General features: G+C 45.9%; 1 protein-coding gene across 9 annotated transcripts; it reads right to left on the minus strand.

The window, feature by feature from the left end:
• Positions 1 to 33,392: 33,392 nt before the first annotated feature.
• On the minus strand, positions 33,393 to 929,187 carry LOC138503205 (uromodulin-like). 9 transcript variants are annotated; one of them, XM_069622784.1, is made up of 14 exons: positions 928,877 to 929,174; positions 836,550 to 836,675; positions 790,921 to 790,992; positions 789,665 to 789,733; positions 785,769 to 785,834; positions 750,295 to 750,420; positions 704,642 to 704,707; positions 642,041 to 642,142; positions 587,734 to 587,957; positions 487,253 to 487,410; positions 367,542 to 367,787; positions 271,708 to 271,867; positions 111,197 to 111,251; positions 33,393 to 34,617 (listed from the first exon to the last, which is right to left on the minus strand). In XM_069622784.1, the coding sequence occupies exons 1-13, from the start codon at positions 928,953 to 928,955 to the stop codon at positions 111,237 to 111,239; spliced, it is 1,509 nt and encodes a 502-aa protein (XP_069478885.1). In that variant the 5' UTR covers positions 928,956 to 929,174; the 3' UTR covers positions 33,393 to 34,617; positions 111,197 to 111,236. The 9 variants fall into 9 exon arrangements, with proteins under 9 accessions (XP_069478885.1, XP_069478886.1, XP_069478888.1 ...); XM_069622785.1 differs by lacking the exon at positions 928,877 to 929,174 and adding an exon at positions 897,651 to 897,819; XM_069622787.1 differs by lacking the exon at positions 789,665 to 789,733 and having other exon boundaries at positions 928,877 to 929,187.
• Positions 929,188 to 1,051,100: the final 121,913 nt, after the last annotated feature.

Here is a 1,051,100-nt window from a genome sequence, read left to right on the forward strand (position 1 = left end):
GAATTAGCACCATACCCTTGGCATACCATAGCTACGGATTTTGTGGTTGATCTACCTCCTTCTAATGGGTTTACTTGTATATGGTCGTGGTGGATGGCTTCACTAAATATGCTCATTTCATCCCGTTTCACAGGATCCCTACAGCTACGCAGATGGCTTCAGCTTTTTTCCATGAGATCTATCGACTACATGGTCTTCCTGAAAAGATTATCTCGGATCGTGGTTCTCAATTTCTCTCTGCTTTCTGGAACAAGGTGTGTGGTCATCTGGGAATTCGTAAAGCTTTAAGCTCTGGCTATCACCCGCAGACCAACGGGCTCACTGAAAGGACAAATCAGACTCTGGAGGAGTATCTCCGTTGTTTTGCTAACGCAACTCAGTCCAACTGGAAGTCGTACTTGGACCTTGCAGAAGTATCCTACAACAATGCTGTCCACGCTTCTATTGGAGTTAGTCCGTTCTTCTGCTCAGTGGGTCAACATCCCAAGTTGGTGCCATTTCATCCTGTGCCCACTAGTACAGTTCCATCTGCTGATGTCCTGGTCTCAACCATTCAACGACAACAGGAATTGGCTTGCAGGATCCTGAAGGAGGCCAAGGAGCGGATGAAGGCCCAGGCTGACAGGAAGAGGAGTGTGGAACCAGACTTTCGGGTTGGGGATAGGGTTTGGTTGTCGTCCAAGAACCTGCCACTTCGCAATTTACCGGTCAAATTAGCTCCTCGGTATTTTGGTCCGTTCAAAATCACCAAACGGTTGTCTTCTGCCACGTTGTCAGGAAACCCACCAGAGCATCCAATCCCCAATCACGTGCACTGATACACAGAGGTCCCGTTGTCCATAGACCACACAACCAGCCACGTTTTTTGTATTTTCATGGCAGATTCAGACATTGCGCCCACATAGTAATACCTGTTTTGAACCGCGAGCGTTAGCCTCTCTGAGTTACATTTCGTATGGGAAGCGTTGGCAGTTGCCATGGAAACTCTGGCACTCACGCTGACTTTTCTGCTACGTCTCGCGCACGTTGCTGTCATGTAAATGGCTATTTAAGCACTTCCTTCCTTGGATCAGTGCTTCTGATTTTGCTGAAGTGCGGTTTTGTTTCCTGTCTCGTATTTTGGATTTCCCTGGTTCTGTGACTTCCTCCCTGCATTCTAGGTATTGCCTCATCTTGATCCTGATCTGTTTCGCTGCCTTGGACGTTTTGCTGGATACTTTGGACTCGGACTGCTTTCACAGATTACCCATTGCCTCATCCCTTGGATTGTTCAGCTCGTTTCCGTTGCCGACTCGGATTGCTTTCATGGATTACCCATTGCCTCATCCCTTGGATTGTTCAACTCGTTTCCGTTGCCGACTCGGATTGCTTTAATGGACTACCCATTGCCTCATCCCTTGGATCTGTTCTGCTTGTTTCCGTTGCCGACTCAGACTGCTATTCTGGATTGTTGTTCTGCCTCATTTGTCTAGTACCGTTGCAGGGGGTAGCAAGTTCTGAGTCAGCCTGGGAGGTTTTCTCTTCTAGTCCCCCATCGAACTAGAGACTTCTGGTGTTGCTGACAGGGGCTCGAGGAGCGTCCGCATTCCGTTGGGTGTTCTGTCTTATTGGCTTTCTGGCCAGTAGGCGTACGCATGCCGCCAGGCACAATTCTTAATTTCCTGGACTTCAGGGCTTGCTCATACGTGTTGTTACCCTGCAATCCTTCAAGGATCTCCTCCATCACACATACACGGTAAGAATTTTCTTCCTATAGCTAATTCCATTATCTGTTGTGTTCCTAGATACTGATGCTCCCATTCTAACTAAGGGGAAGTGGTTGTCTAAAGAAAACAGTGTGGTTATTCCTAAGTAGTCCTTCCTCGTGCCCCAGGTCAGTTTATTTTTACACCACGTGTGTTATTGATTATTTAAAGCAGGTTTATTCCTGAACTGATTTTCCTTTCTGGTTCTAGGAGCACAGCTGGTCGTATTTGAGTCCATTCTTCCAAATAATAGATCCATTGGTATATGTTCTTCAATATACACAGGGTTATATTGCTGGGTAGAATTCGTCATCTACGCTACGTGACCAACGGGACAACGTATTCTGACACATGTGCAGATTAACAGTGATTGACGGGCGGGTGTGGTTTAGGTCACATGGCCTACATCCACTTGCACTTTCTCACCAAATGCAAAGGAAAAGAGGCTTAAAGGCTGCTTATGTAGGGGAAAAGGACAGCAAAACAAAAAGGCAACAACAGATTAACTGTGATTGACAGGTGGGTGGGACATAGTTCGCCATCATACAAGTTTACATTATTATTCATTATTCATATATTCAACCTAAGGTGGTAGAAAACAACATACATAATCTTATAAAAACACATACTTCTTTAACACTAGCAGCCTAGTCCGCCTTCATACCAAACTTCATTATTATCAATTCATATAACATTGTTACAAAAGTAGACTTAAAATTTCAACCATCATAAAACTGAATCAATTTACATGAAGCTTTTTATCGCAGGTCATCTTGAATACCCAATGAATTTTGAAAAAAAAACACTGTGGCAATCGCACACCAAAACTCATTTCCCTCGTCAATTTACCATGACATACTAATATTTCACGTGTTTTACAGAGATTCCAATGGAAGTGAATGAAAACATGCCTCACTTTTGGGCAGGGGAAAAGTTTCATATGTTGAGCCAGGTTACCCACACATTTGTGTTCATGAGCAAGAGGGGGTAAACTTTTTTGTTGATGGAATTTGTCTGTTAAGATGGCCCACTCAAGCAGCTTTAAAGACCTTTTGACCACATAAGGATTTTTGATCAAATCCATGCCCGATAGACCCGTGGCCGACTGTCATGATCACTGCTTCCAAGGAGCCAGGACCAGCCCAACGTCCTTGGAAGCAGGCCCCTAACCCTAATCCTAGGCACCAGCCGGTCCCCACTGGGACCATTTGGACCTTGTCCTGGCGCCGGTGGCACCAGGCTCATCAAAACCATTGGTCCCAGCACTGGAAGCGCCGGGCTCATAATAGGTGTGAGGATGCTTGGGTGGACTTACCTGCAGCAGACCATGCTGCTTACGTACCAGCCACTTAGAAGCTATCTAAGAACAGGAACTACTTTCTTACCTGGGTGGGGCAGCTCCACTCCCTGGATACAGCACTGGAACTCTTCTGGAAACTGGAACTCTTTTCTTACCTAGGCGGGGCCGTGGAAGAAGACGCCTCATCACTCCAAGGCTATTTAAACCACACCCGATAGATGAAGCGTGCTTCGCGTTATTCTGCATCTGCAGCAGAACGCTCACCGAGTCTGCTCCGGCTTTTCTTCTTCTGATCCTGGACCTGCAAGAATCCTACTTACCATTTCAGTATCCAGACATCATCAGCACCTGCAAAGAACAGAAACAACAGGTTAGCAAGGCGAACTTTACACGCAGTATTTACTCACCTGATCCATCGGCTGCGGCCGCTTCGTCACGCCGCATCTCCACCTGCAAAGGCAAAAGCATTGCCATACTTACCGGCACGCTGTGGATTCCGGATTTCTTCGTTCTGCATCGCCGCCTGTAAAGACAAAGCATCGTTAACAACTTACTGGCATTCCGCGGACTCCGGCGCTGCACACCAACATCTGAAAGGCAAAAGAAAAGACATTAAGCAGGTAGTCACTTACGTCCATCCCGCTCGTCGCAATAAAACGCCTGCAAATACTACGGCGTCTCTTTAACACGAACTAAGCTGCAAGGAAAAAGACAGTTAGAGCGCTTGCCATACTTACAAACTTCCAGGCGCTTTACTTCATTTTCCATCTCAAGAGCCCTGCAATACATAAGGGAAAAGCATTATATAGAGTCTGCATATAAAAGTGCCACGCATTTAAAGACTATAAAGATAAAAGGTGTCCAGAAACTCACCGCTCGTGCAGACAACGACGGTAACCATCCTCTGAATTCAAGAGGCCTATGTTTCACCAGTGAAGGAACTGGCAACGGCACCCTGCACCAGACGCAGATGGAGAGCCCAGCATTCACCTATATAAGGTGAGCACGTTGACCTGGGGGCTCTACGAAAAAGCTGGGAAGAGAGAGGGAGAGAGGGACATTCAACTACCCAGACCATTAACCCCCATATTCTTTCACCTGCAGAAACCTCACTCTTCGAGTCCGACACACAGTGCGAAGAGGTTCGACCCCAGAAGCCAATCGAGTCCTGCACATCACTTTTCGAGTCACAGACAGGTTCCTGCCAAGACCCGCGCCTCCGTGGGAATCAGGTGAGCGTTACAGAACGCGAAGCCCACCACAAAACTCCTACCCAGGCGACATGGAAACCTCAGACACTGATCGACTAGCCCAGTTGCTCGGGGAATTAAGAGCAGAAGTACATGCAGCTCGTCAGGAAACAAACTCTCTAAGAAGAGAACTGATAATTTCCAAGGAGCGAACAGAGGACCTTGCTAGGCAGTTGTTACAAACGCAGGCAGGACAGACACCTTTGCCCGTTCCAGGAGGGAGTTATCCTTCTGCATCAGCTTCAAATCCAGTGCAAATCAATCTGCCCGGTAATGTGCCCTTGGCTCCGCCCGAATGCTTTTCTGGTGATCCAAAGAAATTCGCAGTGTTCATCAACCAGTGCCGCCTACACTTCTTATGTCGACCAGCTGCATTCCCAACAGACCAGACCAAGGTGGCTTTCGTGCTTTCTTATCTCAGTGGCAGCGCTGAAGATTGGTCGATCCCGTTAGTCACCCAGGATGATCCGGTTTTACATGATTTTCAGGCCTTCCAGTCCAGCATGGAGAAACTATTCGCAAGACATGCACAAGGGCAGGCCTTGGACAATGAACTTCTCTCATTACGACAGTGTAATCAAGACCTCTTGACTTATATAGCCTCCTTCAATAGACTCATAGTGGAAACACAATGGCCCGAGGACAAGAGAATAACGCTTTTCTACAGAGGCCTGCGTGGAGAGCTCAAGGATGTGTTAGCGCAAGTTGTGAATCCTCCACAAGAATGTTCTGATTATATTGACTTAGTTGTCCAATTGGACCATAGACTACAGAACAGGAAGGCAGATCGTTCCAGATTTGATACCCGAGTGTTTTCTAAACCACAGACCTCGAATAAGGGAGCTGACACTATGGAACCCATGCAAATAGGGGGCATGAAAGGACCTTTAACCCAGAAAGAGCGGGAAAGAAGAAGGCAGCTGCAATTATGCCTCTATTGCGGAAACTCGGGACACTTTCTTCGGGACTGTCCAGTGAAACCAGCTAAGAAGACTGTAGGAGCCGCGGATACCTGTACCACAAAGTCAGAGCAGGGAAACGACCTCGCCCGACAAGAGTAGAGGTCCTCTTGCCGAGCGTTAAGATCTGTCCCGTGACCTCGCATTTCGTGATACCCATGGTCCTCATTAGTCCTGAACGTCCGGATCGTTTGCATGCAATTGAAGCTTACATTGACAGCGGAGCAATCGGTAACTATGTGGACCGTGAAATGGTATCAAGGATGAATATACCCCTTGTCCCTAAGGCAGTAAAAGACGTCATCACTACTGTGGATGGCACGGAGATAGCCTCCGGACCAGTAACGCATGCCACCCAAGAAGTGACGCTACTGAGTCAAGATGGACACCAGGAGAGGATTGTGTTCGATGTAATCAAGGCCCCTCAGTTCCAGATCATTCTGGGAATCCCTTGGTTAGAGAAGCACAATCCTCAGATCGATTGGCGAGCAAAGACGGTTCAGTTTCCAGAGTGTTTTACCACTTGTTATCCTCGGTCTGATGTTTCACTGGCGGCAATCTCTTCTGAGGAGGTTCCCAAATTACCTCCCGAATACCAGGAATTCCAAGACATCTTTCGGAAGGATCAAGCTAACACCCTGCCTCCTCATAGGTCTTACGACTGTCAAATAGATCTGATACCTGGAACAACTCCTCCTTGCAGCAGGATTTATGCCCTCACCGAGCCAGAGAACCTTCACCTCAGACAGTACCTGGACCAATACCTAGCTAACGGTTTTATCCGTCCTTCAAAATCTCCAGCTTCATCGGCTTTGTTCTTCGTTCCGAAAAAGGAAGGAGACCTTAGGACTTGCATAGATTAAAGCACCCTGAATCAGATCACCGTTAAAAACAGATACCCGTTACCTTTGATCCCTGAACTCCTGGACCAAGTCAAAGATGCATGTATATACAGAAAGCTGGATCTCAGAGGAGCCTACCACTTGGTACGGATAAAAGAGGGCGATGAATGGAAAATGGCCTTCCGCACCAAGTACGGGCTATTCGAATATCAAGTGATGCCCTTTGGACTGTGTAATGCTCCTGCTGCTTTCCAATATTTTATGAACGATGTCCTTAGAGAACTCATAGACGTGTGTGTTGTTGTCTACATTGACGACATCCTCGTCTATTCATCATCTGAAGAAGAACATCAGAGACACGTTAAAAAGGTTCTCGAGAGATTGCGTCAACATAATCTTTTTGCTAAGCTTGAGAAATGCGTTTTCAACGTAACGGAAGTCGAGTTCCTGGGATTCATATTGTCGCCTAACGGAGTCCATATGGATTCAAAGAAAGTTGATGCAATTATCAAGTGGCCATCACCAACCTCTGTAAAAGGAGTTCAAAGCATGTTAGGATTCACTAACTTTTACCGCAGATTCATTCCTGAATTTTCTCGGATAGTCCAGCCCATCACCGCTCTGTTGAAAAAGAACAAACGTTTTGAGTGGTCTTCTGAAGCAGAACAAGCTTTTCAGGACTTAAAAGCTAAATTCATTTCTGCACCTGTTTTAAAACATCCTCGCCCAGAACTTCCTTACATCGTGGAAACGGATGCTTCTAGTCTTGCTATGGGGGCAGTGTTATCACAAAGAGATCCGGTCACACACCGACTACATCCTGTTGCCTTTTGGTCCCGCAAGTTTTCGCCTCCCGAGATCAACTATTCAATTACAGACAAGGAACTTTTGGCCATCAGATCGGCCTTTAAAGCCTGGCGGCATTATCTTCTAGGAGCCAGACACACAGTCACCGTAATGACTGACCACCGCAATTTACAATATCTAAAGACAGCCAAAGCTCAATCTTCCAGACAGCTTCGCTGGGCTCTGTTTCTAGCCGAATTTGACTTTATAATTACTTATCGACCAGGCAGTAAGAACGGAAAAGCAGATGCCCTCTCCCGGATGGGGGTAGATGAACATTTGACCAATCCAGAACCAATACCCATAATTCCAGAACAAAGAGTTTTGGGTTTGGTCAGCGCTCAATCTTTTGAAGACATCAAGACCATGGTTAAATCACTCCTAACTCCGGGCGATTTAAGAGATTGGCAATTAAAGGGGAAAGAATTTTCAGTGGATCAAGACCTACCATATTTCCGAGGACGATTGCATTTACCCTGTGAGAAAATACAAAAACAAGTAATCTCCTGTTATCACGACTCTCTAATGGAGGGTCACCCTGGCATTACCAAAACCATGGAAAAGATTAAAAGACATTTCTGGTGGCCGTCATGGAAAAAGGATATTAGAGACTTTGTAATCTCCTGCGGTGTGTGTGCCCAGAATAAAAGTCAGAAGGAAAAACCAGCCGGCCTACTACAGCCACTAGACATCCCTCCCTGTCCATGGCATACCCTGTCCATGGATTTCATCACGGACTTACCTCCATGCTCGGGGTATACTACCATTTTAGTAGTCGTGGATCTATTCTCCAAGATGGCTCACTTCATTCCCCTAAAGGGTCTACCATCAGCCTCAGTATTGGCCCGAGAATTCTTAGAAAACATCGTTCGGCTACACGGTTTTCCCTCGGTTTTAGTCTCCGATAGGGGAAGTCAATTCATCTCTCACTTCTGGCGCAGTTGCTGTCGTCTAGCCCAAATTGATGTAAGACTTTCAACTAGTCACCATCCCCAAACTGACGGACAAACCGAAAGGACAAATCAAACTCTAGAGCAATATCTACGTTGCATGCTCCAACAAACTGAAAACCCCTGGAAGGATATTCTTTGGATCGCTGAATACGCTTACAATAATTCGATTAATTCTGGAACAGGGAAGACTCCCTTCTTCTTACTATACGGACACCATCCTAGAACCTCTAACCTGGATCCTCCCCAAGAATTCGAAGCACCTGCTGTGGATCACTTGCACTCGGATATTACCCGTGCTTTTAAGGAAGCCTCGGCCCATCTGCAAAGAGCTAAAGCTCAATTCAAAAGAGGAGCAGATCGACACCGTAAAGAGGCTCCTCATTACGCTGTAGGAGATCAAGTCTGGCTATCCACTAAGCACCTGCCTCTAAAGGGACCCCGCACCTTCATCCCGAGATACCCAGGAGCCTATCTCATATCTGCCATAATTAATCTGGTGGCTGTCAAATTGGAGTTACCTACGCATATGAAAATACACCCAGTATTCCATGTCTCCTTATTAAAACCTGTGCAACCAGAAACCCGATTGACTGAACTCCCAGAACCGGTTTTAGTAGATGGATAACTTGAATTCGAAGTAAAGAACATCCTAGACTCCAAAATCTCCAAATCTAAGTTATATTATCTGGTTGATTGGAAAGGTTACGGCCCCCAGGAAAGGTCTTGGGAACCTTCAGAATACGTCCACGCACCTCGTCTGGTCAAAAAATTCCATCTGAATCACCCCGACAAGCCGAAACCCCCGGAAAAGACACGCTTAGGAGGGGCCTTGAGGGGGGGTACTGTCATGATCACTGCTTCCAAGGAGCCAGGACCAGCCCAACGTCCTTGGAAGCAGGCCCCTAACCCTAATCCTAGGCACCAGCCGGTCCCCACTGGGACCTTTTGGACCTTGTCCTGGCGCCGGTGGCACCAGGCTCATCAAAACCATTGGTCCCGGCACTGGAAGCGCCGGGCTAATAATAGGTGTGAGGATGCTTGGGTGGACTTACCTGCAGCAGACCATGCTGCTTACGTACCAGCCACTTAGAAGCTATCTAAGAACAGGAACTACTTTCTTACCTGGGTGGGGCAGCTCCACTCCCTGGATACAGCACTGGAACTCTTCTGGAAACTGGAACTCTTTTCTTACCTAGGCGGGGCCGTGGAAGAAGACGCCTCATCACTCCAAGGCTATTTAAACCACACCCGATAGATGAAGCGTGCTTCGCGTTATTCTGCATCTGCAGCAGAACGCTCACCGAGTCTGCTCCGGCTTTTCTTCTTCTGATCCTGGACCTGCAAGAATCCTACTTACCATTTCAGTATCCAGACATCATCAGCACCTGCAAAGAACAGAAACAACAGGTTAGCAAGGCGAACTTTACACGCAGTATTTACTCACCTGATCCATCGGCTGCGGCCGCTTCGTCACGCCGCATCTCCACCTGCAAAGGCAAAAGCATTGCCATACTTACCGGCACGCTGTGGATTCCGGATTTCTTCGTTCTGCATCGCCGCCTGTAAAGACAAAGCATCGTTACCAACTTACTGGCATTCCGCGGACTCCGGCGCTGCAAACCAACATCTGAAAGGCAAAAGAAAAGACATTAAGCAGGTAGTCACTTACGTCCATCCCGCTCGTCGCAATAAAACGCCTGCAAATACTACGGCGTCTCTTTAACACGAACTAAGCTGCAAGGAAAGAGACAATTAGAGCGCTTGCCATACTTACAAACTTCCAGGCGCTTTACTTCATTTTCCATCTCAAGAGCCCTGCAATACATAAGGGAAAAGCATTATATAGAGTCTGCATATAAAAGTGCCACGCATTTAAAGACTATAAAGACAAAAGGTGTCCAGAAACGCACCGCTCGTGCAGATAACGACGGTAACCATCCTCTGAATTCAAGAGGCCTATGTTTCACCAGTGAAGGAACTGGCAACGGCACCCTGCACCAGACGCAGATGGAGAGCCCAGCATTCACCTATATAAGATGAGCACGTTGACCTGGGGGCTCTACGAAAAAGCTGGGAAGAGAGAGGGAGAGAGGGACATTCAACTACCCAGACCATTAACCCCCATATTCTTTCACCTGCAGAAACCTCACTCTTCGAGTCCGACACACAGTGCGAAGAGGTTCGACCCCAGAAGCCAATCGAGTCCTGCACATCACTTTTCGAGTCACAGACAGGTTCCTGCCAAGACCCGCGCCTCCGTGGGAATCAGGTGAGCGTTACACCGACAGCATTTGTACAAACTCTTTTAAAGATTTCATTTGTCCCTCCTTCATCAATCGGCCATGGTCATAGTATAGACAGTTTAAGCGGGAGGTTGTAAATTTATGAAACAGTGACAATTCTTTCCACTTAACCACACCAATAATTCCTCCAAAGCCCAAGTCAAACATGATTGCTGACGTTGGCGCAGAGTTTGGAATCCCCAGAAGTCTGCACCATAACCGACTATCCATTCTGACTAAAAAGGCTTTCATCTAGATTGGGTAAATTTCAATTCTGTAAGTAAGTTTAGGGATTGACGTCCCATCATAATATTTAATTAAGGGAACCATTGAGAATTAGCAGTATCTTTTTTTTAAACAAATCATCTGGGAGAGTTGTAGGTCCGATTTCTTTTTTTTAAGTACCAGAAGACCATGGCCTTATTTGGCTTACTGGTGATTACGAAACCCAGATATTTTATTTCTGTAACCTTTTCCAAACTCTGTCCACCCAGAAACCAATTTGCCTTTGGCTTTCCCCCACCTTTAGAGAAAGTCAAGATCATTGTTTAGTTATTGTTAGTTTTCAAACAATTTTCATTTACATATTTTTCAAACAGTTTTAACAACCTTTTAATGCCCAAAGGGGTGCAATCAATTAGCAAAATGTCATCCTTGTACGCCATACAACAAACGCGCAGATGGCCCAACTTGGGAGATACAAAGGACCCTGAATCTATCTTTTGCCAGACATCAGAAGCATACAGGTCAAACAGACAGGGGGCCAGCATACATCCCTGTCTCAAACCATTTCGTACTCAAATTTCCCTCATCAGATCCCCCTCTTGATCCTCCTACTACAGTTGATTTGTGTAGTCTCCTGATCAGTTTCAGCAAACCAGGAGGTTACCCCCAATCCAACAATTTTTCCCACAGTTTGTTTCGACTCACCATGTCAAAGGCCTGTCTTAGCTGTTGACAAAGCTTCATAATAACCCCATTCATTTCTGTTCCCTGGCCTTTTCTAAAGCTGGTTTGCCAGCGGCAAAGTCGCCCAGATTCCACCGGCCAATCCAAGACCTTGTTTGTATATGGGGATTATATGAGCAATTCTGCAGGAAATAGGAAATGTATCTTTTTCCTTTGTATCCCTAAACAAAACAGATAGAATAAAAGCCCATTCTTTGGTATTTGGCTTAAATAACTTATGTGAGAGTTTATTTGACCCGGGGGCCTTAGAGTCACTCAGCCCCTTTCTAGATTCCAGGAGAGTCTGAGGGGAAAAATCTGTATTATATCTATTCAGATCAACCCCTTGTAGTTACCTCTACTGTGAATTTCACGCATTGATTAAAAAGAAATTGATCCATAAAACATAATCAAAAGTAGAGCGCCAATTTCCTCTAAACCAAGTAAAATGTTCTGTTTCATCCCCTGTTAGCGATACATGCATCTTAAGTCCCCCCAAGTTCCTTAATACCACAGATCATTGATCACCATTATGGAATTTCTTCCCTGACAGACTTTGAGAATCTATCCTACCAAGGGGTTCAAGAATCAACTCCCCAGACCAACATGTACAATTTAGGTCCCCCACCAATGCAATATGGCCATTTGCCCTTTTAGCTCTCCGTGGGGTCATTATATTTTCCAATAGTTTCAGGAAGAATTTTAATGGTTTCACTGTCTCCTGCCAGTAAATATAAATGAGTAGAACCCACATATGGTCTCCCACATTATCAGTGGCAAACTCAATAGCCAATACACCCGTCACAGAGGCAACCTCCTTAGCTGACATAATTCCGGACCCTTGTTTTATCAGGGTGATCAAGCCACCCTTTGGTCTTCCCTGCACCCACCCGCTAGCTGCCTGAAAGAAAACCTCATAACCATCAATACTAGGGGAGTTCAGCAGCCAATGTCCTTGAAGGCATACAAAATCAAGCACTCTTAATATCACGTTTAGATCTTGATTTTTAAATAGCGCCCTGTGACCTCTGGAATTCCATGAGAGCAAACCAACATTCCCATTACCAACTACAGAGGTTGGTGTGCCCCTACGTTGCCCCTATCAATAGCTATTGCACGTAGGAGCCAAGACCAATCTTCATTCGGATTGCACCCGCTATGAGTTTTTTCAGGGTGATACATGTTTTTCCCATATTTGCCCCTGTAGCCTTTTATGTTATTTACTGTGCTTTGTTCGTTTAGCCTCTTCTGGGGGCCACTGACTCTCCTGGTGTCTGTTGGTTCCATTTCAGTGATTTCAAAACCTATGCCTTGCAATTGTGAAACTTGACGCGAGATTATATCAGCCACCTAATTTAACCCCACATGCATGTTCTAAGCTGATGACAAATTTCCACTCTCTCAATGTTCCTAGTCCCTATACCATAAAGATTTGGGATTTCTGAAAAGAATATCAGGATTGCTGCACTATTCAAGACCAAACAAGGATCTTCCCTAAACAAACTCTCTATCTTAATAAAGGATTTATCATTTAAATCTTTCCCTATTATATTGCCTAATGGCGAGGACTGACAGATCTCTGTAACCATACTCCGTCCCCTCCACTATAATCCCCCTAATGACACTTTTATGTGAAAATTGATTGTTCATGGGCAGAGGTTTAGATGTCCCACACAATTTATCATAAACAGTGTCCACTGCTCCAGCATTTGTTAATTGTGTTTTGGTAACTACAGCTTTTTGTTCAATGATTTCTTTCAACTTGACAATCAATTTGCCCAACTGTAGCCTCTCTTCTCAACAATCAGTTCCTTAACCTTTGTCAAGGATGGTTTACTGAGTAAATACATTTTTGGTGGAGTATGCCCACTGAGTCATTTTGTGGTTGGGGCTTTTCCGAGGAGGAGGCTCTTGTGGGGTTTTCAGCAGCTTCTCTTTTCACATAATTTGTGAACCCCAAAAGACCCTTCACCTAGAATCCAGTGGGAACAATCTTGTATGTGGGGAGGAACGTAGTTTCCCCTCCCGTTCATCCTTAACTCAAGGGGAGCAAACTCATTGGGCCTCATTACGAGTCGGGCGGTAACCGAGCTGGGAAAAACCAGCAGGTTACCGCTGGACTCATTACAACCCCGGTGAACCGGTAATTCCGGAGGCGGAATTCAGTAAATCCCCATTCCCATGGAGTCCCATAGGACTCCATGGGAATGGGGAAGTGGAAACACTTGCACCATCTTGTGATGGTGCCGATGTTTCCACGTCTGCCTGCAGGTGGGTGGTATTAAACCCACCTGGTCAGACCTGGCGGGAATGACACCTCCCGCCTGCAGAACTTGAGATCAGCCGGTCTGGAAAGAACGGTGGCGGCGGGTTAACCGCCACCGTTCTTTCCGGACCGACTGACTCGTAATGAGGCCCATTGTCTTTTTCTGTTTGGCTTGAAACCGTATAACACCTTGATAATTATTTGGCTTGGTTGTAATTCTGCCCCAGAGTAATTACAGAACCCAAAGTTTCACCCCTTGGGACAGGTACCCACTGCTATATTTGACTTGCAGGCCCCCGACTTGTGTCGATCCCAAAGATAATTTATTTTTAGCAGGACCCCCCAGCCGTTGCCCAACCGCAGATGCAGAGGCAATAGGCTGTTGCTGGTCAGTTCGAGATTCAAAGAAGGAATGCCGCTGTTCCTCAGTGCCTGACATTGTGCTATCAGACTCTGATTATATTTCCACTTCGGAGAAGCTATCCATGATAACTATCTGTAAAGGAACAGGGTTGGGGGCTTTCCCCTTCAAAAAGCCTGTACCTTCGGTACATCCACAGCCCTTTGGCCTCTCAATCGTAGGATGTGACTTGTCAAATGTTTCTTTTGTAGTTAAATTTCGAAGGAACTTGTGGGAAGATTGCCTATTATTGTGAGTTGGCCTGCAATCGTTTGCCTTTTTCTCTTGCTGGTTTAGGTGTTTTCGTTTTTTGTTTATCTTTCATTGGTGGAGAAGGTATAGAGGCAGTGGCGTTTTTTACCAAACACGTATTGCTTTGCCCACACGACTCACTTATAGAATCCCACAGAATAACCATGGAAGGGTTTGGATGAGCTTAAGACAAAATGGCCGCTTCCTTTAGCATTTCAATTGCCCGACTAAGGTCTGACGGACCACTTTGTGGTTTAGTGGAATTTGGTATGAAATTGGCTTTCAATTCGGCTTTATTAGATACTGCATCCGATTACTTTAATATGGAAGCACGAGTTATTGGGTGGACCTGTAGCTCATGCTTGATTCCCTCATATAGGAATTTAAACGAGGAGAGTACATAGTTTAGTGCAAACAGTGTTTTTTCTGCACCGGGAATTGAATTCTCTTGCTCCTTAATTCCACCTGGAGAATATTGTACTCTGGCCTGGGTAGGTCTCGGGCCAGGAGTCGAGATATATGATTTTACTCTTGTATCAGAGTCACTTCCCTCTTGGCCAGATTATATGGCAGGAGAAGAAGACATGTGGGCCTGTGCCTCCTTAACAGTGTGCCTCCCAACTTATCCTGCTTTTCACATTGTTCAACCAAAGGCAGTAGATTATTTCCCACCAAAGCAGTCGTAGTCCCATCAGGGTTCCCTTCCCCTTTTGGGTAAGCTGATCCAGTTTGTGGAGGGATTCCCTCAACCTGCTTTTCAGGTCTGGGAGACTCTGGCAGGGGAAGATTTTTGGCCATCTCTAACATATGTTCTGCAATCAATGCATCAGGGTGTTTGGCCAAACTCTGTAAAGAGTACATGATTTTACAAAGAGGAAATTAGGAAATCACTCACCCTTCTATCATGTATGATGCGGGTGCCTAAAGTCTTCACGGAGGGCACAGATCAAAATGGGGATCCGCTCCTACTTGGCACTCCAAAGCGCCCCAAACACCAAAAACACACTGCGCAACACACCACTCGTGCTCTGCACTGACAACATTGTTTTGTTGATCTTGCCCCTCCTTACTGGATAGAAATAAATCAAAAACAGACTATTCCAGTCTGCAACGAATGCCGGAGCAGAGTCTCCTGAGTATACTGTGCACCAAAAGCACACTGCGCAACACACTGCGCACACTCCGCACTGACCACAGTGTTTTGTTGATCTCGACCCTACTTCCTGGCTAGAAACCTTAAACAGACTATTCCAGTCGGCAACGATCGCCACAGTAGAGTCTCCTGTGGATACCGTGCACCAGAAACACACTGCGCAACACACCGCGCTTGCTCCGTGGTGACCACAGTGTTTTGTTGATCTTGTCCATCCTTCCTGGATATAAACCAAAAACAGACTATTCCAGTCTGCACCAATCGCCGGAGCAGAGTCTCCTGTGTAAACTGTGCACCAAAAACACAATGCGCAACAAACCGCCAGTGATTGACAGGTGGGTTGCTCTTAGGTCACGTGATCTAGATCCACTTTCACTTGCTCACCAACTGAAATGGAAAGGGGATTGGTGGGCTGCTTAACTAGGGAAAAGGGGTGGCAAAACAAAAAAGTGCCAACATATTAACAGTGATTAACAGTGATTGACGGATGGGCCACTTGCACTTGCTCACCAACTGCAAAGAAAACGTATATGTTATGACAGAGACACCACCCTGCATGAGTCATCATGTCTCACCGGAGAAAGAACCCTGATGGGCATGAATATATGAGGGAGCAGTGCCTCGTGCCAGCAGCCAGAACAGGGCACCATTAGAAGGCATGCAACAGCCTCCCCTTTTTTAATCAGTAGATTGAAAACTGGGAGCACATGCCACCAGCAGCAGGAGAATAGCATCAAGGCAAGCAAGTTGCTGCTGATGCACAGGAATCCGAGCTTTTCCGGCTTATCCCAGAACACATGAACCGTGGCAGGAGCGAAAAACACAGCAGGTGTTCCCATTAATCACCATTTGCTGTGTTCCGAACAAAGGCACCATTAAAACTGGCAATGGGCCTCATTCCGAGTATGTTAACGAGACCGGTGCCGGTAATCCCTTACCGCCACATTCCGAGTTCCCTTTGCGCCCTCGTCCTTAACGCCTGCTTTTAGCAGGCGTTAGGAACGAGGGCGCAAAGGGGCTTTTAAGCCAATAACGGTGACCGTAAAGTACGGTCTCCGTTATTTGCAATTTCCCCATTCCCATTGAGCCCTATGGGGGCTCATTTGGGAATGGGCAAGAGCCCTGGTGGAATGGGAAATTACCGCCCTGGTCAACTCGGAATAGGGCGGTAATTTCCCATTCCACCAGGTCGGTGCCGGTACGGGTCCGGCGCTGACCAAGGCGCTAAAAGCGCCATTGGTTAGCGCCAGACTCGGAATGAGGCCCAATGTCATGTTTCATGTCGTCCTTTATTTTCTCCTCGCCAGAATGCCCCAGTCTTCCCTTGTCCAGGCCTTCCATCTCCTCAATCCAGGGGCGTTGCTAGGGGGGGCTAAGGGGGCTATAGCCCCTGATCTTTTGGTTGTAGCCCGGGATAGAATCTCAGAAGCTACAGCCAAAAGACTAGCTAGCCCCCAGTCCCAACAGTTCCGACATCAGCTTAGCCCCGGGTCTTTTCCAGACCTAGCAACTCCCCTGCCTCAATCTAATAACACATCCTTTCCCTGAACAAACTAACAACACCCACACAACAAGGCGGTTAGGATATTACAATGCAGCGTACCTGAACCTCTGCTGTCTCTCAGACAGGAAAGCAGTTGATACTCTCCCAAATGGTCTGCCTTGTATTGACCCTCTACTGATGAGGAACGCTCAAAAGTACGGCAGCCACCTAACAATGGCTTACGTCTGCAATCTGCTGGGTTATTTGCTGTCCTACATACCGCCTACTCTTACTCTATGATAACGAGGGTCCTTTTTGCACCTCCCCTGGCCACCAGTGCCACTAGAGTGCACGGTGTGACTGTCATGCTATTCGCTGACAGCAATGTCAGATGTCATGAGGCCCGCAGAAGTCCCCGATTGCAGCACAGGTGGATTTGGTCTTCCTCTGACTCCCCCATTTGATGTACTTGACGAGCGTCATTTGAAGGGCCCGACTTGGTCTTATTGGTGAAGCACCTCAAAACTATTTCAGGGCATCCATGGAGATCGATTATGAGGTAAAAAGCTCAATTATGTTAGACCTGTCAGGCGAACATGTCCCCTCCAAGTGTATGCTGATTTTCAGTCATTCAACATAAACCAAGCAAAACAATGACAAGGTGAATCCATGGATGCATTTCATGCCCATGTCCAACGCCTGCCTAAGTCATGCAAACTCCTCACCACTTACGATGAGATTAGGGCTCACATGATCGAAGAAGGCAGCTCTGCCAAATTTAGGTGAAATATCTTCTGAGATGCCCGTAGCTCACTTGTAAAAATACTTTGCAATGCTTGCAAGTTTGACCTGGTCGAATTGCAGGTGTGAGAACGATGGAAAAGGCCATGGATAGACGTCTCCTTGAAAGAATACAACCCATAGGTATTGCGTAAGTCCAACCACCCAAAATCTTGCCAGCAGTCCAAAAACAACAGTGACCTCCAAGTGACTGAAAATGCCCAAAGGGAGAAGCACACATGCTGACACTATAGCAGCAATGAACATGACCTGAAAGACTGCCATGTGCGAGGATTCATAAAGCCAGTTGCTACGCAAAGGTATGCAGGACGAAGAACACCACCCACAAGGCAGCACTTTGAAAACAAACAGTACGACAGCTAGAATCAGAAGACATAGCAAACTTCCCGGGAAAGGAGACCGTACCGGTGGCAAGCAAGTCCTTTTTCCTGTCTGAAATTCACCAAGAATCCCAGCAAGGAAAGAAACAAGGTTTAGAGAGGCATAATTCAGGTTCATGTTCTCCAAGTACCAGCCATAATTCAAGACAGGGCTTCACACATCATTTCTATAACTAAATTTAAAAACATTGACCCAACTCCATCACTGCTATTCACAAATCTGAAGATATCTGTGTATAACAACAAAAAGTCAATTTTCACTGAACTATCATGGGTGGCTCACAGCTCATCGTATATAGAGTTCATTGCTTTAATAGGATCAAACATGAAGCTGTGCTGCAGAGCCACCAGAGCACTGGATCTAGCACACTTCATGTTTCAGTTTCATATGTCACACCACTATGGCTTCCTACTTATGGCCTGGGGCGTCTCAAAAGCAGGCCTGTCAAACTTCTCATTAATCCATGTGCACAGGCAGCCAGTCATATTCCATTGCAGAAGAGCCCTATTCCACATGCAAAAAAAGGGTCTGAAGGGTTGGAGAAACTCGAGAATGCAGGAATCATAGAGAAGGTCCCCGGACCAATCCTGTAGATGTTGCTTATCTTTCAAATAATGCAGCTGCCGAACAATGACATCAAGTGAGAATGCCATGTAACCCCAGTAATGTCGTTGTCACTGATATGACTGGTGCCAAGTTCTTCTGTCAGGCTATTATCAAAAAAACCTTGACAAGACATCAACAGCCAACACAACCTTCTACAGCCGTATAAGTGTTACATTGCCATGTAACTCACGGTTCCTCAGGCAAGGTCCGGGTGCCTGGTGAAGGTATCCCGGTTGGCCTTTGCGCTACCAGTCATTCTGGCATCACGTGGCTTTGGGTGGTCACAGTGCACTCCCCGGGCGCCCTGCATCTGTCTCCCTTAACTTCTTGTTGGCGCCTCAGAGCGCCTCTCCATTAACATCTACGGGCTGCAGAGGGCAGCCATATCTTCCTGGATGTAACGTTGCAGACAAGTACATGCTCACATTTGGCATGGCGTTGCTAGGCAACCAGTAACAACCTCATTCACAAGCCTATAAAACGAGAAGAGAAACGCAGCCCAGTGCATCCAAACAACCTTGTTGTCCTGCTCCTGTTTCACTGTTCCTCTTCTCTCTGTGCATCCTCTATGGGTGTTTCCTTGTCTGCTACGAGTTCTTGCCTTTTGCCTTGCCTGCTTCCTTTCTGCCTTGGCTACCTTCCTCCTTCTCCTTGCCTTGAGCCTTTCTTAGCCTGGCTTGAGCCTCTCTCTTGGTTACATTTGAGTGCCTTGCCTGCTATAGTGTTACCATCTGGATTCCCGATTCAGTGCCTCGCACTGTTTTTGCACCACATTAATATTGGGAAATCCATTTCGTGGTGCAAGAAGAATTATCCTGTGCCCTGCCACTTGGGTTATTATTCAGGTAGGCAATTACAGGGTGGTACTTCTACACTACCTCTCTTCGGTTCCAGTGTATGTACCAAGGAACATCGTGGCAGATCCCATTCATTGGACCTCGAGATCAGGTACGCACCATTTATCCCTCCAGCTTCACAGATAGAGACGCCTACCATCAGACTCTGATGACATGGAAGCCATCGAGGAATTAAGGGATGAAGTTAGGGCGCTGCATCAAGAAGTGAAAACAAGAGAACCAACTTCTGAGAGATACTATGGCCCAAACACCTGTACAATCACTCGATGAAAGTGCCATTGCATCACCAGGCACTGTGAAGTCCGCTGGGAATCCTTATGCTCTTACCGAATTCTGCAATCACTGCCAGGTACAGCTCATGTTCCGTCCTGTGCACTTTGCTAGTGATCAAGCAAGAATCACTTATATCCTGAATAACCTTACCGGGAATGCCCTGGCCTGGGCAACGCCGTTTGTGTCTATTGGACATTAAACAAGGTGTCCAGAACGTAATAGTGGAGTTCAATAGGTTTAGCCAACTTGTGAATGAATCTCAGTGGCCGGAAGAAACTCATGAAACCTTGTTTCATCATGGTCTGAGAGAGGAATACAAGGACAAGCGTGTTCATGCCCCCGAACCTGCTCCCATTCAGGCCCTCATAGACCAAGTAATCAAGAACGATTACAGGTTGAATGAGAGACATACTGAACGATGTCAACATGATTTCGTGAGACATGTTACACCCTTCCCACCCTTCTGAACTAAGGGTCCCCTTCCTTAGGAGACGCAGGGTGGAACCAATCCAGCTACTAGCCATATGAGGTCCCTTGTCGAAAGCTGACAAGAAAAGCCGTAAAACACAGAACTTGTGCTTTTATTGTGGGGATGACAAACATTTCCTAATGGGAGTCCCATTAGACCCACAAAATCAGGGGGAAACTAGCGTGCTTGTTATCAGTTGGGAAGGAAACTGCAAGCCCAGCCACTACCTCTGCCCTTCCTATGGAACCAATCCATGCTACGAATCCTCAAGCCTTGTTCATTCTGAGAATAACCATTTCTTGGGGTAATGGCGGGAACCCTGTCGATACTATGGCTTTATTGAATTCTGGAGCATCCGTTAATTATATGGACGACCGATTCCTAACACGGCCTACAAGCACGTCAGAAGGTCCATTCAGTCTTGGTGGAAGGAATCTACGGCACCCCATTGGCCTCAGGTCCCATAACTCACAAATCTGAATCCATCCATTTAACAATTGAAAGTCATCTGGAAACATTGGCATTAGACATCATCCAGTCACCCTCATACTCTTTGGTTCTGGGTCTGCCATGGCTGGTTTTTCAAAACCCTTACATTAATTGGGTTACACAATCCCTGTTCTTCTGGTCCAACCATTTTATTAAAGAATGTTGCTTGGCTTCCATCTCTCCAGCTATTCCTTTTACTTGGACTAACACCGAAGCCCTGAAACTGATATCCTGTTGTTGCGAGGGACCTTCTGAATACAATAAGTTTGACCCCCAGCTCTGCCAACCTTGTTCACGAACATTGGTCCGATGAAAGGAGTTTCAGCAGGTTCCTTTTCATCCACCTTCATCCCCCCCTCCCACCACCCCTGACTCTGGCCTCAGCAACCTCCACCTGGCCATTACTAACACTCTGGACATTCTTGCCCCAGTCAGGAGGATCTGCCTGAAACCTGCCTCTAAGCGTAATCCGTGGTACGATTCCAAATGTTCAGCCTTGAAGCACAAGTGTAGAGTTGCAGAACGGAAATGGCAAACCACAGGCACACCCTCTGACAAACTGGCCTGCTGTCTGCTCCAAAGGCAATACAGACTCTCCATCCGTGCCAAAAAAGGGCCCACATCCAGGTTTGGGTATCAGGTGTTTCCAACAACACGGCTGAACTCTTTAAAATCTGCAGGGAGCAAGCCAAACCTTCTGCAGTCTCCACCTACCCTCTTCCTTCCCAGGACCTTTGCAACGCAATTGCCACACAATTCACCACCAAAACTCTGGTCATCTTGAGCACCCTTGCTACCCACTCCACTCCCACCCCTTGCCTCCTCTGACCTCTCACCCTCCTTATTCCCTGTCACACCTGATGAGGTCACCAGAGTTGTCCACTCTATGAAAGTCTGCTCCAAACAGGTTACCCCTTGCTCTTCCAGAACCATCAAAGACAACATTGGCTCTCTTGCCCCTGCTCTTGCTGAGTTCTGCAACACCTCCTTTGCTACTGGATCCATTCCCTCTACCCTCAAGCACTCCCTTGTGTCCCCAGTCCTGAAAAATCCTTCAGCAGATCCTACCTGTCCAGCTAACTACCGCCCTATTTCTATCACCCCCTTCCTTGGGAAACTGCTGGAGAAGCTGGCCTGCCCCCAACTTACCTCACACACTGAACTTGTTGGCAGTCTCAAGGACCATCAATCTGGATTGCAAGCATCCAGAGGCACGGAAACTGCTCTTCTGAACACCTGTGAAAAACTGCTCATGTCCCTTGACTCCAAGTCCCCAGCTGTCCTCATCATACTTGATATCTCATCTGCCTTTGACACTGACAACCACTCTATCCTCATAATACGACTCCATGTTATCCTGAGTATTTCGGAGTGGGCACTGGACTAGTTGACCTCTTGCCTAACTAATTGGCCATCCCAGGTTATTCTAGGTACCTTCTCCTCACCTACCTCCTTCTCCACCTGTGGTGTCCCCAGGGCTCCATCCTTTACACTTACCTTGCTCCACTAGCACGCATCATTTCCTACTTCCTACTTCTGCCCCAATTTCCAGTGCTACGCAGATGACACTGAATTCTTCTTCAAATTTCCTGCTGACTCTCTTCTTCCATCATCCCGGATTGCCTATCTGCCAGCCAATCCTGGTGCACCTCCAATGACCTCTGCCTTAATGCCAGCAAGACTGAGATCATTCCTATCAGGACCCTAGCACTGTGTTTCTTTCCCTCACTCTGGCCATCCTCTATAGGCTCTCTCACTTCTCCTTCTTCTGAAGCCAGAAACCTTGGAGTCATCTTCGGCTCTTCGCTATCCTTCCTCCCTCACATCATAGACATTGCCAAGCAGTCCAATTTTCAACTCTTCCTTCTCAAAGGATTTCTTTCTTTTCTCACTTTCCCCCAGAAGCTCAATGCCACCAGTGCTCTGGTTCTCTCTAGGCTAGACTACTGCAATAGCCTTCTCTTGAATCTACCCTCTTCCTCTCTGCGACCCCTCCCGCTAATCCAGAATAGGGCAGCAAGACTTATCTTTGGCCTCAAGCCCAGCAACTGCATCTCTCCTGCCCTAAAAACTCTTCATTGGCTCCCGGTTGCTGCACAGATCAAATTCAAATCCCTCTGCATCATCCACAAGGCTGTCTGGGGACGGGGACCACACTATCTGTAACTTGCTATTACTAAATATTCTCCCTCTAGACTTCTACGTTCCTCTGGAACCAACTCTCTGTGCGTGAAGCGGTTCGCTAAACATATGACCAAAGGCCGATCTCTTGCTTCTGCTGGCTCACTCTTGTGGAACAACTTCCCTCTTCCACTTTGCCTTGAACCAGAGCTCCTCAAATTCCAAAAACTCCTCAAGAAATTCCTCTTCAGTTCCTCCTTCCCTTCTCCCTCCTCTGTTAAACTCACAGTCGCTGTGATTGGTGACCAAGGCCCTTATGTGTCCTCGGGGTCCTGGCCTCCCACACCTAATCGCCTCAGCCTATACACAGCACATGCCTCTGCATCCACTGGCCTAAGCCACTGTAGGCCTGCACATACCACCATATTGCAGCTCAATTGCTCCCTAGCACTTCCTTCACTCGGCACTTACACCCCCTGCTCACCCACGCACAGGCACACTCCAGCACTTTCCCCCACTCCCTTCCCCCTCTTCTCTCTTTGCACTTGCACGTTCTGAACACTCACAAGGCATAGTAGGTTTGTCTATATCCCAGTTTATGTATAGTTTTTCACTGTTATTCTCAATCCCATGTTCCCTCCCTGTTGCCATGTGGGCATTTTGAAACGCATTAACTTGTTGTATAAGCTGCCTATTAACAGTATTTATCTAGTCATTTAAACCACTTGAAACAGTAGTTCACATTTCTATCACTGTTCAGAGAGTGTAGTAGGCTGTGGGTTAAAGACAGTTTTCTACTTCTAATGACCATATTTGATATGTAGCGTTAACACACCAAGCCGACATTTTTGCGAAATTTGTCATAAAGCTGGTGTGTAGGGAGGGGGATACAAGCGAAAAAATTCACAATGGCCCTCATTACAACACCGGCGGTAACCAATGGCGCTATTAGCACCATGGTTGCTGCCGGTATTGTAACGGGTCCGCCATGGTGCAATGGGGAATTACCACCCCATTCCAAGGTTGGCGGGGCGGTAATTCCCCATGCACCATTGGCCCTTCCCATTCCCATTTTTGCCCCATAGGGCTCAATGGGAATGGGGATGGTGGTAATTACTGCGGTACCGTAATTACCTTCAAGGTCCCTTTGCGGGTCCCTACTTTAACGGCTGATCCAGACCAGCCGTTAAGGTCGGGAGCCGCAAAGGGACCTCGTAATTAAGCGCTAATGGGTTAACAGTGCCGCAGCCTTTAATGGCGCCGTTAACCCCTTAGCGCCAGGGTCGTAATGAGGCCCAATGAGTCCAGAATAGACATTGAGTCCAGTTTTTGTCAACAAGGTTTTTGTTCCTATTTTACTGTTTAGGAACTTCTGGACAGATCAACCCCATTTCAACCCGGTGTCGTATGCTTACATTAAGCCTGTTACATATTCTCTTAGAAAGATTTAACAAGATCATAGAATACTTTATCAACAAAAAAAAATATGCTTAATGTTTATCTGGCTTACAATAAGGATGCCAAGCCCTTACATAAAGGGAAAAGACCATATGCAAATCAGGTTTGGTCTCACCCCTAAAGGGGCAGTCCAGCTCAAAGGGCTTGGTCTCATGCCTTCTGCATGATACCAGTTGCCTTGTATCCACTTGCTGTAGATCTTGTGATGTTATACCTCTTAATATGGGCATTTCACACAATATATTCAAAATTCCTCCATGATTTAGTGGACAACTTCTATTGTCAACAAACAGTTCTTCCATATTAATCTCTGGGTATGGATTAATAAGGGAGTCTTTGTGTCACAACTGTACCACTGGAACATCAATTGGCACATATTGTGGATTATTAGGGACTCGAAATTCATCCACTTAATCTGCCTAGGATAATACCTATTGATATTTTTGTTTTTACATTCCCTTTGCAACATTTTGGTATTTCCCTATTTCTTTCACACACTACATATCCTATAATGCACTTTTTCACAGTTCACATTGCCTGGCAATTGCTATGCAGCAGTCTTGGAACTACAAGCCCTCGAAGCCCCAGAGTTCAGTGCTGCTTTCACTTTCCCACGACCAGAGAGGGAGGCAGCAGATTACTTTAAGGTGTGGTTCTCCAGGTGTTACTAACGAGCCTGATTCAGTACAGGGTGGGTCAGTATTTAAGCAGCTTCCTTCAGGAGCACAGGTCTTGCACTGAGTTTGCTGCCAGCCCCTCATGCTTTGATCAGTGGATTTCTGCTGTGTCCTTTTATTGCTGTTTCCAGAATATGCTCATGTGCACTGTGCCCTGCAGTCCTGTTATTCTGCCTGCACTCCCCTACCTTCTGCCATGCACTCCCTGTGCTTCCTGCCCTGATACCATGCATGCAATACTCTGTTCCCTGTATACACCCCCTTGCTCTCTACCACTTCTCTTGTTCCCTGCCTGCAGTTTCTTGCTCCGTGACCATAGTCTGTGTTACCTGGCTTTTACTTCCTAGATTCCAGTCCTGAGCTTCCTTGTTATCTGTCTGCAGTCCTACACTTGTTAAACCAATCCAGAGTTACAGTGCCTTGTATTCCTTGTTACCAGTCTGCAGTACGGTCCTTGTTATTCTAGTCCAGAGTTTTATTTTGCTGGTCTAGTTCAGTCTGCTGTTTCCTGTATTCCGCTCCTTAGTTTCCAGTCTGCATTTCCAGTCTCCTGCGCTTATATTCATGTCTTCTTGCTTATGCTCGTTCTCTCCATTCTATGTCTTAAACTTTTCTCACTTTAATTTCCTGTTCTTTCCCTAGATATGTCTGTTATGGTTCTTGTCCTCACTTGTGCTTCTGTAATTCCTTTGTACAGAGTTTGGCTGCTGCCTCTCTCCTTTGACACATTTCACCATTGTCCCTTGTGCCAGATTGTTAACAGTGTGCTGGTTCTTGTTTCAGGAGGCAGTCACTGCTCAGTTCCTGCTGGACCCGTACAGGCGTCAGTCTTGTGAGTATTGTTTCCTTGTTCGTGCTTAAGGTCCAGACACAGACACCTACTCCTGCTTCTCCTTTACATGAATATTCAGAGTGGGGCCCTGTAATTGTAACTAGCTCAGAAGGTTAGAGGTTCCCCTGACCTTGTGGGAAACTCTTACCCTATTCTGCATACATCCCAAGTGGGAACGTAACATGTTTGTCTTACTTGTACTCCCTGCCCGTTCTGTTCACTGCCTTTGTTGCCTGTCTGTGGTTATTGCCTATCCTTTCTTGTCTGCAGGACTCCCTAAACTCCTGTCTCTTTTTCACCTTTCTCCCCTCTGCTTTCTAGGCACGTTTCTGCCCTCAAGTCTCTGTAACTTTTACTCATGATCTCTATGTGGGCTATTAGCCGCAAGAGTCCTCTCCTTTGCACACAACTCCATTTCTTACGATTCTTATGAGTAAACAGATTGTACTGTTCTTCAGATTTCTAATGAAGTTCTTAAGTGATATTTCTGGAATACTGCCAGCTGTATTCTGGCAATACAACTTGCTGGCATTTTTATTATTCTTTCCATTTTCTCCCTCATATTGGCAGTGGTAATGGATAGTGTGCAGGAGCAGTTTATACACTTACTGATACCACTGGGCCTGTGGTATTTCTGTAAAGAGCAGAATTGTTTAAGTACCTCCTGTTCTGGTAATTTCCTTCAGTGGTATTTCACCCAAAACATTCACGTAGACTGTATGAGGCCCTAATAGAAATTGCATGGAGTAAATATTTCCTCTGAAACCAAAGCTATTATCTAGGATATATATTTTAGAAAAATAGCATAGTTCTATTTTGTTTCTAAAGCAACCATATGCGAATTACATGTGCAGGTCTCTCCAGCTGTTCCCTATCTGATGTGGGTTGCCCATCCAGACCAGGACTGAATGAGTCAATACTTTTGGCATTGAACACAGTGAGAACTCTCTACATGATGAAGAATTTATGAAAGTACATTCTGGTTTAATCAGTAGATTTATTTCTAAATGAATTCCCCTCCACACACCACTGCAAATGTCTCTGCACTGAGAAGCACTGTCCTTGAAAAACATAAAACCCACACCCATTGATAAAATGGTTCTGCCATAAGGTAATTGTCCCATGCAGTGAGGGAGCCCTAAAGCAGCAAGAGACCAGGCCTGGAAGCTTTGATGCTGCTCTGTTTAAAGGCATATCTGCCTACTCAACCACTTTCCACAGAACCTCTCCCGTTCCCACTACATTCACCTACCCTTTTCCCAGCTCCACAGCAGGGGTAATGATGTCTATTTGTTTTACACATGGTTGCAAGGTGAAAAGTAGCCTAAAGCATTTCAAACCCACATTAGTTAGTAGACATGTTCACTTTGCTTTTAAAGTGTAGGGCAGGGAGGTGGAGGGGGACCAGATTTAATGTTATGAATGGAGTTACACCTGAAACTGCCTTGCAAGGGCCAGGCAAACACCTAAATGGTAACAGCAAACTAAACTATTATGTAGCTTTGCACAAATCCAAATGTTCACTCTCCACAGTAGCAACATTCTGGCAAAAATGTATTTGACAGATTTCTGACAGAACTAAAAAAGCAAACTATAATATAATGGTGAGCGTATTTGGTGAATGAAGCAGTGGCAAAGAGGTGGGCCTCATCTACCACCCTTTTATCTGCACTGCAGCACATATTTATCACGCTCTCATTCTGGCTACATGAGAGGAGCATATATTACCTTGGTATCAATGGTGGGTGCACATCTTCATTCTGTTTCTCATCCAGATGAGAAGAAGAGCTCCACCTTGGATTCTAGATGTGGCTGTCGCCAATCACTGGAAGGCTTCCTTATTGCAAATGCTCTTCCACAGCCCTAGAAACTGCTTTCCATTAGTCTTCCCTCCTGGGCCTCCACCACACCCACAATCCTTTCCCCACAGGTGTCTGTCCTAATCGATACTGACAAGCAGCTTCAAGCTTTCCCAGGCTTGTCCTAGTGCCAGCAGGGGCTCACATGTAGGGGGCGCTAGGGTGGTGACCCTCTGCAACCCTCCTTAATTTGCGTATCCCTTCAAGACCCCTCTAGAAACCAAGCACAAAAACAAAAACATTTGCATTATGGAGCGAGTGATGTTAACTTGCTCCATAATAATGTACTATTTGTATTTGCAAAGAATCTAAAACATTTAAATTCTTTGCAAATACCAAGACTGGTGATGTGTATTCTTTTTCAACAAACACTTATATGGGTTGCGCTTCTGGTAGAAACATTAGGATCACAAGAATTTTTTTATTTGCTCATTTGAAAAAAATTTTTGCTAAAATTTCCATTATACAGTTGTCAATCTCTTTCTCTCTTGCATTCATTTTCATGTTATTCCAACTTTGAAGTTGTCTCATTTGCATTAATTTTTCATGCAAATTAGATTTTTCAAATCACAAACTTTGTCAATTTTTTCTCTCAAATGCTTTGACTTCCTATTTCTCTCTCAACCCCTGTTTCCCCACGGTGTATGCCCGTGGTTCTTCAGGGGAGAGACTAGAGAAAAGATGTCCATGCCGGTAAAATACCGGCACCGCCTTGGTGGAAAGGGGAATTACCGCCCTATTCCCAGGTTGGTGGGGCGGTAATTCCCCTTTCCCCCATTGCCCTTCCCCATTCCCATTTTTGCTCCATAGGGCATAATGGGAATGGGGAAGGTGCTAATTACGGCACCACAAATTGCGGTACCGTAATTAGCTCCCTGGTCCCTTTGCGGGTTGGTTTTTAACGCCTGCAAAAAGCAGGCGTTAAATTCTCCAACCTGCAAAGGGACCTCGTAGTAAGGCGGTAAGGTTTTACCGGTACCGGTAAAATACCGGTACCGGTAAACCCTTACCGCCTACCGTGTAATGAGGCCCTAAAACTAAATAAGTGCCTCAGAATAAGTAATTAGAGTGATAGGGTGGGAGAAATAAACATATCTAATTGTGTACCATTTGTTTGTTTTCACACTATAAGCACTCAGGTGGCAGATTCTAGGTAAATTCATCAATTTTCTTGGCACATAAAGGATATCGCCAAATTAGGAATATTAAGCCGTCAAGGACTGCAATCAAGTAATCAAAACCAAGACTGGTGATGTGTGTGCTGTATTAGATTCTGCTCTGCTGGTGTACAAGGATGAGTAGGTGTAAACATGCCCACTCAGCCTTCACACTTGTACATACCAAGAGCCAACACAATCATAAAGGTAAAACAGGTAGAGTTAAGGGATATACCTCCTTCAACTTTTGTGGTAACTTGGGCCGAGGGAAGAATATGCTCTTCAGAGCGGTGTGAATGTCATTCAGTTGTGATCCAAGGATACTTGTAACACAGTACAAAATACCGATCACGCAACCAATACCCCTATTGCTTTGTTATGCTTTTTGTATTCTTTTGGCTTATGCCAATACAGGTTTTCTCTCTTAACCTGTAGTTCCTTGGGTTCCTTTATATTTGGCCAATACATACGTCCTCGTTTATCATCCTTGGCCCCCACTTGTGGCTCACACTCTCATTTCATATCTTTCTTGGTAATCTTCTTGTTCTGTCACCACTTGTGGCTTGCACATTTTATTCTGTGGTATCTCCCATTAGTATCACCTTGGTATATTTAATTCATAAGTGCTCATCACCTGCTTTTGTTCTATACGTTATTCAAATATACTCTCAAGACCTTTCAGTCACTTCGTTATTCATTGTTACTTTTTTCTACTTTCAAAAGGGCTTGTAACAGCGTGCAGCCTGTTTGGTATTGAGATATACTTTCTTCGGCCTTTCATAGTACTTATAACAATTCTCGTTTTTGTTTGACATACAGTACTTATAGCTTTGTTCGACATTCATACATGCTTGTTTCCAATCGTTCGGCATTGAACTATACTGGCTTTGGCCTTTCATATTACTTGTAGCTGTTCTCAGTCTGTTCGGTTTTCATTCATGCTTGTTTCCAGCCCCAGAGGGTGCCTCGGTACGAGTTTTCCCTTCTTTTCACTCACCAGTGGTATGCGGCAGCTCATTTCCCATGCTTCATTTCCCAGGTTCTATTCGCTCCGCTTACCATTTGTGGGAACCACAGCGAGCATCGTTTGCCGTTCTAGAAATCTGCTGCACGTAGCCTCGCTCTTCCCCAGTGGAAGCTACTGAGAGCACCACTCGCTCTCTGTGAGACCTGCAGCGATTGGGAGGCTTTGGCGCTCCGCAGCCCCTGCTGTGGGCACCGGGCATGTACTAACAAGAGGAGGCTGATGTGTGTGTAACCCGCCCAAAAGAGGATGTGTCCTCCTAGTTGATCTCTTCCTTGTCCCAGTATAAAAATGGCATTCTGAGGGTCATTCTGAAAGGAAGAAAAGGGGAAAGGTTGACAAAAACCTAGAAAATGCTGTTGGGACAGAAGGTTCATTGTGAAAAGGGAATGGGGGATACCAGGTCTCACCCAAGGATGTCCTCTCCCCACTCCCCAAGTTCCCTCCTCCCAGGTGATCCTCCCTCACAAATCCACCCCAGTGTCGGGATCCCAAAGCAAAGGTCTTTCCCCGGTCACCTGAGCAGAAGATGCCGGGGGAAAAGAAGTGAGGACGCCCTCAGGTCCCTCACAGTATGTATATGAATGTATGTATCAGATGTGTATATGAATGCTGTGAATATGTATATGGATGTATGCATTTGAATATGCATATGAATGGTGTGAATATGTATATGGATGTATGTGTATCTGAATGTGCATATGAATGGTGGGAATGTGTATACAAATGTCTATCTGTATGTGAATATGATTGGTGTGAATGCGCATAGAAATGCATGTATATGAATGTGTATATATATGGTGTTAATGTGAATGTGTGTATCTGGGTAAGTCATCCAGTCTGTGCAATGTGAATGATTGATAGGTGTGTGTGTGTGTGTCTGTAAAGGCTGGAGTTTGAGGGGGTCTTGGTACAGGGCACTACCAAGGTAAGACAACATGTTCTTGATGGCTGCATGTATTGCCCGCAGTCAGCAAGAAAATTATTTCTTCTTATGGCTTGGCCTTTTATTCCAGATATCTATGATAAAGTAAGCCTGATCATTGTTATTCTGTGGCTAAATTGACATATGCTGGTGCAGCCAGCATAGCTAAGATTTCTTTACGTGGCATGGTATTTCTTTCTGTGTATCAATGGTAAAGCAAGCATGATAAGTGTTATCATGTGCCTGGACTGGCTTACTTTCATGCAGAAACATTAGATTTTTTATTTACATTGGCATTCCCAGTGGTGGGCCGAATATCGTTGGTGGAGATGATAGTACTACTCAGACTGTTATACCGTTTCGTTAATGTGCCATACCTCATCCCGAAGAGGTTTTTCATAGATCTTAACTCTACGCTGAGTAGCTTTATATGGGGCAAAGGCAGAAAAAGAGTAGCTATGGAAATACTCTGCAGAGATTATACAGAAGGAGGAATGCGACTTCCACATTTTTAACTGTACTATCTTGCTGGTCAACTGCAGCATGTTGACTACTGGCTTGCAGATGCAGAAACAGTGGAGCACATACTCCTGTGTGACGCTGTGTCACCATACCTTTGTCAAAGAAGTGCTATGGATAGAAGAAAAAGCGATCCCACAAGTCCCCATGTTGCTGCATTTAGGGAAACAAATATGGAAGAGAATAAGGTAGCTACTGAAACTTGAGGAGCCATATTCCCCCCAGATACCACTGGCAGCACTCTATGGTACTACCAGAGAACACCTTAAACAGAGTAGAGATCACTGGGAGACCAGAGGAATAATCACGATTGGAGACCTGGCACCAGAAGGAGCGAAACTGGACTTTAAAGACCTCATTGAGTCCCATGATCTACATCGAGGCCAGTATATAATCTATGCAAGACTCATTAAACAACTGGCTACCAGGTGGCCAACACCCGCAGAAAAGCAAACGGAAAACCCAATCTTAGGCCTAATTTATGATGTCACTGCGGGAGGTCACATGGTATACAGGATCTATGAAACTATCGCAGAAGAGCTCCCTAAAGATAAAAACAATGGAAAGCAAAGATGGGAAAAGATACTAGGCAGAATAATAACGGACAAAGAATGGACAAAGGCGAAGCTCTACCCAAAAAACAGATCCAGAAACGCTAGACTAAAACAACTACATTTCTACATACTTCATGGAGCATATCTAACCCCAGAGAGAATATTATGCTTTCCGGGAGCCAACACACAGAGCTGCCCAAAGTGCGGAGAAGAAAACGCTAATGTAGGGCACATGTTCTGGCACTGTCCGAAAATACAAACATATTGGGAAGGAATAGAACAGCGCCTGAGAGCTAAAGGAATGAAAGGACAAATATGGACCATCGAAGTCTGTCTTCTAGGCCTACACAGCTTCCCAAAACAAAAAACAAAAAAGCAATGGCAAAGATGGTTAACTTAGCATGGGCATTAGCCAAGCTATGAATAGCGATGGGGTGGAAGGCCATAGAGAAACCAAAAATACCATTGCGGAAACAGGGGTCTGGCAGGAAGCATTACGAACTGGAAGGAGGGAGAGCTCTATAGACATAACAACCTGGAACATAATACTACAGGATCTATTTACCTGCCCGGACGATGCCACATTGCCCCGAGAACAGTTGAACTGCACAGAATAAATGATGTCTAGAAGTGCAATGGTTACCAAATGTGCAGCAGACTTGAGGACCGGCCAAGGCGCATAAGGACTGGACAATAGTCACCTGTGACCCAGTTTAAGTTTATTTTTTTGTTACATGTTGGGGTTAGGGAGGGAATGAGGGAGAGAGGGCAATGGTACTTAAAAGATTTTTACGTACATCATGATGTTATGTATTTCACTATGCACAAAACCTGGAAATTAACAAATACATTTAAAAAATAATAATACTTTGGCATGCCCTTTTAATGGCAAAGTCAATAGTAGTATGTTCCTATAAAGGGATACTGGTATTATGTGCAAAGAGAACAGGAGTATGTTCTTATATGGGAATACTGGCCAATATTGGTGCTGCCTGCATGGAAATGTATGACCACAGCCAAGGTGAAAATGTTTTATACTGGCATATATTGTGGGGGAAAAAAAACAAAGAAGAAATCCAAGATAGGCCTTTTGAACATTTTTTGTAAATTTTTCGAAATACAATCTTGATAACTTTCAATCAATTATTTTCTACAAGAATTGATTGAAAGTTATCAAGATTGTATTTCGAAAAATGTACAAAAAATGTTCAAAATGCCTATCTTGGCCGTCTAGAAAGTGTGCAGGGGACGTGGCTATGCACATTGGATTTCTTCTTTGTTTTTTTGTACATAACCAGCCTAGGTACCAAGGCTGTGTCTTTCTGCCCCGCACCTCGAAATATTTACTAAAGATTACCATTCTGTTTAAACCTAACTAAACTACATTCAAATTGGTGTGCAAGTGTACTTACCTGTGTTGTTTTTTTATATATTGTGGGGGAAGGCATCATTAAAATGTGTTAGTAAATGCTCCTTTGCACTGTTGGTGTCTCATCTATTGATTTTTTTCATGAGTTACCCAGCAAAACTGATTGCAAGCTTTCTGGATTTGTACCCTATTTCTCACATAAAATGTGCTGTAAGATAAACCATTTTAACCATTATTCAAAAAATGTTCTTGGTGGGAGAGCTCCCCCGAACCATCATTGGTTGATCAGGAAGGACAGTGCCACAAAAGAACGCTTCTTTAATTAAATGAAGCACCACAAAACAATGTTTATTTAATTTATTCAGTTGGTTGAGAAACAACTCAAAACATCACATTTTTAAGTGATTAAAGAAAGTCATTTTTGGCAATCCTTAATTTATTTTTCCTATAATCAATTTTTTACAAATCTGATCTTGGTGGTAAATCGAAAATAAAGTTGCTTCTCTTAGCACTTTGCATAATCTCACACTTTATTCCATACATTGATCCCCGTTCTACTTCTATATACATATCTCTCACCCCTTACAATTACCATCCATCACACCTCATCTCACACCATAGTTAGCATCCTATGTCATGCAGCCCACACATTACACATGCAGACATGTGCGCACGCACGCAACCATGCGCACACTCACACATCGCATGCGCGGCTGAATGACACCTGGCCTAGTATGATCGTTGTCTGTCTCCCCTTGTTCCCCCCGCCTCGTTGCGCCTTGAAACACTTGTGTATAGGCGCGTTATAAATGACATATCATATCATATCATACACACACCACATTTAAATTGATAAATCGTCTTTCAGCACATCTTGCCAGACAGTGCTTTATTTTCTTACAATGTCCAGGCCACTTTAAACAACACCCTGTACAGCTAAGCTTTCGCTTGAATCACGTCCATCTCAAACAGTTTCTACTGCATAGAATACCTCTAAAAAAGATCCAACTTAGATCACTAACTAGTCATATTCCTACTACACTAAGCACGAACTCCCTCTTTCAGAGTTTATGCTGTGCCACACCCAGCGTGTAGCTCACCCTATATAGCCCAGTGCCATGAGGCCTCTATTGAGGTAAGAGAACGCCTATGAAACTGCATATACATGCACGCATTCACCTAAACGGGTTTCAAGCCTATTTGACAATGCTCTCACATCGTCTTAAACAGCGTGTTCCCTTATAGCCCAACCTAACGTATTTTACCCCAAATCAAGCAGGTCACACCCCACCTTGGGCAGGTCAAGCACTCATCTAAAATATGACACTACTTCCTGTGCAAAGTCACCCCTCACCTCTCCAACCTTACACATTCGTTGTACCAAAGACACTGATGAAGGCTGAAGCAACCCTAAAGCACAAACAAACACAAAAGAAATTCATAACAGAAAAAGTACAATTCATTGTCTGGTTTAGACACTACTTCCTCTGCAGCGCCTCTTTGTCAAATTATGCAAAAATCAGTACTGATAACTTCTGCCCCGGAGGAGGGCAATGCTCTAGTACTCCTAAAATGAAAAAAAAACAAAAAAAAATGGTTAGCTCTGTCTACATCACCTCCTTTTTCTAGAAGTTGTTCATATTAATTTAGTCTGCTGATACAATCAACCTTTTGAGGCACAAAACTACATTTTGTATTTGTTTACTTTTTCTGTACAGGGTTTTATGGACATATAATATCTCATTTCAGAGGTATGGCCTTTCTTTAATTGGTAGACATATGCCCAATACACTATAGCATATCAATGTTTCGAGAAAACTGGGATGCACAAAAGAGAGCAGAATCTAGTTTAAAAGAGCGGAAACTTGTAAATATGTCAACTTTAATAGACTAAAAACACAATTTTTGGTTGCTTGCTTACAAGGCTTCATAGGTCAATGCCTCTTTTACCTTCTCAGTATCTCACACTCACAATCCTCTTCCTGCCCCTTCCTTGCTTCAATTTATGTGCTCTTTGATGGCTGGAAAACAGAGAATGACATCTGGACCATGGTTCATGTGTAACTGTGTTATTTTTTAATTGTATGTTGGGGTTTTCATTGGGGCCTAGCTGCATAGAGAGGCAGCTTTGCTGCTTGTCTTCACTGGTCTTATCTCTAAATATGTTAATTTCTCATTTTCTTTTCACTCGTTCACTTGCTCAAGAGTGCTTAATCAGTGGACAGTAACGGGCGAGGTAAAGGGGGAGCTGAAAACACTGTGAACTGAGACATGGGCTACGTGATGATTGGTGCCTGCCGGGGCAGATACCCTCTTTCGACGAGGATACTACAGGGGATTGAGGTATGTGAGTCCTGTGCTGTAGCTGATACAGGGTGGTAGTTCCGGCCCAGCACTTGTGTCTGGAAATATGAACGAGGAAACATTAGGTGCTTTGGTAAGTCCAATTCATGGGCATGGTGTTCTGGGAATAGTCAGAGTGTTGTGTTATGGGTTCTTGGGCCCGCACTGCTGCCACTCTCTTGTCACTCTCTGACACAGGTCTGCAGTTTTAAGTGCTATAATCAGTCATGGTATTGTTATGTTATCGACTATGAGAAGCGGAGGTTTTAAAGGGTCTAATGAAATCCACATTATTTCACCAAAATATCGTCTTTCTTCCTTCTCCAACCAGATGCCCCCTGCTCTGGAATGTCTTCCCCGCCCTCCTACACACACCTTTCTAGCTCTGGAGGAATATTCAGTGATTGCAGAGTACAAAAAAGTAGTGGAACTATGTTCCACTCTGCCCCACACCTCTCTGCCCTCCACGAACCATATGACCAACCGTCACCACCCTCGAATACAAACTACATAACTATACCTGTGTATGCCTTTCTTCCACTCCATTCCCACAACTCTACTGTCTACATCGAAAGAAACACAGCAAAAGGGAATAACCACTATTAGTTCAGTCATTGTCCCCCACAGCACCCAGCTTTATGCACCCTCCCCTTTCTAATAACCCACCATACGCATCGCTTAAGGGACATGCCCAGATCTATAGTAAGCGTTACACACAGCCTGCAGCGATTTCAGGTTCATCGTGCTTAATAGCAGAACACAAATGTTGATCACCCCATGCATCCATTTCTACAGTAAAGCATGGCTATGCAGTGGCCCAAGAAAGGGCGTAATGACCCAAGCAGGCTAGTCAAACAAACAAAAGCATAGTATGGGCGAGCAAAAGACACTTCTGCGTTTTGTCTTGTGGCACCTTGAAACACCATTTGCTGTATAGGTGCATTATAAATACCCAATAAATAAAATAAAAATGTAACTTGAGCATGCTTAAAACTGCTTAGAAGGTCTCAGGGGATCTAAATTGTCAGATCTATCTAAACCTCTCCACTAACACAGAATCCTGGAGCCTGGCCTGTTTCATTACATATACCTTTACACCTTAACATGGCTATGAACTGCACAGTACTGCATATTTTTGGACATGGGCACACTTCTCCCTGGTATTTACCTTTTGTGATGAACAGAGACAAATAGAACACTAGAACCATGTTTAATGGCACTAGGTCTGGGTTGGGCGAAATGCCCAGGGTACTAGGGTACTTCAACTAGAACTATGGTGGGATGGCCTAAGCTCAATGTGCCAGGATTGGAAACTGAAATAGGGTACACAGGCCCAAACTAAAGCTCCTCGAGTCCTAGTCTATGGTGTACAGTCCCAGGGATATAGCTTCCAGTTTGCGTCCTTAGTTCAATCACAGGCCTCAGGATTTAGACTCGAAAACACTTCATGGCTTCTCTTGTAATTCTTTTTGGTCCTGAAATGACCAGTCTTGGGTCATTGATCACCTTTTTAGGCTAAATGGTGTCGCCAATGCCTACCAGCAAGTACTTCCCTCTTCTCTTAAGGGATGTCTTACCAGAAATAATTGCATCCCCTCAACCCTGGGCTAAGGTATTACTTTACTCGCAAGTATTTCTTCCCGCTTGCCAGAGTTGTTATTAGGCTTGCGCTATCACCCACTGGCCAGGGTCACCTTCCTGGGTTAGGAAGTCAAGAGTCTCTGTTTTCTACTTTCTGGTCTTCATCTCCTGCCAGGATCTGAAATAAAGTGCCCACTAAGCATGTAACAAAGCACTTTCCTTGCTCTCTAACCTTGGTCAGGATCTGAACTATAGCCCAGTGGAGGCTGATGTTCCTTTTCTTAATTGGACTATTATTCCTTCCGAACAGCTGGGCAGGCTCTGTTGCCTCCTCCTCTCTGGCTCTCCAAGTGTACTCCTTGTCGCAAGACCCCTCTCCTGATTGTGGAAAAGTCTGCCTTTTCCTGTCCTTTTATAGGCCTACCATGATTGCCTAATAACACTGTGAGTTGGCCAAGCAATGTCCCTATGTCCTAGGTGCTGCAGGACACTTTGGTTCCTGGTTCCCTTCCTCCTGTTCATGTGTTTTGCTTCCCTACTACAATATCCCCAGGTGTTACTCTTTTTCTTCTTCCTCCCTCCAAGTAGATGATGAACGTGAGAGGCAGTCTTGGGCAATCCTCCATCAGAGCGGACCTTGAGGAAGCAGCTTACAACTGCACCTGGAGCCCACCACCAACATGCTTCAGAATGTCATCAGAAGAGCAGCAGTGAATGCAGTGAAAGCCTGAGGTGGAAAGGGCGGTGCATTCCTGGCCAGACCGCTCTGACAGCAGACCTTGAGGAAGCAAAATGCGCCTAATCATGGATCCTGCCGCCAACGTTCTTCCAAATGCCACCAGAAGCATGTGCTAGGTGATAATCCGAGCCGAAAAGGCCTGGTGGTGGCACTTAACTTTCTGTGTGGTATGCATCCTCATTCCTGATAACAAGGAAAAGGGTGCTTTTTTGAAGTGTAAAACACAGATCTGCCTACTTGAAATACAAACAAAATGGTTGCTTTTTGTATAGCAAGCTGGCATCTATGAAGGGCATTTACATATGTGATGCTGAATTCATAGCAGGGCTTCACAGGCCACAGGACAGGCCACAGCACATTCCCCAGGTATGTTTCTATGAGGCCTTATCTTTTATTACTGGGCTGGGGCAGACACACGTGTGAAATGGAGAGTGCTAATGGCCCCTTACTCTGACAAGTCACAGCTCACTGGGCAGGGGCCATTTGCATTCCAAAGCCCCTCATTCTGTGTGTACTGCACAGTAAATATCTGCACCACATAAACCTGATTTCTCTAGCTAGTTGACATGAATTTGCTGACATGAAAACAGTGTGGTAATAATGCATGCATACTTTAGTCACAAGATGCTTGTATGAAACAATTCTGTGATTTGAAGACAAATAGGGCAATAATCCAATGTCTTGTGCAGGTAAGAAATTTGCAAGCATCAGGCTTTTGTAATTGCTTTACGGACTCCTTGATTTCAGGAATAAGGAGTATTTAAAATGAATGTTGAAAACAAGGAAAGGGGGTGTTTTAAAAAGAATTGAGACGAGAATGCTTATAACTTTAGACTGAGAGTGCCACCACCAGGCAAAAAGGTAATGCATTTATCCCGTAAAATTGGGCTCACTGATCCTGAATTGGATCAGATTTGCTGATGATTATTATTTTTTTTTGATAGGACCCCATTCGGGCTCCAAAATAAACTTAATCTGTTTGCGTGCTTTGCTCTGAATCATAACCTCCAAGCGAATCCCATGAAGTCTTATATTATAACATTTACCCATGGGAAACGGAAAACATCGAGGTTTGCATGGTCCCTTGATGGCTCTCCCATCAAGTATACACCTACTGTACACTATCGTGGGTATACTCTGACAGATAAGTATTCTTTTGTGATATGAAACGAGATGTTGAATAACAAAATTAAACCCCTAACCTCACAAATGAAAATCATTCTGCAGAAGTATTGTAAGTTCTCTTTGCTCCCGCTGGTCCAATTTTATCTGTTAAAAGTGGAACCCATAATTCTTCATGGCCTCGACATATGTCGAATAGAGATGGATGCATTTCTTGATATCCTCCAGGGTAGACTCTGGAAAAGTGTATTGTGTTTAGTGCTCTCTATACCAAATGTTATCATATGTCCCGAGCTGGCACTTTTACCACTTTCCTCAAAATGGAACTGGCGCTTCATGAATAATTATGTCAAAAATGTAGCGCCACCTAGATAGTTTACAGTAAAAATAAATACCATCCTAGAGGCTATAATGGTAACTCCAGAAGACCTATGTGCTCGATTGGCAAGTTGTAAACATACATTTCAAATATACTAATGGTGTATAGTGGTAGACAAAGTTGCTACTTATAAGTCTTTCTCTGAATATGGTAAATTTCCTAGGAAATGGGGCGAACAACCATTGTGTATAATTAAATGTCCTTATCATAAACTAAGAAAAATGTATATGCGTTACAAGTTGAACCAACCACAGACGAATAGAGTCCAATATTGGGACAACAAAACAGTGACCGCGCACCTGCCAAGTACATTCTAAGTACTGTTGGCTGTGGACTCGGACTGGTCTGCGCTGCCTTTGGATTTTCCCTGCAGCGCTGCCTTTGTTTCGCGCAGGCCCACGCCCTGCCTTTGGACGCTGTGTGTACTCGGAGCTTCTCGACCGCCTGGAGGACGTCCTTCTGTGATACACACAGTCTGCCTGGCCCTCGTTCGTGGAAAGGAGGTGACTGCTTTCTATGCCCTAATTTGTCTCTGCCCATCGAACTGCCCATTGAGCTGCCCACCGAACTGCCTCTAATTGATCTCATCCTTGGGCACGGGCCCCGTCTCGTTACGTCAGCACTTGTCCCCACATCGTTTCAATTGTATTCCCCGCCTTGTACTGTCCCGGAAGGTGTGGCTAACGTTTTTTCTTTTTTGTGTTTCTTTTCTTTAGGCCCCGCCCCCTTGTGCCGAGCGACGCCCAGGAAGCCTTATTAATACCAGCCTCCTCGCGCACCCGCGCCGCGCACCTGCCAAGTACATTCTAAGTACTGTTGGCTGTTCGCGGTTTGCGGGAGCGCGGAGGAGGTCTGTAGGCTCCTGGTAGTGTCCTGTTTGATCTAGAGGCACGAGCGGTTTGTGATTTATTGTTCTTAGTTTATTCTAACTTACTTTGAAACTTCTGTTACATTTTTGGATACTGTGGCCTAATCCTTCAGGAGTCGGGGAGTCCCTCAGCCTGGGTGGGGTTCCCTGTGTGGTGCTTTGTGGGGGGTGCCCTCAACATTGTGTCCACAATTCACACAAAGGCGTAACACTATTGTCACTTTTCTAAGTTGTTATTTTTCATGTGTTTAGAGGCCTGGTTTTCTTTTTTGCAACTTGCCTTGTAAACCTATAGAGGTCTCTGCTTGAAGTGTGGTTTTTGGGCCCCTATACTACTTGGTTCACTGTTAGCTGGCTGCATCCCTCGCCTTGGCTAACAAGGGGCGGCCCTTACGTTTTGGTTTTGGGGTGTATATCGATCCTGAATATGAGTCCGATTTTAAGAAGTGGCTGCAAAATCGGCTCTCCCTTGCAGGACCTCGCCCCAGAGGCTTCCACCAACATGCCATCCCCTGCCCTTCTTCAGTACTCGGCAGCCACTGCCCCTGTTCCACCTATGTCTAGCCTCTCCATCGAGAGCGGGGTGGGACGGGTCCAGGCGGGATATATGGAACCTGCCAATCTAGCCACACCATCTTTGGCCAACTCCCCTTCACTGCATGGTCCATCTTTGGCATTAGCTATGGCAACTTTTTCAGTCCAAGACGCTAATGACTATGTTGGTGATGAGGGTGAGGTGTTCAATCATGGGCTTGATGTAGATTGCCCCTCTCCACAAGGCCTTCGAGGCCTTTCCTGTCTTACAGACAGGTCTATCCTGGCACCCACGATTGTAAGCGAACTAAGCAAAAGAGTGCGGCTCTCCTTGGGCCCTTCGTCTCCTGCGTCATCCGCTTTTCCATTTCGTGAACAAGTACACTTTTACATCCCCCCAGTATCTAACAGCGCAACAAATGGTGACCATGGGACGGCTCCACTGACTTCTCAATATAGGGTCTTGGAAGGGGGTGTTGCTACTCTATATGATAACACATCTTTTGGCACAGAGACGGCAGTAGAGTCTTCGTTAGTAGGAGGTGCGGTTCCCTTCTCCCTGGCGAATGAAGAGGCTGACGCCACTACTCCAAAAGGCGAGGTTAGATCGGCCTCCACCCCAGAGGAATATAGCGCACACTCGCAGCTAAACGAACCCTTCAATTTTCCAGTTATTTCACGCATTCTCAATTTATTGGATAAGGGACACGAGTTGACACATTGCACCTTAAGGGAGATGCAAGCCTCATTTTCTCTTATGAAAGACAAGATGGCCAGACTTGAAGGCTTTATTCTAGCTGAGGAGCACTCTAGATCCTTCTATCTGGCCCACTTTGAAAAACTGTTGGAGAATGTTCCACATAGAGCCCCCCAGCTCCAAACCTCCATTATGACTCACACTCAGGGCTCCCAGACTGAGCCGGGAATGGGCTCTATAGTTGTCCCACAGACGTCTTACTCTCAGGTAGTGTCTGGGGCTAATCCCTTGACGACGACTCACGCCACCTTGGAGGCTATCGACTTGGTGGAGGTTCTCAAACTTCAGCACAAACGTCTACTACAGGTGGAACAGCTCCTTTATAAGCTAGCTGACACCAAACAGCTTTTTGATCCAGCGGTCCCCTCTAGAGAGGGTTCCAACGTTACTCAAGGTCTTGCTACTTCCTTGGATAGTCCCTCCGCCCTGACTGACATCATTGAGGCTCCGCCCAGTCCCGCATTGTTGGCAGTAGACTTGGGCTCGGACTTGGAGGAAGGACCGGTGGCGCATGAAGGAAGACACTTTGTCTCGCGCAAAGCGAGAAAGTCCTTCCTAAGAGCTCAAAAACGCTTAAATCATACCAAGGCTGGCCTAAAGAAAGCTAGCATTCACATACCATCTCCGGTTCGTGCTATGACGATCCCCGAACCCACAGTATCCTTGGGCATGGGGGCCGGTCATGACAATATTGGCTTAACCCTCTGCGACCTTGATGAAGAAAGTAGAAAACATCTTCAGGTTGCAGCCTCGAAATCTGGGAACACACAAATCGCCGCTCGTGGCCCCCATGGCCCTCCCACGGTCAAGCTCCAATCACAGTTTCACTCCTTTTTTCCCTCCATTCAACCCAGAAAGGCGAGCACGACAATGCTAGCCGAGGCCTCTACCACACCTGTTCTGAATCCAAGCAATGCGCCCCCCCAGTTGGATCTCGTCTTGGTTGGGACGGATGTTGTTACCATGCCCCCAGCCCCCCAAGGTGCGGTAAGAGCAGATCTTGGTTGTTCTCCGTCTCCTTTGGAAGTACCTGGGGTCTCTGTGTCTCCTTACGTGGAGGTTAAGCATTTCCCGCCCTTAGTGGCCGGATCATCTCTACCAGCCGTCTTATCCTTCTCACATACTCCAAAGGACATGAAATTAATTCTTGGCTGGACGAGCAACCCAGATACAAACGGCCCTGCTCGCATTTTTGATGAATTCATTCTTCCAAATTCCAGCCCTTAGGAACCTTTCATCTAAAGACCTAGATTGGGTCAAATTGGCAACCCACAACAATCATAGAGCCCTGTGCAGAGTCCAATCGCAGATTATTACCAAAATGCTGTTGGACTTTGCTGAGGACTTCTTTTCCATTGGTCTGACTCCATGCCTATTTCCGGACATGGATAGCGCATGGGCCTATCTTGACTGGGTAGCTCCCCCTTTGCCAGTATGTCCAGTCGGGCAGGCCATAGACTCATCTGACTCTCAGGTTACGCAACTAGCCCTCCAACTAGCATCGCTAACCCAAGCATTGAGTGGGCTAGCGTGGTTGGAACCCTTGATAAAAACAGCTGCAGCCAGCAAAGGGCCCACTCTAGGCTCATAACAGTCGAGCCTGACTATTGCATCTTGGAATTGTTGTGGCCTCACCAATTTGGTCGTATGGCACAAGCGGGCTGCCTTTGCCCAGAAACCTGACATCTTATTTTTGCAGGAAACGATTTGCCTATCCGAGTTTTTTCTCGATGGGTACGCCACTTTTTCGGTTCCAGCCAGTCGTATTTTTACAGGCCGTCCCTCCGGCGGTATTGCTATCCTTATCAAAAATGGTCTAAAAGCAGTGGCCTCTATTCTTGACACTTCGAAATCTTGCGTCCTAGTGGAGCAGTCGTTTGAATCTGCCGAGGCTGTCCCTCTGTTCTTAATCTCGCTGTACTGGAATCCCAAGGCTGTTTCCTTTTCCCTGCTCGTGGATGATCTCGACAGGATGTTGGGTCATGCTTCAGTCTCGTGTCCTTTCCATGAAATTGTGATTGGAGGCGATTTAAATTCATACCTTCAGTACTTTCAGTCATCAGGCTCTCTTTCCTCCCTCTCCTCCTACGCCCAACATGCTGTTTATAGAGGGTACCACTTGTTAAGATTCTTTGAAAAATGGGGTATCTATCCAATTCAATTTGCACCTAACTCTTCACATATCTCATGGTCACGAGGCAACCTTTCATCCCTTATTGACTACATCCTTGCGTCTAAAGTGTGTTCCGGGTTGCTCGAACCAGCCTCAATTTTAGACTTGGGTCTGAGCGACCACCACATGTTGTGTTCAACACTTTATATGAGGTACGAGGTCTTTAGTCCTTCACCTTCGGCTTCTTTGGCGGTTCCTGACCGAAACACCATCTCTGTCAACTGGAATCCGGCCGTGTGTAGGAAATTGGTGTTTTTGGTGAATAGAGATCTTATACCAAACCACGATAACCTCATGTCGCAGGGGCATATTAAAAAAATCAACGATAGAAACATCAACATGATTCAGTTTCATTTACTTTCTTTAGCGAAGGACGCTTCGGTTAAAGGCAGCCCATTCGATGTCAACCCACTCCCGAATCAGATAGCAACATTAAAAAAGCAAAAAAATCGGGATTTGGCGATTTTAAGGAAAAAGGCCCTCTGCCCTCTCTCCTACCATCGTGAAAAAAACCATATCATTGGGTGCTTTAAGCACCATATAAAGTCTCTTTCTCAGGCTGCCTTTACTCTCGCAAATCAACACATGATTAGCCTGCTCTGCCAAAAAAAAAAACCCGAGAGATATGGGCACTCCTAAGAAACCCCTATGGTAAGGTGGAGACTCGATCTGTGGCGATCATCTCGGGCTCTGAATGGGAGAAGTATTTCTCTCAAAAATATGCTTTGCCCACAACTCACGACACTCTTGAGAGCTCAGATATGTGTTTGCCCATACCGCGAGTCTGTCCATGGGCCACCAAAGACATCATATGGGCAATTTCCCAATTGAAGTTCTCCAAAGCAGCCGGTCCCGATGGGCTTCCGCCTTGCGTCATAAAAGACGACCCCCATTTCTGGGCTAGTTATCTTCTTCCCTGTTACCAGTCGATCTATTTAACTGGTAAGATCCCGGAATCATGGTTGACTGCTATAATCATTCCCATACACAAAAAGGGTGTGCTAAACAACCCCTCAAATTTCAGGCCTATTGCCCTTATAGATACTGCTGCGAAAATGTTTGCACGTTTGCTTTTAGTGGAATTGGAACGCTGTATACATGAGCTAAAAATTCTTTCCAAATCACAAGTCGGTTTCCGCAGAGCAATGGGCACCCAATTAAATGCTACGATCTTAGCCCATTTGCTTCGGAACGCTCACATCGAAACAAATGGAACTATATACATGGCTGCCTTGGACCTCTCGGCTGCTTTTGATAACGTACTCCGTACCCGGCTTTGGCAGAAGATGTTGGCTTATGGCGTTCCTTCTCCACTGGTTGCATTAATCGCAGCACTACATCAGAAGACTTCTTACCGAGTCCGCATTAATGCGGAAGGGCTACTGTCTGACAATATACCGACGTTCATTGGTGTTAAACAGGGCTGCAACTTGGCAGCAGTCCTGTTTAATCTCTACCTTGCCGACATCGAGGAGATCTGGCAGGGTTCTAACTCTTTTCCGGTTATACTGGGTTCTATGCGGCTCCATTGACGACATTATAATATTTGACAGAGTGCCGTTTGGACTCCAAAACAAACTAAATCTTTTTGGAGATTATTGTAAGCTCAATAACATGACTATTAACCCAATTAAATCGCATATACTGGTTTTCACTGCTAAAAAAAAGCTTCCGAGATTCAACTTTACTATAAATGCTCAGGTGATCTTGAGAAAAGAAGAGATCAAGTATTTGGGCTACCATATATCGAATGGAACGTCAGCTAATAAGTGGTGCTCCGTATTGATTGCAAAGTTTAATCCCCTCTTGGCCCAAATGAGAATCATCTTCACTAAATATTGTCGTTACTCTCTTTTGCCTTTGATCCAATATTACACCATGAAGATAGAGCCCATCCTTCTCTATGCACTAGACATCTGCCTGTTGAATTTGGGGCCCCTTCTAAACATCTTACAGGGTAAACTTTGGAAGAACATCTTGGGGTTGCCCGGATACTTACCGAACGCTTTAATTATTCACGAATTGGGTCTATATCCACTAGAAGACAGACTTATTTGGCGGACGGTATCTTCCTTTTCCAAAATGATTTCCCCCCCACTAACTCACTCTATGAGGATTTCCAGGAAATGATAGCCGGAAAGTGCCCCAGTTCGATCACTAGCGTGAAAGATAAAATACAAGCGGTTTTAATCTCTCTGAATATGACGCAGGATGACCTGGTAAATAACCCTGCCAAAGTCAAAAGGCGTTTTTTTAAAAATTCTTGGGCCCAGAATTGCGATCGGATTGGACGCTACTCTTCCTTCTCTATATATGCCTCCTTTAGACATGCAGTCGCACCTCGGCTGCCTTATGTTCTAGCTTTTCCAGACAAAGGAGCAAGAAGGCATTATATGCGCTTCCGCATGGATCTCATCCAGACGGGTGCTCGCATCAGAAATTGGAATGGCTATAGGACACTGGCAAAATGGGAGGGATGCAGATTTTGTCTAATTACATCCGAGCCTGAAACCCTGTCTCATCTTTTCATGTACTGTAATTTCTTTCTCAGGCAGAGACAACGCTGTTTGGCTGCATACCTTACTTCGTTCTCGCTGTTTGAATGTCATCTAGTATGGCTGCGATGTATGCAGGGAAATTCCAACTCTATCATATTAGCAACCGTTAGACTCGTTGCAATAATCGAAGAACATCTGTTGCCACTCAATAGGACCTTCTGGAGTGGGTAAACTTTTAAATCTGTGAGATTTTGCATACTCAATGATTAGTGGTCTTTGCCGTCTGTTTGTGGCAAGACCTATGTTGGTGGAGGCCTGCGATGCCCTATTAGCACTACCATGTTGGGTAGGTTAGGATGGGTTAGGTTTGATATTTAGCATCATTGATCTTTACTGTGACTTTGTGATTCTGTGACATTGTGACTCTGTGATGTGGTGATTCTGCGATTCGGCGATGTTTATGTGACCTTGTGACTTTGTGAGTTGGCGACTTTGAGGATTCTTGCTGATGCATTAGGAAATGTTTTAACGAGCTATTGATCTTAGTATTGTTTGGTTGTACAATTATTTGTGTTAGTGTGTTTGTTTTATGAGATTTTATATGTTTTACATGTGTGATGTATAATTTGTAAAGGTGTAAATTTATTTTTGCTACCAAAACAAATAAACAAATAAAAAAAAAAAAAAAAAAACAGTGAATACTGGAACAGGGTTGTGCCAATTTTGTATTATGACTCATGAGAGGGAAACACTGAAACATCTTGTTGTGTATTGTGCATATTTTGAGGATACTAGGATCAGAATATTTGAAAACTATCTCTCTACTAAATCAGAGCTTGCTAGGGAATCCTTATGGAGTAGATGTATGTGGGGTAACAGCCAAAGTTTTATACTTAGACTTGTAGATATTTGGGGCATAATTGAGGAGAAATTATCAGAAAAGATTCTCTAAAAGGTCTCTGAATTATGCCTAATATACATATAGGACTACTCAAATCTAAATCCTGAATGGTGAAAAAAAAAAAAAAATCTAGATGCTTAGTAATTGCCATCTAGATGCTTAGTAATTGCATTATAAGATAAGATGAGCCCTAACTGATGCAAGTATTGTATGTATAGTTATTGAATATTGTAAGGTTCTATGGAGTCTATAGAGATTATATGTTGATTATGAATTTATTCCATATCTATGTGTATTTCACAGTCATGATGTATTGAAATAGCAAATAGTTATGATTCTTCTACTTATGAGATAGCAAGCTCCTAGTAATACTGGAAAGACTGGAGTGGGGTGTCGGTACTTCGGCTCTCTATATAGTAGAGGAGTGGCAAAGAGGACCCCAGCCAAGATTCTCTATAAGGTAGCAATGGACGAGCAATCAAGGCCTAGCTTCTCAGGAGGTGATGCAGGCTGGTTCTTAAGTACAGTGTAGTCCCCAATCCCCCACAAAGGAATGTCCACACACTGTATTACTGAAAACACAGTCTTTATATAATTAATATTCAAAGGTATGTACACTATCACAATAACTCACTTTGTACTCAGAAATCAACAATGGTAAATATATACAATTCTAAAGTGGTACCACCTATATTAGCAGATCTCATTAAAGTGCATCAACTATACTGTTAGAATGTCACACAAATCAATAACAAGGACAACAGCAATAGAGATAGGAAGGAAAGCAAGATGGTTGAAACAATAGGCAGAATTCTGGCCCCTACCAATAGACACAGTTCTGTGTGGAGATCCCCCCCCACCTGGGCAACCTGTAAAATAAAGATATAGCACAAGCCCAGTCCATATATTGATCAATAAGTCTTACTTTCTCTTATAATGTTTTTACCCCCCCAATGTACCTGGTGCAGCAGAGTTCTTCGAAGAAGCGTCGACGGATCCTTCTTGATTGGCCCCCTTTAAAGCAGGAGCCATGGATCGTCGAGAAGCGTCGAAGAAAGTTAACTTGGCGTCAACGGCGTCGATGAGAAGTTCAAGGGTGCCGAGACCGCGGCGTCGAACCAGCAAGGGCGTTGAGTCGTCAAAGTCTTTGTGGCCTTCAGGTGGTGGGAAATCCACCAGCAAATTCTCCTCGGCGCATCGGCGGCCTCAACCCTCTCCGGGAGGATAAAGCGGGCGTCGGTGCGGACAAGGGAGTCCTTCTATTAAATACTTAGGCAAAGGAGCTGGCGGCTCCAGTCGTCGGCGGCACAGCGTCAATCGGTCCCCTCCACAACTTCGACGGGCCTCCAGCGGTTACACAAACCATGGTCGACGGCAATGGACTTCGACGGCGGCGAAGTCCGGGTGATTCACTTCGTTCTCCTCAGCGGTCCCCCGTCTCCGGTCGGTAGCCTTTCGAGGGTCTGACTTCCAGGGAGCTTCGGCGAAGGTTAGCGGTGCTCGATGGTCCCTCGGAGCACGGGAAGAGGGCGCCTTACCAGGTCCTCTCTCGGATCAGTCTTCGACGAATTCGGCAGCTTTCAGATCTTGTCGAAGCAAATGCAACAGCAAGTCTTCTTCCAGCTGGGCGTCAAGGATCAGCAGTTCCAGTTACTCTTCAAGTGTAGGCACAGCTTCTGAACAATTTCCAGTGGTGAGAGGTCCCCAGATATACTATCCTGTCTCTCATCCACACTGCTGGGTCACACTCAGCAGCCAATCATACAGAAGGGCATTCATGCAGTCAGTCAGCCAATCAGGCACAGAGTGCATTCAGGCCATCCTCCTCCCTCTCAGACACTCACAACAAGAAATGTGGATTGGGACAAGTACCCAGCCATTCAACACTACACACTGCATTCAGGCCAGTTTCGGGCAGGGCTGTCTCAGTCTTTGTCTTTCATACCAGAAACCAGACAGCCACAACAAGAAGTGCATATTGGTCACACACTCAATTCACCCAGGTCCCACTGACAGGGTGTACCCACAACATATAGCCACTGGGAAGGCTCCAGCCAGTCTGGACTGGCCTTCACAACAACACCATATATGGAACTTCCACCCAACAGCCAGTCAGAGGGAAGGGACAGAGTCAGGGCTTCCCAGGACTTTGGGAAAACAAGGACTCCTGGGCAGAAAACAATACAGAACACAATGAAAAAAGGACTACAGGACAAGGACAGGGAGGCCCTGTCCCTCCAATGCATTTCCAACATCACAGTCGCCTCCCCCAGACAGAGGTTAGGGTGCCTAATCTCCCACGGGATGGGCACCCTCATCCAGACGGTCAACATACCTTCTGGAAAGGCCATCTGCATTATCGTGACTCTTCCCTGGTCTATGCTCTATGGTGAAGTCTAGCCCTTGCAGGCTAATGGACCACCTGAGCAGTTTCGGGTTTTCACCCTTCATCTGCATAAGCCACTTCAGGGGCTTATGATCTGTTTGGACCTTGAAGGTAGACCCCATAAGGTAGGACCTATAACGCCTAAGTCTCCAAACTATACTGAAACATTCCTTCTCAACAGTAGCCCACCTAAGTTCTCTACCCTTGAGTTGCCTACTGATGAAGATGATGGGATGTTCCCTTCTTTTGTCATCTAACTGGGACAAGACAGCTCCAATTCTGGTGTCGCAGGCATCCGTCTGGACGATAAAGGGTTGGCTGTAGTCAGGCGCACACAAATCAGGTGCCACTACACAGACTTTCTTTTAAGCCATCAAAGGCTCTCTGACAGTATTCAGTCCAATTAACCTTCCTAGGTTGTTTGGGTGAAGTCAGAGCTGTCAGGGGTGCAGCTATGGTTCCATAGTCTGCCATCAAATTGTGATAATACCCAGTGAGGCCCAAGAACGCTCTCACCTGGGTTTGAGTAGTGGGAGTCTCCCTATCCTGTACCTTACTGGGGAGAGGTTGGATTTGACCCCCTCCTACCTCATGACCAAGATATGTGACTTTCCCCTGAGCTATCTGGCACTTGGTGACCTTGATAGTGAGGTTAGCGCTTTTCAAGGCCTGCAACACCTTATCCTGATGTGTCAAATGCTCTTCCCAGGTGGAACTGTAGACGGCAATGTCGTCTAAATAAGCCACACAAAAGGCTTCCAGCCCACTGATCGCATGGCTGACCAATCTCTGGAAGGTGGCAGGGGCATTCTTCAACCCAAAAGGCATGACCCTAAACTGGTAGAGTCCCTCTGGTGTTGAGAACGCCGTCTTTTCCTTTGCATGATCCGTCACAGCTATTTGGCAATAGCCTGAGGTAAGGTCAAAGGTGCTCACAAATTTGGCAGCACCTATGGTGTCCACGAGCTCATCAGCCCTGGGCAATGGGTGCGCGTCAGTTTTGGTGATGGCATTGACACCTCTGTAGTCCACACAGAACCTCCAATCCTTGGTACCTGCCTGGGAACTTGCTTTGAGGACAAGGACCACGGGACTGGACCAGGGACTGGTTGAGGGTTCAATAACACCCATATCCAACATCTTGGCAACCTCATCCTGGATGTGGTTCTTAACAGTATCTGACATACGGTAGCTCCTGCGTTTGACAGGCACGCTGTTACCAGTGTCAATCTCGTACTTACACCACAGTGTAAGGCCTGGCGTCAGTGAAAACAGAGAGGCAAACTGCTGGAGCAAAGACCTGCAGGGCCTCTGCTCCTCTGTTGTCAAATCGGGAGAGAGATGCACTCCCTCCACCGAGCCATCCTGAGGGTTGCTATGCAGCAAATCAGGAAGGGGCTCACTCTCATCCTCTTCTTGCTATGAAGCTAGCAAGAGACATGAGACTTCTGCTCACCGGTGGAAAGGCTTGAGCCTGTTGACATGGAATACCTGAGGGGCTACCCCAGAGGCTCCCATGCCAGTCCATTTAGCCAACGTCCGAGGCTTGGTGGGCTCCATCACGAAGACCTCCTGTCCCGGAGTCCAATCCACTTGCGATGCTTTAAGGTAATGCCAGTACTTGTTCAATTCCTGGCTGACCTTGAGATTCACTGTTGCCTGACCCATCATCTGTGTCATCCTCCGTCTGAGGCCTAACACATAGTCCCCCACTTGCTTGGCGGGACCTGGAGGGTGGCTTCCAAACCTTCTCTGATCAAGGCAAGAGGCCCCCTCACAGGATGTCCAAAGAGAAACTCAATGGGGCTGAAACCAACACCCTCTTGAGGTACCTCTCCGTAAGCAAACAGCATGCATGGCAGGAGGAGATCCCATTTCCTCCTTAGGGGCTCTTCCAAAGCACCTATTATGCCCTCGAGAGTTTTATTAAATCTCTCAACCAGACCATTGGTGTGGAGATGGTAAGAGGTGGAGAACTTGTAGGTTACTCTGCACTCTTTCCACATGGTCTTCATGTAACTAGACATGAAGTTGGATCCTCGGTCAGAGACAACCTCCTTAGGGAATCCAACACGGGTGAAAAGGCCCAGGAGAGCCCTGGCAACCACATTGGCAGTTACAGTCCGAAGGGGTATAGCCTCAGGGTACATGGTGGCATGATCTACCAAGGCCAGGATGAACTGATGTCCACCAGAAGTGGGAGGGTCGAGGGGACCGAAAATGTCGATGCCCACCCTCTCAAATGGTGTGCCAACCACTGGCAATGGCTGAAGTGGGGCAATAACATTGCCTCCAGTCTAGCAACTGACAAGTTGGGCAGGTCCTGCAGTGGGACTCCACTTCTACTCCCATCCGTGGCCAGTAGAAATGGGCAGAGAGCCTCTGCTTAGTCTCCTTGGTCCCAAGATGACCAGCCAAGGGCACCTCATGCGCCAACTGCAGTAGGAAGGGCCTGTAAACTTGGGGTACCACCAACCTCTTGAGGGCACCAGGTTCAGGCTTAGTGGGCTCACTAACAAGGAGCTCACCCTCCCAATAAATCTGGAATGTCCTAGGCACTTCTCCTTGTGCCTGGGACAGGGCCTGTTTCCTCAGACCCTCGAGAGAGTGGCACTCTCTCTGTCCTTTACAGAAGTCTGCCCGGGAGGGTCCCCCTTCAGCTAACAAGCATTGAAGGTCGGGATGATCCTCCGGGTTGAGAACCTCTCCCACAGGAGAGTCTTCTGGCTCTTCTCCCACAGGAGTTGAGACGGGGTTTACCACTGGACCCAGCCCGTCCGGAGCATGGATCCCAATGGGTGCTGCAGGAATAGCAGGAAGAGAAAGAGCCCCATGCACAGAGATTGCCTTCTTGTTCTTCCTTCGTATTGCCTTAGGCCTCGCTTTTGGCTCGGGTACCTGACTCACAGCCAGACCCTGTGTCACCTGCGACCTAGTGACTGCAGGAGCAGTCAGGGGAAGACCATCCGAGATCAACCCCAACTCTACTAGTTCATAACCTAACAGAATGTTAGCAGGGACATTGTCTTGAACCAGGACAGGAAGCTTTGCTGTTTTGTCTTCAATTATGAGAGTGACTATGACTACAGGCGATAATTTGGGAGGCCCACGAGCTAACCTGGTGGTTCCCAGAGGAGCACCTACATAGTCCTCTGGCTTGAGCAGGGTCTGTAATGCTTGCCCCAGTGTCTCTCAAACCAGTTAAAGGCTGGCCATTCAAGAGGACACTTCTCAAAAATCTACAGGTGTTTCTGTAGAATTGTCGCCAGTACTTCCGCGTACTGGTCCCAGGCCCCAAGGGACACTAGGGAAATCTCTACAGGAGCACCAAATGTGATCCCTGTAGAGGAGGGGAGGACAGTGGCCTCCACCTCAGACATGGGGTAAGGGTAGGTCAGGCTGACAGCCTGTACTCCAAGTGCCTTACCTTTACACTTGGAGTCACCCTTTCTGTGATCCAGAGCCCCACAATCCCAACAAGTGCCAGGAATGCGGGATATGGTACTAGAACCACTGGGAGCCTGCTTTCCAGCAGGTGGACCACTACTCTTATTCCCACCCACAGATGACTTATCCCCACTAGATTTTTGGGTTTTATGAGAGGAGGGTTTAGGTTTACCCGACTGTGACTGCTTTTGGGACTCCTCAGCTTTCTGAGAGACCCCCTTTTCTTTGTCCTTGTCCTTCCCACTTGTCAGCCAACCTAGCCAGCTTAAAGGAATCCAAAATGTTCTGGTCAGCAACATACTGACGCAGCGCTGGTGAACAGGATTCAGAAAAATGCTCAAAAAACAACAGGTGGGACAATTCAACAAATGTTTTCACCTTGTAACCATCAATCCACCTTAACATGTTCATGTGCGCAGCACTCACCCAGTCAACCCAAGACACATTGGCCCTCATCACAAGGTTGGCGCTCCGGTAAGAACGGCACCGGTAAGGCAATACTGGCATCCATTACCGGGCCGGTGTATCATGACCCTAGATGCCTTTGCTACCGGCATCGTCAAGGACCCGCTGTGGCCATGCACCACCGTACCGGCATGCGGGCATGCGGCAGAAGGGGAGGCCTTAATACCGGCATGCCGCAAAGAAGGGGACACCACACCACGAGTACACCACACCACGAGTCGCACGTACAAGTACATACCGGCATCGAGATGCCGGTAAGAAGGGCAACCATGATGCCGGCAATACTGGCATTGCGGACCACCCGTAAACTGCAAACCGCTGTTTAACCAAGTGCCACAGGTGCACACAATCAGCACAGGTGGAGGCAATGGAGTCAGGGTCAGCACAAAAGGAGCACACCCACACACCACACGCCCTTCCAAGCCAAAATGCTATCACTTGTACTTGCCTTACTGGGGCTGGAAGACATGCCTGCACTGCTACTCCTTGAGCAGGCAGTACAACAGGAACCACAGAGGAGACGCAGGAGGAGAAGGAGGGTGAGACATGCCCAGCAAATCCCACCAGTGCAGGCATGTGCCCCCCGCAGACAGCCAACAATCCCACGTATAAGGGCCAATCCATGTGACTTAACCCCAGCACATATCCACACCTTGTACCGCCTGGACAGAGACACTATCATCAACATAGTGGAATTAATAATACAGGATGACTTGGTCGGCCTGATAAACATCTGCATAGCCATCCCCCTTTGCTGAAGGTGGCATCTGTGCTCCACTTCCTGGCCACAGGCACTTACCAACACACAGTGGGCCAAATGCATGGCATGTCCCAATCATGCTTCTCTGTTGTGTTAAACCAAGTGCTGGATGCACTACTGAAGCACGCAAGTGCCCACATATCCTTACCAAAGACACCACAGGAGGCAAATGCCACCAAAATAGCATTCCATGCACTGGCAGGCATGCCCAATGTAATTGGTGCCCTCGACTGTACCCATGTAGAGTTGGTAGTCCCACATGCCATGGAGGCGGTGTACCGCAATCAGAAGCTATACCATTCCATCAATGTGCAGATGGTGTGTGATGCCAGCCAGATAACATATTGCTGTGCCAGATACCCAGGATCCACACATGATGCCATGGTGCTGCGGAACTCCTCACTACCCCTCTACATGGAAGGAGACGTTGTACGAAATGGCTGGCTGTTGGGTGAGTCTGCCTTCTGGGCCATGGGGGCAGATGGATTGGGGGGGTACATGCATATGCCAGGGGAATGCCCTCTGGGCCATGGGGGCAGATGGATTGGGGGGGGTACATGCATATGTAAGGGGAATGCCCTCTGGGCCATGGGGCATATGGATTGGGGGGGTACATGCATATGCAAGGGGAATGCCCTCTGGGCCATGGGGGCAGATGGATTGGGGGGGTACATGCATATGCAAGGGGAATGCCCTCTGGGCCATGGGGGCAGATGGATTGGGGGGGTACATGCATATGCAACGGGAATGCCCTCTGCCTCTGGGCCATGGGGGCAGATGGATTGGGGGTTACATGCATATGCAAGGGGAATGCCCTCTGGGCCATGGGGGTAGATGGATTGGGGGGGGGGGGTACATGCATATGAAAGGGGAATGCCGTCTGGGCCATGACAGCAGATGGATTTGTGGGGAATGGAAGTTTCTTAAGTCATCCGCCGACACAAAGCACTCACATTTGCATGCAAAATGCCCCTAGCCAAGACATACATTGGGTGGCCTGGTGGTTTAAAAGCCTAGGACTCTAGGTCGTGTATGTCACACAAGGCTCCCTATATGGATTGGCATGCACTGTACAGGGCTGACAGTCATGTGGATGTGGCTGCCAATGATGAGATTGTGCATTTGAACTTGAATGATGTACAGGCTGAGCACACCTGTCAGCTGAGCCTCATCCTCACACATACCTCCTTCTGCTCCCATGTAGTGATGCTGGATAGCCTCTGAAGCCGTGGCTACTCACCCCTGTCAGGAACCCACAGAACAGGCAAGAGGAGGACTTCAATCGTGCACATACACGTACACGTGTGGTCATTGAGCAGACGTTTGGCCTTTTGAAGGCATGGTTTCGCTGCATCAGCAGGTCGGGTGGAGCACTCACATACGGGCCTGAGAAGGTGGGCAAGATCATCACGGCTTGTGCAATGCTTTATAACATGTGCATCCGGCGGAACATACCCCTGCCACCTGACGTGGAGCTGCCACCACCTGGTGATGTAGAAGGAGAGGAAGGAGTAGAAGTAGGACAAAGGTCAGGACGCGAAACACGTGAGGGTCGCGCAGTGCGCCAAATGGTCATAGACCAATCATTCTGATGTAGTTTGATGCAGAGGGTGCCATGTGTTGTGAACTGTGGGCACTGGGTGTGTGGGCACATGTGCACAAATCACCATGAAGCAATAAATTGACATACAAAAAATCAGCAATGTCCACTCATGTGATGTTTGCTACACAACTGGTGTATTCGTGAGGAATTTAGTATAACATGATTCAACAATCCATGCCCCCACCACCCCTCTACCTCCCCCCACCCTACTCCTATGCCCCCATACACCCCAGTACTACACACTACTTCCACCGCCCCATCACCTCCCCCCACCCTACTCACATGCCCCCAAACACCCCAGTACTACACACTACACCAACCACCACCCTCCACCCACCCCGTAACACCCAAAGTCAACTATGGCACGGCATGTGTCTGGATGTATACCCAAAGAGTTTCTGCAGGGTGGCCCTGCTACTGTTGAGCCCCCTTCGGAGGCGGGGGTTGGATCTCTGAGCGGCGGGAACTCCGCAGGGACATGCGCACGGGGCTGGTCTGCCTCGAGCTCGCTGGCTTGGATGATTCGGATGACCCAGAAGTTGTGATTCCAGGGGCAGGGTTTGCCGTTGGTCCATGCTGTCAGCAATCCTGGTGAGGATCTGACCCAAGGCATTGAAGCAATCACGCACTTGATGTGCACTTGAGTTAATGGCCTGGATTACGGCTGCAGTGCTGCCCTGGATGATACAACATGTTGTCTCCCCTTCAGCAAGGTACTGCTGCACATAGCCTTGCATCACCTCCTGCCGGACCTCCATCCTGGAGAGACGTCCCTCAAGGTCCCGTATGGCTGTGTGGGTTGTGGTCCGTGGGTGATGTGGTGAAACAGCATGGGGCTGTGCATGACCAGAGACCACTCTCTATGGCTGCCCTGGTCAGATGATTCCCCCCGAGGTGTGTCCTGTGGGTGGCCTGCGGGCTTGGTGTGTGCACTACAGGCTCTGAGTGGACAAGTCCTGCATCGCCCTCATTGTCTGGCTCAGCTCCCTCATCAACACTATGATCTGCCAATGCAGCCATCTCCCCAATTGTGCTGGCAGCAGCAGACCGTGTGCCTTCCTCCATGCCTGCTGTGTCCTCAGCCAGTGTGGATGGTGTGACCAGGGGTGCAGGGGCAGGTGTCTGCTCGTCCTGTGTGGTTGTCTGTGTGGCTGTATTGGCACCGGTTGTCCACCCGCTTCCCGCTTGGCCCATCCTTGGTCCACTTGAGGTTGATGGTCCTGTGCCATCAGCTTGCCTCCTAGGCCTTTTGGCTGCTGTTGTGCATTGTGCACTCCCATGTGCTTCATCACTGTCTGCATCCGTACCTGTGGGGGACAGAGAGTGGCAGGGCATCAGTGACTGTGGCACTTGCATTATGCATGCATTGGTCTTTGGGCATGTGGCGCCATCTGATCAGTTGCATTCCTGGCTTTGTAGGGGACTGTGTACATGCAATGTTGGCGGGTGCATTTTGAAAGCGTAGTCATGTTCACATGTACACCATGTTGGCTGCTGTTGGGCCTTGATGTGTGTTGGGAGTCTCGTCCTGGGTGACACATGCCCGTAATATGTGTGTCAGGTGTGTATTCGTGTATGGCCGCAACATGCATTGAGATGGGATAGTGGTGGACCCGGCATGTGTATATGGATATGTGTAGGTGTGCATGATGGGCCATGTATCGGCTGGCATTGCAGCCACATTTGTGGGACAATGATTTTGATTGGTTATCGTGTTTTTGTAGGGACACTCACCTTCATCTGCTGATGTTGGCACGCCAAACTCTGCTCCACCAACTCCTTCGATTGACTCCACATCTATGACGGAGCTGCAGGTTTCCTCCCATCTGGCCAATTTCAGTGGTGAGTGTGGTCCTCCTCCTGTTGCCAGCCCCTGACTTCGATTGGCCGACAATATGTGCCGGACTCTCAGCCTGAGGTCGTCCCACCGCTTTTTACAATTGCGCACTGTGCGTGCGGTGGTGCCGACTACACTTACTTTCTGGGCAACTTCTTCCCAGATGGCCTTCTTCTTTAGCTGGGCTGGACGCCTGAGGTCATTGCAGAACACCACTTCAGCATTTGACACTAGGGTGTCGGCTAACATGTTGAGCTCATCGTCCGTGAACCGTGGTTTGTGCAGGCGGGCCATGCCTTTCCGGTTAGGCCTTCGACATGTTGTCTGTGGTGGCCTAGGAGTTGTGGTGTAGAAGGTCCTGTAGGTGGAGGATGGCAATGGATTGTGTTTTTGAAGATGGCCGCCATGGCATTTGCCATTCCGGCGCGATGATGTTGCTTCCGGGTCCGTTAAGCACTATGTTCATAATGGTAGCGCTATTTAGGGGTTGCCGAGCCCGGAGGCGTTCTGTGTGTATTGGCCGATGACGCTATCTGGGGGTTTGAGGGTCGTTAACGGCATACGGGTACGGCCTTTACCGGCATGCAGGGATGCGCGTGCTCTTGATCTCCTGCTATTTGCGGGTTGGTGCCAAGCCGGACATGTTATTACTGCCATGCCGGTAGTGCCAACCTTATGATGAGGCCCATTCTCTCTTTTCTTAAATTCCCTGAACCTTTTAAGGTATTGGGCCGGTGTCTTGCCAAACTTGGCAATCAAAGCAGATTTCATACACTCATACAGACCACTTTCTTCCACACTCAGCTTCAGAATACAGTCATACCCAGTCTGAGGCACTCTGCTTAACAAACACTTAGCCCAATCTCTTTTGTCAACATCATGAATTGCACAAGCCATTTCAAACGCTTCAGTCCATTGGAGGATATCAGAACCCTCCACAAACACACCAACCAAATCTTTCATAAACTTGGTGGCTGGGGACCTGCCACTCTCAACTGGTTTCGCTGAAGTCTCCACTCTAGCTTTCTCTAGCTGGATTCTCTGACATTCAGTGTCCTTGTCTTTGAGTTCAAGATCCCTATTCTTGAGTTCCACTTGCTGTGCCAGCTCCTCTTTCTTAAGCTCAGCTTCTATCTCCAACTTGCGGTATTCAAAGGCCAATTTCATCCTTAATAACTCAAGTTCTATGGAATTGCTGGGGTTCGGAACAGAGGCAGCAGGAATGGTGGCATTCCCAGAAACAGATTCAGCAGAAACCCCCGGGGCAGAGTCCTCATTGGTTGCATTCCCCCCCTCATCAAGAGTTTCACCATCAGTCTGGTAGTCCACCAGGGCAGCTATCAGCTCAGCCCTAGACTTATCCACAAAGTCTAACTCCCTGGCTTCACAAGCACTCTGGAGAGCCTCTAAGCTCATCCTAGTCAATGTGCCATTTGCAATAGACTCCATTGTTTGTAATGCAGTTATTTTGTACACAACCAAACCTTAATGTAATAAAGTGCAGATATTTTGTAAGTGGCACGGTTATACACTGATTCTTAAAACCATAAGCATCCCACCGCTGCCACCAGTGTAAAGACTTGAAGGGGGTGTCTGTACTTCGGCTCTCTATATGGCACAGGAGAGGCAGAGAGGACCCCAGCCAGGATTCTCTTTAAGGTAGCAATGGAAGAGCACTCAAGGCCTAGCTTCTCAGGAGGTGATCCAGGCTGGTTCCCAAGTCCCCAAGCCCCCACAAAGGAATGTCCACACACTGTATTACTGAAAACACAGTCTGTATATAATTAATATTCAAAGGTATGTACACTATCACAATAACTCACTTTGTACTCAGAAATCAACAATGGTAAATATATACAATTCTAAAGTGGTACCACCTATATTAGCAGATCTCATTGCAGTGCATCAACTATACTGTTAGAATATCACACAGATCAATAACAAGGAAAACAGCAATAGAGATCCCCCCACCTGGGCAACCTGTAAAATAAAGATATAGCACAAGCCCAGTCCATATATTGATCAATAAGTCTTACTTTCTCTTATAATGTTTTTACCCCCCCAATGTACCTGGTGGAGCAGAGTTCTTCGAAGAAGCGTCGAGGGATCCTTCTTGAGTGGCCCCCTTTAAAGAAGGAGCCACGGATCGTCGAGAGGCGTCGAAGAAAGTGAACTTGGCGTTGACGGCGTCAATGAGAAGTTCGAGGGTGCCAAGACCACGGCGTTGATCCAGGCGGTGCTCGTCGGCGACGTCCTGCGAGGATGACGTGTACAGGGCACCTCGGCGATTGTTTGTTCAGGACCGCAAAGACTTTCTGAAGAACTGTGTCCCAGCAAGGGTGTCGAGTCGTTGAAGTCTTTGTGGCCTTCAGGTGGTGGGAAACCCACCAGCGGATTCTCCTCAGCGCGTTGGCAGCCTCGACCTTCTCCGGCAAGATAAAGCGGTCGTCGGTGCGGACAAGGGAGTCCTTCGATTCAATACTTAGGCAAAGGAGTGGGCGGCTCCAGTCATCGGCGGCACGGCGTCAAGTGGTCCCCTCTTCTGGGTCAACACAACTTTGACGGGCCTCCAGCGGTTACACAAACCTGCGAACCCTGGTCGACGGAAATGGACTTCGACGGCAGCGAAGTCCGGGTGCTTCACTTCGTTCTCCTCAGCGGTCCCCGTTTCCAGTCGGCAGCCTTTCGAGGGTCTGACTTCCAGGGAGCTTCGGTGAAGGTTAGCGGTGCTAGATGGTCCCTCGGAGCATGGGAAGAAGGCGCTTTACCAGGTCCTCTCTCGGATCAGTCTTCGACGAATTCGGCAGCTTTTAGATCAGGTCAAAGCAAATGCAACAGCAAGTCTTCTTCTTCCAGCTGGGCGTCAAGGATCAGCAGTTCCAGTTACTCTTCAAGTGTAGGCACAGCTTCTGAACAATTTCCAGTGGTGAGAGGTCCCCAGATATACTATCCTGTCTCTCATCCAACTGCTGGGTCACACTCAGCAGCAAATAATACAGAAGGGCATTCATGCAGTCAGTCAGCCAATCAGGCACACAGTGCATTCAGGCCATCCTCCTCCCTCTCAGACACTCACAACAAGAAATGTGGATTGGGACAACCACCCAGCCATTCAACACTACACACTGCATTCAGGCTAGTTTCGGGCAGGGCTGTCTCAGTCGTTGTCTTTCATACCAGAAACCAGACATCCACAAAAAGAAGTGCATATTGGTCACAGACTCCATTCACCCAGGTCCCACGCACAGGGCTTACCCACAACATACAGTCACTGGGAATGCTCCAGCCAGTCTGGCTTGGACTTCACAACAACACCATATATGAAACTTCCACCCAACAGCCTGTCAGGGGGAAGGGACAGAGTCAGGGCTTCCCAGGACTTTGGGAAAACAAGGTAACAGGCATTAGAAAGCAAGAGGCCACAGGGGCCATTTTGTTTTCTGTCAGGAATCAACTGATTCCAATGGCAGGGCCTGGGCATCCCAAAATGGAGGATACTCAGTGCACCTGTCAAATTCAGCATGGAGCTGCCACCAGCCCATACCCTGCTCTGTGGGCCACACACAGGTGCCCAAAAACATACACTAGGAGCACAGGGTTGTAACCCCACCCATGGGTGCCATAAGGGTATCCCATGGGTCTGCACACCAAACCAAAAAAGAGAGATGCACCGGCAGGAGTCCCACATGAACACCTGCACAGAAAACACGACAGAACACACAATAAAAAGCAGGACAAGTATACGGAGGCCCTGTCCCTCAGATGCATTAACAGCATCACAAAAGGGGATGAGGCAACATAGATTAAATGGTGAACCAAAGGTTTGGCCTGCAGGGGGTTTACGGAACGGTCTCCCTGTGGAAAGTGTATCCTCCAAGATCATGCAAATACTGGAAAAGATCATGATGATCAAGTTAACAGAGCATATGTTGAGCCTTGAATGTCTTCTTGAGGGGGCAATTGGGGGCACAAGGAACGCAAATACTCACCCCCAGGTTGATATTACAATGCTGGATACAGCCAACAGAAGGGACTCCTTTTATAATGGAACTAGAAGATCTGTGGAGATTACTACGCCCCCTCAGAAAAGGAAGATGCAGCTGGTTTTCCTGGGGAGAGATGGCAGGATCCAAGTGACTCCCAAGTCCACCATGCGGCAGCCAAAACAAACTGGGGTTGTCTCTTGGAATGGGAGAGCATAATTCAAAGAGACCAGCACCCCCATAAACCAACAGCTACACAGAATGCCTAAACTAGTGCAAATGAACAGTGCATCTGCTTTTGCTGTCGAAGTGCAATCCTTCTATGGTGGTAATGAATCAGGCATTCTCCTTAAAGTAGTCCCTCAAGGAAGATACAATTAGTTTAACAAGAGTCTAGTTTGGTACGATAAAAGGTATATGTTTGGGACCATAAAAAGGGACCCTATCCTGATGGCAAGGAGAGTCATTATCTGGGTCCTGGGGAGAAAGCTTTGACGGGAGATTGTATCATATTATCACTGAGGAATCCCAACTAGGTCGGGCGATCCGGAGATCAGTGGAGGCAAACTATTATGGATGTAAGCGCTGTGTCCCCGGGTTGCTGTTATATCCCAAGCACACAGCCTGGAAATGGGAAACAGGCTCAGAATGGGATAAGGTCAGACACCCATGAAACATAGGCAGGTCTATATTTGTAAAAAGCAGCAGGATACTGCAAGCCATTTTGAGAGTGAAAATAAGTTTGACCTTTTTAAAAAATATATATATATATTAGTGTTATCTTGGTTAAATGTAACCTTAAACACATTAAACGCACAAAAACAATGTATCAGGACACATCATTATAAAAGAAAATAATAAAACATTCTATATTCATGGTTCTTAAATCAGTCATTACGAGAAAAAGGTATATGTTAAAACTGCCATTATACGCAAACGATGAAATGATAAATACGATCTATTACAACAATCACATTCAAATTAGTATTTTAAGGATCTCTTGCCAGATATAATATAATTTGAAATTCATAATCAGTCTTTCACCAGCAAATATATAAGACCAAAATGTATCTGTACATATGAAGTCAAAATTATGCACCATCTTTGTATATCCATTAACATAAAGGGACACCAAGGAATTACAGTCAATAAATGCCTACCCATCTGTGTGTCTCTCCCACACAGTCAGCAAAGACGATCCTCAAATGGAACATCATATCATGGGTCAATCTTCGATAATGTTGGTAATTGATTAAATCTAAGGCACATGATTAACCAGCTTACAATTCTATTCTGCAATTTTTTAATATAGAAGCAAGGGGTGTTAAATGAAAACGTTTGCTTAGCATAGTCTGAATAACTTGACTTACTTGCTAGATTGATTAGTCGAAAATTACCATCCCAAATAGCTGCTTTCAGTTGAATTTCATTACATTTGAGAGACAGATTATCAATAGGTATGCAAGAGCAACCTATTTCTAATAAAAATCTCATGATCTCATCATGCCAAGCTTTTAAAACAGAATGAGGGGGATTGAGTACTTAATTTTCCAGAAAATATGCATAAATTGAGTCTGGATTATCCTTATTCAATGAGATGTTCACATAAAGGGGACAGGAGGCTATCATTTTCAGGGTGGTTAGTGAAATAAGGCCCAAATCATTACAAAAGACTTCCACGTCTGCCGCAGCACAGATCTCCCCAGTGTTTCTTCTAACACACTCAACCAGGTCATTTCTTTTTTTGTATGTACCTCCAGACCGTGCAGAATGCAAAGCATGATACAACTTCTATATAATTATAACAGGCCTTCCATGGAACAGCCACCTGATTTCTTGATAAAAGATCTAATGGCCCTATATTTAGTGTTAGTTTTGTCTATAATGGTTTTAGAGAGTTCGCAACCTCCATTTTATTTGTAATAAGCAAACCCAGATAGCAATAACTATTAACTTCATCCAAGTTAACTTATTGAATAGCCCACTTTTATCACTTGATGTTCTTCCTGTTTGCCTTGATAATCATAATTTTTGTTTCAGTTAAGTTCATAGTTAGCCCATGTTCAGTTGCGCACCTCTCCAAAACTACAAGTTTTCGCTGTAAACCCATAGCCGTTTGGTCAAGGACCAAAATGTCATCAGCATATGCAAGCAAAGTTTTTTACAATGCTTCAATTCTTCCTCAAGGTCAGCCATATATATGTTAAAAAATACCTGACCCAGCGTGCCACCTTGCTTTAGGCCGTGATTCACCTGGAATGGCTCATTGGTGCTACTTTCCTGAATAATTCTAATTTGAACACCATTGTCTTTATAAAATGTTTTCACAAATATAAAATGTGAGGGTGCAGGTCCATTTTAACCATTTCTTCGCATAACATCTGGCAATCCACCCCATCAAAGGCTTTGGTAAAATCAATAAAGCAAAGGTACAAAACGTTTTCCTTAATTGCCAAAGTCGATCTAATAAAATACATTAAGAGCCAAAGATTTGATAAAGTAATAAAACCCTTCCTAAAACCTGCTTGCTAATTACTAAGAATCATTTTCTCCATTATCCACCTATTGATATAACCCAAGAGCAATTGTAAGAACATTTTGCACTGGAGTCAATCATGGTTAAAATTTGTTAATTGGCCAGGAGATCTCTTGCTACCTTTTTTAGTTATGCCTCCTGTTCAAAAAATCTCTTGGAAAATAATAAATTAAATATGTGCCCATACTTTTGGATTCTTTTTACAGAGGATGGTATACCATCGGAACCTGGTGCACCCAATGGTTTTAGCCTTTTTATTATATTCTCCACATCCTCCTCTGAAAAATAGAAGAGGTTTTTGTCTGCAACAGATGTTAATCATTTAAAGAAACAGGGTAATTCTCCCGGTAATATAATGATAATATAAAATGTTTCTAGATTTCATTTGATATGAGGTTGATCTCTCTCGCTGCCAACTGGCCTACGTTAAACCTATTAAACATATCCCAACATGTGCACATATTTTTTTATCTTTTAAGGCTATATACATGATCTTCCATGGGCAGAATTTGCTGTGCCTTTGTGCATTCTGTACCAATTCTTAAATCTCATTCTTAAGAGTTGATTCTGCGAATCCTGCACATTTCTCTTGACCCAGCTTATGTCTTTGTTTAACTGTTTTTTCTTCAATGTTGTCATGCGATCATAAACATTGTTGTGCCGGTTATTATTGGCTATGTCTATCTTTTTCACATTATTTTCAGCTTTATCTAAATGAGAATAAACAATTTCATAAATCTGTTGCAAATTATTAAACAAGACGTCATTATTGATTAGCAACACATCTAGCAACACCTGATTAATTTTACATTCTGTCCATTCTATTCTAAAACCTCTGTTATTAATTTGCACCCCACCCTTTACCTTCTTTATTGGCTGATCACAATCATTGCTAAGAGCGAATTCTATCACAACATGATCACTCACATCATTAGGAATAAGCAGGACATTGGTAATATTTTCAAAGCTTTGGTCACTGGTCAATCCAAAATAACTCCATGAAAAGCATATGCCATTATTCCAGGCATAATAGACATCATTCACGCCCACGTCGATCGTTTGCAGCATTTAATGTGTGTGAATAAAGTGCAACCAAGGAGTAGAATCAAGTACTAGTCATTTTCATCACTTCTGATGGCCCATATATTATGAGTGTTTCGGAGGTAGATGTAATCTTAAGAGAGGATGACTTGGTTATTAGTATACTGTAGGTGTCTATAATTCAAATCCCCAACTATATAGTATTGCCCATTTGGGGAAATGCTGAACCATATTTCAAGCAACAGGTCTGTATGGTGGATTATGGTTTCAGACTGTAGATTACCAGGAGGATTGTAGACATTTATAAGTAACAGCCTTGACTTGGTTTCCTTCTCTCCTCTTTCAATAGTAATTGACAGGACAAACTCTCAATCCATAATCAACCATATAGAACTATTGCTTGAAATATGGTTTAGCATTTCGAAATTACACGAGGACTACAAAACCTACACTTTCAATGGTCACAAAATAACGGTAGCATGGTCCATCAAAACTCTCTGCGTCTTCCTCGACTCTTCACTCACCATGACCCGCCAAGTCAAACACATTGCTGCCTCCTCAGGGCACGCAAACTTATCAACGCCAGCAAGCCATTCCTCTCTTCCCAGAATCGCCTTGAAAATGCCGTCTGATTGGATCCGAATTGGACTATTGAAATGCTCTATTGTGTGGAACCTCAGAGAAAAATCTGCACAAACTCGAAACCATTCAAAATAACGCTCTCCGTGCAGCCCTTGACATCAACCGGCATGTCCACATATCTAAGACCAGAAAGTCTGCCCACTACCTCCTGGTAAAGGACAGAATTAAATTCACGACACTCACCTCCACCTACAAATGCATTGCTAATCAGGCTCCCAATACCTCGAGGACACCATCAAAAAAACATTCTTCATCCAGGACTACTCGATCCGCCGTAAAACACCGGCAAATCATCATACCTCGCCTCAACAGGAAAAGAGTGGGCAGCACCAGCTTCTTAGCATGTGCCCCAACCCTCTGAAAGGAATTGCTGCCTCAACTGCGTAACAAACCCTTGTACCATGTCTTCAGGAAACATCTCAAGACTCTCATTTATGGCTCATATATCTTCCTCTTCCATGCTCCCCTGCCCAACCCCCCTGCCTCGCCACTAGCGCCTAGATGCCTGTGGGCTTTGTGCGCTCGTATAAATGTACAAAATAAAATAAAATAGATACTCTGAAGAATGAGTAGGAAGGAACTCTTCCACTTTCTGACTCATCACAGCAGCAAAGACCAAACCCACAAAAGTTTGTTCACTCATATATTTTCTTGCTTTTCGCTGAAACACTACATAACCATCAATAAACAAAGCATTAGCAGGTTTCTTGGAGCCCAATTACATCAGCACTAAGCAAGAGATTCAAACCCAAGGGATTAGTTATAAAAGATCTGTATCCCTTGTGTTCTATGAGCAGATGATTATCCACTTGTCTTCAGCACATTCCAGTCACTCCACCCCTTCAAAATCATACTCCCCATAGTAACGCAAGGCCTCAGTAGTAGTAGGGATAATTTTTGTTTGTAGCGTAGAGCATACCTTATTAACAATATCTTTAATTACATCTGCTGTCAATATGCTACCAGTAGGGTTTGGGAGTGTTTGACTGTATCAAAAGTGACAGCGTAAAACTGACTGAAAAAAAACAGCCTGCTTGCGGTCACTTTTCATATGGTCAAACACCACCATCCACACAACCCACTCCCAACCCTTCTTCCCTACTTACCTGCTTGCTCGCCGCCTAATCCGCTTCAACCCTGCAGCGTCAGATCCATCCCTCCAATACAGGTCAGAGCCCAACGCCACAGGGTCCCTTTTTTCTTTTGTCCCCCGCCTCCAATGTCGAGGAAGCGGGAGACAACACTGCAGGTCTCCAGGCCAATACACACCAAACATGGGGAGCGGGGTACACCCTCCGCAACCCCTGCTCCACATGTTCAGTATGTATTAGCCAATTTGTTTGAATAAATTCGGTCAAATGGTACAGGCCAAATTAAGTTTTTAAAGGTAATATTTGGTGAATTAATTCAAGAACGTTAGAAAGGTTCAAGAACGGGCTAGATGCAGTAGCATATAAATCAGTCATTTTTATTTATTTCATTTATTTATTTTTATTTTTGTACCGTGCCTCATGCCCGTAGGGCTCAGGGCGCACAAAACAAGATAAGACATACAAACAAGCAAAGCAATCAGATCAGGGAGGAGCAAGGGAGAATAGGTAACACATTAATCAGGGCTGAGATTGAAAAGGTGAGTCTTAATGACCTTTTTAAAAGAAGAATAATCATCAATGAGGCGTATGGAGACAGGAAGAGCATTCCAAAGAAGTGGGGCTTGGACATCAAAACTTGTGCTACCAAAACGAACCAGTTTGAATCTTGGCTGGACAGATGTGGGTGCTACAGATGACTGAAGATTTCTAATGGATGTCTTACTCTTGGTACGATCCGAAAGGTATACTGGACATGAAAGAGATAAGCACTTGTAAGCTAAAGTAAGAAGTTTGTGTGAGATTATTTGCTTCACGGGGAGCCAACGTAAGGATTTACTGAATGTGAAGATATGTGTACGATGAGAGAGCTTGAAAACTGTGCATACAGCATTATTCTGTGTGATTTTAAGGGCTTGAGTGTTAAGAGCAGTGGTACCGGTCAACAGACTATTGCAGTAGTCAAGCCTGAAATTGATTAACGCATTGGACAACAATGCACAATTATCAGAGGTGATAAAAGGCTAAAATGTATTGTGTGAGCTTGTTGAGGAAGCCGCATGCAGACTGGATGTAGGATACGTGAGCCTTCATAGTTCATCATCCAGGACTACTCCTGGAGAGGGCGCTAGTGAGCCCACTAAGATGACGGCTCCTCTCTGAGCTCCGAGAGGGGTTCCCACTAATCCTGAATTTGTAGCCGTGTGAAGTGCCAAGACATACATTGGGTGGCCTGGTGGTTTAAAAGCCTAGGACTCTAGGTTGTGTATGTCACACAAGGCTCCCTATATGGATTGGCATGCACTGTACAGGGCTGACAGTCATGTGGATGTTGCTGCCAATGATGAGATTGTGCATTTGAACTTGAATGATGTACAGGCTGAGCACACCTGTCAGCTGAGCCTCATCCTCACACATACCTCCTTCTGCTCCCATGTAGGTGATGCTGGATATCCTCTGAAGCCGTGGCTACTCACCCCTGTCAGGAACCCACAGAACAGGCAAGAGGAGGACTTCAATCGTGCACATACACGTACACGTGTGGTCATTGAGCAGACGTTGGCCTTTTGAAGGCATGGTTTCGCTGCATCAGCAGGTCGGGTGGAGCACTCACATACGGGCCTGAGAAGGTGGCCAAGATCATCACGGCTTGTGCAATGCTTTATAACATGTGCATCCGGCGGAACATACCCCTGCCACCTGATGTGGAGCTGCCACCACCTGGTGATGTAGAAGGAGAGGAAGGAGTAGAAGTAGGACAAAGGCCAGGACGCGAAACACGTGAGGGTCGCGCAGTGCGCCAAATGGTCATAGACCAATCATTCTGATGTACTTTGATGCAGAGGGTGCCATGTGTTGTGAACTGTGGGCACTGGGTGTGTGGGCACATGTGCACGAATCACCATGAAGCAATAAATTGACATACAAAAAATCAGCAATGTCCACTCATGTGATGTTTGCTACACAACTGGTGTATTCGTGAGGAATTTAGTATAACATGATTCAACAATCCATGCCCCCACCACCCCTCTACCTCCCCCATCCTACTCCTATGCCCCCAAACACCCCAGTACTACACACTACTTCCACCGCCCCATCACCTCCCCCCACCCTACTCACATGCCCCCAAACACCCCAGTCCTACACACTACACCCACCACCACCCTCCACCCACCCCGTAACACCCAAAGTCAACTATGGCACGACATGTGTCTGGATGTATACCCAAAGAGTTTCTGCAGGGTGGCCCTGCTACTGTTGAGCCCCCTTCGGAGGCGGGGGTTGGATCTCTGAGCGGCGGGAACTCCGCAGAGACATGCGCACGGGGCTGGTCTGCCTGGAGCTCGCTGGCTTGGATGATTCGGATGACCCAGAAGTTGTGATTCCAGGGGCAGGGTTTGCCGTTGGTCCATGCTGTCAGCAATCCTGGTGAGGATCTGACCCAAGGCATTGAAGCCATCACGCACTTGATGTGCACTTGAGTTAATGGCCTGGATTACGGCTGCAGTGCTGCCCTGGATGATACGACATGTTGTCTCCCCTTCAGCAAGGTACTGCTGCACATAGCCTTGCATCACCTCCTGCCGGACCTCCATCCTGGAGAGACGTCCCTCAAGGTCCCGTATGGCTGTGTGGGTTGTGGTCCGTGGGTGATGTGGTGAAACAGCATGGGGCTGTGCATGACCAGAGACCACTCTCTATGGCTGCCCTGGTCAGATGATTCCTCCCGAGGTGTGTCCTGTGGGTGGCCTGCGGGCTTGGTGTGTGCACTACAGGCTCTGAGTGGACAAGTCCTGCATCGCCCTCATTGTCTGGCTCAGCTCCCTCATCAACACTATGATCTGCCAATGCAGCCATCTCCCCAATTGTGCTGGCAGCAGCAGACCGTGTGCCTTCCTCCATGCCTGCTGTGTCCTCAGCCAGTGTGGATGGTGTGACCAGGGGTGCAGGGGCAGGTGTCTGCTTGTCCTGTGTGGTTGTCTGTGTGGCTGTATTGGCACCGATTGTCCACCCGCTTCCCGCTTGGCCCATCCTTGGTCCACTTGAGGTTGATGGTCCTGTGCCATCAGCTTGCCTCCTAGGCCTTTTGGCTGCTGTTTTGCATTGTGCACTCCCATGTGCTTCATCACTGTCTGCATCCGTACCTGTGGGGGACAGAGAGTGGCAGGGCATCAGTGATTGTGGCACTTGCATTATGCATGCATTGGTCTTTGGGCATGTGGCGCCATCTGATCAGTTGCATTCCTGGCTTTGTAGGGGACTGTGTACATGCAATGTTGGCGGGTGCATTTTGAAAGCGTAGTCATGTTCACATGTACACCATGTTGGCTGCTGTTGGGCCTTGATGTGTGTTGGGAGTCTCGTCCTGGGTGACACATGCCCGTAATATGTGTGTCGGGTGTGTATTTGTGTATGGCCGCAACATGCATTGAGATGGGATAGTGGTGGACCCGGCATGTGTATATGGATATGTGTAGGTGTGCATGATGGGCCATGTATCGGCTGGCATTGCAGCCACATTTGTGGGACAATGATTTTGATTGGTTATCGTGTTTTTGTAGGGACACTCACCTTCATCTGCCGATGTTGGCACGCCAAACTCTGCTCCACCAACTCCTTCGATTGACTCCACATCTATGACGGAGCTGCAGGTTTCCTCCCATCTGGCCAATTTTAGTGGTGAGTGTGGTCCTCCTCCTGTTGCCAGCCCCTGGCTCAGATTGGCCGACAATATGTGCCGGACTCTCAGCCTGAGGTCGTCCCACCGCTTTTTACAATTGCGCACTGTGCGTGCGGTGGTGCCGACTGCACTTACTTTCTGGGCAACTTCTTCCCAGATGGCCTTCTTCTTTAGCTGGGCTGGACGCCTGAGGTATTTGCAGAACACCACTTCAGCATTTGACACTAGGGTGTCGGCTAACATGTTGAGCTCATCGTCCGTGAAACGTGGTTTGCGCAGGCGGGCCATGCCTTTCCGGTTAGGCCTTCGACATGTTGTCCGTGGTGGCCTAGGAGTTGTGGTGTAGAAGGTCCTGTAGGTGGAGGATGGCAATGGATTGTGTTTTTGAAGATGGCCGCCATGGCATTTGCCATTCCGGCGCGATGATGTTGCTTCCGGGTCCGGTATTAACGGACCCGTTATTAGCACTATGTTCATAATGGTAGCGCTATTTAGGGGTTGCCGAGGCCGGAGGCGTTCTGTGCGTATTGGCCGATGACGCTATCTGGGGGTTTGAGGGTCGTTAACGGCATACCGGTACGGCCTTTACCGGCATGCAGGGATGCGCGTGCTCTTGATCTCCTGCTATTTGCGGGTTGGTGCCAAGCCGGACATGTTATTACTGCCATGCTGGTAGTGCCAACCTTATGATGAGGCCCATTCTCTCTTTTCTTAAATTCCCTGAACCTTTTAAGGTATTGGGCCGGTGTCTTGCCAAACTTGGCAATCAAAGCAGATTTCATACACTCATACAGACCACTTTCTTCCACACTCAGCTTCAGAATACAGTCATACCCAGTCTGAGGCACTCTGCTTAACAAACACTTAGCCCAATCTCTTTTGTCAACATCATGAATTGCACAAGCCATTTCAAACGCTTCAGTCCATTGGAGGATATCAGAACCCTCCACAAACACACCAACCAAATCTTTCATAAACTTGGTGGCTGGGGACCTGCCACTCTCAACTGGTTTCGCTGAAGTTTCCACTCTAGCTGGATTCTCTGACATTCAGTGTCCTTGTCTTTGAGTTCAAGATCCCTATTCTTGAGTTCCACTTGCTGTGCCAGCTCCTCTTTCTTAAGCTCAGCTTCTATCTCCAACTTGCGGTATTCAAAGGCCAATTTCATCCTTAATAACTCAAGTTCTATGGAATTGCTGGGGTTCGGAACAGAGGCAGCAGGAATGGTGGCATTCCCAGAAACAGATTCAGCAGAAACCCCCGGGGCAGAGTCCTCATTGGTTGCATTCTCCCCCTCATCAAGAGTTTCACCATCAGTCTGGTAGTCCACCAGGGCAGCTATCAGCTCAGCCCTAGACTTATCCACAAAGTCTAACTCCCTGGCTTCACAAGCACTCTGGAGAGCCTCTAAGCTCATCCTAGTCAATGTGCCATTTGCAATAGACTCCATTGTTTGTAATGCAGTTATTTTGTACACAACCAAACCTTAATGTAATAAAGTGCAGATATTTTGTAAGTGGCACGGTTATACACTGATTCTTAAAACCATAAGCATCCCACCGCTGCCACCAGTGTAGAGACTTGAAGGGGGTGTCTGTACTTCGGCTCTCTATATGGCACAGGAGAGGCACAGAGGACCCCAGCCAGGATTCTCTATAAGGTAGCAATGGAAGAGCACTCAAGGCCTAGCTTCTCAGGAGGTGATCCAGGCTGGTTCCCAAGTCCCCAAGACCCCACAAAGGAATGTCCACACACTCTATTACTGAAAACACAGTCTGTATATAATTAATATTCAAAGGTATGTACACTATCACAATAACTCACTTTGTACTCAGAAATCAACAATGGTAAATATATACAATTCTAAAGTGGTACCACCTATATTAGCAGATCTCATTACAGTGCATCAACTATACTGTTAGAATGTCACACAGATCAATAACAAGGAAAACAGCAATAGAGATCCCCCCACCTGGGCAACCTGTAAAATAAAGATATAGCACAAGCCCAGTCCATATATTGATCAATAAGTCTTACTTTCTCTTATAATGTTTTTACCCCCCCAATGTACCTGGTGGAGCAGAGTTCTTCGAAGAAGCGTCGAGGGATCCTTCGTGAGTGGCCCCCTTTAAAGAAGGAGCCACGGATCGTCGAGAGGCGTCGAAGAAAGTGAACTTGGCGTTGACGGCGTTGATGAGAAGTTCGAGGGTGCCACGACCACGGCGTTGATCCAGGCGGTGCTCGTCGGCGACGTCCTGCGAGGATGACGTGTACGGGGCACCTCGGCGATTGATTGTTCAGGACCGCAAAGACTTTCTGAAGAACTGTGTCCCAGCAAGGGTGTCGAGTCGTTGAAGTCTTTGTGGCCTTCAGGTGGCGGGAAACCCACCGGCGGATTCTCCTCAGCGCGTTGGCAGCCTCGACCTTCTCCGGCAAGATAAAGCGGTCGTCGGTGCGGACAAGGGAGTCCTTCGATTCAATACTTAGGCAAAGGAGTGGGCGGCTCCAGTCATCGGCGGCACGGCGTCAAGTGGTCCCCTCTTCTGGGTCAACACAACTTTGACGGGCCTCCAGCGGTTACACAAACCTGCGAACCCTGGTCGACGGAAATGGACTTCGACGGCAGCGAAGTCCGGGTGCTTCACTTCGTTCTCCTCAGCGGTCCCCGTCTCCAGTCGGCAGCCTTTCGAGGGTCTGACTTCCAGGGAGCTTCGGTGAAGGTTATCGGTGCTAGATGGTCCCTCAGAGCATGGGAAGAAGGCGCTTTACCAGGTCCTCTCTCTGATCAGTCTTCGACGAATTCGGCAGCTTTTAGATCAGGTCAAAGCAAATGCAACAGCAAGTCTTCTTCTTCCAGCTGGGCGTCAAGGATCAGCAGTTCCAGTTACTCTTCAAGTGTAGGCACAGCTTCTGAACAATTTCCAGTGGTGAGAGGTCCCCAGATATACTATCCTGTCTCTCATCCAACTGCTGGGTCACACTCAGCAGCCAATAATACAGAAGGGCATTCATGCAGTCAGTCAGCCAATCAGGCACACAGTGCATTCAGGCCATCCTCCTCCCTCTCAGACACTCACAACAAGAAATGTGGATTGGGACAACCACCCAGCCATTCAACACTACACACTGCATTCAGGCTAGTTTCGGGCAGGGCTGTCTCAGTCGTTGTCTTTCATACCAGAAACCAGACATCCACAAAAAGAAGTGCATATTGGTCACAGACTCCATTCACCCAGGTCCCACGCACAGGGCTTACCCACAACATACAGTCACTGGGAATGCTCCAGCCAGTCTGGCTTGGACTTCACAACAACACCATATATGAAACTTCCACCCAACAGCCTGTCAGGGGGAAGGGACAGAGTCAGGGCTTCCCAGGACTTTGGGAAAACAAGGTAACAGGCATTAGAAAGCAAGAGGCCACAGGGGCCATTTTGTTTTCTGTCAGGAATCAACTGATTCCAATGGCAGGGCCTGGGCATCCCAAAATGGAGGATACTCAGTGCACCTGTCAAATTCAGCATGGAGCTGCCACCAGCCCATACCCTGCTCTGTGGGCCACACACAGGTGCCCAAAAACATACACTAGGAGCACAGGGTTGTAACCCCACCCATGGGTGCCATAAGGGTATCCCATGGGTCTGCACACCAAACCAAAACAGAGAGATGCACCGGCAGGAGTCCCACATGAACTCCTGCACAAAAAACACGACAGAACACACAATAAAAAGCAGGACAAGTATACGGAGGCCCTGTCCCTCCGATGCATTAACAGCATCACAAAAGTGGATGAGGCAACATAGATTAAATGGTGAACCAAAGGTTTGGCCTGCAGGGGGTTTACGGAACAGTCTCCCTGTGGAAAGTGTATCCTCCAAGATCATGCAAATACTGGAAAAGATCATGATGATCAAGTTAACAGAGCATCGTCGAGAGGCGTCGAAGAAAGTGAACTTGGCGTTGACGGCGTCGATGAGAAGTTCGAGGGTGCCAAGACCACGGCGTTGATCCAGGCGGTGCTCGTCGGCGACGTCCTGCGAGGATGACGTGTACGGGGCACCTCGGCGATTGATTGTTCAGGACCGCAAAGACTTTCTGAAGAACTGTGTCCCAGCAAGGGTGTCGAGTCGTTGAAGTCTTTGTGGCCTTCAGGTGGCGGGAAACCCACCGGCGGATTCTCCTCAGCGCGTTGGCAGCCTCGACCTTCTCCGGCAAGATAAAGCGGTCGTCGGTGCGGACAAGGGAGTCCTTCGATTCAATACTTAGGCAAAGGAGTGGGCGGCTCCAGTCATCGGCGGCACGGCGTCAAGGGGTCCCCTCTTCTGGGTCAACACAACTTTGACGGGCCTCCAGCGGTTACACAAACCTGCGAACCCTGTTTGACGGCAATGGACTTCGACGGCAGCGAAGTCCGGGTGCTTCACTTTGTTCTCCTCAGCGGTCCCCGTCTCCAGTCGGCAGCCTTTCGAGGGTCTGACTTCCAGGGAGCTTCGGTGAAGGTTATCGGTGCTAGATGGTCCCTCGGAGCATGGGAAGAAGGCGCTTTACCAGGTCCTCTCTCTGATCAGTCTTCGACGAATTCGGCAGCTTTTAGATCAGGTCAAAGCAAATGCAACAGCAAGTCTTCTTCTTCCAGCTGGGCGTCAAGGATCAGCAGTTCCAGTTACTCTTCAAGTGTAGGCACAGCTTCTGAACAATTTCCAGTGGTGAGAGGTCCCCAGATTTACTATCCTGTCTCTCATCCAACTGCTGGGTCACACTCAGCAGCCAATAATACAGAAGGGCATTCATGCAGTCAGTCAGCCAATCAGGCACACAGTGCATTCAGGCCATCCTCCTCCCTCTCAGACACTCACAACAAGAAATGTGGATTGGGACAACCACCCAGCCATTCAACACTACACACTGCATTCAGGCGAGTTTCGGGCAGGGCTGTCTCAGTCGTTGTCTTTCATGCCAGAAACCAGACATCCACAAAAAGAAGTGCATATTGGTCACAGACTCCATTCACCCAGGTCCCACGCACAGGGCTTACCCACAACATACAGTCACTGGGAATGCTCCAGCCAGTCTGGCTTGGACTTCACAACAACACCATATATGAAACTTCCACCCAACAGCCTGTCAGGGGGAAGGGACAGAGTCGGGGCTTCCCAGGACTTTGGGAAAACAAGGTAACAGGCATTAGAAAGCAAGAGGCCACAGGGGCCATTTTGTTTTCTGTCAGGAATCAACTGATTCCAACGGCAGGGCCTGGGCATCCCAAAATGGAGGATACTCAGTGCACCTGTCAAATTCAGCATGGAGCTGCCACCAGCCCATACCCTGCTCTGTGGGCCACACACAGGTGCCCAAAAACATACACTAGGAGCACAGGGTTGTAACCCCACCCATGGGTGCCATAAGGGTATCCCATGGGTCTGCACACCAAACCAAAACAGAGAGATGCACCGGCAGGAGTCCAACATGAACTCCTGCACAAAAAACACGACAGAACACACAATAAAAAGCAGGACAAGTATACGGAGGCCCTGTCCCTCCGATGCATTAACAGCATCACAAAAGGGGATGAGGCAACATAGATTAAATGGTGAACCAAAGGTTTGGCCTGCAGGGGGTTTACGGAACGGTTTCCCTGTGGAAAGTGTATCCTCCAAGATCATGCAAATACTGGAAAAGATCATGATGATCAAGTTAACAGAGCATATGTTGAGCCTTGAATGTCTTCTTGAGGGGGCAATTGGGGGCACAAGGAACGCAAATACTCACCCCCAGGTTGATATTACAATGCTGGATACAGCCAACAGAAGGGACTCCTTTTATAATGGAACTAGAAGATCTGTGGAGATCACTACGCCCACTCAGAAAAGGAAGATGCAGCTGGTTTTCCTGGGGAGAGATGGCAGGATCCAAGTGACTCCCAAGTCCACCATGCGGCAGCCAAAACAAACTGGGGTTGTCTCTTGGAATGGGAGAGCATAATTCAAAGAGACCAGCACCCCCATAAACCAACAGCTACACAGAATGCCTAAACTAGTGCAAATGAACAGTGCATCTGCTTTTGCTGTCGAAGTGCAATCCTTCTATGGTGGTAATGAATCAGGCATTCTCCTTAAAGTAGTCCCTCAAGGAAGATACAATTAGTTTAACAAGAGTCTAGTTTGGTACGATAAAAGGTATATGTTTTGGACCATAAAAAGGGACCCTATCCTGATGGCAAGGAGAGTCATTATCTGGGTCCTGGGGAGAAAGCTTTGACGGGAGATTGTATCATATTATCACTGAGGAATCCCAACTAGGTCGGGCGATCCGGAGATCAGTGGAGACAACCTATTATGGATGTAAGGGCTGTGTCCCCGGGTTGCTGTTATATCCCAAGCACACAGCCTGGGAATGGGAAACAGGCTCAGAATGGGATAAGGTCAGACACCCATGAAACATAGGCAGGTCTATATTTGTAAAAAGCAGCAGGATACTACTGCAAGCCATTTTGAGAGTGAAAATAAGTTTGACCTTTTTAAAAAATATATATATATTAGTGCTATCTTGGTTAAATGTAACCTTAAACACATTAAACGCACAAAAACAATGTATCAGGACACATCATTATAAAAGAAAATAATAAAACATTCTATATTCGTGGTTCTTAAATCAGTCATTACGAGAAAAAGGTATATGTTAAAAGTGCCATTATACGCAAACGATGAAATGATAAATACGATCTATTACAACAATCACATTCAAATTAGTATTTTAAGGATCTCTTGCCAGATATAATATAATTTGAAATTCATAATCAGTCTTTCACCAGCAAATATATAAGACCAAAATGTACCCCTACATATGAAGTCAAAATTATGCACCATCTTTGTATATCCATTAACATAAAGGGACACCAAGGAATTACAGTCAATAAATGCCTACCCATCTGTGTGTCTCTCCCACACAGTCAGCAAAGACGATCCTCAAATGGAACATCATATCATGGGTCAATGTTCGATAATGTTGGTAATTGATTATATCTAAGGCACATGATTAACCAGCTTACATTCCTATTCTGCAATTTTTTAATATAGAAGCACGGGGTGTTAAATGAAAACGTTTGCTTAGCATAGTCTGAATAACTTGACTTACTTGCTAGATTGATTAGTCGAAAATTACCATCCCAAATAGCTGCTTTCAGTTGAATTTCATTAAATTTGAGAGACAGATTATCAATAGGTATGCAAGAGCAACCTATTTCTAATAAAAATCTCATGATCTCATCATGCCAAGCTTTTAAAACAGAATGAGGGGGATTGAGTACTTAATTTTCCAGAAAATATGCATAAATTGAGTCTGGATTATCCTTATTCAATGAGATGTTCACATAAAGGGGACAGGAGGCTATCATTTTCAGGGTGGTTAGTGAAATAAGGCCCAAATCATTACAAATGACTTCCACGTCTGCCGTAGCACAGATCTCCCCAGTGTTTCTTCTAACACACTCAACCAGGTCATTTCTTTTTTTGTATGTACCTCCAGACCGTGCAGAATGCAAAGCATGATACAACTTCTATATAATTATAACAGGCCTTCCATGGAACAGCCACCTGATTTCTTGATAAAATATCTAATGGCCCTATATTTAGTGTTAGTTTTGTCTATAATGGTTTTAGAGAGTTTGCAACCTCCATTTTATTTGTAATAAGCAAACCCAGATAGCAATAACTATTAACTTCATCCAAGTTAACTTATTGAATAGCCCACTTTTATCACTTGATGTTCTTCCTGTTTGCCTTGATAATCATAATTTTTGTTTCAGTTAAGTTCATAGTTAGCCCATGTTCAGTTGCGCACCTCTCCAAAACTACAAGTTTTCGCTGTAAATCCATAGCCGTTTGGTCAAGGACCAAAATGTCATCAGCATATGCAAGCAAAGTTTTTTACAATGCTTCAATTCTTCCTCAAGGTCAGCCATATATATGTTAAAAAATATGTGACCCAGCGTGCCACCTTGCTTTAGGCCATGATTCACCTGGAATGGCTCATTGGTGCTACTTTCCTGAATAATTCTAATTTGAACACCATTGTCTTTATAAAATGTTTTCACAAATATAAAATCTGAGGGTGCAGGTCCCTTTTAACCATTTCTTCGCATAACATCTGGCAATCCACCCCATCAAAGGCTTTGGTAAAATCAATAAAGCAAAGGTACAAAACTTTTTCGTTAATTGCCAAAGTCAATCTAATAAAATACATTAAGAGCCAAAGATTTGATAAAGTAATAAAACCCTTCCTAAAACCTGCTTGCTAATTACTAAGAATCATTTTCTCCATTATCCACCTATTGATATAACCCAAGAGCAATTGTAAGAACGTTTTGCACTGGAGTCAATCATGGTTAAAATTTGTTAATTGGCCAGGAGATCTCTTGCTACCTTTTTTAGTTATGCCTCCTGTTCAAAAAATCTCTTGGAAAATAATAAATTAAATATGTGCCCATACTTTTGGATTCTTTTTACAGAGGATGGTATACCATCGGAACCTGGTGCACCCAATGGTTTCAGCCTTTTTATTATATTCTCCACATCCTCCTCTGAAAAATAGAAGAGGTTTTTGTCTGCAACAGATGTTAATCATTTAAAGAAACAGGGTAATTCTCCCGGTAATATAATGATAATATAAAATGTTTCTAGTTTTCATTTGATATGAGGTTGATCTCTCTCGCTGCCAACTGGCCAACGTTAAACCTATTAAACATATCCCAACATGTGCACATATTTTTTTATCTTTTGAGGCTATATACAATGTCTTCCATGGGCAGAATTTGCTGTGCCTTTGTGCATTCTGTACCAATTCTTAAATCTCATTCTTAAGAGTTGATTCTGCGAATCCTGCACATTTCTCTTGACCCAGCTTATGTCTTTGTTTAACTGTTTTTTCTTCAATGTTGTCATGTGATCATAAACATTGTTGTGCCGGTTATTATTGGCTATGTCTATCTTTTTCACATTATTTTCAGCTAAATGAGAATAAACAATTTCATAAATCTGTTCCAAATTATTAAACAAGAGGTCATTATTGATTAGCAACACATCTAGCAACACCTGATTAATTTTACATTCTGTCCATTCTATTCTAACACCTCTGTTATTAATTTGCACCCCACCCTTTACCTTCTTTATTGGCTGATCACAATCATTGCTAAGAGCGAATTCTATCACAACATGATCACTCACATCATTAGGAATAAGCAGGACATTGGTAATATTTTCAAAGCTTTGGTCACTGGTCAATCCAAAATAACTCCATGATAAGCATATGCCATTATTCCAGGCATAATAGACATCATTCACGCCCACGTCGATCGTTTGCAGCATTTAATGTGTGTGAATAAAGTGCAACCAAGGAGTAGAATCAAGTACTAGTCATTTTCATCACTTCTGATGGCCCATATATTATGAGTGTTTCGGAGGTAGATGTAATCTTAAGAGAGGATGACTTGGTTATTAGTATACTGTAGGTGTCTATAATTCAAATCCCCAACTATATAGTATTGCCCTTTTGGGGAAATGCTGAACCATATTTCAAGCAACAGGTCTATATGGTTGATTATGGTTTCAGACTGTAGATTACCAGGAGGATTGTAGATATTTATAAGTAACAGCCTTGACTTAGTTTCCTTCTCTCCTCTTTCAATAGTAATTGACAGGACAAACTCTCAATCCATAATCAACCATATAGAACTATTGCTTGAAATATGGTTTAGCATTTCGAAATTACACGAGGACTACAAAACCTTCACTTTCAATGGTCACAAAATAACGGTAGCATGGTCCATCAAAACTCTCTGCGTCTTCCTCGACTCTTCACTCACCATGACCCGCCAAGTCAAACACATTACTGCCTCCTCAGGGCACTCAAACTTATCAACGCCAGCAAGCCATTCCTCTCTTCCCAGTATCGCCTTGAAAATGCCGTCTGATTGGATCCGAATTGGACTATTGCAATGCTCTATTGTGTGGAACCTCAGAGAAAAATCTGCACAAACTCGAAACCATTCAAAATAACGCTCTGCGTGCAGCCCTTGACATTAACCAACATGTCCACATATCTAAGACCAGAAAGTCTGCCCACTGGCTCCTGGTAAAGGACAGAATTAAATTCACGACACTCACCTCCACCTACAAATGCATTGCTAATCAGGCTCCCAATACCTCGAGGACACCATCAAAAAAACATTCTTCATCCAGGACTACTCGATCCGCCGTAAAACACTGGCAAATCATCATACCTCACCTCAACAGGAAAAGAGTGGGCAGCGCCAGCTTCTTAGCATGTGCCCCAACCCTCTGAAACAAATTTCTGCCTCAACTGCGTAACAAACCCTTGTACCATGTCTTCAGGAAACATCTCAAGACTCTCATTTATGGCTCAAATATCTTCCTCTTCCATGCTCCCCTGCCCAACCTCCCTGCCTCGCCACTAGCGCCTAGATGCCTGTGGGCTTTGTGCGCTCGTATAAATGTACAAAATAAAATAAAATAGATACTCTGAAGAATGAGTAGGAAGGAACTCTTCCACTTTCTGACTCATCACAGCAGCAAAGACCAAACCCACAAAAGTTTGTTCACTCATATATTTTCTTGCTTTTCGCTGAAACACTACATAACCATCAATAAACAAAGCATTAGCAGGTTTCTTGGAGCCCAATTACATCAGCACTAAGCAAGAGATTCAAACCCAAGGGATTAGTTATAAAAGATCTGTATCCCTTGTGTTCTATGAGCAGATGATTATCCACTTGTCTTCAGCACATTCCAGTCACTCCACCCCTTCAAAATCATACTCCCCATAGTAACGCAAGGCCTCAGTAGTAGTAGGGATAATTTTTGTTTGTAGCGTAGAGCATACCTTATTAACAATATCTTTAATTACATCTTCTGTCAATATGCTACCAGTAGGGTTTGGGAGTGTTTGACTGTATCAAAAGTGACAGCGTAAAACTGACTGAAAAAAAACAGCCTGCTTGCGGTCACTTTTCATATGGTCACCATCCACAAAACCCACTCCCAACCCCTCTTCCCTACTTACCTGCTTGCTCGCCGCCTAATCCGCTTCAACCCTGCAGCGTCAGATCCATCCCCCCAATGCAGGTCAGAGCCCAACGCCACATGGTCCCTTTTTCTTTTGTCCCCCGCCTCCAATGTCGAGGAAGCGGGAGACAACACTGCAGGGCTCCAGGCCAATACACACCAAACATGGGGAGCGGGGTACACCCTCCGCAACCCCTGCTCCACATGTTCAGTATGTATTAGCCAATTTGTTTGAATAAATTCGGTCAAATGGTACAGGCCAAATTAAGTTTTTAAAGGTAATATTTGGTGAATTAATTCAAGAACGTTAGAAAGGTTCAAGAACGGGCTAGATGCAGAAGCATATAAATCAGTCATTTTTGTTTAGTTCATTTATTTATTTTTATTTTAGTACCGTGCCTCATGCCCGTAGGGCTCAGGGCGCACAAAACAAGATAAGACATACAAACAAGCAAAGCAATCAGATCAGGGAGGAGCAAGGGAGAATAGGTAACACATTAATCAGGGCTGAGATTGAAAAGGTGAGTCTTAATGACCTTTTTAAAAGAAGAATAATCATCAATGAGGCGTATGGAGACAGGAAGAGCGTTCCAAAGAAGTGGGGCTTGGACATCAAAACTTGTGCTACCAAAACAAACCAGTTTGAATCTTGGCTGGACAGATGTGGGTGCTACAGATGACTGGAGATTTCTAATGGATGTCTTACTCTTGGTATGATCCGAAAGGTATACTGGACATGAAAGAGATAAGCACTTGTGAGCTAAAGTAAGAAGTTTGTGTGAGATTATTTGCTTCACGGGGAGCCAACGTAAGGATTTACTGAATGTGAAGATATGTGTACGATGAGAGAGCTTGAAAACTGTGCATACAGCATTATTCTGTGTGATTTTAAGGGCTTGAGTGTTAAGAGCAGTGGTACCGGTCAACAGACTATTGCAGTAGTCAAGCCTGAAATTGATTAACGCATTGGACAACAATGCACAATTATCAGAGGTGATAAAAGGCTAAAATGTATTGTATGAGCTTGTTGAGGAAGCCGCATGCAGAGTGGATGTAGGATACGTGAGCCTTCATAGTTCATCATCCAGGACTACTCCTGGAGAGGGCGCTAGTGAGCCCACTAAGATGACGGCTCCTCTCTGAGCTCCGAGAGGGGTTCCCACTAATCCTGAATTTATAGCCGTGTGAAGTGCGGGAATCAACAGATAGCTGGTGGAAAGCACCGCTGTAAATCCTGCCATTTCGAACCAACTAAATGGGTGTTCAGGTGCTGATCGGCAAGCAGAGCGGAGGGCCGGAGCCGGGCTGTCTTGCCCACCGGGCTCCCGTACTACGCAGCCGCCTAGCGATGCCCATGATGCAGCAGACGTGGTGAGGTGTCTATCGGCTGCACCCGGCACAACATGCAGACGGCCCCGCTCGCTGCCGATCTGAGAAAGTAGATCCAAGCAGAAGATACACCCTGTCTCGAGGGCCCTGGGCACCAGACAAGGGGCGCGAGCGAGGAGCTGTGTCGGCGAGGCGGAATATCACCTCTGCGGGGCTGCCCCCAGGCTTACAGTGCAGCAGCGCGCCCGGTGCTGCTGGGCCGGTGCTGACAATGGGTGGACTGCCCTGCTGCGCCCACTGGAAGGCTGAGAGCATCTGGCCTGCATATAGGTAGGAGGCGACGCAGAGAGCTATACTCCCTGTCCTGACCGGCGGGCCCCCGCTGCCAGCCCGACAGCATCAATCTTGGCAAGGGCCCACTGACACACCCGCACTTGGGGAGACCTGCAGGCACGCAAGCGGCGACGTCATTTTGGCTTCATCTACCCGGTCCTGCAGAGGCGGAGTTGGTGTGGCGGCGAATTGGAGACGCGAGAGGAGCATACAAGACAAGCACTGCTCAACACAGTCAGCCAGGGCCCGCAGTGCCGTCGGCGAGACACTTCAAAGAAGGCGGCTATAGCATGAGGGTATATCACACACCCCTAGTGCACATAGCCAGCGTACAACACACCTCCTGGAGATTGCAGTGTTCAATAATACTGAGCCTGGTGTGTCCAGTAAGCAGCGTTGACAGGACCCCGTATGACAACAGCCCCAGCCCAATACCAGAGACTGCCATCTCTGACTTCCCCATAGCTCTCCAACAGTGTGTCCCTCACTGAGGGAAACAAAAGAACTGGTGAAATCCGCCATATCGGATTTCAAGGCGCAACCTGACTAACGCCGGTCAAACCACCCCTGCACAGCCCAGTCTCCCCTCCTCCACCCCCCTCACTGTGGGACGGCCTACACCTCTGGCATACAAGAATGGGTAAAACGGACAAAGCACAGCGGAAGTTGACCTTCGAACCAGGGGCCGTTGTTAAAACCCCTAAACAACATCCACGACCAGAGTCCCCTGCAGCTGAAATGATCCTCGAAGCCGACTCACCCCTGGTACCATCACCAGATATTAGGGAGATCCTTCTAGACCTAAAGATAGGCATTGGTATCCTCGATTCCAAACTGGACTCCCTATCCTCCAAAGTCGACCTTTTGCAACAACGCATTGATAAACATAACGACAGGCTGGATGCGGTGGTGCAGCGGATTTCCGACCTCGACGACAGCAGGGTGTCGCTGGGGGCCAGAGTGACAGCGCTGGAAAAACAAATAAAAGGGGTGAGCACCAAAAATGAAGATTTAGAAGTCAGGGCCTGGCGCAAAAATGTCAGGCTGATCGGGGTGAAAGAAAGGCAGATCCCTGGAAAAATGGAGGACTTTGTCGAAAACCTGTGAAAAGAACTATTCGGTGCCACCGTGTTGTCCCAGTTCTTCATCGTTGAGAGGGCACACAGAGTTCCATCTGGCCGACCTGCGCCTGGCACGGATCTGCACCCGATAATTGCCAGGATGCTCAATTTCAAGGACCGCGAGCGGATTCTGAAATTAACAAGAGAGAGGGGTGAACTGCAGTTTGAGGGCGACAGCACCCAAATGTACCCCGACTTCTCCCAAGCGGTCCAACAACTCAGAGATCCTTTACCGGAGTGAAACGCCGGCTGCGAGACAACGAAATGCAGTACTCAATGATATTCCCAGCCAAGCTGAGAATCTTACATGCCGGGACAACTAAGTTCTTCACGTCACCAGAGGAAGCGAAAGCGTTCCTAGATAGCATCGGATGCCACCCCATTAGCACAACAGCCGAGACCGTCAAGCAATGACCGTGCAAGGAGGAAGCCGCCCTAAAATCCTAGCAAATCGTATCATCCACTCAATGAGCTTTTCCCAGAACCACTCCTCAGGAGAACACAGCAGAAGCGTTGCATCCTTGCCTTTTGGGAGCTGTATCCCTTAGATGGGCACTAGCGCCCCTAGCACAGCTCAAAGTTCAATGTTATATGGTTGTAGACACGGGGGGGGATTCTTGACGAGCGGGTTGGGGGTTGCTCGTGTGCAGGTGGGGGGGAGGGGCTTTGCGTTGGCTACGGCCCAGCCACAGAGGGGACTGTTCCCAAGTGTCCGGGGCACATTTGTCGGAACACGGCACTGAAGGGAAACCTGGCAGAGTGTGTTGTGGCAGTTGTGATGGAAAAGGAGCAACGTCAACATCCTTGTTGCAGTTCTGTTTATGGTTAGAGGAACGATCTGTGAAGGATACCATAAGTGAAATGGCCCACCCCCTCGTGCAGCCCACTATGATACGCAAGGTGGCTCTGTAAACACTGACTCCGACCTGAAGCCTTATTGGGCAAGCGGCCAGTTGCGCCATAAACATACTCATCCACAAGCCCATTCAAGGTAGCAACGTGGAACGTTAGAACGTTAGGGGTGGCAACAACCCCACCAAAGCCTGCAGGGTGGCTCAATATCTCAGGAGACAATGTCGACGATTCAAGAGACTCTCACCCCAGCGTCCGAGGGCAGATGGGCACCCAGCTGGGGTTGTCATAGATACTTTTCTTCTTATTCATCCTATGCACAGGGAGTCACCACCCTTATCAGTAAAAGGTCGAAATTCAAGCTAGTACTGGCAAAGAGCGATGAGGAGGGCAGGTCCCTCCTGGTGCGAGGAGTCTTGAATGGGGAGGATGTGACCTTCGTAAACTGCTGTGGCCCGAATGTGGACGGAACCAATAATTTTGATTGGGTCATGACCAATCTAGCAGACACAGATCGCACCACAATCATCTGGGGCGGTGATTTGAATACCACACTCAACCCGGTCATGGATAAATCTCAAGCAAATAATGGAACGCCATCCAAGGCCAGCTCACAGATACAAGAGATATGCATGGCGTATAACCTTGAAGACACCTGGAGGGCTAGAAACCCTATAGCGAGAGACTACACCTTCCACTCTTGGGTACACAAAACCAGCTCCAGGCTTGACAATTTCCTTGTGTCCACGAACACTAATATCAGGTGGGGAGATTGCCAGATACTTCCACAAATGCTTTCAGATCACTCCCCTGTGGTTCTTGAGCACACCGCAGATGGAAATAGAGGCGGCAGGCCCCCATGGAGGTTCAAACATGGATCTCTCCAAGACCAGGCGTTCGCCCAGGAACTGCGCGCCAAAATAGTATCCTTTCTGGACATCAATCGAGATTCCGTTGAATCAGCAGGGACATTGTGGCTATGTAAGGGTGGGGGGTGCCTGGCTAAGGAACATGGGAAACTGAAGACAATTAGATCGGAATTGGCAGCCTGTGAAGCACGCCTGAAAGACCTTGAACAAACGTACGATACACAAAAGGACAATCACACCCTTGCCTCCCTTAAAAGAGAACTCAACAACTTCAAAGCTTGCGCAGAAAGGGAGGCCAAGTTCCTTGCTCTGGGGCACAGAATACGCCAGTATGGGGAGGGCCAAAAACCGGGCACCCTGTTGGCTAGACTTCTGGCAGCAAATAGACCCCCCCAGATAGAATGTATCAGGGAACCCAATGGCACTATGGTCTTCACGGAAGACGGCATGGTGGAGTCCTTCCGGGCCTTCTACCAATACCTATATAACTCTAAATCCCACAACAGGCCAGACCCCCTCCTTCATTACCTAGATCAGATAGAAGTCTTTTGGACGAATCAAACATTGCGAGAACCACTAAATGCCTCCATCTCGCTCAATGAGGTCACAGAGGCCATAAAGTCGCTCCCTAGCTCCAAGGCCACTGGGCCGTACGGGCTGACTGGAGAGTTTTACAAATCGTTCATCACACACCTAGCACCTCTCCTGCTACAGGTGTTCCAAGAAGCGGTTGAGCGGGGCTGCCTCCCCACGACACTTAGGGAAGCAAACATAATTCTTATACACAAAAAAGGCAAACCCCCTGAAGAACGTAGTTCATATCGGGCGATATCCTTAATTAACTTAGACAATAAAATATTGGCAAAAGTTCTAGCCGCAAGACTACTCCCTCTAATGCCCACACTGGTGATAGCAGACCAGGCTGGCTTTATTCCTGGGCGCAACACGACCTTTGGTATACGATGCCTGTTCAGCGCTATTGAGGCTACAGACCCGGCAGTCCAGGCAGTGGCGGTCCTTCTCGACGCGAGAAGGCTTTTCATTCGGTAGAATGGCCATACCTTTTTATGGTTTTGGAGAGAATGGGACTAGGGAACCATTTTTTGAAACTGGTCGCACTCCTGTATGCAAAACCGATGTCACATATACTCATGGGGAAGACGAAATCAGCGAGTATAACGCTGCGAAGGGGAACCAGACAGGGGTGCCCCCTTTCAGCCTTATTATGTGCACCGGCAATGGAACCCCTAGCAGCCAGTCTGCGCTCCCGACACCTGCACAGGGGCCTAAAGCTTGGCCCGCACAAACTGCTGTTCTCGTTACGGAGCATGATTCACAAACTGATCTGGGCCGGCAAGCCAGCAAGGGCAGCCTTTACAACCTTAATTCAACCAGTCGCAAAAGGGGGCATGGCCCTCCCGGATCTCGAATGCTATTTTTGGGCAGCCCAGGTGCAGTTCTTAAGCCATTGGTATACCACACAGTTTATAAGACCCCATGTCCAGGTCGAACGGGCCCTAATGTCCCCCTACATGTTACGAGCTGCCATCATCGGCACGATACAGACTCCACCCAAATCCCTAAACATAGTCCACTCTACATATACAATATGGAAATGGAAAAAAATAGCAAGGAAATACAAGGTTGACGTCCGGTATTCCCTGCTCATACCTGCAAAATTCATCCCGTGTCCCGCTCACTAGTGAACGTGTCTATACTTGCTGGGTCAGCAAGCTGCAAATTAACAATCTGGGCGACCTGTTTGTAGAAGGATCCTTCATGACACTTCAGCAGGCTTGAGAATGTGTTGCTTCCAGTGCATTTATTTTAGGCTCCACCAGACGATTCAAACACTCTTCCCCACCTTTCCTGCCCAACCACAGACATGGCAATTGCTCCACTGCGCGATCCGGGCCCAGGGAGAAGGTAGGCTGGTATCGTGGCTATACAAAAACCTCCTCAATGCCACTCTTGTGAGCTCGTCATCCGCCAAACTCCGATGGGAAAGAACCCACGATAAAAGTATTCCCGATGAGGGTGTCCAATTAAAGTACCAAATACAAAAGGATCGAATGCCAAAGGTGAGAGTGCATTTTTTCGAAATTCAATAGGGTCGAATAGTACATTTTGAGAAACATTTTCAAATTTATTTTTTTACATAAAAGTAATGAACTACACATTATTGTTTTCATATTATGAATTTATTTTGTTAGGTATATTGTTTTAAATGCTTTCTTAAACACAGCATAATATAGTTTGTTTAATGCAAAATGTATTTCAAATATATAAAGTCATGTTAACATTATGTATTCACTTTTAAATATATATATTTAATGCATTTGAACATTTGTTAAATAATTAAATATATTGAACATTTTGTAACCTTCATACAAACGTATTACTTCTTCACCAGTAGATGGCGATGTTGAGTTACTTTTAGTATATTAAAGTTTTGTTTATGTATTCTTTTTTGTTCAATGTGTGACGTCCTACGTTATGTAAGGTTATGTGGTCACCATTTTATGAGTTCTTCGTTCCTGCTCCAGTAGCTTTTTGTATGCGCTCCCTTTTTTAAATGGATTTGACATTTTTTTTCCAATGGAATGCTTTTTTTGGGGGGGTGTTTCTGCTTGGATTTTTTTTTCCTTTGGATTGCTGTTTCGGATCTGAGCTTTTTTGCATGGATTTTATGTTCGAATGCTTTTTTTCATTTGGATTGATGATTCTTTTTTCCTACAGTGTTCGGAAATTGGATTGTATTTTTCTTATGGTTTTTTCCCATGGATTATTGGTTTTTTTGTACCTGTTTATGGATTTTCCACTTGGATTATGTTTCGTACCTCCTTCCGATGTGTTTTTTTTTTCACTGTTTCCTGCCTTTGGTGACTTTGTCCGGTGTACAGAACTGGCAGTTTTGGTGAGTTTATTTTAATTTATACTAGCATTTTAAGTTGTATGCAATAGCTTCTAAGTATTGCATTGCTTCCATTGTTTCAAAACTGTTTACTATGCTGTTTATTCGTTCTTCGTAGTCTCTGTATTTTCTCTTGATTTTAGGGGTGTTTTCCATTGAGATTGTTTGTGCTATTTTTATTTCCTGTGTGGTCTGTTCTGATTTAAGGTGGTTTATTAAGTGCCATAAGTTTGGATTGTTTGTATTGAATTCTTTGTTGATTTTGCTATGCCATCCTTCTTGTATGTTGTTGGTTCGTGGCCAGTTTTCTATAACTGATTTGTGGCAATTCCATATTTTAATTTGGTATTTTGCTCTTCTTCTAGTGCCTTGTCGTGTTAACTGGCCAATCCATGTATTCTCTAAATAGTCCGTTCAATTACATAATTCCTCTTCATGATCGTTAAAGTACTGTGTGGAAATCAATGTCTCATAATATATTATTACACTGTCCTCTCTCACAAATGCCAATGCATATATTTTCTTGATTTGATGCTGAAATTCACTGTTCTCTACGTATTTTGTTCTGAGTCCGATTTTCTATATTTATTTCCACAATGATTGCCCGAAATGAAAAAAACAGCCTTGAATGTGAGTGTGCAGGTATATTTTTTCAAAAGCCTTCATTTGTCCGTGTTCAAAATCCATGATTATTGTCTTTGGTGATTTGTCTTGCAATGATTCTTTGATTAATGTATATATATATATCTGTACAGTTCCTCTGATTTCACAGACATTAATACATAAATCAATGGTATAACTGTCCCATTGATTGTTCAGTGAATACTGTAAAATTGATGAAATGGTGCTGGACATGATTTAAAAGTTGCATCCCCGTGCCATATTGTTGAATCCCCTAGGAGCGATAAGTTAAAGTAGCAAAAATCAACATTTTCTCATCTTTCACATCCAATGTTTTACACAGAAACTGTTCACCTTTGTCCGTTTTCTGTAATATTTCTGGCACATTTATGTTTAAATATGTCTGTGGTGCCATCGGCACATTCTCCTTGTGTTGTTTCTATCTGGTAACATTTCTTTTCATAAGCTTGGTGTTTGGCATTTGTGCGGAAACATGTAGTGGCAATTTTTCATATGCTCTGTTTACTACGGAGCTGGTTGCTTCATTTTTATTTTCATCCACATTTAATTTAATTTCACTTATCGATTTTTTCATCAATATAGGTGTGGTGTCTGGCATATGATTATGCTCCCCTGTACATCTTATATTTTCATTCTCAGTTATTGCTCTTCCCGTACGCTGTAAGTTTTTATATTCCGTACACTTCCAGTAACTTGTTTCTTTCCATGTAGATTCTCTACTGTAGATATATCCTTCATATACTAGCTGTGAACCTCCCATTTGCGATTTTATGCACTCCATACCGGTATCAATAGGTATCTGTAACAGTCAATTTTATAGATAAGTATTAGTTGTTGACTGTAACGTGCTAATGTTTTAAAAATTTCGTCTTTTCTATTTGCTTTACTTACCACTTTATTTAGTCAGGAAATACGTTATCGTCACGGTCGTTTGTGTCAGCTGCTGTCTCCTTTTCACCTTCCCTCACGCACTGACAGTTTCCAACCGTCACCTGTGTATATGCTTTCTACACAAGGTTCTTTACTCTTCGTTTATATCTCGTCTTTTAACCCTTTCTCGATTTCACTTTCATTCAATATGTTTTTTTTAATGTTCGATCCTTTTGTTTCGAGCAAATGACCTATTTACATTATTTGTACCTGATGTCGAACCTTTTACTTTTGATCCTTTTGATTCGAGACTTTTGTTATTCGGTTCTTTGTTTTCGGTAATATAACCTATGACCCCCCATGAGGAGTGGGCATATATCCTCAAACAAACTCAAAAAGTGGCACTAAACTCACGATTCAAAAAAATACAATTTAACTATGTGCGCAAGACCTATCATACTCCGACCAAGCTCCACAAACGAGCTGAGATCCCGGGGTTGTGTGGCTGTTGTGGAGCGCAAGACACCAATTTCATGCACCAGGCGTGGGACTGCCCAGCGGTGAAAGGGTTCTGGGGGGAGGTATGGGAGAAGATAACTGCAATCACAGGAGAAACTATTGGACAAGACCCCATGACAGCACTACTTGGACTCACCAGCAGGGTCTCGATTCACGCACGAAAATTGGTGGGCCTTCTCTTAGTTCTAGCCAAAAGAAGAGTGGCAATGATCTGGGGTGGAGTCAACCCCCAAGCTCCCAAATGTGGTTGAAGGATATAGCCTACTGCCAGGACACTGAGGCCATGTACCTCAAAACTCTGCCACTCCATGCAAGACCACCTGACATATGGAGCCCCTACGTGAACTACTTAATCTCGGCACCTAGTGCCTCTTCTCCCGCTTCAAGTCATTAACTTTCCTCCCTTAAGTCGACCCACCAGGCATGCGTGGCGCTGTGGACAACCGGACTCTTTTTGTTTATCCACCTATATATTCTGCTCTATGATGGTAACAATTGGGGGGGTAGTAGACCAACTGGTACACAGCTCGTTCCTTCGTTTTTTTCTCCCTTTAATGCATCTGTATGTTTCTTGAAAAATCAAAAATAAAGTTAAAAAAAAAAAACAGGTCTACTCCTGAGGTTTTCACCTTCTTAGAGACCGGAATAATGTGATCCGCAATCAAAAAATTTGAGTAGTCAGATGTTAATTTGCACCAAATATTTTTGGTGGCAACGATCATGAGTTTGGTCTTCTTACTATTTAGAGCTAAAGAGTTACATGCCATCCAATTCTGTATGGCATTGTAGATGATATTGAGAGCACTGAGGTCCTGCTTGTAATGCCCGCTGAGCTGAAGAACAACCTGGGTATCATCAGCGTAGTTGGTATATTGGAACCCCAGGCTATTCAGCAGGTCAATCAAAGGCCGGATGTAAATATTAAAGAGGAGCAGTGACAAGCAGGAACCTTGAGGGACACCACATGTTTGTGTAATAGGGGAGGAGTGATCGTTCCCTATACAAACCCGTACTGTGCGTGGTCCTAAGAAAGATGCAATCCAATTGGAGGCTTATGTGGGACAGATAGCAACCTCTCCGAGCCTGGTCACTAGTAGAGCATTATCAACAAGATCGAAGGCTGCGGAGAGGTCTAAAAGTATCAGCAATGCAGGATGATTTTTATCTGCCATGCAAGCCAGAGTGGACTTAAGGTCAAGCATTGCAGTTTCTGTGCCATGCAGTGCTCCATAGCCAGATTGTTGTGTGCCTAAGATGTTATATTCCTCCACATGAGTCTGAAGTTGAATATAAGCCAATCTATCTAGAATTGTTAGAATAAAGGCACATTGGTTATAGGCCTGTAGTTGTCTGTGATTAGCGTATCCAGATTGTCTTTTTTCAGCAATGGTGTTACCCAAGCAGCTTTTAAAGAAGATGGAACATTATCTCATCAACAGACAAGTTTATTAACTTAGTAAGCCAAGGAACAAGTAAATCAAGTGAGTCCTTAAAGTTGTTGGTGGGACAATTTTCTCCTGGTCATGAAGTAGCTTTAAGGTCCTGAACAACCTTACACACTTGTTCTTCCGAATAGCGACTGAAGGAAAAAGATGGGATATTATAAGCATTACTGGTGGTGATATTAGATGTGTATTCCAATGTGAAAGTCACAAGAAGGCCATTATGGACCTCTTGGCACCACGCTAAGTGTTCTTATAAGATCATTATTGGTGACTGGAGGATCTTGGAATTCAGCTAGGATTTTGAAAAGTTCTCCAACATTAGATTGGGCATTAATTATTCTTTTATTATATTAGGTAGCTTTAGCAAATGTAATCAGCGCATTAAATTTCAACACAGACTTTGTATAGGCTAAAAGACTGGATGCATTGGGATTCTTGCGCCAGGTTCTTTCAAGTGCCCTTATTGGTTGTCTGGCGGCGATAATACCTTCCGAAAAACCAGCTGTTCTTGTTAGTTTCGGGTTTGATCAATTTCATTCTCATAGGGGCCAGACCATCGATAACTTCCTTAATGGATGTGGTGAGATGTTCTACCAAAGAGGAAGAATCTGAAAAATTGAAAAGAGGCTACAAATTAGAACACAACAGCGCGCAGAAAAATTTGCGGCAGTAATGTTCTTAAGATTCCTTGTGAGTTTATGAATGTGAGGCAGGGAACTTCATTTAAGTGGCGAATTAAGCAACATGATTTTTGCTTGAATTAGAGCATGATCAGACCCTACACATGGGACCACTGTCAAATGAGAAATATCTAGGTTTTGCAAAATAAACCAGTCCAAAGTGTGACCGCTTTTTTGAGTAGGAGTGGTAATCAATTTTTTAAGTCCAGTGGATGTGAGAGGGTCTTACAATGTAGAACCTTGCTTGTCGAGTGGGTCATTCGTCCAAAAGTTAGTCTTCCATTATTATGAGAGGATTTTTAGATTTAGAGATCTGAGCAATAAGATCAAATAGTTGCTCTTCAAAGAGGGACATGACTTTCGAGGGTCTGTAGAGTGTCAACACATTGAGTGAAGTATTGGGTGCCGTTTTTGGTTCTCTATAATCAGAGAGTCCAAAGGCGGATATTGGCCGGGTTTCATGTCCCATTCTCCAGCATAAATGAGCTTTGTTTCAATGTGTTTATATCAATTAATCGACGCAAGCCCTGTTTTATGACTAATTGATTTTTATGTCAATTATTGCAAAGGGAAAAAGGGCTTTGAGTATGGTCAATGCCTCAGCTGCAAGTTGCAAGTCTTCCCTATATGAAGAGTCTGAGGAAGACAAACTTGATATATGTCTATCAGAAAAGGCATATGTATTTTCCACAATCTGGTTTAAGTCAGAGGTTCTAGCCAGGTTTGAAGAAGCAATAAAACCTTCTGTGGGTATTGATTCTTGGATTCCGGGTAAGTACAAGGAGGCAGGGGACTGTAGGGGTTACAGTTATTTCCGCTAAGTGCGTGGTAGGCCCTGAGACAGTGCGGGGGGACAGATCATGGAGAAGCCTGGTACCCAGTGAGACTCTGAGGGTAGTAGCCAAGCAACCAATCGGCGCAGAAGACAGGTAGGTCAGAGAGGGAGAAAGTAGATGAGAAAAGGAAGTTCTTGAGCTGCTTCTGGAACTTCAGGCAGTCCGGCTGAAGTTTGAGAGGGGCAAGGAGGCCATTACAGAGGGGGGCACTTGCAGAGGAGAAATATCTACTATCTGGAACTTGGTATTTGAAGCCACCAGGAGCGATTGGAGAGGTTTTCGGGCTGGAGAAATACAGTCCTCGGGCTTGAGGCCAAGGATAAGTCATGCAGTCCTGTTCTGGATTAGTTGAAGAGGGTGGAGAGTGGAGGAAGGTAGATTGAGAAAGAGGCTGTCGCAGTAGTCCAGCCTAGAGAGAACCAGAGCTCTGAAGACAGTGAGCCTCTGGGTGAAAGTGTGAAAAGGAAGACTACCTCTGAGGAGGTGCAGCTGGTAGAGGGAATGCTTGGCAAGGTCCGTGATGTGAGGAGAGAAGGAGAGGGTGGAGTTGAAGATGACACTAAGGTTTTTTGCCTCACAGGAAGGCGAAGGAAGAGGGCCCAAGGAGGGCGGCCAGAGTGAGAGAGGGAAAGCGGGTACAGGGATCCCAATGTGAAGGATCTCCGTCTTACTGGCATTAAGGCAGAGATCGTTTGAGGTGCAGCAGCCTGAATCGCGGATAGACAGTCAGGAATGAGTAAGAGATGAGAGGAGGCTGAGGGGAGCCTGTAAGAGAGCCGAGTGTCATCCGCATAACACTGAAAGTTAGAGGAGAATGTAGAGATCAGGTGGGCCAAAGGGGCCAAGAAGCCATTGAAGAGCCAGGATGCGAGGGTAGAGCCCTAGGGAACATCAGATGTGGAGAGAGAGGTGGTGGAAAGAAAGGACCCAAGTTGGACCTGAGAGGGTCGGTCCAGGCGGAAGGAGGTCAACACTCCAGGGCCTGATCTGTGATTCCCAGATTCTCACAGAGTCGATTGATCAGGATGGCGTGATTGACTGTGTCAAAAGCAGAGGAAAGGTCAAGGAGGATGAGGACCGAAGGAAGGCTTGATTCAAGATTAGAGAGCAGATCTTCACGGGTGTTCAGGAGAGCGGTTTCTGTGCCTCTGGATGCTCTGAACCAGACTGATGGTCATGGAGACAACCAACAGATCAGTGTGCAGAGTAAGCTGGGAGATGGCCAGCTTTTCCAGGAGTTTGCCCAGGAAAGGAGTGATAGAGATTGGGTGATAGTTTGCCGGACAGGTAGGATCGGCAACTGGCTTTTTAAGGAGGGGGTGCACAAGGGAGTGCTTGAGGAGAGAGGGGAAAGATCCAGTGGCAAAAGAGTTATTGCAGAAATCAACCAAGGCTGGAGCAAGGGTGTTAATGTGGTCCTTGATGGTTCTGGAAGAGCAGGGGAGCACCTGTTTGATTGACACTTTCATAGATCGGACAGGATGTCCTGAGTTCTAGTGGTGAAGTGAGAAGCCAGAGCTGTACAGAGGGCCTGGGAGGGAAGAGGAGAGTTGGAGAATGCAGAAGGATTGGCCAGCTCTTTGCAGATTTTAAAGAGTTTGGCAGTGTTGTTGGAGGCCGCAGAGATGCGGGATTGGATGTGGACTCTCTTCTTGGACAGGACAGAGAGTCTGTATTGCCATTGGAGCAGGCCAGTTCGAGGATGTGCCGGAAGCACCCCACTTCCTCTCAGCAACCGTCACTTGTGTTTCAGGGTGGCGAGATCGGAGTCATACCAAGAGCTGCACTTGGAGATAGGCTTCAGACGGATTCTCTGTTACGCTCACCTGACCCCCACAGGGGCGTCGATCGGATACGGACGGCTGCGGTCTCCACCAACGTGATGCGTAGTGCAGAGATGACTGACTAGATTGGCCCGCCTTATTTCGTCTGCTGGACCCGTAGAAGTATTCTCCTGCAAGTGGAGAAAGGGATTTATCCACCCGTGGACTTTAGTGATGGCACCCCACTGTTCTCCCCACTAGTCACCTTCGATATCCCCTTACAGTAATCTCACTTTATGTTTTTAAATGATGAGCTCTCCATCCTGCGTGCAATGCAGGGGCGTGTAGATACCAGTTACTTCACTGGTTTGAAGGTGTTGTAAGAGTTCCGGAGGAATATTGACTCTGAGGTTCTTGGCGAAAAGCCGGAAGTATAAAGTTCAAAGAGTTCAATATGTCCGATGTTCACTCTTGCTCCATTCCCTTTTTGAATTGCAGGGGCCCAAGAGAATATTGCCTTGAGGCAGCTGCTGGCGTTCAGGTAAGAGTCTGTATTACCCGACACTGTCTGGTAAAAATTGCATGTGTTTAACTTGCTGTTTTCTCTCTCTTTACAGGTGCGGCATAAGAAGATGTGGCGTGTTAAAGGATAATGCCTCTGGTGGTAATCAAGTAAGTCTATGGTGGTAAAAGAGATTGTATTTGTTGGCTCTCTCGGCTCACCTTGTTATTTCTTTTGTTTTCCCCCAGGTGCTGGAGTTCGGCGAAGAAAATGATGGAGGCAGCGCCGAATCGGAAGATGCTGTGAGGACTGGTGAGTATGGCGCGGCGCTGCCGCTGGGGATGCAACGCGTGCGGAGATAATGTCCTTTTCAGGCTTGGAGACGCGCTGGATCCGGAATCAGGTAAGGAATTAAAATAATGTCCGTGATCTAACCTTTCCTCCTTCTTTCCCCTTTTTTAGGAGCTCCGGATTCGAGGCAGGCGTGGCTGAAGACTGGATGCTGACTTGCAGGCACGGTGAGCGTCACGCTGCAGGCGTGGTTTAAATAGCCTCCAAAGTACTTCCAGGTAAGAAGTTCCCCAGAACAACACCCGAGTAAAAAATAGTCGCTGTAATAAAATAGTCCCATCCAGGCCTCACGTTGGCTTGACCTCATTTGCAGCATGGTCTGCATAAGGTAAGTAATGTCTATGAGCCTGGCGCCAGGACTGATTTCTATTATGAGCCTGGTGCCTTTGGCGCCAGGTCTGAACCCAGACATCCCCCAGCCGGGGCTGCTGGGGTTTTAATAAAGATCTGGATGCCTGCTCCTGGGACTGATGGGCTTGATCCGGATGCCCGGGGGTAGGCATCATGACAGCACTCCCTCCCAAGGCCCCTCCTAAAGTTGTTCTTCTCCTTGGTCCTGGTTTGTCTGGGAAGTTCTGATGGAATTTCTTCACCAACCGAGCTGCATGAACGTGGTCACTAGGCTCCCATGACCTTTCTTGTGGTCCGTAACCCTTCCAGTCGATTAAATAAAAGAGTCTTGACTTAACCATCTTAGAATCCAGGATATTTTTTACCTCGAATTCAGGTTCTCCATCTATTAGGACGGGGTCAGGTGGTTTGGTTAATCTTGTCCCGGGTTGAACTGGTTTTAGAAGTGAAACATGAAAGACAGGATGAATCCGCAAATTAGAGGGTAATTCCAATTTGACGGCCACCGGGTTGATAATGGCCTTAATTGTGTAGGGTCCCAAATATCTAGGATTGAAAGTCCGAGTTCCCTTTAGAGGTATATGTTTTGTAGCCAGCCAAACTTGATCGCCAATCTGGTATTGTGGAGTTTCACTTCTATGTTGATCAGCATTTTTCTTGTATTTCTGTTTCGCTTGTTTCAAATGTTCTGTTGCCTCCTTAAAGGCGTGTGCAATAGTAGAGTGCAGATGAGTCACTGCAGGCATTTCTAAGTGTCGAGGCAAATCAAGTTCTGAGGTTCGAGGATGATGACCATTTATGGTGTAAAAGGGGCTTTGTCCGGTTCCTGAATGTACAGAGTTATTGTATGTGTATTCAGAGATCCATAAAATATCTTTCCAATTGCCTTCGGTCTGGTGAAGCATGCAACGTAGGTATTGTTCAAGAGTCTGGTTGGTCCTCTCAGTTTGACCATCGGTCTGGGGATGGCGACTGGTTGATAACCTTACGTCGATTTGCGCATATTGGCAACATTTCTTCCAAAATTGTAAAATGAATTGACTACCTCGGGCAGAGGCCAATATGGAAGGAAAGCCATGTATTCGAACAATGTTTTCGAGAAATTCCTTGGCCAGAATTGAAGCAGAAGGTAATCCCTTTAAAGGTATAAAGTGGGCCATCTTGGAGAAAAGATCCACAATAACTAGAATGGTGTTAAATCCATTACATGGAGGTAGATCTGTAATAAAGTCTAAAGACAAGGTGTGCCATGGTGTAGGTGGAATGTCCAAAGGTTGTAAAAGACCAGCTGTTTTTTTCTTCTGACTTTTGTTTTGGGCGCAGATGTCACAAGACAGAACAAATGACTTTACGTCTTTTCGCCAGGTGGGCCACCAGAATTGTCTTTTAATTTTAGCTTCAGTTTTTGCGATACCTGGGTGTCCCTCCATCAGAGCATCATGGTAATTGGAGATGACTAGTTCTTGTAGTTCCTTGTGTGGTAGAAATAGACGCCCTTGATAGTAAGGCAGGTCATTGATGACTGAATAATCTTGGCCTTTCTTTACCCAGTCCTGCAGGGCTGCTGAATCGAAAAGTTGTTGGATTTTTAAACAAATATCTTCTAAAGTCTGTAGAGTAGTTATGCCAATAATTCTTTGTTCTGGAATTATGGGCACTGGTTCCGGGTTCGAATATGTTTCTTCCATCCCTATTCTGGATAAGACATCTGCTTTGCCGTTTTTACAACCTGGTCGATAAGTGATCACGAAATCGAATTCGGCAAAAAATAATGCCCATCGAAGTTGACGCGATGATTGGGCCTTGGCTGTTTTTAAATACTGCTAATTCCTGTGATCGGTGATTACAGTAATGGTATGCCTGGCACCGAGAGGGTAATGCCGCCAAGCCTTGAAGGCGGATTTGATGGCTTACAACTCTTTATCGGTAACCGCATACTTTAACTCGGGTGCCAAGAACTTTCTGGACCAAAATGCTACTGGATGAAGTTGACCGGTTTCAGGATCCTTCTGGGACAAGACAGCTCCCATGGCTAAACTGGATGCATCGGTTTCAACTATGTATGGAAGTTCGGGGCGTGGATGCTTTAAGACAGGTGCAGATGTGAATTTCAGTTTTAGCTCTTGGTAGGCCCTTTCAGCCTCTTTAGTCCACAAGAAGCATTTGTTTTTTCGCAAAAGCGTTGTGATGGGGTGTACCACATGTGAGAATTCAGGAATAAATCTGCGGTAGAAATTAGCAAATCCAAGCATGCTTTGTACCCCTTTAACTGAACTGGGTGAAGGCCACTTGAGTATTGCATCCACCTTTCGAGAGTCCATTCAGACTCCTTTTGGAGTCAGGATAAATCCAAGAAATTCAACTTCTGTAGCATGAAAAACACATTTTTCCAATTTTGCATATAACCTGTGCTGGCGTAGTTTCTCGAGGACTGCACGAACTGTCTATGTAAACAACAACACAGACGTCGATGAGTTCACGAAGGACATCGTTCATAAGATACTGGAAGGCTGCTGGTGCATTGCACAACCCGAAGGGCATGACCTGATATTCGAATAATCCGTACTTGGTGTGAAAGGCAGTCTTCCTTCCATTCATCGCCTTTCTTTACACATACCAGATGATATGCTCCTCGGAGGTCTAACTTAGTGTAGATGTAAGCATCCTTTACTTGGTCTAGTAGTTCAGGGATCAGAGGCAATGGGTATCGGTTGTTTACCGTAATCTGATTTAATGCGCGGTAATCTATGCACGTTCTAAGGTCACCTTCCTTTTTAGGCATGACGAATAAAGCTGAGGATGCAGGAGACTTGGATGGCCGAATGATTGTGCACTGGGTAAGAGGCCGATTTGACAATTGTATGATCTGTGAGGTGGTAATGTGTTTGCCTGTTCTTTTTGAAAAACATCCTGAAATTCTTGATATTCCAGAGGTAACTGCACGATTGGATTAGTGACTGTGGCCAGGCCTTTGTTCAAGGTTTTTTCCGGATAACAGGTGTGTACATAATCCGGGAAGGTTATTCTCTTCTCTCGCCATTCAATGCAAGGATTATGTGTTTCCAACCATGGCATTCCGAGTATGATTTGGAACTGCGGGGCTTTGATTAGATCAAACACAATAGTCTCTCGATGCCCATCTTGACCCAACAGAGTCATCTCTGTAGTGGAATGAGTTACAGGCCCAGAGGCAATTTCAGTTCCATCGACTGTGGTGATGACATCCGAAGCGGCCTTTTTGCACAGAGGTAGTTTCATCCTTGAAGCCAATTGGTGGTCCATATAGTTTCCTACGGTCCCGCTATGAATGTATGCCCTTACTGCGTGCATACGTGATGACTGCCTTGGATCAACAAGGACCATTGGTATGATTAGGTGAGAGGTCTGAGTGTCCTTCTTTAAGCTCGGCAAGCGGACCTCTACGCTTGTCGGGCGTGGTCGTTTCCTGAATCAGGCTCTGTTTGGCTTCTGTCAGCAACTCCGACCACTTTCTTGGATGGTTTTATAGGGCAATCCCGTAGAAAATGTCCTGAGGCAACACAGTACAGACACAAACGTATCTGCAGTCTCTTTTCTATTTCCTTTTGGGTTAAGGGTCCTTTAATCCCCCCCGATCTGCATAGGTTCAGATGCATCTGTTCCTTTGGGGGTAATGTTGGGTTTGACCAATAACCGATTCTCAAATTTAGCTCGATCAGCCTTTCGGTTCTGAAGTCGGTGGTCTAACTGGACCACTAAGTCTATATATTCTGCACAATCATGAGGTGGGTTCACAACTAGGTCCAAAACATCTTTGAGTTCTCCCCGAAGTCTACGATGAAATAATGTTATTCGTTTTGCCTCAGGCCATCCGGTTTCCACCACCAACCTACTGAAGGTGGCGATATGGGTTAGCAGGTCTTGGTTACCCTGTCGTAGGGATAAAGGTTTGTTATCTAGGGCCTGTATCTGTGAATGTCTGGTGAATAGTCTTTCCATGCTCATTTGAAAACCCTGAAAGTCCCGAAGAAAGGGGTCATCCTGATTGACTAGTGGAATTGACCAATCCGCTGCGCTGCCACTAAGGTATGATAGTGCAAAGGCTACTTTGGCTTGGTCGTTTGGGAAAGCTGCAGGTCTGCATAAAAAGTGCAAGCGGCATTGGTTCATAAACACGGCGAACCTTTTCGGGTCCCCAGCAAAGCGTTCGGGTGTAGCTAATGGAATAGTCCCTGGTAGAATCACCTGTACAGGATTGCTCGATGAAACGGGAGTGGGATTCCCCCCGAGTCCAGGTAGTGGTGTTTGCCCAGCTTGGTTTTGCAGCAATTGTCTAGCAAGATCATCAGTGCGCTCCTTTGACACAATCAGTTCTCTCCTGAGGGCATTAGTTTCTTGGCGCGCGGAATGCACTTCTGCCCTTATTTCCCCTAACAATTGGGCTAGTTGGTCGGTTTCTGAGGTTTCCATAACGCCCGGGTGGGGATTTGTAGATGGTCTTCGCGTTCTGTTATGCTCATCTGGCCCCCACAGGGGTGTCAATCGGATCCGGACGGCTGCGGTCTCCACCAACGTGATGCGTAGTGTAGAGATGACCGACTGGATTGGCCCGTCTTATCTCGTCTGCTGGACCTGTAGAAGTATTCTCCTGCAAGTGGAGAAAGGGATTTAGCCATCCGTGGACTTTAGTGATGGCACCGCACTGTTCTCCCCACTAGTCACCTCCGATATCCCCTTACAGTAATCTCACCTTATGTTTTTAAATGATGAGCTCTCCATCCTGCGTGGAATGCAGGGGCGCGTAGATACCAGTTACTTCACTGGTTTGAAGGTGTTGGAAGAGTTCCGGAGGAATATTGACTCTGAGGTTCTTGGCGAAAAGCCGGAAGTATAAAGTTCAAAGAGTTCAATATGTCCGATGTTCACTCTTGCTCCATTCCCTTTTTGAATTGCAGGGGTCCAAGAGAATATTGCCTTGAGGCAGCTGCTGGCGTTCAGGTAAGAGTCTGTATTACCCGACACTGTCCGGTAAAAATTGCATGTGTTTAACTTGCTGTTTTCTCTCTCTTTACAGGTGCGGCATAAGAAGATGTGGCGTGTTAAAGGATAATGACTCCGGTGGTAATCAGGTAAGTCTATGGTGGTAAAAGAGATTGTATTTGTTGGCTCTCTCGGCTCACCTTGTTATTTCTTTTATTTCCCCCAGGTGCTGGAGTTCGGTGAAGAAAATGATGGAGGCAGCGCCGAATCGGAAGATGCTGTGAGGACTGGTGAGTATGGCGCTGCTGCTGGCGATGCGACACGTGCAGAGATAATGTCCTTTCCAGGCTTGGAGACGCGCTGGATCCAGAATCAGGTAAGGAATTAAAATAATGTCCGTGATCTAACCTTTCCTCCTTCTTAACCCTTTTTTAGGAGCTCCGGATTCGAGGCGGGCGTGGCTGAAGACTGGATGCTGACTTGCAGGCATGGTGAGCGTCACGCTGCTGAGTGCAGAATAACGCGAGGCGTGTGCTGCTGTTCGGGAGTGGTTTAAATAGCCTCCAAAGTAGTTACAGGTAAGAAGTTCCCCAGAACCACACCAGAGTAAAAAATAATCCCTGTAATAAAATAGTCCCATCCAGGCCTCACGTTGGCTTGGACTCATTTGCAGCATGGTCGGCATAAGGTAAGTAATGTCTATGAGCCTGGCTTCTATGGCGCCAGGACTGATTTCTATTATGAGCCTGTTGCCTTCGGCGCCAGGACTGAACCCAGACAGCCCCCAGCCGGGGCTGCTGGGGTTTTAATAAAGATCTGGATGCCTGCTCCCGGGGCTGATGGGCTTGATCCGGATGCCCGGGGGTAGGCATCATGACATTCTCATGACAGGGACAAGGATGTGCAGAGTGTTGGAGATAGAAAGCTGTAGGTTAGAGAGGGCTGAGTCAGAGTGTAAGTCAGCCGCGGGAGTAGGAAGAGCAGAGGCAAAGGCATCCACTGACACACGCTTCATGGGCTGAATGACTGAGAAGGTAGGTGGCAGTGCTGTGGTGGGTTTGCCTGAGGGACAGAGTTTCAGGCGATAGGAAAGCAGAAAGTGGTCATTCCAAGAGAGGTGAGAGGTGAGAGGGTTAGAGGGGGATGTCTGAGGAGATAAGAACATCCAAGGTGTGTCCAGCAGAGTGTGTCAGACCAGAGGGTATAGTGGAGAGAGAGAAAGTGTTGCAGAGGTTGTGGAAGAGCCAGAAAGGAGGGATTAAAAGCATCCAGGTGGATGTTGAGGTCTCTGTGGAGAAGTTGAGAGGTAGAGGCAAGGAGAGAAGAGGAGAGGTCAGCCCACTCTGAGAGGAAGAGGGCAACCTGGCCAGATGGCCTGTAGATGGTGGCCACAGTCAGAGAGTGGCCATGAGAGTAGGGGGCTTACAGACCAGTCATTCAAAGGAGGAGTAGGCCTGCGTAAGAAAGACAGAAGAAGGGACCCACCCCGGAAAGATCAGAGCTACTACACCTACGGGTCAGTTGGTTCTGGGCTTGGAGAGGATCTTGTAACCATCAGGGAGGAGAGTATCAAAACTCGTGACAGAGCTGGCCATGAACCATGTCTCAGTGAGAGCGAGGACATCCAGGTCGAGTTCTTTGAGGAGGTGGCAGATGTCAGAGGAGTGTTTGACTGCAGAGCGAGAGTTGAGAGTAGCGACTTGAAGCAGGTTGCCACATTTTGAAAGATGTCTGGGGTGGGTTACAGGCTTGAGGTACACCCAGTGGAAGTGGTAGAGGGGCCTGCGAGTGGGCAGAGGTGGTAGCAGGAGGAGGCATAGTAGCCAGAGAGGAGGAGGAAGGAGCCAGAGAGGAGCAGAAGAAGGAGGATACTACAGAGATATTCTGAGTTTTGAATGATTGTCGGAAGCGGACGCAGGACAGAGAGTGGAGAGTGGGGCGCAGGGGTGCGTGCGGCTTGACGATCACAATCGAGTTGAGAGGTTCCTTTCTCTAGAATTTACCCTACTCGGACGCTGTGAGCCAAGTGCCGAGAGAAGGCAGTTAGAGGCCACTGCCACACTGTGAGCCACACTGTGAACGGAGACCGGCGATTCTGTTCCGGGTGCATGGTCTGTGGTTCTGCTGCTTGTGCTTTATGATAATGAGTGCGGGCAAATTTATGAGCTGAGTGTGGGCAAATTGAAAAAAGAGAAGGTAGGTGGCCCGGACAGGACAGCACTGTTCGGACCGTAGTGCGTTTGGACGTCTACTTTCTCTTTTACTTTCTCTTTTACTTTTTCTCCCCAGCGCTCCTATTCCTCTAGAAAAGTACCACTCCCTTCCTCCTGTTCCATATCACATCATATTAGTTTTATACTAATAAAGTGCAGTGACTGTGGTGACTGTGGGGGCTAAATTCCCTTTGAACCACGTAGGAGTCGGAGTGGGAGTAGGGGCTGAAGTGGGAGAGTGAAGGTAATAAAGGAAAAACAGATGTTTGCAAAACTCTGTGCTCCCGCTTAACTGATATATTTAACAGTTAGAATTTTAATTGGATTATGGTGGACCTGGCATTCTGAGTTGTCAGCTGTGGCAAAAAGCAAAGAAGGAGAAACTGTCGGTGCTGTGTGCCTTTGAGCTCCTGCTGTATTATTACACTGCTGACTTTGTCATCTTGTCATCTGGTCATTTTATCATCTTGTTTCATTCTCTTCTTACGGACTCTGGTCTCCTGGCATCTGGCCTTCTCGCTGTAACATAGCAAAAGACTGTCCCGTATGTGAAATCTGTGCAGTGGTAAAACACTGGGATAGCGGAAACTGAGGTATGGAAAATTCTGAACCAAGAAATGTATAAATATCAACTGAAAAATACTCAGGGGTTATGAAGTAACACAAATACAACTAATGTCTCAAGTACTTCACCTGTGCTTATATTCTGAGGCTACAGCCTTGCCTACAGCGCTGGCCATGGCCCCTTTGCAGAATGTTCCCTCAGGCCAAGTGTCTGAGGTTGGGGCAGGGTGCGGTAGTGAGATAGCCGACCCTGCCCCCCGCAAAAGGCTCCTTTTATTGGGTCGGAGACGATAGGAGAGGACTGTGACATTTCCCGCATGGCCAAACAGCCACATATGGGTATCCAGCTTGGAGCAGAAGCGTGCAAGTCCCCTTAAAAATTGGTACTAGGGAAAAACGTTTGCCAAGTTTCATTTCAACTCCCAAGGGCTTCTGGAACAGGACAAGTAGTTCTAAATGTGATACATGGATTGTGGCCTTAGATTTCATGACAGAGGAGGAAGTGGCGAGACAAATACCGGTAGTTGTGAGTCTGTTGGGCCCCTCACATGTGATGAAGGTAAAAGTAAAAGCTTATATACACAATTGCTTTGATTTTCAACCTACCTATCATATGAGCGGAGTAGTCGAAACATCTGTTCCCAAGAGTAAATCACAGATGAAGATGAAAGATTTCTTTATAAAATTGGGAGGTAGGTCCACAACGACTAGAAATTTGGGAATATGCAAATTTTCGCATGTGCCATTAGGGGTGTCAGATAGAAGCTTTCCCTTCTGTCAAAAAAGAACTGAACAAGTGTGTGAGGTGGTGCTATCCTCTCAATATTGACCTGAATTAATTTAAGAACTCGGACGATATCGGGATAGACCTTGTTGATGACCCTGCCTCAATACTAACTGAACATTTAACCTCTGATTTTGTAGACGTGCAGACCTCTTCTAATACTGACTGCATGAAACATTGAGAGAAATGGACGAAAGAATTAAATTAACAGCTCCAACTATATCAGCACTAAATATGGTGCTGAGTTAGTTTGATAATTTCTATGAGAACATCAGAGACTGTCTTCTGGTAAATGGGAAGGAACTGGGAGATTTAAAATGTAGTTTGAACACGGTTAAGGGAAAGCTGATGGAAAATCATAGCAGAAACAAATTCTTTCAATTGAAGACTATATACTCCTTGGAGGCTTTAAATCAGAAAGTCGAAAGAGTTTCAAATATGATGGATTGACACCATTGTTTGCTTGCAGTCCATTTTCCCCAGCTCCAATTAGAGAAGAGCCTATAGATGCGGCAGATGGAACCACAGAGATCTCATGACTGAAGATTTCGGAAAAAGAGGCAGGGACAAACTTTCCCAGCCTTACAGCAGTTTCACAAGAAACACAAGAAATACAACCAGCCGTGGTTCACCCAAGTCATGTACAGGCTAAGGACATGTTTACATTTGTGGGTACTTTCCGCCCCAAGGAAATTGAGATAATATCTAACTGTGATGCCAATCGTGCGGGAAATGGAAAGATAAGGAAAAACAAAAAGCCATCTAAGAAAATGGGGAAAAGAGCTCTAGAAAGTACTTGAGGACTGTTGACTTGTTAGCTGAAATAAGAGCATAGGAGGAGACACCACGGCTGTGGAAAGACACTCGGAAAAATTATGCTGGTGACAAATTAGGTCGGATTGAAAGCATTATACCAAAGGAAAGCAAGACTGTGCAAACCACCAGTCCTCGGCAATACATGACAGAACCCCAGTTCAAGCGCAAGAAAGCAGCTCCGAGAGGGATATAGATGTCAGTCCTGAATCTGAAACTGGTCTGATTGTGGAAATGGTTAAGAGGTGAGCACAAAAATGTGCTGAATTCAGGGGCAGGGTCAATGTCCACACCCAGGTGGATTGGGGTCTTCTGGACTCAGCCCCAGCTAAAGTGGCCAGTAACACAGAAAATCACATCAAACTACCAATGGATCAATGGGCCCTAATTTTTCATATGGGACAGAATAAACTCAAGAAGAGCGAGGGATTCAAAATAAGACTACCTCAGGGGCCCTGTTTCGGCAAGTCATTAGTGAAAAATCTGGTAAATTTGGCATGTTTGCTGAATGTCCCTATGACAAACAGGCTGGACCAGGAGCCTTCACAAGTAGAAATAAATATAAAGACCATTAGCTAGCGTTGAGCAGATTACGTCAAAGGATGAAGGAGCAAACAACAGAAGTAAAATATGGTCTCTGCTACCAGAGATTTTGACCAAAGTGTTCCAAAAATTAGATGAAAAAAATGTGTTACTTTAGCGAACAAGGCTCTTGACGTTTTCTGTTGGAACACGAGGGGCTATAAGAGTTTTATTGAGGAAGACACAAGTACATTTATTTTCGGCTCCTTTGATTTAATCCTATTACAAGAGACTTGGCTCCTGTCAGAATTAAGTTTAGACAGCTTTAAGACCATTTCCCAACTAGCAACCCAGGGAAAAGGAGGTTGCCCATCAGGTGGGCTAATATCGGCAAGCCGCAATTCTAAAATAAAACAGATGATAAAAATAACAAATACTACTATGGAATTCTGGCTACAAAGATGGAGCTTTCTTTCAATCATTATAAAAGGAGCATTGTTGTCCTCAATTTATATTATAACCCCTCACATTCCTCTCTGAATAAGTTATTTTAAGAAATATCTAGAACCCTGTCTGAAGCAGTAGCTCGGGGAGAAGGCACAAGTATTTTAATCACTGGTGATCTTAACTCGTGCTGTTTACAGAGAGGTGATGGGGAAAACGAAGTGGCACTTTAGGTTTAAATGGTAGGAAATGGCTCGGTTTTTTGGAAGATTGGGATCTAATCATATGTAATGGCAACTTTAAAGGCAATCTAATCCCAGTTGCGACATGGGTGGGTAATCAAGGGAATTCGATCATTGATTACATAATCCTATCAAGAGACATTTTTGTATCTACTACTGGGATGGAGGTAATACTCACACAGAGAAGTGACCAAAACATGCTGACATTAAGAATGTTCGAGGGAATACATCCGATTGAAAGAGGGTACGAAATTGATCTCTCAGTGAATATGAAGGGAAATTGGGTGGTTAAGTTTAGACGAGATGGCCAAGCGTCAAACAAATATTTTAAAAGCTCTAAAGGGGAACTTATGGAATTGTGCCAACCAAACAAATTAAAATGCTTTCTGTGGGAATTGGACAGGCCTGAAAGTAGTGGGAAAAGACAAATTCCTAGCCATAATTATCAGTTTGATCAATCAACCTGGAAAGGAAAAAGAGAATTTAGGAAAAGACTCAAAGGTCTGAACAGTGACATCTTGGATGGGCAAGCTTTGTGAATGGTAGTAAGACTTCCCAATCCTCTATTCAATCTAACTCTGTTTCAGAGGGTCTTTGGCATGCTCATTTTGAATCTATGTGTGGGAAAACTACTTGCAATTCTGGTCTACCTTCATTGAGACACTAACATCCAGGTCTGTCTAAATAGTCAAGGCGATCTCTCAGCACCTATTGCCACTGAGAGGGGATTGAGGCAAGGCTGTATTGTCGCGGGCTTTCTCTTTCTTCTGAATCTGTCTAATCTTAGGGAAACACAAGATAAACATACTCTAGCAAATCCAAAAATTGGTGGACGTAAAATAAGTTGGATAGCATATGCGGATGACGTGCTACTGGTTGATTTTGCTCCCAGGGCTGGGAGCTATGAGTGCATAGGCCACCGCAAATTACATGATGATTAACCCTGAGAAGACAATAATAAGAATGTGTAATGGTAAGAAGAAGAGGGTTCCATCAAGCTGGTTTACGCAGTCGCAGAATATCCAGTCCACAACAGTAGCTAAATACTTGGGTTTTAGAGTAGCCACTCATCAGAATGTTGGCCTGGTGGAGGAGGGGTTGAAAGCCAAAATTGATCAGCTAGCTGCTCAAATGAAAAATCTCAAAGCCAATTATTGTTGCTTTTATATAATCCCATTAATAAAATTCTATAAGGGGAAAGTAATTCCCACGCTGTTATACGGAATGGATATTGAATCCCAGGCATGGAATTTGGATTGGGAGCGCTTAGAGGGTAGGATCTGGAAAAAGCCTTTGGCCTACCCATGTCCCTTTATAGTGGTGCTTCGTTATGTATTGGGCCTCTTGTCTCTGAAGGCTACTCTGGAGTGGAGACTCCTACATTTGTATAGGCTTTTAAAAAAATGTAATTTAATTTATAACGCGCACAAAGGACCCTGAGTTTTACGGGAACACACAGGTTAAACGTACAGTGGCACAAATACATAAAAGTCACAAATCCTGGGGAGGGAGATGTACGCAATCTGATACACTAATCCGGGGTCATCAATTCATATTTGTCATCAGAAGAATAACAACATTTTCAGCCTCTTTCTGACAACTGCTATAGAAGGCATTTCTCTAAGGTCAGGTGACAGGGCATTCCAAGCCCTAGGTGCAGCCATTGTGAGGGCACAGTTCATAGCCTTGCTAGATTTGCAGGCTGGCATCATCAGCTGATTGATAGTGTTAGACCGATGTGGTCTTTCAGCTTGAGCACGTTAACAACTCTCACTGCACTATTTTAGCTAACTTGGAAACGGTTGCATTCCAATTTCAGAATGCCAACTAGGAGACTGCAGCAGTAGTCTATCTTAGACCCCACAAAAGCCCTTGCAATTATTTTAGAGTTCTTCTGAGAGATAAATGGCCGGAGGTGAGCTAGCAGCTTTATATAGTAGGCTGAGGAGGAGACCAGGCTGCTCACCTGAGCTTTCATGTTCAGGGTCTGGTCAAGTATGATACCTAATGTTTTGACTTTCCTTTTAGTCACGATATCGCACCCTGCGATGGAGAAACCCTCGTAGTCTAATCTCCTTATTTTGTTCTGGGTCCCTACTACCATGAGCTCTGTTTTTCTTTATTCAATTATGGCCCATTCTGTAACATTCACGTCTGTATAAGGTCATATACCTTATTAATGGTGCTTTCGACCTCTGAATGTATACCTATTAATAGGGTGACACATTGAGTGTCATCCACGTAGTTCGTAAAGGCCATTTTTCTCGACAAGATTTTTTAAAAAGTACTGTAAAAACATTGTATAGGGATGGTGACAAGCGCACTCCCTGCGATACACCATATGCTAACACCATGGGCATAGCTTTCGAGTCCCTACTACACACCCTACACTGTCTATCACTCAAAAAGAAGTGAATCAAAGAGCAGCGTTATCTGAGAAGTGAGCCACTTCCTTCAACCGGGTGACTAGTAGTGCATGTTCCACCAGGTAGAAAGACGCGGACAGATCTAGCAGCATGAGCAAGGAAGCTTGACCTTTATCCATGGAATCTAGTAGCCTGGACTTAAGGTCCAGTAACGCTGTTTCAGTCACATGACCCTCGCTAAAACCTGATTGCCAATTGTTTAAAATCATATGTTCATTCAAATAAGCAGATATCTGACTGTAAGCCACGCAATCTAAATTTTTTAAAAGAAATGGTGTGTTGGTGATCGGACGATAATTAGCTGCCGTGTTTGGACACAGTCCGGTTTCTTTAGTAATGGGGAAATCCATGCATTCTTAAGCTCCACTGGCATATGGTTCTCGGCAAAGGATGCGTTAACAAATTTACACAGGGCACTGATCAAGATAGGGGAGCATGACTTTATGATCATTGCCGAGCAAGGATCACCCTTACAGCTGGTAGATGATATTTGCTAGTTCGACTTCAGAAACAAAAGTAAAATAAACTTCACTGCAAGTTTAAGGAAAGACTGGTCTCTTATTGTTTTTTATGTAGTTTCAATGAACCTGCAGGGGAAAAAAAACAATTGGAGGCAACCTTTCGATAAACATATGGTTAAGCCATCATTTGGCTGTTTGAATCTCAAAAAAGCTGTGCAAAGTGAGAGGTGTGCCATAGATAAATGAGGGGCTGGAAGAGGGTAGGTGCAATGCTTTGGAGGTTGGCTGGAAAAGGTTCACAGAATGTTTGCTGTAGTGAAAGTATGTGTCTTTAAGGAACAAAAGGCAAACGAAAACCATCAGATGCCTCCTTTCCTACAGATAAGCTGATCTGTGAACCTGACAATTGGAGAAATAAAACGTTAGTTCAGCACCCAACATAAATCAGAGTGTGCTCCCTGCAGGCTTCTTAAGTGACCACGGCTGCTTAGGGCATCTGCCAGTAATAGCTGCAACAAATGACAAGCACATAAAACATACAGCCAGTAGCCATGAAAATTGTGTTTTTCTGGTTTCCACTGAAAAACAACCATTTCATCTTGGTCAGGTTTTACTGGGTTTTATTGGTCTAAACCTAAATCTCGGAAGCCTAACTATAACAAAACATATTACCATTAACAAAGAAAGAAAACAACCTAGCTATATAATACATAACACATGTAACGCTGTACTCTTATACATCTTGGTAGAAGGTTTTAAAACATATAAAAAGCAAACTAGGTCATTCACAACAAAAAAGCATTCACAAAAATGTTGGACAGCCACGTTTTTACAATATCACATTATAAATCTGCATTAAAAAGTAAATAGTATGTAATAACTACAGTAATAAGAATACCTTCTGAACCAAATGGCCCACATTGAAGAGGTTTTCCAACTCATGGACTCGAACACTAAAAGAAAAACCAAGGAAAGAGGTTAATCATGTTGCCTTCCTCAAATGGAGTGTAGAGAATTATGACTCATGTATTTCATGCTAAAGCCCGAGCCTATCAGGTGGGTTAACATTCCCACTGTGGGGTATCCCGTGAGCGTAACGCGGCTCGTGTCAGCTGAGGGGATTGCAAATATCAACCCCCGCCGTAGGGGCAATTGCCAGCTTCCATTCATGTGATTACATTAGAATCCAGTCTGTAATTCAGCTCTGCCCGGCCCAGGAGCTCTAATCGTGGCATAGAAAGAGGATGTAGTTATGTCCTCAGTACTGTTGTGTCCAAGTCCCTGCAATATGTGACCTGCGGCTGGTGAAGACCTGCATTCTTATCCAGGGCTGGGCCATGTGGTGCCGGTACATTTTAAAAATATAAGTTACAGCTGGGTTATTAAGCATTAATCATTGTTGGGCATCGTCCCACCAGCCACAAGCTCACCACTGTCCACTTGCATTAAAGACAAGCACTCCCTCTGCTTAAGGCAGTAATGTAAGGTTGACCAGATGTCAGTTAGTGCACTACACACTTGTGTATGGCCGTGTGCACAGGCTGTACATTAAGCATGCACATGTGCAGTTGCATCTTGCTGACACGTGCAAGGGGAGAAGCTTGTGATATTTATTAAGCTCTGAAGGTCTGCATTCAATGACATTCCAGGTCAGCGAATGTGGTCCACCCAGAAGATAGAAAGTCTTTTGGGCAAGACACCCAATAGGCAGGGGTCTACTAGTTGCCAGTAGCAGAGCAGATGCCAGCCTTACACTGAGGAAGGTGTATTTATTTATTTATTTATTTATTTATTTCATGTATTTATTGCATTTGTTATACACCCAAACCCTTAGGTGTCACGGCGTAGTTACAGACAATTTGGCAACATTCAAAAACATTTACAATTACATAACAATAAATAAGCAGTCAATACATACAAATAATCAGGCAGCAATGTCTTGGGTAGCAACTACTAAGGCGTTCAATTGAATCAGTGACTCATTGGTGCAAACAGGCAGGCATAGAAATAGTGTGCAGATAGTGTGTAGAAGGTCCTTAAAAGGGTGCAGATAGTCCTTGCCTAGTACTTTTTGAATAACCATGTTTAAAGGCTTTTTTGAAACATTGGTGTGATGATTCATTTCTGATGAGAAGTGGGAGCTTGCTCCAATTTTTAGGGGCCATTATTGGGAAACTGCTGCCCCCAGCTCTAACATATTTATATCGGGGAACCGCCAAGTAGGCGTTTTTATTGGACCTGAGCATTCTAGCTGACTTATTTACTGTTACAGTATTGTTGAGGTAAATGGGAGCTTTTTTTAGCAAGACACTTGTGAGTGATGCAGAGGGATTTGAATACAATTCCAGCTTTTATGGGAAGCCAGTGGGCTTCCCTTCTGATGGCGGAGATGTGATCTGATTTTTTTAGACCTAGTGCTCTGCACAGCGCTTTGTTTTGAAGGAGTTGCATTTTTTCCAAGTTAGTGTTTGAGGTACCTAGGAGTAATACATTACAGTAATCCATTTCGATATGATGAGAGCCCGGGCCAGAGTGACACAGTTCTGTGCTGATAGGAATTGCCGGCTCAAGGCTATCAATGTGTCTGTGTAACAAGTAGATGATAAGGTGTTTATGTGCTTAGACATTGTTAGATTGGTGTCTAAATATACGCCCAGCGTTTTGACCTGTTTAAAGACTGGGATAAGAGTGCCGTCAATGTTAATGTCTGAATAGTCTGCGGCAAGAGTATTTATTCTTGCTCGAGAGCCTACAATGAGAATTTGTCTTCTCATCGTTGAGGCAAAGACTGTTTAGTGCCATCCAGTTTTGGATTATAGCATATATTTTGTTGATCAAAGTTGTGTTCTGGTCATAATTACCTGAGAGGGGGATAAGTATATGCGTGTCGTCGGCGTAATTAGTATAGATGACACCCATGGCATCCAATGCTGCAAATAGTAGCTTGATATAGGCGTTGTATAACATGGGCGATAGGCAAGACCCTTTTGGATCTCCTAAGGGTACTAGAATGGGATCTGCAGCTTCCTTTCCAATGGAGACACAAGATGTTCTGTCGGCCAGGAAGGATTTGACCTAGGCTGTGGCTTCATTGGAGAAGTAGAAATCTTTTGCTAAAGTATCACAGAGTTTGTCATGATCAACAAGGTCAAATGCAGCTGACAGATCTAATAACAAGAGGATACATAGTTTGCCGGCATCTCTTATAGCATCCATCTGGATTTTTAGGTCCAGAAGCACTGTTTCTGTACTATGGTTAGGCTGCAAACCTGATTGCCGTTCTCCAAAGAGGTGGTTTTGCTCAAGGTGAGTTTGGATTTTTGTGTAGGCTATTTTATCAATGATTTTAAGGAGGAAAGGGACTGTGGTTATAGGGCGATAGTTTGTTGGGACTGTCACGTCAATTGAGGGTTTTTTGAGGAGAGGGGTGACCCAGGCTTCCTTAATGCTTCTCGGGACACTATTATTGGTAAATGAAGCATTGACAAATTTGGTGATAAGAGGTGTGAGTTTGGGGGCGCACAATTTAACTAGATGTGCAGCGAAGCTGTCTCCCTTGCAATTGGCTTTTTTAAATTTATTAATGGTATTTAATACTCGAGCATGGTTGACTGTGCTGAATTTAAATTGGTTATTAGAATTGTCGTTGACTAGGGCAGTGGTGGGTATAAGTGCACCTTTTTGGGCTAGTAATTTCCTTTTAGTAACGATTTTAGCTTGGAGCGTTTGGATTTTAGATGCTAGGGCATTCTGGATGGTCGTGCACCAGGTTTTACTGACATTGTTCTGTGTGGGCGGCGGGGTAGGGTTTTCCAGCCCTCTGAGGATGATAAAGAGCTCTTTGGAATCTGAAGCTGCATTGCTGATGTGTGTGTTTAAGGCATTTGCTTTACTAGCTATGATGGCTGCCTTATAGGTTTGGTTAGCTATTAGTAAAACAGTAGCTGAATCTTTTACTCTCCTGGTTCCTTGTTTTAAGCTGAAGAAATCTAGAGATGCTGCATTTGGGTCTGAAGCACCCCAGTCCTGAACTCTCTCACTCCCATGTTACAAGCCATAACTTCGACGGAAGTGTTCAAGAAGGGACTAAAAACAGCCCTGTTCTCTTAATTCTTCATTGCTACCTTCTCTGTTTTTGCTGAATCCGGTTTTCCCTTGATCTATGCCACTTCTCTCTCTGTTGTGTTTGTTGAATGTAGTTTTGCCTTTGTGTTTAGCACCCTTAAGCCCTAGGGTACCTGGCGCGCTCTATAAATTAAATAACATGACATAACATAACATATGGCTAGTCTTCAAAAATAGTGATCCTCACATGTTCTGGTTACTTGATTATGATACCAATTCAAAATATAATCTCAGATAATACATATAGCTGGTCACATATAGCTGGTCTGCCATTTGATGGTGTTGCACTGGCAGGTGTAGTTCACCTGGCATTTTGTCCCAGTTTATGTGCTTAATTTGCTGATCCTTAGCATGTGAGAGTGACTTTCATAGGACCTGGCTTATGAAGCTGCTTCTGGCATGCGCTGATGATGCATGGATGTAATATAGTTGCACTTTGCATGTGATTGTAACTGGACATACAAGACATGACATGCAGTTAATTCTGGCATTTGAGGATGGGACATTGGTATTTGGAGACGCTACTGGTAGATAAGGGTGATACATGGATAAAAGAAATATAGGAAGAACACTTAGGACTGAAGACATGGAAGTTTGACCAGTAGCCATCATCAGTAGACTTCAGTGAACTGTCCAACCGAGCTGCAAGTGTAGAAGGGTCAAGAATGGAATGCACAAAAGGAGAATGTGAATCCCAAAAGCTTGAGGATAACAACACGGGGTGCAGCAACTGCAGGGAGCCCATCATTTCTTCAGCACACCATCTGCGAGCAAGCTTGTGTGTGGAGAGGCATACATGGCAGGCATCAGAACTGCCAGGCAGTATGGGGAATAATCTGAGAGAGGGAGACAGAGAAAAGGCCCCCTTCTAGGATACAGAACAGAGCAGGTGACACTCGCACCATGCTTATACAGTATCAGAGAGGGAGGACCTTTACCAGCAGAGAATAGGATTGATTGGCTAAGCAGTTTGGCAGCCATGACAGTTCCACCTGATTCTAACATGGCGTCCAGCACATTCAAACTGTCAGCCAGGAAGCTTGAACCATTAATGAACACGGCCAACAGAAAGATACAGAACACAATAAAGGAATGAAAAGAGGAAAGGAAACATGCAGAGTTGAGAGGACAAAGCTATGACTAATCCTGTAATTCAGGATTTATGGGGAAAGGGTCCAACCAATCCCAGATTTTATTGAGGCACTTGAGTTTACGGAAAAAGTATAAAAGGAGGAAGAAATGGGCAAGCGCTGAAGGAGTTTGGTTGGCATTCTTGTGAGTTGGTGTGTTTGGAGAGACAGTGTGAAGAGGAGTGCGGAGCAGCGGGCTGAGGCTGTTAGCCTGGATCCTAAAGGAGATCTTAGGGGAAAGAGCCTGACATGGGCTATGACCAAGAACAAGGCAGGGACAAGAAGCCATTAAGGAGAAATTGAAATGTGACAAGCCTGGTTGGCACTATACCTATTGTTGTCTGGTGTTTTTTGCACTGGTTGGGCATAAATGTATGTGCCTAATACGCGCGAGCAAGCGCAGAAAGGGAGTCTGACCCATACATAGGAGACTCAGGGGATTCTACCCCCAAGATCATTTTTTAAATAATGGGTTAAAATAGTGCACTTTGCAGCAGTTTCTGTGAAAAATTGGATACAAAGTCACACAGTTTGCAATCAATTGTGTATAGTAGCACAAGAAAATCCCAAAAGATGCAAGTTACCAACAGTGCCCAGAACCATTTCCCAATGAATTTTCATTATGCTTTTGCCGCCAACACATGCTAGTATATACAATATTTCCATGCTGGCTGTGCCCATACATGTCGATGCATGCTGCACCAATATGTTACTATTACCATATATGGATTCCCAGCCAGTAGAAAAATGACATGCCACAGAAAGAACGTATATCCAGCTGGCTAGACTGGCCTACATTTAATGTAGGCCAGTGACAACACTTCTCATGTTTTCTTTACCTTTGATGCACAGTTAAGATGCACAGTAACTCTACATCAAGGGTATAGCAAAGTCAAGTGTTATTATGTGAGTAGAATGGCCTACCTTCACTGTAGGGCAGTCTAGCCAAGTAACAATCAGAGCTGTCAACTGACCTGTGACTCGCGGGTTTGACCTGCAAAAAACAAACATCCCTCGAGGCTGCAAACGTGTCAGAAATCCTGCATGCTGTGCAGGCTAGAAAAACGGTCATCACTTAATGAAGTGATGACCCTTTTACATGCAAAGCGAGCATTTCATCTCTCTACAATGTCTTTAATGAGGTCTACTTCTGCCAGTGACAGAGCTTTGATCTCCTGTGATCTCCCAACGTTGGCAGATTTCGCTGCCCAATCGTGCATAAACTTGTTGTCGCAAGTCCATAAAAAAATATTTAAGGGCGTTGGAGTCAGGCATACAAGTTATTGGTGGGTCTGAGTTGAAACAAATGCTAACTTCTGAAAGTAAATCATGCATTGATATATGTGTTTACAACTGGGTTAATTGTAAGTCCAGATAATTGTGTTTGCCCCATCACTACATATATTCATTACTGATGTTTCAATTTGTCAAGAAAATCATTGCTAGTAAACGCACATTACCCGATCAGTTTTGCCCAAGATCACAAGGCACTCCAGTGCAATCCTATCACTTCTAATTACCTGTTAATGGGTAGCTCAAAAGTACAATGCACTGGTCACTTTAGTTGAGTGATGCAAATAAGATAACATGCTTGTCTTTTAAACTAATCACATCTAACTGCGAGCTCTACTGGGGCACATATAATTCTCCATGCTATTAAACACCATTACAAAAGTTTAAATAATAGGGAAAAGTGCTTGTTTCCATCTCTAATGGAATTGGCCTAAATCTCGTGGGTTCACAGTGCATTTTGTCCTTTTAGTGAGTTGGGCAGATATATACAAATTATGCAGAATACATGCCATGGGAGTGTGAGCCACGCATAAGTAACCCTCAAGACCACTGTGAAATATTGGCATCTATGGGAGAGCAGACTATTTACATTTAAACATGAATTAACATGGCAGCAGCTACAAACGTACAGTGGCCGAGGACAAAAGCCCGCCCAGGCCATATCAATACCCTATCCCTATAATGACGAGCTTTCAAAACTGTCATTCAGCCACCATTAAAAAATAAAAGTGAGGCAGTCTCCAGCAACGCGCCAGCTCAGGGAGACGCCCTATGTAAAAGAAAAGCTCCCACCATGCGAAGCTTTTCTGTCCCAAGGAGCTGGGCTGACCCAGAAATCTCGCAGATCTGCTGCAGGTGACTTGGCAGAAGACTGAATGCAGAAACAGCCAGACTCACTCCTTCTGCATAAGGTGTCCAAGTTGGTATCAATTTACAGACATGTTTTTGCTAGGGTGAGTATTGTGACCAATGAAAACAGCAGAGTCCAACTTCCATTATTCACTCAAAGGGATTTCTTGCTGAATCACTATCACAGACATGTTTCAAATTCAAAATTCCTAAAAAGAATGCCCACCATTTTAAATTTGAAACATTGGGAACATGAGATGTTCCCAAAAATAGCTTTTTGTATTTATGCAAAATGCCAAGTCTGGCCATGACCATCGGTTCCGCCCTCCTCCTCCCCCAAGGGGAAGGGGTAGCCAAAGTATTTTATTTTCGGGCAGTGTCTCCAACACAGGAGCAGGGAGATTTTCACTTAAATAAGGCTTCCGTGTGCTGGTTTGGCAGCGAACCCCTATTATAGAGAAAAGATTCCCATTTCAGTACTGGAGCGTAGAGCTGTTCACCTAAATAGGGTGCTGTTGCAACGCCAGTTTGGGGGAGCCTTTCAAAAGCTGCACCGTGCTGGTGTGGCAGCAGTCTGCTATAAAAGTGAAAAGCTTCCTGCTCCAGCAATGGAGCGGGGATCTTTTTTGCTTAAGTAGGGCACCACAACCATGCCAACTCAGGGGAACCTTTCAAAGGCTGCCCGTGCTGGTGTGGCGGCTAGGCTCTAATCAAATGAAAAGCTCCCCACTCCCGTGCTAGAGTGCCCGGTGCCAGCACAAGATCAGGGCACATTTCATTTAAATAGGGTGTCTTCACCACGTCAGTTCTGGGGTGCCCTTAAAGGGCTTCTCCGAGATGGCGTGGCAGCGGCGCCCTTTGTAATAGAAAAGCTGCCCTCATGCTGGCACAGCAATGGCGACCCAAGTTAAGTGTAAAGGTCCACTCATGGAGGGAGCTTTCCACCTACGTAGAGTAGCACTGGAGCACCAGCATGGGGGAGCCTTTTATATTACATAGAGCACCACCATTTCTGCCACGCAAGCACAAAGGAGGTTTTTAAAAGCTCCTCCATGCTGGCATGTCAGAGACTATGGTGCCCCATTTCATTTATGCTAGTTTTGTGCTACATGGCTAGACTGGCCTACATTCAATGTAGGCCAGCCTATCCACGTAATAACACTTCACCTACCATTTTTACTTTACCCTTGATGCATGGTATAGTGTGCATGAAGTGTAAAGCAAAGGCAAGCCTTATTAAATGGATAGGCTGGCCTACATTAGGCCAGCCTATCCACGTATTAACACTTCGACTTGCCATTTTTGCTTACCCTTGGATGCACTGTACGGTGTGCATCAAGTGTAAATCAAAGACAAGTGTTATGTAAGGAAGGCATGGTATCAAACAGTGAAGGCAGACACAAGTGATCACAGTTCAAGGGTGTTTATTGAACTTCAATGGGTTGATTAAACGCCTATCTAACCCTAAATCTAAGGATGGGAGCAAGCTATGACCATCAAATAATAATAATGCAGTCCTAGTGGAGTCTCTGTCAAAATAAAAGGCCTAATTACAAATGGTGTGGTCAAAAATGTATGCAAAAAGAAAAGTGTTCAAGAAATGATATGTCAGGATAGTTGACAAGTTAGATTCCCTTGCCCACGTTTTCAGCATGGGACAAGGTGGCACTCTCAAGTTTCACACTCACTCTGGCTTCTATGCCACGAGGATACAGTTCAAAGCAGAGGTATCAGAGACTCCTGACAAAGTCTCTCTCCTTTGAACAGTCTCTTATTCCAGAGGGCCTGACGTAACAAACAAGCACCAAAGTTCCTTCCTTATAGGATTTTCAAATTCACAAGTTTCACAATTCGTCTTCCTCGATCGGGCTCGGACCACGGATCTCTCTCCTTTGGGTTCGGAAACCTTTAGCACAATGCTCACAATAGGTCTCCCTGGTTGGGGCTCGGACCACGGATCTCCCTCGTTTCGGTTCAGACCTCTTTAGCTAAATTTTCACAATGGGATTCCTTGTTCGGGCTCTATCACTTTCTCTCTTTGTATCAAGAATCAAAAACTTTCGATTGTGTGATAGGTTTTGGTTAAACCATTCCAGGACCACTTTGATTCTTTTTTTTTTTTTTCTTTTATTTGCATTTGGTTCATAATACACAACAATTCTTTTCATTTCCCATTATACTCTTTTAATTTCACTTCTGCCACTTCTTGGCTGGATACCTTACAGCGACCTTTGATTGAGCACACTCGCAGTGCCGGACCACTCTGTCACTGGTATTGTATCGTTTCACTGTTAAAGTTCAAACACTCATAAACTATTTAGCTTGCCTCATGTCTTTCATCACACGTATTATCAATCTTTGTTCTTGCCCTTTTTATACAATGTTGCCACTTGCAACCTTGATTGTCAACAAAGACTGGTCTTGCATCTGTCTCCCCAACTCACCGGCTCTGTTGATCTTTCTGGAGCTGCTTTGATCTTGGAGCCAAGGATGGTACCAAGGCGGCTGCTGCTTCTCCCTGACTTGGTCAGCCATGCAGGTGAGCCCTGGGTATCTCCGACACACAATGCAGGATTCTTCAGTCTGCTTTCCTGGCCTTATGCTTTTAACTTTGAATGGTTCTTGAAAATAACTGTTTCTCACTGGTAAGGTCAAGGGTATCTCCCTCCTTGCGCACCCGTTTTGGTTTGCCGTCTTTCGTCCGTCGTTCAGCTGCAGTCTAGAAAATACTGTTGCCTCGTGTGCTATGCCTCGCTCAGACTGTGCTCTCGTGCTCCGTCTTTTATCCATGTGGGGAAATTTAATGGAAGTCAGGTGTGAGTGTTTACCAGTAATCGCCTGACCATAGTAGTGGGACATGTCAGGTACACTGCTCGGGTGTGAGTTTGTTTTCTCCCAGAGCGGGCTGTCCATGTGAAAGTGTTTGTGAGGGGAAAGTGGGGGGCGGGGTAAAGTTATACCACGAAAAAGAGGAACGAAGGGCACTACCTAGTCAATGATAGAGTACTAACTAGCAGACTTCTTTAATGAACCCTTAATCAGTAATGGTCCTTATTGATATGATGTATAAATAGTATTTCAGGTACAGGAAGGAGAAAGTCTCTAGGTGACCAGAGACGAACAATGAGAACTACAAATCACAAACGCCGTTTTTGCCCAAAGGGAAACCTTCTTGCACTCCCAACGGGCCTACGCCCTGAAAAGGAATCTTATATTTAGCATGTAGATTTTAGAGCAATACTTTCAAAGCAATCCAAGCTTGTTTTCAATATAGCCAAAGGGCTGTAAAATAAATAGTCCATAATAGACTTTAAATGAAAACTTAAAAATGAAGCAAACACACATTTAATTTGACAAGGGTGTATAGTTCACCCCACAAAATGTTTGTGAAGTAATACATAAAACAACTAGTGAACAAAAGGTAACAGCTTCAAGTTGTTCATAAACATAATGTTAGATATCTGCAATTTTTACAAAAAAACAACAGTGATGTGTCAACATTCAACACAAATGAGAATACCCATCACAATCATAAATGTTTAGTATGTAAAAACTTTTGCCTTGACATACAATCTAAACGTTATCATTCCAAAATTGTGCAGCAAATGTCAATTGAAACAGAAAGCACAATGTCCAAATAACCTCAAATTGTTGTTTGCACAAAACAACTATAGCCAACGCGTTTCAAACTGTATGTCCATCTTCAGGGCATTTGAGATTAAATGTTCCCAATATGTTCAATGTGTATCTGACCTGCGAATGCAACAGGTATATGTACTTATTAATATGTTCCGTATCTAAATCCAATGTCCTTAAAAAAAACGAAATACAAATAATCACCAGGTACTAACCTGTACAGATGTATGTTAGTGTATCATTCTATCTTGCACACAATCTATAGAAACAAACCATAAGTTCCCGTTGTTAGTTCCTAAGTGGTTCAACAGTGAATTTACTTTTCTATATTTCAAAAAGGACCATATCTATTCTAGTTTCCATATAAAGCATAGGCATATATACAGAAGTGTTAGTTTGTACTTACCTGCCTCATCGACCAAACCATCTGCGCAGGGATGTGTACCAAGTTGTCAAACCTTTGTGGACTTGCAGAACACTGTAATTAAGGACGAATGTAAAGTGATTGTTGAAATATAGCGCCTTTACCCCATAAGTCTCAAGGATGTCCTGTACCGAACTCGTGTCACCCTCCATGTTTTACCAGAAGAAGTAAGCATCTAAGCCGTATGAGACATCCCTATCTCACCTAGTCAATGATGTCGAAGTCTGATATGGTAACTACTCAATTTAACATGCATAGTCACCATATGTAAAAACCATACATCCTGCTGTGCTGGTTATCGAGTGCCGCCATTAACTGTGTCTGGACAATAGGGAATCTATCGGCATGCTCTAATGTACGCTGCTCGAAGGTAGCCTGTTTAGTCATCATCATGGTAACCTGGCACATGGGTATTATCGCAATGTGCCTGCCGTCCACCATCTTGGTGTGGGAATAGTGCTGTATACAACCCTCAGTTGCCATAACAACTATGGTGTCCCTCTATATATGTTTGTGTACAGACTATAATAAGGCATCTCTAATAGTAATATTTCAGTGGGTTTTATCCCACAAGGCTTATATTTCGTTGTGGGTCCATGTTAATTAGAACAACTAACTAAGAGTATGGCCGTCGGTTCTGTATATGCCGCCACCATGTATGGCCATGAGAATAGTGTTGTGCGGTTGTATCTGTGTGAACGGGCAAAAAGTGTCTCACTCATTGGTAAAACCAAGCCTCTCATAATACATGAAACCAAGGTGTCACTCATATACAGCAAATTTAGCATCATTGTTCTAAAGCCTTTTCTCTGGTTTGGTGTAACAATACAGGTAGGTGAGCCTTTTGTTTTCCCCATTGTAATCAAAAAAGAATTAAATGCAAAAACAATGACTGCCATTCAAGTACCATAATGGAAAGTACAAAGAAATACAATAAATTACAGATCCTTGTTGATCCACTTCTCAACCATATCTCGCGGTTTTAACTGTACAGTCCGCTCACAATCTTGTAAATGGCAAATGAAGACGATGTATAAAGTCAAACAAAGCACATAAGATCAAATTCACAATTCATGCCTCTAGGGCTCAATGTATCAAGTGTGTATATCCAAACTATTTCCCTTTGTAACAACTTCTTTTGTAAATCACCTCACCGAGGTCCTAACCTGACTTATTCGAGGATCTGTTACGCTCACCTGGTATCCACAGGGAGGCCACCCAGCCGGGTTACTCACTGGTATACTTCTCAGTGGTGCCCAGAGGTGGTCTGAGGGGAAGGTTCTGCCTTGTGGTAGAGTTAGGCGTGCTCTCCGTCCTGCCTTCTTTGCAGGGGCGCGTTGTCTTTCGTGGGCGTGTGTGGTCCAGTTACTTCACTGACGCTGGCCTGTTTGATATCGTTCAGGTAGCTCTTATTGCTGTTCTTTAGTATTTTTGCTATCCTGCATGCGTTTCTTTGTTTAATAATGATCCTTTTTCTCCCTTAGGTACGCAGAGCTTCAGCGCGGCGAACTGGCTTGGTTGAGCCTCGCTGGTAAATGATGGCGCATTAAGAGCGCTATGATGCGGTAAGTAAGCGCTATGCGCAGCGCTGCGATGTCTTGCCTTTGCTAACCTGTTTTTTCCTTCTTTCCTTGTAGGTCGCAGTGCTCCTCAGCGCGTGCGGAATTTCCGGAGTGGTGCCAGCCGAGAAGCGACCAGCCAGGTAAGCCTTTAGAGCAGTTTGTAATTTGCAATGTCTCTTATGCTTTCTTTAATGTTGCCTCTATCTTCCTCTTTCAGGTCGTTCAGTCCGGGAGGCGTGCAGATTCAAGGAAGCTGTTCTCAGGAGCTGCGAGTAGCTAAAGATGAAGACTGCAGGTAAGATGCTGCTGTTAATGATGTTCCTTTTATCTCCTTGCAGGTTCTGCTTCTCCGAGGTTCGTGGATATAGCTGGACACGGTGAGCATCACGTTGCAAAACTGCAAAGTAACGTGAAGCGTGTTGTCTTGTTCGGGTGTGGTTTAAATAGCCCCAACAAAATAGTCCAGGAAAAGTAGTTCCTAGGCTACCACACCCAAAACACTGGACTGCATAGCTTGGTTCCTAGGAACCAAGCTATGTGGATGCCTCCATGTTGGCTGACAACACAATAAAGTAGTTCCCAAGCACATGTTTTTCATGGTGTATGAGCCTAGCGCCATAGTCGCCAGGACTGGCCCCAGGAGGGCTTTTGAAGAGGATGCCAGGCTCTAGAGGCCCGAGTCCTGACTCCACCTGGCCAATAGGTTTGCCAGAGGGGGTTTTGGGCGAGGGTCGTGACAGGATTACACACAGTGCTATTGTGTGCCTGGCCTCCTTAAAATGTGCTGCCACTGATGATTTCGTGTTCCGAGTTCTGATATTGGACTTATGCTCAGTCCATCTGAGTTTAGCCTTACGAGTTGTGATCCCCGAATAGTATAGTCCACATGGGCACTTCAATGCATACACCACATTGGTAGCATCCCAAGTACAGGAACGTTTTAGCTCAATGATCTTTCTTGAGTAAGGGTGGGTGATGCCAGCACCAGCAATGATGTTTCCACAGTGGTGGCAGTTGTGGCATGGCTGCGTGCCCCTATGTTTAACTTTGCGTGTATGTTCTCCTGATAGTTCTGCTTTTATCCGACTATTCCGAAGGGCTTTACCATTCTTGTAGGCAAAAGTAGGTGCTTGGGGAAAAACTTTTGTTACTGTGGGTCTAGTTGTAACATAGACCAATTCTTCTTGATCATTTTTCTGATTTTGTTGCTTTGTAGAGAGTGGGTTGTCACATATATCAATTGCCCCTCTGATTTTGGTTCCAGTAGAGTCTCTCGTTGTACACCTTACACTTTTCTAGCTATGGTGGAGATAGTGGATGGTTTAGACCCTCTCTCTCTCTCTCTCTCTCTCTCCCTCTTTCTCTCTCTCTCTCTCTCTCTCTCTCTTTCTCTTTCTGTCTCTCTCTCTCTCTCAGAACTTTGTTTCCAATGTCTTTGTCTGGCGTCTGTATTCATCAAAATCCGAGATGTTTCTCCTGTATTTTAAGAATTGGCTTAAAGGTACGCTGTCTATGGTCCGCTGTGGGTGGAAACTGGTTGCCAGCAGAAGACTATTTCTGTCCATGGAGTTAGTAAAAATTCTGGTGTTCAGACGGTCCATATCCCAATAAATTTCTACATCAAGAAAATTGCTGGTGGTGTCACTGGTTTGGGCTGTGAACTTAATACATGGATTCATATTGTTCATCATATGGAAGAATTCCTCCAATTCCTTTGTTGGACCTGTCCATATTCCGAAAACGTCATCAATGTAGCGGACAAACATGGATAGCTGTAGTAACCATTGAGGAGAATTCAAGATATGTTCTGTTTCAAGGTACAGCATAAATACATTGGCAAAACTAGGTGCCATTGCTGTCACCATGCTCGTACCAGACAATTGCAAAAAGAACCTATCCTTAAACTTAAAGAAGTTATTCATATGGACAAGCTTCAACAGTGTTAGTACAAAAGGTCTATCCCCCAGACATGAGTCTGCTTGGAGTAGTAACCACTCCACTGCTTCGAGGCCTGCCTCGTGGACGATATTAGTATACAATGAAGTTACATCCATTGTGAACAAAATGTCACGCCCTTTGACAAAGCGGATATCATTCGACTGTGCTAGAAAATGCATGGTGTCTTTAACATAGGTGGCACTGTTATGTATCACAGGTTGCAGTACTTTATCTAGGTACTTAGCCAGCGGTTCTGAAATACTCTCTGTCATCACAATTATAGGGCGACCTGAAGGTTTATCCAATCGCTTGTGTATTTTGGGTAGAATATAGAAAACCGGCATGGTGGGGTGAGTTTTTTTCCAAAAATATATGTGTCCTCTCACTAATTATTCCTTTCTCTTCTGCTTCTTGTATGCTTTTTATATATGCTGATCATGCACGTTAGATTGAGTAGATACCATATCAGATTTCGACATTATAGAGAAGGCGAGACGCAGATGTCTCATACGGCTTAGATGCTTACTTTTTCTGGTTAAACATGGAGGGTGACTCGAGGGATAGAGTTCGGTACAGGAACTCCTTGAGACTTATGGGGTAAAAGCGCTATATTTCAACCATCACTATACATCTGTCCTTACAGTGCTCCACGAGTCCACAAAGACTTGACAACTTGGTACACATCCCCGCGCAGATGGTTTGGTCCATGAAGCGGGTGAGTACACACGAACACTTCTGGATATCTGCCTATGCTTTATATAGAAACTAGAATAGATATAATCCTTTTTGATAGTAGATAAGTTAGTTCACTATTGACCCACTTAGGAACTAACAACGAGACCTCATGGTTTGTTTGTATAGGTTGCGTGCAAGATAGAATGACACACTGACATACATCTGTACATGTTAGTACCTGGTGATAATTTGTATTTAGTTTTTTTTAAGGACATTGGATTTGGATACAGAACATATTAATAAGTACATATACCTGTTGCATTCCCAGGTCGGATACACATTGAACATATTGGGAACATTTAATCTCAAATACCTTGAAAATGGACATACAGTTCGAAACACGTTGGCTATAGTTGTTTTGTACAAACAACAATTTGAGGGTTTTTGGACATTGTGCTTTCAGTTTCAATGGACATTGGCTACACAATTTTGGAATTATAACATTTAGATTGTATGTCAAGGCAAAACGTTTTTACAATGCAAATATTTATGATTGTGATGGGTATTCGCATTTCTGTTGAATGTTGACACATCACAGTTGGTTTTTTGTAAAAATTGCAGATATCTAACATTATGTTTATGAACAACTTGAAGCCATTACTTTTTGTTCACTAGTTGATTTAAGTATTGCTTCATGAACATTCTGTGGGGTGAACTATACACCCTTGTCAAATTAAATGTGTGTTTGCTTCATTTTGAAGGTTTCATTTAAAGTCTATTATAGCCTAATTATTTTGCAGCCCTTTGGCTATATAAGCTTGGATGGCTTTGAAAGTATTGCTCTAAAATCTGCATGCTAAATATAAGATTCCTTTACAGGGTGTATGCCCGTTGGAAGTGCAAGAAGGTTGGCAACAATAGGCCTTTGTGTTTTGGGGGGGGGTAAAGATCCCACATATCCTGGCGTAAAAGTATTACAGGGAGGGAATACCGCGTCTCGCCATCGGGTGTCATACTCCCTGAAGACCCCTCACCCAGGTGATCCTCCTGCACTGGTCTACCCCCAGGATCTGGATCCAAAGGAGAGAGACCACAGGAAACTAGTGGGTGAGACATCTTCTGGTTTCTCACAGTTATTATGTGGATCGACTGGCCTACATTCAATGTAGGCCTGCCTATCCACGTAATAACACTTCCACTTGTCATTTTTGCTTTAACCTGAGTTCACGGTACTAGGTAAAGCAAAAAAGAATGCTATGCCCAAATTAGCCTCCACCCCTAAATGTACATTTAGGGATGGAGGATGACATACACACAGATGCAATACACTGAAACACTTTGACACGCACATATACACAACATTCACGTACAACAAACGGCAAAATACAAATATACATACAATCCATACATTCATAAATGCATGCATACATACATACACATTAACTAAAAAAAATACACTTACCTTGCCTACATGCATCCACACGCGCCTGCTCAGCAAGAGGGAGGACCGGATGGCCCTCCTCTCCTCTGGGAATGTAGAAACGCTGCCTGTTATTTGATGTGGCATTTATAATGCCTGTACACAAGTGTTTCTAGGCGCGACAAGACAGGAGGGGGAAACAAGGGAAGACAGAATAATGATCTTACTCGGCCTTGCGTCATTCAGATCGCGGAAGTGCAGGGAAGAGGGAAGGGGAGAAGTGCCAGGGGGAGTGGAAGGGGAAGTGCAGTTAACTCACAAGTGCAGCCAGCGGGTGGGTCATAAGTGCAGAGAGAAGGGACTGTAGGGTTGCAGATACAGACCCTTAAGTCCTGGGTAGCCCGGAGGCAGTGCATGGGCAACTGAACATGCAGGAGCCTGGGCCCAAGTTTAGAGTGTGACCAGGTGAGCAGTGGGCGGAGCAGTCAGGTGCATCTGCAGGGAGAGGAAGAGAGAAAGCGGAAGCGAAAAGGAAGCTCTTGAGTTGCTTCCGGAACCGGAGGTGGTTCTGCTCAAGTTTGAGAGAGGCAGGGAGGCTGTTCCAGAGGCAGGCCCCAGCCGAGAAGATAGATCTGTCCTCAACTCTCTGCTTGGGGAAGTATCTGACCCTCAGAGAGATTTGTATTTGTATTTATTGTTTTTATATAGCGCTTTAATCCAAAGCGCTTTACAGTTAAACAACAAGAATACATCAAACATGGAACAGTAGAAGCAATAACAGTATACATTAATCAAACAAGAAAAACATCATGTAGAACAATTTGCATATGAGAAGGAAGAGGAGAGGAGGGGGTGGGGAAGGAAAGAAGAGGGAGAGAGAGTATGGAGGAAAGTGAGTAGTAGGAAGAAAGGAGATCTTAGGAGAGACAGGAAATGATAAAGGGAACAAAGAAGAGGTTACGAGAAGGAGAGAGAGAAAGGTGAGAGGGGTAAAAGGTGTCAGGGAGGGGAATGAAGAAGGAGTGATTTCAAGGAGGAGCGGAAGGAGGAATAGGTGGGGATAGAGCAGATAGAAAAAGGTAGCGATTTCCAGTGTAGGCGGGCAAGGAGCTGAAAGGAGCGGTAACGAGAAGAGGCACAAGGGGGTGAGGGGACAGAAAGTAAGAAGAGATCGGCAGAACGAAGGGAGCTACAGCTGGTATAGAATGAGAGAAGAGAAGAGAGGTAAGGAGGGGCAAGGTCATGAAGAGATTTAAAGACAAGACAAAGGAAGTAAAATTTAAGTTGGGAGTGGAAAGGAAGCCAGCCGAGGTAGGAAAGTGAGTTGGGGATGGAGTCATGGGGAGAGAGAAGACACAGAGTACGGATAGCAGAGTGGTAGAGGGATTTCAGGGGGGCAAGATGGGAAGCAAGGAGAAAGAAGAAGAGAGAAGAACAATAGAAAAGGCGAGAAAAGATGAGGGAGGAGATTAAAAGTTTGGTAGCATGGAAGGTGAGAGAGGAGACTGGAGATGGATGTGGACATGGACTGGAGGAGAAGAGAGAGATGGAGGTGGATGAATGGAGAGCTCGAGAAGGAAGATGTTATGGAAGAGAAAGTTGGAGGTAGAGGGGTCTCAGGACCCAGAAAGCCTTGAGGACAATGCAGAGGGTCTTGAAGTTGATCCTTGCAGCCACGGAGAGCCAGTGAAGAGATTTCAGAGCTGGAGAGATACGATTCCTGTCAGATGCCACAGAGATGCAGGTTTGGATGTAGGCTCTCTTCTTAATGAAGACAGAGAGTTTGTGCTGCCTTTGGAGCAGGCGGCAGGCCAGTTTGTCAGGGGGTGCGCCCAAGGCCCTCCACTTCCTCTCTGCCGCCCTACACTTGCTTTTAAGGACAGCAAGGTCGGAATTGTAACAAGAGTTGCACTTGGATTTGTGCTTCAAGGGGACAGGGACAAGGGCATCCAGGGTGTTAGAGATAGAGAGATGAAGGTTAGAAAGGGCTGTGTCAGGGTGTGAGTCAGCCAAAGGTGCAGGAGGAGGAAAAAAAGTAGCGCCAAAAGCCTCAACGGATACATGCTTCATGGGTCGGATGGCCGAGAAGGTAGGTGGCAGCGCTGGAGTAGGCTTCACCTGCGGGGTAGAGAGAGAGAGGTGGGAAGAAAGGAGAAAGTGATCACTCCAAAAGAGAGGCGTGGTGAGTGGGTTAGCGAAGGGGATGTCTGAGGGGTTCAGAACATCCAGGGTATGCCCTGCAGAGTAAGTCGGGCCAGAAGGAAGAATAGAGAGAGAGAAAGAGAGAGAGAAAGAGAGAGAGAGAAAGAGATAGAGTGAGAGAGAGAGAGAGAGAGAAAATCGCAGAGGTTGCAAAAGAGTCCTGAAGAAGGGCTGATAGAATCTAGGAGGGCGTTGAAGTCGCAGAGGAGGAGAAGTCATGAGGTAGAGGCAACGAGCGAAGAGGAGAGGTCAGCCCATTCAGAGAGGAAGAGGGCGACCTGGTCCGGGACAGTTGGTTCTGGGTTCAGAGAGGATCTTGTGGAAAAAGAGTGTCAATAATTGTGAACAGAATTGGCCGTGAACCAAGTCCATCCAAATCAAGCTCTTCCAGGAGATGGCAGATGTCAGAGGAGTGTTTGACAACTCAACAAGAGTTGAGAGTAGCGATGGTGAGCAGGTTGCCAGATTTGAAGGACTACCAGGGAGGGGTACAGGCCAGAGGTACACCCTCCAGAAGTGTTGGAGGTGCCCGAGGATGGGCAGAGGAGGAAGGAAGAGAAGGCAGGGTAGTCAGAGAGGGAGAAGAGAGTGCCAGAGGGCAGAGGAGGGAGGCAACAGGGTGGCCAGAGAAGCATCAGGGGTTGCCAAAGAGGTGGCAGAGGAAGGAGGCAGCAGATGATCCAGAGAGGGGTAAGAAGGGATAGCAGGAGAGGAAAGAAAATTGATAAGGCAAGGGAAGGGTCTATCAAAGAGGAGGAGATTGGCCTGAGGGCTCTGGACCAAGACAGTTCCATGTTCACATTGCGGTCTCCTCTCCTGTCAGGAAACATATCTACTCTGTTGGAGTAATAATGAGAACAGGAAGGGCCAGTCTTCCAGCAGCCCGCCGGCTCCTATTATTAGCCGCTATATTTGCTGCGAAGCCGAAAGGCTCCGCAAAACAAAAGGTAACGTAGTGGGGTCATGCCCCAGCAGAGAGGCAGGCAACACAGTCCCCGTGAAAACAAAGGACACAGGGGACTGTGCTATCTGTCACTCAGGCAAGGTGGCGGCCTGCCGCTCCGGAGGCGGTGGGGGGATCAGTGCCCCCCAACCATAATGACTGGTAGCCACTGGCTATAACCTAGACCCTGGTGGCTTTCAGAGCTCTTACTATTCTTCTGGGTTGGAAGGGTGGCAGAAGCTGGACAAAAAGCGAATTGTCCAGGAGGGCGACTCGTGACTGGTGGGTGAGAATAACATTAGCCTGAAAAGCAGGTGAGAGAAATTCATACTGGTAATAATATTCGGTACCCCCCAAGACCAGGGGGAATCATAGGATCATGTTGGTGTGCTACGTCTACATCTACAGAGCCCATGAGGGAAACTCAAGATCAGAAGACTGCCACATTTACACTCTGAGCAATCAAGGTCAAGAAAGAAGCATCCAATACTCTTCAAACACCCTGAAACTGAGTGAACGTAGGCAATTTAGAGGTGGCGTCAATCCTGCCACCTAAATTTGTAATAAGGAATTAAACTTGTACTGGGACAATAGGTCCTCTTAGCATAAACCCTTGTGTTAATCCAACATCCTGACACTGTTAGTCACAGTTATCCATCCTGCATTTTAAGCACCTCCCACATGGTGTTAAGGTGGGTATCATGGGAATGCTGCGTACCTGCTGGTTTAGCTGAAGATCTTGAAGTGGCAGCCAGACTGTCTACTTTCTCCAGACGAGCGTATGACATGGGGAACCAGCCTTTCCTCAACCCAAGATAGGTATTGGGTGGAAGATGGACCAACTCCCAACGTCACGGTGCGCTCTCTCCCCTGATTTTCGTGACGTCAGGACAGTGCAAGCACTGGCAGGAGAGGCGTTGTGCACTGTAGTTCTCCACTTGACGAGGATAATCAGATGATGATTCAACAAGGATGAAGTGCTGGAGGAGCAGGTCCACGTAGTAATGGAAACTGATGCTGTGACCAACCGGAGATCCAATACAGGCAAGAAGGTAGCAGGTGAGGAGACGACTGACCAGACAGAGGCACACAAACAAGAGTCCAGGGAGGATTCAGGATAGGGCAGGAGGAGCAACACAGGCAGGAGGATATGATATGATATGATATGAAATGGCATTTGTAACGCGCCTATACACAAGTGTTTCAAGGCGCGACGAGGTGGGGGGGGGACAAAGGGAGACAGACAACAATCCTACTAGGCCAGGTGTCATTCAGACCGCGCAAGTGCAAGGGAAGAGGGAACTGGGAAAAGTGCAAGGGGAAGGGGAGAGGGGGAAAGTGCTGTACATGGTTAGTAGAATACAAGATAATTAATAGGGCCAGCTGGTGGCAAGTGCAAGGAAAGTGCAATACGTGGTTAGTAGAATACAAGATAAATAATAGGGCCAGCTGGTGGCAAGTGCAAGGTAAGTGCCGGGAGAAGGGGCTGTGGGATAGAGAGACAGTCCTGTAGTGCAGGTAGGCAGTGCAGGGAAGAGAGGCTTGGCCAAGGACCGAGATCGGTGAGTGGCCCAGTAGCAGATTCGGTGCAGGTTCAGTGATTTTAGCAGGGGAGAGAGGGAGAGAAAGCGGAGGCAAAGAGGAAGGTTTTGAGGTGATTTCGGAACCGGAGATGGTTCTCCTCAAGTTTCAGGGAGGCAGGAAGGCTGTTCCAAGGGAGGCCCCTGCTGCGGAGAGAGATCTACCCCCAGCTCGTTGTTTGGAGAAGCGGCTGACCCTGAGGTAGTTGGAGGTGGATGAGCGAAGAGCTCGAGAAGGAAGATATTTAGGAAGAGAGAGTTGAAGGTATTTTGGCCCAAGGCCCCAGAAGGCCTTGTGGACAATGCAGAGGGTTTTGAACTTAATCCTCGCAGCCACTGTGAGCCAGTGTAGAGATTTCAGTCCTGGAGAGATACGGTCTTGGGCTTGAGGCCAAGGACAAGTCTCGCAGTCCTGTTCTGGATGAGTTGCAAAGGGTGGAGAGTAGAGGCAGGAAGATTTAGATAGAGGCTGTTACAGTAGTCCAGCTTCAAGAGATCCAGGGCTCTGGAGACAGTGAGCTTCTGGGGGAAGGAGAGGAAGGGAAGGATCCCTCTGAGGAGGTGTAACTGGTAGTGTGACTTCTTAGAGACGTCAGATATGTGAGGAGAGAAAGAGAGTGTGGAGTCGAAGATAACCACAAGGTTTTTTGCCTTGCAGGTAGGCGCAGGATGAGGACCAAGGGAGGCCGGCCAGAGAGCTGCAGGGAAGGAGGGAGTGGGTGTGCTGATAAGTAGAATCTCAGTCTTACTGGCATTAAGGCAGAGGTCGTTGGCGGCACACCATTCCTGGATAGCAGAGAGACAGTCAGAGATGAGGGAAGGGGAAGAGGAGGCTGAGGGTAGCCTGAAAATGAGCTGGGTATCATCCGCGTAGCACTGAAAGTTGGGACAGAGAGCAGCGATGCGGTGAGCAAGAAGTGCCAGATACTGGTTGAACAGCCAGGGGGAGAGGTTAGAACCCTGGGGGACACCACAGGTAGAGAAAAAGATGTCAGAGAGGAAGGAACCCAGTTGGACCTGGGAGGGTCGATTGGAGAGGAAGGAGGTCAGCCACGCCAGAGCCTGACCAGTGATACCCAGGTTATCACGGAGGAGGTTGAGCAGGATGGTGTAGTTGACAGTGTCAAAGGCAGAAGAGAGGTCGAGCAAAATGAGAACACAGGGGGTGTTAGAGTCAAGGCCAGAGAGCAGGTCCTCACGGATGTTCAGGAGAGCAATTTCCGTGCTTCTGGCAGCTCTGAAGCCAGACTGATGGTCATGAAGGCTACCAACAGATTCAGCATGGAGATTAAGTTGGGAGATGGCCAGTTTCTCCAGGAGCTTGCCCAGGAAGGGAGTGATAGAGTTTGGGCGATAGTTAGCTGGGCAGGAGGGGTCGGAAGAGGGTTTCTTAAGAAGGGGGTGCACCAGGGAGTGCTTGAGGGGGGAAGGGAAGACTCCCGAGGCGAAGGAGTGATTGCAGAAGTCAGCCAGGGCAGGATCCAGGGAGTCGATGTGGTCCTTGATAGTTTTGGAGGAACAGGGGTGGACCTGTTTTGACGAGACTTTCATAGATCGGACTTGTCTCGAAACCTCGTCTGCAGAAAAAAGGGGAAAGGCAGAGAAGGAGGGAGGAGGGGTGGCTGCAGAAGGGCCAGAGGGAGAGCAGGGAATAGAGGGGGGGAGGTGATAGGAGGAGAGTGAGGACAGGATGTCCTGAGTTTTTGAAATGAAGTGAGAGGCCAGAGCCGTGCAGAGGGCCTGAGAGGGGACAGGAGAGGTGGAGACTGCAGCAGGGTTGGCCAGCTCCTTGCAGATTTTAAAGAGTTCGGCCGAATTGTTAGATGCAACAGAGATGCGAGCTTGGATAAGGGCTCTCTTCTTAGTGAGAACGGAGAGCCGGTATTGCCTTTGGAGCAGGCGGCAGGACAGTTTGTAAGAGGATGAACATGAAGCACGCCATTTCCTCTCTGCCACCCTGCACTTGCGTTTAAGGGTGACGAGATCTGTGTCATACCAGGAGTTAAATTTGGCTTTGGGTTTCAGGCGGATCCTCATGACAGGGGCAAGGATATCAAGGGTATCAGATATAGCAGAGTGGAGAGTGGAGAGGGCTGTGTCAGGGTGGGAGTCAGCCGAAGGGGGAGGAGGGGGCGAGAAGGTGGTAGCGAAAGCCTCAACTGACACGCGCTTCCTGGGTCGAATGACCGCGAAGGTGGGTGGCAGTGATGAGGGTGGCTTTGCCTGTGGGGAAGGGAGAGTGAGGTGGGAGGATAGGAGAAATTGATCACTCCAGGAGAGAGGAGTGGAGAGAGGGACAGAGAGGGGAAGGTCAGAAGAGATCAGAACATGGAGAGTGTGCCCTGCAGAATGGGTCGGCCCAGACGGGAGAAAGGAGAGTGAGAGAGAGTCGCAGAGTTCGCGAAAGAGTCCAGAGGGAGGACAGGAGGCATCAAGATGGATATTGAAGTCTCCAAGAAAGAGGAGTTGAGTGGTTGAGGACAGGAGTGAGGAGGAGAGGTCAGCCCACTCCGAGAGGAAGGCGGAAATTTGACCAGGTGGCCGATAGATACTAGCCATGGTAAGGGAATGGCTGGGAGAGAGAGAGAGTCGGCAGACAAGGCATTCAAAGGAGGAGTAGGTCTGCGTAGGAGTGACAGTGGCAGGAATCCACTCAGGGAAGATAAGGGCTACACAACCCCCCGCACGGTTGGACCTGGGCAAGGAGAGGATCTTGTAACCATCAGGTAGGAGTGTGTCAAAGCTGGTGACAGAGCTGGCCATGAACCATGTCTCAGTGAGACCGAGGATGTCAAGGTCCAGTTCCTCAAGAAGGCGACAGATATCAGAGGAATGTTTGACGGCAGAGCGAGAGTTAAGAGTGGCAATGTGGAGAAGGTTGCCCTCTTTGAAGGACTTCCGGGGAGGGGTACAGATCAGAGGTACGCCCTGCGGAGGTAAAGAAGGAGGAGCCAGAGAGAGGGCAGGGTGAGAGGGAGGAGGCAAGGTAGCCGAGGACAGGGAAGAGGGGACAGCAGGAGAAGAAAGGAAGTTGATGAGGCGCGGGAAGCGTCTATCAAAGAGGTGGAGGTTGGCCTGAGGGCCTTGGACCAAGACGGTCCCATTAGCGTAGACATTAATGATGGTCTTAGAGGAGCGGAAGGGGGCCAAGAGGACATCCCAACGTGTGCCACCATTAATGGGAGAAGAGGAAAAGGGAGAGAGCACAGAGACCATATGAAGGGTCCATTGGTCAGAGGAAGGCATGAAAAAGAAGAGGATGTCAGTAAGAGTTTCCTTGGAGGAGGCACTGGTGTAGGTGTCAGCGATAGGGAGGCCTGGGTTGGAGACCAGGATATCCTTTTTAAACTTTTTCCTACCGGATTTAGTGAGGAGAGCAGGATAGTCAATTGAAAAGCAGTTAGTGAAGATAGGAGAGCACCATGGAATAAGGAGGGAGGAGGGGGGACAGATAAGAGCAAGCAGACAGGAAGGAAGCAGCAAGCTCTAGTTTACCACAATTACAGAGCAACAGTAACAGTAAATACGAGTTAGGTACCCAGTGCAGGGGCCACCTAGGTTTGAGAGTCCTGCGAGGGGAAAAAAAAAGCCCTAGTTTTACCACAATTACAGAGCAACAGTAACAGTAAATACGAGTTAGGTACCCAGTGTAGAGGCCACCTAAGTATGAGAGTCCTGTGAGGGGAGAAAAAGCCCTAGTTTACCACAATTACAGAGGAATAGTAACAGTAACACGAGTTAGGTACCCAGTGTAGGGGCCACTTAAGTATGAGAGTCCTGCGAGGGGAGAAAAAGCTCTAGTTTACCACAATTACAGAGCAACAGTAACAGTAAATACGAGTTAGGTACCCAGTGTAGGGGCCACCTAAGTTTGAGAGTCCTGCGAGGGGAGAAAAGCCCTAGTTTACCACAATTGACGGAACACACTGAAAGGTGCAGGTTGGTGGGCGAGCAGGTGGAGCTGACCGGAAGAAAGAATGGCGGACCGGCGCCTGGCGTCCCCTGCGGACACCTGCAGACACACAGGGAGCCGCAACCGTAGGAGCCGCCCTTTGCCTAAGGGGGGCCCTTAGCCGAGGGGGGCTGCCGGGTAGGGGACTGCCCAGGGGGGGTGGGATTAAGGCAGGGGGAGAGGGAGGGGTGTGTGGGCGGGAAGGGAAGCGGGAAGGGAGAGGGGAAGAGGAGGATCAGGAAGCGAGGTGGAGGAAGGGGGCAGGGGGCAGCACAAACGCGCACGGAGCGCAACAAAACAAAAACAGTACAAACTCAGAAAAATAAAAGGAAGCTTACTGGAGCCCAACGGGGCTTGGATGGCAGCCTCAACAGCAGGCCACACAGGGCTACGGGCGACCGCTCAAACCCGCTCAGGCTCAACAGAGAAGCGAGCGTGATGAGCAGTCGTCACGTAGTCCTGGAGGGACTTAGAGGACAACCAATCAGAGGGGGGTGTGGGCGGGCAGGAAGGCGGGAAGGGAGAGGGGAAGAGGAGGATCAGGAAGCGAGGTGGAGGGAGGGGGCAGGGGGCAGCACAAACGCGCACAGAGCGCAACAAAACAAAAACAGTACAAACTCAGAAAAATAAAAGGAAGCTTACTGGAGCCCAACGGCGCTTGGATGGCAGCCTCAACAGCAGGCCAGACAGAGCTATGGGAAAATATGGAAACTGATCCAGGACTACGGTGTAATAGTAACAGGCAGGAAGGAGGAGCCTCAGGGAGAAGGCAACTAGGCTGACTGAAAATGGAAAACTGGCCCAGGAACTGAACCGCCACAGACTGATAGGGAAGGAAGGGCAGCCCAAAGGGGAAGGGAAGTCCCAGGTAAGGAGGAGGGAGGCTGGCCCAGGAGCAGGAACCCATAAGCAAGTGTGAGAGGCAGGACCGTGGAAGTGGGAACCACAAGCGGAGAGCGAAGACTCAGGACCAGGAAACAGGAAGACTCGGCGAACCCGAGCGGAGTGAGCAACACGATCCGGAACAAACTGCGTTGAGACACGATTAGGTCCGGATCTCCGCTCCTTTTATGGGCCACCAGCACCCGAGAGGCTTGAGATGCAAGCTGTCTCGTTTCCAGGTGCTGACGAGCCCAGAACGAGGCTTGGAGAGCAAGCCTTAAAAATAGCGAGGGCCCAGCCAACTGCGCATGCGCGGAAGAGGGAACGCGGTCGTCCGTGCATGTGCAGAGGCATGTCAACACGGACCCCGGGCGCCCTCTGAACAGCGGATCCCCAAGCGCAGAAGCGCGGGTACATCCGCCAAGAAGGAGCAGGGCGAAAAGGTCTCCGGGTAAGTGGCGTGACACTATGAACCCTCCCAGAAAAACCCGGAGTACCAGGTTTCCAAGGAAACCGACGATAGAACTCACGAACAAGGCAGGGAGCGTGCACATGCCCATAAGGTTCCCATGTGCGATCACAAGCAGGGTACCCCTTCCAGTCCACCAAAAAGTGAAGCACCCCCCTACGGAAGCATGAATCACAGATTTCCTGAACCTCGAATTTGGGAACACCCTGCACCAGGACTGAAGCTGGACGGGGACAAGAACGTCCACAACCATCATTGACATAGGGCTTCAAAAGGGAGACGTGAAAAAACGGGTGCACCCACCAAGAAGGGGGCAGCTGGAGGCGAAAGGCCACAGATGACAAGCGCTTGATGATCCTAAACGGACCAAAATAGCGGGGAGCTAACTTAACAGGCATATTACGAATTGGCAGGTTCTTAGAAGACAACCAAACCCTGTCACCTTCTGTCGGCCTGTGTCTTCATACGCTCCTGTGCCTCTGTCAAGGTCTTGCGTGCCAGCTCATGTTACCTCTGTATGGTCGTTACTAACTCATCAGCAGAAGGAACTGCACTAGGTAACACAGGACGAAAAGGCATCAACTTCGGGAGTAGTCCTGTAGAAGAGTAGAACGGGCTGAATCCCGTAGAGGCGTGGACAGAATTGTTGTAGGAGACCTCAGCAAAGTCCAGACAAGCCTTCCAATTAGATTGAGTAGCGTTGGCATAGCAGCGAAGATAGTCTTCCAAAGTCTGGTTTGTTCTTTCGGTGAGACCGTTGGATTGCGGGTGGTAACCAGAACTCAATGCCCTACGAATGCCGAGATGGCCACACACTTTGCTCCAAAAAGAAGCGAGGATCCGAAATAATCTTTTCCGGTAATCCATGTAACCGATACACCTCGTGTAAAAATGCGAAAGCCATCTGAGAAGCAGTGGGTATCTTGGCGAACGGAATGAAATGGGCATATTTAGTGAAACAATCCACCACAACCATTATGCAAGTATATCCTTCAGAGGGAGGCAGATCGACAATGAAGTTGGTGGCGATGGTGTGCCAAGGATAGGGTGCTAATTCCGTAGGCAATAGCAACCCCAAAGGCCGTCTCCTAGGAGCCTTGGACTGGGTGCAAACTGGGCAACTTTCCACGTAGGTCTTGATCTCCTTAGCCCAACCAGGCCACCAAAACTGTCTGGATACCAGTTCTTGCTTAGCTCTAATACCTCGTGCCCCCCGATAGGTGAATCGTGGAATCCCTGTAATATACAATCGCAAATGGTTCTTTTGGGAATGTATAGTCTCTTCTGAAAGAAAAGAAGACCCTCCTGTTCAGTAACAGGTGTTCGTTGAAGCAGAGCTGCCCGTTCTGCATACATTCGGGTTTCATTCAAAATAGACTGCAGATGAGGTGACAGTGTCAACAGGAAATGGTTTGGCAAAATCAAAGGCCGATCCAGACTGCGGTCTTCCGCCTCCTTTTCCAGGGATCGAGACAAGGCATCTGCCTTCAGATTAGAAGCACTAGGAACGTACGTGATGTGAAACACATAAGGGGAGAAAAAGAAGGCCCACCGAGCCTGACGAGGCGCACGAAATTGCAAAGAGCATAAGTACTGCAGATTACGATGGTCTGTACGTACATACACAGAAAAGCGACACCCAAGTAAATGATGTCTCCATTCTTCAAATGCAGCCTTTATGGCCAACAGTTCTCAATAACTGCATAATTTCTTTCGCTGGAAGTTAGTTTACGTGAGAGGTAGGCCACTGGATGTTTGATGGAAGTCTCGGGGTCTCTTTGCAGAAGAACAGCCCCTACAGCAAAATCTGAAGCGTCAGCCTCCACGATGTGAGCAACTCATCTTGAGGATGACGCAAGATAGGAGCTGTGCTGAAGGCTGTCTTCAGAGAGTTGAAAGCCTGAATAGCGTGAGAATCCCATTAATATGCAACCTTGCTACTGGTCAATCTTGTGAGTGGCGCTGAAACATGAGAAAAGTGTGGAATAAAACACCTATAAAAATTGGCAAATCCCAAAAAGCGCTGTAGAGACTTTTAAGTCGTGAGGTGGTTTCCATTCTTGGATTGCTTGAATCTTTTTGGGATCCATGTGTATGCCAGTATTGTTGATCATATATCCCAAGAATTCCATACAAGGTTGATGAAAGGAACATTTCTCAGCTTTAGCAAACAATTGATTCTGTGACAGCCGTTGAAGAACCTCATGTACATGTCTTATGTGTTCCTCCAATGAACAGGAGAAAATCAAAATATCATCCAAATAAATCCAAACCGAAATGCCTATCGTATCACTGAAGATGTTATCCATGAACTGCTGGAAAACAGCTGGGGCGCTGCACAGACCAAAGGGCATAACCCTATACTCATAATGCCCAAAAGGTGTTTTGAATGCTGTCTTCCATTCGTCCCCATTCTTAATTCGAACCAGATGATAGGCTCCTCGAAGGTCAAGCTTGGTGAAAATCCGGGCTGTGTGTAGGGTCTCCAAAATACTGCGAAACAACGGCAACGGATATCGGTCCTTTGTGGTAATATCGTTCAATTGCCGGTAATCTACACAGGGTCGTAACCTCCCTTCCTTCTTCTTAACAAAAAACAAAGGGAATCCTGCGGGTGACTTTGAAGGCACAATGTATCCTTTCCTTAAGCAATCAGACAAATAGTCCTGCAGAACTTGCCTCTCGACCTGGGTTAAAGCATACAATTTCCCATGAGGAATCTCAAATCCAGGTATCAAATCTATGGCACAGTCAAAAGAACGATGAGGTGGCAGAGGAATATCCCCAGGCTCAGAGAATACATGTTCAAAGTCTGTATAAACTTGCGGAATTTGAGAAATGGAATAGAGACCAGACATCTTGCCAAGGGATTCCAAAGAAGTCGGAGTAACTTGAGTCAGGGCTGGCAAACTGTAATGCTAGGAACAATAGGCAGAAGAAAATGACAGAGTATGAGTCTCCCAATTGATTGCTGGATTGTGACGGTGAAGCCAAGGTAATCCCAAGACCACTTTATGTGTGGGAGACTTGATCACATCTAAAGCAATGTTCTCCTTGTGTTCAGCAACCCAGAGAGACAGTCCCACAGTGTGCAAACGGACGGGCCCGGAGGACAAAGGTGTTCCATCGATGACCTCTGACAGTAAAGCTGTGTGTTTGGAAAGAAGCGGTATCTTGTTGATGGTAGCGAATGCTTCATCGATATAATTTCCTGAAGCCCCACAATCCAACAACCCGTAGACTTCCAGAGATCTGTCAGGCAATTGTAACTGGATCTTCAAGGTCATTAAGATGGCTGGTTGCATGGGGTAGAGCACAGAACAAGAGGTGGAAAGGTCTGAAAAGGGAGTTGGACCTGTCGTTGCCCTTCTATTACACAACAGGTCCTCTAGTTTCCCGCCTTCTTTTGAGGACGTAAAGGACATGTACCCAGAAAATGACCAGTAGCCCCACAATAAAGGCACAAATGTAAGCTTCTTCTTCGTCTCTTTTCCTCTTCCGATAAAGGATCCCTCATGGCTCCTAACTTCATAGTTTCAGTTGCAGGATCCATGGAACCAAACGATCCAGCAGGTACACTGGTCAGTCTGGGGCTTGACCTCTCAAATCGACGTCTTTCAGCCCTTCGTTCAGCTAATCTTTGGTCAATCCAAAGCACCTGTTCAATAAGGCGTTGAAGGGTCTCTGGCTCGGGAATGTGAAGCAACTCGTCCTTATACTCCTCTCTCAGGCCCCGGCGAAACAAAGTTTTCTGGGTGAATTCTGGCCATTGCGAATCGGTTGGCAATTGGCAGAAATGACTTATGTATGATATTATGTCAGCGTTTCCCTGTTTAATGTCCATCGAATTGGTTCTGTGCTGCCGAGGCCAAGTTGGGCGTTTGAAAGACCTCCAGGAATGCCTTTTCAAAAGCTACAAAATTATTCAAAATGGGGCTATTTGTAGCCACCAAAGGTGTTGCCCAAGCGAGAGCATTTCCTATTAGATTACCCAAGATGTATCCAATCTTGGCTTTGTCGTTGTTAAAATGAGTTGATCTAAAGAGGAAATGGATCCAACAATGATTACAAAATTCTGCCACGCGCCGCGGATCCCCATCAAACTTGATCGGATGGGCTAATGTACCTTCGGCTTGTGAAGCACTCATTGGCCCCTGCGTTACCATTTGGCGTAATGCTTGATTCTCCTGATGCAGCGCAGTCATCTCTGCTCTGAGAGCTCGTAACTCATTTCGCAACTTCTGATCCTCCTCCATCTCGAAAACAGAAGGCAGGCGTCTCAATCTGTTAAGGTGGGTATCACGGGAATGATGCATACCTGCTGGTTAAGCTGAAGATCTTGAAGTGGCAGCCAGACTGTCTGCTTTCTCCAGACGAGCGTATGACACGGGGAACCGGCCTTTCCTCAACCCAAGATAGGTACTGGGTGGAAGATGGACCAACTCCCAACGTCACGGTGCGCTCTCTCCCCTGATTTTCGTGACGTCAGAACAGTGCAAGCACTGGCAGGAGAGGCGTTGTGTACTGCAGTTCTCCACTTGACGAGGATAATCAGATGATGATTCAACAAGGATGAAGTGCTGGAGGAGCAGGTCCAGGTAGTAATGGAAACTGATGCTGTGACCAACTGGATATCCAACTGGAGATCCAATACAGGCAAGAGGGTAGCAGGTGAGGAGACGACTGACCAGACAGAGGCACACAAACAAGAGTGCAGGGAGGATTCAGGATAGGGCAGGAGGAGCAACACAGGCAGGAGGATATGGAAACTGATCCAGGACTACGGTATAATAGTAACAGGCAGGAAGGAGGAACCTCAGGTAGAAGGCAACTAGGCTGACTGAAAATGGAAAACTGGCCCAGGAACTGAACCGCCACAGACTGACAGGGAAGGAAGGGCAGCTCAAAGTGGAAGGAAAGCCTCAGGTAAGGAGGAGGGAGGCTGGCCCAGGAGCAGGAACCCACAGGCAAGTGGGAGAGGCAGGACCGTGGAACTGGGAACCACAAGCGGAGCGAGCAACACAATCCGGAACAAACCGCGTTGAGACGCGATTAGGTTCGGATCTCCGCTCCTTTTATGAGCCGCCAGCCCCTGAGAGGCTTGAGATGCAAGCCATCTCGTCTCCAGGTGCTGACGAGCCCAGAACAAGGCTTGGAGAGCAAGCCTTCAAAATAGCAAGGGTCCAGCCAACTGCACATGCGCGGAAGCGAGAACGCGGTCGTCCACGCATGCGCAGAGGTATGTCAACACGGACCCCAGGAGCCCTCTGAACGGCAGATCCCCAAGCGCGGAAGCACGGGTAGATCTGCCAAGAAGGAGCAGGGTGAAAAGGTGCAGAGAACCCCGGTCTCTGGGTAAGTGGCGTGACACATGGACCTTGTAGGAGGAGGAGTTAATCCAACACCTGTACCTTAATGCCAAATGGGGGAGGGGCTGAAGTTAACGTGTAGGGGAGATACAGGTAACCTTTCCAGAGACACAGTGAGCCATCCCCACCATGCTGTATTGTTTATTCTCCTCCTGTTCACAGTCATCCTAGTGAAGCTACTGTCAAGGAGTTTCCCCCTTCTCACCTGGGTCCGATGTTTGCCGGTGACTTCGATCACTGTCTTCTTGCGAACGCTCCTGGTCTTGAACAGCGCTGCTCGAGATTCGTCTGGTTCCAGGTTGCATTTAGTTCCGGGATCACAGAGTCCAGGAATCCGGGAGACTGGAAAGGCTAGAAAAGCTCGGAACCAGGAAGGGGGAAAGGAAAAGGAGTGGGTAATAGCACTGGGACAAAGGGAACAATACCACGAGCTACGAACACACGTCTGGGCTACTCTGCAATAGCATTGAGACGCACAGAGCCGCGGAAGGCGTGGTCAATAAATAGACCACGCCGCGTTCAGCGCATGGAGCGAGCAAGGGCTTCAGCTCTGGACGGCCATGTTGGAAGTAGTACGGAATGCAAGCCCCGTTGAGACAAGGGCCAGGAGGTTCAAAAGGGGCGTGATCTGAAGTTCATGACAGCATGCCTCCTCCAAAGGCCTTTCCCTCCAGGTTTGCCCGGGTGTATTAGGTGAAATCTTCTGAGCAACCGAGGAGCCTTGATATTTGAAATAGGTTCCCAGGTCCTTTCGCTAGGAGGATATCCTTTCCACTCCACTAGGTATTGAGGATGGCCCCGCTTATACCTGGAGTCACAAATCCGGGACACCTCATATTCCAGTTGGTTGTCAACCAATAGAGGAGGTGGTCTACTGGAATTTCGAGAGGATTGGATGTAGGGTTTCAATAGGGAGGTGTGAAAAACTGGATGAATTCTTTTCCAGGAGTCAGGTAGCTTGATTCGATATGAGACAGGATTGATAATCTCCTTGATGGGAAATGGACCATAGCAGCGGGGAGCCAGCTTGTTTGGTCGTAAGTGTCGGGGGAGTAGTTTTTATGACAACCACACTCGGTCACCGACCGTATAGGAAGGACCCGGTCTTCGCTTGGAATCTGCATACCTCTTGGTCTGTAATCTGGCTTTCTCTAAGTATTCTTTAGCTTCCCGGTGAATGTTGATTAGAGTTTCGATCCAGGAGTCAACAGTAGGTACTGGTGTAGGGTCAGGAAGAACCGAGGGTAAGACCGATGGATGGAACCCCTGACTACAATAAAAGGGGCTGGTCTGTAGCGCTGAGTGTTCGGAGTTGTTGTAAGCGAATTCCGCAACGGGAATCAGGAGAGACCAGTCATCCTGGACCTTGGTAGTGAAACATTAGAGATATTGTTCCAGGGTCTGATTTGCATGTTCTGTGGCTCCGTTGGTTTGGGGGTGATATCCTGAAGAGAGGGCACGTTGGATACCCGACAGAGGTGTTTCCAGAATTGTGAAATGTATTGGGGACCCTGGTCAGATATGATCTTGGAAGGAAGCCCATGTAGTCGGAATATGTGTTCCAGAAATATTCCAGCTAGCTCTGAAGAGGAGGGTAGTTTCATCGGTGGCGTAAAATGGGCCATATGGGTAAACAAATCTATGGTGACCATGATGGTAGTATATCCTCGGGAAGGTGGTAACTCTACTATGAAGTCTGTAGCGATGATTTCCCATGGTTTAGAGGGTAGAGTGGGCTGCAGAAGAAGACCCGCCGGTCTCTTGTTATCATGTTTATTTTGGGCACAGGTTATACAAGTCTGGATGTATTGTTGCACGTCAGACTTCATTTTAGGCCACCAGAACTGTCTTTGTATAAGACGGAGGGTGTTGTTGATACCTCGGTGCCCGGAATGGAGTGTGTCATGACAAAGGTTTATTATCTTTTGCTGTAACTTCCGTGTAGGAATGAATAGTGCGTTGTCCTTGAATAAGTAGCCTTCCTTGGCTCTTAATTTCCAGAGATTTCGTGTTGAAATGTCCTTCCATAATTCCGAGGATTGAGTTTGCGATCAGACGTATTCCAGGAGATTAACTGCTTGGGCTACGAATATCGTGGGAGAGAACATTTTAGGAAATGCTTTATCTTCAGTGGTCACGTAGTCAGGGCGGCAAGACAAGGCGTCAGCGATCAGGTTCTGTGATCCAGGGACATGGGTAATGTGGGACTGATACTGGGCAAAAAAGTAGGCCCAACGTGCCTGACGACTGTTCCTGCACTCCAGTGACTGTAAAATCTGAAGGTTTCGATGAATAGTACGGACTTGGACAGGATGTCTGGCTCCTAGAAGTAGGTGTCGCCATTCAGTGAAAGCTTGGCAAATGGCTAAGAGTTCCTTTTCCAGGACGGAGTAGTGCGTTTCACTAGGAGTTAAGGTTCTTGACAGATAAGCAACGGGGTGTTCCAAATTGTCCTCCATCTTCTGCTTCAACACTGCTCCTATGGAGTAATTAGAGGCATCCGTTTCCACTAAAAAGAGTCGACTTGTATCGGGTTGAGCCAATATAGGAGCTTGTGTGAACTCAGTCTTTAAACGCTGGAATGCAGTTTCTTGTAAAGGTGACCAGAAAAATGGGTTGTCCTTCTTTAGCAGAGCCACTATGGGTTGTACAATCTCGGAAAAGGTGGCCATGAACTTCCGGTAGAAATTGGCTAGTCCTAGGAAGGATTGGATTTATTTCACGGACGTGGGAGTAGGCCAGGCGAGAAGAACAAGTTACTTCTTGCCTTGTAACGTTCTTTCGACGGGATGTTCCTCCGACGTATTCCTCATCTTAGATATATCCTTCCAGCTCTGCTGGCCTCGGAAATTTTTTTCTCCAGAGGGCGCTGCGCGTCGACGTCCCTCGAGTCGATGACCCTCGACAGCCGCCGTATCGACGCTCGACGTCATCCTGCCTATAAAGGCCGCGCGCAGCGTCCGTTGCTCAGTTCCGTTTTGTAGCCCACAGTATTACTGTTTGGACTAGACTAATCACCCTGAAGGAGCGTAAGCTGCAACAACAAGGGAAGTAAAACTGCGGGGATGGATGGGAGGGTCGATGAGGAATACGTCGGAGGAACATCCCGTCGAAAGAACGTTACAAAGTAAGAAGTAACTTGTTCTTCGAAGGGATTGTGTCCTCCGACGTATTCCTCATCTTAGATAGGCTCCCATAGCAGTATTCTATATTCGGAGGAGGGAGTACTGACTTCACGCTGTCTTCTATTGGTGAATAGAATGCAGTACAGCCCTTCCAAACCTAGTCTCTTGACTAGAGGAGGAATCCAGATTGTAAAAACGTGTAAAGGTATGGACAGACGACCATGTAGCGGCCGCACATATGTCTTTAATCGGCACGCCTCTTTTGAGGGCCGATGAAGCTGCAATACCTCTGGTCGAATGAGCCCTAAGGTTTTGAGGGGGCTCTTTCCCTGCCAATTTATAACATTCCAGAATGGCTAGAATGATCCATCTGGAAATGGTCTGCTTAGTTATTGGTAACCCCAGCTTGTGACCTGCGTAGCCTACAAACAGCTGGTCTGCCTGTCTTATCCTGGCTAGTCTACTAATGTAAAAACTTAAAACCCTCCTAGGGTCTAGTCTGTGTAACCTCTCTTCCTCTTTCCCCGGGTGAGGAAGAGGATAGAAAGATGGTAGGATAATCTTCTGAGAGATATGGAATTCAGAGACTACTTTTGGGAGGAAATTAGGCTTCACTTGCAGGACAACTTTGTCTTTGTGAAAGATTGTATGAGGGGGTTTACAAGAAAGAGCTTGTAATTCGCTCACCCTTCTAGCAGATGTAAGTGCTATTAATAAAACAGTCTTAAGGGTAAGGAATCTTAACGAACAAGAATGGAGAGGTTCGAAAGGTGTCCCCATCAGGAAAGTTAATACTAAGTTTAAATCCCATAGGGGAACTTGGAATGGTCTTGGGGGATAAACATTGGTTAACCCCTTTAGAAACTGTATTACCAAGGGTAATTTGAAATAGGATGGTTCCTCCGCAGTACGCTTAAAGATAGATAGCGCTGCGAGATAGCCCTTAATGGTGCCAACTTGAAGGCCTGAATTTGCCAAATATAGTAGGAAGGACAAAACCATTGGTGTACCACATGAAAATGGGTCGATATTCTGTTCTCTACACCAGCTGCAAAATCTGTTCCAACGGCAGCGGTATAAAGACTTTGTTGCTGGTCTCCTTGCCGAAAGCAACACCTCCATAACATCATCAGGGAGGTCCCAATCCTTGTACCTCAGCCGTTCAGAAGCCAAGCGTGAAGGTTGAGGGTTTTGATGTCTGGATGGAGAACCTGACCTCCCTTCTGTGAGAGTAGGTTCTCTCTGAGAGGAAGTCGAAATGGAGGGCAGATGGACAAGTCTAGAAGGTCCGGGTACCACGTTCTCCTGACCCAATCCGGGGCAATTAGGATCATGGTTCGCCGGAATCTTCTCAACCTCCTGATCATTTGAGGAATGACAGGGACCGGTGGGAACGCGTACAGAAGCGGAAACTCCCAGTCCACTATGAACGCGTCTCCCAGAGCTCCTCTCGGAGGAAATTCCCTTGAGCAGAACAGGTCGCATTTCCTGTTTAGGCTGGTGGCGAACAGATCTACCTGAGGGGTTCCCCAAAGGGCGAAGATCTCTTGAAGGACTTCCTGAGCTAGCTCCCACTCGTGAGAGACTGTGTTCTGCCTGCTCAGAGCGTCCGCTGTCAAGTTCTTCTCTCCGGCTAGGTGAACTGCCGATAGAGAGATTCCTTCTTGGATTGCCCAAAACCAGAGCTGCATCGCCTCTCTGCACAGGGGTAGTGATCCTAAACCTCCTCTTTTGTTGAGGTAATGCATGGCCACCGTGTTGTCCGTCATTATCAGGACGTTCTTCCCTTGTACAACTGGCAGGAAAGCCTTCAACGCAAGTTTGATGGCTCTCAGCTCTAACAGGTTGATGTGTAGTCTGGACTCCGATGGAGACCAACGACCGCTGATGGTCAAGTCGTTGGCGTGGGCTCCCCACCCCGTGAGTGAGGCATCCGTGACTACTGTTATCTCCGGCCAGGGTTGCCAAAACTGTTCTCCTTTCAGAATGTTCTCCTGACAGGCCCACCACTGAAGGTCTCGAGCCACCCTGCCGGGAACCTGAAGAAGATCTGTCATTCTCCCTGAGAATTGTGACCACTGAGTCCTCAGTGCCCACTGGAGGGATCTCATTCTCAGGCGAGCCTCTGGCACAAGGAAAATGCAGGATGCCATGAGGCCTAGCAACCTCAAAAAGTCAAAAGCTGGGAGACGTTGGGCAAGTTGGAACTTGGTAACCATCTGTAGAATATCTTGAGCCCTCACCTCTGGTGGCGAGGCTTTTCCCAGGGAAGTATCCAGGATCGCTCCTATGAACTGGAGTCTCTGCGATGGTATCATTTGAGACTTCTTTAAATTGAGGGAGAAGCCCAGCTTGTGAAGGGAGTAGCATACGTGATTTAGCTGGATCTGAGCTTGCTCCGGAGAAACAGCCCTGATCAGCCAATCGTCCAGGTAGGGGTAGACGTGAATCCCTTCCCTCCTTAGACTTGCCGCCACTACCGACATTAACTTGGTGAAGACCCTCGGGGCGGAGGTCAGCCCAAAAGGCAGTACTCGAAATTGATAGTGAGAGTTGCCAATTGCGAACCTCAGGTATTTCCTGTGTTTGAGATGGATAGGCACATGGAAATAAGCGTCCTGAAGGTCCAGAGATACCAACCAGTCCTGAAACTGAAGGGCCTGGAGGATCTGAGAAAGAGTGACCATCTTGAATTTGTCTTTCCTGAGGAATTTGTTCAATTCTCGCAAGTCCAAGATGGGTCTCAGTCCTCCGTCTTTCTTTGGAACGAGAAAGTAAGGGGAGTACCAGCCCTTGTTCCTCTCCGCTACAGGTACCGGTTCTATGGCACCTTTCTCTAGCAGGTCTATAATTTCCTGCAAGAGGAGCGGATCTGGAGCTTTCTGAGAGCTGATTCCCGGTGGATGACTCTGAGGTATACGTAGGAAAGGTAGGCAGTAACCTTGGGCAACTGTTTCCAATGCCCAAGCATCTGACGTGATAGCCTGCCATTCCGCCAGATGTTGAGTCAACCTGCCTCCTACAGGTGTCCTGTGAGGGAAGTCCTCAGAGTGGTTTTGGGGCGGCTGATGCAGATGCCGATGGTAAAGAGGCACCTGCTGTTGCTGCGGCTTTAGAATATCTACCCCGTCCACCTCGGGTAGTTCTTCTTTGACCCCTTTGAGCCGGTCGTCCTCTACCTCTTCCGAATGAGGAGTAGAAGCGAAAGGACTTGCCCCTCGCAGAGGTTCCTGTGGGACGAAAAGGAGTCTGACGGATTGCAGCTCCTAGGGATTTTGCTGCTGCTTTTGAAGTTTGCAGTTTCTCTAAACTGTCATCCGCCTTTTTCCCGAACAAAGAAGAGCCATCAAATGGCATGTTCAAGAGCCTGGCTTGCACATCTGGGGCAAAACCCGACTTTCTCAACCAAGCGAACCGCCTGGTTGATGTACTTGCCGCCATTGCTCTGCTGATACTGTCAGCCGAATCAATGCCCGTCTGGAGGGATTCGCACATAGCGTCTTTACCGTCCTGTATAATATTCAGGAACGCATCCCTTTCTTCTCCCTCCGGGATGCAGTCAGCCGCTTTAGAAGCACACTCCCAAAGTGTATGGCTGAACCTAGCAAGGGTGCAAGTAGCATTAACGGACTTTAACGCCATGCTACATGCTGAAAAGACTTTCTTAGCCATAGCATCATATTTTTTATCGTCCCTGTCCTGTGGGACAGTAGGATAAGCCGTCTTGACGTCGGTAGAGGATGCTGCTTGTACCACCAGACTTTCTGGGGATGGATGTTTAGACAAGAACTCTGGGTCTGTGGAAGATACTCTGTACTTTGCAGACAGTTTTTTATTTACTGATGGTATTACATCTGGGGTTTCCCAGTTTGTCGTGATCTTTCTCTGAAGAGCTTTATGAAAGGGCACCACTGGATCCTCTTGTGGGCCTTTGTCAAGAATATCCGTGAGGTCATCTTGCTGGAAAGATTGTGAAGGTGTAGACCACCCCATGAACTCTGTAATTCTGGCCATTAAGGCTCTGTAGGGGGTTTCAGCATGCTCCCCCGGGTCTGGTTTAGCAAAATCCACCTCAGGGGAAGTGTCTAAACCACTTGCCTCATGTAAAGAATCATGAAGATCCTTTAATCTGCGCTCTTCAGAGGAAAATTCCTCTCTAACTGGGGTTACAGGTCCCTGTAACTCATCTTGTTCTGACAAATCACCCTCTTCTAAAATTGAGGATATAGTTCTCAATTGTTCTGAATTAATAAAGGGAGTAAATCCCATTTCCAAGGCAGAGGGTGCTGAACTTGTCATTATTGGCCTCGAAAACGTCGATGTCGTCGACGCCGACGTCGAAGGCTTCGAGCGTGGCGTCGAAAACAGAGGTGGAGGCCTCGAGGACCTCGACAGAATTGGAATTTTACTCGACAATATCGACGCCATCGACGTCGACGGCCTGGGAATCGTCACTGGATGTGTGGTCATCGTGACTTTTCTCGGCGTCGACGCCGGTGACGAGGCCGGCGTCGAGTCGACAGACCTGTGTGTCGAAGGTCCCTTCGACAACGGCGTCGAAGACCTCGACGTCGACGGAACCTTCGTCGACGGAACCTTCGAGGAAGGTTTGGAGGTCATGGTCCTACTCGAGGGTTCGAGACGCACTCGAGAGGTTTCTTTCGCCGGGTACTGCGACTCGCGGCGTTTTTGACCTTCGGGTCTTTCGACCAGAGCATCGCTCTCGGCAGTCTTCGAGGGGGTCGAGGCCGCTTTCTCGAAGACGCTCATCATGTTTTTTCTGAATTCCTCCCATTCAGCCCGGGAACTATGTTTCGTGGGGCAAGGGATTCTTTTTGGCGAAACAGAGGAAGAGGAAGACGGAGAAGGGGATCTTCGACGTCTCCTCTTCGAGTGTTTCGATCTCGAGGAGTGATGAGACCCACTCCGAGACATGGAGCGTGAATGGTGACGAGGAAACGAATGTCTATACTTCGTCGAAGAAGAAGAAGCTTTAAAAGTCTTACCTTTCTCCAGCTTCCCCCTACGCTCCTTCAGGGCCTTAGCTGTCATGGACATACAGTCCTCGCACTCCGAACAATGGTGTTCGGCTCCCAAGCACCACAGACAATTTCTGTGAGGATCGGTCAACGACATCTTTTTCCCACAATCTCGACATTTTTTGAAGCCGGATCGAGGGGTTGTCGGTTCCGACGAGGAAGCCATCGAGTACGATTCGAATAACTTGAAGTAAATATTACTAAGAACTGAGCAACGGTATTCCGAGGCACCGAGTAGCGCGGAAAAACGGAACTGAGCAACGGACGCTGCGCGCGGCCTTTATAGGCAGGATGACGTCGAGCGTCGATACGGCGGCTCTCGAGGGTCATCGACTCGAGGGACGTCGACGCGCAGCGCCCTCTGGAGAAAAATTTTTCCGAGGCCAGCAGAGCTGGAAGGATATATCTAAGATGAGGAATACGTCGGAGGACACAATCCCTTCGAATGGGCTTTACTTTTGAAGGGTCAATGCCAATCCCCTCTGGACTAAGGATAAATCCCAGATAGTGCACAGAGGTAACGTGAAACAAACATTTTTTAGGCCTGGCTAAAAGGTGATGTTCCCGGAGTCTTTGTAGAATGCCTTAACATGTCCTTCATGCTTCTGAGGGTCCTTGGAAAAAATCAATATGTCGTCCAGATAGACAATGACGAAGAGAAACAACATATCAGAGAACACCCTATCCATAAAACGTTGGAAAACTGCTGGGGCATTGGCTAGCCCAAAGGGCATGACCAAGTACTCGTAGTGGCCAAAGGGTGTTCTAAAGGCGGTCTTCAACTCGTCTCCTTCCCGGATACGGATCAAATGGTAGGCACCCCTGAGATCCAATTTGGTGAATATTACGGCTCCTCTCACAGCTTCCAGGATATCCGAGATCAGGGGCAGTGGGTACCGATCCTTGAGAGTGCATTGATTTAAGCCTCTATAGTCGAGGCATCCTTCTTGGGAACGAAGAACAATGAAGCACACGCTGGAGATTTCGAGGGTCTTATGGTGACATTTTCAAGATTAGTGTCTAGGTATTCCCGAAGGGCTTTTTTCTCGGGTTCGGAAAGAATGAACATTCTGCCGAAGGGAATTACAGCTGAGGGATCAGTATCTATGGCACAGTCTTCGGGCCTGTGAGGGGGTAAGGCCTGGACTATGGCAGTAGAAAATACACCAGCATATCCCTGATAGGCCTCTGGAACTTGTATGATATTGGAAACCATGAGTGGTGTTTCTTGGTCTCTTGGTGGTTCTTTAGGAGTTACCGAGGAGGGATCCAGGGACAGACAGTGAGACATACAGAACTCTGAGCCCAGGAATAATGATCCTGCTGTCCAATTTATATACGGATTGTGCTTTTGTAACCAGGGCATTCCCAAGACCATGGGGTAATGGGCTGACTTAATGATGTCGAATGTAATCCGCTCTTGATGATGGTTTATGGAAAGTTGGATCTCTTTAGTCTGCAGGCTTATGGGCCCTGAAGAGAGGGGTCTTCCGTCAATTGCTTCCACCGGCTGCATGGTGTTTCGGGTCTCGTACGGAATATGATGACTAACCACCCAGTCTTGATCAATGAAAATTCCCATAGCTCCGCAATCCACCAAGGCCAGTATGGGATAGGTCTTGTCTTTGGAGGGCGACAGGAAGGCCTGTAGTATCACCAAACTGTTTTGTCCAGGAGAGTTCAAGGATGGAATTGATGTGGAGCAAACATCTCTCTCCCGAATCTCTGCTCCATTTAAGATTGGGAGCTGGCGTTTCCCGAACTCTGAGGAGGTGCCAGAGGACATTCCCTGACCAAATGTTTGTCTGAAGCACAATACATACACAAACCCGTCTGGATCCTTCTCAATCTTTCTTGAGGCGAGATGGGTCCACGAAAGGCCCCAATTTGCATGGGTTCAGGTTCTGGGGCTGGACTTGGGTTTGCGTCAGTTCTGGCTGTGCTCTCAAAGGACGTCTTGGGTGGGTTTCCCTTGGATTTCTTTCTTTCAGCCTTCCTTTCCTGGATGTGAAAGTCTATTTGCAAGGCTAGGTCCATTAGTGCTTGGAATGAATTTGGTCTGGCCACCCTGGCCAGTTCATCCTTGATCTCTTCGTTTAAGCCTCTCCTGAACAGGGTAAAACTAGCCTCAGGGGACCAGTCTGCTTCCATGGCCAATTGTTTATATCTGGTCACATAAGTGAGCATATCTTGGGGGCCTTGTTGAAAGTCCAGCAAGCGTTCTTGGGCAGTATAGACCTGCTCTGGATGGTCAAACATGCCTTTAAGGGCCTGTATGAACCCATCGTAGTCGTCTAGGAGGGCATCGCCGGAGTTGACAAGGGGTGTTGCCCAAGTTAAGGCGTTGCCGGAAAGGTGGGATATGATGAAACCCACCTTAGCCCTAGGAGTTGAAAAATAATAGGGCTTGAAGGTAAAGTGGACCAGGCATGAATCCAGGAATCCGCGGAGTGTTTTTGCCGAACCATCATACTTGTCAACAATACCACCTAACAGGGCACCCTCCTTTGTAGCAGAATCCTGGGATAAGACCAATTGTTTGAGCGTGGCGTTTTCCGCCTTAAAATTTTGAACCTCGGTTGATAGTTCTTGCATGCGTCGCATTAAGTTCTGCACAGCGGCTTCCATCTCATTTTTAGGTTCGGTCGGGTGGCGTCTCAAACTGTCAAGGAGTTCCCCCCTTCTTACCTGGGTCCGATGTTTGCCGGTGACTTTGATTGCTGCCTTCTTGCGAACGCTCCTGGTCTTGAACAGCGCTGCTCGAGATTCGTCTGGTTCCAGGTTGCGTTTAGTCCCGGGATCACAGAGTCCAGGAATCCGGGAGACTGGAAAGGCTAGAAAAGCTCGGAACCAGGAAGGGGGAAAGGAAAAGGAGTGGGTAATAGCACTGGGACAAAGGGACAATACCGTGAGCTACGAATACACGTCTGGGCTACTCTGCAATAGCATTGAGACGCGCGGAGCCGCAGAAGGCGTGGTCTATAAATAGACCACGCCGCGTTCAGCGCATGGAGCGAGCAAGGGCTTCAGCTCTGGACGGCCATGTTGGAAGTAGTACGGAATGCAAGCCCCGTTGAGACAAGGACCAGGAGGTCCAAAAGGGGCGTGATCTGAAGTTCATGACAGCTACTCCATTTTACATATTTATCCAGCCCTTCCCATGCACAAAATAGTGTTGAATGTTCTTTGTTCCTCCACCAAGATGGCACAGAATGGTATGGCAGGGGCAGAGCAGGAAGCGCAGCCAAAGGCTTAGAAAGGAGGATGAGGCAACTGCAACCTCCAGGTCCTATCAACTTCACCCTAAACCACCAAGCTAGCTGCTAAACATGGTAATGGATTTACAATTGTGGCCATCATCTCTTAGGGTGACCGTGTGGACCAGTAGTCTCCAAATGGCAGAGGCTTTGGTGTGAAGGTTGGTGCTGTGTCCTCTGATGGTTTTAGAGGCCAGTCGGAGGTAGTGACCAGCCCAGTTAGAGGTATAGTGGTTTGAACAAGGTGGCATTAGGATGCCATTTTAGGCTGAGAGGCTGTAGGGGAATAATAGCCGGGGATCAACAGTAGTTACCCGAGGAAAGTGCAGTCATTGTGTGTGGGGCAGGAGTAGCATGTTAAACAGTGCTTGTTGGAAATTGGGACAAGGGGTGGATGTGAGGAAAGGCTAGTTTAGAGATGATGGAGGGGGGCGCATCACCCTAAGAGATGGGGATAATAAGTTAAGTTAAGTCCTTAAAGGCGGGTCCCAACTACTACTCGCATCCTCAATAATTTGATAAACAGATGCAGCAGAGGAAAAAATAATTGAGGAAGCAGGTAAGACTAGCTATGAAGTGGGACCTGGTTGGTATTTCAAAAGTAAAAAAATGGAAACAGGCCCATGTTACTTGGGAAAAAGGCCAGAGATATCTAATGTATTAAGAATGATGCTGAAGGGATGCTGAGATGCCTACACGCTAGGGATGGTTCAATATTTTGCCCTCTTTTGAAGTCAACGGCGCACCAGATTTATATGCAAGCCCAGTTAATATCTGGTACAGAATGGGAGTCATATTTTACCAAGCTCTACTTGAAGGGCGAGGTGCAACCTATTGGAGTCCCTACCAATGTCGTACTCCCTAGTGAAGATGCCTCTTGGGACATTCTAGATATAGATCAAAATAAAATCCACTGGGCAATTACTGAGGCAAAGTTTTCCAATGCCCAAGGCCCCGATGGGCTCTCAAATCTCACCCTAAAGTCCACCATGCTTTTGTGGGCGAACATTCTGTTTGATCTTTTCTGTTCCAAAATATTGTGCGTCTTCGTTCGTTTCCATCTTCATGGAAAGACGCAACTGTCATAGTCATTTTTAAGAATGGGGAACTATCGACCAATCTCCCAGCTAAATTCCTTGTATAAAAGAATTTCAACCTTTATTTTAAGGACTCTTAACATCTAGGCAAGCCATTCCCAGTCTCTAGACCCTTGCCAATCAGGGTTCAAGAGCGGCACAAACACCTTGCTTAACTGTCTGGTGATACACCTCTTAGCCAAACAAGTTGAAGCAGCAAAAAGGCATGTTTACTTGCCATTCCTGGACATTAGCACGGCTTTTGATTGTCTCATTAGAACAAGACTGTGGGAAGAAATGTGAGACCAAGGTTACCCAGTGGCCCTGCTAACCATGTTGGAGGTGGTTCACACAATTACTATACTAAAGGTCAGGCTGGACCAGAGTGGTGCATTCTCAGATTGGATTCACAGTAAGCGGGGCCTATGCCAGGGATGCGTGTTGGCCCTGTTTCTATTTAATATGCACATTTTTGACTTGGGAGTGTCTAGAAAAGGAGTGGGGGAGAATCATCCAAAATTGGGATCTCTTGAAATACATTACTTGCTCTATGCGAACGACATTGTCTTTTTTGACTACACGCCAGTTGGGCTGCAGCAGTCACTTGCAGCGGTTAATTACAATTTTCAGAATCTGGATTTGAACATTGTAAAATGAAACATTTAGATTTTTAACCCTTTCCATGGAAATTTGCGAAAAATTCCTTTAATTGGAATATATCAAATAAAAAATTGGAGATTGTAAATAGTTTTAAATACTTGGGGGTATACATTTATGGTAAGATATCAAAAAGTGATTGCAATATTGCCCTTAAGCCAGGAGCTGTGACCGCTGCAGCTCAGCTGCGCCTTGTGGACAGGAAGTATGGATGCTTTTCGCTGAGCCCGGTTTTAAGACTGTACAATCAGAAAATAGTTCCAAGGGTAATTCATGGAGCACAGATGCTGGAGGAAGGCCTGGAATGGGCTAAGTTTGAGTATAGATTATAGAAAAGGGTCTTGGCATTACCTTTGTAGACTCCACTGGTGGCTATCAGACATGAACTAGGGCGTATTTCCTTACAAGCGTAGATAGATTGGTGGCACATGCATCTACTTAGATGTATTCTTAAACTGCCTGACAGTACCTTTTTCGTTAAATTGAATGAGTTGTGGATAAATCGAACATTTAAGAGCCTAACCGCGTGGATGGGCACACGCTTAACATTATTGACAAATGACGTCTTAACCTAGCCTGACCTAATTCACTCCCCCCATAGAGTGAAAAGCGACATGTTTGAAAATGACTGGATTCTTAATAGACAAATATTGGCTGGTTATAAGCTCTTTGATCATTTCAAAAATGATGTCAAACCATATAATGCTTTGCCGACCTACTTATTAAAACATCTTTCTCTCTTTCCACGAACCCTTTTCTGTCCCTAGCCTCGTTTCATTCATTTTGCTAAAACTGTGTATTTTATACACAACATTTTTTGTTCACATAGTTTTTTGTTTATTCCTTTCTTGTTTCACTTTTCCCCCTCCAACCCTCCCCCGTCCTCAGTCTGCTCTGACTATGCATAACTCACATGGCAACCCCATTAACCCCCCCCCCCACCCCCTCCCCCTGCCCCCACCCTTAATCAATAACACATTCATTCCGGCACCCTTTTCACTGCTCTCAACATTCCCTTGTGGATCCATCCAGGGATTTGTCCCCTCCAGCCACACAAGTTTTTTCCTTCCCCCCTTCCCTCCCCCCTCCCCCCACCCCCCCTTTCCCCCAGCTCGCGCCGACACAAGCCTCAGCTCCGATAGCACACACTCCCACCGACGCGTGAGCCCTGATAGGATTAGCGCGCGCCCACACAACCGCATGAGCCGCACTACGATTGGCTTATTGCCATCTGCCTCACTCGTCATGTGGCAACCCCTGATTGCCCTAGCCCTGCAGCACACACACCCATCCGAGTGTGTGCCTTGATTGGCTTTAGGCGGCACACACATCCGCATGGGCCGCGTTCTGATTGGCCGCATGCAAGCAGAGAACACTGTTACGTGGCAACCCCTGATTGGCCTATGCGCCTGTGACAGGGTGCTGCCACGCCCCCATGCCGCGTCATACGCGGCAGATAACAACCCCTGCAGCCGCTCATTATGCCTACAGCGTTGGGACTGAGCAGGCTGCAGCGTTTTGTGCCCGCCCTGAACTCTTTCAGGTATGTGACCCTTCTCCTCTCATTCAGTGTCACCGCCCATTTTCAGGCGCATCCAGCCCCTCACTGCTATGCTCATACTTTCCCCTACAGGCACGCCCCTGGAGAAAGCCCATTTTTTGCTCCCAGCGGACCTCCTGGACAGCACAGCAACCCTACCCAGGTAGGCTCCCTCAAATGGCCTTTCCCCTAGCACACCCCACGATTCCCTCCTCCTCCCCCCCTCACCCCTCCTCCTTCTCTGTCACGTGCACAGGTCTTTGTCACGTTCGCCCACTCCTTTCCTTCCTTTTGTCTTTTCCCCCCACTGGGGTTTATTTGTCTACGATGTAGCCACCATTGTAGTGCTTTTTTGCTCTCAATTGGTGAGCAACCTTCTTTTTGTGATAGTATTTACTTGCTTTGTAACAGGTTATCAAGCTGTGTTCTGGATGCACCATTGTTGCAACATTGCGGTTAGAGGTTCACTCATGCCCTCTCTACAATGGGCCTCATTACGACCCTGGCGGAAAGTGACTGACCGGACCGCAACAGCGTAAATAGCGTTTCCGCCATTGCACGAAGGAGCAAAGTGCGGCTAATTACGACCCATCGGGCACGAGCATTACGCCATGGCGGAATCCGAAAGGCTGCGATGGCGGAAATGACCCCAAAACGGCCCTTACCGCCGCCGTACACTGCACCAGGTGCAATACCGCCACCCATCTTAGCGGTCACCGTAATGAGCGGTCACCGTAACGAGCGGGCACCGCAAATTACGGGCACCGTAAATATACGGAAACGGAAGTAAAAGCATGTGGCCGGAACGGGAAACAGCACGCCGCACAACTATAAAATCCGAATCCCAACACAACCATTAAAAATCCGACCCTGACACACATCCCAACCCGTTAGCAACCCCAGTTAAAAAAATAAATATGGGAAAGGTAGCCAAGAAAGCGTGTGATCGCAAGCGGCAGGTACACTTCTCCCGAGAGGAACTGACCGTGCTCACCGAGACCCTCCAGGAAAATGCCGCCGTCGTCTTCTCCAGTCAAATGACCAGGACGGCCCTTGCCAACAAGAAGGCCATATGGGCCCTGGTGGCACAGCGCGTAAGTGCGGTGGGGACAACACCCCGCACGCCACAGCAATGTCGCAAGCGGTGGGACGACCTGCGGATCCGCGTACGCAGCATACTTTCTGCGAACAGGAACATCGCCACAGCTACCGGGGGGGGGTTCAGAGTCGCCCATCAAGTTGACCCCCTGGGAGGATATCTGCGCCTCCACCATAGGAATGGAGAGCATAGAGGGAGTCGGAGGGATGGAGAAAGGAGTGCCGACATCCGGAGAATCAGGTAGGTTGGCCAAGAGAAACAATGCGAAATCCACAAAACACGAACATGTGCAGTACCATGTGACCCCATAGTGCAATACATACTTTGCCCTGACAGCGCCCTCTAAAAGTCAGAATGAATAAACAAATCAATCAAGATGCCATAAACAACCCCTACATGTGCAGCATGCACCCCCTAACTGCAGGCAGCCAAATGAATGCATCCTCAATCCACACGAAAATGAGACCACCTCCAAGGCCCAGTCCCAAATCAGCCTCATGTACCACCCCAATGCATTTGATACGTTGCCATTCCAAATCCGACAGACCCATAACTAACGCTCGCCCCTCTTTACTCCACCACAGGGTCCGATACCAACGACGAGCTGCAGGACACCCCTACCAGCACGCCTGCAAAGAGGGCCAGGACCAACGTCCCAAGAGCCTCCACCTCAGGTGCAAGGATCAAGACACGGCAGCAGCAGGAATCAAGTGGCAGCACACTGGAGGGGACTGCAACAGGCACCCCAGCAGCCAGCAAGTCCACAACCCCAGCACCACAGGTCCCCCCAAAGAACGTATCTGATGGCACTGCCTCTGGTGGTAGCAGCACCATAGGTGACACAGCTGTCATGCCAGCATGCTCCGACACGGAAAACAGTGCTGGCGACGTAGGTACCATCCATGACCTTTCCCAATCCCCCTGCATGTTCCATCCCCTACACCATGACGAAACCACGCAGGGGCACCCTGAAGACGACGACTGGCCAACCCCCACAAGTCCTGTGCCAAGGCAACATGTGTTGAGCAGCCCCCCTGTCACACCACCGCAAATGTCCATGGCCCAGCAGAGGCAACAGTCCCTCGACCTGCTGATCGAGCAACAGCAGGAAGTGTCCACGCTACTCAAGGACCATGCAAATGAATGCGGGGGTTCCAGGGCAGCCATGGAAACATCCACCGAGACACTCAGGGCACAAATAGAGAAAAGTAGTGAGAGCCTCAGGGGAGAAATGGAGAGAAGCACCGAGAGCCTGAGAGCACAAATGGAGAAAAGCACCGAGAGCCTGAGAGCACAAATGGAGAAAAGCACCGAGAGCCTGAGGGGGGAACTGCATGCGACGTCCAAAGACGTTTGTGCTGAACTTGCTGCTGTGCGCCGTGTGCTCTCGGAGCTCTCACAAACCCTCAGAGACATGCATGGACGCGAGCAGGCAGAGACATCATCCGTGGCAAGTTCCGTCCAGGGCAGCCCCCAACGCAGATCTGGCAGGAACCTGCGCTCCACGGGCAGGGGTGCCCCTGATACCCGTAGAGGGGGCTTGCAATAGCGTCTACCCACGGACAGCATGCATATTTGGACACTGGTGTTGGGGGGGGAGGTAGTAGGGTGGAGGGGGTGTGTTGGGCTTCACTGGGTGGCGGGTCCATAGGGTGTATAAATCAAATCACATTAACAATACAGCACCTCATTATCATCCAATGACATGTGTGGACATTGATATTTGCGTACGAGGCCTTCATAGGCGTACAGTCCACAATGTGCCTGTACTACACACACACAGTGCCACAGGTCCCCTTTCCGTGTAATAGGCACCATGCGTGGTTGCTAGAAGCATGCATCTATGATGCTCTGTCGGATTGCACGTGCATCCTGTGCCTCATGGACTCCTTGAGGTGCCTCCACATCCCCACCCTCATCATCATCATCATCTTCAGGTGCATGCAGTACAGCGTCAGGGGGCATGGGCACATTCCTACGTATGCACATGTTGTGCAGCATGACACATGCCATGACCATCTTAGAAACCTTCTCATGGCTGTACATGAGTGCCCCGCCAGACCTGCTGAGGCTGCGGAAACGAGCCTTCAGTAGGCCGAATGCCTGTTCAATGACCACACGGGTACGTGAGTGGGCATGGTTGTAGTCCTCCTCATGCTCGTTCTGTGGGTTCCGGATTGGTGTAAGGAGCCATCTCTTCAGTGGATACCCGGCATCACCTGTATGAGACGAATAAAGGGTGTCAGTGGAATGATAGTGCTAAGTAGCCCCCCCCCCCTCCTGCAAGGTCATTGACGCATCAAATGGGCCACGATGTCATGCATGGAATGAGACTCACCGAGTAGCCAGGATCTGTGCCCTGCGTGTCGCTCCATGTAGCGTGGTATTCTTGTGTTCCTCAGGACCATAGAATCATGGGTAGATCCTGGAAATCTGGCACAACAATGCGTAAAGATCTTGTTGGAGTCACACACCATTTGCACATTGATTGAATGAAATTGTTTCCGGTTGCGGTACTGGACCTCCATGGCATGTGGGACAACCAATTCAACATGGGTGCAGTCGATGGCACCAATGCAACCCGGGATGCCGCCAAGTGCATGGAATCCCACTTTTGCGTTGGTAATCTCCTGGTACGTGCGTGGTAGTGTGATGTGGTCGTCGGCGTGCTTCAGGAGGGCATCGTGCACTTGGAAGAGTGTCCGTGAGAACAGTGGCTGTGAAATGCCATGCAACTGTCCCACTGTGTGCTGGTAGGTGCCTGTGGCCAGGAAGTGGAGTGCAGACACCACCTTCAGTAGGGGTGGGATGGCGGTTGGGCTATCTATCATGCTCACGAGGTCAGCATGTGTCATGTCCACAATGGCGATTATGGTGTCCCGGTCCAAACGGTAGAGGGTGTGGATCTGCTCAGCAGTGAGGTTGAACGGATCGGCTCGGAGGCGTGGGATTGCGGGCCGCCTGCGTGGTGGTAGTGGCAGTGCTTGTGGGCCTTGCTGACCCTGCCTTGCCCTCCTCCTCCTCCTTCTCCTCCGTCTCCCCTGTGCGCCCGGTTGTTGTACCTGTTGTTGTTCGTCGTCTTCTTGTAGTTGTAGCACTTGCAGTGCTATCTGGTCCCCCAGGCCCAACATCGCTAGTCCTGCCGGTAGCATTTTGGAGTGGGAGTGGTTGTGGGAGGGGTTTGGGTCTGCTATATATGTGCTGTCGGCCTGTATGGCCTCCACCTGTGCTGATTGAATGAATCTGTGGCAGATGCAATCCCTTCTGGCCGAGCACGTCCCGCACGTAAGGCTGCATTTGGCCGCATGGCATCTTGGGATTGGAATCATGTATCAAATCCCGATGGCAGTGTGATGTACTTTGACTGATTTTCATGCTATGCTCCCATTGTTACACATGCTATGATTGCAGCCGCTTACATACCTGTGAAGAGTCAGTGGTATGTAGGGCTCGATCGATGGCCGACCCTCATGCAGCACAGTAACGTACTTCACCGACGGGCGTGGCGTCCCATTTGTGATTGCAGCCAGTTAGCATTATGACACACAGCCGCACTACATTGATGTAATTGTGAATGCAAGCGTTCACAGAAGCCTTTTCGACGTAATGTTGCAAGTGAGGAATTCGAAGGCCAGCATTTTTGGTTTTGAAGTAGCGGCGAGGATACGCCCACAGGTCTGGCTGGAAATGTAACGTTCTATTGTAGAATGTCCTTGGGACATGGCCCATAACGAGCAAGCAATGAATGATATGAATTGAATGGGATGCGCAATAGCGTAGTGGACGATAAGGCAGGACGTTCCCAAATCCATCTTGCTTCACAACACTACAGATCCGGCCAGGAGCACAGTGGTTTTTGCAGACTGCATTACGCACAGACGCGATGGAAGTTTCACATATTATGTGAGTGAATATTCATGCGTTTTCATTGCGGGATGAGGGAATGATGAATGGATGCATGGACAGATGATTCCGTTTAGGGTCTGCCATGTACATGGGTTTTTTGAATCACTCCCCTTCCCCTGCGCTATGTGATGCAAGGCTGCCATAGTGGGACTTACGTCTATCTGCCCTTGTCGGATCCTCCCTGTCTCGACGCGCCTTCATACACTTGTGTCTAGGCACGTTACTAATCCCATGTCATGGGTTCTATCTTGACGGACGCATGCACAGTAACCGACGTTGCCAATGGTGTATTTACCTCGATTGATTTCGTTATGAATCGATACTGATTTAGGGGTCTGTATATTCCTTTGGAGTGGGCTAGCATGCATATGGGTGTGGATTTGGTGTGTTGAATGAAGATTGTAATGCATCATGAGTCCCGTAATGCAATCGGTTAATTTGTGTTTCATTTGGGTGACAGGTATCTCCTGCCCTATTGCAGATGCCATCTCTACGCCACTCCTCCAGATGGGTTTTACTCTCGACACCTGCAGCTTCGGGTGAATCAGTGGAGCACCATTTCGATCTTATGGGACGATCGCCAATGGGCCACATGCCCTTACGCTGTACTGGTGGCTAGGTGCAACATTTCGGCCTTTCAGCTCGACTAGTGCCTGCCTCATGGGACGGACCTGCGGTTCTTGCCGCTTCCATGTTGCCTTTTGGAACGTTGATGTAGGCCCTGTGTGCCATGATGGTACAGGGCGTCACACAAGTGGAAGCTGGTCAATTATTGCAGATGCAGCCCTCGGTGATGATGGATGTTTTGGTGTTATTTTGCAAATTGCTGTGGGGCCTTTGTCATTTGGATGTGCATTTAAATTGTATTCCGATATTTGTCGTGTTGCGTTATTCTTTGCAGGTGATGTGGCGATTTTCGATTTGTGGCGGTATGTATTGCGAGATGATCTGCATTGTGTTCCGCCTTCTGAGTTGAGTTGTGTGGTACAGTACTGGCCGCGTTTGCCTACGTAGCACAGTATGGTCACGGATAGGGGCTGCCATTGTGACTGTTTACATGATGTGCTGTTCAGGGGCGGGGGATTGGCTTTTGGCCGACTGGTGCCTGTCAGCCAGGTCGATTGGTGGAATGATGGGATGTTCAGAATGTGGCTGGTCACAGGTGCCTGTGTTTGCGTGCGTTTGTTGGAGGGGGACTGGGGTCATGTCCATTGGAATAGCTTCTGTATTCATGCCATCTGTGCCCTGCAGCTCCCATCGGCCCCTCTTGGGATGAGCCTGGCTGCTCAGTCACTCTGCCAACTTGTGTGGTACATGCTTCTGCTGATGGTTGGTTTGTTTACTGGCAAGAGTACAGGGCTGGTGCAATCCCCCTCAGGATGCTGTTTTGGATGTTGCCTTGCGCTGGTGGCAAGCGATGGGGGACTACTGTTGTTTTGTGTCATGTGTTCTTGATTTTCATTTTGATGTATTGTACCTTCACATGCCTGTGCTGCATCAGTACGGCTATGGTGACATGCCGTACATGGATGCCCACTCACGGGGCGCTTTGAGCCCCTGCATGCATTTCTACGTTGGCATGCATGGGTGAATTGTAGATTTCACTGGTTGCATAGTGTGAGTACATTGCGCCTGCCAGGAGTTGTGCAATGTGGCCAGGGAGTGGAGTACAGGCACTCAGTGGGCCATTTACGGTTGGTTCACGATGCCGTATTTCTCGCCATGGCGGAATGGTACTTTACGACGTGCTTGATGGCGTTCAGTACATGTCCGCTAGGGTCAGAATTCGCGTACCGTTGCGCCATGGCGGTGATTCCGGTTTTGCAAGGCGCGCGTGCGCGTACTTGGTGCAGTTAGCGTTGCCGTTCACTGCGGTGTCGCTAATGGCATCGTACTTTACGGTGACGGGTCATAATCGCAACGAGCGGTGTTCGATGGCGGTATTGCATTTCCGCCATCATTTTTCCATTTCCGCCAGGGTCGTAATGAGGCCCAATGTGTTTCTTTTGTCTCCTACTCCAGGATCCCCATGCAGCCTGCCACTGCTGCCCTATTAAGAGGACAGATAATATTCAGTAGCACATGAAGATCGATCTTGTCCTGAAGAAGATGGTCGGTAATTACTAACAAACCATCGAAACCGGTCGACCTCACCTGTTGTGGCTCTACCACAACATTTTATGATACCCCCAAGACCAACAGGGGCTACTGCACGAAATTGCAAAAAAAACCAGAAAGCATGGGTTTTTCCAGCACATCCCCTAGCTAGTGGGACAGTGCATTTTTAGTAAACATTTGGTATCACCCAATCCACTCTCCGGGCAACCATCCATTTGCAAGGAACTTTTGAGTCACCAGGGTGAATAAAATCATATAAAAAAATCCCGATGCCTCCAATTTTGCACTTGTCAGTTCTAGTCGTCTAGATCCAAGAACACGAGATCTAATCCCCCTCTCGCACTCTTTCATACAATAGTGCTGGTTGCCCCACTCCCATCCTGTTCCCCCCCTTCCATCTTTTAGGCTGTTGGTGACCAGAAAAACAAATCACACCAAGCCAGACTGCCCTTCAGTCAGGTAGCACGTCCATCATCGCCTGTGGCTAGATATCCCACACGACACCTCCCCCTACCCCCCGGCTCCCCACCGGTGGGGTCTGGGTGTCTCAACAGAGCACCAGATCAACTTACCACCCTGTGTCCAAGAGAACAGGACCACCGTTCAAGTATTTCCATTAGTTGTTCTGTCTTGCCCTGATTGGCAAGCTGACAAACCTTTTTCCCCAGTAAACCGTCTCCTGTGTACCAGTATCTCCCTACGGTTTGGGAAGGCAGTTGCAACTCCGGCTCTTTGAGCTTTAATTTACCCTGTTGTTATTTCCTGAGGAAATGTAGAGACATACTGTTGGAGTGAAGCTCAACTTGCTGCCCACTTGACTTGATTCCCTGTAAAAAAGGTTTATTGCTGCATGTTGCTATTTTTGAATTGGGAAGTCGTTTTAATCTACTAATTGATGCTTTTGCACTTTCTTCTTTCCCGAAAACACTGTGCAGAGAGAAAAAGCACTATCTTTTTTGAAAACCTGTCCATATCTTGTTGCCACGGTAGTCCTTGTGGACTACATTACTCAGTTTACCCTGGGCTGTATTTGCTGATTGTTCCAGTGCTACTTAGCTGGTGCTTCTGGGGTAGGCCGGTCTTCTCCGTTCCGCGCCGGATGTGCTGTGTGCTGCTCTGTGCTAGCCTGCTGATGCTGGTACCTCGGCAAGGCCCAGCTACCTTTCCTCTCGTGTCTGACCCTCCCTACGATGGGCCGCCACCCTGAACTTGACTTACTTCTCGCTACCCAGAAACTGCTGAGTGAGAGAATCTTTGAAGGGTATATCCGTCATTTGCGCTGCACGGATTCACCGGAATCCCAAGCTCTGCTGAACACATCCACCGATCCGAGGTTGGGGTTGGACGAGGGTGATGTGTCCAAATCGCTCTCCTCTGATGTGTCCAAATCGTCCCCGTGGTTGTTCCTAACCACTAAGTTTATCCGAATATTATGAATCCTTTGGAAACTGCAAATAGGGTTTCCATACTGTTTTTGCACAAAGAACCACAGATTTCATTGGCATCAGCAGATCACTCCCTTAAGCACTTTAGACTCAGCTCACTGGCTCAAGTAGGCCAGTACCTTGAGCTTTGCCTGGCAAATGCACTCAACTCACTGGCTCCAGTGGACCACCCACTTGATTGTTCTATGGCAAATACACTGAACTTACTGGATCCATTAGGCCAGTCCCGTGGGCGTTCTGCAGCAAAGACACTCAACTCAACGACTCTAGCAGACCAGCCCCATGTACGCTCTGTGACAAATACTCTCAACTCACTGGCTCCAGTATGTCAGTCCCTTGAGCATCGTGTGACTTTGATACCTCCGCTCACTAATATTGACCTGTTCAAGACAGGGTGTACTGCCTCAAATTCCCCTATTATGAAGATGTCACTTTTGAACACCCGTTCTTTAAGTCGTCATGCTATTTACATGCATGACTACACTCAGGATAAAGATCTGGACGTGATGTGTATCACTGATACCTGGCTCAACTACTCAAGGGCCCTCATTACGACCCTGGCGTTGGACCATGGTGCTTGCTAGTAGCACCATGGTCCATGCCGGTAACTTACCGACTCCGCCATGGTGGAATGGGGAATTACCGCCCCATTCCGAGGTTGGCGGGGCGGTAATTCCCCATGCCGCCATGGCCCTTCCCCATTTCCATTTTTGCCCCATAGGGCTCAATGGGAATCGGGAAGGCGCTAAGTACGGTGCTGCAAATTGCGGCACCGTACTTAGCACCAAGGTCCCTTTGCGGGTTGGTTTTTAACGCCTGCAAAAAGCAGGCGTTAAAGTCTCCAGCCCGCAAAGGGACCTCGTAATCAGGCGTTAAGGGTTTAACGGCGCCGCCACCTTTTACGGCACCGTTAACCCCTTAACGCCTGGGTTGTATGTTGTTCCACAAAATGCCTGGCCATCGCTCCAGGTTTTAGCTTCTTTGGGAAGGACCGTGTCAATGGGAATGGAGAAAGGGTTGCAATCCTAGCTAAGTTCTTCTTGCTCTTCTTTGAATCATCCATTGAATGCGCTGGGTTTGAGAACATCCACTTAACGTTTCTCCCGAATCAGAATAGCTGTATAAATGTCATTCTGATCTACCGGCCTCCTGAGAATATGCCCAATTTCAATGAAGATCTGGCACTTCTCTTAGCTCCTCTCGACAAACTGAACTGTTCTACCATCCTGCTTGAAGACCTTAATCGTTGGCTGTGGAATCCTGCAGATAAGGAAGACTCAGATCTGGAAAGATATTTGAAAAGCATGGACTTTGTTATCCATAACACTGAGCCAACCCAGTCTGGGGGCAATATCCTAGATTGGGCAGCCTCTAAGAATGTTTCCATCAATATTGCACATACCAGGGCTTGCACCTGGTCTGACAATTTTTTGGTGGAATGTCTTATTTCCCTTACTAGCAAACCTTTGAAAATACATAACCTACCGAAAACAATTATTAGCAGAAATTTGAAAAGGATGACTCCAGAGGAGCTGGAATCATGTCTAAAAAACTATTATGCCAACCCAAGACTGACCTGAGCAAAGTAGATCCCTTGAGAGTCCCAGGGGTCCGACACATGTGATAGCAGGGCAATGCCTCAGAAGGCGTCCAAAGCCCCAGTAAAATACTGTGAGCAATGGGCACCCAAAGGGCAAATCCCAAGGGCAAAAGCCCTAATGAGGGAAATCCCTGTGTCCTCAGTAGTAGATGGCAGTTCCACAGGCGTAGGTCTCCAGCAGGTGAAGGATGGACTGCAATAGCTGGTGACCGATAGGTGAGTAAATAGAAGCGAAGAGGAAGAGGGATCCAAAAGGTTGATGTGGGAGTATGAGAGCAGTGAAGGAGCAGCAATGCAGTGAAAGGTAAATCCAGAACAGGCAGAGCATGAAGCGAGAGCGTGGAACATAATATGCAATGGGGGGCAAGGTAGGGCTAGGATTGAAAACAGGAGACAGGATGCAAGCGAACTACAGAGCGTCAAGGCAACGGAAGCAAAGCAACGCAAGTAACCCACCTTTCTCCTCTGTATATGAAGCCAATCTCCTTTCCTGTCAGCGCGGCGCACAGAGCAATCATCTTGGAAACCTCCAGAGCGCTACTAGTGGTTTTCTCTGCACAGCCCTCAGTGGGCACCATCCTGAGGGAGCATATACTCTGTGTGGGTGTCTGCATCGTCAGTGCTGCCAAAGTGACCAAGATGAGGAGCAGTTCCTGACACTTCCGAGTTAGACTCTCCAGAGACATTGGTGATGGCATATAACTCCAAACTAACCTGCTTCTTGGATAGAGTGGCCCCTTTCAAATTTAAGACAGTCAGAAATAAGACATGCCAAGAGTCTTGGTTCACTCCAGCATTGGCTAATCTAAAAAAAAAAAACAGGCGGAACGTCTATGAATCAGGAATTCCCTACAAATAAACTTATAAAAACCTTATCTATGAAGCAAAAAATAACTTCTATAACAATGAAACTGAGCTGGCAGGAAACATTTTGATATCTACAAAAACCTTGAAAAACCCATGTCCAGACTGCAGTCTTTTACTCCATCCAATGAAGATGTATCAAGGTGCAACATGCCTTTGCCTATAAAATGAATACTGCCCAAAACCGAATCCCAACTCCTTGACGACCGATATCCAACAAGAAACTCAGATATCAGGAAATAAAGAAGTCTTAGAGATTTCCTTTAAGCCAATAACTGAGGTAGAGATACAGACCTTCCTCAACTCTATGCATCCTACCTCCTGCCCTGGTGAGATCTTTCCCGCTAAACTTATATTGCGTTATCCTGGAGTCTTTGCCCCTTTTTTGCACGTTTTGTTACCGCCTCCTTCAGCCATGTGTTGTGCCCAACACCATCGAGCAGGTTGTTGTTCCACCTTTGCAAAAAAACCTGGTTTGAATCCAAGAGATCCCAACAACCTGCGCCCCATTACAAATACTCTTTTCCTACTGAAAGTCATAGATAAGGTAGCTTCCAAAGTCTACAGTATTTTCCATCCCAAACAATCTGGTTTCCGAGCCAATCATGGAAGACAAACAGCCTTACTAGATCCCTGCACATACATTTTTATTTATTTTATATATTTATTGTGCGTTTATAAGGGATGCTTGAGGTTCTGGAAGAAAGCGGGTCTAGGCTGCTGATACTTTTAAAGCTAATGGCCGAGTTTGACCTGCTTGATCACAAGTGCCTACTGTACATGTTGTCCACCGATGGTGAGTGTTCTGGAGGGGCTAGAAACTGGATTGGTTCCTTTCTGAGTAACAGGAACTCACGTGTATGCTGGGGTGATGCTTCTTCCGAAGTTGATTCACTGTGGTGTTCCGCAGTGGCCTTGTTTGTTGCCTACACTGTTCAAAATATAAGCATTGAGATCTCTAGATGGTGGCCGCGAGGCGAGGACGCGCCTGAACGTCTCTCCGTCCCTCCCACTGGGCCGCTTCAATGAAGACAGACAATAAAGCGGATTAGCAGCTCCATACAAAGTGTTTCCAGCTGGGCTATAAACTGTGGAAGGGAAGAATTACAAGGAGCCCCCGTTGCACACAGTGACGGAAGAAAAGACTGTGGAAACGGAGCTATGCAGGAAGATAATGGGAACGCCCGCAGGAGCGCGCTGGTGAATTCCACCTCTCTAAACACAAACCCGTAACGGAGGACTACGGGAGGCAAACCGCTCGAGGCAGTGAGCACTAGATCATCACGAAGGGGAAGGCAGACCGTCCACACCCCAAAACGAGCACTGGAGCACATGGCCAGGATGGGGACAAAATCACACCCCGCTACACCAAAGCTAGAGAGAGGCCCTGACAGCGTGTACCCACCAAGCAGGTGGAACCAAGGACCAGGTACCGGAGCCGGAGGGAGGAACGGTAGAGTCGCTCTGCTCTCCCGACTTCCCCATGAGGGTGCAATAGGCCAGCAACGAGGAACAGGAAGCGGCCCAGAAAGTGTGGACTCATCAAGCAGGCTGAATCAAGGACCAGATACCGGCGCCGGAAGGAGGAACGGAAAGAGCCACTTCACTCCTCCGACTTCCCGACGAGGGAGCAATTCACCAGCAACTCACCCCGATAGCAAAACGAGGGAGCAACTGCCCAGCAGCCGCCACCTGCAAAGACACAACAGCGGTCTTTGGAGGCCTAAAACACACAAGGTAAGGCATGCTGCCCACCCATACTCACTCGCAGCAAGCACTTGCCCCTGCATTCCATATAACACGGCCAGCCGACCGCCCAATATGCTTATCTAGCATAGGGGCCCAAAAACGAAGTAGCCCTCCTCGGGGCCAGAAGGACAAAAGTGGGAGGTTTCCTCCGAGAGAGAATCCGGCCACTCAGCCTCACAGTAACAGCAAGAGAATAAATGACACCTCAGAACTATTAATCCGCTCTGGCAGAAATAAGGGGGAAACAGACCAGGCATCTAAAAGAGCAGGAAAGGTCGCGCTTGCCTCCCTTCTGAGCTGCTGCCCACAGTCAGGACTCCATGGATATTGCGAGGCCTCCAAGGCGAAGCCCAAAAATAAAATACGCCCATGGGTATGCAGATAGACACGTGTGAGAAATAGTAAGAGGTCACCAGACACCCCAGGCAGTGCCCACATGAGCAAAGCATCGCACTAGGATGCGCAATAACAGAGGAGAAGCGCAATAACTCAGCAAAGGGAGACATAAATGTTTGGGAAACTCAGAGCGAGACAACCCTCCCAGGCCCCCAACAAGAAAAGGAGGCACGCCGAGGAGGACACTTCAAAGGGCACTGACACCCCTCAGACCAAAAGATAAGAAGTGAAACCCTTAGAAAAGAAACCATGTCAGAACAGGGAAGGCCCAAAGAAAGGAACCAGCACCTCATTTTCAGCACCTTAGGTACAGTGGATAGAACACATGTCAAAGGAACTAGATCAAGGGGAAAGCTGCACAAGCCTTGGTGCAGACCCCACTACACAGACAAGAACCAAACCTGGTACAGCGGTGGAGTACAGACACCACCACTCAACCGAACGGAAAGGGACAAGGGGACCTACGAGCAAACCCAGACCAGGCCACTACGCATTCAGAGATGGCCACGAAAAAGGACATGAAAGCCTGGTTCAGGACCAATTTATGACCTCAGTTCACACCCAATTCGAAACAAAGAAGGAAGAAATGAAACAGGTGGTACAGGAGATAAAAACTGGCGAACCTTGGGGAAAGAACAGACACACTGGAGAGAATAGTGCAAAATACAGAGGAGGAATCGCAGCAAAATGGAGGGACTCAGGAACGCCTGGCCCGCCTGACACATAATCTAGAACTCCAGTGTGAGGACTTAGAAAACAGCTCCCGGAGATCAAATATCAGGAAAACTACATGGTGGAAACGGTTGAGGACAAGGACCTTAAAGAAGCGGTCCAGCAGGTCTTCGAAGACATTCTCTCCAGCGAAGATGATGCAGACATCCAGATAGACAGAATACATCGAGTGGGCCCTTGAAGAACGGGTGAACCAGGAACACGCCCCCGGGACGTCCTGGTCGCACTCACATCATATTCCCAGAAGGAGCAGATTCTGCGCAAAGCAAGGACAATGGATCACATACGAATGAACAGGGTGGAAATACAGCTGTTCCATGATCTGGCGAGAGATGGGCCCAGTAATTAAGGAACTTGTTGCAAAACAAATCAGATACAAGTGATATGATATGGCATTTATAACGCGCCTATACACAAGTGGACATTCCCCTCGGGTTACTATTCACTTGGGAAGGGAAATAACACAGAATTACCACCTGTGAGGACGGACTGCAGATCATGAACATGCAGGACCAAGAAGGAGACCGCAGAGTTGGGAAGAAAGGACCAGACTGAGGAGGAGTCCCTGGGAATAGAAAACGATCCATCGAAAGATACAACAACCCAGCAATAAGTAGAGTCCATACAGAGAAACCACAGCAAGTCGGTTAATGGATGAAAACTTAGCAGTCCCGCTGGGGCTCGCATCAGCAGCCAACGCCAGAGTGGGTATGGGGAGCAAGAATCCGTGCATCAAGTGGTGGCAGGGGGCGGTAGGGGGGGAGATAATCCCGGAGCCATCGGATGGAAGTCACGTGGGGTTTAGGAACCCCCACAAAGTTATCCCTGAGAATCCCAAGGGCAGTAAGCCTGAGCAGCCATAGGACCCAGAGTCCTCCTCAGGACAGTTTAGGGGGAGAGGGGAACATGCAAGTTGGGGGTTGCATTGGGAGGAGTGGGTGGAGGGGGAACCACTGGGGGAGGGGACCGGAAGGGTTGACGCAGAGCTGGAAAGGGGACATGAGGTGAAAAGGAGGAGACAGGCCACAAAATGAAGGGGATAAAAATCCCAATTTACAATGTACGGGGGCTGAATTCCCCAGCAAAAAGGAAGACAATACAACACTTCCTCCATAAGGGGAAATTTGATATCATAATGCTACAAGAGACTCACATAAGGTAGAAAGACAAAGGGAAACCCCATCTGAGAGGGTACAACCAGATCATACATGTCCAGGATAGAAAGGCAGGGGTACCGTTACCATTCCATAACACCCTAAAGATTCAAATACATAATACGCTTTCTGATAAACTTGGGAGGTTCATCTTTGCAAATGCACACATAGAGGGACGTCTCCTGACAATAGCAGCAATATATGCCCCCAATACAGGACAGGATGGCTTCCTGAGAGATACCATAGATAAACTTGAAAGATTTGCTACAGGCGAGGTGATAATGGGAGGTGACTTTAACCTAGTATGGCACCCGAACATAGACAGATCGGGTGTCAGAACACAGGGACAAGGGGCGCCTTCAAAAGCTCTGCGCAAGGAATTGTGACTCTCTCACTGATGGATGTATGGTGGGCTACCAAGGGTCAACAAAAAGGATACACACACTTCTCACATGCACACAATTCAATGTCCAGAATAAACTACATATGGTTTTCGACAGGGATTATGGGAAAAATCCAGCAGATGGAAAACGGTGTGATTTCCCTATCGGACCACGCTCCCCTCTGGGTAGAACTGTCACTTACAAAGCAAAAACCAGGGCTCTGGCGGTGAAAGCTACCACCCGACATTATACTCAACCCAGTACTGGGGAATTTGGCTACGTCCGGTATTATCGAATATTTCACCCAAAACAATTTGGCGGAAATGTCAAGGGAGACTCTATGGGAAGCCTATAAAGCAGTCACACGGGGCAATTCATAGCACTCAAGGGGACGAGAGATAAACAGGGACGCAAATGGGAAGCGGACTTAGTAGAGAAACTGAAAGCGATTCAGGAGGAGATGGTGCAGAAACCTTCAACCAAACTGAAGAAAGCACTGAGACATGTGCTGGGTCAATTAGAAACCCTTTGCACTAAGAGGGCAGAGAAGCACCTTATCCACTTGAAACACTGGTATTACACCAAGGCTAACAAAGCAGATAAACTCCTAGCGAGAAAGCTAAAAGCGAAACAGAACAGGCAAACAGTAAATAGGATAATGGATAGTAGGGGACTAGCACAGACCCGTACAGAAGACATCGGGAACATGATCAAAGAATATTACTAAACTCTATATTCATCAGAACACCCCAACAGGCAGGACCAAGTGGCATATTTAAACTCCATTTCACTCCGGAGCATTTCGGAAGCCGAAAAGCAATATCTAGATGGGGCAATAACGGAGGACGAGTTCAAAAAGGTAATCATAGATCTACTCAGAAACAAAGTCCCTGGTCCAGACGGATACACAGCCCTCTTCTATAAGACATATTCAGACATCTTAGCTCCCATCCTTACAGAATTATTCAACACCTTCAAGGAAAGGGGCAATATAACCCCGACAATGAATGAGGCAAAAGTACTAGTCTTTCACAAAACAGGGAAGAACCTGGAACTGCCGGGCTTGTATCGCCCAATAGCATTAATCAACCTAGATGCAAAGTTGTACACGAAAATATTGGCCAATAGATTGTCATGAGTCTTTCTAGGTTTAATCCATCAAGACCAGTCAGGCTTCGTCCGAAATAGACAAACACATGATAATATCAGAAGAATAATCCACTTGGTGGAAAAAGTAGAGCTCACCCACTCCCCAGCTATACTCCTAGCACTCGAAGTGGAGAAGGCATTCGACTGCGTGGAGTGGTCGCTCCTCTTCCACATATTGAACCACATGGTTATGGGTGAACCATTCATTCAAATGATACAGACCAAATATGTCTCCCCAGTATCCGTATAGCAGTAAATGGATATATCTCAGACAGGGTCAACATCGGGAGAGGGACTAAACAGGGATGCCCCCTACCCCTCTTCTATATGTGATCTTCCTAGAACCCCTTCTTTCACAAATAAGAGAATCATCAGCCCCGAAACGAATAGATATGGCAGGACTCCCACACAAGGTTGTAGCACACACAGACGACATGCTGGTGGCATTGGCAGACCCAGGAAAGACGTTGCCGCTTCTGATCCAAGAGATAAAAAAATTTGGAGCGTTTTCAGGACCAAAAATAATAGGCAAAAGTCAGAAATGCTGATATTAGCGGGAGACAGGAGAGTGTTGCTATAACAGGCCTCTGCGCTACAGCTGAAGGTGGCGGATACAGGGGTGAAATATCTGGGTATAACTTTGACGGACAGAGTAGACAGGTTATATAGGGAGAACTTCCTGCAACTATTGGAGAGGATAAAACGAGACGTAGAGATGGAACCCCATGTCGATCTCCTGGTGGGGCCGGATAACTTCAGTGAAAATTAATGTTGTCCGCCGATTGTTATATCTCTTTCAAGCAAATCCAATTAAAATTCCTACATCTTACTTTAAAGCTCTGTCCAAAATAATAATGACATTCATATGGGGAAAAAAGACTCCCAGAGTGGCTAGAGCAGTCCTCACCACGCCAAAACAAAGAGGAGGCTGCGCCCTCTCGCTCTTCCCCAAATACTATGAGGTGGCACCATTGTGGGTGCTGAAAGAATGGGTTACAGGGATATGGAATTCTCAGGATTGAAAAGTAGCGACCACCCCCTTAAGTGAACTGTTCTGGAAAGGGTAACAGTATAAACACCCTAATCTTCACAAAAGTGAAGTAATGAAATAAACATTAAACATTTGTGACAAAACAACAAAGGAAGGCACCCTAACACAAGACCCGGCCCCTTTCAAGCCTATGTTCCAAAACCCAGAATTCCCGCCGGGATTGGAAAAAGGGGCATATAGGAAATGGGAGGAGGCCAGCTGCACCAAGATAGGAGACATGCTCCACGAACGAAAGATCACATCTTTTGAAGAATGTGTGGTACAGATGGGGCTGACAACCAATGACAAGTACAAAAAAGGAGCAGCTCAGTTGCTGGCTGTCCACCCCGCAAATACTACAAGCAATGACAAGGTAACTGACCATGTTCGAATGCTATCTCACGACAGATTCAGGTTCTAAAATGTTTGTCTTGGACACATACAAATTCCTGAACACACAAACAGAAGAGGTCAAATGGACATACATGAAGAGATGAGAAAAAACACTGCGGGTCACCATATCCAAGACACACTGGGAATACATATGGGGGGCAATTCCCAAGTACACAAGGATATTCAGACTAGGGAGATGTGGACAAAGATCCTGGTCCAAAGGCATTACACCCCAGAGAGACTGCACGCGATGTACCCTCGATCCTCAAACCTGTGCTGGAGGGAATGTGGGGGAATAGGAGACTGGAGGTATATTTGGTGGGAGTGCCCGGTAATACAGGAATATTGAGGAGATGTAAAAACACAGATGCGAGAGATGTTCAAAGACTTGGGAACGGTAGAGGAAGGGGTGTGGCTTTTTGGACTATGGGATCCACAAGAGAAGCTTCTGATGAAACCACAGAAGCAGAATTTTATGGGTCTACTAATAGCGTCATGGCTAGCAATAGCCCAAAAATGGAAGCAGAAATCCCCACCGACTATCTATGAATGGCTACAGAGAGTGTGGTCATTCATGGCATTGGAACGGATCACTTATAAGATACAGGGAGACCAACACAAGTTCAAGACGGACTAGGGTACAACCCTTACATACCTTCAAAGTGACTACATGGAACAATGGTGCCCGCACAAAATCAGGATACTCAATTTATTCAACTAGTAGAAACAAAAACTCAAAACTAAGGACACAACAAGATATACAGAAGACACTTCCGAAGGGGGTGGGGGTTTGGGGAAAGGGGAGTTAGACAGTCATATTGTTTCCTTGAATAACTGTAAAATCAATAAAAACATGTTCAATATATAATCATTGAATACAAAATACAAGCAATTACAGCTTGTGGGAAGGCAGAAAAAATATTTTTACTCAAGGGGGGCTCACTATAAAAAAAGTTTGAATATAACTAATTTAGATACATTTAATGTCAAGGGTAGGAAACCTTTGATTATAAAATGCCATATGCATAGATAGAATGTGGCGTTATCATAATTATTATGATAGACACCAACTGGAGAGCTGCAATGTCATAGAGACAGTAGAAAGGAGGATCCCCAAATCTTAAGGAAGGAGATGAGCAGTCCATATGGGAGCTGGTCGCAGACCTTGCTGATTCAGGAAATCCAAACAGAGTTTCCCATGACGATTCTTAAAAATACAAAACAACATTTGAAATTAAGTACTAATCCCCAATGTAAATCCAAATTGCCTGATAGTCCTGTCCATGGTCATTCCCTGGAGTGAGGGTAGTCTGGGAACAAAAAGGGGATGCTAATTTGAAAACGGGACACATGTGCAGTGTAAGATAAACCATTACAAACACTTTTTGGCAGTAACAGAATTACCGCAGTCAACAGCTGTCAGGCACAGAAACCTGGGTTCAAGAATGTTCAGCTCCGGTTCTGGCTCAGACTATCCCGGTGGGCTACAGCATTATCCACCTCGATAGGCATGGCCCCACCGTGGTGGTGGGGTAGCCATTATTTTTAAAATTGATTTGCAATGTTCTCAACTATGCTGTCCCCATAGTTCTCATTTTGAATCTTTACTACTTAGATGTATTGTTTCTCCCTCCCTTGCTTAGCATATATTGGTGATTTACTGCCCTCCTGGTGCCCATGGCGGCCTGTTGGAACCACTGGTTGACTTTATAGTCAGCTTGCAGGTGAAATATGCCAACCTTATCATCCTTGGTGATCTAAATCTAAAATGTAATCCCCCCCAGGACTGCAGCCCTGGATCTTTTTTATGATAGCCTACTAGATTTAGACCTACCCCAGCAGGTCGTTGGATCCACCCATAAGCTAGGTAATATGTTGGATGTTGTGTTTGCCAGCAAAACCCTTCTTTCTATCCTTTCAGCTGAGCCCATGGTCTGGACTGACCACCATCTAATAACATGTACCTTGTTGAGCAACTCTATACCTAAAATCCTACCTGAGCGCACCCTGCGGCGTTGTTGGCGCTCTGCCAACCTTCAGAATCTGGTCTGTTCCGTTAAGGAAAAATGGTCTCTGGCCTCCCCTCCCTTTATGTCCTTACTGACTACCCTGTTTTTGGGTGCCGCCAATGAGGTGGCCCCTTTCCGCCATGTTCAACCTCGCAGATTCCCTTCCGAACCTTGGTTTACTGATCAACTGAGGTTGATGCGCCTACGAGTGAAACAACTAGAGCGCAAATGGTGTCTTGGCTATGATGCCACCGACAAGCAACGGTACAGGGCTGGTCTCTCAGCTTACTCTGCGGCCATTCTCGCAGCAAAAAAGCTCTACTTTGCAGAACTTATTGAAACTGCATTAAATCAACCAAAGACTCTCTTTTCTTTAATTAATTCTCTGTCATCATCTACCAAATGTACTTCAGCTATCAGACCAACTCAGGAGTTATGTGACTCTTTGTCTGACTTCTTCATTACTAAAGTTAAAACCATCCGTGCTAATATTGCAGGAAGTCTGGTCTCTGTGGTCCACACCTCTCCATCCGGCAATCTGTCTATTCTTCAAGACACTGATTACGCTAGGCCCTCATGTGCTCTATCCGGCAATCTGCCTATTCTTCAAGACACTGATTACGCTAGGCCCTCATGTGCTCATTTTCCCACATTTTCGGAAGACGGTCTCCAAAGCCCTGCTAGGGATTAAGTCCTGTAGCCCCTCCAACCCACTACCTTTGGCATTGATAAAACAGCTATCTGCCAATCTCCTGGGCGAAATTACCACCGCTGTTAATTTCTCCTGCCAGGCCAGTCGGGATCTATCCCATCCGAGCTTAAAGCCACCCTTGTCATCCCTCTTCTGAAGATGCCATCAGTCGAACCCTCTGTTCCGTCTAATTTCCGTCCCATCTCCCTCCTACCCTGTCTTATGAAACTGCTTGAATCACTGGTTTCTCCTCTGTTGTCTTTCTTTGTTGAGTCGTCCAGGATGGTCGACCCGGTCCAGTCTGGTTTTCGCCAGTGTTCTTTTCTCCGTAGAGGACGACATGGCCAGGCTGGTCGACATGGGGTGGGGGGGGAGACAATGTCGGCGCCCTGATTCTTTTAGATCTCTCAGCTGCGTTCAAAACTGTGGATCATGCTACCCTGCTCGCCCGTCTGAGCCAGACTGGTGTTTCCGTTCAGGTCCTGGCCTGGTGCGGCTCTTTCTTGGAAGACAGATCCCAAACTCTCTTCCACCTTTTCTTTCTAAATCTTCTCATCTTAGCTGTGGTGTCCCACAGGGTTCTGCTTTGTCCCACATCCTCTTTAACATCCACAACTTTCTGCTGATTTGCCTCATCCACTCCTATGACATCAGGAGCTACTCATACCCGGACGAAACCCAGTTACTGATCCATTTAGATCTAGATCAGGCGGAGATATCTGCGTGCCTGCACAAGTACCTGACTGCCGTGGGACAATGAATGGGGCAAAATTGGCTGAAATTGAATGGGGAGAAAACTGAGGTGTTGGTGGTGGGTTCCCCCCCAATCCTTCACTGTGGATCTCCTTTTGGCCTCCTTCTCTTGGTCCGCGCCCGGCTCCTCCTACAAAGGTTAAAAATGTTGGCGTGATTATGTCGGGCAATCTGTCTCTGGCGCTCCAAGTCTCCTCGGTATGTCAGCAGGGGCACTTCCAGCTGAAAATCCTTAGGAAAGTGCTCCACCTGATTCCATCTCTGCTACGTCCTCCTGTAGTAGCAGCTATGATTCTGAGCAAGCTGGATTACTGCAATTCCCTCTACCTGGCACAGCCTAAGGGGCTGATTGGCAGATTACAGCGCCTCCAGAATCTGGCAGCCAGGTTGGCAACCCTGTATGGGTCCCACATATCTCCAGTACTCTGCTCCCTCCACTGGCTTCCTGTGGCACAGCAAATTCAATTCAAGGCACTCTGCATTGTTCACCCGGCCTTGCATGGCCATGGGGTAGAGTACCTCTGTGTCAAATTTGAGCGTTACATTACAAATCACCCATTGTGCTCAGCATCAGCAGGCGTGCTATTGTCATGGGCATGAAGTCAGGGGCACAGGCATGCAGGGGTCGCATGCACAGGAGACCTGGGTGGACACTGTCCTGGCGCCTTTGGCGCCAGGCTCATGAATAAAAGTAAACAAGAACATCCATTTAACACCAAAAGGCTTTTATTATGGACATAGCACTTCAGATGCATTAACCTTGAACATTCCATCCATTAAGCAGGATGCATTAACCTTGAACATTCCATCCATTAAGCACAATGCATTAACCCTGAACATTCCATCCATTAAGCAGCCCCAAGCGTATTCTTGGGTGTGGCTGCTAATGGTTTGCGTTTGCACATGCTCACTCTCTAGGAGTGGCAGGTTGTGGCTGGTAAACCGGCCCTAATGGGCATGCCCACGATCTCAGCTATATAAGCTGCCCTGACCCTCAAGACAGATGCTTTGTGTTATTCTGCACTTGCAAGCAGTGTAACGCTCACCGTCGCCTGAGGTCAGACTTACCTTTGCAGATCCTGCTTCCTGGACATCCTGTTCCTGCCAGCATACTTACCAACTGGGGGAAGCTGTTCTTACCTGTACATCTCTTCGGCGAACCAAGTATTCATCTTTACGCTTTCCGGAATGCTGAAATCTTCATCTTGGCACCGCAGCATGACACGCTCCATCGTCGACAGCAGCGCCTGCAAGGAAAAACAGAAGATAAGGTTAGACATAGAAAAAACAGTCAGTTTAAGGTTGCGCTTCGCCATACTTTGCGCTTTTCCTTAAACTATCACTTTCCTGCTGTCGAACATTGCGGTAGCATCCATCTTCCATCCGGCCGCGTCTCACAGCTGCATTGAGGCCGCATTTCCATCTAAGGGAACAAAACAGAAGAGAGACATTATTGTGGGCATAAATAGGAGCAACATATAAATACATTAAACAGAACGAACAGCATCACAAGAGCTCAAGAAAGACTTACTAATCCTAAGGAGAAGCGTAGTTGCAGCTGGACTGGGCTAATCCTTATCAGGGATCAGTGAAGGAACTAGATCCCATTCGACGCGCACCTGCCAGAAGTAGCAGGACGGAGAGCTTCTCTTCCATAATTCACAGGTGAGCTTTGTGGGCCGGCGTATGCTCACAGAAACCGTACTTTGGGGGTGAAGGGTTCGAGAGGTACAACAATCACAGATTAGCGCACTCACACACTCTTATCTCCACGCAGGAGCAGTATCACCACGCACTACCGCTCACAGCTTTTCTAATGAGGGAGAGGCCTGAAGGGGGTGATTCAAATTCAGGGAGGGCTGCAACCGTGCTCCAAATCCTCCACAGAGACCAGGTGAGCGTAACAGAACCCAAAGCCTCTAATACTCTCTGCCTGGGCGTTATGAAAACTTCAGAAACAGATCAGTTAGCCCTCTTACTAGGGGAATTACGGGCTGAAGTACATGCTTCGAGATAGGAAACCAATGCATTACGGATGGATCTTGTTGTAACTCGAGAAAGAACTGCCGAATTGGCAAGACAAATGCTACAAGCAGGACAGGTTCCACTGCCTGGAATGACCCATTCTTCTCATTCTTCCACACCACAACAATCAACACTGGTTCAGGTGGTTCTTCCAGGAGCAGTGCCTCTAGCCCCTCCCGAACGCTTCATCGGCGACCCAAACAAGTTTGCTGTATTTATAAACCAATGTCGCCTTCATTTCTTGTGCAGACCAGGAGCCTTTCCTAATGACCAAGCTAAAGTGGCGTTTGTACTCTCGTATTTAGGAGGTAGTGCGGCAGACTGGTCTGTACCTTTGGTAAATCAAGATGACCCTTTACTCCTTTGGGAATTTCCAACATGAGATGGAGAAATGATTTGCCCGTCATACTCAAGGACGACATCTGGACAACGAGTTGTTGTCACTCAGACAAGGGAGTCAAGATCTATTAACCTATATTGCGATCTTCAATCATCTCATAGCCCAGACCAACTGGCCAGAAGAGAAGAGGACTACATTCTTTTACGGAGGGTTACGTGGAGAACTTAAGGATGTGTTGGTGCAAGTCGTGAATCCCCCTGAGAGGTGCGCGTACTACATAGACCTGACGGTGCAACTCGATCATAGGTTGCAGAATCGGAAAATGGATCGAGCTAGATCAGAGGGACGGTCAGTTTACGTACGACCTCGTGAGAATAAGACTAAACCACATAAACAGTCTGAGCCAATGCAAATTGGTGGATTACAAAGTCCCCTTACCAAAGCAGAAAGGGAAAAAGGAAGACAACAGCAGCTTTGCTTATATTGTGGACAAGCAGGTCACTTCCTCTGTGACTGCCCGGTAAAACCACCCAAGAAAACGGTTGGGGGAACAGACAAAACTGATGAAGAAGAACAACAGAACTCCGGAAACGCCAATTCCCGGCAAGTGTAGGTGTCCGCTTGTCAGCCATGAAAAAGGAATCCGTACAGACCTCACATCTAGTCCTTCCAGTGCTTTTGGTGAAACACAAACCACCATAAAAAATACATGCCTTGGAGGCATATATTGATTGTGGATCTGTGGGTAAGTACATTGACCAAGATTTGGCTCTCCGAATAGGCCTTCCTCTCCGACAGAAGCAGAAATCGGAAAACGTCACTGCTATGGATGGTTCTCAGCTATCATTTGGCCCAGTGACACAATACACCGAGAAAGTCAAGCTTCTGTGTCAGGACTGGCATCACAAGGACATTATTTTCGATCTCATCGGTGCTCCTCAGTTCCAGATGATATTGTCAATGCTCTGGCTGGAGACCCACAATCCAAGGATCGACTGGCGAAAACGAGTTCTGATATTTCCTTATGATTGCGCCGATACATGTTCCAAAAAAGATGACACCAATCTGAAACCAAAGAAAGGAATCGTGTTGGGCCTCATCAGCTCCTTACCGCTTGAATACCAAGATTACTAGGATGTCTTCAAAACGGAGCAAGCCAACGTTCTGCCCCCGCACAGACCCTACAATTGTGAAATAGATCTTGTACCCGGAGCCCAGATCCCTTGCAGCCAAATTTACGCTCTGACAGAACAGGAAAATCAGCATTTTAGAACTTACCTGGATCAGTACCTGGCGAACGGTTTAATTCGCCTGTCCAAGTCACCTGCCTCCTCACCTTTATTCTTCGCGCCTAAAAAGGAGGGGACTTAAGAACTTGCATTGACTATAGAGCCATCAATCACATCACAGTAAAAAATCGAGATCCTTTACCACTTATACCATGCTCAAATCGACACAAAACGGGATTTAAGAGGAGCATACCATCTTGTAAGAGTAAAATAGGGAGACGGGTGGAAAACGGCCTTCCGCACGAAGTACGGCCTCTTTGAATACCAGGTCATGCCCTTCGGGCTTTGCAATCCCCCTGCGGCGTACCAATTCTTTATGAATGATATACTCCGTGAACTGCTGGATGTTTGCGCTCTTGTTTACATTGACAACATTCTTATCTACTCAAATTCCATGGAAGAACATGTAGGCCATGTCCGGGCAGTCTTATAGAAGCTTCGACAACACCAATTGTATGCCACGTTGGAAGCATTTCTTTTTCCATGTAACCAAGGTCGAGTTTCTCGGTTTCATGCTCACACCACAAGGCGAACATATGGATACACGAAAGGTGGATGCAATCCTCCAATGGCCCTCACCAACATCCACGAAAGGAGTGCAAAGCGTGCTCGGATTCGCCAACTTTTACCGTTGGTTTATATCTGGGTTTTCACAAATTGTACATCCAATAACCTCCAAAAGGTCCATTGGTCGACAGAAGCTGAAGAAGCCTTCCAGAAGTTGAAATTAGCAGCACCAATCCTTCGACACTCACGACCAGATCTACCTTACATAGTTGAGACAGATGCTTCAAAAATAGCCATGGGAGCAGTATTGCCACAACAAGACCCTGAAACAGGACAACTACACCCCGTCGCATTCTGGTCCAGCAAATGTTCATCCCCCGAGTTGAACTACGCAATCACAGATAAGGACTTACTGTCGATTAAAGCAGCATTCAAGGCCTGGAGACATTACCTTCTTGGGGCGAGACATACGGTCACTGTCATCACGGACCACCGTAACTTGCAATACTTGAAAACCGCCATGGCACAATCCTTGTGTCAACTACGTTGGGCTCTCTTTTTCACGGAATATGATTTTATTATCACTTATAGACCTGGAGTACGCAATGGGAATGCAGACACCCTATCACGCATGAGTGATGAAAAAGAGGCTTTTACAGCAGCCGACCCCGTGGTCATAATTCCTGAGGAAAGGATTCTAACCAGAATAGCTGCCACCACGTGTGTGGATGACCAAAGAACCAGTTTGAGATCCCTGATGGATCAATAAACACAACAGGAATGGCTGTTAAAAGGTGACCAGTACACCATCGAAGACAATCTACCATATTTCCAAGGACGATTATATGTCCAAGACCAAGAACTGCAAAAGCAAATCATCACAAATTACCACGATTCATTAGTGGAAGGACACCCAGGAATAGCCAAACCTCAGGCTAAGGTAAAACAAAACTACTGGTGGCCAACCTGGGGAAAAGGGCATCGCCCAATTTATTGAAACCTGTGGTGTCTGTGCACAACACAAGTCTCCGAAACAGAACCCTGCTGCCTTACTACATCCCCTAACAGTACCGCCAGCACCTTGGCATACCCTATCGATGGACTTCATCACAGATCTTCCACCCTGCAATGGATACAACACCATATTAGTCGTTGTGGATTTATTCTCCAAAATGGCCCATTTCATCCCTCTGAAGGGACTCCCAACTGTGTCAACTCTCGCTTCTGTGTTCCTAGAGCAAATTATTCGATTGCATGGATTTCCATCAATCTTAGTATCTGATCGCGAAACACAATTTTTTTCTGCCTTTTGGAGAATGTGTTGTACGACTGGCAAAATCGATCTGCGGTTGTCCACAAGGCATCACTCTCAAACTGATGGGCAAACTGAACGAACCAACCAAACTTTAGAGCAATATCTCAAGTATATGTTGCAACAGTCTGAGGATTCTTGGAAAAATATACTCTGGATAGCTGATTATGCATACAACAACTCACACAAGCACAGGGCAAACTCCATTCTACACTGTGAACGGAAGACATCCGTGGACATCAGTATTTGATCCACCCGATACCCTGGAAATGCCAGCCATAAAAAAACTTGCATAAAACCATCACTCAGGTTCTTAAGGAGGTGACAAGCACCTGTCCAGGGCTAAGGAAAGACAAAGGGCCTCATTAGGAGTCACCCAGTATGGAAATAACAGTGGCGGTAAACCCGCTGCCACCGTTGTTTCCATACCGGGTGATCTCGAGTCCTGCAGGCGGAGGTGTCATTCCTGCCAGGTCTGACCTGGTGGGTTTAACACCACCCACCTGCAGGTGGACGTGGAAACACTAGCACCATCACGAGATGGTGCCAGCGTTTCCACTTCCCCATTCCCGTTGAGTCCTATCAGACTCAATGGGAACAAGGATTTACCGAATTCCGCCTCCAGAATTCCCGGGTTACCGGGGCCGTAACGCACCGGTAATTCCGGTAATCACGGAGGCGGAATGGTAATACGAGTCCGGCGGTAACCTGCCGGAATTTCAGGCACGGTTACCGCCGGACTCGTAATGAGGCCCAAAAACTGTTTGCTGATCGTCATCGGAAGGAAGCTCCCACCTACCAGATTGGAGAAAAGGTGTGGTTAGCATCCAATTATATTCCCCTGGGCCAAGAGCTTTCCACCCAAGATACCTGGCCCCCTATACTATAAAGTCCATAATCAATCCAATCACCATGAATTGGAGTTACCATATCACATAAAAATTCACCCCGTATTTCATGTCTCTCTCCTCAAAGCAATGAAGTCCAATACACGGCTTAGTTCTCCGCCAGAGCCCGCAGTAATAGAAGGAGAACCAGAATATGGAGTGAAATCCATCCTGAACTCCAAGGTGGTTTGATCAAATTGTATTACCTAATTGACTGGAAAGGTTACGGACCTCAAGACCGAACTTGGGAAGCCAGTGAACACATCCATGCTCCGCGTTTAATCAGACAGTTCCATCGCAATAATCCCTCCAAACCAGGACTGGGAGGAGAACCACCCTTGAGAGGGGCCCTGAGGGGGAGTGCTGTCATGGGCATGAAGTCAGGGGCACAGGCATGCAGTGCTATGCTCACCTGGTATCCACGGAGGCGCCACATGACACCGGATGGGAGGCTGTGCGCTGTCCTGAACCCCTCTCTGCTTGTTTGGTTGTCAGCCGGTGGATAGATTCTCTGACAGGAGAACGGAGGGTTTGGATACTGAGCCTGTGATGGGAACTCACAATGACCAAATCCTTTCCCTTGGAGGTTATGTCTCACCTTAGTTTCCGGTACGTTGAGCTCTCCGTCCTGCGTCTCTGTGCAGGGGCACGTGTTAGCTGTGGGCGTTCAGAGGGCCTAGTTGCATCACTGGTCCTGTGCCCTTGTGTCAGGTTCAGACCGGGTGTGACACCAAATCGGTTTATTGTGTTCAGGTGAGTCTTTCAGTCTCTGTTCTCTCTCCTGTCTTCCCTTCGTTCCCTGTGTCTTTTCGGTGTTCCTTTCTCTATTGTGCTCTTTAATGTCTCTTTCTGTCTTCCACAGAGGTTGTTGCAGTTGCGGAGCTGCAGCGCCGGATGGATAAGGCTGAGGTAAGTAGATGAGGGGCAAGCGTGGCGCTGCCCAGTGGGTCGGCAACTGGCAGCAAGGGATCTACATGCAACCGGGGGAGGAGACAGAGGGGAGCAGACCACTCAGTCTCAGGTAGGATGAGGGCTGCAGGGTGTGTGGACCTAGGCGCTAGGGAGGAGCCATTCCTTGAAGAGGAAGGCCCTGAGCTCTTTCCTGGACTAAAGAAGCGATGGGCGAGTCTGATGTTGACTTGGAGAAGCTTCCATTTGGGGGTGGCCAAGGCATTGCTCCTGGAAAAATGTGAGGATGGCCATCGTGTTAGCACTGGAAGAACTATGGGAGTGGCTAGGATAATGCACTTGGAGGTGTTGTGGGGGTAGCCAGTGTCTCGTACTGGGAGGGCCTGGGATTGGGCAATGTATTGCAGTCGGATGAGTGTTGGGGCGGGCTTTGTGCTGCACATGGAGGAATAGTGAAGGTAGCCATGCAAATGTACAATTGCAGATTGTAGCTAAGGTTTGAAATCTAGGTAAATGTAGATTGGATTTTATGGCTTAATCTAGGTGAATGTAGATCGTAGCCTATGTTTGAAATCCGGGTGAATGAAGATTGTAGCCAATTGAACCTAATGTTAACGCTCACCTGGCTCCCACAGGGGCGTCGATCGGACCCGGACAGCTGCGACCTCCTCCAACGTGAAGCGTAGTGCAGAGATGACAGACTGGACTGGACCGCCTAATCTCATCTGCTTGACACGTAGAAATATTCTCCTGCAAGTGGAGAAAGGGATTCAGCCACCCGTGGATTTTAGAAATGGCACCCCACTGTTCTCCCCACTAATCACCACCGATATTCACTTTCTGTAGGCTCACCTTATGTTTGTAAATGATGAGCTCTCCAATCTCGTGGAATGCAGGGGCGCGTAGATACCAGTTACTTCACTGGTTTGAGGGCGTTGGAAGAGTTCCGGATGAATATTGACTCCGAGGTTCCAGGCGAGAACCCGTAAGTATGAAGTTCAAAGGGTTCAATATGTCCGATGTTCACTCTTGTACATTCCTTTCTTGTGTTGCAGCTGGGTCCAAGGGAAGATTGTCTTGTGGCAGCTGATGGTGTTGAGGTAAGAGTCTGTATTACCCAACACTGTCCGGCAAAAGATGTGTGTGTTTAAATTGCTGGTTTCTCTCTCCTTACAGGTGCGGCGTAAGAAGTTGCGGTTTGTTGCAGAATAATGCCTCCGGGTGTTAATCAGGTAAGTCTATGGTAGAGAGGTTGTATTTGTTGACTCTCTCGGCTCACCTTATGTTTCTTTTGTCCCCTAGATGGTGGAATTTGGCGGAGAAAATGATGGATGCTGCGCCGGATCGAAAAATGCTGTGAGGACTGGTGACAGCGCGGCGCTGCAGCTGGCGATGCGACACGTGTAGAATAATGTGCTTTTCAAGTTCGAAGACGTGATGGATCCGGAATTCAGGTAAGGATTGAAACAATATCTGTTTTCTAACATTTCCTTCTTCTTTCTTCTATTGCTAGGAGCTCTGGATTCGAGACGGGCGTGGCTGAAGACTGGATGCTGACTGCAGGCAAGATGAGCGTTACGCTGCTGGATGCAGAATAACACGAAGCAGGTGCTGCTGTTCGGGCGTGGTTTAAATAGCCTCCAAAGTAGTTCCAGGTAAGAAGTCCCTAGAACCACACCCGAGTAAAAAATAGTCCCTGTAGAAAAAAAGTCCCATCCAGGCCTCACATTGGCTTGGATTCATTTGCCGCATGGTCTGCATGAGGTAAGTAAAGTCTATGAGCCTGGCGCCAATGGCGCAAGGACTGATTTCTATTGTGAGCCTGGCGCCTAAGGCGCCAGGACTGAACCCAGACAGCCCCCAGCCGGGGCTGCTGGGGTTTTATTAAATACCTGGATGCCTGCTCCCAGGGCTGATGGGCTTGATCCGGATGCCCGGGGGTAGGCATCATGACAGCACTCCCCCCCATGGCCCCTCCTAAAGTTGCTCTTCCCCTTGGTCCTGCTTTGTCTGGGAAGTTCCGATGGAATTTCTTCACCAACCGAGGTGCATGAACGTGGTCACTAGGTTCCCATGACCCTTCTTGTGGTCCGTAACCCTTCCAGTTAATTAAATAAAAAAGTCTTGATTTAACCATCTTAGAGTCCAGGATATTCTTTACCTCGAATTCAGGTTCTCCATCTATTAGGATGGGGTCAGGTGGTTTGGTTAATCTTGTCCCAGGTTGAACTGGTTTTAGAAGTGAAACATGAAAGACAGGATGAATCCAAAAATTAGAGGGTAATTCCAATTTCACGTCCACCGGGTTGATAATGGCCTTAAGGGTGTAAGGTCCCAAATATCTAGGATTGAAAGTTCGAGTTCCCTTTAGAGGTATGTGTTTTGTAGCTAGCCAAACTTGATCTCCAATCTGCTATTGTGGAGTTTCACTTCTATGTCGATCAGCATTTTTCTTGTATTTCTCCTTTGCTTGTTTCAAGTGTTCTATTGCTTCCTTAAAGGCTTGTGTAATAGTAGAGTGCAGATGAGTCACTGCAGGCATTTCTAAGTGTTGAGGCGAATCGAGTTCTGAGGTTCGAGGATGATGTCCATATATGGTATAAAGGCGGCTTTGTCCGGTTCCTGAATATACGGAGTTATTGTATGCGTATTCGGAAATCCATAAAATATTTTTCCAATTGCTTTTGGTTTGGTGTAGCATACAACGTAGGTATTGTTCAAGAGTCTGGCTGGTCCTCTCCATCTGACCATCAGTTTGGGGGTGGTGACTGGTTGATAGCCTTACGTCGATTTGCGACAATTGACAGTATTTCTTCCAAAATTGCGAAATGAATTGACTACCTCGGTCAGAGACCAATACGGAAGGAAATCCATGGATTCGAACAATGTTTTCGAGAAATTCCTTGGCCAAAATCGAAGCGGAAGGTAATCCTTTTAAAGGAATAAAGTGGGCCATTTTGGAAAAAAGATCCACAATAACTAGAATGGTGTTAAATCCATTACACAGAGGTAGATCTGAAATAAAGTCTAAAGACAAGGTGTGCCATGGTGTAGGTGGAATATCCAAAGGTTGTAAAAGGCCAGCTGGTTTTTTCTTCTGACTTTTGTTTTGGGCGCAGATACCACAAGACATCACAAATGACTTTACGTCCTTTCGCCAGGTGGGCCACCAGAATTGTCTTTTAATTTTAGCTTCAGTTTTTGCGATACCTGGGTGTCCTTCCATAAGGGTGTCATGATAATTGGAGATGACTAGTTCTTGTAGTTCCTTGTGTGGTAGAAATAGACGTCCTTGATAGTAAGGCAGGTCATTGATGACTGAATAATCTTGGCCTTTCTTTACCCAGTCCTGCAGGGCTGCTGGACCGAAAAGTTGTTGGATTTTTAAATGAATGTCTTCTAGAGTCTGTAGAGTAGTTATGCCAAGAATTCTTTGTTCTGAAATTATAGGCACCGGTTCCGGGTTCGAATATACTTCTCCCATCCTTATTCGGGATAGGGCATTTGCCTTGCCATTTTTACAGCCTGGTCGATAAGTGATCACGAAATCGAGTTCGGCAAAGAATAATGCCCACTGAAGTTGACGGGATGATTGGGCTTGGGCTGTTTTCAAATACTGCAGATTCCTGTGATCTGTGATTACAGTGATGGTATGCCTGGCACCGAGAAGATAATGCTGCCAAGCCTTGAAGGCGGACTTGATGGCTAATAACTCCTTATCAGCAACCACATAGTTTAATTCGGGTGCTGAGAACTTTCTTGACCAGAATGCTACTGGATAAAGTTGACCGGTTTCGGGATCCTTCTGGGACAGGACAGCTCCCATGGCTAAACTGGATGCATCGGTTTCAACTATATATGGAAGCTCAGGGCGTGGATGCTTTAAGACAGGTGCAGACGTGAATTTTGATTTTAGCTCTTGGAAGGCTCTTTCAGCCTCTTCAGTCCACAAAAAACGTTTGTTTTTTCGCAGAAGTGCTGTGATAGGGTGTACAATATGTGAGAATTCAGGAATAAATCTGCGATAGAAATTAGCAAATCCAAGCATGCTTTGTACCCCTTTAACAGAACTGAGTGATGGCCACTTGAGGATTGCGTCCACCTTTCGAGAGTCCATTCAAACTCCTTTTGGAGTCAGGATAAATCCCAGGAATTCAACTTCTGTAGAATGAAAAACACATTTCTCCAGTTTAGCGTATAATTTGTGCTGGCGTAGTTTCTCTAGGACTGCACGAACGTGCTTCACATGGTCTGATTCTGAGGAGGAGTACACTAGAATATCGTCTATGTATACGACAACACAGACGTCAATGAGTTCACAAAGGACATCGTTCATAAAATACTGGAAGGCTGCTGGCGCATTGCACAACCCGAAGGGCATCACCTGGTATTCGAATAACCCGTACTTGGTGCGAAAGGCAGTCTTCCATTCATCGCCTTTCTTTACACGTACCAGATGATATGCCCCTCGGAGGTCTAACTTAGTGTAGATACAAGCATCCTTTACTTGGTCTAGTAATTCGGGGATCAGAGGCAATGGGTATCGGTTTTTTACTGTAATCTGATTTAATGTGCGGTAGTCTATGCACGTTCTAAGGCCATCTTCCTTTTTAGGCACAGAGAATAGAGCTGAGGATGCAGGCGATTTGGATGGACGAATGAAGCCATTAGCAAGGTATTGGTCCAGATATTTTCGTAGGTGAAGATTTTCGGGTTCCTTAAGGGCGCAGATTCTACTGCATGGAGGTTGTGCACCGGGTACTAGGTCAATTTGCCAATCGTATGATCTGTGAGGTGGTAAGGTATTTGCCTGTTCTTTTTGAAAAACATCCTGAAATTCTTGATATTCCTGAGGTAACTGCACAACTGGATTAGTAACGGTGGCCAGGCTTTTGTTCAAGGTTTTTTCCAGGTAACAGGTGTGTGCACAATCTGGGAAGGTCACTCTCTTCTCTCGCCAATCAATACAAGGATTATGTGTTTCCAACCATGGCATTCGCAGAATTATTTGGAATTGCGGGGCCTTGATTAAATCAAACACAATAGTTTCTCGAAGCCCATCTTGACCCAACAGTGTCAGCTCAGTAGTGGAATGAGTTACAGGCCCAGAAGCAATTTCAGTTCCATCGACTGTGGTGATGACATCCGAAGCAGTCTTTTTGCAAAGGGGTAGATCATCCTTGAGGCCAATTTGTGGTCCATGTAGTTTCCAACGGCCCCGCTATCAATGTATGCCCTTACTGCGTGCATACGTGATGGCTGCCTTGGATCAATTAGGACCATTGGTATAATTATGTGGGAGGTCTGAGTGTCCTTCTTTAAGCTCGGTAAGCGGACCTCTACGCTTGTCGGGCGTGGTCGTTTCCCGAATCAGGCTCTATTTGACTTTTGCAGCAACTCCTACTACTTTCTTGGGTGGTTTTATAGGGCAATCCCGTAGAAAATGTCCTGTGTTTCCACAGTACAGACACAATTGCATCTGCCGTCTCTTTTCTCTTTACTTTTGAGTTAAGGGCCCTTTAACCCCTCCCCCCCCGATCTGCATAGGTTCTGATGCATCTGTTCCTTTGGGGGTGACATTGGGTTTAACCCATACCTGACTCTCAAACTTAGCTTGCTCTGCCTTTCTATTCTGAAGTCGGTGGTCTAACTGGACCACTAAGTCTATATATTCTGCGCAATCCTGAGGTGGGTTTACAACTTGAGCCAAAACATCTTTGAGTTCTCCCCGAAGCCCGCGATGAAATAATGTAATTCGTTTCTCCTCAGGCCATCCGGTTTCCACCACCAACCTATTGAAGGTTGAGATATAGGTTAGCAGATCCAGATTACTCTGTCGAAGGGATAAAAGTTTGTTATCCAGGGCCTGTCCCTGTGAATGTCTGGCGAATAGTCTTTCCATGCTTCTTTGAAAACCCTGAAAATCCCGAAGAAGAGGATCATCCTGGTTGACTAGTGGAATTGACCAGTCAGCTGCGCTGCCACTAAAATATGATAGTACAAAGGCTACTTTGGCTTGGTCATTTGGAAAAGCTCCAGGTCTGCATAAAAAGTGCAAGCGGCATTGATTCATAAACACTGCGAACCTTTTTGGGTCCCCAGCAAAGCGTTCGGGTGGAGCTAAAGGAATAGCCCCTGGTAGGTTTACTTGCACAGGATTGCTCGATGAAACAGGAGCTGGGTTTCCCCCGATTCCAGGTAGGGGTGTTTACCCAGCTTGATTTTGCAGCAATTGTCTAGCAAGATCATCTGTGCGTTCCTTTGACACAATCAGTTCTCTCCTGAGGGCATTAGTCTCTTGGTGCGCAGAGTGCACTTCCGCCCTAAGTTCCCCTAATAATTGGGCTAGTTGGTCTGTTTCGAAGGTTCCATAACGCCCGGGTGGGAATTTGTAGATAGGCTTCGTGTTCTGTTACGCTCACCTGGCTCCCACAAGGGCGTCGATCGGACCTGGACAGCTGCGACCTCCTCCAACGTGAAGCGTAGTGCAGAGATGACAGACTGGACCGCCTAATCTCGTCTGTTTGACCCGTAGAAATATTCTCCTGCAAGTGGAGAAAGGGATTCAGCCACCCGTGGATTTTAGTAATGGCACCCCACTGTTCTCCCCACTTATCACCACTGATATTCACTTTCTGTAAACTCACCTCATGTTTGTAAATGATGAGCTCTCCATCCTGCGTGGAATGCAGGGGCGCGTAGATAACAGTTACTTCACTGGTTTGAGGGCGTTGGAAGAGTTCCGGATGAATATTGACTCTGAGGTTCCAGGCGAGAACCCATAAGTATAAAGTTCAAAAAGTTCAATATGTCCGATGTTCACTCTTGTACATTCCTTTCTTGTGTTGCAGCTGGGTCCAAGGGAAGATTGTCTTGTGGCAGCTGATGGTGTTGAGGTAAGAGTCTGTATTACCCAACACTGTTCGGCAAAAGATGCGTGTGTTTAAATTGCTGGCTTCTCTCTCCTTACAGGTGCGGCGTAAGAAGTTGCGGTTTGTTACAGATTAATACCTCCGGTTGTTAATCAGGTAAGTCTATGGTGGAGAGGTTGTATTTGTTGGCTCTCTCGTCTCACCTTATGTTTCTTTTGTCCCCTATATGGTGGAATTCGGCGGAGAAAATGATGGAGGCTGCGCCGGATCGAAAAATGCTGTGAGGACTGGTGAGTATGGCACGGCGCTGCAGCTGGCGAAGCGACGCGTGCAGAATAATGTCCTTTTCAAGTTCAAAGACATGATGGATCCGGAATTCGGGTAAGGATTGAAATAATATCTGTTTTCTAACCTTTCCTTCTTCTTTCTTCTATTGCTAGGAGCTCTGGATTCGAGACGGGCGTGGCTGAAGACTGGATGCTGACTGCAGGCACGATGAGCGTTACGCTGCTGGATGCAGAATAACACGAAGGATGTGCTGCTGTTGGGGCGTGGTTTAAATAGCCACCAAAGTAGTTCCAGGTAAGAAGTCCCTAGAACCACACCCGAGTAAAAAATAGTCCCTGTAGAAAAATAGTCCCATCCAGGCCTCACGTTGGCTTGGATTCATTTGCAGCATGGTCTGCATGAGGTAAGTAAAGTCTATGAGCCTGGCGTCTATGGCGCCAGGACTGATTTCTATTATGAGCCTGGCGCCCAAGGCGCCAAGACTGAACCCAGACAGACCCCAGCTGGTGTTGCTGGGGTTTTATTAAATACCTGGATGCCTGCTCCCGGGGCTGATAGGCTTGATCGGGATGCCCGGGAGTAGGCACCATGAAACCTAAGTCAATGTAGATTGTAGCCAATGCTTAAATCTAGGTCAATGTAAAATTCAGCCAGTGTATTGTAATATGAACATGTATTTTTACACATAATGTCTCCCCTGCTTCACATATCTTCCATAACATCTCTACCATTACAATGCAGCTACCTCGCATGATAATTCGGCCTAGCTGCACGGGTCTCCCCTGCTCACATATGTTGTCCAACATCCCTGCTACCCGAATTCAGCTATCCCCCCTGATAAAATTCAGCCTAGCTGCACACATAATGCCCCCCTGCTCACATATCCTGCACATGACCTCTGCCACTAGAATTTAGCTAACCCCACAATAGAAATTCGGCCTAGCTGCACACATAATATGCCTCATTACAACTCTGCCCATGTGGTAGAAACGTCCCAGTAAATTTCATTTACTGGCAAGTTACTGCACTGGCAGAGTACAAGTTTGGTGGTGGGGTGGCCGGATTTACCTGCAGCTCCAAGCTGCCGGTTATTCCAGCACCTCACCACCAAAGATTGCTGGTGTTACCAGTGCTGGTTAAACCAGTAATTCTCCCCATGGAGTCCTATAGGATTGGGAAATACCACCACTTACCAACACTTGGAATCTGCCGGTAAATCTGGTAGACCGAGTGGCGGTAACGACATTACCGTTTGGTGGTATCATGCCAGATTTTCTGGAGGGATACCACCAAACCTTTAATGAGGCCCAATGTCTCTCCCGCTCTAATACTTTGCACACCACCTCTGCCATTAGAATGCAGCTATTCCCCACAATACAATTGGGTCGTGAGGCTCACACATAATATCTCTCGCATACTCTCCAGTCTACCTATCAGCACCCATCCACCTGCCTGCTCAATACGAGTGACCAGCAGGGACTTGGCCACCACTACCTAGCTCCGAACTGGCCATAATGAACACATGCATTCTATAACTCTCTGACGCATTTCCCACACTTAGACTCCGGTCCCCAAGGGCGTTCAACATACAGCACGTTGAGACCATACCAATGGTGAAAGGTGCTATACAAATGCCCATTACATCACATTACATTACATGCACCATTCACACTCTGGGAGTAAGCAGGTCAGTGCTGGCCAACACACAAACCTTTGCAGGTATTCTGCCAGTCAATCTCGATGAATGTGGATTCCAGAGGCTGCCCCTGCACTTTGCACCACATAACGCCTACATGGGTTCTGGCTGGGGTTCACAACAGGGAAATTAGCCTACATGGTTATTCCCGATCAGCACCAAATAAAACACAAGGGCAACACAGCACAAGATGCACCATTTTAAAAGTCTCCAGGAAAAAACTTGTGAAGACACTATTTTAAGGTACACTGCCACCAACTAGAACAATTTTCAGGGTACTGATGCAGAAAGACCATGGACCACCTTGGTGGTAGCCCCTGTCGTTCAGGTACATAAGGGTACCCAAAGGGTCATGTATATAAGACGTGCATCCCTAGTGAAACTCGGATAGGATTCACTGGGGAAAAAATATTCAGGATACCATTCAAGATAAGCAAAACGTGGTGGGGACTCTCAGAAGTGAGACCAAAGAGGACTGTTTTCCTGACACTCCACCCCCACAGACAAAGCTTAAAGGGATGATTACCTTTTCTAGTTGGTTGCACTTCTTTGAAAGTCCAGATGACACCAGCCCTATGCTCTGTGGTGAGGTTCAACTCTTGCAGGCATAGGTCACCATAGAAGCTTTGGATTGTCCGCCTTCATATTAAGAAGAGAAACGTTAAGGGCTTCTAGCCTGTCTGGACTCCAAAGGTGTTAGGGTCTAAAAGACCTCAGAGACCGCATCACTATAAACAGGACCCATTTAATTTCTTTATCCTTGAGTTGCCACTGGGACATTTCACAGGACGATCCCAACCTTTTTCAATTAACTAATTCAAGACTGAAAGACTACACTTATGCTTCAGAAACATCTATTTGAACTTGGAAAGGTTTACTGTAATCCAGTGCCATCAACACTGGAGCTTTGCAGAGGCAGGGTCAGACTGGGACAAGAAATAGGCCCGGACGTCCGAAAAAAAGTGGCCCACCCCTCACCTCAAAAAAGTGGCCCACCCCTCGCCTCAAAAAAGTGGCCCACCCATCGCCTCAAAAAAGTGGCCCTCAAACCATAATCCCTGAATCGCATCAATTCACGACTTTACAGAAAATGCTATGCCAAAAGAGAGAGAGGCGGAAAGTTCACAATCATCGAAATGGTTACACACCCCAGTCATCTGTGCAGAGGGCTATCGAGGCACACAATCTCACAGACTGCGTGTGGACACTCACACAACCGAACACAAGGGCACCTGGGGCAGCAACAGACCTCGCCCCCTGTCAGCGTACCTTCACTCCCCTAGCACCGAGTCAGGGCCTTCATGTTCCCTTGCAATCTATGCAAAGCTTCCTGCATAGCCAGCCCCGCATGCGCACATTAAGGGACTTCACTGTTGACACCCTGATTGGAGAGTGCCACGTTCACGCAACTCTTCATGCAGACCCTACTCCCTGAACTCGCATAGCTGCCAAGTTGCCCACATACATGTCTGACTCCTCGAGCCAGTCCTGTTTCTGTTCCCCACTGCATGCTGGGACTTGTAGGCTATTCCTTACAATGGGAAAAAACAAACTACAAGTTCCAGCATGCAATTGGAAATACAGAGTAGGACTAGGCAGGGGTGCATCTACACTAACATTTTGTCGGGAGAGCTGGGGCTAACCTTTCAAACGTTGGGAGGGGCGCTAACATCACAGAATGTGTGGGGGCCAGGGGGGACACTTCCTTGTGTGGGGGAAGCTAACTTCTTTACACATTCAAAAGAGACTATTCTAGTGCACTCGCAACGTTACAAGCAATTAACTCTCCCCTTCATATCTGAAACCACACACACCTAATAACTGCAGTGAGAATGAGCGGTCTGAACCCCCTAATCTTCCGATCCCTCCACTGACATGCAAGTACTAACTCCCCGACCCACCCCCCCACCAATCACGATTTCAATTGTCTACAAACGTATGTATAAGAACGCAAGTACTAACAGTGAAACGTGTTACATTAGTAATTGCCGGGCTTGTGTTAATTGTGCAGCCGAGGGCACTATTTATTTTCTGTGTCCTGTCCTGCCCTGCCATGACTCTGGGTCAGCCAGGCCACGCCAAATAGGCCATAAGAAATAGTCGGTCACATTTTGGAAATCCTCATGACTATTCCCTCTGATCACAAACACGTAATGGAGGACTACTCTGTGCGCACCAGCGTTACATATTAACACTGCATGATTGGCGTATTGGAAATCACACCAGCCAGTAAAAAAAAAAAAAAAAAAGAAATGTGTAACTTACGTCCGCCGACTGCGGGCCCAGGCGTGGGCTTCAGCAACCGGCCGCAGGCCCAGTGCCTCATCCATGATTTCGGTCCAGCAGCCACGGGCTGAATGGCCGTCGGGTCAATCAGGCTCTGTCACCTCCCCACCCGAATCTAATCCCCGGAGTTTCCCCATTGCCCTCCTCCCTCTCCAAGCCCTGGGCGCCCCCCGCCCGGCCCTGCTCGCTGTTAATTGAATCGTGTCGGCGGCCCATTGACGGCTCGGCTCCGGCTGCAGGCGATTTCAAGCCGCAGAAGTGATCACTGAGGCCGGATCTGAGGGGAAATCGATGGCAGCCACAGCCCGAGGATTAACTGCGAAACCGGGGGAGATGGGGCGGGGGGAAGCAGAGCAGAGAGGTGGGGGGAAGTGGACGGATGAAACAGACAAGGGAAGAGGGGAACTAGACAGAGAGAACGCAGCCGCTCAGCCCTCTCAGCACCAGGAAGACTTCAGGAACTCACATGACCGGCCCAGCCCCCAACAACCTGCCATTGCAAATGCAATGAATCACAACAAAAGTAGCGGCTCCTGGCCCAGGAGCCGCTCCCCTTGCCGTGACCCACTGCATTTGCAACAACTGGCGCCACACTGTCGGCGGATCGGCCCAGAGCCCAGGGCACCAAAAGGCCAGTGCATTCACCAAAGAAAGGCAACACTCGCATGTTACCTCTCTTTAATGAATGCACACGCTGTGCGCCGTGCAAGCCAGCCAGCACACCGGCCCACACACAGCAAACCGGCCCCCAGGGCCTCGGAACGTATCGGCCACGGGCCGATTGGCCGACGGGCCAGTCCAGCCCTGTGCAGAGGGTATCTTTCATCTCCTGGAAGGTCCTTTGTCACCCTTCTGTCCAAACAAGCTGTTTTAGGCAGTTTGGTAGAGGTAATTGCAGTGGAGGGAGGGGATTGCTATGGTTCCATAATCAACTATAACATTCTTATGATCCCAGTGTGGACCAGAAAGGCTATCGCGTGACTGAGGGTAGGAGTTGGTCTCCCTACCCTGTACAGCATGTACTTTAATGGAAAAAAGGCTGAATGTGAATCCCTTCAACCTTCTGTACATGATAGACCACTCAGTCTAGTTGGCACTAATATTGTGTCCGCTGCCTCCGATCCCAGCAGAAATTGACAAGTCAGCCCGCCCGGCCTGTCAGACGGGCACGATTTGGCTTGACTTTTGCACGGGAGGCGCGCTCCGGCTGCGCCCAACCACTGCGCTGTAAGCGTATAGTGCCTGTCATAAAGTATGTCATATTACCGTAGCAATCCGCTGGCTAGAATGATAAGCAGTGAAACAAGAAAAAAAAGACTCTGGAAGGCTGGGGCCAGGCACCCCCAGCCAGAGGGTCTGGCCTTACAAGGACATTAAAAAGAATTAAAATAAGAAAACAAAGTAAATAATATAAAATATAAAAATGAAAGGAAGTGGGGAAGGCGACCAGTTAAGCGCTGCGGCAGCAGGTAAAAGCCTGTTGCCTAAAAGGAAAGAAAAAGTGTAGTGCGCTATAAAACACAATATATAAGAATATATAAACAGACAGGGCTAGAAGCCTGTATCGTTTTGAATCTTTGTGGCAAGTGTAGTCGGAGAGTTAGGGTAAGGACTGTCTATGAAGTGAATGGTATTGAGTGGAAGAAAGGTTTCGGAGTAGTAGTCAGGAAGAGGGATTTGTAGTTGGAAGGAGGGAGTAGTAGCACTGAGAAGGGAGTAGTAGTTGGGATGAGGGAGAAGCGGTGCGGAGGAGGGACCAGTAGGTGTGAGTAGTGGAGCAGGGAGTAATAGTTTTGAGGTGGGAGTAGCAGTGCAAAGGAGGGAGTATTACATTCAAAGACTAGGCACTAACATCAAAGGGTGGAGACGAGTGAGAGATGTCTGAGGAACAGGAGGTAGGATGATGCGAGAGTTCATCTAGTGATTAGCATCCTGTCGGAGAAACAGTCGCAATATACTAAGCTGGGGCTAAGGACATCTGGGATAGGGACGAGGTCCTTGGAGATGAGAGAGAGAAAGAGAGGCTGCCCTAGAGCACACTGACATTTTCAATCAAAACCCTTAAACCCCCTCTGGGCTGCGTAGCGATTCTTATGCCATCTGTGACAACAGGATCATTTAAACTGCAGTTCTTATTGAGTTCTGGGGGATGTCTGTTTTAAGATGTTCTAATCGAAGATAAAGATACTTTTATTTCTCTTTTTTGTAATGTGTTATTTCTATCTGTGATGAATCGTACATCAATCGTGTTACTCCTTTTAATTGACAAACGAATCTGAATACAATTGACTGACACTCCCACCTTAATATTGGCAGCCTTTGAATTCCTAATCACTAAGGCCTCACATTTTCTCACGACAGTGAGCAAAACACCAGTTCCCCACGAAGAAAAGATGGTCTTCCAAAATCTATAATGACAAGAGAAATGCCTCATTCATTGCCTTCATGAGCTCCGCTTGCATGGATCTGCAGGTTAGGAAGGCTAAGATGCTACGTTTGGCTGCCAGGTAAGAAAGGGGCAGAGTGCTTAAGAGATCAAAGCAAGATTACCTAAGGCAGGCAGTGCAATCAATACGCCACTCTCACTTCTTGAGACTGATCTCACCTGGCTTTAGACTGAAAGAAATCCAAGAAGGCCTTGTTACACACAACTGTGTTCATAGATGGAAAGTTCAGTGAAAGGCCTTACATAGCATATTGAGGAGAGATACAATTTGTCCTACCACAATAGGTGTGTGGGCAAAGGAATTGACCATCCTCTACCCAATTAACATAACAAAAAAAGACTTTCCTCGATGGGTTTGCAAATGGGAACGCCTAGTCCTGGATATGATCTGGGCAGATCTTTACAATAGCAAACCCTGTGTTTGGACTCCAATTGTTAATGAGACATTAGCAGCCATTATACAAGCAAGAAGAATTATGCCTTCATGTAAAACAGGTATTAGCATAATTGACCTAAAATAATTGACCTAAAACATTTGATTGAATTCTTTTGACCCTTTTTCAGTCGAATTTAATTAAATATATATATGCTGTGGGTAAGAGTATAGATTAGGTTGAGTGGAAGTGGGGTAGGGGGGTTGAAAAAAAGGTCAAATTAATTTGATCAAATGTGATTAGGTCAAATAGACCCAAACCGTAAAACAGCAGTTGTGTCCCTAGGTTATAAAAAGGGAGTTAGAAGGAACCCAATATTCAATTGTTCATCTCCCTGATGGATGCAGCTGCATAAATATTTTGGCGAGTCACTCAGGCAAGTGTTCTAAAGGGAGTGCTCGGTGCTCACATGGTGACAGAAAGGCAATGGGCCTCATTACAAGTTTGCCGGTCCGGTAACAACGGTGCCAGTAAGCTACCGGCACTGTTGTTACTGGACCGGCAAACTACGAGTTCTGCAAGCGGGTGCCTTTCAGCCTGCTAGGTCTGACATGGCGGGCGGACCAGCACCCGCGCGCAGACGTTGACGAATGCACTGTCACCATTCTTGACTGGTGCCAGTGCATCCGGCCTCCCCATTCCCATTGAGTCCAATGGGACTCAAATGGGAATGGGGAGTAATAGTTACTGGCACCCAGCAATGGGGATTGCCCCGGTAAGTCTCCACTGGTGCCGGTAAATTCATGACTCCGGAGGCAGCCGTGCCGGTATTGACCCCAGCCTCAGTCCCTGCCCACCGCCTGCAAACCCCCCGCTCTAGACTGGGCCTCTCACAGACCACTGTGGATTCTCATCTGGCACCCTACTGCCCCTGCTGACTGAAGTCCTGGCAGTGTACCTGCCCGAGATCCCAGCTGCAGCCCCTGTCCACAGCCTACATCCCTCCCCCCTCCAGCACCGAACCTTCCACATATCATTGCGGATTCAGCCCACTACCTGCGGTCCACCTGCGGATCACTGCAGTCTCAGCCCTCACTTCTTGTCTGTCCTTGCTCCTCATCTTGTGTCCACACCCCACTCCTAGACCCACCACTGGTGGCCCTCCCCACTCAAATGTGAATGTATTCACGTTAGATCCTTGCTCTCCACCATTTACGTCACTGTCTGAATTCCTCCACTGGCACCTTCCTGCCGCATCTGATACCACCTGCAACCTCCCCCCAATACATGAGATTCACTGCATCAACGTGACCACCTGGACTGCCTAAGATCACCGACCATTACCTCCTCAATTCCACTATCCATCCTCCTACTGCTATCTCTTACTACTATCTCCCTCCTCACGTGTGGGTACAATCGATCAGGTTTGCAGCCCCGTTTCATCCACCTCATTACTGGTGTACTACTGGCGCCTCCATTCCAGTCCTCCCTCCGCCTCCTGTGATCCTCCCGTCTCAAAAGAGAGAGCAGCTGTCCAAGTTTGCCGTACCTGCCCATTCTCCTTAACTGCCCCATCCTTCCTTTGTGCCTATACACTGCTCCCGACACCTCTGCCCAGTCCTCTGTTTACTGTCCCGTCCTGATACTGCCACATTGGTCTCTACCCTCACCATCACAAGACTCTACAGCTACGGCCCCTCCTGACTCGTCCTATTTCTGAATCCCCTGTTATGCAATCCTCCAAATCTCCTTTTCACCACCCTTTCTACCCTCCCCCCTTTCACACTCCTACCTTCTCCTCTCCCTCCTTCTCTCCTTTTCCCTCCTAATGCCCTACCCTCTCCCCCATTCCCCTTGCTACTCCTCCTGCCGCACTCCTACCCTCTCTCACCGCCCTAATCTTCTTTACCCCCCTATCGCCCACCGCAGCAGTTCTTGACCTATTCTTTCGCCTCAACCTCCACTTTCTATGCTTAACTGAAACCTGGACCCCCTCCCCCACAACACTTCTGTCCCAGCTTCCTTAACCACCTCCTCCTCCTCCTTTTCTCATACCCCTCGCTCTACTGGCCATGGCGGAGGTGTTGGCCTCCTCTACCATCCCAAGTTCATCTCCCCCCCCTCCTCTCCATCTCTCCCTTCCTTCCCTTCCTTTGAATTCCTTTACAAATCTTTCTCCTCTCCTCACCCTATCTCTCTCCTGATTATCTATCGACCCCCTGGCCCTCTTTCTTCCTTCTATGACGACCTAGATCACCTCCTCTCGCTTATCTCTCCCTCCCCCTTCCTCGGTCAGTGCTTGGCGATTTTAATCTTCATCTCCCTTCTCCCCCTCAATCCTCTCCCCTCTTCTCCATCCTTGATTCCTACCTCCTTTCCCCTCTCCCCTCCTCTCCTACACACTCCTCTGGCTCCACTCTTGACCTCATCTTCAACTCTTCCTACCCCCTTCCCCTGCCTCTACCCTTCCTGTCTATCTCTCTGCATCATGCATTACTCTCTTTCTCCCTTTCTCCTCTCTCGCACTCCTCCTCTCCTAGCCCCTCCCCTCCAATCTACTCATGGTGTAACTTCCGCAACTTTGACCCCTCCATCTTTACTGACACTTGCTCCTCTCTTCTCCCATCTCTCCATGACTTCTCCTCATTATCGGCGAATGATGCTCTTTCCTTTGCTATTTCATCCTCCCTTGATCAACTCTATCCCCTTTCTCTCTTCCGCCCAACCCGGAAACCCTCTCAACCTTGGCTGACTCCTCAATTCCTCTCTATGAGGCGCCTTCTCAGAAGTCTCGAAAGACTATGGCTCAAAACTCCCTTGCTTTCTAACCAAACCTCTTACTTCTCTTACCACGCTATTTACGACTCTTGTCTGACCTCAGCCAAATCGTCTTACTACTCTAACCTACTCCAATCTCAAGCTACTCACCCTCGCCGTATCTTCCAAACTCTCTCTCGACTCCTCTCTCCACCCACTATTGATCCCTCCTCCAATTCTTCACTCTCTCCTACTGACTTTGCTAACTTCTTCTCCTCTAAGATTGTGTCCCTTCGGCAAAAAATACATACCCCCCCTCAGATTTAGCCTTCTTCTCCTCCCCCTCCTTCCTCCTCCTGCAAGTCCATCTTCTCCCCATCTCCCCTTCTGAAGTCTCCACCCTCCTTTCTAAAGCTCACCCCACGTCTGCCCCAACTGACCCTCTCCCTTCCCTTCTCATCCCTAAGATTTACCCTCGTCTTGTACCCTACCTCACTTCCTTCTTCAACATCTGTCTCTCCTCAGCTACCTTTCCCTCTGCCTTTAAACATGCTACGATCATCCCTATCCTAAAGAAACCTTCTGCTGATCCACTTCTCACCTCGAATTTCAGACCTATCTCTCTTCTCCCATTCCTCTCCAAACTTCTCGAGCGCCTTGCCTACTCCCAACTCTCATCCTTTATCACTAATTCCTCTCTCTTACCACCCTACAAATCAGGCTTCCGTCCTAAACACTGCACTGAAACTGCTCTCACCTCTATTCTGAACTCCCTTCTCACTGCTCGCCATGCCAAACAATCCTCTATCTTTATTCTCCTGGATCTCTCTGCAGCCTTTGACATTGTTGATCACCCCCTCCTCCTTCATACTCTCTCCTCCTTTGGCTTGAAAGGCTCTGTCCTCAAATGGTTATCCTCTTACCTCTCTTCCCGCTCCTTTACTGTCTCCTGGGGTGGCTGGTCCTCTCCTAACTATCCTCTAGAATATGGCATACCCCAAGGCTCGGTACTCGGCCCTTTCCTCTTCTCTCTTTACACCTCCCCCATTGCTCCTGTTATCTCCTCGTTTGGCATCTCCCACCACTTCTATGCCGATGATACTCAACTCTTCCTCTCTGTCTCCTTCTTCTCAACTGACCTCCATCTACAACTCTCTACCTGCCTTACTGCCATTAAGAACTGGATGTCTTCCCGCTTTCTCTCTCTCAACACTGACAAAACAGAAGTCGTATTCTTTCCTTCTAACTCTCTTCCCCCTTCCTGTCCTCCCCCGTTCATTCACTTTCCTCCCTCCAACCTTCCTATCCCTCTTCAAGCTCGTAATCTAGGCGTTCTCTTTGACTCCTCTCTCTCCTTCTCCCAACACATCTCCCTCACTTCTCGCACCTGTCGCTTTCACCTCTTCAACATTCGCAAAATCCGTCCCTCTCTCACTTTCCACGCTACCAAACTCTTAATCTCCTCCCTCATCTTCTCCCACCTCTTCTACTGCTCTTCCTTACTCTTTGGACTTTCTACTTCTCTCCTTGCCCCTCTTAAATCCATCTACCAATCTGCTGTTCGAACCCTCAGTCTCCTCACCTCCCGTGACTCCATCTCTACCTCTCTCTCCCCTACCTTGGCTGGCTTCCTTTTCACTCCCAACTTAAATTTCAATTGATCTGCCTTGTCTTCAAATCTCTTCATGGTCTTGCCCCCCCCCTTATCTCTCCTCCTTTCTCTCTGTCTACTCCCCCTCCCGTTCCCTTCAGTCCGCTGACCATTTCCTTCTCACTGCACTCTCACCCCCCTGTGCCTCCTCCCGTTTTTGCTCCTTCCAACTCCTAGCACCTCTACACTGGAACAGCACCTCTACACTGGAACTCCCTTCCTCTTGCTATCCGTTCTTCCCTCACCTTCACTTCATTCCGCACTTCCCTTAAATCTCTCCTTCTCCATTCTCCTCCTCGGAACCCCTTCCCCCTTCTGCTTCCCCCATTCGCTCTTTCCCCCTGACTTTCTCCTCTCCCCTCTCCTACCTTCCCTCCTCCACCCTCCCCTTCCCTCCTCCTACTCTTCTCCTGCACTACCCTTATCCTGTCCCATCACCCTTTCCCTCCCTATCCTCTTCAGTTAATTGCTCTTCTCATTGTTTTTCTGTCTGATTGATTCATATTGTAATTGCTTCATCTGTTATATCGTTTATGTTCTATGTATCATGTTGTTCCATGTACAGCGCTTTGGCGTAAGGCGCTTTATAAATCAATAAATACAAATACAAATGCATAATGACCCCCAATATATCTTCAGGGAAGATTGGGCTGTGTTAAGCATGTCCATAGGCTCCCAGATATTATTAACAGATGTACAGTTGCCCAAAACCCTGTACCTAGAGTTTATGGACTGCGGCAATGTGACCTTATTGACTTTGGCATATCGACCTGTGTATGGGATCCCCAGGTCTACACCAGAAGCTATGGGTAGCGAAAACATATCCCCAGTCATAGACCAAGACATTTGGGAAAACCAACCATCAAAAAATATATTTCCCATAATTCCTCTCTTGAACAAAACAAAACCACGGACTGGATCCAGGGAGTGGAATTTTGGATCCGGGAGGGGTTAAACTATATAGAAGATTCAGTCAGGACACCTAGTACAGGAAGAACGCTAGAAAGCAAGTCCTTGGGCCAGACGGCCAAAACCATATTAACAAACCAACAAGAAAGGGACTACATCTCCCATAATCCCTCTTTCCCAACAGAGGAAATCCTGGACTTCAGAAATTCACTTACATATTTGGACTCAGGAAGATAATGGGGAAGACAGGGGTAACTCAAAGAAGAGGTTTACACCCACAACAGGGGGCAGTCTTGGGGAACAGAGTCGCAGCAGGAAGCCCAGTCCTCACCGTTGCAGTTAATGGACACACAGAAAAATCTCCACTTCCTTCCCACAATTCTAGGACCATTAGGGAGGAGAAAATTCCCTCAAAACTACCAGCACAAAGGAGATAGAATCACCTGCAGTCTCCATTAACAGCAAGAGGATGCCGCAGCCAGCATTAGCCCAGTACTCACCCTGACTTTATTCATGAGGTGGTGGGACGCACTGTACCGCTGTGGTTGCGGGGGCACTGCTTCAGCAGTGCTAACCACCAGATACCTGCTCATCCAGATGGGCACTTGCAGACCCCAACAATGGCCGATGACCTGTGGAGTACCTAAAGGTTCCATCCTCTCCGCTGTCATTTTCAACCTCTACATGGAGCCACTACGGACACATATGGCCAAATTCAACATACAGATAAATGATATGATATGGCATTTATAACGCGCATTTACACAATATCAGTATGCTGTTGACACGCAGCTATACCTGAAGGTCAACTATCTTAACAACATTCACCAATTGAAACACTGCCTCTCCACCCTTCAAGCCATGAACATCAAATGACTGCCTGTAACTCTCCCTACCAAAAGAGAGTTCATATTACCCGAGGGCACCACCAAGTGCACCCAACTTTCAAACTGATTAACCCTGATGGATCTCGATCAGCTTCTCCCACCGACTTGCTACTAGTGCTACAAGTCCATCTGCTTTACCATCAATTACAGCCTCTCCTTCAAATTACATATTGCAAAGAAGACAGAATTGCCATGGTAACCGCTTCCACTTCTGCGCTGAAACACTTCACTCCTGCCTCAGACTTCAGATCCGTATTACAAGCCCTGATTCCCTTCTAACTATATGGTAGCAACGCCCTCCTGGCAGGCTTCAAAACCACTGCTCTTGTCCCTTTGAACGTTTTCCAGCATGACACACCATGCCTCATTGCAGGACTGAGGAAATTCAACGAGAATTCCCCCACTCTCAAGAAACTAAACTCCCTTCAAGCTTGCATCATCTTCAAGCCAGCCTGAATCGCGTACAAAGCTCTAAAGTTCAAGATGCCATTATACTTAGCTGAAAAGATCACCATCTCAGAAGGTCAATGCAAACCTGGGAGCCAAGATGTTACCAGAGTGGAATCAGTGAAGTGCAGAAAGTAGAAGACCAGAACACAAGCATTCCCCTGCTATACACCCTAAACAGCGCTCCACTGCTCTCGAACTGGATGTATATGATTTGGCTGTGGCAGAATTCTTTGCAGCTGAATGGACCGTGGTCAATTTTGCTGCTAAGAAAATTTTGCCACGGCCAAATCTGGCACAAATTTAACCCTCTCCCCGTCCCCCTATACATCCCCCACCGACCCCTTACTTACCTTTTTGAAGTCTGCTTTTCTTCTGACCCCACAGTGTCAGTCCCGTCCTTCCTACGTGGGTCAGATCTGACACTGCAGGGGATGCTTTTCTTATTAATTTTTTTACCGCCCCCTGCCTTCAAACCTCTGGAAGCAGGGGACACCCCTGCTTCCCCCAATGGCCATCACTACCAAACATGGAGAGCGAGGGACACCCCCGCAACCCTGCTCCCCATGTCTGGGAGTGATTACCCAATTTAATTGTTTCGAAACAATCGAATGGTACTGGCCGAATTTTGCCAGATGTACCATACAATCAATTCGAAATGATCACATTGGGTAATACCCTCGAACTAGGTCAGCGTTTTACAAAAATAAACTTCAAGTATCAACGTGCGCCTCACTCCAAAAAATAATGGCAAATACTCATGAGCTTGTTATAATAAACATTCAAAGGTGTATTGAGTGCTGTGACATTGTTACAGTAGTATTGACAGCCAATAGCCTGTGAAGGCTGATGGCTAGATCGACCAATAACAGCTTCTGGGTTAACACGCAAATAGTCTATACAAACCATTAGCCAACATTTGTTTCAAGCTTTGTTCTTCTTCAGGGCTATATTTCAACTGATCAGTAGCATACAGCATACATTCTGGATCCTTATTCCTAGTATTTTCAGAGTTCTGGACAGAGTTTTCTCAGGAGGAGAATAACCTCTACCCAATTCTCAAGTTTTGTATACGTTTTAGTGGGAACTCATGATAAAGCTCATATCCCGACCGTTTGTCGAATCCCTGTGTTACGGGATTTGTAGACTGACTCATCATTGTGGTTTGCGCGTTGTGATAGCTCATGAGTATTTGCCATTATGTTTTGGAGTGAGGCGCACGTTCAGACTTGAAATGTGCTTTTGTACTGTTATTTCTTTTGGGTGAAGTTTGGGAAATGTCCCCACAAGTCACAACTGCGACTCCACACTATTGGCAGTCCCAGGTTGTCAGCACAGGTTAAAGGATTATTCCCACTTTTCACCTAGGTCGGCGCTTTAAACAATAAAACTAAATAAATGATTCCACGCTCTTGAATGACCTTCCTGCTAACATTAGGCAAGCGCCTTCCCTCCTAAGATTCAGGGAAAATCTGAAGCTTCTGCTCTTCAAGAAACACTTGACTGACAAATCAGGACCATAGACTGACAAGGCAATTCCACCCCCCCAATGTTCCACTCCCTTTATTGTACAGTGCTTCATTGTTTTCCAGCTAGGTTCACACTATATAAATCACCTACATACATACAAACCATATTCAGGTGTTGCAGACTCAGGTGTTACAGACCTTGCATGACTGAGCTCACACATGCACCTTAAAGTGATCATACCTCTGCCTCACTGCCCTTATACTCGGTCACTTTGCCCAGACCTGTGACTCACACTGAACTTAGATTTCTGCCTCAACAAGCTCATGCTCATCCCTCATACTCATAGCCATGCTTCCTTCTGCTCTACTGTGTCTCACTCTGCTGTCACCCATGCTGCACTGCACCTGTGCCACTCTTCTCTGTACTGTGATGAATCATAAGTATTTGTCCCTTCTCCTGAAAGGGGAGCCACCCCTTTGGAGCTAGCGAGGTAAACCCGCTCCACAAGACTCTCCCTAGGGGTCTGGGCAAGTGGGACCTCACTAGGAGTGACTTCCCCTTAGGGGACACAGACTTCCATTCCAAAGGGGAACTCCCTATGAAATATGGGACTGCCTTACGTCAAAAACACTGTGTCTTCCTTCTCTTTGGATGTAGGAAATGTTGACTCAAGCAAGTAATGGGACGGAGATGGAATATCTCACCAGAGCAAGTGCTTTTCTTAGGCATTATTTTTGTTACTTTAAGGGAATATTTCTGTATTTCACCTGTTAATATATCAACTGTATATGCATTTCTGTAGTTTTTCTATGTATTTGTTATCTCTTTTGTAAAGGTTTAATAAAACCACATTCAAATAAAAAAGAAAAGTGCTGTCTAGCTGTCTGTTTGAGGTGAGAACCTAAAGTAGTTGGCTATCATACTTGAATTGGAGCTGGACAGTAAGATTTATTGATAACTTGAAGACACAGGGGCATCATTACGAGGTTGGCGGTGACCCGCCGGTGCCACTAGCAGGTTGCCGCCAACCCCATAACACGGAATCCAGCACCTGACTTCCCGGTGCCACCTAGACATTACAAGTCCCAGCAGCGCGCGAAGTCAGGTGCCAGTTTTTGTAAATCCCCATTGGAGTGGTGAGGTGGAAGCACTGGCAACGCTGCTAACGGTGCCAGCGCTTCCGTGATGACTCTGCCTACCGGGCCTGATACACCTGGAAGGCTCAGACCTGTCGGGTGCAGAGGCACCTGCAGGCAGTAGTGTGGCAGTCCCGACCCAAGGGTGCCGGTAAGCTCACAGGCACCCTTGTTTCCGGACTGCCACAATTGTAATGAGGCCCAGTTTGTATACAGAGTTTGGACAGGAATTAAATATGTCGGTGCACACTCACAAACACCAACAACATAGCTCCTCATGAATGGAAGCAGCTAAACCCTAATGTAACATACAAAACCAGGAGTGAGGAAGGTATCTCATCCCCTACTTAACGTGGACTCAACAAAGGAGAATGAAATTGAAAAGGAAAATAATATTGCTGATGAGAGCTATGCGGGTAAACTAACATCTTTTTTCCCATACAAGGCACAACATTGATCGAGGGCATCATGCCCCGAAATGTAAATAATGGCAACATCTTTGCTGAGTCAGAATAGTGATACAGGGTCATCGCGCCCGCCTTCTATAGATAACAATCATTTGCTTTTGCTTTTTTGAAATTGTGCTGTTCACTACAGAGTGAGTCTATGGGCGGGCGAGAGTCTTTGATTCCATCTGAGAATCTATTGGAGCCTTTAGATGTAGATCCGCTAAACACAGCACACCTGAGGCTTTCGAAATTGACAAATCTAGTCTGAATTGCGGAGAATGCAAAAAGTGATGCTAATTTTGTGTAGGGATCGAAATTAAGATGAAATAAACTGGAGCTAAAAGCAGCTCCTGGATATCCAGCATTACCTAGAGACCAGGAGCTACAACAGTGAGACGAGGAGCTAGCTCATAGCATTCCACAAATTTTACGTCCACATAAGATACAAAAATAGAATTCTGTCCAATATTAATGACCCCTTAAGCTTTAAATGAAATGTCATATGGATGTGTCTTAATGTTTATTTATAGAATGTCCCAAATACATAGTTAAATACACATAGGTTTGTTTTGTTTGGCATTGGTTGGGCTGAGGAGCCAAAGGTTGCTGCTGGTAGCTGTTGGTGTCAAGCTAACCAGGCTCTTCTAGGCTACAAGCAGGAGCTAAATAGCTCCCAGCTCTCCTCAATTTTGAACCCAATTGTGGATACTTTAAATTCCACAAATAAAGTATCTGTCATGATTCCTGCCCCTCATGTCCCCAGCCCTCCAAGATGTCAGGCTGGAGCCAGGCCACGATCACCTACATGGCCCTCAAGGGCCTCTCCATCCCTCCAAAGACCCACTTGGAGTCAGACTTGGCGCTTGTGGCACCAGACTCACTCACTCCCATAGGATAACATTGGGGATTGGACTTGTAGTGCATTGATGGGGACAAGATGGATGTCCCCACATATTTCAGTTCCCAGAACTGCATGTGCATTCTAGTCTTTTGGGTGTGGTTCAGCCCAGAGACATCTGGGATACCCAGAGACTATTTAAGCCACGCCCAGGCTGAGAAGCATGCTTTGCGTTTTCTGCACCTGCAGCATGACACTCACTGTGTTCGGATCGGTCTCCAGTAGGCCTGCATCTTTATTCTGCGCTCAGCTCCTACAAGAACAAGAACACTGTTAGGAACAGCTTTACCTTGCGGCGCTTCTGCCCATCTTTCATAGCTCCTTCTGTTCTGCGGGCATCTTCGGCGGTGTCATTCCCATCCCGGCACGCCGCTTCCTAAGGAAAAGGGAAAAGAACAGAAAAAAGGATTAGTAAGCATTCAGCAAATCTTCGCTTATTTTTAAAGACGGTACGAGCTTCAAACGCTTACCTGAATCCCATCCGCTCTGGGGAACTCTGTCTCCGGAACTTCTCATCCATCTGCAAGAGAGATAAGACACTCCAGGTTAGCGTGGAAACACCTAGAGGCGCTGCATACCGCGCTTACTCACCGCATTTCTTCTTCATAACCGGCATCCACGCTGAAAACGTCGCGGCACCTAAAAGACACAGAAAAAGAACTCAGTTCAATACAAATATGAAAGGGTCGCATCGCGTATCACGCTCTCACTCGCCCTCAGCGCTACTCATCTCAGCAGCACGTCGCCATCCCTGGACGCCGGCCATCATCGAAGGAAGGAAAGGAACGAAGTTAGAGAACTGTTCAAAAGACTCATTATACTTACCTGTCGGACACTTGCCAGTAACTAGGCAGCAACTAGCCCACATCAATCAACGCGCCCCTGCGCTGAAAGCAGGACGGAGAGCACACTTTCCAAGAAAACAAGGTGAGCTGTGGATCAAAGGGAAGGGTTGGACCCCGTGGAAGAAGGGGTTCAAGCACACAGACAATAGGGAGTTAAACTCTACCAATCCTGTGTTTCAAGCCCAGTCTCCAGTCGAGTAGACTCCAGGGAAGAGTTTGAGGTCGTAAGAGGTCAGAACAGGCTGAGTGACGTCCCCGTGGATACCAGGTGAGCGTTACAGTATCTGAACTTAGAGCTACAATGAAGGCGATATTTGTGCTTTGCTCCCATATAGCGAGAGATTTAAAAGAACAATTGTATGCAACAAGGCACATTGTGCATGTCATTTTATTTAATAGTGGCATGGACTCACAAGGTGAGCTAATTAGTATTTTACATACTTCTAAACCTATAACACAACTTAATTGTCCCTCGCAGGAAGATGATCTGATTATATTGGATCCCATTGGAAATTACAAGTCTGAAAATGAGGTAGAGATGGATCCCAAAAATAGGAAAGAGGTTACCGAGATTGTTGATATGGAGGAGGTGACTGAATCTCTATCACATAAGAATTTTTTTTACAAAAACGACTTAAAAGTAAATGAAAATAGCAACAGCGCAGATTGGCTAAGGCAGAAAGTGAGGCTAGTAATGCTGGAATGTTGCATTTGCTTAGCAATCATATTGCTTCGTCAAATATGGAAGACTTAGAATGTTTGTATAATTTACATGAGAAGGAAAGGTTGAGATAAACCTGGAAAAAGAAGAAGCAAAAATGAAGACAGCAAGATCTAAAACAGGGCCCCATACATCGATGGCTAGCAAAATCTAACAACTATAGGAGAAGGTATTCGAATGAGGAGACGGAGAGTGAAACCTCCAGCATTTTGAAAGAAAATCCGTGCAGCTTCCAAACTGGGCATAGGAAGGACTACTCTATGGAGAAAAATGTTCGAAAAGATATTGAAAAGTGCAAGCTCCAGCAAAAAAAGATTCACAACAACCTCCGGTTAAGCTCAATAAGTTCAACGTGTCGAGAAATAAATTGTGAATCTTTTTGCCACTGAGGCTAGACCATATTTAAATGGAAGCATGGTGATACATATTTTGCACAATATTCCACAACTTGCATGGTTACAATCAAGGACATGTTGCTGGTGGAGTTGCCTGAGCTTGATAGTCAAACTAAGTGCTCAGTGGTGCACTTCATATCGTCTATATTTATACAGTATTTATTGATCCATGCAACATATTCTCTTAGAATGGTGTTTGAAATTATACCTGTACTAACAATCGAAGCAGATATTGAAGTGGATTTTCTTGGTCCTAAAGGGTTTGAGTAATTTAAATATAGTTCAAACTGAGGATGGCCTCTGTGTGACAAGACTATAGTCTAACCTACAGAACTTTAAAGACAAACAACTGGAGATGGTTACAGGCTGTGCTGTCCAAGAAAGATTGAAGACAGAACGATAACCGACGATTTGAGCCCAGTAGGAAACAAAATATGATCTCATGGACCTCTTGAGGGTTCCATTCTTTTTATTAAAATGAGGAGGGTCGAGAGTTGGTTCTGAGGTCGGATATTTCGAGTTTTCATGAAACTTGGTTAATGCAACCTTGTTATATGAATGGCTTTACAACTATTCAGCGAATAGCAACCAAGAAATGTATGGCAAGAACCTGGAGGACTTATGATTGGTGTCAGAACTGATCTTAAAATTGTGGAATATTTACCCCAGCAATATAAAAGAAATGCCTTAGCAGTGATAATATTTGGCTCAGAAGTTGAAAAACAGTTTGAAATTATTTTGATTAATATATATGACCAGCCGGTGGGGAAAGTTCTAAAACTTTGCAGGATTATATGGATAAGGTGTTAAACTCCTGGTTATGTGATTATGGGGGAAGCCATATTACGATTGCAGGTGATTTTAATGTTAATTGTCAGAATATTGATTATAGCTATTCATCACTACCTGGAAAGATGTTTGGAAATGGTACTAGATGGCCTGTACTTTCAGATGAATGGGGTCTGAGGTTTTTTAATCTGTGTGATGTAAAATGCAAGGATACCGACAACTTTTATTTTCACATGGCAAAGGGGCTCTCAAAAATCAAGAATCAATTATATAATAATTCATATAGCAGTACAAACCCTCAGGAATCTGAGCACTGCTTATTATTACCCACGGTGTGGGGTATTCATTTATCAACCTCGGAAGGATGAAAGGCTGAGTTTGGCCCTGCTGGGATAGAAACCTGCGCCAGCAGGCTCTGCTCAGATGTCAAAGTGAGCGCTCTACTCGCTGTGCTATCAGACCGGATATATATCTATGTATCTCAATCTCTTGAAGATATACTTAGTGAATATATCTCTTTGAATACTGGATTAAGTGACCATGGACCATGTAGTGCTGAGTTGCCAACTGAACCTTGTAATGTATTACAAGCAGAACAAGTTACTGGGGAAGATAGAATGTAATCTTCAAAATAATCGGTTATACTAGTCGGGAAAAACATTGATTAATTCAACACCCTCATTTTGGATATTTTTGTAAATGAAGGGTTTTCCACTCAGTTACTAGAGGGAAGAATGGAATGTTCCTCAGATTAAATTGTGCATAAAATCAATATGACTGTTTGGTTAATGCATGATAATAGTGGAAAAATTGTATTTGCAAATACGGGGGGAATGTGGTTTATGATGCGCAGATTGTTATTAGAAGGAAAGTGTTTAGGGCTCAATTTAGACATGTGACAAAAAGTGGATTAATGAGGAATCTCTAAGATCTAGTATTATTATGAATATGCATACCAAACATAAAAATTGGGTTAGAATACACAAACAATCTCAGCTTAGTACACACTGGCAAATTGTTTTTGAAGCCCTGAACTCTCAGGGCAGTCAAAATGCTTAGTATCATGTAAATAAGTTCATGAAGAAAGTGGAGAACTATTTATCTGACGCTATACCAGAAGTTGTATGGGTTAGATATATTCGGGAATTGTACTTTAAGGAGGTTGATCCTGCTTACGCTCTAGTATCTGGAATGGGGATTTAGGCTACCCAGGATAGTAAGGATGATGAATGGTTCTCTTTGGATGAGAATGATGTTTTCAGAATCATTATACACCTGAAGTCCTCTAGAGCACCAGGGCCAGTCTGTATTCATAATATAGTGATTAAGAAAGAGCCTCACTTATGGGCAATGGTTTTATATAACCTGTTTTTGAATATTAGTAAGACTGGTATTATACCTTCCTCTAGGAAAAAGGCAAATGTGATACCTATATTTAAGAATGGACTGAGAACTGAACCTAGTAACTAAAGATAACTTGCATTAACAGATGCCATTTTATGCTCGATTAAAAAGGTAAATGAACGGGTCATAAAACACAATATGCTTCCGTACCAACAAACAAGGTTTAGAAAAGATATGGGAACCTGGTATAATATTTGGACACTGATTTATTTGATTAGATCTGCCTTATGCACAAAGGAAAGCCGACTAGGTATATATATGTAATGTGGATTACTCAAAGGCATTTGATTCAGTGTCTGGCTCATTATTATGTCCGAAATTGGCCTCTTATGGCTGTGATAGATTGATACTTAGCTTGATAAGACAAATGTATGAGGGAACGACGGTTGGTGTCAGACTGGATTCTAATGGAACTTTGCATCCCTTTGGTGAAGGGGGATAGCTGAAGGACAACGTGTTTGTCTTGGAAGCAAAACAACGTAGCGCAACGCAGGTTCGAACCTGAGTTTAGAAACCTATCTTTGTTATTAAGCATGGTATAAAAGAAAAATTATAATTATAGCTATCTCCTCTGATATTTAAACTAATTTTGTGGTCAAGCAGGGGTGCCTTTTGGCGCCCCTACTTTATAAACATTTTGTTTTTGGCATGCAGCATTGCTTGAGTATGTGCAATTATTTTCTGCCAAATCTTGGTAATGGACGGTTAGCCTGGCTCTACTATACGGATAACACCTTGCTTCTTGACAGAAAGGATATAGGTTTGCAAGAATTATTAATGCCTTGGTGACTTACTCAATGGCTAATGGTTTATCCATTAATATAAAAAATACACAAATTATGATAATTAGAAAGACAAGGAATAAAGATAATAATTTTGTCTGGAAAATTGAAGGTATTCCCATTGAGGTAGTTTGAGAATATATTTATCTGGGAATCCCCATCAGCCATTGTTTGAAAACGAATGTACTTTAATTAGTTCATAGAGGCAAACATTCAAAAGATATAAGATTAATCAAATCGTTTATGCATTCAGGGGGCTATTTGATAGCCGGTCTGATTAAATTATATAATAGCTGTATTGTGCCTGGTATATTATATGGAATAGAAGCTTTTATGTAAATGGAAGTACGACGGTGGCTACATAACATTGAAGGAAGAAAAGTGAAGATGTTGCGAACTAGGCCTTACTTCCTTAATGGCATCTTGGAAGGTGGGCCGTGCTCGATCTATTTGAAGATTCTGGACATGCATATGATATGATAGTTTATTTATATAGCGCCTATACACAAAATGTTTCAAAGCGTTTTAAGGCAAGGGAGGGAACAAGGGAAAATACAATGACATGAACTGTAAGGATGTGAAATTAACTATCATACTCGGTCTGACGACATTTCAGACAGTGCAAGAGCTAAGACATAGATAAGGAAGGGAGGGGTAGTGTAGGAAGGAAATGGAAACAGACAGGCGACCATCGTACACGGCCTGATGACATTTCAGATAGTGCTGGGCGTGGAGGGGACAAATAAGGTTGCTATCATACTAGGTCCAGGGACAATTCTGATAGAGTAATTGCATAGAAGAAAGTAAGGGGAGGAGGGGAGGAGATAGGAAAAGGGAGAGGAGGAGAGAACAGAGAATAAGAAGTTAAAAGGAGTGGATAAGCAAGAGAGGAGAGCAAATACAATTGCAGAAATCAGTAGTAACACATAATGTTGCAAGCCAAGATACAAGATGAAGATGGGAACAGCATGATTCAGGGCCACCATGAGTACAAGATGCAAAGGAAGTTCAGCATGAGAGTTGAGGAAGGGTGACGCACCGTGAATCAATGAAGTACATAAAAGTCAAATCCAGCATTGCCCACAAGATGGTGATGGTGAAACCAAAATGTATCAGGAAAGACTCCTGCAGAAGTAGGCTGGAGGGGGCGTGGAGGAGTAGCAGGGTAGTAGAATCAAGCAAAACAGAAAACACCTGTGTGTGAGAATGGTGGGGGGCACAGGGAAACATCACGGGAGAATAGAGGGGGTGGGGATGGCCTGTGGATCTAGATAAGATGTCCTTATTAAGGCACTTTTCACTCGTGGCTAATGGTAGAGCTAGAAAAACTAATATTTGTTGTTGCTTTGAAGGAAAGGTTCATAATTGTTTTAAGGAAATAATTTCAGGATTGACGATTCCTTTAATCTGGCCATAAAAGAATTCAAACGCAAAGTTTGTTTGTGTGACAGAGGTCAGGTGATCTCTACGTTGGCAATGAAATTGAAGTTCAAAGATTATAGGCCTCATTACGAGAATAGAGGTAGCCATGGAGCTATTAGCCTCCGTTCCAGGCTACATTACCGGTTCCTGCAATGGGGACCAACCGGGTTACTCCGACATAGGAGGACCCGGTAATTCCTCCTTGCAGGAACTCATCCCCATTCCCATTTGAGCCCCCATAGGGCTCAATGGGAATGGGGAGGGAGGTAATAACGGGCAGATTACATGTGGCCCGTTATTGCCTCCCTCTTCCCCTCGCGGGAGCCGGAAAGCACGCCAGGCGTGCGATCCGGGTCCCGCGATGGGAAGCTCGTAATCGGCGCTCCCGGAATGAAGGGGCCCGGTCCCGTACCGGCCCCCTTCATTACGGGAGCACCAGCCTTATAATGAGGCCCTATGTGAATCAAGGATTTCGACTGCCCCACCCTGTTCAAAACACAAAATGCTGCTATTAGAGATTTCTTTTTTCAAAATCAAACTTTATTGGCATTTTGTTCAAAACAACACAGGTCAGCCACGTGACATTCACCTATAACCAACACATTGAACCCCCCCCCGCGCAGATGTGTTCAGTTGTCCCTAGAAAGTTCAAACAGAGGCTGGTAACCTTTTTCCGACCTAATGTCTCAGAGGTACACTTGTCTGTGAATCAGGAGAGTCCTTCCCAGAATGAACATTGTTAGTCCATTGTCCAAGGATGCTCCCTTGCGGTGTCAACCTCACCTCTTGGTGAGCACCCCTGCCTCACCTGCCAGCCCTCTCCCTTCCCCCATCAGCCACTCTGCCCATACTTTAAAAAAAAGACAACCATAAACCTTCAATATCGGACCTGGACTTATCCAGGAGGTGAGTGAGGTATTCCAAATTGTATATGGCGCGAGTCTTTAATACCCATTCCTTTCCCACAGGCATTCATGGGCTTTTCCACAGCTGGGCCAGGCAACATCTGGCCAAGACCAACATGACCTGAAACATGGGCCCCCTTTCTGGTTCCGGCTCCTCTCCTGTGTCTACCCCAAAAAGGAGAAGCCATTATGAGAGTTCCCACTAAATCCCGTCTACTCCTTTTGTCCATGACAGGACCTCCCTCCAGTACTCCTTCATCCTTGTACAGCCCCACCACATTTGAATGTAATCCCCTTTTTCTCAATGGCACTTCCAACAGCTCAGGTCGTATTCCTTTCTCATTTGCGCGATTCTCGTTGGAGGATAGTGCCATCTATGCAGTAACTTCAGGGGCTGATGTGTATTTTGGAGCAAATTCATTGAGTGGTTAGCCCTCCTGCACATCTGAGCCCATAGGGTGTCTCCAATTTCCCTACCCAAGTCCTGCCCCCATTTGGTTCTAGATGGAGGGGGTTCATGTGGATTCGCCAAGAAGCTCCTACTGTACAGCCCAGCTATTAGCCATCTGAAACCCCTCAGCGTGATCAAGAATCTTTCAAAACTTGTCTGCTCCTTCCTTAGATTTCCCCACCACCGGACCTCTGACAAAACCCCCTTCAGTTGCAAAAATCGAAAAGGTGACAGGTTACGAATGTCTAGGGTCTCCTCCAGCTTGCTCAAGGAGATGGTGTCCCCTTCCCACATTTGACCCGCTCTACTTAATCGAGCCTCGTACAAAGGACTAGAACGCCAGTGGCTGCTCAAAGGCGACTGCCATGTCGTCAGCCCCTATATGTCTCCCCCTTCCCTCCAAATAGACCACAGAACCTCCAGGACCCGGTGATTCAACACTCTCCTTGTGATTCAGGCTTTAGAGACCCAAAGCCGCTCATCCAGCGTGACCGGGGAAAGTACTGCGTTGCCCATTGCCACCCATTGCTTCACCGAATGTGGGTGAAAGTGATCCACTAGGACCCAGAGCTGGGTCACTCTATAGTACATCATCAGATCGGGGGAACCCCTCCTCCTTTGGCAAGATCAACGTCTTATTTTTGAACCTATGCCTGGCCCCCGCCTAATGAAATCTCAACATAGCTACCTTTACTTCTGCAAAAAATTCAGTAGGTATTACTATGGGCAGCATCTGGAATAAGAACAAACATTTGGGGGGCAGGACCATCTTTATGCAATTTGAGCGGCCCATCCACGAGAGTCCCAAGCCCAACCATCGCTCCATATCTCTTTTTATGATGGACCAGAGGGGGAGAACATTATTAGGGAAGAGGTCTTCAAAATGTTGTGTCACCTGGACCCCAAGGTATCGGAAGGGGTCTTCCTGCACCCTAAATGGGAGCCCTGCAGTATATTCCAATTCCCCTTCCGGCGGTCTCCCCACCACATACGCCTCTGACATTCCCAAATTGATTTTGAATCCGGATAACCTCCCATAACGCTCCAGACTTCCCAACACCAGGGGAACTGAGTGGGATGATCTGGCAACATAAAGCAAAGCGTTGTCCGCGAAAAGACTCATATTGCAGTTCACCCCCCAATCGTGACACCCATTATCCCCTCGTTTTCCCTAACCGACACCGCCCATGATTTCATCACCAATGCATATATTAGCTGGGAAAGTGGACACCCCTGGAGCCAGGGACGTCATTTAGGGGTCGCCAGAGGGTTTTTTTTGTTTTTGTTTTGTAATGCAAGCTCCTGAGCTTTGCCAGCACCATCTGGCTCTTTACTTCTGGGGTGGCTAGCTTTCTTGTACAGGCCCCTTAAAGAAAAAGGAAAATAAGAAGAACAGGAGTGCCACAAGTATAACACTTTCAGCACTGACCCTAAATAAAAAAGAATAGGAATACCAAATAATGTGTCTTTCTGGAATTTTATACAATAATTGCTAGACTCATTAAAGGTTTATTTCAGGCACACTTTAGGGGATGAGTCATTGATTTAGTCTGTTCTTAAATGCCTCAATTCAGCCTTTCATCCTTCTGAGGTCGATAAATGAGTACCAATACAGGTTGGGTGATATTGGGTGTATATTTTTGCTATATAAAGTGCTTAAGCGTAAGTGCTATATAATAACACATCATTAACATTTGGTCATGGACGTCTGCTTGCATTCACAGTAATTGGGTAATATGGGTTGAGTTCTATTGCTTCCCACGTTATCACTTCGGGGTGGGGTCAAATGACATCACTTCCTGTGATGTCATCAGGGGTGAAAGGTTGTGTGATGTCCCTTCCGCTAACCCTGACATTTTGGTGAAATGACGTCCCTGCCTGGAGCGTGCCCCGTCGCAACCGGAAGACCTGTGACTCAGTTCCGTTTACCACCACCTTAGCCGACGGCCGTGAGTACAGGGCTGCCATGCATCCCCTCCTTCTTGGACCCACCCCTAGGGACGCAAAGACCTCCCCCATGAAAGACCAACTGACCCAGTTGAATGCCTTCTCGGCGTACAAGGGACAGCAAGAGTACCCCCTCCTCTGCTGCCGGCGAGTCAAGAATGTGAAGTGTTTTACGCATGTTGTCCGATCCCTGTCTATGCAACACAAAACCTGCCTGGTCGGGATGGATCAGCCTGGTGAGGCATAGTTCCAGGCGTGATGCAAGGACTCTGGCAAAGATCTTCGCATCCACATCGATGAGGGAGATGGGCCTGTACGAGGGACAGCTGGCCTGATCCTTCCCTAACTTCGGGATGACTGCTATTAAGGCCTGGAGAAAAGAAGGCGGTATCATGTCCACCCCTATTTTAAAATTAAACAGCTTTGCCAGAGGAGCCGCCAATTGGTTTTGGTGCTGTTTATAAAAGTCTGCGGTGAAGACGTCCTCTCCCAGGGCTTTCCCTGTGTTTAATCTTTGAATGGCCGTCAAAACCTTGTCCCGAGTTATCTCACCATCTAGAGTCTCACTCTCAGCCTTCATGAGACTAGGGAGGCTCATTTCAGCCAAAACTTCTGCATTTCCCCCACTGACTCCTCTGTCGGCTTAGCGTGTAAATCCCTATAGAAACTCACGAAACAGGCCGCAATATCGCCAGCCCTCTTCACCACACGTCCCGCATCATCCATTATCCCCTCTACCCTCCTCTCCACTCTACAGCCCCTCACTCTATTTGCCAGGAGGTTCCCCACTGTGTCTACTTTTTCGTAATATCTTTGACGGTGTATCTCATCTTCTTAACAACCTCACCTATCAGGACCATGTGGAGTTCCTGCCTTCTATCTCTCATTTTGCTGCCTCCTCCAGACGTCTACCCAAAAATGATCCCTTAAGAGATTCTGAAAGGCCAAGTTGTCCTTTGTCGGCACTTTAGTACCAGTTCCTTTCGCTGACCACCAGTCTAGTGTGGGATCGACCACCAGATTAAAATCCCCCTCCCCAAGAATGTCGCACCTTCTGCCCCCACCTGCCCCGTGTTGGGTGCGTAGAGTGGGGCTAGCGTGATATGCGTCCCCTGATGTACACCTTTTGTACCTAAGAACCTTCTCTCAAATTTATTTTATTTTATTTATTTACATTTGTGAAGCGCACAAACGGCCCTTAAGCATCGTGGCACTGTTGCAGTAATCGTACTTAGTTGCGAGAGTAGTACAGAAAAAAGACAGTGAAGACAATCAAAATACAATGATGATACAAACACACAATAGACAAGTAGAGAGAAAGGGTTGGCATTATGGTTCTTGGTTACAGTGGAACTATTTTGCGGTGTATATAAACTCTTGACATACACAGATTAATTAAACAGTTTAGTTTTAAGAGCTTTACGGGAAGATTGTGTATGATGCTTCATTTCTGAGTGCTGTGGGCAAGGCATTCCAGAGTTTGGGAGCTAGATGTTGGAATTGGAACCTCCAGCTTTAGTTCTTTTGAAGGTGGGGATGAACATCATGTTAGAGTGGTGTGATCGAAATGGGTCGGGCAGATGTGAGGGGAATAATCATTTCTGATAAATAAGGGCGGCAGTGTGGGAAATGCATTTGTGTCTTATGGCCATGGTTTTGAAAATAATGCGATATTTGACTGGTAGCCAGTGTACTTCTCTCCTAGCCTGTGACAGATGTTCCCTTTTGGGGATGCTCAGTGCAGCTCTGAGTACATTGTTTGCGTAACATGTAACCTATGAAGGTTTTTAGAGGTGTAGAGCATTACAATAGTCAGGTTTTGCCCCAACTATTTGCCTGGCTATTGCGAGGCGGTTTGTGTTTGACAAGTAAGGTTTGACTGTGTTGATGATTTTTGTGGTGAAAGCTGAGAAGGATGCAATTGCACTAACTTGGCGCGTCATTTACAAAGAGGAGTCAATAAAAATCCCTAGAGTTTTGACTGCTGGTGACACAGTAATAGGTGTTTTATCAATATTGAAAGCCTTGTATTGCGGCTCGATTTTGTTAAGCGAGTCTTTGGAGCCTACAAGGAGGATCTCTGTTTTATCTCCGTTGAGACATAAACCGTTTGCTGCCATCCATGTCTGAATGGGTGCGTAGATGTTGTCTAGGGCTACAGCGTCCTGTTCATAGGAGCCGGTGAGAGGGAGTAGGACTTGGGTGTTGTCGGCATACTTAGTTTATGCTGTGCTGCGATCTTCCAAGTCATTGAAGAGAGGTAGGATAAAGATATTGTACAGGGTAGGTGGCGTGCAGGATCCTTGCAGTACACCACAGTGTATGGTGGTGGGTGCTGTGCATGCCTAGTCCAAGATGACCCTCATAAGTCTGCCCTTATGGAATGAGGAGATCCATGCTGTGGCTTCGGGGGAGAAATGAGCAGCATTTATGAGATGTTTTCACAGACTATCATGGTCCATGAGATCAAAGGCAGCTGACAAATCTAGTAGGAGGAGATGTGCCGTTTTGCCTTTGTCCATTATGTCACTTAGTTAGATCTTGAGATCCAATAGGGAAGACTCAATCCCATGGTCAGGGCAGAACCCAGATTGCCTTTTGCCAAGGATGTTATTTGCTGCCAAAAACTGCTGAATTTTAGTGTAGGCAACTTTGTCCAACATTTTCAGCAGGGAAGGGGCCGTGGTGATATGTCTGTAATTGTTGGGCGATTGATTTTTTTTAGTAGTGGGCAATCCCACGCTTCTTTAAGGCGGAAAGGGACTGTGTTGGCGTTGAAAGAAGCATTAATGAAGGATATCAGGAAAAGCACTAATGAATCTGTATAATCTTTGATTAAACTGGCTAGGCAGGCATTACCTTTACAATTGGACGGTTTAGTTTTACGAATGATGTCCACTACCTCTGTCTCAGTTTGTTCCCTGTAGGAGAAGAGTGTTTTCTGTGCTGGCAGTAGAACTAACAAGAACGTGTTCTTTGGAAAGGCAATTGAGGTGGTCCTTGATCTTCTTCTGTAAGAGTTACATTTTATTAATCATGGCTTTTTGGACATTGGTGCACCAGGATTCGTCTTTAATGAATTCTTGTGTGTTGGTGACCCGGGTAGCCAATTCTTTAAAAATGGAAAACAGTTCCTTTGATTCAGAGGTGGTGTTGGAGATCCTATCATTGTAGGATGAGGATTTAGCTAGGATGATAGCTTTTTTGTATTGATTCGCTAGAGTTTGTATGCGGTTAGTTTGGACTCCTGTGGTGTCCTTTGCCATTTGCTCAGGGCTAAGCATTTGAGGGAACGTAGTTCTTTGAGCTCGGAGGAGAACCAAGAATTGGAATGTGTTATGCAGTGCTTATCTGTGTATGTCAGAGTCTGGGATGTCACGTGGAATGTTTGGTGATGAATACTGGATGAAGGTTCCAATCTGTGTCAGTTGAGCCTGGGTGATGGGATCCAGTCGTTGCCTTTACTTGTAGCTTAATGTAACTGAGCAATAAAGTATATGTGAGAAGCTACTGAAGAGTCAGAAGGTGCTTTTTAACACTGAAGACGAGGATCACTAAGAACCTGCGCAAAGAAGTAAGAAAAGACTGCTGAGGGGGAGCAGCAGAGGAAGAAAAGGAACCACTGCCCCCCAAAAAGAAGTAGTAAGTCCCATCACCCAGGGGGTCCATTGCGCTTGTGGGGTGAGCAGCCCAATCCAGTATCCAAGGGGTTTCAGTATAGAAGACCCAGTGCAGACCCAGGGCACCGGGTAGCTGATGAAGAGCTCTTTGCAGGGGTTGTGTCCCACACGAGGGAAGTGTCCTAAGTGAAGTGGAGGAAAAAATTAGTCCCAGCGTTAACCGAGGTAAAAGGGTGAAGGGCTCACACAGGAGTAGAAGGTGGTAATGCCAAGGGGAAAGTGAAGTAGCGCCCCAAGTGAAGTAGCGACCAGGTCCCCAGAATGGAGAAGTGCTAACCAGGGGGAGTGGAGGCAAAAATGAGTCCCAGTGTTAACCGAGATAAAAGGGTGAAGGGCTCACACAGGAGTAGAAGGTGGTAATGCCAGGGGGAAAGTGAAGTAGCGCCCCAAGTGAAGTAGCGACCAGGTCCCCAGAATGGAGAAGTGCTAACCTGGGGGAAAAGCTCATGAATGGAACCATGTCTGGACAGTTTATTGTCTGAGGTTGTCAAGTGACCAAATATATTAGTGAATGATTAATAAAAAAATAAAAAAAGAGGAAGCTGCCGGAAGGAAAAGTGAAGTACTGGTAAATTTGTGTGCCGTGCTGCCAAGTGTTATGGTGGCGACCGTTGGAAAGTTACTCGGCATGGGAGCTCTGTTGTGCTTGGACTCACTGTGTAGAATGGTGACGTCATTCCTATGCCGAGGGTGATGGTGGACGAATATTCTGATGTGACCTGCATTTGTTCTTAGTGTTCGGAGCGCGGCTTGGAACTGGAGCGGCCTAAGGATTCCGAGTAAAGTACCTTACGTCGTGAGTGGAGCGTGCCCAGGATTAACGGCGCGCGTCAGTTGTTTTCTTTGATGTGGTTGTTTCGGCAATTGCAAGAAGAGCTGTGTGGTGGTGCGGCTAACCGGATCTGGAATCAGCAGTGTGCGACTGTGGCATAACGTATGAGAAGTGAGTTGAATAAGCTTTATGGGACCGTCATATACTGAATAAGTTGTGCTGCCGGCTATGACGGCGGAACATGGTGGATGAAGATGATGTTGGTGCGGGACGGAAGGTTTCGTACCGAGCTGCCAAGAAGAGTGACAAAAATATCCTTTCAATATGTTGCTGTGCCTATTAGTACCCGGCCAGAGTCAAGCAGAATGCTACACACATTCTGATTGGCTCTCGCCGGGTCCTTACCCAGCCGAGAATCCTTCGATTCTCAGCCGGGATTCCAGCCTCCTTGTCCTCAGCGGAGGGGCGTGGCAGCCCCTCAGACAATGAGGAGGCTCGAAGCGGGGCCATCCCCGCTCTGAGTCCCCATTGGGGACTCAGGTAAGCCTTTTTTTTTTCTTCCCTCCCTCCTCCCTACCCCACCCCACTTACCTTCTTGCTCATGCGTCCCTGGTGGGGGACGATGGCAGCCTCCAGCAGTGTGGAGACTCTGCACCTCCACACAGCTGGAGGCTTCCATCGTCCCCTGCCGGGGATGCAGGTACGTTTTTTTTTCTCCCCTTCCCCTCCCTCCCTCCCAACCCTACTTACCTTCTGCTTCTTTTTTTTCAGGAGCAGAGGCGCGACCGCTCCCGGAGGCGCCATGGAAATAGAAAACAGACTCCTGTTTTCTCTTTCCTGGCGGCCATTTTCCTGGTCATTTTTTTTGGGACAGAAAAAAATGCTTTTAGTGCCCCGGTCACGCATATAATGCGGGCCGGGGTACTAATAGCAATATAACCCTTGTGGCGGGGGCATTACCGACTCAGGTAATGCCCCAGGGACTTTGTTAAGGCCTTCGCTTCGCTCAGGCCTATAACTATGGGCCCCGGGGCATTACCTGAGTCGGTAATGCCCCCGCCGCTCAGGTCATATTGCTTAAATGTATCTTTTGAAGTAATAAGATGAGAAGCGCAAAGTGGATGAGTTAATTGTGTGTGTGCAGAAAAATAAAAAGAAGCAGCAGTGTGTATGCGCTCGAAAAAAAAAATAAACAGTAGTTGCAGGTTAAAATGTACTGTTAGAAGCATAACAGTTTTGAGGCTTTGCAGCGATTAATTGGACTTCTGTGGACTTTCAGCAGTTATGAATTAGTCTGAAAAGGAAAAAGGGGCATGATTAGAAGGCAGCACAGACTCTTAGGGCTGCGCATGTTAGCGAATTATTGTTAAACTGGTAATTTTATTGGTACATCAATGCAAATGTGCTTTGCATGAGGTGTGTGCGTCGCTAATGTGGTAAAGAGTGGGATAGCGCCCCATTAATGGTTATGGATAGCGTCATAGTAAATGTGTGAGTGTACGGATAGCGTCCTGTTTAAGTTTGGAGATAGCGTCCCGAGTTCAAGGAGTAGGGATAGCGTCCCTGAGTGGGGATAGCATCCCAGAGTAGGGATAGCGTCCCGGAGTAGGGATAGCGTCCCAGAGTAGGGATAGCGTCCCAAAGGAGGGATAGCGTCCCAAAGGAGGGATAGCGTCCCAGAGGAGGGATAGCGTCCAAGAGGAGGGATAGCGTCCAAGAGGAGGGATAGCGTTGCAGAGGAGGGATAGCGTCCCAGAGTAGGGATAGCGTCTCAGAGGAGGGATAGCATCTCAGAGTAGGGATAGCGTCTCAGAGTAGGGATAGCTTCCAGGGATAGCGTCCCTTTGCAAGAAGTGTGAAGTTTGGATAGTGATTCCGTCCCAGAGTAGAGATAGCGTCCCTAGTATAAGTGTCGGGATAGCGGTCGGAGTAGGGATAGCATCCCAGAGTAGGGAAAGCATCCTGTGTAAGGTTAGGGATAGCGTCCTGTAGAAGTGTAGGGATAGCGTCCCACAACAGAGTAGGGATAACGTCCCAAAGATTTGTAGGGATAGAGTCCCATAGAAGTATAGGGATAGCGTCCCACGGCAGAGTAGGGGTAGCATCCTGTGTAAGAGTAGGGATAGCGTCCCATAGAAGAGTAGGGATAGCGTCCCATAGAAGAGTAGGAATAGCGTCCCACGACAGTGTAAGGATAGCGTCCCGTTTAAAGATAGGGATAGCGTCCCATAGATGTGTAGGGATAGCGTCCCATAGAAGAGTAGGGATAGCGTCCCATGGCAGAGTAGGGATATCGTTCCGTGTAAGGTTAGGTATAGCATCCCATAGATGTGTGGGATAGTGTCCCGTAGAAGTGTAGGGATAGCGTTCAACAGCAGGGTTGGGATAGCGTCCCGGAGATATTTTCTTTTGTGTTGCATCTCTCAATAAAAAGATGCACGGTGTGGATGTCGTGTGTGTGTGCTTCTCGTGTTGTGCTCCTCATGCTGGTGGTGTGTGTGGAGGGGAGGAGGATGTGTTGTGAAGTGCTTGTCGGTGTGTGTCGGGTGTTTGTGTATCATTGGAAAGGGAGGAGATGTGTTATGAAGTGCTTATCTGTGTATGTCAGAGTCTGTGATGTCACGTGGAATGTTTGGTGATGAATGCTGGATGAAGGTTCCAATCTGTGTCAGTTGAGCCTGGGTGATGGGACCCAGTGGTTGCCTTTACTTGTAGCTTAATGTAACTGAGCAATAAAGTATATGTGAGAAGCTACTGAAGAGTCAGAAGGTGCTTTTTAACAGAATGTTTCTTTTTTTTCGCTTTCTTGGCCACTAGCGGGACAATGGCATCCACTGCTATACTGAGTGCAGTGTAGTAAACCTCTGGCAGCACCGAGGGGTCTGAGGAGAGTGGGGGCTGTAGGGCAGGAATGTCTAGGTACGGGAGGATCCTGTCTTTAGTTAGATTTGGTGAGCATCTGGCTAAGGCAGGTGGGACAGGCAAAAAAGTTTTAGAAGTAATACTGTTGATAGGGATGAGGAAGTGGATAAGGTGGTGGTCGCTCCATGGAGACAGAGTATTGGAGCTAATGTCCACACCACAGTTGTGGTCTACTACCCAGTCTAGTGTGCGCCCTTTGCAGTGGGTGGGATTGTCTATTTTCTGCTGGAAGCCAAGTTCCAGAAGACCTTTAGGTAGGGCTTTGACGTGTTTATCTTTGGGGTTATTAAAGCCCAGATTGAAATCCCCTAGAAGAATGGCTTTGGTGAATGTTTTCACATTTTTCCCCAGGAGATAGATTAAATTATCATGAAAGTCAGCTGGTGGGCCTGGTGGATGGTAGGCTATATGAATATCAATGGAGGTGTTGGGGGAGATTGATATCTTGACTGAAAGGGAGTCCACATTTTCACCTTGATGTGACAAGGTTGGTCTAGCTATTAGAGTCTCTTTGACCATAAGGGCTATTCCCCCACCTTTAGCAGTTGGTCTGTCTTTTCGGAAGATAGTGTATCCTGGTGGAGAGGCTAATGAGAGGGCAGATCCAGAAGCTTAATGAAGCCAAGTTTTAGTAATTGCTATGGCATCAAGTTCCAAGTTGGTAATTAGGTCATGGATTTCAGTCTCATGAGCTGGAAGTGATCTTGCATTTATCAGCGCACATTGTAGGGAGCGTGGCTCTACTTTGGTTATTGTGATGTGTTTAGATGGTTTGGTGGTCGTGGAGACCTTAGGGTCACAGGGTGAGGTCTGAGTAGGTGTTGCGAAGGGGAGCGAGCAATGTAAGGTAGGTTTGAGGCTTTTGAGTTCTGAGGTATATCGGGATCGCTGACCTAGGTGTTTGTTTTTAGTGCCTGTTGATCTCTGGTGTTTGCGGAAAGGGGGAGATCTAGTGCGGCTTCTAAGCAAGCCTGTAGAGTCTACTGGCTGGAGAGTTAATGTAGCACACAGTGGACCAGGAACTGGAGTGTTGGACATATGTGGTTTGTGGAAAAAAGGTTGCAGGAAGTGGGTGGGGGGAATTTCCTCTGATTTGAGTGGTCTTTTGGTGGCCGTGATGGGTAGGATGGGGGAAGGCGGCCAGAGATTCTAGTGCTATGCCAGTCAGTATTAGTAGGAATCAGCGTGTTTCACTTGGGATGTGCTTCTCCTGTGCCATACTTAGTCATTGTATAACAGAGAAATGAGTTCAGGTAAAGGACTAATGTGCAAAAAAATGATAATGGGATACAGCACCTTACAATTCAGATATACAGTTCATATGCAGTACATAATAATAGGATACATTACAAATAGGTTTCAAGTAAGGAGCTGATGTGCACATACATGATCATAGGGAACATACAGCCACTGTGCCAAACATATTCTTAGGATACAACGCAGTTAAATTTGGGTATAGGGCTAGCATGGCAGGACTCTACTGTGGTTGGTTCGATATGAGATGGGCAGATTCGTTTAACTGCTCACTAGTGGGCTAGTTTGCAATCAGCGGCAGCTAGGCAATGCTGGTAGGCCGCTGCTATCCGGTTAAGTGCAGGTAAAGGGGAACGGGAGAGGCAGGGTCGAGATGTGGCTGACTTCACGTGAAGCAACAATAAGTGTTACTTAATTATGGCGGGGACCCTCAGTGCTCGGCGTACAGGTCGGTGGCTTTGCGTGCAGATGTGCCGTAGGCAGCCAACATGGGGACCTGCAACAAAGTAATAGGTATGCAGCCTTTCGCAACAGCAGCAGGCACTGAAGAGGGGTGCATAGCGAAAGTAGCAAAGGCGAAGCCAGACTTAAGCAACATAGTAATGGCTTATGGTATAAGATATGGTGGTCGCTATAACTGTCTACTGATTGCAGACGAGGGGTTGAGGAGAGGGATAACAGTGCTGGGTGTGCAAAGCACTCATGAGTCTCTTACCGCAAGATAGTACAGGAGCAATTAACCTGGGTTCCCGTCAATCGGAATACTTACCCAGCAGAATGCCCACCCCTTCCTTCTTAGAGTCTTTGTGGGAGGCCCAGAAGTTCCTACCTATCTCCTTTCCCTTTATTGGTGATTCCGCCACCTGCCTGGAATGGGACACTTGTAAGAAGACGCTCCTGAGTTTCTGCTTTCGTAACATGTTGTTGATTAAAGATCTCTTGGTCTGGGAGTTCAATCTCTTCACGCTCAGCATACCTACTACCACCTCAACCATACCCTGTCCTCACCCATCGTTGGAGGCTCCTTAATTTTCTTATGGTGTACCTCACCTCTGTTGCGTTTGTGCTTTGCTGCATAAGATACCATACCCTGCCCCTCCCTCCACCCTGAATCCCCTATCCCCGCACTCCTCACCCCTCCCCTCAGTCTGAGGCATCAGATCTTGTGCCCCTGTCATGTTGGGCATGTCAATCGAACTGCCAGGGATACAACTCCTAACTTGGGCCACATGAACCTCTCTTGCAGTTGTGGTTCTATTCCAACTGAGCTAAAGCAAGCCACTGTAGTCCCTTTACTTGTACACCTCTTTCTTGTCTAATTTCTGTCCTATCTCTCAACTTCCATTTTTTATGAAGCTTCTCGAGTCTCTGATTTCCCCCCTCCTTTCCTCCGTCTTGGAGTCGTCTACAATTCTTGACTCTTTTCTGTCTGGCTTTCGGGCCGGGAAGGGGCACAGAGAGTGTTTTAGTCTCTCTTATGGATGACCTTGTCAGGCTGGCTGATAGTTGTGGAGTGGGAGCCCTGATTTTACTTGACCTGTCAGCGGCTTTCGATACTGTTGACCACCCCTCCTCCTCTCTAGGCTTGCAGCTCTAGGGATATCTGGCCCTGTGCTGGCATGGTTCACCTCTGTTCTGACCGGTGAGGCCTGTCTGTTTCTCTTCCCCCTTTTCTGTCTTCTGATCACTCCTTGTTCTGTGGGGTTCCCCAGGGTTCTGTATTTGTTCCCTGATTGCCCTTATGCGCTCCCACAGCTTTAGGTGCTATTCTTACGCAGACGACACGCAAATCCTGATCCATTTAGATCTTGACCGGGATGGTGTGTCGTTGCGCCTGTATGATTGCCTTTTGGCTGTGGGGGATTGGATGGGAATCAGTTGGCTCAAATTAAACAGGGACAAGACGGAGGTCCTGGTGGTGGGATCTTCAGCCACGTCCGAATCTTGGGCCTCTTCTTTCTGGTCTGCTTCTCCGGGCGCTCTTCCCATTCCAGTTACAGTGGTGAAGAACCTTGGGATCTACCTGCCTTTGTGAGTTTCTATGTCTTCTAGTTCTACTAACTACAGGTTAGTGCAGTATGCCAGTCTGGTAATTTCTAGTTGCGGGTTCTCTGTAAAGTCCTGCTGTTTTTTTCCTGCCCGATTGCGCGCGCCGGTGGTTGCCGCACTGGTCTGGAGCAGGATAGATTATTGTAATGGAAAAAGAAGGAAAACCTGGATATCTTGTCTTAGTTTTATATATGGAATAATATGTTGTCCACACAATCTTGTGTTTGAAGTGCTGTATTTGTAGCACGGTTAGTTTATTTTCTTAGGTTGTCAACACTTTTAGTGGGTACAAGTAAAGGGGAGTTCTAGTTGCCCCATGTCGTCAGCCGACACGTGTTGCGACCCGTAGGTCCATTTCAAGGCTACAACAGCTGTAACAGCTACCGAACGCGGACTAGGAGGAACTCCCCTGACCCAAGGGCCCAACAGAGCCACTGTATACACAGAAACAATTGTAACCAGGACCCCATAGGGGGCACAAGACCGAACCACTTAGCCTTGAAAAGGACCTACGGGTCGAAACACGTGTCGGCTGAACAGAAGAATAGCACCTGTTGAAGTACCGACACCTAAGAAAACCTGGACAGTAAGGTACCCATTGAGAAAACCAAATCGACACATGAGACAGAATGACGATTGTCAGAATACAATACCTGAAGAAACTAAAAAGATACTAAAAGAAGATGAATGGTGACGTCATAAGAACCCAGACCGACTCACATATAGAAGATATGACGACCTGTGAATGATGAAGAGACGAAACACCATGAATAAGTGACATCCTGAGCCTAAAGTGAAATAATTGATGTCAAGATGTCAGAAATTATGCCATATACGCGATGAAGATATTCAGGTAGTTTAAACATGTACATATGCAAGGAACCGCAAGAAGCAAGGAATCATGAGGCTTGCTTATGCTTCGTAGTAAAATAGATTGCGGCAAGTGCCACCTATACGTATCTACCTCAAAAGGAGCACTTTATATAAGTATACTTCCACTATGCACAAGAGCAGAATCAACCAAAGGTTACTAAAGGTCTCAAGAGGAGAGCTTCGCAGCAAACAAATCGAGAATTAAAGACGGAAAGAAACTCAGACAAAGGTAAATCGTGCCAAGAAGCCAAGGTCGTATCGGCTGAAATAGACCAACAGTGGATACAATTAATGAGAAGAAGAACAGAGTATCCTGTTCAGAAGGGTCCAGATAAACCACAATGGCTGGAAGAATTAAATCAAATACGCAAAATTGCATGAAGAAGACGATTTCACGGTGTCGAAATCATGTGATCAGACAAGCACGAAGGGATGAAACTTTGACACGTACGCATGGACTCTTGCCATGCCCAGATGTCTTAACTTTTTCAGACCAAGGAACAGCCTCGATGCCAACCCCAAAGAAATAATTGACACATGACCACTGAGGTGATGATTGATTGTAGCAATAATTGGAGGGAAGCTGGGGGTGCAGACAAACCTGCACCTGGCCGGCTATTCTGCATGCTGCTAAGCAAGTGGAAAAGTACGAGTGGGGTTGATGCCATCCCAATCATAGTGGACCAAGTAATCTAGGATCCTACAGTTAGTAGAACCAATGAGACGTTGTACTTTTAATGATGTCTACAGTAGCCATTTTGAAGGAAGGGCTTAGATGCCCCACCTGACAGTGTTTATCCAATTCCCACTCCCCGTTACCATATACAGATATAGTGCATATATTAAATTTACCTTCCTAGAACCAATAGAGTTGCATGCTAAAGTTTTGAGAGTTACACGTCAGTGATGATGAGTTTTTGTTGTTATGAATACTATGGGCCTCATTGCACGGAAGGCGGTAAGGGTTAATGGTCACCGGTAAGGGTACAGGTGACCGTTAACCCATACCGCCTTACTTACGAGGTCCCTTTGCGGGACCCGACCTTAACGGCTGGTGTAGACCAGCCGTTAAAGTTGGGTCCCGCAAAGGGATCTTGGTGCTAATTACGGTACCGCAATTTGCGGTACCGTAATTAGCTCCTTCCCCATTCCCATTATGCCCTATGGGGAAAAAATGGGAATGGGGAAGGGCCATGGAGAAATTGGGGAATTACCACCCCGCCAACCTTGGAACGGGGTGGTAATTCCCCTTTTCTCCATGGTGGTACCAGTATGGAACCGGCGGCAACCATGGTGCTAACAGCACCATGGTTTACCGCCTTCCGTGTAATGAGGCCCTATGTTTTTTCTGAAATTAATTGGAGTTGAAGCGAGACGGAAGATCGAGCAATTGCTGATATTCATGAACTCCCCGTTTTTTTGTACTTGTCATTAAACAGACTACTTTGCCAAACTATCGAGATGTCATTATTGATTTGATGCGAGAGTATTAATCTGCATCTCCATCCATCTTAAGGTTGCTGCAGCTCATTTTAAAGTGCTGTTGGGAAACCCCCAGTCCTATGGGCCGGCTGGGGTGCTACTGCACACTTGGTAGCAGAGGATGGTTATCGATTATCGATTAGATAAGTAACTCTAGGTCCTCCGCAATATCACGAGTCCTTTGCCATCCGGCTAAGTAGACCGAGAGGCTCCCCGTAAATAGTGGATAGTCTAAGTGAAAACCCTGCAGGTTGAGGTCTGAAGGAACCTGTGCTTTCCCCCACAAACCCCTTCCCACTTCTACGAGCAGCTGATCAGACGAAGAGCACAGAGAGGCGGTAACTAAGGCGGTGATCCCGAGCATCCAGAGAGGAAGAAAATGCGAACGGTGAGTGAAAAAAGACTAAATACTTTGGCAAAAAGTTGCATGCCTTAGAACAAGTAAGGGAAGGTAACGGAGGGAGGTGGGACAAAAATAACGTCAGAGTAAGAGTATAATGTATATATAAGGGCAAAGAAATATTGACTCGAGGGTGGCCGAGCAATAGAGAAAGATACCAGGAGGATACCCGAGCAATAGAGAAAGATACCGGGAGGATACCCGAGCGAGAGAGAGGATACCGGGAGGATACCTGAGCTAGAGGATACGCCCAGATACCTACGCTTTAATATAGCACTAGAAGAAGCCTGCATTTAAACTCCTGAACAAATAGTACACCATAGGAGACCAAAACGATTTAAAAAGTTTTTGAAAGAAATGGGCTTACATTCCATGTCGGATGTGATAGGGGCATGAGATTCATGTAGCCGGCCAGAGTGTCTAGTCTGTCGCATCTGTCTTGTGTTTTTCTGACGCCACAAGGTAGGAACGTTTTGGGGGGAAATACCATGAAAATTGTGTGATTATATAGGCAGGATGTTGTATGGCATTAATTGATGGTTTTTGTTTGAAATGGTAAAAATAAATTGTTTTATGAAAAAACGGGTTTGGAGCTTGCGATGATTGGTGCTCGCTCATATTGCTGATTTTGTTTGAGAAACGTAAAACATAACAAAGGGTTATATGAGGAGAAGATAAACAAATGTAAGCATGGAAGACATTACACCATTAGAACACTTGTGCAAACAGTTGCCAAAACATGCACCTAAGCTGAAAAAGTACAGTGCAGAATGGGTTAAGGAACAAGTTACTTACCTGTAACTGTTGTTCTCCAGCATGGTTCTGGCATGGATTCACATGCTCATGAATATTCCCCGTCGTCAGGCTGGGAATCCTCGGTAAAGAAAAAATCAGTATCAGTTTCGTTTCTGATCTGTCTTTCTCAGTAGTAACCAATCACTGGTCTCTGGGTCATACTGCCTCCAGCCAATGACTGCCCTCTCCCTAAGCCCTGCCTCTGGCAGCCATCTTCAGATTTTTACTGCACGCTGAAGTGTTGGGAGTCCTCGTGCTTAGCTCTCGAGCTTTTGCTGCGTTTTCGCGCTTTTTCAAAGAGAATTTCTCATTTTTCGGTCAGAGAGAGCCTCATGCTCCACCGTCTCTACATCCGATTAACGGGGATCCGTGTCGGATTTTTCTACGCCCCTCAAGGGTGAAGATATTGTCGAGTTACGCTTCTTGGAGGATTCCAGAAGTTTCTGCGGCCTACCCGAGCATGGCCAAGGAGAAAGGAAGCTCGACGCCCGGAAAGCTGTTCAGGGTCTGCCCTGGATGCCAGCTACAGAATGTGTTCAAGGAGGACGAGCATTCAAAATGTCTCTACTGCCTTCATGAGGACAAAACGCACGTGGAGAAGGACTGTGCGTTTTGCAAGAACATGTTGTAACGCACCGTCAGGGACCGACACCTTCGTCTCTCCAACTGGCTGGAAGGAAGGAATCCGTCAGGTGAGAAGAAGATGAAGAAGTCCGAGCGGTCTTCTAAGTCCTGTGAGGGTGCCCCGGCGACGGGGGCCCAACAGAAGGCAAAGCACTGCGAGTCCGCGGGCATCGGGAGCGCCGAACGGTCGGGCTCTTCGGCTGCCAGGCAGGGCGCACCTTCCCCGGCAACATCAACCACGAGCCAACGCTCTGGTTCGGGGAAGACGAAATCCGAGAACCCGGGTAAGCCTCTGGAGAGGCCCCGGTCGATCTCGAAGGATTCGGCCGAGGGGGAGCGAGGCGGTGACCCTGCCCCCAAGGTGAAGGCCTCAAACGCGCCTAAGGCGGTAAAGGCATTGATTCACCCGGCCAAGGCCTCTATTGAGGGAGTCACAGCGGTCCTGGCGCAGCCTGTGGAGGCTACACCAGTGGAGGCGACCTCGGGGCCCAGAGTCTCCCTGCCCCCGCGGAGGGAAGCCTCTTTCAGACCTATCGGAAAGACCCCCGTGAAGACCCTGGTGGAAAAAGAGGGGGGGTGCCGGTGGCCATTGTGGACATGGACAACATCCGAGGAGGAGTTGGCAGAAGTCCTAGAGGGCTTCGACGAGGGTGTCGAGGATGCCCGTCCCCACGGGAGGGATCCCGACGAGGATGACTATGAAAGTGACGGCAGCACTGGCGAGGGTCCCAGTCAGCCGTCGCTTCCGGAGCCGCAGGATAACTCGGCGGCCATTTTGTTGGCGATACAATCGTTATGTTCAGAGATAAGGACGAGATTGCCCTTACCACCGACAAGGACCCAGTACCAGGTCCGGCGGAGGAACCAGAGGCGGTCCCGGCAGGAAGCCCCCCAAACAAGAGAAGACAGATCCACCCAGCCCCGCCTTCTCAGCCCTCGCGGCCTGCTCGGCCTTTACCCACGTTCCCCGTTCCTGGGGATGACACGGAATAAACACGGCCACGACGGGTACCGACGACGATGGCGGTGATGATGGGACGGAGCTCCCATCAACAGCCCGGGCCTCCCCGCCTGATGAGATCGGATCTTTCCACGCAATGATCGCCAGGGCACCCGAGCTTTTTCAGCTCTTCCCCGAGGAGAAGAAGAAGGAAGGTTTCCTTTACCAACGGCGTGAGGCCAGGAGGAAGTCAGTCCTCGCCGTGCCTCTGCTGGGTGACATCTGGGACGAGGGTCTCACCCTTCTCAAGAGCCCTTCTACGATGCCTGCCAAGAAGGATCGGTACGAGAAGAAGTACCGGGTCCCTGACGCGGCCCCTCTGTGCCTTAGGGCACCACCTACCCCGCCTCGGTCATCTCAGCGGCGGCCAAGAAGAAAGCCGGGGGGCGTCGGTCTCAACATCAACTTCCCCGCCGGACGGCGAAGGGAAGAAGCTGGATGACGAAGAATTGTACCTGTTGAGTGAGCTTAAAGCAGCCACGGCATATAGCAACTCGGCACATGAGACACCTACGCAAAGTAGTGATGAAAACCCAGAGAAGGATAGAGACAGAGATATGACCTCCAACGTCCCGAGGGCCAAGGAGAGACGCGAGATAGAAAAAGGAGACCAGGCACAAGCAAGTACATCTCTAGATACAGATAGAGAGAGAAAGAGATGGAAAGGAGATGAGGACAGAAATGATGAGATGGCATTCACACAGAACGAATGGATGGGCGGTCAGATTCTATTGAAACCTGATGGTAAAGTCATTGAGGACATGAGACAAAAGGGAGGGCTAAACGATTCAAAAAGGAAAGAGAAGGAAAAAGAAAAAGGATTGAGAGACGAAAGAATCAGGAAAAAAATAGAGACGAGAGCAGTTGTATCGCGAAGAGCAAGAAAGGAAACGCGATCATAAGCAGAGAGCAGCTAATGATCAGGACAGGCAAGAACAAAGGAGAATAGAAGAAGAAGAAGAAGAACAGAAAATACGGGAAAAGAGAATAAAGAGACGAAGAGATGAGGAGATGAGGAAATACGAAGGGCAAATGAACGTAGAGATGCAAAAAAACAGGAAGATGATAGGGTCAGAGAGGAAGCGAGGAAGCGTAGAGAGTTCGATGATGACATAGAACGCAAGCGAAGACAGAGAGCACGAGATCTTGAATATCTGGAGAGAGAGGTTAAAAAACCCAATCCAATAGTAGACTGGGAAGACATAGAAGAATGCATGGGTGCTGGAAACTCGTGAATCTTGGGGGAAATCCATACCCGTGTTCTACCATATATTATGCCACGAGCTGCCAGATCAGGTACAGAACCAGCTCAAGAAATTGGTAGGAGTCGAGGCCAAAACGTGGTCTGAAATATAGTTGACCATAGTGCACTATTGCAGGCTGCTGCAAGAGAAAAATTGCAAAAAAGAGGCTGCACGAAGAGGCAAAATTAGTGCAGAAGAAATTGTCAAAGTATGCCATTGAAGGGGCAGTGATAACTAACACAGACGGATCAAACATGCAGAAGGCCAATAATCAAGGGCAGGGTGATCAAGGCAATAATGGTTTTTACCCAAGGGGGCGAGGCTTTTGAGGAAGAGGAAAGCAGAGTTATCGGAGAGGTTTCCAAAGTAATCAGGGAGGTTTTCAAAACATGCAAAACGGCAATCAAGATATGTCAAATGGGCAAATAATCAGACCAGCGCCAATATGTTGGACGTGTGGGATGGCAGGTCATCTATCACGCACATGCAGAAGTCAAGGCATGGTGCAAAACGACCAAGTAACGAGAGTAGGAATGGTGAATCCACCTGTGTATTTTAGGAATGGTGAATCCACCTGTGCATTTACAGCAGGGTGGAAATGGAGTTGCACAAAATCACACGGTGCAGCAGCAAGCGCCAGGAGCACAGCAAAGCTTGCAACCTCAGAACATGACAAATTTTCCGCAAGGACAGTCTCAATAGTCGCTGATGCAACTGTCACAGACAAGTACAGGACAGGTACTGAATTCTGGAATGAGGAATAACATTGGTGATGGAGGAAGTCCATTCACTCAACATGGGACAAGGTTATATATGGATTAGGACAGCTCACTGGGAAACCTGATGTGTTCTATCCTATCAGTGACACCAAACCCTCACGAGGAACCAAGGGTAGATGTTGTTATAGGGGATAAATAACATTCCTTCTTAGTTGATACAGGTGCAACACGCTTGTGTATACGTGAAGGCAAGTTTCCTTGACCGGCAATGCCATAAATACTCAGGGCTTCACAAGTGCAACAAGTCGTGTTCCTTTTACAAATGAACTTCCAGTTTCTATAGGAGAATGTGACATGAACGTGCCACTACTGTATTCACGGCAGACCCCATTAAATATATTGGGACAAGATCTAATGACGAAGTTAAACATGACAATCTCGTTCCGAGAGAAGGGCATAGTATGTTCAACTCCAGGAATGCACTATTTGAACGTATGCGAAATGATTAGAGCATATGCAGGACAAACGGCTATGACAGCTGTTCCATTGGAACCAGAAATATTTGCGTATGGAGTGCGTATATTAATGGCAGGGCTACCAGGCCTTGCAGACAAAACCACGAGAAACCCTGATGAGTTTCTATGCATGAGGTAAAGGGACAAGTGTTTCCCTTGGCAATACACACAGCTACAGTACGAGGAAAAGTGGCTTTGACCGGGGGTTGTGATGACGAAGGCAGACAATGGTGCGCAGTGATCACCATTGAGGAAGGATATAGATTGACTGACGTTACTGATGACGATCTTTTTGAAGAGCAAATAGGTATAGATGAAACAACAGTTGAGGTTAATCTTGTTTATTGTGTGAAAATGATCAAAAGAGAGGTGCCCCAGAGAATGATGCTGGCACAAAAACGTCCTGTATATTTTGATGACGACATGGCAGAGGTTCCTGTCTCAGTGTGGACTACAGACCCTTATGACGTAGGCTTGTTGAAAGGAGTCAGAGAAGTAAAGATTAAATTGAAGCCAGGAGCAATTTTACCAAATGCATGACAGTATCCTATGTCTAGGGAAGCAGATGAAGGGATTTTCAAGACAATTTCTGCTATGATGGAGCAGGGCATTTTAGTGTCATCAGAGTCATCATGCAATATCGCAGTTTACCCTATCAAAAAATCAAAGGGAGGTTCTTGGCATTTAATCCAAGATCTAAGGCCGATAAATGATATTGCAGAGGCCGAGTTCCCTCTCGTCCCTATCCACAATCCTATGTAATATACCCGTTGAGGCAAAATATTTAACGTTGATTGACTTGAAAAATGCCTTTTTCTCAATCCCATTGCACAAAGACTCACAAGATTTGACATCATTCACGTTCAGGCAAATGCATCTGAAAAGCACAAGGTTACCTGAGGGGTTCTGTGAATCTCCTTCGATTTTCAACATAGTCCTACAGATGGACTTAAGCAATATCGCATTAGAAAGTGTTGTCTTGTAATATGTGGACGACACCTTAATTTGCAGCACGACAAAGGAAACGTGCAGACACGATTCTATTCAGCTATTGACTATATTGGCTGAGAAAGGATATAAAGTTGACAAAGAGAAGTTACAATATTGTCAGAAAGAAGTGTGTACATAGGCCAGCTAATCTCACATGAGGGGAAAAGGGTTACCCCTAAAAGGGCTAAAGCCATATTAAACACAGCCAAGCCACACACGATAAAACAGATGCAGAGTTTTCTAGGATTATGCAATTATGTCAGGGCATGGGTCTTTGACTACAGCTCTCATACTAAGCCCTTGTTACAAGCACTAAAGAAAGCACAGGTGACGAAAGAAAAAATTGAATGGACCGAAACCAAGGAAGAAGGGTTTGTTGAACTCAAAAAGGCATTTGCACGGCACCAGTTCTAGGAATTCCCAATTATGCAGAGGAATTCGACCTGTTTTCACACACGAATGGCAGTGTTATAACGGCAGTAGTCTCACAAAGAACCACGTTGGGGTACAAGCCCCTGGCATACTACAGTGGGAAGCTAGACCCAGTGATGAGGGGTCACTTCCTGTGTAAACTAAGTTTAGCTGCTGCAGCGTTCGCCATAGAGAAGGCTACAACCATTGTGATGGGATGCTCAATGACGTTGTTCGTCGAGCATGCATTATTTACCATTCTAGAGAAACCAAAAGGCACATTAACATCCCAGAGAGATTCTGCTTATGAAGTGATCATATCAATCCATCGATTAAGACAAGTCGATGTAAGAGAGTGAACCCAGCTATGTTTAAAGCAGAGCCGGTCACTGACAGAGAGCCAATCCATGACTGCGCGAACTATGAAGAATTCTATGATGAGAGGGAAAGAAAATGCATTGGCAGAAGGAGAAATTGTCTTTGTTGACGGTTCTTCGAGAATCAATCAAAATGTCGGGCAAAGATATACAGGTACCGCTGTGATGAAGCACACAGCAAATGGAGAATTTCGAGTACTCATTAGTGCACGATTACCATCTCATTATTCAGCGCAAGCTGCAGAATTATTGGCGTTGATCCTCGCTATCGAGAATCACGCAGACCAGGGAGTGACGGTGTACAGTGACTCCGCCTATTGTTACATCAACAGTGCACGCAGGCCTAGCACGCTGGAAAAGAAGGGGCTACCTCCGAGCGGACGGCACGCCAGTGCAGCACACAGCCTTATTGGATAGGCTCATTAAGGCACTACAACTCCCAGTGGGCATAGTGGTCGTGAAATGCGCCGCCCACACGAAAGAGACATATTTTTATCTCACGTGGAAATCAAGCAGCAGACACGGAAGCCAAGCATGCGGCGACAAAGGACAAAATAATAATGAATGTGGAAATAACTGATGTACATGAAAGAATGATTGTTGCACAAAGTGAACCTGAAGGTTATAGTAACATGGGGCAACCCCAGTTACTGGAACTCCAAGGGGAGGCACCAGAGGAAGAAATACATTTTTGGAAGCGGCAAGGGTGTTCTTTCAACCTCTCCGAAAGCTTGTGGAGACAAGACAGCACTGGTAAACCGGTGATGCCTATAGCCCTATTGAAAATAGCATTGGAACAGTTGCATTATCCAGCGTACATGAAAAAAGAGAATCTAGCAGCGACGATTGCTGAAGACTGGTTTATACCGAACTTACCAGAGCATGTTGCATTTTCTATGGTGAATCTGCCAACAGCTGATGGCTAGGCATTCACTACGAGTAATTAGAGGCGTCATCCCAAGGCCCAATGGACCTTTTCAGCACTTGCATGTCAATTAGGTCGATATGATTCAAGTATGTAATGGGTATAGGTATCTAATTGTTTTGGTGTGTCCATTCTCTAGATGGATAGAAGCAGGTCCATGTACACACCCAGACTCTACCTGTGCGGCCAATCTCTGGTGAGGGAGGTATTTCCCAGATGGGGAGTGTGTGAGGTCATGAGGTCAGATAATGGTCCTCATTTTGTTAATGCAGTATTTGAACAGATTAGCTTGCTGCTTGGTATAAAGCACACGTTTTGTTTTTCAGTGTATCATCTCAAAGGTAATGGAATATGCGAGAAGCTCAATGGGCTGTTAAAGGAAAGGATAGCCAAGTTGAAGCTTACTCTAAAGAAGGGATGGCTACACTGCCTTCCACTGGCACTGTATGCGCTCAGAAACCAGCCTGGTTCTGACCACCATCTTACGCCGCATGAAATCGCGACAGGCAGAAGGATGCACACACCATTGACACCCTGGGATAGAGCTAGATGTGATGCTCAGCCGAAAGTTTTAGGATCAGAAATGCAAAATTACTTGAATTGCATGACATCTTGTCTTACTGTAATTTCAGGACAGCTGCAGCGATGACAAAAAGGGTGCAGGGCAGCACAGAACACATAAGGAGATACTTCAACAGACCAAAATCAAGGTTTATGTCTACCACAACTGTTCCCTGGGGACACGATCCTGGTGAGAAACCACACAAGGAAAAAGTGGGACGAGCCAAGGTTCAGGGACCATTTAGAGTGGAGGACGTCACTCCCTCTGCAGTCAAGCTACAAGGAAGAAGAGCTTGGTTATTCCTGGGTGACATCAAGCCATACAATGGAGAAGGCCCTCTGCCTGCAACCCAACGCGTAGAGACTACAGATGACGGGGGAAGGACCACAGCACGTGTAGACGAGATCCATGACAAGGAAGAAGGACGCATGACCAGCAAAGCAAAGGCAAAGAACTTTTGTGCAAAGTTGTGGCTTCATGTAGGACATTTCCTCTGAGCAAAATAAGGGGATAAGAACATAAACACAGGCACTCTGTACATCCTAGTTGCAGGGTGAAGAAGAAAAATTGCACGTTTAAGCCACAACATAGTTTATTGACTTTGAACTTTGGACTGAGGCATACTGAAACCTTGATGAGAAAAGGATATGCCAAATTTTGATCGAGGACACATAAATTGGAAGAAAATACAGTATCCAGACTCTTTTCATACAGGAGCCTTATTTGGACTCACTTATGGTGCCCCACAGCAGTGACATCACTAAGGACGTTTTAATATATTTCGAGTTAGTGTTAAGATCGCACCCATCGTTAGTGTGAAGGCTCACTAACATCACTGAATTTCTTCAAGACCCTGAAAACTAAAAGACAATAAGGAGGCTGCTCATTGTGATTGCCGAGCAGTTCCTTCTGCTTCCGGAATACAGGGAGGACAAGACAAATGTCCCTGTCACCAGAAGATAGCAGACTGGCAAGCAACGTCTTCTTTTGCCTAATTGAGGACTTTCCAGAGCTTGTGGGGAGGCCTGCCGGTGTTGACATCCTCACTTTCATCAGAGACCCAGCAAACACTACACAGATCAGCATGCTCCTGCATGGTATTGTAATGCAGGTTGAACTTTCTAATCATCAACAGATTTTCCAGAGAAGATTGTAAGACTTTCCGCCAAGGGACAGATCGAGAAATCGTTGCCAGAAACTTCACTCCTGTTTATGCTGACAAGGACACGACATGTCCTCTGGAGTGAAAAAGATAAGAGGCATTGACTGGGAGCTTGTTTTTTATGAACATGCAAACTAGAGACTTGCTGAACTCATTCCCTTATTTTGACATTTTCGTATACAGAAAAGAGAACTGTTTCCAGAGACAAGAGACAGGCTGTTATTCAGGCAAAGAAGGACAATCGTTCCAATACCTGCAACCTACGAGCAGAGACAGCAGAATCCAGAGATAATATTACCTAGAATGTATTAAAGAATTAGGTTTCTTTCCTTAAATTATCAAGATGGGCAACCAAAGTAGTAATGTTGTCATCCCTCAGGAGGAGAGACGCACACATTGTCCCAGAACTAAGTGTTGTATGTTAACCTATAGAGTAATCATGTACCTATGCATTATATTCATCATTGTTTTATTGTCACTGATGATTCGAACTGCTTTTTTATTGGTGCACAAAGTGTTCCAATTCCAGTGCACCCACCTAATGATGTACGCATGAAACCCACAAAGGCACCCAGACCTTACATAGGGCCTCATTACACGGTAGGCAGTAGGGATTTAACGTTACCGGTAATGGAATACCGGTAACGTTAAATCCCCATTCAAATTACGACCTGGCTCACCGCTATTAGCACATCATCACAAGCCAGGCGGACGTGCCAATAGCGGCATGGAAAAGCACCCAAAACCCCTTACTGCCATGGCGCTAATACCGTCATCGCGAACCACCCGTTAAGAGAACTGAGCAGTGTTCCCACCTGCCACAGGTGGACACAATCAGCACAGGTGGAGGCAATGGAGACTCAGGCAGCACAAAATGAGCACACCACACCCCTTCCCACACCAAGATGGTTCCAATACTAGCAGCATTACATGGGCTGGAGGACATGATCGCAACGCAGCAGCAGGCAGCACAGAGGAGACGCAGGAGGAGGAGGAGGGCAAGACAGGCACAGCAAGCACCACCATGGCACCTAATCATACCACAGAGGCACCCACCAATCCCCAGGATCAGAGTCAATCCATTTAACCTAACCCCGGAGCAGATACACACCCTGTACCGTCTGGACCGGGATACCATAACCAGCATTGTAGACATGATACACAACGACATTGGAGGTGACTGTGCTCCACTTCCTGGCCACAGGCACTTACCAGCATACGGTGGGGCAGATGCATGGCATCTCACAACCAGTATTCTCACGCACGCTGACCCAGGTACTCAATGCCCTCCTGAAGCATGCACCTGAACACATATTCATGCAATGGACTGTCCAGGAGATTACAAACACCAAAGTTGGCTTCTATGCACTGGCAGGCATCCAAAGTTGCATTGGGGCAATCAACTGTACCCATGTGGAATTGGTGGTCCCACATCACAATGAAGTAGTGTACCGAAACAGGAAGCAATTTCACTCCATCAATGTCCAAACGGTATGTGACGCCAACAAGATAATCACTCATTGCTCTGCCCAATTTCCTGGATCAACCCATGATTCCATGGTCCTGCGGAACTCAACTATCTCACGCTACATGGAGCGACAAGCCGGACAACGTTCATGGCTACTTGGTGAGTAGCAGGGCAAGCAGATGGCAGTGTGATTGGGGGGGAGAGATACATACTCCGAATGGGTGTAGCTTGTTGTCCGTTGGACAAATGCACATACAGATGTACGCCAACATCCATCTGGGTAGGCCCAAAACGTACCAGACATGAATGGACATGCAAGTGTGAGCTACATAACATAGATGACAATCAAGGTCTAGAAAAATCAAACATCCATCCACATCCACATTGCACAACATTCCACAACTCAAAATACACAAATCTCATACATGCCACCAACATAGTCCTACGAAATGAGCGCAGCACAACAGCAATAATGCATTGTGGCCTTGAATGCATGCGAAGAGATCACCCCTAGCCAAAGCATTACACCACGCACTTATAGCACAACTCAAGTGATGTCTCTCAGCATGGCAACATCAATGTTGGAATGGCAGTACACCAGCAGTGTGATACCAAATCTGCCTAGGACCAAGGAACCCCTAACACACGGCTTCAGCCAGGACATGTCAATTACTGTTGTAGGCATTGACGGGGCATGTGTACTTGCAGGGTCGCCCTTACCTTTGCACATTCCAGTCACACAGACAGTCTGCATGTATGCTGTTAATTGTGCACTTCAATCACAATGCAAATTAAAAAAGCCTGAAATGAACTGGCCGCACTTGAGCTGAACAGTAACAGGTCCCCATTCGTCCCCCCATACAGGTGATGCTGGCTATCCCCTGAAGAGGTGGCTCCTTACCCCTGTACGGAACCCACAGAACAGGCACGAGGAGGAATACAATCGTGCACATACCCGTACCCGCAACGTGATTTGGCCTTTTGAAGACACGGTTTAGGTGCATTAGCAGGTCTGGTGGCGCTCTCCTGTATGGCCATGAGAAGGTGGCCAAGATCACCATGGCATGTGTCATGCTGCACAATATTTGTATCAGACGGAATGTGCCATTGCCCCTTGACGTTGAAATGGAAGCACCTGATGAGGATGATGATGGTGATGAGGACGGAGGTGAAGGGGATGCAGGACATGCAAGAGGGGATGGTCAGGAGGGACGTGCTGTGAGACAACATCTGATCAACCAAATATTGTGAGTAACGTGGTTTTTTACTGTCACATGGATATGGGTATGAATGCACTGGTGTATGTTTGGAAGCACGCAATGGACCCTGTCGCCAATAAAGTACACAAACACAATGAAGATGTCCAAGCCTGTGTTTTGATCAGACACCAGTGTATTAAGGAACGGAAAGATGAAAAAGTGCATGTCCCCAAACATCCCACCACCCTTCCACCCACCCCCCACAACAGACCCATAACAACCTTTCCCCCACAACAGACCCATAACACCCTTTCCCCCACCCCCCACAACAATTCCTCATGTGCCTGCCACTATGTTTCCGTCCGGCCATGCACGCAGAAGCTTCGCCATAAGCTCCCTATTGACCATTGTCTGCAGCAGCATTTGGAGGCTCGCTAGACATGCGCCTGGTGGTGCGTGTGGAGCGGCGGAGGGGGCTTGTCTGCGTTGAACCGGCAGATGACGACGTGGCTGACTGTCCTGGTGGTGTGAAGTGGCGGTCCATTGTGTCCGCTATTCAAGTGAGGACATCCCTAAGTCTGCCTATCTCCTCACACAATCACTGTACAGGCCTCCATCCCCTCCCTGGAGTGCCTTGCTGTCTCCACAATCTCCTCCCTGAGATGGGCAGCCTCCTCCACATGCTGGCCAACCAGCACAGTTAGTTCCTGTTGCCGCTGGCTGATGGTGGCCAGGTCGAGGGCAGTGCTGGGTGCTGGTGGAGTGGCTGCTGTGCCCTCTGATGCATCCATATCAGCAGGTGAAGCCACCGTGGGGGTCACAGAACCTAGAATGTTGTCCTTGCCAGTGGCATCAGACCCAGGTGTCTGGAGTGGTGATGGCTCAGGGGTTCCAGGGGGGGTTGGGGTGTGCATCTCCATTGTGACATCTGTTGTGTCCTGTTGTGTCCTCAACATCAGATAGTGGGGCAGTTTGTTTGTTTGTTTGTTTATTTATTTATTGTGCGCACCGGACCCTGAGGTAGCAGGGCGCAAAAGAACAAGGAAATTTACAGCTTGGTCATAGACGTTACAAGTTACAGGTTATAGAGCAGGCAGAGTGTACATTTCTTGACTCTGCCAGGTAGTGCAAATGCAGGTGCAGATAAAACACAGTCAATCAAATCCAAGGCAAACGAACAGTATAGCAAGTCAGTGGCGAGCGCGCAATATAGTGGGTCGTTACATGTCAGGTGAAGTACAAGTGGAGGTGAGAGTGGTAGAGTGTCATTTATATCGCATTCTCAGTGAGCCATTTTATGGTGTTCTTTCTGAAGCTGTTGAACGTTTGGTCAGATCTAAGTGCATGAGGTAGGGCGTTCCATAATTGCGCTGCCTTAACTGGGAAGCTGGATCCTCCAATAGTGGCTAGTTTAAATCTAGGCACCAGGAGGCCGTTAGGGCTGACTGTCCTTGTAAGTCTAGTGGGATTTTTTCTGTTGAAGCATTCTGAGAGGTAGCGGGGGGCTTTCTTGTTTAAGCATTTGTGGATAAGGGAAGCAGATTTGAGGTTAATTTTTTCTTGGGTGGAGAGCCATCTGTGTTTGCGTCTTATTTCTGAGATATGTACTCTTCTAGGGATACTTAGAGCAGCTCTAAGTGCATTGTTTTGGAGCACTTGGATTCTATTGATGATTTTTTTGGTTGTCCCTATGTAAAGGGCGTTGCAATAGTCTAATTTTGATAAGATGAGGGCTCTCGCTAGGATAAGACAGCTGTCATCTGATAGGAATTGTTTCCCAGCTCGTATTAGTTTGCATGTATAGGCCGTGGATGAGGCTAGCGAGTTCACCTGTTTGGTTAAGGATAGTGTCGCATCAAGGTAAAAACCTAGGGTTTTCACTTCTCTGGCGACCTTGATAGTGTTGCCATCGATGATGAAGGATGAGTAGTTTTGGTTGAGTTTGGAGATGCGGGCTGCCGTACCCAGGATGATGAGCTCTGTTTTGTCATTGTTCAAGAAAAGGCCATGGTTGGCCATCCATGCTTGAACGATGCTATAGACTCTGTTCACAAAAGCCAGATCTTCAACGTAATCCCCAGTAAGTGGTAGGAGAATCTGGGTATCGTCTGCGTAGTTGGTATAGGTGATACCCAGATTATCGAGATCGTCGAAGAGTGGCTTGGTGAAGATGTTATACAGTGTCGGCGAGACACAGGATCCCTGGGGCACTCCACAGGTGATGAGGATCGGGTCTGCTGCCGCTGCAGGGGAGAACACCCTCATGGTCCTGTCACTAAGGAATGACTGTATCCAGACTATAGCCTCCCCTGAGAAGTGAGCCGCCGAGTCCAAGTGATTGCATAGGACTCTATGGTCCACCAAATCAAAGGCGGCTGAGAGGTCTACAAGGAGGAGGAGAGCTAATTTGCCCTGGTCTCTGAGTGAGTCTATTTGGGCCTTTAAGTCGATAAGGGCAGTTTCTGTGCCGTGTTGCGGACGGAAACCGGATTGGCGGGCGCCAAGGAGATGGTTCATCTCTAGGAAGTTCTGGATTTGGGTGTACGCTACCTTGTCTAATATTTTTAGTAAGAAAGGCACTGTGGTGATGGGTCTATAATTTGTGGGAATGTTGGGGTCCAATGTTTGCTTTTTCAGAAGGGGGAGCACCCAAGATTCCTTTAGATTGTGAGGGATGGTTCCCGTAGTGAAGGAGGCATTAATAAGTTTTGTGATGAAGGGGGCTAGATCTCTAGCCGCGTCCTTGATCAGTTGTGCGGGGCATTGGTCACCTTTACAATTAGAGGGTTTAAGAGTCAGAATGGTCTTCTATACCTCAATTACTGAGACCTTGGAGAAGCGGAATTGGGTGGATTCTTTGGGTTTGGGTGTGGAAATTTTGTCCAACGGAGGATGGGTGGTAATGAGGCTTTCTTTAGGGCAATTTTAGTTTGGAGGTTGGCCACTTTGTTAGTTAGTGCCAGTTGTATGTCTGTGCACCAGGTTTTATCTTTAATGGAGTCATCCTGTACTGCGATAGGAGTTTCCAATTCTTTTAAGATGGAGAATAGCTCCTTCATACTGGAGTTGGCTTGGGTGATCCTGTTATTATAGGTTTCTTGTTTGGCCAGGATAATATCTTTTTTGTACTGCGAAGAGATGTTTATTAGGTTGGTTTTGTTTTCAGCGGTAGGATGCCGGTTCCATGTTGTTTCGAATTTTCTCTTCTGTAGTCTTAGGTTTTTTAGGTGGGGTGTAAACCAGGAGTTCAGATGCTTTTTTGGTTTACTATTCCTAAGTTTAAGCGGAGCAACTCTGTCAAGAGCAAAGGACATGGCATTATTGAATTCATCCACTAGGATGCCTGGGACGGTATGGTCAGGTAGAGAATTAAGTTTGGGTAAGATGTGGGGCAGAATATTATCCGCTGTGATATTTTTCTTATTTCTGGTTAGAGTGGGTATGGCGGGCGTGGGTGTTGAAACTGTGGGTCTTTTAGTGTTGAGGGTAAAGGAGATAAGGTGATGGTCTGACCATATTTGGGGGGCAATGGCTGTTATAGAAGGGTTACAGTTGTGACTGGCAATCCAGTCAAGAGTTCTTCCTTTAGTGTGTGTGGAAGTATTCACAGTCTGCGTGAAACCTAGTTCTGACAGGGTATTGGCTGTGGCAGTAGCCTGGTGGTCATTGATATTGTTGAACCCTAGGTTGAAGTCTCCTAATACTAAGGTTTGAGAGGAGTTTTTTAGCTTCTCAGAGATAACAGTGGTGATATCTTCATTGAAGGTGCTGATGGGGCCAGGGGGTCTATAGAGGAGATAGATATTTAGTGTTTGAGAGTTAGCGGTGGGTAGTTTGATAGAGAGAAGCTCACAAGATTTAAGGGAGGGTGTGGAGGTGATTCTCATAGAGATCAGATTTGGCGATAATTGCTATTCCTCCACCACGTGCGTTTGGTCTGTCAGCTCTGAGGATGGTATAGTTTTCTGGGACGGCCAGAGTGAGAGCCGGACCTGCTGCCTCGTGGAGCCATGATTCAGTAATGGCGATGAAGTCAAGGTCTTTTTCCCGTATGACATCTGCTATGTCGGTAGCATGAGCACTAATGATCTGGCATTGATTAAAGTAGCTTTTAATTCAGGTTCTGGCTGCACTGTGAGAGGGAGGTTGGCCATAGGTTTATTGTTTCTGGGGTAGAATTGGCGTCTGGGAGGGGCTGTGGCTACCAATGGTCGAAGTAATTTGGGTCGTAGGTGTTTCAGGTTAATGTTGTATTTAATAATGGGTTCGAATATTTTGGGAAGTCGAGCCCGGAGTCTAAGGTTCCTCTGTGCTAGAATGCAAGGTTTGGAGATAGGTTGTATGTGGGCTCCTGGGCCTTCTGTGGGCAGAAATGTAGGCATGGTCAAATAGACAATTGTAAGTATAACTATCAGATTGGTGAGTGATGCTTGGTGGACTGGGTTAGGCAGGAAGGAGTACATAGTGTTACTATTAGTAAACTAGTGGGACTGGACTTAGCTTCTAGGTTGGATACTGGGCAGAGTAGGCTAAGTACAGTCGTCAGATACTAGGCAAGATAAATGCAGCAATCAGGTACTAGGTAATAGGCTAAAAGCAACAGTCAAATACTGGGCTAAGAACAGTGATCAGATACTAAAGGCAGCAGTAATCGGGTAAATGCAGCAATCAAATACAAGTCTAAAGCAAGATAGATGCAACAATCAGGTACTAGGTAATAGGCTAAAAGCAACAGTCAAATACTGGGCTAAGAGCAGTGATCAGATACTAAAGGCAGCAGTAATCGGGTAAATGCAGCAATCAAATACAAGTCTAAAGCAAGATAAATGCAACAATCAGGTACTAGGTAATAGGCTAAAAGCAACAGTCAAATACTGGGCTAAGAGCAGTGATCAGATACTAAAGGCAGCAGTAATCGGGTAAATGCAGCAATCAAATACAAGTCTAAAGCAAGATAAATGCAACAATCAGGTACTAGGTAATAGGCTAAAAGCAACAGTCAAATACTGGGCTAAGAGCAGTGATCAGATACTAAAGGCAGCAGTAATCGGGTAGATGCAGCAATCAAATACAAGTCTAAAGCAGCAGTTAAATACTGGGCTGAGTGTCTTTGAGTGTAGCGTAACAATGGCTAGTATCTCAGTTAGTGGAAGTACAGTAACTAAATTAATTGGTGCTCCAGAAAGAAAGAAATCCGGTTCATTTAGTGGTGGCGCAGGCTAGGCTGTTGGGCAAACTAGGTGTTAATGGCCAAGGCTAATTTGAGCAGGCAGATGGGCAGTGATATGTGGGAGTCTTAGAGTAAGGTCTTAGTCTAGCATGTAAATACAGACCAGTGACAACATGATACAGAGTACATGGTGGGAAGGGTGAGGCAGTCCATACTATAAACGCCGGGGCGCAAGCTCTGCTGCCTCTCCTGCAGAGCTTGGCACAGCTGATGGAGGGCCCTCCGTGGCTGGGATTGGTGGTTGTGGGTTCACCTCCGGTGGTGGGGCTGTAGTTGGTGGTGTGGCTACTTCTATCCTGGCAGTGGCACTCCTCCGATGCTTGACACTCATCATGTGGCACCTTCCCCCCTTGCCCCTTGATGTCGTGGGGGTGTCCTCAGAGCCCTATGCCCTTGTTCTCTTACTTGCAGGGGGTGCCTGGGATGCATTTCCGGCATCCTCACTGTCTGTATGTGAGCCTGTCAGGGACAAGAAGGGGGATGGCATTGGTTACGTTTCTATGTAGTTCATGCAGAATACATCAATAATGCAGTTGTGGCCATTGGGACTTCATTCTTGTGGATGCAGGTGATGTGTCAGTTCAGTGCCTCATCCATGCATGGTTGTGTTTGGCACTTTGTCTCTGGTGATATGTGCATGTGTGTGTGTATGGGTCTGACACTGACATGGGCAGGGATGGATGCATGTGTGGATGTTTGTCCATCCATGAGATGAATCTGGGCTCACATTTGGGGGGACCAGTACATTCACATAGCATCCTGTCATGTGTACACGCCATGCTCCATAGTGCCGACTCCCTCAATGGATTTCACTCCGATTAGGTTTGCACAGGTCTCCTCCCATTCCTTTAGTTTGATGGGTGAACCGGATCCACCTGCAGTGGCTATTCTGTGGTTTTCGAGTCTGAGGTTGTCCCACCTTTTCCTGCACTCACACACATTGCGTGTGGTGGTGCCCACTGCACTAACTTTCACCGCAACATCATCCCAGATTGCCTTTTTTATAATAAGTGTCTCCCGCCGCATGTCATTGGCAAAGACAACAGCGGCATTGTCAGTCAGGGTCTGGGTCAGCATGATTAGCTCCTCTGAGGTGAATTTTTCTTTCCGCTGCCGGTCGGTGGTTTTTTCAATGCCTTGGGCATGTTGATGGTGTCCCTGATGATTTGCAACTGCAGGCTACTCCAAACAGGTCCAGGGGGCAGAGGATGGCAATGGATTGTGTTTTTAAAGATGGCCGCCGTGCTCTTTCCCGTTCCTGTGCGATGACGCTATTTCCGGTTCTGCAATTTAACGGTCACCGCTAATAGCGGGGACCGCTATTTGCATGCAGCGTGAGGGCTGAGGTGCTATCTGCACTTTCGTCGAGGGCGGTAAGTGACTTTTTGGGGTCTTTAGCGGCATGGCGGTAGGGTCATTACCGGCATGGCGCTTTGCTTGTGTCCGCGTACTCGTAATGGTACGCTATTAGCACCCTCTTGCATGGGCGGACACGTTAAGAGCACCATGCCGGTAATTTGCGATTTTTACTGCACAACGTGTAATGAGGCCCATAGTCATTCCAGTCCCTAGAAGGTCTGACAGAGGAGTGAGTGAACTTGAAATGGATGTGATTAGCAATGACACGCACACACATTTGGTAACAAGCAAGTTGAAAAGACGGAGACAGGGTCGGCAGAGTAAGCATGAGAAAAATTAATGACAGACACACACACGTGAACGATGAGTGCAGAGATACCAGGTCTAGTGTAAATAACTGCAGAACCACGAGCCAAACAATGGGAGAAGGTTGGGAAACCAACAATGAGAAGTTCCACTATAAGTGAGGTCAAAAGACAAATGGAAAAAGCTGAACTTTTGAAGAGACAAAAGGATTTGGAGAATAAACCAACAGAGACGGCATTGGTAAGCACCCCCGATCCATAGATGAAAGGGGCAAGTACAAGTCAAGCAAGACTATCACGTGCAGAAATGATAGCAGAATCAATATGGCCGTTCATAGCCAGAGCCAGGAAAAGACAAGAGGACAAGGAAAGAATTACCAGACTTTCTCCTACTCAAATGGTACAGATGAAAATGTCTGGACCACGGATGGAGATACCTGAGAATCCTCCAGTGAGAAGAAGCGACATGGATGCTATTAAGAATGTGATGATAGCAAACTACATGAAAACCTTGAGGATCAGAAGAAGCACACACGAAAACAATAATGAACTAAACTACTACCTGGACAGCACAGCACACTTGGGAAATAACATCTGGTACCAACATATGAAAGAAGTTGGAAGATGAAATTTTGAGGAAGAATGCTTTTTTTGTGCACTCCTACCTTACAGCATGAGGAAGTCAAAGATCTTTGTAGCTGTTGAAATAGATGTGCAGATGGCGTACTGTCTATCACATGTAGCAATGTGCAAGACCAGAGGCTATTTCATGGGAAGTGATGCTTCACTGAAATGGGCAACTGAAGCAACGGATCCAAATGAAGACGATTATTTCCAGGACATAAAGATAAGAAACAATGGAAAAACAAAGAACATTGTGATCAGATATGAGAAGCCAGGAGTTAAAGGAGCAGAGATCAGAAGACAGACAAACCAAAAAATTAACGTTTAAGGAAAAACTCCAGAAGAAGCTCAGAGTTGGAAGAACAGAGGCCAAATGCAAATCTGTGGAATAGTGCTTTCACCAGACGGATGGGAAAAAGGAGTAGTGATTTGCAGAGCATGGATGGTCATAGGTCGTTACCAAGGTACCATTGACATAGTACAAAATGGATGCAAGCCATTATGGCCAAGATTTGCTAAACTATTGACATGGGTCAAGGAAAGAGGAGGACCCTTGCAAATAGTGCCATTGGAGAGTCCAAAATTCTGCTTCAGGAATAATGGCACAAGGAAAATTGGAGAGAATTAGAACTGTGGACGAGATTTTGATGCTCCAGGAATAGTACATGGTACTGCAGCAATCATTATTGGGCATGCGGATCCAAAGCATATATCAGGCTGCTGAAGAAATAGGGAGGTATATGCATACTGGTGAATGTCCATGTTCCAGCATTGGTGATTTCAAAAAGTGACCTGAATATTGACAGTTTCCCAAAAGCAGGTGCTCACCTGAGGAAAGAGAGATCTGTGGAACTAATGAGCCGAATGAAAGAGAGAATTACTTTACTGCCAAATCAGAAGAAGCTTTTCATGCAATCCCGTATGAACACAGGCTGTTCAGCGTCACCTCATCAGTGTTCACGACAATTCTGATGCCAAGAGTTCAGGTTGGAGCAAATACTAAATTGTTGCAGATAACCAGATGGGAGTTACTGCAGACCATCAACACAACCATAAAGGGATTTAATGCAATCAAAAAAGAGTTAAGAGCAATTCGACTAATGATGCTCCAGAACAGATATGTCCTAGACATGATCACAGCTATGGATGGAGGTGCTTGTGCAAAAATCGGAGAATCATGTTGCACATTTATACCATCACACGATGACGAAAATGGAACCTTAACAGAGGCCATAGGTATGCTGACGAAACTACAGAATCAGATGATTGATGAAGCTGATGAAGAGGAAGACGCTAGTTGGTTTGGATCACTATTTTCATGGGTTCCACAGTGGATGGCAGATGCATTCAAATTCCTCGGAGCCCTGCTAGTGATGATATTGCTCTGTTTCTGTGTTATGAAGATAATAATCTCTCAGTGCCAGAAAACTGAGAAAAAGGCCATAGGGATGAAGATTATGATTGATGTTGAGTCAGACTGGAAGCCAAAGGACCTGACTGATGAAGAAATAAGAGACTTTGTGAAAGCCAGCATTTATGCACCAGAAGGAACAAAGTTTTGATATCCAAGGAAACATAGAAATTATGTGGGAAAATGGATCTATTGTAGTCCAAGTGGACAATGTCAACTAATGACTTGGAACAAAGATGAGCACTTGAGAACAGCAGGAAGCTTGAAGGGAGTCATAAAGATATGGACCCCAAAGATATATTTCTTCAAACGTCTATGTGTGGATCCAGAGGATGAAGTAAAAGTGGATCCAGAGGATGAAGTAAAGGTGGATACCAAGGAAGAAGTGAAAGTGCTCGATGAATTCACGCTGAAATATGTGACTTATGATGAGCAAATAAACCAGCAGCGAGCCGCAGTTGGGCTCTGTCCAATACCTATCAGAAGAACAGCATCTGTTGAAGTACCGACACCTAAGAAAACCTGGACAGTAAGGTACCCATTGAGAAAACCAGATCGACACATGAGACAGAATGACGCTTGTCAGAAAACAATACCTGAAGAAGCTAAAAATATACTAAAGGAAGATGAATGGTGACATCATAAGAACCCAGACCGACTCACATATAGAAGATATGACAACCTGTGAATGATGAAAAGAGACGAAACACCATGAATAAGTGACATCCTGAGCCTAAAGTGAAATAATTGATGTCAAGATGTCAGAAATTATGCCATATGCGCGATATTATTCAGTTAGTTTAAACGTGTACATATGCAAGGAACCGCAAGAAACAAGGAATCGTGAGGCTTGCTTATGCTTAGTAGTAAATAGATTGCGGCAAGCGCCACCTATACATATCTACCTCAAAAGGAGCACTTTATAGAAGTATACTTCCACTATGCACAAGAGCAGAATCAACCAAGGGTTACTAAAGGTCTTAAGAGGAGAGCATCACAGCAAACAAATCAAGAATTAAAGACAGAGAGAAACTCAGAAAAAGGTAAATCGTGCCAAGAAGCCAAGGTCTTATCGGCTGAAATAGACCAACAGTGGATACAATTAATGAGAAGAAGAACAGAGTATTCTGTTTGGAAAGATCAAGATAAGCCACAGATGGCAGATGGCTGGCAGAATTAAATCAAGTATGTGAAATTGCATGAAGAATAAGATGATTTCACAGTGTAGAAATCACGTGACCAGACGAGCAAGAAGGGATGAAACTTTCACACCTACGCAAGGACTCTTGCCATGCCCAGATGTCTTAACTTTTCCAGACCAAGAAGCACTCTCGAGGCCAACCACAAAGAAATAATTGACACATGACCACTGAGGTGATGTCACCAGACCAGGTCCAGCAAACCTGGAAGCAGGCATCAAGTCATTTTGAGCAAGCCCAAAAACCCCTGCTAGGGGCTGTTTGGGTGCGGTCCTGACGCCTATGGCGCCAGGCTCATATGGAGAGTCAGTCCTGGCGCCATAGGCGCCAGGCTCATAGAGTAGAACTTACCTGATGCAGACCATGCTGCAAGCTTACCTGATGCAGACCATGCTGCAGAGCTCCAAGCCAAATGAGGCTTGGAAGGGACTATTTTACCTAGGGACTATTTTTTACTCGGGTGGGGTTGGGGAGGAATACTTACCTGGGACTACTTTGGAGGCTATTTAAACCACGCCCGAAGAGCAGCAGACGTTTCGCGTTATTCTGCATCCAGCAGCGTAACGCTCACCGTGTCTGTAAGCCTCCATCCAGTCTGCTGCCACGCCCGACTCGAGTCTGCAGCTCCTAGAAAAAGGGAGGAACAGAAGGAGAAGAGGTTAGAATAAGAGCAAAACCTTCGATCCTTACCTGAATTCCGGATCCTCCGCGCCTTTGAGCTGGAAGAAAGAAGCATTTTACCCGCGCCGTCTCACCTGCTGCAGCGCCGCGCTGAACTCACCGGCCTTCGCAGAATCCTCACGATCCACCGCATCCTTCTGCACGTTCCCGCCGCACTCTGGCACCTAAGGGGAACACAAGAACAGCAAAGGTGAGCCAAGGGAATAAACAGAGGCAATAGTAATTACCCCCATAGACTTACCTGATTACCGCCAGGGGTTCTATTCCTCTTCACGGGTCGGCGAAGTCTCCATTGCATCCTCGCCGTACCCCGGCCCCTAAGGGGAACAAAAGGACAACAAGGTGAGACAAAGGGACAAACAAGGGGAACTCTTCTCACCACAATAGACTTACGTAATTTTACCGCCAGAGGCATTATTCCCCGAACTTCATATTTTCTCTCCACACCTGAATAAGGGAGCAAGCAACAGGTTACATTCTGGCCTTATTTTATTGAACTGTGTAGGATAAGCCCAATCCTTACCTGAACTTCGTCAGCTACCACGAGGAACTCTTCGCTGGGGTCAAGATGCAAACTGCAAGGAATCGGACAAGAGTGAAAGTCAGACATGTGAACTCTTACGAACTGCATACTTTTCGGAATCAATATTGTTCTGGAACTTCGAGCCAGTGAAGCAACTGGTTATCAACGCGCCCCTGCGCTCAATGCAGGATGGAGAGCTCATCATCTTTTGAAACCATCAGGTGAGACTATAAGAGGGGACATCAAAGGTGATCTGTGGGGAGAACAGCGGGGGTGGGGGGATTTGCGCTCAACTCCACGGGTGGTTAATTCCCTTTCTCCATTTGCAGAAGAATATTCCTACGGGCCAAGCAATCGAAGCTAGGTGGGCCAGTGCAGTCCGTCATCTCGGCCCTACGCATCACATTGGTGGAGACGGCAGCTGTCCAGTTCAGATCGACTCCTCTGTGGGAGCCAGGTGAGCGTAACAGGTGATGATTGATTGTAGCAATAATTGGAGGGAAGCTGAGGGTGCAGATGAACTCTCTGCACCTGGCTGGCTATTCTAGCACGCTGCTAAGCAAGTGGAAAAGTATGAGCGGGGTTCATTCCAACCCAATCACAGTGAACCAAGTAATCTAGGTTCCTATAGTTAGTAGAACCAATGAGACGTCGTACTTTTAATGACGTCTACAGTAGCCATTTTGAAGGAAGGGCTTAGATGTCCCACCTGACAGTGTTTATCCAATCCATATTCCTCGTTACCATATACAGATATAGTTCCTATATTAAAGTTACCTTCCTAGAACCAATAGAGTTGTATGCGAAAGTTTTGAGAGTAACACGTCAGTGATGACGAGTTTTTGTTATAAATACTATGTTTTTTCTGAAATTAATTGGAGTTGAATCGAGAAGGAAAATCGAGCGATAGCTGATATTGATGAACTCCCTGTTTTTTGTGTCATTAAATGGACTCCCTTTGCCAAACTATCGAGTTGTCATTATTGATTTGATGCAAGAATATTAATCTGCATCCCCATCCATCTCAAGGGTGCTGCTGTTCATCTTAAAGTGCTGTTGGGAAACCCCCAGTCCTATGGGCCGGCTGGGGTCCTACTGCACACCCTCCTCAAGTTTCTCCAAGTAACACAAATGAATGTGTAGGATCTGACGGGGAAAGTACTGCGTTGCCCATTGCCACCCATTGCTTCACCGAATGTGGGTGAAAGTGATCCACTAGGACCCAGAGCTGGGTCACTCTATAGTACATCATCAGATCGGGGGAACCCCTCCTCCTTTGGCAAGATCAACGTCTTATTTTTGAACCTATGCCTGGCCCCCGCCTAATGAAATCTCAACATAGCTACCTTTACTTCTGCAAAAAATTCAGTAGGTATTACTATGGGCAGCATCTGGAATAAGAACAAACATTTGGGGGGCAGGACCATCTTTATGCAATTTGAGCGGCCCATCCACGAGAGTCCCAAGCCCAACCATCGCTCCATATCTCTTTTTATGATGGACCAGAGGGGGAGAACATTATTAGGGAAGAGGTCTTCAAAATGTTGTGTCACCTGGACCCCAAGGTATCGGAAGGGGTCTTCCTGCACCCTAAATGGGAGCCCTGCAGTATATTCCAATTCCCCTTCCGGCGGTCTCCCCACCACATACGCCTCTGACATTCCCAAATTGATTTTGAATCCGGATAACCTCCCATAACGCTCCAGACTTCCCAACACCAGGGGAACTGAGTGGGATGATCTGGCAACATAAAGCAAACCGTTGTCCGCGAAAAGACTCATATTGCAGTTCACCCCCCAATCGTGACACCCATTATCCCCTCGTTTTCCCTAACCGACACCGCCCATGATTTCATCACCAATGCATATATTAGCTGGGAAAGTGGACACCCCTGGAGCCAGGGACGTCATTTAGGGGTCGCCAGAGGGTTTTTTTTGTTTTTGTTTTGTGATGCAAGCTCCTGAGCTTTGCCAGCACCATCTGGCTCTTTACTTCTGGGGTGGCTAGCTTTCTTGTACAGGCCCCTTAAAAAAAAAGGAAAATAAGAAGAACAGGAGTGCCACAAGTATAACACTTTCAGCACTGACCCTAAATAAAAAAGAATAGGAATACCAAATAATGTGTCTTTCTGGAATTTTATACAATAATTGCTAGACTCATTAAAGGTTTATTTCAGGCACACTTTAGGGGATGAGTCATTGATTTAGTCTGTTCTTAAATGCCTCAATTCAGCCTTTCATCCTTCTGAGGTCGATAAATGAGTACCAATACAGGTTGGGTGATATTGGGTGTATATTTTTGCTATATAAAGTGCTTAAGCGTAAGTGCTATATAATAACACATCATTAACATTTGGTCATGGACGTCTGCTTGCATTCACAGTAATTTGGTAATATGGGTTGAGTTCTATTGCTTCCCACGTTATCACTTCGGGGTGGGGTCAAATGACATCACTTCCTGTGATGTCATCAGGGGTGAAAGGTTGTGTGATGTCCCTTCCGCTAACCCTGACATTTTGGTGAAATGACGTCCCTGCCTGGAGCGTGCCCCGTCGCAACCGGAAGACCTGTGACTCAGTTCCGTTTACCACCACCTTAGCCGACGGCCGTGAGTACAGGGCTGCCATGCATCCCCTCCTTCTTGGACCCACCCCTAGGGACGCAAAGACCTCCCCCATGAAAGACCAACTGACCCAGTTGAATGCCTTCTCGGCGTACAAGGGACAGCAAGAGTACCCCCTCCTCTGCTGCCGGCGAGTCAAGAATGTGAAGTGTTTTACGCATGTTGTCCGATCCCTGTCTATGCAACACAAAACCTGCCTGGTCGGGATGGATCAGCCTGGTGAGGCATAGTTCCAGGCGTGATGCAAGGACTCTGGCAAAGATCTTCGCATCCACATCGATGAGGGAGATGGGCCTGTACGAGGGACAGCTGGCCTGATCCTTCCCTAACTTCGGGATGACTGCTATTAAGGCCTGGAGAAAAGAAGGCGGTATCATGTCCACCCCTATTTTAAAATTAAACAGCTTTGCCAGAGGAGCCGCCAATTGGTTTTGGTGCTGTTTATAAAAGTCTGCGGTGAAGACGTCCTCTCCCAGGGCTTTCCCTGTGTTTAATCTTTGAATGGCCGTCAAAACCTTGTCCCGAGTTATCTCACCATCTAGAGTCTCACTCTCAGCCTTCATGAGACTAGGGAGGCTCATTTCAGCCAAAACTTCTGCATTTCCCCCACTGACTCCTCTGTCGGCTTAGCGTGTAAATCCCTATAGAAACTCACAAAACAGGCCGCAATATCCCCAGCCCTCTTCACCACACGTCCCGCATCATCCATTATCCCCTCTACCCTCCTCTCCACTCTACAGCCCCTCACTCTATTTGCCAGGAGGTTCCCCACTGTGTCTACTTTTTCGTAATATCTTTGACGGTGTATCTCATCTTCTTAACAACCTCACCTATCAGGACCATGTGGAGTTCCTGCCTTCTATCTCTCATTTTGCTGCCTCCTCCAGACGTCTACCCAAAAATGATCCCTTAAGAGATTCTGAAAGGCCAAGTTGTCCTTTGTCGGCACTTTAGTACCAGTTCCTTTCGCTGACCACCAGTCTAGTGTGGGATCGACCACCAGATTAAAATCCCCCTCCCCAAGAATGTCGCACCTTCTGACCCCACCTGCCACGTGTTGGGTGCGTAGAGTGGGGCTAGCATGATATGCGTCCCCTCATGTACACCTTTTATACCTAAGAACCTTCTCCCAAATTTATTTTATTTTATTTATTTACATTTGTGAAGTGCACAAACGGCCCTTAAGCATCGTGGCGCTGTTGCAGTAATCTTACTTAGTTGCGAGAGTAGTACAGAAAAAAGACAGTGAAGACAATCAAAATACAATGATGATACAAACACACAATAGACAAGTAGAGAGAAAGGGTTGACATTATGGTCCTTGGCTACAGTGGAAATATGTTGTGGTGTAGATAAACTCTTGACATACACAGATTAATTAAACAGTTTAGTTTTAAGAGCTTTACGGAGATTGTGTATGATTCTTCATTTCTGAGTGCTGTGGGCAAGGCATTCCAGTGTTTGGGAGCTAGATGTTGGAATTGGAACCTCCAGCTTTAGTTCTTTTGAAGGTGGGGACGAACATCATGTTAGAGTGTTGTGATCGAAATGGGTCTGGCAGATGTGAGGGGAATAATCATTTCTGATAAATAAGGGCAGCAGTGTGGGAGATGCATTTGTGTCTGATGGCCATGGTTTTGAAAATAATGCGATATTTGACTGGTAGCCAGTGTACATCTCTCCTAGCATGTGACAGATGTTCCCTTTTGGGGATGCTCAGTGCAGCTCTGAGTACATTGTTTTGAGTAACATGTAACCTATGAAGGTTTTTAGAGGTGTAAGCATTACAATAGTCAAGTTTTGCCCCAACTGTAGCTCTGGCTATTGCGAGGCGGTTTGTGTTTGACAAGTAAGGTTTGACTGTGTTGATGATTTTTGTGGTGAAAGCTGCAGAGGATGCAATTGCACTAACTTGGCGCGTCATTTACAAAGAGGAGTCAATAAAAATCCCTAGAGTTTTGACTGCTGGTGACACAGTAATAGGTGTATTATCAATATTGAAAGCCTTGTATTGCGGGTCGATTTTGTTAAGCGTGTCTTTGGAGCCTACAAGGAGGATCTCTGTTTTATCTCCGTTGAGACATAAACCGTTTGCTGCCATCCATGTCTGAATGGGTGCGTAGATGTTGTCTAGGGCTACAGCGTCCTGTTCATAGGAGCCGGTGAGAGGGAGTAGGACTTGGGTGTTGTCGGCATACTTAGTTTATGCTGTGCCGCGATCTTCCAAGTCATTGAAGAGAGGTAGGATAAAGATATTGTATAGGGTAGGTGGCGTGCAGGATCCTTGCAGTACACCACAGTGTATGGTGGTGGGTTCTGTGCATGCCTAGTCCAAGAAGACCCTCATAAGACTCCCCGTAAGGAATTAGGAGATCCATGCTGTGGCTTCGGGTGAGAAATGAGCAGCATTTATGAGATGATTACACAGGCTATCATGTTACACAAGATCAAAGGCAGCCGACAAATCTAGTAGGAGGAGAAGTGCCGGTTTGCCTTTGTCCATTATGTCACTAAGTTGGATCCTGAAATCCAATAGGGAAGACTCAGCCCCATGGCCCAGGTGGAACCCGGATTGCCTCTTGTCCAGGAGGTTTCCAAAAACTGCTGGATTTGAGTGTAGGCAACTTTATCTATAATTTTCAGCAGGAAAGGAACCAATGTGATAGGTCTGTAATTGTTGGGTGATTGAGGGTCTAGGCTAGGTTTTTTTTAGCAGTGGGCGAACCCACGCTTCTTTAAGGCAGGAAGGGACTGTGTTGGTGTTGAAAGAAGCATTAATGAAGGATGTCAATAACGGCGCTATTGAATCTGCACAATCTTTGATTAAACTGGCTGGGCAGGCATCACCTTTACAATTGGACGGTTTAGTTTTACGAATGATGTCCACTAACTCTGTCTCAGTTACTAGGAGAAGAGTGTTTTCTCCTTAGTGACTGTGCTGGCAGCAGAGCTAGCAGGAACGTGTTCTTTGAAAAGGTAATTGAGGGGGTCCTTTATTTTCTTCTGTAAGAGTTTAATTTTATTAATCATGTCTTTTTGGTGCACCAGGATTCGTCTTTAATGAATTCTTGTGTGTTGGTGACCCAGGTAGCCAATTCTTTAAAAATGAAAAACAGCTCCTTTGATTCAGAGGTGGCGGTGGAGATCCTATCGTTGTAGGATGAGGATTTAGCTAGGATGATGGCTTTTTTGTATTGATTCGCCAGAGTTTTGTATGCGGTTAGTTTGGACCCCTGTGGTGTCCTTTGCCATTTGCTCAGGGCTAAGCGTTTGGGGAATGTATTTCTTTGAGCTCGGAGGAGAAACAAGAATTGGAATGTTTCTTTTTTTTCTCGCTTTCTTGGCCTCTAGCGGGGCAATGGCATCCACTGCTATATTGAGCATGGTGTAGAAAACCTCGCCAGCATCGAGGTGTCCAAGGAGAGTGGGGGCTGTAGGGCAGGAATGTCTAGGTATGGGAGGATTCTGTCTTTAGTTAGATTGCGTGAGCATCTGGCTAAGGCAGGTGGGACAGGCAAAAAAGTTTTAGAAGCAATACTGTTGATAGTGACGAGGAAGTGGATAAGGTAGTGGTCGGTGGTGGCCAGTCCATGGAGACAGAGTATTGGAGCTAATGTACACACCACAGTTGTGGTGTACTACCCAGTCTAGTGCGCACCCTTTGCAGTGGGTGAGATTGTCTATTTTTTGCTGGAAACCAAGTTCCAGTAGACCTTCAGGTAGGGCTTTGACGTGTTTATCTTTGGGGTTATTAAAGCCCAGATTGAAATCCCCTAGAAGAATGGCTTTGGTGAATGTTTTCAAATTTTCCCCCAGGAGATAGATTAAATTGTCATAAAAGTCAGCTGGTGGGCCTGGTGGACGGTAGGCTATATGAATATCAATGGAGGTGTTGGTGGAGATTGAGATCTTGACTGAAAGGGAGTCCACATTTTCACCTAGATGTGACAAGGTTTGTCTAGCTGCTAGAGTCTTTTTGACTATAAGGGCTACTCCCCCACCTTTAGCAGTTGGTCTGTCTTTTCGGAAGATAGTGTATCCTGGTGGAAGGGCTAATGAGATGGCAGGTCCCAACGCTTCATGAAGCCAAGTTTCAGTAATGGCTATGGCATCAAGGTCCAAGTTGGCAATTAGGTCATGGATTACTCTTGCATGAGCTGAAAGTGATCTTGCATTTATCAGTGCACATTGTAGGGAGCGTGGCTCTATTTTGGTTATTGTGATGCGTTTAGATGGCTGGGTGGTCCTGGAGACCTAAGGGTCACAGTGTGGGGTCTGAGTAGGTGTCACAAAGAGGTGTGAGCAATGTAAGCTAGGTTTGAGACTTTTGAGTTCTGAGGTATGTCGGGATCGCTGACCTAGGTGTTTGTTTCTGGTGCCTGTTGATCTCGGGTGTTTGCGGAAATGGGAAGGTCTAGTGCGGCTTACAAGCCTGTAGAGTCTAATGGCTGGAGAGTTAATGTAGCACGCAGTGGAAACAGGAAGTGGAGTGTTGGACATATGTGGTTTTTGGAAAAAAGGTGTCAGGAAGTGGGTGGGGGGAATGTAGGTCGGTGGCCGTGCATGCAGAAGTCATGTAGGCAGCCAACATGGGGGCCAGAAACAAGGTAATAGTTATGCTGCCTTTCGCAACAGCAGCGGGCAATGAAGAGGGGCGGATAGGGAAAGTAGCAAAGGCGAAGCCAGACTTAAGCAATCTAGTAATGGCTTATGGTATAAGATATATATATATAACTGTCTACTGATTGCAGGCGAGGTGTTGAGGAGAAGGATAACGGTGCTGGATGTACGAAGCACTCATGAGTCTCTTACCACAAGATAGTACAGGAGCACTTAACCTGGGTTCCCGTCAATCGTAAGGATTTACCCAGCAGAATGCCCACCCCTTCCTTCTTAGAATCTTTATGGGAGGCCCAGAAGTTCCTACCTAGCTCCTTACCCTTTATTGGTGATTCCGCAACCTGCCTGTAATGGGTCTCTTGTAAGACGAGGATTCTGAGTTTCTGCTTTCGGAACATGTTGTTGGTTAAAGATCTCTTGTTCTGGGAGTTTAATCCCTTCACGTTCAGCATACCTACTACCACCTCAACCATACCCTGTCCTCACCCATCGTTGGATGCTCCTTAGTTTCCTTATGATGTACCTCACCTCTGTTGCGTGTGTGATTCGCTGCATAAGATACCTTACCCTGCCCCCCTCTCCATCAAGAATCCCCTCTCACCACCCTCCTCACCCCTCCCCCCCAGTCTGAGGCATCCGATCTTGTGCCCCTGTCATGTTGGGCACGTCTATCAAAACGCCAGGGATGAAACCCCTACCTTGGGCCACATGAACCTCTCTTGCAGTCGTGGGTATATTCCAGCTGAGCTAAAGCAAGCCACTGTAGTCCCTTTACTTAAAAAGCCATCCTTGGACACCTCTATCTTGTCTAATTTCCATCCTATCTCTCTACTTCTATTTTTTATGAAGCTTCTCGAGTCTCTGATTTCCCCCCCTCCTTTCCTCCTTCTTGGAGTCGTCTGCAAATCTTGACTCTGTTCAGTCTGGCTTTCGGGCCGGGAAGGGGAACAGAGAGTGTTTTAGTACCTGTAATGAATGACCTTGTCAGGCTGGCTGATAGTGGTGGAGTGGAAGTCCTGATTTTACTTGACCTGTCAGCGGCTTTCGATACTGTTGACCACCCCCTCCTCCTCTCTAGGCTTGCAGCTCTAGAGCTATCACCTTCTTTCTGACAGGTCGGGGTCAGTCTGTTTCTCTTCCTCCTTTTCTGTCTTCTGATCACTCTTTGTTCTGTGGGGTCCCCCAGGGATCCGCCTTGTCCCTGATGTTATTTAACATGTATATTTGTTCCCTGATTGCCCTTATGCGCTCCCACAGCTTTAGGTGCTGTTCTTAAGCAGACGACATGCAAATCCTGGTCCGTTTAGATCTTGACCGGGATGGTGTGTCGTCTAGCCTGTATGATTGCCTTTTGGCCATGGGGGATTGCATGGGAACCAGTTGGCACAAATTAAACGGGGACAAGATAGAGGTCTGGGTGGTGGGATCTTCAGCCACGTCCGAATCTTGGTCCTCTTCTTTCTGGCCTGCTTCTCTGGGTGCTCTTCCCATTCCGATTACAGTGGTGAAGAACCTGGGGGTCTACCTGTCTTCGTCACTTTCTATGGCGGCACATGTTAGCGCAGTATGCCAGTCTGGTCATTTCTCGTTGCAGGTTCTCCGGCAGTACAGTCCAGCTGTTTCTTCCTGCCTGATTGTGCCCGCCGGCGGTGGCCGCACTGGTCTCGAGCAGGATAGATTATTGAAATGCTCTCTTATTGGCCCAGTCGGCTGGCTTGATTCACTGCCTGCAACTACTTCAGAATCTAGCCGCTCGAGTTGCCACTGGTACCACCTATGGCTCTCACATCAGTCCGGTACTGCGTCATCTGCACTGGCTTCTAGTGCAGCAGCGGATTATGTTTAAATCTTTGTGTATTGTTCACCGGGCAGTCTATTACGTTGTACTGGAGTTTCTTCAGGATAAGTTTCTACCCTACATCCCCAAAAAGACCCTTTGGTCCAGTACCGAGCGACTGGTGGTGGTGGTTCCTAAGTTTCATCTTCATAGAGTGGGCGGCAGGGTATTCTCTGTAGTGGCTGGTAAGCTGTGGAATAGTCTTCCCCTTAAGCTTCAGTCCACTGAGAAGCACCTAGCCTTTCATCTACGCAAGACTACTCTTTTCTCTTGATTTTGTTTTTCATATCCTTCTGTGGCATTGCTATGTACTTCTCTGCGCCTAGGTGCCTTGGGTGTACGTGCGCATCACAAGTGTCCGTAACATAACATAGCATAACACATGTTAGGCAGCCCTACTATCCCCTTCTATCTCACATCAACCCGGGTTGGGGGAGACCCCCCAACTCTAGGTAAAACCTTCAACCAACTCCCCCAACTCCTGGATCCCTCCCCCCTCTCACTGTAGATGTCTATCTTACAGCACACCCCTCACACTCAAACTCATTATCAGAGTTTAACACAACAACAGACGACCTTATCGGCAGTCACTGGGGGTTCCGCCACTAACCTTCCAGCTCCAGAGAAGCCCCATCCCATAGGGCGCCCCAGAGAGCCCCCCACCCCAGTAATTGGGGAGGCCGACATAGGTAAATCAGCCCCATCTCTCAGGTGTCTGCCCTTCGAGATGGAGGGGTGTTAAGCTTTTGAAACTTCTGAACTACTTTAGCCATGTGTTTTCCTGGGCCTCAGGGCGTCTGATTAGGGTCTGGTCCATGCCCTCTGAGTTCTGAGGTGGAGCCTTCCTGATGGCCTCCCAGATCCTTCCTGATGCGTTGTATCTCCTCCTCAGCCACCAGGTGATGCTTTTCTCCCTCCTATTCGAACACAAGAGAAAAAGGGTAGCCCCAGAGGTACCCCACCCTCTTCTCCTGAAGCCATCTAGCGAGGGCCCCACACTTCCTCTGCCTCAGTAACGTGCGGGCTGACAAATCTTGAAAAATGGCCACCCTGAAGTCACCGTAGGTCACTTCCTTCATGCGCTTTGCCTTTTCAAGGCTTCTCGCCTTGTCCCTGTAATAATGCATGCGTGCCAGGACTGAATGCGGGCCACGTGATCGACTTCCGGCTGGGGTGCACCCTGTCAAAGGTGACTCTCTCTCCTTCCCTAGACTTGAGGACCATCCCTATTTTTTGTTGTATCTTTTGTTCAAGGCCCGTTGGAGTTTCACCATCCCCATCTTGCAGCCATAAAAACCAGAGGTTGTTGCGTCTCTTCCAGTTCTCAATGCCGTCAACCTTGAGGCGCAACTCCTCCTCACGCCTCTCCGTTTCCATAAAGCACACCTCCATTTGTGTCTCCAATAGAGCAGGTCTATTGGAGACCATGGGGTGTCCCCAATAGACCACCCCATCCATCCTCTCCTCCAGGGTGACCACCTTGTCCAAGAGGCCCATCAGTTTTGCCCCCATGTCCGTCCTCATCCCTCTGATCTCTTCCAGGATGGTTTGTATGTCATTCTTAATGAAACAAAGCTCTGCTGGGGGTGGAGAGGCGTTCCCTCCGGCACTCACAAAGGGATGATCGGGGGCCACAGGCTTTAGTCCGGCTTTTGTTCACCCCCACACACAAGATCCTCCCCAGCAGGGCCCAGAGCGGGCCAATGTAGTTGAGGTCAGTGGTCACCCCACCCCTCATGACGAAGGTGCCCGTTTCCTGACTAGGATCTTCAAATGGGCTGGCTCCTTTCTCCCTTGATCCACAGTCTTGTCCCTCAGGAGGAGCCCCTCTATGCCCCTTCACTACTCCTGGGTTGGGCCTTTTATTCACACTTGTACAAGCATCCCGCGGGATACAGTGCCTTATAGGGCCCCCCCCCAATGTCCGGCCCGTCTCTCCACCACTGCGTGGCCCTTCTATTCCTCGTTTTCCCTCAAGGCCTGCAAGGGTACAACACTCCAAACCCCCACAACGAAGTTGGTCTTTGAAAGATCTTTGCTCTTGGCCTCAGAAAAGGTATGTGCCACCTTGAATTAAAGAAAATAGCAGACCTGCAGTCTTCTAGATTTGTTCCTTCTTCTTGTGGGGGAGTGGTCGTTTCATGGGATTATAAACAGGCCTTTGCAGTTTGTTTGACCACAAATAGTATGGTGGACGTTTCCTTGACTTCTTGGTAATCTGCAAGGGATTTATGTACTGCTGTCAAAAAAAGGCTCTTCAATGCGTCCATATAGCAGAGATTTGAAATAACAAAGAAGTTAACTGACTTTCGAATGGGCTGATAAAGAATACCCTCGCCAAGTTTCTCTAAGTAACACAAATTAATGTGTAGGATCTGACGCTGGTTAGGAGTCTCCTGGGCCTCCCTATGGTCTGCCCCTTCTGCAGCCCAGGATGTCGCTGCCAAACTCAGCTGTCCCTCACATGCGACACTGCCGCCTTGGGTCCTGGGAGGAGGGACGGGTCGCAGGCACACTGCCCACCGCATCCTCCAGGCGGGATGGCAACCTCTCCTGCCTCTTCACTCGAGGTACGGTACTCACGAGTCCAAGCCCGCCTCCAGCCCTGTGTCAGTCGCCTCAGTCAGGCTCCTGCTCACTCGGGCAGCCTCCACACCGCTTCACAGGGCCAGCGGGCCCGTCGCCACCGAAGTACACCACGGCCAGCAGGAAAAAAGCCAAAGCTCCTCGAGCCTATGGGGCTCCGACCAGTTCCCACAGCTTCACAAATTCAGGGGATCCATCTTTCAGGGGTGCAGGTACTCAAATCGATAGGTCTCCTCTAAAGTACCAAGGCAGGGGACGGAGCTTGTCACTCAAGCAGCCATTTTGCCTGCACCCCCTGGTGGCCTCTCCGCTATTAAAGTTATTATACTAATGCGTTTCAATCAGTTAAAGACTTATGAGATAGTGGGAGCCTGGGCTGGTATTCCTTATGAGTATAGATTATGTAGACTCACCAAAGTATATATATAGAAACCATGTATTAGCTAACTGCCCCAAGATGCAAACTATGAAATGGAATATAACATAGAACATAGAATCAGATCAGTTCTGGGGACCATATTTTTTCACGGTGGAGTCATTGGTTATTACTACTGCTGCATACTATATTTGGAAAGAATTTCTAAAGAGAATCTAGGATCTAGCATATTGTAATGAATGAATATGAGAGGAATTTATATGGATCATTTTAGGACATGAGAAATTGTTTTATTAAAGATCTGTATGGAGATGTTCTATAGAATGGAATTATAATGTTTTGTTTAATGATTAAGATTGTTAAGAATTCTTAAACGTTTTTACGTATTGTATGTGTTTACGTAAAATCCACACTAAAAAAATGTTGGTATGAAAGTGAGATGAGGAGAGGAGAGAGAGCAGTACGCATGGGGAGACTACTCATATCAGAATGCCTTGGGGAAGCAGAGCCAAGCAGGGCCGCAGAGTCCGCGACAGTCCGAGAAGCGGAGTACACCCAGCAGAGACGCCGGTCGGCTGGAGAAACGTACCACGAAGAAGCCATAATCAGGAGGGGGTGGGATGAACCATCCAAAGTGGAGGCATGACCACAGAGGCACCATGGGGGGCCAGGTACCCACACAACAACGCTGCGACACTGGCTGCAGCGAGTGGAGCAAGCTCTCGGTAGCCACCATGCATTGAATGCAACAAGCAAGAAGGACGCCGGATGAGAGGCGAGCGGAAAGAACGGGAAAGCCAAGAGGGAAACCCGAGCAAGTGCTGAGCCCCGCACACTGAACCCCGACAAACACAGGTACTAGAGGAGACTGGAGTGGCGGTAGGCCGCTGAGTGAACATATAATACAAAGCAGAGATTGGTAATTACTATAATTGTGATAATGAAAGCGAAATGCAAGATACTGAGATATCAAATGAACCATTCAAGATAAGAATGAATGGAGACAAGTGGGGAGACCACTTAATGACTTAATGAAGAGTGTTAATACCTATTGTGAATTAAGAGTACCAAGTAAAATAAATAAGGACAAAAATAATAAAGTAAGGCGTTCTCAAGACTGGGGAAGACACAAAGTTCATAAAACCAATGAACCATATAAAGTGGAAGGAAGAGGTCTGAAAACTTGTGTCAAAGACAACAATTATGAGGATCACATAAATTGGAGGCCAAGGTCTATGAACAGTTGGAAAGTGTTACAAGAACTTGAGAATCAGACTTAAACCATGATGCAGATGGTCTATATAGAGGTAATTGTAGGTTGTTGAGCCAGTCTTAAAAAAGGGCATATTATGAAATGTAGATCATGTCTTTTCCCTGTTTTGCAGTTGGCAGAGCTGTAGAGAAAAAGAAACGAGAAGGGAATTGTAGGTAAACATATGGACAGAGTTGACACATTACCATGTTAGAAGGTAAGCGGATGAAGCAGGAAAGGATGTTCCTTTTGCACCCTTTTGCATACAAATATTCTGCATGCGCTCTGGATGTGGTTAGGAAGCAATACATTAATGTTCAAACAAATAAAATTTTATATGCATACATTTTGTTTGGGTTCTGCTTTGAAATGAAATACTGAGGCCTGAGAAATAAATGCTTGAAAAAAGCCACTTGGTCCAAAAAGTGATACCAATATTGAAACAGTATTGGATCTGATTTAACAGGGTACTTGACTTTGTTCAGTGATTGGGTCAAATTGGAGACATTTGACCTCTGCCACATAGTGAACTGGTTATTAAAACATTATATATTTTTTAATAAAACAATGAGCCTTACTGCACTCACACCTGAGTCTCACTGTACTCAGACTAATGCCTCTATGGGATTCTGCCAGTGCCTTAGTGATCACTCTTTCACACGGCTTCAATCCGGTTACATGTCTTTACGAGTTTGTTTTTGTTCAGAAAACTGTTTCACCAAATTTACATACATAAAGTGAAAAGAGTTTGTGAACCAAAACACTTTTACCGTAAATAGCTACGCTATATAAACACTTTTAATTTTTTCTTAATGTAAAATCAGTAAATGCACTTTATGTTAAAAAAAAAATGAATACATCGGTACAATATGCACTCTAGCCGATGACTTGCATACCGGGCGCTGTCCAGTTCGGAAATTACTCGGTGACACTACGCAAGTCAGTGTCAGCGAGTCATTTCAGAACTGGACAGCGCCCAATTACTTTTTTTTAAACACGCAAACATTTGAGAGCTTTTTCATCTGAAAATATCTACTGAAAGACTTTTTCATTGAAAAATTTGCTGAATGATTTTTTCGATGAAAATGTCTTTCAATAAATCGTTTTAGATGAAAAATCTCTCGATGTAAATTAATTTGGTGGATAGTCTGTATATCCTTCAATCCCATACCCGGCTAACAAGTTCTTTGCATTCTTGCTGCACGTTTTTAGTGAAACTCTGATTTTGCATGCATAATCCTTGCTACTCACTTGGCAGACGTCTGGTGTTTCCTTCTTGCACAGCCTCACATCACAGCGGATGTACACTTCCGGCATGTCTTGGAAGACGAAGGCGTCCATCTTAAACCTGACTTCCAGGGACTCGCCGTTATGCAGGTACAGCACGTTGACGTCCTGGTTCAGTGCGCAGCTGAGAAGAGAAGAAAAGGCAGCGGTTACACCAGACTTCACACTGGCTGCTTTTAATTTCACTCATTAAAGTTGGCTGACTCGTTGCGCAGAATCCTTTGCCCTAGGCACGGGATTAGATGAGCTTTGTGCTGATCAATATTCAAGTCTGCGCTGTTTGTTAATGATTAACTCATCTGTTCATTCCAATAAAGAGACACTTTTCCATATGTAAAGATTCATGGGATCACAGCATGCAGCACCCATGCTCTAAAGCCACCCGCCTCTTAACGGTGCAGATTGAGTCAATAGTGCCTGATAAAGGTGTTGGGGTCTGCCCAGGCAGCAGCCATGAGGCTGACATCACCTTTGTCTATTTTCCATGTACTCCAGAACGGGGAAGTGACCCAGGGACATGTATGCCAAAGAGATGGTTTCTCTCAGTATCCGGCTAACTGTGGGGACTGTATCCCCTAGATAAATTCCTTCTAAATGTGGAATCTGTTCCGTTCGCCCACCCTTCCATGGAGGGGTCAAAGGGAGACCCATATGGTGAAACTGATGCAACAAGCCCCCTACCTATTCTTGGTAACACCCACTGAATCATAAGGCCAGAGGATGGCATCCCAATATTCAACCTCTCGAGCACACCACTCTCCAGAGACGAGACCTCTCTCTTGGCCAAAGGCCTTTCTTATGTACCTACGAAAACCACTGATTGGTTCCAATTAGATGGAGAACTGTCGACCTTCCTCCGGACGATCAGAAGGAAAATCTTTTTTAAGGATAAAGACGTACCCCAAGACACAGAAGATACAGGACTGAGACCAAAAAGCGAATTTTACCCAAGGGACAGTGATATCCCGTCCACATTTCTTGCATTCGTAAAATGTCTAAGACAGGAAATAAACAAACTCAAGTCGACACATAACCATCATAGAAACAACCTCACTGTCGGGGAACAAAAGGCACTTAAAATCCTGTCCAACAACCCTGACATCGTGATAAAAATGGCGGACAAAGGCGGTGGTATCGTGATACAAAGTAGAGAGCAATACACGTTGATGGTGATGGAACTTCTTAATGAAGACAAGAACTACAAAAAACTCAAAAAAGATCCTACCAACTTGCTGAAAAACAAAATACAAGAAATGACAAAATTTGCAGCCGAAATAAATTGGATCTCTGACAAAGAAGAGTCATTCCTTAATACCAATGAGGGGAGGATACCGGCATTCTACGCCCTACCCAAAATTCATAAAACCAGGACCTTACCCCCGGGTAGACCCATCGTCTCTGGATGTGGTTCTATACTAGAACCCCTGTGTAAATTCATAGATTCTTTTCTAAAACCACTTTGCCAGAACACACCCACTTACCTTAAGGACACTACGATGACTATAACCATCTTCGAAAATCAGCCATTTGATCCTACTACTGAAGAAATAGTCACTATGGACATCAAGAGCCTATACACGAACATCCCCCAGGAACAGGCAGTGGAATGCATAAGACAACATTTGGGCTTACATATGACCCAGAGGAGAGTTCCGGCCAACTTTATTTCTGAACTTCTGGACTTTGCAATAACCAACAATTACTTCTCTTTTAATGACATCTTTTACCAGCAGACCTGCGGTACAGCCATGGGAGCAGCATTTGCACCCAGCCTGGCCATCATCTTCATGGCCGAATATGAAAAAACTTTCATACTTAATAACACCAACCCATTCCATAACAACATCCGCCTATGGTATAGATACAAATCGACGATGTGATTTTTATATGGCACGGCAACAAGCAAGAACTGGTTCCCTTCCTGGATTGGATAAACAATTTAACACAAGAAATCCAATTCACGATGAGTCACAATAACGAGAAAATGAACTTCCTTGACAACATACTGGCAATAGGTGGGAAACTCTCATGTTCAATTTTCAAAAAGGAGACGGACCGTAATACCACATTGCACTACAGAAGCAATCATCCCAAAAGCCTTCGCAACAACCTACCTTATGGACAATTCCTGAGAATCAGACGCAATTGCACAGACACTAAGGACTTCAAAACTCACGCATCAGAACTTCAACTTAAATTGGAAAACAGAGGCTACCCCATAAAACTCCTCAAGGACACCAGGAAAAGGGCTTTATTTACACCTAGAGAAGCCTTATTGACCCCTAAGGTCCGTAATCAAGACCCCGAAAATCCCATGGCTTGTATAACAACCTTTAATGCCAACACATCTAAACTCAAAGGCATTATCAAAAAACTATGGCCTATAGTCCAGCTGAGCCTGCCAGATGAACCACTACCGAGAATGGCTTTGAAAAGATCCAAAAACCTTAAAGACCTGCTTACACATGCCAGAAATAAGCGCAAAGATTCAAGATCAACCCTGTGGAATATGCGGGAGATCCGGGGGCACTACCCCTGTGGTAACTGCTCTGTCTGCAGTCAAACGAAGAAACTACGGTCTTTTCCCGTGGATGGCAAAGAGTGGGAAATCCGCCACTTTTCAAACTGCAAGACCCCCAACGTTATCTACCTAATCGAATGTCCATGCCACCTACGCTACATAGGACAAACATCTAGGCCAGTGAATAAGAGAATAGGGGAACACAAGTCGAGAATAAGATGTAAGACTCATAACGCACCACTAGTCTCACACTTTCTCGAATACCAACACAACTGCGACTCTTTCAAATGGTGGGTGGTGGACAAAGTGAATGATTGTTCCAATATTGCCAATGCCCTTAACTTTAAAGAATCCTGGTGGATTTTTAAGCTGCAGACCACTACTCAAGGTCTTAATGAACTTACACCAGTAGAGTACCTTAGACATCGGCCCCACCCCTCTGCGGCGGACCCCCCTTCGGCTCAAGCACTTCACCTTGCCTGGGAATACACCCATTTTTCATGCCACTGCCCAGTGGCCCAGTAACCCAGCTGCCCCTGAACCATTAGTCTCTCCTGTACCTTCTCGGGTGCACTACCCTCGTGACCTCCAGAGCCTCAAACTCATCTTCACTCTGGCATTAGTTTCCGGCTTCCGAGCTACATCTAGTTCTGGGCCCCCCGCCCTCCACACGGCACCGTCGGGACCCCCACGTCGCAGATCACCTCCAAATACACTGGCCCGTGACGCCTAAGCGCATCACAGGACCTTCCGACGCACTCATTGGCGTCCACGTCGCCGCGGCAACGGTATCCCACCTACCGTGTGCATGCGCGCCGGGCTAACACTTAGCCTACACGCATGCGCACACTACCTGACTCGCACAGCTCTTTCGTCCACACACGCGAGACGAGATGGAGCACAGCTAACGCACCGCACAACAGCAGGCGGACAGGTAAGCAGATTCTCAACCTGGGTAACCCCTGCCCACTCCTGTCCCCAGTCTTCATTCTGGACCACGTTCTGACAGAGTGTGGACGTCGCCTCCTAGCAGCTCCTATTTTTACGTGTCGTGAAGCAAAAAACTGACTTGTACAAAGCACTGTCTGCATTTGTGTTGCTTTTCAGCAGACCAAAAAACTTTAGGTTCTATGAAGTAATAGATTGCCTTGTACAAAGTATTGGTTATATATATGTGGAGACAAATATGAATGAACATTTTGTTACACCAAAAACACAGATAAAATAAGAGAATAAAGGGTAACATTGTGAAGTTAACAAACTACACCTTTATTCCTACTAATGTATTCTTTCTCAAAATATAGGCAGAATGCAAACAGTCTATCTGTTGATTTATGTTCGCCTACAAGTCCAAAAAGTTGTTTTTGAATGATTTTCTCTTTTTGTCCAAACACTTGAGCTCTAGCTTTATACAATTGAGCAAGCTATTGTCTATGTTTCTTTGTTTGTTTGCATTCTCTACTCATTTGTAAGATTACTAAACAATGGAAGTACTAGAATTTCACTGTTATATGTGACCTAAAGTAATAAAGGTCTACATACTGGTTTTCCAGTCTTTCCAGAACTTGGATTTGTACAATTCCCTCCCAGGATACATAATCCGCTAAATGCAAAGTACTGTATATGGAGAGGTATGAGAATTGTGTCTACAGCAAACAACTGTAGCCTAAATATTTGAGGTCAGGACCCTTTTGTTCGAAAAATCCGTGGCATCCTCAGGCAGCCTCAGATAAGCAGCACTTCCAACACCATCCTCACACCTATGTCTTTACTCCCTCTAACATTTTTAACATCTTTCCCGTTTACTCTCTTGCATATTCTCTATGCATACACCTACTTATCATATAACCTACTTAACATTGCCCAATAAACCCCCCCCCATTTTACATTCCTACTATTTATAAATATGTACTCTACCATACTTAACATTTACTAAGCACTTAAATAGATAAATGTATATTTTCAATGAAAAAATATTAGTTAATGATCAGGTAAGTTAAGAAACGTATTGCAACAAAACCCCTCACATTCAATGCATTGGGGAACTCAAGACTGGATTAGCTTGGCGCGTTCCCGTTGATCTCCTCTATATTAGTATATCCCCCATAATGTCATTTTCTATGGCAATGTGAATCCCTTCCCTGCAAATGAATATGTCGTCTTGGGCTTTGCAACGGCAATGAGCCGAGTTAAGCTTGTCCTGAGTTCGCTAATTCATTGAGTTTCTTATCTTAACTGATCATTAACTAAAGTTTTTTTTGTGAATTTCAAAGATTTTGTTATTCCATAGATTTTTTTTCCACACTACTGGCTATGGCTGTTCCCACTGTATATTTTAGAACACTACCAGACCATCTTAAGTGACCAGGTTCTGCCTGTGGTTACATCACTCCTACATAAGCTTCATCTTCTTCTAGTGTGCCCTGTGCTGGGGAGCTGTCCTTAGGTCTATGAGATAGACCTGGGATTCTCGTCTGTTACATTCAGTGTTCAAGGCATTCCTCCAATCAGGCTTCCTGGAGTCCTTTCTATTTTCTTCTGGCTTCCACCCTAGATCCCAGGCTGAAACAGTGTTTTTTGTTTTCTTAATAACTTTTTTGTTTTTCAAAGAATCTTTCAAACAATTTCCAGTATGGGGGAGGAGGGGGTGGGGAGGGTGCAGGGGTGGGAAGATTGTGGATGACCAAACTTTGTTGTTAAACAATTTCAGTCAAATCTATAGCAGGAGTAAAATGTTATTAGCAATTATTTTTTAAGATTTCCTATGTAACTCCATTTTACCTTATCTATAGGACGCTCTATAATATATATAGACACAAACAATAACATACACATATAAAACATTATGTTACAATGGGGGTGACACCTTCAGTCAGTCACCCCCTTCCCAATACCTTCTGGGCTGTCATGTGGTTTGTCCACTCCTCCCCCTGATAATTTGGGAGTGGATTGGACCTGCTCCAGATGTAAATTGTAGCATGGGCCCACAACTTCTTTATACCCTACGCTTTGGGTTCCTTCCCCTCCCCTCTGAAGCACTCTCTTGTGCACCCTCTTCTCAAAAAAACTACTGCCGATCTCTATCACTCCCTTCCAGCGCAAACCCGTGGAAAAGCTGGCCATCTCCCAGCTCACTCTTCACTCTAATTCTGTTGGCTGTCTCCACAACTATAAGTCTGGATTTAGAGCTGCCAGAAGCACGGAAACTGCTCTCCTGAATATCCGTGAAGATCTGCTATCCAACCTTGAGTGTAACATTCCCTCTGTCCTCATCCTACTCAATCTCTCTTCTGCCTTCGACACAGTCAACCATACCATCCTGCTCAACCATCTCCGAGACAACCTTGGTATCACTGACCAGGCTCTGGCCTGGCTGACCCTTTTCCTCTCTGATCGACCCTCCCAGGTCCAACTTGGGTCCTTCCTTTCCTCTATCTCCCTCTCTACCTGTGGTGTTGCCCATGGGTCTATCCTTACACCCTGGCATTTCAACCAAACCCTGGCAACACTCGCCCATTGCATTGCCGTTTTCTGATCCAGTTTTCAGTGCTTTGCTGATTACACTCAACTCATTTTCATGCTTCCCTCGGCCATATCTTCTACTTCTCTCATCTCTGATTGCCGATCTGCTATTCAGGAGTGGTGTGCCGCTAATGATCTCTGCCTGAATGCCAGCAATACTGAGATACTCCTCATCTAAACACCATCACCCTCCTTTCCTGTCACCCTCTGGCCGGCCTCCCTTGGCCCTGCTCCTGCCCCCACCTGCGAGGCTAAGAACCTCAGGGTCATCTTCGACTCCACACTTTCTTTTTCTGCCCACATCTCTGATGTCTCAAAAAGTCTTACTTCCAACTGCACCTCCTCAGAGGTATTTTGCCTTTCCTCTCCTTCCCCCAGAAGCTCACTGTCTCTCAAGCCCTGGTTCTCTCTAGGTTGGATTACTGCAACAGCCACTTTGTAAATCTTCCTGCTTCTACTCTCCGCCCTTTGCAACTCATCCAGAACAAGAATGCAACACTTGTCTTTGGTCTCAAGCCCTAGGATCGTATCTCTACAGCCCTGAAATCTCTTCATTGGCTCACAGGGTCTGCAAGGGTTAAATTCAAGACCCTTTGCATTGTCCAGGCTTTCTGGGGCTTTGGTCTAAAATACCTTCAACTATCATTCCGTAAACACCTTCCCTCTCGAGCGCTTCGCTCCTCCACCTCCAACTCCCTCAGGGTCAGTCGTTTCTCAAAGAAACGAGCTGGGGGTAGATCTCTATCATTGGCTGGGGCCTCCCTCTGGAATAGCCTCCCTGCCACTCTCAAACTTGAGGAGAAACTCTCTGGTTCGGAAGCACCTCAAGGCCTTTCCCTTTGCTTCTGCCTTCGCTTCTCTTCTCCCCTGTTGATCTGTTCTGCTTCGGCATCGTGCACCTGGTTACCCTCTGATTTTGGGCCCAGGTATTTGCTCACCCTGCCATGCACCTGCACTGCCTCCTGGTAACCCTTGCAGTTGGGTCTGTATCCCTACAGCCCCCACTTTTTCTGCATTTATCAGACACCCCCTGTCTGCACCTTAAACCTAGCACTTCCCACTTGCTGGCTGCACTACCACTTTGTTGTTATTACTTTCCCTTGCTTACTACTTTCCACTTCTCCCCCTCCCTCCTGCACTTTCCCCCTTCCCTCTCCCCTGCACTTGCACGTTCTCAATGTCACTAGGCCTAGTAAGATCGTTGTTTTTGTTCTCCCTTGTTCCCCTCCCCTATCTCTTCGCTCTCTGAAACACCTGTGTATGAGCGTGATACTAATAAAATATCAATTTCAGTATCAATACCCTTGTGGGGGCTTGCCAGCATCATTGCATGCCTCGCAGCAATATTAACATCTTCAGGGTGCCCCCATAGTCTGGGGGGCCAATCTGCATCACTGCACCCTCCCCCCCAGCCACTAAGTTCTCTTTTTGGCAGCATTTTTCCCTGCAGAGTCTGCCTAGATTACTGCTTCATCCCTGCGCCTGCCCCAGGCGGGCCATCTTAGTTCCAAGTAGTGTCCCCGTTGGTGACTGCCATGTTCACTGACATACCCGTGGCCTGCTGGATCTTCCCAGTCACCCCGTCTGCATTGTGCCTGAGAGATGCAGGGGGGCGGGCTGCTGAATTTCACAGAGCTGCTTCGCCACAGCAGCCTGAGGCTTCCCTTCACCTGGGCTGCCACAAAGAGGCAACTTGGGACTTCGCCACACACCCTGTTCACCCGGGCTGCCTTGCGAGCCATTCTGGGACTTTTCTTTACTGCTCCGCCTTGCAGGGTAGATCAGACTTCACCTTCTGGGCTGCCAGCCATGCATGGCCCAGGAGGACTTCACTGTTTGGCCCACCTCGCCGGTCAATAGGCTGGCTGTCAGGGACACATTCGGGCTGCCTAGTTCAGGCCACCCTACTCTACACAGCCTAGACTGAGAGTTCAATCTTCAGCCCGGGAAACTCCATTCATGCTGCCCAGGCCCTTCGATGTAACTTGACTGGTCTGGCCCCCAGGTGGGCTGATAGGCACCACGGCTATGGGGGTGTCTGAGCTGCTCCTGCCAAACAACCTGGGTCCACAGTTATGAAGACGCGTCACTCCCCTCATGCACCTGGTATACAAAAGGTCTGGGGTCCTGGGTGGATCACTCCAGGCTGCACCACCCCGCCCCCCTTAGGGCTATTTTCTATGTTCCCCTCCGATCTGTTTGCTTTCTTCCTTCTCCATTTCTGTTGCTTCTCATTTTCCCCTCCTTCTTTCCTACTGATTCTAACTGTCATTTCTATTAAAATATTTTTTAGATTCTTTTCTTCCCTGCATGGACCATTTTTCAGAGTTCTGTCCCTTTGTTCCGAGGATGTGTATGCCAAGTAGATGGAATTCTCTCAGCCACCAGCTAACAGTGGATACCGTATTCTTCCTACCCAGAGGTGCTCAATCAAAGGTAACAAATAAGCTACCAGCGGTACGTAATTCCATACACTTCCCTAGATAGGCCCAGAGAGCCATCCGAATGCCCACTTTATTCCATTGCGATCTATGAAATGTTGAAACCACCATCAGAAGAAAAGTGGGATGGCATCTAAGAAATATAGCATCCAGACTAATAACCAGATACAGAGCTTCACAAGAGAAAGCACAGATTTTCCCCAATTTTCTTGCTGAGGTGATGAAAAGACAGTCTTGAGCATCAAATATTTCAAGGGCATTTAGTCCCATTTAGTCCCAGGGCATCGAAGGGGGCCAAATGCAGGGCTTTGAGGCCCAAGGGAAGATCCAAGAGGGACTAAAACAGGAGGGGGTCTGCAGAGGGAGAAACTCTTTAGTAGCCTTGTAACTAAATCTTAATCTTCTGAGTCTTTCCTCCACACACACACCCATATTCCAAAACGGACATATGGCAGCCCATTACCTTCTTAATTTGGAAACGGCCAAACCTGCATTGAAACATTCATCTCCCTTTGACACTAGGGTAAGGAAATACTCCTTTTCCTAAACTAAGCCTCAAAGTGTCCCCAGTGTCTCCCATAAACCTTCACGTTTGACAGCCTTTTGTCATTCTGGATTGAACAAACATCATCTGCAGACAACCATCTGAGTTACATCCTTACCGTTTAAACGACCAGACCCCCAAAGCCAACATCTTTGGATGATCCAACCCTACAGAAATGGCCAAGGGATCTGGATGCCTGCGCAGGAGAAACACAGAAGCTATTACCAGATCCAGGAGGAGAGAGAACCAACCCCTTTGTGGGCAAAGTGTGGTCACTATAATGGCCTCTGCTACAGAGTCCCTAACCTTCAGCAGATACTTTGGGATCAATGTAAGAGGAGTTAAGGCACATAGAAGACCTGTTGGCCAGACTATAGACATTGCATCCAACTTCCAGGCTCCTGATGAAGGAAGCCTGGAGCAGAACCGGAAATCTTTCACATTCCTGCAGTGACCCTGATCAAAGGTTTGGGGCCTGGCATTCCATTTATTATTATTATTATTATTTCTTTTTTATTGTAAAATATAGTTTTATATCAAAAAATATTTTTTACATCTTTCAAAAGTTCCATCCTGTCATACTTTAATTAAAATTTGAGTACAAGTTACATCAAAATCAGTGCCAAAGACAAAACCAGAATCAATAGTCAAAGTCAATATCCAGATCAAAGTTAAAATCAGCCTCAGAAACGAAAATCGAAGTCGAAGTCAGAATCGATCATCGCTTATAACTTCAAAACTCAAGTCTCAGGAGGCTAGCACATCGTCAAGGTGATCTATTACGGCACAGGATAATAGACCATTGCAGCCAGACAGTAGGTATGACCACCACTGAGACATATTATTATTCAGTGGTGCGTATTTCTCCATAAATCTGGACCTTTGAGTTATCGTTGCTGAGCAGCCTATAATTAGGTGTTTTAAACATTCAACCGTTTGTTCATAGAATTGCCAATTGTTGTTAGTGGTGCCAGTTGTTTGTCTGCGTAATAATAGTTCTTTGGTTGGAAGTAGGTTTAAATGAAATCGTAGGAACTGATTACGGTGGTATTTTGATGGAAATTTGATTAAATATTTTGCAGGTTCATGTAAGGATCGGGCTTCGCCGATTAAATGTATACTAGTTTTGAGGCTTGCCCTTTGGTCAACAATATTGATCCAGTCCCTACGGGCTAGCATTTGCTTTGCTTTGCATGGATTCTCCATCAGCATTTGTATGCTGCTACCGGCATCAATCAGAAAAACAGTCAGTCTGTCAGACCATGACTTCAGCAGGCTAGTGTTTATTGCGCCCTCTAATATTTTGCATGCTTTCGGTGTATTGTCCATCAATATTTTTCTCAATAGCGAGACCGATTTCCAAATCACATGAGAGTGGAGTGATTGAAGCTCCAGTTTGTGTCTAATAGATTTTATTGAGGCACATTTAGGTAGCCCAAGGACCTTTCGCCAGAATAGGCCTTCTAAAATGGGCCACATGTGAAGGCTGATGTTACATCCTGCGTCGCTTCCGAAGGTTACAACAGCAACTACTTTTTGGCGGTAAAACATTATTACCGGACGTAATGAAAACTTTCCGTAGTCAGCGTGTAGTTTAGTGCCTTGTACTTTCAAACTGTTGATTTTGGAGGTCAAGTCCATGACCCATCAATGCTCTCTGATGGAGTTGTTAAAATACACCCCCAGGTAACGGATATTGTTGACCCATTCCAGGCTCTCCCCGAAACATACCATTTAAACGACTTCCCTTTCTTTCCTGAAGATTTTAGATTTTGTGACATTGATTTTCAAGTCATTTTGGTTTAAATACAGTTCTAGACATGAGAGCAGTCGCTGAAGACCAACTTGGGTACGATCAATCAACACCAGGTCGTCTGCATAGGTAACCCAACGGAGATGGTGGTTGTTGATCTTTGGCGGAAAACAATGGCAGTCCATTAAGGCAGCTGGTAGATCTGATATGTATAATTTGAAAATTGTTGTAGCCAACGGGCAGCCTTGCTTAACCCCTCTCTCTGTGGGGATCTTGTTGGTCAGTTCGCCTTGGGTGTTGATTTTCACTCGAATAGATGTGTTTGTGTAAAGAAGCATGATAACCTGGAGTAAGTCAGGTGGGCTTGTTGTAGGTCGACAAATGTGAAAAACAATGATTTGTGGTCGTGTAGGGTTCCAAGTTTTAGGATTGAAAGAAGTGATAGATTTGGTTCAACTCCAACTCCTTTGGTGAAACCAGTTTGACGTGTATCGATGATGTTGTTGTCCGAAGCCCACTTGGATAGTCTTCTTTCCAAAAAAGATGCAAATAGTTTGCCAACTACATCTGAGAGGGCAATCGGCCGAAAGTTGCTAGGAATCGAGCAATCACCTTTTTTAAAGATAGGAACAACTACCGCCGATTGCCAAGAAGTTGGCAACATTCTAGTTGATACGATGTGGCTAAATAGACTATGGATAAACCTGGACCATTCAGTGATTTTATTTTCAACATCACATTTGTTATCCCGTCTGGGCCTGCCGCACCAGAGTTTCTCAACTTTGAAATTGCAAATCGAATGTCATCTATTGAGGGTGGTAGATCCCAAGTCAGTACATCATCCATGGTAAATGTGGTGGTGATGTTTGAAGTATTTCTGAATACTTTGGAGAAGTGATCGGTCCATACATTGGCTGCAACCACAATACTCAGAGGAAATTGTTGGTATAGGGAGCCAGTGTTAATTATCGCCCAGGTTTCACGACTTTTATTGACACAGATCAACGAGAGCATCATCTCTGCACGCTCTTGTTCTAGGAGGATCTTAAAGGATTTCAACCAGTTCTGATATTTCTGTTGATGTTTCTTTTTCAGAGAAAAGTATTTGTTGATGTTATTGGTCTTAATTTGTTTAATATCAAAACGCAGTTGTCTCTTGGTGTTTGGGACTGTTTTACTATGTCGATGAATAGGCTTTTCATAGTTTGCTCAGAAGCCGCCTGATTTTGTTGGAAAGTCTGATAATAAAGCTTCATACTCCACAGTGATTAAATAATTTTGGTTTTCAAGTTGAAAAGCCTTTTTTAAGCGCCTGATGTTATTGTTAGTCATTCGTAGGCTTATTATTTCTTATTCTTTGACCTCTGTAAGAAGGGGGAGGCCCAACCTTAAGGTGTGTTGGAACTGTGGTGGAATAACCTGTGGGTCAGTCTGTAGGAGCTAGGGGGTGGAGGGAGGATGGTCTGATATTCTGGAAATCCCATGTAGTGGGCAACCTGGACAAACCGTAGCCACAGCCTCTTTGTCCAAAATCTTTCTCTTTTGGTCCTCACTTAGGGAAAATAAGGATTCATCAGAGGAAGTAGACAAGTATGAGGATGAAGAGGAGGAGGAAGAAACAGCTGCACGGTTTTAATACATTCCTCCTTAATAGTGCTTTAAAACATTTCAAGGAGACTCTGCTCCTACAACCTGTCCTGTCTTTATCTCTTTCTGGGTCTCTCAGGTGATCTTGAGGAATGGGACACTGAAGGATCTATGTGGTATCTCTTTTTAGAGTATTTGTCCAATCTGCCAAGATCTGCTGATTTGCAATAAGTGAGGAATACAGGGACAGGCCTAACTATTGCTGTATAATAGTAAATGGGGTTGCTTGTGTTTCCGTGCAGAGGGGACCTGGCCTAGCAGTACGGGCTGGGCTGCTACCATTGGTGGCGGTACCTGACTGAATTGCAAATGGCTGTACCCCTTTTGCAATGGCGCAGACGGGCAAAAAAATGGTGTGGAAGGTTTCCCAGAGCAATGCCAGTGGTTCAGATTCATTCAAAACCTTCCACCCATCACTTTTGTGGTAATAGTAAATGTAGCCAGGCTCTGCCAAACCGCACATTTGTTGCTATATCAACCGACATTGCCGGTGTGACCCTTCCTCCCTAATCCTTACCTCCTCCTGGGATTGTTCTCCTTGGGCCGTGCTGCTACACACCATTGATTTGCCGCACAGCGCATGGTATTGCAATATTGATGTCTACAGTGCACAGCAGCACTGAAAGCCAAGTTAAACTCAAATGGCACCCATGGCTCATTCGGGGTGCTGGGAAAACAGTGGCAGCTACTGCGCTCCTGCGGCTTGCTTCCCGTTCAAGCGGCAGTCCCTCTCTCAGCAGGGATGCTGGAAGCCAGTCCAGTGGCAAAAATTCTCCTGCTTAGGACGGGAAATCCTGGACATGGGCCCTGGAGTGTTACCCCTGCATGTCCCTGAGAAGATTTCTACATGCGACATACTGCCACCAGTCCCCTGTGACTGGTTAAGGTTGAGGCAATGTCAGACTGGGGCATAAAATTGGCTGTGGCACCAATGAAAAAGTGGACCACAGTCACAAATTGAAATTAATTTCTTTAGTAATAAAGAAATATTAATTGTTCAGTAACACTGGTCAAAACTACTAATTACAGAGTGAAGTAACTCATCAAACCATCCTACTTTGACCAAAAAGATACTGGCACACTCTACCATGTTGGGCCTAAACTTCAGGCTTTTCCTTAATGCAGTTTAGGCCATTCCGAGACTGGGGAGAGACTATTCTGCAACGTGTGACTTACACTAACTGAGGGGGACAGTGCTCCAAGAGGTAGCTTATTTCCAAAGCGTGCAAATATGTTCTAAGGAGTGAGATTCAGACATCAAGAAGTGACTCTCTGCGAAAGGTGTAAGACTGCTAATGGATCCAACGAACCAGTGAGACTATGCTCCAAGGAGTACGACACACATCTAATGCATGAAAGTCATATCGAATTTGTGAGACTGTGTCACAAGATGTTGGACTCACTCCAAGTGATTTAGATGTTCTCCGAGGAGTGAAAGTCATGCCCAACGGGTGTGACTATTTTACAAGGTTTGTGTGAGTAAGAGAGTCTTAGCACCTGTGAGCAAGGCTGTGGTCAGTGGTGTGGTGTGAGACTCATACCCAATGAATGGTAAATGAGGTGTCTCTATCTTGTGCTATACATCACATCGTCCGGCATTCATCCACAAATGTAGATTTCCTGCACCCATGAATAGTTTTAAGGTTATCCACATAGACCTGAAAAACGTTTTAATTTATCTACTGTAACCAAGAGCTGCTAAAAATGAAAGCAAACAAAGCTCACAAACCTTATACACACAATGCCAGCTGGGGCTTAACAGGAAGCACGGCCAGTATTATAGGTTCTTTGTGATATTCTGAAATATTAAAGCCTGCTCGTTTAAAAGACCAAGGGCCTCATTATGACGCAGGAACTGACGGAATGAAGGGGGCCGGTACGGGACCGGCCCCCTTCATTCCGTCAGGGCTGATTACAAGCTTCCCATCGCGGGACCATGAACGGACGCCTGGTAAAACCAGGCGTCCTTTACGGGTCCCACGAGGGGAAGAGGGAGGTAACAACGGGACACTTATAATGTGCCCGTTGTTACCTCCATCCCGATTCCCATTGAGCCCTATGGGGGCTCAAATGGGAATGGGGAATGGTTCCGGCAAGGAGGACTTACCGGGTCCTCCTATGTCGGAATGACCATGTAAGTCCCCATTGCAGGAACCCGGAGAAGGAGCCTGCGTTTGGAGGCAGCCATGGAGCTAAGAGCTCCATGGCTGCCCCCAAGCTCGTAATGAGGCCCCAAGTCTTTTTGGCGGATTTGGTGAAGCCATTTATATTCGCTAATGTCACTTTTCACCCACCCCCCTTAAAATGAGGGGGTTTCACCCCCCGAAATTCTGTTTCCTCCCCCGCGCCCTCCCCACCATAACAATTCCTACCCAAAACCCCTCCCATCAAAGACAGACACACAAACACACGCAAAACACACACGCCCAAAATCACACATACTTACTTGCCCAACCGCCCCATCCCTTCGGCGCAACAAATACTCCTCCACGCAAACACACTTACACTTTCCTTCTCCCCAGCCTCCTACCCTCCACACTACAAACATTACCCCGCAGCAGACACACAGACCCACCAGCACACAGACAAACACTTACCCCAGGGTCGCGACTTACATCTTCCCCTGCCTGTCCCGGATGCACCGTCAGACCCTGCGCTCACTCGTGTGCTGCAGGTGCATGGCAGTTCGATTTAGAAAGACCGCTTTGAACGGTCTCAGAGCGATCTTTCTAAATCGATATTCGTTTTATTTCAGAGAAAATAAAATAAAATGTTTCACTCAACACCATATTAAAGTGGAGTAAATAAGAAAAGGTGCCCAAGAGAACTCCTAGTGAAAAGATGGATTAAACAATATTTCATTTCACATTGATTGAATAAGAAAGGTCCATAGCATTAAAAAATATATCAGCATTTAGCGTGGCCTTAGCACCATTTCTCTCTGAGCTGTCATCATGACAGACACACTGCGTGACTTAAATACAGACTACCTGTGGCATTACCAACATGTATGAATAATTAAACAATAAAATCCTAGACTGAAATACCAACAAAAACCTTAATTATTAAAATGCATAATGCTTTTAGTTGGTGAAGTACAAAGTGCTAATGTCCATGAAAGGAAGACAAATGACATGACAAAACAAGATACAGTTGACTAATGGATATATCTTGGATGAGCTAAAAAGTGTAAACATCTGTGAGACTTATTAAAAAAACGGCATAGAATAAAATAATGTTCAGATGCTTACAAACTCTAGAATAATTCAATATCCAAGGAACATTTAGAACATCTCTCACACTAAAATCCATAATGAATCCATAAATTAATGAGGCCCTGAATGATGATGTCTTTCTCTTTTTTGCTGCAGGCCTAGAGCGTCTGATAGAAGGGAATCTGTGTCTTGTATTTGGATGAATTAAAAATAATTATTCTCCAGCATTGGATCTTTCATAGATTCACATGCTTTTGAACACTCCCCGTCAACATGATAGGAATCCTCGATATATTCACAAATCAGTTTCTATTAAAAAACAAGGAAATGTCCTCACTTAAGTGTTCTATCAAACATGTTTTTGCCCATTTGTTCTGCAGACAATAATCACTGTCCCCTTCAACTCTACTCCTGTAGGCCATCTTCAGACGTTTTATCGCACAATCATATTTAAGTCCTCTCCAAAGATCTTACTTGTCTTTGACTTTTTCTAAAGAATCTTGCAAGCTACAACATGATTCATCTTGTTTCGAAACTGAAGATTAGCACTTTCTCATTGTTTGAGAATGTTTTGGTCAGTGTGTACTACCCAGGATAAGTATAAGCTATCTGGTGTTCCCTTAGGGTTTGAATCCATTGAAGTGTCCCATCGCTACCACCTCACCATGGCTGATCCAAAATCTAATAAAATCATGTTTAAAACTTACTCTACCTGCAAGCTAAAACATCTATGTGGAGGACAAGCACAAGGAGTGCCTTTACTGCCTGTATTCTGACCATAATATGGACAACTGTCAGTCTTTCTCCATCAAAGCTATGAAATACGGGCACTGAATACTTGCGGCATGGCTGGATCAAAGCACTGTTGCCTCAGACTGTGTATCATTGAGCAGGTGTGCCTCACTGCTTCCAGGCTGGCCATTGGAGAGAGCTTCCTCTTCCAAAAGAGATAGATCCCATGAAGAACCAGGCAGGGACAAAAGGGTGAGGAATGAAGATTCCAATCTGGCTCAACGGATTCTGATGAGCCCTACATGCCTTCAAAGCCTGCTCTGCCTTCCTCATCAGGCCACAAATCGCACAAGTCATCGAATTCATTGACAACAGTTCACCTACGAAGACTTTGATGGCAACACTTCCGTCCACAAGTCAAATGGCTCCACGAGAACCCACTGCACTGTCCATGAGCAAAGCCTCGCTGACAAATTTGTCAACGGCCCACAAGCAGATATCTCTAATGACACCGTTGACGATTGCTTCGTCATAGACCCCTCCATCGACACCTTCGGCAGGGACACTGTCGAAGATCATTCCACCAATGGAAATCTCGATGGAAATCTCATTGAGGAGATCAATGATGGTAGGCCCATCATCGGTGCAAAACCAATAAACATGTGCTTAGAACATCTTCCCAGGTCTCGTCAACACACAGGTCTCCAACCAGATGAAATACTGCATTTTCACATTGAGTCCATCAATATCATGAGATACACTTAGGCTCTGAGGACCCAGAGTCCATCTTCTACGAGGAGGCAGAGGAAGAGTTACAAATTTAGATGCTTGTGCCACAACATCTACAACTCCGCCCACTGTGCCAAGAACACAGTCAAAACACCATCATAACTAATGGAACCATTCAGGCTTCCAAGATCAGTTCTGGAGCCTGAAGCACATTATTTGTCTATGGACATTTTAAAGACCTATTAACTGAACTTCAAACAAGGGTGCCAAACATCCCTCAAAGGCTTGCGCATGCCCCAGACATACTTTCGGAACCAAACCCTTGGGCCCAAATCCATCAACATGGTAGAGATGCTCCAAATTGGGAAGACCTCACTCGACAGCATCCTGACAACCTACCCTCAGACAAGAATTCTCAGGATGGGACTCTCCATGATACAGCCTCAACGCTTTCTTCGTCAAAAGATACATTTGATGTCTGTGTCCCTGATGATGGAAAACCGAATGTCAGAGATTCCCTTCTGGACAATGGGTGGGAGTGAGGGGCCAGTAGGCCCCCCGTCCCTCCTTTCCACAGCACAAAACTTGGACCATGTGCCTCCAATGGTGGTGAGTGCCCTGTCGCCCTCATGTGATGCCAGCATCGGTTGGCACTTACGTAGATGGGGCCGTTGCGCAGGACATAGGACATCCATTTTTGTGCCCCCTTGACTCCATCTTGGTAACTAGGCCTCACTGCGATAATTCGAAAAGGCTTCTCTCCCTTTTGCATGCGGCTCCGCGCATACAGGACACATGGCCCCCACCTTTTATTTTACTGTGTCTGGAATACTCTGCAGCCCCATTCTCACGCTGAAGCCGTAATATAACCCTATGCCCCTGCAAGGTATTCTCTTGATGTACCGGATATGCGACCTCACCATGGTGCCCACCTAGCGGGCCCCCAACTAACAGTCCTCTGTCGCAGTATATTGTCTCCCAATACTAACAAATGCCAACGTGCCTCAGATTCTTTTCAAATCCAGACCCTAGCTTCAATCAATGCTGTCACGATGGTCAAAACCCTTAACCTGGTGCTCTATATAAGCTGATGTTATTAATGATGTAAATACATGTAGAAGTTTATAGGTTCAGAATGATTTGTTCAAAAGAGTTACAACGATCATTATTTAGTGCATGCTTCACAAAGATGTATTATGTTAGTTAGCTTAGTTAGTGGCCACCTTTTTCACGGCAACCTGACATTCACCCCTCCTGGACACTGACAGCTGGACCACGTGATGTTCACCCTCCCGCCAAAGGAGCAACCAATCCGGATGAAACAGTGACGCCACAACTATATAGTGCTATAATGACTGTCCAATCCTGTGCCAACTTAGCACCCTATGTTAATTGCATCACCTATAAGATTTTTCTCTTTATAATGTGATGTAAGTGTGATATTTGTCAGAGCGCTCTCGGGCAGCAGAGTTCTTTGGATGCCAATTATATAAAAGATTTTTTTTAACTCTCTTAGCCTCATTCCTCGTCAGGGGCTTGTCTCATTTATTCTAAATTGCACGCCTAAGACGGGGAAGGCTCTTACATTTGGTGATCCCCGCAACGTGATTTGGGACAGGTGCCTCGAGGCTGGTGCTGTGCGGCAAGATCCGGGACGCCCCCCAGCAAAACCATTGCCTCCGCGGTCGACCAGCCTGTGTGCACAACGAGACAGGGGCCAAGAGTTCCCAGTTAACGAATACCCAACTGTAAAAGATACTCGCCGAGGCGGGCCGCGGCTTGGTTGGGGTGCAGACCAGATTGTGGATAGACCGTGAACGGTGACTCTCGAACCACCCAACTGAACACGTGAGTACCAGTTGCGAAAGTTCCCAAGAGGTAAGGAAAGGGTTAAAGAAGAAGGGGAACAGGTGACGGTGGGCAAAAAGAAAGTTAGGGTCTGTGTGAATGATACTGAGTCTTTTCTGATCTATCCTTTATATGGCCATTAGGTTTTGTGAAGATAAAGAAGTAAGAAAAGAGTGAGGAAGCCTAGCCCCAATGGGGTAGAAGGCGGCGCCGCGTAGCATTGTCTCGTCCAGTGCAGATAAATAAGTGAAGATAAAGAGAAAATAGTAGGAGTCTCGTATATGTAGTAGACTCGGAGTAGTAATTTCGAATATTCTTTTTCCATGTGAACAGAGTTCTTGTTCTTAGTAAACAAGCGAGAGGGAGTAAGAGGTGGGGAGTGCATGAGAAGAGTAGAACAAGGGGTAACAAACTAAAGTAACGAGAGAAGGAGAGTAGAAGCGCTCAGGTAGTACATATTACATGTTATATGTTTTTATTTTTTTGTTTTTATGTGTGTCAAGGTGTTAGATGTTGATTTGTTAGTAACTGGTTATGTGCATATAAGTTGAAGAACAAATTAAGGTTGATTAAGACAATTGAAAATACAATGTATACGAAAAATATTTTGAATAATGGTAAATGACGAAGGTCCATAGTTGAAATAGTTTACGGTTTCAGTAAGCGGTGAAAAGGAGAAAAGTTGTTGAAAAAGTGTTGGTACCAAAAGGGTAAGAAAAACGTTGCATAGAACATTGAAGGGAGAAGAGTGTCAACCAAGCGTCTGAATGTCCACACGCAGGAAATTGTATTGCCATGGGGGGAGTAACACCTTTAATACACATCCGGCAACATCTCCCATCATATAGTGAGAAGATACAAAAGTACCACGACCAGTGGGTGACGGAGATCAAGGGAGATAGTGTAACACCGATATGGCAAGAGGGAGGTTCTTTCGACAAGAGAGTGTTGGATCTGGTGTCCACACATTTGCCGGCGAGATATAAAGGAAAACAGCTACAGAACAGAAGGGAAGTGTTAGATCTGTGGGGGATGTTTGAGGAGATAACGCCCATCAGTGAATTAAGTACGGATAAGACTGTGGAAAAAGAGAAAGGGCCAGAAAAAGTAAGTGGAACAGCAGGAGGAGAATGCACAACAACTACTACAGACAGTGACACAATTAAAATATACCCACTGATGACGAGGCCCTGAGTAGGATATGGTGAACCCCTATATGTGCCCACGTGCCCCACCCCAACCACTTCGACAGCAACAGCAGCCATGACACCACCCCTGTATGACAGAGGGGGGCTGTATGGCCCAACTAGTGCCCCACCAGTAAAGCTAGCACGGCTAACTGGGGAGTTAGACAGACAGCTCGCACATGCACAGATAGAAATAACATGGTTAACGCTATGCGATAGGGGCCAGATGTTACCAGGGGTAGGGGAAGTGCAGCCAATAGCAGCGGAAGACCTCAGGCCCCCACCAAGCATCACAGGAGAATCAGCACCAGCGACACCAGTGCCATCACAATCAGCGCTATCACACTCGGCACCAACACCAAAAGGGTAAGAACAGGAGTGGCAATCAGGAGAGTTTCTGTTCCATTTAAATGGTAAGCCAGTGAGAATAATACACCCAATAACCCCAGATAGCCAGCGTGGGGAAAGACAAGAAGCAGACAGGGAGCAAGAAGAAGAAGTAGAAGAGGTGTGGAGCGATCTCGATGAATATGAGGAAGGGGTAGTGGCGGTGGGATCCCTACTGCCCTTCCACTTCGAAACGTAGATGAAAGGTTGCCACCAAGATGGCAGGGCAGGTTAAGACAGCGAGTAGGAAACATGCTGGTGAGTAAAACAAAGAAGGGAATGGTAAGTAAGACATGAAGAAAGCACAAATTACAAATGCCACTGATACACAAAGGGGCAGGAAGGCCGCACTACATTCCATGGGCCCAAATGGATAAGAACAATTTGTCGAAGCTTCTCCCCCCACTTTCGGGCAGGATGGGGAAATGGATACATGCATTCTAAAAAAAAACACGGCAGGAGTCCCACTAGCAATAGGGGATGTGAAGTTTGTTGGTGTTCGCTGTTGGTGATGAAGCAGACGCAGTGTGGGTGAAGGCAGGGTTCCCGGGAGCAACAAGGAGTTGTGACCACCATGATGGATCGCCATTCAACAACGTTAGAGCACAAGTATGGGATGCATTGCGGCACACGTTTCCAGACATTCCAGATTTACACTTAGTAACGCAATGCACGATGGGAGAGGAGGAGGAGCCTACGCAATCCATCCTCCGGTGCAAGACCTGTGGAGGAGTGAAACTGGTACGGCGTGGGATCAATCCACCGCCCTGTTTTATTTCATAATTAAAAAGGGGCTTCTGAAGGAGGTACAGAAGGCCTTGGATAAAATAGCTGGGATAGAAGCCAAGGGCTGGCCTGAGATTCAAAGTATAATTGTACACCTCTGTAGGAGGATCAAAGAAAGAGAAATAGAGATAGCACAGAAAAGGTTGGCAGACGAAGCAAAATGAGTACAGAATAAGCTAGTGAAGGTTGCAGCGCTGAACGCAACCACATCAACTGATAGAGGAAGTGAAGGGGATGACGGAGCAGGAAATGCGCCAGTCAGGATGGCTGCAGCATGGGCTGCAGGAGGACAAGAACAGTGGGACGGGGAAGAACAGTACGGAGGGCCCCAGTGGCAAGGAAGACCAGCAAGAGGACGAGGTGTGTACAGAGGGCCGAGAGGGGGGTTAGGAGGAATGGGAAACAGAGGATTCGGTGTGCCCGGGATGAGAGGGGGACGACAAGGATCATGTTGGAATTGTGTAAGATGGGGGCACTATTCAAGAGATTGTAGAATGCGACCTGCGGGGTATTTTCTAGGACAGCCCCCTATGGGAAATGAACAGCAATACAGACACCCACATCGAGGTAGCCCATAAGGGGGGAGGGCAAGGTGATCAATGTTATAATGAGCCCCAAATGCAGCAAAGACAGCCACCCCCGCAACAACAGCCACAGCAGAGGGTAGCGCACCAGCCTATGGCCAGACAAAATACAGTAGGGAATGCGAACAACAACATTTTAGCGGCATCTGCTAATGGTGCACCTGCACCTTTTCGCAGCACAGCGGTAGTAGGGGATAACGTTTTCTTGGTGACAGAGACTGAGACTTATGCCGATTAGGATAGCCCACAAAGTGCTTTTGCATGTCCAGTCCTATCCACTACAGTACATGCCGTAAGTGATTTCAATCCGGCACTCCATCTAAGTCAATGCCTAGTATGGGGGGCCCAATGGAAACCCTTATTTATATATTTTTATGTCAAAGTTCTTTTAATTCTGGATGATGTCCTCTTATATAATGCCCCTCTCTTTAAATTCCCCAGGAACTGAATCAAGAAATAGGATTGTTTTGCAAATTAAAAGATTTATGTGAAGAATTGACAATATATATATCACACTTTTATAAAGATGGATAATATCTGAATATCACCCTTAGGAATATGAACAATTATCGGCAATGGGTAATCTCACAACATCAACAATCTATTTAATCAATTAGGAGTAGGAATAGGAAGAATAGTGTAGCAGAGAATAACTTTGTGTGGGTTCAAGGAAATGCAATGAGATGAAAGAATGCAACACAGAAAGAAAACTTGATATGACTTCAATCAAAAGACAATATGATCACTCTTTCCCCTGTGACTACTCACTCCCCCCAACATGCAATATGGAGATATGGAGATATGGAATGAGGGCACACAGGAATCAGGAATAACAATCAACAATGCAGTTTAATCCCAATTCCCCCCCCAGCAAGCTTAGAGAGAACATTAATGATTTTAAAAAACAGGTCAAAATGCTTTTGAATGTGATTTGCAATGAATGGGAAAATGCTAAAATTGATTTTAAATCGCTAAATGGGATTCAGAACTAGTGAGAGTTGCTTTGGATTGGTTCAGGTCAATACAGCAATGATTGTAGAATGATTAGCACATGGAAAACGAAATTCAGAAGTTGAAAGCAAGAAATAGCTGTTTGACATGGGATGAAATTTAGCCAAATGCGAAATCGTGGCAACTTTTACGCGTGAGGGAAGCGCGATTACGAAAATAACTATAAGGAATTGGAATGTCGTTCTGGGTTTGTTTGAAAGCTGAAGACGTTAGCTTCAAAATGACATTTAAATTTCGTTTCTAGGACGTACGGGTCAAGTTACAGAGTTTTTGTGAAGGTAGATTTTTCAGAAACAGAGTCAAGATTCAAAATGAAAGATGCGCTTTAAAGATTAGGAACCAAGATGGACTTAAGGAGCTATGAAAGTACAAGATACCCAAGGGAACAACCACCAGAACAGGGTGCCTTCCGCTCTGATTGCTGTGCACCAGGACACTTGACTTTATCAGAAATATCAGCGCACAGATGATTATCGCTACAATTATCACAGACTATGTAATGAGAAGAATTCAGGATGGACACAAGATTCTATAATGCAGTTCTGGATAGGTAGAAATGGATTGAATAGGATTACTTTAAACTAAGAGATGACTATTGACAGTTCTATACTAAATACTCACTCCTATGGCTTTGGAATGGAATGGGCCGGTCAAAGATCTGGTCAAGGGTTTGAACTTCACTCGCCCCCGGACAGGATCAGGGCACCTGGACTCTGCTCTCAGCAAGGCACTCTGGTCTGCGTGGCCTCCTGGACTGGATCTGACAGGTTATTTCTGGGTACAGCTCTGCTCTATGGGTCTGGATCTTGTTTCTAGCACGAGGTTCTTAGCTAGAACAGCAAAACAGCTCAGCCAGGCTGTTGGATTATGTGGTGCCCCTTGGAAGTTTAGGGGTTAAAATCAGGTTTGCAAGGTTTTTAAAGGGCTGCTGAAAAGGGTTCAGCTTTTTGGGTTAGGCCTCTGCTTCAGGGTTCTAGAGTCTGGATCTGGAGTCCGGATCTTCCTGCAGGGTGCTTCGCCAGGGGATCAGTTGATGAGTGAGAAAGTGTGTCTGTGGGTCCTCAACAGTCCCTATTTATCCATTTTCCAAAGTGGGTGGGGAGGCTGATTGTCTATGCCCAACCCTCTAAGGATCTGATAGGTCAGAGAATTCCATGTCCCCTGATTTGAGAAAGGAACAGTGTGTCATCATGTGTCAGAGTGATGCTGCCATTTAAAACCTAGGGAAGAACCTCCCCTTTGCTTTTACTTAGAAAATCTATTTTTCCCATATGCACAACTTGTTCATATTGCATATCAAAAACATATTTCCCATATGCACAACTTGTTCATATTACATATACACATCACAGATTAATTAAGGCACGTCTCTGTTCAAGTCCCATGTTCCTACGAGTTTCAGTTCACAAATTACAGTTTCTTCAGGCTTTTGTTTGGTTACACATTTTCAGATCTGTACAATTTATTAAATATACATGCACATACCATCTGGTCATTCTTCTGTAATTGTTCATGTTCCTAACACAACGACAGTAGCTACAATATTGAAAACATTTGTGGTTCAGTCTCAGAACATTGCACAGATTTCAGATTAGTTTTAAACTGTGGGCACATTTTTCATTTTAATACTCTCTAAGTTTCATATTTTTGTCAGTTTGGTACAATATTTTAGAAGTATTTTCCTTAAACATATATTTAATCCAATTTCAAATCCACATTTTCAGTCTGGTCCGCCTCCAAGGTCTTGGCTGATTCAGAGAATCACATGGCCTTCTTCCTGCCAGGGCAGTTTCTATTGACGCCCCAAATTAGCTTTTCCATTCAGCTCAAGGGAGCCCTTTGTCTACACTCAGAGCAACAGGCCAGGGTGTCCCTCCCAGTTCCTTTTCACACCAGCCTGCCAGTTTCTTAGCAGAGCACAGGGGAACAGATTCCTTTGTTTAGGGAGGAGGTGTGGAATGTGTTTGAAGGCCAGTGTGGGAAACTTTAACTTTTAACACAATGGGCCTGATCACGACTTTGGCGGTAACCTTTAAATCCGGCGGTCGCGTTATTACCGCCGGATTTAAGGGTCCACCAACTCAGGACTTCAGCGGATTTCGCCCTAGCTCTGAGCTGGGGGGAAATCCGCCGGCGGGCAATTCGAAGGCGGTAAGAGCGCACATTTTCCCCATTGAGCCCAATGGGGAATGGGGCATTCCCGAATGGGCTCAATGGGGAATGGGGAATTACATTACCGCTGAACTCGTGATCCGGCGCTATTAGCGCCGGGGAGTTCGGCAGTAGGGCTAATACCGCCAGCGGTAATACTGCAGCGTTACAGCCAAAGTCGTCATCAGGCCCAATGTCTGAAATTGTCTTGTTAAAATATAATTTACATTTTTAACAAATACATCAACCAATTTCGTACTTCAAGCCTTTTTAGAATATAGTTTTGAATTGTATCCACCTCTTAGGCTTCTGATAGCAAGTCTTTCTTTGGCATAGTTTGAGTTCAATGTACAACTTTACACGTGATAGGTTTTAAATCGCCAGCTTCTGACAGAGGTGAGTAACGGTACTGCACCCATTTTTGGCAGATTTCTTCCCAGCAACCATCTTCAAAAGTGGACTTTGTTCTGATAACATATACTCCTGCTGACATTATATTTATGTGGATTCTTGAAGTAGAATGATGTTCAACACCCAACAAAGAGATTGGATCTTTTTGGGTGGTTTGTGAGCCATGATTTTTGCAAATTTGACAGCCAGGGAAAAACGGATTTTTAAAACAGCACTGTGTTTCTTTTGCAATGATTTTGCTCTGTGGCAGCCAAATGATGGGTTTTGGCAGTGGTCTCCTGTGTTACCACTGACATAGGCAAAAGTGGATGGCGGCCTATTTTTTCAGATTTTTACTGTGCACTTTCTGTTGATTTTTAGCGAGCAGCATGCTTTACGGCGGCCATTCTGATGTTTCTGCTGCAAGCAATGCACAGTAATGTTGCAGGGCTTGGGCTAGTGGGTTGAAACATCCCACAAGCCCCCCTCTTGCGATTTTGCCTTGATCGTCCATCAATGGGAATTCGCAAGACTGGGATTTCAGTTTCATCTCTTCTGCTTCCACAAATGGCACAGTCCATCATCTTTTCCTCCATCAGGGGTGTATCAATCGGTTCTCCTCATCAGTCCTGATGGGAGTATTGAGCGATATTCTGGGCCCCTCGGATCTTTGCTCCCGGTCCCCGGGTAGTCCTCCTTGGTTAGTCTCCATGTTTTCCAATGAACTATAGGTTCTCTCTCTCTCCTAGGATAACAAAGCAAAAACATATTTGTAGACATTTCCCCACAACTATAAATGTAGTGGGGCGGACACATCCATTTGATAAATCAGGACACATTTTTATTATTATATTTTATACACTATATATGGAATATTTTAGAGTTGTAATTTTATGGAGCTGTAGTGGGCCACTCTGGTGTTCCAGAAGACTCCTCCAGTTGCTGCAAGTTTGCCTAGGATGGCAACACTTTAGCTGATTAATATGGACCCACTTATCTTCCCCCTCTGCCAAACTGCCTTTGGGGATGCGGATCTTGTAGGCTACTGGTGAGATTTTGTCTACAATTTCAAAAGGATCCCTCAGGTAGGCAGAAATGTTCGCTGTTTGGCCTGGTTCCTTTGGAAATTGTATAAGTAGACCTGGTCTGCTACATTGTATTCCTTTCTGGCTGTCTTTAAGTCATAGTGGGTCTTCATGCTGTCGGCTAATCTTTCTAGATTTCACTGAGCATAAGCAAAAGCATGTTGAAGGTGTTTTCTTAGATTTTCAACATACTCATGAGTTGTGGAGGCATTGATCAATGTCTGCTCTTGGGTCCTGTAGAGCAGATGCCTGAGAAGCACCATCCTGCGTCCAGTCATCAGCTCAAAAGGTGACATTTTAGTTGCAGATGAAGGGGTAGATCTGATAGTCATTAGGACAAGAGGTAATCGAATATCCCAACTTGGCCCAGAATCTGCCACAAACTCTTTTAATATACTCAAAATTGTTCTATTGTATCTCTCCACTGCACCACTAGTGGCTAGCCGGTAAGCAATGTGTAGCTTCCTTTTGACCCCAAGTATCTCCCACATCTTTGTCATTACTTTGCTGGTTAAATGGCTACCTCTGTCTGACTCGATCCTTTGGGGTAGTCCAAAATGTGAAAAGATGTGGTTAATCATAAAGGCAGCTGCTTTTTCTGCCTTGCAGTTTGGGGCCAGGAGACATTCCACCCATTTAGTAAACAAGCATGTCACGGTCAACATGTACTTGTTCCCCCTAGAGGAGAAATCACGGGCCCAATGAAATCTACTTGCAAATCTGACCATGGCAGTGTCATCCCTCTCTTTTGGAGAGCCGCATGGTGTATGAGGGATGTTGGCGGAAATTGTGCACACACAAGACACCCCTTCAAGTATTGGTCGAGGTCCTGCCCCATGTGTGGCCAATATGCAACCTCTCTTAAAGTGTTGTATGAAACCCCCTATGACCGGCTGTGGCCGCATCATGGACGTGACTTAACATCAGGCTTCGGAATGAGGTAGGAACCACCCACTGATCATGGCCAGCTAGGGATTTCCTCAGCAACAAACAGTCTTGATTCGGAACATTTTTGGACATTTCATCAACACTGTTTCCCTATATAATCGGTATCCATCAGGGGAAGTTCTCAGGGTCCTCACTGAGTTGATAAAACTTACCAATTATTGGATCCCCTTCCTGTGCCGTAATCAAATCAGCATCTGGGGTCTCCTTACTCCATTGTGCAGTTGAGAGATCATTGTGAGCATTTGTCTGGGACCTAGTGATAGCAGTGACCTGGATTTTCCCCAACAGGGACTCAATCTCAATTAGATCCCCTTGGATGGCGCCGGTTTTGGCCAGCTGATCAGCTAAGTCATTTCCAGTTTTGTCTGGTCCCTCTACTTTGAAATGACCCTTGATCTTTTTCCAGTAGATGGTCATCCCATTCGAGGTGATCAGATCATCAATATTTTGGATTAACTTCCCATGTTTCAAGGGTTTGTTATTAGCACATAACATGCCTCTGGTCTTCCAGTTAACCAGGTGCTCCACGAACCCGTTCTGTACATAATCTGAGTCAGTCATTATGACCAGTTCGTGGAGTTGATGTTGGACAGCAGTGAGGATGGGTTGATGCACAGACATCAACTCTGCCACTTGACAACTTCGGGGACCAATCTTGTACCCAGCGGAGGGTTCTGGGGACTCATTCACCCATGCATTCCCTACGCCGGCCACAAGTTATTTTTCCCTGTTATTGTCAACATGGTAAGAGCATCCATCCACATAGACAGTGGGCATTCCCTCACACGTGTCTTCTTCTAAGACTTTGTGTGGGGATTGGAGGTATGCCTCCATGTTGTTCTTGATTTTTAGACTTTCATCCTCGAGACAGTTTTCTCTGGCACAATCATGCAAGTAAGCCAGTCCTTGCGCGAGGGGACTCTTCTTGTTTTGGCCATATCTGACCTCCACAGGAAAGCCTTGCATTGACAGAATCCAGGAAGTAATTTGGGAATTACTCACATTTCCGGCCCGGATTCTGTCACTTTGGAGATATTGCAGAGGCTGGTGTGGAGTCTCCACTATGATGTGTTCCCCCTGGATAAACGGGCGGTAATTCTTCAATGCCCACATCGCTGCCAGGAGTGCCTTCTCACAATCGTTGAATTTTTCCTCCACAGAGGATAAAGTTTTGCTCGCATAGGAGATTACTTTATTGACCTTGCCATGCTTTTGGTATAATACTGCAGTCAAGCATGTATTAGAGAACCCTGTCTCCAAGAAGAACTCCTTGTTTCTGACAGGGTAAGCTAGGCAAGGCGCTTGTGAGAGGCTTCCTTTGAGTTGCTTACTGCCTCGGCTTGTTCTGGACCCCATTCCCACTTGACCCCCCCTTCAAAAGATGAATCAGGGGTCTGGTGATCTCTGCGTAGCCCTCAATGAACTTCCTACTATAATTAGTCAGTCCAAGGAGGCTCCTTAGTTCCCGCAGAGTTGTGGGGTCTTTCAATTTCTGGAGTGCTTCCACTTTCTTTTCCTGGGGACAGAGACCCTGAGGAGTAATCTCATGCCCCAAGAAACTTACACAGGTTCTACACCACTGTGTCTTTTGAAAGGAAGGTTTTGCTCCGGCAGCCCTCAACTGTGTCAGAGCATAACGGATCTCTGCTATGTGTTCCTCAACAGTTGAGCTTTTAATGAGTACATCATCTACATAGGCCAGGTTACCCCTTTAACAGAGATCGGGCATGCCCTTATGTAGAAAAATGTTGAATTCATTGCCAGAGTTGATGTATCTGAAGGGAGTCCGGGTCCATGTGTACTGCTGGCCCCAAAGGTAAAAGCCAGCTTGTATTGGTCCTCCCTACTGACAGGTACAGTCCAGTATCCATTGGTCAGGTCTATTGCAGTGAATACCTGTGACCCCTGGATCTGGGCCAGCCCTTGGTCAATGTAGGGAAGGGGCCATCGGGAAGTATGGACCTGTTTGTTTAGCTCCCTAAGGTCAGCGCAGAGTCTCCACTGGCCGTTTGGCTTCAATATCCACAGGACCGGATTATTGAAGGTGCTGTGGACTGGACGGATTATCCCACGGGACTCAAGGTTCTTAATTATTTCAGTAAGGGACTCCATTGATGCGAGAGGCAAGCAATATTGCCTCACAAACACTGGAGTCATGCCAGGGTCCGTGGGAATTGTTGTGTGGATGTTGGTGCGACCACAGTCATATGAGTCCACGGCAAAGAGATCTTGAAAATCCAAGAAAACTTGTTTCAACTTTTGCTTCTGCTCCAGAGTCTCACTGGCATCAGCTAGGTTGACTCTCTCTTCAACCATCTGCCTGAAGCCTGGAAAGACTTCTGGTTTTGCTATCTCAGCGGCCTCCTCTAGCTGGGTGGAGAAGTCCCTGGTCAGAGTGCTGATTTGGACTTGTGGCTTCAGGTGGGGAAGACAGTCCTCACGGACCTGGAAAATCACCTCATCCCTCCTGAAGTCACAAGTCACATCTTCCTTACCATAAGGGCAGGAAGTGTACACCAGGAAGTTCCCCCCATGCCGGGTAAAGATCCTGTTTGGTGTTGTGTTGTCATCACTGTCACTGTCAAAACAGTCCTTGGGGATTGGTCCTAACAGTTCATTTCCTAAATCAATGGAAAAATGTCAGTCATCAACCGCCATTCCAATAATGGTGCCTGCGGCTAGAGTGATACTCTTTAAGTCGCTGTTATCCACCTCTATTGGAATGGTGTCATGTTCTACATTGACTAGTGGTGTTGGGTTTACCCCTAAACCTTGCTGTTGGAGAGAAGCATTTAGATGAATATAAGCACCAGGGATTTTCAATTTCTGTCCTCTTTTAGCTTTCACTTCCAGGGAGAATTGTCTGGTCCTTTCTGGGATGGTGACTTCCTCTCCAATCTGAATTTCTACTGCAAAAGGCAGCAGTTGAGCTGAACTAAATGCTTTCTCTGGATCATCAAAGCCCATGGGATTATCCGCTAATCGGGACCTAGCTTTGAAGTTAATTAGGTCCAAACTAATGGCAAAGTGATTGAGAATGTCACTGCATAAGTAAAAGGCGGCAGTGATGTCTCGCACGACCCAACAATTATGGACTATGCTCTTGTTGCCAATGGAGATTTTGAGCATACACCTCCTTGGCAGGAGATGTTTGGAATTTGGTGTTTCCAGATCCATTTCCCAATTGTCTATCAGTTTGAATTTGGGAATGGCTGGATCTTTTGGGAGTCGGCAGAACATGGCTTCTCTGATGAAGCTCTTACCATTGTTCACACACACTCAGGCGAGAACAGAGTCCTTCCCTTCATTTAACTGAACAGGGATGAACAACTGCTCTCCAATTTGCTGAATATCAGCCAGGCTCTCAGCTGATTTCTCATCTTTCTGGACTATAGGAGTGGGAATGTCTGGTTGTGGATTGGTAAAGAGTTTCAAAGTGTTTCCTTCCAGTATCGAATGCCACCTTAGACTGGAAGGATGGTTGATTTTCAGAAATAGAGAGGACCCCCCCCATCACCAGTCTGTTGTCCTACTGCTATTACTGTCACGTCTGGAATTTGGTTGTTCTGGAAGTGAAATTCTACTTGGTCAGATTTTTCTTCAACCATGTGGCATGTGCCGTTTAAACTAACATGGTTGACGCTCTTTTTCAATTTTATTGGTCGGCTAGTCTGGGTCCAGAGGACATTGTTTACACAGTCTATTAGGGGTGACAACCTTCTCAGGAGGTCATTCCCCAGTAAACAAGGGGTGCCCTCTGGAGTCACAACTATGATCGGGTGCTTCACCTTGTGTTGCCCAATTTTAATGTCCAAATCCGCAGTCCCCTTGACGGGAATTTCCTTCCCGTCAAAGTTCTGAAGTTGTCCAGGAAGAGAGGTGAGAGGAATTTGGTATTTCTCCCCCCTTCCTGAACTCAGTTCATCAAAGGCCTTTTTGGACAGAAGGGTAACTTGGGATCCAGTGTCCACCAATGCCAAAATTGTACCCTGCCCCTGTATTTGTACCGGGGCATAATATCTTCCCTCCTTCTCCGCAAGGGGGCACAGATAATGTACATTTTTGGACAACTGGTGGGTTAATTTTCTAGTTTTGGACATTGAGACAGAAGAGATTTGGGCAGACTTCTGTGGGGAGCCTAAGGAATCTGAAAGAAAAAGGTGGCAACTAGAGATGGGAGAGGTTTTGAGTTCCCCTGGTTCTGGTTCTGGGCCGCCCCCCCTTTTTGGAGGCAGTCACCAGGATGGGTTTGAACCAGGGGATTTTCATGCTGTTGGTTCTGGGATTGGATGATGGGCAGCGCTAGCTCAGTCCCCACATCTACCCAGTCTGGATTTGAATCCTTTGGGACCCATTTTTCTTTGGGAGGAGTTCCTCCATCTCTGAAGGAGAAGATCATTTTCCCAGGATCCTCTGAGGATCCCTCTCCTTCAAATTGGAAGATCTATACATCCTCCACAAAATGGGTCTTTTTGGGTTCTTTGTTTCTCCTACCCCCCCTCTGATCCTTGGGTGGCAGACTTTCAGGGGCAGGAGATTTTCTTTCCGGTTCCTGGGTTTCCAGGGGCTTTTTACAAGTGGGGAAGGAAGCATCCTCCAAGGCTTGACACCCCCCTTCCCCTTGTGCCTCCTCCCTGGGAACCGGTGAGTTGTCGGAGTGCTGCCCCCGTCATTGTTCTGGAGCACCAGGTCCAGAGTTGGAGGCATTCTGTGCTGGCATGCCCATCTGAGGGTCTTGTTGAGCCCTCAGCATGCGACCCAGATCCTGTGCCATGTTTTGGACCTGGCGCTCCAGCTGTGAAACCGGCTCAGGCTGATACGGGGTTCTCATTTCTCCCCTGGGCTGATCCCAGGAAGGGTAGCTATCCCTTTTCTGGTAGTGCCCCGGGTTGGGAAGATTTGGGTACCCCTCCACCCTTGGCCCCCCCTCTCCCGGATTAGGTTGTCTGGGCTCAGGAAATTGGGGAAAGAAGGATGGATGATTTTGGGGTTGAAAGTTTTGTGGATACCTGGGGAAGGAGTTCTGTCTAGGATTTGGGGAGTTTCTGCCCTCCTGAAGGGAGTTAGGAGGGAAGTTCCCTGGGTTAGGTGCCTGGTTGGATCCCCCCCCCTTGGGCTGGAGGAGTCCACACCAGAGGCGTAGACAGGGTAGGGCCTGAGTGGGCATGGCCCACCCAAAATCTGTAAATGCCCACTCAGCAGCACTGGGTGGGCATTTACAGATGTTAATGCCACTGCGGTAGGCCCAAGTACATTGGCTTCAGTCCCCACTTGTTAGACTATCCTGGCTACGCCTCTGGTCCACACATAACCCAGGATGGGTCTGTTCCCGGTGTAGCAGGGACTTACATAGTCAGGGGAGTGAGGGATCCCATTTGTGGGACTACCTCCTTGGCTCCCTGTCTGTTACTGGCCCGAGGGCCTTCTGAGCTTGGATTATTCTGTTGTGCAGGCAAGTTTATAGGCCCCCATCTCCAAATCTAAAATGGGGGCAACCTTAACCTCTGCCACCTTAGCAGCAGCAGGGGGCTTGATTGTTGTGGGGCTTTTTTGAGTATTCTTGTTGTCTATGGGCTTTTGCACCTCATAGATCCGGGTGGCCTGTTCAATGACCCAGTCTAGTGATCTTTTCTCATGAAAATCTCTCACTAGCTGGGTCATGATGTACTTTGGTAGAGTGTGAAAAAAAGTATTAACACATTCTCTGCTGTCCGTGCTTCTGGTAGTCTGCACAAAAGGCATGCTTTAGTTCCTGCACAAACTCTTGTGGGGCCTGATCCTCCCCACATTGCAAGTTGTAGGCTGCCTTGCGAGCCTCTTGGGGATTCCTGTGTACAGAAAAATGCTTCAAGATGGCCACCCTATATGTGGACTATCTTGAATGATTTTGGTCCTCCAGCCCCACAAAGAAACTGGAGTATTCTGGTGAAAATGTCCATTTCACATACTGAATGCAGCTACTACTGTCTTTCAAATGGAAAGTTTCCATCATCTGCTCAAAGAGCTCTAAGTGCTCCCAAACAGAATACTTAGCGTTCTTATGATAAGGCGTGATGACGCTCCTTATTGCCTTGATTTGTTTTAAGGGGTCCTTGAGCAAGGCCCTTTTTGCCTTATTGGCCTTCTTAGTTCGGGTAACCCTGGTCCAATCATCCTCTTACTCAGAGGCACTGCTCCCAGAGGTGCCCGTCTGATCTTCTAAGTTCTCCCGGATTCTGCAAGCCTGGGAATGGCTGGCAGAATGCGGGGACCTAGTCTCCTGTGTCCTGGGGCACTCAGAGGAGTCTTCTGATTCCTTCTTGCTCCCAGTATTTGATGGGTACCCCCCCACTGTCCTAGCTGGGCAGAGGTCTTTAGGATGCCCTTAGTGGGCCTACTCTCCTGGAGTCCCCCACCAAATTTCACTGTACTTGGGTACCCATACCCAGTTGCCCGCCCATCCATTCCTGGGAGGTACTGGCCTATGAGCCCCATACTTCTGACTGGATAGTAATCTGCCATCCCCGTGGCCCGGGGCTCATGTGCACCAGTGGACATGGGGGTGGCAGAGTCCAGGGACTGGGAGAGATGAAGGCCTCTGGTACTAGGGTTCCTGAGGTTATTCTCCGGTGCTTCCCTTTCCCAGTAAACCTCATCTCGATCAGCCCCTGCTCCCTGTTGCCATGCAAGAACCTGAGCTTTCTGTTCCTCAATAAAGGCCTTACTAGTCTCTATCAGTCTCTCTTGCATGGCTACCTGGCTTTGTGGAGCTTGTCATTATTCTCACAGAGAGCCTCATTTTCTCTCTGTGCTTCCTGGTTTGTCTTTGAGTACTGGGCCAGTCTTTGCTGCAGGAGGGTTACCTCCTGAGTCCCGTCCCTACTGGCCTGCTCGTTTCTTGCCAGAGCATCTTCCACCCTCCTGGTGTGATCTAACAATAGATCATGCTCTTTTTGGATGTCATCCAATCCCTGGAGGGCCAGGTGATTTTCTTCCAGTTTCCCTTTTAAGTGACAGACTGCCTGGTTTAAGGTGTCTCTTTCCTGAGCAAGAGCCTGCCTCTGTGCCACCAGGTCATCACTCTGTCTTTGAAGGGCATCAGCTTTCTGGCGCTCTTCAAAAAACTCTGCCTGGGTGTCCAGGTCTTTCAGAATTAATTTATTGCTCTCCTCTTTTTCTCTATCTAATTGGCTTTGCAGGGTAGCTACCTCGTTTGTGCATGCCCTGTTGAACTTTATCTGTGTCTCCAGTTTTGTCTGGCTCTGCAGTAGAGAGTCCAAACCTTCTTGGTACTCCTTCTGCAAATACAGAATTCTGGTATCCTGGTCTGCCTTTTCCTGCTGCAGGATCACCATATCCTCTTTTATTTTAACTATATACTCCCTGCTTTCATTTTATGACTCCTGGCTCCTCTGCATCCTCTGCTCAGAAGAGTCCAGATCAGATTGGGCCTTTTCTAATGCCATCAGTTGCCTACTCGCCAGATCTTGGCCTTCAGCATATTTATCCTGTATGGCTCCCATAGATAAATATAGATATGCCGCTATCTTGGCAATCTTATTTTGCTCATCCTTGGCCTTAGGGGCCATATATAGTTCACTCGGGGCCACATGTAAGGGACCCTGATCTCTCCAGATATCTAACCCAGTTGCAGTGATCTGTTGTGTGATTGCCTGCAACCACACATTCTGGTCCTGCTCAGTCCACTCACCTCTCACAAATAACTTATGTAAAAGGTGTTCTCTAGCTATCTTGATGTCTACCAATGTCGCCATTTTGGAAATATTAATTTCCTTCCTGACTTACAGAAGTTTTTTATTTTATGTTTGAAAAACAGACCGTTTCCTTAGAGCGTTCCCTTTTGAGGGGTGCTTTTACAGCATAACACAGCATAGTAGCCCAACAGGATTTATGTATCCTGTTAGTTAGCACACTGTATTAAGCTGCACAAGTGGTAGGTCTAATCCAGAAATCCTGGCCACGAGCCCCCAATCTGTAAGTGTTTCAATCCGTCACTCCAACTAAGTCAATGCCTAGTATGGGAGACCCAATGGAAATCCTTATTTATATATTTTTATGTCAAAGTTCTTTTAATTCTGGATGATGTACCCTTATATAACGCCGCTCTCTTTGAATTCCCCCGGTCTCACTGAACCAAGAAATAGGTTTGTTTTGCAAATTAAAAGATTTATTTGAAGAATTGAACCATATATATATCACACTTTTATAAAGATGGATAATATCTGAATATCACCCTCAGGATTATGAACAATGATCGGCAATGGGTAATGTTACAACATGAACAATCTCTTTGATCAATTAGGAGCAGGAATAGGAAGAAAAGTGTAGCAGAGAATAACTTTGCGTGGGTTCAAGGAAATGCAATGAGATAAAAGAATGCAACACAGAAAGAAAACTTGATATGACTTCAATCACAAGACAATATGATAACTCTTTCCCCTGTGACTACTCACTCCCCCCCAACATGCAATATGGAGATATGGAATGAGGGCACACAGGTATCAGGAATAACAATGCAGTTCAATCCCAATTCCCTTCCAGCAAGCTTAGAGAGAACATTAATGATTTTAAAAACAGGTCAAAATGTTTTTGAATGTGATTTGCAATGAATGGAAAAATGCTAAAATTGATTTTAGTTCGCTAAATTGGATTCAGAACTAGTGAGAGTTGCTTTGGATTGGTTCAGGTCAACACCAGCAATGATTGTAGAATGATTAGCAGATGGAAACCGAAATTCAGAAGTTGAAAGCAAGAAATAGCTGTTTGACATGGGATGAAATTTAGCCATTTGAGTTTGTTTGAAAGTTGAGGATGTTAGCTTCAAAATGACATTTAAATTGTGTTTCTAGGACGTACAGTTCAAAAGTTACAGAGGTTTTTGTGAAGGTAGATTTTTCAGAAACAGAGTCAGGATTCAAAATTAAAGATGTGCTTTAAAGATTAGGAACCAAGATGGACTTATACTAAGGAGCTATGAAAGTACAAGATACCCAACGGGACAACCACCAGAACAGGGCGCCTTCTGCTCTGATTGCTGTGCGCCATCAGCGCACAGAGAATTATCGCTACAATTATCACAAACTATATAATGAGAAGAATTCAGGATGGACACAAGATTCTATAATGCAGTTCTGGATAGGTAGAAATGGATTGAATAGGATTACTTTAAACTAAGAGGTGACTATGGACAGTTCTATACTAAATACTCACTCCTATGGCTTTGGAATGGAATGGGCCCATCAAAGATCTGGTCGAGGGTTTGGACTTCACTCGCCAACGGACAGGATCAGGGCACCTGGACTCTGCTCTCAGCAAGACACTCTGGTCTGCGCGGCCTCTTGGACTGGATCTGACGGGTTGGTTCTGGGTACAGCTCTGCTCTATGGGTCTGGATTTTGGTTCTAGCACGAGGTTCTTAGCTAGAACAGCAAAACAGCTCAGCCAGGCTGATGGATTTTGTCGTGCCCCTTGGAAGTTTAGTGGTTAAAATCAGGTTTGCAAGGTTTTTAAGGGCCTGCTGAAAAGGGTTCAGCTTTTTGGATTAGGCCTCTGCCTCAGGGTTCTAGAGTCTGGATATGGAGTCTGGATCTGGAGTCTGGATCTTCCTGCAAGGAGCTTCACCAGGGGATAAGTTGATGAGTGAGAAAGTGTGTCTGTGGGTCCTCAACAGTCCCTATTTATATGGTCGCCATAAGAGATCCTTGTTCCCAGGTCGGGAGACGGTGGTCGTTTGGAAAAATGAAGTTCAGATTTTCAAAGTTTCTCAAAGTCATTAGCGAAGACCATAGACACCCTCTTTTCGCTGCTGTTGTTGGTTGAGCGGTTTCTTCTGGCATTCGAGGTTCATTTGTGCATTTGGCGTTCAGGTCCCCACAGATTATGATCGAAGAGACCTGGTGAATTGCTTGAATCTCATCCACCAAATTTTCCATCATTGACAAGTAGGTCTGGTGGTTGATGGCGGCTGGGTTCCAGTAGGTGTTAATCAGCATCAGTTGTGATGGACTGGAAAAGGGTTTTTCGACCCATTCAAGTAATACTGCAAGGATTGAGAGGTTTGATTGCAGAGTGGACTTGAGTGTCAGCCCGATTCCCTGACGGCAGGCCAGGAGAAGGCCTGATGGTGGGCGTCCCAATGTCCCTTTGTTGGCTGGGGCCAAGATGGTGTCATAGCCATCCATAGCCGGAGTTTGCCTAAGCCAGGTCTCTTGGAGACAAATGATGTCGAATGAGGCTAAGTTTGCATCGCCCGTTGTTGTGAGGTGTAAGTGGCCTCTCGTGTTCCAAGAGCATAGGTGTAGCGAAGATGTAGAGTGGTCGACTTTCCGATTGTCGAAGGACTCAGCAAGCCGACCTGCGGGATGCTATTTGTTCGATTGGGAAAGAGCCTTTGGGAGCCAGGCCCACAGCCCCTGTAGTTTTGCTACTGATTTTGAGGCCGTGTTGGCACTCTCTTTTGCTTCTCGGGCGGTTTCCCTGTTTCTCTGTGAAGTGAACGCCGTCGTAGACGAGATTAACGGGACTGAGTTTTGCTGGTTTGGCATCGGAAATTTGGGCTCGATGGCCTTTTTTGACTTGTCCCTCCTGGGTTTTTCTTGTGGTTTGGCGCCGGGGCTCGCCTGTGGCTTAAAGTGTGGATTGACCACTGTTCGAGTGAGTTCTGGAGTTGTTCTGTGCTCCGCTCCCTTGTCCTTGCGAGCTGATTTCTTTTCCAAACGGTCCTTTTCCTGGCAGTAGCTCCTTTGAGATTCACTTTGCACGATATATCTTAACACAGCCAAGTCGTTTGATGCTCCAGTGATTAGTATTTTGGTGTGCTTTGACGCTGCGTGGATATAGGCTTTCGCTCTTTCCTTTGAGTGGTATGGGTCCACTATTTTTAAATCCGAGGACTTTATTTTCCTTAGGGCTGGGATCAAGCTGAATAGTGTGAGAATCCCTCTTCTGTTTAATATTATATCGTCATCGTTGTCAATGTGCTGTTCGAGCTTGATAGGCGACTCCCTTAGGGAGTCATTTCCTTTTCGATATTTCTCAGTTCTTGAGATAAAGTGGGATTGAGAATGCTGTCCCCTTTTGTCAGTTTCCTTTGGCTTCGCCGGAGTGCCTCCTTTGGGCTTTGAGTGGTGGTCCCGATTTCGTCTTGCAAGCTGTTAGATCTGTTTATCCCTGGAGACTGAGTTTTTACGGGTCGGACGCTCACGGGCTGGTGGTGAAGTAAACCACACCACTCGTGATCTTGAGGGGATGCGGGGGCTGGAGGGTTTCCGTCGTTGGAGGATTTTCCTGCACTCTTCTAGTGTGGCAAATTTGTGTTCAGAGTCCTCTTCAGACAGTTCCTCAGTGATTTCTTTTTCGGCTCTGTTTCTACAGTCGAGTGAGAGGACCTGCAAGGTTGCTAGCTGGTGCCTATTCTTGCTTTTGTCCGGCGATGAGTCTTGAATGCCGTCTAGATGCTGAGAAATATTCATCAGGACCTCGTATGCCAGGAAATCATCTGATGTTCTGAGGGAAATGATCGATTTCTTTGGTGATGCCTGGTGGGAAGCCGGAATTTGGGCCGAGTTTCCTGCTTTCTCTTTTCTTTTTGTTGTAACTGAACTTTGCTGCTTTGCTGGTTTGGGATTCTGGGTTTTAGGTTGACCCCCAGAAGCTGATTTTTCTAATTTCGATCCTGTAAACAGGGGTTAGGAGGGGTCTTCCACCCTCACTGGCGTTTTCAGAGGAAACAAGGCGATGAAGGTCTCCTCTGTGATGTCAAACACCTCATGTGTTTCGGGGATTGCCGAGCCGAGGTCCGATGGATAATGGACAGTGGCGCTGGCGGAAAGCGGTTGCAGTGCTCTGGCGAGTTTGGACCTCCTGGTTTGACTCCCGAAAGGGACGTAGAAAAAATATTCACGAGTTCTTTGTGTCTTTGTTCCACGTCGTGTCTTAGACCTTTGAATTTGTCGTCTAGGGCTGTTATGTAACCTTCAAGGAAAGTTAATTTTGAAAGGATTTGGGCTTGGATCGAGGTGTTGTCTTTCAGGTTTTCATTTATGCCTTTGTAAAGTTTTATGAATGGGTTCATTGCAATTGTGACTGCTGACATTATAGATAAGAGGTCTCTCTTATGTTGGACAGGAGAGTCTGTTGATGGACCCTGAGGGATGGTGCGCTGTTTAGCAGCCGGTGAAGTTACGTAGCTCTCATTTAGGAGCCGTCTTACTACTAGCAAGGGTGGTAGGTCAGATGGACCGTCGCTAGGTCACCCTGAGGGTTGCGGTTTGTGGGGGAGAGCAGTTTGAGCATTTTCCTGTCGGGCCCGACTGGCCGGTCCTTGTTTGGCCAGGATGGGCCTGCCTCGATGGTTGGAGTTTCGGGCTTCTGTCCGTTAGGAGGCAGTGCTGGCCTCTGAGTTACGAGAGCATTTCCCTGAGGGGGCTGTACCCCTACCTGCCCTGGAGTTTCCGAGGTGGCTTTTGCCTTAGACCGGGATGGATCTGGGGGACCTTCGATGTAGGTTTGTGTGGCTTTAGGATTAGCGGGTGCAAGTGTTTCCGGGAGGGGGTCTGTTTTCAGCTTGATGGGCTTTTCCATGGGTGTAATGTCTTGGTCGCTTTCTGGTGTTGATTTTGGTGGATTCTCTTTTTCAAGTATGAGCTGAGGCCCAGAGTCGAGATGGGGGGACAAATCAATTTGCTTTGATGAGTCCACCTGCGGAGGCCATTTTGGAGATTTAGAATGCAGTTTGTCGTTTACAGGATTTTGGGGCTGGGCGCGGTGGTCTTGCGGGTGGCCTATTTTTCTTGCTTTTTCTGGAGGTTGGCAGGTTTTAATCGCTTCCAAGATTTCCTCTTCTGTGAGGTCAGCTTGCCTGGAGTAAGGATCTGGGGCGAATGCATGAAAGAAGTCAGTTACGAGGCTGGCGACAGATGGTTTTATGGATTCTGGGATCCAAGGTTTTTTTGGTGGCTGACCATTTGTTTTGTTTTTTGACCCCAGTAGCCTGTTTGTAGGCTTTTGTTTTTTGTTTGTCATTTTTGGGTGCGCTTTCTTTCTAGAGGCACTTGTAATTCCTATGTCGGGGGATTCCGCCTCTTTCCTACTGCATTTTTTTTTTATTTTGCGGTCCTGCCAAGGGAGTTGGCAAGGAAGATGTTGAATTTCCTGGGCCGGGTGCTTGCACTTCATTTCCTCGAGTCGCCAGGACCCTGCACTCAGCCGCCAGTTGACTGGATGAGGGTGTAAGTGTCAGGCTCGAGTGTACTTGAGCTACTATTTGTAGCGTAGAATTTTGGTTTGGATTTGTCGCCGGGATTTCCAGGTGATTTTCAGGTGCTCTCTCAATTTCAGGCGGCTCTTCTGTTCCGTTGGGATGTGCAGGTATTGAGTTGGAGGCCTCTTCGGCGGGAGGCGTGGCCAGCAAGCGGGTCACGTGCTACTGGGGGAGGAGAGATGACACCAGACTCCTCTGCCTGAAAGACCCGCAGTTTTGTGGCCTCGTACGGAACCATTTGTGAGGCAGCCTTTGCCAAGGGCGGTGGTGCAGGACTTCTTTCTCCCCCCAGGCTGTCCTGCAGCGTCCGCTCTGCGCTCCTCGCGGGCGCGTGCTCTGCCCCCCGCTCACGGGCCTCGATCCTCCCTCCGGAGGCTATCGGGTCCCGGAGCTGTGAGGGCAGGGGCTGCGGATGAGAGAGCACTGGCAAGATGCTGGCGAGATCCAGGTCAGACGCTGGAGGCGGGGAACCAAGTACATGATTTTGAGAGGCCACTGTGTCTGTAAGGTTTGTTTTTTGCAGATTTATTTGTATTTTTGAAGGTTTTGCCAGAGGTTGTTCAGTAGAATCCGTCCGTTTTAGGCGGGCGTTGGCTGTTGTCATTATAGGAGTCTTTAGGTGTTTGTGAAGCAAACTCGACAAATGATGGACTTGTACGCCACGTTGTTGGGGGACTTTTGCGGCGGGGCGTGGGCACGCGCTTCTAAGCAGGCGGCCCTCCTCTGCTTCCACTGGTTCGTGAACAATGTCTATGGAGGGCATGCTCGCTGGCGGTTGGGCCGTTTCAGCCATTGCAGCCATGCACAGACTGCCACAGACTGCAACTCTGCAGCCAACTCCGCGGCCGCTCCATGGCTGAATGGAGGTTTTTATGGGTCCACCCACAAGTGGAAAAAGCAAGAAACTGTAGAGAGACTCCTGTCTCTGGAAAGTAGAATGGAGTGACTGCCACAGACTCTACTTAATGAAGTAGAGTTAACCCGCTACGGATCATTGCAGATACGAACATTGCAGATACACGAAGATCTTGGAAATATTGACATAGAGAGCATGATAATACAATATGTAGATGATTTACTCATCTGCAGCAAAACCGAAGAACAGTGTAGACAAGACTCGGTAACACTGTTGAATTTGCTAGCTGCAAAAGGATTAAAGGTAGATAAAGGAAAATTGCAACACTGCCTAGCCAAGGTTCTGTACCTTGGGCAACTAATATCCAAAGATGGCAAAAGAATACTTCCCGACAGAGCAGCTGCTATACGCCACATGGTAATACCAAAAACTGTAAAAGACATGCAAACGTTTCTCTGCATTTGTAATTACTGCCGCATCTGGATACTCGATTACGCAGCCTACACGCACCCATTGCTAAAATGGACAAATGAAATGATGACACAGTACTTCAAGCTACAAGATCTGATCGCACACACACCAGTTCTCGAAAAACCCAGATTATGACAGGGAATTTTACCTATTCTCACACTGCAACGGCACACTGATGACTGCAGTATTAACACAGAAAATGTCCCTAGGCCACAATCCATTGGCCTACTACAGCGGAACACTGGACGCGGTAATGCAAGGTCACTTCACATGAGAACAAGCTCTCGCTGTGGTGGCTTTCGTCATTGAAAAAAGTGCCACAATTGTAATGGGCTGCTCAGTGACACTGTACGCGGAGCATTCACTCTTTGCGAGAGTCAACATTGACAACACAAAGGGCAACAGCTTACGAAATCATAATATCCAGCCCAAATGTGCATGTAGTAAGATGTAAAACAGTAAATCCAGCCACGTTCATTACAGAACCATGCACTGTAGAAGATATGCAAGAACACGATTGTGCCACATATGAAGGAGAGGAAGAGGATATCTCCAAAGCAAGTGAGAACGCATTACAGGAAGGGGAAATATACTTCATAGATGGGTCAGCATCCATAGATACTGAAACAGGGGAAAAACATGTGGGGATGGCAGCGGTGAGAATGGAAGAAGACAACTATGAAACGATTGTCCAAAAACACCTCCCGTCTCATTATTCCGCACAAGTGGCTGAACTGGTGGCATTAATTGAAGCACTGCACACAGCAAAAGGATGTGCAGTGACTATATATTCAGACTCGGCATATGCCACAACAACAGTACATTCAGGATTATCACAATGGCGACGGAGAGGGTTTCGAAGGGTAGATGGGTCGCCAGTTCAACATGCTACATTACTAAATGAATTAATAGAAGCTCTAGCAGAACTATCAGTAGTGGCGGTGGTGAAATGCCAAGCCCATACTAATAACACAGATGCAATCTCATTGGGAAACGCGGCAGCAGACGCAGCAGTGAAAGACGCCTTGTATTTCAATGTACCCCCAACAATTGAATGTATTGTCAAGGCACCCACCACACAACCATTAGGCGAAGGGTATAGTAATACACCAATAACACAACAAATATAGTTACAGAGGAGAACACCAATAGAAGAGCAAGTGTTATGGACCAAACAAGGGTGCAAACAATCACCGACAGATCTGATATGGAGACAGGAAGCAACCGGGAAGATAGTGATACCAGTGGAACTGTTGGAAGTAGCATTCCCGCAGCTGCATTTCCCGGTCCATGTAGCGAAATAACATATCGCAGCAGACATACAAGAGCACTGGTTTGTTCCCAAACTACAGGAATATTTGTCAAAATTCACAATAGAATGCACCACATGCCAAACTTATAGTTCAGGGATGACTCTAAGAACATTGTGAGGAACTTTACCACGTCCTGTGGGGCCCTTCAGAGAGCTCCACATTGATTATGCAGACATGGGGGAGAGATGTAACGGGGAAAGGTACTTCATTGTGGTGGTATGCCCCTTCTCAAGGTAGGTGGAGGCAGGGCCATGTCCCCACCCGGACGCGAAGTGTACTGCAAAGTTTTTGGTGCGGGAGTTGTTCTCAAGGTGGGGAATTTGCAATGTAATAAGATCAGACAACGGCACCATTTTGTGAATGATCCTATTTATCATCCAATGGCTAACGGAATGGTGGAAAAGATCAACGGCCGGCTCAAAAGTAAATTGTCAAAGTTGTGCAACACACAAGAAAAACTGGGTGTATTGCCTGCCCATAGGGCTGTTCCAACTCAGAAGGCAGCCAAGCAAAGACCACCATTTAAGCCCACATGAAATTGTAACGGGCAGGCGTATTCATACACCACTCTCCCCAATAAGAAAAGCATCAGATGCGCACAGGGCTGTCACAGTACTGGGGGAAGAATTTAAGGAATACCTTACCCAGTTGACGCGCGCAGTACATAGCATAGCGCAACAAATTGCACCACCCTTTACTGAGAATGCTGCAACAGACACTGCAATTCCAGCCCAGGTGGTCCATTCATGCCAGGATAAAATGTATATGTAAGGAGTTTTGTTCGGCAGTGGAACTCGCCAAGGTTTCATGGACCATATGAGGTAATTTATTGCACACCCACAGAGGTCAAGGTAAAGGGACTGAAGTATTGGGTGCATCTCTCAGATGTGAGAAGAGCACGCAATGCTGCAATCCCTCAGTGTGAGCAAACAAGCACCACTGAAACAGTAAATGAAGTTGGAAAGTAACTGCAACAAAGGATAAAACAAACAATGAATATGAATGTGCATGCATGGCTCTCTCTCTCTCTCTCTCTTTATCTATCCCTCACTCGTATGTCCTGCATTCTCTATAAAATTGAATAAAAGGTGACACAAATTGTGTACATAAAGAAATGATGCCAGTAACTTAGTATAAGTAAAATGAACAGCGAGTAGAGTTATGTTGTAAGATTCATAGCAGGACGTAAGTGACTAACAAAGAGAATATCACAAATGGTAATGAACTATGCAATGTAAATAATGAATGTATGCCTGTCACTTAATAATTTTATATCACCCCTCCAGGTAACACAATGGCTGAAAGGAGCGCGCTCAAGGATAATGACTTAATGTTAGTTAGCGATAGGATGGCCAGTAGAGCCAATAAATATAGAAATGACGAGTGTGCTTTGAAGTATTCTGCCGTCTTGTAATCTGTAATGTTATTCTTCATGGCCTGGTACTACACAATCTTATGTCTTACCAATGATATGAGCAAAGGGGGGAGCGGGGCACAGCTAATACGGGAAGGGTCAGCACTGATATGGACAGGGGTAAAAACAATGTGGAAAGAACACTATTCTGCAAATGATTATATCCTAATGTAACATACCCTAAGGTGCAATTTAATGACGCAACAGCCGCTTCTCCCCTTCCAATTGCTGCTACAAGCTTGTATAATGTTAACGAAACCAACGAATATGATGGTGATTACTTTTGGTCAAATGAACTCAACCAAATAAATGTCAATGCTCAGACATGCAGAGACCCTACCTCACATTATATTGCTGCTACTGATGAATCACTAACATCACTAGCTGAACACACAGTGAATAACGTTAACAACACAGCATAGGCTGGGGTATTCCCAATACACTATCGGAAGGGTACAAGTTATCATAAGGAAGGAAAAAGGGAGAGGCAAAAGGGGGACATGTGGAAAAAGATATGATGTTTACCATGGACTGGGATTAGACGAAATAGAAGACCCTCGCCAGCCTGACCAGTCAAATAAATGGTACTCAGACATGAGTGCCACAGCCAAGCAAGCCACAAATGAGAGCTTCTATATCTGCTCACTCATACCGCATGCATCAGGAATGCCCAAAATACTGGTGCCACAAGAGGTGCCCTTGTCAGACGCCCAATGTTTAGTTCATCTCGTATTTTGTAGAATTCGGAGCACCTTCCAGACACACACAGTTACAATAAAGATGCTGCAGAATGAGAGAACATGCACCAGCAGACGCCAAGGAGTAATCTGCATCAAAGAACCATTTTTTATCATAAAAGGAACAAGATTCGCAAAACATGGCATGACGAAACAATAGAGTGCAAAGCTGAAGAACTCAGAAGACTGACTGACGAGAACTTCCTATGGATAAAAGAAATGTGTACCCCCGTCTGGTCCCAGCAATTGCAAAACTAACGTGGATCACCGCACTAGAAAAGCCAATCAAGACACAAAAAGAAATACCACATGAACTATGCTTTTACAGAGAAGGAAAAGTGTCCATGGGTGCCAGCAGGCAATGCAATAAAACAATAATAATTCCAGACATGAAGAAAGGCACATCGGCCCTCATGGACATATATTGGATCTGCAGCAAACAAGCATACCTGCATCTCCCGGAATCGGCTGGCATTTCGGCAGCAGGGCAATCGGCTGACACATCGGCAGCGCCCCAACCAGGAGTAACAGAGCCTCCAGCATATGAACTGTTGTCAGGAAAAGACTTAAAAGATAAACTCTCTCACAAAAGGAGATCCTCCAATTACATCTCCTCTGAATCATCTGCTCTTCTTGCTGAGATCCCGCTGAAGTACAAGCTCTTCAACTCTGCAGAGACATTCCTTGCCTCGCTCCTAACACCAGGACTCCAAGCCCGAACAAACGCCAAGTGGTTACAGATAGTGCGCTGGGAGCTGATCCAACTTGCCAACGACACCGAAGAAGGGTTCAATGTAATAAAAGTGGAGCTCCATGCTTTGCGCCTAAGGACAATGCAGAACCGGTACGTCTTAGATCTCCTCATGGCAATGGACGGAGGTGTTTGCCGAGAAAATCGGGAGCGCATGTTGCACATTCGTGCCATCTGAAGATGCAGATAATGGAACACTTTCCCATGTAATCTCAGCAGTACACAGCCTGGGAGAAAGGATGTCAAAAGAAGGGGGAGTAGAACCAAGCACCTGGTTTGACAACATGCTCAGCTGGATACTGTCCTGGTTCAACACAATGATGAACATTTTCGTTCCCATGCTATTTTTCTGTGTGTGCCAATTACGTATCCGATTTGTGCAAAATCTATGCCTAATTCAACTATGATGATGGTAACGATGGGCCGACAGGTAGATGTGCAGATGCTAACTGGGGAACCTAACCCACCAAAATATCGCATGACAGCGGTATATCACCAGAATGTGGACAGGCTTGACAATCTATATCATACCACCATAAAAGAATCAGGGGAGCTTCAATGGTACAATGAGGTGTGGGTGGACTTGGATGGGGATGGAGGGATATACATGACATGCACCCCTGATGAATATGCAAGGAAGGGGCACAGTCTGAAGAATGTCTGAAGGGCATCAATGTCCATAAAAGTTACACCAGCATGGGATGAAGCAGTAGCTGAAGCTGAGTATTATCGAAGAGAGAACAAAATACCTAATAGTGTGTTACTTTAGATGTAACGAAAGGGGGGAATGTATGGGAGTGAGGGGCCAGTAGACCCCGTCCCTCCTTTCCGTAGCACAAAACTTGGACTATGTGCCTCCAATGGTGGGGAGTTCCCCCTCGCCCTTATGTGATGCCAGCATCGGTTGGCACTTGCGTAGATGGGGCCGTTGCGCAGGACACAGGGCATCCATTTTTGTGCCCCCTTGACTCCATCTTGGTAACTAGGCCTCACTGCGATAATACGAAAAGGCCTCTCTCCCCTTTGCATGCGGCGCCGCGCACACAGCACACACGGCACCCAACTTTTCTTTTGCTGTGTCTGGAAAACTCTGAAGCCCCATTCTCATGCTGAAGCCGGAGGTAATGGCAACAATGGCAACAAAGAACAAATGTAACATCTCACTCTTCCTCTGAGATCACTGCCCTGCGTGTGAAGCGGCCTGAGCCAAGAGCTGTGGCTCATCCATCTCCACAAACCTGTCCATATCCCCTCACCCTCACTATTGGAAAATTACTGTCAATATAACCCTGTGCCCCTGCAAGGTATTCTCTTGATGTACCAGATATGCGACCTCGCCATGGTGCCCACCTAGCGGGCCCCCAACTAACATTAGACCTCTGTCGCAGTATATTGTCTCCCACTACTAACAAATGCCAACGTGCCTCAGATTCTTTTTGAGTCCAGACCCTAGCTTCAATCAGTGCTGTCACGATGGTCAAAACCCTTAACCTGGTGCTCTATATAAGCCGATGTTATTAATGATGTAAATACATGTATGAAGTTTATAAGTTCACAATGATTTGTTCAAAAGAGTTGCAATGATGATTATTTAGTGCATGCTTCACAAAGATGTATTATGTTAGCTTAGTTAGTGGCCACCCGCTTCACGGCAACCTAACCTTCACCCCTCCTGGACACTGACAGCCGGACCACGTGATGTTCACCCTCCTGCCAAACGAGCAACCAATCCGGAAGAAACAGTGCCACCACAACTATATAGTGCTATAATGACTGTCCAATCCTGCGCCAACTTAGTACCCTATGTTAATTGCGTCACCTATGACGATTTTTCTCTTTTTAACGTGATGTAATTGTGATATTTGTCAGAGCGCTCTCGGGCAGCAGAGTTCTTTCGATGCCAATTATATAAAAGATTTTTTGAACTCTCGCAACCTGTTCTCTTAGCCTCATTCCCCGTCAGGGGTGTGTCTCATTTATTCTAAATTGCACATCTAAGACAGGGAGGGTTCTTGCAACAAGATCGGGACATTTTATTACATCACAGCTAAAACTTCAAAAATGTTCAACCTGCTCCTCATGAAAATGAGGGTTTCTTGCACCCACAACGATAAAAATCAATAAAGACCCTAATGCCGGTTCCCATTCTGGATGACATTTGGGAAGAAAGCCTAGTGGCCATGAGCAACCTTCACTGCCCCAGCCAAGCAAGAGTGCTTAATCAAAAAATATAGAGCTTCTGATAACACCGTAAAGGATTTAAGGACACAGATTCAGTCTTAGCAGAGGCTAAAAGAGGTTGACAAATCCATCCTCACTGTGCGCTGCCTCTACAGACAGAAATGGTAGGCAAGTTGATACCTTTGGCAAATCGATTATCTCCACAGCTGCTACAATGATTAAGGCCGAAAAACTGTCTGGCCATCTTGGCAGATAAGACCAAGAACTTTTTTATAAAATTGGTTCTTTTCTTGGTTGTTCTGCCAGACGATAAAAAGGAAGAAGCGTTAATGCTTTACAGAGATGATGAGACTGCTTTTGATCATTCCATACCAATGGCCATGGACATGACTGGCACTTGTTGTCAGAAAATAGGGAATGTAGTGGTTTTCCACCATCAAGGGTGGTTGAAGAATACAAACTTCACACCATAGGTGCAAGCTGAAGTCATCAAGTTGCCCTTCGACAGAGAAGAAGGCTGGTTGAAGGCTACAAACATCAGACTCAAGGTGCAAGTTAAAGTCTTCGATATGCCATTCAATGGAGAAGACCTTTTCGATAAAAACATAGATGACACTTTACTGGCTATAATAACTGACACAGATGCAGCCAGGTAGTTGGGTAATTTACAACAGAGGTGTCAATACCAGTCCTTTCGATCTAGCAATTGCTTTTCAAGATCAGGCTCCCGTTCATCGTATCGGTCCATGTTTTACAGGAGAGCTAAATATACCATGGCAGATCATGATATGTTCAGATAACAGTACTGCTGTAAAGTCAACAGGCGAATCAGGCATGAAAGCTGGAACCTGGTCATCAGTCACTGGCTAACTTCCATCAAGCTTAACATCATCAAGCTTTTTGATAAATTACAGAAAGTTGTCCAGAACTCCATCACGGTACATGGTTTCTGGGGACCAGTTTTATACACAAATTCCCGACTGCTGAAACCCTCCAAGGAGTGCATCCCGACCATCCTGATCAAGATCTCTTTCTTGCTCTAAAGACAGTGTCCTCAGTCTGAACAATCAGGTTCCTCTATGGCATGCTATTGACATGCATGCCCCTGGTAATATACTGCTGGCTCCACATGTGCCTGCAGCTGGAATTCCTGGGCTCTCAGTGGAGCTACATCCCCGGCCATTTGTACGACAAGATCCAGCTCAACAATGCATCTACAAGAGCCTTTAATGGAACCTCGCCACAAGGTAATTGTAGCAACAGATACATCCGTGGACGAATGGGGTAGCCACACCAAACACATTCATGCCTTAGGCTTATGGTCGGCAAACAAAAAGAAGCTGCACTTCAACGTATTGGGGCTCAGAGTGGTGTATTGGGCACAGAAGTATTTTTCTCCCCAGCTGAAGGAGAATACTGTAAGATGATCACTGAAAAAAATACAATGTTTTAGATCAGGAAACAGTCCTGACAAGGGAAGCATAAAAACTGTGGAAATGGGCACTGGCCCAGAGCATCTTCCTTTCACCCTATCACCTACAAAGCATCAGCAACACAGTGGCCGGTTTCCTGACCAGGGAGATGCACTCCTGCCACGAATGGGAGTTACTCCACGTCCTGGTGTATTCCATTTTCCAAACTTTTGGAAAGCCGACAATAGACCTGTTTGTGTCCAAGCAAAACATGCAAGTGCGAGTTGTTAGTCAGCAGGCTGCCTCAGCGGGGAAGTCAGGGAGACATGATGACGATACCGTGGGACAACAGATTTCTTTAAGCATTACTTCCACTTCTGTTCATCCCAGCAAGGGTTCTGCATGCTGTCAGAGAACAGCCGTGCAAATTAATCCTAATTGCACCATCTTGGTCGAGGCAGTTTTGGTTCTTGCAGCTGCTAACTGTGTCCATTGTGCACCCGATCACACTGCTGCCGCTTTATAACCTGTAAAACCAGGAAGGGGGCAAAGTCCTTCATCATGACCCAGCATCACTGAACCGCAAGGCCTCACTCCAGAATCTTCAGAATTCAACCACAGACATTCCACAGGACCGCAGGGAGGTTTTGTTGTGTACTAGAGTCTCTTGTAACATCAAATGCTACAGCATGCAATGGAAATGGTTCACTATCTGCTGTAGCGGCAACAAGATTGCCGGTTCCAGTCACAACAGATACTTCCTTATTTGCTACTCCTAGAAAAAGGCGGTCTCATCAATCAGGGTGCACCTTGCTGCTATTTTGCGCATCACTCTGATACCTGTTTCACCCTCACTTAGGTCTCACAAGCCCAACAAGGAGTTTTTGATGGGCCTTTTCAGACTGTTTCCTCTCGTGCACAAGGTGGCCCCGTCTTGGGAGTTGAATACAGTGCTATCCTACTTAACGGGACCTCTGTTTGAGCCCTTGCATGTGGCACATATGGTATTCCTTACTTCGAATGCAGCATTCTTGGTTGCCATCACTACTACCAGGAGGTTGGGTGAGATTCAAACATTGTCTTCACAACGACTGAATCTAACATAAAGGACAGAGTGCTCCTTGGACCAACCCGAAATTATTGTTGAATGTACCAACCTCATTTATCTAAATAAGCCTCTTGTGATTCCAGTATTCATCAATGCTCCTTCCACACCCACAGAAAAGCCTTTTATGTAATGAGGGGCAACAAATACTAGATAAGCACACTAAGGACTTCAGCCAGTCCACTCAACTGTTCATAGCGTTCGGATCCAATAATACTGGAAAGGGTGTGTCAAAAACACCCACCTCGAGGCCTCTCTCTTCATGCATTGCCTTTTGCCATGCAAAGGCATATAGATTGCTTCCTGGATAGCTGAGGGCACACGCTATACGGGCTGTGTCATGTAAGATAGCTCTTTGGCAGGGGTGCCTTTTACTAACATTTGTAGAACAGCAACGCAGAGATTTTACTATATCGACAAAAAGACGGAAGTGGAATCCGGGGTCGAACAAGGAATCCTGTGAAGTCCCTCTGGGGGTTCGGAATTATGCGTTTGAGGGCTGGAGGTCCAAGAACTGGGCTGTGAAGGTCTCGTGGAGCACCGGGCTGTGTGAGAAACCTGAAGGTGTCTCCCCCGCTAGTCCCCGGGGATCTGTCATCCAGGTGGCCAGGACATAGCCATTGCTATTGGATCCAGTTCCTGGGGGTGGGCTAGTGCGGGAGGATCAAATGGATGGGGGGTCTTGGGGGAATGGAGGTGGGACACCCAAGGGGGAGATGCTGTATCTCCTTCCTTATGACCCCTTTTCCCCATCCTACCAGGTAGGATATCTAGAAACTCAAACCCCCCCTTTTCCGACACAAAAACATTCTCACGGACAGTTCACCGTAACTATCAGCAGAGCCATATACCTGAAATGTCCCAACACAAGGGCCAGGCAGAGTCAGGCAATTACTGATAACTACACACACCTGACTTCCATCACACTTCCCGACACAGATAAAAGGCGGAGCATGAAAGCACATTCTGAGTGAGGCCAAACACACCAGCAAGCAGTTATTCCAGGATGGCAGTTTAAAGCGAGGTGAAAGGTGGTGAGACCAGAGAGGACAAAAAGGAGGGAGTTACCATTGCCCTTTTCGAGAAAGGATCACGACTTTCCAGAAACCTCAAGGAGAAGAAAAATAAGACCCAGAATTATAGCTGACGAGCAGTGTAGCGTGTGTCAAAGGTACACGGGGCCCTCCGGCATTGATAGCCAAGGCATGGAGAAGCGATTGCCACCATGGTACCATCCTTGACTCTGACAGCAAAGCAACACCAATGAGCTCAGCACAGCCAGTGAGTCGGGAGCGACTGATACAGACCGGAACTGTCTGACACTTAAGGTTGCAAGCAGCAACATTGTAGGAACAGAGAAATTATGTGCGATTGAATTCGGAACCCAAAATAGGTACCAGATACATAGTGGTCCAGCACCAGTGCTCACTCGAACATCTCTGTTTGGCACCCTCCTGCCCCGAGAATGTACAACATTATTGAACAGTGAAATCAACGTGGCCCTCCAGCGGGTTAAGTGGAAGCCTGTGCACATTCAAAAGTCTTCGCTTGCCGAAGAACTGAAAGTTGGTCTGAACCCGGCTTAGGGGGACTAATTGTCAAAAGGGGATCTGAGTCCGGAAGAGGGGGATTCCGGGTGAATAGTAAAAGTCAAACGCAAAGATACTGTTGTGGCAAATGTGAACCCGACTGAGGGATGCCTGCAAATAAAAAGTTGGTCTGAACTCGACTGAGGGAGGCTAATTGTGAAATCCCGGCTGAGGGGGATCCAGGGCAAAGAGTAAATCGCCCGGCTTGACTATTTGGAAAAGGAAATTTTCTTTGTTGTTAATGGTACATCAGGTTATCTGAGGCAAGAGGCTTTAAAAAAAGAGACTTGGCTGCAGAAGACCCTGATGGTGGTGAAGGAAATTGTGACCTTGTGCCAAAGAAGCCCAGGAGTGTGCTGTGCTCAAGTGACCCGCCTTGTCCCATGCTAAAAACGCAGGGAAGGGAGGCGCAGGGCATAACCATCCAAACTTATCATTTTGTGAACACTTCTTTCTTTTGTGAACATCATCCGAGTTGGCCTTGGTGTGCTGAATGCCCTGAGGAGCATCCCACAACTGGCTGCAATGTGCATTTTTCTTCCTACGCTTGGTGGTGAGCAGCAAGCAGTGTCGCCCATTCCTTGGCGGCAGCGGGAGAAGGGGCCATGAAGGTCGGTCCGCTGTGTGCTGAGGGGGCCAGGGAAGTGTAGCTGTACTTGGTGAAGGCTTTTGGCCAGAAGAACGTGCAGGTGGGGTTCTGAGCTCAGGAGTGTGCGGAGGAAGGCCAGTCGGTACCGGCTAGATATTGGGGGGTTTTGCTGCCACCTGTATGTCACCCCGTCAGGTGCAAAATAATTTACGATCCTTACCCTCACTGTCGGCCCCTATGTCAGAACCTGGGGACATGGGTGGGACCAGTAAGCCAGGAGAGGGAAAGACCTCTGCGACGGCAATGGTGGGTTCTGGGGCATCCCCCCTCATGAAAGCTGACCACCTGGAGTGCATGACCACTCTGGAATAGAAAAGACTCTACCACAGTCAGAAAGGAGATCACAGCAGCAACTGAGGGGCTCCAGACGTCCATAGACGTTCTCTCTAAGGACCTGAAGTAGATTAATATGAGAGTGGGAGATGCTGAGGAGTCAATCCATTCCCTGCATGAGGATGTTATACATCTGCAGGGTGAGCTGGCTGGAGGTAAACAGGGAATGGAGGAGCTCATCTCCACGATTGAAGATCTTGAGAACAGGCACTGAGGCACTGGTGAGAGACCTCAGAATCAGGGGGTCTGGAGGAGGCGACGGAAGGAGCGGACTTGAGGGCCCGGGGTCTCTGCTTTTTCAAGGATACATTTCCCGGTGTTTCTACAGATCCCATTGTCCTTGATAGGGTCCATCCAGTTGGGTCCCTGCGTAGGAATCCGCAGGGACAGCCTAGAGACATCCTTATGAAATGTAATGCCTCAACTGCCAAGGAGGAGATCCTCCGCGCCTGCAAGTCAATGGGAGAAATCACCTACGGCTCTCATAAGCTTCTAATTTTTCAGGACCTGGAAGCCATAACACTCAAGAAGCACCTAGCATTTCGGCCAATTACGGGGAAACTTAGCCTAGAACAGATTCAATACCGTTGGCCCTTCACTTTTGGCATCCTGTTCACATAGGAGTGGAAGCAGTGGTGGTGTACCATGCTAGAGGAGGCAGCTAAGGTCCCGGTGATCTCGTTTGGAGCAGCACAAGGAGGACGAGGTTGAGAGGTGATGGAGACGAGTGCGGGGCAGGATACTGAGAGTGGGGGGCCCAGGGCGAGGGTCATTAGTTTGAATATGTATAATTTGGGGAAAGTATTTGAGAGCAGTGTCGTTACCCATCATTTTTTTGCTTCCATGTGACTTTTGATCTTGGGTGCTGGCTCGAGGAGTTAGGGGGGGGTCATCTGATCCAGGGAAGGAGGAGGCAGGCTTGTCCGTGGGAGGAGGATGGTTCCTGACAAGGCATATCCACTTCGATATGCCTGGTATGGTTTATGTCTGTTACATGGGTTTGTTAATGTTTTCTGTTTGGAAAGTTGGAGGAGGCATGGGGCATCTGAGGTCATGGGGGTGGGGGAGTAAAAGGTTCTCAGCAGGGAGTCTGGTGCAGGCCGATGCAGCTCACGGGTTCTTTGTTACTCTCATGGGCACGATGGAACTGCTGTGTTTGACCCATAACATGAGGAGTTTGAACTCCCTCAGGAAACGTAGCATACTGTTGCACAGGTTGAAATGACAGCAGATAGATATAACATTTCTTCAAGAGACTCACCTGCGTAGGACAGATATCGGCAGGCTACGCACGAGCGAGTTCCCACAGCAGTTCATTTCAACACACTGTCTCAAGACACGCTGAGTGGGTATTCTTGTGGGCGATTTCTCTTCATAGCGTGCGTGCTGGGGGCTACATAGGTCACCTTAATATCCATCTATTGGTCAAATTTGGGGCAGAATGACTTTGTCGTGGGAGTCCTCAGTGATTCCTGGTGTTTGCCAAGGGCCATATTGTATTGGGGGGTAACTTTAACCTTCCCATGGACCCTAATCTGGATGAGTCTGAAGGGTATTACGGGGGAGCGATAAGGCCCACTAATGTACGTCTCAGGCAGATTGCATATTCACAGCTAGTGGACACTTAGTGTCATCTACACCCGAATAACAAGGACTATATCTTCTTTTCCCGCACCCACCGCATATACTCCAGAATAGACTACTTTTGGGTGGGAGACTCTCTATTGTCTAGGGTGAGCACAGTTGATATAGGCACTCTTGACATCTCAGACCATGCCCACATCCTTATGGGTTTGGTACTTCCCCCAAGCAAGGCAGTTTTTTGTGATGCTGGAAACTCAATCCAGCGCTTCTGCATGATCCCACTGTGTGGGATGAGGTTCCGGGCACGATAAAAGATTTCTTCCATAACAACCCCTCAGAGGCAGTCTGGTGGGATGCCTTTAAGGCTTATATTAGGGATGTCTTTATATCTAAGGCTGCAGTGCTTAATAGGCTTAGAAGGGAGCCGGGTGCCAAGCTTACTCGTGAGGTACAAGCTAGTGAGCCGGCATACAGAGAATCTGGATCGAAGAAGGATTTTCGCACCCTACAAGATGCGTGGAGGCAGGGTAATCTGTTTGAGACCTTGAGGGCAGAGTTTATTATTATGCGATCCAAGCAAAAATACTTTGAAGAGGGTAACTGTTAGGAAAGATTTCGTAATTGTAGGTAATTTTCCTTCCATGTGGCAACCCGTAAACTTTTTGCTGTTGTTTTTCACCTTGTTCTTGACTTTGCCAGAGAAGTGCAGCCTTCTGACGCACTCCTCTGGGCTTTCGCTCCTTTCTTACGGGGAAACTGACATGCCCTTAAGACAGTCAGTACCGGGGAACGCTGTTTCCCGTAGTTTCTTTTATCATGTTGCGGCTTTCGTGCAACATGACACAAGAGGGCACTGTAAGCTAAGTTACAGCTCTCTTGGGTCTCTAGCCTTCTACAGGCCCTAGATACTCGTTTAGGATTGTATCTGATCGGTGCAAGTGATTCAGGGACGGGAATGGTGGCAGCGATCGTTTCTTATGTTTTGAGCTCCTTTTGGCGTTCTAAGCGCGTTTTTTGCGCTTAACCCAAAATGGTGGCCTGGCTCCCAAAATGGCCAGACCACGAGGCTCCTTTGTCCTGTCCGCTGACCGTCTTGCTCCCTTCACTTTCCCCAGGTCGAGCCGACCTGGGGCCTTCCTTATTTGGGCATGTACTTTCCCGCGAAACACGGATGCTTTCGCAGCCTTCTACATGTCTTGTGTGTGCCTCCAGGATGTGGGCTGGGATGTCTGGTCCCAATACACATCCTGGGTGCCAGAGAGTCTAGGGTGATGTGAATGCCTGGGACCACCGTGGTCCGTGATTGGTCCACGTATGGTGTGAGTGTTGATGAGCGGATCTCCCATTGGGTCCCCTCCGTTTTGGCGCGAAGGGAACCGTGGATAAGAGGGGGCTGGAAACACCACTACCATGTCGATCTCCTGAGTTCTCACGAACAAAGGAATACAGGAGCCAAGTATCCTGCAACCAAGAGGCTGGACCGAGGAATCGCTGGTGACCCGCTGAAGGACTTCTCCTCTGCACTGCTGTCGCCTTGTGAAACCCTTTTCACCTTTGATCGAACCAGAAGGCCTGTACTGGTACTTCGACCCTTGGAATAGCGGGAACAGCTATTCTCCGCATCTTCACCATCTCCTGCCAGTAAGCCTTCGGAAGCGTCTCTGGGCCATCCAGCTGACTGACCAGCTTACACGGGAGTCTTGCTCTGTAACCGCCGCCAGGTTGTGTAGTATTTCGAGTCCTTGTCACTCTCACACGCTTCGTACACTTGGCGTTCCCAGGTCTGAAGTGAGTAGTGTACATTTGGCTCAGATACACACGGCCGCTCCGTTGCCCTGCTGTGGTAACAAACTGTGCGGGTTTCTTCGATTGGGACGTCTTTTTACTCAACACGACGACAAGGCATTCCCTGCTCTTCTGAACCTGCCAGTTGCTGAAACTGACGGGGAGAAGCCTGGGTCTGCTTGCATCGGGGACCGGTGAGTAGCATAGCTAGGATCTGGTCGCCCTCCTGCAGGAGCCCATTGCTTTTCCCCGCTGTGTAAAACAGCACCCTTGTCCGTACTCGCGCTCTGCTTCTGCCCCCTGTAGAGGCTGCGCTTGAGTCGCGGAACTTGTTCTTCTTCTTGTGTGCACTAAACTGAACTGCCTGACTTCCTTCGAAGAACTTCTCCTTTTGCCCTTTGGCACCAGCGCGTGCAGGTACTTTTGAGCACCAGGCTCCACTCTTCGCAGGGCTCGGACTTCCATCTAGTTAGGTGCCTCTGAAGGCGAACTGGGTCTAAGCATTATTTCGCACTGCCTGTCTTCCTTCCCTTTTAGGTGGACTACCCATTTCGTGCATATAACGCTTGAGACTGTCGTATTTGTATATATATTGTGTTGATATGGTATGTGTTGGTTTACTATCGTGATATTATGATTTTCTCGCTACGGTCATTGTTTTAAAGGCCTTGAAATAAATGTGTATATATTTTTAATATAACAACTGTTTGGAGTAGTTTGTAAGTGTTCCTGCTTTGTGTGCTCATTGCGGGCTTTCAGTCACCCTCACCCCTCTTGAGACCTAGTCTTGACCGCCGCGATCGCTACCTTGATTGGTCTGGCTCGTCCAGAGGTTACCCTGTTCCAAGTAATTAGGTTGGCCTTCTGAACTTCTGCGCCACCAGGACAGAGTTCAGAAATCCGTCTTAACAGTAACAAGCCCAGAAAGATCTTAGCTTGGAACCTTAAGCAGAGGATGGGGGTTTGTAGGGTGGCTGAGATTCGGGACAGTGCTGGTGGGAATCTCAGGGGTAATGCGGACATCCTTGAGGAGTTTGACACCTTCTACAGAACACTGTATACCTCTGATCAGCCTGATCTAGGCTTAATACAGGGTTTCCTGGATCAGTGTCTCATGCCTGAAGCAATGTACCCATCTTGACGGTGAGATTACTGTTAAGATGGATTTCTAAACTCTGACCTGGTGGGCAGATGTTTAGGAGACCACCCTCGGTTTAGTGAAACAGGGAAACCTTCTGGACAAGCCAGACAAATCTAGGTGATTCTAGTTTGGGTGAGCTTACCAATAGCCATGCGCCGTAAAATAGAAAGATGAGGAAAACTTTGTTTTCAGTGGAAAAATTGATTTCTTTTATTTGAAATTAAAGCCTTAGTGGATAACACGTGTTTCGGCAAACAATGCCCTTTTCAAATCCAGGCCTAATTGTGGTTCACAATGATAACAGCATAATGCAATGGTGTACAGTTGGATCATGGGATCAATCCCGCCTCGTTACAAAACGTCCTCCGTGTGCCGTGTTCTCCGCAGACCAATCTAGGTACCTTGGCAGGTGGTCATGACTAAGGGCCTCATCACGAGTTGGGCGGTATCCTTTTTGGGAGGGCTGTAGCAAGTCAGGAAGGGTCTTGAGGCGATGTCGAATTGGTTCCCACTATTCGAGTAGGATCTGCCTTTGGCAACAGAGCAGTTTCCAAAAGGTGGGAATAGCTAGGGAGCGCAGGCTAACCCAGCCAAGAGCGAATACCTTTAGGGGATATTTGTGCGCAAAATGTATTGGTTGTGGGAGAGGGCCACCGGTAAGTGATGCAAGTACTCACTTACCCTCAGCAGTGTCTGGACCAAACTTTGCCAGCTTAGTTGAGGTCACTAGTAGGTTTGAGTCCTGGAGTTTCACGGCGCTGTGGCTCTCAACGGCTGCGGGGGAGAACGATTGTCCATGACGGGACACTTGCCTTTTCTCTGCTTCCGAAGGTGGTGTGCAAAAATGTCCAGTGCAGCAGGTTTTGGGGCACTGGAGAGCAAAACAGCAAGGCACCTACAGTGACAGTCACCACCAGGTAGTGACGTGGGAAACACAGATGCGGGCAGCGTTACGCAATCTCCTTATTGAGGACCCTGCGAAAATTGGCAGGAGAATGCACGGCACCACAAGCAAGTGATGTCCCAGGTCTTGGGTTGCAACTCGAGATGGCAGAGGTTCTGTGGAATACCCTGCGGTAGAGGTGGACAGTTCCCGGTATGGCTCAGGAACACTTCTGAAGGGGCTTGTTCGGTGGGTAGGCAGGGGGTGCCGAGAGTAGTAGTTGCCACTACTACAAAGGGGCAAAGCACCTTGGCAGGCCTTCTTGATCGAGTAAGAAAGCGGTGGTCCAACGGGACAGCAGAGGGCGAAGGGTGCCAAAAGAGTGACATATCACTGCTGCCATAAATGCCTCTTTTACCAGTGGTGTGATCCCGCTGACACTTAAGCATGCCCTGGTGATCCCTTTGTTAAAGAAGCCCTCCTTAGATCCTGAAGTGCTGGCTAATTATTGTCCAATCTCGCTTTTGCCTTTTTGATTAAAGTTTTGGAAGCACTGGTTCCCCTCTACTTTACACTTTCATGGAATCCTTTAATTTTGATTCATTTCAGTCTGGGTTCTGGCCTGGGAGAGGTACTGAATCAGTCCTGAACTTGGTTCTGAATGACCTAGTGCACCTGTTGGATCAGGGGGGTGTCACAGCGGTTCTGTTGCTTGATCTTTCAGCCGCTTTCGACACGGTTGACCATCCCAACCTGATCTCCCGCCTCTAGGACGCTGGTCTGTCTGGCCGAGTGCTTGACTGGTTCATGGCCTTCCTGGCCGGTCGTTCCCAATCAGTTTCTCTTCCTCCTTTCTGTTCTAGTCAGGTCTCACTTTTCTGTGGCATTCCTCAGGGTTCTGCATCTTGTCTCATGGGTTTCGCTACGTTTCGTACATGGACGATACCCAACTCTTGGTCCACCTGGACCTTACTCAAGCTGACACAATGGTACGGCTTAGAAAGTGCCTAGGAGCAAAGATGAGAACAAATTGGTTAAAACTCAATGGCAGCAAAACCGAGGTTCTGGTCGTTGGGACCACTTCTCCCCGTTGTGGACTGCAGAGTTTTGGCCTACTTTTCTTGGCCCTCTCCCTGTGCCTACCTCGTCGGTCAAGAACTTGGGGGTTAAAACTCTGCTTCCCTTGCCATGGACAAGCAGGTGGCGGCAGTTTGGGAAACTGGACATTTTAAGCTCCGGATTCTGCAGAAGGTTCTTCCTTTTATCCCAGCAGAGTGCCGGGCTCCGGTGGTGGCTGCATTGGTCCTGAGTGGACTTGATTATTGCAACTCACTCTATTTTTCACAATCTCGCTACCTGGTAAACCAGCTTCAGTTAATCCAAAATGCTGCTGCCAGATCTATTCTTCGTACCCCCTTTGGAGCCCATATGTCTCCTTTGTAAAGGCAGATTTATTGGCTTCCTGGTGAAAATTGCATTCTCTTTAAGGCCATGTGGATTGTACATTGTGCCTTTTATGGCTTGGGGGCTGAATATCTGCAGGAGAAATGTGTGCCCTAAACGCGCTTCTGGTGGTGGTCCCCCAGATCAGACTCTCAAGGGCAGGTGTTCTGGGGTTCTCAGTGGCTGCCGCTAAAGCCTGGAATGATTCGCCTCTCGCCCTCTGCGGGACTGTGGATCATCTTGCCTTCCTTCCGCTGCTGAAAACTGTATTATTCTAGTTGTATTCAAACACGGAAAACCCTTCACGTAATCAGCGCCAAGATGCCTTCGGGCATATGTGCGCTCAATAAATTCATTTAACATAACATAACATAACATAACAAAACCTTCCAAAGCGTCTCCGTTGGTTTAACAAGTCCGTTTCTACATGCAGGAGGCTTGGATCCTTCTGTAGTTTGGGGGGAACTCAGGTGTTCGACCTGAAATAGATGCAGAGCCCCTTCTCTTATCCAAGATTAGCTTTGTGCCAAAATCGAGGACTTCCAATCGATGATCTGCTCTCATGCAGGCATCCCAGCCATGGACCAATCACGGTGCACGGTGGTCTCAGTCATTCAGGCACTCCCGACATCCTGGCACCAGTAGTGTGGATTGTGATCAGACAGTCCCAACCCGCTTTCTGGGCACACAAACGTGACAGGCAAAAGCCTGCGAAAAAGATTGGTTTTCGTGGGAGGCTGCATGCCCAAATAAGGAAAACCCAGGTTACTCGACCTGGGGTAAGGCAAGGGACAAAGTGGCCATGGGAGAGAACAAAAGACTTTGTGGCTTGGCCATTTTCAGACCTGGCCACAGTCTTGAACCAAATACGGTGAGCGCAGTGAGATTCAGTAAAAAGAAGTAAACCACTATTAAAAGTAACAGCTGACACTAGTTCGTCCCAGGCACACTCGTACAATCACCAAAAAATTGTTTGACGCTGTCTAGAGCCATAAAACAAAAAGGACCCCAGCGCACGCTACTGGAAGGTACATTGTGCACTGTTAAAAAGTTACCAAGAAATGACAACATAGTCAAAGACGTTGCGTCAGTTTCCCCATAACAAATGAGCAAAAGCCCAGGGGAGTTCAGCTGAAGGCTGAGCTCCCCTGGAAAAAGTCAGGATTGGAACGCCAAACAAAAGTAAAACGTTTAGGGGGGGTCGACAAATGGAGGGAATGTTACACCTAAATTAAATCTTTCCTAACAATTAACAACGGGGAGATCCTGCAGTCTATCTTGTCTACCTTGTCCCTGAAGGTGGGAAGATCTCTGGGTCTGGACGGGTTGACATCGTCCTTTTTTGAGAAATTCTGTGATAGCCTTTTGGAGTCCCTCGCATATTTTTTAATGCAATGCTCTCACTGGGCTCCTCGACTAAGACCATGCCACAGGCGGCTAGAATATTCCTCATCGCTAAACCGGGAAAGTACCCTACTGCCTGCTCCTGTTACATGCCTATTGCCATCTTGAACACTGACATTAAGATTTATGCTAAATGTATGGCCTCCAGGCTGGACATAGTTCTGCCGCTGTTGGTTGACGGGATTTGTTCAGGGTCTCCAGGGTGCGGATAATGTCTGGAAAATCGCAAATCTTATTGATGTGGCTCACTGCACTGGTCTACTGGGCATGTTCCTGGGGTTTGATACTCAAAAGGCATTTGGCAGCGTTGAGTGGCCTTTTCTCCGGTAAGCGATAAGGAGCTGTAACATCGGTGAATGGTTCATAAAAGGGCTCTTTTCCCTGTATTCGTGTCTGACTGCTCGGATCTCCGATAACGACAGGATGTCGCAGAGCTTCTCGCTGACTCAGGGGACCAGGCAGGGGTGTCCAATCTCACCTCTGCTTTTTGCGGTGGAGCACCTTACGGTGCGGATAAGGGCAGAATCCAGGGGATACCTTGTAGGGATACTTTGCACAAGATAGCCCTCTTTGCCGATGACGTGATCCTGACTTTGTCACAAGCTGAATCCTCTGCACCTGAACTCCTGGGGATCTTGGACTCTTTTCTTTGGGTATCAAGGTTCAAGGTTAACTTGGGGAAAAGCGAGGCGTTGAACCTCTCTTGTGAGCTAGAGACTCTTGACTTCCTGAAGCATGTGACCCCCCTTTACGTGGGCGAATTGGAAGCTCAAATACCTTGGGATCTATCTTGCTCCCCGGTGAGGCGACCTATACTGTGCCAACTACCCGGCTCTCTTTAACATCAGGAGGATCTCTGCAATTAAAATAAATATACTGTTGAGGTTGCTCTGCCACTTCCAAGAGCTTCTGGTTGCTGTACCGGCTGGCGCTATGGCTCAGAGGGAGATTATGGGCTATCTTTGGAAGGGTGGGAAGGCTCAGATCCTATAAAGCTACTCTTTACAAACCTGGGTGGGTGGGTATGGTGCTGCCCGATATATGTTGGTACTATAGGTACTATAGGGCAACGCAACTAAGGGTCATCCGCGATTGGGTCAATCCCTCAACAACCAAGGGGTGGTGTGGCCTAGAGGAGGAGGTGTCGGGCAAGCCGCTGTGATACATCTCATGAGTGCCCAAGGCAGACAGGCTGTTGAGTTTATATGAACTTCAAGCCCCTAAGGTTTGGGATTTGGTGGCGGGGAGTCTGGAGCAATCTTCTTTTCCATCCCTCCTTACCCATTCATTTCAACCCAATCTTTCTCCCCACCTATGATGGATTAGGCTTCACAAACTGGCGGGTAGGGTTTTGTGAATTCCTGGCACTCCTGTTTGAAGGGGGCTGCATCCCGTCCTTTGAGCCATTTAAAGCAACGTTTGGAAGGACAGATTTCAATAATGGCAGTTGCGACATTGGGTGATGCAACCGGCCAACAGGGAGGTGGCCACTAGGGCGCTTACTGAGTTTGAGAAGCTGATATTTGCAGCCAGCTCCCGCAAGGGACTAGTGTCTAGCCTCTATGCTTGTTTGGGGAACGGGGGGGGAGAGTTCTCCGCTGGCTTACGTCTGGGCTAGGCACAATGCGATGGGGCTGGAGATCCCACCGATGCATGGAGGCTAGTGGTTACCTCACACCAGACCGGATGCAGCAAATAGGGGGAGGAAGTGTAAGTGGTCACTGCTGGAGCGAATGCCGGAGCACGGGTACCTACCTGCATATATGGTGGCGCTCACACGATACTGGTTGGAGGTTGTAAACACGTTGAACTGCATTGTGGGGACAACACTCCAGCTGGATCCTGTCATGTGTGTGTTGGGAGCCTTCCAAGAGAGAGTAAGCTCCGGACATAACCATAATATCTCCTTGTTACTTGGTATGCTCCTCGTAGCAAGAGAACTACCCTCGTAGTTCTGCAAAAGGAGGCTCTCGCGGCTCTTGCTATGAGGGTGCCTAGTGTGCAAGACTGGTGGGCCCTGTGAGAAAGGCATGGTGCTCAGAGGTAGACACAGACACAAGGATACACGTTTTGGAAACGTTTATTTATAGAAATGGGCTTTGAAGAATGCTTAACTTGTCCTCTTTCTAAATGGTAGTAGTCGCGACCATTAAAATAAAGAAGAAAGAATAGTCCAAAAGTCTGTCAGTCAAAATTAAAGAATCTGTCTATGTCAAACCTGGGCTTGCCCTCACTCTCCACTTAAGAATGTGTAGGGTAATGGATAAAGTATATAAGTGTCTCAAAAGTCTATCAGGATGGTCATGGAGATTTTTCTCAACTCCCTTCCCCAAGTTACTCGGGATCTCCAAACGTTCAGTTCGTTCCAAGTGGTTCACAAAAAGGCAGTTCAATAGTTTCTTATTTGGCACAGTACATGTACTTCTCTCAGGCTTCCCTCGCCTGATTCAATGCTCTCGAGTATAACACAGTTATGCTTTAACAATGTTCCCTTTCTCAGGCTTCCCTTGTTAAATTCAATGCTTTCTATCATAACACAGTTCTTATTTAACAATGTTCCTGGATCTTTCAGGCTTTCCTCAGCAGAGCTTAGACCCTCTTTACTTTAAATCTCTAGTATTTTACACTACAACATTTTATCATCTGGATATGCAGGGTTCCCTTCCCCAATCTTCATGCTGTCATGCTGTTTGTGTCGAAGACCTTCAAAACGGCATAGCTTTACTCATCCCCATACCTGACCACTCTGACACTGTTGCATTCTGGTTTATGTATTCCTTATACTCTGTTACTCTTTCCTCAAGAGTGGCTTCTAGCACCATGATAAGTTCCACTTTCTTTTCTCTGTCTCAAAGGTGAACCAGGTTCCACTTCCTTGTTAAATCATTTAATTATTCAGTTCTGTTTCATCCGAGCCCCCTCGGGATCTTGTTTCACTCAATATTCTCTTCCGTAGCCTTTCCCATCAGCTTTCACTTCCATTAACTTTATTCAACTCGCTTTTCACCTCAGCAATACTTTGCTTAACTTTCACATTTCACAGAGACTTTCGACAATGCAGTATTCCACTGGACCACTCTGTTACTTTGTTTCATCACAGTTTAAAACAAAAACAATCAAAGCTTTGTTTCAAAGTCTCTTGCTTCCTATGCGTAGCCTTGCTTGCATCTTGGTAATCATTCGCGTCTTTGAAGACCAGACTCTCTCATCAATTTGGACTCACCAGTTGTACTTTAGCAGCGCATCTTTCACAATTCTTTCTTTCTGAGGTGAGGGTATCTCCGCTCCTGCCCCTCAGACCTTCCCGGGCAGCCTCGCTGTACCAGGCAAATGAGCAATCTCTTGGCACACAGTGTGGAGAGATTAACCAGCGTCTCGGCTTCCTTTGACGAAGCCTTTTGGCTTCTTGGAGACACAGCTCCCTCACCACACTTTCTCCTGCTACAGCCTGCAGCCTTGTACTGTCTCGGCCTCCCGTTCTCTGAAGCCTTATTCTCAATAGCCTCTGCTCAGCTGCTCGCAATCTCGCCTCCTCTCCTCCTCGAGCTCGGCTTGTCTTCCTGGCTTTCCGTGCTCTGTTTTTGAATCTAGGTTTCACCTTTTATACTTAGTTTGGTTCTCAATTGGATTCAGGTGTTTGTGATTGTAATTAAGTGCCTGACTTTGCCTGGCCTCATTTTAGGGACAGTCATAGAAAGAGAAATGTTCTTTTGAGTGTAGGTGGTCCGTTGTAATGTTATTAAGACGGGAGAAGCATTGAGGGCTCTGAGGAAACGAGGTTTCTGGCAGGCAGTAGGCTGATGGGATGTTGGGCAGGAGTTTATGTTAAAGGGGGGAACACCATGTCTAACCCTCAGGTAATTTCTCCCCAATCCCAAGGGACCCTCTACCCAGATGATCCTCCCTCGCTTGTCCGTCGGGATCCAAAAGTGAGGGCCCTCCCCTTGCCACCTGTTTGGCATGTCCCCCAGGAGTGGGAAGGGAAAATCCATCAGGTTGTTCACAGCACGTATGTGGTCGGTGGTGGCTGCAGAGAAAGTGGTATACTTCTCGGAATCTGAGAAGCTGGCTTTCTTCCAGAGGTGGGGAGAGTTCTTAAAATATGCACGTGATCACAATAGAGACTCTACCTGGCCGGCCAGGCTGCGGGTCATGGGTCTGCTGGAATGCTCCTAGAAAAGGGTGCTCACCCTAAAGCAAGCATAGCATAAAACATCGTAATGGTTACAGAATACAGTTCCAACAGTGGATATAGAGCATCAACAATACAGAAATACACAGCAATAATCACGGTGCATGACTAGAGACAGGAGATAAGCCGGAACCGGGCGTGTTCTCACTTTGATTGTTGAGATATGTATTAAATTCGCTCCAGATGTTCCTGGGGCGAGATTGGGCGGGCAGCATTGTCAGGTATTCCTCCTCACAGTTCCGCGACCATGTGAGCATACCCAGCCATTTCTGAGAGGCCGGTGGGGAGGAGCGCTTCCAGTTCTGAAGTATACATTTCTGGCAATCATGCAGCTTATATTCAAAAACTTTTTCAAACGCTTAGTTTCGTCAGACCCCCAGACCCCAAACAGAACCGCCAAAGGATCGGGATCAATTACAGTTTCAGTTACCGCACTCAGTGTATGGAGGACACTGTCCCGGAAACCGGACAATTTGTTACAGGTCCAGAACATATGCAAGTGATCAGCATCCACCGCTCTACAGCGCGGGCAGAGGTGCACCTCAGAGCGAGCAAACCCCGATGTCCTGCGTGGTGTATAGTAAAGCATATTGAGGAGCTTGTATTGCATGGCACGAAAACGGAAATTGAGAGACACTTTTTTTGTGTGGCAGCACATATCCTCCCACAATTCATCAGAAATTTCTAGACCCAGTTCAGCTGACCATCCGTTGCGCGCCCTAAGAGTAGGAATGGGGATGATATCTAGTAAGATTTGATACAGTGAAGAGACGATACTGCGTGCACCGCCCGAGTTGGCGATGTAGGCTATCGCCGGGTTGTCTGGGCGCTCATCCGGAAAGGAGGGCCACATGGTGCGGAACGCGGCGCGAAACCTGTAGTATTGGAGAGTCTCTAGGGGAGATCTGGTGTGCCCCGGTCTCCAGGTCTGGGGGCCTATGAATTTGCCCTTGGGATAGAAGTCTGACAGGGCCCGATACCCCAGCGCACCCCAGTGTCGCGCCAAAGAGATATCAAGTGTGGGTTCCAGGCCCGGAAAGGCCCACATGGGAAGCCATTTGTAATATGGGGAGGGCCCACTTGTCGAGTGTAGTAGACATGACCAGGCATACAGGGTCGCAGCAATGGGGTCAACGGGGGAATCAGATGTGTAGCGTCGGTGTAGTATCAGGAACATTAAGTTGATACCAGCGGAGGCAAGCCATTCCAGTTTGACATGTGGGCGCACTGGGGAACCCGGGTACCAATGAGTAGCATGCTGGGCCTGGGCCGCGATCCAGTATAGTTCCAGGTCTGGAGCAGCAATACCACCCCGTCTGTATGAGAGTGCCATGTCAGTCCACTTTTTGCGCACCGCACCGGAGTGCCAGAGAAATTGCGCACAGAGCTTATGCAATTTAGTGAAGTAAGCCCTCCCGGGCCATATAGGAATGTTGCAAAAGGTGTATTAGAGCTTGGGGAGCAAGATCATTTTAATAAGGGATAGACGACCAGCGACGGACAACGGGAGGGTGCGCCAACGTGAAATTTTTGTCTCAACTGTTCGTGCTACAGCTGAGTAGTTATCGTCAAGCAGGGTGGGCTTAGTGAGGGACATCTGCACCCCAAGGTATCTCACACCCTCAGGGGCGCAGGGGATACTCGGTGGTGGGCTGCCGTGTAGCTTTAGTGAGCGGGAAAATCTTTGATTTGGAATAATTAATAATAATTGGGAGTGGGTGCCAATCCGGGTGATGTCTCTCAGTATGGGATCCAGATGGGCTGTGGGGTCTCTGACGTATAATAGGACATCGCCAGCATACAGGGATATTATTTCAGGCTTGTCAACCAATCGTACTCCTTTACGCGCGTGTCGTGCTCGGATAAAGTCCGCCATCGGTTCTATCACCAATGCGAAAAGGATCGGGGAGAAGGGGCAGCCCTGTCTGGTGCCTCTGAATAGAGTGAACATCTCGGATGTTAGTGAGTTGACTCGTACCCGCGCAACGGGGGAAGTGTACAAGAGTTTAATGAACCCTATCAAGTTAGGGCCGACGTCCATTGTTTCGAGGACCAGCCACATATATTTCCAGGAGACCATGTCGAAGGCCTTCTGAGTGTCCAGCGTAACCGCTACGGCCTGGACGTCTTGGTCTATACGGGACATGACATTAAATAGTCTCCTGATGTTAGGGGAGGTGGACCTACCGGGGACAAAGCCTGCTTGGTCCTCTTGTACCAAGTGCGTCATGATGGGCAGAAAGCGGTTAGCAATGATCTTAGCAAAGATCTTTGTATCTAGGTTCATGAGGGAGAGAGGTCTATAGTACCCACACTCGTCCTCAGGTTTACCTGGTTTGAGCAGTACCGTGATGGCCGCTTCCCGCATGGAAGGGGGAAGGATAGTGGCTCGGAGTGCCTCATTCCATACCTCCAACAGCCGGGGGGCCAGAATAGCCACGTGCTCTCGATAGATGTCTGCCGTGAGGCGTCAGGTCCCGGCGCCTTGCCTATGGGCAAGTCTGAGATAGCCGATACTATCTCGTCTAGCGTGAACGGGGTATCCAGCTGGTCTCGGGTCTGTGGGGAAATTTCCGTGGTGGGGATCTGGTTAAGGAGTTCCCGCATATGTTGTTCAGTGTGCTCTACGGGCTGGGAATAAAGGTATCTATAGAACTCAGTGAATATATCAAGTATTCGATGGTCTGCCCATTGAGCGTCACCGTTCTGATCTTTTATGGAAGTGATCTGCGTGCGGCCCAGTTCCCCCCTCACAAGTGTCGCAAGTGTTGTTAAGACGGATTTCGGAACTCTGTCCTGGTGGCGCAGAAGTTCAGAAGGCCAACCTAATTACTTGGAACAGGGTAACCTCTGGACGAGTCAGACCAATCAAGGTAGCGATCGCGGCGGTCAAGACTAGGTCTCAAGAGGGGTGAGGATGACTGAAAGCCCGCAATGAGCACACAAAGCAAGAGCGCTTACAAACTACTCCAAACAGTTGTTATATCAAAAATATATACACATTTATTTTAAGGCCTTTAAAACAACGACCGTAGCGAGAAAATCACAATATCACAATATTAAGCCAACACATACCATATCAACACAATATATATACAAATACGACAGTCGCAAGCGTTATATGCACGAAATGTGTAGTCCACCTGCAAGGGAAGGAAAACAGGCAGTGCGATACAATGCTTTAGACTCAGTTCGCCTTCAGAGGCACCTAACTAGATGGAAGTCTGAGCCCTGCGAAGAGTGGAGCCTTGTGCTCAAAAGTACCTGCACACGCTGGTGCCAACGGGCAAAAGGAGAAGCTCTTCGGAGGAAGTCAGGCAGTTTGGGTTAGTGCACAACAGAAGAAGAACAGGTTCCGCGACTCAAGCGCAGCCTCCACAGTGAGCAGAAGCAGAGCGCGAGTACGGACAAAAGGGTGCTGTTTTTACACAGCGGGGAAAAGCAATGGGCTACTGCAGGAGGGCGACCAGATCCTAGCTAAACTACTCACCGGTCCCCGATGCAAGCAGACCCAGGCTTCTCCACGTTAGTTTCAGCAGCTGGCAGGTTCAGAAGAGCCGGGAATGCCTCGTCGTCGTGTAGAGAAAAAAGACGTCCCAATCGAAGAAACCTGCACAGTTTTGTCACCACAGCAGGGCAACGGAGCGGCCGTGTGTATCTGAGCCAAATGTACACTACTCACTTCAGACTTGGGAACGCCAAGTGTACGAAGCGTGTGAGAGTGACAAGGACTCGAGATACAACACAACCTGGCGGCGGATACAGAGCAGGACTCCCGTGTAAGCTGGTCAGTCAACTGGATGGCCCAGAGACGCTTCCGAAGGCTTACTGGCAGGAGATGATGAAGCCGCCGAGAATAGCTGTTCCTGCTATTCCAAAGGTCGAAGCACCAGTACAGGCCTTCTGGTTCGATCAAAGGAGGAAAGGTTTTCTCAGGACGACAGCAGTGCAAAGGAGGAGTCCTTCAGCGGGTCACCAGCGATTCCTCGGTCCAGCCTCTTGGTTGCAGGATACTTGGCTCCTGTATTCCTTCGTTCGTGAGAACTCAGGAGATCGACATGGTAGTGGTGTTTCCAGCCCCCTCTTATCCACGGTTCCCTTCGCGCCAAAACGGAGGGGAGCCAATGGGAGATCCGCTCATCAACACACACACCATTCGTGGACCAATCACGGACCACGGTGGTCCCAGGCATTCACACTACCCTAGACTCTCTGGCACCCAGGATGTGTATTGGGACCAGACATCCCAGCCCACACCCTGGAGGCACACAAACGACATGTAGAAGCCCGCAAAAGCATCCGTGTTTCGCGGGAAAGTACATGCCCAAATAAGGAAGGCCCCGGGTCGCTCGACCTGGGGAAGGTGAAGGGAGCAAGACGGTCAGTGGACAGGACAAAGGAGCCTCGTGGTCTGGCCATTTTGGGAGCCAGGCCACCATTTTGGGTTCAGTGCGAAAAACGCGCTCAGAACGCCAAAAGGAGCTCAAAATACACAAAACGATCGCTGCCACCATTCCAATCCCTGAATGACTTGCACCGATCAAATACAATCCTAAACGAGTATCTAGGGCCTGTAGAAGGCTAGAGACCCAAGAGAGCTGTAACTTAGCGTACAGTGCTCTCTTGTGTCATGTTGCACTAAAGCCGCAACATGATAAAAGAAACTACGGGAAACAGCGTTCCCCGGTACTGACTGTTTTAAGGGCATGTCAGTTTCCCCGTAAGAAAAGGAGCGAAAGCCCAGAGGAGTGCAGCAGAAGGCTGCACTTCTCTGGTAAAGTCAAGAACAAGGTGAAAAACAACAGCAAAAAGTTTAGGGGTTGCCACATGGAAGGAAAATTACCTACAATTACGAAATCTTTCCTAACACTCGCCCCTCCCAGACTATGGACAGGGGGAACTAATCCACCCCTGGATGAGTCTCTTGTTCAGGTCGGTTAAATATTCTGGACAACCCATCAGCATTGCTATGTTGGACACCTGGCCTATGCTCAATAGTGAAGTCGAAGCCTTGTAGACTTATGGACCACCTAAGCAACTTTGGATTCTCCCCCTTCATGTTCATTAGCCACTTTAACGGCTTATGGTCAGTTTGCACAGTGAAGTGGGTCCCATAGAGGTAGGGCCTCAGCTTCCTTAGGGCCCACACAACAGAGAAACATTCTTTCTCTACTGTGGACCATCTGAGCTCTCTGTCCTTAAGCTGGCGACTAATAAAACCGATAGGGTGTTCCTTACCCTTCTCATCTACTTGTGATAGTACAGCTCCTATCCCAGTGTCAGAGGCGTCCGTCTGCACGATAAAAGGTCTTTGATAATCAGGGGCCCTGAGGACAGGGGCCTGGCACAAGGAGTCTTTTAAGCCATTGAAGGCCTTCTCACACTCGTCGGTCCAAGTTACCTTCTTGGGTTTCTTCGGAGTTGTGAGGGCAGTCAGAGGAGCAGCTATGGTGCCATAGTCTGCCACAAAATTGCGGTAATACCCCGTGAGTCCTAAGAAGGCTCTCACTTGGGTTTGCGTAGTGGGGGTAGGCCAGTCTTGTACTGCTTGTACCTTACTGGGTAGAGGCTGTATCCTCCCTCCACCTACTTCATGTCCAAGGTAAACCACTGAGCCTTGTCCAATCTGGCATTTACTAGCCTTTATGGTCAAGTGGGCTTTCTGAAGAGCCTGGAGCACAATCCCGAGGTGTTTCACATGGTCTTCCCAGGTGGCACTGAAAACTGCTATATCGTCCAGATATGCAAGACAGAATTTGTCCAACCCATTCAACACATGATTCACAAGCCTCTGGAAAGTGGCAGGTGCATTCTTCATCCCGAACGGCATTACCCGGAATTGGTAAAGGCCGTCTGGAGTAGAAAATGCTGTCTTCTCCTTGGCATGCTCTGCTAAAGCTATTTGCCAATAGCCAGCAGTGAGGTCAAACGTGCTGAGGTACTTGGAGGCACCCAAAGTATCCACCAGCTCATCTGTTCGAGGCAAGGGGTGTGCATCTGTCTTGGTGACAGCATTCAGAGCCCTGTAATCAACGCAGAACCTCAATTCAGAAGTGCCTGCCTTTGGAACCAAAACCACAGGGCTGGACCAAGGACTACTAGAGGGTTCAATCACCCCAAGGTCTAACATTTTGTTGACCTCGGTCTTAATATAAGACCGTACTTTGTCTGACATCCTGTATCCCCTACTTTTGGTAGGTACACCGTCTCCTGTGTCAATGTTATGTTTGCACCAAGGTGTCAAACCAGGCGACTGTGAAAACAGGGGGGAAAACTGCCTAAGCAAACTTTTCACCTCAGCCTGCTGATCAGAAGTCAGGTGAGGGGCCACTCGGACACCCTCAAAGGAGCTATCTGAAGGACCGCTCTGGAACAGGTCGGGGAGAGGTTCAGACTCCTCTTCCTCAACATCTGAAGCCAGTAGCAGTGCTGCGATTTTGACTCTTGGGATGAAAGCCTTCAGCCTATTCACGTGAAACACTTTTGGAGCCTGTCCAGGCCTTCCAAGGTCCACTAAATAGTTAAACTCACCCAGGGGCTCCACCACTGTGTAAGGGCCTGACCATTTGTCCTGTAAAGCTCGAGGCCTTATGGCATTCATGATCAGGACTTGCTGACCAGGTGTAAAGTTGATGAGGGAAGCTTTCTGGTCGTACCAATGTTTCACCAGCACTTGCCCTGCCTTCAATTTATCACTAGCCAAGCCCATCAGAAGTACCATCCGTTTTCTGAGCCCTAGCACATAATCAACTACGTTGGTAGTAACAGGGGGAGTGGGCATCTCCCATCCCTCTTTGACGATGGCTAAGGGTCCCCGTACGGGATGACCGAACAGAAGTTCGAAGGGGCTGAAGCCAACACCCTCCTGTGGTACCTCTCGGTAGGCAAACAGTAAGCATGGTAAAAGAAGATCCCATTTTCTTCTCTGAGGCTCCTCCAGAGCCCCAATCATGCTCTTTAACGTTCTGTTGAAACGTTCCACCAGACCATTGGTCTGGGGGTGGTATGCAGAAGAGAACTTGTAGGTGACCCCACATTCTTTCCACATAGCCTGCATATACTTCGACATAAAGTTGCTGTCACGATCGGACACAACTTCTTTAGGGAAGCCAACCCTAGTAAATATGCCGAGTAAAGCTTTTGCAACTGACTTGGCAGTTACAGTTTTCAATGGGATGGCCTCAGGATACCTGGTTGCATGGTCGACCAGCACCAGGATAAACCTATTGCCCGAGGATGTTTGCGGGTCAAGGGGACCAACGATGTCGATCCCTACCCTTTCAAATGGTACCCCCACAACTGGGAGCAGTACCAACGGAGCTTGGATTGTCGCGCCAACCTTACCAGACAACTGGCAGGAGGCACAACTCCTGCAGTGACTTTCTACTTGCACCCCCATCTTGGGCCAGTAGAAGTGCATGGATAACCTTTGCTTGGTCCTCTTCATACCAAGGTGACCAGCAAGGGGAACTTCATGTGCCAACTGCAGGAGGAAGGGCCTAACAGCAAGGGGAACCACCAACCTCCTATGGTCTCCTTCTGTAGACTCTGTGGGCTCGCTATACAGGAGTCCACCTTCCCAATAAATCCTATGCGTCCCAGGAGGTTCACCCTCAAGCTGGGAGCAGGCCTGTCTCCTTAGGCCTTCCAGAGATGGGCACTCACGTTGGCCTTTACTGAATTCGTCCCTATCAGGACCTCCTTCAACTAACAAGTCTTTTGGTTCAGGATGATCGTTGGGGTCGAATACTTCAGGCATCGCCACCTCCTCGTCAGGCCCGGACGATTGACCAACTTCCTCCACCGCAGTGGTAGGCGAGCTCGGGGGAATATTCTCTTTCCCTCGTCTTGACTTGTTGACTCCTTTCGCCTTGGGTTTCCCCTTCGGCTGGGGCGGCGTATTGGACTTGGCCAATGCTGCCCGTGCTTGAGACCGCGTGTAGGGTCTTTCGGCAGCATCTCCTACGAGCCCTAAAGCTCTGAGATCATTACCTAACAAGACCTTTCCCGGGACGTTTCTCTGAATGCTCACTGGAATCCTGACTGCTGTACCATTTAAAGTAAGATCTACAGGTATTACTGGAAACATACGGAGGGGGCCGTCAGCCAACTTAGTGGGCATCAGAGTAGCTCTGGCAACTTCCTCTGAGTCTACCAAGGTAGAATCCACTACAGTGCGACTGCACCCACTATCCCTAAGAGCTGGAGTATCCACTCCATTGATCAGCACACTGTCTTTAAAGTAGTGCTTGGTATTATCCGGAATCCTAGCATAAGCCTCTGCGACTTTAGGCTCCCAGGAACCCAGGGACACTAAAACTACCTCAGCCTCTATCCCGCTGGGAAATGAGTCTGAGGAGAAGGATGCTCCTGTAATCTCTTCTTCCTCGTAGGAGGAGAAGGCCAGATTAGCGGAGTGGACCCCCAAAGGTCTAACCTTACACCGGGGATCCCCCTTCACGTGGTCAGTTGCTCCACAAGCAAAACAAGATCCATTGGGTCTGTTTACATAGGGAGGCTTATTGTAACCAGAGTTCTGTTTCGGAGGCGGACCTCCACTACCCTGAGAGTTCTCTTGTGTCTTACCCTTATTTTTCTTTTTGTGGCCCTTATGGGAAGAAGATTTAGCAGATTCTCCACCCTCCATTTCTTTGTACTTTTTCCCTTCCTCCTGCTTACCAGGATGAGTTTTGTCCTTATGGGACACTCGATGTGACACCCATAAGTCTGCTGCAATGGCCAGCTTCTTAGGATCTATCTCCTTCGAATCGGCCAAATGCTGCTTAAGCTCCGGGGAAGAAGAAGCAAAAATGTGTTCCAGCATGACAAGATTTATCATGCCTTCGAAGGTAGAAACCTTATAACCTTCGACCCAGCCAGTTAAGTTTTTCAAGGATTCAGTGACATAAGATACCCAAGTACCACCTTCCTTTTTCTTATACTCTCTGAAACGTTTCAAATATTGGGCCGGAGTCTTCCCAAACTTTAAAATGAGAGTTTGCTTTAACATTGCGAAATCAGCTCGCTCAGCCTTCGACATTTCCATAATGGCACTACAGCCAGAATGGGGCAGTCTGCTGAGTAACCATGCAATCTTATCAGCATTGTCAACTTGTTGAACTTCGCATGCATACTCAAACGCATTCAGCCAGTCCATAATGTCATTCCTTTCTTTATACACACTGAGCAGATCTTTCGGAAACCGTGGATGAGAGGAGGCCCCAGACCCATGTTCAGGACCCTTGGACCCATTGGCAACCTGAAGCTTGGCCAGTTCCAACTGGTGATCCCTGTCTTTTTGTTTTTCTGCCTGTTCGATTTTTAGTTTGGCTATGCTGAATTCAAGCTCCTGCTGCCTAAACCGCAGCTCTTGCTTCTTGAATTCAAGCATAGCCTCCCCATCAGCACTGGCAGAGGAAACATTAGACATCACATCCTCCCTGTCCTCGTGGTCGCGATGGATCAGTGCAGCGCCAGAACCGTCGGTTCTACCAGTGAGAGCAGCCCCACCACCTTCTGCACTGTCCTCAGAAGTTATAGCGTCAAGCTGCACTTCTTGCCACGCCACGATTCTTTGGATCATTTCCAATTTCGTGCCTTGAGAGGAAACACCTCTCTCCGCACACATCTTCTTCAATGTTTCTGATTTGGAAGCATTTAAAGTTAACAAGGTATTTGTTTCCATACTGTTAGATAGGACTATGGCCTTTTTAAAGTTATACTACAACAATTCACTACGTGTCCTGGTTGGAATAACCTGAAATGCCTTAGTTCGTGCGCAACACTGGATACCGTCAGTCGTATCCCACCGCTGTACACCAATTTGTTAAGACGGATTTCTGAACTCTGTCCTGGTGGCGCAGAAGTTCAGAAGGCCAACCTAATTACTTGGAACAGGGTAACCTCTGGACGAGCCAGACCAATCAAGGTAGCGATCGCGGCAATCAAGACTAGGTCTCAAGAGGGGTGAAGGAGGGGTGAGGGTGACTGAAAGCCCGCAATGAGCACACAAAGCAAGAGCGCTTACAAACTACTCAAAACAGTTGTTATATCAAAAATATATACACATTTATTTTAAGGCCTTTAAAACAACGACCGTAGCGAGAAAATCACAATATCACAATATTAAGCCAACACATACCATATCAACACAATATATATACAAATACGACAGTCGCAAGCGTTATATGCACGAAATGTGTAGTCCACCTGCAAGGGAAGGAAAACAGGCAGTGCGATACAATGCTTTAGACTCAGTTCGCCTTCAGAGGCACCTAACTAGATGGAAGTCTGAGCCCTGCGAAGAGTGGAGCCTTGTGCTCAAAAGTACCTGCACACGCTGGTGCCAACGGGCAAAAGGAGAAGCTCTTCGGAGGAAGTCAGGCAGTTTGGGTTAGTGCACAACAGAAGAAGAACAGGTTCCGCGACTCAAGCGCAGCCTCCACAGTGAGCAGAAGCAGAGCGCGAGTACGGACAAAAGGGTGCTGTTTTTACACAGCGGGGAAAAGCAATGGGCTACTGCAGGAGGGCGACCAGATCCTAGCTAAACTACTCACCGGTCCCCGATGCAAGCAGACCCAGGCTTCTCCACGTTAGTTTCAGCAGCTGGCAGGTTCAGAAGAGCCGGGAATGCCTCGTCGTCGTGTAGAGAAAAAAGACGTCCCAATCGAAGAAACCTGCACAGTTTTGTCACCACAGCAGGGCAACAGAGCGGCCGTGTGTATCTGAGCCAAATGTACACTACTCACTTCAGACTTGGGAACGCCAAGTGTACGAAGCGTGTGAGAGTGACAAGGACTCGAGATACAACACAACCTGGCGGCGGATACAGAGCAGGACTCCCGTGTAAGCTGGTCAGTCAACTGGATGGCCCAGAGACGCTTCTGAAGGCTTACTGGCAGGAGATGATGAAGTCGCCGAGAATAGCTGTTCCTGCTATTCCAAAGGTCGAAGCACCAGTACAGGCCTTCTGGTTCGATCAAAGGAGGAAAGGGTTTCACAGGACGACAGCAGTGCAAAGGAGGAGTCCTTCAGCGGGTCACCAGCGATTCCTCGGTCCAGCCTCTTGGTTGCAGGATACTTGGCTCCTGTATTCCTTCGTTCGTGAGAACTCAGGATATCGACATGGTAGTGGTGTTTCCAGCCCCCTCTTATCCACGGTTCCCTTCGCGCCAAAACGGAGGGGAGCCAATGGGAGATCCGCTCATCAACACACACACCATTCGTGGACCAATCACGGACCACGGTGGTCCCAGGCATTCACACTACCCTAGACTCTCTGGCACCCAGGATGTGTATTGGGACCAGACATCCCAGCCCACACCCTGGAGGCACACAAACGACATGTAGAAGCCCGCGAAAGCATCCGTGTTTCGCGGGAAAGTACTTGCCCAAATAAGGAAGGCCCCGGGTCGCTCGACCTGGGGAAGGTGAAGGGAGCAAGACGGTCAGTGGACAGGACAAAGGAGCCTCGTGGTCTGGCCATTTTGGGAGCCAGGCCACCATTTTGGGTTCAGTGCGAAAAACACGCTCAGAACGCCAAAAGGAGCTCAAAATACACAAAACGATCGCTGCCACCATTCCAATCCCTGAATGACTTGCACCGATCAAATACAATCCTAAACGAGTATCTAGTGCCTGTAGAAGGCTAGAGACCCAAGAGAGCTGTAACTTAGCTTACAGTGCCCTCTTGTGTCATGTTGCACTAAAGCCGCAACATGATAAAAGAAACTACGGGAAACAGCGTTCCCCGGTACTGACTGTCTTAAGGGCATGTCAGTTTCCCCGTAAGAAAAGGAGCGAAAGCCCAGAGGAGTGCAGCAGAAGGCTGCACTTCTCTGGCAAAGTCAAGAACAAGGTGAAAAACAACAGCAAAAAGTTTAGGGGTTGCCACATGGAAGGAAAATTACCTACAATTACGAAATCTTTCCTAACAAGTATCTTGCCGGGTCTGTCCCCCTCTCCATATTTCCTAGCGGCCTGCGGCGACTGAAATAATGAACTTTGCTGGTCGCTAAAGTGTTGAACACCTGGAGCTCGTCAGAGATTTGGGCCAGAGTAGTGGGGTCAGATCCGGAGGAGCAACATTGCTCCAACCTTTTCAGTTTGGCCTCAGATCGTCCAAGGGCGGCCCTATTGGCTTTCAACACCCCTGCCTCTCGGAAAATAGACATGCCCCTAATGTAAGCCTTAAATGCCTCCCATCTGACCGCGGCGGTCGTGTCTTGAAGAGAGTTAAGCTCAAAGAAGGACTCAATGTCCACTAAAATCTCAGATTTAAACACAATGTCTTTTAGAGCTTCGGATTTAAAGCGCCAGGTGCAGAGTGTTGGGATGGGAATTCCCAGCCCTAAGGACAGTATGATCGGAGAATGATCCGAGAATGTGCGGGGCAAAGTGCGTGTATCCTCCACCCTACCCATAGCATCTCTCGAGACCAAAAACAGATCTATCCTCGACGAACTATCATGTACAGACGAGTAATAAGTGTAGTCCCGCTGCTGGGGGTGAAGTGTTCTCCAGGCGTCGCAAATATTGAGCGACTGCATGTGGCCATGCAGCCTGCGTGCCAGGCCAGACAGGGCTCTGGGTGTAGTGGCAGTTCCTGTCCAGGGCCGTGTCCAGTATAAGGCTCAGGTCACCCCCCCCCCCTCATATGATCTGCACCTCCACGAAGCCCAGCAGTATGGTAGTTACAGTATCAAAGAATTCCGGAGAATCTACATTGGGACATTAAGTGTTAACCAGCAAGTACTCTTTATTGACCAGTGTGCAGTGTATTATAACATAACAGCCCTCGGGATCAACATAGCTTTTATGCAGCACAAACTTAATTGATTTGTGGATCATTGTGAGAACTCCCCTAGATTGTGTGGAGTAAGAAGTAAAGAACCTGGCAGAACCCCAAGATGGGGCAACAGCTCTCGGAATGAGGCCATTGGAGTGTGTCTCTTGTAAAAGCAATATCTTACAGTTGTGTCTGTTAGCATATGCAACAATCTTGCGGGCCTTAGTGTGGTTGCTCAGCCCCTGAATGTTCCAGGACATTATGACTGTAGCCATGTCAGAGGTAGGTATCTACAGACACAGTACCCATAAATCAGTGAACATCCCAGCTCCCGTGATGGTATGAGCTCTCAGTGTTGGAACAGCAAGTGGGCGTGGGGCCCTTCAGCATGCGCGCCGCGAAACCTCGTGTGCCTTTTTGTAAAACAACCCCTTTCCCACCCCCCACCCTCACCACTAACCGTGGATCAGCAGTGTAAAGATCACCCACCCCTAACAACGCACAGTTGGACCGTCCCCAACCTGGCCCAATTTTCCCCGAGGCCCAACTGGGGCCAACACACACCAAAAAATGAGAAAAAACAGTGCAATCGCAATGGGGTGTGCTGTTGCCGTGCACCAGCACGCTTGGAGCCAAATAGCTCGGTTGCAAAACGAACAGTGGTGGCGGACTCGCGGCGCAGGCCCCACCCGCTAAGCGGGTAATCGGGGACCGCACACGAGCCCCCGCGGTTCCGAAATAGACCAAAACAGTTTCGACAGTCAAATATCGTACATCCCCGCATCTCAAATGCGGGGAACGGAGTATATAACTGAGAGATTAAGGACCTGAACGATAGGAGAACAGAAATTGAGGTAGGACAACAGAACAGTGTGAGACCAGCTCTGTGAAGTGCGTTGTAAGGATGTGTGCACAAGCGCTGCAGCACGCAAGGACTGCAGGGGCAGAGCGTCACAGTAAACAGAGCAGCCTTACCAGTACCACAGTGCAGATTGAGTAAACAAGTTCAATAAGTGTCCACAGTCTGCGCCAATCACAGTTAAGTAGCGTCCACTCAGCCTTCTCCAGAGCCCTGAAGCAGTATTTGCATCTTGATGAATTTCACTGCCTCGTCCGGGACTGTGAAAAAGTACAATTTGCCATTATGAGTGAGCTTGAGACGAGCCGGGAATAAGATGGCGTACGGTACATTGCGTTCCCTGAGCATTTTCTTGACGCCAAGAAATTGGCGTCTCTTCTGCTGTACCGCCACAGACAAGTCTGGGAAGATCCTGATGACATGAGATTCCAGTCGCAGCTCCCCTTTCTCCCGCGACAGGTGAAGAATGAGGTCCCTGTCACGATAATTAAGAATCTTGGCTATAATGGGTCTGGGGATGTCGCCAGGTCGGGGTCGCGGGGCAAGGGCCTGGTGAGCCCGCTCCACCGTGAAGTAAGGGGAAAGGTCTGGATCCCCCAGCAAGTCCTTGAGTAGTTGTTCGACTGCATCTTCCATGCGCCCCTTCAGGGCAGTTTCAGGGACCCCAATGATGCGAAGATTGTTTCTGCGGGAGCGGGACTCCAAGTCATCGCATTTTGCTTTAACACTCTTCATGTCGCGCGATAAGGTGGCTACTGTGTCCTGAAGTACGTGTACCGCATCTTCATTAGTGGCGATCCGGCCTTCGGCCTCAGTGATTCTCGATCCAGCCTGGTCTACCCGGGTCTTGAGCGAAGCGACATTCGGGTTGATATCGTCAAGCTTCTCATGAAAGGAGGCAAAGTTCTTAGCCATCAATTCCATCATGGCAGTGGGGTCCAGCGCCGCCACCCCCGGATTAGGGTCGTTGTCATGTTCTTCCTGCGGAGGCGACGTGTGGCCCACCTCCGGTCGAGGGACCGTCTTAGCGAATTTGTCCATAGCACCCCCTTCAGCAGCTCCTTTCGACATGGCCGGAACCAGAGGGCACGACAAAGCTCGGTCGATGAAGCCAGTGAGTCGGGTATGGAAGAGATCCCGTGAGGGCACGATAGCAGACCCCGCCGGCTTGCGCCAGGCAGCCCAGTCCAGGACCCCTGCGGTCGCAGATGCGGTGCCGGCACGCCTCGGTCGTCAGCGGCCTAGGCCCCTAGCGGAAAGGACCGTCTGGCGGGACCGGGGCAGGAGCGAGCCGGCCCACGAGTGTAGTGTGTGCCCCAGGTGTCAGGGCAGAGCAGCCAGCAGCAAGTCCAATGAGGGCCACCCGGTCAGGTCGCGATGAGAGCAGGGCCCAGTGTAGGCCCAATGGCGCGAGGCACGGCGGGACAAGGATCTCTAGTTCCGAGAGTGCGATTTCTCCCAGAACTCGACGTGCGGATAGGGCTCAATGGCCACAGTGCAGGGATAGTAGCAGGTACACAGGATCGAAGGCAGAACCGCAGATGTCAGCGGATAAGAGGCGGCTGGGCACGGAGCTCTCACGCTAGGCAACCATCTTGCAGGCTGCTCAACAGCGCCCCCAACTCTGCACTTCCAATGACCCGCTGCTCTCAGTGCGCTAACACGCAGATACCTAACTGTGCTTTGACCCTAGGTAATTTGCTTAGTGTGTTGTTGCATAGCTGACCTAGTTGCAGACTACGCTGTTCTATCCTGGTCCCTCTAACTCCCCATCTGTGATATTAGCATTCGCCTGTATTCTAACCATATTTTTGAACTTCGAATCGAGGTATGCCCTGTCTGCATATGCTCTCAGGGCCCTAATAACCACTAACTGCGTTGTGCCTTATGGTCGCTACAGGCCACTTTGATTGTGTTGTGCCCTAAGGTCGCTCCTAGACCTCACTGTAATGTGTTGCACCTCCTGGTCGCTCATCTGAGCTCTTGCCTCCCGCTGCTCGCCAGCCACATTGACATTCCCTGGTACCCTAGGTTGCTCCCTAGCTTTCCCAGAACCTAACCGTTCCTGCCCTCCTGGACCACCCCACCTAACCTGACTGTGCCAGTAGCGTACCGCAGTTTAAAATCATGCTTCTAGCGTCTTCAAAGCCTGCCACTACCACATTAGTACTGAGCCTCCTTACTATCATGACTCCTGCACCCTCTGCCACGTGCCCACCCAAAGACATAAACATGAGACTAAGGGCTAGACTATCCCAGCTACATGAACCTTCATCCTATCACACTTTTAGGGGCTATACCAACCAAACCAACCTAACCAACAAACGATCTCAACACCCCAAGCCCGCTCCACTGACACCAGGCGCCTTACCCACCAAGCAGCCACTGTCACAAGCCACAACCTCAACCAAAAAAATACAACCCGCTACCACCTTACCAACTAGCACCCTGCCACTAACTGCCACCCTCATTAATGCCAGATCAATGGTTGCCCACGCTACCGAGATCTCAGACACTCTAACAAACGAGAACCTAGATGTACTATGCATTACTGAAACCTGGCTCCATGAGGCTGCTGGCCCCGCCATTATGCTAGCAATACCAGACGGCTACCAACTGCTAAGAGCTGACAGACCCAACACTAAAGGAGGTGGCCTTGCCATTATCCACAAAGCCAACCTGCCTATCGTCTAGCCACTACCACGCCACTCCAGTCTTGTGAACTCCTCACTGCCAAACTCCAACTTTCATGCAACCGCACTCTTACCATCCATGTGATCTACAGACCACCTGGACCATTAGGCACCTTCGAGGACGAACTAACCAGCATCCTAACGAATAATACAAAAGACCATACGCAAATCCTACTATTAGGAGATTTCAACCTTGGTTTTAACGACTGCAACGACAAACATGCCACATCTGTCGCTGCACTACTGCATGACTACGGACTAACGCAAAAAGTCACCACCCCCACCCACTCCAAAGGCAGAACTCTTGACTGGGTTGCGGACCTGAACTGCAACACTAGCATCACTAATATAACCCTGCAAATATGGACAGACCACCATCTAATTTCATTCTCCGCCGCACTTGACCTTAACCACCCTAAACCTATAGTAATGGCCCCGCCACACCCCACTAGAAGTAAAAAAGAAATTTCAGCAGAACAACTCCTTCCACATCTCCTCCTCACCCTCAATAACATAGACAACATTACAGACCCGACCTTACTTGTGGAAACATATAATAATACCATGACCATGGCATTAGATCTGATTGCCCCCACCAAAATCCGTAAAGGCAAACAACTCTCCCACCTGAATAACTGGTTCACACCCCAACTGAAAGACCTCAGAACTCAAAAAAGAAAACTGCAATCTATATGGCGACATTCGCCCTCTGAGGAGAACAAAATCAAATTAGCCACCCTTGCCAAACAATATAAAAAGGAAATCATTAGTACAAAAAAAAACACTTACAACGACAGGATAACCAAAGCCAAATCAAATACTAAGGAATTATTCTCCATCCTGCGGGAAATACCACAAACAGACAATATCCCCAAAAATAAACTCTGGTGCACTAACATACAAAACGCCCTAGCAGGAAAAATCAGCTCTCTCCAAACTAAAATTGCAATTAAAAAAGCCGCCTTGCTAGTGCCACCTGAGCCCACCCCCAAGGCACAGCCCGCCCCTAACCAGGCCGCTAATACTCCACACCCCTTCAGCTTCAAACAAATAACCATACTAGAGACAGAAAAAATCATACTCTCCCTAAAACCATCCAATTGTAAAGGCGATAGCTGCCCTCCTCAAATTATAAAAGATGCAGCGAGAGACCTAGCTCCCTTCATCTCAAAACTGATCAACGCCTCCTTCAAGACTAACCTAGTGCCCAATAACCTTAAACAGTCCTGGGTCCTACCCCTGCTAAAAAAACAAACTCTCGACCCTTCCATCCCGACAAACTATAGACCCATCACCACCGTCCCATTTCTACTTAAAATCATCGACAGGGCAGCCTACCTGCAAATCCAGGACTACCTTGAATCCAATAACTTACTTGGCTCACGACAATCTAGCTTCCGACCCCTCCACGGCACTGAAACAGCCCTGATTGACCTCAAGACTCAAATTGACGAGTTGAAGGATAATGGAAAATCAGCTATGCTACTCCTCCTTGACCTATCGGCAGCCTTCGACCTGGTAGATCATGCAGTTTTATGCAATCACCTCGGCTCTGCTGCCCATTTCTCAAGCGATGCCATAACCTGGGTTCAATCCTTCCTTGCTAACCGGACTATGAGAGTCTTCTCCCCCCTTGCAGCTGCTGATCCCATACAAGTCTCCTGCGGTGTCCCCCAGGGATCATGTGTGTCTCCTACTATGTATAACATCTTTACCAAACTCTTGTTTGACAAGTTGGATAGACTGGGTGTCATCTACACTAACTATGCAGATGACACTCAGATCCTCATCCCCCTTTCGGGCAACTTCTTGGAAGACTCAGCTTTGGTAAATAAGATATACCTCCTCATTCAGGCATGGATGGCATCCCACGGCCTCTGTCTGAATGACGACAAAACAGAGATTCTGATCCTCGGCACAGAGACAGCAATTAAAAAACTAGACCCCAACTACGCCTCATTTAACATTGACAACAATGTCATCAAAGTGATGCCCGCAGTCAAAATCCTTGGGGTCTATCTGGACTCAGCACTCACCTTCAAGCAACAAACTAATTCCCTAGCCTCCTCCACTGCCTATACTTGTAAACTGATCCGAGCATGTAGACCATTCCTAACGGAGGCCAGCTGTATTACCCTAGCTAATGCACTTATCATATCTAGATTGGACTATTGCAATGCCCTATATGCTGGATCTAACAAGTATATCCTCAACAAACTCCAAACTCTCCAAAATAACGCTCTTAGAGTAGCATTAAACTTACCCAACAGAGCCCATGTCTCCACCGCCAGAAGGAACATCCACTGGCTCAAAATTAATGACAGGATCACCCTCAAAACTATCTCACTCACATCCAAATGCCTCAACAATATAGCTCCCCCCTACCTAGTTAACAGAATCAACAAAAGAACCTCTAATCGCCCCACAAGAATATCTAACGCCTTCACCCTGCTGGTGCAAACTCCCCCTAGAACTCAGAAAGGACCAACCTTACCCAAGTCTCAGACGCAAGGCACTCTTATGGCTACGATCTAACGACATCTAAGGTGATCCCCTCCGCAACATTTCCATTCGCCTGAGAGACACCCTCTTGACTATGCCCTGCTAACTTGTCCCTAGGTACCCCTACCCCACTGCCAGTACCCAGCTTCAAACTGCGGCTGACCACCACTCAGCCCCTTCTTGCTTCCGACACTTGACAATCAACCGCACTAGTTCTCTCTTACTGCACACCTCACTGAACTGTACCACCTTCCACTCTCTCTCTGTTTCCAACATCTGGCATTAACTGTCCAACACATGCAATCTATAATGTTTCTGAATCTGCTCCTACCGCTTACTTCTGTGTTTGTCACTGTAACCAAGTTCTCAAGTATTCTTGTAATGTTTGCGCCCGGCTACCTGCGGGTTTGGTTTTGCGCTATATTAAATAAACAAACAAACAAACAAACAAACAAACAAACAAACAAACACGGACCGTAAGAAGGCTCCTGTGGTACTGGTGTCTCTGATAAGGATATAATAGCTGTAGTTTCATGGGCTCTAGGACTTGACTAGAAAGATGTATCATACAGCCTGGTCTAGGTGGGCCATCTATTGTGATGATAGAAAAATTCAAGTGTCCTCAGACACTTCCGTCCCCTGCACTCGCATAAACTGAAAAATCAGTCAGTATTTTGAAGACAAATTAAAGAGATTCAAATTGTTAATTCAAGTATTCATCTTAAATATTTATTAGATGAATATTTGAATGAACAATTTGAATCTCTTTAATTTCCCTTCAAAATATGCAAGTGCAGCGGATGGGAATGTCTGTCAATTGAGGACACTTGAATTTTTCTAACATTTATCTAAACGACTTATGTTGTCAAAGTTGTTATTTTCTCCCCTGCACTCATTAATCACTTAAATATTCTCAAACCAAGTTCTATTACATTACTTTAGAAGCCCTCTCTTGAATCAGGAGTATGCACAACCCTCCACACAATTCTTCTGCCATCTAGTGTGATGGACAGAATTTGAATACTTTTTAGACACCTTTGAGGAATATCAAATCATTCTTTTTATATCTTTTTTATGAAGGTCCATTTTATGATAAAATTAACACCAGCGGGGCAATGTCCAGTAGTGCACTTGTTTGTGGGTCGCCCATCTCGTGATTTTTAAGCTGCTGAAATCATTCAAATGGTCTATTCTGCAGCTCACAAATATTCACCTCTATTGGATGTGGATTTGGAGTTGTAGCATCTCAGAACTCAGAGTTCTAATGTGTCTCAGTGTTTGAAGCTTCTTTCAGGGAAGCTAGATAGATAGGCTGATGGCATTCAAAGGCACCTCATATTTTCCTTCCATGGAGGTTGCCTGTTAGTTTTTGTAGGACAAAGTGCATTTCCACATGGTCAAGAAGGCAATGACTACCCTCTCTACTCTTTTCTTTCCAATGGGGCTCCAGGAGTCGGGCCAATGTGTGTTTAGTTCTCAGATCTATGACATTTCATTGAAAGCCACCTCACTGCAAGCCGTATGCAATGCAGCCATTTCACCACAAGTCCAACACAATGAGCCACCTCAATGAAAGCCATCTCACCACAAGTCAAACACAATGCAGCAATTTCAAAGCAAGCCATGTAATCAAAAGACTATTTTGGGCCATTTGATCCCACGCCATCTCTCCAAATTGTGGTGTTAAATTTCCCTTTTTTAGTTATACTTTCATTCTAGCAAAACCTGTACCCCCACTGCCAAATAGGCCTTAGTGACCTCTCACTCCCCTTTTATGCCCCTTCTTGTTTTTCTCTTTTGGTATGCCATAGTCTAGCTTGGACCTTATTTAAATAGGTTAATTAATTTCATGATCAAATTCAAGCTGGTTCTGTTTTGCTTTTATTTGAAAATTTCAGTGAGTTTTTCATTGAACTCAGAGTGTGCATTTTTGGGGACATCTCATTGCATTGCCATGGGTATCATTGGATGAGGCAAAATAGGCGAATACCTTATTCTCTCTTTGTGCATCGAGACAGGCCACCAAGCATCAGACCTTTGGGCACAAGAACCTCATTTATTAGCTATGCCAGGACTCATCTTCAAGTTTCAGCAGCTGAATTGGGTTCCACAGGAGGCACCACCAGTTGCAGCTGGCAGTGAAGTAGTGGGGAGACATTGAAGGCAACTAATTGGGCCCGTGCTGCCACTTATCACACTGCTTACTTTGTAGGATAGCGTTCCCCCCCCTTCTTTGATGAGTTTCATATTTGTGGTCTCCTTTGGTTGTGTGAAGACGGTTCCTAGAGAAGAATAATTATTTTCTCAGGAGGATAATGCACAGGTAGGTTTCTGTGTTGAATCAAGGAAAGGCTGACACCCAGGCTTCTCCTCACTGATGACGCCTTACAAGGCCTTAACATGTTTGGGGATGCTTGAGGTCTTGTGCAGAAGGGATGTGACCTAGCAGCTCTGGCTAGACTGCCCCTTTAGGAGAGGGACCAAGCCTGATCTGCATATGCTCTTTCCCCTTCTGTAATGTCTTGGGAGACAGACAAACAATGGTCTGGAGAATTGCCCAGAGCTGCGCGTTTGGTTATGATGAATTCAAAACCTTCCAGCCACACTTGGTTTTGCTTGAATCAAGGAAAGGCACCAGGTTGGATAGGCATTGTTCTTTCCGGGAAGGAAGTCGAGGTCCCGGAGCCACCAAGAGAGGAAGACTCCAGCAAATGATGTTATGAGCTTTATGGTTAAGTGGCCACCTGGGGGATCCTGGGCAGGGTCGGATTGGCCCCTCAGCCGGTCCGAAATCGTCCCTAAGGAGTGGGGGCCTGTTTCTGCCCACTCCTGGGCCGGTTTTGAAAAAAAAAGTTTTTAAAAAAACAAAAAAAAAACAGCAATGATGGGCAGAGGCAGGATTAGGGGAGAATATCAGCCCTTGTCATGGCTGAATGTCCTAGGCACCCCCCCAAATGAATGTGTGTTTTTCAGTTTGTACACAACTCAAGTGGATCTACATTCATTCTAAATTCCTGCGCACCAAACAGGCTTAGTAACCAGTTGTTCAAGTCGGTAGCAGCATTAACAGAGCAATAAAAGCAGAGCTCCAAGTCATTTATCATTGCAGTCATAGTCTCTTGCCAGGGGAATGTACAGGTCATTTCAGTGGTCCTGGATCTTCTGCAGCAGTGGGGTCTTGCTGATGCCTATTAGTTCTGACTGAGTGCTTTTGGTTGCTTTTCAAAATGGTAGTGGTGAACTAATTTCTAGCAGTGGTATTCAGCTCCTTAATCCAATCATTGAGGTAGTCTTTGGTGAATGGTTCAAAGCAGTGGTGATGTTGTTAAGGGACTTCAATTCAGCACTCCAACTAAGTCAATGCCTGGTCTGGGATGCCCAAGGGAAGCCCTTATTTATATATTTTTATGACAAGTTATAATCTGGATGATAAACCGTTATATAACACCCCTCTCTTTGAATCCCCCTAACCTCACTGAGTCAAGAAGTAGGTTTGTTTTGCAAATTAACAGATTTATTGAAAAATTAAACAAGATATATATCACACTTTTATAATAAATTAATATTTGATATCACACTTAAGAATATGACAGTGATCAACAATGGATAATATTACAATTGTACGCTTATTTAATTACTTAGGAGTTGGTATAGAGAGGATAAGGTAGCTGAGAATGCTTTTATGGATTCAAGGAAATGCAATGGTGGAAAAGAATGCAGCACAGAAATAACTGAGATGGTTTCAACAAGAGATAATATGATCACTTTTTCTTTTGACAATTCACTCCCCCCATGCAATATAAGGAGATGGAAGGCGAGCACACAATTTTCAGGAATACAAACACAATTCAGTACAAATTTCAGTTCTCCCCTAGCAAGCTTAGAGTAACCGGTATGCTTTGAAAACATGCAGAAATATTTTGAGTGGGATTTGCAAAGAATTGAAAACTATGCGAAAATGATTTTAATTCCCTATAGGAGATTCAGGGTAGGTGACAGCTACTTGAATTAGCTCAGGTCAACACTAGCAATGATTCATGAGGGATCATCAGGTTGAAAACAAATTTCCGCAATGCAAGCAAGAGCAGCTATATTTTTACAGGTGCGGAAATGAGTCAAATTGCAATTCGCGGCACTTTTTCCAAGTGCGTCAAGCGCGATTACGGGCGATTTAGTGGTGGTAGATTTTTAGAAGTAAAATTAAAGTTTCAGAACGACAGATACGCTGAGGAAGGTTTTGGATCAACAGGATGGACACACAATTCTATGATGCAGTTCTAAATAGGTTAAAATAGTTTGAATTAGATTATTTTAAACTAAGAGATTGGTTTTGCACAGTTCTGGCTGAGTACTCACACTATAAATTTGATCAGGTTTGGGCTTCACTCGCCACGGACGGTCTCTGGTACTGGTTCTGAATACAGCGGTCTGGATCAGCTCTGCTTTGCTGCTGGTCTGGTCTGGCACTCGGCACTGCACGGCGGTCTGGATCTCTGGTTCTGCTGGTCTGGATCAAGTGGATTCTGGATACAGCACTGCTTTCTGGGTACTGGCACACGGTTCTAGCCAGAATCAAACAGCACAGCCCAGCTATACGCTGCCATATGCCCATGTGAAAAAACATACATAGGCAAAACATCTAGACCTATTAAACTTAGGATTTCAGAGCACAAGTCCAGAATTAGGACCCGAAATCTCTCTTCACCATTGGTTGCCCATTTTATAGAGCATCTTCATAATTGTGAGGATTTACGATGGTGGTGCCTGGAACGCATAGTGGGCCCATACCAATATGCTATAGCTAACAGACTTTCTGAACGTGAGCATTGGTGGATATACAACACCCAAAGTCACACTTTGGGTTTGAATGTCCAGGAAGAATGGCAATCTGTATTCAACTAATAGTTTTTTCCCTACTTACTTTTTATAGTTTTTCATATTATTGATTTAGTTGGTCATCCGTGATTTTGGATTCTTGTTACTATTTTTTCTATTTTAACTCTTTTTCGATTTTATTTTTCATCCACTTAAGTTTCCATTGACATATACATGTCTGTTCCTTTTTCTCATCATGCCTATTATCTAATTTTTTTTTGACTATCAGATCTTTTTTTTTTTTTCTATTTTTTCCTCCTTCGTTCTATCATTATATTTCATTCATCACCAGTTGGACCATTCCTCTGCATTCGTGCAGATATGCTTTTGAACTCAAGCGTGGTTCTCAGTAGAATCCAACATGGCGGTTGACTTTGTTGGTCCTTGCAGTCACGGCCTTCGTGTCTGCTCTAGCTTATTTAGTGTATTCATCCTAGGCAGACAGCTACCGAGTAGCTTGGTGCGGCGTTCCATTGTCCCTCCCCCGCTCGATGCCTGCTTTGAGTCACGCGCCATACGTTTGCAACATACATTTAGACCGAGATGCTTCGCGCAGACGCAAGTCCGGCACTTCCGGTTTCTCCGTGTGCGAGTTGAGTCACCATTTGTTCCTGTATGAACAGGTAAGTCGGGGGCTGCTTTTACTAGGATACGACACTTTGTACAGTGCAGTTTTCTGCGCGAATGGAGTTTCCTGTTTCCGTAGTTTATATTGTTTAACATTGGGCCCTTTTAGTTATCCCAAGACCATGCCTTTCAGACATTGCTATTCTAAACCATTTACATGCGTTCAGCTCGCATGTTTATCGCCTCGTTATAAACCACATATTGTTATACCATTTAGACTTTAAATGTGCGATTGGCCTCAGCATACCGTTACAATTTTCAATATGCTACTTGCATGCTATGTGCATGCCGGAGCCGACTGGGAATACTTGGGCAACTTGCTGTTTTTTTGTACATCACAGGCTTTTCTTTGTCCAATTTATTTATTTGTATTAGGTCTTACTACTGATGCCGGGAACTCCAGAGACGTAGTCCATCTGTTCCATACGGACTGATTTAATCATAGTCCCTATCGCAGCTCTATTTTTGACAGAGCTTCTGTCATCGCGAGGTGTTTAACGCTATATTTCTAAGTGTTAACCCTCATCATTAGTATGACTGACCAGACTTAGAGGTGAGTTGCGTGCCCCCCTTTAGATTTTTTTCACTTTCATTTTGTGTTACTGTGTTGTTTGGTTTTGAGAACCATTTATCTTGAGATTATTTACTTGGATCCTATTCCATTTTTTATCTACGGTTCACTTCAGGAGGAGCTGTTGATTTATTTTAACTGGCTCCATCATTTAGGTGTGTGTATAGGTTCAATTCTAATCTTTTTCATTGGCTAGATTGACTCCTCACAGATATGTGGACTTCCTTCCAACTCTGGAACTATGTTTGACCATTTAGATATATGGCAATCCATAACTCAAGTTGTGTTCTGACACTTTGCCTTACAGATCTGATTTACATGAGATCTTCTCTTGGTGTGGCTGAGCCGCTATTCCCTGGATTTATTGACAGGCTTCTGGGACCAGCCCCCATCAGGGTAGAGACTATGGTAATAACCTCTTCGCCCATATATCACATGACATGTCTTAACCTATATATATGGATACAGTCCTGTCTGTTAATTTTTTCGGATCGCCATCTTTTTAACATTTTTAACCTTGTCATTTACGATGTTCTTTTTCTCCTTTTCATTTGACATTCTATCCATAGGGACAAATTCTTCTTTGTGTCCTACTATATATGTGAGTGTTTTAATCTTAATTTGAGTACGTTCATTAAGATATCGATGAATGACCCAGAAAAGATCCAGTTTATGGGAATGCTATGACCTGATGAAGATGGATTCCATCTGCACTTTTTCGCAAGATGCATTTCTTCCATCGAAACTACAAACCGTCAATGATGCCATGCTCCCTCTATTGTCGATTATCTCTTGCATGACATCTTAGTAGTTGACGTACAGCATCCCGAATTTGTTTTTCTATGTGTATGTTTTTTAGATGTGTTTTTACTCTGGTATTGAGTTTTTTCTAGCAATTGGTCCTCTTGTTTGCTGATCATTACAACTGATTCTGTTTTGATTTTTTGCATTGTCTAGAATGTGCTATTAATATACTTTTGCTATTTGCACATTTCAATTATCTCTGGGTGACTGCGGGTTCCCCCGGTTGAGTGATCCCCTTAACTCATCTGGGGACACCTTCCAGTCATCCTTGTGTTTACATTCGGGATCTATCAAGATTCATTCATTTCCTGTTGATATTTTCTAGAGGTTTACAATTGTTACTAGCGCTTTACCACAGTATGCACTTTATTTCTTAAATTGTATGATACAACTTTATGCATTGCACAAGTATTATAGATTATTTAATCTCTTTTTAATATATTGAAATAAATTAAAAATTTAATAAACATGTCATTTTATATTATGTGTTGACTGATGCATGGTGAACCGACTTATGACCAGTAGTACTGTCTCCATCTCTTCAATGGTAGGACGATGTTCTTGAATTGAATATATATCCTGTTTCCGCTGACTTGACCCCTGTTTATAATGTTTTGCTTCCTCTCAGCCAGCGAAGTAGGGGATACCCATCCATTGTTCTGTTTTACCCTACATACATTCAGCAAAATATTGGAATTGGATATCTTCAATATGAAATATGGGACATTACACACAGATGGTATATTCAGATATATATATATTTTTTTTAAATGGTTATTTATTACAAGAACTATTGTAGCCTTGAGAAAGCCTGGGAATGCGTTTTGGCCTTAAATAATATGATTGGATGTTCTTGGCTATGAATTATACCCATTGCTTGTTCCTTACCAGGTTTCATGACACAGTTTGCAAAAACAGAAGTTCATGAAGGAGACGGTAACTAATGAATAATATCACATGATATGAACTCAGTTATTTATGGCTATCTATTTCAACCATTGTGTTCTTTTATTAATGTTTCAAGTTCAAAGCAATTCATATTAATAGCAGTAGAGTGCATGTTTCCTGGATTTCTGCTTCTTTTCCTAGTTATTATAACTAGATGAAATATGCAACGGCACAATTCATCAAAGCAAGGTAACACGTTACCTTGCTTTGATGATTGGTTTGCATGCATGATGTGTGCATCATAAATTATAATGCATGCATCATGCACATGCTGCTGCAGCATGCAAATTTGAGGGGCCGGGGCTGCCACCGGGCCGGCGGCTGTCACCGTGCTGCCACTCCAGGGTCACGGTGCCCCCTGGAGTGGTTGTGCTGTTGTATTAGTGATAAATATGTATAAGTGATATAAGTGATAAACTACCAATTTTAGCGTAGAATAAGCATCCATTTTGGACTATGTATTTTGCCTTTTGCAATTTGCAGTAATAGCATGTTTTTTTTCTGCCGTTGTCTCAGTTACGATAATCACAAGACATTCCATCTCGGTGTCCTCGGTCACTTGACAAAATCCTTGTGCCTAAAAGCTTCTCTACAGTGTAGAAATATTTGACCGTAGCACTTCAAGTGGCCATTGATTCATTGTGCCACAATGAATGCTTTGCTGTAATGTGTCTATCTTTCCCATCTCCCTTGCATGCTGTTCAGGATGTTTGTTTGCATGTATGAGGTAATGAGTGCTCAGAGTACAGGATGTCCTGTGAGTGCGCTGCTTTCCCTATTTTGCCTACCTCTGAAGCCTGAAAGTAGATGCATGCATGCTTGACATGCAGCCAACTTTGCACAAGACCTGCAGATGAACTTAACTGGTCTGCTGTTAAATCTAAGTTACCAGTTTAATGGTATGCACTACAGAATAATTTCTCATTTTACTATAGCCGATATGATAGCTCAGTGGGTTGAATGCTCGCTGCTGTGATGTGTGTGTGATCTGCATGTTCGAATCCCAGCAAGGCCATCTCAGCCTTTCATCCTTCTTAAGTCGATAAATGTGTACCAACACAGGTTGGGTGATATTGTATGCATATTTGTTCTATAACAAAAAAAAGCTTAAGTGTAAGTGCTATACAATAACATATGATCATTTGGCCTTGGACGTCTGCTTGCATTCATAGTAATTTGATAATATGAATCTATACACAGATATTAATGATACATACAGTGATCCATTCTTGTATGAAATGTATATCACGTTAGTGAAATTATAACCATATTTTTCATAGTGTACTTAGGGACGATGCTATTTGATGCTATGCTATGCTATTTGATGCCACTTCCTGTTTTGTCAAGGGGTGAAAGGTTCTGTTTCATCGCTTCCTGGGATGTCACTTTGGGGTGGGGTCAAATGTCATCAGAGGTCAAGGGTCGTGAGGCGAGGGGTGGGCCACTTTGAGGCCAGGGGTGGGCCACTTTTTTTTGGGTGTCCGGGCCTATTGCTTGTCCCAGTCCGACCCTGATCCTGGAAGATGTGGTTGTTACAGAGATTGTGAGCATGTATGTTGTAATTGTTGTTGGTTGCTGTAATGAAGAGAGTTTGCATATTATACCACATCTTGATGTCGTTAAAACATTTGTGACTTTCCTTTAAAGTGCCTAAGTGAAAATCATTTCTGTGGTATTTATCTAGCAGTCAATTGGAACTTTGTACTGCTTGAGAAGCAGATTATACACAGCCTGGGCACAGCAAGGCATTCTTTGAAGTGAAAAGGAGCATTTTGAATAGTGAGCTTGCTATTGCAGAGCCCGCCCTGAGGATGGACTGTAGTCAGAAATGCATCGGCTGGGGCCTCTGCTAAAATGAAAAGATTCAAATAAAAGCATTGTTGAAAAACTCTGAAAACATGAGAAGAGCATCATTTGATATAACCTCAATAGGTTGCACAGAGAATGCATTGAAGGATTAAGAATTTAAGTTTCACATAAGCAGTCCTGTTCACTACACATCGGGCGTCTCCAAAGCTCAGTTAGAGCTTCACTGAGCATACTTTGCCCTAAAATCAGAGTTACCCTCTGGTGAACATTGTTGTTGATGTGTTAATTTATAGAAGTTGTTCTATTCATGGTGGGGATAAAATGCACTTTGCATTTGTGAGTTTATGTTGTCCTTATTATATGACTTCCCAGGATGACCTTGGAAATGTAAGCAAGCCCAATGGTTAAACCTTGGAATGTATCTCTCTGACATGAGAACAGCCTCTCTTGTGATTACAAACGAGTAACAAGTATGGGAAGACACACGACCACATGACTGCATTGTGGATCTGGTGGATTTACCGCAGGTGGCTATTCCGCCCGTGGTATATTCTCCAATAGTTGGCGTTGAAGTGGAAGATGAACCCCTAGCATTCTGCTGGTGGTAAATCCCCAACTTCAAAGGCAAACCTGGACATTTGCAGTGTGGTACAACTGGTGGCAATTACGTTACCAGCGAAAAGTGGCAGTGCTGGAGTTACTAGCAGAAATGCGCTGCACTGCCAAACTCGCATTGATGCATAGATGGATGAATTCATAATCTGGGGATGGTGAACAATGCAGGGACTAAAAGGCAACTGGCAGAGTTGGCTTCTGAACACTGAGTGGGTGCTCCATAGTAAGCAGGATTCTGTAACAAGTCTGAGCTGTAGACATAGCGGTTCAGAGCAAGTACCTGGTTGTAGAGTCCTATTGTTTTGTCATGTTTTCTCACTAATGCCCTATTTCGTCTTTACTCTTCAAGGTGTGGCCTTTTATTGTTACACCTTTGCAGCTATACAGATCAAAAGTGCAAGGCAGTGCCCAGTGAAATTCTGCACACACTCATCTGCTTCTGTCTTCATTCTTATGGACTGATACATTGGTTTTGTGCAGCACCTTTCAAATAACCAATAAATAGACAAATAAAATAGTCTTGGCCAGCATTTTCATTCTGCTCATGTACTTTTTCTTTTTACACCGGCCATTCAGCTCATGATTCCCTGGTGGAATCTGTGGCTTCGCTTTCATTGCATTTGATATTCAGAGAGATTTTAGTGTCCGCCCTCCATTAGGCATAAGCCACTGCTATAGTATAATGATAAGTGGGACAGGCAGTGTTAATACATGGCCACTTACCCGTCTGTAATTAAGGGCACACCATTGATGTCATAGGAAGCATTGGATGGAGCCGCAACACAACGTTCTGCCCTTAATGTAAAATTCTCTCGATCAGCGAATGAAGTCATAATACCAATATAGACCGGAGAGCCAACCATCAGTTCATTGCCTACTTGGTATGGAGTGGTAAACGCATCGTTGGTATAGGCAGCCATGATGGCTTGAGCTGTTCCGGTGCCGTTTACATCTGGTGGAGTCACAGTTCTAGAAAGAAAATGAGAGTTTACATGAGCACATGAGAGTTCTTGAGAGTTCTTGACATTTTCATAAATACATTAATGATCAATTGATTGGTCGGTACATTAAAAACGTACAGGAGCCCTGTGACTACATATATGACGGGCGTTGGAAATACCAGGGTTGAAGAGCTTTCTACGGGGATATTGTTATTGATTTTTAAACACATGGGTGGTAATATCACAAAGAAAAAAGGATTTGCAGCGTCCATCATCGAGCACATAGTTTCTGACAGTCATGGCTCCTTCTTGACTTTCAGACCATAGAAATCAAATCTCTGCTTTGAAAGCAATTTCACAAGCACCAATTGCTGTATTTTTATTCACCATGTATAATGCTGAAAGCCGCAATACACGCAAAGCACCTTCAGAACACGAAGACCATATATGAAATACATACATTATAAAAGTTATCACAATAACCAACTGCCATACAACATGTAATCAGATAAACACAAATACAAAAGGCAAGGAAATGTCAAGGGTTACATATAAAGCAAACATATAAACAATCAGTAACTAGAGTGAACAGGGTTTCGTAACCAGTCTTACTGCAGCTTGTGTTCCAATGAGCCGTAATGTAAATTGAAGATGTAAAAGCCTTGAATTAGGCTTTAACGCCTTCCATTAATGGCATGGCTCATTTTTAATCATTTGTATTGCGGAGGGGAGAGGCGGAACCCAAATTGTGTTTCTGCGGCTTTCCTTCCTCTCCACCATACAAATACGCCAGCCTTTCTGCCGGCACAGATTTTCCTGCTAGCACAAAAGCCTGAGATCCTTATCGAGTCCTCCTGCATAAAGCAGGCGGACCCCATAGGGATCCATTGTACACGCAGACAGTGTGTACAAATACAATTAAACGTTTCTCAGCATGCTTGGATGTCGGGCAGCGTTTTTTGTAATTGTGAACACTGCTTACCATGTGTGCATGGTAAGCAGCGTTCACAATGAAAATTAAATGCTGACTGACATGTGGGCATATCGGACAATTATTTATTATAATTGTGAGTGCTGCTTGCTATGCAAGTATGGCAATCAGGGCTCACAATTAAAAGTAAACACTGCCTGGCTTGCGAGCATCCCAGGCAGGGTTTATTCACTTTGCACAGTGGAATGCAAAAGTGCAGGGCAAAAAGTGCCATACATACGTGTACACTGCCTTTTGACTGTCACTTTTGCACTGCACTGTGTAAATGATGAAAATCCGGTGACGGGAAGCCACCTACATGTATGTCAACACGTAATGGCTCAGAGATTACGCTTTGGAGCAACATGAGCTAATGTGTTTTTCAAACGCGCTTTGAGTCCCAAAAACAATGCTAAGCAGTCTGCCTTTTCATATACAAATAATCCATAAGGCTATTAACCTGTCCAACCCTATTATTTCCATATACTTTACATGAAGAGGGAGGGGAAAAAAAGTAGCAGACAGTATTTGAGGTTTAGTAGGGTGGCTCATGGGAACATTTCCCCACATGATGTTGTAAATACGACACAAACAATATTGAGCATTTTACATGTAGATATACTCTTATGTTTAACCAAGAAAATCATCACACTGTCAGTCAGTAGGTAAAGTGGGAAGTGCATATAATCGTTGCTAATAAAGTTCAATATGTTTCTTAGATTAAAATCTCATGAATATATATAAAGTGCTGTAGACTAGTCCCAATGTCAATACTGGACAATGCTAGTAAAGTGCATTACACTTTGTATATCACAGGCTGGTAAATATATGTAAATTGCTATGTGCTAGTCTCCAACACCAATACTTGTATGCTAGTTTGATCAGTGGGAAAGTGCAACATTTTTATACCATGTTACAACACGTGAATAAAATGTGCAATACCATATAGCACAGATAATGCTGTAGAGGTCATAGAGATGCATAATCATGTAATACCTTACATTACAGTGACTTGTACATTAGATTTTACATCTAAGTAGATATGTTATAATTCGCAAGACCATAGAATAGGGTAAGTGCACTGAATTAGGTCCTTTTACATCATTCTTCTCCAAAGATTCCCATGATTTCCTGAATGAATAGAACCACTGCAAGAGTTAAGGACAATTGCTTTCCCTTCATACTTCTCCCCAGAACTCTTCTTGAACAAGTGACGCCTCATTATATTTGAATTGTAAAAAAAACCTTTGTCGCCTCACAGTCTATAAAAAAAAAATATAAGGGACTTTATATTTACATAGTCCGCAACTACGCTGTGATGGGGCCAGCAAGGTCTAGCATATTCTGGGCGCGGAGACGAAACCTAACATGGCATTGCCTATTGGTAGGACAAGGTAAATGTTTAGTGAGAGGGGCTCAGTGGAAAAATGATGGACACACGCCCAGATGGTGCCCCCTCATATAGACCTAAAACCAACGCCTTACACCGCGAAGCCTCTGACATTTGAATCTGTTTTTGAGGAAGAACGAAATATCCAGCTAAACCGGGCAAGAATACTGTCTCTACTGTCCTCAATAGCACACCTCTCATCAATCTCATCACAAGATCTGAAATGTGTACATATGAATGACCGAACGTGCCTAGCTAGGCAAATGTACTGGGCACTTTTCATTAAAATTGATTGACGATCGGGTCTACATGCAACAAGAGGATATTTTACAGCAGAGTGGTACTATGCCGACTTGGGCCAGAAGCACTACAGCCATCTGAAGCAAAATCTAACAGTGACATGCCACTATGACTATGCTCAACGTTGGCCCACTAACTGGATGCAGGGTAGAGATGGATGTTAAGCATTGTGCCTCCAATTCCAGCATTCCAACCTGGTTTCTAGATTGAATTGATTATGTTGGAATACGCAAGGATATCATTCCTTCTTGCATGAAGGACAAGCAAACACGTTGACACCATATGATATTAGTTTTCAAGAGACGTGGTTGTTGGAGAACTCCGTGATTGATGGCCAGATGATCAACCATAAACATGCCATCAAAGGGACACAGGGCCATTCCATCGGCGGTCTGCTTACGGACGTGAACAATAGGCAAAATCGCTTTGTAAAGAACTGGCCATGCACAACTTCTGCTTTATTGGCAACTGTGGTTATGGAGAGCTCGCACCTCTTGACCACACAAATGTTAATAGTAAACATGTGCTTTAACTCAATATCGTCCCCCATTGAGGAGGTGCTTGATGAATCGGAAAACGTGCTGATCAAATGGTGTGCTGTGTACCCCCACCCTCCTATTAGAATAGGTGGGGATTATAACTGAGTGGATGGTCGCGGAGGAAGGCAAAGGGTTTGGGGATGAGAAATCTTCCACTACGATTAATCACTCAGTTAGTGGGGGGAAGGTAGGGGCTCAAAGAAGAGTGTGGCAGCAGTTCTTATCAAGATGGGGCTTCCTTCAATCTGACCTACTTTTTGGGGAAATGGGGGCGAAGGCACCTACATGGCAGAACCATGACGCTGAATACACAATTGATTATACGGCTCTAAAAAATGTGGATTGGAGAAGCATACATGCATTTAAAGTAGAGATTACGCCATTGAGTGACCATGCTAGGCTCTGCCTCACCATTAGTGTGGGATTAAGGGGGTAATAGCTAAGGTCCGACGAATCTGATAATAATTAGTAAAAAAAAATTGAAAATAGGGTAGGTCGACAAATCCAATCGCAAACTTGACATCTGGTGGGCCGCACTGTCTGAAGATCAACTAAAAAAATAGACTTTCCCAGCAAAACGTGCCACTATTTTAGCTAAACTGGGCTCATCAGGGTTGGAACCACGGGCACCCCCAATGATTCTGTTTCCGCAAAATCGTGCCTCTGTCTTTGATCACAGCATAAATGAGGAGAAAAAGGAGCTAAGGCAGAAACTGAAAAAAAAAGGAATACAATTACTTAAAAGAGATTGTAGCTCATGGTTCCAGCCGCATAGAATCCAACTTTACATCGCCAAAAAACAAACTCTATTCAAAAGTCTGGTCGATAAAGACGCCTGAGCGATCTGGGGGACGCTGAATGGTACTCATGATCAGCAGGCAAACCTGCAATCGTGCTGTGTATCAGAGGTTGAGTGGTGTGAATACTATTGCAAAAAATTAATCTCTGATGACTTAAGCGCATTATGTTTCTTAGATTAAAATCCCATGAATATATATAAAGTGCTGTAGGCTAGTCTCAATGTCAATACGGGGCTTGTAAAGTGCATTACATTTCGTATATCACGGTCCCGTAAATATATGTAAGTAGCTATATGCTAGTTTCCAACACAAAAACTGGTATACTATTTCGATCAATGGGAAAGTCCAACATTGGTATACCATGTTACAACACGTGGATAAAATATGCAATACCATATAGTACAGATCATGCTATGGTCATAGAGAAGTATAATCATGTAATACCTTACAACATAGTGAATTGTACATCTAAGTAGGTATATTATAATTCACAAGACCATAGAATAGGGTGGGTGTATTGAATAAGGTCCTTTTATATAATTCTTCTCCAAAGAGTCCCGTGATTTCCTGAATGAATAGAACCACAGCAAGCGTTAACGACAATTGCTTTCCCTTCATACATCTCCCCTAGAACTCTTCATGAACAAGTGACGCCTCATTATATTCGAATTGTAAAAAACATCTGTTGTCGCATCACAGTCATTAAAAAAAATGTAAGTGACTCTTTTATATTTACATAGTCGGTAAGTTCGCCCTGATGGGGCCAGCAAGGTCTACCATATTCAGGACGCTGAGACGAAACCCAACATAACATTGCCTATTGGTAGGACAAGGTAAATATCTTCATAATGTTGTGGCTAATCCACCTATATTCTTGTGACCTTCAATCGACATAAACGGATGAATCCTCTAAGCCGATCAAATGAGGTCCTTGTAAAATCATGAGGTTTGCAATGCAGAAAAGACACATACAAATAATTCTAATTCAAGATCGACTAGTCCCTGGATATGTGCCCCAACCGCTCTTACTTATATTTTTGGATATTAATGACCAGCACACATCTGCTTTTTCGTTCTCTGACCTTTCCTTAGCTAGGGCCGTTCTGTGTCAAGAGCTTCAACCTCCTCTTTCGCTGTCATTTCCACTGCAGAAGCTTCAGTCTTATCTGCATTCCTAGCCTCTCAGTGTTTTAGGGTGCCTCTCATGGTACCATAGTCCACCTCACATACTTGGCTCCTCATCTAGCAGATTTCGAGCTCTCTAATAGTACAACTTGCCAACACTGCATTCAAACCTGAAAGGTTAATGCTGTACTGGGGTCTCACCTTTATGTAGGGGTTGGACTGAAAAGCTTCTCCCGAGTAGTTGTGAAGGTCAGATGTTCAGGCTGAGCATGCTTGGTAGTTTGGAGTCTGTGATACACGTCTTTAGTCAGCCACCATTTGCTATTTTGTTTCTCTGTGAAGCTGAGAACTGATGTAATGATGCTGGTGTTTTGGCTCCCCCTCTCACTAGAAGCATCCTATTCACACAATCTAGTCAGTGTGTCCACTGAACTGAACTGGTTAATGTTCATGCTTTAAAGTCCTTCTTGGATTGGGTGGTGTCTTCTGCAGTCTGTGTTCTGTGGATATTTCTTGAATCGATTTTCAATGGGAGCTTTGGCTGCAGGGAACATCTTAGTTTTCCTTTCCACATGTCTTCCAGTAGTGTTGAAAGGAAGTGGAGTTATCTCCGTCTTTGATTGTTGCACAGGGAAGATTTGTGTTGTCATGCTTGGAGTTAAATCGGCTGGATGTGGAGGACTCATATTACCACTTTATTCGAGTGGCAAAGGTAGGTCTACTCCTGTTTTTTCTCCGTGATGGTGGCATTCTCGGTGAGCAGTCCTTATTTGTCTGGTCCTTACAAATATCCTGGGAAATCTTTCCTTGAGACATGTTCTTAAGAGATGTTCCTGGCACTTTTGGCTTTGAAGGCGTGGGGAAAACACTCCCAAGACCTTGTGACAATGACTAGGCGATCACTACATCAGAAGCCTAATATGGGCAATTGTTACGATCTTATGCTAGTTACAGCCATATATGCAAACTATTTTCATACTACGCTAAACAGAGATGCACATGTCCAAGATTTGCAGTGAGATAACACGTGTAGCCTCATCTATGTCGCACCAGTAAAACCTCTCTTAAAGATACCATTCCTTGACCCCCTGTTAGCAGCCAATTGCAGGCCTTTCTCCCAAGTGCCCTATGTGAGAGGTCAGAAATGTGAGGCGGACAACTTTGTGAAGGTTTTTCAAAAGATGCCATTTTATTAACGCAAAAGGTTGGATAAACGCCTCACAATGCCCACCAATGAGGATTTCCCTGCCTAAAACAAACTTAATGAAACTCTCTAGGTCTCTGTCCCTCACATTTATAGATATGAAGGTAAATTCCCAATATGAAAACAGCCTCTCCTCATAATCTGGGCGAATTTCCTTTCACCAGATTCAAGCAGTTCCACTGTACCAAATGAAATAAGTAAATCCTGTTTTGTAACAAAATTCCAACAAAGTTCTTTTTGACTCCAACTCAATAACAAAAAGTTCCAACACTTTAGAATTGTTCAACAAAGGTTCTTTCTCTTCCACATGTTGTCCTTTGCTCCAAAGGGTCGCCGGGGCTTGCCTGCCACCAGAGATAGCCTTGTGGGGAGGAAAGCTTTCCAAGCCTTTGGTTCCTGCTGCACAGCCTCTCCAAAACAGGACTCCATGGGGCAAGCTTCCCTCTCTGACGCTTCACGCTGCGCAACCTCTTCAATTAAGGCTTCTGGAGGCAAAGACCCTCTCAGCGCTGGTTGCTGCTCACCGCTCAAAAGTGGTCCCGATGTCTTCTTCCTCATCCAGTCTCTGCTTCTGCTACAATGTGGAGAGTTCACAACTCCTCCATGTAGGACTACTGCTCTGCTCCCTCTTCTCTCCAATGGCCTGCACCCGAGGGGGCCTTTTTAGCCTCTCAGTCTCCCTCAGGTGTGGGTCATTCCTATTAACAAGCTGCACTCTGCAGTCTTTTTCCTCTTCAGCCCCCTTCTTCATCCGAGTACTTCAGGTATTATGGGCCGTCCCTAATGCAAAAATCAGTTTTTCTAACGTCTTCTATTTTGCAATAAGCCATTAGATGGGTGGGTTCTCGGGAGAAGTTGAACAAGGGGTTTTCCCATTCCTCCTGACCTGCTTCCCTCTTCATGTAAATCTCCCACAGAATACCATCCCCAGGGTCGGGATCAGAAAGCGTTTGCCTTTCTCTGGCCACATGAGAAGTGTCCGTGGCCAGGTGTTCTGGGGGAATCATATGTTATTCATCACATCTACCAGAGTAAAATACTGGAGAGAACAGACCAAGTCCAGCACTGTGCAGAAGACAATGGGCCTCATTACACGGTAGGCGCCGCCTTGGCGGAAAGGGGATTTACCGCCCCATTCCAAGGTTGGAGGGGCGGTAAATCCCCCTTCCACCATTGCCCTTCCCCATTCCCATTTCTGCCCATAGGGCTCTATGGAAATGGGGAAGGCGCTAATTACGCCACCGCAATTTTGCGGTGCCGTAATTAGCTCCGAGGTCCCTTAGCGGGTTGGATTTTAACGCCTGCAAGAAGCAGGCGTTAAATCCTCCAACCCGCAAAGGGACCTCGTAGTACGGCGGTAAGGGTTAACGGTCACCGTTGCCATTAACGGTGACCGTTAACCCTTACCGCCGTCCGTGTAATGAGGCCCAATGATCTTCTACATGACTTTCAACAAAGGATCCTCTCTGGCACGGGAACATGGTTGTTCCTGGTCGGTATACTGGATGATCTTCAGAGCATAGCCAATGGTAGCACTTTGAGAGTGCCCAGATTATGTTGGAGCTATCAGTGGTGTACGGCACTAACAAACAAGGACAACTCCTGGAATGCCTGAATCAGATGCCCATTCAAGAGCGAACTTTGACATTGTCGAGCTCATACCTGGAGACAGCATCCAAAATGTGTCTCTTCCCCCATATGAAGCGTCATCTGGCCTTGATTCTGAAATTCCCTAAGGTCTTCGCCCTTTCTACATTACTTATTAACATTTATGTGGCCCCACTGTAATAACAGATTGCCTCCTATAGAGAAGAAAAGTATGCAAAGAAAGAAAAGCGCTTGTTTAAAAACAAACATGTGAGCTGCAGCCTGTGAACAGCATCTGAAAAATGATATATGCGAGTGAATGTGCAATGTTTGGGAACATCTATAGTAAATGTATATCTCCAAAGTAAATGATAAAGCAAAGAAAATAAGTCCTTCCAGTTTCCAGAAAGTATCCAGCAACTTTTATTAAAATGAAAAACAGTCAGATCTGGAACGAAAAGCACAACAGTTTATAGGAAAATCTAAAAATAAAACTATTGGGTCTTGCATTGGGCATATTTTACTTTAAAGGATTGAAAATCACCTTTGTAGAAAGAAATATACAGAGATCTTAAAGATGTGCCTTGGATACGAGTGTGAATGTAAAGAAATGTCTTGTTACACTGTTTAAAGTGAAATTGCAACATGGAAAACATGTCTTTTAAATGCTACATTTCGGCATTCTACATAAGCCCTTTCCAGTTAATTTCTGAAGGCATCGTACAACTGTATCATTAATATTACACACCTTAAACAAATCACAATTCCCATTTGACTGATTTTGATTATGTAATCGGGTCAGCATCCCGTGCTACATTTGTGAATGGGCCTCAATACCAGTTTTGTGGCATCCCATCAATAAATTCGGCAGGATACCAACAAATGGATTTACTGTTACCGCCACTTGGTCTGCCAGAATTACAGGCAGATTACAAGTGCTGTTAACAGCGGTAAATCCCCATTCCATGGAGTCCCATAGGCCTCCATGGGGATTTGCCAGTATTTCCTGGCTATTTTTGCTGATGGGCTGGAGGTAATTCCGGCCACCCCACCTGCAAACTTGGAACTTGCCGGTGCAGAAACGTGCCAGTAAACAGAATTACTGGCATGTTATTTCAGCAACGGCAAACTCGGTATGAGGCTCAATGAGACCAAACTAGGCCTGAAATGGCAAATGGCATTATTGCCTGTAATTCACAGAAAACAGAAACAGAGGGGGATGGCTTGCTTTCCCATAAAAGAAGTGTGAACACACATACATGCCAACATTTCAACCTACCTGTGCGGGAGATTACGTTCGAAAAATCGGGAGACAAAGATTGTCCCATAGGAATGCATTGGGCAAAGATTTATTTTAGGCGGGAAACGTGAAAAATAGCAATTTTTTTCACTGTAAAATCAGGAGTCTCCCGCCTAAATCGGGAGGGTTGGCATGTATGAACACAGGCCTTTGAAGCTGACCATAAAATGCTATGACTGCTTGGAGTCGATTCTCAGGAGTCATGCTCTGCACAGCAAAACAAATGGTGTCCATTTACAACTTCCATCTGCCACATGGCCTGTGTTAAATATACAATTAACATCTGTGCAGCCACACTCGGTTGAAAGGTAAGCCTTAAGGCTTATTGTGCTGTCCATCCGCACGAAAATCGACTACAGCTGCTAGAAACCAAATTTCTGACGAATCCTGCTGCCATAATTATTATATTTACCCACAAGAGTTGCAGCGATTTGGCCATCAGATTTCACTGCCCTCCACAACCATTGTTGCCAGTGAACCTCCATTGATTACCACAAGGTTTCACCATTCTAAGATGGCCACCCGCCGAAGTCTCTGAGAACCAGCACTTTTGTTCCTGTGCTGAGCTCCATGCGGCCACTGATTGGCTGCTGCCCTGCTTTTAAGGGCCAATAGAAACCGGGAGGCGAGAGCCGGCACTCCCACCAAGGCAGGACCACAAAGCCTTCCTGTCCCTAGCCTGTCCACAGCCTTCCTCGCCGTTCGCCAGGTCCTTATGCCTAATTCGCCTTGACATGTCTGTCTACATTTCACCCACGAAGCACGGAGCCAACACAGTCACGACCTGCAAATCGATCTTCAGACAGTAAGACTCCCTGCCGCTAATGTCTTTTCCAATTGCAAACCTGTTACTTTAGCATTATAATCATTTGCGCACCGCAAGTACATATTCAATTATGTTGCCACGCTCTCCTATCAGGCTGCCCTGAACTGCAATGTGCCCAATGCATTGCCTTATTGAATTCTTATTTGCCTGCTGAACATTTTCCCACTTCCCTGAACTGTTATGTGCCCAATGCACTGACTTATTGAATTCTTATTTGCCTGCTGAACGTATTCCCACTGCCCTGAACTGCTATGTGCCCAATGCACTGCCTTATTGAATTCTTATTTGCCTGCTGAACGTATTCCCACTGCTCTGAACTGCTATGTGCCCAAATGCACTGCCTTATTGAATTCTTATTTGCACGCTGAACGTATTCCCACTGGCCTGAACTGTTATGTGCCCAATGCACTGCCTTATTGAATTATTATTTGCCCGCTGAACGTATTCCCACTGCCCTGAGCTGTTATGCGCCCAATGCACTGCCTTATTGAATTCTTATTTGCCCGCTGAATGTATTCCCACTGGCCTGAACTGTTATGTGCCCAATGCACTGCCTTATTGAATTCTTATTTGCCTGCTGAACATATTCCCACTGGCCTGAACTGTTATGTGCCCAATGCACTGCCTTATTGAATTATTATTTGCCCGCTGAACGTATTCCCACTGCCCTGAGCTGTTATGCGCCCAATGCACTGCCTTATTGAATTCTTATTTGCCCGCTGAATGTATTCCCACTGGCCTGAACTGTTATGTGCCCAATGCACTGCCTTATTGAATTCTTATTTGCCCGCTGAACGTATTCCCACTGCTCTGAACTGCTATGTGCCCAATGCACTGCCTTATTGAATTCTTATTTGCCTGCTGAACGTATTCCCACTGCTCTGAACTGCTATGTGCCCAATGCACTGCCTTATTGAATTCTTATTTGCCTGCTGAACGTATTCCCACTGCCCAGAACTGTTATGTGCCCAATGCACTGCCTTATTGAATTCTTATTTGCCTGCTGAACGTATTCCCACTGCCCTGAACTGTTATGTGCCCATTACATTGTCTTTTTGAAACTGACATGGCACCGTGCGCTTTATCTGCCGGGTGCACGTTCACTGAGTAACTGATAACCCTCTTGCCCTCTCCCCTGCTATTATGCATCCCCGGAGTGCTGCATTTATTCTGTCAATTTGCCTTTTGCCTCTTGTTCACTATTACTGCACATACAGACTCAGCATTACCCAGCCGCAACACCCCCATAGCAGCACCACTACAGAACTACGCACACATCCTTTTGTCACCCTTCTGTGTCTCCCAATACATATTGTACACGTACCCTACTATGCACATACAACACCCTAGGGGAACCATTGCCAACTTACACCAACAACTTCCTTTTCACTCAACTATGGATGGCCCTCTGACCAACCCTTACCTCAACGACCCAGCTCTTTGGCTACATGACTTCGCCAGGAAACCTACACCCAACCAACCTTGTTCTGTCTCACTGAGAAATTCTACACTAGGGTACAGACTTCCCCACACCTTTTACTGCCACTCTAGCAGGGCCCAACCTGCCAAACTATATGACATCAAGCATACAGCAGTTACCTATCATCATACACCTATCCCCTCAATGGACATCCCTTCCTGGAACACACCTTCGCTAGTACCCACCCCTGATGCATGCACCTCACCGTTAATATCCAACCCTCAACATGCATTAAGGCAGCATTGATGAATTCCAGGTCTCTCACAGCCCATGCCCTTGACATGGCGGATCTTATCACTACTCATGACCTCGACCTCATAGCTGTTACTGAAACTTGGCTCCATGCGGCCTCAGGACCCCTTCTATCCTTTGCACTCCCTGAAGGATACACAATTATCAGAAATGACCTTAACACTGCTCAAACTAAAGGCGGAGGTATAGCTATTATCCACAAACCACGCTAAATCTCCGTCTCTCCACTCCTTGCCAATTCAAATCAGCAGAATCCCTCACAGAGAAGCTCGTCATCGCTCCTAACCAGACCATCACCATCCACATCATATACAGGCCCCCTGGCCCCATATCTACCTTTACTGAGGATCTCCCCCACACCCTGTCTGAAAACACTAAGACTACCTCACAAATCATCGTACTAGGTGATTTCAATTTAGGCCTCTGTGACCCTAACGATGCATCGGCCCACGATGTAAACAGCTTACTACTCAATCTAGACTTCACACAACGTGTCACCACAACTACTCACTCTAAGGGCAGAATCATAGATTGGATAGCTGACCTTAACTGTGATTCTAAGGTCAACTCCAACTTACCATGTGCCTGAACGGACCATCACCTTATCACATTTAGCATCCCCACTAAAATCACTCACCCCATCCCTAACATAGCACCTGCCATGTCCACTAGGAACAAGCGCAACATAATGTGTGCTAAACTTATCCCACTCATCCTCCCCGCCCTCAATGATCTTGCCTCTGCATGTTCGGACCCTACTGTCCTGGTCGACACTTACAACCAGACTATGCTAAAGGCACTTGATACTATGGCTCCCTCAAAACTACGGAAACCAAAACCCAGAGCTCACCTTAACACCTGGTTCACGCCTCAGCTGAGAACCCTACGTAAGGAAAAAAGGACCCTTGAAACTCGTTGGAGAAGCCACCCCACGGAATCCAATAAAGCAAGCATGGCTCTAGCCACTTTAAATTACAAAGAAGCCATAGTGGCTGCTAGAAAAGAAACATACAATAAACATATTGAACAGGCCCAATCCAACACCAAGGAGCTATTCAAAATTTTAAAGGAACCATAATCCCCTGCTACTCCTCCAGACACCTGCTCCAAAGACAGCGCTTGGTGCACAAACATCCAAGAGGCTCTCCTGGGAAAAATTACTATGCTCCAAACCAAAATCAATGAGAAAAAAACAGTCTACACTCCTTTATAGCACAGCTTGCCCCTCAGGCTAACTACAAACCGAATACTGCACCTCAGCAACCCTTCTGCTTCTCACCCCTCATATTTCTGAAGTTGAACACATCATTAACAGTCTTAAGCCTTCTAACTGTCAGGGTAACTCCTGCCCTGCCACTATTATCAAGGAGGCCTCACAGCACCTGGCGCCTTTCATCACTACACTCATAAACTCCTCCTTCAAGTCAGGGATCATCCCTGACAACCTCAAGGACGCCTGGATTATTCCCCTACTGAAAAAACCTACCTTGGACACTAACACTCCTACCAACTACAGACCTATCACCACGGTGCCATTTCTTTTAAAAATTCTCGATCGAGCAGCATAACTGCAGATCCAAGATTATCTTGAATCCAGCAACCTTCTGGGCTTTAAGCAATCGGGCTTCCGCCCTCGCCATGGCACAGAAACTGCGTTACTAGATTTAAAAACACAAATAGAAGACTTAAAAGATAAGGGAAAACTGGCTCTCTTACTCCTTCTAGACCTCTCTGCAGCATTCGATTTAGTCAATCATCAAATCCTCTGCCACCACCTTAAATCAGCGGCTAACTTCTCGGAGAAAGCCACAACTTGGATTACATCATTCCTGGACAATAGATCTATGAGGGTCTTCTCCCCCTCTGCCACTGCTGAACCTTCCCCTGTCAACATGTGGTGTCCCCAAGGGTCATGTGTGTCCCCGACACTCTACAAAGTTTTCACAAAACCTCTGTTTGACATACTGGATCGTATGGGCGTCACGTACACCAACTACGCTGACGATACCCAAATACTTATTCCCATCACGGGTGACCACAAAATTGACTCCCTAGCTATCAACGCCATTTATCAAGTCATCCAGGCCTGGATGGCGCAGCATGAACTGTGTTTAAATGACGAGAAGACTGAGCTCCTCATCTTAGGTTCACCCCAAAAACTCAGTAAACTTACTCCTCATTCAAGTCCTTCAGCATCGATGGTAACTTCATCAAAGTGTCCAAGGACACCAAGACATTAGGTATTTATCTTGATTCCACCCTCTCCCTATCCAGACAAACGAATGCAGTCTCCTCAGCCGCATCTTACACATGCAAGCTTATCACACCTTGCCACCCTTTTCTGTCTCCTGCCAATTGCACAACTCTAGCCAGGACTCTTGTCCTCTCCAAAATCAATTACTGAAATGCCCTCTATCTGGGCACTAACCAATGCAATATCAGAACACTTAAAATCATCCAAAACAGATTAATTAGAGTGGCCCTGAACATTCCTAGAACTGCTCATATCTCCGAATACAGACAGAGCTTTCGCTGGCTCTCAGTTACCCAAAGAGTCTCTCTTAAAGCCTTGGCACTCACACATAAAAGTATCACTATCCTAGCCCCCAGTTACCTTTCCAACAGGTTCACCTCGCACTCAGCTGCGAGACCTCTCAGAAGCGGACACACTCTAATCGCGTTGTCATCCCACAGTTAAACCTCCAAAAATCTGGAGGCTGCAGTTTCCCTGTCCTACAGCCAAGCTGTGGAACATACTACCCAAACCACTCAGAGCTGAACCTTCCTTCACTGCCTTCAAGCGTAATGCCAAAGCTTGGCTGTCCACCCTCGACTAAGGATGACTATTGACTGTAACAATATTCTATGACACCACTGGCTATTTTTATGTCTCTGCCATTGCATTCTGCCCTATCCTGTAAATTGTATACCTTTGTTTATGTCACTTGTATATTGTAAATTGTATACCTTTGATTATGTCACATGTATATTTTGTATATTCTAAATGTAAATACTTCTATGCAAGCTGCCTGTAACTAAATAATGCGCCTGGTAAACAAAATACACAATACAAATACAAGAAATAGCCCCTTGCAGCGCCCCCCCCCATTAAGATCTCAAATCCCCATCTTTATGGACAAAGAAAGATAAATCTTTTAGAGAATGGATGTTTGACACCGGGACAGGCAGGTGCTGCAATTACTCAAGGGGCAGGGGAGCTGGGTCAACAAATAGATGAGTAACTAGATTTCAAAGGACTTTTGAGATGAGGACCGGATATTCTCAGTGGTCATAAATGCCCCAGACCTAAGTTCACAGGAACTGACAAGATTGTGCACCAGATGTGCACCAGATGCTCTGTTACCATCCAGAGGAACTGAAGATACCATTTAATATTATTTTAAAGTGGAAGAGATAAAAAAAGGCTTTTGAATTTTATATTGGGAATTACATTTTCAGTTGTAATTATTGAACGAAATGTCCTAGAGGGTTAAAACAATTTGGTTGTTTACATTATCTTCATCACGTACATTAGGCGAATGAGGATATCTTTAGAATTAAACAGTGCACAACTCTGATTTATATATTGTTGCATCCGTGCCAGAGAGTCTGTTATTATTAACTGGAAATTAAATTGTTGTGTAAAAGTATTAGTTAGAAAAAGGACACAAATCTAGAACACATCCATTACACGTCATTTCGAGATGAGAATCAGATCATTGATTTGCTGAGTGATAGCAATCTGATTAACTGATCAGTAGCATGATCACATGCAGGGAATATCCAGTTTTAGAAAGCTACACATTTTTAATGCAGAAATCTCCAAGATGACATCACATCCAATGGGAGGGAAACTGTGTTTAGAATTCACTCCCACTAGACTGTGCTCTTCATTAAAATAAACAATGACTACAGAGGGGTTGTTTTAGTGTAATGTCACTTTTGGAACACTGTCCAATCACATACACTGACCCATTAGACTAGCGAAATGGTACACACTTTTAAGGGCATGGTTGCTGACCTATAAATGTTCACACCAATAGATTCTGGAGTCACACTTTCTCGCTCACTCGCTGACTGGCTGGCTGAAAGAATGGAAGAAGGAGAGAAAGGAGAATTGCTAACAACTGTAGGCCCTCACGAAAATTCAAACAATGAGGAGAGGGCTCCAATTGTAGAAACCACAACGTTATAATCATATTAAGTTGATTCGGAAACATATTATCCATAAACCACAAACAGAATAAAACTACGTAGCAGTACAAAATCCAATTCAACATTTTTTTCAAAATCCACGGTATAAACTTACAAACATTACATATAAAAAAAGGATTACAAATGTGCATGTGTGTAGATCAAGATAAAATCAACTGGGGGCGTCCAGACATTTCAGAGTTAAATCATATTTTGGGCAGTGGATTTAGTTCTCCGATACAAGACCCTTCTCAAGTAATCCACTGTGCCCCAGGCCACTGGCATCGTAGCAGCTGAAAGCAGATATCATAAAGCAGGCCTAGCCTGAAACATGCCAGCGGACCTAAGTAGTGGCAAAAGTGTTTTCTGTCTTAGGTCTGTGTAGTGTAGGCAGAACAACACAAAGTGTAGAAGGGCCTCCACTGAGTACTGACAGCAGGGGCAGGCTGTAGGTTGCACATTATGAGTCCAGCTTTTTGTTCGAGCCCCTAGCAAACAGGGCTCGAGTCAAGGCCCAGCGATCTGCAGGATTATCACTGTGGAGCAAGTACGGCTGAATAGCGTCCGCAGATGTTAACACAATCTGTCTTCTATTTGCAAGAATGCACAGGGCAGCAGACTCCCTGTTTGCCACCAAAATGGATTTAAACATTTGCTTGTATGCCCCGACTGCACATGGGGTCAAGAAGATTGAGGGGCAAACAAGATTAGCACAGTTTAACTGTATAATGCATTTCTGGATGTACATAAGCCAAGGAATTTTCTTTACAGCTGAGCCACTCACCAGGGCTCTTATGATCTTATGTGAGAGAGTGGCTTTCTGGTTAGCCCATAGTGCCAACCAGTGCGATACTGGGGCCAATAACCACTCATCAGCAATATGGGGACATCCCAATTCTAAATGTATCCCATAGTTTGGAGCAGACTGTGGTAGCCCAAGCAGTATTTTAAGAAAGGAATTCTCTACATTTTCAATTTTTGGAATCCTTTCCATACCCCACAGTGCTGCCCCGTAATTGGTGGCAGTTTTTGTTTGAGCCCTGTATACTTCGAGAATTAATTTAATTGGGCGCCCCAAGCAGTTATGTTGAAAGCGGGACAAAACCCCAAGCGCCTGTCTCATCCTCATATATTGCTTATCAACATGGCCAAACCCTCGCCAGTTTTCCGTAAAACAAATTCCCAGGTAATCAAAGCTAGTGACCCTAGGGATAGGTTTGCCTCCACTCCATATCGTGCGCATCTTGAGATGTCTAACACCCGAGCTCTTACATGCCATGACTGCTGATTTTTTTGAGTTCACAGTCAAGTTATGGGAAGCCATAAATTGGGTGTAAACATACAACAGGCATTGTAAGGCTCTGGGGGTACGATCAATTAAACCCATGTCATCAGCATAGCCTAAGACTGGGAGGGGAACGCCGCCCACCGTAATGAAGTCGGTGTGGGAGTTCACCAATGACAGGTACACGCCATTTATGTAAAGGGCAAACAATACCGGGGCCACAACACAGCCCTGGCGGATGCCCAGAAAGGTCTCAAAAAGAGCTGTGCCGGTCCCTGTTCCCCAAATCTGACACAAGCTGATGTATGCTCATGGATTATCTGGAGGGCCTTGACCAAATCCTCTGGGCAACCCATGAACCTGAGCACCGCCCAGAGCATAGCCCTGTCTACTTTGTCGAACGCGGTGCTCAGGTCCATGAATGCTAGGTACAGAGGCTCACCCCTCACATATATGGACGTAGCTTCCACCAAATACAGGTTCAAAGCCTGGACCCTAGTTCCTAGGACCGGGTGAAAACCATATTGAGTCTCTGTGAGAACCCCAGAGTCAGAGATCCATTGTTCCAGCCGTGCCAGAACCGCACGGCCGAAGATTTTAAAGGAAGTGTCGAGCAAAGAGATAGGTCTATAAGAAAGGGGGCTACTAGGATCACCCTTCTTAAAAATAGCAAAAATGATTGCCTGCCTCCATGTTGCCGGGTAGGTGCCAAGCTCCAGAAATGCATTGAAACACTTGGTCAATATTGGGACCATAGGTACACCTCATCACAGAAAATATCCGCTGGGATGGCGTCTGGTCCGGGGGCTTGATTAGGGAGTTGCTTGTTAATAGCCATCTCTACCTCTTTTATGGTTAATCGTAGAGGGGAACCACTAGGCCCACTATAGAGAGTTCGAGGATTTTCACTATAAAGGGTGCTAAAATGGTTAGACCAAGCCAGTGCACTAACATTATTCTCTTTATGTGTTTTTGCTCTTTTGTGGGGGTGTCCATTAGCCACAAATTCCCAAAATGTCTTGGAGTCCCTTGACTGCACAGCCTGGATGAGGTCTTCCCAGGCTTGCTCTTCCAACTCGGTCTTCCTTTTTGCCAGGACGCGTTTATAATGCGCCCAGGCAGTAATTATCTCACGCCGAATACTGACTTTTGCCTCCAAAATACCTTTGAGATCTTTCTGTGCTATCCGGCAAGGTTCATCGAACCATGTTTCCAGGTTTGTTTTCCCTTTTTTAAATTCCCTTTGAAAAATGGCAGACATAGAATTCCACATTTTTTGGGATGCCAAAATTATGGAGCCTGGGAGAGATCCATTTGACAAAATAATATAGAGTTCTTCCATATTAAGGTTATAAACGGACGATTGAGTGTCCACAGGGTCAAGTCTGGCCCATTTGATTCTCTGCTTGCACAGCGGATTGATGCATCAGTGTTCCAATTGAGTAAAATTAACAAATGTGACCACAGACGGGTCTATTCCTATGACCAGCCGGAGTGCATGATGGTCACTCCATAGGTTCTTAAGTACCTCAAACTCCTTAATTAGGTGCCAATCCCTCATGTGGGCACAGAAGTAATCAATTGTGGACGATCCCTGAGTGCCCACAAAGGTTGGCCTCCCAGGCCGACCCGCTCCCACATGAACATTCAGTGAACGAATGCCCCACTCCAGAAACCACTCACAGAACTGCAGGCCCCTTGCGCACATTCTTTCATCTACCAGTTGTGCGGGAGCAACCCATTGCAAAAGGTCTTCACCCTGATCTATATTCACTGTTGGGATTCCCACCCCCAGTTTCACATTAAAATCACCTTGCATAATTAATAGTGAGGCCTGACTCCCATTAGCAGTGGCATATTCTTCAATCAGGTCTCTCAAAGCCCCTGGCCACCCCTGGTTAGCGATGTATGTGCTGTTGTAGAGATGAACCAGAAATAGGGGATGATCCCTAGCACGGCGTGCAATGACACATTGTATGTTCTGGTTTTTAGTTTCTCTCCCCATTAAGGTTAAGGCTAGAGATGCCTTCACCAAGATTGCCAGGCCACCAAAACATCTCCCGCGTTTTCCCTTTTCCGCAGGGACACACTCTGCAACATAACCATCAAAACAGATTGGGGTGAGTGCCCAAGTTTCCTGAAGGAATATAATATTGTATTCCCTCAGGGTGGCGGCTGTCTCCCCCTGAGAAAGCTTAGACTCAGCACCAGCTATGTTCCAGCACAGACAGGACAAAGAAGGGGACACCTGTTCATCTAAAGGGAAATTTTGACCAGATTCCCCTCCCCTTCCAAATCTGTCCTGGATCTGAACCACCTCCCCCACCGCGACTGGTCAATCCAGTTCTTCTGTTTCCCCCAGGGCCTGAAAACAGTTTGTCGAATCCACTGTGGCTGCTGGTAACGTTGGAACCAGTAGGCTCCCTCCCCCAGTACCCTCCAGAGCCCTACGTAGGTTCCGAGGTTTGGTGGTGGTCCGAAGTTCAGACAGAGAGGGGCTTGCGGGATAAAACACTCCTAGGGGGAAAAAGGCACTGTTAGCTGAGGGAGGAGGGCACGAGCGCCACTCGGGATTAATAGAGAAAACTACGTAGTTAAGCATAGCTGGAGCAATCATGGACACCACCACACAGTCCCCCTTTGCCCATTTGGGTTGCTTTCCCACCCATGAAGCCCTTCTGGCCATGAGAATACCTCTAGGGTTCACCTTCATCCCTGGCAGGCGAGTATTGATCCATTGTGCTGTTTTGTTTATAAGGGAGGAGGTGGTTTCCAACTGACCTAGATCAAGTTGGGGGAGCCCCGTGATTACTCCAACCAATGGGGCAGCCTCTGAAGGGAGGTTGAGGACTTCTTGCGCACCAGTGGGACATTTGTCCTTTAATATCTTGTGTGAGCCCACGGCTGAGACCCCAAAACCACTCTTGGTCCCCTTCCACAAAGTACCCTCCAAGAGGGAAACATTATGGCGTATTGGGAGCGAGAGTGGTGCACCCAAAACTGTGGTGTTATGAACAATGGTCTCACCCATATGTGGTTTATTGGGAATATATAAGGGGTGGTGAGCAGGGTTTTCGGGGATACTCCTAGGCACTACTAGCCCTGCTCGATCTACAACCAGAGTTTTCATTTCCAAAATGTCTTTTTTAATGCCTCTTATTAGGTCATCCATAATGCAAAGGGTTGTACTTAGAGCGGTTTTAAGGGCGCCTATTTCATCCAAAACCGGTGCAAGTTTCTGTCCAGCACTGGATCCAGGATTTTAAAGTCACTAGACGCTGACTCCATGGAGACATCTAGAGACACCACCGAATTGGGATTGGGTCCTTTGTCCACTAGAGTGTCAGGGGGTACAATTATTGTTAGCTCTTCAAGTGTGCGAGCCCAATTAGGTGTCCCCACGCTACAACCTCCCAGTGGGTTCCTTTCTGGGGGATTGTTATTTAATGAGGTTTCAAGACATTGCGAAAGGCTAGGGAGTGAAGAATTTGGAGAGGGTAAGAGGGGCATTCTTTTTTTCCCAGTTCCACTAGATTGTAGACTGGCAACTTTGATGGCTCTTTTGGTATGGAGAATACGCTCTTCAAGTTTCCCTGCCATTTGTTTCAAATATTCATTCAGGGTTGATGTCCTGGCGAGATCTAAGGGCCCTTGCATTTTCTGGCTATGGGTTTAGAAAAATTGGCACCTGAGTCAGATACACCCTGGCCACCCAAGGAACTGGGTTTGCTTTTTTTGGTTTTATTGGGAATCAAAGGGGGGCTTTAGCCTTACGTTTGGACATATTGTGTGAGTGTTAAAGGCAGCACCTACTTAACCAAATAGAGTGTCCTAAAATATTTCCTGAGGCTACAGCCAGAGAGCCCCTAATGGTAAGAAAGGTGTAGGCAAGTTACCTAAAGTGCAAATGCAGAGAAGAAAACAACACAAAAGACGCTCACAGGGGCCAATATACTAAAAAACACACATGCAACAGGTTAAAAGTGAAGATAAAAAACCAAGAAATAAAAATATTAAGTCTAAGAATGCCTGTACGAAATAGAAACAGTGCAAAAATACAAAAGAGGTCTAAGCCGTGGGGCGACTATCGGGGAGGGGAGAGATACACTTGCAGCCCCTCACCCTATATGCCAAACACCATTATATGACAAAACCAAATAATAACACTAAAAGAAAAAATGGCACAAATAGGTCAGTTGCACCAACATCCCCACAAAAAAAGAACAAAGAATAAGTTTCTTTGGCCACAGACTGTAACAGAGGGGGGATGCTGTTTCCAGGGACTGGGACAGGGAACGCCCGAAAGCTTGAGGAGCTGCCTTAGTCCGTGCCCGAAAGCTTGAGGAGCTGCCTTAGTCCGTCCCGTCCCGTCCCGTCCCGTCCCCCCCCCCCCCCTGTCCCTCAGTCCTCCAGAGGTAGTACACAGTCAGTTAGGGAAATAAAGGTGGAAAAACAGGCAGTGAGGACAGGGCACGCCTGACGGCTTGAGGAGCTGCCTTAGTCCGTCTCTCCCCCCCCCCCCCGTCCCGCAGTCTACAATATAAAGACAGTAATAAGACAGTAATAAAACTTAATATAAGGCTGAGGCTGAAGCAGCAATCAGGGCAGAAGCTTATTACGCCAATGTGGGAGTTCCAAATAGAGACGGATTCAATGCGCTACGGCGCGAAAATAAAACGGTGATGAAACTACCGCTTATCAAAGAAAGCTCAGTGGGGATGAGCTAGAAGCTGTTAGCCATTAGGCGAGTAATAGTCCAAATTTTGCGGATGAGCGAGCCCCCTGCCTTCAGCAGCTGCAGTTAGTTATCTCCGTAAAACAGAGGAGGGAAAAGTTTAATTGAGAGCGGGAAACCACTCAGCACAGGACGCACCAGATTGTTAAAATGTCAGGGTAATGGGGGAGGTTGTGCCAATTAATGCCAGAAGTACACAGGGCCAGGTGACTTCCAGAGGGACTGGGCCTGTGGAAAGAGGAAGAGGGATATAAATTGAATCGGCCTTGGCCCTCCTCACCTCTGATTCCGCCTAGGGTACACTCCCACATCCATGAAGAGAAATCACAGTCCGAGGCAGAGCCGCCGCCGCCGCAGGGCTTTCTATTATCCACTGGGTTTAATGACAGATGATGACAGATGAAAGCAGCTACAGCCCTCAGGCCACGAAGACCCTCAGCTCTGCAGACTCCTTGTCTGCCCTTCGCCGCGGGTTCGCTGTGAAGTGAGGCTTTTCTTTAGGAACAGGCAGGTGGGGCTCATTAACCCTTCCTCCTCCAGTAATCCTAGGCAGAGACTGCCGTTGTCTGCGCTTCGCCCTTTATTGTAAATGCAAAATAACAGCCGGAAGAGTCAGTCTTGTGCGACCAAAAGCTGAGAACTCGCTCCCCTCACATCAGACATTAGTATTTAAAGACGAAAACCACAAAATTAGAATACATTTTTGTGCAATCTAAACATTATTTCGAACTACATTCTAAGCATCCTATTGGCTCCTGCCTAAATAAAATGTAAGTCATCCGAAATTGGCCTTTTCTAATTGGTTAGTACATGTCCCTATTCTGATTGGTACAATTACAGGTTACGTTTGGATGTGCAACCAACCCCCTTTTCCCCCCCGAGGACCTAATCATGTTCAGTCAGTTCGAAGAGTGAAATAGGCCATCCCCAGCAATAAACTAAATAAAAGGCCATTCTCCTCTGTAAGACCAGATAACTTGGCATCCTGTGTTAGCCCACACACCTGCAGCTCTCCTTGTTAAAGCCTGTCCTCATTATTATAGCATACTTGTCTAGCTATGCCAAGGGCGAAAACCATGATTTCATAGTGTGCACAATTCCCTTGGGAAAGTTTCCATAAGAAAGTGTGTGAAACCCAAAGGTAGGTAAGCCCCATTAACAACCTTAAACACTAGGGCTAGAAATCATAATAGTTTAACAGAAAGTGTGTCTAAGGTTGGTGAAAAATACAAAGCAAATTATAAATCAAAAACACTTTTCATATTATCCAAAAATTGGCAACTCCCCAAACAGTTTCATACATGCGCAAATAAATACAAACACTTTTGGTATACATGACAATTTGTAAACACAATGCTCTCTCCTTGTCTAATAGAGGAGGTAAAACAGAGAAATACAAAAGCATATGACAACATATATTTAAATCCTGGACTTAGTTCATCCAAAAATAAATGACAGGCACTCAAACAACTCAATGATTTTTAAAATTGTAGGTTCATATCATCAGTGCAAAGTAAATCATTTTTGCCCCCGAATCTTGCAGTCAAAAGTCATGAGTCTACTAGATAAGACAGCATCAATATGGTTAACATTTGTGCTACTAGCTCACTCTGCCACATACTTGGCAGTCCAGGTATTCTACCCATTTTTGGTTTACTAAGCAGAGCACTACTAGAGACGCTTAGCTGGATTTAAAGTCCCAGACCTTCTTCAGTGGAAAGTAAAGCAGAGGCCCACATACAGAAAGAAGAGAAGAGAACCAGAATGTGGAGATGACACCATCTTGCTGACTAATGATCACCTTTTCCAGATGAGGTGAATCAAAACAGTCCTTAAGAGAGTTTCCACATGTCTGTGAGACAGGCAAAAGAAACTCATGTCAAGGGGAAATATTTCTGAGGAGAGTGGTACAATACAGAGGAATACATTAAATCTCAGCCCTTTTATTTGTGAAAGTACTCCAGGGTTGGGAGTATGTAAATTGACTGACATCCTGAGAAATTCGTAAATATTTCAGAGGTGTATTTGCTTCTGGAGACTTTAGATAGGAATTTAGGAAATCCATTACTCCTTATCTGTGCAATGGGCAAGTGCAGACTAGGACCTCAATGATATCTCACTTTTCACATGCCTAGACAGGTAAGGTAATTAAAGTAATTTCCTGGTTACATCAACAAGGAGAGCCCTATTACTGGTGCTGACCCACTCAAGAATAAGGTGAAATTGTTATTAACTGCCACCTATTTTCCCACATTAAGTTGTCCATTGAAAATTAGAAATGTACACTTTTACACACTTATTCAAAATAAACACCACTGAAGGGAGTTTAGCAAACATACACTTTCATTTTGTAAGCGATTTATATGCGGGAATCGTAAACGTTTGGTTAAATTGTGCTTTCTAGAATGCTGTTTACAATTCTAACATGCCCATTGAGTAAGTGGGGAGGTATCTATGTTCAAAGAAGGGGAAGTAGAGAGACTTTTCTTCGGCTCGTCGCTGGACTCTCGTGGCCGTGGAAAATTCTGGAGAAGGTTGTTGCCTGCCTGGTCCAAGACTATGCAGAATAGGAGTCATCGCTGGACTCCTTTGCATCCAGTTCCATTCCAAATTTGGAATGGAGACAGTGTTACTTGCTGTGAAGGATGATCTTCTAGAGGTCGTGGATGAGGGAGAGCTATCACTTTTGGTGATGCTGGACCTCTCTGCTGCCTCTGACATGGTTGACCATCAGACCTTGCTTAATTACCTGTGGGTAGTAGGCAATGGGCCTCATTATAAATGTGGCGGCCACGGTATGCCGCTGCATTAAGAGTTCTGCTCGCGGGTTCCTCACTGCCCGCCACGTCTTACCTGGTGGGCTGTGCGGCACCCGCGAGCAGAACTCGTGCTTGCACCGGCACCGTTATCAATGGTGCCGGTGCAACCATGCTCCCCACCCCGAATGGCAGAATGGGGATCGGGAGCCCAGCATTAGCATCTCCCACGAATGGGCAATTACCGACCCACTCATCTCGAAATGGGCCGGTTATTGCCCAATCACGGGAGGCAGTGCCGGTAGCGTGCATGGCGGTAGACGTGCCTGCCATACAGGCACGGCTACCGCCATGCTCGTAATGAGGCCCAATGTCTCTGAACACACAAATAAATGGTTTGGATCCTTCCTGGCTGATCGCCATCAACAGTTCAAACTTGGGATATATATTTCAGACCCTATATTAATAGGTTGTGGAGTGCCACATGGGTCATCATTGTCACCTTTACTTTTTAATCTGTATTTGCAGCCGTTGATGGATCTTCTGAGAAGTTATGCAGTCAACTATCAATCATATGCGGAGGAGACCCAGATTTTGATCAAACGTGAGAATATTGAGGAAACTTTCCTCATGGTAAAACAGTGTCTTGACGATGTCAGTAGGTGGATGTTGGAAAGTCAGCTCCAGCTCACTCCAATTAAAATTGAACTGGCGCTGTTTGTACCCAAACACCTCCTCCAAGGAGCAAAAGGCTCCTTTTCCTCCAATCTCCTTGGCACAAAGCTCATGTTCTGCTCCAGGATTAAAAACCTGGGCTGTATCTGGCAGGACAACCTTGGAAGTGAGGGCCATCTAAGTACCAAGGTGCAGGCTATTTTCTATTCCCTGTGACTGCTGCGTCAAGTCCTGCCTTTCATCCCAGGTGAAGACTGTGCTATCGTAGTGCGGGCTATGGAGAATGCTCATTTAGACTATTATAATAGTCAGCCGGTTAGGCTGATCCGCTCATGTATCTCCCGCTCTCCAATCAATTCATTGGCTGACTCTAGACAACAGAATTAAATTCAAGGTGGCATGCCTGATTTTTAAAGGTTTAAATGGACTTGTGCCCGATTATTTGAGGGACAAACTTAGTTGTTATCAGACCACTAGGCAGTTATGATCAGAAGATTATTGCTGCTGACCGTTCCCCCGTCGACATTTGTCTCAAGGGGAGATAGAAGATTTGCTGTTTTTTGGCCCAAGGCCATGGAATAACAGCTCCCTGGAAGATCGGAGCCCTCAAGTCTTTATATGAATTTTATAGAGCTCCCAAGACCTTCCTTTTCAGATAAGGGGCCATGAAGGGAATGTGGCAATGGGGGAGGTTTCATGTTGTTCTGTCAGGAGAGTTTCCCGTTTGTACGGTTCTTTGGTGACTTATTTATTTTTCCAACTGCACCTTTATACTGTTCAGTCTGTTCTGAGCGCGTTATAAATAATGAAAAAAATATAAGTAACTTTAGATAGGCAGAGAGGTTGTGGTTTAATTTCCTTTTTAACAAATGCCCTATCCTGCACCCTCATACTCTTTCCAATCCATGTTGCATGTGCGATCGAGGTGCATGTGTGATCAAGGTAAATAAAACGTATACACGCTAATGTGCGTGCGCTGTAATAGCCAACATTCACATAAAAGTAGAATAGACAAGTGATGCAACCCGCGCATTGATTATCTTTCATTAAAGTCACTATTGACATTGGAATTACATAGATGTATAATTTGTTCATATTTAAACTCATTCATTATTTCTATTTAATCAATAATTAGACCTTCTGTGCAACCTCTGCAGGTTTCTTTCCCCGAACGGGGAAGGAGGTTGTTGGGAATCAATTTTATTAAATTGGGGGTCCCAGGTTCATAAAAAGCACTTTATTCAATAAATAAAAATGTATTTGGTGGGGTGGACAATTCCCCCAAACTAGATGTTGCCCGATTAAAACAGCATCCATTCCAAAAGGCCTTACATATGCAGACACCAGTTTCTAAGAAACAGACTGCTCTAGCACACCTCAGGCCAAACCTTGCAATGCACTAGTTCACTTTTGCTTAAAAAACTTGCATTCAATGGCCAACATTGCAAGCCAACCCTTCTCTAAGCAGACTGCCAAACTCTGGAACAGTCTACCTCCCAATATCGACTATCCCAAATTTGTTATCCTTCAGAAAACAATAAGATCTGTTCCCCATCTAGACTCTGATCCAATGTCAATGTTCACTATTTTCCTAAGGCCAAGATGCCTTACAAGTGAAAGTTTGCTTTACACATCTAAAAAAATATAAAAAGAAAAATGCAGAAACTGTCATCTTATGCCGATTATAGCATCATATGACAGATATAGACTGTTATAGTATGTACAATACAGCCTCACATAGCCTTGTGCTGCCTTCACATGCCGCATGCCCAAATACTTCCATGTAATGCAAGTTAAAGCTCCATATGCCTGGTACAGTCAACATACGTAAGGTACCATCTCGCACATGCAGGTGCTGCCACTGAATGCCAAACGCAGACTCACATGCTCTAGTGCTGTCATCGTTTGTCAGTTCATTCTTTATATGCCTGGTGTAGTCATCATGTGCAAGTTACAACCTCACATTTCTAGCCATTGCAGCCATGTGCTACATGTAGCTTCAAATATCCGAGTACCTCCATGTTGTACCAGTCAATGACTCACATACCAAGTGGAATGCCCAAATGAAACATACATCACAACTTGTCTAGATACCATCTTACATAAAGTGCAGCCCTAGAATCCACATTACTACCATCTAATGCTTCATCCCGCTGTCGTCCAGGCACCCCACTAGGTACATTTCAGCTACCTCACCAACACCAGAACCAGACAAACAAGAAAGGGCCACACCAGGAAAGGATATGCATGATGAGGACATGATTGGAAAGAAATGGAGACTGTCAGCAAACAACCAACAATTCAAGCAAAACTATTGAAAGGCTCACACAGCAAGTATTATCTGGGCATCTCCTCTCTAAGCACCATCTGCAAAATGTGAAGATTTCGAAAGACAACTCTGCGGCGGCTACCTCCAAGGAACTACGGCTTCACCAATGATCTTGCCATATTTCACAAAACAAAAGGACAAAAAGACCTCTGACATAAAGGTATGGTGGGTTTAAAAAGGGGTTTGGGCTAATTTGCATACCCAAATGCCTTGCTGATGTGGCTCTGAAATGGAGGTGAACGGTGGGCGGAGATTGTAGTTGCTTTTCAAAGCTAGGTGCATGCTATATATATATATCTACAAACCAGAGGAAAAAAGCAGCGGAGCGGCAGGACTGCAGTCCAGTACAACGTCCTTTTATCGTGGGATGTTTTTTTGCTTGGTTTTTTACCGCAAATATTTTTAACGAAAAACCCGTCTAATATTTTAGGGGGGGTAGAAAATGATATATATGGGGTGTGGGAGTTTAGGAATAGATAAAACATTAAAGTCAATGGCGGGTTTGGGGGGGACACCCCCCAAAAATATTTTTTTTAAAATTCGATGGGATTTTTCAATAAAATATTTGTGGTAAAAAACCCAGAGAAAATGACATGTAACCCGCAGTCCAGGGTCTTAGGGCGAACAAAATATCAAACGAAACCATGGAGAAACGACACACAGTTTTATTGAATCAAAAGGATTGACCATTAACAGGGTACAAAAAAATTATGCACTTCGGACTACCAGAATGCTTGTTCACACAGGCCACAATGGCTATTTCAAACCAAGCAGTCCCTCCTGGCTGTTGGCAAAAAGCATGTCTAGTACTAGAATGCATACAATGCAGGCAGATATGTTGGAATGGGCAAGTGACAACGGTGTGGAAACCAGCCTGCCATAGTCACAGGAAAGTGTCAGTCATCCATGAGGATTTTGATTATAATAAACAATGAATTCCCGCGGAGAATACAATTATAATATAGATTGACAGATAATAGTACCATATAGACATAATCCTGAGGTGCAAGTGCATACAGTAACAGAATTGCTCACATCCAACTGGGCATGCTAAAATGCAAATGCTAACGTGCTGGTGCATTATATACCAATACAATTATCAATCCCAATTGGAAACATTGATAAAATAACACAACAGCATACTAAAGTGCAAATGCTAATAGCTGCCCAGGAATAAAGTGCTGATGCATTAAATACTGATGGAATAATCAATTCCTAATGGAAACACTGATAAAATACACTACAGGAAGAAGGCATTACATAACAATATTCATAAGTAACACACACATTCAAAAAAGTTAAACAAGACAAAATTCCTCACACAAGTAAATTACAATGTTCTAAGTGACATGCTAAAGTGTGAATGCTAATAGCTGCCCTTCATTAAATTGCTAGTGCGGGAATATTTAAAAGGACCACATTTACATAGGGGTGGGGAAAAACAGATCTTGAGAAGAATATGTGCAACTGTCAGGAATAAGTGCGAGGATGGCAGAATATATTGACAGCTCCAGAATGCAATTGAATGACATGATCATAATGAAGCACGGTCTGTAGAACATGTGCGTGACAACCATCCACTCCAACTAAAATGACCTAAAACCAATAATGATGGGACTCAACATGCACAATTGCAAGAGAATTCAGATGTCAGAAAGGGGGCATGAGATAAAAAGAGGGAAGGAAAGAGGCTGATGAAACCTGTAACTACAATAAATGAAAGAAAATGTCACCTAAACATGAATCAGCAAATTCAAATAAGCAGCAACGTTATCCCGCAACAATGAATATGTCACAGGCAAACCTCAAAAAACAACTGAAAGAAAATATACAGTAAATATACACTCAGTGCAAATCAGACTACAATGAACGTGTATAATTCCTCATCAATATTATGACCAAGTGGCACTTTAGTATAAAAATCGAGAATGAGCTTGGTCTCCAGCTGGCATAATCTCAACATCCTGTCGCCCCCTTGAGGATAAATGGCAATGTGGGCAACACCAAAAAAGGTTAACAACTGTGTGTTATTATCATGGGACTCCTTAAAATGCTTGGCCATAGGATAATATGGGTCTGAAGTTTTAATAGCTCTCAGATGCTGCTAAATACTTTAATTTACAAGGGGTGCTGCCCACATACCATTTATTGCATGGGCAACAAAGTACATACACAAAAAAGGTGGTATCACATGTAATCAATTGTTGGATAGTCCGTGGTAAGGCAGTGATAGGATGCTCAAATGCTTTGAATGGAGTGGCATGGACATACCTTACATTTGTAAAATTTCATAAACCCAACTGGCGATGTGACTAACCAAGAAGTCTGGGTGGATGCTCTTTTCATGGGCTAAAGAAAACTCAACACTAATTTATCCCTTAGTGAAGATGCCTGTCTAACAGGTAAAGTGGGTCGCGGAGAGAGCATATATAGATTTCACACCCCGGCAAAGTTATAGTAGGTTTAAAAAATTCTTCCACCAGAAATGTGAAAGAAGAATAAGCATTTGGGCCATTCCACAAAGCCACCCATTAGCCACTGCTGGGGCGCACACGCAGGACACCGGTAGTTAGACAGGATGCCGAACGCAGCAAGGTGCATTTGCGCCTATAAATACAACAAGAGACGCCATCAATCAAACAAAAAACCAGAGTGTACAGGCCTCAAGAATTTTGACCTACTGCGGGAAACCTATGAATAAAGTGGTATAAGACCATATTCTAACAGAGAAGAATATTGAAATGTAATTGTGAGGTGTTTGAATCAAGAGAATACGTTCTGGTTGGAATTACAATGTTGAGTAAGCTTTAATGCCCTGATGAAGACCAGTGATAATTAGGTCAAAACACATTTTGGCGATGGCAAAAAAATTATGACGAGTAGTTACTAAAGAACATCTACTGAAACTGAGAACAATTATTCTACCTGACTCATTGTTCGGATTCTTTTAAAATTGGTTATGAGTTATAGTTTAATTGGTGCATGGCTAGATACCTTATGTCTTTCATTGCTGGAAGTTCACCTCTAGCTCAGAGCCACATGAGCAAAGCATTGTGAGTATGTAAAGTAGCCCAAATACAAGACAATTTTCTTGAGTAAAAGGATTGTATTTGGGCTAATTCAGGGTTTTGCCACTGGTGGTATTCCAGATGGACTTTCTGCTAAATGTCTGCTGATCTCAGTCCTCCACTGAGAGGTGGAGGTAAAAGTTCAAAGTAGGCCTAAACATTTTTTTTTACTTTTTAAGACATTTTTATTTTTGATTTCAAATATATAGTAACATGTAACAAATAGCTGAATGAGTACAGTGTAGTTATCTGCAATGTTATACAAATCTTAATGTAAGATGTATTAAGAACAACAAATGAATTAAATATATATATATATATATATATATATATATATATATATATATATATATATATATATATATATATATATATATGAGATTTTATTTTTAAAGGGAAAAAGCAATAATATAATCCTATAATAAACATCAAATGAATAATTGGTCCCAAAAGTAAAAAGAAATCAACTCACTAAACTAAAAGAAAAAAAGAAACGATCAATAATCTAAAACCATTTGTGCACAAACACATAAACAAGATCAACATCACAGTTATCCAGGCTAAACCAGAATCACCCCTTTAAGACATTAAAGGATGTCCAGATATTAGTATAGTCACCAGAACAATCGTTTTTCCTTATTTTTCATAATTTTAGGATTTGTTTCAGTTCACATTTTCAAGTAAAAGTTTGCTCCCTAGCTGCACTCATCTAACCATAATAATGTATGTTTTCTTGAAAATATTGGTGTTCACAAATAACTCAATTCGGTCAAGAAATTCTCTCCAAAACACCTCAACCCTTGAACCTTCCCATAACATGTTCAACAGAGTCACCCCTCCATCTCCACATCCCCAGCAACGATCATCATCTTGGAGACCTAAGAAACGCTTTTTCCCTGGAGTCCAATACAATCTACATAATATTTTCTGCTGTATCAGTTGTAACTTTAGACCTAACTTCATCAAGGTTGCCTCGTTAGTCCTTTTTGCAACTTGCACTGTGACAACTCACAATTCAGCTCGGTAGACCACTTTGACCTAAAACGATCCCATCCATCAGTAATCTCAGACCCAACCATCATGAGTCTAAGGAAAGTTAACACCATCCGAGTAGGACTGTCGTAGATCATAAGGAGCCCAGATCTATCAGCCAACGGGACAGTAGTCATATCAATCCTTTGACACAACAAAGATTTTAAATGCACACATTTTTGTCTATGCTTCCAAGACAATCAATATTTATCCCATGATCTCTCAAAACTAACAATCTGATCTTCTTCTTAAAGATCACCTATACTTATTATACCCTTAAAAAAACAGCCTTTCCAAAATATCACTTTATTATTCAACTGAAGAGCCGTATTGTTCCATAGGGAAGCTGTTGTAGCCTGGCACGAGTGGAATGTTGTTCTACCTTGTAGATCAACATTCCAGGCGTGTCAGTTGATGCCTGGTTGTGGTCCTGCCAGCTGCTTCACTGTCAAGGTCCAGAATAAAATCATTATACCTTACTGTGCCTCAGATCTCTTCACTGGCAATGAGGTATTCGGGACCCCGTCCCACGCGTGAGGGGATTGCCGCCCCCGGCAAGTTCAGGTCGCAGCATCCGCTGTCGGACCATAGCCTCTCTGCGCCTGCTGCAGGAGGGGTTCCTGCTACATCGGAGGTGGCAGCGGTTGGAGTTTCGGCTGTGTGCACGGCTCTGCGTGGCTCTCGTGCAGACCCAGGGAGAAGCAGAATTGCACCGGGGCGACCGGCGCTGCGATTTCCTTCCAAGTGTAGGAAGGAGCAGGTGCAGGAAGGAGAGGAGGAGGTGTCGCACCTTGCAGGTGAGGTGGTTCTGCGCCCCGCTGGTGCTGCCGGTGGTGCAGGGGCGTTGCTCCTGATCTTGTGGCGGCCTGGGAAGCGCATACAGCCCCCGGCAGAGGCGCCGTTGCAAGCAGCTGATCCAACTCACATGGAAAGCAGAGAGGGCGTGTCCGGCGCTCCGATTGGCCGCCCAGGAGGATCAGCTATTTGGGCCACGTGGGACGTGTCCACGTCTGGAAGGCAAGGAGTGTATCCTGCGCTCCATTGGCTGACTGCCAGGAGGGCAGCTGTAGTTGTCTGCATGTACTTCCCAATCAGTACAAACAGCATCAATTGAGGCACACCACAATTTATCTGGAAAGTGTTGATTATCACTGATAATTTGCGGTAAGGAGACATATAAGGGTGCAAGGATTAAAATTGATACGATGTCGTGCCAATGGAGAAGTGACTTCTAAGATCGTTAAACAGGTACAGTTAGACATTGCCCTATATTGACATTGCCTGAACTTCAACTCCCATACAGAGGCAGATTGTGGGGCATGCTTAGTGCAGTTTATACGGTCATAGTCCCGCATTGCTGGTGAAGGGATCCCAAGAGCGTATGCGTGTTTGTGCCACTGTCAAAGAATAGTTCTCCCTGCGGCGTACGGCACGGGGTGTTGCTTGCTACCATGCTTCAAAGTGCTGCCAGACGCCCTCCTGCATTCTTGCCATTACCAGGTGAACCAGCATCTCCATGGGATCAATGGATAGATGCTTTCAAGGTATATGTAAGGGCAGCTGGAGGCACACATTTTAGTGATGATGAGAGAGAGGCCGCTCTCTTAAACTGTATTGGTACGGAGGGGTTGCAGATATTTCACCACTTGCCAGGGGAGGAAGTATACTACCTGGCCGTGGGGAAGGCGAAAGAGTAGTACGTGCTTATGAGACTGCCTTGCAAAAGTTGGAGGGACGATTTGGAAGAAGGATAAATGTGGTCTTGGAGCATTATCAGTTCTTTTCAAGAGCACAAGCAATAGGAGAGTCCATAGATTCCTATGTCACAGCTTTGCGAACATTAATGGCTACATGTAATTTTTCTGGGATTTTGGATGAATACATAAGAGACCAAACAATGATGAAAACTAGTAGTTAGAAAATCAGAGAGAGACTTTGGATTGAGAGCGATCCACCCTTGGACAAGGTTGTGGAGATTCTGAGGGCTATAGAGGCATCCAGGGACAGCGTGCAGATTGTCACTGAGAAGGAAGGTTCCAAAGACTTGGTAGAGGCCATATTGCCTCAGTTCAGGGGGAGCAGTTTGGATAATAAAAAGAGATTGGAGAAAGGGGACAATCAGGGTTGGAGAGTGTCCAAGGGCAGGGAACTGTGCAGAAAATGTGGTTGGTCTAGTCATCAGACCGGGTCAAAGGAGTGTCCGGCCATCAGCATTGAATGTAGGCGATGCAAGTGCAAGGGACACTATGCACGCATGTGCAAGTTCAGTGGTGAAATGCAGCCTGAAGGTGTTGTTAGTATGGTTGAGTCTGATGGTGGCGTTGGAGGCCAGGATGTGGGTGTACATGAGAGGGCCAATCAAGGGGTGATACTACATGTGAAGGGTGCTGCACGGAAGGGTCAGTGGGTGACTGCGTTGGTCAATGGCCATCCCTTGGAGATGCTAGTAGATTCAGGATCACTGTACACCATAGTGTCACCTGAGACGTACGAGGAGAAGTTGGGGAAGGAGGTATCAAGTTTATGTTCTCCCGACATAATTCCAAGGGCATATGGGTAAAACCCCATCAGAGTGCTAGCTTATGAGCAAGCCCACATTGAATTTAGAGGCCGGCATACCATGGGTAAGCTTTATGTGACGTTTAAGGGAACCAATGTGTTGGGTTGGGATGAGCAAGCTGCTTTGAATATTAAGATTCGCCCGGGAAAGGAGGTGCCAGTGTTAAGTATCCTGGGTGGAACTGATGAAGAGGGGAGTGGATTAACATCTGAGATGTTAAGAGATAAGTATCCTGAAGTGTTTGCTGATAAGTTGGGGAAGCTAAGAGGTTTTTCTCACCGCATTGTTCTTAAGAGGGGAACAATACCCAAAGTACATAAGTTGAGGAGTGTTCCGATTCTGGCGAGAGAGGGACTGAGGTATGAGTTGGAGAAACTGAAGGCTGAAGGAGGTATTGAAGAAATTGAATGTTCTGAGTGGTTGTTTCCGGTGATACTGGTGAAGAAGAGTGATGGGGGTTAAGGATGTGTGTGGACCTCCGAGAATTAAATGCCAGTATTTGGGTGGATCACCACCCATTACCTAATATCAATGAGTTATTGTTGACCCTGGGCAGAGCAACTTGTTTTTCAACCTTTGGTTTGTCAGCTGCTTATCATCAGATCGATTTACATGTAGATTCAGGACCTCTTACCGCGTTTGTAACTCCTTGGTGCTTACCGATTTTGCTGCATGTCTTTTGGTTTGGCATCGGCATCCGCCGTGTTCCAATGACCTATGCAAGAATTGTTTAATGGCATTGATGGTGTGAGTTATTTTCAGGACGACATATTGGTCTGGGGCAGTAGTCGCGCCGAACATGACAGCAGAGTACATGAGGTTATGAAGGTGCTAAGTGAGAAGGGACTTACGGTGAAACTGTCAAAAGTGCCAAGTGGGTGTATCCAAGGTGTCATATTTAGGGCATACCCTCAGTGCGGGTGGTGTTAGTCCCAAGGCTGAATTGGTCCAAGTTACGAAGGAAATGCCTGCACCCATAAATAAAGAACAGTTGAGGTCATTCTTAGGAGTATTATGTGAAGTTCATCCCCAATTACACAGAAAAAACAGCGTCCATGAGAGCTCTACTAAAAAGGTGTGCCAAATTTAAGTGGTCTGACAAATGTCAGGAGGAGTTTGAATTGGTAAAGGATGAAGTGGATCATGCCCCGTGTTTGAGGTCGTTTGATCCCAAGCGTAAGACCATTCTTACGGTGGATGCCAGCAATGTGGGGCTTGGTGCGGTGTTGGAGCAGTGGTGCTATGGAGGATATGGGCCTGTGGCGTTTGCTTCCAGGGTGCTAAGGGATGCTGAAGGAAGATATTTTGTGATTGAGCGGGAAGCTCTAGCGGTGATGTGGGCATCCAAACACTTTAGAACATTTTTGTGGGGCATTCCTTATGTGTTCAGAACGGACCATAAACCGCTTGTACATGTATTTTCCACCCGGGGCACCGCATCGGTTTCTCCTAGAATATCCAGGTGGGTGGTGGAATTACAGGAGTACAATTTTACCATGGAATATCTACCTGGAAAGAGAAACGTGGTGGCTGATTGCTTATCTTGCTTACCGGTGGTTGAGCAAAATGGTGCACAAGGAGAGGGAGCTGGCGAGGTGGACATGCAGGTTTCCAGCATTCTTCCCACTATAGACAAAAGTGAATGGGAGGTGGAAAGTGAGAAGGATGTTGAGTTATGTTGGATTAAGGAGGGTCTGCTCAAAGGTTGGGATGCTGTAAAGGTAGACAAGAGGGAAGGGGTTATGCCCAGGTGTTGGATGAGCTGGCTGTAGGGCCCTGGGGTGTGTCAAGGGGCGAGAGGCTAGGTCCCCCTGTTAGTGTAAGGAGCAAGTTGGTGGCATTGGCACATGAGGGCCATTTAGGTCGCTCCTTAACTAAGAAAAGATTACGTGAGGAATATTGGTGGCCAGCTATGGATCGGGAAGTGGATGTTATGGTTGAGGACTGTGGTGCGTGTGCGCTCAGTGATAAGAGCAAGATAACTCATCCACAACCTATTCATCCTGTGGAGATTACTGAAGAAGTTTGGTCGAAGGTGACGTTGGACATTATGGGACCATTTCAATGTTTGCAATCAGAGTGCAGGTTTTTGTTGGTGTTGGTTGATTATACTTCCTGATGGGTGGAAGTGGCAGTGTTTGGCAGAGTGACGACAGAGTGCGCCATTGCTTTTCTTAAAAAAATATTTGACAGAGAAGGTGTGCCTGCCAGTTTAGTGACTGACAATGGCGTTCAATTTGTGTCTAAATTAATGAGGGACTTGTTGAGGCATCATCGCACTGCTTTGTACAACCCGTGTGCCAATGGCCTGGTAGAAAGAGTAAACGGCATAATTAAGAGTGCCATTCAGCTTGCCCTTGCCAATGGTCTTGACTGGGAGGATATGGTCGCAGAGTATTTATCTGCGTACCACAGGACTCCGGCGGTAGTCACTGGGAAGACACCTTTTGAATTAATGAGAGGGAGGAAGCCGGGGTCGAAGTTAAGGTCCATGGCGTTGGGTGGAGGTGGCCCATGTTATATGGATCTAGGAGGTGGGCAACAGAGAGTGTTGGCGCGTCATGAGGCTGTAAGATTGAGTCAAAATAAAAAAAGGAGTTACGGGTGAATGTGGGGGATGTGGTTTGTGTTAAAAAGCCTAGATTCGTGCCAAAAGGAAGGAGTGCATTTTTACCCTCTATGAGAGTTGTGAAATGTGGTGTGGGGTATGTACAACTGGAGGAAGGGGCAAGATGGAGTAAAAAACGCATTGTGGTGTTGGCTGGTAGTAAGGATTGTGTATCTAAGGAAAATGATTCAAATGTTGCTGAGGATGGTGCAATTCCAGATTATCATCCAGAGTTTCAAGAAAGTCGAGGGAATGTGTTGGGTGAGAATGTGGTGCGTCCGAGAGAGGTGGTACCTTATCATGGTGTTGTAGGAGGGGCGAGGGCCATGAGTCATTCAGTGATGGAATGCTTGCCAATAATGGTAATGGTATGTTTAGTCAAGCAGTGTGTAGTGGGCCAGTTTGCCCAGTCAGAAAGTGTGGGCCTCCCATCAAGCTCAGAGACTATGGGCCTCATTGCGTGGTGGGTGGAATGGGTTTAACGGCACCCGGTAATGGTGCCGGTGCCGGTAAACCCATTCCACCCTGTTACGAGGTTCCCTTGCAGGATCCGCTCTGAACGTCTGGTCAGACCAGACGTCCTTTGCGGGTCCCGCAAGGGGACAGGGAGCTAATAACGGGCCTGTTAATAACGGGCCCGTTATTAGCTCCCTCCTCATTCCCATTGAGCTCTATGGGGGCTCAAATGGGAAGGGGGATGGGTTTTTTGAATGAGGAATTACCAGGTCCTCCAAGGTTGGAATGACCCGGTAATTCCTCATTCATGGAACCTGGACCCGGACCCGAGTTTGGAGGCAGCCATGCCCTTATTAAGGGCATGGCTGCCTCCAAACTCGTAATGAAGCCCTTAAAGTATCCTGTTTTCCATTGTTAGCATTTGAGTGATCATTTGTGCAAACGTTGTAATGCATTGTTATTTCCATTGTTGTTTTCTTTATTTGCAGATTTAGTTGTGTTATCTTATGGTACATTGTTTAGGGTGTTAAGGGGGGAAGATGTGTCGTAGCCGGGCACGCGTGGAATGTTGTTCTACCTCGTAGATCAACATTCCAGGCGTGTCAGTTGATGCCTGGTTGTGGTCCTGCCAGCTGCTTCGCTGTCGGGGTCCAGAATAAAATCATTATACCTTACCGTGCCTCAGACCTCTTCAGAAGCCTCCTTATGTAACCAGGCAACCTGCCTGTTCTCCTTTAACCATTCAAGTAGAGTGTTACTAGTCATCCGTACCGGAGGATAAAAAGATTATGAAGTCACATCATCTTACACATTGAATAAACGTTTGCAGGTCGCAAGGGCGATGCAGAGCAGGCCTCCATATCCAGCCAGATTGGTAAATTTGTATTTGTATTTATTGTATTTATATAGCGCCTTAATCCAAGGTGCTCTACAGTTTAACAACAAGAATACACTTCATAAGAATGTAGCTTCTACAATATTTACCCAGGTTATAATGAGGAATCCTTTTAGTCTTTTAATCCTCCCACAGAAAATCCTTGAAAACTTGCTACCCTATTTAGTAATTTTGTTGAGAAAGGCAAAGGTAGTGACTGGATACTGTATAATATCTTTGGTAATAAAGACATCTTTATCATACTCATTTTGACCCATATATTTAAAGAGATCGTCTTCCATTTATCGACAACTTTGCCTATATTAGAAATCACTTTTTCCACATTAACCTTCACAATCATTTTCTAACGTACAGAATAAACACGCAGGAGATCACCTTCAATACAGTAAAAAAAAAAAGGTTTTACTATGGTAATGGGGTGAAACGGTGGTCATTGCTGAGGCCCACTAACACCCCTTACACATGTACTGCATAAAAGGGTCAGTATTGAGCCTTGTCTGCATTACAAAATGTACAGAAATAGTATTTACCCATTTTCACCTTCAGGCTGAGGGTAGGCATGGATTAAACAAATGTTGAGAGGTGTAATTCTGGAATGCCTACGTAGCTATTCTAGAAATGCCCCCTATGCCAGTGCAAAACTCTGAATTGGGCAGATTTAGGGACATATCGGTGCCAAAGGCGGTAACAACCGATGGCGTATTTCACTAAATATTCTACCTCATAATGACCACTTTGCATTGATGATCCTTTCAGTGTGCCTTGTTTTATTTATGTTTGCAAAGGTATGCCGCTTCCCCCCACACCCCCAGCTGACCAGGACTGTACTACAGTAGTATTTAAAAGCGTGTTTTTGTTTGAATGCAGGAAATCGAATTGGAATTGATCCTGTGCTCTCTAGCATCAAAGGCAAGGGGCACTGTACTGCGTGTGGTCTATTCTCAGAGTTCACGCCTTTCAAAGCCCAAATTACTACTAGCACCATTTAATACGGCAAAGCCATCTCAAGCCAGGCAAGGGGGACACGTTTTTGGTTTTGGCTCATTTTAGGTGCGCACCATTGCTATAGAGAAATGAGAGACTAAAGGGGTGCCAGAAAGGTGGCTTTATGGTTTGCATGACAACTGGCAATGCTGTGGCATAACTGGCTGTCACACCAAATGTGATTTATTGTCTCATTACGCCTATGTAATCCAATAGTGGCTTGCTAACTACTTTTCTCCCACTCAGGAACACTGTACCATGTCACGTGTCTGCGTCACTTTCAAAGCTGGGGCCGCGTAGATATCTTTCTTTACTTAGCCAGAGGGAGTTGGGAAATATTTGGGCTACTTTTTTTATTTTTTATTTTTTTATTTGTTTTGGCACAAGTCTTTAAAAAATAATAAAATTATAAAATTTGCATGTGTATTTCATTGTTATCCACCAACCCTGCCAAATGTTCCTAATTTTTGCTGGTTCCAAATTTACAAATACTTCTACTTTACTTTATATTAGATTGTCAGGCCGCTTTCTATTATGACCTGGGTTGCTGCAAACATCAATGCAGCGTTGGTGCCCGAGATAATTCTATCCCAGAGGAAGTCTGTAACTATGTCTTCCTCCCTCCGCACGAGATCTCTAAAAAGTCTAAATCGTAGTGGCCATGTGCCTTCACAATCCATTAGTACATGTCTTAGTGTTTGTTTGGCAGGGTTTTCACAGACTGAGCATAGTTTTTTTGCCGTGTCTCCTTGGTTGCGTTTCACTAGAACAGCACCACAATGGACAAGGTTCAGTCTCATTCTAAGGACGTCTGACCGCAGTTTCCTATTGGGAGACTTCAGGAGATATGGGGAGAGACACCCGAGTTTCTTTTCTCCTTTCAAGAAGGTGTTTTGTGTTGGGTCTTCTCTTACTTTTTCTACCGTTTTAATCCAGTCCCATTGATCGAGTCTTTTTTTTACTTTAAGTGGATTTAGGGCCAAGATCTCTTCATTTAGATCTACTGCATCCAGTCTTTCCATCGTTTTCTCTTCCAATGAGGCGAGGATGGTTGATCTCTTTTGTAGAGCTTCATGTCTAAGATCGCCATACATTGTCGAGTCTTTACTCGTTATTATTTCTCGATATAATGAGATGAGCTTCCAGTCTGCCATACAGTTCAGTGATTTTAGACCTAATTCAAATCTCAGACTTTTTAAAGAGGCACAATCTGGGAGGCCCAGAGCTTTTTTCCATAGATGGCCCTCAAAATTGTCCCAGTTTGTAAACCAGAGATCCGGCTTTGCTTCTAAGCCATATAGGATGACTGGTACCACTTTGGCTAGATAGAACTTCACCAATGGGAGAATGGAGAACTTGCAAAATGTGTAGTTTAGCTTGATCATTTGTGATGTGAATTGTTTGATTTTCGCCCTGATTTCGTTTTCTGCTTTGTATATTGCTGGATGAGCATGGATGTTATATCCCAGGTATTTTATGGTTTCAACGGTTCTTATCTGTTCTCCTCCCATGTTCCAGTTTCTGCATTTCGTTTTTGATAGTGGATGTTTAAAGATCAAAATGTTTGATTTGGCTGGATTAACTGTCAATTTATTTAGTTCCACATATTCATTCATTTTATCAAGTAGATGTTGTAAACCGACCGGTGTTCTGTCGAGGAGAACTATATCGTCTGCATATGCAAGCCAACAGATCTTCCTCCCATTTAACATTGGGCTTAAAAAAGCAGATGATTGCAAAAAAGGGCCCATATCTGCCAAGAACAGATTGAAGAACAGGGGCGCTCCCAGGCAGCCTTGTCTTACCCCTCTATTCACTTCAACCAGTCTTGAGAGATGTCCCATTGCATCAAGCCGTATTCTCAAATTAGTATCTTTATATAGCTCCACTAGAATTGATAATAGTGGTTCTGGCCTTCCCCATTTTCGAAGTTTTTCCCAAAGTAGTACTCGTTCTACCTGATCAAATGCTTTGGAAAGGTCTATTCAAGCTCCATACATTATTTGTTTTTTTCCCCCTCTTTTTTGTTCGTTTAGGATATTTAGGATCAGGCCATTAATGGATGTTGGGTGGCCTTTGCGGAATCCTGTTTGATAGCGTGATAAAATATTGGACTCTTCAACCCATTTCATGATGTGATTCAGTAGAAGTTTCATGAAGATTTTACTTTCAATGTCCAGCAGTGCTATTGGTCTGTAGTTACTTGCTATTCTCCGATCCCCAGTTTTAAAAAAGGGTACTATGAGAGCCGTTTTCCAAGAAGCTGGGAATGTTCGTTGTTTTAGTATTTCCTTGAAGAGAGTGGATAAAAGTTTTGACCACAGCACTGGTTCATTTCTCAATGCCTGATAAGTCAGGCCATTTAGTCCCGAAGCTTTAGATGTCGATGAGTTGGCTATGATTTCGAGTATATCCTCCTCCTTAAAGTTTAGTTGCCAGTGGATATCTGTTTTGTTTTTGAATTCGCAGTTGATTTTACTCTTGAATGTTTCTGTCAGATATCTCACCCAATTATCTTCTGACACTAGATTACATAATGATTGTGTCTGGTCCCCTTCAAATTTGTTCAATATTTCCCAGAAGTTCTTGCTGTTTCTCTCTCTAAGGGTGCTAAGTATATGCTCGCCATCGGTTTGCATCCGATGGGCTTTGTGCGAAGTTGACCATGATTTATAATTTGCTTTTTGCTTTCTTATCTCCTTTTTCATTTTTCCAAATGAGTATCCTGCTCTTTTTATATCTCTTAGAGCTTTTCTATGCTCTCTTTTTTTTCTTTGTGTGAGTTCATCGAAGGCATGAAGATGTTTCTGTTTGGTTTCTCCCGCTAAATATTTGGGTGTTAGAGTTGTCCATAGAAAATTGGTAAATCGTTCTGGGTCACATTGCGTTTTCCAAAAATGTTCGGGGAGCCCTTTAAGTTTTCCATTTAGTTTGATTCCCCCATCTTTATATTTTGTAACTCTGAGTTTTCCTTTTTTACCTTCTAGCAGCTGAAGTTCTCTTTCAGCCTCCGTTATTATAATATTTTCAAATGACAGCTCCAATCTACTGTGATCACTGCCTAACTCCTGTTTTATTTTTAGAGTAGAAGGCAAAGCATGTATGGTTTTTGAAACGAAAATATAGTCTATGGCGGAGGATGTATTCCCTCTTCTCCAGGTTGTATATGGTTCTTGGTCGCCTTCTAGTGTGCCCATTACCATGTGAAGATCCCATTCTTCCATAAATTCCTGCCACTTTTTCCCCTGACTGATTTTCCCTTGAGGCATTCGATCTAAGCCTCCTTTTTGGGGATATAGGCAGTTTGCATTAAAATCTCCTGCCATCACGATTTTACAAGCGGCTAAGGTTGTTTTTAGTAGTTCGAATAGTGCTGCTAGGTTTTCTAAGAAGCAATTTAGTTTCGATGTTGCAGGGTTCCAGTAAATATTTACAAAGACCCAAGTTGTAATAGTTTCTTGTAATTTTACTTCGGCTCTACATGCTTGGATCCCCTGGGGATTTTTCCATATTTCTGTGACATTTTTAAAAATTTGATTTTTTAGTGCTATCAATAGTCCTCCTGAGGGACGTCCTAGTGGTTTTTGCGCAGCTGATAGACAGTAAACTGTGTATCCTTCAATATTTAGTGGGTTTACCAGCCAGGTTTCTTGCAATAGAACTACATCTCCCTGGCTAAATAGATATGATCGTGTTTCTTTACTTCTAATGACACTTGAGCCCCTTGTATTCCAACTAAAAATATTTACATTGTTCCTTCTAAAGACGCTGTGTGCCTAGGCCCAGTTTCTGTAATACTTCTGTCAGTATTTCTGGGAGGAGCAAAAGAGCGTTGTCTTTTTCTTTGAGATCTTTTTCTGAATTTCCTTTCTTTGTAGGAATCGCCTCATTTTGGGGTATTTTTCCTTTGGTTGATTGTATTGGGTTGTATTGTTTACTCATAACATTGCTTTCCCTGTCACTGCATGAGACCTCTAGCCCGTAGGATTCTAGTTCAACTGAGTTTTGTAGAATATCATTTTTTGCATTCTTAGAGGACAAGAGGAGTTCAACCAAAAATGGATCAGTTGACAGTGGGAATTTCACGCTCTCGATGTCTTTAGATTTGAAGGAGTGAAGATTTGCAGTTTTTTGTATTATGTCTAAGATCACTCCCCGATTCAAAGCTTTGTGGCGTCCCTGATTTGATCGTAGTCTCAACCATACCCTATGGATTTTGTTTTCCAACGTTGTATTTTGGATTGGTTGATCACATGTTACCGAGGAGTATTGGGACCCTATTTTATTTTCCTCGTGATGTGTAAGAGTGTCAAGCCTAACAAATTTTCCTTCTCCATTTTGAATTTTAATATCATTTCCTTCGGGTATGTTTTTTCCCATCGTATTTGTTGAGGCCGATGACTTAGGAAGATTTGATGTAGGATCCTTAATGGCCACTTGCTTCTTTGATAAGAAAATTGGGGCAATTTTTATATTTTCATATTGATCTATAGCAGTAGTTTTGCTAACAGCTTTATTTTTTCCAGGCTGGAGGTTTTTTTTAATGAAGATAGGAGCACATTTAACTGCTTTTGTTATAGTCTCTTTTTGGTGTTGTGTATCTAAGTTATTTTTTGGTGGTAATTTCTCCAGGTTTAGTTGCTGTTTCATTTCCTTTTCATCCTCTGTGATTTTCTTTTTTAGGTTGTCTTTTTGCCCTATCTCCTCCTCTGTTTGCAAACCAATACTTGCTTTTGTTATTAAGGCTATGTCATCCAATTGTTTTTCTTCAATCGTTTTGGTTTTTGCAAAAACTTCAGACCTACATTTCTGATTCCCCTTTCCCATATTTGTTTTTTTTTTTTTTTGAGCCGTTGTAAGGGGCTTTAGGATCTTCTAGAATGCTTTCTTGTTCTTCACTGTACCTAGTTGATCGCATTTGTTCTTGTGCGTTTCCTTTCTCTTTTCTGTTTCTATTATGGTTTATTCCTTTATTTTGTTTCCTTTTTCCTCTTGGTTGTGTGGATTTGGATCTCTCTCTCTTTGCAAGGCGATTCCTTCTTTTTCTTCTCCCTCTTGACGTTTGTTCTCCTAGTTCTTGCCATTCTTGCATTTGTCCCGTTTGAATGCTTTTTTGATTTTCAAATCCTTCTTTTTTTTTTTTTTTGCGGGTTTTTTCCAACGTCTGCGTCTTCCACTAGTACCATTGCAAGTCTTAGAAATTCTTCCATTATGGATTCTGAAAGTGGTGAATCATCAAGTGAGTATTCCTGAGTTTTTTGTGGAGTTTTTTCTTTTTGGGTTGGGAACGCATGTCCTTTCAAAGTTAGTAGAACCTCTTGTAGCAGTCTATTGTTTTGTTTTCCAGTTTCATTTGTTTCCTTCATTGATTGCTGGATGGATGCGATATCGAGTCCTTGCTTTATAGTCTCGAGGTTTAAGGCCTGAATTTGGGTGCTTAATTTTGTATTGATAGCATTCCCCAAACCCACTAGAGTGGAATCGCAGAGTGTAATTTCTTTTGTTATTTCTAACAATGTCCCATTTTGCGATTGAACCTCTCCTTTTAACATCTCAAAGACTGAGACCAATGAGTTAAGAACAAAATTCAGGGCTTTCAGTGTATCTGCATTTACGTTTGTTTGTGCTTTCTCCTCATTTTTTGTGTCTGTTTCCCTTTGTCCCTGAAAAAGCTGTGTGACATTTGTTGTTAACTGGGAGCTTTCAGGGATTGGAGAAGGCACTTTATCCTCCTCCTGCCATACGGGGCCTTCTTTTTCCAGATTTGTTGATATCGTATGTATTTCTGTGCTAGACGTGGGGGCTTGTGGGTTCCTTGGGTCTTCCCAAAGAATGAGTGATTCACCTTCAATGTCACTATGGCTTTTATGTCGCTTTTTCCCAAAAAAGTTTTCTATTTTACTTTGCATCCTTTTTGTTGTGATGGTGTATTCCAATCCCCGCTTCCAATTTTGCATTATAGTGACATGTAGATTTTTCTCTGTTGGACTTTTTACTGGTGTGCTATGGTTTCCTTCAGCATGTACCAGTGCTTGGATTTGCAACGGGGTGTTTAAATTTACATTCTCCTGAGCATGTTGAATAGTTGGTGTGCTTGCTACGTCGTTTTGGTTTAAATAAGATCCATCCCCTGCCCCTTCCATTTCTTTTGTACTGCGTAGTCTCATTCAACTTATTGTTTAGTTGATAGACAATCCGTAGTGTGTATATTGTTTGTCAAAGTGGAGTTCAAGCAGAGTGTACCAAAGAATATTTCATAAAACTTAAAAAGATTAGAGACTTTCTACGAACAGAGGCGCTTGCTGCTAAGGATTTTTATATCTTGATAGTATCTTAAATATATCTTATCGGGGATCAAAGATGTGTTTTTTGTTGCGAAACCTGTTTTGCGATCCTAACGTGATCAAAGGAAGTAATATCCCGCAGTTTCACGTAGGGTCTTGGGTGTGTTATAGTGATTAGATCATATGGTGTGGGACCTTACCTCACTACCACCTCATATGATGCTAGGTTAAACAGGTTCCGTCTCAGTTCCGATGTTAGAATGTGGCGCACTCGCGCAACAGCCAGCGCCCTTGACCCCGCCGGGCTTAACGCCGCAAGGGTGGTTGGCTCTGTGCTTTGTAGCTGGTAAGGTCACGTGATGAGTCACGTGTGCTGGCCGGTTCCCGCCTCCTCCAGGAAGCGACCTCGCGCAAGCAAAAGCACCTGGATGGCTCGCAGTTTCTGCAAAATGCAGATTAGATAAACGTTCGTTTTCAGCTAAGTGAAAGCAGGTTTTCAGGCAGCAGTATTCGCCGCTCGGCTGGTTGGCTCTGTGCTTTGTAGCTGGTAAGGTCACGTGATGAGTCACGTGTGCTGGCCGGGTCCCGCCTCCTCCAGGAAGCGACCTCGCGCGAGCAAAAGCACCTGGATGGCTCGCAGTTTCTGCAAAATGCAGATTAGATAAACATTCGTTTTCAGCTAAGTGAAAGCAGGTTTTCAGGCAGCAGTATTCGCCGCTCGGCTGGTTGGCTCTGTGCTTTGTAGCTGGTAAGGTCACGTGATGAGTCAAGTGTGCTGGCCGGGTCCCGCCTCCTCCGGGAAGCGACCTCGTGCGAGCAAAAAGCACCTGGATGGCTCTCAGTTTCGGCAAAATGCAGATTAGATAAACGTTCGTTTTCAGCTAAGTGAAAGCAGGTTTTCAGGCAGCAGTATTCGCCGCTCGGCTGGTTGGCTCTGTGCTTTGTAGCTGGTAAGGTCACGTGATGAGTCACGTGTGCTGGCCGGGCCCCGCCTCCTCCAGGAAGCGACCTCGCGCGAGCAAAAGCACCTGGATGGCTCGCAGTTTCTGCAAAATGCAGATTAGATAAACGTTCGTTTTCAGCTAAGTGAAAGCAGGTTTTCAGGCAGCAGTATATTTGGGCTACTTTCCTGCCCATTGGTCGACATGTAGACTTCCCTTTCTGGGTACAATTCAGTGGCGGAGCTAGGAAGGGGCAGGGGAAGCCTTCAGCATCTATCGACATGTCCTGGTGTGCCCTCCTCCTTTCTTCCTGTTTGACCGGCCTGTTTGTGAATAAGTCAGCATGCAAACACACTTCTTACTTGCACTGAAGTTTGCAAATAAACGTGCGAAGGAGACATCAGGTATGGGGTCGAAGTCCCGACCCCCACACCTGTTTGCAAACTTTAATACAATCCAGGATCTGTGCGTTTGTGCCCCGCCCTCCTTCTCTCTCCCCGGTCCTGTGCAGAACGCGGCATAGGTTACACGTTTTACTGCTGCCTGCAGGAATAGGGATGAGTTGAACTGAGCTGTCAGCAAACAAATCTTGTTTGAAGCAAAGACTAATGAGCTGGTTTATTTTGCCTCCTTGAACTGCTTCTCGTGCTCTGCAAGAGCTTTATTGGTCACTCTTTGTACTGTCGTTCTGCTGCTGCCAACCGGAGACCCGGGCGGACAGGAGGGAGAGAGAACACTCTTTCCATGGGGCATAACGTGGATGAAAGACATAAAAGCCTTGAGTAAGGCTTTAATGCCTTTTCTTCACATCACACTCCATTTTAAAACTTTTGTATGGTGAAGAGGAGGGGTAAAATGCTGGAGGTAATTCTGCCACTTTACTGCCAAAAACGATCAATTTCGGCAGAATTACTGCCAGTGGTAATTCCGCTGAAAACCCCATCGAGTCCTATGGACTCCATAAATGGGGACTAACACCACCACAAAGCCACTTGTAATCCAGCGCTAATTCTTCCAGACCAAGTGGCAGTAACGTGAAATCTGTTTGGTGGCCTCTCAGCAGATTTTCTGCCTAGATACCACCAAATTCATAATGAGGCCCGATGTGTAATAATGTCATCTGCTTGAAGTCAGTGTTTGACCCTGGCATTCTGCTGTTTATTATTTATTATGTGAAGAAAGTGTAAAATCCCCCCAAAAAGCTAACCGATTTTTTGTGTCAAATAGGAACACATCATGAAAATAAGGGAGATAGTTTAAAAGGGTATTTCTATATTATAAAATAGAATGGCTACTAAAGAAACACAGTTTTGAGTAGCTGACTGGAGTTGTTTATGGGTATTCGTAAGGCATGTGCACATATCACATATCACAGTTCTTATCACCCAAACAGTAACACTTATTAGGGTCTTTTCAGGTACAATGGTTACGCTAAGGCACCATCACTAATGAAGAGATGACCATTTAAATGCTCTGCTTATGCTAAAGAGTTTTAAGTTTTTCTGAGGCCCAAAGACTTGTTGAATCTACAAATGGGGGAGCTCGGTCAGCTAACCTGTATATTAAAGCCATCCTTTTATCACATCTCTGGGAGTGAGCGAGGACTGGTAAGCCCATGTACTGCTGCATAGATGGGCCACAGCTTTGGATATGTGCAGTACCACAGACAACAAGTGAACCTGCACCTCTCCAGTAAAATAAGTTGTGTGGACTGTCACTCCTCTTGCCTTGTGCTGGCCCTCCTCCTCCCTCCCTGGTGCTGGCCCTCCTCACCCCTTTCCAATTTCCCTCCTGCTTCTTGCACTTTCCATCCTGCCCCTTGGGCTTTCGCTCCTCCCTCCTTGCGCTTTCTCTCCTCCCTCGTTGCGCTTTGCCTCCGTCTCCCCTGTGCTGTCCATTCTTCCCCTTGTGCCGTCATCCCTTCACCCTCAGACTGTCACTCATTGCCCCTTGCACTGTCTCTCCATCTGCCCTGGCATTGTCACTCTTTCCCCCTCTAGCGCTCAAACTATTTTCCCCTCCAGTGCTGTCGCTCCTTCGCCCTCTAGCGTAGTTGCTCCTTCCCCCCTTTGCACTGTCATGCCTCCCCCCACTTTGCACTGTTACACCTTCCCCACGTTTACACTGGCCCTCATCCCCCCCCTTTGTGCTGTCACTCCATCCTTCAAATGTTGTACAGTGCTCCTGTGTACTGCTGCTGGCACAGCATCGTCTATTGGATATTTTATTCGCATCTGTGTTGCCATGTATTTCATATTCCTACCCCCACAGTGTTTCCTTCATCCCATGGTGCTGCTCTAATTTCCCGCCCATGCTCTCTTTTCTTCCCTCTATGCTACATATAAAATTCAATAATCAACAACAAACACCAACACTATTGGCTTTTCCAATGATTTTTATTAATGATGGTGAAAATATTGATTGAACAGACCCTGGGAAAGAATGCTTGTCATAAAAACGGTTTAGCATCTGTAAGGGTGCAGATGTACGAGTCTAACACGGGGTGCAAAATGGTTGGCATAGACTTTTATTTATAATAATGTAGTAAAAATAAAATCCTATCTTACCCTACTTTCTATGAGGGGGTTATCTGCCTCAACAAAAAATACTTAGGACTCGGTCATGATGTCCATAAAGTAAAGTGTCCACCGTCCTGTGTCTAAACCTATTTCCGTCCCTTCTACTTTCAATCTAACTAAAGATAACTGGATGTCTCATTTATCCAGAAAAGAGGCCCATTTCATTCTGTTTGTAAACTCCAAGGTACAGTTCTTGCGAAAGAATATGTAGTTAACTGTTCACTCTTTGAAACTTAAAGAAAACACAGTTCCACACTCTCCTGGGAGGAGCCTATTCATTGGTTCTTGCTTCCACTTGCAACCAAAACACAGTTCTCCAAACCTTCTGGAGTAATCTTCTTCCTCTGCACCAACTTAAAGAAAACACAGTTCCCCACTCTCCCGGAAGGCACCTTCACAGTCTTTTATCAGGCCTGGTTCATGAACCTGCCAGACCTGACCATAGACTTTCTCAATGGTGTACCAATTCAGGTTCACTAACCTGCCTGACTTGATTCCACAACTTTTGAGTTCCAGAGATGTTTGCTCTTTCATTGGTTTCCTGCTTTATCTTTTTATGTCTTCTCTGGGTCTCCAGACTGCTTCTGTTCTCCAGCCCACTTGTTATACATATTTTTGCATTGATGGATATCTTCGTCCCCTATATACTTTATCACTGGTCTTTGCCTATTTCCATTGGGTCCCAGACCCTGATGCATACAATTACATGGCCTAGCCCTCATAATTGTATTCTATGATGTATTATGTGATATATCTGATCACAGGTCACTGCCTTACTGTAACCCAAGGCACAACCTGCTCACATTGTAACTATGTCTTCCTTGCAAGTAACAGTGCCACAATGCCCCCGGGCTGCCTGCGCGCTATATAAATTTAATAAATAAATAAATAAATACTGGCAAGGCTTTCCCGATTTTATATGGGTCCCAGGCCTTGTTTGTCTGCCTCTGGATCCCTGTTCCTGCTTTACCTAGCGTCCACTTGGACAGTGCTGGTATACTCTCCTGCCAGGTACTATCCCACAAAAGATTATTCTCAAAGTGCTTGTCAGCATATATGATTATTCTGCTGTCCCCTTGTGCTCTTTGGGATGTGTTTATCTGGTTTACAAAGTTCAAATCAAATTGTAAAATCCCTCTTTTATTCCCTTGTGCTCTTCTGGATATATTTTCATGGTTTACAAAGTTCTTATGAAATTGAGTGATTCCTCTTTTATCCCCTAGTGCTCTGCGGGATACATTCACAAGGCTTTTCTGTGTGTTCAGCTGCCTCAGTGTCACAATTGGTCCAACCCTTTCCCTACCTTTGGGAAATCTCGGTGCGGTCTCCGGTCTCTTATAGAGGTGTAGCGGAGCTTCTCTGTAGCTGCCGTGCTCAGAGTTCTCTTCCTTGCAGCTCTGCAGCTCCAGATAGTCCGTCACGTCTCTGGCTGCTTGTCTCTTTGCTCACAGTTGGCTTTCGCTGGTTTGGCTCCCTTTTTCACTGCCCCTGGCCAGGTCCTCCTCGCTAGGACCTCTCAGAGAGTCACGCTGCTCTGTGTCCCGGTTTCCAGGCTTCCGGGCCCCTGCCACGGTATGAGCGTCTGGTTCCTTGCTCCTCTACGGCTGGTTTGACGAACCGTTGAGCCCTTATTCCATTTTTATGATTGGGGCTGCTTCTTGACAACTGTACTGCATGTGTTGGTTCCACGGTGGGCTTTTGCCTCCTTGTTCCCTCTTCTTTGTCTCAGTGGTAGTTAAGTTTGGCTAAGTCTCCCTCTTCCTCTAGTCTAACATACAGAGGTATGGGGGACTGGAGGGGCCTGAGTGGGGGACCACCCACAGGGGTCCTATCGGATAGTGGTCTTATCGCCCTGGCCTCATGGAAAGGGGCTTCCACCATAGAAGCAGTGACAAAAAACAGGGATTTGTCACATACTCTTTCCCTCATGCAACTGGCTTCTCCATCTGGTAAAGGAAAATGGGAAAGGATATCAACATTTCCCTGTTCCTGACCTTTGCGGTTTTGTACACTATAACAAAGGGGTTGCAGATAGAGAAACCAGCGCATGAATCAGGGATTTGTGTCTTTACAAAAAATGTAACCACTTCAGTTTTCTACCAGTGTGGTAATATTTTAAGTGTCCCAATGCCCAATATCATGGCATAATTCTATTCCCTGGGAAAGTTTCTGGCTGATTTACATAACAGGGTATTCTACCCCTTCATATATTTGTGAAAGAACAGCTCCTAGGCCTAATCTGGATGCGTCAGTCTGGAGCAAAAAATCTACGTTAAAGTAAGGGACCTTCAGAACGAGTTCACATGCACAATATATTTTTGTGGGTATCAATGCAGATTTGTTCCTCATTCCCCTCACTTTATTTTCGGAGGCTCTCCATTCCTCAGTATATTGGTTAAAGATGGTCTGATGGATGAGAAATTAGGTATAAAGCACTGGTAATACCCAAGTTCTTGCTTTGTCTTTAGTATGCGGGTATCTTTTACAGCTCTTACTTTCTACACCTGAGGTTGGTCCAACCCATTATTGACAACGAATCCCAAATATTTCACGGCAGATTGGGCCAGGTGACACTTCTTTGGGTTGGCGGTTAGTCCGGCCTATTGCAGGGCTTTAGTTACCTTATATAGATGGCTCATATGCTCCTCCCGGGTCTTTTTATGGATGATGATGTCATCTATATGGGCCCCACAGAAACTTGAATAGGGTTTTAATACTCAGTCCATTAGCATTTGGAAGGTTACTGGTGCACCATGAAGGACAAAGGGGAGTACCTTGAATTGAAGTAACTCTCCGGGGGTGGAGAATACAGTCTTTCCATATCTTCAGGCTTCAGAGGAACCTGCCAATAGCTCTTGGCAAGATTGATTGTGGAAATATAAATAGCTGTGCCCAATCGATTAATCAAGTATTCTATCAGAGGCATGTGATAGTTGTCGAAAATCAATACAAAATCTCCACGACCAATCCGGTTTGCCACCAGGACTATTGGGGAGCACCATGGACTCTAAGAGGGCACTATTGTGTCAACCAGTAGCATTTTCCCCACTTCCTGGTGGATTACCTCTTGCTTCTGCGATACAGTATGACTTCAGGTTTACCACTTTTCCCAGGAGGGTACGGATGTAATGATAAAGACCATTAACCCTCCCTGGTTCCTAATTGAAGACATTTGGGAATTGGGACAATAGATTTTCAATGTTATGCTGCTGTGCTATAGGGAGGTCTGGTTAATATTAAATTATGTCTCTTCCCTTTGCCGGTTAACAGACTGGCCATCATCATTGAAGAAGACTCTGCAGGTCCTCCTTCCACTCTTTCAAGATATTAATATGGTAGATTTGAGACTTGAGTCTTGGATCTGGTTGGGATATTTTTTTTATTACATGGGCCAGTCTGTTCAAAGACGTCATTTGGTCTATGCCACGGAGAGAGCATCCTATTCGCAGATGTAGGGAGGAGTACCAAGACCTTCTGTCCAATGGCAAAAGAGTAGGTCACTGTCTTTCGTACAACCCCTTTTGATGTTCTTGGGCCTTACTTAGATGGGAGTGTACTAGATCTCTGACAATTCTAATACGTTGTCCTATTCTGAGGGCGGTTTGGGATAAAGGTAGGGGAACTTCCTCACTTTCTTCGCAGTTCTCTTTGAGCATATGCAACACATCTCTGGGTTCATGTCCGTATAACAGTTCAAAAGGTGAAAACCCCAGGCATGCTTGGGGGGTAAGAGTCTTTCTAACAGCAAATAGAGCCCAGGGAATCATTATATCCCAGTCCCTTCCATCAGTGTACACATGTTTTCCAAGCACCGTTTTGAGGGTTTTATCAAAACGTACAACAAGTCCGTCCATCTGGGGATGATACACTGACATACGGCGCATTTTTATGTGAAGGATCAATTTCACTTCGGCCATCAGTTTACTCAAGAAGTTGGTTACCCTGGTCAGTGAGAATTTCTTTAGGGAACGTCATGCGTGATAGGAAAGGGATGAGGTGTTTTGGAATTGGCTGGGTGGAGTTGTTTCGCATTGGAAACGCTTTGGGGTAGCGAGTCGCGTATTGTAAAATGACTAGTATGTTTTTATTTCCAAGCCGGGCAGGTTCAAGGGGATCCGAAATATCTAAGCCTACACAGGAAAAGGGTATATTTATAATGGGTAGGAGTTGAAGCGGGGCTGGAGCGGGAAGGTATTGAGTAGTTTTCTGAAATAGTGAGCATGTTGCCACAAAATTCTTTATCTCGACATAGATTCCTAGCCAGTAGAACATACTCACTATCTGGGCCTTGGTCTTAGCTGCCCCTATATGTCCCGAGGTAAGGTGTGCATGTTCAATTTCTATGACAATTCTACAAGGATTTTAGGAACCACTGTTTGCGAGCATATAACACCTTCTGGGGTGGTGTCTCTTCTATACAGTAACCCCTGTTTGCAGAAAAAGAAGGGAAATGCTCCTTTCCTCCCTCCTTCCTCCTTCCTCTAACACCACCTTTAGGAAAGCCTTAGTTAAGATGGGATTATTCGCACTTAGCAAAGCCGAGGTCTAGCATTATCTCAACTTCCTCAGCCACAGGGGGGTGGATGTTCCTGTTTGGATTGCACCCTTATGTCGGCTTCTCCAGAGCCTTTTTCACCTCTATCAGTTTGGTCTTCGTCAGGGACGTCTAGTAGATCAGGAAACACTTCTCGTTTTTAATATCCCTTGAGCAATTTTATCTCCTACCCTAATATGGTAGGGTTGTTTCCCATTGTTCTGTAGGAGGATCCTAACATCTCCCCTATAATCAGGTTCCACCACCCTAGCTAACACATCCGCCCATTCTTCTATGCTAATTCTGAATTTGGAAGTTAACCTGATGAATTTCCCTTGGCGGTTACCTAGACTAGCCCGATAGATATAACCTGCCATTCCCCCAGGGTTTGGCACTGTGCTCAAAACGTGGGGACGGGAGAATCCTGGCAATCACATCCTGACTTATTATTTGTGAACACTTCTTTCTTTATTGAAAACCCTATCCCACACTCTTTCTGTGATTAGTTGTAAAGATTTGGCAATAGTTTCTTTTTTAGTAGAGGCCTTTTACTTTGACAAGATGCCACAAGTACTGCCTATTTTTCATTCGATGTTCGAAACTTGCTCCCATCTTAGATTTAGGTTTAGGTTAGGTGTTTTTCCACCCTGCATATACAGTTTAATAAACACCTTTGAGCTGTGATCACTTCTGTCTGTCTTTACTGTTGCCACCATGAGTTCCTCACATTGACTATCAGGGCTGGGTGGGCTTTGAAGGCAGATCGCCTGGTCTATGATGGCTCTGATTGGTTTGTTCTTAGCATATCATGACTGCACCAATGGCATATTGAGGCATTATCATAGTAAATATATGGTTGGCAAATTAATAACAACCCTTTGTCTGCTTTAGTACTATTTGTTCTGTTATCATTCTCACACCTGTTTAAGATATTTTCGTATGTGTAATGTGTTCCGGGCCAAATGTCATGTGGCATCCCTTCCTGTGAGGTCACTCAGGAGTCAAGGTCATGTGAGACAAACTTTTGTGATGTCATTAGCCGTGTAATGAAACTACAGCAACCCCTTGCATTTTGGTGAGATGCCCTTATTGCTATTTTCAGTGTACAGTGTTGGTTTAGATCACAGTGTTCCCAATATAAACACATACATATGGTAAAAGTGCCATATTTCAAGGTCATAGGTGTGATCATGTCAAGAGAGGGTGGGAGGTTAAGAGGGATCTTGGTCCCTGGCTTCCCTTTGTGTCTGGAATCATTTATGAGAGGAAATGGAGGGCTTCTTGTTCATCTTCTGACGAACTGGCCTGTCGCCTGCTCCAAAGGCAATACTGACTCTCTGTCTGTTCCAAGAAGAAAGTCCACATTCAAGCATGTGTCTCTGCAGCATCTAACAACTTGGCCGAACTCTTTAAAATCTGCAAGGAGCTTTCCAACCCTGCTGCAGTCTCTACCCCTCCTCTTGCCTCCCAGGCTCTCTGCAATGTGCTTGCCTCTCACTTTACCTCAAAAACCCAGGACATCCTGTCCACCCTCTCCTCCCCTCCCGCTCCTACTCCCTCACAGTCTGTGCTTGCTGACCCTCCTTCAACCACACCCCACCCTCTTTCTCATCATTCCCTCTTTTTCCCCTGATGAGGTCACCAGACAAGTCTGATCTATGAAAGCCTCATCAAAACAGGTTCATCCCTGTTCCTCTAAAACCATCAAGGACCACATTGATACCCTCGCTCTGGCCCTTGCCGACTTCTGCAACCTCTCCTTTGCCTCAGGATCCTTCCCCTCCCCTCTGAAGCACTACCTTGTGCATCCTCTTCTCAAGAAACCCACGGCCGACCCTTCTTGGCCGGCTAACTATCTCCCAATTTCCATTACTCGGATCCTTGGTAAACTCCTAGAATTACTGGCCATCTCTCAGCTCAACACTCACTCCGATTCTGTTGGCTCTCTCCATGACCATCGGTCTGGCTTCAGAGCTTCCAAAAGCACAGAAACTGCTCTCCTGAACATCTGTGAAGATCTGCTCTCCAACCTTGACTCTAACATTCCCTTTGTCCTTATCCTACTCGATTTCTCTTCTGCCTTCGACACGGACAACCATATCACCCTGATCAATCTTCTACGTGATAACCTGGGTATCACTGATAAGGCTCTGACCTGGTTGATCTCTTTCCTCTATGACTGACCCACCCAGGGCCAACTTGGGTCCTTCCTATCTTCTATCTCCCTCTCCACCTGTGGTGTTCCCAGGGGTCTAACCTATCGCCCTGGCATTTCAACCAATACCTGGCAACTCTCACCCACTGCATTGACATTTTCTGCTCCAATTTGCAGTGCTACGCTGACGGCCCCCAACTCATTTTCAGGCTACCCTTGGCCACCTCCTCTCCTTCTCTCATCTCTGATTGCCTAACTGCCATTCAAGATTGGTGTGCCGTCAATGATCTTTATCTAAATGCCAACAAGATTGAGATCCTCCTCATCCGTACACCTTCACCATCATTTCCCCTCACTCTCTGGCCGGCCTCACTTGGCCCTCCTCCTACCCCTACCTGTGAGGCTAAGAACCTTGGGGTCATCTTTGACTCCACACTTTCCTTCTCCACCCACATCTCAGATGTCTCTAAAAAGTCTAACTTCTTACTCCACCTCCTTAGAGGTACTCTGCCTTTCCTCTCCTTCCCCCAGAAGCTCATGGTCTCCCAAGCTCTGGTTCTCTCCAGGATGGACTATTGTAACAGCCTCTTTCTAAATCTACCTGCCTCTACTCTCCACCCTCTGCAACTAATCCAGAACAGGACTGCAAGACTTGTCCTTGGCCTCAAGCCATGGGACTGTATCTCTCCAGCTCTAAAATCCCTTCATTGGCTCCCAGTGGATGCAAGGATTAAATTCAAAACCCTCTGCATTGGCCACAAGGCTTTACAGGGCCTGGGGCCAAAATATCTTCAACTTTCCCTCCGCAAATACCTCCCCTCTCGAGCTCTTTGTTCCTCTACTTCTAGCTCCTTCAGGGTCAGTCGTTTTTCAAGAAAACGAGCTTGGGGTAGATCTCTTTCTTTGGCTAGGGCCTCCCTTTGCAACAGCCTTCCTGCAACTCTGAAATTTGAGGAAAACCATCTCCGGTTCCGGAAGCACCTCAAGACCTTCCTCTTTGCTTCTGCTTTTGCCCCCCTTCTCCCTTGCTGATCTGTCTCTCTCTTGGCAGCGTGCATCTGGCCACCCTCTGTCCCCTGGGCCCAGGTACCTGCTCACCCTGCCACCCTCCTGCACTGCCTTCCGCCCATCCCTTGCACTGGGGACTGTATCTTTACCCATACAGGCCCTCACCCCCCTTTCTTCTCTTTTTGCACTTATCAGACATACCGAGTCTGCTGCCTTATACACAGCACTTGCCACTTGCTGGCTGCACTATCACTGTTTATTGCCTCTATTATCTATTTTTTATTTATCTGTTCTCCTCTGTTCCGCACTTTCGACTCTCCCCCTTCCATGCACTTTTCCCCTTTCACTTTCCCATGCACTTGCGCATTCTCAATGTCACTGGACCTAGTAAGATCGCTGTTTTGTTCTTCCCTATTCCCCTCCATTGCCTTGTCGCACTCTGAAACACTTGTCTACGAGCGCGATATAAATAAATTATCATATCATGTATGCCAATTAGTGCCTTCTTGCTGACCCAATACCTATTAGCCTCTGATCTGGCCAGGATGTGTTCTTCTGTTTTAGATAACATGTAAGTCCAGCAAGCACCTGAGCCCTCTGAAAGCTGCCAGGAATCATGGATCCAAGGAAGCAATACCAAGTGAAAGAAAACTCAAACTACCACCACCAGAATGCACCCAGGCTCAATCGACAAAACCCGGCCAAGACTCTGAGGAATGGATTCAGTACCCAAATGAGAATGGACTGAAGTGTCTCTGTACTAAACTAAAGAAGTCATCACCAAGCACCCATCCCAACAACCTCAGATGAACTACATAGCAGCAGTCCACGTTCAGGGACTGTCAAGGGACTGCAGAGGATCAGGGGAGATCAAGAAGCATTCCCCAACCCCTGCTTGCACAGAGATTCACCCAGGACAGAGGAAATCCCGGAAGCAAGTGTTCTATCTGAATACATGACTGGCTGTGGGAAAATGGAAACTGAAAAGGGAGCAGGGCTAGAAGGCTTCTTGAAGATTTCCTGGGGAAGCCCTGGTCCCAGGGGAGTAGCCCAGGTAGAGATTGGCCGTGGGGCAGCTGATTTAGAGAACCAATGGGAGTTAAGGGGGACTCTTAAGCAGGAAAGACTGGGCATTAAAAAGTCAGCGGTTACAGTAGAGAGTAAAAGGTGTATGGGTGAGGTCGGGAACAGAGGAGGTAGGTCAAGGGACCAACAAGGAGGGTGTAGCAAGTGAAGGAGTTGGAGGAGACTGTTGGAGTGCTTTGAGAGAGTGAAGTTAATGTATAGGGTCTGAGAGGGTGGCACCAGTTGGGAAATGAGTGAGAGACAGAATGAAGAGAGTTTTGGTGAGTGCACTAGAAAAGGAGAAAAGGGGGCGTTTGAGAGTAAGTTTAGGAGAGACTGTGTGTGGGTGTGTGTGCATGGGTGCATGAACGAGAGATGGAAGTGACAGATGGGAGGGCAGCAGAACATAGAAGCAGTCATAGTGGTGGGAGAGAGAAGTTTTAGAGAGAGAAGAGACCAGAAGGAAGTTGATGGGCAGAGACAGGAGGCTAGAAAGAGATGGTGGTAAGACCATGGGATAAGAGTGTGGGGAGAAGGGGGAGATCAGTTCAAGGGTGGATATAGGAGAAGTAGGAGAGAACAGTAAGACCAGCAGAGATAGTGTGGAGACTGAGAAAGTAACAAGGAGGCGGGGGAGTGAGAAAAGAAGAAAAAAGCAAGTGATGAGAAGCTAAAGAAAAAGCTCTTGGAAGAAGGGCACATGAGGACCCAGACTACCCCTTAGCTCACTTAGGAAGTCCAAGAGGGAGTGAGTTAGATGAGGCTTGGCCTTTAGGCTCCCAGGGTGAGGGCTAGAAGTAGATAGTCTGGTTACTCCGGCTATGGTCAACCGATATTGAGGAAATATGGTGGTTGAACAGGGATTATGGGTTATGGAAGTGTGAACCTACTTCATGTTGTTTTGGAAAAAGTGCAGGGACCATGCCTAGTCTGGGAACCCAATTACTGTTTAGATATGTTCCTTTTGCAATCAAAGGTGAACTTATTAGTGGTTGTCGTGAACTTCATTGAGTGCCCCCACACATTCCATCAATAAAGATTATTGATCATTTATGTGACACAAGCTGCTAACTTGTGCCTCGACTAAGGCTTTCTCTATACTTCCTCTCTAAAACAATAAAAGCGCCTGAACAACTATGATGTCTCAAATTATGAAAGTATCATTTTTGAGTATTTAAATTTGCTATGCCTTCTAACCATGCATATTCTCCAACTAGAGGGAAAGCAACATCAAAGTTAATTACATCGTCAATCCTGATGTAAACATCACACCAATTAAGGACATTTTTATAAAAACGTTTCAGTGAGTGGACTTTACCCAAGAAAAGTGTTGTAATGTGTATCTTGGGTGAGGTGATGACATTACTGTACATGGAATGTGGTGAGGTCAGAGTGAGTGGAGTGTTTGGATGTTTTGCTCTGAAGCTGGGGTTCTATGTTTTACAGCTGAGAGATATGCTGGCTTGAGGGGGCATGCCAATGCTGTTCCTGGCAACTATACTACAATAAACCCACTTATATCTTACCTGCTGGTCCGGGTGTTACTTCAGGTACCAAGATATTACACTGGCGACGAGGATGGGATCCTGTTGAGGAGGGGACAGTCCAGAACCAGGAAACATTGCCCTCCAGTGGATTCATGTCCCAGTAGCAAGTTTACAGCAGGCTGATGTCCAGAGTTGTTCTATCGGGCTGTACAGGTTTCTTCAGCAGGCCGGGTGGTGCTGAATAAACGAGCCTGTTCGGCACTCAAGTCGGTGTGCAGTGCATTTATGAGCCTCTCAGCACACAGGTCGGTGTGCAGCGTGTAGTAATCTGGTTTACAGATTAGCAGTGTGTATGAGGTCATCTGCTAGTGGAATGTTTGGGTGGAAGTCTTCTGCTGGGTGACGGTTGGTCAGAGAGAGAAAGCTGTGAGCTGAGAAGCTGGGTGTGGGGGTGAGCCCGGTGTTTCCCTTGTGATCTTGTGTCCGCTACCATCCCCGTGTCTTGTGGAGGAGTACAGGACAAAGACAATAAAGAGACTAAAACCTACCTGAAGTACCGGAGGTCTTCATTATTACACAGCACAGTTTTGTGCGCCTGGGTGCAGAATGAGCATTTTGCTCCCAGGTCCGCCTGAACCCGAGGACCGGGTGCTGCTGGTGGTCTTGTGGCACATGGTCGGTCTGCGGGGCCCCAAGGAGCATTGGGTGCTGCTGTGTGGTCTGGCGACACACGGGTCGGGGTGCGGAGTCCCCAAGATGCATTTGTACCTCATCCTCACAGTTGCCTGGGCGGGCAGCGCTGTGAGCTGGCTCTGTTTTGTGAGCGGGACCAGTTTGAAAACTTCTGCATGTTGGGCGGAGATGCGAGTGAAGCAGCCGTCAGGACTGCAATCGGTGCCAAGGAGAGTGGTGCCAAGATGAAGGGGGGTGTCAGAGCAGAGGTGACAGTTTCCCCTGGTGGTTACGCCATTCCGCGTCATTTGCTGTGGGGAGGGCATCCGGGAAGAGGTTTCCTGTGGCTGCGGATCCTGGAGATTCTGCCTCCGTTGGTATGCGGGGGAGATGTTGCTCCGGCTGTGACTCAAAGCAAATGATGATGTGGCGTTCCACGTGTCATGCGTTCCAGCACGACACGGTCTACGCAGCTCTGGAGAAGTACTTCCGTTATTCCTTATGTTGCCGGAAGAAGTGCACATCGTCGAGAAAATGGCAACAATGAGGATTTGAGTGTCGTCATGGAAAGGGTGCGTGGAGACACCCGTGTGGACTTCACAGGGAGTTGTAAAGTCGTGTCGGAGGGACGCAGTGATGTGGATCCATTGCACTGCAGTTTTATCAGGCTAGGCGCAAAGGAGGATTTGCGCGCAAAGGAGGATTCGCCTGCAGCCTGCGACCAAACTTGTTGTGCTTCGTGGGCCTTGGAGGAGTTAGGTCCTATACCGCAGCAGTTTGATGCGATGAAGAGGACGTTCCTGTTGATGGGAACTTACTTCACTAGTGAGATTTCATTGTATTACTGGTTGTGTTTAGGTTACAGTGTGTGCGTGTTGCATGGGCCCGTGTGAGTCAGAGTGGATGCGCGCTGAATGTTGTGCATGAGTGTAAGTGGTTGTGCGTGTCGGGTTGTGGTTATTAAATGCAATTTTTAGTGCAAGTGATATTTTGTTTAGTGTTTTTGTATTAATATGCCTAAAATTGCAGTGTCTTTTCATGTGTCATTTTTTGCAGGTGGGACCGAACTTTTGGGAATTTAGACTTGTGGGTGGGGGTACCCACATGTAATGATCTGTGGTGATGACTTAACTTTATGTGCTAAATGAAATATTTGTTGTCTAACAATACTTTCTACAGGTTGGGTTTCACTTTTGGGTTTGGATGGACTCGTGGGCGGGGCGCTCGCGGGTGTTTATGATTTATTAATGGCAGCGTTATCCTCTGTCCTAAAGGCAGTGATTCAAACCAATGGTGCGTTAAGACATATCACCTGTTATTTGATCATTTATGCTAATGTTCTGTGTAGCTGCACATCTGCATATGTAAGCCAATATTTCTGTTTATGTGCAAGATTTCCATTCTATGCCCTGTGAGTTTAGTTATGCTAATGTTCTGTAGCTGCATATCTGCATATGTAAGCCAACGTTTCTTTTAGCAGGTATGCATATGGTGTGTGGGGGTTAACTCTATCTTCAGTGTGTGTGTATGTGAGGCTTGTGTGCTATTGTTGCAGTGTGCCTCTATTACGTGTTCCAATGTCAATCTATAGATTGGGGCCATAGGGTGGCGTCCCAATGTGGTGTAGTGTCCTGCTGTTTTTGCAGTTGGCGGGACCAGGGGTCCAAGGTGAGTGGTGTGTGTATGCTGCGTTGTTGCAGTAGGCTGGACCTGGGGTCCATGGTGTTAGTGAGTGTGCAGCGGTTGAGCTGTTGGCTGGACCAGGGGTCCTAGGTTGAGATACAGTTGTATTGTGTTGGTTCAGGGTGGTTATGTTTCCGCAATCCTTTTGGATTGGGTTCTTAGGTGTTCTTTTGGTGTTGGGGTGCCCTGTAGCGGTGCTGTGGTGAACTGTTCTACGGTTGTTGTGCTTTTTGTTGCTCATTTTGAGCTGGGTTTGTGCCCGGGGGTGGCAGCCCTGGTGTCCTAGGGGGCAGACTAGGGCGGAAGGATGTTTGTACACTGAGGGTTAGGTGTGTTAGGTAGTTTATTCTGTGTGGACACTGGGTCGTGGCAGGACCTAGGTTCCAAGGGGCAGCTTGGAACAGGTGGAAGTGCTTAGTTTATTTTTTTCGTTTCTCAAGGGTATTTTCCAGTTCTGTTTATGGGAGGAGTTAGCCCTTATTAGATTGCGTTGGGTTCCTCACTGTTTTGTTTATAGAGGGAGGAGTGGAATTGGAGTTTGGTGTCTTGGTTGACACGGGTTGTTATGTTGTCCAATTAGTTGATGGCACAGTTAGATAGTATTTCTTGGGGTGCCATGTAGGTATTGTTGTGTCCCATGGTTTTATGGTTGAGCACTTTCTCTAGTGTCATAAATCTGGAGTGTCCTGGGAGTGTTCAGGGTTATAGGTAAGCTCCGGGTGGCAGTTTCTTGTCGCCAGTGGAGTTGGTAAGTTGGTGCATTACGTGCTGGCCACACGTGTATGTAGGGGTTTGTCTGGTGGTGGTTTTTGTGGAATTTCACTTAGTTCAATAAAGGAAAGGAGGGAGAAGTGTTGTAATGTGTACCTTGGGTGAGGTTAAGACATCACTGTACATGGAATGTGGTGAGGGCAGAGTGAGTGGAGTGTTGGGATGTTTTGCTCTGAAGCTGGGGTTCTATGTTTTACAGCTGAGAATATGCTGGCTTGAGGGGACATGCCAATGCTGTTCCTGGCATCTATACTACAATAAACCTACTTATATCTTACCTGCTGGTCCGGGTGTTACTTCAGGTACCAAGATATTACACAAAAAGCATATTTTTTTATCATCAAAAGTTATCAGCAGTGGGAGGCTGAGGAGGCTGCCGGGTCAGAAGAAGGACTTTGACTTTATGCTGGGGTGGATCCAGCCATGGGAAATGAAGAGCAAGAAAGGACTGGCAAAGAGAGAAAGCAACCGGCGTGAAGCCAGCCCAGCCTGGGAAGATTAAACCAGGGAACGCGAAGCTGCAACAACGCTGATCCCCAGTGACGGGGACATCCTGGTACTGTCAGTGGAGAACTGTGGTGGAAGCCAAGTTTCTGACTAGTGGAAGAGTGGAGAAGAAACCAGTGATGGTGTGACCTAGGGGAGGTGGACTGTGTGGTCCTGCAACTGCGCCATAGCTGGGCAGCCTAAGTGTTTGCAGAGCCACAAGGATGAAGCAGGGAGTGGAGTGAAGGTGACACCCAGAGAATTGAGTATCAAGAAAGCCGTGGGAGTAATCGCCCTCATTACAGTAGTGATATCCAGAGAGCCAGGAGTCAAGAGAGGCTCGGGAGTAATCTCCCTCATCACAGTAGTTATACCCAGAGAACCAAGAGCCAAGAGAGCCTCAAGAGTAATCTCCCTCATCACAGTAGTGATACCCAGAGTACCAAGAGTCATAAGAGCCTCAGGAGTAATATCCCTCATCACAATAGTGATACCCAGAGAAACAAGTGTCAGAGGAGCCTGAGAAGAAATCTCCATCATCACTGTAGTGATACCTAAGGAACCAAGAATCAAGAGAGCCTCAGGATTAATCTCCATCGCAACAGTGGTAGTCCAAATAAGATTAAAGAGGATACTAAACAACACAAGTTATTTGGAGATAATCTTCCTAAAGTCATAAGGCAGGGAATAATTGCTGGAACTGTAAAGCAAGCTTTCAGGAGCCCTTAGGAAGAAGTAAAGAGACAGTTGAAGACTATTGCCAAAGATGATCCTAAAATAGTCCTCAAGGCAGTGCAAGGTGGGTCAGGATAAGGGAGTCAATCTATTGACCATACTCTCTGTGCAGAATCAGAAACTAGAGCAAAGGATTGTTGGAAAATAAAGACTGAGCCAATTTCCCAGGAGATGGGAGTCATTCTCCTGGTCCTATTTTCATTTGGATACTGAACCCTTTTAAAGATTAGTGGTAGGGTTAGAGTAGGTTTTTGGACAGAGTACCAACACTGTTTATTTGGATAAACATTCTGATGAAGAGAACCCGAGTTGCTATATGTTTAGGTAGGGATAACCCTTTAGAGATGGGAGAGGTAGGTTATTTTCTTAAATAAAACTTTGTTTGAAACATGCCACCCATTTGTCCGATTCCTTACTCCATCATGCCATACACCACAGAAAACATCCAGAACCATCACTGAAGAGGTTAATAGGAGAAAACTTGAATACAGATGGCAATATCCCACAAAAAAACAATCACAAATGGACGAAAGAAAGAACAATCTCACCAAGGGAAGAAGGATCAAGGAACCTGGAACTGCGAAGCGAGGAGGAAAGGACAGAAGAGTAAGGGAGCACAAGCAATTTACTGTCAAAAGAAAAAAGGCAGATTAAAGACTGGTGGTCAGTGAAGGGTAAGAAAAAAGACCAGCGAGATAGCTATTGCTGAGGGTGGGTAAAGAGAGTAGAGATGGAATGTTACGGAAACAAAACAAGGGGAAGAATCGTAAGGAGTAATCTAGATGTAAAGATATAGGAGAGATCAGAGCTATGAATGTCTTGAACAATGGGAATATGAGGCTGATGGATGCGTAGAGATACATACATCTGCAGAAAAAGAACTACATGTTCTACTCATACGTACATAGTTCATACTTGCGGACGGGTGACATTTTTGCCTCACAGAGAGTGATAAGACAAATAGGGGAAACAGACATTGGGTCAATAACCATATCAGATCACGCACCAATATACGTAGAATGGGAGGATGGAAGAATAACGCAAAAAATGAGAGACTGGAGGCTAGAAGATTGTGGGCCTCATTACACGGAAGGCGGTAAGGGGTAACAGTTACCGGTAATGGTACCAGTGACCGTTAACCCTTACCACCTTACTACGAGGTAATGCGCTACCGTAATTAGCACCTTCCCCATTCCCATTATGCCCTATTGGGCAAAAATGCGAATGGGGAAGGGCAATGGGGGAAGGGGGAATTACCGCCCCGCCAACCTTGGAATAGGGCGGTAATTCCCCTTTCCTCCAAGGCGGTGCCGGTATTTTACCGGCATGGACCAAGGTGCTAATAGCACCTTGGTCCACCGCCTACCGTGTAATGAGGCCCTATGTATTCAGTGATAAAAGAGCAAGCAGGAAACCTACTGGAAAAAGAAAACGAAATAGAGGGAAAAAAAGAAAAAAATGAATGAAGCAGTGCTTAGGGATACATTTAAGGCCCAATTGAGAAATAATAGGATTAGTTTGTCACAATATCTAAGAGAGGCACGCAGGAAGGGGGAGCTGGATTTAGAGAAAGAAGCCGGAGAACCAGAGGTATACATCTATGGCTTCTGCTATGGTGGCAACAAAGCTAGCAAACGCAACTTGGCAAGCCAATTAAAGGCAAAAGAACAAACGTTCCTTATATAGAAACTGAAAGGCCCAGATAAAACTCTGGCTACAGTGGAGAAGGATAAAAAAGGGGTATGCAGGAATTCTTTGCAAACCTATTCAAAGTGGAACTATGTGAAAATGAGGAACAAGTTGCATACCTGGCCAGTTGGAGTGGCCCAGTACGAACTAGTGAATAAGCAGAGTTCCTGGAGTCCCCAATAATGAAAGAGTATGTCCTGCAAGCAATAAATAGAATGAAACCCCATAAGAGCCGAGGATCAAAAGGCATTTCAGTCGTATTTTATAAAACATTTGCTCGTTAATTGAGACATTATCTAGTAGAGCTGTTCACTGGGTTCCCCAAAACTGGAGATAGCACCACTGATGGAAACGGCCCATATCACACTAATCCCGAAACCAGGCAAGGATCATTAGTCGAGCATATCCTATGGATCAATTTCCCTTATTAATGTGAATGTGACATTATACTAGAATCATGGTGACAAGACAGGAAGGATTATTTCCATACTTAATATTGCTGCATCAATTCAGGTTTATCAGGGCAGGAATGCAGTTAATAACATTAGAAGAATGCTCCATATAGTTGACAAAACATCGAAATTAGGGGCAAAAAGATCAACCCTACCGCTAACACAAGACGCAGAGAAGGCATTTGATTGTGTAAATTGGGCCTTCATGCAGTGCATGGGGATAGGAAAGCACAACAGGAAGATGGTTCACGCAAACTACTGAAACCCTGAAGCCAGAGTGAAGATGAACAGGGAATTATCAGACTCCTTTACGATAGGCAGGGGACTAAACAGGGATGCCCCATCTCGCTCCTACTCTTCGCAATGGTCATGGAACCATCTGTGCAGAGAATCAGGTAGAATCAGGACATGAAGGGGATAAAATAGCCTAGTACACAACATAAAATATGTCTACTTGCAGGTTACGTGATGTTGACAGTCACAGATCCAAAGCAATCAATAAAAGGAATAATGTGAGGAATCGAGCAATTTGCTAAAGTGTCAGGTTTCAAAATAAATGCCTCGAAATCAGACCATTTAACCAGAAAGGCAGGTAGGGGCTTTGATGAATCATTTGAGGAGGCAACAAGACAATACTGAGTACCGAACCCGCACAGGGAGGGGCATGGCTATCTTATATTGAGATTGAGTGCGATAAGTACTCGGGAGTCATGGTTGGTGTGGAATTGCTATGAATTCATGCAGATCATATCATGCAGATCAAATGGAAGCCTTCCTGTGCAGGTTCAAAACTCGCACCAAAGCTCAGCGCACGGTGTATACCCAGCTGAAGCCGCCAACAGCACACCACTTCTCCCACCCTCTTGCTCCCCCTCCACCGGACTAACCTATCCGCAACAATCCGCAACCCAGTCTTGTTTACAGATCCGCCCGAGTGCCCAACTCTGTTGGTGACGGTGCACTATACAAATACCTTTAACATTAACATAACAAACTGATCCCAATTTTAGGGTTTGTTTCTGTTTGAAGGAAGCACAAAAGCCCTTCACAGATTTTGCATTTTAGGAGACAAGAAGAGTTATTCATAATTCTCAAAGAGAGCCTGACCACTTCTACCTTTACAAATGGGGCAAGTCAAAGCAGCAACCAAGCCCCTTTTTCCCACACCCACAAAAGATGGGGGACAAGAGCACTAACTCATGGGAATCTCTCATTAATGCATATAATACATGCATCAGCTAGATATAACAGTCTTTTTACAATATATTGGTGAATGGAGAGAGACAATTCCAAACAGGACACACAGATAAGTGAGAAAGGAACATAGAAACTTCGCAGAGGAACTTCCTCCCTCCGGACAGCTTTAGATCCACTGTTCAAGTACTGGCCCTATCCCACCTGGATGGGGGCAATGTACTCCTCAAAGGCCTCTCATCATCCTCCCTCGTGTCGCTGAGAAGTGTCCTACATGCAGCCACATGCCTCATCAGTGTCTACGCAGATACAGCCACATTACCCTGACCCTCATCGACCTTCACAGGCTCCCACTGCACGCCAAAATCACCCTCAAGTCTTGCTGCATCATCTGTAAATCAGTTGAACTCAAGTCACTGAGCTACCTTGCAGAGAAACTCAGCATCTCCGGCAGACAGCGCACCACCAGAAGCCAGGACATGTGCAAACTTGAAATCCACTGCAAAAAGGAAAAGGACAAGAAAACAAGCCTTCTCTGCCTAAGCCCCAAGACTATGGAACCTCCTCCCTGTCAGTATCCGACTCGCCCCCATGCTCCTACAATTCAGAAAAGAACTCAAGACCCACCCTTCAAGGAATCTCGCTGCCTCAACACCTAGGCCATCACATCGTCCCTTGCGCACCCTGACACGCTAGGTGCAGCTTGTCCCTCTTCTCCCCCCACCCACCTCCTCGCTGTATATTTGTTCTGTTGTTACCTCTGAAAAGCACTCCGTTATGTATCTGTACTGTTGTATACCTCTGTAAAGCGCTCCGTTATGTATCTGTATTGTTGTATACCTCTTTAAAGCGCTCATTTGCTTCTTGCCAGGTCTGCGCTCAGTAAATACCATAATATTAATATGAATAATAATAATAATAGGAACAATGGGGAAAAGTAATCAGAAGTAGCTTTAAAACCCATAGAAGTGCCCGAAAGCAAGAGCATCATTTCATTTAGAGATGACTCTATACCCCACAGAAACTACACAGAAGGCTGCCTCAAAGATCGCTCCAATGCTGAAGGAAGTGCAGAAGGTAGGGAACAACAATGCACATATGGAGGGGGTGTCAGCAACTCAGTCACTTCTGCAAAGTGGTGAAATAAAAAGTCAGCAAGATTGTAGAGCTACCAATTCCAGAAGACCCATCATTAGCGCTGTTGAACATAACACCAGGGGGGAAAACAATCACAGGGAAGGTCGTTGTGCCCCAATTAGTTCCACAGCGCAACAACTGTGGAAAAAGGAAAATGCCTCATCAGATATACAATGGTATTCCAGGATGTGGGGAAAAATCCTGTAGCATCATAAAGAAAGAGTGCAACCAAGTGGGTTGTGGCAGTAGTGGCAGCTATCAGCAGAGGCTATCAACACTGCTCGAGCTGCCCGAGATACTGATTCATTGTAATGGCTGCTCTGATAACTGACTGACAGGGCAGTGTGGGAGTCTTTGTGGACATACGTCAGTTTAAATGAAGCTAAAGCCACGAGTCCTAGTCCCTCAGTCATACAGTGAAGGGGTTGGGAGAGGGACCTCCTAACCCCTAGAGCAGGAGAATTACACTAACTTGTGAAAGCCTCATAGACACATAAGGGAGCTTGAGATGAAGATACAGGGGGGCTGAGAAGACAGGTGGATAAGGTGGACTTAGCACCTGACACCAGTTCTGTGTTGCTGTGCCACCTCAGTAGTACTGCTTGCTTATTTTATGTTGCCATCCTAATGCTGCCCTATTTTCGCACAGACATACCCAATGAAGGTGCTTCCAGTAATGCCCACTCTTATGTTTTACCTTCTCGGGGGAGAGTAGTGACCACCCAAACCCCACTTCCTGTGCATCCCATGTAATCCCCTTACTGCACCACTCCCCAATCCCCTCCAAGTGCCGTCACACACATGACCCATCTCTGCCCCTCCTCCCACTGCCGGTGAATGGATAACCTCTTACCACTCCTTGATACCTCATCTCCTCAACTCTGCCATCCGGCCATCCTGTTGCCTCCCCACCATCATGCCTCCCCACCATCATACCTCACCACCCTGTTCCAGCCTCCTTTGAGACCCACTCTTGTGAGGTGCAGGCCTTGGACATCCTCAGACATGTTTCAGCCTTGTTGGGTATCTTCATTGAGGAGTTGCTTGGGTCTACGGATCCATATCTGAACATACTCGTCACACTCCGGATGACTAAAGCAAAACCATATGTTAATGGCTGGAAGGTATGCTTATGGTGTGGTGCAGAAGGGATGTGACCTAGCAGTTTGGGCCAGACTCCCCCTTTGGGGGTGGGACCAAGCCTGATTTGTAATGGCTTGGCAGGCGAAGAACGATGCCATAGGCTAAGATTTATTCCAAACCTTCCAACCATCACCTCTTTTGTTTTGCTATGGCCATCGTATACACCATTTGGAAACATTTGTTACAAGCAAGGTTTTCCTAATACTCCAATAAGAACGCAAATAACTATACTTCTACCGACTAGCCACACATGCAGCTCCCTTATTACTGGCTCTAATGTTATTTCCTACTAAGCACCATCATCCTCAACTACTGTTCACTAAACGTGCAATTACAGTAATGACCACTGTCTCCATGTTGCAGGCATGTAGCCATTTTCCAGGAAATATGTACCTTACATTCACATTGGCCCCATTCCACACTCCTCCTCTCTTGGGGTCTGGTCTCTTGGAGTCTTGCTAGTATACCCCCTCTCATCAGCGGGTCACTAGCATGCAAACCGCTATGCCCCACAACAGTTCTTTGGCATGCCTGCGCCTCCATGTACAATCGCACGTAATTGTCGGCCATGCTCCTTTGTTTACAGCTCTACTACGTTATGGTCCTTTCTTCAAATGGTGCATTGCCGTTAACAACATCGATATCGTCGTTTCTCTTTGGTTGACTTTGTATGCGCAGCGCAGGGACGCGTATTTCAATTTCACCAAATTACCCTCAGTTAACATCACGATCCAGGTGCATGTGTGCAGCGACAGCTTCTTGTTGGCACAGCAATGCCATTCCGTGTGTGGACACGTTACCATGTCCTCTCCTCTAACATGCTGGTGACTCTCTAAACTTGACATAATCATTTCACCGCTGGCCTCAGAGCTGCACCGAGCTCCGGACACCCTGCAAATGTATCAGCCTCCAAACTGCCTCTTCAGCAGCATAACACTGCTGCATGCTCTCTCACCTACAGGTAAGGTTCCGTATATGCTCCTGTCACAATATCAACTTCAGGTTTTTTTGTTTGCAGGTTCCTGGAAGCTTTGCGTAATGCTTCCTGGGGATCTTGTCCTTTTCCCTATTTTCACACTTCTTCCTCACACAGCTCAGCATATCCACATGGGTTCCCCCGGGGCTACCTCCAGGTGACCTTTTGCCTGTGGGCAACTACAATGATGCTTCTCTTCCCAAGCGCTATGACTCCTCTCACTTAAACGCTCTACTGGGTATTGAGTGTACACTGCCCAAACCCACTAGACTCTTCATGACCAGTCCTTCACCTGCCATCTTCATTAGGAATGCTAGGCTATATCGGCATCCTATTCCTTTCCACACGGTCCCCAAACAGTCCAGTATGGCCTTTTTGCTACAGGCCTCCTTGTGCCCTTTCACTTCGTTCATCCTTTCGTTTCCAAACCTTTCCTTCCTCACGCAGCTTACATTGCCCTTGCAGGATGCCCTGGGTGATGGGATCTAACTTTGGGGGCAGTGGGTCCTCGCTTTCTGCATCCCACATAGCAGCTTTCATGGTGTCTATTCCTTCCAGCTTCATCACATCAACACACACACAGATCCATTTCTAAGTCCACCTGAAAGACCATCTTCTCCCCAATATTGCAAGGATACTCTGGACGCTTCAGGTAGGTTGCTCAAGAGTTCCTTTATTGTAGTTAGAACAAGTGTACAGGAAACAATGTACAGGATAGCAGCCCACTGACTCCCACCACCCAGGCTACGTGTCTTCAACTGCCTGGGTTGGAACGCCAGCACACTAGCATTCTCTGACTCGTACATCAACATTCTCTCCTTCTAACATTCTCTCTGGTCTCAAGCATTCCAGACTAGCTTGCATCCATCCAGCGAAGCACTTCACAGACGTCCCATATGTTTTTAGGCCAGGACTGGGGACCCGAGACCAATCGTTGAATTTTTATTAGGTGGGAGCGCATTCTGTTTTCATGAAAGGTGAGCCACTTTATTTGGCGTTTATGGACCTAAGCAATGTGTTCGACAAAGTAAATAGAGCCACGCTATGGCAGGTGCTTGTGTCCATGGGATAGCCACCTGAGTTGTTACGAACTTTGCAAATGTTCATGAGGGTATCAAGGCATTTTTATGTATTTATTTATGTGTAATGCGCCGGTAACTCGCGAGTTTCGGGGCGCAGAGACATGGACACGGAGACAAACAAAATGTGATGGGACAATTCCTAATGAAATCACGGGGTTAGTGGATCAGGGGTGGCGGAGTCAATTAAAGAGATGCGTTTTCACTAGCTTACGAAAGCGTAAGTAGTTGGGTTCTTTCCTTATGTGGACTGGCAAGTTGTTCCAGATACCTGCTGTAATGACTGGGAAATATTTTCCCAGTCCAGAAATGCGTTTGTGTGGCATCACTGCAATCCTGTTTTGATCCATAGATCTTAAGGCGCGGCTTGGAACATAAGGACGTACTTTGGATTTTAGGTAGCCTGGTGCCGTTCCATGGATGCATCTGTGGGCTATTGTAAGCGCCTTGAAGTGGTTCGATATGGTGAACAGGGACAGTGTACCCGTGCGTTTGAGTAACTGGAGTTCGGCAGGGCTGTGTTTTGCCCCTAATTGTAGTCACTTTATATATTAATAACCTCTACAAAACTCTTGTGGATTCAAATGCAGATTATCCCTGCATAGGCAACAAACCATTTCCACTTTGAGCGTATGCCGATGATACGGTTATCATTGCAAGGACAGTGATTGCACTTCAGAAACTCATTCATGTCAATACCACTTTTATGATGGAATTGGACCTACAAATAAACACGAGCAAATCGGTCGTCATGGCATGCACATCTGGCAGGGTAAAAATACTGAATATGGCCAGCATGTACAGCATGGTGCAGCAATTCCTTGGGTAAAAAAGTTCGATTACTTGGGCACATATTTTTCTGAAAGTTGGAGGGGAATGGCAAGTATATATAAGCAAAGTATAAAAAATCACTGGGGCTATATCACACTTTATGAAACTATGTCATGATTTCGGACTTTTAGTCTGTACATACTTAGGCAATAACCAATCATGGGTCGTCATTGTGGGGGTTTGAGAATATGTCAGCAATTGAGATCATTGAGAATACATTTTTTCAGAAATTGCGGCGTTTAGCACCTTCGGCATCAGACTATGCGGTATATGCAGAGCTTGGTGCAAATTGGAGTAGAATACCATGGCTGAGATTTATCGGTGGTTGTCTAGAACAGGTAAATGCTCCCAATATTCTGGGCCTGGCGAATCTTCTAACCAGAATGGACAGCACAATGTACAACAAGAATTTTTTATATCTAATCAAAATTAAATGGCAATCAACAGGGTTTCTGTTAGATTCCAATATAAAACAAGCCATAGTTACGAGATTGGATGCCCTGCAACCCTATCTGACACATAGTAATAACCCAGTAGATTGCTGGATTCCCACAAGAGCACGTTTAAATGTATTGTTTTTGCATGTAAATGCCAAGAATTGGCAGGGATATCTCCAAAGTTCGGTTTGTCCATGTTGCAACGCTGTAACTAAAGACCTTTTACACTTTGTTTTGACCCCGGTATATGGAAATCAGAAAGTGGACTATCATACCACTATTAAAACAAGCAGGATTCAGCCAGTGTCGTCCTACTCCTACATTTTTGTTACAGGATGAATCGTGCATAGTTGCCTGGTTCTTCAATGAATATTTGAGAGGGCATGGAACCTAAGAAAATGTGTTGTAAATGTTATAAAATAGACTTGATGTATGAGAGGCCTTCAGTTTCAAGGTGTTTGAAATGATTTTACCTGACAATTTTATTATGTTTACGTGATATGCTCTGTAATGACTGTATTATTGTGTATTATTATGTTTTATTGTTGTTGATTGAATATTGTGGAAAATTGACTTGTATCTCATTTTTATGCTTTGTATTGGTTTATGAATTTTATCCGAATAAACTATGAGATGATGATGAAAGCACTTCACTGCAGTCAACTTGTAAAGAATCAAGATGGCATTAATAATGTATTCTTGGAATTATTTAAACACCTGTGCAAGCGACAGTTGGTCAAAAGCAGATATCAGATTTGTTAGAAGAGGCAACGTTACCTGTTCACTCAGAAGAAAAACAGATGCTGGAAGCTCCCATGTTGTTAAATGAAATTACTTGGTTAGTGAAGAACATGCGCAGGAGTAAAACTGCCTCCATGCACCTAAATTGTTAGTATTTGTATCATGGGGCAATGGACAAACAGTGCTTCGCAGAATCGTTGCAGGAAACTCTCATTATACTGCTTCACAGCTTGAAAAGCATCCACTCTGTTGTGGATCGTAACTCTCCCTGTCAATGATAAATGCAGACAACAAAACACTGGCAAACATTTGGGTGGGCTGACGGTATTTTGTGATTTAAAGAATTAAACATGAGGATCAAGCATATTTGGTTCCCCCCAAAAAATACAACCTTTAATATTAGGAGACTGTAAAGACTGGCGGGGAGTGTCTGTCGTACTACCCACTATATGGTTGTGGTAAAGGGAACAGAGGCACCCCAGTCAAAGCTCTCAAAGGGTAGCAATGGACAAGAAACCAAGGCTGAGACTCAAGGGAGGTAATGCAAGCTGGTTCTTAGGTACAGTAGATTTGCAAGCCCCCCACAATGGAATGTCCAAACACTATTTTATGTGCTAAGACAGTTCTTTTATTAGATAATAATTAGGTTTAGGTGAATATATACAAATAAATAAGACTCACTTTGTACTCCAGTAGGTATCACACTATTACACAGTACTGTGTGGTATCACAGTTACACTTAGCTTCACAATAATGCGCCAACTGGTATATGTCACAAAATGTACTTAAATTACTAAGCATTGTTTAACTTCAAAACCGTAAATGTAGAATTGTTGGCAATTACTTCGGAACACAGGCAGAATACCTTTCAGAGTAAAATGCAATTCTGTGTGGAGATCCCCCCCACCCACCTGGGCAACCTGCAATAAAAGGCAAGTTATACTTTGCTTTTATATTAATACCCAGTCCTACAATGTTCAGTAACTGTCTGTTCCTGTCTCTACAGGTTCCACCACCCCTAAGTACCTGGGAAACAACAGGGAGTTGGGCCCAAGACGAATCTGAGACCCCAGGGTGGGCGCTGAGGGTGGAAATACCTCTTCCTCATCACAGCATCTTGGGTGCCTTGGAAGGCGAAGTTGTGCAGTCTCTCAGCTTTACTCAATGATGCCCCACAAGGATGGACTGCCTCTGGAAGAAGGAGTTGCTGGGTCATTGCTGTCAGGAGGAGGGAACAAAGAGATGTTGGAAAGGCAGCAGTGAAGTTCTGTCGCGGTGGTTGCTTTTGTCGGGTTGATACACTGGCTGTGGATGTCCCACGAAGATGAAACTCACTGTGGACCTTGACAAGGCTTGGGAGGTGGGGATGTGTTCTTTGGTTTTCCTTGATGACCTTTGGTGGTGACGGGTGCAGTGGCAGAATTAGGTGTTGTTAGGCAGAATCATATGCAGTACCCTTTGGGAACACCATACACAATTAAGACTAGAAGTGACAGTACACATTCATCTTTGGTACAAGCCTGTACTACACAGTAAAGTGGTTGCGATGGCTGAGCAGCCAGACTTATCTCAAGAGTAAAGTGAGCAGTATCAGAAGTTACACAAAGGACAGCAATTACTATGGTTCAAACAAACACTGACTCAAGGTTTCTGAGTAAAAGAATATCCATTTATTTACACAATCATTTGTAAAACAGATCACTTAAGTAAAGCAGCAGAACATCACAATCTTAATATACTACACCGCACCCAATTAATTCTGGACAAGTTAAGCTCAAAATGAAGTGTGAGCAATATGGCACTCCAGCAATTTAAAAAGGGAGTGAAAGACAAGGTAATTCGCAATCAAGCAGCACCAACAAGTAAGTAGGCAGGGCAATCTAGAAAAGGCTTGCTACAATGAGGATTCAAATCAGTAGGCCTGGGCCAATGTTAATGGTTCAGAGTCTTTGCAGAGGATCACACAGTTCAGAGTAGTTTGCGGTTAAGTCTTTGCCAAGAGTTCGAAACGAAGTTGGTCAGAAGAAAAGTTACAAAAGAGTAGAGAAGGACAAGCCCTCGGATTGGCGAAAGATTTAAAACACTTTCACCGCGGTTGGACGGAACGAACGACCGGGTTTGAACAGTACCTTAATAGAAGAAGAATGCTGTAGCTGAGGCAGAAGTTCCTGGCAGATCCTGCAGGCTCACGGTTCCTGAAGCGACTGTTGGACTGACACAAAGGAGGAAGACTGGACGGTCCTGCACGGCCCAGGAAGAAACCAGCAGAAGAGCAAAGCGACAAATAAAAGGTGCGCTCCTTAAAACCCAAACAGGGTTCGGTCCTCCTGGCTATCCGGTTCACTGCAACGCTGCGCAGTAAATTCAACCAGGGGAGGCCTTGCTTGGTGTTTAACGAACTGGTTGGTCCCACCAGCTCAAGGGAAGAAGATTCCTTGCAGATCTTCTCTGTCGTCAAAGTGTTAGCGATTCGGACCTGCAGCAGGGCTTCACTGGGAGGTTCAGTAGTTGCAGCAGTCCTCTTCCTTCGGCTTCTCTTCGGTTCTCTCGATCCAGTGGCGACTCTGACTTTAAGTCCCAGAGACCTGCCTTTTATGCAGTTTTCCCCCATTCACACAGCCTGGCTGTCAATCACACAGCAGGGTGGCTGTCCTGGCGGAACAGTCACATAGCCAATCAAACAGGAGTGCGACTTGGGTCTCCAAGGAGACCCTGTGCAGGGGGCCTAAAACCCCTCCCTCACATTCAGCCCACCCAGACTCTCAGGCGCCTAAGGAGGGCTTCTGAGCAAAAAAATGGAGTTTAAAGTGGGGAGTCTGAAAAAGACAACCCTGTGTCACTGCACTAAAGGTGCTGTGTGACACACAATAAAAAGATGATGCCTATGGAGTAGGTGAGGCTCCACAGTCCATGAACACAAAAAGGTAAAACACATAGCAAAACATATGTAAGAGTGGGAAAAAAGGCTCACACTCTTAGCAGGTGAAATAAATAAATCCTAGAAATCCAGCAAAGTTTCTGAGGGACTCAGTATGTAAGGGAAATTAGCCATTATGGAGAATTCTCCCTAACAGGTGTCGAGTTTCATCGGTTTGCGGTTTGTCACCGGTTGATTCTTCAGTGCTGCAGGCGCAGCACAGATAACAGGATGGCTTCTAGTTAGTTGGACCCACGCACTGGACTGCCCTGCAGACCTCCACCAAGTCTAGACCCTCAGGACTCGTTCTTCGATGTGAGTTGCCGGAAACCCACCAAAAAAGTGAGCATATGTGGAGGTTGCAGTGCCACTTGAAGATTTCTTCAGTTGGTTGGAATTTGGCAATGTCCAGGCGTTGAGTAGCACTAAGCCAGAGTGCCCCCTCTTCTGGGCGATACACAGCAGTCTGGCCTTCTTCTGATCACAGACAGCCTCTGGACATTGGATGACCCTGGTGGAATTCTTGGGCTCAAGATGTCCAGTCACTCATCTTCAGGGCCGACAAAGATACCTCTGCAGGATGGCATGCTTTCAGGACTGGCTTCTAGGTCACTTCGGGTGAAGAACAGCAGTTGCACAATGTCCCCTCATATCTATAGGAAGAGGTTGCCTGTCCAGGTCCTCTATTGATCAGTCCTTGAATCAGCACATCAACCTTTGTATTCGATGAAGAATTGCAGCAGTAGACTTCTTCCTCCAGCTGGTTTCAGGATATTCCTCCAGGAAAACTCCAAGCTTCTGACACAGAGGTAAATTGGGGGTCTTCTGATATACACAAATCCCCCCATTCACTCTGGCTGAGCTAGGATCAGTCAACCAATTACACACTAGTGCTTTCATCATGAAGCAACCAAACAGGCTCACAGGCATTCAGGCCATTCACCCAAAACCAGACACACAAAACAGTGGATGTGCATTGGGGGCAACTCCCAGCCTTTCAGAACACACACTGCATTCACTCCAATTTTAGACAGGGCGGGCTCAGGCAGACCACAGGCACTGTGACACACAGCCAAAACCATACACCCAGAACACACAATACAACAGTTGATACCTCTTTCCATTCAGTCAGGTCCCACCAATAGTGTGTACCCAAAACAAGCAGTCTCTGGTAAAGGCAGCCCCCGGTCCCATATATGGTCCTTCCACCAACATCCAAACAGGAGAAGGGAACAGAGCCTGGGCTTCTCAGGACTTTGAGAAAGAGGAAGGAAAAGACCTTGGCACTAGCCATCTTACCTTTGTTCAGGAATCCATTGATCCCTACAGCAGGGCCTGGGCGTCTTAAAATGGTGGAGGCCCAGAGCTCCTGCGAAATCAGCATTTAGCTGCCACAAACCCATACCCTGCTCTGTGGGCAACACACAGGTGCCTAAATACACATTATGGGCCCAAGGTGTATCCCTACCTATGGGTACCATACGGATATCACATGGGTTTTGTTAACAATAAAAAATTAGGAGCTGCACTGCCAGGGGTCCAAACTGGATTACTGTGCAGGAAACATGCAGAAGAGACAGACTAGAGGTGTAGTGGGACACGGACGAGGAGGCCCTGCCCATCCAATGCATTGCCAGCACACACTGTTCTTGAAAGTATGTTAAAGAATCCACAATAATGGGCGATCGCCATTCTGGATGCTCATAAAGTTTTCAACAAAATTGACTGGGCACTTATGTTGAAAGTACTAGAACATTTAGGGGCATGGGTCAATTTTACATGATGGGTTAAAAGGCTTTACACTCGCTAGCTAGCCAGAGTAAAAACAAATGACCAGATACCCTCCAGATGGCAATTAAGTGGCAACACAAAGAGGTGCCTCCTTTCATCATTACTTTTTGCCCTACTGATTAAAACCACTGGCATGTCTAATGAGAAGCAAATTTGCCAATGCAGGCTTTGAGATAGACAGGCAGACATATGTAATCTTTCTATTTGCAGATGACATATTATTATAAAGGCTGTGTCTTTACCTGCCATGTTGGAGCAAATCGAGGAATTTGGGATAATGTCAGGGTTCAAAATGAACTGTTAAAAATCACATTTGTATACTCTCCTAGGTACTTCAACTGCTCTTCAGTTGTTGCCAATAACACCCACCACCGATCCCTTCCGATACCTTTAAATACAGTTAGGTGCGCGCTGGGAAGAGATATATAGCAAACATGTCTTAAGTTGCTACTTAGTCGCTAAGAGCAGAAGACTACTGGTTAAAATGTTCCATGTCTCTTATGGGCAGGATTTCTCTATCGAAAATGTTCATGCTGCCCAGAGTCCCATATTTGTTGTAGTGTATGTCAATGCCTATACAGTAAGATGTATTTACAATGCTTAAAAATGCTCAATCTACATTTATTTTGAAAGACTAAGGCACACAGGATCAGGCTAAACCCAGTGAAGTTACCATATGTGGAGGGAGGGGTCTATGCTTCAGATTTCGAGGTGCATTATGCTGCCTAAATTTTGCAATTTGTGATCCCTTACTTTGTAGAAGAGGGTTGAGACAATGTACAAACTCATTGAAACTCTGATTGCACCTATCAAACTATTAAAGATTCCCTTGTTGATGAAAACACAGATTCTTATACTCCCAACACATCTACAAACAGTCTATCAAATTTGAACCATGGTCACGAAGCTCGAGGGGCATAAACCTATGTACAATTCCATGTTTCACATCTGGGGTACTAATTTTTATGAGAAACCTCTAATTAAGCTAGGATTAATGCTCAGATCAGGATTAAGTATTAGGTGATGGGGCCAGCTCTTTAGAGAAGGCAGGTTAATAGGTTTTGATACTATAGTGGGCTAATAGATGTAGAGATATTTTATATGTTTTATTATTGACTCATGCAGATGTGACATGCAAATGTAACCTCACTGTTAATACAATACCACAACACATTTCTGGGCAAAAACACAAACAGTGAGGTGTTCAAAATCCAAATGTATTTTAAAGAATAAAGTAACTTCAACAAACTTAGTTTCAAGCTTCACCGTGGAGATAGCAACAATAAATGAATAACAAATCTAATAATCACAAAAATTAAACCAAACCCCTGTCTATGTAAATCTAACTATTATAAATCCACAAATGCATTCACTTTCAATTCAAACAATTGAATTGTATTGTATGGGATTGTATGTGGCATCTTGGCGCTGAAAGCAAGACTGTCAAAACTCCCCAACCCCCAGTTCCTTAAATAAAAAGAAAAGCCTTTAGAACCTTAAGGAAATGTAGGTGGTCGACTATCTCCCATAGTTGAGATGGAAGACCATTTCACAACTTCGGGGCCAAGACTGAGAGAGATAGCTGACCTGCTTGTGCTCTGCAGAACCCAGAGACTATAAATAAAATTTGCGAACCAGAAAGCAGAGCTCTAGAAAGAGTTTGCGTCTAAGAAAAGAGGTGCCAGATTGCTGAGTGTCTCTGTGCAAAATACAAAGAATCTTGAATTATAATTTATAATTGGTTATTTACAACATGCTTAATATCCAGAGGTTTCTAAGTGCTGACCCAGGCATCGAACTTGTGTTGCTCTGCATCGTCTTGCTTCCAAGGCGAGCATATTTCCCCTGAGCTATCCAAGAATTCAATTCATTGTTTTATCGGAAGCCAATGGAGTTGGTGCAGCAGAGAAGTGGTATGAGCAAGCCTCAGAGCATTGGGTGCGAGGCACGAAGTAGAATTTTGTAAAATCTGAAGGCGGTGCAGAAGAAAGTCCGGCAGGCCTAAATAGATTCCATTACAGTAATCCAGTGATCCCATTATAGAAACGGTGACCACAGAAGTCAGGAGATGAGAAGGAATGATTGGCAGAATTTTCTTCAGAACTTTAAGTTTAAGAAATCCGGCATTGCAAATGGAAGCAATATGTGCTTCTCCTGAGTGAGAGGGTAGCAATTTAACTCCAAGACTTTTCACTCAGATACTAGGAGTGGGACAAGGGCCGAAAGTCTCCGGAAAGAAATTTGAGTTCCACATATAGTTAGACTCTTTGTCACCAATTATTAAAAACTCTGTTTTCTCTTTGTTGAGCTTTAGTCAGTTTTCCGACATCTTAAACCCTGTAGATGCTAAACATGTTCTCAGTTTGCCAGGGGGATCAGACTCAGGAGAGTTAGGTTGGAAAATCAGGTGAGTGTCATCAGCATGTGTAAAAGGATACTCGATGAGACAAAATTGAATCAGCCAGAAGGCGAAGATAAATGTTGAAAAGAAGAGGGGACAAAGAGGAACCGTGCGGAACACCATAGGTGGTAGGGAACAACAAAGATTGAAACAGAAAGAAAGAAACTGTTTCAGAATGATCTGATAAAAAAGAAGAAAACCAAGCGAGTGAAGGGCCAACAATGACCATTGCTTACAAACGTCTAAGAAGAGGGAAATGGACAATAGTATCAAAAGCCGTGGAGAGGTCAAGGAGAATAAGAACTCTGACCTCACCGTAGTCCTGAAGCATGGCCATAACCTCCAGAATGGAGATTGTCACTGATTCCATCCCTCTGAGAGGTCTAAAACCTGCCTGAGAAGGATGAAGAAGACAGTTTGACACAAGATAATGAGAAAGTTGAGATGTAAAAGTAGATTCCATGAGCTTCATCAACATTGGCAGTAGAGAAAAGGGCCGATAGTTAGCCGGGTCTAATTGATCAAGATGGGATTTCTTTGAAAGAGGAGTGACCAGTGCATGTTTTAAAGAGTCTGGAATGGAGCCAGTTAGGAAGGAGTGACGCAGATCTTCAGTAAAAAGAGAACTAGAGTTTAACTGAAGATCTCAAAAAAGGTATAGAGGAATTGGATCGATTGGTGATGAGGATTTAAGTTTACCTCACGCTGAAGCCACCATCTCATCTGTAAAAGATTTAAACTGAAAGGATCCGTCATAGTCATACTCCTTCACATGATCTGCAATGAAGGTAGGAGTAATGTGCAGAATCAATTTGGCGACAAATGTTACACATTTTTTCAACAAAGTATGCACTAATAGAGTTGCAGGTTGCTTGTAAACATGAAGGGTCACAGCAGATGTGATTAAGCAGTCTAAGATTTGAGGAAAACTAGGGAGCAGATAAGGAACAAGTTACTTACCTGTAACTGTTGTTCTCCAGCATGGGTCTGGCATGGATTCACATGTTCATGAATATTCCCTGTCGTCAGGCCAGGAATCATCGGTATAGAAAAAATCAGTATCAGTTTCGTTTCTGATCTGTCTTTCTCAGTAGTAACCAATCACTGGTCTCTGGGTCATACTGCCCCCAGCCAATGACTGCCCTCTCCCCAAGCCCCTCCCCTGGCAGCCATCCTCAGATTTGGTAGCACGTGAAGTGGCAGTATGACCAAGTGAAGAGCCGCAGAGGGGTAGGCGGGAGGGTTCCATGCCAGACCCATGCTGGAGAACAACAGTTACAGGTAAGTAACTTGTTCCTTCTCCAGCATGGGGTCTGGCATGGATTCACATGCTCATGAATATAAGAATACATAGCAGTATACACATGCACAACCACGGGAGGTGGCACAAGGCTCAATATCAAGCAATAAAACAACTCAACATTAAGAAACTCTTACCTCCTCACCAGGCTCACCTTAGGCGAACAGGTTGCGCAGCACTGCCTGGCCGACTCTGGACTCCTCCCTGCAATCCCGGTCGTCGCAGTAGAATCTCGTGAAGGTGTGCGTCGACCTTCACGTAGCAGCCCTGCAGATGTCGAGCAGGGGCACACCAGACAGGAACGCCGTAGTAGCAGCGATCGCTCTGGTCGAATGGGCTCTCGGACGGCCGGGCATCGGTCGGTTTGCCAACTGGTGACAGTGCATGATGCAGCCGGAGAGCCATCTGGAAATGGAAGTCTTCGAGAGAGCCTTCCCTTGATTCACAGGTCCAAAGTTCACAAACAGCTGTGATGTCTTCCAGAAACTCTTTGTTCGGTCCACCTAGAACTTCAGCGCTCTAGCCACATCTAGCGAGTGCAGAGTCCTCTCAGCCGGCGACAAAGGCGACGGGAAGAAAACTGGCAACACCAAGGGCTCGTTGAGGTGGAAGTCCGACAGCACCTTGGGCATGAAGGAGGGGTGCGTCCTCAGCACCACCCTCGTGTCGTGAAAAGTCAAGTATGGAGGCTTGCAAGACAGGGCCTGGATCTCTCCCACTCGTCGTGCAGTGGTGATGGCCACGAGGAATGCTGTCTTCCGCGACAGAAACTTCAACGGCACTGAATGCATAGGCTCGAATGGGGCCCCCATGAGCCTAGTTAGTACCACGTTGAGCTCCCACGCCGGGGCAGGGGCCTTCACCGGCGGGAATGATCGGAACAGTCCTTTCATAAATTCCTACACCAGACGATGAGACCACAAGGACGCCCGTCCTGTAGTTCTGGTGTAACGTGAGACGGCAACCAGATGTACCTTGATGGAGGCATGAGATAGGCCAGCCTTGGCCAAAGACAGTAGGTACGGTAATACTTGAGGGGCCGTAATCCGCAGAGGGTTAATCTTCTGTGCTCGGCACCCGACAGAGAATCTCTTCCATTTGTGTCCGTAGCACTTGAGAGTTGAGGATGCCCTGGCCGTTGCAAGAACCTCTCTGCAGTCGGCCGGGATGTCGTATCCTCCAAACTCTAGTGCTGCAGGAGCCAGGCCTGCAAGTTCAGCGACTCTGGTTTGTGATGAAGAATGGCGCCTCCTTCTCTGGAGAGAAGATCCGCGTCCGTCGGTAGCTTGACTGGTGTGGACGCTGACAAGTCCAGAAGGTCCGGGAACCAGATCTGCCTCGGCCACGCCGGTACAACGAGGATCATCCTGCACCGGGACCTCTTGAGCTGGTTGACGAGTCGGAGTAGCAACGGCAACGGCGGGAATGCATAAAGGAACAGGCCGTCCCAGGGGAACGAGAAAGCATCGCCCATGCTCCTCGGTTGGGGAAACCTGCTGGCGAACCTCCGGCACTTGGAGTTCGCCACTGTCGTGAAGAGATCGATCTGGGGTTCGCCCCATCGTCGGAAGAGTCAGTCCACTTGATCCTGGCGCAGTTCCCACTCATGGCACAAGCGCAGCTCCCTGCTGAGTGAGTCAGCAATGGTGTTTTTTATCCCTGCCAGATGAAAGGGTACCAGAAACATCCCTTGTGCGATGGCCCAATGCCACAGATCCTGGGCTTCCTTGGACAGGGCAGGGGATCTGGTTCCGCCCTGCTTCCGAATGTAAAACATCGTGGTGGTGTTGTCGGTGAAGTACCTCACCACCTTGCCCTTGAGGGACGGAAGGAAGAACCTGAGGGCCCAGAACACTGCACAGAGCACCAAGATGTTGATGTGGAGAGTCTTCTCCTCCGAGCACCAAAGGCCTCTCGCGTGGAGGCCCCCGGTGTGCACTCCCCAACCTTCCAGGGAGGCATCCATTGTCACTGTCACCTGGTGGGCCGGGGCTAGAAAGCCTGTTCCCGATGTCAGATGAGCGCAGACACCCCATCATCGTATTGCCTGACGTAACGTTTCGTCGAGCGAGATCCTGTCCTCGAAGATGCCCGTCGTCTGGATCCAGTGGGCGTCGAGGAATTCTTGCAAGGGCTGCATCCGAAGTCTGCACTGGGGCACCAGATAAATGCAGGAGGACATCATTCCGAGGAGGGACTTGATAGACCTCACTTTGGCCACGTCCGTGGCCAGTAGACGTTGCACCTTTCCTAGGATGGTCCTTATCCTTTCCTCCGACGGTGAGGCCCGCCGCGCCACTGTGCTCCCAGAAACATGGTGACTTGCGACGGGACCAGGTGGGATTTTGGAAAGTTGATGGAGAACCCCAGGTCCGTGAGCAGCTGGACGGACTTCGCAGTGTGTTCCACGGTGAGCTCCCTTGTCCTTGCCCGTATGAGCCAATCGTCCAGGTAGGGGTAGACGTAGATCCCCTGCAGGCGCAGCCGCGCCGCCACCGGTGCTAGGCACTTGGTGAACACCCTGGGTGCCGATTTTAATCCGAACGGGTAGTGCCGCCCTTTGACCACGAACCTGAGGAACTTTCGGTGCCTCTTTAGAATAGGGATGTAGAAGTAAGCATCCTCCAAATCCAACAACGACAGGAAATCGCCCTCCTCCAGCTGTCCCAGCACATGCTTTAGGGTGACCATCCGGAACTTCTGTGCCTTGATGAATTTGTTCAGTCGTCGCAGGTCCAGGATGGGACGCCATCCTCCTGTCTTCTTCCTCACGAGGAAGTATCTTGAGTAAACTCCGGAGCCCCGAAGCCTCTTCGGGACGAGCTCGATGGCACCTTTCCTGAGCATCGCCCATACTTCCAACAGCAGTTGAGGGACGTGATTTTCCTTCCTGGCCACGGGAGGAATGCGGGGGCACCTCTTCTGGAACTCGAGGGTGTGCCCCAGGGCCAGGGCATCCAGCACCTAATGGTCGGTGGAGATGGACTCCCACACGCCGATGAACTTCGTAAACCGGCCTCCCACCGGGTGCTTCGGCGGGGGCCCAACCCGACGGACAGTTCAATCCTGCTTGGAGGCCGCTTTGCCTCCTTGACCACCTTGGCAACGATGGCGGGATCCACCTGACTTGCCGCGTCCCCTGTAGGCCTCCTGCGACGAAGACCTTGCCGCTTGACGGTAAGTAGAGGAGCTGCTGCCGGCTCCCTTGGAGGCACCCTGTCTGCCTCCGGAGCTCTGAAAGGACGGCCGTCGATGTTGGGGCACCCCCAGTGCACGGGCCGTCTCCGTGTCCGTCTTGATCGCCTGAAGGGATTCATCAACCGCCTTGCAAAAGGGTTGTTCCCATCGAAGGGCATGTCCAAAACCTTAGTCTGAACCTCCTGGCGGAAATACGTCGCCCTGAGCCATGCTCGTCGTCTCAGGCAAACGCTGTTGCCCAACTGACAGAAACCGGTGTCGTCGATGTCCGTAGCCACCGTAATGGCGTGGTCCGAGGCAATCTCACCTTCCTGCAAGATTTCCAGGGCCTCAGCCCTCTTGGCATCCGGAAGGAAGTCCAACAGAGGGGCGATCTTAAACCACAACTCCCTGTCGTAGCGGGCTACGATGGCCAGGGTGTTGGCCGCCTTGATGGTCGTCGCTGCAGATGAGATGACCCGTCGTCCCATCGCATCCAGTTTCCTACCCTCGACGTCCGGAGGGGAGGTTGAAGTCAAGGCCGATGCCCCCCCCCGCTTTCTTCTTGGCCGCCACTGAGACGCCCGAGTCCGGGGTAGGTTGCACTCTAAGGCACAAGGGGGCAGCGTCGGGGACCCAGTACTTCTTCTCGTACCGGTCCCTCTTCGCAGGAGCCGTGGCAGGGTTCTTGAGGAGGATGAGCCCCTCATCCCAGATGTCATCAAGAAGCGGTACGGCGAGGACCGTCTTCCTTTTCGCCTTGCGCCGCTGGTAAAGGAACCCCTCCTTCTTCTTTTCTTCGGGGCAGAGCTGGAAGAGCTTGGATGCCCTAGAGATCATTGCATGGAAGGATCCAATCTCGTCGGGCGGGGACGCCCAGGAGGGGGCGACGGGGGACACGTCCCGTCGTCGCCTCCGTCGTCATAGGTACCCGTCGTAGTTGTGTTGTCCATGCCTGTATCATCCCCGTGGGTCGTGGACCGGGGGGAAGGCAGAGAAGGCCGCAGTGGCGGGAGAGGAGGCCTAGGATGCATCCTCCTCCTCTTAGGCGGTGGGCTCCCCGAAGGTCCTGGCTCTGGATCCTCCATCGGGTCTGGCTCAGGCTCCTCCGTCGGGGGAAGGGGCAACCTAGTCCTTATCTCCGAGCATAAGGACTGGATGGCTGACAAAATGGCCACCGAGGTGTCCTGGGGTGCTGGAAACGACAGTCGTGAGGGCTCTTGAAGAGCCTCGTCTGCGTCACCGTCGCCCTCGTCGTCACCCTCATCGGGATCCCTCCCGATGGGCTGTGTCTCCTCCACGACTTGGATGAGCTCCTCTTCAGAGGTCGTGTCCGTATCCACGACGGCCACCACCCCCCTGCCCCCTTTTTCCAACGAGGAATTTGTGGGGGTCTTCTCGATGGGCCTGAAAGACGACTCCCTCCGCGGTGGCAGGGAGACTCTGGTACCTGAGGGCGCCTCCACTGGTGTAGCCTCCACAGGCTGAGCCAGGGCCGCGGCGACATCCTCAATCAAGGTCCTAGCAGGGTGAATCACGGCCAACGTCACCTTCTGTACGCCTGGGGCCTTCACCTACGGGGGAGGGTCCGAGCCTCGCTCCCCCTCTGCCAGAGTCTTCGAGATCGACTGGGGCCTCTCCAGAAGCTTCGCCCAGTTCTCGGACTTCCTCTTACCCGAGCCAGAGCGTTGGCTCATGGTCGATGGCGCCGGGGAGGGTGCGCCCTGCCTGGCAGACAAGGAGCCTGACCGTTCGGCGCTCCCGGTGCCCGCGGACTCGCGGTGCTTAGCCTTTTGTTGGGCCCCTGTCACCGGAGCACCCTCACAGGACTTAGAAGACTGCTCGGACATCTTCTTCTTCTTCTCGCCTGGCGGGCTCTTACCTTCCAGCCAGTTGGCGAGACGGAGGTGGCGATCCTTCATGGTACGCTCCGACTTGTTTCCACAAAACGCGCAGTCCTTTTCCTTGTGCCTCTTGTCCTCATGGAGACAGTAGAGGCATAACGAATACTCGTCCTCCTTGAAAACGTTCTGAAGCTGGCATCCAGGGCAGGTCCTGAATAGCTTCCCGGGCGTCGAGCTCCCTTTCTGCTGGGCCATGTCCGGGGTAGGCCTCGGAACTTCTGGAATCCTCCAAAAGCGTAACTCGATGAAATGTTCACCCTTGAGGGGCGTAGAAAACTCTGAAACGGATCCCCGTTGATCGGAAGTAGAAACGGTGGAGCTTGAGGCTCTTTTAACTGAAAAAATGAGAAAATCTCCTGAAAAAAGCGCGTAAACGCAGCAAAAGCTTGAGAGCTAAGCACAAGGACTCCCAACACTTGAACGTGCAGTAAAAATCTGAGGATGGCTGCCAGGGGAGGGGCTTGGGGAGAGGGCAGTCATTGGCTGGGGGCAGTATGACCCCAGAAACGAAACTGATACTGATTTTATCTATACCGAAGATTACCGGCCTGACGACGGGGAATATTCATGAGCATGTGAATCCATGCCAGACCCCATGCTGGAGAAATATATTATCTAAAAGATACTAGACATTCTAATAATTTCTACTCGCCATTGACAACTCTAGACTACCTAACTTAACTCATGACTTTTCAACATGGATATATGCATTTACTTATTTTAACTAGTTCAAGCCACTTTTCAGAATACTCGTTTTTCTCCAGTACCAAGACAAGAATGGTACCAGAGAAGAATGACATCAAATAATATTCAAAATATATATAATGCATCAACTTCCCTGTGCAGGTGTGAGATAGTGAATGTTATTAGCTATCTAGCAACTACTTGACATATAGAAAATGACCAGCTAGCATGGGACTATGTGTTAAGCCTTGTGAAGGCAAGCAAGACATGTTTGCATTGGCTCTTGCAAGGTGAATTTGCAGGAAATGTTTTCGGAAGTCAATATGTTCTTTTCTGAATCCACATGTATATTGCGTTCTCAGAATGTATGGTTGCTGCTCTCAGCATATGTAGTTGGCCTTCCCTAAACATGGATATATTTCTTTCATTTATCAGTGTGTGTGTGTGGCTTTCCCTAAACATCAATGGGTTTATTTCACTCTAGATGCATGCACACTTTAAAGGGGCCTGCATGGGATGCTTTCAGTCTCCCTCTATTTCTGGGCCAGAAATGTACTATTCTCCAGTAGTCAATACTTAGTGAAAGACTCATTGACATTACCCCTAACTCTGCCTATGCACTGAAAGGCAAGGGAATACAGATGTTTGCTCTTTGTACAGTTCTTAATTAACAGAATATTCTCTCAGCATAAATTTTGATGCGCACACAACTGATCTAAAAAAACGGGCCTCATTACAAGTGAGCCGGTCCAGTAACAATGCCAGAAATAATGCCGGTACGAAGGGTCCACTGCGAGTCTTTGTCGGTTTAAACCACTACATATATTTCAAATAACACTTAACTTTAAAAAAGCAATTCCACCTGATAGTGGCATCAAAATGTATTCAGGTTGCCGTTTTGCTTTTTAGTACAAGGTGGATTAGGCCTTACAGAACAATATCGCACTTTGTATTTTATATATATTAGGAACACAGAACATTGAGATATTAGCACCTGTGTCCCTGTTTTCAAATTGCCTCTCCCTGCATACCCAGTCATTTTAGCTTCCCAGATTTACTCTGTGCAATAGCTATAGGGACAATTTCTCAGTGTGACCTCTGATTTTGGGAGATCCAGCAGGGGACCTGGTCAGCCAGATATTCTGTTAGAAACACCTCTGCTAAGGTAGATTATTTAGAAATTAATCTCCCATCGACTGGTCACTCTTCCCTCAATAGACTGGTCATCGTCTCTCAATGGATTGCTCTCCTTAATGCATGGGGTCAATCCTTTCCTTCCCGTTCCATATTCTTTCTTAGTCAGCCTCCCTATCTCCTGTATACACCAAAATATATACCTTAATAGGCCCACCTCTGCCTTGTGACAGAGATTTTGTTTCACAGACCCAAAGGTGGGAGGTAAAACTGCTCCTGTTACAGAGATACAAATTGGTTTTTCCCATAAATTTGGACTAAAATATTGGAGATTTATGAAACGTATAGTTTTAGATTCTGCAAGTTGGGGCGAACATTTTTTAGAGATTTTCAATGGACATTCTGCAAGGAGATCTGACAATTTTGCAAATTCATTTATCGGCATTTAAAAACGCGATGACCACTATTTTGGCGTCACTATGGTTTCAGCTTGTTGCTAGAGATAATTCCTCCAGTTTACTGGCACAAATCGGCAGCTTTACCCCACAGTAATTCCGCCGGCGGTAAATCCGTCAAAAATCCCCATGGATTCCAATGGATTTAGGAAATCGGGAATTACCATCACTTGTAATCCCATGATAACTCCATAGGACCAAGTGGTGGTAATGGTAATTGAGTTTGGCGGTATTTTGAAAAATGTACCTCCAAACTCGTAATGAGGCCTAAAGTGTTCAAGTATGCAAAACAGATTACAAATGAAAATTTACAAAAGAGGTTTCAGCTTTAACATATGTTTCAGATGCTTTTGGTTCAAACGAAACATCAGCTCTGAAACAAAATAAAGACATTTAATTCACATTTGATCTGGCGATCTGCTTTTTCCTAAGGGGTATATTTGAAATTATTAGGACATATTAAGGAATCCAGTTCCTCGAGACTTTTATTCTATGGCTTGATGTACTGCTTGGGAAATAAATACTTCTGTTCTGGGCCTATCTTTCAAATGTAACATGGTTCTTGTTTTCTTCTCAGCCTTGTTCTTTGAGATTATCACACCGTGGCTAAAATAAAATATTATTTCATTATTTTCACATTATTTCAACATGATAGTGAGCAAAGTATGCACTCTAATAATCAGTTATCCTTTTAATTTTGACAGTAAGCAAAAAGGCAGAACGTTCTGACAAATAAAACAATATTTGGCTGTAGCTTCTCATGCTCTGCCAGGAAGACCTTTTTCATTTCATTCATTTTAAGCCCCCTTTTTTTCTTCTAATTCGGGGTGGACATTATTATTTTTTTTTTAATCTATCCTAGTTTGGGGGCATGATTTAGGAAGACCAGGCTTTCCTTTCCTGAGAAGACCTCAAAACATAAAGTGAACAGCACTATCATTGCTTTGGGTAATGGGGACAGGCAGATCTCAGAACTTTATAAGGCATGTATTGCCAGAAAATCAGGGGATATTAACCAGGCAAGAAATAGATGCAAGACTGACCTGGGTGCCTCGGTAGATGATAGGGAATGGCAAGGATCTTACGTCACCACCAAGATGGATCCATGGATCATGTGCTTTAAGCTCATTCATTATACTGCCTGAGCGCCCTGCTCAGCCCAACCCTGCCAGGCCTCTAACTCCTGTCTGCGGCAACAATCAGGTAGGAAACAACATATTTTGTATTATAGTAGCATTGTGAGCTTACATTTGGAATCTCGTTGCTGTTTTGTGCCACTACCCTACATCTGTATCAACAGGGATAGAGCTATAGGCTTTCATTTGGAATCTAGTTGCTATTTTATGCCACTACCCTTTATCCTTTTCTACAGGGATAGAGCTATAGTCATGCATGTTGAATCTAGTTGCAGTTTTATGGTACTCCGTGCATCTTCTTCCACGGAGCTTGTATTTTGAACATAGCTGCAGTTTTGTGCCACTACACTGCATCTTTTTCCACAGGGATACTTTTATAGATGTGCATTTGGAATCTAGTTGCTGTTTTGTGACACTGCCCTCCATCTTTTTCCAAAAGAGATGGTGTTATAGGTGTGCAATTTCAATCTAGTTGTTTTTTTGTCCCACTAACCTGCATCTTTTTCCACAGGGAATGTGCTGTAGGTGTGCTTCTTGTCTTCCCCAGATGGTTCACCACAGCTCTCAAATATCCCAAAACCCAGAACCATATCCTTGAACGCAGATGGCTGGCAGACACATCGCAGCAGAACAGAACATCCTAGGCAGGCAGCTCAAAGCTTACATGGCAGAAATTTGCAAAGGCCAAAAAATCTTTTTACTGGAATAGAATCTGCCAAGCCCCCAACTCCTGTAGGGAACCCCAAAAGATTATCTCTGAATTCAAGGCCCCTCTCTGCTGCACTAATGCTTCTCGACCTCTTGACGGCCTTTGACACCATTGACCACCTCACCCTCATGGATAGACGCCACTCTCTTGTTATCAGGGATGCAGCCTTGAAGTGGATTTCCTCCTTCCTCTCCACCAGATCCCCAACAATACACATGCCTCCCTTCTCATCGACTTCCCATCCTGTCAACCAAGGAGTACCACAGAGCGCCTCTGTCTCACCTCTGCTCTTTAACCTCTACCTGCGCTCCCTTCCCGCTATCATCCAGTCACACGGCTGTCTTACTGCATCTAAAGCGCTACATAAGACTAATAAATACAAATACAAATACAAATCTATGCAGCTGACACTCAAATCATCTGCAAGATCCCAAAGGACCCTTCAAACTCCATCCCTGAATTCTTATCATGCCTCACAGAAATCGACCACTGAATGACGGCTAATCATCTGCTTCTCAACCCCAGAAAATCTGAAATCATGATCTTCTGGAAGACTGCCCTCTTCCCCAACCCACCCCTTGGCCACCCCTTCTAGGCCCACCCCCTCCACCTCCAACACATTAAAGAACCTTGGATCCACCATGGACTCCTATTTGACACTATCACATCATATCAACTCAGTGCCAAAATTCTGCTATCTACACCTATGCATTTTCTGACTCATCTTCTCCTGCCTGACCTTCCCACACAGAGTCGCTGCAAATACTGCCATCGACTCTCGCGCCTAGACTATGCTAACAATCCCAGCATCACAACTTACTCCAACAGTTTCAAAACATGGCAGCAAGGCTCATTCCTGCCCTAAGCCCCAGAGAACACATCACACCCGCCCTCTGTGATCTTCATTGGCTGCTGATTAGGTGACAATCCGCCTTCACAGCTATATGCAATCAGCTGCTTTCACTTGCTCCTGCTGCCACGGTTTTACCTGCTGGCGGTGGGCAGCAGGACAACACATGTTTTTCTGTATCTTCCTCTCATGCCTCTTTGAAGGGTCTGCTTTTCAATGCTCGGTCACTGCCCGTCCATGTAGCTTACTACCATGATCTGATCGCTGATTTTATACCCGATTTTACCCTTGTACCTGAAACTTGGCTTGGTGAGGCATCCGACCCTGTCCTGGTCCAAATGCTTCCACCTAATTTTAAAATGTTGCGCATGGACCGCCCCCCTTCTCGGGTTGGGGGTGGCATTGCTATTATTTTCAAGTTAATTTATTGTGGCTCTCTGCTTCCCATTAGTTATCAAATCAAAATGGAGGCTATCTTGGCTTGTTTCTCTATCTCCCCTACTTTTTGTACCCACATCTTAGTCGTGTATCGTCCCCCTGGTCCCGACCCCTCTTTTTATGACACTTTCCTTGATTTCGACGCTGATCTCCAGCTTAGGCATGCACATCTCGTTATCCGTGGGTATTTTAACCTCAAGGTAAACGATGTTAGCGACTCTTGTTTGAAACGTCACTGTCTCCAATCATGGGTTGGGCAATACTCTGGACCTCATATTCTCATGTGCTCAGAGGTCATAGTTTTTCCTACCATTCCCAGTCATGTGGACTGATCATTTTATTGTCCCATTCGTTTGGGGCATTAGTGGTGGGAAGCACCAGTCTTGTTGTCATACTACTCTTCAGCGCGGTTGGCGCTTTTTGTCACAGGCTGGTATTGTTGCACAAATATGCGCTCAGCATTCTAAAACTGACCCTATAGACCACGGCTCTTTGTCTGAAACCTTGGTTTTGTTGGCTCTCAAGATGGCCAGATCGTCATCTTGTCCTTTTCAGCAATGGTGCGCTTTGGCTGAAGTGCAGACAATTCGAGCGCAAATGAGACTTACTTCTGCTCCCGCCGCTAAGCTTGCCTTTTCACAAGCTACTGCACAGTATCACCGTGCCATTGCTAGTGCCAAGCAGCCTTTGAATGCCTCCCTCATCGAGACCTCCATTAATCACTCTAATGAGTTGTTTAAAAGTGTGCAGGGTCTTTCCTCAGCTGCATCTGATCCAGTTCCTCCCACGCAGGACCTATGTGACTCCTTGTCCCTTTTTTGTTAACAAAATTAGGTCCAACATTTACCCTTCTTCGTCTCTGCTATCTTTGTCTCCACAGTTTCCTGCTACGTCCGCTTCTACTACTTCATGGTCTATGTTTCCTACGTTTTCTTCTCTAGATGTTTCTGCGGCTGTACTTAAGCTTAAGTACGCCTCCCCCTGGAATCCTATTCCTCTCGGTATAATTAAGGATATTCTGCCTCAGTTTGTCCATTTGCTGACCGAAGCAGCAAACACCTATTTTCCCTCCTCTCTTAAGCATGCCCTTCGCTAAATAAACCTTCTCTGGACTCTCTGGTTCCTGCTAATTTTTGACCTATTCTCTTTGAAGCTCTTGGAATGTTTGGTCTGTCCGCTACTCACTACCTTTCTTGAGGATTCCTCCTATTTTTCACTCCTTGCAGTCTGGTTTACGGTCAAGACAGGGGACAGAGAGTGTCCTGGTCTTGGTTATGAACGATCTAGCCCGGACCCATGACAAGGTCTGGTTTTCGGTCAAGACAGGGGACAGAGAGTGTCCTGGTCTTGGTTATGAACGATCTAGCCCGGACCCATGACAAGGGTGGCATCAGCACACTGCTGCTGCTCGATCTTTCTGCCACCTTTGATACCATTGACCATGGGGTCATGCTGGATCGCTTGGCAGGGGCTGGCCTCTCGAGTACCGTCCTGGCCTGGTTTTCTTCTTTTCTATCAGACTGCTGCCAAACTCTTTCTCTTCCTCCTTTTCTCTCTCAGTCAACCGCCCTCACTTGTGGTGTCCCTCAACCACTGACCAAAGTTATCTTTGCCCACAGCTTCATTTGCTATTCATATACTGACGACAGTCAGATCCTAGTCTGTCTTGATCTGTCTATACCTGTATCGGTGGACAGGTTTCATGTCTATCTGGAGGCCGTGGGAGAATGGATGCGTAATAACTGGCTTAAGTTGAACAGTAAAAAGACTGAGGTGTTGGTGGAGGGGCCCTCTCTCAGCATCCTCTTTCTGGACTCCCGATTCCTGGCCTTCTTCTTTAGGCCCTTTTCCTGCCCCTGTCGCCATTTTGAAGTATCAGGAACATTCACACCGAAATATGTGATGTATGATGAGCAAATAAACCAGGTACTGGACAGAGCCCAGTGGGGCTCTGTCCCGTACCTATCAGAAGAACAGTACCTATTGAAGTACCAGTACCAAGGAAACAATGGACAGTAAGGTACCCATTGAGAAAGCCATATCAACAAATGAAACGAAAGGAAGATCGTCTAAGTGCGGTCCCTGAAGAAACCAAAAGGGTCTTAATGGAAGACGAATGGTGACATCACGAGAACCCGGACTGACTCACATATAGAAGAAATGATGACCAGAGAATGACGTAAAGAGACGAAATGCCATGGGGAAGGGACATTGTGAAAGGTGAAAGGACAATGTCAAATGTAAGAAGTTTAAGCCATGAGCATGATGAAGATATTCGACCAGTTTATACGTGTACATATGCTTGGAAGCGCAAGAAAGCTAAGAAAACGGTGCGGCTTGCTATGCTTAGTAGAAAGATAGTGCGGCAAGCGCCACTATACATAATCTACCTCAAAAGAAGCACGTTATATAAGTTTATTTTCACTTTGCACAAGAAGCAGAATCAACCCAAGTTTACCAAAGGCCACACGAGGAAAGCTTCATATTTAGCAAAATCGAGAAGAAGCAGCAGAAACGAAACTCAGCAGAGGCACCTTGTGCCAGAGAAGCCAAGGTCGTATCAGTAGAAGAGACAAACAGTAGCTACAATTAATTGAAACTAAGAACAGAATATCCTGCCTCTGAAAGGTCAAGATAAGAAGACGAAGGCAGGTGGTGGGTGAAACGAAAATCAAATACACCAATTATATGGAGAAGAGGCAAATTCACGGTGTTTGAATCACGTGACCAGCCGAGCTAGAAGAAGCAAGAGTTTCACACCTACGCATGGCAGCAGGCCAGGCAAAGATATAAGAACTTTCCAGACAGGAGACACAGTCTCGAGGCCAATCACAGTGAAATAATTAACACATAGCTACTAAAGTGATGATTGATTGTAACAATAATTGGAGGAAGGCGGGGGAACCAAGGCACACCCGCACCTGGCCGACCATTCTGCGTGCTGCTAAGCAAAGTGGAAAAGTATGCGTGGGGTTGGTGCCAACCCAATCACAATGGACCAAGTAATCTAGGGTCCTATAGTTAGTAGAACCAATAGGACGTCCTACTTTTAGTGACGTCTGCAGTAGCCATTTTGAAGGAAGGGCTTAGATGCCCACCTGACAGTGTTTATCCAATCCCCTCACTCTGTTACCATACACAGATATAGTCCCTATATTAAAGTTACTTTTCCCGAACCAATAGAATTGTATGTCAACTTTTACGAGTTACATGTCAACGATGACGAGTTTTCAGTATAAATGTTAAGATTTTTCAGAAGTTCGCTGGAGTTGAAGCGAGAAGGAAGATTGCGCCATTGTTGATATTCGTAACTCCCCGTTTTTTGTACTTGTCATTAAACAGACTGCCTTTGCCAAACCGTTGAGTTGTCATTATTGATTTGGTGTTGGAGTATTTCATCTGCACCCCCATCCATCTCACGGGTGTGGCTATCTTGTCTTAAAGTGCTTCTGGGCAAACCCTGACTCTATGGGCCGATTGGGGGTTCCGGAGCACACTTGGTAGCAGATATTGATGGTTATCGATTATCGATTAGAATAAGACACCCATTGACCGTCGACATAAAGTAACGATAGGTCCTCTGTAATATCACTAGTCCTTTGCCATCCGGCTAAGTAGACTGTGAAGCTCCCCTTAGACAGTGGTAGAATAAAAATAGAATCTGCAGAACGAGGTCTGAAGGTGCCCGTGTTACCCACATAACCCCTTCCCACTCCTACGGGTAGCTGAGCGGGTGAAAGGGAGGAGAGGTGATGACGAAGGCGGTGATCCCGAGGATCCAGAAAGGAATCATGTGAATGGTGAGTGAAAAAGACTAAATGCTTTGGCAAAAAGTATATACCTTAGAACAAGTAAGGGAACAGGTAACGGAGGGAGGCGGGAAAGCAAAATATAGTCAGAAGTAGAGTAGTATGTATATATATGGGGAAGGAAATAGTGACTTAAAGGGTGAATACAAGTAGTAGAAGAGGATTCCGGGGGGGACACCTGAGAAGAGAGAGGATACTGGGGAGGACACCCGAGAAGTGAGAGGATTCGCTACAATTCCTACGCTTTAATATAGCGGCTAGAAGAAACTTGTATCCAGAGTCCTGAATGAAGAGGAACAAATAGGTCACCATGGCGGTTAAAGACGCCTGTGAAAGGGATAAGCTTAAACTCCATGTCGGGGTAATATTTAGAGGCAGAGGTATATGTGACCAGCTGGAGTTCGTCTAGTCTGTTAACATCTGTCTTATGTGTTACTTGTTGTGACGACATAGGACGACATTTTTCCTTCGAGGAACTAACATAAAATGTACGCGATTAAGTAACTGAGATATTGTAGTGTACGAATGGATGTTTTTGATTAAAAAAGGAGATATAAAAAATGCTGTGGAAAAACGGGATTGGAGCTTGCGGCGATTGGTGCTCGCACGTATTGTTGGAATTGTTTAAGTGACGAAAGACATTCACAAGTGTTGTATAAAGTGAAAGTGAATAAAGTTAAATATGGAAGACATGACTCCATTAGTACACCTGTGCAAACAGTTGCCAAAACACGAACCTAAGCTGAAAAAGTACAGTGCAGAATGGGTTAAAGGAACCGCCCACAAAATGTGTATGCCTTGGCCGCAGGGTGGATCCTTATCTAAAATGGCCTTGCAACACATGATGACATATTTGTATGCCACATACATGAGCAAAAAGTTAGACACGCGCCTAGCTAGTCTAGAATTGTGGAAAATGTACAAACAGGATAAGGAGGAGGAGCCGCCAGTAGATTTGATACTTAATGTATGCACAGAGGGGGGGTGAGATGCCCTCAGCGACACCCGGCCCATCTGAAACGAAGACTGAAGACAGTAAGGACGAAGGGTTATACCCGTTAAGAGAACTGAACCTTTGTTGCGTTGTAAGCTCCTAACCATGGTCAGCTACGTTTTTCTCAAACCCATGCTAGCGAGACTTCTGAATGAGAGGACAGGACACCTGGTAGTGCGGCAGGGGGTCTCAATATGTGGGCAGATGTGCAGTGGGATAGGAGAACCATGGGAACAACAACAGCAAAGGCCGCACATGTGCGGAGGACGGACTGCAGGCTTTAGACTCATACGGTTTATGGGACGATTGGTGCTTCTTCCACCCTCGGGAATGTGGATTAACATTCTACTCCGCGCTCATGGGACGTACACTTGGATATATTACTTGTGTGAACTGAGGAACCTTCCTCGAGGTGGCATCAGGCTCTGAAATCCACCCAATTGCCTGGCCAGACCATGACATGGTATCCCTGGATTTGTCGTGGTTTCAGCTGGGTCCCAGGAAATCGATAAGAAGGTGTAATGAGTCCTTATGGAAGGAGATAGCCTTTATGGAGGAGTTTGAATAGACGATGAAGGAGTATTTCCTCTTGAATGATATGGGTGAGGTGGATTTGGGCACGGTTTGGGATGCGATACCTATGCACGAGGAAGCGAGACAAGTATTTCCCTTAGTGATACACACAGCTGCAATATGAGGGAAAATGGTTTTGATTGATGGGTGTGGCGATGAAGGCCGACAGTGGTGCAGCCATTGAAGAAGGGTACAGATTCACTGACGTCACTGATGACGATCTGTTTGACGAGCAAGCAGACGGGGGAGAAACAGCAGTTGAGGTGACCCTCACTTTTTGGGTGAAAATGATCAAAAGAGAAGTGCCTCAGATAATGATGTGAGCACAGAACAGTCCTGAATATGTAGAGGACGACATGCCCCAGGTGCCTGTCTCAGTGTGGACCACAGGCCCCTATTACATAGGCTTATTGAAAGGAGTCGGAGAAGTGAAAATTAAACTGAAGCCAGGAGCAATTCTTTCAAAAGCACAACAATACCCCATGTCCAGGGAGGCAGATGAAGGTTTTTTAAGACAATTTCGGCATCTTAGTGACGTGAGAGTCGTCATGCAATACTGCAGTTTACCCTATCAAGAAATCAAAGGAAGGGTCTTCGAGGCTAATTCAAGATCTAAGGCCGATAAACACTATTGTTGAAGCCGAGTTCCCTTTAGTCCCGAACCCGGCTACAATCCTGTGTAATATACCAGTTGAGGCAAAATATTTCACGGTGATTGACTTGAAAAATGCATTTTTCTCAATCCCATTGCACGAAAACTCACAAGATCCGACATCATTTACGTTCAGACTGAAAAGCACGAGGCTACCCCAGGAGTACTGTGAGTCTCCTTCTATTTTTAACAGAGTCCTGCAGATGAACCTAAGCTATATTGCATTAGAAAGTGTTGTCTTGCAATATTTGGATGACATCTTAATTTGCAGCACGGCAGAGGAGCAATGCAGACACGATTCTGTTCAGCTATTGACTATATTGGCTAAGGAAGGATATAAGGTTGACAAAGAGAAGTTACAATATTGTCAACAAGAAGTGCTATACATAGGTCCGCTGATCTCACACGAGGGGAAAAGTGTTACCCCAGTAAGAGCTGAAGCCATACTGAACACACCCAAGCCACACACGGTAAAGCAGATGCAGAGTTTCTTAGGCCTTTGCAATTATGTCAGAGCATGGTTTTCGACTACAGCGCATACACCAAACCTTTGCTTCAGGCCCTAAAGAAGACAAAAGTGACGAAAGAAAAGATTGAATGGTCTGAGACCATGGAGGAAGGATTTGCTGAACTCAAAAGAGCCATTTGCACGGCACCAGTTTTAGGGATGCAGAGGAATTCTACCTGTTTTCACACACGAATGGCAGCGTTACGACGGCAGTGCTCACATAGAGAACCACATTGGGGTACAAGTCCCTGGCATACTATTGTGGAAATTTGGACCCAGTGATGAGAGGCCATTTCCTGTGCGAACAATGTTTAGCTGCCGCAGTGTACGCCATCGAGAAGGCTACAACCATTGTAATGGGATGCTCAATTACGTTGTACATCGAGCACTCGCTATTTGCTATTCTAGAGAAACCAAAGGGCACTGTCATGATGCCTGCCCCCGGAAGGCCAGACCAGGCCCAGCAGCCCCGGAAGCAGGCATCATGCCACTTGAAGCATGCCCAAAAGCCCCAGTTAGGGGCTGTTTGGGTACAGTCCTGGCGCCTCTGGCGCCAGGCTCATAAAGATAAAGTCAGTCCTGGAGCCATGGGCGCCAGGCTCATTATTGATAACTTACCTGAAGCAGACCATGCTGCATACTCACCTGAGGCAGACCATGCTGCATGAAGACTCAAGCCAAATGAGGCTTAGGAGGGACTATTTTATTGAAGGGACTATTGTTACTTGGGTGGGGCTGTGGAAGAATACTTACCTGGATCTTCTTCCAAGGCTATTTAAACCACGCCCGGACAGCCACACGTGCTTCGCGTTATTCTGCTTGCTGCAGCGTAACGCTCACCGTGTTTTCAGCAGCTCCAGTCTTCAGCCACGCCTGCTTCAGTCCTGGGACTCCTGAAACAAGAAGAAAAGAAGGATAAAGGTTAGAACAGGAGTTTTAACTTTAATCCTTACCTAAATCCTGATCCATTTCGCCACGGAACTGAAAGACAGAAGTCTTTGAAACATCGCTTCGCATTCCTACGGCGCCGCGCTGAACTCACCTGCTTGGCGGTACTTTAGCATTCCATCACGCTCTCTCCATCTCGCGGCCACCCTCCGACACCTAAGGAGACAAAGACAGCAAGGTGAGCAAGGGGACTCTCTAAGGCTATACAAGCTACCCACAAAACTTACCTGATTTACCACGGGGGTCTCACCTCATCTCGGGTCGGCACAGTCAACTCTGCTTCATCGCCGTACCCCGTCCGCTAAGGGGAAAACCACAATAGACTTACCTGAATCTTACCGAGTGCCATTTGGAAATCTTCGAGTGGATTAATCGGCAACCTGCAAAGAATTGGACAGAGTGAAGATCAGACATTTGCACTCTTATGAACAATTGGACTTTAGAGTCAATACTGGAACTCACCAATTCCTCTATGCCAGTGAAGTAACTGGTAATCAACGCGCCCCTGCGGTCGACGCAGGATGGAGAGCTCATCCTTCCAAACCATCAGGTCAGACTAAGGAGGGGACATCAAGAGTGATCTGTGGGAAGACAACGGGAGTGGGGAAGGTGGGTTGACACTCAATTCCACGGGTGGTTAATTCCTCTTCTCCTTTGCAGAAGAATATTCTTGTGAGCCAGACACACTAGGCTGAGCGGGCCAGTCCAGTCAGTCATCTCGGCGCTACACGTCACGCTGATGCAAATAACAGCGGCCCAGTTCCGGTCGACGCCCCCGTGGGAACCAGGTGAGCGTAACAGGCACACTAAAATCTCAGAGAGCTTCTGCTTATGAAGTTACCATATCAAATCCATCGATTAAAATACTCTGATGCAAAATAGTGAACCCAGCTATGTTCATAGCCGAGCCAGTCACTGAAGGAGAGCCAATACATGACTATGCAAAATATGAAGAACTCTATGATGAGATCCCAAGAGTGAAAGAAAATGTATTGGCAGGAGGAAAAATTGTCTTCATTGACAGTTCTTCGAGAATCGATCAAAACGACGGGCAAAGATATACAGGCGTTGCTGTGATGAAGCACACAGCAAATGGAGAATTTCGAGTGCTTCTTAGTGCACAACTACCATCTCATTATTCAGCACAGGCTGCAGAATTATTAGCGTTGATACTCGCTATTGAGAATCACGCAGACCAGGAAGTAACAGTGTAAAGTGACTCCGCCTATGCGACAGTGCACGCAGGCTTAGTGTGCTTGAAAAGGAGGGGCTACCTCAGAGCGGACGGCACGCCGGTGCAGCACGCAGCCTTATTGGACAGGCTGATTAAGGCACTACAGCTCCTAGTGGGCATAGCAGTCGTGAGATGTGCCGCCCACACTAAGTGGACAAATTTTATCTCACAAGGAAATCAAGCAGCAGACAAGGAAGCCAAGCGTATGGCATCCAAGGGTGAGACGATCATGGATGTGAAAGTCACAAATGTGCATGAGAAAATGATTGTTGCGCGAAGTGAGCCTGAGAGTTATAATAATGTGGGACAAGCACAGTTAATTGAACTCCAAGGGGAGGCACCACAGGAGGAGAAAAACCTCTGGAAATGGCAAGGGTGTTCTTTAAATCCCTCCGAAAGCTTGGGTGACAAGACAGCACTGGTAAACCAGTAATGCCTGTAGCCCTGTTAAAAATACCGCTGGAGCAGTTACACTATCCAGCACACATGACAAAAGAAAATCTAGCGGCAACGCTTGCTGAAAACTGGTTCATACCGAACTTAGCGGAGCATGTTGCATTTTTTATGGTGAACTGTATAATTTGCCAACATTTCACAGCTGGGCACACACTAAAAGTAATCAGAGGAGTCATCCCAAGGCCTAATGGACCTTTTCAGCACTTGCATGTCGACTATGTTGATATGATTCAAGTACGTAATGGGTACAGGTATCTAATTGTTGTGGTGCGTCCATTCTCTAGATGGATAGAAGCAGGTCCATGCACACACCCAGACTCTACCAGTGCGGCCAAATTTCAAGTGAGAGAGGTATTTCCCAGGTGGTATTTGAGGTCATGAGATCAGATAATGGGACACATTTTGTGAATGAAGTTTTTGAGCAGATTAGCTTGTTGCTTGGTATAAAGCACAAGTTCTCATCTGCGTATCATCCGCAAGGTAATGGAATATGTGAGAAGCTCAACGGCCTGTTAAAGGTAATGATAGCCAAGTTGAAGCTTACTCTAAGAAAGGGATGGTTGCACTGCCTTCCTTTGGCACTGTATGCACTCAGGAACCAACCCGGTTCCGACCATCATCTTACGCTGCACAAAATACCCATAGGAAGAAGAATGCGCACTTCACTGACACCCCGAGATAGAGTTAGATGTGATGCCCAGTCAACAGGAGAAATCCTAAGGTCTGATATGCATAATTACTTGAATTGCATGACATCTTGCCTTACTGTAATTTCAGGCCAGCTGCAGCGACGACGAAAAAGGTTGAGGGCAGTACGGAACACAGAAGGAGATCTTACTGCAGCCACAGCTCAAGGACTACGTCTTCCATCCACCTTCGCTGGAGACACCGTCCTGGTAAAGAATCATACGAGGAAAAGGTGGGACGAGCCAAGGTTTAACAGTCCCTCTACAGTGGAAGACTGCACTCCCTCTGTAGTCATGCTACAAGGAAGAAGAGCTTGGATCTTTTTGGGTGACATCAAGCCATCCTTCAGAGAAGGCCCCCTGCCTGCACCCCACTGCGAGGAGACTACAGACGACGGGAAAGAACCAAAGCACGTGCAGACGAGATCCATGATGAGGAAGAAGGAGGCATGACCAGCAGCAAAGTAAAGACAAAGAACTTTTGTGCAATGTTGTAGTTTCACTTTGGACAGTCCTCTGAGAAAAAAAGGGATTAAGGACATAAAAAACTGACATTCTGTGCACCTAGTTGCAGGGGGAAGAAGAAAATTGCATTCATAAGCCACAACATAGTCTGTTGACTTTGAACTTTGGACTGAGGCACACTGAAGACTTAATTAGGAATGAATATGCCAAAGTTTGATCGAGGACACCTAAATTGGAAGAAAATACAGTATCCAGATTCTTTCCACACAGAGACCTTGTTCGGAATTACTTATGGTGTCCCACAGTAACAACATCACCAAAGATGTTCTATCATATTTCGATCTAGTGCTAATATCGTGCCCGTCACTAGTGGGGAGGCTCACCACTGTCAGTGACATTCTTCAAGATACTGAAAATGAAAAGACTATAAGGAGGATGCTTACTGTAATTGCCAAACAGCTCCTCCTACTTCCAGAATACAGCGAGGCAAAACCGAATGTCCCAAGCGGAGGAAGAAGTGGATAGGCTTATCAACGTACTGTTTTTTAGCCTGATTGAAGACTATCCAGATCTTGTCGGAAGAACTACAGACGTGCTGACCTTTCTTTGAGATCCAGCAAATACAGAACGTCTGAGCATAATCCTAAATGGTATTGTGATCCAAGTTGCTCTTCACGCACACTGAAATTGCAAAAACTGTTCACAGTGAGTGAGAGCCAACAGTCCCAAACTTCAGCAAGACAGGACAAATGTCCCTGTCACCAGAACACAGTAGGTTGGTGAGTAATGTCTTCTTTCGCCTAATCGAGGATTTTCCAGAGCTTGTGCGGAGACCTGTAGATGTTGACGTTCTCACATTCATCAGAGACCCTGCTAATTCTACACAGATGGGCATGCTCTTGCATGTTATCGTGATGCAGGTTGAACTTTCTAACCATCAACAGAACTATTTAAGAATATTTTAAAATTTCCACAGAGGGACAGATCGAGAGAGCAGTGCCAGAGATTTCATTTCTTATTTTTATTTTGACAAGGACAAAGCATGTCTTCGTGAATGAAGCAGATCAGAGGCGTAGACTGGGAACTAATATATTTTGAACATGCACAGTAAAGAGACTTGCTGAATTATTGCTTGATTTGACACTTCCCATAGCCTAGCAGGAGAACTGTATCCAGAAATAATAGACAATTCATTGATCAGACAAAGGGAGACAATTGTTTAGTACCTGCAACTCACAAACAGAATCTAGAGATAACATTGGTTAGAGGTTGTATTAAAAGTTAGCATCTCTTCAACGGATGATCTAGATGGGGATCCAGAGCAGCAATCTCGTCCTCCCACAGGAGGAAAGATGTCCACACTTTTCTGGAAGTAAATGCTGCCGATTAACCTACAGGGGCATAATGTATTTATGTATTATATTCATCATTGTTTTACTGTCACTGACGATCAGAACTGCACTTTTTATAGGTGCACAAAGCATTCCATTTCCAGTGCACCCACCTGCATACATGAAACCTACGAAGGCACCCAGACCTTACATAGTCATTCCAGTCCCTAGAAGATCTGATAATGGAGTGTGTGAACTTGAAATGGATGTGATTAGCAATGACACACACACACTTGTGGTACCAAACAAATCGAGAAGCTGGAGACAGGGTCGGCAGAGAGTGAATGTAAAAAAGGTTACTTGCAACCAAACGCATGCAAAAATTGAATGCACACACATCAGGCCTAGTGTCAGCAACTGCAGAACCACAATCCAAAGCATGGGAGAATAAAAGACTGCCTACTATGAGAAGGTCCACTACAAGTGAAGTGAAAAGACAAATGGAAAAAGCTGAACTCCTGAAGAGACAAGAGGAGTTGAGGAATAAGCCACCAGAGACAACATTAGCAAGCACATATGTTCCAGTGAAAGGGACAAGTACAAATTCTACAATACTGCCATATACTGGACCAATGCCAGAGTGGTTATGGGCATTTCTAACCAGAAAGAAAAAGATGCAAGAGGACAAAGAAAGAACTGCCAGACTTTTGTCTACTCAAATGGCACAGATGAAAAGGCCTGCACCATGGACCAGGATACCCGAGAATCCTCCAGAAAGGAGAAGCCACACAGATGCATTCAGGGATGTAGTTATAGCAAATTACATGAGAACTTTAAGGATCAAAAGAAGCATACACGGAGACAACAGCGAACTAAACGATTACTTGGACAGCACAGCACATTTGGGAAACAACATCTGGTACCAGCATATGAAAGAAGTTGGAAGACGGAGTTCAGAAGGGGAATGCTTTGTTTGTGCACTCATACCATACAGCATGGGGAAGTCCACGATCTTTGTAGCTGTAGAAATTGATGTCCAGAGAGCACACTGTCTCTCACACGTAGCAATGTGCAAAACCAGGGGCCAGTTCATGGGTAGTGATGCCTCATTGAAATGGGCAACTGTAGCAACCAATCCAAATGAAGACGATTATGTCAAGGACATAAAGACAAGAAACAATGGAAAAACGAAACACATTGTGATCAGATACGAGAAGCCTGGAGTTTAAGGAGCAGAAATCAGAAGGGAAGCAAATCAGAAGCTAAATGCCCAAGGAAAAACCTCCAGAATAAGCTTGAAGTTGGAAAAACAGAGGCCAAATGCAAATTTGGGGAACAGTGCTTTCACCAGACGGATGGGGAAAAGGAGTAGTGATATGCAGAGCATGGATGGTCATAGGTCAATATAAGCCTACCATCAACATAGTACGAAATGGATGCAAGCCATTATGGCCAAAGCTTCCAATGCTGCTTACATGCGTCGAAGACAGAGGAGGACCACTGCAGATAGTGCTGTTAGAAAGCCCAAAATTCTGCTTCACGTATAATGGCACAAGAAAGATGGGAGAGAATCAGACCTGTGGATGAGTTTTTGATGCTCCAGGAATGGTGCACGGAACTGCAGTAATTATGTATCATTATTGGGCATGTGGATCCAAAGCATACATCAGACTGCCGAGAAACTGGGGAGGTATATGCACTATAGTGAATGTCCACATTCCAGCATTGGTGATCCCGAAAAGTGACCTGAACATTGACAGTTCCTCAAAAGCAGATGCACACTTGAGGAAGAAGAGGTCTGTGGAATTGCTGACTCGAATGAAGAGAATTACTTTTCTGCTAAATCAGAAGAAGCTTTTCATGCAATCCCATATGAGCACAGACTGTTCAGCCTTACCTCATCAGGTTTCGCGACAATCTTCATGCCAAGATTCCAAGTTGGAGAAAATACTAAATGGTTGCAGATAACCAGATGGGAGTTACTGCAGACAATCAACACGACCATAAAGGGATTCAACGCAATCAAGGAGGAGTTAAGGGAAATCGACTGATGACTCTCCAGAACAGATATGTACTTGAAATGATCACAGCTATGGATGGTGGTGTTTGTGCAAAAATCGGAGCATCATATTGCACATTTATACCTTCTCACGATGAAGAAAATGGAACCTTAACAGAAGCCATATGTATGCTGACAAAACTACAGAATCAGATCATTGATGAAACTGACGAAGTTGATGATGACAGTTGGTTTGGATCACTATTCTCATGGGTCCCACAATGGATGGCAGAGGCATTCAAGTTCCTGGGAGCCCTGCTTATGATGATATTGCAAGGATTCTGTGTTATCATGATAATAATATGTCAATGCCAGAAAACTGCAAAAAAAAAACCATAGGGATGAAGATCATGATTGATGTCAAGTCAGGATGGAAACCCAAAGACCTAACTGATGAAGAAATAAGAGACTTTGTGAAGGCAACCATTCTTGCACCAGAAGGAACACAGTTTCTATATCCCAGGAAGCATAGAAATTATGTGGGAAGATGGGTTTACTGCAGCCCAAATGGATAGTGTCAACTGATGACGTGGAACAAGGACGAACACGTGAGAACAGCAGGAAGTCTAAAAGGAGTCATAGAGATATGGACCCCAAAGAGACATTTCTTCAGACATCATGCATAGACCCAGAAGATGAAGAAAAAATTGACCCAGGTGATGAAGTAAAGGTGAATACAGAGGAACCAAAGAAAACAGACCCAAAGAAGGAGGTGAAAGTCGTTGATGAATCGCTCAGAGGGGAAAGTGTAGAGGAAGTCTCAAATACAACCCGCACGCTAACCATCCATTTTGAAATACCAGGAACGTTCACACCAAAATATGGGACGTATGATGAGCAAATAAACCAGCATAGAGCCACAGTGGGGCTATGTCCAGTACCTATCAGAAGAACAGTATCTATTGAAGTACCAGTACCAAGGAAACCATGGACAGTAAGGTACCCATTGAAAAAGCCAGATCAGCAAATGAAACGAAATGTAGATCGTCTAAGTGCAGTCCCTGAAGAAACCAAAAAGGTCTAATGGAAGATGAATGGTGACATCACGAGAACCCAGACTGACTCACATATACAAGAAAGGAGGACCAGAGAATGACTTAAAGAGATGAAATGCCATGGTCCAGGGGCATTGTGAATCTAAGGTGAAAGGACGATGTCAAATGTAAGAAGTTTAAGCCATGAGCATGATGAAGATATTCGACCAGTTTACATGTGTACATATGCTTGGAACCGCAAGAAAGCTAAGAAAACCGTGCGGCTTGCTATGCTTAGTAGAAAGATAATGCAGCAAGCGCCACTATACATAATCTACCTCAAAAGAAGCAATTTATATAAGTGTATTTCCACTTTGCACAAGAAGCAGAATCAACCCAAGTTTACCAAAGGCCACACAAGGAAAGCTTCATATTTAGCAAAATCGAGAAGAGGCAGCAGAAACGAAACTCAGCAGAGGCACCTTGTGCCAGAGAAGCCAAGGTCGTATCAGTAGGAGAGACGAACAGTAGCTACAATTAATTGAAACTAAGAACAGAATATCCTGCCTCTGAAAGGTCAAGATAAGAAGACGAAGGCAGGTGGTGGGTGAAACGAAAATCAAATACACCAATTATATGGAAAAGAGGCAAATTCACGGTGTCTGAATTACGTGACCAGCCAAGAAAGAAGAAGCAAGAGTTTCACACCTACGCATGGCAGCAGGCCAGGCAAAGATATCAGAACTTTTCAGATAGGAGATGGTGTCTCGAGGCCAACCACAGTGAAATAATTGACACATAGCTACTAAAGTGATGATTGATTGTAACAATAATTGGAGGAAGGCCGGGGAACCAAGGGGCACCCCGCACCTGGCCGACCATTCTGGGTGCTGCTAAACAAAGTAGAAAAGTATGCATGGGGTTGGTGCCAACCCAATCACAATGGACCAAGTAATCTAGGGTCCTATAGTTAATAGAACCAATAGGACGTTGTACTTTTAGTGACGTCTGCAGTAGCCATTTTGAAGGAAGGGCTCAGATGCCCACCTGACAGTGTTTACCCAATCCCCTCACACTGTTATCAAATGCAGATATAGTACCTATATTAAAGTTACCTTTCCCGAACCAATAGAATTTTATGCCAACTTTTAAGCATTACATGTCAATGATGAAGAGTTTTCAGTATAAATGTTATGATTTTATGAAGTTCGTTGGAGTTGAAGCGAGAAGGAAGATCGCTCCATTGCTGATATTCATAACTCCCCGTTTTTTGTACTTGTCATTAAACTGACTCCCTTTGCCAAACCATTGAGTTGTCATTATTGATTTGGTGTTGGAGTATTTAATCTGCACCCCCATCCATCCCACGGGTGCTGCTATCTTGTCTTAAAGTGCTTCTTGGCAAACCCTGACTCTATGGGCCAGTTTGGGGTCCCGCAGCACACTTGCAACAGCCAAATCGCATGGCAAGGCCTGCGCGTACCCCGTCCGCACCCCAGTGAAATCGCGTACCCCGCTCGCAACAGACAAATCGCGTGGAAAGGCCTGAGCGTACCCCGTCCGCACCCCAGGGAAATCGCGTTGAAAAGGCCTGCGCATACACTGCTATAGAGGCACAACTCCCCTGGAATCAGACGTCTCCTCACGGGACAGCCAGACCCAGGCAGTAGACCATACCCCGCAGGCAGCCCACACCACATGGGACACCCCATCACTCGTGACCATAACCCGCAGGCAGCACACACCACATGGGACCCCCCCATCACCCTTGACCATACCCAGCAGGCAGCCCACACCACATGGGACCCCCCATCACCTGTGACCATACCCTGCAGGCAGCCCACACCACGTGGGATCCCCTCATCACCTGTGACCATACCCCGCAGGCAGCCCACACCACATGGTACCCCCATTACCCGTGACCATACCCTGCAGGCAGCCCACACCACATGGGACCCCCATTCACCCGTGACCATACCCCGCAGGCAGCCTACACCATATGGGAACCACCCATCACTGTGACCATACCCTGCAGGGATGCCTCGGGGTCATCTTCGACTCCACTCTCCTACTCTCCTCACATCTCTGACGTCTCTAAGAAGTCACACTACCAACTACACCTCATCAGAGGTAGTCTTGCTTTCCTCTCCTTCCCCCAGAAGCTCACTGTCTCCAGAGCTCTGGTTCTCTCTAGGCTGGACTATTGCAACAGCCTCTTTCTAAATTGGCCAGCTTCTGCTCTCCGCCCTCTGCAACTTATCCAGAACAGGAATGCGAGACTTGTCCTTGGCCTCAAGCCCAGGGATCGTATCTTTCCAGGACTGAAATTTCTGCACTGGCTCCCAGTGGCTGCGAGGATTACGTTCAAAACCCTCTGCATTGTCCACAAGGCCTTCTGGGGCCTGGGGCCATAATACCTTCAACTCTCTCTTCCTAAATATCTTCCTTCTCGTGCTTTTCGCTCATCCGCCTCCAACTCCCTCAGGGTCAGTCGCTCCTCCAAGCAAAGAGTTGCTGGTAGATTGCTTTCTTCGGCTGGTGCCTCCCTCTGGAACAGCCTCTCTGCCTCCCTTAAACTTGAGGAGAACCATCTCCGGTTCCGGCAGCACCTCAAAACCTTTCTCTTTGCTTTGGCTTTTTCTCCTCCTCTCCTCTGCCCACCTCCTGGCTGTAACCGGAACTGCACTGGCTACCTGGACACCCTCTGATCTTGGGCCCAGGTCCCTCCCCCACCAGCGTCACACACCTGCACTGCCACCTGGCAACCCCATCACTTGGGGACTGTTTCTGTAGCCCTACAGCCCCCTACCAGCCCTTGACACCTGATGTCTGCACTTCCCATGTACTTGCCACATGCTGGCCATTACTTACCTATTCTTATTATCCATTCCCATGTACTGCACTTTCCCTGCCCCCTTCCCACGCACTTGCGAGATCTTAATGACACCTGGCCTAGTAGGATCGTTGATGGTCCTCCCTTTATTCCCCTCCCTTGCCTCGTTGCACCTTGAAACACTTGTGTATAGGCGCGTTATAAATGCCATATCATATCATGCCACGCCTCATGTCCCCACCCCCCACCTGTGACGGCAACCTGCAGGCAGGCCCCACCTCATGTCCCCCACCACCACCACCAGTGACGGCAACCTGCGGGCAGGCCCCACCTCATGTCCCCCACCACCACCACCAGTGATGGCAACCTGCATGCAGGCCCCGCCTCATGTCCCCCACCACCAGTGACGGAAACCTGCAGGCAGGCCCCGCCTCATGGGACACCCCAAACACAATGTGAACTGATAGACATAAATTCTGCAGATGTGAAATGAAATGCCACCACACGCTGCACACTCCAAGTTCACTTTAAACACCCATCCATTGGTCATGCACACCACAACATGCCACATGCCATTGGAAGTTAAACATGACACATGCATGCATGTGTGCACACACATGAACAACATAGGCCAGCATCATGGACATAGAACAGAGTGAGCAAGAGTGAAACTTCCCCTAAACCATCGAGACCAGACACCACTTTGATTTTGAATTAAAAAAATATATATTAAAAACAGTATTCAAGTTATACTCATATGAAACAAAATAAGTAAATCATCATCAAATGAGCAAATAAAATAAAGATAGTCAAAAAGAAAAAATAATTTCAAGTCAAACAAATTAAGATGAAAGCAAAGATGTGGTCCTTGTCCATAAAGTAACTCAAAAGAAAAATAAAAATAAAACCATTACTCCATGGTGGAATGAAAAATATACGTCAGAAAGAGAACTATCTACAAAAATCCAGGGTCCATTGTCCAAAACCATGTCCAAATATGGAGAAGAAGAAAAACAATGAAGAACTATATACAATACGTGGAGGAAAGTCCAAAAACTTCAAAGAAAAGAAATAACAAAAGGAAACTTAAACCTAAAGAACTATGTACAGTGGCAGCGGGATAGTCCAGTAACTCACGATTTCCCCCCCAAAGTTTCGGCCAGGGCATCAGTAAGATAGTTTGTACTGTGTCTGTGAATTTAAAAAGACTAATAAAGTCAATGGCAACTTTACATGCCTGGGAGATAGTAGTCAGTCCCAGAAAGTGGAGTTTAAAGTGGGAAGTCTGAAAAAGACAACCCTGTGTCACTGCACTAAAGGTGCTGTGTGACACACAGTACAAATATGATGCCTATGGAGTAGGTGAAGCTCCACAGTCTATGAACACAAAAATGTTAAACACACAGCAAAACACATGTAAGAGTGGGAAAAAAGGCTCACACTCTTACCAGGTGAAAAATTAAATCATAGAAATTCAGCAAAGCTGCTGAGGGACTCAGTAGGTAAGGGAAATTAGCCACTCTGGAGAATTTGCCCTAACAGCATAATTAAACTCTGCGTCGATTTCCCCTAGGCAGGCCTGTGCTCTCCCCTCGAGGGCTTGCAGGGACTCCAACGTGCTCCTCTCAAACTCCCTGCCAGTCTCCTCGAGGAACTCTGCCCGCCTCTCTGCCCGACACAGGGTATTCTCCGCCAAGGCGATGGTGAGTCGTGCCCCCTGTGGCCGTATTAGCGCCATGGGCTATGAGAGGCGCACAGCTGGTAATGTCTTGAAGCGTTGGAATGACCTCTGACGCTGAGCAAAAATTAAGCTGGCTGCCAAGTATGCCTCTGCTCTGGTGACTGGCAGTCGGTCACCACCAGAGGATGATGAACTCACTGGACATGAAGAGATCGCTAGTGATTTCATTGCAGTGGAGCAGATCCAAGGCGTGGGAGACCTGCCAATGTATGAGGCAATGTCCAGTGAGTGGTGATGCGTGTGTGTCCAGGCCATGTGTATGTTGCTTGGGTGATGTGTTATGATTGTCTGCCAGTTCAGACTACATTGACATGACTGCTTTGTGTGAACCATGTAATGTTGGACTGATACGTGCTTGTTGTCATGCAGACTGCATACAAACGATGTACTGCACAAGGATACAATCCTCATCACCACACCTGCTCCCTCCTTCCATGACAGTCTCTGTCCAGCCTCTCTTGGCCCTATTCCTGCTTCAACCTGTGGTGGCGGATAGCCTGTGTTGATCTTCCACTCAACACTCGCCTTCTATCGTCACATGTCTGATGTCTCGGAGAGGTCACCCTGCCAGCTGCACCTCCTCAGAGGCATTCTTTCTTTCTTCTCCTTCCCCCAGCAGCTCACTGTCTCCAGAGGACTGGTAATTCCTATGGTGGACTACTGCAATGGGCTTAACCAGGATTTCTGTGATTCAACACTCTTCCCTCTGCAACTGAGCCAGACCTGGACTGTGTGAAAAGTCCTTTAGGCTTACTGCCAGGTATCTCCCTAGGACTGTGATGGTGGCACAGGCTCACAGTGGCTATGAGTGTTTATTCCTGAACCCTGTGCATTCTCAGCAAGGCCCTATGGGTCCTGTGCCAGCAATTTCTTTGACTCCATCTCCAGTATTTACTTCCTTCTCATGGTCTTTGATCATCCCTTTCGTACTCCCTCAGGGTCAGTTGCTCCTCATGGCAATTAGTTTGTGGTTATTATCTGTGTTGAGCTGTGACCTCCATCTGGTACAGCCTCCCTGCCTCTATGTAACTGGAGGTGTAGCTTCTCTGGCTCTAGAGGCACTTCTGATGCTTCCTCATGTGTTGTGCTTTCTGTCCTCCTCTCCCCTACTGTAGTCCCAGATGACTGAGAGAATGCACTTGTCACCTGCCCACTGTGAGCTACGAAACTATCCTCTGAGCCACCATTTTTACCCATGCACTGTCTCTCAACCATCCCTCGCACTTGGGTGCGGTGGGGGGTTACTGTACACTTAACCTTACACTGCCATCAGGCTGCAACATTGACATGACTGGTTACGTGTTTTTATTCATAGTTGAGGCAGTTCACATATACTGCACTGCACCCTCACACTTCAAAACCCTGTTCTCCCCTTCAACGTGCCTATTCACTTGCGTGATGTCAATGTGACCTAGCATTATGGAATCAGTGTGCCTGCCTTCCCTGTATTACACCACCCTAGAGTTGTTGTACCCTGTGACACATGTGTTTTCAAATTGTGATTTCCATGTAATGTCATCTGACATGCATTACACATGACTCATGGACAGTAGTCTTCAACTTCCATTTCAGGCTGGTTGACAGTTCTGGCATGGCTATGCTACATGCCATCTGTGTATTAGCATCAGTCATGTTTGTGGAAGGACTATGCCAGTCACATGCTTGTGTGTGAAGCAGGTGCTATGCACCATGCAGTACATGTGTTCTTTTGCCCTTTGACACACATCCATGTCTGCTTTCATGCTACCCTTCCCTTTCATTGACACTGCGTGCGTGCCTGAGTTTGTACCATGTGTGACATGGCAGGTTTATGTGTTGGCTGACAACATTGTGATACCTATGAGTGTGGCCTATGCTGTTTACATGTGTATTCATATCATTTTTTGAATTTGTGCAGGCAATGAGGCACTGGATGCAGTGGAGGAGGACATGGAGGAGGAGGAGATGGTGGAAGAGGAAATGTATTCTGAGCCACGACCAGGCACCAGTAGAGGACGTGGTGTGGTAGCCCATGAAAATCCATTGGTGCTACAGACCACCCTGGTCAGGGGTGTGTCTGAGTACACCTCTGAGGAAGCCTATGCCTCTGCTGCTGAAACGGACATGGAACCCTCATTGCTGTTGCAGTTAAGTGATTCTACTGTGGGTGCTGTTCTGTCCCAAACACCTGAAGGGGGGGTAGACCCCTCACGGGGCCAGTCAGTGTTGGAATGTCTGTCTGTGGTGGTTATGGCTGCAGTGTCACGCTCCACAGTATTGGCTCCAGTTCCTGGGGCAGCTGATCAAGGGAGGAATGCAGTCCTGCAGCCACAGGCAGTGCCAGCGCAGCAAGGGCCAGGTATCCTTGGGTCCGGCAGGTGTGGTGTCCGGCAACGCGGTGGCCGTGTGCCACCCGGGAATACTGTGTGGGAGAAAGCCATGTATGCTGTTGCACAACAACAGGGGGAATCATGTGAGATGTTGGCTCAGGGCATGGATAGGGTGGCCAAATCCATTCTCCCCCGAAAGACAGATGGAGCTCCAGCTGCAGGTATTGCAGTCCACATTCTGCTCACACAGGCTGGACATTTTGGCCAGCAACAGGAGCCGACGGGCTGAACTGGGGGCTATGCGCGCAGCCATAGCTGCAGCGGCTAAGGCCCACAGGGCTGCCCTGAGGGAAGAGAATACCTCCCTCAGATCTACTCTGGGTGCACTCAAATTATTCCACAGTAGACGGGCAGAACAGCAGATTGACCAGTTGATGCACAACATCTCTGTCGAAGTATGTGCAACCTGTGGGATCTTGCAAGCGGAGATCCGTGCATCCCATGAGGTCTTGCAAGCGGAACTCTGTGCATCACGTGAGGTGGTGCATGCGGACCTCCGGACCATCATGCTGTAGAATCAAACCTATCAGTTCTGCATGGTCGCTGCCATTGAGGACCAGACCAGTACTATATGTAGTCAGCCTCCATTACCACGCACACCTTCTAATGCTACACCAGAGGGTCACGACAGCATTGACACCTCTCCCACTCTATGCTAGCCGTGCAGGCCATTAACCCATAAAGGTGTGTTTTTTTCTTCTCAACATCCACGCATGTGGGTGTTGAGGTGCACCCTGCACCTCTTCCCTCCTGGGTGCCCCCCCATTCCACTATGGCCATTTGTGATTTTTTTTTTTTTGTCTATTGTGAATTCATGTGACAGTGTGTTGCTTTGTGTGGCATCCAAAGGCTTCCACTGTGTGTTCCGGCTGGGCCCATACAGGCTTGTCTCGTGTTGGTACACTCCTTGTTTGTGCCTTAGGGTGCAGACACATATGCCACTCCTGCTTCCCCTTTCCATGGGCTTGCAAGGAGGGCAGCATGTTAAAGTTACTTATACAGAGGCATTGGACTTCCATTATTTAATTGGGCAGTCTGAAGTCCAACCTGTGTATACACCCCCAGTGGGGATTTATGATTGTTTGTCCAGTGCATGGTTAGCATACCTTTTTGTTTGGACAATGAAAAATGTCCTTTTTCATGTTACTCCTTCATGTATTACCTTGCCTGTCTCCATTATTGTTGGCTTTCCTGCTGTATGCGTTTCCCTGCCCCCTTTAGTTAGCAGAGCCACACTCAAGATAGAAGGGGTCCATGTGGTAGTTTTGTCACATTGAGGCACTTGTTCTATTGTGATTGGTCACTGTCTGACATTGTCACTGTTGGGTCCTGTGTTTATGATATGTTGTGCTGGACAATGGAGGTTCCTGTGTACAATTTTATTTTGATGTGCGAGAGCGGGTTATTTCTGACCTAGTTCCGTTTATCGGAGTTCACTTTGTGACAGTAGTGCTATGTGTTGGGCATTTAGTTGTCACTTTTGACATTGCATGCCATGGCATGGTGTGGCAACCGGGTGACATGAAGTTTGGGAGGGTTTAGATGACATACCAGCATTTAGATGTGTACTTTTGCATGTGGTTAGTGGCATACTGCATCTTTAATGAGTGCCTTTTGTTCACACGAGATTGGGTTAGTTTAAGTAGTTAGGGATGCACACAATGTAGCACTTCCAAGGACACATTCTCAGGGTGGTAAGCTTGGGACAGTTGATTGTCCCTTTGTCATCATCAATTGTCACCTGGAATGTGCTGCCTGTGTGCACTCCATAAGGGATTGGATTTTAGGTGCACAATTGTGCCACAAGCTGGGTACGGGCTACCTCGCCACGTGCCCTTTCCCCTCCCATGCGCAGCGGGCATGCATGTGGCTGGGGATGTGGGGGCACCACCATGTCCACCGGTACGCCACGCTGTGTTGCAAGGTTGTGCAGTACACATGCTGCCACAATGATCCTGCACACTACTTGTGGTGCACATAGTAGCTGTCCACCAGAGTGGTCAAGGGAGCGGAAGTGTGACTTTAGCACTCTGAATGTGCGCTCCACTATGGCCCTAGTTGCAATATGGGCTGCGTTGTATCTTACCTGGGGTGGTATGGTGGTGTTCCGTATTGGCGGCGTCATGTAGGTGCTCAGAGGGTAGGCACTGTCCCCTGGGGAGCTGAGAATGGTTGTCATTAGTTGGCTTTGTCTAGTTGTCTGTGTCTAACATTCATGCATGTGCATGGCCATTTGTACTCACCAATGAGCCATGTGTTGCCATGTCTCCCAGCTTCCAGGTCCCGGTGTAGGGGTGACATTCTGAATATGAAACTATCATGGGTGGACCCTGGATAGTTGGCATATACAGAGGTAATGATTCCCATGGCATCACCTATAACCTGCACTTTGATGGAATGACAGTGCTTGCGATTGCGATAGATGTGCACTGTGGCCTTAGGTGGACGTAGGGCCACATGAGTGCAATCAGTGGCACCAAGCACTTTGGGGAAGTGCGCCACCCCATAAAAGTCCTGCCTTTCTGCGGGTGTTCTGGGCATGAATATGTGCCTATGGACAGAGTGGCGTGCAGTCATGATTGCAAACACCTGGTGTAGGCAGCATGACTGCGTGGGCTGTGAAACGCCCCCAACTATAGCAGTTGTCTGCTGAAATGACCCAGTGGCCAAAATAAACAGTACATTGAGCACCTTTTCCAAGGGGTTCAGTGCTTGGGAGCACAGGGTGGGTGATGTAAGGTCATCCTCCCGCTCAGTGACCAGGTCTAAGATGATATGAGGTGGAAACCTATACCTGCCATAGACCTGGTCATCAGGCATCCCAAAAAGGCTGGTCCTGGGTAAAAAAAATGCGGGCCCTGGCTATCCTTCTACTCCCCCTCGATGTCCCACATTCACTGATGCAAGAAATGGTACATTCATCATAGCTGTAACGCATGTTTATTTTTCACGTGCACTTTTATGTATTGTTTTTGGTGCGCGGTGACGCTTATGCCAGCTTTCGCGTGGCAGACGTGTTTCTGGGTTTGCGTGTCTTTTGCCGCGCACCGGTGAGCCCTGTTCGTTTCCATGAATACATGTTGTTAGCACGTGTGTGGGCGTTGCAAGTATTTTACTGTGGTACTTCCCACGTAACGTCCACATTTACGCTTGTTGTTCCCCATTCCACGTGTTCCGCCCACTTTTTTAGTGACTGCGCAAGACGGTACGCCTCTTCACTGGGAGTCTTGCGCAAGGCGTTTGTAGTGGCGCTATGACGTGTTTGACCAGCGCGGATTTGTCGTAAGTCACCAGTAAGCCCCGCGCATTGTGTTCCATGAATTCGAATGCGGGCGCTTGCGTGCCTTTTGAACGCAAGCGCACATTTTTCCACAAAATTTTATTCCATTAATCGGGCCGTAAATGTTGAGAGTGGGTAGTTCAAAGGATGCTAAACTTAAACAAAATAAAGATTGGTCCTGTGCCATTGTAACAAAGAATTCCACCTTCAAGAATTAGGTAGCTAAAGATACGAAAATGGACAAAAGGAAGATCACAGTGCGACTGGATGCAGAGACTTTAGACCGTAGTCATTTTCAGCACATACCAACACGGGCCAAGCACATGCCTGAGAGGGCACACACACTCAATACTACAGTACAAATCTTTGCCTTGAACAATGCTTCTAGGAGGACTCATGGTAAAGGATAAGTAGGCCACAGAAACCTCCTGAACGAGATTCACCCTAATTTAGAAGTTTATTCGGTCCCACTTAGATAACCAGAAATCAGAAACTGGCTGTTTTCTGCCTTTCATGCACTGGGATAATAACGGGTTGGTATCAAAGATTCTGGGCCTCATTACGGGTCTGGTGGTAAGCCTGCCGGTGATACAGGCGGCTTGCCGCCAGACCTGAAACAAATTACTGGCACCTGACTTACAAACCCGGTGGCCGGGAAGTCAGGTGCCGGTAATTTTGTTAGTTCCCATTCCCATGGAGTTAATAACGGTGTCGGTGCTTCCATGAAATTCAGCGGGCAGATTCCGCCCCGCCCGGCAGGTCTTACCCTGGCGGCGGGACGGCACCCGCCTTTAGAGTTGTACTGTGACGGTCCGGAAACACTGGTGCCGGTAGGCTTGCCGGCACCAGTGTTTCCAGACCGGCACAGTTGTAATAAGGCGCTCTGTCCGTGGGAATGAAAGTAGTTTGTTGTCCAAGCAGGGTGTTTCCAACAATTCACAGAATTGTTCAGAGGTATGAAGGATTGTTTTGGGGGATTTCCATTAGAGTCTGTATTTACAGTGCTGCTAGATCCAGATGATGGACTCCTACAGGTATGGAGTCATCTACTTCAACCGTAGCTAGCCAACACTGCAGATTAAGGGAAAAGGGGAGACAGACTTGGGAGGAGTTCTCAGATGTAGAATAAAATATGTAAACATGTTAAGAAGATTTCCAAGAATGTGCTTTTCAAACAATTACCACCAAATGTCCTGCATCAAATCTATGTTATTCCCTTAAAAACACACAAAATAGACAGGATTACTCCCCATTTTGCCCAATATTCCAAACAGATTGAGCCTCCTTGTATCACCTATTTTGGTCCTGTTCACTGATTGCAGGATGTTGGACTGAGGTGCTGCTTACACTGCAGAAGGCAAAAGGAAGTCTTAAGAAGTTTCCAATCGTGCCTGTTGGGTCTCACACCCACATCAAAGAAGAATACATTTAGAGTTAAATTGGTTCATCTCGGATGTAGTGAAACTATACCTACAACCACATCCCCCTAATACACTCCTGTCTGTTAGGCACCCTGAAGGAGCTCCCCACCCGACCCCGTTCACGTTTACTATAGACACCTTGAAGCAACTAGTGTGCAAAAGGCATGAGCGCAATTCACCAATAAATAATGTCCAAATGTTCAATCAGACACCAACAAACAAAAGCGACATTTTGGGTTCCTTATTGTTATTTATGTAGGTTTTTGTAATAAAAAGTACTGGGACTGCTGTTTGTCACTAGGAGGCCCTTTCAAGCAGCTTAATTTCCTGATCCTCAATCCAAAGCCCCTAACATATGAAAAGCTTTAATGCGATTGGGTGCAGTGGGAAGAGCCAATCACAATGTAAAAACTCTTAATACCAAAAACATAGTCATACGTTCTTGAGTTAAAAGTGAGAGGTGAGTCACTCAAGTGTGGTTTTTATTTTGGGGAGGGTTGCAGGTATTATCCTTGCATGAATACTTTCCACGCAGCCGCATCTCCACGTACATTATTTGTTATACATTAAATTATAGAAACAGAGTAAATACAATGTGGGGTTGAGAGGGGTACAAAGGAGAGAAAACCCTAAAGAAATATCGTCAAGTTATTCAAACCATAAACAAAGCGAATTGAGATTTCTAAGGTAAAATTTGAAAGGCTTTATAAGTCAATCTATAGCAGTTCAACGGATTCAAACCATAATTTTAATGGTGTGGGTGAGGATTTGAGTCAAGCACTTTAAGGCTTGCCTACCCCTCTTTTCTATGCATCCCTTATTCACATGCACCTACCCGTTCAATGGCTGTAGAGTGGTTTGTAGGCTTGTCTGCATTATCATGTTGTAGGTACAGCTGAAGGACATGTTCAGAGCACTGCTTATTATAGTAGGAAGTGTGAAGTCAGGTGGAATGTAGAGGGCATTTGTGTAGGTCACCATGTCACCTTGGACCTAGAAATAAAATTAAGGACAATTTAGAAATAGACGACATTTAAAATGATTGGTATGAAAAATATCTTCCATTGTGTAGCATACCAGTGATAAACATTTAGAACAGTAGTCACTTGATGGGGACATTCCTACCACCAAGCTGAGCTCAAGAAAGGGCCCTAGGGATGCAGTTGTGAAGTCCTGGTAGTCAAGAAGCAGATGACTATCAAAGCGCTGTGTAAGAGAGGGAAATTATAGGCAGTAAGGGGCTGCCTGGAAGGCACACTGGTGGTCCTGTCCAGGGAGGACTATGTGGACTGAAACCTACTCGCTCAAATCAGTCTTCCAATTCCTGATTGAGGAAGTGGATTAGCCTGACCTATTGAACCACCTGATTCTGAGAACTGATTGTGCACCCTGGTACTGCTCAGCAGTGCTAGCAGAAGATCAGTGAAAGTCTTGTAGGAGTATATGCTGAACACAGCTAAAACAACAGAAGCCTCAGTCTTAGTCTCTGTTGACTGTAAGAAAGAGGATGCAAAGTAAATAGCACAATTTGAGGAGCCCATCTAAATTTCCTCATATGCTCTTTCATAATCTGATGCAGTGTGGGCAACGCTAACGAGGAGCAAGAGCATGGTAATGCCTACAGCAGACACCTGGAAAAGGGGGCTAATGAGGAAAAAACAGCTTCTGTGGCTTTTAGCATCACAATAATCAATGCTGTTTGTATGGTGGTCACTTAGGCTATCTACATGCTTTTGTTAATGTTACGTGATGCAATATTATGTCTAGATGGAATTCCTAATTTGGGCATGTCATGATAAAGAATACATTTAGTTTGCACTAAAGGATACTGTCAGCTTTCTCCTAATTTCCCAGGAGTCTGGAGGAAGGGTGGTGGGGATGGATGTGAGTATATGTACTAGTTTGCTACCTAACAAAGTGACTCCCGTTCTCTAAGTTTCTGTTTTCCAAATATGTTCTTATTATTATTAAAATAAAGCAAGAAAGGATAGAGAATGCTGCTTCAAATTTTTTTACAAAGTTAAGAAGTAATAAAAAGAGGGTTTTCACAAGACAATCTCAAAACACCTTTAGGGTTCCTCAAATGGCAGTACCCATTCTATCTAAGATACCTAGTTTGCTTGCCACATCTAATAAAAACAACCAATGTATAAAAGTAACATTTTATTAATTCAACCCCCCCCCCAACCCCTCCCTTTGAGCACCATGCAAAGGTTTTTCCATAGAACATTCCAACCTATTTAGACTCTGCGATCTTTGGTCTGTGGTATTGCACCCCACCTCTGTTTAATTGTCAGTTCAACTAATGCTGCCAGCTCTCAGTTTGATCCTCAACTCGATCTCCCATAAAGGGACATATATTTTGCCAAGAGCACACGACTCCATCTGGATATTCTTTCCTATTTCATTAATCATGTATATCAATGATTCTATCATGAGTATATCATTGGCAGTGTTGACCCAGTTCTTCTCCATGGGAGAGGCTTTACCTTTACATACCCTTGTTAAATTCACTCTAGCAGCCAACAAAAGATTATGTGTCATATGATTCAGCCTGCATATCACCCCTCTTCATTGTATAATCCAAAAAAAGAATCATGATCAACCTGTCTGTCCACACCAGCTAGGTTGTTTATACAGAACAACACCTCATTCCAATACACCTGTATTGTCGACACAACCCTTGCCCACACTCTCTCCAACAAAGTGGATCATTCCCTGAGTACATTTTGGCCAGTGGCATTGGGTGATACTGCCTTCTTTGGAGCAATTTTAGGGCGTGCAGTTTGCATTGTGTTGTTATCGAGGTCAGACCTATCGACCGATTGTCCAGTTCTAATCCTATATCCTGCCCCTATTGATCTCAGACAAGCAGGTCATCCGGTGGCTCCCTCAGCAACAGTGCTCTATTCAAATGCGATATATGTATATGTACGCAGACAAAAACTCAGGTGCAGTTGAATCGTGCTAGAGTGCTTTCTCATTGTATATCTATGGGTACGGGGGTCGGGCAGGGGTGCGTTTTAGCACCCTACCTGTTTAACCTCTACCTTGTCGTCAAATATAGGTGAACATCTAAGATGTGCTACATTTGTTACTCCAGCAATTGACCAGTAGAGGCCGTATGGCTGTCTTCTGCAGACGATTTTCTCATTTTCGTTCTTACATCTGTGGGACTTCAAAGGCTACTCAATGCCTTTGATGCTTACACTCACACCCACTACCTTAAGATTAACCCATCAAAAACTGAGCTACTACAGTGTTCTAAGGGTAGGAGTAAGGCTAACTTCAAATGGCATACAGGTTGTGAAGCGATAGCGAGAGTGGACTCATTGGTATACCTGTTTTTTTTTTATCCAGGCAACTTCAGGCCAGACCAAGCTGAAAGCCTTGGTTAGAGAACGGATTCTTCCACAAGTAAATCAATTGGTGAGGGTTGATAGTCGGTATGGTAAGTACACTCTGAAATCAGCCCTCAAATATTATGAAGGGAAATTGGTCCCCCATATCCTATATGGTATGGACACTTACTAATTATACTTACTGGACCTCTTGCATTATCTTAAAGCTTTGGTCTGGCCTAGAGTGTAAAGGGTGCTTAATGCAGTCCCCATGGATGTAATCTGTTATGATCTAGGCATTACCTCCCTGGCAGCACTTTTTTTGCAGAAATTTCTGTCAATATTGAGGAAAATGTTGAGCCCTGTGGGGGTTCCCTGTTTGAAGATTTAAAATATATCCTGGAGGGGAGGAGCAGTACATGGGTGAATGAGTTACATGACCACGGTAGTTCTGTGCTAAGGAAAGTGAATAGCTCACTTACGGAATTGTGTGAAAACCCTGAGCGGTTGAAGAAATGCGTACTTGAACAAGGCTGGATTGAAACCACGGAAAGAATGCATGAATATTCATCTCTTTCCCACCTACAGTGCGATCACAAGAAATTGGGAACTTTAACCCCATTTCTGGCAGTGTATCCCACAAAGTGGGCTTGTTGCTCATTTCTAAGATTCTGTTGGAACTTGTTTCCGACAAAGGAAATCATGTCCAGAATGGGCTACATGGATGGGGAACAGTTAGGTTGTCGGTATTGTAAGAATAGGACATGTATGAAACTTTGAAGCCTGTATTTATTGCTTGTCCCGCATTAAGTGAAATATTTAAAAAACGTTTCTACCTTCCCTGATGTTGGGGGAGTCGAGGTGATCTGGTCATCTTGCCTATCTGGTCATACAACCTCCACAGTAATTACAGTGGTCACCTTCCTAAAAGCACTTAGGTTGGAGGAGGTTGGTGGAGAAAAGTAACTGTCAAGCTAGCTGATTGAGACCTCCTCGGAGTTACCTTAACAATGTCCCTAGGTTGGACTGTGGGGTTTATCCTTTTTATTGTGATTAAGTGTATGCCATTGATATGGTTGAGGCTGAAAATTATGAAATGAAAATTGGTGTTTTAACTGTCTGATGTTAGTTGTAAAATGTGTACATTGTCTAGATTCAAGTGCCGAATGGGGACTATGCCGACCTACTTACAAGATTATATCACAGAAAAAACTAATCAGAGAAGTTTGAGATCGAGAAACTAAAATCTCTTATTCCTGCCCAGATGTAAAACTAAGAAGGCCCAGGGTGGAGCGTTCTTTGGTGCTGTCCCTACTTTATGGAATGCCTTGCCAGCACTGTTGAGAAGTTCTCTGTCCCTGAGCCTGTTTACAAAAAGAGCTCAAGACGTGGCTCTTTCGATAAGCATACTTTCGTCCTCCTCTCTGTATGGTGTTTTTTTTTTCCCTCCGGACTGTGTCTTTAATGGAGCCCATATGTGGTTTTCTGTATTGTTTGTTTTGTCTGCACCCTCACACCTACGGGTTTATGGATGCGCATTATAACTAGAATAAAGTAAAGATAAAGAGCTTGTTTTTTTGTTCTTTTCTCTTTCTTTTTCTTATTTTTTCTTTAGTGGTTTGTTAAAGGTTAACTCTTTATATACTCTTTATTGTTGTCGTCTCTCCTAAGCATGTAGTTGGACAGGAGCACTCACCTTAACTGTAGATATAAAAACAAACATAGGTGACCAATTCTCAAAGAATTCTCTCACCGACAGATCATTAACAATCAGCCCTCGTACCACATTGACCTTTCCTTTTCAGAAATCCTTCCTACCAAATCGGAAATATATTGTGTTCGGCCAAAAGGTCTCTCATAGAGTGGGCCAAATGCTACTCAATGGAGACAGCCAAGTGAACAATCATCTAGCATCCTTGTGCTACCTAATATATCCCAGAGGACCCCGAGCACTGCAGGATACAAAATTCTTGTGAAAATCTTGTTTCGCAGGACCCACAACCAATCACTGAGGCACACTGGGAACAGTGCCGCATTTCCCAGAGCTACCCACTTTTTGGTTGTGTTCGGGTTGAGATGATCATTAATCACTCTCAATTGGGAGGCCCTAAAATATATTTAGAAATCTGGGAGCCTCCCACCTTTCTTTAGGAAAAATCAATACCCCATACGCGATTCTAGGTTTTGCCCCCTTCTAGAGGAGTTTGGAGGTGAGTTTTTTCAATTGTATGAAGATATTTCTCAGTATGTGAGTATTGGATATAAGCATGAAAAACGCAGAATGTTGTTCATTTTAATACTATTTGAGCGGGCAATCCATGATTGGGTCAGCTTATCCCATTTGTGCACTTCATTGACAATATCCATCCATAACTTCAGATAATTCTCTCGGGAACATGTTCTCGTTAGATCTGGCTATAACTATCACTTAATACCAGATCTTATCCTTCACATATCGAAATGACGAGTTTAACAGGTAGGCTTTCGTTTCTAATGAAATCCCCCCACAGGGAAAACTATTGATTTATTATGGTTTACCTTGACACCCAAATAATCCCCATAGCCCGCAATCTCCCACAGATTGTCCCAAGGGTGTTCCTCTGGTCCGTCGCGACCATCAAGATATCCTCTGCAAGCAAAGCAAGTTTGTACTCTAAACCATGTACCGACAGGCCCCTAGATCTCACATTACTCCTCAGCCTGGCATCTAGAGGTTTAATGACCAGGGCATACACTATGTGATACAAGGGGCAGCCCTGATGCATGCCTTTGGGTAAAGGGACAGTCCTTGAGTGCGCTCCATTCACCCCCAAGCTAGAAGATGGTTCAGAATACAAATTTGCACAACCAGATCTGCCATCCCTTTCCAAAACCAAATATTTGAAGTACCCCTATGAGAAACCGCCAATTCTCCCAATGAATTTGTTTTTTTGTTTACACCAAGGGTCAAAACAATCACATCATCTCAACTCTTTTACAGAAGGGCCAAGAGACTGAGGATTGTTCTCATGTTGTCCAGCCCCTGCCGACCTCTAGCTAAGCCAGACTGATCAGATGCACTAATTAGGGAGTACCCCTTCCAGTTGTGTTGCCAATATCCTTGTAAAAATCTTGACATCAAGATTCAGCAAAGAAATAGATCTATGCGACTCGCATCTCATGCTGTCTTTCCCTTCTTTGTGAATGAAGGGGGGAATGCTTCTCCTGACAGAAGAGAAAGGGGTTAAGGACTGCTGCATGACCTTTGTAAAAAGCTGAATCCATCTTCCCCTGGATATTGTCCAGGATTCAACCCTTTGATGGCTAGAATTATTATTTTTACATTTAGGATTGTCGATTCAACTTTTCAAAACAAAAGAGTATGCAAAGGTATTTGTGGAGACTCCATTTATTCAAGAGGCTACAATGGAAAGTAAATCTATGATTGGTGATAGTGATCCTGCACTAAGTAAAGCTACCAGTCCGCAGTTTCTGACTCTGGCAGGTACAATAAAATATTGGACGTGGGGCAAACCTCTTATTAAAACTATATTCGCACCAAACTTGCAGAAAACTCTGCGTAGCCAGCGGTGGGTAAACAATTTAATTGTGACCTCCTGGAATCCGTGTGGTTTAAATAATTTTCAAAGGTGGTTTTCCTTGCTTTCTTCATCACATAAACCCAATGTTATATTCTGACAAGAAACTATGAAGGTTGGTTTATTTTACTTGGATGGTTACACTGTTTATTCTTCATCTGCTACTATAGTCCTGACAGGAAGACCTGCAGAAGATCTTGTGATTGCTATTGATAATGCTTTAAGGATAGCATTCAGACTTCTTTATTGTTCTGAACATCAGTTGGTGGTTGAATTATGTTTAAAGGATAGTATATAAATGTACCTGCTGCTTATATGCCTGTACTGGAATCCTGCTAAGATTACTCAGGAGAACATCTTCAATCAGCTTGACACAATCCTTGAAGGTGGCTTTTTGTACAATCCAAAGTATGAGCTAATTGTGGGTGGGGACTTCAACTCCAGTTGTTACGAGAGTGGTCATGTGGACTCCTCGAACGTTCAAGACTTTGGTGAGTCACTGTCAAAGCGTAGAGGTAAAAGATGGGCTGCTTATTTTTCAGAATGGGATCTATCCTTTTTAAATCTGCAGACAACTCTCCTAAATATACATGGAAACGTGGTTCAGTCTGTTCAGTAATTGATTATTTTTGTGTTTCCAAAATAATTAGCAACCTTTGTGAACCATTGTTTGCTCACAATGTTAAATTGAATGATCACTTCTTAATTCAGTTGAGGATAAATATTGCATCGACAAAGTTCTGCACCAATCCGACCTTGAGGTTGTTGGAACCAGATCGTCTATTAATTTCTTTGTGTTGGAACAATAAACTGTGTAAACAAATTACTAATATGGTTTCCCAATAGCTGGAAAAGCTTGGGCACGTGTCTAACAAAAATAGGAGCATTTGTGCAATTGAAGAACATGTAAGCAACATTATTTCACTAAAACTGGAATATCTTCCTAGCAAACAAAAACCTTTTAAATGCAGTCATAAGTTTTCATTCAATTTGGAACTCAATATGTTAAAACGAAAAGAAAAAAAATAGAGAACGGAGGAGCTTGAGAAATAGTTGTAATTACTCACTATAAACTTACAAAGAAATGTATTCTCCAACTATATAAATAGTGTGAAACAAATCAAAATGAAAATGCATAATTTGGAAAATTAAAAAATTATAAGATACATTTGTAAGCACAATACAAAATCTATCTGGTCCACGATTATGCAGGACAATTGCAATCACAGAGAAGCAATTCATTATTCTATCTCTGCAGAAGTATGGAAGAAACACATGGCAAGGGTATTTCATCTACCTTTGTGTTTTTCAGGTACTACATGTTCATAAATTCCAAAATCAATCATGGGAAAACTAGAATGGAAACTTATTAACATTGAATGGGCAATCTCGAAATTAAACTTTTCTAAAGCTGCAGGACCGGATGGCATCCCAGCATGTGTCTACAAATATGACTGAAGGTTCTGGGAGAGTATTTTGAAGGATACATTTGAATATATTTTTAAAGTACAGATAATTCCTGAATCTTGATTGTCTTCGATAATTGTTCAAATTTTTAAGAAGGGAGATCCTGCGCGTCCCGAAAACTACAGACCCATCGCTCTGACAGACGCTTCTGCCAAGATATTTTCTATTTTAATTCTTCATGAACTCAAAAAACATATAGTAGCACATGACACTTTTTTGAAATTTCAAATTGGGCTTTGTAAAAATATGGATACAGCACTAAATTTGACTATTTTATCACACATTCTGGCCCAAACTAAGAGCAAAGGATCAAATCCAGTGCAATCCATCCTAATATGGTTGTATTAGATATGACGGCAGCATTTGACAGTGTAATTTGAGAAATATTGTGGAACAAAATGATTAAGTTGGGTGTACCCCTATCGATAATTCTTTTAATTTCTATGTTACAAGAGAATACCTTGTATAGGGTAAGAATTCATCAAGAAGGCGCATTGACCGACACAATACCAACATATGTGGGGTTTAAGCAGGGGTGCAACCTAGCATCTACTCTATTCAATCTGTACTAATGTGACTTGGATGAGTTATGGAATGACTCAAACATCTTCCCAGTGAGACTGGGTAAGATTTGTGTACATTGGAGCTTCAAAATAAATTACGAATGGTTTCATCTTTTGCACTCAAGCATAATTTACAACCCAATCCCAATAAATCTAAGATTATGATCTTCACAGGTGGTAAGAAGTTGAAGCCTTACAAAAGGTCTATTGAGGGTACCTACATTGACCAACCTGTGCATATGAAGTATCTGGGATACAATCTGTGCAATATATCCTCTCTTGCAATGTGGAAAGTATTCTTAATGAGAAATTACGGCCACTTCTTTCACAAATGAGAGTGATCTATTGCAAATACTGTCAATTTTCAGAGTTACCATTGTTAGATTTTTTTGTTTTGAAAGTGAAACCGGTGCTGTTATACGGTTTGGATATGTGCCTGATAGATGTCAGACCCTTTCTAAAAAATGTACAAGGCCGAGTTTGGATGACAACACTCCACTTAGCTGCTTCGGTTCCAAATACTTTACTACGTAATGAATTGGGTTTAATTTCTCTAGCGTCCAGATATGAATGGAGGATGATGAGCAATTATGCTAACATTTTGAATCCACCTTCGAACTCATTGTATAAGGATATTCAGGAGTTGGTGACTGATAATGGCATTAACTCTTTTGGGTCCTTTTGCAGAAAAATACAACTGTTATTGGTTATTCTTGATGTAGTAACTGAAGACCTAATTAACCGCCCAGGGTTTGTGGGAAAAAAAGAAATATGTTATGGATTGGATTGCGACAATTGAGGACAACTTGGCATGATTTTTTATTTGTAAGGCCTCCTGAGGAGCGTGAGCGCCTGCATACACGTTCCACTAGCTAAATGTGCTGCTGTATTCTGAAACGCTGCTGGATATCTATAGCGTTACCATTGCAGCAACTCTGAAGCGGCCCCATCCTGTGATGGTCGCCGTGCCCTGCCATCGTGGAAGCTCTGCCTGTCTTCCTGTTTTTGCTGAGCGACTGCCGTGATTGGACTTCCAAGGTTCAAAAGGAACTAATTGGAAGCTGGCAGGTGGACGCCGGCACCACCCCAAAGGCCCACACTCAAGGCCCTGTTTGCCTCTGTTCACCGGGGTGAGCCCGGAGCCCTATGCAAAATACTACCCTGTCTGACCGCATTAATGTCGACACATGCGGTAAGGCTACGATCACCATTTGCTCCATAACTACAATCAGTAACTTGTATAGCTAGCCCCTAGTTAATACATCTAACTTGCCCCCGCCGTCCCGCCTACCCTGCGATCACCCGCTTGATTGCACCCCAACTCTACTATCAGCGATTAGCTGTGTGCACATTCTGTACAATGTATCATATCTCCTCAAATGGCGCTGCCTGCTTGCATTATTATGCTTCGAGTGCCATACCTGCGTTTGAACTAATGTCTCAGATGAGCAACCGCCACCGTTCATCGGCACACCACCATCTCTTCCCATTACATGTACTGAGAATCATTGTGAAGTGTTAAATAAAGATTGCCACAACTTCCCATTACTACTGCCAAAATTCATCGTTGCTCCCCCCACTTATAGCAACCTATTGCACTTTACGTTATATATACCCTGATTCTTTGCGATGTGAGCCTCGACCTACGGCTCATTGTGACGCCACGCCACACATTGCTCTGCTACTGCCTACTATACCAAATCAACTGACATTGCCTTCACGTCCACTTTGGCATAGTCCCATTTACTGGCATTTTATACGAGCTCATAACGCTTCACCTATTGTTTTCATAAGTAATATTGTACTTTTTGTGCTTGTTACATGCTTCACACAACTGAAATGCCCACCTTGCTTCTCTCTTCCCCGTTGTTCTGTACTGATTGTTGATGTTATTGCACCTACGAGAGCTTAGATCCCTGATGTACTAGTGTCACACTATGCCTGGTTATTGTATTATTTGTATCCTTAATTCCTGATTGCTGTACTGTACCCCACTTTTGTAACTCACTGTGATGCTTGTACCCTACCAAGGTATTCACTGCAATGTCATGACTAGCATTGGCCTCGCCCATTGATATAAATTGATCCTCGTAATTGTTCAGAGTAAACCACTTGCATTGTGCTACCTCTGTGTGACTCCCAAATTACTGTTCACGAATAGCCAGCACAGCCATGAAAGAACTCCACCTAACTCTAATTAGCCTATTTAGCTCTCTGGTTTTCTGGAGCCTACCAACTATAGCAATCATCCCAACCTGTCATCACATGAGACACATGAATCTCTCTACTGACCACAGGGTGCCTACCGTCTATCTGACACAGTCATCTAACCTACCACTATCAGCTTTGATACCACCATCTAGCTTTTTACCACCTTGTCTTGACCATGCATCTATTTGGCCCCTTAAGACAATGCCACTAGGTTATGCCACTGTATCCAAAGCACCACACCCACCAAAATCCCTTCCTCTCAATAATATAACAACTCTACACTCCACCACCCATCCTGATACCACGAATGATACTCCACACCAAGCAAGTATATTAATTACTTCAGCTACCCAGCCTTGCTCCACAATCCATAGAAACCATAGACTTAAGTATAGATTCACACGCCATCACCCGCAACTAAACGCATAAAACACTACCTTAGGAATCACTACAGTCACTCCAGTTGCCTCACATGCCTCGGAAACCAGCCTAGAACCACCCAAAGTTCTACACAACACATTATCACCTATAAAAGCCATCCTCATAAATGCCAGATCTCTTCAAGCACACGCCCTAGATATTGCAGATATCATAACCTCACACGACCTTGACTTCGTTGCGATCACTGAGACATGGCTGCACACAGCCTCAGGCCCTGCACTTGCCATCCCAGACAATTACTCAATTATCTGTGAAGATAGAGATGCCAGCATCTCGAAAAGAAGGAGGAGGCATTGCATTCATACACAAGACTTCACTAGGTTTGAGAAAATTACTTTTCTTCCTATTCCAGCAGCTGAACTCTTATCCGCCAAACTAACTACATCAACCACCTCTACCATTACTCTGCATCTTATTTATCGTCCGCCAGGCTCAACTACCTCATATGAAGATGACATCTCACACCTGTTATCCTCCAATACTACGAATAAGTCACAAATCATCACCCTTGGTGATCTCTACTTAGGTCTACACGACCCAATGACCAGAAAGCCTATGCCCTGAAGGACACTCTGTCCGAATTAGGCTTCTCCCACCGAATCTTGACTCCTACCCACAGTAAAGGCAAACCCCTCGATTGGATAGCTGACCTCAATGGTAAACTCACCAGGGATAAACATAATCTAACCCTTGATAAACTCATCACACTTCTGGAGCCAATCACTAACCCCACCACGACTTCATCAGACCCTACAGTACTAGTCGACTTATACAATCACACCATTCTCAAAGCGATCAATACACTAGTGCCCATGAAACAACGCAAATCCAAACCACGCACCCACCTCAATACCTGGTACACTCCCCATCGTAAGTCCCCCAGGAAAATTAAAAGAACGTCTGATTCATTATGGAAAAACGCTCCCAATGCAGCAAACAAAGCTAACTTTGCCACAGCCTCATTCAACTATAAAATAGCTTTAATTCAAGCCAAGAAAGACAATTATAATGACCGGATTTCTAAAGCGGAGTCCAACACCAATAAACTTTTCAATATCCTGAAGGAGCTAGAATCGCCTTCTCTGCCTTCAGACACTTGCAATAAAGACACCCAATGGTGCACTAATATACAGAACACACTCCAAGACAAAATTTCTATGTTACAAAACAAAATAGTAATGAATAAATCCCTAATTTTTACGGTGACCATATTCTCAATCTCTGACCAAGGGCACACAACCCCAACTCCAATTTAATTTTTCCCCACTTTCCATCAAAGAGGTCGAAACTATTATTCAGAAACTTAAACCTTCTAACTGTCAAGGTAATGCTTGTCCTGCCCCCCCTTGTCAAGGAAGCTGCCAAGGAACTAGCCCCCTTTACTATATCTGCCATCAACGTGCCATTCAAATCCAGCTCAGTACCCAACAACCATAAAGATGCATGGGTACTTCTGCTTCTAAAAAAACCTTCTCTCAACCCAAACAACCCTGCTAACTACAGGCCCATTACAACAGTCCCATTTCTTCTAAAAATTCTTGACCGTGCTGCTTACCTGCAGATACAACAATACCTTGAAACCAACAACCTTCTAGGTCTGAGGCAAGCTGGCTTCAGACCTAGACATGGAACTGAAACTGCCCTCATCAACCTTAAGACCCAAATCCAGACGCTGAAAGAGAAAGGAAAACTAGCTCTGCTCCTCTTACTCGACATATCAGCAGCTTTCGACTTGGTAGATCATAAAATCTTTTGCAAACACCTGTCATCAGCTGCAAACTTCTCAGACCAAGCCAACGCTTGGATCAAGTCGTTCCTGAGCAATAGATCCATGAGGGTCTTTGCACCTTCAGCATCTGCCTCACCAACCCCTGTCACTTGTGGGGTGCCCCAAGGCTATTGTGTGTCCCCCACTCTTTACAATGTTTTCACCAAGCCTCTTTTTGATGAGCTTGATTATCTGGGTGTCATCTACACTAATTACGCAGATAACACACAGATACTCATCCACATTACTGGTGACTACACCGTGGACAGTGAGACTTTCAACAGCATTTACAGCATCATACAAGCCTGGATGGTGAAGCATGGACTCGATCTTAATGATGACAAGACAGAGTTGCTCCTCCTGGGCTCGCCGGCCAAACTGAATAACTTGGGTGCATCATTCTCCTCCTTTAACATAGATGGCAACTTAATAAAAGTCGCCAAGGTTCTGAAAACACTAGAGATTTATGTAGATTTGTCATTAACATTAACCAGACAAACCAATGCCTTAGCTTCCTCGTCCGCCTACACTTGCAAGCGTATTGCAACTTGCCGACTGTACCTCTCTCCAGCCAACTGCATCACACTATCTAGTGCCCTAGTCATTTCAAAGCTAGATTATTATAATGCATTTTACCTCAGCACATCTCATCAAAACCTTAACAAAATGCAGGTACTGCAAATAATGCCATTCGTGCAGCCTTAAATATTCCGAAGAATCACCATATTTCCGAAACTAGACTCTTGTTAAAATGGCTCAACATCAACCAAAGAATAGCTTACAAAACCTTGTCTCTCACTCATAAGGGCCTGTCTAACCAAGCACCTATTTATCTGTCCAATACTATTTCTCGCCACACATCTTAACGACCTATTAGATCTACTATGAGGCACTGTGTCAATATACCTCAATTTAGGCAACAAAGTGCAGGTGGAGCCAGCTTCCCTGTCCTAGCTGTCAAAAAATGGAATGAACTCCCCCTGTCCATAAGGGAAGAACAGTGTTACCACGCATTTAGGAATAAGACCACAGCCTGGCTCTATGAGCAAGACAGACTTCCAATTGCTTGAACTTATCTCCTACTATGCAAATCTGATGTATATATTTTGATTTAATGTTCTCCTTTCACTGACCGTACGCTGTTCATTATACTTTCCTGTATATTGTTTATCATTATAATTGTCTGTATGTTGCAATATGTAAGTTAAGCGCCCAGTTGCCTAAGGGCTCGGTGTGCTCTATAAATAAATAAACTAAACTAAACTTAGATAAATATTGAATGTACACTGAGTATGCAACATTTTTTAGAAAAAGAAACTTGCATTGTTTTTAATTTGTTTATTTTCCTTGTTCCAAAACTCGTGCTCTTTATATATGTTTTAACTTGAACCAATTTCATACAAGAGAAAGAATAGCTCATTGGTTGTGTGATAAAGATACTAAACCTCTGTGGCAGTGCAGATTTCCAAATTGTGACGAACCCAATGAAACTTTGAAACACTTGGTTTTAGTATGTCCCCATTTTAGAGTTACTAGACTGTCTATACTAAGCAAATACATTGGTAACGAATCATAGTTTGCTATGAATTCATTGTGGATAAGAATGATGTGTGGTGAAAACAAATCTTTATTCACAGCATTAACTCACCTATTGAGGATAATTGATGATAAACGGTCATAAAAAGGAATGTCCCTTTTCTAATGTGTTACTGTGAGTTAGTCTTCTTAAAATTGTTTTATATTGACTCGGTTTTAATCAAGTGGCAAAAATACTCTCTTGATGCATGAACATTCATTACAACATTTATGTTGGATTTTAAGTCTAATACTTGCACATCTGTAAATGTGCACATTTGCAAGTTGCACATTGAATAGGAGAGCTTTGATATTTTGAAATTGATTAGATTTTGGGACCTTCTTATCTCGTCCGAATTAAATTGTATACAGTCTTTGTGGAAGTTAATAATTTGAAATTTGTATGACTTCATAAACATTTTTTTAAAGGTTTAATTAACCAAACACAATAAAAAATGTAAAATAAATCAAATATACAAGACGCAGTGGCACACACAGGCTGCACCCCCGACCTTGTACTAAATTTACTGGCATCACCTCTGCTCCTCCTATCCCAAATCATGGTACTTTTCTGACACGGCTACCCTTATCTCCTTCTGAACCCAGGTGCCCAGTAATGATGTGACCAGGGCACCACTCTTGAAGCTGAATTTCAGGGACTTAATTATGCATCTACTTGTAATTAAAATGTATGACCGTTCCTCAGGTAAGGGCAGTTGTGCTCTAAATCTTTGCCTGGCCTGTTGGCCTCACAAACCCTTGTGCCCTGTTCTCATGAATGTGTCCTTCAAAGGGTGCATCTCTACTTAACTTCCCCACATCGAACATTCCGTTCCCAGCGCCTTTGAGCTCTGCAGCTGGATACAATTAGTGTTTATCTGTGCCACGCTGGTTCCTCTGACCTCAGCTTCTCTCTTGGGGGATGGAACGGGGATTTGTCTTCGGACTGAGCTAAACAGAGCCGCCGCTCCACATCAGGGCCTTCATTCTATTCATCATGTGCCCAGCCTGGAAATCCAATATGGCCTCTCTCTCCACCTACTTCAGCTCTATTCTTGCACCTCACTCAAAACATAACCTCATGTACTATTTCTAAACACAGGGCCTATAACACGCTGCTCCATGTAGAACTTCCGCAACTGCAACATTAGTACATTTGTATGTATTAGGTGTCAAAACTAACTACAAATGATAGATACGCCTTCTGCTGTGCAAAACTCAAACTGTTCACACTGTGGCACTTACTAATAGGTTTTTCCCAACCTGAACCTTTTTGCCTTTTTGCCTGGCTGGATGCTATACGTGCATCTCAACATCCCCCCTGTAGTTAATACTCCATCAACTAACCCAGGTGCTTTCCTTCTTCTATAGTCATCAGATTTGGGTACCCATGCCCTAACACACATGGCATAACTCACCACACTTTGGACATATTCTTGTGGAGTGCAAATCATAAAACAACAACCCCCATCTCCTGCTAAGTCAACCCAATGCTCTACATAATTCTCAGGGTCATGTGAAGGGGAGCTCAATGTACCCAAGGGCCCTACGGCCTGCTCTACCCTCACCATTCTTGGTTTTACAACACCATCCCACTTGCCAGTCTGGGTGCACACATGTCTTGTGAAGGGAAGAGCTTTACCCGTTCTGATAGACACCATCATAGTCGCACTCTTTGGCAGGGTCTTTGAAAAGCATCTAAAAATCATGTGGCACAAGCAAAAACATCCACAAGTAGAAAAAGCAGTAAATGTATGGCTATTTCCAACCACGACAGTGCCCACAAGAAATTTAAATCAGACCAGTCATGATCATTTACTCCTGCTTCCTTCTACATGGCGATCCTCAAGTTGTGAAGGGACCTTATCGCAGAGATGCATTATCTGCATCATTTGGGGGTGATTCTACATGCAACAAGACAAGCCAATGTTCTTGCACATCCCCCCCCCCCTCAATAGCCTTGTGCAAATCCAGAACATATCTGTTCTGGAGGGTCATGAGCCTTATAGCCCATAATTCAGCCTTAATAGAATTAAGACCCTGCTCTGTCTGGTTCGCCAGATGAAGCATCTCCCACCTGGTTATCTGCAGCCACTTGGCATTTGCTGCAGTCTGGATACTTGGCACCAGAAGGGAGGTGAACAATTTCTCTGTCCTAGTGAACAGCTAAAACTGGTCTGGGATCGCCTTCAATTTATCGGATGAGTCCTGTGACCAGCCATTGGATCTTTTCTGGTAATGAGGCCATGGTGAGAGGCGGGCACGCTTGTGTGACGGGGGCTTAGTTGCTCCTGGGCGTGGCATGTTAATAACTGTTAGATGGGAGTAAGGAACTATCAGGACTGCTGAATTCAACATGGTGAGTGAACAGACGAACCACCAAGATGGCGAGAGGTTGAGGTGCGTGTATTGCCCACACACCTAATTCTCATCCATCAATGCCACTGTGCCTTTGGTCAGATCAGGAATAAATAGGGTTTTGTTGCAACAAATGTTCGTGCCTACAGGTATAGTGCCATCTCCTCAGAAGCAAAAGGAATAATCCAATGGTATCTGCACATTTGCTGGTTTCTCGCTTTACTCAATCTATGTCAGCTTTGGCACATAATCTCCCCATATTTTTCCACAGTTCTGATTGACGGGTGCCACTATGTCCTCTGAGAACCCCAGTAAGCCCCCCGCTGCACAGCTCACTACTCCTGTCACCCATCTATTGTTGGAAAACAACACACCTTTCATTTTCAACAATGGTCTTCTTTCATAACGGGCTTGTTCTTTTTTCTAAACACACTCTTTGTCATCTTTGTTAATTATGACCGATTGGTCCATGCGCCCTTGGAAAATACTTTGTACTCTGCCCAGGGCCAGGTGTACTAAACATTGGGCTATAAGAGGCAGCATTTCTTCAGGTATAAACAACTTGGGGGGCACCCACCGCGTGGGATATCAAAGAGCATACATAGAATCTCTCGTTTGACCTCACCCTCCCCACTGTGTGCATGTGATTATACCACATGTTGTCTGCTTCGGGGTTGTGCACATCTGCCACAGTATCTAAAATTACTCCTTTGTACTGATTGAACTCCATATCTGTCTCAGTTCCCCCCAGTCAGTGTCATCCCCACATTCTGTACATCTGTGCGATTCCCATACCACCCCTTTATATGCCCAACCATATAAAATAAACACAGAGAGACAATACATGAAAGGCAAAAGTAAGATAACATATGCAACATATCATATATATGACAAGAAACCTGAAGTCTTAAACTTTCAGAGGGGTAAAAAAAACTGAAAAACACGTAGATGAATCAACACATTTCATCAAGTTATAGGGATTGATCACTTGCAACACTGTAATCAAACAGGGTGCTAAGCATACTGTTACATTACCCAATAGGTTGTTATGTTCCTGAGAAGGTGGAACATCTGACAAGTGAACCCAGTAATGCACCTCCTTCACATGAACAGCGAACGGGGTGGCATAAACTACAGTGTATGAGCCCTGGAACCGGCTCTCATGCCACCTCCTCACAAAGTTCCTGATGTATACCTGGTCCTCGGATACAACTGTGGCATGGGTATGTTCACTGGATCCAGTGATGATGTCACAGCCGTATCTTCTCTTTTCTGAGAAATCTTTCGAGATAAGAGCTTAATTTTTTTTGTTAGTTCCCTCAAATACCCCAGAATGTCATGATCGCTTGCAGCAGACAGGGTACATCCTCACATAACCTTTGGAATAAGCAGGACACTGTGGGCAAAGTCTGGACTCAAAGGGTTGCTCACTGGCGTAAGCATCCATTGGGAAGTATTAGCAGCCCCCACCAACATGGCCACCAAGTTGGACATGGTATTGAACTGAAGATGGTGCCCAGATGGCCCATGTTTGGCATCCATGGTGGTCTAGTGTTGCAGAGTGCACGCCTCGAGCCACACCCTGTGCTTAGCATTTTTCGTATGCTCACTAAATAAGCAGTGTAATGCTTACCATTCCCGCTCTCCCGAGTTCACGTGCACAGAGGTTTTCAGCTTCCCGGGATCTTCGCGCATTGGATATCTCGCTTCATTGAAACCCTTCAGCTCATTCATGCACCGGATGCCTTCTGCATACTTACCTTATTGGACCAGAGAAACGGAACGTCTTTTAGCCCAGCGGCTCTTTGTTTCTGCAATACAGAAGACACACAGTAAGCGTTCCACTAGCCATAACAATGCTTCCCTCAAGCCCCGCAAACTTGCTTACCTGTGACCACTGCATTTGCTCTTTACTCACTAACATTCCGGAAGCCTCTTACCATGCCTCCAATTGGACACAGCGACACCACGCACCTGAAAAGACAAGGCAAGCAGGGACATATTAGCATAAACACATGCTCGAACGCTCTGCGCTACGAGCCACCAGAAAGAGACAAGACAACATATGGAGAACAGAACTTTATTAGCACTACACCCGCGCTACAAACAACCTGAAAACAGAGAAGATACTCACTGCTTTACATGAACACTTACCCTCCAGAGCATCACATGCGCCACAGCTGGCCTGGGCCACCATCTCCAGTGAAGTAACTGGATTGAATGCCTACCTGGTGACTTTGGAGTGCAGCTTCCATGTTAACGGTAGCCTGATGGCTTGTGTCAGTCAGCAAACCTTGCGGGCATAGGAGGGATGTGGGGGGAGAGTAGGAGGACACAGACTGATATCTGTCACTCGTTGGCTCATAGGTCCTCATCCATGCTGTTTCACACGATTTCATGGAAACCTTACCAGGCCACTCCCAACCGCACTGGCCACTGGGCTATAGCCATTCAGTGGACAGTGGAAAGGGAGTGGTCTGGACCACAGCGACATCCCATCCCATTGCAGAGGGCCACGCTCCAGACTGTCCGGACCAGGGGCTCCTGCAGGGCACCAGCGGTAAGCATTACAAGAATCTCTTCCCCCAATACCTCAGCTGCTTTGTGAGTGCCTGATGCTGTGCGAGTAGGCATGAACGGTGTATGTATTCTTTTCCACATCACAATCTCATGCGGGGACAAGTGGTGGTCCTTACTTGACTGCGTCCTCAGGCTGAACAGAGCAGTCAATTTTTCCCTAGCATAGCACAAAACTCAGATAACCTTGTTTTTAACAGTCCATTCAATCGCTCCACAAGACCGTTGGCCTTACGGTGGTATATCTAGCACAATTTATGTTGTATCCCTAATAGGGATGCAATTTCCTAAACAGATAGGGCCTCATTACACGGATGGCGGTGAACCATGGCGCTATTAGCGCCATGGTTCATGCCGGTAAAATACCGGCACCGCCTTGGTGGAAAGGGGAATTACCGCCCTATTCCAAGGTTGGTGGGGCGGTAATTCCCCCTTCCACCATTGCCCTTCCCCATTCCCATTTGGGAATGGGGAAGGCGCTAATTACGGTACCGCAAATTGCGGTACCGTAATTACCTCCCTGGTCCCTTTGCGGGTTGGTTTTTAACCCCTGCAAAAAGCAGGCGCTAAATTCCCCAACCCAAAGAGACCTCGTAGTAAGGCGGTAAGGATTTACCGGTACCGGTAAAATAAACCCTTACCGCCATCCGTGTAATGAGGCCCATAGTTATAAAAGTTAGTACTATTATCTGACTTCAGACCTTCACATATATCCCAGCAAGGACAATTCTTGCATACTACAAATGTAGCTGCTGATTTAGCATCTGGTTGTGCGCAAGCCTCAATCCATCGTGAAAATGTACAAACAACTACAATAAGATAATGAAAATTACTGCACCTGTTTAACATGTCACAAAGTCAATGTGAAGTTCCCAGAAGGGTCCAGTTGGACAGGGCAATGTGCCGCACAAAGTCCTGAGGTTGTGTCATGTACTATAAAGGTGACAAGTAGTACAATTCGCCACACATTTATTAATATATGCAAGTTGGAGACACACCAGTCCCCCTAAACATCAGCTGCAATATGCTGCTTAGAAGTATGTGCTGGGCAATGCAGCTGCTCAAGAGCAACCATGAGCAATTCCCATGGCATTGCTACTTTACCTGTAATGTTTCGTCTCCATACCAAGTCAGGAGTGAGGAGGAAAGCACTATGAAAGACAGATCACTGCACTGATCATTGTGTTTATAAGGTGTAGATCCTGCTGCCGGTTGTTGGGTTGTTAGGGGACAGTGCTCTTCTGTCCTGTTTTGTAGTGAGAAAAACTGTTGGTAAGAACCATGTACACTTAGGCACTGGACATCGGATATCGTGACCAATTAAGTTACGTGTATGTAGCAAGAAAATTTAAAGTCTTGTCACATCTGTTAAATTAGAGTGCTAGTTTATTAGCATACAAAGTGCTGACACATGTTCCGACTGCGAAAGGGTCTTTATCAAGGCTGTGGTTTCAGAACAAGGTGTGGTGTACATTGATTCATCGATGGTGAGGAGTAGTGAATAGTGAGTGTCAGCGGTCACCAATTGATTATGAGGAGGTTGTTGTTGCCATGTCACATTAATGCATTGGTGTACCATGTGACAATTGAGTGACCGTGATGTGAAGTGGGTGTAGTATTGAGTACAGTCACATATATTATATTGGGGCTCTGGGTTGTTCCTTACCAGTTACTGTAAGGTTATGAGCCTAGGGTCTTGGAAGAGAGCTAAAAAGTGGTGATTCTTCTGAATAGCAAGCTGTGGGAGAGATTTTTTTATATCATAACCGGGCCTAAGGGTAGCTCAATGCCATGTGAGTAGTTGGACGGAGTGAGTGGGGATGTGGCAGAGAATGCAGCCTGTAAAGTGACAAATAGAGGAATTCTAGGATTGGTTGCAAGGGCGCTCTGTCATGGAAGGTACAGTGCTGCCCAGGCTGTGCTTCCCAGGTAGTGTGTGACATGAAAGAGCGGATGGGAAGGGTAAGATGTTGAGCCCCATGAGACTACTGTTAAGTGGTGAGAGGCAGTCTGCCGGGTGATAGTTATATAGTGGCATATGTGCCGAGATCACGTTGTAAGCCAGAATCGTCAGGGAGGATGGCAGTGGTGGGAAGGGTCTTTGCCCGCGGTGGTTGTGAATTGGATTGTGTGCCGGGCACTGGGTGATTGACCAAGAGGGAGGATGGCGGGGTGGGAGGAGTCGCTGCCCGTGGCGGTTGTGAACTGGATACCGTGCTGGGCACTCTTTGGCAACCTAGATCCGGAGGGAAGGCGCAGTGAGGGAGGAGCGCAGGAGACGTGTTACACATGGTCAGGGGTGGAGCATGGTAGTGCGCGGTGAGGGGGACTAAGCTTATAGGGCGTGAGACATTTATGGTGCTCCTGAGTCCACGTAATGGACAGTGTGGTTGGAGTAGTGGGGAGGAACAAGAGTTGGGCTGTCGCGTATGAGACAGATTGTGATGATACGTGTGGTGGGCGGGAGAGAGGTGAGTGAACAGATCGTTGGTGTGAACCATTGTGAAGATCAAATAGGATCTTTGAGCCGGGGCAAGGCAGAGAGGACAGGTGTTCCTGTTGCTGTGCGCACTTACCGAGAAGGCCAGCGAGGCCTCTGCAAACAAGATCAGCAATCACAGTGATAGTTAGATCCTGACTGCCAGCATGGATTGCTGTTTATGTAATAAGGACTGGCTGTTTTGATAGGGCAGCAGAAAGCTCTGTGCTCTGATAGGCTAGGTGGTGGGCAAGCACCTGAGCAAGGGTAAAGAATGTGAGAACACAGGTTGTAGGTGCCTGATCATGAATTAGCAGAAAGAAAGTTGCAATTTCTGGAATGGAGTGAGTTTTAATTGGAGAGCATTATAGCAAATACAGCAAGGTAACACAGAACATGTGTGGGTCCCTGGGGGAGAAGAAGAGGGATGGTAAATAATAATAGAAATAGGTGTATGTTAAATACCATGGCCGATAGGGTCATATTGGGTGTGTGCTTGTTTGATTAGCTGGAGTAGCATGTATATGCACTGAAGAGTACAGACGGTGTGGTGCAGGTATGTGATGTAGGAAGGTAGGCGGGGGTAGGGGTATCCTGTTGTTAGATAGTGTTTCATTCGAAGCTGGAGAGCCCCCAAGAGGGGGAATACATGTTCAGTGTTGAGGCTTTGGCTCACACTTCTGTATTTGCAGATGAGTTTTGCTTTTCTTTGTCGGAGTCTGAGCTCCTGGTGCTCTCCTCTTGTGTCACATTTGATGATTTCCAAGGCCACGAATTGGATGTACTCTTTCTTATCAAATTGGTGGTTTTCTTGCCAATGTAAGGCCAGTGGGTATCTTGCATCTTGGGAGTTAAGAAGGCTCAGGTTTTCTCGTATCCTGGTTCTGAGTTCTCTGATCGTGCTCACAATGTACTTCTGCTTGCAAGTGCAAATGATCACATAGCTATCAAATTTGGATTTACAATTAATCCATTGTTTGATTGTGTTACAGTGGGTGTCATTGAAGTTGACAGACTTTGCATTTAACGCATGAAGACACACAGAACAGGTTCTGCATTTGTGGAAACCCGGGGGCTTTAAGCGAGGTGAGCCAATTGGGGTTTGCTGATTAGGGGGGTGCCATATATGATCAACTAAGCATATATAGGGTAAGTGTGCTGGTGAACATCAGTTGAGGTCTGGGAGGTATCCATTTCTGGATGTCTGTGTCCATGCTTAGTAGGTGCCAATGTCTGTTGAGGATTGTCTGTGCCCTGTGACTGTCTTGATAAAACTGCGTAACGTATCTTATTTTATCTTCATTCCAAGTTGGCCTTGACTTTAGGAGTAAGTAGTGTGTCCCTGGCCCTTGTAGTGGCCATTGTTATTGCTGTTTTGATTGGCTTCTGTTGGTATCCCCTGTTTGTGAATCTTTCTCTCAGGAAATGGCATTCGGCTTGGTACGCTTGGTTAGTACTGCAGTTTCTTTTGGCCAGTATGAATTCACCCTTGGGGATGTTTTCTATGACAGAGTTCCTGTGGCAACTGGTGGCGAATAGAACAGGGTTCACCTCGTTTGGTTTTCTGAAAGTGGTGGTATGCAGGCCAAAGTTGTTGACTGTGATTTATATATCCAGAAGTTCAATGGTGTGGTTGCTTGGGGAACCTGTAAATTTGATACCGAAAGTGTTGTTGTTAAGGTATTCTTTGTAGGTAATGAGTTGCTTCTAAGTACCTGACCAAATCAGAAGTACAACGTCGATGTACCTGTGCCACTTGTGTACAAGTTTGTTGAAATCAGGATTGGTGAATGCATGAACCTGTTCATAATGGTTTATGAATAGATTGGCAGTAGCCAGGCATATGTTGCTTCCATTGTGATGCCTTTGGTTGGTCCGTAGTATGACCCATTGAAGATGAACATATTGTTAGTTAGAGAAAATTCAAAAAACTCTTTGGTCATTTCCAAATGTGAGTAGAAAGAGGCCAAGGCCTTGGTGTATTTGTAAATGATAGCTTTGAGAGCTAATGCATGGTCAATGGAGGTATATAGAGCCTTCGCATCCAGCGTCGCGAGTAGGTATTCTGGTTTCCAACTGATACCCCAAGTGATACCCTGCAGGATAAGAAGTGTGTGCATAGTGTCCCTGAGAATGGAATATTTGGTACTTCGCTGTCAATTACATTGTTTACGTATTTTCATATCATTTTGTAATTGGTTCTGTTACCTAACCAACCAATGGCAATCAGGATAGGTCTTCTTTCTGGTTTGAGCGTGAATGCCTTGTGTATTTTGGGCAAGAAGTAGATAATGGGCATTCTGGGATGGTCCATTCTGAGGAATTTTAGTTCATCATCAGTTAGGAGCCCGCGTCTGTGCCATTTGGTAACGAGTTCCTTCGATTGCCTTACAATTATGGTGGTCGGTTTTGAGGCTAAACTTTTGTAACAGCCTGGGGTTTCCAGGTGCATAGTCACATCTTGATGTAATCCGGCCTGTCTGGAATGACTATGTTTCCGCCTTTGTCCGCTTCTTTAATGATTATGGTTGTGTTGAGTTTAAGTTTGTATTGAGGATGGTTGGTCTTCTGGCTTTGTTTTGTCTTGTGGCATCCTCTAGTTTGTGTTGGTCAGGGGACTTCCTCTCTTGGCCCTCTTCCTGTTCAAGTGACTAAGGGGAAGAACTTGGGAGTGATTATTCTGGCCTCCCTGTCCATGAATGACCAAGTATCTGCAGTATGTAAAGCAGGTCATTTTCATCTTAAGACATTAAAAAAGGTACTTCCTATGATACCGGCCACCCTTCGCCCACTGGTGGTTGTGGCCATGGTGCTCAGCCAGTTGGATTACTGTAACTCCTTATACCTGACTGTGCCCAAGGGTTTGATCCAACGGCTGCAGCATCTCCAAAATGTGGCCGCCCGGGTAGTAACTGGATCGCCCTATGGGGCTAATATCTCACCTGTGCTGCGCGCCCTACCTTGGCTTCCAGGGGCACAGCGGATCAAGTTCAAGACACTTTGCGTTGTCCTTCGGGCGCTGCATGGATTTGGGGCCGAATGTCTTCAGATCAAATTCACCCGGTACCTCCCCAACTGTCATTTGTGCTCGGCTATGCCCGGTCGGCTGTGTGTGCCTATTTTCCGGCTGGCTTTTTCAGGTTGTGGGATGTTTTGCCCATGCATCCAAGCCCTACCATAAACTGTGCAGTACTGGCATGGAAAACATCATGATGGCCAGAACTCCCCAGAGAGTGCACAGGGAAAACATGAAGAATAGGCTGCCACCCATTTTTGCCTATGTTGTGAGCACAGGAGGGCACTGCCTAAAACCACCATTGGGCTACACACAGAGTAGCCTGAAACCATTGGGAATGGCAATGCTGATTGCCAAAAAGCAACTCAGATCTGTGGGGAATTCATTTTCTTAATCCCAAAAATGGTTGCAATACCGGTACTCACCACTATCAGAAAGCCGGCGTTTTAAAACCACCAGACTTTTGTGTAAAACTGAACAGAGGAACCCAAACCAGACCAAGGAAAGACTTGCTAAGAGGTGGATACAATGTAAAACTATATTCTGAAATGACTTGAAGGAAGTAATTATTTAATGTATATGTAAAAATTGTCAGTTTGATTTGAATGTAGAAAACTGGTAACAAAAAGTGACATTTAGCTGAAACCTGGCTTAATGAAACTGGATTCTGCCTGACAACTACCCCCGACAGGAGTTGAAACTGGATCAACAGCTGTGTTCCCAGGCCTGGCTGCATTCTGCTGCCCCACAAAAAGGAGGTCACATGGCCCTGTTGATTGAAAGGGGAGTGGCAGCTGGGGACTGCAGGAAATTGAACAATGGGCCTTCTTTGGCTCAGGCAAATGTTATATTGGGGGGGCCGTAAAGTGGCTTCCTCTAGGGGGAAACTTCGAGGGGCAGTGCCTCTGCTAGCAGCTGACCTTGGGGGAAGTGGACAAACCAGTTATTCCACCCTGTGATGTGGGAAGCCACACCCCTTTTTGATCAGAGCATAATTTTAAAAAGATAGATAACGCATCCGTATCTCTTGAACCGTTTGGGCTAGGAACGAAATTTAGGCTTTCCAACGAACCTAGAACCGACTTCCTACTCCCTATACTTGATCCGTAATCGCGAGACACGCACTCGCGAAATTTCCGCGATTTGCGATTTGGCCCGATTTCTTCATCTGTAGAAATCAGCAGCTTTTTGCTTCTCTTTGCTAAAATTCGTTTGCAATCTGCTAATCATTCATAGAGTATTGTTAAAGTGAGCCTGAACTAATATAAAGTAGCCATCACCTACCCTGAACCTCTAGAGGGAATTAAAAGCAATTTTAGCACCTTTTCACTTCCTTGCAAACCACATTAAAGTAATTTGTCTGTGTTTAAAACTCATCCCTGTTTTCCCTAAGCTTGCTGGGAGAACTGGAACTGTGTATTGCATTATAAAGTGTGATTTGCTGGGATTCTTGAAGACTGTGTGCTCTCCTTCCATTTCTTGTATTGCATAGGGGGGGAGTGAATTGTCAAAAGAAAAAGTGATCATATTACCTTTTGCTAAAATCATAACAAGTTATTTCTGTACTGCATTTTATTCCACCTTGTATTTCCTTGAACCATATAAAGCATTCTTTCCCACCTTATTCTTCTGTTCCTATTTATACGTTACCTCTTGCTGACTACTGCTCATATTCACAAGTGTAATATCCATTAACAATATATTTATAGAAGTGTGATATATATATATTGTTTACATTTTCAAATAAACCTTTTCATTTGCAAAACAAACCTACTTCTTGGCTCAGTGGGGTCAGGGGGATTCTAAGAGGGGGGTGTTATACAAGGGTTGTCATCCAGAGTACTGAACTGGATATAAAAATACATCAATAAGGGTTTTCCTCAGCATCCCAGACTAGGCATTGACTTAGCTGTAGTGTTGATTGAATATCGCTTACAAGGTGCTGCTGGTCAAATTTGGAATGACCTACCACTGACAGTTAAAATCGTGCCATATCATTTGGCGTTCAGAAGAGCTCTAAATACTTTTCTGTTCTAGTCTTCAGGAATTGAAGGATTGTGGTTTTTACAACTCCCATTCTAACCCCAAGATACCTTCGGGTGACCGTGTGCTGTAAAAATTACAATAACATAACAACGGGTGACTGCTTTGTGGAATATGTCGATCGCATTATCTCCTTGTAAGTTTGGTGTGAATCTCGACTTCTTATTGGGTGCCAGGATGCTCAAGTTTTGTTCTTCAGTGTCTAGGTCTTTTAAGATGTCCCTCTTTGAATGGGTGACAAAGTTCTCTTCATTTTCCAAATTGACGAGCATGTGTGTCTGTTTTAGGTTTTCCAGACTGATATTGCTAATTACAGTTTTTTCCTTGCTATGTTCCATCCACACGACTCTCTTTGCAGAGAACTTTTTGAGTTACAATTTTGTCGTGTACTTGAAAAGGTCTATGTGAGCTTCAATAAGTCAGCTGTGCTAGTGGGTGTAAATGATAAACCTATTTTGTGCATAGTTACTTCTGATGGATTTAGGACTTGTTTGGATAGGTTGAGGACCAGGTTTAACACCTCTGTTCCCTCTGTTGAAGCTGAGTTTGTGACCTTGTGAGTATTAGAGCGCCTTCATTTTCTGAGGTTGTGCTTCTTGCATCCACCTTTCTTTCCTCATAGTGATCTCTTCTTGTAACTGTAATTTCAGGCTTATCAGTGAGGTGGAGCTGTGCCTCTAAAGCGTGGTTGAGACTCTCCCAGGGGGCATCCACCCAACAACAGGTCAATGGGCTGTGTTCATGCTGGTAAAGGGATTTCAGACCTTCTTTTGCATATTTTGAGGTACTTGGGGTTTCACCTTAAGTTACCTGGGTAATCCAGACGTGGACCCCTTGCTCACTGTGCTCAGAGAGGCACAGCTCTACCTCACTGATGAGGCCCGACTAGGCCAAAACACGTGTCTGCGGTTGCTGTTGGTACTCTTGTTCAGAGGAGACATGCCTAGCATTTCAGGGCTGGACTGCCTTTGGGTGGGACAAAGACTGATATGCATATGGACATTTCTCCTCTGTGAAAAGTGCAGTCAGCTAAAGCTTGGTTGAGACTCTCAAGGGGGCCATTCACCCAAGAACAGGACAATGGGCTGTGTTAGTGCCAGTAGATGGACTCACAGACCTTCTGTTGCAGTGTGTGAAAAACCATATAATTTACCATCACTTCTTTGGGTGGTCACATTAAATATTTCAATAGAATCCAGGTTGCACAAAGTACACAGGATAATTTTACAACACATATTTTCATGCTGGCCATCCCCAAACAAAGTCATGTGGCTTTGCCACAGTATATGTCAGCACTAGCAACATATAACACGTTTTCATACATTTTGCACCCAACAAATATCACCAGGACTATCTCAACAATATTGGCCATCATTGGCACTGTAAAACACATGTTCATCCTGGTAGTGCCCAAAGAATATTATGAGGGCGCTCTCAACTATATATTCCAATGTTGACTCTCCTCAATCATGCTGCTTTTTCCCAAAGAATATCACAGTCATAACAATATAGGCCAGTTTTGCCCCCTTAGGTTGTTGTGCCCAAAGAATATCATATATCATGAGGCCAGTCAGAACGATATATGAAAGTGCTGCCCCCTTATTTTACAGTGTGTGCGTTCAAAGGATATCCTGTGGCCAGTCACATTAACATATGCCATAATGGCCTTATTCACTAATTATACTAATGCCCAAAGAATATTATTATGAGTACAGACACATCAAGGTATGCCAGGGTTGGCCCCCTTTATCATTCCGCTTGTGCCAAAAGTATATCCGGTAGCTGGTCACAACAATAATATATTTCCATGCTGACAACCTTGGCTGCCATTATCATTTTTCCCAAAGAAAACCATGATGATTAAGTAAATGTATGCCAGTATTTGTATAGTAAATTACATTTTCAAGCTGTTTTTGACCATTCTCAGACACATTTGATTTTCTCAGCCCAAGTTCTAATAGTGTGCCATTTCCAGAATTTTAAGAAACACTGGATCTGCGATGTACTGGGAATCAAACGTGGCTGTGGACATGTTTTTCATAAGGGTCCCATATTACATCATGCAAACAAACTAGTCCGTGTGTCCTATTAAGGATTACAAAACAGAAAATCACAGCACACAACTTTCATATAACATTTGTTAAGAGTGAGGAACAACATACTGGAAGCTTTATAACACATTCTTCACAAAAGGGAGCCAGGGTGCAGAGGCACTCCTGGAATTCTCCAGTGTTCCCTGTAGGTCAGTTCAGCATTGCACTGGATGCTTTGATGAAACCTTTGTCAGAGAAAACCTTCTCCAAAGATTCATTCAAGGGAAACATCAGTAATCTTGGCTAAGCAAGTGTGCTTCTCATTTAAGCATTGTCAAAGCCAATAGTTTTGGATTCTGTGCAGGCGCAGGATAGGCATTAGCCAGGCACTGCCATAATGTTACCACTTGGCGATAAGATAACACCAGCTGGCAAATGGTGGGAGTGACTTGGTAAATAAGGGCAGTCCCTAGCAAATGTATGTTGTGTCTATGCAATAGTTATGCTGTTGGCTTTGCTAAAGCTTGTTTTAACAGGAATTTAATTCAATCACACACATTGGTTGAAAATCAAGTGCCAGAAGGAACACTTGGTTATGACATTTTTGTTGTATTAAGATCTGATTTACAACTGCTATCGCTCTACCTGCATTTTTCTATAACGCCACTAACCCATAGGCCTCAGTGAGCTCACTTACAAAGAGAAACACAGAGACAAGAAAGAGAGGGACACCAGGAAACAAGCCGAAGACTAAAAAAAAGTGTTGGACTATTGGCTTAAGAAGAGTTTTCAAGTAATTCAGCCGAAAATAAAAGTTTTCAGATGTTTTTTAAAGAGAGTGGTTGAATGGCTGTCAGCAAGATGTTTGGGGTGGGCATTCCACAGGGCGGGAGACCAGGAGTTAAAGCTGGGTTCCCCAATTTTCTTCAAGATGATGCGTAGTTGATTCAAACGAATAGAATCATTAGAATGCAGAGTGCGTCCAACAAGTCATTACCTTTCAGAAGATTGAATGCAGATAAGGCAGCATTCTGCAATGCTGAAGGGGAAGGTGAAAAGGGTAACTGGTGTAGGGGGTTAAATAAAATGCCAACATAGTCCCCAACACCATTCACGGGAAGTCAAGATTAGTGAGTGACTGGACAATTGTTTTTTAAAATGCTAAATGAACACGATCTGATCAGCGAGGTCCAGATGCAGCCAGCACACCATTTGACAGTGGGGCAGCTCTTGGAAAGACATGCAGTGCAGAGGAATAAGCATATTGGATAGTTTGCACCGCAAACCTTACCGTTGGTTTGGTGCACTTTTTGTAATATGTCTGCGGCCCAACAGAATTGATTCTCACTTGATTTTAAAGCTCATTAATATGCATGTCACACTTTGATGTGTGGTCTAAGCAAGCTCATTCATGCATAATTTTGAGGCTACATTAGTTAAGTTAAAATTGTATGGGCTTTGCGCCTTCATTTACCAAGATGAGCCGCTTGGTAAATGAAGGCGATGAGCCGCTCGGAGATATTAAGATAAAAGCACACCAGCACCTCTGCAGTCAATTTCTTAGAGAATGCATGCTGAATTAATTGAATTTAATGCCCCCAGGGAAGCTGCACTCAACATAAGCTGCAATGTAAACCAGCCGAGTGACAGTTACACACCCAGCTGTCAGTGACAGAAGTTACACAGAAAACCTGTACACGTTGACAGCTTGTTTAGGTGTGTTGGAGGGAAGTTGAGCCCTGACAGCAGACTCAATCACAGAGGGCCTAAAGCAGAGGAAAGATTTGCTCAGTCATTGAAGGCATGTGGGCGATGGAGCAGTGAGAGGTTGAACGATATGACATGGTGTGGCATTTATAACGTGCCTATACACAAGTGTTTGAAAGCGTGACGAGGCAAGGGAGGGGGAACAGAGGGAAGACAGAGACAACGATCCTACTAGGCCAGGTGTCATTCAGATCATGCAAGTGCATGGGAAGGGGGAGAGGGAAAGTGCAGGGGAAGGGGTAGGGGACAGTGCAGTACATGGGATAATATAATAAATAAACAATAAGTAAAAGTACAGCCAGCTGGTGGCAAGTGCAAGGGTAAGTGCAGACATCATGTGTCAAATGCTGGTAGTGGGACTGTAGGGATACAGAAAGCAGTCCCTAAGTGCAGGGGTTGCCAGGAAGGCAGTGCAGGTGTGCAACTGGTGGGGGAGGGGACCTAGGCCCGAGATTAGAGGGTGGCCAGGTAACCAGTGCAGTTTCAGCCAGGAAAGTTAGCAGGGGAGAGCAGGAGAAAAAGCAGAAGCAAAGAGAAAGGTTTTGAGGTGCTTCTGGAACCGGAGAAGATTCTCCTCAAGTTTCAAGGGGGCAGGGAGGCTGTTCCAGAGGCAGGGCCCAGCCGAAAAAAGAGATCTACCACCAACTCGTTGCTTGGAGAAAGGACTGACCCTGAGGGAGTTGGTGGCGGATGAGCGAAGAGCTCGAGAAGGAAGATATTAAGGAAGAGAGCGTTGAGTGTATTGAGGCCCCAGGCCCCAGAGGCCCTTGTGGACAATGCAGGGGGTTTTGAAGTTAATCCTCGCAGCCACTGGAAGCCAGTGCAGAGATTTCAGTACAAGTGTAAACATCTCCCTCATACTCCCTCACCCGATCAAAGATAGAAGGCCATGGTAACTAACTTTATGGCGCCACGCTGTTTTCCCAGTCCTGTACGCTGCACCCTCAGTCAATGAAAATAAAACGCGTTTTGGGATTTTGGACTTGGCTAATGTCATCTGGACGTAAGCAGCATCGAATAGGCTGGTAGTGAACACTGTCCACGAACTTCCACCCGCTCTGATCTGCTCTTTCTGTATTGTATCCCAGTTTTGCTATTGCTGCCCCTGAGAGGCAGAACAACAATTACAAAACAAAAGGACACCTCACCTGCCTGTGCATGTGTCTGAGTCTCTCTAAGACAGGGCTGCTGGCCATCACTCACCAACCATGGACCATGGACCATGGAGGCAGGCTGCAGCTAGTGCAGGGGCAGGGCGGGCCATGGACGGTCCAGGAAAAAGAACATTTGCGCAAGCCTCACAAGCTCACGTGCGGTGCTAATGCACAGTTGGCCCTAAGCCCTTGCACACAGTACAACACCATGCTCACACCTGACCCGAACCTCACAGTGCCTGCTGTGCTGTCTGCTGCTGCAGACAGTGTTCAGAGTGCCACCTTCAAGTAGTCGAGAAGACTCGAGAGAGAATAATGAATATATGTATACAAAACATGTATATGTGGTTATTGCCTTTGGCGGAATTTGCTGCTTTAACATTTTCATATCATAAGCAAGCGCCTAACCTTGTCTAGTGGTACCATCGGCCCTGCACTCCGTCCAACTCATCACATGACATTGGGCCATCCTTACCCCCGGATATGATATAATAAAATTCTCCTCTCCCACAGCTTGCTATTCAGCAGAATCACCGTTCTGGAGCTCTCTACCGAGACCCTAGGGTCAGAACCTTACAATAACTGGTAAGGAACAACCCAGAGTCCTAATGTGCATGGACCTAGCACAGTCCTCAAACCTATCCAGTTTGAATACACACTAACTCTATGCCCTTTCTCTCTTTTTCCACCCCTTGGTGCATCTTCAATCCTTACATGTTTGACTTAACTATTATGTACTATGTAATGACTTGATGTTAACAATATAATTTATGTGACTGTATTCACTACCACATCCACTTCACATCACCCATACCAAGTCAGTCGGTGAAAGTGAGCACCCCCTTTTAACTCACAGGTCCTTTTCATCCTGTGGTGTCTGACCTTGTAGTTCAATTATTTTATTAAGTGGCTCTGCTGTATCCACACAGGCCAATATGGCAGCAACCAGCATTACCTGGTGCCAATAAACAGGATGATCTAACCAGATTCCACAAGGATTTAAAGAAAAAATAATAAACAATAAGGGCACAAAGGTGATGTCATGGCAAAGTGTAAGAATGTTTTGTTCCCACTTCCTTGTTTTCCTTTGTCAGGGAAGTTCTTTGCGGTTCCACCCAACTCCCAAATCGTGATCCCTACCTGGGGGTCTGTTTCCTTCCACAGAGAACTTCAGTCTTCTTCTGACATCCACACAGTCTAGACATTTTTCAGCATCTGATTGTGGGTTAGGAAAGAATGTGGGTAGCATGATTTCTTGATTGATATAAACCACCAAAACCCCCTTTGGTAATAACGTGGGAAGGAAGCAAAGCAATACCTTGTCCCTACGAAAGATTGCATAAGGCTTGAAAGCCACCAGAGCCTGAATCTCAATCACGCTCTGTACTAATGCTAATGTGAACAACAAAGCAGTTTCCCATGTAATTAATTTGATGTCAGCCATTGGCTCAAAGGGTTTATGAGCTAAAGGTGATAGTACAATAGTTATGTCCCTCACAGGGTGAAGAAGGGTGACTTGAGGATGAATCTCGGATAGGCCCTCTAGATGTCTTTCAGTTTTCAGGAGGAAAACTATCTCATTCAAGCTATGGTAAGCCCCATTCGCAGCCAGATAGGTGTGACACGTGTACACCTGTACTCCTGACAGCGCCAAGTAGGCAGAAAAAGACAGTACATCCATTTATTGAGCAGTACAACGGATCTACATGTCTTTCTTCTACCCAGGTACAGAAACAAGTCCATTTGCTCTTGTATTGAACCCCAAGTGGATCATTTCTGGCTCATTGACTAACGTGCAGGTTTTCCTCTGACCTAGTGTCAGTTTCTCAGTAACCACGGTAGTAGGGCTAGTGAAGTCGAAGATGGGTGAATGAACCCCTCGACCTGCAGACTCAGCCGGTGATGCGATATCTTCAATCTCAGGGGACCGTGATTTGCCAGGCAGTCTAGCTCTGAAATTCTCATCCTGGAAGGACAGGAAGTAGCCACCCAATTCATTCTGCATTTCTTCAACAAGTGGAACTTGTGGATCACCCTCTGATTAAGGAGATTTGGAAGGAAGGGAAAACACCAGATATTACTACACTGGAACCTTAATGCAACCCCAGAGACCCCTCTCCTTGCCGTTCCCAAGAGCTGAAGAGAGGATATTTGACAGTTACTAATGACTCAAACTGATCCCCCTCTGGGAACCCCCAAAGCAGAAAAACTGGGCTGAGTCCCCCCGATGAAGTTCCCACTCATAGTTGGTTACAACGAGTCTGCTGAGCCTGCCTGCCTCTGTGTTGCAGTCCCTCGGAAGGTGAACTGTTTGGAGAGCTATGCCATGGCTCAGCGCCAATTTAATGTTTGCACTGTCAACCGGCACAGGGGAGGACACCTGGTACTCCCCTGCTTGTTGATGTAGAATATGGATGATGTGCTGTCCAAGCTAGAGGCAAGAATTACTTTAGAGCTAGTCATTTGCTTTGAGCTCTAGGAAGTTTAATTGTTTGGCCTTGCTGTGACCTGTGCACAGAACATAACCTGAGTGAGGGCTCAGAGTGGCCCGCCCTTCGCCCTTCCAAGGATGAATCCCTTGTGATTGTGAAGGAGGGCAGGGCTGGAGAAAGCAGCACTCCAGTCATCACATTGCTCTCACCAGAGGAGGTCTTCCCTCAAGCCCGGCCATATAGATATTTTATCTGATTGGGTTCCTTTTTCCAGATCACAGACAGATGCTAGGCGAAGTTGGAAAAGTTGCTTTCTGAGCCAGGTCTGGGAGACCATATGTATGCAGATTGCCATTAGCCCCAACAGTTGCTGATACGACGATGCTGAAGTTACCTGATGTGTTAGACAGTGGTGCAGGGGTTGAAGAATGCCATTGTATTTGTCCTGTTTAGAAAACTCTCTCTCACATGCTGTCCTAATTGTAACCAATAAAATGTCAAGGACTGGGAGCTTGTTAGTTCTGATTTCTAGAGGTTGATTGAATCCCCTCCATCATAGAGGAAATCCATTAGCTCCTGGACCATTGCCATAGTCTTACTAGGCGAGCTGGCCCTGTTCAGTCAATTTTCCAGAAGGGATGCAATGTAATTCATTATCTTCATGAACACTTGAGGAGGCGAGATGAGGCCAAATGGCAGGACTTGGTATTGAAAATGCTTCCATGAGTGAGAAACAAACAAACATCTTGTGCGGTTGCCAAATTGGGACATGCAACTAAGCGTCTTTCAGGTCCAGGGAGCACAGCCAATCTCCCGAGCAGAGGGATTCCACAATCTAAGCCGCATCCCCATCTTGAATTTTCCAAGGGCTAGATATAGGTTTAGGAAGGAAAGGTACAGCCCGTCTGGTTCTTTTTTGGAAATGCAAAGATTCTCAACTAGAACACCTTGCCTCGGTCTGAAAGGGAAACTAGTTTGGCAGCCTGAGCTTGAGTTGCTAACAACCATGAGCAGTACTCGCCCGTCGGCTGGTCCAGATAACGTAATCCCCCGAAAATGATCTTAGATAATAAGGGTATCGTCTCTCCATTTCTTGCAAGATTCATTAATGCTTCCTTCCACATGAATACAGTTCCAGAGTGGATCAAAAATGCACTGTCACACCCCTCTTAAAAAACCAGGACTGGATCCCAATGATGTAGCAAATCTAAGGCCCATCACCAACTGCAATTTCTTCTTGAAGGTTTTAGATAAATAAGCATATCCAGACTTACATCGAATCTATCAATATTTCACACCGGAGACAATCCGGTTTCCGCCACACGCCCACAGTACAGAGACGGCCCTTACTGATCTCCAAACCCAGATGCTGAGCATTGTGCACCAGGGCAAGTCTGGCCTCCTAGACTTACTAGACTTATCGGCCGTGTTAGATTTGCTGAACCACAAGGGACTCTTACACACCTTAAATACATGCCACTGCTCTCAAATGACATGCAGGTGGATCCACTCCTTACTGACTGGGAGACAATCAAGAGTCTGCTGGGGATGCCTCTGTGGACCCCACCATATCCACCTGTGTGGTGCCGCAAGGAGCTTGTATATCCCCGATATTGTTCAATCTATATATCATATCCCTATGGAGTCTCCTAGAGGAATCTGGAGTGTTTTGGACCAACTACGCAGATGACACCCAGTTGGTCTTGAAAATCTCTGGGGACTATGCAACTGACAGCCTCAATCTTCAAAGCATCTACAATCTCATGGACTCCTGGATGGTAGATAACTGGATGTGCCTTAACAAGGGCAAAACTGAGATACTCATCTTTGGTTCCTCCCAAGCAAGGGCTAAACATACTAACTACTACCAGTCTTTCTCCATCTAGGATTGTAACATCCAAGTAAAAGAGAGAATTAAAACACTCGGCATGCAAACCGACTGTGCCTTGAGCGCAGAATCCCATGTGAGCTGGGTTACAAAAGCTGCGCATATCATCTAAAATTGCTCAGGAACATTTGCCCGTACCTTACTGAAGACAACTCTGCCACAATCGCCCGGGCAACCATTCTATCTAGAAAAGATTATTGTAGTGCGCTATTGGTGGGAGCTGATAAAATAAGTATCCAGAGACTACAATCCGTCCAGAATTACGCTTTCCGGATTGACAAAGAAGTCAGCGAAAGAGCCATATCTCGACCTACCGGCAGGACCTTCACTGGCTCCCTATCAGGGCTAGATGTCAATTTAAAGTGGCCACCCTACTGCACAAGTGCCTCTATGGGAAATCCCCAAGCTACCTGAGATCAATTACCTTGTGGTATGAACCCTTACCATCTCTTAGAATGACAAACACCAAGCTTGTTACTCGTCCCCCTTTTAAAAGTTTGAAAGACCTTGATAGGTCCTTTGCAAGCTTCTCAGCCAAAATGTTGAATGGTCTCCCTGTACCCATGCATTCGGACACGAAACATCAGAACTTTCAAAAAAACACTTAAAACACCCCTCTTCGAGTAACCTTGGTCCCATTACCTATACCCTCCTCCTGTGTCCCGTGACTGTTGTTGTCTCATGTGTATATGTGCGCCCTGATGCCATCGGGCTATGGCACGTTATAAATAAACAAAATAAATAAATACATTGGTTGCCCAATTTACGTGAGTAGTGCTGGGGAGCCTATCTGCAACAGTGGAATAAAGACACGAGGCTGCGGGAACAAAGGTAAGCAACACCTAGTGAAAACTACAGAAAGGGGCCAAGAGTGTTGAACTAGGCGACACCACTGCAGTGAATGTTAAGCCAGCCTGCCTTCCACTGGAGTGCTGTAGACCTGGACACCCTCCTTATTGTTTTTTAAGGCCAGAGGCTGATGAGGTTGAGAGGTCAAGTAAAACTCTTTGGTGGTTGTGCGCTGCTGTTTAAAGAAAGGTGTCCTGTGAGATTGTCTTGATTGCCTTTCGTGCAACCCCTTGAGCTTCTGAAGGACCTAGTTCTGTACTACAGGCTGGATCAGGATGGCTGAAGGATTTCACTGCTGGCTTACTTATAGTGATTGATTTGGCAGCTTGTGAGTTGCATGCTTCCAGGCACAAAGTCTCATGTCTGTCCTGAGATATATGCCTGTACCAACCCTATCGATATGTGGCACCAAGACCTCAAGGAAATCCGGCGCTACAATGTTCACTTCAGAAAGGCCTGCCTTGAATGCTGATTGGAGGTCCAGCGGAAGATCCAGCAAGAAATCTGCTATTTCTCTCCAAGGTTTTCAGTCAGCCGGCCAGAGGATGGAGTCCGTGTTGGCCTGCCTCCCTCAAATGTAGTCCCGCATTTTAGTAGACCGTCCAACACTTTCTCTTCTTTGGAAAGGATTGACAAAGATGACAATGCTGCAGAGGAAGATCGACAGCCAGCTTGGGAAAAAAGAGGCCGCTGCAACAATGGAAGAATGAGGCTGAGGATGGGAAGGCAAAGGCATGGACTTCCCTTCTAACTGCCTGCATCTATCATCCAGCTGTTTGTTGACAGGGTGCGTGGAATTTGTTTTCTGCCGTACCTTCTTGGCTAGTGTCATAATATCCTTGTGTTTTTTTTTAAACTCTCTTTGGGCCTCATTACACGGATGGCGGAGAACCATGGCGCTATTAGCGCCAGGGTTCATGCCGGTAAAATACCGGCACTGCCTTGGCGGAAAGGAGAATTACCGCCCCATTCCAAGGTTGGCGGGGAGGTAATTCCACCTTCCACCATTGCCCTTCCCCATTCCCATTTTTGCCCCATGGGGCATAATGGGAATGGGGAAGGCTCTAATTACGGTACCGCAAATTGCGGTACCGTAATTAGCTCCCTGGGTCCCTTTGCGGGTTGGTTTTTAACGCCTGCAAAAAGCAGGCGTTAAATCCCCCAACCCGCAAAGGGACCTCGTAGTAAGGCGGCAAGGATTTACCGGTATCGGTATTTTACCGCCATCTGTGTAATGAGGCCCTTTATTATTTTCTATAACCATAACAGAGTTAAAAATAAAAAAAAACAAGACAGCAGTACATTTCCAAACCCATGCAATGGCAATGGGTATAGTAAGGAAACAATAACAACTATACATCAGACTGGGTTGTTGGTGGCATTGTGCTGAATTTATAGTAAGTAGGCCTCATAGGGTCTCCAATGTTTTCGGTCTGGTTGAGGGGTGCAAAGTGGTACAATATTCGGCCTCCACGTCATGGCAGTACAAAAGGTCTGTTTTCCACTGGTCATGTGACGGGGGTGACCCCACACCATGGCCACCCTTCATGCCAGCAACAACATCTAAAGTGCTTCAACAATTCCTTTGTATACCGCAACAAAACGACCTCAGGAGTAGGCTTCACCTCCTCCCCTATAATTCCACTGATGGTGTCAAAGACCTGTGACCAAAAAATGCGCACACAGTGACAGTGCCATGTTAGGTGCATAAATCCAGCGGGTGAGGCACTGCATCTCTGGCACGAGTCAGGCGTCTCCGGAAAGAGCTTAGAGAGATCAACTGGGGTTCGGAAAAACTGGTGAAGGAATCTGAAGTGGATCAGTTTAAACCTGCTGTTGACGCAACACTTTTCGTCTGAACACAGCAGAACTGCCACATCTCATCTGAGATGGGGGCAGCACTCTCCCGCTTCCCCTGTGGCAATTGTCTGCCCACCCCGCCGGTTTGTCGATGATGCTGTTGTACAGCCTCAACACTAGCTTAACACCATTCCCGCGCTGATCACACCATGCAGGAACGGAGCAACAGGAGGCTCCCGGGGGAAGGAGAGGAAACGCCCGATGCAAACCCTAAAATACAGGAAGATATCTAATGCTGATGCTACGCCCTTTACTTTATACTCTTCCAACGTCATAAATTGCCCCCTTGGGAACATATTGTGCCAACAAGAGATTCCCAGCCTGGCCATGTATTGCGTATAAACCTTTTCAGTAGTCAGTGGTATCCCCTGGACATGCGTGACAGGAAGGAGTGGGGTGTACGAAACCTCTTGCCGTGACTCCACCCTCACTGCGCCACCAGGCTCCACATGTGCGCTCAACCATATTTCTGGCTCTAGTCATACACTGCGGTGAAGTAAGCATTACTGCGCTCAGCAGCAACAGCGCAACCACTGCTCTTCCAATCTGGACATGCGATCTTGACTGGAACCGGATCATACCAATTAGCAAGGAATAAAGCCTGTGCTGCAACCCCATAAGCTTCAAGATCTGGAAGCGCCAGCCTGCCTCTTTCCAGCAGTGCTATCAGCTTGCTCCAGCACACTCCAGCACACTCCAGCACACTCGAGTCTGCCTCCCATGCCATATAAAACCAGAAATCAAAGTTTTCAAGGATGTAAAAAGGAGGAGGGAACTGCCATAGCCACATTCAAGAAGGTGTACAATAACCTGTGCAGGATGACCATTTATATTAGAGATAGTCGCCCATATCTACAGGGTCTCTGCGGCTTGAATTAATGTTGCCCTGTCATTCTCCCGATATAACACCTCAGAGGACCGAGCAAGCTCTACCCCCAGATAGCGAGTGCTCTCTTCATGACATTGGAAGCCCATCCCATCTTGGAAACTCTATGCTGATGCAGTTAGGGGAAAAAGCACTGAATTCACAGGGTTAATATTGGGCCCAGAGAATTGCCCAAATTCCGCTATATCAGCCATGATCAGAGCCAGATTTCTTTTGGGGTCGTTAACAAACAATATCAGTTTGTCAGAATAGACCGAGATCACCAATTTATGAGTAAATAGACTTATTCCCCTGTGAATGTGCCTAGATCTGACCATCTCTGCCAGGTGTTCCACAGCCAGGGCAAACAGCAGAGTCAACAAGGGGCACCACTGCCTCGTGCCCCTTGCCCTCCCAATAGAGCTGGATAGTCTTCCGTTCACCCATAGTTTCGCAACAGGGGCTGTATATAACAGGGAAACCAACAATATAAACTCCTCCCCTACTTCCGATGCGTCCGAGAACTGAAAATCGGAAAAGGCATTCTACAGAATCGAACACCTTCTCTGCGTCAAGAAGGGCTGCCACAACAGAGGATTGCTGCTCTAGCGCTGAGAGAAGGCCAGACACCTGTCCAGTACATATGAGGTAGATCGCCCGGAGATAAAAACAACAGCCAGGACACATGTAAAGAAGACACAAGGCGGTAATCGTGAGTGTCTTCTTTGAAGTTTAATACGGCCACTCCTCCAGCTGCTTATCAGTAACTGTCACTGCCGTCACGCAAACCCTCCTGCCTGGAATAATAACAAGAAGGCAGAGGCTCAGGCGACGGCACGAGCTGTCCAAGATTGCTATTCTCAACAACACACTTAAGCATCAGTGGGGTGAGTCTGTTTGCGAGCACCCTAGCCAGTATCTTATTGTCCAGGATTATCAAAGAGATTGGCCGGTAGGATGAGCAGTTCCCAGAGCTCTTCCCTGGGTTTAACAGTAAGGTGACCACCGTTTCCTGCATTGATTCAGGGAGTCATCCCCCACCCAGCACCTGTTGGTACATATTCAACATATGGGGGACTAGGATTGTTGTGTACGCATTGTAAAAATCCATTATATCCTTCTGTAATGGAGTTCCCGAGACATTAGAGGTTTGAGGTTTAAGAATCTCTGGCAAGACACCCACCTCTGGTTGCTCCTGTTGTGGGGAGGAACCCCCCAAAACTCTGCCAATCCCTCCAAGCTGTTATAGCTTGAATGGTGGATGCTGATTTGGCAACCTCATCTTTTTCACCACTGTCGTTTTGCATTTGAGAGGCGACGGATAGTGAGGGGCCGAACACGGGTCTCCCCTATTGGAGGTAGGCGCTGGATCTGGTTGCATCGCTGCATTTAAAGGCTGAGGCATGGCAGGTGGGGGAGGAATGTGTTCCTGTGGTTGTTGTGGTTGTTGTTGCTAGTGCCACTGGGGTTTCGGCAGTGGATTACTGGAGCCGGTCCTTGAGCAGGCTGTGGTTGCTGAGGCATGACTTCTCGCTTCAGGTCTTTCAAGTTGTTTGTTATCTTTGAAGATTTCATTAGATCCATAAACCTATCAAATAAACACTCTTCACAGGCTGCTTGTGAGGGCTGTGTAGCCAGACATTCATCAGCTGAGGTTGGCATCCATGTCGCTGAGGATGGTACCCAGGGGCCCTGCTTATACTGATAAGCCCGTGCTTCTGAATACCTGACGGAACTAGCGTATAAGGACCAAGAGGTGCATCATGGTACTTGAATTAGAGACCAATCAACACTAGGGGAGAAGTCAGACCTACCTGGGGTGTCTCCAGGCTAAGCAGAAGATTTCACTCTGCTGGATGACTCAGTCATCACCTCCAAAGGAGAGGAACCTTCTGAAGATGGTTGCTCATCACCCATAGAATGCATTGAGGTGCCCACATGCCTCTATGCTGTTTTGTCTGGCCTGTCAGGAATTGCAGGAATGTGCAGGAAACCAGACTCCGACACACAGCCATGATAGAAAGGCGACATTGAGCCCTGAACCTGAGGACGTTATCCTTATTGAACCTCAGAGAATACCCGGGAGACGTTGTGCCCTCGAGCTGTGACCTAGTAGTCTTTGTATATACAGGTGCCCCTTTGGACCTAGACCCAGTAAAAGAAAATATATGCCTCTCAAACAGTGATATGGTATTAGTGCTGCACGGCCCCTTGGAGCCGGTTCCAGTAGAGTTGGTTGATCCCCCAGCATAAGCGCAGGTAGCCCTTTAGGTTTCAGCACAGGACCCAGTGTGGGAAATCTACTGGCCCCTTCCCAGCCTCAGAACATCATGAGAAGGTGTTCCCCTGTTGAGATGCTCTGGAGAAAAGATTACTTACTTTGATTTCTCTGACTTGGCCTTCTGCCATGCAAACACCTTCAGATGCACCGTGGCATACCTAGAGAATATAGCGCGCCATCTGGACAGTCTGTTTTATAATTACCTTGGAGTGAAGCCTTCTGATGCTGTGCTGGAGTCCCACCAATGTTTGCACCCCAAGCATTCCAAAAAGAGCATGTGAGAATGGGGGACGTCATTTCCCCAAAATGCCTGGGGTAGCGCAAGTGGCATCACACGACCTTTGACCTCCAATGACATCACAGGAAGTGGTGTAATTTGAGGTGACATCCTGGGAAGTGATGGAACACAACCTTTCATCCCTTGACAGAACAGGAAGTGGCATGACATAGAATTGTTCCTAAGTACACGACAAATAATATGGTTACGATATCACTGTAATGTGATATACATTTCATACACAAATGGATCATCATATTTATCGTTAATATCAGTGTGTATAGGCCCATATTACCAAATGACTTTAAATGCAAGCAGACAACCAGGGACAAATGATAATGATGTGTTATTATATAGCACTTACGCTTAAGCACTTTATATAGAACAAATATACATACAATATCACCCAACCTGTGTTGGTACTCATTGATCAACCTCAGAAGGATGAAAGGCTGAGTTGGCCATGCCGGGATTCGGACCTGCAACTTGCAGATCACACACTCACTGCAGCAGCGAGCGCTCAACCCACTGAGCCAACTAAAGTAAAATTAGCAATTACATGTCTGAATGTTCTTAAAGACAGAAAGCCAATTACACTCTGTAGTGGATACCATTTAACTGGTGACTGAGATTTAACATATGTATAAAACAGGACAAACAAACGGGCCCCCTCTTTTTAGAACAACCCTACTCCACGGTCGGGGGGTAGACCTAATCATATTAAATACACAAAGGAGGAAGGTATAGTATAGTTGGAACACCATCATCTCATTGGCCCAATAATAGAGGTAAATTCATCTGACACAGAACAATCTGAAAAAACGAATGTCCTGCACAACCTCAGTATAATATTAAGTTTCAATTCAATTTATTAAAAAAATTATTCTTTCCTTAAAAAATATATTTTTTCATTGTAAAAAGAATTCATACATTTTATAGCTACAATAAAATTATCAACTACATGGCTGAATGTTCTTATAGACAGAAAGCCAATTACACTCTGTAGTGGATACCATTTAACTGGTAACTGAGATTTAACAGCAGGCCAGTTCATCTGCAGGTCTGGTGCAAAGTTAGCCACATGTCAAGCCTGCATGGACCTAATTTTCAGCCTTTAGAGGTTTGCAAAATACATACAATTGGGAGGGTTCATAACTATGTAGTAAAGAATTTAGAGTAGTGCAGGGAAAGCAACGCACTCACACAGTATCCTGTACTCTGGGCAATCGTTGCCTCATAAATGCAAACAAACATTCTGAACGCCAGGGAGTTGGGAAAGATAGACACATTACAACAAAGCATTAATTGTGGCACAAAGAAATCCCGGTCCACTTTAGGTGCTATAGTCAAACATTTCTACACTGTAAACAAGCTTTTAGGCACAAGCATTTCATCAAGTGACCAAGGACACAGCGATGGAATGTCTGGTGATGATCGTAACAGAGACAACGGCAGAAAAAAACATGCTATAACTGCAACTTGCGAAAAGCAAAACATAGTGCAAAATTGATGTTTATTGTACTCTAAATGCTTTTTGGAAGTTTTTTTGTCTGCATTGTGAATTTGAGGTATTGTATTTGTAATCAGTATTTATATAGCGCTCTTTCCCTATTTGTATGGCCTCAATGCGCTTTGTGGTTGGAACGCCCTCAGTGACCTCAGTGAACGTGTAGGAGGTTCTAAGAGTTTAGATTAAGAGAGCTTGTGTGCACTGTTTTGCTAGTTTAGGAATTAGGTGGCTGGCTAGGCTCCAGTAAGTAGTCTAGAGGTCAGGCACGTGGGTGGGCACTGTTGGTGGTTTAGGATAGAGTGCTATTGCTGAAGATTCGATATGTGCCCAGCTATACCGAATTTATTTTAATTGGTAGTCGCAGTATGCCAGTGGCAGGGGTGTTGAGGTACGTCAGGGGTTTCAGTGTGGATGGCTATGTGCGCTGCTAGACCGTAATGGCATAGTCATAGCTGCATTCTATGTTGCATGGATGGATGGCCGTGCCTGCGGCCTGTGTCCACAGATGTGGTGCAAAGTATACGTACCTTAAGCTTTGATGTAGTTCGGCTGCAGCATTCTTTTTCTTTGTCCAATGTGGACGGCATTGTCTGGTTATTCGTGGTCTCTCTGGAGCGAAAGTCTGAGTGGCGGGGTGTGTCCCGGAACGGGGTGGGCATGGGGTATGAGGAGGACGATAGTGGGAGATGGATGACAACTGTGCCTGAAATAAACCTTGAATGAATGAGTCTAGCAATTATTGTATATAATTCTATAAAGACAAATTATTTGTTACTCCTATTCTTTCTTATTTAGGGTCACTGCTCAATGTGTTACATTTGTGGAACCCCACGTTCTCTTTAAGTGTCATCAACAAGAAAGCCATCCACTCCAGAAACAAAAAGCCACATGACGCTGGCCACAGCCCAGGAGCTTCCATTAAAACAATTAAAATGGTAATCATTTGTATTTTGGTTTTTTTGGGGTAGCAAAGGGGATCACAGGGGTAGCTGCGACCCCTGCTGACCCACAAATGACGTCCCTTGTGAGTATTCAAATCAAGGAAGGAGCACTCCCAGGAACCACACCAACTAAAGCTGCTCGGGACAGTCACTCTCTGGGGAATCGAGGCAGAGTAGAATAAACAAAAAAAGAACATTTTTGCAGGGACACTCAATTGACCAGAACAAATGCTTCTATGTGATATTCTCAAACGTTAAAGCAGGGGTGTTGATAGGGGGGGGCTAATGGGGCTATAGCCCCTGATCTTTTGGTTGTAGCCCCGGATAGAATCTCAGGAGCTACAGCCAAAAGACTAGCTAGCCCCCAGTCCCAACAGTTCTGACATCAGCTTAGCCCCGGGTCTTTTCCAGACCTAGCAACTCCCCTGCGTTAAAGGCTGCACGCAAAAAAGACCGATTTCTTTCAGCCGTTTGGTGAGGCTTTTAATATTTGAAATATATCACTCCCCCGCCCCTCGAAATCGTGGCATTTCGCCTCCTAAACCCACTCATTGAAACCGCACAACCCCACCCACCATACGCATAGCAGACAAACCCCCATACAAACACACACAAATACACACAAACACGCAGACACACGCACCTTCTCCCACGACATGCACACATGTATCGAAAAACAAACACCTGCAGCCGTCTTCAGTCTTCCCCCTGCGCACTCGTGTGTGCAAAGGAAGTGACAGTTGTGATTTAGAAAGACCCTTGGGAGCGTTCTCAGGGCATTCTTTCTAAATCTTTCGCTTAAATTAAAAATACCTTTTCTTTCCATACGAAAAAAATAAATGCGAACTGAGGTCCCCTCCCACCTGTGTGGAAAAAAGTACTGAGATGAGGCGAGTGTAGCGTGGACACGCCTGTGCCTCAACCTCATGTGCTGTCAAATTGAAGGGGAAATGTGCATTTTTGCGGTCCAAAACGATCCGATCCCATTTATAGTATGGAGGAAAGGGGATGGGACATAGGAGTAAGGGGACAGTCTGTGGGCCTACGTAATATGTATTGGGGTTCTTAAATTGTCAGTCACCATCAATCCACTTTATACATTTGCCCTCGTCCATGCGCACCTTCCAAACACAAGTTGAAAAAGAGTTTTAGATCTTAAAATCAAAATTGTTCACATTGAACAATTTATTTACATAAATAAAAGCTATTAGCCACCCTGCCCCTCTCCCCTCCCCCGGCCAGGGGCCTTAAGTGCCAAAAGAAAGTGAAATGGTAGGTAGGTACCCTATGTGACTTGGGGGATGGACACATGACTACCCATCCATCAAAGAAGGAGTTTGTTTATACACCATGCGGCAAAACAAGACCTTTCGTTTAAGGCGTCTATATCAACGTCCTAATAGGAGTCAAAGATCAACATTTCAAGACCAGGTTTAGGGGTTAAATCATATGTCCTGTGGAACATTTGGAGGAAAATGTTTTTAAGGTTGGAGTATTTTGCTTCGATGCTTTTGCATGTTTTTCATTAGAAATGTCAAACGTTAAGAAAGTGCATAACGACAATAATTAGAAATATCTTTTTTTCAAAAGCGCTGGAATTCTTTGATGGCCTCAGGGATCTGTGCACTTGTTGAAGACAGCTGTGGGAGGCAATAGATCTTTTTGTGATGGCTCACTTTGACCCATTAAGCACCCTTTTAGAGGCCCCTACGCAAGGGGCTTAGTGTGAATCATTCACAGTTTAGGACTCCAAACGGCATATCATGTCCTTGATCGGTTAGGGCACAGCATATATGTCTTGGAAAATATATCATGCTTGGAGACTTCTGAGCACATTAAGTAACACCGAGTGCCTACCTTTTAGTGGATCTGAATAGCTTGCATTGTGTGAGACAGAAAGCTAATAAGTTTCTTGGGTCGGATCAGGAAATTAGGTATTTATGCAGTGGTCATTTTGGAGGCAAATGTTTTATGTTTCCGTGGATTTTGGTATGATAAGTGTTCTACGTAAATCCTTTCAGAATTAAAAGATAATTAGTGTTGTGAACAATTTAAATTATTGATTTCCCCCTTCCCTAAAATTGTCTGCTGCATATGTTGTTAAGGACAGCTCGTGGAGGCAAGTGATTTATCTTTTAGAACATTTTGGCTCATTAAAAAATTGAATTTTTTAAAACTTCTCTTTATTAGGTTTTCGATTACAATAAAATTACGATACCAAACAAAGAACTGTAAACCACTTCCCCCCCCTCCGCCCAACCCTCCCTGCTAGGGTAGTCGTTTCTCTGTGCGCTCTTCAATCTATCCCCAGTATGCAGTGTCTGTGTGGGCAATACGCTTCTCTGAAGTCATTGTGTAGGAAGTCCAGCACTGTCTCCCATTCGCGGGAGGACCTGGCTTGTCTCCCCTGTATGGAGTATGTTATCCACTCCAGGGACACAAAGTTCCACACTTTGGCTAGCCAGTCCTGCTCTGTTGGGGGTTCTTTGTTTTTCCATTTTTCTGCTATGACCAGTAGGGCTGCCATTGATAGAATCAAATATGCTTTTCGTTTATGTTTCGCCCATGATCTGTTGATATGTCCACCCAGGCCTAGTAAGCTTTCCTTAGGGCCTCTGCTCTCCTGTACCCCAAACAGCGCTTGATTGTGTTGGTTAATTGTTTCCCAGTATTCCCCCAGCCTTGGACATCCTCACCAGATGTGTAGCCAGTCTTCCTACCATCCACATTCCCGCCAGCATTCCGGGGAACTTGAGGGATATATCTGTCGCAGGCGTACCGGGGTGTACTGACAGTGGATCATTATCTGTACCAGAATAGCCTCATCTGGATGGCTTGGTTGAGTTTGGGGATGTCTTTCAATAAATGTTCCCAGTCACACTCTGGGATTAATCCCCCCAGTGTGTCTCCCCATTTGGCCATATATTTTAGGTTCGCGTTCTGGTTGGCATCCTCCCCCAGTTGGTATATGTTCGAGATGAGGTGAGTGTCCCCAGGGTCTATGGTAATGTATTTCTCAAAAGGTGTAAAGGGTCGGGTTGCAGCCTCGCACACCGTTGGGTTCATTAGCCCTTGACGAAGTTGGAAGTATTGCATCCTGTCATTCTCTTCTAGGCCTAACTCTTTTTTACATTGGGCAAATTATTTAATGTCGTGCCTTGGAACATGTCTCTAATTCTGGTGTATCCCGCCTCTTTCCAGTTCCCGAAGGCCCCCTTCTCCATGCCTGGGGAAAACGGAGGATTTCCAAATATTGGTGTGAAGGGGGAGGGGAATGTGGTGAACTGTCTGCGCCTTGCTATGGTATCCCACACGGTTCCGGTCATTTTTGTTATTTTTGATATGCGCATATTCCATGGGCAGTCTGAGTTGTGCAGCGAGAGCACTTCGCTCAGGGGGGCCCTCGCCCTGTCCATCTGAACCCATCTTTTTTTGGACTTAACTGCGAACCAGCCTTTAATCACCCGCATCTGGGCAGCCAAGCTATACATACATACAGCCTTCCTCTCTTGGTTGGGGGCCATCAGGGTTTTCAGCACTATGCGTGGTGGTTTGTCATTCCATATCTATGGGGTTATCAATTTAAGTAGCACTCAGAAAAAGGATTCCGGGCCTGGGATCGGGAGTGGCTGGAATATGTATAGGAGACTAGGGAGGACTACCATTTTGAGAGCATTAATCCGGCCAAGCCAGGACAGTGACAGGGGGCCCCATTTGTGGACTTGTTGCTTGAGATGTGTTAGAAGGGGCTGGTAGTTCACCCCGTAAAGCCTGTGCAGTGTCTGTGGAATGGTGAATCCCAGGAGCTTGATACCTCCCTGCACCCACCAAAATTGGAAGACGTTTTGAGTCTGCCTGAGTTTCTCCCCTGTCAGAGTGAGGGTCAGTACTTCAGTATTTTGTTATATTCACTTTTAGGCCTGCTACTGTTCCGAACCTTTCTATGTCCCGTACCACTTCTTGGAGGGACGTCTCTGGGTCTGTGAGGGTGAGGAGCATGTTGTCTGCATACGCCATCTCTGTGGGTTCCGCCCTCCTGAATGGGATTCCCTAGATCAATGGGGAAGCCCGTAGTGTGGTCAGGAAGGGTTCCAAGTGTATGGCATAGAGAGGGAAGAGGGGACAGCCTTGTTTGGTCCCTCTTTCTAGCTTGATTGGATGGGAGAGGTCTCCTTTGATTTGGAGCCGGGCTGTTGGGTTGCAATAATTTGCTCGAATCATGTTTATCAACCCTGACCCAAAGAACTTCTTCTCTAGGGTACTGAATAGGAATGAGCACTCTACCCTGTTGAACGCCTTCTCGGCGTCTAGCGAGAGGAGGACAGCTGGGTCTTTTTCCAGTTGGATCTTCTCCATGATAAGGCAAACCCGCTGAATATTGTTGTGGCTTGTCTATAGGCTTTTTGGTATGTTTCTACTCGATCATCTGACTTATAGAGCGCAATGTGGAAGTTGACAAATTGTATAGTGATTTCGGGGTGGTGTGACCTCTGTCTCCCTGTGGGTCGACAATCCCCTGTATTACTTGGGAGGCGGCTTTTTTGCTTCAGTAGGAGCCTGTCAGCCTTATTGGTCTGAACAAAGTATTTCTGCGCCAGCACTCGGAGACCCCATTTTGCCTTCTTCGTTTGGAGATGGTTTAGTTGTCCCCTGACATTCTGATATGCCTTCCGATGCTTTTCGACTTGGATCGTGGGCCATTTTCCCCATTATCCCTTGGAGTTCCTTTCCTAATTCTGATTCCATAGCCCTCTGTTGTTTAAGCTGCCACCCCTGGATGGTTATCAATTCCCCCCTGAGCAAGGCCTTGAAGGTGTCCCAGACCCCGCCTCCGATACCCCCTTATCTGCATTATTCTCAAATTATTCCCTGATTTTGCCCTCTACTTCCCTGGAGTCCGTCTGCACCTCCCTAGGGAAGCCCCAGCTACAGAGTCCCTATTTACACTGCCGGATATTATGCGTCATGGTTATAGGTGCATGATCCGAGATAGTGTGGAGGTCCATCTGGGTGATCTTGCCTAAGAGTGTGGTGGAGGCCCATGTATAATCTATGCAGGAGTAGGTGAGGTGAACGTGGGAATAGAAGGTGAAGCCTAACTCTGACCCCTTTGTCGCTATCCAGGAAGCCTGTAGAGCTAAGTGTTCCATTTTTGTTTTTAGGGCGATTGATGGTGGGGCATGGTGTTGCGCTTGTCTTGCACTTCTATCCCTCTGGGGGTCCCAAGCGAGGTTGAAATCTCCCATTACCAGTATCTCCCTTTGGCTGAAAGCTTCCAGCTCCGCGAGAACCGCCCTAGGAACCCATCCTGTCCTGTGTTTAGCGCATATATCGTTGCCAGCGTCAGAGTGTATGTGTCTATGCGGAGTGTGATGAATAGGAATCTCACCTCTTTATCGGCCTTTGTGGCAATAATCTGTGCCGCCAGCCCTTGCTTGATTGCTGAGCACCCCTGTCACTTTGCCCTGTGTGTTTGCTTATAGAATCTTCCCGTATTGCCTGAGCCTTAGGCAGTGTTTATCGGCTCTTTTAATGTGGGTTTCTTGGAGGGCCACTATGTCTGTTGTGTGATGTGCGAGTTGCCTTTCCAGTTTTTTTCTCTTCACCAGGGTATTTAGCCCCCTTAAATTAAGTGATAGGAGCTTGAATCTTGTTATAAGTGTATTTAGCTCTGAACTTCTGCCCCAGTATTAACTTAATTGAAGGCCCCACCCTAACTTGGGCCCCCCCGAACCCTTCCCTGAACTTAGCCCTACCCCCCCACCCTCTACAAACCCCCCAAACCCCTCTAGTCCCTCCCTCCTCCCCCTCCCCCTGGTGCGGGTCCCAGTACCTATGTGGCTCCTGGGCCCAATGCCCAGAAGTTGGACTTGCAGTACTTGCCAGGGCCAACTTGAGGGGCGTCCTAAAGCCCCCTTTGTGATTCCAAGTCTTTCACCAGCTGCAGTCTCAATCCCTGTGTGCCAATGAGTTGGGCAATTTCTGTCCTTAGCGGGTGAGCATGAAACCTTGGGTCTCCTGCAGTTGGTTAGGACCTGTACTCTGTGCCGTGCTTGTCTTTATGAAAGTCTGGGTGTTGTGGGCCCCGTAGATGGGGTCACCTACTGTTTGGGTTTACTTGAGACCATTTCCGTGGCCTGGAGCATTGAGAGAGCCGTGGCAAATTCCTCACTTCTGGTCGGTCACCCTCTTCCTCGATGTGCAGGAGATGTACCCCTTCCTCCTTTGTTGTTATCCTTTGCTGTCATCCTTCCCACTGGAAGAGAAGTCCAAAGAAGAACAATATTTTGGGTAACCCTAGCCAGGTCTTCCAGTGCCATGTCTATTGAGCATATGTCCTCGCCTACTTCCTGCAAGGCCCTCTCTGTGGTGTCTGTCCTCTCTTCCAAGACCGTGATGTCTTTCTGGATGTCTGAGATTGATTGCTTCATCTCCCCCATGAATGCTGCAAATTGTGTCTGGAACGTGGTAGTGAGCTTGTCTTGCAAATTTAGGAAAAATGCCTCTATGTCAGCTTTTGAGGTGACCATTTTGGGGGGTGGGCTGCCGGCTTCGCTCTCTAGGATGCTCAGGAGTTTCTGTGTTTTGCTGTGGTCGTCTAGGGGTTCCAGGTCCCTCAACCAGCAGCATTGTATGGGGCTGTCGCGGCCTGTCATCGAGGAAGTGCGTTTGCTGTTAGTGCTTTTCCCCTTATGTCCCGGCATTGGGTATGACCCTTGCGTGTAGGCTCTCCACATGATGAACCAACTCGCTCAATGGGGTCTCCCTTTTAACCCACTGGAGTGGTGGCTCGCCCCGGTGTCTTGGCCGGACCTTGTGCATGGTTCTGCCTCGTTGGTGTTTGCCACAGGGCGATTTTGTGGTCTCTTCTGGATTGCCTCCTGCTTGGTTCTGCCTCAGATGTATGTAGCATGGGCAGGTGCAGTGACAGGCTCCGAACCGTGCTTGTTGAGTGGCTTTGCCGCTGGGGGGCACCAGAACCAGCGCGCGCTCCCGGGAGTGCCTGGGATTTACCTATTTGTCATTGCCGGAATTGCTTGGGAGTGTCCAGGTCAGGGTGCCCCCAGTGTGTGGCTCGGGTTGCTGCGTGTTTCGAGACTGTCTTGGTGTGGGGGGGTTCCGGTGCTTGGTGTGCACCCTTGCGCTCACCTGTTGTGCTGTGGCTTACTGTGCTGTTCTGGAGAGGGTATCCTTATGGGGTCCACCGGCCCTTCTGAGTCCTGGTGCCGGACAGGAGGTAGCTGCTCCCCATCCGTGCATCGTGCCTTGTGTGAGCCCGCCTCATTACTGGACGCTCCTGAGCGTAGTATTGGTCTCTCCTGGTTTACTGCATGAGTTGTGCCTTGATATGTGTCTCGTGGGCAGGCGTGGTGGTGGGGTCAGGCCTGTTCCTGTCTGACTGAGTCTCCGGGGGACCCCCGTGCGGGATCAGAGTTGCTGTATGTTATAACTGAGTCTGGAGGGGGGTAACGTCCCCGAGCCTGGCTTCTGCACCGCACGCACGCCTGTTGCACTGTGGCTTGCTGCGTAGTACTTGAGGGTGTCTCCTATTGAGGTCCGCCAGGTCTCTCGAGCTCTGGTGTCGTGTCTGCCGCGTGCAAGTCGGGTGCTCCCCTCTCATGTATCACGCTGTGTGTGGTTGCTTGATTGCAGCTGAGAGGTCAGCTCCCGTTCCGAGTTGTTGTCGCCAGATGTCTCGCCTCTGCCCGACTCTTCCACCCACTTTCCTTATTAGCCTGCTTCATTTTCCCGGTTGAAGAGGCGTTGTGGGTCCCTGTTTCTGGTGCCCTGCATTATTGGTTAGGCCTCGCTGGGGACGGAGCTGCTACGTGCACGTCACCACTCTGTGGCCACCCGCTTAAAATAGAAATTGAATATAATGGCACCTCCCCCTATTGCTTAATGGGAATAATTTACTAGGTTATCCACAAAAAGCCATAGTAATGTTTGCATTGCTTTGGGTGTATAGAGGAAAGCTATTGCAAACTTTTTCTATGCAAATCATATATATCTGAGTACATTTTTACATTAAGCATAATTAAGTGTAAGCTGCATACATTAATAGAGTTACAAGGGTGGTCTTTTCCATTGGTGGGACATCCAGATTGATTTATTTTAGCCATGTAGGAACACATCTGTGTACGGGACAGTGTGCTCTCACCATCTTTTATTTGTGCCAACCTGAACTGTGCTGTCAAACCTGTTAATTGGGGGGAGGGTCAAATCTGCTGCTCCTCAAGAGAAATCATAGTAACATGCTATTGGTGTAAATGAGATACCAATGTGTCTGTGATCCTCAGATATGGCACATATGAATTCTTATATGTTAAAAGTGCAGAACTGCATTACCTTCTGCATAAGAAATAGTGTGCTATTGTTTTAACATGGGCCTTGTATTACGTATAAAAATGGATTTGAAATTTCCCACAAGCCGAAACAAATAGTGGTTTGTGCCACACTGTCTGACGATGGGCAGATATGACGAAACAACTGGAACCGGAGGAAGCCCCTGCAATAAGCCTTCTGTTTATCTAAGAGAACGTCCTTGAATGTTGGAAAAAAAAGGTTCTGGACAGCTCAACTTCGGTACTTCTTTGACTTTGTATTATAGAATTCTGATTTACAGCAAATGCAGGGCTACTCTCACAACATGCTGTGTGAGGGTTACCACACAAGAAGTCCAAGCTGCTAACTCAGGAGCCTTTGACTTCAAGAGAAATGCTGCTTACAAGAACCATTACCAGAAGCTAGCCTGTTGCCACCCAGAAGAGGAAAACATATCACCAAAGCCCTCTTAAGGGACCAAGAAGGACAAGCCACCCTCTGCCACTCGAGAACTCTGAGCTAAAGGAAGGAAGAATCCAACAGATTGGCTCCGAGATCTCACTTAAAAAACAGCAAGATAATGCAACGCTCCGACCGAGGTGCCTTGAGGGTCCTACCAGTAAGCCTTTGCCATTCCAAGATTTATGTTAACCGCAAATGTAACATCTTAATAACATCAACTAACAAAAATTAGAACCACCAAACATTGCTTGGCATAGGGGTGTGGCAAGTGGATGGGACCATATAGTTTGTGCGCTGGGCTTGGCTCCTGTTTGTAACATTAAAGAAAGGTGGTAACTCTAGCTGTCAGTGGGAGCCCCTCTACTGACTGGCGGGGTTGAAGATTTGTGCAGCAGAGGTTGAAGCTCTCTGGGGGCCTGAAAGTAAGCTGGCATAGGTCTCTTTTATGTGGATGTTGAGACCAATTGTGTCACGCTGCTTGTTTGTAACTTGGCAGTATCGGATGCCTTGCTGTATAGGTTTTCAATGTCAAGAATGGGAAGCCATAGTTGAAGAGACCCTCGACAGCGAACGGGCCAGCATCACAATATGTCTTAGATTCAAGGTCGAAGTACTCAATTTCAAAAGGTCATCATGATAGTGTACCAGTGAGCTCATCTTTTCTCCCTTCTGCTCAGGGGTGTCACAACTGGCCACTGATGGTTCACTGCAGAAGGATTGTTCCCTTCTCGTTTTTTTGGGGGGGTTTGGCCAGCATGCATTAGTGTTTGAGTGCCCTGAGTGCTCCAAAGCATTGGGCTTGTTGACGTGTGTAGTGCTAAGCACATGGGCCACAGAATGTTCTTCTCCCTTTCTGCCACCTCTGTCTCATTGGATTTTTGTATCTTTTGATTGTTTTAGAAATATGCGAAACAGAATAAAAAATCAACTGTCTCCCCAAAATTACTCCCTCCCTTTCCCACCCGTGCATAGAGATCAGGTTAAGGTTATATATAATTGGAAAGTGATGCAGCTCAGGCACTGCCAGCGAATATTCTGTAGTTTTACTCTCTGCGGTCACATCAGAAAATTGAAGTTGACCTTTAGAAACGCTAGTACTCATTCCCCTTACTGATGTACTTGATTATGCTAAGGCCAATATTTTTACTAAAAAAAAAATTTATAAAAGAGAATGTGGCAAATTCCCATATGTTTTAAATCCAGTGGTGAAGTGATGGTGCTTCCCCACTTTTCCAGCATTGGGCAATTTGCAATCAGGCGGCAATCAGCAGAATGGTCACCAATTTTCTATGTGCTTTATTCTGATGTGCTTCTTCAGGGTGCCATATACCCAGAAGACAAAGGATTGGGGATATTGAGATCGGAAGTCAAATATACTCCAAATTGAGTTTGAATCCTCTTTCATAAGCTTTGTATTTTAGGGCATGACCACCAGATATGAAGTCAGCTCCCACATTCATTGCATCCACTCCAAAAGTTGGGGGAATGTGTTGTGAAATCTTTCTCGTATCTGTATCACTCGGCCTGCTTGGGAATATTTATACAGAACCAGTCCTATTGACTCCTGGTGAGTGCCTGGTCTAATGTGGGCAACATTATTTCTGGTGAACTTTCTAACATTATTTTATATAGTGATCAGATCAATTTCATGCTTCCTGACTGGGTGACTAGGAATCTCTAGAGAGAGATGAACTCTTGAGGGTGCCTTTTTGAGTTTGGGATGTGAGGCCTAGTGGCGTAGCTGAAAGTAGTGATGGCGGACCCTCTCTGTCAGCTGGAAAGGCCACTTTCCTTCTTCAAAGGATCTAACGACTTTGTTTTCATAAAGATCTCTCAATCAGCAGCATCCTACCTCCCGTCATTTTTGGAAAGCAAGATGTTCCATGCCTGGGGTGAACCGCAGGTTCCCAAATAGGAGCTTAAATGGGGATATGCTGTTTTTCTTGATGAATGCATCCCATGTGCCTCCCACCAATTGAGTGATATGACTGTGGTACATCTTTTTAAGTCTTTCTGTTTTGGGGAGCCATAATATCTTGTTTAAAGGGTTGCCTACCATGGCCCTATTTATTCTAGTCTAGGTTATTCCTGAATCTTTGGTGACCCACTCCTTAATAATCCGAATTTGAGTGACCTCATAACATGCTGTGAAATTGGGTGAAATTGGGAGAAGGATAAGCCTCCTTTGTTTCTTGGGGCCATTAGGATCTTTCGGGAGTCCCAGGGCATCTTACCCTTACATACAAATGCCAGAGTTATCTTGGTTAGCGTTTTGAGGAAGGACCTGGGGATTTGGATAAGCAACGCATGAAAGTAATAGAGCACTATAGGAAGGATCACCATCTTGATAGATGCTATTCTACCCAACTAGTAGATAGAGAGAAGTCCACACCTAAGGAGATCTTTAATGTTTCGTAGTAAGGCTGGGAAATTGTCTGCATATAGTTTTTCAATCGATTTAGGGAGTGTCATGCCCGGTATTTAATGCCCTTGGTTGCCCATTTGAAGGGCAAGCTTGCTAAGGGAACCTGTAGGTTTGCTTCCTGAAGCATTAGATTAAGAATCTCTGATTTGTCTAAATTCACATTAAATCCTGCTACCTTCCTAAATTCTATGAGTTCCCTCTGTGCTGTTGGGAGACATCTGTCTAAAGCCAAAAGCATACTGTCAGAAAAAGCCATTGCTTTATGGTCTTCTCCCCGGAAGGTGATACCCTCGATATCGTCCGATTCCCTCAATCTAATCAGAAAGGGTTCTAAGAAGATCGCAAAAAGGAGAGGGGAGAAAGGACAGCCTGCCTAGTGCCCCTCTGCAATTGAATGTTATCTGAGAGAGTCACATTAATCACCAGCCTTGCCAAGGGACTAACATAGTTAGCTCTCACCATCTGAAGAAAGGTTTTTCCAAATCTCATGTGGTGAAAGGTGGCAAATAAAAAGGGCCATTCCACACAGTCAACAGCCTTCTTGGCATCTAGCAATAAGAGGACCACTGAAGTGTCTGTTTTCTCAACTTTTTCAATAAGATGAGCTACCCTCCTGATATTTTCAAATATCTGATGATATTGTACAAACCTGTGTTGGTACACACCAATCAATGCAGGGAGGAGAGGGTCTAATCTTATAGCTAATATTAGTTGATTTTCGTGTCTATGTTTATGAAAGCTATTGGTCGGTATGAGATGCATTTAGCAGGTTCTTTGTTTAGTTTTAAAATAAGTGCAATTTAGCTTCTTCCATTGAGGGGGTCTTTTGACCCTTTGTGCTGAATGAGTTGAAGAGGCTGGTCAACACAGGGCCAGTTTGTTCCCAAATGTTTTGTAGAATAGGTCAGGGAACCTGTCTGGAGTTGGAGATTTGTTGATTAGAAGATTTTTGATGACCGCTTGCACTTCTTCCTTGATTATTTCTGCTACTAGGCTTTCCATTTCTATGCGGATTATCCAGAGGATCGGCAGGTTTTTTAAGTCGTCACCTTGGTGATGACTAAGGGCGATTCAGAGGCATAACATGTCTCATAGTATTTCACAAATTCTGCAGCTATACCCTCAGACCGAGTGGTCCAAGTTCCCTTGTCATTTATCACCTGTTGGATTATTTTAGAGCATCTCGGTTCTCAAAGAGCTCTGGCAAAGTGCTTGTCAGCCTTATTCGCTCGAAGATAATAACACTACCTGGCATACAGTAGTGCTTTTTTGGCCCACCTAATTCTGATTTATTCCAGCTTGTCTGGTGTTTCCCTATAGGATTTGGAGGACTTTATTTCCATTAGTTTCTTCTGTTCCCACACTTCTTTCTTGAGACTCGGCTCAAGGGTTCTTAGTTGTTTCTTTCTTTGAGATTTCAAAGATATCACTTCTCCCGTAATGACTCCCTTGCACACGTCCCAAGTTCCACTCTCTGATTTCAAGAATGTAGGGTTTTCTTTAAAGAGCGTGCCATTTTCTCTTGTATCTCTTCAGTTAGAATAGGGTCTTTTAGGATGTCTACAGGAAAGGACCAGTTCCACATTCCCCTCCGTCTATGGGGGAAGGCACATTTCACTTGAACTGGGGCATGGTCTGAGATGGAGATGTTGCCTATTGTAGTGTCTGCTACCGTGCCCAGGATTGTCACTGACACCAAGATATAGTCTATTCTTGAGTAAGTCATTTGGAGGCTAGAGAAGAAGGTATATTCTCGATGTTGGCCCTTTAGTTCTCTCCAGATGTCCCTGAGTTCCACCCTGGCCATCCCCATTTTTAGTAGTTTGGATGCCAATCCATTGTCCTGTGAAACACTTTGGCTCCTGATGAGGGTTAGGGGCCAAGCTAAATTAAAATCCCCCATAATGATTATTTCCCCTTTGGCGAAATCTTCCAAATCAGCAAGGACCTCTCAAATAAATCTGTCTGGGAGCATAGATTGTTGCAATTGTGAGCTGCAAAGTCCAGAAGTGCCTGCTGATAAACAGGGAGCAACCATGTGTATCCTCTCTGACCTTTCCTACACTAAAGTCCTACCCATCTTTCAGTGCTATGAGGATGATGCACGTTTTGTTAGTTGTGGAATATTCTAGAAGTGTCTACATTGTATTTTACCTCTATCTCGGCTTTGGAGGCAAGTCTCTTGAAGGGCTACCACGTCTGCCTTTCAATCTCTTAGGTAATAAGTGACAGGGGAATTAAGCCCCCTGACATTCTGTGTTGGGAGAGATAATTTGACGTTATTCATAGGGTGCTCCTATTGCATGTCCTTGTCTCTAAAAGGGCACTTCTTTGTTTTCAGTAGGCCAGACCTTCGATTTTACTTTGCCGAGTCTGCTATGTAGTGCATTGGGCTTTCCCCTGATCCCCAATGATTTCCCCTCTCCTTTTCCCAACCCAATTCCATAACATGAAATAACAAATGTGTGGGCCGTGGTCATGACTCTGGAGTTCAGTAAGTGTTCTAATGCACGGTATAGAACGTTTTGACCCTAAACGGAGGGCACCCTGGAGGGCACCCTATAGCCCTCACCCTTAGATTCAAAGAATGTACTTCCTCTTCCTTTCAACTAATGGGCCCCAACTGAGTGATATCTTATCAACTACTCCACTTTCAGCCTAAGGATGTATAAGTTCCATTGTCCAGGAGGACTTTCAATAAAGACGTGAAAAATGAGTTATTTATGACAGCTTCTAGGTTGGCTAATTCTTACCATGGTGCTTGGGGGAACTCGCAGGTTCTTTATGCTCCCCTTGGACTTCAGACATAGATCGTGTGAGACCTGACTTCAGGGACTGAAATAGTTCCTGAAATGATTCCATAAACGTGTCCTGAAAGTTTGACAGGCATTGCTGGAAATCCTCTGTTGAGGGGATGTTGTTACTGGCAGTAGCACGGTTTTGTTCCTCCGCCGCCATGTCAACTTCTTGCAAAAGGAGCTTGCAGGGTGGTCTCTCTGGCCCCAACAATGCTTTAAGCCTCCGTTCAACGTAGGGTTTTGCAGTTTTGAGCAGGGTGTTGCCTCTTTACCTTTTCAATTTCGGCATCTGGTGGGATTGTTATATTGGCAAGTAGCACCCGTTAGCCCCTGTAGCACCTCCTTCTGTTTCGGGCTGTCAGATCTTCCTCTCTGCCTGCTGATTACCACACGGTCAATGGAGGGGGCATAGGGCTACGGTGGGCATATACTCCAGTGTGTAAGGTGGCTGAATCTGAAGGATTTATGTGGCAGAATGAATGCTTTGTGTGTGAGTCACGGGCCAGGAAGAGCCACCGTAGGGGGGTGTTTGTTGATGGGGCCTGGTCTCACCCAGCAGTTATGGTGCCGCCTTTCAGGTCTTTCCCGTGCAGAACTAGGAGGTAGTTTAGGCTTTCAGTGAGAGAATAGCTTGTCGGTCCTGAAGGCATATGTGATATGCTGCAGCTGCTAAATGAGGTTGGTCCCACCCCCACCCGTGTCCCCTGTAATGGCGGCTCCATCTCTCTGACATTTTCGGAGCCACTACTTCTGGCATGTACCTCCTCAAAGCCAGGAGGTAGGGTCCGTGGCCATCAACTGGTGAGGCGATTCTCTCAGTGCTGTCAGAATGGAGCTTTCATGCTGTGTCTGTCTCTGTGCCGATGGCGACTGCCCTCTCGGCAGCACCAGCGGCCATCAGCCAGGGATAACTCCGTTAAGTGTTGTGCGCTGATTAAGGGAGAAGGGGATTATTTGGGAAGGAAACAAATAGTGCTGCAGGGAAAGGGAAAGGCGCTGCTTGGGGTAAGGTAAGGCTAAAGCAAGGTAGACAAGATTTTGAGAGACAGTAAGAAAAGATCGGGCAATGGAGGATGTTTGGTTAGCCAAACTAGGTGTTGAGGGAAGTGAAGAGCATTAAGTAAGAGATTAGGATTAGGTGTTTGGACAATTTAAGACACTATAGCTGGAGACAACTGTAGTTCAGGGTTTCAGTCTAGTGTATATCAACATGGGGATAAATCATGGAAGTTGTTGACTTTGCTGACAAAACGAGAAGACCTGCAACATGTGGTTTAATATAAAGTTGATACAGAAACTGTGCAGCTGTGCACGTATTCTAAGCATCTGTACTCAAAGGTACACAGTTTTACACAGCACAGCATGAAAGTACCAACTAGAAATACCATGATTTTATGAAAGAATTTCCCATTGCCAGGCCTACGGAGGATCAGCAGCTGCATCTGGAGAGGTAAACAACAGAGGAGGAAATTCTATCTGTTTTCAGTGGATTGCAATCATTCAAAACTTCAGTTACAAATGGCTCCATACAAAGTTCTAGAAAGGGTGGGGAAATGGAGGGGTATCCCCTAAGTGGGTTATGCATGAGAAAGCCCATGCATCAGGCTGCCTAACACAAGATCTAAGAGACGCTACTGTTGTAGTCATCCCCAAAGAGTGGGCATTTAGGGAAGAGAGTGGCTCATATACAGCAATCTCATTAATTAACAATTAAACTAAATTACTGCTGTGAATTCTAGCAGACAGATTACAAGGGATTATATGAAAACTGTTACTTCTAGAAACAAAACAACGACTGCATTCCGCAAAACTTAATTTGGGGCACTACCACTTGTTTTTAGACATGGCAGCGGAGTTCAAAGTTCCACTGGCCACGCTGGCTCATGATTCACAAAAAGCCTTCAGCTCTCAAAAGGACCAAAATGTTCATGGACGAACATTTCTGAGATGGTTGGACCTTCTCAGCAGGGCTCCAGCTGCCAGGGTCAGGTTGAAAAGACACCTGTCTAAAGTGTCTTCACTGGGTAGGGTTACCAAGCAGGACTGTACCTTATCACACTTATTGTTTGCATTAGAATCTAACCCCCGGATATGTGGATTAAGAGGGATAACCTTGGTGGAGGAATTCAGATTGCCACAGGAAGGAGAGGACTGAATATCCTCATGTGCAGATGGCATCCTGCTTTATGCAAGTTACTCACACATCACAGTTCCCACAATAATGGACACTATCGTTGAATTCGGCAAATACACCGGCCTGAACATCAATTGGACCAAATTTATACCATTCCTGATACAAGGAGGTGAAGGTGCAACCCCCAGACAATGCCCACTGAGAGCAGTGGAGGATAGGTTTCAGGACCTGAAAATGCCCCATGCGAGCAGTGGATGACCTGGAAATTCAGATTGCAGAAGGCCACACTACCTATTTAGAGCTGAAAGTGATTGTGGACATAAGGACATTTGAACTTATTGTTAGCCAGTGGAAAACCACGCCATTCTTCCTCTTAGATATTATATGTTATGATATGATATATTATATGAGAATATTTATTTTCCCATACTATTACATATAGCCTAAAAATAAATCTTTGCCAGGATTGGAAACGTTTCCCAAATTAATGTTGATTTGGCGGAGAGTGGCTGTTAATTCGCTATTCAACACAGTGTGGGATGTAGCTCTTGGGCTCCAGAATGTTAACAGGTGTTATGTGCCACTCACCTAACAGTAGTGAAATAATGGAAGTGTAAAGAGAACTCAAACCCTACATTCAGGTTGAATGTAGATCGCATTAGAAAGGTTGGGATTGGGTGCTCCTGTATTGAGGTAAGTGGGAGGGCGAAAACCCAGAAGTTACAAGAGTGGTAGCAATATCTTGGTAGCAATCTACAAATGGAGTGGGATTGGTCAAGAATATCACATCGACAACCCTACTGATGAAATGTAAATGGATGGCAGGACTAATTACGGGGGCACAGAAACTGGGAAGAAAAGGAAATAAACTTAGTGATGTATTAAACAATGACATGCTGAAGATTTTCCAGGCGCTCATCAACCGGACGAGTTGTATAAATAAAACCAGCAGAGACATCCCCTTATGGCAAAAGTGATGAAATCTTTTGGGCTCTTGGGAGAATTCCTAATGAAAGGCGACCCACATACAGGCCAAACCCGTCTTTGCTCTGTATCGGGTCACTACCGCTTTTATGGTGGACCCAGTCCACACGCAGAAGGGAGAATGAGAAGGCGATGTGGGAGAGTTTAGCAGCAATTACTGCAGAGAAGGCTCTAGTCCCAGCATGAAATGGTCTCTTGCCACAATCTTCTGTCAATACAGTTAAATTAACTGCATATGGTTTGATTGGAAGTACAGGCTACACCAGATGGCGAGGTGAGCTGATAATCACGGCCCACATTTTAAAGTGAAGGGAGGGTCCTTCTTTCACACAATGGGGGGGTACTTGAAGGATTATGGAGTTGGGGGCTTGGAGTGCTCTCCAGAGCAGTTGAATGGCAGTGGAGGTCAATCCTTGGTTGGCCATGCCAGAGATTTGTGTGGATAATGATGTTTCTCAGTATACAAAACTATTTTGTGTGTGAGAGTTATGGTAGTTAAGAGGGATATAAATACGTTATGGGACAGAAGCGACGCCTGTGAGTGGATGGTTGGATGGAAGGGATAGATTGAGTATGTTTTTTTAGGTGAAGTTCTCTTCTGTAACACATGTTGTCCATGTACGTTCGAGAAGGTATGAGGGACTTGAAGGATTTGAAATTATGAGAGTTCTGTAAGGCTAAAGAAAACTTTGCAGCTACTGGGAGGTTGAAAAGAAGTTAGTACACTGGGTGTAAGGGAAAGACAGCGAGGGGAATCACCACCGAGCTGGGATGGGACATTATAAAAGCAATGGACAGGAAGGTAGGATTTGATTGGGAGTGGGTGTGTATTCTTTTGTGGACAGGATATTATGTTTATGAAACTAGAATCAATGAAAAGATGTTATAAACAAAATATGGCAACAGGTTGATGAGACAAGAGAAACAAGCATTGGCAAAGTCTAATGGTATTAAGGCTTTGGAATTAATTTGTCAAGTGCAGCCTTAAATGCACCAATAATAACACAATATACCTTCATTTTCACCTTATCGTAAGGTATAACACCACATGTGCAACTGCTGCCCTCTGACAAGACGTCTAGGAATGTTTCTGATCTTTTCAATGTTTATATCAGTTCCCTTTCCTGCAGCCCCCTGAAGACTAAAACCATAATAAGCCCTCAAAAAACAATAGGTTGCTCACTGTGAACCTTTAAGGGACGACGACGCAACCTAGGCCTTATAGGAAAAGTGCTGAAAACATCCCTGCCCCCAGTTTCCTTCTACTAAAATCTACTTTTAAAACATACAAGGTAGCTATTATTGAGGCTAAAAAAGCGTCTGATGCTAAGAAAATACAGCAAACAGGAAAGACGAACGAATACCTTGTTCCGAATTGTGAGGCACTTGAAACCAATTGCAGACAAGAATGTGTTTGTGCCCTCCCCGTCTTTCTCATGCAAAAGAATAAAACTGACACACCCCACACGGGGAGTGAGGCAAAGAGAGCAGGCAGCGAGAGTTCAAGGAAAGGTTTATATACGTAAATGGCATTTAAAGATCTCTGTTGCCTCTGAGAGCGCTCTGACCAAAATAAATGTTACAATACATTTTATAGGGCAAATGACTCAACTAACATAGGATACTACGTTGGTCCCGGATTGGACAGTCCATATGGTGCCCATGGTGTGGGTGGCAACTCTTCTTCCGGGTTGGCTGCTTGGTTGGCGGGAGGATGGATGTCAGCCATCTCTGCTCCGAATGGGTGAAGGTCAGGACGCTGTGAAGCAGGGTGGTCACTAACTAAGCTAACGTAATATATTCTCAAAATGTATGCACTAATTAATAATCGTTCGAAGTCTTTGAATAACTAATCATGTCTCTATAAACGTCACAGGTGCATCTATACTATCAGTTACATCGGATTATAAAGGCCTTAGGTTAAGGGCCTTGACCACCATAATACACCGGTTGAAGTGAGGGTCTGTGTTCATAAGAATCTCTGGTATGTGACATTTGTTAGTGGTAGACAACGATATACTGAAGCAGGGGTTTAATATTAGTTGGGGATCTGTTGGGTGGGCATCATGGCGTGGTCAGCGGTCTGGCACATGAAAGGAATACCTTGCAAGGGCACGGGGTCACAATGGCAGTAAGTTTTCACGGGCGAGGGTGCGGAGGCAAGGACACGTTTGTGGAGATGAATGAGCTATGTACTTAGCTCATGCTGGTTCACATGCAGGACAGTGATCTCAGAGGAAGAGTGATGTGTTACATTTATTATTTTTTGCAAGTACCTCCGGCTTCATCGTGAGAATGGAGCTGCAGAGTTTTTCAGTCAAAGTGGGAAAGTTGGTGGGGGCCATGTGCCCTGCGCGTCCGGCCGCTGCAAGAAAGGGAAGCGAAACATTTTGTACTATCGCAGTGAGGCCTAGTCACCAAGATGGAGTCGAAAGGGGCTACAAAAATGGATGCCCTGTGTCCTGCTCAGTGGTACCATCTACGCGAATGTTAACCAAAGTCGACATAAGGGCAAGGTGCGAACCCACTTCTGGAGGCGCTTGGTCTGAATTTTGTACTGAGAAGTAAAGGATGTGAGGGGCCTGCTGGCTCCTCGCTCCCACACATTCCCCCCTTTCGTTACATCTAAAGTAACAAATTATGACCCTTGTTTTCTTTCATTCTCCCTTCGGTAGTACTCAGCTTCAGCAACTGCTTCTTCCCAGGCTGGGGTACCTTTTGTTGGCATCCATGCTCTGCATACACTTCTCAAGCTATTACCTCTTCTTGCATATTCGTCTGGAGTGCATGTTAGGTATATCCCACCATCCCCATCCAGGTCTACCCATACCTCTTTATAGCACTGCAATTCTCTTGGTTTCTTGATGGTGGTGTGGTATAAATTATCAACCCTGTCCCCATATTGCCTATAGATGGCAGTCGTCCTGTATTTTGGAGTGTTATGTTCCCCTGTTTGTATTTGTGCATCTATCATAGCTGCTACCATTGTCGGTCAGCCCATTGTTACCATCATCATAGTTGAGGTAGGCATACTTTTTGCACAACACCGGAGTCCTAATTGGCACACGCAGAAGAATAGCAACACAAAGACGATGACAGGAATGAGTATTTTCATCATCACATTTACCCATGATGGTATCCAGCTGAACATGTTGTCAAACCATGTGCTTTCTTCTGCTCCGCCCTCTGTTCTCATCCTCTCTCCTGAGCTGCGAACTGCTGTTATCACATGTGAGAGTGTCCCGTTATCTGCATCTTCAGATGACACGAATGTGCAACACGCCCCCCCCACCCCAATTTTCGGCAAACACCACCGTCCATCGCCGCGAGGAGATCTAGAACATATCGGTTTTGCTTTGTCATTAGGCGCAAGGCATGGAGCTCTATTTTTATAACGTTGAATCCTTCTTCAGTGTCGTTGGCCAGTTGTATTAGCTCCCAGCGCACTATTTGTAACCATTTGGCATTTGCTCGTGCTTGGAGCCCTGGTGCTAGGAGCGATGCAAAAAATGTCTCTGCGGATGAGAAGAGCTTGCACTTTTGTGGGATCTCAGCAAGGGGTTTTGATGATTCAGACGAAATATAGTTGGATGATCTTTTACTTTGTGATAACTTTGTTTTCAACTAGTGTTCTGACAACAGTTCATAAACTGGAGGTTCTGTTTTTACTTGTTGGGGCACTGTCGATGGGCCAGCCGATTGCCCTGCTGCCAATCTGCCAGCCGATTCTCCTGTTACCAATCTGCCAGCCGATTCCCGTACTGCTCCTTGGATATGGCTTTCGGGTATTACCATCAGGGCCGTATGGAGGGTGGCTAAGGCGCAAGTACCTTTCCAGGATGCAGGTAGATGCAGGTAGGCTTGTTTGCCGCAAATCCAATACATGTCCATAAGTGCTGCGGTGCCTTTCTTCATATCAGGTATTATTACTGTTTTGTTGCATTTCCTTGCCTCCCCCATGTTCACTTACCCTTCCCCATGGAAGCATAGTTTGTGCGGTACTTCTTCTTGTATTTTTATAGGCTTTTCCAGTGCTGTGATCCATGTTAGCTTAGTGACGTGTTGTGACCAAATAGAGGCACACACTTCCTTTATCCATTGGAAGGGGTCCTCAGATAGTCCCCAGAGTGCTTCTGCTTTGCACGCGATGGTCTCATCGTGCCATTTGTTCTCTGCATACCTCGTTCCTTTTATGACAAGAAATGGCTCTCTGATGCAAATTACTCCTTGACACCGGCTCGTGCATGTTCTCTCATTTTCCAGCCTCTCTATAGTGATGGTGTGTGCCTGGAAGGTGCTTTTTATCCTAAGCAGAACTAAGTGAATCAAACATTGAGCCTCCGACAAGGGCACTTCCTGTGGTACCAACATTTTGGGTGTTCCTGATGCATGCAGTATGAGTGAACAGACATAGCAGCTTTCATTTATTGCTTGCTTTGCCGTAGCACTCATGTCTAAATACCATTTGTTCGATTGATCCGGGTGGTGGGGATCTTCTATTTCATCTAACCGCAGGTCATGATAAATGTTGTATCTTTTCCTTCCTGCCCCCCTTTTTCTCTCCTTTTCCCTTCTCACTTTTTGATAATGTATTGGGAACATTCCAGCCCAGGCAGTATCATTGCTGTTGAATATGGCATGTGTATACTCGTTAGTAGCAGCAGCGTAACGTGAGATAGGTTCTATGGTTGTCTGTGCATACATACCTGTGTTGGCTAAGTTACTAGGCCAATAATAGTCGCCATCATATTCATTTGATTCATAATCATTACTCATATTTATGGCCGGATGTGACAAGGAGACAATTGTGAGATCAGCAGGGGCGTGCTCTGAAGTTTGTTTTACATTTGTATCGTTAATACCAATGATATATGTTTCTCCCCATATTGTCTTTAATCCAGTCCATTTAGGCTTGACCCTTCTCGTATCAGTTTAGCTCTGCTCCCCCCTTTATGCATGTCATGAACCAGAGATAAGAGAGTATAATACCAGGCCATGAAGAACAACATCACAGAAAGCAAAACAGCAGCGCATTTCAAAACACATTCAACATTGCTAAACCTATTAGCCCTAATGGCATCCCTATTGCTATCTAACATTAACGTGTTCTCTGCGAGTGCACTTCGTTGGGCCATTCTGTCACCTGGAGGGACGATACACATTTGTTGAGTCACCAGAATATGTACATTCTATATATAAATGTATACATCATGTTTAATCATTGTTTTCGTTTATGGTTGCTGTACTTATTATTATACATTTTTCTGTTATTCGCTTCACTTATATCCTCTTTTTTACTGTGCATTTTTATAGCAGGAGGAAGATTTAGTGATAAAAAGAGAGTGAAAGGGAGAAAGATAGAGAAGTAGGGCAAGGCAAATCAGAAGGCACATCATTGTTTTTGCTCCTTACAAGTTCCTTGTTTAATTTGATCCGGTTGTCAGTGCTTCCAAACCTCACTTGTAGTACCACTTGCACATTCATGTTCGCTCTGAGGGAGTGTACTATCGCATGCCCTCCTCACATCTGTGAGGTGCACCCAGTATTTCAGTCCCTTTACTTTCACTGCAGTGGGCATATTGTAAATTACCTCATATGGGCCATGAAACCTTGGTGAATTCCATCTCCTGACAAAACTCCTCACCTATACCTGTGCTGCTGGCATCAGCAGGCCAGTTGGGCTATCTGTAGCTGGCGTGGTAGTATCAGTTGCCACATGTTCAGTAAAAGGCAGTGCTATTTGTCGCGCTATGCTGCGTACTGCGTGCGTCAGCTGAGTCAAGTATTCCTTAAATTCTTCCCCCAGCACTGTGGCAGCCCTGTGTGCATCTGATGCTCTCCTAATCGGGGAGAGTGGTGTGTGTATTCACCTCCCAGTCACAATTTCGAGGGGGCTCAAATGGTGGTCCTTGCATGTTTGCGTTCTGAGTTGGAACAGTGCTAGGGGCAAGCAATACACCCAGTTTTTCTTTAGTGTATTACACAATTTCGATAGTTTACTCTTGAGCAGACCGTTGATCTTTTCCACCACTCCATTAGCCATCGGATGATAAATGGAACACAAATGGTGCTTTTCTACTAAGAGTGACGTTACTTCTTTGAAGAGGTCATTCACAAAGTGCGTGCCATCGTCCGACCGTATCACATCACATATTCCCCATTGGGAAAACACTTCTTTCACCAGAAACTTCACCGCGCACTTCACATCTGGGTGGGGGCATGGAGCCGCCTCCACCCACCTTGAGAAAGGACATACTACCACAATTAGATATCTTGCCCCGTTACATCTCTCTCCCATATCTGCATAATCTATGTGGTGCTCTCTGAAGGGCCCTGCCGGTCGTGGCAAAGCACCTCGCAATGTCCTCAATGTCATCCTTGAATTGTATGTTTGACAGGTTGTACAGTCTATGATACATTTGACAAATGTTCCTGTAAGTTGGGGACAAACAAATGTTCCTGAATGTCTGCGGCGATGTGTTGTTTCGCTACATGGGCTGGAAAGTGCTCTGTTGGAATGCTAGCTCCAGTAATTCTACCGGCATCACTACCTTTCCCGTTGTCTCCTGCCTCCAAATGAGGTCTGTGGCCGATTGTTTACATACCCGCTTGCTCCATAATTCTTGTTACTCCAATGGTGCTCTCCTTTGTAACTCTATTAGCTGTGTTATGGGCATATTACTATAGGCTTCTTCTAGTGTTTCTACGGTGGCGGCTTTAACAATGCAGTCAGCCGCTGGTGTTATATTGAAATACGAGGCCTCCTTCGCTGCTGCATCGGCTGCTGCATTTCCCAGTGAGATCGCATCTGTGTTGTTGGTATGGGCTTGGCATTTCACCACTGCCACGACCGATGGCTCTGCCAATGCCTCTATTAATTCATTCAATAGTGTGGCATGCTGCATTGGTGAACCCTCTTCTACGCCAGCGTGATAGTCCTGAATGGACAGTGGTAGTTGCATATGCTGAATCTGAGTATATAGTCACTGTGCATCCTTTGGCTGTACGTAATGCTTCAATTAATGCAGTTAGTTCAGCTGCTTGTGCAGAGTAATGGGATAGGAGATGCTTTTGGACGATTGTTTCATAGCTATAATCCTCCATTCGTACCTCTGCCATCCCTACATGCTTCTCTCCTGTTTCTGGGTTTATTGATGCTGAACCATCTATGAAGCATATTTCTCCTTCCTTCAGGACGTTTTCACTCGCCTTGGGAATATCATCATCCTCCCCCTTATAGGTTGCACAGTCGTGTTCCTCCATATCCTCCATAGTACATGGCTCTGTAATGAATGTTTGCTGGGTTTACTGTTTTACACCTGACCACATGCACGTAGGTGCTTGAAATTATTATCTCATATGTGGTTGCCCTCTGTGTTGTCAGTGTTGATTTTGACCGCTCAAGAATCGCAAATAATGAATGCTTTGCATACATTGTTACTGAGCATCCCATTACAATTGTGGCACTTTTTTCAATGGCGAAGGCCGCGGCTGCGAGGGCCTGTTCGCACACAAAGTGACCCTGCATCACTGCATCCAGTGTTCCGCTGTAGTAGGCTTGTGACCTAATGATGTTTTTTGTGCCAACACTGCCGTCATCAGAGTCCCATTGCAATGTGAGCACAAGAAAAAGTCCCTCTCATAATCTGGGTTTGCGAGGACTGGAGCCTCAGCGATAAGGTCTTTCAGTCTGACGTACTGAGCCATCATGTCATGTGTCTATTTTATTGGGGCTCTACTTTTTTGCGCCTCTTTTAATGCTTACAATAATGGGTGTGTGTATGCTGCATAATGAAGGATCCATGCTCGGCAACAGTTACATATCCCAAGAAAGCTTTGCATGTCCTTCACTGTCTTTGGTATTATTATGTTACGTATAGCAGCTGCCCTGTCAGGGAGTATTCGTTTTCCATCTTTCGATATTAACTGTCCGACGTATACAACTCGGCAAGGCAATATTGTAGTTTCCCTTTATCAACCTTGTATCCTTTGGTAGCTAACACGTTTAACAGTGTTATAGAGTCTTCTCTACACTTTTCTTCTGTTTTGCTACAGACGAGTAAATCGTCTACGTATTGTATAATGGTGCTCTCTACATCTATATTTCCAATGCCCTCTCGTAATACTCTGTTAAAAATACTTGGGCTTTCGCAATATCCCTGTGGGAGTCTGCGATGCTCATATCTGTAATTTCCCAGTGTGAATGCTGTGAGGTACTGCAATCCTGGGTCAGGTGGTATGAAGAAGAAGGCATTCTTCAAGTCAACCACAGTAAAACATGTAGATTCTTTGGGTATATTGCACAGTATTGATGTCGGGTTAGGCACTAGCTGGAATCCTTTTTGAATTACATCATTAAGTGGGCAGAGATCTTGAATCATCCTCCACACCCTTTTGCTTTTTTAATCAGAAAGATGGCTGTGTTACACAGGGAGTTTGATGACACTATTATACATTGGTTCAGGAGTGCATTTATTGTCTCCGTAATCCCTTCCTCTGCTTCTCTGGATATTGGGTATTGTTTCGCTCTTGGCGGCATGGCACCTTGTTTGAGTTTTATCTTATTTGGTGTTACTTCATGTAATAACCCTATATCATGGGTCCTATAGTCCAAATTTCTGGTGCTACTTTTGCCATTTCTTCCTCAAATATTGTTTGTAGGGCATTAACACTAGCCATAAGTGGGTTGTGTACCTTTCTGTATTGGATCATGATATCACATGGTATGCTTATTTCCATTATTATTCTCTCCATCATCTTCGTTGTCAGTGAATAGTTCGTCAGTTAGATCTCTTAGCATTATGTTTGGATCTATGCATAACAAAGTTCTCCACTCGCAGCCATGCGTGTCCAAGCCTATGACTACAATACGTTTACTCGATACCTGAACTGCCTCGATGTCTATGGACATTATAGTGCCTGGTACGATGTCCATATTCGCAATTGGGCGGAATATAAAGTCTGATGGTGTCCTCTGTTCTTTTCTCGTTATCTCAGGTACTACTCAGGCTAACACTTTGATGCCATAGATAAACATGTCTATGTCAATGGGTATCCCTCGCACCACAACTTCATTCATCATTGTGCTAATCATTAACATTGCTCGCACTGGGCATACTCCTGGGGTGGAACACACTATTCCCCGCTCGGTAAACAAAATGGTAATGTTCAATTTACTTAGCAAATCTCTACCCAGCAAGTTGATTGATGCGTCTTTGTGGTACAGTAAGGGTGTGCGCCCTGTTCCCCCCCCCCAACCGCTATATCAAGATCTTTGGTGTAAGGAACTTTTAAAATAGCCCCAGAGAACCCCTGCATTTCCAAATTCCTGCCTGAGAGCGGAAACCACCCTTCCATAAAACATGATTTTTTCGCTCCTGAGTGTACCATAAAGATAAACTGCTTATTTCCTATCTATGCCCCACTAGTGGTTCCTCTTCTGCACGTAGGGTGGTGGATAGGACTGGACACGCAAGTGCTCCCTGTGGGCTGTCCTAATCTGCGTACCTTTCTTGTCCGGGCACTAAGAAAACATTATCTCCAACTACTGTTGCACCACGGAACGGTGCAGGTGCACCATGTGCAGCTGTCGCGAAACTGTTGCTGCTGGCGTTTCCTACAGTGCTTTGTCTTGTCATGGGCTGTGATGCACTGTAATGTGGTTGTGAGGGTGGTTGTCTTTGCTGCATTTGGGGTTCGTTATAACACTGGTCTTGTGGTCTTCCCCCTCCCATTGGTAATCCATAGGGGCTACCTGGGTGTGGGCATTCCCATACCTGTTCATTGTCCATGGGTGGTTGCCCTTGGAAATACCCTGAGGGCCGCATTCTGCAATCTCTTCAATAGTGCCTCCATCTCCTACAGTTCCAACATGACCCTTGCTGTCCTCCTCTCATCCCTTGGCCACCGAATCCTCTATTCCCCATGCCTCCGAACCCCCCTCTCTGGCCACGGTACCCACCTCGTCCTCTTGGCAGCCTTTCTTGCCACTGTGGTCCTCTGTGTTGCTCCTCTCTGTTCCACGGTCCTTGTTCTCCTGCTGCCCACAGCGCTGCTATTCCGACTGGCCTGCTTCCCGCACTTTCATCCCCCTCGATCTCTCTATCTGTTGTTACGCTGGCGTTTATGGCGGCGACCTTCACTAATTTATTCTGTACCAGTTTCGCTTCGTCTGCCAGCCTTTTTTGTGCTATCTCTTTTTCTCTATCTTTGATCCTCCTACAGTGGTGCACAATTATGCTCTGAATTTCAGGTCAACCCTTGGCTTCTATCCCAGCTATCTTGCCCAAGGCCTTCTGTACCTCCTTCGGGGGGCCTTTCTTGATTATAAAATAGAACAAGGCAGTGGATTGGTTCCACGTTGTACCAGTTTTGCTTCTCCACAAGTCTTGCACCCGCAGTATGAATTGAGTAGGATCCTCGTTCTCCTCCACTGTACATTGCATTACCAAATGTAAATCTGGAATATCTGGAAATGTGCGCCGCAATGCGCCCCATACTTGTGCTCGAACATTGTTGAAGGGTGATCCATCGTGGCGGTCACAACTCATTGTTACTCCTGGGAACCCCGCCTTTTACCACACAGCATCTGCTTGATCACCGACGGCGGACACTAGCAAACTTTTTACATCACCTATCGCTAATGGTACTCCTGCCGTGTTCTTCTCGAACGCATGTATCTATTTCCCTACTCCTCCTGCAAGTGGGGGGGGGAGTTTCAACAGGTTGTTTTTGTCCATCTGGGCCCACAGAATATAGTGTGGCCTACCTGCTCCCTTATGTATCAACGGCATCTGCAATTTAAGCTTTTTTCCTGTTTTACTTACCATCCCTTTCTTTGTCTTACTTACCAGCATATTCCCTACTTGCTGCCTTGATCTACCCTGCCGTTGTGGGGGTGATCGTGGATCTAAGTCATCAAAATGATGTGGCAGTGGGGATCCTACAGCTGACACTCCATCCTCGTATTCGTCTAGATCACTCCACACCTCTTCTATTTCTTCTTCTTGCTCACCATTCTCCTCTTGTTCTTCCCCTCGCTGGCTTTCTGGGGTGGCTGGGTGTATGATTCTCACTAGTTTATCATTCAGATGGAACAGGAATTCTCCCGATCGCCATTCTTTCTCTCGCCCCATGTGATGTGGGTGTTCCCTGAGATAATATGGACTGCGCTGGCTCTGGCGTCGCTGGGGCTAACTCCCCTGTTGCACTTAGCGGGGGTGTGAGATCTGCTACGGACAATGGTGGTACACAGTGCTCTTAGCCATGTTATTTCCATTTGTGCATGCGCTAACTGGCGGTCTAACTATCCGGTTAGTTGCGCTAAATGTACAGGGGGCGTACTTGTCGGGCCATAAAGGCCTCCTTTATCGTATGGTGGTGGCGCCATAGCTACCGCTCCATTTGAGGGAGTGGGGGTGGGGCACGCTGGTATATACAGAGGCTCACTGTATCCTACTGATGTTCTCGTCATTAAGGGTATATTTTGGTTGTATCATTCTCAGCTGTGGTCGTTGTGCATTCACCCTTTGGAGTTCCGCTTACCTCTTCCTGTGTTTTCTGTTTTTCGATTGTTTTTTGTGTATTTACCTCTGCTGTAGGGGTAACTTCCTCGAACATTCGCCACAGGTCCAATATCTTTCTTCTGCAACTGTTTTCCCTTATATTTTGCCAATAAATGTGTGGATACTAAATCTAACACCCTTTTGTCAAACAACCCTCCCTCTGGCCAAATTGGTGTCACGCTGTCCCCTTTTATCTCCGTCACCCATTGATCGTGGTATTTCTGTATCCTGTCACTATATAGTGGGAGATGTTGGCAAATGTGAGCTAATGGTGTTATTCCCCTCATGACAATGTTTCTCCTTTCGCTTTGTGTGCGCGCTTGCACTTGATCCTCCCTCTAATCACACCCTTCAACCACCGTTCTTTTTTATAGGTCAACAATTTATTAAGCAATTCTCAATTACTGACAGTTATTGTGCATCAATATTCAACGTTACCTTTGTAATCATTGCATTTCCAATTTCAAAAGTTCACTTTCGTATATATAACCCCTTACCATCAAATCACTTACAACATTTTGACATACGCGACAATAATGGGCAAAAAAGACATATAACACATAACATGCACTACCTGCACGCTTTTATCTCCCCCTTGTTCCAGTTACTGAACACTTTTTATCCTCCCCCGCTGGATACTCTTCTCATTCACTCCCCACCTCTTACACCCTTTTACTCTTTCCATAGAATTCTGGCTCACGCGGAAAAAGAATATTCTAAATAACTACTCCGAGTCTACTCAATATACGAGACCCATACTATTTTCTCTTTATCTTCACTTATTTATCTGCACAGGACGAGACAATGCTACGGGGTGCCGCCTTCTACCCCGTTCGGGCTAGGATACCTCTTCTCTTCTTCTTACTTCTCACAAAACCTAATGGCCATATAAAGGATAGATCAGAAAAGCCTTCACATCACTCACAAAGCCCCTACTCTTGGCTTTGCTTTAACCCACTACCACCTGTTCCCCATTTCCCTTATTTTCCCCCTTACCTTTCCTTGGGAACTTTCGCAACCGGCACTCACGTGTTCAGTCAGGTAATCCGAGGGTCACCATTCACGGTCTGACCTCAGTCAGGTCCGCACCCCAACCAAGCCGTGGCCCGGCTCGGCGAGCAGCTTTTTCAGTTGGGTATTCGACAACCGGGAACCCATGACCCTTTCTTGTAGTGTGCACAGGCTGGTCAGCCACAGAGGCGATGGTTTTGCTGGGGCGCGTCCCGGATCTCGACGCATGGTGCGGGCCTCGAGGCAACTCTCCAAATCACGTTGCAGGGGTCACCAAATGTTTGTGCTCTCACCGTCTTTCTCATGCAAAAGAATAAAACTGACACACCCCAGATGGGGAATGAGGCAAAGAGAGCAGGCTGTGAGAGTTCAAGGCAAGGTTTATATAAGTAAATGGCATTAAAAGGTCTCTGTTGCCTCTGAGAGCGCTCTGACCAAAATTAATGTTACAATGACAGACTAACATAGGATACTATGTTGGTCCCGGATTGGACAGTCCATATGGTGCCCATGGTGTGGGTGGCATCTCTTCCGCCGTGTTGGCTGCTTGGTTGGCAGGAGGATGGACGTCAGGCATCTGTGCTCCGAATGGGTGAAGGTCAGGTCGCTGTGAAGCAGGGTGGTCACTAGCTAAGCTAACATAATATATTCTCAAAATGCATGCACTAATTAATAATCGTTTGAAGTCTTTGAATAACTAATCATGTCTCTATAAACGTCACATGTGCATCTATACTATCAGTTACATCGGATTATAAAGGCCTTAGGTTAAGGGCATTGACCACCATAATACACCGGTTGAAGTGAGGGTCTGTGTTCATAAGAATCTCTGGTATGTGACATTTGTAAGTGGTAGACAACGATATACTGCAGCAGGGGTCTAATGTTAGTTGGGGATCTGTTGGGTGGGCATCATGGCGTGGTCAGCGGTCTGGCACATGGAAGGAATACCTTGCAGGAGCACAGGGTCACAGTGGCAGTAAGTTTCCACTGGTGAGGGTGCTGGGGCAAGGGCACGTTTGTGGAGATGAACGAGCTATGTGCTTAGCTCATGCTGGTTCACATGCAGGACAGTGATCTCAGAGGAAGAGTGATGTGTTACATTTATTATTTGTTGCAAGTACCTCCGGCTTCATCGTGAGAATGGAGCTGCAAAGTTTTTCAGTCAAAGTGGGAAAGTTGGTGGGGGCCATGTGCCCTGCGCGTCCGGCCGCTGCGAGAAAGGGAAGCAAAGCGTTTTGTACTATCGCAGTGAGGTCTAGTCACCAAGATGAAGTCGAAAGGGGGTACAAAAATGGATGCCCTGTGTCCTGCTCAGTGGTCCCATCTACGCGAATGTTAACCAAAGTCGACGTTGCATAAGGGCAAGGGGCGAACCCACTACTGGAGGCACTTGGTCTGAATTTTGTACTGAGAAGAAAAGGATGCCCTCGCTCCCACACAAATGTTCAGACTGCCACAGCTGAACACCAAAGAATTCTGGAATTTTGGACTAACATGCATGGTCCCACGCCCATTTTAGATATTCAATATATCCTATCTGAGGATTCTCTATCAAGCCCTGTGTAGAATGTGAGCCTGCCAAATTCAGGTACAGTTCTGCTTCTGAGGAACAAACAATGTCCTTATTGAACAGCATGATAAAGCTAGGCTCTGGAAACATTGCTCCTCTAGTTACCAACATAATGAGTACTTCTTTTCAGGATGGTGTGGTCCTCTAGTGCATGAAGCAGGCCGGTGATACCCCACTTCTGTAAAAGCCTTCACTATCTCCCTCCATTTGTGAAAGTTCAGACTTCATCACCAATGTCTCATTCCTATTGAAACTTCTAGATAATGCCACAAGGATCCAGGCTCATGTGGAGGAGCATAGCATCTTGGGAGGCTGGCAGTCTGGATAACTGGCAGTCCGTATAGCGGTATGGAGACAGCACTCCTAAACTTTAAAGATAATCTGCTACAAATGTTGAATTCTGACCGTGCTGGTCTGTTGATGCTGTTGGACTTGTTGGCTGCTTTCAACACAATCGACCATTCCATTTTATTGAGTGAAGTGGTGGAGTCTTTGATGTTGTGCTCTGCAAGCCTGGAATGTGGAGTGCCACAAGGCTCCTGTTCATCCACCCATACCGTCAGTTCAATTTGATGTAAACCTGCTGCATGATTTTCTTTGATGATGATAGCAAGCACGACATACATCTTAAAGGAACCCGTAGGCATAATTGTGACAAATAAAAAACTGCTTGATAATGTCATGAGATGGATGCAGAAAAGCTGATTTAGCCTAAAACCGAGGTACTGCTACTAGCCATTTGGTTCCCTCAGTGTGGAATGGAGTTATTATACTCTCAGAGTCAGACATGCTAAGAGCTTAGGTATTACACACTGTCCATGAACCAACATGACAGAGCTTTAGTGATACCTGCTAAAAACAGCTTGAAACTACACCACAAAATAAGGTCTTTTCTATCCTAGAACTGGACCACTATTGCTCATCCCATAATTGTCACAAAAATTGATAATTGCAACGTGACATTTCTTGGCTCTTCTCAGACGGTCCTACAGATGCTACAACTGGTCCTGACCTCAACTTTACTGTGAGAGTGGCTCCCACCACCAGCAAGACTAAAATTCAAGCCAATAATACTGACTCATGAAGCACTGTATAGATACGTTCCTGAATAACTCATACATTCATTTAAATTAAGATCCTTTTGTTTTCATTTTGGTTCGCCTCCTCCCTACCTCCACTCTCTGTTGCATAGCATTTAATTGCCTGACGGGTTGCTCTATAAATCATCCTAGACAGATAGATCACACGCCACCTACAACCTAAATTACTCCAATGGTGTGCTATATAAAACTTCCAAATGTCTACTGTTCTTGGGAAAGGGAGCACTTGCATTTTTGCCTGAGAGTACCTACACCACAATCTAGGAACCCAAGGAAGCCATGATAAGAACCAAATCACAAACTGACCTGCCAACTAAACTGTGAGTGCGTATTTCATAATCTTCGTCATTTCTGTATGTTTACAAGGTCACAGAGAGCTGCATAGCAGCCCCACTGCTGCAGCAGGTTGCTGCTGCTATTTATAACAGGGATCAAGAGAAAGAGGTGTGTGCAGAGTATGGAAGATACAAGGAGCGAGGAGAGAGGGAAAGACGGGAAATTGCAGGACGGTGTCTGCAGATGCACAGACAGGCAGTGGTGCTGTGCACATAGATTGAGAACAATCAACACAAACGTTCTTCATAGCAATTAAGATGTGAAGATGTGCACAAACCCATATGCAAACAACTGGATCATGTACAAATGTATACCGGGGCATCCTGCCTGCTGATGAAAAACATGAGACAACAGAGGCTAATTATAGAAAGGGAGGGATGGCTGGACAGTTCTGGATTTGGTGTTTGCGACATTGGATTATACAATTGAACAGTGGAAACATAGTTTTAAAATAAGTTACTGCATATAAAAAAGGTTGAGTCTATAAATGTTAGTAATGCAAACATTAAGGTACAAATATTTAGCCACAAGGTGAAGATAAAGTAATACCTACACAAGTTGGGAATGGCATTTTGTTGACGTACAAATGCTTGGTTCAATTGAACTAATTGCCTAATAAAACCTCATGACTCACACTACACCACTGCTTCACAAGACTCACTTTAATTACAGCGTTCCTGAAAGTGCAACCCTGGTGACATGTGTCTAGATGCTACCTGTGAAATGCTTGTAAGTTGCAGGATTAATACCCTTCTGAAATCCTGCGCACACACCATGCCCTAACATCTCCCCAGATCTTTCCCAGTGCCATCTGCATCCTTGCCATGCTTTACTTGAGTTTAATTGAGCATCATGTGCACCTTAAAGGCAGACGGAAACCTTTTGAAATAAATCTATCGAACTAGGGGAGCATTATACACATATTCCCAGAAGCACACTTCACAAGTTGATACCCTCAAGTCTCTTACATAAAAGGTTTTATTTGCTTACTTGTGAAGAACCTACATCGCTAGTTTCCTGAGGAGGCTTATTATCAATTCACCATCCTTTCCCTTATTAGCAAGCTACATACAGATTGAGCCTTGGCGTGAGAACAAAACGAGCACAGCAGACATTAGGAACACAATTATCCGGCCTCAAGAATTCTTTAAATATTGGCGGGGGGCAGGGAGATATGGCCATAAGTCCACTAAGGGAACTCGCTGCACACAGATTTCTGGGGAAGGCTGAAGTAAGATAGTAATAATTAAAATGGAAAGGGAAACTGTCTCAGACACATTTGGATTGCCGTGGGCGGTCTAAGACTCTCAACCAGAGCAAAGTCTCTTGGCCTTCCCATCGTCTGTGACTTCTCCTACCACATACAAATCAACAGGAAGACCCAAACAACATGGTCCCATCTTGTACTCGTCTGCAAAGTCAAGCGTTTCTTTCCTGTCCTGTGTTTCAAAACAGTTATCCAGGCCCTGGTCTGCTCCCAACTGAACACCCTGCTCGTTTTAATTCTAGATGCCACCTTGGCTCATGTGAAAGCCATCTGGCACGCTGCAGCATGCTCCGTCACAGGACATAGAAATTTCATCCACATCATCCCCATCCTCAAGGAGCTGCGCCGGCCACCCCTGATGCATGCATCATGTTCAACACTGCCCGCATCACCTAAAGAGCAGTCACAACAACACTCTACCCGGACATGAAACTCACAAACCCTGCCGGGCAGCACACCACCAAAAGCAAGAACATTGCCAGACTGGAGAAAAGAATGTTGCGTAGGGGGTGGGCTCATAATAAAAAAGGTCTTTTCCTGCTACGCACCATGTTTCTGGAACAAGGTACCAATGCAGATAAGACTGGCCATCTCCATCAACCACTTCAGGAAAGTTCAAAGAACATATTAACAATTGCTGATCATTTCACTCAGCCCCACTGTTCTCCCTCCAGATCCCATTCCAGCTCCTACTCCACCTACCTCGCACCCTACTTGTAACACTTTAGGTGTGTCACGAATGTACTACGCTCTGTAGCCTACCAGCTAGGTTTGTGCCTTAGAGGTCCATACACACATGCATGACGAAATGGTCTTGGAAACACAGAAGTGTGATCACTTTACGTCATGCTCTGTTCTTCTCTCCGTTCATGTTTTTCTACTTCATCCTCTCAGTAGTAGCTCATCAGTGGGCCTAAAGAGTTGTCTGTAAGAGCTTGGATAACGAGTCTCCCACTGCCTGTCATCCATCCAGTCATCAGTCATCTACTCTTCTTGGGTGCCTTCCTTCCAGAAACGGGTGTCTTCGCTAGCCTCTCACCGTCTCCCTCTTGTGTTTCTCTACAAGAAAAACTAGACATATTGTTGTATCTTGTAACCCCCATTGGTGACGGCGACCCTGCCTGCACGAGAGAGAGAGAATGGTGTGGTTTGTTTATGGGAGTGCGTGAGAGCGGTTGGAATGGAGAGGACGGAGTGGAGAGAGTGGGGTGGAGAGCAGGGCGCCGGGTCCATGAATCATAAGTAAATAAACATACTTGGTTTATCACTTTGTTTCTACCTGGGATACTTCATTTGGCGACGAGGATCCTGGTGCCCTACGAACCCACGAAGTGCCTGAAGAGAGGATTGAGAGCTGCCGCTCCGAACAGACGTTTGTGTTTGCGTTTGTTCGTGCTGAGGACCGCACACGATTACGTGCAGGTCAGTGAGGCTGCAATGCTTTTCGGATGTTTTTGAGGCTGATTGAACCTGTTAAAGGGCGTCGGAGTAAAGGACCCTCTTCCAGGCTGCGATCACGTGACCCCAAGCATTGCCAGGAAGTCGGGCAGAATTGCAGAGGACGCCTGAATCCTCCTCATTTAAAAAATATTTATATATTCCAATTTTATGATTTCAGACACACAGATATGATTGGAGTTAAAGGATTTTGATATAGGCTGTGCAGACTGGCCCAAATTTTAATCCAGATTGACTGTGTGGAGTGCAAATCAGTCATGCAGGGCATATGTATTCAGCCACCGGCAAGCTTTCTTCCAACACTAGGTCAATCTGTTGTTGTGTGGCCAGAATGGAAGGAATTCTGGTTAAATTACATTTAAACAATTGAACAAGAAGGACTCACATCCCACAAGAAGAAATTGTTGCTACTTCACGCATTGGGATTAGAAGGTCAAAGGAAATTTAGGGAGCTACCAGAATTACCAGCAGGTGAAGCAGGCGACGCTGATGAACATGAAAAAGCCATTAGGCAATTGGACAGATACTATAGTCCAGAAACGAATGTAGCTATAAACAGATACAATTTCTACACAAGGGTACAGAAGGAGCACGAATCGATAGAGGAATATGTGTCTGCACTGAGAACCATGTCCCGCACCTGTCGTTTTGGAAATGGCATCACTCTGGATGAATTGATTAGAGATCCAATTATTATCCATTCGAAGGACAACTTAGTTCAGGACAGAATGTGGATGGTGGGTAACCCGTCCCTCCCGGAGACCATTGCCATAGCCAAACAAATTGAACACACACAACTGTGCTCTAAGGAAATGAAGTGCAAGAAGCAAGAAGCTGCTCATAGCATGCAACAACAAAGTGTCAAGGTTGTGTCGGAGATGGAAGAACAAATCAATATGTTGAGAATCAAGGAACGAGTGGACAACACATCTGTCAAGAGTAACAGACTCAAGGGCTTCGAGAATAGAGGAAACTCATATAGAGAGAAGAGTTGGGTGAAGAATGAACCCAAGTTGATGAGTGCACAATCTAGAGAAGGCGACAGATGCTACAACTGTGGCAGGTATGGCCATTATGCCTATGCCAAACAGTGCCCGGCATTGGGGCAAAAATGTGGAAATTGTGGAATCAGAGGCCATTTTGCTGTCACCTGCAGACGGAAGAAAAAAAAGATTTCTGCCATACAAGATGAAGATGAAGAATCAGATGAAGAAAGGGTATTTCTGATTCGCTTGCCTCCAGAAGGAGAATTCAAGTGCCCGAGTTGTGTGGTAATATTGGACAATTGGAAGCTCCTGGTAAAAGTCGATAGTTGCTCACCATGGACAATCATTACTGAAAAGACTTGGAAAAACTTAGTGACTTGTGGGCTTAAAAGTGACTTGATGGCTTCTGAAATAAGAGATCCGGGAGGTTTTGAAGGAGCAATGATCAAAATGATTGGTTAGTTTCCGTGTATCATCCAATTTAAGGACAGACGAGCACAAGTAAAGGTCTATGTGGCCAAGGAAGGAGTGAACGTTATCGAATGGAGAGATCAGGCTGGGTTGAAAATCAGACTAGATCCCAATGAATAGGAGCACATTTTGGTCTTTAATAGCAGTCAAAGTCAACAAAAGGAGAATGAAGCTAAAACCAAGTTGAAGTTGGGATTACTAAAGGATTTTACACATAGGATTCGTCTCAAAGAGGAAGCTATGCCAGTCAAACACTTGAAGTCTAGGCCCATACCGTTTGCTATCGCTGACAAGGTGGAACAAGAGTTGATAAGGCTGGAGTCAGAAGGCATCATAGAGAAAATTGAATCTTCAGAGTGGGTAAGCTCCATTGTAGTTGCAGTTAAGAAGAATGGGAAGCCAAGAATTTGTGTGGACCTACGAGATGTCAACAAGAACATTATAATTGACACTTTTCCTCTGCCAATAATTTCTGAAATGTTGAATCGAATTGGAAGTGCATACCTGTTCTCTACAATTGATCTTTCTAGTGCTTATCATCAAATATCCCTAAGAGAAGACTGTAGAGACATCGCGGCATTCATTACACCACATGGGTTGTACAGATATAAGCGCATGCCTTTTGGGTTGGCATCTGCGGCAGCGGTATTCCAAAGGGTTATGATGCATGTTCTTAGGGGATTGCAAGGAACACTTGTATATCAGGATGACATCATTGTGTATGGTAAAGGTTCGGTTGAGCATGACAATAGACTTAAGGAAGTATTGAGAAGGCTGGAGGATGTGGGGTTGAAGATCAAACATAGTAAATGCAAATTCAGTGTAGAAGAGGTGGAGTACTTAGGGCACACAGTGAATGGTAGAGGATACAAGCCAAAAATGGATGCTATGAAGGCAATAAGAGAATCACCTAATCCTAGTAACAAGGAGGAACTTAGATCATTCCTAGGATTATGTGAGTATTATAACAGATTTGTTAAAAATGTTGCTAGTGTGACAGAACCTCTGAGGAGGTTGTTAAAAAAGGATGCTAAATTCGAATGGATTGACGAATGTAATGCAGCAGTGAGATGCATAAAAGAGGAGATTTGTAATTCTGCGGAATAAGGGGGGTTTGTGATTGGAAATTTGACTAAGGTGACTGTTGATGCAAATGGAAATGGAATGGGTGCAGTGCTGTCCCAAATTGATGGAAATGGCAGTGAAAAAATAATCAGTTATGCCTCCAGAGCTATTTCAGACACGGAGAGTAGATACTCAGTAATTGAGAAGGAGTTGTTAGCCTGCACTTGGGCGTTAAACTATTTTAGGAAATATTTGTGGGGAAGTAGATTTTGATACAAACGGATCACAAGCCCTTGATAGGGGTTCTTACGGTGAAAGGGATGTGTAAGGCTTCACCTAGGTTGGCCAGGCTAAGCATCAAGCTACAAGACTATCATTTTAAAGTGAGATATGTGCCAGGGAAAAGAAATGTCATTGCCGATTTTTTATCACGTCTGCCATTGAGAAGCAACCAGACAGAAGTAGAAGGTAATGAAGAGATGGTGGCAGTTGTTTTTGAGGTTACTTCAAAAGAAACTTGGTTAGAGGAATTCAGTAAGGATGATGTTCTACAAGAGGTCAAGAGATACACTGAGTCAGAATGGCCAGAGAAGAGACTAATTAGTTAAAAGTGTCTGACGTTCTGGGAAGTGAAGGATGAGTTGTCCATGGAAGATGGATTTTTGGTGAGAAGTGGTAAGCTGATACCTCCTTTAGCATTATGTGTTGAAATTATGGAAAAGGCACATTTGGGACATCCTGGCATCACTGGTACCAAAAGCAATGTGAGGTCGAAGTACTGGTGGCCAGGAATGGATTTGGCGGTTGAAAGATTCATTAGGAATTGTTGGCCGTGTCAGAACAGCAACAAGAGTTGCAAGATTTTTAAGTCAGAACCAATTAATGTAGATATGGGGAAAGCACCATGGGAGAAGTTGGGCATCGATATTGTCAGACCTTATGCCAATTTGATAGGTGAAAAGAGTTTTCTGATAGTTATGGTTGACTATTATTCAGGTTGGTTAGAAGTAAAAGCAGTTAAAAAAGTTGACTCTTGAGATAATTAAATTTCTCAAGCAAATTTTCAGGAGAGAAGGTTTTCCAAAATTGATTATTAGCGATAATGGTGTTCAGTTTAAAAGTAAAGAGGTCAGAGAATTTGCCAGAAAGTCGGGAATTGAATGGAGGTTTTCTGCATTGTATCATCCACAGACCAATGGGTTAGTTGAGAGATGCAACAGAATGGTGGTAGAGACTGTGGAGATGGCGTTAAGGAACAATATTCCTATGGATGGGGCTCTGGTGGAGAAGCTTTGGAGCGTGAGGATGTCGGTCAAAAGAGGATTGGAGGTGTCTCAGTTTGAAATAATGAGAGGGAGAGCCCCTAACACGTTACTCAATCCAGAATTGGTTAATCAGAGGGGAGTTTTGAAACCAGGGATGAGAGAACCTATGAGCATCAGGAAATGAATTCTGGTTTGCATACAGGGGATTCAGAATCTAAAAAGGGGATTCAACCAGGTGATTTTGTGAGAGTAAAGCTAGGGCACAGTGTTAGAAAGGGATAGTCTAAATATAGCAGTCCTGTTAAGGTGTTGCAAGTGTTTAGGAGGGCGGTGAGAATTAGTGGTGGTTCCGTATGGAATGGAGAGTGTGCCGAAAATAGATGAGTTAAGTTTAACAGAAGAGCAGTTAATTTGTTTGGTGATGATGTTCATATCCGAAATGAAGTAAGAAATGTTAATGTGGATACTGGACTGCAGAGGAATGTTGTTGATCCGCAACATAGAAGAAATGTTGATGCAAATATTGAGATCAGAGATGTGGAAGACATGCATCAGAGAAACATTACTGGGGTTAGTGCTGCAAATAGAATGCTGAGCAATTCCAGAGAGAAGAGATTACCAATTTGGTCCAGGGACTATGTCATGATAAAGTAATGTCACGTTAACTTTAGGAAACCAGGGCACAAGGACCAAGTCTTTTAAGCCATTTTGATTGCATTAGAATTTATTGTTTTGAAGTTTTCCTTTCAGGTTTTTACTGTATTCTAATATCCTGATTTTATTGTGTCGTTATGTTGTTGATTAATCATTGTATTCTGTTTTCTGCAAAAAGGGGGGGGCGATGTTGTATCTTGTAATCCCCATTGTTGACGGCGACCCTGCCTGCACGAGAGAGAGAGAGAGAATGTTGTGGTTTGTTTATGGGAGCGCGTGAGAGCGGTTGGAGTGGAGAGGAAGGAGTGGAGAGAGTGGGGTGGAGAGCAGGGCGCCGGGTCCATGAATCATAACATACTTGGTTTATCACTTTGTCTCCACCTGGGATACTTCACATATGCCATGCAAAATCGAATGAGAAGCATGCTGCGCGTCACTTCTCCAAATGACAAAGAGGATGCCCGGAATCCTGCTGAAACTGGAGGACCCTTCAGTCTGAGATTCTGCCTTGTCCCTTAAATATACAACCATAGGGCAGGTCGAACATATCTCACAGCTGATGTTGCCTCTCTAACAACCCTCTACTCCTATCACCACTCTTACTTAAGAAATGCCCCTCATTACCATGGGCCACCCCTCGGCTGGGTTACCACACCAAGCTTCTAAATCTATTGGGTCTACAAAGTCAAAGCCACCTTCCTACTTAAAAGGGCCATCACCCTCTTCAGGCTTTTACTAGTGCAATGGGGCCATACCGCTGGTACAGGGCATACACCATCAAGATCACAGTTTCAATGGGCCTAAAAGTCGTTTTGGCCCTTCAGCGTGAATCAAGACACCCACAGTGGAATAGATGAAGAACCATGTACATAATATGCCTGATACAATTAGTGATCTTCCAATCAGTGCCAGAAAAGGTTAAACTGATCAACAAGTACAGTCCCTTTCCTTCTAAATGACTACTGCTTTTTTGACACTTAAAAAGTTTACTCTTTTTTAAAGTGAGTTTTTTCATATCACATATTAATACGGTAATGCTCTCTAATGCTCATACAAATAACAAAGAACATGTAGTTTGATAGTAGTTGTGCATTTCTCATTAATGGCTACTTTAAATGTGCATGCATGGCTAATTTGCAAAGAAACGTGTATATTATAATTAAACAAAAACCAAACAGAAGTGTGCATTCCACAAATAGTGTTGTAGCTCACAGCAGTTTGGGTTTGCTCTATCAATGCCCTGCCAGGACTACAGGGCAGCAAGAGTTCAAGATTTATCAAGATGTTCACTGTCACTTCTAAATGTCACCAGAAGGGCACTGTCAGTGCTATGGGACTCTGGCAGTGCGAGCCACTAGAGGCTGCTTAGAGACTCTAGCAGCGTTGCACACTTTCTCCAAATGTATCATGTCAAGGCAAGGGGTCTCTACCAATCTGAACCTTCCAAATAAAAACATACATGGAAAAGTAAGGTTTCATCCAAAATGTTCGAGAAAAAAATACTGAATGCGTGATTTGGCCAAATTTTAGAAGTTTGAAGAATGCAAATGGCCGAAAAGTTCGACCACATCAGCCATCCCAAAAATAAAATAAAAAGGGCTGCGGGGGCTGCAGGGGTGTCCCCTCACCCTCGCTCACTATATTGTGAGCTGGGGTTGCCGGGGAAACCCCTGCAGCTGTCCCCAGGGACACAGCAAGTCAGAATGCAAGGTAAGTAGGAGGGTGATGGTGTGGGTAGGGGTGTGGGTGGGGGTGTGGGCAGGGGTGCGGCCCAAGTCAGTAATGTTCAGGGAAGAAAAGACCAACGATTATTTTGAAAAAATAAACTTCAGTCTTTTCTCCCTCGAACATTTCTAACTCGGACTTTCAACCCCAATCCATCAGTGCCACATAGCTCCAACTGTGCCCTGATAGTTCTATAGGACTCCAGCGGTGTGAGCTTCCTGTAGTGTTCCCAGAGCAACGTTTCACATTTAAAATCCATCCTCAGGTCTTTGAGTTGTCTTTCATCTCAAAAAAGTATATCTACATTTACATGTGCATCTGTGTGCCTACAATGAATAACAAATCATAGTGTTAACATCTTGTGATTTCAACTTAAAATCATCATTATTCTATTATGTTCTCCAACTTTCACCATAAAGTTTCACTAAACACTAACCTCAAAAGGTGTAAGGCGCCCTTGAAATGTGTTCAACCTGTGAAACAAGAGTGTAAAGGAGGACCAAGTACCCCCACCTCAACCGGTCCGCCACTATCACCTTTATGTTGGAAACCAGAGTATGTAACATACACAGAGCCGTTGAAACGACAAAGGCCAAAAGGAATCCTAGAGGCAAGATTCCCATTGAGGAAACCATACCTGCATACGAGAACGTACAATAGCCATTTGAATGAAATCCTGGAAGAAGAAGAGCAAGTGAATGGCCAAGACGAATGGTGACGCCACACAGAGCTGAACTGACGTACCTAGAAGGGATGCAGAGCTTTATAGTGAATAGATTGCGGCAAGTGCCAATATATATATATATATTTCTGAGGCTTGTGGAATCTGCTTAGATCACATGCTGTGCATAGGCTGACATCTAGTGGAAGCTGCGGAGTATTACAGTTTGTTTTTCGAAACTCGAAAACGGGTGTCGACACAGGGCGTGCCAGTAATACTATCCCTAGTGTGACGTCCACTGTACCCATGATCCCTCATGCGTGTAGGACCCTCAGATTGTTTTTTCCGCCATACTGGTCGGAAGCATTTCGCGGAGTTCCCTGGCCTTAGCCATACTTTTGCTAAATATTGTTATATTTACCCATTTCTCCACCCCAACGTCGAGTCACCGAACTTCTACACTCGACGCCGGCCCGGAGAAGAATTCGACTGTCGACAGCTTGATGACGGATTTGGGCCTTGGAAGGCCTCTGGCCTCGGCCCTGCAAGTAGGGAGAGTGGGGGTGGACATACTCTACACTCTTTTGGTATATAGGTACATTCTTATATATTCCTACACTTACTAGCCCGCTGCCACACGGTGCGTATGGAGGGTACCCCTTTCCAATTCTGCCCCAAGTGCAACCGCAAGTACCCTTGGGTCGACAGGCACGCCACGTGCAATCTCTGCTTGCCGAGGGACCACCCCGAGGCGAACTGCAGAGCGTGTAGTAGGTTTGAACCGAAAACACTTAAGGACCATTCGATCAAGCGTTGGGCCCACCACGCCAGGCGTCAGGAGGCCATGGCAGTGGAGGGCGCCTTCAGCGATGGCAGCGACGCCGTGCTTTCAGATGGCGAGGGCAACATGGCGTCAAGAGACAGCCGTGCGCAAGTCCCCGACCTCGGAAGGTCGTCCGGCAGGGCGGCTATGGGGAAGACCCCCGGCGACACAAGTGCTACCCACAGCACTTCCACAAAGCACATGAAGTCCAACCGAGACTCGACGCGCACATCGAGATCTCGGAAAGAGGCATATAGAGAACGGTCCGAATCGGTGTCCTCTGGGCGTTCTCGTTCTAGATCGCCGCATGACTCCAGGCAATCATCCACTGTTGCCAAGCGTGCCTCGCACCCCAAGGTAACAGAAGTTCGATCGTCTGAAGACGAAGCCGACTTCCATCCCCAGACCGCACTCCAGGAGTCGGCGCCCGCAGACCACGTAACGGCGGCTCCCGAGTCCCTACCTCCACGTTCTTAAGATAGGGACACTACCCCCGAACCTCGACGCCAGGCGTCGGAAGGCTCCAGAGGGGCGAAAAACAGGGAAAACACTCTTCCGCACACGGGGAGGGGGGAAAACAACAGAGGAAGTAGTCTCAGCCTCCTCACACACCCACTCCACATAAACAGACAGACAAGTCCCAGTCCTCTGTTATCCCAAGGACACCTGCTAAAGACAGTAAGTCTAGTCAGGATAAAACGGAGAAAGCCCCAGAAAAGATCATTCCCAGTTCTAGAGAATGGTCTACTGATGACATAGACAGGGTTATGTCAAGGATGTCTTCTTTGGCAGATCTTTACACAAAGAACCCTGAACACGTTCTCTCCTATACTCCCGACGGGTCAGCACCCTCAGGCTCTAAGGATCCAATACCTCCAAGTAAGAAGTCCCAGTTTGAAGCCCCAACACGGTCTTCGGACCCCTTCTATATACAGCCCTACTCCCAATATCAAGGGGATACATCCTCTTGTGAGGATCCAGATTTGGGCATGTTGGAAGAGCAAACTGGTACGGGCTACTATGGGGGTGATGAGGACCAAGAAGAGGAAGAGGAACACCCTGAGACCTACAGGGTAGATTCCCCGGTAGAGAAAGAGCCCCCGATTACCAACTCCCCTGTCGACAATCAACCTCTCCTGAATGAAGTTCTGTCCCGAGCGGCAGAACATTTCTACATTGATACACAGGGTGCTCAAGAGGCAAGGGGCTTCGCAGAAGAGTTAGTGGGAGAAAGGAGGCCTGTTGCTCAGACCATCCCTATTCTTAAATCTATTAAGAGGAGAATAGACCTTTCACTTTTAAATCCTAACCTCACCAGGGCAGTGAACCCCAGGATTGAGAACATTTTCAGGGCAGCCCAATCAGACCCACTGTATATAAGGGGGCATCTGAAACCGGACTCCCTGGTTGTTACTAACACCCGTAAGAGGGCTGGAACACCCTTGTCATCGTCCAAAGCTCCCCCTGACAAGGAGAGCAAGAAACTGTATGGTTTGGGCAGGAAAGTAACATCCACTTCTGCCTACCAGGCAAGGATTGCCAACTCCACCACCCTGTTGGCCAGCTACAACTGCCATCAGTGGGAAGAAGTCGTGGCACTCATAGACTCCGCCCCAGAACCCTTAAAGAGCCAGTTGGCACGAATTGCAGCGGAGGGAAGAGCTGTGTCCAGTTGCATTTTAAAAGCAACCTTTGATGCCGCGGATAACGCCGGCAGATTGATAGCAGAAGGAACTGTTATCAAGAGACACGCTTGGTTACGGCAGTCTGGATTCAAAGCTGAAACCCAAGCATCTTTGTTAGATGAACCGGTGGAGCTGGATCTGATGTTTGGTAAAGCGGTCGAGGACACGCTGAAAAATGCCAAGGACGGATATAAGACACTCAAATCCCTAGGCCAACTAACCAACAAACCGCCTAATCAAAGAGGGAATGGCAATTTTCGACACCCACGTGGCCATAATTCCCAGAGAGGATCTAACTATTCCCAGGGGCAGGGTACACCGTGGTACAATAATAACCAACAGTCTACCCAGGGTTACGGCAGGGGTAATAAAAGAGGACGTGGTAAGGGCAGAGGCAGTCCCAGTAAAGGAGGCGGCACGCCTCCACCAAAACAGTGACGCTCCATTCAGGGTCCCTTCTCACGCAACCCCAGTAGGGGGACGCATTTCCAACTTCACCCAAGTTTGGTAGGGATCACATCAGACAGATGGGTGCTGTCCACAGTATCCGCTGGGTACTGCATAGAACTGTTACAGCGTCCCCGGAACCATCCTCCACGACAAAGAATACATTCTTTGGAACACCAGAAGATCCTCCTCGAGGAGATCGTCAATCTGCTAGCAAAGGATGCGATAGAACTCGTCCCGGGACACCAGGTAAACAAAGGTATTTATTCAACTTACTTCCTTGTGCCAAAAAAAGATTTCACAATGCGCCCAGTATTGGACTTACGGCCTGCAAACAAGTATGTCAAACCCCAAAAATTCTGCATGACTACTCTCCAAGAGGTAATCCCCCCCTTAAAAAAGGGGGATTACATGGCAACATTGGACATGAAAGATGCCTATTTTCATATTTCCATGTTCCCAGCGCACAGAAAGTACTTGCGCTTCAAGGTGGACAGTCGGCACTACCAGTTCAAGGTACTGCCCTTCGGGATAGCTTCGGCTCCAAGGGTATTCACCAAGGTACTGGGTACTGGCGGTGGCGGCAGCACACCTACGCAGGGAGGCAATAACGGTGTACTCTTACCTGGACGACTGGCTCATCACGGGGGAGACCGCAGTAATTTGCAGAACAAACATTCAAAGGACAATCGACCTCCTCTTCGAATTGGGCTTCTCAATAAACGAGAAAAAGTCAAGTCTGGTGCCAAGCACTTCCAAACAGTTCCTAGGAGCTATCCTAGACACTCAAGAGGGGTTGACCTTTCCTTCCGAGGAAAGAATCGAATATACTGCTGCAAATTCCACAATATCAGTCTGGTCGCCAGTTAACGGTACGCAAAGCAATGTGGTTGCTGTACATGATGGTGTCATGTATTTACCTGGTCCCCCACGCGCGCCTGCGCATGCGTCCCATGCAGGAATGGTTGGCGAAACAGTGGTCAGTAGGACGATCTAGTGGTCGTTTCGCCAACACTTGTACAAAGCCTAAACTGGTGGACAAGAGAAAATCTGTCCAAGGGAAAACCCTTTTACGATCCAGAGATACAGGCGGTAGTCACAACCGATGCATGCCTGACAGGGTGGGGAGCTCACCATCTCCACCACACAGTTCAGGGTCTCTGGTCTCACTCAGTGGCCAAGAATCACATCAACCTGCTAGAGCTTCTGGCAGTATTCAGAGCGCTTCAAGTGTTCGAGCCCTACCTGCTAAATCTGTGAGTGCAAATCCGGATGGACAGCACTACAGCCATGTTTTACCTGAACAAGCAAGGAGGGACTTGTTCCCCAAATCTGACCAAGCTTGCCCAGAAAATTTGGAAATGGGCACTCAGACGGAACATCTTCCTGTCATCGCAACATGTTCCAGGGTATCTCAATTCTCTAGCGGATGCTCTAAGCAGAGACCCCCTCCCAGAAGAACATGAAGGGTGTCTACACAGAAGAGTCGTAGAAGATATCTTCTCTCAGTGGGGCTTCCCCACTGTAGACCTATTTGCCACAAGCGAAAACAGACAATGCCCAGGATTTGCATCCAGGTTCCCCCAACCAGACTCCCAGGGGAACGCCCTGTGGATGAACTGGTCAGGAATGTTTGCGTACACTTTTCCACCAACTCATCTCATCAGGAGGGTGGTCAACAAGATGAACAGAGAGTCGATGACGCTTGTCCTGGTTGCTCCCACGTGGGCGAGACAACCGTGGTTCCCACACTTATGCAGATTAGCCGTGTGCGAACCGATCAAACTTATGGCCTGGTACAACCTACTGTCCCAGCACCAAGGTCAAACAGTGCATCCTCAACCCAACTCAATGAACCTGGAAGCATGGCTCCTGAGGTCATAGAGTTCGGACATCTCAATTTACCACAGAGGTGTATGGACATCCTAAAAGAATCTAGGAAGCCAAACACGAGGCACTGCTACTGTGACAAATGGAAGAGATTTGTTATCTGGTGCCAGAATAAACAAATCAACCCAGTTGATTGCACTCCTTCCACTATTGTTACATACATGCTCCACCTGCTGGATGCAGGACTGGTTTTTAACTCACTGAAGGTACACCTGGCAGCTCTGTCAGCATACACCACTTCCCATAACAAGGTGTTGTGGTGGAAAGTACCAGTAGTTAAAGCCTTCATGGAAGGAGTAAAGAGACTTTACCCTCCTATTTCAAACCCACCACCAGGATGGGACCTTAACGTGGTGCTATCTAAGCTCATGGGCCCCCCATTCGAGCCCATGCACAAAAGCAGTCTCAAACACCTGACTTACAAAATTGCCTTCTTAGTAGCAATTACATCTATAAGAAGAGTCAGTGAAATTCAGGCTCTGTCAGTGCAAGATCCCTTCTTTACTGTCCATAAAGATAAACTGGTTTTACGCACACACCCTAGGTTCTCACCTATGTTTATTTCAAAATTCCACGTGAACCAGTCCATCGAGCTTCCGGCTTTCTTCCAAGACCCACAAAGCTTGGCTGAGGTGAAACTACGCACACTAGATGTGCGTAGGGCGGTCCTCTTCTATGTAAACAAGACCAGACCGCTTAGGAAAACAGATCAGATGTTTGTCTCCGTAGCTACAGGCAGAGAGGGGGATCGCGTCTCTAAAGGTGCCATCTATAAGTGGATTATTAACTGTATCCAGCTGTGTTACTCACTTTCTGAAAAAACCCTGCCTTTCACGCCTAGGGCCCACTCTACAAGAGGCATTGGGGCCACTCTTGCTTTCATTGCAAATGTACCCCTTGACACCATTTGCAAAGCAGCTGCTTGGAGCTCTATTCACACATTTAATCAGCACTACTGCATTGACACCCATTCCAAGACAGATACCCAAGTGGGACAAGCGGTTCTAAGACATTTATTTGCTCATGACCCTTCACACATCCCACCTCCTTCTTCAGGTACTGCTCACTAATCTATGCACAGCATGTGATCTAAGCAGATTCCACAAGCCTCAGAAGGGATACATTACTCACCGTAATCGTATTTCTGATGCTTGTATCTGCTTAGATTCACATGCGACCCACCCTTCCTCCCCTCTGAGAGAATGCGCATGGAGGCTTGTAGTATTACCTTTCTTTATGTCTGCTTGTATCATCTGTACTCACGCTTCTCCTGATGCTACCTCATGTCAGAAAAAATACAATCTGAGCGTCCTACACGCGTGAGGGATCATGGGTACAGTGGATGTCACACTAGGGATAGTATTACTGGCACGCCCTGTGTCGACGCCCATTTTCGAGTTTCAAAAAACAAACTGTAATACTCCACAGCTTCCACTAGATGTCGGCCTATGCACAGCATGTGAATCTAAGCAGATACAAGCATCAGAAATACGATTACGGTGAGTAATGTATACCATATGGGGTGTTTCCACTACGTCTTATAGCAGTGCTGGACTTTAGCAAGAAGGCAGAGAAAGCCTCATTTCCAGAGTGTCGAAGTTAAAAAGCAAATTGGATTACAAAGTGAATCTCAGCAGATGAGGCTGGATGACCCAAAGAAGCCAAGGCCTTATCAAACTGGAGCAAAGTGACATTGGATACAAATCGGGTGAAAGAACAAAACTCCTGTCCGGAAGGCATGAACAAAACAAGGAAGACGCCAGAGGTATATTGAAAAATAGTATTAAAAGGCGCTGGAAGCTCAATTCCATGGTCTCCAGTCACATGGGAGGATGAAGTTGGGCAAACAAGATGGTCACACCTACGCATGAGAGCAGAGCATGCTCTCACTCCCTGAATTTCACAGAAGCTAAGAACACTCCCAAGGCCGAGCTTCGAAGCCTAATTGATATTAGACCACTGAAGTGATGATGGATTGATATGCTAATTGGTGGGAAGCAATAGATAAGGTGAACTCACCAGCACCTGGATGGCCAGCCTGCACGCAGGTGGAAAAGTACTGATGGAGGTGTGCCAACCAATTGTAGGGGACCGCGTAATGAGGAGTCCTATAGTTGTGTAAACCAATGGGACGTTGTGTATTTAGTGACGTTCATAGTGGTCATTTTTAGGGGAGGGCTTAGTTGCCCCACCTGATGTTAAGTAACCAATCACATATTCACACTTTTTTAGACTAATATGGATTTTATACTTAGATATTCACTCAGAGCCAATCACCCATACTCATAGGTTTTTGTAGTTTGCCACGTAGGATGACGCTAGTAAATTCGTAGGTTAACATCATTGATGACAAGTTTTGTGCATAAAATATCAGTTTTTCTTAGAATGCATTAAATAATAGTATCAAGCAAATGCGTTGATGTTCGTTATGCTCCCTTAGGTCATTGATATTAAAACAGTCTTCCTTTTACCAACTATCTGAGTCATTTTGATTATTGATGTATGAATAAAAATCTGCCCCCCCCCCCCCCTCCATCTCCAGGGTAATTGCTACTCGTCCTAAAGGGCTGGGTTATCCAGTTCCAGATATATTAAAATTATATTTCCTGCATACCCCTTCGACCCAGTGTTCACAGCTTAACATCATGTATGTTTGCATCATGTATTGGGCATTTGTGTAACACTCACCCAGCATTAGCTGATTGTGGATCCACTGGGAGGTTCTCTGCAGTCAAGGCTTACTCGTAGGTGTCTTCTGCCTCCCTTTAACAGATTAGGAATGGATTGTGTCATGCTGGGGGCAAATATGTAAAAAAAGATTGTTGCTAGTTTACGCACACGGGTACTGTAGTACTGACCGTGTGTTCACATGCTACCTGCTAGAAGTACATCAAAAGCGGCCGTGGTTGCGGCTGTATCTGCATAATGCCTTTACGTCCTAAGCGTGTCTTGTGGCACGCATTAGATTCAGATAGCTCCATGTCTGCAGCTGCCTATTAAGGCAGGTCGCTTATGCCTATTGAGCAGCCCTAGCCGCCTCATATTCTCGGGTATTGAAAGCATTCAAGTCCTAAATAAAAACATTTACTTAGGGTATTGTCCACAGAGTTTATGGTCTTTTCAACGCACACAAAGAAACTTGTCCATCGAATATAGGAATGGACATGTTTCGATGGATATGTACTTTTAAATGTAAAAGATAGCATTTGGATGCATTTATTTTTCACTTTAAAACGTTACATGGAGCTGTCCTTTTCTGAAATCCTCAAAGTATTTCGGCACTGGCCAGCTTCATGTAACGTTTCCATTTTTTTTCTTTTTTGCAGGGGGATGAGGAGGGTTACCCCCAAACCTCCCCCGCACAACCCCAAGGTACCCCCGAACCCTAACCCAATTCTAACGCTAAACCTAATTCTAACCCTTGCCCTGCCCCTTACCCTAACCCATGCCCTAACCCTAACCCTTGCCCTACCCCTTACTCTAATTGTAACCCTTGTCCTACCCCTTATCCTAACCATTGCCCTAACCCTTGCCCTGCCCCTTACTCTAACCCTAATCTTTGTCCTAACCCTAACCCTTGCCCTACCCCTTACCCTAATTCTAACTCTTGCCCTACCCCTTTCCCTAACCCTAATTCTAACCCTTGCCCCACCCCTTACCATAACCCTTGCCCTAACCCTTACCCCATCCCTAACCCTTGCCCTAACCCTAACCCTTGCCCTACCCCTTACCCTAACCCTAATTCTAACCCTTGCCCTTAAATTTAAAAAATCCATCGAATATCCATCAAATTTTATTCAATGAAAATGCATTTCGATGGAAAGTATTTTCAATTAATAAAATACGATGGAAATGAATTAGATGAATACATTTTCGATGTAAAGTCTAGATACCGTCCACACGGGTTACGAGGTAGACAACCGGGTTACCAGTCTGGCGCCTCGCTCCCATGTATATACTTATTGTGGCCATGGCAACCCTGCGTATGCGCAATGCATGCGCGTCAAGGGCGGTGGCCATCTTGCTGTGGGATTCTTTGCTCGGAAGCAGGAGACAGTATCTATTCAATAAACGTGCAGATTCCCAAGTGGACTACAGATCAGATTCGTGCAAACCGCACTCATTAAGGATCAGAGGAACCACTTCTGTCCTATATTAAAAACAACCTGTGGCTTTAATTTGAATTGATGAGCAATGTCTGAGAGGGATATGGCACTTTGGAGGGTAGTGGTACAGCAACATGCTAAGCAAAATGGATTCAGAGATGAAAACTAGCATTAGCTGCTGTGTGCTGTTCCCGTGCCAGAATAAATGTCTTCTGCACTAATCAGGGACAGAGAATGCAGTGACTGACAATTCTGTACAGTCACCGAGGATATCTATCCATCTTACTAACCTTGTGTAATCTTCACGAAGGGAGCTTCCACTGATGCGCTAATACCCAGGTAGGTCTTCCCCAGGTTAAAATATAGTTGATTCTGTAATAGTATCCCATGGACCCAGCATGTGGATAGAATGGAGCTGGGCCAAACTCATTTAAACACCCTTTATCCATATTTTTATGCTCATCAATTAAAAAAGTTGCCACAGGATGTTTTTGACATAGGACAGAAGTGGTTCCGCTGACTCTTAATGAGTGCGGTTTGGACACATCTGATCTGTTGTCCACTTGGGAAGCTGCACGTTTGTTAAATAGATACTGTCTCCTGCTTCTGAGCGAATAATCCCACAGCAAGATGGCTCCCAGCCTTGACACGCATGTATTGCGCATGCGCAGGGTTGCCATGGCCACGATAAGTATATACACGGGAGCGAGGCACCGGACCAGTAACCCGGTCGTCTGCCTGGCATCCCTTGTGGACAATATCCTAAGTAAGTGTTTTTATTTAGGACTTTAATGCTTCCAATACCCGAGAATATGAGGCGACTAGGGCTGCTTGATAGGCATAAGCGATCTGCCATAACGGGCAGCCGCAGACATGGAGCTATCTGAATCTAATGCGTGCCACAAGACACGCTTAGGACCTAATTCCTTTATGCAGATACGCCCGCAACCACAGCCACTTTTGATGTACTTATTGTTATTGTTATTGTTATTTTGCATTTATATAGCGCCTTATATACCATTGGTATGGTCTGAAGGCGCTGGTAGGTTGAACGCCCTTGGGAACCGAAGTTCAGGTCAGTAGAGAGAGTAGAGGGAGTCCAAAAGTGCGTGTGCGCACCAGGTATGTGTGCAGCTGGTGCGGAAATCGAGTGGTAGCTGCTTCTTAGCTGTAGGTGTGGTGGTTGAGCGGTCAGGAGTATGTGTTCGCTCTGGTCAGTTTTACCCAGAACGAGTGTGGCTGCGTTAGGCCTGAGGAGAACGCCTGGCTGGGGGGTGTGAAACCAGCAATGATTACTTAGAGTGATGTGGAGTAAGCGGGAGAATGTAGATATGAGAACAGTTATACCGAATGGTGTCATAGTATCTCTGTGTTCTAGATGAGTGGTGGTGTAAGGGGGAGAGTAAGCGTGGGGTGTGGTATGATGTATGTTTTCAAGTGTTTCCTTCATTCCAAAGCATATTAAGTATCGTCCGTTGCACATATTCGTCCGTTCCTCATACTCGTCCGCTCCACACATTCGTCCAGTCATTATCATCGTCTAGTTCACACCCTCGTCCAGTCCGCACACTCGTCCAGTCCGCACGCTTTCTTTGCTGCGGTTGGTGTGAGAGAGGGTAGGGGGTCAGAGGGGGAGACAGAGGCAGCTTCGGTTCTTGCTAGGGCTAGGCGCGCAGTTTTTAGGGAGGGGAAAGGGTGCGGTCGGGGGGGAGGTGGCAGGGGTATGATGGCAAGGCGGGGGGTGGGTGATTGCAGGGTGGGGTGTGGTAGTGGGGGGAGCGGGCACGGGCAGTGCTGGTGGGTCGGCAGTGGGGTTCAGGAGATGAGTGGTCTTGGGTGTCTGATGGGCACTGGTGGAGTTGGTGCGCTCATGATTGGTGTGAGGTTGATTTGGGAGGGTTTTCTGATTGTAGTTCTAGGGTCAGTGACTCACACTTATAGGTACACTTCTGGGCTCAGCTAGTCCAGGACTAATTGGTGCTTCTAAGCAATTGGGTATACTTCTAAGTGCAACTTGGTACGGTTCTAAATGCAATTGGGTACACTTTCTTAATGCAGTTGGGTATACTACTGAGTTGAGCAACTTTCCAGAGAGGCTAATGGGCGCAACTTCAAATGTAGTTGGATATACTTCTAAATGCATGTGGGAACAGTCTTAAATTCAACTTTCTCAGAGAGGGTATTATAGTAGATAGCATGTGAACACACGGTCAGTAATGCAGTACGTGTGTGCCTAAACTAGTGACAATCACTTTTTACATATTTGCCACTAACATGGCCCAATCCATTCCTAATCTGTTACTGAGAGGCAGAAGACTTCTACGAGTAAGCCTCGACTGCAAAGAACCTCCCATCGGGTCCACAATCAGCTAATTCTGGGTGAGTGTTACACAAATGCCCAATACCAGATTCTAACATACATGATGTTAAACTGTGTACTCCGGGTTGTAGGGGTATGCAGGAAACATAATTCGAATATATCTTGTCTCAAAGGTTGAACACATTTCAAGGCCACTTTACACCTTTTTGAGGTAGTGTTTAGTGATACTTTATGGTGAACATTGGAGAATATAATAGAATAATGATGATTTTAAGTTGAAATCACAAGGTGTTAACACTATGATTTGTTATGCATTGTAGGTACACAGATGCACATGTAAATGTAGATTTACTTTTTTGAGATGAAAGACAATTTAAAGCCCTGAGGATGGATTCTATATCTGAAACGCATCAGAAATTGTGTTAATTAAATTTGAGTTGACTGTTTATAGAAATGCAATTGTAAAACATGTATTGGTTTATGTAGAGGAGAAGCAGCCTCCACCTTTATATGGATTTGTAAAGTGTTCTACTATCAAAGGTTTGGTATAATTGTAATGTTAACACAACACTAAGATATTGGGTGTGATGACACTGAATGCAAACAAATAGAAATCGATCTCATGTAAGCCCTTTCAGCATCGAAATTTGTTTCTGTAAAAATATTACTCATTTTTTAGCTGTGTCATATCTATCAGCTTTGAACTTATTTGTATGAAAATACTAAAGGGACGTTTGTCCGCTGGGAGTGCATTTGGGATACCTGTTGGCAACAATAAGTTGGTTTGAAATAAAGTTGTATTGAGTCTCCGTAGGCCCGGGACTATACCTTTTTTTGCACCAGAAATGTAATTAAAAACCTGTCACACTGTGAGTTAAGTTATATATATAAAATATATAAAACTGAACACGCTAGTAGAAGCTGAAACAGTAGCGCCCCTCACCTATAACCTATTGTTTATCCCCAGCACAACCTGTCAGCGAGTTGACCTTCCTACGCTGTACTAGTGACCCTCTCACGTTGAGATTGAGGTCCTTCTTAAACATTGCATTGAAAAGCCTTTGACCAGATGAATAATGAGGGTTACAGGAGGACATTGATCATATTCCGATGTTATGTTCATTGCTTGTATCACGCGGACACTGTCCTGACAAAGCTTTAAATCTCCGAGGGTAAAAAGGAGTGAGGGAAGGGGGCAGGGAGAAAGTAAGGTGGCAAGGAGGAAGCAGGGAAAGCTAAACATATACACCCCCATTTTAAATGGAACGGAGTGGGAAATGGAAACGTAAAAACGAGGGGTAATGCCTTTATACCTCCCTTTCCTCCTCTGCCCTATTTTCGAGCAATGGCAAGGCATAGGAGGGGCAGAGAGAAGGGATAAGACCTCTGCCCTGCTGCTGACCTCCTCCGTTTTGTCAGGGAATTTCGTTTTATGCCTGCATGAAATTTTCATGCAGGCGTAAAACCAAATGCATTCCTATGAAATCCGCCTTAGTATAGCACCTGCTAATAGCGGGCAGAATCCGAACGAATCTATGTATAAATGCCGCCTGCAAAGCATTTTCTTGACAGTATTTCTTTTTTGCCAAGACAAAGTAAAAGAAAAGAGTAAAGGCGAGTGTGCCCCGTTTTAGTCTTTCCTTTTATTCTATGTCTTGCAAATGTTTAAACTTATAAACAAGAGATCCAACAGCACCGCACGTGCAAACGCGTGTGGCCCCCCTGCATGGAATTAACATTTGATATAAAATAACCCCCACGATGCTATGTTATGTTGTTGCTTGCACAGTGCTTACAGCTGCCTCAGAGAATGAAGATCAGAAAAGCTTCACAGCGGCCAAGAGTAGGGAGAAGGCAATACAGTGAACTGTGACTAAAATGAGGGTCATAACTCCACCTGCGGATGAATAGAGAGCAATAGGATCACCATTCAGCCTACTGTAACCAGGGAAGAGGGAGACGTTGCCCTGATCTGTAAGTGCGGCCTGTGCAGGGGGTGAAGGAAGAGGGGCAGCGAGCTCGAGTGAGGCCTCTTGCCTCGAGAAGCGCTTCAGCATAACGGACATCAGAGCAGGTGTCTCATAATTCAAGAAAGGTACACGCATGCTCTCTGCACACCAACAGACCTGCCCGGAGGTCCAGGTGCCCAAAGGGAATGTTCCAGCCTCAGGATTATCGGCTCCGCCTCTGCTTCCCACCTCCTGCGATGCCGAGGGGCCAGCAGTGTGGATAACTGATGTCTGGAAACCCAGGGTCTTGAGTTATGTAATGCCTATACGCCTCTCCCCCGCCCTGCACCCGTGTGCATATCGTCTCCATCTTGAAGTGTGTTTGGAATTGAATCGTGGGTTAGGGGAACATTATATACGAACCCAGTAATGTTCTATGGCTCCTTCTCTGAGAGCCAAGGGTACAACAAAACAAATACATATCCAGATGTAGTTCCTTCGACAGCCAAACTTGCTAGTTGAAAAGAATGGGAGAGGTGCACAGTGCAATGCCCTTACCGAAAACGTAGTTCCGCACCATCCATTCTGTAGCGGGACTTGCTTAAATAGCATGCGTTCATTATTCACGATATCTTCATAGGTAGGGCCTGAACACTCCGTACTATTTACTAGAAGATGCATGTTTGAAGCGCTATACTGAAACCTCTCCAGAAGGCACTTGCTGATGGAGACTGTCATTGCATCACCGCGACAGTCCACAGCTGGCACGATCTGACTGCGATCTGAAAGAGAAAATCACATATTAGGAATAGCTCTGTAATGCGGCTGCAGCTATTAACATGCATGTATGCTAGACCCATCCTCACGCAAACACACTCACCACAACAAAACACACAATTTGGTTTCATTGCTTCCTCAGTAAGAATGAAGATTACCCCTGCTATCTGCGCAGGGAGTATTCATTCTATTAAAGACTAGGAGGCGAGCATTATGCTTCATCTTCATTTATTTCTACTCTTCAGCAGTTCAACAAACATATATAATAAAACCATGAAAAGTGTTCTAAAAACTAGCAAACTTTTCTCTTATCCAAAACTACAAAATCCATGAGCCTCTGTAGTCCATGCTCACTCCACCAGTCACAACCCACTTCCTGTGCTTGGACTCCTCCTCTGCTTTTACCCGCTCTGAAAGTCTCTAACTGATCCTCGTCAACGGTGCGAAGACTCTCTTGAACTTTTAACTTAATTGCCGAAAAAACTCTCCGGTCTCCTGAGATTCTCTGCTCTGTCATCACCTTCAGTTATTCTTCTGATCCTCTCCTATGAAAAGAACAACAATAGAATACTTTAGGGTGGTGCGAACGTCTCGTACTGATACATGATAAAGCATTGACATCGTATACACAGTACCAGATTCGGGTGGGAATTTAATGCTCGCCTCCTAGTCTTTAATAGAATTAATACTCCCTGCGCAGATAGCAGGGGTAATCTTCATTCTATGACAAGACTGGAGGCGAGCATTATGCTTGTTCAAAGCTTACCCAACACCGTACTTGCTAAACTCTCTGCTGGCTTAAAGTAAAACTCTTTAAAAGTCCTATCGCTTGACCAGTCTGCTGCCAGCATTATCTCACTCAAGGGCACTCCTGCTCTCACGGCGGACGAGGCCATTGCCCCCCTCACCGAATGAGCTCCATACGTGCTCACATTCAGACCTGCTGCATGCATAACCTCCTTGACCCATCTTGCGAGGGTAGCTGATGCAACAGCGTGATAGGGCTTCCTGCGCGCTATTAATAACTGAGTAGTACTTGCTGCTCTATACTCCGCAGTTCTATTCTCGTACTCCTTAATGCATCGTGCTACGCACCATTTCGAATTACTCGGGAAATACGGATAATGTACCGTAGATGTCCCTGTCTTGGTCCTTCTGACTATGGAGAATGTAACTCCCTCCGGACCGAAGGATCGTCTGATAACATCTAGTGCTCTCACGTCCGATACCCTCTTGCAGGAGATTAAGCATAGCAACATAGCTAGCTTTCCGGATAATTGCTTAAGCGAGAAGTACTTATTGGTCGGCCAACTCGCTAATAGGTGCAGTACTGCAGCCACGTCCCATGTTGTGCTATACCTGGGCTCCGGTGGCGCTTTAAATCTTGCTCCTCTGATGAGCCTCACCACCGCAGGATGTTCTCCTGCCGGGACGCCCTCTATTGGCATGTGACCCGCAGAAATCGCCGATCTGTACACTCCTATAGTACGGAAAGCTCTCCCGCTCTGTAATAGGGTCGCTAGAAAGATCAGAATCTCCACTACAGATGCAGAAACGGGATGAACACTTCTGTCCTTGCACCAGCTTGTCCATTTTGCCCAAGCTGCGTCATAGCTCCTCCTAGTGGATGGAGCCCAGGATTCAGCGATAAGCTGAGCAGCCTGCGCCGAAATTCCTGGCAAGGCCCACCGTTTCTGGATATCCTGCACGCGACTAGCGGGAGTGTCCCTCTCACTCTCAGAGGATGACACGACCCAGCTGGGTCCGTGAGTAGTCGCTCCTCGTCGGGGAGGACTCTGGGAATGTCCGACACCAGTTCCATTAGGGTGGGGAACCACACCTGAGACTTCCATAATGGCGCTACTAATACCAGCTCTGCTTTCTCCCTCCGGCTTTTCGCTAATACTCTGCTCAACATCACGAAGGGGGGAAAAGCGTAATGCGGACCTCCTATCCACTCTTGCAGAAACGCATCTGTTCCTAGCGCTCCCGGATCCAGCCTCCAGCTGAAATAGCCGCTCCTCTGCGCATTGAGCCGGGAAGCAAACAGGTCTACTTGCAATGGTCCCCATCTCGTGTTCAGACTCTGAAACACTGCTGGATCCAGCCTCCAATCGCTGGAATCCGTAAGGTACCGAGAGTTCCAATCTGCTACTACGTTCAGTGTCCCTGGCAGGTACTCCGCTGTCACAGACGTCCCTGATCGTAGGCAGAAGTGCCACAGGTCCTTCGCTAACTCTGCGAGCATCTTGGATCTCGTACCACCCAAATGGTTGATGTAGCGCACTGCTGATATGTTGTCCATCTTCAGTAGGACACAAGATTTCACTCTCTCTTTCGTAAAGGATTTGATCGCGAATGATCCTGCTAGGAGCTCTAGGCAGTTTATGTGTAGACGAAGCTCCTCTTCGCTCCACTTGCCTCCGGTCTGTAAAGACCCACATCTGGCCAGCCTTTCCGACTGGCATCCGATTCTATTATCAAATCCGGCTTGTCTCCGAATATGGCTCGCCCATTCCAAGCGTCCATATTCTTTAACCACCATTCTAGTTCTGTAATCGAGTCCTGATCCAAAGGCACTTGTTGATGGTACTTCAGACCTAGTTGCAGATGTTTTATTTTCAATCTCTGCAGTGCTCGGTAGTGAAGTGGCCCCGGGAAAATGGCCTGGATAGAAGCTGCTAGAAGCCCAACTATTCTCGCTAATGTCCTGAGAGATACTTGCTGCTTCTCTAAGCATACTCTGATCTCTCTCTTGATGTCTCTCATCTTCCGAGCTGGAAGTTCCAAGGTCGCCTTCTTGGTGTCTAGGATAAATCCCAGGAAGTCTAACCTTTGCGCCGGTGTGGTATCTGATTTTTCTGTGTTCACTAGAAATCCTAGTGAGGTCAGAAGGTCCTGCACCCATCTCGTTTGGTATACTAATACCTCCCGATCTTCTGCCAGGAGCAAGAGGCCGTCCAGGTAAATAATAAGCCTGACGCCTTTCTCCCTGATTGCTGCCGCTACCGGCTTCATCAGCTTTGTGAATGCCCAGGGTGCCGAAGCAAGACCGAATGGCATCGACTTGAATTGCCAGAATCGGCTTCGCCAGCGAAAAGCTAGAAATGGTCTGTACTCCTCGAGAACAGGTACTGTGAGGTAAGCGTCCTTCAGATCTAGACGCGTCAACCAATCTCCTTCTCTTAGGGAGTCTCTGAGCTGATGGACACCCTCCATCTTGAAGTGCCGATATACGATCCAGCTGTTCAGCTCTTTGAGATTTATCACCGGGCGTACCTTCTCCTTCCTGTGCACTAGGAACATATTGCTCACAAACTTCGGGGATGTCTCGCATTTCTCTATCGCCTGCTTGGTGACTAGCTGTGCTATTTCGCTGTCTAGCCATGCTTGTTCTGCTTGCACTAATTTCTGACCCTGCGGCTCGTATCGCTGAACTGGGGTCTCTATGAAATCTAGCTGCAGACCGCTGACGTTCTGCAGTTTCCAGGAATCGCTTGAAAGCTTGCGCCAATTCTCTAAATATCTGCGCGTCCTCCCCCCTACTGGAGGATACATAATCGCTCTCACCTGGCGTAAATCCTTGACCTTGTCCCGATCCTCTGGACCTTCGGCCTCTTGGGAATCTCCCCCTGGACGGGAAAAAGATGTCTTGGCTCTTGTTCTCCCAGTATTGTGCCCTGGTGTTCTGAGGTCTTCTCCCTCCTTGGTTGCGACCGGCTGCGCGACCTCTGTAGCGGCCGGTCCCCCCCAAAAACTCTGCTGGGGAATATTTTGCGAATAGATGCTTGGGCCTTCTCTAGCGACGCGAATGTGCCTACGAACCGGCCCATCTCCTTCCCAAAGGTTTCTCCGAACAGGAGGCCTTGTACACCTTCCCCTGCTTCATATGACGACAAATCACTCAACTTTGAATCTATCTGGAGCAATAGGCCCTTCCTTCTCTCTGACGCGATGGCACAATTCGCGTTTCCAAGCAGGCAGACAGCTCTCTGAGCCCACCCTGCGAGGGCTTCCGGGTCAACCTCTTCTCCCGTGTCCTTCGCCCTCTCTGCGAGGTCCATAATTTTTGCGAGAGGACCTGCTAAATCTAATAACTTCTCCTGACAGGATTTCCAGGATCTATCAATCCCCTTCCGGGGGTCTTTGCTCGTCTTGGCCACAAAGGTCAGCATTTTTGGGTCGAGCTCAGGTGCTTCCGCCACCTTTCCTGGCAGATCTGGGCGCGGGCACTCTGCCCGTAGGCGCTGTCTCACCTCCTTGTCTAGTGGCTTGCGTAACCTTGCTGCCATATACTGAGTTACTCGGGGGGATGGTTGCCACTCGGTGGACCTCGGATTACGTATGCTGTCTGGGTCGAACATATCATCCTGATTTTCTATGAGGTGTTTCTCCTTCCTCGCTCTCTTGCCCCCACTGGGTCTAACCCAGTCTTCCTCCTCGGCTTCTTCTTCCCCTAAAGAGTCTTGCTCTTCTACCAGCTCTTCCTCCGAGCCAAGGTCTTCTCCAATATTGTCCTCCCCTGGAGCGGGGGTCATGAGGTTCGGCACCGCCTGCCTTTGTAGGTACGCTTCTTTAAGCTTTGCGAAAGCGTCAGGCACCTCCGAGGCCTTTTCTATCGCCTCTTCTAATGAGCCCCGGGGGTCGTCAGAGGCTTTCCTCTTGAGGGCTAGCTTACTCCCCTTATGCCCCTCTTTCAAGAGTTCTGTGGGCGTGTGCTTATCCACTTTGGTGCTGGTCTTTGGCTGTGAGAGTATAGCTTCCAACGTCTCCAGCCTCTCTTGTAGGGGTTTCACCCCTTCTGCCACTGCATCCATAAGAGAGCTACCCAGCACTTGCTTGAAGCTGGCAGCGAGGTCCTGCGACTGCTCCTCCTCACTCCACTCAAAGTCTGACATTTTCCTTTGTGCTGTGTGCCTAAAATACCTGGAACAGGTCTCTTAGCACGCCCACTGCTCTCTTATGATGTTAAATGTCTTTTTTTTTTTTTTTTTTTCACTTTTTTACTTTTTTACTTTCAGTGGCTGCACCTTTGTCCTTGTTTAGCCTTCCGGCATCTGCGGAGGTCCCCGCACTCAAATCGACCATCTACTGCTTCTCGGCAGTGTAGGGGCTCACAGACCCGAGTCTTTCACAGATCTTGCAACTGAAGGTCTGCTGAAGTGCCGGAGTTAGTGCTTATGCTGATCCTGCTGCGCACGATCGTTCGATCGCTATGTTCCACTTCAAACTAGTTGGAGTTAATGCTCTGCATCTACGAGCGCTGGCGATTAGCGATCGCCGCTTTGAAATGATGCTACGCGACTTTGCGCGTGTAAGCTCTGCCCCCCCGCGGGTGGGGGCTATGCTGTTGGAGCGAGACGCTCCGCGCTTCGCGCGCTAGCTCCGCCCACCCGCGGGAGGGGGCTATGCTGTTGGGGCGATACGCACTGCGCTTCGCGCGCTAGCTCCGGCCACCCGTGGGTGGAGCTACAATCTTCTATGCGTGAACCGGCTCCTGTCGCTTGTGAGGCTGACCGAACCCCTGACGTGCCGGGTATACGGCACGGGGCCGTCAGCCTCACGGCCGACGCTATAAATCAAGGGAACTTTTCCTGGGGTCCCGCAGTGACCCACGCGGCGAATGCGCCTGCAAAGGGAAAAACGCCAAACCTAGTACGCGCGCGCGTGGTGTGACATTAGCATTAAAACTTCCAAGCAAGTGCAAACGCCATTTCTCTCACGTTCCCCCTGCAAATGCTCACACTCTCAGCACATATATCCTATCTTTAACCCAAATTTCCCCTCTTCCTCAGCCAATTTGCTACAGGCATTAGGAGAGGAAAGAAATAGTACTTATCTGCTTGAAGAGCAGTAAAAGAAGAGGAGGAGTCCAAGCACAGGAAGTGGGTTGTGACTGGTGGAGTGAGCATGGACTACAGAGGCTCATGGATTTTGTAGTTTTGGATAAGAGAAAAGTTTGCTAGTTTTTAGAACACTTTTCATGGTTTTATTATATATGTTTGTTGAACTGCTGAAGAGTAGAAATAAATGAAGATGAAGCATAATGCTCGCCTCCAGTCTTGTCATAGAATGACTTTTGTCGGAGAGGATGTTACTGCAGTAAGCAATGTCTTCCCAAAAGAGGACCCACCCCTCCGACCCCCCGCCAGATAGAGGGTGCATGGGAATGTCTCACTCCCCATTTGTGACACAGGGAAGCAAACATGGGGAGGGAAAATCTGCATAAGCTACATGCTTTCTGGGATAGCAGTATAAAATCTTGCTTAGACTGTAGTTATTTAAACATAGCCAATTATGGCATCAGGCTCAGTCGGTATTCACCAAAATCTGTCTACGAGAATTTAGAACACGTAATACATTCAACCGCAATAATCATGTTTCATGCATTTTAGTACCAGTACGGTGAAGGGGGCATGGACGTCATTTAAGGGTCGCCAGGGGTCGTCCCTTGCTACCCCTAAAAGAAATGCTACAAAAAACCCTTTTTTTATTTTTATTTTTTACATTGAGGCACATGGTCTGTGTTTGTTTCTGGAGTGGCTGGTTTTCTGATGGCTATAGTCGATAATATAGCTCAGTGGGTTGAGCTCTGGCTGCTGCAATGTGTGTGTGATCTGCAGGTTGCAGGTTCGATTCCCAGCAAGGTCAATGCAGCCTTTCATCCTACTGAGATTGATAAATGAGTACCAAAATTGGTTGGGTGCTATTGTATGTATATTTGTTATATATGAAGCGCTTAAGTGTAAGTGCTATATAATAACACATCATTATCATTTGGCCTTGGACGTCTGCTTGCATTCACAATGATTTGGTAATATGGACCTATACGCACTGATCTTAACGATACATACGGTGATCCATTTGTGTATGAAATGTATATCACTTTACAGTTATATCGCAACCATATTTTTCATAGTGTACTCAGAAACACTGCTATGTAACGCTGTTTATTCGTGGGGTGAAAGGTCGTGTTCCATCGCTTCCCGTGATGTCACTTCAGAGTGGGGTCAAATGACATCACTTCCTGTGATGTCATCAGGAGGACAAGGGTCGTGTGATGTCACTTCCGCTAGCCCTGGAATTTTGGAGCAATGACGTCCCTGAAGGCGTGGGGGGGGGGTAATTTTGCTCAGCCCTCCCCATATGATCGTCCATTGCGGCACAAAGCACAGCTTTTGGGAGAAAGTTGGAAAAAAACAGTATTTGATTGTGTCTAGAACAATACTCTTCAGTCTATTCTTTAACATATTTAGTGTTGATAAACCTATAATCAGTTATTTTGAAAAGGGGGCACTATTTTATGCCATTATCATTGCACATTTCCAGATGATAAGTAACAGAAAGTGCGACAAAACCAGCTACCCACCTATATACGCATTAGATGTGCTTAGTTGTAACAAGTGCTACTTAACATGTCGGTCAACAGATCCAAACAGAGAGAATAGAGATGAACATTTTAATCAATACGTATAAAAACACTTGGAATATTTTCCATGTAAGACAATGGACAAAAATGCATTTTGTTGACAAACAGAGAAAAAATATCACATAAAAAACAAAACTCATGTGACGGTCATGTTTTTCAATAATTGAACAGAACCACAAATGTCATGAAGTGACAACATTGTGATGTTAGTAGTAATGTGTGATGAACACATAATGATTTTCATAGTTTTTAAATGGTAATCGCTAGTCCTTGACACCGTCGACACAGAGAAATGTGTTTCTGGGAAACAGTGATGATGCTTGGGAAGAATCTATAGTCGACTTTAACCGCTAATAGATGTATACTGAACCCGTCATCAGGACGAAAGATGGTGACATCACATAAATAGTGTCAGAATGGAGGGTGAGGAACCGTCAAATAACTTTTCCTGTTATGGCAATCTAAAAACCAAAAGGCACAAAGAACGGCGAACTGGTAACGTGAAAGTATAAAAACCAAACTTGAGGGTGGCATATCTCTATTAAAGTGCACTTACAACTCATTACACTAACCTTTCAATTGCTTTGTTAATGTGTATGGTCGCGAATAGGGAGGATGGTTTAACCAAATTCGGCTTCTATCACTGTGTGGTCTCGCAGTGATTAGAGCTAAAATGAACAAAAAATGAAAGTAACTTAGGGAAACTCGCATTTTGCAAAATGTTTCTTATTGTTTTTATCTATAAGCAAATTAGTATTATTATTTTCGTGAGCATCACGTGGACTTCTACACGTTAAGTGTGTTATTTGTAATTGAAAGTGCTCGCACGCAAATACTGGCACCTGATGTGTGCAACCGTGAAACCAGCATGTGAACAGGATGTTATTCACCACATGCAGAAACTCATGGTGTTTAAATGACATAATGTATAGAAATACCTCATATGGATGTTCCCGCAAACAAGGTAGTTGAATGTCTGTACGCATGGCCAGCGTATTGCTTAGCATTTCATGGTGCCAGCGTATTGCTTAGCATTTCATGGTGCCGGACAGTATAAAAAAGGAAAAATTGAATATTTTTAGCCGAGCATAGGGTTAAGTACGAAAGACTTAAAAAAGATGTGAGCGCACAGCGGCTTAGCTTACCTTCCGTTTATGTTTGCGATGTTATATCAGAGACCCGCTCCTCGTTTGGATGCAACTAGACGCCGTGTTGTATCAGAATGCATACACGGTTGCCACATCCGGAAGTGGTTTAGTAGAGAGGTTGCGCGCAACTAGACCGCAGCTTCCAAAACATTTTTGAAGGCTGAGCAGCCATCTTTGAATAAAAAATGGCAGACAGTTTACAGCAGAACAGCTGAAACGTATAGTTGTATGTTTTTGTCGAGCACATGAGGTGCCGCTTTTCCATCAAAACTGGCGGAACAATGTGCACAGTTAAGAGAGAATGTGACCATAATGGCGTGTGGGCAAAGAAATGGAGAATTTTAAAGATTGATAGGGACAAAAGTGCCCAAAACACGAGGGCGAGAAAGCCCAAGATATTTTAGCATGGATGCACACTAGAGACCAAACACATTTGTTTCAATAGTGCAAGTTAGAAGTTGTTTTGTTTAGGACAAACGCCCGGAGTGCGAGAATGGAAAAACACGAGATGTTTTAGCATGAATGCACACACAAGAGCAAACACATTTATCTCAAAAGTACGAGATTTAGCTAATTATCAGATGTGTTTCAAGGTTTTGAAAGGGATGGCATAAATGAATAGATTTGGATCATATATAAAAATCTACGTCGGGTTGAAAGAGACTTAATAGGTCGTGAAAGGTCATTTGTGGAGAAACAGGCTCCACTCGATTCCAACATTTAGGCCTGCTTGTACAGTGTTTAAATTATAGATCCATTTCTGCTCTAGTTGTTTCAGCTTCCGATCTCTGTCTCCACCTTGGGGGTGGCCCGGCACTGTTTGGATAATATACCATTGTATATCTTTGGCGGTATGTTTAGCCTTCAGAAAGTGGGAAACCAAAGGTTTATCGGGTACCGAATTCTTTACACAAGAGCGGTGTTCGCAGATTCGCTGCTTGATGGGTCTCTTGGTTTTGCCAATATATATCAAGGCGCATGGGCATGTAATGGCGTAAATGGCCCACGGTGTGTTACAATTTGTAAAGTTGTTTAGATACCATGTTCGACCGTTAAGAATGACGGACTTGATGTTTTTTGTCAAATCACAGACTGAACAATTCCCACATTTGAAGTGACCACTGACCGGTGGTAGCTGCCACAGTGTTGTTTGTTGGGAGGTGGGCAATTTTTCCAAAAAACATCAAGTCCGTCATTCTTAACGGTCGAACATGGTATCTAAACAACTTTACAAATTGTAACACACCGTGGGCCATTTACGCCATTACATGCCCATGTGGCTTGATATATATTGGCAAAACTAAGAGACCCATCAAGCAGCGAATCTGCGAACACCGCTCTTGTGTAAAGAATTCGGTACCCGATAAACCTTTGGTTTCCCACTTTCTGAAGGCTAAACATACCGCCAAAGATATACAATGGTATATTATCCAAACAGTGCCGGCCCACCCCTGAGGTGGAGACAGAGATCGGAAGCTGAAACAACTAGAGCAGAAATGGATCTATAATTTAAACACCGTACAAGCAGGCCTAAACGTTGGAATCGAGTGGAGCCTGTTTCTCCACAAATGACCTTTCACGACCTATTAAGTCTCTTTCAACCCGACGTAGATTTTTATATATGATCCAAAATCTATTAATTTATGCCATTCCTTTCAAAACCTTGAAACACATCTGATAATTATCTAAATTTCGTACTTTCGAGATAAATGTGTTTGCTCTCGTGTGTGCATTCATGCTAAAACATCTCGTGTTTTTCCATTCTCGCACTCCAGGCGTTTGTCCTAAACAAAACAACTTCTAACTTGCACTATTGAAACAAATGTGTTTGGTCTCTAGTGCGCATCCATGCTAAAATATCTTGGGCTTTCTCGCCCTCGTGTTTTGGGCACTTTTGTCCCTATCAACCTTTAAAATTCGCCCTTTCTTTGCCCACACGCCATTATGGTCACATTCTCTCTTAACTGTGCACATTGTTCCGCCAGTTTTGATGGAACAACGGCACCTCATCTGCGCGATAAAAACATACAACTATACGTTTCAGCTGTTCTGCTGTAAACTGTCCGCCATTTTTTATTCAAAGATGGCTGCTCAGCCTTCAAAAATGTTTTGGAAGCTGCGGTCTAGTTGCGCGCAGCCTCTCTACTAAACCACTTCCGGATGTGGCAACCGTGTATGCATTCTGATACAACACGGCGTCTAGTTGCATCCAAACGAGGAGCGGGTCTCTGATATAACATCGCAAACATAAACGGAAGGTAAGCTAAGCCGCGGTGCGCTCACATCTTTTTTAAGCCTTTCGTACTTAACACTATGCCCGGCTAAAAATATTCAATTTTTCGTTTTTATACAGTCCGGCACCATGAAATGCTAAGCAATACGCTGGCCATGCGTACAGACATTCAACTACCTTGTTTGCGGGAACATCCATATGAGGTATTTATATACATTATGTCATTTAAACGCCATCAGTTTCTGCATGTGGTGAATAACATCCTCTTCACATGCTGGTTTCACGGTTGCACACATCAGGTGCCAGTATGGCACCACTGCAATATCAGTAATAATTATGCACTGATTTGCGTGCGAGCACTTTCAATTACAAATAACATACTTAACGTGTAGAAGTCCACGTGATGCTCAGTAAAATAATAATACTAATTTGCTTATAGATAAAAACAATAAGAAACATTTTGCAAAATGCGAGTTTCCTTAAATTACTTTCATTTTTTGTTCATTTTAGCTCTAATCACTGCGAGACCACACAGTGATAGAAGCCGAATTTGGTTAATCCATCCTCCCTATTCGCGACCATACACGTTACCAAAGCAATTGAAAGGTTAGTGTAATGAGTTGTAAGTGCACTTTAATAGAGATATGCCACCCTCAAGTTTGGTTTTTATACTTTCACGTTACCAATTCGCCGTTCTTTGTGCCTTTTGGTTTTTAGATTGCCATAACAGGAAAAGTTATTTGACGGTTCCTCACCCTCCATTCTGACACTATTTATGTGATGTCACCATCTTTCGTCCTGAAGACGGGTTCAGTATACCTGTATTAGCGGTTAAAGTCGGCTATAGATTCTTCCTAAGCATCATCACTGTTTCCCAGAAACACATTTCTCTGTGTCGACGGAGTCAAGGACTAGCAATTACCATTTAAAAACTATGAAAATCATTATGTGTTCATCACACATTACTACTAACATCACAATGTTGTCACTTTATGAAATTTGTGGTTCTGTTCAATTATTGAAAAACATGACCGTCACATGAGTTTGTTTTTTATGTGATATTTTTTCTCTGTTTGTCAACAAAATGCATTTTTGTCCATTGTCTTACATGGAAAATATTCCAAGTGTTTTTATACGTATTGATTAAAATGTTCATCTCTATTCTCTCTGTTTGGATCTGTTGACCGACATGTTAAGTAGCTCTTGTTACAACTAAGCACATATAATGCATGTATAGGTGGGTAGCAGGTTTTGTGGCACTTTCTGTTACTTGTTTCAATCAGTCCTCAGCCACACAGCCCCCTAAAAAAGAGGACATCTTAGTTCTAACTACTTGTATTTCACATTTCCAGATGATGACATCCGGAATTTAATGTCATGTAAAGTGGTCTTGAAGATCACCCTTCTACTAATTTGGCAGCCTTTGACGCATGGTTCAAGAATAAAGGGGGGCATGCGGAAGGGTTAGTGATATGATGATATGATATGCTATGGCATTTATAACACCCCTACACAAAAGTGTTTCAAGGCGTGACGAGGCAAGGGAAGGGGAACAGAGGGAAGACAGAGACAACAATCTTACTAGGCCAGGTGACATTGAGATCACGCATGTGGAGGGGAGGGGGAAGGGAAAGTGGGGGGGAAGGGTTCAGTGCAGTACCAAGGATCAAAAATAATACATAAATAGGATAAATTAACAATAGGTAAACGTATGGCCAGCTTGTGGCAAGTTCTGGGTTAAGTGCAGATATCAAGTGTCAAGAGCTCTAGGGATACAGAAACAGCCCCCAAGTGCAGGGGTTGCTCGAGAGGCAGTGCAGGAGTGCATCAGGCGGGGGAGGGCACCTGGGTCCGAGATTAGGGGGTAGCCAGGTGACCAGTGCAGTTTCAGTCAGGAGTTCAGCAGGGGAGAGGAGGAGAGAAAGCAGAAGCAAAGAGGAAGGTCTTGAGGTGCTTCCGGAACCGGAGATGGTTCTCCTCAAGTTTCAGGGAGGCAGGGAGGCTGTTCCAGAGGAGGTCTGAGCCGAAGAAAGAGATCTACCACCAACTCGTTGCTTGGAGAAGCGACTAACCCTGATGGAGTTGGAGGCGGATGAGAGAAGAGCTCGAGAGCAAGATATTTAGTAAGAGGGAGTTGAAGGTATTGAGGCCACAGGCCCCAGAAGGTCTTGTGGACAATGCAGAGGATTTTGAACTTAATCCTCACAGCCACTGGGAGCCAGTGCACAGATTTCAGTCCTGGAGAGATACGATCCCTGGGCTTGAGGCAAAGGACAAGTCTTGCAGTCCTGTTCTGGATATGTTGCAGTAGGCGGAGAGTAGAAGCAGGCAGATTTAGAAAGAGGCTGTTGCAGTAGTCCAGCCTAGAGAGAACCAGAGCTCTGGAGACAGTGAGCTTCTGGGGAAAGGAGAGGAAAGAAAGAATACCTCTGAGGAGGTGCAGTTGGTAGTGTGGCTTCTTAGCGACATCAGAGATGTGAGGAGAGAAGGAGAGTGTGGAGTCGAAGATGACCCAGAGGTTTTTAAGCTCACAGGTGGGAGAAGGAAGAGGGCCAAGGGAGGCTGGCCAGAGAGCGATAGGAAAGGAGGGAACAGGTGTGCCGATGAGGAGAATCTCAGTCTTACTGGTGTTAAGGCAGAGATCATTGGCGGAACACCACTCCTGGATAGCGGACGAACAGTCAGAGATGAGAGAAGGAGAAGAGGTGGTGGAAGGGAGCCTGAAAATGAGCTGAGTGTCATCCGCATAGCACTGAAAGTTGTGGCATAGAGCGCCAATGCGGTGGGCAAGAAGTTCTAGGTATTGGTTGAACAGCCAGGCGGAGAGGTTAGAACCCTGGGGAACACCACAGGTAGAGATAGAGATAGAGGTGAGGAAGGACCCAAGTTGCATCTGGGTGGGTCGATCGGCGAGGAAAGGGGTCAGCCAAGCCAGGGCCTGATCGGTGATACCCAGATTATCAAGGAGACGGTTGAGCAGGATGGCATGGTTGACCATGTCAAAGGCAGAAGAGAGATCAACTAAGATGAGGAAACAGGGTGTATTGCAGTGAAGGTTTGAGAGCAGTTCTTCACGGATGTTCAGGAGAGCAGTTTCCGTGCTTCCGGTAGCTCTGAAGCCAGACTGATGGTCATGGAGACAGCCAACCAATTCAGTGTGAAGATTAAGCTGGGACATGGCCAGCTTTTCCAGATGTTTGCCCAGGAAAGGAGAGATGGAGATTGGGCGGTAGTTAGCAGGGTAGGAGGAGTCGGCTGAGGGTTTCTTAAGAGGGTGCACAAGGGAGTGCTTCAGGGGGGAAGGGACAACTCCAGTGGCGAAGGAGTGGTTGCAGAAGTCGGCCAAAGCAGGAGCCAGGGTGTCAATGTGGTCCTTGATGGTTTTAGAGGAACACGGGAGAAGCTGTTTTGACAAGACTTTCATAGATCGGACTTGTCTAGAATCCTCATCTGGGGAGAACAGGAGAAGGCAGAGGAGAAGGGATGGCCACAGAAGGGCAGGACTATACGGATGGAGGAGGAGGAGAGGAAGAGAGAGAGGACAGGATGTCCTGAGTTTTAGAGATGAAATGAGAAGCCAGGGTCATGAAGAGGCCTGGGAGGGGACAGGAGAGGTAGAGACTGCAGCAGGATTGGCCAGCTCTTTGCAGATTTTAAAGAGTTCGGCCGAGGTGTTGGATGCCGCAGAGACGCGGGCTTGGATGAGGGCTCTCTTCTTGGTGCGGACAGAGAGGCCCGGTATTGCCTTTGGAGCAGGCGGCAGGCTAGTTTGTCAGAGGATGTACAGGAAGCATGCCAATTCCTCTCAGCCACCCAGCACTTGCGTTTAAGGATGACGAGGTCTGAGTCGTACCAGGAGTTGCACTTGGCTTTGGGCTTCAAGCGGATCTTCATGACAGGGGCAAGAACATCAAGAGTATCAGATGTAGCAGAGTGGAGCATAGAAAGGGCTGTGTCAGGGTGTGAGTCAGCTGAGGGTGGTTTGAGAAAGTGGCAGTGAAAGCCTCAACTGACACACGCTTCAAGGGTTGGATAACCGAGAAGGTAAGTGGCAGTGCTGGAATTGGCTTGGCCTGAGGGGTGGAGAGAGTGAGCAGGGAGGAAAGGAGAAAGTGATCACTCCAGGAGAGAGAAGTGGTGAGAGGGATAGAAATGGGAAAGTCTGGAGAGATCAGAACATCCAAAATGTGCCCTGCAGAGTGAGTCGGGCAGAGGGGAGGATAGAGAGTGAGAGAGAGTTGCAGAGGTTACAAAAGAGTCCAGGGGAAGGACTGGAAGCATCCAGGTGGATGTTAAGGTGTCCAAGAAGGAGGAGTTGAGTGGTCGAGACCAGGAGTACCGCCCACTCAGAGAGGAAGGAGGAGATCTGACCAGGTGGCTGATAGATAGTAGCCACAGTAAGGGAATGGCTATGACAGAGAGCCTGCAGATGAGGCATTTGAAAAAAGAGTAGGCCTGCGTAGGAATGACAGAGGCAGGAATCCAGTCAGGGAAGATCAGGGCTACACACCCTCTGTGGGAAGAGAGGGTGCAGTATGTGAGAAGACTGAGGTGTTGATGAGTGCAGGCCAGAAGTAACCAAGTCCTGCGTGACAGTATGATTCTATCTGGTTTGTGTCGGCGATGACTGGTTATACATTATGATGAAGGGGATAACCCAAGAACAATTAGCTGTAAGAGCTGTACTTGTAGGAGAGCTGCTAGTCTAGAGTGGAAGGGATATGTGATAGGGCTAAACATATTGCGGACCATGCAGTGAGGTCCAGGTGGCTCTGCAGTGGGTAAGGCTGTGATGAAGTGCTATCAGGCGTAAGACTGCAGTGTACAGATGGGGGTCAGTGTATGTAGAGGTGTTAGTAGATTGAGGGTGAGTAGATTATTTGGGAGGATGGAGAGGAAGTTTAGAAGTTTCTGGAGGAAGACTGTTTGGAGTTGAACCGGTGGGGATCCACTTTGCCATTAGGCTGAAAGTGGGAGTCCTGGAGTATTGGTATCAGTTGGGTTAGTGGTTCTTGCTTTTCTCATTTCCATGTTATGATGAGTTAAACTGACTGGGAAATAAATAACTGACTTGGAAAGAAATAACTAAGAGTATCCAGAACTCAAAGATGTGATGAGATAAGGTATTCTGTATCAAATATTTTGATATTAAAGTTGTCTCCTAGAAAAGTGGACTATAGGGTTTTCTGCTGGTCTGTGATTTCCATGCAAGTAAAAAATATGGCACATATCTGAGTGGCTATTTAAAAAGTTGAAATTAGGAAATGTTACTCAACCTAGTGACTATTGTGCTCCTAGTCCAAAGTACCCTTTCCTCCATACTTATGGGAGTTCCCACCAAGCGGAGATGGGACCAGAGCCTTAGCAAGCAGTCCCTTACCCAATGATGTAGGGTTTGCATGCAGAGGAAAGGTCACTTTCAACTAGTACATTAGTCACTACAGGGAATAATTAACTATTCCTTATTTCTACATCCCCTCCCCTTTCCTCCATACTTAGAGGAGTGTACCAAGTTGTGTAAAAAAAAAAAACAGGATTTGTTTTCAATATCCTTAGTACAACTTTGGTTTAGTATATTAGTGATACTAACAGTTATTTTATCTCATCACATTTGGTTATATTATTTGCGAGCCCCCAGTTATTCTTGGGCATTCCCTTTTATTGGGAAATCTTCCACGGGTAGACTGGCTCGGGAACATTAGTATAGCAGGAGACAAGTTAAGAGGTCATATTTTAGTGCGCTGCTATAGGTGCATCATGTTGGGTCAGGGAGCCGGAATAAAGGGTTTGGTGGATGCAAGGGCACTTAGGGAGGCCCTAGAAAGTATTAGCAGGGCATCTAAGGCCCAATTGGAGGGGGCGATGGTAGAGGATGCAAGAGAAGAGGAGGTAGGTGGGGGTAGGCGGCAGCGTAGAGCAGCGGCGGATGGGGCTCTCGCGGCAGTGGTGGCTTGCACACCCGCGGCTGGAGAAGGGAGGTATGGGAATCCAGGGGCAGGAAGTTGAGGAGGGAGATTGACAGGAGAGCATCCAGGGCAGAGGTGCATTTGGGTGGGGAAGTCGATAGGGATGTGATGCATAATGACCAGGGAGAAGCTGGGGATGTTAGGATTGCTCAAAAAGGGGTAGGGCAAAGGGGACACAGGCGGGTGGATGAGGGGGCGCAGAGGGGTGTGACAGGACAGAGGGGCAAGGGGGGTAAGTACCTGCGGAAGAGTCCAGGTGGGAGAAGGAGAGATAGGTCCCCATCAATTAGTGAGGTTAGGGAGGGGCGCGGAACGCCCCCCCGGCTAGGAGAATTTCGGGTGGAGTGCGCTGCACAGCCCCCTCTGTCCCAGAAGATGAACATGGAGAGGGTTTAGGAACGGCCCCTCCTAGGTCAGCGCGAGGATAGTCTAGAGGGTGCAGCACGGCCCCTAGCGATGAGGATCACAGGGTGGAGGAGAGCACACCTCGCCCGGGAGAAGAGGACCAGGAAGGGGTTTCTGCAGCTCCGCCGAGAAGATGCCAAAGGAGTGGCAGGGCGGACGCCCCCGGCTCACAAGAAGAGGATCTACATGACCCGAGCATGAGCTCGCATCAGGAATGGTATTTTGGAGGTGATGAAGTTGGGATTGAGGAATACGTGGGGCAGTGGGAGGATGAACGTTATAGGGTGGTAAGGAGAGGAGGGAATGAGAGAAGGGGTTCTAGGTGGGTTTGGGAAAGACAGGAGCAAGGGGTTTGGGGGGCAAGAGGTCAGGGGAACAATTGGCTGGGTGAGACTGCTGACATGTTTTGTCCCCACAGTAGGAGCCCAGTGAGGAAGAAGATGAGGAGCATCGGAGTGGAGGCCAGACCGCAGACAGGCGATGGCAGGTCGGAAAGAGGTGAGCGGGAAAGGGACTGGTCATCTGCATGGCAGAGGGGGGATATGAGAACGGGGGCAGGAAATGAAGGGTCTGGTCGGCAAGGGGCAAGGAAAGAGATTGGTGTACAGGCTATTGGAGCCATGGTGAGTGACAAGGGTAATTGCTCGGTGGAGGTTCAAACGGACAAAGTGGTTGAGCCATTGGTGCTCGAGGTACAAGTTTCAAAAGAAAAAGAAGCTGAAGTGAAGGGCAAAGAGAAAAAGCTACCTTACATGGGCATCACGAAACCTTTGGGGGCAACTTTGATGGCAGCGACTAAGGATAAGATTCATGCATGGGAATTTTTGGACGTGTTTAAACTGCTTCATAGGTAAGTGAGAGCAAAGGAGGGAAGAGGAGAGAGAGTTGGCCTCGCCCCCAAGAGTACCGGTGACAATTGAGAACTGGACATCAGCGTTTATTATTTATGCCAGTGTATATTGTGAGAAATATCCGGAGAGGTGTGTGGCTCTATTGAAATGTATGGATGTGATCAAGAAGGCGTTTACAAGTTTTGAAGGCTCTGCGTGGGTACGTTATGATGAGGAATTCAGAGCAAGAATGGCTACGGACAGTCAGGCGGTTTGGGGGGAGATAGACATGGATTTATGGCTGCAATGGATGGCACCAATGATGGCTGCCCTGACGTTGCACACAGCAAGTGGACTGCCTGTACCTTTCCGGCCGTTTTTTGGTCACCCCGCCCAGGATGGGGTGGTGGGAGGAGGCAGAGGGCGGTCATCAGCAGCGTGTTGGGCATTTAACAAGGACGGCTGTACAAGGAATTTCTGTAGGTTCAGACATGAATGTAGCAAATGTGCAGGGAAACACTCTCTCGCTCAGTGCTTCCAACAAGGAGACAGGGGGAGGGGGAGAGGAGCTGGCAGAGGGGTTGTGGGGAAAGGCTTTTACGCCAGTTAATTTGGATGTGCTGGAGAAGTGTCTGGAGTTTTATCCGGACAGGGAGGGGGCTAAGATTTTGAGTGATGGTTTTTGTCAAGGTTTCAGGATCGGTTATCAGGGACCAAGGGTGCGCTGGTGGGCGGAAAATTTGAAGTCAGCCAAAGAAAATGTGGAGGTGGTAAGACAGAAATTGGGCAAGGAAATAGCAGCAGGGAGGATAATAGGGCCATTTGATGATCTGCCGGGAGACTTAGTTGTATCTCCGCTGGGTGTTGTGCGTAAGAAAGCCCCGGGGGATTCAGATTGATACACCATTTATCATGGCCCGAGGGCATGTCTGTTAATGATTTCATTGCTCCTGAGGAATGTGGGGTTGTATATGCAAGTGTAGACCAGGCAGTGGATTTGGTGAGGAAAGCAGAGTGTGGGGCCTTCATGGCCAAGTGTGACATTAAGGCGGCTTTTAGGTTGTTGCCGGTGCACCCGGAGGATTTTTGGCTGTTGGGTTTGCAATTTGAGGACAGGATATACATCGACAAAACTTTGCCAATGGGGTGTGCAATTTCCTGCACTTTGTTTGAGCGTTTCAGTTCCTTCTTACAGTGGGTTCTTTCAAACAGTTCCGGTTGTCAAAGTGTGCTGCATTACCTAGATGATTTTCTGTTTATTAGCAGGGTGGAAGGAGAAAGAGAGTGCGCAGAGATGCTAAGGTTGTTCCAAGGTTTGAGGGGGATTTGGGTGTGCCTCTAGCGGAAGACAAAACAGAAGGGCCTGCAGTGGTGTTGACATTTCTAGGGATTGAACTGTATTCAGTAGCGATGACCTCACGCTTGCCGCACAACAAGTTGAGCAAATTGGTAGGATTGCTGGAGAAAGCGGTGGGGACAAGAAATTGATGCTAGTGGAAATGCAGAGTTTGGTGGGGCATTTGAATTTTGCATGCAAGGGGGTGGCTCCAGGGCAGACTTTTTGCAGAAACATGGCGCGGTCTATGGCAGGTGCAAAGTACCCACATCATCGGATAAGAGTATCAGGTGCAGTGCAGTGCAGTGCGGGAAGATTGTAGAATCTGGCTGCGTTTTTTGGAGAGCTTTAATGGAGTGTCCATGTGGTTGCAGGGAGATCCGGTGTCTTGGGAAGTTCAGATTTTTTCAGATGCAGCAGGTGCAGGAGGTTTTGGAGTGTTTTGGGGAGGAAAATGGGGCACGGAGAAGTGGTCATCGCCTTGGTTGAGGGAGGGAAGGAGCATTGCATTCCTGGAATTCTTTCCTTTGTTGGTTGCATTGGAGTTGTGGGGGAAGGAGTTGCAAAACAAGAAAGTGAATTTTAACATTGACAATGAATGTGTGGTTCATGTAGTGAGAGAGTTTGTTCTGTGTTGCATGGAATGGAATGTGGTGTTCAAAGCAACATATGTGCCAGGGAAGGATAATGGCATCTGTGATGCATTTTCTCATTTTCAATGGCAGAGATTCCGTGGATTGGCTCCAGAGGCGGATCCGGAGGGGCAGCGGATTCCGGAGGAGCTGTTGAAAATAGGAGGATGAGAGTGCTTGCATTGGTGGTGGGTACTCTTGCTCTGGCATCTAGAGAGGCATACAGGAGAGCTTGGGAGGATTTTATAGGAGGGGGAGCTTGTAGTTGGAAAGGATGTGGGTACGTGGAAGAAAGGAGAAGAGACAATGGGCCTCATTACACGGATGGCGGAGAACCATGGCGCTATTAGCGCCATGGTTCATGCCGGTAAAATACCGGCACCGCCTTGGCGGAAAAGGGAATTACCGCCCCATTCCAAGGTTGGCGGGGCGGTAATTCCCCCTTCCACCATTGCCCTTCCCCATTCCCATTTTTGCCCCATAGGGCGGTACCGTAATTAGCTCCCTGGGTCCCTTTGCCGGTTGGTTTTTAATGCCTGCAAAAAGCAGGCGTTAAATCCCTCAACCCGCAAAGGGACCTCGTAGTAAGGCGGTAAGGATTTACCAGTACCGGTATTTTACCGGTACCGGTAAATCCTTACCGCCATCCGTGTAATGAGGCCCAATGTCACTAATTTCCTCTTGAGGTGCATTGATAGGGGCTGGTCTAGGTCAACTATAATGGGGAAACTGGCAGGGATTGCTTTCTATGGGAAGTGGTTTTGGGGTTTTCAGCCGAGCGGTGGAGAAATGGCAAACAGGATGTTGGAAGGATGGGCAAGGGAAAGTAAGAGGGAAAAAGATAAGAGGAGACTGGTATCAGCGGAATTGCTAATTAGGTTGTGTCAGGCGGTGGGAGGGATTTGTTGGTCGGCCTGGGAAGGAGAATTGTTCGTAACCTGTTTTACTTGGCTATTCTTTGGGGCCTTTAGGGTTTCTGAGCTGGTGGGGGGAAAGTGGGGTAGGTGGGCTGCAATGGGAGGATGTCCAGTTTACAGAGTTAGGTGTGGACATCAAGATCAGCAGGTCTAAGACGGATCAAAAAGGAAAGGGCTCTTGGGTTTTGCTGGGTCGAGGGAGTAAGGAGTTATGCCCGGTTCTGACAGGTTTGGTTTGGAAGGAGCGTTGTGGGGGTAGGACAGGTTTGGTTTTTCAGCATGAGAAGGGGGAGCCACTATCAGCGCAACAAGTTCAGGGAGTACTACCAAAAGTTCTGGTAGCAGTGGGGGAAACGGCAGAGGATTTTGGAACTCATTCATTTAGGATGGGGTCAGCATCTGAAGGTAGCAGGATGGGTTATTCAGATGAGAAGGTGAAAAGTCTGGGGCGTTGGAAGTCAGGGAGATACAAAGGGTATGCCAGGGATTTGGGCAAAGGGGATGTTTGATAGAATTTTCAGAAGTTAACAGGAAAGTTGCATTTAGTAGCTTGTTGTTGATTTGTAAGTGATTTTGTAATTTCTTTTTCAGATGCTGCTCAGAAGTAGGGCAGATTGCACAAGTTTGGATCGTTGGGCATTCTATTGTTAAGTGGGTGGGGAAAGAAGCCGAGAAAAGGGTTTTTGGCAGACAATTGGGTTCCAGGTATAAAAATGTTTTGGTAAGATGGTCCGGTTTAGGGGGGCTTCGCTAGGATCAGTTACTTCCTATGTTGGCGGGGTTGAGGAAACGCTACGGGTCTCCAGATGGGGTGATTATTCATGCTGGGGAAAATGACCTGGTAAGAGATACGGGAGTGGCTCTTCTGAAGGAAATTTAACGGGTTTTGTTATGGGTCCCAGAAATGTGACCTCAAGCATCTGTAGTTTGGACTAAGTTGTTGCCGCGGAGAGTTTGGAGGGGAGCGAGAAGTGAGGGAGCAATAGAGCGGGCAAGGAAGGGGATAAACAGAGAGATGGTCAAATTTTGTGCCTCGGTGGCGGTACAGGTTTAGGACCACAAGGAAATAGTTTATGAAGGGTTCATGATATTTAGAGAGGATGGTGTCCACTTGTTGGTTTTTGGGAATAGTTATTATCTGGCGGACTTGAGCTCGTTGGTGGGAGATATGTTAAGGAGTTGGAAGTAAGGAGAACTGGTAGCGGTGTGGCAGAAAGAACTCCTTGGTGGAGGTTTTTCTGGTTCCGGGGGCATGGCCCCTTTAGATGTGGGGGGAGGGAAGCACAATGGGGAATGGCGCGGGAAAGGATGGGGGTGGTGCTGTTTGCACAAACGGGCTACCCCAGGGGAACAGGTATTGAACCTGAAGGGGCATGGCCCCGGGGAGAAAACGGGATGTCTTGAGAAGTGGTAAGGAGATGGTAGGGACAAAGGGATGGTTAGGGAGGAAGTGGATTTATGTATTTATTTCATTATTTAATTGTTGGGGAAATGAAAGTGTTAATTATTAATTGGTTTGTTTAAAACAGTTTGTTAGTTTGTAAGGCCAGGGAGCCAGGTAAGCAGTTATTTGTAAGCTTTGACCTGTCACATTAAAGCAACCTTTTTCACTCTAAACAAGTCTGGGTTTTTGTGCAGTAAGTCAAAATGGCAGCCATTTTACCAGCACTGAGCCGGCGGCCAGAAAATCTGCAGCACTGAACTGACGGAGTGCTGGGAATCGGCTCTTGGTCTCTGCAATGGTTAGAGACCCACCGTGGTCTGTAGCACTCTTGTGTTGCGGACTACTGGTGAGTGGGCGCAATCCTTTGCAGTTGGCGGCAAGGGTGAGGAGGAACTGTGACCAGGCTGAGCCCATGCTCGAAGGGTGCGCACTGCTGCTCAGACATCCTGGCCACCAGCCGGAGAGATGGATGAACAGAGCGCATCACCCAGTACCAGCTCGGTGTTTTATGTAATTCTAAAGTACTTTCCGTGGAGAGGAACGTTTGTTTGTGCTCATTTGCCTAATCCTGCATTGCGAGCTGAGAAGGGGCTCTTGCAGGGAAGTGAACGCTGGTTGCTGGAGGCGGGGCTTCCACCCGGCACGTGACCCATCACGTGACTTGCCTCAGTGTTAAGTGCACTGCCAGACGCCCGAGCGGCATGTTTTATGTCATTCTAAAGTACTTTCCGTGGAGAGGAACGTTTGTTTGTGCTCATTTGCCTAATCCTGCATTGCGAGCTGAGAAGGGGCTCTTGCAGGGAAGTGAACGCTGGTTGCTGGAGGCGGGGCTTCCACCCGGCACGTGACCCATCACGTGACTTGCCTCAGTGTTAAGTGCACTGCCAGCCACCCTTGCAGCGTTAAGCCCGGCGGTGGCAAGGCCGCTAGCTGTGCTGTTGTGCGGCTGTTTGGCGCTGAGGCGCAAGTGTTGGATTTGGTAAAGATCGAGTCTGTCAGTGAAGATCCCTATGAACTCAATACGGACTGCTGTTATTTAGTAAGCCTGTCCTTGGATTCATGGACTTAGTGTAAAAAGTCATTCAAGGAATATTGGTTTTAGCGCAATAGCGCCTGTTATCAAAATTATTGTTCGGTTGTAGACTTTTTGTATATATCAGTAATTACAGGTGGCTGGAATATGCAAGCAAGATTCCCTACGTTGACAATGGGGATGCCTCCAGTTATGCATCTTGGATGTCATAAGGGTCCTCTTAACACCTTGTTAACTAAGCCCAAACAACATTCAAATAATAAAATTGTCCCTTTTCGCTGTTCGACTCCAGTCGGTGCTCGTGGTCGAAACAGCATGAAAGCTGGTCCTAGAAGGCCGCCACTGCCTGATATTAGGGTATTCTGTAAAGAAAAACTTGCAATTTCTGCTCCTATTGATATGAGAGCTCCCGCCAATTCAATTGCTCTACTCCTGGTCCTGACCTAAAGGGTGTGCTTCGCCCGCCTTCCTCAAAAAAAGTGACTTCCACAGATGGCGCTTGCTTAGTGCACACTAGTATCACACCCTGTGAAAGCTCCTCATCTCGAGTATCTTTATCCGACAGTATGATACTTCATAACCTACCACTGACAGCTCCTGTTGGAGCAAAGGCTGTCTCGTCTACCTGTGTGACCAATGATGCTGTAGTGGTCAATTTAGATATGGATCCCTCGATACTCTCTCAACAATTGCTACCTGAGAGAGCCATGTTGAACTTGTCGCAGTCTCCTGTTATGTTTTCTGATCATAATTCCGAGTGTTCGGAAATTGAAGACTCGTATCATGCACCGACTCCATGTCGAATTCCTATGCCAGTAGTAGCAACTGGTAAAGTGGAGGCGGTAGTGGATCCGGGAAATTTGGTGGCACTTACACTATCGGCAATGCATGTTTCCCTACAATCTCTGTCCAGACTCTTTGATTCAGTAATCTCAAAGATGGGTGATCATTCGTGTAAACTAGATCAAATTCTAACATGGCAAGAGAGTGCTTCCATGCTTTTACAGCAACAAAAAAAAAAACTCATCCTTTGCCTCAACTGACATTAGTGATAAGCCGATAGTCACTAAAGTATCTTTAGGTACTCAAACCTCTTTTGAAGCACTTTCAGTACCTTGGGTAAATAATGTTGCCACGTCTGTGGCAAATTTACCTACATCGTCAGCAGTGCCTTGTATTGCAGGTATTATTGTGGATTGCATGGTTCAGGCAAATTTGAGTCCAGCAGAACCAATGGTTTCCATACCCTGTACCAGTGCTAAAGGTGCCCCAAGTGTTCCTTATACCATCTTTACCCCTAAAATACTTATGACTGGTGCGAAATCCATTCAAACTCCCCAGTGCAAAAAATCCAAAAACCTCCCAGCCGCTAAGAAAAATGGCACAGCCCTAACAAAGAGCTTTCTCCGCCGTGTTGCTCTACCCAAAAAAAGTGCGCTCATTGCATCATCTGCAGTTGCAAAAAAATACCATCAAATGGCCTTGATACGCACTCCCGCCTCCACACTACAAGAATTAAATACCATGCCTGCGTACGCCCCACTTGATGCATTGGCTGAACTGGCAGAAGGCCTGGACTGTCAAGCTGAGGCTGCCACTCTCATGCCCGCACCCATGCCTAGAGCTGATGATGCCTCAAGCGGTCTAGCTGAGAGCTTGCCTTTGGATTTCCATCGACAGGAGATTCGTCGTGCTGTTGATGCGTATATGTCTGGACAGATCGGTATGGCACAAAAAATCGCCACTCAAACTGAGGCTCTGTCATCTAAGCACACCTTAAGTCCAAACAATCCATCTTTACCTAATACTGGTTTGAGTTTAACTAAAGCAGTTACCCCTATAGTTTGCCCATTGATGTCAGGTGCAAAACTAATGCCTCAAACTGAATTACGGGGTACTACCAGTGCTGTTGGACGGTCACTCTTGGCTGAAATTGCCCCTGAACTTCTTGAATTGCTACAGGCTGTTTGCCAAAAAGAGTCCAAGCCCAGTGTGGTGCCTGCAATGGCTCTAATAAATAGGGGCTCAGAGCCTGCAACTAAGCCTATGGCCAAGCGTCCTGCTAATTTTAGCTTATTGCTCAGTTGTAGGCCTTACCCGAGCCCTCAATATGTCCTAAATCGTAACTCCATTCTGAGCATTTTTTCTGATGTGCCATCTCTAGAAGATATTAGCTCTTATGACTTGGCTCTGGTTGACTTTTTTACCACTTCGAAAACGAATGTTGTGCGAATTTGGATGGATTCACGTATCGTCCAGAACGCTATTTGGGCGGCTCAAAAACAATTGCATGATCTAGGATTTGAGGTCTCATTGGAAGTTACTGACCTAGGCGCTCCAAATCAGCAGCAATTAGTCCCCCATGTCAACCATAAAAATCATGTTTATGAGCTGCGAGGTGAAAAATCTTGTCAGATTCCTCTAAAACAGCATTAGCTAGGTCAAGCTGCTGAGCTATGTAATTTTTCCACTATTAGTTGGAATATGAGGGGTCACTCTAAGCTCTTGAATAATGATCTTAGTTCTCTAGCTAACTATAAACTAGTTTTACTTCAGGAAACTTGGTTGACCACTGATCCCATTTGGGACGCTCATGATGTGATCTCTCTAGCAGCAAATAAAGGTTTGAGTGGCAGACCATTTGGTGGGCTTCTAACTGCAATACAGGCAGATAATAACGCTAGTATCTATCCGTGGGCCTCACCTAATGCCTTTATTCAAATGACAAGACTTTAATTATCCACAACATTATATGCCATTATTAACCTTTACTGGAATCCAGTGGGGATTACGGTTGAATGCTTCTTGAAGGCCTTAAATGATATGCTGAACGTAATCCTATTGGATGGATCGGCTCAAAAACTGTTTATTGCAGGAGACTTTCATCTGGATTGCATTAATTCAACTAAACAAAGTAATTCCATTCGTATAAAACAATGGGAACAATTTAGTAAACATCACAATCTCACAAGGCTGAACGGAGCTTTCCATTCCGACATCCCTCCATCCTCAACATGGTCCCGGGGCTCATCGGCATCTATCATTGATTATATGTATACGAATGTGTCCCTGTTCCATGATGTTGTGGATTTCAAAATTGTGCATTCAGAGCTGAGTGATCACAAACAACTTACAGCTGTCTGGCAGTATAGTAGCAGTTGTAATATGCATAGAGACAGAATGTTGCAAAGTCAATTTTGTGTTAACAATGCTGGTAATAGACTGCGATGGACTGAGAAGTCAGTTGAGGCTTTTCATTTCTATTTGACACAGGCAGTAGCTGCTACAGCCCTCACTGCTGACTCCCCAAATGTTTGCTACTCTGATATGCTACAACTGTTTCGGTCTCAAGTCCCTAGTTTCTCATCAAAACATTCTATCTGTGTTCAATTTTCGCACGTCTTTGATTTACAAATTAGAGATCGCAAGCGCCTATTCAGACAACAGAAGAGAAATGTACTGAATCTTCCAGCTAATATTCGCCATAAACATCTTTCCAACCTTAAAACAAAGTATAGAAATTGGGTGAAGGCAAGGCGTGCGAAGCTTTACCTCATGGATAGTCAGCTACTTTTGGCTGCTGTCCAATGTAAGAATATCTCTAAAACCTGGTCTTATCTTAATCAAGTAACTTCTGGCTCTCAAGCAATAATCCAAGCAAATGAAGTCTCAGAGCATGCCTGGATTGCTTATTTCTCTAATCTTTACAAACTGCCTGTTAATGACGCATTTCTAGACAGTTCCCATTCTTTTCCTAGATTCCATTTAGAATTTGATCTTGAAGATATTCTTTTGTATATCAAGAAAGTGAGCAATTCAGGCGCGTGTGGTCCAGATGGTTTGTCCAACAAGATGTTCAAAGCCTATCCACAAGTGTGGAGCTGCATTCTGTTCACCATCTTAAGACTCATCTTGAAGTCTCAAAAATTACCGTCGCCCTGGACTCATTCTATTATTGTTCCTATTTATAAAAAAGGAGATAGGAAAGAGCCGTGCAGTTATCGACCTATTGCACTATTAGATGCGCCAGGAAAAATCTTTTCTCGACTGATTTTAAGAGACTTCAAGAAGTGGATTTCGCAGGTCCATCTTAATGACCCATTTCAATCAGGCTTTGTGACTGGCCTAGGTACCATCCCTAATATTATCACGCTACAAATGCTCCTTTCTGATCACACAGCCCAAAGGCAGACCCTGTATCTAGCCTTTGTAGATTTCCAGGTTGCGTTTGACTCAATTGATCGATCACTATTACAGCATAAGCTGATCAAGCATAATTGTCCATCCTCTCTATTATCCTTAATCATTCTACTACACTCCAATACTACCATGCAGGTTCGACTTAATTTGAGTGGTGATCTGACCTCGAAATTTCAAACATTTAGAGGGCTGAAACAAGGTTGTATTTTGGCGTCATCCATTTTTAACTTTTTCATTTACGACTTGGGCGTAAATCTGAGTCAAATTGTGAGTGACTCACCTCGATTAGGCCGGCATAATGTTCCTTATTTGTTTTATGCCGATGATTTGATTCTTTTTTCAAAAACCCATACTGGTCTTCAGAAACTTTTGCATGGCCTTGAAACATATGTAGATACGAACCATTTGACAATTAATACTAATAAAACCCAAATAATGGTTTGTAAGAGGCATGAAAAGTGTAAAGTTAAAACTTTTTGTTGGCGATTACACAATGTTCCATTAGAACAGGTAGCCTACTATAAGTATTTGGGCACTCTTATAGTGGATACTTTACCAAGCATTGACCCTGACATAGAGATCCAGGGCAAATTACGGTCCTTAATTGCGCAAGCAAAGATACTTATGGCCAAATTTGGCAAATTTACGTGTAAACATATTCTCACCTTCTTTCTTCAGAAGGTGATGCCAATCTTGACCTATGGGTCTGAGGCTCGCAGTCCTAAACCTGTGGAGTGGTGGGATAGAATGGAATCCTTGTTTTGGAAACAAGTATTACATCTGCCCGCTTGCACACCTTTACCATTGATTCGATTTGAATTGGGATCACTCTCAATGTTCTCATTTGTAATTTGGAAATATTGTGCCTTTTTCCGTAAATGTCTATTGTCTTTAGAGCGATCAGACATTTTGGCCTGTCATCTTTTAGAACAAAATCAGGCTTTTTCAAAACAATGGTGTATTTTTACTATGAATGCAATGTCTGATGCCTCAGTTGATTTAAAGTTACTTTTGAACAATGAAGCTCGTGCCAAAATGAAAGTCCAGCAACATGATTGGATTATGACCCAAAATAAATGTCTCAATTACAAGGATTTTGATCGAGCGCTATTTGGGCACAAGCAATGTAGAACAATGTCTGACTATTTGGCCAAATTTCCTTGTTCAAAGACTCGTCAGAAGTTTCTCCGTTTTCGGTTGAACCTTTGGCCGACATTAGATGTTCAGGCTCGCAGAAATCAAATTATGCAATCAGAAAATGTATGTCGCTTTTTGTAAGAATGTTGACAAAAAAGAAACGTTGGAGCATTGTTTAGTGTTTTGTACAAATTTAACCACTATTCGACAAAAATGCTTTGGAAATTTTTTTGAAGACCAAAACGCACATATTAATAAGAACTTGTGGCATTGTATCTTTTCATCAACTGCCTTAAGGACCAAAATAGCAATTGTACGATTTTTGGATGAAATATTTAGTGTATACCCATAGTTAGCGTAATTGAGTTAAACTAAATTTGAATTTTAACTGTAGTGAAAGAACAAACTGCAAATTTGTTTTTATGAATTGTAGTGTTTTGATATTGTGAAATCTCTTGATATTTGAAAGGTTGATTTTATTAACCATATAAATAAAAAAAAAATTAAAAAAGTACCAGCTCAACCCAGCAAAGGTGAGCATCAGGACCAGCAGCCGGCAAGAGCAGATTGACAGTGGAGGCACAGTTCGGGAGACGTCACGACCAGCGACCCCACGCTCTGAAGGTACGGAGCATCTGGGTTCAGGGCTGTCATCCTGCCATTGATGACGAGGAGCGCTGCGCCTGGGATCCCATGTTGTGAGTCCCACAAACATTCCCCGGTGCCTCTGAGGGTCCATGACTTCAGTGGCAGTTAAATACTGGCCTACACCACCCTGTGCCTCGGATTATTGAGTAAATCACTGCTACTGACTACGCTGACATGGGGCAGTGTGGTGGCCGGGGTGTGGGCCCGGGTCTGCTGACCCTGATGGGTGGGGTGGCACAGAATGAAGGGCTGAGTGGCTGAACTGTAGCACAGACATTAAGAGGCACAGAGACTGGCTCGGTCAAAAATTTCCTGCCGCCACTTCCACCCCTGGGCACTAAGTATGGGAAAGAGTGCATGTTTGGTGGGGTAACGCAGTGCAGCTGAAGCAACGCTGTAAATGACTGGTGGACAACGGGGGCCACGTGGCGAGGGGTCCACTAAGAACTGTCTGGCACAGGAGGAGATCTGCTCCTGTGAGTGGGTGCGGGGGCATCCGGAATCAGCCTACGAGTGATGCAAAGGGAAGGAGTGTGGTGCAGTGGGCTGGAGTTGTGATAAGGGCGGGATCTGCCTCCGACCCGGGGCTGTTCCCTCCCCCCGGTCCACCCAAGTTCCTTCTGGTGCCAGCGGAACAAGCACACAAGAACCCAATTGACAACATATCTGCAACACGCAGGGTGCCTTGCGGAGGGATAGCTGGCTGTGGAGAACGCCCAGTCATGGCTACACTTGTACGGGATGGCGAAGGATAAGCTACGGAAAGCGGGCATCCAGAACAAGATTGATCATTACACAGTGAGTGCCCTCCCCCCATCTCCCACAACGCAGGAAACAAAGAGGGTTGATATGGGAACTGCAGTTGGAGAACTCCAGATCTCGCTCACTGACATCATGAGCACTATGGGGGACTTTAGGTCCTTGGTCGAGGTAAAAATAGATGGACTGGCATCAGAGGTTTCCTTTCTCCAACAGTACTTTTCAGGGTCGGACTGGGACAAGAAATAGGCTTGGACACCCAAAAAGAAATGTGGCCACCGCATGACTCAAAAAAGTGACCCACCCCTAGCCCCAAAAAAGTGACCCAACCCACGCCCCAAAAAAAGTGTCCCTCAAACCATCATCTGTGAATCGCGTCAATTCACGACTTTACAGAAAATGCTACTTATGGAGGGTTCATGTGTTTGTTACATTACAACACAACTCATAAAAGAACATAACTTTGCATACAATTCTGTGACAGGGCCCACAGCTCCCTGAGCCTCTATCCAGGGCCATAACGAAAAGAAGACCTGGGGTTAAATCCTCCCCAGCCCCCAACCCCCCAGCAACACCGCTGCTCATGGGAGCTCACCCCAACCAGGCCCCATCAACAAACCTTGCACCCGAAGTGCCCCCGCCAGCGCATTCCTCAAAGACATCCTCTGAGACCCAGTAGCTCAATTGGAGTTGAAAACCGCTACTGGTGAAATAAAACCAGGTCATCCCAGGTCAAAACCAGGTCTTAACCAGGTCATCCCAGAGCCACTCGACCCATAGGCATTCTGTGTGACCTGCTCTGAAGTCCTGTCAAAAACAAACACTGGCAAAGCCAACAGCCCTGACCTGTGCACAAGTGGCATTTCTAAGGCACTGCTATTATGTGCCCAGGTACTCGCTCGCACCATTTTGCCCCTGCTACTATCAATGGGCAGTTAATACCACTACGACCGCACCTGGCAAGTGCCTTGGCCATGCCTACACAAAAACCCAAACTGTAGGCATTGCCAATGTCTTAATGTTAGGCAGAATCCGGTGCAGTGCCCTTAGGGACCACTACACACAAATAAGACTACAGGTGGCAATAGACCTGCTCTCCAACCTTGATTCCAACACCCCGTGTGTCCTCATCTTGCTTGATTTCTCTTCTGCCTTCGACACTGTCAACCACACCATCCTGCTCAACCGTCTCTGTGATAAACTGGGTATCACAGGACAGGCTCTGGCGTGGCTGACTTCTTTCCTCTCTGACTGACCCTCCCAGGTCCAACTTGGGTCCTTCCTCTCCGATATCTTTCTCTCCCCCAGGGATCTAACCTCTCTCCCTGGCTGTTCAACCAATACCTGGCACTCCTTGCCCACAGCATCGCCGCTCTCTGCCCCTATTTTCAGTGATATACGAATGATACCCAGCTCACCTTCAGGCTACCCTCGGTCTCCTCCTCTCCCTTCCTCATCGCTGACTGTCTGTCTGCTATCCAGGAGTGGTGTGCTGCCAATGACCTCTGCCTTAATGCCAGTAAGAAAGAGATTCTACTCATAGGCACACCCTCTCCCTCCTTCCCTGCAGCTCTCTGGCCTGCCTCTCTTGGCCCTCTTCCTGTTACCACCTGCAAGGCTAAAAACCTTGGGGTCATCTTCGACTCCACACTCTCCTTCTCTCCTCACATCTCTGACGTTTCTAAGAAGTCAAACTACCAGCTGCACCTCCTCAGAGGTATTCTTCCTCTCCTCTCCTTCCCCCAGAAGCTCACCGTCTCCAGAGCCCTGGTTCTCTCTAAGCTGGACTATTGCAACCGCCTCTATCTAAACCTGCCTGCCTCTACTCTCCGCCCTCTGCAACTTATCCAAAACAGGACTGCGAGACTTGTCCTTGGCCTCAAGCCCAGGGATCGTATCTCTCCAGGACTGAAAGCTCTGTACTGGCTCCCAGTGGCTGCAAGGATTAAGTTCAAAACCCTCTGCATTATCCACAAGGCCTTCTGGGGCCTGGGGCCGCATTACCTTCAACTCTCTCTTCCTAAATACCTTCCTTCTCGGGCTCTCCGCTCATCTGCCTCCAACTCCCTCAGGGTCAGTCGCTTCTCCAAGCAACGAGTTGGTGGTCGAACTCTCTCTTCAGCAGGAGCCTCCCTCTGGAACAGCCTTCCTGCCTCCCTGAAACTTGAGGAGAACCATCTCCGGTTCCGGAAACACCTCAAAACCTTCCTCTTTGCTTCTGCTTTCTCTGCCTCTCTCCCCTGCAGAAACCCCCGGCCTAACCTGCTCTGGTTACCTGGCCACCCCTCTGACCCTGGGGCCAGGTCCCACCCCTTGCACTCCTGCCCTGCCTCCCTGGAACCCCCCTGCACTTAAGGACTGTTTTTCTGTATCCCTTCAGTCCCCCCCACCAGCACTTCTGCTCTACCTTGCACTTGCCACCATCAGGCCGTTTACCTATCGTATTTATTCCTCCATCCCATGTACTGCACTTCCCCTCTCCCTTCCCCCAGGCACTTTCCCTTCTCCCTACCCTTACACTTGCGCGATCTGAATGACAATTGGCCTAGTAGGATCGTTTGTCTGTCTTTCCACTGTTTTTTCCTTGCCTGCCTCGTCGTGCCTTGAAACACTTGTGTATGGGCGTGTTATAAATACCATACCATATCATATACAAGTATCAATATATATATATACATATCAATACAAGTTTTACCTTTAGTACAAGCCTGTACTACTATGTTAAAGTCGTAGCAGTAGCGGAGCAGCCAGGCTTATCTCAAGAGTATATGAGCAGTAGCAGAGATTACACAAAGGGACCACAATTACTGTGACTCAAGGTTTCAGGTAAAAAATATAAGTACATTTATTTTTAAACTATTTGTTATAAACACAATTCAGAAACCACACGTAAAATATACTACAACTAACCAATTCACTTTGTACGGTATACTTCAAGGTAAGTACCCTTTGTTTTAGCAGACCGGTGTTATGAAACAAAAGACTGTACCGGGAATACACTTGCGATCACTTTTTGACAGTAATGACAGTTCGGTCTTACTAAAGAAACGTGTATCCGCGGCAAGAAATGTTACCGGGGTAAAAACCCACTTAGCACCTGAGATACCCAGAGAGAGTTGGGGGCAAAAATCATAAGAAATACTTTTGTCAAGGCAGACAGGATCGGAGAACACTCTTAGACAGAAATTCAAAGGTCAATAGGCCAGAGCCAGTGTGAAGTGGAACCGGGTTCCTGTTGTCGAGGATCACACCATCAGATAGTTCTCGTTTCAGCGTAGCCAAGAGTACTAAGATATTGTCAACAGAGGAAGCAAAAGTTATAAGAAAGAGGGAAGACAAGGGCAAGCCTTGGAGACGAAGAATAGGGATTCATCCAAATTCCTTGAGCAGAACACAGTACCTTATTCAAGGAAGAAGCTGGTGCCACAGCAGTTGTTCCTGGTAGTTTCCTGCAGACCCTTGGTTCCTGGAGCTTCGATCCGAAGGAGGACGTGTGGAGGGTCTGCACCACACAGGGATGAGGCCGACAGCAGCGACAGTGAATAAAAGGTGCGTTCCTTAAAAACAGGAGAAGCTCTTCAGATGGCTATCCGGACCACTACAGCTGTGTGCAGCGATTTCGACCAAGAAGAGGATCCTCTGGCTGTAGAGGATGAGCTGGTTATCCCCACCAAGCTCAAGGGAAGAAGACTCCGGACTGGATCTTCTCTGGTCACCGAAGGGCTCTATAGCTCAGGACTGCAACAGGGCTTCATCGGGACGGGATATTTGCAGCAGTCGACTTCTTCTCCGCTTCTCTTCGGTTCCTTGTATTCCAGTGGCGACTCTGACTTCTAGCCCAAGAGACCTGAGACCTGCCTTTTATGCAAAAATCACCCATTCACACAGCCTGGCTGTCAATCACGCAGCAGGGGGGTTGTCCGGCCCGGACAACCACCTCAGCCAACCATGGCAAAGTGCGACTTGGGTTTCCTAGGATACCCTGTGCAGGCGTTGACTACACCCCTCCCTCACATTCAGCCCACCTAGACACCCAGGCGCTTAGAGGAGGGCATCTTGGCAGAAGCCCGCCAAAAGACAGTGAACAAAGAAGGCAAATCTGGTTTGCCATGCAAAGTAAAACACAAGAAGGACTTTAACAAAAAGAAATGGCAAATAAACCCCACTGGAGCCAAAAGAAAAAGCATTTGGTCAAGCGGGTTTAAGTTCGAAGCTAATATAATAGCCTACAGTACTACCACGTTTATATAAGATAACCGCGGTAGAAAAAGTTAGGGTAGATACCACTGACACCAGCCAAGCCTAAATGTTAAAAAGCGAAACAATGCTCTAGGAGGCACAGATAAAAAGGGCTAAGGATTAACCCTTTCCAGTACTCCATGTAAGATGGGATGTACTGGAACTGTGGTTAAATGACTAAGTAAAGTTAATGGCAACTTTACCCTTTTCTGGGGGACAGTAGTCAGCCTCAGAAATGGAGTTGGTGGGAAGTCTAAAAAGACAACCCTGTGTCACTGCACTGAAGGTGCTGTGTAACACACAAAAGAAGGGGGTGAAATACACATGGCAAAATACAGGTAAGAGTGGGAAAAAGGGGTACACTCCTACCAAGTGAAAAATTAACTCCAGAGATCCAGCAAAGCTGCTGGGGGCTCCCTAGGTAAGGGAAATTAGGCTTTGAATGAGAATTATCCCTAACACTTAACACTTACACAGATGTAACCCACAAATATTCACACTAGTGCCCCCTCCCTCACCTCCCACAATAGTACCAGAGTGCCTCATAGCTGCGCTCACTCGTCCCAGTGATTCTGAGGGAACTCGAAGCTTCCAACACTCTGCAGTGATTTACAGCAGCTAGGAATATACCAGCGAACCCCAACCCCCCTCCCCCCCAAACCCTCCCCAACCCCCAAACCCCAAGCCTCCCTCACTGGGATATGAAGGAAGGCATCCGCTGAAAGCTGACTCTCTACCCCAATGCTGCTCCAAGTTGGTTTGGCAAAAGTATTGTCTCAGTTGTTTGTTTAGTGTCTCCCATTGTAAGACTCGGTTAATATTCGCCGACCATTCCGGACTTGTAGTTAATAACACGTGATTGCGGGGTCTGGCGCTTTTCGGTAATGCGGGGGCCATATCTAGTGTCCCAGCAGCATTGTACTAGTCGTTTGTTTAGTGTCTACAAATGTAAGACTTGGTTAATGTTTGCCGACCATACTGACCTCATCGTACTTTGTTGAAGAAGTTAATGTCGACTGTGTTCGGTCATCGCTGGGGCCTTTAATTTGTATTAGTAGTGGCGTTTTGAACTCCGACTGTGAACGAGTAGTTTACAGAAAGGCAGCAACAGTTATATCTGCCTGGGTGTGCATGCATTCACAGTTTAAAAGGATTAGCACTTGGCCTCTCTGCTGAGAGTGAGACCTGCCTTAGACTGACGCGTCCCGCTGGCGGATGTTCCACCTTTGCTGCAAGCAATAAACAAATGGGGTGATTTGAGTAGCACACACACCATGCACGGAACTGCGTCCAGGCGCTAGTAGACGGAACCTATGCATGGGGAGATGTCACTTGCACAGGAGCACACAGTTTGGCAAAGCTGAGAACAGAATGCACACCGGCAGTTTCCAAAGTTGTTAAACCAGTCGGGTGCGCAGTCTCGCTAATATAGGAAGGTTCTTAGTGGCGTGTGAAGTTAAGGGTTTCTATCGATTTGCAAAGGTTTACAATTAACACGAATGGATAATTTAAAGTTGAAATGAAAATGATAATAGTTTGGGGTGCGCGTTTGTTCTTTGTGGCAGTCCCTAACATGTGACTGACACCTCTGGCCCATACCCATGAGCCAAAGCACCAGATTTGAGCAAAACACGCAATTCTATTAATTCAACAAGTCTTGTTGTCACAGGAGTCAGCGGTTTCACCCACAGCAGTCTCCAGTGCCAGCTGTGTGGAGGGGTGCCCCGTCCCACCCCACAGCTTTTGGGCATTTCACGCGCACACTGGTCGCCAGGCCAGAGGGGGCCAGAATATAGGATTAGGTTTGCTGACCATGCAGTGGTGTGGACTCGTGGGTCCCTTTGTTTGATAATCACCCTCCCTCCACTTACGCTTTAGGGCATTTCAGTTACTGTAACTCTTGTGAAGTTTATTCCAGTTTAGGTCAAAAAGCACGCTCATTGCAAGATGTAAATAGGAACGGACAGGAACGGGATTTCCTTTGGGCATAGAGGGCGCAACCATTGAGTGAACTCTCGCTAGGATGTGTTAAATGACGATTTTCTATCTTGGAGGGTAGTAGGCGAGAGAGAACACCGCGTGGGAAGACATTTTTTCTGGGGAGGAGAGCGGTGTCTGCGCTGCATTTGTCCAAATTGATTTGGCAAAAGTATGCAAAGAAGCTGCCTGTAAATTTAGCTCAAGCCCCACTAGCACTCAGCCAAGCGTTAGTTCCTTACAAAAATAAAAATAAACAAACACACACACAATTTTTCTGCTCCGGTCTCCTCGACTCTTTGGAAGACGGAGGGCAATGTTGAGGGCCTTACCTGCTCCTGGCTGGTAGCCTACACGTGCGTCCAGGAAAGAAGCAGGCCCAGGAACAGCAGCTGAGGCCCCCAGCCCAGACAGACCCTCTGCACATGGGAAGGACCGTGGCCAGAACCTGGGTTCCTGGGTCCAGGGTCCCTAGGCTGAAGGCTCGACCAGCGTTCAATCAAGCGAGATATAGTGGGGCCCAGCTGGGAAGCCTTGGATCCTGGCCCACCACGCAGCTCACTGCTGCAACTTGTGGCAGGCACTGTCGGCGCCGCGGCGGTCGCAGAGAGCAAAGTCTGGGTACAAAACACTGGGAAGGGAGCAGGCTGGGCTGAGGCAGCCCCGTCCAGCCCTGCCTCTCCTTCCCAGTGTTTTGTACACAGACTGCTGCTGGCGCCATGGTGTATCAAAGAAAGGTAACACTTCTGTGTTACCTTTCTCTGTATCTGCAGCGGGATGGCTGCGGCAGGGCTGCAATTGCAAAGGATCTGTAAGTTACTTACTTACAGATCCTTTGCAACTTGCGTCCGTAAGGCGAGGTGGAGGTCCTGGATGCCGGTTCCTGAAGTATGAAGCCCACGCCTCGGCCGGAGACAGGTCCAGGCGTGGGCTTCAGGAACCAGCCCCAAGGTCTCCTTGCCATGAATTTAGATCAGCAACGTGCAGCTTGGCCGACGGGTCAATCCGACTCTGGTACTTTTTCAAGCTCTCATCGCGAATGGGTGAGGCGGAGCAGCTCATTTCAGACTCAGAAGATGCACTCAGGAAAATGGAGATGCAGTTAGCGTCCATCTCACAGAAGCCCAGTGCCCTGGAAAGCAGAGCAGAGTACAGTGAGGGAAGGTCGCGGTGGAATAACCTTCATATCCTTGGACTATCTGAGAAGGAGGAGGGGTCCAGTATGGAGCTTTTTCTCGAACACTGGCTGTCGGATTTAATGGTGCCGAAGAAACTGTCGAACTGACGAGGCCTCCTGTTCTGGGAGCGACTCTGCGTACTATTATGGCAAGACTGCTGAACTATAGGGACCGCAGCACCCTCTTACACATGGCGAGGGCAACAGGTCTGATCATGTGCAATGGGAACTGGATTGGCTTCTGTCCGGACTACAGGAGGGAGGTGCAATGGAGCCCCAATCCTTCGACTCTGTTAAAAAGAAGTTGTCATAGCTTGGCATCAAGTATGCTCTCTTTTTCCCTGAAAAGCTCAAGATATACTGCAAGGGAACAGTCCACCTCTTTCATACTCCCAAGGAAGAATGGGATTGGATGGAAACACATATCCTGTCTGAACCAGTGTCTAAGTCGCCCAGGGCACAGACCGCACCACGCAGTGACCAGGAGTCCTCTCCCGTCTTGTTTGAAATGCAGAGCTCCAACTCAGCGAAGGCTGTTGGCGAAGTACAAGAACTGGCAAGCACTGGGTGAGGGGGAAGGAATGGATGCCCCCCTTGCACCCAGAGAGGCTTCCTACCGACCACGCTAGTGTTTGTTTTTGTATTTTTGTAACCGATGGTACCATGGAAGGTGTGCCCCAGACAGGGGCTTGAGGGGAGCTCAGGCTGTTCTCACAGTGACCCTGATTATGTTTCACTGGTTCTTCATGTGTTATATTCACAGGGGGCTCGGCGATAGGTGCTTCTAGTTGGGAGGAATTACAATGGGGGTGGTTAATGCATTGGGGTTTGTTGGAGTGGGGGTTCTTTTTGTTGATTGGGTCACTGATGGGGGTGCTGGCATTGGCAGCGGCTTGGTCCCTCTTTCGAAAACGGGGGCAGAGATGGAGATTCCCCCCAATGCAGTGCCCTTTAATCTACACACCTGGCAGCAGGGGATGGGTCTAGGTCGGTCTCCTTCTTAGCCTGGAACGTGAACGGGTTGGGTCCAGCATTAAGAGGTGGTTGGTACTGCAACTTCTCAATGTGCAATCACCAGATATAGTCCTACTCACTGAAACCCATCTGGCTGGGTCGGAATGCCAGTTTTTCAGATGCACAAACTACCTGACGGCGGTGCAAGCTGGTTTCTAGAGGGGCAAGTGGTACCCTGATTCTGCTATATAAGTGTCTTCCCTTCTGGCTTCCGATGGTGAGACAAGATCGCAGAGGGCGCTTGGTTTTGGTGAGGGGGAGAGTTGTGGGAGGAGGTTTGGGGCGTGGTATGTGTGTATGCCCCTCCGACCCTGGCAGTGGACCTCTTAAATGAAATCCAAGCAGCTCTTTGGTGTAGTCAGGTAGACACTTGGATCATTGGGGGGGGGTGTTTCAATGACGTAATGGATCCACTTCAAGATTACACACGTTCCATGGGCAGGAACATTGGCACCCCTACAAAGTTATCTACCTTTTGCCTTGCGTTGGGGCTGGCGGATGCCTGGAGGGCGCTACATCCCTCGGATCGCGGCTTCTCCAGATCAGTGGTGCATGGCACTCTATCCAGGCTGGATTCTTTTTTTATTCTGCTGGGAGACCTGGAAAGACTTCAGGTGGCCCACTTTTTGGCTAGAAGCATATCGGATCACTCTCTGTTGGTCATGGAGCTCACTACTGGCGGGGAGATGCTGCTGTGGGGTATGAAACTACTTGGGTTTCCCTTGAGTACCTGGTGGCAGTGGCCACCAGGACGACCAAGTATTTCCCTATCAATGAAGGGTCAGTGCATAGTCCTGGACATCGGCAGGAGGTACGTGAAGCTGAGCCCCACAAGATAGCCATGGAAGAGGCTTGCTTGGAGGAGGGAACTCTGAAGTTTGAGGTCCTCCCGAGTGCCCCAGACCGACTACAAAATATTGCCCTGGATAATGTGAGGCAAACACACTGGCTTAAATGTAGCCAGGTCTATAAGACAGGCTGGAAAAATGCTGGCCTGGCTCGAGAAGAGGGATGATGGATGCAGACATGTGAGATACATCATTGGTACTGGGGCGATTTGTGGAGGATACAGAGATCACAGAAGCATTTGCCAATTATTACGAGGGGTTATATCGCTCCCGACAGGCTCAGAGCCAGCTAATCAGCTTCTCCTTCTTGGATGGTATCAATATGCCACAGTTGACCCCTGAGCAAAGACTCGACCTAGAGGCGGATATTACTGGTGGGGAAATGGCCACGGCCATTTTGCATCTTCTATCTGGCAAGGCCCTCAGGCCCAATGGGTTCTCTGTGGAGGTCTGGAAGAGGCCGGGGGAGTCAGTGTCACTGCACATGCACAACCTCTTTACTTACTCAGAGTACTGGCCTGCTCCCCCTGGACCTCAGGCTTGCATCATGGTCATCCCTAAGGCGGGCAAGCCCCCAGAGTCCTGTGCCTCTTACAGGCCTATCTCTGTGGTCAATAGAGAGGTGAATGTCCTGGCGCAGGTACTGGCGGAGTGCCTGAGGAGGATGATTACCTCTTTGGTTCATCCGGACCAATGTGGATTCTTGCGAGACAAGTCCACCCGGATGAATATCCGATGGTTATTTATGGCCATTTCAAAGGCACCCGAGCTTGATGATCCACTAGCCCTTCGCTCAATGGACTTTGAAAAGACCTTTGATTCTATAGAGTGGGGGTTTCTCTGTGAGGTGATTTCTCACATGGGTTTCAAGGATCATTTTTTAAAACTGGGTTTGTCTGCTGTATGCCTCGCCAAGTGCAGAGGTTTGGGACAATCAAGCATCCTCCCGGTCCTTCCCCCTGGAGAGGTGGACTAGGCAGGCATTTCCTCTTTCCCCCTCCTACTTACACTGGCCATTGAACCTCAAGCGATACGCCCTAGTATGGATCAGACCTGGTCGGGATTTCGTTGGCAGCAAGGGGATGAGAACAAGGTCTCACTGTATGCAAAGATCTCCTGGTCTATTTGGGAGAACCGCGGGTAGCCTGCTTTTGGGGCACGAATACTGTCTGGAAGTTCCAGGGGATTAGTGGCCTGAGGGTGAATTGGGACAGATCTATCTTCTTCCCACTTCAGGGAGCGGAAGGGGCGATTCCCGGGATTGCCCATACCAGGTGTCGATCAAGGGTTTCCAGTACCTCAGGCTGCCAATCGGCCCAGACCTTGGGAATTTTGTGTGTGCCAATCTCCATCCCATTATCGATAGGTTCACCCATGACATAACCCAATGTTAACCTTGCCAAGGTATCTGTACGTACTTCAACATGCCCCTCTACTGATCTCCAAGGCGTAGTTCGGCAGAATTGACACTGCTCTTTGGGCTCTTCCCGGTGCGGGGCTTAGCCTCACATTTCCCTTGCCACACCAATCTGCGCAGTTACTATTGGGATGGACAGCTGGCGGGTTGTAAACAACTGGCTACATGGTGACATATCCTTGACGCATGTGGGGGCAGAGTGGAGGTGGAAGCGGCGTCTCCTGCCTCTCCAGATTCTTTATAGTGGACCAGGCAGACGTACGCTTCCGCCCATGATGCAACATACATACAAGTGTGGAGGGATACGCACTGTCGCATTGGATGGGGGTGGAAGGGTTACCCTGGTTCAACCCATTTGGGACATGCACATGCCAGAAGTTCATAAGATTGGCAGTTTTAGGGTATGGATCAGGTGTAATGTGGTGCATGTCGCAGATGTGGTCAAGGGGGGGTGCATTGGTAACATTCGCTGAGTTATGTAATACATTCGGCCTTCCGGGGACTGAAAGTTACCATCACTTGCAGCTATCACATGCCATGCAGGCTCAGTTTCAGACATTCCAGGATGTGCCGACCTGCTCCCCGCTCGAGGCCAATCTCCTCCCCGTACGTATAAGCCCAACGGTCATCTCCACCCTATACCAGGTTCTTACAGCCCTTGGGGTCAAGGAGCTTTCCAACCTTAAGTCTGGTGGTAGAGGGATGTGGGCCCCTTGGAGTCGGAAGGCTGGGTAGAGGCACTGCTGTTTCCCATGAAAATTGGGATCTCCGCTAGGATTCGCTTAATCCAACTCAAGTGACTCCACAGGGTTTATTATTGTCGCACAGCAACGTTCAAATTGGGCCACACGGATCACGCAGACTGCCTTTGTGTGGGGGAATTCCCTGGTGCGCTGCTCTTAGTGGAAATGTCTTGACAAAGTGCATTCTGATTCGGGTCTGGTGATACCTGGGGACCCACGGCTGTTGCTGCTTGGGCTGTGGGGAGAAACAACCTACACTAAATATGTGAAACTGTTCGTACCTACTGCCGTTGCACTGATGAAATGAACTATTGGAACGCGTTTCGGGGGCGGGCGGGCGGAGCAGAGCGCCCTCGTTTGACTAATTGGATTGCTGGAAAAGACAGGTGCAAGATCCTAGAAAAAAAAGAGTCTATAATGCACGAGGCTGCCCGGAGAAATGGTCTAAAATATGGGGGAAATGGGAGGAGGAGGTTTGAAGGTGGGAGACGATGGCTGTTTACAGAGATCATGTTTCCTTTATTTGTGACATTTCTCTTGGTCCTTGGTTCTTTTACCCCAAAAGGTTACCCAATCATTTTATGTTGGTTTTGTTTTTTTGGTCCTTATTATAAAACAATAAAATGTATTTTAAAAAAAAAAACAACTGCCTGTCCGAATTCTGCCTGAGCCCTCCCTAGAGCTGCTGCCAAGAGAATTATTAATGCAAAATGCTGACGGTGAGACCCTTGTAGCTTCTTTGCATATTGCCTTCCCTGAGACATGTCTCTGAAAGGCCACAGTCATTCTTTTTGCCGTTGTCAAATGTGCAGGAAGACCTGAAGGAAGTACTGTGCCCTGTACTTCATAAGGATGAGAGATGCATGATACTACCATATGGCTATTTTGGCTTTAGGCGCTTTCTTGTCCAGATCGAAACCATCCAACGTTATGAGGAGCCTGTCTGAGGTCTTATGAGGTCTGGTCCTCTCGAGATAGGACCTCAAAGCCCTGTGGACACGAAAACAGAGTGTAATGCCTCGTCACCGTACATCTGCAGATTGGGAAAAAGATTGTCGATGCAATTTCTTGTTTTATATTAAACCTTTCGGGAGAAATTAAGGATTAATTAATTTCCAAAACCCTTGTATCCTTATGAATGGAGATATACGGATCCACAGCAGGAAATGCTTGTAATGCACTGATCCTGCTGGCTGATGGAAAGGCCACCAAAACGGGCTGTGTGAGCACTTTAAAAATGCGAAAAAAATAAATAAATCTGACCGGATTAACTATAGCAAAATGACCAAACCCTCTCAATTGATGCCTCTAGTGGGTCCTGAGATTTAGCTAGCATCCAGTGGCAAAACCTGAGCCCCTTGCCCTTATATTCTGATCAAGGGGAATTTTCCTTGGTGGCCGACATAACGCAAAGATGATCCTCTTATGTGCCCAGATGGCCGAAAATTAGTTTTGCAGGTGCCACATCACCAAGGAAGGTGACTGAGGGCAGGGGTGTAACAGTTTCCCGTCTTGATTGCAAAGGACATCTAGAAGGAGAGGGAGAAGAAGAGGCGGTCCATGTGCCACAATCAGCAGGTCAGAGAGACGATGCCTCTGTGGCCAATGGAGAGAGATCAAGAGAATCGTGCACCCCCTGGAGGCTTGGAACCTCTATAGAATTTTGTGCCGTAGAGGAAAAGCAGGCAAGATATACACAAAAAGGTTGTCCCGGGTCATGGCAACATCCAATGACACTCCCCACCACCCGGTCATTAAGGGCCATTTTTTGGGGCTGTTCCAGGAGACACAGAAGTGTTGCTTTCTGTTAATTTCCATTTCAAATAGATCCACCCAATGTTTTTTCTGGCGGGAGAAAAACTCCAATATGACCTGTTTCTGTAACACCCGCTCGTGATTGGCTTGGCACAGCACATCCTGGTTAGAGTGTATTTTTTATCATTGTCTGTTACTGCCAGTAGATTGAGCTGCCTGCAAGGTAATGTTATTCCTCATGGCCCATTTCCAAGTATGAGGTACCAGAGCACAAAGTTTCAATGACTTGGTGACAGCCTGCTTGTTTATAGAAAGCATGGTCACCACTTTGAGAGTGAGAAAGTGAACACTGGTGCTTTTCACCACAAACAGGAATGAATGAAGAGTGAGGAAAACGACCGTCTGCTCCAGGAAATGTATGTGCTCCACTGACTCTTCTTTGTCATTTGTTGCGGATCCAGAGGGCCCCCCCAACTATACAGTGAAGAATCTGTCACTACTAGAGGCGAGCAAAATGTTTGCCCGCAAAGCAAATAGTGCTGAATCCACACTGGAATCCACTTCTGCCTGTCCTGCAAATTAACCATTACGGCTCCACTGCCAATGACATTTCACCCAGTTTTGTGCGGTTTCGCACTGACTATTGTGTTTCGTTCCAATGCTACTTTTGCGCAGTGCCACGGGAAACTTTTGCATAGCTTTTAGTCATAGGTTCGTGCAGGTGCACGAGAAACTATGTGTGGGTCTTTTTCGATCCGTTGTAGTTTCACACAGCGGCAAGCGAAACTTTGTGCAGCTTTTTGATCGATTCATACTAAGTTTGCGCAGCGGCATGAGAACCTTTGTGCAGCTTTTGTCCGATTCGTAATAGATTTGCGCAGCGACACAGGAAACATTGTGCCACTCTTTTCGATCTGTGGTAGGTTCACGCAGTGGCATGAGAAACTTTGTGACCCTCTTTTCGAAACGTGCTAGGTTCGCGCAGTGGCATGAGAAACTTCACACAGCTCGTTTCAGTTTGTCAGATGGCACGAGAAAATTTGCACCAGTCTTTTCATTACACAGGGGTGGCGGAACGGCGTATTCAGGCAAAACTAATCGAAATCTTACAGATCTCGGTTCTGCGGCTGCCGGAACGGAATTTAACTATTTCTCAGAGCCATAGGCATTACAGTAAGCTGTTGAAGGGGATCCTGAGATAGTGTCCCCACTAGGAGACACTCCCTGGGTGTCAGTACTTTCCTCTGACCAGAAAGCTACTCATTGTGGCCCAACAGCTATTAAAGTCCAGTGTCATGAATAAAACTGCCTGTAAAATGTCGGAACTTGCCTTTTTCCAACTCTGGCATGCGCCCAAAAATGCACGACTTGAACTCTTCTTTCCATTCCTGTGCTGCTCTTTCCTGTATGCTATTGCTCTCTGTTCCGTTGAATCCTCGGTCTCTGGCCATGTTGCTCTACATGTCTTCACTTTTCACATTCACTTTACATTTCTTTCCCTTTTATTTCTTTTACATTTCTTTTTTGTCAGTTTGTCATTCTTGCTGCTACCTCTCATTTAGTCTTCACCTATGTTTACCTCTACATCTTTTTTTTATTGTAACATATGGTTTATACAAACTTTAATTACAAATTGTGGTTAATATGTCCGATTTCATCACTCCAATTTTCATCTACATTGTCGTCATGATTGGATTCCGATATGTCTAATAAGGTCAGTCAATTGACACCTGATTCCATCTAAACCTATAACGGAATTATTTTTTTGGTATCTCACATCTTTAGTTGCTATGTGCTAAGGAGACAGAATAATTTAATAGTATCTTATCAAGAATGTCTACAACTGCGCAAGTCAGTATGACATTATTGCTCGAGAGCATCGAAAACCACCAATCTTCTGTGTTTCCATTTAACGGGGCATGTTTCTCCAGATAAAATGATCTTGTAGCAGTTAGTGGAACACATTTGGTGATCAAATGCTTTAGAGACTCAATTGACATGCTACAAAATCTGCATTGGTTATCGCTAGTGTCTCTGTCGTGTTTGATCCACAGCATCTCCTTGTTTTTGTAGGCATGTAGCTGCAGCCTTAAAAACTGGTTTCGATGTACTCTTGAAGGGACATTTCTAAAGGTATTTTGGTAGAGAGTCAAGACTGTTTGCTGCTGTTCCTGTATATAATGAGGTCGCTAGATTAGACCGCATGTCGTTGTTTTGACTCCAATTCCATATTCTTCATTTTTTCTTTGCTATCTATGAGGTCAGCATCACATTTTCCCATTTTATTCCAGCACACTCCAAAATTTCTTGTACTTTTGTTACCCATGTCAGTAAGATTCCAGAGTGTGGATTTGATTTTGGTGATGCAAAAATTCGATATGCAGGTGCAGGCTCACTTAGGTGTATTTTCCTTAGGGCAGCAATAGATCTCCATAAGACAGTCCTGTACATGGAGTCTAGACCAAGTTCATGTTTTATGGCGATAATTGACACGTTTGATGGCAATCTAAGAACTCGCCTACAAAAATGTCCTTCTAAGAGGGACCATAGTTGATGGCTTAGATTCCATCCTGCTTCCGTGCCAAATGTGATTGATGGGATTACCTTTTGGGTGTAAAAGGTCAGAACTGGTTTCAGTGTAAATTTACCATACTCTGCATGCAATCTAGCACCCTGTAATGAGAACGTGGACATACAGTGTTTCGAGTCCAACGCCCAATCCCATTCTCCAATTGAGCTATTGAACTGTAAACCTAAATTTCGAATTGCTGTCACTTGTTCGATATTATTTCCAGCGACCTGCCATTTAAAGCTCTTATCTCTTTGTTTCTTCGTTCCACCTATTGACATGATCTTGGTCTTGCCTACGTTTATTTCAAGATCGTTTTCACTGAGATATTGATGCAGTTTTGAGAGTAGCCTTTGTAGGCCAATCTGAGTGGAATCGACCAAGACAATATCATCTGCATACATAGCCCAACCGATCAAATGCCCGTTTAATTTGGGGGGAAACAGGGTAGTTCACATAGGGCATTTTTACCGCTACATCATAACTCTGCCACTAAATCTGTTATGGCATTAATCTCTGTTACAACCTCTTTACTGACACATTTATATCTCTGTTGATGCCTATTTCTGTGATGTGACCTTGCTCACTCACTCACTCCCTTTATCTCTGGCCTAGTAAGATCGCTGTTTGTCCTCATTCTGTTTGCCCCTCCTTGTCTTGTCGCGCCTAGAAACACTTGTTTACAGGCACGTTATAAATGGCTTATCATATCATATCATATCATATCATATCTGCTGCTGCAGAATAAGACACTAATACATAACATGCAACAAACCTAACTTCCAAATGAGAAGTAGGTATACCTTTCCGTTCAGTACATATGGTAATTCATTCTTTACATGTCGTCTAGAGGTTTACCAATGTACCTTTGTATGCAAATTTCCACATACGGAGTTGATGTCAGATAGGAGGTATATTTGTACCATTTGGCTTGGGGAGCCAAAAGTAGCTCCTGGTAACTGTTTGTGTCAGGCTTACCAGGCTCTTCTAGGCCCTATCCAGGAACTAAATGGCTCCCAGCAATTTCAAACTCTGAGAGAAGAACCTCCCTTACAAGACTGGGATGGGGAGAGCTTTGGATTGATGGTCCGATGTCTGATCCTAATGAAGTTGCGTGTAGTGCATTTGAAGCCTGGTAGCGCAGGCCAGCCCTAGAAGACCCTGGAACAACCAAGCTGATGCCTGGGAATAGGACAAGGAGACTGCCACTGGTTCTAGGATATCTCTAACTCTGTCCTTCGGTGGGAACACTCTGCCTATGGCCGAATCCAATAGGAAACCTATAAATTCTAGTCTCTGCATTGGAACCAGGGTGGATATCTTGACACTGATTGGTAGACCCAGAGAGAAAAGGAGATTGACTACAAACTGAAGGTTGAAAGCTGCTTGGGTTGGAGATGCTGCCCAGATCAGCTAGTTCAACAAATAAGGATAGATAAGTATACCCCTCCGCCGAATGGATGGAGCAAACACAGTCATGAGTTTGGTGGCATTTCTTGGAGCCGAACTGAGGCAGAGAGGGAGAATTTTATACTGAAAGTGGACTTCTCCGATGAAAAAACTGAGGTAATGCCAGTGAGGAGCGCAAATCAGTAAATGCAAATACGTGTCTTGCAGGTTCATGGCTACCAGTCCGTCGCCCTGATGAAGGGAATTTCCTATTGGAGCAGGCATTATCATCTTGAACTTCTCATGGGTTAAGAAAAGGTTGAAAGAGGAGAGGTCCGGATCCATCACAGGCAGCCTTGTTCTTCTTCAGAACTGTGAATCATGATTAACCCCCTAAACAAAAGCTTATGGAACTAGTGCATAAGAGGTTGTGAGCTGTACACAGGATACAGTCATCACACCACAGAGACCCTTAGGAGGAAGAAGAAGATGCCTGACATTTGCCAAAAGGTGTTGCAGCTGCCACTATGGTGGAATGTGACAAGAGGTGCCCCATCACACAGAGCTTTTCACTGGGCAGGGGCCAGTACTGGAGGTCTAATTTGTTTGCTACTAGAAAAACCACATTTGTACTGCCTCCACAACCACATCAGGTTGCATATGCATGCCAACCTATCCACTGCCTTCAAAGAGAGGATGGGAAATAGGACCCCTTGGTCTGGCTGAGGACTTACGGGAACAAGAATTCCCCAAAAGTCCATGAGGCCTTTCACTTGTCATGCAATGCCTTGGCCAACATCGGGACCTCATCTGTGTCCTCTAATACCGCGTCCTGGTCCCTTGGGCATCATCACCTGGTGGCCCAGGTGAGAGCGGGGCAGAGGGCCTTTGGGTAGAGGAGGTGGGGAAGGAACTGGTGAAGGCACCTCGGGGTCTGCCAGGGGCTGAGCTGAGGGCAGCAAAGAAAGTATCAAGGCTACCGACATGGGCACCTTTGGAAATGGTGCCTTAGGGACCCCTGACTGAGGATTAGGAAGAAGCACCCCTCGTATGAGCCCTTTCAAATCATAGGAACAGAGTGCATGACGTTCTGAAACCTCTCAAAAAACCGCTTATCCCTTGAAGAAAGGTTCTGGCAGCTGCAGACGGTGAGAGGAGTCTCTTGGGACTCCAGAACTTAGCAGCACAGACAGGGAACGAGATGAATAGCTCCTCACATTGGAAGACAATTTCACGTGCAGGGGAAGGTGAAACCCCACGAATTCAGGGCAAAGGGGCTAGCGGATGAAACCTATCACAATCCCCATCCCTGCCAACTGTGAAGCCGCCAATGAAGCATAGCCCAGCAACTGTCCTGAGTTAGAGCCTGATAATGTCACTGCAGAAGAACTGTTTGCCTGTGTTGTGTACAGCTGAAGCGCAGGTGTGGTGACTGCATGGCTTGAGCTCTCTAAAGAAAGTCAGAGACTGGGCCTACTGCTACCGCAGGTCTCTGAAGACTCCCAGGCCTGGACTCAGTAAGCAGAGTGGGATCAGCCTCAGGATGTATGCTGACCAGGAAAACTGCTCTCTGAAACGGCGTTCCCGGTACAAACGCTCTCAGAGACCAAGGCCTCCTGAAACCAGAGTATGGTAATGGATCCCAAATGGCCCAAATCAGTGCGAGCACTACTATAGGCCTCCTCCAAGACCTTGGAGTGAACCCTGGCAGTATGTTTGGTAGCCACGTCAGGCCCTGTAAGACTCCCGATTTGATCAATCCACTGAAGGGATTCTACTTAGACTCAGCAAATCTCAGGTGATCTGGAGTAAAAGACTGGAAAATCTCATCCCTCGGCGCCAAACAATGTTTCAATGACTTCTGGGAAAGTGCGTCACAGAACACCCAGTTGTCCCAGCGGTGAAGTGGACCCAAACAAACTGAACAACTAGCGTAGGGACCATCGTTGAAAGCAACCTGTGACATATGGTGCACACAGAGCACCCTGCTCTTTATTTGGAGAATACGGGAGAGAGCATCGGTGAGTGGGGCGCGGGGCACAAATCAAAAATACCATGGGGAAGTGCCAACCAAAAGCCAAAAAAGAGCTGTATCAGCTGTCTGACCCATCTGACGGATGCAGAGGAAGGGAGGGAGGGAAAGGAGTGTGGGGTGTGTGAAGACTAGAGCATGGCTCTGCTCCACATGTACTGTCCAGCCCCATATCTAAATTATTAAAGGGGCAGCACGCATTGCTTGTTAAGGCTCCGGTCCTGTCCTCGCTTGGCGGGAAATCCCATAAGTATGGGGGAAAGGGGATGGGGCATAGGAATATACTGATTACCTTTCACACATCTCAAAGCGATCTGTCCTCTTGGTTTTTCTCGGTCTGTTCTAAGGTGGTTTGAATGCTATCTCGCTCATCACTCCTACTCTGTCTCCTGGGCTGGTCAGCTTTCTTCTTCTCGCCTGCTTCTTTATGGTGTACCACAAGGTCCTGTTCTTGGTCCCCTTCATTTCTCTCTCTACCCCCATTCCTCTCTCAGCCCTCATCAGCTCCTTCAATCTTTGTTGTCACTTATATGCTGATGACATGTACATTTTCTTTTCTTTCTTTCATCTTTCACTCCATCCCTTCATGCCATGGGATCATCGTATCTCTCTGCAGTCAAGGCCTGGATGGCTTCCCCTTTTCTCCACGTCAATGCCTCTAAAGCTGGGCATCTTTACTTCCCCCTGCCTCCTTCACTCCTCTCCATCCCCTGACTGGTGTTTATTTTACCACTATCTATCCTTTCCTTCTCCTCCTCTGCTCGTAATCTTGGGGTCATCTTTGACCCATCTCTTTTTCTCTCTCTCTTCAAATCTCCAATACTGCTCATTTTCATCTCTACAATCGTTGGCGTGCCAGTCCTTTTCTCTCTTTTTGGGCTGCTAAACTGGTGATCACCACTTATCTTCTCCTGACTTAGCTAATGCTCTGTTCTTCTTCACATCTAACCCAACTGCACTGTATCTTTAACTCTGCTATCCCTTTACGCTTTCAAATCCCTCCCCATTCCTCTGTGACACCATCCCCTCTTTCTGTCACTCTTCTTTCCTTTCATCTTTACCTTCTTTTTCATTTTCTTTGCTTCATGTTCAAGTCTGTGCCTGGTCTTGCCCTCCTACTTTCGCTCTTTAGTGTCCTTTTGCACTCCCACTCGTTCTCTTAGGTCTCAATTCCTTTTCCTTCTCTTTGTCCCTAAACCCCTGTGTGCCTCTTCGTGCTTTTGCCCTCTCTCACTCCTTGCTCCTAAGCATTGGAAGGCCCTACTGTTACATATTCGTTCTTCTCCTTTTCATATCTTTCATACTCAACTAAAAGACTATCTGATCCATTCTCTTTCTCACTCTTAACCTTTGTTGTTATGCCCTTCTATCATTTTCATAATTTTTTGTACCGTTGAAATTAATGTTTATGTTCAAGTGCTTTTGCGAAAGTGCTCCACAAATCTAATAAAATACTAATACACAATACAGTGATTACGATAGTTCGCGAGCATGAAATGACTACGTCCTAGGAATGGCCTACATCTCTGATGAAATACAAAGGCAAAAGGCAAAAATAAAACACTACCTAACTTCCGTCAAGAAAGCACAGCACTAAAATACAGTCACCAGGTCTAGCGACCACAAACTGGAAAGCAGACCAAGTACATTGAAACACAAGTGGAAACCCAGAAAGGACAGACTCTGAAGACAGTGAGAGGAACAACTAGTAACCAAGAGGCCTTTCCACCTTCACTGTCCACAAAGAAAGAAGAGAAACCAAATTTATTTTTCTTCCAATAAACAGTAAAGGAGAGCATGTCTACAGCATGCCAGGAAAACATAGAGTTATGTTCTGTTAATTTTCTATGCTTTTGTACTATTCCAGATTCTTGTCTGATGCTTATTGTGCCTGCTCCCGGGGTAACCAGACCGTAATCTGCTGCAAAGAATAGCATAAGTAAGGGTAAAGTAAGAAGGATTGAAAATGGGAAAGGAGTTTGCAAACACAGGTCATTAGGAATTAGTCCTTGGTCAGGAGTTGTTGAAAGAGCCATGTTTTGCGAGATTTGCAGGTTGAAGCGTTCGATCTTCCAAAGGGTCGAAATTTTGAGCCCGGCTATTTGGGCCATCTTGGCTATGTGTTTCTGGAAGAACAGATTGCTGTCAATGGTGAAGGCCAAGGATTTTGCTGAGTCTGAGGGTTGTGGATCAAATCTTTCTAGGCGCATGTCATTGAGCCATTCTTGGACAAGTTGTTTTTTAGCAGGCGGACCGATGAGGATGAATTCAGTCTTGGATGGGTTTAGTTTGAGGTAGGCAGTCGACATCCAGGACTGTATGATGGCTAGGTAATCGCTCAGCCAAATTATGTCCTACATGCTATTTACTGTCATGTACAACTGAGTATCGACTGTGAATTGGTGGATGGCTGTACTGGGATCTTTGAGGAGAGTGACCAGAGGCCCCATGTAAAGGGATTTGTGAGAGGATGGTGCATTGGGGGACTCTGCAGAAGACCTGGAGTCTGTTAAAATGCAACAAGTTCATCTGGACAGCCTGGTGTCCCCCTGAGAGGTAGGAGGTAAACCAATTCAGGACAGTGCCAGAGAATCTCATCCTGCCAGCAAGGAGGGAAAGAAGGATGCAGTGGTCGATGCACCACCTGAGTCGCCCTTATCCATGATTTGGAGACATTCAGGGGTCACATGGCACCACACCCATCCTATAGTAGCACACAGAAGCACAGACACTGCTCAGTGATACCGTTCATAAATTGTGAAGTAAAATGAAGAAAAAAGGGACTGGTCACAAGGGCATGTTGATGGAAGACATGAACCATACATGGCCGTTGGAGGAACACTGGCCACATAAAAAAGTAGAACAAGAATACATTTGTATTTCAAAGGTTAAAATCCTCATAAAAGACAGGTTACAACTTGATACACATATTGATATACCAAAAACGGCAATTAATATTTGGTCAAAATGTTATACTACGAATTTGCAAACATTGTTTTTTTAACATCGTGTCTTTTATGATGGTTTTAACATTCGAAATAAAGATGCATCATTCTTCATAAAAAGTAATTAGGTTCAAATGTTTGCAGGGTAATACAGTGTGCAAATGAAATGTCTTAGAAAGCAGGACCAAAGACAACACATACAGTAAATGAATGAGGTCAGATGTTGAACCTAATTGTGGATGCCACTCTCTTCCATGTCTTCCAAGCCATGTATTTATGTATTGAAATGTTTAACGTGCTTTCTCCAAAGTCTGAATAAACAATTAACAATCGGTTATACATGAAATTTGGACATACATGGCAACTGAATGGCTCCTTAGGGGAAGCAGAAAGAGGCAGGATTTGAAGCAATGAAAGAGGAAGAGCATTGAAAGATTAGGGCGAGCAAAGAAAATGGACGTAAATGAGACTGAGCACATGGGGACAAGAAATGTTTAAGAGTTGATAAGATGAGCGATGAGAGCAGGATGGATAGCAAGAGGAAACATGCGACGTTTCATTGTAAGGAAGAAGACCATGAACAGATTTAAAATCATTGCAAAGATATCGAAAGCGGAGCCCAACGAGAAAAAAAAGCCAGAGAAGCAAGTGAAGGAGAAAGGAGAGAGTGTGGGGGGAGACGAAAGAGTAATAACGTAGAAGTGCTAATGATAGATGGTATGTGTGAACAGTCAATAGGAGAGAGATAAAGCAAATGAGAGGGGCAGTAGTCAAGATGAGAACATTTCCTTCCTCTGGCTCTCGCCTCTTCCCTCCCATTTCTCCCAATCTCTCTATCTCACAAAGTCTTTCTCTCATTCTCTATCTATCACTCCCTTATCTCCCTCTCCTGCCTCTCACTCTATTATTTCCTCTCCTCTGCTTCCACTCCCCCCACTCAGGCCCTCTCCTTATCTTGGCTCTCCCATTCATCCCATCCGCTCTCCTCTGTGCTCATCCGTGATACCAGAGAGGTCCACTCTGCACCCTCCATATTCCCGCTCTCAGTGTGGGAAATGGGGACATATCCCTCCTGGGCAGGCTCATCCATGAGGATTATGGTGAGGCCGTCCCTGATGATAGCCAGCAAATGCTTTCCTCTGAGGATAGGACTATGTTGCGCTAGTATGGCCAGGATGGTTGATTTCAGAAGCCAACACATAGATCGTCATTGTGTGTTTGCCATAGAGCAGGGTGCATGAGTGAGGGCCTTTATAAAGCACCCTACTTCAGAATTAACGGCTGTTAGGTGACAACGAGAGATAACTGGTACTGCCGCATCGCCTTTGATCCTTTCCTCACTGCCCTTCTTTCACTTCTCTCCCTGTCCTGCAACGTCACTGTTTCCCCTGCAGTTGCTCCTATGAACACTTTCCTGTCTTCATGATGTCTTGCCTGACCCTAACAAGGCTGCGCCAAAATGTGCACTGCTGTAATTGCACACGGCCTGGTCCTAAAACGGCTTTATCATTGGAATACAAACAAAGAAGCGCCACCTATTACACCTGGGATCTCTATCTGCCTCTGCAGTGCCAGCCCTACATTGCAAGCACTCCATAGCATTATTTGGCTGAAACCAATGAGCAAGAACTAGCAAAGAGACCAAACATTAAGCCTTGAGCAGACAAAATACCATAGGAGACAGACATAATAGTAGACCATTCATTATAGTGATAAACCTGAGGTCTCACGAGTCATGATCAGTGCCAATGAGAGAGAGAGTTCATGTGTAGGGTCAAAAGCAAACTATCAGCAAAGGGCAACGGAAAGAGGTTCAAATATATCATTACAATTAAAAGGGGCAGAGAAGTAAAGCATTAGACTTACCGGCCTGTAGATAAAAGGTGTAATTGCACTGGCATAGTGCATAGCCGTCGATGGCAGTGCACACCTCATCGGTACTGCACGGAGGGTAACACAAAGGTATTTCTATAAGTAAAAAGAGAACATTGTGATTATAAGACCATTTTATTTCCAAACCTTCTGAAGAAAAAACTAACAAGCAAAGTTTCCAAGTATTCCTCAGTAGGGTGACACTTCTTTCGTCCACCGTAACTTACAACACGTGTATTCATATTCTGCACTTCAGACCACCCACTGTGCACATTTGTCCTCTTCGCCAGTGCTCTGCATTAAACGTTTAACAATAATCTGATCCCCACTATCGTACATCTCATCAGCACAAAGAACTATTTAGTACAAACTCGACAGGTCAGCCGCAAAATCATCTAGCCTGCTTCAGGCACTTCTGAAAGCTCGAGAAATTCTTCCTAAAAAAAGCTGCCACCGCGTCAAGGCAAGGAAAACCAAAACAGGCCTAATTGTATACACTCTCGCCCCATCTTTATTGGAAAACTACTTCTGATTCACTTGGCATTGTGTGTGTCATGGTTTTATTGTACCTGCCTATGGCAGAGGCCAGCCTCTTGTATTAACCTGTGTATTCATAGAAAAAATAATGGTCTAAGCCAATCAAAGCAAACCATCTGCTTTTAACCACACATGTCAGCTTTCTGTAGACAGGCTCAGACTGGGACAAGAAATAGGCCCGGACACCCAAAAAAAGTGGCCCACCCCTCGCCTCAAAAAAGTGGCCCACCCCTCACCCCAAAAAAGTGGCCCACCCCTCGCCCCAAAATAAGTGCCCTCAAACATCATCTGTGAATCCCGTCAATTCACGACTTTACAGAAAATGCCACTTATGGAAGGTTCATGTGTCTGTTACATTACAACACAACTCATAAAATAACATAACTTTGCATACAGTTCTGTGACCGGGCCCACAGCTCCCTGAGCCTGCATCCAGGGAAATAACGAAAAGACCAGGGGCTACAGCCTCCACAGCTCCCCCAAACCCCCAGCAACACCACCGCTCATGGGAACTCCCCGAGCTCACCACAACCAGGCCCCATCAACAAACCTTGCACCTGAAGTGCCCCCGCCAGCGCGTTCCTCAAAGACGTCCTCTGAGAGCCAATAGCTCAATTGGAGTTGCAAACCACTACTGGTGCGATAAAAATGTCTTAACCAGGTCATCCCAGAGCCACTCGACCTTTCGGTATTCTGTGTGACCTGCTCTGAAGTCCTGTCAAAAACAAACACTGGCAAAGCCAACAGCCCTGACCTGTGCACAAGCAGCATTTCTAAGGCACTGCTATTATATGCCCAGGTACTCGCTCGCACCATTTTGCACCTGCTACCTCAATGGGCAGTTAATACCTCTACGACCGTGCCTGGCAAGTGCCTTGGCCATGCCTACACAAAAGCCCAAACTGTTGGCATTGCCAATGCCTTAACACTAACACAGAAGTGACCGACAAATGCTCACACTAGTGCCCCCTCCCTCACCTCCCACAGTAGTGCCAGAGCGCCTCATAGCTGCGCTCACTTGTCCCAGTGATTCTGAGGGAACTCGAAGCTTCCCACACTCTGCAGTGATTTACAGCAGCTAGGAATATACCAGCGGCCCCAACCCTCCCCCCCCACACCCTCCCCAACCCCCAAAACCCAAGCCTCCCTCACTGGGATATGAAGGCAGGCATCCGCTGAAGGCTGACTCTCAACCCCAATGCTGCTCCAAGCTGATATGGCAAAAATATTGTATTAGTTGTTTGTTTAGTGTCTCCCATTGTAAGACTCGGTTAATATTCGCGGACCAGCCGTACTTGTAGTGAATAACACGTGATTGCGGGGTCTGTGCGCTTTTCGGTAATGCGGGGGCCATATCTAGTGTCCCAGCAGCATTGTACTAGTCGTTTGTTTAGTGTCTACAAATGTAAGACTTGGTTAATGTTTCCCGACCATACTGACCTCATTGTACTTTGTTGAAGAAGTTAATGTCGACTGTGTTCGGTAATTGGGGGGCCTTTAATTTGTATTAGTTGTGGCGTTTTGAACTCCGACTGCGAACGAGTGGTTTACAGAAAGGCAGCAACAGTTATATCTGCCTGGGTGTGCATGCATTCACAGTTTAAAGCAGTGGTCTTCAAACTTTTTTGGCCAGGGCCCCCCTGAGCAAAATTTGGGCAGGTCGGGACCCCCCAGAAATGCCAAATGGACAGTATATATTGCGCGCCGTCACCTGCTCCCATCAAAGTCGCTGGGCTCCCTCATCCCACTCCTACCCAGTCGCTGGTCTCTCCCCACCCCATCACACACCCAGGGCTCTCCCCACTCTGCTCCCATCACTATCGCATGGTTCCCGCCCATTGTGCTCCCACCATAGTCCCTCGGTTCCCCCATCCCGTTCCCAACACAGTCTGAGGGCCAGTGGCGGCTGGTGAATCTTTTTTAAGTGGAGGGGAATTACGGGGAGGTTCGGGGGGGTTTCCCCCTGTGAATTTCTTTTTAAATAATAGGTTAAAATGTTGCATTGTAGAGCATACTTTTAACAAAAAATGGGTAAATAGCCAAACAGTTTGCAATTGTTGCTGGGAGTCCAGGGGGCAGGCATTGATATTTTATTTCTATCGCGCTCGTACACAAGTGTTTCAGAGCGTGACAAGGCAAGGGAGGGGAACAGAGGAGAATAAAACAGCGATCTTACTAGGCCCAGTGACATTGAGAACGCGCAAGTGTGAGGGGAAAAGTGCATGGAAGGGGGGAGAAGTGGAAAGTGCGAAGCAGAGGAGAAACAGATAAATAACAATAAATAAATAATAAAGGCAACAAACAGTGGTAGTGCAGCCAGCAATTTGCAAGTGCTACGTTTAAGGCAGCAGACAGGGTAGGTCTGATAAGTGCAGGAAGAAAGATGGTTCTCCTCAAGTTTTAGAGTGGCAGGGCGCTGTTCCAGAGGGAGGCCCCAGCCGAAGACGGAGATCTACTCCCAGCTCGTTTCTTTGATAAACGACTGACCCTGAGGGAGTTGGAGGTAGAGGAGTGAAGAGCTCGAGAGGGGAGGTATTTGCGGAGGAATAGCTGAAGGTATTTTGGACCGAGGCCCCAGAAAGCCTTGTGGACAAGGCAGAGGGTTTTGAATGATAGATGTCCGGTAAAAAGATACCATCCCTGTCCCCTGGGCCCCACTGGTCCTAACACAATGAACATGATTATGTGTATATGCAAGGCGCTGCACATTCATACAGCAATCACTCTATCATTTACATGAGCATCCATCACCATACACTCACTCATAACGCATCCATACACATGTTTAAATAAAAACAATGAACATAAACGTACCTTCTGCATTGGCCTGTGTGTGGGTGCTGCTCCAGCTGCTCTGTCCATATGTGCGAGGAGGCGCAGGAGCTCCCCCTCGGACATACAGACATGCAGTGCCCCAGCCAGCATTTCCAATGAGCTATGCAATGCTGGCGAAGCAAAACGCCCCAGCACTTGCATGGCTCAGTGAGCATGTGCGGCTGGGGAACTAAACTGAACTGTCAAAGGGAAACAGTGTTTCCCTTTGACAGTTCAGCCAGCCCAGGAGCACTCCATTAGCTGGATAAAGCAGCTGAGGGAGTGCTCACTGTTTCACTGGGCTGGCTCCTTAGCTCCTCCATAATGGGTGAGGGGCCACTATGCAGTTAGTAATGTTGACCATTGTTGCTGAATATATCACAATTTACTTACATTTTAACACAAAGCACCCCTTTGGGTACTATTGAAACAGTGGGCTTCATAACTACTCTGGCGGTAGCTGTGCCGGTAAAACCGGCACGGCTGCCACTGGAGTTGCATCCGGGTCTGGCACCCGCGAATGGGCAATTACTAGGTCATGCCGAGTTAGGCGGACATGATAATTGCCCTTTCGAAGGTGCCGGTAGATTCCCATTCCCATTTGAGCCCCATATGGCTCAAATGGGAAGGGGGAGCTCGGATGCACCGGCACCGTTAATAACGGTGCTGGTGCATCCGACGAGCTGAGGTCAGACCTGGCGGGGGCTGTCAAGCACCCACGAGCACAACTCTTACTATGGCGGAACGGTAGCAACGGTGCCGGTAGCTTACCAGCACCGTTGTTACTGGTCCGCCATAGTAGTAATGAGGCCCAGTCTGTGACTAAAGGAATGAATATCCATTTACAACTGTGGGCCACTTTTTCATTGTTGCCTGAGACAGTTTCATGCTTCAGCCCGCCCATGTGGGCCACCCCTGCCCATTTCTTCCAACCTAAAAAAAAAAAAAAATCTTTTTTCATGCTGAGCTCTCAGGGCCCCCCTGGGATGCACCCGCAGACCCCTAGGGGGTCGCGACCCACAGTTTGAATACCACTGGTTTAAAGGGATTAGCACTTGGCCTCTCTGCTGAGAGTGAGACCTGCCTTAGACTGACACATCTCGCTGGCAGATGTTCCATTGCTACAAGCAATAAACAAATGGGGTGATTTGAGTAGCACACAAACCATGCACAGAACTGCTTCCAGGCGCTAGTAGACTGAACCTATGCATGGGGAGATGTGACTTGCACAGGAGCACACAGTTTGGCACATCTGAGAACAGAATGCACACCGGCAGTTTCCAAAGTTGTTAAACCAGTCGCTTGCGCAGTCTCGCTAATATAGGAAGGTAAACAGCGAGTTCTTAGTGGCGTCTGAAGTTAAGGCTTTCTATCAATTTGCAAAGGCTTACAATTAACACGAATGGATAATTTAAAGTTGAAATGAAAATGATAATAGTTTGGGGTGCGCGTTTGTTCTTTGTGGCAGTCCCTAACATGTGACTGACACCTCTGGCCCATACCCATGAGCCAAAGCACCAGATTTGAGCAAAACACGCAATTCTATTAATTCAACAAGTCTCGTGGTCACAGAAGTCAGCGATTTCACCCACAGCAGTCTCCAGTGCCAGCTGTGTGGAGGGGTGCCCCGTCCCACCCCACAGCTTTTGGGCATTTCACGCGCACACCGGTCGCCAGGCCAGTGGGGGCCAGAATATAGGATTAGGTTTGTTGAGCATGCAGTGGTGTGGGCTCGTGGGTCCCTTTGTTTGATAATCACCCTCCCTCCACTTACGCGTTAGGGCATTTCAGTTACTGTAACTCTTGTGAAGTTTATTCCGGTTTATGTCGTAAAGCACGCTCATTGCACAGCCCTCTCCCAAGATGTAAATAGGAACGACAGGAACGGGATTTCCTTTGGGTATAGAGTGCGCAACCATTGAGTGAACTCTCGCTAGGTCTAGGATGTGTTAGATGACGATTTTCTATCTTGGAGGGTAGTAGGCGAGAGAGAACACCGCGTGGGAAGACATTTTTCTGGGGAGGAGAGCGGTGTCTGCGCCGCATTTGTCCAAGTTGATTTGGCAAAAGTATGCAAAGAAGCTGCCTGTAAATTCAGCTCAAGCCACACTAGCACTCACCCAAGCGTTAGTTCCTTACAAAAATAAAAATAAACAAACACACACACACAATTTTTCTGCTCCGGTCACCTCGACTCTTCGGAAGGCGGAGGGCAATGTTGTGGGCTTTACTTTCTCCTGGCTGGTAGCCTAAACGTGCGTCCAGGAAAGAAGCAGGCCCAGGAACAGCAGCTGAGGCCCACAGCCCAGGCAGACTCTCTGCACATGGGAAGGACCGAGGCCAGAACCTGGGTTCCTGGGTCCAGAGTTCCTAGGCTGAAGGCTCAACCAGCGCTCAATCAAGCGAGATATAGTTGGGCCCAGCTGGGAAGCCTTGGATCCTGGCCCACCACGCAGCTCACTTCTGCAACTTGTGGCAGGCACTGGCGGCACGGAGGCGTTAGCAGAGAGCAGAGTCTGTGTACAAAACACTGGGAGGGAGCAGGCCGGCTGAGGCAGCCCCGCCCAGACCTGCCACTCCCTCCCAGTGTTTTGTACACAGACTGCTGCTGGCGCCATGGTGTCGCCATGGTGTCGTGGGCAATTACAAAGGATCTGTAAGTTATTTACTTACAGATCCTTTGCAACTTGAGTCCGTCCGGCGCGGCAGAGGCCCTGGGTGCCAGTTCCTGAAGTGTGAACAGTGTTGCCAGGTCCGCTTATTATAAGCGACTTTGGGCTTGTTTTTGCCCAAAGTCGCTTATAATATTTGGAGGTCGCTTGTCGCGGTTTTCGTCACACCGGTCCTCAAAAAGTATAGCCAGCAGGTGGCTCATAAGTGCAAAAAAAAGGGACTGTATGGTTGCAGATACAGACCACAAGTGCTGGGGGAGCCAGGAAGCAGTGCGAAGTGCAACTGGACATGCAGGAGCCCGGGCCCAAGTTCAGAGGGTAGCCGGGTGACCAGTGTGTGGAGCAGTCAGGAAATCAGCAGGGGAGAGGAAGATAGAGAGCGGAAGCGCAGAGGAATGTATTGAGTTGCTTCTGTAAGTGACTTCAATCCAGCAATCCAACTAAGTCAATGCCTAGTCTGGGATGCCCAATGGAAGCCCTTATTAATATATTTTTATGTCAAATTCTTTGAATCTGGATGATAAACCCTTATATAACGCCCCTATCTTTGAATCCCCCTGACCTCATTGAGCCAAGAAGTAAGTTTGTTTTGCAAATTAAAAGATTTATTTGAGGAATAAAACAATATATATATCACACTTTCATGAAAAATAATATCTGATAGCACCCTTCTGAATATGACAGTGATCAACAATGGATAATATTACAATAGCACAATTCTTTAATCACTTAGGAGTTGGTATAGAAAGAATAAGGTAGCAGAGAATACTTAGTATGGTTTCAAGGAAATGCAAGATGGGAAAGAATGCAACACAGAAATAAACTTGATATGAATTCAATAAGAAGATAATATAATCACTTTTGCCCCTCTGACTACTCACTCCCCCCTATGCAATATGAAGAGATGGAAAGGAGAGCACACAGGTTTCCAGAATACAATCAAATGCAGTTCAGTTCCAGTTCCCCCCAGCAAGCTTAGAGAAACAGGGATGATTTTAAAACACAGGCCAAACACAAGCCAAAATGCTTTGAATGTGATGGCAATGGATGGGAAAATAAGCTAAAATATGCTAAAATGCTTTTAATTCACTAAAGGAGATTCAGAATAAGTGATAGTTGCTTTGGATTAGTTTGGGTCAACACTAGCAAGGATTCCTGAATGATTATCAGATTGAAAACGAATTCAGCAGTTGCAAGCAAAAGACAGCAATTTTGACAGGTGGTGAAATGGAGCTAATTTTCAATTTGCAGCACTTTTTCCATGTGCGTAAATCGCGATTACGGAAAAACTATAAGGAGTTGGAATGTCGTTTTGGGTTTGTGTTGAAGCTTATGATCTTAGCTTTAAAATGACAGGTAAATCTCTCTGGGATGGGCGGTTCAAAAGATACAGACGTTTTTGTGGAGGTAGATTTTCAGAATGACAGATGGCGCTTTGGCAGTGTTATGCAAAGGGGAGTGTTCTTTCCGCAAGCCATAAACATGACACCGATGACATAGGATGACTCAATACTTCATTCTCCAGTCAGGGCACAGGGAATCCTCTAACCTATCAAATCCTTAGTGGGTTGGGCATAGAAAGTCAGCCTCCACACCCCCTTGGAAACACATAAAAAGAACCACTGAGACCCAGATAGAATCACTCTTTTTTCCACTACTCATTGAATCCTGCTCAGCACGCTGCCCGACCATATCCAGACAAAGACTCCAGACTCCTGAGGCTCCAGATTGCAGACAGACTCCAGAACCAAAACTCTATAAGCCAAACTCTAGAACCTTGGAGAAGCTGAGGCCTAATCCACAAGCTGAACTCTTCTCAGCAGGCCTCAGAATCCAGCAACCTAACTAAACTATTCAACAGCCGAGCGAGCTGTTTTGCTTCTGGCTTGAACCCTGTGCCAGAACAAGATCTTAGAAAGCAAAGCTGTATCCAGAACCCATCAGACCCAGACCAGACCGCTGTGCAGTGCCGATAACAGACCAGAGGCCATGCTGTGAGCAGAACCAGTGCCAAAGACCGTCCAGTGACGAGAGTGCAGTCCAAGGCCTATTCCAGTCCAAAAATAGGAGTGAGTATCCAGCCTAGAACTATACAGAACCAATCTCTTAGTTTAAAATAATCTTATTTAAACCATTTCAACCTGTCCAGACTTCTTCAGGGGAACCAAAAACAAACAACAAAATAAAAAAACAAAAAAACAAAAAACAGCCTCAAAACATTCTCTTTAGCCTGTTCCAAACTAGGCTAATATTCTTATCCTTCACACAATGTGAAGTATGGCAATTTGAAGTCCCACTGCCCGACCTTAGAAGGGTTGCCGCACGAAAAAACTTTTGTGTGCGTTGATGGGCGTGTCAACAAAGGTATAGATTGTTTCCCTTTGGGCACAGGAATCAGTTTGGTATCTCGTCTTCTAAATAGGCGACACCTTCTCAGTTTGTATGAGGTTCTAAGCATATAAGCTGGGTGAGGAGCTCCAATGTTGGTGGTTCTGCTGATTAGCAAGTGTTAGGGCCAGTGAGGCCACTGCAATCAAGATGGGCGGTCACAGTGATCTTTCGATCCCGACCGATCAGAGACCAGAACCGAAGGGAAGCCATGTAGCTTAACCACGCCCTCCAGGAACTCTTTTGCTAAAGTGGCTGCATCTGGGAGGCCTTTGAGAGGAATACAATGGGCCATCTTTGAGAATAAGTCCACAACTACAAGGATGGTGTTGAACCCTTGGCTTGGAGGTAGATCAGTGATGAAGTCAAGGGAAAGAGTGTGCCATGGAACTGGAGGAATGTCCAATGGTTGTAGGAGACCAGATGGTTTTTGTTTCTGTGATTTATTTTGTACACAGACACCGCAGGACTGAATATACTGAATGATGTACTTACGCCAGGTAGGCCATCAAATGTTCTCTTTCACCTTAGCTAGGGTTTTGGCGATCACAGGATGCCCTTCAATCAGTGAATTGTGATAGTTTGAAATAATATGCTGTTGTAATTCCTTCTTGGGTACATATAGGTGACCCCTAAAAAAGGGTAGATGGCCCTTGATGGTATATTGTTCTCCGTGAGTTTGCCATGCGAGGTAGGCATCAGGATTCATTGTCCGTTGGATTTCTTTTCGTAGTTCTGCTTGTGTTAAGGCTGTTGTGATACCCAAGAGTTTGTCTTCAGGTATAATAGGTACTGGGTCTAGAGTTGTATATACTATTTCATCTATGCCCATGTGAGATAAGGCATCCGCCTTTGCGTTTCTGACTACTGGTCAAAATGTTATTTCATAATCATATTTGGCAAAGAAAAGGGCCCACTGCAATTGGTGCGAAGACTGGGCCTTGGCTGTTTTGAGATATTGCAGGTTTCGGTGGTCTGTGATGACTGTAATGGTGTGTCTGGTCCCCCGAAGGTAGTGCCTCCAGGCTTTAAAGGCGGATTTGATAGCCAGGAGTTCCTTGTCCGTGATGGCATAATTAATCTCTGGAGGTGAGAACATTTTCGACCAGAAGGCCACAGGATGTAGCTGGCCGGTTTCCGGGTCTCTCTGTGAAAGGACAGCCCCCATTGCGAAACTGGACGCATCAGTTTCAACAACATAAGGGAGGTCTGGACGAGGATGTCGCAGGATTGGAGTGAAGGTAAACCTTCATTTAAGTTCCTGAAAGGCTTCTTCTGCTTCTTCGGTCCAAGCAAACTTTTTATTGTTTTTCGTAATAGTACTGTGATTGGGTGCACAACCTGAGAGAAGTCTGGGTTGAACCGGCGGTATAAGTTCGCAAAGCCCAGCATGCTATGTACCCCTTTCAGAGACATTGGTGAAGGACATTTCAGAATGGCATCTACCTTGCGCACGTCCATTCTGGGAGTAAGGATAAAACCAAGAAATTCTACTTCGTTGATGTGAAAAAAGCATTTTTCAAGCTTTGCAAACAAGCCATGTTGACGGAGCTTGGTGAGGACTGAACGAACGTGCCTGACATGATCTTGTTCTGAGGCTGAGTATACTAAGATGTCGTCTATGTACAAAAAGGCGCACAAATCAATTAACTCCCTTAAGACATCATTCATGAAATACTGGAATGCCGCAGGAGCGTTGCATAGCCCGAAGGGCATGACTTGATATTCAAACAAGCCATACTTAGTACGGAAGACAGTTTTCCATTCATCTCCTTTCTGACTCGGACCAGGTGGTACGCTCCTCGAAGGTCCAATTTGGTATAAATCTGGGAATCTTTAACTCGGTCTAGCATCTCAAGGATAAGTGGCAAGGGGTAGCAGTTCTTCACGGTGATCTGGTTCAATGCGTGGTAGTCAATACAGGCTCTCAAGTATCCTTCCTTTTTCAGTACGAAGAACAAAGGACTGGGTGCAGGGGACTTTTGAAGGACGGGTAAATCTGTTTGCAAGGTACTGGTCTAAATAGGATTTCAAATGAAGGTTTTCTGGTTCTGTGAGAGCGTAGATCCTGCCGCAAGGGATTTGTGCACCAGGAACAAGGTCAATCTGACAGTCTTAGGGCCTGTGCAGCGGCTATGTATTGGCTTGGTCCTTTCGGAAAACATCCTGTAAATCATGGTATTCACTTGGCAAGGTATTAGTTGCTCCGAGGGTTGATACTGTTGCTCTGGGAGTCACGGGGATACAGACATCGGGTTTTTCCTCTTGGTAATAGCAGGCAGGGGAGCAGTCACCGGGGAATGTTAATTTTTGTGCCCACCAGTCTATCAAAGGGTTGTGAGAAACCAAGCATGGCATCCCTAGTATTAGCCTGATCTCAGGTGCCTTGATGAGATCGAATGAAATAGACTCCCGATTCCGTCCTGGCACAGCAAGGTTACCCTGGCTGTGCACTGGGTTACTGGTCCGGAAGCGATTTCTGTCCCATCCACGGTGGTTACCTTGTCCATAGTTGGCTTAGAACACAAAGGAAGCCCCATCTCTGCTGCCAGTTCTTTATCAATATAATTTCCAACTGCTCCACTATCGATGCATGCTTCAACAGCATGCATTCTTAGCGACTGTTGGTGGTTAATTAAGATCACTGGTATTGCAAAGTACGAGGTCAGCAACTCTTTCTTCTCACTCGACAAACTGACCTCTACGTTTGTCGAGCTTGGTAGTTTTCCGATTCCTTAGCATCATCCTTCTCTGTGGCCCGACTGTTCTTCTTGGGGGTTTTACTGGACAGTCCTTCAGGAAATGTCCTGGTTTCCCACAATACAAACAAAGCTGTTGTTGTCTTGTTTTGTCCTGCTCTTGTTTTGTTAATGGAGGCTGTATTCCTCCAATCTGAATGGGTTCTACGGCATTTTCAGGTACACGGGGTGTGTTTTCCCTTGGTTGAACATACACGGACCGAGGGTCCGTCTTAGACCGGTCTGCCTTTTCGGCCCTGCAACTGGTGGTCTAGCTGCACAACCAGATTTATGAATTCTGCACAGTCTCTGGGTGGATCAACCACCTGGGCTAAGAAGTCCTTTAATTCGCCTCATAAGCCTCGATGGAATAACATGGTTCTTTTGTTTTCTGGCCACCTAGCTTCGGCAACCAGTCTGTTGAAGGTAGCAATGTACATTAACAAGTCCTGATTCCCCTGTCAGAGGGACAAGAGTTCATTGTCTACTGCTTGTTCCTGGGTATGGCGAGCAAAAAGCTTTTCCATTTCTCTCTGGAACCCCCCCAAAGTCATGTAATTGAGGATTGTCATGGGTTACCAACGGCACTGACCAATCTGCTGCACTACCACTCAGGTATGATAAGACAAAAGCTACCCGAGCTTGGTCGTTTGGAAATGCTCCAGGCCTACAAAGAAAATGAAGGCGGCACTGATTGATGAATGCCGCATACTTCCGTGGGTCGCCTCAGAATCTTTCTGGTGGTGCCAGGGGCACTGTTCCAGGGAACGTGATCTGTACCGGAGTGGGTGGTATGGAGGGGTTTTGCATCGTTGGATTGCTTCCAGGTAGAGTCTGTCCTGTCTCTGACTGCAAGTATTGCCTGCTAATCTCTTCAGTGCGTTCTTTGGTCACTATTAGGTCGCTCCGGAGGGCATTAGTCTCTTGTTGGGCAGAATTAACCTCAGCACGAAGCTCTCCTAGTAATTGGGCCAATTGGTCCATTTCTGATGTCTCCATGGCGCCCAGGTGGATTTGTTATGGTAGGCTTCGCGTTCTGTTACGCTCACCTGGTATCCACAGGGACGCCACCCAGCCGGGTTACTCGCTGGTATGCTTCTCAGCTTTGCCCTGATGTGGTCAACGGGGAAGGTTCTGCCTGAAAATACAGGAGGACTGTGTTCAAGACTAACCGACTGGGGAAGTATCCTCCCTCCACTCCCGTATTATTGCAGTCCCTCTGGTGCCCTCTCCTCACCTTGTCGTAGAATTAGGCATGCTCTGCGTCCTGCCTTCTTTGCAGGGGCGCGTTGTCTTTCATGGGCGAGTGTGGTTCAGTTACTTCACTTACGCCGGCCAATTTATATTGTTCAGGTAGGTCTTATTGCTGTTCTTTAGATTTGTTGCTATCCTGCATGCCTTTCTTTGTTTAAAATTTCTCTTTTTTCTCCCTTAGGTATGCAGAGCTTCAGCGCGGCGAACTGGCTTGGTTGAGCCCCGCTGGTAAATGATGGCGCATTAAGAGCGCTATGATGCGGTATTTAAGCGCTATGCGCAGCACTGCAAAGTCTTGCCTTTGCTAACCTGTGTTTTCCTTCCTTGTAGGTCACGGTGTTCTTCAGCGCGAGTGGAATGTCCGGAGTGGTGCCAGCCGAGAGGCGACCAGCCAGGTAAGCCTTTTGAGCAGTTCGTAATTTGTAAATGTCTCTACTGCTTTCTTTAATGTTGCCTCTATCTTCCTCTTTCAGGTCGTTCTGTCCGGGAGTTGTGCAGATTCGAGGAAGCTGTTTTCAGTAGCTGCGAGTGTTTTAAAGATGAAGACTGCAGGTAAGATGTTGCTGCTAATGATGTTCCTTTTGTCTCCGTGCAGGTTCTGCTTCTCCGAGGGAATAGCTGGACACGGTGAGCGTCACGTTGAAAGCTGCAAAGTAACACGAAGCATGTTGTCTTGCTCGGGTGTGGTTTCAATAGCCTCAACAAAATAGTCCAGGTAAAGTAGTCCCTAGGCTACCACACCCAAAAGCCTAGACCGCATTGCTTGGTTCTTAGGAACCAAGCTATGTGGATGCCTCCATGTTGGCTGACAATACAATAAAGTAGTTCCGAAGCACATTGTTTTTCATGGTGTATGAGCCTGGCGCCATAGGCCATAGGCGCCAGGACTGGCCCCGTGAGGGCTTTTGAAGAGGATGCCAGGCTCTAGAGGCCCGGGTCCTGACTCCACCTGGCCAATGGGTTTGCCAGAGGTGGTTTTGGGCGAGGGTCATGACAGAGAGGTTGGATTTGACCCCCTCCCACCTCTTGACCAAGATATGTGACTTTCCCTGAGCTATCTGGCACTTGGTGGCCTTGATAGTGAGGTTAGCCCTTCTTAACGCCTGCAACACTTTATCCAGATGTGTGAAATGCTCTTCCCAAGTGGAACTGTAGATGGCAATGTCGTCTAAGTAAGCCACACAAAGGCTTCCAGCCCACTGAGTGCATGGTTGACTAATCTCTGGAATGTGGCAGGGGCGTTCTTCAACACGAAAGGCATGACTCTAAATTGGTAGGATCCCTCTGGTGTTGAGAACGGCGTCTTTTCCTTGGCATGGTCCGTCAGAGCTATCTGCCAATAGCCTGAGGTAAGGTCGAAGGTGCTCACAAATTTGGCAGCACCTATCGTGTCCACGAGCTCATCAGCCCGGGGCAATGGGTGCGCGTCAGTTTTAGTGACATCATTGACTCCTCGGTAGTCCACACAGAACCTCCAATCCTTTGTACCTGCATGAGAACTTGCCTTGGGGACAAGGACCACAGGACCGGACCAGGGACTGGTTGAGGGTTCAATAACACCCAGACTCAACATCTTGGCGACCTCATCCTGGATGTGGTTCTTGACGGTATCTGACATACGGTAGCACCTGCTTTTGACAGGCACACTGTCACCAGTGTCAATCTTGTGCCTAAACCACGGTGTAAGGCCTGGTTTCAGGGAAAACAGAGAGGCGTACTGCCGGAGCAAAGCCCTGCAGGCCCTCTGCTGCTCTGCTGTCAGATCGGGAGAGAGATTTACTCCCTCCACGGAGCCATCCTGAGAGTTGCTATGCAGCAAATCAGGAAGGGGCTCACTCTCATCCTCTTCTTGCCCTGAAGCTAGCAAGAGACATGAGACCTCGGCTTGCCTGTGGAAAGGCATGAGCCTGTTGACATGGAATACCTGCGGGTCGACCCCCGAGGCTCCCATGTCAACCAGATAATTGACCTTGCCCATCTTGGAGATTATCCTGAAGGGTCCAGTCCATTTATCTGCCAAAGCCTGAGGCTTGGTAGGCTCCATCATGAGGATCTCCTGTCCCGGAGTCCAATCCACTTGCGATGCTATAAGGTCATGCCAGTACTTATTCAATTCCTGGCTGGCCTTAAGATTCGCTGTTGCCTGACCCATCATCTGTGTCATCCTCCGTCTGAGGCCTAACACATAGTCCCCCACTTGCTTGGTGAGACCCGGAGGGGTGGCCTCCCAACATTCTCGCATCAAGGCCAGGGGCCCCCTCACGGGATGTCCAAAGAGTAACTCAAAGGGGCTGAAATCAACACCCTCTTGAGGTACCTCTCTGTAGGCAAATAGCAGGCATGGCAGGAGAAGATCCCACTTCTTCCTGAGGGGCTCTTCCAAAGCGCCCAACATGCCTTTGAGAGTTTTGTTAAATCTCTCAACCAAACAGTTGGTCTGGGTTGGTAGGAGGTGGAGAACTTGTAAGTTACTCCGCACTCTTTCCACATGGTTTTCATGTAACTCGACATGAAGTTGGATCCTCTATCTGAGACAACCTCCTTAGGGACTCCAACACGGGTGAAAATGCCCAGGAGAGCCCTGGCAACCACCTTGGCCGTAACCGTCCAAAAGGGTATAGCCTCAGGGTACCTGGTGGAATGATCTACCAAGACCAGGATGAACCGATGTCCACCCAACTTGGGAGGGTCAAAGGGACTGACGATGTCGATGCCCACCCTCTCAAACGGTGTGCCCACCACTGGCAATGGTTGCAGTGGGGCAATGACTCTGCCTCCAGTCTTACCAGACAACTGACAAGTTGGGCAGGTCCTGCAGTGGGACTCCACTTCTACTCCCATCGGGGGCTAGTAGAAATGGGCAGAGAGACTCTGCTTAGTCTTCTTGGTACCAAGATGACCAGCCAAGGGCACCTCATGTGCCAACTGCAGCAGGAAGGGCCTGTAAACCTGGGGTACCACCACCTCTTTAGGGCACCAGGTTCAGGCTTAGTGGGCTCACTAACAAGGAGCTCACCCTCCCAATAAATCCGAAATGTCCTAGGCACTTCTCCTTGTGCCTGGGACAGGGACTGTATCCACAGACCCTCGAGAGAGTGGCACTCTCTCTGTCCCTTACAGAAGTCTGCCCGGGAGGGTACCCCTTCAGCTAACAAGCATTGAAGGTCGGGATGATCCTCCGGGTTAAGAGCCTCTCCCACAGGAAAGTCTTCTGGCTCTTCTCCCACAGGAGTTGAGACAGGATTCACCACTGGACCCAGCCCGTCCAGAGCATGGATCCCAATGGGTGCTGTCGGGACAGCGGGAAGAGCAGGAGGTGCCTCCACAGAGGCGGCCATCTTACTCCTCCGTTTCTTTTGTGCCTTGGGCTTACCCGTCAGCAAGGGTACCGGGCTCGCAGCCGGACCCTGAGTGACCTGCGATCGGATGACTGCCACAGCAGCTATGGGTAGACCATCCATGATCATCCCCAACTCAACCAAATCGTTTCCCAACAAAATGTTCGCAGGCACGTTGTCCTGAACCAGGACCGGAAGCTTTGCTGTCTTGTCTCCAATCGTAATGTTGACTAAGGCTACAGGCGATAATTTCGGAGGCCCACCAGCTAACCTGGTGGTTCTCAGAGGAGCATCTACATAGTCCTCTGGCTTGAGAAGGGTCCTGTCCAACACTTTCATGCTTGCCCCAGTGTCTCTCAAACCAGTAGAAGGCTCGCCATTCAAGAGGACACTTCTCAAAAACCTATGAGTGTTTTGTGGGATAGTCGCCAGTACTTCTGTGTAGTGGTCCCAGGCCCCAAGGGACACTAAGGAAATCTCTACTGGAGCACCGAAGGTGATCCCAGTAGAGGAGGGGAGGATGGTGGCCTCCAACTTAGGTACAGAGTAGGGATTGCTCAGGCTGACAGCCTGGACTCCAAGTGCCTTACCCTTACACTTGGGGTCACCCCTTCGGTGGTCCAGAGCCCCACAATCCCAACAAGTGCCAGGAGTGCGGGGTACGGTACTGGAGCTACTGGGACCCTGCTTTGCAGCAGGCAGACCACTACTCTTACTCCCACCCACAACAGACTTATCCCCACTAGGTTTTTGGGACTTCGGAGAGGAAGGTTTTGGTTTACCCGACTGTGACTGCTTTTGGGACTCCTCAGCTTTCGGAGAGGCCCCCTTTTCTTTGTCCTTGTCCTTCTCACTGGAGTCCTTAGGGGACACCCGGTGGGAGACCCACTTGTCAGCCAACCTAGCCAGCTTAAAGGGGTCCAAAATGTTTTGGTCAGCAACATACTGACGCAGCTCTGGTGAACAGGCTTCCGAAAAATGCTCAAAAAACAAGAGGTGAGACAATTCAACAAACGTTTTCACTTTTTAACCATCAATCCACCCCATCATGTTCATGTCCACAGCACTCAACCAGTAAATCCAAGACACATTCTCTCGTACTTAAAATCCCTGAACTGTTTAAGATATTGGGTAGGCATCTTGCCAAACTTCGCAATTAAAGCAGACTTCATGCACTCATACTGACCCCTTTTTTCCACACTCAGTTTCAGAATACAGTCATATCCAGTTTGAGGCATTCTGCTTAACAAACACTTAGCCCAATCCCTCTTATCAACATCATGAACTGCACAAGCCATCTCAAACGCTTCAATCCATTGGAGGATATCAGAACCCTCTGCATACACACCAACCAAATCTTTCATAAATTTAGTTGCTGCGGACCTGACACTCTCAACTGGTTTCGCTGAAGTCTCCACTCAAGCTTTCTCTAGCTGGATTCGCTGACATTCAGTGTCCTTGTCTTTGAGTTCAAGGTCCTTATCTTTGAGTTCAAGATCTCTATCTCTGAGTTTAAGATCCCGATTCTTGAGCTCTACTTGCTGTGCCAACTCCACTTTCTTGAGCTCAGCATCTATTTCCAACTTGCGATATTCAAAGGCCAACTTCATCCTTAATAACTCAAGCTCTAAAGACCTGCTGGGGTTTGGAACAAAGGCAGCAGGAAGGGTGCATTCCCAGAATCGGATTCAGTGACAACCCCCGGGGTAGAGTCCTCATTGGTTGCACCCCCCCTTCAAGAGTTTCACAATCGATCTGGTAGTCCACCAGGGCAGCTATCAGCTCAGCCCTAGACTTATCCACAAAGTCTAATTCCCTGGCTTCACAAGCACTCTGTAGAATCTCTTTTTTTATTGATTTTTTTATTTCATTTCATTTAGTTTATACAAACTTTTTGAAGAGAATTCTTTATCCTTCCTCCTTTAGTGTGTCGGAGGGCCCAGAGAAAACAACTTTTAGCAGAATTTCGATACATAGTAACAGCAGAGTCTTTGCCACAGTTAGTCTCTTGACTGTCCTATGGTTCCCAATGATTCCCTCTTGTTCAATCAACCAGCTTTGTTTCCACCGCGCCGGCATCCGAAGAATAGTTTGGCGCAAGTTCGCACTTCTTCGTCTCCGACACACTGGTATTAGTTTCGGTATGATTTCCATTCCTTTCTTATTGGGTTTTTAACAGAATCTCCAAGGATTGTAGAAAGTTTGTCAACCCATATATGTCTATTTCATGCGGACTGTAGAATTTTCGCCATAAATCTTCGCCACAGAGGGTAGAGTATTGTCGTACCAGGTTTCCCAAATGCACAGATCTCAAGTCTTTCAAGCTTTCACAGTATAGGGTTAGATGCTCGAGAGTCTCTTGCTGTTTACTGCAAAAGCGACAGATTAAGATCGCTGTCATTTTTCGTGCCCTTATCGCTTGACTCACCCTGGTGCCTGGTGTTAAAGAGATTTAGTCGGAATTTCATGTAGATAGCTCGATGTCTTGCATTAGCTGACTTCATCACGTATTGCAGCGGTTTCCTTCGATCTTTAGCCTCAGTTGCTGCATCTTCCATTAGCTTGTGAATATTCCGATCATCAATCGTTGTACACCAGTCGAGCTCCCATAACTTTTTTTTAACATAGTTTGGGTTATTTTTCAGTGTGCCTTGGTCAGTACCCAGGAGTGTTAGTTGATTGCCGCATCCGATGGCCCATTTACACAAGAGGGCTTCTTGGTTGCCCTGCAGTGCATCTTGTAGGATCTTAAACTGCGGAGTACAGTTTGTTAGGATAGTTTTCCTGTATATGGATAACATATTCCATAACACTCGAGCCTGCATGGATATTAGATTGAGTTCATATCACACGCAAGCACTCGAGATTCCCTTTTGTAGGTGTAGTACTCGCCTCCAGTACTGATTTTCTAATTCTGGCCACATCATTGCTGATACTCCTAAGGCACTTTCAGCACCATAGATCACTGTTGGTGTCACTTTTTGATTATAGTGGGCTAGCACAGGCAACAAGGAAAATTTTCCGAACTTTTTGTTTATGATTACTCCTTGACATGCGAGTTGTTTACATTTTTGTTTGGTGTTTTTGACCCATGGTGCATCAGTTATATTACTTTTGATCCAAGTTCCTAGGTACTTTGCCTTATTTACAGATTTCAGATTTTCATTAGATAACCTCCATTTTGGGGCACATTTCGTGTTTCTGTTATTGGTTCGAGAGAGATCTTGCAGTATTATTATTTCGGACTTGGCAGGATTGATTTTTAGTTTGTTTTTTTCTTACATACCCTTCAAGATCGGATAGCTTTCGTGTTAGGCCAATGGCCGTTAAATCTAACAATGCAATGTCATCCGCATAGAGCATCCAGTTTACAATCATCCCATTGATTTTCGGTGGGAAGGAATTTACAGCTTCTAAATCTTCTCCAATGTCTGACAGAAATAGGCCAAACAGCGTGGCTGCTAGGTGACAGCCTTGTTTCACCCCTTGATTTGTTCTTATTGACTTTTACTTAATGTCCCGCAGGCGTCTAGTCTGATCTTCATTTCTGTATCTGTGTGTAGCTCTTTTATGGGTTGGAGCAGGTTGTCCGGGCATTTCCATTTCGTTAGCTTGTTCCAGATCATCTCTCGGTCGATGGTATCAAAGGCACTGGACAAATCGACAAATGCCACGTAGATCTTCTTATTTTGACGGATTGCTTCCATCTTTGAGGATACGCATATGTTACCAGGATCCTTAAGGTTTAAACATTAGCTGTTTTTAGTGATGTTGATCGTTTTAGAGACCCAGGTCCAATCAAGATCCTCATTTTGTACATTGATGTTCTTCTGTGTTTCATTGTCTAGGTTCACATCTATTACTACAGAGCAATCATTGATCTGATTTTTCATTTCGTCATTATTTGTTCTCATGACAGAGACAAATTTGCTCTCTGGGTTGCCTTTTTCGGCTTGTTGTACTGGCCCACAATTAGATCTTGTTTCAAATTTTGGAGATAATTTTGAATCTCTCGATAGTTCTTTCTCTTTTGGGTTCCAGATTTCATTTATATCGAATCCCAATGAGTTCAAGATCATGCTCACATTTAGTATTGAATCACGGATAATTTTGGAGGCTATGTGTAGTACCACAAAGTCATTGATTTTTTCCCTTTCAAATTCCACCACTTGGATGTCTTCGGAAACCACAGTTCTTAGTTGTGGGATGTGGTGTAATAAGTTCATCACATTTTTCCTATTTAGCAGGAGTCCATCTCTTTCTCTTACTATTCGCTCGAGTCGCAAAAGATATTTCCCCGTTTTTTTGTTGTTTCTATCTTGACGACCTTGATAGTCATAGTTATTGCTGGTATCCATGTTACTTTTAGAATGATAATGCCTGGTCTCTGACAGTGACTGAAGGTGATCGCATGATCTCCTTGATTGTTAAGAAAGATCTTAAGTCAACTTCTGGGAATAAAGTTCAGATTTTTCCGAGTGCAGAGCTCCGTATCTTCCTTCCCGCTTTGGTAGGGCTTTGGTTAAGCCAACATCCATTAAGGCCATTTTTGCCTCTAGTGCTCCAAATTCTTGCTCGTATTTCCACAAATTCGTATTAAGAGAACTAGGCTTCGTGACAAATTGATCCCGTTTCATAGAGGTCAGAGTTAACATTCTTTTAGCTTCAAGTGTAATGAATTTTTTGGATGTGTCTCCTAATGAAGGTGGTGAATCGTTGTCATGTTTCGATGGGTCTGAAGTTGCACTTCTTTGCGGATTTACGAGTTTCTCAGTTGGAAGACAACTTAAATTGTGGTTATTTCCAGTTCCAGAAAGAATTGATGGCTTATTTGGAATAGTCTTTTTTGCAGATGTTGTGACTTCGTCCAGTGGAGCAGTGAGGTCGATCTTAATTAAGACCTCAGTAGATGCTTCGTTCAGTGCTAGATCAGGAGTCTCGATTAGGCTGCCTTTGTCTCTTTCACATTCATTATACGTCGAGAAATTTAAAAGATCTTCAGTAGAGCTCTCAACGAGCATTGGCTCATCATTTAGTGCCTCGATATTGTCCATATGTTTGACATTTACCGAAGCTGTTTGGTTGGCGGTATTAGCCTTTACCAATGGTCCTTCCGCTTGCTTGGATGATGTTGTAAAGCTAAAGCTTTTAATATTCCTTAGAAATGAACGCACGCTTGCTCTAGTTCGCGTTTTCCTTTTCTTCATATTTTTCGTTTGTTTCCCATCTTTTGGTTCCACTGTTTTAGGATTTTTGTCAGGCTATGTTTTTTTTGGTTCGAAAATTGCGAACACATCTTTTGAAGTAGCCTTTGCTTTCTTCAACATAGCATCCTCTACCTCGTTCTCTTTACAGTTTTCCAGATTATGATTGTCTTTATACTTGGAAACCAAGTTAGATTCAGATTGATCAGCATGTAATACAGATTCAATCTCCACACTTTTGTTCAAGTTGGTCGCTGATCCACCACTTCCAGATGGCAGCGGCGTTACAGCATCCGCACATCTAGGATGAATCACAATTGATCGAGGTAAATTCTGATTTTCTTTCTCTCCAACACTTGCAGAGGTTCCATTTATTAAGGCAAATTTCTCATTAGTTTGGTCGGCATTGTTGTTGCTAGTTGAACCAGTTAGTAGGTTCAGTTTTTGTTTAAATTTGGTCGATCTGTCATTCATACAATCTTCTCTGTTGCTTAGTTCTTGTAGGTTCGTCTTAGCAACGTTTCCCGTCCTCAGGACTGCAGGTTGCACATTCGAGTCGGTTAGATTGGTAACCGATGTCATTTTCGCACTGACGTCCAGGAGCTCTCTGTTCTCATTTAGTTCCATCTCCGTTGATGTGGAGTTCAGCGTCTGTTGTTTTAGCAGAGCGATCGCTTCTCTAGCTACTTCTGCAAATAGTCGTTTGTCGAGAGCACTGTTTTTGGTGTGTTCCAATATAATTTTCACATTTATTGCAGCTCTTAAATGATCATCTTGCCATATTTGTTTTGACATTTTCAGATCTTGCTGTACATTGATCATTTTTGTGTTCAACATAGCTAAAAGTGTGGTTTGGTCCTTTAAATTCTCATTCAATTGTTCGTATAGTTTCATATATGGCACCATGGATATGGTGTGTGCGGACATTATAAGTGCATTCAATTCTTTAGAGATTTCTTTAGATAGGCATTCTGCTATGTTTTGTATTTTAGAGTTTGATTTGTTGTTATGTATCAACCTTAATCTGGTGATTTTTGACATTTCTTTCCGACGCTTCTTTTTCTTTGTGGGTAGATCTCGTATATGGGGATCAGCGGAGAGCGGCACAAAGTATGACTCAAATCCAAGACAATCCAGGCCCGGTGATTCTCGCACCTCGGCAAGTCTTTTTTGCGATGCAAACAGCTGGTCTCTGTGATCATCATCTTTTCCTTTTAGCCATAGGTTTGAGCCACAGATTCTGTTTTTCCTGGGATTCTTGGATTTCGGGTTGTAAATTTAAGGTATCTTTCATGTTTTCCGCTTGGAGCTCCATTTGGGGCTCATGGTCGTGTTCTTGTTCTTTGTGCAGTTCCCTAGAATGTACTTCCGCTCTGTTTTCAGCAGTATACTTGCTTCTCAGACTGGTATTTATTTGGATAAGATCTTTTAGTACTTTGTCCAGCTACGTCGATTTGGGCTTCTGGTAATGCTGACTAGTTGGTCAGATAGGCAGGCTGAGTTGGACCACACAGCATTGTTTTGTAAGCCAGTTGAGCCAGCCGCTGGCAATTCACTTGTGGAATTAGATAAATTGTCGCTGGTGCACCATTCGATTTGAATTTGGGCACGGTGAGTTGATGTAATAGAGTCTTTACGGCTGCTTTCAATATCCTCGTCAAGCGATCGATCAAAGCTCTCTTCACTTTCATTCTCCTCAGACCTAACTTTACAGTCGCCTAAGGCGTGGTCCATTGACAGGGGCGCCGTGACAGGTTGGCTTTCACGGGCTCCAATTTTATTATCAGCTGTCATGATCTGATGAACTTGTGTATCACTAGGGATATCTTTGTTTTTTACATTTTCGTCAGTGGCAAGATCAATAACAACCTCTGGGAATACTTCAGACATGACAAGGCTCTTGTTTGCTCTCTCATGGTTTATATCATGAGTGGTATCAATTATGCCATTCGATGTATGTGTTGTTAAAAATGTTTGAAGTGTAGAGGGGGTAAAGGGAGTAGAAGGGGCTGTAGCCATTGCAAGTAAAGGAGAGCTGCTTGTTCGACAATCAAAAAAAGTTTCAGAGTTAGTTGAAGGAATAGAAACACAGGTCCTTTAACGGGACCTGCTACAGCTTACCGGCGGGGCCACTCGTGTTTCAATAGGCATGCTTCCACAGGCAGCGGTAGCCAGAAAGCGACGCTGCTGTCTCGTGAGCGGGTGTACTCCTCCGCCATCTCCAGGAAATACCGCAGCCGCTTCGGTCAGGAGAAGACCCGAGGGACCTGGCTCATTCATTCGACCTCCAGGAAGCACTCCGTCGATGTTCGTTTAAATTAAACTTTGGTTTGGAGTGAAAGTGAGTCTGCCCGGCACCTCCGTGCACCCCTGGCAACACTGACAACACTCAGCTTCACTCCGCGTCGCTCAGCGACAGAGCAAGGTATTTGGAAGATAGAAACGAACTTCCTTGCACAACGATGCCAATAGCCTGCAAAACTACAAGTCCAACACTGACAACACTCAGCTTCACTCCGTGCAGGGTATTTGGAAGATAGAAACGAACTTCCTTGCACAACGATGCCAATAGCCTGCAAAACAGCGAGTCCAACACTGACAACACTCAGCTTCACTCCGCGTCGCTCCGCCTCTAAGCTCATCCGAGTCGATTTACCATTCGCAATAGATTCCATTGCTTGAAATGTAGTCATCTTGTACACGACTAAACCTTAATTTAACAAAGTGCAGATATCCTTCGTAAGTGGCACGGTTATACACTGAGTCTTAAAACCATAAGCATCCCACTGCTGTCACCAGCTGTAAAGACCGGAGGAGGGGTCTGTACTTCCGCTCTCTATTTGGTAGAGGAGAGACACAGAGACCTCTGCCAAGATTCTCTATTACGGTAGCAATGGACAAGCAATCAAGGGCTAGCTTCTCGGGAGGTGATGCAAGCTGGTTCTTAAGTACAGTGTAGTCCCAAAGCACCCACAAAGGAATGTCCACACACTGTATCGGTAAAAACACAGTCTTTATATAATTAATGTTCAAGGTCATATACACGATCACGATAACTCACTTTGTTCTCTGAAAATCAACAATGGAAAATATGTACAATTCTAAAGTGGTACCACTAACATTATTAGATCTCCTTAAAGTGCATACGGTCAGGATGATACACAGATCAAAATAAAGAGGAAACCAGCAGTAGAGAGAGGAAGGAAAGCAAGCTGGTTGAGCAATTGGCATAATACTGGCCCCGTCTACCTAGACACAGTTCTGTGTGGAGATCCCCCCACCTGGGCAACCTGTAGAAGAAGGATACATGCCCAGTCCAAATATTGTTCACACTAGACTTTCCAATAGTTCTGCAACCCCAAAGTACCTTGACGTTGTAGCGTTCCTTGTCGTGGAAATCGACAACCCTTCTTGAGTGTCCTCCCTTTCAGGCAGGAGTCATGGGCCGTCGAACGTCCGACGAAGAACAGGTCTAGCTACGACGGTGAAGTGGCCGCGTCGTTCCTAGCGGTGCTCGTTAACGGGGAAGAGTAAACATCCTTCCAGGAAGAGGCATGCGGGGCACCTCGATGTCGATAGTTCTGGACCGCAAAGAGTTGAAGAACTGTGGCCCAGCAAGGGTGTCGAGTCGTCGGCATCTCTGAGGTCCTAGGGTGGCGGGAAACCCACCGGTGGATGCTGTTCGGCGAGTCAACAGTCAGTCCTTCTCCGGCAGGATACAGCGGCAACAATGCAGATGAGTGCGTCCTTGGATCAATGAAGTTCTTAGGCAACGGGAGCATGGCGGCTCCAGTCTGCGATGGCGGTCGGCAACAGTGGTGGACAACAGTCCGGGCGCTTCTTCTTGGAGTTCCGCAGCAATATCCGTGTCGGGTCGGCAGCCTGTCGAAGGTCTGTCTACCAGGGAGCGTAGGCAAAGATCAGCTGTGCACGATGGTCCCTCGTAGCTCAGGAAGAGGGCGCCTTACCAGGTCCTCTCTGGGTCAGTCCTTGAAGGCACAGCTGCTTTCAGATTGTGAAGTAGAGCAACAGCAATTCTTCTCGTCCAGCAGGGCTAAAGGTTAAGCTTCAGTTACTCCAGTTACTCGTTGTAGTGGACTTCAGTTTCCAAACACAATTCCTAGCAGTGAGAGGTCCCAAGTATACTGTTGATCTCCCATTCATTCCGCTAGGTCCCACTCAAGCATCCAATCACGACTAAGGGCATTCATGTATGCAGGCAGCCAATCAGGCACACAGTGCATTCAGGCCATTCATTTCTCTCCAGACACTCACAACAAGTTATGTGTATTGGGACAAGTACCGAGCCATTCAACACACCAAGCTGCATTCATACCGGTTTCGGGCAGGGCTGTCTCAACCATTGTGTCAAACACCAGATACTAGACAGCCACAACATAGAATGCATATTCGTCACACACTACATTCACCCAGGTCCCACCCACAGGCGTACCCACAACATACGGTCGTTGAGAAGGCTCCAGCCTGTCTGGTCGGCACTTCCCCACACTAACATATACGGAAACTTCCACGCAACAGCCAGTCAGGGGGATGGGACAGAGGCAGGGCTTCCCGGGACTTCGGGAAGATCAAGGTAACAGGTGATGGAAGGCAAGAGGCCATGGGGACCCTTTTGTCTCCATCAGGAATCTAATGATTCCAATGATAGGGCCTGGGCATCCCAAAATGGAGAACACTCAGGGCACCAGTCATTTCAGCACGGAGCTGCCACCAGCCCATACCCTGCTCTGTGGGTCACACACAGGTGCCCAAAACATACACTAGGTGCACCGGGTTGTACCCCTACCCATGGGTGTCCTAAGGGTATCCCACAGGTCTGTTCACCAAACCAAAAGAGAGAGAGCTGCACTGCCAGGAGTCCCACATGAACTCCTGCATGGAAAACACGACAGAACACATGATAAAAAGCAGTAAAGGACAAGGATACAGAGGCCCTGCCCCTCCGATGCATTTCCAGCATCACACAGTCACCACCCGGGTTGCCATATTCTAGAGCCATTGTAGTAAGACCCTTTGGCTGGGCTAGATACAGTGAGTTGCAGAAGTCCAGCTGCGATAATATCAGGGCTGCTACCACTGGTGGGCGAACAGGAGCGGGAATCAAAGGGAGAACTTTCTTCAAAACATGCAACTGAAAGTGTCCCACTTGGCAGACGGCAGTGACTTGGTTGGCCATAGACAGGGAAGCCGAGAGAAAAACACCCAGGTTTTTCACCTTGCTCACAGGGGAGGGAAGGACACCAAGGGAGGAAGGCCAGAAAGAAGAAACCCAGAGTGAGGGATCAGGGGTACAACCCACCACCAATACCTCCGTCTTGTCTCCGTTCAATTTGAGCTAATTGAGGTTCATCCATGCTCCCACGGCAGTCAGACATCCCAGCAGGCACAACGACATCTGAGCCTGATCGAGATCTAACTGGCTCAGGATTTGGGTGTCGTTGGCGTACAAGTAACACCTGACGCCGTAGGAGCGGATGAGACACACAAGTGCCCAAAAATAGATGTTGAATAGATTCAGAGAGCCAACAACCGGATCTTCTATCAGCCAGACTTAGTGTTACAGAAGATAGGTCAGACAGAGAGCACCATAGAGGGTGCAGAGAGGAAGAGGGGGGAGAAGAGAGGGGTGGGTAGCCTTGAGAAGCAGGCAGGTGGGGGAAAACCTAGGGTGGACACAGACGAAGGAGGGGCTCACAGAGGACAGAAGAACAGACAGAAAATCAGATGCAATACATAGACAAAAGTCAGTCACCAGAGGAACCTAGAAGTAAAGAATGAACAGAGCAGTGATACAGGCAGTACAATGTAAGCAAACAACCATGGAGAAACAAAAAACACCAAGAACAGAACAATCACCAAAGGAACCTAGAAGAAAAGAATGAACACAGCAGGGATGCAGGCAGTAAAATGTAAGAAAACAACCGTGAAGAAACAAAAACAACAAGAAAATAACAATCACCAAAGGAACCTAGAAGAAAATAATAAACACAGCAGGGATACAGGCAATGCAATCTAAGCCAACGATCATAGAGAAACAAAAACGACAAGAAAAGAGCAATCACCGAAGGAACCAAGAAGTAAAGAATGAACACAGCAGGAATGCAGGCAATGCAATGTAAGCCAACAACCGAGGAGAACAAAACTTCAGGAACAGTACACAATAGATCAGAGTGGGAGCTAAGAAGAGGGGGGTGTAAAGGGCCTGCGGTGAAAGTAGGGAGTGCAGCGGCTAAGAGATGTAAGGGTGTGTCCGGCCTAGTAGAGAGAGAGAGAGAGTGCACGCGGCCTAGAGTTGCGAGGTAGTGAACGCAACCTAAAATAAGAGGGAGCTAACGCAGTCTAAATTGCGATTGAGTGAACGCAACCTAAACTAAGAGGGAGCGCATGCGGCCTAGAGTTACGAGGGAGTGAACGCAACCTAAAGTAAGAGGGAGCGCACGCAGCCTAAGTTGCGAGGGAGTGAACGCAACCTAAAGTAAGAGGGAGCGCACGCAGCCTAAGTTGCGAGGCAGTGAAGTGGTAGGGATTGCTCTGCTACTATTGCGGGGCTTCAATCTACATCAACATCTTGGATTGAAGCACCTCTGCCACCTGCCCCATGTCTTGTATTAGCACTGGAAGCTGTTTTTTAGGTGCAACGGAAGAAGGCTTGTTCAATAACAGAATCTTTACTGTAGGCCTACTCTGCTTGCAGCCCAAACGACTACCAAGAAACACTTGTTTACAGGCGTCTTGTATTAGCACTGGAAGTTGTTTTTTAGGTGCAACGGAAGAAGGCTTGTTCAATAACAGAATCTTTACTGTAGGCCTACTCTGCTTGCAGCCCAAACGACTACCAAGAAACACTTGTTTACAGGCACGTTATAAATACCAAATCATATCATATCATATCATATTTTCAGCATATATTTGTGACCTTTTACAGCAACCATCAACTGTTGCAACACCTGTGGATTGACTTTACTTGACTGCTGTTGTGAACATATTTTGCTGCTGGTGTTATAGCAAAGTGTTATTTTTGTTAAGACTTCAGGGACTATATTGGTTTGTAGCTGCTATTGGTTGTCCTGGCTTGTTGGGATAAGAAACAATTGTTCTCTGGAGAGTTCAGGATGCTGCTTGCAGTTATTAGGATTATCTGCCTGTGTTATGTTTTTTTTCACCCTCATTATAAACAATGCCTTTATTGCCATAACCTGATGAACCTCAGGGATTTGGCTGACCTGATTTCTGGTGGGTGATCAGTGTTGCATACCCCTGGACTAGTAAAATAATTATATTTCAATCCAAAAGGATGTGCTCCCTCTACCCTGAGCTAAGAGTTGGGTCATTTTAAGAACATGTCTGTGTGCTGTGCCATGTAGGTAAAGCAAGCTTTTTACACATCACCCAGATTTGGGGGGATTTCATTCTAAAGTTGTCGGAGGTGATAACTCCCATGCTGGTTGTGTTCCCTCGATAGGCTGTGCTGGGATACTTCAACAGATGGGCACATGATCCCAGAAATACTGAGGTGCCAGATCTTCTTGACATCATGGGGTCCATGAGATTCATCGCTTTGTGCATGGACCAATCTACTGATATTGTTATATGCTCAACCTAACCCTGGCTCCTAAAGTCACTGTGGGTTACGTTTCTTTCTCTCCATCTATTAACAGACGAGGAGGGGATACAGATGGATTTCAGAGTTGAGAAAGACACACACAATAATGTAGTGGATCTGTTGGTGGTTGGGTTCAGCCCAAGAGACTATTCAAGAGAGATCAGTTTTAGATAGCCTTCAACGCCCATCTGCCTACTTTGTTTATGAGTGATGTGTTCGTACACCTGCGTAGGAAGTAGGAAGTAAAATGTTCCTCTCCAGAAAAAGTGCAGTGAATATCATTGTTTTTTGGGGATAACAGCAATCATGCAGGAACTGGAACTAACCCAATGTAATTTCTGAGTTCTGACCTTGAGCTCAAAGTGTATCTTATCATGACGGATTCCAGTTGCTGCCACCAAACTCTGTGCATTGAACACTGGTATACATTGAAAGACATGCGATTTGGACCACTGTCAATAAGATCGTCTTAATAAGACACTTTGAACAGTGATACCCTGGTAGGTGGAGCTCATTAATAGATTCCAATTAAAGGGGCGATCCCAAAACCTTTAAAAGTACCTTGGCTTGACTAAACGAATGTCTCGCTTTGATCTGAAGGAACTCACTAATTATATGTCAGAACTCAACCATTAAAGACACCCATATTCTGCACAAATCCGGGTGCACTTCTACTAACATCACAAACCCTTTTCAGAGCCTGCTACAATCTATAATCTGCATCAGTATTTCACATTGCACCCCAATGCACTGTGGTCAATTTAGTATTTTGCTTTCTCGACAATACATAGACTACACCCAGAAAGTGGAGTTCTGATGAACAGCACTATGATCCCTGAATTTTTCTGTGCACCTTCTGGATCTGCTTATTTAAACGCTATCTGGAGGAATGCCAGGGTTCTTGCAATGCCATTCATGGTCTAAACATTTGTCACTCTAAACCACCTTGCCAACCATTTACGTGCTCTGCTCTTGTCCTTATATCCTGTTTGCTCTTGTCCGTTCTCTTGGTGTATGGCTCATTTGTAGCTCCTCCAGTCTTTTCCTGTTGGTGTATTAGCAGACCCCAGCCAGTGACTTATATTTTTGTATTATTATCATATTTTTATATAGCACAAACTTAGCTGAGTAGCAACGTAGACGTGTTCAGTAGAATGATATTGGGCTGTGCTAGTGTTCTTATATTTCTCTTTTTTCTGCATTTTAGTTATTTATGTTTTAATATTGTTTTTAATTGAATCCTGTGACTATCTCTTTGATGAATCCCATCTTAAATACTTATGGATGAACTGAGATGAGCAAATTAGGGAAATAAAAAGCTCTCCTCATAATTTTAATATCAATTTAAACGCGGGGCTAAATTGGTCATACCAAGTAAGAGGACAGAAGCAAAGACATTTTTTTGAGCGGGTGTTGCAATCCTTTAATATAAACATCAGAAATTGTAAAATGGGGAATGCAGAGTGAAATATGACATCTGAAAATGAGGGGTGAATACATTTTGAAGTTCGTCTTTTGGAAATGAAGGGCTTTAAACAAAAATATAAAAATTGGTTAAAGTGGTACCAAATCAGGGATTATATGGAATCTGGAGAGCAAATGATTATATTTTTTGCAAACAAGGAAAATAGAGGGATTTGGTGTTGCCAAACAATGCAACTGCTCCTCTAGCTACCTCCCTTGCTAATTGCATCCTAGAGAGGGTATGGGTTGACCACTTTAGTCAACACTATGATAAGCCACTAACAGATGGCAATTTCCAATCCCAGGAGGCTTCACGGGTCTGGATCCTGAATTTTAAACTTGATGGTCATCAGCCAGCATTGAATGGGTTGAAGAACTCTAGAGTATGCAGTCCAGATGAAATTCCAAATGTCACTTTGAAGGCAGATTAATCATTGTGGACAAATATCTTGATTATCTGTTTACCCAGGTTCTACAAGAGAAACGGTTCCCCTAAATTTGACATCAAGTGGTGATAGTGCCCATTTGTAAAAAAGGGGAAAGATCATCACTTCTGAATTACCAACCCATTTCCCTATTGGACACTTCCAGTAAGGTATTGGCCTCTGTTGTCCTAAAAGACTTAACATATTCGGCTGAAACCACACAACGACTGACCCTTTATCAAACTGGCTTAAATGGTGATATAGTTGAAGAAGTCAATAGTATCAAGTATTTAGGCTTTTTAATATCCAATAGGAAACCAATATCTCAATCAAGGAGCTATTAGCTGCAAATGAAAGTGAATGTATAGCCCAAATGATGGTCCTGAAGGGGGTGTACTTTTGTTACTCACTTCTTCCACTTAATTGAGTTTTATAAAACTAAGGTTCCTCCGAGTATGTTATATGGATTGGAGTTGCTAGAAATTATAAATTGAATTGGTTAATAACATTAGTGGGTAAGATCTGGAAGGCTGCTCCAGCACTACTACCATTGGTGCTGATTGCTGCCATTTGGTTGGATTTGGGCTTGTGTGCATGGTCCTCGCTCATAAAAAGTAATACATTGCCGCTAACTCTGGTTCCTGGGAATGGTTAAGGAGCATAGCTTGCCTCCGCCTTGGATGCCTTCTGTCTTCACCTCACTCGCCGAGGACTTTGTGATAAGCTGTATCACGAACAGAGATCCAGTAAATCCTTCTTACAAAGGCAAAATGTCAAAAGGATTGGCCCAAAGCAAGTCTTTTGAAAGAGGTCCAATCCAGGCAGTTGTAACAAGTTCCCTTTAGCTTCTAACATCATACCCAAGGCGCCTTGCCCTGCGGGAAATTAGCGGGGAAGGATGTTGTGCTCTAGCACAAACCAAAATAGTGGACCTCCTCTCTCAAGCTCCCGCTCTCCCATGGCCACTCTAACTCCACCCCTTCTTGTGTCTGCTGACTTCAAAGGGTCTCTGGTGGTCAGCACCCTGGTGTGAGTGTGGCTTTATTATATCAGTAAAGCTTTTGACACACTGACTACCAGGATATCCCTGGTGCCCTGTAGGAATGTATGATCCTTCCTAAAAGAGGATCAAAAGAGGCAGCTCCCTGGTCATTGTCCAATATGGCAGTGTTGGAAACATCCAGGCCAGAAACTGATGCACATCAGCCCTGTGAGAGCTAAAGTTCTGCTCACAGATCTAACACTTGTCTGACAGCAAATGTATGTGGCTGCATAATTGTGTGACCTTAGCAGCCACCATGCCACAACCAGGCATGGTTTATATTTAAAGATTAACATGCCATCAGGCTGAATAAGGAACACAATTATTATGTTTGGATTCAGATGTGCAAAAGATTGAAATGCCACCTCTGCCTGCTGTCACCTTATGTCCAGCAGTTGTTAGGATGCCCATGTGACCTTGGGGCGCGCACGGGTGAGGGTATGTCCCAATCCTTCACTGCTTGCACCTTTGTCGAAGAGGCTGTTTCTAATCGATGCCTACTTAGTGTCCTAGATAAGTCACTGTACCCTGGACTATCAGACACTTAAAAGTCTTGGTAGCCGCGCCAGCCTGCTGAATGGCTTGAAGCACTTGTTCCAGGTGGAATAATTGGTCTTCCCAGGTATGGCTGAAGACATCAGCGTCATCTAAATAGGCAACGCTGAACTCTTCTAAGTCTAACAGGACCTAGTTCACTATCCTCTGAAAGATAGGGGGGCATTTTGTAACCTAAAGGGCATGACAGCAAACCGGTAGTGCACTTCTGATGCCCACATCTGCCTGCTGTCGCTTTGTGTTCCAGCTGTTGTCAGGAATTAGCATGTGATATTTTTAATTGCCCTATGCCATGGCAGGCCAAGTGCTGTGGGTATCAGTAGCCTATCTCAGCAAAGGCAGGTTTACACTATAATTTTGACATTGAGCATGTATGAAAGCAATTCTGATTAGAGCTTTTAGAGACAGAATTACCTGCATCATTTTTGTGACAAAAGTAAAAAGCTAAGGTTTTCACACCCTTGCAGATGGCAGTCCGTCACAGCATGCTGTATTGTACGCAGTTTTATTGCTGTCATTTTACTGGATGTGTTTTGTATTGGGTTTGTTTTTTTATAAGCTTTATTCGCATTTGAAAACATATACATTCTCGCACTTATTCCTTCACAAAAGTTGCGCAGACCTGTCGCAACAGGATTTCTCAGAAGCTCAGTTATAATGTACAACATCAATTTAACTTTTACATAACTTAGCAACATGTGGGTGACGCAAAAATATTCTGCATTTCTCCCCTCCTATTCAAACCTATTCAATTACTCCCCTCCTCCTACCCAAGTGGTTAATGCTTTAAACCTTCAACTCAATAGTCACATATAAATCATAATATAGAAAAGATTTTCAGTGACATTGGTTTGTAGACTTGTTCTCTTTCCCTCACATATTCCTGAAAAGGAAGCCACACTTTAAAAATGTGCATGTGGCTTCCATTGGCCAGTGGAAATATTTTCTCCATCATCACCCTTCTGCGAGGATCGGGACTTCTACAGCTTTCCACTATTGGGCCAGTGTTAATCTAGCTGCATTCCACAAGTGCATGTGTAGATCTGTTTGAGCCCCTCTCGCTGCATAGGCGCCTTCCGACACAGCTCCCAATTTCAACACCGTACAGTCTAGGGGTAGCTGTACCCAAGTAATATCTTTAATATGTCCCAATATCTCTTTCCAATACATTTGAGACTTCAGGCATGGCCACCACATATGATCTAAATTACAGAGAGGTGAGGAGGATTTAGTTATTCTGTAATTTGATGGTGAGGTATCATAAAATAAATGTGTATGCTTTTTCTTTTTTAACAAAGGTGCATTTCGATGCCTTATGTGCCCTTTCTCAGATATGTCACCCACACTTCCTCTGATATTTCGATATCTAACTCTCGTTTCCAATGCTCCAAATAGGGTGACCTATCGGCAGGAGAAGCTTTGCCCAACAGCTTAGAATTTAGAAACACCCTTTTGTTCCACCCCTTCATCCATACTAATCTCAATTTCCCCTGGTGCTCCAGGACCAGCTGTTCTCACCTCCCTATGTCTAATCCAATGTCGTAGTTCTGTATTGTTTTAATCTATACTTTTTCTAATGATTCACAATGAAGAATTTGATATTGACTTCTGTCATCCGACCAATTCTGAACCCCATCTCAGAGAAAGGGACGTAGATCCTGAAGATACCTTTGTTAGCACCTTCATACATGGAACATCCGGACCAGAAAGTTACATCTTCAACAACACCATTGTCACAGTGTCACAGTGTCTGCCCATAGATGTATTATAAACCCTGAGCCACAACCTAACACTCATCCCCTCTACACAGAAGTAAGGAGCCTTGTGACAATGGGCAGGGTGTTGCCAGCTGCAATTTCCCCGACCATGATAGTAGCTATTGCCAGGCAATAAAAAACAGGTATGACAAGGTGATGTGACACTGGATGTCACAGCTGGTCAAACACCTGCCACTAGACAAACAAGAGCTAAGAGCATCATTTATAAATGGTTTGATCGCCCCGACCATGCCATCGACCATAGGAGTCATTTTAGGGGGGGACACAGGTGTTTGTCCCCCCCAACCTTCGTGGCACTCAATTTTGTCCCACTCATTTGTCAGGGGCCGCGTTCCTTTAGATGTTCCCTTCAACATGTTCAGCAAAGTTACTCCACTGCCATCAACTCTGCGGTGAAAGTTGTTAGCCCCGTGATCCACCAGATTACCTGCTGCACCATGCTCAGATAAAGCCTTGAACTTCAGGCTGTAAATTCAGGGGTGCATCCTCCATATCTTATTTGATAATAAAGAATTGTTCATTGACATGTAGACTGATACCAGCACCACGAGAAGGATGGGTGTTTATTGGAATAAGTTTCATTTTCGTCCATTTTGTGCATTACATTTAAGAGAAAAGGGGATGTTTTTTATACTCTCCCCAGCAGCACTATTCTGTCTTGCCATCCTCATACTCAGGCTTTCACCAACAATCCTCAAGTAGAAGACGTGTATTTTTCTCTCATGGCCATAAGAATTGTGTTTGATTTCTTCTGGTATCTGAAGTAAGGAGTACTGTGAAAGATGCATAGCGTGCCTGATTTTCCCTTCTTAGTTATATTATTTTACATTGTATTATCATATTTCTATTCATTATCAGGGCCTTGCCCTCCCCTCTTGCCCTGCGGGCGGTTGGGCACGCATTGCTTCATTTGTTTCTCTCAGTGCTTGTCAGCACATCAGAACAGAAGTATTTCAGGCTACAATCAGCTCCACTGGGCAATGCTGCATGGGCATCCCACAAGCGAGGCAGGGTAACTGCTGTTACCATCGGCAGCTGGGAGAGGGGCAGCCCCAACCTCCCGCGCCTGCTCCTCTCCTTCCTTCCAGCTACGGAGACACACAGTCTCGGAAGCACAAAAGCCACGGCAGGGTAAGGTGCGAACAGTCATCGCACCCTTCCTCCAAACGGCTAAGCGCCATAAGGAAACAACCACCGGGCAGGGCCCAGGTTCAAAGATCTGCCCCCACCAGGGGGTCAGACAGTCGGCTATCCGGCCGGGGGCTGCGACAACAGCAGCCCCCACCACATACACAACAAAGACCCAGGGCCTCCCAGGGTCCTATAAATGAGAGCAGCATGCTTAGAGTAAACACAATCTGTTTGTGGACCCTGAACGGGGCCTCAAGCAAACAGGAGGTTCACTGTTTACTCAGTGTCTTCCAAATCTTCTTGCTTCTTTAGCAATTCTTGAAGTTCGCTGTACATCGCAGTGTCTTTTTCCTTCCCGAACATTGTACTGTTCAAAGCATTTGCAATACAGCTTTAACGAAGGAAGAAGCGGCAACCGAACAGCCAGCGCGGACGCTGTCAACTTCAACATTTTTCGGCATAGAACGAAAAGCGAGCAGCGAGCGTGTCCAAAACAAAACAAACAAAGACGCGTGCCGCAGAATCATCCCCAAAACCAGTGCGAACGAGGGAGAAGCTGCACACGAACAATCACGGCGCGGACGGCTTACGATTCAACACTTTTAAGGTGAGCCTCCGCGCTGGGGCTATGAGGGAGGATAAATAGACATTTATGTCCGAAGTTTTGATTACAGTGGACCAGAACCCCCGCGTATAAGGCAGATGGGGCAAGATAACACAAGGCAGTTTTAAACTCGGGCAGAGTCACACACCAGCTTGGGGCCTCGTCTTTGCTTTACAATCACACAGAGCTAGCGAACACAGTTCCAAGCGCGGGAGGCCCAAACACTGCAGATGTAAAATAATTTCTGTAATATTGCAGGGCGACCTCACAGCGAAACCAATTTAAATCAAACCTGGGGGCTGCCCGATTTTATGAACCCGGGCAAGAAGGCACCAGTCAACAGTTACCCAGCACGGGCAACAAATAGAACAGGCGCAAAGAACTCGCCGATAACTACGGTTTAACTCCTTGATAAAACCCCCTTTTTTCTTTTTCCTATAGCAGACATAGAAAAACATGGGGCCCAAACGGAAAACACGGGCACCCCCAAAACCGGCGCAGAAGCCCAAATCTCCACAACTGCTAGCAGCCATTGAAGCGGCAGAGCACTATGGATGGGCATGGGATAGAGAAAACATGTACGGCCTACCCAGGGAAGGAATTACCAGCCCACCCAGCCAGGAGGAGGTTTCTGCACCATTAAAAAGGAGAAGAATTTCCAAAGGCGCCAGAAAAGGTACCAAAAAATTGTCAGAACTATGCGAGAATGTAGCAGAATTACAGCATCTAATGGTAGAAATAAGGGGGAAACAGGCACCGCCCACAAGGGAACCTGGGGCCTCAAACCCCACCATCGCAATAGAACCTACAATAACGGTTGTCAACCCATCCGTAACACCACCTATAGAAATCCCGCCACAACAAGCACAGCAGTTGCCAATAGCCACTACAGCTATAAATACAACAGCCTCCACAACTCCAGCAAATGATCCAGCAGGTGTCCTAAAAGCTTGGACAACCCCAGGCACAGACAACACGGGCGCGACAGGGACACCGGCAGCAATACAACTGACATTGTAACAATTTGTAATGCACAATTAGACCCAAAAATGAAATCCTTCCAAACAGAGATATTAAATAGATACAAAAGATGCCTGGCATGGAACATTGATACCACAATCAAAGAAGCCATATGGGCCAAAGCATTTATAGAAATCTTTTCCCTAATAGAAGCCCAGCGCAAAGAGAAAGACGCTTTCAGAGACCCCAAAAAAATAGAAGAAAAAGCTATTGCCAGAAACACCCAGGTCGAACAAAACTGGGACAACTGGTTACAGGCCTTTGCCATTTTAGCAACAATATATGAAGAAAAATTCCCTTTGGATGGCAGGAATATTTGGGCCTACGCGGATAAAATATGGCAAGTAAAAGTAACACAGAGGGGGAAGACATGGCTTGCATACAACATTAGATTTAGGAGGAGCATGTCAGAAAGGCCGGCCATTGAGTGGGATGTGGGATGAAGTCCAGAACGATTTATATACCCTCAACCTCCCCAGGAAGAAGATACCATGCAGTCTTCTTCCAAAAATAGCAAAAATTCCCAAGTAAGCAAATCCCATGACAATGATAAATCCAAAAAAGGGGAGCAGCCCTTTCGGAGGAACAGCCTTGGGCGGCTAAAAATAATGCCCACAGACAGAACAAACAGCAGGCTGTCAAATCCAACATCCCATGCAGCAATTTTGGGAAAAACCAGTGTACATGGGGCAAAGAATGCTGGTACAAACACACCTGCACAAACTGCAACTGCGACCATGCAGCAAGCAACTGCACCAGACTACCAGCCAAGAAAGAATGATATCCCGGTTTTAGAACCAGGACTAACGCCTATCAACCCAGGCAATTTTAGGGACGCCCTAAACAGCTACTCTGACATGGAAACCAGCAGGATAATATCGCAAGTTTTCACCGATGGGTTTTTCATCCCATTTAAAGGCACTGGGTCACATCACATCCCAATGAACCTAAAGTCAGCCAGGGACAACCCCCAGATAGTAGAAACCAAAATCAAGAAAGAACTGCAACTTGGAAGGGTAGCAGGTCCTTGGGATTTCATGCCTTTAAAAGACTATTTAATATCTCCACTAGGCCTGGTCCCCAAAAAAGAACCCGGAAAAATGATACTAATTCATCACCTCTCCTACCCCAAAGGCCAGTCTCTAAACGACGGCATCCCACACACAGAATCCGCGGTATCTTACACGCATTTTCAAGAGGCGGTAAGACTCATACAAGAGTGCGGCAGAAGCGCGCTGATGGCCAAACTGGACATCGAATCTGCTTTCGGACTCTTGCCAGTCCATCCAGAGTCACAGCAGTGGTTGGTTAGGTTTCACCTTTAACAACAAATTCTACATAGATAGATGTCTCCCCATGGGGTGTGCAGCATCCTGTGCACTATTCGAACAATTCAGTTCCTTTTTTCAATGGGCTTTCCTAAAACAGAGACCAGGGACAAATATAGTGCACTACCTAAACGATTTCATGGTCATAGGGCCACCAAACTCTGAGGAATGTGGCCGGGCTTTAGCAAAACTCGAGCACATGGCCGCACAGTGGGGAGTTCCCCTAGCGAAGGAAAAAACCACCAAACCAGACACAAACATAATTTTTCTGGGCATCGAAATAGATTCAGCAAAAGGACTCTGCAGAATCCCCAAAACAAAAATATCAGGACTCCTGGCAAAAATACAAAACCTGATAATGAGAGAAAAGGGGACCGTAAAGGAAATACAATCCTTGGCAGGCAGCCTCAATTTCACATCCAAAATAATACCTCAAGGAAGGATATTTGCCAGAAGCCTGGAGTTCAAAATCAAATCACTCACCAAACCACACTTGCATATCCGGCTAGGCAGAGAGGTGAAACAAGACCTGGAAACATGGGGAAAATTCCTCAGAGATTTCAACAGGGTTTTACTTTGGCGAAACGCCTCTAAATACCCGGTCAAACAGGGTCCTATACACCGACGCAGCTGGGAGCAAGGGGTTTGGAGCCATACTAGACTCCGAATGGGTGGCAGGACACTGGCCCAATTCATGGCAAACAGCAGGGTGGATAAGAAATATCACCCTACTAAAAATATTCCCCATCTGGCTAACATTACACATCTGGGGCAGGCGACTAGCGAATACGGAACTTTTGATCTGGTGCGATAATATGGCAGTAGTGGGCTCCATAAACAGAAGGTCTACAAAATGCCCTCTAGTACTAAAAGTACTACGAGCCATTACAACAGTCACACTACAAGTAAACGTTGTACTCAAAGCGAAGCACATTTCAGGGGCAGATAATAACATTGCTGATGCCTTATCTCGTTTCCAGTGGACAAGATTCCGAGAGCTAGCACCGCACGCCCAAGAACAGATGACGCCAATACTAGCAGAATGCTGGACAATAATGGGAAGACAAGAATAATGGCATCAACGCCAACGCCAGAGAGTACAGGCCGGGATGCCCAACGAAAACCAGGCACCTCTAAAACGGGTGCCAACAACACATTGGCATCAACGCCAGCACCAGAGAGTGCAGGTCGGGATGACCAATACAAAGCAGGCACCTCTAAAAGGGGTGCCAACAACACATTAGCATCAACGCCAGCACCAGAGAGTGCAGGCCGGGAGGACCAATACAAAGCAGGCACCTCTAAAAGGGGTGCCAGCAACACATTGGCATCAATGCCAGCGCCAGAGAGCCCAGGCCGGGATGCCCAACAAGAATCAGGCACATCAACAACGGGTGCCAACAACCTCACAGGTTTCCTAACAGAGATGGCAGAGAGGGCGGTGGCAAGCACCACTGCAACGCAGTACAGTAAGTGTTTGCAAACAGTATTTAAGGCCACAGGTGTAAACCACGTAGAACTTATAATGATTAAAGATATAGAAGTATTTTTAAAATGGGCCCGGGAACAAGGCTTCAAAAGGGATTGGGCAAAAAGACACCTGGTGGCAATTTCATACTTTAGAAAAATTTGGGGCGATTCAGACCCCACCCAGAACGCCCTCATCTCTTACGCAATGAAGGGATGGGGAAGAATATAGGGTCCACAAGTGGACACCCGCCGACCCCTTGATTTCAGCAAACTGGTGCAGATAGCAAGCCATTTGGAAGCCATATGTTGGCACCCATACGAGATAACGTTATTTAAAACAGCTTTTTTCCTAGCCTACTTCGGGGCTTTCCGGGTGGGAGAACTCATCGCTTCCAGCACCAAGGCCACAAACGGCCTGGGCGTCATGAAAATCAGGGTGAGGCAAGAAAGTGTTAACATAGAAATGCAACAGTCGAAAACAGGTACAAAAAGAACCATCAATATTTGTTGCATCGATGAGGCAACAAACTGCCCGGTTTGCATCACCAACCTCTATTACGCGCAATGACCCAAAGTAGGGGGGAGTTTTTTAATCCACAAGGATGCATCGGCCCTAAGCCGCTACCAATTTAAAGGCGTGCTGATAAAAGCAATCAGCAGAGCAGGGTGGGATCCCAAACAATTCGGCACTCATTCCTTCAGGATAGGTGCCGCCACTGCAGCATGGCAAGGAGGTTTAGCACCGCAACTACTAAAAACATAGGGGGATGGAAGTCAGGCTGTTATAAAAGATATATCAGACCAAAATTGATATAGCCTTCCGCCCTAAAAAATTTCTTTCTTTTCCCCACCTCCCACCACCACAGAAACAACAGGCCAATCGAGGACCACACTACGATCAGCATGGATAGTTGGCCACTCATTTGTTTTCAGGACAGGCAGATGGGCAGAAGAGACCAAAGAAGGGCCACTTTTCAGAAACACCATTACTTCATGGTGGGGATACAGAAGCCTACGCTGGGCTAACGTCCACGAAACACTAGCAGAACTGGTGGCATACAGGGACCCCCCAGAATTCCTGATCATCCATCTAGGGGGCAACGACCTAGTTAACACAGCTAGACGCATCCTATGCGAAGAAATCTGCTCCTCCCTAGCAGGCATTTCACACAACTGGAGGGGGACGGAAATATACTTCTCAGCCATCTTACCAAGAAAGAAATGGCTAGGGGCCAACAAATCTATAGACATATCCAGAAGAAAACTGAACAGGACGATAGAGAGATTCTGTATGACAAGAGGACTGGGTTTCATAAAACACCCAGCCATTACACTAGGCAACCCAGACCTTTTTCTCCATGACGGCACCCATCTGTCTAGCCAAGGTATGGAGCATTTCTTTCGGGAAATCAATACAACTCTTGCTCACAGGGGCTGTTTCTAGGGCATACTCTTGGGGGAACACGGTCAGCCGGGAACCTGCCCGTGTGTGGCTGCACGGGTCCGAGGGGGTAACCTCAGGACACGGTGCCCAAAAGTATGATACCATCATGATATTTGATATTGTTATTGTCATAACCCATATCTGTACAATAAAATCCTACGGCCTTTTTATTGCCAACACTTGAAACAAGTTGTAAGCCTATCATTATGGGTGAGGGTTTGGGGTTCGGCCATTACTAATGGATGCATGTGGGTTCAGCAGTTATGGGCAATGCTGCATGGGCATCCCACAAGCGAGGCAGGGTAACTGCTGTTACCATCGGCAGCTGGGGGAGGGGCAGCCCCAACCCCCTGCGCCTGCTCCTCTCCTTCCCCCCAGCTATGGAGACACGCAGTCTCTGCAGTACAAAAGCCACGGAAGGGTAAGGTGCGAACAGTCATCGCATCCTTCCTCCAAACAGCAAGGTGCTAAGCGCCATAAGGAAACAACCACCAGGCAGAGCCCAGGTTCAAAGATCTGCCAACACCAGGGGGTCAGACAGTCGGCTATCCGGCCGGGGGCTGCGACAACAGTGGCCCACACCACATACACAACAAAGACCCAGGGCCTCCCGGGGTCCTATAAATGAGAGCAGCATGCTCAGAGTAAACACAATCTGTTTGTGGACCCTGAACGGGGACCCAAGCAAACAGGAGGTTCACTGTTTACTCAGTGTCTTCCAAATCTTCTTGCTTCTTTACCACAGAACCCACCCATCCTACAAAAGGGGAGAAGAACAAAGAGAAGTACAAGGCACTGTACGGTGCCCACAACAAGTCGTGGGACACAAGGAGGCGGCACGGGTCCGAGGGGGTAACCCCAGGACCCGGTGCCCAAAAGTATGATACCATCATGATATGTGATATTGTTATTGTCATAACCCATATCTGTGCAATAAAATCCTACGGCCTTTTTATTGCCAACACTTCAAACAAGTTGTAAGCCTATCATTGTGGGTGAGGGTTTGGGGTTCGGCCATTACTAATGCATGCATATGGGTTCAGCAATTACGCTCCATCACCAAGTAGTGCACTGGGTTCTACTCTGACAGCGAGAAGCAAGAGCTGATTTTACTTTTCCCTAACTGAAAACGTAGGGGTGCGCTCGACGAAGTGTGAGCAGCTTCATTCCCAAAGCTGGGGGAGGAAGGTGGTATTAAGATCCTGTGGTCCGCAGGCACCTGCATGGAGGGAGAAACTGCTGTGGATACTCCTGACAGATTCCGCCGCATTGTTAGCGTTGCTTCAGCTATCAGGTGCTGTCATTAGTTGCACTTCAGAGTAAAGTGACAACTCCCATTGAAACACATAGTTATAGGCAGGGAAGTCATTTCAACAAAATGCCAGGGGTAGCGGAACTGACATCACATGATCCCGCCCCCAAGTGACATTACAGGAAGTGATGGCAAACGACCTGTAGATTTTTTAGATGTATCTAGCACCCGTGTTTCCAGGTGCTCTCATTTCAGCCAGATAAAAGAACTGAGGCACAGAGGGAGGCATGATTTGTCCACGATTACAAATTTTGGGAATGCCATTTTCCCGATTCGATGTGGGGTCTATATGTAAAACAGACATAATGCAGTATTTCTAACAGGTTTAACAAAATCTGCAACGCAGGGCACAGTTAGTGCATGAAACATCTATATATCAATGGACATAGAAGCACATGTTATCTGTGGCGTTACTGTCTCAAACAACCCAAAAAAGCACTGACCTGGGGGCGTGTGCTGCTGTTTAACCAGGAGAAAAATGCTGCATGAGCAAGTGGGAAACAAAGTGAACAATTGTAAAGTAAAGCATTGTGATAAAGTTGCAAAGGCAAGTGTGAACCCGACGGAGGGATGCCAAAAGAAAGCTAAAGGAAGCGAATCCGGCATTGTGATTTGAAGGCTATAATGAACCCGATGGAGGGATGCCAAGTGAAAGCAAGGCAAAGTGAATCCCATTTTGTTAAAGTGACTAACAGTGGTGTAAAGATGAACGTGAATCCAACGAAGGGGGTATTACGAGGAAGCTGCGGAAGAGGGGAATCTTGCATGGTGAGAGCTTGGGAAAGTCTTGTGATACCAAGCAAAAGACATTGATTCGAGGTATCCTGCCTTTTCTGAAGAAACAGCTTCCTGATGTCTATAAACTCACAGACATACCACTGTTCTGCCTTGTCCCGTGAAGTAACGTGGGGAAGGGAGTAAACTAGTTTAGCTGTCCTGAACTATCGAAACCCTTTTGGACATTTCAGTTTGCAATATACTCTTTTGTTATTCATGTCATTGTCCCACACACTTTTGTTATACAGAATAAGGATTTGGCAATAGTTATTTAGTAATAGTATAGGTCATTTTGTTTAGAAACAACACCACTAGGACAGCGTTTTCTCTCTTTTGATGGTTGTAGCTTGCTCCCATCTTATATTTAGGCTTAGATCACCCTTAAACTGTTTAATAAACACCCTTGGATTATATACTCCCTGAGTCTATTGCGCTTCTGATAACCATGCCTTCCTTACAATACTGGCATGAAAACGAATGCTTACTTCAATACATTCAATACATTCGGAATGCTTATACATGTTACTGTATCAAATTTTTGTCATTTGTTTAGTTTTCTGAGATAATATACTAACGTATTGTCACTGATGGTCTTAATAAACTCACAAGCCCGATAGAAGGTTCAAGGGTTTTTATTAACAACTCTGTAAACTCTTTGTGGTGAGGGGTTTGGGGCTGTAACGTAATTCGACTGAGGGTTTGCTTTGTTCTAAATGTTGCCTCAGTCTCCAGTGGGATCCCTCCACCCTAACCCAGGCTTCCCTGCTGCCAAAGGTCAGTGTGAACACTAATGATTGGTAACCCCTGCTCTCTAGGTTAACCTCTACCGTAGGAGGGTGTAAGGGCAAATACTCTCCTGTTCGTTCACCCTCCCCTTCCCACTTTCATACACTCCTCTCCATGATCTTAAGTCTCCTTCCTTTTCTATCCCCTGCCTCGTCCTACTCCTCTTTCTTCCCTTCTACCCTCCCACATACTACTCTCACCTCCCTCTCTTTCCTCCCCATCTCTTTCTCTCCTTCCAACTCTTTCCTCTGCTATCCTGATGATCGTCTCACACACTTCTCTCCTTTATCTTTATCACTTCCCACCAACCACTTTCTCCATTCTCCAACCTTCCCCTTCTACAACTCCTACCTCTCTCTTCTCTGTACCCTTCACTACCACTCTTCCACTACCTTTCACTTCACTCTCTATCCACTGTTCACCCCTCTCTTACACGCTCACCTGCACCCTCCACACTCTCTTCTTATTCTTCTATATCTTACACCGTACTCTAGTGCCACTCATATGCCCATCTAGAACGGAATGATGTCAGTGCAAAAACGTACAAGGCTTTAAGGGGACTAGGCCTTCTAGGGTAGTGGCATGGCTCGCAAGCACCGGGACTCCCTCTATCATGCACCAGTAGGCTTGGAGACTGAAGAACCAGTAGACACTCGTTATTTGAAAATTAGCTGGGACTGGGCAGCCCATGTACAGTCTGTGAAAGGAAAGCCTGTAGGGAAATGAGAAGTTGTCCTTTGTTCAAGCAGGAAAGCACCTCACACCTAAAAGCGTAGGTTGTCCAAATGGGAATATATTATTCGAGGATAGAGACAATTTACTGTTAAGAGGAGTGTTGTGGCGAATGAAATACGCAGAAAATCCAGTGTACACTAGGTGCTGAAAAGGGTTGTGTGTTTCACTCACTATCACAGAGGTGTTTGTCAGATATATACGTTTGTGGTTATTTTAATATTTCCGAAATCCTCTTTTATTTTATGCAAAACGGCCAAGAACCCACATTGCTGTCATTCCCACCCGCGGGTGTTTTAAGTACACAATATACGTGATTTATTCACTAAATTGTTTGTATACTGAGAGGGTGCTTTTTTACAGACATCGATTTATTTAAATATTGAGCAACATTTATTTACACAATGCAGACTAAATGCAAACAACCCCACGTGAGATAATGTGGCGTTTCACAAAAAACATGTTTGAATGGTCCATGATGTTTTTTTGGGAGCAGTAACCCTTGCCTATCCCACTTATGTTATGTTATGTTATTTAAACTTATAACGTGCACGTTCACCAAAAGGCCGAGAATGACAAGGTAAATGAGCAAGAAGCTAAAACAGTAAGGTTTTTAGAGGACGTCTGAATTGAAGATGGTTAACCGCGCTTCTGAGTGCGGAGGGCAGTTTGTTCCATAGAATACTGGCTGCTACCAAGAATGCACGCCCACCTAGTCTTGCACAGCGCTGTTTAGGAATCACTAATAGATGGGCAAGACGAGAGCGTAGCATTCTCTCAGGATCATAGTGTACACATTTCTGCTGATTATAATCCACGCATTGATGGTAATAGACGCAGATTTAAACTTGATGCTTTGCGATACAGGAAGCCAGTGCAGAGCCCTAATTACAGGGCAGATATGGGCACCATATGGCAGAGCCATGGCCGTCTGAGTGGCAATGTTCTGCAAAAGCTGAAGCCGGTGAACCAATCTCTGTGGTTGGGCCAGATAGAGAGCATTACAATAGTCAATCCGACTATTGATAAGAGAGGCCACAACCAAAGGGCAACAATGTACCTGGAGAAAAAGTAGTATCTTGTGAGGGGGTTCGCAAGATAAAGTGACCAGTTTTACATATCGCACCAATCTGTGAGGCCATGGATAGAGAAGCCGAAAAGATCACTCACAGATTTTTAACTTCCTTCCTTGGATGAGGTAAATCACCAAGTGGAAGAGGCCAGCAAGATGGAGAAAACGAAATAGAGTCAGAGGTTGAACCCACCAACATGATCTCCATCTTATCCCCATTCAGTTTAAGCCAATTGAGATCCATCCAACCTTTCATGGCTCCCATGCAATTGCATAGAGCCGAGGACATCCCAGCCTGGTCAAGATCAAAACGCACCAGGCTCTAGGTGCCGTCAGCATATGCATAGCAGCGGAAAGCCGCAAGAGTGGATGAGATCCAACAATGGCTGCATATAGATGTTAAAAAGAATTGGGGATAAGGCAGAGCCTTGAGGGACACCACAGGAAAGTGAATTAGCAGGGGACAGAAAAGGAGGAAGCAAAAGAGTTTGACACCTATCCTCCAAGAAAGAAGACAACCAGGACAGAACAGGACCAGAGAGGCCGGCTGCTGCCATCGGAGATAAAAGGGTCAACCTTTCAAGCCATGCTCAGTACTCTTTAGGCCACCACAACCATTTAGGCTGCACACCCTTGTTAGAGCTCCCCTTCTAGCGCACAGAAAATGCCTGTAACCACCAATCATATATGCTTACTTGAACAGCCTCAGGTTTTGGGTGTGAGGCTTCGGCTGTTCAGCTTAAAGCGTAAAGCCAAGACAGCTAGTAAACCAAGGTAATGACTCATACACAATGCCCATATGAGTAGAGAAGAATGTGAGGAAATGCAGACAGCCAAGGCGTCCATTTCACAGACCTGAAGACCCCAATCCAAGCATAAGTTCTGCACACATTGAATGCTCACAGACCCTCGTCACAGGGAACGCTCACAGACCCTCGCCACAGGGAAGAGCATGAAGGAATGGAAGGGGAGGACTGAATGCACATTCCACCCATAGAAGGGCTAGGGCCAAGTTGGTGCAAAACAAAACACAATGTACGAATAAATACCATGACAGTGCCCGGGAAAGCCCATCTACACACATCCAGCCTGGACAATCCTTAGAATACAAACCGTGGTTGCACTTCTCTTTTAGAAACTTGGTGATGTTTTGCAAAGTTGTGATGCTGTTAAATGGCGATGGGAGCTACAGAAGTGATGTGGCATATCCCAAGGAGCAACCCATTCCATGGAGATTGTCCTGGACTTCTGCATGTTACAGAGAGAGAAAAACAACTATCCGAAAGCATAAGAGGGCTGGATCCAGAGGGATTACACATGCCTGCAGGCCATCCAAAAGACATGGAAATTACCAGCAGGAATGGCCACGCTGTTGAAGCATAGCTGAAGAAAGCAGCCTATCACCATTCACCTGCTGACCACCACTCAAAGGGCAAGCCGTCCACCCCAGCCCTCCACTGCAAGAGCACAGCTGAAGACTGAAGGGCACCATTATTGACGTTGGAGGAGGCAGAGTTAGTTTAAAACGCTTAAGCTCATATGTTTATGTAATGCCCACATATCTCTTCTTTATAGTCCATAACCTCTTTCAAACTTAACCCCTAAACTTCTGAGGGCTTTCCCTCCCAGTGCTGAGCCCTTTTTTGGAGATTTCGGTATGTCGCATTCAATCCCATGTAACATTTTTGTTACAAGCGATATCTCAGCTAAATCTGGCCCCTTTTCTTCCCACATGTAGGCGGTCATAACCCCATCAAGGAATCCTAGTTTGCTGTACAAGGGTGAGAAGAAATAACAAAAAAGAGAGCACATTTTGATTTTTTCCAAAAATGCCAATAAAATGATGTACAAAGAAGCATGTGGTTTTTATCTAATAAGAGCTAGGAACGAATGGTTTGCAGTTCTGAATTTGCCATTTTCCAGTCTTTCAAGTAACAGGTTGAATGGAAATATAAAAACATTTTTCTATAATGTTACCATCAGTTTTGTACGATTTTTCCCCTTTTTTTAATAGGACCTGCTTGAAAGGAATGGAAGGGGGGGAGGGTAGGAAAGCTCGATGGGAACCCAGAAAGGCATACATTTCTGAAAGGTAGACAACATTCTAAGTTCAGGAAGGGGTGATTTGCGAAGGCCAGGCAACAACTATGTACCTATAATTTCTATAATTTGGGAAAAAAATGGAAAAGTGAGTTAACAAAAAGTATGTGCTGGAAATGTTTGAATATGTAGCATAATAGCTTCCATTGAGAAAAGCAATGCACAGCTACATTTCCTTGACTCATCTAGTTAGGAAATCACACATTTCTGGTAGTGTTTCACAAAACAAACAATACCACGAGTCTAAAACTGTGCCATAGTACACAGGATGTTTATGCTGACGGACTAAACAGACGTACTTAGCATTTGAGAATAAGGAAAACGAATGTGGTGAAGAATGGCAAGCATACATTTTTAGAAAGGGCACACGCAGACCTTTTGAAGGATAGGGGACTTGTGCAGGTTACAAAAGCACAGTGTGCCTAAAGCAGCGACTAAATGTAGGTCACATTTGGGAAATGAAAGGGCTGTGTAACAAAGTGCAGTAGGAACTGTGTGAAAAGGTTCTGAAAACCAAGCGAAAACGGGGAATGTCCTACCTTCCCACGTTTCCACAGGTGCCCCGAAGGAAACGGTACCTCATTTGTGTCAGTGCACTGACCGGGGAGCAAAGGGAATAGGCTAAACCACTGGTACATCAGGCGCCCTGGAGAATACTGGTTTTGGCCGCCTGGAGAACCCACAGATTTGGGCCTGGGGTGTCGCAGACAACAAGGAAAACAGGGAACCACATACATTTCTGAAAAGAAGACACCTGGGGAATCCAAAGAGGTCTGACTTTTGCCAATCGCCCTCAAATGTATTACCCACAAGGGCCGGCAAACTCCAAAAAGTGGAGAAAAAAATCTAAATTTTAAGACATTTTCCACCAGGAAACCACTGAAACACACCGGAAAAACACACATGTCCTGCCTTCCCACGTTCCCACCGGTGTCCCGACAAAAACGGTACCTCACATGTGTGGGTGCGCTTACCTGGGCAGAAAATAAAAGGGTATACTGTCCCCAGCCTAGCGGCGGTCTCAGGAGGCCTGGCAGGTTATAGCTTTTCCCTCTGGAAAGGGATGGGCACCTTGCCGGGGCTCACTGGGATCGCTGCTGGACTTTGGGATGATCCCCTAACATGCGAGACAGGCGGCAAAGACCGGAGATATCACCTTTGACCATCCTAGAGTTCTGGTTGCCTTGGGCTACAGGTATTCCATCCAGGGAGGAATGGGGACCCTGCCAGGGCTCCCAGGGACCGCCACGGAACTTGGGGACGGTCGACCAACAAGGGAGACAGGCACCTAAACTCGCAGGCATTATCCTCGGCTGTCCCGGAGCTCTGGCTGCCCTGCGTTACAGGTATTCCCTCCAGGGAGGAATGGGGACCCTGCCAGGGCTCCCTGGGACTGCCACTGAACTTGGGGACGGTCGACCAACAATGGAGACAGGCGCCTATGCTCGCAGGCATTCCCCCCGGCTGTCCCATGGGCTCTCGCTGCCCTGCGTTACAGATTTTCCCTCCAGAGAGGGATGGAGAACCTGCTGGGGCTGGCTGGGACTGCTGCTGAACTTGGGGAGGGTCCACCAGCAAGGGAGACTGGCGCCCAAGGCTGGGGCCATCAAAGGCCTCTAGATAAGGTCTGTACAAGGCCTTTTTACGCATGAAAATCTTGTAAATACGAAAGCTTTATTATTTTCCTGTGTACATTTACACACAAGTTTAGAGCAGAGGGCAGTGCAAAGGTCAGGTTACGTGAAGGCTTCTTTTGATTTTTATCTACATGGATGCAATTGCAAGCCATGGATAAACTCTGAAACAGAATGTATTTCTTCGAAGCCTTTCAAAAAAAGAAACAGCACACTGTGATTGTGTTGCTGGTCATGTAGCAAACAGAAGTACTGTGCATATTTATTTTTCGAACATTTTAGGATTGTAAAATGAATAAGCTAGAAAACTAATATTTTGTAACAAATTATGCCTTTTTCCAGTGAAAGCAAACCAGTATTGCACAATTGTATTTTTCAGAATTCCTGTGCTGTGTGCATAATCATGCGGAGGTAGATCATCTTTTCACTTATAATTTAATTTACACTCTAATTTTAAAAACAGTGTGTAAAATGATGACTATGCCCGGTCTAGTTTACATCCATTCAACCTTGCAGTCAAGGGGGTACATTACTATAAATGGTCAGTGGCAGCAGAGTCTTTGTTCAAGGGTGAGTTATTGTCATTACACCAATCACAGGTGTTCTCGCCTCTTAAATCTTCAAGACTACAATTAAAACATCCACAACAAGACCCTCCAGGAAGTGCAAGTGTTGTTTAAAAACAAACAAATTAAAGTTACATTTGTAATTGAAATAGAAACTCAGGAAAACCTGTCTTTGTGATAATCCAGAAAGGTATTTAACTTTATGTAGCACTTCATACATTGTTCATCCAACATCAAGGCACTGTGATTATTATACCTCAGTCGATACTCAGTTAACCGACCTCTGAAGGATGTTAGCCAATAAGATAGCTCAGCCGTAGCAGATAGCTGAGCACTCGTTGCTGCAATCTGTGCGTGGTCTGTAGGTTGCAGGATCGAATCCCGGCAAGGCCAACTCAGCCTTACATCCTTTCGAGGTTGATAAAGGAGTACCGACTTCGGTTTGGTGATAATTGTGATCAATATGTTCTATGTACAGCGCTTTGCCAAAAGCACTATATAAATAACCATTAGACCATGAGGTTAGATATAGAATTTAGCATGGAGCACTTGCCTCTCTGCACTATACTGTTATATAATAACATTGGCATACCGTTAGGTAGTAATAGCTTCAGGAAACAAGGACTTTCATTAAACATCAAAAGACAATTCTGCTAACAAACCTCAAAACACACAATACAATTCATGCTTGCTTTTCTATGTAATTGGCTAGGTTTTTGTGTTTTCAACATTTAAATATATACCAGAGAGATCAAATGGCCACACCTTCAAGAAATAATGAAAGGTGTATTCTATCACAATGCAGAAAGCTGCCACATAGTAATGATTTCCATACAGTATTTGCACACGTCAGTTGGATGTCACATACATTTTACTCTCTTGCAAAGGAAAAAAGTAATTTTTACTCTCTTAAAATCACATTTAATCTCAAAATTTGAAAATAGGGAGTACAATACTCCCACCTCAAAATATTATCAGGAGCACTAATCCCCCCTAACCATCCTAGAGCTCTGGCTGGGCTGCGTTAAAGCTTTTCCCTCTGGGAGGGGTTGGCACCCTGCCGGGGTTTCCTGGGACCGCCACAGAACTTGGGGACGGTTGACCAACAAGGGCTCCCTTGTTGGAAAAGTACCAACGTGGCTCGGCCAGAGCTGTAGGACCAGGGAAGCAGAAAGGATGTGCCCCTCTGTGTGGGGATTCCCGAGAGGACTGGCCCCAAAGGACTGGGCCTGCCCCCTGATGCCTCCAAGTGTGCCACTAACAATGAAGTGGAATGTTTTGCCTTCCTTGGGGGCAAATGGGTGAAAACTGCACCCATCTGCCCCAAAGAAGGCAAAACAACATTGTGTCGCCTTTGTGGTTTTTATTTGGGGGGAAGGGAGTAGTTTGACATGGGGGGCCACCCCCAAAATAAATTTCACTGTTACAGAAGTGATTGACAAAATGGGCAATTGAGGCGAATATCATCGACGATAGACAAACAGGGTTCACTAGTGGCGTTGGTGTTGAACTAAACCTCACCCTACTCAACTTCTTGAAACTTGAAGCAATGAAAAGCAAGAAGACTCTTTTTTTTGGCATTTGTCGATCTACGCCAGGCCTTCGATAGGGTAAATTGGGCATCCCTGTGGAACAAACTAATAAAATGGAAGTGTCCTGCCGATCTGCTGCAAATGATAATCCAACTTCACCCCAAAACGTGGATTAAAGTAAGACCTCTCCGATGACATCATGACGGAGAGAGGTGTTAAGCGGGGTTGTCCGCTGGCGGCCTTAATCTTTAAACTTTATATTGCCGATCTGCCAGAAGAACTACTGGATTGTAACATCTTTCCCCCAAAAATCAATGGTCATTTGGTAAGTTGGGCAACCTATGCGGATGACGTAGTGCTGATGGATTCCACGCAAATCGGCCTACAACGTCTGATAACAAAGTTGGGCTCTTATCTCAAGATGAATAGCATGGAGATCAACGTTGGAAAATCAAAGGTAATAGTCTTTGGGTCACAACTAGGGAAGAGAGGGCAACAATTTAAATGGTTCATGGCAGGGAAACAAGTTGAAAGAACAGAAACCATACCAATACCTGGGAATCTTATTTAACAAATCTATAAGAGAATGGGAATGGACTGAAGATTTGAAGGTAAAAATAACCAATCTATCCCTACAGGGCTTGAAGCTACATTGAGAATTTGGCAAATTTACACTCATGCCAGTGATCCAATTCTATTGCTAAAAGATTGTAGCAGCAATTACCTTTGGTAGTGAGGCTGGCTTAAATATTGACTCTAACACATGGAATTTGTTGGAAGGAAAGTTCTGGAGGAAAGTACTACGCCTCCTGTCAAATGTCTCAATCTCATTGATGAGATATGAGTTGGGGCTACAATCATTGGGCGCTTCAGTATTATGGAAATCCTTTGCATTATGCAGAAAGATGACGATGTCTGCATCTGCGGCCCCATATACAATCTTGAAAGAAACCATTGAAAGACCCTACAATTGACTATTGAAAGATTGAGCGACAAAATTTTTTAAAAAACCTGACCCACGTAGGTGCTGCTGTTGAATTATTACAAGAAAATCCAGGTGCAGTCAAAGAAAAAGGTGATCCAGTGCGATTGGATTACGACACTCAATAATCGTCTGAAATTGAAATCATTTCTAACACAAATTAGAGATGTCCGCCCAGTAAACCAAATTCCGAGGTACCTTCGACAATTCCCCTCAAGATATCATCGTGACCAGTTCATGCGGTTGCGATTAAATTTGCTACGACTAAAGAGATGCTCCTATTAAAACAAGATAAAGACACAGTCGACAATTGATGTCCGTTCTGTGGACAGCATGTGGAATCATTGCAGCACCTAGTGGCCGAATGCTCAGCTTTAAACTCAAAACGGACCGTTGCCCTGGGGAAGTTCGCCCCCATCAGTGGTAACATGGACGACTGATGGTCTGCTTTACTATCTGGACACAATTATATGCTGATATGTGCCAATGTTCATTATCTAGACAGATTATTGACACCTCGATGAATGAATAGAGGTTTAAAAAGCTCCCAAAGTGACTTTTCGTTGCTCGAGGTACTAGTCTAGCCCCCATTTCGATGCTAAGTCGTGTTCTGTTACTGTATTTCTTAAGTAACAAGAAGTGATTGATATGTTTTGGCACTCACGTTTCCGTTTTCTTGTTCCTTTTGATATGACGAATGAGTATTGGAAATTCTAAGGATCCTTTATAAAGGTTGTGTATAAAACCAACACAAATAAAACAAAAATAAAAAATTGAAAAACAATTTCCTGGTGGTCTAGTGCTCCTTTCTTCTTCCCAGGGGTCGAAAAATGGGGCTAGACCCTCACTCACTTTGCCCCCCAAGGAAAGCAAATTTCCTTGGGGTGCGGGTTTGTTGAATGGTAAGGCCCCCAAGTCTGCCCCAAATATTGTTTATTTTTATTCTGCCTTCCTTGGAGGCAAAACAACACCCATCTGCCCCCAAAAAAGGCAAAACATTGTGCCCCCCTTTTGTTTTGGTGGAGGCCTACTTGGCTTGGAGGAGCATCCCCAAAATCAATTCCCTGGTGGTCTAGTGCTCTTTTCTGCTTCCCAGGGGTGACAAAATGGGACCAAACCCTCATTTTGCCCCCTCATCTGCCCCTCTGAGGGGGGCGTTACCTGAGGGGGCAGGCCCACAGGCATGGCCTGGCCCCCTGTTTACCCCTAAGTCTGCCCAAAATAATATATATATATATGTTTTGCCTTCCTTGGGGGCAAATGGGTGCAAGACGGTACCCATCTGCCCCCAAAGAAGGCAAAACATTGTGCCCCCTTTGTTTTATTATTTTGGTGGGGGTGTGGGCCTGTTTGGCTTGGGGTGGGGACCCCAACCCCAAAATCAATTCCCTGGTGGTCCAGTGGGGATTGCTGGTCGAGGATCAAACAGTCCTCGACCAGCAATCTGCTTGTGTAAGGGCTCTTAGGAAAGGGGATAATCTCCCCTTCCCAAAGAGCCCTTACTTTTGGCTTCAGCATGTACATTTCATTTCCTGATGACGTTGGCACACGTCATCACGGCAACCCCCCCGGGCCCCTAGGCATCCCCTTCATTGCCTGGGGGTCAGAGGGATCGAGAGAGCAGCACGGGGGGGCGTCGATCCGCCCCCCAAAGGTAAGCAGTGCGGAGGACGAGGTATCTCGTCCCCCGCACTGGAAAAGTAGTGCAGAGGACAAGATACCTTGTCCTCCGCACTTAAGAGGTTAATTACCTATTTGTACTCTGAGCTCCATTGCCCGTCTTTGCTTGTGGATATGTATTTATCAGCTTTATAACAAAGTGCATGCCACCGAGGCGGGTGAAGGCAGAAGCACCAACACTCCTGGTGCAAATATATCTTGATGCTTTCAGCACTTTACTCTAACTGGAGCAGCAGTCTGTGCAGGAAAAAACAGTAGTAACGTTGTGGCGATTCCATTACCACTGCATTACCGCACCACCGTACTATGATGTTGGTGGTAAGGTGGAGGATAAACCACCAGCAAAGAGCTTGGTCGAAATATTTAAGCCCCTCCACTGGGACATATATCTCAATCATAGCTATACTCCTGTTGAAATACATTCAGACACTTAATGATAAAATGGAGAAGGGACTGATTGCTCCAGTTTAATTGGGGGGAATGCATGTGCAAGCCGAGTTGCTCTCTGACTTAAGATCCGGTCAAGAGTGCTACGCCATAGGTGCTGCCCTTTCAAGCCACATGCATGTAAGGGACTGGAAGACTGATATTGGTCTGAAAACCAAGGTGCTTGGTCTCCCCGTTTGGGAAGAGAAAAAACTTTCGAAGATGATTTGGAGGATAAGATGGAACACGTCCACAAGCAAAATAAACATGCAGGAACCATCAGAAGAGGTTCTTGCTATCGTCCGCAAAAGACCAGGGAGGAAACCTCCGCTAGGCCTCGCTATCTGTCTATGGTGGGTGATGGCAAGCCTGTCTGCAAGGGGAAGCATAGTAGGCCTCGATCTCCATGCATGAGGCCACTCCTACCAAGCAGCATCACTCATGACTGTGTCAGGGTCCCTCGAGAAGGGACCAGGCCTTTGTTGTTTGCTCAGGCTTGGGAAACAAAGGCCTTCATCCAACAGGTGTTGGACATTGTTCAGCAAGGATATTGTTTGGAGTTTTTGGGTCCACCAGGAAAAAAGGAAAAAAGGGGACAGTAGCAACTCCTTAACCGAGAAGCATGTTGAAGCAAGAATCTTTTGAAATAGAAATTCAGGCTCTGATTATCAAGGCGACTAGCATGAGGGTCCCTATGAGGGTCCCCACGAATCAGCAGGGCTGAGGCCATTACTCCATTGTCTTCTTGGTCCCACAAGTTTCGTGGGGCTTTTGGCTTCTCATCAACCTGAAGGGAGTTATTCAATTCCTTCGGAAGTACACCTTCAAAATGGAAACCTTGCAGAGGATTAGCCACCAGGTAGCTCATGCAAATTGGTTGGCTTCTTTGGGCCTCCTCAATGCCTATCTCCAAGTCTCAATTCATTCCACATCATTCCAATTTAAGAGGTTCACAGTGGGGCAGGACCACTTTGACTGCTGTGTGCTGCCTTTCAGGCTACACTCTGCTCTGAGAGCTTTCACCAAAGTGCTAGCATCTCTGGTGGGTCTCCTGCACAAGGAGCGGACACTCGTATATCCGGCCCTGGATGATTGGCTGATTCAGAGCTCACCCTGTCTGGTGGTGGAGAAGAGTTTGAAAAGCTATTGACAAACTTTGGGATCATGATCAATTGAAAAAAAAATCAAGATTGATTTTTCACTTGTACAGATGGGTGATTCCTGGTTTTCTGGACCTCGATGCTCAGTTCCCCATGTCAGAGAGTTTTCTAAGGCAATTGCAGTGGTGGTTGGATCCATCAAGCCATATGAAAGGGTTTCTTCTGTACTCTCCTCCTAAAATAGTAATTATGACAGATGCCAGCAGGAAAGACAGGAGGACCTTTTAGGGCCCTCATTCCACCAGCGACTCTGCACTCAGACAGAACAGGCAATGGGCCTCATTCCGAGTATGCGATATCCTGGCGGTACAGCTGCCTGCATACCTGCATTTGATACTTACCTTTACCGGCACTCGGTCTGGCAGATTTGCCACTGAATTACGAGTGCTGGCGGGACGGTGTAAATCCCCATTCATGGAGTCCCATAAGACTCCATGAATGGGGATTTGCCGTCATTACTGGTGCCATTTTTGGACGGTAGGGAACCTGGCGTGCCTCCAGTTTTTAGCTGGAGGTAACCCAGGTGCCCTGCTGGCAAATCCGTAGTTGGGTAGTCCGGTAAAGTGCCAGCATCCACGGATACCAGCACTTTTTTACCAGACCGCCCGACTCGGAATGAAGCCCAATGACTTGAATTTCAGGGAGTTGGAGTGTATTTATCCAGCATTATTGCACTTCATTCCAATGATTCAGTCGTGCTCCGTTCTCATCAGGACCGACAACACTTCAGCCCTAGTGTATGTCATTCTCTGGGAGGAGGGGGAGAAAGTCTAGTCCTTTGGAGAAAATTGCAAGAAAGCTGGGTCTCTGAGAAGAGGCCAATCTCCTAGCTGTGAGGGCAGTCCACATCCAAGGGTTAGCAAACTCTCAGGCTGATTTGGGGAGCAGATCTTTTCATCCTCCTTAAAATGGTGCCTGATCAAGTTGGCATTCAAGGTGATCACCCGCAAGTTGTGGCGGCCCACGATAGACATGTTTGTGTCCTCCTCTATTTTTTTATGTATTTATTTATTTCTAATGTGCCGAAACCTGCAGGCATCAGGGTGCACAAAAATACAGCAGTACAAACATCCACGACAGGACAATGCAGATGTCTCAGAAGGCCCTATAGTAAAACACCCTTCAGCTGAACAGCAAAGTTTTCACGGCTTTGCGGAATGAGAGCAGATCAGCTTCCTGCCGCAACTCCAAAGCCAGGGAGTTAGAAAAAGACCTACCTAGACCATCTATCCACCTAAATCTAGGGCAGCATAGTGTTGCTCGAAAGTAAAGTCCTCTTTGGGTCATAAATGACCAGTCTGTCCCTCAAATAAGTTGGGGCTTTACCTTAGAGGCACTAATGAACCAACATAACTACCTTGAATTGAATTTCAGCAGTTACCTGGAGCCAATGTATAGCCCTCCTGAGAGTAGAGACGTGGTCTCTCCGAGAAACCACTTTTATAATGCTTAGAGCATCGTGCTACTGGACCTGGAGTTTGTCAAGACACCCTTTATTAGCACCCATTAGGAGGGCATTACAATAGTGGAGCATCGACAAAATAATAGCTTGGGCTATGGTGATACATTTTTCTTCTGAAATAAAAGGTTTTATGTGCCTGAGCAGCCTAAGGTAGTATTGGCAGTTTTATGTCATATGGTTGACATGTGCCTCTGCACCGAGAGAGAATTCCAGGTAAACGCCCAAGGTTTTTAGTTGCCCAAGTGTAGAGATGCTGCCATCCTCGATGCTAAAACTAGAATATCTGGAGTCTAGTTTAGCTCGGGCTTGGGATGTGCCAAAAATCAAATATTACATCTTACCACTATTGAGGCACATCCGGTGGGTGGTCATCCAGTGTTCAATCACTCTGTAGACACGGGAAAGGATGGCAGTATCAGTGTCATATGTCCTTCCCTCTTTTGTTCACAGTTCAGGGTCCCAGGTGCTTAGGGACGTAGGCCCTCGCAGTTCCATGGCCTCTGTCTTTATTTTATGCCTTTCCTGTTGTCCTGGGTATTTCAGAAGATTAGGAAGGGCAGAACATTAGTAATGTTGGTGGCTCCCTTCTGGCCCAGATTGGCTTGGTTTCTGTAACGCTTACCTGGTGTCTTGCAGGGACGGACGGCGACGACTCAGCTGGTGGAAAGATGACTGTACCCACACCTCTCCTCGAACAATCACCTGCGGCACTCAAAAGGCACTCAAACACTTTTGGCCTAAAAGAGGTGCATTGTTTTTTTTGTGGTGGTTCTATATGGGATGACTTCTCCCTGGAATGCTGCTTATAGAGTGTCAGCAATGTAGTGGTATTCTGTGGTAGACAGAGGAGACTTTAGGCACTATACAACAATTGGAACACTCCTATAGCTTCCCCTGCTGATGCTATGTCAGAGATTATATCCCTCACCATTGGCTCACCCTGAATTCAGCTGTATGTGCCTGAAAGGGCGCAGATGCAGTTTTCCAGTTACTTCACTGGATAAAGACCCAGGCCTGCTGTGATCTTCTTTTGCTTGTTTGCACTGTTGTATGAACTACTGTGAACTGATTATGCCCATTCGTAATGTGCATTGCTGTGCTATTTCCAAGTTGTAATGGGTCTTAACAGTCTTTCTTCCATACGCTTGCTGTGGATAAGGATTGCTGTTGATAAGGAACACATGAAGGAAGCCTAATATTGGCTAGAAGATGCCTTGCTAATTCAAGTAAGTTTTAAACAGAACAAGTCTCTGTGTAAAGTCTCTTAGTCGCCGTGTTACTTCACGGGCAACAGTGCAGGTAAGATCTGCCAAGCGCATTGTATTCACCGGTGTGTGCTGATCCTGCTTGCAAGCGCGTTAACTTCATGTGCTTGTCGGCTTTTCTCTGTGTGCGAAGTTCGCAGAGTGCGCATAATATTGATTTGACTCTTGACGGTCGCTGAAAATGCTTTGTCTGTATAACGGAATGCTGGAGCGAAATGCTAACTTCGGATGTCATCTTTCTTCCAGGCTACCGGAGCGGCTGGATTGAGGAAAACGAAGCAGTGAACATCAGAGTTGTATACCGAGGCTTGGGCCTCATTACTCAATCTTCTCGGTTTGAGTATGTAGTCATGGGTTTGGATTCTTCTTGGTCTGTGTGGAATTGTCACAGTAGGGCTGGTTTTACAGGGTCTTTGCCGTGATGGGTCGTGGGTAGCGGTCAAAAGGGTTTCCAGTGGTGGCAGTCAGTCTTCTGATCAGAGGGTTTGGGTTCTGATCCAGTCCTTGGCAGAAGTTCTTACTCAGCTTCACTAGATGTCCGTCCAACATCTCAGTGTCCAGTTCTCTGTGAAGGTCAGCTATCCTTGTGAAGATTGGAGCTCCAGACGATATCCGCAGGGCCTTGTTCTGGACTATCTGAAGACTCTTCCGGTGTCGCTCATGGCAGATTATCCATGCTGGGGAGGCTTAGATCAGGGTAGGCCTGATGATCGCCTTGTAGACGTTGATCTTTGTCCGGAAGGGCATGGACTTGGTTTTCAGGAGTGGGTACAGCGCTGCCATCTTTCCTGTTGCCTTCTGCTCCGAATTCTCGATGTGGCTTCCCCAGTTGAGTTTGCTGTCCAGTGTCACCGCGTGGTAGCGACTGCTGCTCTCCCACTTGATGGTCTCCCCGTTGAGGCCGATGTACGGGTGCTCCTTGATTTTCTTTATGGTGAACAGCGTTGCAGTCTTCATGCTGGTGTTGAGTTCTATCCGCCAATCGCTGTACCACGTTGAGATGGTATACAAGGAAGCTTGCAGGTTCTTCGCCACTTCCTTTCCGCTGAATGACTGGGAGATGACTGCAACATCATCCGCATACCGTGCCAGGTCGGTCTTGTGGAGATCTGTCAGGATGTCGTTGGTGAAGATGTTGAACAGGAAGGGTCCGAGGTTCGATCCCTGTGGCACGGCTACTCGGATGGGATGTGATGAGGACATCTCAGACTGCATGGCGCATGGAAGGTGCGGTCTCCCAAGTAGCTTGCAATTGTTTCCACCAGGTAGTTCGGAAAACCCATGCAAATCATCTTGTGCAGCAGTCCCTTGTGCACACTCGGTTGAATGCTTTGGCGACATCCAAAATGACGATTCCTGTGGACTTCTTGATGTTGAGTGCGGCTCAGGGCGGAGTTCTTATAGCCCTGAGTCTTGGGAAACTGGACCGCTTTCTGTGATTGCTTATTTTGGCTAAGTCAGTGGCCATCTTGGTATTGTTTCATTTTCTGATGCCAGCGGCCATCTTAGAGTGATAATAGTGCACTAGTCTCGCCCATGAAAATGGTATAAATTAGCTTTTTTGCTCTGAATGGAAACATAGCTTGGAACCCTGATTAATTACTGGACCCAAGCAGGTTGAATCTTGGCTAGAAATTGGGTTTCTGGGCACAGTCATGACAGATTCCTCACCTGATTCATTTGGCGGTTCTTGTAGTGACACCAATTCAACTCTACCATTGCAGGGTCCAAACGGCTTACCGCTGTGAAACATTCGGGATTAGAGGGCCTGGCTCTTGAAAGGGAAGGATTAAGGTGCCAAGGTTTCCATGAAACACTTTCTTACTCTTTACAGGCCGCTAAGAAGAGGGATACTATGAAAACTTATGGGAAGCAGGCTATCCTGCCTCTGGGCTTTGGGATGCCAAGCTTTTCACAGTTCCTGCAGGAGGGTTTTGACTCCTTCCTGAGGGCCCATTGGTCAACCACTCTATCTTTTTCAGAGTTTCAGAGCCGTGGGTAGGGGTGGGGAATACTGAGCCACTTGTGGCTCGTTCGCCTTTCGCGCTACAGAGGGAGATCTATGACTCCTGCCTGGTATCTTCCATCTGTCCTTAGGGCTCTTCAGGGTCCCTCCTTTGAACCTATTGCTTTGGTGGATCTAAAGTAACTGTCCTTCAAGACTACCTTCCTGGCATCTACCGCCACTTCCAGACGGCTTGGTGTACTGGGGGCTCTATTGCCTGCTTTTCTGATGGTTTCCTCTTCTGCCATTGATTTGAGATGTGACCCCCCTCCTTTAGACCAAAGGTGGTATCCTCTGACACATGGCACAGGAAATTGATCCTTTTGGATCCAGAAGTAGCAGAACCAGCCTTCCTGGACGTGAGGCAGGGTCACCTAAATAATCTGTCTAGAACGGCAGACTTCAAAACATCCAAAAGCCTGTTTGTTACCTTTGGGGCCTCAGAGAGGGGTAGCTTCCCCTATGACGATTAGCCACTAACTCAGGAATACAACATCTCTGGCATAGAGCATGAATGGGGTGAGCTGTCCATCTGGTATCTTGGGCCTCTGCACTCGGGGGATGGCAGCTTCCTAGGCAAAGGTCAGTGGGGCAATTGTTGATATCTTTAACACAGCCACTTGGTCTTCTCCCTTTACGTTGTAAGGTACTACGGACTCCTTCTTCTGGTAAATACGTCATCAGGGGTTTGGCTGCTCGGTACTAAGGGCAGTTTCCAGCTGAGTACACTGTGATAGTTAAAATTCACTGAGTGTGCAATTTATCTACGGAGTATATCCTTTGTGGAAGGCACCTCATGTTCAGAGTTTTTGGTATTCTTTAAGAGTAAGTATTGGAATGAGGAAAATAGATGTGAAGGTAACCCGTAACCTTCATTACACCTAGTCTACCCTTCCTCTTCCCAGTACTTATACTACCCACCTCCCTGCCTGGCGTCAGGTGCTTCATGGATTTGGATTTTTTTGGGGGGGTTTCCCCCTAATAGGGGAGAGGGGCCTCAGCTGAAGTTTTTGTTGGAGTTGGGGATTGGTGCTGGGCAAAATCCTTCACAAGTAAATACTGGAACGAGAAATTGTAGGACTACAAGTGATGAAAATTACTGTTAAATAAACCAGGCATTCCAGAACATCAAATTTTCACAGACATTGTTTTGTTGTTTTGACTCATCGTGGCCCAGTCTTCCTTGGGGAATAGAGAGCACGGAGTTTGTCATCATGTGTGGAAGTCATACAAAAAAAGCACTTTACTTTCACCAAGCACTTGTTCTTTCTTAAAGTGTACCTAGTCATTAGACAATCTTGAGTTTTAAAGCATTTCTGCCTGGCTCGGCAGGGCCTGCAATGCTTCTTAATTCAGGCTCTTCGTCCACAGTTCCTGGTCAAATTTTGCTGTCATTTTCCATCGAAAACCTTGAAGATGGCTTCTAATATTTCCTGCTTATAAAAATCCAATTCATGCGTGGGCTTGCAATGTATGTGCCCCATGCGGGAACACAGACCTTTTCTTCCAAATGCTTTCCCTCATATGCATGTCTTTATGATGAGCTCTGAAGCAGAGAGGCTATTTGAGTGCTCGTGGGGCACAGGTCTCACCCTTTCATTACTGGATGACCCCAAGGGGGCGGGGTCTCTGACTTGCCCTTTGCTCCATTGCTTCCCTCAGGGATGGGGTAGCTCTGATCCCCCACCTACTTCACCATGCAGTGGAGGCGTTGAACTCGCAGACGTCACACCACCCTGTGGGATAAACAGCTAACAGGGCATGGGAAACATGGAGTACCTTTCGGGCACTCATCCTCCCTGAGAGGCGTATGGTCTTCAGGGTGCATTGAGTAGAGCTGCGAGACCTTATGTCAGGACTCACTAGGAAAAAAGGGCTAGTGAACCTGTTCAGAAAAGCAAAAAGGGCAGGGGGCTCAGCACCAGAGCTGCAGCGTAACACTTTCTGGCCAGCAAAGCACTAACATCCTTTTATTGTTGTAATGATAATGTTTCTTTCCGTTCACTGACCTCCATCATCCCCTTCTTCTATAACTCGACCAGAGACACCATGAACATTGTCATCCTATTTCCTCCTCCAGCTATGCCATAACAGTTCCACCACTATTCCATCCAACTCTGAGTATCCATCCATCCCTCCATGTTGCCAGCTGCTCCGTGCCTAACCGTATCAGGGGATGCAAGGTCCAGTGCCCACTCCGCTGCCTCCACCCTCCATCATTTACATGTCTGCTACCATGAACTATCAGGACAACTCTGAAGGGTAATCTGTTACCTGGAATCCATGTTGTAGCTACAAATCCTCCTGCTGTTGTCATCGCCTTCGTTGTTATATCTGGTGCTATAGAAATGGTGAAATGACCACACATTAGTACCCCAGTTAGAATACACCTTGAGAACATTTATCTATCATTATTTTATCTCTTCCATAAAATCTCATAGATCAATTGCCAAATTGATTCTGGGTAAGAGGTCGCTTTGATAGTGACCATCAAATATATGTGAAGCAGAGGGAGATAGGGTGAGCTAGGGCTGTGAGTGGAGCAAGCTGGCCACATGTTATTAGGGACCCTCGCTACCTTAGCGCAGCATGAGAGGGACACCCTTGATGGATAAGCAAATGCAAGACACATTCACCTGTAAATAATACCTGCTGCAGGACTGGGACCATCACTCAATGTTGCATATAATTCCCTGTAATATCTATGGAGCTTGATGTGACCCCTGGTCCTCGCACCCTACACTGTTAGTTAAAATGAACAACCTCTTCTTGCTTCATTATTCCAATGATGAAATAGTAATGATAAATAGTAGGTTAAAGATATATTTCCAAACACACCCTTGAAAATCAAAAACGTCACACAGATTTCAAAAATGATTTGCTATGTGCTCATGAATTAAGAAATACATTAATGCACAAATTGAAATTGAAGCATTTCCAAGTCTAGATTTTGTAATCTGTAAGCATGCAAAGGGGAACACACCAGGGACCATATTCATACTCAAACACTGTGCAATATGTAAAACACTGTACTTTATTTACAAACTAAAACGCCAAGGCGCGAAATCTATATGCGAGAGACAATAATAGCAGTAAGGCATTGCGTTAGTAAACAAAAACAGATGTTCATAATTTCAATGTAAAATCTCTTCTGGGAAGCATGTTTTCGTTACCCACATACCCTGCCATGGAGGATGTGACTTAAACAAATGAAATCAGCCTTCTTCCTTTTGGATTCACACCCTGGCAGCAAGTAGCCACTTGACATGAATGAACCTTTGAACATTTTTTTTTAATGCACACTACTAGATTTGTGGTGTTTTAGTAGCAGCCTGACTTCCATATTTACTACCAGTAAGACATATGGATTTTGGTGAAAGGGTAACTACAAATGAGTAAAATAAATGGTTTCTGCCAGGGAGAAATAGGAACCTTGCAATTCTTAAATGTGCAATGGATCGACTATCAAGAGGTGAGGGTATACAGTTTGTGGTGGATTCTGCTTCATTTGTTAGAATACCAGAAAACTGGGAGCACTTGAAATATGTTGCCATGGTCTGTACATTTGTTGTGAAAAAATTTGCAAAATGTATGAATGTGAGAGAATAAACCTCAAGCCATAAAAATAAACGGAGGCAAATAAGAAGACATTTAGTTTGTACCCCCTTTTGCTAACAGTATTGGGTCTGAGGACCAGGAGTGGTATACAGCGCTGCAGACTATTCACATTAAACGCTGGAAGGTATAGCTCAGCCATACACATCTCTTAATGCCATGCAGACTTCACTGTGGTGTGTTTTTAACTCACTGCTGGTTCTAACAAAGTGTCCACAATCGCTCTCCAGAATGATAATGGTGGATCATTAATGGTACCATTAGGCGTTCTCTTGAAAGAGGCGGCTTGAGCATTGAGCAAAGTGATACGGTCCATATACATAGGAGATACAAGACTGGAAAATTGGTTTACATAAACGAAATAAAAAGTATTAGCTGCCATAGCATTAAAATGTCAAATGGTAAAATTGGGACTCGGGATACATATTTAGCACAATCCAGGTAGAAGGGAAATCATAAACATAATTGCAGGGGTGTTGCTAGGTCTGGAAAATATCTGGGGCTATGCTAATAATGGGACTGGCGGGACTGGGAACTAGCTAGCCTTTTTGGTTGCAACCCCTGACCTTCTATCCGGGGCTACAACCAAAAGACCTGTGGCTATAGCCCCCTCAGCCCTCGCCTAGCAACGCCTCTGCATAATTGTATGTGGGGGGCAAGGTACACTCGTTGGCCTTAAAAATCAAAGTAAGAATCCCTGCGTCCAAGCTTTACAGCAAAAGGCATTGGTGTTTAACACCTCATTAAACCCCATTTCCTAGAAGTGTTTTAAGTTTCTTTTTTCAGATAAATGACAGCACCACTTTAACCCACTGTGCTTTTTATGAATTTCCATTGCTACTCTCCACAGACTGAGAATCACAATTGAGAACTGAATGATGTGCTATTGAGATTTGTAATTACATATTGCTGTTAAGGGCCTCATTACGGGTTGGACAGTAAGTGGTAAAAGTGGCGGTAACTGAATTACTGCCACTTTGACCACTCTGCCAAATTAGGGATTTCCATAAACTCGTCTCTAATTCCGCCAGCGGAATTAAGGTCAGCAGATTTACAACCAAATAACAGCGTAATCAGGCCAGTGTTATTTCCGCTGGTGGAGCTAGCGCCATAATCGAAAACGGTAATTGTGCAGTATTACAACTTGCAATATTGACAAAATACTGCCAAAAATGAGTGCTAATTCTGCCAAAAATACAGTGCAGTTACCGCCACCTAAAAGGAGTCGCTAACCTGGAAATGCAACATCTCCTGCTGTACATTGAGATGCAGAGGCAGGAGCAGCACCACAGATCACATGGAGCAGAGAGGTGGAGGGGATGCCATGTAAGGCAAGCTACCATTCCCTGAGTCAGGCCATCCCCCTGAGCCTTAATAGATGACCAGTTCATAAAACTGTACTGCTGAACAGGGAAACCTTTGCTAGGCTACTCTCCCTGATCCACCATGACATCCAGAGCAGAATCATCATCCAAACTGCCTTATAACCACGACTCAAGCTCATGTCTGTGCTGCATTTCCTAGCCATAGACATCTACCAGCACACTGTGGGAATGCAGCATGGCACGTCACAGCTCACATTTTCAATTGTGCTTGGGCAGGTGCTGGGTGCACTCCTGCGGCATGCACCCCAGCACTTCTCCCTGCCCACCACTGTGGCACAGATAAATGCCACAAAGGCAGAATTTTACTTGTCAGCTCACATGCCCAATGTTATGGCAGCCCTGAACTGTACCAATGTGTCCTTGTTGTCCCCCCAGGCAGTGGTACCATTCCCTGAATGTACAAATGGCCTGTGATGCACACCTCACCATCACACACTGCTGCACCCACTTTTCTGGTTCCACCAATGATGCCATGGTCCAGCGTAACAACACATTGACCGCTGTAAGAAACTCATGGTGGCAACAGTAAAGACAGACACAAATGGGGTGTTTATTAAACTGTCAATGCGGGTTGGAAAAGTGCATAATATAAGCCTAAATCCAAGATGGGAGCAAGCTACAACAATCACCTAATAATAAGGCAGTCCTAGTGGTGCACAAGCTAACAGTTCTGCTCTCGGCTCATCAGGGTCTTTCGGTGGTTAAGTCTCTTTTTTCTGCCTCCGAGGACCAGATGTCTTCAACAAAATAATAAACAAAAGTTCCTTTCTGCAACAAAATAATAAACAAAAGTTCCTTTCTGCTTGAACGCTGGGGGATACCTTTTCCCCCTTGGATCCTCCCCTTCGGGCTCTGACCCTTCTCAATGTCTGCTTCCCTCCATTGGGTTCAGTACGTCTTTTAACACAATTTCATCTGTGACATTCACAAATCTTAATATCGTTTTAAACAGTGTGGACATCCCTCTGCCGGGTTCACTCTTGTCAACACACTGTTAATCGGGACATCAGACTTTGCCCCCTTTTATCGGCATCCCTCGGTCAGGTTCACTCTTCCCAACTTTACGATGCAGGATTTGCTTTCCTTAGCTTCATAATCATCTGTCGGTCAAAGGCTTTCGACTGTACAGAGCATTTTACTAGACACCTGTATGACCACTTTCAACCCCTTCTTGCCTTTCTTCCAAGACCTTCTGGTTACGGTAGTTCAACAACAGGGTAATCGCACAAAGTTTTCAGAGTGAGCACCCACGTGGTGCTTGACTGTTCTATGCTGGCTTTCCCCTTGGGTATCCACAGTTCTCTGTACTTTCTTTAATCAGCCGCTTGCTACTTTCGTTCATCACAGTTTGGTTTCTTATCGGCTCCCCCTTCGACTCACCAGCTGTGATGAATCACTTGGCTTTTGTTATTTCTGGAGTCAAGGCCGGTACCATGGGGCCCAGCGTCTCTCCCTGGCTTGGTTATCAGTGGAGGAGGACCCTGTGTATCGTTGACATCTGCTGCAACACATGCTGGCTATTGTTTACGGTCTTACAATTCTTTCTGCAGAGGTTTCTCAGGCCTTGGTCTGAAAGGGCAAGATCACTTCTCTCTTTGGCATCCTCTTAATTTGCGCCGACTTTCTCCTCCACTTGAACTGCTGTTCTTAGTTAGCTCTTTCGTTGTGCGTTCTGCCTTGCTTGTATTGTTCTCTTGTGCTCCACCTTTTATCCCTGTGGCGAAGGGAAAGGGCTGCCAGGTATGTGTGATTCTCGTCAATTGCCTGGCGTTGGGACATGTCCGGTAGATGGCTTTGGTGTTTGTCCGTCGTCTTTCATGTTGTGCGCAAGTGTTCATGTCGGAAAAGGGGGCGGGGGTACAGTGTTAGAGTATCCTACGGGTTATGATGGGGAAAAGGTGTTATAAGAAGGGGGATACCACGTCCTACCCATTGGTGTCCCACTTCCACTCCATGAGGACGCCCCCATCCAGGTGATGCTGCCTCACTGGTCCACCCCAGGAACTGGATCAAATAGCGATGGCCGTGTCCTGACACCTGGATGACAGATCCCCGGGGACTAGTCAGGGAGACACCTTCAGGTTTCTCACACTGCCAACATGGAGAGCCACAGAGGGCAACTGACATGGATACTGGGTAAGTACAAGTGCCATCACACATTAAAAACTTGCACCACAAGTGAAATGGGCCCTGAAAGGGGCTGTGGGCACCCATCACAATGACAAATCAATGCATGCCCTGTCACGGCCCTGTGCATGCAGGACCTATACAGGCAATAGCACAGTTTTCCACTGCACAATGATAACGCTACACTGCTAGACTGTGTTGGCATGTACGCTGTAAACCATGGGTGTCATTCCACAAGAGCAGGAATGCACAAACCCATAGAAATTCACAATTACAACCATACACCCTTCAGGCCACATGCACAGCACAGGACAACTGCATACAACATATACATTGCTAATCTTGCCACAGTGTATGAATGTTCCAGCTTGTGGTTTAGAGATGTGTGAAAGGGAAATGCCAAAGTGACAGTGCACATATCCCCTGTAGCAAATGACACATACATTAATGTAGGGATATATGACTATGAGGTTCAGCAATGCGCCCTAATTCCATCAAGAGGCTGTTCCATCAAGCCATGCACAGATGCCACACATCCTCATGTTTCCGTTACTGCCACCGGTGTCTTTTGCCCTTGCAGGTGACTCTAGATACTAACAGCTGCCATGACATATGACACCTGTGTGCAATCCACACACATCACATGAGGTGGCCTACAAGAAGGCATACATCAGGACCAGGCTGTGCATCAACCAGACGTTTGCAATACTGAATGGATGTTTTTGGTTTTTCCACCTGACCTATGTGACCCTGATGTATAGGCCAGAGAACGCTTGGGAAATATTTGTATCTGTGCCTGCCATACTGCTCAACATGTGCATCAGGCGGCATGTCCCCATACCCTCAGATTTCAACATGCCTCCTTCAAAAGACGATGGCACATATGCTGCTGATGAAGTGTTGCTACGCAGTGAGCATGATGAAGGCAGGGACGGCTGTCTGGTGTGGCAAATACTCATAGACAATTTCTCTTAGACACATTTCTTTGCATCGCCGTCACTCATTTATGCACAGCCACGTCTTAAATTGTTCACTCTCACTCTAAAATTGTTGTCAAATTTGTTCAAGTTTACATGTGATTTATTTTGTACTGAGCAAAACACCCATTCCCTCCCACCCCCCTCATTCCCCAACACTACTCCCTTCCACCTCCCTCAATCGCCAACACCATGCCTACCTCCCTAAATCCCCAACACCATGCCCTCCCATCTCCTGTAATCCCACACACCATGCACACCCACCTCCTTTAATCCTCAACACCATGCGCTCACACCTCCCTTGTGCCTGGAATAAATGCCAACTCTGAATTGGTGTCATTTCAGTGCCCTCTTGGGAATGGCTGCTTGTTCAGTCTGTGAGCAGGCCACATTCCTCTGGGAGCAGGGACAGGGGCTGCCAGGCAGTGAGCCTTCTGTGGGGGTGACAGAGGTGGGAGACTCTGACTCCTGGCCCTGAGGGTGCTGTAGGGTCAGGGACATTGTGCTCTGCATGTTTTCTGCAAAAGCAGGGATGGCATCTGCCAGCTCCCTGATCCACAACAGTAGTGGCAACAGTTGCCACTGGCAGATGGTGGCACTGCCGGTCCATCGACTTGGCATTCCTGTGGGAGGAGCTCTGCACTGAATCACGGATTGCCTGCAGATGTTGTAGCTGCAGTTCGAAATTATTTTTAATCCGCACCAGGCGTTGCTCTATGTTGTTCAGTTGCCTCCAGATGGCATCCAGCAAATGCTGTGGCACACACTCAGGGCTATGTTGAGGAGTAGACCAAGAGCGACTACTGCTGCCCTTCTGGTGATGGACAGGTAAACATGTCACTCAGGGCTTGTGCTCCAACCCCACGTACAACATTGTAAAAGTGAGACAGGCACACGTCCAAGAGATATGAAGCACATTATATTCATAATTTGAAGTTGCACCCATTCTTGAAGGAAACATATACATAAATAAATGTGACAGCATGCATTACAAATGAATACAGGCCTGAACCCTCATGGACATTCACATTACTGAAACCATAGGAAGGCAATAGCTAGCAAACAAGAGGAGCTGCACAGACAAAGCCAGGTGCACGAAGCTAGCAGCATTAAATGGCATAATGGACAGTTTTTAGCAAATGCCTCACAGGAATTTTTTCTAGAAAAGTTGGCACTTAGTAAGGAATAGATACAATTTCCAACGAGCCAATGAGAACAAGACAGCGAGTTTCATGTCCTTGACCGGTTGGCCAAGGCTCACGTTATCTCAGAACCGCTTCCATCCAGCCTCTGAGTTGAAAAACAAGTATCATGTTCTCTGCAATGAGAATAACAAGTCTTTGACTGCTCCACATATAATGAAGTCATTGGAAGAGGGAATAATGATGCCAGAAAATGGATGGAGTGGATTTTCATTTCAGGAAGCATGTGTATCCAATAAGAGTTTTTCACTGAAACTTGACGAATTAGATTGTAGGATTTATGTTAGAAAAGGACTGATGTGTGGTATCTTTCTTACTATAAATATATGTTAGAGATGGGCAGTGTTTGAGACTTCCTTCTGTCAGTTTAACATCATAGTGGCTGGAACAAAGGCTATGAGTTGTAAAGGGAAATTAAGGTCTCTGTCTCTTGCACAATTTCGTGTTTCTATCCATTGATATCTGTAAGTGGTTTACGTCTGAAAAATGACCACATTTGTACATTTGGCAGGCCAGCCCCGGAGATTTAATCTTTGGCAGATTACAACAAAAAGAGCCTGGAATCTTCTGATGTGTCGCACTGGGAGCCTGGAGATCTTACCGAACCGGAAGAGACCCGAGGGAAAGCATGCAGTCTGACCTCAATTATCAAAGCAGATGTCTGCACAGACGGCAGACTCGAAGGAAGCACAAGCTTCATAAATTATGGTAAATATGCATTGTGCAAGAAAAAGAACTAGGGGAAGGTATTGTATTGTGCATATAAAGGTGGGTGGTGTTCATGTGTTTAGGAAAGGATACCTCAATACCTATTCTCAAGGAGATAGAAGGGAATGCATCACACTCTGGAACAGAGTATTAATTATAAGGAATTCCTGTGGCAAGGCCAAGGAAGGGTACATTTCACACTTTAAAATGGGGCAAAAAAGGAGATGAAGATACCTCACTAGGGAGAGAGGGAAGAAGATCTTAGTGTGTGTAGTTTATTTATGGCATACATATATGTTTTGTACTGGCGACAGGAGTATAAAATGACATAGGGCCTCATCACAAGTCTGGCGGTAACCGTGCCTGTAAAACCGGCAGGTTGCCGCCAGACTTGCTAATTCTACCGGCGCCTGACTTCCTGGTAACACTAGGGTATTATGACCCCAGCGGCTGGGAAGTCAGGCGCCGGCAAATTTGTAAATCCTCATTCCCATGGAGTCCCATAAATCTCCATGGGAATGGGGACCATGGAAGCATCGGCACAGTTTACAATGGTGCTGGTGCTTCCGTGAAACTCTGCTGGTGGGTGCCGTTCCACCTGCCAGGTCTGACTCAGGCAGGCGGGACGGCACCCACCCTCAGCGTCGAACTGTGCCGGTCCAGAAACACTGGTGCCAGTAGGCTTACTGGCACCAGTGTTTCCAAACTGGCAAAGTCATAATGAAGCCCATAGTATGGATGGTGAGTAAAAGTGGATTTTTATTTTACTGCATGTTGGAGAATCGGAAACTCTAATTGGAATCAAAGAGGTGTGATCTAGAGAATGGGCAGTGTTCTTGTGGTGCTTGCCTGAGTAGGTGGTTTTTAACATAGAAAGTGAAAAGCACTATGGGGAATTTTGGAAGGGTGATGCATAGAGATTAACAAGGCAGGATGTTAATTTGAAGTATGTAAATATTCTTTAAGTGTTTGTCATGTTGTATATGTGTAGTTATGTCATGTCAGTGACAACTGATCTGTGTGTGTGTTTTGTGGTCTGCTATTTTTGTTGACTTCAAATGAAACGTTTTTTATGTGTTTAAAGATTTCATTTTCCAAAGAAATAGTTTGTTCGGCGGGCCTGCATCCTTCTTTTTTCCTCTTTTGCTCACAGAAGCAGAAAATTGAGGAATCTGGGCTGAGTGTCTGCAGAAGCACAGAGCCACATTCTTGAACAGGAGTGGAAAGCTAGTGGAGGTACTTTCAAACAGCAGCATAGACATGGCTTGGCTTGTTTGCAGAAGTGGGAGAAAGGAGGCAGGGTGTTTTCTGATAGAGTTGAAGAGAACGTTCACAATTTAAAAGTGGTATGTGCGTATTCTATGATTGTATTGCTTTGAAACTGAAAAATTAGAAGAGGTTTGAAGGCACAGTGGTCGGAGATAAAGTTGTGAAATTGGCAGCCGTGCCAACCAGAAATGGCTCTGAGGAGCCACATTCCTCTGTTCTGTACGCAGAAATGTGTGAAAGGAGAGGGTGTGTGGTGAAGACAGGCTTGTTTGGAGGCAGTTAACAGAAGCTCATTTTCCGAAGCAAATGTTAGCACAGTGGGTGAAGGCAATGTAGTGAGTTCTACATTTTTTGAAGCAACAAATATTCTGAAGGATGATCAGCTTTTGTTGGTATTGTAAAACAAATGTGGAAATATTAACATTTTTGTCAGGTTGACTGAGTGACTTGTTTGAATCTTGTGGAACGGGTTTATTTTAGGGAAAAGTGAAACAGGATGGGTCAGTAAGAGTATGCATGGTGTAGATGAGATAGGAGTTCAGATTTGTGATTGGGGGAGCATTGAGTGGTAACATCAAGTTAAAATGACACAGGGGGATGTTGTTGGAATAATAATTAAGGGGAGGAAGAAATGGAAGTTCAACTAAAGACAGGGATTTTGACAAGCTTTGAAAAAGTTTGAGTTGAGACATTTGTAAGGCAGAACAACCTGGGCTGGAGAGATTGATGAGAATGTCGGTAGGGCTGGGATAGTGCCAGTTGAATGTTTGTGGACGGCAATAGGAAAAACAATGGCAAGTTGTCACAAGTGGAGATGGGAAAAGTTGTTAGTAAATGATAGTAAGTTATGGAACTGTTAAATCTGTTTTTTGTAAATATTTTAAAATGAAACAGGAGAACTATGAAACTGCCATGCCTACAGAAATATTGTTTTTTGATTAACCATATACTGAGTGATGTTCAAATGTAATGCAAGAGCAATGCATTTTGTTTCCGTTGACAGGTAGTAGTTGTAAATTTAGATGTAGACAGGAGAGGGATAGAGAAAGTAGATTAAGGTTGATTGATTTTCCTTTGTGTGATCCTGGGCATGAAAAAGTAGTAATGAAAAAGAGAGCGATTTGGGCAAGTATATAAGGAAAGGTTAATGCATATGAGGGATGGGTTGAATATTGTGAAGTAGAAAGGCTAGTTTGGACAGGTAGTGTGGACAGGACCGTGACGCTGAGGTCAGGTATGGTAAGGGTTGTTTTCTATAAGGGATGTGTAACATGATAGAGAGAGTAGGGGGAAGGTGTATGTCTTTATAGAGTGTATTATGTGGATATAGAAGAAAAGAGGGCTCTGAAGTAGGTTAATTAAAGAGGACGAATCCCTTTTAGTGGTGTGATCTGAGGTGCATAAAAGTATGCATGTGAAAAATAAAATGGGAAAGCATGAGATTTGGACTAGCATATATAGGAATGATTAGGGTTAGAGATGATATGAATATCATCTCTATATGTATATGTATATGACTAGTGTAGATTGTTGAATAACAATAGGTTTGTAATTTTATATTTATACCAGGATGAAGCAAAATGTTGTATATTATAGCAAAGTGGTTTTGGAATGGCATTACGAGTGTAGAGAGTATTAGAATGGTTGTGACATATTTCGAAAATTGATTATCAACACAGTGCTTTAAGTGAGCCAGGGCCCTCCCTGACAGTGTCCATATACTGCCCCAGAGCCAAGTGTCACTGAACTGACTCTTATATTAATGTGTTTATGAGATTAATGAGTAGTAGTAGTATTTTTGTCAGGGGGTGTCATTTTCTGTGACAGGTGGGGTAACAACACCAGTTGAGGGAATTTGGGATTGGACCATTTTCAAAGAAGAAAGGGTAATGAAAAGAATATATAGAAAATAATTTATTTTATTTAATTTTTGTTATGTATTGTGTTGAGGTGGTGTTTTGGGGGTGCCTTTGATTGGTATGTATGGTATTGTGGGGCGTATAGACCCCTTTCTTTGGAGTTAGTGATTGCTTTATATTTTTAAATATTTTTATTTTTGGTTAAAATGTATAGATATATATCAACCATATTTTGAACACATTCTTTCACACTAGAATGTGTCCCCTTTTATTGCACATATATCAATTGGATTGGCTCCATTAGAACATTCTTAAATACACAGACTGCTTCTTTTTTTCAAGGGTTTATTAGCTATTTGGGATTTGAGGCTGTGCCAGACAATTTTTGGGCCCTGCTCACAAATATTGCATTAGGATGCATTAGAGCACCCCCCTGACTTTTTATTTCATGTCACCACTGTGGGCGGCAATAGGTAGAACACTTTGAAAGGCACACCATAGTGTGCATCAAGCAGTTACACAGGCAAGGGTAAAAGTGCCTGGTTAAGGAAGGGGAAACCATTTTTCGAAGTTCAGGTACATTGTTGAACATCCATTTGAAAGGAAAAGTGCATTTCACAATGCTTTTCCAACACATACAATGACACAGCATGGCTGCCACACCCCTTGGATGTGCCAGTATGTTATTATACATGGAGCAGATGCATATAGTTCATTTTCTTTAAAATTGCAACGATACAAGGGAAGGAAGTAAGTAGAAGAGGCAAATGAGAAAGGGACTGAGGATGGGAAGAGAGAGAGACTGTGTTGAGAAAGAAACGGAGGAAGAGAGCAAGGGTAAGAGAGAGATTGCAAGAAAGGGACATGAGAGTGCTGCAGGGAGACAGAAAGTCAGGAAACTGGTCAGAAAGGTAACTAAGGACAGGAAGAGGGGTGACAACATGAAAGTGTTTTACAGTGCCAATGGTGGCATATGTTGTCAGTTCATGCATCATGAAAATGATGGTGTGTTATTTATATAGCGTTTCTGCTTAAGCGCTCTACATACAATACGATCCAACCAAAGCTGGTACTCATTCATGAACCTCAAAGGATGAAAGGTTGAGTTGGCCTTGCCGGGATTTCAAACTGTGACATGCAGATCACACATAGATCGTAGCAGCAGGCACTCAACCTGCTGAGCTATCTTACCATGTCAAGACCGCAGCTGTTCTTGACATGTTCCTCTGTCTCAACCTTCATTTCCTCGGTTTTACTGAAACCTGGATCCCTCCTCACAACACTTCAGTCCCTGCCTCCCTAACCACCTCTTCATCCTCCTTCTTTCACATCCCTCACGCCACTTGTCGTGGCAGAGGTATTGACCTCCTCTTCAATGCCAAATACCTTTCCTCTCCCTCCTCTCCTCTCCTTCCTACTTTCCCCTCATTTGAGTTTCTTTACAAATCCTTCTCCTCTCCTCACCCAATCTCCTTTCTAATTATATATCGCCCTCCTGGCCCTCTCTCTACCTTCTATGATGACCTCGATCACCTCCTTTCTCTCATCTCTCCCTCTTCCTCCCCCCTTACTGTTCTTGGCGACTTTAATCTTCACTTCCATTCTTCCCCTCACTCCTCTCCCCTATCGTCCATCCTCGACTCCTACCTCCTTTCCCCTCTTCCTTTCTCTCCTACTCACTCCTCTGGCTCCGCTATTGACCTTATCTTTTACTCTTCCTATCCCTCTACTTCTGTCTCTACACTTCCTCTCCACCTCTCTCTGTCCAACCTGGAAACCCTCCCAACCTTGGCTCTCCCCTCATCTCCTCTCCATGCGACGTCTCCTCCGACGCCTTGAGAGACTCTGGCTAAAATCTCCATCACTTTCCAACCAATCCTCCTAATTCTCTTATCACTCCCTCTATGTCTCCTGTCTCAACTCAGCAAAACGCACCTACTACTCAAACCTTCTTCATTCCCAAGCTTCCCACCCCGTCGTATCTTCCAAACTCTCTCTCGTCTTCTCTCTCCCCCAACCCCTGATCCCTCAAACTCCTCCATCCTCTCTCCTTCAGACTTCGCAAACTTCCTCTCCTCAAAGATTCTTGCCCTTCGACAAAAAATCAATTCCTCCTCACTCTCCTCCCTCCCTCTTCTCCCTCATCACTCTCTACTTGCATGACTGAATTCTCCCCAGTCTCCCCCTCTGATGTTTCTATCCTCCTCTACAAAGCCCATCCCTCGTCTGACCCATCTGACCCTGTCCCCTACCTTCTTATTCCTAAGATCTTCCCTCTACTTATTCCCTACCTAACCTCCTTCTTCAATATCTGCCTTTCCTCGACCTCCTTCCACTCTGCTTTCAAACTTGCCACCATCATTCCGATTCTGAAGAAACCTACCGCTGATCCCTTGCTCACCTCGAACTTCCGCCCTATCTCACTTCTCCCTTTCCTCTCTAAACTTCTTGAGCGCCTTGCCTACTTGCAGCTCTCATCCTTTGTCGCTAATCTTTCTCTCCTTTCCCCCTCTCAATCTGGATTTCGCCGCAAACACTCTCCTGAAACTGCCCTCACTTACATCCTTAACTCCCTCCTCTCTGCCCGACACTCTAAGCAATCCTCTGTCCTAATTCTTCTTGATCTCTCGGCTGCCTTCGACACTAGTGATCACCCCCTTCTTCTCAATACTCTCTCCTCCTTTGGTTTCAAAGGCTCTGTACACAATTGGCTTTCCTCTTACCTCTCCTCCTGCTCTTTTACTGTTTCCTGGGGAGGCCGCTCCTCTCCCTCCCATCCTCTTGAATACGGAGTTCCCCAAGGCTCTGTGCTTGGTCCTTTCCTATTCTCACTCTACACCTCCCTCCTTGCCCCTGTGATCTCTTCTTTTGGCATCTCTCACCATTTCTATGCTGATGACACACAACTCTTTCTTTCCTCCTCTTTCTTCTCTCCTGACCTCCACCTTAAACTTTCCTCCTGTCTCACTGCTATTAAAAACTGGATGGCTTCACGTTTTCTTTCCCTTAACGCTGACAAAACTGAAGTAGTTTTCTTCCCTTCCAACTCCCTTCCCCATCCCTCTCCTCCCCCTTTCATTCATTTTCCTCCCTCTAATCTTACTTTCTGCCCCCATGCTCATAACCTTGGCTTTCACTTTGACTCTTCTCTCACTGGTTCCCATCAGATTTCACTCACCTCTCGTGCCTGTCGCTACCACCTCTACAATAAATGCAGAGTTCGCCCCTCTCTTACTTTTCATGCTACTAAACTCTTAAGTTCCTCCCTTATCTTTTCTTGCCTCTTCTACTGCTCCTCCTTACTTTTTGGTCTTCCCACTTCACATCTTGCCCCCCTCAAATCTATTTATCACTCTGTCATCAGTACCCTCTGTCTCCTCTCCCCCCGTGACTCTATCTCTGCTTCCCTATCCTCTATTGGCTGGCTCGCCTTTCATTCTCAACTTCAATTTCACTTCCTCTGTCTGGTCTTCAAATCTCTCCACAATCTTGCTCCCCCTTATCTCTCTTCGCTTCTCTCATTCTACACTCCCTCTCGTCCCCTTTGTTCTGCTGACCACTGCCTCCTCACTGTATCTCTCTCCCCCTGTGCCTCCTTCCGTTTCCGCTCCTTCCAACTCCTGCCCCCCCTCCACTGGAACTCCTTGCCTCTCTCTATCCGCTCTTCTACTTTTTCCTCTTTCCACACATCCCTCAAATCTCTCCTTCTCCATTCCCTGCCATGACACCCCCCCTCCTCTCACTCCCCTCTCTCCTACCCCTTTCCCCTATTCCCCCTTAACCTCTCCCCCCTCTCTCCACCTTCCTCCTCCTTCCTTCCCTCCCTCTTCCTTCTAGCCCTCCCCCTCCTCTTCCCTTCCCCCTCTGAATAATTGTTCTACATACTGTTTTTGATGACTGATTCATATTTGTAATTTGCTTCTGTTGTTACAGTTTTTGTTATGTTAAATGTACCCTGTTGTTGTAACTGTACATCGCTTTGGTATAAAGCACATTATAAGATTAATAAATAGAAATACAAATGATGAACAAGTTGAAAAATGTGCCTGTGCCTTGTTTGTGACATGCTTTTATTGGTTTTGTTCAGTTATTTCCACATGGAAATGATTATAAATTACATACTTTTTACCCCTGGCCTCATTATGAGCACAGCGGTGCAGGAAAAACCCCCGGTAATGCTGCAGCAATTCCATCAGCACTGCATTACTGCACCACTGTATTATGAATTTGGTGGTAAGGTAGAGGATAAACCTCCAGCAAAGAGCTGGAGGAAAATCCTCCACTGTACTACCGGAAATTGGCAGAATTACTGCTGGCAGAGTTACTGCTAGCAGTAATTCTTCCAAAATCCCCATGGAGTTATGTGGACTCTAATGTAATGCGTATGCGAAAATGATCTAAAAAGCAAGGAGTCGGTGCGTGACCATTTTGGACATTCACTTCCAAACTGCAATGAAAGTTGACATTTCTGTGGGCTCGTTAGAAGGCAGACATGAATTCTGCAGTGATAGCAAGACTATATTATTAAACTGATGAGCTCACTATGGAGGATAGTTGTTGTATTGTTCGCTGAAGGGCGAGCTGAAAATGGAGTAGGAGATGTGCAGGTGCATTGATAAGGTGGGCCGAGAATGAGGGCACGAGAGCCAAACTTGGTTTTTCCACTACTGACCAAATTGTTCCACTTTGTGCCTTCCATGCTTGCTGTCTGTCCTTTGGCCGGGGACCTAGGAGGGACTGGGATTGTTTTACCCCATAAGAGAAGACGTATCCTGATAGTAAACAGATAATTGGAACCCTGGGTGATGAAGTCTTGCTGAGAGGGAGGACGCTCCACTCCGGACCACATTAGCATGTGTGATCTCTCTGCCTACCTGCCTTGGGTCTGGGTAGTGTTGTGGCTGAGATTATGTTTTCTTCTACACTAATGGTTATGTAGCTCCTTTTATAATCACACTTGTTTGTTCATATATAACTGAATGTATGTATTTTTATATTTAGTCATATATTCATGTTTGTGAATAAACAGCATGTAAAGAGAGAAAAAGAGAGTCCCGCGGTCCAAACCAGTGTTGATATGAACATTGGAAATCTGAAAAGGAATAAATACCATGTGCTGATTGTTCCCATACCTGAATACATTATTGGCTTTGATATTCTGGAGGGATTAATTTTAGGACTAGGAGGTAAAACCTACCAGTTTGGGGTGAGTGCCCTGGTGTGACCTCCATTACAGTGGAAAAATTAAAATGCCCCCTGTCCATGAACCCTTGGCCACAAAACAGGTATCTATGAAGCAATATCATATTCCTGGGGGGGCAGAAGAAAATTGCAGACACCATTAAGAGATATGTAGAAGTAGGTGTGCTATGCCCTGTAACTACGGTTTAGAACAATCCGGTCTGGCCAGTTATGAAGCCAGATGGAAGCTATAGGATGATTGTAGATTAGCGTGAGTTGAATAAGTACACTCCTCCGTTAATACCCGCAGTCCCAAATGCGGACACACTGAATGAAAACATCCTAAAATTCGAAGGAACTTGGTATGCGGTTATAGATTTGCAAATGCTTTTTTCACTGCACCGATTAGCGAGGAGTGTCACAAACAGTTTGCATTCTCTTGGAATGGGAGGCAGTATACGTACCAATGTTTGCTTATGGGATACATAGTCCAACCATTTGTCACCGGCTAGTCGCTGAACATTTAGATAAAATTCAGTGCAAACCGGATGTGTAGATTTCACACTACATTGACGACATTTTGATACAGGGAAAGGATGAGCAGAGTATGCGGATGCACTTAGACATCAGAGGCATGGGAAAGGAGGCATGGGAGATCAATGAGGCAAAAATCCAAGGGTCAGAGACTGTGATTCATCTGGGAATACAGTGGCATAATGGGCATTGTAAAATGGTGCCCAAGGCTAAACAAAAGATCCTTGAGTTCTGGAGACATCATATACCACATTTGGAGCAGATTCTTGTGCCCCTCTACAAAGTGACACTGTAGAAATGTAATTTCGAGTGGGGAGAGGTGCAGGAGAAAGCATTTCAGTTAGCCAAAGATACTGTACAGAGAGTGCTTGATTTATGGCCATTGGGGGCAGGGGAAGTAAAATTGAATGTGTCTGTACCAGAGAATTATGCCAATTGGAGTCTGTGGCAAAAGCAGGACCGAAAGCGTGTCCCATTGGGGTTTTGGAGTCGTAAATTACATGAAGCTGGTGACCGATACACTCCCTTTGAAAAAGAGTTAATGGCCTTTTATTGGGCACATGTGGGTACAGAACAAATGACAGTGGGTCATAACATATTGATCTGACCAGAAATTCTGATTATGCAGTGGGTACTAAGCTCACCTAAAACACATCGGATAGGACATGCCCAAAAGGCGAGTATCATTAAATGGAAATGGTACATTCAAGTTCGTGCCAAAACGGGAAAGGGTGGAGTGGCGAAATTGCATGATCAAGTGGCGGGTGTTCCGCTGATGGATTTGGAAGTGGCAGAAGGGATTGAAATCAATGAGTTCCCTGTCAAGTGGGGAGTCCTGTATGGCGAGCTGACCAATGAACAAACTTAACATGCTTGGTTCACCGACGGTTCAGCTAAATATGTAGGGACTGAGCGACACTTGTAGGCAGTGGCGTACAATCCCAAAATAAAGAAAATATTGACAACATCGGGAAAAGGGTAAAGTAGTCAGTTTGCTGAATTATATGCCGTTTATCAGGCACTGAAACAAGAGGCCCCTGGCTGTTGCTACATATATACTGATTCATGGTCCGTTGTGAATGGGTTTGCGGTTTGGTTGCCCACATGGCAAAAGAATGGATGAAAAATTCATGCAAAAGAATTATTGGGGAAAGAACTGTGGCAAGGGGTTTCGCTGACATGTTGATGCATGGCTAAGTGACTGTATATCATGTAGATGCACACTGTGCGACAAACTCATTAGAATGTTGGTTCAATTCTGTTGTAGATGAACATTCCAACATTTCAGCTATGGATGAGAGATCTGAGGAAAATTATCTTGAAGGGGTTGCTAAATGGGCACACCAGAAAAGTTGACACCTTGGAGAAAAAGTTACTATTAGGTGGGCACAAGATCTAGGAATTAATGTTCCTTTAGAAATAGTGAAAACAGTGATTTTACAATGCCCAGTGTGTCATCATCTGAAACGGAGAACTATTCCCCATGTTATCCATGGTACCTTAAAATGAGGTATGTTACCTGGTCAAATCTAGCCGATTGATTATATCGGTTCAATGCCAATCAGCAAAGGATGTCAGTATGCATGCACAATTGTGGACACATATTCCAGATATTTAATGGTATTACCAAGAGAGCCACATAATTGAATATTATTAAATTGTTAGATCAAATGGCCATGTATTATGGAATTCCCTTACAGATTCAGAGTGCCAATCGGTCACATTTTAAAGGAAGACTGATTCAAGATTATTGTCAGGAAAAGGGCGTAGTATGGATCTTTCATGTCCCATATCACCCTGAGGCTGCCGGATTGATTGAGTGAATGAATGGTTTATTGAAAGAACAGTTGCGAAAATTGGGTCAGGGTAGTCTGAAAGGGTGGCTAGAATGTATTTTGGATGCAGTGCAATTATTGAATAACAGACCTATCGCAAATGGCGAGACTCCATTGATGCATATGTGAATGCCAGCCTTACAGTTCAAGCCAAATAGAACCTCTGAAACATTAATGTATTGGGAAATGATACATGGGGCGCCAGCCCATTATCGAATCACACCAGAGTCTGCAGGGGGCGATTTACATGCACATGAAGAGATTAGGCTAAATCCCAGAGGAATTCAGGTTGTTAAGCAGAACATATGGGATTAATTGCCCCCAAATCTGGACTAGAACTGAGAAAAATCCAGGTATTGGGAAGAATCGTTGACAGCGATTATCAGGCAGAGATCAAAGTAATTCTAATCAATAGTTGACATAACATGCTAACTATCCATAAAGGGGATAGGGTTGCACAATTGATCATTGTACCTGTAAAGTTGGCCATGGTGAAGGAGGGAGAGCCACCCACAGTGATAACTACACATGGTGACAAGGGTTTTGGCTCATCAGACAAAATGATAATTGCAGCAGGGGAAGATCAAGTTGTTTTAGTAATGGAACCAGGGAAGAGAAAATGGAGTCATGTTCCCGCTGACAAATGTTATTTACGTGAGTAATGTGCCTCACTGATATCCTGTTATTTCTGAAATATTTGTTTCTAGACACTGTGTGTGGTATATGCACTTGTGGTTTTGTGTGGAGTCCATTCGGGAGGGTCTAGGGACATGCGAGAAGAGGTGGCAAGTGTTGCCATGTCACGGCTGAATGTGACGATTTGGACAGCGACTGATGAATTTGATGTTACTTCATTGCCTGCTGCCAGTTCAACGGTGCTGTATCGTGACTCTTTGAGGAAACGTTGTGGAAATGAGCATGATGTTTTGCTCCCTTCAGCCTTCTCCATGTCCTTCATGCGACATGGATATGATGCAACAGCGACCAGCCTGAGAATGTCTGGGTCTTTCTGGTATGTCGTGTGCTGTAAATCTCGCATTTCTGCCTGGCTGATGTTCATGATGCTGCAAACTTAATTTCAACATGCCTTGTGGGCATACCAATGTCGACCCCTGTGTTGCGGCACATTTTTGGAGTATTGCACAATGATTCGCTTGTAGAGGATTCCGATGTCAGAGGTTCTTTTTCTGTCTATGAGTAATGCGAATTCTGGAAGGACACAGATCGCAAATGGAGAAATATGACCCACATTGTTACCTATAATATCGCTCCTGCGGATGTGTGCTATTTGATGACTTGTGATCCTCTGCACATCGGCAAATGCCAACAATTGAACCTGATGAATGATCAAAGTGGCACAGACTTTGAAAAACGTTTATGTGCCCGGTATATGTCTTTTTGTACTGATTTATCTAATACAATATTCTGCAACTTTACTGTTTTAACTGCCAGTCATATTTGCCATGTAAAACATCCGATTGGTTGGCTATTTTCCTGCAGTAATCTTACCTACTCCTATATTCCTGCTAATATTTCTGGTGGCCCTTGTGCTTTAACGCGTATTAGTCTGATGATGTTTCCTTTGCATCCTGCTATTCGTTGGTCTACGCGTGCCATCCATCATATTGACTTGTCGCCTGACTATGATTCAAATGTGCCTTTGTCATTGGAAACCGAAGATTTGGTGTTGGCCATTTCATTAGTGGGTGTTTTGGTTACTGGGGGCTATAAATCCTTGATTAAAATAGCTTGTGTAGTAGTTAAAGGACTTAATGAGACCTTGCAAGGATTGACTGAGCTGCTGCTAGACAATAGAAATTTTAGAAAACCTATTTTGCAGAATAGAGCTGCTATTAACTATTTCTTTTTTAACCATAATTTGGGTTGCAATGCCGTTGAAGGTATGTGTTCTTTTAATCTAGACAATCGTTCCCTTTCTATTGAAAAGCACATTGGTAGTTTGAAAGACTTGATTTCCCAAGTCACACAGGACCAGGGCGGGAATTGGTGGATCAGCTGTTTTCCTGGATGCCCGAGGCCTTGCGATATGTGTTTATGTGTGTTTTGTAGTTGCTTTGATTCTGGTTGGTTGTTTTTCTATTTCTTGTATTCCAAATTTGATGAGGATGTTTCGTCAGAATCAGAAACCATCTTTTGTTTCATTGGGATATGGCAGTTGATTGTCCAAAGGATGGAGTGTAATACTTGTGCGTAAATGAGCTACAAAACATGGCGCCAGTGTGCAGCCATTACTTACATTTGCTTCCAAACTGCTATGAGAGACGACTTTCTGTGGGCTCGTTAGAAGGCAGACATGAATTCTGCAGTTGTCGCAAGATCATATTATGAAACTGATGAGCACATTATGGAGGATATCTGTTTTATTGTTCGCTCAAGGGCGAGCTGAGAAAGGAGTATGAGCTATGCAGGAGCATTGATAAGGGGTGCCGGGAATGAGAGGGCGAGAGCCAAACTGGATTTTTCCACTACTGATCGGATGCTTCCACTTTGTGACTTCAATGCTTGCTGTCTGTCGTTTGGCCATGAACGGTTGGCAACCAAGGAGGGGCGCGGATTTTTTACCCCATAAGAGGAGAAGTATCCAGATGGCAGACAGCGAATTGAAACCCCGGGTGATGAAGTCTCACTGAGAGGGAGGACGCTCCGCTCCAGTCCCCGTTAGCATGTGCGATCTCCCTGCCTACCTGCCTTAGAACTGGGTAGTGTTGTCATGGCTAAGATTAAGGTTTCTTCTGCAACTACACTAACGGTAATGTAACTCCTTTTATAATCACGTTTGTTTTTGTGTTCATAGATAACTGATTGTATGTATTTTTGTATTTAGTCATATACTCATGTTTGTGAATAAACAGCCTGTAAAGAGCCAATTATATCCTAAGACTTGGTCTATGTGTGTATTGTTGCCTTCCTGAGTCCAAGAAACTTTTGGTTCATGTAACAGAGCTAATGGTTTGGACAGTCCTTACATGTATCAGAAATGCAAAACATCCTAAAATGGGGACTTGCACCGCCCTACCAGCACTTGCAATACTGAAATACATTTGTGGGACCAAGTGGTGATAATGTAATCGAGTCTGGCGGTATTTCGATAAATGTATTGCTTAAATCCCACCAAACTCGTAATTAAGCCCAAATGATTGTACTGCAAATTATACTATTTCAGCCCATTGTTTAAAATAATTTTGCGGGGGACCCATCCTGTACCCATCCTACCTCACTTAGATGGACCTCATGCAAATTTGGCCGAAATATTAAAGCCCCTCCACTGAAACTGTTCACCAGCTGCCACAGATGTTATGTAATCCAATGTTACATAAAACCCCTCTCAATCCCTATGGCAAGGAAGCCGGCTAAAAAAGCTGAACTTCATTCAGCACCTGAAGTGCGGGGGAGAAAGAGAGTGAATTTCAAAGAACGCAGCGGGAAGAAAATGTGAGCACACTATACAGCCCACAACACGAAAGAGAGTACATGAGAATAAGAGAAAGAGTGCATTGCAGGGGTGTCTGGGATACGTATGTGTGAATTGGGAAGCAGAAAGTCACTGAAAGGGATAACACTATGCAAATGCTGGCGGGAAGGATCTATTGGATGAGCTGAAATTCGCTAAGAAATGCACACAAAATACCTTTGCATTCCGTGATTGATTCTAAAAGGGCATTATTTACTTAGTTCACTGGTTATCCTGAAAACTTGTGGTTGAGGCTGTCAAGCAATGGGCTGGGAAATTTTGGAATAAACTATTCTTACGATGAGGGACATATATCGCATACACAGCTGCATTCCTGTTGAAATACTTTCAGACACTGTATGATAAAATGGAGGAGGGACTGATTGCTCCAGTTTAACTGGGAGAATACATGTGCAAGGCGAGTTGCTCTCTGTCTTGGCTCAAGATTTGGACAGGAGTGCTGCGCTGGCCATAGTTACTGCACTATCAAGGCACCTGCATGTAATGGATTAGAAGACTAATAATGTGCAGAAAACTGAGGCGCTTGGTCTCCTCTATTGGGAAGGGTACAACATTTCGAAGATGAAATGGAGGATAACGTGACACACTTCCAACAGCAAAATAAACATGCAGGAACCCTCAGAAGAATCTCTCACTATCATCCTCAAAAGTCCAAGGAGGAAACCTCTGCTCGGCCTTGCTACCTGTCTAATGTGGGTGATGGTAAGCATGTCTACAAAGGGAAGCGTAGTGGGCCTCCGATCTTCAGGCATGATGGGGACACTCCTCCCAAGCAGCATCGCTCCTGACTATGGACCTCATCACAGCCTTGACACTATCCCAGCGGTAAATGCGCTGGGATACTGCCAACGCAAATAGCGTTAACGCAACTCAGTCTGATGCTATTAGCGATGCATCCCGAGCTGTGATAAGGCTGTTACTATCCATTTTGTGGAGAGACCATGGACTCTATGGGGCAATAATGGCGCTATTACCGCCGGTGGTACTAGTGCTGCAGTAATAGCACTGCAAATGGGTGGAAAGGGGAGATTTTTACCTCCAGCACAAAGCTGGAGGTAAACCTCCCACTTTCCTCCCAAACTCAGGATTGGGTGGAGTGGTAATGCAGTGGTAATAGTGTTACGTCCGCATTCTTGCTGCTCTGTCCAACACCTGATGAGGCCCTATGTAGGGGCCAGTCCTTAGTTGCTTGCTCAGGCTTTGGAAACAAGGGTCTCCATCCCACGGGTGTTGGACATTGTTCAGCAAGGATATTGTTTGAGTTTCCGGGTCAACCGGGAGAAAGGGGGACTGTAGCAACTCCTTAACCAAGAAGCATGTTGAAGCAAGCAGCCTTTCAAATAGAAATTCCGACTCTGATTCTTAAGGAGACTATCGAGAGGGTTTCCATGAATCAACAGGTGCGGGGCTGTTACTTGTGGAGGTAATCAAAGGCCCCAAACCAACAGAACTGAACGGGTCCACTGAAAAGTAATGACCTGCCAGCATTTATAACAAAACCTTCAAACATAAACGGGCTTATTAAGGCAGACTGTGGGTTTTCTGCAAGTAATAGAGGGTTGTGCCAAGTGAGAAAGGCCTACCTGTCATTACAAAAGGAAAAGCAGCATTTTTATTCACAGTGGCAGAAGAAATGCAAAGACCCCTTTCAAGTGGGAAAAGGGGATTTTTAAACACTGACAACAAAATGGCTTTGCATGTGTGTTTGCAGTTTAATGAAAGACATACGAAAAACGTACCCCTGCTAACATAAAGACGTCAGGGAACAGACATGGTGTGTGTTGACAAAAAGTAATGTATATTATGCTTCATATGAAAAATACCGGCAAACATTTGAAAAGAAAAGCCCACTTTGTTTCCATGAAATGTTCCTGTAGGCCCGAGGCAGACTATGTGGGTGTCTTTCTGTAGTGGAAATCCAGAAAAAGCTAAAACAATCCGGAGAAAGCTAAAACAAAAATGTAATCCAAGTGCAGATTGGAAGAGCACATCACATTGTTGGCTGAGATAAATGCATAATTTTCACTGAAACTGCCACCCATCAAAAGGTGGTGCACTGTGACGACTCAAACCCACTTTTCAGTAGAAAAATGAACAGTAGCTAATTAAAATTATATTGTATTAATGACTGACAGAAACAGCCCTGTACTTTCAGCGCAAAAGCAAAGTGAACCCTGATCATTAAACACATCATATGGTAGAAAATGAAAATGCGAGTTCCTTTCAGCCAAGGACAAATGGTGGGTCTCTGGGAAGAATTTGCAAATGGCTTCCCCCATTGCAAGTGTGGTTCAAGCATCCCCACTAATTACAACTGCAATAAAAAGTGGCCTTCCTGAAGGGTGTTATAAACCAAGTGTCCCCAGAACTGCCGTCTCTGAAGGCAGTTCTGTGCAGGCCAAACGTTCTACCCAATGCATGACTGGAATGTGGGGAGGGGGATCTCTGTGTTGCCAGGGCCTCCCAGGTGTTTATCATCTGCAGCAAAAAGACTAATAAAAACTCTGGTCACAGGCTTGCCCAGGATGGCAAACGGCCTGGGGACCAGTGAGCTACAATTTGCATAATAGGAAGATGTTTGTATTCATTTAAAAGGACTTTTATCATTTAGGCAACCATAATTCGTATTGCCTTCATTTTCGTGTCATTTTTAGATTCATCGACCTGCGATTTATGGAATTGTAATGACCAGCTAAATGTTGTTCCTGGCTGCTCTGAACATGTTCTAAATTTGAGAGTTGGCAAACTGGTGGAGGGAAAAATAAAAAAATGTGGGGAGTAAATTACATGTTTCTAACTGTTATGCTTTTTGTAAAAACGGTGGAAAATTGTCAAACAGCTGTGCAATAAGGTGCAGACCCTGCTGTAATTTTATTTAATTCCCCATGAGTTTCTGAATCAGAAAATATATATACTATGGCAGTTACTAGTAAATTCTGAAGTTTTGCCACATAACTAATTTTTGCCAAACAGTTGACATGGGAACAAAATGGGATTTCAAATGGAAGTTGCCATTTGTTTGCTCCAGACTCCTAAACCAATCCATAGAGAGAGGCTGGACTTGGGAGGAGAGAGAAGGGTAACTGTCCAATCCTGGTTGCGAGAACTCTTGCAGTGAACTGCCCAAAATTGAAATCTTGATGGTGGCATCACTGGTATATAAAGTGGATGCACTATGGGAGAAGAGAGAGAGCGGCTGAAATTTACCATCTGACAGCCGAAAGGAAACACCAAAAGGAGATTTTGCTGAAATTGCACCTGGGTGGAGTGATCTGTTGCTGGGAAGATCTAAAAGCTGACTTGGTCCTATGGTGAAGAACTGGGGACCATCCTTGAGCGTGGAGTGACCAGACCTCTGCCTGTCTTCCAATGGGTCCTGAAATACAGCTGGCTATCCTGACTTTAAACAGAGGTTTTAAATGTAAGTAGAATTGGACCATGTGGGGGAGTCTGATTGCCTTAAATCCTTTCCCTTTATAGTTGGTGGCGGGGGGCAAAACTGTGTAGCTCTTTAGCCTATTTAACTAGAAATATGAATTTAATGAATTCCCCTTGGCGGAACACCACACAGTGATTTTTGTTAAAATTAAAAATTAACAAATCTCATTCCCAGTGTGTGCTGAAAACTGTAGCCTGTAATTTGATTGGGCAATCTTTCTGTCCAGCTTCCCCAACACAGGCTTTTAAGTGGAGGGGGAGGGGTCTAAAACACCAAAATTCGTCAATCATTCCAATTTTTACTATTCATCTTCCCCCTAACACAGACCTTGAAGTGGATGAGGGGGGAGCTGGAAATCCACAATTCTTATATCATCAACATTTTTACTGTCCGACTTCCCAATCACTGACTGAATTAGGGTGGGTCTGAGAACAAACTGCAAAATCACCCTGTGTGGGTGAAGCATTGGCGCTGCACGGGCATGTTGCTGCTGTGACATCACGTGTGACGGCAACGCTGTGATGTCACATTGTGAATGCCGCACAGTGATCAGCCGGTAATGAATGCCCGTCGCTACGGCATAGCCTTCCGAGGTACACAGATTCCTGATCCAGGTAGGAGGGTCCTAAGGCTACAGGTAAACGGTGAAGCCATCACATGGCTTCTTCCTTTATGACCAAACTTGGGTCACAACATATGATTTACTCATTATTTTGGATTTCCTTGTTTCTGTTTGCCTACATAATTAGTACTTTATAACAACCACTAGCGGGTTGCAAGAGAAAACTCAGGTAAACCATTTAGTTTTACCACTTTTCTAAACAATAACTTCACATTGGGGCTTTGGGTGAATGCATTAATATATGTGTCTATTTTCTGTTGTTTTCGCATTTATTTTCATTCTTTTTCATTGTATTTTTGTAGTTCGACGTGTGAGTATGCACTGAATGAAGGTAAAACAGTAGCACATGATACACACATATTGTTTTACATGGTATTTCTGATGGACACTAATAAGATTTTCTAATCTTTTGTGGTGTTTTATTTCCGTGTTTGTCTTTATTTTTTTCACACTCTGTTTGCTATTGATCATGACATTGTATCATAACTTATAACATTGGTTGGATATATGATTTTTTTACCGGTTTGACTATCAGTTTCTAGACCTGAAGATGGACATTGCTCCAAAATGCATTGGCTTCTATACTGCATTCTAATGATGTAATAAATAAGGACTGAGTTTATATATTGTAGTATGAATTAAATATTTCAGAAATATTAAGGAATCGAGACTGAACATTATGAATGCAATTACATATCAGCTGTGAGCATTAGGTTGGTCCAGGGGATCCCCGAGCCTTTTGTTGCTATATTTTCAGTCCTTGTGCTAAGGATTTCTTTACCTGTCTGCTCCAGACACCTCGACTCACTGTCTGCAAGAAATACATCTATTTATTGATACACTAACGTATTAATCAAAGTGGTGCCCACCTCCATTCTTTCTTCAGTGAAATCATAATTGCCATCTGTACCAATCTATAAATCAAACTGCTAGCCTGTTAAGCGCACTGGAAAATCAAAACTGCACAGCTCTACTCATGTAAATGACATTTGTTCATTGACCAGTTACATTATTTCTTGAAGTGTAATCTGCAGAAAGCAAATAATTGTGATTTGTTTTTTTTCTTAACCAACTTGTGTGATTTATTTGTGTAACCAGAAGTTTAATTCTGAGCCACAAAGAATGTTGTGTGTGCTGTTTTAGTGTGATCTCCATTGTTTATCATTCAAATAAATACAAATATATTTCCTATACCCCGACCTGGGTCTTGGCTTGATGTGGACACTGGAGGGGAGATTTGTGTGACCCTACAAGAGTCTTCAGTAAGGCCAGAGCTAAAGAAACATAGGCAAGTATTGCAGGGCTCCTTGATTGGGGGTGGGAAGGAACTGCCCAGGCTAAATGTGGTCTCCATATAATGTGACAAATAGGAGGCTTCTCCGGGATTTGGTCCATTATTGTTGACTCATCACAAGTGCATTGGTGACAGGATATTCATTTTGGTGCAACTGCATTGAGGTAGATATAGGTTCACTGTGACTTGTTGATTGGGCATTGTGTGCAGAAATCAAGCAGGGACAGGCTGATTTTTGCCCCTGCTCCATGAAAGTATTGCAAAAGTTGCAAAAAGCCATTTTAAAATGAGTACCATAGAAGTGTGTGATGCCAGGAAGCACCTCCTAGCTAAGCTATTCATTCGAGGAGAATGAGGTGATGGTGATGGTGAAGCTGGGAGCTGGCGAGCTAGAACGGTCAACAAGTCACCTCAGTGAGCACTGACATTTGGTGTGAAGGTGGGACAATGCACAAAGCATGCACAAGCGTTTTATATGACCCAAAACGCTTGTGAAGAACTGAGTCAAATGGCTCAGCTCACAGCTTATGTACACGTCCATTTGCATATCTAACTTCAATATCAGATGCAAACTTATCATTTTGTCCATTATTTATTGTCATAATGTGTATTTATAGATTGTCCCAAACACACATAGATGCATTCACGTGTTTGTTCGCCAAAGGTTGGCCTAGGGAGCCCAAAGTACCTCCTGGTGCCTGTGTGTGTCAAGCTAACCAGGCTCTTCAAGGCTGTAAGCAGGGGCTAAATAGCACCCAGCTCCCCTCAGTTTCAAATCTTGCAATGTGAATATGTAATATTGGACACCAGAGCACTATCCCAGTGGAGGCTGAACAGACAGAGCTGATACTATGGAGCTTGAATCCCTGTGCAATGCATTTATGGCTGACGTATAGTCACTGGCGTAACAGGGGCCTCCGCAGCCCCAGCAGTGCGGGGGGCCCTGCGACCACCTTTCTTGGGAGGGTGCCCCACTTGGAGTACAAAAAAATAGTTTTTAAAAATGAATTGTTTTCAAAAAATGTTTTTTTTTAAATGTTTCTTTTTGAATTCACTCTGCATTTATAAAGAAATAATTTCTGTAACAGAAATAATTTCTTTATGAAGGCCGAGTGAATACAAAAAGAAAATGTATTTTTGAAGTCCGGGGGCTACCCCCACCACATGACATGAAGACCCTAGGCTGGAGGCCTCCATGTGATGGGGTGGGAGAAGCCCTATGATTTAAAAAATAAATTGTTTATTTTTTTAGTCACTCTGCCTTCATAAGGAAATTATTTCTGTTATGGTTCATTCCTTAAAGGAATGGTTCGGTCAAAATTTCTTATTGCCCCTACGGGTCGGCCATGTGTTTTTAAGCCTAAATCGCTCGATTTTAGAAAAATTTCCTATGGACCTTTCCCGAGTTTTTGTCCATTAAACGCACACGAAAACAGGCACCAGGGAGCTACCATTTTGTGATAATCCTATCATTTCCCCCATCGCCCTTGCTGACCTGCTTTTGCGGCACTAAATCATATCCCCCGCCCCTGAGCCTGTCATCAGCAGACGTGTACCGCCCATTTCACAACGCCAAAGCACGTCTCGTTTCAACATTCGCTGTGCTTCAGCTAATGACGTGTCGCCATGGAAATGGCAGGACGCCTCTTTCCTCAATAAGTATAAACAGACCGTTTCACAACACACAGCAGCAGATTTCCGATTCCATTCCTCTCTCTGTGCTACTTTGAGTATTCTGTGACTCGTTTCTGTGCTCTGGTCAGCTACCTTCGTTGCTTGTAGCCCATGTGAACAGATACCAGTACCACCGCTATCAATTATTTTAGTTTGTGCAACACACAATGGATACAATAATGCCCTACATGTACAAGCCCGAGTATATCGAGGAGGAACTACTGGAAAGGGAAACACGCGAAAACGATGGGTCTTCGGACGGCAGTTGGGAGGACGATTCAACAGCTGAAGAGCCTAGACCTAGTCGCATGGACGGTGTTTCTACCTGGTGCACATGCAATCGGTGCGAGCTAATGCCAACCGAGGACGAGAACTGCTGCTGCTGTGAAAACTCGGAATGCGTGGCCTACATTTAGGAAGGCGAGCCACGACCGCAATGCATCACCGAGCTGCCAGACTTCAGGGCAGCCTGCCTCACACGGTCTGTGTTGAGGATAATGATGGTGCTTATGCACGAACTTCGCGCAACTGTTCGTCCTCGTAATCCGAGTAACGAGTAAGTATACTCTGCTTGTCATGCCACTCCTATTTCATGGTCTTCTACTATATCCAAAATTACATATACATATCATTGTAAGGCACAAAAGTCTTTCAATAGTGTGCAGTGTCTAGATAGCATTTGTCTGAGCAGAATGCTATTAGTTACAAGAATTGTCATTGACAACAAACGTTTATTAAACTTATCCTGGTCATTTAAAAACAGTTTGTTTCATTCCTTTTCAAAGGTGGTACAGGCTGGTGGCCTATCGTTCCTTTACATGGTGGCTCCACGGGAGGCTTGGACACCACGTTCGAAGAGTGATACCCGCCTGTGCCATTCGTGCCATAAGAGAAACGTTCCTGAGTGACAGCGGTCAGTACATGGGATTTTCTCTCGCTGTGCTGCAACCTGAACTGTACAATGTGTAAAGTTTCGTATTTTTGTGTCATCAAAATAAGCTACAAAATAAAACATCACATATATTTTAACAACGGTTGTTTCGATTTTTTAAATCAATCAAGTGTGTCTCCATTCAAGGATGGACGTCAGACACCTGTGCTCAGAATGGGTGAAGTTCAGGTCGCCGTGAAGCGGGGTGGTCACTAAGCTAACATAATATATTATCAATAATGCATGCACTAAATAACACTTGTTCAAAGTCTTTCAGTCGGTTATGTCTCTATAAAAGTCACACATATATCAATGCTAGCAATTAACATTGGATTATACAGGCCTTAGGTCAAGGGTCTTGACCACTATAGTACACTGTTTGAAGTGTGGGTCTGTGCTCACAAGAATCTCCGATATGTGGTTTTTCTTATTGATAGGCAACTATATACTGCAGTAGGGGTCTAATGTTATTTGGGGATCTGCTAGGTGGGCATCATGGCGTGGTCAGTGGTCTGGCACATGAAGCGAATACCTTGCAGGGACACAGGGTCAGAATGGCAGTAACTTTCCACTGGCCAGGGTGCGTGGGCAAGGACACGTTTGTGGAGATGAACGAGCCATGTGCTTGGTTCAGGCCGGTTCACATGCAGGACCGTGATCTCAGAGAGTGATGTGTTACATTTATTAGCTGTTGCAAATACCTCTGGAGTTTTCCAGTCAGAGTGGGAACGAGGCTGTGGGCCATGTGCTCTGTACTATCGCAGTGAGGCCTGGTCACCAAAATGGAGTGGAAAGGGGGTACAAAAATGGATGCCCCGTGTCCTGCTCAGTGTTCCCATCTACGCGAATGTCATGCAAAGTTAACATCACATAAGGGCAAGGGACGGGCGCAAACGGCCAAGGTGCCAAACAGCATGTACACTTCAAAAGGTATCCCACGCCCAGGGGCCATCGCTCACATGGCCTCCTCAGACCCGGTGTCTCCAGGCAGGCCTCCCCTGAGGCAGGCGGCCCCCCTGCAATCCACATATGTGTCTCCATTCAGCAGTCTTCCTGTGCCTTATCTGCACACCCCAGGCCCATCCATCCCACCCCCTCTATCAAAGGCGGTTTGCACCCGGGGATGAGCGCTGGCATGGGGGGCTGTGACGGGCGCAAACAGCCAAGGTGCCAAACAGCATGTACACTACAAAAGGTATCCCAAGCCCAGGGGCCATCGCTCACATGGCCTCCTCAGATCCCGTGTCTCCAGGCAGGCCTCCCCTGAGGCACGCCGCCCCCCTGCAATAAACATAATACCACTACATACACACGTCATTCATTCACAAACACACCCCTGTTTCTAATACTTTATAAACCACTTGATATGTCTCATGAGAACATCTTTGAGCTTTGCAAGTCAACTCCTGAACCTTCTACCTGAGAAGCACTGAGATCTATGCTAATCTGCTCGTCGCCGTGATATCTGTGACCGCTTCGAGCAAACTCGTCAGTGTGCTACCTGTGGCCATCTACCTGTTCTCCTGCAACATACTGCTCGGCCCGCTAAATCCAACTGTTTGTTGGTCAAGGTAAGGCCATGTATCCTAGTCATATTTCGGTCATTTTTACATTTCAATCTATTTGCTATTACAGTACCCAATAGAGCTATGGTCATTGGTCTCATTGCTATTGACTTGAGTTTCAATTGTTATGATATCAATAGATCTATTTATTTTCATGTGTCAATTGTCATCGAATTGCATCCTTCGGGGGTCCAGTCTATAATGTAAGCATGGTTCCTTTTCGTGCAAGACAGAACATCCAAGGGACGAGTCACATGTTCAGAGTTTAGTCACATAATTTAAAACATTTCTGTAACTTATGCAAATACTAAGCCGCACATGATGAACTGGTATAGTTCCGGCGATCAAAACAAACATTGCATTGAGCATGGTATGGTTCATTTACTTTTTTATGACATTTTTATTCATCAAGGTTTTATAATAATCTTGATATTTACTTTTCAGAATTTTCAACAATGCCTGCCTGTTCGATTAGCGGTTGCCCTTCGAAGACCCATGCTAAATCTGAAGGCACTACAATGCATGTATTCCCGAAAACTGTTGATCGAATAAGAGAATGGGTCAGACATTGCGGATATCCACTGGATGAGCTGGAAAGTAGAGTCCAACAAGTCTTTGAGGACAAGAGGGGTGATCGATACCGCATTTGCAGCCGGCACTTTCCCTCAAAAATGTACACCACATCTTGGGTAACAAAGAAGAATAAACGGCGATCGACACGGAAATTGCTCGCAAACGCTATTCCCACTCTATAAGTCCACAATTCGCCACTGGTGAGTCAAGTGTCCGTTTTTAGCTTTAGGCCTTGCGGTAGTGTGTAGGTAGCCGAATGGATTCAGTGATATTTTAGGTGTTTTTCCAGTTTGTAATACTTTCGACATAGATATGAGTCTATAGCTTTTTGAATAATGACATTTATCAATATATTATTTTTAGATTTCATAACCCACAAACGAAATCTATATATGGGCACAGGGAACTGTGCTATATTGCGCATTACTCAAGTATTCTGTCTCCTTACATGGCAATTTTAAATATTGGCATTTCATTATCAAACAATAATTTACCTTTACAACTTCTTGACTATCCCTTGAATCTGAAGCAAGAACATTCTACTTCCGTCACATGCTGCTGGTATCAACCACTTCTAGCGCGTATCAGCTAATCATACTTGGCTATTCCGCTACAGACTTGTTTTATGCATGTCAAGTAATAGTTTGTATGTATCGTGTGATTTTTTTACCAATTGTTTGGTTAGTGCTTTCCAATTGATATACACCTTAGTTGTCGTCCCCTGGTGTTTGTTTCCAGTTATAATTAGTGTTATCCATACTAATGCAAGTAATGTCTTTCAGGGAGATGCTGAAGCGTCCACCACATTGACAACAGCCCTAGATATTCTTCAGCAGCATGAGGTATGGATACTGACAGCTCCATCGAGCGTGATCATATAACGTGATTCCATTTGCTATACTTTCTTCCCTATTAACGCAAGTACTGTGTTTCAGGGAGATGATGGAGCTTCCACTACAATCACAAGATCCCATTTAGATGATGCAGATGTAAAAAATCGGAGAAATAAGTCGATTGAATCTGATCATTTTTAAATATTCCCTGATTCTTTTAGACAATGCAACATTTGTGGTTATCTCTTTATATGTACCTGTGCCGTTGACCCCAAGTGTGTGTTATGTTTACGATATTGAAAACCATACTAACGCAAGTACTGTGTTTCAGGGAGTTGCTGATGCCTCCTCTTCAATACAATCATTCGTGGCAGTCCATGTAGAGCCAGAGGTATGGATACTGACAGCTCCATCGAACTAGGTCATCAGAGCTTGAATACTTGTCGTTTGATTGTTCCACACAATGTTTAAATCGTGTTTGGCTATTGAGATGTACATGTGTGTTCGTCCTCACGTGCATTTTATGCTAACAATCTTTAGATACACAGTAATGAAAATACTATGTTTCAGGGAGTCGATGGAGCCTCATTCCATGCTTTCTATGCGGATACAGAAAATATAGTCGTTGCAGCGCAAGAGGAAGGGGAGACATGCGGATACGTATCGGAGCAACAGCGTGCAGATGTTGAAGGTCGAGGCAAAAAAGTTGCAAAGAAAAGAAACAAAAATAAGATTAGTTACAAACAGTTCATAACTTTACACATTTTTTTGTGCTGGGGACTATTTTATGTTTTTTTGCAGTCAATTGTACTATACTTTATCTTGTGTTTAAACTGAACATCCCTTTTCCAATCTGTCCTCTAGTTACCCGTGGATTTACGAACTATACATACACAGACAGTGAAGCGAATGAGAGATGTTGCTTGCCAGACCATTTACACTATGGAGGAACTATTAATTCAGACGCGGCATGTTGAGACTCGGGATGCTCATGTCCAATGACCAGAACATGAAATGAATGTGTCCGGAGAATCCAGCAAAGTTGTATTGGACCATTGTTACAGTACGACCGCACCGCCGCAACAACATGATACTGGATGTATTGAAGATAGCTCTGAAGTAGTCGCAGATCAATTCAGACAATCTACACCTGCCAAAAAATTGCCACCAAAAAAGCTGTCGACATTGTTGTGTTCTCCCATCAATGTTGAGGTAGCAGATGTTGAAATAACAGAGAATGAACCAGCAGCAGCATTCACCGACGCATCAGAACTTGATAGCAGCAATGTTTCTTTCAAATGTGGTGATATGTCCTCAACGTCACAGGCCGAAAAAACTTTGACGCAGGATGACAGTCTAATGAAAGAGGGCAAATACATAGTATTCGACAGTTGTTTGATGGATATTATAAGTATGCTGAAATGTGGGCATTCCGTCAGAGGGTAAGTATGTGGGAAGCCATTGATTCATGTGACTCATCAAAAACAAGGCAGTAACGTCACAATACATGCCGCCTGTAGATTACATTATACGTTCTCATGGTCTGCACAACCGATGCTGGGGAAACTGCCAGCAGGCAACTACTCTGTGCAGCTGCATCACTTTTTAATGGCTCCAGTTTTACAAAGTTAGAGTCTTTCTTTCAGTTTGTGGGACTCCATTTCATTTAAAAAACGCAGTACTACAAATACCAACATGATTATCGGTTTCCGGCCATTAGTGATGCTTGGAAAATTGAACAATTGTCTCTAGCAAGTACATTCGAAGGCAAACGATTCAGGCTAGCTGGCGATGGACAGTGCGACAGCCCTGGATTTTCTGCCAAGTACTGCACCTACCACTTTCAGGACATGGATAGCAAGAAAATTGTGAGTTCGGTGGTCGTGCAGGTAACACAATGTACATCCTCAGTGGCCATTCAGAAACTAGGATTTAGAAAATCAGTGGAATATCTACAATCGAGGGGAATGCACATCGACCTCATAGCCACGGACAGACACGTTTCAATTGCCAAGACGATGAGAGAGCAGTTCGCACATATTAAACATCAATTTGACGTATGGCATCTTGCTAAATCAATCAATAAGAAAATCTCGGCTGCAGGGAAAAAAAAGGTTTGGAAAGTATTTCAGCAACCATCTTTGGTGGAACTCCAAAACTTGTGAAGGGTCAGTGGAAATACTACTTGAAAAATGGCGGTCACTGATGCACCACTGTACCAAAGTGCACCACTGGTCAGAAAACCTACATTTCCACCAATGTGAACATGGCCCTTTATCCCCAGTGGAGGCACGGAAGAAGGAGTGGTTGAATCCATCTTCACCGACACACAATGCCATTGAGAAGATTGTTTTCGATAAAACTCTGTCAAGAGATTTGAGGGGACTGACAGAATTCTATCACACAGGAGGTTTGGAGGTGTTCCACAATATGTGCCTAAAGTACAGGCCAAAGCGCTTGCATTTCAGCATACAGGGCATGAGACATAGGACTCTACTTGCCGTCTTGGCCCATAACGAGAATCTCGGCCGTGAACAATCTAGGACTAAGGGTAATGTAAGGATACCTCGCTACACTAAGGCCTTTTCAAAAAGAAGTAAGCAATGGGTGATCAAACCAGTCTATGAGGAAATGGAGTTCGACTTTGTCAAAAGCCTTATTGTTGCTGTATTAGAGAAGCACAGATATAGAATTTTGAACGTTTCTGTGCAGAGCACTGATCCATTGCCACCCAACATTGCCACTGTGCCATGTCCACCCAAATGAGAGCTGGTTGTGAAGTACAAATTCCGGTTTAAATAATTGTAATACGATTGTCTTTTTGTAAATAAATGTTATTGTACAGTGTGCATACAAAGTATGCTAACCCTAACCCCTACCTTCACCATCCTGGGTGCCGAACTACCTGGGTGTCATCTTTGAATCCTCTCTCTATTCACCTTATATTGCTGGCCTTGTCTATATGTGTATGTATATATTTTTGTTGATGTAACTAATTTTCGCAATCTCTTATAAATGCTGGGCACTGTTAACCGAGGGAAGGCTTGCATATTGCAAATAATAAAACAAACAAACAATAAATCTCACTTTCAACTCAACTCCTCAGGTACTTTATACTTTCCCTGACCTTCCCCAAAAAATGAAAAGTCTCAATAGTTATGGTTCTTTGGGGCTTCAAAGCTCTCAGACAACGAGGACAAAATTAGGGCCTTAGAACGCGCCAAGCAAGCCGTTGCAGATGGGAGAGAAGCCAGTTCGCATTTGCACATTGAGGCGCACTACATAGATGGATTCGAAACTTCAAGTTCTCACAGATGGCTTACCTACTGGATGTTGCAAAGAAAGAATGTATGCTCATTTCTAGTGAAGGTCAGAGGCTTTGATTTTCAGCTCGCGCCCTGAAGAGGCCCACAACTCGCACTGGCAGTATAAGGTTCTATTGTTTGTTGACCTTGAGAGACAGGGACCATGCAGAAAGAGCTTCATTTGAATGGGGTTTGGGGGGTGCAATAACAAAAGAGAGGATAAGGCAGAAAATTCTAAAACTAGACTGAGTTTCATGTTAGTTCAGTATACGAAAAATCGTTGTCAAGAGCACAGTGGGATTTACGGACTGCATTACGCAGAGACACAATGGAAATTGCAAATATAATGTAAGTAACTCTTTAGACGCTTTTATACCGGAATGAAGAATTAATGAATGGATGCATGAATAAATGAATGAATGAAGAGCTTTGAAAACGTTTGTGGGATCGTCCTTGTAGCGGGCACATGGGCATGCAGGTCCACATTCCACACGCATGTAGACAAAAAGTCATTTCTCATTGTATACTAACCTCGATATATTTTGTTAGTTTTCGCATTGATTTTAGAGCCGAACATACTCCACTGCACTATCCTTGAAAGCAAATAGTTTCAGCTCGGCCGTAATAAATAAAATGAATAATATTAATAAAGATCGGCTGGCGAGACTAATTATAAATTTTATGTTTTCAAAATAGGTATATACTTCCCTTTTGCCACTGCCACCAGTTTCAGACACCGGCAGACGGTTTCTTCAGCCGCTAGCTGCAGCTTAATGTAAACAACTGCACCATTCTGATGATTTTATGGGACGATCGTCAAGGGCCCATATGCTCTTACGCGTTACTAGCGGCTAGAAGCAACATATCAACCTTTACGCTGGCCTAGTGCTTACTTGATGGAACAGCCTTGCAGTTCAACGTGCGACAAAAGTGCTTCTTTGAACGAAAACCAACACCCTGTGTCCCATAAAGGAACAGCGTGTGACTCACGATAAAATTTTACGGATTTGCGGATAGAGATAAAAGAAAATAAATGACTTTCGGAGTTCATATGGCAATTGCTGAATATTCTATAAACATTTCATGTCAAATAAATGTACTTTACCAAATTTACTGTGTTGCTGTTTGATTTTAAAGTACAGTTTCACATTCCGAATTGTGGCGCGCTGTGTTGTGAGCTGATCTGTGTTGGTTTCCGGGTTCTGTGTGAAGTCGCGTAGAAGACGACTGGGCGCGTTTGCCTACGCAGCACAGTAACATCATGGAGCGAGGCGGGGAATATGAATGTTTTGATAATGTCAGGCTCAGGGGCGGGGTATATGATTTAGTGCCGCAAAAGCAGGTCAGCCAGGGCGATGGGGGAAATGATATGATTATCACAAAATGGCAGCTCCCTGGTGCCTGTTTTCGCGTGCGTTTAATGGACGAAAACTCGGGTAAGGTCCATAGGAAATCTTTCTAAAATCGAGCGACTTAGGCTTAAAAACATATGGCCGACCCGTAGGGGCAATAAACAATTTTGACCAAACTATTCCTTTAACGGAAATCATTTCTTTATGAAGTCAGAGTGACTTTAAAAAGAAGCAATTTATTTTTGAAGTATTATGGCTCCCCTCAACCCCATAACGTGTGAGTGTGTGTGAGTGTATGGTGAAAGGATGCACACTTAAATGTATGGGTGGCTGCCTGGGTGTGCCTTTATGGTGAAAGGATGCACACTTAAATGTATGGGTAGGTGCCTGGGTGTGTGTGCCTGTATGGTGAAATGTTGCACACGTAAATGTATGGTGGCTGCCTGGGTGTGCCTGTATGGTGAAAGGGTGCACACTTAAATGTATGGATGGCTGGGTCTGTGTGTGTATATATGGTGAATGGTGTGTGTGCTTGTGGTCAGGGGCGCAACAAAACCTGCATTTCAGGAAGGTTAACCCTTCAAATGTTGGGTGAGGCGCTAACTTCACGCATGGTGGGGAGGAGAAAACTTATTTGTGTGGGGGCATCAAACTTCTTTACGCATTTTAATGAGACTATTCTAGTGCAGCTTCAATATTACAAGCAGTTAACTCTCTCCTTTAAGTCTGAAAGCACCCACCTATGGACTGCTGTGAGAATGACTGGTCTCCTGTTCCCTCTCTACCCTTTCAATCACTCCCCTGGCATGCAAGTACTAATCCCACATCACAATTTCAATTGCCTAAATAATTTGGCATTTGAATGTAGGTACTAACAGTGAAATGCTGTACATTAGTAATTGCTTGTTAACAGTGAAACCCGGGTGCTGTTTAACATCTGTGTCCTTTTCTGTCCGGGCTCTGCTCTGTAGGTCAGCCAGCCCAGTCAACATAGCCCACAATTTCAGGGGGAGGGGGGTGCTGAAGCCCAGTCAGCACAATGGTACTGCACCACTACTTTGTTTAATGCCTTGATTACTTATTGATAATCTTCCTTACTCCTAGCCCTATTCTTCCTCATCCCAGAACTTGTGTATGAGGCAGTACTTGTGTATGAGGCAACATGCCTCATACACAAGTACTGGGATGAGGTAGAGGTACATGAAGGTAATGCCTGATTTAGCTACATGTAATCTTCATTACTCCTAGTCCAACTCTTCCTCATCCCAGTACTTACCTATGAGGCAAGGAGCCTCATAGGTAAGCACTGGGACAAGGAAGAGGGAAGTGGAGGTAATTCTGGGCCAATGAGCTGATTTTGGAGGTTGGGGTAGGGGATGGGAGGGAGAGGGGATGTGTGGGGGGCGGGATTGTGCATTAAATCATAATGGTTGTCCATGTCCATGCTAAGCAGGCATGATATGTGGTAATAGTGGCTTGAGAGGCATTTTGGTGCAGTCAGTCTAGTCATTCCTCAGTATGGTATGACTTTTTTTAACTGGGCATTTCTGATAAAGCAGTCCTGCTAAGTGTAATTACCTGGCTAGACTGGCCGTTTTTTACTGCGGCACTGTATATTTTTCTGGGCATCTGTGATCAAATTATATGAAATTATAAGTCATATATAACGCACCTGTACACAAGTGTTTTAGGGAAGGAAAACAGAGGGAGGACAAGACAAACGATCTTACTAAGCCTTGTGTCATTCAGATTGTGCAAGTGCGAGAACGAGAAGGGGAAAGGGCGGGGGAAGTGCAAGGGAGAGGGGAGTGGAAAACAGGGCTGAGTAAGTGCAGCCAGGGCAGAGAGGCTCTGGGAAGTGCAAGGAGAACAAGGGACTGTAGGGTTAAAGTTACAGCTCCTAACTGTGTTGTAGACCCAGAGGCAGTGCAAGGGTGACTGATTAAGAAAGAGCCTGGACTCAATGAGAATGAGGGTAGTAAAGCAACTAGTTGGTCGAGCAGACAGGTATGTCAGGTAGGTCCGCAGGGGAGGTAGAGAGAGAGAGCAGAGGAGTAGAGGAACATTTTGAGCTGCTTCCGGAACTTCAGGTGGTCCGGCTCAAGTTTGGGAGCGGCAGGGAGGCCATTCCAGAGGAAGGCACCTGCATAGGAGAGAGATCTACCCCCCACTCTCTTCCTGGAGATGCATCTAACCCTTAGGGCTCGAGAAGGAAGGTATTTGGAAGAGAGAGTTGGATGTAGTGCAGATCCCACCCCCAGAAAGCCTTGTGCACAATGCAAAGGGTCTTGAACTAGATACTTGCAGCCACGAGGAGATTTCATGGCTGGAGAGAAACGGTCCCTGGACTTGAGGCCAATGATAAGTCTTGCAGTCCTGATCTGGATTAGTTACAGAGGGCAGAGCTTAGATGAAAGCAGATAAAGAAAGTGGCTGCTGCAGTAGTCCAGCCTAGAGAGAGAATCAGAGCTCTGGTGACGGTGAGCTTCTCGGGGAATGTGAGAATGAGAAGAGTCCCTTTGAGGAGGTGCAGCTGGTAGTGGGACTTCTTGGCGATGTCCAAGATGTGAGGAGAGAAAGAGAGGGTGAAGTTGACGATGACACCAGGAATGAGCGAGAGAGGAGAATAGGCTGAGGGGAGCCTGAAGGAAAGCTGTGTGTCATCCGCATAACACAGAAAGTTAGAGGAGAAGGTAGCGATCAGGTGGGTCAAAGGGGCCAAGTAGAGGTTGAAAAACCAGGGTGAGAGGATAGAGCCCTGTGGAATGCCACAGGTAGAGAGAGGTGGCGGAGTGAAAGGGACCAATTTGGATCTGGGCCTGGCAGTCCAAGAGGGAGGAGATCCGCCACTCCAGGGCCTGATTCATGATGCCCAGGTTCTCACGGAATCGATTGATCAGGATGGCATGATTGACCATGTCGAAAGCAGAGGAAAGTTTAAGAAGGATGAGGACAGAAGGATTGTTGGAATCAAGGTTAGAGATCAGATCTTCACAGGTGTTCAGGAGAGCAGTTTCCGTGCCTCTGGCAGCTCTGAAGCCAGACTGATGATCATGGAGACAACCAACAGATTCAATGTGGAGAGTAAACTGGGAGATGGACAGCTTTTCCAAGAGTTTGGGAGAGAGGAAAGTTCCAGTGGCAAAAGAATGATTACCAAAATAGCCCAAGGCTGGAGCAAGGTCCTGTTACGATGACACTTCCATTGATGGGACTTGTCTAGAAACCTCATCAGGTGTTAGAGAGAAAGAGGAGAAAGGAGGAGAGGGAGAGATGGCCAAAGGGGGGGCCGGGAGAGGAAGGGCTTACAGGATGTCCAGAGTTTTAGTGGAGAAGCGAGAGGCCAAAGCCATACAGAGGGCCTGTTGAGGGAACAGGAGAGGTAGAGACCGCAAAAAGATTGGCCAGTTCCTTGCAGATTTTAAAGAGTCTGGCTGTGTTGTTAGAGCCGCAGAGATGCAGGCTTGAATGTGTGCTCTCTTCTTGATGAGTCTTATTGCTTCGACTGGCATTTTGGTGCAACCAGTCTAGGTATGTCTATATGTGGCCTGGCATGCTTTACTGTAATGTTATTACGTGTCTACACTGGTCTACATTGTGCAGCCAGTTGGACATGTTTTCATTGTGGCATGGCATTTTTAATAGCAAAGCATTTATGTTCCAGTGCACTGTGGGTGACTTGCATGTATTGGATTGGTGTTACCCTACAAAACAATAGCAAACACTGTGGCTTTTTAGTAAATTTTTCTCAGAAAGTGTGCTGTATATTTCATGAAAACACATATTGATATCTTTCTCCTAGTGCAGTGTGCAGCGTACCCCTTCAGCAGCACGTTTGTGCGTATTGTTCAAGCGTTGTAATCTAGGCCGGCCCAGTGTGTGGTGCGACCCGTGATTTGTTGCCGAGTTGGGGGGAGAGGCTCATCATGGCTCGCAGGGGGACCTTCAGATCTTGTGTTATGTCTCTGCGTGTAGTGTCAAGCTTTCCTTAGCAAAACAATGTAAACTAATTTTGCATAGCACTACAGGGGCTGGAGGGTGCGCACTTGTAAATAATGAGCTTCGGGTATTTAATCCTAGTCTTCGACGAGCGGGAGGGGGAAACTCTTGACCAACGTGAACGTGTTAAAACAGGCCTCCAGTAATATAGCAATCAGTTAGACTCGCGCAAATTACTGGGAAACCGGACAGAAAAATGTATGTGACGTGCGTGCGCGGCGCAGGTATGTAGACCTACTACCTCCAAGAATTGCAGCACGGGGCCTGGGAAATCCCCCTTCATTCTTCAAACTACAAGAGGAAGGAAAAGCTACAAGCCACCAGTGTTTTACTCAGAATAACAACGCTAATCATCGCGGCTGCTTGTGCAGTAACAGGGTCACGCTGGGTCAAGGGTTTCGGATATTATGTAGATGCTCACTGTGTACTGCACATGTTTGCGCAACCATGCGAGCCGGCCTAGAAATCAGTCAACAAAATGTATTGAACCTGTGTAAGTGCGTGCGCCCAGCGCTACCTTCAAGAACTACAGTACATGGGCGGGAAAGTCCCTCTTATTCTTACAACTTCCTTAGGGGGCAAAGTTGCAAGTGATGGACGTGGCCCATGTTTTACACAGAATAAAAGAAAAGGTTGTGGCTGCTTGTGTAGTAACAGCGAGGCTGAGACTGTATCACATTGTATGAGAGTTGGACAGGGGCATACAATTGTCTCGTGCACTAATGAAAAAGTGGCCCAAGGAGGAGGTTTTGATAAAACGTGATACAAATTGTGAAATTTAAAGATTATTTATTCAGCAACACTAGTCCAAAACTGCCAGCCGCATGGTGAAATAACTTATCAAACTGGCCCACATAATTGGCCAAAAAAACACGTCCAAACTAACGTTTTACGTTTTCGGTTCGGGCACTGCCCTACTGGGCCTTAAGCCAGTCCGAGCACGTATGTGGATGCCCACTGAGCACGTGGGCATTCTTGCTCAAACCATCAGACCCTGCCGTCCCACTTTGAGGGGGATAAGAGCCAGGCGAGGGCTTGCACGAGACTGGTCTAACTCCCATTTGCACCTGTGGTAAGATTCTTACATTCCGCTACTAGGAAACAGTATCCTGGTGCCTGCAACTTAGTGTAATAGGTTGTGAACTGCCAACTATTCTCCCCTGCATCACTTTATTGCATTATAAACTGCATCCTGCATGCTACGATTTTTAATTTTGCATATTTTGTATTACAACTGCATTCTCTTGCGTATGTCTGAATAAATAAAAGGAAAAGCTATGCACACGCATTTCTGCAGCAGGCACTCAACACCCTCAGCTTGGAATAAATGTGGTGAGGGGACTAATAATCACAGATCTGGCTGAAAAGAGTCATTTCATCGAACTACCATTTATTTTGGACGTCCATCTCCCCAGACACTCTGCCTTGAGTCCTCACAACGTGGAGGAAAAAGCACCCTCACTCAATCTGAGAATGCAGTAGCATTTGCAGATAGTACAGGGGTTAATCCCGAATCAACATTCGAATTCTCATGTTTTATTGCCATTTCAGCTCGAAAAGATTTAGCTCCTAACTCTAATACCAGAATAAAAACTCACATTGATGCGGCTTTATAAAAAGAAGCAACCTTCCTGTGAATGTCCACACGATGGGTGAAAACAGCCATACCGCTTATTTTGTTTTAGGAGGCTATGAACTGACTTCAATTATCCGGAGAGAGAGAGAGAGAGAGAGAGAGAGATGTCTTGCTGACAGTTTTGATCTGTCAGTGGGGGATATTGGATACCGAGGTTGTGCCTCATTACTCCAATTTCTCTGGTGGAGAGTTTAGTCGTGGTTTGATTGCCTCTTGATCTGTGTCCTTGCCACAGTAGAGTTGGTTTCACAGGGTCAGAGCTGTGAGACAGGCCATGGGTAGCGGTCCAAAGGATTTGTAAGAATCGTAGCAAGTTTCTTGATCAGAGGGTTGCCTTCTGATCCAGTCCTTGGCAGAAATTCCTGTTCAGCTTTGCTAGATGTTCATCCAACATCGTGATTCCCAGGTCCCTGTGCAGGTCGGCTGTTCTTGCAAAAGTGGGGCTCCAGCCGCTATCCTCACGGCTTTGTTCTGCACCTGTTGTGTTTTTGGTTCAGCCATGGTCCTATTTCCCTATAGGCCAGTCCGGACCTGTTCCTATGGAATCAAGTGGGTGCTGCAAACTCGCAGATTCCAGAAGAATGCAATGCACTTACTCCTGCATGAAAATTCCATGCTGGTGTAAAAGCATTTCGATTTTGCAGGCAAAGGGTGAGAGAGCAGCTGGAAACGGTGCATCTGTTCTGTGTCTCCGCTCCACCTGCAAAAAGCAGGACAATGCCTGGGAGCGGTACCTAATGCGGGAAAAAATCATTTTACATAGGGGTTGATTTCTGGTGCCACGCAATTCAGCGGCGGCGACCTGTTCCGTTTACACTTTTAGCTGCACAGGCTCCCGCCACTAAATGTTCCTTGTTTGCACGGTGGAGTGCAAAAGGGGAATTAAAAGAGGCAGTGTACACGCTTGTACGCCTTGCCCTCCACCGTGCAAAATGAGTATAGGCCACCATTTTCAAAGGATTCCTATGGAGTCTGCCTGCTTTTTGCTGGTGTAAAAACCAGGTGGACTCCACAGTAATCCACAGCTTTGTGCGGGCAAAATACATGCTGGAGTATTTGTATGGTGGAGAGTAAGTGGGCGGCAGAATCGTAACGTACGATCCGCCATTCCTCTCTGCCATACAAATGAAGGAAAATGATCCGTGATGAAAATCTAATGCGTAAATGTTAGGCGCGTCTTTTACACTTAGATCAACGTTACAACTCATTAGAAAACGAGCTCCATATTGCTTTTCTCCATAACATACTGCCATTGAGAATTGGAAAACGAGGCCCCCAAAGTCAGACATTGATCAGAAACACTTTGGGCCTGATTTACAGAAACACTTTTGAATGGGAAAACCCCAATTGAAAAAGGCTTTGTAAATCAGGCCCAAAGTCTAAAAAGATTGCTAGGATAATATCTACTTGCACTAATAACCATAATTCCCACATAATCTGATTAGAGTGTCACTGCAAGATTAAGCATTCCAGGAACATTTTTCGCACGCAATAAACCCATATAGTCCCATGTGGTGATGTAACTATTGATAAACCATGAAGACAAGACAGGAAGTGGTGTAGTGGCCATTTTGAGAACCTGAATCCACTCTGAATCTCGCCATTCCACCAAACATCCATCAAGTATGAGTGGCTACAGGGATGGGTGAGGCGCTGGCGGAGATTATACTGTGACTTGAATGGACGTCTGACCCATGCCATCTGCAGAGCCACGTAGCAGTGGAGACTATCAGTGCCCTAAATGCCATCCCCTGTCTGATACAAGCCTGTGTCCCACTTACACCCATAACATCCGAGGACACATAGAGCCTAACAGATTTGTATTCATAGAAGTACCACAATTCAGAGTAAAATGCTGTTTAAAACCATTAATGGTTTGATAATTCACTGCAAACCCCAAAGGCATGTCACTGTTGATAAGTAAGATGCAACTCACATAAAAAATGGCAAACCGGCAGCCAACAGTAGCTCCTGCAACTCAGCCTTCTGCTGCTTCCTTTTGTCCCACATGATGTTAGTCCCCCCACTTGTACAGTACATGGCCTCATGAACTACCTGGGCCAGATTCTACAAAATGAGTGAAAATAGAATGAGCGCAGCGAATGCCCTGCTTCCATTTGCTCTCATTGCTGAAATGTTCAGGTCACCTTAGTCTCAAAGGGGAGGTGAGCATTTTTGGAAGGGCTGGACAATAGCTCAAAGAGGAACCGTCCAGTATCCTTGCATACATTAGTGGGTCTGATTCACAGAAGTGTTTTATAATGGCGCAATCCCATAGGAAAACGTTCTGTGAATCAGGCCCAGTGTCGGAAGTGCGCAGTATGCATTCTGGTAATGAGGGCCTTTGAGTCAAACAGAGATTCTATAAAGCCTACTCCCAATACTATAAATCAATGTACCCAGTACTGGACGCACATAGGTCCAAGTCCTCTCTCCTTATCCACCCCACTGCCTCCACCACATATTTCATCACAGCTACAGCCACCACAAAAGTGTTATCAGCTAAATCTTTTGGTTACCTGAGGTACTTTTAATTGTTGTTGCTGCTGTTGTTGAAGTTGTTATAGGCATTGTTGTTAATGGCCATTCTGCCATTGTTGTTGTTGGCACCAGTGTTGTTGGTATTGTTGTTATTGCTTCAGTAACTGTGAGGATGGTAAAATGACAGTGTTAATCCTCTAGGTGTGATTCAATGGAAGGTCTACGAGTCTATAACCATTTCACCTCTTCCATCAAACATTTCATAGAAACTATTACACTGCTACCAGACATATGAACATTTGTATAGAAAACCTTAAACATACAGGAGTGATGTGTTAAGCATGCAGCAGGCGATTCACATGAATGCCTCAGATCAGCTCAGCGAGGTATGTCCTGACGTCCATGCAACCTCTACCATCCAGTGAACCCCACATCCTGCTGGTTGCAATAGAATGGACCTAAATCTGTAACCATATGTTTACAGGGGTTCATATTAAGAGAGTATTCTTTGTTTAAGGGATGGACAAAGCTGCTTACAGAAATGACACTAGAAATACCAGCAGTCATTGGCTGAGGATGGCATCCCGTGGAGGACTGGCAACATTTGGCTCGGGGGGCAATTTAACTTTTCTGGCCCATAGTGCAATGGCCCAAGCCAACAGTGCAGCGGCCCCAACATCCAGAACAAGTAAACTCAATACCATACTTTCCCCCTCCCACACATTCTGAAGTATATATAATAGACATCATTGACATTACCTTCCTTTTATGAAACATATGTTTCAGCTATATTTGTGGTTTCTAAGAGATCCAGACCCCTAGAAATTCTCCCACTTATCAAACTATAAAAGTATTTCACCAGGATAATATAATTGGTGAAATGGGAAACCTGGGATTAGAGCCCAGTTTTCATTGTGTTGTGGTTTGTAATTTGACAGCAGGCTAAATCTCATTCCATCCCAACTCATTTTTAGTTTGAGAACAATGTAAAGAGATGGCAAAGTTAGAGAATTCATTGGTAGAGCAGAGCCATTGCTGAGCCAGGGGGTCTGGGTTTGCTCTGAGTGTCAAAAATAAGCTGGCATGGGCAAAGACCCATACCCAGGTTCCTGCATCCCAGGCCAACAATACAAATCCCTTACCTGTGCCATGGGTACCCCCACAATATAAGATCTTCACTTGCCATCCTGCCTCCTCACCAGTATACTTGAAATAAAAAGTTAAAATGATAATTATTTATGGAGTATAAACCCATATAAGTGTGGTTTTCTTTGCAGATAGTTAAGGATAATAAGTCACAGTGATGAAAAGTAATCTGCTCAGGATCACATAATGTATGATGTGTGGAAGGTGGGGATTTGAACCCTGTCATCCTGGTGGTAAAGCATCCAATTCAGAAAGCAGGGATGACTTCATTTTCTCCTATTCCAGCTTCAATGTTAGAATGCTTTCTGCAAAGTAGTTATTCCATGGCTAAGCTAGTACACCGTTCAATAAATCTGTTTTTCAAAGCACCAATGTATCTACAAGAGGGAAGCCTATTCATCAGCTGTATCCTGAGGCAAATAGATCTGAGAAACAGACTACGATTATATTTATAATGAAAATGTTCTATATTTATAATCTCAGTCTGTACAATTGTGTTTACTTTCAAATCAACAAGTCACATGGTAAAACAACCTCAATAAATATAAGAGAAGTAGTAATTGAAACATATGTTCATAGCAGGTATGCAGACATATAGCTCAGCAACAGTCAACCTGCTGATCTGCATTCCAGATGTTTACCTCCAACTCATTTACCCTATTTTCCTGACCCATCATCCGCTTGTGTTCTTCCCTTACACCACATTCTCAATGGCCCCCGTTTCGTACAATTAACTTTCAGACATCCATTCCCCTTTTCCTCCATCATTTAACTATTAGCTCAATCCCCTTCCCTTACCTTATACACACCTCCTTCCCTTACCCACATTTCTCAGTCACCAATTCCTTGCCACTCATGCCGTTTAATTTCTGCTCACACCAAACCCATTCGTAGCCCCTCATCACCTCCCATTACCATGGCTTACAATTAAACAGTAGACCACATTGATTTGCCAGTCAGCCTCTGCCAGACATGACAAGAAGCCGTGGTCAGGGTCTTGCTCGTAATTGTGGCTATGGGGTCTGTACTTGGACAATGCTACGCGAAAGACGACGAGGGGATGTGGTTTTTTGTTCTGACAAGTTGTACATTCTTGGAAAGTCAGCTCAATATTTCAAGGGGAACACATCTAGGACCTGGTGATGGAGAGGGAGCAAGAGTGGCCTATTATATTTATGTGTGTTTTCAAATAAGGTTGAGTGTGTGCATGTTTTCTGTGTACAAGTGTATTTGTGACAGTGCAAAGCACAGGTGGAAAGATATAGTTGTGTTCATGTGTCTTTCCATCTATATATCTGAATTCGGTGTAGATTTGTATGTGTATTTTTTGTTGGTCATATAAGAGATGTGTTCTGGACACGACATGGAAAATGATCACAGACTTAGGGGGTCATTCAGCATTGGGAGGTAACAATAAAATCATCAGAATTTGGCAAATACCATTGATTTAAACGTCCACCCAATTCAGGTTTTGACCAAATACCATTGGCTGTGTTCCATGGGAATACCTGCAGTGGTATTTTAGGTATACTTCTTGCAGAAAGTCCACCTATTTTTACCTCCACGAAATACAAATGGGACCCAAATGTTTTAAATCTTTCTTTTTACTGTAAAGAACAGAAACACAGGTGCTTCCCTTCAATACAGTGAAACATGTTATTACCAAGGGACATGTTGTGTGGGTAAAAGGGTGGGCATCTATGATGGCTTCCTCTCACCACCTTACCCATACAATGCATAAAAGAGACAGAATTGACCCTTTTGTGCATAAAGAAAATCAACAGGAGAGTTATGAGCAACTACTGTACATAATCCATTTTTCCTTTCACATTGATGATGAAAATGTCCGAAAACAATATTAAAAATACCTTTTTACAGTTCTGCCATTGTTGGTGGTATTTCTGAAAGAGCACTGGAGGTATTCCAGAAATACCACCTCTGCTTGTGGTAAACGTTAAGTGGGGCGGATTTTCAGAAATACCACTGACGGACCTGGTAACTTTATTCAGCTTTATTAAAAAATCCACCCAACTCTGAATGACTCCCTTAGTTTGTAGTCTTCTAATAATTAATTCCTAAATATTACATCTTTCTATGTGTATTTTTCAACTGTGTCCAAAAGTAAGTACCACAAACAGTCCAACAGGCTTTTCTATAACCACTCTATAAGTAACATCCATGAGTGCTATTCGGGGTGCTATTAAACTCTTTTTGTATGAACACACTGGTGATCAAGCAATTCACCAGAAGATAGGGGAAGCATTCATACAGAATCAAATCAAGGATAAACTCTAATAATACATGGACCCTTACTTAGTTGAAAAGTAGGCGTTGTGATAGGCTGCTGTGGATTGTAAACGACCAATGGTGCCAGTTTACCACCCAGTGTCACAGAATCTGATATTTAAACGCATACATTGCCACTGAGCGGTATGCACATGTTCCTGCAGCCTAGACCAATCTCCCTGTCACTCACTGTGGAGGCCTATGTGTGCAATCTACAACATTGCTGACATCAAACCAAATGCCTCCACCCAGTTACACAGAATCTGAGCAGGCTTTACAGCACTCTGTTCCTTTGTGAAAGGCTGGAATCTGAAGGATTTCGTCTTTTTCAATTATTGTTTCTTCATTCTGGAGCTCTGGTCCAGAAGCAACAGCCCAGGAATCCTGGGGGGCAAACACCCCTCTGCCCCGTTGGGTCATTGCAGTCCTACCAGAAATATTCTGTAAAATCAGCATCAAGCCCACAAAGGCAGAAGAAAAAACTTTAACCAAAGTACAAAAACGGCAGCCAGGCAGGAGGAGACTGGAAAAGAATACTGAACTCTGGAAAAAAGAAAAATACAAGCATGGTCTCCCAAATCCCAGCAGCACACCAAGGAGTCCTGGTGGATGAAGCTTAACAAAACCATTTGAAGAAAGATATCACAGAGCCGAAGTCCATGGAAGGTTGGAAAAGCACCAGCAGAGAAGCTGCAGATATCTTTCTTTTTTTTTTTGTGTATAATCTAATAAGATTTTTACAAAGTCTTTGTGGCTGTGCGTGAAAAGGAAGATAGGTAGAAGTCAGGAAAGAAGTCAGGGGAAAAAAAGGAAACTTTGGTAAAGAACTGTAGTGAAGTCGCCTCTTTTTAGGTAGTGACGTCTTTTGGGGGGGCGTCTTAGATGTCAAGACAGTTTTGATGGTTTGGAAAAGGATTTAGTAGAATTTGATAGAAGTTAATAGCAGGGTAGTGAAAGCTAGGTAGCATGCTCAAGGATGTGGACCCTATTCGATTGTTGGACCTTCTTGATCAGTCAGATGGAGTTCAGCCCTTGGATCGAGCATTGGTAGAGCTGCAGTCATTTTCATTGCTGCTTCTAGAATTTTAACCGTCGCTATGGTTTATCTAGTTTTCTCCCCTGCTATCAAGCGACGCCACCAAGTTTCCTCTTCCCTAATTACAGCGTCTCCAAGAAGCGGAGATAGGAAGGCAACCCGGAGATGGCTTGTTTTTTGGCATTTTATTAGTAGATGTTTTATGGTCTCCTGTTCAGACTCGTCGTCACACAGTCTGCATTTATCTGAGGTTGTAAGTGCTCGGATGGCGCGGATTTCTTGCATTGGTAATAAGTTCAAGCGTATTCTCAAGAACGTTTTCTGCAGTGATTTGTCTGGACATTTTGAGCATTAAGCCAACCAAAATTTCCGTTTGTCTGTGGATGAGGGTAAATGGGTCAATAGTAAATTTGCTGTGGGCTTGTCACACGATATGATCAAGTCTTGAATCCCCATTTTTACCTTTACTCTTTTGGGGATGGTGATCAGGTCTTCTTGTGTGCAAGCCAGATCTTTCAGTTTACTGTTCAAGTTACGTTCCCAAGTATTTAATGCTTAGCAGCTGCCTTTTTGGAGTTCAAGACAAATGATCTTGTATATCGGCATGGTATCTGGAGTTATGATTTTTCTCAGGCGCTACATTTGGCTTTGTTCGACTGACGCTGCCAGAGACAGGAGACCGAGTTGGCACCTGATAGCTGCTATTGAGGTTGACTTGGAAAGTCCCAGCACTGATTTCTACAAGTAACCCTCTAGCTTCGTCCAGAGAGATGCTGGAATGTTGAGGCATGCGTCCATTCTGTAGATCAGAGAGTGCACCACTTTGGATTTGTAGAACTGTATTGCTGGTGCTAGGGAAAATGTTCCGTATTTTTGTCTACCAGTCTGGTTTGGGTTGTTAGCATTTTTGTTTTGTTCCATAATGTCTGTTGCATCATTTTTCCATTGCTCGTTGTGTCCCCATTATTCCCAGGTATCTGAAGTGCGGCACTACTTCTATTTTTGTCTTGTTGAAGGATTTTTTCCTTTTTCTTGTTTGTTTTTTTTTTGTCAAGAATTAAGATTTTTGTCTTGACTATATTGATTTCCAGATTGTTTTCTTTAGTCTATTTGGCCAGATTGGATAACTGGCGCTGGAGACCAATTTGGGTTTGATCTAGAAGGATAAAATCATCCGCGTAGAGAATACGAGATATTGGGTGATCACCTATTTTTGGGGGGAAAGATCTCATGGCTTCTTCGGAGTGTTGGAAATCCCCAAGAAATGCGATAAAGAGAGCTGGAGCCAAAGGGCAACCCTGTTTTACTCCTCACTCTGATTTGAATTCTTCAGATAGTAATCCCTGCAGACTCAGCCGCACCCACAGTTTGGTGTCGGTGTGGAGTGCGATCACTGGTTCGAGGATTTCGGCCGGACACTTGCAGGCTTTTAGCTTGGTCCAGAGTTTTTTACGGTTTATTTTGTCAAAGGCCTGTAACATATCGATGAATGGTAGGAAGACTCTCGGTGCACCTGTCCTGATATTACTTTTTATTATGTTTAGTAGGAGGATATTGATGCTGGTGCTGGTGTTTTTCAAGAAACCAGTTTGGAAAGCGTCTGAGCGTGGTGATGGTCTAACCCACTTTTGAAATCTTTTTAGTAGCAAGGTGGCGAAGATTTTACCAATTATATCCATCAAGGCAATTGGACGGTAATTCACTGGGTCGTCTCTCTTTCCTTTTTTGAAGATGGGGACCACTACGGCTTCAGTCCACGATGTAGGAATCTTCTTTGTTGTTTTGCAGTGGTAAAAAAGTTTGTTATAAAGATGGACCACTCTTCTGGGTGTTGTTTGAGGTCGATGTTTGTCAGACCGTCTGGGCTCGGTGCTCTCGATGATTTGAGTTTCGTAATCGCTGCTTTGATGTCTTCTGCGTCTGTGAGGTCAACCCAGTTAGTTTCAGTCAGACGTTTTGGTGTTTTTGAGTTCGATGCTAAACGAGCGAAAAGGTTAGAGAAGTGGCTTATCCACTCGGATTCAGGCATGGAGTTAATTAGCTGGTTGTTGGTTTGTAGATCTTTACTCTTTATCAAAGCCCAGAAATCTCGAGAGTTTTTGCTGGTTAGTACCTTTAGCATGTTTTCAGCATCGTTTTGATATTGAGTTGCCCTGTAAACTCTTAGCCAAATTTTATAGCTCCTTGTTGAAGCCTTAAGTGCATTTCTCACTTCGTCAGAGTCCGACGACCGGCTGGTTCGCTTTAGTTTTCTTAGCTCTTTTCTTTTGGCTACAAGTGTTTTGTCATATTCATGTCTATCGTTCTCCATTTTTTTTCCTTTCATAGTTCCTTGTTTGTAGGTGAGCAGTAGTGGAAGATAGTTTGGTCTAGCCGTTGCAGCACCAAAGGTAATGTTTGTAGGTTCAACATTGTATTTGTTTGTTATGCACCTTATGTCTGTCGCTGTTAGTCTTAGGCGCATCTGGTGTGAGTTTTGCTCTTTCTCACCCATAGAGTAGTTGAGAAACAGGTCGGTGGTTTGGAGCTCGGTGCCTAGGTATGATCTTGGCCCCCTTACAGGGACTTACAGGGGCAACAAGTGGTGAATAGGTGGTGGAGCTTGGGAGAGGGAACTGAGAATGCAGGCATGGCACAGAAAATGAACAGTGGCGGAAAAGCAACGGAGTGATAGTGATTTCAAGCATGCAAGCCTTCTCAGCACATAATGCATAAACTCAGTTGGGCAGACTCAGCTTTGGGTGTGAGGCTTTGGCTATCCTTCTTGAACCAAGAACAACTTCTCATTCCCCTTAATGCATTCCTTTCACAGCTTGTAAATCGCATGCCCATTCCCTGCAATGTTAAACTAGTAGCAGTCTCTTGGAGCCTCTTTCAGACCCCTGAAATAACCACAGTAGACTTCCCCTTAAGTGCTTATTAGTGTGCGAATGAGGGAGCCCCAGTGAGGTCCGACTCTGGGCAGTTTTGGGAGACTACTGGGGTGCAGCACCAGCTAGCCCTGGCACACTTAAAGCTCTATATTGGCCTTAATACACAAAGTCAAGGCAGCTGTAAATGCGTGGTGAAGGCTCGTAAAAGAAATACACTGATCTGAGTAGAGAATCAAAGTGTGGAAATGCGCACAGTCAAGGCTTTCATTGCAGACATTATGCCCCCACTACTTTTAACCACCATAGAAAGTGAAGGACCGCGATGGTGCAAAACAACACGCAAGGTAGGGTCCTAAATACCATGATAGTGCCCAGGAAGGCCCATCTACACGGCCTGGACACTCCTTATAATACAAACGTTCCCTTTTAGAAACTTTGTGAAGTGTTAATGTTGCTGGATGAACAAGAAAGATAGAGTCAGTCACGGAGTATAGTTGTTGACGGTGTGGAGAGAGGAATGTGGCAAGGCCTTTATATCAGTGGGCATGCATTTAATGGCCACTACAAGCACAATGCCATGATAGGTACTCTTACACCCTCATTTGGCTTCCCCAGACTGCCTCTGCATCTGTATTTCCCAGAGATGCTCCAGGACTCCGGATTTTGGGAATGAAGATCAGGGACTATTTGCAGGCATGACAGGTATCATCCCGAAGGACTCTGCATGCCTGTACACATTCCAAAAGGTAATGGAAATTACCCTGAGGATGCCTTCACTTTTGAAGGTATTACCCAATTTGATCGATTTTAATTGATAGAATGGTACGCCTGGCCGAATTCGGCCAGTATCATTCGATCGATTAAAATCGATCAAATTATGTAATCACTACCGAACATTGGGAGCAGCGGTTGCAGGGGTGTCCACCGCTCCCCATGTTTGGTAATGATGGCCTTGGGGGGCAGCAGGGGTGTACCTCGCTTCCTTAGGATTGGAGGCGGGAGACAGAAAAAAGAAAAAAAGAAAAGCGTACCCTGCTGCGTCAGATCTGACCCGCGTAAGCGGGACGGTGCTGAGGCTGCAGATTCAGAAGGAAGCGGAGGAGCAAAAGGTAAGTGGGGTGGAGTGTGGGGATTTATTGGGGGGGTGGGCAAAGATTATTGGATTTTGGCCACAGCAAAATCGATTTTGCGGCTAAATAGGCTACGGCCAATTCTGCCGTGGCCAAATCACACAGATTCACTTTTGAAGCCTATGCAGTTGTAGAGAGCAGCTCACAATCTTTCATCTGCTGACCACCAATCACTCTAAAGGGACAAGCACTCCACTCCAGCTCCCACCTAGAGGAACCTGGATGAAGAAACGACCACACCGTATTTCACATGATAACCATCAGTGGGGAGGAACATGCAGTCCACTCCAGCCCTCATCTGGCAAAGCATAGCTGAAGAAACATTCACACCATCCTTCACCTGGTGACCATCACTTTGAAGAGTCACCAATGGCAGACCCCAACTGTGCACGGCCAGAGTTGACACACTGCACATGTAGACAAGTGTCATAGGCTTTAGCCTAAGCCATTAACAATATGGGGCGCATAGCAAAACATATTACAGTATAGATCTGCCATGTGCTGTTGGTTCTCCCAGGGCAGGCCATCTCGAATTCTGAGATAATGCACTAAGTTAATCTCAGGCCCCAGGCAGCCACCTCACCGGCAGTGTGGGTGGGCACCAAAGATTTGAACAAAACCTAGGGTGTGCGTCAGGCCTCTCACTCCCTCCTTCCAGGCATGGCATTGGCATTATGCACGCCCAAACCTGGAGACAACAAGGGAGTGCAAACCCCAACATGTAGATTGGGTGGGAGTGTACACTCCCAACATGTATGTAGCCCATGTTTCCCGACCCTGGTTGAAGCAAGGGCGCGCACCTGTCAGCCCGAGCCAGGGACAGTCCCCATGGGAAGCCCCAGGTCAACTGTATAGGGAGCAGCGCTGCACCTCAAAATAAAATGCTGATAACATGAGATGAGCTACACCCTGAGTTCTTAGATCACTAAGGGACACAGACACCAGAGTGAATCTTATAGGGGTCCCAACGGGGACCCCAATTTATTTATTAAACACATTTAACCTTTAACACTTTTTACCTTTCACTTTCCCTAGGATTCCCTGGCGTGAGCACCAACTGACTGGGGACCTGCAAGGGCACATCACCCTTCCTTGGAGGGTTTGCAGGGACCCTTAGGGCAAGTCTGGCGCAACAGGCCCCTAATTATACCCAGGTACCACCCACATCGTGTATGAGGCCAGAGAATGGCCTCTGTGGGCGGTCCCATCTCGCTAGGCGGACTCAGGTAGACCGCCACCCTATCCCACTACCTCACACCAGAGTACCTCTCCCCTACCCCGTTTTAAATAATGGCAATATATATATATATATATCGCCCTATAAATAATTACTATCCTACCACTACTCAACTCGTAACCTTACTTAGAATTCCCCATAACACTTACCCCAACTCTACACTTCACCCTACTTAACATGCTACATAACACTTAATAAATATATATGTACAACTGCACATGCATATATATTTACATACAATATATAACACACATAAAACACTATGTCACAAGGGGGTGATTGTTGTGGTCAGTCACCCCTTCACAGTACCTTAAAGTCAGTCTCTAGTGCTGGCGCACTGATGGCTGGCTGAAAGCTGGTGGACGAGCTGGCTAGGCAGGGCTGGAAGATATTGCTGATTTCAAGCTAGCTTGGGCTCTGTCCTCTAGTGGTAACATGGCTGGGGCCTGGCCCCACTGTTCATTCTTCTGGGTGGCCCCAGCCCCCACATAGAGTCATCCATGATCACTGCACTCCCTGTGCTCTTTAAAGTCCTGGGCGGCACGGTGACTGAGTGGGGCTCTGCGCGTGCTCACTGCCACACCCGGCGGCCCTTATGCGATCTTCAGGTTGGGCCCCATTGACTGGGGGTCCCACCCGTGCTCACCACCACACCTGCTCGGTGGCGGATGGTGAATTTTTTCATTGGGAGGGAGTAAATATTTCCCATGAATCTGTGAGAGCGTCATGCATTCGGGGGTAGGTTCTCTTGAGATTAAGTACTGAGTATGCATGTGAAACTGTTAATGACACTGTAAGGAAACATGCCCATGCTGTCTGGGCCAACATATGCAAGTTGCCTCAAGCAATGTAAAGTGGTATTGTGGCCTGCTGCGCAGAACTCAAATTGGTTTTGTCTGTAATACCATTAATGTTCTGCAAGAATGCATGTCAATGCTGATGCGTGTATTTTGCAGTAAACTCTACAATCCTCATAACAGAACCCTCCTTTTGGACTTTTAGAGCCAAAACTAAAACTTGGCTTTCCAACAGAAACTCTGCCTAATGTACTTCCTCTCCGCATGTCCCTGTCGACCAGCCTGTAACCTGGTCTTCCATAACCTGGTATTCCACACTTATTGTTGTTATTTCACAGTCTTGTATTATTGTATATTGTATATTCCTGACATGTTGTAACTGCATCTAAGTCTTGCCATGTTGTAACTGCATCTAAGTCTCCGGCGCCCGGTTACCCCAGGGTTCGGCGCGCGGTATAAATAAAGAAACTAAACTAAACTACAATAAAGTATTAGTATTGTAGTTCTTAGAATGCAAAACGTCAACATGTGTACCAAGCAGTGCATAAATTGCAGATATGGTTAAAATACCGGCTTCGAAACTTAACCAAAAAGTGTACTTCTGTGCAAATGATTTAATCTTACAGTCACTTAACTACAACAACTGAAGTCCTTGAAAGTAATTAATTTCATACGATTTGAGAAAAGACTTCCTTACAATGGGGCAGATATACCTACAGTTGTATTATTGTTTTACTGGCCCTCCAATTCGAATTTCCTCCCCTGTTGCTGCCAATCACAGAAGTTGCCTGGAGTACTACCCCACAGGAGAATGAATGAGTCTCTTTGCTATGCTCTGTTATGCAGTTATTGGGCCTCCTTACAAGTGTGGCGGTCCGGAAACAAGGGTGCTGGTAAATTCACCGGCACCGTTGTTTCTGTACTGCCTCACTACAAATCTGCCTGCCGAGGCCACTGCGCCAGGCAGGTCTGACCCTGCCGGGTGCATCGGGCCCGGTAGGCAGATACGTCACAGAAGCACCGCCACTGTTGCTTCCGTCTCCCCACTCCCGGAACTTGTAATGTCCCAGTGGCACCGGGAAGTTAGGCACTGGATTCAGTGTTACATGGTTGGCGACAACCCACCGGTGGCACTAGTGGGTTACTGCCAACCTCATAACCTTCCGTTTTATGTTTCTTGAAGCTTCAGGAGCTTCAAGAGTTGTGGTAAGGGGCAGACGTAAGAGCAGTGCAAGGTGGCTTTGTTGTAATTTTGATGTGAGCAGATCTGAAAAGCTAAGGCTTTCTGTTGTGTTTACATTTTAGATATTTGGTGAGCTGTCTGGAGCAGTGGTTAAAGCATGCAGCTGGTTGCTAGAAAAAAACTGCTATGGGTGCTGGTACTAGTTACAATGTTTAATTCCATTAATTAAGCAATAGGCCACAAGCAGAGGGGTCATTACCACTTCAGGTAATGCCGCAGGCCCATAGTTACAGGCCCACGAAGCGAGGGCCTTAACAAAGGCCCCGGGGCATTACCTGAAGTGGTAATGCCCTCCCTGCTAGGGGCCTATTGCTATTAGTACCCCGACCCATAAGACCAGGGTACTAAAAGTATTTTTCTTTCTGTTCCAAAACATTCTGGCATTTCGGAACAGAAAAAAATGTTTAAATAAATGGCCACCGGGAAAGGGGAAACTAAGTCCATTTTCCCTTTCCATGGCTACCATTGAAAAAAAAGTGAAAAAAGTGAGGAAAAAAAATGTCTGCCATGGAAACGGGAGAAGGGACTACATGTAGTCCCTTCTCTCTTTCCATGGGTACTATTAAAAAACGTGTAGTCCCTTCTTCCTTTCCATGACAGCCTTTTCGCAGATCGGGAGCAGACGCGCTGGGGACAGAAGTGTTCCCAGCGCGTCTGCTCCCGAAATGGACTTCAATGAAAGTAAGTGGGGATGGGGTTATGGGGGGGGGGGATTCTGTGGATGGGGAGGAGGGAGGTGAGAGTGGAAGTGGGACACCACTTACCTCATTCCCTGGTGGGGGAAGATGGCGGCCTCCAGCCGTGAGGCTGCCCGGAGCGGGGCAATTACTGCTGGTAATGCCCCTGTTCCGAGCTTCCTCATTGGCTGAGACGCTGCCACCTCCCCTCCACGCCCCCCCCCTCCGCTGGGTACTAATATGGATTTGAACCCTCTTAAGTCTTGGCGGACTGCAGAAATGTTTCCTATTTTTAAACAGGGAGATTGTATTGACCCATATAACTGATAATAATATATTGAATCATGTGGAGTAAGGAGGATTTAGCAGATCTTCAGGCTGGCCATGATCATACAGAAGAGAATATCCCTTTACCTTATATTTGTTGACCTCAAGGTGGCCTTCGACACAGCCAACTGAAATTTGCTCTGGGAAACCTTGCTGCCTCAAGGTATTGATTCTCAATTGCTCAAAGCAATTATATCTTGCCACATGGAAAATGAAGCAACGCTGAGATGTGGTCAGGGTGGTGAAAGAACTGTATTTTTCCCAGTTACTAAAGGAGTGTGCCAAGGATTTGTTCAGCTCCTGTGCTGTTCTCACTGTATACCAAAGATATTGCTAACTGTCGGATATTTACGACAGTAGATGCCCATATAACTAATGGAAAGAAACATAGCATCCTTTTGTTTGTAGATGACACTGTTCTTTTGTCGTCCACCCTTATGTGTCGAATTTGTAAATGTGTGCAACTCCAAGGACCTTGAAATGAACACCTTAAGGACAAAGATCATTTCATGCTATCATTCGTAGTCACCTCAGGTTACATTAGAACTGAACGGTGTTATGATTGAAAACTTTGATTACTGAGGCGTCTGATTTAATTAAAAGGGCAACTGACGATCTACAATGACTAGAAGTTAATTAATTAAGAAGAGACTGGTTGGTGCCACACTAAGCTTTCCAAAAGGTTCCAGAGGATCTTTGGTGGTTCCAACTATTGAAGTCTATAGGGCACATGCTCAATATGCAATCATATAAAGAGCTGGAATATGGAGTCATAAAGAGAGTGACTATAAGGAGATTGAATAAAATCGTTCTGGGAGTCTTAATTATATCTTAATTGGCTTAATTCCGCATTGCCAAGGAACCTCCACCTTAAATTGAGAATGAGTATTTCCCCTTGCATGCTTTTGCCCATTCGTGGGCTAGTCGATTCACTAAGTCATTCCCATGTGCAACCATCATAATGAGGGCAAGTTTCATTTTTTTTATTTTTCTGGCCTTGATTCACTAATACCAGGCGTATATGGTTGATTCTAATGCTTAAACATCAAAAGGTCATCACTGTAGCGGGAGCGGGAGATTTCTGCAAACCCCCGTGAGTAGATCAACAGTTGGCTGTTGCTAGTTTTTTTAACTAGCGCTTGATGTAGTAGACAGAGTTATTTGAAACAGTGATACCTTCGAGTTCACAGTGGTGTACATGGGATAGCATGAATTTCCGTATTGTTATGAATACTATGTTGTTGATGTCTTATGCTGTTTTTATTCTCTGCTGTTTATAATGTTTATTGTGAGTATGTATATGGAAGTACATTAGTTACATTATTTAACGGAACCCGGGTGGTTATAGATGTACTGTACGTGAAGGCACTTATGGTCATCCTGGGACAAGGTTTTATTCTAATTCCAAAGCAAATTTTTGAAGCTGATCATGTTTGATGTCTTAGCCTTTACCTTGTGTTGCATTTAATTGCTTTTTTCTTTTGTTCTGTAAAAGCTTTCATGGCATATTGCCGAATTAAAGTTTACGATGATGGTGATTGTGGCAAATATAAATTAAATGGTTGTCTATGGTGTCCGTCAGAGAGGTGTTAAGGAATGTGGAGAGTCGTATTTGTGCATCTGTGGTGGGTTAGTGGGGTGTTATGGGAATTTTAGTGTAGACGTGTCTGCGGGTGGTGTACATTCCATTGTGTAACCGTGTTGGAGTTGTGACTTGACGTGTGTTATCGATTAGGGTGGGAAACAGCATTATTTTGAGGTGGCTATTGTTACCATACCTTGCCCAACACACCACCCAATAACAACAAGGTACAAACTTTTTCACTTAGAAAACATAACTTTTGGTCACATTTATATCAATGCCTTCTTTCCATAGCTTTTATGCCTGATTATTCCAATCCATTTGATGTTCGACTGAGTGATGCTATGTTAGGTAACACTATGCCATGACACACATTCAGGACGATATTTATTAGTCAGTTGCCTGTCACCTCCTTTGTGACTGCTCACTAACCTCTCAAAGACACTCTAACTGTAGCATCACTCAGACTTACATGGATTATTGTACAATGCAGCTGGACGTGCACCACGAACGAGCAACTTACAAAGCCAACCGCTTACCACATCACAACCACAGCCTAATCATGCTGGCAGGTATCAATAAAAATGTGCATTTTATCTTTAACTAACATATTTTCGGGGAATGTCCCTGGGCAATCTGCTACAAATTGCATAATTTGCTGCTAATTTGGCACTCATTCCTACAAACTTTCTTTGGGGAGAACATGAAGGGAGCCACCATAAATGTTAGTTTGCCCTACCCACAGAAAGTCTCTGAAGCTACAGGGCCTCATTACGACCCAGGCGGTAAGTTACCGCCTGGGCCGTGACTTTACCACCATGGCGTAAACTACGTTTACGCCATGGTGGTTGGCGGACTTACCGCCCCATTCCGAGGTCGGCGGGGCGGTAAGTCCCCAATCCCCATTTACCCTTCCCCATTCCCATTTTTGCCCCATAGGGCATAATGGGAGTGGGGAAGGCGTTAATTACGCCACCGTAAATTACGGTGGCGTAATTAACTCCATGGTCCCTTAGCGCCATGGATTTTAACACCTGCTAAAAGCAGGTGTTAAAAGCGCCATGGCGCTAAGGGACCTCGTAATTGGCGGTAAGGGGTCGGCGCAGCTAACGCTGGCGTTAACCCCTTACCGCCAGGGTCGTAATGAGGCCCACAGTCTGGTTGTGCCCCTGGTCCGAGGCCCTCTAATTACTGTAACAATGCTCTGTACATTCTGAAGAGTGAACATAGAAATCGCATACCTGCATCCCCATAACGCAGGACCAGAAGGACCACCAGCAGAAGGTTCATCCCAGAGTGTCCCATTCTCGGCTCGAGACCTCGCTGAAGAAATGAGGCTATCAAGGACCATTTACTAGAGGAGAAGCCGCGACAGGAGCGAAAACCAACCTGCAGCCCCATGAAAGGTGTCGCAGAGTCACCCAGTATTCTTGGGTTAGGTAAAGGGAGGCGGATAGAGGGCTGGGCCATGTCAGAGGAGAGATGGGAGACAAAGGGAATGACAAGCGACGGAGAAGGGGTAAAGGGACAGGAAGAAACTGCAGTTATGCACGTGTCCCCCATGGTTGAGGACATAGGGTTGTCAGACCCGTTTTACAGAGATTGCAATCATTTTTCTATCCACCGAGGAGCTCAGAAGCAGGATTGACGGGCCCATAGGGCAAGGTCGAAGGGTGGCTTGATCGTTTAGGGTCGACATCTTCACTTAGTGCACACTTCAGCTGGTAAATTTAAACAATGTTATCAGACCAGTACTTCTTAAAACGGGCCTTTTGATACAAATGGTTAGAAAAAGACACCCTGGATACTACTCAAAAGGTTTGTCTTAACAAATTATAAATTATGAACTGTGAATGCAGACACATTTTTTGGTTACCCGGGGTTAACTTCTGCCCCAGTGCCATCCTGTTGGGAAATGTTTGGGTTTTGCAAAAATTGGTAGAGTGTGGGCACCACTCGGTTGCTTAAATGTTCCAGCCTATAAACCAGTAAATAATTATGTAGTGTACAGATTGTGTTTATGGAGCACCTCAGTAAATAAAACCCTTGGCACAAGGATATCAAACATACACACAGGAGATTATTAAGAAGAATCAGTAATGCGCATACCTATTGAAGTGTTTAGTCCTGAAGACGGATTGATATCCGAAATGCATTGGCTTTAGGACACTTAGTCTGAATGTGCACTGCCTTCAATGAAGCAATAAAATGACTGAGTCATAAAAACAATGTTTATGGGAGACGTCATTTAACTATAAGGAACATGGCATGGCGATTTGAATTTGTACATACATTTTGATTCAACCTGTGATCAGGGGACAGGGAGAGCGCTTGGTTGGTTCAGTGGCAACTTTGAACATTTTGTGTAAATGCTTGGGTATTACCATTCTACTGTCCCTATGGACTCAGAGAGCAACCCAAAGGCTGCTGAAAACACATGGGCCCCAATTCACAAAGAGTTCATATGATATGGTATGACATTTATAACGTGCCTGTACACAAGTGTTTCATGGTGTGACAAGACAAGGAAGGGCAACAAAGGGAGGACAAAAATAATGATCTTGCTAGGCCTTGTGTCATTCAGATCGCGCAAGTGCAGGGGAGGCAGAGGGGAGAAGTGCAGGTAACTCAATAAGTGCAGCCAGCGGGTGGCTCATAAGCACAGTGAGAAGGGACTGTAGGGTTGCAAGTACAGACCCTTAAGTGCAAGGGGAGCCCGGAGGCAGTGCGAGGGAAACTGGACATGCAAGAGCCTGGGCCACAGTTCAGAGAGTAGCCAGGTGACCAGCGGGCGGAGCAGTCACGGACATCAGCAGGGGAGAGGAAGAGAGAAAGCGGAAGCAAAACGGACTGTATTGAGTTGCTTCCAGAACCAGTGGTGGTTCTGCTCAAGTTTGAGAGAGGCAGGGAGGCTGTCCAGAGGGTGGCCCCAGCTGTGGAGAGAGATCTGCCCCCCACTCTCTACTTGCAAAAGCGTCTGACCCTCAGAGAGTTGGAGGTGGATAAGCAGAGAGCGCGAGAAGGAAGATGTTTAGGAAGACAACGTTGGAGGTAGTGGGGTCCAGACCCCAGAAAGCCTTGTGGGAAATGCAAAGGGTTTTGAACTTAATCTTTGCAGCCACAGGGAGACAGTGGAGAGATTTCAGAGCTGGAGACATACGATCCCTGGGCTTGAGACCAAAGACAAGTTACACTGGGGCATATCAGGTGATAGCCTGAACATCTCAGATCTGCTCCTGCAAGCACAAATCTGATTCACAAAGCCTTAAACTGGAACAAATCTGGAGAAAATGCCAGGAGTGGGACTGATTCTCAAATATTTGCACTGGAGCAGGCCAGGGATACCCGTGATCATATGCGATTTGCCCGTGCTACTTTACACCTGATCCATAAAAGCTAAAACTGTTGCAAATTCTGAGATGCACAGAGCATCTCTGAGATGCTCACGTGCAAATGCAATACCAATATTTTGCTCACAAGCATTTCAAAGATTCTCCTAGAATCTACAGATTTTCATCAGTTTTAGGAATTGCGAGTCAGGTATAAGGTAGAAAGTGCAAATCAGAGATGATCATGGGAATCTCTGATTTGCACCAGTTCAAATCTTTTGGAATCAAGCACAGTATTTTCAAGATTCTCACTATAAAATGTGATACACAAAGTTTGGCTCATGGGCATCAGCCCCAGATTTGCTCTAGTTTTATGCTTTGCGTATCAGGCAGCAGGAACACATCTTAGATGCTCAGGGCAGCTCATAAATTACTCCAGTGGAAATATTTGTAAACTGGGCACATAGGCTCAGATTACCAAAAACACGGGTAACTCTTGAGAAATCTCATCTCATTGCGCTAAATAAATAGTGCAAAAGTGGTCGAAATATTGGAGCAAATATAGGTGCATCTATCTAAATGCACATATTAGTGGTGCATATGTCAGATGTGGACAAAGGGAGCCCAAATGCATCTATGGCATGTTGTAATATCAAAAAAGTGCACATCGCATCAGATGCTTTAAAAATATTAGCAGGCTCCTAACAGCAATCTTCACCAGAGGAATATTGTGAAGGTCTGCACATACTTCCAGAACCACCCAGAGCCTGGAGATGGCATCCACCAACAACAATGGAGAGTAAGACACTGACATGGATCGTTGTATCAAGAAGTTCAGCCAGGATGAGCTGGGTGTGATGGTTAATTTAATGGTGGACCATGAAGAGACATTGAGCAATTGGCATGGGCAAAGAGCCAGCCTTGCTGTAAAAAAAAGCCCCATGGGAAGAGCTCACACAAAATGCCAATGCCCTCAGAGCTGCAGTACGCACTGTCAAAGAAATATAGAGGTGGTGGGGAGACGAGAAGAGCCATACCAAAAAAAAAGGGGGCAGACTTCCAGGGCCATGCCAATTCCACAGGAGCCGGCTCATCGAGCAAGAGCACCCTCACACCGGTGGAGGAGAAAGTAGCTGTCATGGTGGAGACCATAGCAGTGGATGACATTGGAGAACTTGACAATACCGACATCAGGTGAGAGATCCAACATTAGGCACTGAGGGGTGTCTAAATGTGCAAATGTGTGATCTTTCAACAGGCAACGTGCAGAGGAGTAGGAAGTCAAATTGAGCAGCCAGCGTATGTGGACCATGTAGTATGTGGCATCTCATTGAAATCCCCATTGGGCCCATGTACCGTCCCTTCATGTCTTACCTCAGCTGCCCCCATAGATGTTATGTTATGTTAAGGGCCTAAAGGGTGTCTCAAGGGACCTTGCAGGTTGCAGGCAAGTCATGAAAATGGAACTCCAGGTAACCCATGAGGAGGGCAGGGCTACCTGAGAGGAGCACAGGGCTACTCGGGTGGAGATTAGGACAACCCAGGAGGAGCTCAGTGCAACCAGGGGGGAATAAGGCGATATGCAAAGTAGTATGCAGTGCATGGCCAGAGGCAGGTATGCCTCCAGATGCGCCAACATGCTGAGAATACGGTTGCAGCAAATTTGACTGCTTGAACTGAGGGTTATGTGGCTGCAATGGTCACTTTCTCCACTCAGAGCTCTACTCTGAGTATTGCTTCAGAGGAACAGCACCCACCAACTCATGCAGCATTGTCCGACATGCCATCGGCTCCATCTTCAAGAGGGGAGGACAAGAAAGGGCAGCCACATCTCTGAGGGTAAGTAGCGCCATGCCCAGATATGACTGTATGTGCAAGTCAATGGTTAGATCATTTGTTTCTGTTAGTTATACTGTCCATTCCCTTGCTTCCATGTTTTCATAACTAATGTCTGTTTGTAATAGCAATACATATTCTTAGTATCACTGTCATATTTCTCTTGATGTGTATCCTGTAGAGGGTCAGAAGGAGGAGACTGACTAGAAGATGCCATTTTAAGATACCTTCATTCAAATAATAGAAAAATGCATAGCTTTTCCTAATCCATGGGTGTCCCTACCTAACACAACTAGGGTGCTCGTCGTCAGATTGTGAAGTCCAAAAGTAAAGTCTGTCCTCAGTCCAAAACTAAACTATGCTGACCCTACCACTAAGACGAAACAACTAAAGTCGCTTCTCCTGGGCGGCATGCCCAGTCTTGCATGTTGTGAACTAATCTGGAGTCCAAGAGATTGGCTCCTTTCTCCTGGATCAGCTTTCTCAGTTCAGTTACTTTTAAATAACGAATCTTCAGTTAGTTCTTTGCTATCTTTTACACAGGTGTGTTCAGTTCATTAAGGGGAATGAATCACATCCTGCTGGAACCTTTGGATTTACTGGTCTTTCTACTGTGCCTATTGTGCTCTTTGCAGGCAGGAGGAGCTTACGCTTCAAAAATCACTGCTCCAAGCAGAGAGTGGAGTGTTCACAAGTGTTCACCCTTCTGGAACCTTTGGATTTACTGGTCTTTCCACTGTGCCTATTGTGCTCTTTGCAGGAAGGAGGAGCCTATCGTTAAAAAATCTTTACTCCAAGCAGAGCGTGGCCGAGTGAATCTGGAGTGTTCACGCGGCCCTAAGTGGCTTCTCGTGTGGTGCTATATAAGGTTAATTGGTGAGTTTTATGCTATACGCTGAACTGTCTCAACTTTGCCTCAACATTAGTGCACATTGCACTTTACTACCTTTGCCAATGTGTTATTCTGCTGCTGAAAGATTATCTAATTGGTGAGTTGTATGCAATATGTTGTACTTTTAATGGATTTTATCATATTTTATCACATTGTGAATTTTATATTGTATATTGTGATATTATGATGTGTATTATATGTAATATGTTGTACGTATGTATTCATATTCATTTGTAAAAGTACTTAAGAACTAAAACAAATAAATAAATATATATATTTTTTTTAAATTAAACAAACTTCCCTGGTCCTCAGGCATCGCCTCCCCCTTGTGTTGAAGGATCCCTCTGATCAAAATTCCTCGCCTTTGTCTTCGATTCTCTTGGTCTTTCTTAGATATCGATACAAGTCTCTCTTTTTCTGGTTGACTCTCACCTTCTTACTCAGTCACTTTCTCACTATGGTAATAGTGATAACCCCAGTATTGGCTCTCATTCTCTTGGTTAGTGGCTTTCTCACCCTCTTGCTTCTTAACCCTCTCATTTGGATGAGTAGGATAATCCCAATGGTGATTCTCACTTTTTTTATTACTGCTCCTCTCACTGGGACGAGTAGGATGCCCACAGTAATTATTCTCACACTGCTTGATACTGATTAGTATGAGTAGCCGAGTATTTATTCTCACACTCCTTGATACTGGGACGAGTATGATTAGCCCAGTAGTTATTCTCACACTTCTTGATACTGTGACGAGTATGATTAGCCCAGTAGTTATTCTCACTCTCCTTGTCACTCTCGCTATCACTGGGATGGGTATACTGAACACAGTACTCATTTTCACTCTTCTAGTTATTTGCTGTACCACTGGGACGAGTATTATCATTTCAATCGTTATACTCATTTTTGGTACTAGGAAGACTAGGAGGATTATGCCAATCGTTATGACCTCTCTTCCCAGGTCTCCCGCTTTCCCCGTTACCTTCCTTAATTTGGGGCCACATCACTGGGTTGGCGTTCTCCTTCTGGACTTCTCTCTCTCTCATCAGGACAGCTCTCATGCTTGGTTTTCTTACTTCTCGAGATACGCTTCGGCATACTTTGTGCAGTGGTATCAGCACTGAGAGCGACTCTCTCTCTCTCTATCTCCCTTTCTTGGACACCACCTCTCAGGACAAGTCTGGTCCTCAGTTCCGTTTCAGTCTCAGGCACTGCTCGGTGCGCTTCCTGGCAAGTTATACCAGCGCTGAGAGGGGTATCAAACCTCATGGATCTTCTTCATCTCAGTAACAAACAAATACCTATTTTGTTCTGATACACCACGATAATAAATGTAGGTAGATTTATCTTGTTCTCTTCCAACAGAATAGTCATGGTTGGGTTGGGTTGGGATGCACTTTCCTCATCGCAAGGGGAGGCCTTATCCGCATGGGTGGAGTGTCGCTCGTTGAGGTCCCACTTGCCCCTACCACTAGAGAAGGTATTTCATAAGTGGGCTCACCTTCCTAGCCTCACAAGGAAATGCTCCCCCTGTGGAGAAGTGAATGAATCTCTCGATTTGTCACAGTTAGTTCGGCCAATTGTTGGGGCGTCATATACTGTTCAAGTCACAGGTCAAGCAATCCCTGATTGGGACAGAGAAAATGGTGCTTGGTGCATAACCTGTTTCATGAACACAGTGGGACTAGGTAGGTGTCTCAAAAGGGTATTGACACATAATCTGCATTCTAACATTACCTGCTTCCATGCTTTGTGCAGCTCATTGGGAGTTGTCAGACAAAAGGACATGGATGTTCACCAACATAATGAATGAGTGGCATGCCTGTGAAGCCCTTTGTTGTCAGTAATGGTCACTGACAAGAGGCCAGAGAAGTTGATCATCATTCATGCACAGGAACCACAGACATTGGGAATGTATGCCACACAGTGCACCTTAGTTGAAATAGCTCACATCCAGGTCATCCCGTATGGCAGCTGCCATGTACCTCTGCTCAATGACTGCATCATGTGGGAGAGATGGTTGCGGTCACAAACCTGCACATATGTGCATATGCCAGGCACTTTTGAGGGCTAAATTGCAACTATCATGTTACATACAGTAAAGGGGTGGAGGTCATAAAATAAAAGCACTCCCCTCGGGTGACCCATGCATTTCAATTGTGAATTCAGCATCCAAAACGTATGCTCACTGGGATTCTGGATGCATTTGTATACTGCACTGTAACACGGCTGGGCTTTAGTGACAGGGTTTCTGTAGCGTGTCAGAAGGTGTCTTCTCAGGGGATAGTCATAGTCACCTGTAGATGAGAGAATCTTCATGTGGTATCCTGATGCATGGTGTGATTGGATGTGCATCGATTGTGGTGTGTCTGGACTTCCCCAGCAAACAGGTCTATCCGTATTCTCCTGCCTCGAATTGTCATGCAATAGAGGAGTGTCTTTAGATAAAGCTATCATGTGTTGATCCTGGATAATTGGCGTTCACATTCAAGATGATGTTTGCAACATTACACACTATATGCCCATTTATGGAATGTCAGTTCCTATTCCTGTAAGGTGTCTGCCGAGGGTTTAAGTGCCACATGAGTACAGCCAGTTGCCCCACACACCATTGGGAGACCGAATATGTCATAAAATGCCCTCACTATGCCTGCCCTTGTGTGTGCATAATGGAGCATTGTGCTATTTTGTATGGCTAATGAAAGGATCACTTGGAGGACCTGGTGTATTGCCCTTAACTGTAAGGACTGTGAGATCCCTGAGGTGATGCAAGTGGCCCCCTGTCAGGAGCCTTTAGCGAAAAAATGCAAGGATGGCAGTACTTTGACTAGTGGTGGTTTGCAATGGTCTCGCTAAGGTGCTAAGGTCACCCGCTCACTGACTCACCATCTTCAGTATGATATATTGTGGGAAGCCGTACTTCTGGTGGCCCTCTTTATCAGCCATTTGAAATAAGGTGATCCTCGTCCTATAGATGCTTTCTCTTCTAATCCTCCTCATCCGTCGGTGCAACAGCATGGTGGCTAATGGATGGATTTGGTGATGAGTACCTGTCTCTCTGTGTTGGCATTTTATACTGCGCTGTTGGTTGTGACTGGAATGGCCTGTGTGCGTCTTTGGTTGGGCAAAACAGTTACAGTATACAATCGAGGCGGTACCTGTTACTGCCTATACTTGCCCATCGTGCTTGACGTCGTGCAGGGTGCTACCCCATTACTTGCAAAAACTCCCCTAATCAGTACTGGCGTTGGCAATGCCTTCATATGCGCCTACACCTCCTCCCTACCAAAGAAATCATGGGCGGGAGAGGGGGGATTAAAACCCTTTTTAAGGACCTGTCAATTTAGTAAGGTGAAAGGCATTAATGAAACAATTTACCATTTGCTGCTAGACAGTAAAACTTTCATTTTATGTTTTAAGTTGCACTTGAATCACGTATTCGAGAAATATAGAGTATTATTTCTCGCGTGGATTAATTAGGCAGTATATTTTGACTCAAAAATCAGATGCCTGGAGATTTGAGAGGCTGCGCTTCCTAAAAGAGCTGCTCCCAGACAACATTATGAATAAACACTGAAAAGGATAACAGGGGAGGTTGTGATTTTACAATTTTAGATTTTAAAACTAGATACTAATTAATCATATTATGTATTTTCTTCTGTCAGATGAAGTCTGATGTTTTATATGTTGAAATGTTTTATGAGCTGTATGAATGAATTGCTGTTTTAAATGGATTTGTCTGATTTTATGCACATTTATATCTGTATTTGTTTAAAGTGGAAAGTTCCATGTTGAACTATAACACTAATAAAAAAAACAAAAAACTAAGTTACACTCTTTTCTGGGCTACTTGCTCCAGATTGTGAAAGGAGAAAAGGTTGAAGAGCATTTTCTGGAGCAAATCCGGTGGTCACGTTTTGTGAATAATGATTAAAGTGAATTGTTGCTCACTTTGTGTGGTCACTGCCCTTTTAGTGTATTTGCATGTTTCCACTCACTGTGTGCTTTTTTGCACACATTGGGCCTGTTTCTCAAAACGTAGCGCAAATGAAAGGGGTGCTCATTTCATTTGCACTGCTTTTAGAAATACACATTTCACCTTATTCCCAAAGGCGTCCTGCGCATTTCTTGGTGGCGGTTCAGCAGTGCAAAAGATTTGTTGGTTGGCCCTCTTGCATACATTAGTGTCAGGAGCGTGATGACAAGCGCTCATCACTCACAATGGTGCTGGGAGCACTTTTACAGTGAAGGGACCACAAAAAGGGTGCGTCACTGTGAAATATACATATAAAAAGCATTCCATTCCTGTTTGAGGAATGGAAATCCAAGTGTGACAGCTGTAGTTTAAGCCGCAGCTGTCACACTTAAAGAGAAATGAATGACAGGGTCGTTTTTAAAATTTATTTTTAATGTATATGGTGTGCAATAGAAACCTTTACAAAGAATATAGCACAATACATCACTAAAAATGCATACAGTATAGCAAAATACATTAAAAAAAAATGAGTAAAATAGTTAAATTACATTCATTATTACATGTCTTGGCAAATAGAGTGCCTTCATTTACATAAGCTCCACAAAGTCACAGCAATTGGTAACAACAAACTACAAAACATTTCAACATATTAAAATAATTTACTATGATTATTAAAATCTTTGAACTGCTAATTTAAAATCATATAAAACCTAAAAAGGAGAATATGCATTTCCCAAGGGTAAAAAGAAAAACATAATTTCATCCCTCCAATATAGCAAATATTTGACCCTCTACCACTTTATTAACTAGTATCCTGCTCATCCCAATGGATTACAATTCTCTGCTTCTAGAGAAGGGTCAGTATATAGATTTAAAGATTTAATAAAACCGGCTACAGCCAGACCCTCTATATTATTCTGGATTGATATACATCGAGACCAAATATAGGCATCATCAACACGAATACCCCAATCATTTTGTCAGTAGCCCCGGACATGAGAGGAATAGGTGTTTACAAATTTCCATTTCTCCTGTATTCCGACAGAATCGACAGAACAAATTCACTCCATCCACAATCTTACTTCTTTTGAGAACCTCTCTTGTTGGAACAATATTCCATCTCAGTCTGAGGAGGAGAGAACAATAATATCGATTTGGGAACTGTGTCATTATAAAAGAGATCACCCCCCTTTTCCTATGCTCATATATATTTTAAATCACCTAGAGAGGGATATGAATGGAATTTATCTATCGTATTAATCCAATCCCTTTCATATAATATTTTTTTCACTCTCTCAGGATCTATTACTAATGTCTGCTTATCTGTATCCAAATCACCACAAATATGGTCGCAAATATCTCAGATCGAGGACAAATATTTATTGAGGTGGTTCCTCCTCCCACCAGTGCCACCAATTTACCCAGGTCCTCATATAAGGTGTCACAAACAGGATCTATTAGACTGCAAAATAAGGCCAACAGACGCCATTGGGACCTCACTTTAAGTGTTAGTAGACCCAATTCATAACGGATAGCCGCCACTGGGATATTTGTTGGCAGTTTTAATATTTTCCTCCAAGCAATTGCCTCAAGTGTTTCCCAAAAATTCTGCAATTGGAGAAAGTGTAGTTCCATCTCATATATTCATTTTGGGACTATTTTCCCCTCATAAAGGGACACTGCAGGTTTCGCCGAGAAACAACCACATTTGCGATCTAGTTTCAGCATTTGGGTTATCAGAGGCAAAGCCTTCTGTTTCAAAAAGGTACAAAGCCCAGATCTAGAAAGCAGCGCCGTTATCAGGAAGCACATGGTCGGGTCAAAAAAAGACACTGCCATGATCTGGTCATCCCACTGCGCCTCTTCTGAACAGGCACAAGGGAATGTCCCCCATGTCTTCACATTTAAAAGTTCATCATATTTGTGAATTTGGGACGCACTTTTAAAGGCACAGAAATGTGTATTTATTTATTTATTTACTTATTCATTCATTCATTTGTAACGTGCCAAGGGCCTAGAGGCATTAGGGTGAACATAAAACAAAAAGACATAAACAAACAAACGTAAATGAAAACTAGAGAAACGCTTCAGAGCAAGAGCAGATTCATAAACCGAAAACCAAACAGGCAAACGGAGATAGTCAGGTACAAGCCATTGAAGTAGCATTTGCAAATCCAGCAACAACGTATCTAAAGAAGTGAGTCTTAAATGCCTTCTTTAAGAGAGGATGGGAACGTATTTCTCTCAAGTCTAATTGAAGGTTATTCCAAAGATGAGGAGCCGTTGAGTCAAAGCCTAGTCTACCGGATCCTTGAATTTTACTCAATACATAGTCAACAAATTGGTGTTGCTGGAGCGCAATCGCCGAACACAGGATGTAAAAGTCAGTCTAGATGTGAAATAACACAGACTTTTCCCATGCAAGCTTTTATGGGCAACAGTAAAAACTCTAAAGGCAAAACGCTCCTTCACTGGCAACCGGTGTAGGGCACGAGGAGCCTGTGTAACATTTTGATTTGATTCACAATTCTAACCTTGCTATTTTGAAGTGTCTGCATCTTAGATACATTGCCTTGTGTAGTGCTGCACAGAAGGCTGCCACAATAATCAATCTTTTCTCCAACAATAGCATGGGTCAGACAAGCACAATTCTCCTTGGACAAGAAGGGGAAAATACAGCACAACATTAAAAAAGATAGGAGGTGGTAGAGACAACATTGTTCATGTAGGCTTTCATCATAAGGGAGGCATCAAAATAAACTCTCAACGTTTTGATCTTTGTTGGCACTGGAATGACACAACCAGCAATGGTAAACTCGCCAAAATCAGCAGACAGCGTTGCGAGTCTTTGTTGGGTGCCAGCAATAAGCAGCTCTGTTTTGGAGGCATTCAACGCTAGTGCATTAAAAGGCATCCAAGTTTGGACAGTATTACAAATCTTGTTAATATTGTCAGAATCCTGTTTATAATCCCCCATAAAATGCAACAGAATCTGAGTGTCATCGACGTAGTTAGTGTACAACATGCCAAGATCATTAAGAATATCAAAAAGGGGTTTTGTGAATACATAAAGTAAGGTAGGGGAAAGACAAGACCCAGGCGGGACACAACAGACCAAATTAACAGGTGAGGCTGGTGCAGAGTCGCTAAGAACACTTGCAGTATGTTCAGACAGAAATGACAGAACCAGGAATTAGCAGAAGAGCGCAGCCTATTTGCCAATATGTTATACTAGATCGAATGCTGCAGAACGCTCCAAAGGCATAAGTAAAGCCACCCATCCTTATCCATAATCTGGAGCATGTTAGATTTAAGGTCTAGTAGGGCTGTCTCTGTCCCATGCGTAGCCCTACAGCCTGACTACCAAAGACCAAGTAAGTTGTACTCTTCCAAGTAAGACTATTTGTAAATATACTACTCGATTGATAATCTTTAATAGAAAAGGTACATTAGTTATCGGTCGGTAGTTAGTAAAAGCACTGGGATCGAGGTAGGGCTTCTTAAGCAAAGGCATTATCCACACCTATTTGATGGTAGAAGGTACAGTAGCCGAGTTAAAGAAAACGTTGATAAACTTGGTGATTACAGAAATCAGAAAAGGTACACACTCTTCACAATGACAGCTGGGCAGGGATCTCCTTTGCCAACTGTGGGCTTAAGGGAGTGTATAATAACTGTGACTTCCTATTCCGTAACATTAGAGGATGTAAATTGTGAAGAGGCAGCCTGAATGTTATTCCGGCGACTGGGCAGTGGTGAAATAGTGGCTTGTTTTTGAGCAATAGTTTGCTTAAAAGTTTGATCCTTATTCATTAATGCATCCCCTATAGTAGTACACCACATTTCATCCCTACAGATAGAATCTTGTGGTTTCACATCAGGGAACTCATATTTTCTAAAAATGTAAACAGTTCTTTAGAATCGGATGTTGCTGCACTGACGGGTGATTCAAAATGTTCCTTTTTGGCTTTAAGTAAAGCTCACATATATCTTTTTATTCCGGAGGGATACACTTCCTTACATTCAAAAGAAATAGGAGATCTAAGCCTGTTTAATAACATTTATTTTTCTCAGATCTTAATTTGTGCAAAGCATGTGTAAACCAGGAATGTTTACTGGAAGTGACACAGTTCTTACGATCTTTTAAAGGAGTAATTTCATCTATGTCTAAGGTCAATGAGTGCTGATAATAGTCAGCAATATCTTGAGCAGATGTTAAAGACACAAGCAGCTCGGACAATGTATGCAGCAACGGAGAAAGAGTCTTTTGTAGCTTTACGCAAATTACGTTGGGAGACACTGGTGACAGTGACATTAACAGGACGTACACGCGGCTTGAGGTTAGGGGTAGGTGTTAGGGAGAATTCTCTGTTTAGGCTGAATTTCCTAACCTAGTGAGTTCCCCAGCAGCTTTGCTGGATATTTTGGGGTTTATTTTTTTCTCCTGCCAAGAGTGAGACTCTTTTACCCTCACTCTTGGACATGACTTGAGAGTGTTTCTGTGACTTGATATGTGCTTATGGGCCATGGGGTATTTTTTCCCATAGGCTATCATTGGTTTTTGAATGTGTGTTACACAGCACCCTCAGTGGAGTAACACAGGGGTGTCATAGAGACCCCCAAACATAGACTCCACACCCTGGGACTGACTACTGTCACCCTGGGTCTGTAAAGTCACCATTGACTTTACTAGTCTTAACTTAGGAACATAACCAGTACAAACCATCATACTGTGGAAGTACTGGTAGGGGCAATTAGATTGCCCCTGGGTCTGTTGTCGAGGGGGTACTGTCCCGTCCCCCCTCGCCGAGTTCTGGCTGGTGGCAGTGGATACCACGGAAATATTCCACCGGAATATTTCCCAATGGGATTTCCCATTGATTTTAATGCACCACTTTTTGGTGCAATGTTAAAGATGCCGCCGGTTTATTTATTTAATATAAATTCACCGGTTGGGATTTTTCGCCAGAACTCGCCGCCAAAATGGCGTCTAGGTTCACTTCAGTAACCCTGAACCCGAGTCGAGCCTTTGTTCCACTTTTGGCGGGCTTCTGCACAGAAGCCCTCCAAAGTGGTGCCATTCTGTCTGGGTACCACATGGGGTGTGGGAGGGGGTTTAGGCACCCTGGCCTGAGTTGCCTTGCCAACTCATGTCACACTCTGGTGTGATTGGCCCAAGTGGTGAGCCACCCCGCTCACCACTTAGCATGTTTGAGTGACAGCTAGGCTGTATGAATGGGGGTTCGCTGCATAAAAGCAGGGTTTTTGGGACTGGTTCTTCAGAAGTCGCCACAGGACCTAAGAAGCCGAAGAGGGAGAAGCCGAGCCAACCTGCCAAGAGGACACCACCGGTGGAGCCCTGCGGAACCGTCTCACCACTTTTCCCAACGACAGAGGAGATCTCCAGTCCGGAGAGTCTTCTTCCCTTGACTGGTGGGGACAACCAGTTTCTGCCTTCTTTTCGCCATCCCGAAGCATCTTGTGGCCGCCTTGCCTGTGCGAAGCACCCCGGCAACCGGGATACCACTTTTTACCTCAACCACGAAAGAGGGGTAACATCCTTTGTAACCGGAAAACTCCACGGTTGGTCTCTTCCCTGGTAGTGCAACGACCTTCAGCTTTCCTCCACGTCGAGATCATCTCTTCCTCTGGACGACGCCGCGACTTGCACCCACTACCAGGAACAACTGCCACCGCTGGAGGATCCTTTCCACTTTTAAAGGTACTGTGTTCTGCCCGGCTTCCCTTGCCACCGATTGTACGGGATAGATTTAGCCCTCGGCTCTCGAACCTGGGTAAGCCTGCGACACCCTAACTAAACTTTTCTAAACTTAGTAAAACCTTTTCTACTCACCTGCAAAGACTTGTGACATTGTGTGATCTTGGGCATATTTTCGCCTGGCTCTCCCTAAAGTGGGCCTTGTAACCAAATCTCCTTGCTCCACAATAGACTGCCTTTCTAACCTTATATGAAAAGTGTTTTACCTTGCTGTTTTCATTACTTCTGCCTTTTTCCCTCCCTTTTTAACTAACTTGTTGGAGTGCCATCTGACATTAAGCGCTCACCTCTGTTTGGAAATAAGTGGTGTTAACTTAGACTTGTCCAACAAATAACTAGGGATGTACATATAAGTAATAGTGACTGTGTTGTGACTTACTTACCTTTTTCTGTGCTAGTGTAATTTATGAGTGTGTCTTTTAAATAAATAATTATATACTTTTACACCTAGCTCTGGTCAGTGTTTGTTTGTACTACTGTGCCTCTGTACCTATTGAGTATACTCTATATACTGCCTAACTCTTCTTGAGGGAAGTCTGTCTGCTCAGCCACAGCTACCACAGTGAATCTGTGTGGTACAGACTGCTACCAAGTGGGTTTACTGCCAAACGCCTGTAGTCTTAAATCTTTTGCAGTGGGCCCAGAGGGAACTGCACAGGTTTTTGCCTAACAGTAGGCAAACGGAATTTAACAAAATAATGATCTGAACACGGACAAGGTGAGATCGTAAGATCACCAATCGTAATTTCAGAAGTAGAGATCCAATCCAATATATGACCATCCCAATGGGTGGAGGCCATAACATGCTGCTGAAAGCCAAGATCAATAAAGGCTTGATTAAGTAAAGTGGCAGCAAGATTTGCACCATCATTAAAACAATAATTAAAATTGCCCAACAATAAAATATTGGACGATGTTTTAATCATTGGAAGGAGGTCAGAGATAAATTGAGTTTCAAAAAGCGGCATGTCATTAGCGGGTCTGTACAATATAAATAGCTGTATGTAACACAAGGGTAAACAAGAAGTTTAACCAGCAATAGATCCTAGGCCTCAGGTGCCTCAATACTGAACTCAAGAATATTGAGATTTAATCAAAAGATGAAGGTGACTCCACCTCCCTTGCCAGAAAGTAGATCTTTGCTAACGACCAAATAACCATCTGGCACAGCATGTGCAAGGTCTGGTCCAGAGGTATCAGAAAGCCAGGTTTCAGTAATGATAATTATGTCTACGTTGTTTTCAACAATATAATAAGCTATTGCGCAGGAATGTTTAAACAATGACCGTGCATTTATAAGGACACAATTTAGATCGCCATTTTGTACTATGTTCGACGACGTTAAAAAAGGAACATCAACCAGAACTACTCTAATACTATTAGATATAGGGTCTGTATTTGGGTACTCAAAAACGACGATACTACAAGCAGATGCCAAATCAAGTATAGGAGCATCCAGATTATCAGTTGCTCCTAGAACATTTGACATCAATATATTGTCATTGTGCAGCATACATGAATTATCACGGGTAGAGATAGATAAGTTAACTTGTGTGGTTGCAGCTGATGTGGTAAAAGATATAACAGGCTTGTTGTCCTTAATCTGCATATTATTATTGGAAACTAGACACACACTATCAGATGTCATTGTTTTCTAGAAAGTTTTTTTTAGTTAACATAGAAGAAGTAGTATCCTGAGTACTGCCGTTTGACAATGTAGAACAGAAGATAGAATGTATTGTCCCTATTCGACATAACATTGTTCAACGGTGAGCATAGACTATTAGGAGTCATCAAAGTCTGAGAAGGACACGTAACTAATTGGTGCAGTACTTTAGTGTCCAGTCGTAGTACAGGATCAAGATATAAACTGTGGTCAGGAATTTATCTAGTAGATCTAGCAGCCGATATTGGTGTTGCAACTGAAGTCAGAAAAGGCCTATAGGAGGCTCAGGACTTGGAATGAATAAAGCATGGTCACATTCAATCATAGAGGGGGGCACTACAATCGTTGCCACTAATGCCAGAGAATGCCCAATAAAATGGCTCAGGGCTTTCAATGAATTAGACGGGGTCATATGCAATCGTAGAGGGGGCATTACAGTCATCGATACATCAGTCATAGATAATATAGTAGAAGTCTAGGATGATTTAGCTGGATGCAGAATATCAGCCGATCTGGAGGTTGAGTTCAAACACATCTCTGCATACTGCCGGGTGATAGCGTTCTGCTATATTTTCTGCCTAACCAACAAGACACACAGAGTGCAATAGTCAGGCATAATAGAGTATCCTAAAAGGCGTGATACACGCAACAAGCCTAGAAACTAAGATAAAAATGAAAGCTTAAGACAAAAAACCAGACTACAAAGAAAAGTGCTACACAAAGAGTTCACCCTACTACTGCTACTTCCCACCTCAGTCCGTTCAACTCCCTACAGCCCTGTGCTCCAAATACCAGGCTTGGGTTGGACTGAAGAAAAAAAACACCATCAAAGATGTTGTCACGGCAGCCAAATCGCGGGCAAGTCATGATCAGGCCAAAGGGTACACCACCATCTTCAGCAAGAGGCAGGCAGGAGCTAGCGGCACACTGTAGAAGCCCCAGGGCAAAAACACATCGATAGAACGGAAGATGGAGTGGACAAGACAGTGTTTGCAACGCAACTGTAGTTTGCCAAAAGTCAAGAGTCAACCCTTCTGAAGGAAAGGACCCTTCAGCATCTGGCATTAAGCTGCATCATGCACGAACGACCACAGACGACCGCGTCCAACACCACTGGAATGATACAACAAAGATCTGTGAATTTTAACTGTGCACTACGAACTCTGCCCCATGCTCCTTCATGTAATGCCCCTTAATTTGCGCATATACACAAAGGAGGGGAAAAGGGCATCTGAATGGGTGCATCTCATTACTTGCACCAAAAACATTTGCCAATTTGATGCTCCTTTTATGAAAGGGAGCATATCTGCCACGTTTATTATTATTATTATTTAATTTCTTATATCGTGCATCACATCCAGTGTGCTCAGTGCGCAAAAAAAGAGGTGAACAAAAGACATACAGACATTTAAAAAAGACTGAATCAGGCACTAGGCATCAGGTCGGAGAGAGAGGGCTTAGTCCTTAGAATTTGTATTTTGTTTTATTTTTGAGAACCTGGCCCATAATATCTGCAAGAAGAAATGTCTTCACAATGTTGGTCAAGCAAATGCATTACTCCATCGTTCACAAGGTGCTCAAAATCACTGTGCTAATTGGGTTTTAGCACTTACCCCCCTCCCCGAGAGCCATAGACCGGGAAGGGCCTGAGCGGGCAAGACCCACCCAAAATGTGTAAATGCCCACTCAGCAGCTCTGTATGAGCATTTATAGATGTTAATGTAACTGGGGAATACATTAGCTTCAGCCCCCACTTGTTAGACAATTCTGGCTACGCCTCTGCCTCCCCCCACAAAAACAAATCTGTTTTAGGCCGACAATAAACATTGTTGGAGGTATAAACAACCAGAGGCTAGTATTTATGTGACAACCTTGGTATTACTGATCAGGCCCTGGCCAGGTTGACCTCCTTTCTCAACGACCGACCCTCTCGGGTCCAATTGGGGTCTTTTTTCTTTCTCTCTCTCTACTTGTGTTGTTCCCCAGGGGTCTTACCTTGCTCCCTGGCTCTTCAACCACTACCTGGCACCTCTTGACCACCGCATCACTACTTTCTGCTCCAATTTTCACTGTTATGTGAATGACACTCAGCTCTCTTTCAAGATCCCCTCAGCCACCTCTACTTCTTCTCTCATACCAGACTGTCTGGCCGCAATTCAGGAATGGTGTGCAGCCAATGATCTCTGCCTTAATGCCAGTAAGACTGAGATCCTCCTCATTGGGACACTGGTTCCCTCTTTCCTCTCTCTCTCTGGCCGCCCACTTTGGGCCCTCTTCCTGCTGCTTCCTGTGAGACTAAGAACCTTGGTGTCATCTTCGACTCCACCCTCTCCTTGTCTTCTCACATCTCTGACATCTCTAAGAAGTCAAACTATCAGCTGTACCACTTGAGAGGTATTCTTCCTTTTCTCACTTTCCCCCAGAAGCTCACTGTCTCCAAAGCTCTGGTCTTCTCTAGGCTGGACTATTGCAACAGCCTCTTTCTAAATCTTCCTGCCTCTACTCTTCGTCTTTTACAACTTATCCAGAACAGGACTGCGAGACCTGTCCTTGGCAAATCTCTTCACTGGCTCCCTGTGGCTGCAAGGATCAGGTTCAAGATCCTCTGCATCATCCACAAGGCTTTCTGGGGCTTGAAACTGCTATACCTCCAACTTTCTCTTCCGAAACATCTTCCTTCTCAAGCTCTCCGCTCATTCACCTCCAACTCTCTGAGGGTTAGATGCTTCTCCAAGATGAGAGTTGGGGGAAGATCGATCTTCTCTGCTGGGGCCTCCCTCTGCAACAGCCTCCCTGCCTCTCTCAAACTTGCGCAGAACCACCTCCCGTTCCAGAAGCAACTCAAGACCTTCCTTTTTGCTTTCGCATTCTCTCTTCCTCTCCGCTGCTGATGCACCTGCCTGCTCCGCGCACTGGTCACCTGGTCACCCTTTGAACCCAGGCTCCTGCATGTCCATTTGCCCTCGTACTGCCTCCGGGCTCGCCATCACTTAAGGGTCTGTATCTGCAACCCTAGAGTCCCATCTCTCTGCACTTATGAGCCACCCAATGGCTGCACTTGTGAGTAAACTGCACTTCGCCCTTCCCCTCCCCACTGGCACTTCTCCCTTTCCTGCTTCCCTGCACTTGCGCAATCTGAATGACACAAGGCCTAGTAAGATCGTTATTTTGGCCTGCCTTTGTTTCCCCCTTCCTGTCTTGTCGTGCCTAGTTTGTTTCTGACACAAGTCAGTGGATGGGAATCAGGGCAGGGATGACGTGCTCTCATTTCTTATGTCCAGGTTCATTAGTGGTGGTACTGCTCTCAATTTTCTCAAATCTGCCCAATATGCATTCCAGTTGCGCCATCAATGCATTTCCACTACCTTCTTACACTCATTCATCCACATCTATCCTTGTCTTTGTAGATCAATTCTTGGCATATCCATCCAGTTGTGGCCATCCATCCATTCCTTCATTTGTTCATCTTTGTAAAGCCTCCCACTGCTTCTCTTTGTTAACCCATCATTGGCTCCACTATTGATTTGGTCATAGGCTCATCAAGCCTCTCACCTTTAGCCGTCAAATTGACTTCACTTCCATACTAAGATCCAAAGCACAGAGCCCCTATATAATATGCTGTCTCCAGCACCCGGCATTTACAGTTCCAAGCACCATAAACAATCATCATCCTCACAAAGTATAATCTGATGGGACTTGCAGTTACCTGTTGATTCTACTGCTGTCCCTGGTGTCGTTGTTTCTGCTGTTGTCGTTAATTCTGTTGATGTCACTGTCATAGAGAAGCATATTTTTTATTATTATTATTATGGTATTTGTTGAGCGCGTACTAGCTTCAAGCTTTACAGAGGCATACAACAATACAGATGCATAATGGAGTGCTTTCAGAAGTAACAACAGATCATCAGGCCACAAAATAAGAGAATGTGAGACGAAGGAGATGAACAGTGGCATGTTTAGGCTCACTAAGAATATTGGAAGCTGTAATGTTAATCACATGACTTAAGTGTGCATGATCAAGAGCCTTGCAGTGGGACTTTATAGGGATTCTGTGTAGGGATTTGCGCATCCAGCTCTGCTACAAAGAGCGCAGGTTTTTTTTGACTGACAGCTTTTGAGGATCCCAGCCTTTTATGCAACATTTATTTTACATACTGAAATGGATTTAACATACATAGCTGACCTTACTTCACTTGTTACTTAGAGATTTGGATGTATGATATAGAATAATGAGATGGTGGATCTTACTAAGGGCCTGATTAATGGAATTTCAGGCAGGCTGAAAATTAACATTGAGCGTATTCAGCGCACAAAACCCTTAGCGTTGATTCATGGAATCGACTTTGCAGGCCTTTTCGGGAACTTGCAGGGACTTTGTGCAGGTCTTTGGGTTCTGTTGAACGCTATGCACGACACTTCACGCAGAGTGTGGATCAGGCCTGCGCAAAGATTTAAAAAGGGGGCGGAACAGGCATATTCCCTTTTCCCTACGCAGAATGAGGAAGAATATGGGTGTGTCAAGGGATGGGCCGTGCGAGCAAAGAGCATGCCCAGCTCTGCGCTAAACCAAGCGTATTCATGGACCTGACCATGCAATGGCACGTCAGGGAAAACAGCACGCAAAGCTCCCGAGCAAACCACGACAAGAAAGCATGTGCAAAGTGCCAATTGCGAATCACTGCACAAAGGTAATTTCCGGAATTGAGGGGTGCGGACATGCAGTTGGGGTGCCAATCGTAGTTAGGGGTGCACGTATGCAGATTAGCGGGGTGCAGCCACAGTTTATGGGGGTTTGCATGTAGATTTACCAGGGACCAACTACAGTTTTGAAAAATATGCATATTTCCGGGCTGCTGTTAATAGTTACAGGGGACCCCATGCAGTGTTGCCGGGGTGCTGCCATGGTTGTGGGGGGACGGCACGCAGTATTGCCAGGGTGCATGATGTTGCAGAGGAGGAGGGCGCAAAGGATGGTATATGTGGCTGTATTGGTTTTGCCTGGGGGGGTGTCGGGGGCGTTTCACGGGCCACTCGATTTTCTTTGCGCATTGGGATTGCTTGCCAGTTAAATTCCATGAATACGCAGAGCATGCAAAGCCGATTTCTGCGGGAGAGCAGGGGCATTGCGGGATCTTTGCACGTTGTATATGAATTGGGCCCTAAGTGAATTAGCAAGGAGAAGTTGTCAAACTTTACATCGAGAAATCACCTTACTTAAACACATTAAAGACATCTTACATTGTTAGGCCTCGCTAGAATGCCTGAGCATCCAGAATCAATTCTTAGTGGTACTACATATCTTTTTAAGGGTTTATATTTAAGAGAAGATTTGGGGAGTCTGAAAAGCACGGTTAATAAGTATCTGCCTATCTCAAAGCCTCTGGGTGTAGACAGATATTTGGAAGGGGTTCCACACTTTAAGCATTGCTGATTGTTGACACAGTTCAGATTGGATTTACTTCAATGAAGATGACCGTGCCAAAATGAAAGAGAATAGTTCTGAGCTTAAATGCCCACAGTTGTGATTTTTTTTAATCTTTTCCGACTTTCACAATATATAGAATGTGCTTCAATATTAGGATTGTTTAATTGGAATCTTGCTGAACTATGGTTTAATCTGCTATTGAACACATTTCTAACTTCAATCCTTGTTATTAGGGAGAAGGTAATTTATGAATATGGCAGAATGACGTAAGTAATTAATAGTCGTTTTTATTTAATGTTACTGTTTTTTAGTAATTGTTTACTGTATTGTTGTGGTTGATGAGTGTTTATTAATGTATTTAAAATTGTTATTTAATGGCGCATGATATTCTGAAGCAAAGAAAGGATTGATTATGAAATGCAATGTACAGCGGTTTTACATTGTGCTCTTCTGCCATTTTGTTGGGCACACTGCATGGTGGTAATGGTAAATCATGGGGTATTTCCAAATGCTACCTGTTTAACCACTGTGCATAATCATCAATATTTAAGTAATTCCATTTGGCAATATTAGCACCGCTAATACCCCCAAACTCTCGTGATGCTCACAAGCGTTGTGAACATCATGTAGGCAAAAATGTAGCGAAAGTAGGGGTGTTATAAGGAACTACTGGCACAAAATGGCCCACCTTATGTGTTTGTGTGTTTTCCACAAGTCATGCCCATATCCAAATGATGATAGCTATAGACCTCTCGGGTGGAACACAAACTATTAAGGCAACCTCCCACTTTCTTGTCACGGATATACAACTCATTCTTTCATAACTAGAAAATGCATCTCTCTCGGTATGGGAATGGGGGGCTTGGTTGCTGCTTTGACTCACCCCATTTGTAAAGGTACAAGTGGTCAGGCTCTCTGTGAGAATTATTAATAACTCTTCTTGTCTCCTAAGGATGCAAAATCTGTGAAGGGCTTTAGTGTTTCCTTCATCCAGATCCCAACCCTAAAATCGGGGTCAGTTTGTTATCAAGGATATACTTGTTTAAAGTGATAGAAAATGAAAAAGTAAACTTCAGCATCAGGAGTCTCTTGCAGGTTATTTATTTATAACACTAGTGTGGAAGCCTGTGTACACGAGACAAAGTGCGTGAGGAGAGATATGTTCAGTGTTATTATGGCTGCATCGAAAAAAACATACATCTGGCCTTATATATTTCCTAAGGCAACAGCTTATTTCCTAAGGCAACAGCTCACTCTAGCGGTTACAAAACTGAAAGCGGGCATTCTCTACAGCGCATGACTGCATCGGACAAACATACATCTGGACTTTTATTATATTGCATGATGATATGATGATGTGCATTATGCATATTACAATTTTACTTGTGTCACAGTACCAGGTGGTCAAGATATGGTCCGTAACAATACCCAAAGCAGGAAAATATGAGAATCGAATTGGAACTCAGATAGCAGGAGAAAAGCAAAGCCTTGATGGCTTTTCTTGAATTAAGAAGTCTCAGATGGTGCCAGAGTTTGGAGGCTTGGCTGAAAAACTGTCTGTCACTCCCTCTAGGACAGTTGGGATTGACTTCTATGACTGTGTTTGTGTTGGAGGATCCAAATGACAATGCAGGAATATCTAGAGAGATTTGGTCATGCATATTGATTTCAGACAGTTTGATCAAAGTTTGTTTCTAGTCAGTGGATGGGATTCAGGGCAGGGATGAAGCGCTCTCATTTCTTATGTCTGGTTTCATTGGTAGCAGTACTGCTTTTGATTTTCTCCAATCGGTCCAATATGCATTCCAGTTGTGATCATCAATGCATTGCCACTACCTCCTTACACCCATTCATCCACATCTATCCTTGTCATTGTAGATCAATTCATGGCATATCCATCCAGTTGTGGCCATCCATCCATTTCTTCATTTGTTAATCTTAGTAAAGCCTCCCACTGCTTCTCTTTGTTTACCAATCATTGCCTCCACTATTGATTTGGTCATAGGCTCATCAAGCCTCTCACCTTTAGCCATCAAACTGACTTCACTTCCATACTAAGATCCAAAGACCACAACCCCTATATAATCAGCTGTCTCCAGCACCCAGCATTTACAGTTCCAAGCACCGTAAACCATCATCCTTCATATAAAGTATAATCTGATGGAACTTGCAGTTACCTGCTGATGTTCCTTCTGTTATTCGTTCTGTTGTTGTTTCTAATGTTGACTCTAATACCGCTGATGTCACTGTGATAAACAACCATATTATCAATGTTATTTAACTGTTTCTGCCAATCATCTGCTCTTACATCGATGCACCATTTCAAACACCTCAGGCTCTGACCATGTATTCATATCTATCCAGTATATACTAGAAGAGATCAATTAAATTGAAATGTCTAACTGATGTAGGCTTTCTTCTGTTCTGAAAGTTTTTAGATTCATGATTGAATAAAATGTGTATTATTTAACATTGATATAACCATGTCTATAATGTCTATTTCGTGATTTATGTGTAATAGATAGAAATACCACACCTGTGTCTCTGTAGCAGATTGAGAAAGGGGTAGTTAATCTGATTTCTTCTAGTATATACTATATCGTCCCTATATCAGATCAATCCCCGTCAACAAAAAAGAGGGGCTAACCCATATCTATCCATCCATCCATACCTCTTTATGACCCTATACCACCCTGAGGGTCGGATTGGCCCCTCGGCCTTTCGGCCCGTGGCCGGGCCGAAATCGTCCCTGGGGAGTGGGGACCCGGTTTCTGGCTATGCCTGGGCCGATTTTGGAAAAAAATATGTGGAATTTAAATTTTTTATTTTTTGACCTTCATCCCTCCTAGTTCGATAAATGAGTACCAACACAGGTTGGGTGATATTGTATGCATATTTGTTCTATAAACAAGAGCTTAAGCGTGAGTGCTATACAATAACAAACCATTTCGCCTTGGACGTCTGCTTGGATTCACAGAAATTTAGTATACTTAGAAACAATGCTATTTGATGCGTGGCGGGGCGGAGGCTGGGCCACTTTTTTGAGGCAAGGGGTGGGCTACTTATTTTTGGGTGACCGGGCCTATTTCTTGTCCCAGTCCGACCCTGACCACCCTCCTTTAACTTCCCATCCACTCGCTGTTTCTTTCCATTCACTGACTTCCATCAGTTCATTCTTCTATAACTCGACCAGAGACACCATGATCCTTTTCATCCTAGTTCCTCCTTCAGCTATGCCATAATAGTTCCACCACTATTCCATCCAACTCTGAATATCCAGCCATTGCTCCATGTTGCCGGCCGTTCCGTGCGTAACCCTCTCAGTGGCTCCAAGGCCCAATACATCTCTCTTCTTATCCACCACACCCTACATCATTTACATCTCCGCCACCATGAACTATCAGGACAATTATGAAGGGTTATCTGTTATTACCTCCAGTCGTTGCTATATGTTCTATTATTCCTGCTTCTGCTGTTGTTGTAATCGTCGTCGTTATTGTTGATGCTTTAGAAATGGTAAAATAGCCACGCATTAGTACCCCAGTTAGAATACACCTTGAGAACATTTATCTATCACCATTTTATCTCTTCCATAAAACCTCATAAATCAATTACCAAATTGATTCTGGGAAGGGGTCGGTTTGATAGTGACCATCAAATATATATATATATATAATATAATATATAAGCAGAGTAAGATAGGGCTGTGAGTGGAGCGCGCTGGCCTAGCATTATTAAGGACCTTGATTCCCTTGGCGCAGCATGAGAGAGACACACTTGACGGATAACGAAATGCAAGACACATTCACCTGTAAATACCTGCTGCAGGGCTGGGACCATCACTCAATGCTGCATATAATTCCCTGTAATATCTATGGAGCTTGATGTGACTCCTGGTCCTCGCACCCTACACTTTTGGTAATAATGAACAACCTCTTCCTGCTTCGTTATTCCAATTATGAAATACTACTGGATAAAGATATATTTCCAAACACACCCATGACAATCAAAAAAGGCACACACATTAAAAACATTATTTGGTACGTGCTCATGAATTAAGAAATACATGAATGCACAAAATAAGGTTTTAGCCAATACAAATTGAAACATTTCCAAATATAAATTGTGTAAGCTGAAATCATGCAAAGGGGAACACATCAGGGACCATATTCCTACTGAAACACTGTGCAATATGTAAAACACTGTAATTTAGAAATGCCAATGTGCAAAATCTATATGGGAGAGACAATAATAGCAGTAAAGCATTGCGTTAGAAACTATAAACAGATGTTCATAATTGTAATGTAATGTCTCTTGTGGGAAGCATGTTTTGGTGACCCACATACCCTACCAGGGAGGATGTGACTTAAAGAAATGAAATCAGCCTGCTTCCTTTTGGATTCACACCCTGGCAGCAATGTAGCAACTTGGCCACTTGACATGAATGAACTTCTGAACATTTTGTGTTTTTTTATAAAATGAACACTACTAGATTTGTAGTGTTTTAGTAGCAGCCTGTCTTCCATATTTACTACCAGTAAGACATATGGATATTGGCTTGGCGGAGGGGGACTTGCAAATAAGCACCATAAACGGCTTCTGCCCGGGAGAATTAGGAACCTTGCCATTGTTCAATGTGCAATGGATAGATTATCAAGAGGTGAGGGTATACAGTTTGTGGTGGATTCTGCTTCATTTGTTTGCAATGCCCGATGACTGGGAGCACAAGAAATAATTTGGCCTGGTCTGGACATATGTTTTGGAAAATGTTTGCAAAAATTATGAATGTGAGAGAATAAACCTCTAGCTGTAATAGTAAACTGAGGCAAATAAGGAAACATTTAGTTTGTACCCCTTTTGCTGACAGTATGAATACCAGAAATGGTATAAAGCGCCGTAGACTAGTCACATTAAACGCTGGAAGGTGCAGCTCAGCCATACACACACCTCTTAATGCCATGCAGACCCCACTGCTGTGTGTTCCCACCTCACTGCTGGTTCTAACAAAGTGGCTACAATCGCTCTCCAGAATGATAATGGTGGATCAGTAATAGAACCATTAAGCGTTCTCTTCATTCAAAGAGGCGGCTCGAGCATTGAGCAAAGTAATACGGTCCATACACATAGGAGATGCATGACTGAAAAATCGGTTTACATGAATGAAATAAAAAAGTATTAGCTGCAATACCATTAAAATGTCAAATGGTAAAATGGGGACTTGGGATACATGGTTAGCCGGGTCCAGACAGAAGGGAAATCACAAACATAATTGTATGTGATAACAAGGTAGACTCGCTGGCCTTAAACATCAAAGTAAGAATCCCTGTGTGCAATCTTTGCAGCAAGAGACATTGGTGTTTAACACCACATTAAGCCCCTTGGCTAGAAGTGTTCTAAGTTTCTTGATTCAGATAAATGACGGCAGCACTTTATCCCACAGTGGACTTGGATTGCTTTTTATGAACGCCCAGTGCTACTCTCCACAAGCTGAGTATCACAATGGAGAACTGAATAATGTGCTTTTGATATTTGGAATTATATTACAAATAGAGCACTGCAAATTGCTGTTACGGGCCTCATTACGAGTTGGACAGTAAGTGGTAAAGGTGGCGGTAACTGAATCACTGCCACTTTGACCACTCTGCCAAATTAGGGATTTCCATCAACACGTCTCTAATTCCGCCAGCAGAATTAATGCCAGCGGATTTAGCACCAAAAATCAGCGTAATCAGGCCGGTGTTAATTGCGCCGGCGGAATTAGAGCCAAAATCGAAACAAATAATTGTGCAGTATTCCAAGTTGCAATATTGACAAAATACTCCCAAACATTGGTGCTAATTCTGCCAAAAATACAGTGGAGTTGCCTCCGCCTAAAAGGGGTCGCCAACCTGTAAATGCAGCATCTCCTGCTGAACATTGAGATGCAGAGGCAGGAACAGCAGCAAAGACCACGTGGGGCAGAGAAGCGGAAGAGACGCGGTGCATAGCTAGCTGCCATTCGCCAGGTCAGGCCATCACCCTGGGAATTAACAGATGGCCAGTTCAACGCTGTACAGGCTTAACAGGGAGACTATTGTTAAGCTACTCTCCCTGATCATGCATAACATCCAGAGCAGAATCATCATCCAAACCGCCTTATTTATAACCGCGGCTCAAGCTCGTGTCTGTGCTACATTTCCTAGCCACAGACATCTACCAGCACACTGTGGGCATGCTGCATGGCACGTCACAGCTCACATTTTCAATTGTGCTTGGGCAGGTGCTCGATGCAATCCTGCGGCATGCACCCCAGCACATACCCTGCCCACCTCCCTGGCACAGATAAATGCCACAACTCGATCAAGCGAGTGTTTCTCAACAAGCCATCAACAAGTGCCATACATCCTCATGTTTCTGTTACTGCCACCGGTGCCTTTTGCTCTTGAAGGTGACTCTGGATACCAACAGCTGCCATGACTTATGACAACTGTGCGCAATCCACGCACATCACAGGAGGTGGCCTACAAGGTGGCACCCATCAGGACCAGGCTGTGCAATCGAGCAGACCTTTGGACTACTGAAGGGATGTTTCCGGTGTCTCCATCTGACCTATGTGACCCTGATGTATAGGCCAGAGAAATTTGGGAAAATGTTTGAAGAAAATGTTTGAAGTCTGCGCCTGCCATACTGCTCAACGTTTGCATCGTTCCCCATGCCTTCAGTTATCGACATGCCTCCCCCAGAAGACAATGGCACGTATGCTGCTGATGAAGCGCAGCTACGCAGTGAGCATGATGAAGTCAGGGATGGCTGTCTGGTGCAGCAAATACACATTTCTTTTAGACACATTTCTTTGTATCGCTGTCACTCATTTGTGCATAGCGACGTCCTAAATTGTTCACTCTCACTCAAAAATGGTCCTCACATTCGTTCAAGTTTACATGTGATTTATTTTGTACTGAGCAAAACACCCATTTCCTCCCACCTCTCTCAATCCCCAACACCATGCCCCCCCATCTCAGTCAATCCCCAACACCATGCCCTCCCACCTCCCTCAATCCCCATCACCATGGCCTCCCACCTCCCAAAAATGCCAACACCCATGCCCTCCCACCTCCTTCAATCCCCAACACTATGTCCTTCCACTTCCCACATTCCCCAACACCATGCCCTCACACCTCCCTCAATCCCCAACACCATGCCCACCTACTTCCCACCCAGGGATATGTCGAGGAGTAAACCAACAGCGTCTACCCCTGCCCCTCTGGTGATGGACAGGTGAACATGTCACTCAGGGCTCATGCCCCAACCCCATGTACAACATTGTAAAAGTGAGACAGGTATACGTCCAATAGATATGAAGCAAATTATATTCATTATGAAGTTACACCCATTCATGTAGGAAACCCATACATAAAGAAATGCAACAGCATTCATTACAAATGAATACACGCCTTAAGTCTCATGGAAATTCACATTACTGAAACCATAGGAAGCCAGTAGCTAGAAAACTAGAGGGTCTGTCCAGACAAAGCCAGGTGCACGGACCTAGCAGCATTAAATGGTAGAATGGAGAGTTCTTAGCAAATGCCTTGCAAGAGTTATTTCTAGAAATGTTGGCACTAAGTAAGGAATAGATAAAATGTACAACGAGCCAATGAGACCAAGACAGCGAGTTTCATGTCCTTGGCAGGATGGCTAAGGCTCACATTATCTTAGAACCACTTCCATCCAGCCTTTGAGTTGCAAAACAAGTTTTGTGTTCACTAAAATGGGAATAACAAGTCTTTTGCTGGTCAGCATATTATGAGGTAATTGGAAGAGGGAATAATGATTCCAGAAAATGGATGGTGTGGATTTTCATTTCAGGAAGCATGTGTATCCAATAAGAGTTATTCATAGAACCATGACCAATTAGATTGTAGGATTTATGTTAGAACAGGACTGATGTGTGATGTCTTTCTTACTATAAATATATGTTCGAGATAGGCAGAGTTTGAGACTTTCTTCTGTCAGTTTAACATCATGGTTGCCGGAACAAACGCTCAGAGCTGTAAAAGGAAATGAAGGTCTGTTTCTTGCACAATTTCGTGTCTCTGTCCATGAATGTCTGCAAGTGGCTTATGTCTGAAAAATGACCACTCTTGTACATTTGGCAAACCAGCCCCAGAGATTTAATCTTTGGCAGATTACAATAACAAGAGCCTGGAATCTTCTGATGTGTCGCACTGGGAGGCATGGAGATCTTACAGAACCGGAAGAGACCCGAGGGAAGGCGTGCAGTCTCACCTCATTTATCAAAGCAGACGCCTGCACAGACAGCAGACTGAAGGAAGCGCAAGCTTCATAAATTATGGTAAATATGTATTGTGCAAGAAACAGAATTAGGGGAAGGGATTGTATTGGGTATATAAAGGTGGGAAGTGTACATGTGTTTAGGAAAGGATACCTCGATACCTATTCTCAAGGAGATTAAAGGGAACGCATCACACTCTGGAACAGAGTATTAATTATAAGGAATTCTCGAGGCAAGGCTAAGGAAGGGTGCATTTCACACTTTAAAATGTGTTTCAAAAAAGGAGATGAAGATACCTCGCTAGGGAGAGCGGGAAGAAGATCTTAGTGTGTGGAGTTTATTTATGACAAACAGATATGTTTTGAACTGGCACCAGGAGTATAAAGTGACATAGGGATTCATCACAAGTCCGGCGGTAACCGTGCCGGTAAAACCAGCAGGTTGCCACCAGACTTGCAAATTCTGCCTGACTTCCCAGTAACACCAGGGTATTATGACCCCGACGGCCGGGAAGTTAGGCGCCAGAAAATGTGTAAGTCGCCATTCCCATGGAGTCCTAAAGGACTCCATGGGAATGGGGACCACGGAAGCACCGGCACTGTTTACAATGGTGCCAGTGCTTCCGTGAAACTCTGCGGGTGGGTGCCGTTCCATCCGCCAGGTCTGACCCTGGCAGGCGGGACGACACCCACCCGCCTATTCGTACTGTGCTGGTCCGGAAACACCGGTGCCGGTAGGCTTACCGGCACCGGTGTTTCCGGACCGGCACAGTCATAATGAGGCATATCGTTTTTATGGAGAATTGGAAACTGTGTAATTGGAATCAAAGAGGTGTGATCTAGAGAATGGGCAGTGTTTTTGTGGTGCTTGCCTGAGTAGGTGGTTTTTAACATAGAAAGTGAATAGCATTATGGGGAGTTTTGGAAGAGTGGTGCATAGAAATGAACAGGGGATGATGTTAATTTGAAGTATGTAAATATTCTTTTAGTATTTGTCATGTTGTATATGTGTAGTTATGTCATGTTAGTGACGAATGATTTGTGTGTGTGTTTTGTGGTGTGCTATTTTTGTTGACTTCAAATAAAATGGTTTTTATGTGTTTAAAGATTTCATTTTTCAAAGAAATTGTTTGTTTGGCGGGCCTGCAGACTTCGTTTTTCCTCTTTTGCTCAAAGAAGCAGAAAAGGGAGGAATCTGGGCTGAGTGTCGGCAGAAGGACAGAGCCACCTTCTTGAATAGGGATGGAAAGCCAGTGGAGGTACCTTCAAACAGCAGTCTAGGCACGGCTTGGCTTGTTTGCAGAAGTGGGAGAAAGCAGGCAGGGTGTTTTCTGATAGAGTTAAAGAAGATAACGTTCACAATTTTATTTAACTGGTATGTGTGTATTCTATGATTGTATTGCTTCTAAACTGAAAAATGAAAAGAGGTTAGAAGGCACAGTGGTCGGAGATAAAGTTGGGAAATTTGCAGCCGTGCCAAGCAGAAATGGCTCTGAGGAGCCACATTCCTCTGTTCTGTACACAGAAATGTGTGAAAGGAGAGGATGTGTGGTGAAGACAGGCTTGTTTGGAGGCAGTTGACAGAAGCTCATTCTCCGAAGCAAAGGTTAGCACAGTGGGGGAAGGCAATGTAGTTGAGTTCAATATTTATTAAAATTTTTGTCAGGTTGACGGAGTGACTTGTTTGAATCTTGTGGAACAGGTTTATTTTAGGGAAAATTGAAACAGGATAGGTCAGTAAGAGTATGCATGGTGTAGATGAGGTAGGAGTTCAGATTTGTGATTGAGGAAGCAATGAGTGGTAATTTCAAGTTAAAATGACACAGGGGGATGTTGTTGGAATAATAATTAAGAGGAAGAAATGGAATTTAAACTAAAGACAGGTATTTTGACAAGGTTTGGAAAAGTTTGAGTTGAGACATTTGAAGGGCAGAACAGCCTGGGTTGGAGAGATTGATGAGAAGGTCAGTAGGGCTGGGATAGTGCCAGTTAAATGTTTGTGGGCGGCAATGGGAAAAACAATGGCAAGTTGTCACATGTGGAGAAGGGAAAAGTTGTTAGTAAATGATAGTAAGTTATGGAACCATGACATTTGGTTAATTCTGTTTTTTGTAAATATTTTAAAATGAAACAGGAGAACAATGAAACTGCCATGCTTACAGAAAAATAGTTTTTTTGATTAACCATATACTGAGTGATGTTCAAATGTAACGCAAGAGCAATGCATTTTGTTTCGGTTGACAGGTATTAGTTGTTCATTTAGATGTAGCCAGGAGAGGGATAGAGAAAGTAGATTAAGGTTGATGGGTTTTCCTTTGTGTGATCCCCCCACCGAAAAAGTAGTAGTGAAAAAGAGAGAGATATGGGCGAGTATATAAGGAAAGGTTAATGCATATGAGGGATGGGTTGTAGATTGTGAAGTAGAATGGCAAGTTTGGACAGGTAGTGTGGACAGGACAGTAACGCTGAAGTCAGGTATGGTAAGGGTTGTTTTCTATAAGGGATGTATAACATGATGAAGATGGTATGGCGTAGGTGTATGTGTTTGTAGAGTGTATTTTGTGGATATAGAAGAAAAGAGGGCTCTGAAGTGGGTTAATTAAAGAGGACAAATCCCTTTTAGTGGTGTGATCTGAGGCGCATAAAAGTATGCATGTGAAAAATTGAATTGGAAAGCATGAGATTTGGACTAGAATATATAGGAATGAGTAGGGCTAGAGATAATATATATGTGTATGTATATGACTAGTATAGATTATTGAATAACGGTAGGTTTGTAATTTTATATTTATACCAGGATGAAGCAAAATGGTGCATATTATAGCAAAGTGGTTTTGCAATGGCATTACCAGTGGAGAGAGTATTAGACTGGTTGTGATGACATATTTCGAAAATTGATTATCAACACAGAGCTTTAAGTGAGTCAGAGACCTCCCTGACAGTGTCCATATACTGCCCCAGAGCCAGTACTCATTGAACTGACTCTTTTATTAACGTTTCTATGAGATAAATGAGTAGTAATAGTATTTTTGTCAGGGGATGCCATTTTTGTGACAGGTGGGGTAACAACACCAATTGAGGGAATTTGAGATTGGACCGTTTTCAAAGAAGAAAGGGTAATGAAAAGAATATGTAGGAAAGAATATATATTATTTGATTTTTGTTATATGTTGTGTTGAGGTGGTGTTTTTGGGGTGCCTTTGATTGGTATGTATGCGATTGTGGGGCATCCAGACCCCTTTGTGGGTTAGTGATTGCTTTATATTTTTGAATATATGTTTATTTTTGGTTAAATTGTATATATATATCAACCATATTTTGAAAACATTCTTTCACACTAGAATGTGTCCCCTTTTACTGCACATATATCAATTGGATTGGCTCCATTAGAACATTCTTAAATACACAGGCTGCTTCTTTTTTTCAAGGTTTTATTAGCTATTTGGGATTTGAGGCTGTGCCAGACACTTTTTGGGCCCTGCTCACAAACATTGCATTAGAATGCATTAAAGCACCCCCCTGATTTTTTGTTTCATGTCACCACTGTGGGCAGCAATAGGTAGAACGCTTTGAAAGGCACACGATAGTGTGCGTCAAGCAGTTACACAGGCAAGGGTAAAGGTGCCTGGTAAAGGAAGGGGAAATAATTTTTTTTGAAGTTCAGGTACATTGTTGGACATAATTTTGAAAGGAAAGGCGCATTTCACAATGCTTTTCCAACACATACAATGACACAGCATGACTGCCACACCCCTTGGATGTGCCAGTACGTTATTATATATGGAGCAGATGCATATAGCTCCTTTTAAAAAAAATAAAATTGCAACGATACAAGGCAAGGAAGTAAGCAGAAGAGGGAAATGAGAAAGAGACTGAGGAAGGGAAGAGCGAGAGAGTGTTGAGAAATAAACGGAGGAAGAGAGCAAGGGTAAGACAGAGATTGCAAGAAAGGGACATGAGAGTGCTGCAGGTAGACAGACAGTGATGATACTGGTCAGAAAGGTAACTAAGGACAGGAAGAGGGGTGACAGCATGAAAGTGTTTTACAGTCTCAACGGTGGCATATGTTATCAGTTCATGCATCATGAAAATGATGGTGTGTTATTTATATAGCGTTTACGCTTAAGCGCTCTACATACAATACGATCCAACCAAAGCTGGTACTCATTCATGAAACTCAAAGGATGAAAGGTTGAGTTGGTCTTGCTGGGATTTCAACCTGTGACCTGCAGATCACACATAGATCAAAGCAGCAAGCACTCAACCTGCTGAGCTATTTTACCAGCATGATGAACAAGTTGAAAAATGTGCCTGTGCATTGTTTGTGACATGTTCAGGTATTTCCACATTGAAATGATTATAAATTACATTACTTTTTACCCCTGGCCTCATTATGAGTACAGCGGTGCAGAAAAAAAAAACAATAATGCTGCAGCAATTCCATTAGCACTGCATTACTGCACCGCTGTACTATGAATTTGGTGGTAAGGTAGAGGATAAACCTCCAGCAAAGATTTGGAGGTAAATCCTCCACCATACTGCCGGAAATTGGCAGAATTACTGCTGGCGGAGTTAGTACTAGCGGTAATTCTGCCAAAATCCCCATGGAGTTCTGTGGACTCTAATGTAATGCGTATGCGAAAATGAACTAAAAAACATGGCGTCGGTGCGTGATCATTTTGGACATTCACTTCCAAACCGCAGTGAAAGTCGACATTTCTGTGGGCTTGTTAGAAGGCAGACATGAATTCTGCAGTGGTAGCAAGACTATATTATGAAACTGATGAGCTCACTATGGAGGATAGTTGTTGTATTGTTCACTGAAGGGCAAGCTGAAAAGGGAGTAGGAGCTGTGCAGGTGCATTGATAAGGTGTGCTGAGAATGAGGGCACGAGAGACAAACTGGGTTTTTCCACTACTGACCGAATTTTTCCACTTTGTGCCTTCTATGCTTGCTGTCTGGGTACGACGTCCATTCATCGCCGTTTTCTTTTCGCAGCATTTTCTGCCGCAGATTCTTTACCGCAAAAACTATTGAAAAATATGGGAGGGGGTGGCTAGAGGGTATACGGTTTTGGGCTATTTGGTGACTAGATTCTAAATAGGTGGGAAGGGAGGTTTGGGGGGATAACCCCCCCAACAAAAACAAAAATAAATTAGACGAGTTTCGCAAAAATCCACGGCAAAAAATGCTGCGAAATAAAAACGGGTGATGGAATCACATGGAACCGCTGTCGGTCTTTTGGCTGGGGACGGTTGCCAACGGTGGACTCTCCGCTCCGGACCCCATTAGCATGTGTGATCTCTCTGCCTACCTGCCTGGGACTGGGTAGTGTTGTCGTGGCTTAGATTTATTTTTCTTCTACAACTACACTAACGGTAATGTAGCTGCTTTTATAATCACGCTTGTTTGTGTGTTTATATATAACTGATTGTATGTATTTTTGTATTTAGTCATATACTCATGTTTGTGAATAAACAGCCTGTAAAGAGCCAATTACATCCTAAGACTTGGTCTATGTGTGTATTATTGTCTTCCTGAGTCCAAGAACGTTTTAGTTCGTGTAACAGAGCTAATGGTTTGGACAGTCCTTACATGTATCAGAAAAGCAAAACATCAAATAATGGGGACTTGCACCGCCCTACCAGCACTTGCAATAGTGCAATACATTTGTGGGTCCAAGTGGCGGTAATGTAATCGAGTTTGGCGGTATTTCGATATATTTATTGCTGAAATTACACCAAACTCGTAATGAAGCCCAATTGATTGTAATGTAAATTATACTATTTCAGCCCATTGTTTAAAATAAAATTGTAGGGGACACATCCTAGATCCCCCCTATCTAACTTAGATGGCCCTCATGCAAATTTGGGCAAAATATCAAAGCCCATCCACTGAAACTATTCACCTGCTGCCACAGAAGTCATGTAATCTGCTGTTACATAAAACCCCTCTCAATCCCTAGGGCAAGGGAAATGGCTAAAAAAGCTGAACTTCATTCAACACCTGAAGTGCGGGGGAGAAAGAGAGGAAGAGTGAATTTCAAAGAACACAGCGGGAAGAAAATGTGAGCACACTATACAGCCCACCACACCATAGAGAGTACACGAGAATAAGAGAAAGAGTGCATTGGAGGGGTGTCTGGGATATGAATGTGTGAATTGAGAAGCAGAAAGTCACAGAAAGGGATAACACTGACAAATGCTGGTGGGAGAGCTATTGGATTTGCTGTAATTCGCTAAGAAATTCACACAAAATACCTTTGCATTCCGAAATTGATTCTAAAAGGACATTATTTACTTAGTTCACTGGTTAGCCTGAAAACCTGTTGTGGTTGGTGCTGTCAAGCAACGGGCTGGGAAATTTTGGAATAAACTACCCTTGGCGATGAGGGACATATATCTCATACATAGCTGCATTCCTGTTGAAAGACTTTCAGAAACTGTATGATAAAATGGATGAGGGACTGATTGCTCTAGTTTAACTGGGAGAATGCATGTGCAAGGCGAGTTGCTCTCTGACTTGGCTCAAGATTCGGACAGGAGTGCTGCACTGGCCATAGGTACTGCACTATCAAGGCACCTGCATGTGAGGGACTAGAAGACTAATAATGTGCAGAAAACGGAGGTGCTTGGTCTCCTCTTTTGGGAAGGGTACAACGTTTCAAAGATTAATTGGAGGATAAGATGAAACACTTCCAACGGCAAATTAAACATGCAGGAACTCTCAGAAGCAGCTCTTGCTATCATCCTCAAAAGTCCAAGGAGGAAACCTCTGCTCGGCCTCACTACCTATCTAAGGCGGGTGGTGGTAAGCATGTCTTCAAAGGGAAGCGTAGTGGGCCTCCAATCTTCATGGCATGATGGGGACACTTCTCCCAAGCAGCATCACTCCTGACTAGGGACCACATCATAGCTTGGCGGTATCCCGGCGGTAAATGCACTGGGATACCGCCAAAGCAAATAGCGTTAATGCAACTCAGTCCAATGCTATTATCGATGGATCCCGAGCTATGATAAGGCTGTTACTCCCCATTTTGTGTAGAGTCTATGGACTCTATGGGGCAGTAATGGCGCTATTACCGCTGGTGGTATTAGTGCTGCAGTAATAGCACCACAAATGGGTGGAAAGGGGAGAATTTTACCTCGAGCAAAAAGCTGGAGGTAAACCTCCCACTTTCCTCCCAAACTCGGGATTGGGTGGAGCGGTAATGCAGTGGTATTAGCGTTACGGCCACATTTTTGCTGCTCCGTCCAACACCGTATGAGGCCCTATCTCAGGGTCCCTCGGGTAGAGGCCAGTCCTTAGGTCTATGCTCAGGCTTTGGAAACAGGGGCCTCCATCACACGGGTGTTGGACATTGTTCAGCAAGGATATTTTTTGAGTTTCCGGGTCCACCGGGAGAAAAGGGGACTTTAGCAACTCCTTAACCAAGAAGCATGTTGAAGCAAGCAGCCTTTCAAATAGAAATTCTGGCTCTAATTCTCAAGGAGACTATCGAGAGGGTCTCCACAAATCAGCCTGTGTGGGACTGTTACTTGGGGGTGTAATCAAAGGCCCCAAACCAACGGAACTGAAGGGCCCACAGAAAAGTAATGACCTGCCAGCATTCATAACAAATCCTTCAAACTGAAACTGGCCTATTAAGGCAGACTGTGGGTTTTCTCCAAGTAATACAGGGAAGTGCCAAGTGAGAAAGGCCTACCTATCATTACAAAAGGAAAAGAAGCATTTTAATTCACAGTGGCAGAAGAAATGCAAAGGCCCCTTTCAAGTGGGCAAAAGGGATTTTTAAACACTGACACCAAAATGGCTTTGCATGTGTGTTTGCAGTTTAAAGAAAGACATGAGAAAAATGTACCCCAGCTAACATAAAGATGTCAGGGAAAAGACATGGTGTGTGTTGACAAAAAGAATTGTATATTATGCTTCATATGCAAAATACTGGCAAACATTTGAAAAGAAAAGCCCACTTTGTTTCCATGAAATGTTCCTGTAGGCACGAGGCAGACTATGTGGGTGTCTTTCTGTAGTGGAAATCCAGAGAAAGCTAAAACAAATATGTAATCTAAGTGCAGATTGGAAGAGCACATCACATTGCTGGCTGAGAAATAAATGCAGCATTTTCACTGAAACTGCCACCCATCAAAAGTTGGTGCACTGTGACAATTCAGACCCACTTTTCAGCAGAAAAATGAACAGCAGCTAATTAAAATTGTATTTTATTAATGAATGAAAGAAAAGCCCTGTACTTTCAATGCAAAAGCAAAGTGAACCCTGATCATTAAAACACATCATATGGTAGAAAATGCAAATGCGAGTTCCTTTCAGCCAAGGACAAATGGTGGGTCTCTGAGAAGAATTTTCAAAAGGCTTTCCCACTGCAAGTCTGGTTTGTGCATCCCCACTATTTACAACTGCAATAAAATGTGGCCTTCCTGAAGGGTGTTGAAAACCAGGTGTCCCCAGAACTGCCGTCTCTGAAGGCAGTTCTGTGCAGGCCAAACGTTCTAGCCAATGCATGACTGGAATGTGGGGAGGGGAATCTCGGTGTTTCCAAAGCCTCCCAGGTGTTTATGATCTGCAGCCTACACTTCAAACAGCAAAAAGACTAAGGGTGGCAAATAGCCTGGGGACCAAGTAGCTACAATTTGCATAACAGGAAAATGTTTTTATTAATTTTAAAGGACTTTTATCATTTCGGCAACCATAAGTTGTATTGCCTTCATTTTCGTGTCATTTTTAGATCATTTCCAGGTGATTTTGCTGAATTAAAATGTATCGACCTGCGATTTAGGGAATTGTAATGACCAGCTTAAAGATGTTCCTGGCTGCTCTAAACATGTTCTAAATTTGAGAGTTGGCGAACTGGTGGAGGGAAAAATAAAAAATGTGGGGAGTGAATTACAAGTTCCTAACGGTGGAAAATTGTCAAACAGCTGTGCAATAAGGTGTGGACCCTGCTGTCATTTTATTTAATTCCCCATGAGTTGCTGAATCAGAAAATATATATACTATGGCAGTTACTAGTACATTCTGATGTTTTGCCACATAACTAATGTTTGCCAAGCAGTTGGCATGGGAACAAAATGGGATTTCAAATGGAAGTTGCCATATGTTTGCTCCAGACTCCTAAACCAATCCATAGAGAGAGGCTGGACTTGGGAGGAGAGAGAAGAGTAACTATCCAATCCTGGTTGCGAGAACTCTTGCATGGAACTGCCCAAAATGGAAATCTTGATGGTGGCATCACTGGTATATAAAGTGGATGCACTATGGGAGAAGAGAGAAAGCGGCTGAGATTTACCATCTGACAGCCGAAAGGAAACATCAAAAGGGATTTTGTTGAAATTGCATCTGGGTGGAGTGATCTATTGCTGGGAAGATCTAAAAGCTGACTTGGTCCTATGATGAAGAACTGGGGACCATCCTTGTCATCTATTGGAAAGGTTCATATTGAACCTCTCCCGGCGTCTGGGACATGGTCCTCTTTTCCTCACTTCTCAGATGCTGACATTTTATCAGCTATTCAGCACCTCAAGTCTGCCTCCCCAGCCATACCCCTGGCACTCCTAAAGGAACTATCTGGCGACATGATCACTTACATCTCTTCTGCAGTCAATCACTCCTTCACCACGGGTGTCATCCCGCCCTCTCTGAAACATGCTTTGGTCATCCCTTTGTTGAAAAAATGCTCCTGGGACCCTGAGGTATTGGCTAACTATCGATCTATCTCTCTTCTGCCATGCATGATGAATGTAATGGAAGCTCTCATTTCCCTGCTGCTTTCCAATTTCCTAGAATATTCCTGCTTTTTTGATGTATTCCAATCTGGTTTCAGGCCAGGGCGTGGCATGGAATCGGTCTTGAATTCAGTGCTTGACGACCTGGTACACCTGGTGTACCAGGGTGGTGTCGGAGCAGTCCTTTTATTAGATCTATCGGCGGCCTACGACACGGTTGATCATTCCACCCTGTTCACCCGCCTTTCTGCTGCTGGGCTCTCTGGCCAAGTCCTTGACTGGCTCACTGCCTTTCTTGCTTATAGGTCACAGTCGGTATCCATTCCCCCTTTTCGCTCCCCTCCTGTCTCCCTTGCCAGCGGGTTCCCGCAGGGATCGGCACTCTCCCCGATCCTGTTCAATGTCTACATTAGACTTCTCCTCCTCCTCCTCCTTCAACGTCACGGCTTCCGCTATTACTCCTATGCGGACGACACTCAGATTCTGGTCTGGCTGGACTTGACTCAGTCTGAGACTGCTGTGAGACTGAGGAAATGCCTGGAGGAATTGGGTAGTTGGATGTCATCTAACTGGCTTAAGCTCAATGGCAGTAAAACAGAGGTCTTGGTTGTTGGGACTACTACACCCCAGCGGTATTGGACTGCTGACTTCTGGCCTCCCTCACTTGGCCCCCTTCCTACACCCGTGCTGTCAGTAAAAAACTTGGGGGTTAAACTCTCTGCCTCTCTGCCCATAGAGAAGCAGGTGGCGGCAGTTTGTAAGACCGGCCACTTTAAACTCCGGGTCCTACGGAAGGTTCTTACTTTCATCCCTACAGTCTGTCAAGCTTCAGTGGTGGCCGTACTAGTACTAAGTGGTCTGGACTATTGTAACTTGCTGAACCTGGAGCAGTCCCTCTACATCATTAAGTGGTTACAACTTCTAAAGAATGCTGCGGCAAGATCCATTCTTCACACGTCTTTCGGTACTCACATGTCTCCCCTTCTGAGGCAATTACACTGGCTCCCCGCTGAAGCCTGTGTTATGTATAAATCTATGTGTATCGTTCACCGGGCCTTTTACGGCATTGGAGCAGAGTATTGGCAAGCCAAATTTGTGCATTACTCTCCCACCCGGCCTCTTCGTTCTCAATCAGCTCTCCTTATAGTTATTCCACGGATCAGGTTGGCCCGGTCAGGTGGGCGTGCTTTCTCTGTTATGGCTGCCATCGCCTGGAACAAACTTCCTCTTATGCTACGGAGTACTGCTGATCATTTTGGATTCCAGTGCAAACTAAAAACGCTACTTTTCTAAAAACTCTTTTTTTGTTTCTCTCCGCTTTTGGCCTCCAGCACTATGATGCCATGGCGAACGTGCGCTTAACATAACATCCTTGAACATGGAGTGACCAGACCTGTGCCTGTCCTCCAAGAGGGTCCTGAAATACAGCTGGCTTTCCTGACTTTAAACAGAGGTTTTAAATGTAAGTAGAATTGGACCAGGTGGGAAGTCTGCTTGCCTTAAATCCTTTCCCTTTATAGTTGGTGGGGGAGGGGGCAAAACTGTGTAGCTCCTTAGCCTATTTAACTAAAAGTATGAATTTAATGAATTCCCCTTGGCGGAACACCACACAGTGATTTTTGTTAAAATTCAGAATTAACAAATCTAATGCCCGGTGTGCGCTGAAAACTATAGCCTGTAATTTAATTGGGCAATCTTTCTGTCCAGCTTCCCCAACACAGACTTTCAAGTGGAGGGGGGTCTAAAAAGCCAAAATTCTTAAATCATTCCAATTTTGACTGTCCATCTTCCCCTAACACAGACCTTTAAGTTAAGGGGGGGGCTGGAAATCCAAAACTCTTAAATCATCAAAATATTTACTGTCCGACTGCTCAAACACTGACTAAATTAGGGTGGGTCTGAGAACAAACTGCGAAATCTCCCTTTGTGGGTGAATCATTGGCGCTGCATGGGAATGTCGCTGCAGTGACATCACGTGTGACAGCAACGCTGTGATGTCACATTGCGAATGCCACAAAGTGATCAGCAGGTAAGGAATGCCCGTCGCTATGGCACAGCCTTCCGAGGTACACAGATGCCTGATCCAGGTCGGAGGGTCCTAAGGCTACAGGTAAACGGTGAAGCCATTGCATGGCTTCTGCTTATGTGACCAAACTAGGGTCACAACATATGATTTATTCATTATTTTGGATTATCTTGTTTCTGTTTTTCTACATATTTAGTGCTTTTTAACAACCAATAGCGGGTTGCAAGAGAATACTCAGGTAAACCATTTAGTTTGACCACTTTTCTAAACAATAACTCCACATTGGGGCTTTGGGTAAATGCATAATTATATGTGTTGGTCTATTTTCTGTTGTTTTTACTTTTATTTCCATTCTTTTTCATTGTATTTTTGTAGTTCGACGTGTGAGTATGCATTGAATGCAGGTAAAACAGTAGCACATGATGCACACATATTGTTTTACATGGTAAATCTGACGGACACTAATAAGATTTTCTAATCTTTTTTGTTGTTTTATTTCCGTGTTTGTCTTTATTTTTTTCACACTCTGTGTGCTATTGATCATGACATTGGGCCTCATTAGGACCCAGGCGGAGTGGGTTTCCGCCAGCGCTAATCGCGGCGGACCCGTCCGCCGTACTACGAGTTCCCTTAGCGCCATGGAGGTTTTCTCCGCCTGGTTTTACCAGGCGGAGAAAACCATGGCGCTACGGGACCTCGTTGTTAATTACGCCACCGTATTTTACGGTGGCGTAATTAACTCCTTCCCCACTCCCATTATACCCTATGGGGCAAGAATGGGAATGGGGAAGGGCAGAATGGGGATTGGGGATTTACCGCTCCGCCAAGGTCGGAATGGGGCGGTAAATCCGCCAACCCCCATGGCGCTATCGACGGCTTTCCGCCGTGCTTCGCGGTGCATTTAGCACCGCGAAATCCGCCTGGGTCCTAATGAGGCCCATTGTATTATAACATATACATTGGTTGGATATATGATTTTTTTTTTACCTGTTTGACTATCAGTTTCTAGCCCTGAAGACAGACATTGCTCCGAAATGCATTGGCTTCTATACTGCATTCTAATGATGTAATAAATAAGGACTGAGTTTATATATTCTAATATGAAATATTTTTCTGAAATAAAGGAATGCACTAATCGAGATTTGAACATTATGGATACTTGATTACATATCAGCTTTGAGCATTAGGTTGGTCCAGGGGATCCCTGAGCCTTTTGTTGCTATATGTTCAGTCCTTGTGCTAAGGATTTCTTTACCTATTTGCTCCAGACACCTCGACTCACTGTCTGCAAGAAATACATCTATTTATTGATACACTAACGTATTCATCAAAGTGGTGCCCACCTCCGTTCTTTCTTCAGTGAAATCATAATTGCCATCTGCAATTGTACCAATGTATAAACCAAACTGCTAGCCTGTTAAGCGTGCAGGAAAATCGAAATTGCACAGCACTACACATGTAAATGACTTTTGTTCATTGACCAATTTCATTATTTCTTGAAGTGTAATCTGCAGAAAGCAAATAATTGTGATTTGTTTTTTTTGTTAACCAACTTGTGTGATTTATTTGTGTAACCAGAAGTTTAATTGTGAGCCACAAAGAATGTTGAGTGTACTGTTTTAGTGTGATCTCCATTTTTTATCATTCAAATAAATACAAAAATATTTCCTATACCCTCACCGGGTTCTTGGCTCGCTGTGGACACTGGCGGGGAGATATGTGTGACCTTATATGAGTCTTCTGTAAGGCCAGAGCTAAAAAAAAGATAGGCGAGTATTGCAGGGCTCCTTGATTGAGGGTGGGAAGGAACTCCCCAGGTTAAAGGTGGTCTCCATATAATGCGACAAATAGGGGGATCGTCCGGGATTTGGTCTATTATGGTTTACTCATCACAAGTGCACTGGTGACAGGATATTCATTTTGGTGCAATTGCATTGAGGTAGACATAGGTTCACTGTGCATTGTTGATTGGGCATTGTGTGCAGAAATCAAGCAGGAACAGGCTGATGTTTGCCCCTGCTCCAAAAAAGTATTGCAAAAGTTGCAAAAAGCCATTTTAAAATGACTACCATAGAAGTGTGTGACGCCAGGAAGCACCTCCTAGCTAAGCTATTCATTTGAGGAGAATGGGGTAATGGTGATGGTGAAGCTGGGAGCTGGCGAACTAGAACGGTCAACAAGTCACCTCAGTGAGCACTGACATTTGGTGTGAAGGTGGGATAATGCACAAAGCATTAGAGCTGTTTTATGACCCAAAACGCTTGTGAAGAACTGAGTGAAATGGCTCAGCTCACAGCTTACATACACGTCCATTTGCATATCTAACTTCAATATCAGATGCAAACTTATCATTTTGTCCATTATTTATTGTCATAATGTGTATTTATAGATTGTCCCAAACACACATAGATGCATTCACGTGTTTGTTCGCCAATAGTTGGCCTAGGGAGCCCAAAGTACCTCCTGGTGCCTGTGTGTGTCAAGCTAACCCGGCTCTTCAAGGCTATAAGCAGGGGCTAAATAGCACCCAGCTCCCCTCAGTTTCAAATCCTGCGATGTGAATATGTAATATTGGACACCAGAGCACTATCCCAGTGGAGGCTGCACAGACAGAGCTGATGCTATGGAGCTTGAATCCCTGTGCAATGCATTTATGGCTGACGTATAGTCACTGGCGTAACAGGGGCCCCTGCAGCCCCAGCAGTGCGGGGGGCCCTGCGACCACCTGTCTTGGGGGGTGCCCCACTTGGAGTAAAAAAAAATTGTTTTAAAAAAATTAATTGTTTTCAAAAAATCTTTTTTTTTAAATGTTTCTTTTTGAATTCACTCTGCATTTATAAAGAAATAATTTCTGTAACAGAAATAATTTCTTTATGAAGGCCGAGTGAATACAAAAAGAAAATGTATTTTTGAAGTCCGGGGGCTACCCTCACCACATGGCATGAAGACCCTAGGCTGGAGGCCTCCATGTGATGGGGTGGGGGAAGCCCGATGATTTAAAAAAGAAATCGTTTATTTTTTTAGTCACTCTGCCTTCATAAAGAAATTATTTCTGTTATGGTTCCGTCCTTAAAGGAATGGTTCGGTCAAAAATGTGTATTGCCCCTACGGGTCAGCCATGTGTTTTTAAGCCTAAGTCGCTCGATTTTTGAAAAATTTCCTATGGACCTTACCCAAGTTTTCGTCCATTAAACGCACGTGAAAACAGGCACCAGGGAGCTGCCATTTTGTGATAATCCTATCATTTCCCCCATCGCCCTGGCTGACCTGCTTTTGCGGCACTAAATCATATCCCCCGCCCCTGAGCCTGTCATCAGCAGAAGCGTACCGCCCATTTCACAACGCCAAAGCACGTCTCGTGTCAACATTCGCTGTGCTTCAGCTAATGACGTGTCGCCATGGAAATGGCAGGACGCCTCTTTCCTCAATAAGTATAAACAGAACGTTTCACAACACACAGCAGCAGATTTCCGATTCCATTACTCTCTCTGTGCTACTTTGAGTATTCTGTGACTCGTTTCTGTGCTCTGGTCAGCTACCTTCGTTGCTTGTAGCCCATGTGAACAGATACCAGTACCACCGCTATCAATTATTTTAGTTTGTGCAACACACAATGGATACAATAATGCCCTACATGTACGAGCCTGAGTATACCGAGGAGGAACTACTGGAAAGGGAAACACGCGAAAACGAAGGGTCTTCGGACGGCAGTTGGGAGGACGATTCAACAGCTGAAGAGCCTGGACCTAGTCGCATGGACAGTGTTTCCACCTGGTGCACATGCAATCGGTGCGAGCTAATGCCAACTGAGGACGAGAACTGCTGCTGCTGTGAAAACTCGGGATGCGTGGCCTACATTTTGGAAGGCGAGCCACGACCGTAATGCATCACCGAGCTGCCAGACTTCAGGGCAGCCTGCCTCACACGGTCCGTGTTGAGGATAATGATGGTGCTTATGCACGAACTTCGCGCAACTGTTCGTCCTCGTAATCCGAGTAACGAGTAAGTATACTCTGCTTGTCATGCCACTCCTATTTCATGGTCTTCTACTATAACCAAAATTACATATACATATCATTGTAACGCACGAAAGTCTTTCAATAGTGTGCAGTGTCTGGATAGCATTTGTCCGAGCAGAATGCCATTAGTTACAAGAATTGTCATTGACAACAAACGGTTATTAAACATATCTTGGTCATTTAAAAACAGTTTGTTTCATTCCTTTTCACAGGTGGTACAGGCTGGTGGCCTATCGTTCCTTTACATGGTGGCTCCACGGGAGGCTTGGACACCGCGTTTGAAGAGTGATACCCGCCTGTGCCGTTCGTGCCATAAGAGAAACGTTCCTGAGTGACAGCGGTCAGTACAGGGGATTTTCTCTCGCTGTGCTGCAACCTGAACTGTACAATTTGTAAAGTTTTGTATTTTTGTGTCATCGAAATAAGCTACAAAATAAAACACCACATATATTTTAACAACGGTTGTTTCGATTTTTTAAATCAGTCAAGTGTGTCTCCATTCAAGGATGGACGTTAGACACCTGTGCTCGGAATGGGTGAAGTTCAGGTCGCTGTGAAGCGGGGTGGTCACTATCTAAGCTAACATAATATATTATCAATAATGCATGCACTAAATAACACTTGTTCAAAGTCTTTCAGTCGGTTATGTCTCTATAAAAGTCGCACATATATCAATACTATCAATTAACATTGGATTATACAGGCCTTAGGTCAAGGGTCTTGACCACTATAATACACTGTTTGAAGTGTGGGTCTGTGCTCGCAAGAATCTCCGATATGTGGCATTTGTTATTGATAGGCAACGATATACTGCAGTAGGGGTCTAATGTTAGTTGGGGATCTGCTAGGTGGGTAGCATGGCGTGGTCAGTGGTCTGGCACATGAAGAGAATACCTTGCAGGGACACAGGGTCAGAATGGCAGTAACTTTCCACTGGCGAGGGTGCGTGGGCAAGGACACGTTTGTGGAGATGAACGAGCCATGTGCTTGGTTCAGGCCGGTTCACATGCAGGACCGTGATCTCAGAGAGTGATGTGTTACATTTATTAGCTGTTGCAAATACCTCTGGAGTTTTCCAGTCAGAGTGGGAACGAGGCTGTGGGCCATGTGCTCTGCGCGCTGTACTATCGCAGTGAGCCCTGGTCACCAAAATGGAGTGGAAAGAGGGTACAAAAATGGATGCCTCGTGTCCTGCTCAGTGTTCCCATCTACGCGAATGTCATGCAAAGTTAACATCACATAAGGGCAAGGGACGGGCGCAAACAGCCAAGGTGCCAAACAGCATGTACACTTCAAAAGGTATCCCAAGCCCAGGGGCCATCGCTCCCATGGCCTCCTCAGACCCCGTGTCTCCAGGCAGGCCTCCCCTGAGGCAGGCCACTCCCCTGCAATCCACATAAGTGTGTCTCCATTCAGCAGTCTTCCTGTGCCTTATCTGCACGCCCCAGGCCCATCCATCCCACCCCCTCTATCAAAGGTGGTTCGCACCTGGGGATGAGCGCTGGCATGGGGGGCTGTGACTGGCGCAAACGGCCAAGGTGCCAAACAGCATGTACACTTCAAAAGGTATCCCACGTCCAGGGGCCATCGCTCACATGGCCTCCTCAGACCCCGTGTCTCCAGGCAGGCATCCCCTGAGGCAGGCCGCCCCCCTGCAATCCACATAAGTGTGTCTCCATTCAGCAGTCTTCCTGTGCCTTATCTGCACGCCCCAGGCCCATCCATCCCACCCGCTCTATCAAAGGCGGTTTGCACCCGGGGATGAGCGCTGGCATGGGGGGCTGTGACGGGCGCAAACGGCCAAGGTGCCAAACAGCATGTACACTTCAAAAGGTATCCCACACCCAGGGGCCATCGCTCACATGGCCTCCTCAGACCCTGTGTCTCCAGGCAGGCCTCCCATGAGGCAGGCCGCCCCCCTGCAATAAACATAATACCACGACATACACAAGTCATTCATTCACAAACACACCCCTGTTTCTAATACTTTATAAACCACTTGATATGTCTCATGAGAACATCTTAGTGCTTTGCAAGTCAACTCCTGAACCTTCTACCTGAGAAGCACTGAGATCTATGCTAATCTGCTCGTCGCTGTGCTATCTGTGACCGCTTCGAGCAAACTCGTCAGTGTGCTACCTGTGGCCATCTACCTGTTCTCCTGCAACATACTGCTCCGCCTGCTGAATCCAACTGTTTGTGGGTCAAGGTAAGGCCATGTATCCTAGTCATATTTCGGTCATTTTTACATTTCAATCTATTTGCTATTACAGTACCCAATAGAGCTATGGTCATTGGTCTCATTGCTATTGACTTGAGTTTCAATTGTTATGCTATCAATAGATCTATTTATTTTCATCTGTGTCAATTGTCATCGAATTGCATCCTTCGGGGGTCCAGTCTATAATGTAAGCATGGTTCCTTTTCGTGCAAGACAGAACATGCAAGGGACGATTCACATGTTTAGAGTTTAGTCACATAATTTTAAAAATTTCTGTAATTTATGCAAATACTAAGCCGCACATGATGAACTGGTATAGTTCCGGCGACCAAAACAAACCTTGCATTGAGCATGGTATGGTTCATTTACTTTTTTATGACATTTTTATACATCAACTGTTTTATAATAATCTTGATATTTACTTTTCAGAATTTTCAACAATGCCTGCCTGTTCGATTAGCGGTTGCCCTTCGAAGACCCATGCTAAATCTGAAGGCACTACAATGCATGTATTCCCGAAAATTGTTGATCGAATAAGAGAATGGGTCAGACATTGCAGATATCCACTGGATGAGCTGGAAAGTAGAGTCCAACAAGTCTTTGAGGACAAGAGGAGTGATCGATACCGCATCTGCAGCCGGCACTTTCCCTCGAACATGTACACCACATCTTGGGTAACAAAGAAGAATAAACGGCGATCGACACGAAAATTGCTCGCAAACACTATTCCCACTCTATTCGTCCACAATCCGCCACTGGTGAGTCAAGTGTCCGTTTTTAGCTTTAGGCCTTGCGGTAGTGTGTAGGTAGCCAAATGGATTCATTGATATTTTAGGTGTTGTTTCCAATTTGTAATACTTTCGACATTGATATGAGTCTATAGCTTTTTGAATAATTACATTTATCAATATATTATTTTTAGATTTCATAACCCACAAACAAAATCTATATATGGACACAGGGAACTGTGCTATATTGCGCATTACTGAAGTATTCTGTCTCCTTACATGGCAATTTTAAATATTGGCATTTCATTATCAAACAATAATTTACCTTTACAACTTCTTGACTATCCCTTGAATCTGAAGCAAAAACATTCTACTTCCGTCACGTGCTCGCAGTTATCAACCACTTCTAGCGCGTATCAGGTAATCATACTTGGCTATTCCGCTACAGACTTGTTTTATGCATGTCAAGTAATAGTTTGTATGTATCGTGTGATTTTTTTACCAATTGTTTGGTTAGTGCTTTCCAATTGATATACACCTTAGTTGTCGTCCCCTGGTGTTTGTTTTCAGTTATAATTAGTGTTATCCATACTAATGCAAGTACTGTCTTTCAGGGAGATGCTGAAGCGTCCACCACATTGACAACAGCCCTAGATATTCTTCAGCAGCATGAGGTATGGATACTGACAGCTCCATCGAGCGTGATCATATAACGTGATTCCATTTGCTATACTTTCTTCCCTATTAATGCAAGTACTGTGTTTCAGGGAGATGATGGAGCTTCCACTACAATCACAAGATCCCATTTAGATGATGCAGATGTAAAGAAATCGGAGAAAAAAGTCGATTAAATCTGATCATTTTTAAATATTCCTTGATTCTTTTAGACAATGCAACATTTGTGGTTATCTCTTTATATGTTCCTGTGCCGTCGACCCCAAGTGTGTGTTATGTTTACGATATTGAAAACCATACTAACGCAAGTACTGTGTTTCAGGGAGTTGCTGATATCTCCTCTTCAATACAATCATTCGTGGCAGTCCATGTAGAGCCAGAGGTATGGATACTGACAGCTCCATCGAACTAGGTCATCAGAGTTCGAATACTTGTCGTTTGATTGTTCCACACAATGGGCCTCATTACGAGTCAGGCGTTAAGTGGTTAACGGCGCCGTAAACGGCGTGGACCCTTAACGCCTGTTTACAAGGTCCCTTAGCGCCATGGTGATTTTAACGCCTGCTTTTTGCAGGCATTAAAATCCATGGCGCTAAGGGACCATGGTGCTAATTACGCCACCGTAATTTACGGTGGCGTAATTAGCACCTTCCCCACTCCCATTATGCCCAATGGGGCAAAAATGGGAATGGGGAAGGGTAAAATGGGAAATGGGGATTTACCACCCCACTCACCTTGGAATGGGGCGGTAAATCCACCATCCACCATGGTGTAAACATAGTTTACACCATGGTGATAAGGGTACGACCCAGGCGGTAATTTACGACCTGGGTCGTAATGAGGCCCAATGTTTAAATCGTGTTTGGCTATTGAGATGTACATGTGTGTTCGTCCTCATGTGTGTTTTATGCTAACAATATTTTGATACACAGTAATGAAAATACTATGCTTCAGGGAGTCGATGGAGCCTCATTCCGTGCTGTCTATGCGGATACAGAAAATATAGTCGTTGCAGCGCAAGAGGAAGGGGAGACATGCGGATACGTATCGGAGCAACAGCGTGCAGATGTTGAAGTTCGAATCAAAAAAGTTGCAAAGAAAAGAAACAAAAATAAGGTTAGTTACAAACAGTTCATAACTTTACACATTTTTTTTGTGCTGGGGACTATTTTATGTTTTTTTCCAGTCAATTGTACTATACTTTATCTTGTGTTTAAACTGAACATCCCTTTTCCAATCTGTCCTCTAGTTACCCGTGGGTCTATGAACTATACATTTACAGACAGTGAAGCGAATGAGAGATGTTGCTTGCCAGACCATTTACACTATGGAGGAACTATTAATTCAGACATGGCATGTTGAGACTCGGGATGCTCATGTCCAATGGCCAGAACATGAAATGAATGTATCCGGAGAATCCAGCAAAGTTGTATTGGACCATTGCTACAGTACGACCGCACCGCCGCAACAACATGATACTGGATGCATTGAAGATAGCTCTGAAGTAGTAGCAGATCAATTCACACAATCTACACCCGCCAAAAAATTGCCACCAAAAAAACTGTCGACATTGTTGTGTTCTCCCATCAATGTTAAGGTAGCAGATGTTGAAATGACAGAGAATGAACCAGCAGCAGCATTCACCGACGCATCAGAACTTGATAGCAGCGATATTTCTTTCAAATGTGGTGATATGTTCTCAACGTCACATGCCGAAACAACTTTGACGCAGGATGACAGTCTAATGAAAGAGGGCAAATACATAGTATTCGACAGTTGTTTGATGGATATTATAAGTATGCTGAATTGTGGGCATTCCGTCAGAGGGAAATCAAACAGAAGCCATTGATTTGTGTGACTCATCCAAAACAAGGCAGTAATGTCGCAATACATGCCGCCTGTAGATTACATCATACGTTCTCATGGTCTGCACAACCGATGCTGGGGAAACTGCCAGTAGGCAATCTACTGTGTGCAGCTGCATCACTTTTTAGTGGCTCCAGTTTTAGAAAGTTAGAGTCTTTCTTTCAGTTTGTGGGACTCCATTTCATTTCAAAAACGCAGTACTACAAATACCAATATGATTATATGTTTCCAGCCATTAGTGATGCTTGGAAAATTGAACAATTGTCTCTAGCAAGTACATTCGAAGGCAAACGATTCAGGCTAGCTGGCGATGGACAGTGCGACAGCCCTGGATTTTCTGCCAAGTACTGCACCTACCACTTTCAGGACATGGATAGTAAGAAAATGGTGAGTTTGGTGGTCGTGCAGGTAACACAATGTACATCCTCAGTGGCCATGGAGAAACTAGGATTTATAAAATCAGTGGAATATCTACAACCGAGGGGAATGCACATCGACCTCATAGCCACGGACAGACACGTTTCAATTGCCAAGACAATGAGAGAGCAGTTCCCACATATTAAACATCAATTTGACGTATGGCATCTTGCTAAATCAATCAATAAGAAAATCTCGGCTGCAGGGAAAAAAAAAGGTTTGGAAAGTATTTCAGAGTGGTCCCAGTCTATCAGCAACCATCTTTGGTGGAGCTCCAAAACTTGTGAAGTGTCAGTGGAAATACTACTTGAAAAATGGCGGTCACTGATGCACCACTGTACCAACGTGCACCGCTGGTCAGAAAACCTACATTTCCACCAATGTGAACATGGCCCTTTATCCCCAGTGGAGGCACGGAAGAAGAAGTGGTTGAATCCATCTTCACCGACACACAAAGCCATTGAGAAGATTGTTTTTGATAAAACTCTATCAAGAGATTTGAGGGGACTGACAGAATTCTGTCACACTGGAGGTTTGGAGGTGTTCCACAATATGTGCCTAAAGTACAGGCCAAAGCGCTTGCATTTTAGCATATAGGGCATGAGACATAGGACTCTACTTGCCGTCTTGGCCCATAACGAGAATCTCGGGCGTGAACAATCTAGGACTAAGGGTAATGTAAGGATGCCTCGCTACACTAAGGCCTTTTCAAAAAGAAGTAAGCAATGGGTGATCAAACCAGTCTATGAGGAAATGGAGTTCGACTTTGTCAAAAGCCTTATTGTTGCTTTATTAGAGAAGCACAGACATGGAATTTTGAACGTTTCTGTGCAGAGCACTGATCCATTGCCACCCAACATTGCCTCTGTGCCATGTCCACCCAAAGGAGAGCTGGTTGTGAAGTACAAATTCTGGTTTAAATAATTGTAATACGATTGTCTTTTTGTAGATAAATTTTATTGTACAGTGTGCAAACAAAGTATGCTAACCCTAACCCCTACCTTCACCATCCTGGGTGCCGAACTACCTGGGTGTCATCTTTGAATTCTCTCTCTATTCACCTCATATTGCTGACCTTGTCTATATGTGTATGTACATATTTTTGTTGATGTAACTCATTTTCGCAATCTCTTATACATGCTGGCCACTGTTAACCGAGGGGAGGCTTGCATATTGCAAATAATAAAACAAACAAACAATAAATCTCACTTTCAACTCAACTCCTCGGGTACTTTATACTTTCCCTGACCTTCCCCAAAAAATTAAAAGTCTCAATAGTTATGGTTCTTTGGAGCTTCAAAGCTCACAGACAACGAGGACAAAATTGGGGCCTTAGAACACACCAAGCGAGCCGTTGCAGATGGGAGAGAAGCCAGTTCGCATTTGCACATTGAGGTGCACTACATAGATGGATTCGAAACTTCAAGTTCTCACAGATGGCTTTACTACGGGATGTTGCAAAGAAAGAATGTATGCTTATTTCTAGTGAAGGTCAGCGGCTTTGATTTTCAGCTCGCGCCCTGAAGAGGCCCACAACTCGCACTGGCAGTATAAGGTTCTATTGTTTTTTGACCTTGAGAGACAGGGACCATGCAGAAAGAACTTCATTTGAAGAGGGGATTGGGGGGTGCAATAACGTAAGAGACGATAAGGCAGAAAATTCTTAAACTAGACCGAGTTTCATGTTAGTTCAGTATACGAAAAATCGTTGTCAAGAGCACAGTGGGATTTACGGACTGCATCACGCAGAGACACAATGGAAATTGCAATTATAATGTAAGTAACTCTTTAGACGCTTTTATACCGGAATGAAGAATTAATGAATGGATGCATGAATAAATGAATGAATGAAGAGCTTTGAAAACGTTTGTGGGATCATCCTTGTAGCGGGCACATGGGCATGCAGGTCCACATTCCACACGCATGTAGACAAAATGTCATTTCTCATTGCGTACTAACCTCGATTTATTTCGTTAGTGTTCGCATTGATTTTAGAGCCGAACATACTCCATTGCACTATCCTTGAAAGCAAATAGTTTCAGCTTGGCCGTAATAAATAAAATGAATAATATTAATAAAGATCGGCTGGCCAGACTAATTATAAATTTTATGTTTTCAAAATAGGTATATACTTCCCTTTTGCCACTGCCACCAGTTTCAGACACCGGCAGACGGTTTCTTCAGCCGCCAGCTGCAGCTTAATGTAAACAACTGCACCATTCTGATGATTTTATGGGATGATTGCCAAGGGCCCATATGCCCTTACGCGGTACTAGCGGCTAGAAGCAACATATCAACCTTTACGATGGCCTAGTGCCTACTTGATGGAACAGCCTTGCGGTTCAACGTGCGACAAAAGTGCTTCTTTGAACGAAAACCAACACCCTGTGTACCATAAAGGAACAGCGCATGACTCACGATAAAATTTTACGGATTTGCGGATAGAGATAAAAGAAAATAAATTACTTTCGGAGTTCATATGGCAATTGCTGAATATTCTATAAACATTTAATGTCAAATAAATGTACTTTACCAAATTCACTGTGTTGCTGTTTGATTTTAGAGTACAGTTTCATATTCCGAATTGTGGCGCGCTGTGTTGTGAGCTGATCTGTGTTGGTTTCCGGGTTCTGTGTGAAGTCGCGTAGAAGACGACTGGGCACGTTTGCCTACGCAGCACAGTAACGTCACGGAGAGAGGTGGGGAATATGAATGTTTTGATAATGTCAGGCTCAGGGGCGGGGGATATGATTTAGTGCCGCAAAAGCAGGTCAGCCAGGGCGATGGGGGAAATGATAGGATTATCACAAAATGGCAGCTCCCTGGTGCCTGTTTTTGCGTGCGTTTAATGGACGAAAACTCGGGTAAATCCATAGGAAATTTTTCTAAAATCGAGCGACTTAGGCTTAAAAACACTTTGCCGACCCGTAGGGGCAATACAAAATTTTGACCGAACCATTCCTTTAACGGAAATCATTTCTTTATGAAGTCAGAGTGACTTTAAAAAGAAGCAATTTATTTTTGAAGTATTATGGCTCCCCTCAACCCCATGTGTGTGTGTAAGGTGAAAGGATGAACACTTACATGTATGGGTGGCTGTCTGCGTGTGCTTGTATGGTGAAAGGGTGCACACTTAAATGTATAGATGACTGTGTGTGAGTGTATGGTGAAAGGGTGCAGACTTAAATGTATAGGTGGCTGCCTGTGTGAATGTATGGTGAAAGGATGTACACTGAAATGTATGGGTGGCTGCCTGGGTGTGCCTTTATGGTGAAAGGATGCACACTTAAATGTATGGGTAGGTGCCTGGGTGTGTGTGCCTGTATGGTGAAATGTTGCACACGTAAATGTATGGTGGCTGCCTGGGTGTGCCTGTATGGTGAAAGGGTGCACACTTAAATGTATGGATGGCTGGGTGTGTGTGTGTATATATGGTGAATGAGGTGTGTGCTTGTGGTCAGGGGTGCAACAAAACCTGCATTTCAGGTAGGCTAACCCTTCAAATGTTGGGTGAGGCGCTAACGTCACGCATGGTGGGGAGGAGCAAACTTATTTGTGTGGGGGCATCAAACTTCTTTACGCATTTTAATAAGACTATTCTAGTGCAGCTTCAATATTACAAGCAGTTAACTCTATCCTTTAAGTCTGAAAGCACCCACCTATGGACTGCTGTGAGAATGACTGGTCTCCTGTTCCCTCTCTACCCTTCCAATCACTCCCCTGGCATGCAAGTACTAAACCCACATCACAATTTCAATTGCCTAAATAATTTGGCATTTGAATGTAGGTACTAACAGTGAAATGCTGTACATTAGTAATTGCTTGTTAACAGTGAAACCCAGGTGCTGTTTAACATCTGTGTCCTTTTCTGTCCGGAAACTGCTCTGTAGGTCAGCCAGCTCAAGTCAACATAGCCCACAATTTCAGGGGGGGGGGAGTGCTGAAGCCCAGTCAGCTCAATGGTACTGCACCACTACTTTGTTTAATGCCTTGATTACTTATTGGTAATCTTCCTTACTCCTAGCCCTATTCTCCCTCATCCCAGAACTTGTGTATGAGGCAGTACTTGTGTATGAGGCAACATGCCTCATAAACAAGTACTGGGATGAGGTAGAGGTACATGAAGGTAATGCCTGACTTAGCTATGTGTAATCTTCATTACTCCTAGTCCAACTCTTCCTCATCCCAGTACTTACCTATGAGGCAAGGAGCCTCAAACGTAAGCACTGGGACAAGGAAGAGGGAAGTGGAGGTAATTCTGGGCCAATGAGCTGATTTTGGAGGTTGGGGTAGGGGATGGGAGGGAGAGGGGATGTGTGGGGGGTGGGATTGTGCATTAAATCATAATGGTTGTCCATGTCCATGCTAAGCAGGCATGATATGTGGTAATAGTGGCTTGAGAGGCATTTTGGTGCAGTCAGTCTAGTCATTCCTCAGTATGGTATGACTTTTTTTAACTGGGCATTTCTGATAAAGCAGTCCTGCTAAGTGTAATTACCTGGCTAGACTGGCAGTTTTTTACTGCGGCACTGAATATTTTTCTGGGCATCTGTGATCAAATTATATGAAATGATAAATCATATATAACGCACCTGTACACAAGTGTTTTAGGGAAGGAAAACAGAGGGAGGACAAGACAAATGATCTTACTAAGCCTTGTGTCATTAAGATTGTGCAAGTGCGAGAACGAGAAGGGGAAAGGGAGGGGGGAAGTGCAAGGGAGAGGGGAGTGGAAAACAGGGCTGAGTAAGTGCAGCCAGGGCAGCGCGGCTCTGGGAAGTGCAAGGAGAACAAGGGACTGTAGGGTTAAAGTTACAGCTCCTGGGGGGGGCGTGGCTAACTGCCATGTAGAGCGGACGTGTCTCCTGTGAGCTCTGTGCCGATGTGCCATCATTAGCTGTTTTTCATGTATTTCTGCTAACTTTTAAAAGTTGCAATTTGCACCATTCGTCGCCGGATCCCATCCGCAGTCGTTTGATCCGTCTTTCAGACGGCTGGAGACAACCAACGCCGTCATACGCTGAGTGAGAAGTGCCGGAGCCGAGAACTAAAATGGCGGCTCCCGCATCCTGAGTTTCGAGGGACCAGAACGCGCCTGCACCGCAGAGGACGTCGTCCATCGGAGCCCACAGGGGAGCCGGAGCAGCCAGCCGGCCTGCACCAGGGTCGGGAGAGAGAGGAGCGGAGCAACTGTGCTCGTAGACAGAGCGAGCCGCCCCCTGGGCCTCCATCCAGCCGCGTCCTGCCCGTGACCGGGAGCCCAGCGGAGCCCTGACAAGACCTGCGGCCGGTCGGAGCCGCGAAGGTAAGCGGGCGGGGGGGTAACCAGCCCTGGCTCTCGCTTCGGGAGCGATAGAGGACCTGCGACCGCATATTGCTGGGACCTCGGCCCCCCCCTCCCGCCTGGGAGTGTCGCCGAAGCTGACCCCATCGCCTGGAACCACCTTGCGCCCTTCAGCCGACACCGAGGGCGGCCCAGGCCCAACGCACTGTGCATCCACAAGAACTGGTGAGCCCACGGGCGGCCATAGCTTACCCGCCACCCACACGGACTACACCCACAGGAAGGGGTGCGGGCACTGCGGAACACTCCGAGCCCGTTGCCGCCTCCTCGGATGTACGGAGCCCCACCTTGGCGCCCAGATATCACCACCCTAAGGCCCCACTGCTCACTCACCACGGAAAGGGGGTGCCAGCCGCTGCAACACGGTGAGGGATCGGAGCATTACCCCCTTCCTTGACTTCTGAAACGGGCGCTGTCTCCCGCCTCGCTTGGCTGAAGCTTCTCCCCCCTCACACCTTCACCTCGGCCCCAGGCCCTGCAGCAACAGTGCAAAACACCCCTCCGTACCTCTGACTAGCGGCCTACCACCTGCGCCCCCGGCGCCCTCGTCGTGAGTGGACTGTGTGCTCACAAGATGACTGGTAAAAACGGCAGGCCCAATCAACGGCAGACCACCATGGACACTTACGCAGCCAGCAAATCGCCGAACCCTGAGAGCACGAAGTGTGTGCCCACAGATCTTCAACCTGACCCTAGGGCAACGACGATACCCGAACCCAGTAACACCCAGCTCCTCAAAGCCATCAGACTACTCCAAACAACGATGGTGCATAGAATCGATGCCGTTGCCATAGACCTGGGCCTTCTGCGCCAAGATGTCCGCTCCTTGGCCGGCAGGACTGAGGCGCTCGAAACACAGGTCAAAGAAAATACCGAATCCAAAACGCACCTCCTCCGAGACGTCGACGAGCTCCAACAAAGGGTCAAGAACTTGGAAGACATGGCAGAGGAAGCAGAGGGGAGAGCCCGTCGCAACAATATTCGTCTCCTTGTGCTGCCTGAGGGTATTGAGGGCTCCGACCCCACTAACTATGTTGAGAACCTCCTGCTACAGAAGGTGGGAGCTGGTGAACTCTCCCAAGGTTTCTCCATTGAAAGGGCCCACAGATCCCTCGCTAAAAAACCTCCACCGGGTGCTCCACCCAGGCCGGTGATAGCAAAAGTCCTTAACTACAGAGACTGAGAGGTAATCCTAGCCTTTTCCCAAGCAGGTGGCCAAATCAAACGGGACTCCGCCACAATTGCAATCTACCCTGATTACACCTTCCAGGTTCAAATGAACAGAGCCCAGTTTATACACACAAAGGCCAGACTGAAGGCAGCTGGGTTGCGTTACATGCTCCTGTACCCTTCAAGACTTAAAGTGCTGCACAACAACAGGGCACACCTATTCGACACTCCGACACAGGCCAGAGACTGGATGGACGGGCAGCAAATACCTGATGTCGAGGAAAGAAAGCGGAAACCTAGATAACGTTTCTCCTGCCATCTCGATAGGAATCATGCAGCCTTCACCTACCGCCGGCGGGTGATTTGAGCCCCCACACAGCTGATTGGATCCTGACATGGAGACACTGGAGTCAAGGTTCTCTCCACCCCCTGGAAAATTTCTTTCCTTTTTTTTGGGTGTACATACCCACCCGTAGGGCACCTGGAGACCTATGCACGGTCCTACGGAGCAGAAACGGGATTGCCATAACGAGGGTGACCTCGCTGGGCTAGTTCTATGTTCGGGTTCTTTACAGTTAATGGGGGGGGTGGAAATGGGGAGTTATTGCTACAGTTGGGAACCACAAACGGGAATTACCAAGACCACGGAAGCACTCGTCATGCATTTCTGCACTAATAAGACCCAGAGTCCTGCTGGCCCCACACTTCCGTCTACGTAACACCTATGGCTGACACAGTAAAGATCGTTACTTGGAACATTAGAGGCCTGAACAGCTTCGTCAAACAACAACGCGTCCAATCCTACTTGAAGAGATGCAAGGTCGGAATAGCCATGCTCCAAGAGACTCACCTAGCTGCCAAAAAGCTAGACGCCCTGGCCAAAACTTGGCGTGGCACCCTAGTGGGTTCCGCATACTCCTCCTATGCTAGAGGGGTCCTGATCTGGATTGCCCCCACGGTCCCCTTTAGGCTTACTAGCACTAAATCAGACAACGAGGGGAGAATGGTTGTGGTTTGTGGTTCTATCGAAGGCAAAGAGCTATGCCTAGTCAGTACTTACGCACCCAACCACGACGCAACTACCTTCTTCCACTCCCTCTATACACGGCTCACCCCATATATGGACAGAATTATGATATGGGGAGGCAACCATAACTGCACCCTTGACCCTCTGCTGGATAGATCCGACGACAAACACGACCGCCCCTCCCCTCCGGCCAAAATACTTTCCAAACTAGTCCACCAGTTGCAACTCAGTGATATTTGGAGGGACCAGCACCTGGGGCAACGCGAGTACTCCTACTCCCCACCACATGCCGTGCATACAAGGTTAGATTATATTTTTCGCAGCCAGGCACAGCAGTCTGTGTTTGTTGACGCGCACTATTTGCCGAGGGTGCTGTCCGATCACTCTCCCCTGTTGGTCACCTGGGAGGTGTTCCCGCCTAGACCCCCCCATTCCCAAGTGGAGATTGAGAGCAGCATTCAGAGAGCGCATAAGAGACGAGACCGAAGAATATTGGGAGAACAACCTACATAGTGGTAAATACATAAGCACCGCCTCTGAGGCATATTGTAACGCTCACCTGATTCCCACGGAGGCGCAGGTCTGGCTTCGGGACTCTGAAGATGGACAGGAAAGGCCCTCAACTCTGGCTTCTCCGGCTCGCAGGAATATTCCCCTGTGCGTGAAAAGGGAGTATTACCTACTGACTGAGTTATGCTCAAGCCTCCCACTCTCTTCCAACCCTCCACGATACCCTTCCACGATTCCCCGTGAAGTCTCACCTTAGGGTCTGAAAGGACGAGCTCTCCATCCTGCTTCTGACGCAGGGGCGCGTTGAACCCAGTTACTTCACTGGATTGAGGTTGAATGGGAGTTCAGGTAAGCTTGATTATACTGGTAAGGCACTGTAAAAGTTCTGTTGCAAGTTCGAAAGTTCAAGCTTTAAATAATAATGTTAATTGCCTTTTTTCAGGTGATGAATGAAGATTCCTTTGGAAACTCCTTGCAATTAAGCGCTGATGTTGATGTCTTTTCCCCATAGGGGCCGGGGTTCGGAATGCCGGAGATATGGCGCCGACCCGAAGTGAAACGTGCAGTTCCAGTAAAGATCTGGTAAGTCCTAGATGAGCGCTCAGGTAATGTTTTTGCATTCGCTCATCTAATGTCTTTGTCTTTTTTCCCCATAGGGGCCGGGGTCCTGCTTGGAAGCAGCAAGACCCGAAATGAAATGGGAATGACCCAACAGGTAAGTCTTAGAAGGAAACTGAGCTTTTCCTATTCCCTTCCTTCTCTCACCTCTTATTCTTGTCTTTTTCTCTAGGCTCTGGGAAGTGGCTGTGTATCCGGATGATCGCTGCTGAAGATGGAGGAACCCAGGAAAGGTGAGTGAAATGCAGCGCTGCAGCGATCGTAACGAAATGCTTTTAAAAATGATGTCTTCCCTTTCAGGATCGTCGGTGGTTTCTCTGTGGTGCAGATTAGCTGGTAGGTCTCTTGTCTCCCTTTTGCAGGTGACCCAGGATGCTGACAGGCGTGGCTGAAGTCCAGATGCAGGAGCTGACACGGTGAGCGTCCAGCTGCGAGGAGCAGAACAACGCGAAGCATGAGTTGCTGATCGGGTGTGGTTTAAATTGCTTTGGAAGAAGTTCCAAAAGTGTATCCTTCCTCCGATCAGGTATGTATCCTTCCCCGACCACACCCGGGTGGAAAGTAATCCCACAGGTAAAGTAGTTCCATTCAGGCCTCAAGAGGGCTTGGATGTGGCAGCATGGTCTGCATCAGGTAAGTGCATATTAAAACACTTGAACACATGTCTAGCTTTATGAGCCTGGCGCCTAAGGCGCCAGGACAGGAGTTCAACATGAGCCTGGCGCCTAAGGCGCCAGGACTGCGTCCAAAGGGCCCCAGCTTGGGCCCGCTGGCGCTCCCCTGGGGGAAATGATGCCTGCCTCTGGGGTTGCTGGGTCGGACCTGGCTCCTTGGAGGTAGGCATCATGACACATATAAGGTGGTCATGCGGGGTGAGATGATCGCAGCAGTTGGGGGTGCCCAGAGATCCATCACAACCCTGTTGGAACGAGCCGAGGGAGACCTGCGAGCCCTTGAGAGCAGGGCTGACTCATCTCCCGATCATTTACTTAAAATTACCGAACTCAGACAAACCTGCTTAAAGCACTGGGAAGCCCTAGGTAAACTAAGCTATGCCAAACACACGGAGAGAGTCCATGCCCTGGGGGAAAAACCCGGGAAACTCTTAGCCTGGCTCTACAAAAGGGAAACCCCCAGGCCACCCATATGCCACATACTCGCACCGGACGGCACTACCGTGCATACCCAACAGGAAATTAACTCGATTTTCTCTAGCTACTACCATAATTTGTACTCTGAGACCCCCCCCCTCTGACACGGGGATCGAGGACGCCCTCGACGTCATCGACTTGCCAAAACTAGACTCGCATATGGACGAGCCCACCACCCCCGACGAGGTCAAGGTGGTAATTAGAACGCTACCAGCTGGGAAGACCCCGGGCTCGGATGGCCTCCCAGGGGAGTTCTATAAAACCTATGAAGAAACACTCGCCCCTATATTAGCCCAGGTCTATAATGAGGCCTTCGAGCATGGCACCCTCCCAGATTCCCTGAGCGAGGCCGTGATAATACCCCTACTCAAACCTGGGAAGGACGGGGCAGATTGTGCCTCATACATTTAGCTTGGAGAGGCCCCTCTCCAAGCTAAATGTAGACTGCAAGATCCTCACCGCATTGCTAGCCAACAGACTACGCAGAGTGATCCCACTGTTGATCCACCAAGACCAAACCGGATACGTCCCCGGACGATCCATCACTGAGAACCTGCGTAGGTTACATCACGTCATTTATAGTACCGAGGGAAGACCACAGAAACTTGCGGTGGCGTCACTGGATGCCACCAAAGCTTTTGATTCCGTGAGGTGGGAATGGCTATATGCCACCATGGCAAAGATGGGAATAGGCCCCGTATTTCTGAAATGGACCCAGCTGGTTTATGCCAACCCCACTGCAAGGGTACGAACCAATAGAACCTTTTCTGCGAAATGGTCCCTACACAGAGGCACTCGTCAGGGTTGCCCCCTATCTCCCATGCTGTACATCATCGCCGCTGAGCCTGTAGCAGCCTACCTGAGACAGGAATATGGAGATGGGGGCATCACTATAGATGGGACAACTCATGTCGTCTCTATGTATGCGGACGACACCCTCTTATACTTACAGGACCCTGAACACCTCCTACCCTACATTCTTGAAACCCTGGACAGCTTTCACAAGCACACCGGGATCCAGATTAATAAGAGTAAATCTTGCCTCTACCCCCTAGCCGCACTACACAGTGATTATTATGGGTCCCTCCCTTGCCTAGATCTCAAATGGCAGGCGACATCGTTTAAATATTTGGGGATAACTATACATCAAAACCCCAGCACGGAACATATTCTTAACACCGTAAGGGCCAAAGACTCTCTCTTGAAGTCCATGGAGTTTTGGGGGCAGCTCCCGCTCTCGGTGGCCGGGAGGGCGGGCCTCCTTAAGATGGTCGCACTGCCCCGCCTATTGCATAACTTCACTAACATTCCCTTCTATATCTCCCCCACGTTCTTTAAAGACCTCAACAAACTCTGTAGGGGCTTCCTCTGGCAGGAAGGCAGGCATAGGGTGGCATTGGAGACCCTCCAGAGACCATACGAGAGGGGTGGGCTGAAGATCCCTAATTTTGAACTCTATTTCCTAGCCAGCCAGTTGAGACACATTGTGCGGTGGATGGCTGACGAAAGCACAACCGACACCCGCCTCCTCCAGCCGGCCCTCCCCCAGCTATTACTTAGGGATTTGCTGTGGACCGAGAAGAGTGCCCTCGAACACTGCCCTTACCTCGTTAAGCTGGGGCTCCGACTCTGGAAAAGGGCCTGCAAACTGGTCGGGTCCGAGGACCCGTACTCCCCACAGATCCCCATTGCAGCACTCATGTCCAATCATTCCTGGGGGCAACTTGAGACCCGTACACAATGGGAGCCCTTCAGGGTGGCCATACTTGGGTACCTAATCCAAGACCAGACGGTTTTGGCCTTCCCGGACCTTTGCAACGCCACGGGCCTCCCGGCCGGGCAATTCTTGCTGCACAGAGCGGTCATACAGGCCCTGACTAGCAGATGGCCTGTCGCTATTGACCAGAATGATGAACAGGAATGTATCGAAACAATACTTGATGCCGCGGAGGGGGGCCACGAAACCTCATGTATTTACGAGGCCCTACTATGGGGCTCCACCAAAGATGACCTGAAATGCCGGGACAAATTGGAAACCGAATTGAACTTGGTTTTCGAAGACAAAGCCTGGGGCGATATAACCCACTACCACAAAAAAGTCTCCTGAAAAGCCCGCTTACAGCTCATCCAACTGTATGTTACGAACAGAGCGCACCTCACCCCGGAAGCCATATCCAGATTTACCGGTGCGACCACCCAATCATGCCCCAAATGCAGTGAGCCCAAGGTTGGCATGACCCACATGTTCTGGGGATGCCCAGTGATCAGAGAATTCTGGACTCAAGTGAAGGAAAGGGTGGCTGGTGCAGACATTGACATTGAAGTGGACGAACCCTCGGCATGCATCCTGGGCAGGTATGGGCGCAGCAGGGAGAACAAACCCCTCAACAGGCTCAGAGACCTTATTTATATAACGGCCAAGAGGCGTATAGCCATGGGGTGGAAGAGCCCCAGAGGCCCACCTATGCCCCTATGGTGGGGAGATCTTACAAAGTGGATCACAGCGGAAACTGCAGCATGGGAGACGGCGATCCAAGTGCAGAGACTTGATTCTAGCGAAGAGCTACACCGTTGGGTGGCCTTAACAGTACCCTTGCTTTATCCGGAATCACATGAGGGTGAGATAACCGGGGAAGGCGACCCAGGCCCGGGCATGGACTCATGACGAACATAGAATTTACCGTGGTCTTGGAGGGGAAAGAGAGGGAGGGGTGTGGGGGAGTTGGGGATTTACCTTCTGATATGTTCGACCATTACCATTGATGCCTGTTTTCTTCTTGTTATCGTATGTTATAAAACTAATAAAATATATTAAAAAAAAAAAGTTACACCTCCTAACTGTGTTGTAGGCCCAGAGGCAGTGCAAGGGTGACTGATTAAGAAAGAGCCTGGACTCAATGAGAATGAGGGTAGTCAAGCAACCAGTTGGTCGAGCAGACAGGTAGGTCAGGTAGGTCAGCAGGGGAGGTAGAGAGAGAGAGCAGAGGAGAAGAGGAACATTTTGAGCTGCTTCCGGAACTTCAGGTGGTCCGGCTCAAGTTTGGGAGGGGCAGGGAGGCCATTCCAGAGGAAGGCACCTGCAAAGGAGAGAGATCTACCCCCCACTCTCTGCCTGGAGAAGCATCTAACCCTCACGACTCGAGAAGGAAGGTATTTGGAAGAGAGCGTTGGATGTAGTGCGGAACCCAGCCCCAGAAAGCCTTGTGCACAATGCAAAGGGTCTTGAATTAGACACTGGCAGCCACCGGGAGATTTCATGGCTGGAGAGAAGCGGTCCCTGGACTTGAGGCCAATGTTAAGCCTTGCAGTCCTGATCTGGATTAGTTGCAGAGGGCAGAGAGTAGAGGAAAGCAGATTGAGAAAGTGGCTGTTGCAATAGTGCAGCCTAGAGAGAACCAGCACTCTGGTGACAGTGAGCTTCTCGGGGAATGTGAGAATGGGAAGAGTCCCTTTTAGGAGGTGCAGCTAGTAGTAGGTCTTCTTGGCGACGTCCAAGATGTGAGGAGAGAAAGAGAGGGTGAAGTTGAAGATGACACCAGGAATGAGCGAGAGAGGAGAATAGGCTGAGGGGAGCCTGAAGGAAAGCTGTGTGTCATCCGCATAACACAGAAAGTTAGAGGAGAAGGTAGCGATCAGGTGGGTAAAAGGGGCCAAGTAGAGGTTGGAAAACCAGGGTGAGAGGATAGAGCCCTGTGGAATGCCACAGGTAGAGAGAGGTGGCGGAGTGAAAGGGATCAATTTGGATCTGGGCGTGGCAGTCCAAGAGGGAGGAGGTCAGCCACTCCAGGGCATGATACACGATGCCCAGGTTCTCACGGAATCGATTGATCAGGATGGCGTGATTGACCATGTCGAAAGCAGAGGAAAGTTCAAGGGGGATGAGGACAGAAGGATTGTTGGAATCAAGGTTAGAGATCAGATCTTCACAGGTGTTCAGGAGAGCAGTTTCCGTGCCTCTGGCAGCTCTGAAGCCAGACTGATGGTCATGGAGACAACCAACAGATTCAATGTGGAGAGTAAGCTGGGAGATGGACAGCTTTTCCAAGAGTTTGGGAGAGAGGAAAGTTCTAGTGGCAAAAGAATGATTACCAAAATAGGCCAAGGCTGGAGCAAGGTCCTGTTACGATGACACTTCCATTGATGGGACTTGTCTAGAAACCTCATCAGGTGTTAGAGAGAAAGAGGAGAAAGGAGGAGAGGCAGAGATGGCCAAAGGGGGGGCCGGGAGAGGAAGGGCTTACAGGATGTCCAGAGTTTTAGCAGAGAAGCAAGAGGCCAAAGCCATACAGAGGGCCTGTTGAGGGAACAGGAGAGGTAGAGACCGCAAAAAGATTGGCCAGTTCCTTGCAGATTTTAAAGAGTCTGGCTGTGTTGTTAGAGCCGCAGAGATGCAGGCTTGAATGTGTGCTCTCTTCTTGATGAGTGTTATTGCTTGGAGTGGCATTTTGGTGCAACCAGTCTAGGTATGTCTATATGTGGCCTGGCATGCTTTACTGTAATGTTATTACGTGTCTACACTGGTCTACATTGTGCAGCCAGTGGGACATGTTTTCAATAATAGCAAAACATTTATGTTCCAGTGCACTGTGGGTGACTTGCATGTATTGGACTGGTGTTACCCTACAAAACAATAGCAAACACTGTGGCTTTTTAGCCAATTTTTCTCAGAAAGTGTGCAGTATATTTCATTAAAACACATATTTATCTTTCTCCTAGTGCAGTGTGCAGCGTACCCCTTCAGCAGCACGTTTGTGCGTATTGTGCAAGTGTGGTAATCTAGGCCGGCCCAGAGTGTGGTGCAACCCGTGATTTGTTGCCGAGTTGGGGGTGGGGGGGCACATCATGGCTCGCAGGGGGACCCTCAGATCTTGTGTTACGCCTCTGCGTATAGTGTCAAGCTTTCCTTAGCAAAACAATGTAAACTAATTTTGCATAGAACTACAGGGGCTGGAGGGTGCGCACTTGTAAATAATGAGCTTCGGGTATTTAATCCTAGTCTTCCACGAGCGGGGGGGGGGGGGGGGGGGGGGAGGCGGAAACTCTTGACCAACGTGAACGTGTTAAAACAGGCCTCCAGCAACATAGCAATCAGTCAGATTCGCGCAAATTACTGGGAAACCGGGCAGAAAAATGTATGTGACGTGCGTGCGCGGCGCAGGTATGTAGACCTGCTACCTCCAAGAATTGCAGCACGGGCCTGGGAAATTCCCCTTCATTCTTCAAACTACAAGAGGAAGGAAAAGCTACAAGCCACCAGTGTTTTACTCAGAATAACAACGCTAATCATCGAGGCTGCTTGTGCAGTAACAGGGTCACGCTGGGGCAAGGGTTTCGGATCGTATGTAGATGCTCACTGTGTACTGCACATGTTTGCGCAACCATGCGAGCCTGCCCAGAAATCAGTCAACAACATGTATTTAACCTGTGTAAGTGCGTGCGTCCAGCGCTACCTTCAAGAACTACAGTACATGGGCGGGAAAGTACCTCTTATTCTTACAACTTCCTTAGCGGGCAAAGTTGCAAGTGATGGACGTGGCCCACAGGGGTGGACTGGGAACTAAAAGAGGCCCTGGAAATAATTACTGGGGACCAAAAGAGGCCCTGGAAATAAAGTTCAAAGTGGCCACATACGACACATTTTCAGCAAGCCCAATGCTTTTCTTATGAGCAAATTTGGAAATACCGCAGAAAAGAGGCCCAGGGTGCAGAGGCCCACCGGGAAATCTCCAGAATTCCCTAAAGGCCAGTCCACCCCTGGTGGCCCATGTTTTACACGGAATAAAAGAAAAGGTTGTGGCTGCTTGTGTAGTAACAGCGAGGCTGAGACTGTATCACATTTTATGAGAGTTGGACTGAGGCATACAATTGTCTCGTGCACCAATGAAAAAGTGGCCCAAGGAGGAGGTTTTGATAAAACGTGATACAAATTGTGCAATTTAAAGATTATTTATTCAGTAACACTTGTCCAAAACTGCCAGCCGCATGGTGAAATAACTTATCAAACTGGCCCACATAATTGGCCAAAAAAAACACGTCCAAACTAACATTTTACGTTTTCGGTTCGGGCACTGCCCTACTGGGCCTTAAGCCAGTCCGAGCACGTATGTGGATGCCCACTGAGCACGTGGGCATTTTTGCTCAAACCATCAGACCCTGCCGTCCCACTTTGAGGGGGATAAGAGCCAGGCGAGGGCTTGCACGAGACTGGTCTAACTCCCATTTGCACCTGTGGTACGATTCTTACATTCCGCTACTAGGAAACAGTATCCTGCTGCCTGCAACTTAGAATGAGAGGTTCTGAACCGCCAACTATTCTCCCCTGCATCACTTTATTGCATTATAAACTGCATCCTGCATGCTACGATTTTTAATTTTGCATATTTTGTATTACAACTGCATTCTCTTGCGTATGTCTGAATAAATAAAAAGTAAAGCTATGCCCACTCATTTCTGCAGCAGGCACTCAACACCCTCAGCTTGGAATAAATGTGGTGAGGGGACTAATAATCACAGATCTGGCTGAAAAGAGTCATTTCATCGAACTACCATTTATTGTGGACGTCCATCTCCCCAGGCACTCTGCATTGAGTCCTCACAACCTGGAGGAAAAAGCACCCTCACTCAATCTGAGAATGCAGTAGCATTTGCAGATAGTACAGGGTTAATCCCGAATCAACATTCGAATTCTCATGTTTTATTGCCATTTCAGCTCGAAAAGATTTAGCTCCTAACTCTAATACCAGAATAAAAACTCACATTGATGCGGCTTTATAAAAAGAAGCAACCTTCCTGTGAATGCCCACACGATGGGTGAAAACAGCCATACCGCTTTTTTTGTTTTAGGAGGTTATCAACTGACTTCAATTATCTGGATAGAGAGAGAGAGAGAGAGAGAGATGTCTTGCTGACAGTTTTGATCTGTCAGTGGGGGATATTGGATACCGAGGCTGTGCCTCATTACTCCAATTTCTCTGGTGGAGAGTTTAGTCGTAGGTTTCACAGGGATGGAGCTGTGACAGGCGTGGGTAGCGGTCCAAAGGATTTGTAAGAATCGTAGCAAGTTTCTTGATCAGAGGGTTTGCCTTCTGATCCAGTCCTTGGCAGAAATTCCTGTTCAGCTTTGCTAGATGTTCATCCAACATCTTGATTCCCAGGTCCCTGTGCAGGTCGGCTGTTCTTGCAAAAAGTTGGGCTCCAGCCGCTATCTTCACTGCTTTGTTCTGCACCTGTTGTGTTTTTGGTTGAGCCATGGTCCTATTGCCCTATAGGCCAGTCCGGACCTGTTCCTATGGAATCAAGCGGGTGTTGCAAACTCGCAAATTCCAGAAGAATGCAATGCACTTACTCCTGCATGAAAATTCCATGCTGGTGTAAAAGCATTGCGATTTTGCAGGCAAAGGGTGAGAGAGCAGCTGGAAACGGTGCATTTGTTTTGTGTCTCCGCTCCACCTGCAAAAAGCAGGACAATCCCTGGGAGCGGTACCTAATGGTGAAAACAATCATTTTACATAGGGGCTGATTTCTGGTGCCACGTAATTCAGCGGCGGGGACCTGTTCCGTTTACACTTTTAGCTGCACAGGCTCCCGCCACTAAATGTTCCTTGTTTGCACGGTGGAGTGCAAAAGGGGAATTAAAAGAGGCAGTGTACATGCTTACATGCCTTGCCCTCCACCGTGCAAATTTAGTACAGGCCACCATTTTCAAAGGATTCCTATGGAGTCTTCCTGCTTTTTGCTGGTGTAAAAACCAGGTGGACTCCACAGTAATCCACACCTTTGTGCGGGCAAAATACATGTTGTAGTATTTGTATGGTGGAGAGTAAGTGGGCGGCAGAATCGTAATGTACGATCCGCCATTCCTCTCTGCCATACAAATGAAGGAAAATGATCCGTGATGAAAATCTAATGCGTAAGTGTTAGGCGCGTCTTTTACACTTAGATCAATGTTACTACTCATTAGAAAACAAGCTCCATATTGCTTTTCTCCATAACATACTGCCATTGAGAATTGGAAAACGAGGCCCCCAAAGTCAGACATTGATCAGAAACACTTTGGGCCTGATTTACAGAAACAATTTTGAATGGGAAAACCCCAATTGAAAAAGGCTTTGTAAATCAGGCCCAAAGTCTAAAAAGATTGCTAGGATAATATCTACTTGCAGTAATTCCCATAATTCCCACATAATCTGATTAGAGTGTCACTGCAAGATTATGCATTCCAGGAACAACATTTTTCGCATGCAATAAACCCATATACTCCCATGCGGTGATGTAACTATTGATAGACCATGAAGACAAGACAGGAAGTGGTGTAGTGGCCATTTTGAGAACCTGAATCCACTCTGAATCTCGCCATTCCACCAAACATCCATCAAGTATGAGTGGCTACAGGGATGGGTGAGGTGCTGGCGGAGATTATACTGTGACTTGAATGTACGTCTGACCCCATGCCATCTGCAGAGCCACGTAGCAGTGGAGACTATCAGTGCCCTAAATGCCATCCCCTGTCTGATACAAGCCTGTGACCCACTTACACCCATAACATCCGAGGACACATAGAGCCTAACAGATTTTTATTCATAGAAGTCCCAAAATTCATAGTAAAATGCTGTTTAAAACCATTAATGGTTTGATAATTCACTGCAAACCCCAAAAGCATGTCACTGTTGATAAGTAAGATGCAACTCACATAAAAAATGGCAAAGGGGCGGCCAACAGTAGCTCCTGCAACTTAGCCTTCTGCTGCTTCCTTTTGTCCCACATGACGTTAGGCCGCCCACTTGTACAGTAGATGGCCTCATGAACTACCTGGGCCAGATTCTTCAAAATGAGCGAAAATAGAATGAGCGCAGCGAATGCCCTGCTTCCATTTGCTCTCATTGCTGAAATGTTCAGGTCACCTTAGTCTCAAAGGGGAGGTGAGCATTTTTGGAAGGGTTGGACAATAGCTCAAAGAGGCACTGTCCAGTCCCCTTGCATACATTAGTGGGTCTGATTCACAGAAGTGTTTTATAATGGCGCAATCCCATAGGAAAACGTTCTGTGAATCAGGCCCAGTGTCGGAAGTGCGCAGTATGCATTCTGGTAATCAGGGCCTTTGAGTCAAACAGAGATTCTATAAAGCCTACTCCCAATACTATAAATCAATGTACCCAGTACTGGACGCACATAGGTCCAAGTCCTCTCTCCTTATCCACCCCACTGCCTCCACCACATATTTCATCACAGCTACAGCCACCACAAAAGTGTTATCGGCTAAATCTTTTGGTTACCTGAGGTACTTGTAATTGTTGTTGCTGTTGTTGTTGAAGTTGTTATAGGCATTGTTGTTAATGGCCATTCTGCCATTGTTGTTGTTGGCACCAGTGTTGTTGGTATTGTTGTTATTGCTTCAGTAGCTGTGAGGATGGTAAAATGACAGTGTTAATCCTCTAGGTGCGATTCAATGGAAGGTCTACGAGTCTATAACCATTTCACCTCTTCCATCAAACATTTCATAGAAACTATTACACTGCTACCAGACATATGAACATATGTATAGAAAACCTTAAACATACAGGAGTGGTGTGTTAAGCATGCAGCAGGCGATTCACATGAATGCCTCAGATCAGCTCAGCGAGGTATGTCCTGACGCCCATGCAACCTCTACCATCCAGTGAACCCCACATCCTGCTGGTTGCAATAGAATGGACCTAAATCTGTAACCATATGTTTACAGGGGTTCATATTAAGGGAGTATTCTTTGTTTAAGGGATGGACAAAGCTGCTTACAGAAATGACACTAGAAATACCAGCAGTCATTGGCTGAGGATGGCATCCCGTGGAGGACTGGCAACATTTGGCTCGGGGGGCAATTTAACTTTTCTGGCCCATAGTGCAATGGCCCAAGCCAACAGTGCAGTGGCCCCAACATCCCGAACAAGTAAACTCAATACCATACTTTCCCCCTCCCACACATTCTGAAGTATATATAATAGACATTATTGACATTACTTTCCTTTTATGAAACATATTTTTCAGCTATATTTGTGGTTTCTAAGAGACCCAGACCCCTAGAAATTCTCCCACTTATCAAACTATAAAAGTATTTCACCAGGATAATATAATTGGTGAAATGGGAAACCTGGGATTAGAGCCCAGTTTTCATTGTGTTGTGGTTTGTAATTTGACAGCAGGCTAAATCTCATTCCATCCCAACTCATTTTTAGTTTGAGAACAATGTAAAGAGATGGCAAAGTTAGAGAATTCATTGGTAGAGCAGAGCCATTGCTGATCCAGGGGGTCTGGGTTTGCTCTGAGTGTCAAAAATAAGCTGGCATGGGCAAAGACCCATACCCAGGTTCCTGCATCCCCAGCCCACAATACAAATCCCTTACCTGTGCCATGGGTACCCCCACAATATAAGATCTTCATTTGCCATCCTGCCTCCTCACCAGTATACTTGAAATAAAAAGTTAAAATTATAATTATTTATGGAGTATAAACCCATATAAGTGTGGTTTTCTTTGCAGATAGTTAAGGATAATAAGTCACAGTGATGAAAAGTAATCTGCTCAGGATCACATAATGTATGATGTGTGGAAGGTGGGGATTTGAACCCTGTCATCCTGGTGGTAAAGCATCCAATTCAGAAAGCAGGGATGACTTCATTTTCTCCTATTCCAGCTTCAATGTGAGAATGCTTTCTGCAAAGTAGTTATTCCATGGCTAAGCTAGTACACCGTTCAATAAATCTGTTTTTCAAAGCACCAATGTTTCTACAAGAGGGAAGCCTATTCATCAGCTGTATCCTGAGGCAAATAGATCTGAGAAACAGACTACGATTATATTTATAATGAAAATGTTCTATATTTATAATCTCAGTCTGTACAATTGTGTTTACTTTCAAATCAACAAGTCACATGGTAAAACAACCTCAATAAATATAAGAGAAGTAGTAATTGAAACATATGTTCATAGCAAGTATGCAGACATATATCTCAGCAACAGTCAACCTGCTGATCTGCATTCCAGATGTTTACCTCCAACTCATTTACCCTATTTTCCTGACCAATCATCCTCTTGTGTTCTTCCCTTACACCACATTCTCAATGGCCCCCGTTTCGTACAATTAACTTTCAGAGATCCATTCCCCTTTTCCTCCATCATTTAACTATTAGCTCAATCCCCTTCCCTTACCTTATACACACCTCCTTCCCTTACCCACATTTCTCAGTCACCAATTCCTTGGCACTCATGCCGTTTAATTTCTGCTCACACCAAACCCATTCGTAGCCCCTCATCTCTGTAACGCTCACCTGATTCCCGTAGAGGCGCCGGTCTTGACTGGGCGTATATACCGTATCTTCTAAGGTGATGTGTAACACACGGCTGGCTCTTTGGGCTGGACCCCTGTGCACTGTATGTCTGACTTGAAGGGTAAGGTGTCTGCAGATAGAAAATATGGGATTAATGAACTGGGTTATTGAATGTCTCTCTCTTCTTCCCTTTCTCTTCTCCTGTAGGACCCCAAAGGTTAACGCGCTCACCTTAGGTAAGTGAACGCCGTGCTCTCCATCTGCTTCGGAGCAGGGTGCTGAAACCAGTTTCCTCACTGGATAAGGGAAGCAGGCCTCTTGACTTCAGAGGACTGCTGTCCGTCGTTTTCTTCACGCACGGTAAGTTTCGAGTAATTCAAATGTCTTTAAAAGTCTTTAGTAATGTTGTATCTTGTTTTGCAGGGTTCCGGCGATGGCGAAGATGGAGCCCATGTGATTAATAGAAGTGCCTTGAAGCACGTAAGTAAGCGCTTGCTGCCTGCTTCACGGCGCGCTCTAACGGTCTTTTTCCTTTGCAGGTATAAGTTCGGAGTGGCTGCAGGGTGCCCGAATACCCACTGGGTTAGATGTGAAAGGAGTAATGGCTCGTGAGTATTTAAGTTCCCCAAAGTCTTTAAACGCACCTTGTTTTATCTTTCAGATGCGGGATGGAGCGCCGAAGGCCTCCGGAGCGTGCGCAGAATTGGTAAGCTTTTGTCTTTCAGATGTCGGAATGCAGTGCGAGGCGTTGATGACAGCCGATGGATCAGGTAAAAGGAGCGCTGTCACTGAAGACCGTAATGCTAACCTGTTCTTTCTTGTCTTTATAGGTGTTGCTGAAGACTGGATTCAGGATGGTAAGCCTTTTTCCTTAGGCCCAGGATCAGATGCAGAAGACACAATGAGCGTTCTGCTGCAGAGGATGCAGAATAACACAAAGCAAGATTCATCCATCGGGTGTGGTTTAAATAGCCTCCTGTAGTGCTTAGGTGTCTCCTTCCACAGCCACGCATAGGAAAGAAAAGAGTCCCTGCTTTCCAGAAGAGTTCCAGGGTTCTGAACCTAGGGAGTGGCTCCTGCCCCACCCAACAGGAAAAGTAGTCCCGAACAGAAGAGGATCAGAGGCTCAACTGGCAGGTAAGTAAGCAGCATGGTCTGCCGCAGGTAAGTCCACCCAAGCATTATGAGCCCGGCGCTTCCAGCGCTGGGACTGGGCACATTTATGAGCCTGGCGCCACCGGCGCCAGGACAGAGTCCAAAAGGTCCCAATTGGGACCGGTTGGCGCTCGGAACCTGGGTTATGGGTCTGCTTCCAAGGGAGTTGGGCAAGTCCTGACCTCTTGGAAGCAGAGATCATGACAGTACCCCCCCTCAAGGCCCCTCCCAAACCGGGCTTCTCCGGGGGTTTGGGTTTGTCAGGAAATGTTCGATGAAATTTTTTGATTAGGCGAGGAGCGTGGACATATTCAGCAGGTTCCCAGGATCTCTCTTGGGGGCCGTAGCCTTTCCAGTTAATTAGGTAAAATAGTTTAGATTTGGAGATCTTGGAGTCCAGAATGCTTTTGACTTCAAACTCGAGTTCTCCATCAACTAGGATAGGTTTTGGAGATTTAGTTAGTCGGGTTTGAGGTTGCACGGGTTTTAATAGAGAGACGTGGAAGACCGGATGAATCTTCATGTGCGGGGGCAAGTCCAACTTGACCGCTACTGGGTTTACTATGGTAGTGATGGAATAGGGACCAAGGTATCTTGGGTTGAATGTACGTGGCCCTTTTAGAGGTAGATATTTGGTAGATAACCAGACTTGATCCCCTACTTGATATTGAGTGGCTTCCTTCCGATGTTGATCTGCTCCTTTCTTGTATTGTTCTTTAGCCCTTTGAAGGTGAGAAACAGCTTCCTTAAAGGCTTGGGTGAATGTAGCATGCAGGTATTCTACTGCTGGTGTTTCAAGATCTTGGAGGGGATCCAACTCCGAGGTTCGAGGGTGACTGCCGTATAAAAGGAAAAACGGGGTTTTCCCAGTTCCCGAATGGACAGAGTTATTGTAGGCATATTCGGCTATCCAAAGTATGTCTTTCCAGGTTTTTTCAGTTTGTTGCAGCATGCAGCGTAAATACTGTTCCAGAGTTTGATTGGTCCTCTCGGTTTGTCCGTCGGTCTGAGGGTGGTGACTGGTCGATAGTCTCACATCAATTTGAGCCGACCGGCAGCAACTTCGCCAAAAATGAGAAATAAATTGACTACCACGATCCGATATTAGAACCGAAGAAAAACCGTGCAGTCGGACGATGTTTTCCAGAAATTCACGGGCCAGAGTTGCTGCTGTTGGCAAGCCTTTGAGCGGAATGAAATGCGCCATCTTGGAGAATAAGTCCACGATTACTAGAATCGTATTGTATCCGGAGCACGGAGGTAGTTCGGTGATGAAGTCCATAGAAAGCGTATGCCAAGGGCGAGGTTGGATGTCAATAGGGCGTAAGAGGCCTGCTGGTCTTTCCTTTCGACTCTTGTTTTGGGCGCATACTCCACAGGACATTATAAAGTCTCTGATATCTTTTTTCCAAGACGGCCACCAGAAGTAGCGCTTGATCTTTTCTGAAGTCTTGGTCATACCGGGATGTCCTTCCATTAAAGAATCGTGATAACAAGAGATTACTTTTTTCTGTAAATCTGTGCTGGGCAGGTATAATCGTTCTTGGAAATACAACAAGTTGTCCTTTACTGCAAAGTCCTTTCCCTTTAAAGGCCAATTCTGTATGTCTGCTGGAGTTACAAGTTGCCTGGCTTTATCCTTAACTTCCTCTATGGATTGTGTGGCGATTACACCCAGGATTCTTTGTTCGGGAATGATAGGTACAGGTTTAGGGTTGATCAAGTGTTCTTCCACTCCCATTCGAGAAAGGGCATCGGCTTTACCGTTTTTTGTACCGAGTCGATAGGTAAATATAAAGTCAAATTCGGCAAAGAATAATGCCCAACGAAGTTGTCTAGAGGATTGGGCTTTTGCAGTTTTCAAATATTGCAGGTTTCGGTGATCCGTAATCACAGTAACGGTGTGTCGGGCCCCCAGCAGATAATGCCGCCAAGCCTTAAAAGCAGACTTGATAGCCAGAAGTTCCTTGTCAGTAATCGTGTAATTGATTTCAGGAGGCGAGAATTTGCGGGACCAAAATGCCACAGGATGCAACTGATTGGTTACCGGGTCCTTTTGTGATAGAACTGCCCCCATGGCAAGGCTTGAAGCATCAGTTTCCACGATGTAGGGGAGTTCGGGGCGAGGGTGTTTTAAGATTGGTGCAGAGATAAACTTAGTCTTCAAATCCTGGAAAGCTTGTTCCGCCTCGGTAGACCATTCAAAACGTTTGTTTTTCTTTAACAAGGCAGTGATGGGCTGGACTATTCGAGAAAATTCGGGGATAAATCTACGGTAAAAGTTAGCGAAGCCTAACATGCTTTGCAAACCTTTTACGGAGGATGGTGATGGCCATTTGAGAATTGCATTGACCTTCTTTGAATCCATACGTACTCCGCTAGGTGATAATATGAATCCCAAGAATTCAACTTCAGTCACGTTGAAAACACATTTTTCCAACTTAGCGAAAAGTTTGTGTTGACGCAATCTTTCGAGGACCATTTTTACGTGTTTCCGATGTTCAGATTCCGATGAAGAATAAACGAGGATGTCGTCAATGTAAACAACAACACACACATCTATGAGCTCTCTGAGGACATCGTTCATAAAATATTGAAAGGCGGCCGGGGCATTGCAAAGTCCGAAGGGCATGACCTGATATTCAAATAGCCCATATTTGGTGCGGAAGGCCGCCTTCCATTCATCGCCCTCCTTTATTCGAACCAAATGGTAGGCTCCTCTAAGGTCCAACTTTGTATATATGCATGCTTTTCTGACCTGGTCCAAGAGTTCAGGGATCAAAGGTAACGGATATCTATTCTTGACGGTGATCTGGTTCAGGGAGCGATAATCTATACAAGTTCTAAGGTCTCCTTCCTTTTTTGGAACGAAGAACAAAGCTGAAGAAGCAGGGGACTTGGAAGGACGAATAAACCCATTTGCCAGGTATTGATCCAGGTATTGACGAAGGTGAAGGTTCTCAGGCTCGGTGAGGGCATAAATTCTACTACAAGGAGGAGTCGATCCAGGTATCAGGTCTATCTGGCAGTCATAAGACCTATGAGGAGGTAAAGAGTTAGCCTGATCCTTCCAGAAAACATCTTGGTATTCTTGGTATTCGGGAGGTAACTGGGGAGTCGTCTCTGAAGAAGTAGCTGTCAGTGCAACACCAGGTGGAGGATGACAAGTAGAGACACATTCTGGAAACTGGACCGTTCTTGCTCGCCAATCGATCAGAGGATTGTGTTTCTCTAACCAAGGAATTCCTAGAATAACCTGAAACTGAGGAGCCTTGATCACATCGAACACGATCTTCTCATGGTGTCCATCTTGACTTACGAGCGTCACTTCTTGAGTGGTATGCATTACTGGTCCGGAGGCTATCTCCGTTCCATCCACCGTAGTAATGACGTCCTTTACAGCCTTGGGACAAAGAGTTAGATTCATCCTCAAAACCATTGCATGATCCATATAATTGCCGATGGCACCGCTGTCGACGTAAGCTTCAATTGCATGTAATCGATCCGGATTATCAGGGCTAATGAGGACCATAGGTATCACGAAATGCGAGGTCACGGAACTGGTTTTCACGCTCGGCAAGAGGACCTCTATTCTTGTCGGGCGAGGTCGTTTCCCTGCTCAGAGTTTGTAACTTTGGTAACTGCAGCTCCAACTGCCTTCTTGGCAGGTTTCACCGGACAGTCTCGAAGAAAGTGCCCTGAGTTTCCGCAATAGAGACATAATTGCAACTGTTTTCTTCTTTCCCGCTCCTTTTGTGTTAGAGGACCTTTCAGGCCCCCTATTTGCATGGGTTCCCCGGAGTCTACTCCTTTGGAAGGAGTTGGCGGTTTGGAAAATACTCGAGCATCAAACTTGGAACGATCAGCCTTCCTGTTCTGCAGTCTGTGATCTATTTGAACAACTAAATCTATATAGTCCGAACAATCTTGTGGGGGATTCACTACTTGGGCTAACACATCTTTGAGCTCTCCACGTAGACCTCTATAAAACAGCGTAATCCTTTTGTCCTCAGGCCATTGAGTTTCCACTATCAGTCTGTTGAAAGATGCAATATAAGCCAAAAGGTCTTGATTACCTTGTCGCAACGAAAGAAGCTCATTGTCCAAAGCCTGCCCCTGTGAATGTCTTGCGAAAAGTTTTTCCATACTGAGCTGAAAAGCTTGAAAATCATGGAGGACCGGATCATCTTGATTTACTAGAGGGATCGACCAGTCTGCCGCATTACCACTAAGGTACGAAAGCACGAAAGCTACTTTAGCCTGATCAGTTGGAAATGCTGCTGGCCGGCATAAGAAATGCAACCGACACTGATTGATAAATACTGCAAACCTCTTTGGGTCACCAGAAAATCGTTCGGGCGGAGCAAGAGGTACATTCCCAGGTAGGTTGATCTGCACTGGACTCATAGAGGATGTAGAAGGAAGATTTCCCCCAGATGCGGGTAACGGGGTCTGTCCGGCTTGTGACTGTAGCAATTGCCCAGCGAGATCATCTGTTCGCTCCTTGAAAATAATCAGTTCGCTTTTTAGAGCGTTGGTTTCCTGACGGGCTGCATGCACTTCTGCCCTTAGTTCCCCAAGCAACTGGGCTAGCTGGTCGGTATCCGAGTTTTCCATAGCGCCTGGACGGGAGTTTTGTGGTAGGCTTTGTGTTCTGTAACGCTCACCTGATTCCCGTAGAGGCGCCGGTCTTGACTGGGCGTATACCGTATCTTCTAAGGTGATGTGTAACACACGGCTGGCTCTTTGGGCTGGACCCCTGTGCACTGTATGTCTAACTTGAAGGGTAAGGTGTCTGCAGATAGAAAATATGGGATTAATGAACTGGGTTATTGAATGTCTCTCTCTTCTTCCCTTTCTCTTCTCCTGTAGGACCCCAAAGGTTAACGCGCTCACCTTAGGTAAGTGAACGCCGTGCTCTCCATCTGCTTTCGGAGCAGGGTACTGAAACCAGTTTCCTCACTGGATAAGGGAAGCAGGCCTCTTGACTTCAGAGGACTGCTGTCCGTCATTTTCTTCACGCACGGTAAGTTTCGAGTAATTCAAATGTCTTTAAAAGTCTTTAGTAATGTTGTATCTTGTTTTGCAGGGTTCCGGCGATGGCGAAGATGGAGCCCATGTGATTAATAGAAGCGCCTTGAAGCACGTAAGTAAGCGCTTGCTGCCTGCTTCACGGCGCGCTCTAACTGTCTTTTTCCTTTGCAGGTATAAGTTCGGAGTGGCTGCAGGGTGCCCGAATACCCACTGGGTTAGATGTGAAAGGAGTAATGGCTCGTGAGTATTTAAGTTCCCCAAAGTCTTTAAACGCACCTTGTTTTATCTTTCAGATGCGGGATGGAGCGCCGAAGGCCTCCGGAGCGTGCGCAGAATTGGTAAGCTTTTGTCTTTCAGATGCCGGAATGCAGTGCGAGGCGTTGATGACAGCCGATGGATCAGGTAAAAGGAGCGCTGTCACTGAAGACCGTAATGCTAACCTGTTCTTTCTTGTCTTTATAGGTGTTGCTGAAGACTGGATTCAGGATGGTAAGCCTTTTTCCTTAGGCCCAGGATCAGATGCAGAAGACACGATGAGCGTTCTGCTGCAGAGGATGCAGAATAACACAAAGCAAGATTCATCCATCGGGTGTCGTTTAAATAGCCTCCTGTAGTGCTTAGGTGTCTCCTTCCACAGCCACGCCTAGGAAAGAAAAGAGTCCCTGCTTTCCAGAAGAGTTCCAGGGTTCTGAACCTAGGGAGTGGCTCCTGCCCCACCCAACAGGAAAAGTAGTCCCGAACAGAAGAGGATCAGAGGCTCAACTGGCAGGTAAGTAAGCAGCATGGTCTGCCGCAGGTAAGTCCACCCAAGCATTATGAGCCCGGCGCTTCCAGCGCTGGGACTGGGCACATTTATGAGCCTGGCGCCACCGGCGCCAGGACAGAGTCCAAAAGGTCCCAATTGGGACCGGTTGGCGCTCGGAACCTGGGTTATGGGTCTGCTTCCAAGGGAGTTGGGCAAGTCCTGACCTCTTGGAAGCAGAGATCATGACAATCACCTCCCATTACCATGGCTTACAATTAAACAGTAGACCACATTGATTTGCCAGTCAGCCTCTGCCAGACATGACAAGAAGCCGTGGTCAGGGTCTTGCTCGTAATTATGGCTATGGGGTCTGTACTTGGACAATGCTACGCGAAAGACGACAAGGGGATGTGGTTTTTTGTTCTGACAAGTTGTACTTTCTTGGAAAGTCAGCTCAATATTTCAAGGGGAACACACCTAGGACCTGGTGATGGAGAGGGAGCAAGAGTGGCCTATTATATTTATGTGTGTTTTCAAATAAGGTGGAGTGTGTGCATGTTTTCTGTGTACAAGTGTATTTGTGACAGTGCAAAGCATAGGTGAGGTGGAAAGATATAGTTGTGTTCATGTGACTTTCCATCTATATATCTGAATTCGGTGTAGATTTGTATGTGTATTTTTTGTCGGTCATAAAAGGGATGTGTTCTGGACACGACATGGAAAATGATCACAGACTTAGGGGGTCATTCAGCATTGGGAGGTAACAATAAAATCATCAGAATTTGGCAAATACCATTGATTTAAACGTCCACCCAATTCAGGTTTTGACCAAATACCATTGGCTGTGTTCCATGGGAATACCTGCAGTGGTATTTTAGGTATACTTCTTGCAGAAAGTCCACCTATTTTTACCTCCACGAAATACAAATGGGACCCAAATGTTTTAAACCTTTCTTTTTACTGTAAAGAACAGAAACACAGGTGATTCCCTTCAATACAGTGAAACATGTTATTACCAAGGGACATGTTGTGTGGGTAAAAGGGTGGGCATCTCTGATGGCTTCCTCTCACCACCTGACCCATACAATGCATAAAAGAGCCAGAATTGACCCTTTTGTGCATAAAGAAAATCAACAGGAGAGTTATGAGCAACTACTGTACATAATCCATTTTTCCTTTCACATTGATGATGAAAATGTCCGAAAACAATATTAAAAATACCTTTTTACAGTTCTGCCATTGTTGGTGGTATTTCTGAAAGAGCACTGGAGGTATTCCAGAAATACCACCTCTGCTTGTGGTAAACGTTAAGTGGGGCGGATTTTCAGAAATACCACCGACGGACCTGGTAACTTTATTCAGCTTTATTAAAAAATCCACCCAACTCTGAATGACTCCCTTAGTTTGTAGTCTTCTAATAATTAATTCCTGAATATTACATCTTTCTATGTGTATTTTTCAACTGTGTCCAAAAGTAAGTACCACAAACAGTCCAACAGGCTTTTCTATAACCACTATATAAGTAACATCCATGAGTGCTATTCGGGGTGCTATTAAACTCTTTTTGTATGAACACACTGGTGATCAAGCAATTCACCAGCAGATAGGGGAAGCATTCATACAGAATCAAATCAAGGATAAACTCTAATAATACATGGACCCTTACTTAGTTGACAAGTAGGCGTTGTGATAGGCTGCTGTGGATTGTAAACGACCAATGGTGCCAGTTTACCACCCAGTGTCACAGAATCTGTTATTTAAACGCATACATTGCCACTGAGCGGTATGCACATGTTCCTGCAGCCTAGACCAATCTCCCTGTCACTCACTGTGGAGGCCTATGTGTGCAATCTACAACATTGCTGACATCAAACCAAATGCCTCGACCCAGTTACACAGAATCTGAGCAGGCTTTACAGCACTCTGTTCCTTTGTGAAAGGCTGGAATCTGAAGGATTTCGTCTTTTTCAATTATTGTTTCTTCATTCTGGAGCTCTGGTCCAGAAGCAACAGCCCAGGAATCCTGGGGGGCAAACACCCCCCTGCCCCCGTTGGGTCATTGCAGTCCTACCAGAAATATTCTGTAAAATCAGCATCAAGCCCACAAAGGCAGAAGAAAAAACTTTAACCAAAGTACAAAAACGGCAGCCAGGCAGGAGGAGACTGGAAAAGAATACTGAACTCTGGAAAAAAAGAAAAATACAAGCATGGTCTCCCAAATCCCAGCAGCACACCAAGGAGTCCTGGTGGATGAAGCTTAACAAATCCAGTTGAAGAAAGATATCACAGAGCCGAAGTCCATGGAAGGTTGGAAATGCACCAGCATTTTTTTGTGTATAATCTAATGAGATTTTTACAAAGTTCTTTGTGGCTGTGCGTGAAAAGGAAGATAGGTAGAAGTCAGGAAAGAAGTCGGGGGAAAAAAAGGAAACTTTGGTAAAGAACTGTAGTGAAGTCGCCTCTTTTTAGGTAGTGACGTCTTTTGGGGGGGCGTCTTAGATGTCAAGACAGTTTTGAAAGTTTGGAGAAGGATTTAGTAGAATTTGATAGAAGTTAATAGCAGGGTAGTGAAAGCTAGGTAGCATGCTCAAGGATGTGGACCCTATTCGATTGTTGGACCTTCTTGATCAGTCAGATGGAGTTCAGCACTTAGATCGAGCGTTGGTAGAGCTGCAGTCAAATTCATTGCTGCTTCTAGAATTTTAACCATCGGTATGGTTTATCTAGTTTTCTCCCCTGCTATCAAGCGACGCCACCAAGTTTCCTCTTCCCTAATTACAGCGTCTCCAAGAAGCGGAGATAGGAAGGCAACCCGGAGATGGCTTGTTTTTTGACATTTTATTAGTAGATGGTCTCCTGTTCAGACTCGTCGTCACACAGTCTGCATTTATCTGAGGTTGTAAGTGCTCGGATGGCGCGGATTTCTTGCGTTGGTAATAAGTTCAAGCGTATTCTCAAGAACGTTTTCTGCAGTGATTTGTCTGGACATTTTGAGCATTAAGCCAACCGAACTTTCCGTTTGTCTGTGGATGAGGGTAAATGGGTCAATAGTCAATTTGCTGTGGCCTTGTCACACGTTACGATCCAGTCTTGAATCCCCATTTTTACCTTTACTCTTTCGGGGTTGGTGATCAGGTCTTCTTGTGTGCAAGCCAGATCTTTAAGTTTACTGTTCAAGTTACGTTCCCAAGTATTTAATGCTTAGCAGCTGCCTTTTTGGAGTTCAAGACAAATGATCTTGTATATCGGCATGGTATCTGGAGTTATGATTTTTCTCAGGCGCTACATTTGGCTTTGTTCGACTGACGCTGCCAGAGACAGGAGACCGAGTTGGCACCTGATAGCTGCTATTGAGGTTGACTTGGGAAGTCCCAGCACTGATTTCCACAAGTAACCCTCTAGCTTCGTCCGGAGAGATGCTGGAATGTTGAGGCATGCATCCATTCCGTAGATCAGAGAGTGCACCACTTTGGATTTGTAGAACTGTATTGCTGGTGCTAGGGAAAATGTTCCGTATTTATTGTCTACCAGTCTGGTTTGGGTTTTTAGCATTTTTGTTTTGGTCAATAATGTCTGTTGCATCAGTTTTTCATTGCTCATTGTGTCCACCATTATTCCCAGGTATTTGAAGTGCAGCACTACTCTATTTTTGTCTTGTTGAGTGACCAAAGGATTTTTTCCTTTTTCTTGTTTGTTTTTTTTGTCAAGAATTAAAGGATAGTTCCGGGACTTTTTTTTATTGTCCCTATGGTTCGGCCATGTGTTTTTAAGCATAAATCGGTAGATCGTAGAAAACTTTCCTATGGACCTTACCCGACTTTTCGCCCATTAACGCACTCGAAATCAGCTGCCATTTTGTGATAATCCTATCACTTTCCGCATCGCCCTGGCTCACCTGCTTTTGCGGCACTAAATCAAATCCCCCGCCCCTGAAACAGACTTTATCAAAACATTCATATTCCCCGCCTCTATCCGTGACGTGACTGTGCTGCGTAGGCAAACGCGCCCAGGCGTCTTCTACGCGACTCCACACAGAACCCGGAAACCAACACAGATCAGCTCACAACACAGCGCGCCACAATTCGGAATATGAAACTGTACTTTTAAATCAAACAGCAACACGGTACATTTGGTAAAGTACATTTATTGGACATCAAATGTTTAGAGACTATTCAGCGATTTGCATTTTTCTTTGCTCTCGATCCAAAATAGTTCGTCTTGAGGCAAGCGATGTTCGTGTGCAGTACACAGGGTGTTGGTTTACGATAAAATAAGCTCTTCGGTCGCACTGATAATTGCATGGCTGTTCCAACAACGAGGCACTAGGCCACCACAACGGTATGTATGTTGCATCTAGCCATTAGTACCGCGTAAGGGCATACTTGTACTTGGCGATCGTCCCATAAAATGGTCAGGGTGGTAACGTTGTTCACGCGGAGAAGCAACTGGCGGCTGTAAAAGCCATCCGCCGGTGTCTGGTACTCGTGACACGGACAGTAATGCAGTATGTACCTGTTTTAAAAACATAAAAAATGAAATTAGTCTCACCATCAGATCTTTATTAAAATTATTCATTTTATATATTAGGTCGGGAAATTATTTCATAGCTAGGACAGTGCAACTGGGTATTATACGTCATTTCCAGTAACCCACCCCCTCTCCTCCGCCTTTTTCAGAGCCGCCTGAGCGCCAGTGGACCACTTCGTCACTGATATGATATAATATGGCATTTGCAACGCGCCTATACACAAGCGTTTCAATGCGTGGCGAGGCAAGGTAAGTGCAGAACAAGTGCTGGGAAGGGGGGGCTGTAGGATACTGAGACAGTCCCCCAGTGCAGGGGTTGACAGGGAGGCAGTGCAGGTGGAGAGTGGAAGGGCCCAGGACCAAGGTCACAGACAGTGGACCAGTTGTAGCAGGGGAGAGGGAGAGAGAAAGCAGAAGCAAAGAGGAACCTTTTGAGGTGCTTCCGTAAAAGGAGATGGTTCTCCTCAAGATAGTGCGCGGTACAAAACAATATGCCTGTATAGTAATTACATTTCGGTATAAACTCATCTAAAGAGTTACTTACATTATATGTGCATTTTCCATTGTGTCTGTGCGTAGGGCAGCCCTGAAATACCCCTCCTTCTATGCAGACGTTATTTCTTCTAATGAACGAACATTAAATGGCTTTCGTTTCTGACTTTTTATTCATTATCGTTTCTTACGTTATTGCACCACACCCCCGAAAAGAAGTCTTTCGGGATGGTCCCGGCCTGTCAAGGTCAAATAACAATAGAACCTTATACTGAGTCGTGGGCCATTCCGGCACCCGAGCAAAAAATCAAAGCAGCTGACCTTCACTTTGAACGAGCACACATTCCTAGTTAGCTACATTCAGTGTAAGGCCATCTCACAGGACTTGAAATTTACACTCCATCTTTGCATTTTGTCTGCGTGCTTTGCAGCCCCAGAGAACCATAAATAAGGAGACATTCTATATTTTTTGAAAAATGATTTATATTACTGTTTGGTTTAATTTAATGCGCAAATGAACAAGGTTGGAGAGACACATTGCATGTACACTGAGCAATCACTTTTATTTACACATTACATAGATACACATATTCAATGGGCCTGCGACATGAGGCGACTCGAGAGCAAAGTCACAGGTGACACCCGGGTGGTTCGCACTACTGCACGGTGAAGGGAGGGGCAAGGGTGGAGAGACACATTGCATGTACACTGAGCAATCACTTTTATTTACACATTACATAGATACGCATATTCAATGGGCCTGCGACATGAGGAGACTCGAGAGAACAGACAATCAAATTACAATCATTTGAACCGTGATGTGTATTTCTCAATGAGCTCTGCTTTAGGTGGACATGGAAATGAGGCAATGTTGGGTGGCAATGCAGTTGTCCCCTGCACAGGTTCGTTCACAACTCCAAGTATGTGCCTCTCTAGGACATCAACAATAAGTCTCTCAATAAACTCATATTGCATATCCTCAAACACTGGTTTGATCACCCATTGTTTACTTCTTTTAGTGAAGACCTTATTGTAGCAAAGCGTCCCTAAAGTTCCGGTCGTCCTACTTTGTTGACGGCCAACATTATGGTTATGTGCCAAGACCGCTAAAAGAGTCCGATTTATCATGCCCTCCATGCCAAAATGCAATCGTTTCGGCCTGTACTTTAGGCACATATTGTGGAACACCTCCAAATCTCCTGTGTGGCAGAATTCCGTGAGTCCCCTCAAATCTCTTGTTATAGTTTTATCAAATACAATCTTTTCAATGGCTTTGTGAGTGGGTGATGAAGGAATCAACCACTTCTTCTTCCGTGCCTCCTCTGTGGACAAATGGCCATGTTCACAATTGTGGAAATGTTGGTTCGTGTTCCAGCGGTGAACGTTGCTACAGTGTAGCATTACTGACCGCCATTTTTCCAGTAGAATTTCCAACGACCCTTCACATGTTTTTGAGCTCCACCAAAGATGGTTGCTGATTGACTTGGACCACTGTGAAATACCTTGCATATCTTTTTTTTTACCTGCATCCGACATTTTTTTATTGATTGATTTTGCAAGATGCCATACGTCAAATTGGTGATTTATATTTTTGTACTCTTCTCTCATTGTCTTGGCAATTGAAACGTGTCTGTCCGTGGCTATCAGGTCGATCACCATTCCCCACGATTGTAGTTCTTGCAATGATGCTACAAAGCCAACTTTCTCCATGGCCACTGAGGATGTACTTTGTAACACCTGCACGACCATCGAACTCACAATTTTCTTACTTTCCATGTCCTGAAAGTGGTAGGTGCAGTACTTGGCTGAAAATCCTGGGCTGTCGCACTGTCCATCACCGGCTAGCCTGAACCGTTTGCCCGCGAATGTACTTTCAATAGACATTTTTTCTATTCTCCAAGCTGCGCTAATGGCTGGAAATAGATAATCGGTTTGGTATTTGTAGAACTGAGTTTTCGCAATGAAATGGATTCCCACAAACTGAAAGAAATACTCTAACTTTTTAAAACTTGAACCACTAAAAAGTGCGGCCGCTGCACAAAGTAGATTGCCTGCTGGCAGTTGCCCCAGCATGGGTTGTGCAGACCATGAGAACGGATGATATTGTGTACAGGTGGCATGTATTTTAAGGTTAGTGCCTCGAATTGCACGAGTCACATTAATCAATGGCTCCCCACATACTTCCCCACCAACCAAATGCCCACATTTCAGCATAATTATAATATCAATCAAACAACTATCGAATACAATGAATTTGGCCTCTTTCCTTATACTGTCACTCTGAATCCCAGCTGGTTCGGCCTGTAACGTTGAGGACATGTCACTCACTGTAAAGGTACAATCTCTGATATCGTCTTCCGCTATGTTCAGTGATATTGATGGTGTTTCATTGTCGTCCATTACATTCTCTTCCATTGCAACATCTGTTCCTTCTCCGGCGATGGGAGAATAAAACAATTTCTTCAACTTTCTCGCGGTCTTAGTTTTTGCGGGTGTGGATTCTGTGAATTGATCTCCGACTGCATCCGAACTACCAGGAGGACATTCACTATCAATGGCTGGTGGTGGTATAGCTCCGTTGTCAATCACTTCATATTCTTCCCATTGGCACGATGCATCTCCAGTCTGAAGTCCCTGCCAAAAGGTTTGACAAGCAACATCTCTCGTTCGCTTCACTGTCTGTGTAGATCTAGTTCGTACACCCACTCGCAACTAGAGGACAGATTGGAAAAGGGATGTTCAGTTTAAACACAACTTACAGTATTGAACTATTAACAGTGAAAAACAACATAATATAGTGACCAGGACACTAACCTTCTTTTGCTTTCTTTTCTTTGAAACTTTCTTGCCTCGAACTTCAACATCTGGACGCTGTTGCTCCGACTCGTGAGTGCATGTCTCCACTTCCTCTTGCGATGCAACGACTATATTTTCACGATAAGCACATCCATCACTCACTGACGCTCCATCGACTCCCTGAAACATAGAACTTTCATTAGTATGTATAATAATATTGAAAACACAAAATGTACTTGGGGACCAATACCCACGTACATCTCTATAGCAAAACACGAATGAACGCATTGTGTAGAACATTCAAACGACAATTATTCACGCATTGTTGATCTAGTTAGATGGAACTGTCAAGATCCATACCTCGGGCTCCGCATAGACTTCCATTGATGATATTATTGAAGATGACGCTTCAGCAACTCCCTGAAACACAGTAATTGCATTAGTATGGTTTTCTATTTTGTTAAAAAGAACATAAACTTTGTGCAGGCGTCAACGGCTCATCTAAATAGACCTGCACAAATGATCAGTTGTCTAAAATAAATAATGGATATCTAAATATGATTCGATTTGCTCGATCGTAGGAAGTGTCACCACCCAGAGATCTGAATCCACTACTAGGGGTGATGTTCTTGTAGAAGAAGCTCCGTCATCTCCCTGAAACATAGTACTTGCGTTAATAAAGAAGGAAGTATAGCGGATGTAATCACGTCATATGATCTCGCATGATCGAACTGTCAGTATCCATACCTCGAAATGCATAAGAACATCAAGGGACGCTGTAACTGCGGTGCACACTTCTGCAAGCTGTTGCGCCGACCCGTAACTGCATGCTCCCCCTTCTTCTTGGACTAATGCTCCATCGACTCCCTGAACCAAAGGACTTTCATTAGTAATAACACTACACTATATTGATTTCCAGATTGTTTTCTTTAGTGTATTTGGCCATATTGGATAACTGGCGCTGGAGACCAATTTGGGTTTGATCTAGAAGGATAAAATCATCCGCGTAGAGAATACGAGATATTGGGTGATCGCCTATTTTTGGGGGGAAAGATCTCACGGCTTCTTCGGAGTGTTGGAAATCCCCAAGACAAAGAGAGCTGGAGCCAAAGGGCAACCCTGTTTAACTCCTCACTCCGATTTGATTTCTTCAGATAGTAATCCCTGCTGACTCAGCCGCACCCACAGTTTGGTGTCGGTGTGGAGTGCGATCACTGGTTCGAGTATTTCGGCCAGGCACTTGGAGGCTTTTAGCTTGGTCCAGAGTTTTTTACGGTTTATTTTGTCAAAGGCCTGTAACATATCGATGAATTGTAGGAAGACTCTCGGTGCACCTGTCCTGATATTACTTTTTATTATGTTTAGTAGGAGGATATTGATGCTGGTGCTGGCGTTTTTCAAGAAACCAGTTTGGAAAGCGTCTGAGCATGGTGATGGTCTAACCCACTTTTGAAATCTTTTTAGTAGCAAGGTGGCGAAGATTTTAAAAATTATATCCATCAACGCAATTGGACGGTAATTCACTGGGTCGTCTCTCTTTCCTTTTTTGAAGATGGGGACCACTACGGCTTCAGTCCACGATGTAGGGATCTTCTTTGTTGTTTTGCAGTGGTAAAAAAGTTTGCTTATAAAGATGGACCACTCTTCTGGGTGTTGTTTGAGGTCGATGTTTGTCAGACCGTCTGGGCTCGGTGCTCTCGATGATTTGAGTTCCGTAATCGCTGCTTTGATGTCTTCTGCGTCTGTGAGGTCAATCCAGTTAGTTTCAGCCGGAGGTTTTGGTGTTTTTGAGTTCGATGCTAAAGGAGCGAAAAGGTTAGAGAAGTGGCTTATCCACTCGGAATCAGGCATGGAGTTAATTAGCTGGTTGTTGGTTTGTAGATCTTTACTCTTTATCAAAGCCCAGAAATCTCGAGAGTTTTTGCTGGTTAGTACCTTTAGCATGTTTTCAGCATCGTTTTGATATAGAGTTGCCCTGTAACCTCTTAGCCAAATTTTATAGCTCCTTGTTGAAGCCTTAAGTGCATTTCTCACTTCGTCAGAGTCTGACGACCGGCTGGTTCGCTTTAGTTTTCTTAGCTCTCTTCTTTTGGCTACAAGTGTTTTGTCATATTCATGTCTATCGTTCTCTGTTTTTTTTCCTTTCATAGTTCCTTGTTTGTAGGTGAGCAGTAGTGGAAGATAGTTTGGTCTAGCCGTTGCAGCACCAAAGGTAATGTTTGTAGGTTCAACATTGTGTTTGTTTGTTATGCACCTTATGTCTGCCGCTGTTACTCTTAGGCGCATCTGGTGTGAGTTTTGCTCTTTCTCACACATAGAGTAGTTGGGAAACAGGTCGGTGGTTTGGAGATCGGTGCCTAGGTATGATCTTGGCCCCCTTACAGGGACTTACAGGGGTAACAAGTGGTGAAAAGGTGGTGGAGCTTGGGAGAGGGAACTGAGAATGCAGGCATGGCACAGAAAATGAACAGTGGCGGAAAAGCAGCGGAGTGATAGTGATTTCAAGCATGCAAGCCTTCTCAGCACATAATGCATAAACTCAGTTGGGCAGACTCGGCTTTGGGTGTGAGGCTTTGGCTATCCTTCTTGAACCAAGAACAACTTCTCATTCCCCTTAATGCATTCCTTTCACAGCTTGTAAATCGCATGCCCATTCCCTGCAATGTTAAACTAGTGGCAGTCTCTTTGAGCCTCTTTCACACTCCTAAAATAACCACAGTAGACTTCCCCTTAAGTGCTTATTAGTGAGCGAATGAGGGAGACCCAGTGAGTCCGACTCTGGGCAGTTTTGGGAGACTACTGGGGCGCAGCACCGGCTAGCCCTGGCACACTTAAAGCTCTATATTGGCATTAATACACAAAGTCAAGGCAGCTGTAAATGCATGGTGAAGGCTCGTAAAAGAAATACACTGATCTGAGTAGAGAATCAAAGTGTGGAAATGCGCACAGTCAAGGCTTTCATTGCAGACATTATGCCCCCACTACTTGTAACCACCATAGAAAGTGAAGGACCGCGATGGTGCAAAACAACACGCAAGGTAGGGTCCTAAATACCATGACAGTGCCCGGGAAGGCCCATCTTCACGGCCTGGACACTCCTTATAATACAAACGTTCCCTTTTAGAAACTTTGTGAAGTGTTAATGTTGCTGGATGAACAAGAAAGATAGAGTCAGTCACGGAGTATAGTTGTTGAGGGTGTGGAGAGAGGAATGTGGCAAGGCAAAGGCCTAAAGATACCAGTGGGCATGCATTTAATGGCCACTACAAGCACAATGCCATGATAGGTACTCTTACACCCTCATTTGACTTCCCCAGACTGCCTCTGCATCTGTATTTCCCAGAGATGCTCCAGGACTCCGGATTTTGGGAATGAAGATCAGGGACTATTTGCAGGCATGACAGGTATCATCCCGAAGCACTCTGCATGCCTATACACATTCCAAAATGTAATGGAAATTACCCTGAGGATGTCTTCACTTTTGAAGGTATTACCCAATTTCATCGATTTTAATTGATAGAATGGTACGCCTGGCCGAATTCGGCCAGTATCATTCGAGCGATTAAAATCGATCAAATTATGTAATCACTACCGAACATTGAGAGCAGCGGTTGCAGGGGTGTCCACCGCTCCCCATGTTTGGTAATGATGGCCTTGGAGGGTAGCAGGGGTGTACCTCGCTTCCTTAGGATTGGAGGCGGGAGACAGAAAAAAGAAAAAAAGAAAAGCGTACCCTGCTGCGTCGGATCTGATCCGCGTAAGAGAGACGGTGCTGAGGCTGCAGATTCAGAAGGAAGCGGAGGAGCAAAAGGTAAGTGGGGTGGAGTGTGGGGATTTATTGGGGGTGTGGGCAAAGATTAGTGGATTTTGGCCGCAGCAAAATGGATTTTGCGGCTAAATATTCTACGGTCAATTCTGCCGTGGCCAAATCACACAGATTCACTTTTGAAGCCTATGCAGTTGTAGAGAGCAGCTCACAATCTTTCATCTGCTGACCACCAATCACTCTAAAGGGACAAGCACTCCACTCCAGCTCCCACCTAGAGGAACCTGGATGAAGAAACGACCACACCGTATTTCACATGATAACCATCAGTGGGGAGGAACATGCAGTCCACTCCAGCCCTCATCTGGCAAAGCATAGCTGAAGAAACATTCACACCATCCTTCACCTGGTGACCATCACTTTGAAGAGTCACCAATGGCAGACCCCAACTGTGCATGGCCAGAGTTGACACACTGCACATGTAGACAAGTGCCATAGGCTTTAGCCTAAGCCATTAACAATAGGGGGCGCATAGCAAAACATATTACAGTATAGATCTGCCATGTGCTGTTGGTTCTCCCAGGGCAGGCCATCTCGAATTCCGAGATAATGCACTAAGTTAATCTCAGGCCCCAGGCAGCCACCTCACCGGCAGTGTGGGTGGGCACCAAAGATTTGAACAAAACCTAGGGTGTGCGTCAGGCCTCTCACTCCCTCCTTCCAGGCGTGGCATTGGCATTATGCACGCCCAAACCTGGAGACAACAACGGAGTGCACACCCCAACATGTAGATTGGGTGGGAGTGTACACTCCCAACATGTATGTAGCCCATGTTTCCCGACCCTGGATGAAGCAAGGGCGCGCACCTGTCAGCCCAAGCCAGGGACAGTCCCCTTGGGAAGCCCCAGGCCAACTGTATACGGAGCAGCGCTGCACCTCAAAATAAAATTGCTGATAACATGAGATGAGCTACACCCTGAGTTCTTAGATCACTAAGGGACACAGACACCAGAGTGAATCTTATAGGGGTCCCAACGGGGACCCCAATTTATTTATTAAGCACATTTAACCTTTAACACTTTTTACCTTTCACTTTCCCTAGGATTCCCTGGCGTGAGACCTGCAAGGGCACCTCACCCTTCCTTGGAGGGTTTGCAGGGACCCTTAGGGCACGTCTGGCGCAACAGGCCCCCTAATTATACCCAGGTACCACCCACATCGTGTGTGAGGCCAGAGAATGGCCTCTGTGGGCAGTCCCATCTCGCTAGGCGGACTCAGGTAGACCGCCACCCTATCCCACTACCTCACACCAGAGTACCTCTCCCCTACCCCGTTTTAAATAATGGCTATATATATATATATATATATATATATATATATATATATATATATATATATATATATATATATATATATATATATATATATATCGCCCTATAAATAATTACTATCCTACCCCTGCTCAACTCGTAACCTTACTTAGAATTCCCCCTAACACTTACCCCAACTCTACACTTCACCCTACTTAACATGCTATATAACACTTAATAAATATATATGTACAACTGCACATGCATATATATTTACATACAATATATAACACACATAAAACACTATGTCACAAGGGGGTGATTGTTGTGGTCAGTCACCCCTTCACAGTACCTTAAAGTCAATCTCTAGTGCTGGCGCACTGATGGCTGGTTGAAAGCTGGTGGACGAGCTGGCTATGCAGGGCTGGAAGATATTGCTGATTTCAAGCTAGCTTGGGCTCTGTCCTCTGGTGGTAACATGGCTGGGGCCTGGCCCCACTGTTCATTCTTCTGGGTGGCCCCGGCCCCCACATGGAGTCATCCATGATCACTTCACTCCCTGTGCTCTTTAAAGTCCTGGGCGGCACGGTGACTGAGTGGGGGTCTGCGCGTGCTCACTGCCACACCGGGCGGCCCTTATGCGATCTTCAGGTTGGGCCCCATTGACTGGGGGTCCCACCCGTGCTCACCACCACACCTGCTCGGTGCCGGATGGTGAATTTTTTCATTGGGAGGGAGTAAATATTTCCCATGAATCTGTGAGAGCGTCATGCATTCGGGGGTAGGGTCCCCTGGAGATTAAGGACTGAGTATGCATGTGAAACTGTTAATGCACTGTAAGGAAACATGCCCATGCTGTCTGGGCCAACATAGGCAAGTAGCCGGAGGCAATGTAAAGTGGTATTGTGGCCTGCTGCGCAGAACTCAAGTTGGTTTTGTCTATAATACCAATAATGTGCTGCAAGAATGCATGTCAATGCTGATGCGTGTATTTTGCAGTAAACTCTACAATAAAGTATTAGTATTGTAGTCCTTAGAATCCAAAACGTCAACATGTGTACCAAGCAGTGCATAAATTGCAGATATGGTTAAAATACCGGCTTCGAAACTTAACCAAAGAGTGTACTTCTGTGCAAATGATTTAATCTCACAGTCACTTAACTACAACAACTGAAAGGAATTAATTTCATACGATTTGAAAAAAGATGTCCTTACAATGGGGCAGATATACCTACAGTTGTATTATTGTTTTACTGGCCCTCCAATTCGAATTTCCTCCCCTGTTGCTGCCAATCACAGAAGTTGTCTGGAGTACTACCCCACAGGAGAATGAATGAGTATCTTTGCTATGCTCTGTTATGCAGTTATTGGGCCTCCTTACAAGTGTGGCGGTCCGGAAACAAGGGTGCTGGTAAATTCACCGGCACCGTTGTTTCTGTACTGCCTCACTACAAATCTGCCTGCCGAGGCCACTGCGCCAGGCAGGTCTGACCCTGCCGGGCGCATCGGGCCCGGTAGGCAGATTCGTCACAGAAGCACCGGCACTGTTAGCAACGGTGCTGTTGCTTCCGTCTCCCCACTCCCACGAAGTCCCCATGGGACTCCTTGGGAATGGGGACTTACAAAATCTGGCGCTTCACTTCCCATGCCTCCGGAACTTGTAATGTCCCAGTGGCACCGGGAAGTTAGGCACCGGATTCAGTGTTACAGGGTTGGCGACAACCCACCGGTGGCACTAGTGGGTTACTGCCAACCTCATAACCTTCCGTTTTATGTTTCTTGAAGCTTCAGGAGCTTCAAGAGTTGTGGTAAGGGGCAGACGTAAGAGCAGTGCAAGGTGGCTTTGTTGTAATTTTGATGTGAGCAGACCTGAAAAGCTAAGGCTTTCTGTTGTGTTTACATTTTAGATATTTGGTGAGTTGTCTGGAGCAGTGGTTAAAGCGTGTAGTTGGTTGCTAGAAAAAACTGCTATGGGTGCTGGTACTAGTTACAATGTTTACTTCCATTAATTAAGCAATAGGCCCCAAGCAGAGGGGTCATTACCACTTCAGGTAATGCCGCAGGCCCATAGTAACAGGCCCACGAAGCGAGGGCCTTAACAAAGGCCCCGGGGCATTACCTGAAGTGGTAATACCCCCCTGCTAGGGGCCTATTGCTATTAGTACCCCGACCCATAAGACCAGGGTACTAAAAGTATTGTTCTTTCTGTTCCAAAACATTCTGGCATTTCGGAACAGAAAGAAATGTTTAAAAAAATGGCCACCGGGAAAGGGGAAACGAAGTCCATTTTCCCTTTCCATGGCGACCATTGGAAAAAAAGTGAAAAAAGTGAGGAAAAAAATGCCCGCCATGGAAACGGGAGAAGGAACTAAATGTAGTCCCTTCTCTCTTTCCATGGGTACTATTAAAAAAAGTAAATAAAAAATGGCCGCCATGGAAAGGAAGAAGGGACTACGTGTAGTCCCTTCTTCCTTTCCATGACAGCCTTTTCGCAGATCGGGAGCAGACGCGCTGAGGACAGAAGTGTTCCCATCGCGTCTGCTCCCGAAATGGACTTCAACGAAAGTAAGTGGGGATGGGGTTATGGGGGAGGGGATTCTGTGGATGGGTAGGAGGGAGGTGAGAGTGGAAGTGGGACACCACTTACCTCATTCCCTGGTGGGGGAAGATGGCGGCCTCCAGCCGTGAGGCTGCTCGGAGCGGGGCAATTACTGCTGGTAATGCCCCTGTTCCGAGCTTCCTCATTGGCTGAGACGCTGCCACCTCCCCTCCACGCCCCCCCCCCCGCTGGGTACTAATATGGATTTGAACCCTCTCAAGTCTTGGCGGACTGCAGAAATGTTTCCTATTTTTAAACAGGGAGATTGTATTGACCCATATAACTGATAATAATACATTGAATCATGTGGAGTAAGGAGGATTTAGCAGATCTTCAGGCTGGCCATGATCATACAGAAGAGAATATCCCTTTACCTTATATTTGTTGACCTCAAGGTGGCCTTCGACACAGCCAACTGAAATTTGCTCTGGGAAACTTTGCTGCCTCAAGGTATTGATTCTCAATTGCTCAAAGCAATTATATCTCGCCACATGGAAAATGAAGCAACGCTGAGATGTGGTCAGGGTGGTGAAAGAACTGTATTTTTCCCAGTTACTAAAGGAGTGTGCCAAGGATTTGTTCAGCTCCTGTGCTGTTCTCACTGTATACCAAAGATATTGCTAACTGTCGGATATTTACGACAGTAGATGCCCCTATAACTAATGGAGAGAAAAATAGCATCCTTTTGTTTGTAGATGACACTGTTCTTTTGTCGTCCAGCCTTATGTGTCGAATTTGTAAATGTGTGCAACTCCAAGGACCTTGAAATGAACACCTTAAGGACAAAGATCATTTCATGCTATCATTCGTAGTCACCTAAGGTTACATTAGAACTGAACGGTGTTATGCTTGAAAACTTTGATTACTGAGGCGCCTGATTTAATTAAAAGGGCAACTGACGATCTACAATGACCAGAAGTTAATTAATTAAGAAGAGACTGGTTGGTGCCACACTAAGCTTTCCAAAAGGTTCCAGAGGATCTTTGGTGGTTCCAACTATTGAAGTCTATACGGCACATGCTCAATATGCAGTCATATAAAGAGCTGGAATATGGAGTCATAAAGAGAGTGACTATAAGGAGATTGAATAAAATCGTTCTGGGAGTCTTAATTATATCTTAATTGGCTTAATTCCACATTGCCAAGGAGCCTCCACCTTAAATTGAGAATGAGTATTTCCCCTTGCATGCTTTTGCCCATTCGTGGGCTAGTCGATTCACTAAGTCATTCCCATGTGCAACCATCATAATGAGGGCAAGTTTCATTTTTTTATTTTTCTGGCCTTGATTCACTAATACCAGGCGTATATGGTTGATTCTAATGCTTAAACATCAAAAGGTCATCACTGTAGCGGGAGCGGGAGATTTCTGCAAACCCCCGTGAGTAGATCAACAGTTGGCTGTTGCTAGTTTTTTTTTAACTAGCGCTTGATGTAGTAGACAGAGTTATTTGAAACAGGGATACATTCGAGTTCACAGTGGTGTACATGGGATAGCATGATTTTCCGTATAGTTATGAATACTATGTTTTTAATGTCTTATGCTGTTTTTATTCTCTGCTGTTTATAATGTTTATTGTGAGTATGTATATGGAAGTACATTAGTTACATTATTTAAGGGCACCCGGGTGGTTATAGATGTACTGTACGTGAAGGCACTTATGGTCATCCTGGGACAAGGTTTTATTCTAATTCCAAAGCAAATTTTTGAAGCTGATCATGTTTGATGTCTTAGCCTTTACCTTGTGTTGCATTTAATTGCTTTTTTCTTTTGTTCTGTAAAAGCTTTCATGGCATATTGCCGAATTAAAGTTTACGATGATGGTGATTGTGGCAAATATAAATTAAATGGTTGTCTATGGTGTCCGTCAGAGAGGTGTTAAGGAATGTGGAGAGTCGTATTTGTGCATCTGTGGTGGGTTAGTGGGGTGTTATGGGAATTTTAGTGTAGACGTGTCTGCGGGTGGTGTACATTCCATTGTGTAACCGTGCTGGAGTTGTGACTTGACGTGTGTTGTCGATTAGGGTGGGAAACAGCATTACTTTGAGGTGGCTATTGTTGCCATACCTTGCCCAACACACCACCCAATAACAACAAGGTACAACCTTTTTCACTTAGGAAACATCAATTTTGGTCACATTTATATCAATGCCTTCTTTCCATAGCTTTTATGCCTGATTATTCCATTCCATGTGATGTTCGACTGAGTGATGCTATGTTAGGTAACACTATGCCATGACACACATTCAGGACGATATTTATTAGTCAGTTGCCTGTCACCTCCTTTGTGACTGCTCACTGACCTCTCAAAGACACTCTAACTGTAGCATCACTCAGACTTACATGGATTATTGTACAATGCAGCTGGACGTGCACCACAAACGAGCAACTTACAAAGCCAACCGCTTACCACATCACAAACACAGCCTAATCATGCTGGCAGGTATCAATAAAAATGTGCATTTTATCTTTAACTAACATATTTTCGGGGAATGTCCCTGGCGCAATCTGCAATAAATTGCATAATTTGCTGCTAATTTGGCACTCATTCCTACAAACTTTCTTTGGGGAGAACATGAAGGGAGCCACCATAAACGTTAGTTTGCCCTACCCACAGAAAGTCTTTGAGGGTAGCCCCACGACTCCATGTAAAGCCCCTCTCTCTTCCGAAGCTACAGTCTGGTTGTGCCCCTGGTCCGAGGCCCTCTAATTACTGTAACAATGCTCTGTAAGAGTGAATATAGAAATCGCATACCTGCATCCCCATAACGCAGGACCAGAAGGACCACCAGCAGAAGGTTCATCCCAGAGTGTCCCATTCTCGGCTCGAGACCTCGCTGAAGAAACGAGGCTATCAAGGACCATCTACTAGAGGAGAAGCCGCGACAGGACAGAAAACCAACCTGCAGCCCTATGAAAGGTGTTGCAGAGTCACCCAGTATTCTTGAGTTAGGTAAAGGGAGGCGGATAGAGGGCTGGGCCATGTCAGAGGAGAGATGGGAGACAAAGGGAATGACCAGCGACGGAGAAGGGGCAAAGGGACAGGAAGAAACTGCAGTTATGCACGTGTCCCCCATGGTTGAGGACATAGGGTTGTCAGACCCGTTTTACAGAGATTGCATTCATTTTTCTATCCACCGAGGAGCTCAGAAGCAGGATTGACGGGCCCATAGGGCAAGGTCGAAGGGCGGCTTGATCGTTCAGTGTCGACCTCTTTACTTAGTGCACACTTCAGCTGGTAAATTTAAACAATGTTATCAGACCAGTACTTCTTAAAACGGGCCTTTTGATACAAATGTTTAGAAAAAGATACCCTGGATACTACTCAAAAAGTTTGTCTTAACAAATTATAAATTATGAACTGTGAATGCAGACACATTTTTTTGGTTACCCGGGATTAACTTCTGCCCCAGTCCCATCCTGTTGTGAAATGTTTGGGTATTGCAAAAATTGGTAGAGTGTGGGCACCACTCGGTTGCTTAAATGTTCCAGTCTATAAACCAGCAAATAATTATGCAGTGTACAGATTGTGTTTATGGAGCACCTCGGTAAATAAAACCCTTGGCACAAGGATATCAAACATACACACAGGAGATTATTAAGAAGAATCAGTCATGCGCATACCTATTGAAGTGTTTAGTCCTGAAGACGGATTCATATCCGAAATGCATTGGCTTTAGGACACTTAGGGCCTCATTACACGGAAGGCGGTAATGGTTAACGGCCACCGTTAATGGTAACGGTGGCCGTTAACCATTACCGCCTTACTACGAGGTCCCTTAGCGGGTTGGTGTTTTAACGCCTGCTTTTTGCAGGCGTTAAAAACCAACCCGCTAAGGGACCTCGGAGCTAATTACGGCACCGCAAAATTGCGGTGCCGTAATTAGCGCCTTCCCCATTCCCATAGAGCCTGTAAGAGGATTCAATTCAACACTACAGCTAAGTCAACGCCTAGTCTATAATACTGAATGAAAACCCTTATTGATATATCTTTATGTCCAGTTCATGCGTTCTGGATGACTACCCCTATATAACACCCCTCTCTTGGAATCCTCCTGACCCCACTGAGCCAAGAAGTAGTCCTGTTTTGCAAGTTTAAAAGGTTTATTTGAGAAGTAAAGCAATATATATCTATCACACTTTATAATAAATTAATAATTGGATATCACACTTAATCTGGTATGATAAAGATTAACAACGGAGAATCTGGCACTAGCACACTTCTTTATAATCACTAAGGAGTTGACATGAAATGGATAAGATAGCACACAGGTGAATAGGAACAAAAGAAGAAGGTGGTACAGAATGCTTTATGTAAGCTCAGGTGGATGCAATATTCAATGAATGCAGTACAGAAAATACTCAATATGATTTCAACCAAACAATGTAATCACTTTTCTCTGGCTATTCACTCCCCCCTCTTTATGCAATGCAAGGAAATGGGAGGAAAGCACACAGTTCTCAGAAATGCAATCAATGTAATTCAGTTCAATCCCCCCCAATCACGCTTAAAGAAAACAGATAGGAGTTTTGAAAACACAGGCCCAAATGCTTTTATATGTGCTAGCAATGGATGAGAAATATGCTGGAAATGCTTTTAATTCCCTTTCAGAGGTTCAGGGTGAGTGGTATCTAGTTAATATTAGTCCAGGCTCACTCTTGCAATGATTCAGGAATGATTAGCAGGTTAAACGAATTTCTGGCAAATGGAAGGCAAAAACAAACTGCTGTTTTCACACGTGGAGAAATTTGCAAATCGCGGTAAAATTCGCGAATGCGCCGAGCGCTATTACAGAGGAACTACAAGGACTATCACTATTGTTCTGGGGTCCTAAGAAAGCCTAGGATCTCAGCTTCCAGATGAAAGTTACTGCAAGTCTCTAAGACAAACGGTCGCGGAGATATGAGCGATTTAGTAAAGGTCGTTTTTGGTTTTGCAAATTTTAAACGCAGCACTTTTTCAGTTTTGAAAATGATGGCAGGATAACACAATTGCTAAGCTGCAGTTCTACTTAGATTAAAAATGGATTGAATTATATGATTTTAACTAAGAGATGTGTGGTGAGTTTTGCTGAGTACTCACAAGAGATTTTAAACAGGAAGGCGGCTTTGTCACGATCTGGTCAACAGGTCTGGACTTCGGACGGTCTCTGGGCACAGCGTCTGGTCTCTGGAACTGCTAACATGGGTCTGGGTCAGCTCTGCTCTCTCTCTGGGTACAGCACTGCTTCTGGATTCTGGAGATTGAGGGATTTGAAGTCTCTGTTTATCTTGGAGTCTAAGTGTTGGCTCTTTGAAAGTTGATGGAGGTAAGTATGGATTTTTCTGGCAGAGCTTCCAGCTGCAGATGGAAATGAAGGTCTCTACCTAAGTTTCAGTAGTCCATTTATATGTTCTGCAAGTGGGTGTGTGTGTTGGTCATAACTAAACTTGCCCCTCTCACTCGTCATTGGTCCAGCTTTCATTTCTCCCCTGATTGGGGGAGCTAAGTTGTGTCAGAGTGATGTCAGCCATTTATGATCTCTTGAAAAAACTCCCCTGTCATCTGTGCACCCAAATCTATATATGATCAAAACACATATTTCACAGTTACACAGTTGTTTGAAATTACATACCCATGTCACATATCACATGAGGTATACTCTGTCCCAAATCTGCTGTTTCTAGGAGCTTGCATTCAGAAATGGCACATATTTCACTTTTTAACTGATTTTGCCATTTCTGACATTGACCCCACTTCACATACATGTGCGCAGGGAGTAGGGACATTAATTGATGAAGTTTCAGATTTTTAACATGCATACATTTAGAGTAATATCCACTTTTCCGCTAAAACCCCCCTGAACATACCACTGGTTCTAAAAACCTCTTAAACTGTGGGCAGAAAAATCACAAGAATTATGGTATCATTTATACAATTTTCACATGCCCGCTCTATGAATGATCCATCTTTTTAAAGTTATGTTCTGGCCCCAAAGGGGTGTGGTTTACCCTCAGCACAAGGTTGAATTTCTGGTTTTTCCAGTTCTGCCAAGCCAGCTTGCTCTCACAGGCAGTGCTCCTCCCCTTTCCTTCAGGAGGAAGCCACTTTTTACGACCATTTACGACTCCTGCCATAAACCATCTGCCTGGGTGAAGGGGGTTACATTGTTCAGAGCTCCTGTATTCTGTAGGGGGCTCCCCTTAATTCAATTATCAGAGAGATGGTATATCCTTAGTGTGGCCAGCAAAAGGCAGATAGGCCTGGGAACACAGTTGTGACTCAAGTTTCACTCCTGATGGGGGTAGCTGTCAAGCAAAATCAAGTTCCTTAAGCCAGACTTTCAGCTAACTGTCATGTTTTTTTTTGTTGCTTTTTAAATTAACTTGCAATTTTACACATGCAGCTAGAAAGCTGATTCAAAGTGCAAAACTATGACATTTCAACAGTTACAAAGGCATGTGACACCAAACATAGGTCACTCATTTAATCTAAACATTTTCGATTTTAGTGTCTTTAAATCCAGTGCAACTTAAACTGCTGACTCCATAGCAGTTTTGTTATAAGCATTGTTTTGGGCTCTTCATTTCCCAGATTTTGTAGGCACACAACACTCCATTCTACCAAATGTCTGCTGGTGTCCAGTGAGTTTTTAGATGTGTTGCAATGTTTAAAATAGACATTTTGAGCCTGCCTTCAGAGAAACACAGGGTGGTTTTAAAGCGCTTTGAAGCTAACCGGCGCTACTGTTTTTCCTTTGGCAACCCATTTCCCTCATGGCAACCCGGCCTATCATTCTCGCACTGGTGGGTGGCAAGTGAGGCAACCATTTTGGTGTGCGCACAAACTGCGCAGCTTTCCTGGATTTCAGCGCACATGTGGGTTTTCCGCCATCTTGAATTTTCTAAGCCCACAGCACCAAATGTTGCAGCATGATAGCTTAAACGTGGGTCAGGACACCCAACAAGCCCTATGGGGCAGAAATGGGAATGGGGAAGGGCAATGGCAGAAGGGGGATTTACCGCCCCACCAACCTTGGAATGGTGCGGTAAATCCCCTTTCCGCCAAGGCGGTGCCGGTAATTTACCGGCATGGTCCAGGGTGCTAATAGCACCCTGGACCACCGCCTTCCGTGTAATGAGGCCCTTAGTCTGAATGTGCACTGCCTTCAATGAAGCAATAAAATGACTGAGTCATAAAAACAATGTTTAAGGGAGACGTCATTTAACTATAAGGAACATGGCATGGCGATTTGAATTTGTACATACATTTTGATTTAACCTGTGATCAGGGGACAGAGAGAGCGCTTGGTTGGTTCAGTGGCAACTTTGAACATTTTGTGTAAATGCTTGGGTATTACCATTCTACTGTCCCTATGGAATCATAGAGCAACCCAAAGGCTGCTGAAAACACATGGGCCCCAATTCACAAAGAGTTCATATGATATGGTATGACATTTATAACGTGCCTGTACACAAGTGTTTCATGGTGTGACAAGACAAGGAGGGGCAACAAAGGGAGGACAAAAATAATGATCTTGCTAGGCCTTGTGTCATTCAGATCGCGCAAGTGCAGGGGAGAGGGAGAGGAGAAGTGCAGGTAACTCAATAAGTGCAGCCAGCGGGTGGCTCATAAGCACAGTGAGAAGGGACTGTAGGGTTGCAAGTACAGACCCTTAAGTGCAAGGGGAGCCCGGAGGCAGTGCGAGGGAAACTGGACATGCAAGAGCCTGGGCCACAGTTCAGAGAGTAGCCAGGTGACCAGTGGGCGGAGCAGTCACGGACATCAGCAGGGGAGAGGAAGAGAGAAAGCGGAAGGAAAACGGACTGTATTGAGTTGCTTCCAGAACCAGTGGTGGTTCTGCTCAAGTTTGAGAGAGGCAGGGAGGCTGTCCAGAGGGTGGCCCCAGCCGTGGAGAGAGTTCTGCCCCCCACTCTCTACTTGCAAAAGCGTCTGACCCTCAAAGAGTTGGAGGTGGATAAGCAGAGAGCGCGAGAAGGAAAATGTTTAGGAAGACAACGTTGGAGGTAGTGGGGTCCAGGCCCCAGAAAGCCTTGTGGGAAATGCAAAGGGTTTTGAACTTAATCTTTGCAGCCACAAGGAGACAGTGGAGAGATTTCAGAGCTGGAGACATACGATCCCTGCGCTTGAGACCAAAGACAAGTTACACTGGGGCATATCAGGTGATAACCTAAACATCTCAGATCTGCTCCTGTAAGCACAAATCTGATTCACAAAGCCTTAAAATGGAACAAATCTGGAGAAAATGCCAGGAGTGGGACTGATTCTCAAATATTTGCACTGGAGCAAGCCAGGGATACCCGTGATCATATCCGATTTGCCCGTGCTACTTTACACCTGATCCATAAAAGCTAAAACTGTTGCAAATTCTGAGATGCACAGAGCATCTCTGAGATGCTCACGTGCAAATGCAATACCAAAATATTGCTCACAAGCATTTCACAGATTCTCCTAGAATCTCCAGATGTCCATCAGTTTTAGGAATTGCGAGTCAGGTATAAGGTAGAAAGTGCGAATCAGAGATGATCATGGGAATCTCCGATTTGCACCAGTTCAAATCTTTTGGAATCAAGCACAGTATTTTCAAGATTCTCACTATAAAATGTGATACACAAAGTTTGGCTCATGGGCATCAGCCCCAGATATGCTCTAGTTTTATGCTTTGCGTATCAGGCAGCAGGTGCACATCTTAGATGCTCAGGGCAGCTCATAAATTACTCCAGTGGAAATATTTGTAAACTGACACATAGGCTCAGATTACCAAAAACACGGGTAACTCTTGAGAAATCTCATCTCATTGCGCTAAATAAATAGTGCAAAAGTGGTAGAAATATTGGAGAAAATATAGGTGCATCTATCTAAATGCACATATTAGTGGTGCATATGTCAGATGTGGACAAAGGAAGCCCAAATGCATCTATGGCATATTGTAGTATCAAAAAAGTGCACATCGCATCAGATGCATTAAAAATATTAGCAGGCTCCTAACAGGAATCTTCACCAGAGGAACATTGTGAAGGTCTGCACATACTTCCAGAATCACCCAGAGCCTGGAGATGGCATCCACCAACAACAATGGAGAGTAAGACACTGACATGGATCGTTGTATCAAGAAGTTCAGCCAGGAGGAGCTGGGTGTGATGGTTAATTTAATGGTGGACCATGAAGAGACATTGAGCAATTGGCATGGGCAAAGAGCCAGCCTTGCTGTAAAAAAAGCCCCATGGGAAGAGCTCACACAAAATGCCAATTCCCTCAGAGCAGCAGTATGCACTGTCAAAGAAATATAGAGGTGGTGGGGAGACGAGAAGAGGCATACCAAAGAAAAAGGGGACAGACTTCCAGGGCCATGCCAATTCCACAGGAGCCGAATCATCGAGCAAGAGCACCCTCACACCGGTGGAGGAGAAAGTAGCTGTCATGGTGGAGACCATAGCAGTGGATGGCATTGGAGAACTTGACAATACCAACATCAGGTGAGAGATCCAACATTAGGCACTGAGGGGTGTCTCAATGTGCAAATGTGTGATCTTTCAACAGGCAACGTGCAGAGGAGTAGGAAGTCAAATTGAGTAGGCCAGCGTATGTGGACCATGTAGTATGTGGCATCTCATTGAAATCCCCATTGGGCCCATGTACCGTCCCTTCATGTCTTACCTCAGCTGCCCCCATAGATGTTATGTTAAGGGCCTAAAAGGTGTCTCAAGGGACCTTGCAGGTTGCAGGCAAGTCATGAAAATTGAACTCCATGTAACCCATGAGGAGGGCAGGGCTACCCGAGAGGAGCACAGGGCTACTCAGGTGGAGATTAGGACAACCCAGGAGGAGCTCAGTGCAACCATGGGGGAATTAGGCGAAATGCAAAGTAGTATGCAGTGCATGGCCAGAGGCAGGTATGTCTCCAGATGCGCAAACATGCTGAGAATATGGTTGCAGCAAATTTGACTGCTTGAACTGAGGGTTATGTGGCTGCAATGGTCACTATCTCCACTCAGAGCTCTACTCTGAGTATTGCTTCAGAGGAACAGCACCCACCAACTCATGCAGCATTGTCCGACATGCCATCGGCTCCATCTGCAAGAGGGGAGGACTAGAAAGGGCAGCCACATCTCTGAGGGTAAGTAGCGCCATGCCCAGATATGACTGTATGTGCAAGTCAATGGTTAGATCATTTGTTTCTGTTAGTTATACTGTCCATTCCCTTGCTTCCATGTTTTCATAACTAATGTCTGTTTGTAATAGCAATACATATTCTTAGTATCACTGTCATATTTCTCTTGATGTGTATCCTGTAGAGGGTCAGAAGGAGGAGACCGACTAGAAGATGCCATTTTAAGATACCTTCATTCAAATAATAGAAAAATGCATAGCTTTTCCTAATCCACGGGTGTCCCCACCTAACACAACTAGGGTGCTCGTCATCAGATTGTGAAGTCCAAAAGTAAAGTCTGTCCTCAGTCCAAAACTAAACTATGCTGACCCTACCACTAAAACGAAACAACTAAAGTCCCTTCTCCTGGGCGGCATGCCCAGTCTTGCATGTTGTGAACTAATCTGGAGGACAAGAGATTGGCTCCTTTCTCCTGGATCAGCTTTCTCAGTTCAGTTCCTTTTAAATAACGAATCTTCAGTTAGTTCTTTGCTTTCTTTTACACAGGTTTGTTCAGTTCATTAAGGGGAATGAATCACATCCTGCTGGAACCTTTGGATTTACTGGTCTTTCTACTGAGCCTATTGTGCTCTTTGCAGGAAGGAGGAGCCTATCGTTAAAAAATCACTACGAGTGAATCTGGAGTGTTCACGCGTGGCTAAGTGGCTTCTCGTGTGGTGCAATATAAAGATTAATCGGTGAGTTTTATGCTATACGCTGTACTGTCTCAACTTTGCCTCAACATTAGTGCACATTGCACTTTATTACCTTTGCCAATGTGTTATTCTACTGCTGAAAGATTATCTAATTGGTGAGTTGTATGCAATATGTTGTACTTTTAATGGATTTGATCATATTTTATCACATTGTGAATTGTATATTGTATATTGTGATGTTATGATGTGTATTATATGTGATATGTTGTACGTATGTATTCATATTCATTTGTAAAAGTACTTAAGAACTAAAACAAAGAAATAAACATATATATATTTTTTTAATTAAACAAACTTCCCTGGTCCTCAGGCATCGCCTCCCCCTTCTGTTGAAGGATCCCTCTGATCAAAGTTCCTCGTCTTCGATTCTCTTGGTCTTTCTTAGATATCGATACAAGTCTCTCTTTTTCTGGTTGACTCTCACCTTCTTACTCAGTCACTTTCTCACTATGGTAATAGTGGTAACCCCAGTATTGGCTCTCATTCTCTTGGTTAGTGGCTTTCTCACCATCTTTCTTCTTAACCCTCTCATTTGGATGAGTAGGATAATCCCAATGGTGATTCTCACTTTTTTTGTTACTGCTCCTCTCACTGGGACGAGTAGGATGCCCACGGTAATTATTCTCACACTGCTTGATACTGATTAGTATGAGTAGCCCAGTATTTATTCTCACACTCCTTGATACTGGGACGAGTATGATTAGCCCAGTAGTTATTCTGACTCTCCTTGTCACTCTCGCTATCACTGGGATGGGTATACTGAACACAGTACTTATTTTCACTCTTCTAGTTATTTGCTGTACCACTAGGACGAGTATTATCATTTCAATCGCTATATTCATTTTTGGTACTAGGAAGACTAGGAGGATTATGCCAATCGTTATGACCTCTCCTCCCAGGTCTCCCGCTTTCCCCGTTACCTTCCGTAATTTGGGGCCGCATCACTGGGTTGGCGTTCTCCTTCTGGACTTCTCTCTCTCTCATCAGGACGGCTCTCATGCTTGGTTTTCTTACTTCTCGAGATACGCTTCAGCATACTTTGTGCAGTGGTATCGGCACTGAGAGCGACTCTCTCTCTCTCTATCTCCCTTTCTTGGACACCACCTCTCAGGACAAGTCTGGTCCTCAGTTCCGTTTCAGTCTCAGGCACTGTTCAGTGCGCTTCCTGGCAAGTTATACCAGCGCTGAGAGGGGTATCAAACTTCATGGATCTTCTTCATCCCAGTAACAAACAAATACCTATTTTGTTCTGATACACCACGATAACAAATGTAGGTAGATTTATCTTGTTCTCTTCCAACAGAATAGTCATGGTTGAGTTGGGTTGGGTTGGGACGCAATTTCCTCATCGCAAGGGGAGGCCTTATCCGCATGGGTGGAGTGTCCCTCGTTGAGGTCCCACTTGCTCCTACCACTAGAGAAGGTATTTCGTAAGTGGGCTCACCTTCTTAGCCTTACAAGGAAATGCTCCCCCTGTGGAGAAGTGAATGAATCTCTCGATTTGTCACAGTTTGTTCGGCCAATTGTTGGGGGGTCATATACTGTTCAAGTCACAGGTCAAGCAATCCCTGATTGGGACAGAGAAAATGGTGCTTGGTGCATAACCTGTTTCATGAACACAGTGGGACTAGGTAGGTGTCTCAAAAGGGTATTGACACATAATCTGCATTCTAACATTACCTGCTTCCATGCTTTGTGCAGCTCATTGGGAGTTGTCAGACAAAAGGACATGGATGTTCACCAACATAATGAATGAGTGGCATGCCTGTGAAGCCCTTTGCTTGTCAGTAATGATCACTGACAAGAGGCCAGAGAAGTTGATCATCATCCATGCACAGGAACCACAGACATTGGGAATGTATGCCACACAGTGCACCTTAGTTGAAATATCTCACAACCAGGTCATCCCCTATGGCAGCTGCCATGTACCTCTGCTCAATGACTGCATCATGTGGGAGAGATGGTTGCGGTCACAAACCTGCACATATGTGCATATGCCAGGCACTTTTGAGGGCTAAGTTGCAACTATCATGTTACATACAGTAAAGGGGTGGAGGTCATAAAATAATAGCACTCCCCTCGGGTGACCCATGCATTTCAATTGTGAATTCAGCATCCAAAACGTATGCTCACTGGGATTCTGGATGCATTTGTATACTGCACTGTAACACGGCTGGGCTTTAGTGACAGGGTTTCTGTAGCAGGTCAGAAGGTGTCTTCTCAGGGGATAGTCATAGTCACCTGTAGATGAGAGAATCTTCATGTGGTATCCTGATGCATGGTGTGATTGGATGTGCATTGATTGTGGTGTGTCTGGACTTCCCCAGCAAACAGGTCTATCCGTATTCTCCTGCCTCGAATTGTCATGCAATAGAGGAGTGCCTTTAGATAAAGCTATCATGTGTTGATCCTGGATAATTGGCGTTCACATTCAAGATGATGTTTGCAACATTACACACTATATGCCCATTTATGGAATGCCAGTTCCTATTCCTGTAAGGTGTCTGCCGAGGGTTTAAGTGCCACATGAGTACAGCCAGTGGCCCCACACACCATTGGGAGACCGAATATGTCATAAAATGCCCTCACTATGCCTGCCCTTGTGCGTGCATAATGGAGCATTGTGCTATTTTGTATGGCTAATGAAAGGATCACTTGGAGGACCTGGTGTATTGCCCTTAACTGTAAGGACTGTGAGATCCCTGAGGTGATGCAAGTGGCCCGCTGTCAGGAGCCTTTAGCGAAAAAATTCAAGGATGACAGTACTTTGACTAGTGGTGGTATGCAATGGTCTCGCATCTGGGGGGTGCTAAGGGCACCCTCCCACTGACTCACCATCTTCAGTATGATATATTGTGGGAAGCCGTACTTCTGGGGGCCCCACTGACTCACCATCTTCAGTATGATATATTGTGGGAAGCCGTACTTCTGGGGGCCCTCTTTATCAATCATTTGAAATAAGGTGATCCTCGTCCTATAGATGCTTTTTCTTCTAATCCTCCTCATCCGTCGGTGCAACAGCATGGTGGCTAATGGATCAGCCATTTTGGTGATGAGTACCTGTCTCTCTGTGTTGGCATTTTATACTGCGCTGTTGGTTGTGACTGGAATGGCCTGTGTGCGTCTTTGGTTGGGCACAACAGTTACAGTATACAATCGAGGCGGTACCTGTTACTGCCTATACTTGGCCATCCTGCTTGACGTCGTGCAGGGTGCTACCACATTACTTGCAAAAACTCCCCTAATCAGTACTGGCATTGGCAATGCCTTCATATGCGCCTACACCTCCTCCCTACCAAAGAAATCATGGGCGGGAGAGGGGGGATTGAACCCTTTTTAAGGACCTGTCGATTTAGTAAGGTGAAAGGCATTACTGAAACAATTTACCATTTGCTGCTAGACAGTAATACTTTCATTTTATGTTTTAAGTTGCACTTGAATCACGTATTCAAGAAATATAGAGTATTATTTCTCGCCTGGATTAATTAGGCAGTATATTTTACTCAAAAATCAGATGCCTGGAGATTTGAGAGGCTGCGCTTCCTAAAAGAGCTGCTCGCAGACGACGTTATGAATAAACACTGAAAAGGATAACAGGGGAGGTTGTGATTTTACAATTTTAGATTTTAAAACTAGATACTAATTAATCATATTATGTATTTTCTTCTGTCAGATGAAGTCTGATGTTTTATATGGTGAAATGTTTTATGAGCTGTATGAATGAATTGCTGTTTTAAAAGGATTTGTCTGATTTTATGCACATGTATATCTGTCTTTGTTTAAAGTGGAAAGTTCCATGTTGAACTATAACACTAATAAAAAAACTAAGTTACACTCTTTTCTGGGCTACTTGCTCCAGATTGTGAAAGGAGAAAAGGTTGAAGAGCATTTTCTGGAGCAAATCCGGTGGTCACGTTTTGTGAATAATGATTAAAGTGAATTGTTGCTCACTTTGTGTGGTCATTGCCCTTTTAGTGTATTTGCATGTTTCCACTCACTGTGTGCTTTTTTGCACACATTGGGCCTGTTTCTCAAAACTTAGCGCAAATGAAAGGGGTGCTCATTTCATTTGCACTGCTTTTAGAAATACACATTTCACCTTATTCCCAAAGGCGTCCTGCGCATTTCTTGGTGGCGGTTCAGCAGTGCAAAAGATGTTTTTGTCGACCCTCTTGCATACATTAGTGTCAGGAGCGTGATGACAAGCGCTCATCACTCACAATGGTGCTGGGAGCACTTTTACAGTGAAGGGACCACAAAAAGGGTGCGTCACTGTGAAATATACATATAAAAAGCATTCCATTCCTGTTTGAGGAATGGAAATCCAAGTGTGACAGCTGTAGTTTAAGCCGCAGCTGTCACACTTAAAGAGAAATGAATGACAGGGTCGTTTTTAAAATTTATTTTTAATGTATATGGTGTGCAATACCATACAAAGAATATATATTTACAAAGAATATAGCACAATACATCACTAAAAATGCATACAGTATAACAAAATACATCACAAAAAAGGAGTAAAATAGTTACATTAAATTCATTATTACATGTTTTGGCAAATAGAGTGCCTTCATTTACATAAACTCCACAAAGTCACAGCAATTGGTAACAACAAACTACAAAACATTTCAAACATATTAAAATAATGTATTACGATTATTAAAATCTTTGAACTGCTAATTTAAAATCATATAAAACCTGCAGAGGAGAATATGCATTTCCCAAGGGTAAAAAGAAAAACTTAATTTCATCCCTCCAATATAGCAAATATTTGACCCTCTACTACTTTATTAACTTTCTTTTCTTTTTTTTTTTGACACAGTTGAAAAAATCAACTTTTCAAAAAAAAAACACAAGAAATGTAAAATACAAGATTAGCAACATGTTCACATCTATAAAAGTGTCACAATTTTGTTTCTACACATTTAAGACAACACTCTAAAAAAATATATATAAACACTAAAACATACTAAAACATAATAATTTCAATAATTAAAAATAAAATGAGACAATACCTTTTAGTATCGTATACTCAATTCAAGTCAGATTCACAAATATTTTCCTTCAACTTCAAAGCCTTCATGTAATTTAAAATTGCTATTCTCACAGTAGTTAGCTGAGTGTTGAAAATTCTATACCAAAAAAGTTCAGTAGATACATGTGTGTAGGTACAAAAGTGTTTCCTAAAGTGTTCAATTCTCATGTTCAGTAACGAGGGACACTCCGCAACTAAGTGAAATAAGGTTTCAGATACATTAGGAATTTTGCAAAATCTACAAACGTCCTCTTCCTTAGATATAAGGTTCCGTTTGGCCAAAATATTCCTTGTATGCCAGCAATTCATTCTGAATCTTAAAAAGGAAAGTCTAGCTTTAGCATTAGGGAACTTCAACAAATAACTCTCAGTTGTTCTGATTTTATTAACAGTTATTCTGTGAGTAAATGCATGTTTGGTCTTTTGGCACTGTTCATAAGTATGAATCCAGTCCCACATTATGATCTTCTGTTTCGCTCTGTATAGGTTAGATGTCAGCAATTCCTTAGAAACCTCAGTTGTTATTAAAAATTGCTCAACTTGCAAACGCCATTTGGCCATTACTTTGTGATCGCTTTTTTCCATATAGACAGACAGGACATGCAAAAGAGAGTTGTCTTGATGAATCATTAGACATTTACGATATAGACTACATAGTTTCCACATGTACATGCAGTAAAGAGAAGATAATCCCAGTTCATATCTCAACAGGCATATCTGCAAAGATTTGGGAACATTCAAGATCTTTTTCCAAAATTTGCCTTCCATTTTTGACCATGCCAGTTCATTTCTCCACGATCTAGTTTCAGCTCCGTAAAGAATTGTCGGTACTACTTTCTTACAATAGAACAAGATGATGGGTTTCATGGAGAAAGAACAGTATTTGTATTTAATAATGGAAGCCTAGGAGATTAACGTATTAACTTTATTTTTCAGTTCCTCCCAGTAGGGGAAATCAGCCTTGTATGTATTAACATTTAACCCTAAATATTTATACTGCGTCACATTTTCTAATGGCGCCGCCATTAATGACCACGAGAACCGCGCTGCACTGGAAGTTCTATTGGGTACATTTTTCAAAGTTTTAGTTTTTGACACATTTATGACCAAATCATTTCGTTTAACATATTCTCCCAATTGTTCGAGTAGCTTCTGTAATCCACAGGATGTTTTGGAGAGTAGAACCAGGTCATCTGCATAAAACATCCACGGGACAGCACATTTCCCTAGCCGCGGAGCATCTGACAAAACCTTTCTAAAATCCTGCACCACATCTGCTATAAAGAAATTAAACAAGGTCGAAGCTAAAAGACATCCCTGTTTTAATCCCTTGTGCGTGCTGATTGCTCTCGATAGAGAGCCATCCATATTCAGACGAATTTGTACTGAGGTTTGTGAATGAAATTGGATTATCCAATGAATTAAGCATTCAGGGCATGCATTATTGACTAGCTTGTTAAATAACAATTTTCTTGAAACAGAGTGGAAAGCAGTTTCAAAATCAATGAAGGCCATAAAGACCGCTTGATTAAGCTGAAATTCGTGCTATTTAATTGTATCTAGCAATTTTAGATTTACAGAAGTGCCAAGGCCAGCTATAAACCCCGTCTGGAACGGATCTCTTATTCCCTCCTGCTGAGACCATTTGTTAAAGTCCCTCAATATCAAGCGGGCAAAATTTTTTCCAGGTGCATCAAGGAGAGCAATTGGTCTATAATTCTTGGGGTTGAGCCTGTCTCCTTTTTTATAATTGGGTACAATAATAGATTTTTGCCAGGAGGCAGGAATTCTTATGCTAGTAATTACTTGATCAAAAATCGCACCCAAAATAGCAGCCCACGCCTCTGGATTTCCCTTTAGCATAATATTGGAAAGACCATCAGGACCAGGGGCCCTAGATGTGCTCAGTTTTTTAATATACATTTCGATATCTATGTTGTCATACACAAGGTCGTCTTTCCCAATGTAATCCATCTGATACAACCGGCCTGGGATATGCGTATCAGCATACAGAGAGGTGTAATATTGAACACAAACGTCTTCAGGGACAGGATTAATTTGTTTTATGGATTGTGTATCACCATAGGAGGTTTTGATCAGTCCCCATATTAATGCAGAGTTCTTAGATGCTATGGAATGCAACATAGTATGTGCATCCTGCAAAATCATCTTTGCTTTCCGCTGTTTGATCCAGTTCCTATATCTGTTTTTACATTTGGATATCATAAGACCCTTATTAGTGGCATTTTGCTGAGTAATATATCGTATCTCTCTTCTAAGGGCTGTTTTCCTAGACCTTATTTCCTCATCATATGCATGCGTGTGGGATTTCTGAGCATTGACATTACATCGAGCAGATTTTTTGAAATTCTGAAGTATGCTCACATAATCCCCTTGTATATACTGCAAATCAGGGTTTACGATATCTTTCGGATATGAAACCGGCTGCAGTAATTTACTAAGATTCGACGCAGTCCACTTAAAGCGGTTGCCATTGGTAGAGATTCCTAGATTTGGCATATATTTCCAACCAGATTCTAGAATATTCTTAACTGGTAAGCACCAGGACAGATGAAGCAAATTATGATCACTTTTAGTTTGGTACAGCACTTCAAAAGAGGTAACCATGGAAAAAAGTTCACAGTTGGTATATATATAATCAATGGTTGATGTAACATTACCTTGTTGCCATGTGGCTTTTGGCGGTACTTCGCCCTCGACAGAACCATTTATCATGTTAAGACCCCTTTGTGTCATCAGTGATTTCCATTTTTCTTTAGTTTCTCGTAATTTTCCCCCCTTCAAGCACACACAATCCATATTCAAGTCACCTGCAATAATTGTGAATTTCACCAGAGGATCTCTGTCAATCATATTCAGGCAGTTATTCAAGTCCCTGAAAAACGGTTGTCAGAGATCTCTAAATGGTTCCAATACAAATTAATACAGGCAATAATATGATCCTTATTGGAAATTCGGACCATCTGGGTGTAGCTGTTAGGGGCGGCCCATGCTTCGATCTTCCAGCCATGATCTAATTTTACGGCTGTAAGAAGGCCCGCCTTGGGACGACCTCTCGGAAGTTTAATTGCTGGTTCCAAGATCACCTGATGGTTCTCCCAAGCTGGGGAAGAAGTTAACCAAACCTCCTGAAGCATGACAATGTCATACATACCAAAAATAGATGCTGAGGATGAACTGAGGTGTGCATGACCTCTTGTATTCCAAGAGGCCAATTGGACATTCATTCTAGTCCCAGTACAAGACAGCTAGCATTCATTTAACCCTTTGTTCAAAGCAGCAGTCATTACCATTCGTGATTGATTTCCACCTGCTGTGAAACATTTTATCATTAAAGGGTCAGCTGATTTGTCACTACGTCGTATGGTTCCATTTATGCCGTTAGTAGAACTTGAAGGGAATATATTGGCTACATTTGCGGGGAAAGTATTGATAACTGCCGGCGTAGCCGAAGGATTGTGCAATAAAAACCCTAGATGGAAAATATCATCCCTTGCCTGCCAGATCGTGTGTTTGACTATGTCTGAGGTCATCCATATTTTCACAATTGCTCTATCTTGTCATCTATGAATTCTATCTGAGCCATATCCTCAGATTTAATTCCTTGTAAAATTGGGATAGTACGCAGGATGTTAAGCACAGATGACCGATTTAAATCATACAGGCCATACTCCCCACCTCTGCATTGTAGGATTAAGCTTACATGAGTATGATCATTACATTTATCATGTCTGTTCCTCGGTATCATTTTTGTGGTCTTTTGGTTCTGTGCAGGCATCGTGTTCACATATGGTGTTTTTATGCTTGACTTATCATAGCTATTTCTCTGGAGAGAAGTTGAACCCTGCTCTGCCGGATTCTGCCTACCTGTCTGATTAAAAGCAGCTTCAAAAGATCTATCTATTGGGGCTCTTGAAAGGTCAGAGGGACGGGAGAAGAATATTCCCATCAACTTCATGATCTCTTCACGTCTCTCATCTAAGGTTAGAAAAGAGTGATTTGGTAACTGGTTATCAGGAAAACTCATGTGCTCCTTCATCAAAGGTTGCTGCCCCATAGTGATAGAATTTGAAGAATCCTCTCTCAAATCCTGTTTGGTAATTTCGGACACTAGATTATCAAGGGGCTCATGTATCGGAACAGTGTTATTAAAATTACAAAAGCTTGCCGCTGATAGCTTAATGGGAGGTTGGGTAGCTTTGTTCCTCTTAAAGGCAGTATACTTCCGAACAATAGCTGCACTTTTTTCTTGACAACTTTTATCAGGTAAAGAAATGTGCTTAATAAACTGTTGGGAATTATTATTCTTTTGCGTCTTTGTGATCTTTTGATTCTTTGTTTTTTTTTAATCAGATTTGTGATTATTTATATGTTTTTTCCCTTTTTTGGTAACACTGAATATATTGTAGGTCTCTGTGTCTATAGCGGGACAGAAAGCAGGTTTATCAATTTGAACACCTGTCATCTTACCTGCTAGTTTTATTTCCTCATCTTTCCCCACTCTTAGGTCAATTGTCTCAATTACACTCATGTCCTGACCCACAGAGTTAGAGCTTGCTTTCTTAATTCTCTTTTCACTCAGATTGCTCACACTGACTTCTTGAAGCAAAGGCACTGGTTTGGTCATTCTTGATGCTTCTTCCGCCACACTTATTGGCGCGCTAACAGATCTAGAAATAGTGTTTGTTTTTTCATTTATAGGACAGACAACAGGCAAGATGACCGCATTTTTGCTTTCTAGCAGCTCTTTTAATAGAACATTTTGATCTGTCAGCCTTGCATCTAAGGTTTCATATAGCTTAGCCAAAGTAAACAAAACCGTATTCATCGCTTGTAACGCAATTTCGCTGGGTGAGGAGAGAGGGGATTTTTGCAGATTTTTGGAATCTGCCTTAGAAGAGATAGCACGCAGAGGGGAGTGTTGCATAAAGGAAATTGATAAGATAGAGGATTCTTGAGAACATTCTGGAAACATCACAGGGGGTTGAGACAACTGATCAACATCATCTTCAGCACACGGTTGAACTATGGCGTCGTCAGATGAAGAATCAACTGTCGCTATAGGCGCTTCATCAGTCTCTACAATTACTTCTGGCGGAAAACTTTCAGGGGATTTGACATCCGTAGGAGGGATGTGAATAGAGTGTACAAGAATATCAGCAGTGGATTTTTTATTGGCTGACAACGCAAAAACCCCCAGCAGATTTTCTTCTGAAAAAGCAGCTAAAAGGGAGTCAGAGGGAGTACAAAGATCTATAGCTCCAACATTTGCATTAATTTTTTCGTCACTTGTAAGACCTTCAGGTACGCCCTTGTTACTATTTTCACAATCGGATCCCTTTTCATGAATTCTTTCGTCACTTGCAAAAGCTTCAGATACACCCTTGTTACTATTTTCGCAATCGGTATCCTCTACACATATGGCCGGGGTAGAAGTAGGTATACACAAATCTACCACAGCAACATTTTCGCTTAGCTTTTCACTGCAGGCAGGGACTCCGAGTGCACTTTTATGATTATTTTTGCGGTTCTTATCTTGCTCGCATACGTTAGAATTGGCTTGACCAGCAGAGCTATCCGCACAAAACTTCCTGATGTCGCTAGTATGGGATAAGGAGCGACCCCGCACAATTATGCGGGGGTAAGAGCCATTTACAATACGCTTTGGGGTAGTTTGAAAATCATAAGGTTTGTCCACTAGGGACTCAATATTAGGCATGTTAGACTTTAGCGTGTACACTTTAGCCATTGACTTTGTCTAAGTGAGGGTCGAACAGTTAATACTTCAAACAGACACCACAGTATAAGCCCCGCATACACGGCTCTGTTCAAAGGTGACTTGCTGATTCTATAAGCAAAATCAATGCCAGGGGCAAAAAAGGACGAGTTCCTAAAATACAACAGGACAGGCTAAGACGCTCACCGCACACCGCACACCGCCCACAGACAACAGCTAACAGTACTTCCTCATACTTCACGAGGGCGCGCGCGGGTGCGCAGGGAACTCGGTATTTGTAGGCACAAGGGGGCGGAGTTAAAGGAGGGTCTTGAGAGTCTAGGCAAATCCCGCGGGAGCTGTAAGGGGAGAGAGGCACAAAGGGGGAGATGACACAGTCAGGATATAGTTAATCCAAGCTGTGAGTCGTTATTAAGACTACCCCTCTGCCCAGGTTAATAAAGTTACTTTGAAGTCCAGGTCAGGCAACTTCCATGTTGCAGCATAAGTCTTCCTCCCGTCGAAATTGCTTCGGATTTTCGAATTGAAGGAACTTGCCACGAAGCACACAGCAGGCAGAGAATGATGTGCAAACAGCTAACAGTACTTCCTTGTACTTCACGAGTACTTTATTAACTAGTATCCTGCTCATCCCAATGGATTACAATTCTCTGCTTCTAGAGAAGGGTCAGTATATAGATTTAAAGATTTAATAAAACCGGCTACAGCCAGACCCTCTATATTATTCTGGATTGATATACATCGAGACCAAATATAGGCATCATCAACACGAATACCCCAATCATTTTGTCTGTAGCCCCGGGCATGAGAGGAATAGGTGTTTACAAATTTCCATTTCTCCTGTATTCCGACAGAATCGACAGAACAAATTCACTCCATCCACAATCTTACTTCTTTTGAGAACCTCTCTTGTTGGAACAATATTCCATCTCAGTCTGAGGAGGAGAGAACAATAATATCGATTTGGGAACTGTGTCATTATAAAAGAGATCACCCCCCTTTTCCTATGCTCATATATATTTTAAATCACCTAGAGAGGGATATGAATGGAATGTATCTATTGTATCAATCCAATCCCTTTCATATAATATTTTTTTCACTCTCTCAGGATCTATTACCAATGTCTGCTTATCTTTATCCAAATCACCACGAATATGGTCGCAAATATCTCAGATCGAGGACAAATATTTTTTTGAGGTGGTTCCTCCTCCCACCAGTGCCACCAATTTACCCAGGTCCTCATATAAGGTGTCACAAACAGGATCTATTACACTGCAAAATAAGGCCAACAGACGCCATTGGGACCTCACTTTAAGTGTTAGTAGACCCAATTCATAACGGATAGCCGCCACTGGGATATTTGTTGGCAGTTTTAATATTTTCCTCCAAGCAATTGCCTCAAGTGTTTCCCAAAAATTCTGTAATTGGAGAAAGTGTAGTTCCATCTCATATATAAATTTTGGGACTATTTTCTCCTCATAAAGGGACACTGCAGGTTTCGCCGAGAAACAACCACATTTGCGATCTAGTTTCAGCATTTGGGTTATCAGAGGCAAAGCCTTCTGTTTCAAAAAGGTACAAAGCCCAGATCTAGAAGGCGGCACCGTTATCAGGAAGCACATGGACGGGTCAAAAAAAGACACTGCCATGATCTGGTCATCCCACTGCGCCTCTTCTGAACAGGCACAAGGGAATGTCCCCCATGTCTGCACATTTAAAAGTTCATCATATTTGTGAATTTGGGACGCACTTTTAAAGGCGCAGAAATGTGTATTTATTTATTTATTCATTCATTCATTTGTAACATGCCAAGGGCCTAAAGGCATTAGGGTGAACATAAAACGAAAAGACATGAACAAACAAACATAAATGAAAACTAGAGAAACGCTTCAGAACAAAAGCAGATTCATAAACCGAAAACCAAACAGGCAAACGGAGATAGTCATGTACAAGCCATTGAAGTAGCATTTGCAAATCCAGCAACAACGTATCTAAAGAAGTGAGTCTTAAGTGCCTTCTTAAAGAGAGGATGGGAACGTATTTCTCTCAAGTCTAATTGAAGGTTATTCCAAAGATGAGGAGCCGTTGTCTACCGGATCCTTGAATTTTACTCAATACATAGTCAACAAATTGGTGTTGCTGGAGCGCAATCAGCGAACACAGGATGTAAAAGTCAGTCTAGATTTGCAATAACACAGACTTTTCCCATGCAAGCTTTTATGGGCAACAATAAAAACTCTAAAGGCAAAACGCTCCTTTACCGGCAACCAGTGTAGGGCACGAGGAGCCTGTGTAACATTTTGATTTGACTCACAATTCTAACCGTGCTATTTTGAAGTGTCTGCATCTTAGATACATTGCCTTGTGTAGTGCTGTACAGAAGGCTGCCACAATAATCAATCTTTTCTCCAACAATAGCATGGGTCAGACAAGCACAATTCCCCTTGGACAAGAAGGGGAAAATACAGCACAACATTAAAAAAAGATAGGAGGTGGTAGAGACAACATTGTTCATGTAGGTTTTCATCATAAGGGAGGCATCAAAATAAACTCTCAACGTTTTAAAATTTGTTGGCACTGGAATGACACAACCAGCAATGGTAAACTCGCCAAAGTCAGCAGACAGCTTTGCGAGTCTTTGTTGGGTGCCAGCAATAAGCAGCTCCGTTTTGGAGGCATTCAACGCTAGTGCATTAAAAGCCATCCAAGTTTGGACAGTATTACAAATCTTGTTAATATTGTCAGAATCCTGTTTATAATCCCCATAAAATGCAACAGATTCTGAGAGTGATCGACGTAGTTAGTGTACAACATGCCAAGATCATTAAGAAAATCAAAAAGGGGTTTTGTGAATACATAAAGTAAGGTAGGGGAAAGACAAGACCCAGGAGGGACACGACAGACCAAATTAACAGGTGATGCTGGTGCAGAGTCACTAAGAACACTTGCAGTATGTTCAGACAGAAATGACAGAACCAGGAATTAGCAGAAGAGCGCAGCCTATTTGCCAATATGTTATAGTCTACTAGATCGAATGCTGCAGAACGGTCCAAAGGCATAAGTAAAGCCACCCACCCTTATCCATAATCTGGAGCATGTTAGATTTAAGGTCTAATAGGGCTGTCTCTGTCCCATGCGTAGCCCTACAGCCTGACTGCCAAAGACCAAGTAAGTTGTACTCTTCCAAGTAAGACTATTTGTAAATATACTACTCGATTGATAATCTTTAATAGAAAAGGTACATTAGTTATCGGTTGGTAGTTAATAAAAACACTGGGATCAAGGTAGGGCTTCTTAAGCAAGGGCGTTATCCACACCTATTTGATGGTAGAAGGTACAGTAGCCGAGTTAAAGAAAACGTTTATAAACTTGGTAATTAAAGAAATCAGAAAAGGTACACACTCTTCACAATGGCAGCGCGGCAGGGATCTCCTTTGCCAACTGTGGGCTTAAGGGAGTGTATAATAACTGCGACTTCCTATTCCGTAACATTAGAGGATTTAAATTGTGAAGAGGCAGCCTGAATGTTATTCCGGCGACTGGACAGCGGTGAAATAGTGGCTTGTTTTTGAGCAATAGTTTGCTTAAAAGTTTGATCCTTATTCATTAATGCATCCCCTATAGCAGTACACCACGTTTCATCCCTACAGATAGAATCTTGTGGTTTCACATCAGGGAACTCATATTTTCTAAATATGTACACAGTTCTTTAGAATCGGATGTTGCTACACTGACGGGTGATTCAAAATGTTCCTTTTTGGCCTTAAGTAAAGCTCACATATATATATCTTTTTATTCCGGAGGGATACACTTCCTTATGTTCAAAAGAAATAGGAGATCTAAGCCTGTTTAATGACAGTTATTTTACTCAGATCTTAATTTGTGCAAAGCATGTGTAAACCAGGAATGTTTCCTGGAAGTGACACAGTTCTTAAGATCTTTTAAAGGAGTAATTTCATCTATGTCTAAGGTCAATGAGTGCTGATAATAGTCAGCAATATCTTGAGCAGATGTTAAAGACACAAGCACCTCAGACAATGTATGCAGCAACGGAGAAAGAGTCTTTTGTAGCTTTACGCAAATTACGTTGGGTGACACTGGTGACAGTGATATTAACAGGACATACACGCGGCTTGAGGTTAGGGGTAGGCAAACGGAATTTAACAAAATAATGATCTGAACACGGACAAGGTGAGATCGTAAGATGATCAATCGTAATTTCAGAAGTACAGATCCAATCCAATATATGACCATCCCGATGGGTGGAGGCCATAACATGCTGCTGAAAGCCAAGATCAATAAGGGCTTGATTAAGTAAAGTGGCAGCAAGATTTGCACCATCATTAAACCAATAATCAAAATTGCCCAACAATAAAATATTGGACAATGTTTTAATCATTGGAAGGAGGTCAGAGATAAATTGAGATTCAAAAAGCGGCATGTCATTAGGGGGTCTGTACAATATAAATAGCTGTATGTAACACAAGGGTAAACAAGAAATTTAACCAGCAATAGATCCTAGGCCTCAGGTGCCTCAATACTGATCTCAAGAATATTGAGATTTAATCAAAAGATGAAGGCGACTCCACCTCCCTTGCCAGAAAGTCAATCTTTGCTAACGACCAAATAACCATCTGGCACAGCATGTGCAAGGTCTGGTCCAGAGGTATCAGAAAGCCAGGTTTCAGTAATGATAATTATGTCTATGTTGTTTTCAACAATATAATCAGCTATTGCGCAGGAATGTTTAAACAATGACCATGCATTTATAAGGACACAATTTAGATCGCCATTTTGTACTATGTTCGACGACGTTAAAAAAGGAACATCAACCAGAACTACTCTAATACTATTAGATATAGGGTCTGTATTTGGGTACTCAAAAACAACGATACTACAAGCAGATGCCAAATCAAGTATAGGAGCATCCAGATTATCAGTTGCTCCTAGAACATTTGACATCAATATATTGTCATTGTGCAGCATACATGAATTATCACGGGTAGAGATAGATAAGTTAACTTGTGTAGTTGCAGCTGATGTGGTAAAAGATATAACAGGCTTGTTGTCCTTAATCTGCATATTATTATTGGAAACTAGACACACACTATCAGATGTCATTGTTTTCTAGAAAGTTTTTTTTAGTTAACATAGAAGAAGTAGTATCCTGAGTACTGCCGTTTGACAATGTAGAACAGAAGATAGAAGGTATTGTCCCTATTCGACATAACATTGTTCAACGGTGAGCATAGACTATTGGGAGTCATCAAAGTCTGAGAAGGACACGTAACTAATTGGTGGAGTACTGTAGTGTCCAGTCGTAGTACAGGATCAAGAGATAAACTGTGGTCAGGCATTTACCTAGTAGATCTAGCAGCCGATATTGGTGTTGCAACTGAAGTCAGAAAAGGCCTGACTTGGAATGAATAAGCAGGGTCAGGACTTGGAATGAATAAAGCAGGGTCACATTCAATCATAGAAGGGGGCACTACAATCGTTGCCGCTGATGCCAGAGAATGCCCAATAAAATTGCTCGGGCTTTGAATGAATTAGACGGGGTCATATGCAATCGTAGAGGGGGCATTACAGTCATCGATACATCAGTCATAGATAATATAGTAGAAGTCTAGGATGATTTAGCTGGATGCAGAATATCATCCGATCTGGAAGTTGAGTTCAAACACATCTCTGCATACTGCCGGGTGATAGCGTTCTGCTGTATTTTCTGCCTAACTAACAAGACACACAGAGTGCAATAGTCAGGCATAATAGAGTATCCTAAAAGGCGTGATACACGCAATAAGCCTAGAAACTAAGATAAAAATGAAAGCTTAAGACAAAAAAACAGACTACAAAGAAAAGTGCTACACAAAGAGTTCACCCTACTACTGCTACTTCCCACCTCAGTCCGTTCAACTCCCTACAGCCCTGTGCTCCAAATACCAGGCTTGGGATGGACTGAAGATAAAAAACACCTTCAAAGATGTTGTCACGGCAGCCAAATCGCGGGCAAGTCCTGATCAGGCCAAAGAGTACACCACCATCGTCAGCAGGAGGCATGCAGGAGCTAGCGGCACAATGTAGAAGCCCCAGGGCAAAAACACCTCGATAGAACGGAAGATGAAGTGGACAAGACAGTGTTTGCAACGCGACTGTGGTTTGCCAAAAGTCAAGAGTCAACCCTTCTGAAGGAAAGGACCCTTCAGCATCTGGCATTAAGCTGCATCATGCACAGACGACCACAGACGAACGCGTCCAACACCACTGGAATGATACAACAAAGATCTGTGAATTTTAACTGTGCACTACGAACTCTGCCCCATGCTCCTTCATGTAATGCCCCTTAATTTGCGCATATACACAAAGGAGGGGAAAAGGGCATCTGAATGGGTGCATCTCATTACTTGCACCAAAAACATTTGCCAATTTGATGCTCCTTTTATGAAAGGGAGCATATCTGCCACGTTTATTATTATTATTATTTAATTTCTTATATCGTGCATCACATCCAGAGTGCTCAGTGCGCACAAAGAGAGGTGAACAAAAGACATACAGACATTTTAAAAAGACTGAATCAGGCACTAGGCATCAGGTCGGAGAGAGGGCTTAGTCCTTAGAATTTGTATTTTGTTTTATTTTTGAGAACCTGGCCCATAATATCTGCAAGAAGAAATGTCTTCACAATGTTGGTCAAGCAAATGCATTACTCCATCGTTCACAAGGTGCTCAAAATCACTGTGCTAATTGGGTTTCAGCACTCACCCCCCTCCCCGAGAGCCGTAGACCGGGAAGGGCCTGAGCGGGCAAGACCCACCCAAAATGTGTAAATGCCCACTCAGCAGCTCTGTATGAGCATTTATAGATGTTAATGTAACTGGGGACTACATTAGCTTCAGCCCCCACTTGTTAGACAATTCTGGCTACGCCTCTGCCTCCCCACACAAAAACAAATCTGTTTTAGGCCGACAATAAACATTGTTGGAGGTGTAAACAACCAGAGGCTAGTATTTTTGTGACAACCTTGGTATTACTGATCAGGCCCTGGCCAGGTTGACCTCCTTTCTCACTGACCGACCCTCTCGGGTCAAACTGGGGTCTTTTTTCTTTCTCTCTCTCTACTTGTGTTGTTCCCCGGGGGTCTTACCTTGCTCCCTGGCTCTTCAACAACTACCTGGCACCTCTTGACCACCGCATCACTACTTTCTGCCCCAATTTTCACTGTTATGTGAATGACACTCAGCTCTCTTTCAAGATCCCCTCAGTCACCTCTACTTCTTCTCTCATACCAGACTGTCTGGCCGCAATTCAGGAATGGTGTGCCGCCAATGATCTCTGCCTTAATGCCAGAAAGACTCAGATCCTCCTCATTGGGACACCCGTTCCCTCTTTCCTCTCTCTCTCTGGCCGCCCACTCTGGGCCCTCTTCCTGCTGCTTCCTGTGAGACTAAGAACCTTGGTGTCATCTTCGACTCCACCCTCTCCTTGTCTTCTCACATCTCTGACATATCTAAGAAGTCAAACTATCAGCTGTACCACCTGAGAGGTATTCTTCCTTTTCTCACTTTCCCCCAGAAGCTCACTGTCTCCAAAGCTCTGGTCTTCTCTAGGCTGGACTATTGCAACAGCCTCTTTCTAAATATGCCTGCCTCTACTCTTCGTCTTTTACAACTTATCCAGGACAGGCCTGCGAGACTTGTCCTTGGCAAATCTCTTCACTGGCTCCCTGTGGCTGCAAGGATCAGGTTCAAGATCCTCTGCATCATCCACAAGGCTTTCTGCGGCCTGAGACTGCTATACCTCCAACTTTCTCTTCCGAAACATCTTCCTTCTCAAGCTCCAGTGCTGGACTGGCCCACCGGGACACCGGGACTTTCCCTGGTGGGCCTCGGGGCATAGGGCCTCTTTTCTTGCTTCGGTCTTCGGCAGAAGCATACATAAATCATTAGGTGGGGGGTCATGGATCCGTCCCTGGGACTCGAACTGCAGTCCCCAGGTCAACAGGCCGGGTTCTTCATCACTGCGCCATCACTGCACCTGATGACATGAGTGAAAACAACAGTCTTAAAGCAGACAGGCCAGGCCTGAATCTGCATAGTAACAATAGAAAAGCTTAATTTCATTGGCTGTTTTATCAGCCAGTGAAATTTGTTAACACTAATGAGTGCTGTGGGTGGGCGCAGTGGGACGCATTAGGGCCGTAGTGGAGCCACCCGCTTTCATTTTGTGCGGCCGGGTGTGCAGATGATAGTCCGGCCACTGTCTGGCAGTGGCAATGAGCCAGGGTTTGTGGCAGAGGCATATACTGCAGTAAGGTAGGTTTGTAAACTTCTTTTAAACCGTAAAGCAATAAATGCACTGTATGCAATAAAGAGTATTAACTTTTGTTTTAAACTAGTTTTACCACTAAATATATGAACATAACATTGTTACAGGCAGCTCTTGGAACCGCAATGGATGCGGCATGCAGCGCTTATTAAAATGGATGTTAATTATCTTTCTTAACGTCGCTCGGGCGGCCCGCGCCCCCTGTGGTAGAGCCAACTGAGAGGCCAAACCACAATTGCACCGCTTAACTGACACTTGCATAGGCGGCTCCCCTGTTGCCTTTGGAGCTGTCATAACTCAATCAGCCATATAACGCTGCTCGCAGCACCTCGCGCGTACGTATTGAACATGTCAAGGCCCAGGGCCGCTGGGGGAATTATGCTTATCCCGCCTGACGGCTCCCAACACTGCCCGATATCTATGGCATATTTTACGTGTATGATATGTATCCCCTAAATGTAATTAGAGGCCTGTTTGCGTGTGATGCATCAGAGTGGCCCAGAGCTGCTTCTGATTAAGGCATTGATTCTCGCCCAGTGCCAACTTAGGTATAGGCTGTGACAGGCTGCACAGTCACTCAAGTGACCCAGCTCAACCCGCCTGTCCACACGGATCATAGGAAATAGTCACTTTTGTTAATCTGCCCAACTAGGCTGACTGTGGTCCGAGTTTGCTAAATTAACCGAAGGGCTGTGGAATAAAGTGAAACAGATCGTCAAGCAACAAGCAGTGAGTGACTTGGCATTACACTGGCTATACAGTCTTCGGCTCTGAACGCAAGCAGCACGTTTACTGGCACAAAAAGATATCTAAATAGAAGTGGGTGTCGCCGTGTCAGGCAGGATGGCAGCCCCCTGTCACCATACGGGGTCTGCAGGATTCTGCTGGCTGAAGTACCCCTCAATTTAAGGTGATCACCAAACCGAGGACTGCCCCAGAGGACCACGCACAGTGGGGTGCCAGAAAACCGCCAGGTAGGTGAGTCTAAGCGAGTGGGGATTCGCCGGTCTGTTGCCGGTGGGGGCGGTAGAATGGAGGGCATTTGGGACTCCTTGCCATAAGAGGGAACGGGGTTGACCCCGGGGAAGAGAGGCGCGTGCGTGGGGGCTGGGGAGGGACACAATTGGGAGCCCTAATCCCAGCATCTATTTTTGCCCTGCATGGTGTGATCCTGGGCGATCTGCTGGTCCCTCTGAGCCTCTTTTATCCTCAGGCAAACCCGAGAGTGCCTAAAAGCAGCTCCAACTAACTGGGCGCATACAGGGAAGTCCGGAAGCAGAGTAAGATCACCCCCATCCTGCGTGCCAAGCGCAACATCTCTCCATGAAATGCTGCACGTCTCTCTCACTCCCGGGAAAGAGCTCCACGTCCCTCTCACTCCCTGGAATGAGCGCCCTGCCGCTCTCACTCCCTGGAATGAACATGACGCCCATCGCTTCCTGGAATGGGCCCCATGTGTCCCTCACTCCCCTCTGTGAGTCGTTCTGTCATCCACTGTTTACATTTTGAAATTGAAAAAAGTGAGAGGGCGCTTTGAGGATGTTGTGAGAGCTCCTAGGACCTGTAATGGGACCACGAGCAAAGGGAAGGGATGCCAGGCTGCCAGCCAGCTGCCTGGTTAATCTTGTGTCCCTGGGCAGTATCCACCAGATTCACCGGGGCGCAGGGCCCCACCCGGCCACAGCTCACCCATCCGGCGCTCATCTGCGCCTGGGAGCCTAGTGGAGGGCTGGCCTTGACCCCCGGCAGACACCAAAGGGGTCATGTATCTGAAATGTGTACATTGCATGGAGGGGAAGCCGGAAGTGTGCACTTAAACACTTGTGTGCAGTGTTCGTTGTTTGCACTGTGAAGTGGCAGATCCAGGGTCATACTGCAAGGAAGTGCAAACGTATGCGTGTGAAATGCAGTTACAAATGTTCCTAAGCAGGGGCGAAACACAGCCTACATTTCGGCTGGGGGAGGGGGAGGGGCGACTCCTTCAAATGTTGGGAGAGGGGCTAACTTCAGAGATGAGGGAGGGGCAAACGTATTTGTGTGGGGGGCATCTAACTTCTGTGTGCATTCTAATGAGACTATTTGTTTGCAGCTTCAATGTTACAATCAGTTAACTCTCTCCTTTAAGTCTGGAACCACACACTTAAGGACTGCTTTGAGAATGAGCAGTCTCCTCTCCCCTGGCATGCAAGTACTAACCCCACATCACGATTTCAGTTGCCTAACACTGTATGCATATGAATGCAGGTATAACATTTCCGGGGCTAGCAGGCAGGGTCACCCCGTTTTGTGAGCCCACACCTAAGAGATGTTGGTTGTTTTGCCACTTGGAGTGGGAAAAGTGGTGATGAAACAGGTGTACCACTTTACACCTGTTTTGCCACCACGTTTTGCGCTCCAGGGGATTCGAAATTCACCCCCTTAGGTTGTGTATGACGTATAACCTAACGAAGTGGGACAGAACCACAGAGAGGTCCGCTGACATAGAGCAGGAAGAGCTGGGGTGGGGGCAGTCGGAGAAAACCTGGAGACTAAACAAGAGAATTTTAAGCAAATAAAAAATGGTACTGCAAGGTATGGTGAGTGTTTTCCACTCTGCTTTGGAAAAAGTGTAAAGGTCTATCGTTGGAATTCACTTCGACAGAATTACTTCTTGCGGAAGTAAATGTAATCACATTGGGCCTGAATTTTTTGCACTGCTGAAAATTGACTACACTGCTGAAAAGTGATTTTGTACTGGCAACACAATCCCTGATTCATCGAACTGTGCAAAAGTGTATTTTTGCAGTTCAAAGTCCGTGCAACGTCAGTGCATAGTCATTTTTGCAGTACAAATTGACTTTGCGCAGACTTTGCACTGCAAGAATACACTTGGCACAGTTCCATGAATCAGGGTTTGTGTCAGCAGTGCAAAGTCACTTTGAACCGTGCAAAAAATTCCACGAATCGGGCCCATTGTGTATAGACACATTATCAAAACCCAATAAATAAATATACCTGTTTTTGATGGGCTAGGAGTTATGGCGGGATATGAGGGGCTAGGAGTGGTTGTGGGGGAGGTAAAGGGATATGGGAGAAGTAACTCTGTCGCATTGAATTGAGTAATTTCGATAAAACAGTGTAGGACCACTATACTTGCCTTCTACAAATCCCAATTGCAGGCCACATTTACAATCGATTTTCTAGGGAATGACGCCTGCTTCCACCAGGTGGTAAATCTAGGTGGGTTCCACAGCAGGCATTAAAATCACATGCTTGCGGCAAACCGGGCAGCTTTGCAAGATCTACAAACAAGAAATTATCAAAATAATGCTATACTGACTGCCCCTAAACTGGAAGAAACACTTTAAGAAAGGCTTAAAACACTTGAATAGCATGCACAACACTGTTGACCACAAATATCATTCTTCTGAAACTGCATTTCCTGAAATCAGAAATCCTCAGAGCTCTGAGAAATCTGCTTCTTACTTTCTTTTGCCTTCTTTACGTTTGAAGCCCTCAATGGTGCAGGTGAGTTTAGGGCATCACAGGGGTCTGGTGTACTCAGTCCTTCTTTCTAAGGTAGGGTGTGGGGTGTAACACTTCATATTTTGGGAACAGGGTTAACTTCAGAGAATGGGTGGGGTGGGGTGGGGGAGCATGCGTGGGGGCATTTAACTTCTTTACACAATCTAATGAGGCTGTTCTGGTGCAGCTTCAAAGTTGTGGTCTGAAACCAGACTCTTAAGGACTGCTTTAAGAATGAGCTGTCGCCTCCCCGCCCACCCTTTCAATCATTCCCCTGTCAATGTTCCATTGGCAGCAGCCAGTGAATTGGCTTAAAGGGTAGCGAGATGTGGTTGAATTCTGGGAAGGCGAGGGATTGACAGGCAGTCTGATTTTGTAATCTCTGCATTTCTTACTTTCCTTCATTCAGTGGTAAATGTATCTTTGGAAGTAGGCATTGAAAATTCACCGATGTTGCCCCCAATTTGGAATGATTATTCCAGGAATGCAATTATCGTGCCTTTATAACAGTAATGCACATGCAGTGCATGAATGTGCTTTAGGGCAAGAGTTATGGGTTGCAGGGCAGATGCATGGGATGAAGGAGGGTGGCAGGCAGGGGAAGAAGTAAAGCCAGGAGGGAAGCAAAGAGGTGCGAGTATTGGAGGGCAACTGAAGTGAACCTGGGCAAGATTGAAGTTATTCAGACTGATATTGCACTCGTGGTTTGTCCCTCTATCATTGAAGATAATCTTTGTTTGATCATGAACTCATTTAAAACATATCTTTGTACCCCATATATGTTTAAATCCTGCTTTGAATGCACTCATTTTGACTAACTTTATTCAACATTTTCTTATGGGGCCACTTTGAAAATAATGTCCAGGGCCACTTTTGGTTCCCAGTCCAGCCCTGTCAAGCTCTCCGCTCATTCACCTCCAACTCTCTGAGGGTTAGACGCTTCTCCAAGCTGAGAGTTGGGGGAAGATCAATCTCCTCTGCTGGGGCCTCCCTCTGCAAAAGTCTCCCTGCCTCTCTCAAACTTGCGCTGAACCACCTCCCGTTCCAGAAGCAACTCAAGACCTTCCTTTTTGCTTCCGCATTCTCTCTTCCTCTCCGCTGCTGATGCACCTGACTGCTCCGCGCACTGGTCACCTGGTCACCCTTTGAACCCAGGCTCCTGCATGTCCATTTGCCCTCGTACTGCCTCCGGGCTCGCCAGCACTTAAGGGTCTGTATCTGCAACCCTACAGTCCCTTCTCTCTGCACTTATGAGCCACCCGATGGCTGCACTTGTGAGTAAACTGCACTTGGCCCTTCCCCTCCCCACTGGCACTTCTCCCTTTCCTGCTTCCCTGCACTTGCGCGATCTGAATGACACAAGGCCTAGTAAGATCGTTATTTTGGCCTGCCTTTGTTTCCCCTTTCTTGTCTTGTCGTGTCTAGAAACACTTGTGTCCAGGCGCGTTATAAATGCCACATCATATCATATAATATCATGTTAGAAATGATATGCAGCTGCTCGGAAGTGACTGTATGGGTTTTAATGGTCTGGAAAGAGTTATTGCCAATGACTTAACATCTCTCAAAGTACTCACTAAAAGGTATGAAACTCACTGTAACAACTGAAGTCTAATAGTATTTCAAATAAGGACCTATGGCTTACAACTCTACTCTAGAAAGTAATACTGCCTAGTGGCAGTGCTGGCATATATTTTAGGCAAAGACCTAAGTAAAATGTATTGTAAACGGCTCCTGTGTTCTGTTGGTGGCCTGGCATCTACTTGGCGTTTTCCTGCATTGCCCCACAGAACTGGTTTTAACTGTATGTCATTTACCCAATGTTAAGCAAACAATGCACTGCAAGATTGCAGCATTTCAACCCATTATTGTAAAAATGTTCTCAGGAGGACGCCCTCCCTCTTAAATAAGGCTGATTTAGGCGCATAGCTGAACTTATTCCAGTATAGATCTGCCGTGTTTTGCCGGTTCTCCCAGGTCAGGGCGGCCCAAATTCCAAGCAAATGCACAATCTTGTTCTGAGGCCACAGCAGGGGCCGATCTAGGCTTGCAATTTTGGGGTGGGGTTCTGGTGGACAATGTTATAAAGTGGGTCGCTAGTGAGCTGATGGGTGATCACTCAAAACCGAATGCCCTAAAAATACCTGCATGCCCACTTTTAGTTGTGCCTTTGTTTTGTGCACTCTGGTTGTGATAACCATCATACATATAAATTGTCTCTCTGCTCCCAACTGACTTGAAAATATTAGAGGAAGTACTGACGTAGCCACTTCATTGGTGATAAGTTGCAGTGCTGAGAAGGTACTTTTGCTGAAAATCAAACAGGACACCTTTCCGAGGGGATGTGAGGGAACTACAGGTCCTAGAATAACAAGCAAAACTATCTCAGCATCTTTCCACGAACTGGGTGTGCTGCCTGCAGGTTACACCTAGATCGCAGCAGTAGGTGCATTAACCCATTGGGCTGCCTTTTCTTCTCACACCAGGAGACTGAATACCTATTAAACCTTCCTTTGGCCCATTAGATCCACGTTTCAGCCGAATTTCGAGGATATTTAGTTCCCTGCAGTCTTTGGCTTCATCTTGGGGGTTTGTTGGCATGGGCAGGCTTCTGTCCTCTGCCTCTGTACGTTTAATGTTGCTGGCATAAGCACAATGGTCTTGCAATGGTGTCGCTTCCCCACCAGCGCTGCTTAATGTCTTCAACTTCCTCCATTTGGAAGGGCCTACACCCTCCCAAGCCAGTGGCTGTCTCCGCCACTGCGGCCCAAGCCAGCCGCCCGAAGGCAATCAGGGGGCTCTGGGTTGTTAACTAAGCCCGTGGGATGCGGAAGACATCTAGTTCACGCCCTCTGGGGATATAGGGGGTAACACACACCCCTATCTGAAGACAGCAAAGAAGTGAAGGCATCAATGTGAATGGGGTGGGAGTGCACACTATCAACATGTGAATAGTGTATGGGGTGGGAGTGCAAACCCCCAACATGTGTGAGGGGTGGGAGTGCACATCGCAACATGTGGATAGGGTGGGCGTACACACTTCCACTCCTCATGGGTTCAGAAGTTCTTGGTGTCAAACCATGAATGAGCAGAGGACCGCTTCTTAGGTGCGACCGTCTTCCCTAGGCCCTCTCACTGCTGAGTGAATTACATTGATCACATACCTGTTGCTTCCGCGTAGAAGGCGACCAGAAAGAGCGCCACGAGAAGGCCCATCTCCGAGTGCGTCATTCTCTGCTCCAGGCCCCGCAACCGGCTGAGGAAACAAGACTGTCACTGCCTCCACCAGGAAACGTCTACTACCAAGAAGCCACAACAGGAGCAAGGAACAACGTGACAGCGGTGCTGCTGGGCTAGATAAAGGGAGGCGCGTCGATAGGGGGGGCACATGAGAAGGGAGGGGGCTGGGGGGAGACACTGCAGGCGACAAGGGACGGACAATGGGCAAAGTATCAGGTAGACACTGCAGAGTCATACACCATCTCTCACGGACGAGGCCAAAGGGTTGTCAGACCTGTTTTACAGACATTTCAATCATTTTTGTGTTAGCATGGGGTTGTGTCAGCAGGCTGGGACTGGCCAATTGGGCAATTCCCAGAGGGATGGCCTGATGGGTCATCGGGGGGCCACTTTCCTGGGCCCATGTGTGCCACTTTAATTACTTAGTGGTCAGTGCCGTAACACAAAATGTGGGGCCCCCCTGCAAGCCCTGCTGATATCCCCCTCCTGCCACTGGGGCCTCCCGCCGGGAGTGGGCAGCATGGGGCCCCCTGCACCGCAAGGGATGCGTAGGCCCCGTTACGCCAGTGTTAGTGGTGCTGCATCTGATAGTATTTTAAGCAATTTTATGAGATCAGTGAACTGCAAAACACCCCATTTGGCACAAAACACCCCAGATACTACCCAACATGTTTGTTGCAACAAATCATAAATTGTGATTCGTGGATCTGTTCTACTTTTTTTTTGTTGGCCAGGACTCTTTTTTTTTTTTTTGTCCCAGCAGGACCCACCTCAAAAGTCCCCCATTCCCCCGTTTCATGATCTTTTACAAAAAATTATCGGTTTTGTTAGACTGTTAGATCCGGTTTGATCAACCATTTTTAACATTAGATCCGCTACAGAACATGAGTTATAAGCAATTCTTTAGTGGTGGGGCCAACCCATAGGTAGCCCCCCTCAATCAAAAAATGTACCAAAATTTATGTCATTTGTTAGATCTTCGTTTGATCCGGTATGATCAACCATTTTCAACATTAGATCTGCTACACAACAGGAGTTATAGGCATTTATTTAGGGAGGCTAACCCCTAGTAAGCTAGTCACCCCTCAATCAAAAATAGTACAAAAACGGATGTAATTTGTTAGATCTTTGTTAGATCCGGTATGATCAACCATTTTCAACATTAGATTAGTTACAGAACAGGAGTTATAAGCAATTATTAAGAGGGGGGGCTAACCCGTAGTAAGCTAGTTAGCCCCCCCGAACCAAAAAATTAACAAAAATCGATTTAATTGGTTAGAAATACATTAGATCTGGTATGATCAGGCATGTTTTTGTTAGATCAAACACAAGTGCTGAAATATTTAGCTCCAAAGGAGGGGGGCTGGCCCCCCCTCAACTACATTTTGGGGAAAAATGTCATTCATTTCAATACATATTCGTTAAATCCGCTACAGAACAGGAGTTATAAGCAATTATTTACAGGGGGGGCTAACCCGTAGCCAGCCCCCCCTCAATCAAAAAATTGACCAAAATGTATGTGATTTGTTAGATTTTCTTTAGATCCAGTATGATCAATCATTTTCAACGTTAGATCCGCTTCAGAACAGGAGTTATAGGCATTTATTTAGAGGGGGGGCTAACTTGTAGTAAGCTAGTCACCCCCCTGAATCAAAAATAGTACAAAAACAGATGTAATTTGTTAAATCATCTTTAGATCCGGTATGATAAACCATTTTCAACATTGGATTAGTTACATAACAGGAGTTATAAGCAATTATTTAGAGGGGGGCTAACCCGTAGTGAGCTAGTTAGCCCCCCCTAAACCGAAAAATTCACAAAATCATGTAATTGGTAAGATATACGTTAGATCCGGTATGGTCAGGCATCTTTTTTGTTAGATCACCCGCAGGTGCTGAAATGTTTGGCTGCATATGAGGAGGCACTGCCCCTCCGAAACTAAATTTGGGGGAAAAGGTCATTAATTTCAATATATCTTTGTTTGATCCCATAAAATGAACTATTTTTAACATTAGATTTACTACAGAAAATGAGTTATAAGCAATTATTTAGAGGGGGGCTATACCGTAGCCAGACCCCATCAATCAAAAATAGTACCAAAACATATGTCATTTGTTAGATCTTCGTTAGATCCTGTATGAACAACCATTTTCAACATTAGATCTGCTACAGAACCAGAGTTATAAGCAATTATTTAGAGGGGGGCTAACCTGTAGTGAGCTAGTTAGACCCCCCTCAACCAAAAAATTCACAAAGTTCGATGTCAAATACGTTAGATCGGTATAATCAGGCATTTCTTTTGTTAGATTACACAAAGGTCCTGAAATATTTTCCCGCAACGGAGGGGGGCTGGCCCCCTGTCAACAATATTTTTGGGGGAAAGTCATTAATTTCAATACATATTCGTTAGATCCGGTAAGATCAACACTTTTTTTTCTGTTTAAAGATTTTATTAAAGTACTGAAGAGAGGCAGATAATACAGAACTGTTAACCATTTTAAACAGAAATTATTTGGTGTACCAAAACTTATATAGTTGATTCGGAATACGTTGAATAAGCTAATTGTATAATCCATAAATTAATTGTTGACAATTAATAAAATGGAACAATATAACAATACGACATTGGGGGTATAAAGACAAGATGACAGGACATAGACAATAGGGAATGAAGGGGTCAGGGCATAGGTTGCAGTCAGTTACATATGAACATTGAAATATTCCAAGAATACATTCAATTTTATGTCAATTAATTTAAATTTAAACAATCAAATGTAACGGCATAACATTTTTCTATACGATGAATTGAACAAATAGAATTCCACCAAATGTTAAGTGATAAATTGGTAGTATTCTTCCAATTATAAGTAATGTTTTGAAAGGCAATATTAATCAACAGGTTTAACAAAATTGGTGAATCGATCTGTTTTATAGCTGGATTGTCAATAGTGCCATTCATAAGACTGATTGAAGATCTGCTCTCCAACCTTGACTCTAACATTCCCTCTGTCCTCATCCTACTTGATCTCTCCTCAGCCTTCGACACGGTCAACCATACCACCCTGTTCAACCGTCTCCGTGACAACTTGTGTATCACTGATCAGACTCTGGCCTGGCTGACCTCTTTCCACTCTGATCGACCCTTGCAGGTACAACTTGGTTCCTTCCTTTCATCAATCTCCCTCTCTACCTGTGGTGTTCCCCAGGGGTCTTACCTCTCACCCTGGCTTTTCAACCAATACCTGGCAGCTCTTGCCTACTGCATTTCCACTTTCTGCTCAAACTTCCAGTGCTATGCTGATGACACTAAATTCATTTTCAAGCTGCCCTCGGCAACCTCCTCTCCCTCCCTCATTCCTGATTGCCTAATTGCCCTTCAAAATTGGTGTACTGTCAACAATCTTTCTCCAAATGCCAACAAGACTGAGATCCTCCTCATCGGTACACCTTCACCATCCTTTCCTCTCACTCTCTGGTCGGCCATCCTTGGCCTTCCTCCTACCCCCACCTGTGAAGCCAAGAACCTCGGGATCCTCTTTGACTTCCCACTTTGCTTCTCTGCACACATTTCTGACGTCTCTAAAAATTCAAACTTCCTACTTCACCTCCTCAGAGGTACTCTGCCTTTCCTCTCCTTCCCCCAGAAGCTCACTGTCTCTCAAGCTCTGGTTCTCTCCAGGTTGGACTACTTAACAGCCTCTTTCTAAATCTACCTGACTCCACTCTCCGCCCTCTACATCTAATCCAGAACAGGACTGCAAGACTTGTCCTTGGCCTTTCCAGCTCTGGAATCCCGTCATTGGCTCCCAGTGGGTGCAAGGATTAAATTTAAAACCACCTGCATTGTCCACTAGGCTTTCTGGGGCCTGGGTCTGTCCCTCCGCAAATACCTCTCCTCTCGAGCTCTTTGCTCCTCTACCTCTAACTCCCTCAGGGTCAGTCATTTTTCAAAGAAATTAGCTGGGGGCAGATCTCTGTCTTCGGCTGGGGCCTCCCTTTGGATCAGCCTGCCGGCCACCTTGAAACTTGAGGAGAACCATCTCCGGTTCCGGAAGCACCTCAAGCCCTTCCTCTTCGCTTCCACCTTTGCCCCTCTTCTCCCCTGCTGACCTGGTTTCTCTCTTGGCACTGTGCACCTGGACACCCTCTGTCCTTCGGGCCCAGGTACCTGCTCACCCTGCCCCCCTCCTGCACTGCCTCCAGGCCTCCCATTGCACTGGGTTCTGTATCTGTACCCATACAGTCCCCCACTCTTCTTCTGCACTTATCAGATACACCCTATCTGACTAATCTTGCACTTGCCGCTTGCTGGCTGTGCTACCACCTTTTCATTGCCTGTATTTATTTATTTATTTAACTTATTCTTTATTGTTTTCTCTCCTATGTTCTGCACTTTCCACTTCTCCCCCTTCCATGCACTTTACCCCTTTTTTCCTTCTCCATGCACTTAATGTGCCTGGGCCTAGTAAGATTGTTGTTTTTATTTTTTGTTCCTCCTTGTTCCCCTCCCTTTGCTTGGTCGTGTTCTAAAACACTTGTGTACGAGCGCGATATAGATAAAATATCATATCATATCATATCATTGTATACGTGACCAAATCTTGGACCAAAAAGCATGAACAAATTTACAATTATATATTAAGTGAATAAAATCTGCATTAGGTTCATATCAAGACCAACATTTATTGGAGTAGCTATCAACAGTTTTGGCGAGGCGCGTAGGAGTTAGGAAGGCACGATGAAGTATGACAAAGTAAGTTTGTGTAAGGTTGGCAGCGGAAGATGTGGACTGACAAATCTTCCAAATTTTGATCCATTGATCGGAGGGGATGAGCAAGTCCAAATCTATTTCCCATTGTCTCATAATATTGAGGTTCGGAGGCTTGGAAGATGGGTATTCATTTATAACCAAATAAAGTTTGACGGCCTTAGTAGATGAATTATTAGTAATTGAAAAGTAGGACATTTAAAAGAGGACCGGGGGATTTTTGGTTAAAGGTAGATAATGGCTTAGAAATTGTTTTGATTAAAGACGTGTAGAAGTGGAGGTCAGATATAGGAATATAATAAAGTGAGCAGATATTCGAAAAAGGGACTATAGTTGAGTTGTGGACTAATTGTTTGACAAATGTAATGCCTGAAGAGTATCATCTGTATATAGTGGAACGATTGAGTTTGGTAGAGTTTTGCTTATTGAACAAAAGAAAGATGTCCTCAGGATTAGTTTTTGAAAAAGAGTTAGCAGGGAGTTTGTTCCATATACTTTTAAAGAAATGTAATGGGGGAAAAGAGATGGTGTTAGGCCAAAAGGTGGTAATTAAGAAGTTAGAAATGGAGAGGGGATAAAAATGGCCTATTTCAACTTTTATCCATAAAGGAGCATTTTCATGCTGTTTAAATAAGATGAATTGTTTTAGGGTAAAGGCTTTGGTATATAATTGGAAGTTAGGGAATTTTACACCTCCTAAGGATTTGGGAAGTCTTAATTTATTGATGGCTATGCATGGAACTTTTTGATTCCAAAGAAATTTAAGAAGAAGGGAGTCAAGTTTTTTGTAGAAAGAGGAATGAATTATGGTGGGAATCATGGAAGTGAGTATAGGATAATGGAACTGATCAACATTTTAATAGTGTCAAGGCATCCCCACCATGAAAGGAAAAGAGGCGACCATCTTTCAGTCATTTCTGCGACTTTCTCAATAAGATGGTTAGTATTAAGGTTAACAGTGGTATAGATGTCTTTAGCTATGAAAAGCCAGAGATATTTAATGTGAGAGGGTTGCCAAGATTAGCCGAATAGAGGGGTATTGGTAGGATTACAAGCATTGGTAAGAGACATGAATTCGGATTTATTGAGATTTAATTTGTAACCAGATTCAATGGAAACATTATTTATCATGTTTTGCAAGTGACAAATTGACAGGGCAGGTTGGAGAGATATATTAGGATATCATCTGCATATGCTGATAACTTGATTTCAATATTATTTATAAAGATACCTTTGATGTCAGCATTCATTCTAATGTTTTGAAGAAGGGTTTCTAAGGCTAGATTGAATAGTAAGGTAGAGAGGGGACATACTTGTTGGTTTCCTCGAAAAGAAGAGGAAAGAGTGTTATTCATGAGGATACGAGTAGTAGGTGAGGAGTAAAGCATTTTAATTAAACTAATAAAGGATGGAGGGAGGCCATGCCAAGCTAAAGAGCCGACATGAATGACCACGACACCCTATCAAATGTGTTTTCAGCATTCAGGGCGAGGGGTTCATGTGGATTTTGGGAATGAGCCAAAGTGTTAAATAGAAGTCTACAATTGGATGATGTGAAGCGACCTTTGATAAATCTGGATTGATTAGGGTGTAAAAGTGTGGGGAGGAGCAATTCTAAAGGTTTTGCAATTATTTTAGCTAGAATCTTAGAATCCGAATTAATGAGGGAAATGGGTTGGTAGTTTTTAATTATGGATGGATCCTTATAAGGCTTGGGACATAGAATTAAGAGAGCTTCGCTAAATGATCCAGGGCTTTGTCCAATTTCATTAAAATAAGCAAATAGGACCACTAGGGCGCACAGAGATTAATGGCCACCTAAACTTCAGCTCCTGCTTGACTGGGAAGAAAAGAAATGATTTAGAGCAGATTCCAGCCCAGTTGATCCGGCAACCGAGTGAAAATAGTGTGACCAGAGATAAGCAGCCAAAGTCGCCCCGAACGCAAGCCTAGGGGGAAAAGAAAAGGTAAAATCCAAGGGATGAGCCCATCCTCCACGGTCCTGGAGGGTAACGGCTAGCTGACACTCGGCATCGTAAAAGAGAAGAACCTGACGCGAGGCGGCGTGGACCCGCAGCCGGCTTAAACATAAGAGAGGGAGAATCATCCAGGGGGCTATTGATCCACTGAAATACAACTGCAGCAGGAGAAGGCAACAGCGATCACCCGCTGGACTCCAGCGGGGCTGGGAGCCACGGTAAGAGCTGGATAGGGGCGGAAAGCTCCGAAGTGCCCGGTCCAGAGCGGGCCTACCCTGGCAGCTGCCCCCACAACCCGACAAGTGGGCTGTGAGCCTACGGACACAGCGAGAACACAGCCAGGCATGCAGCTCCAGAATAGGGTGAGTATCTGCATGAGTGAGATTAAAAAGGCTGCATTTAGACACACAGACGTGGTGCTGATCCAACGGCGCTAAAACCCTGAAGCAACCGGATATGGACACCTTAGAAACTGCCCTACTGCACAAACGTCCCACAAAAGAGGACCTGAACGGAACTCGCCCCGGGGTGCTGGAGAGACGGGAAAGATATGGTGAGTGCGCCTCAGACGCGCAGTAGAAGCAAAGAGCCTAGTGAAGAGCCCCCGCATCACGGATTGGGGGGTACGCACACAACCCATGGAAGATTGGCAAGAACCACTGCGCATCCCCGGATCCTGACCCAGAGGCGAACTAAATCCCCCGCAGGCCCCCAGCAAATGGGACGGGGGACCCTGAGACACAGGAGCTAAGGGAGACAAGACCCACACCAGCACCGGGGAAGTACGGGGAAGTACGGCACCAAGAGAAGCAGAGGAAAGTCAATATACAGAGAAGTAATAGACAAGGTGAGAGCGACCACCTGCAACCCCCCCCACCTCCAGCTAGCCATACAAACAGAACAGCAATGCGCCATGGGGGAAACAATAGTCCCAGCGTGGCAGAACCGAGAGCTCAATTTAACACCAAGTCTGGGCAGTGCAGAGGGCCCGAAGCACCAACGGGGCAGGGCCCAAGATCACAAAGAAGGGCACAGCCACTAACCACCTGCTACCTAAACACTGGGGCAGGAGGACGACCCGAGGTCCAGCAAAAGGGAAAATGTCCCCAGAGGAGTGTCAAAGAGGAGCACACGATACAAGGGCGTGTAGAAGGAAGCCAAACAGTCTGCAGATCCTGGGGGACATAGACCTTCAATACTTAGCACAAGAGAACCCAAGACCTTACTAGAGGAGAGATCGAATCTGCCATAACAAAGCACAGCGTAAACAAACCTGAAAGGCACAAAAGAGGCTCTTGGGGGAACCCCCGGACCATCGCTGCACGCACACAAAAGGGGGGAAAGAGAAGAACGGGCCTGCATGGCCAAGAGCCTAAACAGACTACACCAGTATAGGCGAGAAGAGGCTTCGGACACGCAAGTTGCCAAAATGAGCACCACTGCCACGAAGGATGACATTGCAGGGATCATGGCGGAAATCTGCGCCCTGTGAACGGATATACAAACATCTATATTAGAAATTAAAGGAAAGGTGGAGCACATTGAGTGAAAGGCTGAGAACCTAGAGCATAATCAGGTCAACATGGACCTAGTAGAAATGAAGCTAAATGCCCGGATGACTGACATAGAGCTGAGAGAAGAAGAACTCACGCTTAAAATGGATGATGTGGAAAATAGGGAAGAGAGGTCCAACCTAGGCCTATAGGAAATGGAGGGTGAAACGCCTGCCCAAGTGGAGAGGAAGATCCAGGAAATGATTAACCAGCTATTTGAGGCCGATGGTAGGAAAGAGGTGCACATTGAGAGAGCCCACCTGGGAGGACGGGGATTCGCAGGAGGCCTGCGTCCCATAGTTGTCAAATTCCTCAGATATAAAGAGAAAATGGAGATCCTCTTGAAAGCAAAACAGATGCAGAACTTCGAATTCAACATGGACCTAGTAGAAATGAAGCTAAATGCCCGGATGACTGACATAGAGCTGAGAGAAGAAGAACTCACGCTTAAAATGGATGATGTGGAAAATAGGGAAGAGAGGTCCAACCTAGGCCTATAGGAAATGGAGGGTGAAACGCCTGCCCAAGTGGAGAGGAAGATCCAGGAAATGATTAACCAGCTATTTGAGGCCGATGGTAGGAAAGAGGTGCACATTGAGAGAGCCCACCTGGGAGGACGGGGATTCGCAGGAGGCCTGCGTCCCATAGTTGTCAAATTCCTCAGATATAAAGAGAAAATGGAGATCCTCTTGAAAGCAAAACAGATGCAGAACTTCGAATTCCATGGTTCCAAGATAAAGAACTTCCAAGACCTGTCAAAGTTTACGTTGGGGAGAAGAAGAGTATGTAGGCCCCTGACGACGTGGCTAACAGAGAAATCAATAGGATACAGATGGGGATACCCCTTTGACTTAACTTTCTAGTACAAAGCAGAGGACTACAGAGTGTTCACCCCCAATGAAGCAAACCAGGTGCTCAAGTACCTAACCGGGCTGAGCGATAACAGAACCCCGGCCGGATTCAACGGTACCCAAGCCTCGCAAGCACAGACGGCGGAAGCACCCCACAGATGGAGAAAGAGAACCAAGGCAGGAAGGAAATATGCACGCCTGAACCCATGTCCCCTAAGAAGCCGCTGTGATAAGGTACACAAGGGGTGGGGTAGTATGAGCACAAGTCACACACACAAATCGGAAAGGGGGAACAAAAAGAGACCCCAGGGAAGGGAATGAGTTTCGAACTAGTGGCCCTCTCAACGTCAAGAACCTAGGACAGTTAAAATGGCTGTAGTTCAGTTAATGGCTTTTTTGCGTTTAAAGTTCAAGGGGACTTGGGGGAAGTGGGGATGAACAGACGGACAAAGGGACGCAGGAAGCAGGGGAAACAGAGATTGGTAGAAATCAGAGGGCAGAACCAAGACATAATAGGCTGGAAACGAGAGACCAATATAAAGATGGCTGCGCTACCTAAAAATGGAGCGGGGAATGCGACTCTGAGGGTACCACACTCAATGTTAAAGGGCTAAACTCCCCGACGAAGAGGTCTCTGGTCACAAGGGAGTTTAACAGAGTAGATGTAGATGTGCTTTTTATTCAAGAAACCAGGCTTAAAGCGGGAGAGGAGAGGCCACTGAGAGGGAGGGGAGTGGGGCAAACATTCTGGGCCTTGGCAGACATTAAAAAAGGGGGAGTACAATCACAAATGGGGAGCAGACTCTTGATAGTTCGGGGGGAATGGAAAAACATACAGATCACCTTTGCAGGGGTCTATGCACACAACCAGGGGCAAGCAGCATTCAACAAGAACGCCCTCTCCACAATCCTGGCAAATAGTAGGGGCCTCTTGATGATAGGTGGGGACTTTAACACATGGGCTGACCCCCAGTTGGACAGACAAGCTACACAGGCCTATATTAGAGACACCTTGAGGGAAGTAGGGTGTAAATTCCTGGCTAGCCTCGTAGAGGAAAATTTGGTGGATATCTGGAGGACGGCCAATCCAGACAAGAAGGGATACACCTTTAGATCCAGTGTCCACGAGACATTTACGAGAATAGACTATTTGTTGGTAAACAAGGACACCAGCCCCAGAATTCAAGATAGTGACATACATCCCATAAACTGGTCAGACCACGACATGGTCCTGGCAACACCAGATGTGGAAGGGTATCATGTAATATTATCCCCACCAATAATATCGACATATATATATGGTCGTGGGGTAAGGCCATAGGCGATAATATTAGTGGGGATCATTTATGGTGTTATTGAGACTGCAGGTTGTAGGGCGGTCCCCTGCTCCATTAAAACAATTATGGGGGTTTTGGGGGTGTCGCCCGCAGGTTCCATGGCTTAATATTGGCACTGAAATATGGCGATATTTTTGTATGGCGATATTTCTGCTGGGATATTAACACATGGAACCTGTGGAAGCACTCAACAGGAGAAACTATAAATGGCATTGTAACGAATACTTGTGAAGGGACAAATTATACTCACAAGAACTTCACAAGACAATACAGGAATACTTCCAGATAAATGACCATGGGGAAGTGGGAGTGGGAAGGGTGTGGGAGACGGGGAAGGCAGTATGGAGGGGTCATCTGATGAGGGAAGGGGCCAAGCGAAAAAGGGAGAGAAAATTGAAAGGAAGACAAGCTGTAAAAGGATATCACTGCTTTGGAAGACAGGATACATGCCCTCGGGTCCTATCGAGAAGAGCACATGGAATCTCTCAAACAGAAGAGAATAGAGCTCAAAGCACTGGGCAGGGATGACATCCTCAGAAAATTAACTATTAAAACAAACATCCTATGAAAAAGGTGATAAGGCCGACGAAATGTTAGCCGCCAGGCTGAGAGCACAGAGGTCCGAGAAATGGGTGGAAAAGATCCAAACTGAAAAGGGCAGTTGGGAATAGACCCCAGAGGGCATAGCTGAGCAATTTGCGAGCTTCTACACAAAGTGGTACACCTCGGAGGGGGACCAGGCAGTAGGTGAACTTGAAGAATACATCAAGAGAGCTGCGCTAACCCACCTGCCTGCTTCTGAACAATCACGTTTGGACTCTCCCATACATATCCCCAGATGAAGTGAAAGCAGCAATTAAAAGGCTCCCTGCGGGCGGTGCCCCTGGTGAAGATGGATACACTATGGGCTTCTACAACACTTTGCAGAGACGTTAGCCCCACAACTCACCAATTTATTCGATCACATTCATGATACTGGACAAGACCCCCCCCCCCCCCGTCCTTCACAGTGGCGCACATAGCGGCCATTCCCAAGTCAGAAAAGGACCCCATATCCTGTAAATACTACTGCCCGATTTAACTTCTCAATACGGATGCCAAACTCTACACAGGAGTCCTAGCCACCGGCATAGAGGACATAATGCTCCGCCTGATCCAGCGGGACCAAATGGGCTTTATAAAGGGGAGGCAAGGGGCAGACGCCATGTGCAAGACATTGGATATTATGGAGCACTCCAGGGGGGAAGAGGGAGAATACGCCCTCCTCAGCGTCGACTCAGAGAAGGCCTTTGACTGGGTCGAGTGGGGCTTTCTCTGGGCTACATTGGAAAATATGAGATTCGGCGAGCATTTCATTAGGGGGATACAGGCAATCTACGAAAACCCTAAAGGCAGAGTGGCAGTGAACGGCACCCTCTCAGATATGTTCGGCATTACCAGGGGTACCAGACAGGGATGCCGACTCTCGCCACTTCTCTATACCTTATCAATAGAACCCCTGGGCAACGTAATTAGAAACTAAGAATCTATTAAGGGAATCAAATTAGGGGATACAAACTTGCAATGTTTGCAGATGGCATACTGCTCTATCTCTCAGACCGGCTTAACCATACCAGTAGTCCTGTGTAAAATAGGAGAGTTTGATAAATGGGCAGGATTGCAAGTGAATGTAGAGAAGTCCACGCTCTTCCCATATAAGAAACCCACCCACCCAAACAACGAGAAGGTTCCCACAGGGGGAATACCAACGGCGCGTGAATTCCTGAAATACCTAGGGATTAAGATCACGCAGAAGACAGAAGATTTGTATAAAGCGAACCTCCCCCCACTCCTGTCAGAAATATCGAAAGATCTGGACAGATGGAGCAAACCTACGGTGTCATGGCTGGGCCGCCTGAATGCTATAAAGATGACGGTGCTGCCAAAATGGCTATACCACTACCAGATGCTCCCAATTTCCATCCCCCGAAGCCACTTTCTGGAGATAAAAGCCAGACTCATAAAATTCTTATGGCAGGGGAAAAAACAACGCATAGCCTATAACAATCTCATCCAGCTAAAAGAGGAAGGAGGAACAGGACTCCCGGACCCATACACATACAATCGAGTCGCCCAACTCCGCGCCTTGGTCCCACACTTGAGAAATGATGCACAAAAGCAATGGGTAACCATCAAAAAATATCAAATGCGGCCCACGACATTCAGAGAATGGCTATGGGCCCCTAAAAAATTGTTCCCCTTAAGTGTGATTAATCATTTTGCAATGGGTTCGCTCCGTAAAATATGGTAGTTCAGAAAAGAAATGAAAGGACTGACCTCATGGCCTGCCCCCATGAGCTGTATCTGGGCCCCTGCCATCAGGGATGATCTCCATGACCCCACTCGTTAACAAGCATGGTACTAAGCGGGCCTCGAAAGGGCGGGCCAAATCATGAAACCCAATGGGTGTATGCTAATCCAAGACTTGGAAACTGCCCTGCAAATAGGCCTACTAGAAGTATTTAAATACCTGCAACTTAGAGTGTTTCAAGTGCCGAAATGGAAAAAGAAACTCCAAAGGGAGCTTACTCCATTCAAGAATATAGTCAGCGAAACCTGCTCAACCAAGGGGCTCATCTTCCAAATATACAGATCCCTGATAGAGGAGTCAGAGAACAGAATTGAACACTTGAGGAGGAGATGGGAGAAGGACCTAGGCTCTCCCCTGACAGACCAATTGTGGAAACAAATGCACAGATCAGTGCAGAAAACCTCCACTTCGGCGCAATATAAGCTACACGGGATAAAACTATTACACAGATGGTACTACGACCCCAAGAGACTATCTAAAATGTTTGAGCGATCCTGCCCTCAATACTGGAGGGGATGTGGCTCCCAAGCTGACTACTGGCATATGTGGTGATCCTGCCCCAAAACGTAATCATACTGGAAAGAAGTCCTGACATGGATAAGGAAAATTGAGGGAATTGACATAGATAGCGATGCCAGACTGATACTATTTGGTCTGGAAGAGCAAGAAGGTCGATGGACACGAGTTCCCCACATGACCCACTTTCTTCTACTTGCAGCCCGGGTCTGTATCACCATAAACTGGAAATCCAACAAACTCCCAACAGAAGCTGTTTGGGCCCGTAAAGCTAGAGAACTTTACGAAATGGAGAACATTAAAGGGCCATACACGACATCTCGCCAAGTAGAGAATTGGAATGGGCTCTGTTCCTTGAAGCCTATAATTAACTCCAAAGAAACTCCGTGACACTATCCCTGATCCTATCGAGATGTAACGATAAGTAGATCCCGTCTTGCAGTCCGTCTTTTCACCGAAGGAGGGACAGGGGCAGGGGGAAGGGTGGAGTTGGGGAGGAGGGGAGGTGGGGAGAGTTAAAAGTTGAGGGCAAAAAGTTTATCCCAGACATGTCGCAAGGCGTGCAGATGTGAGCAGAATGTCAATGTTTAAAACTTGAAAATGCATGTCTTTGAAATGCTGAATAAAAATTATATTTGAAAAAATAAATAAGCATATAGTTCTAAAGGTTTATGTGCAATGAAGTGCACAAAGGTTTTATAGAAATCAGAAGAAAATCCATTGGGGCCCGCAGCTTTATGTGATTTGAGGTTCGATATAGCTTGTATAATTTCATCAAGTGTGATGGGATCATCAAGCTGAGATAGATCTGTCTGATTAACAGGAATTTTCTTTGTATTAGTTTTGAAAAAGGAATACATTTTCTCGGAATTGATGGATGAATCAGAGGAATATAATTTAGAGTAGGAATCAAGAAATGCATCATTAATGTCTTTAGGTTTAGTTAATCTGTTGCCTTCGGAGAAAATAATATGAGTTATGAGGGATTTTTCATTTCTCTTTTTTAAGTATGATGGTAACATTTTGCGTGCTTTGTTGGATCCATAATGTAGTTTGGTTCTAGACCTAAGAATGGAGTTAGCAGCTTTGTTGCTGTACATTTTATTAAATTCAATACGTTTAATTAACAGCTATTTCATGATATTGGGATCTGGATTTGTGTAATAGGACTGTTCAAGGCGTTTGATAGAAGTCAAAAGGGTATTATGTATGGATTCAGATTGTCATTTTTTGATAGCAACAAATTGAATTATAAAACCATGAAGGGATGCTTTGAAGGCATCCCAATTAATATACCTGGAAGTGTGTTCGGGGTGATTATTAAAGAAAAATTATTTGATGAATGAATTGGTTTTGTCAATAAAGGATTGATCTTTAAAAAGATAAAAATTGAATTTCCATGCAGGGGAGAGATTAGAGGTGGGGGTCCATTCAAGAGTGGTGGAAACATGTGAATGATCTGATATGGTTATATAGCCAATTTCGGAGTTTAGGATAGATGAAGTTAAGGAACAATTAACAAAAATGTAATCTAATCTAGAAAAGGATTGATGAGGTGAGGAATAAAATGTGTAGTCTTCAGTCTCTGTATAACAAAAGCGCCAAGAATCAATTAAGTTTAGGTTTTGTAATAAACTTAGGAAACTGTTTCAAGATTTGGAATTGACGAAATTTGATGAGGATTTCCGATCAAGGGCGAAGTCATACATCTGTTTCATATCTCCACAAAAAATAAACTTACCAGTGTTCTTTTGTGGTAAATTAGTTAATAAATTGGACCAAAACATTGGGTAAGGGGCATTTGGGCCATAGACATTGACAATGGTGACAGGTAGATTATTTATAACAGCGTCTACGATACACCATTGGCCTTCTGGGTCCTTTTCTTCATTAACTAGCGTTAACTTCAATCGTTTATTGATTAAAATGGAAACTCCTCCATTCTTGTCTAGATCATTAGAATAAAGTGTTTTGCTTATCCAGGGAGCTCTAATTTTACAATTTTCAGTGTCAGTATTTAAATGAATTTCCTGGAGGCAAATTATGTCGGGTATTGGTTTGGCAAATTGAGTAATAATCTTGGAACGTTTAATAGGGTGTCCCACTCCTTTAACATTCCAAGTGAGAAGTTTTATCGACATTAGTATACTAGAGAAAAGATAATGACATCTGTAATGTATGCGGCATAGCGAGAGAAAACATTAACCGGCAGCCATAAGTGAACTTTAAATAATTTAAAAACATCATGGAATAAAAATTGCTAAATATAACAGTAATCTTGGAGAACATGGGGAAGAACATCAGGGAGGGAAGACAACAACATAGAGAATGATAAAAAGAAGTAAATACATAGGATTTAAAAGAATAAGTATGATCAAGCAATAAGAAAGAGGTACAGATGAGAATAGTTAGAAAGCAAGTAAGCAAGAATGACATGAGGGATACCAAAGTACGGAGATGTAGTGAGCACAGGTGAAGAAGAGCAAGAGAACTTAATATCAATTAAAGTTACTGCATCATGAACTAAGAAGATACTCATTAAGAGTAATAATAAGGAGTTAAAACTTTAAATATGTAAGAGGGAAGTTGTATATCCAAAGAATAGGTTCTGTAGCAACTGCATTTAAAAGTTAGTCAAATGTGTGGGTTTGAGAGAGTGAGATCTGTAAGTTTGATAGGAGATCTTGACTTATCTCTTAGATGGGTTGAGGTAGACGGAATTTCAAGTGGAATGGATGAAGTTGATCTGCTGCGTTTGGGAGTATATTTGATGTGCTGGTTCCTGGGCATTTTGTAGGATAAATAATGGCATGGAGGATCAGGTTTAGGAGTGCTGACCGAATGACTCGGGATAGACATATCCATCTGTGAAGATTGAAGCTCTTGGAGTATATTTTGAAGGTCGTTTGTATCCACAAATTCTTTGGTGGGGCCATCTGGAATGGTAATAATCATCCTTGCAGGGTCTAACAAGCCATATCTGATGTTGAGATATTTTAAAAAGGGTCTCATATCTAAGAATGTCTTCCTTTTAGCTTGTGTACTTCTGGAAAAGTCCTGATATATGAAGATTCTGTTGTTCTGGAAGAGTATGGGGGAATTCTTCTTAGCTGAAATTAGAGTTTGGCGTGCTTGTTGATATCGAAGAAAGCATGCAATAAATGGTCTCGGCGAGTTGTTGCTGTTAGAAGTACGTGGACAGATCCTATGTGCGCGATGCAGTTCCAGAGGAGGTGAGAAAGTTATTGCTAGTACAGAGGGATCCAGTTTGTAAAAAAAATTAACCAGGTCATCTCCTTTAATCTTTTCCAGAATTCCATAAAAGCAGAGGTTGTCCCTTCTATTTCAATCTTCCAGCTCTGTAACTTCATTTTCTAAGTGTGCCAGTTTTACTTGCATGCTCTCCAAGCCCTCTACTCTATCCTCCACAAAACCTATTCTTTCTTATGCTTCATCGTCTACTTGAGAAGGTTTTTATATAATTTTTGAATCCTTTGATCTCTTCTTGTATGGAGGATGAGTGAGAATCAAGTGTGGAAATGGAGGTTCGAATATTTCCTAGTTCCTCAAGAATTCTTTCCATACATGCATTGAAAGGAGCATTGTCAGACGACATGGATATTTTTGAAGCATCCGCCATTTTAGAAAAGTGTCAAAACAGGGGGAGCTGTTGTGCACCGAGAAAGATCGGCGCCTAATCGTAGTGCTCCGTAGCTCATAATATCCTGATCATAAGAATCCTGTGGAGAGGTGTTGCTGTTGCCGTATTCGAGAAAAGGAGAGAAGCGCTGAAGGTCCCTGGAGCAAAACGCTGTAGCTCCTGGGTGAAATCAGTTCCTCTTCCCTGCATGAGACGTGCCAAATACCCATGAGCCTGGACTAACGTTCGGAGCGCTACGTGCCAAAAGTATCCCCATAGAGGTAGCGGGATACCACCTTGGGGTGTCACAATGACTTTCCTGCCTGTGGTGCCGAAACCGAGGAGAGCACGCCTAGCTCAAAGACGGGCTTGAAGGGAGAGCGAAGCGGCTGTCCCGAAAAGCGAAAATATAGGTTGCGTCCCCGGAGCCCCTACACGGCAACCCATCACGATAAGGTGCACCTGTGGGCCAGGACGTGCATTCCCCTGTGGATGCCAGAAGCCGGTTCCCCTGGACAGTTGCCGTGGACCAGACCCAGCGCTGAGACGTTGGGTTGCACCGGGCGCCGGGAGTGCCGACGTGCACTGGTGGTTCTCGGCTTCGCCCGCTCCCCGACAGCGATACTGCTGATACTGCGGCGCCAATCCTGAAAACATCCGGGCCTCCCAGATTGAGAGGAGCTGACAGCCGCCCAGACGGACCCAGCTACAAGAAGACTCAGGAACGTAGCACCAGCAAGGTACGGGGTAACACTGAGGGTATGAGAGCCCATTACGGTCTGTGACCTGGCCCCCACTAAGTGTCCTCCCTCGCAGCAGATGGGAAGTGGACCACGCGGCCCCCACCTGTAAATCATGTCACCCAGACACCATCTCGGGGACACAGAAAACATAGCACCAATCATACAGACACCTCTTCTCAATCCCCTACTTCTCTACCCTCTTTCCCTTCCTTTGAATTCATGTTCAAAATCTTTAATTCTCCTCATGCAATCTCTTTCCTCATCATCTACCATCCCCCTGGTCCAGTCTGCTCCTTCTATGAGGATATTGACCATCTCCTCAGCCTTATTTCCCCCAGTTCCACTCCACTACTTTTACTTGGTGACTTTAATCTCCACCTCTCTTCTGACCCTCCTTCCTCTCCTCTCTTCTCCATCCTTGACTCCTACCTCCTCTCTCCCCTCCCCTCTCCTCCTACTCACCAATCTGGCTCTACTATTGATCTCATCTTTACTTCCTCCTTCACTGCCTCCCCATCTCCCCCCTTCCCACCTACCTATCTGATCATTCTCTACTTTCATTTTCCCTCTCCCCTCCCTCCACCTCTCCTCCTCCCCCTCAATCCTCTACCTCTTTTCTCCGGCGTGACCTATGCGACTTTAACCCCTCCCTATTTCTAGCATCCCTCTCCTCTTCCCTCCCCCCCTCTCCCACTTCTCCTCCACCTCCGCCTCTGAAGCCTCCTCCATCTTAACTTCCTCCCTCTCTACTACTCTTGATCTTCTCTACCCCCATCACCATTTTGCCCCTCTCACAAACCTGCTCAACGCTGGCTTTCTTCTCATCTCTCCTCTATGCGCCACCTCCTCAGGCGCCTTGAATGTCAGTGGCTCAAACACCCATCCCCCTCTACCCAATCTGCTTACTTCTCATATCATACCCTCTACGACTCATGCCTCAACTCTGTGAAACGCACCTACTACTCTAACCTTCTCCAGTCACATTCCTCTCACCCTCGCCGCATCTTTCAAACTTTAACCCGACTTCTCTCTCCATCTACTCCTGATCCCTCTACTACCTCTTCTCTCACTGCTACTGATCTTGCCTCCTCCTTTTCTAGTAAAGTCCTCAATCTCCGTGAAACCATCCTCTCCTCCCCTTCCTACTCTCCTCCTTCTCCTCCTCCTTCCCCCTACCTTCGCTTTCTCCTCTTTCTCTCCTGTCACGCATTCCGATGTAACTCTACTCCTATCCAAAACTCATCCTACTGATTCTCCCTCATACCCTATTCCATCTCCACTCATCCCTAAACCTACCCCCTCCTTATACCCTACCTCCCACCTTCTTCAACATCTGCCTCACAACCTCCACATTTCCTTCTCCTTTTCAACACGCTACTATCATCCCTATTCTCAAAAATCCTTCTGCTAACCCCCATCTTGCTTCCAATTATCGCCCTATCTCTCTATTACCCTTCCTTTCTAAACTTCTTGAGCGTATTGTCTATTCTCAACTCGCTTCCTTCATCTCTAATCACTCACTCCTTCCCTCCAGCCAATCCGGCTTCCGCCCACTGCACTCCACAGAAACTGCCCTCACCTCTGTTTTTAACTCTCTGTTCTCTGCACGCTAAACAAAGCACTCCTCCATTCTTATTCTCCTTGACCTTTCCGCTGCTTTTGATACTGTCGACCATCCTCTTCTCCTCAACTCCCTCTCATCATTTGGCTTCAAGGACAATGTTCTTAATTGGCTCTCCTCTTATCCTTCTAACCGCACCTTTTCTGTCTCCTGGGGTGGCTCCTCCTCCCCCACTTTTCCACTCAACCACGGCGTTCCCCCAAGGTTCTGTCCTTGGCCCCTTTCGTTTCTCGCTCTACACCTCATTCTTAGCTCGTATTATCTCCTCTTTTGGTAGCTCGCACCATTTCTTTGCGGATGACACCCAGGTCTTCCTCTCCTTCTGCTCCTTCTCTCCTGACATTCATGATAAACTCTCTTCTTGCCTTTCTGCTATTAAATCCTGGATGTCCTCACACTTCCTTACTCTGAATGTTGATAAAACTGAAATCCTTTTTCTCCCGACTAACACTGTTCCTCCTCCCTCCCTCCCCTCCCCCCTTCATTCTCTTTTCCCCCTCCCAGCTCTCCTTCTATCCCCATGCCCGTAACCTTGGTCTCCATATTGACCCTCACCTCTCTCTATTTCACCACATTTCTCTTACTTCTAAATCCTGACGCTTTCACCTCTACAACATTCGTAAAATTTGACCCCTCCTTACCTTTCACGCCACTAAACCTTTAATTACCTCCCTCATCTTCTCCAGACTCTTCTATTGTTCCTCCATTCTCTTTGGACTCCCCTCCTCTCATCTTTCCCCCCTTAAATTCATCTACCACTCTGCTATCCGCTCCCTATGACTTCTCTCACCTCTTGATTCCATCTCCTCCTCGATCACCTCTCTAGGCTGGCTCTCTTTTTACTCCCAGCTCAAGTTCAAGTTCCTCATTCTTGTTTTCAAATCCCTCCATGGTCTCCCCCCCCTACCACTCCTCCCTTCTTTCCTTCTATACCCCTTCTCGTTCTCTCCGCTCTGCTAATCTTTTCCTACTCTCTCCTCCTCCACCCTGCACCCCCTCCTGCTTCCGCTCCTTCCAACTCCTTGCTCCCTTCCACTGGAACCGCCTCCCCCTTCACATCCGCTCTTCTCCCTCCTACCCTTCTTTTCACTCTTCCCTAAAATCTTATCTCTTCCACTCACCTGCCTAACACCCCACAATTCCTTTCCTCATACCTTCCCCTCTACTCTCACCTCTTACTTCTGCTCTTCCTTCCCTCTCCTTCCCATATACCTCCTTCCTCCCTCCCCCTTCCCCCTGCTCGCATCTAGTCTCACTTTTTCCTGTCTTCTTCCCTCACATTCCTGCATTCCCTCTTTCCCCCGTTCTTACCTCCTCTAAAATCTACTACTCCCTTGCACACCTCTCCCCTCCTTACACCCTCCTCACCTCTGCAATATTGTAAGTTGTTCATTATACTGTTTTCAGGTTGTGGTTCAATTGTCATTTTATGCTTGCTGTATGTTACTTGTTCACATGTAAAGCACTTTGGAATAAAGGGCTATATAAATTCAATAAAATACAAATACATCGATCCTGCACCCATAACACAGGGGGTGCCAAGATATGAGTCGGATAAGATCCTCACCTTCTTGGGGCATCAACCAACTGTCACCAATATAAACCAGGGTATAAACCCGCAATTCAGACCATAGTAGGAGGGGAAAACCATACATTCATGGTCTGCTGGCGCGACACGCGCTCGCTGTAATCACTAGAACTAAGCAGCCGGCACTCAACCGGTTGTCAAAAGTACTCTCTGAGCCCAGGACCCCCGGCACAACACTCAGTCTAAATAGCCTACAACCCCCTAAACGCCACGAAACAACCAGCTATCAATACCCAGATATGACAGGAGGTGCTAGGGGGAGGAAAAAGGGGCCCCTGGATGCCTTTGCCAGTGTACCCAAAGTGGAGCCTACACCTGACCTAACAGTCCCCCCCCCCCAGGGACCCACACCAACACACCGGACCCAAACATGGCCCCATATATGGTAGCTATGGAGAAGGGGTTCCCTGCCATTAATAACAAACTTGACGACATTGGCAGCAACATAGCATCAATCCGCGCCAACATTAGAAAGGTTAATGCCAGAGTCTCTGAAGCGGAAGAAAGGGTGAGCACCCTTGAAGATACCACTACCACACACAACAAAGCCATTGAAGGTATACAGAAAGACATCAAAACTCTCCAGAATAAGTGTGAGGACTTAGAGTCCCGATCTCTGCGTAACAACATTATAGTGGTCGGAGTGGCCGAGAGCAAAACCAAACCCCCCAGGAACAGTTCCTGGAAGAAATGCTCCATTCACTATTCCCGGATGCCCAATTCTCGAAACAATTCTTAGTAGAGAGGGCGCCCTCCAACCAAAGCCAGGAGATCCTCCCCGATCAATTATAGCTCGCCTCCTCAATAACCGAGACCGGGACCTCATCCTACGCCTGGCACGCGAACAGAGCCCCTTGTCCTATGACTCTGATCGGATCCAGATTTTTCATTGGGGGTCCTGGCAGCCAGACGCTCATTCAACCCTGTGAAGAAAGCGCTTAGAGAAAGGAAGGTAATATACGCTATGATGTTGCCAGCAAAGCTGCACGTTCAGCATGCAGGCAGAACATATTTCTTTGAAACACCTGAGGGAGCCATGGCATTCGTAGAACAGCACAAATCTCTCCTTCTCCATTCTCCGCCATGATTCCCCTCCCCCTTATAACTCCCCCTCTCCCACCCTCTCCCTCTTCCTCTTAGTCACCTCCCTCCACTCCCCCTTCCACTCCTTCCACACCCCCTTTGCCGCTCCCGTTCCCCTTCTCCTCCTCCTACCCATCTCTCCCTCTTCCTCCCAGTTCTAGTCCACTACTCTCCCCTCCCCCTCTTTCTAATTGCTCTACATACTGTTTTGTTGGTCTGATTCAAAATTCAAAATTGTAATTTGCTTCTACTGTTACTGTTAATTTGTTATCGTTAAATGTACCCTGTTAAAATGTGCAGCGCTTTGACGTAAAGCGCTATATAAACCTAATGAATACAATACAAAATACAATACATCTCAACAGCGCAAAAAGACACTTGAATGCTGATGCACATGAGGGAAACCCAAACAAGTCGTCGAATACCTTCAATCTACAGTAGAAATAGAGATGGCACACCGTCTCCATCACTCTGAAGCTACTGCTCCGGGTAGGATATCAGGCCATGCCGCCCCCAGTTTACAAAGTTGCAGTTTGGACGTAGGGATACACCGCCCGATTGGGAGGATGGCAAGGGGGGGGGTCAGGCTGGTTGCCTAAACTGTAAAAAGTTCATCCTGCCTAAGCCACATGGGCCTATGCGTATTAGTATGCGTTGGGGGGAAGTTATGCATGCTGTTGAACAATGGGGAAAAGCTGGCATAAGAAAGGTGAATCGAAGCATGCAACACCATCAGAGGTGCAACGCTTAAATCAAACAAAAAACAGGAGACTCAGGGCATGGTAAAAATGGTCGGTTCTATTGGTCCCTCCTGGGGACAACAGATATTTGCGACGGATTACTCATCGCAAGCCAGAGGAGTGCTGACGATTATTCACTGCAGAATAGGGTTCGTGTTATCCAAATCTAAAATCGATGCCGATGGCAGATATGCAATAATTTGGGGGTCGCTACAAGGACAGGAACTGATCATAATTAATACATATGGCCCGAACCTGGACACTCCAGAATTCTACCAACAAATACTAACAATGATATTGCCGGTAGGGGAGACGATTGTGATATGGGGTGGAGACTTCAATACCATCCTTGACTCCCTAATTGACAGAACGTCCACGGGAGACAGGAGGCGCTCGAAGTCAGCGCTCATCATCTGACAAGCCATGTCCCTAATACCGCTGGCAGATGCATGGAGGGAAATACACCCACTTCAAAGGGAATACACTTTTCATTCTTACGTCCGCACGTCAAGCTCCCGGATAGACTATTGGCTGTGCTCCACTGAGTGTATTCAGGGGATATTGGAGTGCATCTTACTGCCCCGCACCTTATCGGACCACTCTCCGATTCTACTAGACATTCATCTAGGAACTACCACACAGGGCCCCCGCATGTGGAAATTGCCACCCAACCTCTTACGGGACGAGTCTCTGGTAGAGACACTTCGGTCAGATGTGGCTGACTTCTTTGAATGCAATGAGGGCTCTGTGAGATCATATAACATAATTTGGGAAACCTTTAAGGTGTGGCTGAGGGGACACTTGATAACCAAAGTCCATGGTACACTTCAGGAAATACGTGAAAACCTGTCCCAAGCCGAAACCCTCATCAAGGAGGCAGAAAAAGCATATACCGAATCACCTGGGCCAGACACATTAGCACCCCTTCCCGATGCCCTCTCGACAGTGCTCCAGATAAGATTTTGAGGTGTGAGTATTTTACTCTCTATTATTATACTTTGAGAGTAAATGTGATTTTAAGAGAGTAAAAATTACTTTTCTCCTTCGCAAGAGAGTAAAATGTATGCGACATCCAGCCGACATGTAAAAAAACTGTATGGAAATCATTACTATGCAGCAGCTTTCTTCATTGTGACAGAATACACCTTTCATTATTTCTGGCCATTTGGTCTCTCCTATATATATTTAAATGTTGAAATCACAAAAACCTAGCCAATTATATAGTAAAGCATACATGAATTTGTTTTGTGTGTTTTGAGATTTGATAGCAGAATTGTCTTTTGATGTTTAATGAAAGTCCTAATTTCCTGGAGCTATTACTACCTAATGGTATGCCAATGTCATGATACAAAAGTACAGAGAGACAAGGACTGCATGTTAAATTCTATATCTAATCTAGTGGTCAAATGGTTATTTATATAGCTGTTTTGGCAAAGCGCTGTACACAGAACATATTTATCACAATTACCACCAAACCTAAGTCGGTACTCCTTTATCAACCTTGAAAGGATGAAAGGCTGCGCAACCCACAGATCACGCAGAGATTGTAGCAACAAGTGCTCAACTGGCTGCGCTATCTTATTGGCTAACATCCTTCAGAGTTTGGTTAACTGAGTATCGACTCAGGTATAATGATCACGTACCTAGATGTATGACGAACCATTTATGAAGCGCTACATAAAGTTAAATACCTATCTAGATTTTCACAGGGAAAATGTTTTGCTGAGTTTCTATTTCAATTACCAATGTAAATTTAATGTATTTGTTTCTGAACAGTGCTTGCACTAGTCTTGAAGATTTGAGAGGCTAGAACACCTGTGATCAGTGTAATGACAATTACTCACCCTTGAGCAAAGACTCTGCTGCCACTGACCATTTATAGTAATGTACCCCATTGACTGCAAGGTAGAATGGATGTAAACTAGACTGTGCATAGTGATCATTTTACAATATAAGTGTAAAAATGATCTGCCTCTGCATGATTATGCACACAGCACCGGAAATACAATTGTGCAATACTGGTTTGCTTCCACTGGAAAAAAAGCATAACTTGTTTAAAAAAATAAATTCTCATTTGCAACTTAGTTTTCCATCTTATTAATTATACAATCCTAAAATTCTAGGAAAACATGCACAGTGCTTCTGAAGCTGAATGGAAAGAAACCATTCCTTTTATCAGTGTGCAGTTTATTTTTTTGAAAGGCTTCAGAGAAATACATTCGGTTTCAGAGGTAGCTTGCAATTACATCCATGTAGATAAAAATCACAAGAAGCCTTCTGGTTTCTGTCAATTAACCTGACCTTTGCACTGCCCTCTGCTGTAAATCTGTGTGTAAATGTACGAAGGAAAATAATAAAGCTGGCGTATTTAAAAGATTTTCATGCGTAAAAAGGACTAGTACTCGCCTTATCTGGATTCCTGCTTGTATGGATCTACTTTTGTGATTCAGACTGACCACCAACCCTTGAGATGGTTGATGCAAATGAAAGGGGAAAACCCTAAACTATTGAGATGGTCAATCAGCCTGCAAGGGTTTGATTTTACCATTGAACACAGGTCTGGGTGTCACCACCAAAATGCTGATGGTCTCTCAAGGATGTTTCACCGACTGGAGTAAGGAGATTCATCCAGGAGTGGATTAAATCCCCCTGTCCCTTAGTCTGGTGGGGACGAGTGTTAGGGAGAATTCTCAAAATGTGCTAATTTCCCTAACCTTTGGAGATCCCCAGCAACTTTGCTGGATTTCTAGGATTTTATTTTTTACCTGGGAGGAGTGTGAGCCTTTTTTTCCCACTCTTCCATGGATTTTGATGCGTGTTTTACTTTTGTATTCTTTGGTTATGGAGTTTTAAAACAACTCCAGAGGCATCATCTTTTTCTGTGTGTCACATATCACCTTTAGTGCAGTGGCACAGGGATGTCTCTCTGACTTTCCAAGGTTTAAATACCTTCTCTGGGACTGACTACTGTCTCCCAGAGCATGTAAAGTTAAGTTGACTTTACTAGTCTCTTTAAATGTACAGACCCATCACACACTATCTTCCTATAGAGTGCTGGAGGGTTGCCTAGCTTCCCCTGAGTCAAAACACTCATGTAACAGTCAAATGTTACCCTTTCCTACTTTAAATGGCTGGTGGCAGTGGTTTAGATCAAACTACCATGATTTTTCCCGACCGCTAACAACGGTAGCTAAAATTCAGGTCAGCTATGTTTTTCAATATGGCACCCAAGACCTATCTGTAAAAACAGACTCCGGTCATCTTTTTTCGCCATTTCTTTTAGGAAAGGTCCTTCTTGTGTTTGTCTCTGCGCACCAAACCATGTTTCGTCCCTTTGTTTGTTGGCCTTTGGCGGGCTTCAGTGCTGAAGCCCTCCTCTGGCGCCTGAGTGTCTTGGATGGACAGGATGTGAGGGAGGTGCCCGAAACTCCCTGTGCTTAGTCTCCTAGGAGATCTGAATGCACTCTGGCGTGATTGGCCGGCTGGCTGTCCTACAAGTTCAGCCACCCTGCTGTGTGAGTGACAGCCAGGCTGGAATGAATGGGGGAAAACTGTTTAAAAGCAGGTCTCTGGGACCTGGAAAGCAGAGTCGACCACTGAAACGAAAGAACCGAAGACGAGCTGAAGGAAGAGGACTGCTGCAACTTCTGGACAACCGGTGAATCCCTGCTGCATGTCTCAATTGCCTGAAACTCCATCGACAGAGAAGCCCTTTAAGGTTAACTTCTTCCCTTGAGTTTGGTGGGAACAAGACCTGCTCCAACTACCAGGAACAACTGCCTCAGCTACAACTCTTCTTCACTTTAAAGGTACTGTGCAAACGCAGTCCGGAAATCTTTTTTGCCACGGAGAAAGTTTGTAAAACTTTCCCAACTTCTAACGCTTGTCCTTCCCTAAACATTCATCAAACTTTTTGCCTAGCCAAATTCTTCTAAAACCGTGGCAAAGACTTAACCTTTTACTACCAGAACTGTGCTATCCTATACAAAGACTCTGAACCATTGACTTTGGCCCAGGCCTATGAACTGAATTGCTGGTTGTAGTTTACCGAAACCCTTTGCCCTGCCTATGCAAGTATTTGTGCTATTAATTCTTATAACCATGCCTATTTACCCCTTTTGAAAGTTTCTGAAGTGCCATTTTGCTCCCACTCCAGGGCAGCTGAACTTGTTCAGCTTCTTATTGGTTGTGTATTTGTGGTTTATTAGTATATGATATTGAGATGCTCTTGCTAGTGTAATGTTTTCAAACTGACTGTGTAAATAAATGTATATTCGTTTACCAAGAAACCTTGAGTAAATTTTTGTTTAAACCACTTTATTTGTTGGTCCTTTGTGTAACTTGTTCTACTGCTCACTCAACTCTTGAGATAAGTCTGGCTGCTCAGCCACCGCTACCACTTTACTGTGCAGTACAGGCTTGTACCAAAGGTGAAATTGTACTTACACTTGTAGTGTTAATTGCATGTAGTGTTCCCAAAGGGTACTGCATGTGATTCTGCCTAACATGGATGAGCGGGGAGCCAGCAGTGGAGCTGTCTGCCCCGTTACGTTGGGAAGCCCCAGAAAATGTGTTGGTTGATACAGACAGCAGGACGATGGCCATGGAAGATGGAATCTTCTAAGGAGTGAGTGACAACTCACCTACTTAATCAACGGGCCCTGAAATGGATAGAGCTGGAGCGTCGGGCCCACACCAGGCCATTGTCAGTACACGTTGTCGGTGCCGAGAGCCATGGGGAAAAGCTCAGATGAGTAGGAGGGCTGCTGTGGTGCGCACCGACGCCTGTGGCAAAGATCTGGGTGGAACCGGCCCAGGTGCAGATTTTGGTGGCAACATTTCAAAAGAGAACTTTAAAGGCTGGAGTGGAGGAGGGTTCCATGTGGACTGCAGTTGAACATGGGTAAGTCGGTCCCAAGAGATGGGCGAGAGCCATTAGGAAGGGACGGGCGATGGCCTCCATTGACCTCAGCCGATTGAAAGGGAGTTGGGTTTGGATCCCCAAACCAGGCGTTGCAGAGATATGTGCCCTCATGCTGTACAGTGAGGTAATGTAAATGATCCCAGAGAAACCGGCAGGAGTGCTGGCCCTCTCAGGAGGGTCAACCTCCAAGTTGTTGAGGTCTCGGGAGGATAGCTCAGGGGCAACGTGGTTGCCTTGTAAACCAGATGACACGAAGCAACACATGTTCGATCCCGGGGTCCACGCTTAGAAACCTCCAGGTGTTAAGCGCGTTATAAATAACCAAGTACCAATTACAATTGAGGGCAGAGCCTGGATAGACCCTAGCTGTCAAGTCACCCTGTCCCATTAAGGACCTCTTTACCCAGTCCTGTTTCTGTTGATGACCCACACTGCATGTCTATGTGAGCAGACGAGGAGATTATGTGAGCCCGGCTGTTGCCAATGACCACCTGGCCCAGCCCCAGTAGCACTTCCCTGGGACACCTACTGGACCGTGCGACTCACCTGGGTCTCCAGCTGCTGGGCTTGCTTAGCCTCTCTGTCTGTGGCCAGGCCTGTTGCTCCCCACCTGCTCTGGGGACACTTCCCAGCATGGAGGAGCTCGTCCAGCTCTCGTGACACACATCTGTCCCACAAGGAGACATTTCACACCTGCTATCATGCAGCCTAGCTGCAGACAAATGTAGGAGACAGCTGTGCCAGATGTGACTCTGTGGCCATATGGCAGGTTTGGCCCAGTCGAAGAACCAGATACCCTGGGACAGTCATCCATTACCACATGCCTGCCTTAAGGCCTCCATCCAGGGTCTCGGGCTGAAGCTGCCATCCGCAACCAATGCCACCCTCTCTTCCCTGACTCCCATGAGTTGGGTCCTTCCACTCTGCCGTTGGTTGGGCAAAATCCATCAGGTCTGCTCGGCTTACCGGAAAGGGGGAACAGAGCTCAACGCTCATCCCATATCCCCACAGGTGCACCCAGGGTGAATTGCAGTTTCTAGTGCACACCATGGTGCATCAGGAGGAGTAAGGATAGAGACCCTTGTGGTACCAGCACTGCGGCAGTGCCATTGATGAAACTGTGCCTGAGAGTATAACTACTAACAGATTACAGTGATGTAGCTGCTCTGCCACTCACAAACACCTGACCCAGAATTAGGTTGTCTACAAATCATCACGCACCACATTCCCCACAAATATGAGTTGAACAACGGGTGAGAGAGGTTGCCAACTTGTGTCCCCTAATGAGTCCTGATGCAAGCCACTCTATGCTCCCGGCACACAGGCTGGCTACCTCAGGCCAACCAAGGCACCACAGTGATTGGTTACCATCATTGTTTTGGGGGGACACTGACTTTGAGGCATTCATTCATAATCACACAGATGGCAGCTTTGCCCCACTGCCTCCTCAGCCATATTGTGTATGATAGTGAGTTGAGGTTGTTTGGCCTCCAAGATCTCTAACCATTTGCCTCAGCAGATTAAACTGGAGTATCTGGGTGCCAGCTATCCTGAGTGAAACATCAGAGGGAACCAGACACTATATGTCTGATTGCTCATCTGACCCTATACCCATGCCGGACAAACGATTAGCATGTCAGGACCGATGTGGACCTCCTCCACAGTACCCTCTGCCATCACCCTGCCCAGGCATAGTGCACCATGTCTCAAGTCCTATCACGCACACTCATGCAACACCTCCACAACAGAGGGGACGAGAGGTGCTGGTGGAATGCACGGTGCAATGGGATCACACTTCAGCGGATGTACGCCGCCCTCACCTCTATAGTGCAACAGGCTTTGGTATGACTCTCCAACTTGTACACGTGGGTAACCAACATCCCTATAGAACCCTGCCACTCTTTGTGGGCTTCCCCACATGGCGATGTTATGTGGTCCAGGTACACAGAGGATCCACCCAAAATCTGTAAATGCCCACTCAGCAGCTCTGTGTGGGCATTTATAGATGTTAATGTCACTGGGGACTACATAAGCTTCGGCCCCCACTTGTTAGACAATCCTGGCTACGCCTCTGCCTCCCCCGCACAAAACCAAATCTGTTTTAGGCCGGCAATAAACATTGTTGGAGGTGTAAACAACCAGAGGGCAGTATGTTCGCGACAACCTTGCTATTACTGATCAGGCCCTGGCCTGGTTGACCTCCTTTCTCATGGACCGACCCTCTCAGGTCCAACTGGGGTCTTTCCTCTAAGAAGTCAAACTATCCGCTGCACCTCCTCAGAGGTATTCCTTTTCTCAATTTCCCCCAGACGCTCACTGTCTCCAGAGCTCTGGTCCTCTCTAGGCTGGACTATTTCAACAGCCTCTTTCTAAATCTTCCTGCCTCTACTCTTCGTCTTTTACAACTTATCCAGAACAGCTCTGCAAGACTTGTCCTTGGCCTGAGGCTTAGGGATCGTATCTCACCAGCTCTGAAATCTCTTCACTGGCTCCCCGTGGCTGCAGGGATCAAGTTCAAGACCGTCTGCATCATCCACAAGGCTTTCTGGGGCCTGGGAGTGCTCTACTTCCAACTTTCTCTTCCAAAACATCTTCCTTCTCGAGCTCTCCGCTTACCCACCTCCGACTCTCTGAGGGTGAGACGCTTCTCCAAGCTGAGAGTTGGGGGCAGATCTATCTCCTCGGCTGGGGCCTCCCTCTGCAACAGCCTCCTCATCTCTCTCAAACTTGTGCAGAACCACCTCTGGTTCCGGAAGCAACTCAGGCCCTTCCTTTTCGCTTCCACATTCTCTCGTCCTCTCCCCTGCTGATGCACCTGACTGCTCCGTGCACAGGTCACCCTCTGAACCCGGGCCCAGGCTCCTGCGTGTCCAGTTGCCCGTGTACTGCCTCTGGGCTCCCCAGCACTTAAGGGTCTGTATCTGCAACCCTACAGCCCCTTCTCTCTGCACTTATGTACCACCCCCTGTCTGCACTTGTGAGTAAACTGCACTTCCCCTTCCCCTCTCCCCTGGCACTTCTCCTCCCGGCACTTGCGCGATCTGAAAGACACGAGGACTAGTAAGATTGTTATTTTGTCCTCCCTTTGTTTCCCCCCTCCTTGCCTTGTCGCGCCTAGAAACACTTGAGTAACTGTATGGTTTTTATGGTCTGGAATTGCTGAGAATCCTTTTAGTTTTACACTGCAAATAGTTATTGCCAATGACTTCACATCTCTCAAAGTATTCACTAAAAGGTATCAAACTCACTGCAGCAACTGAAGTCTAATAGTATTTCAAATAAGGACCTATGGTTTACAACTCTACTCTAGAGAGTAATGCTGCCTGGTGGCAGTGCTGGCATATATTTTAGGCAAAGACCTAAGTAAAATGTGTTGTAAACTGCAGAGGACCGCTTCTTAGGTGCGACCATCTTCCCTAGGCCATCTCACTGCTGAGTGAGTACATTGATAACATACCTGTTGTTTGCCCTGCTGCTTCTGCGTAGAAGGCGACCAGAAAGAGCACCACGAGAAGGCACATCTCTGAGTGCGTCATTCTCTGCTCCAGGCCCCGCAACCGGCTGAGGAAACAAGACTGTCACTGCCTCCACGAGGAAACGTCTACCGACAAGAAGCAGCGAGGGGAGCAAGGAACTACGTGACAGCGGTGCTGCTGGGGCAGGTAAAGGGAGGCGCGTGAGAAGAGGGGCACGTGAGAAAGGAGGGGGCTGGAGGAGACACTGCGAGCGACGAGAGAGGGACAATGAGCAAAGGAACAGGAAGACACTGGAGAGTGATACACCATCTCTCACGGCCGAGGCCAAAGGGTTGTCAGACCTGTTTTACAGACATTTCAATCATTTTTGTGTCAGCATGAGGGCAGTTCTACAAGCTGGGACGGGCCAATTGGGCATTTCCCAAAGAGCTGGCCTGATGATGGATCAGCGGGGAGGGGATTATGGGGTTTGGGTGGGAGAGAGCATTTGGGGCCTTCTGTGCGACTTTAAATACTTATTGGCACTGCATCTGATAATATTAGGCAATCTTTTGAGAACCCCAAAACACCCCATTTGGCAAAATGTTCGCAACAAAACACCCCTGATACTACCCAACATATTTGTCGTAACAAATCATAAATTGTGATTCGAGGATGTGTCCTACTTTTTTTTTGCTAGCTGGGGCTCTTTTTTTTGTTTGTTGTGCCAGCACGACCCCGATGGATACGTTTAGACACTATCCCAGTGAACTTGACTTAAAGGGCCCAATTCACAAATAGTTGCACTGGTCAAATTAGCAGATGTCCTGCACATCTCAGATTTGCACCCGATTCATAAAGCCTAAAACTAGAGCAAATCCAGAGCCGCTTCAAGCATCTCCAAACCTTTGTGAATCGCATTTACACATGAGCAGCTCAACGATGCTGCAGATTTGCTTCAGTTTTAAGCTTTGTAAAGCTGGCACTTGATTCTCAAAGATTTCAACTGTAACAAATCAGTGATGACTGTGACCATCCCAGGTATGCACCTGCTGCCTTATACATGAAACACAAAAACCAAAAACTGAGCAAATCGAGAGATACCTGGAGCATCCCGAGATCCCATTGGCAAGTTTTTCAGAATTGCATTTGAACATCAACATCCCATAGATGCTATTATGGTCATCTCAAGATTTGCTCCAGGGTCAGTCTTTGAGGATCAGATATAAGGTATAAGGTGCAAATCAAAAATATCATTGAGCATCTCTGATTTGCTCCAGTGCAAATCTTTGAGACCCAGACCCCTGGTCGCTAGAGAGCAAACGGGTAGCTCTGGTTATTGCACGTGGCCCGATTCACAAAGACTTCCATTGGAGCAAATCAGGAAATACTCTGAGCATATCACATTTGCTTCTGCTACCTCATTCACATAGCCTTAATCTGGAGCAAATCGGAGAAGATGCCTGGGGCAGATTCAAAAAAAGTAACGCAAATGAAGGAAGCGCACATGATGCGCAGAAAGGAGGATGTTCCCCTGTTCCCGTTGAAACAAGCGCAGGGGGCGCTTTAACAGGGATATTGTGGAACCTATGTCTGATTCTCACCTCTGATCGTCCGCAATGCTCGCCGGCCACTGACTATGCTTGGGGAGGGCACCAGTGGCGCAAAAATTGTCTGCAACGAGATGCTCACTGGGACCGCAGTCATGCTGCCCAGCCCAACAATCTGTGCTTCTGGGGTTGCATAACTGGAGTTGTGTAACTGGAGGCTTACATACACCGCTTGTTGCCTGGCTGACTGGACGATCAAGGCTCGCAGGATATACACTGCCGATTGCAGGCCTGCAGGGAGAATTGAAGAAGGCTGCAAACATCAGGGCCACAGCCAGAAAGGTGGGGGCAGCTAATAGAGGACAGCGCCGTCCCGTGGACCGGGGTATCCCAGCCGCCGGACTAGATCTCCCCCTAGGATAACTGGAAGAAATATACACTGTCCTGAGCCCCGGAGTGGATGGAAACGAAAACCTCACAATACACAGACCGGAGGGGTCCCTGCGGTGCCACCCTTGACCCCCAAACACTCATGAGGTCCCGGGCGGTGCTGGGGCCGGGATGGACACTGCAGGGGCATAGACCTAACCCGCTGGGGCGAATTGGAGAGCTACGATCGAAGAGGCACAAAAGAACACAGATTCCAGACAGTAAAGCCGGAGAGTCAGCGACAGCACCTCACATGTATTGATGATTTCTAAATCGACCCAACCACAATTCATGAACGCCCGCTGCTAACATACTGCAGCGAGACAGGTGCAAGACACATGCTACTAGTGTACCGTTCTACTAAATGAACACACGCTGATGTGGTAACAGACCACTGCCGTGGACTGTGGGGCGTGAGCCCACTCAGAACGTACCTGCTTGGCTACTGCTCCACTTCTGCAACATCTGCAGCCACGCTGAAACCACCATAACGAGTACACCCCAACTAGTACACACTGGGCTAATCTCATTGTCTCTTCCCCGCTGGTCAGCGGGTTTACCACCTGACACAAGCCTGGGGATGTACAATACAAGACAAAGAGAGAAACGACCACGCGATACCCTGATGCTTCTGCAGCGCTGAGGCTCTGCTAACACACTGGAATCTTCTGCAGGCGGGAGGCTGTCACTGAGGCGTGGTAACACAGCTGGGAGGCCGACAAGGGGTCACCACCTGGGGAGAAGTGGTGGGAAGCCTAATGGTCTGCCAAAACCGAGAATTGACTTTGGCAGACAACGCAGTCCAGCTGGACCCGGCCACATCAAACATGCTGCATGCGCACTGACAACTGAAGTAACTCTTTGCTACAGCCCCAGACCACCCAATCTATCACCCCGTGACCTTATAGTCTGCAAGACCTGAACCGTTGCCAACTCGACTCGGCACTGGTGAGGTGCGAAAATTGGGGCTCACGGAATCTGAGTGGACGTGCAAACCCATCACTGTGGCGGCAACTGTTGCCTCTACTTGCACGTGGCCTCGGAGTGGCACAGAATCACACGTGAAAAGTCCTCACAAGGTTTTGACAACTCCCTTGGCCCTGAATCTTTAAATACCGATCAAACACTGACCTGGTCCGGTGCTATGAAAATACAGGCAGCGGAACTCCTGCGGCCTATGACAACAGGCTGATTTAATTACCGTGCCCAGACCGCCCACGCGTACAGGGCCCCTTCCCGCCCCGGGCACTGAGAGCGCTGGATACACATAACGAGGCCCGCAGGGTGAACCTGGACCCGGAACTAAGAAACCCATGCGTTGATACTTTGTCGCACTAAAAATGAATCCCCCAATAGCACTGCTTCAAAGCTGAGATTCGGCTGCCCCTGCAATTGCTACCACCTCCCCCTCCCAGTAAGTTCTCATCATGGTCAAGGACAAACTGAAAAAGGCATCTACCCAAAGTAAGATGGAGCAACACGTGACGACCGCAACAACTGCCCTCGCTGGGCAAACATCGCTAAATGATGTGGTGGAAATGGAGGGAACCATCTCGCAAAAACATGTCATGAATACCATTGCTAACTCACACACTTCTATGATGATAAAAATGGATGGTATTAGGGCATACGTGCCATTCCTGCGCCATGATCTTCAGAAACATTCCTCTCAAACAGGGGAAGCAGAGCAACGTATATCGTGGACAGAAGATGGCCTCTGCAACATGGAACAACAAATGTCGAGAGTACAGGCTCACCTGAAGACAATAGAGGAGTGAGTGGATGAAGGAGAGGACAAATCACAACAAAATAATTCTGCATCCTGTGGCTACCCAAGAAGTCAGAGGGTCCAAATATGGAACTATTCCTTGAACAATGGTTGGCGTATATTTTTGCGCCTAAAACATTCTCAAACTTCTTCTCCATTGAACGGGCTCACCGCATGCGGACAGGACGGCCTACCCCAGGCAACCCCCCATGCACTGTCATTGCTATTGAATTATAGGGACCGTGATGCACAGCTTCAGATGGCCTAGACCAAAGAATCGATCCCGAACAACGGATCTCAAATCGCTTTCGTTCCGGATTACACAAGGGAGGTACAGCGCACCAGGCAATCGTTCGACCAGGTCAAGAAACGTTTACAGACCCTAATTGTTAAATATGGTCTGCTGTTCCCAGCGCAACTGAAAATATACCATAAAGGCACTACGCTACATTTTACAGATCCACGGGAGGCATGGAAATGGGCTCAGCAACACTTGTAGGGTGATTGGAGACCGGACAGAAAAAAAACGAAAATAGACCCAAGGCTAAACCCTGAAAGGCCTCCGCTGGACCAACAACCACAAATGCTAGAACCTTAACAACTGCCACCCATGGTCGACGACTAAAGGAATAGTGCCATAGACGATGGGAGGACAATCCAATGCTTGAAGATGTGTCAGAACAGAGATTAATCATCGATCACTGGAATGAAAACGCCACGAAACCGCCATGATCCGCATTCATGCTGTGCAGCCCAGCCCAATGCCAAATCCCCCCACCTCTAATTTTGACTAAGTGATATTGCCATGCATCCCTGTTCCCACCACGATAGGTAATGCGGCTTGTACATTTTGGTTTGGTTGCTGATAGCCAACTGTTTCAACTATCAGCGAAGTTCGGGTGAGAGATGCTTCAAGTTGGGGTGGAGTATAGGGAGGGAGGGGGTGGAGGGAGTATGAAATGTGGGGTTAAGATTGTGGGTGTTTCTTGTTTTTGTTTAATGCTTAGGTTCACAGTGGGGTTGGGAGGGAAGACCTTTACATTCACTTGCCCGAAACATGGCAAATATGCAAAAAACACTGCCTACATACATCTAATCGCCCAGATACATTCATGGCACAATCCCGGAATATAAGAGGGTCTGACACGGCCAACAAATCTATCAAACTACTCATGTGGAATGTGAATGGTTTGGGTGTTGGGATCAAACGACGTCTTGTCACCCAATTTCTAAATAGACACTCCCCTGATGTGGCCCTTCTCACTGAGACACACATGGCGGGAGCAACATGTACGCTCTTCCGTAGAAAGAACTATCGCACTGCGATCCTTGCGGGATTCTCTCTCCATGCTTGATCCTATTGCATAAGCGCCTCCCATTTGTACACACCTTGTGAAACAGGGCCACAGAGGTAGGTTTGTAATGATACAGGGTACGATGTGGGGGGAAACCGTGGGCATATTGGCCATATATGCACCGACAATAGTCACTGGGGACCTCATGGCAGACGTGGTGGCCATAATCAGAAATACCGGCCTGATCTGTGGATCCTTGGCAGCGACTTTAATGAATTGATGGACGTGACATTAGACCGCACTCGCATTCAGGGACGGAACCCCAACATGCCCACAAAGTTGGCAAACTTTGCACAGCCCTCATCCTGTGCGATGTATGGAGGCAACTCTACCCACAGGACCGCAACTATTCATTCCACTCTGGCGCCCATGCATCCCTGTCATGGGTTGATTCTTTTTTTCTCCCGATCCCAGATGCATACGGGTAACCATTGCAACCTTACTACCTCGGGGCATTTCTGATCACTCACCGTTCGTGATAGAAATTGATTAGAATAGACCCAATCCCCCTGTTAGGGAAAATTCTCATAAATGTGCTAATTCCCTTCACCTTAGAGACCCCCAGCAAGTTTGCTGGATTTTTGAGGACTTGACTTTTTACTTGGATAGAGTGTGAGCCTTTTTTACCACCCTTTCATGTGTTTTGATGTGTGTTTTACACTTGTGTGCTTTGATTAGGGAGTTTTAAGATAACTCCATAGGCATCATCTTTTCATGTGTGTTACACAGCACCCTCAGTGCAGTGACACAGGAATGTCTCTTTAAACTTCCCAAAAGTTTAAATACCTTCTCTGGGATAAACTACTGTTTCCCAGAGAATGTAAAATTAAATTGACTTTACTAGTCTTTTCAAATGTATAGACCCAGCACACATCATCTTACAATGGAGTGCTGAAGGGGTTACATAGTATCCCCTGTGTCGAACTACTCATGTAGCAGTCAAATGCTACCCTTTCCTATTGAAAAGGATGGTGGCAGTGGTTTTACAATGAACTACCATGATTTTTCCCGACCGCAAACACCGGTAGATAAAAATCACGGGAGCCATGTTTTTAAAGATGACGCCTTAAGCCCCTTTGTTTAAACAGGCCCCGGTCTTCTTTTTTCACCATTTCTTTTTGGAAAGGTCCTCCTAGTGTTTGTCTTTGCATGCCAAACCATGTTTGGTCCCTTTGTTTGTATGCCTTTGGCGGGCTTCAGGACTGAAGACCGCCTCTGGCGTCTGAGTGTCTGGGGTGGGCAGGAAGTGAGGGAGGTGCCCGAAACCCCCTGTGCTTAGTCTCCTAGGAGTCCCAAATGCACTCTGGCGTGATTGGCTGGCTGTCTGTCCAGCAAGGACAGCCACCCTGCTGGTTGAGCGACAGCTAGGCTGGAATGAATGGGAGAAAACTGTTTAAAAGGCGAGTCTCTTGGACTGGAAAGCAGAGTCGACCACTGGAACGAAAGAACCGAAGACGAGCTGGAAGAGGACGGCTGCTGCAACTCCTGGACCATTGGTTTTCCCGGTGAAGCCCTGCTGCAGGTCCGAATTGCCATGTTCATCTCAACAGAGAAGCCCCTTCAAGCACGACTTCTTCCTTTGAGTTGGTGGGACCAATAAACTTGCAAGCCACCTAGATACCATTCTCAAGGTTGGTTAGGATTAACGAGGGAGAGGGACAACAGCTTGTGCGCTTTAATCTACAGCTAGTGGAACTGAAGTGACTCCATCTTGTTTGGTTTTTCGACGATCCCGTGAAGTGCCCTGACGTCCTCCCTCTTGTCCCCATGACTGAGGCTCAGGAACAGTGAGATCTGCAGGACCTGCTAGGAACCGACATCGTCAGCTGCATTTTGTTCTTCATACTAAGGTACTGTGCCAACCCGATTGAGAGAACGACACTCTCGCAGTGAACGTTTGTGAAACTTTCCAAACTTGCAGGCATAATAATCAGCTTTTGACCCCACAAATTATTCTTTTTTACCTAAACTACTTCTGAGAACTTTCGCAAAGACTTTACCGTTTGATACCAGAACTGCTCTTTCCTATCCAGAACACTAGCCCATTGACTTTGGCCTAGGCCTATTGACTTGAATTGAACTCTTCTGGTGAACTGAAACTATTTGCACTGTTGAATAAGTATTTGTGTCATATTCTACTTACATTGTCCCTTTTGCTCACTTCTAAGTAACTAAACTGCTATTTGACTCCTATTTCAGGGGAGCTCAAACTGTCTAAAAATCGTGGCGTTTTGTATTGAAGTGTATTGGTTTAAAATATTAAAATTCCTTCTTCTAGTGAAATGTTTTCTAAATGATTGTGTAATAAATTAATACGTGTTTCACCACGGAACCTTGAGTATAAGTGTCTACTTGAACCACTGTGACTGAAAGACCTCTGTGTAACTTCTTGTACTGCTCACATTCACTCTTGAGATAAGCCTGGCTGCTCAGCTCGCTGCCAAAAACTGTGTGATACAGACTTATACCAAAGGTTGGTTTGACTTACACCTGTAGTCCTAATTGTATGTGGTGGCCCAAGAGGGAATTGCATGCAATTCTGCCTAACAACCCCAGTAGTGTGGAGGCTAAATAACTACTACCTTGGTTTCCCAGAGTTCAGACCATATCCAGGATAAAACCACTGACTATTTTGAGATTAACTCTGACATGGTCGAGAGCCCAGAAATAATCTGAGAAGCCTATAAAACGGTACTCCGGGGAGAAATGATCTCCTGGATATCCATCCACCAAGAAGAAAGACCAGCGACCAAAAGTGCCAGAGGCCGAAAGTGAGGCGGAGGAATGGCAAGCCAAATACATACTAGCAGGAACACCCAACACGCATAGATCCGTCCTGAAAGCCATGGAAGGTCTCCGGAACATCGTGTTAGACAACGCCAAACACGCTCACTGGCAAATGCGGGCGCGCATGTGCGAACACGGGGTCAAGGCAGGTAAAATACTGGCCTGCTTGGGGAGAAGAGATGAGGGTCACCGACATGTTAGAGACATCAACACTGCACAGAATGTAATGGTTCAACAGGACCGTGAAATAGCTGATGCCTTCGCAGAATATTATTTCACTATTTATGGGGGTCCCGACTAGCCCAGTGAATCTCTCCATTTTGGATGAGATTGCGATTCCACGGCTATCCGAGGTGCAACGTATACAGCTGGACGTTGGCATAACTGAATCAGAAGTTTCAGAAGCCATTGCGCAACTGCACTCTGGGAAAACACTGAGGCCTAACGGTTTTCCTGTGGAAACCTGGAAGAAGCTGGGAGGAGAGAAAATAGCAGTCCCCCTCCATAAGATGTTCCTCTATTACAGAGACCAAGGTATCCTTCCCCTGGATTTGTGCAAGGCCAGCATCGTGGTGATCCCTAAACCGGGAAAACCTCTGGAACTATATAGTTCATATAGACAGATCTCACTGATTAATGGCGGAACCAAGATCCTGGCCAAAGTCCTTGCAACCAGACTGCAAGCAGTGATCCTCGCCCTAATTCACCCTGATCAGTGCATCTTTATGCCACACAGATCACCACACATGAATATACGACGCCTCCACCTACTCCTGGCGCGAGCACCGGTCCTTAGCGAACCCCTCGCTCTACTGGCCATCGATATTGAAAAAGGCGTTTGACTCAGTAATATGGGAGAGTCTCTGGGAAATTATGCGACAAATAGGGTTCGGGGATACCTTCCTGGGATGGTTCCAATTGCTATATGGAGCCCCGATAGCAGAGATTCGGATTAATGGTTGGCTATCCAGAACCTTCGCGTTGGGCAAGGGGAGATTTCAGGGATGCCTCCTATGCCCCCTACTATTTGCTTCGCAAGACCAATGCTTGGATGGGGTTCTGATGGCCAGGCGGCGGGGAGGATAAATGTTCCTTATACGCAGACAACCTTTTGGTATATATGAGTGACCCGGCCTGCTCTTGCCCAGTTGTTACACAAATATTGCAACGATACAGTGAGTTCAGTGGATTGCGAGTCAATTGGGCTAAATTGGTCCTCTTCCTAGTGAAGGAAGGGGAACATGTGATTCCACCTGACTGCCCATACCGTATTGAGCTGGATTGTTTTAGATATTTGGGGATCCAGATTTCAGTGGATCTCTCAGAAGACATCGACTGTAATCTGCACCTCATCACAGAGCGATTCTCAAACGACATTCAACACTGGATGTCACTCCCCCTGATGCTTTACTGTCCCTCGTGGACTGGCTGTCAATACCCACACGGCCTCAACAGGCGTCACTGCACAGACAAGGCGGAGACAGGAGGAGGATTCAAACACACCTTTATTTTTTCACTCCTGAACTTCAACTGGCTTCCCCTCCCACCTCCCACCCCCCCCCCCCTTCCTGTGGCTCTTTGTCCTCCACCACGCGATGTGGGTCCCTGACGAGGATGACGACACCCCCCCCCCCGATACTAAACATGATGTCCACTCTAGTTCATTTCCTCAGTTAGTCTCTGGGGCTTTTTCCGTGTTCTTTGCCGGGTGCCGGGTGCTCCCCACTGACCTCTTGGTGACATGGAACTGCCTTCTTGCTAGAGTCTTCCCCATCCCCTTCATAGGAGGAATCCCACACAGGGCTTGGCATGGCTGGGGAATGATCATTGACTGGGACTATACCTGGCATCTGCCGAAAATGTGATGTTTCTTGTGATGATTTCTCATTCACCTTTGGCTGTTATGAGAGATCCTTTTGCTCGAATCACCGTAAAGGGCTCTTCCCCAAATGCGACCATGTTTTTCCGACTCTGCGTTTGCCAGGCGATGAACACGTCTCCGGGCTCCAGGTCATTCTCTCTGGCTCTACGCTCTTCGTCTGCCAGTCTCTTCATATTTTGTTTGCTCCTCGAATCTCGTTCTCGCATCTCACGGTCTTCGCTGTATCTTTCTTCAGCACTGGTTATGTGGGGTAGCCTTGTCCGTATGTTCCTTCTGAACATGACCTCGGATGGTGTCTTCCCCGTGCTGCTGTGTGGGGTGTTCCTATAGTCTCTTAGTAGTTGGCATAGCATTTTCTGCACAGGGTCCCCAGTTAGTAGAGCGATTTGCATGTTTCTCTTTATAATGCTCATGAAACATTCTACTGTGCCGTTCGCTTGTGGCCACAGCTGTGTTATTCTCACGTGGTGGAAACCCATGTATTCAGAGAATGTTTTGAAGTCTTGCCCTGTAAATGGGGGCCCATTGTCGGACTTCAGGACTCTTGGAATACCGTAAGTGGCAACCAGTCTATCAAGTGCTGGAATAGTGTGGAATGCCGAGGTGGAAGGTACTAGTTGGATGTCTGGAATCGAGAATATTCGTCTACTGCTACTAGTATGTGGTCACCCCCATCCAGGGGTCCAAAAAAGTCTGCTGCAATTTCGTCCCATGCGCTTTCCGGAAGGGCTGTCATGCATAGGGGTTCATGCCTCGTGTGTGGGTTGATGACCGCACAGGTAGGACAAGTAGGACAATGTTTTAGCAGATCTTCTACCTGCGCATCAAAATTAGGAAACCATAGTTTTTGTCTGAGCATCCTTTTGGTAGATACAATTCCTCGGTGGTGTCATGATGCCTACCTCCAAGGAGCCAGGTCTGACCCAGCAACCCCAGAGGCAGGCATCATTTCCCCCAGGGAAGTGCCAGCGGGCCCAAGCTGGGGCCCTTTGGACACAGTCCTGGCGCCTTAGGCGCCAGGCTCATGTTGAACCCATGTCAGCTCATAAAGCTAGACATGTGTTCACGTGTTTTAATGTACACTTACCTGATGCAGACCATGCTGCTACATCCAGGCCCTCTTGAGGCCTGAATGGAACTACTTTACCTGTGGGACTACTTTCCCTGGGTGTGGTCGGGGAAGGATACATACCTGATCGGTGGAAGGATACATACCTGGAACTTCTTCCAAAGCTATTTAAACCATACCCGATCAGCAACTCTCGCTTCGCGTTGTTCTGCTCCTCGCAGCTGGACGCTCACCGTGTCAGCTCCTGCTTCTGGACTTCAGCCATGCCTGTCAGCATCCTGGGTCACCTGCTAAGAGAGAATTGGAGAGAAAGAAGACCTTACCTGCTAAAGCAGCATCACAGAGACATCACACCGACAATCCTGAAAGGGAAGACATCATTTTAAAAGCATTTCGCTTCGATCGCTGCAGCGCTGCATTTCACTCACCTTTCCTGGGCACCTCCATCTTCAGCAGCGATCATCCAGATCCGCAGCCACTTCCCAGAGCCTAGAGAGAAAAAGACAAGAACACAAGGTGAGAGAAGGAAGGGAATAGGAAAAGCTCAGTTTCCTTCTAAGACTTACCTGTTGGGTAATTCCCATTTCATTTCGGGTCCTGCCGCTTCCTGGCATTCCGGACCCCGGCCCCTATGGGGAAAAAAGACAGAGACATTGAATGAGCGAATGCAAAGACATTACCCTAACGCTCATCCAGAACTTACCTGTCATTTACTGGAACTGCACGTTTCACTTCGGGTCGGCGCCATATCTCCGGCATTCCGAACCCCGGACCCTAAGGGGAAAAAGACATAAGCGTTAGCGCTTGCTGCAATAAAACAAAGAACATTATTATTAAGCTTGAACTTTTGAACTTGCTACAGAACTCTTACAGCGCCTTACCTGAATAGTCAAGCTTATCTGAACTCCCATCAAACCTCAATTCAGTGAAGTAACTGGGTTTCAACGCGCCCCTGCATCAGAAGCAAGATGGAGAGCTCAACCTTCCTGACCCTAAGGTGAGACTTCACGGGGAATCGAGGAAGGGTATCGTGGAGGGTTGGAAGGGAGTGGGAGGCTTGAGCATTATTCCGTCAGTAGGTAATACTCCCTTTTCACGCACTGGGGAATATTCCTGCGAGCCAGTGAGTCCATCTTCAGAGTCCTGCGCTTCACCATTGAAGAAGCATCAGCACTCGAAGCCAGACCTGCGCCTCCGTGGGAATCAGGTCAGCGTGACAGGTGGCCCTCATGTGCTAGTTCCAAGACTTTTCAGAGCAGAGTCCTGAGAATCACCAGTTTGGTTCTCTTGAATAGCAGTCCCTCCTCTGTTTTCACTAGTTCGTCCTTGACGGCGAGATGACAATTGACGTCCTGTTTTGTATCCTGATATGTGTTGTCGCCCACTTGATGGGCCTGTTTCCAGTGTCCGCTCTCCAGGCACCTCAGGATGATTTGTAGACCTTGATCATTGTCTGTCTCTTGGGCTATTTGATGAGGGTCAAGACCTTTTGGGGTGCTTCCATGTATCACGTAGCAAATGTATTGATTTGCGATGGACTGTTGGGGCTGGGACTCCTTGCAGGTGTGCCGTGAGAGGAAATCTGCAGGGTTGTGATCCTTGCCGGGCCTATGGATTATGTTGAAACTGTAGTCATGCAGTCTTAAGGCACACCTCGCAGTATGCGGTGGCATCTTAGCCTGTGGATTCCCATAGAGTGCCTGGTGGTCTGTGACAACTGTGAATGGTTTCCCATACAGGAAAAGGTGGAAGTGCTCGTAGGCCCACACTACAACTAAGCCTTCGTTTTCTGTCTGTGAGTAGGCTTTTTTCCATCTTTGATAGACTCCTGCTGGCATAGGATACGATGAGTCTTGATTGGTTGTCCTTATCATTAATCTGTGTCAGGATGGCGCCTAGGCCAACCGGGCTGGCATCCACGATTAGCTCTGTTTCTTGTTTTGAATTGAAGTATGCCATGTTCTTGGCATCGGATACGCGCTGCTTGATCAACTGGAATGCCTGTTGACATTTCTCTGTCCACATGAACTCTGTGTTCTGTTTTGTCAACACCCTGAGGGGTTCGCTGACAGAAGCAAAATCTTGTGTGTAATGAGTAGAATAGCTGGCAAGCCCGAGGAATGATTGTAGGTCTGACGTGGAATTTGGTTCGGCGTCTTTGAGAGTGATGACCTTTTCAGGATCGGGAGTCATCCCCTTCAATGAGAATATGTGACAGAAGAAACAGAGCGTCTGTTTTCTAAATTCAAACTTGTCCTTGTTCAGTGTGAGCCAGGCCTCTTCGAGGGCCATGCATACTCATGAGCGTGTTATCGTGTTGCTCCTGGTCCTGTCCGAATACTAGGATGTCGTCACTATAGTTCAGACAATTTGGTATATACTTAATGACATTATGGATTTCTGCACTTATATCTATATAAACCCAGGTGGGTGGTGAATGTGGTGATGTATCTAGACGCCTTATTCAGTTCCAATTGGTGATACCCCTTTTTGAGGTCCAGCTTGGAGAACATTGTTGCCCTGTTTAAGAGATGTACCATATCAGTTATGCGCGTGCTTGGTGGCGTTCACAGAGTATGGCTTCATTTGGCCGCCGCATGTCCACGCATATCTGGATGTTCGAGGAGTCCTTCTTGAGTACGGGGACTATGGGGCATACCCACGAGGTGGGTCCTTTGGCCGGTTCAATGATATCCGCATCAAGCAGTTTCATGAGCTCTTCTTCCACTTGCTTTTGTATATTTATGGGGATTCCCCGGTAGTGTTGTGCTATTGGAGGAACCTTTGGGTCAATATGAAGTTCAATCTGGCGGCCTTTCCATTTTCCTAGCCCTTTGAAGAATACGGGGAACGCTTGTTCAATTTTTGCAGTGAGGTCCAAGTACTTGTGTACCATGAGTCTGTATAGGATGTGGATGAGGCCCATGTCGATTGCTGCCTTGTAGCTCAGAATGCACCCACTTTCGGTGGCTGCTTCCAGCACGTGCATGGGGATCTCCTTTGACTGTCCTTTATAGCTGCACGATGCTGTAAAGTAGCCTTTGCAGGGTAGGGGTGTCTTTGATCCATATGGTTAGATCAGTGCTTTTGCAGGCCGTAGGAGTGGGGCATTTTGTATGCTGTTGCATATCTCCTCGCTTATAATGTTTATGGTTGCCCATGTGTCCACTAGGAACTCAGCAGCCGTCTTGTTTATTTGGAAGATCAATGTCGGACTGTGTTCCTTTGCCTTCGGATTGCCCAGAGCGTATAGATATCCTTTTCTTCATAGTTCCTCCTGCGGTTTCTCACTCCTTCTGGTGTTTTCCTCCGAGGATGCATTGGATCTGCTATTGGATTTTGAGTGTTCGACCAGATAACGTACCTATCTCCTGGGCCTCCTTCTTGACCTAGAAGACAGTGGTTTGCTGTCCCTCTAGTCTCCTGAGGCTCGGGCTCATCTTCTCTCTGGCTTCTCTTCTTTGTGCCAGCGTTGGGGAGGTTCATACGCCTGGCTGAATGCCCTGGGCGGACTCTGTGTCAGTCTTTCCCTGTCTTGTGTTGGTTTACCACCTGTTCCTTCTCCTCTCATTTGACTGAAGTACATGCGGCATACCACTTTGAAATGATTTTCTCCCCCGCAGGCTGAGCACTGTTGGCCTGGCTGGGCATTGTCCTTTGTGCAGGAATTCGTAGCCACATCGATAGCAAAATGGTTCACCATTTCCTTTGGTTGTGCTCTCTAGCTTGTTGATGCCCTCACTTTTGCCATTGGTGATCTTAATCTCGCCTAACCCTTCGACTTGAGATGCCAATGCCGCATCTGAGCGAGCCAGACACAGGATTTCTTCTAGATTCCGTGGTTTCTGCAGTAATCTTTTCCTAAAGTCTGTGCATTCACACCCGACTATGATTTGAGAGCGTAGAGCTTCCTCATTTGAGTAGTTATTGAAATTGCATGCTTCATTTTGAGCCTCAAACGCATCACAAATGCGTCCATGGATTCTCCTTTGGTCTGCTTGGTTGTGTGAAATATGTGTCTCTCGTAATCCACATTTTTGTGCTGGGAGAAGTAATCGTTATTGTTGTTTTCAGGTTTGCATATGTATTTGTGGTACTTGAGGGAAGCTTGTCCACGATGTCCCTGACATTTGAGCCAATAGAGAGTGTTAATAGGCTGTGGTTCTTCTCTTTGTCTAGGGGTCTATCGCTACATCTCTTATCCACCTCTTCCAGCGTGGACCCAACGTGCTGGATTCAGTGAGGTCAAAGTTTGTGGGCAGTTGTGTCATGAGACTATCTTACATTCTGGTGTGCAGTGCCTGAGCTGGAGTCAGCAGAGCGGTTAGTGTGTCATCTTCTGACATCTTGAGTGTAGCTTTGTTTCCAATGAATGTGCTCTGCGCAGTACAATGTGCTGTTTTGTGTGGCCCACCTTATGGACTGACCTTTGTTTGCTGCTGATCAACGGGAATATTAGTGTAGAGGATTCTTCTCATCCCTCGCGGTCCACGTGCCTGCTTCTCCCCCACCCCCGGGGAGCTCCTGTGCATTCTGACCTTTCCTGAGTGCTTTGCCGTTGGCGGATTAAATCATCAGCCCGCCCGGGTGCTGGATGGAGAGCCGCTGATACTTGTAAGCAGGTCCAATAGTTCACAGCGTCGCTGGGCCCCTCATGTGCCGTTGAGCAGGACTCCCTGTTCACTTCTCCAGTGGCATTTGACTGAAGTACAGAATGCGGAATAGGTGGGCACCACGAAGAGTATTATATTTTCATGTAGTTCTCAAATTTCGTACTGTTCCAAAAAGAATGTTGTGCTTAAATGGAGCTCACTGGGTCAAAAAAAGGTCCAATGACACTTGGGCCTTAATACCTGTAATGATTTGAAAAACAGAGTGGAAACCGCCCTGTAGCACCCAGCGCTCACTGCTTCCCTCGTATCATGAGGCTAAATTCAGTACTTGAAGCTCAATTCCATTCTTTGTTAAATTAGTTAATTGCTTTTTTGAAGAATTCGTGGAATTATTTGATTTATTTCTTTAAAAAAATGTGATTTTAGCCACTTGGTTTATCAAAGCTTTTACTCAGGAGATTGTGTTCAAATCACACAATGCATTAGGCGTTTTCCCAATCCCTCTACTCAAAATCACAGCTCTTGCCAATGCATTTCGGTGTCTAGGACCATCTTCAGGGCTAAATTACAACATAAATTAACATAATACATATATAACAAATGTAAGTAATAAATGTACATACCAGCAATGAGATTAGTTCCATCCCATAAAAAATAGGAAAACATATAATGTGTATATTAGTGCCATTATGTGTGCCACAATCTTTGTCTTTATCTTTACTGAACGTATGCATACAAAACTTTAATTACCTGAGCTGTCTCGTATGCGCATGAACGCCTCATAAATGTAGATATGTCAATGCAGTGTCTCTGATAAGAGAAGAGAAAATACTCTAAGCTCACTGTCTAGTTTAGTAACATTAACCACTAGCGTGGAACTGCCATGACTCTGCAAAACTTCCCACCTTGACTCTGCTCTCAATCCAACTGTTCATGACTGTGCGCGGCTTAGTAACCTCGTCACCATGGAGATACCGGCGCCGCCTGTCGTCCATGATTGGACAAGACTGACGTGCCTCCGGCCCCACCACCTTGCGTAAGCGTGGGGGCGGGATGATGCGTCTCCTAGGTAACGTGTCGTCATCACATCGCGAGATTACCTTCAATCCATAATGAACATTTACACCAGGTACAAAGATCCACATAGGCATTTTCTTCGTTAGATCTACATTGGGCAGTATGAAAGTTATACTGTCGTGTGGCTTTCATCTGCGCATGTAACCAGGCCGTGAGTGTGGCCTCTGGGTGTGTGCAGAGATGGGAAGAGTCACAAACTGTGTTATATAGTTGCATACCTTACTGCTTGTCACTGTGGTTCCATCCATGTACAGTTTTTTGATCAACTCCCATTCGTGAGGTTTCATGTTCATTCGTCCTTTGGATTTAAAATTAATTTTCTCTAGATCACAAATGGTTTCCTTTTGGAAAATGTTGATGGAGGGTACATTGATTGGTGGAATGAAGCCACTTTTGGTTCTGAACTCTTTCAATTCTTCCTCTTCCTGTTCTTTACCATCCGTTGTCTCTAGTTCGTTGAAGAGAACCCAGAGGGGGAAGAGGAAAACCAAGAGAAGGACCAGAAACACGACAGAAACAGAAAAAAGTTTAGTATTGAATCTTTCTTCTAAAACACTAACCGAACAAGAAGTCAAAACCTTACACAAAGGACTGAGCTTTGTGCCCACACACAATAGCCCATTGTACGACACCAGAGTGGAATTGTTCAAACTAGTAAGGAAGATGAAATTAAAAGCGTTCTTCAACGAACTAGAGACAACGGATGGTAAAGAACGGGAAGAGGAAGAATTGAAAGAGTTCAGAACCAAAAGTGGCTTCATTCCACCAATCAATGCACCTTCCATCAACATTTTCCAAAAGCAAACCTCTAGTGATCTAGAGAAAATTAATTTTAAATCCAAAGGATGAATGAACATGAAACCTCACGAATGGGAGTTGATCAAAAAACTGTACAGCGATGAAGAACTCACTATACGAAGTGCAGATAAGGCAGGAGCAATTGTGCTACTGGACACGAAAGACTATGATATGGAATGTATGAGGCAGTTAGAAGATCAAAGTACATATGCTAGACTCGAAACAGATCCAACTATTGGAATCAAACAAAACTTGGAAGAACTACTCACTAAGGCAGAAGAATTGAGTTGGATTAATCACCACACGAAAAGATTCTTGATAAACAATTACCCAAAGATCCCGCATTTTTAAATATTACCGAAAGTGCACAAAAGTCTTATCAACCCGCCAGGGAGACCTATCGTAGCAGGGACGAATAGTATTCTACAACCCTTAGGAGCCTATATTGATTATTTCTTACAACCTCTAATACAGAAAACTTGTATGTACGTCAAAGATACAACACACTTCTTCAAATATCTGAATGAAGCAACATATAGAGAAACAGACATACTGTTTACAATAGACGTGAAAAGTTTGTACACTTCAATTCCAGACGATCTGGGAAGAGCTGCGGTGGAATGGCTATTGTTACAAGAAGGAGATATCCCAGCCCAGAAAGAATTTATTATGGCCCTGTTGGAGTTCATCTGTGAAAATTCATATTTTCAATATAAAGGTATGTTCTTCTTACAAACAGCCGGAACGTCTATGGGTGCAACAATGGCACCGGCCTACGCTAATGCGTTCATGCACAAATTTGAGGTAGACCATGTGCTGAAAGTGACAAAATGGAAAAGTAAGATCGATCTATGGATTAGATACATAGACAAATCCTTTGGGATCTGGCATGACACAGAGGACAAGTTGAAAATATTTTTGGAGTATCTCAACAATATTGATGAACATATCCAATTCACATCTGAAAGTTCAAGGGAAACAATACACTTCCTAGATGTCAAGGTTACTAAGGAACGAACTGGCTACAGAACTAATATATATTAAAAACCTACAGACAGAAACAACATCCTACACAAGTTAAGTTTTCATCAGCCTAGTCTAATCAAGAATTTACCCTACAGTCAAATGCTGAGAGTTAAAAGGATAGTAAGTGATCCAGGGGACTATGAGGAAGCAATCAACATGATGGGAAATACATTTTTGACTCGAGGATACGACGGATCAGAAATTGAGGAAGCGAAAGAAAGACTGAAAGGCAAAAGAAGAGAAGAATTACTTCAACCCAAATTGAAACAGGATGAAGCACCCCCAATAGTATTCGTATCCAAATACTCTAAACAGAGCAAACGGATCAAAGATATCATTAAAACGAACTGGAATATATTGACACTAGATGAGAGAGTTGAGCCTTTATTCAAAGAACTTCCTACATTCGCACATAAAAGGAGCCAAAATTTGAAAGACAAGCTGGTCAGAACGAAAAGCCTGAAGAGGAAAGAGAGAACTACCAGAACCGGAATCTATCCTTGTCTAAGTAGTTCGAATTGTGGATACGTATTGAAAGGAAATATAGTAAATCACCCAAACACTGGAGAAAAGATTAAATTGAGACATTTTGCAACATGTAACTCCATCAACACCATCTATTCCATCAAATGTCCATGTGGGTTATACTATGTAGGACAGTCAACGAGAGCAGCGAAGACCAGATGGAACGAGCATCGCTCGTGTATCCGAACACATAGTAAGACTTCAGCAGTGGCACGGCACTGGGATCACAAAAAACATAATTTGTCCCAGATAAGGTTCCAAATTTTAGAGGTAGTTCAAAAAGAGGAACCTCACATGAATCTACAGCAAAGACTTGATCAAAGAGAATCATTTTGGATAGACCGCCTTGGAACCCTTACCCCTAAAGGGCTTAATGAAGAGATCAATTTTGCTTGCTTTCTCTAATGTAATGCATGCACTGAATGTAACAGTATTCTGGTTTGGTACACAATTTTATCTTTAAGAGGGCTTTTTTCCCTTAGGATGTAATAGGTATGCCCTTGGGACTAGATGGGTGTCGGTATAACAATTTGTTGATAATGCAACGATTATCGACAGGGTGATTCACCTTGTATTGAGAAAATCACAAACAAAGATAAAGTGCCGATTAGTAACGAGATGCTAAATGTATAATTTATAATTGTCTTTATCTTGACATATTACATGGATGGGACCACAGTGACAAGCAGTAAGGTTTGCAACTATATAACACAGTTTGTGACTCTTCCCATCTCCGCACACACCCAGAGGCCGCACTCACGGCCTGGTTACGTGCGCAGATGAAAGCCGCACGACTGTATAACTTTCATACTGCCCAATGTAGATCTAACGATGAAAATTCATATGTGGATCTTTGTACCTGGTGTAAATGTTCATTATGGATTGAAGGTAACTTGCGATGTAATGACGACACATTACCTAGGAGACGCATCATCCCACCCCCACGCTTACGCGAGGTGGTGGGGCCGGAGGTACGTCAGTCTTGTCCAATCATGGACGACAGGCAGCGGCGGTATCTCCATGGTACAAGGTTACTAAGCCGTGCACAGTCATGCGCAGCTGCAACCATTTCTATGAACAGTTGGATTGAGAGCAGAGTCAAGGTAGGAAGTTTTGCCGAGTCATGGCAGTTCCACGCTAGTGGTTAATGTTACTAAACTAGACAGTGAGCTTAGAGTATTTTCTCTTCTCTTAACAGAGACACTGCATTGACATATCTACATTTATGAGGCGTTCACGTGCATACGAGACAGCTCAGGTAATGAAAGTTTTGTATGCATACGTTCAGTAAAGATAAAGACAAAGATTGTGGCACACATAATGGCACTAATATAAACATTATATTTTTTTCCTCTTTTTTATGGGATGGAACTAATCACATTGCTGGTATGTACATTTATTACTTACATTTGTTATATATGTATTATGTTAATTTATGTTGTAATTTAGCCCTGAAGATGGTGCTAGACACCGAAATGCATTGGCAAGAGCTGTGATTTTGAGTAGAGGGATTGGGAAAACGCCTAATGCATTGTGTGATTTGAACACAATCTCCTGAGTAAAAGCTTTGATAAACCAAGTGGCTAAAATCACATTGTTTTAAAGAAATAAATCAAATAATTCCACGAATTCTTCAAAAAAGCAATTAACTAATTTAACAAAGAATGGAATTGAGCTTCAAGTACTGAATTTAGCCTCATGATACGAGGCAAGCAGTGAGCGCTGGGTGCTCCAGGATGGTTTCCACTCTGTTTTTCAAATCATCTGACTGAAGTACGCCACAAGTACACCGTTGTCTGAGGTTCTTATTGACCTTCTCGCTAGTGTGCAGTCCCTCGTGAACTGGCTGTCAATACCCACACGGCTTCAAGCATGCGTCGCTGCGCAGATGAGGCAGAGACAGGGGAGGATTCAAACACACCTTTATTTGTTCACTCCTGAACTTCACCTGGCTTCCCCTGCTGTCTCCCGCCCCTCCCCTTCCCGTGGCTCCTTGTCCTCTGCCACGTGATGTGGGTCCTTGATGAGGATGACGACACTACAGACGCTATTGGGTAGAGGCGCCCTGGTCAAAAGACAGACGTTACCTCTCTTTTTGTATGTCATGCAAAATTCCCCATGGAGATCCCTGACTCAGATTTTCGTCATGTGGATGGTCTCCAAAAGAAGCTAATCTGGGGTGGGGTACATCCACGAATCACCCTCAAGACACTGCAAACATCTGTTTGGGAGGGGGTTATAGGATGACTACACCTCCAGTCATATTATTGGGCGAGTCAGATGATGGTGGTCAACAAAGTGTTTCATGAGGATAGAGGGATCCTACACATACATGCTGAGATGCTAGGACTACAAAATATAATATATGACCACTACCAAATCTTCATCAGCCCATCAATAGGACTTACCCGCATATGATGGCAATACAAATACTGCAAGAGTATGGAAAGAGGCACATAGACACATAGGATGGGACAATAGGGTAACCCTGGTGCTAATTCTATGGAATAATAGCAATCTCGCCGAAGTGCGCAGGCTACCGCACTGGCCGAGATTGGCAGAGGCTCGGATCACGGTGGTGAGGGATGTCTTTGCAGAGGGTACAGTGACTCCCTTTGAAATCCTGAAGCCAAAATGTGGCCTCTCCGAAATGGAATGCTACCACTACATCCAAATCACCCATGCACTACACAGACATCTCCCCTTACTTTCAGATATGCCACAATGCACCCCTCTGGAGCGTAATGTTCTCCTGGAACGTACACCAGCCAAAGTTACGTCCACCCTATATAATGCCGTCACAGCTTTTGCTGAACCAGAACTGACTAACCTTAAGATAAAGTGGGAGGCGGATGTGGGTACTATTGAGCCGGAGGAATGGATACTAGCTCTGATATGCCCGCGTGAGATCCCCAGTGCTTCTCGGCTCCGTCTAATACAGCTCAAGATTTTACACAGGATATATTATCCCAGAGTTATGCTGTACCGATGGGGCCGGGCGACCAATCCAAACTGTCAGCGCTGCCAGGTGGGGGAGGGTACTTTTATACATATCTTTTGGGAATGCCTGCAAATCCGATGCTTCTGGCAACAATGCTGCGACAAATTGACGGCCGTCTTGGGTAGGGAAGTGCCGAGGGACCCTAAATTACTTTTGCTGGGTATTACTGATGAGGAGATTCACTGGGAGAAACTGTTCTTGTCCACTGCGGTGGGATTGATTAAACGCAATATAGCTCAACGCTGGGGTTCACCTGAATGCCCACTTCTGGCGCAGTGGAGTACTGATGTGGACACATGTGCGGCCATGGAACTCCGAATATATACAGCACGTGGATGCCCGCAAAGGCTGCAAAGATCTGGGGTAAATGGGAAGAAGCAAACTGACACTGGCATTCTGGCACTGAACTAATAATATTAACAGTGGTCATTTGTTACGATGTTGACATGGCATGTAAAGGGAAGTGAATGTTCTTGATGGTTTTGTGTTGTTAAAAAACGAATAAAAAGATATATAAAAAAAAGGTTGTTTCTTTATGTGTGACCGCCACGATTTAAACCACAGCTGTCACACTTCTATTTACAATCCCCAGACAGGGATGGAACGTTTTTTTTCTTAGCAGTTAACAGAGACGGGCTCCTTTAAGGTGCTGGGAACGCGCTACTGACATTAATGTCTGCAAGGAGTATGGATAGCGTATCACTGTGCCACTGTCCAGCCCCTCCTTAAATATGCCGTGTCACCTTTGAGAATAAGTTGACCTGGGCATTTCTGAAAAGTAGTGCAAAGGAAATGAGCAAATTCTCTTTGTTTTGGAGAATTTGTCCCATTATGTCTGTAAAGAGAAATGTCTCACCAATGCTGCAATGACAAACACATCACCACATTGTTCTCCCAGCACTCAACTTAGCTAATTGGGTTTCAGTACCCCCCAAAAATAAGCTATGAGCTGGGAATAAACACTGCCTGGGATCCAGCTGGCCCATTATCTTAATAAGGGAATTGCAAACACTGTTTTTGATGTATCTCTTTGTTATCGACAATGCATCTTGGTATGTGCAAATGTTTAGGTGATTGGAACCACAATGGCACTTTTCCCTCTGAAGACCCACATGCATCTCCAGTTACCTATCAAATTTGTATTTATTCCAGGACAATTTAGGTCACAAAAGAAATCTACTTTTTAGTGTCTGCTAATTTTTTTTAAAAGCAGTTTTTTTGTGTGTACATTCGAACAACCTTCGAATCTGGGTGAAACAAGGACTAGAGGCTGTTTACCGTATTGCACAGTTTAGTGTGCTGTGTAACTTTAAGAACTGAAAGTACAGTGTTAAAAAACACATGAGATTTTGCTGACTCAGATTACATTGCGTTCTGGTTTTTGGAGTCTTCTATCTATGGTGAGGAAAATTAAGCCACTGTTAAGTGTAGTTGAGAGGTGGGCTCTGGGACGTGTCAGAAGAAGGACTTGGGTCTTCCATTTTTTTATATTCTATATTAAAAGACAAGTAAAAACTCCTAATCTTTCCCTAAACTGCAGCTTTTCCGTACCTAACACAAACTAACTAGGGTGCTTGTCAGTCATCAGCGAGTCCAAAAAGAAGATCTGTCCTCTGTCCAAACTAATCTAACCTGTCCCTGCCACTATCAAAACAACTAAGGCACAGGAGAATCACTCCCTTCTCCTGTTATATGCTTTTCAGCAAGGTCAGTTTAGTAACGTCAACAGTTTCTTTTACACTGCGGTTCTCCCTCTCTGTTTTCGTCTTTCTTATGATTTGATTTGTCTTTATTCCTCTATTTACTTTTATCTACTTAATGTTCCAACCTTTCCTTGATTAAACACATTAGGGCTGTTTTCAGTTACAAGTCTTGCTCTTCTCTAGTATTTGCAACACTTCGCTCTTATTGGGACAAATATGAGTGTTCCAGAAATGATTTCCACTCTTCTGAAACACTTAATTCTTACTGGAACGAGCATGACTGTTCCAGTAATGATTTCCACTCTTACCGAACACTTCATTACTTATGGCATCCCTCCCGGGTCTCCCGCCTTCCCCGTTACCTTTAGCTCTCAGGGTTAGCATCAACAGGCCTGCATTCAAGACAGGATCCTCTCCTCCATTTGTCAGGTTGGCTACTCGACCCACGTTTTCCTTCTCTTCTTCACTGTACTGTCATGGCACGCTACCTCCCGCAATAGTCACTGTGGGGAAGGTGGCAATGCCATACTGCACTGGCATACTGTGCTGCTGACACGGTTTGTTCCACTCCCAACATGGCCGCCACCACTCTTAATATAGTTAGTCCCTTGTTTGCTTCTATGGTCCCTGGAATGCTGTGTCATCGTTCTGCACCAGATTTCAGGGGCATAAAGCCTCATAAAAGTAGTACAGAGGCATGGAACTTCCTGTCTCAACGCTAAGGTTAGTCACCCTAGCTCAGCGCTCCTTCTTGCCTCTCTCCCCTTTTGATTCCTCTCCTAGTGAATTCTACCTTGACTCCTTCTCCCCTGCCTTCCTCTTGGATCCCTGTCCTTTCATTCACACACTTTCCTGACTACACTTATTGTATCCTGCTGCCTCCTTCGAGGATTCTATTCTACAATTGATACTACCTCAGATTATCATCTCAGCCTACAGAGGTTTTTCAACTGCTTGGGGTTTTTTCCTCTCTTTGGAGGTCAGCTCTGGGCTCTATCCCCTCTGTTGAAATCTTGCCGGACGGAGTGACTTCCCGAGAGGATTGCCAGTTTCTGCAGGACCCCCATTGCGGCAGAAGTACCGACCAAGCCCCCATGGTAAGCCATCGGCCAAACCTCAGGTGAGTTCAAAGCCTGACATGTAAACGCTTCGTGCTGTAGTCAGGTAAGTGTTCTCGGCCTCGTTATTGGACTTCCCAGTCCACCGACTCTCGGTCACGCCACAACTGTGGACTTGGTTGCTCGTCCCAGCCTTCCGTCTTTCAATTTTTCTCTCTTCGGGTTTCCCCCGGGTAGGGTTCACATGCCAGCTTTCCTCCACGCTTGGAAACTGTGCATCCCTGTCTCCTTCAGCTTTCCCCGCACAGTTGACTCGAAGCTTCCGGCTTCTCTTCTCCTCAGCTCTCCTTCTCTCTGATTTATGAAGCTGCCGTGGGTCTTCCCCGGTTAGAGCGTCAAAGTCCCTCTTCTCTGTTAGACGAGTACTCTGTATTACTTGTATGATCTTTTCGTCACAGTATTAGTCAAGTATTTCTTTTCATGTTTACTTAAGGCTTCAACATGCACCTCATTTTTTCTTCGTGTAGGGGTTGCTAGTGAATTGTAGATAAGTGACTTAGGGAGTTCCTCTTCTTCACAGAGTATCTTAGAGGAACGTTAGTGGTAATGTGGTTTAGGGAGTTCTCCAGAACTGGAGTTCTTGTCTCCAAGGGGGAGTCTTTCCCAGTGAGCTCCTGTCTACCCCTACTCCGAGGACGATTATCACACATCGGACTCACCTTCCCAGCCTCACAAAGAAAGCCTCCCCTCTTGGGAGAAGTGACGAAATCCAGAGACTCGTCACAGTGGCGTAACACAGAATTTGGGGGCCCCATTGTGAGCCATGCTGAGGGGCCGCGCCTCCCAACTCAGCAACAAATCACGGGTTGTGCCACTCTCTGGCCGGCCTATATTAACACGCCTGCGCAATATACACGAACGTGCTGCTGCAGGGGTATACCGCACACTGCACTAGGCAAAATATATAAATATGTGTTTTTTTTAAAACATGTTTATTTTAAATCGGTTGCACAAGTGGAGTTAGCACAAGAATACAGAGCATACAATTTGACATAGCATCGCAGCTAATTATGGCTGAGTGATCATTGTCCGGGTTCCCCAATCCACCCTTTGCATCCCCCACACCTACAGTTCAAGCCTCCCTCTGGCCCAGTGGAGCAGGATTGTCCGTAGTTAGTTTGGTGCCAGTCTGTAGGGCCAATCGGGCTGGTTGGGGTTTGTGGGTCTGCGCTGGGAAGTTCCTGTCATACTCCATAAGTGGGGCCCAAATGTCTGAGAACCGGTGTAAGAGGCCTGCCTTGGCTGCTGTAACCTTTTCTGCCACCAAGATGACCCAGAGTTTGATCCACCATAGTATCATGGAGGGGCTCTCAGTGGTCTTCCAGGTGCGGGCAATTGTGATTCTTCCTGCCAGTAGCAGTTGCGTAATGAGGTTGGCAGTTCTCCCTCACCTTGAGTAGGCCCCTGGTGCTGGTGCGCCTAGTAAGATAATTTACGGTTCCCTGCGGCTTATCACTTGAGTAATGTCTACTATAGCAAAGATACCTTGTTTCCAAAAGGTTTGTACGGTGGGGCAGGTCCACCACATATGGAAATATGAACCGGGCTGTCCACATTTGCGCCACCGATTTATCGCACATACCCATCCCACCCCACGCCCCACACATCCCCTCTCCCTCCCACCCCCTACCCCAACCCTCAAAATCAGCTTCTCGGGCCAGAATTACCTCCATGTCCCTTTTCCTTGTCCCAGTGCTTACATATGAGACTCCTTGCTTCACATAGAGCTCCCCCACCCCATGACATGGAGGCCTCCAGTCTAGAGGCTTACATGTCATGGGGTTAGGGGAGCCCTCGGACTTCAAAAATAGTTTCTTTTTGTAGTCACTCTGCCTTCATGAAGAAATTATTTCCATTATTGTTCGGACCTTAAAAGAATTAATTTCTTTATGAGGGCAGAGTGACTAAAAAAAAAGAAATCTCTTTATTTAAAAAAAAAACATTTTTAGTCCAAGGGGGGATGTAGTTGTCGGGCCGCCCGAACCGCAGGGGCTGCGACGGTCACCGTTCCGGCAGTACTAAACACATAGACAAGGAGCAATTGTTTTAGTAATAGATAAGGGATTGGCGTCTATTCAGATAGTGGACAACCTTGTACGAATCTGACTGTTACATCTTGTGATGCTGGTTAAATAGTTTGATGTCTAACAATCACATCATTGTGTTTGTAACAATTGATTAGACAATGAATAATTCCAGTATTGACTGACATAAATTCTTTTTTTTAATGTTTCCCCTTCTCCTCTTTTACACTTGACTCTCTCATGTGTGTTGTGATCTTGTCTTGCTTTTTATTTGCTCATTTTCATAAACAATGTTTCCAGTGCTCAATTGATGAAAAACGCATTGACAATGTTTGGATCATGTTACAATGATGGTGTTTTTGGTTTATAATTATAAAATTGATAAATATATCTGGAATTGATATTATGTGTATATGTATCACAGCCCTGCGGAAGACCTTTTTGAAAAGTTGAAACACCTGTCGACTGTTCGCAGTTTGTGTTAATACAAATATTGTAAAATAAGGAGTAATATCTCTTCAAATCACTTAAGTACAGTCGAATATTTGATGGTGGCACAGATAGGCAGTTCGATTTCCAGTATCTTGTTACTTTTCCAAAGGCATGGGGACTGTGCCTTTATGCTAACATATGCCTCTGCTTGCCCGCCATATTGGATAGAGCATTCAAATTTCACCCTAAAACTTAATTCACTAATTTTCAATATATTAGAGTTTGGGAGTAGCTCAATCAGGGTCAGCCCCCAGGCCATTTCTTCTTTTTAAAGGATGACACATAGGCAAGTACAACTGAGTTGCCTTGACGAATATCGAGAGGAGAATCATAGGCAGAATAAGCCAACTCAGGGCACTCAAGCATTCCTCTACATGCCTGCACAAAGGTGTTATAGTCAGCCAAGAGGGGACTGAATGCTATAACCAACCGGGTGACCCAGGCTAAAACGTTGCCAGTCATATTAGAGACCATAAATCCTATCTTGTTCCAGTCAGAGGCAAAGACGACATTGCGAAAGGAAAGATATACAATGCAGGAGTCGAGGAACTCATGTAGGCGTTATGGGGAGCCATCAAACGTCACACCAGCAAACACTTCAGGTGTTAAATCCAGTGTTTGCTGTTCCCTGACTGTCATCATTTGTCACAATGTTGCATTTTCTGCCTTTAAATTTTGCACTTCTAGTGTTGATTCTTGCACAGCATTAACCAGGTCCTGGAGTTGATCCATCTCTACAGATGATCTTTGGCGTTGCAATCTCTCACCTGCTGTGCAGATGGGATCACTCTCTGAGTGTTCATTTGGCTTCTGCTTGACTCTTTTAAGTTGTCCTGAAAGCCGCTCTGTCAAGAGATGGGGTCTATCCCTACCCGCCTCCACAGTGTAACCTGAGGAAACAGGGAGATAGCTGGGCGGATGGGAGAGACAGACCTAAGGAGGGGACAAAGCCCAGAGGACAGAAAAAAAAACCTCTGATCTGCTGGATGGAAGTAGATACTTTGTCCAAAGTGTAGTAGACAGGGCAAGGCAGAGGAGTTAAGGAGCATACGTGTAACAGGGCGGAGGGAAATAAGGAGGCCACAGAGAAGGATTCCAACGAGGAAGAAGGGAATCTGGGAGGCAGAAGTCAAAGGATAGAAAGAAATAGCATCTTACCCAGAGGAAGTGGGTATTGGGGTGTCACGCCAGAAGGAAGGATGACTTGCATATGGATTTAAACTGTACTATGCCTGCAACTATGCAAAATAATGCCCATGGAGGGAGTACGTTAAATGGGCACATACTTCCTCAACCTACGATATCTACGGGCAAGTCCACCCCAATATTAATCAATACGCCCATGATGGGCTTAAAAATTCTGCTGCTTAACACTAGGTCCTTACTCAAACATGCTTTAGGCATTGCAACATATACAGTACTGCATGCCATCTATATATGTACTCTAACAGAGACATGGAGCCATGCGGCGGCCGGCCCCGCACTTGCGTTGTCTATACCCCATGGCTACGATATCCTTCATCAGGATAGACTAGTAGGAAAAGGTGGGTGGAGTTGCAATTATTTTTAAAACCACCCTTGATATATGGTGAATCGATACTTCAAATCTCGATGGGTGTGAAATGCTACACATATAAACAAGAACAGATGCAGAAACCACACAATATGGTCCTTGTATATAGGCCCCTGTCTATTATGCCTGAATTCATAAATCAATTATGCAATTCACTGCTTTCTTTTTTTTAAATATAATACTAAAGCACTTCTTTTAGGGGATTTCAATTATTGGCTGGGTAATAGGAGTGATACACAAGCTAAGTCTCTTGAGGATGCCTTAGCGGATTTGGTGTTCGAACAATTCATAAAAACTCCAACCCATGAAAAGGGGAATGCATGAGACTCGATAGATGGTCACAATATGTCCCTAGCCAGTCAAGAGATAACCCCTTCACCATGTTCTAACCATTTATTCATCCACTTTGTGGTCGTGTGCCAAAGGGTGATTACACTGTGGCATGCAGAAACATTTAGAAACGTACTCCAAATACCTTACCCCGTTGGCTAATACCCCTGTCCCAGGAAAGGAATGATTTACTTTCAGTTGATGACATTGTTGAGAAATATCAGTGCACTCTTCCGGAGGCTACTAACACCTTAGCACCTATAAAAACAAAAAAATGTATTCAGAGGCAGGCCAGCATCTGGTTTACCTCGGATTTACAAATCCTCAAGAGGGCGATGATTAAAACCCTTTATAGATGGAAAAACTCTCTGAATGAGATGGACAAAGAGGCTTATCAAAGTGCGGCTGAAGGATTCAAGGAAGACGTTGTTTTAGCAAAAAATCCTATCTTGATAACAGAATTGACAAGGCACAATCACAGTCAAGGGAATTGTTTAAAATCCTGAAGGAATTAGAACACCCGAGTCAGGGTAGAACAGAATGTATCACTAGGGATGCTGAATGTTGTACTTCGATTCAGGATGCCATATTTGGCAAATTAAATGCTATTAAACTTAACATCGGATACACAAAGAAAGCCATGCCGCCTAGTGATGAGATAACTGCTAATATTACCCAGAAGCTATGGGAGCAAGATGAACAGTTCTTTTTTAAACCAGTGACAGAGTCAGAACTGGCATTGCTAATAGAAAACTTGAAACCGACTTCCTGTACGGGGGATGTGTGTCCAGCAGTGATCATAAAAAACTGCTCCCCATGCTGATTAGCATCTTGTGGATATTTGTTAATGCCTCATTGAGGGAAAGCCACGTCCCTATTGGCATTAAGAATACATGGATTACACCCCTTTTGAAGAAGACAGTTTATGTCCATTATATCCTCTGAATTATAGGCCTATCACTATCGCCCCATTCCTGCTGAGGATTTGTGATCGTGTAGCATATACACAAGTCATGACACATCTCAAGAATAATAAGATTTTGAATAAATGGCAGTCAGGATTCAGGGAGAATCATGGTACAGAGACTGCCCTCCTAGACTTAAAGTCCAGACTTCTCTGATTTCTGGACAGTGGCCAGACAGTCATGCTGATGCTGTTGGATGTCTCCACCGCCTTTGATCTGGTAGATCACTTATTACTGATCTCTAGGTTGAGGGAGGTGGCGGGGTACTCAGTGTCAGCGTCCCACTGGGTTGAATCTTTACTCAGCAATCGATGTTGCAGAGTCAGTAGTGCATTGGTGGATGCAGAACCTGTCGTGTTTACACACGGGGTACCCCAGGGGACCTGTCTGTTTCCCTCATTTATAAAACCTTCACCATTCCATTTCTCAATCTTCTAGAAGAAAATAAGATAGCCTTCACGAATTACACAGATGACACACAATGTGTCATCCCCCTATCCGGTAATTATGTTGAGGATGAGAAAACCATCAATCGGATCTATGGACTGATCCAAAGGTGGATGTGCAGCAATGGTGTTGCTCTAAATACCAGTAAAACTAAATTGATGCTGGTAGGTACGCAGGCCAATACTCAAAAGATGAGAACCGAGTACTCCCAGCTTCAAATTGATGGTTGCGTTATAAAAACTAAAAACAAACTGAAGACTCTGAGGGTCTTTTTTGACTGTAACCTCAACATGAAGGCACAGGTGAGCAGCCTGGTCTCCTCAGCCTGATGACGCAAGCATGGCCTTTTATCTCAAGAGCTTACCTTGAGATATTAGCCATGTTTGATTATTGTAGTAGTCTGTTAGCTGCCCTATCTAATTTTGATATGGGCCGGCTTCAGGTTATACAGAATAATTCAGTTAGAACCATTATGGATCTTAAACAGAGAGATCCTGTCTCAGAGGCAAGAAGGAGCCTGCATTGGCTCGCTATAGAAGACAGAATTGGCTTTCGTCTTCTCCTGATAACTTATAAGTGCCTGACAGGTTCATCGCCGCTGTATTTGAGTGAAGTGCTGAAATTACATTCAAATGCACATAATCTCAGATCAAACAATACTAATCATTAAAGAACCCCAGCCTTTAGGATGTCCCAAGTAAAAAAAAGTGTCATTCTTTGCAGCAGCACATATTGCTTGGAATGCAATTCCTCCAGATATTAGGGAAGAAATATCAACGGCCTTGTTTAGGAAGAGGCTTAGGTCTTTTCTGTTTAGATAGGCTTGACTTTGGTACTGCCCTATGACCTCTTAGTTTCCATAATAGCCCTGACCTCCAAGGACTCGGCTGTACCCTGCTCCATTTTTATATGTTTGTCTTGTTGGGCGCCCTTAAGCCTCCGCGGCAGTGTTTGCGTGATATAAATATAATAAAGTAAATTAAAGGGAGAACCAGATTTTGCCACCAAATAAATTTAATGGAGAAACTCAGGCGCCATCTTGGAAAAAGACTAGAGCAGTAAAAAAAACGCTGGTCTAGCATGATGGCACTTCATTATCTGAAACGCCATTGTTTCCACACGGACCATGGCGCGGCACTGGCAGTATGTCTCAAAGCATTCTGTTCAGGTGCATTTGTTTATTAATTGTCACCACTTAAGTGTAAAGGGTGCAATACGCTTTTAACATGTACATATGGCCAATACTCCATCATGCAATTTATCTCAACCAGTGTTCTCTTTAAAAGGATAAGAACATGCTACTTGGTATTCTAGTGTGGGGGATTGCAGAAGTGGCAGGCACTTCTATGCAGCCGTGCGCAGTCACCTTCATAATGTGATGGCTCTATTAGTATTGCACCGTTTGTACACAATTGGGTGAGACACACTGTCATTGCCCCTACATTGAGTACTGTGTCAGTTGAATAGAGTTATGCTGTTTTTCTACTAATTCCTTGTGTGGCATTTGGCATTAAGTGTCACAGCCAACATTTTCCTGTGTACTCCCACAGGTATTAAATGCCCTCCTTAGTAATTTCTCAACCCACACACCACTAACCATTACCATGGATTTCAGCAGTGTCTCCTAGAGACTGTGCACTAATCTTGCCTAAATTGCATGATTGCAGACCTGCCCTGTATAAAGTCCCATTATATAGTGACATAAGTGCCAACCTTCCCAGGGTTCAGAAGAAAGTGTTAATTCATTCCTATTGGGTGATCCAGCCATCACACTCATGTACGGTAGCAGGTACAGACCCTTAAGTGCTGGGGGAACCCGGAGGCAGTGCAATGGCAACTGGACATGCAGGAGCCCGGGCCCGAGTACAGAGGGTAACCAGCTGAATAGTGCATGGTGCAGCCAGGTACATCAGCAGGAGAAAGAAAAAGAGAGAGTAGAAGCGAAAAGGAAGATCCTGAGTTGTTTGAGAGAGGCACGGAGGCTGTTCCAGAGGTAGGACCCAACCAAGGAGAGAGATCTGTCCCAAACGCTCGGCTTGGAAAAGCATCTGACCCTCAGAGAGTTGGAGGTGGATGAGCCGAGAGCTCGAGAAGGAAGATGTTTTGGAAGGGAAAGTTGGAGGTAGAACAGTCCCAGGCCCCAGAAAGCCTTGTGGACGATGTAGAGGGTATTGAACTTTATCCTTGCAGCCATGGCAAGGCAATTAAGAGATTTCAGGGCTGGAGGGATACGATCCCTGGGCTTGAGGCCAAGGACAAGTCTTGCAGTCCTGTTCTGGATAGGTTGTAGAGGTCGAAGAGTAGAGGAAGGCAGCTTTAGAAAGAGGCTGTTGCAGTAGTCTAGCCTAGAGAGGACCAGAGCTCTAGAGACAGTGAGCTTTTGTAGGGGGGGCGAGTGAGAAAAGGAAGAATACCTCTACGGAGGTGCAGATGATAGTTTGACTTCTTACAGATGTCAGAGATGTGAGGAGAGAAGGAGAGGGTGGAGTGGAAAATTAGACAAAAGTTCTTAGCCTCACAGAAAGGAGCAGGAAGAGGGCCCAGAGAGAGAGAGAGAGGAAAGGAGGGAGCAGGTGTCCTAATAAGGAGGATCTCAATCTTACTGGCATTAAGGCAGAGATCATTGTAGACACACCATTCCTGAATTGCGGCCAGACAGTCAGTTATGAGAGAAGGAGAAGAGGTGGCTGAGGGGAGCCTGAAAAAGAGCTGGGTGTCATCCACCTAACACTGAAAGTTGGAGCTGAAAGAAGTGATGTGGTGGGCAAAAGGTGCCAGCTAGTGGTTGAAAACCCAGGGAGAGAGGTTAGACCCCTGGGGAACACCACAAGTATAGAAAGAGATAGGAGAGAGGAAAGACCCCAGTTGGACCTGAGAGGGTCTGTCAGTGAGAAAGGAGGTCAACCAGGCCAGGGCCTTACCAGTGATACCAAGGTTGTCGCAGAGGCAACTGAGCAGGATGGCATGGTGACTGTGTCAAAATTAGAGGATAGATCACAGAAAATGAGGGCAGAAGGTAGACTAGAATCAAGATTTGAGAGCAGGTCATCATGGGTGTTTAGGAGAGCAGTTTCCGTGCTTCTGGCAGCTCTAGAGCCAGACTGGTGGTCGTGGAGACAACAAACATATTCAGTAAGCAGATTAAGCTGGAAGATGACCAGCTTTTCTAGGAGTTTGCCGAGGAAAAGAGTGATGGAGATCGGGCGATAGTTAGCCAGAGAGGAAGGATCGGCTGAGGGCTTCTTTAGAAGGGGGTGCACAAGGGTGTGGTTGAGGGGGGAGGGGAAGTTCTAGTGGCAAAGGAGTGATTGCATAAATCGGCTAAGGCGGGAGAAAGGGTGTCGATGTGGTCTTTGATGGTTCTGGATGAGCAGGTGAGAACCTGCTTCAACGAGACTTTCATAGATCGGATATGTCTAGAAACATTGTCCGGGGTGAAAAGGGGAAAGGAAGAGAAAGGAGGAGGAGGGGCCAGGAATTGTAGAGGAGGAGGAAGAGGAGGTAGAGGAAGAGAGGGTGGACAGGATGTCCTGAGCCTTAGTGGTGAAATGAGAGGCCAAGGCTGCGCAGAGGGCCTGGGAGGGAACATCAGAGGCAGAGAATGCAGCAGGATTGGCCAGCTCCTTGCAGATTTTGAAAAGTTCGGCCGAGTTGTTAGATGCCACAGAGACGCGGGCTTGCATGTAGACTCTCTTATTGGATATGACAGAGATTCTGTATTGCTTTTGGAGCAGGCAGCAGGCCAGTTTGTCAGGAGGTGCACCCAAAGCCCTCCACTTCCTCTCCGCCACCCTACACTTTCATTTAAGGGCAGTGATATCAGAATCATACCAAGACTTGAACTTGGATTTGGGCTTCAAGCGGATCCTCATGACAAGGACAAGGACATCCAGAGTGCTGGAGATAGAGAGATGAAGGTTAGAGAGGGCTCTGTCAGGGTGTGAGTGAGCCAAAGGTGCAGGAGGAGGAGAGAAGGATGCAGCGAAAGCCTCAACTGGCACACGCTTCATGGGTCAGATGACTGAGAAGGTAGGTGGCTAGAGTCGGCTTGACCTGAGGGGTAGAGAGAGAGAGAGGGTGGGAGGAAAGGAGAAAGTGGTCACTCCAAGAGAGAGGAATGGTGAGAAGGTTAGAGAAGGGGAGGTCTTAGGAAATCAGAACATGCAGAGTGTGCCCTGCATAGTGAGTTGGGCCAGAGGAAAGAATAGAGAAAGAGAGAGAGAGAGAGAAATAGAGAGAGAGAGAGAGAGAGAGAGAGAGGGGGAGAGAGAGAGAGAGAGAGAGAGGGAGAGAGAGAGAGAGAGAGAATTGCAGAGATTGTGAAAGACTCCCGAAGAAGGGCAAGTAGCATCCAGGTGGATGTTCAAGTTTCCGATGAGTAGAAATTAAGAGGAAGAGGCAAGGAGGGAGGAGAAGAGGTCAGCCCACTCAGAGAGGAAGAGGGCGACCAGGCTAGGCGGCATGTAGATAGTGGCCACAGTGAGAGAGAGGCCAGGAGAGATAGAGAGCATGCAAACCATGCATTCAAAGGAGTAGTAGTCCTGCATTGGAATGATAGAAGTAGGGATCCACTCTGGGAAAATCAAGGCTACACCCAAACTGGGAGGTTTGGTTCTGGGTTCGGAGAGGATCTTGTAGCCACATTTGAAGGACTTCCGTGGAGGGGTACTGGCCAGAGGTACACCCTGTGGAAGTGCCCGAGTGTGGGCAGAGGAGGACGGAAGAGTAGGCAGAATAGTCAGAGAGAAAGAGGAGAGTGCCAGAGGGGTGGCGGAGGAGGGAGGCAACAGGGTGGCCAGAGAAGCAGCAGGGGGGTGCTGAGGAGGTGGCAGAGGCTGGAGGTGGCTGAGGAGCCTGAGCAGGGTATGAAGGGATAGCAGGAGAGGAAAGAAAGTTGATGAGGCATGGGAAGCATCTATCAAACAGTAGGAGATTGGCCTGAAGGCCCTGGACCAAGACGGTACCATTTAAGTAGACATTATTGATGGTCTTAGAGAAGTGGAACGGGGCGAGGAGGGCCTCCCACCAGGTGCCACCATTTATTAGGTGAAGAGGAAAAAGGAGAGAGAACAGAACATATGGGGGGTCCATAGGCCTGGAGAGGGAACGACAAAGAGTATGTTGGTAAGGGTCTGTCTGGAAGAGGCACTGGTATAGATATCAGCGATAGGAAGGCCTGGGTTGGAGACCAGGATGTCCCTTTTGAGCTTCTTCCTGCCAGATATAGTGAGAGGGATAGGATTGTCAATTTAAAGCAGTTAGAGAAGATAGGTGAGACAGAGAGCACCATAGGAGGTGCAGAGAGGAAAGAGGCGGGGAGGGAGAGGGGGTCGCTCAGAGCGGGTGGGCAGACTGGAGATAGGTTCAAGAGGGGGAGACAAAAGGCAGGGGATCACAACAAAGAACAAAAACAACAGACCTAAAGATCAGGTGTAATACAGAACAAACAGAAAAGCACAGAGCACAACAGGGAACCAAGAAGTAAATAATGCAGGTGCAATAATGAACCAGAAACGAAGCACAGAGCACAACAGGGAACCTAGACTAAGAAAGCAGATGCAATACAGAGCCAGAAGCTAAACACAGAACTCAACAGGGAACCTGGAAGTGAAGAATGCAGCATTGCAATGTAGTGCCACACACACCGTGGAGAACAAAACAATCCCAAAGCCGTAGAGAACAGCACAGAGCCAGTACCATCAACAAGGCATACAACACAAAAGGAGCCTAGAGGAAAGAATGCAAAAACCGTGAGCACAACCCAATGTCAGAAACGGTACACACATATCGAAAAAGGGAGGGCAAGAGGCGAGAGGAATGAAGAAATGCAGGGGGGTGGAATAGGATGCAGGGAACTACAATGCGAGGGAGTGTACGCGACTAGAGGAGCAGGGAGCGCATGCACACAAACCAGATACAGGGATCTACGATGCAAGGGATTGCACGTGGCTATAGGAGTAAGGGAGTGCACGCGACAAAGATGCAAGGTAGCGCACGCACGTGAACAGGATGCAGGGACCTATGATGCGAGGGAGCGCATACGGCTAGAGAAGCAAGGGAGCGCACGCAGCCAAGTTGCGAGAGGGCGCATGCAACCTGAATTTGCAAGGGAGCACATGACACCTAAGTTGTGAGGGAGCACACGTAACAAGGAGAGATACAAGTGCATGGGGGGTCGGGGTGTGAGGATCGGTTGCAAGGGGAGCAAAGCGTATGCAAGCAGGAGAAGGAGCACAAGGTCAGGGAGGGTTGCGTGGAGTATAGCAAAGCTAACTCTCCACGCGCCTTCTTACCTTGCGGCTGCAGACTAGTGGGTGGGGTCATTGTTAAAGGATAGTTCTGGGACTTTTTTTTTATTGTTCCTATGGTTCGGCCATGTGTTTTTAAGCATAAATCGGTAGATCGTAGAAAACTTTCCTATGGACCTTACCCGACTTTTCGTCCATTAACGCACTCGAAATCAGCCGCCATTTTCTGATAATCCTATCATTTCCCCCCATCGCCCTGGCTCACCTGCTTTTGCGGCACTAAATCAAATCCCCCGCCCCTGAGCCTGACATCAGCAGACGCGTACCGCCCATTTCCCAACGCCAAAGCACATTTCGTGTCAACAATCGCTGCGCCTCAGCTAATGAAGTGTCGCCATGGAAATGGCAGGACGCCTCTTTCCTCAATAAGTATAAACACACCGTTTCACAACACACAGCAGCAGATTTTCGATTCCATTCCTCTCTCTGTGTTACTTTGAGTATTCTGTGACTCGTTTCTGTGCTCTGGTCAGCTACCTTCGCCGCTTCTAGGCCTTGTGAACACCTGTACCATCTCTGTAAATTATTTTACTTTCTTTACCACACAATGGCTACAATAATGCCGTATATGTACCAGCCCGAGTACACCGAGGAGGAACTACTGGAAAGGCAAGCACGCGGAAACGATGGGGATTCGGACGGAAGTTGGGAGGACCAGTCAACGGATGAAGAGCCTGGACCATGTCGCATGGACGGCGTCTCCACCTGGTGCACGTGCAATCGGTGCGAGCTAATGCCAACTGAGGAGGAGAACTGCTGCTGCCGTGAAAATTCCGGGTGCTTGGCCTACATTTCGGAAGGCGAGCCAAGTCCGCAATGCATCACCGAGCTGCCAGAGTTCAGGGAAGCCTGCCTCTCACGGACCGTGTTGAGGATGATGATGGTGCTTATGCACGAACTTCGCGGCACTGTTCGTCCGCGTAATCCGAGTAACGAGTAAGTATACTCTGGTTGTGATGTCAGTGATGCCACTACTATGTCATGGTCGTCTCCCACATATAAAATTACATCTACAATATCATTCGAATGCATGTAAATTGGTTCCATATTGTGCATTTTCTAGATAGAATTTTTTTCAAAGCAGAATGACATTTTTTACCTGAATCGACAGTGATAAGAAAGTTTTGTCATTTTAATACAGTTTGCATCTTTCATTTTCACAGGTGGTACAGGCTCGTGGCCTATCGTTGCTTCACTTGGTGGCTTCACGGGAGGCTCGGACACCGCGTTTGGAGAGTAATACCTGCCTGTGCGGTACTTGCCATTAGACAACATTTCCCCAGCGACAGTGGACAATACCGCAGATTTTCCCTGGATGTGCTGCAACCGGAACTTTACAATGTGTAATGTTTATTATTTATGTTCAATTGAAATTAAGATCTAAAATAAAACCCAACATATATTTTAACAATGGTTGTTTTGATTTTTTAAATGAATCTAGTGTGTCTCCATTGAATAGTCTTCCTGTGCCTTGTCTTGTCACACCACATGTCTCCGGCCAGCATCCTCCCTCACGCAGGCCGCCCACCTTCAATCCACATAACCGTTGAACCCATATGCAGCAGACATACATATGTTATTTTGCGGGTTGGCATCAAGCCTCCCGGCCTTGCCTCCTCCCCCAAAAATACTTACCACACCACTTTGTTCAAGCGTTGGCGATAAAAGGAAGGCCGTTGGATTTTATTGACACAAAACATGGTTATAGGTAAATAATCAATATGGTTGATCATAATAAATCATCCTTTTGGGCACCGGGTACAGAGATGACCCCCTCTGGCCCGTGCCGCCTTGCCACCACAGGCCAGCCTGCTGCTGACTAACTGCCTAGGCATCCAGGGTCTCCAGGGTGAACTGCACCCATATATTCTCCTGGGAGGGTAAGGTATTTATAAACTCACCCCCTGCCTTCCATGTACTAGATCCTGCAGCCTGCCTCTTACATGCAGTTAGATGGCCTCTCCTTGGTGAGGCCCTGCGGCAAACGAGTCTTGTCTGCACGACCACCGCCCCAATCCACACCCCGCCCTATCAAAGGCAGTTCGCACCGGGGTACTTGTGCTGGCAAGTGGAGCTGTCAGGGAGCGATAAAGGCCAAGAGGTGCCAAAGACCATGTACACTTCAAAGTGGTCTATAGAGCATGGGTTGTTGTTCCCATGTCTAACTCCAGACCCCGTGTCTCCTGCCAAGCATCCCCCCTCACGCTGGACGCCCCCCTGCAATCCACATAAGTGTGTCTCCATTCACGAGTCTTCCTGTGTCTTGTCTGCACGACCACCGCCCCAATCCACCCCCCGCCCTATCAAAGGCAGTTCGCACCGGGGTACTTGTGCTGGCAAGTGGAGCTGTCAGGGAGCGATAAAGGCCAAGAGGTGCCAAAGACCATGTACACTTCAAAGTGGTCTATAGAGCATGGGTTGTTGTTCCCATGTCTACCTCCAGACCCCGTGTCTCCTGCCAAGCATCCCCCCTCACGCTGGACGCCCCCCTGCAAACCGCATAATGCCACGACATATACACGTCATTCATTCACAAACACACCCCTGTTTCGAATTCTTTATAACCCACTTCATATTTCTAATGAGCACTTCTTTGCGCTTTGCTAGTCAACCCGTGAAGGTGCTGGTTATCTGCTCTTCGTCTCTGTGAACTTCCGTGACCACTTCGAGGAAACTCCTCAGTTTGCAACCTGTGAACTGCTCCCTGTTCTACGACAAGAAACTACTCTGATCCCTGCATCTAACTGTTTGTTCGTCAAGGTAAGGCCATGTACCATAATCATTTTGCGTCCAATTTCTTTTCGTTCAAGACAGTACATGCAAGGAACTAGTCACATGTTCTGAGTTTACATTGGTATTCATAGAGAATTGTTGATCTTTACTTTTCAGAACTTTCCACAATGCCTGCCTGTTCCATTGGCGGTTGCCCTTCGAAGACCCATAATAAATCTGAAGGTATTATAATGCATGTTTTCCCTAAGACAATAGATCAGATAAGAGAATGGGTCCGATATTGCGGATATCCACCGTCTGAGCTTGAAAGTAGAGTCCTAGAAGTCTTTGCGGACAAGAGGGGTGATCGATACCGCATCTGCAGCAGGCACTTTACCTCTGACATGTACTCCACATCATTGCTAATAAAGAAGAACACACCGCGAGCGAGGCGAAAATTGCTCTCAACCGCTATTCCCACTCTATTCGTCCACATCCCTCCACTGGTGAGTCAAGTTTACGTATTTATCTCTCGGCCTTGCGGTAGTGTGTAGCATTAGCTAACAATAATTTCCCCATTTATGTATCCACTCAATATGAAGGCGGAAGATTCTCCATCCGTGTCGTTATTGCAGTCATCAGCCACTTCAAGCGCCTATCGGGTAATCTTACTTGGCTATTCTGCCACTGACTTGTTTTAGGCATGTAAATCAATAGTTTTAATTTATCGTGTAATTATTTTACCTAATGGTACACCCTTGTACTCGTCCTCTAGTCTTTCTTTTCAGTTATAATTATTGTTATCCAAAATAATGCAAGTACTGTCTTTCAGGGAGATGCTGAGGAGTCCAACGTATTGACGACTACCGTTGATGTCACTCAGATGCTCGAGGTACGTTTCCGGACAGTTCCATCGATGGAGATCATCAGATCTTGCATTCTTGTAGCGTGATTGTTACACACAATGTTTCTTTCGTTTTTAGCCATTGATATGTCCTTCTGTCGTCGCCCTCCTATGTGTCTTCTTTTTTCAATATTGTGTTCATTACTAATGAAAGTCCTATGTTTCAGGGAGTCGATGGAGCATTAGTCCAAGAAGAAGGGGGAGCATGCAGTTACGGGTCGGCGCAACAGCTTGCAGAAGTGTGCACCGCAGTTACATCGTCCCTTGATGTTCTTATGCATTTCGAGGTATGGATACTGACAGTTCGATCAAGCGAAATCATATGACGTGATTACATCCGCTATACTTCCTTCTTTATTAACGCAAGTACTATGTTTCAGGGAGATGACGGAGCTTCTTCTACAAGAACATCACCCCTAGTAGTTGATGCAGATCTCTGGGTGGTGACACTTCCAACGATCGAGCAAATCGAATCATATTTACATATCCATTATTTATTTTAGACAACTGATCATTTGTGCAGGTCTATTTAGATGAGCCGTTGATGCCTGCACAAAGTTTCTGTTCTTTTTATCAAAATAGAAAACCATACTAATGCAATTACTGTGTTTCAGGGAGTTACTGAAGCATCATCTTCAATAATATCATCAATGGAAGTCTATGAGGAGCACAAGGTATGGATCTTGACAGTTCCATCTAACTAGATCAACTATGCGTGAATAATTGTCGTTTGAATGTTCTACACAAAGCGTTCATTCGTGTTTTGCTATTGAGATGTACGTGGGTATTGGTCCCCAAGTACATTTTGTGTTTTCGATATTATTATACATACTAATGAAAGTTCTATGTTTCAGAGAGTCGATGGAGCGTCAGTGCGTGATGGATGTGCTTATCATGAAAATATAGTCGTTGCAGCGCAAGAGGAAGTGGAGACATGCACACACGAGTCGGAGCAACAGCGTCCTGATGTTGAAGTTCGAGGCAAGAAAGTTTCAAAGAAAAGAAAGCAAAAGAAGGTTAGTGTCCTTGTCACTATATTATGTTGTTTTTCACTGTTAATAGTTCAATACTGTAAGTTGTGTTTAAACTGAACATCCCTTTTCCAATCTGTCCTCTAGTTGCGAGTGGGTGTACGAACTAGATCTACACAGACAGTGAAGCGAACGAGAGATGTTGCTTGTCAAACCTTTTGGCAGGGACTTGAGACTGGAGATGCATCGTGCCAATGGGAAGAATATGAAGTGATTGACAACGGAGCTATACCACCACCAGCCATTGATAGTGAATGTCCTCCTGGTAGTTCGGATGCAGTCGGAGATCAATTCACAGAATCCACACCCGCAAAAACTAAGACCGCGAGAAAGTTGAAGAAATTGTCTTATTCACCCATCGCCGGAGAAGGAACAGATGTTGCAATGGAAGAGAATGAAGTGGACTACAATGAAACACCATCAATATCACTGAACATAGCGGAAGACGATATCAGAGATTCTACCTTTCATGTGAGTGACATGTCCTCAACGTTACAGGCCGAACCAGCTGGGATGCAGAGTGACAGTATAAGGAAAGAGGCCAAATTCATTGTATTCGATAGTTGTTTGATTGATATTATTATTCGGTTGAAATGTGGGCATTCGGTAGGTGGGGATGTATGTGGGGAGCCATTGATTAATGTGACTCGTGCAATTCGAGGCACTAACCTTAAAATACATGCCACCTGTACAAAATATCATCCTTTCTCATGGTCTGCACAACCCATGCTGGGACAACTGCCAGCAGGCCATCTACTTTGTGCAGCGGCTGCACTTTTTAGTGGTTCAAGTTTTTAAAAGTTAGAGTCTTTCTTTCAGTTTGTGGGAATCCATTTCATTGCGAAAACTCAGTTCTACAAATACCAAACCGATTATCTATTTCCAGCCATTAGCGAAGCTTGAAGAATGGAAAAAATGTCTATTGATAGTACATTCGCGGGCAAACGGTTCAGACAAGCTGGTGATGGACAGTGCGACAGCCCAGGATTTTCAGCCAAGTACTGCACCTACCACTTTCAGGACATGGAAAGTAAGAAAATTGTGAGTTCGGTGGTCGTGCAGGTGTCACAAAGTACATCCTCAGTGGCCATGGAGAAAGTTGGCTTTGTAGCATCATTGCAAGAACTACAATCGCGGGGAATGGTGATCGACCTGATAGCCACGGACAGACATGTTTCAATTGCCAAGACAATGAGAGAAGAGTACAAAAATATAAATCACCAATTTGACGTTTGGCATCTTGCAAAAACAATCAATAAAAAAATGTCGGCTGCAGGTAAAAAAAAAGAAATGCAAGGTATTTCACAGTGGTCCAAGTCAATCAGCAACCATCTTTGGTGGAGCTCAAAAACATGTGGAGGGTCGTTGGAAATTCTACTGGAAAAATGGCGGTCAGTAATGCTACACTGTACCAACGTTCACCGTTGGAACACAAACCAACATTTCCACAATTGTGAACATGGCCATTTGTCCACAGAGGAGGCACGGAAGAAGAAGTGGTTGATTCCTTCATCACCCACTCACAAAGCCATTGAAAAGATTGTATTTGATAAAACTATAACAAGAGATTTGAGGGGACTCACGGAATTCTGCCACACAGGAGATTTGGAGGTGTTCCACAATATGTGCCCAAAGTACAGGCCAAAACGATTGCATTTTGGCATGGAGGGCATGATAAATCGGACTCTTCTAGCGGTCTTGGCACATAACCATAATGTTGGCCGTCAACAAAGTAGGACGACCGGAACTTTAGGGACGCTTCGCTACAATAAGGCCTTCACTAAAAGAAGTAAACAATGGGTGATCAAACCAGTGTTTGAGGATATGCAATATGAGTTTATTGAGAGACTTATTGTTGACGTCCTAGATAGGCACATAAATGGAGTTGTGAACGAACCTGTGCAGGGGACAACTGCATTGCCACCCAACATTGCCTCTGTTCTATGTCCACCTAAAGAAGAGCTCATTGAGAAATACACATCACGGTTTAAATGATTGTAATTTGATTGTCTGTTCTCTCGAGTCTCCTCATGTCGCAGGCCCATTGAATATGTGTATCTATGTAATGTGTAAATAAAAGTGATTGCTCAGTGTACATGCAATGTGTCTATCCAACCTTGTTCATTTGCGCATTAAATTAAACCAAACAGTATTATAAATCATTTTTCAAAAAATATAGAATGTCTCCGTATTTATGGTTCTCTGGGGCTGCAAAGCACGCAGACAAAATGCAAAGATGGAGTGTAAATTTCAAGTCCTGTGAGATGGCCTTACACTGAATGTAGCTAACTAGGAATGTGTGCTCGTTCAAAGTGAAGGTCAGCTGCTTTGATTTTTTGCTCGGGTGCCGGAATGGCCCACGACTCAGTATAAGGTTCTATTGTTATTTGACCTTGACAGGCCGGGACCATCCCGAAAGACTTCTTTTTGGGGGTGTGGGGCAATAACGTAAGAAACGATAATGAATATAATTTCAGAAACGAAAGCCATTTCATGTTCGTTCATTAGAAGAAATAACGTCGGCATAGAAGGAGTGGTTTTTCGGGGCTGCCCTACGCACAGACACAATGGAAAATGCAAATATAATGTAAGTAACTCTTTAGATGAGTTTATACTGCAATTTAATTACTATACAGTAGCTTTAAAGACGGGTTAAGTTGTACTTGTTCGTTCTATGTGGCATATTGTTTTGTACCGCGCACTATCTTGAGGAGAACCATCTCCTTTTACGGAAGCACCTCAAAACCTTCCTCTTTGCTTCTGCTTTCTCTCTCCCTCTCCCCTGCTACAACTGGTCCACTGTCTGCGACCTCGGTCCTGGGCCCTTCCACTATCCACCTGCACTGCCTCCCTGTCAACCCCTGCACTGGGGGACTGTCTCAGTATCCTACAGCCCCCCCTTGACGTATAATACCCAGTTGCACTGTCCTAGCTATGAAATAATTTCCCGACCTAATATATAAAATGAATAATTTTAATAAAGATCTGATGGTGAGACTAATTTCATTTTTTATGTTTTTCAAACAGGTACATCATCCATTATTGCATGTGTCACGAGTACCAGACACCGGCGGATGGGTTTTTCAACCGCCAGGTGCTTCTCCGCGTGAACAACGTTACCACCCTGACCATTTTATGGGACGATCGCCAAGTACAAGTATGCCCTTACGCGGTACTAACGGCTAGATGCAACATACAGACCGTTGTGGTGGCCTAGTGCCTCGTTGTTGGAACAGCCATGCGATTATCAGTGCGACCGAAGAGCTTATTTTATCGTAAACCAACACCCTGTGTACTGCACACGAACATTGCTTGCCTCAAGACGAACTATTTTGGATCGAGAGCAAATAAAAATGCAAATCGCTGAATATTCTCAAAACATTTGATGTCAAATAAATGTACTTTGCCAAATGTACAATCTTGCCGTTTGCTTTTAAACCACAGTTTCATATTCCGAATTGTGGCGCTGTATTGTGAGATGATCTAAGACCCTGTGTACAGCAAAGGAACATCGCGTGCCTCAAAACGAACTTTTTGGAACGTGAGCAAATAAAAATGCAAATCCCTGAATATTCTCAAAACATTTGATGTCAAATAAATGTACTTTACCAAATTTACAATCTTGCGGTTTAATTTAAAAGTACAGTTTCATATTCCCAATTGTGGCGCGCTGTGTTGTGTGAGCTCATCTGTGTTGATTTCCTGGTTCTGTGTGGAGTCGCGTAGAAGACGCCTGGGCGCGTTTGCCTACGCAGCTCAGTCACGTCACGGATAGAGGCGGGGAATATGAATGTTTTGATCAAGTCTGTTTCAGGGGCGGGGGATTTGATTTAGTGCCGCAAAAGCAGGTGAGCCAGGGCGATGGGGGGAAATGATAGGATTATCAGAAAATGGCGGCTGATTTCGAGTGCGTTAATGGACGAAAAGTCGGGTAAGGTCCATAGGAAAGTTTTCTACGATCTACCGATTTATGCTTAAAAACACATGGCCGAACCATAGGAACAATAAAAAAAAAGTCCCGGAACTATCCTTTAAGAAGGATTTCTGAACTCTGACCTGGAGGGGCAGAGGTTCAGAAGACCAGTCTAGTTTCTTGGAACAGGGTAACCTCTGGCCAAGCCAGACCACTCAGTGTAGCTATGGCAGGCGGTCAAGACTAAGGGCCTCATTACGACCCTGGCGCCAATGGGTTAACGGCGCCATAAAAGGTTGCAGCGCCGTTAACCTATTAGCGCCTAATTACGAGGTCCCTTTGCGGGACCCGACCTTAACCACTGGTGTAGACCAGCCGTTAAAGTAGGGACCCGCAAAGGGACCTTGGTGCTAATTACGGTGCCGCAATTTGCGGCACCGTACTTAGCGCCTTCCCCATTCCCATTGAGCCCTATGGGGCAAAAATGGGAATGGGGAAGGGCCATGGAGGAAGGAGGAATTACCGCCCCGCCAACCTTGTAATGGGGTGGTAATTCCCCCTTTCTCCATGGCGGAGTCGGTAACTTACCGGCATGATGGTGCTAATATCACCATGGTCTTCCGCCACAGTCGTAATGAGGCCCTAAATCTCAAGAGGGGTGAGGGTGACTGACAGACCTCAATGACCACACAAAGCAAGGACACTTACAAATTACTCCAGACAGGTGTTAAATTAAAAATATAGACACATTTATTACAAGGCCTTTATAACATAGACCATAGCAAAGAATCACAGTAACCCTAAGGTAAACCAACACATCACAATCAATACAATATATATACAAGACCAATAGGGTCTAAGGGGTTAACAGCATGAAATATGTAGACCACCTAGATGGGGAGGAAAACAGGCAGTGCAAGTAATCTTTAGACCCAGTTCAACATCAAGAATACAACTAACTAAGAGGCAGTCCAAGCCCTCCGAAGAAAGGAGCCTTATGCTCAATAGTACATGCACGCGCTTGTGCCACTGGACAAAATAGGGTCTCTTCAAAGGTCTCTAGCAGCTCAGGAAGATGGATAAGGCGATGAAGAACAAGTTCCCACTATTCAAGCAGGACCTCCACTTGAGGGCAGAGGCAGTTTGAGAGTGCTGGATGGAGTCGCTATTTTGCAATAGCTGTGGAAAGGAAAGTGGCCCTGAGGGGCCATTTTGTGCGTAAAAGTGGGCTCCTGCGCTAGGGGCCACCGGTTGGGGTAAGGACTACTCACCGTTCCCCGACGTAGGTAGACCCAAACTTCACCAGTACAGTCCACTTCGCTGGCAAGTTCGAATGCAACAAACAGGATGTCTCGACATTGTGTAGTTCCCGAGATGCAGCAAAGATTCCGAAACGGGGCAGTGGCGATTTCTCCGCTCCGGGTGGAGGAATAAGCCCAATTCCACTGCAGCAGGCTTCAGGGTCAAGGGGGTCACAAATGCAGCAAACTTGCACAGGTCATTGTCACAGCACGGTAACCGTGTTTACTCCGGTCCAGGCGCACTCGTCTCACTTCAGACCTGGGAACACCAAGTGTACGAAATTCGGTGTGAGGGTGCCGTGGACACAGAGCTAGCAGTATACCAGTTTTGAGGGCCTCCTCAAAACAGCAACAGTAACAGAGCAAACGTCCCGTGTAAGCTGGTCATCCCACTGGTTGGCCCAGGGACACTTCTGAAGAGGCTTACTTGCAGGGTTTGGTGAAGGTGTCGAGAATAGTTGATCCTACTATTCCAATGGGTCGAAGCACCTTCGCAGACCTTCTAGGACAATCAGATGCAGAGGGGTCCCACGGGACGACAGCGGGCTCAGGGTGCCAAACCTTCCAGCGGGTCACCAGCGGTTCCTCGACTCGGCTTCTTGTTGCAAGATACTTGGCTCCTTATCCTTTGTTCTTATGAACTCAGGAGATCGACATGGTAGTGGTGTTTTCAGCCTCCTCTTATCCAAAGTTCCCTTCGCGCTGAAACGGAGAGAACCCAATGGGAGATTTTCTCGCAAACACTCACTCCATATGTGGACCAATCACAGACTACAGTGGTACCAGGCATTCAGGACACTCCAGACTCTCTGGCACCCAGGATGTGTATTGGGAACAGACATCCCAGCACACATGCTGGAGGCACACACACAAGGCATGCAGAAGCCCGCAAAGCATTGGGTTTCGCGGGAAAGGGCATGACCAAATAAGGACTGACCCGGGTCGACCGACCTGGGGAAGGTGAAGGGGCAAGATGGCCAAACGACAGGACAAAGAACCTCGTGGCATGGCCATTTTGGAGCCAGACCACCTATTCGTGCCAAATGCAGTAAGCGTGGTTAACATGGCAAGAAAGGGTTAAAAATATAAGAAAACGATAGTTCCCACCAGTCCTGTCCGTGACACATCTGCACAGTTCATAAAAAGTCCAGCAAGAGTTTCTAGGGCCTTTGGAATGACGAGAGACCCAAGGGTGGTGTAAGGTAAGTTACATTGCACACTTGTTACATGTTGCACAAAAGTTGCAACATGAGGAAAGGACTAAGGGAAACAAAGTCTCCCAGTACTGACTGTCTTAAGGGCATGTCAGTTTCCCCATAAAAAGTGAGCGAAAGCCCAGAGGAGTGCAGCTTAGGGCTGTGCTTCTCTGGCAAAGTTTAGTCAATGGTGTTCCAACAGCAGCAAAAAGTTTGGGTTTGACACATGGATGGAAAATTACATTTAAATATGAAATCTTTCTTAACAGTCATCAGCGCTCACAATCTGCACCGCTGCCCAATTGCCGCCAAACACCTGCGTCGCTCAACACTGCTACCTTGTCCTACAAGGTCTTTGCCGCATAGGGTCCGAACCTCGGTTCTTATAAGCACAGAAGTGCAGATGTAGCAAAGCGTGCTACGTATAACCGGGCAGTGTCTCCTGAGTACCTGCGTCGATAAACACTGCGGCCTTGTCCTACGAGGGCTTTGGGCAGAGAGTCTGAACCTCAGTTCTTATAGGCACAGAAGCATGGACGTAGCGAAGCGTGTTATGTGTAATCGGGCACCGTCTCCTGCGCATCTGCATCGCACAGCACAGCGGCCTTGTCCTACATGGGCTTTTAATGGACTTTTGATGGGAGTATGCAGCAGGAATACCTGGGAAATGATGAGCGAAGGAGTTTGCATAAGGAATAATTGGGCAATTATTGCGGGGGGAATACAGAGGGAATAACTGGGAAATGGTAGGGGAGCATGCAGAAGGCATACCTGGGAACTGTTCGGGGGCAGGATGATATGAGAAGTGCAGAACACTGAGCCAACACCTGACAACCTACAGAATGACAGTGATGAGGAAGAGTAGGAAGAGGTGCTTGTTAGACATCAAACTATCCGCTGCACCTTCTCAGAGGTATACTTCCCTTTCTCACTTTCCCCCAGAAACTCACTGTCTCTAGAGCTCTGGTCCTCTCTAGGCTGGACTACTGCAACAGCCTCTTTCTAAATCTGCCTACCTCTACTCTTCAACCTCTACAACTTATCCAGAACAAGAATGAGAGACTTCCCTTGGCCTCAAGCCTAGGGATCGTATCTCTCCAGCCCTGAAATCTCTTCATTGGTTTCCCATTGCTGCAAGGATCAAGTTCTAGACCCTCTGCATCATCCACAGGGCTTTCTGGGGCCTGGGACTGTTCTACTTTCAACTTTTCCTTCCAAAACATCTTTCTTCTCGAGCTCTCGGTTCATCCACCTCCAACTCTCTGAAGGTCAGATGCTTCTCCAAGCCGAGAGTTTGGGGCAGATCTCTCTCCTCGGTTGGGTCCTATCTCTGGAACATCCTCCGTGACTTTCTTAAACTTGAGCAGAGCCAACTCCAGTTCTGGAAGCAACTCAAGGCCTTCCTTTTCACTTCTACTCTCTCTTTTCCTTTCTCCTAATGATGTACCTGACTGCTCCACGAACTGGTCACCTGGTTACCTTCTGATCTCGGGCCAACAATCCATCCTTCTATCCCCACTTTCCTGAGCCCAGACAGCTCAATCCGGGAGAGAGGGGGCCAAGGGTGAAGGGGTACCCAAACTTCCCTAACCCAGCGTATTTTGAGAGAAGGGATAGCTACCCTTCCAGGGATCAACCCAGGGGAGACATGAGGACCCCGTACCAGCCTGAGCGGGTGTCCCAACTAGATCGCCAGGTCCAGAACATGGCACAGGATCTGGGTCACATGCTGAGGGCTCAACAGAACCCCCAGATGAGCATGGCGGCTCTGAATGTCTCAAATCCAGGACCTGGTTCTCCAGAGCAATGACGGGGGAAGAACCCCGACAACCCACCTGTTCCCAGGGAGGAGGCACAAAGGGAAGGGGGGTGTAAAGCCTAGGAAGAAGCTTCCTTCCCTACTTGTAAAAATCCCCTGGAAACCCAGGAACCGGAACCAAAATCTCCTGCCCCGAAAGTCTGACACCCAGAGCAGAGGGCGGGTATGAGAAATAAAGAGCCCATAAAGATCCATTTTGAGGAGGAGGTACAAATCTTCCAGTTTGAAGGAGAGGGATCCTCAGAGGATCCTGGGAAAAGGATCTTCTCCTTCAGGGATGGGGGAACTCCTCCTAAAGAAAAATGGGTCCCAAAGGATCCAAATCCAAACTGGGTAGATGTGGGGACCGAGTTAGAACCGCCCGTCATCAGTACCCAGAATGACCAGCATGAAAATCCCCTGGTTCAAACCCATCCTGGTGACTGCCTCCAAAAAGGGGGGCGCAGCCCAGAATCAGAACCAGAGGAACCTAACATTTCCCCATATCTAGCTGCAACCTTTTTCTTTCAGATTCCCAAGACACCAAACAGAATCCTGCCCAAATCACCTTCCTGTCAGTGTCCAAAACCAAGAAACTAACCTGACCAGTTGTCCAAAATGTACATTATCTTTGCCCCCTTGCGGAGAAGGAGGGAAGATTCTATGCCCCGGTCCAAATACAGGGGCAATGTACAATTTTGGCACTGGTAGACACTGGATCCCAAGCTACCCTTCTGTCAAAAAGGGCCTTTGATCAACTGAATTCGGGAAGGGGGGAGAAATACCAAATTCCTCTCACCCCTCTTCCTGGACAACTTCAGAACTTCGACGGTAAGGAAATTCCCTTCGAGGGGACTGTGGATTTGGACATTTAAATTGGTCGACACAAGGTAAAGCACCCGGTCATAGTTGTGACTTCAGAGGGCACACCTTGTTCACTAGGGAATGACATCCTGAGTAGGTTGTCACCCCTCATAGATTGTGTAAACAAGGTCCTCTGGACCCAGACTAGCAGACCGATAAAATTAAAACATAGTGTCAACCATGTTAGTTTAAACGGCACATGCCACATGGTTGAACAAAAACCTGAACAAATAGAATTTCACTTCCAGAATAATCAAATCCCAGACATGACAGTAATTGCAGTAGGACAACAAACTGGTGATAGGGGTCCTCTCTATTTCTGAAAATCAACCTTCTTTCCAGTCTAAAGTGGCATTCCACACTGGAAGGAAACACTCTGAAATTCTTTACACATTCACAATCAGGAAATCCCACTCCTATAGTCCAGAAAGATGAGAAATCAGCTCAAAGCCTGGCTGATATCCAGAAAATTGGAGAGCAGTTGTTCTTCCCTATTCAGTTAAATGAAGGGAAGGACTCTGTTCTCGTCCGAGTGTGTGTGAACAATGGTAAGAGCTTCATTAGCGAGGCCATGTTCCGCAAGCTCCCAAAAGATCCAGCCATTCCCACATTTAAACTGTTAGACAAATTGGAAATGGACCTGGAAACACCCAATTCCAAACATCTCCTGCCTAGCAGGTGTATGCTCAAAATTTCCATAGTTAACAAGAGCATAGTCCATATTTGTTGGGTCGTGCAAGCTGTCCCTGCAGCATTTTATTTAGGCAGTGACATTCTCAATCGCTTTGCCATTAGTTTGGACCTAATAAACTTCAAAGCCTGGTCCTGATTAGCAGGTAATACCATGGACTTTGATGACCCAGAGAAAGCATTTAGGTCAGCACAACTGCTGCCTTATGCAGTTGAAATTCAGATTGGAGAGGAAGTCCCCATCCCAGAACAGACTCGACAATTCTCACTGGAAGTGAAAGTTAAAAGAGGACAGAAACTGAAAAACCATGACACCTATATTCAGCTTAATGCCCACTCCGTGGGGTTGGGGGTAAACCCCACGCCACTAGTCAACCTATAACACAACACCATTCCAATAGAGGTGGATAACAGCGACCTAAAGGGCCTCATTACGACTCGGGCTGTAACCATGGCACTATTTGCTCCGTGGTTGCCACCGGTAAACTACCGATTCCGCCATGGTGAATGGCGGAATTACCGCCCCATTCCAAGGTTTGCAGGGGCAGTAATTCCCCATTCACCATGGCCCTTCCCCATTCCCATTTGAGCCCCTGTAGGGCTGAATGGGAATGGGGAAGGTGGTAATTATGGTACCGCAAATTGTGGTACCGTTATTACCTCCAAAGTCCCTTTGCGGGTCCCGTCCTTAACGGCTGGTAATACCAATTAAGAACCTTGAGTCCCGTGGGATAATTCGTCCAGTCCACAGCACTTCAATATTCCGATGCTGGGGATTTTGAAACCAAACGGCCAGTGGAGACTCTGTGCTGACCTTAGGGAGCTCAACAAATGGGTCCATACTTCCCGATGGCCTCTTCCCTACATTGACCAAGGGCTGGCCCAGATCCAGGGGTCACAGGTATTCACTGCAATAGACCTGACCAATGGGTACTGGACTGTACCTGTCAGTAGGGAGGACCAATACAAGCTGGCTTTTAGTAGTACACATGGACCCGGACTCCCTTCGGATACATCAACTCCGGCAATGAATTTAACATTTTTCTACACATGCCCATGTCCTATTTGGTTGAAAGGGGTAACCTGGCCTATGTAGATGATGTTTTAGTCAAAAGCTCAACTGTGGAGGAGCACATAGCGGAGATCCGTTATGTTCTGACACAGTTGACGGCTGCCGGAGCAAAACTCTCCTTTCAAAAGGAACAGTGGTGTACAACCCGGGTCAATTTCTTGGGGCATGAGATTACTCCTTAGGGTCTCTGTTCCCAGGAAAAGAAACTGGAAGCACTCCAGAAATTAAAAGACCCCACAACTCTGCGAGATCTAAGGAGCCGCCTTGGATTAACTAATTACAGCAGAAAGTTCATTGAGGATTATACAGAGATCACAAGACCCCTGATCCATCTTTTGACGGGGGGGTCAAGTGGGAGTGGGGTCCAGAACAAGCCGAGGCAGTAAGACAACTCAAAAGAAACCTCTAACAAGCGCCTTGCCTAGCTTACCCTGTCAAAAACAAGGAGTTCTTCTTGGAGACAGGGTTCTCAAATACATGCTTGACTGCACTATTATATCAAAAGCATGTCAAGGTCAATAAAGTAATCTCCTATGCGAGTAAAACTTTATCCTCTGTGGAGGAAAAATTCAACAATTGTGAGAAAAAACTCCTGGCAACAATGTGGGCATTGAAGAATTACCGCCCGTTTATCCAGGGGAACACATCATAGTGGAGACTCCACACCAACCTTTGCAATATCTTCAGAGTGACAGAATCCAGGCCGGAAATGTGAGTAATTCCAGAATTACTTCCTGGATTTTGTCAATGCAAGGCTTTCCTGTGGAGGTCAGATATCGCCAAGGTCTGGCTGACTTGCATGATTGTGCCAGAGAAAACTGTCTCGAGGATGAAAGTCTTAAAATCAAGGACAACATGGAGGCATACGTTAATTCCCACACAAAGGGCCTCATCGCGAGTTTGGCGGTAACCCTTAAATGTGGCTGTAGCGCTATTACTGCCGCATTTAAGGGCCGCCACATCACAGGTTTGGCAGATTTCCCCCCAGCTCTGAGCTGGGGGGAAATCCGCGAAATTTCACACTCTTACCTCCGGCGGGAAATCCGCCGGCGGTAAGAGCGTGAAAATTCCCAATTAAGCCCAATGGGGAATGGGGAATTCCGAAATGGGCTCAGTGGGGAATGCGAAATTACCCGTTCCACCAAACCCGTGATCCGGCGCTATTAGCGCCAGGGGGTTTGGCGGTAGGGATATTAACGCCGGCGCTAATAGCACCTGTGTTACCGCCCAACTCGTGATGAGGCCCAAAGTCTCTGAAGAAAAGTGTGAGGGAATGCTCACTGTCTATGTGGATGGGTGCTCCTACCATGTTGACAACAATGGGGAAAAAGAACTTGTGGCCGGGGTAGGGAATGCATGGGTGAATGATGCCCCAGAACCCTCCGCTGGGTACAAAATCGGTCCCCGAAGTAGTCAAGTGGCAGCGATGATGGCTGTGCATCAAGCCATGCTCACTGCTGTCTGACAACAGCTCCACGAACTGGTCATAATCACTGATTCGGATTATGTACGGAACGGGTTCGTGGAGCACCTGGTTAACTGGAAAACCAGAGGCATGCGATGTGCTAATAACAAACCATTGAAACATGGGAAATTAATCCAAAATATTGATGATCTGGTCACCTCGAATAGGATGACCATCTACTGGAAAAAGATCAAGGGTCATTCTAAAGTAGAGGGACCAGACAAAACTGTAAATGACCTAGCTGATCAGCTGGCCAAAACCGGAGCCATCCAAGGGGATCTACTTGAGATAGAGTCCCTGTTGGGGGAAATTCAGGTCACTGCTATCACTAGGTCCCAGACAAATGCTCACAATGAACTCTCAACTGCACAATGGAGTAAGGAGACCCCAGATGCTGATTTGATTACGGCTCAAAAAGGGGATCCAATAATTGGTAAGTTTTATCAACACATTGAGGACCCTGAGAACTTTCCTCTGACGGATACCGATTATATAGGGAAAGAGGACCTCAGAGTGTTGATGAAATATCCAAAAAATGTCCGAATCCAAGACGGTTTGTTGGTGACGAGATCCATAGCTGGCCATGACCAGTGGGTGGTCCCCACCTCATTCCGAAGCCTGATGCTAAGTCACGCCTATAATGCGGCCACAGCCGGTCATCGGGGGTTTCATACGACACTAGAAATCTTGAGAGAGGTTGCACACTGGCCACACATGGGGCAGGACCTGGACCAATACTTGAAGGGGTGTCTTGTGTGTGCACAATTTCAGCCAACATCTGTTACGCTCACCTGGAATCCACGGAGACGCCACCCAGCCGGATTGGACGCTGGTATCCTTCTCAGCGGTTCCCAGATGTGGACTGTGGGGAGGTTCTGCCTGAAAATACAGGAGGCTATGTTCAAGACTGGCCAAGTGAGGAAATAGCCTCCCACCACCCCGTATGACTTCAGCCCCTCTGGGCCCTCTCCTCACCGTATTGTTGATGTAGGTGTGCTCTCCGTCCTGCCTTCTTGGCAGGGGTGCGTTGTCCTTCGTGGGCGAATGCGATCTAGTTACTTCACTGACGCCGGCCCGTTTGATGTCTTCAGGTAGGTCTTATTGCTGTTTTTCGTATTGTGTTATTCCTTCATGCCTTTCTTGGTTTCATAATGTCTCTTTCTCTTCCTAGATATGCGGTGGTTCAGCGTGGTGCATTGGCTGAGTTGGGCCTCACCAATAAATGGTGGCGCGTGATGATCGCTACGATGCAGCGCTGTGATGTCTTGCCTTGTCTAACCTCTTTTCTCTTCTTTTCTCATAGGTCACGGTGTTCTCCCAGTGAGTGGAATTCCAAGGCGATGCCGGCCGAGGGGCGGCCTGCCAGGTAAGCCTTTCGAAACAGTTCATAATATTATGATGTCTCTAATACCTTGCTTCTTTCCTTTTTTTCCGATCCTTCGGTCCGGAAGATGCGCTGATCCAAGGAAGCTGTTCACAAGAGCTGTGGGTGGTTAGAGGTGAAGATTGCAGGTAAGGTGCTGCTGCTAATGATGTTCCTTTTATCTCCATGCAGGTTCTGCTTCTCTGAGGTTTGCAGGTATAGCTGGACACGGTGAGCGTCACGTTGCAAGACTGCAAAGTAACGCGAAGCGTGTTTTCCAAGTCGGGTGTGGTTTAAATAGTTTCAAGAAAGTAGTGCAGGTAAAGTAGTCCCTAGGTTACCACACCCAAAACACTATACCGCATAGCTTGGTCCCTAGGTGCCAAGCTATGTGGATGCCTACATGTTGGCTGGCAGCTTCAAAATAAAGTAGTCCCCTAAGCACATCTCTTTTTCACTGTGTATGAGCCTGGTGCCATAGGCGCCAGGACTGGCTCCAAGAGGGCCTTGGAAGTGGATTCCCAGGCTTATTAGAGACCCGAGCCCTGACCTCTCCTGGCCCATGGCCTTGCCAGAGGGTTTTTTGGAGGTGGGTCGTGACAGCATCACTCACACACCATGCACCTCTCCAAAAGAGGGGGATGACACTGCCTTGGTCGTATTTACAAGTCGATTTTATCGGGCCCGTGATACGCTCCTCTAGGGGATGCAAGTACATGTTGACCGTGACATGCTTGTTCACTAAATGGGTGGAATGTCTCCCGGCCCAAAATTGCAAGGCAGAGACAGCAGCTGCCCTGATGATCAACCACATCTTCTTGTGTTTTGAACTACCCCAAAGGATTGAGTCAGACCGAGGTAGTCACTTCACTAGTGAAGTGATGACAAAGATATGGGAGATACTTGGGGTCAAAAGGAAACTACACATTGCCTACCAGCTAGCCTCTAGTGGTGGAGTTAAGAGATACAACAAGACAATTGTGAGCATATTAAAAAAGTTTGTGGCAGATTCTGGGCCAAGTTGGAACATTCGATTACTTCTTGTCCTGATGGCCATCAGATCTACCCCTTCTTCTGCAACAAAAATGTCACAGTTTGAGCTGATGACTGGATGAAGGATGGTGCTTCCCCAGCATCTGCTCTACAGAACCCAAGAGCAGACCTTGATAAATGCCTCCACAACTCATGAGTATGTTGAGAATCTAAGAAAACATCTTCAACATGCTTTTGCCTATGCTCAGCAGAATCTAGAAAGATCTGCAGACAGTATGAAGACCCACTATGACCTCAAGACAACTAGAAAAGAATACCAAGTAGGAGAGGACATTCCAGCCCCTAGAAAATTCTGACTGTAAAACCATTCCATCTGTTATAATAAGTAATGATTATAAGCGAGAACGATTGTAATTTATATGTCAAATGTATGCGTCTGCCCCACTACATGAATAGTGGCGGGGAAATGTCCACAAATATGCTCTGTTTTGTCATCATAGGACTGAAACCATGGATCCTAAGCACCAAGGAAGACCACTCGGGGACCGGAAGGAAAGACCCAAGGGGCCCGGGGTATCGCTCCATACTCTCCTCCAGAACCGGTGAGGAGAACCTGTCGATCCACCACTGAGGGGAGAAGCAGACGAATTTTTCCACTTGGACCAAAAAGAAAAACTGAACATCACAACCTCCCGACTTCCCCTTGACGGGCGTTCAAAAGTCAAGTCGCAAGGGGGAGCTTTGTGGGATGTATTAACCCACTTATGCTCTGCCCTGCAGCATCACTGTGTCCTGGTGGTACCAGAATAATCAAAATGGCCGCAAAACCCCTATGCGTGCCAAAACCTATGGAAATTGCGCTCTACAACGCACACAAAGATGGCTGCCATAGTTACCATGCATGTTGTCAGTGGTGGAACGGAGACCTCACTCCTGAAACATGCCATTGTGTTGCCCAACCAGGAAAAATGGAGCCTGCATGAAAAGCAGTGCTTGCTGAAAGAAATCAGGAATCTTGTTTACAAATCTTTTCTTTTTTGCTGAAAATACAGACTGCTCGTCCAAAACACCCACAAACATCCAATCTTCTTCCTGGGTGTCACATTTTACTGAATTCAAGAAATCATTGTGAAATTGCAAGATCCTCGAAAGCTGAATTGGTCATCAAAACACCCACAGCAGAAGTTTGCCTGCCTGTGAGATTTGTCAAAATATGGGCGCAGTACCAGCGGCCGCCTGAATGACTGTTTCAAAAGCCTGCATTAAAACTGTAAACGTGTACCATTGTAATTTAATGTCTGAAATCTAAGTGACCTGTTATCAAGAATAAGCTAGGTTGTAACTATTTAAACTTGATGGTTTGGAGTCTGGAATCAGTGTTCTAGCTGCTTGTTTTAAAATTACAAGTTTATTTAAACCAAGAAAAATTGCAACAAAATGACATTTAGAATTAAGCCTGACTCCAAACCAAACCACAAGCAACTTACCCCACAGTACCAGGCACACCCCTTCTGCTCTCTAGACCAGGAACTCACACCCTTGTGTGATTAAGAGGGGAGGGGAACTTGGGCTGCTGTGGAAAGAGCACAATGGATTTCCTCCAAGGCAAGGAGATGCTAATCAGGAAGTATCATAAATGGCCTCTGCCAGAAGGAAGGGGGCGGAGATTGCTTCCTAGCTGCAAGAAGGAAAAGGAGGCGGGGACAGGCAACATTTGGTGATTCACAATGGACAAAAAGCATATTTCTAAAAAGGCTGATAATTTACTGTGTACAATTGGAAAAAATATGTAAACCCCGGACTTCTGAATCTAATTTTTGGCTGTACATTCTAAGAGGAGCCAGAACTCTGTGCTATGTTCTGGGAAGTAACTGTAGAAATTGTGGTTTTATACCAAATGTAATTATGTCAAAAGCATGAAACTTCACACGCTTATGCCCAGATACAATGCGCACAGTTGTACACAATTTTGGACAAACTAGGTATCGTGTACCGGCCCAAAAGGGCAGAATTCTGGCAAAAGCCGACACAAGATCCTACAATGACGGGGCTTGGAAGAGCATTTGCTCCACAAATGTTTGCAAAATTGTGAATATGTACTATACTAAAAGTAGATTTCATGCTCAAAAGCCAAGGGGAGGATTCCCTGACTCATAAAACCACATCATACTGGTGACACCCGGTTATCTCTTCCAATCAAGGGAGAGGGGAGATTCTAACCTATATCCAACCAAGGGCACGCGCTTAGGATAATCCAGCATACACACCCCTTTACCAAATGCATAAATAGAGAAAGCTGAGGACTTTCCACTATCCTGATCCCGGCAAAGCACCCTGAAGGAGATCCATCCATACTACTTGCTCCAGACTCCAGAAACTTGGCAAAGCAGAAAAACCCACTCTATAGCTGAACCATTCTCAGCTAGGCCTTAAACGTCTAGAATCAGAATCCCACAAACTTAAAGGGGAAACCAAAGAAGCAGCAGGGCTGTGCTGTAACTGCTTTCCTGCTAAATAATTATCTTCAGAACCGAGAAGCACAGATTAAACCCAATCCTGTGCCGTGCTGTGTCAATCCTGTCCAGTCCTGTTGTGCGGTGACCAGAGCGCGTTGCTGATTGCAGACTCCGTCCTGTCCGGTGTGCCCAGCAGTCTGATCCCTGACCAGAATCCCTGATGGTTCCATTCAAACCTATCTACTGAGTATCCATAGTATAGGACTGTCACTAGCCTATGTACTATCCATAGTCAATCCCTATATCAAATCCATCCTCTCTTATATCCAGAACTGCATTGTTAGAATTATTTTGAATTGCCTGAACTCTCTATCTCGTCCCTACTATCTTCCTTGTTTAATAGTATTGTTAAACATATCTATGCGCTGATATATTTCATCTGAAGAAGGCAAGCTCCTCGACAGGCAAACACTTGATCCAGAGGCGTCCTGGTCTAGTGGCTGTGCTCCCGTATAGTATTTGCTTCTTCCTAGTCATTCCCTCGTGTAAAGAAATCCTGTTTGTCTTTTAAAAGCGCATCCCTGTTTCTCATTGTTGCACCTATCTCAGAAAAACGACCTCCACGAAAACGTCCATAACTTGTTCAAATCATTGCTAGTGTTTGTCTGCAACCATATAAAGCGGCTCCCATTAGAATTTAAACAATTTCACTGATTTAAGTCATATTTAGTGTTTTACCCAATCCATTCTCAGATAACTTTAAAAACCATTATGACAATTTGCCAATCAATTCTATTTCTCTCTTGTGTTTGCTGGGGGGAAATTGGGATAGACATTTGCTTGAATTCTGCATTCCTGAAACCTGTTCTCTCTCCTCCTGTCTCTCTACATTGCATATCGGGGGGTTGAGGGGTGTGCAAGGGGAAATAGTAACCACATTGCTATTTGATTTGAACACACAACCACAAAAGTATTATTGCTGTGCTGCATTGTTTTTTGCTCATTATTATTCCTTGTGATTAAAGAGATTCCTTAGTGTGACATCACCCCATTGGTGATTATTGTATAACCATTAAACATAGTGTGATTACATTGTGAATATATATAAATAAATATTTTAACTTTGCAAACCAGCCTGATTCCTGGTTCAGTGTGACCGGGGGGTTCCAAGAGAGGGGCGTGATATAAGTGGTACATCGTTCAGAATAAAATAACTTTTAGACACAAATAAATAAGGGTTTTAGTTGTGCATTACACGCTAGGCATTGATTTAGGTGAAGTGCTGGATTGAAATCGCTTACAGATTGGGGGCTCGTCACGAGATTTCTGAATTAGACATACCACTTGTGACAGTGTAATACAGCGTGCTAACTGACGGGGTACATAAACCCTGTTGGGCTTCCACACTGTGCTACACTGTAAAAGCACCCTTCAATAGAAGCGCTCTGTTTTGCAAAAATAAAATAACTCCTGTAAGTCAGAAAGGAAATTAATATTTCCGGAATGGCGACCCCAGTAGAAATTAATATGGCAAAAGAACACCTACTGCACAAATTATTTGTCAGGGGTGAATGGACAGTGCAGGATCAGAATGTTTGGTTGCAGGAAATCAAAGAACAAGCCACTGCCACAGGATAAGATATATGGCTGGATCAGGGTCCATTACACATGGCACTGAGTGAACTGTACATGGCCCCTAAGGTAAAAGAAGAGCAAAGTAAAATTGCCAAAATAGCAGCACATCTGTACCTCCACATTGGAGCAATACAGGAAAAATATGCCGAAAAACATAGATCTGGCAAACAGGCAACTGCAATTGTTAGAAAAAACCCAAATTGATTTGGACTCTGCAGAGCAAAGGCTACAAAAGAGCCTAGAATCAGAAAATGAAACCAGACAGTACCTGATAAAAGTAAAAGGAGATCTGGATATCCTACAGCAAGAGAAGGTAGAGCAGGGTACCAAAGTACTGGCGCTGCACAAAGAGTGCCAAGAAAGTTTGGACTCTCTACTACAGAGCCAACAAAAGCTGGAGCAGCAATTACATTTTAATAGAGCATGCGCAGAGCAGGTAGTCACCCTGCAAAACTGCCTAGACCAAGTAAAAGAAGAAAATAATACATTAATTCTCAAAGACGTTGACTCCCAAACTGAATTTGATGAAGAGCGCCAGAAAGCTGGTGCACTCCAAAGACAAAGGGATGACCTGGCTGCACAGAGGGGTACTCTAATTCAGGAATGGAACACCTTAGGCGAGGAGGTCAGTTATTTAAAAACTAAAATGGAAGAAAATCACCTGGCCCTTCAGGGACTGGGTGAGCTCCAGAAAGACTATGAAAAACTGTTAGAGTATGCCAGGAGGGTGGAAGAGGCTCCTGCAAAGAAGGACCAGGCCAGTAAAGACAGGATTCAGGAGGTTGCCCAATACTCCAAAATTACCCAGGAAGCACAGAGAGACAATGAGGCTCTGTGTGAGAAAAATGACAGGCTCCACAGACAGGTAGTTATGCAGGAACAACTAATAGAGCCTAGTAAGGCCTTGATAGAAGAACAAAAGGGTCAGGTTCTTTCATGGCAACAGGGAGCATGGGCTGAGAGAGATGAGGTCCACTGGGAGAGGGAAACACCTGAGCGTAACCTCAGGAACCCTGGTACCAGAGACTTTCAACTCCATGGACTCTGCCACCCCCATGTCCACTGATGCACGTGAGCCAAGGGCCACGGGATGGCAGACTTCAACCCAATGAGGAATATGGGGCTCATAGATCAGCGCCTCCCAGGAATCAATGGGAGGGCATCTGTGTATGGGTTCCCAAGTGCTAGGGCCATCTTTTCTGATCAGGGAGACTCCAATGAGGGGAGGGTCAGAGGAATGGATCCTCAAAAATATAATTTACGCAGAGATCAGATGGTAAAATTTAGTGGGGAACTCCATAGAAGTAGGCCCACTAAGGGCATACTAAAAACCAGTTCCCAGCTAGGACAGTGGTGGGGGGTACTCAGCCAATCCTGGGAGCAAGGAAGAATCAGAAGACTCTTCTGAGCGCCATAGGACCCAAAAAACTAGGCCCCCACATTCTGCCGGCCATTCCCAAGCTCACAGAATCTAGAAGACCAGACAGGCACCTCTGGTAGCAGTGCCTCTGAGTCAGAGGATGAGTGGACCAGGGTGACCCGAACTAAGAATGCCAACAAGGTCAAAATGGCCTTGCTCAAGAACCCCCTAAAACAAATAAAAGCCATTAGGAGCGTCATCACGCCCTATCATAAGAATGCAAAATATTCAGTTTGGGACCACCTTGAGCTATTTGAACAAATGATGGAAACTTTCCATTTGAAGGACAGCCAAAGCTCTATTCAATATGTATAGTGGACATTTTCTCCCGAATACTCCAGCTTCTTTGCGGGGCTGGAGGATCAGAATCATTCCAGATGGTCCACCTATAGGGCGGCCATCCTGAAACATTTTTCTATTCACAGGAATCCTCAGGAGGCTCGCAAGGCAGCCTACAACTTGCAATGTGGGGAAGATCAGGCCCCAAAATAATTTGTTCAAGAGTTAAAACGTGCCTTTGCGCAGACCACTAGAAGGGTGCGCACTGATAGCAGAGAATTTGTAAACACTTTCTTTCATGCTCTCCCTAAGTATATCATGACTCAGCTAGTGAGGGACTTTCACGAGAAAAGATCATTAGACTGGGTCATTGAACAAGCCACGTGCATTTATGAGGTGCAAAAGCCAGTGGAAAATAAAAATAGTGGAAAAAGCCCTAAAACAACCAATACCCCTTCTGCTGCTAAGGTGGCGGAGGTGAAGGTTGCCCCCATCTTAGATTTAGAGATGGGGGGGCCTAAAAACCTGCCCGCACATAATCAAAGCAACCCCAAACCCAGAAGACCCTCGGGCCAATCACAAACAGGGAGCCAGGGAGGTAATCCCACAAATTGGACCCCTAACTCCCCTGACTACATCAGCTCATGCTACAAGGGCAATAGGCCCATCCTGGGTTATGTATGGATTCCTCCAGCCCAAGGGGTGTGGGAGGATCCAACCAGGCAGCAGGAAACCCAGGGAACTTCCCTCCTCACTTCCCTTCCCCTAGGAGGGCAGTAATCCCCCAAATACTGGACAAAATTTCCTTCCTAGGTACCCGCCAAACTTTAACCCCCAAAACAATCCATCCTTCTATCACCACTTTCCTGAGCCCAGACAGCCCAATCCGGGAGAGGGGAGACCAGGGGTGGAGGGGTACCCAAACTTCCCTAACCCGGGGTATTTTAAGAGAAGGGATAGCTAACCTTCCCGGGATCAACCCAGGGGAGACATGAGGACCCAGTAACAGCCTGAGCAGGTGTCCCAACTAGAGCGCCAGGTCCAGAACATGGCACAGGATTTGGGTCGCATGCTGAGGGCTCAACAGAACTCCCAATGAGCATGGCGGCTCAGAACGCCTCAAATCCAGGACCTGGTGCGCCAGAGCAATGACGGGGGAAGAACCCCGACAACCCACCGGTTCCCAGGGAGGAGGCACAAAGGGAAGGGGGGTGTAAAGCCTTGGAGGAAGATTCCTTCCCCACTTGTAAAAAGCCCCTTGAAACCCAGGAACCGGAACCAAAATCTCCTGCCCCCGAAAGTCTGGCACACAAGGAGCAGAGGGCGGGTAGGAGAAATAAAGTGCCCAAAAAGACCCATTTTGAGGAGGAGATACAAATCTTTCAGTTTGAAGGAGAGGGATCCTCAGAGGATTCTGGGAAAAGGATCTTCTCCATCAGGGATGGGGGAATTCCTCTTATAGAAAAATAGGTCCCAAAGGATCCAAATCCAGACTGGGTAGATGTGGGGACCGAGTTAGAACCGCCCATCATCAGTACTCAGAATGACCAGCATGAAAATCCCCTGGTTCAAACCCATCCTGGTGACTGCCTCCAAAGGGGGGGGGGCAGCCCTGAATCAGAACCAGGGGGACCCAAAACTTCCCCCACATCTAGATGTCACCTTTTTCTTTCAGATTTCCAAGACACCAAACAGAATCCTGCCCAAATCACCTTCCTGTCAGTGTCCAAAACCAATAAACTAACCCACCAGTTGTCCACAAATGTACATTATCTTTGCCCCCTTGAGGAGAAGGAGGGAAGATTCTATGACCCGGTCCAAATACAGGGGCAATGTACAATTTTGGCACTGGTGGACACTGGATCCCAAGCTACCCTTCTGTCAAAAAGGCCCTTTGATCAACTGAATTCAGGAAGGGGGGAGAAATACCAAATTCCTCTCACCCCCTCTTCCTGGACAAATTCAGAATTACGACAGGAAGGAAATTCCTGTCGAGGGGACTGCGGATTTGGACATTACAATTGGGCAACACAAGGTAAAGCACCGGGTCATAGTTGTGACTACAGAGGGCACACCTTGTTTAATAGGGAATAACATCCTGCATAGGTTGTCACCCCTCATAAATTGTGTAAACAAGGTCCTCTAGCCGACCAATACATTTAAAACAACCATGTTAGTTTAAACAGCACATGCCACATGGTTGAACAAAAACCTGACCAAATAGAATTTCACTTCCAGAATAATGAAATCCCAGATGTGACGGTAATTGCAGTAGGACAACAAACTGGTGATGGGGGTGTCAGTCTAGAAAAATGGATACCTCTTTATTGTGACCGCAAACGTAATTTGATGGCCGTGGGCCAACCGTCTCATGCACGATATGACAGAATATAGGTTTCCGAGTTTGCCAATGAACGGCCATTTTGATGTAACAAGAATCGCCATTTTGTTTTCTAACCATTGCTCATTGCTTTCTGTTCTTATTGCTTCGGAGTACATTTTCTGCTTACACTACTCGACTGTAAAACATGAAAGGACAAGGCTGTAGGGCCGCGAGGATAACAAGAGTTCATTGAAACACAACATAGGCAGCGCCAGGAAGAATGCCCGGCTCCCTCCCGAATGTAGCCTTGAAGCAGAGCTGCAGGGTATTTAATCATTTCGCAGCTGCCAGCCAGTCTCGTTATATGGTAGAATATGTTAGAATAAAGCAGCTACAGGCTGGAATTATGCTCTTCTTACGGCCCCCCTTTGCTGAGCCCCGTTAGAGCGTGTCGGCTCCCAGGACACGAATAGCACCTCATAGATAGCAAGGTCTGGAATGCAACTCTTCCCCTGTATGTTGCTCGCTTCCAGGAACAGAAGCGCTGTGTTCTGTTCAACAACTGAAAGATGCCTCCGCACTCACAAATTGCAAATTGTTACTAGAATAGATATTTGAAGGTGTCATAGCTGTAGAATGTGTCCATCATCACACCAGGTTCAAAGAAACCCAATAAAGGGGGGGGTGTTAAACATGTCATAGCTGATTGTTTGATATGCATTTTGTATATATGTAACTGATGTACGTAATTCGCACTCTTGCGTCCCGCGAGATACACGTTGTGGGGCGTGAGACCGAGTTGGCCAACTGAGACTTTTGCTTTGCAATAAACCCTAGCTTTGGGAATACAACCTCGTGTCTGGCGTATCTATCGTGTGTGGTGACTCGCCTTGTTTCCATAGACGTAAGGGACCCCTAGGGGCCCCTTTCAAGATGGCGCCCGAATAGGGACCCTCCCCCACTTGTTCCATCCCATACGTTGTAATTGAGTAAGGCGGAGAACGGCGAGGACGGGACGATCGAGCCGGGATCAAGAGGTGTTTGGGGCGCCCTGTAGAAGTGATGAGAGACTCCTTTGCAGATCTGCACACATCTGATCCCTGATCGACGTGCCTGGCTAGAGAACAAGCAGGCGAGGGTCCCATAACGAGGCGGAAGCCAAGAAACGCAGACACGACATCATTTGGTGCGTCAGTATACAGACGACTTGATTTATCAGGTGAGTCATTCCCCGATTCAAAGTAATCCTGATATTGGTTGAGAGTTGACTTTGCTAAATCAAACGCCCTAGGTAAGAAACATGACTGGGGTATTGTCCACCCTAGCAGGGTTTTTCCGGTGTGGTAGACAATCTTTGGAAGATGGCCAAATTGCATCACCTGGGGGAACGCCGGCGTATGAGATGTATGTGAAGTATGGAGTGGGTGCGATAATATTCTGCGAGACTTGGCATAGGCAAACCAGAAAGCAACAAGACCATCAGTGGCCAATTAATGGCATTTTTGAGATAGCGAGAATAGATAACTTGGAAAGGGTGTTGATAAGAAAGAAAGCGCGTCGTGCAGCATTTGATATCGTTAAAGACTGGAGAAGGGAAGCAATGCTCCGATTTAGAAGTAGAGCGAAGCATGCGCGCAGGCATAAATCGAAAGGTGAAGTAGCGGAAGAAAAGGAAGAGGAGGAGTGGACTGAGAGTCTAAGAAGGGCAGGTAGGCGTGACCAGTTGAATGTAGAAAGAATATACCCACAACAAGAATTACATATAGCAGATGAATTGATAGAAAACATATTGACTCATACAAAACAAGGCCTAAGAGCAGAAGTGAGGCCAACCACGTCAGTAACAATTGCCCAAACCCCACCCGTAGCCCAAACTCTCCCTCCGGTAGCTCAAGCCCTCCCACAGCCACAGACCGCGCACGTAACACTTCCTATTAGCCAACCAGGCCCACAACAGACACTCCCTGTTCCCATTGTCCCATCCGCACCTCCCGCCTCAGACACAGACTCGGTACCGTCCGTTCCACCCGGGGTTGAAGTTGAAACCACGGGGGCAAGAGGCGGGACTGAACAACGGGGATGCACGAGGGTAACTTGCAGCGCAATCAGCAAAGAAAGGAAGGTGGAATTGCAGCAACAGGCAGAAATGTATATAGACAGGAATGATGGGACGGCAGCATTGGCCTCGATGTATGACTCCCGAAGAAGCAACGAAAGACAGGTAGTGTTGGAATGCATGGGTGAATATTTGGTGGAGAAATGGAAACAGTTAATTGGGAAATTACCACTGCAGCGATTGTTAGATTTGAATGCATTAGCACGCTGTAGGGAGAGGGATAAAGAAGTGAGAGAACATGTATATGGACTTTTTGAACTTAAAGATGATTTAGATAATGATTATGCCGAAATGTTTACTACACCTGGGTACAGGAGTAGGGATATCGGGAGACATAGGAAGGAAACTGTAGAGCCATATATACAACAACGACATTCAATGTCGTCAGTGCAGAGGGGCGACAAGTTGAAAGTATGTATACGAGAAGCGTTTAGATGGATGTCAGATCCCAGTATTCCCACCATGGAGATACATGAGATATTTGATGAATATTCCATGCCCGTGAAAAGAAAAGCACTGCAGTCGATGGCTGAACATCTATTAGACAAAGATATAAAAAACGATAAGGCCAGCCCACCCGAAATAATGACAGTATATAAAAGAGCACTAGAACGAGGGACAGGAGAAACAGCCCTATCACTTGATCTGGGAATATTGTTACACATGAGAGAAGGGGGAGGGACAGTGAGTGGGGTATTTCCTATGAGAGAGGTCCCACCTACCTTTGTGCCCAAAGTAGAGGTTCCCGCAGCGGGCAATGTAGCGGCGCAGGTAACATCAGCCCATTATACCGCCCAATATGTGCATGTCCCCTTTTCCAGACAGGAGGTGAACAAGATAAAGCAGACGATTCCTGAAATAAGAAAGAATCCTGCAGGGTTTTACAAGGAAGTAGAGTCCTGCCTGCAATCATCCGTGCTTACCATGGGTGACATAGACCTAATAATCCCAGTAACCCTGCCAACAGACATATGGAAACAAATAAGAAAGGTGGATGACACAATGACCTTTTTCGCCACATGGGTGGACTTGATAATAGAAGACAGGAATAAAGCGGTTGGAGGAACACCGGGACCGAACCTGGTAGCATTACCAGCACGAATAGTACAGAAATTGAAAGAAATTGTCCCAGAGAAAAGAATTCAATGGGACAAATTGACTGCATGTTTACAAGGCAAGGATGAGTTAGCTACAGATTATTTTAACAGATTTGAAGAAGTATTTACAGACTTCAGTGGGCAGGATGTGAGCTCGGAAGCGGGAAAGAGGTTATTTGTTGACAAATATGTGAGGGGGTTAAAACTTCCAATCCAGGATCTAATAATGACATCAGAGAGTGCATGGCAAGCAAAAACGCAGGGCGAAGTATTACACATGGTCCAATATTATGAGCACAGAGTGACTGCGGAAAAAGAGAAAGAGGAGAAGGATAGGGTAAATCTGAAAACACGGGTACTACTGCAGCAAATAGTAGGACACAATAGAGGGATAGGGAACGCACAAGGAAGGAGTAATTCGAATATGCATGGGGGAACAGTGGGACCAAATCAGTGTGCGTATTGTAAGGAGGAAGGACACTGGCGAGCGCAATGTCCGCATCTGCAGAATAGAAATAGGTCTGGTCAGAGGAGACAGCATAGAGGACACCAAGGAGCAAATGGACCAAATAGGAATAGTATGCAGCAGCACCACAATAATGGAGGTAATCAAAACCAAGCCAAAAACCAAAGTGCCCCTAACCAGAGTCAGGGACAGCAAAACCAACAGTATGGAAACCAGAGTGGGGGAAATAGAGGAAAGAGTGGAAACGTTTTCGATACACAGCCAAACGCGTATTACAGTAACAGTAATGATTACACATCGGACGATGTGTTATTTTCCTAATAGGACAGCCCAGGACAGGGGTTGGAACCAGTGTCTATTCCCGTGAATCAGAGAGGACCCTATGTAGAAATGAGAGTCAGGAATGAGGAGCACCGCTTTCTTGTAGATACAGGAGCGCAAAAGTGTTCAATAGACCACCACTTGGTTCCGGATATACCACTGTCAGGGCAAAAGAATGTTTCCGTAGGGTTCGCAGGTGCACCAGTCATAAACCCAGTGTCCCAACCAGTCCCAGTTACTATAGGACCATTCACTGAACACTGTCCTTTCCTTTTAACAGAAAATTGTGGGGAGAACCTGTTGGGATTACATTTGTTGAAAAAATTAGGTTCCGTTATACATTGCACGGCAGACGGGGTGTTCCTAACGATTTGGCCACAAGATGCCCCTGAGTCAGAATTCATGTCTGAAACTTTACCAGGAGAACTAAGTAAAGTGCCAACCTGTATATGGGCAATGCATGACAACGATGTAGGATGCTTGAAAATAGAGCCAGTAAAGATAATTTTGAAAGAAGGTGTTACCCTACCGCGAATTCCCCAATATAGAATTTCGGTTGAAGGTGAGAAAGGATTGAAGGGTATTGTTACAGATTTGGTGAAATTAGGGGTAATTGAAGAAATTACAGGCAGCACATGCAACAGTCCGATTCTTCCAGTTTATAAAAAAGGAGGCAATGAAGTACCATACCGTTTTATAATTGATTTGCGCGCATTAAACAAAGTAGTAGATCCACAATTTCCTTTAGTGCCAGATGTCACTACAATATTGAAAATGATACCTGTTTCAGCAGAATATTTTAGTGTAGTTGATCTAAAAAATGCATTCTTCAGCATTCCAGTGGACAAGGACAGCAGATATTTGTTTGCGTTCACATTAGGAGGACGATCATTTACATTCACGCGGATTCCGCAAGGTTACACGGAAAGTCCGAGTATTTACAGTAGAGCATTAAAAGAGCAGCTAGACATGCTTGAATTACCAGTGGTTTGTGTACTCTTGCATTACATAGACAATCTATTGTTAGCTGCTGACACAGAGGAGATTTGTAAAGAAAGCACTGTATTACTACTGTCACACCTAGCGGCACATGGCCATAAAGCTAGTTTGAAGAAATTCAATATAATCGAAAGGAGGTGGCCTATTTGGGCTACCTACTTTCGAAAGAAGGGAGAAGGATAACGCCAGAATGCATAGAAAGTATTTCTTGTATGCCTATTCCAAAGACACAGAAAGGAGTCAGAGCCATAATAGGCATGGCTTCATATTGCCGACAATGGATTGGTAATTTTGCGTTAATTGTGAAACCGATGGTGAATTTGACTAGAAAGGATGCGGTTATGCCTTTACAGTGGGATGAGGAATGTCAGAAAGCATTTGATCAATTGAAAACTGCATTATGTTCGGCTCCAGTTTTGGGCACGCCGAATTATGAAAAGGTTTTTAGACTGTTTGTGTGTGAAAGTGAAGGATGTGCATTGGCGGTTTTGACACAGGAACAAGGTGGAAGAAATAGGCCATGCGGCTATTTTTCTTCTGCGCTGGACTCTGAAGCGCGCGCACTACAACGATGTTTGCGATCTGTCACGGCGACTGCTGCGACAGTGAAACAAATGGAAGGGGCATACTTTAATTCTGATGGTGCCACATGCCATAGACGTTCTATTAAATAGGACACAGACGCAACACCTCACCTCCGCTAGATTGACAAGACATGAGATTATCTTGTTCGCGCCCCATATCCAAATTATGAGGTGTAGCGCTTTGAATCCTGCAGAATTAATGCCACTACCCACAGAAGAAATTGGTGACAACGATTCAACCCCCCATGATTGCTTAATGGTCACTGAGGAAGAAACAAAGGGGAGAGTTGATTTAAGTGATACCCCACAGAAAGAGCCAGATGGAGAGTTATTTTGTGATGGCTCTTGTTTTAAATTACCTGACGGCACGAAAACTGCAGCATACACTATCACTACCCTAGAGAGCGTTGTAAAAAGCAAAATAATCCCCTACAACTCAGCACAAGCCGCAGAGATAATAGGATTAACCAGAGCCTGCAAGATTTCTGAAAAATTGAATGTGAATATATGTACTGATAGTCAGTATGCATTTGGGGTGGTTCATAACTTTGGTCGACTCTGGGCTGAGAGAGGGTTTTTGACATCACATGGTGCCAGAATTCAACATGGCCCTTTGATTGTATGATTGCTGTCTGCACTCACGCTTCCAAAACACCTAGCAATAGTGAAATGCGAGGCACACAAAAAGGTAACATGCAAAGTAGGAGAGGGAAACGCGTTTGCAGGCAGAATTGCGAAACAAACTGCCACTGATTTAAATATCAAAATGATGACGGTTCAGACTGAGGAAGTACCCTGTATGATAGAAAATGGAGTTGCCACTGTCAAAGAAATGCAGGCCGAAGCTACGGCCGATGAAATACAAGGGTGGGCAGAGAGCTCTGCTGAGTTAGATCTGGAAGGTTGTTGGGTGGACAAGGGAACTAGAAACTGGATGTTGCCAAATTCCTATGTGACTGCAATGGTCAAAATGGCCCACAGCCCTACCCACATCTGTGCGAAAAAGATAATACAGCACCTATCTACATTATGGCAGAATGTAAACATAAAGAAGAATGCAGAGAGGTTGGTGCAGAACTGTATCACGTGTTTACAACACAATGTAGGAAAGAGAACAGTGACTCCAATAGGCAGTTTTGGCCCGCCCTCTATGCCATTTGAGGTGATCCACTTTGGGTTCATAGAGATGGAGAGATGCCAAAATTTGAAATATGTCTTAGTGGTGATCTCTGCATTCAGTAAGTGTGTGGAGGCATAGCCCTTAAAGGACTGTACAGCAATGAGCACGGCAAAAGTAATACTTAAAGAATATTTTTCCCGTTTTGGCTTGCCCCGTGTCTTATGGTCAGATAATGGCCCGCATTTTGTGGGTGCAGTGGTGTTACAGATATGTGCGGGTCTTCAGATCGATAATAGATTCCATAATTCAAGGCATCCGAGTTTGGCCGGTCTTGTGGAGAGGCACAATGGGATTCTCAAGTCAAAGATCAGTAAAATATGTGCGGGAAGCAAGTTGAGTTGGGTGGATGCATTACCAATAGCGCTGTTACGCATGCGTACGTCTGTACAGGCTAAAACTGGGCTCTCCCCGTAGGTAATCGTAATGGGGAGGCCGGCAAATGTTTGGTGCGCACCTCAGCCAAAACGACTTAGAGAGGTAGAACATCCTGTGCTTAGTACTTATTGTGGCCTTTTAATGCAGAAATTGCGTTTGATTAATCAGCAGTTGCAGGAGGCATTACCAGTGAGATACACCGGTCCGGGACACGCGCTGGAGCCTGGAGACTGGGTGCTGCTTAAAATTTTTGAAAGAAAGTCATCATTAGCACCCAGGTGGCGCGGCCCCTATCAAGTACTCTTGGCAATGCAGACAGCGATACGGGTGGATGGACGGAAGTTGTGGATCCATGCCACCCATGCCAAAAAGCTTCCAACGTCACTGAAAGACTTGCCTGACCCAGACGACCGGAAAGAGACAGCGGTCCCAGAAACGGAAGAAACTGTTGCCAGTAAGCAGCCACCAAATCTTCCCAAACGAGAAGTTATACTCGAAACAAAGCCTGAGACGACTGCCAAAAAAGGGGAAGGGCAAAGAGTGCCCCAACGTTGCCCAACAGAATCTACATCACTATTGGACGACACAAAATCTGCCTTGCAAATACCAGCAGAAACGAAACGTGTACCCCTTTGGCGCCCACCAGCACTTGCCAGCACGCCAAAGACCGAATCTGCATCACTGGCGCGGCGCACACCAGCACCTGCAGTAGCGCCACAGGCTGACTTTGAGCCTGAATCTGGAAGTGCACCGGCACTGTTCACAGATCACACAATACCAGGAGTGAGGCGATACAATTTGCGGCCTCGAAAGACAAAGTGATCCACATTTCTTTGACATTTATATCAACCTCTGGTTCAGCTCATGGACGGAGAAGGAACTAGAGGTGTAGAGGAGAGAAGCGTGAGAATTGTGCAAATCGGACAATTCAAGACTCGCGCCTCCTCAGTGCGATCATAAAAAGTACATGTGTCCTGAACCAGAGTGGACAAGCTGGGCGCACATGGTACTAAGGCAATAAGATAACTGATCAAAGGTCCTCTGAGCAGTATGAGAAAGGACAAGTGATCTTGCCTAAAAATAATAAGCAAATCCAGGCTATAAAGGACTGGCAGAACTGAACTGTGACAATTCCATTGAACTTATTGACATCAGAGCAAGTGCAACGAAGAGAGATATCCACGACGAACTGTAACAAGGAAGAAGAAGGATGATGAGAGACATGTCGGGACCGGTTCCAGCCTCCTCCTGCACCACTGCTGAGAATGAGTCAATTATAAAGACTGTAAGCTTAAGAAAAACACATGGTAAAAAGAATTGTATGCTGGCACTGACAATAATTATGTGCTTTATGAGCGTGGTAGCACCGATAACGACAGCCCTAATATTATGGTATGTGGAATCGATACACCCATTAGAAATGTCTTTACCAATAGTTAATATATCCACTACTGAAAGCCTGGTTCCGGTAATTACTTATACCCTGCCCCCAACGGAAGAAAGACACAGGGAAGGTTTTGGGAATAACACCTTGTTATTAATTATGAATATGACACATGCAATTCTGAAGAAAACAAATTGCTGGGTATGTGTCCATTTACCACAGCATGCTGGGAAAGGAATAGGTTGGTATGTACAGCCATTACCATTAAGTTCTGCATGCAGCACATCTTTAAGTGCAATGTTCTATGGGAAATGGAATGAGAGTAGTACTGGTCAATTAGACAGAACCAACATGAATGAGTTTGAGGAAATAATAATGAAGCCTGTGGGTTGTTCCATATTCCACAAAGCACAAGTAATGGCCCCAGAGCCCACGAGGAAAAGTATGCGAAAGATAACATGACAAAATAGACGAGATAGATTGTCCCCACCAGAAAAAACATCTGTAATGACGTTTCGTGTAAGAACAGATGGGGACAAAGATGCAATCCCCCCATCTTACACGGTGAATTATAGCCCAAGAACTGTCCCTTTTTGTCTAAAAAAGAAAGGCTCCTTTTCAGTCGGAACATATACTGGATGCATGAATACAGTGGTATTGAAATGGGAAATAGAACCATTATATGTGGGAGATCTAGTTTATTTTATATGTGGAGAGAAAGCATATCCTTGGTTGCCCAGAATTTGGGGAGGTACATGTTACCTAGGTCTACTGATCCCAGGAGTATTCCTCTTAGAAACAGCAGACATGGCCAGACTATCCAGAGCTAGAGTCAAAAGGACTAGCGAGGGTGTTTTGATAGCGACTGACGTAGCAAAATCCTCCATTCCATTCTTAGGGCAGATAGTGAACTCCTATAATATAAGGCAGCTGTCCAGAATACTAAAAAATACCATAAACACAATGACATATATACTATTTTACATGACATTGGGAGAAAGAGGAATCAGGTTAATGACACTGCAAAATAGAATGGCTCTTGATGTGATCCTGGTTGATCGTGGGGGAATTTGCAAAATAGTGGGATCAGCGTGTTGTGTATATGTAGATGACTATTCCCCTACGATCTTTGAAGCAATAAAGAAAATGCATGTCCTACATTCCGAACTCCCTACTGGAGAAGGAAGCTGAGGAATAGGGTCTTGGTTTTGGGGAATACTGCATTCTTGGGGATGGAAGTTGATTTCAATATTGGTAGTGGTGTTTGGAATATTCATAACGTGCTGTTGTTGCATACACTGCCTACCAATAGTTTGCGCTGAGGTAACTGAGGGATGTACTAAGGGATGCATGCATATGATGACAAAAAGAAAACAAACTCATGGTCGGGCTGACCAAGACACAAATGAGATGAAAACAGTAACAAAAATGATGGCTATAGATATTAATGAAGATGATGATGTTTACGATAGCATTAAAAATTCAGACATAAGTACTTCAGACATATCATCATTAGAGGAGGTTTCAATAAATAGATGAGACATTTGGCATACGGCCAAAGGGGGGTTTGTCAGTCTAGAAAAATGGATACCTCTCTATTGTGACCACAAACGTATTTTGATGGCCGTGGGCCAACCGTCTCATGCACGATATGACAGAATATAGGTTTCCGAGTTTGCCAATGAACGGCCATTTTGATGTAACAAGAATCGCCATTTTGTTTTCTAACCATTGCTCATTGCTTTCTGTTCTTATTGCTTCGCAGTACATTTTCTGCTTACACTGCTCGACTGTAAAACATTGTTGTCTGCACGTGAAAGGACAAAGCCGCAGGGCCGCGAGGATAACAAGAGTTCGTTGAAACACAACGTAGGCAGCGCCAGGAAGAATGCCCGGCTCCCTCCCGAATGTAGCCTTGAAGCAGAGCTGCAGGGCATTTAATCATTTCGCAGCTGCCAGCCATTCTCGTTATATGGTAGAATATGTTAGAATAAAGCAGCTAAAGGCTGGAATGATGCTCTTCTTAGGGCCCCCTTTGCTGAGCCCTGTTAGAGCGTGTCGGCTCCCAGGACATGAATAGCACCTCATAGATAGCAAGGTCTGGAATGCAACTCTTCCCCCGTGTGTTGCTTGCTTCCAGGAACAGAAGCGCTGTGTTCTGTTCAACAACTGAAAGATGCCTCCGCACTCACAAATTGCAAATTGTTACTAGAATAGATATTTGAAGGTGTCATAGCTGTCGAAAGTGTCCATCATCACACCAAGTTCAAAGAAACCCAATAAAGGGAGGGTGTTAAACATGTCATAGCTGATTGTTTGACATGCATTTTGTATATATGTAACTGATGTACGTAATTCACTCTCTTGCGTCCCTCGAGGTCTAGAGATACACGTCGCAGGGCGTGAGACCGAGTTGGCCAACTGAGACTTTTGCTTTGCAATAAACCCTAGCTTTGGGAATACAACCTCGTGTCTGGTGTATCTATCGTGTGTGGTGACTCGCCTTGTTTCCATAGACGTAAGGGACCCCTAGGGGCCCCTTTTAGGGGGTCCTCTCTATTTCTGAAAATCAACCTTCCTTCCAGTCTAAAGGGGCATTCCACACTGGAAGGAAATACTCTGAAATTCTTTACAAATTTACAATCAGAAAATCCCACTCCTATAGTCCAAAAAGATGAGAAATCAGCTCAAAGCCTGGCTGATACTCAGAAAATTGGAGAGCAGTTGTTCATCCCTATTCAGTTAAATCAAGGGAAGGGCTCTGTTCTCGCCCGATGTGTGTGAACAACGGTAAAAGCTTCATCAGCGAGGCCATATTCCGCAAACTCCCAAAAGATCCATCCATTCCCACATTTAAACTGTTAGACAAATGGGAAATGGACCTGGAAACACCGAATTCCAAACATATCCAGCTGGTGTATGCTAAAAATTTCCATAGGCAACAAGAGCATAGTCCATAATTGTTGGGCCGTGCGAAATGTCCCTGCTGCATTTTATTTAGGCAGTGACATTCTCAATCGCTTTGCCATTAGTTTGGACCTAATAAACTTCAAAGCCTGTGCCCAGTTAGCAGGTAATCCCTTGGACTTTGATGACCCATAGAAAGCATTTAGGTCAGCACAACTGCTGCCTTATGCAGTTGAAATTCAGATTGGAGAGGAAGTCACCATCCCAGAACGGACTCGACAATTCTCACTGGAAGTGAAAGTTAAAAGAGAACAGAAACTGAAAAACCCCAACGCCTATATTCAGCTTAATGCCCACTCCCAACAGCAAGGGTTGGGGGTAAACCCAACGCCACTAGTCAACCTAGAACACAACACCATTCCAATAGAGGTGGATAACAGCGACCTAAAGAGTATCACTCTGGCCGCAGGCACCATTATTGGAATGGCAGTTGATGACCGACATTTTTCCATAGATTTAGGTAATGAACTCTTAGGACCCATCCCCAAGGACTGTTTTTACAGTGATAGCGTCGATGACGCAACACCAGATGGGATCCTCACCCGGCATAGGGGGAATTTCCTGGTGTACACTTCCTACCCTTATGGTAAGGAAGATGTGACCTGTGACATCAGAAGGGATGAGGTGATCTTCCAAGTCCACGAGGACTGCCTTCCCCACCTGAAGCCACCAGTCCAAATCAGCACTTTGACCAGGGCCTTCTCTGCCCAGCTGGAGGAGGCCGCTGAGATAGCAAAACCGGAAGTCTTTCCAGGCTTCAGGCAGATGGTTGAAGAGAGAGTCAACCTAGCCGATGCCTGTGAGACTCTGGAGCAAATGCAAAAATTGAAACAAGTTTTCTTAGATTTTCAAGATCTCTTTGCGGTGGACTCATATGACTGTGGTCGCACCGACATCCACACAAAAACAATTCCCACGGACCCTGGCATGACTCCAGTGTTTGTGAAGCAATATTGCTTGCCTCTCGCTTCAATGGAGTCCCTTACTGAAATAATGAAGAACCTTGAATCCCGTGGGATAATTCGTCCAGTCCACAGCACCTTCAGTAATCCGGTGCTGGGGATTTTGAAACCAAACGGCCAGTGGAGACTCTGTGCTGACCTAAGGGAGCTCAACAAACGGGTCCATACTTCCCGATGGCCTCCTCCCTACATTGACCAAGGGCTGGCCCAGATCCAGGGGTTACAGGTATTCATTGCAATAGACCTGACCAATGGGTACTGGACTGTACCTGTCAGTATGGAGGACCAATACAAGCTGACTTTTACCTTTGGGGGGCAGCAGTACACATGGACCCGGACTCCCTTTAGATACATCGGCGATGAATATAACATTTTTCTACACAAGCCCATGCCCGATTTGGGTGAAAGGGGTAACCTGGCCTATGTAGATGATGTATTAGTCAAAAGCTCAATTGTGGAGGAACACATAGCAGAAATCCGTTATGTTCTGACACAGTTGATGGCTGCCAGAGCAAAACTCTCCTTTCAAAAGGCACAGTGGTGTAGAACCCATGTCAATTTCTTGGGGCATGAGATTACTCCTCAGGGTCTCTGTCCCCAAGAAAAGAAAGTGGAAGCACTCCCGAAATTAAAAGACTCCACAACTCTGTGGGAACTAAGGAGCCTCCTTGGGCTAACTAATTACAGCAGAAAGTTCATTGAGGATTACACAGAGATCACAAGACCCCTGATCCATCTTTTGAAGGGGGGGGTCAAGTGGGAGTGGGGTCCAGAACAAGCTGAGGCAGTAAGACAACTCAAAAGAGGCCTCTCACAAGCGCCTTGCCTAGCTTACCCTCTTCTTGGAGACAGGGTTCTTAAATACATGCTTGACTGCAGTATTATATCAAATGCATGACAAGGTCAATAAAGCAATCCCCTATGCGAGTGAAACTTTATCCTTTGTGGAGGATAAATTCAACCATTGTGAGAAGGCACTCCTGGCAATGGTGTGGGCATTAAAGAATTACCTCCCGTTTATCCAGGGGGAACACATCATAGTGGAGACTCCACACCAACCTTTGCAATATCTTCAGATTGACAGAATCCGGGCCGGAAATGTGAGTAATTCCTGAATTACTTCCTGGATTCTGTCAATGCAAGACTTTCCTGTAGAGGTCAGATATGGCCAAAACAAGAAGAGTCCCCTCGCGCAAGGTCTGGCTGACTTGCATGATTGTGCCAGAGGAAACTGTCTTGAGGATGAAAGTCTTAAAATCAAGGACAACATGGAGGTATACCTTAATTCCCCACACAAAGTCTTTGAAGAAGACAAGTGTGAGGGAATGCCCATTGTCTACGTGGATGGGTGCTCCTACCATGTTGACAACAACAGGGAAATAGAACTTGTAGCCAGCATAGGGAATGCATGGGTGAATGATGCCCCAGAACCCTCAGCTGGGTACAAAATCAGTGTCATGATGCCTACCCCCGGGCATCCGGATCGTGTCCATCAGCCCCGGGAGCAGGCATCCAGATACTCATTAAAACCCCAACAGCCCCGGCTGGGGGCTGTTTGGATTCAGTCCTGGCGCCTTAAGCGCCAGGCTCATCATAGAAAACAGTCCTGGCGCCATAGGCGCCAGGCTCATAGACTTTACTTACCTTATGCAGACCATGCTACAAATGAGTCCAAGCCAACGTGAGGCCTGGATGGGACTATTTTATTACAGGGACTATTTTTCACTCGGGTGTGGTTCTGGGGAACTTCTTACCTGGGACTACTTTGCAGGCTATTTAAACCACGCCCGAACAGCAGCCCATGCTTCGCGTTATTCTGCATCCAGCAGCGTGACGCTCACCGTGTCTGCAAGTCAGCATCCAGTCTTCTGCCACGCCCGCCTCAAATCCGGAGCTCCTAGACAAAAGGAAAACAAAGGAGAAGAGGTTAGATCACAGACATTATTTGATTCCTTACCTGATTCCGGACCCAGCACATCTCCGAGCCTGGAAAGGACATTATTACAGCACGCGTCACTTCACCAGCAGCAGCGCCGCGTTATACTCACCAGTACACCGCATCTTTCGACTCGGCGCTGCCTCCATCATTTTCTTCATCGAAATCCAGCACCTGGGGGGAAAACAAAAGGAATAACAAGGTGAGCTGAGAAAACCGACAAAGACAATCTCTTTGCCACCATAGGCTTTCCTGCTTTGCCACCAGAGGTATTATTCTTTAATTTGCTGCATCTTCCTATGCCGCATCTATAAAGGGAGAGAAAACAGCAAGTTAAACTCATGCAACTTTTACCGGACAGTGTTTGGTAATACAGACTCTTACCTGAACGCCATCAGCTGCCTCCAGGCAATATTCTTTCGGACCCAGCTGCAACCTAACGAGGGAATGGAACAAGAGTGAATATCGGACATATTGAACTCTTTGAACTTTATAGACACTGGAGTTAATATTCCTCCGGAACTCCTTCAGTACCTTCAACCCAGTGAAGTAACTGGTATCTACGCACCCCTGCATGCCATGCAGGATGGAGAGCTCATCATTTAAAAACATAAGGTGAGATTACCAAAAGGGGATATCGGAGGTGATTAGTGGGGAGAACGAGAACTGTTGGGGGGCTATTACTAAAGTCCACGGGTGGCTAAATCCCTTTCTCCACTTGCAGGAGAATACTTCTACGAGTCCAGCAGACAAGATTAGGCGGGCCAGTCCAGACTGTCATCTCTTCACTACACATCACGTTGGTGGAGACCGCAGCTGTCAGGGTCCGATCGACGCCCCTGTGGGAACCAGGTGAGCATAACTATCGGTCCCCGAAGTAGTCAAGTGGCAGAGCTGATGGCTGTGCATCAAGCCATCCTCACTGCTGTCCGACACCAACTCCACAAACTGGTCATAATCACTGATTCGGATTATGTACGGAACGGGTTCGTGGAGCACCTGGTTAACTGGAAAACCAGAGGCATGCTATGTGCTAATAACAAACCATTGAAACATGGGAAATGAATCCAAAATATTGATGATCTGGTCACCTCGAATGGGATGACCATCTACTGGAAAAAGATAAAGGGTCATACTAAAGTAGAGGGACCAGACAAAACTGGAAATGACCCAGCTGATCAGCTGGCCAAAACCAGAGCCAACCAACGGGATCTACTTGAGATCGAATCCCTGTTGGGGTAAATACAGGTCACTGCTATCACTAGGTCCCAGACAAATGCTCACAATGAACTCTCAACTGCACAATGGAGTAAGGAGACCCCAGATGCTGATTTGATTATGGCTCAAAAAGGGGATCTAATAATTGGTAATTTTTATCAACACATTGAGGACCCTGAGAACTTTCCCCTGACGGACACTGATTATATAGGGAAAGAGGACCTCAGAGTATTGATGAAATATACAAAAATGTTCAGAATCCAAGCCGATTTGTTGGTGACGAGATCCATAGCTGGCCATGACCAGTGGGTGGTCCCCACCTCATTCCGAAGCCTGATGCTAACTCACGCCCATGATGCAGCCACAGCCGGTCATCTGGGGTTTCGTACGACACTAGAAATCTTGAGAGAGGTTGCATACTGGCCCCACATGGGGCAGGACCTCGACCAATACTTGAAGGGGTGTCTTGTGTGTGCACAATTTCAGCCAACATCACTCACACACTCTGCGCCTCTCCAAAAGAGGGGGATGACACTGCCTTGGTCAGATTAACAAGTCAATTTTATCAGGCCCATGATTCCCTCCTCTAGGGGAAACAAGTACATGTTGACCGTGACATGCTTGTTCACTAAATGGGTGGAATATCTCCCGCCCAAAATTGCAAGGCAGAAACAGCAGCTGCCCTGATGATCAACCACATCTTCTCGTGTTTTGGACTACCCCAAAGGATTGAGTCAGACCGAGGTAGTCACTTCACTAGTGAAATGATGACAAAGATGTGGGAGATACTTGGGGTCAAAAGGAAACTACACATTGCCTACCGGCTAGCCTCTAGTGGTGGAGTTGAGAGATACAACAACACAATTGTGAGCATATTAAAAAAGTTTGTGGCAGATTCTGGGCCAAGTTGGGACATTCGATTACCTCTTGTCCCGATGGCAATCAGATCTACCCCTTCTTCTGTAACAAAAATGTCACCATTTGACCTGATGACTGGACGAAGGATGGTGCTTCCCCAGCATCTTCTCTACAGAACCCAAGAGCAGACCTTGATAAATGCCTCCACAACTCATGAGTATGTTGAGAATCTGAGAAAACATCTTCAACATGCTTTTGCCTATGCTCAGCGGAATCTAGAAAGATCTGCAGACATTATGAAGACCCACTATGACCTGAAGACAACTAGAAAAGAACACCAAGTAGGAGACCGGGTCTACTTGTACAATTTCCAAAGGAATCAGGCCAAACAGCGCAAATTTGTACCTAGCTGGCGGGGTCCTTTTGAAATTGTAGACAGAATCTCACCAGTCGCCTCCAAAATCCGTATCGCCAAAGGCAGTTTGGCAGAGGGGGAAGATAAATGGGTCCACATCAACCAGCTGAAATGTTGCAATCCTAGGCATACTCTGCAGAAACTAGAGGATTCATCTGGAATCCCAGAGGGGGACATTCCAGCTCCCTAGAAAATTCCGACTGTAAAAACCATTCCATCTGTTATAATCAGCGGGAAAGATTGTCATTTATTTGTCAAATGTATGCGTCTGCCCCACTACATGAATAGTGGTGGGGAAATGTCCAAAAATATGCTCTGTTTTGTCATCATAGGACTGAAACCATGTATCCTAAGCACCAAGGAGGACCACTCGGGGACTGGAAGGAAAGACCCCAGGGGCCCGGGGTATCGCTCCATACTCTCATCCGGTACTGGCAAAGAGAACCTGTCGATCCACCCCTGAGGGGAGAAGCAAACACATTTTTCCACTTGGACCAAAAGAAAAACTGAACATCCCAATCTCCCGGCTTCCCCTTGACTGGCGGTAAAAAGTCAAGTCATGAGGGGGAGCTTTGTGGTATGTATTAACCCACTTATGCTCTGCCCTGCGGCATCACTGTGTCCTGGTGGTGCCAGAATCATCAAAATGGCAGCAAAACCCCTATGCACGCCAAAACCTATGGAAATTGGGCTCTACAACGCACAAAAAGATGGCTGCCAAATCAACCATGCATGTTGTCAGTGGTGGAACGGAGACCTCACTCCTGAAACATGTCATTGGGTTGCCCAACCAGGTAAAATGGAGCCTGCATGAAAAGCAGTGCTTGCTGAAAGAAATCTGGAATCTTGTTTTTAAATCTTTTCTTGGTTGCTGAAAATACAGAATGCTGGTCCAAAACACCCACAAACATCCAATCTTCTTGCTGGGTGTCGCATTTTACTGAATTCAAGAAATCTTTGTGAAAGTGCAATATCCTGGAAAGCTGAATCGGTCATTAAAACACCCACAGCACAAGTTTGCCTGCCTGTAGGATCTGTCAAAATATGGGTGCAGTACCAGGGGCTGCCTGAATGACTGTTTCAAAAGCCTGCATTAAAACTGTAAACTTGTACCATTGTAATGTAATGTCTGAAATCTAAGTGACCTGTTATCAAGAGTAACCTAGGTTGTAACTATTTAAACTTCATGGTTTGGAGTCTGGAATCAGTGTTCTAGCGGCTTGTTTTCAAATTACAAGTTTATTTAAACCAAGAAAAATTGCAACAAAATGACATTTAAAATTAAGGCTGACTCCAACCCAAACCACAAACAACTTCCCCCACAAGGCCAGGCACCTCCCTTCTGCTCTCTAGACCAGGAACTCACACCCTTGTGTGATTTAGAGGGGAGGGGAACTTGGGCTGCTGTGGAAAGAGCAAAACGGATTTCCTCCAAGGCAAGGAGATGCTAATCAGGAAGGATTGTAAATGGCCTCTGCCAGAAGGAAGGGGGCGGAGATGGCTTCTGAGCTGCAAGAAGGAGAAGGCGGCGGGGACAGACAACTTTTGTTGATTCACAATGGACATAAAGCATATTTCTAAAAAGACTGATAATTTACTGTGTACAATTGGAAAAAATATGTAAACCCCGGACTTCTGAACCTACTTTTTGGCTGCATATTCTAAGAGGAGCCAGAAGTCTGTGCTATGTTCTGGGAAGTAACTGTAGAAATTGTGGTTTTATACCAAATGTAATTATGTCAAAAGCATGAAACTTCACATGCTTATGCCCAGATAAAATGTGCACAGTTGTACACATTTTTGGACAAACTAGGTATCGTGCTCTGGCCTAACAGGGCAGAATTCTGTCAAAAGCCGACACAAGATCCTACAATGACGGGGCTTGGAAGAGCATTTGCTCCACAAAATATGCAATCTAGATATGTTATTGTTATAGAGTTTGCAAAATTGTAAATATGTATTATACTAAAAGTAGATTTCATGTTCAAAAGCCAAGGGGAGGATTCTCTGACTCATAATACCACATCATCATGGTGACACCCTGTTTTCTCCTCCAATCAAGGGAGAGGGGAGATTCTAACCTATAGCCAACCAAGGGAGCGCACTTAGGATAATCCAGCATTACCAAATGCATAAATACAGAAAGCTGAGGACTTAGAATGACACACAGATCCACCCACTATCCCGATCCTGGCGAAGCACCTTGAAGGAGATCCATTCATATTCCTTGCTCCAGACTCCAGAAACTTGGCAAAGCAGAAAGGCCCACTCTATAGCTGAACCATTCTCAGCTAGGCCTTAAACTTCTAGAACCAGAATCCCACAAATTTAAAGGAGAAACCAAAGAAGCATCCGGGCGGTGCTGTAACTGCTTTCCTACTAAATAATTATCTTCAGAACTGAGAAAGGCAGATTAAACCCAATCCTGCGCCGTTCCATGCTGTGCCAATCCTATCCAGTCCTGTCGTGCGGTGACCAGAGCGCCTTGCTGATTGCAGGCCCCGTCCAGTCCGGTGTGCCCAGCAGTCTGATCCCTGACCAGAATCCCTGATGGTGCCATTGAAACCTATCTAGTGAGTATCCATAGTATAGGACTGTCATTAGCTGTCATGATGCCCGCTCCCGGGAAGCCAGTTCAAGCTCTGCGTCCCCGAAAGCGGACATCCAGTCCCCAAGGAAGGGCCCAGCAACCCCAGGCCAGGCTCATACAAGACATGAGTCCTGGCGCCATAGGCGCCAGGCTCATTATGGGAGTGCTTGGGTGCACTTACCTGATGAAGACCATGCTGCAGGACCCCTGAAAGGAACTACTTTACCTGTGGGACTAATTTACCATCCGGGCGTGGTCGGGGAAGGATACATACCTGATTGGAGGAAGGATACATACCTGGAACTTCTTCCAAGGCTATTTAAACCCCACCCGAACAGCCACACGTGCTTCGCGTTGTTCTGCATCTAGCAGCTGGACGCTCACCGTGTCTGCTCCTGCATCCTGACTTCTGCCACGCCTGCCAGCATCCTGGATCACCTGCAAAGGTAGAGAAGAAGAGAACAGAAGAAGGAAAAGTCCTTACCTGCTAAATCCGCATCCCGAGACATCTCGCCGACAATCCTGAAAAGGAACACTTTTATTTGAAAGCTCATTGCGTCGATCGCTGCAGCGCCGCATTCCACTCACCTTTTCAGGGCGCCTCCATGTTCAGCAGCGATCATCCGGATTCGCAGTCACGCCCCAGCGCCTATGGAGAAAAAGACCAGAACAAAAGGTGAGAGAGAGAAGGGAATAAGGAAAGCTAAATCTCCATGTTAAGACTTACCAGTTGATTCATTCCCTCTTCATTTCGGGTCCGCGCCGCATCCTGGCATTTCCGGACCCCGGCCCCTAAGGGGAAAAAACAGACATCAGCGTTAATGAGCGAATGAAAAGACATTACCAAAAAACGCTCATTAAAGACTTACCTGATTTCTACAAGGATTTCACCTTTCATCTCGGGTCGGTGCCTGTTCCCCGGCATTCCGTACTCCGGCCCCTATGGGGAAAAAGACACTAGCATTAGTACATTAATGCATGGACACAAGGGGAACCTCTTATCAAAACACTTACCTGGAAGCCAAGCAAGTTTGGTTCTCACCAATCCGAAAATCCAGTGAAGTAACTGGATACCAACGCGCCCCTGCAACAGAAGCAGGATGGAGAGCTCGTCCTTCCAGACCCTAAGGTGAGACGCTACGAGGAATCACAGAAGGGTTCCGAGGAGGGTGAGAGGGGAAAGTGGGAGGCCAATTGCATTACCCCGCAGACAGTTAATCCCCTATTTTCGCCTACAGAAGGATACTTCTGCGAGCCAGACATGCCAGATTTGGGGGCCCGGTCCAGTCCGTCTTCCGAACCCTGCGCATCACCTTAGAAGAGGTCACAGCAGCGCGAACCAGGCCAGCGCCTCCGTGGGAGTCAGGTGAGCGTTACAGAACGCGAAGCCTTCCTACAAATTCCCACCCAGGCGCTATGGAAAGTTCTGCGACTGATCAGTTGGCCCAATTACTGGGGGAATTACGGGCCGAAGTACATGCCGCTCGTCAAGAGACTAATGCCCTCAGGAGGGAATTAATAATATCAAAGGAAAGAACTGATGACCTGGCCAGACAGCTTCTGCAAGGTCAAGCTGGGCAAACTCCTCTACCCGGTTCCGGAGGGAACCCCGCTCCTGTGGTTTCCAGTAACCCTGTGCAGATTAGTCTACCTGGAAACATGCCGCTGGCCCCACCCGAACGCTTTGCTGGGGACCCCAAACGATTCGCCGTATTCATGAATCAGTGTCGTTTGCACTTCCTATGCAGACCTGGGGCCTTCCCCAATGATCAGACCAAGGTAGCCTTTGTATTGTCATATCTCAGCGGCTGCGCTGCCGATTGGTCAGTTCCACTGGTTACTCAAGATGACCCGATTCTCTGTGATTTTCAAAGGTTTCAAGCAAGCATGGAAAGGTTATTTTCTCGACACTCTCAGGGGCAGGCTCTGGATGACGAACTTCTATCCCTGCGACAGGGCAATCAGGACCTCCTATCCTATATTGCAACCTTTAATAGACTAATTGTGGAAACGGGATGGCCAGAGGATAAAAGAGTCACGTTGTTTTATCGAGGCCTACGCGGAGAACTTAAAGATGTCTTGGCCCAAGTTGTAAATCCGCCCCAAGAATGCATACAGTATATAGACTTAGTGGTCCAATTGGATCACAGACTTCAAAACAGAAAAGCAGATCGGTCCAGGTTTGAGACCCGGGTGTTGGTCAAGACCCATGCTAATCCCAAGGGAGTTGATGTCTCTGAGCCTATGCAAATTGGAGGGGTTAAAGGAACCTTAACTCAAAAGGAACGTGAAAGGAGGCGGCAGTTAAAATTATGTCTTTATTGTGGGAATTCTGGACACTTTCTACGAGATTGCCCGGCAAAACCGCCCCGAAAGGCGGTAGGAGCCGCTGATAAAAAACATGAAGACTCTGTTTCGGGAAACGACTCCGCCCGACAAGTGTAGGGGTCCGCTTGCCGAGCTTGAAAACTAACCCTCAGACCTCGCATTTCATTGTGCCAATGGTTCTCGTAGATCCAGAACAGCCTAAGCGGTTGCATGCAATAAAGGCATACATCGATAGTGGGGCTATTGGAAACTATGTGGATCGTGAATTGGTCTCTAGGATTAACCTCCCTCTCCGTCCTAAAACCAGCAAAGATGTCATCACCACAGTCGATGGAACTGAAATTGCCTCTGGACCGGTAACACATTCCACTACTGAGGTGACTCTTATTGGTCCCGACGGCCATCGGGAGGGTGTTGTGTTTGATGTAATCAAGGCTCCACAGTTTCAGGTTATTCTTGGAATCCCTTGGTTAGAGACACATAATCCTCGAATTCATTGGCAAGCTAAGAGAATAACCTTCCCGGATTGTACACAAACCTGCTACCCAGAAAACCTGAAGATTAATCTAGCATCTGTAACCTCTGCCTCCATGCAACTACCTCCGGAATACCAAGACTTTCAGGACGTCTTCCAAAAGGAACAGGCCAACACGTTATCTCCTCACAGATCGTATGATTGCCAAATCGATCTGGTGCCCGGTGCACAACCCCCTTGTAGCAGGATTTATGCCCTTACCGAACCTGAGAATCTGCATTTGAGACAATATTTGGATCAATACCTAGCTAATGGTTTTATTCGCCCGTCAAAGTCCCCGGCATCCTCGGCTTTGTTCTTCGTGCCCAAAAAAGAAGACGACCTTAGAACTTGTATCGATTACCGCGCATTGAACCAGATAACGGTTAAAAACAGTTATCCTCTGCCTCTGATCCCTGAACTCCTTGACCAGGTGAAGGACGCTTGCATATACACCAAGTTAGATCTCCGGGGGGCTTATCATCTGGTACGAGTTAAAGAAGGCGACAAATGGAAAACTGCCTTCCGTACTAAATACGGATTATTCGAGTACCAGGTGATGCCTTTCGGATTGTGTAACGCGCCGGCTGCCTTCCAATACTTCATGAATGATGTCCTTCGGGAACTCATCGATGTTTGTGTTGTCGTATATATCGATGACATTCTGGTGTACTCCTCTTCGGAATCTGATCACAGAAAACACGTCAGGGCAGTACTTGTAAAACTGCGCCAACACAAACTATTTGCTAAATTGGAGAAATGTGTTTTCCATACCACAGAAGTCGAGTTTCTAGGTTTCATCCTGACACCCAAAGGAGTCCGAATGGACTCAAGAAAAGTGGATGCCATCCTCAAATGGCCATCACCTAGCTCTGTAAATGGGGTTCTCGGCATGATGGAGTTTGGCATGCTCGGCTTTGCCAATTTCTATCGCAGGTTTATCCCGGAATTTTCATGCGTGGTACAACCCATTACTGCACTCTTGAGGAAAAATAAATGTTTTGAATGGTCTGAAGAAGCCGAGCAGGCCTTTCAGGATTTAAAAGCTAAGTTTACCTCCGCACCTATATTGAAACCCGCATCCAGATCTCCCTTATGTCGTTGAGACTGACCCTGTTTTTCATGTGTCACTTCTGAAACCAGTGGTACCCGGAACCCGACTACTCAAACCTCCAGAACCTATTCTAATAGATGGGGAGCCCGAATTCGAAGTGAAGAACATTTTAGACTCAAAAATGTTTAGGTCAAAACTGTTCTACCTAATTGATTGGAAGGGGTACGGACCTCAGGAGAGGTCGTGGGAACCCAGCGACCAGGTGCATGCACCTCGATTAGTCAGGAAATTCCACCGACTCTTCCCAGACAAACCAAAACCCCCGGAGGGAACAACCTTAGGAGGGGCCTTGGGGGGGAGTGCTGTAATGATGCCCGCTCCCGGGGAGCCGGTTCAAGCCCTGCATCCCCGAAAGCAGACATCCAGTCCCCAAGGAAGGACCCAGCAACCCCATATAGGGGCCCTTTGGACAGTGTCCTGGCGCCTATGGCGCCAGGCTCATAAAAGACATCAGTCCTGGCGCCATAGGCGCCAGGCTCATTATGGGAGTGCTTGGGTGCACTTACCTGATGCAGACCATGCTGCAGGATCCCGGCCTCCTTGAGGCCTGAAAGGAACTACTTTACCTGTGGGACTAATTTACCATCCGGGCGTGGTCGGGGAAGGATACATACCTGATTGAATGAAGGATACATACCTGGAACTCCTTCCAAGGCAATTTAAACCCCACCCGAACAGCCACACGTGCTTCATGCTTCGCGTTGTTCTGCATCTAGCAGCTGGACGCTCACCGTGTCTGCTCCTGCATCCTGACTTCTGCCACGCCTGCCAGCATCCTGGATCACCTGCAAAGGAAGAGAAGAAGAGAACAGAAGAAGGAAAAGTCCTTACCTGCTAAATCCGCATCCCGGAGACATCTCGCCGACAATCCTGAAAAGGAAGACTTTTATCTAAAAAGCTCATCGCGTCGATAGCTGCAGCGTTGCATTCCACTCACCTTTTCAGGGCGCCTCCATGTTCAGCAGCGATCATCCGGATTCGCAGTCACGCCCCAGCGCCTATGGAGAAAAAGACCAGAACAAAAGGTGAGAGAGAGAAGGGAATAAGGAAAGCTAAATCTCCATGTTAAGACTTACCAGTTGATTCATTCCCTCTTCATTTCAGGTCCGTGCCGCATCTTGGCATTTCCGGACCCCGGCCTCTAAGGGGAAAAAACAGACATCAGCGTTAATGAGCGAATGAAAAGACATTACCAAAAAACGCTCATTAAAGACTTACCTGATTTCTACAAGGATTTCACCTTTCATCTCGGGTCGGTGCCTGTTCCCCGGCATTCCGTACCCCGGCCCCTATGGGGAAAAAGACACTAGCATTAGTACATTAATGCATGGACACAAGGGGAACCTCTTATCAAAAAACTTACCTGGAAGCCAAGCAAGTTTGGTTCTCACCAATCCGAAAATCCAGTGAAGTAACTGGATACCAACGCGCCCCTGCATCAGAAGCAGGATGGAGAGCTCGTCCTTCCAGACCCTAAGGTGAGACGCTACGAGGAATCACAGAAGGGTTTCAAGGAGGGTGAGAGGGGAAAGTGGGAGGCCGATTGCATTACCCCGCAGACAGTTAATCCCCTATTTTCGCCTACAGAAGGATACTTCTGCGAGCCAGACAAGCCAGATTTGGGGGCCCGGTCCAGCCCGTCTTCCGAACCCTGCGCATCACCTTAGAAGAGGTCACGGCAGCGCGAACCAGGCCAGCGCCTCCGTGGGAGTCAGGTGAGCGTTACACTAGCCTATGTACTATCCATAGTCAATCCTTATCTCAAATCCATCCTTTCTTATATCCAGAACTGCATTGTTAGAATTATTTCGAATTGCCTGAACTCTCTATCTCATCCCTACTATCTTCCTTCTGTAATAGTATTGTTAAACATATCTTTGCGCTGATATATTTCATCTGAAGAAGGCAAGCTCCTCGGCAGGCAAAAACTTGATCCAGAGGAGTCCTGGTCTAGTGGCTGTGCTCCCGTGTAGTATTTGCTTCTTCCTAGTCATTCCATCGTGTAAAGAAATCCTGTTTGTCTTTAAAAAGCACCTCTCTGTTTCTCATTGTTGCACCTATCTCAGAAAAACGACCTCCACGAAAACGTCCATAACTTTTTCAAATCTTATGCTAGAAACAAAGATTTAAACATCTGATTATATCTAACATTCCCAGCTTTCCATAGCACCAAAAACCGCATCTCAAATCCTTATAGTTCTCCCGCAATCACGATTACCGCACGCAGAAAAGTTTGCCGCAAATTTTGCCTTCGGAAATTTCTATAACGTATAAAACAGCTTTTCATCGCACAAAAGTATTATTGCTGTGCTGCATTGTTTTTGCTCATAATTACTCCTTGTGATTAAAGAGATTGCTTAGTGTGACCATTAAACATAGTGTGATTACATTGTGAATATATATAAATAAATATTTTAACTTTGAAACCAGCCTGATTCCTTGTTCAGTGTGACCGGGGCGTGATATAAGGGGGCGTGATATAAGTGGTACATCGTTCAGAATAAAAGAACTTTTAGCCACAAATAAATAAGGGTTTCAGTTGTGCATTACATGCTAGTCGTTGACTTAGGTGAAGTGCCGGATTGAAATCACTTACACACCACATCCATCGGACCAGGCTCATACGTCAAAGACAGATTTCCTTGAGGGTGTCGGTTCTTTATCAGCACTTCATCCCCATGGTCAGCTGCTGGGCCAGAGTCCTCTTCTGATGTTTTCTTGCTCCATCCTGATGCTCCTCTCCCTTTCCACCTACGCATCGTTGATGACGGCCGGCTCTCTCTCACCCACTTCTGGGATGAGGCCCCTGGTACATCGCCTGAACATGGCTTCAGCCAGGGCCACTCCCGTAGGTGTATGTGTAGTGGCCCGGTACTCCCTTAGGAATTGGTACAATGCCCTCTGCAAGCTATGTCCCTGGCCATGAGCGATGCAGAAGACTTTGTTCAGTGTTCTCATAAATCGTTCCGCTTCACCGCTTGCCTGAGGCCAAAGAGGAGTGACCTTACGGTGATGGATGCTATACTCCTCGATTAGCTGGGAGTCTGGGGCAGGCCATGCATAGCAAAAGATATTCTCCATCGCCACCGCCACCTTGTCGAATGACACAGACTCAATTAATTCCACCTCCGGATACCTTGACCATTCATCCACAACCAACAGCAAGGGCATGTCCTGGCCTGTGGACACAAAGTCAGCGTGGACGATCTCACAGGGCTTGGTCCGTCTTGGCATGATCTCAATTATGGGCTCTCTATGGGCTGGGGACGCCTCCTGGCACCATACACAGGCCGCAATGAACTCCTCGACCCACCTCTCAAGGTCTGGAAACCACACCTTCAGTTGCAGGTGAGCCTTGGTCTTGGCTGTTCCTTGATGTCCTTGGTGCGCCAGCTCAATCACCTGAGTGATCTTGCACTGTGGAATCACGATCCGGGCCCTCAGAGCAATAGCCCGGACTCCACGAATGCCAGCTCGTCCTTGACTCTCCATAGTTGTTCCAGCGCCGATCTCGCTTCTTGGGTTCTCAGAGCCAACGTCTCCACCATTGACTTCCATGAGCCCTGTTGATGGGCTGTCTTCAAGATGTTAAAACATTCATCCTCGGCTGCCGCCTGTTCCATCTTGTGGATAGGTACCGAGTTAGGAGTAGCCACCTCCACCACCAGTCTGACATGCTCGTCGGCCTCCTTCGCACTGATGTTATTTTGTCCGTCAAGATCACACCGCGGGTGTCTGGACAGATAGTCAGCCTCTTAATTGCTGCCAGGCAGGTACACCAGGGAGACACCATACTCGAGCAGCACCAATATCCACCTTTCAATGCGAGCCGGCAGCTTGGATGACGAACTAGGCAAAGATGGGCAGCAGGGGCTTGTGGTCCATGACCACCGTTACCAGTCGTCTCAGCACATAGAGATGGAAGTGACGAAATCCCCACAGGACCACCAGGGCCTCTCTTTCAATTTTTGAGTACTATTGCTCCGTCTCTGACAGCACCTTGTTGGCATAGGCGACTGGCCGGACCTCACTTTTGGCATCCGTCTGCGTGAGCATCGCCCTTACACCAAACCGGCTGGCATCCACCACAATCTCTGATTGTAGGACCGTGTTGAAGAATGCCATGGTGTCTTCTGCTGTTAATGCCCCCTTTGCATCTTCAAATGCGGCATGCTTAAGGGGTCCCCACTGCCACGATACGTCCTTCTTAGTCAACGCCTGCAAAGGCTCTGACTGGGACATGAGGTTCCTGATGAACCTGCCACAATATGTGACCATTCCTAACAAGGTTCGGACCTTCCGAGGATCTGGTGACACGCACCCTTCCTTGAATACAAAGCCAAAAAACTCAGTCGTCTTCTTCAGGAATTCACATTTGTTCCTGTGCAACCCCAGAGTCTGGAGTCGCTCCAGTGTTTTGGCCAGTCTGTCCATGTGCTCCGCCTCCGACCTCGCAAACACCAGGATGTCATTGCTGATATTTAAGACGCCATCCAAGTCAGCGAAGGCCCCACGGATAATGTTTGGAAAACTTCTGCCGCCGATGACACTCCAAAACCCAGGCGCTTGTATCGGTAGAGGCCACAATGTGTGGTAAAAGTTGTTATATACCGTGAGTCCGGGTGCAGCACCACCTGATGGTATCCAGCCCAAAGTTCAAGCTTAGAGAAAAAACTGGTCCCTTGCAGCTCAGTGATTATGTCGTCTACTGTGGGGGTGATGTGACACTCCCGCTTGATTGCCTTGTTTGGGAGCCTCATGTCCACACATATACGCACAGAGTCCGGTTGTTTAGGTTTTTTGGCAATGGCGATGGGAAACACCCATGGAGTCGGGCCCTCCACCCTCTCAATAATATCCAACTCCACCAGACTGTGCAACTCTTTATCCACTAGGTCCCGCAGATGAAACGGAACCCTGCAGTGTTTAAGGCAATAGTTTGGATGGCCTCGTCAATGTGGAGCCTCACCGGATCACCTACCATGCGGCCAATGCCTTCAAATAGTTGACAGTACTTTGTCAGGAGTGCCTGCAAATCCTCCACCTTCACGGCATTTGCAAAGCTCACAATGCCCAGTTCCTCCACTGTTGCACAACTCAACAGGGTGTTGCTACTGACAGTTGTGACATAAAATCGGGCCTTGATGGATGACCCTCCGTGCTCCACTTTGGCCACAAATGCCCCAGCCAGTGGGATGAGTAGTTGACTGCCAAACGTGAAGATGCAAGCTTTCGGTTTCTGTAGCTATGGCAGCACCACTATGGCATCGTAGTGTACCCGCGCCATGACGTTGACAGATGCCCCTGTATCCACCAACACTGGGACCATGGACTTGTTTACCTTTACTAGGCATTGTGGTTGTCTTCTGTTGTTGGGCCGCAGAGCATTGGCGCTTGAAATGAAGAAAATGTTCTCTTCCTCTTACTCATCATTTTCCTCAGAAGAGGCACCATCGTCACTTTGGTCGATTTGGGTGATGTTAGGCGGATGCTGTTGTCTGAAGAATCCTGCTCTTACTGGCCCCTTTGGGCCCACCACTGGCATCAGAGCCCTGCGTAATGATCCAGCGCCCTGCAGTGGTCACACGATTTCGCCTGTGCTGGGCATTCAGCGGGGTGTGGGAGATCGTACCCACATTTCATGCAGGAGTCCATGGCTCTCGCATTCTGGTCTCTCTGATTCCCAATTGGACGTCTTGCCCCTCTGCCGCCTTGACCACAGCCCACCGCGCACACATCTTCCACCTTCGCTGGGTGCACAGCAGCCTCCATTCTCGACGCCTGTACCTCAGACACCTCCTGGCAACGTCCAAGTTCTAATATGCGAGGCAACGTGATCCCAGGCTTACGCAGAACCTGCCTGCGAAGCTTGCCGGACGAACACCCCTAAATCAGCTGGTTTTGAATCATTGACATGTAGCACAGTCTGCCGTAGAAGTTGTCCAAAGACACGGCATCCTTCTGGCGGGCACTACACATGACAAACCGTTCATAATCAGCATTGGTCAGTGGCATGAAGTACTGCTGCAGTGCATTTTTGGCTGCGTAATAGGTGGCATTGGCAGGCTGCAGACTGGAAGACCTCATGAAATGCCGGACCTGCTGAGTACAGGAGCATCGCCACCTTGCTATCGTCGTCGGCTTCTCCTGTGGCCCTAAAATACATGTCTAGTCTGTCTATCCACATCCCCCACAACTCACTGATATGTTCCTTTGGTATGGCTGCACACAGATGATGACTGTGATGTTGTTCAGGTACCCTTCTCAGAATACTTCTGAGGACTTCCTCCATCACCACACAGTTAGCTAAATGCCCTCCCAGGCACCTTCTTTAAATGTTCAACATTTGTTTAAATTGTCCAAAAATATTTTTATTCAGGGTCAGCTGGCATGCACCACAGTAATCCCCTACTACCAATGTCCAAATCAGTAAGGAATTGCACAGAAGGAACTTCCTCGCCACACTAGTGGCTCCAAAAATTGAGTTGGGTGGGCCTAGGGGATCAGAACAAAGATGGTAGGCCTCCCCCAGCTCCTCACCTGACACTCTACGTGGTGGAAGTGTGTAAAACACTTAAAATATGAAAAATATCCAGCATCAGCTGTTCCCCATCTGAGAATCCAAAGACGTTGTGCAGATGGACGCACAGACACTCTTGTTTGTCTTGTTAAGTGGGTTTGAGGTGCCCGCTTTTTCCACAGGTTGCTGCACCCTATTCTTTGAGGTTCAATTGAATTGTTTCTTGTATACTTAATTGCTCCAGCGCTATTTACCTGGCACACCTCAACATTTCCTGTTCTACTCTGTATAAGAGTCGCAACCCTTCTGACCACGTGATCAAGATGGCGGCCACGACGTGTGGACACCGACATCTCCGCAGTATTCGGTAACAGAGAAAATAAAAAACAATTCACAGCCCCTCACTACCTGTGCCCGGGTTGTTGGTGTCCCGCACTCGTCACCAATGTTGTAGTGCTCCGGTTCGATCCGGCGCACCCATGAGCCCCCTCCCGCACACAGAGTCACATCACACGCGTGTGTATGGCTCGGGCTCCTAGGTCACTCTGACGTGACCGGGAACGCCCCCTTTATTTATACCACACGCAAAGGAGTGAAACGTCACTCTGCTGCGTGTGCACACCCTTAAAGGGGCATCCACCACACTTAATGGGACACATAATGTCATTTCTTTAGGTTCTTGAAAGACCCGAATGATGAAGCCATGCACTTTGCCCCATTGGTGGCACCACAATCAGAACATCAAGTATGTGTGTCCTGCAAGCACTCCTTTAATAGCACATAACCTTCTCCTGTACAAAGGCCAGATGTGCATAGGGGTCCCTAGAGGGGGGAATAAAGGGCCAATTGCCCCCCTATTGGATGCTTTGCTCTCACCCCCTAATTGGTGGCCTGCCCCCCCCCCCGCAAATAACTCTCCCAGGAGCTTTAAAGGGGCTCCTTCGCTCAGCTGTCATTCACGCGTTTTGAAGCTCTATCTGCTCAGCCTGTGTTGTTTCTTCTGACCTGAAAGGGACACCACGGGAATCAATGGGCCATGAATATCACTGGCGTGGGGGACCATCACTGTTAAAAGCAGGCTACCTACTTGCTGGTCACACCTTTGTTTTCCAAATGTGCCTCTTACACTTGTCTAGAAAAAACCCACAAAAATCGTTTCCAAACTGAAACATGCTCTTAAACCTAAATTCACTCGTTTTCTTTAAAATGCGTTTATTTCTTTGTCAGACTAGCACACAAATACCCTGTGATTTATGTGCCCCTTCCTTTGTCTTTTATCACAGGATATATTTCTAAAGCTGTTATATACTTGTCAACCTGTTTAATCACAAATAAATGTTTTTGTGCTCACAGCAGTTATTAGGAAATGAAACTCTGAGCTCATGGGGGCGAAGCTTATGATTTTCACTATGAGGGCAGACATTCCCCCACCCTCACTCTGAATATAAGCAAACTACCACCCCAACCCATCCTCTGGCTGAACACATTTTATAGCACTTGTTTTTTTTTAAAGAGATTGCAAAAAGTCATAAGATTTACAGCCACTTTTAAAAATATATCACTTTAGCAACAGTCACTCAACCTGCTGAGCTACCCTGGTAGCCTTCTACTGTAGGACATGTCTATGGATCCCTTAATGTGTTTGAAATCGCTGTATTAACAACAGTGCAGTTCATGTACATGACTTCAAAGTCAACAGTATTTACTCTCCAGCTACACTGACCCTGTCCATAGATTCATTGACAGTGTACAAGTGGCGCTTATCCATAATGTGCGAGAGGCACCGACCCACGGGCACCCTCGCCCATTATGGAGAAGCCAAGGAGGCAACTCAGTGTTAACAGTGAGCACTCCCTCAGCTGCTTTTTGCAGCGGAGGGAGCGCTCCTCGGCTGGCGTGAACTGTTAAAGGAAAACCAGCAGCATTTTGCTTCCCCAACATTGCATGGCCTATTGGGGATGCTAGGAACTACATGTTTGTATGTGCGATGGGAAGCGCTATTGGGCCTCTTTGCACATAAAAACAGAGCGGGCCACTTCATCATCAGCGCTCCAGCTCTTGCGCGCATGTGCATGAGCCAGGACGCGCTCTTTGCTTTCTGCTCATGCTACATGGAAGTTAGAGCGCTGGGAGGGAACATCAGGACTGGGGCATATGGTATGTTAATTTAAATATGTGTATATATGTGTTTATGCTTGTGTTGTGTGTAATGAGTGAGTATATGATGATGGGTTTGCGTGTCAATGAGCGTTGATGCTGCGTGTGAATGTTGTGTGAATTTGTGTGCACGTGTGTTTGTACTGGGACGTAGAGCTTATTTTGGCAGGAGTGGTGTTGTGCATCAACCAAGAGTGGGTCGTATTGCCATCTATGTAGGAGTTTGATGGCGTGTGACTTATATTGGCTGGATAAGGACGTCTTGGATGTGTTTTTGCATATCAATTCCCATTGTTCCGTGTCTATCTCCTCCCCTAAATCTCTCCACCATCTACTTCTAAGATGTTCCGTGGACCTGGTGCCTGCTTCAATAAGTTCCTTGTACATGGCCGATATCAAACCCTTCATTTCAGACTTAGAGTCCAGGAGTTGTTCGAATGGTGTGAGTTCTCTCTGCAGTTTTTCTTTCCATGTGGATTTTGTGAGGACTCCTTTTATCTGGATGTATTGGAAGGTGGACAGTGAGCCTATCCCTAGGGCATCAGTTAGCTCTGGGAGAGTAATGAATTTGTCCTTCTGCTGGAGTTGCCCTACCCTTTCGAGTCCCGCCTCGTACCAGGATTGGAATCTCCCTACCTCAGGTATGTGATCGTTTATCCCAGGGGACCGTTGTATCCTTTTGTGAGGGGTCCATAGCCATTCTGACACAGTGGCCGGTGAGAAATAATGATTGTCCATGTGGACCCATTGTAGATGGTTGTGTTCACGTAAGTGTGGAATAAGAATGCTTAGTTGTGAGGCTTTGTAGTATGATCGTAGGTCGGGGAGACCTACCCCTCCCTTGTCTTTGGAAAGCGTCAGAGTATTGTAAGCAATCCTCGCCTTTTTCCCTGCCAGAGGATCCTAAGCATAAGTTTTTTAGCTTCGTCAAAAAACGCATTTGGTATCTCGATAGGTAGCATCTGGAAAGGGTACAGGAATCGGAGGAGGCATACCATTTAATGGCGTTAATCCGCCCTAACCACGAAATCGTGAGCTTGTCCCACCTGTTCAGATCGGCCGAGAAGCTCTGGAGAATGGGAGGGAAGTTGGCTTCATATAGATCCTTTATGTTTTTGGTGAACTGGATGCCTAAGTATTTAAAGGCAGAGTATTCGAGTTTGAAGCCTAAGGGTAAGAACTTGGTTTCGTTTTCCTCTTTTGTTCCTTGCAAAGGGAACAGTATTGATTTAGTCTTGTTCACCTTAAACCCGGAAAGTTTACCATATTCTTCTAATAGTTGGAGAGCATGAGGGACAGATACAGAGGGGTTGGTAATGTGTAGAAGTATGTCATCAGCATAAAGTGCTATCTTATAGTCTTTCGTTCCCAATCGCATGCCTTCTATTCTGAGGTCGAATCGTATCTTTTGGACAAGGGGTTCTAGGGAGAGTGCAAAAAGTATAGCTGAGAGGAGGCACCCCTGTCTAGTACCACGCCCCATGCCAAACCATCTGGAGTATTCCCCATTAACAGAGATAGATGCCATTGGGGATGTGTATACTGCTTGTATCCCTTTCCTAAATCTCAGCCCTATCCCCACCTTGCGAAGGACTGCCCTCAAGAAATCCCACTCCACTCTATTCTATCAAACGCCTTTTCTGCATCTATTGACAATAGGGCAGGGTCACTTGGTAGTTCTGGTGATGCATGGATGAGATGAAGAGTTTTACACATAGTGTCAGCCCCTTGCCTACCCAGTATAAATCCAACTTGGTCATTGTGTATGAGGTTAGGGATCAGTACTTCTAATCGAGCGGCTAGTACCCTGGTGTAAATTTTTGCGTCCAAGTTGAGCAATGAAATTGGGTGGTATGAAGCACAAAGTTTGGGGTTCCTGCCCTCCTTCAGGATTACTGTTATTAGCGCCTTCGTAAAGGAGTCGGGGGCCGTCCCTGTTTCTAATATCTCATTAAAGAGCTCTGACAGGAATGGGACAGTTGGTTGCTAAAGATTTTATAAAACCCAGCGGTATAACAGTGATCTCCGGGGGATTTACCTATAGTTAGTCTTTTGATTGCCTCTTGGACCTCAGGTTCGGATATCGGGGATTCTAAGAGCTCAGCTTCGGGGCACGAGATTTTGTGCAGATCAATCTGGGAGAGATAGTGTTCTGTACCTGATTCCCCTGGAGTCCCTTCGGAGGTGTACAACGCCTCGTAGAAGTTGGCAAAACTCTCTGGGATAGTGTGGGGGATTGGAGGGTTCGTAGGGTTATCTTCAATTATCTCTTTGACTTTCCGTTCTGCCCTTTGTTCTCTGAGTCGGGCTGCCAATAGTGTGTCGGCCTTGTCCCCCTTCTCATAGAATTTCTGTTTGAGGAATCAGAGTGTGCGTGCTATTTGTTCGTGCTCCAATAGTTTTAGCTCTTCCCTTTTTACGTTGTGCCATGTTGATATTGTCGCAGTCCGTCCCCAGGTGTTCTCTGTTCTCGCTCTCCAGTTGGCATATTTCGGACCTAAGTCTGTGCTCAATGATCTTTCTCTCTCTTTTTTTGGTAGATCCTTCTCGTATCAGGATGCCTCTCCAGGTGGCTTTTGCCGCCTCCCATATTATCTGCTTGGAGACTTCTCCATTGTTATTTAGTTAGAAGTATTCCTCGATTTCAGTTGCCATTTCAACTTTAAATACAGCATCTTTCAGCAGGCTTTCATTACAGCGCCACTTCCCTCCTGGGACAGGTAAGTCTGCCCATCTTATGTCTGACAGGACCATATCATGGTCTGACCATGTTATCGGTTTTATTTCTGATAGCGTTGTGGTGTCAAGGAGGTCCTCGGTGAGGTACAGGTAATCAATCCTGGTATATGTTTTGTAAAAAATGTGTAACCCCTTTCCACAGGATGTTTAATTCTTCACGCATCTTGTAGATCATATATCTCCATTATGTCTGAAAGTCCAGTGTGTTCACTTCTCAATTGGCTTCTTAGCTCGGGGTTGCCCGGTTCCCAGTCTTTGGTCGGGTCTGCCCACTGGTTAAAGTCTCCTCCAAGAACTACCTGGCCGGATGCTTCCAACATTATTTTGGGTATTGTCTTTTCTAGGAACTTGGCTTGTCCTGCATTGGGAGAGTATATTACTGCGACTGTTACTTTGACCTTTGCGATTGTCCCAGATATCAGGAGAGCCCGCCCGCTTACATCAGACCAGGTCTTTTCCACTTCGAAGTTAATTCCTTTCTTGATCAGGATTCCGACTCCGCCTTTCCGGAGTGGGCCTGAGCCCCAGAATTCCTTTCCCCCTCTTTTTCCAAGAATTCCTCTCTCCTCCCCCTTGGCAAACTTTGTCTCTTGTAGAAGGAGAATGTCTATTAGAGATCTACGGAATTCCCTTGCCACTAGTGATCACTTGGTCGGCGAGTTGAGGCCTTTCACATTAAGTGTTCCTATCCTTAGGGACTCCCTACCCTTCTACTCTTCAATTGGTGCCATTATCACAGTATTTCGGTTGTAGATTCGAGACCCATGTCAAGTAAGTATATTGGTCAAAGGGACTCACGTCGTCTTGAGTGATCCTTCGTGTTGCCGGTATTGCTTCATCCTCTGTACATTTCTTGTCTGCCCAGCCCCCCCATCCTCCACCCTTCCCACATTGACGGGGTCCGTGCGGACCCAGGTGAAAACGCTGGTCCCGCATCGAACCACCTTTAGGAACCGTCACCTCGGGTCCCCAAGACTATCATAACATCATAATCTTGATTGAGCCCCCCTTCACTCCCCATCTTTGTGTACATGGTCTGGATCTCTTTTGACCCTAGATATCCTTACACAGTTCAGGCCATGGACATATGTATTAAAGTATATGTCGTCTTACCAGTGTCGTAGTTCATCAGTTCTCTCCCCCTGGAGGGGTATTACCTCTCTGAAATTTGCTTGATCCCTTGACACGTTTCCTTCTGGGGCCCTGTATACGCCATGCTCTTTCTCCGTGGCTTGGGTCTCCCCGATCATGTTCCTCTGCGCTTGATCCAAGGAGTTCGGAGATGTACGCCTTGATCTCACCTTCTGAGTTCAGCTTGATTTTGTTTCCGTTATATTCAAAGGACAGAGAGAAGGGGTACCCCCACCTGTATCTTATGTTCTTTTCTTTCAGATGTTTGGTGATAGGCCCGCACGTGCGTCGGAGTGCCAGGGTCATGGATGACAGGTCCTGATATATCGAGATTCGGGATCCTTCGAGGGTAATTGAGTCGCTGCCTCTTGCTTTCTCGAGGATCCGTGTTTTGTCCTGAAAGCAGTGGAATCGAGCGCGGACAGATCTCGGTCTGCCTGGGGGCCCTCCGGCTCTGTGTATCCTCTCCGTCTTAGGTTCAGAAACTGCATCGTCGGCAACTAAGAGTTTGATGATGTCGTGCAGGGTGTTCTTCAGATCGCTCTCCGTTTCCCCTTCTCATTCCGGGATTCCGAAAATCCTCAGATTATTCTGCCTCTCCCGGTTTTCCATGTCATCAAGCTTGAGTTTGAAGCTCTCCTCCCGTTGCTCCAGTTCGGTCATCCGTTGGTCGAGTTGCGCTTCAAGAGTGTCTATGGACGCTTGATTGTTCTCGACCCCTTCGAGCCTCTCCTCCATGGTATCTAGACGTTGGGTAATCTTGTCGATTTTGGAGCCAATGCTGGCACCCATATTCTTTATTTCGCCCAGCAAGGCGGCAATGTCCCCTTTGGTAGCTGCTGATTCACTCTCCGAGGGATTTGGGTTCGCCATGGTATGGGCACAGTTTTCGGCAGAAGTCGAGACGTAGGAGAATGTGGCTAGTTTCTCCCTAATGTCCATTGGTTCTCCCGAAGTTCCTTAGTATCACCAATGTTGTTCGATGGGGAGACGGAGTCGGGGTCAGAGGAGGCACACGCCCCTGGTGCGGGGGCCCTACCCTCTGCACTTCAATGTCGTTGTTCTCCGTAAGTTAGGCCCAGGGTGCGGGTTCAGTAATGGGTATGGGTTACCCGGAGTGCGCTTTGGGGGTGATTTCTTCTTGTGCAAGGCGAAACACTTAGGGCGCGAGGGGTCCGAGCAGCCTCTGCGTGGTGATGCCGCCGTTGTTCACGGGGTAGATGGGATGGGTGGGCCTACCGTCTCCCCGCTCAGCGCTGTTCCAGGGCCTAGCCTAGCCCGGTCCTGCTCTTCGGAGACTCTGCCGACTCGACCGATGCCGTCCCGCTCCTTTTGTGGCAGGGGAAGTCGTCGGGAGCGTGAATTCGGTGTTCAGGGTTCTAGGTCGTTCAGGCTTCCTTCGTTCGGCAGGCCTAGGGTCCGCTTCCGACCATTGCGCAGGTCCTTGCGAGCGAGCCGTGGAGACGTTCCATGTGACGTCTTTTTGATGGACATATATCTCCGGTTTGCAGGGGTCGTTTTCGATCGGGTTTTCGACCAAACAGGGGGGGTGCTCTCTGCTGGCAGCACACCGACGTAGAATCTTGGGGGGGTCGTCAAAGTGGGGGCTCAATCCCTCCTAGGGACCCAATGCGGTGGAGCTCACGTGAAATCAGACCACATCCGCGCGCCCCCTGATGGCCAGTGATTTTGACAATCTTTTAATGGTGTTGCAGCCCAATGGTTTGGGGGTACATGGGCTGCAACAGGTGATAACTTGCCTTATTTCCATTTTGCTTCCGACTAACACCAGAGCTGGAACATTGAGAAGGGTATTGTGGTCTTTTCAATAAACATTTTATAAGATGCGCCTGTACCACCTGCATATATTTCCTGTGTAAACTTTACAATTTGACGAAACTACATGTAGAAATGTGGTTATGTTGCCTGAAGCATTCATATTACAGACAAGTCTAGGAATGAGCTACTGCTTTTTATTTTTATTAGGAGGGTGAATGGCAGATTACAGGGGGATCTCCCTGCTTATCCAGCGTATTACTCTAAACATAGTTTCGTCTTTGATTAATTACACCTGGGGCTCACTCCACTTTTGGGAATGCCTACAAGGGCTTTCAGGTACATCCCAAACCGAGTGGGATAACTTTACTCTTTGTCTGGAAATCCTCATGGATCTAAGTGAAATTCGGGTGTTGCTACAGCTAATGTGATTAAATCAGTGTGGCCAATCAGATAAGTTCACATGCCCTCCCTCGCTCTTTAAGCAGCTGGACAACTTGCTTTATGAGAGGGAGAATTTAATTATTCAGTGTTAAAGAGGCCTAATAGGGGGATCACAACAGCATATTATTTTGTGGATCTTATGTGGCTTATTAAAGTCAGACATGGAATCTCAGCAATGAAGGGGGCAAAAGAGTAGTCCTCTCGGTGGCAATTCAGTATCAGTAAATGTTAATACCGGCATGTTAATTGCACACCGGCCTACTCGTAATGAGGTCCAATGTTTCCTTGGTGGGCCAGGAGAATGCCTCCCTTCTGCTGGCGTTCAGTCTCAGTCTCAAATTAGGCCTTGGGAATGACCCACTTCCTCAAGCCTGTTGGACCTTCCTCCTGGTCCGCATTACCAGGAGAATGACTCCCTTCTCCTGGTAAAAATAAAACAGTGTCTTACAACCGGGGGGAATGACTCCCTTTTCCTGGTCTACTCTTCACTAGGTTTCACACCTATAACCACTACCATCGCATAAGTAAGCTTTCTGCAACAGCGCCACGATGCCCAAGGGCTGATGTGCGCTTTACAAATGTAAATAAATAAAATAAATAAATAACACCCAACTCTGAGTGCTCTGAGGGTCTGCAACCCTGGCTTCTCTTCTTTTTTGATTTTGCCCACTTGGTTCACTTTCCTGCCAAGTAATGCCAGGAGGAAGATGACTGACTCTTTGGTTTGGGTCCCAATCTGGGGTTTCTCTTGTTCTTTGGTTTGGCCCACTTGGTTCACTTTCTTGCCAAGTACTGCCACAAGGAAGATGACTTGTATCTCTCTCTTGGTTTGGGTCCTAGACCCAGGTTTCTCTTTGTCTTTGATTTGGCCCACTTGTTTCACTTCCCTGTCAAGTACTGCCACGAGGAAGATGACTCGTATTTCTCTGTACTGTGTCAACTTGGTCCACTCTCTTGCCAAGTATTGTCACTGGGAAAATTATTGGTATAGTTATATGGTTTGTGTGGGTTAGGGTTCCAAACCCTGACTTTCTTTCTTCTTAGCTTTGACATACTTAGTCCACTCCTTCCCAGGCCCACCTGGTCGTCTCTCTCTACCCAAGTACTCCCATAAAGGAGATGCTTTGGAACGTTACTTCCAGGTTGGTTGTTTACTTCCCCCACCTTTAGTCCCCCACTGGTCTCTGCACCTCTTCCATTACTTTCTCCGGCACTGTGCTGCTAGGCCGGTTCTTCCAGGGGTTTCTGCCTTCTCTCGGGCTTGTGTGGGTGTCTCCGGTTCCAGTATCTCTCGCGCTGTGTAGCTTCTTCCCAGGTTCTGGAGTGACAGTGTGGGTGCTGTAGTGGGATTGCGTGGTCCACCTCTGTCCCTTAGGATGCACCACCGTCCTCCAGCCTCCAGTCATGCCTCAGGCTTCTTCCATGCCACCGGGCCAAAGGTTCCCTGTGTCGACATCTCGATGCTGGGCTCGGACTGCCCTCAGCCTATTTGCTGGTTTCGCTGCTTCCACCTAGAACTTCTCGCGCTGGTAGGCTGCTCTCTGTCTCTTTGTCCCTTATCGGTTTTTATTTGCTCATCTAGACCCCTCCTCCATGCAAGTTTATACTGCTCCTTCATGGTTCCTGATTGCCTCCTCTTCTCAGTACCTGTCATGTCAATCTTCATGCTATGAAGGATCTCTTTCGTCTCAGTACTGGAGTCAGTAATTGGTATAATGTCACAGTAGCAAATGGAGGCGCTTGCAAGTGGAGGTTGGTCAAAAGGTGGCAAAGGGCTTGGGAAGGTTAAGTTGGGTATGTTGTGCCTAATTCTATCCAGATGGTAATCCTTATCCCCACGAGGGGAGGGTCTCCCCATGAGGTCTTCCTGCATTAAACCACCCAAGGTGGAGGGGGGATATTGGGTAGCGGCCCAACCTCCCTAGCCTCATGGGAAAAGTCTCCCCCACGGGGAGAAGTGATAAAACCGAGTGAATTGTCACACAGTGTAGACCAGACAGACTGGTAGCAGTGGAACCCTATTTTTACACTTTTTGGGTGCACTCCTTTGCTGTTTACCATGAGTTTCCCATTTGAAAAATGTAGTGGCTAAAATTGCAAACCTAGTAATTTAAGCCATGTATTTTCACCTCACTGTCTTTGATGACTATCTTCCTCCCAAGGATGGGAAGGAAATTGCCATATTGGGGTAGGTGGTGTTTGCAACTGGTTTGGACTGGTCATGGAGTCCTAGATACCCTAATCCACATCCAAACCATAGTGATGTCAGGGATGCATCTGATCTGGATATCTTAGTTTGAATGTTGCAGATCTTCTGATAGTCAGCAGGGATCTATCCCAGCCCAGACCTCTGCATATCAGATGGGGATCTAGATCCCTTCCACAGGTTGACCACTGGAACTTGGAATCTGAAGTTTGAGAGGCTACAAAGGAACACCTGGAAGTTACCTCTGCTAACAAGAGCTGCCAAAGCTAACTCCCTGACGCCAAAGGTATACTCTTTATCCAACAAGCTAGTGGGTATAAATGGTACACTGTCTCTGGATCACTGTTCTGCACCTCCTCTCTAAACCAAACTGATGAAAGCCATGGGCCTGTGAGTGGTAAGCATTATCAGAGGGGCGACTCTTCTGTGCTGGGACTTTGTGCAGCCTCCACTACAGGCTGCAGAAGGTGGCCATATCTGCCTGGATGTTACACTACGTTTTGCATGGCATTGCTAGGCAACCAGTAACAACCTCGTTCACATGCTTATAAAACATGAAGAGAAATACAGTCCTTTTCTCTCTCTCTTTCTGGGTGTTTCCTTTTCTGCTACTATTTCTTGCCTTTACTTGCCTTACTGAGGTGAGGATTCGGATATCTCATGACAGAGCCCTTACAAAGCCTTTTGCCACAAATAGATGTCTTAATCAGGGGTGCCATCTGGCCCCATTGCTTTACAATCTGTATACGGCAGAACTACATTTGGCATGAAGGGCGGTGTGTAATTTTCCCCTAACATTACGCAAATGAAGGGCTGCACTGCATTACCTATGCAGATGATACAGACTTACTGTACCGCACTGTTATAGGTCTCCAAGGATCCTTAGAAGCATTGCATACTTACGCAACAAAGCTGGGGTTGTCCCCCAACCCCTCAAAATCTAAGGTGATGATTGTGAGAGGGGAGCCAATGGAGCGCAATCCTTCAAGTGGAACCTAGGAGGGAATACCCTAGAACGGGTTGCTGAGTATAAATATCTAGGACTGGGAATTAGACCCAAAATGACATTGGCTCACTTAGGTGAGACAATTGGCAATAAAACCTGGAAGAAATGGACGACACTTAAGAAAATCATTGACACACATGGAGGTCATTCATTGGAGGCAAAGATTAGAGCATATAGGACCGCCATAGTGCCATGCATTTTGTATCCACTGGAGGTTCGTCCTCTGAGGTCAATTAATTGGCTACCTAAACTAGAGGAGAAAATCCTGTGCTCTATGGTGTGTCTGCCGATGGCGGCATATAAACTATGGGCCAAGATTACTTTTGGAGGAACACAGGAAGGGACCCTGTTCAACCTGACAATCTCACATGCTAAGCTTCATTAAAAAAACTGTTGATCTAATAAATTGGTCCAACTGGTCTTGCTTCATTTTAAAGAAATTGGAGTCGATATACCTCCAAGTTCATGGCAGGATTTTTACCTCTAAAAGTTGGAGCATAAAACAAAACAGCTGGATGTGATTCAAGCAATTGATCATCCAACAAAGCTTTGGCGCTATGCAGAGTATTCGGATCATGGGTTTACAATCGGTTCCCCTAAGACATACCACACAAAATTTTCTTCACCCCCGCTGACTAGATTCATTCTTCCATGCGTTTACATTTTCTTTCAGTTTTGGAAAATACAGTATCATGGTTGGGGATCCCCTGGGAAAAGTGCATTTTTAGATTATGTTCTATGCAGGTGGAGACTCAAAAGCATATTCTTACCATGTGCGTATATTTGAAAAAGGAATATGCAAAGGGGTACCAGAAATTTGGTCTGGTGGGTTCTGATTAATTTGGTCTATGGTTTTGGTTTTTGTAATAGCCGCAGCTGCTTATCATATCTAGAGTAAGTCCTTGGAAAAACTGAAAAATCCAAGCCAAACTTAAAAGTTGGGTCGGACTGTCTATGAAGGAAACCAGGAAGCTGCACTCTGCATGTTAATTGATTTATGGAATATTACAAAGTTTTAACTTGGTTCAAAGGATTATTTTATGGAATTAATGTATAGTAAGATAATTTTATGGTTAAATAAGAATTGTTTTATGATTCATGATTTTAAATTATAATGATGATTGTATCAATTGTAATATGTCTTTCTTATGTGTAAAAGGAGGACAATGTTTCTTCAATGTGCACTTAATAAAAAAGAATGTAAAAAAGAAAAATAGTTCTTGCCTTTTGCCTTGCCTGCTTCCTTTTTGCCTTGGCTACCTTCCTCCTTCTCCTTGTCTTGAGCCTTTCTTATCCTGCTTTGAGCCTCTTTCTTGGTTACACTTGAGTGCCTTGCCTGCCATAGTGTTACCATCTGGATTCCCGGTTCAGTGCCTCACACTGTTTTTGCACCACATTAATATCGGGCAATCCATTTTGTGGTGCAAGAAGAATTGTCCTGTCCCCTGCCTCTTGGGGTTATTATCCAGGTTGGCGGTTACAGGGTGGTACTTCTACACTACCTCTCCTCGGTTCCAGTTTCTGTACCAAGGAACATTGTGGCAAATCCTATTCATCGGACCTCGAGATCAGGTACGCTCTAGCCATCCCTCCAGCTTGACAGACTGAGATGCCTACCATCAGACTCTGATTGCATGGAAGCCATCGAGGAATTAAGGGATGAAGTTAGGGCGCTACATCAAGAAGTGATCACTTCAAAACAAGAGAACCACCTTCTGAGAGACGCTATGGCCGAAAGCGCTGCAGCACCGCTAGTTTAGAGTACGATTGCATCACCAGGCATCACTGAGGGGGATCCTTGTGCTCCTACCAAATTCTGCAATCACTGTTGGGTACAGTTCATGTTCCTTCCTCTGCACTTTGCTAGTGATCGAGCAAGAATCGGTTATATCCTAAATAACCTTACAGAGAATGTCCTGCCCTCGGCAATGCCGTTTGTGTCTATTGGACATTAAACAAGGTGTCCAGAATGTAATACTGTAGTTCAGTAGGTTTCGCCAACTCGCAAACAAATCTCAGTGGCTGGAAGAAACTCATGAAACCTTGTTTCGTCGTCGTCTGAGCGAGGAACTCAAGGACAAGCTTGTTCATGCCCCCAAACCTGCTCCCATTCAGGCCCTCATAGACCAAGTAATCAAGATTGATTACTGGTTGAATGAGAGACTTACTGAACAATGTCGACATGATATCGGGAGACCTCTGTTACACACTTCCCACCCTTCCCAATCTACTAAGTGTCCCCTTCCCTCAGGAGACGCAGGGTGGAATCAATGCAGCTGGGAGCCGTACGAGGTCCCTTGTCTGAAGCCGAGAAGAGAAGACATAGAATACAGAACTTGTGCTTGCATTGTGGGGATGACAAACATTTCCTAATGGGTGTCCCATTAGACCCACAAAACCAGGGGGAAACTAGCGGTCTTGTTGTCAGTTGTGAAGGAAACTGCAAGTTCAGCCACTACCTCTGCCCTTCCTATGGAACCAATCCGTGCTACGAATCCTCAAGCCTTGTTCATTCTGAGAGTAACCATTTCTTGGGGTAATGGCAGGAACCTTGTCAATACTATGGCTTTATTGGATTCTGGAGCATCCAGTAATTACATGGATGCCTGATTTTTAACACTTCACAGCCTGCAGGCACGTCAGAAGGTCCATTCAACCTTGGTGGAAGGAATCAAACAGCACCCCATTGTCCTCAGATCCCTAACTCACGAAACTGAATCCATCCATTTAAAAATTGAAAGACATCTGAAACCATTGGCATTTGACATCATCCAGTCACCCTCATACTCTTTGGTTCTGGGTCTGCCGTGGCTGGTTTTTCACAACCCTTACATTCATTGGGCTACGCAATCCCTGTTCTTCTGGTCCAACCATTTTATTAAAGAATATTGCTTGGCTTCCATCTCTCCAGCTATTCCCTTTACTCTGACCAACCCCGAAGCCCCGCAACTGATAACCTGTTGTCGCAAGCAACCTTCTGAATACAACAGGTTTGACCCCCAGCCCTGCCAACCTCATTCACGAACATCCGTCCGATGAAAGAAGGGTGAACTGTGTGATGTGGTCGATCGTGGACCTCCTCACGCTCGTACTCGAGTGTCGTTCTCTCACTCATGCACACCAGAAAGGAGAGTCGGCACAAGGAGCTGGGGTGCAACACGTCTTTATTCGTAAAGACCCTGCATCAGACTAACCCCTGGGCGGTAACCCCGCCCCTCAACATACGCGGGTCGCAGCCCGCAGATCAAACATAAACAGAGGACTGTCGTCCATGGATAAGGAAGTGAGGACATCACATCCCCCCGTTACTAAACCTTAAGTCTAATTTAGCTCATTTCCTCAATGAGGCGGTGGGGCTTTTTCCTCGTCCTTGTTGGTCGACCTTCTATTCTTGTCGAAAGATCTGTCCATGTCTCAGGATTCACTTCTCCTTCGGAGTCTTCTCTATCTCCTTCATATGGAGCATCCCATGGAGTGAGCTCATCACTCAGGTTTGTGTCACCTAAGGCTGGGGCTCTCGACACCCTTCTGAAGTGGGATGAGTTCCTTGTTATGGTCCTGCGGTCTCCTTCCGCGGTGATGAGTGATCCTTTCTTGCGGATGATGAGGAGAGGCTCCTCGCTGAATGGGGCTACGTTTTTCCGAGGCTGGGGCTGGCGGACTATCACCATGTCTCCTGGCGCCAAATCATTTGTCTTGGCTTGTCGTTTTGTATCCGCGGCCCTTTTCATGGTTTCCTTCATGCGTGCATCCTTCACCCTCATTTCTGCGTCCCTTGCATAGTGGTCTTCCTCAATGGCCACATGTGGTATTCTTGTTCTTATTGTTCGCCCGAACATCACTTCTGAAGGTGTTTTCCCGGTGGTGCTGTGTGGTGTATTTCTGTAGTCTCGCATGAGTTGGTATAACAGTTTCTCGACAGGTTCTCCCGTGATGCGAGCAATTTGTGTGGTGCGTTTGATGTTGCTCATGAACCGCTCGACGGTCCCATTGGCTTGTGGCCATAGAGGTGTTACTTTTCTGTGTCTGAAACCCATGTATTCGGCAAATCTTTGGAAGTCCTGTCCTGTGAATGGAGGTCCATTGTCAGATTTAACTACCTTGGGTACTCCGTACGTTGCGAACATCCGATCTAGGACTGGTATGGTGTGGTGTGCAGATGTTGATGGGACTATCTGTAGATCGGGGTATCTTGAATACTCATCTACTGCCACCAGAATGTATTCTCCTACTTCCATGGGCCCAAAGTGATCGATGGCTATCTCTTCCCATGCCCCTTCAGGTAGTGCGGTCATGTTTAGAGGTTCTGGGGAGGTGTGTGGCTTCACGAGTGCACAGGTGGGGCAGTCTTGTAGCAGTTCTTCTACTGCGGTATCTAGCTGTGGGAACCATAGTTTCTGCCTCAGCATCCTTTTGGTGGACACAATTCCTCGGTGTCCTTCATGGGCGAGTTTGAGTACCTTCTGGCGCAGACTGCGTGGTATCACTAGCTTCGTTCCTTTTAGCAGCATCCCTTCGTCTGATTTTGCCAGTTCTTCCTTCACAGCTAGGAAGCAGGTGAGATCCCGCTTGACATCTTCGTTCATGTTTTCTCGAATTTGTTTGGCATGCTTCCATCGCCCTGTCTCCAGGCATCGGAGGATGGTTTGTATCCCTTGATCAGTGTTTGATTCACTAATGATGTGATCCATGTCCAGTCCTTGCGGTGTGTTGCTGTGAATAACATATCTTATGTACTGGTCAGCTATGGATGGTTCTGGTCCACACGCGTCCTTCGGGTGTCTCGAGAGGAAGTCGGCAGGGTTCTGTTCTTTTCCGGGTCTATGAGTGATGGAGAATTGATAGTCCTGTAGCCGGAGGGCCCATCGAGCTATGCGTGGTGGCATTTTTGCTTGAGGGTTGCCATAAATGAAGATGAGGGCTTGGTGGTCCGTTACAACTACGAAAGGTTTTCCGTATAGGAACAAATGGAAATGTTCACAGGCCCACACTACGGCCAGACCTTCTTTCTCCGCCTGGGAGTAGGCTTGCTCGGTCTTGGAGAGGCTTCGACTGGCATAGGATATGATGTGTTTTTTGTTTTCTTCTCTGTCATCGAGTTGTGTCAGGATGGCGCCTAGGCCTACTGGACTGGCGTCGACAATGAGTTCTGTCGTTCTTTTGGGGTCGAAGTACGCCATATTCTGGGCGTCGGATATGCGATCTTTAATCGCTTGGAATGCTTCTTGGCACTGTGGGGACCATGTGAACTCTGTGTTGAGTTTGGTGAGTGCTCGGAGGGGTTCACTGATGGACGCGAAATCTCGTATATATCTGGTGCAGTAACTCGCAAGGCCCAAAAGGACCTGAGGTCTGATGTGGTGGCGGGTGGCGGGGCTTCTCGGAGTCCGCTCACTTTTTCCGGGTCGGGTGTCATTCCTTTTTCAGAGAATATGTGCCCAAAGAAGCGGAGCGTTTTCTTGCGAAATTCACATTTGTCTTTGTTTAGTGTGAGTCGTGCCTCTTCCAGGCCCATGCACACTCTCATTAGTGTATCATCGTGTTGCTCTTGAGTTTGACCGAACACCAGGATGTCGTCGCTGTAGTTCAGGCAGTTGGGTACATGTTTGATGATATTGTGAATTTCTGCCTGAAAGATTTCAGCAGCGGACGACACACCGAAACTTAGCCGCTTGTAGCGGAAGAGTCCTAGGTGGGTGGCGAAAGTTGTTATATATCGAGAGCTTTTGCAGAGTTCCAGCTGATGGTACCCTTTGTTAAGGTCCAGTTTAGAGAACACAGTTGCCCCGTTTAGCAGGTGTACCATATCTGTTATCCTAGGGGCTTGATGGCGTTCCCTTAGTATGGCCTCATTTGGCCTTCTCATGTCCACACATATTCGGATGTCTTGAGAGTCCTTTTTGGGTACGGGTACAATTGGGGAGACCCATGGTGTGCGTCCTTCTGCCGGCTCAATGATGTCTGCATCCAGTAATTTTGTTAGTTCCTTTTCCACTTGTTTTTGAATGTTTATGGGTATTCCTCGATAGTGTTGGGCTATGGGTGGGACTTTGGCGTCAATGTGGAGTTCTATTTGCCTGTCCTTCAGCTTCCCGAGGCCTTTGAATAGTGATGGGAACACCTGTTCTATGCTTGCTGTGGGGTCTAGGTATTTGCGTACCATAAGACGGTACAATATGTGTATTAGTCCCATTTCTATTGCTGCCTGATAACTCATTATGCATCCGCTCTCAGTCGCTGCCTCGAGGACGTGCATGGGTATCTTCTTTTCATGTTCTTTGTATCGGCACGAGGCCATGAAGAAACCTTTACATGCGAGCGGGGTCTTTGATCCATAAGGAAAGATGAGTGTTCGAGCTGGTTGCAGGCGGGGGGCATTAGGTATGCTCTCGTAGACTTTCTCACTGATCACGTTTACGGTTGCTCCCGTGTCAATCAGAAATTCTGCTGCCGTTTGGTTCACTTGTATTCTGAGGATTGGGCTATGCTCTTTTGCTGTGCTGTTTCCTAGAGCATATAGGTATCCTTTCCTTCTTGGTGCTTCCGGGTGTCTTTCCGATTTAGATGTTTTCTCATCCGACGAAGCACTGGACGCGCTGTCAGACTGTGATTGTTCGATGAGGCACCGTACATATCTTCGTGGTCTTCTCCTTGACCTGGGAAGTGGTGTCCTGTTCTCCCTCCATTCTCTGTTATCATGCCTTCTTTCCGTCTGGTCGTCATGATGTTTGTGGTGCCCTTGTTCATGGGTCTGGTGTGACCCTCGATGGTTGCGGTAGGGTGTTATTTGATTTTGTTCTGGCTCTGGCATGGGCTTGTGGCTCCTTCCAGCCCCTCTCATCTTGCTGCGGAAGATCATGCATACGGCTTTGTAGTGGTCTTCACCACCGCACGCGGAGCAGTTTTGTCCTATTGCAGGGCATATTCCTTCGTGGGGATATTCGTGTCCGCACCGGTAGCAGAACGGATCACTGTGTCTTGCAGTCCCTTCCAGTTTGTTGAGGCATTCGTGTTTTCCATGTGTAATCTTTATGTCGTCCAAACCTTCCACTTGTGCGGCTAGGGCCGCATCCGAGCGAGCCAGTCGAAGGATTTCGTCAAGGCTGCGCGGTTGTTGCAGGAGTCGTCTGCGGAAGTCGGCACTTTCACATCCCACTATGATCTGTTACCTGAGGGCCTCCTCATTTGAGAAATTATTGAAATCACAGTGTTTCATTTTTGCTCGTAGTCTCATGACGAATGTGTCTATGGTTTCACCTTTTTGTTGTTTGGTGGTATGGAAAATGTGCCGCTCATAGTCCACATTGGTGTGAGGTGTGAAATATTCCGTGAGCGTTGTTTTTAGCTTGACATACGTGTCTATGCTGTCCTCGGGAATTTTGTCGAGAATGTCTCGGACATTTGGTCCTACAGCATGATTTAGAAGATTGAGTTTTTGGTCATCTTCTAGTGCGCCTGCCGCTTTCAGGCATACCTCGAAGTCCCTCAGCCACCTCTTCCACCTTGATCCAAGGGTGCCAGAGTCAGTGAGGTCGAAATTTGCTGGTAGCTGTGTTAGGAGGCTGTCTGTCATTTTCTTATGGCCTGTGCTGCTTGGTGTTACTGGGATGGTTAGTGAGTCTTCCTCTGAATTACTCATGAAAATGTTTCTGTGGTTATTTGGCTGAGCCGGGTGTGATTGTCACTCTGCAGCTGGGGGGCGCTGTAGTTTAGAGTCTTAGTAGAAAGTCTTGGCGCGGTGGCACCTTGTTGCCAAAAGGGGGCGCTGTGATTTCTATTCCTAGCGCGGTGGCACTTTGTTGCCACCAGGGGGTGCTGCCAATGGGGCCTTAGCTGCTGATGTCAACAGGTGCGTGGTGTTATTTAATTTGTGCCGGAGGGGAGAGGGCTCGCTCTTACCCCTTTGTGTTTGACTGTTGGAGCGGGAGATTTTCGCCTCCACCGCTCGTGCGTGTTGCCGTTGGCGGGAGGCCACTCCTCCACCGACCGGTGATGTGTCCGCGGGGAGCTGGCAACTGCTCCACCCGCGCGGGGAGTCTCTGCTCCACCCGCCGATTTCTTCGTGTGCTGGGCTGGGCCTCCACAGGCGTTGCCGTCGGCGGGAGGATTTGTCCTCCACCGCCCGGAAGGGTGTTTGCGCGGGGAGCTGACAGCTGCTCCACCCGCGCGAAACACTCGCGCTGGAAGATGGAGAAATGGGGAGCCTTCGCGCTCCACCCACCGATATGGGCCCACGTGCGATCGAGGTCCGGGCTCCCAGTGGTGACAGGGGACGTACCATGAGCAGCAGACCGATGATTTCGGGCACGGCGGGAACTTTGTTTCCCTCGTCGCCAGTGTGATGTGGTCGATCGTGGACCTCCTCACGCTCGTACTCGAGTGTCGTTCTCTCACTCATGCACACCAGAAAGGAGAGTCGGCACAAGGAGCTGGGGTGCAACACGTCTTTATTCGTAAAGACCCTGCATCAGACTAACCCCTGGGTGGTAACCCCGCCACTCAACATACGCGGGTCGCAGCCCGCAGATCAAACATAAACAGAGGACTGTCGTCCATGGATAAGGAAGTGAGGACATCACAAACTGCTGCCTTTGCATCCACCTTTATCCCCCCTGTCCCCCACCCCTGACTCTATGTCTGACTCTGCCCTCAGCAACCTCCACCTGGCCATTACTAACACCCTGGACATTCTTGCCCCAATCATGAGGATCCGCCTGAAAACTGCCTATAAGCATAATTCCTGGTATGATTCTGAACGTGCATCCTTGAAACGCAAGTGTAGAGCTGCAGAACGGAAGTGGGAAACCTAAGGCACACCCTCTGACAAACTGGCCTGCCGCCTGCTCCAAAGGCAATACAGACTCTCCATCCATGCCAAAAAAAGGGCCCACATCCAGGCTCGGGTATCGGGTTCTTCCAACAACACGGCTGAACTCTTTAAAATCTGCAAGGAATAAGCCAACCCTTCTGAGTCTCTGCCTCCCCTCTTCCTTCCCAGGCCCTTTGCCACGCACTGGCCCCACACTTCACCACCAAAACTCTGGACACCTTGAACACCCTTGCTACCCACTCCTCTCCCACCCCATGCCTCCTCTGGCCTCTCACCCTACTTCTTTCCTGTCACACCTGATGAGGTCACCAGAGATGTCTGCTCTGTGAAAGTCTCCTCCAAACAGGTTACCCCTTGCTCTTCCAGAACCATCAAGGACAACATTTGCTCTCTTGCCCCTGCTCTTGCTGAGTTCTGAAAACACTCTTTTGCTACTGGATCCTTCCCCTCCTCCCTCAAGCACTCCCTTTTGCGCCCCCTCCTGAAAATAACTTTCAGCAGATCCTACCTGTCCAGCTAACTACCACCCTATTTCTATAACCCCTTTCCTTGGCAAACTCCTGGAGAAGCTGGCCTTCCCCTTACTTACCTCACACACTGAGCTTGTTGGCAGTCTCCACGAACATCAATCTGTATTTGGAGCATCCAGAGGCACGGAAACTGCTCTTCTGAACACCTGTGAAAAACTGCTTGCATCCCTTGACCCCAACTCCCCAGCTGTCCTCATTCTACTTGATCTCTCATCTGCCTTTGACACTGTCAACCACTCTATCCTCATAAAATGACTCCATGATACCCTGGGTATTTCGGAGCAGGCACAGGACTGGTTGACCTCTTTCCTAACTAATCATCCATCCCAGGTTATTCTGGGCGCCTTCTCCTCACCTACTTGCTTCTCCACCTGTGGTGTCCTCCAGGGCTCCATCCTTTCCCACTGGCTCTTCAATATTTATCTTGCTCCACTGGCACGCACCATTTCCTCCTTCTGCCCCAATTTCCAGTGCTACACAGATGACACTCAACTCTTCTTCAAACTTCCTGCTGACTCTCTTGCTTCTTTCATCATCATGGATTGCCTATCTCCCACCCAGTCCTGGTGCACCTCTAATGACCCCTGCCTCAATGCCAGCAAGACTGAGATCCTTCCTACCCGGACCCTTGCACCCTCTTTCTTCCCTCACTCTGGCCATCCTCTATGGGCTCTCCACCTTCTCCTTCTTCTGAAGCCAGAAACCTTGGAGTCATCTTGGACTCCTCTCTATCCTTCCTCCCTCACATCCTGGACATTGCCAAGAAATCCAACTTTCAACTCTTCCTTCTCAAAGGAATCCTCTCTTTTCTCACTTTCCCCCAGAAGCTCAATGTTACCAGTGCTCTGGTTCTCTCTAGGCTGGACTACTGCAATAGCCTTCTCTTGAATCTACCCTCTTCCTCGTTACGACCCCTCCAGCTAATCCAGAATAGGGCAGCAAGACTTATCCTTGGCCTAAAGCCCAGGGGCCGCATCTCTCCTGCCCTAAAACTCTTCACTGGCTCCTGGTTGCTGCACAGATCAAATTCAAATCCCTCTGCATCATCCACAAGGCTGTCTGGGGCCAGGGACCACGCTATCTGCAACTTTCTATTACTACATATTCTCCCTCTAGACTTCTACGTTCCTCTGGAACCAACTCTCTGTGTGTGAAGCGGTTCGCTAACCATAGGTCCGGAGGCCTATCTCTTGCTTCTGCTGGCTCCCTATTGTGGAACAAACTCCCTCTTCCACTTTGCCTTGAAACGGACCTCCTCAAATTCCAGAAGCTCCTCAAGACTTTCCTCTTTGTTTCCTTTTTTCCTTCCCCCCTCCTCTGTTAACCTCACAGTCGCCGTGATTGGCGACCAGGGCCCTTATGTGTCCTTGGGGCCCTGGCCTCCCACACCTAATCGCCTCAACCTATACACCACACTTGCCTCTGCACCCACTGGCCTACGCCACTGTAGGCCTGCACTTACCACCATATTGCATCTCAATCGCTCCCTAGCACTGACTTCACTTGGGACAAACATCCCCTGCTCACCCACGCGCACATACTCTCCATCTGTTAACCCCACTCCCTCCCCCCTCTTCTCTCTTTACACTTGCTCGTTCTGAACACTCACAAGGCATAGTAGGTTTGTCTATATCCTCCAGTTTATATATTACTTTTTACTGTTATTCTCAATCCCATGTTCCCTCCCTGTTGCCATGTGGTTGATTTGAAATGGATTTACGTGTTGTATAAGTTTCCTACTAACAGTATTTATCTAGTCATTTAAACCACTTGAAACAGTATTTCACATTTCTATCACTATTCAGGGAGTGTACTAGTGTGTGCGTTAAAGACAGTTTTCTACTTCTAATGACCATATTCGATATGTATCTTCAACATGCCAAGCCGAAATGTTTCATTCCTTGTAGGCAATGTGGGTAATTCGTCAAAAAGCTGGTGTGTAGGGATACAAGCAGAAAAATGGACAATGAGTCCAGAATAGACATTGGTTCTCATTATGACCTTGCCGGTCCGGAAACAGCGGTGGCAGTAAATCCGCCGACACCATTGTTTCCGGACCTGCTGATTCCGAGTTCTGCCAGCGGGAGGTGTCACTCCCGCCAGGTCCTGCAGGCGGAAATGGAAACATTGGTTTCCATTGTCCCCATCCCCCTGGAGTTCTATGGGAATGGGGATTTACGGAATTCCGCCTCTGGAATAACCGGATCACTGGGGTTGTAATGCCCCGGTGATTCTGGCAATCATGGAGCCGGAATGGTATTTCGGGTCCGGCAGCAGCCTGCCGGTTTTTCCGGCACGGCTTCCGCCGGACTCGTAATGAGGCCCATTGGTCCAGTTTTTGTCGGCAAGGTTTTAGTTCCTGTTTGACTGTTTAGGAACGTCTGGACAGATCAACCCCCGTTCAACCGTGTTGTATGCTTAAATTAAGCCTGTCATAGGATACTTTATCAAAAAAGCTTAAATATGCTTAATGTTTATCTGGCTTACAATAAGCATTCCAAGCTCTTACAGATAGGAGAAAGTCCATATGGAAATCAGCTTTGGTTTCATCCCTAAAGGGTCAGGCCAGCTCAAACGGCTTCCCTTCTGCATGAGACTAGTTGCGGTGTATCCACTTGCTGTATATCTAATGATGTTATACCTCTTAATATGGGCTTTTCACACAATTTATTCAAAATTCTTCCATGATTAGGGTAGAGCTTCTGTTGTCAGCAAACAGTTCTTCCATATTTATCTCCGGGTATGGATGAATAATGTAGTCTTTGTTTCACAACTGTGCCACTGGCACACCAATTGGCACATATTGTGGATTACTAGGGACTCGAAATTCATCCACTTAATCTGCCTAGGATAATACCTATTGATATTTTTGTCTTAACATTCCCTTTGCAACACGTTGGTTTTCCTTATCTTTTTCACACACTACATATCGTATAATGCACCTTTTGGCAGTTCACGTTACCTGGTTATTATACAGCAGTCTTGGAACTACAATCCCTTGAAGCCCCAGAAATCAGTGCTGCTTTCACTTTCCCAGGACCAGAGAGGGAGGAGGCAGATTACCTTAAATTTTGGTGCTCCAGGTGTTACTAACAAGCCTGAATCAGTACAGGTGGGCCAGTATGTAAGCAGCTGCCTGCAGGAGCACTGGGCTCTTGCAATGAGTTTGCTGCCAGCCCCTCATGCTTTGATCCTTGGATTGCTGCTGTGTCCTGTTGCTGCTGTTTCTGGAATATGCTCCTGTGCTCTTTGCCCTGCACTCCCCTGCCTTCTGCCCTGCACTCCTTGTGCTTCCTGCCCTGAAATCATGCTCCCCTGCATGCAGTCCTCTGTTCCCTGTATTCATCCCCTTGCTCTCTACCACCAATGCTCTTGCTCCCTGCCTGCAGTTCCTTGCTATGTGCCCATAGCCTGTGTTACCAGGCTTTAGCTACCTAGATTCCAGTCCTGAGCTTCCAGTCTTACCCTTGTTAATCCAATCCAGAGTTACAGTTCCTGTATTTCTTGTTCCCAGTATGCAGTTTGGTCCTAGTTATTGTAGTCCAGAGTTTTCTTGTTCCTGGTCTAGTTCTTATCCGGTCCTTAGTTTCCAGTCTGCAGTTCCAGTAGATACATGTCTTCTTGCTTATGCTCGTTCTCTCCGTTCTCTGTCTTGAACTTTAACTCACTTGAACTTCCTGTACTTTCCCTAGATATTTCTGTTATGGTTCTTGTCCTCACTTGTGCTTTTGTAATTCCTTTGTACAGGGTTTGGCTGTTGGGATGCCCAGAAGGCAATCTCTGCCTTTTTCCATTGTCACATTTCACTATTGTCCCTTGTGCCAGATTGTTAACAGTGTGCAGGTTCTTGTTTCAGGAGGCAGTCACTGCTCAGTTCCTGCTGGATCCGTAGAGGCTTCAGTCTTGTGAGTATTGTTTCCTTGTTCGTTCCTTACGGTCCAAACCAGGACTGAATGAGCCAATACTTTTGACATGGAACAAGGTAAGAACTCTCTACATGACCAAGATTTTACGAAAGTTGTCATTTAAGGCTAGAATTGTTTGCATGTTTTCAAAACCTTATTCCCTCATTGTAAAATAAAATAAAGATGACATTCTGGTTTAATCAGTAGATTTATTTCTAAATGAATTCCCCTCCACACACCACTGCAAATGTCTCTGCACTGAAAAGCACTGTCCTAGAATAACAAAACACCCACACCCATTGATAAAATGGTTCTGCCATAAGGTAATTATCCCATGCAGTGAGGGAGCCCTAAAGCAGCAAGAGACCAGGCCTGGAAGCTTTGATGCTGCTCTGTTTAAAGGCATATCTGCCTACTCAACCACTTTCCACAAAACCTCTCCCGCCCCACTGCATTCACCTACCCTTTTCCCAGCTCCACAGCAGGGGTAATGATGCTTATTTGGTTTACAAACGGTTGCAAGATGCAAAGTAGCCTAAAACATTTCAAACCCACATTAGTTAGTAGAGATGTTCACTTTGCTTTTAAAGTGTGGGACTGGGAGGTGGAGGGAGACCAGATTTAATCGTATGAATGGAGTTACATCTGGCGCTGCCATGCAAGGCTCATGCAAACACCTAAGTGGTAACAGCAAACTAAACAATTATGTAACTTGGCACAAATCCAAATGTTCACTCTCCACATTAGGAACATTCTGGCAAAAATTGTTTTGACAGATTTCTGACAAAACTTAAAAAGCAATATAAGCATAATGGTGAGAGTGTTTGGTGAATGAAGCACCCTTTTATCTGCACTGCTGCACATATTTATCACACTCTCATTCTAGCTACATGAGAGGAGCATATATTACCTTGGTATCAATGGTGGGTGCACATCTTCATTCTGTTTCTCATCCAGATGAGAAGACGAGCTCCAACTTGGATTCTAGATGTGGCTGTCGTCAAGGCTTCCTTATTGCAAATGCTCTTCCACAGTCCTAGAAACTGCTTTCCATTAGTCTGCCCTCCTGGGCCTCCACCACAACCACAATCCTTTCCCCACAGGGGACTGTCCTAATCGATACTGACAAGCACCTTCAAGCTTTCCCAGGCTTGTCCTAAGTAGATCTACATACACTAGTGCCAGCAGGGGCTCACATGTAGGGGGCGCTAGGGTGGTGACCCTCTCCAACCCTCCTTAATTTGCGTATCCCTTCAAGACCCCTCTAGAAACCAAGCACAAAAACATTTGCATTATGGAGCGAGTTATGTTAACTCGCTCCATGATAATGCAAATGTAGTATTTGCATTTGCAAGGAATCTAAAACATATACATTCTTTGCAAATGCAAAGACTGGTGCCTGTGAGTACAAGGATGAGTAGGGGTAAAAATGCCCACTCAGCCTTCCCACTTCTACAAACCAAGAGCCAACACAATCATAAAGGTAAAACAGGCAGAGTTTTGTGGTAACTTGGGCCGAGGGAAAAATATGCTCTTCAGAGGAGTGTGAATGTGATTCAGTTGTGACCCAAGTATAACTGTAACACAGTCCAAAATAAATGGAATGTCCAATCAAGATTCTATAAAATATATAGGCCCTCATTACGACCCTGGCGGAAATCGCGGTGCAAAATGCACCATGGAGCACGGCGGAAAGCTGCCGATAGCGCCATGGGGGTTGGCGGATTTTCCGCCCCATTCCGACCTTGGCGGGGCGGTAAATCCCCATTCCCCATTTTACCCTTCCCCATTCCCATTTTAGCCCCATAGGGTATAATGGGAGTGGGGAAGGCGTTAATTACGCCACCGTAAAATACGGTGGCGTAATTAACAACAAGGTCCCGTAGCGCCATGGATTTCTCCGCCCGGAAAAAACAGGCGGAAACCGCTCCATGGCGCTACGGGAACTCGTAGTAGGGCGGACGGGTCCGCCGCGAATAACGCTAGCGTAAACCCACTCCGCCAGGGTCCTAATGAGGCCCATATACTTTAATTAAACACACCATCTGCAATAAAGCGAAATAGAAACACTGTACAAAAACCTACCGCTGTGAAGGACAGAGAGGAAGCAACAGGCTGGATAAAGTATCCCTTTGAGCGGAAGTACAAGAGTAATAGGCAAATACCAACCATAAAAGGATATATCTAAGGTGAAAGAAGGTGCTGAGGTGACCTAACCAGTCTCTAGTGTCCCAGTGGACCGAGGCTGCATTTCGTGGTCCACAGTACCTTGGTTTGGTTCTTGGTAGGTTGACGGATGTTAACCCGGTGATGAACAAAGATGCAAGTGGATCAAGCTCAGTTCAGGCACGTTGGAACGTGTGGGCCCAAGAAGCCCCTACTCAACTAAGTTTTGAGTAGGTGCGAATGTGGTCACTCGGTGCGGTCGAAGGGGGGCTCTCAATGATGCAGGTTGGGGTGGTCCAAGGATCTCTTTGCAGTTGGACCAGGCCGAGTCAGGCTTCTAGCCACTGGGAGGGGTCAATGAGTGATGATCCAGCAGTTTGAGTTGGCAGGCGACGGTCGTCGAAGGGGTGATCTTGGGTGCATTGATGTGTCTGTTGGTGAGGCAACCACTCGAGGGCCAGCTGGGCCGAGCTGTGGTTGTAACGCCTGGTCAGACTCGCCGTGTGATGCTCCAGCTGTTCTGGTCAGGTCCCGGCTTCAAGAATTAGATCCGGGCCTAGCAAGTGACAGGCACAGCTAGGGTACGAGGCAGCATCAAACTGGTTCAAATGCAAGCAATAGTTCGGATTGGTGGTGGAGCTCAAAAACAAGTGCCAGGGTCTTCCCTCTCATTCAAGGTGCAGTGGACACGGAGCAACCGGTTCGGTGTGGCAGAACAGGGAGCTACAGCTGGTCTGGTCCTCCAGCTGTTGTGAGGCCCACTCAGGGGTGCTCGAGGACAGGGTGGAGGTCCTGGTCCACAGCAAAGGCCTTCCCCAATGTGCCCTGGTAGTGGTTAGGGGCAGAGCTCTCCTTTGTCTTGGACTGCTCCTTCTTCAACTCGGGCTGATGGCTTTGGAAAGTACAACTCTCCCAATAGTGGTCCAGTGAATCCTTCTCAGGTGTTGTTTCAGAGTGAATAAAAGAAGTGGTGGAAGCTCCCTTCTTAAAGGCAAAGGCCTGCTGGTGATTTGGCTAAAGCTAGCCTGCCTTAGAGGTCCAATCACTGTTTGTGAAAGAACTGGACACTGCCCTTCTGATGTCACACCCAAAGTGCTTTGCTCCATAGGAAGTTGAGGAGACAGGAAAGAGAGGCAG

Source organism: Ambystoma mexicanum, chromosome 11 (genome assembly GCF_040938575.1).
Source record: "Ambystoma mexicanum isolate Mex_15411 chromosome 11, UKY_AmexF1_1, whole genome shotgun sequence".
NCBI lineage: Eukaryota > Metazoa > Chordata > Amphibia > Caudata > Ambystomatidae > Ambystoma > Ambystoma mexicanum.

Excerpts from the sequence above, each read along its gene's own strand:
- LOC138503205 (XM_069622784.1), bottom strand. The coding sequence starts at position 928,955 with ATGACGCACTCAGAGATGTGCCTTCTCGTGGTGCTCTTTCTGGTCGCC. Across the intron at positions 789,734-790,920 it reads ACATATAGCAACGACTGGAG|TGACATCAGCGGTATTAGAG; the intron begins GTAATAACAGAT and ends TGTTTATCACAG. Across the intron at positions 704,708-750,294 it reads AACAATTAAAAGTACCTCAG|CACCAGATATAACAACGAAG; the intron begins GTAACCAAAAGA and ends CCATTTCTATAG.